Source organism: Dasypus novemcinctus, chromosome 21, assembly GCF_030445035.2.
Source record: "Dasypus novemcinctus isolate mDasNov1 chromosome 21, mDasNov1.1.hap2, whole genome shotgun sequence".
Classification (NCBI taxonomy): Eukaryota; Metazoa; Chordata; class Mammalia; order Cingulata; family Dasypodidae; genus Dasypus; species Dasypus novemcinctus.
The window spans coordinates 6,198,487-7,351,919 of record NC_080693.1 but is presented as its reverse complement, the minus strand read 5'-3'; the positions used below and the strand labels follow the sequence as shown (position 1 = coordinate 7,351,919).

Sequence of the window (1,153,433 nt, the reverse complement as noted above, 5' to 3'; positions counted from 1 at the left end):
TCCCCTGGCTAGGAACTCAGCAATCCCTCAGCTGTTGTTTTTAATTGTAACCAGTATGAAAATATCCAAACATTTTTATGTACCCTGGATATATGCCCTGGAGTACTCCCTGCCAACCATGTGTCCCCTCTCAATAACATCCCACACCAGTATTCCTCCCCTGCCATTGTTGAACCTCTCTGTGATTCAAAACTTCTTAAAAATGAAGCCCAATATAGTGCCAGGTTCCATTAATAGTAAAATGGAATATAGTGATGAGTTTAAAGGTTAAATATAGAATACATATTAATTTAGAAAAATTAAGGTAAAAATAAATTGGGGTATCAAAAAATTTAAAAATGCAAAAGTTTTGATTTTTATGTTTGCCTTTCATCACTGCAATAAGTGATGTATGCAAATTGGTAAGGCAACTTCTTCTATCTTTTCCTCAGTGTCTATGTCCTTTTTTTCCCCCTTAATATTAAGCTTATCTTCACAAAAGTTTTAGCTCACAGTAATTTGTAAATACAATATACAGTACTCCCACATATCCAACATAAAACCCTTTTCCCGTCCACAGCAATAATCTTTTTACATATTCATGCAATATTTACTGAAATTGATGTACAGATACTGAGACAATAGCTTTCAAACAAGGTAACATTTGGGTTTACATTGTGGTTTATATTTTAGACTATACAATTTTCTAAATTTTTAGTTATTTTATGTTTCACATTATGATTTACATTTTAGCCTATCAGCTAAATGTATATATTTTTGGTGTAATTTTACATGTTCTATATTCATCCTTGCATAATCTTGTGGAACACTTCTATTGCCCACACAGTTACATTGATTCCATCTATTTAATACTTCCTTCCCACTCCCCTTAAGGGCCCACAGTAACAGTCAATCTTCAAAGCTTGAAGGACCATGTTCAGAGATACCTGCAACAGTGTTGAGGGATTAACATGCTCAACTGCCCTAATGCATTGGAAACCACCATTTCTCTCAAGAGATACAATTCCCTCTATTTGAGAACATCAGTCCTCCCCAGGATGTGGTTATATCTTCACACTCACTATATAGGTCTCTATCCAATGATATAACCCACTCTGGCAAAATGAGCACCCACACACTCCCTTGGAGCCTTGCATCAGATTATCCCCTTTAAGCATCTTTAATTATTATATTTTTGAAAAAGTTTTCTAAGCATTATACTCTCAACCAAATACCTGACAATCTCCTATATTCATATGTTGCCCCACCCTTCCCCCAGTTTCTTGGGCAATAGTACCCTTCCTCTCATCCGTAGCCTCTCTCAAGCCCACAAAGCCCCACCAAAGATAACCCTATGCTCCCATTTTATCCCTTCCTTATACAAATACTTGCCTCCAGCTTATGATAGATTATACCCATGTAGGTGTCACCTTACATCCTTACTCTATCATTTCCTTTAAGCCTATCATTCAGTCTCTAGCTCTCTGAGGCAGCTTGGTTTACTTATTTCATATCATTGAGATCATGTAGTATTTGTCCTTCAATGCCTGGGTTCCTTCACTCAACATAATGTTCTCAAGATTGATCCTTGTTATCACATGTGTTTGTAGTGTACTTATTCTTAAAGCTGAGTAGGATTCCATTGTATGTATATACCACAGTTTATTTATCCATTCATCAGTTGATGGGCATTTGGGTTGATTCCAACTTTTGGCAATAGTGAACAATGTTGTTATGAACATTGGTGTGCATATATAGGTTTATGTCCTTGTTTTCAGTTCTACTGGGTATTTACCCAGCAGTGGAATTGCTGGGTCATATGGCAAATCTATAGCAAGTTTTTTGAGAAACCACCAAACTGTCCTCCAGAATGGCTGAATCCTTCTGCATTCCCATTAGCAGTGGATGAGTGTTCCCATTCTTCCACATCCTCTCCAGCATTTGTAGTCTTCTATTTTTTTCATAGCTGCCAATCTTATGGGAGTAAGATGGTATCTCATTGTAGTTGTTTTTTTAAGATTTATTTATTTCTTTCTTTCTCTCCCCTTCCCCCCCCCCCCATCCCAGTTGTCTGCTTTCTGTGTCCATTTGCTGCATCTTCTTTGTCTGCTTCGGTTGTTGTCAGTGGCATGGGAGGCATGGGAATCTGTGTTTCTTTTTGTTGCATCTTCTTGCTGTGTCAGCTCTCCATGTGTGTGATGCCATTCCTGGGCAGGCTGTACTTTCTTTCATGCTGGGCGGCTCTCCTTATGGGGCACACTCCTTGTGTGTGTGGCTCCCCTACTTGGGGACTCCCCTGCGTGGCACAGTACTCCTTGCACACATCAGCACTGAACATGGGCCAGCTCCACACGGGTCAAGGAGGCATGGGGTTTGAACCACAGTCCTCCCATGTGGTCGACGAATGCTCTAACCACTGGGCCAAGTCTGCCACCTCTCATTGTAGTTTTGATTTGCATTTCCCTAATACCTAGAGATTCAGAGCATTTTTTCATGTGCTTTTTAGGCATTTGTATTTCTGTTTAAATCTTTTTCCATTTTTTAAATGGGTTGTTTGTCTTTTTATTTTTGAGATATAGGAGTTCTTTATATATGCAGGTTATAAGTCTCCTATTAGATATATGGTTGCCAAATATTTTCTCCCATTGTGTAGGCTCTCTTTTCACTTCCTTGACAAACTCCTTTGAGGTGCAGAATGCTTTAATTTTGAGGAAGTCCTATTTATCTATTTGTTCTTTAGCTGCTCATGCTTTTGGTGTGAAGTTCATGAGCCATTTCCTATTACAAGGTCCTCTAGATGCTTCCCTACACTGCTTTCCAAAGTCTTTATGGTCTTGGCTCTTATATTTGGGCCTTTGATACATCTTGAGTTGATTTTTGTATAAGGTGTGAGTTGGTAATCCTCTTTCACTCTTTTACATATGGATATCCAGTTCTCCCAGTACCATTTGTTGAATAGGCCATTCTCTCCCAGTTGAGAGGGTTTGGTGGCTTTATTGAATATTATATGGCTATATATATGAGGATCTATATCAGAACTCTCAATTCGGATCCATTGGTCTGTGTGTCTCTCTTTGTGCCAATACCATGCTGTTTTCACTTCTGTAGCTTTGTAGTATGTTTTGAAGTCAGGTAGTATAATTTCTCCAATTTAGTTTTTCTTTTTCAATATGTCTTTGGCTATTCGAGGCCTCTTTCCTTTCCAAATAAATTTCATAGCTAGTTTTTCTAGTTCCTTAAAGAAGGCTGTGTTGATTTTTATTGGGATTGCATTGAATGTGTAGATCAGTTTTGGTAGGATAGACATCTTAATAATATTTAGTCTTCCTATCCATGAACAGGGAATATTCTTCCATTTATTTAGGTCTTCTTTGATTTCCTTGAACAGTCTTGGGTAGTTCTCTGTGTGTAAGTTTTTTTACATTTTTAGTTAAATTTATTCCTAGGTGTTTGATTTTTTAAATTTACTATTGCAAATGGTATTTGTTTCTTGATTTCCTCCTGAACTTGCTCATTATTGGTGTACAGAAATGCTACTGATTTTTGCACATTGATCTTATAACCTGAGACTTTACAAACTGATTTATGAGTTCTAGAAGCTTTGTTGTAGACCTCTCAGGGTTTTCTATGTATAGGATCATGTCATCTGCAAATAATGAAATTTTGACTTCTTCCTTTTCAATTTGAATGCCTTTCATATCTGGTTCTTGCCTCAGTGCTCGAGCAAGTACTTCTAAGACAATGTTAAATAGAAGAGATGATAGAGGGCATCATTGTCTTGTTCCTGATCTTAGAGGGAAAGATTTTAGGACTTCACCATTGTAAATGATGTTGGCTCAGGGTTTTTCATATATACTCTTTACATGTTCAAAAAATTTCCTTGTATTCCAAAAGACCAGGAGACAATGCAATATTAGCAACCATGACAAAAAAAGAAAGAAAGAAAAGAAAGAGGAAGGAAGGAAGGAAGGAAGGAAGGAAGGAAGGAAGGAAGGAAGGAAGGAAGGAAGGAAGGAAGGAACGAAAGGAAAGAAAAAAGAAAGAAAGAAAGAAAGAAAAGAAAGAAAGAAAGAAAGAAAGAAAGAAAGAAAGAAAGAAAGAAAGAAAGAAAGAAAGAAAGAAAGAAAGAAAGAAAGAAAGAAAGAAAGAAAGAAAGAAAGAAAGAAAGAAAGAAAGAACCAGCGTTTCAAACTAGGAATCCTCTTTGCATTTAAATAAAGCACTTGGGGATCTGGCCTTCCCCCTTTCTCCCTTTCTCACTTCTTTCTCTCCAGGGCAGCAGGAAAGCTGCCTGAGAGGTCCAGTAGGAGATCCAAGTGGTTCCTTGTTGAACCTACTCAACACAGAAGACTGAGTCTTTATTTCCAGTGTGAGAGCACCTACACCTCACCAGATACCACAAATATGCTATTGGAAGTTTGAATAATACCTCCTACAGTCCCTCCCCCCTAGGTGTACTAGGGGAGGTTTAATTGATTTTCTGACTCCACCTTCTCCCAGATCAATTTTCCTATCCCAGGACGTTTAGGTAAATTCAGCTTCCTCACCAAATTCACCTCTCCTTTCTTCCTAGACTCTCCCCAAGTCAGCTGGTACCCTCCTCCAAGCTCATGGAGAAAAAAAACAACAACAAAAAATGTGGAGCACTAATCAAGGACCTCAGATGGACTTCTGGGCATGGTGTATTTGGGAATGGGAAGTCCATGATATTGTAGACTCAAGGTGTGTGAGTCTCTGGAGCATGGTCTACCAGGGTTTAGGGGATACAGTCCTCAGAACCACACATCCAGTTAACCTGGGGTTTGGGAACACCACAGCACAACAAAGTCACACACAGCCAGGCTGCCAGCCCTAGAAAGAGGGGTCCCACCCACAACTTCTGACCTCCATATCAGAAACCCAAAATTCCACCTCTCACAAGAATCTCTTCTGTCACTGTCTCACCAATTCGACATCCAGACATATTTTTCCCTGAAAGTCCACAAAACAGCCCACTCAGGGTTTGGGAACACTGCAGCAAAACAAAGTTTTTAGGAATCACTGCAGCCAGGCCACCAGCCCTAGGGGGAAGGGTCCCACCCACAACTTCTGACCTCCATGTAAAAGACCCAAAATTCTACCTCTTGCAAGAATCTCTTCTGTCACTGTCTCACCAAATCTACGTCCAGACACCTCCTGCCCTGCAAGCACCCAAAACAGCCTGCTCCAGCAGGACTCCAACCCTACTCAGCCACTTCTTTGCAGGAGAGATTATGAGGTGCACTCACTCAGGTGCCATCTTGCCCCACCTCCCCAAAATAGACTTTAAATGCAAAACAATTGGGAGAGACAAAGATGGATGCTACATATTAATGAAGGGGATAATCTTTCAGGAAGAAAGAACAATCATAAACATACATGCCCTAACAAGGGCACCTCCAAATACATGAGGCAAACACTGGAAAAACTAAGTGAAGGAATAGATGCCTCTACAGTTATAGTGGGGGTCTTTAATACACCACTATCAACTTCGGACAGAACATCTCAAAAGAGAATTAATAAAGAAACAAAAACTTTGAGCAATATATTAGAGGAGCTGGACCTAACAGACATATACAGAACATTACACCCAAATACAGCAGGATATACATTCTTCTCAAGTGCACATGGATCATTCTCCAAAGTAGACCATGTGCTAGACCACAGAAAAAGTCTCAATGAATTCAGACAGAAATCATACAAAATAATTTCTCTGACTTAGTGGCATGAAGCTGAAAATCTGCAAGGGTCAGAGACCAAGATTTGGTAACAAGGTATAGGAGCTAAACAATTCACCCTTAGAAAAACAGTGGGTCAAGGAGAAAATCTCAAAAGAAATTAACAACTACCTTGAAACTAATGAAAATGATAACACAATATATCAAAACTTATGGGATGCAGCAAAAGCAGTACAGAGAGGAAAATTTATAGCCATAAATTCATACATCAAAAAAGGAGAAAAAGCTAAAATTGAAGAACTAACTGCACACTTGGAGGAATTAGTAAAAACAAAAAAACAAAACAAAAAATAACCAAAGGAAGAAGAACTAAATGAAAGAGAAAATAAGAAAGCATTTGAAAAAATAAACAAAACCAAGAGCTGGTTCTTTGAGAAGATCAATAAAATTGACAAACCTTTAGCTAAAGTTAACAAAGAAAAAAAGGGAGAAGATGCAAATACACAAAATAGGAAATGAGAAAGGAGATATCACCACTGACCCCACAGAAATAAGGATCATCATAAGAGGATACTTTGTTAAACTACATGCCAACAAGAAAGGCAATTTAGAGGAAATGAACAAATTCCTAGAAATACATAAGCAGCCTACATTGGTTGAAACAAGAAATTGATGACCTCAACAAAGCAATCACAAGTAAAGAGATAGAATCAGTCATTAAAAACCTCCCAACTGAATTTCCTCCTGTCAGCCTTCATGTTACTCAAATGTGGCCAGTCTCGAAGCCAAACTCAGCATGTAAATGCAATGCCTTCCCCCCAGCATGGGACATGACACCCGGGGATGAGCCTCCCTGGCAACGAGGGACCACTATCAACTACCAACTGATGATGCAACTGGAAAATGACCTTATACGGAAGGTTCAATGCGGATCAGCAGAATATCCATGTCTACATAAAATAACATGACTTTAAAATGCTGTTTGACCTAAAGTAAGGGGGAAATGGAAAGGAGAAATGAGTTTATATGGCTACGAGTTTCTAAAAAAGAGTCTGGAGGCTGGCAGAAGGATTGCCCTCATGCACAACTGAGCAGAGTCAGAGAGACAGATAAAGCAGATACAACCCCCAGATATTGGTTCCTTTGAGGGCTAAAGAGACCCATGGGAGTTATGGTCATGGCTGATGAGGTTAACTACCAGGGCAGATGGCCCCTCTTTGGAAATGGTGTTTATGTGTGATGAATCTGGACTCAGATGGGATCTCCCTTCATAAGACTTTCATGCTAATGTGCTGGAGGTGCAGTTAATGTTGGGGTTTAAGATATATTTAGGGGATTTGAATCTCTGGACTGACAATGTGATAGCCAGGTCCTGAGCCTCAACAGACTCCAGCACCTACAATCTGATCTATTGGACTTACCACACTCAGCTAAGATGGAGTTGAAGAAGGACAACCACCACACCATGGAGCCTAGAGTGATTACAACTGAAAGTGGGAGGATTGCATCCAGCATCCAGGTGGAATCTGAGCCTCCTCTTGACATAGAGGTGCAATGGACACAACCAATCCAATGTCCACATAGAAGAGGTGGCATTGGATTGGGAAAAGTGGACATGGTGGCTGATGAGTATGGGGAAAGGCAGGAAGAGATGAGAGGTGGAGGCATCTTTGGGACATGGAGCTGCCCTGGATGGTGCTTCAGAGGCAATCACCAGACATTGTAAATCCTCACAGGGCCCACTGGATGGAATGGAGGAGAGTATGGGCCATGATGTGGACGATTGACTATGAGGTGCAGAGGTGCCCAAAGATGTACTTACCAAATCCAATGGATGTGTCATGATGATGGGAACGAGTGTTGCTGGGGGGGGGGGGGAGAGGTGGGGTGGGGGGAGGTTGAATGGGACCTCACATATATATTTTTAATGTAATATTATTACAAAGTCAATTAAAAAAAAATAAATAAATAAAAAAAATAAAAAACATTGTGGCAAGTATCTCTGAATATGGTCCTTCAAGTAATGAAGATTGATTGTCACTGTGGGCCCTGAGGGGAGGGGGAAAGAGGTGTTGAATACGTGGAATCAGGGTAACTGTGGGGCAATGGAAGTGTTCCACAAGATCATGCAATGATGACTAGGGCATGTTAAATTACATCAAAAATGTATAAAAAGAAAAAGAAAAATGTAAACCATAATGTAAAACATAAGATAACTAAAAATTTGGAAAATCATATAGTCTAAAATATAAACCATAATGTAAACACAAATGGAACCATGTTTGAAAGCTACTGTTTCAATATCTGCACATCAGCTGCAGCAAATAAAATATGAACATGTAAAAAGATCATTGCTGGGGAAGGGACAAAGTGTTTGAAGTTGAATATGTGGGAGTACCGTTTAATGTATATGTGAATTATTGTGATCAAAAATGTTTGTGAAGACAAAATTAGTAATTAAAAAAAAGAAAGGATGTAGACACTGAGGAAGAAATGGAAGAAACTGACTTGCCACTATACATACAGGGCAACATCTATAGCAATGATGAAAGGCAAAACATCAAAAACAAAGCTTTTTTATTTTTTCATTTTTTGATACCCCAATTTATTTTTACTTTATTTTTTCCAAATTAGCTTGTATTCTATATTTAACCCTTAAACCCATCACTATATTCCATTTTACTATTAATGGAACCTGGCAATATATTAAGCTTCATTTTTAAAGAAGTTTCAGACCACAGATAGGATCAACTATGGCAGGGAAGAACACTGGTGTGGGGTGTTATTGATAGGGGCACATGGTTGGGAGGGACTTCTCTGGGCATGTACATAAAAAATATTTGGATATTTTCATAGTGGTTTCAGTTAAAAGTAACAACTGAGGGAGTTTTGAGTTCCTAGCCAGGGGAGCTCTGTCACATTCCCCAATGGAGTAGCAACAGTCCCCCAAGTGCAATGGTAAAGATCAATAAAATGGATGGCCCAACAATGAGCCCTTGATACTGATGGCTATGATTATGAACCTGTGTGCCCGAAATATGAACTAGACCTAGAGCTGCACGATGCCTAAGAGTTACCTCCTGAGAGCCTCCATGTTGCTCAAATGTGTCCACTCCCTAAGCCAAACTCAGCATGTAAATGCATTACCTTCCCCCCAGTGTGGGACATGACTCCCAGGGATGAGTCTCTCTGGTGCTGAGGGATTACTACCAAGAACCAGCTGATGATGTAACTAGAAAAAGACATTGAATAAAAAGGTATACTCAGACCAGCAGAATATCTCAGCCTATATGTAATATCAGGTGTTTAAACCTGCTTTTTGACATTGGATAAAAGGGGGAAATGGAAGGAACAAATGAGTTTATATGGCTATGAGTCTCCAAAAAAGAGTCAGGAGGTCATGAGAAAGGTAATGCTTATGCATGCCACAGCAGGGTCCCAGAGAGAGCAAAAGTAGATACAAGCACAGGTACTGGTTCTCCTGAGGGCTAGAGAGACCCACCGGTTCTATGGTCATGACAGATGAACTCTGGAGTTCAGTGCTGTGTCAGTTGGCCCTACTTTGGAGTTTGCGTTCCTGAGTGTAATGGAGGTGGACTCAGATGTGACCTTTCTACTCATGCCTCTTCTGTTACTTTTACCAGATCTGTGGTTGGTGCTTGGGTTGGTGTATACTCAGGAAATCTGAATCTGGACTGTCCATGTGACAGCCAGACCCTGAGCCTCAGTAGGGTTGCAACTCCTACCCTCTGGTTTATTTGCATTTCTTCTGGCCAGCTAACAGTGAGGTGTAGAAGGTCACCCACCATACTGGATAGCCAAGAGTGCCTACAACTACAAGCAAGGGAATTGCATCCATCATCCATGTGGAATCTAAACTTCCTCTTGATATAGAGGGGGAGTGGAATAACCATCCCAGGGTCCACAGGTCGGAGGAATAGAGTATAGATTAGAGTGGACTTATTGATATTCTACTATGGAACTATTGTGATTAGTAAGGGAAGAAATTGTAGCATTGATGTGGAGAAAGTGGCCACCGTAGCTGCGGAGGGTAGGGAGAGGGAAGAAGAGATATGATGTGGGGGCATTTTCAGGACTTGGAGTTGTCCTGAGTGGTACTGCAGGGACAGATGCTGGACACTGTATATCCTGCCTTGGCCCACTGGGTGGACTGGGGGAGAGTGTAAACTACAATGTAAACCACTATCCATGTGGTGCAGCCGTGCTCCAAAATGTATTCATCAAATGTAATGAACGTCCCATGATGATGAAAGAGGCTGTTGATGTGGGATTAGTGGGGCAAGGAGGTGGGGGCATATGGGGACCTCATATTTTTTTAATGTAACATTTAAAAAAAATAAAGAGAGAAAAAATTTATTTGGAGGTGTAAGGAACCCTGAATAGCCAGAAACATCATAAAAATGAAAAGTGTACCCTCATCTCCAAACTTTAAGTGATAATACCCACCTATATAGTAAAAACAGTATGTTACTGTCCTAAAGCCAGACACAACAAACCAATGGAACCAAATTTATGGTTCAGAAACAGACCCTTACATGTATGGTCAAGTGATTTTTGACTAGCCTGTCAATCTCCCACAGCTTGGACAGAACAATTCATTCAACAAATGGTGCTCAAAGAATTGGACAACCGTAGCTTAAAGAAGGAAAGAGGACCCCTATTAACACCTTATCCAAAAATTAACTCGAAATGGATCAAAAACCTAAAAATAAAAGCAAGAACCATAAAACTTCTAGAAGAAATTTTTAGAAAATAACTTCAAGACTTTGTGGTAGGAGGTGGATTCTTAAAGGAGGTAAGAAGAGAATTGAGTGGACTACTCTTGTTTAATGTATGTAGACATTTTAATTAGCTTTACTGTAAAAGTGTGGAAATGTATAGAGTGGAAGGTAACACACAGTAACAGGTAGTTTATCAATGGGGATGTGACTGAAAATGGTAGTCTAGTTATGTAAATGCCATTTGACAATACTAGAGAATAATCTAGGAACTGGATAACACAGTAAACCAAGAGAATTGTGGTTGATGGTACAGATGCAAGAGTGTCCTTTATGAACTAGAGCAAATGTATATCACTACTGCAGGGTGTTGGGAATGTGAGAAGCTTGGGAAAAATACAGCTGGAGTGACCTATGGACTGTGGTTAGTAGTAATAATATAATATTCTTGCATCTATGTGAATGATGTACTTGTTGATACTGAGGCAGTATGGAAAATTTGAGCCAAATGTTCACTATTGACATGAAAACTATCAGATGATATTATTTTTATCTGTAGCAAATGACACACCACAAAGTGGTGTTTGATGGAGGGGTATTGTTTGGGCATTCTGCACGTGTGCCAGATTGTTTTATAAGTTTACAACTTCTGTCATAAAGAATATATTTTAAAAATAATAATACAGTGTTGTGGGGAAAACACACACCAAATGTAAGATAAGGACTATGATTAGTAGTAAGATTTTGAAACTATTCTTCCATAATTTGTAACAAACATCTCATGACAATGCAAGGTGTTGGTGAAGGGTTTTGTATGGGACCACTGTATGATGTTATGCATGTTTGCTTTGTAAGTTCACAACTTTTACTATACACTTAATTGTTTATGTTCATATATAAATGATATAAAGATAATAATATAGGATTTGTTTAGTAGTAATATTTTGACAATGCTCTTTTAATCACTAGTTAAAATGTTTAACAACAATGCAAGTTATTGCTAGGAGGGTGAGATATTATATATGTTCATTTGATGTTGTATATGTTTGTTTTGTAAGTTCACAACTATTATTATACACTTATTGTTTATGTATGTTTATGTATGAGTGATATATTTCAATAAATTAAAAAATAAAATAACATTACTAAAATATGAAATGAAGAAACTGTTAATACAACAAACAATATGATAAATTTCAAAATGAGTCAGGTTTTAATACATGTTTTGGTGGTTTGGAACTATATGCACCTTGAAAATCAATTTAAGCTTATTCCTTTCCTACATATCCTATTGTAAGTAGAGGAGTGTACTTCAGTTAATTTGTGAGCCATCTTAATCAAGGTAGATATTTGTTTTTCTTTATTAGAGAAATTGTGGGTTTACAGAGCTACTGTCATTATCACCTTGCATTATTGTGGAACATTCGATGAGAGCATGCTTTTATTATTATATTATTAACCACAGTCCATGGTTTAACTTATGGTTTACTGTTTGTATAGTGAAGTTCCATGGACTATTACAAATTTTTACCCTGATTCCATACATACAACCTAACATTTTCTCAGATATATATTTTACTGCTATTTATTATGTTCACAATGTTGTACTACCACCACCATAATCCATTACCAAAACATTGCCATCATTCCAAACAGGAACCCTGCACATTTTAAGCCACCACTTCCCATTCCCCATGCTCACTCAATCCCTTGGTAAACTTTTTTCTATATTCTAACTCTAGGTGTTTGCTTATTCTAATTGTTTCAAATCAGTAGAATAAAAAAAATTTGTCCTTTTATGTCTGGCTTGTTTCACTCAAGATGATGTCTTCAAGATTCATCCACTTGTCACATGATCAGTAATCCATTCTTTTTTATGACTATTATTCCTGTATATGTATATACAGAAATTTGTTTATCCATTCATCAGTTGGTGGACACTTGGATTCCTTCCATCTTTTAGCAATTGTGAATAATATTGCTATGAACATCAGTGTGCAAATATCTCACTGAGTCCCTGTTTTCAAATTTTTGGGGTATGTACCAAGCAGTGGGACTGTAGGTCATACGGTTATGCTATACTTACATTTCTGAGGAAACGTCAGCTGTCTTCCACAGCAGCTGCACCAGTTTACATTGCAATGAGCATTGAATTTTTCCCTACATCCTTTCCAACACTTGTAATTGTTTCCTTAAATAGCAGTGATTCTAATGGTTGTGCTACATTGGTACCAGTACCATGCTGTTTTGGTTAAAGTGGCTTTGTAAGTTTTAAGTTTGGAAGTGTGAATCCTTCAACTTCTTCTTTTTCAAGAGGTTTTGCCTATTTGTGGCCACTTAACCTTCATATGAATTTGATGATTGGCTTTTCCATTTCTGCAAAGAAGGTTGTTGGAATTTTATTTTTTTATTTTTTAGTGTGGTGCATTTATTAAATTGGTGAACACATTTTGAAGCATTGCTACTATCTGTGAACTATAGCTTACATTATAGTTTACAGTCTGTACCACAAAATTTTACAGGTTATGACAAAATGTATAATGGCTTGTATCATCATTGCAATGTCATTCTAGACAATTCCAAAGTCCCAAAAATGCCCCCATGTTACACATAGAATTCCTCTTTGTATCTTAAGTAGGGAGAACCACCTCTGGAGGCTCTGACCAGATCATGAAGACCTGATGCAATAAAGCTAACCCTCTGGAATAAAGTTCCACTTCTCAGCTGACTGCTGTGACACAACAAAGACTACTTTGGGGGAAACGGACTTTGGCCCAGTGGTTAGGGCATCCGTCTACCATATGGGAGGTCTGTGGTTCAAACCCCAGGCCTCCTTGACCCGTGTGGAGCTGGCCATGCGCAGTGCTGATGCGCGCAAGGAGTGCCGTGCCACGCAAGGGTGTCCCCCGCGTGGGGGAGCCCCACGCGCAAGGAGTGCGCCCGTGAGGAAAAGCCGCCCAGCGTGAAAAGAAAGAGCAGCCTGCCCAGGAATGGCCTGCCCACACTTCCCGTACGGCTGACGACAACAGAAGCGGACAAAGAAACAAGACGCAGCAAATAGACACCAAGAACAGACAACCAGGGGAAGGGGGGAAATTAAATAAATAAATAAATCTTTAAAAAAAAAAAAAAAGACTACTATGGGTACAAAGAGAAAACAGCAAATCCTGTAATATTTACCTAAGAGCCTACATTCCTGAAATTTTCCTGATGATACCTTTTGAAGGAAGCCAGTCACAGAATGAGTGGGTCATTCCTGTATACTATTTAATATTCAGCAAATATTAACACTAACTAAAATCATGATGTGTGTATATAAATACAGGACAAGAAATTATTATATTGATAATACTACATTATTATCTCTGATCTTTGAAATGAAGGTACTACAGGCTATGTAATTTCTAAGAGGATTCACAATTTAATAGTCCTCTTGGTATTGATCTTTTGAGGAGTGCAGAAACTTTATTTGGCCAATGGTTTGTAGCAGATATGTTAATTCAGCTCACAGTATATCCTGGATAAGCCAGAATGGCAATCATCAATTTATTATAAGAAATGCAGTTGTATTGGAGACTGAAGTCGTTTTCCCTTGTGAAGAGATGATTTTCTTTCTTTAGGGCATTGGCATTCAGATATGAATCATAAGCTCTAATGATAAGCATGAAATAAGAACTGAGGGAATCTAAAGATGTGGGAAGGTCATCTAAAGAAGGACAGATATCTATTAACAGCAAGGGAGCTTGCTAAAAATATGAATGACCTAGCCCCTGTACATTTTGAGTGAGGTATGTGAATTGGACTTTTAAAAGCAACTTAGACAATTGTGTTGATACAAGTTTGTATTTGCAATGGCTGAGAGATCAACGACTATGTACTGACATCACTTTAGGACAAAAGAATGTGCTAATCACTCCCTTTGTTGTATACTGACCCCCTGACTAAGTAAATAGTTCATATCCTTATTTCCTGGACCCAAATGGATGAGGGCTGCCAGTGAAGATCCTTCTTGAAGTGTTTGTGGCTGAGCAACTGCATTGATAACCAACAGCTATTTTTTTAGAAGGTACTGGGGATTGAATGACATTCTGAGTTCAATCCAGAACATGGGAAACAGGCCCTCAACCACTGAGCTACATCTGCATCTCAGTGAGATTTTTTAAAATTTGTTCTTTAGGAGGTACTTGGAATCAAACTGGGGTCTTGTATATGGGAAGTAAGCACTAAACCACTTGTGCTACATCTACTCTCACAGCTTCTTTGTTATTTTGTTTGGTTTTTTGGAGTTTTTCTTTTTAATTTTATTTTTTAAATATTCTTAGATTACATCATTGTTACACAAAAAATATAGGGGATTCCCACATCCCCACTCCCCACATCTCTGACAATTTCCCACATTAACAAAATCCCTTATTAGTGTGATACATTCATTGCAATTGATAAACACATTTTGGAGCATTGCCACTAAGCATGGATTAAAGTTTACATTATACTTTATATTCTGTGCCACCTAATTCTGTATGTTATGGCAAGATATACAATGGCCTGCATCTGTCATTGCAGTGTCATTTGGGACAATTTCCAAGTCCTGAAAATGCTACACCTGTTTTTCCCTTTCTGCCCTCAGAACCTTCAGTGGCTACTGCCTCTGCATCAATAATACAATTTCTTCCATTCCTAGAATCATAAAAAGTCTATAGTAGAATATCAGAATTTTAATTTGGACTGCACTAACTCTATAAAATACTTTGGGTAGGATTGATATCTTAAAATTATTAGTGTCCCAAATAGCCTTCTTCAAAAAACATGGAATGTCCTTCCATTTATTGTGATTTCTTATAGAAATATTTTACAGATTTTATTCTGTTAACAAAATTGTGGATTTTGCATTATATATCCTTTTCTCAATCAAGAAATAAATTCTTTTTGAACATTATATAACATACATTAGAAAAGATAGAAACACATATTATAAACTTATAACAATGTAAATATAAAATCTTGTATGTTTCTCATAGTCAATAGGTTGATAATGGTACATGCATAGCATGAAAGTACTAAGACAATAAGAATTCACAAAGTACAGGTCCACTTCATGGTAGCATGTAAGTGGCAATCCCTTCTACACACTCTAAACAAATTACATAATACTGTCAGAAAAATATATTTTAAAAAATATTTTAATAAGAAATAAATTCAATAAAGAATAATAATACTAAGGACTAAGGCAACCAGAGATTTCAAAAGTCAAGCTTTTTTCCAGGTGAAAGTAATTTTTTCAAATAAGTTTTCAAAAGTTTGTTCAGAGCCAACATTGCACATTAATGTCACATATTTATTTCATATATTTATTTTCTTCCCAATAAAAGATCTTTGATAAACATGAACAATGCCAAGGTATAACACAGTTGATATGAAAATGGATCAAATACTGATATTTTAACAACTACTATGTTAAATACTTGAATGTCACTAGTTTATTCAAACAAAATAAAAATACAAATGTGATGAGCATTGTTTTGGTGTTCTTTGTTCAAGTCCTTTGCATTCTCAAGGTAGAATAATTTCTATATATTTGATACTCTTAGTAGCTATTGTAAATGGACTTATTTCTTGTTTCCTACTTCTAATTGTTTATTGCATGTTTTATGAAACTCTTGTGATTTGGCTGTTGATCTTGCTCCTTGCCACTTTGATAAATTTGTTTATTGGTCTAGGAGTTTTCATTCCAATTTTCCGGGATTTTCTGTATATTTGGTCATGTAATCTGTAAATAGGGAATGTCTTCCCCCTTTGTTTCCAATTTGGTTGCCTTTTGTTTCTCTTTCTTGCGTAATTATTCTGGTAAGAACTTCCAGTACAATGTTGGAAAGCAGTGGTGACAGTGGGTATCCTTGTCTTGTTCCTGACACTAGAGGGAAAGATTTCAATCTTTCACCATTAAGTAGGATGTTAGCTATTGGCTTCTCATATATGTCCTTTTTCATGTTGAGGAAATTTCCTTCTATTTCTAGTGTTCTATGTGTTTTTGTAAAGATGGCATGCTGCATTTTGTCATAAGTTTTTCTGCATCAATTTTGATGATCATTTGTTTTTCTTTATTTTCTCATTCTGCTAATGTGGTGTATTAATAGATTTTCTTATGTTGAAACAACATTGCATACCAGAGATAAATCCCATATGATTATAATAATTTTAATGTGTTGTAGGATTCAGTTTGCTAGTATCTTGTTGAGAATTTTTTGTATTATATTCATAAGAAATATTGGTCTGCAGTTTTCTTTCCTTGTGGTATCTTTTTCTGACTTTGGTATGAGGTTGATGTTGGGCTCAAAGAATGAACCAAGGAGTCTTCACTTTTCTTCAATTTTTTGGAAGAGTTTGAGCAGTCTTTGTGGAGATGTCTTTGTAGAATGTTTGGTAGAATTCACCTGTGATGCAATCTGGTCCTGGGCCTATCTGGAGGTTTTTAACTATAAATTTTTTCACATGAATGTGGGAATGCATAAATCCAAATTACATAAGATGGACTGCAAGGCAGGAACTCAGATGAAGGTCCTGAATGAGTTCCCCAGAAGAAGCAGAGTGACTGAAGTAGAGATAGAAATTCTCTCTTCTGACTGCTGAAAGCTTCACTTCTCCTTTTAAAGCCTTCAACTGATTGGATGAGATGTCTCTCATTGCTGAAGGCAATCTTCTCAGTTGATTATAGATGTAATCAGCCATAATGCCCTCACAGTTACAATTAATCCAGTGCTTGCTTGACCAAACAAATGGGCAGCATTACCTGGCCAAGTTGATATATGGACCTAAACTCACAATGATCATCTTCATCCATTGTAATTGCTTTTGAATTAAAGTCCATTTTACCTGAAATTAGTGTAGCTCTCTCTTTGGTTACTATTTGCACAGTGTATTATTTTTGTATTCTTTAACTTTCAAACTAATTGTACCTTTGAAATTAAGGTATCTTGAACATATAGTTACCAATATCTGCTTTTTTAATAATATTTCTCAGTTGTTGGGAAGTCATTTGAAGGATTTTAATAACTGAGTGAATTGCAGTGAAGAATATATATGAGTAGGGCACACATATTAACAAACAGATGATATAAAACCTAGATAAATAAAATTGGATGTTAAAGCATTGAAATATAGGATATTTCCAAATCAGAGCTTGGGGGAAAAAAGAGAACTCATGAAAGTGATTCAGAAAGGGAGTAGACTAAGTAGTAGAAATAAAATCTGATGAAAAAGTCATGTTGGGGAAATAAGTTTCCAGTAACGAGGATTTAGATGATTCAGTCAAAAATTCCCACCAAAAACAAAGGGAAAATGTGGACAAAATACCAAAAACATGCTTGTGAGGACTTCACAGAGCAAAAGTGTTATTGAAAACAGATGTGATCAAATCTGGAATCATAAGGATACTCAGGAAATTGAACCTGGAATTGGAATCTTTGCTCCTATAAGCACCAACCTATGTGGAAGAGGAAATGGAGTTGAGGAGAAACCACTAAAGCATTTCACCTGACACAAAGAGCTTGAGAACCAAATAGTGGAATGTAAAATACATAAGGGTAGATTGAGACTTGAGGGGACATACTTTAGTCTTAGCCATAAAGTAGAAATATATCTGTTCTTCCAAGATTTAGGTACAGTTTTGAATGTTCACAACCCAATTAGTTTACTCAGCATAGTAATATTCTACCTTCCTCAAGTATCCTTCTAAGTAAAAGGGAACATTTTGCTATATTTTAAAGTGTCTCCTAAATATTTTATGCACAATATACAACATGCATATACACAAAACCAGCAATAAGGGGAAGAATAAAATATGAAAAAATCCAAGATTAAAAAACAAACTATGGAGGACACAGATAATGAATTTGGCAGACAGAGATTAAGAACAATCATATATAAAGTGTTCAAGGAAACAAAAGTATTTGAGATTTTTTATGAAGAACTGAAAATGTTGTAAAAGGGGTAAATGGAATTTACTGCTTGAGAAAAATACAGTAGATTTTTAAAAATTTCAACAGTTTTAACAGCTTAGGAGATACTGCAATATTTAGTCAGAAGAAATTATTCAATGAAGCAAGATGAGGAAACAATGAAAAAAACAGAAAAGCACATGAGCAAAGTGGTAACAGTAAAATGTCTCAGAAAAAAGAGGAAAGGGAGAATGTGTCATTACTGATATAGAAAGATAATGGCTAATAATTTTTAATATTTCCAATTTCTAGTTAGCTCTTGCATAAAAACTATATTTTGTATGTTTTTATAGTGTCTAAACTCTATAAAAATCACCAAAAATATGAAAACATAGAAATAAACTGATAACTATGAAATACAGAGAAAGAGGTTTTCAAAATGTAGTTCACATAAAGAACTGACCTACTTCTGACTGTTCTGTAGTATCATTTAATCATGAATCAAATGGGGAGCAATCATTGATTCATTTTTGCAGGTCCAAATCCATTACTTTTGTCTTTTTTTATGTCCAAATATAGGGGAAACTTAAAATTCAACCTTATCATATTAGTAAGATGTGTCCCAGACCCTTAATTGTAACTTTGTTATATCAATGTACTTCTTATGTGAGTTGAAGGAAAAGTAGGAAATACAACTTGCAACAGGGTAGTAGAGTCCCAATTCTGAAATATGTTTTGACTTCTTAACAGATAACCCTCCTCTGCCACCTATTCCTTCCCTTGTCTAGCAGGATAGCCTTATTGTCTACATTATTATGGTATAACAAATTTACATTCTCACAGAATCCATATCCATGGTTGTTTTCCTTTTTTTTTTTTTTCCTGTTTTAATTTGTTTGTTTCCATATTAGACATTTTCAATATATAGATATTGTATGAACACTAATTGGTTGGTTGTTGTCCAGCAAATCTCCTGGTTCTAGACACTTCTCCATTTCCTTCATTGCATAACATCAATGCAATTTTCCATGGTAATCATCATCAAGCCCCCTGGCCAGTACCATCTCCTGGTCTTTGTAAGTGAGTAAGTACATTTAATATTGAGAGTAGCCCTTTCACTCCCATCCATTATTTTCTGGATTTATATAACCTGACTCTGGGGAAATAGTTGTATGACTTAACCTCTGTTTTAAAGTACCTACTGAGCTCTGTATATCACCCCAGCATCACAGTGTGATTTACACCACCTAGAATTACAGCTAAGCCTTAATTCCACCATTCTGCCAGCCTGGTTGCTGTCAGAAAAAAATGACAGTAAGTGTGAACACAATGTTGTGAGACCATTCCCATGCTTTCATTACCACAAAATTAGTTCCTTTGTCAAAGGTAATATGTGTCATGCCTACTTGTTAGTTTTCTAAAGATAATAAAAGTTAGTTGCCCATAAGGAAAAACCATTGTATTTGAGGATGACTGGTATACCCAGAGAATGGATCCATTTCAGTGGTTCAACATTGGTCTTTTCTGTAGACTCATTAAGTATTAAACTGGTAATAGGGAGAGAAATTATTGTTGCGTACATATATGGCTTTTATCACTGCCCCTTGTCTACATTTCAGTGGACTCATTGAACAAGGACTAGTGCTTCAGTGAACAGGAGTTGAATAACATTCACTGGTTTGGTCATTTTGTGTATCTGATCATTGAGGGTTTACATAGAAATGCCATAGGCCACCCAAGCAAGAATGGAACAAGCCAGATTCATGCTGTAATTTCTCTTTTATTTCCTCATTTACCCTACCAGTGCCTGTTATGCCTGCTAATCCAAACCAAAAAGGAAACCAGGGGGAAAGGACCCTGAAAGATGAAATTCAAATAGGTCATCTTCCAGGGAATAGAACATGGCAGAAAATGTCATGGACTATATGGCGAGGGGAAGGAAAGAAACTACATCACAGTTGGAGTAATAGTAAGAGTTATCATTTTAAAAATTAAAATGCATGCTCCATTTGTTAACTAGAAATTCACTATTATCATTCTATGACAAAAGGAGGCTTACTTAACTCAATTTAACTAGACAAAATTAAAGAAAGTAAAAAAATGTAAATAACAGCAAAATGAGAGTGTATTATTTGTTTCTAATATGGGATTAAGGTAAGAGTATGGTGTCTCATGTTATTCTAAGGTAGTAAACTTCTCACTCAACACAGTCAGCATGGTACAATTTACATCTGTTATTCCAAAATAACCTTTAACTGCACATCCTTTCCTTTTCCAAATTGTTTCAGGTAAGAAGACTGTGTTTATTTTAAATTTAAGCCTGTTTCCTAATATAATTTTGGATCCAGATATTTTATGCAGGGAAGGACAATTCACAAAAGCTAGATGGATAGATTCCTTAACTGACCCTTTCCAAAGTGGAACATGGAATCAAGTTAGTTTGCTTGCTACAGTTGCCAGAGGTTAATGCCAAATCCATCACTACCTGTATTCCTCCTTAAAAATGGAAAACATTTTTCCTAGATAGAAAGGTGCCAATAACAGATAAAGGCAGAGAACAGTCATCTGATCTGAGTGCTGTTCAACATGGAGGCCTGTGATTTGCTTTCTGAAACTCTTGCTGGTTTCTCTGAGTCAGCAAAATATTTTCTTCCTTCTGACTTAGAATTTTTTTGCTACTGCAAACCTCTTTCCTGCCCCAGTCCTGATTTTGGTTATTAAAATCAATACACTGAATATTATATGCTCAAAATTATGAATCTAGAAATATTATTTTATGCTATAAGATGCAAGAATATTTTAGATGAGGCAGCTGGCCCCACTTATGTAGATGTACAGAAGTTCACTAAGTTATAATGTGCTGTTTCCTGTCATTCAGTGACTATAGCTTTTAGGAAATTTGTTAGGGAAATATAGTACATCCCAGTGTTTTGAGTAAATCTTGTGCACTTTAGTGAGGAGGGAGTCAGGCTGGGAGAGCAATTATTCATGCAAGCACACCTGAAAGAAAGGGAACAGAAGGAGGACTGGGATGCAACATGGTTCAGGAAAGGCCTTTATTCTCAGATATTAACTCATAATTCAGGGTGAGCTGTGGGAAAATAGCTTGAATTTGAATGTGGGAACCTGGCTTGAAGTTGAAACATTTCCATAATGTAGAGAAGAAGAGTGGATTTAGGAACACCAGCCTTAACTAGAGAGAACACTGTCTGGTCAGCACAAAAATTGTTTGCATGTGGAGACATTTGAACTTTGTTATGGCCTGCTCCCTAGCATTGCTGGTGCTACAGCTTTAATAACAAGCAGGCTTGAAAGTAAACACAGATAGCTACTGCTTTGTAATTTCTAATAAATACGATGTGGAAACTAGGGTTGAGGCTCGCAGTTCCAGAAGCTATTGAGTCCCGTGGTCCCATCTTTAATTTCTCTCTTGTGTCTTTCTTTCTGTCCTTTTATTTCATAGTTCTGTGTTGCCTTCCCTTCATGCAAACCTATTGCTGAGCTGGTCTCAGCAGTGAGCAGCTTAATAAACCTGAGGAAATGTACAGTTAATCTGCATCTGTGAGACCCTGGGAGTTGTTATAATAAAACCAGGGAAAATCTAGTACTTCTTTCACCCAACCTCTTACTGTGGATCCCCTGAATGACAAAGTCAAGTTGGCTCCATATAGGAACTCTCTGATGCCAACACTATAAATAATGTGCCAGAAGAGTATATTGGTTTCTTCCCTGTCTCATTAAACCAAGTAATTATAGCTGCCTACCATCATACCAACCAATTGCTACCAACACTTATAACTCAGACAGTGGTTGAGACCCAATTATAGAAGCTGAGACTAACGGGTTATGTATAAGGCTGGCTGTAGTGATAGGAAATGTATGTGATCAGTCCCTGTACAAAGGGAAAAATCATCTTCTCTGATGCTGCTCTTTATTTTAGCAAACTGTGTCCCCAATCTCCCAACAAGAAAGTGAAATTAACCTATATTGAACTAATTCTTCAGTGAGCTGTAGGATCAGGAAACATGAAGTGTGGAGTGCTAGGACATTAGATATAGCTGACAACCCAACACGAAACACAATTTGTCAGGTACAGTGCCTTCACAAGAGATTGTTTTGCAAATTACAATTTCAAAATTGGACTTGATTGACACATGAGGGAAATATTTAGAAAGGGCTAAGTCAGGGGCAACCAGGTTATTTGAGAAAATACTTTTCCTGGAGGAAAATCATCACCAAGTGGCTACGATAGTTTCTCTTCTGTGATTGTCCTTATTTTTCCTATATTGCAGTTTATGAGTAAACCATGGAACAATTGACACTCTTTAGTGCTTTAACTTTTTCCCTCAACTAAACTGGAGGTAAATATTTCCTACTGTATCACACAACATGTGTTTTCAAAATTTTTACACCACTCGACTTGTCCAAGAATGACCAGATCAGAAGGATGCATCTTAGCTTTCCCAGAAAGGACATCACCCAATGGTCCTTGTTTTTAGTAGGATATTATGTGGAATGATTTTGCATTCAATCACAAATAAACATGTAATACTACTTTTATATGCCTGAATTCCTGTGCCATTTCTTGGATGGGATTTATTAACCACACTAAATTTTCAGGTAACTTTCTGCCCAGAAAGAGTAAATATTGAATTTTTCCCATTCATGCATGCACACTTCAAGCTGCCTTATTACAAATGGAAGGAGAAATCCAAATAGAAATCCCAGAAGATATTCTCCTGAAAGTGAAATAAGAAGTATGGACTTATGTGATGCTGGGAAGAGATAAAACTGCTAACCAATTAAGGTAAAATTTACCCTCATGTCAAGATCCCTCATCTAAAAAGTATCTCTTAAAAATAAAGGCCAGGAAAAAGCCAGAAAGGCATAGAGCCTTGCCAATCTCCCTAAAATGTTCCCATCTTGCCTATTCAGAAAACTGGCACCAAGTACTGACTTGTAGAGGACTTCAGGGTCATTAATCAGATAGTGGAAGACATTCACCTGGTGGTACGAAATCCCTACACATTACTCACCACTTTATCCAGAAACCTCTATTTGTTTATGGCATTTGACCTGAAAAATAACTCTTACTATATACCTCAAGAATGGTTTGCTTTTCAGTGTAAGGATCCTAAAACCAATGGAAAACAACATTGCTGGACTGTCCTTCAACAAAGATTTGCAAATGTCCTCACTCTTACTTATAGAATTACTATCTAAACATTTGAGGGAATTACAACTACAAGGAGGAGTAATATTATACTACAATACATAGACAGCATCTTAATCACCAGTAATACCAAAGGAAGATTCAGATAAAATACCATCCCAACTCTGAACTTATAGCAGAACAATGATCAAAGGTTTCCAAGAAAAAGGACCAAATCTTCAGCCACTTGTAAGACATGTAGGATTTGAATGACCAGAGTGGCAAAGAAATGTTTTTACAAGATAGAAGAGAGTCATTGGTTAGCATAGGTGTGCCAAGAACCAGGAAACAGCACTGGTGTTTAATGAGAGTGGCTGTGTTCTGCAATATCTGGATCCACAATTTTGGACTTACAGCTAAACCTTTGTATGTAGTGCTTAAAGGAAAAGCCAATGAACCCTTATATTGGGCTTTCAAATGTTATCAGTCATATCACACAATCAAAGAAATACTATTAACTGCTCTGGCACTTGCCTTCCCAAACAGAACATGTAGCTGTAGCTACTACAGATACATTAGAGCAAATTCAATTCTCCCTAGAATTCTTAGCAGGGGTTATTCTAGATGACTGGATGGCTCTAGACTTTCTACTAGCTGAATAAGGAGTCTGTACTATACTCAATATCTTTTTTTGTTCATGGGCAAATGCCTCTGGACAAATAGAACTAAACATAAGAAAAATTAAAACTCAAGTCTCCTGGCTTCATGGTTTTCACAAGCCCTTGGTCAATGACCTCTGGACAACTGTAAAAAATTATCATCTAAATTCATGGTTATCCTTTTTAATCAGATCCTACACTCTTGTACTCTTATTGTTCCTTTTCAGAACTATGACACTTAACCATATTGTAAAATTTGTCTCCCAAAAGCTTCAAGTAAATGTACCTCCTCATCCCCTCCCAATCACACTCATTAATCCACTTGAACTACAGTTGTCAGCATGCTGAATCTTAAATATTGAAGAATGTTCAAAAGCTCAAGGGGAGAGGGAGTTTTGGGAAGATGACATCAGAGCAGGCAGGCAGGACTCAACTCTCTCATAAAAACAATGGACAAAGGGCCAAATGCTGTCCAAGGGACATGCTTTAGGAGTTAGCAGACCAGGACAGTACTGACCAAATCCTATGAGTGCAAGGGACAGAGAGATGAAACCCCCCCCCCCCAAAAATAGTCCATGAGTTACTAAACCCTCATGACAAGTGGGAAAGGCACCCATCCCCACCCTCAAACCTGACTATAAACCCTGGCTCACAGGAGCTGACTGAAATGGTAGCAGACATCTTCTTCATCATTTGTTACAAGGGAAGAGGGAGAGTGAGTCAGAGGGCTTCTGTTCAGTGAATTCAGCCAGCAGAACCCACTTTGAACCTGGGATCTGCCCAGACCAGAAACACAGGAAAGTGGAGGATGACAGAAACAAATCCATGGAAAGGTTTTCCAACAAGGGCCATCTGCTGGCTTGCCATGGAATTTCAAGAAGAAAAACTGCCTTTATGTTTCTCTTTAAGCCCACCCCTTGGAGAAAATCTTTTGCCCCATTAATGAGTTCCATGCCTGAATTTTTTTAACTAATTTTATTTATGGATATTAATGAAGCAAAAATATCTCCATCGTATACAATCGGTGGTATTCAATATAATCACATAATTGTGTATTCATAATTTCAATCATTTTTAGACCATATTCATTATTGCAATAATAATAATAAAAGCAAGTAAAAAATTCATTGCCTCTCTGTCTCTCTTTCCTTCCCCTACTGCTATTCTGTTTCTATATCTCTAGTTTGCTGCATTTAGTCAGCTCACAATAGGTCTGCATGAAGGGAAGGTAAAAGAAACCTTAAAGAAATAACTTAAAGAAATAAAGGGCAGAGAGAGAGAGACACAAGAGAGGAGGTAAAGATGGGACCAGGGGACTCACAGCTTCTGGAACTGAGAATTTTCCACATTGTATTTATTTAGAAACTAACAATCAACTGTTTGCTATCAGAACTGCAACATCATCTACAATTAACAGGAAGTAACTACAACATCTACAAAACAGGAAATCAACTGCAACATTTACAATAACAGGAAGCAACTGCAACATCTACAATAAGGTAACATTTACAAAACAGAAAGCAATTGCAACATCATCTACAATAACAGGAAGCAACAAATAGATAAGCCATTTTCCCCACAATATATCCCCCTTTTTGTTTTTATAAAGCAATGAAGGCAGATTAGGTGATTTCTTACTGCCTCATACCCTGAAGGGCTTGTTGCATGCTTATCATTTAAGTAACAGTGTCAAATCAGAGAACAGCATTTTATACATATCCATAACTACAGCAGATTATACAGACTTCCAACCAGCAGAGACTTATTTCTCATGGTCTTAAGATTTCCTCCCAGCAAAGCTATATAGGCCAGTACTCAATTTTAAAATGACCTCATTTTTCCCAGTTTGTATAGTGCTCTTAGCATCTTCACTGGACCTGGGGCCACATCTAATTCACAGGCTAAGTCAATATCTACCTTCTCACTCTTATTATTTTTAAAAGCAGCCTGTTGGAGGTCCTCCTACTCCCATGAAGGACCTTTCCTAATTAGCACATCTTAGTGAGGGATAAAAGATTTTTAGTATTCCAACAATATTACAAATTCTATTAATCATAAGAAAACATTGTACTTTATCAATTACAGCAGAGAGTATAGTTTTGTCTTATCCAACCAAACAACATTTAATAATGTGATAGAGTAGCAGTGACCTTACAGCTTGTCCCAATTGTTTACCTCTTCCAGGCCCTTAAGATACCAATGTCTCTGATGTTTCTTAGTAGGGTCACTGCCACAGTTTTCTTCTATGCAGCCTGATTCATTGCCATCAGGCCAGGGCAGAAAGACTTGAGGAAGAACTGCAAAAGTCCATTGCTGACTTTTCACACAGGTTTTGTACTTTTGGTATTTATTCATGTTCATTGTCTTTTTACAAAACACATTAACTCATTGAATGCTACCACAATACTTTTACAACTTGCTATATGCATACTAGTTCTGTCCCACATATCTCCATTTTCTGACTTTACAAAACTAACCGTTTCATTTTAGGGCAAAATACACCTTATAACATTTTAGTTAGCATTCCCACAAACTTTTTTTACCTTTTTTAATATTCACTTGTCTTTTACATCTTTCATTTTATCCTTCCTTTCTCTCTCTTTTTTTTTTCCTTTCTCTCTCTCTCTCTCTCTTTCTCTTTCTTTTTTCTTCCTTCTTCTCATTCTCTTTCTGGGCACTCACCCTTCTCTGGGTGCCTGCGCTTCTCTGGACACTCACCCTTCTCTGGACATGTGCCCTTCTCTGGGCACTTGCCTTTCTCTGGGCACCTGCCTTTCTCTTTTTCTTTTTAACACATACTGAAACAATTACAACACACACACTGACATGGCACAGACAAACACAAAAACAGTTCCAAATCTACTAACCTAGAATTTCTTCATTGATTTTAACTTGACCTTTTATATGCACTCGAGCTGCCCTGTCTTCTGCCTTTTCTGTTCTTTCCTCTAACATTCATTTTGTGAACTTTTCTTCTTAGTTTCTTTTACAATCCAACATTCTTTTCCAGTTTTCCTCCTCTCAATTTCTTTCTTTATCTCTTTCTGTCCCCAAGTCATACTTGCTTTATGATTCCATGCTTAAACAAGTTCTGTAGTTTAGACACTTTGATGAAAAGCCATTCTAGTCTTCAGAATGAGATCCAGTCATGCAGTTTCCAGCATCTGTCTCTCCATTTGCATGACCAGAGGTTCTGGGTTCCTCAGGAACTTTTGTCATCTCTTGGCATCCATGGCCTGGCTCCATCCATCTGTGGCACTCACACAGCATGTTCTCCATATCCTGTGGAAATACAAGCAAACCCTTGAGGACTTCAAAGACTTTCCAAACCACTCAGGCTTTATGCCATCACACCAACTTTAGTTTTGCTCAAGGCAATCCTTCTTCCCTTCAGGTCCCTGTTTGGGTTCCAGTTGCTGAGCTTCCCTTTAAGCCCCATGTGGGGCACCAGTTGCTGCACTGTCTGCTCACAATAGGTCTGCACAAAGGGAAGGCAATGTATAACTTTATGTAATAAAAGACAGAGAGAGAGATACAATAGAGGAGGTGAAGATGGGAGCAGGGGACTCACAGCTTCTGGAACTGAGAGACTCAATCCTAGTTTCCACATCTATTTATTTAGAAACTAACAATCAGCTGATTGCTATCAGAACTGCTACATCATCAACAACAACAGGAAGTAACTGCAACATCTACAAAACAGGAAGCAACTGCAACATTGACAATAAGGTAACATTTACAATAATGGGAAGCAATTGCAACATCATCTACAATAACAGGAAGCAAAAAATAGGTAAGCCAGTTTCCCACAACACTAGTTTATTTGAATTTATATTTTTTGAAAACAGACATATATGCAATGACACCCATATTCATATTTCACAAGAAATTTCACTATGTTATACAGTCCCATGTTATATTTTTTAGCTTTCCTTCTAGTAATATACATGACCTTAGACTTACCCTTTCAACCACTGTCATATCTTATAATAGATCTGCTAGTTACAAACACTATGGTGTGTTTTCACCGTTGTTATTCATTTTTAAAAACTTACAAAGTTCTTACCATTTTTTCACACATTAATCCTCAGCTTTCCATTCTTTACATGCATTCTATTTTCAGTTGACATACATTCTTAGCTCCATGAGTTCACACAATATATTTATTTCATAATAACACAATCATATAGTATTTGTCTTTCTGTGTCTGGCTTTCCCCATTCAACATAAGGTCCTTCATTTTCATCCATGTCGTCATATGCTTCATAACTTCATTTCTTCTTAGCACTGCATAATATTCCATCTTGTGCATATACCACAATTTTTTAACCCATTTTTCAGTTGATGGATACCAGTGTTTCTTCCTTCTTTGGCATTTATGAAAAATGCTGCTATGAACAGTGGTGTGCAAATGTCTGATCATGTCACTGCTCTAAGTTATTTGGGGTATATACCTTGTAATGATATTGCCAGGTCACATAGTAATTCTATATACAAATGTCATAGGAACCGCCAAAGAGGCCTCCACAGTGGCTCCACCATTCCACATTCCCATCAATAGTGAATAAGTGTTCCTATCTCTCCACATCATCTCCAACACTTACAGTTTTCCAATGTTTTAGTAGTGGCCACTGTAATAGGTATGCAATGATTTTCCATTGTGGTTCTGACCTGTATTTCCCCAGTTGACAGAGGTGCTCAGCATTTTTTCATGTGCCTCTTCACCACTTGTATCTCTTCTCTGGACAATTGTCTCCACAACTATTTTGCCCATTTTTTAATTGGGTAGCTTGTCTTTTTATTGTTGAGCTGCATGATATCTTTTTTATTTCCAAACTGCCTTTTGTAAAAAGTTTTAGATTACATAAATGTTATGTCAAAAATAATAGAGGATTCCCATATACCCTAACCCTTCCCTCGTCCCCACTTTCCCACCTTATCACCATCTTTTTTAGTGTGGTACATTTGTTACAGTTGATGAATATATATATTGAAGTATTGTACCAACCAAGGACTATAGTTTACATTATAGTTTACACTTTGTGCTGAAAATCTTTTTGCCTGAACAGTTTTGACAAAATGTAAAATGGCCTATTTCCATCACTGCAGTGTCATCAGGACAATTCCAACATCTCCAAAATGCCCAATGTTGCACTTATTCTACCCTCTCCCTCCCCTCAGAACCGATAGTGGCCACCACCTTTATATCAATGATGCAAGTTCATCCATTAATTGAACAATAATAAGTTTACTTTAGTACATATTTTCTTTCACACCCTTATGTTTGTTCATTCATAATCTTGAATAATTTGGGATAGTGATGCCCACCTTGCCTCTGATTGGAAGGGGGATTAAATTCCATGTGTCTGATGGGTGTAACTATATTACTTGCAGTTTCAGATACTTTTCAGATTCCTAGGATTGTCATTGTTCATTATCATCCTTTTATTAGTTGTCCTGGTAAGTCCAAAGAACTGGTGTGTAGATGGTACAACTCTGCTGAGATTCAAGGCTCAAATAGCATATGAACAGACTAAAGATTTAAGTCTTTGGGACATATAATTAGCACATATACAGCTAATAATAGGTTCAAATGAAGGGCAGAAGGGCCATGTATAGGAAAGCATAATTGAGTATTACTCTGTTACATTGGGGAGCATATATTCCAAAGTAAGGCCAAATTCCTGAGATTTTCTGCTGTTCCTATACTGTTTGGATGTCTCTAGAGCCCTCAGGAGCCCCACTGTTTGAGGTACCACTTACTGTGGCAGTCATTGAGATCCTGCTGACATGCTGGTATTAAACATAAGGATAAACTCCAGAATTAACTTCATTTGTATTTAATATTAAGTACAAATAACTCATTTGTGTTTGATATTAACTCCTTTTGGTCAAGGTCTGTTTTTCAAATTTTCAACTAGTCTGTCCTTGGTAATAATCCCTTGGTGCTAGGGTGGCTCATACCTGGAGGTCATGTCCACACTAGGGGGAATGTAGCATATTTATATGCTGAATTTGACTTAGAAAAAAGGCCACATTTGAGCAACAAGGAGGGCTTCAGGAGGTAACTTTTAGGCAATATATAATACTAGACTAAGTTTCAATTTCAATAGAAAAGGTTCATAAGTACAATCATCAATATCAGGGTTCTGGTATCCTCCGATGTCTGTCCTCCAATGCTTGGTCCTGCCCACGTTCCAGGGGTATTCTTCCTGGTCTATTAGAGAATTTAGCAGATTTCCCAAGAAGGGGAATTTAGTATTCTTTTGGTTATTGCATAGGTCCCCACCTCCTGAGAAAATGCCCCATGACAACTTGAATATATTCATATTCAATAGAGGCATGACTCAGGTTTACCACTCCCCACACATCCCTCCATCACTGACACCCTGCAACAGTGATCCTCTGCCAGAGTTGTGACCCTTCTGCAATTCAATACTTCCAAAAAACAAAACCATTAAATAAACAAAGAGTAAGAAAACTAAAAAATAATATTATTAATAAATTACAAAAATAAAAATTGACTTCTTTATATATAATGGACACCAAACCCCCATCAGACATGTGATTGTCAAACATTTTCTCAAATTGGGCCAGCTATGCCTTAACCCCTTTACAAAGTTCTTTGAGGTATAAAAGTGTTCAACTCAGAGGAGATCCCATTTTTTCATTCCTTACCTCATTGCTTGAGCCCTGGGTGTAAGATCTAAGAAACTACTGCCCACCTCAAGATTCTGAAGATATTTTCCCACACCTTCTAAGAGTTTTATGGTTATCACTTTTATATTTAGGCCCATAATACATTTTTAATTAATTTTTATATAGGGTGTGAGATAGGGGTCCTCTTTTTTTAGATATGGATATCCAGTTCTCCCAGCACCATTTGCTGAACAGGCACTTTTGGCCCAGCTGGAAGGGCTTGACCACTTTCCCAAAACTCACTTACCTCTAGATGTGAGGGTCTATTTCTGAGTTCTTAATTTGGTTCCATTGGTCAGTCAGTCATTATGCCAGGACTATGTTGTTTATACCACTGTAGCTACATAATATGATTTAAATTCAGGAAGTAACAGTCTTCAAAATTCTTTCTTCCTATTTTTAAAACATATTTGACTATTTGGGGCTACTGGCCCTTTCAAATAAATTGGATAATTGGTTTTACCATTTCTGAAAAAAAGGCTGTTGGGACTTGTATTGGGATTGTGTTGAATCTGTAAATCAATCTGATCAGAATTAACATCTTAATAATATTTAATCTTCCATTCCATGAAGATGGAATGTCCTTCCATTTCTTTCAATCTTATTCAGTTTCTTTTAGCAATGTTCTTTAGTTTTCTAAATACAGGACCTTTATGTCCTTGGATAAGTTTATACCTAAATATTTGATTCTTTTAGTTGCTATTATGAATATAATTTTTCCCATTTTTATTAATATGGATTTTTGTGTATTAATATTGTATCTTGAGTACATACTGAAAAGTGGCATAAGAAGGTAGGCAAAGTCCAGCTCTTTTACAAAAAAAGAATAGAGAAAGGGCAAAACCTATTGGAAAGAGCTGTTTTGGAGATAGATAGAATGGGAAAGTGCTATGCATCATCCAGGAGGGAGATAATAGAACCAAAGGAAAACCATGACTTACTCACCCCCATGGCTGGAGATGGCACATATACACCACTCTTAAGGCTAATAGCTTCAGTAAAGCCCCTGACTCACTGCAACCAACTGAATGAGAGGGCGCATTGCCTGGGAGGGGAAGGTGTCCTGGCAAAGTATGGAGAGTGGTTTCTTTTTAGTGAGTTTGGCCAGTTGAACCCCATTTGAATCTTGGAGTGTGCCCCAATTGACACTGGGGCAATCTTGGGTAGTGGGAAGGGGAGACCTGATTAGGTAGGCTATCACACCCAAAAGACCTTGGGAGAAAGAGGAATTAAGGTAGAAAGGGGGCAGAGACAGGTGCTTAAATAGCCCAGCGTGGCAAACTGAAGTCTAAATTGCCTGAGGGAACAGAGGAAGGAAGAGTCAGATACACCTGCAGAAGACTCCTTGAACTGTGAAGAAAGAGTAGCTCAGTGTAAGAATTTCTGCTTTGTGCATATGAGGTCCTTGGTTTGATTCCCAGGTCTCTTTAGATTAATGATCCAAAGAGTGATCCACCTGGTTATCAGACAACCAGGTGGTGCCTTATGACAGGGAACATATAGGCAGATTTTTTTTTTTTTTTTTTTTTGGTTTTAGGTTGTCTTTGATCTGTTATTTTTCTTTTTTTATTGGTAACTACTTTTTTCCCTTTATTTTATTCACTAAAACTTGTTACATCACCTGTGGAGGGCAGGCTGAAGGCTGATTGATGAGCACCCGAAGCCTGAGATATTCCTTAGGGGCTTAGGAAGGAAGGCTGATTTTCCTGGGTTGCTTTTAATTTTTGTTTTGTTTTGTTTCTTTTGTTGTTGTCTTGTTTCTTGTCTTTCCCCTTTCTTTGTTTCCTTTCTGTTTTTTAAACATATTTTCTACATATTTTTTTTCTTTCCTTGATTTTCTATCTTTTGTTTTCCTTTCATTCCACCTCTTTTTTCTTAGCCTTCATTTTTTAAAAATTCTCTTTTTTCTTTTCACCTCTTTTCATCTCTTATCATCATTCTGTCCTATTCATTCTATTTTTTCCTCTACTTTGTTCCTTGCTTCAGTTTTACTATTTCTTCTTTTTTATTCTTATTGTTTTGCAGTGTTTCAATTTTTTACTCATACTATTTATTTTCATAGCTCTTGTACAGTTCCTCTTCCATCTTTTTAAAAACTATTTTTACTATTATTCTTTTTCTCTTCCTATCTCTTTCCTTTTCTCTGGCTCTAACATTTTTTAAGGAGCACAGAAAAATGCAAGGATATAGAGTAAGTGGAACCAGAGTCAAAAGGAACTTTACCACACACACACAATAAAAAACAACAAAATAAAACCCTAGGTTAGAAAAAGAAGGCAACCAGCCAAATAAGCCCATCAAGATAAACAGATGCCTAGACATCAAAAACATGCACAAGCCGTACTAAGAAACAGGAAGACATGGCCCGGTCTAATGAACAAAATAAGTGAAAAAAAAATCAGGGATATCCAAACAAATTTCATGAAGCAACTTAATGAAGTGAAGGAAGAGATTAAGGTTTTTAAGAAGACACTGGGGAAATGTACTGAAGAAATTATAAACATACATAAAATGATAACAGACCTAATGGTGATGAAAGGCACAATGCAAGTTCAAAAATACACTGGAAGAACATAACAGCAGATTTGAACAGTCAAAAGAAAGAACTAGTGATGACATGTTGAAGACAGTACATCTGAAATCAAGCAGAACTGATAGATAAAAAGATAGGAAAAAATCCAATATAGACTTATGGATTTTAATGACAACATGAAACACACAAATATATACATTTTAAGTATAACAGAGGGAGAAGAGAAGGAAAAGGGGATATAAGGAGTGTTGGAGGAAATAATGGCTGAAATTTTCCTGACTCTTTTGAAGGACATGGGTGTACATGTTCAGGAAGGGAAGCACACCCAAAACAGTATAAATACTAATAGGCCTACACCAAGATATATTTATGTCAAGTTGTCTAATCTTCAAGTCAAAGAGAGAATACTGAAAGCAGCAAGAGAAAATGATCAATCATATGCAAGAGAAGATCAATAAGATGAAGTGATGATTTCTCATCTGAAACTACAGAGGCAAGAAGACAGTGGCATGACAAGTTAAGGAGATTTAAAAAAATGATTCCAGCCAAGAATTCTCTATCCATCAAAGCTGGCATTCAAAATGTGTGAGAGTTGAAAATATTCACAGATATATAGAAGAATATGCAGTGAATGGAAACAGAGAGCAGACAGTGAATGCAAGTAGTGCAGGAGAAATAAATAAATAAATAAATAAATAAATATTTTTTTCTTAAAAAATGAGGGAGAATTAAAAACAGTAACAGATAAATAGAAATCAAAACGTCATCAGCAAGAAAACTGCACTTCAAAAAATACTAAAGGAAATTCTGTAGTTTGAAAGGAAAAAAACAGGACATGAGCATTAGAGGAAAGTGTATAAAATAAGATTATCAGTAAGAACAACTAAGAGATAAAAGGAGAAATAAAAACAGCTTATGACATAAACTTAAAAAAAATATGGCTAATATAAGTAGCTCCTTGACAGGAATATCATTGACTTTTAATGGGTTAAACTCTCCAATCAAGAAACACAAAATAGGTAGAATGGATAAGGAAATATGAACTGTCTATATGCAACCTACAAGAAGCTCAGCATAGACCCAGGGATGCAAGGAGGTTGAAAATGAATGACTGGAAAACAATTTTACATGCAAACAATAACCATAAAAGGGCAAGGGTTGCTATAATAATACTGGACAAACTGGGCTTTAAATGTAAAACTACTGTGAGACAAAGAAGGACACTATATTTTAATAAGTGTTATTAAGAAGAAAGAACAATCATAAACATTTATGCACCTACCCAGGGAACCTCAAAATATATGAGACAAACTTTGGAAAACCTAAGTGGAGAAATAGATGTCTCTACAATTATAGTGGAAGATTGTAGTCCACCATTGTCACCATTAGACAGAACATTTCAACAGAAGATCAATAAAGAAACAAACCTTGAATAATATATTCAAGGATCTAGACCTAGTAGACCTATACAGTACATTACACCCAAACACAGCAGGATATACATTCTTGAGTGCACATGGTTCTTCTCCATGATAAATCATAGGCTAGGCCACAGAACTCTCAATGGATTTAGAAAGATTAAAATTTTACAAATTAATTTCTCTGGCCACAATGGAATGAAGCTGGAAATCAGTAAAAGGCAGAGAACCAGTTTAGGCACTAAGATATGGAAGTTAAACAACACACTCTTATGCTATCAGTGGGCCAAAGAGGAAATTTGGAAAAAATCAGTAACTACCTTGAAAATAATGGAAATGACAACACAATGCATCAAAATCTATGTGATGCAACAAAAGCAGGTCTGAGGTGGAAATTTATAGCCATAAATTAAATATAGCCTATATTAAAAAAGAAGAATGCACTACACTCAAAGACCTAACTGCATACCTGGAGGAATTAGTAAAATAACAACAAACTAATCCCAAAGCAAGTAGAAAGAAGGAAATAAAGATTAGTGCAGAGCTAAATGAAATAAATAAATAAATAAAACCAAAATCTGGTTCTTGAGAAATTAATAAAACTGAAAAACCCTTAGGTTGATTAAAAAAGAACAAAAGAGAGATGCAAATACATAAAACAAGAAACTAGAAAGGGAATATCACCACTGACCCCACAGAAATAAAAGGTATCATAAAAAGGATGTTTTGAAAAATTATATGCCAACAAGATGGATAACTTAGATGAATCAGACCAATTTCTAGAAACACAAAAGTAGTCTACATTGATGAAAGAAGAAATTGATGAACTCAACTACCAATCATAAGCAAGAAGAATGAATTAATCATCAAAAACCTCTCAACTAAGAAGAGTCCAGGAACAGATGGCTTCACAGGGGAATTGTACCAAACATTCAGGAAAGAATGACCACCAATCCTCCTTAAACTCTTCCAAAAAATAGAAGTGGAGGGAACATTGCCTAATTCATTCTGGAGCTAAAATCACCCTAATATTATAACAAAGCCACACAAATGTTGGAGATTTGGACCCAAAGGCTATTGGGAATGAAAGAAAAGAAAAGTGGGTAGGAAACAAAGAGAAAGAACTAATGAGCTTGGATCAGGGGGTCTGCAAGTAATGACTCCTCAGACAACTTTATTTTCTACAGAGATATATATATAGAGAGAGATAACAAGCAGTGTAACTACACATTAACAATACTCATAAATTAAAGAAATATCTCAGAGTACAAAGATTCAGTATTCTTTTCAAACTACAAAGTGTGTTTGCTCATATTTCTCCCTGCCCCAGACAGCATTATCCTGTTGACTTCAAAGTCTTAATTTCTGCATTCCTATGTTAAAAGTGTAGCCATGGAAACAGCATGTCTCTCTTTGTGAGATCACTATGCCTCAGTTTCCAACATTTCCCCCTTTTTGTTTTAGTTGAGGTGACCACACCTGTCTTAGGTTGCCCTCCTCTGATAGTCTTACCTGTCATTGACTACAGGCCAAGCTCTTCTACTAGGGGAAGTTATTGAAGTGCTTTTGCTAGCACCAGATTATTCGCATGTCCCATGGCTGTTATGCTTTGCAATTTTCTTCAAAAGCACTATCCAGCACAGGCAAAAATCATGAGCAACAGAACAAATATGATTAGCCCTATTCCTAAAGCTGACAGGAAATGCTGTGATTTCCACCAATTAACTTGGTTAAATTTTGTAATATATGAAATCATATATTTGATTTTGAGACATTTCTAATATTTTCCTTTGTAATTCAATTATTTCCAGAGAGATATTACTTTTATGGCCTAGCAAATGATTCTTAATTTTTCTCCATTCTATATCGGATGAGTTATAGGCAAGAGGAGTAAAGTTGCTTTCATTCCAATCACATTTCAATCCCCTTAACAAGCTTAAATTATACAATTGATCTCAAAGATGCAAAACAGCCAATTCTAAATCATTAACCCAATTATTTAACTGTTCATCAGTGTGCTTTGACTATGCCACAAATCACTAGCATTTTTATGCCAATCATGCATGTATTGTTGAGTCTGAACAGTCTCATGCAAAGCAATAGCAGTGGTTGCACAGCTGTGATGATTCCAATTAGTCCCATTATACTAATTATTAGGAGTCCAATAAATATTTTTGTCTGTTTCAGGATTTCTTGCACCATGTGAAGCAATAGCTGACTTTCAGGTTATGACTGCCATATTTGGTTCATTTGGACAGGAATCCATATACCTCATCATCTTCTGGCTATTGTGATGGTGTCTCCATCCTGCAACACACTTTCTGACAGACATGTATACAAAGCACCATTTTCATAAAACAAGGCCTTATCTTTTACAGTTATTTTTCCAGTAACAAATACAAAAGGATCCCTGACACATGCTTTCAATTGATAGGTTTGATTTAATTGCAGATATTCACCTGTTTGGCTGTAATTACCAATCCATTCATAAGTAGGGGCAATTCCAAGAAATACTTTCCACAAGCTTTTATGTATATTAAGATTATAGGTGTCACTAACCCAGGGGGTTGGTAACCATTTTCCTTTACATTTCCAAATAGTAAAATTGTTAGTATATACCACTCATTCACCCAAGAATAGAGATTCTGAAAAAGTATATTGCATATTACTAACTTGTTGACCCTTGTTGTTAAGTCCATACCATATAAATCTGCCATTATATTCTTTGGGGGTCTCTATAGGAGCACTTTCCCATGCTATTCCATAGGAATCATTAAAAATGACAGATCCTCTTCCTCTATGGCATTCCTTCCATCTCTCCTTTTCTTCAGGTTCTCAGGGCAGACAATTATAATTTCATTTTTTAGTTATGAAAGAATTATATGAGGGAAACAAAGTTATTAATAATTTGGTACCATTACTTTTCATGATAACCACAGTCCGATTTTTTGTCTGCATGCAAGGGGAACTTTTTCCAATACATAATGGTCTATGATCAAAAGGAATGGTAAGATTATATATTTACTTCCCTTCTTCATGAGGTTTTAAGGGTAGTCTGTCATCTATAGGCCCAGGAAACACATGTGTTTTATTCAAAAATACAGGAAATGATGGGTCTCTCCATGTTAGAGCATGTACTAGATGTGGGTTAGGAATATATGCCCAATAAGTATGATTTTCACCTGCATGACCCAGAGTTACCATTAACATGATCAGGAGAGGAGAAATCATCATCAAAATTATCTTTCTTCTCTATCTGCAGTTTAATCCACCAAGCTGGCAGCCAAATTTGTTCCCCATCTTCTGTAATGACAAGAGCATATCCTCACCCCCATACTTTAACCTTTCCCTTTTGTCAAGTGTTAGTTAGTACATCTTTCCAATATATTGGCTGATATTCAGCTGAGTCACACAATACCTTTTCTTTATTCTTACTCAATGCATAATGCCATTCAGCAGGCATTATTGAATCATATACATTAAGGAAATTTAAAGTGAATAAAGTTTTTGCCAATTGGTCCTTTGGTACTATAATGCCATCATCTCCCCCTTTTTGTTTTAGTAACATTTGCTTAAGAGTATGATGTGACTGTTCAACTATGACTTGACCTGTAGGATTATAAGGAATGCCTGTGACGTGAGCAATGGAATATTTAGAGCAAAATGTTTCAAACTGTTTGTCAGAATAAGCTGGACCATTATCAGTTTCGATTTCTGCAGGGAATCCCATAACTGGAAAGGCAGACCACAAATGCGAACGAACATGACAAAATCTTTCCCCACTGTGCGCTGTAGCCCAGAGAAAGTGAGAATAAGTATCAATACAAACAAGAACATATTGCAATTTACCAAAAGTTGGAACATGTGTGACATCCATTTGCCAGATTTTATTTGGAGCCAGCCCTCGGGGATTAGTGCCTTTATCAAATGGTGTTGACATGAGAGAGCCACAGGTAGAACAATGTTTTATAAAATCTTGTGCTTGTAATTTTGTTAAAGATGGAAATTCATGTCACAATCCTTTAGTATTGATATGAGTTAGAGCATGATATTTGGCAGCATCCTGTATAGACCCTACCAGAATGTCAGCTTGTGCATTATGTGCAGGTAAGGGGCCAGGTAAAGCAGAATATGATTGAATATGGGTAATGTACAGAGAATTTACTCATTGATGAACGAGTGCCTGCAATTGTAGGAATAATTGAGAAAGCTCATCAGTTACAGAGATATTAGCAGTTTCAATTTGAGCAACAGGTAAGCAAACATATTCAGAATCAGAAATAATATTGAGAGGCTCTTTATTTTTTTTTTCTAACAAATCACATTTATTGATTTTATTAACAAAGTATAAATCCACCAAAAGTTTACAATTAATGATATTTGGTATAATCAAATAGTTGTGCATTTATCTCTTTAATCATTATTAGAATATTTTCATTATACCTATAGTAATACTAATAAACACAAAACAGATGAACAAACAAAAAACACATCATCTATCAAACTCCTTATACTTCCCTGTTGTACATAGCTGCTATTGTATGTTTCTAGTTTATTTGTATTTATATTTTGTAAAAACAGTCTTATATATGCAATATCACCCATATTCATATTTCACATGAGATTTCACTATGTTATGCATCTCCATGTTACTTTTTTACTTTCCTTCTAGTAGTATACCTTACCTTAGAATTTCCCTCTCAACCACTGTCATACACATATACTAACTCTGCTAGTTACAAACACTATGATGTGCTTTCACCATTTTTATTTTTATTTTTTTTATTGACTTTGTAATAATATTACATTAAAAATATATATGTGAGGTCCCATTCAACCCCACCCTCCTCTCCCCCCCCCCCCCCAACAACACTCGTTCCCATCATCATGACACATCCATTGGATTTGGTAAGTACATCTTTGGACACCTCTGCACCTCATAGACAATGGTTCACATCATGGCCCATACTCTCCTCCATTCCATCCAGTGGGCCCTGTGAGGATTTACAATGTCCGGTGATTACCTCTGAAGCACCATCCAGGGCAGCTCCATGTCCCAAAGACGCCTCCACCTCTCATCTCTTCCTGCCTTTCCCCATACCCATCGTCCACCATGTCCACTTTTCCCAATCCAATGCCACCTCTTCTATGTGGACATTGGATTGGTTGTGTCCATTGCACCTCTATGTCAAGAGGAGGCTCAGATTCCACATGGATGCTGGATGCAATCCTCCCATTTTCAGTTGTAATCACTCTAGGCTCCATGGTGTGGTGGTTGTCCTTCTTCAACTCCATCTTAGCTGAGTGTGGTAAGTCCAATAAATCAGATTGTAGGTGCTGGAGTCTGTTGAGGCTCAGGACCTGGCAATCACATTGTCAGTCCAGAGATTCAAATCCCCTAAATATATCTTAAACCCCAACATTAACTGCACCTCCAGCACATTAGCATGAAAGTCTTATGAAGGGAGATCCCATCTGAGTCCAGATTCATCACACATAAACACCATTTCCAAAGAGGGGCCATCTGCCCTGGTAGTTAACCCCATCGGCCATGACCATAACTCCCATGGGTCTCTTTAAAAGTTTGTAGAACCATGAGAACAGCTGATAATTCTGTATGTTGTACAGAAGTATGCAATGTTTGCCAAACCTTTTCTGTAAAAGAAGTGACATAAGCTGCTTTACCATTGCTACTATCATCTGTGAAAATGGTAAGTGCATTTTCATTTGGAAATGACTTAACTATTTTTGGTAAAATCCAAGTTGTTCTCTGTAAGAATGTTAACAGCTTAGAAGTGGGGTAATGGTTATCAATAATTCCCTGAAAATCACTAATAGCAACTTGCCATTGTGTATTTGTAGCATAAAGATGTTTAATTTCATCATTAGATAGACTACATATTATTCAATCAGGATCAGTCCTTTTAAGTTGCATGAGCAGTAATCGACCTTTAGCAATAGTAGAAATAAGTTATTGTAAATATGTTTGCAATCTTTTTTGTTTATTATTGGTGATAAATACCCATTCTAATATGCCATCTTGCCAGAACAAGGCTGTAGGAGATTGCTGGGTAGAAAAAAATCACCAAGTCTATGGTTTTGTCTGAATCTATTTGAATCAATTGTCCCTGTGAAATTCATTCTTCAATGAGATTTCATTCTTTTTCTGCCTCTGAGGATAATTTCCTCAGACTCAAGAGGGCAGGATCTCCCTCTAAAGTTTGAAAAAGTTTCTGCAACATGTAGTTAGGAATGCCTAGAGTAGGATGAATCCAATTAATTTCCCCCAGAAGTTTTTGAAAGTCATTTAAGGTTTTTAATTTATCACATCTCAATTGTATTTTCTGTGGGCGTATGCATCCATTTACCAATTGCATACCTAGATAACAATAGGGGGTGTTCTGCTGAACTTTTTCAGGGGCATCTGTAACCCATACTCAGGAAACACCTTTTCAGCATACTGAAACAATTACTGCAACTTGTCGTCTGAAGAATGTGCAAGTAATATATCATCCATGTGATGAATAATCATGGCTTTTGGAAACCTTTTTCTTAGCACCTGTAGAGGTTGATGAATGAATAAATGACACATGGTAGGACTGTTCATCATGCCCTGAGGCAACACACACCACTGATATCTCTGCATAGGGGACTGATTATTTAGCAGGAACAGAAAGGTGAATTTCTCTTTATCAGAAGGATGCAAAGGAATAGTAGAGAAACAATCTTTCAAATCTATAATAATCAAAGACCAATTCTTAGGAATCATAGAGGGCTGTGGAACCCCTGGGTGCAGTGCCCCCATAGGGCTCATAACCTTATTAACACCTCTTAGATCAGTTACCATTCGCCATTTTCCAGATTTCTTTTTTATTACAAACACTGGAGAATTCCAAGACCATTTGAGGGCTCAATATGTTTCTGAGATAATTGTTCTTTTACTAAACTATGAAGGGCATTGAGTTTTTCCTTAGGCAGGGGCCATTGATTAACCCACACTGGTGTTTCTGTAAGCCAGGTTATGGGAATAGTAATGCCCTTTATTGCAATGGCCCCTATGTTAAATTTTGCATCTCTGAATCCTGTCTCAGTGTAACAGAACCAAGTCCTCTGTGATCCCCTTTTTGATGTATGTTAGGGTTATATTGCATATCCAAAAATAAAGCTTTTGCCTGCTCAGATAATGTAGGAATGTGAACAAAAGCTCCCCACTGACTAAGTAAATCATGGTCCCATAAATTAAGTCCAACATCAGCCACATAAGGTTGTAGCATAGAGTTTTGCCCATCAGGTCCTAATACATCAAAAATAGAGGTACTCTGATAAATATCTGTCATAGTGCCAATGCCAGTAAAGACTGTCGTGACTTTTTGTAATGTCCACGATTGAGGCCAATATCATTTAGCAATGATGGACACATCAGCTCCTGTGTCTATTAATCCCAAAAACACTTTTCCATTAATAGTAATAGTAACTTCAGGCCAATCATCACCTACAAAAGTTTGCCAATAAATTTCATTCCCCATAGACCCAAATTCCCCATTTCTAGCAAAAGGAAGAGTGAGAGGTGTGTGATAGGGCAGGAGTAGTAACCGAGCTATATGTTGCCCCAAAGTAACTTGTACTTGACTAACAGCTTGCACCATAACCTTAATTTCTTCCTTATAATCACTGTCTATAATGCCAATTTGTACTAGCACTCCTTTCATAGTTAAACTACTCCTACCTACAATTAGGCCAACAGTTTCAGGAGGTAATGGGCCTTTTATGCCCGTAAGTATAGCTTGCATACCCATAGCAGGAATAATAAATTTAGTTTCTGTAGAATGTAAATCAACAGCAGCACTCCCTGGAGTAGCTGACCTCAATTCAGAAACTGGGATGCATGCTGCTGGCCAGTGCTTACTGGGTATCTTTCCTGTAGGCTCATATTGTTTGTCTGAGGGCCTTGAGGTAGGCCCGCAAAGCAGTTTCCTGACAGTGAAAAGAGAGAGCCATTTTTATGAAATCTAGACTTACATTCATTAGCCCAATGAAAGCCCTTTTGACATATAGGGCATAGTTTAGAAGGGGTTTTTCCTCCCCCATTATTTTGTGGCTGAGCAAAATTTGCTCTGCAATCCTTTTGAAAATGACCCGATTTCCCACATTTAAAACAATTTCCTCTTTTAGTCTGGGGTCTTTGATCACCGTTATTGCTGCAGCTAATATTGCCATCTGGTGGGTGGTGGAACCTATGTCCTGGCAAGCTTTAATATAGTCTCATATTGACCCTCCTGCTGCCTTAACAGGTCTAATAGCTTTTTTTGCATTCACTATTTGCTTGATTGAATGCAAGAGTTAATAAAATCAAGTCTCTAGCATCCAGCATTACTATCGTTTTTTGAATAATATCTGATAGCCTAACTACGAACTCTACATATGTCTCATTTACTCCTTGTATAACTTTAGCAAAGGATTGTACAGGTTTCCCAAGGGCTGAAATTTTTCTCCAAGCTGCTAAGCAGGCCATTCTAACTTGAACTATTGCTACATCATCATACTGCATTTGTTTGCCCACTCCTGCCCAAGCTCCTATTCCCAATAGCTGTTCTGCCAATATAAGCACCGGAGGGTCTTGATTAGCATTTCGCCGGGCAGTCTTATTAGCCTCATTGGTCCACCAAGTTTTAAATTGCAGAAATTCAGCAGGACTAAGAACAGTATGGGCTAACATTTCCCAGTCCCAAGGAATCAATCTACCTAAGCCATGCCCTGAACTAAGTCAAATGTCTATGGAGAATTAACCCCATATTGCATACAAGCCTGTTTTAAATCTTTCAATAGTTTAAAAGGTATTGGTTCATGATGGAACTCAGCACCTCCCTGAGGATTATTAGCATCTGATGGAGTTGGCCATGATATAACCAGAAAAGCTGATAAGAATTGCATAGCCTCAGGATCCCCTTGTCGAGATCTTTTTGATAAACAGTGCATTAAGGGTTTTTGAGGAATGGGGCTGGAAACAACTGTCTTCTTAACACAGGTTAAAGTGTCTGCCGTATCTGAAAAAATTCCAGATGCTGAGGTTAGGGCAGCCATAAGCAGCAGCTCATCACGCACAGTAGGTTGAACTGGATATAAGCTAGGATAAGTGCCTGGATGAGATATATGTAGATTAGGTATTTCATTAGAGCAGACAGTTGTCTTTTTATCTACAAAAGGATTAGTACTAGGATTAGGCATAAAGTCAGGAGATTCTCCTCTGCCTTTTGGCTCAGAATTTAGTTCTTTCAAAGTGTGGCATTGATGTGGAAAAAGTGGCCATGGTGGCTGCTGGGTGCGGGGAATGGGAGGAAGAGAAGAGATGTGGGAGCATTCTCGGGACTTGGAGTTGTCCTGGGTGGTGTCCCAGGGACAATTGCCAGATGTTGTATGTCCTCCCATGGCCCACTGGATGGAACGTGGGAAAGTGTGGGCTATGGTGTGGAACACGGGACATGGGGTGCAGTGATGCTCGGAGATGTACTCACCAGACGCAATGGATGTGACATGATGATGGGGGAGAGTGTTGCTGTGGGGGGAGTGGTGGGGTGGGGGTGGTGGGGGCGAATGGGGACCTCATTTTTTTTTTGAATGTAATATATTTTTAAAAAATGAATAAATTGAATAGAATTTGGGAAAAAAAAAGAATTTAGTTCTTTCAAATGGCCCTCCATTTTCTGTTTGTTTATGGGTTTTGAAAATATAATAATTTCTTCTTCATCATCTTTCTCTGATTGTAAAGGGCACAAAGCCCATGCAGATAAAGGAATGGATTCCCCTTTCTGATATGGTCTTCATAAAGCTTTCTTTACATGTTTCCACTGTTTTGAATTTAAAACATTATGCCCCTGAGACTGAAACCAATCACAATGCTTTTGTATTAAAGCAAACAATTCTTTTAACTCACAACTTTTTACGGGCACCCCACTAGCTTTCAAAAAGGTTTTTTAACACATGCAAATGTTCTTCCACATGTCCAGTTCAATTACCCATTACCCTGAACACTTGGCAGAAATGTTACTTACCTAAAAGAAGACTTGAGTCACACTGCTTTGGATGTCACACATGACCCTCAACAAGGTCTTTTCCATGGTTCCCAATACTGATTTGAAAGACTCACTGACTTCTTTGGGCCCCACATTGGGTGCCAGATGTTGGAGATTTGGACCCAAAGGGTATCAGGAATGAAAGAAAAGAAAAGCAGGGAGGAAACAAAGAGAAAGAACTAACAAGCTGGGATCAGGGGGTCTGCAAGTAATGACTCCTCAGACAACTTTATTTTCTACATGTGGCATTATATATATGCAAATTATAGAGATAACAAGCAGTGTAACTACACATTAACAATGCTTGTAAATTAAAGAACTTATCTCAGAGTACAAAGATTCAGTATTCCTTTCAAACTACAAAGTGTTTGCTCGTATTTCTCCCTGCCCCATACAACTTTATCCTGTTGACTTGAAAGTCTTAATCGCTGCATTCCTATGTTAAAAGTGTAGCCATGGAAACTGCACATCTCTATTTGTGAGACCACTATGCCTCAGTTTCCAACACACAAAGACAACACAAAAAAGGAAAATTATAGACCAATCTCTCTAATGTACCTAGCTACAAAAGTCTTCAACAAAACACTTGCTAATTGTATTCCACAACACATCAAGTGAATTATACACCATGACCAAGCGGGTTTCATCCCTGGTATGCAAGGATGGTTCAACATAAGAAAATCAATCAATATGATACACCACATTAACAGATCAAAGGAAAAAAATATCACATGATCACCTCTATTGATGCAGAAAAAGCACTCAACAAAATACCGCACTTTTTCCTGATAAAAACACTTCAAATGCTAGGAGTAGCAGGAAAGTTCCTCAACATGATAAAGTGTATATATGAAAAAGACACAACCAACATCATATTCAATGTTGAAATCCTAAAAGTTATCCCTCTATGAACGGGAACAACGTAAGGATACCCACTGTCACTGCTCTTATTTAATATTGTGTTAGAAGCACTTGCTCAAGCACTTAGGCAAGAAAAAGATATAAAAGGCATTCACATTGGAAAGAAAGAAGTAAAAATTTCACTATTTGCAGATGACATGATCCCCTATGTATAAAACCTTGAGAAATCTACAGCAAAGTTTCTAGAACTTATAAATGAGTTCAATAAAGTAGAAGGATATAAGAAAATGCACAAAAATCAATATCATTTCTTTATCTCAATAATGAGCTATCTAAGGAGGAATTCAAGAAAAAAATTCTATGACAATAAGAACTAAAAGTATCAAATACTTAGGAATAAACTTATCTAAAGGTGTTAAGGACTTGGTTTGCAGAAAATGACACAACATGGTTAAAGAAAGGCAAAGTAGATCTGAATATGAAAAACATTCCCTGTTCATGGGTAGGAAGATTAAACATCATTAAGAAGTCTATCTTACCCATTCTGACTTACAGTTTTAATGCAATCCTAATAAAATTTACCACAGCATTTTTCAGTGGTTTGGAAAAGCTAATTATGAAATTTATTTGGAAGAGAAAAGGGGCCTTGATCACCAAAGACATATTGAGAAAGTAAAATGAAATTAGAATAATCATATTTCCTGACTTTAAAATATACTGCAAAGCTACAATGGTCAAAACTGCAAGGTATTGGCACAAGGATAGATATAACGACCAATGGAATAGAAATGGGGATTCTGATTCAGATCCTCATATGAACAGTCAAGTGATATTTGAAAAGGCCACCAAGCCCACTGAACTGGGACAAAATGGCCTCTTCAACAAATGGTACTTGGAGAACTGGGTATCCATATCCAGAAGAATGGGACATGATCACCATCTCATGCCTTATACAAAAATTAACTCAAGGTGGATCAAATATCTAAATATAAGAGCCAAGACCACAAAGATCCTGGAAGATTATGTAGGGAAACAGCTACAAGAACTTGTAGTAGAAGATGCTTTCATAAACTTTACCACCAATTGCATAGGCGACAAAAGAAAAATAGATAAATGGAAGCTCCTAAAAAGTAAAAAACTTTTGCACTTGAAAGGAATTTTTTCAAGAAATGAAAATGAAGCCTGCTCAATGGGAAAAAATATTTAGTAACAGCTATCTGATTAGGGCCTAATATCCAACAAATATGAAGAAATCTTAGATGCTGGAAATAAAAAAGAGAAAAAACCCACTTAAAAAGTGGGAAAGTGATTTGAATAGACACTTTTCCAAAGTTGAAACACAAATGACTGAAAAGCCCATGAAAAGATGCTCAACATCACTAGCTATTAGGGTAATGCAAATCAAAACTAAAATGAGATATCATTTTACATCCATTAGCCTAAAGGCTATTTAGAAAAGAGAGGTCTACAAGTGTTGGAGAGGATGTGGAGGAAAGAGAACACTTACTCATTGCTGGTGGGAATGTAGAATGGCACAGTAAATGTGGAGAACAGTTTGGCAGTTCCTCAGGAAGCTAACTATAGAAATGTCATATGATCCAGCAATCCCACTACTGGTATATATGGAGAAGAATTGAAAGCAGGGACCCTAACAGATGTATGCACATCAATGTTCACAGCAGCTTTATTCACTACTGCAAAAAGTTGGAAGCAATCCAAATGTCCATCAACAGATGAATGGATAAACAAACTGTGGTATATATGTAAAATGGAATATTACTCATCTGTAAGAAGGAAAGCAGTATTGACACATGGAACTAAACGGATGAATCTTGAAAACCTTGTGTTGAGTGAATTAAGCCAGACACTGAAGGACAAATATTACATGACCTCACTGATGTGAAGTAAGCAAACTGAGCAGACACACAGTCTGGAAGATGGGTTAACTGGAGACAGCAAGGGAGTAGAGGGTTGTGAACCAATGCCAACATGGGTAAAATCTATGATAAGGTGGAAGTTTGTAAATCTACAGTGAGTGGGTGTAACGGTAGTTTAGTGGTGCTATTGGGTTCAGCAGTGCTGGTCTATGATCAGATTGGGGGGATTGAGGTGGACTATCCATGAAAATGGGAGGAGGGTCAGGGGAAGAAACAGGTGAACTTGGGATTTGCAGGTCTGAGGTTAAAACTACAATGTTGGCAATATTCTTTTGGCAAATGTAATGGCAGAATCACTACTGTAGTGTGTTGGATGTGGGGGAGGGGGTTTTGGATATGGTGCACCTGGGGCAGGCTTCTACGGAATATGTAAGTGTTCAGATTGTCATACTGTTTTATATCAGTGGGTTGAGGTCCACAAAATGAAATGGAAAAGATTGAACTCCCAGTCTGGGGAGTTGTGCTATGTCCTCAGACAGAGGGGCAAGAGTCTTTTGAGAACATAGGCAGTGCCTAATAAATGAAAATGAACAAACTGGTCAAGCCCTCAATATTATTGCAAGTAACTGTGAATCTTATTCTTCAAAAAGTCCAACTTAGTGTTTACCATATGTCCCAAGGGGAGGTGGAGGGAAGAATAGAATAGATGAAACATAGAGCATTTTTAGGATTTTGGAATTGTTCTGCATGAGCTTGCCATAATGGATATAGGTCATTTTAAATTTCATCAAAACCTATAAAAATTGTAAAGTTGAAAATACAAACTATAATATAAACCATTGATCATGGTTAGTAGCTATGATTCAATGTTTGTACATCAGTTGTAAAAAATGTACCTTCTGCATGTAAAAAGTTATTAATAGGGGAGAGTAGAAAAGGGGGAGGGTATTGGGTATAAGGGAATTATCTATATTTTCTATGTGACTTTTCTGTAAACTAAAGCATCTTTAAAGATAAAATGAAAAAATAAGACACTGGGAGAATATGTCACTGTACTTACAAGAGATCTTACAATAATGAAAGATACAAACTGTCTAAAAAATTATATCCTTTCAAATTTTTTTGTTTCTATATTTTACTTTTCATTTTTAAAACCATTAATATTTCATTTTCTTATTAACATTATTTGGTTTATGCTTATGCAAGTCTCAGGCTCTCATTGACTGCCCATTATCAGGGCTCCTGCGGGCTCTAGAGACATCCAGACACTAGCTCTGTGAGTCTGCTAAATTTGCTTAAATCACTCCTTGAGGTCATGTAATATTTGTCCTTCAGTGAGTGACTCATTTCATTCAACATAAGGCCTTGAAGATTCATCCATTTGTCCCATGTGTTAATCCTGCATTCCTTCTTATGACTGAGTAATATTCCATTTTATGTATGTACCACAATTTGCTTATCCATTCTTCTGTTGATGGACACTTGAGTTAATTCCAACTTTTAGCAACAGTGAATAATTGTCTTATGAACATCGGTGTGTATGTAACTGTTCATATCCTTGCTTTCTATTCTTCTGGATATGTACCCAGCAGTAGGACTGCTGGATCATATAGCATTTCTATAGTTAGCTTCCTGAGGAACTATCAAACTGTCCTCCACAATAACTGCACAGTCTACATTCCCACCAGCAGTGTGAGTTTTCCTCTCCTCTGCATCCTCTCCAACGCTTGAAGTTCTCTTTTATTTATTTTTAATAGTTGACCATCTGTAGTTTTAAGATGTTATCTCAGTGATATCAACTTGATTTTCATTTCCCTAATGCTAGTGATGTTGATCATTTTTTCAGGCACTTTTTTTTACAATAACAATTTTTAATTATCTTTTTTTTAAGTTACATATATCACACAAAAGTTTATGTTAAAAAATATAAGAGGTTCCCATATACCCCCACTCTGCATTCATCCCCACTCTTCCCACATCAACAACCTCTTTCATCAGTGTGGCACATTCATTATATTTGATGAATATATTTTGGAGCACTGCTACACAGCATGGATTATTGCTTACATTGTAGTTTATGCTCTCTCCCACTCCATTCAGTGGGTTATGGCAGGATATATAATGTCCTACATCTGTCCCTGCAATATCATTCAGGACAACTCCAAGTTCTGAAAATGCCCCCATACCACACCTCTTCCATTTCCCTGCCCATTTCCACTTTTGAAAAGTATCTACACAAATTTCTTGTCCATTTTTCAAATTTACTTTATTTTTTCTTAATTTATCCCCCCTACCCCAGATAGTTCTCTAGTCTGCTCATTGCTTGCTTGCCTTCTCCAGGAGGCACTGGAAACTTAACCAGTACCTCCCACATGAAAGGTGAGTGCTCAACATCTTGCCCATTCTTAAAATGTGCTGTTTGTCTTTTTATTTTTGAGATGTAGGATTTCTTTATATATGCTAGATATTAGGTTTTATCAGATAAATTTATATCAAATATGTTCTCCCATTGAGTAGGCTGCATTTCCACTTTCTTGAAAAACATCTTTGAAATGCAAAAGTTTCTTAATTTTGAGGAGGTCCCATTTATCTTTTTTTTTCTTTCATTGCTTGCACTTTGAGCATAAAATTTATGAACCATTTTCTTCTACAAGATCTCTTAGATGTTGCCTTACATTATCTTCTGGGAACTTCATGGTCTTGGCACTTACATTCAATCTATGATCCATCTTGAGTTAATTTTTTATATGACATATGATGGTGACCCTCTCTCATTCTTTTAGATATGGATATCCATTTCTTCAAGCACCATTTTTTGAAGAGGCTATTCTGCCCCTTGTTGTATATCATTTGAGCTTATATTCAGTTCCATTGGTTCGTATGCCTATCCTTAAGCGAATACCATGGAGTTTTGACAACTATTGTTTTTCAGTATTCTTTAAAGTCAGTAAGTGTGATTCCTCTGATTTCATTTTTTTTTTCAATATGCTTTCGGCTATTTGGGGCCCCTTGGTCTTCCTAATACACTTCATAATTTGCTTTCCCAATGAGAAAAAATGCTGTTACAATTTTTATTGGAATTGTGTTAAATCTGTAAATCTTTTTGGGTAGGACAGTCATCCTAATGACATTTGTCTTCTGAGTCAGCAACATGCAATATTCTTCCATTTTTAAGTCTTCTTTGATTTTGATTTTCTTAATGATGTTTGTAATTTTCTGTGTAGAAATCCTTTACATCTTTAGTTAAGTTTATTCCCTGATATTTGATTCTTTTAGGTGCTATTTAAATGTAATTTAAAAAAATTTCCTCCTCAGATTGTTCTTGATTGGTGCATGGAAATGCTACTCATTTCGCATGTTCATCTTAAATCCTGCCCCTTTACTGGACTTTTTTATCAGCTCTAGAAGCTTTGTTGAGGAATTTTTAGACTTTTGATATATAGGATCATGTCACCTATAAATAATGAGATTTTTACTTCTTTCATTCTAATTTCTGTACCTTTTTTTTCTTTTCTAAATGCTTGAGCAATTCCTTCTAACACAGTGTTAAATAAGAGCAGTGACAGAGAACATTTTTGTCTTTTTCCAGATCTTAGAGGGATAGCCTTTTGCATTTCACCATTGAGTAGGATGTTAGCTATGGGTTTTTCTTATATACCCTTTTTTAGGTTGAGGAAGTTCCTTCTATTTCTATCTTTTGAAATGTTTTTATCAAGAAAGGATGTAGTAGGTTTTTAAAATATACCTTTTCTTCATCAATAGAGATGATCACGTGAATTTTTTTCACTATATTGATGTGGCATATTACATTGATTCATTCTCTTATGTTGAACCATCCTTACACACCAGGGATGAAGCCCACTGGATTATGGCGTGTAATTCGCTTTATGTGTTGTTTTCTTAGTTGGGAAGTTTTTGATGCTAATTCAATATTGTTATTATGATTTATCTGCTCATTTCATCAGTTTCTTCTTTCATCAATGAAGTTGCTTGTGTGTTTCTAAAAATTTGTCATTTCATCTAAGTTATCCATCTTGTTGGCATACAGTTTTTCCAAGTATACTCTTACGATACTCTTCATTTCTTTGGAATCAGTGGAGATATCCCCTTGCTCATGTTTTTAATGATTTCAATCTATCTAAATTTTTGAGACTTGTTTGTGACTTAGTATGTGATCTGTCCTGGTGAGTGATTCATTTGTGCTCAAGAAGAATGTATACCCTGCTGTATGTGTGTGTAATAATCTGTATATGTCTATTAGGTCTAGATCCTTTAACATATTATTTAAGGTTTCTGTTTCTTTATTAACCCTCTGTTAGGATGTTCTGTCCCATGGTAATAATGGTATATTAAATTCCTCCACTATAATTGTAGAGGCATCTTTTCCTCACCTTCATTTTTCAAATGTTTTCCTTATGTATTTTGTGGCTCCCTGCTTAGGTCATAAATGGTTATGAATGCTCATTCTTTTTGATAGATTACCACTTTTTTTAAATACATAGTGTCCTTCTTTGTCTCTTACAATGGTTTTTCATTTAAAGACTGTTTTTTCCAATATTAGTATAGCTATTCTTGCCCTTATTTAATTTTTGTTTGCATGTAAAATCATTTTCCAACCTTTCCTTGCAACCTCAATTTTTTCCTGTTTCCTAGTATGCAGTCCATCACTTCATGTTAACTAGTATGGAAAAGGCCCTTTCTTCCTATTTCACAGTATGGATTGCAAAGTTTTGCTGTGTTTAGGCATCTGAATATGTTGGTGAATTTATTCAGATGGTCAGTTTCTCTCTCTTATTGTTTTTTTTCACAGCTCTTCTTTGATATTGGCTCAACTTAGTCTAAGTCTTTAAAATTACCCATCTTAAGTTATCAAAATTGGGCAAGGCACTCACTAATGGGGCACAGAATTTCTCCCAGGATTTTGAATAAAGATATCTAAAAGCAGTTTTTTTTTTTCCATGCAATTTCCAGACTGGCCAGGAGATGGCACACATTGCTGTACCATTCCACCAAGACGTTTCTTTAAATTTCTACTTTCCTGTGTTTTGGTTTGGCCAGTGCTGAGATTCAAAGCAGCTCTTTTGACCAAATTCACTAAAGAGAAGCCCCTTATTTCCTCCTCCCTTTTCCCTTGTAATAGCTGACAGGGAGGAAAAAGCCTGTTCCCCACTCAGTCAGCTACAGTGAGCCAGGAGATTTATTTTTGCTTAATACCTTGGGGGTGAGGGATGGGAGTCCTTTCTTGCTGTTGCAAAAGTTTGGTAACTCACATTTGTTACTTCAGGTTCTTCATCATTCTGTTCCTCACACCTTTTAGCACTGTTCTGTTCTGCTGACACTTAAAGCAGGTCCCTAAGATAGCTATTAGCATTTCCTGCATTGTTTCTGTTGGAGAGTTGAGCCCTGCTTGTGTACTCAAATGCCAGGAACTCCCACCTTGGCCCAATTTTGATTATTTAACCTGGGAAATTTTAAAGACACAGAATAAGTTGAATCAGAAATCAAAAAGAGGGAAGCCGATATGGTTCAATGGATAGAGCTTCTGCCTACCATACAGAAGCCCAGGGTTTGATACCCAAGGCCTTCTGGCCTGTGTGGCAAACTGGTCCGCACACAGGGGTGCCCCATGCAGAGGAGTGCCACCCCTTGCAGGAGAGGAGCCTATCCAGCAGTGGTGTCAGCCATATGGAGAGCTGATGCAGCAAGAGGTGCAACAACAGCAACAAAAGGAGACACAGAGAAGAGACAATATGAGATGCCACAAACTAGGCCCCTGAGATGATGCAAGAGAATGATTGTCTCTCTCCCACTCCAGAAGGTCCCAGGGTGGGTTCCCAGAGCCACCTAATGAGAATACAACAGACTCAGGGAAAAGCACAGTGAATGGACACAGAGAGCAGACAATGGGTGTGGGGAAAGCAAAAAAAGGAAATCAAAAAGAGCTGTGAAAAAGGAAGAGAGACAAACTGACCATCAAAGTCAATTATATAACATATTCAGATGCCTAGACATCAGAAAAAAATTTATAAGCCATACGAGGAAACAGGAAATGAGGGCCCAGCCAAAGGAAAAAGCCAAATATCCTGGCAAGATACAGGATTTAAGAAAACAAATCAATGATATTCACACAAATCTTATGAATAAATTCAAAGAATAGAAGGAAAATATGACTAAAGAAATAAAATACATTAAGAAGACACTAGGTGAGCATAATGGGCAATTTGAAAGCCTGCAAAGAAAAGTAAAAGGTGATAGGAATGAAAGACATGGTAGATGAGGTTTAAAATACTTTAGAGGCACATACGTGTAGATATTAAGTGCTTAAAGACAGAATTAGTGATTTTGAGAACAGAAAGATAAAACAATGGAAAATGTGGAATAGGTTCTAAGGGAATTGAATGAAAATGTAAATTGCACAAACATGTACATTATTGTTGTTCCAAAAGGAGAAGAAAATGGAAAAGGGGCAGAAAGAATATTTGAAGAAATAGTAACCAAAAATTTCCCAAACCTTATGAAAGACATAAATATCAATATCCAAGAAGGGCAATGCACCACAAACACAATAAATACAAATACAAATAAATACTATGAGACACCTATTTGGAATAACAAATATCAGAGATAAAGAGAGGATTCTGAAAGCTGTAAGAAAAAAGCTAAGCATCACATAGAAGGGAAACAACATGATTATGTGCTGACCTTGCACCAGCACAAGACCTTGCACAGTGTCTTCTGCTGTGGTGAAGAGCCACCTGCTCTGGTGCTGAGAGGAGATGTGAGGAATAGGAGAAGAGGAGAGGAGTGCATGGGACAGCAGCCCCTGCCAGGAATTCCTGGCCCTGAAAGTGGTGCAGGAGGAAGATAAACTCTCCGTCACCTTTACTGGAAGTCCAGTTTGCTTAAGCTATTGAAGCAGCAGTTCTTGAAGATGAAGAAAAGGCCCCTCCATCTGAAGTACCTCTTCTTCAACTGCATCACCACCTCAGCTAAGGATATACCACCCAGATACTCCAGAGACACTGAAACTGCCCTTCACAAAGTCCTCAGAAAGTGGGTTTTAAGATTAGTAGCAATATCTACAAAAGGCATATTTAAAAGAAAATATACAAGACTAGAAATTAAGAACACGGAAAAAGGTAAGGCAGGCAAATATGAAGAAAAGTGATAGCAGCAATTTTAACAACAGCAAAACAAATACAAGGTGAAAATACAGTAAAGGGCAAAGAATGACGTATGAGTAACACAAAAGATATGATCATGGATATGTGTTTTGCTAACACTATAACCTCAAAATATATAAAGCAGCTAACTCTGGACAGAACTATGCAAAGAAATAGATCAATTTTAATTGAAGAACTAAAGACAGACTTTCCAGAAATGGATACATCAAAGAGCTGAAAGGAGCAAAAATATAAAAGATTTGAATAACAAAATTTATTTATTTATTTTTTAAGATTTATTTATTTATTTAATTCCCCCCCTCCCCCAGTTGTCTGTTCTCTGTGTCTATTTGCTGCGTCTTGTTTCTTTGTCCGCTTCTGTTGTCATCAGTGGCACGGAAGCATGGGTGGTGCCATTCCTGGCCAGGCTGCACTTTCTTTTGTGCTGGGTGGCTTTCCTTACGGGTGCACTCCTTGCGTGTGGGGCTCCCCTACGCGGGGGACACCCCTGCGTGGGGCGGCACTCCTTGCGCGCATCAGCACTGTGCATGGGCCAGCTCCACACGGGTCAAGGAGGCCGGGGGTTTGAACTGCGGACCTCCCATGTGGTAGACGGATGCCCTAACCACTGGGCCAAGTCCGTTTCCCTGAATAACAAAATTTAATAAGCTTTTTCTGATAGATAAAGGTAGGTCTTATCTCTCAATGGAGAAAACACATTTTATATGAGCACACATGAAATATTAGCAAAGATCCAGATAATAAACTGTAAAGATAACCTTAAGTTCCTACATCATACTGTAAAGCAATACAATTAGAAATAAAATGCCAAAGATAGCTTTGTAAAATACTGTAAATCTGTAAACTAAAATAAGTCTTATTAAATGAACTTGGGTGAAAGAGGAAATAATATGGAAAATTACAAAATATTCAAAACTGAATGAAAGTGAAAGAATTACCTCCCTAAATTTATGGGACATAGCTAAAATAAGAAGTCTGAAAATAAATGAACTAAAAGTTCAACTTAAGATGCTGGGGGAAATGGACTTTGGCCCAGTGGTTAGGGCGTCCGTCTACCACATGGGAGGTCCGCGGTTCAAACCCCGGGCCTCCTTGACCCGTGTGGAGCTGGCCATGCGCAGTGCTGATGCGTGCAAGGAGTGCCGTGCCACGCAAGGGTGTCCCCCGCGTGCGGGAGCCCCACGCGCAAGGAGTGCTCCCGTGAGGAAAGCCGCCCAGCGTGAAAAGAAAGTGCAGCCTGCCCAGGAATGGCGCCACCCACACTTCCCGTGCCGCTGACGACAACAGAAGTGGACAAAGAAACAAGACGCAGCAAATAGACACCAAGAACAGACAACCAGGGGAGAGGGGGAAATTAAATAAATAAATAAATCTTTAAAAAAAAAAAAAAAAAGATGCTGGAAAGTAACAGATTAAACTCACAGACTATAAGAATGAAATAAATAAGGATAGAAATGAACTATCAATAAAGTAAAATAATAAAACCTTAATAACAATTTTGAAAGACTGGTAAAGCTGATATAACTAAAGGGAGGAAGCATATAAAGCAATTTTTTAAAGGGGAATAAATATACTTCTTTAAAAAATGAGGGTGAGGGAAGTGGGTGTGGCTCAACCAATTGGGCTCCCGTCTACCATATGGGAGGCCCAAGGCCTCCTTGTGAAGGCAAGCTGGCCCACTCCCATGGAGAGTTAGCGGCCCATGCCCGCAGAGACCTGGTGCAGCAAGATAACACAATGAAGGGAGACAAGCAGACACAGAAGAATGTGCTGTGAATGGACACAGAGAGCAGACAGTAAGCAAGTGGCAAGGTGGGGGGGATAAATAAATTAAATAAATATTTTTTTGAAAATGAGAGTGAGCTTAAAGTCTTTAGAGACAAACAAAAATTGATAGAATATGTTACAAAAAGAGAAGAATTACAAGAGTATGATAGAGTGCTGCAGTCTGAAAGAATAAAAACAAGGGCAAAACATTTGGAGAAGATTTTAGAAATGAAGATTCTTAAGAAGGATAAACTAAAAGTTGAAAAGAGAGGCAGTAGTTTGATGTGACAAAGGAAAGCCAAAGGATGAAACAGATGAAGTAAATAATGCCTTTACAGTAATAACATTGAATGTTAATGGATTGAACTCCCCAATCAAAAGATATAGACTGATAGAATGTATTAAAAAATATGAAAATATGAGCCATCTCTAGGCTGTGTACACCAATCATAGGAATGTCTTTAAATAGAAGAATGAAGTTGGAGAACTTTCACTTCCTGAACTTAAAGAATATTACTTAGCTACAGTGGTATAAACAGCACAGTACTTGCATAAAGACAGATTGATGGATGAATGGAACTGACCTGTGAACTCAGAAATAAACCCTCACAACTGTGCTTAAGTGATATATGAAAGGGATTCCAAGCCCTCCCAGCTGGACCAGAATGGTCTATTCAACAAATGATGCTGGAAGAACAGGGTAGGCTTATCCAAAAGAAAGAAAGAGGGCTCCTATCTCACTCCTTATACAAATATTAACTCAAAATGGATCTAGGATATAAATATAAAAGTGACAACAATAAAACTCCAAGATAGAAAATGTAGGAAAACATTTTTAAGATCTTGTTTTAGGCAGTGTTTTTCTAAACCTTACACCCAAAGCATGAGTAACAAAAGAAAAAATAAATAGGACCTCCTCAAAATTAAACACTTTTATACTCAAGGGTTTTTGTCAAAAGGGTAAAAAGACAGCTAAGTCAATGGGAGGAAATATTTGAAAATCACATATCTGATAAGCATTTAATATCCATGATATAGAAGGAGGAACTACCTTATTACAAAATGGACAAAAGACTTGAAAAGATAATTGTCCAAGGAAGAAATATAAATGGTGAAAAAACTTATGAAAATATACATGATGTTCAACAACACTAGTAATTAGGGAAATGCAAATCAAAATTACAATGAGATATAATTTCACACCTATTGGAATGACCACCATTAAAAAGTCAGAAAACTACAAGAAAGCTACAAGTGTTAGAGTATGTGGAGAAATAGAACGCTTTTCAATGTTGGTGGAATTGTATAATGGTACATCCCCTATGGGGGCTGTTTGGCAGTTGCTAAGAAAGTTGAATCTTGACCTGACATATGGCGGCTAGGTGTATACCAAGACCTGAGAACAGTGACACAGGCAGATATTTGCACACCGTTGTTCTTAGCAGCATTATTCACATTTGCCAAAAGATGGAAACAATCCAGGTATCCTTCAATTGAAGAATGGATAAACACATGATGGAATATTATACATCTGTAAGAACAAATGAAGTCATGAAGCATATGACAACATGGCTGAACCTGGAGAACATGTTGAGTGAAACAAACCAGACACAGAAGGAAAAGTACTGTATGATCATGCTATTATGAACTCAATAATTTGCGTAAACTCATGGAGTTAATAATTAGAATATAGGTCACCAGACAATAGAATGAGAGTAAAGAATGGAAAGCTGAGGGTAAATTTGTGCAAAATTGGTAAAAAGAGTTGCTTGAAAATCTTTGAAAATAACTAGAAATTGTGAAAGCACATCATAGTGTTTGTAACTAGAGAGCTACATTGTGGGTATGACAGTGGTTGAAAGTGAAATTTTGAGGACATGTATTTTACTAGAATGAAAGCTAAAAATTGTAATATGGAACTGTATGCCATAGTGAAACCTCATGTGAAATATGAATATGGATAATATTACATATATAAGACTGTTTATATAAAATATAAATACAAATATACTAGAGAGATAGAAACAGAATAGCAGCTGTGTATGGCAGGGGAAGCATACAGAGATTGAGAAAGGATGAGTTTTGTTTGGTTTCTACTTTTCATTATTTTTTCTAGAAAAATGAAAATGCTGCAAAATGATTGAAGTGATGAATGCATAACTATGTGATTATATAACTGTGCACTTTGGAAGGACTTATACTTTATTAATATGTGTCAATAAAATTGATTTGTTAAAAAAGTATTCAAGGGAGGAATGAAACCACAGCAATGGTGATTTAGGTGGCAAAACCTGCCAGACTGTGATGGCTTTTTAAATGGAGATTTATTAACTGATAAGCTCATAGGTACAAGCTGAGAAAAATGTCCAAATCAAGACATTAGGTGAAGCTCTCTCCCTGACGACATGGTTGCTGGTGACCTGGACTCCTGTCACATGGCACCACAATGGCAGCATCTGCTTTCTCTCCCTTCTACTCAGGGTCTCCTGCTTTCAGCTTTCAGCTTCCTCCAGCCTTCTCTCTGGTCCTCTATATATCTTTCTATCTGTTCTAATGTCTTTCTTTTCTGGTTCCATTGATTACAGTTTCTGGTTTCTGAATCTTTTGCTCTCAGTCTCAGGAGGTTTCTCTCTAAGCTCCTGTGGCCTTTTCTCTCTCTGTTTCTCCAAATTCTTCCCATCTATAAAGGATTCCAGTAAGATGATTAAGACCCACCTGAGTCACACCTTATGGAAATAATCTAATCAAAGACCCTTAACTGGTGTGATTTAATCAAAAGCTCACAGCTATAATGTATTTGCTGGTATGGATTAGCTCTAGGACATGATCTTTTCTAGGGTACATACAGTTTCAAACTACTACACATTATCAGGTAGCAACACCCCCCCCCCTGCTTTTTACTCCTTTAACTCCCTCAAACAATTAAGCTTAACTTACAGACTAAATCATACAGGAAACAGCCTAGACCAGTGTCTACTAGTGCCCAAGTTAACATATGCACACTCCTTACAAATTATACCCTCAAGTAACTTGTCTTAAGTTATCACATTCCCATTTCCATCTCTTGATTTCAAGACAGATGAACCCTGGGTGTGGGGGATATAGCACCATTGAGAGAATGCTGAAATAGAGCATACAACATCTCCTGCAGGACATTTCCCCAACCTTGCAAGGTATTGCCACATAGTTGGTGCTGTAATTGAGTATTCAAAAGGCTATTGCACTGTCCATTAATCAAGTGCTTCAGAAGGGCTGCTCTAGAAGATGATAAGACCAGTGAATTCCATAGCACATGTCCATTCCTGCAAAACATTAGCTGTGAATTGGGTTCCTTCATCAAAAGCAAGGGTGTCTGGAGAACCATGAGAATGGAGAAGGTAGTTTTGTAGTTTTGGCAGAATGATTATGTACAGGAAAGGCAAACCCATATCCACATAATGTGTCTATTCCAATTAGAACAAATTGCCGCCCCTTCTGTGATTGAAATGGTCCAATGTAATTAACCTGCCACCAGGTAGCAGGCTAATCACCTCAGGGAATGGTGACACTGTGGACTGAGGGTAGTCCCTTGCTGCTGTCAGATTGGGCACTCACAGTGGCTGTAGGCAGGTTAGCCTTGGTGAGAGGAATTCCATGTTGCTGAGCCCATGCATAACCTCCATCCTTACCATGATGGCCACTTTGTTCATGAGCCTGTTGGACACTGAGAAGAGTGGTTGGGAAAAGAGGTTGATTAATATCCACAGAATGGATCATCCTATCCACCTGATTATTAAAATCTTCCACTGCTGGAGTAACCCTCTGGTAATCATTTATGTGGGACACATATATCTTCATATTTTTTGCTCCATCAGTAATATCAATTCATGAAACTCTTCCACAGGCCTCTCTGTACTCAATTTTCAATTATGTTCCTTCCAAGGGCCTGGCAATCAAGAAATAACATTGGCCAATAAATCAGTGTACACCTGCACTTCTAGCCATTTCTCCTTCCAAGAAAAATGAACAACTCTGTGTATTACTTAATATTCTGCCCACTAGGAGGACTTCCCTTCACCACCATCCTTTAGGGATGTTCAAGAAAGGGCTGCAGCTGCCACAGCTGTCCACTATCAAGCAGTACCTGGATAACACACAGAATCATCCATAAGCCAGGCCCAGGTTTTCCCTTCTAGAGTCAACTGATTGTAAGGAAATTCTCAAGAGGCTATAGCTGTATGCTGGGAAAGAGAAGGCAATGTAGTAGCAGAGGGTCATGCTCATTTGAGTCACTTCTTTATATAACTTACTTGTGCCTTTAAGACTCACTTGAGTGTTAGTTCATGTGTACCATTTAAACTTTATAATGGAGTACAGCTGCATATGCCCAACTTTATGGTTTGGCAGGCCAGAAAATACCCAGCTCATGAAAGGCAACTCATGTCACATGGTAACTTGGTGGTCCATGGTTATGCATTAATTCTCTACTAAGGTTCTGTAGCAGGCCAAACACTTTTTTTTTTTTTCAAACGGATAGTAGTTATCTACAGAGGAAGGCAAAAATTTACACCAAAATCCTAAGGGCCTGCATTAGGAGTCCATTATACAGGCCTACCAAAGCCTTGAGAGATCATCACTATTTGCTACTCACACTGGGAGCACTATTGGACCTGCTGGAGTGGTCAAGTGGCAGAGCAGCTTGCCCAGCAGGCTGAACTTGTCTCAGAGCCTCTTCTTGTTCTGGTACCCACTCAAAGCTAAAAAAAAAAATTGTCACTCACTAGACAAATGAGCCAGAGTAAGGCACACCCAAATAAGGAATATGTGGTCTCCCAAATCCAAAGGGGCCAACTAGATTTTGTAACTCTTTTTCATCATAGGAAAGACTAGATGCAACCTTTTAACCTTCACTTTAGAAGGGATATCTTGACAGAATCCACACCACTGGTCACATAGAAATTTCATGGATGTTGAAGGATCTTGTATTCCCGTTGGATTTATCTCACATCTTCTGACACACAAATGCATTATCTGTAAGCCTAGCATAAATGCTACTTCTTGCTCACTACATACAATCAACATGATATCATCAATATAGTGGATCAGTGTGATGTCTTGTGTGAGGGAAAAATGGTTAAGGTCCCTGCAGACAGTATTATGATATGGGGTTGGAGAGTCAATATAGCCCTGAGGGCATACTGAAGGTATATTGCCAGCTTTGCCAACTGAAAGCAAATTGTTTCTGGTGATCATTACTAATAGCAATTGCAAATAATGTCTTTGTCAGATCACTAGCTGCATACCAGGTATCAAGCAATGATACCATATCTAGAACAGCAGCTGTGATTGGAATCATAATCTGGTTAAGATTTTGATAATCCACCATCAGCTAATGTGATCTCTCTGTATTCTCCCCAGTAAAATAGGAACATTGAATAAGGTTGTAATGATAATCCTACATCCTTGAAGTCCTTTTTTTTTTTTAATGACTGACAGAATCTTTTATTAACACGCAAAACACCACATCATTATAATAGGAAAATTATTGTTTCTCTAATGACTAATTACATAAAAACTATCCATGGTCTTATAAGAATTTTAGTGTGTACTAGGTTTGATGCATATCTTAGAGGCAGGATATTAGCTTGCTGGGATCATTAGGGCTTGACTGATAATGAGAAATAGTAATTTATAAAACATTCTCTGAAGAGCTTTCCCAAACAGTAATCACTCTGAGTTGTAACATCACCCTTTGCCAGCGCCTCCTTATATCCTTGAAGTCCTTGATGGAGGTGTTGATCTCTGCAATCCTTCCATCAATGTAGTATTTTTTACTTTTTTTTATGTGTGAATCTAAGAGTTTTATTTTTTCATAAAAATTTATGTTTATCTCTTTTTGAAATGAAAGGAGCAAACTAAAGCTCTTAACAATATGTACTTTCAAGACACAAATGCTAATACCTACCCACTCTCTCCCAGCCTTGGTTTTCTGGCAAGGACAGGTGCTTCCCAATCCAGTAACAGCTCTGTAATCTTCCTGAGGATCAAACGTCCTGTGACTAAGTCTAATGATGGGGGCAGGAATGTCAGCCTTCTTACCAGCATCATGACAACTGCTCTGTGACTCATGTGAGCTGTACCAGAAAGGGCACTGTACCAGATTCCTTTCAACATCTTATCTTCTCTTGTTCCATCTTTACAATATGAAATTCTTCCCATGACTACACACCATGATTATTTATGGATTGGGCTCTTCAAAATTTTAATGCTGATATGTCTTGGGTTGAGTACTTATCTCATTTCCAGTTTTCTTGTTCTTAATAAACTCTTTATTCCCTTGCCTACCATAATGGCATGTCCTTAAATTCTTTTATGTGACATAGCCAAGAACCTAGAAGCCCAGGCCCCAGAACATTCCGCTGACATAGTTGGTGAGCCAAGTCAGGAGACAAAGAGACATGTAACACCCCCTGACACCCAATAAAGACTGGTGAGTCTAGACTTTTAATCAGAGCCTTTCTGTGCTCTTTTGTTTTATTATTGAGGCCCCTGAAACTCTCTCCCTGGAGATTTGTTCCTTACTCAGTCCCTGGGAGACCCTGATGTTCCTGTTAATCCATTACCTCTGGGACCCCTAGGATATTTGCCTGTAAGGCACAGATCAGTGTCTGCTTCTTAACATGCCTCTTACTGTCTGATTTAACAGCAAAACTTGGTCCCTGGCATAGGATGAGCACTCTCTCACAGCCACTTTCAGAGACCTCTGCAAGAGAAGGCCAAAACAAGGCCCCTAGCCAGTCCCTTTCCTAGCATGAAATCTCAGCTTGGAAGATTTGGTCTAAGAACCAAACCCAGACATCTTCTAAGACATCTAATGCTCTGGGGATGTCCAGAGACATTAGGACAGTGAGCAGGGCACCCATCCTCCAGGACACTGGCTTAGCAAACAGTCCATTCAGTCAGGTCTAGCCACTGGACACCGTTAAGATTGAATACATTTATCCTCCTTAGGATAATATGAAGTTTCCCCAGAATTTCAACAGACTCCACATTGGGATATCTCCTCAGGAATTGGAATAGCCTGCTTGCTGATTGTCTAAAAAGGAAGAAATTAATCTTTTGGCTTCATTTTGAAGAAGTTTTGCATCACAGAAGGGTTAGAACTGTGGCAGGGGAGGATCACTGGTGCAGGGTGTCAGTGATGGGGTATGCATGGAAGAAGGTTCACCTGGGGCATAACTATAAGGCATATGAATGTGTTCAAGTGTTCACGGGGGATTGTCATGGTGGGTCAAAATTCCCATCCTGGGGAGCTCTGCCACATTCTCTAGTGGGAGAGCAAGAATCTGTGAGCACAGGGGTGGTGACTAATGGAGAAAGGACCATTGACAGATCCTTGATATTGATGACTGTACTTACAAACATTTACTTTTGGAATTGAAACAGCCTAGTATTATATACCTAAAAGTTACCTCCTGAAATCCTCCTTGTTGCTCAGATGTGGCCTCTCTCTAACCGAAACTCAGCATATAAATTCATTACTTTCCCCCCAGTGTGAAATGTGACTCATAGATGTGAGCTTCCCTGGCACTGAGGGATTACTACCTAGTGCCAACTAACAATGCAACTGGAAAAAGACCTTGACCAAAAGGGTAAAGGGTAAAGATAAATGAATTCATATGACTAAGAGACTTCAAAGTAAATCAGGAGGTCATCCCAGAGGTTACACTTATGCAAATCTCAGCAAGATCTCATTGACTACTAAAGTAAACATTGTCTCAAATAGTGAGGCTGCAGTTGGATCTGGAGACATCCAGATACTATAGTCAGGGCAGACAGCTCAGGGGTTTCACTGAGGAGTTTGCTAGTGGGCACGACATTGGAATTTATGCTTCCTAGTGTGGCAGAATTTGACTCATTTGTGGTTTCCCTACACATGGCTCTTTGACCCCTTCTATTTAAACCTATAGTTAGTATTAGAATTGATAGGTATATACCCAAGAGACTTAAATTTTTGGCTTTACCTGTGCCAGTTGGACTTTGGATCTCAACAGCATTTCAACATTTAATCTCCCATACATTGATCTTACCCAGGACAACTAACAAGGAGATGATGATGTACTGTGACTATCCAAAGGAACAGAGAGAGTCTGCAACTGTAAGCAAGGTAGTCCCATCCATTTGCCCCAAGAGATCTATGCCCCCTCTCATTTGGAGGCAGAGTAGCCATCACCATTCTAGACTCCTCAGGATTGGGGGATGAATGACATACTAGAGTAGGCTTACTGGTATTCTACTATAGACTTACTGTAATCCTAGTAATGGAAGAACTTTTGTCATTGATGTAGATGCAGTGGTCACTGGAGGTTCTGGGGTGAGGGAGAAGGAAAAATAGGTATAATATGTGGGCATTTTGGGGACTTGGGAATTGTCCTAAATGAAATTGCAAAAGCAAAAACAGGCCATTGTAGATCTTGTCATAATTCACAACATTGTGCAGGAGAGTGTAAAGTACAATGTAAACTATAATCCATGCTTAGTGACAATGATCCAAAATGTATTAATATGTTGTAACAGCCACTGCGGGGAATGGGAGGAAGAGATGAGATGTGGAGGCATTTTTGGGACTTGGAGTTGTCCTGGGTGGTGCTGCAGGGACAATTGCCGGACATTGTATATCCTTCCATGGCCCACTGGATGGAACGTGGGAGAGTGTGGGCTATGGTGCAGACCACTAGCCATGGGGTGCAGTGATGCCCAGAGATGTACTCACCAGATGCAATGGATGTGTCATGATGATGGGAGAGAGTGTTACTGTGGGGGGAGTGGTGGGGTGGGGGCGGTGGGGGTGAATGGGGACCTCATATTTTTTTAATGTAATATTTTTTTAAAAATGAATACATAAAATAAAATTTAAAAAATATGTTGTAACAAATATGCCATACTAATGAAGGATGTTAATGTGGGAAAATGAAGAAGAGGTAGGGAGTGAGGCATGCAAGCTTTTATTTTTTAAGGTTACTTAGATCACATAAATTTTTATGTACAATTTATGTGATCTAAGTATCCTTAAAAAATAAAATTTATTAATATGTATATATATATTGTTGGAGAAAAATGGCATTCACTGGGACATGGAGACTGATTGACAACAGGCAGAAAATGTATTTATTGAGAAGCTCTCCCAACACAGGTGGTCTGAAGAGCAGACTTCAGCCAACCCACCACCATGGTGAGGATCTGAAGGGAGACTTCAGCCCCCTCCTGGAAGGGGGGGACTTGAATGTATACAGAACTTTCCTAGGCAGAGAAATGATGGTGGGAGGGAGGTTGAGGGTCCAAGTGAGGTAGTGGGAGGTGGTTAAGTGAGTTTATGGCTTCTTGGAATGCTGCAGGAGCAGATGTTTCTTTTCATCTGTAGGGATTAAAGGATATGTAAATAGTGAAGGTTCCCATCTCTGTCTCCCTCTGACATGCAGGTAGCGGTAGTAAAGATCTCCATCTCCCTCTATTCCTGTCTCTATGAGGTTTCTTTGTTTAACCTGAGAAAAAGTGCTGTGCCTCAGACATGGGGGAAGGGTTTTGACTTTTCCCAATGCACATTAGGGGATTCTGAGCTACAGCTTAATTATTGCAAACCTCTAACATATATAAAATACCCTCTCATAGTGCCTGGCTCTAGGAAATAACAGATCCCACTAAGAACTAATTTTATTAGCCAGTATGCCTCAGATCTCCACAGGGAACTGCAAAAACTTTCCATGGGTTCCCAAATGTCCATTAACTCCCTTTTAGAAACAACCTCCTCACTTTTCAACAATCAAGACTATGCTACCAAGATGGAAAATGTAAGGAAGGTCAGACCCAGGGCCTGGGACAGGCTCAACTTTTAGCTGCTGCCATTAAAGGCACTGTCACTTCAGGGCCACCCACATTGAGACTCCATGTGGAGACTCTAAGCCCTTGTCCCCAAGCTGCCTCACCACTTAGACTTCCTGGGCCATTCCCCAGGGTTAGATGGAAAGGACCTGAAGCCACACTTGAACCATCAATGAGGTCTCAGGTCACCTTTGAGGTGGCAGGTAAGATCACTAATTTCTTAATTAACATGGGAGCCAATTATTCAGTCCTAATCTGCACTCTGGACCTCTCTAGCCCTGGTATGCCTAATAGGTGGAGAAAATGGGGAATAAAAATTTAGGCCATTTACTAAACCTTTCCCCTGTATGATGAGAAACCTCCTCATATTCCTTCAATTAATATTAAAAGGTTCCTGGAGAATGGTTTGCATCAGGTATTTCCCTATGCTAAATAAGTGTGTAAAATTCTCTCTTCTGTTCTAACCTGTGCCTACAAACTCATAAATCAGATTTCTAATTCATTTGTTACAAATTAGATAATGTTTAAAGGTAACTTAAAATGAGTCTTTAAATGCCAATACTATCATGCAACTGAATTTGATGTATAAAAGAAAGCACAAGTGGAATTAATTTAACTGCTAGAAAGGCAGAAAAACTTAGCAATGTTAATGCTACTAATAAAATAGTTTGTTTCTTGGTTGATAAATGCAAGTGTTCAATTCTTTAAGTGGAAACTTAGTAGTAACTATAACTAAGAGATAAGATCATTATAAAGATGACTTTATGTTATAAAACAGCAAAAGCTGAAATTGCTGTAACTTGGTGGCTTTAGCCTAGTCCTACTGTGAAGGTAATTCAAGCAGTTTGGCATTATTTATGAATTCCTAAAATAGATATTGGATTATGTTTGTAAACTGGTCTTTTCCTCTGGGAATATTAGATTGGATTGGATTCAGAGGTTTCACTTTTACTTGATTAAATAATGATTATGGCTTTGATTGAGCTGCATCAGTGGGATATTGAGTCCCTGCCCCCTTGGTGAGCAGGGATTCACAAAGAAAATGATGTAGCGGAGGAGGAGTTTTGGAGTTTTGCATGCTGGAAACCCAGGAAGTAACTACACAGAGGAGCAGATATGTAAAGGCTCCAATAGACATGGTAAAGCCCCCAGGAAGAGAGATGAGCTATTCACCTGATAGTTTATGGCTGGTCTTGTGGAGAGAGCAAAGCAGCTGAGCCTGGAGAGAAACAAGCCCTGGAAAAGAGATGAGAATTTTCCCAGGCTTCAACTGATATTGGAAGAATCTGGGACCATGGAACCTTAAGAGAAAGAGGTAGGCTGAACCCTCACAGAGACTGGCAGCCATCTTGCTCCAACATGTGGCAACAGACTTAGAGGAAAGTAATTTATACTTTATGGCCTTGTGACTATAAACTTCTACCCCAAATAAATACCCTTTATGAAAGCCAACAAATTTCTGGTACTTTTCATCAGCACCCCTTTGCTGATTAATACAGTAATCTGTAGACTAATATACCTTTGTTTATAGTTACTTCAGAGCTAGTCTCACTCTTGTATATGCTTGCTATAGTAATGGTAATTATAAACTGAGTTTGCTTTGCTTATGATTATTTCAGGACTAGACTCACCCTTGTAATGGTAATCACTCTATTCTCCCCTGTTTGAATCCATGCAAACTTCTGTTCTCCATGACCTGGGAAAGGCAAATTTGAGATGCCCTGTCTCCTGTTATTCCACTGGTGTTAATTCCTCTGCTTCTTCTCATGATTATCCAGGTTTGGACTCTAATTTACTTCCTCCAGGAAAGAGCCCAGAGGGAAGCCACACCTTTGAGATGTGTGGTGGGAATACTTGACCCTTGATGTTGGACATCCACCCTTCCAATCCAGTAGCCACTGGAGTCCTGTTATCTTGAAGGACTGGGAGTTAGGGGGTCTCCCACCCTAAGTATCAGGAATTCTAAAAGCAGCAAGTCATGAGAAAAAGTTTCCCATGAGACTTCAATGACTTCAGTGAGATGTACTGTAATTAGTGTTGCTCATCCAAGGTCTGTCAAAGTCAAAATGGGAAATAGATCTCTGAAGTAAAGGAAAAAAATGTAGATTGTATTTGAAGCATTGAGAATGATTTGGTTATAAGCCAATAACTAAAGAATGAAATTCTTATTCAAAACTGCATGGTTATGGTACAGGTTAATTAGAAAGAACAACTAACAAGGAGATGATGATGAAAAACCATCATCCCAAGGAACAGAGAGAGTCTACAACTGCAAGCAAGGTAGTCCCATCCATGTGCCCCATAGTATCTCAAATAGAGATGCCTTGGGCATCACCATCACAGAATGTTCAGGATTGGGGAATGAACGATGGACTAGAGTGGACTTACTGGTATTCTATTTCAGATTCTAGCAATGGAAGAACTTTTATCATTGATATGGAGTCAGTGGCCACTGGAGGTTCTGAGGGGAGGGAGAGGGAAAAATAAGTGTAATATGGGGGCATTTTGGGGACTTGGGAATTGTCCTAAATGACATCACAATGACAAATATAGGTGTGTCTTGCCATAATTTACAAAATTGTGCTGGAGAAAGTGTAAACTATAATCCATGTTTTAAGAAATGTAACACACTAATGAAGGATGTTGTTAATGTAGGAAAATATGGGAGGGGTAGGAAGTGAGATATATGGGAATCCTCTATATTTTATAGGTAACATTTATGTAATTTAAGTATCTTTTAAAAAATGAAAAAAGTATATTTAAAAAGAACTTTTTAGAATATAATGATATTTTACAGTTGAAGTTATTCTGTTAGAGAATGAAAATTATAAGTAACATTAGTGTGCTTTGTCTTTTTGTGTCTAGATCTCCATGTCTGTCTATTTGCTCAGTGTACATTTTCATACATTGGTATGGTGATATCAAATTAAAAATGAAAATTCTTAAAAGAGCTCTATTCAAATTGTTAAAAATTATATATGTCCTTATATATGTGTTTCAATGTTTCTGGATCCCAAATTAGGCTAATCAGGATGAAAAGGTCATACAGAAATCTGAATATAGAACTTGGGAAAGGAAAAAAGTTTTTCCTAAGCTCTTTGACCTAACCTGCCCTCCAGGGCCTTGTCTTTGCAACAGCCGTGGGGGAAGGGTTAGGTGTAACAAGATAGGGAAGTGCAAGCTTACCTTCAAATTTTTCTGTACTAGGTCAGGGAATCAAGAGTCATAGCATGATTAATAATCCCCCAATTACACCATTTTAACAGCCTAAAAATGAAAGTTATTAATAATCCAGTTGTCAAATTTCAGTAAGTAAAGAAAAAGTCCTTGAAAGCTGAGGAAAGTTCTCTTCTAAATTACGATTGAAACAAATCAAACTATTATAATATAATCCAGATCCTGGCAGTCAGTATGCTTTTGAGGTTATTAAAAATCTTAGTTTTATTAAAGAAAAAAGAGGTTTCAGTCTCCTGTGAAGGAAGGGAAAAGAGCATTTCTTGCATAAAAATAATGGTTTCAATTTTGTTTAGCTTGGATATAATCTTCCTAGGTTTATAGGATAATAATGAAATAAATTAGCATTATATTCATTAAATCTTTAAGATGATAAACATTGAAAGATTGTGGTTAATGAAATAATAGACCTGTCCTAAAGTGAAATGACTAGTTTCCACAGAACACTATGAGGAATGTAAGACAAAACTTAATTGGATAAAGTAAATTTCAGTGGCTGATTATCATACTTTACTAAGCTTATTTAAAGTAACTAGTCCATGTGGTTATGTTTAGTTATAAGAAGTTTATAAAAGCATTGTCTAACCTGATGTAATTCTAGGAAGACATTATTAATTAGAAAACTAAACTTATTAATGATAACAAAAAGTTAATATAACAGAGAAACATTTTGGAGGCCACCTCAATCTGCATGTTAACATGGTGGTAAAGGAAAGATAATCTTGATTCCATTGGCAATCTTAGGGGTTCATAAAATAATGAAGAAAGTAGTTATTTCTGTACTGCCAAAGTAAAATAACTGCTAATTAATGTAATCGTGGTAAAGGTATAGAAGTAAAAAGTAAAGTACTAAAATATTTAATTTCATTTGATGTTTACATTACATTGGAAGTATTTAGAAAGTATATAAAAATTAAAATGGATAGATTTCAGTATTGTCAACTCTCTTGTACATTCACACAGACCCAAATACCCTGCATGGTCTCTCTCCTTTTGAATTATTGGCTAGGTGGTCACTCTGGTCACTGAAACAATGAAAGCATCTACCACATCTGGACATGATCCTGAAAAGGATGGACAGTACATTGCAGTTTTGGATTCCTGCAGCAGCCAGCAATGGCTCAATATGACCACATTTACAATGAATATTGCCTCCAGATTGGCTGTTTCATAGTCCTGAAGCACATTATGCTCCAGGCCAGTGAAACACTGGAGCATCTCCCTGGCATCACTGGTGCTGAAGCATGCTGACTGTGTGGACATACCAAGTGGAGCAATAATTATCAAAGTGATATGAGTAGACCTTAAACAAACACATTTGTCCCGTAGAAAGACAACATGTATGGTATTGCAAACCTGGAACTTAGATCTATTAACTGCAGCTCAAAGAGGAACTTGTGTATTTATTAGTATTAAATGCTGGACTTATATACTTGATGAATTTAATAATATCTTTTCTATCTAGATAATATGCAGAGGGATATTGAACATGATAAAAGTGTTGGTAAACTTAATTCATTTTCTAAGTAGTTGATGAACGTGCCTATAAGATGAAAGAATGGCTCTCTAAAGAACGGTATTTTGCTTGATGTATGCTTGTCTTGTTGTTACCTGTATTTTCTTTGTGAGTTTATGTCTAGGGCAGTGCCTCTCCTCATTCCTCTTCTAGGTGTCTTAAGCATAACCACTGCTATAGGAACAGGAGTTGACAATTTATACTTGAACCCAGAAGGTCTACCTCTAGGTAGACCTCTGGAATTAACCAATAGCATAAAAGAACTCAAGGACAAATGCTATTTCCAATCAAATTTTGGAGGATGTGGCCGCTGAAGTCATACTCAATATCCTGGATGTAGCCTATGAAGTCATACTCAAATTCCTGGATATCTGGAAGCAGAGTTTAGAGAGCTGATACTTAATCTGGGCAGAAATTATAATAAGGTTGAATGTAACTGTTTTCTAATAGACAGTGGTGAAGGTGGCACAGCAATAAGAATGAAACTACCATCACTGAAGTGTAAGTGTGAATGTGGTGGAAAAGGAAAGTTTTGGGCCATCCATGATGATTGAATGAAAGTTAGAGTAGTAAAACAGGTAACTATATCTTAGGGAGCTCTGGGGTGGTCAAGGATTATGGTTAAGTTTACAATTATAAGAGTGTTCTTTCAGGGTCTATAACAAGATATGACACTAGTAAAGGGTATAGATATTGGGGTGATATATGGGGAAAATTCATCAAAAACATTCTTCAATGGGATATGAATATATTCATGTTGTCATAGGTATGTTTCCTGATAGATAGAAACAAAATATTAAGCTCCCTATCCTGGAAAGTCCTGCTGTTTTCTCAAATAAAATGGCAAAAATCTTTGCAATATATATAGGCAGTGCTTAATAAGGAAAACAGGCCAATATCCCAAACTCACTATCTTACTCGTTGTACTTATGATACTTAGTCCTGTAAAAATGAAACTTAGCCTAATTATAATTAATGTCTAATAGTAACCCACTGTAAACCTCTTTGTTACTGAAACATGACTTCTTTCCAAGCCAAATTCAGCAAAAAAAACCTACTAAGTTGCTCCTTGATGTGGACATGACTCCCACGGGTAAGCCTCCCTGGCACTAAGGGATTATTGTCAAGTGCTAAGCATCAATGCATTTGGAAAAATACTTTGACCAAAAGGGAAAAACATTAATACAAAATAGTTTTTAAGGCTAAGAGATATCAAAGTGAGTCTTCAGGAGGCTACAATTATGAAGGTCTCAGGCAGATTTCACTAACTGCCTCAGTAAATAAAGCCCCAAACAAAAGAGCTCCTGAGGGCTCTAGGGACATCTAGACACTATAAAGCAGACACATAGTCTCATGAAATGAATACCTCCTCAGCAGGCTCTATTTGTGAATATATGACAATCTATTTCCTCAATATAAGATACACTCATTTATAATTCTGCTACTCATGGTTCTTCTATTCCTTTTAATATAGCCTATAATTATCACTATACCCACTAAATATATGTCTCAGAGACACAAATATTTGCTTTGTTCATATGTTGGTTAAACTCTGAATCCCATTAGCTTTGCAGCCAACTCCTGTTCTCCAGTTATTTGGAAATGCTCTGAAAAATTAACAAAGTGATGATGGTGATGGACAATTCTCATCCCCCAAATTAAGGAGTATCTACAACTGCAAGTAAAACAGTTCCTTCCATTTACCACATGTCTAAGACTCTCTCAACCTGAAGCAGTCAGAGCAGACATTATCCCAAATTCCTCAAGATTGAGGAATGAACAAACATAAGATAGTAGTGTACCCACAGACCAAATTAGATTTATTTTTATTTTAGTTATTATTATGAGGTAACAGAAGAACTTATAATATTGATATAAAGTTAGTGGTTACCATGGTTTCAGAGGGGCTGAAAAGGGATGAATCATAAATAGTACAAAGCACATTTTTAGGGCATTGAAATTGTATTTTATTATATTGCAATTACAGATACATGACATTATGTATTTGAGAAAGCCTATAAAATTGTACAGTATCTGTTAAACCATAATATGAACTATATACTTTGATTAGTAGAAGTGCTTAAAAATTGATTCATCAATTGTAACAAACATGCCACACTAATTAATAAACATGGAAAATGTGTGCATGGGTGAGTAGGGGTTATATGGAAATCCCCTATAACTTTAATTTTTCTATAATCTAAAACTTGTCTAAAATAAAGTTTCATATTACAAAAAATGTTTTTGGAGTGCATGAGATGCAAGAAGGAATGAAGAATACTGAAAGGATAAATATATGGGTTCCAGAACTTGTGAAATTCTCTTTAATAGGAACACATAATTCCAAAGTTGTATGTACCTATGGTCATAACATCTAAACATATACTACATAAAATGATGTAACACAAAGAGATTTTTTTTTAAATTTTTTTTAAAATTTTTTTATTTTTTATTGACTTAGTAATAATATTACATTAAAAATATATATGTGAGGTCCCATTCAACCCCACCCCCCACCCCCCCTCTCCCCCCCCCAACAACACTCGTTCCCATCATCATGACACATCCATTGGATTTGGTAAGTACATCTTTGGGCACCTCTGCACCTCATATACATTGGTTCACATCATGGCCCATACTCTCCTCTATTCCACCAAGTGGGCCCTGTGAGGATTTACAATGTCCGGTGATTACCTCTGAAGCACCATCCAGGGCAGCTCCATGTCCCGAAGACGCCTCCACCTCTCATCTCTTCCTGCCTTTCCCCATACCCTTTGTCCATTATGTCCACTTTTCCCAATCCAATGCCACCTCTTCTATGTGGACATTGGATTGGTTGTGTCCATTGCACCTCTATGTCAAGAGGAGGCTCAGATTCCACCTGGATGCTGGATGCAATCCTCCCATTTTCAGTTGTAATCACTCTAGGCTCCATGGTGTGGTGGTTGTCCTTCTTCAACTCCATCTTAGCTGAGTGTGGTAAGTCCAATAAATCAGATTGTAGGTGCTGGAGTCTGTTGAGGCTCAGGATCTGGCTATCACATTGTCAGTCCAGAGATTCAAATCCCCTAAATATATCTTAAACCCCAACATTAACTGCACCTCCAGCACATTAGCATGAAAGTCTTATGAAGGGAGATCCCATCTGAGTCCAGATTCATCACACATAAACACCATTTCCAAAGAGGGGCCATCTGCCCTGGTAGTTAACCCCATCGGCCATGACCATAACTCCCATGGGTCTCTTTAGCCCTCAAAGGAACCAATATCTGGGGGTTGTATCTGCTTTATCTGTCTCTCTGACTCTGCTCAGTTGTGCATGAGGGCAAACCTTCTGCCAGCCTCCAGACTCTTTTTTAGAAACTCGTAGCCATATAAACTCATTTCTCCTTTCCATTTCCCCCTTACTTTAGGTCAAACAGCATTTTAAAGTCATGGTATTTTATGTAGACATGGATATTCTGCTGATCCGCATTGAACCTTCCGTATAAGGTCATTTTCCAGTTGCATCATCAGTTGGTAGTTGATAGTGGTCCCTCGTTGCCAGGGAGGCTCATCCCCGGGTGTCATGTCCCACGCTGGGGGGAAGGCATTGCATTTACATGCTGAGTTTGGCTTTGAGACTGGCCACATTTGAGTAACATGAAGGCTGACAGAAGGAAATTCCCAGGCACAAAGTTGCTCTAGGCCTTGTTCTTATTTTGGGTTTATCAGCTCACAAGCATAGTCATTAGCATCTGGGGCTCACTGTTGAACCCTCACTCCCTCCCGGTCCCCACCACTGTACCTGGGAGACTGTCGCTGCTCCCCTAGGGACCACGACAGAGCACCACTGGCCAGGAACCCAGTACCCCCCCTACTGTGGTTTTTAATTGTTGCCACTATGAGTATATCCAAACATTACCATGCACCCTGGACATATGTTCTGTACAGCTCCCTGTCAGTCATATATCACCTGTCATTGGTATCCCATACCAGTATCCCTCCATTGCCATTGTTGAAACACTCTGTGATCCAGAACTCCCCGAAATTTGAAGCCCAATATAATGTCATGGTCCCTTACTAGGGAATGGCATATAGCGATGAGTTTAAAGGATAGATAAAGAACTTGGATAAAGTTAGATAAAGAACTTAGATAAAGAATGTTGACTTGAAAAAATTCCACATCCTATCTTTTTCTTTTTTTTTTTTTTTTTTTTCCCCCCCCTAATTATTCAGCTTTTCTTCACAGGAGTCCTAGACCACAGCAATGTATATATATAATATACAGCACTCCCACACATCCACCAGAAAACCTTTTCCCTTCCACAGTGATACTCTTACGCCCTATTCATATCATATTTACTTAAAGTGATGTACAGAGTCTGAGACATTAGCTTTCTAACAAGGTGACATCTGTGCTTACATTATGGTGCATACTTTAGGATACACAGTTCTTTACATTTTTAGTTATCCTATGTTTTACATTATGGTTTACATTATCAGTCTGTCATCTACTATATGTTATGGTGTAATATTACATGTTTTATATCCATCCTTGTGTACTCTCAAGAAACTCCTCTCTTACCCCCCATTTACTTTGGTTCCACACATTTAACGTCCATTTTCCCTTCCACCTTGGTGCCCTCAGTGATAGCCAACCTCCGTTTCCTGAGGAGCCACTTCCAGAGATAGATGGAATAGTGTTCAGGGCCTAACTTGCTCAACTGCCCCAATGCCCTGGGAGCCACCCTTTCTCTCGGGGGATACAGTTCCCTCTATTGGATGGCATTAGTCCTCCCCAGGATGTGGGTCCACCCCCACTCTCACTACTTGGGTTTCTACCCCATGGTGTCACCCACTCTGGCAGAATGAGCATTTAGACATTCCCCAGGAGCCCGTCCTGCATCAGACCCTCCCCTCCGAGCATTCTAAACAGGTAACCCTCTTTATTATATTTTGATATGATTTTCTCGGCATTTTACTCACCACCAACACCTGACCCTCTCCTGGTTCGTATGCTACCCCTCCCTCCCCCCACTTTTGGGCAACGTTACCCATCCGTCCCTCCCCAGCCACCCTCAAACCCGCAAAGCCCCAAGCAAAGGCAACCCCTTGCCCCCCTTTTATCTCTTCACAAAGAGATTTTAAACTATCCAAAATCATAATTGAAGATTTAAATACAATTATATAACATGAAATGTTTATACATGAAATAAACATCAGTTGAGGTATAAAGAACTTGAAGTATATAATTGACTAAATTTTTCTAATAGACACATACATAGATTCATGTCCCAGGGTATAGAATACACATTCTTTTCAATTGCCTTTTGAGCATATTTCAAAACAGACCATATACTGGGTTAAAAATCAACATATTTCACTGATTTAAAATTATAGTGTGTATGTTATGTGAGCATAGTTGATTTAAATTGGAAATCAATGACAGCAAGGTAGGTAATATTTCTAAGAACCATGAAATAGGCTATGCTTTCCAGACAAGATCTGACTGATAAACTTGACCATTACTGTCAAAAATGAAGGACGGATAACATAACACTTCCTAATATGCACCATGTACATACATTTATTTCACTAACCATTCTAGTGGAGAAGTCTTTCATTACTGGGAGATTTGTAAGGTTATGTGGAGAACAATTTTCTAAAATTCTAATTTCATTGAAGTTAAATGAAATATTTAGTTTCATTTTCATAGATTGTCTTTCAGTAAACTATTTCATTACTAATATTGGTATTCAATTTGATTCTCTTTAATTCCTGATATATCTAAGTAGAAGTTAACCAATCTGGTAGATCTTTTAAAGAAAATAAAACTTTTTTCATTTCTTACTTTTTCCTTTATCATTTGTATACTCTTCTACTTACTTGAAGATCACTTTCTTTTCCTGTTTTTTCAGTTAGAAATGATAGTCATTCAGTGGTGCAAATGATACTTTTGGGTTGGATGGTGCTAGTTTGTCAGAAGTGTAGGGTGGGTTGCACTGTCCATGGAACTGGGAGGACGGTTCGGGGAGGGAGCAGTGAACAATGGAGATTGGCTGGTATGTGGTTAAAACTATAACAAAAGAATGCTCTTTTGGCAACATGGCAGGTGAGGGTTACTAGTTTAGGGTATTAGATGTGGGGGGCATTAGGGACAGGATATACCTGGAACAGGCTTCTAGGAAGTGTGTGAGTGCCCATCTTGTCATATTGGGTTGTATCAGTGGGTGGAGACCCACAAAATGAGCAAGAAGGTGTTGGACTCCCATCCTGGGGAGTCCTGCTATGTTCTCATTTAGAGGGGTGGAAGTCTATAGAGAGCATAGACAGTTTCTAATAGGAGAGGACAGAACAATATGTCAAGTCTTCATTGTTGTTGCAAGTAACTATGAATCCTGTTCTTCAAGGAGTTAAGCCCAATGGTTGCCTTGGGTTCCAAGGGAGGGGAGGGAGGAATAGAATAGATGGATCATGGGACATTTTGAGGGCAGGGTGATGGAAGTGTTCTACATGATCTTGCAATGATGGATATAGGGCATGTTAAATTTCATCAAAATTTATAATAGGGTATGGTCCAAAATGTAAACCATAATGTGAATGATTGACCATGGTTAGTAGTTTAGTTTCAATATTTGTACATTAATTGTAACAAATGTACCATCCACATTTAAAAAATGCTATTCATATTGGAAAAAGGTAAAGGGAGAGGATGTTGGGTATATAGGAAAATATATATATAGAGAGAGTTTATTATATAAAACTGAAATCCAGATTGTTTATTTTATAAACTTATAATGATAGATTTACCAGTTGATAGTTTTTAAAGATTTACTTTTCAGAGCTCTTTTTGGGAAATACAGAAAAGTTTTAGTATCAGAAAGTAGTTATCCATAATATAATGTAACCACTCAGAAGCACCTACTATTGCCACCTTTGCATGATTTCTTCCAGATTTTCTTTTTGAAAACATTGTTGAGACTACATCATATTTTTAAAAACACCTTTATTGAGATATAGTTCACATACCATCCAATACACCCATTCGAAGTGAATGATTCAGTGCTTCTTGGTATATTCAGAGTTCGGCAGCCATTACTCAATCTAATTTTAATTCATCCAAGACAGAAATGATGTATCTGCTGGCATATCACTCCCTATTCCCTATCCCACTGCCCATAGTCCAAGGCAACCACTGATCAACTTTCTGCCACTATGGATTTGCCTACTCTGGATATTTCATATAAATGGAATCAGAGAAAATATAGTTTTTGTGACTGACATCTTTCACTTAGCATAAAGTTTTCAAGGTTTATCCATGTTATAGCATGCATCAGTATTTCTTTTTTTCCATGATTAATATTCCATTGTATGTATATACCACTTTTTATGTATCCATTTGTCTGTTGATGGACTTTTGGGTTGTTTGTACTTCTGACTCTTATATGAATAATGCTACTCTTAACATTCATATGTAAGTTCTTGCATGTACATATGTTTTTATTTCTCTTGCATATATACCTAGGAGTAGAATTTCTGGCTCATGAGGTAAGCTCTATGTTTGACATTTTGAGGAAGTTCTAAAATGTTTTGCAAAGTGACTGCACCATTTTACATTTTCATTAGCAGTGTAAGAAATTTCCATTTTCCACATCCTATCAACACGTTGCTGTCTTTTTTGTTATAGCCATTCTAGTGGTGTGAAGTAGTATCACTTTGTAGTTTTAATTCGCATTTCTCTAATGACGACTGATGTAGTTTTCATATGCTTATTGACCATTTTAGATCTTCTTTGGAGAACTATCTATTGAGATCTTTTGCCTATTTTTTGAATTGGGGTATTTATATTTTGATTATTGAGTTGCTTTGAGAGTTCTTTTTGCATTTGGAACACATATTAAATATATAATTTGAAACTATTTTTCTCCCATTCCATAAATTGTCTTTTCACCTTCCCGATGGTATTACTTGCAAATGAAAAGTTTTTTTTTTTTTGGATAGTGTTGAATTTATCCATTTTTTCTTGTATTCCCACTGATTCGGGTGTCATATCTAAGAAACCATGCCCTAACACAAGGACATGGAGATTTGCTTCAATGTTTCCTTTTCAGTGTGTCATAGTTTTAGCTCATACATTTAGGTCTATGATTCAGTTTGCATTAATTTCTGCAAGTAGTATGAAATTCTTTTGCATGTGTATATCCTGTTGTCCCTGCAGTATATGTTGGAAGCACTATTCTTTCCTCATCATTGAGATGTTTTTGAAAACTGGATTAAATTTACTTGCTAGAGGACTGTAGGAAGATGGCAATGGACTAACAGGCAGAGCTGAATGCTCTCACAAAAGCAGTGGAGAAAGAGCCGAAAGCTGTCTGAGGGACCTGCTTTGGGGATCAGCAGACCAGGACAATGCTACACAACTCCCAGAAGAGCAAGGGACAGAGAGATGAAAAAGCCAAAATGACAAACATGGCTTACCAAGCCCCCGTGACAGCCAAGAAGGGCTCCCCTCCCTAACCCACAAGATATTAAGCTGGGATAAAACCCCTGGCTCACCGTAACTGACTGAGAGGGGAAAGGACATCATCCTCCTGTCAGCTGTTTCAAAGGAATAAGGGAAGAGAGGTCAGGGTACTTTTGTTTAGTGAATTGGCCAGAAGATCCTGCTTAGAATCACGGAACTGGATTCAACACAGGAAGAGAGGAAAGCCAATACTGAAAAACCTCTGTGGAAAGGTGTACTGATGAGCACCATCTGTTTGCTGGTCTGGAAGTTGCATGGACAAAAACTTCATGCGCTCTGTACCCAACCCCTGGGAGAAAAATCTGTGCCCCACTAGTGAGTGTCTGGCCCGATTTTCAAAACTTAAGCCAGGTAAATTTAAAGACTTAGAATAAAGTTGAACCAAATGTCAAAGAAGAACTGTGAAAAAAACCCCAATAGGCAAGAGAAATTGGCCATCAGAATAAATTCACCAACATTTTCAGATTCTTTGACATCAGCTAAAAATTATAAGCCATACTAGGAAACATGAAGAGATGGCCCAGCCAAAAGAATCAACCAAATATCCTGAAGAAATACCGAATTCAAGACAATTAATCAGTGATAAACATAAAACCCTCCTAAATCACTTCAAAGAATTTAAAGAAAATATGATTAAAGAAATAGAAGATACTATGAAAACACTGGGAGAACATGAAGAAAAATTTGAAAGCCTGCAAAGAAAAGTAACAGAGCTTATGGGAATGAAAGACATGATGGATGAGATTTAAAAAACATTAGAGGCACATTTGAGCAGCTTTGAATTGCTTGAACACAGAATTAGTAATTTTGAAGACAGAACATCTGAACTGGAAAAGACAGGAGAACAGAAAGAGATGAGAATAGAAAAAATGGAACAGAGTCTTGGGGAATTGAATGCAGTGTGAAACCCACAAACATTCACGCTATTGGTGTCCAAGAAGAAGAGAATGGAAAAGGGGCAGAAAGAATATTTGAGGAAATAATGACTGAAAACTTCCCAACACTTATGAAAGACATAAATATCAATATCCAAGAAGGACAATGCAACCCAAGAAGAATAAATTTGAATAGACCTACCCCCAGACACCTACTATTCAGAATGACAAATATCAGCAATAAAGAGAGGATTCTGAAAGCAGAAAGAGAAAATCAAAGCATCCCATACAAAGGAAACTCAATAAGATTAAGTGCCAACCTCTCATCTGAAACCATGGAGGAGGGAAGTGGATGTGGCTCAGGTGATAGCACCTCTGCCTATCATATGGGAGGACCTGGGTTCAATCCCAGGGGCCTCCTGGTGAAAAAGAAGAAGGGAAAGCATGCCTGCATGGCAAGTCAGTGCCCACATGGTGAGCCAAGAGCCCATGGTGAGCCAAGTGCCCATGAGGTGTGCCAAGTGCATGCACAGCAAACTGAGTGCCCACACAAGTGCCTGCATGGTGAGCCAAGTGCCTGCACTGTGAGCTGGGTGCACGTGCAAGTGATTCATGCAGCAGGATGATGACACAACAAAAGAGAGATGAAGGGGAGAGTCAAGGTGAAGTGCAGCAGAGACTAGGAACTGAGGTGGCTCTCTCTACTTCAGAGGTCCCCAGGATTGAATCCCAGTGAATCATAGAGGAGAAAGATGAGAAAAGAAGACAAAAAGAGAAATACATACAGAAGATCACACAGCAAATGGACACAGACAGCAAAAAGCCATTGGCTATTTGGGAATGTGTTAATTTCCATATATTTGTGAATTTCAAAAATTTCCTTCTGTTATTGATTTCTAACTTACCTGCATAGCTTTGTATGATTTCAATCTTTTCAAGTTTATTAAAGTGTTTTTTACAAGTAGGATTTATAAAGGTGTAATTTTGTTTTGGCAAATGCAGAGTCCTAGAAACATCTTTTCTTAAGGTGTTTTTTATGGTCTATCATATGATAAATTCTAGAGAATGTTCCATTTGTGCTTGTGATGATTGTGTATTCTGCTTGTGTTGTGTGGAATACTCTATAAATACCTGCTAGGTCTAGTTGTTTTGTGGTATTTTCCAAGTCTTCTGTAGCTGTTGCTCTTCTGCCTCAATATTCTATTTATTATTGAAAGTGGGTTATTGAAGACTCCGTCTATTAATGCTGAATTGTTTAATTCTTTCTTTGGGGTTCTGTGGTTCAGTTGTTATATCTTCCTGATGGAGTTACCCTTTTATTATTAAAAAAAAAAAGTCCCATCTTTTGGAGGTTTAAAGTCTATTTTGTCTGATATCAGTATAATACTTCCAACTCTCCTGTGGCTTTTGTTTCCATGGTATGTCTTTCTCCATGCTTTTAGTTTTGACCTACTGTATTTTTTATTCTGAAGTGTGTTTCTTATTGACAACATAGAGTTGGTTCTTATTTCTTTATTCAGCATGACAATCTCTGCCGATTGGTTGCATTGTATAATCCATTCACATAATGTTATTGATACCATTAAATTTATATCTGCCATTTGGTTTTTGGTTTCTATACATTTTATTTCTTTTTATTCCTCTGTTTCTCTTTTCCAATCTTCTTTTAATTACATGGATATTTTTGTAGTGAAATATTTGAATTGATTTAATGATTTTGAAACTATTTTCAAGTTATTTTTTCAATGTGGCTCTAGGCCTTACCATATATGTAAGAACTTATATATTTGCAAATTTATACTAACATCATTTAAGTGAGATATGGAAAGTTTACTCCTGTATGTTTTTCCCTCTCCCCTTTTTGTGATATTATACATATTCCACCTATATATAAGTCCCAAACTCATTATAATAGTTATTTTATATAATCTTATCGCTTTTAAAGTAACTGAGTAAAGTATGCAGAACAAGTATAGATGAATAGAGTTAATTTTATTAACCTTATTTATCATATCTGGTTTTCTTCATTTCCTTTCCAAAATAAAATTTACTTTATTAATTTTGGCTTGTGATAAATCCATAAATTGCCTTAATTCTGCTTTTCTACTATAATAGAAAAGCAGCTCAGCTAGAGCTGAGCCACTCCCCATTCCCTCCCCTCCTTTTCCCTCCTCCCCCTCTCCCCTCCTACCCTTCCTCCCTCTCCTTCCTCCCTGCTAGCCCCAGCCTCCGCCTGCCCTCTCGGCTTCCGGCTTCCGTCGTCCACTCCCTCCGCAAAGCCCCGGATGGAGCCGCCGCTTCCGACAGGAGGGTGGTTGGTTTTGGCGGTGGCCAGGCCGGGCGCCGCAGCCTGAGCCGCCGAAAGCCCGGGCGCCCCCGTCTGCAGTGTGGACGGGCGGGGCAGCACGTGGCGCGGCCCGGGGAGCAGCGCTGACCTGTGCGAGGGGTGCCTGCCGCGCTGCCTGCTCCCGCCGCCCCTGCCTCTCCGGTTTTCTTCATTTCTTCTTGCAGGCGTGTTACCGTCAGGTATGGTCTCCTTACTTCACTTTAGCTTTGTTCGCATCTACCTCCTTTATGCGCCTACTGTGAAATATGTTACATCTCTGCATGTTATAGGCCCAGCAATACAATTACAGACATGTTGTTTTATGTAGCTGCTTTTTAATGTACTCATAGAAGTTAAGAGCAGAAATAAGTTGTTGTAATGTCTTTATAATTGCCTACATAATTATCTTTACTGGCACTCTCTCTTTCATGTGGATTTGAAATACTGTCACTTGCTTTTAGCCTGAAGATCTTCATTTAATATTTCCTGTAAGGCATTTCTGCTAGCAATTAATTCTCTCAGGTTTTCTTACTAGAAATTTATTTTGTCATTTTTGAAAGATAGTTTTGCTGGATATGAGATTCTTGGTTGACAGTTTTGTGTTGTTTTTTTTTCTTTCAGCATTTAGAATATGCCTACTTGCTGCCTTCTGAACTCCATTATTTCTGATGAGATATCAGCTACTTATCTTTTTGGGGTTCCCTTGTATGTGAATAGTCAAATATTCTTGCTGCTTTCAAGATTTTCCTTTTTTCTAGTTTTGCAGCATTTTTACTTTGATGTGCCTGTGTGTGACGCTCTTTCCATTTGTTTTACTTGAAGTGTGTTGAACTTCTTGGATGTGTAAATTAATGTTTGTCATAAAATTTAGTCTCTAAGGCTCTGTTTATTTTCTATCATTTTGGTCTCTCTTCTCCAGATTGCATAATTTCCATTATCTGTCTTAAAGTTCACTGGTTCTTCCTTCTGTCAGCACACATTCACTGTTGATCCCCTCTAGCAAATTTATCAATTTGGTTTCATTCTTTTCAGCTCCAGAATTAGCATTTCATTTATTTTTTTATAATTCCTATCTTATTATTGATATTCTGTCTTTGATGTTACATTATCTTTATATTTTCCTTTGTTCTTTAAACCTGATTTTCTTTAGTAATTTGAACATATTTAAAATAGGTGCTTTCAAGTCTCTGTCTGCCAAGTGCAGCATCTGGGTCCCTTTAAAGGCAGTATCCTTTGCCTGCTTTTCCCCATTGTGTTGGTAACACTGTCCTCTTTCTTTTCATGTCTTGTAATTTGTCATGAACATTGAACATTTTAGATAATATATTGTAGTAACTCTGGATGGTGAATCCCAACCACCCCTGTGTCCAAGACTTCTTATACTTGTTATTGTTTACTCATTTATTTGTTATCCACTGGGCTGGAAAATCTCTTTTTCCCTTGGTGTACAGCCTCTGACGTGCCTGCTCAATTTTTCCCCCTGTTTGTTTCTTTATGGTTGGCTCCCTAGGGCTTGCTTATGAGTCACTTCCATTTTTTTTTTAGAAGACATTGGGGATTGAACCTGGGACCTCATTCATGGGAAGCAGGTGCTAAACCACTTGAGCTGTATCCATTCCCAGCACCATTTAGTTTTCAGCCAATAATTGTCAGAGGATTTACTTAAGTCCTCTGAACCAGTAAGGTTTTCACCTTCTACTATTGAGTGTGTGTGTGACTTGGAGACTGCTTTCACTCTTCAGGGAGTTTATGAATTTGCCCCATATTAGCCAGAGAATTGTAGCTCAGAAGTTCCTTCTCTGGTTCTTTAGAGTGTACAGGCTTGGGCATGTACAGTTTTCCTGATCACCAAAGATGAGCGTGGTTTTAGCTGGGCTTTCTTTGAATGTCTCTTTTTCTTATGTAACCATTAAACTTTTGGCTCTATTGGTATCAAACCCAGCTATTAGCCCCCAGTAATTGCTGATTACGCTTTTGTTTTCAACAACACCCTGAGACTTTAATTGCTTTACAGTCATTACCCAACTAGTACCTGGGCCCTTGGCAGGGGCAGGGTGTTGCTAGTCTTTGAGATTTTCTCAGGATCTGCCTTGGGCAAAAGGTCAGTACTCTGGAACAGAGGCTGGGGTTCTGAAAGGATGACTTTACTCCTCACTTGCTTTTATTCAAAGAACCTCCATATAGAACAGGGCCTGTGTGCTAGGCTCAGGGTTGGAAACTGGGGCCACCAACCTTCTGCCACCACCATCCACTATAGTACTTCTGCAGCCCAGAGCTTGGGAGGAAATTCTAGAAATAAAATGAATAAAACAATAGCAGTACTGAAATATAAAAAAAAAGGGAGACGGTACAACAGGCATGAAAGGGGAACATTACAACTGAAATTAGCAAGACCATAAGAGAATACTATGGGGAAGCGAACTTGGCTCAATGGATACAGCATCTGCCTACCACAAGGGAGGTCCATGGTTCAAACCCAGGGCCTTCTTGACCCATGTAGGGCTGGTCCACGTGCAGTGCTGATGTGCACAAGGAATGCCATGTCACACAGGTGTCTCCCGCATAGGGGAGCCCCATGTGCAAGGAGTGTACCCTGTAAGGAGAGCCACCCAGCACCAGAGAAAGTTCAGCCTGCCCAGGAGTGGTGATGCACACACAGAGAGCTGATGCAGCAAGATGATGCAACAAAAAAGAGACAGATTCCTGGTGTCGCTGACAAGAATAGAAGTGGATACAGAAGAACACACAGTGAATGGACGCAGAGAACAGACAACTGGGGTGGGGGAGAAGGGGAGAGAATAAATAAAAATAAATCTTTTAAAAAAAGAGGATACTATGAATAACTGTATGTCAGTAAATTAATAATCTAGATGAAATGGGCTAATTCTTAGAAACACATTGTCTTAGAAATGGAAAAATTCTTACATTAACTGAAAAATACTAATAGAAGATCTCAACAAACTAATTTCTAGTGAAAAGATGGAATCAGTCATCAAAAACCTCCCAACAGAAAAAACCCAGGACCAGCTGACTTCACAAGGGAATTCTACCAAGCATTCCAAAAAGACTGAACTCCAATTAGTCTCAGACTCTTCAAAACAGTTGTAGAGGAGAAAGCATTCCCTAATTCATTCTTGAGGTCAATATCACCTTCATACCAAAGCCAGATAAAAACAGCACAAGAAAAGAAAACTATAGACCACTATCTCTTAGGAATATAGTTGCAAAAATCCTCAACAAAATGCTAGCAAACTGAATCCAACAGCACAATAAAAGAATTATAAACTATGATCAAGTGTTATTTTAACTGGTATGCGAGGTTGGTTCATTAACAGAATGAAGGAACTAAGCCACATGATCATCTTAATTGATGCAGAAAAGTTATTTGACAAAATACAGCACTCTTCTTGATAAAAACATTTAGAACATTAGGAATAGATGGAAACTTCCTCAACATGATAAAGAGCATATGTGAAAAGTCAACAGCTAACATCCTACTTAATGGTGAAAAGACTGAAAGGTTTTCCTTTAAGATCAAGAATAATACAAGAATGCCCACTGTTACCACTGTTATTTAACATTGTGTTAGAAGCTGCCAGAGCATTTTGGCAAGAAAAATAAATATAAGGCATCCAAGTGGTCAATAAGCACATGAAAATATGCTTGAATTCATTAGCCATCAGAAGAATGCAAGTCAAAGCCACAATGAAAAACCATCTCACACCTAGTAGTATTGCCACTATTAAAAACAAAATAAAACAAAGTAACAAGTGTTTTAGAGGCTGTGAAGAAATAGTAACACTTGTTTGTTATTGGTGGGAATGTAAAACTGTGCAGCTGCTGTGGAAAACAGTTTGGCAGTTCCTCTGAGAGTTAACTGTATTATTACCATATGATCCAAAAGAATTGAAAGCAGGACTTAAATTTGCATATGGCCTTATAGTTCCATTATTCACAATTGCCAAAATATGGAAGGAACTCAAGTGTCTATCAACAGATGAATGGGTAAGTAAAATGTAGTATATACCTACAATGGAATATTATTTAGGCATAAAAAGAATGAAGTTCCAACACATGTGACAACATGGATGAATTTTGAAGATAAGGTATTGAGTTGTGATCTCACTGATATTAAGTAATTAGAATAAGCAAATTCAGTTAGAAACTAGAATACAGGTTACCAGGGACCAAGATGGGGGTGTGGCACTGGGGCTTAATACTTATTTAGTATAGACTTCCTGTTTAGAGTGATGGAAAGCTTTGGTAATGGATGGTGGTGACGGTAGTACAACACATTCATTATATATTTGAATGTGGATAAGGAGGGAAGTTTTAAATTTTATGTAACTTACCACACACACACACCCATAGAACCATACAGCACGAAGAGTGAACCCTAATGTACCCAGTGGGCTAAAGTTTGTTGCATAATTATAGTAATATTGTTTCATGAATTGTAAAAGTAATACCACACTAGTAAATAATCTTAATAATAGGTAAACAGTGCATGAGAGGGGGCTATATTAGAATTCTGTATTTTTTGCATGATTTTTCTGCAAACATACAACTGCCCTAATGAAAAAAAGCATAGAAATAAAACATGTATCAATTCAGCCTAGCAAATCTTGAAGGGGAATGTACTAGTTGGAATTGAATGAATTATAGTTTTAATTTATAACTTTTTAGTCATTTAATTTTCAGAATTCTGCTTTGGCACAGTTTGAAATAGAAGGTAGTATGATACTACCTAAATTTTTATTATGTTTATATGATAAAAGTTATTAAAGGTTGGGTTTACATAGTAAAAATAAAAGATGATCATATGTATATAGTAAAAGCTAGCTTTTCTTTAGTAAAAAGTTATAGTAACTGTAAATTTTACTGCTTTCTAAAAATGAACTATCATGCTTTAAACATAAAATTTCCATTTGGAGAAAATGGGCCTTGGATTACCTTCCACAAATTGTAAGGACATTTAGATGAATGACTCTAAGCTTACCATCAGAACAAAAGAATATTTAAAATTAACAAAGAAATAATAGCAAAATCAAACTTGTTATGATGAATTATTTGTGCAGTCTAATTTGACTATGTCTTCATTGTTAGTAGAGGCTGGAGACGTTATCTTTAACTAGGCATTGTTTTCTAATTTAATAACATGAACAATTATAAACCAGCATTACTCTTTAGTGAATCAAAGGTACATGATTCTGTAAAGATTTTGTAGGGCCACAACCTTAAAAATCCAAATAACTAAATGATGTTTACTACAAATGGTGAGAGATAAAATGGTGGGTCTCATTTATAAATTTTAAATTTGGTTTTTAAAATAAAAAACAGTTCTTGAAAAACATGAGTTTTATGAGTTTCAGGATATATGAGTATCAAGATTTTTCATGATTTATTCTAAAAATTTTTTTAAAGGTTTGATTTACTTTGCATTCTTGCACTGCAGTATTTATTTGATATACTTTTAACCATTTGTTAAATTTCTCTCCTAAGAAGGTTAGCAGACAGCATTTTGTGTAAGTTTTAAAGATATTGAAATAGTGGGCGGCAGACTTTGCCCAGTGGTTAGGGTGTCTGTCTACCACGTGGGAGGCCCGTGGTTCAGACCCCGGGCCTCCTTGACCTGTGTGGAGCTGGCCCATGTGCAGTGCTGATGCCCTTGTGGGCAAGGAGTGCCGTGCCATGCAGAGGTGTCCCCCGTGTAGGGGAGCCCCACGCGCAAGGAGTGCTCCCCATAAGGAGAGCTGCTCAGCGTGAAAGAAAGTGCAGCCTGCCTAGGAATGGCACTGCCCACACAGCTGACACAACAAGATGACACAACAAAAAGAAACACAGATACCCATGCTGCTGACAACAACAGAAGAGGACAAAGAAAACACAGCAAACAGACACAGAGACCAGACAACTGGGGTGGGGGGAAAGGTGAGAGAAAGAAATAAAAAAAATAAAAGAAATAAAAGAAATAGTGATTAAGATAGTTAAAGGCATATTTAATAAATATTGTATTAATTTATTTTTAGAAAGTATCTGTAAATGTCTCTTTAAACAACATTACTCAAATTTAGAGTAATTTGGTTTATTGACTCATCTAAAATCTCAGGGAATACATTTTTGGCTTTCATATATAACATGTTATGAGGAAATAAATAAGTCTTCCTTTATATAATTTTAGATGATTAGAGAGACACATTTTTAATAAACTTGTGATTATGAAGTACTCACAGAGATCAAAAACAGAACCGGTGCTTTTGGTATCTCTATTGCATCATCCAGTTCTGTTTAAATTGTATTCTGGATGCAATTTAGTTATAAAAGTTCAGTTTTACATGGAGAAGTTCAAGAAGTTTTAGTGAAAAAAATGAATTATTTGTGAAGTGTGCTAATGGGACAAGATGGGAAGTAGGACAGCAAAGTTTTAACCAAAAATTAATCTTACAGTGTACAGATAAGCAATGAAAGGAGACTAGAATGATCCATGTAGTAATGAATTAGAGTTGGAGATATCAGAATGAACTCATGTTTAGCTTAATATAGATTCAGATGGTTACATGTAGAAATATTTATGTTTACATCTATATGGTTAAGTATACATGTATATATTTCCTTGCTTTTTCAGCTAAGAGTGCCAAGAAGCAACAAACTTACCTAGTGCCCAGATCTTGATTTCTAATACCATTTTCCAATGAAAGGAACCAGGGCTTCTTGGGTAAATTCTAGGCTTAGGACAAACAACATATAAGATGAACATGGAGAGGTCAGAAAATAAGGAATGTGCAAATAAAAATGCAGTGATGGAGATACATCAATGGAACACAGGAACCAAATGAAAGAAAAACCAATAGCCAAAGCTGGAAGAATTTGCAAAACAAAATAAATAAAGTTGTATTAGATTATAACCCAAATTAAATATATATATATATAAATGAATCCATATCATAGTGATATAAATAAAATGATTAAATAAATGAATTGGGAGGAATAGACAAATCTCCTGTTGAAAAGAACTACAAATAATATATATAGATAGTTTACCTCAAGGACTTCCCTCTCCCTGAATATGGGCTATACACATTGTGACATCTTCCCGAAGAGTACAATATAGGGGAGGGGAAAGAGTAACTTTACAGTGGAGAGATCTGACAAACATCACCTCAACTATGTCATCCAGGGGAACATCAACAGTGGTATTCATGCTGATTGTGTGGTCCTTTGATATGATGTGATGAAAATGACACTTCACCTCTGTGGTCTTCTTCCCCAAAACCCATAGCCCCGGTCTCATGCTGAGAAGGACATTAAACAAATCCAACTGAGGATCATTCTACAAAATGTTTGTCCAGTAATCCTCAAAATGTGCAAAGTCATAAAAAAAAAAAAAGAAAAAAAGAAAAAAAGGACATTTGAGAAATTGTTATACCCAAGAGCTAAAGAAGACATCATGACAAAATGTAATATGGTATCCTGAATGAAATTCTGGAACAGAAAAATGACATTCAGTAAAAACTAAGGAAATCTGAATAAAGTGTGGAAGTTAGTTAAGTTTTTAAAAAGTTTTAGTGTTTCTTCTTAGTATTTCTGCATCTGTAGCCTCAGTGTGGCAATCATTGGGTCTGAGATTGTATGCTGGAGGTCTTGTAGTATTGATAATAAAAATAGCTAATACTATTTAGACCTTACTATAGGATAGGCAAGACAATCTTGTAAATACTTTACATGTTTTAACTTATTTCATCTTTTTCACAGCAAGCCTTTGGTAGTTATTATTTTTCATATCAGAGATGAAGAAAGGTTAAGTTATTTGTTCAAGATTAATCATTAATTCCCAGTAACCAGATCCTATACTCTTAACCATTAGGGCTTACTGAATTTCTCTTGTAACTAGAGAATGGTTATTTGTGGGGGAATTTGCAAGGAGCAGTTCTTATTTATCACTAAGTTTGGCTTCTGTCCATATATGTGGGATATACAGCATAAGAAGTTGTCTCTTATATACATTAAATGAAAGTAGAAAAGCTTATTCTTTTATGCTGTTATGTGTATATTACTTCATACCCATTTCCTCCCCATTTTTTCCTTTTATATGTTAGGAATACTACAGTTTTCAACCAACTGCAAGAGTCCCATACTCACTAGTTTTTTGATGACTGGACAAATACTTTCTGCCAATATACCTTAGGTAGAATGATTGTCATTTACATCTCTCTTGCATTATAACATTTACAGATATTGGGTCTTTTAAAACTCATCCTTTTTCATAACAGCTTTTGGAATTTTTACCTTCATAATTCTCAAATAGCAGAAATAGTACCAGAGCTTGGGAACATTTAATCAAGGTCATGTGACAGTGTTGTATCTGAAGACCTCAATATGTGTAATCCTGCTTTTCTCCCCCCATAGAAATAACATAAAGTTAGTTCCCAACATTTTCGTAGTTTTCCAGAGCCCAGCAGACAATGAGCTCATTTTTATTATTTTTATAAACATTTTTTATTTACATAATTACAATCCAAGTAGCAATGATGCTAATTGGCAGAGATGAATATCTGCCCAGAAAATAAATGTGTTCTGTAATTTGAGGTGAACTATTTCCCCTTGACTTGAATCTTTTTGGTGTCTCACAAGCTAGTTTTTTGATTTTCACCTAGTGAGGGACAAGTAAGATTTATTTATTTTGGGGCACAGGAAAAAATGCTAGCATATTCCTTTCTCTGTGAACTATGTTAACAGTTTGAAATCTAATCTACAGTAGCACAGTCCACCATTTTACACCTGTAGCCCAGGACATCCTGAACAGGGATAAGCCATGCAACTAGCAGATAGCTAAGCTATCACAGTTCTCCTTTTTACTCAGCTACTACTTCTGCAGTAGTGCCTCCCAATTTTATTTATGCCATAACACACATAGAAAGTGATGCTATTTGGAGAGCACCTTGGGTTAACTTGTGGCTGATGGTGATTGGCCTGAGGGTCCAAGCTGCCCCAAGCTCTATCAGTCAACCCAGGCTGAAGGGATCAGCATCTTGGCATACTTGTAAACTACTTGTGACACATTATGTGCTTTCCTACCCTTTTCTGTGATATGCAGTGGTGTGTTTTCCCCAGGTGTACTTAGTTTGCGCAACAAATTGTGTAAGGTTTTTACAAAAAATATTTATACAGAAATCTGAATTATATAGAAGACAGATAATATTACAGTTTCTTAAGCTGATTTGAATCTTGCCTTTGACAGCTTGTATTGGATAATTCCATTATGGGGATGAGTATCTCTTAAGTGGTCCAATAAATCATCCTTTTTTTCCACCTAAATTTTGAATAAAATAAGAAATAAAATAAAAGTTAGGCCCATATTTACCAGTAAGATGAGTGACCTTTTCTTTTCTGGCAGGAGATAGTAAGATGCTGACAGGAGGCCAGTAGTTACATGACTAAGCTTCCTCCATATTCTCAGGAAATAGAGGAAGTGTGGAAGAAGCATTTTCCCCAATGATATGAAGTGTATTACCATTATTGCAGAATGCTGTGAAAACCAAACCTCTTTATATAACAGGACCTTAGAAGAAACTCTAACTAGAGCCTCTTAAAAAGGAAGCTATTTCCTTAAAAAGTACCTCAATGTGAAAAAGATTTAGATTTTTAATCATACCTATTATATAAATATGTGCCCTAAAGATAGTCTCCCTTATTTTCTCTGCATTCAAGTCCCTCTAGCTGATGAGTTAGGAAATCTATTTGTGTTTTATAAAATCATAAAATAAATCAGATTCTTTTTCTATTTTGATTTGACACTTTTAAACTTAGGAAGCACAGACATTTCAGAAACAATGTTGATTTTAGATGAGTATCAATTTTCATAGCATTATTAGGAATTCCCAAGAATCATTAGAATGTAAAAAAAGTGTACAGTTATGAACTTCAACTAAGGGGGTAGATGGAATTTCAAATATCTAGAAACATTTAAAAGTATTTCCAGAAGGTCTACTTCTAGTAGAAAATCTAGAAAGGTAAAAACAGAAATGTATGGTATTATTCTGTATTAGCCAAAGGGGTGCTGATGCAAAATACCAGAAATCTGTTGGCTTTTATAAAGGGTATGTATTTGGGGTAGAATCTTAAAAGTCACAAGGCCCTAAAGAGTCCATCTGAAGGTACCATAACAAGTACTTTCTCACCCAGAATCAGTTGCCATGTATTGATGCAAGATGGCAGGTGATGTCTGTAAGGGTTCAATCTTCCTCCTCCTCCCAAGGCTTCATGGTCCCAGCTTCTTCCAGTCTCAGCCACAGGATGGGACAAGTCTTTCTCAGAGCTTGTTTCTCTCCAGGTTCAGCTGCCCTGTTCTCGCCACAAGGTCAGCTGTAGACTATCAGCAAAAGGCTCATTTCTCTTCCCAGGGCCTCTGCCATGTCTGTGGAGCTGTGTTCTTTTCCTATGTGTTTACCTTCCAGACTCCAGATCCAAAACTCCTACCAGCTCCTTTGCCCTGTCATTTTCCTTGTGAGTTCCCACACACCAAGAGTGGGGACTCAACATCCTACTAATATAGCCCAATCAAAGCCTTAATCATAATTTAATCAAGTAAGAGTGAAACCTCTTATTCCAATATCTATTTTTAGAATTCATAGACAATATCAAACTGCTACATGTACCATTTTTGTTATGTTAAAATCTCATGAGAAGGAATTGTTTGGTATTTGCTGTATCAAAATCACCTTAACCTCAAGGCACTCTTTATTTTCTGGTGCATGGTTAGTGCTCAGCAAATGTTTCTTTTTTCCTTTCTCCTTGCTGATTAATAAATCATGTTCAGGCTAACATATTAGGCGGGTTGTCCTATTAATGAAAGATAAAATTAAATATAACTGTGAGGTATCCTTTGTATAAAACATTTTGAGAAAGAAAAATTAAAGTTTTTAAATAAAGAAACACTTTCAACATGGATGGAGAAAATCAAACCATATCCCAGATCCCCAAAATAATGTAAAATATTTTTACCATTTAAAATATGATATCTTTGCCTTGCCACTGTACATACAGGGCAACCTATTGCAGTGGTGAAAAGCAAAATGTCAAAAACAAAGCTTCATGATATTTTTCATTTTTTAGTACCCCAATTTATTTTTACTTTATTTTAGTTTTTCTAAATTAGTATGTATTCTATTTCTAATCTTTAAACCCATCACTATATTTCATTTTTCTATTAGTTAAATTGGGCAGTATATTAGGCTTCATTTTTTAAGAAGTTTTAGAACACAGGGAGGTTCAACTATGGCTGGAGAGGAACACTGATGTGGGGTGTTATGGATGGGGGACACATGGTCGGGAGGGAGTACTCCAGGGCATGTATAAACATAAAAATGTTTGGATATATATTGGGTATTTTCATAGTAGTTACAAATGACAACTGAGGGAGTGCTGAGTTCCTAGCCAGGGGAGCTCTGTCACATTTCCCAATGGAACAGCAACAATCCCCCAAGAGCAATGGCAAAGACCAACAAAGAGGGATGGTCCAACAATGAGCCCTTGATACTGATGGCTATGCTTATGAGCCTGTGTGCCTGAAATATGAACTAGGCCTAGAGCTGCAGGGTGCCTAAGAGTTACCTCCTGAGAACCTCCATCTTGCTCAAATGTGGCCACTCTCTAAGCCAAATTCAGCATGTAAATGCATTACCTTCCCCCCAGCATGGGACATGACTCCCGGGGATGACCCTCCCTGGTGCTTAGGGATTACTACCAAGCATCAGCTGATGATGTAACTAGGAAAAGACCTTGAATAAAAGAGTCAACTCAGACCAGCAGCATATCTCAGTCTACATGTAGGGTTAAATACTGTTTTTTGACCTTGAATAAAAGGAGGTAATGGCAAAGACAAAAGAGTTTATATGGCTAAGAGTCTTGAAAAAGGAGTCAGGAGGTTATCAGAGGGGTCGCTCTTATGCACACCTCAGCAGGACACCAGAGACAGCCAAAGTAGATACAACCCCAGGTACTAGTTCCCCTGAGGGCTATGAAGACCCACAGGTTCTATGGTCATGGCAGACGGCTCTGGAATTCAGTGCTGCGTCAGTTGGCTGTACTTTGGAATTTGTGTTCCTGAGTGTGATGGAGTTGGACGCAGGTGTGACCTTTGTACACATGTCTCTTCTGTCACTTTTACTGAGCTTGTGATTGGTGCTAGGGTTGGTATATACTCAGGAGACTTGAATGTCTGGACTATCCATGTGCCAGCTGGGCCCTGAGCCTCAGCAACTCCTACCCCCTGGTTCATTGGACTTACTCAGGTCAGCTAAGAGGGAGGTGAAGATGGTCAACCACCACACCAGGGAACCGAGAGGGCCTACAACTGCAAGCAGGAGAATTGCATCCATCATCCATGTGGAATCTAAACCCTCTCGATTTAGAGGTGGAATGGACATCACCATCCCAGGTCCACAGGATGGAGGAATAAAATATGAATTAGAATGGACTCACTAATATTCTACTATGGAAGTGTTGTGATTAGTAATGGCAGAAATTGTAGCATTGATGTGGAGACAGTGGCCATGATATTTGCTGAGGGCAGGGTTAAGGAAGAAGAGTTGTGATGAGGGACATTTTGGGGACTTGGAGTTGTCCTAAATGATATTGCAGTGACAGATGCTGGACATTATATATCCTGCCATAACCCACTGAATGGACTGGGGGAGAGTGTAAACTACTATCCATGTGGTGCAACAGTGGTCCAAAATGTATTCACCAAATGCAATGAATATGCCACAATGGTGAAAGAGGTTATTGATGTGAGAGGAATGGGGTGAGGGGGTGGGGGGTATATGGGAACCTCTTATATTTTTTGACCATAACCTTTTAAAAAATATAAAGAGATTGTAGGAAGAAAATAAGAGAATGAAAAAAAATATATATATAGGAGGTTCCCCTATGCCTAGCCCCTCCTCCTCTTCCACTCTTTCCTATTAATATTTTATTGTGTATGGTACATTTGTTACAATTGATGTACAAATATTAAAGCATTGCTACTAACTATGAAAAAATAAAAGAATATGAGAATATTCTGTCATGAACTGTAACAAATATAATAATACAGTGTGCTAATAATCCTGTTGGTTGTGTAAAAATACACCAAATGTAAGATATAGGCTGTAGTTAGAAATATTTTGACAATGCATTTTAATAATTTGTTACAAATATTTCACAAGAAAGCCATTCGTTGGTGGTGGGGTGATGTATGGAAGCCCTATATGACTTAAGTTTCTTTATTGGTCAGGATAGATTAGGTTTTTCTGTGGTAATAAAAATAATTCCTCATATCTCCCTGGATTAATACAACAAATATTTATTTTTCAATCAAGTTACAACTCTAATACAGATTGTTAGTTTTCTCTGCTAACTGTAATCACTGAGAAAACTAGCTTCATTTTGACATATAGTTCCATGATCATTTTAATAGGGGGAAAGAGAATGCAACAAATCAAACACTGGCTCTTAAAGCTTCTGCTGACATTCCATTGGTTAAAGCAGTTCACATGACCTCACATGACTTAAAGCAGTGAGAAATTGCAATTTCTCCATGTGTCCAAATGCAGGGAGCTAGACATATTTGGCAAACTGCATTAATTGGGGATTCAGAAACCTATTCATTTTTGGTGGTGGATCTGAACTAGATACTGTGTAACCTTACTAGTAGCCACTTAATGAATATTTGTTGACTTGACATGAATTAAATCGATTTATCCTGCTTTGTTACCTTGATAACTAATAAGATTCTAAATCTCATCTTATATTTTCTTAGTAGAGTGTTCAGCTCATAAATTCTATGATTGTTTATAGAATGTTACAAGAATGAGTTCAGCACCATATTAGTATATGCAAAGGCGATTGAGAAAGGTGTGATGATAAAGTTTGAAAGAAAAAGAAAGGTGGGAAATGGACTTGGCCCAGTGGTTAGGGCATCCGTCTACCACATGGGGGGTCCGCGGTTCAAACCCCGGGCCTCCTTGACCCGTGTGGAGCTGGCACATGCGCAGGCTGATGCGCGCAAGGAGTGCCCTGCCACGCAGGGGTGTCCCCCGCGTAGGGGAGCCCCACGCGCCAGGAGTGTGCCCCGTAAGGAGAGCCACCCAGTATGAAAGAAAGTGCAGCCTGCCCAGGAATGGCGCCGCCCACACTTCTCGTGCTGCTGACGACAACAGAAGCGGACAAAGAAACAAGAGGCAGGAAATAGACACAGAGAACACACAACTGGGGGTGGGGGAATTAAATAAATAAATAAATCTTTAAAAAAAAAAAGAAAAAGAGAGGTGAAGGAATCAGGGACATTGTTTTAGGGTATGACATTCATCAAAGGAATTTTACTTTCACAACTTTTAAAATGAAAATTTGGCTGAGTCTTTATAATAGATTTCAACATAATAAAAGTAAGAGACTTTGGGAATGCCAATTGCTAATTTGCTTTTTGATATGAATTTTTCATGGCATATGAGGAAAATGATAGTTACTGCCTTTTGTGTGTGTGACAGCAGGAAAAACAATAGACATGTTACTTGACAAAGTAGGCTAAAACAGCGTCATCACCATAGAGTCATGGAACCTCCAAATTGGAAAGGATCTTATAGGTCATCCAGTCAATGTCAACCTAGACTGATGACCATCTAGCCTCAGCCCAATCATCTCTATTCATCTTACTTATTGTGGTAGTCAGTAATACAGTTGAATAATCCTAGTTTAAAAGTTCTTCTTTAAATCCAACAAAGCTCTGGCTCTTAAAAGTTTTTCACTGTCTCCAATTGAATACTAAGAAATTGCATATAATAAATCTGCTCCTTAGGTAGAATAATATATAAATTGCATTGGACAAAGTATCTCAGGATTTGTATTTCTGTCATAAATAGGCCACTTGTTAGCAGTTTATTCTTGGTCAAGACATTTAACCTCTCAGCTTTACACATATATAAATGGGTTGTTGTAGGAATCAAAAAAGATAATGTAAGTGATAGGGGCTTGCAAAGTGTAATACACTACAATGTATTATTTTTCCATTTGACAACCTTTTGTATATTGAATACAGCTACAGTTTTTCTTCTGTTTCTACCAAGTTTTCTCTTCTCCAGATAACCACAGTTATCTTTTGTAGTGATTGGGGTTTTATGCAAAGAGGGCTTATAAAAGATTTAACTTTGAATGATTTAATAGTATTTGGTTGTATGTACATACTGTTTTTTAGTGGCTTCCATAATTTGAGATATTTCTGTTTCTAAATTTTTCCTATTTTAAGCATACTACAATGAACCTTCTTTTAGCTAATGACTTCTATGTATCTGTCATTACTTCCTAAGGGTTATCATTAGATCCAATATCATTAGATCCAAGGCGTATACCTTTTTTTTAGATCCTCCCTCTATATACATGCATTCAGCGGTGTGCTGGTAAATGTTTAACAATCAGTTCATTCAGAAAAAAGCATAAATAAATAAGAATATATAGAGAGGATGTGTAGTATGCAAATTACAAATAAAAATAATTTTTACAGTATTTTTCATTGTACATCTCACATTACCAAGTGATTCTCACAGAATACTTTGATTTTTTTTTTTTTTTTTGAGGTACCAGGGGCCAGAGATTAAACCTGGGATCTCATATGTGGGAATGTGGGAAGCTGACAATCAACCACTAAGCCCCATCGGCTCCCCTCTGTTGCTTTTTGTTTGCTTTGCTTGTTTGTTTTTCTAGAAGGCACCGGGAACTGAACCTGGGACCTCCCATGTAGAACGCAGGCATTAAACTACTTGAACCATATCTGCTCCCTCACTGATTTTTCCTGAGCTCTTGTATCTGCAGCCAATATAGGGTTGTAATTCATGAGTGAAGGTAATTCTAATATGAATACTTGGTAGTTCATTGATGTTAAGGGGTAAGATGTAAGCGAAATAACAAGATGTGTTTCAAGTTCAGTAATTCATCATTTATGCAAGTGATTTCTTTGCTGAACCAGATTATAGTTTCTGAAAACTGGAAGACTATTTCCTCAATTTTTTGTGCTACACATGTGGGCCTTTCTTTCCGCCAGGCAACTCACAACATGGTAGCTTGGTTCTGTAAGAGTGAGCAAGAGATATTGAGCAAGACAGAATTCAGAGTCATTTTGAAGCCTAATCTTGGAAGTGTCATCCCATTATTTTTTCCGTATTCTGTCACTATCAGAAAGTCACTAGGTCTAGCCCACATTCCTGGCCATAACTTGGGCCAGTAATACCAGAGTGGGGATTATTGGGGACCATTTTAGAGGTTGCCTACCTCAAGGGCATACTAATATTTAAGTCATAAATACTATATATTCCTTGATCCCAAGAGTACTATCAATCAAAGGATAATTTGACAGTGGTTTATACTACCAAAAAATAAAATTGACTTTTTAAACATATCCTTCAAAGAAAAATAAAATAAAATAAAATAGTTTATCCCATTAGCCTTCACACCCAACTTCTCTGTCTCCATCTTATGGGGAAATAAGACAATGAGAATTAAGCATCCTGCCTTACTTGTTTGGAAGCAATGAGAGAGGAAAGAGAAGTCGAGGCTTCAGAGTTGTTTATAACCTGAGCCTTGTCACACACTAAGCTTTTTGGGTGCTTTACTATCCATTTAATCAAAATTGTATTCAGAGACTCCTCTTCCTCTCCTATGATAAAAAGGATGGATTCAAGTGACCAATACATATTTCTCCATAAACCAAGAAATTACATGGAGAGGCCCAGATATTGCCATAGAGCCTGGGGCCACTACACCATGTTTTAATATTCACAGCTTTATATTTTAATATCTCAGGGCAAAGCCCTACCAATATACATCTTTAAATCATTGTGTGATTTTCCAAAATGTACCATCAGTAGTCTGAATGGAATTACATTGTTTATGACCTAGTTTGAAAAGAATTAAAATCCCTACTGTCTTCCCATTCAGATGCTTTTTTCAGGGGGTAAGGGGAGGCACATGGTTAAAATCCAGGAGCTTGGCAAACTTGTTTAACTCTGTAGGATTTGACATGTTTTATTCTTCATTCCTTAAAGCTTTCTTCTTAATTTCTCCAACACCCTTCTCTTACTGGCACTGTTCCAACATTCAGTTTTTCTTTTTCTTTCTCTATAAGCCACTTGTTTTCATCCTCTTTACCAGCAATCTATAGCTTTCAATCTTTTTCTAGCATGTATATTGTTCACATTCCAACCACTTCCATCAGTAATTTTGCAAGAAGTGATTCTCACGCAGAGCAGAGGGGCTTATGATTCCATTGAAGAGTCACTGTTCTGAATAAGGCTGCCTCTCTAGACTTCATCCTTGCCTCTTTTCTCTTCTAACTGTGCTTCCTGGGCAACCTTCCCTACCAGAATCCTTTCTTTGCAGATTGAGTGGTTACTTGAGTACCATTTAGTATGCTATTAGATTTTCTAACAGGTGTTAATTTTTTTAAATTGCAAAATAATCAACAAGATATCATAAGTTCCCATTCTCCATGGATAAGCTTTAAATAGTCAATTTGGCTTATTTGATATTAATTCAATTTTTAAATATTTAGGGAGCCCTGTTGTGCCTCTGTTACTTTAAGGGTATGAAGAGCTAGTCATCTCTTTAGTCTCCAGTGCTGCAGGGAGAAGTCTGATACAACTGGCCCTCTGTCCTAAGTGTCATCATTGGTGTCAGTTCCTCTGAATCCTTTGTCATAAAATTGTTTGGGAAGCACTGTCTTTAGTGTGCAGTTCCCCTTTTCTAGACTAAATCACCATAACTAGTTTCTTGGTGTTTTTCTAGAGATAGTCAGTGTACACACAAGCATTAAATATCTCAGTATGTCTTTTTTTCACAAATGATACAAAATGTATATGCTTTGTTGTATTCTGTTTTTTTTTCTTTCACTTAGCAGGGTACCTTAGAAATTATTCCCTATCATCATATAGAGAGCTGCTGGATTCTTTTTTTGCTGCTACTTATGTAGATTTTATAAATATATCATCTTTATTCACAAGTAGAACATTTTTTAAAAAGTTGTTTATATGCTTAAAAGATGTGTATTCTTTATATGATGTTTACTTCAACAAAATGACTTTTAAAACTTCTTAAAATTGCAATTCTTTTTGTCACTGTTGGTCATTTCCCACTACTACCATTTCCTAGATAGAAATTTTTTTCTCCTTGGTGGAACTATTGTGTTTCTAGCTGGGCTTTTATTGCATAGCAGAATGTTTTTGATCAGACTGTATTTACATGACAGCCTGGAACTGTGGCATTCCTTCAAGTATATAGTAGACATTTAAATTTTGTCAAATATTTATTCACATTATGGATTAGTGTGGCTTAGAAAAGGCAGTTAGTACCCACTGAGGAAATAATTTTAGTTTTTAAAACTTTGGAAGGCTTTAAAGGGGTCATAATGATGTCTCATCTTAGTTGTTAGAAAGAGCACTGAATACCCTTGCTTTTTTTCTACATTGTATTTTTATTCTTATGCTTTTAAGCAATAACACAGAACAAAGGGAGGTGGTAAACCAAAATTGCCCGTGGGTATAGACTTCCTTTCCTCCATCACATGGTCTCCCAATTGTGAGAAAAGCAATGGACAAACAAAATCACTAGGAATCAAACAAAAGAGTACTACTGCAGCTAAAACAAAATTTCATGATACATCAATTGAAGTTGCAAAAACGTTTATATTTCACTCAAACTTGAAATGTAATTTCTTGTAATAAGTTATAGCTTGATTTGAATTTGATTTTTATAAAACTTCTGGTTAACAAATTATTATTTCTGTCAGCTTGCAAATTGGGCATTTTATTCTGCTTCTGTTCCTTCAAAATCGAAACATAGTTTTTTACCTTAATTGTAGAATTCAAAACATGTTCTTATGTGTGTGTTATTTTCTTTTTTAAAATCATGTGGCACCACAAATGCAATGGATGTGTCATGATGATGGGAGAGAGTGTTTGCTGTGGGGAGAGTGGGGGGTGGTGGTGGGGTTGAATGGGACTTCATAGTTTTTGAATGTAATATTTTTTAAAAAATGAATAAAAAAAAAATCATGTGGCACCAGATCCTTTTATTTATTATTCAGAAATTGTTTGAACTTAACATTTTGCTTTTATTTGAGGTGAATTTATTTCTAAAATAAGAAAATAGTTTGTGTTTTATTTCAAGCAATACTGAGTTTATCTGGACATTGAATATTTGTGATTGTAACACCTTTTGACAAACAATTAGACCATAGAAAGAGTATCAACTTGGATGTGTCACCTTGGCCAGGTAATTGTGCCTAGTTGTTTGGTCAAGCAAGCACTGGGTTAACTGCTAATACAAGTGCATTTATGGACTTTAGTCACCATTGACTTTACTGCAGTGGTAAATCATAGATAGCTGATTACAATTACATCGATCAGGGAGATTGTCATCAGCAATGAGTGAAGCCTTATCCAATCAGTTGACTGCCTTAAAAGGGGAAGTGATTCCAGCATTGAGAGAGAATTTCCAGCTAGTCTTTGAACAGCCAGTGTCTCCCAGAACTCATCAAGAACCTTCACTGGGCATTCATCGGAGCCCCTGGTTGCAGCCTGCCTGCAGAACCTGGACTTTTGCATCCCCACAGTCAGGAAGAGACTCTTATAAAATCGCGTACTGTGACAAATATCTCTTGTTTGATTCTGTTTCCCTAGAGAACCCTGTCTAATACAGCTTGGTACTGGGGGTGGTTCTTGATGAACAGAGTCTTAAGCATGTGGTATCTGCAGTGGTTCTAATTGGACTCAAGGATATTGATAACTCCCTTTCCAATAACAAAGAGGACTGCTAACAGTCCATGGCACAAGTTGGCAATTGAGATAAGCAAAATACCATCACTGGATTCCCCAACTTCCTTGCTTGTAAGTAGCAAGGATCTGAGTGAGAGTGTTTTCAACACCTTAACAACAGAGTTTTGTGGAGTCAAACAGTATAATAATGTTGGCTGGTTCCTCCTAGATACTCTGGATAAAAAGAAAAAGAGATGAGTTAGAGGCTTCAAATTTGAAACTTAAATGCTGCATGAATGATGGGAGAGTTTCTATGTGTATTCTGAAAGAAAATCTTGAATCCTACAGCCATAGGCTTGAAATATCTGAACAAAATTTAAGACTCTCATTGTACAAATAGTGAAGTTACAAAAGAAACTAAAATCTCAACCCCACAGGGTTTCTGCAGTTAAGGAGAAGGCACTGATTGGAAAAGAGTATAATCAGAGAATTGTGATGGAGACATATGGGATAATGATAATATTGATGGAGGCATTGGAACACTGAATTCTGCTGAGACTTTACCAGATAAGCCTCTGATGGCTGCCCTGTGGAGACTACATCATGTCAACTTTGTATCATCCAGTCTTCAGCCTACCCCAGGGAGTCTGAAACAACTTCCAGCCCTGAGACACATATCAGTCAAACTCCCAGCATGTACTGCCAAGCCTCCAGTCTGCCCAGAGGAAACTGCCTTGCAACCTGTGCCTGAAGAAATTAATGCTATCTCATCAGAAGAAAAATGCAAGGGAATGCCCTGAGGTCAGTAGCTTGCAAGTCATTTCCAGTCCTTCTCCTTACCCACCCCACACCTCTCTTATCTTTGAGACCTATTCCTAGACTAAAATCACAACAAGCCCCAAAGGTGAAATAAAAAATATGACCTATGAGGAAGTAAGGTATACTTGGAAAGAACTGCATGAGATTTCCTACTTATATAGATAGAAATCAGGGGAATATGTGTGGAAGTGGGGACAATGGTGGAAGGAATATAAATTGGATCAGGCTGAATTTATTGATATATGTCCACTAAGAAGAAATTCTGGATTCAGTGCTGTAGCTTGAGGGGTTAGAAATGGCTCTAACAGTTTGTTTGGATGGCTGACTAAAACATGGATCAAAAGATGGCCTAGCATGTCTGAGACCTGAGATGCCTGATTTATCCTGGTAATACGGTAGAAGAGAGAATTCAAGGCTTAGGGAGATTGGAATGCTAGAATGAATTTACCATTTGAGTGCTGCCCACCCACCCTAGGAATGTCCAGAGGACACACCTATAACCAGGACTGTGAGGAATAAATTTTTAAGGCTAAGTCCATCTTCCCTGAAGAGCTCTGTGGTTGCTCTTCTCTGTAGTCCAGATATTATTGTAGGGAGCGCTGTGATAGAATACTTAAGCATCATGGGAATGATCAGATGTAGGTCTGGTAAACATCAAGTATTGGCAGTTAATCACACAAGGTCAAGGTGGGTGTGGCTACCACAATGAAAGACAGATTTAAAAAAGAACTCAAAATAGTCTGAGTCATATAGAGTTATGGCATTGGCTAATACGTCATAGGGTACCTAGCAGTGAAATAGGTGGGCAGTCTACTAAATTTCTCCTGTATCAGTATAAAGAGAAGAGTATAGGTCAAGTGAACAAAACCCTAACTTGAATTATGGACACAGAGAATCATGTTCCCTTAATCAATTCCCAGACTTGGGACAGCTTACAGAACCAGAGCACATTGAATGAGGAGAAGGCTAGGTCTCCTTGGGGAAGGATCCTATTAAACTGCCCAAAATTCATATGGTTAATCTTCCTCACCTTTCTCCGAAGGGATCTATGGCCTTTTACCAGAGTAAGTGCACTGGAGAAAAGGAAATGATCAGATATTTCAGGGATTATTAGACGTTGACTCAGAAGTGACATTAATTTCAGGAGACCCCAAATATCACTGTGGTCCACCACTCAGAGTAGAGGCTTACGGACGGCAAGTGGATTAATGGAGGTTTAGCTAATGTCCATCTCACAGTTGGTCCAGTGGATCCCTGTACCCATTCTGTGGTTATTTCCCCATTTACGGAATGCATAATTGGAATAGACATACTCAGCAAGTGGCAGAGAATCCCCACATTTGGACCCCTGGCCTGTGGAATGAGGGCTATTATGGTTGGATAAGGCCAAGTGGAAGCCCCTAGAACTGCCCCTACCTAGCAAAATAGTAAACCAAAAGCAATACCAGATTCCTGTAGGGATTGCAGAAATTAGTGCCACCATGAAGGATTTGAAGGATGCAGGGGTTGTGATTCCAACCACAACCCCATTCAACTTTCCTATTTGGCCTGCACAGAAACAGATGGATCTTGGAGGATGACAGTAGATTATCATAAATTTAACCAGGTAATGATTTGAATTGCAGCTGATGTCCCAGATATGGTATCATTGCTTGAGCAAATCAGCACATCCCCTAGTACCTGGTATGTGGCTATTGATTTGGCAAATGCTTTTTCTCAATTGCTATTAGTAAGGACCACCAGAAACAGTTTGCTTTCAGCCAGCAAGGCCAGCAGTATAACTTTACTGTCCTCAGGGGTATATCAGTTCTCCAGTTCTCCAGTCCTATATCATAATATTGTCTGCAGGGATCATGATCATCTCTCCCTCCCACAAGACATCACACTGGTCCATTATATTAATGATATCATGTTGATAGGACCTAGTGAGCAAGAAGTAGCAAAGACTCTAGACTTATTAGTAAGGCATTTGCATCAGAGAGGATGGGAGATAAATCTAACTAAAATACTAGGTCCTTCCACCTCAGTGAAATTTCTAGGTGTCCAGTGGTGTGGGGCATATTGAGACATCCCTTCTAAAGTGAAGGATAAGCTGTTGCATCTGGCTCCTCCGAAGACCAAAAAAGAGGCACAACGCTTAGTTGGTCTCTCTGGATTTTGGAGACAACACATTCCTCATTTGGGTCTGCTACACTGGACCATTTACCAGGTGACCAGTAAAATTGCTAGTTTTGATTGGGGACTGGAACAGGAAGAGGCTCTGCATCAGGTCCAGGCTGCTGTGCAAGCTGCACTACCACTTGGGCCATATGACCCAGTAGATCCAATGGTGCTGGAAGTTTCAGTGGCAAATGGAGATGCTGTCTGGAGCCTTTGGCAGGCCCCTATAGGAGAATCACAATACAGACCCTTGGGATTTTGAATCAAAGCCCTGCCATCCTCTGCAGATAACTTCTCCCCTTTTGAGAAACAGCTTTTCGACTGCTACTGGGCCTTAGTAGAGACTGAACTCTTAACCATGAGCCATCAAGGTACCATGAGACCTGAGTTGCCTATAATGAGCTGTGTATTGTATGACCCACGGAACCATATAGTTGGGAGTGCACAGCAGCACTCCATAATAAACTGGAGGTGGTATATGCAAGATGGGGCTCAGGGGTTCCTGAAGGCACAAGTAAGTTATATGAGGAGGTAGACCAAATGGCCATGGTCATTGCCCCTGATAATGTTACCTTCTCTTTCCCAGGCCACAGCTTTGGCCTCTTGGGGAGTCCCTTACAATCAGTTGACTGAGGAAGAGAAAACTTGGGCCTGGTTTACAGATTTTTTGCATGATATGCAGGTACCACCCAAAAGTGGACACCTACAGCACTGCAGCCCCTTTCTGGGACAGTGCTGAGGGCAAATCCTTCCAGTGGGGCAGAACTTCAAGCAGTGCACCTGGTTGTTCATTTTGCTTGGAAGAAGAAATGGCCAGAGGTTCATTTGTACACTGATTCATGGGCTTTTGCCAGTGGTTTGGCTGGATGATCAGGGACTTAGAAGGAACATGATTGGAAAATTGGAGACAAGACTGGGAAAGAGTTATATGGATAGACCTTTTTGAGTGCACAAAAAACATGAAAATATTTGTGTCCCACATGAATGCTCACCAGAGGGAGAGTTCAGTAGAGGAAGATTTTAATAAGTGGATAAGATGATCCACTCTTTGGCTAATGCTCAGACTCTTTCCCCATCCACTCCTATCATTGCCCAATGGGCTCATGAACAAAGTTTCCATGGAGGGAGGGATGGAGGTTATGCATGGGCTCAGAAACATGGAGTTCCCCTTACCAAGGCTGACTTGGCTAACGTCACTACTTAGGGCCCAGTCTGCCAGCAGCAGAGACCCACACTCAGCCCATGATATGGCACCATTCCTTGAGGTGACCAGCCTGGTACCTGGTAGCAGGTTGACTACATTGGAACACTTCCACATTGGAAGGGGTGGTGATTTGTTTTAACTGGAAGAGATGCATACTCTGGATATGGGTTTGCATTTCCTGCTCAAAGTGCTCCTTCCAAAACTACCATCGGTGGACTTACTGAATGTCTTATCTACCACCATGGCATTCCACACAGCATTGCTTCTGATTAAGGAACCCATTTCACAGCACATGATGTTTGGGAATGGGCACATGCTCATGGAATTCACTGGTCTTACGATGTTCCCCATCACCCTGAAGTAGGTGAATTGATAGAATGGTGGAATGGCCTTTGAAGACACAATCCTGGTGTCAACTAGGGGACAGTACCTTGCAGGACTGGGGAAATGTTCTCCAGGAGGCTGTGTATGCTCTAAATCAGTGTCCACTCTGGTGATTTTCTCCCATAACCAGGATGCATGGGTCCAGGAATCAAGGGGTGAAAATGGGAGTGGCACCACTCACTATTACCCCTAGTGACCCACTAGGAAAATTTTTGCTTCCTGTCCCTGCAACCTGAAACTCTGCTGGTCTACAGGTTTTAGTCCCAAAAGGAGGAGTTGTCTCACCAGGGAATACAACAAAGATTCCATTGAACTGGAAGTTAAGACTGCCTCCTGGGCACTTTGGGCTCCTCTTCCCTCTCAATCAACAGTCAAAGAAGGGAATTACTGTACTGGCTGGGGTGATTGATCCTTACTCTTCAGGGGAAATAGGACTGCATCTACATAATGGGGGTAAAGAAGAGTTTGCCTGGAAGGCAGGAGATCCTCTTGGGCATCTCGTAGTACTGCCATGTCCTATGATTAAAGTCAGTGGAAAATTGCAACAACCTAATTCAAGCAGGACTAATAATGATCCAGAATCTTCAGGAATGAAAGTTTGAGTCACCCCACCAGGGAAAGACCCACGGTCAGCTGAAGTGCTTGCCGAGTGTAATGGAAACTTGGAGTGGGTCGTGGAAGAAAGTAGTGATAAATATGAACTTCAACCACTTGACCAGTTACAGAAACGAGGACTCTAATGGTCAAGAATCTTTCTTCTTTGTTTCATTATAATGATGTTTGTGTATGTACACAAAGTGAATTTCTTTTTCTTTTCCCCAAACTTTTCCCTTATCATGTAACAAGTTGTGTCCATTTCATGTCATATTATTTGAGGATGTCAAGTTTAAGAGTGAATATTACCCAAGAACTTGCATGCTATTCTGTATGGAGTTAATGTGTTTCCAGTTGTACGCAGGAGAGTTCAACATTGTTAAGCAGAAATATATATATATATGCATATTTGTTATTGTTCTTACTTAGAGACTAAGTATGATTTAAGGTAATGTGTATGGTTGCCAAGTTGACAAGGGGTGAGCTGTGATTGTTAGGCTAATGTGTAACTTGGCCAGGTAATTTGTGCCCAGTTGTTTGGTCAAACACTATGCTAACTGTAATATAAGGGCATTTATGAACTTTAGTCACCATTGACTTTACTGCAGTTTTAAATCATAGATAACTGATTACAGTGACATCTGTCAGGGAGATTGCCATCAGCACTGAATGATGCTTTATGCAATCAGTTGAATGTCTTAAAAGGGGAAGTGATTTCAGCATTTGATTGAGAATTTCCCAGCTAGTTTTTGGATAGCCATCTTCTTCCAGAACTCAAGAACCTCCATTGGTCTTTCATCGGAGGCCCTGGTTGCAGCCTGCCTGTGGACCCTGGACTTGTGCATCCCCAAGGTCATATGAGAGACTCTTATGAAATTGCATACTATTGACAGATATCTCTGGTGGATTCTGTTTCCCTAGCGAACTCTGACTAATACAGGGTGTATGGTGTTACCTCCTGCAAACTTAACTCAAAAACAAGTTTTGTTTTGTTTTTTTATTAGCGAGTGTTCATGTTAAAACTCAGATTCTTTAGTGTAGAAGGGAAAAATAACTTTTTATCCTAAAAGAAAATATTACCCTCAGTAGAAAAATGTACCTATGTAAATAGAAGCTAAAGGTAAGAGAGATTAAGAAACCATTGCATACAACTCCATTACCTTCAAAATCTAAAAATACAGCCTGAATATAAAAAGTAAGCAAAAATCCTACAAAGTAGTTATTTGGTCATTATTCCAGCCAGTTAGAATATTAATTCTGTAAAAAAATTTTCTCTGTTAAAGCTACAATTGAAAGTCAATATTATGTATCTTATTTTATGTCAGAATGGTGAAAAGCATTGTCCTAAAATGATCAATTGAATGCATATTATTGCATGTCAGCATCCCATATTAGACTTCATAGGTAAAATATCCTACTATGTACACAATTTTGGGATTTCAACATATGGATAAAGATGAGGGAAACTCTCACTTTTTAAATTCAGATTGTTGTTTTGTATACCTGCTTTTATAGATAGTAGTGGCTTGACTGCCCATCAGAGTTCAAGTCCTTTGAGACAGCTGTTGCAGATAAACCTCTTTCACATGCTTTAGGTCAAGAGTAGTCAAACCTGTTACAGCATCTGCTTTTGCATATGCAAATCTGTTGTTTTGTCATATTATTAAACAAGGAGAGGTAACAGTCTCTTGGGTTGTAAATAAGTCTGGAACATCGCCTACATGAAATGAAATCCAGCAAAAAGAAAACTGTGATTTCTGTTCTGTAGTCATGGGAGGTTGCTTCTGTTTAGGGCTTTGTTTCTGGAAGACTGCCCATAATTCAGTGGGAGGATAGAGAGGAAAAATATCTTTGGAAGCAAGAAAAGGTAAGATGATTTCTGTCATTGACTGTAGGGTAGTTGTGAAGTTTGACATGCCCAGAAGCTACCAAATGCCATGTGGGTCCCCAACATCACAAGCCTCAGTTTTCATCATCTGGCGAGCCTGCAGCAGGATTTCCAGGCACTGGAGTAGACAAAGTGTCTTCTCTGATTTGGAGCTGATTGATCCACAGAACAGAACATGCTTGTGGGATCTTCCCTTGCTATAGAACAATATAAATGATTGAAATGCTTTTTTTTTTTAATTAAAAACAAAAGGGTATCATTGGTTTATAGACTTTACTGCTTATGGGAAATAAATTGTCAAATAATAACACAAGTGTAGTTTGCTGGGAACTTTCACAGTAATTTAGTGAATCATTTCTTGCTTAACTTTGGCATATTAGAAATAAAAGTGGGAAAACAGAGAAAAGGGAAAGAGAAGATATAAGGAAAATTTCCCCTTATTTACTGTATTCTTAAAGAGGACTGTGGCATATAATAAAAATGGCATCCCAGGATTTTGAAAATGACTGAAGCTTTTACTCTGTTGCCATAGATTGCTTTGGGGAAGAAAAGGGAAATGTTAGAATTGATGAACAAATATTACATGCTGTCTTTTTAGTTTACATTAGTTTATACTGTGAAGTTGTTCCTAATTTTCCTTTCTAAAATGTAGTGCAGAATGCCTTTACAAAGAAAGTAATTTTACAAATCTGCTAATCTGTTAATTATGTTGAAATGTGTTTATTCTGACAAGGATTTATTGTGAGCAGGAGTAAAGATATTTTCTAGCTTTGGGGGAAATTTTAAAAATTCTTTCCTGACCTGTTCACCTTGTCAAATGATTTCCCTGCTTTGACACAGTACATTATATTTGCAAAGGTTGGAGTTAACTCTTCAAGGTATCAGGCGTCATTTTTATTGGGATATTCTCAGAGGTGCTAATCTAATCTCTTCAAGATTTGTAGGCATTTTCTTTCATAGGCCATTCTGATATGTAGCTCTTTCTTTTCACAGCAGTGTTAAATACCAAACCTTCTCTGATGTGGAAGTTCATTTGAGGTATGTTTTTGATGGCAGCCCTTTCCTGGCTTCAGTTTCAAATACCTGGATGTAAAGCTTAAGAGGCCATTGTGTTGTAAGCCTTTCTTGATGTGCCTTATTTAGATCTGCTGAGTAAATAGGAAAAGTAAATAAGGCAGCAGATGGAAGCATGACGATAAGACCAATGAACAATTGTATTTGTATTTTGTTATGATTTTGGCAGGAGCTAAAATTCACTAATCTAGTTCAACTGATCTACATTTCAAAGAAATTTCATTTAACAGCAACTTGATGGTTTGTAGGATAAAGTTCAATTGCAGCTTTTATTACATTCTTTGCTAATTATCTGTTTAAGATTTTTACTTAAAGCTTCAAGCATGTTACAAGGAGTCTTAAATATTATGAAAGCATTAATGTCTAGACTATGAACTGGAGGTTCATATCCAGTTCTGAGTAGGGTACATTTAGAAAATATTGTTGTCCGAACTGAATTGTCAGAGCAATATAGACAAAGTAGGTTTTTTTCTCCTCTCTCCGGCCTGTTTGCTTTCAGATATTTTCTATTTCATAAACAAGCTCATATATCAACTCAAATTATGCACAAAATAAGTAGATGATCTTTATGTATGAATCCATTAATGCTGATACTGACTGTGCCCTTTTGAGAAAGGAAGATTATTAGTTTAGGATGTCTGATACCCTTATTTGACTCAGTGCAGTTCTAAAATGTTTAATGTGAAATTTAAAATGTTGGAAAAAGTATTTGAAAATAATTTAATGAAAATTAGTTATATTGGACTCTAGTCAGAAAAATTAAATTATACACATGTATTTACATTATTATATCGTGTATTTACATATATATGCATATTTATACAAATCATTATGTATATTTACATAGTGCATATATAGATATATTTACATATAAATTACTATATACATATATTACATATGAGAAAAAATTATATATGTATATTTACATATAAACGATTTGTTGATATAAAGAAATAATCAAATAAAAAATGAGTAAGAATAACACATTAATGGCACTTTGGATGAATACATGTTATCATCCAAATTGGGGCACATTTCAAAAGAAAGGAATAGCTATTAATAATTGTAGCAGGTATGAACCATATCAATCTAGGCAATTCAAGATGTATGGTCACCTTGATTATAGTTCACATTGTGTGTTAACTGTACCAGACACTGACAGTTTCTTTTACCAGCATATCTTATTTAATGAATGAGGTTTTTTTAAGGTTTATTTTATTTATTTTATTTCTCCCACCCCCCATTCCCCCATTGTCAACTTTCTGTGTCCACTTGCAGTGTGTTTTTCTGTGCCTGCTTGTGTTCTCATTAGGCAGCTCCAGGAACCAATCCTGGGACCTTCCATAGTAGGAGAGGGAGAGGCGATTACTCTCTTGCGCCACCTCAACTCCTGGCTCTGCTGCATCTTATTTTCTTTCCTCTTTGTCTCTTGTTGTGTCATCTTGCTGCATTAGCTCTCCATATTGGTCAGCAATCCTGTGGGGGGTGACTTTCCCACACAGGATGGCATTCCCATGCAGGGGGCACTCCTGAGTGGCATGGCATTCCTGCATGTGCTGGCACTCTGTGTGGGCCAGTTTGCCATGTGGGCCAGCTTTCCCTTACCAGGAGACCCTGGGCATCAAACCCTGGACCTCCTGTGTGGTAGATGGGAGCCCAACTGAGCCATATCTGTTTCCCATGAATGAGTGTTTTAATTGCCAATATTAATGATTGTTTTTTGTATATATTGAATTAATTGACAAATATACCAAGCATAATTTTTATGGCCTTAATGGAACTTAACTACTCAGTTAAAAAAAATTGGTACCCAATATATATCAAGCTCTTCCTAGGGAAATGAACATGATTAATATATAGTTACAGTTATTAAGGATTTTTTGAGGAATAATTTGATTCTTAAAAACATTGTTTCAAGGAAAAATATTAGGTATAGATAATAGTATATAAAAACAGATTTTCTCTATCATAAAAAGTACATTCACTATACATATTTTTTTTCCATAAAGGGATGCATTTCCATATCTGAGATATAATTTTAGCCATACTCAAGCTATATTCTGCGAGGGGTCTGGCATATTCCTCTGACAACTGGGTGGGGAGGAAGGGGGGAGAAATAAATAACTAAATCTTAAAAAAAATTTGATACCTAATCATCTCTGCCAGTTGATTCAAACTCATGGATTTGCAAAATTATGTTAAAGTCTTATAAAAATACATTGAGTGGGCTTTTGTAGTCATTTGGATTTTGAATGGCTGCTTAGCCAGAATAGGTCAGGACAAAGCTGCAAAAGACTTATCATTTGTTTGATCTATGGGTAAATTACACTTTTAATCATTTATTTCAAAATACATTATACTGTCTTCTTACAGTGATGGTGGGGACAGGGGTTTGGCATATCCCATTAATTTCTGTTGGATCATTGGTAAACAGGAAAACTAGGAATTGCCATTGTTGAACACCGTAATAAACAAAATTAGCATTTTAAATCTAAACCACATCTATCTTCTTTTCTATTTTTATGGCTAAGCAGCACAGGAATCTGTGTTTGAATTTATGCAGTACATTCCTAGGTGGGGAAATGATAGTTGGTGGGAAAGGGTCGAGGGTCCAAGTGTGGTGCAGGGGCCAATAGGAAGCCCTAGAGTTGAAAACTTTTCTCTTGTATGACTAGTGGGTACTAAGTTAGGGAGTTATGTTAGGGAGGAGCAGGGGGCACTTTGATCTGGAGGGAGTGAAGGTCTCTATCTCCCTTTATTACCATTATGATGTGGTTTCTTTGTTCAACCTTTGGAGAAATGCCATGCTTTCAGACACATAGGCTTATGGACAGGTGCTTTTCTTTCCTCAGTGCATGTCAGGGGGAACTGAGTCATAGCTTGCTAATTATTGCAAACCCAGTGAGAGGGAACCTCTAACAATGGCCATTCCTGACAATCTGTAGTTTTAAGTTAGGAGTCTCAAATTTAGCAGTAATTATGCAAAGAGAAAGCTTTAGGTCAGGACCTAGAAGTTTAGTTCAAAATTTTGTTCTTTTTTTTTTAAGATTTATTTATTTATTTAATTCCCCCCTCCCCTGGTTGTCTGTTCTGTGTCTATTTGCTGTGTCGTTTCTTTTGTCCGCTTCTGTTGTGGTCAGCACGGGAAGTGTGGGCGGCACCATTCCTGGGCAGGTTGCACTTTCTTTCGCGCTGGGCAGCTCTCCTTCTGGGGCGCACTCCTTGAGCGTGGCCCCCTGTGTGGCAGGGCACTCCTTGCGTGCATCAGCACTGCGCATGGGCCAGCTCCACATGGGTCAAGGAGGCCGGGGGTTTGAACCGCAGACCTCCCATGTGGTAGACAGACGCCCTAACCACTGGGCCAAGTCCATTTCCCAAAAATTTTGTTCTTAAAACTAGGTAGAAATACCTTGGAGAAAGACAATAAGCAATATTATTCCTTTCACTGACAAGAAACAGTTATTTTTCATGTAAAGGTACTTTCTATTATTGAAAAGTTTGATGAAGACTAAAAATTTATTTAAATTTGGTGGATCAGTTGTGTACTACAATTTAATGGTTCGAGGCTGATAAAAGATTAGAAAATAATGCCTTTTATGGAAGGGTCATGCAGAACCCTTCCATTGCCACCTAAATACCTCCTTTCCTTGTATTCTATTCCTCCCTCTCCCTCCCTCAGGGCCCACAGCAACCGCCATGCTTCACTCATCAAAGGACACGATTTATAGTTAATTGCAACAACACTGAGGGCTTGACACACTGATCTGTCCTCCCCTATTAAGAACTGCCCGTGCTCTTGAGAGACACCTACCCCTCTATTTGAGAACATATCAGTCTCCCCAGGATGGGAGTCCAACTCCTTCCTGCTTATTATGTGGGTCTTCCAACCACTGATACAACACAGTAGGAAAAAATGATCACACACACATTCTCTAGAATACTGCTCCAGGTGTGCCATGTCCTGAATGCCCCCCATCCAACAACCTAAACCAGTGACCCATCCTTGCCATATTGCTGAAAGAGCTTTCCTAACGTTGTAGTTTCAACCACATACCTGCCAACCCCCAGTGTTCACCTGCTTCCTCACCCCAAATCTCCCTGCAGTTTCATGAACCATCCAAACCACCCTCCCCATCCTACCCCCTGTCAAACTTGCATCACCCAACCTAGTGATATCACTACACCACAGTCATAACCCTTCACTTCACAACTACTCACTTCTACCTTATCATAGATTTCACCCATATGGGCATTGGCTCGCACCTTCTCACTTTCTTCTTCCTGTAAACATATCTTCCAGACTCTAACTTTCTGAGTCTGCTTGATATGCTTAATTCATATCAGTGAGGTCATGTAATATTTCTCCTTCAATGCCTGCTTTACTTCACTCAACATAAGGTCCTCAAGATTCATCCACGATATCCCATGTGTTAGGACTGTATTCCTTCTTTCCACTTAGTAATATTCCATTGATATATATACCACATTTTGTTTATCTATTCATCTGTTTTTGGGCATTTGGGTTGATTCCAACTTTTAACAATACTGAATAATGCTGCATTGAACATTGGTATGCATCTATCTGTTCATATTGTTGCTTTCAGTTCTTCTGGGTATATACCCAACAGTGGAATTGCTGGAACATATGGCAGATCTATAGTTAGTTTTTTGAGGAAACACTAAATTGTCCTCCACAATGGCTTGACCATTCTACATTCCCACCAGCAGTGAATGAGGGTTCCCATTCTTCACATCCTTTCCAACACTTGTAGTTGTCTTTTCTTAAAATGGCTGCCAGTCTAATAGTGTGAGATAATATCTCATTGTCATTTTGAATTGAATTTTGCTAATAGCTAGTGATGTTGAGCATCTTTTCATGTGCTTTTTAGACATTTGTATTTCTTCTTTGTTGAAGTGTCTGTTCAAATCACTTGCTCATGTGTTAAATGGGTTGTCTTTTTATTTTCAAGATACAGTATTTTTTATATATGCTGGATATTCGATTCCTATCAGATATGTCGTGACCAAATATTTTCTCCCATTGGATAGCCTGTCTTTTCACTTTCTTGACAAACTGGTATGAGGTGCATAAGGTTTTAATTATGATGAGGTCCCTATATTAGTCAGTCAAAGGAGTGCTGATGTAAAATACCAGAAACTGGTTGGTTTTTATAAAGGGTATTTATTTGGGGTAGGAGTTTACAGATACCAGGCTATAAAGCTTAAGTTACTTCCCTCTCCACAGTCTACTTGGAGCAAAATGGCTGCCAGTGTCTGTGAGGGTTCAGGCTTCCTGGGTTCCTATGTTCCTGGGCTTGCTTTACTCTCTGAGTTCAAGATTACTTTCTTCCTGGGGCTGGCTTCTCTTTCCTCTGTGTGCTGACTTCCCGGAGCTCCAGCTTAAGTCTTTAGCATTAAATTCTGTATCAAAACTTCAACTTCAGGAGCCCTCAACTCTGTTCTTTGCCATGCCTTTTATCTGTGAGTCCCCACCCACCCTAATCATAACTCAATTATGCCCAGGTACAGATCAAATTAAAAGCATAATCCAATATCTATTGTTGGAATTCATAAACATATCAAACTGCTACAGTCCCATTTATGAATTTTTTCTTTCATTGTTCATTGTGTGTGAAATTCATGAAACCATTTCCAATTATGAGGTCCTGAAGATGCTTACCTACATTACCTTCCAAGGTTTTTATGATCTTTACGATCTTGGCTCTTATATTAGGTCTTTGATGCATCTTGAGTTGATTTTTATATGAGGTGAGAGATGGTGTTGTCCTCTCATTCTTTTGGATATGAATATCCAGTTCTCTTGTTGTAGAATTTGAGAGAGGTTCAATTATTTGCGCATAGGGAGGCCAGAACTCAGGAATGATTTTGAGAAGGAAAAATGGTTTATTGATGGCCGGCCAGACTCGGGAGCTTTCTGTTTCAAACCCGAGCCCCAAGCAAGATTTTTGATTCCCTTTTATACAGAGAGGAAAGGCCAAATGGTTCTTTTGTTTCAGTTCTCAATAGGCTTGAATTAGCAAATATCTTTCACATCCTAGGTAAGCTTTTAGCATGGACTTCATACATTCTAGATAAGCTTTTAGCACATTTGGTTTGCATTTCCCCTGAATATTCAAAGTCTATAGAGTTTGCATTGATAAACTGTTTCCTGTGACTGGGGTCATTGCCATGGTCACCAAGGGCAGTACTGCAGCCCCCCATCATCCCACACCCACAAGTCAGGACAGACAGCCTAGGTTAAGGTTATCTCTGAAGAGACAAAGAGCCTCCCACCCAAAGCCCACCTTTTGTTCAAGAGGCCATTCTCTCCCAGTTGAGTAGGCTTGGTGGCCTTGTTGAATATCACATGACTGTATATGCATGGATCTATATCAGAATTCTCACTTTGGTTGCATTGGTTGGTATGTGTATCCTTGTGCCAAGACCATGTTTTGTTCTCTGTAGCATGTTTTAAGACAGGTAGTGTGATTCCTCCAATTTCATTTTCCTTTTTCAGTATGTCTTTGGCTATTTGGGGCCTCTTGCCCTTCCAAATAAATTTCACTGTTAATTTTTACAGTACAGTAAAAATGCTGAGTTTATTTTCACTGGGATTGCATTAAATCTGTAGATCATTTTGGGTAGGATAGACATCTTAATGATGTTAAGTCTTTCCATCTATGTACAGGATAATCCATTTATTTAAATCTCTTTTAATTTCCTTTAACAGTGTTGTGTAGTTTTCTGTGTATTAATCGTTTACTTCTTTAGTTAAATTTATTCTTTGATATTTGATTCTTTTACTTACTATTGTAAATGGGAGTTTTTTTCTTGAAATCTTACCATGAAAATGTAAGTGATTCATATTTACCCCTTTCACAATTTTCCTTATTAATAACACCCTACATTCTGTGGTACATTTGCTACAGTTGAACAAACATTGAAGCATTGCAACTAACCATGGTTTACCCTTTGCACTGTACAATTTGTAGGTTTTGAAAAAATGTGTAATGGTCTGTATACATCATTGCAGTATCATGCAGAGCAATTCCAATGACTTAAAAATGCCCTGTATTCCACCTGTTCTTCCCTAATCCTCCCATTAGAACCTCTATTAATGGCTACCTTAAATGCAGCACAGTGGTCTTAAGAAAAGAATAGGAAGGAAAGTCTAGAAAATCTTGGACACTATATTAAATTTAGAAGCAACATCTGAGGTCTTTACTTAATTCAGAGACCTACTCTGCACCAGGATCCATGGTGGCTTCACAGCTCCTATTTAAAGTCTCTTAGTGAAATTTAACATGTCCTATATCCCTCATTGCATGATCTTGTGGAACGCTTCCATTGCCCCCCACGTGCCCCGCTTCCATCTATTCTATTCCTCTCTCCCCCTCCCCCCAGGGCCCACAGTGACAACCAGGCTTCACTGTTTGAAGGACCAGATTCACAGATACTCACAACAATGCTGAAGGCTTGACACACTAGACTGTCGTCCCCCACCAGGAGCCACCAATTCTCTCAGAAGACACAATTCCCTGTGTTTGAGAACATCATGTTAAAATTCACCAAAAATGTACAAAAGTCTGTAGGCTAAAATGTAAACCATAATGTACCTAAAATTTAGAAAATTGTACAGTCTAAAATATAAACCAAAATGTAAACCAAAATGAAACCATGTTTGGTAGCTGTGTTTCAATACCTGTACATCAGCTATAGAAAATATAACATGAACATGTAAAAAGGTCATTACTGGGAAATGGGGAAAGGGTTTGAGGTTGGATATATGGGAGTCTCCTGTATTGTATATTTGACTTTACTGTGATTCTAAAACTCTTTTGAAGACAAAATTAAAACTTTTTTTTAAAAAAGAATATAGACACTGAGGAAGGAATGAAAGAAATTGCCTTGCCACTGTACATACAGGGCAACACCTTTTGCAATGATGAAAGGCAAAACATCAAAAACAAAGTTTTATGATATTTTTCATTTTTTAATACCCCAGTTCATTTTTTACTTTTAGTTTTTCTAAATTAGTATGTATTCTATTTATAATCTTTAAAGTTATCACTACTATTTCATTTTACTACTAATTGAATTTGGCAGTATATTAGTATACTAGTATATTAGTATACAGTATATTAGTATACCATTTTTGAAGAAGTTTTGGACCACACAAGGGTTTAACTATGGCAGGGGAGGAACACTGGTGAGAGGTGTTATTGAAGGGAACACATGGTTGGGAGAGAGTTCTCCAGAGTATGTATGTTCAGAAATTCACTAGGTATTTTCATAGTGGATATAGTTATAAATGACAACTGAAGGAGTAAGGAGTTCCTAGCCAGCGGAGCTCTATCACCTTTCCCAAAGGAACAGCAAGAATTCCCTGAGTACAAGGGCAAAGACCAAGTGAAGAATGATGGTCCAATGATGAGCCCTTAGCCCTTGATACTGATGACTATGTTTATAAAATTGTGTGCCTGAAATTTGAACTAGGCCTAGAGCTGCAGTGTGCCTAAGAATTACCTCTTCACAGCCTCCATGTTGCTCAAATGTGGCCACTCTCTAAGCCAAACTCAGCATGTAAATGCATTACCTTCCCCCCTGCATGGGGCATGACTCCCAGGGATGAGCCTCCCTGGCACCAGGAGCATTAACTGGTTATGCAAGCACTAACTGGTTATGCAACTAGAAAAAGACCTTGAATAAAAGGGGGAAATGGTAAAGTCAAATGAGTTTATATGGCTAAGAGTCTTCAAAAAGGAGTCAGGAGGTCACCAGAGGGGTCATGCTTGCTCCTGCCTCAGCATGATCCCAGAGACAGCCAAAGTAGATATAACCCCAGGTAGTGGTGCTCCTGAGGGCTACAGAGACACAAAGGTTCTACAGTCATGGCAGATGGCTGTGGAGTTCAGTGCCTTGTCAATGGGCCCTGCTTTGGAATTTGTGTTCCTGAGTATGATGGAATTAGACTCAGATGTGACCTTGCTACACATGCCTCTTCTGTCACTTTTACTGAACCTGTGGTTGGTGCTGGGGTTGGTTTATACTCAGGATACTTGAATCTCTGGACTGGCCATGTGTCAGGTGGACCCTGAGCCTCAGCAGAGTTGCACTTCCTACTCTCCAGTTTGTTGGTCTTACCCAGGTCAGCTAAGAGGAAGGTGAAGATGGTCAACCACCACACCAGGGAACCAAGAATGCCTACCACCACAAGCATGAGAATTGTGTATATCTTCCATGTGGAATCTAAGCCCCCTCTTGATTTATAGGTGGAGTGGACATCACCAACCCAGGGTCCACAGGATGGAGGAATAAAATATGGATTAAAGTAGACTTACAGGTATTCTACTATAGAACTATTGTGACTAGTAATGGAAGAAACTGTAACATTGATGTGGAAAAAGTGGCCACAGGAGTTGCTGAGGGCAGGGAGAGGGAAGAAGAAATGGTAATGTGGGGACATTTCTGGGACTTGGAGTTGTCCTAAATGATATTGCAGGGACAGGTGCTGGACATTATATCTCCTGCCATAACCCACGGAATGGGCTGGGGGAGAGTATAAACTACAATGTAAACTCTTATCCATGTGGTGCTCCAAAATGTATTCACCAAATACAATGAATATGCCGAAGTGATGAAAGAGGTTGTTGAAGTGGGAGGTGTGGGGTGGGGTGGGAGTGGGGTATATGGGAACCTCTTTATGTTTTTTAATGTAAACTTTTTTGCGATCTATCTATCTTCAAAAAATACAATTAAAAAATAAATAAAATAAAGTTTCTTGGATGAGAAGCCTATTACCTCCCAGGCAATCACTTTTCATTTCAGACTTTTCACGTCTTTGGAAGTTATTCCTTACATTAAGTCAAATTAAGTCTCCCACAAGCTTCATCGTATCAGTATGTGTTCTTATCTTTGGAATCTCAAATAAAAATTAAAACCCCTCAAATATTGAGGTCACAACCTATTTGAATAAGAGTGAGTCACATTCTTCAAGCTTCTTCATAATATTTTAACATGAAAGATGATATTGTGTTACCCCTTATATGTTTGATCACACTTGGATTATAAATGTATTGGTAACAAGAACATTGAAGAAATCACTGAAGCCCATTAATTTGTCTACCACTATCCCTCAAAATTTATTTAATGGAAATAATCTTTTCTCTTGCCTGGGATGAAACTTAAGGAAGCTTCACAACTTTTTTTTTTCATACTGGGCCTGGGTAAATCCTTGAAGTTCAAGGCTATCACAAGGTATAATCAACTTATATATGCTCTTCCATCCCACCATACCCCTAATATTAGCCAAAGGATCAAGTTCTTAAAGGGGTTCCATGGATGCTCTCCTCTCCCTTTTGGGGGTAAATGAGACTCTCTGCACACATTTCTCAAATATAGTTCTATTCATATACCTTCTCTATATTTCTACTCACCAATCATTTGATAAATTTGAGATACTTGAAGTGTTTCAAAAGTCACCTACTTTAGACTTCCTGTCAACCAAGATGGAAGTGTATACACTTCAAGATGCCATTCCTTCACAGATCTTTGAACAACTAGCAAAAATTGGAAGTGACATCTTCCCCAAAACTCCAGAAAAATGTTAAGAAGTTGCAGTATTTGACCAACTAATGAATCAACAAAATGTGCCCTGAAAAACAGTAGATGAAACTCCTGGCTAACTCCTCTCCCCCACCACATTGCCAGGCTGTGGAGCTAGCCTGCACTTCCATTGTGGGTCTCTGGCTCTGTTCCAGAGGGAGCAGAGTAACCTCTGAAATAATGGGATACCTATATGTCACTGCCCATCTATGAGAGTGAAGCCTGAAGTACTGAATCAGGAAACTTGTCTCAGCAAACAAATTTTCCTACAGGCAGAGAATCATCTAAAGCACGGTAGGAAATAATTAAGTCTTAGAAGTCTGGATCAAAGGATTACCTGCATGGAGTCATAAAACAGAACCCCCAGCAGGAGGCAACAGGATTAAAATTCCTGTAAATGGAGTAACACTAAGGCCAAAAGCAAGCACAAACCCAAGACAAGAAGCACACATTTGCTCTAAAGTTAGGATAAGAAAGATAAGATGCAGAGAACAATATGCTTTCCAAGCACTTCAGGTTGATCTTCTTGATGAAAGGAGTTAGCTCTAAAGGAGAACACCTGCCAAAGTAGAGACAATTTGAAATGCTGTTTGCATTGGTTTTCTTGTTTTTGTTAGCTCCTGATACTCAAGGAAATCCCCGAGATTTCACCAGCTGGATACAAACTTTAGGAAGAGACATCTCAGAGAATAAATCACAGAATTAACACTATAAAATATTACAATATTCAGGGTGCAACATATGAACACAAGACAAAGAAATATGAAATGTAACCCATAAAAAAAGACAAGGTAAATATCCAGAAAACGTAAACAAAGAGGACCAGATTTTGGACATACCAGCAAAAGACTTTTTAAAAATGACCTTGGGTGCTCCAGGAATGGACAGAGAAGGCTGTCCCCCAGCAGGAGATACTGTCTCTGTTGCTGGGGTCACAGTTGCTGTTGTGTGTCAGTGTGCCCAGCTAGATCACTTCTCCCACCACTACCATAGGCTGCAGGTTGAGTGCTGAAGACAGGGCAACAGTGGAATGGAGCCAGATGATCAACCACAATTTCAAAAGAATGCATAGAAAAAAGAGAAAGAAATGAAGGTACTGCTGGTTGGTGCTCGAGAATCTGTTAAAATCCCCATCATGGGGATTATGGGAAGATGGTGATGGACTAACAAGCAGAGCTCAATTACCTTATGAAAACAATGGAAAAAGAGCCAAAAACTGTACAAGAAATCTGATTTGGGGGTTAACAGACCAGGGCAGAGTTACCCAACTCCCAGGAGAGGGAGGGCCAGAGAAACAAAGAAGCCAAGACAAAAAACATGAGTTACTGGGCTCTTATGCAGTGGCCGAGCAGCGCTTTTCAAATACTACCCCAAAATATTAAGCTGGGGTAAAATACCTGGCTTGCTGCCTCCACGTGGGAAAAGACATCTTCATCTCTGTCAGCTGTTTCAAGGGAGAAGGGATTGGGAGTCAGAGGGGCTTTTCTTCTTCAGCCAGCAGAGCCTGCTTTGAATCTCTTTCTGGAGAGTCAAGACAGGAACACAGGAGAGCCCAGACTGATGTACCTCTAAGGAAAAATGCACTGATGAGTTCCATCTGTGGCCTGGTCTGGAAACTGCATGGACAAAATTTTTCTTGGTCCTTTCTGTATTCTTACCTCTGGTATAAAATCTGTGCCCCACTAGTGAGTCCTTGGCCTGATATTTTAAACTATTTTTCTTATTTTTAAAGAAGCTTTAGATTACATAAATGCTACTTAAAAATATAGGATATTCTTATATGCTACGCTCCCTCCTCCTCCCACGCTTTCCCACTTTAACACATTCTTCATTAGTGCGGTACATTGGTTAAAATTAATGAACACATATTGAAGCAATGCTACTAAATGTGGACTATGGTTTACTTTGTAGGTTACACTCTGTCCCACAAAATTTTGTATGAAATGACAAAATATGTAACTGACCTTATCCCTCATTGTGTCTTGCAGAACAAGTCTGATGTCCTGAAAATGTTCCCATATTGCACTTATTCTTCCCTCTCCCTCTCCTCAGAACCTTGGGTGGCCACTGCATTTATATCAATGGTAAAAGTTCTTCCATTGCTAGAATAATAATGTCTATAGTACAATAATAAGTCCAATTTACTCCATTGCTCATTCCCTTGTCTTGTTGATTTAAGATGGTAATGCCTACTCTGTTTCTAATTGAGAGGGTCTTTAAATCCCATGGGGCAGGTGGATGAAATTATATTATTTGCAGATGCAAACACTGTCTGTTCCTTGGGATGGGTGTTGTCCATCATCATCTCCTTATTAGTTGTCCAGGATGAGGCCAAAGAACTGGAGAGTAGGTGTTGCAACTCTGCTAAATTTCAGTGGTCATTTGACACATGAATGGACCAAAGATTTAAGTGTCTGGAACATTTATTTATCAAGTATAGTGCTAATTATAGGTTCAAATAAAAGGGACAGAGGAGCCATGTGCAGGGGAAGTATAAATGAGACTAAGTCTGTTACATTTGGAAGGATAAATTCCAAAGTACAGCCCACTGACAGGAAGCTGAATTTCTGGGATGTATGCCCTGCTTGTAGTGTCTGGTTGTCTCTAGAGCCCTCAGGAGCACTACTGTTGAGGCACTCTTTACTATGGCAGTCAATGAGATCCTGCTGAGACCTGCATAAGTGTAACCTCTGGAATGAACTCTCGACACACCTTGAAATCTCTTAGCCATAAAAACTCACTTGTATTTCCATTTCCTCTTTTGGTCAAGGTCTTTTTTCAGATGCATCTCTAGTCAGCACTTGTTAATAATCCCTCAATGCCAGGGAGACCCATTCCTGGGAGTATGCCCCATGCTATGGAGATGGTAGTGCATTTATACACTGAGTTTGGCTTAGAGAGTGGCTACATTTGAGCAATAAGGAGGCTTTCAGGAGGCAACTCTTAGATAATATGTAATACTAGGCTCACTTTGAACTTCCCAAGTAAAGGTTCATAAGGACAATCATCAATGTCAAGGGCCTGGAGTAATGGTCTGTCTTCCTTCACTAGGCACTTGCACTCAAGGGATTCTTACTGTTCCATTAGAGAATATAGCATAATTCTCCAGGATGGAAATTCAGTATCACTTTGGTTATTGTGTGGCTCTTCAAAACCAAGACAATCTTGGCCCGACTTTGATACCAGTCATTTATACAGACCTAGAATAAGATGAACCAAATATCAAGAGCTGTGATTAAAAAAAAAAAAAAAAAAGGAAACAGAAATTGGCCATCAGAGTAAATTCACCAATTCTTATGCCTAGACATCAAAAAATTATAAGCTACACTAGGAGAAAGGAAGAGATGGCCTGCCAGAGGAACAAACCAAATCTCCTGAAGAGACATAGGATTTAAGGCAATTATTCAGTGATAATCACACAACTCTCCTAAATCACTTCAAAGAATATAAAGAAAATGTGACTAAAGGATATTGAGAGGACACTTGGTGACCATAAAGAACAATTGGAAAGCTTGCAAAGAAAAGTAAGAGATGTTATATGAATAAAAGACGTGGTGGATGAGAATAGAGTCTGGAGGCTGGCAGAAGGATTGCCCTCATGCACAACTGAGCAGAGTCAGAGAGACAGATAAAGCAGATACAACCCCCAGATATTGGTTCCTATGAAGGCTAAAGAGACCCATGAGAGTTATGGTCATGGCCGATGGGGTTTACTACCAGGGCAGATGGCCCCTCTCTGGAAATGGTGTTTATGTGTGATGAATCTGGACTCAGATGGGATCTCCCTTCATAAGACTTTCATACTAATCTGCTGGAGGTGCAGTTAACGTTGGGGTTTAAGATATAGTTAGGGGATTTGAATCTCTGGACTGATAATGTGATAGCCAGGTCCTGAGCCTCAACAGACTCCAGCACCTACAATCTGATTTATTGGACTTACCACACTCAGCTAAGATGGAGTTGAAGAAGGACAATCACCACACCATGGAGCCTAGAGTGATTACAACTGAAAATGGGAGGATGGCAGCCAGCATCCATGTGGAATCTGAGCCTCCTCTCGACATAGAGGTGCAATGGACACAACCAATCCAATGTCCACATAGAAGAGGTGGCCTTGGATTGGGAAAAGTGGACATGGTGGACGATGGGTATGGGGAAGGGCAGGAAGAGATGAGAGGTGGGGGCGTATTTGGGATGTGGAGCTGCCCTGGATGGCGCCTCGGGGGTGATCACCGGACATCGTGGATCCTCACAGGGCCCACTGGATGGAATGGAGGAGAGTATGGGCCATGATGTGGACCATTGTCTATGAGGTGCAGAGGTGCCCAAAGATGTACTTACCAAATCCAATGGATGTGTCATGATGATGGGAACGAGTGTTGTTGGGGGGGGAGAGGGGGGGTGGGGGGGGTGGGGTTGAATGGGACCTCACATATATATTTTTAATGTAATATTATTACAAAGTCAATAAAAAATAAAAAAAAATAAAATAAATAAAAAAAAACAAAAAAAACTTTAGAGTCATATAAGAGCTGATATGAATTGTTTCCAGACAGAATTAGTGATTTCAAAGGCAGACATCTGACCTGGATATGACAGGAGAAAAGAAAGAGAAGAATCTCAGGGTATTGAATGACAATGTGGAACGCACAAACATTTGTGTTATTGATATCCCAGAATGAGAATACTATGGAAAAGGGGCAGAAAGAATATTTGAGGAAATAATGAATAAAAACTTCCCAACTCTTAGGAAAGACATAAATATTAATATCCAAGAGGGTTGATGCAACACAAAGAAAATATATGTCAATAGACATGCCCTGAGACATATACTATTCAGAATGACAAATAGAAGAGATAAAGAGAGGGTTCTGAAACCGGCAAGAGGAAATCAAAGCATCACATGAAAGGGAAAATCAATAGGATTAAGTGTTGTCTTCTTATCAGAAAGCATAGAGCAGAGAATAAACTGGTATGATGTATTTAATTTACTGAAAGAGAAAAACTGCCAGCCAAGAATTCTGTATCTGGCAAAATTGTCCTTCAAAAATGAGGGAGAATTCTAAGTCTTCACAATCTAATAGAACTGTTAAAAAGAAGAGAATTACAACAGATACTACAGGGAGTGCTGCAGCCTGAAAGGAGAAAACAAGGGTGAGAGATTTGGAGAGGAGTTCAGAAATGAAGATTATTAGGAAGAGTAAACTAAAGGATAAGACAGATATTAGAATAATACATAACAACAGAGAGCCAAAGACAAAATAGATTAAGAAATGCCTTTATAGTAATAACATTGAATGTTTTTTTATTTAGTTTAAAAAAAAATTTTTAATTAATAGATCACAAGAAATGTTACATTAAAAAACATAAAAAAACCATAAGAGGGTCCCATATAATCCACTCCCCATCACATCATTTTTGTAAATTGTAATTTTTTCTTTTTTTTTTTTATTGACTTTGTAATAATATTACATCAAAAATATATATGTGAGGTCCCATTCAACCCCGCTCCCCCACCCCCCCCTCTCCCCCCCCAACAACACTCGTTCCCATCATCATGACACATCCATTGGATTTGGTAAGTACATCTTTGGGCACCTCTGCACCTCATAGTCAATGGTCCACATCATGGCCCATACTCTCCTCCATTCCATCCAGTGGGCACTGTGAGGATTTACAATGTCTGGTGATTGCCTCTGAAGCACCATCCAGGGCAGCTCCATGTCCCAAAGACACCTCCACCTCTCATCTCTTCCTGCCTTTCCCCATACCCATCGTCCACCATGTCCACTTTTCTCAATCCAATACCACCTCTTCTATGTGAACATTGGATTGGTTGTGTCCATTGCACCTCTATGTCAAGAGGAGGCTCAAATTCCACATGGATGCTGGATGCAATCCTCCCATTTTCAGTTGTAATCACTCTAGGCTCCATGGTGTGGTGATTGTCCTTCTTCAACTCCATCTTAGCTGAGTGTGGTAAGTCCAATAAATCAGATTGTAGGTGCTGGAGTCTGTTGAGGTTCAGGACCTGGCTATCACATTGTCAGTCCAGAGATTCAAATCCCCTAAATATATCTTAAATCCCAACGTTAACTGCACCTCCAGCACATTAGCATGAAAGTCTTATGAAGGGAGATCCCATCTGAGTCCAGATTCATCACACATAAACACCATTTCCAAAGAGGGGCCATCTGCCCTGGTAGTTAACCCCATCGGCCATGGCCATAACTCTCATGGGTCTCTTTAGCCTTCAAAGGAACCAATATCTGGGGGTTGTATCTGCTTTATCTGTCTCTCTGACTCTGCTCAGTTGTGCATGAGGGCAATCCTTCTGCCAGCCTCCAGACTCTTTTTTAGAAACTCGTAGCCATATAAACTCATTTCTCCTTTCCATTTCCCCCTTACTTTAGGTCAAACAGCATTTTAAAGTCATGTTATTTTATGTAGACATGGATATTCTGCTGATCCGCATTGAACCTTCCGTATAAGGTCCTTTTCCAGTTGCATCATCAGTTGGTATTTGATAGTGGTCCCTCGTTGCCAGGGAGGCTCGTCCCCGGGTGTCATGTCCCACGCTGGAGGGAAGGCATTGCATTTACATGCTGAGTTTGGCTTCGAGACTGGCCACATTTGAGTAACATGAAGGCTGACAGGAGGAAATTCCCAGGCACAATGTTGCTCTAGGCCTTGTTCTTATTTTAGGTTTATCAGCTCACAAGCATAGTCATTAGCATCAGGGGCTCACTGTTGAACCCTCACTCCCTCCAGGTCCCCGCCGCTGTACCTGGGAGACTGTCGCTGCTCCCCTAGGGACCGCGGCAGAGCACCACTGGCCAGGAACCCAGTACCCCCCCTGCTGTGGTTTTTAATTGTTGCCATTATGAGTATATCCAATCATTACCATGCCCCCTGGACATATGTTCTGTACAGCTCCCTGTCAGCCATATATCACCTGTCATTGGTATCCCATACCAGTATCCCTCCATTACCATTGTGGAAACACTCTGTGGTCCAGAACTCCCCGAAATTTGAAGCCCAATATAATGTCATGGTCCCTTACTAGGGAATGGTATATAGCGATGGGTTTAAAGGATGGATAAAGAACTTGGATAAAGTTAGATAAAGAACTTAGATAAAGAATGCTGACTTGAAAAAATTCCACATCCTGTACTTCCCCCCCCCCCTAATTATTCAGCATTTCTTCACAGGAGTCCTAGACCACAGCAATGCATATATATAATATACAGCACTCCCATACATCCACCACAAAACTTTTTTCCTTCCACAGCGATACTCTTACACCCTTTTCACATCATATTTACTTAAGGTGATGTACAGAGTCTGAGATATTAGCTTTCTAACAAGGTAATATCTGTGCTTACATTATGGTGCATACTTTAGGATACACAGTTCTTTACATTTTTAGTTATCCTATGTTTTACATTATGGTTTACATTATCAGTCTGTCATCTCCTATATGTTATGGTGTAATATTACATGTTTTATATCCATCCTTGTGTACTCTCAAAAAACTCCTCTCTTGCCCCCCTTTTACTTTGGTTCCACACATTTAACGTCCATTTTCCCTTCCACCTTGGTGCCCACAGTGACAGCCAACCTTCGTTTCCTGAGGAGCCACTTCCAGAAATAGATGGAATAGTGTTCAGGGCCTAACTTGCTCAACTGCCCCAATGCCCTGGGAGCCACCCTTTCTCTCGAGGGATACAGTTCCCTCTATTTGGTGGCATTAGTCCTCCCCAGGATGTGGGTCCACCCCCACTCTCACTACTTGGGATTTTACCCCATGGTGTCACCCACTCTGGCAGAATGAGCATTTAGGCATTCCCCAGGAGCCCGTCCTGCATCAGACCCTCCCCTCCGAGCATTCTAAACAGGTAACCCTCTTTATTATATTTTGATATGATTTTCTCGGCATTTTACTCTCCACCACCTCCTGACCCTCTCCTGTGTTCGTATGCTCCCCCTCCCTCCACCCACTTTTGGGCAACGTTACCCAACCATCCCTCCCCAGCCACCCTCAAACCCGTAAAGCCCCAACCAAAGGGAACCCCTTGCCCCCATTTTATCTCTTCTTTGTGTTCATACTTACCACCATCTCGTCTTAAATTCCCCCCCTGCAGACATCGGCTCATATCCTTCCTCCACCCTCTGATTTCCTGTAAGCCTATCGTTCAGTCTCTTGCTATCTAGGGCAGCTTGTTTATTTCATATCATTGAGGTCATGTAGTATTTGTCCTTCAATGTCTGGGTTGCTTCACTCAACATAAGGTTCTCAAGATTCATCCATGTTATCACATGTGTGTTTGTAGTGTGTTTGTTCTTACAGCCGAGTAGTATTCCATTGTGTGTATATACCACATTTTATTGATCCACTCATCTGTTGATGGGCATTTGGGTTGATTCCAACTTTTGGCAATAGTGAACAATGCTGCTATGAACATTGGTGTACATATATCGGTTTGTGTCCTTGTTTTCAGTTCTGCTGGGTATATACCCAGCAGTGGTATTGCTGGGTCATATGGCAAATCTATGGCTAGTTTTTTGAGAAACCGCCATACTGTCCTCCAGAATGGTTGGATCCTTCCGCATTCCCACCAGCAGTGGATGAGTGTTCCCCTTCCTTCACATCCTCTCCAGCACTTGTATTCTTCTGTTTTTTTCATAGCTGCCAATCTTATGGGTGTAAGATGGTATCTCATTGTAGTTTTGATTTGCATTTCCCTGATAGCTAGAGATTTGGAACATTTTTTCATGTGCTTTCTTGCCATTTGCATTTCTTCTTCGGAGAAGTGTCTGTTTAAGTCTTTTTCCCATTTTTTAAATGGGTTGTTTATCTTTTTATTTTCAAGATATAGGAGTTCTTTATATATGCAAGTTATAAGTTTCTTATCAGGTATATGATTGCCAAATATTTTCTCCCACTGTGTGGGCTCCCTTTTTACTTTCTTGACAAACTCCTTTGAGGTGCAGAAGGCTTTAATTTTGAGGAAGTCCCATTTATCTATTAGTTCTTTTGCTGCTCGTGCTTTTGGTGAGATATTCATAAATCCATTTCCTATTACAAGGTCTTGTAGATGTTTCCCTACACTGCTTTCCAAGGTCTTTATGTTTTTGGCTGTTATATTTAGGTCTTTGATCCCTCTTGAGTTGATCTTTGTATAAGGTGTGAGATGGTAATCTTCTTTCATTCTTCTACATATGGCTATCCAGTTCTCCAGACACCATTTGTTGAATAGGCCACTCTCTCCCAATTGAGAGGGTTTGGTGGCTTTATCGAATATTATGTGGCTGTATATGTGAGGTTCTATATCAGAGCTTTCAATTCGATTCCATTGGTCTATGTGTCTCTCCTTATGCCAATACCATGCTGTTTTCACCACCGTAGCTTTATAGTATGTTTTGAAGTCAGGTAGTGTGATTCCTCCAATTTCGTTTTTCTTTTTCAGTATGTCTTTGGCTATTCGGGGTCTCTTTCCTTTCCAAATAAATTTCATAGTTAGTTTTTCTAGTTCCTTAAAGAAGGCTGCGTTGATTTTTATTGGGATTGCATTGAATGTGTAGATCACTTTTGGTAGGATAGACATCTTAATAATGTTCAGTCTTCCTATCCATGAACAAGGAATAGTCTTCCATTTATTTAGGTCTTCTTTGATTTCCTTGAACAATCTTGTATAATTCTCGTTGTATAAGTTCTTTACCTCTTTAGTTAAATTTATTCCTAAGTATTTGATTTTTTTATTTACTATTGTGAATGGTATTTGTTTCTTGATTTCCTCCTGATCTTGCTCATTATTGGTGTACAGAAATGCTACTGATTTTTGCGCATTGATCTTATATTCTGCGACTTTACTAAACTCATTTATGAGTTCTAGAATCTTCGTTGTAGATCTCTCAGGGTTTTCTATGTATAGGATCATGTCATCTGCAAATAATGAAATTTTGACTTCTTCCTTTCCAATTTGAATGCCTTTTATTTCTGGTTCTTGCCTCAGTGCTCGTGCAAGTACTTCTAAGACAATATTAAATAGAAGCGGAGACAGTGGGCATCCTTGTCTTGTTCCTGAGTTTAGAGGGAAGGAGTCTAGGATTTCTCCATTGTAAACAGTATTGGCTTTAGGTTTTTCATATATACTCTTTATCATGTTCAAAAAATTCCCTTGTATTCCAATCTTTTGGAGTCTTTTTATGAAGAAAGGGTGCTGTATTTTGTCAAATGCTTTTTCTGCATCAATAGATATAATCATGTGATTTTTTTCCTTCAATCTGTTTATATGGTGTATTACGTTGATTGATTTTCTTATGTTGAACCATCCTTGCATACCTGGGATGAATCCCACTTGGTCGTGGTGTATAATACGTTTAATGTGTTGTTGAATACAATTAGCAAGTATTTTGTTAAGTATTTTTGCGTCCAGGTTCATTAGAGAAATTGGTCTGTAATTTTCCTTTCTTGTGATGTCTTTGTTTGGCTTTGGTACTAGGGTAATGTTGGCATCATAGAAGGAATTGGGTAATGTTCTTTCCGTTTCAATGTTTTGGAATAGTTTCAGCAGGATTGGTGTCAGTGCTTTCCGGAATGTTTTGTAGAATTCACCTGTGAAGCCATCTGGCCCTGGGCTCTTCTTAGTTGGGAGATTTTTGATAACCAATTCTATCTCTCTGCTTGTGATTGGTTTGTTAAGATCATCAATTTCTTCTTTTGTCAATATGGGCTGCTTATGTGTTTCTAGGAATTTGTCCATTTCCTCTAGATTGTCATTTTTGTTGGAATATAGTTTTTCAAAATATCCTCTTATGATAGTCTTTATTTCTGTGGGGTCAGTGGTGATATCGCCTTTCTCATTTCTTATTTTGTGTATTTGCATCTTCTCTCTTTTTTTCTTTGTTAGTGTTGCTAAAGGTTTGTCAATTTTGTTAATCTTCTCAAAAAACCAGCTCTTGGTCTTGTTTATCTGTTCAAGTGCTTTCTTATTTTCTATTTCATTTAGTTCTGCTCTTATCTTTGTTATTTCCTTCCTTCTTCTTCCTGTTGGGCTACTTTGTTGTTGTTTTTCTAATTCCTTCAAATGTGCAGTTAGTTCTTCAATTTTTGCTCTTTCTTCTTTTTTGATATATGAATTTATGGCTATAAACTTCCCTCTCAGTACTGCTTTTGCTGCATCCCATAAATTTTGGTATGTTGTGTTATCATTATCATTTGTTTCAAGGTAGTCATTGAGTTCTTTTGAGATTTCCTCTTTGACCCACTGTTTTTCTAAGAGTGTGCTGTTTAATTTCCAAATCGTGGTGTGAAATCTGGGCTTCTGTCCCTTGCGAATCTCCAGCTTGACTCCACTGTGGTCAGAGATAATGTTTTGTATGATTTCAATCTTTCTGAATTCTTTCAGCCTTTCTTTGTGGCCTAGCATATGATCTATCTTGGAGAATGATCCATGTGCGCTTGAGAAAAATGTATATCCTGCTGTGTTTGGGTGTAGCGATCTATATATGTCTATTAGATCGAGCTCCTCTAATATACTATTCAGATGTTTTGTTTCTTTGGTGATTCTCTTTTGAGATGTTCTGTCCAGAGTTGATAGTGGTGTATTAAAATCCCCCACTATAAGTGTAGATGTATCTATTCTTTCACTTAGTTTTTCCAGCATTTGCCTGACGTATTTAGAGGCACCCTTGTTAGGGGCATAGATATTTATGATTGTTCGATCTTCTTGACAGATTTTCCCTTTCACTAAAATGTAGTATCCTTCTTTGTCTCTCACAATTGTTTCACATTTAAAGTCTATTTTGTCTGATATTAATATAGCTACTCCTGCCTTTTTTTGGTTATTGTTAGTTTGTATGATTGTTTTCCAGCCATTCACTTTCAATCTCCATACGTCTCTGGGTCTAAGATGTGTCTCTTGTAGACAGCATATGGATGGATCATATTTCCTTATCCAATGTCCCAGTCTGAATCTTTTGATAGGTCAGTTTAATCCGTTGACATTCAGTGTTATTACTATCAAGGAATTATTTGTGTTAGCCATATTTTGATTGGATTTGTGTTTGTCATATTTTGTTTGTATATATTTTTTTGTCTTTTTTGTTGTTGTTGTTGGTCTTATACTCTCCTCCAACTCTGCCTTTCCTGTTTTTTCCTTTTTTCCTGCAGAACTCCCTTTAGAATTTCTTGAAGGGGAGGTTTCTTGTTGGTATACTCTTTCAGTTTCTGTTTGTCTGTGAATATTTTGAACTCTCCTTCATGTTTGAATGCTAGTTTAGCTGGATAGAGTATTCTTGGTTGGAAGTTTTTTTCCTTTAGTACCTTGACTATTTCAAAGCACTGTCTTCTTGCCTCCATGGTTTCAGAAGAGAAATCAGCACTTAATCTAATTGAGCTTCCCTTGTATGTGATGGTTTTCTTTTCTCTTGCTGCTTTTAGGATTTTCTCTTTGTCTTGAGCTTTGGATAATTTGATAAGTATATGTCTTGGGGTGGGCCTGTTGGGGTTTATGACTTGTGGAGTGCGCTGTGCTTCTTGGATATGTACATCTGTCTCTTTCAGTAGATTTGGGAAGTTTTCAGCCATTATTTCCTGCAACACTCCTTCTGACCCCTTTCCCTTCTCTTCACCTTCTGGAATGCCTATAATACGTATGTTTGAGCGTTTTGCATTGTCATTCAGGTCCCTAAATCCTAATTGGATTTTTTCTATCTTCTTATTGACCCCTTCTACTATCTGTTTGATTTCTGATGTACTGTCTTCCACATCACTAATTCTCTGCTCTGTCTCTTCTAGTCTGCTGATATTTGCTGCAAGTGTATTTTTGATTTCTTGAACTGTGGTGTTCATTCCCATCATATCTGTTATGTTTTTGCGTATGTCTGCAATTTCCCCTCCAAGTGATGTCTTCATGTTGTTAACCTCTTTCATTACTGCATCAAATTTGTCGGTGATAAATGTTCTGAGTTCTTTCATTGCTTGTGCCAAGTTTTGCTCCCCTTCGTGATTATTGGTTTGTTGGTTGGATTCAGTCATGTTTTCCTGATTATTGGTTTGGTTTGTAGATTTTTGTTGCTTTCTGGTCATCTCTTTATTTTGACGAATTTAATCAGTTCCTTAGCTTCTTTGTCTGCTTTTGGAGGTTAATTTGTTGTTATTTTTGCATAGGTGTTATATCTTCTCTTTGTCACTTTTTTCTTCTTATTCTAGTTACTTGTTGTTGGTTAAGTTCACTTTAGAAGAAAGTATTAGTGTTGGGGGAAGGCAATTGTGTCAGCAAGGGAAAAGTGTAAAGTAGTATTAGTAATGTATGTTAACAAAGCAAGAATATGAGATCTGGGAGGATGGAGGTTAGATTCATGTAGATTGTACAGAGTTATAGCTGTAGGTATAGTACCTTTTATGAAGTAGATGACTGAATATGGGCGGAATATGGTATGAACTACAAAGCTATTGTTTTCATGAGAGAGGGAAAAAGAAAAGAAAGGTAATAGTTTCAAGAGTGGATAACAGACAGAAAACAGAGCAAAGGTATTAGAAATTAAGAGTTAGACACTTTGTGGATCAAAGAATGGGAGGTGGGGGTTGGAATATAGTAGAGACAGTAGATGATAGTGGATATCAAGATGCAGGGGAAGGGGGATAGTGTAGGTAACCTAAATCAGTTCACACAGAAATGAGGCAGTGGAGGATGGGAAAACCCAGCAAATGTGAGGTGTTCCCTGTAGCACCTATTGTGTACTTGAATTAAAATAAAATAAGTGGAAAATGAGGGACAAGAGGGAAAGAGAAAACCGAAAAAAAAAACTAATTATAATAAAGAAAAAAAGAAAGACAAGAAGAAAGGAAGAAAGAAAAAGAGGATAAGCAAACGGTGGGGAACAGATAGGGGGAAGAGTGATACAGGTATACACGTGTCACATTTGCAACACTATCTAAAACAACAACCAAAAAAACCCCTAAATAACTGTATATAAAAAAAAAAAGGACTTTGGGGGACACGCTAGGAGAAAAGACTAGGGGATAATGCAATATTAGCAATCAGGGCGTCAAAAAGAGTAAAAAATAAGATAAAGTGAAAATAAAAACAAAACAATATGAACCAATATAGATAAAACACAAACGTTAAGGTCCAAAGCACTCAAGGATCCCAGGTAGACCCCAGAGCGTGATGGATTCAGGGGTGGAAAGTCTGAGACACTGAAGACTCAAGAGGTGTGAGTCTGGGGTGTGGACCGCCAGAGTCCAGGGGACCCAGGCCTGGGAACCTCAAATCTGGTCCACGGAAAGCTTAGGAGCCCCGCAGTGCAACACAGCCCTCAGGGATCCCCGTAGCTGGGTGCCAGCCCCGTGGGGGAAGCCAGATCTGCGAATTCTAAATTGAATGTCTAATCCCTGAAATTCACCTACTCCTCAGGGTATCAGCCTTTGGACAGCTCGCTCCCTGTGCTCCCACGCAACGGCCACTTGAGGGCGCCTCTACACCACAGCCCGTTCAATGACCCAGATCCCAAGCCCCACCGGGTGGGGTGGGCTTCAGCTGGAAACGCGGAAAACAGACTCTAAGATCCGAAATCCCAAACTTCGCAAAATATTCCCCAATCAGCTTCCAGACGTGTCCTCCTCCCTCACTGCACCCTACAACAGTCTGCCAATTGTGTCCCCTTATTGCTCAAAATCCAATTCCGTTGCAGATCGGCAGCCGAACCTGTGGGGATGGGGCTCCAGGCGGAAGTGCTTCCCCCCCTGTCCGGCGACTAAAACGTCCCCCGCTTCACAAGAAAACACCGTCTGTCTCCCCAAATCAATCCGCCAAGGAGTCTTGTCCCAACAATCCCCCACCAGCCAGCACAGTATCCGCGAATTTCTCAGCACCGCAAAGCCTCCAGATAAAGGAAAAAAAAACAAAAACCCTGGCCGCTGTGGCTCCGGAGCTGCAAGAGTGCCCGCTACCGCGGCTCCGCCCACCCAAGGAGGGAACTTCCCGCGCCCAGCTGGGATCTCCGTTTATATATTATAGACGTATCCTCTCTGTTACCTTCCCACTGAATTCAGGTCCAGACACCTTCCAACCAGCAAAAATCCCCGAAACAGCGCGGTCCTAAAGAGCCTTCAACGCTGCCCAGCCGCCCCCTGCAGAGACACTACCAGGCAAGCTCACGCAGCCACCATCTTCTGATCAAATTGTAATTTTTTGAAGATATACATCACACAAAAAAATGTTACACTAAAAAATATGAGATTCTTGTATACCCCTCACCCCCCACCCCACTCCTCCCATTCCAACAATCTCCCTCATCATTGCAGCACCCTCATCGCACTCAATGGTTTGAACTCCCAAATCAAAAGATATAGACTGATTGAATGGATTAAAAATGATGAGCCATCTATATATGTTGTCTACAAGACACCTCAGACATAAGGACACAGCCAGGTTTAAAGTGTAAGGTTGGGAGAAGCTATTCCATGCAAATAGTGCCCCAAGATACATGAAGCACACAGTGGCAAAACTGAGGGGAGAAACATATCTCTACAGTAGTAGTTGGAATCTTCAGCACAGCACTCTTGGTATTACATAGAACATCTGGACAGAGGATAAACAAAGAAACAGAGGAATCAAATAATATGATAAATAGACTAAACCTAATAGACATATGAGGAATATTGCATCTCCAAACAGCAGAATATACATTCTTGTCAAGTGTTCATGGACCCTTCCCCAAGACACACTATATGTTGGGTCACAAGACAAGTCTCAATAAATTTAAAAACATTGAAATTATACAAAACACTTTCTCTGATCATAATAGAATGAAGCTGGAAAACAATAATGGATGGAGAAAGGCAAAATTCATAGATATATAGAGATTAAACAACACACATTTAAACAATCAGTAGGTCAAAAAAGAAATTTCAGGAGAATTCAGCAAATATTTTGACATGATTGAAAATGAGAACACAACATTAAAAACCCTATGGGACATGGCAAAGGCAGTGCTGAGAGGCAAAATTATAGCCCTCAATGCTTACATGAAACAAGAAGAAAGATCTAAAATTGAACTAATTGCACATCTGGAGGAACTAGAAAAAGAATAGCTAACTCAACCAAGCTGAAGGAAAGAAATGAAGATCAGTGCAGAAATAAAAGAAATAATGCACATACAAAAAGGAAAACAATTAAGAGTATAAACACCACCAAAACCTGATTCTTTGAGATGACCACCAAAATCAATAAACCCTTGGCTGGACTGACAAAGAAAGAGAGGGTGCAAATAAATAAAATTGAAATGAGAGGGCAGGCATTACCAGTGACTCTGCACAAATGAGAGTGATCATAAGAGGATACTATGAACACCTGTATACCAAAAAACTAGATAAAGTGGTGGATATGGAAAAATTCCTAGAAAGACACAAACCACCTATATAGACCCTAGAAGAAATAGAAGATCCCAAGAAACCAATCACAGGTGATGAGATTGAAAGTTATCAAAAACCTCCAAAAGATGAAAAGCCCAAGACCAGATGGCTTCACAGGTGATTCTACCAGTCATTCAAAGATGGTGTAGTACCAATCTTGCTCAGGCTCTTCCAAAAAAATGACCAGGAAAGGACACTACCGAACTGATTCTATGAAGCCAATATCACCCTTAAACCAAAACCAGGTAAAGATACTACAAAAAAAATATTAATAAGCAATAACTCTAATGAAAAAAATGCAAAAATCCTCAATAAAATTTCTGTAAACAGAAACCAAAAGCACATTAAAAGATTTATACACCATGATCATGTGGGTTTTATCCCAGATATACAAGAATATCAATTTGTGTAATAAACGACATTGATAAATTGAAGAAGATAAGTCACATGACCCTCTCAATTGATGAATAGGCATTTGACAAAATACAGCACCCTTTCTTAATAAACACTAAAAAATCTAGGACTAGATGGAGGCTTTATCAAAATGGTAAAGTGCATATATGGAAAACTTAGAGCTAACATTGTACTCAAAGATGAAAGAGTGAAACTTTCCCACTGAGATCAGGAACAAGACAAAGATGTCCACTATCACCATTGTTATTCAATGTTGTGCTAGAGGGTCTAGCTAGAGCAATTAGGCTCGATAAAGAAATAAAAGGCACCAAAATAGGGAAGGAAGAAGTAAAACTTTGAGTATTCCCTGATTATAAGATCCACTATCTACAATTTCCTGAAAATTCCACAACAAAGCTACTAGAACTAATAAACAAGTTTAGGAAAATGGTGGAATACAAGATTAATACTAAAAAATCAGTAGTGTTTCTATACACTGCTGATGTGCAATCTGAGGGAGAAATTAGAAAAAAATCCATTTATAATACCAATTAAAATAAATGTCTAGGAATAAACTTAAATGAGGGCATAAAGGACCTGTACTGAGAAAACTCCAAAGCATTGCTAAAAGAAACTGAAGAAGACTTAAATATATGGAAGGACATTCATGGATTGGAAGTCTAAATATCATTAAGCTGTCAGTTCTAACCAAAGTGAATTATAGATTCAATGCAATCCCAATAAAAATCCCAACAACCTTTTTTGCAGAAGTGAAAAAACCAATTATCAAATTTTGGGGATGCTTATGGTGGTTCTTGGAAAATGGCACCCATATAGGTAGGCACTGCTTAGCTCTTCTGCAAAAAAATAGTAGACATGGGGCAAAGTCCTACCTGAGTGAGGTCCTTTGGGCATCCACAGAGCAGAATCCTGCAGGGCAAGGTTCAGGAGGGAGCTGAATAAAGAGTCGAAGAGCCCAAGGGAAAACTATGAGCTGCTTGTTCCATGTGACTGGAAACTGAGGGCAGGTAAACCCCACACTCTGTAGATCCCCTGGCTCTCACCAGCCAGCTTAGTGAGAGGGAGCATTTCCCAGGAAGAAGAGGAGTTTGGTGAGGGGTAGAGAGTGGTTTCCTTTCTATGGACCACCTGATCCTCTTTGAATCTTGGGATGGTATAAGCCAGTACTCAGGTTGCACTGGGGAGAAGAAAGGGAGGTATCTGCTTAGGTAGGCTGTCATACCCAGCCATCCCGAGAGAAACGAACTTGGTCAGAGAGACAGACACCTAACTACCCTGAAAAGTGTTAGAAGTCCAGCTCACCTAAGGGAAACAAGGGCAGGAAGAGCCAGATAAGCATTCAAAAGCCTATTTAGTCTATAAAACTGTTGTGGCTGGTGTAATGGGAGAATTCCTGCCTGTGTGCAGAATGTCGCTGCTTTGAGTCCCTGTACCTCCTAAGAGAAGGAAACTGGGGAGATATAAGGCATACAACTAGCCCTTTATGATAGGGAACTTCTAAACTGAGTTTCTACTATTGTGTTTTATGGGTTAGTTTTTGTTTTTTGTGTTTTTCTGGATTTTTCCCCCTTTTTCCTTTATTGTATTCACTAAAACTGGATACATCACCTGAGGAGGGCAGGCTGCAGGGTGATTAATTGATAAGCACCAGCAGCCTGAGTTAGGCTGTTTTTCCTGGATTTTTTTTTTCTTGCTTTGTTTCTTTTTTTTTTTTCCCCTTCTTTGTTTCTTTTTTCTTTTCCTTATTTTTTCAACCTACTTTATCTTCTTTCCTTCATTTTTTCTGTCTTTTGACTTCTGTTGCTTTTCTTCCATTCCACCTCTTCTTGTTTTTCTCATTTTCTCTCTCACCTTTTTTTTTCTTTGATTCTTCTCTCTAGCCTTTAATTCATTCTATCTTTTTCTCTCTCTGTTTTGCTTCTTGCTTTATTTTTTTTCTACTCATGTTTCTGAACACAGTGGAATGCAGCTGGAAATTGTAAGGAGAAAAGCAGATTAGGCATGAAGATATGGCTGTTAAACAACACACTCTTAGATAATCAGTGGGTCAAGGAGGAAATTGCAGAAGAAATCAGTAACTACCTTGAAAAAATGAAAATGACAACACAATGTATCAAAACCTATGGGAATCAGCAAAAGCAGTGTTGAGAGGGAAATTCATAGCCATTAATGCCTACATTAAAAAAGAAAGAACGAAAATCAAAGACATTTTAGCTCATCTGGAGGAATTAGAAGAACAAGAAACTTATGCCAAAGGAAGTAGAAAGAAGGAAATAAGAGATGTTTTTCTTGCATTATCAGGAATTACTTTCTCAATATGTTTTACCTTCAACCTCGAAGAATGAATTTATTGTTTGGCAGAAAGGAGTTCAGATCCTTGAGGAAGAACTTTTATAAACATGTTTGCTTTGACAGGTCTTTTTAAAATTTTAAAATATATTTGCTTATTATATCAGACTGTTCATACTTCCTGGAACTCCATGTGTGCATTCTGTGGTCACTAAAGTATATACTTTATCTCTGAAGCCAAATAATTTCAGAGCATACATACCCTATTCACTTCTAAGCTGTGCGGCTCTCTGCACTTTAAAAAAGATGCCTTCATAATGGAGAAGATGGCGGCAGACTTGGCCCAGGGGTTTTAGGATGTCCATCTACCACATGGGAGTTCCGCGGTTCAAACCCTGGGCCTCCTTGGCCCATGTGGAGCTGGCCCATGTGCAGTGCTGATGTGCACAAGGAGTGCCATGCCACGCAGGGTTGTCCCCCATGTAGGGAAGCCCCATGCACAAGGAGTGTGCCCCATAAGGAGAGCCATCCAGCATGAAAGAATGTGCAGCCTGCCCAGGAATGGCACCACCCACATGGAGAGCTGACACAACAAGATGACACAACAAAAAGAAACACGGATTCCCGTGCCACTGACAACAACAGAAACAGACAAAGAAGAAGACGCAGTGAAAAGACAGAACAGGTGACTGGGATGGGGGGGAAAGGAGAGAGATGAATGAATAAATAAATCTTTAAAAAATACATAATGGAGAAGACATATAATATGAAGATTCACATCCAAGTACCTATACTTTAGAGTTTCACTCTGCTATTCCTTCTCTCCAGACAAAATACACAAATATCAGGACTAGAAAATTTGTAAGTATTTGCAACTAAACCTTATACTCTACAGTTTTCAGTATATCCTTTATCTCCTAAAAATCTGCATTCAAAAAGATTGACAACCTTTTTCATAATAAAAATGAAATTATGAAACTTATGAAACATTTGTGTTCTAAGTACTGCTCAAATGTAGATAAAAATAAGACTTTTAATGTAAAATTTGTTTCTCCTTGTGTTTTTCCACATCCTTGTGCAACAATAAAAAAAATTTCTTATTCTGAGAACCTAGAAATACTTTTGAGTGTAAAGAATAGGGAAAAAAATTGTTCCAACTAAAGATCATTTAGGTTTGGCCAATAGTTACTTAAGGAATAGTATAAGGAAGTAAGAAAAATATAGGCATTGGTTTAAGGAATATTTACTCTTAGATTTTTTGTAAAATTTTTAAATATATTCTCTATTTTTAAAAGATACTTAGATTACATAAAATGTTACATAAAAAATATAAGGGATTCCCATATGCCCTACTCCCCATACCTCCCTCCCTTCCCCACATTAACAACTTCTTTCATTAGTGTGGTACGTTCATTTGCAATTGATGAACACATTTTGGAACATTGCCACTATGCATGGATTATAGTTTACATTGTAGTTTACTCTCTTTTCAACTCCATTCTGTAGGTCATGACCATATATATAATGACCCATATCTGTCATTTCAGTGTCACTCAGGACAATTCCAAGTCCTGAAAATGCCCCTGTATTACACCTCTTTGTCCCTCTCCCTGTTTTCAGCACCTCAAGTGGCCACTGTCTTCACATCAATGATATAATTTCTTCCATTGCTAGAATCACAATAAGTCTATAGTAGAATACCTGTGAGTCCACTCTAGTCCATATTAAAGGGGAAATCATATGTGTGAAGTGTTCCATTCCAGTTTTCACAAAGTGCCCAACAGAATTTGAGCAAGCTCTAAGTGCACCTTTCAGCCCAGGGGAGGCCCTCTCTCTTTGACCTCATCCACTCCTGTTCCCCTTTCCCCTTCCAGGATTTCTGGATAGGGAGGGATTTTTATTGTTAGTGTGTCCTCATGAACTAGGTCTGGTGTATCCAGGAGAATGAAGAAGCCCCCAAGCTAGTCAAGTCTTCATTTGACAGATACAGCTTTAAGAACACAGTACTGAGAAGAAGGAGAGATTTTTTTAAAATTTAAATGATACCAAGTTAATAAAACTAGAGTTTTGAAATATGAATAGTTGCCAAAATTTTACCTACTTAAATCATCCTTCTCTGTGCTTTCTAACCCTGTGCTCCTGCCTTCCTAGTATCTTGTCATCTTTCCTCTGCTGAGCACTTCTCCCTTCTCTTCTCTCCTGTCTTCTTTACCCAGGTAATTGTGTAATGCATTCGATTCAAATCAGTTGAATAGGATAAAGAAAGAAGCATTTCAGGCTTCATTGATCTACAAAGTATTTCAAGTTATTAAATTTAGGGATGTATTAATTTTCTATTGCTGCATTAAAAAATCACCAAAAACTTACTGACTTTATACAGCACACAATATTACCTCGTAGTTTTTGTGAATCGGTAGTTCAGGAACTGGTTAGCTGAGTCCTCTGCTTATGGACTTAGAATTGGTGTTAACCAAGTTTCTTCTCATTTGAGGGCTCTTCTGGGGAAGAATCTGCTTCCAAGCTCTGTTAGTCTTAGGCAGAATTCATTCCATTGAAGTTGTAGGACTGGGGGCCCTAGCTGCTTGCTGACTATCACTGGTTAGTGTAATGCAATTGAATGCAATGTAATGCAGTGCGACTGCTTGTCTCTGTTCCTAGAGTCCACCTACAGTTCCTGGCCATGTGGTCTTTTCAAACATGGCCACTACTAAGCCAGCAAAAAGGGTCTCTAGAGTAAGCTATCTATCAAGACAGTCATATAATGTAATATAATCACAAGAATGACATCCCAGCATTGTTGACATGTTCTATTGGCTACAAGAAAGTCACAGATCTCACCTACACTCAAAGGTAGGAGATTACAAGGTCCTGAACATGAGGAGTGGGGATCATGGAAATCCAATAAGGAAATCTACTCTGCAGAAATAGCTGCCATTTTCTTTTATTACCTAAAAACAATGGATTTTAAATTTTTTCTTTCCTCAGATTATCTGTACTAGCAAAAAACACTTAACCTACACATTAATGATTTCAAGGACTTGTGCAAAGTATTTCAGAATTAATAGTTGATGAATAATATACACCAACACAAACTGATTATAACTCCCTTACAATGATCAAATCTGAGATGAATAACTACAAAAAATAAAACTTTCATTTAGAACATGATGCAAGGATTTAATAAAGAAATATAGTTCTTTTTTGCCTTAATTTTTCTTTCTTTGCATTTCTTGAGAGGAGATGTGCAATTATATCCCCTGAATGCTGCTCTGATTTATCTCCTTTTCTCTATCTTGTCTACCTCTCTTTATCCAGTTTCTCCCTACTGTAGTATATGCTTTACGCAGGCAGGAAAGTGATTTTCCAGGTGGAAATCCTCCAATTTTTCCTTCAGGGAAAGTCCCAAATTATTTAGCATGACTTACAGAAGCTTCTACTATCTGATCCAATCCGCCTTTTCAGTCTTAGCCTGTGTTTCTCTCTATCCAAACACACTTAACTAAACTTACTTGTCTCTAACTACACCATGATTTTTGCATAATTTCTCTTTATATGTCATCTTTATATAATTTGTTCACAAGGCCGCTTCTCATTCTCTTTATGTTGCTCACTTATGCATCTATCAAGATCCATCTAAAATATCAACTGCTTTGTGAAGTTGTTCTCGAGTCTCCTAGGAATTAAAAAAATGAATCCTTATTCATATTGTACTTTCAGAAAACATACATAATTCATCTATATTGTATTTATTTGTCAGTTCTCTAACCAGAATGTGAACTACTCATGGTCAGAAACTTTATCTTATATTTTTTTATTCCATGCACTTTCTGCGCTGTCTGTTTCATGATGTCTAGGCTCACTACTTACTTATTAAATTAATACTTTGTCTTCTACATATCTCAAATTAGTTGGGTTTATGAAACATAATTCATTTTTATAATTAAAATAATGCATGTATCTTTATTTGGTCAACTTATTTTTTCTAATGAGAAAATTTAAAGATACTTTAATAAATACTCTTTTAAATTACTCAAGTATTAATTCAGATATAAATTCATGAAACATTTAGTAGACACATACCATGATTAAAATGCTGCTTAAACACTGGGGATGAACTCAGGATCTAAATGGAAAGAGAGAAATATCCTTTCAGAGAGTGCTATACTGGTGTGTATAATACCTGTTGTTTTCCAATTAGGGTCATGACTGAGTCATTGTTAGGTTAATTCACTATTTCATCAAGTCACCTGATTGTATGTGTGTCAGCCTTTTGCTCATATATTCTGCAGTAAAATGAATTCTTCAGTAAGAATGTTGTGTAAGATCCCATAATGACAAATAAGGCATTCAGTAACTCCATAGATAGTAATACTGATACTGATAAAAAAACATTGCAGTTAAGGAATGCAAATCTATATCCAGAGTAAGGATCTATTTGAGAACAAATCAGTAGTACCTCTATGTAATCAACCCACCAGAAATGGTTGTTTGGTTCTGTGAGGAATGGGCTGGAGGGTTCAACAATGATCTCTGCTCTTGACAAATTGGGCACTCAGCTGGCTACTTGTTATCCAGGTGAATCTTCATGAGGATAGGTCTATGTTGTTGAGTCCATTGCTACATTGTTTGTAGACCTATTAAGAACTTTGCAAATGTAGGCCTATTAAGAACTTTGCGGAAGAAGAAATCTAATATCCACAGAAATGTTTACTTTGTCCACCTGGTGATTGAGAACATTCTCAGAAATGGGTTCCTTTTATATCATTTCCATGAGATGCAAATATCCTCACAATCTGTAAGTATTCTAAGAAGTTCATTAACATAATTCTCTTGGACCTCCTTATCACCAACATTCTAATTACATTCCTTTCAAATCCATGAGAATTTGACTAAACCATTACCCACCTCTAAAATACATTGCTATCAATCCATACTTCTAGCCATACACAGCTTTTGCTCAAAACTTCACTTAGCAAATGATCACCATAATTTTTCAGCCCTAATTCTAATTAGGTGATTTTTGTTGGATCATTAATTAGTAAAGTAGTTCAAAGCCTTCGTGTGTTCCTCTCCCAATTTAAAGGCACACTGGTAATGACCACTAATCTCGTAGGAACTACGAGAAAAATGTATAGCACATAGCTGTACCAGTGTCCACAAAGGTATAAAACTATCACTTTGTTCAAAATTCCTAGTTTGTAATCATGCTGAGTTTGATAGTTGTGAAGAGACGGTGTCACTTTCTGAGGTAGAATATCAAGGTAGCTGTGTCTTATAATACCAATATTTTTTCAATATACAGATTAACCGAAACTTTAATAGGCTGTCAATTAATTTCAGTCCCAGGGAAAAATATGATTAACCATTTCTTGCAAAATATCATGAGGATGAAATACTTATTATCATCCTTGCCCTGCTACCTATTTTTATTGTTCTAAGTGACCCTGCTGCTACATAGTATGAGTATACAAGAAATCAAGAAGTACAATAATGAAGTGAAACTACTGTCTATGATCTGAGCTTTCTGCCACTCTAAAGTAGGTTCATATAATTTGCTTGTCTAATTCTGTTGGTTAAAATCATATATTTTGCATGATTTAAATCATTTATAATTTTTGAAATTTGTCTTATGACTCAATGTACTGTACCTTGTGGAATGTTTCATACACACGTGTAAAGGCATTTTATTCTGCAGTTCTTTGGTAGAGTGTTCTATAAATATCTTTTGATTATGTTGGTGATTATATAGGTCAAGTCTTTTCTATATTTTTAATGTCTTTCTGCTTACTTACTCTTATTTTTTAGGGTGGATTTTGAAATAGCAAATAAAATTGTTGATTTTCCTGCTTTTCCATTCAGTAGTAGCAACATTTTTTCATGTAGTTTGAATTAAACAATATTTTGTCCTGGTGAACTGGACTCTTTATTATATTGAGATGTTGCTCCTTATCTCTTGTAATTTTCTTTGCTACAAAACATAATTTTTCTAATGTTAACACAGCCATTCCAAATATCTATTTATAGATCTTTACATGATAACCTGTGTTTATAAATTTAAAGTGGGTTTCTTGTGGAAATAATATAATTGGTTCTGCTCTTTAAAATAAAATCAAACTTTTCCTTTTACTTGAATTGTTTATACAGTTTATCTTTAGTACAATTATTATATGGTTGGGTTTAAATCTTTTGTTTTGGTGTTTGTTCTATTTTTCCTACCTCTTCTTTTTTTTTCTTATTGTTTTATTTGTATAATGACCATTCTTTTTCTTTATTAAAGAATTTATGGGTACACAGAACAATCATGCATAAAATGCAGGATTCTTATGTACCACCCCCGTACCACCTTGAAATGGCATAGAACATCAGTTACCATTCATGATAGCACACTTTTACAATTGTACTATTAATTAAAGACCGTGGTTTAATTTAGGATTCCCTGTGTAGTGTAGTTCCTTAGATTTTTTAAGTAATTTTTTTGTTACCATATATACAGTCTAACATTTCCCCTTTTAATCATATTCATATACATATATCAGTGCTGTTAATTCCATTCACATCACTGTGCTATTATCTCCACTATCCATTACCAAAACATTTCCATCATTCCAGATAGGAACCCTATACAGATTAAACCCTAACTTCCTATTCCTATTATCATTTCATCCCCTGACAATCTATATTCTAGATTCTGACTCTGTGAGCTTTCTTATTCTAGTGGTTTCAAATCTGAGAGATCATAAACTATTTGGCCTTTAAGTCTGACTTATTTTATTCAGTATGAGGTCTAAAAGGCTAACCCATGTCGACACATGTATCAAAACTTCGTTCCTTTTAGCTGCTGAATTATATTCCATTGTATGTATATACCACATTCTATTTATCCATTCATCAGTTGATGGTAACTTGGGTTGCCTCAGTCTTTTGGCAATTGTGAATAATACCTCTAAGAACATATGTTTGCAAATATCTGGTCAAGTCCCAGTTTTCAGTTCTTTCAGATATATATCTAGTAGTGGGATTGCCAGTTTCTGTGGTAGTTCTATATTTAGCTTCATGAGGAACTGCCAAATTGTCTTCCACAGCAGCTGCACCATTTTTCATTGTTACCAATCTTGAATGCCTGTTTCTATTCCTCTGAATCCTCTTTAGTACTTATTCCCATTTTTTAAAAAAAGCAGTCATTCTAATGTTGAAATGGTATCTCATGGTTTTTTATTTGCATTTCTCTGAGGGCTAATGATGTGTATCGCATATGCTTTCTGATCATTTTTATATCTTCTATAGAGAGATATGCAGTCTAGTATTTTGCCCATTTTTAAATTGGGTTGTCTTTTTGTTAAGTTGAAGGATTTCTTTATATATACTGTATATTAATCCCTTATCAAATACATGGTTTCCAAATATTTGCTCCCAATGTGTAGCTTGTTTTCTTTTATGATAAATTGAGGACCAAAAGTTTTTTATTTTAATGAGACCCATATACCTATTTTTTTCTTTTTGTTGCTTGTGCTTTGGGTACAAAGTCTAAGAAACATTGTGTAGTACAAGATCCTAAAGATGCTATCCCAATTTTCTTCTAGGAGTTTTGTAGTTGTAGCTCTTATATTTAGGTCTTTGATTAATTTTAAGTTGATTTTTGTATATGGTGTGAGGTAGGGGTTCTCCTTTTTTTTTAATTTTTTTTTTTTTTCATTTTTGAAGAGAGTATTCTTTCCCAATTGAGTGGTTTCACCCCATGTCAAAAATAGGTTGGCCATAAATATGAGGGTTGATTTCTGAGCTTTCAGTTCTATTCCATTGATTTATACGCCTGTCCTAATGCCAGTACCAGGGTGTTTTGATTACTGTGACTTTGTAATACATTTTAAGATCAGGAAATGGGAGTCCTCCAACTTCATTCTTCTTTTTCAAGATGGCGTAATCTATTTAGGTCACTTATTCTTCCATATAAATGTAATGACTGGCTTTTCCATTTCTGCAAATAAAGTTATAGGAAGTTTATCAAGATTTCATGGAATCCATAAACTGCTATGTGTTGTGTTGGCAACATAACCTATTCAGTCTTCAAATCCATGAACAGGAAATATACTTACATTTATTCAGGTTTTCTTTAATTTCTTCTAGCCTTTATAGTTTTCTGTGTACAAGTCCTTTATATCCTTGTTAAGATTAATTCCTAGATATTTAAGTATTTTATTTGCTATTTAGGAATGGATTTTCTTGCTTTCTTCTGATTTTTCATTACTAGTGTATAGAAACTACTTATTTTGACTGTTGGTTCTGTACCCCACCACTTTGTTGAATTCATTTATTAGCACTAGGAGCTTTGCTGTGGATTTTTTCAGGAATTTCTGTACATAGGATCACAGCATCTGCATATAGGGAAATATTTACTCCTTCCTTTCCAGTTTGGATGACTTATTTTTGCTTTTTCTTGCCTAATTGCTCTAGCAAGAATGTCCAGTAATGTTAAATAACAACAGTAACAGTGGTCATCTTCACTTTGTTCCTCATCTTAGAGGGAATGCTATCAGTCTTTCACCATTAAGCAGGATATTGGTTGTAGGCTTTTCATATATGCACTATATCATGCTGGAGAAGTTTCCTACTATTCTTATTGTTCTAAATGTCTTTATCAAGAAAGGGTGCTAGATTTTTCTCAAATGCCTTTTTTGCATTGATTGAGATAATCATGTGTTTTTCCCTTCATTCTGTTAATGTGATGTATTACATTTTTAACTTTTCTTATGTTAAACCAACTTTGCATATCAGGTGTAAATCCTACTTGATCATGGTGTATAATTCTTTTTAATATGCTATTGGATTCAGTTTGCTAGTATATTCTTGAGGAGTTTTGCATCTATATTTATAAGACATATTTTTCTTTAGTTTTCTTTTCTTGTGATATCTTTATTGGACTTCAGTATGAGGGTGAGGTTTGCATTGTAGAATGAGTCAAGGAGTGTTCTCTCTTCAATTTTTTGAAAGAATTTGTGCAGAATAGGAATTAAGTCTTCTTGGAATATTTGGTAGAATTCCCTGTGAAGCCATCTCGTCCTGGGCTTCTCTTTGTTGGGAAGTTTATTGTTTCAATCACTTTACTAATAACTGATTTGTTGAGATCTTCTATTTCTTCTTAAGTCAATGTAGGTAGTTTGCATGTTTCTAATAATTTTCCATTTTATCTATTTTATCTAATTTATTGACATACAGTTATTTATAGTAACCACTTATAGTCCTTTTTTTATTTAAATGGGGTTGGTAGTACTGTTCCCCTTTTCATTTCTGATTTTCATTATTTGTATCCCTTCCCTTTTTTCTTTGTCAGTATATCTAAATGTTTATTGATTTTTTTGATATATTCAAAGAGCCAACTTTTTTTTGTTAGTAAAAAGAATTTATTGGAAAAGGGAGGAATAGAAAAGAGAATGCTGAGAAATGCAAGAAAAGGTGGAAATATGCACCAAGCTTTGATGTGGGATCTTCTAGGCAGAGTGGGTTTTGGCTTCTCTGGTCACCTTTTAAGCTATTAATTATTCCTCCCCTTGCTAATGTTAAGGGGAGGTGGTCCATATGTTATTGAATTCCCCACCAATGGGACTTTAAGGTCAAGGTCAAGGTCTTGGTGGGTCCTCACTGCCATGTTGTCTACTGGCCATGTTGTCTGTCACCCAAGTTGTCTGCCAGGCATGCTGCCTTCCCCCTTTCACTATACTAACCTACCTCAATTCCCCCCTCAAGAGTTTATGCCCTTATTCTTAAGGGGACTTTGGTCATTCTTCTATAGTTACTTCCTGTTGAAGAACCAACTTCTGATTTTGTTGATTCTGTCTTTTATTGTTTTGTGTTTAATTTATCTCTGCTCTCATGCTTAGTTCCTTTCTTCTGCTTGCTTTGGGTTTAGTTTGCTCTTTTTTCCCTGTTTCTTCTAATTTCGAGGTTAAGTCACTGATTTGAAGTATTTCTTCTTTTTCAATGTCAGCATTTAGATTTAGAGTGTGAGGTTTATTTCAATGTTAAATTTCTTGAGTCTGATAATGCACTTAAGGTGATGAAATAAGTGAATGTCCTTCCTAAGAAACATACAAGAAAGCACTGTGTTTGAGGACTACGTGTACAACCTGCTTTCAGATGTTCAAGAGGATAGGTAGGTAGGTAGGTAGATAGATAGATAGATAGATAGATAGGTAGACAGGTAGATAGGTAGATAGGTAGATAATATAATGATATAGCCAAAGTGAAAAAATATTAAAAATTGTGGATCTGAGTATCTGGGTACCTTGGGTGTGGGAATATGGTGGATCTCTCTGCATGGGGTTTGTATTATTTCTGCAGCTGTCCTGTAGATTTGAAATTATTTCAAAATATGTTGTTAAAGAATCAGATGCCAGCTAAATCAGATGCCAGCTAACAATCTTTGTGGTCAGTGCAGCTCTTGTGTGAACAGTTAAAAGAGAAAAATGAGAATGAATCCAAAGATCACACACAAAAATGTATGTGCTTGAAATCTAAAGACTTGAAAATTCCAATATTTCTCCCTTAGCTTTTAAAGATGGAATTAGTAAAGTGAGTTGAGTCTCAATGCAGGGGCTGCCATAACCCCTCTCATACTCATAATACACATTAAAGGCCAGGCAGACACAAATTAAGGAGGGCATGAACAGATTGGAGTCTTATCTGATCACCATGGGCTGGCTTAGGTGTCCTAGGCCACAGAATGAAAGTCTATCTGGTCAGCACTGCTACCATGAAACCTCCCAATAAGTCATCCAGATGGTTACAGGTATGGGAAGACATTTATCTCTTTCTTTCCTAAGGCAGTTGGGAAAAAATTTAGGTTGGCCATCCCTGCTGGCCTACAGAGCTTAGTCAATATTCCCTGGGTCATGAGATGTGATCACTGATTTGTGGTTCAAGATGTGGGGAAAGATGGAGGCACTGTTTTTCTAGACCCCTTCCCCACCTCAACTGAGGTCTTCTTTGGTTGCCAGGCAGTGGGAGGCTCTGGACAGAATGCTCACCATGGGGCTCTATCTTGTGTTGTGGCAACAGGTTCCTGGCAACCTGAGGTGACTCAGCTTAGGCCTTGGGAGCCTTGTATGGTTTGCTGATAGTCATGATGCTCTGTGTAATCCTGATCTTGGCGGCCTTGTGCCAGGTGTTGGCAGCTCTTCCAGAGGACTTTATACAAAGCCCAGATCTCCAAGGAATGCTGTGGAAAATGGTGGCTTGGATAGTTATAGTGGGGATTTTTATTATTAAATCATATTATGATAAAAGGAGAGACAAAAAACTGGCCACTGACATTTCTGCTCTTCTAGAGGGAACACAACAAAATGTTGATAAGTTTCACCACATTGAAAAGGAATTTGGAGACCTTAAATCAAGTGTAAGAGCACCCAGACTGAAAAACGAAGTATCAGAAATTGTAAATGTGCAGATCATAAGTAAAGAACTGGAAAGCTACAACTCTTTACTTGGACATAAAGCAGATTAGTCTAGAAAATCATGGAAAGGAGAGACATCTAAATGTTTACAAGAAGTTCACCTGATGGCTGTCACTACAAGCAAAACTCTGACCTTAGAAGACTCAACAAGGCAACTCCAACATCAAGTAGCTGCAACTAAATCATTCTTCAAAATCTCTCAAGAGAATACAGAACAGCTTCCCACATCAGTGACAAGAGCTCTGGAGGAAAATTCCAGGCTTGAAAGAAGCAAAAAACTCTCTTCTTGGGAATCTCAAAAACAGAAGGGAAAGCTGGGCACATTTACTAAAGAGAGAAAAATCTCAGAAAACTCTAAACTACCTCTGGAGCCAGTTCTTAGTAATAAAGTGGATCAGATAAAACCTCCAGGTGAGCACTTGCTTTAGATTTGTGGTTCAGCTGCTGTTCTTGGGGAAGATAATATAGATCTTGGGAACATGGAATTGGATATACTGAAGACATCAGAAAATGGAGACCTTGTAGTGGGAGAATCCAAAGGAGGTTGTTTGATGATATGGAGTTAAATACTTACTTAGAAAGTTTCAAAGAAAAAAGAAAAATGCACAAAAAATTAGGAGGAGAAACTAAAATGAATCAGTGATCTTTAAAATCACATAGAGAAGTAGAGTCAGAGTCCTGCTGGACTGGGCTGTTTCGGGTGCTTGCAGGGCTGGAGGTGTCTGAATGTAGATTTGGTGAGACAGTGACAGAAGAGATTCTTGCAAGAGGTAGAATTTTGGGTCTCTGACATGGAGGTCAGAAGTTGTGGGCAGGGCCTTTCCCCCTAGGGCTGGAGGCCTGGCTCTGGCGATTCCTGAAAACTTTGCTGTGATGAGGTGTTCCCAAATCCTGAGTGGGCTTTTTTGGGGGCTTGCAGGGCAGGAGGTGTCTGGATGTCTATTTGGTGAGACAGTGACAGAAGAGATTTTTGTGAGAGGTGGAATTTTGGGTTTCTGACACAAAGGTCAGAGGCTGTGGGTGGGACCCCTCCCTCAAGGGCTGGTGGCCTGGCCATGGTGATCCCTGAAAACTTTGTTGTGCAGCAGTGTTCCCAAACACTGTGTTAACTAGATGCCTGGTTCCCAGGTCTGTATCCTCTAAACCCTGGTAGCCCATGCTCCAGAGACTCACACACCTTGAGTCTGCAATATACATGGACTTCCCTTCCTGAATCCACCGTGCCCTGAAGTCCATCTGAGGTCCTTGATTACCCTAGCCCTCCACATTTTGTGTTGTTGTTTTTTTTCTCCTTGAGCTTGGAGGAGTATACCAGCTGATATGGGGAGAGTCTGGGAAGAAAAGAAAGGCGAATCTGCTGAGGAAGCCCAATTTACCTAAACATCCTGGGATAGGAAACTTTGGGAGAAACTGGACTCAAAATCAGTTAGACCTCCCATAGCACACCTAAGGGGGAGAGACTGTCGGAGGTGCTATCCTAGCTTCCAATAGCATATTTGGGGTTTCTGGTGAGGTGTAGGTGCTCTCACACGGGAAATAAAAACTCATAGTCTTCTGTGTTGAGTTGGTTCTACAAGGACCCACTTGAATCTACTACTGGATCTCTCAGGCAGCTTTCCTGCTGCCCTGGGAGAGAGAGAAGTGAGGAAGGGAGAAGGGGGGAAGGTCAGATCCCTAATGTTTTATTTAACTGCAAAGAGGATTCCTAGCTTGAAACATTGGTTCTGTTTTTTTTTGTTGTTGAGATAGATAATATTGCATTGTCTCCTGGTCTTTTCTCCTCTTTTATCCCCCAAGGTCCTTTCTCATTTATTTAGCTTTTTTCTCTTTTTCTTGCTTGTTTCACCCCCTTTTCTTTGCCCCCCCCTTTGCTCTTCTCTTTTTTTCTTTTCTCTCTTTTTCTTCTTTTATATTTTATTTTCTTTATATAATAGGTGCTGCAGGGAGTGCTTCACATTTGCTGTGTTTCCTCATCCTCTGTTTCCTCTTTTCTGTGTGTATTGATTTTGGCCACCTACATTATCCCCCTTCCCCTACATCTTTCTATCCTCCATCATCTACTGTTTCTCTTACATTCCACCTCCCTTTGTTTGGCCCCCAAATTGTCTGACATTTTATTTCTAATACCTTTGTTCTGTTTTCTGTCTTTTACCCACTCTTGATATTATTGTCTTTCTTTTCTCTTTCCCTCTCTCATGAAAACACTGGCCTTTTAATTCATACTATATTACTCCCCATATTTAGTTGACTGTCTCATTATAGGTACTCTACTTGCTGCTATAACTCTACACAACTTAACATGGTTTAATATCCATTCTCCTATATCTCACCTTGTTGCTCTGTTAACATTTATTATCAATATTATTTTATACATTTTCTTTTCCTACTCACTTTGCTTTCCCTGGCCCTAATATTTTCCTTCAAAGTGAACTTAGCCAGCAACAAGAAAATAGAGTAAGAAGAACAAAGTGACAAGGAGAAGACATAACATTTACACATGAACAACAACGAATTAATTCCCAGGACTAGACAAAGAAGCTAAGGAACTGATTAAACCCATCAAGATAAAATGATGACCAGACAGCGACAAAAAACTACAAACCAAACCAATAATCAGGAAAACATGGCCGAATCCAGTGAACAAACTAAACACCTGAAAGAGGAGCAGAACACTGGACAAGTAATTAAAGCTCTCAAAACATATGTTAGAGACCAATTTAATGAAGTAAAGGAAGAGATTAAGAATATGAAGAAAACAGAGAGACTACAGAAGAAATTGCAGACATATGCAAAAAGATAACAGATATGATGGTGATGAACACCACAGTTCAAGAAATCAAAAATACACTTTCAGCAAATAGCAGATTAGAAGAGGCAGAGCAGAGAATTAGTGATGTGGAAGACAGTACATCAGAAATCGAACAGATAGTAGAATTCGTCAATAAAAAGATAGAAAAAATCCAGCTGAGACTTAGGGACATGAATGACAATGCAAAATGCACAAACATATGTATTATAGGCATCCCAGAAGGAGAAGAGAAGGGAAAGGGGACAGAAGGGGTGTTGCAGGAAATAATGGCTGAAAACCTCCCAAATCTATTGAGAGAGATGAATGTACATGTCCAGGAGGCACAATGCACCCCAAACACAATAAATCCCAACAGGCCCACCCCAAGACACATACTTGTCAAATTATCCAATGCTGAAGACAAAGAGAAAATTCTGAAAGCAGCAAGAGAAAAGAGAACCATCACATAGAAGGGAGGCTCCATAAGATTAAGTGCTGATTTCTCATCCGAAACCATGGAGGCAAGAAGGCAGTGGTATGATATAGTCAAGGTACTAAAAGAAAAAAATTTCCAACCAGTAATACTCTACCCAGCTAAGCTAGCATTCAAAAATGATGGAGAGTTCTAAATATTCACAGATAAACAGAAATTAAAAGAGTATGCCAACAAGAACCCTGCTCTTCAAGAAATACTAAAGGGAGTTCTGCAGAAAGAAAGAAAAAAACAGGAGAGGCAGGTTGGAGGAGAGTGTAAGATCAACAAAAGGATGGATATAAAGTATGTAATATTACATCATAAACATATAGGGGATGACAGAATGATAATGTAAACCATAATGTAAAACATAGGATAACTAAAAATGTTAGAAAACTGCATGTCCTAAAGTATGCACCACAATGTAAGCACAGATGTCACCTGGTTTGAAAGCTATTGTCTCAGACTCTGTACATCACTTTAAGTAAATATGTTGTGAATAGGTTGTAAGAGTATCGCTGTGGAAGGGAAAAGGTTTTGTGATGGATGTGTGGGAGTGCTGTATATTGTATACATGAATTGCTGTGGTCTAGGGCTCTTGTGAAGAGAAGTTCAATAATTAGGGGAAAAAAAAAGGAAAAGAAAAAGATAGGATGTAGAATTTTTCCAAGTCAACACTATTCTATATCTAACCTTTAAACCCATCGCTATATCCCATTTTGCTAGTAAGAGATCCTGACATTATATTGGGGCTTCAATATTCAGGAAGTTCTGGATCCCAGAATGGTCCAACAGTGGCAGCGGAGGAATACTGGTATAGGATACTATTGACAGGGGATATATGGCTGACAGGGAGCTATACAGAGCATATATCCAGGGTGCATGGTAATGTTTGGATATACTCATAGTGGCAACAATTAAAAACTACAGCTGGGGGGGTACTGGGTGCCTGGCCGGGGGTGCTGTGCCGTGGTCCCTAGGGGAGCAGCGGCAGTCCCTCAAGTGCAGCGGCAAGGACCAAGGAGGAATGAGGGTCCAACAGTGAGCCCCTGATACTAATGACTGTGCTTGTGAGCCTTTATGCCTGAAATAAGAACAAGGCCTAGAGCAGCACTGTGCCTGGGAATTTCCTCCTGACAGCCTTCATGTTACTCAAATGTGGCCAGTCTTGAAGCCTAACTCAGCATCTAAATGCAATGCCTTCCCCCCAGCATGGGACATGACACCCGGGGATGAGCCTCCCTGGCACCGAGGGATCACTATCAACTAACAACTGATAATACAACTGGAAAATGACCTTGAATTGAAGGTTCGATGCGGATCAGTAGAATATCCCTGTCTACATAGAATAATATGATTTTAAAATGCTGTTTGACCTAATGTAAGGGGGAAATAGAAAGGAGAAATGAGTTTATATGGCTATGAGTCTCTAAAAAAAAGAGTCTGGAGCTGTCAGAAGGATTGCCCTTATGCACAACTGAGCAGAGTCTAAGAGACAGATAAAGTAGATACAATCCCCAGGTATTGGTTCCTTTGAGGGCTAAAGGGACCCACGGGTTCTATGGTCATGGCAGATAGGGTTCACTGCCATGTCAGATGGCCCTTCTTTGGAGCTGGTGTTTCTGCGTGATGAAACTGGACCCAGAGGGGATCTCTTTTCATAAGACTATCATGCTACTTTACTGGAATTGTAGTTGGTATTGGGGTTTAAGATATATTTAGGGGATTGAATCTTTTTACTGACAATATGATAGCCAGGCCCTGAGCCTCAACAGATTCCAGCTCCTACAGTCTGATTTATTGGACTCACCTCACTCGGCTAAGATGGAGTTGAAGGAGGACAACCACCACACCATGGAGCCTAGAGTGCCTACAACTGAAAGCAGGAGGATTGCATCCAGTAACCATGTGGAATCTGAGCCTCCTCTTGACATAGAGGTGCAACGGACACAACCAATCCAAGGTCCACAGAGAAAAGGTGGCATTGGAGTGGGAAAAGTGGACATGGTGGCTGATGGGAATGGGGAATGGCAGGAAGAGATGAGATGTGGAGGCGCCTTTGGGACTTGGAGTTGCCCTGGATGGTGCTTCAGGGGCAATCACTGGACATTGTAAATCCTTCCAGGGCCCACTGGATGGAATGGGGGAGAGTGTGGGCCATGATGTGGACCAATGACCATGAGGTGCAGAGATACCCAGAGATGTACTTACCAAATGCAATGGATGTGTCATGATGATGGGAGTGAGTGTTGCTGGGGGGGGGGGAGGGGTGCGGTGGGGGTGGTGGGGTTGAATGGGACCTCATATTTTTTTAATGTAATATTTTTACAAAATCAATAAAACAAACAAAAAAAGACAAAAAGAGAAGGGAAAAAACAAACAAAATATGATGAACACAAGTCCAAACAAAATATGGCTAACATAAATAATTCCTTGAAAGTAATAACACTGAATGTCAATGGATTAAATTCACCTGTCAAAAGATTCAGACTGGAAGATTGAATAAGAAAATATGACCCATCTATATGCTGTCTACAAAAACACATCTTAGACCCAGGGATTCAAGGAGGTTGAAAGTGAATGGCTGGAAAAAAATCTGAGAAGCAAACAGTAACCAAAAAGCAAGAGTAGCTATATTAATATCAGACAAAATAGACTTTAAATGCGAAACAATTCTGAGAGACAAAGATGGATACTATATATTAGTGAAAGGGATAATCTTTCAAGAAGAATGAACAATCATAAACATTTGTGGTCCTAAGAAGGGCACCTCCAAATACGTGAGGCAAACACTGGAAAAACTAAGTGAAAGAATAGATGCCTCTACAATTATAGTGGGGGACTTTAATACACCACTATCAACTATGGACAGAACATCTCTAAAGAGAATCAATAAAGAAACAAAAACTTTGAACAGTATATTAGAGGAGATGGACCTAATAGACATATACAGATCATTACACCCTCATATGGCAGGATATACATTTTTCTCGAGTGCACATGGATCATTCTCCAAGATAGACCATATGCTAGGCCACAAAGAAAGGTTCTATGAAGTAAAAAAGATCAAAATCATACAAAATAATGTCTCTGACCACAGTGGAGTAAAGCTGGAAATCTGCAATGGCCAGAGGCCCAGATTTCACACCAAGATATGGAAACTAAACAGCACACTCTTAAAAAACATTGGGTCAAAGAGGAAATCTCAAAAGGATTTAATAACTACCTTGAAACTATTGAAAATGATAACACAACATACCAAAACTTATGGGATGAAGCAAAAGCAGTACTGCGAGGGAAATTTATAGCCATAAATTCATATATCAAAAAAGAAGAAAGAGCAGAATTTGAAGAACTAACTGCACATTTGGAGGAATTAGTAAAACACTAACAAAGTAACCCCACAGGAAGAAGAATGAAAGAAATAACAAAGATAAGAGCAGAACTAAATGAAATAGAAAATAAGAAAGCACTTGAAAAGATAAACAAAACCAAGAGCTGGTTCTTTGAGAAGATCAATAAAATTGACAAACAGTTAGTGAGACTAACAAAGAAAAAAAGAGAGAAGATGCAAATACACAAAATAAGAAATAAAAAAAGAGATATCACCACTGACCCCAAAGAAATAAAGACTATCATAAGAGGATACTTTGAAAAACTATATTCCAACAAAAATGACAATTTAGAGGAAATGGAAAAATTCCTAGAAACACAGAAGCAGCCTGTATTGATGAAAGAAGAAATTGATGATCTCAACAAACCAATCACAAGTAAAGAGATAGAATCTGTCATTAAAAACCTCCCAACTGAGAAGACCTCTGGGCCAGATGGCTTCATAGGTGAATTCTACAAGACATTCCAGAAAGAACTATAATCTTGCTGAAACTCTTACAAAAATCAAAAGAGAAGGAACATGGCCTAACTCATTCTATGATGCCAACATTACCATAGTATCAAAGCCAAACAAAGACACCACAAGAAAGGAAAATTACAGACCAATTTCTCTAATGAACCTAGATGCAAAAATCGTCAACAAAATACTTACTAACCATATTCAACAACACATTAAATGAATTATACACCATGACCAAGTGGAATCCATTCCTGATATGCAAGCACATTTCAACATAAGAAAAACAATCAGTGTAATACACCATATAAACAGATTGAAGAAAAAAAATCACATGATTATATCTATAGATGCAGAAAAAGCATTTGACAAAATATAGCACCCTTTCTTGATTAAAAGCACTGCAAAAGATCGGAATACAGGGAAATTTTCTGAACATGATAAAGAATATATATGAAAAACCCACAGCCAGCATTGTTTACAGTGGTGATATCCTAAAATCTTTCCCTCTATGATCAGGAATCAGACAAGGATGCCCACTATCACCTGTTCTATTTAACATAGTCTTAGAAGCACTTGCTCAAGCACTGAGGCAAGAACCAGATATAAAAGGCATTCAAATTGGAAAGGAAGAAGTCAAAATTTCGTTATTTGCAGATGACATGATCCTATACATAGAAAACCCTGAGAAGTCTGCAACAAAGCTTTTAGAACTCATAAATGAGTTTAGTAAAGTCACAGGTCTTTACTTATAAAGATCAATGCACAAAAATCAGTAGCATTTCTGTACACCAATAATGGGCAAGCTCAGGAGGAAATCAAGAAACAAATATTATTTACAATAGTCAAAAAAAAAGCAGATACCTAGGAATAAATTTAACTAAAGATGTAAAAAACTTACACACAGAAAACTACACAACATTGTTCAAGGAAATCAGAGAAGACCTAAATAAATGGAAGGATAGGGAAATGGACTTTGGCCCAGTGGTTAGGGCGTCCGTCTACCATATGGGAGGTCTGCGGTTCAAACCCAGGCCTCCTTGACCCGTGTGGAGCTGGCCATGCGCAGTGCTGATGTGCGCAAGGAGTGCCCTGCCATGCAGGGTGTCCCCCGCGTGGGGGAGCCCCACGCGCAAGGAGTGTGCCTGTGAGGAAAGCCTCCCAGCGTGAAAAGAAAGTGCAACCTGCCCAGGAATGGCGCCGCCCACACTTCCCTTGCCGCTGACGACAACAGAAGCAGACAAAGAAACAAGACACAGCAAATAGACACCAAGAACGGACAACCAGGGAAACGGACTTTGGCCCAGTGGTTAGGGCGTCCGTCTACCATATGGGAGGTCCGCGGTTCAAACCCCGGGCCTCCTTGACCCGTGTGGAGCTGGCCATGCGCAGTGCTGATGCGCGCAAGGAGTGCCATGCTACGCAAGGGTGTCCCCCGCGTGGGGGAGCCCCACGCGCAAGGAGTGCGCCCGTGAGGAAAGCCGCCCAGCGTGAAAAGAAAGAGCAGCCTGCCCAGGAATGGCGCCGCCCACACTTCCCGTGCCGCTGACGACAACAGAAGTGGACAAAGAAACAAGACACAGCAAATAGACACCAAGAACAGACAACCAGGGGAGGGGGGGAAATTAAATAAATAAATAAATCTTTTAAAAAAAAAAAAAGAAAGAATGGACAACCAGGGGAGGGGGGGGGAATTAAATAAATACATAAATAAATCTTTAAAAAAATAAAATAAAATAAATGGAAGGATATTCCCCGTTCATGGATAGGAAGGCTAAATATTATTAAGATGTCTATCCTACCAAACTGATCTACACATCCAATGCATTCCCAATAAAAATAAATGAAGCATTCTTTCATGAACTAGAAAAAGTAGCTACAAAATTTATTTGGAAAGGAAAGAGGGCCCAAATAGCCAAAGACATATTGAAAAAGAAAAATGAAATTGGAGGAATCACACTACCTATCTTCAAAACATACTACAAAGCTAAGTAGTGAAAACAGCATGGTATTGGCCCAACGAGTGACATAGTGGCCAATGGAACCGAATTGAGAGTTCTGATATAGATCCTCATATATACAGCCATATAATATTTGATAAAACCACCAAACCCTCTCAACTGGGACAGAATGGCATCTTCAACAAATGGTGCCTGGAGAACTGGATATCCATATGTAAAAGAATGTAAGTGGATTACCAACTCACACCTTATACAAAAATCAACTCAAGATGGATCAAAGACCTAAATGTAAGACCCAAGACCATAAAGACTTTGGAAAGCAGTGAAGGGAAGCATCTACAGGACTTTGTAATAGGAAATGTTTTCATAAACTTCACACCAAAGCATGAGCAGCAAAAGAATAGGTAGATAAATGGGACTTCCTCAAAATTAAAGCCTTCTGCACCTCAAATGAGTTTGTCAAGAAAGAGTAAAGAGAGCCTACACAATGGGAGAAAATATTTGGTAACCATATATCTGATAGGAGACTTACATCCTGCATATATAAAAACTCCTATATCATGAAAATAAAAAGAGAAACAACCTATTTAAAAAATGAGAAAAAGATTTAAACAGACACCTCTGCAAAGACAAATACAAATGGCTAAAAAGCACATGAAAAAATGCTCCAAGTCTCTAGCTATTAGGGAAATGCAAATCAAAACTACTGTGAGATGCCATCTTACTCCCATAAGATTTGCAGCTGTGAAAAAAACAGACTACAAGTGCTGGAGCGGATGTGGAGGAATGGGAACATTCATCCACTGCTTGTGGGAATGCAGAAGGATCCAGCCATTCCGGAGGAGAGTTTGGCGGTTTCTCAAAAAACTAGCTATAGATTTGCCAGTGTCCCAGCAATTCCACTGCTGGGTATATACCCAGTAGAACTGAAAACAAGGACACAAACCGATATTTGCACACCAGCGTCCATAGCAGCATTGTTTACTATTGGAATCAACCCAAATGCTCATCGCAGATGAATGGATAAATAAAATGTAGTATATACATACAGTGGAATACTACTCAGCTTTAAGAATGAATAAACTACAAATACATGTGATAACATGGATGAATCTTGAGAACCTTATGTTGAGTGAAGCAACACAGGCATTGAAGGACAAATACTATATGACCTCAATGATATGAAATAAGTAAACCAAGCTGCCTCAGAGAGCTAGAGACCAGATGATAGGCTTAAAGGAAATTGGGGGATAGAGGAAGGATGTAAGCTCATACACCCACATGGGTAAAATCTATGATAAGCTGGAGGTAAATATTTGTACAAGGAAGGGATAAAATGGGCGCATAGTGATACCTTTGGGTGGGGCTTTCCAGGCTTGAGGGTAGCTAGGGATGGGAGGATGTGTAATAATGCCCAAGAAATTGGGGGGAGGGTGGGGGAACATATGAACATAGGAGATTGTCAGATATGGGGTTGAGAATATAATGTTGAGAAAACTTTTTCAAAAATATAATAAGGAAGGTTACCTGTTTAAGATGCTTATAGTGGAGAATCTGACACAGGACAGGCTTCTAGGGAGTGTGTGAGTGTTCATTTTGTCATAGTGGTTTATATCATTGGATGGAGACCCATATAATGAGAGTGAAGGTGTACCCACATCCTAGGGAGGACTGATGTTCTCAGATAGAGGGAATTGTATCTCTCGAGCGAAATGGTGGCTCCCAATGTGTTAGGGCAGTTGAGCATGTCAAGCCCTCAACATTGTTGTAAGTATCGCTCTACATGGCCCTTCATGCAATGAAGATTAATTGTCACTGTGGGCCCTAAGGGGAGGTGGAAAGAGGTATTGAATGGATGGAATCAATGTAACTTTGGGAAATTGAAGTGTTCCACAAGATTATGCATGAATATATATAGGATATGTTAACTTACACCAAAAATGTATAGGGACCTATAGGCTAAAATGTAATTCATAATGTAAAACATAAGATAATTAAAAATTTAGAAAATTGTATAGTCTAAAATATAAATGACAATGTAAACCCAATTGTTATCTTGTTTGAAAGCTATTGTCTCAATATCTGTACATCAGTTTCAGTAAATATAGTATAAACATGTAAAAAGATTATTGCTATGGAAGGGAAAAGGATTTTATATTGGATTTGTGGGAGTACCGTGTATTGTATATATGAATTACTATGATCTAAAAGTTTCGTGAAGACAAGCTTAATAATTAAGAAAAAAAAAAAAGAAAAAGAAAGGACATAGATACTGAGGAAAAGATGGAAGAAGTTGCATTGCCAATTTGCATACAGGGCAACACTAATTGCAGTGATGGAAGGCACAACATCAAAAACAAAGCTTTTGCAATTTTTAACTTTTTGATACCCCAATTTATTTTTACCTTAATTTTTCTTAATTAATATGTATTCTATATATAACCTTTAAACTCATCACTATATTCCATTTTACTATTAATGGAATCTGGCAATATTTTGGGCTTCATTTTTAAGAAGTTTTGGATCACAGAGAGGTTCAACAATGGCAGGGGAGGAATACTGGTGTGGGATGGGGACACATTGTTGGCAGGGAGTTCTCCAGGGCATATATCCAGGGTACATAAAAATGTTTGGATATTTTCATAGTGATTACAGTGAAAAATGACAACTGATGGAGTGCTGAGTTCCTAGCCAGGGGAGCTCTATCACATTCCCTAAAGGAACAGCAACAATCCCCCAAGTGCAACAGCAAAGACCACAAAAGAAGCAAGGTCCAACAGTGAGCCCTTGATACTTATGACTATGCTTGTGAGCTTGTGCGCCTGAAATAAGAACAAGGCCTAGACCTGCAGGGTGCCTAAGAGTTACCTCCTGAGATCCTCCATGTTGCTCAAATGTGGCCAGTCTTGAAGGCAAACTCAGCATGTAAATGCATTGCCTTCCCCCCAGCATGGGACATGACCCCAGGGATGATCCTCCCTGGTGCCAAGGGATTACTACCAGGTACCAGCTGATGATGTAACTAGAAAATGACCTTGAATAAAAGGGTCAACTCAGACCAGCAGAATATCTCAGCCTACATATAATATCAGGAGTTAAAATGCTTTCTGACCTGAATAAAAGGGGGAAATTGAAAGGTCAAATGAGTTTATATGGCTATGAGTCTCCATAAAAGAGCCAGGACGTTATCAAAAGGGTTGCCCTTATGCACACCTCAACAAGTCCCAGGGACAGATAAAGTACATACAACTCCAGGTATTGGTTCTTCTGAGGGCTACAGCGACCCACAGGTTCTATATTCATGGCAGACGGAGTTCAGGGCCATGTCAGATGGCCCTATTTTGGAGTTTGTGTTTCTGTGTGATGGAGCTGGACTCAGAAATGATCTTTGTTCACCAGCCTCTCCTGTTACTTTTACCAGACCTGTGGTTGGTGCTGGGGTTTATTGTATACCCAGGGGACCTGAATCTCTGGACTGTTCATGTGATAGCCAGGCTCTGACCCTCAACAGACTAGCAACTCCTACCCTCTGCTTTATTGGACTTACCCCACTCAGCTAACATGGAGGTGAAGAAGGTCAACCACCACATCTTGGAACCAAGAATGCCTACAACTGCAAGCAGGAGAATTGCATCCAGCATCCATGTGGAATCTAAGCCCCCTCTTGATATAGATGTGGACTGGACACAACCATTCCAGGGTCCACAGGATGGAGGAATGGAGTATGGATTAAAGTGGACTTACTGATATCCATTCATGAACTATTATGCTTAGTAATCAAAGAAAATGTAGCATTGATTTGGAGAAAGTGGTCATGGTAGCTGCTGATGGTAGGGAGTGGGAAGAAGAGACGTGATGTGGGGGCATTTTCAGGACTTGGAGTTGTCCTGAGTTGTACTGCAGGGGCAGTTACCAGACATTGTATGTCCTCCCATGGCTCACTGGGTGGACTGGGGGGGGGGGGGGGGGGGGGCGTGTAAAATATAATGTGGACCATTGACCATGTGATGCAGCAGTGCTCAGAGATGTATTCACCAAGTGCAATGAATGTCTAATGATGATGGAGGAGGTTGTTATGGGAGGAGTGGGGTGAGGGGGATGGGGAGTATATGGGGAACTCATATTTTTTTTAATGTAACATTAAAATAATAAAGACAAAAATATTTTTTAAAAAGAGCTAAAGGAAAACTCATAAAAAGAAGGAAAGAAAATCAGGAAAAGATTGATGAGTTCAGAGATACTATCAATTGAGAGATGGAAATTATAAAAAGGAATAGCACAAAGCTGAATAACACAGTAACAGATATTTCAAATTCTTTGGAAATGTTCAGTGGAAGATTGGAGGTTAAAGAAGATGGAATCAGAGAAGTTGAGGAAGAGACAACTGAAATCATTCTCTATGAGGAATGAAAGGAAGAAAATGAACAACCACAAAAAACCTAAGCAGAGCATAAGAAACCTGTGGGGAACCATCACTCAAAGCAATATATGCAATGAGACAGTTCCAGATGGAGAAGAAAGAGAAAAAGGGGGGGGGGGGGGGATCATCATAGAAACAATAGTTGGAAACTTCCCAAAGTGTCACTTATGTTTTTTTTAAGTGTGTTTTCTCTCTACTCTTATTTTTCCGTATGTAAAATGTCCAATCCATTTCCAAAATAATGACAAACGTTAAGTTTAATAGAAAGTTAAATTAAGAAACCATTCAGCTTCAGTCTTTAAATACTATGAATAAAACATCATGTGGATAGGTTTACATAGTGAATGTCAACCTGCAGTACTGGAGACCTTTAACATTTTGTCCCCTTTTCAGTGAAAGAGTAAAGATACTCATCTATCATTACTGTTATTAATTATTTTATTTTTGATGGTAATATTCTATCCTTAAGATACTATTGCAACTAAACTGGGCTTTACCATCTTGGCCTTAGTAGATATAGAAGACAATAGGTTGCCATCTTTATTGCTGTAATGTGTTAAACCTTGCATGCTAGTAGAATCTAGTTTGTTTCAGGTGCCAAGTATTCATTGATTTTCCATTTTGAATATGTTTGGACTAAACCTACAATGAAAAAATTAAAATATATATAAATGAACACTAGAGGAACAATTGAATTAGTAGTTGGAATTAGATGAGATATAAGTGCCTGAATAGAACTTTTTAGGAATAATGCTTTCATAAGTTGTTGAACTGCCTTTTTCTTTTCTTTTTTTTTTGAATTTGAAATAAATCTTGGATTAAAAAATGAAAGAAAGGTGTATACATATGCAAGAGGCTCAACACACTCCAAACATGCTATTCTCAAATAGGTCCATGTCATGGCATATTTTAATCACATTTCTGAGTGCAAAAGATAAAGAAAGAACACAGCCACAACAGAGAAGCAGCATATCATATAAGGTAGCCTCAGTTAGATTTATTGCCAGTTTCTCATCAGAAACAATAGAAGCAAGAAGGTAGTGGAAAAAAAATACTTACAATGCTGAAAGGAAATAATTGCCTACTAAGAATATTACACCTGGTAAGAAAATCTTTCATTTTGTTTTTGGTGTTTAACTCCACTTTTTACTTCCAAAGTGATTGTAAAGGAAAATTTATAAAATACAATGATAAAACAGTGGTTTTGGACTCATAATATATAGCACATAATTTTTTTAAAAGAACTACATACTGGTGGGGAATGGAGGGATATAGGAAAATACTTTGAATTATTGAAGTTTAATTGGTATCTAAGCTAACAAGAATGCTATAGGTTTAGGATATTAGATTTAAGTCCCAGAGAATATCCAGTCTCATAGAGAAAGAACTTGGAATACACCTAGCAAAGCGAAGGGCATATGGGTATGAGAAGTTATGCATATTGGGTGTGGAGTTTCTCTTTTGGGATACAGGAAAGTTTTGGTAATGGAATGTGGTTAAGGTGAAAAAGGTTAAAAATATTTGAGATTGCACTATATGGTATGCTTGGGAGTGGTCAATATGGTAAAGTTTATGTTGCATATATATCCTTAGAATTAAATCAGAATCAGCATCTAAGGACACAATGACAACTGCAATATGTGATCCTGGACAGTATCTAATAAGGAGAGGGAACCAATAAGGACATTAGAGGACATGTAAAAAAATTGGAATACAGATTACAATCTTTATATCAATGATCCATTTCTTGAAATTAATAAACTGTATATAGCATGGTTACTTAAGTGAATATCCTGGTTCTTAGGAAATCTATGTGGCACTATTAAGTTCAAGAAGCATGATGTACACAATCTAAACTCACATGCTCAGTAAATGGAGTGATAGATGTATAGACAGAAAAGGATAAATGGATAGGAAGATCGATAGAGGATTGATAGATTAATGGACACAGGATGATATGGCAAAAGTGGCAAAATATTAAAATTGGTGGATATGAGTATGTGGAAGGATGGGTATATATTGGAGGGTTTTGTATGGGTTTTTATTTTTGTAACTAATATAAGTTTGAAGGTATTTCAGAATAAAAAGGTAAAAAAATTAGTAATCCTAGTAAGAGTCTGAATGTGCAATAACTGAAATATATTCTTATATTTTCAAATTTTCTTTAATTGATGACATTGCCATGTTTCTTTTAAAAATAAATTTGTTGCTACCTGGATCATCTACACAGATCTTTCCTTGGAAAGACATCACTGTCTAATTATGTATTCAAGTAACAGTCTTATAAGGGCCAGGGGTAAAGTTCTGGTTGTTTACTTGTTGGTACCTTTATTTTATGCCATCTCTTGAGTTATATTTAAATGAATATATGTAGCAATACTGGACAAGGTGAGTCCAGTATATTGATCCACTAATATTTAATCCCTAAAGTCATGACACAATTTTAATAGTGTTCTAACTCTCATTTATTTTGTGTTATTGCTACAATATGATTTTTATTTGTATATTTTTGATTTCTGAAGCTCTATATTCAAATTTCCAAGCTTGTGGGGATTTTTCATTTGTTTTTAATATTTTTTTATTAGAAAAGTTGTGAACTTACAAAACAATCATGCACATGTGTGGAATTCCCATACACCACCCCTCTACCAACACACTACATTGTTGTGGAACATTTGTTACAGATTATGAGATAATATAATAAGAATATTACAACTAACGATGGTCTATAGCATATATTTGATATATATTTCCATATGCCCCTATTAACACAGTACATCCTTGGCATTGATGAAGAATATTATAGTATTTCTGTTAACTATAGTCAATAGGTTACATTAATTGTATTTTTCCCATTCTTCTCCACATTTTTACCACCTTGCAATAATGATGTACTTTTTTCTAATTCATAGAAGAGCTTTATTGTGTTTGTGCTGTTAACCACCCACTCATTTGTACTGTTAACTCATCCACTCCTGAGTTCACTGTTATTCACTCCCTAAATTATTCTCTAGCTTTCTTTCAATTGAAATTTACATTAGTAGGCTATCTTTTTCAGCCACAATCACATTTTTTAAAGGTCCCATTTTATATTTATCACTTCCAAATCACACTGAAAGGAACTTGAATAATTCATCAATAGTTTTCTAAATGCCTTAGAGATATCTCACTAAAAACTGGTATCTAATGCAACAGGAGACATTTGCAGAATGTAATATTGTAGTGAAGTAATGAGGTTGATTGTTACAGACATCACAATCACATTTAAATACCAGCTGTGAGCTCTATTCACTATAATGTATTACCATCAACTCTATTTCAACACTTTTACAGTCTGCTGTCAAGTGTGTTTTTTAACAAATTGATTTATTCATACATATTAATAAAGTATAAATCCATCCAAAGTGTACAAACAGTGGTATTCAGTATGATCATGTACTTGTTTATTCATCACTGCAATCATTTTAAGAGCATTTTCATTATTCCAATAATAATAAACAAAAATCAAATGAACAAACATACAAAAAAACTTCATTTACTCTAAATCTCTCTCTTTTTTTTTTAAAGATTTATTTTTATTTATTTAATTCCCCTCCCCTCCCCCGGTTGTCTGTTTTCTGTGTCTATTTGCTGCGTCTTGTTTCTTTGGTCCACTACTGTTGTAGTCAGCGGCACAGAAAGTGTGAGCGGCGCCATTCCTCGGCAGGCTGCTCCCTCCTTTGTGCTGGGCAGCTCTCCTTATGGGTGCACTCCTTGCGCGTGGGGCTCCCCTACGTGGGGGACACCCCTGTGTGGCACGGCACTCCTTGCGCACATCAGCACTTTGCATGGGCCAGCTCCACACGGGTCAAGGAGGCCCGGGGCTTGAACCACGGACCTCCCATGTGGTAGACCCCATGTGGTAGACGGACGCCCTAACCACTGGGCCAAAGTCCGTTTCCCTACTCTAAATCTCTTTATGCTTTCCCTGCTGTACACAGTGCTATGCTGATTCCATCTCTCAAGCTTATTTGTATTTGTATTTTGTAAAGACAGTCAAATATGCAATAACACCCATATTCATATTTTCCATGAGGATACACTGTCATACAGTTCCATGTTCAATTTTTTCCTTTCCTTCTCATAATATACATGACCTAAGACTTTCCCTTTCAATCACTGTCATACCTAAATATAAATAGCTGTGCTAGTTACAAACACTATGATGCATGTTTACTATTTCTAGTCATTTCCAAAAATTTACGTGCAACCTTTATGCCAACTCTGGCAGAGATTAAATAACCATCAACTTTCCATTTTTTACCCTCATTCTATATTCTGGTGATGGATATTCTAATAAGGAACTCCATGATTTTACATGTATATTTAGTTCATGATAGCACAATCATAGACTTTTCTTTTGTGTGTGGCTTCCTTCACTCAACATAATGTCCACCAGGCTCATCCATGTTGTCATACGCTTCACAACTTCATTTTTTTTAGCCACTGCATAATATTGAATCATGTCTATACACCATAATTTGTATATCCATTCATCGGTTGTTTCCAGCTTTCAACAATCATGAATAATGCTGCTATGAACATCACTGTACAGAAGTCTATCCATGTCACTGTTCTCAGGCCTTCTGGGTATATACCTAGGAATGGTATTGTCAGGCCACATGGCAGGTCTATATTCAACTTCATTAGGAACTGACAGTCAACCACAGTGGCTGTACCATGGGACATTCCCACCAACAGTGAATAAGCATTCCTAACCCTCCACATCTTCTCCAACATTTACAGTTTTCCAACTTTTTAACAGTGGCCTAATAGGTGTGAAATGATATTGCATTGTACTTTAGATTAGCATTTCCCTAATTGCTAGTGACATTGAACATTTTTTCACGTGTTTCTGCACCATTTGCATTTCTTCTTTGAACAGTTTTCAAGTCTTTTTTTTTTTAAGATTTATTTTATTTATTTCTCTCCCCTCTTCCCCCACCCCGGTTGTCTGTTCTCTGTGTCTATTTGCTGTGTCTTCCTCTTTGTCGGCGTCTGTTGTTGTCAGCGGCACGGGAATCTGTGTTTCTTTTTGTTGCATCTTGTTGTGTCAGCTCTCGGTGTGGGCAGTGCCATTCCTGGGCAGGCTGCACTTTCTTTCGTGCTGGGCAGAGCTCCTTATGGGGCACACTCCTTGCACATGGGGCTCCCCTATGAGGGGACACCCCTGCATGGCACGGCACTCCTTGCACGCATCAGCACTGCGCATGGGCCAGCTCCACGTGGGTCAAGGAGGCCCAGGGTTTGAACCACGGACCTCCCATGTGGTAGATGGATGCCCTAACCACTGGGCCAAGTCTGCTTCCCAGTAGTTTTCAAGTCTTTTGCCCATTTTAAATCACATAGCTTGTCTTTTTATTGTTGAGTTGTATGATCTCTTTATATATCATGAATATTGGCCCCTTATCAGATAAGTGATTGCAAACCTTTTTTCCCATTGAGTCAGCTGCATTTTCACCCTTTGCACAAAGTCCTTTGAGATGCAAAAGTGTTGAATTTTGAGGAGGTCTCATTTGTCTATTTTTTTTTCTTTTGTTGCTCATAAGGTTTAAGAAACTACTGCCTACCACAAGATCTTGAAGGTGTTTACCTCCATTTTCTCAGAGTTTTTTTAAATGTTTTTATATTTAGGTCTTTGATCCATTTTAATTAATTATTTTATAAGGTGTGAGATAGGGGTCTTCTTTCTTTTTTTTGGATATGGATATCCAGGTCTCCCAGCACTATTTTGAGTAAACTGTTCTGGCTGAGCTGGTTGGGCTTAACAGCCTTGTCAAAAATCACTTGGCTGTAGATGTGAGGGTCAGTCTCTGAGTTCTCACTTCAGTTTCATTGGTCATTCTGTCTGTCCTTATGGCAGTATCATGCTGTTGTTGTTTTGTTGGTTGGTTTTTTACCACTGTAGCTAAGTAATATGCTTTAAAGTCAGGAAGTAAGAGTCCTCCAACTTTGTTCTTCTTTTTCATTTTGGCTATTTGGTGGCCCTTAACCTACCAAATAAATTTGTTTATTGGCTTTTTGATTTCTGGAAAAAAAAAGACTGATGGGATTTTTGTTGGGATTGCTTTGAATCTGTAAATCAGTTTGGGTAGAATTGACATTTTAATGATATTTAGTCTTCCAGTCCATGAACATCGAATGTCCAACCTTTCATTTCTTTAAAACTTCTTCAGTTTCTTTTAGCAGACTGACTTATTTCACTCAACCTAAGGTCTTCAAGATTCATCAATGTTGTCATTATTTCTTACATCAAAGTAATATTCCATTGTATGCATAAACCACAATTTGCTTAGCTGGTCATCTGTTGATGGACACTTGGGTTGCTTCCAACTCTTGGCAATAGTGAATAATGACACTAGGAACAATTGGTGAACACATATCTGTTCATGTCCCTGCTTTCAATTCTTCTGGGTATATACCCTGAAGTGGGAATGCTGGATCATATTTCATTTCTATAGTTGGCTTCTTGAGGAAACACAAAGCTGTCTCTACAATGCCTGCATCATTCCACATACCCATTAGCTCTGGATGAGTGTTCCCTTTTTCCACATCCTTTCTATCACTTGTTTTCTCTGTTTTTTTAATAGCTGCCAGTCTAATAGGGATAAGATGTTATCTCTCTGTAGTTTTGATTTGCTTTTTCCTGTTGACTAGTGATGTTGAGCATTTTTTCATGTTCTTTTTTCCCCATAGGATCTTTATTTTTTTAAATGTTACATTCAAAAAATATAAGACGTTCCCATATACCCCACACCTCTGCTCACCCCACTCCTCCCACATCTACAACCTCTTTCATCATTGTGGCACATTCATTACATTTGGTGAATACATTTTGGAGCACTGCTGCCCCACGTGGATAATAGTTTACATTGTAGTTTACACTCTCCACCAGTCCATTCATTGGGTTATGGCAAGATATATTATGTCCTGCATCTGTCCCTGCAGTATTACAAAGGAGAACTCCAATTCCTAAAATGTCCCCATATCACACCTCTTCTTGCCCCTCCCTAACCTCAGCAACTCCCATGGCCACTGTCTCCACATCAATGATACAGTTTCTTCTACTGCTAGAGTCACAATAATTCTATAGTAGAATACCAGTAAGTCCACTCTAATCCATATTTTATTCCTCCATTCTGAGGGCCCTGGAATGGAAATACCCACCCCACCTCTAAATCAAGAGGGGGCTTAGATCCCACACGGCTGATGGATGGAATTCTTCTGCTTGCAGTTGTAGACTCTCTCAGTTCCCTGGTATGGTAGTTGACCAGTGTGTTTTAAAGTCAGGTAGCTTGATTCCTCCAATTTTGTTTTTTCTTTCACAATAGCTTTTTTGAATATTCAGGAATCCTTTACCTTCCAAATAAATTTCGTATTTAGCTTTTCCAATTCATTGAAAAGAAATATTGTAATTTTTATAGGGATTGCATTCAATCTGTAAATCAATTGGGGTGAGGCAGACTCAATATTGTTTAGTCTTCCAATTCATGAACAAGCAATATTCTTCCATTCATTTATGTCTTCTTTGATTTCCTTTAACAATGTGTAGTTTTCTGTGTACAAGTCCTTCACATCTTTAATTAAGTTTATTCCTAGGTATTTGATTCTTTTATTATATGTGTTGTGAATTAAAGACTTTACAGTGTAACTACCACTGGTACATTTCACCATAGTTTGTACACATCATATGATCATCTCATATAACATTATATTTGAAAATGTATCTGAGTGACACTTTTGTAACATTCACACACCTTGCCACAGTTGCCTCCTGTAGTGCTTCATTGTTGGTAATAAGGACCGTTTTTTTAGCTTAAAAGCCATTAGATCTCAATACAGTCAAGAAGCTGTGATTTACTAAAGGCCATCAAGGGTCACAGCTGGATAGTGAGTTCTTCTAAAGTGCATGTTCTAGAAACAAACACCATCATTGGTTAAAACATCATCTAAAGAAGTAATTTTCTGCTGAAAATGATTTTTACAACAAAACTGAAAACTATTAGTCTGCTAATGGGCTGTTGATGCAAAGTACCTGAAAACTTTCAGTATTTATAAAGGGTATTTATTTGTGGTAAAAGGCTTACATTACAAAGCCATAAAAGTCCAACTGACCAAAGTTGTTTTCTCACCGAAGTCAGCTGCCATGTGCTGAAACGTGATGGTTGTCCATCTCTGGCTGGTCTCTGCCTTCCCCTCTGGGCTTCCTCTTTCTTTTGAGACTCTGCTTCCTCCAGATTTCAGCTACAGGCTGGCATAGAGCTTGCTCTCAGGGCTTCCTATATAAGATTCACCTCTTCCCAAGGCCAGCTGAAAATATCAGGAAAAATAGTTCATCTTTTTAGCTGTTTCAGCTTTCTCCTTTCTGTCACATGGCTGAAAAATTCTCTCTTCCATGTGTCTTCTTGAGTGAGTGTCCTTTTATATAAGACCCAGCAAAAGGCCAGGGCCTCAATCTGAGTCATGCCTTACTGACCTGGTTGGACCCAAAAGCTCTAATCTTAACAGGCATTCTAATCAAAGGCCCTTAACTGAATTTAATTCAAACAAAAGGTCCCATGCCCAGTGAATAGATTAGTTTCCAAACATAACCTTTCTTTTTTTGGGATTCATAAAAGTATCTCAAAGTGAGGACTTTATTTTCCTACTTAATTCTTAGTTCTCTGAAACTTTTGCAATTTATTCTCTCTCTAATGTGCTCCATTTTACCCATTTAAGATAATCACCTAAAATGACATTAATATGGTGGTGAAAAATTCACCAGGGAATCCATTTATTCACCAGGAATATTCAGCTACTCAACACTAATCTAGTGACACAATAAGCAGAGTTGTACTTGATGAGAACATTCAGAAAGCTGCCATACTGTGTCATTTCAGGGAAAGCAGAGAATTTTTCCAAATTGTACACGTAATTAACTCTTGGTGTTGAAGAGGACTAGTAAATGATGGTCTCTTCCATTTCTTCTGTTTGCTAGAAAGTTGTCTGGGTGGAAAATATAAGTCTGGATTCCTCAAATGTTCATGAGAATGGCAAGGGAAATGCTTATGTATCACTGGTGTGTGTATGTACAAGTATGTAGAACTGATTTGACAAAATGTTTGGTATTATATCAATTGGAAATAAAAAACAGGTCAAAATACAGTAACCAGAAATAAAGTTTTGGAGTTGAGAGTGACACAGATTATTTAAAAATTATGACGCACATCCCTTTTGTTTTGACTGTGGCTTTTCTCCATGCCTTCTATAACCAGGCTGTTGAAGCTCCCTGTTTATGGGATGGTTCTTTTTTCATGCTAGAATAAATATATATGCTAAACAAATACACATATATTAGATCTTAAACCCACACTCCTAAGTTTTACTCACATTTTATTGTCCAAAGAATGTCAGCTGGTCAGGTTTGTTATTAATGAATTGGGACACTAAAACCCTTCTTAGAAGGCCTGCTGTATTCTCAAATGGAAGGGTGAGAGTCTCTTGGGAGCATGTGTGGTGCCTAATAGGGGAGGACAGAACAATATGTCAAGCCCTAAGTGTTGTTGCAAGTAACTGAATTTTGTCCTTTAGGTAGTGAAGTTTGGTGATTGCCATGGGTCCCAGGGGGAGAGTGAAGGAGGAGTAGAACAGATGGAATGGGGACATGTTGGGGGTGATGGAAGTGTTCTACATGGTCTTGCTATGATGGATGCTTATGGTATCCATAAGTATATGGTCCAGAGTGTAGACCCTAATGTGGACCATTGACTATGGTTGGTGGCTATGTGTCAATATTTGTGCATTGGTGGTGGCAAACATGCCATTCACATATACGATGTTATTGATTGGGGGTAGAAGGGGAGGATGTTGGGTATATGGGAGTCCCCTGTATTCGATGCATAGCTTTTCTGTGGCCTGAAACTTCTTTGAGGACAGAATGGAAAAAGTAAGACACTGGAGGAATAAATGGAAGAAAATGTCACTGTACATATAGGACAACTGATCTTACACTGATGAAAGGCAAAATGTGAAAAAAATTAAAATATTTTTTCATGTTTTATTATCCCAAATTTTTAAATTTTTATTCAAAATTTTTTGTATTTTATTCCTTATTTTTAAAATCATTATTTTATTTTCTTATTAATTATATTTGGGTATATTATTGACTTCATTTTTGAGAAGGTTTTGGATCACAGAGGGGGTGTGGCTGTGTTGGGGGTGCAGGGTGTCATTGATGGGGGATGCATGGGAGGAAGCTCAGCTGGGAATACATATAAGGCATGTATATGTATTCACGTGTTCATGGGACACTGTCATGTTGGTTGGGGAGTCATACAATAAGCCAAGGAAATGTCCAGTTCCCATCCTGGGGAGCTTTGATGGGAATTGGACATCTCATATTCTCTGATGGAGCAGTGGGAGTCCTCCAAGTACAGGGACAATGATTGGTGAGGCAGTGGTTCATTCATTGGTCCTTGATATTGATGACTGTGCTTATGAATGTTTGTTTTTGGAACTGAAACTAGCCTAGTATTACAAACTGCCTGAGAGTTGGCTCCTGGGAGCTTCCTTGTTGCTTAAGTGTGGTCTCTCTCTAGGCAAAACTCAATATATGAATGCATTGCCTTCCCCTAAGCATGGGACATGAGACTCCCTGGCACTGAGGGATTGCCACCAGGTACCAACTGGTGATACAACTGGGGAAGAATCTTGACCAAAGAGGGGAAAAGTAGGAACAGATGAGTTTGTGTGGCTGTGAGACTTCAGAGTGAGTCAGGAGATTATTCCAGAGGTTGAACTTGTGCATGTCTCAGCAGGATCTCATTGCCAAAGTAGATACTAACACAAATAGCAGTCTCCTAAGGGCTCTAGAAACATCCAGACACTATAGTCAGGACAGATAGCTCAGAAGTTCGGTGCCTTGCCAGTGGGACCTACTTTGAAGTTCTCCCCAGTGTGACAGAGTTGGACTCAGTTGTGGTTTCCCTAAACATGGCTCTTCTGTCCTATTTGAGCCTATAATCAGTACTAGACTTGTTAAGCGTAAGTCCAGGGGACTTGAATCTTTGTGCTGTCCATGTGCCAGCTGGGCCCTGGCTCTCAGTGGAGTTGCAGCACCTACTTTTCAGTTCGTTGGTCTCACCCAGGACATCTACCATACCAAGGAGCCAAAAGAATCTACAATTTTAAGCAGGAGAGTTCCTCCACCAGCCCTTTGGAATCACAGCCCCCTCTCACTTAAAGTTTAAGTGAACATCGCCATCCCAGAATCCTCAGGATTGGGAAATGAACTATAGCCTGGGGTAGACTTACTTGTATTCCACTATAGACATTCTGATTTTAGCAATGGAAGAAATAATATCATTGATGTGGAGGCAATGACCACTGGAGGTTCTGAGGACAGGGAAAGCAAAATATAGGTATAATATGGGAGCATTTTTGGGACTTGGGATTTGTCCTGAGTGCAGTTCCAGTGATAGATACAGGCCGTTATATATCTTGCCATAACCTACAAAATTGTGCATGAGAGAGTGTAAACTACAATGTAAACTTTAATCCATTCTTGGTGGCAATGTTGCAAAATGTGTTCATCATTTGCAATGAATCTACCACACTAATGAAGGCTGTTGTTAATGTGGGAAAATGTGGGAGGTATGGGAGCAAGGCTATGGAAATCCCTTATATTTTTTATGGAACATTTATGTAGTCTATGTATCTTCTTAAAAAAAGAAAGAAAAAAAAAAAAAAAGAAGGATATTGCAGAGAGGGAAACTTCAGAACAGATAGGCAATGTTCTGAATAATTTTATCAATAAGACTTTAAGTATTAAATTTGGGCATTCATGCTATGACCTTGCATTTCCAGTGAGAAGTGATATTACCCGTAAGGTGGAAGAAAAGATTAAGAAAAGAGAGAGGAACAGTGCAACTTCTAGGATTCTGGGGTATTTTCATTAAGTTAAATTGTCTAAGTATGTGTTAAACACTAAGTGTGATTTTGAATATAGTAGATTCTTTTTTTTGCAATTAATATCCATTTGGTATATAAAGTTTTGTTCAACAAAGTAAACAAATATCCATCAATTTTTATTTCCTTGAGATTACTGTCAAACAATTGAGTTATATTTGGCCATGATTTCTCAAATATATTGATTCTAACTACATAAATATTCATTATCACAAAAGTGCAACATTCCTCTAGTTAAAAAGTCATACAAAACATTCATGACTTATAACGTACCACTTCAGTAAATACACAATTTCTAAGTCAAATGTGTCTTTTGGTATTTACTGCTATAAAATCTTCATTCTACATAATTAAGTAATATTATTTATAAAATTCTGCCTTGTCTTATTTATCTACAAGATCTATCCTTTTAGAAGAAAAAATATCTACTTTAAAAAGTCCACATCTTAAACAATTTGTGCTTTCCTTGAAGATTTTTAGTCATGAAGAAAATAAAATTATTTCCATTTTAATTATCATTTTTACAAATACAATTTGTTTTTTTTAAAGATTTATTTTATTTATTTCTCTCCTTTTCCCACCCCACCCCCATCCCAGTTGTCTGTTCTCTGTGTCCATTTGCTGCATGTTCTTTTTGTCCACTTTTGTTGTCAGCAGCAAGGGAATCTATGTTTTTTTGTTGTTGTTGTTGCTCCGTGTGTGCGGTGCCATTCTTGGGCAGGCTGCACTTTCTTTGGCACTGGGCGGCTCTCCTTATGGGGCAGACTCCTTGCGCGTGGGGCTCCTCAATACGGGGGGGCACCCCTGCGTGGCACGGCACGCCTTGTGCGCATCAGCACTGCACATGGGCCAGCTCCACACATGTCAAGGAGGCCCAGGGTTTGAACCGCGGACCTCCCATGTGGTAGATGGATGCCCTATGCACTGGGCCAAGTCTGCTTCCCGACAAATACAATTTGTATTAGTTAGCCAAAGGAGTGCTGATGCAAAGTACCACAACTTCATTGGCTTTTGCAAAGGGTATTTATTTGGGTTAGAAGCTTACAGTCACAAGGCCCTAAAGAGTCCAACTCAAGGTACCGTAAGATGTACTTTCTCACCCAGTCATTGGCCATGTGTTGAAACAAGATGGCAGGTGATATCTGTGAGAGATCAGCCTTCCTTCTTCCTCTTAAGACTCCATGGTCTCAGCTTCTTCTGATCTCAGCTGTAGGCTGGCATAAGGCTTGTCTCTCTCCTCTGGGCTGTTTTTTTTTTCCCAGGCTTAGCTGCTATGTCTCTTCACAAGGTCAACTTAGACTATGAGGCTCATCTCTCTTCCTGTGACCTTTGTTATGTCTAATGAGCTGTCTCTCTCCTTCTGTGTTCTTCTCTGTGTATTTACTTCGCTGTCTTTGATTGAGCATTTGTTTATATAGCCCATAGCTGTAGGCTGGCTGTAGGTAGGAAATCAAACTGAGTTGCCCTAATGATGTGGTCAAATAAAAGCCCTAATTTTGATTAATAAAATAAAAGTGAAACCTCTGAGTCTAATTCAATCTAACACACCCAGAGGAATAGACAAGTTTACAAACACAATCCAATGTCTATTTTTGGAATTCATAAATAATATCAAATTGCCATACAATTTATATTAAAATTACATGAATTTATGTGATTTGATTGTAGCATGTTCTCATGACCTTAGGGTAGACAAACATTTCTTACACAAGGTACAAAACACCTCAATGCATTATTTGCCTGAGGCTATGCTATACTCAAGTGAATCCCCAATTTTCAACGTAGATGTACGTATCACTTAGGATTCATGTCAATTATGTATTCAGTACATCTCTTCACTCTGTACTCAAGTAGATAGAGCAACAACCCAAGTGTTAAATAGAAAACAGACTATAGCAAACTTAGTCCAGCTCTTAAATTCTCTTTCCTTCTTTTGTCATTTCTCTTGTTTTTGCCTGTTAGAAGCTTTATGTCAATGCAATGGTAGACCATTATTAATCTTATATAGGAAAGAAGATTAACATATTAAGATTAATAAAAACAACCTAAGGATACTTGATTAAAAAATTAAGATGTATATAGGCAACACACAATAGGTATGAATTGTTAGTAACAAACAAATGTTTGCTGTTCTTCACCATTGAGATTAGTGCCACAAATTGTTGCAACACCTATAACAAAAGGGAAAATGTTACTGCTAAATATTCTACTTGCTCCCTTAAAATGGGCTCACTCCGTCTATTTACATTTCTAAGATTATAGCTTTATTTTCTGTATGCTGTAGAATAAACTTACATCATTGCTATGCTTCTAGAACAAGATCTTGTTTCTCAATTGCTCAGTATTTGAGAAGTTCCATGTGAGCTCTTGGTCCTACTGAGGAATTAATACCCATTCATAGCACAAATAGTGACTAAAGGGTCGTAATTGACCTTATAACAGAATTTTATCCATCCACTAGATCACCAGTGTATTTTTTGGCTTATAGCTCTGACAAATTTATACCCTATATTTCCTAGTTTCTAGAAGGATGGGTGGGGTCATATTTCTAACCTGGAACGTAGAGATCAGCTAAAGGCTGAAGCCATGACTGTAATATGTTAATGAAGGGAAGAAATGGAAAATAAATACTTCAGGACAAGTATAAAGGCTTGGGGGTGTTGAGAATTGAATGGCTGCTATCCCACCACATTTCTATTTTCTTATATGTTCAAACACATAATACAAGCATTTTCATTTAATACCTTTCCTTAAAATATTCAGTTGTGTTTTCATCCATGATAAATACTATACCACTTATTCTGAAAATTAAATAGTAAAATAACTATACATACAATAAAAAACTTATAAACATCTGTGATTATAAGGTACTCATGAATTAATAATTTTGGAAGAGAACATATAAAAAATAATGCCTATAGAATGGGTAAAGAAGACTTAGTCCAATATTACATCTGGAAGTAGAAAGAGGGGTTGATGTTGATCACCTAAAAAAATAAGGAAAAAAAAAGAGACTGTGAGAGTGGGAAAGATTATGTAACTCAGAAAACAGGTATAATGCTTTAGAGTTTGATAAAGAAATATTATCGGTCTTACCCTTGTCCTGTTAATGCCAGGAACAGGCAGCAGTCAGCTATTTGCAGATTTAAAATATCTGAAGGGTCTTCTATATTGAACTAGAAAATGAGTAAATTGTCAGGGGGAAACTCTAGGCAGCTTTTGTGAATTGAAGCCTTAGAGGCTTCATTGTCATTTATGTACTCACATAACACTACAGAAAATAGCAGCAGCATTTTCAATTGTCTCATTTTCTATTTATTTTTAATTTTTATTTTATTTTTTTATATTTTTCTTCATTAGAAATGTTTTGGGTTGACAGACAATCATGCATAAATTCAGGATTCCTATATACCACCCTATTATCAATACCTTGCATTGGTGTGGAGCATTTGGTACAATCGATGACAGCAGTTTCATCATTGCAATATTATAGTCCATGGTGTTATGGTTTGTGTAGTTCAATAGATTTTCTTTACTATATATTCTGTTACTATATATACATAATGTAATACTTCCCCTTTTAATCACATTCAGATATGTATTTTAGGGCTCTTAATTCCATTCACAATGTTGTGCTACCTTCACCATCATCTATTACTAACCATTTCCATCTTTCCAAATTGGAACCCTGCACATGTTAATCCTTACATTCCCATTCCTATAATCCATACCCTCCCCTCGGAATCTATGTCTAAATTCTGACTCTTATCAGTTTGCTTATTCTAATTATTTTTTAAAAAATAAGATCATACAATATTTGTCCTTTTGTTTCTGGCTTATGTTATTCAATATGATGCCTTCAAGGTCATTTACAATTTTAAACAAATACACAAGTCTACTCATTAATAGAAGAAATTCTGAATTTGAAAAAGAACAAAGAGAAATTATTTAAAATGATACAAATATTTTAAGACAACTAAGAGAACAGTAGGACTTTTTAAAACATCTAGTAAATATACTCAAAGTGATAGTGTTTGAATCTGTATTTTGCTATGAGAAAAATAAACCTTAGCTTAAATATTAGAGGAGCTAATATAAAAATAAATATATACATAAATATACAGTTAAATTGAAACATTTGGAAGAATATTCAGGATATTTGAGATTTTAAGAACATTCTTTTTAATATAGAAATGAAATTCAAAAATCTTGAATATTTTGACAAAATAATCTTCCTAGTCTAGGTTAGAAATTAAATTGGTGATTTTCTTAAAATCCTAGGATAAACTTATTTATTTAAATAACATTTCAAAACTTGTTAACTAACTCATGAAGTAACTTAAAATGGAAACAAATAAATCTCAATGCAGTATTTAAAATGCGATATCAAACTTTAGAGAGAAAATCAAAAAGGAAGAAAAATTAGAACAGCATTATTTTAACAATCTCTAGGGATTAAAAATGAATGTATATACATATTGACATTTCTAAAGGAGACTACCTTAGAAAGTAATTCTACATATAAAATTTCATTTAAATTATAAATCAAGAGACTTAGAAAAAGGCATAAAATATGCAAATAAAGGGCATTGAGCCTTAATGAACATTTTGGGTCCATTGTACCAGTTGCACGATAAAGGCTGAAGTAAAATGAGGATATATTCATTCACCCTGAACATTTTCTTGATAAGGATTTTAAAGGATTTAAGTTTTTAAAATATTCAAAACAGTATATCAAAATATTTTGTTTAGCCGTCAGTGTGATGGCTCTTCCTTTGGGTAAGTATGATAAAATTCCTTCTATTATAAAAGGATGTTTTTTATGTCATATTTCTGGGGAAAGTGCATAGCATAGTATGGTGGTTTGAAGCTATGTACCACACAGAAAAGCATGTTCTTAAGCAATCAATTCTTGTGGGTGTGAATCAGTTGTAGGCAGAATCACTTGATGATGTTATTCAGTGAAGCTGTGGCCCAACCCAATCAGGAAAAGACTTAATCATAATACGGGAGTCCTATATAAGGAGAATGAAATTCAGGCAGATAAAGGAAAAACCCTAGGAAGCAAGAATTGAAGGTCAACAGAACCAGTAAGTAAGGTATAGGAAAGGAGAAGCAGTTGTGTCCATTGCCATGTGACATAGGAACCTGGGATCAAGGATCATTGGAAGCCAGCTGCAGAACACAGATTTCAAGTTAGAAAGCATTGCTTTGATGATGCCTTGATTTATACTTTTTCCTAATCTCAAAATTGTACATTAATATGTTCTTATTTTTTGAGCAAACACATTCCATATTATTTGCTTGAGCTGCCAAGGAAACTAAAACACATAGTATAAACAATATCTGGTGCACTAAAGGAAAACCCTAATATCATTTACTGCTTTATCTCACCCTAGTCTAAGTACTGATTCCATCACTAAAAACCCACATTTCATTCCTATATTGGAAATTTGTTTATATTCTCTTTTATACTTGATAGTTCTAGGTTGGTGTTAATTTGTATGATGTTTTCAAAAATATTTTTTCCTTTCTTTACATTTTCTTGTGGTTTGTCTGTTTATCAATATTTTCTATCCCTTTCCTTTACTATTTTCTTCTTTCTACATCATGGATGATCCTTTTGCTCTTCTTTTCCTGGTTTCTTGAGTTTTAAATATTGGCAATTGTCTTTAGACCATTTTCCTTTCCATGACCAGCACTCAAAATTTTAAAATTTTCTTATCACAGTGTTTTATTTTTCTTCCACCAAATATTATATATTGCAACTTCATCATTGTTCAATTGAATATATTTTAAAATTTCCTTCTGAGTTATTTTTTTAATCACAGTCTGTTCAAACATTTGTTGTTTAATATACAGACCATTGGATGGTGTTGAAATCTACTTTTAATTCCATTGTGGTCATAGAACATAGTGCAAAGAACTTCTAAAATCATGGAGTCTTGTATAATGGTTCCATATATCATCCATTTTGGTATATTCTCAAGGAGAATGACACAAAAAAACCACAATGACATTTTATTAAATGCTTCTAAAATGTTTAACAATTATGGCAAAATCACGACACGATGATGATTCTGCACAACCCTACCTCTCATGAATTTTGTTGTAGAATGAGATGGCATGAACTTCTTGCAAATGTCAACCAGTTTCTTATAAAAGTAATTATCAAACCTATGGACCTGAGAATTTGCACTTCATTACTTATCCGGTGTGAAAAAAAACTAATATCCAGATATACTTGTACAAAATTGTCCCCTCAGCTTTATTCATAACAACTAAAAACTGGATAAAGCACAGTTGTTCATCAAGGGAAAATGATTAACACAGTGTTACATTTAGGAAGTATAATATTTATATTTATATTTATAATATAATATTTCTCAATTTAAAGAAAAGCAGTACTGATAACATGCAAGTACATGGAAGAATCTCAAAATAATAATTTCAGTATGAAAATGCCTTGAAAGAGTGATTATAAAAAGGATTTAGAACAGCAAAAATGCCAAGAGTCAAGAGAAAGATCTTTGCTGATGTTAGTTTGTCATTCCATTTTAGGGATTTGAGTTACAGAGATTTTCAAATTTCATTAACTAATATGAATTTAAGTTTCATACTTTTACATTTTTGTAAAATATGTCAAAGAAAAAGAAAAACATATTAAAACAATTATATTCATTTTATTATATGTATCAGGATGTGTTTATGGGTGAGGATTACTTACATTTGCAACATAATTTTATATGATAAGTTAAAATAGAATAAAAGAAAACTGATTGCATTGATGGAAGGTAGGATGGATACATGAACAAATATTAATGTTATAGAACCTTCAGAGCAAAATAGACATGTAGGTGTTTCAAAGAGCAATTCTTTCATCTTTACTATATCTAAAATTTTTAATGAAAGGGATTTACAACTCATCAATTAAATTTTTAAATGCTATATTAAAGTATAAAAAGAATTCTGTGTAACAAGACATGTAGAATGAAACTGGATCTCACATCAGAAAAATGTAATATTTGAGAACATTTTACTATTGTTATCTTAAAGGGAATAATAAATATAGCTTTGGAAGTAAAATGTATTTTGAAGTAAAAGAAAGATATAAAGTTAAAATGAATGCTTTCTACACTACCACAAATTATAAAAGCCATTAAAGTAATTTTCCTTGAAAGATGCATAATCATTTGTCAAATTTGTCATTTGATAATGCCATTTTAAATTCTTGGATATTACATTCATACAATAGATATGAGATATTTTATCAGAATATTGATAAAATGGTGCTAATTTCAGAAAGGTAACATGAAAATAAAATATTCTAAAACATTAGCTTGAAAGTAGGGAGATGGTCATATTCACACAGTAATCTCATCCAAAGCTTTAAAGATGACTAATTGGTTTGTAAAATATATAACAATATTTCTGAAATAGAGAATGATTTAAATTTTGTAAATAAATGCAAACTAAAAGATAAAAAATTAGCATTTTATTTAAATATATACCAAACGATCATGTACATTCTAATTATAAAATTAAAAGTGCCTATTAATATTTGTCTTTCTAATAGTACATAAATATTGAAACTCATTTGGAAAAATTATGTATGTTTTACAAATTTCTGCATATTTATGTTTATCCTACTTTTTTATTCTCTATGGTACTGATTTTATAATTATGTATGCATTCATTTAAACAATAAAATAAAATTTCATGCTCTGTCAAGTTCCAACCACTCTAATGGTATAAAGCTATCTATCAAAACATTACCCTTGGTATGTACACTTACAATATCTATCTATCTATCTATCTTCTATCATCATCATCATCATTTTCTATCTTTTCTAGTAGTTTGTATATATTTCTATGTGTGTGTGTTGTTACAGGATTTTAATAATGGATGCATGTCATTTATTCTAGCTTATATGAAATACTATCCTAAAGAATAAGAGTAATAATAATAAGGAACAGAAGAGCTGAAAATATCACTAATATTTAAACTCTGTGGTTTATGTCTGGGAGAAGGTGGAACCAGACAATTAACTAACCCTGTGCAACACCCCTAAGGAACAGGGACAGTAGGAAGTGCTTGGGAGGCTTCCAAGAGCATATTTAGGGTTCCCCACAAGGTATGCGTGCTTTCTCTCAAAGAGACTGAGAGTTATTGTTTTCTATGGTGATTTGGTTCACCAGAGATCCATGTGAATTTCAGAGGGGAGCTCTCACATGGTCTTCCTGCTACCCTGGGAAGGGAGGGAAGTGAGAAAGGGAGAAAGGGGAAAGGACAGGTTCCCAATCAGTTTGTTCAATTGTAAAGAGTCTATCCTGCCCCTGGAAGGGGACTTTTTTGAGGAGCAGGTGGACCCTGAAGGAGACTTTGTTTCAGTGGAGGAGTTTCAGCCTTGACTGTGCAAGGTCTCTGGTTCAGTTCACAGCTCCTCTTAGAGTAGTGATCCACTGGGATACTAGCTGATACTTTGAGACAGGGAAAACATAGATAATATCCTTGTATTAGCTCCCCTGGGTCTCTTATTTAAGAGGGAAATCCGTTTTATTTTATTGTTTGGTTGACCCTTTGCTTGAGGGCTTGTGTGTTTTTGTTTTGTTATCTTGTCTTCCCTTCCTCCTTATCCCCCCACCCTTTTTTTTCTTTCCTTTTTTCTCTTTCTATTTTTTTCCATTTTTCTATTAGATGCTGCTGGATTGTTTATTGTTTGCTCTGCTTACTCACCCTCAACCTCCTGTCTTGTGTGTGTACTGATTTTGGCTAACAGCACTATCAATTTTCATTTCTACATCTTTCCACATTCCACCTTCTGCTGTTGCTCTTACATTTCCCTTCCTTTGTTTAGCCTCAATTTTTCTGGCTTTTATTTCTAACATTTCTATTCTATTTTCTATCTTATATTTACTCTTTATCTTATTTTCTTCTCTTTTCTCTTTCCCTCTCTCCTGATCATGCTAACCATACTACATTCCTCTCCATATTCAGTTTCCAATTTCTTTGTAGGTACTCCACTTTCTTATTCCTATAACTATACATCGCTTACATGAGTTTAGTATTTATTCTCCTAGGTCTTACATGGTTCATCTGCTGACATTTACTATAAGTAATACTATTATAATTTTTCTTTTCTTACCTCTTTTGTTTTCCCTGAGCCTAATCTTTTTCATTCAAGGTAACTTAAACAACAACAAGGCAATAGAATAAGAAGAATGAAGTGATGAAGAAAACTTAACATACAAAAATAGCACCTAAAAGGCCCTGAGACTAGAAGGAAAAGTTAATCAACTGAATGAACCCACCAATATAAAATGATGACCAGACAGCAACAAAAAAGTTCAAACCAAACTGATAATCAGGAAGACGTGGCCCTGTCCAAAGAACAAATTAAAAACCAGGAAGAGGAGCAGAACATCAAAAAACTAATCAAAGCCCTCCAATAAAATATCATGGACCAACTTAATGGAGTGAAGGAAGAGATTAAGGATATTAAGAAAACACTTGGTGAGCATACTGAAGAAATTGTAAACATACTCAAAACAATAACAGATATGGTGATGAATGGTACCATTCAAGAAATCAAAAATACAATCTCAGCAAATAAAAGCAGATTTGAAGAGGCAGAGGAAAGAATTAGTGATGTGGAAGACAGTACATCTGAAATCAAACAGATAGTAGAATTGATAGTTAAAAAGATAGAAAAAATCCAGCCGGGGCTTAGGGATTTGAATGACAAAACAAAATTGCACAAACAAACACATTATAGGCATCCCAGGAGGAGAAGAGAAGGGAAAGGGAACAAAAGGGATGTCAGAAGAAATAATGGCTGAAAACTTCCCAAACCTATTGAAGGAGATGTATATACAAGTCCAGGAAGTGCAGTGCACCCCAAACAGTATAAATTCCAACAGACCTACCCAAAGACATATACTCATCAAATTATCCAATGTCCACGACAAAGAGTAAATACTGAATGCAGCAAGAATAAAGAGAACCATCACATATAAGGGATGCTCAAAGAGATATAGTGCTGATTTCACATCTGAAACCATGGAGGCATAAAGTCAAGGCATTAAAAGAAAAAAAAAAATCCAGCTTAGAATACTCTATTCAGCAAAGCTGACACTCAGAAATGACAGAGACTTCAAAATATTCACAGATAAACAGAAACTAGAAAATAAGCCAATAAGAAACCTGCCCTTTAAGAAATAGTAAATGGAGTTCTGCAGGAGGAAAGAAAAAAACAGGAGAGAGAGTTGGAGGAGAGTGTAAGAACAACCAAAAACAGAAAAAGAGAAATAAAAGCAACATATGACATACACAAACCCAAAGAAAATATGGCTAATATAAGAAATTCCTTGAGAGTAATAGTACAGAATGTTAATGGATTAAACTCACCTGTCAAGAGACACAGATTGGCAGAATGGATAAGGAAATATAACACATCTATACACTATCTACAAGAATCCATGTTAGACCCAGGGATTCAAGGAGATCGAAAGTGAACAGCTAGAAAACTATCATACAAGCAAACAATAACCAAAAAAGGGCAGGAGTAGCTATTCTAATATTGGACAAAATAGACATTAAATGAAAAACTATTTTGAGAGATAAAAATGGACACTACATGTTATTAAAAGAGGTAATCTTTAAAGAAGAAAGAACAATCATAAACATTAATGCACCTAATCAGGGTACCTCAAAATACATGAGGCAAACACTGGAAAAACTAAGTGGAGAAATAGGTTCATCCACAATTATAGTGGGGGACTTTAATACACCATTATCCCCATTACTCAGAACATCTCAAAAGAAAATCAATAAAGAAACAAAGAGTTTGAATAATATATTAGAGGATCTGGATCTAATAGACATATACAGAACACTACACCCAAATACAGCAGGATATACAATCTTCTCAAATGTGCAGGGATCATTCTCCAAGAGAGACCACATGCTAAGCCATAGAGAAAGCCTCAATGAATTGAGAAAGATTGAAATCATGGAAAATAATTTCTCTGGCCACACTAGAATGAAGCTGGAAATCTGTAAGGGCCAGAGAACCAGATTAGCCCCAAAGATATGGAGGTTGAGCAACACACTCTTAGACAAACAGTGGGTAAAGGAGGAAATCTCAAAAGAAAGCAGTAACTCCCTTGAAACTAATGAAAATGATAACACAACATATCAAAACTTAAGGGATGCAGCAAAAGCTGTACAGAGAGGGAAATTCAAAGCCATAAATTCATACATCAAAAACGAAAAAAGAGCTAAAATCAAAGACCTAACTGCACACTGGGAGGAATTACTAAAAAGAAAAGAAAATACTAACCCCAAAAGAAGAAGAAAGAAGTAACAAAGATCAGAATAGAATTAAATGAAATAGAAAATAAGAAAGCACTAGAAAAAATACACAATACAAAGAGTTGGTTCTTTGAAAAGATCAATAAAATGGACAAACCATTATCTAGACTAACAAAAAAAGAGAAGACACAAATATGTAAATAAGAAATGAGAGGGAAACGGACTTGGCCCAGTGGTTAGGGCGTCCGTCTACCACATGGGAGGTCCGCGGTTGAAACCCCGGACCTCCTTGGCCCGTGTGGAGCTGGCCCATGTGCAGCGCTGATGCGCACAAGGAGTGCCGCCCCACGCAGGGGTGTCCCCCGCGTAGGGGAGCCCCACGCGCAAGGAGTGAGCCCCATAAGGAGAGCCGTCCAGCACGAAAGAAAGTGCAGCCTGCCCAGGAATGGTGCCGCCCACACTTCCCATGCTGCTGATGACAACAGAAACGGACAAAGAAACAAGACACAACAAATAGACACAGAGAACAGACAACGGGGGGAGGGGGAGAAATTAAATAAATAAATAAATCTTAAAAAAAAAAGGGGCGGATATCACCACTGACCCCACCAAAATAAAGACTATCGTAATAAGATGCTTACAGAAACTATATGACAACAAGAAGGACAATTTAGAGGAAATGGACAAATTCCTCAAAACACATAAATAGGCTACATTGGTGAAAGAAGAGTTTGATTATCTCAACAAACCAATCAAAAGTAAAGAGATAGAAACAGTCATTAAAAACTTCCCAACTAGGAAGAGCCCTGGGCCAGACGGATTCAGAGGTGAATTCTATAAAACGTTCCAGAAAGAACTAATACCAGTCTTGCTTAAACTCTTCCAAAAAATCAAAATAGAAGGAACATTACCTAACTGATTCTATGATGCCAAATTTACCCTAACACCAAAGCCAAACAAAGAGAACACAAGAAAGGAAAACTACAGACCAATATCTCTAATGAATCTAGATGCTAAAATCCTCAACAAAATACTTGCTAATTGTATTCAACAACACGTAAAATGAATTATATACCATGACCAAGTAGTTTTCATCCCTGGTATGCAAGGATGGCTCAACATAAGAAAATAAATCAATGTAATACACCCCATAAACAGATCAAATGAAAAAAAAAACACATGATCTTATCTATAGATGCAGAAAAAGCATTTGACAAACTCAGCACCGTTTTCCTGATAAAAAGACTGCAAAAGATAGGAATAGAATGAAACTTTCTGAACATGATCAAGGGTATATAAGAAAAAAACCACAGCTAAAAACATTTACAATGGTGAAATCCTAAAATCTTTCCCTCAAAGATCGGGAACAAGAGAATGCCTACTATCACCACTCTTATTTAACATTGTGTTAGAAGTACTTGCTTGAGCCCTGGGGCAAGAAACAGGTATTCAAGACATCCAAACTGGAAAGGAAGAAGCCAAAATTTCACTATTTGCAGACAACATGAGCCTGTACATAGAAAGCCCTGAGAAATCTACAATAATGCTTCTATTACATATAAATGAGTTCAGAAAATTGCAGATTATGAGATCAGTTTGCAAAAATCAGTAGCATTTCTGTACACCAATAATGAGCAATCCAAGGAAGAAATCAAGAAAAAAATACCATTTACAATAGTAAATATAAAAACCAAATATCTTCAAATAAATTTAACTAAAGATGTAAAAAACTTATACACAGAAAACTACACAATGCTGTTAAAGTTGAAGAAGACTTAAATAAATGGAAGAATATTCCCTGTGCATGTATAGGAACAGACTAAATGTCATTAAGATGTCTATCTTACTGAAATTGATCTACAGATTTCATGCAATCCCAATAAAAATCAACACAGATTTTTCACTGAACTGGAAAAACTATGAAATTTATTTGGTAGGGAAAGAGTCCCCAAATAGCCAAAGACATGTTGAAAAAGAAAAAAATGAAATTGGAGGAATCACACTACCTGACTTTAAAACACACTACAAATCTATAGTGGTCAGAAAGGCATGGTATTGATATATAGAAACACTGACTAATGGAACCGGATTGAGAGTTTAGATATAGATACTTGCATATAGAGTCATCCAATATTTGACAAGGCCACAAAGTCCACTCAACTGGGAGAGAATGGCTTCTTCAACAAACGGTGCTTGGAGAACTGGATAGCCATATGAAAAGGAAAGAGAGAGGATTACCATCTCATACCTTTTACAAAAATCAACTCAAGATCGATCAAATATCTGAATATAAGAGCCAAGACCATAAAGGCCTTGGAAGACAATGTAGGAAAGCATCTACAGGACCTTGTAATAAGAAGTGGCTTCATGAACTTCACACCCAAAGCACAAGTAGTGAAAGAAAAAATAGAAAAATGGGACATCCTCAAAATTAAAGCCTTTTGCACCTCAAAGGAGTTTATCAAGAAAGTGAAAAGACTGCTTACCCAATGGGAGAAAATATTTGGTAAACATATATCTGGGAGAAGCCTTATATCCAACATATATAAAGAAATCCTTTATCTCAAAAATAAAGAGACAAACAGCCCATTCAAAAAATGGGCAAGAGATTTGAACAGGCCCCTCTCCAAAGAAGAAATACAAATGGCTAAAAATCACATGTAAATTTGCTCAACATCACTAGCTATTAGGGAAATGCAAATCAAACTAAAATGAGATATCATCTTACACCTATTAGACTGGCAGCTATGAAAAACACAGAGGACTACAAGTAGTGGAGAGGATGGAGAAACTCATACACTTCTGGCAGGAACACAGAAGGATCCAGTCATTCTATATGATAGTTTGGCGGTTTCTGAAATAACTAGCTACATATTTGCCATATGACCCAGCAATTTCACTGCTCGGTATACATCCAGAAGAACTGAAAACAAGGACACAAACAGAAATATGCACACAAATGTTCATAACAGCATTTTATACTATTGCCAAAAGTTGGAATCAACCCAAATGACCATCAACAGATGAATGGATAAACAAAATGTGGTATATACACATAGTGGAATGCTACTCAGCTGTAAGAAGGAATACAGTAGTAACACATGGGATAACATGGATGAATCTTGAGGACCTTATGTTGAGTGAAGCAAGCCAGGCATTGAAGGACAAATACTACACGACCTCTCTGATATGAAATAAGTAAACCAAGCTGTCTCAGAGAGCTAGAGACTGGATGATAGGCATACAGGAAATAGAGGGCAGGGGCAGAGGAAGGTTGTGAGCTGATGCCTACATGGGTGAAATCTATGATAAAGTGGAGGTAAGTAGTTGTCCAGTCTAGGGATAAGATGGGGTCATAGAGATACTATTGGGTTGGGCTTTGCAGGCTTGAGGGGGGCTACGTTTGGGAGGATGGGTCAGATGCTGAGAAAACTCTTTAGAAAATATAAGGAAGGGTTACTTGTTTTGTGTGTTTGACAGGGGACATCTTGTACAGGGTGCACCTGGGGCAGGCTTCTAGGGAACAAGTGAGTGTTCATCTTGTCATATTGTGTTATATCAGTGGGTGGAGACACAAAACAATGAGCAGGAAATTTTGTACCCCCATCCTGGGGCAGACCGATGTTTCCAAACAAAGGAAATGGTGTCTCTCAAGAATATGGGTGCTTCCCAATTGGGAAGGACAGACTAGAGTGTCAAGCCCTCAGCATTGTTGGAAGATTCTATGAATTTTGTCTTTTAAGCAGTGAAACTTGTTTGTCAGTGTGGGCCCTGAGGGGAGGAGGAGAGAGGAATGGAATGGATGAAAGTGGAGATAACTGGGGGGACAATGGATGTGTTCCACAAGTTCATGCAACAATGGATATAAGTCATATTAAATTTCACCAAAAAATTATAAAAGTGTGCAGTCTAAAATGTAAACCATAATGTAACCAGAAATTTAGAAAAGTGTACAGTCTAAAATATAAACCATAATGGAGCCACTGTTGGTAGATATGTTTCAGTATCTGTACATTAGCTGTAGCAGATATAACATCCACATGTAAAAAGATCATTGCTGGGGAAGTGGGAAAAGGATTTGATGTTGGCAATATGGAAGTCCCCTATATTGTATATGTGACTTTACTGTGATCTAGAACTTTTTAGAAGACAAAATTTAAAAAAAATAATGTAGACACTGAGGAAGAATGGAGGAGATTGCCTTCCCACTGTACATGCAGGGCAAAACATATTACTGTGATGAAAGACAAAACATCAAAAGCAAAGTTTTATGATATTTTTCATTTTTAATACACCAATTTATTTTTTACTTTATTTTAGTTTTTCTAAATTATTATGTATTCCAATACTGTCTCATTTTCCTACTAATTGAATTTGACAATATATTATACTTCATTTTTTAATAAGTTTTGTATCACAGAGGGTTTCAACTAGGGCATTGGAGGAGCACTGTTGTGGGGTGTCACTGATGGGGAATACATGACTGGGAGGGAGTTCTTCAGGGCATGCATATAGGGTATATAGATATGTTCAGATGTTTGTTGGGTATTGTCATAGTGGATAGAGTTACATGTAAGAACTGAGGGAGTGCTGAGTTCCCATCCTGGGGAGCTCTGTCACATTCCCCAATGGAACAGCAACAATCCCCCAAGTGCAAGAAAAAAAGAACAGTGAAGAAGGATGTTCTAATGATGGGCACTTGATACTGATGACTATGCTTATGAGCCTGTGTGCTTGAAATCTCAACTAGACCTAGAGCTGCAGGGTACCTAAGAATTACCTCCTGAGATCCTCCATGTTGCTCAAATGTGACCTATTCTGTAAGCCAAACTCAGCATGTAATTGCATTACCTTCCCCCCAGTGTGGGACATGACTCCTGGGGATGAGCTTCCCTGGCACCAAAGGATTACTACCATCACCAGGTGGTGATGCAACTAGAAAAAGACCTTGAATAAAAGGAGGGAATCATAAAGACAAATAAGTTTATATGGCTAAGAGACTTCAAAATGAGTTGGGATGTCACCAGAGGGGTTGCACTTATGCACGTCTCATCAGGATTCCAGAGACAGCCAAAGTAGATACAATTCCAGGTATTGATTCTCCCGAGTGCTATGTAGATACCCAGGTTCTGTAGTCATGACCATGGCTCTGGAGTTCACTACCTTGCCAGTGGGCCCTACTTTGGAATTTGTGCTCCTGATTGTGATGGAGTTGGACTCAGATGTGACCTCTCTACACATGCCTCTTTTTTCACTTTTACTGAACTTGTGATTGGTGCTGGGGTTTGTGTATGTTCAGGAGACTTGAATCTCTGGACTGTTTATGCACCAGAGGGAATTGTGTCTCTCTTGAGAGAGAATCGGTGTTTCCCAATGGGTTAGGGCAGTCTAGTATGTCAAGTGCTCAGCATTGTTGTAAACATCATTGAATCTGGTCCTTGAAGTAGTGAAGATTGATTGTCATGGTGGGCCCTGAGGAGAGGGGGAGAGAGGAATAGAATAGATGGAAGCAGGGTAACTGGAGGACAGTGGAAGTGTTCCATAAGACTGAGCAATGATGGAAATAGGACATGTTAAATTACATAAAAAATGTATAAAAGTCTTAGGCTAAAATGTAAACCATAATGTAAAACATAAAGTAACTAAAAATTTAGAAAACTGTACAGTCTAAAATATAAACCATAATGTAAACCAAAATGGAACAATGTTGATAGCTATATTTCAATATCTGTGCATCAGCTGCAGCAAATATAACATGAACATGTAAAAAGATCATTGTTAGGGAAGAGGCAAAAGGGTTTGATGTTGGATATATGGGAGTCCCCTATATTGTATATGTGAATTACTGTGATCTAAAGCTTTTTTGAAGGCAAAATTAAAAATTAGAAAAAAATAAAGGATGTAGACACTGAGGAAGAAATGATAGAAATTGCCTTGCCACTGTACTTACAGGGCAACCCCTATCACAGTGATTAAAGGCAAAAATCAAAAACAAAATTTTATGATATTTTTCAATTTTTAATACCCCAATTTATTTTTACTTTATTTTCATTTTTATAAGTTAGTATGTATTCTATTTCTAATCTTAAAACCTACCACTACTATTTCATTTCCCTGTTAATTGAATTTAGCAATATAGTAGGCTTCATTGTTGAAGAAGTTTTGGACCACAGGGAGGTTCAACTGTGTCAGGGGAGGAACACTGGTCTGGGGTGTTATCGATGTTTGACACATGGTTGGGAGGGACTTCTCCAGGGCATGTATAGAGGGTACACAAAAATGTTCAGATACATGTTGGGTATTTTAATAGTAGTTACAGTTACAAATGACAATTGAGAGACTGCTGAGTTCTAGCCAGAGGAGCTCTGTCACATTCCCCAATGCAACAGCAACAATCCCTCAAGTGTAACAGCAAAGACCAATGAAGAAGGATGGTCCAATGATGAGCTTTGACACTGATGACTATGATTATGAGCCTGTGTGCCTAAAATTTGAACTAGGCCTAGAGTTGCAGGGTGCCTAAGAGTTACCTCCTGAGAGCCTCCATGTTGCTCAAATGTGGCCACTCTCTAAGCCAAATGCAGCATGTAAATGCATTACCTTCCCCCCCTGCGTGGGGCATGACTCCCAGGGATGAGCCTCCCTGGCACCGAGGGATTACTACCAATCACTAACTGGTGATGCAATTAGAAAGAGATCTTGAATAAAGGGGGAAATGGTAAAGACAAATGAGCTTATATGGGTAAGAATCTTAAAAAAAAGAGTCCGGAGGTCTTCAGAGGGGCTGTGCTTATGCACACCTCAGCAGGATCCCAGAAACAGCCAAAGTAGATACAATCCCAGGTATTGGTGCTCCTGAGGGCTACAGAGACACACAGGTTCTAGGATCATGGTGGTTGGCTCTGAAGTTCAGTGCCTTGTCAATGGGCCCTACCTGGGAATTTGTGTTCCTGAGTGTGATGAAGTTGGACTCAGATGAGAAATTTCTACACATGCTTCTTCTATCACTTTTTTTTTAAAGATTTATTTTATTTCTCTCTCCTTCTCCCCCCCCCTGCCCCCAGCACCCCAGTTGTCTGTTCTCTGTGTCCATTTGCTGTGTGTTCTTCTTTTTGTCTTCTTCTGTTGTTGTCAGCAGCATGGGAATCTGTGTTTCTTTTTGTTGCATCATCTTGCTGCATCAACTCTCCGTGTGTGCGGTGCCTTTCCTGGGCAGGCTGCACTTTCTTTCGCACTGGGCAGCTCTCCTTACAGGGCGCACTCCTTGCGCGTGGGGCTCCCCTATGCGGGGGACACCCCTGTGTGGCACGGCACTCCTTGCATGCATCAGCAGTGCACATGGGCCAGCTCCACACAGGTCATGGAGGCCCAGGGTTTGAACTGCAGACCTCCCATGTGGTAGATGCATTCCCTATCCACTGGGCCAAGTTTGCTTCCCTTCTATCACTTTTACTGAACTTGTGGTTGGTGCTCAGATTGGTATATATCCAGGAGACTTCAATCTCTGGACTGGCCATATGCCAGCTGAGCCTTGAACCTCAGCAGATTTGCAGCTCCTACTCTCTGGTTTGTTGGACTTACAATGGTCAGCTAACAGAGAGGTGTAGATGGTCAACTACCACACCAGGGAACCAAGAGTGCCTACAACTCCAAGCAGGAGAATCACATCCATCAACCATGTAGGATCTAAGCTGCCTCTCAATATAGAGGTGGAGTGGCCATCTCCATTTTAGGGTCCGCAAGATGGAGGATTAAAACATGGATTAGAGAGAACCTACTGGTATTCTACTGTAGAACTATTGTGACTAGTAACAGAAGAAACTATAGCATTGATCCAGAGAAAGTGGCCAAGGTAGTTGTTGAGGGCAGGGAGAGGGAAGTACAGATGAGATATGGTGGCATTTTTGGGACTTGGAGTTGTCCTAAATAATATTGCAGGGGCAGATGCTGGACATATATCCTGCCATAACCCACTGAATGGACTGGGGGAGAGTGTAAACTACCATGTAAACCACTATCCATGTGGTGCATCAGTGCTCCAAAAGGTATTCACCAAATGTAATGAATATGCCACAGTGATGAAAGAGGTTGTTGATGTAGGAGGACTGAGGGGGTGGGAAGTGGGGTATATGGAAACCTCATATTTTTTAATGTAACATTTTTGAAATCATTTATGTATCTTTAAATACATTTTATTTTAAAAATACATTTAAAGAAAAATAAATAAAAGAGTAATTCTATTCCCTTTTGCAATCATGTTTCTTGTCCCAAATTGTTCAAATGTGTAATATCTTTATAAACTTATACAAAATTTAGGTAGTAGTTTTGTAAATTTTATTTTGAAAGAAACTTTAATTACTTAAATATTACTTCATAAATATAGTGGGGATTCCCATATACCCCACCACCTGCCCCTTCATAACTTTTCCCCATTAACAACATCTTTACTTTTTGTGGTACATTTGTTACAATTGATGGATACAAATTGAAACATTGCTGCTAACCATGGTCTCTAGAGTACATTTTTACCTTACACATTGTACCACACAATTTTACAGGTTTTGATAAAATGTATAATGGCCTGTATCCATCATTGCAATGTCATGCAGGTCAACTCCAAAAGTCCCCCAAATGTCCCATGTTGCACCTGTTTTTCCCTTTCCCTCCTATAAGAACTTCTGGTGGTCACTGCCTTTATATAAATGTTATAAGTTCTTCTATTCCTAGAATGAGAATAAGTTTAGTTTATAGTTACATTCCCTCCTTAAGTTTTTTCTTTCCTCAGTGTTGAAGATTTTGGGATGGTAATGCCCACTCTGTTTCTGTTTGAGAGGGGTCTTAGATCCCATGAGGCAGATGGATGAAACTGTCCTGTTTGCAATTCTAGATACTCTCTGTTTCTAGGGATTGGTGTTATCCACCATTATCCTTTTGTTAGTTGTCCTAAGCAAGTCCAGTGAACTGGAGAGTAAGTTGCAACTCTGCTGAGATTCATGGCTCAACTGGCATATGAACAGACTGAAAATTTAAGTCTCTGGGACATATAGTTAATGAGTATATTGCTAATTAGAGGTTCAGATAAAGATGGAAGACATTCTCTAATGGGACAGCAAGAATCCCCTGAGTAGAGCAGGAATGCCTAATGAAGGAAGGACCATTGCGACAGATGCTTGTGATAGTGCTGACTGTGCTTATGAATCTCCTCTTTTGAAAGTAAAACTTAGCCTACTATTATATATTGCCTAAGAGTTATCTCCTGAGGGCCCCCTTGTTGCTCAAATGTGGCCTCTCTCTAAGCCAAACTCAGCATATAGGTGTACTACCTTCCCCCTACCCTGGCATGGGACATAACTCCCAGGTATGAGCCTCCCTGGCACTGAGGAATTATTATCAAGTGCCAACTAGCAATGCACCTGGAAAAAGACCTTGGACAAAAGGGGGGAAGACTAAATACAAATGAGTTTTTGTGGCTAAGAGATTTCAAAGTGACTCAGGAGGTCATTCCAGAAGTTATACTTAGTCACATGTCAGCAGCATCTCATTGGCTGCCACAGTAAATAATGCCTAACATTGTGGGACTCCTTAGGGCCCTAGAGATATCCAGACACTATAGGCAAGGCAGACAGGCTCAGGAATTTGGCACCCTGTCAGTGGGACTTGCTTTAGAATATATGCTCCCCAAAGTAACAGAGTTAGACTCATTTATGATTTCCCTAAACATGGATTTTTTGCCACCTTTATTTCTTAAATACTTTTTATTTATTTATTATTTAAATACTTTAACTTACATAAATGTTACAGAAAGAATATAGGGGATTCCAAAATACCCTAATCCCTACCCCTCCCACACTTGCCCACATTAACAATATCCTTCATTAGTGTGGTACATTTATTACAAATGATGAACACATATAGAAGTGTGGCCACTAAGCATGGATTATAGTTTACATCAAAGTTTACACTCTATCCCAAGCAAAAATTTTGTAAGTTATGATAAAATACATAATGGCCTATATCCATCATTACAAAGTCATTCAGGACAAATCCAATGTCCTGAAAATGTCCCCATATTACACCTGTTTTTCCCTCTCCCTCCTCTCAGAACTTTCAGTGACCACTGCCTCCACATCAATGAAAAAATTTCTTCCATTGCTAGAATAACAATAAGTCTATAGTAGAATAACAGTGTCTACTATAGGCCATCATTCATTCCCCTTTCATGAGGATTCTGGGATGGTACTCTGCCTCTGAGACAGGGCTTAGATCCCACAGGGGCAGATGGATGGAACAATCTTGCTTGCAGTTGCAGACTTTCTCTGTTCCTTGGGATGGGTGTTGCCCATCATCATCTCCTTGTTTGTTGCCCAGTGTGAATCCAATGAAGTTGAGAGTAGGTGTTCCAACTCCTTTGAGATTCAGGGCCTAAATGGCACATGGACAGCCCAAAGATTTAAATATTTTGGATATATACCTATCAGCTCTAACACTAACTATAGGTTCCAATATAAAAGAAAGAAGAGCAATGTGTAGGGTAACCACAGATGAGTCCAACTCTGTTACACTTGGAGCATAAATTCCAAAGTCGGACCCATTGGCTGAGTGCCAAACTCCTGAGCTGTCTACCCTGCCTAGTGTCTCAGTTATTGAGCCCTCAGGAGCCTCCATGTTTGAGGCACTGTTTAATGAGGCAGACAATGATATCCTCCTGTACATCAAGAAACCTCTAGAATGACCTACCAACACACTTTGAAATCTCTTAGCCATAGAAATTCATTTGCATGTAATATTTCTCCATTTTGGTCTACGTCTTTTTCCAAATGCTTTGCTAGTTGGCTCCTGGTAATAATCCCTCATTGTCAGGGAGGCTGATCCCCAGCAGTCATGAACCATACTGTGGGAAGGTATTGCATTCATATGCTGAGTTTTTCTTAGAGAAAGTACAGATCTGAGCAACAAGGAGGCTTTCAGGAGATAATTCTCAGGCAATATATAATATTAGACTGTTTTCATTTTATAAGAACAAGGTTTATAAGTATCAACATCAAGGTCCTGGTGTGTTGGTGTGTCCTCCTTTGCTATGCACTGCTGACATACTCTAGAGATTCTTGTCAAGCTATTAGAGAATGTAGCAGAACTTCCCAGGATGGAAATTCAATATTCTTTCAGTTATTGCATGGGTCTCCACCTACCAAGACAATACCCCATGACCACTTGAACACAATCATATTGCATAGAGACATGCCTCAGGTACACCCGTCCCCACACATGCCCCCGTCACCAACACCCTACACCGGTTATCTTCCCTGCCCCTGCTGCAAATCTTTTGCATTCTGAACGCCCCCCCCCAAAACAAAGCCAAAGACAGGTAAATAAAAATAATTTACAAATAAAACTATAAATAACAAAATATAAAAGTAAAAAATTCATTATGTCTTTAATCACCATACGAACAGTTATCTTTTATGTACAGTGACAATTTCTTCTCTATGTTTGCTCAGTGTCTTATATTTTCTGCTTTGCTTTCTAAGAAGCTTTAGGTTACAGAAAAGTCACATAGAAAATATAGGAGATTGCTATATACCCCGCTTCTCTCACACTCTCCCCTATTAATAACATCTTACATGAGTAGGGTGCATCTGTTAAAATTGATGAAAAGATATTGAAGCATTGTTACTAACCATGGCCAGTGGTTTTCATTATGATTACATGTGGTACTGTACACTTTAATAGGTTTTGATGAAATTTTAATAACCTGTATCCATCATTGCAAGATAATACAGAACAATTCCAATGCCCTAAAAATGCCCCATGATCCATTAATTCCATTCTTCCTTCCCCCTCCCCTCAGAAACTATGGTAACCAATAAGTTTCAATTTTTGAAGAACAAGGTTCATAGTCACATGGATTAACATGAATGGCCTCACATATAGGTCTGTTTTATTCCATTAGGCACTGCCTATGTTCTCAAGAAATTGAGAACATAGCATACAAAGACAGTAGGTTTTTTAATGTCTGGTTTGTACGACACTGTCACAATAATCTAAATTTTGAAAGTAAACTCTAGAATATTTATACTGAATAAGACCAGATTTCTGAGTCTCAGATAACTTTAAGTCAGCACATAAAACTTAAGCAACCTGCATTACAATTGTTAAGTTCCATGTAAGCTTTATATCTCAGCATGGTTTATGTTGTGTAAAGTTGGTAGAAAGTTCAAAGTTACATTTCTTCCATATTTTTCTTTCTCTCAGTGAAAATTAAGGAGCTTTTATTTTATCACAGGCTTCCTAATTCTCTGGCATTCTAAGGGATGAGAATATATCCTGTAAGTAAATATTCCAGGTAACTGAAGCTTAACTCATTATGAGCTACATTTGATTTACTTTAGTTAATTGTAGTGCATTTGTACTTTCTTAAAATACATTAAAACATTTAAATTTTTTCTTGTAATTTAGAATTATAGTTATAAATTATTTCCCCCTATTATAAGTGGCTCCAGACAAGTGATTTTTCTGAAATTGTGTATTTTTCTGGGTTTTCTTACAGCTGACTGTTTGTTCCTAGCACACTGTAAATTCTTCAGTTTGTAATTTTTGAATCTATACTATATTTGGAAAATTGAAAGTTGACAGAATATAAGGTAACCAAGTTCATGAATCAATTAAGTAATATTTCTATATATATTACAATGTCAGTGGATTTAATTAGGGTGCCTTCCATAATGTAAACAAATGAAATGCTCTGTGACAGGTTTTCTTCCCATTGAAAATGGTTTTTTTTTAATTATTATTTTTGGTTATGAGTGAGTGACAAAGAGATGTTACTGTACTATGCATCAGAATAAGTCTCATAGTTAAGTTTTCTACACATCAAAGGAAGAGTTATTCTGAGCTAAAGAAGTTCATAGATATTTATCTGATTCCTGAGGTCTTATATCTTCAACATTTCAAATTATATATTTATTTATTTATTTATTTAATTTAAAAAGTTGTGACCTTACAGGAACATCTTGGATACATCCTGGAATCCCCATTCATTGCTTCTTCACCAACACCTTGCTTTGTTGTGGAATATTTGTTAATAATGAAAGAACACCATCAAAATATTACTGCTACTTATAATCCGTAACTTACATTTGGTGTATTTTTCCATAAAGACAACTAGCAGTTTGAAACTATTGTATGAATCCCAAATAAGAGAAATATTAAGTTTTCAAAATAATTTATTCCTGTGGGTGTGCTATCCTTTGATTGCAGTACTTCCTGGTGAGGGTCCTTTGATTACACTACTTGATAAGATCAGTTTAGGACTTTAGACTATGCCACCGGGGACCGAGCCAGCTTTGGTCTCCACCCCCTTCTTGGGTCTGATGTTAGCAGACACAGACACAGATGAAGGAAACAACCATATTTGATCCTGCCATGTAAGAGAAAGGACAACAGCTTCAACCACAGCAAACCTTAAAAGAGAGAAGCCCCTGAGAGGCTCAAAGAGCTGAGGCTGGGAGGTGATGAGCCATATGCCTGCTAGCCTCCAGCAGACCTTGGGAAAGAAGCAGAGCCAGTGAGACTGAGAGGAGGCATAGTAAGAGACAAGCCCAGTTCCAGGTTTTTCTATAACTGTAGAAAGGTAGAGACCTTGGCAGAAATTGGCAGCCATCTTGAGTCACCATGTGGCAGCTGATTTTGGTGAGAAAGCACCTCTTATGACTTGGACTTCTTGTGGTCTTTGACTATAAGCTTTTACCTCAAATAAATACCCTTTTTTGAAAAAAGCCAACCCATTTCTGGTGCTTTGCATTGGCAGCCCTTTGGCAAACTAAAATAACCACCTTATTATTAACACCATGTATTAGTATTGTATATTTGCCATAGTTCATGGGAAAACATTCTCATATTTGCCCTGTTAGCCACAGTCCACATCCACCACAGGGTTCTCTGTGTTCTACAGTTTGATGCCTTGTACAGTCCATCCAATGTATATACTAATTATCTCTCAGTTTCATCAGAGTTGTGCTATCCACCTCATTCAATTTTCTAATGTTTTCATTACTCCAAAAGAAAAAAAAATACCCATGTGCCCTTATATCTATTTTTTACCCTTAGCATTGATATGGTACCTTTTTTCCATTTACACAAATATCTTACAATATTACCCTTAACTATAGTCCATAAGTTATATTAGTTGTATTTTCCAAAGTATTGCCATATGTTTAATACCTTGTAATAGTGAAGTATATTTGTTCTACCTCATAGGAGAATATTATTGTATTTGTACTATGAACCTCGGTCCTTATCCACCACCAAGTTTACTATGTTAAGAGTCCTTAGCTTATCCTCTAGCTGTCTTTCAATTGGCATTATCCTCCCTAGACTATTCCATTCAGCCGCAATCACATTTATAAATCAGTGCTGTTAGTTATACTCACTACAGTGTTTTAACGTCAACCCTATCATTTTCCACACTTTTAAAATCAAACTTATTAAAACTTGTATCTGCAGTAAGCATCAGCTCCCCCTTCTCAACAATCATTCTGATCTCCTAGTAACCTATGCCCTAGATTTTAACTCCATGTGTTTTCTCATCATATTAGCTATGTTAGTGAGACAATACAATATTTGCCATTTTGTTGCTGGCATATTTCACTCAACATAATGTCCTCAAGGTTCATTCATGCTCTCATATGCATCTCAATTTCATTTATTCTTAAAGTTGAATAGTGTTCCATTGAATGTATATTCAGCATTTTATTTATCCTTCAGTGGTTGTTGGGACACTTGAGTTGTTTCCACACTGTAGCAATTGTGAGTAATAATGATATGTACATGTGTATGCAAGTCTAATTGGTGTCCTTGCTCTCAGATCTTTTGAGTATATTCTTAGTAGCAGAATTGCTAGATCATATCGCAGTTCTATATTTTGCTACCTAAAGAACTGGCAAACTATCATACACAGAGGCTGTACCATTCTATATTCCCACCTAAGAGGGATTGTACAAGGCATGGGATTGTATAACACAGAGAACCCTGTGGTTTATGTGAACTCTTTCTCCACATCTTCTCTTTTTTTTTTTTTTTTTACTTTTATTTTAAAGTATGGAGCCAGGGGCCATCCCTGATGTCAATGTTCTCAGTGGGTCGGAATCACAGGCAAGACAGTGTCCTGCCTTCATTTACAACATGTAGAATCACCCAAATGGTAGGTCTTTTTTTTTAAGGTTGTAATGGGGAATGAACCTAGGACCTCATACGTGGGAGGCACTTGTAGTTTTCTGTTTTTAAAAATGGCCATTGCATTTCCCTAATAGCTTGTATGTTGAACATATTTTCATGTGCTTTTTGGCCATGTGCATTCCCTTTTAAAATGTATAATCATTAGTGTACATATGATACAATTGATGAAAACATATGTGGGAAAGTGTGGGAGGGGAAGGCAGTGGGGCATATGGGAACCCCTCATATTTTTGTGTTACATTTATGTAATCTAAAGCTTCCTAAAAAAAAAAAGGGAAAAAAGAAAGAAAATGTATAGTCAAGACATTTGCCCATTTTTTAATGGGGTTGCTTGTCTTTTTAACATTGTATTGTATGATCTCTTTATATAACATGAAATCAAACCCTTATCAGATATTGTTTCCAAATATTTTCTCTCATTGACTGGGCTGCCTTTTCACCTTCTTGACAAAGTCTTCTGAATCAAAAAAATGTTTAGTTTTGAGGAAATCCAGTTTGTCTATTTTTTCTTTCATTGCTAGTATGACAGGTTTAAGGTTTAAGAAATCACAACCTGCTATAAGATTCTGAAGATGTTTCCCTACAATTTTCTTTAGTAATTTTATGGTTCTAGCTTTTATAATTAGTTCCTTGTTCAATTTTGGAATGGTAACTATTTTTTTAATGAAAGACTTTATTTAGCTCAATATATATCCAATATAATATTTCAACATGCAATCAACGTGAAAAATTTTTTTCTTATGTGAAAATACAAGATAATATGAAAATATATGTCTTTTACACTTAGAGCATATCTTAACTGTGACTTACCATGTTTCTAGTGCTCAACAGTCACATGTGACTGATGACTACTGTATTTGGGCAGTACAGATCTAGTGGTTTAAAGCAGGGGCTTTGGAGACTGACAGAAAAGGCTCTGCCATCCCCAAGCTTCTTCACATCTACAAGCCTCAGTTTCTGCTTCATTGCAATGAGCTTAACAATACCTATTCTGTGCCAGTCATGATGCAGAGTACTTAACATGGGGTAGCCCTTGTGAGAGTAATTGCTATTTGTTCCTTGTTAATCATAATTATTGCCCTTGTTTTACTGAAGATAGATCTGGAGCTCAGAGAGGTTAAATAACTTTCCTGGCCACATGGCTTGACCAGGCAAATTTAGGATCTGAACCCAGTTCTTTTGGACACTAGGGCCCTAGCTGTCTCCCTTTCCTTCCTCTGCTTGACTAATCCCAGTTAGAGGTAGAGTGTCCTTTTAATGTTAGGCATAACTTCTTTACTAATTTGTGACTGTAGTAGGATGAGAGGGGAGGAAATCAACCTTTGCTCTGGTGCTCCAGGCACTTCTTTCTCTCTGGACAACGGTGTTCTCTGGGAGTCTGTTTTCCTTCACACTTCACTTACTAAAACACCCCTGCCCCTGGCCAGATTTTAGCACCAGTCTCATTTTTGAGGACACATCCATCTTGAGAATGTGAGAACCACTCTTGGTTTCATGGCCGAGCCCAAGCCTCTCCTGTGGAGGGCCCTTTGGCTGATTGCCCCAGAAGATTTTCCTTAGCTGCAGTTTTGGGGACAATCTCTCCTGATCAGGTTGTCCCTTGTTATAGGGTCTCCTTATCAAAAGTTCCTTCTCAGGCTGGTTGGCCTGGCACTGGGGAAGAGGTCCTGGGGTGATACGCTCACCATGGAGGTCTGTAGTAGTCAGGGTTCTCTAGGAAAACAGAACCAAAAAAAGATAGCTATAAATAGTATGAGAGTTTATAAACCCCCATGGGGATTTGCAAGTCCAAATTCCGCAGGGTATGCTTCAAGCCAGGGACTCTGATGAAGGTCCTCCTTGAGTTCCCTAGTGTATGCTGGCTATCTGAAGTAGAGATGGGAATTCTCTTCCCAAATGTTGAAATCACTTCTCCTTTTAAGGCCTTCTGTTATCAGATGACTCACTGATGACAGTAGTCTCCTCAGTTGATTATAGATGTAACCAGTGATCTATGCAGTCCACTCACCGATGATTAAATTCCATTAAATACCCTGATATTGCAATTAGCCTAGTCCTTGCTTGACCAAAGACCTGGGTATTATTACCCAGCCTAGTTGACACATTAGCTAAACCATCACTAGGTCCTTGCTGAGGGTTGGAACATACTGTCTGATGTGTCCTAAGGGGTCCAGTCCCTTTTGCATGCAATAGGGCCAGCTGGGCTTCCAATGTGCTCATCATCTTGAGCAGGGGGGATCCATGGAATGATAATTTTTTAAGGTTTAAAATAGGGGTCCTCTTTCTTTCTTTTGGATATGGATCATAGCCTTGTCAAAAATCACTTGACAATAAATGTGAGGGTCCTCTTGTGAACTCTCAATTTTATTCCATTGGTAAATATTTCTATTTTTATGACAGTACCATGTTTTACCATTCTATTTAAATACTATGATTTAAAGTCAGGAAGTGAAATTCCTCCAAATTCATTCTTCTTTTATAAGAATATTTTTGGCTATTGGAGGGCACTTACTCTTCCAAATAAATTTGATAATTGGCCTTTCCATTTCTGCAAACAGGGCTATTGGAATTTTTATTGGGATTGTGTTGAATCTGTAAATCAATTTGAGTAAAATTGACATCTTAATGATATTTTACATATTCCCTTAGAGCCCACTATATGGTAATTCCCTATGCTTTCTATGTATTTCTATGTATTTCTGTAATCAAAAACTTCTCTAAAAATAAAGTTTATTATTATAAAAATGATAAAAATTCTATTTATTCTCTCAATTCATGAGCATCAAATGTCCTTATATTTATTTAGGTCTTTTTTGGTTTCTTTAAGCATGATTTATAATTTACAAGTCCTTAATGTCTCAAGTTAAGTTTATTTATAAATATTTGATTTTGTTGGTCATCATTTCAAATGGAGTTCTTATCCAGACTTCCTCCTCAGATTGCTCACTAGAAGTATATAGTAACATTACTGATTTTTGCGTATTAATCTTGTATCCTGCAAATTTGCTGAACTTGTTTATTAGCTTCGTGGTGGATTTTTTCAGATTTTCTAGTTATTGAATCATGCCATTAGTGAACAAAGTTTCACTTCTTTTACTTTCTGTATGACTTTTATTTCTTTTATTGCTTAATTTCTCTAGATAGAACATCTAACACAATGTTGAATAATAGTAGTGATAGTGGACATCCTTGTATTTTTCCCTATCTCAGCATGAAAGATTTGCCTATCACTAATGAGTACGTTATTAGCTGTACTATGTATTTCAGAGTGTTTTTATAATCAAGAAAAGATGCCGAATTTGGTCAAGCAACTTTTCTGTGTCAGTCCAAATAATCATGTGATTTTTCTTCCTTTAATATGCTGGTGGAGTCAATTAACAAGTATTTTGTTGAGGATTTTTGCATCTATATTCATTAGAGAAATTGGTCTGTAATTTTCTTTTTTAATAATATCTTCATCTGGGCTTGGTATTAGAGTGATAATGGCTCCATAGAATGAGTTCAGTCATGTCCACCATCCTTTTCAATTTTTTGGAAGAATTTGAGCAAGGCTATTAATAAACCTTTTTTTAAATAATTGGTATAATTTACCTTTGAAACCATCTGGTCCATGGCTTTCAATATTTTGGAGGTTTTTTATTAATGTTTCAACCTCTTTACTTGTAACTGGTTTGTTGAGGTCTTCTATTTCTTCTAGGATTAGTGAAGTTTATTCTTTTGTGTCTAGGTATTTGTACATTTAACCTATGTTGTCTACTACTTGGGCATAAAGTTGTTCAGGGTATCCTCACATAATAACTTTTATAACTGTGGGGGCAGTAGTAATGGACCCTTCATTTCTGACTTTTTAAATTTGTTTCTCCTCTCTTTTTTTTTTTTTTTTTTGTCAGTCTAGCCAAGTTTGTTGATATCCTTGATTTTCTTGTAAAATTAGTTTTTGGTTTGTTGATTCTTTCTATTTTATATTTTGTTCTCATTTCAATTATTCCTGTTCAAATTTTTGTTATTTTTTTCCTTCTGCCTGCTTTGGGATTAGTTTGCCAATCTTTTTCTAAGCTTTTCCAGGTGTACTTTTATGCCTTTGATTCTAGATCTTTATTTATTAATGTAAGCATTGAGGACTGTAAACCTCTCTCTCAGCTTATGTAACTTCATTGCATCCCATCAGTTTTGATATGTTGTAGTCTTGTTTTCATTCATCTTGAGATTTTTAAAATATCCCTTGCAATTTCTTCTTTGACCAACTGATTGCTTGAGTGTGTTATTAAATTTCCATATTTTTATGAGTTTTCCCTTGTTCCCTCCATTGTTTTCCAGCTTCATTCCATTATGATCAGAGAAAGTACATTGTATAATTTCATTCTTTTTAACTTTATCGAGATCTCTTTATTTGTTTCTTTATTGAGGACCAATATATGGTCTATCCTGGAGAAAGATCCATGAGCACTTGAGAAGAATATATAATCTTCTGTTTTAGAGTGCATTGTTCAATGTTGGTCTGCTGGGCGTAGTTCATTTATTACATTGTTCAAAAGCTCTCTCTTTCCTTATTGACCCTCTGTCAAGATATTCTAGTCAATGACGAGAGTGATGTATTGATGATTAGTTCAATCTCACTAATTGTGATTAGGCTGTTGAGTTCTTATTTCTTCTTTCATCAATTTAAGTTGTTGTGTGCAGCTAGAAATTCATCTAAATTATCCATTTTTTGCATACAATTTTTCAAAGTATCCTCTTATCATACTCTATTTCTGTGGAATCAGTGGTGATATCTCCACTCTCATTTCTGATTTTATTTATTTGCATCTGGTCTCTTTTTTCTTTATTATTCTAGCTAAGTGTCAGTTATTTTTAATCTTCTCAGGGAACCTGCTTTTGGTTTTAATTCTTTCTAGTGTTTTTTGCATGTAATGCTCTGTATAAGTCCATTAGGTCTATTTCCTTTAACATGTTATTCAAGGTTTCTGTTTCTTTATTGAGCTTCTGTTGCTATCATCAGTCTAGTGGTGATAATGATGCAGTGAAGTCTTCCACTATAGTTGTAGAGGTATCTATTTCTCTGTTTTGCCAGTATTTGCTGCATGTATTTTGGAGCCCCTGGTTAAGTACATAAATATTTATGATTGCTTGAGTACCGTTTTATTAATATATAGTGTCTTTCTTTGTCTATTGCAATAATTTTGCATTTAAAGTCTATTTTGTGTGATTAGTATAGCTCGTTTTACCCTTTTTTGGTCACTGTTTTCACATGAAATCATTTTCCAACCTTTCACTTGCAACCTGTTTATGTCCCTGATTCTAAGATGAATTTCTTGTAGACAGCATATAAATGGATCATATTTCCTTATCCACTCTGCCAGTCAGTGTCTTTTGATTAGAGATTTAATCCATTACCTTTCAAGATTATAACAGAAAACACAGTCCTTACTGTAGCCATTTTTTCCTTAGGATTTTATATACCATATTTTATTTTATTTTTATTTTGTGTTCTTTTAGATACTCTTACCAATTATCTTCCTTTCTGCACTCTCCTTCAGTCCTCTCTCTCTTGTTTTGTTCCTTTCAATCTACAGAACTCCCTTTAGTATTCCTTAAAGTGCAGGACTCATTGACAAATTCTTTCAATTTCCATTTATCTGTGAATATTTTGAACTCTCCCTCATTTACGAGTAATTTTGCTTTATTAAAAATTCTTTGCTGGCAGTTTTTTCTTTCAGCCTCTTAGCTATGGAATATAAGAAAAATGATACAAAATATGTCTGGAAAGAAAATACATTGTCCAATATATTGTACCTTTTAATTTGAGAATTGATTATGCATATCACCCAAGGGCATAGCATTGACAAGCCCCCTTTGCCAAGAGTAACCACACATTTGAATTACCTTGTGAATCCATGTCTATTCCTGATATCCTAGCATCCTCTCCATTTTAGGATTTACAACAGATGGTGTTGTCCCATTAGGAAGATAAATATAAGACCAGTATATATCTGCCCAAATAAAGTGAAACCCTACTCTTAGTGCCATCCATTTGACTTGGGCTTAGAGTATGGTTTTTAACATCAGTTTAATGAGTGCATAAGTATTTTATATAATAATCTTACTTTACATAGTCAATATAATTTCCAGACTATACAACTGGATTGAGAGAATTATGTCCATGAGTGAAAAGATCATGGCATGAGTGATTTTAACTCTTTAATTTGATAGATAATGTGTGTTCATTAGCAGTTTCTTGAGTGCTGTCTTCATATCCTTATTTCTTAGAGTATAGATGAAGGGATTCATGGTGGGTGGCACCACTATATAAAACATTGAAATTAGCAAGTCTGAGGGTGTTGGAGATTTGGGAAGGGGGTGTGAATAGTCAAAAAAACCAGAAGAGAGAAAGAGAGTCACAACAAAGAGATGAGGAAGACATGTGGAGAAAGCTTTGGACCTGCCTGCTCTGGATGGTAATCCCACCACAGTGGAGAAAATGTTAATGTAAGAAATACCAATAAACACAAAACAGACAATATCTAATACAAAACTGATCCCAATAACTAATAATTCTCCAATGTTATAAGAACAGGTAAGGGAAAGTAGTTGTGGGACATCACAGAAGAATTGATGAACATCAGGAGACCCACACATGGGTACTGAGAACGTGGAAGCTGTGTGCAGAATTGCATTGAGGCCTCCACTGATCCATGAAGAAGCCACCATCTGCACACAGGTCCCGTGGTTCATGATGATTTCATATTGGAGTGGGTGGCAGATGGCAACGTAACGGTCGTAGGACATCACTGTGAGGAGAATTATTTCTGTAGTGGCCAAGAGAAATATGAAAAATACTTGTGACACACACCCAAGGAATGAAATGGTATTGTGATTAGTCAGAGAGTTAGCAATGGATTTGGGGACAGTGATGGAAATGAAACAGAGATCCAGAAAGGACAAGTTCTTCAGGAAGTAGTACATGGGGGTGTGCAGGTGAGTATCCCTGGTGATGAGAAGAATGATGAGAAGATTCCCTAGTAGGGCTGCCAGGTAAATTACCAAAAACAGCACAGCATGTAAAATCTGGATCTCCCGAAAATCAGAAAACCCCATGAGGAAGAACGTGGTCACTGAGGTGAAGTTGTCCATTTCTTTGGATATTTAATCAATTACTCTAAAAAAGAAAGTGAGCAATTGGAAAATGGACAGAAGTGAATTATTATTATTATTATTATTGCATTCCTTTCTAACACACCCATTTATTTATGAAAAAATTTGAGAACACAAGATCAGCACCACACATTTATTTCTGTGGCAGTTTAACCCCAGTTTTCTACATTAGATGTGTGACTATAAAGGGATATTAGTCCCAAATCTTCCATCTTAAAATTGTATTTAGATTAAGGACATATTTCACATTTTACATAAATAGAAATTTGCATTTTTTTATCTTTCAGAAGGTAATAAGAAAAGATGTGAATTTTGGAGCAATTAGTCAAAGCACACATTTCAGCTCAGCCATTTACTAGTTTTGTGACCATGGAAAAATAATTTTGAGCATCCATTTGCTCGGTTTACACTGGGAACTTGTTCTTTGGATAATTACTCTGATACAATTAAATAATATAGGTAAAAGTGTCGTTTTGGGGGGAAAATGGAATAACAGACATTTATTCTATCCCATCTTTCTTCCTTATGACAGTAGCAGGAAAAATTGTGAAAAACTTTGAAATTATGAAAAAAATACAGACTCCTGCCTAGTGCACAGAGGTATTTTAACTTTTAAACTTTCTGAACTATTTTACAATGCTGTAAGTTGCAAAAAATGTTAAGAATGAAAATAATTATTTTCCAGTGAAAGGGAAATAAGTTCTGTTCTGATCTGATGCAATTGATTATTGCCCTGTAGATAGGTGTATTTTACATCTATTTGAAAATTAATTCTGCCATTCTTTATCTGCCCTTTTATGTGTGATAATTTCACTTATCTTCTGAACAAGTTGTAATATCTTGATAATACACTCATTGATGAATGAAATAAAAGTTTTTGTGTGAGTTTGTTTGTATAAGTCATTGTTTTATCCTTTAAAAGTATGCCCTTTAAAACCCAACACAGTATAATCACTGATACTTTGATTCAACCATTAAGAAAAGGCTTTAGACAGCTTAGATAAATATATTAAGCAATTCAGTAGAGACATAGACAACAATTCTACCAGCTAATCTTTGTCATTTTGCTATGTTACATTTTGTTTGACAAAAAAACTGTCCTTAATTTTAGTAGTCTCTTCAAAGTAGAAATGAGCTATTTGAACTGTGTAACAAAATATTTATATGCATTTCCTATGCATTAGAAGATTTTAACTTCACAGTGGATTCTCCAGTATTGCTCCCATTGCTTTCAGGAGGCTGGAACTTAGAATCAAAAGTTTTAATTCATGTATCTAAGGTAGCAAACTCTTGGGTTCTTTCCTGCTTAACCATATTTCCATCCCCTCCTGGTGTTCCTCCAGTGCCATTAGCCTTCACCACCCTGCTGTCACCATCCTCAGTGAGTTACCCCATTATCCATGTGGCTGGGAATAGTAAATGCTCCCTATAGTTCTCCAACAATCTGTTCTCTTCTCACTTATTTTTCTATTCCTTCCCACTTTCATGGAGGAAGAGCGACTCCCTTCTATATAAATTTGTAGTACAGTATTGTCTGCTGGAAACACACACTGATTTCATGCTAAACTATTTTTTCCTGTTTGTGACAGTTTTTTCATCTGAAGGTTTGCTCTCTCATTTTTTCTCTCTGCTGCAGTTTAAAAACCAACCCTCTTTAATTACAAATGAATTCACCAAAAATGGTGGTGTTGGTTATTTATAACATTTTAGGCTCTGTGGAAGAAATACTGACAGCCTTTATTCCACTAGAAATCATTAGATAGGGTTATAAATCAACTAAAATACAATGCAGTAGGTGGAAAGCAGAGAATTTAGAAAATGAATAGTATGTACACTTTCAATGTCAATAATATTTGGGGCAATAACTACCACAGATCTTATTGTAGAAAGTATTTTCATATAAACTGCCTTTATCTGGGTACCATTCTAATTTCTCCCACCATACACTTCATACATGTTGAAAGGGCATTTGATGCTTTCTACCTTCCATTTCTATTGCCTCCATAAACCCACTGATCCTTTCTCTCATGAAGCCAGACAAATAGCAAACAAACAAAAAACAAAATGATGTTTGTAAATGAGCATCCATTATCTAGGATCAGTATGGGCCTTCTCTTTGAACTCTCCTTGCATCTTTACAACAAATGAATGCTTTTTCTTTATTGGAATCTACTCTATTCCCAATTCCCTAGCATCACGGTTATCAAAATGTGGTACTAGTCTCAAATGCATCAGCATGTCCAGGGAACTTTTTAGAAATGTAAATTCTCAGGTCTCAACTGTGACTTACAGAAACAGAAACTTTTGGGAGATGTTTAGTCACTTGTGTTTTACTGATTGCACCAGGTGATTCTGAGGCACTCTAGAGTTTGCCAACCAATACCTTAGAACATCCTGGTTAGCATCAAATCATTCATAAAATATTTCTGTCTACTTTATGGGGACAACTTTTTAAAGTTTATCTCTTAAAGTGAGTGTTCCCCCATATTTTCTTCTATCTCTAAACTCTCTTTGAAGATTTAAGCAATCAAAATAAAGTCTCACCATTCAGAAACCCAATACCAACTATTATTTAAAGATCCAGTCCTTTATCTCCAAAAAACCCTGCACTTTCATGTTCGATATTCAATAAAATAACATATTATTCTCCTACTGTATTATTTATTTTTAAATTATAATAACCATGTAAGATGATATTTCATCCCATATTAGGACAGGCAATAAATGCTTCAGGAATACTGAGGGAATCAATGTTGATTTTATGTAAAGATATGGCAAAGGAAACAGTTAACTTAATAATGGGTATGATTTTGGAAGAGGAAAACAAAAGAGAGGGTCATTTAATCTGGGTTTCATAATTGGGAACAAAGGTAAACTTAGCAGCCCGAAAGTGGTAGAGGTAGAAAACTCTAGTGAATGTTTGCAAACATGGTATGGGTAAATGGGATAGGAGAGTTGAACAGCAGGAGCAGCGGACTCAGAGTTTTAGATTTTATCGGTCTACATTGAAAGCAATGATTTTATCTGTCTACATTGGAAGTACCTACAGGTGTATGGCATAATCAAGGCCCCATCTTCTAAATATTAAGTGGTTTTTAGAAAGAAAGAAACATTAATTGGTTTAAAGAAAAGTAAGAAAAAAAGAAAAGAGAGGTATAAGTCATGATGTTATTGTAACAGTGTAGCAATGAATTATTATAATATGGCCTGTAGTAAATGATCCCAATAGGAATTAAAGGGAAAGAGGAAACATACCTTACACAAGATATAGAGATCACATGGAAAGTTATAATGTGTTGTTGAATGAATGAAAAATTCTAGATGCATGGGTATGTATATAAATTTTCCCAAATTTGATTCCAAATTGGGAAGAAAGTAGAAAGTGCTGCTTGTCTGTGCCAGGCTTACCTCTTCACCTTTCTCACTGTGGCTCATCTTGTCTAGGAGTGCACATCCCCTGAACTGCAGCATAAGAACAAAAACTTTTGCTAAGCAGTCTTTTGAAAATGTGTCCACATAGCCTGCAAAGGAGTGTTCTTACCTCAGAGATGTTAGATATGTTTTAATTGTCTTCTAGCCAGACCTGTTTCCCCCACTTTAAAGATGAGAAAGACATCTGTCTAGGGTTGCAAAGCCAAAGTAATTAGCAGAATTTGTGTAGACAAAGGAATGTCAGATCTTAGTCAAATTCATTTGCCTGCATTAAATGATTTTCTACAAAATCTTGTTCCAGACAGAATAGGCTAGGAGCTGTGGATTGCTGGCCTATGATTCCTCCCTATTTTAAAGTGTTCCTCCTTAAGTTGGGTAAGTAAATGCCCTGGGGATAGAACCCAATTAACCAGCACATTTCTCTTCAGAAGAAAAAGGTAATCAATGGAATATTCTAATTTATTTCCAGAGTTGCAATGAAATTTCAAATAGCTCAGTCTGTTCCATAGTTGTAATTGGCCAGCTTTCCTTAATATTATGACTGAAGATATAATGTCCCCTATCATTTTGGTGTGTATAAAACTAATTTGGAGTAAGACTAAGTAAATTTTAGAGTTTGAGTCTTCAGAAAGCAGATGAAATGATGTTCAACATCAGTACCCATCAGGGAAATGCAAATAAAAATCACTTTTAAAAACCATGTCATGCCTTTTAGAATGATTGCTCTTAAATAAAAAACAAAAGAGCAAAATTAGCAGTGTTGGAGAGGATGTGGGGAAATAAGAATACTCATTCTTTGACCATGGCTATGGAAAATGATGCACATCTTGATGGTTCCTCAGAAAGCTAAGTATAGAACTACCCAGCAATCCTAATTCTAGATTTCTACTCAAAACAATTGAATGCAGAGACTCAAACACGTATTTGCACACCGAAGTTCATAGAGATATCATTTAAAATTACAAAAGATGGAAGCAGTTCCAGGATTCATCAACTCATGAATGGCTAAATAAAATGTTGTATAATCATACAATGGAATATTATTCAGTCATCAAAAGAACGAAGTCCTGATACATGCAACAACATGGATGGACCTGGAAGTCATCCTGTTGAGTGAAATAAGCCAAAAGAACAAATATTGTAAGATCTCATTGATGGTAGTGGGGATAGGGAATGAGAAGTTAAGGCTTAAAATGTAAATTGATCCATTTTGGAATGATGGAAGTGTTTTGGAATGGATGGTAGTGGTGGTAGCACAGCATTGTGAATACAATTAACAGCACTAATTATATGATTATGATTAAAAGGAAAAATGATTAGATTAGATTTATGTTAACAGAATAAATACATATATTTTAAAAATCCATGTAAATTCTCTTCACAAACACTGAACACTATGTTAAATAATGGATATTGGTTAATAGTACAATTATAAAATGTGCTTTTATCAATTGTTACAAATGTTCCACACTAATGCAAGTTGCTGTTGGTGGGGTGGTGTATAGAAATCCTGTATTTTATACATGATTGTTTAATAAACCTAAACTTCTTTATAGAAAGAAGTAAGTAGGGAAAAATGTGTGTGAGGCACTGTCTTAATTTTATGTGGAATTTCCTTGATAACTTTTCAGTATTTTCATTACTTCTTGTTTCATGAACTTATATTTTTAAAATTTTATATATGATTCATTCTTATCATATATAAAAATGTTAGGTTTTTACTTATTTTTGATAATATCTTGCCTACAAGATTTTATAAAAATTTAGTTAAATATATTATCCCTTTACTTAAGGCTTTGTGCTTCGGAGTCATCTTGGGAAAATTTTCTTCCTTTTATGATATTTTGGGACATGCTCTTTAAAAACATTTATATAACTTCTAATTTTTTTCAAGCGCCCAAGCTTTATCTGTAAATCACTCAGAGTACCTTTTTTTCTGGAATATACTGTACAAATTTTCTTGAGTTCTTTTTAATGGCTTTAACTATTCATTTATCTATTTGGATCAATTATTCCAATATAATACATAGTTATTAATGCCTTAATTATACATAAATTACAATAATTTGGTTCATTTAGGTCATAAAGTTTTGATGAGTCAATTATTGCACTATGTTATTACATTAAGAGATTGCTTCAGTTTTCCACATATGCACTCATAATTGTGGAGGGGAAAGGGCAATTTTTCCTCTTTCTTTCAATTTTCAAACCTCATATTTTTGTCACATATCTAATTTTAACAATGTATCCAGAATAATATTGAATAACAAATATAATTTCCTTATATATTTTAGTTGAATATGTGTCATTTTCACTTTTCTACTTCATATGTATTTTGATTAGGGCTAAATATATTGCTAATTATTTTATTTAATAAGTAGTGAGATATATTAATTATTCCTGAAAATTAATATCAATTTGAGCCTTTGAATTAACCATTTTTTGTTGTTATCAGCATTTGGATAACAGTTAATATTTTTTTAGCTAAGACTGTTTCCTGGTACCCAGAAATATGATGTATCATTGATCACCTAGATTTTTCTTAGTGAACATATGGTACCTCCTACAGAGAAGGCCATGTGTATGAGCAGCTTGGAGGAAGGGATCTCAGCCTAATCCATAAGCACTGGGCTCCACACGACCAAACACACTGATAGATCTTATATCAGGTGACCATGACAAGACCAAAGAAGCAATATTTAACCCATGGAAGAAAGGTAGATTTATGATCATCAGTGGCCAAAATTTGTTCAAACAAGTAAAAGAAAGCTGAATTAGGGAGCCCCAGAAATATGGATATAGAATTTTGATCAGGAAGATAATATTCCAAATGGGTTAGATTAAAAACAATGAATCTAAAAAATAAATTATTTAAATTTATAAAGTCAAATATTTATGACTACTGTAGGAAAATAAATATAATTGGTGCAATGGAAAACAGCCATTATACATGCAATTTGCACTTTAATTAGAAAGATTAAATGATTCTTCTTAAAATATTCAGATTGGTACAAACACAATGTTTATGTGAATATTCATAAATGTAAGATATGAGTACAATAAACAAAAAATGTAGTTAGAACACATCCAAAAAACAAGGAATGCAGATGATGCTTTATAATACACACACACGTATGAATGAAATATTTGAAACTAATGGTCTCCAAATTTAATATTTGTTCCTCAAGATCTGCTGGGAAGAGAAGAAAATGAACTGTCCTCTGTGATTATGTCTTGAGACTTTCCATCCCAGTAGTGCAGCAAAGTATCCTAACACAGCTTTTCCTCCTCACACATTTCATCAGCATATCAGGGAACATGGTCATCATCTTGGCAACTGGCTGTGTGGCTCTTAGATCCATTCCACCATGTATTTCTGCCTTAGAAACCGGGAATTTGTATACATCTGTTATACTTCGACTTCACTCCCTCAAATGGTAATGAATCTCATGAAAGATATGCAGATCATTCATTTTCCATGCTGTCTCACCCAGCTGTTCTTCATTTCTTTTGTGAATATGGACAGCCTCTGTCTCTGTGTAATGGCATATGTTAGGTATGTGGTGACCTGACACCCTTTACATTACACCAGCATAATGTACCTTTACCTTTGTGTACAACTGGTGATTGGGCTCTATCTCCTATTGTGACCTATCTCCATGCTCTCCTACACACTGATCTAATGGCACATCTCCTTTTTCTACCAAAGTCAAACACCATTTCTTCTTTGTTTTTTTTTTCCTTTATTAATTTTTTTAATGTTACATTAAAAAAATATGTGGTCCCCATATACCCCCCACACCCCCTCACCCTCTCCTCCCCCTATAACAACAACCTCTTCCATCATCATGAGACATTCATTGCACTTGGTGAATACATCTCTGAGCACTGCTGCACCTCATGGTCAGTGGTTCACACCATAACCCACACTCTCCCACAGTCCACCCAGTGGGCCATGGGAGGACATACAATGTCTGGTAACTGTCCCTGCAGCACCACCCAGGACAACTCCAAGTCCCAAAAGTGCCCCTACATCACATCTCTTCCTCCCACTCCCTACCCCCAGCAGCCACCATGGCCACTTTCTCCACACCAATGCCACATTTTCTTCTATTACTAATCACAATAGTTCATGAATAGAATATCACTAAGTCCACTCTAAATCCATACTCTATTCCTCTATCCTGTGGACCTTGGAATGGTTGTGTCCACTACACATCTATATCAAGAGGGGGCTTAGATTCCACATGGATGCTGGATGCAATTCTCCTGCTTTCAGTTGTAGGCATTCTTGACTCCCTGGTATGGTGATTGACCTTCTTCACCTCCATGTTAGCTGAGTGGGGTAAGTCCAATAAACCAAAGGGTAGGAGTTGCAAGTCTGTTGAGGCTCAAGGCCTGGCTATCACATGGTCAGTCCAGAGATTCAGGTCCCCTGGGTATACACTAAACCCCAGCGCCAACTACAGATCCAGTAAAAGTAATAGGAGAGGCTTGTGAACAAAGATCACATCTGAGTCCAGCTCTATCACACAAAAACACAAACTCCAAAGTACGGACAATTGACATGGCACTGAACTCCATCTGCCATGACCATAGAACCTGTGGGTCTCTGTAGCCCTCAGAAGAACCAATACCTGAGGTTGTATCTATTTTATCTGTCTCTGGGACTCTGCTGAGGTGTGCATAAGGGCGACCCCTCTCCTGTTTGGAGTGTCCTTCAGCATGGTGGTCTTTTATATGGTAAGAGCTATCTTGGCTTTCACACCATTAATTTGCATCCCCATAATCTTTTCAAGGGCACATATATCATTCTCCAGGAAAGACCATTTTTTATGTCTAAAAAACTAGTTTCAATAAATTTAAAAAGAATGAAATCATGCAAAGTATTTTCTCTATCCAAAAACAATAAGAAAGAAATTTGGATAATTCAAAAATATGGGGAAATTGAACAACACACCCTGAAATAGTCAATGAGTCAAAGAAGAAATCAGAAGGAAAATTAGAATGTACTTAGAAAAGAAGCAAAACAAAACCTAACATATCAAAACTTAAGTAATTCAGTGAATGCAGTGCAGAGAGGGAAATATATTTTCTTGAGTACATGAAAAAAAGACAAATCTTAAATAATCTAAACTTATAACTTGATGAAATAGATAATGAAAATAATCTAAATCCAAAATAATAGGGGGAAAGATATAAGAAAAATTGGAATGGAGGTATCACTAAAGGGGAATAGATAAAGGAGAAAACCCAAATTTTGTTCCTTGAAAAGCTTAATAAAATTGACAACTTTTAGTTATACTGACAAATAAACAGAAGATGCAAATATCTAACTTAAGAAATAAAAGTGGCAATAATACTACAGACTTAAGAGGGGGGAGGCAAGATGGTCGCTGAGTGAACTTGCCTTTGCGGTAGGTCCCGGGAGGAGACGGTTGGGCGCGGCTGCAGGCTCTCCAAGGCCGGGCTTTTTCGGGATTTTTGCAAGGCAGAAGTGCCTGGACATCGATTGGGTGGAAAGGTAACGGAGAGGATTGGTCTAGTAGATATAGTTTGGGTTCTATTGCCTGTGGGTGAGACCCGCGCGCGGGCTCCTCCCTGCTGCGGGTGGGGGGAGTCGCGGTTCAGCCCAGCGGCACCGCTTTTACACGGCTCTGAGCTGTCGAGGAGTTCACGACTCTGGGCGAGCTGTGCACGGGTTGATGCGACGGGTCGCCTTTGCAGTGCGATTTGGGAAGATAGACGGTGCTTTGTTGTGAAGCGGGAGAAACTTGTGATTGCGAACATAAACAATAGTGCTTCCGCCTGAAGCCCCGCCCCCAAAAGCCCGGCAGCGGGTCTCCGACCCAAATAGGCTGTAGGCAATAAAGAGACGTAATCGGAAAGTTGTATTAGGCTGCGGTAAGGGAGGGGGATACGTCTGGAAGCAGATTAGGGAATATTTTGCGAAGCTTGGGAAATCCGATTTTCGAATCTGTTTTCGGCGTCACAGGCCGGGCTTCAGATCTGTACTAGCAAAGTGGCTGCGGTGTAGAGGCGCCCTCTAGTGGCAGAGGTTTGGAGTCACAGGACGGGAGCTGTCTAAAAGCTGAAGTGAAATATATTAATGAGCCCAGCTAAGTAAATGAATTGCAGGGTTCAGTCATAATATAGAGTTTGCGGATCTGACCTCCCCCTTAAGGCTGGCACCCAGCTGAGGGGATCCCTGAGGGCTGTGTTACACTGCGGGGCTCCCAGGCTTCCTGTAGACCAGATTGGAGGGTGCCAAGTCTGAATTCCCTAAAATCTAGTGGCCCACACCACAGAGACTCACATCTCTTGAGACCTCAATATCTCAGACTTTCCATCCCTGAATCCATCACGCACTGAGGTCCATCTGAGGTCCTTAGCCTTCAACGTTGGCGTTCTTTCCTTATCGTTTCATTTTGTTTTGTTTTTATTTTCATTTTGACTTATTCTTTACTTTTTTCAATTTCCTGATTGCTAACACCGCATTATCCCCTAGTCTTCTCTCACAGCGTATCCCCCAAAGTCTTTCTTTTACTCAGTTATTTAAGGCTTTTTTTCGAGGTAGGTGCTGTGAAGTGGGTGTTTTAATTCTAGGTCGTGCATATCTGTTTTTTTTTTTTTCTTTCCCCTATCTGTTCCCCACCCCTTGCCCATCCCCTTCTACTTTCTTCCTCTCGTCCCTTCCCCCCCACTTTCTTTTTTTTTCTTTCTTTCTTTTTTTCTGTTGTCTCTCTCCCTCTTGTCCCTCATATTCTACTTAGTTTATTTTAACTCAATTATAAAATAGGTGCGGCAGGAAACACCTCACATTCGCTGGGGTTTTCTTATTCTCCACTGCCTCATTTCTGTGTGAACTGATTTAGCCAACCTGCACTATCCTCTTTCCCCTACATCTTGATATCCGCCACCATCTACTGGCTCTCCCATATTCCACCTCCCACCTCCCTTTCTTCGATCCACGAAGGGTCTAAGTCTTAATTTCTAATACCTAAGTTTTGTTTTCTGTCTGTTATCCACTCTTGAAACTATTACCATTTTTTTTCTCTTTCCCTCTCTCACGAAATCAATAGCTTTTTAGCTCATACCATAATCCTTCCATATTCAATCACCTACCTCATAATAGGTACTCTACCTACTGCTGTAACTCTACACAATTTACATAAATCTAACCTCCATCCTCCCAGATCTCATATTCTTGCTTTGTTAACATATATCACCAATATTACTTTACACTTTTCCCTTGCTTACACAATTGCCTTCCCCCAACACTAATACTTTCCTTTAAAGTGAACTTAACCAACAACAAGAAACTAGAATAAGAAGAAAAAAGTGACAAAGAGAAGATATAACACCTATGCAAAAATAACAGCTAATTAACCTCCAAGAGCAGACAAAGAAGCTAAGGAACTGATTAAATCCGTCAAGATAAAGAGATGACCAGAAAGCAACAAAAATCTACAAACCAAACCAGTAATCAGGAAAACATGGCTGAATCCAATCAACAAACCGATAATCACGAAGGGGAGCAAAACTTGGCACAAGCAATGAAAGATCTCAGAACATTTATCACCGACAAATTTGACGAAGTAATGAAAGAGGTTAACAACATGAAGACATCACTTGGAGGGGAAATTGCAGACATACGAAAAAACATAACAGATATGATGGGAATGAACACCACAGTTCAAGAAATCAAAAATACACTTGCAGCAAATATCAGCAGACTAGAAGAGACAGAGCAGAGAATTAGTGATGTGGAAGACAGTACTTCAGAAATCAAACAGATAGTAGAAGGGGTCAATAAGAAGATAGAAAAAATCCAATTAGGATTTAGGGACCTGAATGACAATGCAAAACGCTCAAACATACGTATTATAGGCATTCCAGAAGGTGAAGAGAAGGGAAACGGGTCAGAAGGAATGTTGCAGGAAATAATGGCTGAAAACTTCCCAAATCTACTGAAAGAGACAGATGTACATATCCAAGAAGCACAGCGCACTCCACTAGTCATAAACCCCAACAGGCCCACCGCAAGACATATACTTGTCAAATTATCCAATGCTCAAGACAAAGAGAAAATCCTAAAAGCAACAAGAGAAAAGAAAACCATCACATACAAGGGAAGCTCAATTAGATTAAGTGCTGATTTCTCTTCTGAAACCATGGAGGCAAGAAGGCAGTGGTATGATATAGTCAAGGTACTAAAGGAAAAAAATTTCCAACCAAGAATATTCTATCCAGCTAAACTAGCATTCAAGCATGATGGAGAGTTCAAAATATTCGCAGACAAACAGAAACTGAAAGAGTATACCAACAAGAAACCTCCCCTTCAAGAAATTCTAAAGGGAGTTCTGCAGGAAGAAAGGAAAAAACAGGAAAGGCAGAGTTGGAGGAGAGTATAAGACCAACAACAACAACAAAAAAGACAAAAAATATATATATACAAACAAAATATGACAAACACAAATCCAATCAAAATATGGCTAACACAAATAATTCCTTGATAGTAATAACACTGAATGTCAACGGATTAAACTCACCTATCAAAAGATTCAGACTGGGACATTGGATAAGGAAATATGACCCATCCGTATGCTGTCTACAAGAGACACATCTTAGACCCAGAGACGCATGGAGATTGAAAGTGAATGCCTGGAAAACAATCATACAAGCTAACAATAACCAAAAAAAGGCAGGAGTAGCTATATTAATATCAGACAAAATAGACTTTAAATGTGAAACAATTGTGAGAGACGAAGAAGGATACTACATTTTAGTGAAAGGGAAAATCTGTCAAGATCGAACAATCATAAATATTTATGCCGCTAACAAGGGTGCCTCTAAATACGTCAGGCAAACGCTGGAAAAACTAAGTGAAAGAATAGATACATCTACAATTATAGTGGGGGATTTTAATACACCACTATCAACTCTGGACAGAACATCTCAAAAGAGAATCACCAAAGAAACAACATCTGAATAGTATATTAGAGGAGCTGGATCTAATAGACATATATAGATCGCTACACCCAAACACAGCAGGATATACATTTTTCTCAAGCGCACATGGATCATTCTCCAAGATAGATCATATGCTAGGCCACAAAGAAAGGCTGAACGAATTCAGAAAGATTGAAATCATACAAAACATTATCTCTGACCACAGTGGAGTCAAGCTGGAGATTCGCAAGGGACAGAAGCCCAGATTTCACACCACGATTTGGAAATTAAACAGCACACTCTTAGAAAAACAGTGGGTCAAAGAGGAAATCTCAAAAGAAATCAATGACTACCTTGAAACAAATGATAATGATAACACAACATACCAAAATTTATGGGATGCAGCAAAAGCAGTACTGAGAGGGAAGTTTATAGCCATAAATTCATATATCAAAAAAGAAGAAAGAGCAAAAATTGAAGAACTAACTGCACATTTGAAGGAATTAGAAAAACAACAACAAAGTAACCCAACAGGAAGAAGAAGGAAGGAAATAACAAAGATAAGAGCAGAACTAAATGAAATAGAAAATAAGAAAGCACTTGAACAGATAAACAAGACCAAGAGCTGGTTTTTTGAGAAGATTAACAAAATTGACAAACCTTTAGCGACACTAACAAAGAAAAAAAGAGAGAAGATGCAAATACACAAAATAAGAAATGAGAAAGGCGATATCACCACTGACCCCACAGAAATAAAGACTATCATAAGAGGATATTTTGAAAAACTATATTCCAACAAAAATGACAATCTAGAGGAAATGGACAAATTCCTAGAAACACATAAGCAGCCCATATTGACAAAAGAAGAAATTGATGATCTTAACAAACCAATCACAAGCAGAGAGATAGAATCAGTTATTAAAAATCTCCCAACTAAGAAGAGCCCAGGGCCAGATGGCTTCACAGGTGAATTCTACAAAGCATTCCGGAAAGAACTGACACCAATCCTGCTGAAACTATTCCAAAAAATCGAAACAGATAGAACATTACCCAACTCCTTCTATGATGCCACCATTACCCTAGTACCAAAGCCAAACAAAGACATCACAAGAAAGGAAAATTACAGACCAATTTCTCTAATGAACCTAGACGCAAAAATACTTAACAAAATACTTGCTAATCGTATTCAACAACACATTAAACGTATTATACACCACGACCAAGTGGGATTCATCCCAGGTATGCAAGGATGGTTCAACATAAGAAAATCAACGTAATACACCATATAAACAGATTGAAGGAAAAAAATCACATGATTATATCTATTGATGCAGAAAAAGCATTTGACAAAATACAGCACCCTTTCTTGATAAAAACACTCCAAAAGATTGGAATACAAGGAAATTTTTTGAACATGATAAAGAGTATATATGAAAAACCTAAAGCCAATATTGTTTACAATGGAGAAATCCTAGACTCCTTCCCTCTAAACTCAGGAACAAGACAAGGATGCCCACTGTCTCCGCTCCTATTTAACATTGTCTTAGAAGTACTTGCTCGAGCACTGAGGCAAGAACCTGAAATAAAAGGCATTCAAATTGGAAAAGAAGAAGTCAAAATTTCATTATTTGCAGATGACATGATCCTATACATTGAAAATCCTGAGAGAGCTACAACGAAGATTCTAGAACTCATAAATGAGTTTAGTAAAGTCGCAGGTTATAAGATCAATGCGCAAAAATCAGTAGCATTTCTGTACACCAATAATGAGCAAGATCAGGAGGAAATCAAGAAACAAATACCATTCACAATAGTAAATAAAAAAATCAAATACTTAGGAATAAATTTAACTAAAGAGGTAAAGAACTTGTATACCGAGAACTATACAAGATTGTTCAAGGAAATCAAAGAAGACCTGAATAAATGGAAGACTATTCCTTGTTCATGGATAGGAAGACTGAACATTATTAAGATGTCTATCCTACCAAAACTGATCTACACATTCAATGCAATCCCAATAAAAATCAACGCAGCCTTCTTTAAGGAACTAGAAAAACTAACTATGAAATTTATTTGGAAAAGAAAGAGACCCCGAATAGCCAAAGACATACTGAAAAAGAAAAATGAAATTGGAGGAATCACACTACCTGACTTCAAAACATAGTACAAAGCTATGGTGGTTAAAACAGCATGGTATTGGCATAAGGAGAGACACATAGACCAATGGAATCGAATTGAAAGCTGTGATATAGAACCTCACATATACAGCCACATAATATTCAATAAAGCCACCAAACCCTCTCAAATGGGAGAGAGTGGCCTATTCAACAAATGGTGTCTGGAGAACTGGATAGCCATATGTAGAAGAATGAAAGAGGATTACCATCTCACACCTTATACAAAGATCAACTCAAGATGGATCAAAGACCTAAATATGAGAGCCAAGACCATAAAAACCTTAGAAAGCAGTGTAGGGAAACATCTACAGGACCTTGTAATAGGAAATGGATTTATGAATATCTCACCAAAAGCACGAGCAGCAAAAGAACTAATAGATAAATGGGACTTCCTGAAAATTAAAGCCTTCTGCACCTCAAAGGAGTTTGTCAGGAAAGTAAAAAGGGAGCCTACACAGTGGGAGAAAATATTTGGCAATCATATATCTGATAAGAAACTTATAACTTGCATATATAAAGAACTTCTATATCTTGAAAATAAAAAGATAAACAACCCATTTAAAAAATGGGAAAAAGACTTAAATAGACACTTCTCCGAAGAAGAAATACAAATGGCAAAAAAGCACATGAAAAAATGTTCCAAATCTCTAGCTATCAGGGAAATGCAAATCAAAACTACAATGAGATACCATCTTACACCCATAAGATTGGCAGCTATGAAAAAAACAGAAGAATACAAGTGCTGGAGTGGATGTGAAGGAAGGGGAACACTCATCCACTGCTGGTGGGAATGCAGAAGGATCCAACCATTCTGGAGGACAGTTTGGCGGTTTCTCAAAAAACTAGCCATAGATTTGCCATATGACCCAGCAATACCACTGCTGGGTATATACCCAGCAGAACTGAAAACAAGGACACAAACAGATATATGTACACCAATGTTCATAGCAGCATTGTTCACTATTGCCAAAAGTTGGAATCAACCCAAATGCCCATCAACAGATGAGTGGATCAATAAAATGTGGTATATACACACAATGGAATACTACTCGGCTGTAAGAACAAACACACTACAAACACATGTGATAACATGGATGAATCTTGAGAACCTTATGTTGAGTGAAGCAACCCAGACATTGAAGGACAAATACTACATGACCTCAATGATATGAAATAACCAAGCTGCCCTAGATAGCAAGAGACTGAACGATAGGCTTACAGGAAATTAGAGGGTGGAGGAAGGATGTGAGCCGATATCTGCAGGTGTGGAATTTAAGACGAGATGGTGGTAAGTATGAACACAAAGAAGAGATAAAAGGGGGGCAAGGGGTTGCCTTTGGTTGGGGCTTTGCGGGTTTGAGGGTGGCTGGGGAGGGACGGATGGGTAACATTGCCCAAAAGTGGGGGGAGGGAGGGTTAGCATACGAACACAGGAGAGGGTCAGGTGTTGGTGGAGAGTAAAATGCCGAGAAAATCATATCAAAATATAATAAAGAGGGTTACCTGTTTAGAATGCTCGGAGGGGAGGGTCTGATGCAGGACGGGCTCCTGGGGAATGTCTAAATGCTCATTCTGCCAGAGTGGGTGACACCATGGGGCAGAAACCCAAGTAGTGAGAGTGGGGGTGGACCCACATCCTGGGGAGGACTAATGCCATCAAATAGAGGGAACTATATCCCTCGAGAGAAAGGGTGGCTCCCAGGGCATTGGGGCAGTTGAACAAGTTAGGCCCTGAACACTATTCCATCTATATCTGGAAGTGGCTCCTCAGGAAACGGAGGTTGGCTGTCACTGTGGGCACCAAGGTGGAAGGGAAAATGGACATTAAATGTGTGGAACCAAGGTAAATGGGGGGTAAGAGAGGAGTTTCTTGAGAGTACACAAGGATGGATATAAAACATGTAATATTACACCATAACATATAGGAGATAACAGACTGATAATGTAAACCATAATGTAAAACATAGGATAACTAAGAATGTAAAAAACTGTGTATCCTAAAGTATGCACCATAATGTAAGCACAGATGTCACCTTGTTAGAAAGCTAGTGTCTCAGACTCTATACATCACGTTAAGTAAATATGATGTGAATAGGGTGTAAGAGTAGCACTGTGGAAGGGAAAAGGTTTTGTGGTGGATGTATGGGAGTGCTGTACATTATATATATGCATTGCTGTCGTCTAGGGCTCCTGTGAAGAGAAGCTGAATAATTAGGGGGGAAAAAAAAAAAAAAGAAAGAAAAAGATAGGATGTAGAATTTTTTCCAAGTAAACACGTGTTTTTTATCTAACCTTTAAACCCATCGCTATATGCCATTCCCTAGTAAGGGACCCTGACATTATATTGGGCTTCAAATTTCGGGGAGTTCTGGATCACAGAGTGTTTCAACAATGGCAATGGAGGGATACTGGTATGGGATGCCATTGACAGGTGATATATGGCTGACAGGGAGCTGTACAGAACATATGTCCAGGGTGCATGGTAATGTTTGGATATACTCATAGTGGTAACAATTAAAAACCACAGCAGGGGGGGTACTAGGTTCCTGGCCAGTGGTGCTCTGTCGTGGTCCCTAGGGGAGCAGCGACAGTCTCCCAGGTGCAGCGGCGGGGACCGGGAGGGAGTGAGGGTTCAACAGTGAGCCCCTGATGCTAATGACTATGCTTGTGAGCTGATAAGCCTAAAATAAGAACAAGGCCTAGAGCAACATTGTGCCTGGGAATTTCCTCCTGTCAGCCTTCATGTTACTCTAATGTGGCCAGTCTCGAAGCCAAACTCAGCATGTAAATGCAATGCTTTCCCCCCAGCGTGGGACATGACACCCGGGGATGAGCCTTCCTGGCACTGAGGGACCACTATCAACTACCAACTGATGATGCAACTGGAAAATGACCTTATACGGAAGGTTCAATGCGGATCAGCAGAATATCCCTGTCTACATAAAATAACATGACTTTAAAATGCTGTTTGACCTAAAGTAAGGGGGAAATGGAAAGGAGAAATGAGTTTATATGGCTACGAGTTTCTAAAAAAGAGTATGAAGGCTGGCAGAAGGTTTGCCCCCATGCACAACTGAGCAGAGTCAGAGAGACAGATAAAGCAGATACAAGCCCCAGATATTGGTTCCTTTGAGGGCTAAAGAGACCCATGGGAGTTATGGTCATGGCCGATGGGGTTAACTACCAGGGCAGATGGCCCCTCTTTGGAAATGGTGTTTATGTGTGATGAATCTGGACTCAGATGGGATCTCCCTTCATAAGACTTTCATGCGAATGTGCTGGAGGTGCAGTTAATGTTGGGGTTTAAGATATATTTAAAGTGGACATAATGGACAAAGGGTATGGGGAAAGGCAGGAAGAGATGAGAGGTGGAGGCGTCTTCGGGACATGGAGCTGCCCTGGATGGTGCTTCAGAGGTAATCACCGGACATTGTAAATCCTCACAGGGCCTACATGAGGGAATAGAGGAGAGTATGGGCCATGATGTGAACCAATGTATATGAGGTGCAGAGGTGCCCAAAGATGTACTTACCAAATCCAATGGATGTGTCATGATGATGGGAACGAGTGTTGTTGGGGGGGGGGGGAGAGGGGGGGGTGGGGGGGTGGGGTTGAATGGGACCTCACATATATATTTTTAATGTAATATTATTACAAAGTCAATAAAAAATAAAAAAATTAAAAAAAAATAAAAAAAAGAAATAAATTGCAGATCAAGTCAAAAAAAAAAAAAAAATAAGATATATTTAGGGGATTTGAATCTCTGGACTGACAATGTGATAGCCAGGTCCTGAGCCTCAACAGACTCCAGCACCTACAATCTGTTTTATTGGACTTACCACACTCAGCTAAGATGGAGTTGAAGAAGGACAACCACCACACCATGGAGCCTAGAGTGATTACAACTGAAAGTGGGAGGATTGCATCCAGCATCCATGTGGAATCTGAGCCTCCTCTTGACATAGAGGTGCAATGGACACAACCAATCCAATGTCCACATAGAAGAGGTGGCATTGGATTGGGAAAAGTGGACATGGTGGCTGATGGGTATGGGGAAAGGCAGGAAGAGATGAGAGGTGGAGGCATCTTTGGGACATGTAGCTGCCCTGGATGGTGCTTCAGAGGCAATCACCGGACATTGTATATCCTCACAGGGCCCACTGGATGGAATGGAGGAGAGTATGGGCCATGATGTGGACCATTGACTATGAGGTGCAGAGGTGCCCAAAGATGTACTTACCAAATCCAATGGATGTGTCATGATGATGGGAACGACCCCAGCACTCACATATATATTTTTAATGTAATATTATTACAAAGTCAATAAAATAAAAAATAAATAAAATAAATTTAAAAAATAAATCATCTGTTAAATCCTTTAAAATAAAAAGTACTTAGATTTAAACAAGAAGAAATAAAAGATGTGAACAGACATATACCAAGTTATGACAGTAATTCAATAAAGGAAAAACTTCTTAACAAGGAAAGTCCAGGATCAGATGGTTTCTTTTATTAATTCTACCAAAAAAAGTTCAATAATTAATGCCAATCTTTCTCAAAATCTTCCAAAAAATTGAGAAGGGAAATCTTCCTCACTCTTTGTATGATGCCATAGCAGCTCTAATGCTAAAGCCAAGTAAGGACAGGATAATAAATAAGATCATAGACCAAAATCCCTTATGAAGGTACATGTAATATCCTCAAGTAGGAGGAAATGACATTCAAAAGCATGTTGAAATGATTATACATCCTGACTAAGTGTGATTCACCTAATTGATGCAACAATGGTTCAAGAAAAGTAGGACAGAGAAATTAGGATTCACTTCCAATTTCAAAACGTTTGTGTTTTTAGCAAATTTTGTCTTTTTTTTTTAAGATACATAGATCACATGAAATGTTACATTAAAAAATATGAGAGGTTCCCATATACCCCACTCCCCACCCTACCCCCACTCCTCCCACATCAACAATCTCTTTCACCAGTGAAGCACAATCATTGCATTTGGTGAAAACATTTTGGAGCACAGCTATACCACATGCATTATAGTTTACATTGTAGTTTACACTGTCCCCCAGGCCATTACCAAAAAGCTACAACAATCAAATAAAGGTGGTCCTGACATAAGAACTGATATAGAAACAAATGGGATAGTCCGGAAATAAACCTACAAATTGATGGCCAATTGATTTTCACAAGGACGTTAAGCCCATTCAATGGTGACATGATAGTCACTGCAACAAATAGTGGTGGGAAAACTGAATTTTCACATTCAAAAATATGAGGTTAGATTTCTAATTCACACTATTTGCAAACAACTCAAAATATATTAATTACCTAAATATAATATGTTAAAACATAACAATCTTTGGAGAAAACATAGGGGAAATTTTTCATGATGTTTGATAAAGGATTCTTAGATATAACACACAAAGCATGAATATCAAAAGAAAAAAATGAATTTATCTTCATAAAATTAAAAACTTTAGGTATCAAATGTCATTACTGATGAAGAATGGAAGAAAATATTTGCAACACTGATAGGGTTTTATGATCCAGAATATATAAGAACTCCTACAAATGATCAAAAAGAAAACAACACAATTTAAAAATGGGATTGTGACTGAAAAGGGTAGTCTAGGGATGTAATTTACAATTGAAGGAAAGCAATAACACAGTGAATAACACAGTGGTTCCAGAGGTGGATGAGGACTGTGGTTTAGTACAAGTGCAAGAATGTCCTTCTGTGGAAGAGAATGATGTACATCACTATTGCAGAGTGGTGGAAATGTAGAGAGGCACAGGGAAATACAATTAGTGTAACCTATGGACTATAGTTAGCAGCAATACTGTAATATTCATGCATCAATGCAATGATATACTATGTTACTATTAGAGGCATATGGAAAAAATATGTCAAATGTACATCAGGGACCATAGTTAGTGATAGTCTGATGTTATTATCTGATAATCCATAACAAATATTCCACTACAGTGTGTTGTGTTGGAGAATTTGTATTACATGGGAATTCTACACATGTGCATGATTGTTTTGTAAATTCACAACTTTTGTAGTAAAAATATATTTTTAAAAATGGGCAAAGGGCTTAATAAACATTTCTCCAATGTTTACACATGATCAATAAGCACATGCAAATATGCTTGACATTATCAATCATTACAATAGTCCAAATCAAAAATATAATGAGATATCAATCCACAACCGGTAGTGTGGCTATTATTTGAAAAAGAAAAAGAAACTAACAAGTGTTGAGGATGTGGAGAATTTAGAAACCTCATGCTTTGTCAACTGGGAAGTTAAATGATCTACCACTGTAGAAAATGGCTAGGGGTTCCTCAAAAATCAAACATGAAATTACTGTGTGGCCCAGCAATTCCACTCACAGGTATATATGTCAAAGAATTGAAAACAGGTATTCAGATATTGGTCCTTGGATATTCATAGCAACACTATTCACATTAGATAAGATATGTACATATCTCAAACATCAACCAATAGATGAATAATGAAAAAAATATGGAATAGCCATATGATGGAATACTATTCAGCCATAAAAATGAATGAGGTACTGATACATGCTACAACATGGACAATTCTCAAAATCTTTATGCTAAGTGAATGTAGCCAGAAAAAAAATGACATTTTACAATTTCACTTATATGAAATATCTGTAATAGGTAGATCCAGGGAGATATGTAGTAGATTAGTGGTTGCCATTGACTAAGGGTAGTGGTGAATGGGAATTGACTGATTAATGGTTTCAGGGTATTATTTTGGTGTGATGATCAATTTTTGGAACTAGATAGGTGTGACAATTGGACAATGTTGTGCATATACAAATTGCCACTGAAGTTTACATTTCGTGGTTAATTGTATTTTATGTGATTTTCACCTCAATGAAAAACCAGATAAAAAGTTCCCCATTTAGTCTACATTCCCTAACCTCTACAGGTACATTTAGTAGCCCCAGATTTAAGTACAAACTTAGAAAAAAATTTATTATTCCAGAACATTTGGATGTTTCCCTTTCATCAGTGTACAGTCACCTTAGTAAGTGGCTTCTGATGTATTTGAGAAAGGCTTTGTGGGAGATTCATGAAATGCAGTTGGAGCAGTTTATTTGGGCAATCCCTCAAGCTGGCAGGCCTCTCCTTCAATCAGGGGGCTCTGTATTTGAGAATTATCTTATAAAATGGGGAAAAGGCTGTGACTTCTTCCATTGGTGAATCAAATCAAGTTTTTCCTCAGCAGCCTATTTCAAACCTGGTATCTCCTACTGTTGTCTCACACCTGAGGCACCCACCACAAACCATGTCAAGGAGCCCACCACCCTAGTCACTAGTGCATTCTACCTTAACTTGGCATTGTAAGTGCTTTTGGAGCTGTTCCCAGGGATATCCTAAAGAGGCATATGAGAAAGAGGATAAAATAAATACATGCCACCAATCCCATTTCCCAAAATCTTTGGATACCTTCTCCCACATTACACATGATAAATTGTTGTATCTTGACATCACTCAGCATGAGAAATCATTTAGCAAAGTCTTTAATCAACCAAATGTTGAAAACGTTAGGGCACTTATCATATCACATCAAGAACCTCAAACTATGGCACCAATATCTACATATTTAGTAGGATCCTTGTATATCTTTTCCCTTAACTTCTGAATATCAAACCCCATGTATACACCCCGGTTCCACAAAAAAAAAAAAAAAAAAAAAAACCTGGACAAAATTGGGTAATTACCCTAGCATACACAATCTCTTCTTGGGGGGAGACACTATGAATCACTCCCTTGGCCACGCTGGGATTTAACGTTCCTTAAAAACTGAGAAGCAATGATGGTGTTGGATCTTGAAGAGACTAGGTATACTCTTCTTTTTTCATACACAGGAAGGAAATCCATTTATTAGAAAGCAAATTTTCATTTGGGTACATTTAATTCATATGTTTGATGACATCCTCCCCCCATTTTAAAAATAATTGAAAAATTATCTAGTCAACTCCAGCAATATCTCCTTGACCACACATTTACAAATAAGTTTTATTTACTATAAAAGGTCTGATATTTGAGGCATTGGATATTTGGTTTTATTTTCTTTGGTCCTATTCCTGGTTTTATTTTTTAATTTTATTAAAGAAGTTGTGGGGGAAGCAGACTTGGCCCAGTGGTTGGGGCGTCCGTCTACCACATGGGAGGTCTGCAGTTCGGACCCCGGGCCTCCTTGACCCGTGTGGGGCTGGTCCATGTGCAGTACTGATGGGTGCAGGGAGTGCTGTGCCACACAGGGGTTTCCATGCGTGGGGAAGCCCCATGCGTAGGGAGTGCACCCCATGGGGAGAACCGCCCACTGGCAAAGAGAGTTCAGCCTGCCCAGGAATGGTGCCGCACACACAGAGAGCTGACACAACAAGATGACGCAACAGAAAAGAAACTCAGATTCCTGTGCCACTGACAACAACAGAAGTGGGCAAAGAAGAACACACAGTAAATAGGCACAGAAAGCAGACAACTGGGGGGGAGGGGGAAGGAAGAGAAATAAAAAATAAAATAAATTAAAAAAGAAGTTGTGGGTTACAGATCAATAATGTATAGCATACAGGATTAAGCATTTACTTATTTTATACACTGTAATTTCTTTTCTTAAAGTATTTTATCTTTTTAAAAATTTTCCCTTCCTGCCCTGAGGTGTCCTCATCTGTCTGCTCATCTTGTTTAGGAGGCACCAGGAACTCAACCCAGACCTCCCATGTGGAAAGCAAGTTCCCAAACTCTTGAGCCACTTCCACTCCTCCAAAATTAATTTAAATGTACATAGTATATTTAGACTTTTCTACATTAAATAATTTTAATATAGAAAAGATGAGTGCTAAGAGCTATACTGAAATACAAACTATTCATACACCTGGAAAGCACTGATTTGAGAACTGTTCATCCTTCCCCAGGCTCTCTGAAATTGCGTCGATTGTAGTAAGTGACCTGTCCTTGCAAACAGGCACACACCCAAAAGCCCAGGGGGCAGCAGTTGGAGTCGATTAGAAAGACAAGAAAAATAATTCAAAATACTGCGCATGCTCTTAGAAATTTCAAGTTATTCAGTATCTCTGTCACCCAAAGCTGTCTTTTGATGACCCTCATCCTAGGGAATGATCCTCTGTTTTTTCCCCTAACACTTTAATATCTTTATTGCCTTACAAATGGCACCTAATAGCTTTCAATGAAGACACCATGATTTAGGAAGTTCAAAAACACCTCTTTTCCTAGTGGTAAAGTTCTAATTATCATTACACATTCACCAGTTCATTTAAAGGTCTATTTTAAAAAATAGAGTTCATTTTAATTTCTAGGAGGAAAAAAAGGCACAATACTGCAATTTCCAGGACATAATTTGCCTGTCTTCCCCTCCTGGGATGCTGCTGCCCACTGTTCATTCATCTCCGTGAATGACAGAGCACCTTTATGACCTTGTATTCTCTCACTGATTTTTGCTCCAAGGAGGTCCCAAATGAGCAGTTCACCAGACTGACTTCTGGATAACACTGTATTTCATTCCCAGATAAAGCACCTCTGTCACTCCTCTGATGTCAGAAAAGAGATGAGCATCCCTGTCTGCATGTTCCTGATGTTCAGACAGCCATCTTCTGTGCTGAGGACGAGGTGGCTGTCTGGGCTGAAAGCAGTTTTCAGTACAGTCCCTGAACGGCATGGTATCCAGTGCAGTTGTGAGATCCCACATATTAACTGTACCTTCTCTGGTGCCTGAAACCAGCAGTCTGCTGGCAGCATTTAAACTGATTGTATCTACACTGACATCATGTTCCATCTCAGTCAGCAAATCAAACTGGTGTCTTTTGGTGCTTGGCATGTCCACAGGAACACCAGACCACACCTTCACTGTAGAATCCCGTGATGCAGAAAATAACCTATTGTCATGCCAACAGATCTTACTAACAGCATCATCATGGCCCATTAATGTGTCTTGGCATCTTCCAAATGCTATGGAATAAAATAGACATCATTATCTCATGAAGACTTATGGCATGTTATCTCCTGATAAAAGTAAACATGATGATAAAGCCATATTCAGAAATGATATACTTCTTTGTAGCACTTTTGATTCTTTGGAAGACATCTTCAAAGTAGAGTCTTGTGATGTTTTAAAGACTGAAGACCCATTGCAAGAGACTGTGATTCCAGTAACCACCTCCTTATGGATTTTACAGTGCTTATGTTACTGAAGTTTGGTAATAATACTCCAGGTGAGTTTTCAGTCAGGTCTTCAAAAGACTTCACCTGGGAGACTGGGGAATCTGCTCCAGAAACATTATTACTGGAGGTTTGAGACACTTCTAAACTTTGGGTTGATCCTTTGAGGATGTGGTGTCATGAATAGCTGTTTTGGTGTTTACCCAATTTCCAAGACTTCGGTCAGCATAGCTACTTCCTCATCAGGACCCTCCATGCTGTTCAAGTCCACACCTCCTTCATAGGTCAGGGGGTAAAATACATCAGGAACCCCAACAGCATCACTCCTTTTTGCTTGTAGCCAAATATGAGACTGATCCACTCATGGAGATGCTCTGACACATAATTTCTCTCCAATGCCTCTTTACTCTTCTGGAGAAAATCCTCAGGACTTGATGCCCAATGGGAAACTTCTACATCATCCACCATTTTTCCTCCTGGTCTCTTTCCAAAATCCAATTTCAGACTATTGACTAAAAAGCCGACATCACCACCATAGAACTCTGGAGTCAACTCTTTAAAATCAGTTGCACCATCTACACAGTTTTTCCAAGGTTCTGCAATACTGTTGAATGTTCTATCTGCACTATCAAATCTACCATTCTGAAGGCATAGCATATACTCAGATGCAATCCTAACAAGATAAAATAGCACATGCCCTGGGGAAGAATAGTAACTTCCATACCTGAATTTTGGCTCTGGCATTTCCCTGTAGCTGTCAGTAATTTTCCCAGCCTTTCCATGTTTAGTGCCCCAATTGGTTTACTAAGATCACAAAAGGTTCCTGAATTTGACCTATCTAATTCTGAGCTGTAGTTATTATTTATTATCCATGGAAACATGGGATACTAGGAGAGGTTGTTGCAGCTCCAGGCAGCCAAGTTGATGTGCAGGAGGTACTGGTAGTTGGAGAGAAGCTCCGGTCAGCCAAGTTGTTGATATGCAGGAGGTTCTGGTAGTTGGCAAGAAGATCTGCTGCCACTGGAGCATGTAAGTATGGCAGTGTGCTCAGCCACAAGGTGCTCTAGATTCGGGACAATATAAAGATAGAGATCATATCTATCTTGATGTTCATAGAACTTCAGGTGGATGTCGGAACACAGATCATCTTCTGTGCAAAATACTTCCAAGCCCAAAGGCATAAGGCCGTGTTGCCGTTTGTAAATGTGAAGGACACCCTGGAGAGTTATCTGCACCACAGATTTCAGGTACTGTTGAGAGGCTGGAAATATAGGTTTGTGTGGTGATGCACACATGCCCTGGACTGGTCACCAGAGGTGTCATCATTTCCACTTTACATCCCATGTGCAGCTTTTCAGAAACACTTTGCAATCTGTTTTTGTCAAGTGATGTCCTAGCCAAATGTGACTTCAAAATAGCAGCTATCATGGCAGTTTGGTGCCCCAGTTTGTCAAGTCAGGACACTCTGAGGCTGACGCAACATCTTCACAGCATCTTCCACTTTGCCTGAAATATCCAATTCAGACATACTTTATTTTGCCTCTTTATTTTATATGGTGCAACGATGTTATGTTCTTTAATGAATGAAAGCATCATCAGGGATGCTATTCACCAAAGGTGTTTTGCTGGGAGAATGGACCCCTGCCATGTGGCAAGGCACAGTGACATCTCTGCTGTTCTCTGCTGTAGAAGTGTGATATAGTTAGGAATTAAAAAAATAAATATTGGATTATGTTTGTAAACTGGTCTGTCTGAAGTTTCACATTTACTTAATTAAATTATAATTAGGGTTTTGATCAGGCCACATCAGTAGGGCACTGATAAAAGACATGGCAAAAGAAGAGAGTTGGAGTTTTGATGTTAGAGTTTTGATGCTGGAGTTTTTGACCTGGAGCCCTGGGCATTAAGCACACAGAGGAGCTTGGTCATGAGGAAAGAAAAACAAACTTTTCACCTGATAGTCTAAGCTGACCTGGTGGAGATAACAGAGGAGCAGAGCCCAGAGAGAAGCAAGACCCAGGAAGAGAGGAACCCAGGAAGCCTGAGCCCTGGCAGCCATTGGCAGCTGTCTTGCCCCAACACATGAAAATAGGCTTGGGTTAGGGAAGTAACTTATGCTTTATGTCCTGATAACTCTAAGCTTCTACCCCAAATAAATATCCTTTATAAAAGCCAACAGGTTTCTGGTATTTTGCCTCAGCACCCTTTTGGCTAACTAATCCATCTGCCTTCCCCTCAAGGCTCACTTTCCCCTGAGGTCAACTGCAGGCATCAGGCATGTGGTAGGGTCAGCTCATCTCTCTCCTCTCCCCCAGCCTCATTGCTTCAGTTTCTTGCTCTCTGTGGACCTTCTCCCTCAGCCTCTAGGGGACCTGTTTCCATGCCTGTGTGCTTTGCCGATTCCAGGCTCCTGCATCCAGGAAGGACTTCTCTCTCTGTCTCTGCAGCTTTTATCCCCATGACTGTACATTTTAATTCCTCCCTTTATCAATGACTCCAGAAAGAAGATTAAGACCCACCCTGGGTCCCACAATCTAATCAAAGGCAGTCAACTGAAGGAATCCAATCAAGTTTCCTTAACTGGATCTAATGAAAAGGTCCTATCAACAGTGGGTTTACAGGAATGGGTTTGCTTTAAGAACAGGATTTTTTGGGGTCCACAGACTCACACAATTACAGGATGCATATTTGTCAGTGCCAATATATAAGGTGGAAGTCTGAGGGCCTGAGCTGGGGAACTTAGCAGGCTCATGTTCCTATCATTTATCCTGAGAGCAGATAAACTCCTTGTAGACAGCTGGGACAGTAGGAAAAAACAATTAATGCCCTGGGCAAAGCACTACCTATGTTGAGTCATACACAGAAGACCAGAAGGAAGTGAAAGTCTGTTTCAAAGGTAGTAGAGAGGAAGTTCATTCAAACTCCTATAAATTGTCACTTTGGAAATCCAAGGCTGATACATGAAAATGATATATCAGACCTAAATTAACAATGTTGGAAATTAAGAATTCAGATCTTTAAGGAAAAATAAGGAAATCATGTTTTGAACAACCATAAATATAAAATGAATGAAATGAAACAATTGCTCCAAAACTATAAACTATCAAAATTCACTCAAGTTGAAATAAATAACATGAAGAGGCTCCTAACTGTAAAGGAGTTGAATTTGTAGCTACTGTCCCTCAGGAAAGGATTTTTCCTGGCCCAAATAGATTCATTGGCTGATTCTAACAAATACATAGAGACTTAAAGAAGAAATGACATCAGTGCTCTACGCTCTTCTGTACAGAATCATTTCCTGAGGATAGTGTTCCCCAATAACAAACCCTAGGGGTAGAAAAGTAAACTACCAAAATATCTTTCACAAACATAGATACGAAAATTCTTAAATATAACTTGAATCCAGTAACAAATACAATGTTTTCCTGGGCCATTATTTGAAAATCAATGTTTTCCTAATATTGACTGTCTAAATAAGAAAAACTAATAAGATTATAGCAATTGATATTTGACATGAATTCCCTGTAGTAACTTTCAGCAAACTAGGAATACAAGAAAACTTCCTCAAAATAATAAAGATCATCTACAAAAATTTTTACAACTAAAATCATACTTAATGTTTAAAGATTGAGTTTTAATTTTTCTTTTTTAATTAAACCAGTAAAAAGAATACATTGGGAAATGGGGGGGGAGGGGAGGGGGGAACAGAGCTTGCTGTGAATTGGTAGAGAGGACAGAAGTACACAGCAAGTACCTAGGTTCCTCTAGGTAGAGTGATTTGACTTGTGGAGCTACCGTTATTAAACTATTAATTACCTCTCCCCTTGCGAATGCTAATGGGAGGGGTCCCAGCTCTTATTGGCTACCCCACCAATGTTGGGGCCAATGGTGAGACCCTTTGTGTGGGGTTATCCAGGACCAATGGGGAGGCCTGCTTGGAATTAAGGGAAAGGATGTGCAAACACACCTAGTCATTGAGCAAAATCATAAAACACAATAAAACACTGACAGATAGTAAAAATAACTAGAAACATCCCCATTCACATAGGACATGATTTTGATATAAATTTCTCAAAGAATCTACACAAAAAATAGCCTTCTGGAACAAATAACTTTTGCAAGTGCTCAGGATTCAGTGAAACCACTCAATAATCAGTCTTATTTCAATGTTCTAGCAAGGGAAAAATGAGGGTAAAACTTTTTTAAAATATTACAATTAAACACTTTATTAAAGGCAAATGAAATACAAAGATAAATATGTAAATGCAATAGGAACAGAATCTGTAGCCTGAAAACTAAAATATTTTTGACAGAATGTATCAAATATCTAAGTTCAAATATGTATGTTTGTGGAGTGCAAGAAATAATATACCAAAGGTAAATTTTTCTGTTAACCTATGCATTCACCAGAATCCCAGTTAAAACACCAGCAGTCTTTTTATAGATATAAGCCAATTGGTTTTAAATTTTACATGGCCAAGTCAAGAAACTAAGATAGCCAAAATGATTTTCAAAATGAATACCAAATATGGATGAATCACACTATATTAGGACTTACTCTATGGTACAGTGACAAATAAACAAAAAGTTCAATGGATTTATGCAGAGAGTTCTATAAATCCATACACTCATGGTCACTTGATGTTTGACAATGATATAAAGGCTAGTCAATTGAAAAAGAACAATACTTTTGAAAAACTGATGTGAGAATGTTTGGACATCCATAAGCCAAAATAGAACTTCTACCTAAAACAATACTGGTACACAAAAAAATCTCTAATCATGATTGTAAAACTATAAAATTTTTAGAACAAAACAAAGAAGAAATTCTTTGTGAATAGGGTTAAGCAAAGTGATCTTAGAAATTATACCAACAGCAAAAAAAACAGGAAGGAAAAAATAATACATTGGAGTTCATTTAAATAAAAACTGAAAGAAAAGAACAAGGTTTAAATTGGGGGAAAATATTGACAAATCATATATTTAATGAAGAACTTGTATCCAGAACATATTCAGAACTCTTAAAATGCCAGAGGAATAAAATAAAAAAACAAAATAAAAAATGTACAGACACTTCTTCAAAAGGATAAAAGATTGCAAATAAGCACATGAAAAGATGTCCAGCACCACTAGCCATTATAGAAATGCAAATTTAAACTAACATGAGAAACCATGGCTAAAATAAATTTGACAATTCCAAAATATGCCAGGGATGTGTAACAACTGGAACTTTCCCACAAGGCTGTTATTTGGAAAATTTTGTCAGTTTCTAATAACATCAATCCATCATATGAACCCAGTAATCCACTTCTAGGTATTTATATGAGAGCAATGAAAACTTATGCTCAGGTACAGACTAGTATTTATATATTTATAGTCCCTCTATAGCGCTCTATAATCACCAAAACCTGCAAACAACTCCTGTGACCTTTAATATCAGAAAGCACAAACCAACAGTGGAACATCGATATTGTATACCACTACTGAGCAATAAAAAGGAATAAACTGGGAGAGCAGTAGCTCAGTGGTTGCATGTTTGTTTTCCATGTATGAGATTCCTGATTCAATCTCTAATACAGTCTGAAAAATCAGGAATAAGCTATTCATATAGGCAAAAACATAGGTGAATCTTTAAGTCAGTATTTTTATGAGTTTTTTTTTTTTTTACTTTTAAAGATGCTTTAGATTACACACATATTGCATAAAAATATAGGGACTTCATTTGTTTAATAAACAAGTTTACTTCAAATTCACAAAAAGAAAAGAAAAATAAAGAATTTGAAGCCTTGATATAAATACTGGGGCTTTTGAAAAAGAATGGAACATTAGTATCTAAAGGAGAAACTACTAATAAGAAATGGAGGTAATGGCATAATATTGATGAACTTCTTAAGAGGAAGGAAGGTATCAATATATTGGGAAATTCATAGTGAGGGTTTAGAGTACTGATATAATATAGTGAATCCTCACAAAATAAATAGCCAGAATTGATACAATTTTGGGCAAATTTAATAAAGCATAGGAGTTCTTGCATAATGTTGGGTAACATCTTGTGAAAACTGGAGGACACTGGTATAATAATAGAAAAGATTCCATGAGGATAGGAGGGGCATTTTAATATTTGGTAATTCATGATGAATATTGGGAAACTTCTAATGGGAAACATCTGATGGGAAATGGGATATGAGGAATCAAATGGGGATGGCAACTCTGGGAAAATTTTATGAGGTATACAGGCACTAGTAACATATAGGAAACTTCTGAAGAAGAATGGTGATATTGGTAACATATGGAGAAATTTCTGAAATGTCTAATAAAGAAGAAAAACATATAAAATGGGAAATTTCCAGTGAAGAATTGAGATTCTGCTGTAACACAGGGAAACTCCTAATGATGAATCAGGACACTGAAATATTAAGAACTTCCATATGAGACACTGGTATAATATGGAAAAACATCTGAAAATAATGGTTGCACTGTTATAATATCAGGGATATTCTGAAAATAAATAAGATCACTGTATTCCTGTAACCCTATGAAAAAACTTACTAAGGATGGAGATATTCTCACAACATTTAAAAACATCTGATGAAAATATGGCAATTATATGATGAGAAAAATTCACATGAGAAATGGTCAACCTGGAGTAATATTGGGGAAATTCTGATGAACACAGGCTCCTTTTATAACAGAAAAGTTTCATTAGGAATGTCATCTCTGATATCACTTGCAAAACATTTCAGTGAGAATGTATTCACTGGTATCATATGGATAAATACATTGATGAATGGGCACTGGTATAATACCAGGAAAACTTGAAGTGGAATGGGAGCACTGATAGCATGTGGGTTAACTTCTGAGGGGGGAAGAGGAAATATTGCAATATTTGACAAGTTTTGAAGAGGAGTATGGAACTGTTAACAAATAGAGAAACTCCTGATGAGGAATGGGGGCATTCATATAGTACAGGGAAATTTTCAGTAAGAAGTTTCTCGAAGAAATGGGGATACTGGTAAAATATGAGAAAATTCTGATGGTCATGGGGAAACAGATGATACATTGGAAAGCTCCTGAAGATGAATAAGAGCACTGGCATCATATGGACAAAAATCTTAAGGAAATGGGGGCACCAGTATAACATTTGGAATCTTCTATCAAGGAATTGGTGGACTGCCTTAATGTGGAGAAACATCTAAGTAGTATCTGGGAAATGGAAAATATGATAAAACTTCTGATGAGAAATGGATGTAAAGTTGTGCTGACTGTATAATTCTGCCTGGGATTGGGAGTTCAGAAGACGAGACACTTTTGATGCAGACTAAGAACTGGTATAATATGGAGAAAGTTTGGTGAGGAATGGGAGTCTTGGTATAACATTGGCAATCTTCTGAAGAGGAATGGATGCATTAGAGTATCACGGGAAAGATTTGATGAGAAAGGGGTCACTGGAATACTATTAAGAAATATCTGAGGAGGAATATGGGTACTGATATTATATGGAGCACTTCAGTTAATCAAGGAGGTAGTGGTAAAATACTGGAAAATGTGATGGAGAATGAGGCCATATAAATAAAATAATAAGCTTCCAATGAGGAATCCATGTAACTGTATTATAAAGAGGAATTTCTGATACTGAAATATCACATTGTGAAAATTCCAGTGAGCAATGAGAGCTCTGCAGTTATATCCAGATCTACTGGGGATGGATGAAAACAATAGTATAAGATGAGGGCATGGTAGACAAGGACAGGGAGCAGGGGTATGATATGAGGAACTCTGAAGATGAATGGGAGCATTAGAGCTTTAGTGGGAAACTGAACTGAAAGCATATTCAGAAATATCTTATGAAAATGGCTGCAGTGAAATAATATGGGGAAACAGCTGATGAAACTTGGAGTAACTGTAATCACATATAGACATTTATAAAGAGGAAAAGAAACACTGATATAATATTAAAATATCTTGCCATGGTAGTGAAAGACTCATACCAAAATTCATATGCAGGGAGGGCTCCATCTGGTTTATCTCTCTTGCTTATATATCATGTATTTTTTTATTTGGCCAAGGGCTGTGGTCAAAGTTAAACTTCCCAAGGATATTTTGTCTTGGAACAAGAAACCTTGTCTCTAGACTCACATCCTATCCAGTGGCAGAAAGGGCAAGAGGAAGCCATTTTCAAACTTCAAGTGAAAGGAGATAGCTTGTGCGGAGAAAAGCAAGGACAGAGCTATTTCTGCTCTGAAGCAAGAACAGATGAGTTTTAATAAATCATTTAACCATGCCCCTACCGAGGTGGTGGAACTAATCCCCACAGTATCTCAAAGGGAATGGAGAAACTAGTATATCATTGTGAATTTTTTGATGAGGAATGGCAGCATTGGGGTGCATATGTTGAGGAACGGGGTTTTGGCATAATATTTTAAATGTTAGTAATGTCCTATAGGGTAATAGAGGCACGACAGTCATATTAGGAAGTTTTGGTGAAGAATGGGAACAATTCTGAGAGGGATGATAGTAATGGGAACTGATAGGATACGGGGCACTGTTATGATATTAATGAAGTTGCAATGGGATTGGAAGCAGTACTATGATACTGGGAAATTTCTAATATGGAATCAGGGCACTGATATACTATTAGGAAGATTCTTATGAGGAATGGGGCTGGTTAAATATTAAGAACATCCTGGGGGAATTGAGCCCCTAGTATTACATTGGGAAATGAGGATTGGGGTCACATATAATACGGGATGGTTCTGATAAGGAACGGGGACCCTGGATAATAAAACAATCTTATGAGGAGTGGTAGCACTGTGTAGTACTGGTAAAGTTCCCGTGAGGAGTGGTGGCTCTAGGTAATAATATTGAGGAACTTCTGGTGAATGATGTGGACCATAGAATAATATTGGGAAACTTGATGAAAACTGAGTCTCATCAAAACTGCTAATATCTGGAACTTACAGTGAAGTTTGTGGGTACTGGTATATTTGGAAACATCCTATGAGAAATAAGGTTTTAGCATAGTATTTGAGAACTTCTAATGAGGATTGAGTGGTGGAATAATAAGGGGAATAAATGAGGAATAAGTCAGCAGTCCATTTCTCAAGCCAGGCCACATGTTCAACAAATTTGTACAGACATTCTCTTTTAAGGCACAGTAGTTATAATTTCTCAGATTTCAACTGAACATAAAACTAATTTTTTATTCACAATTTTGATTATATTTAAGTGTATAACATTTTTATCCTTAAAGAGCTCTAAATAATTAATTTTTACTAATTTTTATCTCATTACATTATTTACATATGATTCTTTTTCTAAGTGTATTTTCATCACCTCAGGATTTTAATTACTTATTTTTTCCAACCAAAACAACTTTCTCTCCCACCATCTTCACATGATAAAATGCAAACATATTTCAACATCCTCGTGAATTATCACTAACACCAAGATATTTATTACCTGATCCTACTTCTACTAGGTTATACATCCACTAGTGATGTCTTGTGTTCCTTTACATGATAATATTTTATTTAGTGATTTGCATAATAACACAAGATCTTGCAGATTAAGAATATCTCTGTAATCTTCCTATGTGGTTGTCAGTAGATGAATGAGTAAATTACAATAAGATGGTTAGGCATATGGAAAATGTGATATAATATCAAGGTTTAAAGCAGGGAATACAAATGTACACAATTATTACTACTAAATAAAATGTGTATACATATAAAATTTAATGCTAATTGGTATGGAATCAAAACAATTAAAAATTAAATATCATGAGTAATTTGTTCTTGAAGTTTTATTTTATGTAGTTCTGCTATTTTTATACCTATTTGGCATTTCCTGACTTCACATTCATGCATTTCTGTTTATGAACTACTCCTTTACATTCATTAAAGTCACCCTCTGAAAATGAGCAGTAACTGAGTTCAAGTCTCTCCAACATGGAAGGGCAATGAGCTGAAGCTCTGAAGTCCTGTGTGATTATAGATCACACATACATATACATAAACACAGATTTGAATGTTCATGAATGTTCTTTGTGGCTGTACAGACAGGTCAGAAAAATCTTCACATTATTTGAAATTCCTTGGTCAAGTGTTTTTAAAAAGTCTCCTGGGAAATTAAGTGGTTTTTTTAAACACATATTTTTATCTCTAGAGAATAGAGTTATTAATGAGTTTACAAAGAAAATTTTAAGAGCGAGAAGAAATAAATTGCATTTATTCCAGGAGTAAAGTTGCTCCTGATTTTAAAGTCTTGCTAGTCTCAGTGAGACTTTCTTCTAGGTTTGTGCTATGGAAATTTCCTGTGGTAGTTTGATGGTAGTCCAACCTAAAAAGGGATCTGGGCTCCACAGTTCCTGTGCAAATCCCATCTTCTAGCTCTGAAGCCTGATTCCAAGGAAGGAAAAATGGATCAAAGTCAGGACGTTCTCTTCATTTTTCCTCAGCAAAGGACCTTTCACTGGGCATGGGAGACAAATTGTCAAGCAAGGTTTGGGATTGTTAAGAAAAAGGCTAAATGTCCTAGAAAATGAGACTGGAAACCTACGGGGCATATTTACCAAATTATTCCTAGATGTTAGGCCTGGATGAAAGATGCCCTTGACCGATATTAAATATCTGAGAATTACTTGAAGAATAGATACTAGGGAGAGTCTTGTCAAATCTAATAGTTATTTAAATATTTAATGTAAATAAGCCTTAAGGAATTATATGAACAATTTAATCAAAGACTCTCAGAAAATTTTGCTTTATAACATTAACACTTTGGTTTCTATGGTAATCACTAGTTCTTACCACTTCTTTCTTTAACCATCATTCAGAGACATTATGACTACAGCTTTTATTCTTTCTTTCCTAAATAATCAGTCTCTCTCTCTCTTTCCTTTCTCTCGCTCTCCCTGACTCTCTCTCCCTGCCAGCTCTATCTATCTCTATCTCGTCTCTCTTCATCCCCCTTGCTAAACTCCTGAGAAACACAATGAAGTCATATTATAGTTGTAACACTTTTGAGAGCATATCACCATTTGAGGACCTGATCTTTTCTTTCCATTTCACATATTCTTACATTACCTCCATGTCACAGTCTCCTAATCCAGCTTCTTTAGGGAGGGTAGGCTCCACTGGAACCTCATTTTCTATAAGTTAAAATTTTATTTCTTTCAGTGTCCATAAAAATAAAATATTAAAAGTGTCCTTATAATTTTTTGGAAATTTGTCCTAAGTTGCTGTAGTTGAATAGTATGTTATCAAAGCTGATAGATTTTAAAACAGTATTATTTTATAGTATTTCGTTTTCTATATTTTGACCTATTTCAAAAATAAAAATTGTACTGATACTTGATTGTAATTGAATTTTATATACAAATATATTTTGCATCAATGTGAATTTTGACATATTGATTTCAAATCCATGAACAGAATCTTTTCTGTATGTACGTTCACGGTTTGTTTTTTTTACAGATTTATTTCCCTCCTCTACCTTCCCCCCCCCCCCGTTTCTGCCCTCTGTGCCCATTTGCTATGTGTTCTTCTGCATCCACTTGCATTATCAGGCAGCATTGGGAAACTGAGTCTATTTTTGTTGCATCGTTGATGCGTCAGCTCTCCGTGTGTGTGGCACCACTCCTGGGTGGGCTGCACTTTTTTCATGTGGGGCACACACCATGGGTGTGGGGCACCCCTATGCAGGGGTGGCCCTGTATAGCACGGCACTCCTTGCTTGCGGCAGCTCTGCACATGGGCCAGCTCACCACACAGGTCAGGAGGCCCTGGGGATTGAACCCTGGACCCTCCATATAGTAGACCGATGCTCTATCAGTTGAGCCACATCTGCTTCCCTCTATATGTTCACCTTTAGCGTTCCATATATTTCCATAATTTAATCAGAAATGCTTCAGTTCATTTATAATATTAATTTTGTCCTTAATACCGTTCATTTCCTGCTCTATTGATCAATAAAAATGGAGTATGTAAAATTATTTCATTTCACCATTTTCTATTATTCCCTGCATTTTATTATCTTCCTCAACAAGTATGATATACTCCCACTTACCTCATAAATTCACAGATACATGTATGTTTACTGAAAATTTATTATTCAATAATATATGCTTAACCTCTTTGTCTTTTGAAATTTAATATTCAATAATATACACTTCATCTCTGCCTTCTGATATTTATTATACCATAATATACATTTAACCTCTTTATCTTCTTTCTTGCCTCAATATCTAATGTGCCTATTATCCATATTGCAACATTTACTTTTTTCTTATGTTTTTTAAAGTCCACTGACATATACAACAATACTTTTTTTACTTTTTGATAGATTATATTTACATGTTTCATGCAAATTGCTACAGTAAAATTTTGTTTATATTTCATTCTGAAAGTTATAGCTAGCTGTTATTACTTTTTCAAATAGTATTGATATATTGGCTTTTAATTGTGTGGTTCATTATTCTGGAAATTATTTGCTCTTACTTTTGTTTCCTTATTTTTCAGAAACTTTCTTATTGATTTTCCTCTATTGTTTTTGATTTGAGGTCACTTTTGATGTTTCCCTGCCTATTAAAATCACATTCTATTAAAATTTTCATTTAAAATGACAAATCAATTATTGTCAACTTCAAATTCGGAGTTTTCTCTGTGTACTCTACCAAATTATTTTATTTACATAAAGTGAGAACAATTTTTGCATTAACTTGTATGTAGAGAAGTGCTGTCACAGACATTTCTGACTAAGGCTAGAGATTAATGCCTGATACACATGGACACATTTATAGAGACCTTCCAAAGCATCAATAAAATGCTAGTAAGTTCTTATAATTTGTTCTGGAAGTTCTCTAATTATTTAAAGATTAATACACTTCATATCTGTTCCTTTTTGCTATTTGTTAACTTGCCATTTAAAAGTTCTACGATAAAAGATTAACCTCCATTGACTACAATAAAAATTAAAACAGTGAAGATTAAATTCTTTTTTTAAAGATTTATTTATTTATTTATTTCTCTTCCCTTCCCCCTTCCCCCAGTTGTCTGTTCTCTGTGTCCATTTGCTGTGTGTTCTTCTTTGTCCACTTCTGTTGTTGTAAGCGTCACGGGAATCTGTGTTTCTTTTTGTTGCTTCATCTTGTGTCAGCTCTCTGAGTGTGTGGCGCCATTCCTGGGCAGGCTGCACTTTCTTTCATGCTGGGTGCCTCTCCTTATGGGGTACACCTCTTGTGCATGGGGCTCCCCTACGCAGGGACACCCCAGCGTGGCACAGCACTCCTTACGTACATCAGCACTGCGCGTGGGCCAGCTCCACATGGGTCAAGGAGGCCCGGGGTTTGAACCAGGGACCTCCCATGTGGTAGAAGGACGCCCTAACCACTGGGCCAAGTCTGCTTCCCAAGATTAAATTCTATATTGGGGTCCACTTACAGTGTCTGAATGATGAAAAGTGAATTAATTTGATTTCTACATTCCGGCAACCGGCATTTTTTGCAGTGTAGTGATCACTCTAAATAGTTAAACATAGAGGAATAGCTGCAGCACACAAGTAGTCTTGCCTTGTAGATTTAATTGACACCTTGTTTTAACTGGATAATATCTGAAATATTTAATGCAAGTCAGTTCATTTGAAAGCATTATCAACTACAAAATTAAGTAATAATTAATACATTTTTTGCTTTCATTCCAACTTAACAAAAAGTTTTACAGGGGTAGCGGACTTGGCCCAATGGATAGGGCATCCGCCTACCACATGGGAGGTCCATGGTTCAAACCCCGGGCCTCCTTGACCCATGCACAGTGCTGATGCACACAAAAAGTGCTGTGCCACACGGGTGTGTCCCCCGCGTAGGGGAGCCCCACACACAAGGAGTGCACCCCGTAAGGAGAGCCGCCCAGCGTGAAAATGCAACCCACCCAGGGATGGCACCGCCCACACGGAGAGCTGACACAAGATGACGCAATAAAAAGAAACACAGATTCCTGTGCCGCTGATAAGGATAGAAGCAGTCACAGAAGAACACACAGCAAATGGACACAGAGAGCAGACAACTTGGGGGGGGAAGGGAGAGAAATAAAAAAATAATTATTTTTTTAAAAAGTCTTAAATTTACATGTGAGTATATCTATATCTGTGTGAGTGCTTGAAAATAAGTATATTATACTTACTGGCTTTTTACATTTAGGATAAAAATGAGGATGTGGGGGTTTAAAATAACTGTTAGGTAAATTGATTTTTACATATCATTATTGAAAACATTGATTTTCATATATTCTTACCTGGAAGATATAAGAAAGTTAAACATAACTATATTTTTCATTCATGTAACTTCTTAGAGATAGAAGGAATAAAATTGCCCAACTCCCTTTATCTTAGAAAATTCTGCTAAAATGAATGACATGTCATGCTTCTTTCTCTTTCTTGTTTCTCTTAAGAAAAGGGATTCCCTACCCAGCATGGAGAGAGGGTATTAGACCATGGTGACAGAAGCTATTCTTTTTGGGATACATACCACCAGAGCACTAAGGGGCATCTTATTCTTGATTTCTTTATTGGCTTATTTGGTGACTGTCCTTGGAAAATCCCTCCTCATTACACTGATCTTTATGGATCACAGTCTCCACTCACTCATGTATTTCTTCCTCAACAATGTCTCTTTCAGTGAAATATTAACCACAACCTGTGCTGTTCCCAAGATAGTGGCAGGATTCCTTTCAGAAAGGAATAGAATCTCATTTAGTGAATGCTTCGTCCAGTCCTATTTCTACTTCCTCTCTGGATGCAGTGAGTTTATCCTTTTTGCTGTCATGTCCTATGACTGCTATGTGGCCATCTGCAGTCCCCTTCAGTCCCCTACAATTATGACCAGCTCACTCTGCGTCCATCTTGTCATCTTTTCCTGGGTTGGTGGTCTTTTCCTCATCTTCCCATCCACCATCCTTAAAGCAACACTGCCATATTGTGGCCCCAATGTGATCGATCACTTTTTCTGAGACAGTGCTCCCCTCCTCCATTTGGCCTGTGCTGACATATGTGCCATTGAGCTAATGGATTTCCTCAGTTCCCTTGTCCTGTTCATCAGCTCCCTCTTACTCACAGTGGTCTCCTATGTTCATATCATCTCTACCATTCTGAAGATACCCTCAGGACAAGGACAATGCAAAGCCTTTGCCACTTGTGCCTCTCACTTCACTGTGGTCTCCATGGGCTATGGGATCCCATCTTCATTTATGTGTCCCTCACAGAAGAGCAGCCTCCATCTCAACAAGATCCTCTTTATCCTCTCCAGTGTCATCACACCTCTCCTGAGTCCCTTCATCTTCAGTCTACAGAATGAATCCATGAAAAATGCACTGAAGGACACCTTGTCCAAGTACCAGGAATTCTTTAAGAGAATGAGATCCAAGTAATAGAATGTCTGAGAAACATTGCAACCATGGGAAATCTCAGTCCTACTAAGGCTTACAGTCCACAACTTGATACTGTAAATTTGAGATTACTAAACTATGTACTTACTTTATTTCCAATCATAAATAATAGATTGAATAGATTACTGTACTTATGATGTTTTACCAAAAGAATACTAAAAGTAACTACCCTCCCACCCCTGAGATATTCAATAAATACGAAGTGGAAGCTTGGGTCAAGGCTCTTAGTCCTTGATACGCTGAGTCCCCTGTTCCCATCTTGTCTTTATCCCTGTCTCTTTCTTAAGTTCTGCAGTGCCTCCCATTGGGTTCGAATCTTTCTTTGTCTCTTACAACAGTTTTGCATTTAAAGTCTATTTTGTCTGGTACTTACATAGCTCAACCTGCCCATTTTGATTACTGTTTGCATGTAAATTAATTTCCCAGCCACTGACCTGCAACCTGTTTGTGTCCCTGGGTCTAAGTTGAGTTTATTCTTGACAGAATATACATGGATCATATTTCCTTATCCATTCTGCAATTGTGTCTCTTTTGATTGGAGAGCTTAATCCATTAACATTCAGTGTTATTACTGTAAAGGAAGTACTTAGTCATTTTTTCTTTAGCCTTATATGTGTCATATTTTATTTTATTTTTTTTATCCTTTTAGTTACTCTAACCAATCATCTTCCTTTCTACACTCTACTGCAACCCTCTATCTCTTTTTCCTTCCTTTCAACCTGCAGAAGTGCCTTTAGTATTTCTTCTTCCCTCCCCCCAAGATGACTCTCTCATCTGTTTACTCATTAGTTTTGCTTGTTGTTCTTGCTCATTGTCTGCCCATTGTCTGTTTTTTCTTTTGGAGGCCCTGGGAACTGAACCCAGGATGTGGGAGGCAGGAACTCAACTGTTTGAGTCACATCTGCTCCCCCACTTTAGTATTTCTTGAAGGACATGACTCTTGTTGATAAATTCTCTCAAAAAAAGCAGGAGGAAATACACAATGTAGAACAACTAATCAAGGATGTCCAAAGAAATGTCCTTAATTAACTCAGTAAAATAAAGGAAGAGATAAAGGATAACAAGAAAAGGCTTGGGGAACATAAAGAAGAAATTGTAAACATATGTAAAAAGATAACAGATCTCACAGTGATGAAAGACATAATGCAAGAAATTAAAAATACACTAGAAGCACGTAACAGCAGATTTGAACAGGAAAAGGAAAGAAATAGTGACATTGAAAATAGGACATCTGGAATTGTGTAGATAGAAAAGACAGGCAAAAACTGGAAAAATTTCAGCAGGAACTCAGGAAATTGACTGACAAAATGAAACCACAAACATCTATTATGGGCAATCCAGAGGGAGAAGAGAAGGGAAAGTGGGGCAGTAGGAATATACCAGGAAATAACCATTGAAAATTATTCAGTAATTGTATCCTAACGATCATTGAAAATTATTAGGGACATGGATATACATGCCCAGAAAGCACAATATACTCAAAACCCAATGAATCCTAGCAGACCTACTCTGAGACACATACTTATCAGATTGTCAAAAGCTCAAACAGAATCCTGAAAGCACATGAGATCCACCACATATCAGAGATTAAGTGCTCCATGAGATTAACTGTTGATTTTTCATCTGAAACCATGATTCACATGATTTCTCATCTGGAACCATGGGGGCAAGAAGGTAGTGGTATGACAATGGATTTCATAAAAGACCGTCAAGTCCATTCAACTGGGGAAAAAAATAGATTCTTCAACATACAGAACTAGGAGAATTGGCTATCCACATGAAAATAATGAAAGAGGACCCCTATCTCATACCACATAAAAAAGTAATATATAACAAATAAATGTAAAAACCAGGACTATAAATCTCCTAGAAGAAAATACAGTAGAGCATCTTTGGGATCTTGCATTGAGCAATGGTTTCTTGAACTTTAAACTCAAACCTTAAGCAAGAAAAGAAATTTTAAAAAAAGAAAGGGGGTGGGGGGAGACCTCCTGAAAATTAAAAATTTTGTGCATCAAAAGATTTTGTCATGAAATTGAAAAAACAAACTCAATGGGAGAGAATATTTGGAAACCACTTATCCATTAAGGTTTTAATATCCAGAATACATAAAGAAATCCTACAACTCTACAATAAAAAGAGAAAAAAAGGGTAAAGACTTCCATAGACATCTTTCTGAAGAGGATATATATTTCCCTAAAAAGCACATGAAAAAATGCACAACATCACTAGCTACTAGGGAAATGAAATTAAAAGCGACAATGAGATATCATTTCACACCTACAAGAATGGCAATTAGTAGAATAAAAAGGGAAACTACAAGTTTTAGAGAAGTTGTGGAGAAATAGGAACACTCATTCATTGTTGGTGGCAATGTAAAATGGTGTGGCTGCTGTGGAACAGGGTTTGATAATTCCTCAGGATGGTAAATAGAGAATTACCACATGATCTGATAATTGCACTACTAGGAATATACTCAGAAGAATTGAAATTAGGAACTCAAACAGATATTTGCATACTGGTATTCATAGAGAGGTTATTCACAATTGCAGAATTGCCAAAAGTTGGAAACAAGGGAAGCGGACTTGGCCCAGTGGTTAGGGCATCTGCCTACCACATGGGAGGTCCGCGGTTCAAACCCCGGGCCTCCTTGACCTGTGTGCAGCTGGCCCATGCGCAGTGCTGATGCGCGCAAGGAGTGCCCTGCCACGCAGGGGTGTCCCCGCATAAGGGAGCCCCACGCACAAGGAGTGCCCCCGGAAGAAGAGCCGCCCAGCGCGAAAGAGAGTGCAGCCTGCCCAGGAATGGTGCTGCACACACAGAAAGCTGACACAGCAAGATGACACAACAAAGAGACACAGATTCCCGTGCCGCTGATAAGGATAGAAGCAGTCACAGAAGAACACACAGCGAATGGACAGAGAGCAGACAGCTGGGGGAGGGGGGCAGGGGGGGAGAGAAATAAATGAAAAGTAAATCTTAAAAAAAAAGTATATATATTAAAAAAAAAGTTGGAAACAAACTCAGTGTCCATCAACAGGTGAATGGATAAAATAAGTTATATGTATATACAATGGATTATTATTCAGCCAAGTCAAGGAATGACATCCTAAAGCATGCTAAATGTGAATGAACCTTGAGGACATTACGCTGACTGAAATATTCCAGAAAGAGAAGGACAACTATTGTATTACCTCTCTTGTTATGAATGAATTATAATAAGCAAACTCATAGTTAGAATGTAGAATATAGGCTATAAGGGGATAGATTTTGGTTAGAGAATGGGGAATTGATGCTTAATCTGTAAAAAAATTGTATTTAGCATTATTAAAAGGGTTTGGAAATGGATGGTGGTAATAGCCCATTATCTTGAGTGTAATTAACAGCACCAAATTATATAGGTGACTGTAGTTAAAAGGGAAAACTTTAGGTCATATATATTACTAGAATCATACTTTGAAGATAAACCATAAGACTATGTAACAGTGAACCCTTTTGTAGAGATGGATTATAGTAAATAGTACAAGTTTGAAAGACTGTTCTTTCATGAATTATAACAAAGATATTATGCTAATACAATATGTTAAAATTAAGTGGAATGTGGAAAAACATTAATTGAATATAAACTATGGATCATAGTTAATAGTGCTATTTTAATAAGTTTTTATCAATTGTAACAGACTATCTACAGCTAAAAAAAGAGTATAATTAAGCGGACTTGGCTCCGTAGTTAGGGCGTCCGTCTACCACATGGGAGGTCTGCGGTTCAAACCCCGGGCCTCCTTGACCCGTGCGGAGCTGGCCCATGTGCAGTGCTGATGCGCGCAAGGAGTGCCCTGCCACACAGAGGTGTCCCTGCGTAAGGGAGCCCCACACACAAGGAGTGCCCCCAGAAGGAGAGCCGCCCAGCGCGAAACAAAGTGCAGCCTGCCCAGGAATGGCGCCGCCCACACAGAGAGCTGACGCAGCAAGATGACGCAACAAAAAGAAACACAGATTCCCGTGCGCTGACAACAACAGAAGTGGACAAAGAAGACGACGCAGCACATAGACACAGAGAACAGACAACCAAGGCCCGGCTGGGGGGGGAGTTAAATAAATAAATAAATCTTTTAAAAAAAGAGTATAATTACTAAAGAGTATTATCATCAATTCTAACAAATGTCCTACACCAATGCTAGTGTTGGTGGTGGGCTGGTGTATGAGAATCCTGTATTTTATGTATAATTGGTCTGTAAACCCACAACTTCTCTATTAAAAAACTGCATAGAATTCTTCCCAAATATTGTATTTATATATTGCCACTAATGTATTACTTTCACAACTTTCAAAGCAGTAATGGAGTTAACAGAGATGAATTCATAATTATGAAATAGGTTTAGTGTAGTCTCTGCTAAAAATCTTTTGGAAACTAACTTGATTCTGACAAAAACTTGCAACACAATCAGGTAAACATCTAATTAAAACATTCTAACTTATAGTTTTATAACTGTTTAGTTGCAATTCTCAAAATAAATTTGGGTCTGGTTGTTGACAATACATGGAAATATTAATAGTAATTTAAACAATTCTGCAAACAAATCTATTACTATAGGCAAGAATGTAAATATCCATGGAAATGTAATTAGGGGGAGACAAAGCGGAGGAAAGCTAATTTCCCTAAGGATTAATTGTGAAAACCTTTCTGCTCGTGTAATGACAAGATAGTCTTCCCAAACGTAAAGAGATCGTCAGTTCTCACACTTAATAATGAAGACAAAATTTTTAGAGGTTTAAACATTAGACTTGGACTTTAAACACCGTTTCAGTCTCCGAGATGGCTTAACTGATTAAATAAACTAAATAAGTTATAGGCCCACTATGTTGTTGCTCTTCAACTTAAAAAGAGGGCAGGCTTGTGTACTGTGTTTGTGACTTTGTGCATGTGTTTCTATTTATTGTTGTTTGTGTACAATTATGTTTGGAAGAGATATAAAAACTGGAATCAAAATGAACGTTTGTACCTTTCAACATTGCAGACCAAATTGTGAAGTAAGATTCTGAGTCTCAGGACGTAATGAAAATTCCTTACAACTCAATATTTATTATATTAGTTCTTTTATTCCTAAGCGTATTCTAAATTCCTTTTTGTTTAATTTGAAAATATCTTTGTGACACTATTTCCTTCTACCTTCTCCCGGGAAATTTCATCTCTTGAATGTTACCTCCTATTCAACATGTTTCTCATTTTAAATCTAAGTGAATATAAACAAAATATGATCTAAATGTGCTAGTATGTCTGTCCCTAATTTGGGGTACATCTAAAATGTATAAGCACCATATTGGCAACAATTTTCAACTATGCCCTGTTGAAATTTCTGCACATCATCAAAACATAAAAAAAAAATATTTTATTTATGGTTGAACTGATATATAGTTACCCTTTAATTCTTTATATAAATGTTGTAAGGTTCACAGTGCTTAATATTATCTAATGGGTATCAATGAAAAAAGAAATTAACCAAAAAAGGATTTTGTATATCATGCCATCTGTTAGTAAACAATTAAACCTTACCCAAAGAGAAGCCTGAGTTTTGCTCTTGACTTCTGTGAGGTATTATCTAGGCCCTAGGAATGTCTTCGCAGATAAAATTGTCCTTGTTGACCTGTGGACCTTGGTACAGAGAGGGGATAAAAATGTGACTTAGGTTAGTGGCATTGGGTTATATAGTATTAGTCAGCCTCTGGAGGGGCTGGTGGATGTAGTTTGAGATCAGTCATGCTTACCTGATGGAACCCCATAAACTATGGACCCCAAGATTCACATGAACTTCCATTTGTCGGCAATGTGTGTTGTCACACAAGAATGCATGGAAATAACACTCTCTTGTCTCCTTGCAGAGAGGATAACAGGAAGCTCCATACTTGGTTCTTTTCCTGAACTCTGCCCTATGTGTCCCTTCCCTTGACTGACTTTAATCTGTGTCCTAGCTCAGTTAATAGAATATAACTCTGAATATGACAGCTCTCAGTGAGTTCTTAGTCCTTCTAGCAAGTCATGAAACATTGATGGTGGTCTTGAGGACTCTCAAACTTGTAATTTTTTTTTTAAATGAGGTATGATATGGACTCTTCCCTCTATGCAGTTGACTCACTTTCTCACAGTCCATGCAACTTCATAAATAAGTCATGCCAATAGAAGATACATGACAATCTAGAATTAGGTTTCTGACTTCTAAGAAAATATTTTCCTCTGTAAACTTCTTTGTTGAATCAATATTATGAAAGTTAAACTATTGAATCTTGAACCCCAATTTGACTCAAATATCTAGTAGTGGTAAAAATTCAGTAACTCAAAATAATAAGAGAAATTAAATAAAATGTATAATTTGCTTTCCAGATGTTATGTTTCATACTAATCTGGTAATTAAAATTTTGCATTGTATGTCCTCCCATGGCCCACTGGGTGGACTGTGGGAGAGTGTGGACTATGGTGTGGACCATTGACCATGAGGTGCAGCAGTGCTCAGAGATGTCTTCACCAAGTGCAATGAATGTCTCATGATAATGGAGGAGGTTGTTGTTATGGGGGGGAGGAGTGGGGTGAGGGAGGTGGGGGATATATAGGGACCTCATATTTTTTTAATGTAACATTAAAAAAACAAATAAAGACAAAAAAAGAAAAAAAATTTGCAAGAAGAGGGCTGAGAAGGGGTACTGATACTTAATACATATAGAAGTTTTAATTAACTTGAATATAAAAGTGTGGAAATGGGTAAAGTTGATGATAACACATTATAGTGAGTGGAACTAATGCAGCTAGTTCATAAGTGGGATTGTGGCTGAAAAGGAGTCTAAGGATGTAAATGTCAATTGAAAGAAAGCTAGAGAATAATCTAGGGAGTCAATAACACAGTGAACCCAGAGGGGGATGAGAACTGTGGTTAGTAGTACAAATATAAGAATGTCCTTCTATGAACTAGAACTGATGTACGTCCCAATTGCAAGGTGGTAAGAATGTGGGGAAGCATGGGAATGTAACCTATGGACTGTAGTTAACAGCAATACTGTAATATTCCTGCATCAACGTAAAGATGTACTCTGATAATAATAGGGGTGTGCGGAAAAATATGCCAAAAGCATGCTATAGACCATAGTTAGTGGTAATAGCCTGATGATATTACCTAGTAATCTGTAACAAGTGTTCTGCAACAATGTAATGCATTGGTAGAAGGATAGTGTATAGCAATTCCACACATGTGCATGAGTATTCTGAAAGTTCACATCTCTACTAAAAATATGTTTTTAAAAAATTGTTCAGACTTCCCCAATTCCCACAACTGTAGAGAAGGCATGGAGATTGAATTAGGTAAATATACTTTCTGGTGAATAAGTGAAAACTCCAAACTATTAAAATAATCTTTTAATATAATGTCAGACTATCTTGCCAAAACTTAGACAATATCAATTCAGAGCCTGCATCCATCCACTCAATTCAGTAGATCTCTACTGAGGATGAACTGGCAGCATGATTATGTCATGAAATGGTTATATTAAGAAACAATTTATTTGTTATCAAATCTCCACAATTAGAAATCATTTTTATGCCCTGGCTCTGCCATATTTTAGCTGGGAAACTTTATTTATTCTTTTCTATGATTCTGGAAAGGCTGTATCTGTTATCCAACCAGGAAGGGTCTGCTTTTTTGTGCATATTCTTCAAGGAAAAGATGACATTCAGCACATTTGGTTGGCTCAGGTGGCAAGGCTAGCTTCCCCTGAAATGATAATGTGAGAGACTTTCTGAAAAATTTTACACTGAAACTCTTTCAAGACTAAGTTCCATTTTTATGCCATCTTCTCCTTCTCATAAGCTTTTTCTTTTCAGAAATGCCCCCAAACTGACCAAGTCTAAATTAATGTCTTTGGTTTCAAGTTAATTTTCTTTTTTAAAAGCCATTTCCCAGCATCCTGTCCTGTGCGAGAAGTAAAGGAAAAGCTGGGATTGAGGAAAGAGGGTGAAGGTCTTATTTGGGCCACGTTATGCTCACCTCCACCCACCCATCCCATTTCTGTGTTTTGGGAGGTCTTCCCAGATGCTGTCAACAATTGCTAAATTGGCAGGGAAGGGATCAGATAGTTCATGGTTAATCCTCTCACCATTATAACTGGGCTTCTCTTTTGGAAATTACTGACATAGTAGTAAAATTCTTCATGTCACTTGTATTGAGTTTATTAAAATTCTAAAATATGTTCTCATTAAAATGATAGCTTCATGATTTTTTGCAAATCAGGAACACTTGTGTACTGGCACCCAGATCAAGAATTGTACTAGACTCACAGAGATCCCCTCATGCCCCACTTTAGTCAATACTATATATCAAATGATAACCATTTTCCCAATGCCCATCAGAACATATTATTTTCACTGTTACTTCTTTTTGTCTCTCCTTCTATCACAGAGTGTTATATTGGTGCTATTTATCTCTTTTATCATAACTATTTAACTTATGCTACTTCCTGTATTTTATTTCATTGTGTGAACATTTCAAAACGCATTTGTCAATGTTAGGTTTGGTGATGCTTGGGTACTTTGTTTGTTTCTTTTAAATTGTGCAAATATAAATGAGTATGTATCTTTTGGTAATGTATATGTAAATTTGTGGAATATAAACTTGGTGTGGGGGGATTGCCAGGTTTTGCAAACCGAGAATAAGTTCAGTCTTTGTTGGAATTACCCCCAAATTTCCAAGGTGCTTGTAATAATGTATCCAAACACTTTGCTTGTCAAGGTATTTATTTGTTGTTGCTTTACATCTTAAGGAACAATTGATGTTATATGTCATGTAAACATGAGCCAGTTTTGTAAGTGGTGACCCCGTGTCTCATTTTGGACTTGTTTGCATTTCTCTGATGCCGGATATGTAGAGCCTACTTTTGTATGTTTATTAGCCTCATGTAGATCCTCTTTTGTGAATTATGTATTCAAGCTTTTGGATAATTTTTATTTTGGTCACCTATCACGTTCTCATTTTTTTTTGTTAGAGATTTTATACACTTGTCCACATTTTGGATTACTGCTTTCCACCTTACTGATGTCTAATGAAGAAAAGGAATATTTAATTTTGATATAGGTCCATTTATTATTTTTTAACTGCAAAATGTGTTTATTTTTTAAAAGAATGAAATATATAAAAGAAAAATATGGGGTCGCTGGGTGTAAAGTCAGTCAATTATTACATATTCTCCCCACACCCCAATGCTTCACTGCTGAAGACCAAAGAAAGCAATACAAAGCAAATCTTCAAGAACTCAGAGGGCTGGGCGCTAAGGATTGAAAAAGACAAGACTTCCTTAGCTCACACCTACGTGTCCTTGTGATTTGGGAATTTATTTTGCAGTCAAAATAAGCCCTGAGACCTGCATATCATGCTAATATAATGACCAGGCTTAGTAGATGAATTGAGTGGAAATAACTGGGGGTGGGGTGGGGGGGATAGTTTTTAAAAGAAGACCTCCAAATCTTGCCTGCCAATCCTTAAACTTGCCCTGTCAAGACAAATCTTGCCTGACAAATTCAGTTGTCAGACTTCTGGGCTGGCTTCAATGTCTAATTGATCTCTCAAATTGAGATGCACAACTTTATCTGATGGGAAGTTGTTCCCTACCCCAAAAGCTGAAGTCCTGTGTTTGGAATGTATACGCCAGGCACTCTTGTTTTGACCAACTTGAGTTTTATGTTGTGAGCATGCTAAAAAGCACTGCACAGCAAATGGAGCACACTGAAACACAAAGCACAACTTGCTTAAAAATAATTTCTGACAATTGCCTTAAGAATAACACAGCAGGAAAAATACAGTTATGACAATTGCAAATCCTTTTGTTGTGGAATTAGAGAGAAGTTCAATTATTTGAGTATAGAGAGGCCAGGACTCAGGAATGATTTTGAGAAGGAAAAATGGTTTATTTGACGGCCGGCTGGACTCGGGAGCTTTTTGTTTGAATCCCGAGCCCTGAACAAGATTTTCAAATGTCTTTTATACCACGAGAAAAGGCCAAATGGTCGCTTTGTTTCAGTTCTCAATAGGCTTCAATTAGCATATCTATCTTCCACATCTTAGGTAAGCTTTTAGCATGGACTCCAGACATTCTAGATAAGCTTTTAGCATATTTACTTTTTGCATTTCCCCTATATACTTAAAGTTTATAGCCCTTGCATTGTTAAACTGTTTCCTGGGACTGGAGCCTGTAGTCATTGTCCCTAAGGGCAGGACTGCAGCCTCTTACCGTTCCACACCCACAGCCTTCAGCTTAGGTTATCTCTGAAGAGACAAAGAGCCTTCCACCCATAGCCCACATCACTTTCACATTTCTTCCTTTTCCATTTACTTTGTTATTCAGAACATCTTTAATGGAAAGTTTAAAAATAAGCAGCACAACAACACATGCTGTAAATAAACTAAACTGGTGAGATTAACCAGTAAATTAATTTGCAGTGGGTAATTATATCAGGAAATTAAAATAGTACTTAATATAGGTATGATTTTACCATGCTTAAGTCTTTTTAAAAAAACAATTAATACTGATGCTATAGGAGCATTTGAAGACAAACATACTTAATATAAGGAATAAAGCACCTGAATAGTTTAAGTGTAGTTTTGTGAAGTAAAACAGTCCAAAAATGAAGTAGCTATTTTATTTCTAGGGAAAGTTAGATTACTGAAATTTTGTGTGCTTACTTTATGTTGCATCAACAAAACACTTCAGTCTATTTTTGCTTAAGTGCTTTGTTTCCTTGATATTATCGGTATTGGATTTTAGATGGATTTCCTCCAAACGGATAGCTTTTCTGATAAAAAACACCTTTATTATTAATGACCTAGGAGTAATGCAGAGCAATCTCTCTAAAGCAGGTTATGTTTTCATTATAATATTTTAGAATTTATGAATTGTTATTTTAATCCATAATTGTAAACTTCTTTCCCATTTAGCTAGCTTTTTAGTAAACTATAATGCTCACAACAAAAGAGATTAAAAATTATACTGGGAAACGGACTTTGGCCCAGTGGTTAGGGCATCCGTCTACCACATGGGAGGTCCGCGGTTCAAGCCCCGGGCCTCCTTGACCCGTGTGGAGCTGGCCCATGCGCAGTGCTGATGCGCACAGGGAGTGCCCTGCTACACAGGGGTGTCCCCCGCGTAGGGGAGCCCCACGCGCAAGGAGTGCGCCCATAAGGAGAGCCGCCCAGCGAAGGAGGGAGCAGCCTGCCGAGGAATGGCGTTGCCCACACTTCCCGTGCCGCTGACGACAACAGAAGCGGACAAAGAAACAAGAGGCAGCAAATAGACACCAAGAACAGACAACCGGGGGAGGGGAGGGGAATTAAATAAATAAATCTTTTTTTAAAAAAAATTATACTACCCCATGACAGTTTGATTTTAATATCCTTTGAAAACTAAAGTGATTAAATTGGAATAAAAAGAGTGGCATATTTCTCAGGTTTAGAATTGCGATTGTTTTCTTAGCTGGTTGGAAAATAGCTCTCTCCCCTGCACCCATTTAAAATGTATCTCCTGAAGTGCAAGATCAGAGTTGACAGGGGATCAATTTAAAGGATTTATAATCCAAAGTCACTGTGCATGCCTGGCGTGGAGGCCTGGCTCCCAGGTAATTGCTTGATCCTGAGATCACAAACTGCCAGTTAAAATGGAAGTTTTTTTTTTTTTTTTTTTCCCCAGTGGGCACCAATGGGAAGGGGGCTAATTTTGTACCAGCCCTTTACCTTGAGACTGCTAATCCTCCGCCTGAAGATTTGTCCCCACCACATTTGATGTGGGCTATGGGTGGGAGGCACTTTGTCTCTTCAGAGATAACCTTAACCTAAGCTGTCTGTCCTGACTTGTGGGTGTGGAAGGTAAGAGGCTGCAGTCCTGCCCTTGGTGACCATGGCAATGACTCCAGAACCAGGAGGCAATTTAGCAATGCAAACTCTATACAGACCAGTCAGTCCAGGGAAACTCTGATGGGGGTGATGCCAAAATTTAAGGGAACTTGGACTTGGCCTCAAATGGGAAATATAATATAGCCTGTGCATAAATTCAAAATAATCTAATTCTGTATCCAAGTGCACCTAGTCTCTAGAAATCCAGTTAAGTGATATGGGCTTTGAATGTTCAGAAAAGATATAAGATTGAATGAAGTTTGCATCCAGATGGAATGTGAGCAAGATGCTAATTCAAGCTCACCTGAGGTGTGGGCGATATGTTAATTCAAAACCTACCTGGTACTCAGGCTAGGACTTAACTAACAAAGAAAGTAGCTTTCTTTGATAAAAGCACCATTTGACTCCCCACCCTGTAAAAAAGAACTTGAAAATCTTGTTCTGGGCTCAGGTTTGAAACAGAAAGCACCCGAGTCCGGCCGTCCATCAATAAACCATTTTCCTTCTCAAAATCATTCCTGAGTCCTGGCCTTTCTATACGCAAATAATTGAACCTCTCTCAACTGCTACAACACGTTGACACCGAGACTTAAGGGAAGAAGCCTAGTTTTAAAGGCCATCCGTGGTCTTACTTCCCGCTCGACTTCACATCAAAGATTGCTAGAGTCTGTGTGGACAGGGGAAAAGGCTTTGCGAGGTCCGTTTGCCAACGCGTTGCCTCGGGGAAACCAGCCCTGCAGCCCCAAATGGCCTACGGGGACGAGTCTCCAAGTGGAGAAAATTTCCAGCCCCGCGTAATCTCCCACGTCTGCAGGAGAGACGGCCTCCCTGCCCCTGCCGAGAGGGGCCGGGCTTCCCGGGAGGCTCCCAGCAGCCGAGGCGCGGGCTGCGCCGCCAAGGCCGGCAGGGCCAGGGGAGGGGCTCCCGGACGCCGAGGGCCCAGGGCGCGGCCCGGGGGACCCAAACCCAGCGCCGCCGGGGCGTCTCTGCGCCTCTCCCGCGTTCCCGCTCGGTCTCCCCCTCCCCCTTTCTCTCTCCCCGCTCAGCTCCCACTCAGGGTGGGGGGTGACGTGACGTCACAGAGATCCCCCAAGCTCCGCTGCACGTGGCGGGCGTGGGCAGCCGAGCTGCGCGGCGGGGGCGAGCGGGGAGCGCCAGGGCGACCAGGAGGGGCAGGGGGGGCCGGTCCGGGGGCGCAGGGTCAGAACCCGAGAAAGAGCAGGGGAGAGCGAAAGGAGGAGCGGGAGCTGGCAGGGCGCTGGGACGGGGTCCCTTCCTGCAGCAGGCGCAGGCCCGCCCGCTGTGGAAGGAGGGCGAGAGGCGAGGGGGGATGGGGAAGAGGAAAGCCCATCTACTAATTTTTAAAAAGTTTAACTTGGCTTGTTTACAAAATTCTTACAATTCTAAATCACAAATTACATTTTATATCTTTTTTCTAAAATCTGTATTTTTAAATAATTCCTCTATTTTTACCTATAACTTTAATACCTTCAATCTATTTGGAATTGATGTTGGTTTATTGTGTGAGATAGAATCCTGAAATTTTTTTCATTATGGGCAACCACTTCACAAATTACCATTTATTAAAAAGTTCATCATTTCACCCACTGCACCACACTGTCTGCTTTTTTATCAATCAGATGGTTGCATAATTGTGGGTATGCTTTCAAACTCCTTAACTTGTTACGCTAATTATTTTGATGTGGGCTATGGGTGGGAGGCTCTTTGTCTCCTCAGAGATAACCTAAGCTGTTTAACTGGCGGGTGTAAAACGGTAAGAGGCTGCAGTCCTGCCCTTAGGGACAATGGCAATGACTCCAGTCCCAGGAAACAGTTTAACAATGCTAGTTCTATAAACGTTAAGCATTTAGGGGAAATGCAAACCAAATATGTTAAAAGCTTATCTAGAATGTCTGGAGTCCTTGCTAAAAGCTTACCTAAGATGTGGAAGATATATATGCTAATTCAAGCCTATTGAGAACTGAAACAAAGGGACCATTTGGCCTTTCCTCTCTGTATAAAAGACATTTGAAAATCTTGTTCGAGGCTTAACATTCAAACAAAAAGCTCCCGAGTTCGGCTGGCCGTCAATAAACCATTTTTCCTTCTCAAAATCATTCCTGAGTCCTGGCCTCTCTATACGCAAATAATTGAACCTTTCTCAAATTCTACAACAATTTCACTTACCTTTGAGCTGCTAATATACTCTCTAATAAATAGATCCCATGAGAGTTCTTCATACTTGGTGACTTAAGTCCTCCCACTTGGTTCTTCTAATTTAAGTTGACTTTCACCCTTCTTGGCCCATTGCTTACGAACTTAGAATTTGTATGTGAATTACTCACATTAATAAACCATACAATCTTAAGAGGAATTATATTTAATTTAATATATGGAAAAAGTGGGAGTTAATGGAATTTTAACAATTATTTTGTTTTGATATGTACCACCATTTATTTAGGTTTCAACTTCTTTCAATAATGCTTTGTAGTTGCCAACGTAAGGATTTATGACTGTTATTTGATAGTTTCATTGGTGATGTAAACAGTACCTTCTTTAAATTTTATCTTTTATTTGTTTCCAGAATATGGAGATACAAATGACTCGTTATTGACCTTCCAGCCAATTTGTACTGAGTTATTAAATCTAACAGATTATAGATTTTGAAATTTCTAGATATACAGTTGTTATCTGGAAATAATGACAATTTTATGTCTTCCTTTTTATATGCCATTTATTACTTGTCTTAATTTCTTGTAGATTTGAGTCACGACAGTACAAATTAAATAGCAATGGTGGTAGCAGTCATTCGTATGTAGAATATTAGGTGGAAAGTTTTCAAAATCCCAACGTTGCTTATAATGTTGGAAACAAGTTATAGGTATTCTTTGTGAGATTAAGTGTTGTCTATTTCTAAGTTTTTAAAATGGTTTTTCATTAATTGGCTGGATTTTGTCAAATGCTTTCCACATCTATTGAAATAACAGGTTTTTCTGTTTTATTTCTGTTAATGTAGTGAACTATATTGACTGATTACAAAAGTTAAACCTCATCATATACATGGATTGATTCTCTTTTTTATGAAGTATTATCCACTTAATTTTTCTCTAGGTTCCATTCACATTTTATTGTGGATTTTGCTTTTGTGTCCATTACAAAGAATATTCTCTTAGTTGCCATTCAGGGAGTTAGCTCATATTCATTTACTATTATGTAGAGAATTCTGTCCTATAGAAATGACAGTGAACACTTATGAAGCTAGAGTTGTATGTAATCATGTATGTAATCATGTTATAGATATCTAGCTTTATTCCATTGTAGTTGATATATATTTTGGATTTTTGAATATTTTGAAATTTGTAGCTGACTTCTTTAACCTGCAGCAAATGTATTCTTTTCATAAATCTTCCACGTGATTTTGAAAAAATGACTATTAAACATTATTAGGTGCAGTATTATATTTATGACAGATAAAATGTACTATGTATACCTTTCACATACTCCATATACTCATTTAGTTTTTATTTGTGTGTTCCAAAAGCTATGAATCAAAGTAGGTTTACCAGGTCCTATGGTCAGGACAGATGGCTCTGGAGTTCGGTGCCTGGCCAGTGGGCCCTACTTTGGGAATTTGTGCTCCTGAGTAATATGAAGTTGGACTCAGATGTGACTTCTCTGTGTATCTTGTTATCTCTGTGATCTATGTATACTGAAAAAAATAATTTAAAAAACATACTTTAAAAAGTAGGTTTAAGGTTTCTTCTTAGTATTGTGTATTTCTTTTGTCTCCTTTTAGTTTTGACTTGATTTATGCTTTGTATATTTTGAAGCTATGATGCTGGCTATGATTGTATGTACCCATATATCTTGAAAGAGCCTAAAAGGACTGGCTTTCCAACTGATCAGTACTCTTAAAGCCTAAATCTTGGTTTCTAAGGAATTTACCTACAAAAATGATATGGGATTCTTTGGAGAATCATTTGATTCAGGCCTGGGGTAGAGACAATGAAAGATAAACTTGTAATAAATTAGCATTGATACTTTATTCCACAAACTTTACCTTTTCACACTCACTAAGGTGGATTAAAAAAAAAGTTATAAATTTTATTTCAGAAGAGTTGTAATTTCAATTTTTATATACAGTAGTTAAACTATAGTGGTAGACAGGTAATTAAATATAAGAAAATATTGCTTACAATTTTGAAAATATAAACTTTTTAAGGTTGAGGTTTTGCTAAAATGGAATAAGTTATAAATGTTTTTTTTTTTAAATCATCAAGTCTAGATCGGTATCTGCTCCAGTCGGTGGCGGAGAGCTGAGTCCAGACCCGCGCCTGCGCCCGTACGCAGCCCCTTCCGCAAGCCGCCCCGGGCTGCAGCGCCGCCTCGGGCTTTACTCCCAGGCCCCACAGCGCGGACCCCGCCATCCGTCCCGATCCCACCACGGCTGCAGCTGAGGCCGGCTCGCGCCTCTAGGCTCCGGGCTCCCCCCGCCCCACCTCCGGCCCGGCCGCGCCTCCACAGCCCCCAGGGCGGGGCCTGCCCTCCCCCCACACAGGGGCTGCTCAGCTCTGCTGGGCTCTGTTGGGTCTAGTCCCATTGACTCCCCGTTTTTGTTAGTTTCTGGGGTTTTATTTTGCGGGGAGGGCGCGGAGGGAGGTGCCTTTCTTCGTTCTCCCCGCACGCGCCCGGTTTCCTGCCCCAAGACGGGCTCCGGTGCCCCCTCTGGCAGGAAGTGGGGCCGGGGGCACCCGCGTGGCGCTGCATGCGGTTGGGGTGCACCGGTTTCTGGCGCCCACGGGAGCGGCCTGCGCCCCTGGCCCTGCGCGCCCTGCCCCTTAGCCCCGCTGGGGGCCCGCGGCTGCCCAGTGCTCTCACTTGCTGGGTCACCCTCGGCCCCGCCTGGGGTGGGGGCTCCAGTCACCTCAATTCCCCATGATAGGTTATAAATGCCCAGGTTCTCCTTGCGTGCTGTTCCAGGCAGGGGCAAAGAAGGCCAGAACCCGGACGGAGGGCGACCAGGATGGCCTCAGCCCTGTAGCCAGGCCTGTGGGCCGGCGGTGCCCTGGGGTGGCAGCCTCGAGGCAGGACAGGAGCCTTCAGAACAGGAGGTAAGGAGCTGATTAGTCAGAGAGTCCTGAAAAAATAAAAGAAAAAACCAAGTCAAATGACCATAGTTGCGGAATACTTTTCTGAAAACTACGAAGGTACATCTTTACAGAAATATAATGTCACACGTACTTACCTTGATATGAATGTGTGTCGTATTTAAACGCCATAAGAAAAATATAGATACATAAAATAATGAATTCCACACATAAATTTGATTGTTTATGAGTATATGCACAGGAAAATAGAAAAGACTGGGGAATTTTAATTTTGAGGATTGGGTTTATATTTTCATGATGACAACAATAATATTGTCCAGATATACCCACAGTGTTGATTTGATAAAACACCATAACCTATTTTAATAAGCATATTAAAATATATAATTAAATTAATGAAAGCTAGATTTTCCTACATTTAAACTGTTTTGGCATAAAGGAAATATTTAAGAAGGGCAAAATATAAAATCCAGAAATAAGATAAATGGGAGATAATTAACAATATCAAATAAAATAATCACATTTCTCTTGTTACCAGATATTTTTATTTCAAAATTTAATAGCAGTATTTAACATTTTAATTTGATTAAATTCTATTAAAATTATAATCACTGTTGATATGATCAATAATTTAGTCCTAATTTGGTTTTTCCTCTATTTGACTTTCTGTAGCTGTACTTACCAACACATTTTGAAAAGCAAGAAGATTTTATTAAGCAATTCTAATCTCAGGAATATAATGATTGCTTCACATATCTTCAGGGCATAACTAATGTGGAATACATGAGCACCAGAATTTATCTCCATGACATAAAATTTTTCAAATTAATAAGGAGGCATTATTTGGCAGTCATTAAAAGACAACTCTGATATCATCATAACTGTGTTCAAGTGTCGCAATTACTCCGCACTTGGTGATCTTAGACAAGAGTTGTGAGAAAATTAAAGGAGATAATAAATATAAAATCCTTAATTCAGTTATTAGTAATACTCAAGTAATAACTATGTAATATTTATAAAATGTTATTGATATTATTGCTTATTGTTAATATTGTATGGTTAATAAAATAATATATTATGTGGAAGCTATTAAAGAAATCCTCCAGAAAAAAATGAGTTGACATTTTAGAAACCGTTTTTTAGGATATAGTGCTTATGAAAAAGGAATGTGTAAGACCACAGATGGTAGATGTATTCAAAACAGGGAAGAGGGCAAACTCTGTCTCTGCCATCATTACCTATTTTTGCTTCATGATACCACTGAGGAAGCGCGGGATGTGACCATCATATACAAAATAGTGAATCAGATTCTGAGGGATTAACTGAGAGTGATACCAGGAGCTAATTTACATGTAACATACATATTGCCTTGAGGAAGTGAAAGTAGGTTTAATAATTTCATAGAATTCCAAAGTGATACTAATAATAAGGATGATTGTTATTGTAGGCCATTGAATATTTTATTGAAAAAGCAAAAAGAAAATGGTAATTCTTTAAAAGCTACTGTTAAAAGAAAAAAAACTATGCAATGTAGGATATCACGTTGAAACTTGATCAAAACTCTCTGATCACCACCAATGATTTCTAGTCAGGTGGCTGAGTAAGTTTAGTCAGTTGTTTTGTTCCATTTTCCCTTTTCATGGTTCACATTTGTTTCCTTTCTTGGTTGCAGTGTGGTTCATTGGCTGGCAGTAATGTTACACTTAGTACCCTAAGAGTGGGTTACACAACTGAGTAGTTTATGGGTATGATCCTCTCTCCAAGTCAGAGTGTCCATTTTTTTTCACATAAACAATAAGTGTATAGTAATAGTTGTGAACTTACAAAACAAACATACATAGCATCATACAGGACTCTCATAACTCACCCGACCACGAAGACCCTGCATTGTTGTAAAACATTTTTAACTAATGATTAAAGAGCATTGTCAAAATATTACTACTAACCAAAGTATTTCCCCCAACCCACCCTATTATTATTATCTTTATATCATTTTTGCATGAACATACGTAAACAATAAGTGTATAGTAAAAGTTGTGAACTTACAAAGCAAACATACATAACATTATACAGGGGTCCCATACATCAACCCTCCACCAACACCTTGCATTGTCATGAGACATTTGTTACAGATTATGGAAGAATATTGTCAAAATCTTCCTACTAATTATAGTCCTTACCTTACATTTGGTGCATTTTCCCCCAACCCACCCTATTCTGCATATGTGTAGAATTCCCAAACAACACCCATCTATCAACACACACTGTGGTGGAACATTTGTTACAGATAAAATAATATCGTCTGATTGTTAACACATCCAAACTGTACATTTGGCACACATTCTCCATATTGCCCTATTCTCCACACAGTACATCTTTGGCATAGATGCGAGCATATTACATTATTACTGCTAACCACAGTCCATAGGTCACTCCAGTTGTATTTTTCCCATGCTCCTCCACATTCCCATCATGCTGCAGTAGTGTATGATGTATATGTGTATGATGTGGTCTAGCTCACAAAGAACACTCTTGCATCTGTACCATCAACCAAAATTCTCATCCATCTCTTGGTTTACTGTGCTATTCAGTTCCTAGATTATTCTCTAGCATTCTTCCAATTGGCATTTACATCCCTAGACTACCATTTTCAGCCGCATTCCAATTTATAAAGTAGCTGTTACTCACTGTTTGGTACAATCCACTATACATTTCCATACTTTTATATTAAAGCTAATTAAAACTTCAACATAGTCCAACACAGTCCCCCTCCTATCTCCTTTAAGAATCCACCACCTACCACCAGGTCTTGAAGATATTTTCCTACACTTTCTTCTAGAAGCTTTATGGTTCTTGATTTTATATTTAGGTTTTTGATCCATTTTGAGTTAACTTTTGGAATTAAATGTGAGATAAGGTTCCTCTTTCCTTCTTTTGGCTATGGAAATCCAGTTCTTTCACCACCATTTGTTGAAAGGACTGTTTTGCCTGAGCTATGTGGGTTTGACAGGCTAGTCAAAAATCACTGGACCTTACATGTGAGGGTCTGATTCTGAACCATTGATTTGGTTCCATTGGTCTATGTGTCTGTCTTTATACCAGTATCATGCTGTTTTTACCTTATTATATATACCTTATATATATACCTTAGTAATATAATCTAAAGTCTGGAGATGAGAGTTCACTTTTCCTTTTTAAGGTGTTTCTGGATATTCAGGACCCCTTACTCCTTCAAGTAAATTTGATAATTGTATTTTCAATTAAAAAATGCTGGTGGAAGTTTTATTGGGATTGCATTTAATCTGTATATCAATTTGAGTTGAATTGATATCTTTATGATATTTAGTCTTCCAATCCATGTGCATGGAATGTTCTTACAGTTATTTAAGCCTTTTTTTGGTTTTGTTTTGTGTTCCAAGTGTATTTAAGACTTTTAAAATTTCTTTTAACATTGAGTTGCAGTTTTGTGAATACAAGTGCTTTACATCATTGGTTAAATTTATTCCTATTTGAGTTTTGTCTGTCATATGTTATTTTCCCCACTCTTTTGACACATTTGGTTACTTTTACTGATATAATCTGCATTTCTAGATTCTCTTTTAGTTCTTTCTCTCCTGTCTTTTTGTTTCAGGTTCTAGCACATCCTTTAGTATTTTCTGAAAATTTGGTCTCTTAGTTAGAAATTCTCTCAGTTTTTGTTTACCTGTAAATATTCTAATCTTACCCTCATTTTTGAAAGACAGTCTTGCCAAATAAAAGATTATTGGCTGGAAGTTTTTCTCTTGTAATATCTTAAATATATCCTACTACTGTCTTCTTGCCTCCATGGTTTCTGGTGAGAAATCAGCACTTAACCTTATTGGGTATCCCTTATATGTTTTGCATTGCTTTTGTCTTGCTGTTTTTGGAATTCTCTCTTTGTCTTTGGCATTTGACATTCTAATGAATATGTGTCTTGGAGTTGGTCTATTCAGATTTTTTCAGGTGTGAGTACATTGTGCTTCTTGGAAATGGATACCTATGTCCTTCAATAGGGTTGTGAAATTTTCTACCATTATTTCTTCAAATACTCCTTCTGCCCCGTTTACCTACTCTTCTCCTTCTGGGACATCCATGACATGTATGTTTGTACATCTTTTGCTATCTTTAAGTTCCCTGAGAGCTTATTCAATTTTTTCCATTCCTTTCTTCATCTGTTCTTTTGTATGTTACTTTTGGAGGTCATTTCTTCAAGCTCACCAATTCTTTCTTCTGCCTCCTCAAATCTGCTACTGTGTGATTCCAATATTTTTTTAAAATTTCATTTATTGTACCTTTCATTCCCTAAAGATCTGCTATTTTTCTATGTATACTTTCAAATTCTTCATTGTGCTTATCCAATTTCTTCTTAATGTCCTTAATCTCTTTAGCTATCTCATTGAATTTATTAAGGAGATTTGCTTGAACATCTATGCTTTATTGTCTAAACTACTTTATGTCATCTGGAAGCTTATACTGATTCTTTAACTGAGTCATATTTTCCTGTTTCTTGGTGTGAATTTTAATTTTTGGTTGGTGTTTTGGCATCTGGCTTACTAGAGTATTTATTCTGGGTACAGTGTTTCTCTTTAGTTTAGGCCTTCCTACCCTTTCTCCCTTGCATGTTGTGTAGTAGAAGCAAAAGATGTAGTTGGTGTTATTAACTGTGGAAACTCAAGATGCCCTCATTGCTTCAGGGACCACTGAAGCATCTCCCAACTTTCTCCTTTGCCATGGATAGGACAGAGTTACTACTGTGTGGAATAATCCAAGTTGTACAGGTTTAGACTATAGTTGCCCAGAGAGACTGATGAGGCTTCACACCCCTTGCTCCCCTGCCTGGGGCAGGAATGGAGCTGCAGGTGTGGGCAGCAATTCAAACAGTGCGGGTCCAAGATGACAGCTGTTGCCCTGGTAGACTTCCAATTATTCAGTCTGCCAGCCAAAGTTGCCTGCAGTTTCCTGGATAGGCTGGTACAGGGCCCTCCAGCTTCTTCCCTGCCAGAGGTGGGGCTGACCCCTAGGCTAGGGTTTCCGGCCTAGCTGGGTGAATGAAACAGGTTCCTACTGTCGCTGTGATTTTTTGGTCCTAACTTCTCCTCAGACTGGGGGGTGGAGTCAAAATGGTGGCTATCTGTCTCTTTCCAACTTGGGCAGATTCATACCCCAGCTGTTCCTAGGGTTACACTCTAGCCAGCTGAGTCTACTAATAAGTAGCCAAAATGAGTGGCCAATCATCTCCTCCTCCCCTATTTTTGAGAAATAAGGATTCCAATTCCAGCCACAGAATAGCTCCTAGGGCAGCTTGCACTGCCAAAGTAGGACAATCACTGGCCTCACAGTTTGGCTGGTAATTTCCTGGAGAGACTGGCACAGGTCCCCCCAGCTTCCTCCCTCCCAGAGGTGGGGATGGGGCTTAGGATAGAACTATAATCTGACCTGGATGGAAAGAAGCCAGTCCCCACTAGAACTGTGGTTTTCAATCCACCCTGCTTCCCCTTGTGACAGGTACAGAGTTAAGATGGTGGCTACCAGCCTCTTTATGAGTTGGACAGGCTCAAACTTTAGCTTTTCTTAGGATTATACTTTAGCCTGATGAATTTACTCATCAGTAGCTGAATTTGGTGCCTGACAATCTCTTCCTCCCTCATTTTTGGAGAGTGGAGCTTTCATTTCCATTGAGGAGGCTTGTGCCTCCAGTGGAAGATGGGCACTGGCCTCTGTGGTGTAGAGCACTCTACTTATGAATCTTCTCTGCAGATAGATAGTCTCCTCCTTCCATTCCTTCAAGTATGAGGCAGGATGCTCTTCCGGTCTCCTGGAGTTCCCAAAGAGATGCTTCAGTTAGCTCCAAATTGCTCTGGGCATTTACTAACTGCCCTGTAGTAGGACCTGACTCTAGGAGCTCCTTACTCCACTGCCATCTTGCTGGTTGTCCTTTGTCTCCATTATTTTTATATTTTATTTTTAATCTTGGTCCACTGGAGAGAGTCCAACTTTCATCTTGTTTTCATTTTTATTACTTATCTTAAGAAAAGACATCTGTCTTGAGGATAAGGAAATTGAACAAAATTATGAGACAGTTTATACAACAATAAACTGATATAGGATAATAATCACAACTAAAAGCATAAAGCCAAATCAAACTAGTTGTCTTCATATTCCATTAAACAAAGAACCTAGTTCAGGAAGTTCTGGCCATTGAAAAGTTTGAGCCTGACTGATTTCATAAAGCATCTTTACTTGGTTCTTCAAAATAGGTTATTTACATCTATTAACAGAAGTATTAACAGAAATGCAACATTGTTCATGGACCATCAGGGTATCTGGAGCCTGTCTGTTAAGCAAGCCCCCTGGTGTTAGGTTGTTAACTTCAGCCTGAAGAGACAACAGTACTTTGACAATGGTGTTAAAGCTGTTTCATAACTTTAGGTAAATTTATAACCGTTCACTCCAGGTCATATGTTCTTGGGGATGTGATGGTGCACATGAAAGAGTGGGACTCTGTAGTAAGATAGGTCAAAGGATTAGGGCTGTCATCCCTCTTTTGTCAGTTGGAGGCCTAATATACAAAAGATCCTGTTAGCATTTTGACAGGAATTTAGGGTAGAGCAAGATATATAAGATGACAGGACCCAGTCCAATTTACAGGTAGGTAACAAAAGCATGCCGTTATCTGCAGTTTACAAAGAGGATATAAAATAGCCCACACAATAAACAGGAGCAGAATCTGATAATCCTTAGGAATGTGCTATAGTTTTCTATTGAAATCCAAAGTTTTTCTAGATAGTCTCCCTCCTTTTGATAAAAGATAAACACAAAAAGATTATTCTTGATCATAAAGCTGGTTTCATTAGATTTAGCCTGAGTATTTACATATGTGTAACAAGGATAGTGATTTACCATAAAGGCCTTTTTAAGTCTGGTCTCCTGGAAAGTTTTCCTAAGGAACCTTCAATTGGACTGTGAAAAGCCTCTTGATGCTAGGAAGCCAAGACAAAATTTTAACACCAGATTTCGCCTACTATTTGCTAATGCATTTGGGTGAATTCCTCTTTCTCAAAGTCAGAGAAAATAAGCAAATACTTGTCAGAAACTAACCTTCTTTACTGACCTATAAGGATGGGAACCCAAAAGTAAGGTACCAGACCAGATTTTCCAAGGGAGTTTTGTAAGCATTGGCTCCAAATGTCAACTGTAGTTTCTTAAAAGTCTCTGGTCATATGTGAGCAATTGAGCATCATTTGCAAACATGACATTCTGGTCAAAGCCTTGGTAATATAACCAATGTCTTCAATTATGTCCTGCTAATAAGGAATACAGATGCTGAATAAAGCTATGCAAATAATTGTAGTGCTGTAAAAATAAAATTATTTAATAAGAGTTTTCACATTCTGGAGAAGTTAGGCAGTGAGAAAAGAGAAATGTTTAATAAATTGGATATCTTAACATAAGAGAGTAAGGGATTCCTTGTATATAGAAAATAGAACATTAAAATATCAGCAATAATCTAAGCAAAACTATAATAATTCTTTATCATTTACTTCAGTCCCTAATAATCCTTCTTCTAGTGAATTTTGTGTTAGCAATCTCATGAACACATCAATTCCTTCACTAGAGTTCTGGAATCTTGACCCAATCCAGTGTTTTGGTCTAAAAGTTATTTATCAATATGATTAGTAGCCTGTGCCCAAAAGCACTTGGCAGTCTTTTCTATGGGTCACTAAGACTGTTTCTATTGAATATGAAGCCATCTAGCCTGTAGCTAATGACAAATTTGTTCAGAGAAACATCAGAATAAAAATTAATTGCAAATGACAAAACATTAAAATGGTTAAATTGTTGCTCTTTTGCAAAAATAAATTTTATGCTGAGAGTTCATTAAACAATATTTTAAGAATAACTGAAATTATGTCAAATAATTTTACTGCTGTCTAACATCAGGCAGATCATTGCTAGGACAACTCATGGAATGCGAGGATATTGACAAATATCTAAAACTTCATACAATTTCTGAAGTGTTTATATTAATAGCATTTTACCTATACAGAGTTTATCAAAAGAAGGCTAGAAAATCCTTTCAAATTTTGACACTTCCCATGCATTTCCTAAAATATCAAGGAAACATAACTTTTTTATCACCCGTTTTATCAGATGAAAAAACAAATCCATTATGATTTTCCAGAGGCCCTCTTGAAATTCCCAAAAACATTTGAGATCAAGAAAATTTCATCTATGGTATGATATTGGAAAGAAAAAATTTCAAAACGGTCAGGTTTGAACGCTTTGTTAAAGATGATCATGGGACACTGTGAAGTGATATTTGATTACTGTAGCAGTTTGATATTTATGAATTTAAAAAGAGATAATGATCATGTTTTTAAACTGCTCTGTTTCTCTGGGAATGATATCCTTTGATTGATTTAAATTCAAAGGCTTTACATTTACTTGATTAAATCAAGATTAGGGCTTTGATTCAAACACATCATTAGGGTGTGTGGGATTGAGTGCTAGCTCCTTGGTGGGCCCATAGAACAGACTCTCACACAGAAGTAGATACACAGGGGAAGACACACAGAGGAAGAGAAACACCTCCATAGACACTGCAGAGACCCCAGGAAGACAGATAATCAATTCTCCTGATAGTTTACAGCTGACATTGTGAAGAGACCAGAGTAGCTGAGCCTGGAAAGAAATGAGCTCTGGGAAGAAAGAGATGGCCCTATGCCAGCCTACAGCTGAGATCAGAAGAAGCTGGACCCACGGAGCCTGAAGAGGGAAGATTAAGACTAAACGCTCACAGATGGCAAGCCTGCCATCCTGCTTCAACATGTGGCAACAGAGTTTGTTAAGGACATAACCTTCAGTTGGACTCTTTAGGGCCTTGTGACTTTAAGCTTTTACCCCAATTAAATACTTTATAAAAACCAGCAGATTTCTGGAACTTTGCATCAGCATCCCTTTGGCTGAATAATAGTTTTCTCTATAAACAAAATGACAGTAAAAGATTTCAGAATTAAATAGAGAAGTTATAACATTATTATAAGAAAAATACTTCATTCTTCTTAAAATATTTTTCATAATTAAAAAAATTGTAATAAATTGTATTTTTAGAGAAGTTTTAGATTACAGAAAAATTACATCAAATATGAGACTCTCATATAATCCCCTTCACCCACACACATATTTCCCTTATTAGCATCTTACATTAGTGTGAGACATAATTTGTTACAAATGATGAACCAATATTGAATCATTGCTACTAACCAAGGTCTGCAGATTACATTATGGTTTACACTTTATGCTGTACAGTTTTATAGGCTTTAACAAATGTATTGTGTCATGTATTTGTCATTTCAGCGTCATAAGGAAAAATTCCAATGTCCTGGAAATGTCTTGTGTTCCAACTATTCATCCATTCACCTCCCCTCAGAACATGATAATCACTGTTTATATCAAGGTTGAAATTTCTTTCATTACCACATGCTAATAAAACAATAATAATATGTCTTTGTTCTGTGCTTACACTCCTCCCTTATGTATTTCTCTTCCTCAATCTTGAATAATTTGGGATTCTGACTGCTACAGGTTGAGAGGGATTTAATTATTATGGGGCAGATGGAAGGAATTGTTTTGCTTGCAGTTGTAGATATTTGTTGTTTTTTGGAATGGGACTTGTTCACCATCATTTTCTTAGTTGCTCTTGGCAAGTCCAGGGAACTGGAGAGAAGGTGTTGGCCACAACTCTGCTCAGACAACACAGAAGCAGACTGAAGATTTAAGTCCCTGAGGTATATCTTTAATGGGGATAGTGATAAATATAGGTTCAGATAAAAGGGGTAAAACTATCATGAGTAAGAAAACTATAAATGATTCTAACTTTTTTATATGGTGGAAATAGATTATCATAATTCCAAAATAGGGCCTGCCAAGGACTGTTGATTTCATGAGGCCTTGCCTATAGTGCCGGGACTCACTACCATTCCAACAATGTGAAACATGACTCCCAGGGATGAGCCTCCCTGGCACCAAGGGATTACCAGGAGCCATCAGTGATGTATTTGGAAAAAGACCTTGATCAAAAGTGGAAAACATTAAATACCAAAGAGTTGTATAACTAAGAGATTTCAAAGTACATTTCAAAGGTCATTGCAGAGGTTATGCTTATGCAGGTCTCAGGCAGATCTCACTACTGCCACAATAAACAAAGGTTCAAAAACTGAGTTCTTTTAAAAGTGAGAAGATATGTTTTCTAAAACAAGTAACTATTATATGGGCAATATAAAGCACAGAGAATTATTTTGTTTAGATTCAGAATATTTGCCTTCCAGGCAGATTACTCAGAAGTTTAAGATTAACAATTTTAAACCTCTTGGCAGGCTAACAAACCAAGAAAACTATTACTTTAACAAAGATAAAAACAAATTCTAATTTTGTATTAGGATACAGTCTTATAAGAACTCTGAAAAAAATCTCATAAACCTATCAAATCTTAATCAACCTTGCCCATGACAAATAAAATTCGTTTTGCACAAACCTTCTACAGGTTTCTATGTCTATACAGGTTTTGTCCTACACATTGCTTTTTCTCACTCTGGAACCACCAGTCATTTTACATTAGAACAAAACTTCTCTTTTCCCTTAAAAAAATACATCCTGCATAACTTACATACTTAAATTACCAAAAATATCTTGGAAATTGTCTTCAGACCAACAGCTTACAAAACACAGTCACTCAAAAAAAAGTTTGTAAGCATAATAACTCAATTTGTGTAAACATAGATTTACATTTTTCATTATCTTAAAGAGCTCATAGATATATTAGCTTCTTTGATAAGTAAATCTACATAAATTTAAGAAGAACATACCCAAGTAGAAAAAAATGTATGCTTGTATTATAAATACCATTACAGTAGACATAGTTAATTTTAATTACTGAGCTAATTTGTGAAAGGTTTATCTGAATTATATTGATTTGATTTCTTTTTAAATTTTGGTATAGTTTTGCACACATTCTTTTTTCCTTTGGAAATATTACAAGTTTGTTTTCTTTAATTTCTAAGACTATATGATTAATTTTTATATAAGCAATTATTTTTCTTCTAGAAAATTAGAATATAGCTTTTTAAGGGGTTTTATAAGTTAATTTGCTATTAACATCCAGAGGAAGGAAAACATCATATTCAAACATGCAGACAGAATTTCATTATTTGCAGATGACGTGACCTTATACATAGAAAATCCTGAGAGGTCTACAACAAAACTTCTAGAACTCATAAATGAGTTTAGTAAAGTCACAGGTTATAAGACCAATGCACAAAAATCAATGCATTTCTGTACACCAATAATGAGCAAGCTCAGGAGGAAATCAAGAAACAAATACCATTTACAATAGTCAATTAAAAAATCAAATACCTAGGAATAAATTTAACTAAAGATGTAAAAAACTTATACACAGAGAACTACACAAGACTGTTCAAGGAAATCAAAGAAGACCTAAATAAATGGAAGAATATTCCCTGTTCATGGATAGGAAGACTAAATATTATTAAGATGTCTATCCTACCAAAACTGATCTACACATTCAATGCAATCCCAATAAAAATCAACACAGCCTTCTTTAAGGAACTAGAAAAACTAGCCATGAAATTTATTTGGAAAGGAAAGAGGCCCCAAATTGGAGGAATCCCATGACCTGGCTTCAAAACATACTACAAAGCTACAGTAGTGAAAACAGCATGATATTGACACAAGGAGTGACACACAGACCAATGGAACTGAATTGAGAGTTCTGATATAGATCCTCATATATATAGTCATATAATATTTGATAAAGCCACCAAACCCTCTCAACTGGGAGAGAATGGCCTATTCAAAAAATGGTGCCTGTAGAACTGGATATCCATATGTAGAAGAATGAAAGAGGATTACCATCTCACACCTTACACAAAGATCAACTCAAGATGGATCAAAGACCTAAATATAAGAGCCAAGACCATAAAGACTTTGGAAAGCAGTGTAGGGAAACATCTACAAGGCCTTGTAATAGGAAATGGTTTCATGAACTTCACACCAAAAGCATGAGCAGCAAAAGAACAAATAGATAAATGGGACGTCCTCAAAATTAAAGCCTTCTGCACCTCAAAGGAGTTTGTCAAGAAAGTGAAAAGAGAGCCTGCACAATGGGAGAAAATATTTGGTAACCATATATCAGATAGGGGACTTATAACCTGCATATATAAAGAACTCCTATATCTTGAAAATAAAAAGATAAACAACCCATTTTAAAAATGGGAGAAAGATTTAAACAGACACTTCTCCAAAGAAGAAATACGAATGGCTAAAAAAGCACATGAAAAAAATGCTCCAAATCTCTAACTATCAGGTAAATGCAAATCAAATCTGCAATGAGATACCATCTTACTCTCATAAGATTGGCAGCTATGAAAAAAACAGAAGACTACAAATCCTGGAGAGGATGTGGAGGAATGGGAACACTCATCCACGGCTGGTGGGAATGCAGAAGGATCCAACCATTCTGGAGGACAGTTTGGCGGTTTCTCAAAAAACTAGCCATAGATTTGCCATATGACCCAGCAATTCCACTGCTGGGTATATAGCCAATAGTACTGAAAACAAGGACACAAACTGATATATGCACACCAATGCTTATAGCAGCATTGTTCACTATTACCAAAAGTTGGAATCAACCCAAATGCGCATGAACAGATGAATGAATAAATAAAATGTGGTATATACATACAATGGAATACTACTCCGCTTTAAGAACAAATACACTACAAACACACGTAATAACATGAATGAATCTTGAGAACCTTATGTTGAGTGAAGCAACCCAGGCATTGAAGGACAAACACTTCATGACCTCAATGATATGAAATAGTAAACCAAGCTGGCTCAGAGAGCTAGAGACTGGAAGATAGGCTTACAGGAAATCGGGGGGTAGAGGAAAGATGTAAGCTGACATCTACATGGGCGAAATCTATGATAAGCTGGAGGTAAGTATTTGTACAAGGAAGGGATAAAATGGGGGCATAGAGTTACCTTTGGGTGGGGTGTTACGGGCTTGAGGGGGGCTAGGGGTGGGAGGATGGGTAATATTGCCCAAGAAATTGGGGGGAGGGTGGGGCAATATATAAACATAGGAGATTATCAGGTATTTGGTTGAGAGTATAATGCTGAGAAAATCTTTTCAAAAATATAATAAGGAAAGTTACCTTTCTAAGATGCTTAAAGGGGATAATCTGACACAGGACAGGCTCCTAGGGAATATGTGAATGCTCATTTTGCCATAATGAGTTATATCATTGGATAGAGACCCATATAATGAGAGTGAAGGTATATCCACATCCTGGGGAGGACTGATGCTGTCAAATAGAGGGAACTGTATCTCTCAAGAGAAATGGTGGCTCCCAGGGCATTAAGGCAGTTGAACATGTCAAGCCCTCAACACTGTTGCAAGTATCTCTGAACATGGCCCTTCAAATAATGAAGATTGACTGTCACTGTGGGCCCTAAGGGGAGGGGGAAAGAGGTATTGAATACATGGAACCACTGTAACTTGTAGAAGTATTCCACAAGAGTATGCAAGGATGGATATAAGACATGTAAAATTACACCAAAAATATATAGGGGCTGATAGGCTAAAATGTAAATCATACTGTAAAATATAAGGTAACTAAAAACTTAGCAAATTGTATAGTCTAAAATATAAACCACAATGTAAACACAAGTGTTACCTTGTTTGAAAGCTGTTGTTTCAATATCTGTACATCAGTTTCAGTAAATATAGTATGAATATGTAAAAAGATTACTGCTGTGGAAGGGAAAAGGGTTTTATGTTGAATATGTGGGAGTACTGTATATTGTATATATGAATTACTGTGATCTAAAACTCTTGTGAAGATAAGCCTAATAATTAGAAAAAAGAAAAGAAAAAGATAGGACGTAGACACTGAGGAAAAGATGGAAGTAGTCGCCTTGCCAATTTGCATACAGGGGAACACTTATTGCAGTGATGGAAGACAAAACATCAAAACAAAGCTTTTGCATTTTTAAATTTTTTGAAACTCCAATTTATTTTTACCGTAATTTTTCCAAATTAATATGTATTCTATATCTAACCTTTAAACTAATTGCTACATTCCATTTTAATACTAATGGAACCTGGCAATATATTGGGCTTCACTTTTCAGGAAGTTTTGAATCACAGAGAGGTTCAACAATGGCAACGGAGGAATAGTGGTGTGGGATGTTATTGACAGGGGACACATGGTTGGCAAGGAGTTCTACAGGGCATATATCCAGGGTACATAAAAATATTTGGATATTTTCATAGTGGATACAATTGAAAACAACAACTGAGGGAGTGCTGAGTTCCTAACCAGGGGAGCTCTATCACAGTCCCTAAAGGAACAGCAACAATCCCCCAAGTGCAACACCAAAGACCAAAAAAGAATGAAGGTCCAACAATGAGCCCTTGATACTAATGACTATGCTTGTGAGCCTGTGCACCTGAAATAAGAACAAGGCCTAGAGCTGCAGGGTGCCTAAGAGTTACCTCCTGAGAGCCTCCGTGTTGCTCATATGTGGCCAGTCTCAAAACCAAACTCAGCATGTAAATGTGTTGCCTTCCCCCCAGCATGGGACATGACTCCCAAGGATGAGCCTCCCTGGTGCTGAGGGATTACTATCAAGGACCAACTGATGATGTAACTTGAATAAAAGGGTCAACTTGGACCAGCAGAATATCTCAGTCTACATATAATATCAGGAGTTAAAAATGCTTTTTGACCTGAATCAAGTGGGAAATGGAAAGGACAAATGAGTTTATATGGCTATGAGTCTCCAAAAAGAGCTGGGAGGTTATCAGAGGGGTTGCCCTTATGCACACCTCAGTAGATTCCCAGAGACAGATAAAGTAGATACAACCCCAGGTATTGGTTCTTCTGAGGGCTACAGAGACCCATAGGTTCTATGGTCATGGCAGATGGAGTTCAGTGCCAAGTCAGTTGACCCTTGTTTGGAGTTTGTGTTTCTGTGTAATGGAGCTGGACTCAGATGTGATCTTTTTTCACAAGCCTCTCCTGTTACTTTTACCAGAACTATAATTGGTGCTGGGGTTTAATATATACCCAGGGGATCTGAATCTCTGGACTGACCATATGATAGCCAGGCCCTGAGCCTCAACAATCTTCAGCTCTTACACGCTGGTTTATTGGACTTACCCCACTCAGCTAACAAGGAGCTGAAGAAGGTCAACCACCACACCTTGGAGCCAAGAGTGCCTACAACTGAAAGCAGGAGGATTGCATCCAGCATCCATGTGGAATCTAAGCCCCCTCTTGATATAGATGTGGAGTGGACACAACCATTCCAAGGTCCACAGGATGGAGGAATAGAATATGGATTAGAGTGGGCTTACTGATATTCTATTCATGAACTATAATGATTAGTAATCAAAGAAAAGTTGGCATTGGTGTGGAGAAAGTGGCCATGGTGGCTGTTGGGTGTGGGAAATGGGAGGAAGAGATGACATGTGGAGGCATTTTCAGGATTTGGAGTTGTCCTGGGTGATGCTGCAGGGACAGTTACTGGACATTGTGTGTCCTCCCATGGCCCACTGGGTGGAACGTGGGAGAGTGTGGGCTATGATGTGGACCACTGACCATGAGGTGCAGCAGTGCTCAGAGATGTATTCACCAAATGCAACAAATGTCTCATGATGATGGAGGAGATTGTTGCTATGGGGGGAAGAGTGGGTTGAGGGGAGTGGGGGGGTATATGGGGACCTCATATTTTTTGAATGTAATATTAAGAAAATAATGAAAGAAAAACAAAACAAAACAAAACCATACAGACAGATGGAAATCGAGTTTAGAGCTTCAGTTTAAAATTTTTCCAGCCATGTGTCAGAAATAAAAACAGAGAAAATATAGGAATCTCATGAGCTTTTAATTTCTCATTTACTGTTTATTAGGAATCCTTTTGTTTTAGTATGCCAAGGCTGCCCATACAAACCCCCAAAAGTCTCTTGGCATTTATAATGGGGATTCACTAGGGTAAAAGCTTACAGTTAGTTCCAAAGCTGCTAAAATGTCCAAATCATGGCATCATCAGAGATGCTTTCTCATCAAGAGTCATCTGCTGATCAATCCTGGGCTCCCTCCACACGGCAAAGCAAGATTTTAGCTTCTCACTTCAGGCCTGCTCCATTGATTCCAGTATTGGCATTTCTCTCAGCCTCCAGGGGTTTCTCTTGGCTTCTCTTTCAGCTGTAGCTGGTCCTGGAGTCTTCGTTCACATGAAAATGTGAAAATGGCATCCATATTTTTCTGAGTTTCTGTTTCCAGTTCTCTATTTAGGTAAGACCCCGGCAAGGGGGTGGAGGCACAACCAACCTGGGTCACACCTCACTGAGGTAGTTGAAGCAAAGGCCCTAAAGTAATCTAATCAAGAGACCTAACCAAGAGTTCCCATAATACAAAGTCCCCACTCTCTAAACCATCAGCACTATGGAGAAAGTGCCCTCTTAGGTTTTGCTCCCCATTTCCAGACTGAAACATAGGAGGCCCCTGGAAGGAATAAAAAATGAGGGAATGATGAATGAGTTGTTTAGCCATAACTTCACTTATTGATATAAATCATGGTCAAACAACCAATAGACCAAGGGTCAGGAGCACTGGATTCTAGTCTGATCCCTGCCAGTAACTTGCATCTCAGGTTCCCCAAACAAGAGCTAGGGCTATCACTGCTGCCAAGCCTCCTCAATTGCACTCAGTGAGGAATGACTGAGCTTCTGCTCCATGCAGGCTCTTCATCAATGCAGGATGACTGTCAAACCCTGGTCCTACCCCAGTGTGTGGCAGAAGCCTCACTCAGAGCTCTTGCTGCAATCATCCATTAACATCTCTCCCCAAATGTCTTCTAGGCTCTGCAAGGACAGGATCCAGACTCATTCAGCTCTGAATCCCAGAGCCCAGCTGGTGCCTGGTGCACAGAAGGGCTAGGAGAGGTTTAAATGGATAAAACATGAGTACCCCTTGGAAATCAACAGGAAGGGGGACAATAGGAAAACAACTATCTGTGAGTCAAGTTCATGAGTGTAGTAAATGGGTCTGACAAGTTCTATGGGAACTTGGAGGAGGAAACTATTTATATTGTCTGGGGAACACCAGGGTAGACTTCCTAGAAGAGGTGACATGTGAGCTGTGCTCAGTAGGATGTTCTGGGGGACATTCCTTACCCCCAATGGAGGAAGGACAAAGGAAAATTCCAGTGCTGGCAATCAGTGGTTCCGGGAGTTTGAGGATCATATTAGGGACAGAAGACTAGGGAATCTTTCCAATGCTGGCATTCAGTGATTCAGGTTATTAGAGAATCATATTAGGGCAGACACTCACCAAGGAGGAAGTTCATCTCCGTGCCAACAACCTCACTGTTTTGCAGGGATCCAGACAAGGGTAGACATGTAGTGGATGAGGATATGCATGAAGACATTTCAAAGAACTACCTAAATCTCAGGAAGTGGATTGCCAGGAGTACCTGTTCTTCTGTGCCCCGAGCTCATGCCTCTTTCACCCAAGTTCAGACATGGAACTAAGGCTGTTGCAGAAACCCTGGGTACCTCCAGGATGAAGGCAAACCTTGGATCACTACTCCAGAACTTCAGAAGCCACTGTGATGTTATTGTCAGCAATGGCTTTCTGAACACTCACAGATAAGATCACCTGGAAAGTCCTTGTACCTGTGAGCCTGGGTTCTAACAGTCCCTGGGCACCTGCTCTTGGCCAAGTCTGTGTTGTTCAGCAACTGGGTTACAAGAAGCAGGGCCTCAGGCAGACTAGTTTCCATTGCCATGAGGTAAGTATTGAGGAGATGACAGTGGGACAAGGGGACTGGTGCCTAGCTGCTCTCTCTATCTCTCTCTCCCATGGACCCCAGCTCACCTCCTCTCTCCCCACTCCCAGTCCCAATCTTCTCCCTATCTCTCTTCCTATGCCTTTTCTCTCTGGGCCTCAGCTCTACTCCCTCTGTGTTGTCTGGCTTTCTCAGCTTACTCCTAGGTTCTGCTCCCTCATCACTTCAGCTAGCAGGCCATATTCCTTTGACATGCCCTTCCTTTTTGGGCTTAAACATGTTACATTTAAATGTTTTTACAGTGGAAGTGCTCATTGTTTCTTTCCACACCCCTTGAAAAGTCTTGGGGCATCTGTCACTGACCCTACCCCATAAACCACTGAATCCATCTCCAACACACATACAGCTTTTTCTTCCACCTGGTCATGGAAAGTTCCCCCCCTAAGTTACCTTGCCTCCCTTTCTTGCCAAACAGGGCCCTTCTGGGGGCTTTCAGCAGAAAACCACCCATCAACCCCAGGAGGCCTTGGTGGCTCAGAGACAATGAGCAGGAAAGGCTGATCTGCTTTGGCCAGCAGAGGGAGCTTAGGGCCATGTGCTCTTGCTTTTTCCCTGACAGCCAAGGACCTGTGATAAGGCCTCCTGGAGTTCTGGAAGGGGGGAGGAGAGAAAAAGGCAGAGAAGGAACTGCATGGTGAGGGCCATCTCAGCCCCAGGGCAGCCTAAATCCTTGAGTGAGGGGGAGCTGGATGCGGAAGATTGGGGTGAGTGTGAGATTTAGAAATGTTAGGGTCTAATAGTATCTTTTTTCTTTTGTTTTCCTGTATTTGGAGTGACTTTTCTTTGCAGTCCCACAGCTACAAGATTAGTTTTGAGGTAGTCAGGTTGGGGGAAGAAGCAGGAGGGCACCTGAGGAGCTAGGCTAGCAGTTTGGTCAAGAGAAAGAAAACCAGTCTTGGTTGTGGTCCTGAGACCTCCTGCCATGAAGCCTGAACCTTTTAGGTGCCAGATCATGGGGTGGTCCTGGGGCCCCAAAGAAAGGGCCAAGAACTCTGCAGTAGCACTCGGGCAACTCAAGGCCATGCCAGTTTACCAACCAGCACAGTAGTGCTTGAGTTGTGTCAGCACCCTGTTGTTTTACAAGTTCCCACTAAGATTTTTTCCTACCTGTGTCAGACTCAGGACTTCAAACAGCTTTGTATAGAAGCTCAGGGTAATGAGAAGACTCTCTCTGAGCTCCCCTGCAAAATACATGAGGGGAGATGCCATTCCCAGGAGGCCAGCCAGGGTGGGGTGGGGGATATGGACAGAATTGGTCAAAAGAAAGGGCCAGAGTCTGGGATTCAGCAACTCACCTGACCACTGCCCCCCCCTCCCCAGTTCCTCTAGTGTTTGAAAGCCCCTGAGCTTTCTTAAGACCATCAGTGAATGTGCAGGTGTTTGTCTATTTCACAAGTTGTCCAGGTCCCACTAAAGGCAAGCAATATTATGGACTTCCAGTATCGACTTAACATTTCTTTTTTATTGAGCTATAATTTTTTTTCTCTCCCCTTCCCCCACCCTCCCCAGTTGTCTGCTTTCTGTGTCCATTCACTGTGTGTTCTTCTGTGACTGCTTCTATCCTTATCAGCAGTACCAGGAACCTGTGTTTCTTTTGCTTGCATCATCTTGTTGTGTCAGCTCTCCATGTGTGCAGCTCCATTCTTGGGCAGGCTGCACTTTTTTTTGTGGTGGACGGCTCTCCTTACAGGGTGAACTCTTGCGTGTGGGGCTCCCCTACACAGGGGATACCCCTGCATGGCACGACACTCCTTGCATGCATCAGCCCTGAGCGTGGGCCAGCTCCATGTGGGTCAAAGAGGCCTGGGGTTTGAACTGCAGACCTTCCATGTGGTAGGTGGACATCCTATCCATTGGGCCAAGTCTGCTTCCCTTGAGCTATAATTAACATGCCATAACTTCAGCCTGCAAAAGTGTCATACTCAGTGCTTTTTAGTATATTCATAAGGCTGTAAAACAATAACCACCCTCTAATCTCAGAATATTTTCATCAATTCCAAATGCAATCCTGGATCTAGTAGCAGTCACTTCCCCCCATCCACCCTCAACCCAGTCCCTAGCAACCACTAATCTATCTTCTGTCTGGATTTGCCTAGTGCAAATCCTTTGTATGAATGGAATCCTCTAGTGTCCAGCTTCTTTCACTTAGCATAATGCTCTTCAGGTCCCTCACCTTCTAGCATATATCTGCACTTCATTACATTTTATGGCTGATAATATCTTATTGTATGGCTAGACTGTATTTTCTTTGTCCCTTCATCGTTTGAGAGCATTCGAGTTGCTTGTACTTTCTGGCTATTATGATACCAAACTTGTCCCAGATTTACCTGAAGGCCTTCCAGTTGGCTCCTGTCATGTTTTGATTCTGCCCCTGAGGGTTTTGGTGCCTTCCATGCTCTCCAGTACACCATGATCATTAGGTTCCTCTCATATACTTCCTGTCACACACACCTCCTAGGTGACCTCTTTTCTTTTCATGAAAATAGTATTTTGGGACCACAATCTGGGCATCAGTGGTGGATGTTGCTACCAGATTTTCCTTACTTATGGGCCTGCTCAATAAAAGAACAGTAAACTCCATGTTATTTATAGAGAAAATGGATTAGTTCAGATATATATTTGCTAAATAAAATGTAAGATTATAGTTTTACTTCCTTGATAAACCAGACTAAAGTGGTCCCACAGCAAACAGCTAAGACAGGCAAGGGGCTGGTGCAGGGTCCTGGGGCTCTGTGTTGTGCCAGGGGTTAAACCTTTAGTTCCTGAACATTGGAGAAGCCAGGGGAGGGCACAGGCATAGCTCAGGACAAGGCCTGTCACCACCCAGACAGAAAGCCACTCAGTAATTTAATTTGTGGGGAGGTGTGTCTGTGCAAAACTGTGCTCATCAGTCCTGGTGGCATTCCCTTCCCCCTCAGACCCCTATCTTTTAACCCTTCCCCAAAGGAATTGCTCACACCCCAATGAAAAAAACAAAGCACAAATTTTGGACAATGGATGCAGTCATCCCAGGGGGCTGTAATCTCTAAGGGCTCAGAGCCAAACTCCTCTTGAGGACAATTAGTAGCAACACAACTGAGAGTGTAAACTGGAGATCGCTGAGATGGTGATCCTCAAACCACATCATCCAGGACTTCACCTTGACCTGCAGAAGAGTGTGTGGTTTCTCTCATTTGAAAGTGATAACTAGGCAGTGAACTTGGCCCAGTGGTTAGGGCATCTGTCTACCACATGGGAGGTCCACAGTTCAAACCCCGGGCCTCTTTGACCCATGTGGAGCTGGCCCATGCTCAGGACTGATGTATACAAGGAGTGCCATGCCATGCAGGGGTGTCCCCCATGTAGGGGAGCCCCACATGCAAGGAGTGTGCCCTGTAAGGAGAACCACCCAGTGCAAAAGAAAGTGCAGCCTGCCCAGGAATGGTGCCACACACACAGAGAGCTGACACAACCAGATGATACAACAAAAAGAAACACAGATTCCCATGCCACTGACAACAACAGAAGTGGACAAAGAAGATGCAGCAAATAGACACAGAGAACAGACAACCGGGGGGGGAGGGGAAGGGGAGAGAAATAAATAAAATAAAAATAAAAGTGATAACTATTCTTCTCTTGGCATTCAGAGCCCATGGGTGATGCCTTAGGCCCCAGTCTGGCAGGAGAGGTCACTAGGACCTGACACAGAGTGTACAATCCACCAGTAATTTTCTGGGTTAAGAAATTGCACAAGGAATGGCAGGGCAGTGGGAATCACTAATTCTTAGGGAGCAGTAGTGTTTATGAAATGAGGCCCAGCTAGAGCCTGAAAAGCTTCATCCTAATCTCCCCAGTTCCCTCATGAGGAAACTGAATTCTGGTATCAGGGATAAGGATCCAGAAGCATGAAATCTAAGGTGAAGAGTTGACCATTGGGCATAAAGGGGGACTGAGGGTGCAAATTTCTGCCTGCCCTGGACCATGTCCTAATAATCTTCCTCTGTCCTTTTTCTTTTCCACATTAGAAGCTGTATTCTAATTTTATCTGCAACTAGTGCTGATGTAAATCAAGATTTTGCCCTTGAAAAGTACAACTTCCTATTTGGTGCTCAAATAAAAGCTCAGCAAAGAAGCAGAAAATGTCTTCCTCCAAAATAGTAGAAAGGCAGCCACTGCCCTGTTCAGGGTCAGAAATGGCCCTGGAAAATGGAAGTACCTTCAACATCTAGATCCTTATAAGTGTTCCTTATAAGTGGTTTCTGCTCCTTCTAGGTGTATTGATACTGAAATGCACATTTGCTCTGTGAAAGGGGATTACTGTGTTTGCTTCAGTAAGCCAGGGAAGGGTGACTGGCTGTTTTCACTTCTCCTTTCTAAAATAAATTGATGACTCTGGATGATTTGTTATTTGAATGAGTAATGCGAGAGGCTGCACCTCATTTCAAGTAATACAGTAAGTGAAAGAACCAATCATCAACTCCAAGACTATAGTTGGAACAAGACTTTAATAATAAAGTATTCTGATCTAACATGAAGAATGGGCTCAATGATGAGGGTCTCTCCTTCAACTTCTGAGGAGTGAGGGGACAGGGTGGGAGTGAGTAGAGACTCCCTTACTCCTGATAAAGGCTAGCATGGGGGAGGCTGTGCTGGGAATCCTGGAATGTCACAGATGTCATCAAAAGGCTCCAGGTGAGAACCTCAATGGTCCCATCAGTGAGTGACTGGTTACAGGAGCCCAGGACAGCCTTTCAAAGGACAGAGTCATGCTCAGCAGCAGGATAGGAGGTACCCGCCTGGCCTGGGGGTCAGCAAAACTACTTTGCCTGGCAGACCTGGGAAGAGGGACCCTGAGGCTGGTGGGCATCAGGGGCCAGTTAGAATTTCCCCTTTTGGAACTTGGGGCCCTTCTGCTTCATCCCCAGAAGGGCTAAGATAGCTCTTTTCTTTACTTTGTCATCCATGGGTGTGTCCCACTTCATAAGCAGAAAATGATATTTGGTGAAGGATGCATTGCATAGTACATGTCCACACTACCTGGGATCTGCAGCACTGGAGACTGGGGCAGAGGGGGTTCGTCTGTGCTCCAAGGGGCTGCAGGACACCCCAACCCTTTTTGCCCCCATGAGAGCAGGCCTCAGCCAGGGACCTAAAACCCCAATCCAACTCCAAGACCAAAAAGGAGCCTCTGAATGATACCTGCCTGAAGGAAAGACTGCAGAGACACAGCTGAAAATGAGGAACTTACCCTCTGGTTTATTGGACTTACCCTGGCCAGCTAACAGGAAGGTGAAGAAGGTCAACCAACACACCAGGAAGCTAAGAGTGCCTACAACTGCAAGCAGGAGAATTGCATCCATTATCCATGTGGAATCTAAGCCCCCTCTTGATGTAGAGGGGGATTGGACATAACCATCCCAGGGTCCACAGGATGGGGTTATACAGTATGGATTAGAGTGAACTTGCTGGTGTTCTGCTGTGGAACTATTGTGATTAATAATAGAAGAAATTGTAGCATCGATGTGGAGAAAGTGGCCACGGTAGCTGCTGAGGGTAGGGAGAGGGAAGAAGAGATATGATGAAAGGGCATTTTCAAGGGCATTTGGAGTTGTGCTGGGTGGTGCTGCAGGAACAGATGCTGTACTTTATGTGCCCTGCCATGGCCCACTGGGTGGACTGGGGGAGAGTGTAGACTACAATGTAGACCACTGCCCATGTGGTGCAGCAATGCTCCAAAATGTATTCACCAGGTGCAGTGAATGTGCCACGATGATGGAAGAGGTTGTTGATGTGGGAGGAGTGAGGTGAGGGGGGTGGGGGATATAAGGGGACCTCATATTTTTTTAATGTAACATTTAAAGGAAAATAAAGAAGAAGAGAAAAAGTGACTCTGACTCATAACTGCCAACCTCAGAACAGAGCTGCTCATAAGGGGTCATCTATTTCCCCCCTCACTGCACCCTCTGATGCCTTCACTACTCAGGATCTCAGAGCTGAAATTGGATTTTTGGAACCCAGTACACAGCCCCCAAATCCAGCACTACCCAGGACAATACACTGGGGCCCAGGGAAGGGCAGCCCTGCCCAGGCCTCCTGAGCAGGATTCCTGAAGGCCTTCATGACCACACAGTACCTGACACCCAGCAAGTATTTATACTGATCCTATTTTCCTCCCATCTTCCTGGCCTAGGGTCAGCGAGACATAAACACTGGGCTGAACTCCTGCTCCAGCCTCAGTGGTTGGCTACTCATCTCCTTTCTCAACCTCTCCAGTCCTTGGTCTTCCTGTTCTATAGGATGGGTCCTGCCCAATTTCATACCTCACAGCTCCCATTTCCTATTCAAAAGACAAGAGAAGATTTAGAACAAACTTCTAGGAATGGTGGGAGTCACTTTAATTTGCTTGGGCTAATGGCTGGGAGAGGGTGATCAGCTCACTGACAAGTGTCCAGCTAACTTTATTGTGCACAGACTTACCATGTATGTATACCTTGGTTAATTTTCTCTCCCCTTCAGGGATGAGAAGCCAGCCCAGGTGCTTGAGAATACTGTCTAAGGGTTCAGAGCCCAGGACACCTGGCTCTGGGCCTGCACTGTTCTTCTGGATTCTTTCCCTTTCTCACTTTCTTGAATACTGAGTCAGCTCCCTAGAGACTCCAAAGGGGATCAAGGGGGAAGCAGACTTGGCCCAATGGACAGAGCATCCACCTACCACATGGGAGGTCCACGGTTCAAACCCTGGGCCTCCTTGACCCATGTGGAGCTGGCCCATGTGCAGTGCTGATGCATGCAAGGAGTGCCGTGCCATGCAGGGTTGTCCCCCATGTAGGGGAGCCCCACACACAAGGAGTGCACCCTGTAAGGAGAGCCACCCAGCACAAAAGAAAGTGCAGCCTGCCCAGGAATGGCACCGCACACCAGAGAGCTGACACAACAAGATGACACAACAAAAAGAAACAGATTCCCGGTTCCGCTGATAAGGATAGAAGGGGTCACAAGCAGAGAATGGACAGAGAACAGTCAACTGGGGGGTGAGAGGGATCAAGGCGATTTGGCCTTGTTGTCGCTATCATAAAGGCATGGCCTGTAGCTTGTTTGGTGCTTTTGTGCACCAGTGCTGGTGATTTTGGAGGTGCAGTCACCCCCTCCTATCCAGAGATGCCTTTCAAGTTAAGCCCCTCTGCTTGGCCATCTTTCTCATGATCCAAGGTGAAAAACCTTTTCTCTGGATACCTCAATGTTGTTAGCTTTGAATTTGGTTTCCCAATGCCTGGGTCACATCCAGGGAAGGGTACACAAAGGAGAAGGGGAAGGCAGAGAGAAGAGGCTGAGGTACCAAGGGCTGCTCTAAGCAGCCTGGTATGTAGAAAGGTGCCCAGTCCACCTGCTGTCAGGTACACTGGGGCCCGAAGGCCTCTGACCTTCAGGCTGGAGACATGGTGCTCAGCCTACCCCCTCTACCACTGCCCTCTCTTTGATCCTCTGAAATGATTTGCACCAGCTTGTAGTTCTCTGGATTGTCCCCATCCAGGTTGTGTTCTTCCATGGCCTTGAGGATCACAGCTGGAGCCCTTTCTTGGTCAGTCACTTGTGGTGGATCAAGGGACAGGCCCTCAGGGTGCTCCTCCAGAGTACAGCTGCCAGAGACCCTATGGAGCCATCTCTGATCAAGGCTGGGTCTTTTGGGGCCTCACTGTCTTCTCATGCTCCCCCAGGGACAACTCCATGGAATGAGGTGGGTCTTTCCAAACATTCCTCACACCATCTCCTGCAAGAACCTTCATCTCTGTCTTGAGGTGGTTACCCAGTGTGCATCCAAACCCCTGCCCTATAAACCAAACCCTGTCCCCTGGTCCTCAGCCTACACAACTGCTGTGAACTCCCAGGGCCCTGGGGTCAAAAGGTGACCATGCAGCAGAGGGCAGGAACTGAGGAGTGAAATCTGGGCCTCTCTCTGTCACCCCCTGCCTTCCAATCATGGGAGATGGAATGCCCTCAAGAAGTGTCCCTGCCCTGTCCCTGCCCCTCCAGGACATCTCCAGGTAGCAGTGAAACCCCAGGACAGAGAACACAACATCTATCCTGAGCCCAGATGTCAGAAAGGTGGAGGGGCTGGACACCAATTGACAGCACACCAGGACTGCCCTGAGCTCCAAGATGCAGCTTGGTCAGCAAGGTCCACACTGCAGTTGCCTTGACCATGAGGGCTGAGCTACAGGCAGCGACAGCTTAGTAAAACCACACCCATTCCTTTCCTCAAGAGAAATGTGTGAGTGTATAACACGGCAGCTGGGGCATCCTCTGGGCAGTGGGGGCATCAGTGGCTCCATCTGCACATCCCATCCAGGATTTGGCTCCTGTTCACACCTTGATGGCCACCATCCTAAGGCTGACCCTGTCCTCCCTTCTGGGTCATGACTGCAGCCCCTCATTGGCCGATGTCTCCACACACTGGCCCAACCTCCACTTTGAGGCCAAAGGTAACCTCTGTCCCTGTTCTGCTCTGGCCTTCCAGTGACTCCCATCTCCCTCCATGAGAAAGTCAAACTCCCTCCAGCAGCTCACAGGACCTGATGTGAACCAGCTCCCAGTACCTCTCTGATCTCAACTTTTCCCCTTAACCCCTGCCCTGTCAGCCTGGTCTCCTGTTTTTTCCTCAGGCTGGCCAAGTACATATACCCCTCAGGCCTGGCAGGCTGTCCCCTCCCTCCTCCTCTTTGGGGCTGCCTCAGAGAGACCTTCCCAGCCTTCCTCACTCAATGTGCCAGCCTCAGCCCCTATGTCTACTGTCCTGAGTTTTCCACCATTGAACACATGTGCTTCCTGCCTCTGGAGGTGGCTGTCTGACTTTCCCCACCTATTAGGAAGTCTGCTCCAGGATGGCAAGGAGGGAACATGTCATTCTTTATGTGTTTACTGCCTGAACCACTGAGGGGTCCAAGGGAGAGCAGCATACCTAGCTCACCAGGATGTTCTTGTACTTGTTGTCATTGTCCTCAAGCAGGTTGACACGGATGATGCAGCAGTTGCCCACATGCCATTTATAGCATGGCTGTGTGTCACAGTGCTTGTGGCTGGTCCAGTCGGCCTTTGGTTTGATGGAGGAGGAAGAAGAGGATGTTCCTCCAGATGCTGATGTGATGATGGAGGAGTTCTGTGTGGATGCATAGGTTGACTGCTCCAACTGGGTGACAGCTAGATCATCAGAAGGCTTAGAGCCATGGGGCATCTCAGGATGGTGTGAGAAGCTCCAGGAGGTTCTAGAAGTACTGTAGGTGTCAACAACCCTGGGCCACTTTGTGGACTTGGAGAGGGTCAAGCTGTCAGAGAAGATGGAGCATGAGGGTGAGGGCTGACATGAGAAGAGGTAGGTAAACACCTTCATTTCCTGGCCATCTTGGGACTCCAGGACATTGCCCAGGTAGATTTCCACCTTAGAGCTTGAGGATCTAGCAGCATGTATGTGAGGTGAGTTAGCTGCATCCCCACTGCTGAAGTCAGGGCCACGCTGGAGTTGGATACTGGAATGGGAGGTGCTATCACCAGACTCAGTGTCTGGAGCCAGGCTGCTGGAAGGATGGGTGGGCTTGCCTTGGGGGCCTCCCATGGGATGCAACCAAATTTCTGCCTTGCTACCACCACACCGAGCTAAGAGCTCAGTCCATCTAAAGGAGCCAGTGGGCTTGGGCTTCCTAAGAGGTCATGCAACATCACTCGATTTCACAGAAGAGGAAACAGGCCCAGAGATTGAGTGATTTGCCCCAGTTACAAGCTTGTTCAGGAGTGGAGCTCTAACCTGTCAGGCTCCCCAAGCCCATGCTTAGCCTGAAGCTTCTCTGAGTCCTGAGCCAGCCCACATTTGTCCACCCTGGATGGGGAACTCACTCTTCATTCCAAGACTTGATGCTTTCCAGGTGGTGTTTGTCCTTGAAGCTTTTATTGGCCGACAGGGATGGGGGCTCCAGCTCATGGAACAGGTGGTAGTTACAGGACAGGGTGGCTGCTGTGAGGCTACCAGAAGCCATACTTCAGGTCTCCCTCTCAATGTCCATACAGGAGTTGGCTTTTGGGTGCCACAACATGTTTAGACAACTAGTCCTATGCTGACCCAGGATCCACCAGGGTGATCCCCCCCCCCTACAGTTGCCAGATCCTGTCCTGGCCTCATCTGTCATTATCACTGAGCTGCTCCATGACCCCAAACCAGGTTCCAAATTGCTCATTGAGCACAAGGGAGTCATAGCAGCAGCCTTCCTGGAGCTGCTGGAGCTCAGCAACGATCTGGTATCCCTGGGGCCAGAGGGCAGGAAGAGTAACTGTGGAGGCCTGGGTGGGCTTCCTGGGTGGGATGGGGGCCAGTGCCTGGGTTTCCTCCTGTGGGTTCCCCACCCCTTCACACGCTTCAAGGCTCTACCTGCCCTCAGGGCTGAGTTCATACAGTTCATCCTCCAGGAAGATGTTCTTCATCCCAAGTATAACCCCCACCCTCCAGGGGGAAGGGTCAGCCCTGTCTTTTCTCCCCAAATTCTCCCCATCAACCTAAGAGGAAGTTGCATGCAGCCCAGGTATGTCCTGCACAGACGGATCCCTGTTTTCCCTCTCCCACCCCACCCCAGTCCCACCCCTGCAGTGATGGTCACAGCTGCTCATCTTCCTCTTGTCAAAATTGACCATTCTCCCCTAGAAGGCAGAGAGTTCACATCCGTCATAAAGGGCCCTCCATTCATTGCATTGCCCATCGCTGCCCCTGAGCCCCTGTCACACTGAACGACTGTGGGGTTCAACATGCACAGAGCTGTCCAGACCAGGGATGGACCTAGGCAGACTTCTGGGTACCAGGAGTGGCAACTGGGAGTGGCGACAGAGAAACCTTCCAGTCCTAGCCTCTGATAACAATAGAGAAATGGCACTTTGGCCCAGCCTCCTTTTACTCATCTATAAGAAGGCCATGGCATCCCCATTCCCAGAGGCTGTGAGGCTCTCAGGGGATGTGGTGTGCCCACTGGTGAGAGCTCAGGGCTCAGGGATGGGGTCCCTCCACCCAAGCCTCAGGGACTTTTCCCACTCTGCCCCTGCCCCCAAGCTCACTTCCAAATTCTCCTGCATGGCATAGCCCACCATCAAAAACTGAGTGAGAAATATCCCCAGGCATGGGACAATGCCCTGAACATCATTCTGTGGCATTGGGTAGGGTGGGATTTAGCCCAGGCTCTCAGGAGCCCCCAAGACCCCTCCCTGAATCAGTCTCAGACTCCTAGGACCATGGACATTTAGCTGTCACCCCTGTTACCCACCCAGTCTCCAAGGATGCCACACTCCCTTGCAGTTTCCTCCCAGCACTGTCTTTTCTAAAATCACCAAATTTATCCCCTCTGCCATTCAATCCACTCTAATTCAGCTCTTCCAGGCTCTTGCTCTGACTGGCTGCAACTAGTCCCCCAGGATTCCCACATCTCACTGCCTAAAGATTCCTGGAGAGGGGACAAGTCTTCCCAGGCTTAGTGTTCCAGGAAGGATGAATTTGAGGAGGCCCCCCATGCTGGCTTGAAGGCCACCATGCCCCAACACTCCTGGCATCAGGCACGCTCATCCTTTCTTGCTGCTGCTACTTCTTCTGGGCTCTTTTGAGTTCATCTCCAGGGTAGAGAACTTGGAGATTCCCTCCTGCCAAGATTAAGGATGTGGTAAGGCTCTCCGTCCCTCAGTTATTGTCCCTGTGGTCTTGAACACCTGGACAAACTGGGCAGGTGGAAATCTATGGCCATCACATGCCTGATGCTCCCTGCCTGAACTTGTGCAAGTGGACTGGCCTCCTTGAGCCTGTTTGATCATTTGTCATTTGAGGACAGAGATCTGACCATCCTCTTTGAGAGTCCAGAGATCTCAGGTTGTATGCTAGCAGTATGAATGCTGTGGCCATTGCGCTTTCCCCCTTGGAGTCACAGGAATGCTCAGCCACATACCTTTTCTCCCTTAAATCTCACCACTTCACTGTGAGGGTGGCAGCACTAGATGGTCATGCTTCCATTCCACATGGAAACAGAGGCCCAAGTGATTATAGACTTGAACTGATTCACTCAGGGCATCAAGGACAGGCTACTCACTTCAGATGGAAGCATTGTCTGAGCTGATGTCACCCCACCACCCACTACCACTAACAGGTGCCTGTTTTTCCCATCTTCTGAGTGTGGATTGGGGCCTCGTGTTTTCTCAGCCATGGAGCTTGAGGATGGGTGTCTCTAGAGGCCTAGTTGAGCAGTTTTTGCCTGCCCCATTCAACAGGAGTGGAGACCCCAATGCCTGTCCAAAGTTATGCCAGAGGCACCCCCTCCCCTGGGTTCCACTCAGGATATTCTGCCTGCAGACAAGCCCTAGCATCCACTCAGGAATGGGTCTCTATGGTGCCAGGTCTGAGTATCGAGTTAGAGTGGGGGCTTCCAGGAGTACTGAACATTGAATTTGGCTTCCTCTTTAATGTGGAAGCTTTTAGTTATGGTCAGGAAGGACCACCATGATTTCCTGTCTCCATGTATTCCTCATAGCTCCCTGGCACACGTGTCATTTGTAAGGAGGCACAGTTATGAGCCTCATGGAGACTTATCATCTTGCCAGTTATTATCTCCTCCTGGAACATCCCAGCCACCTCCACTGAACCCAAGCACCACAGCCTACTGCTCTACAACTGCCTGCCCACTTGCCTATAAAACAAACATACCCCTCTTCATCTTCATCCAGAAAAGGCCAGACTGGATGTCTTTAAAGAAATTTTCAGTGAAAAACTAACAACTTCACCTCCTTAACCCTGACCCCCCAACCCCCTCTTTACCTTGAGGATCAACAACTGCTCTGAGTAGTTTGCATTTGAGAAAATCTCAAACAGCATCTGAAAGAGGTGAAAGCTGTCCCTGAGGGAGGCCAAGAAGGAAGGAGTAAGGTGAGTGTAGGTGGGAGGGTGTATGAGCTAATCTACTTTATTTTATCTTCCTCAAAAATGGACTGTCTGGGTGGGTGGGACTAAAACTGGGTAGCTCTGAGTGCTACAGGACATCGTGGGACTTGGGAGCTGAGCTCTCAGGTGGGCACATTCCCCATTCCCATTTCATGAGCAGCTGGTTTTGACATGTGTATATTTCAACTGGATGGAATGTGTTGCTGAGAAGCAAACACTTGACATACTCCCATTTGGTTCAACTCTGTAAATGAAGGAGGAAGGAACCAGTGCTGAGGAAGTACAGTCGACCTCAGGTTATATGGAGACCTAGAGCTCCACCCCTCCAGCCCCTGCCCAGGAGCCACTGCCTCCCAGTGGCTTGAAGGGAAATGCCCAGACCTATGGGGCCCCTGGCCCAACCTTCTGTCCCTTGGAGAGAGGCCTGGCCACCTGGAAAGTTCCTCCCATGTCTTCTTGAGATGGTGAATAGAGTGGCTTTTGAGAGGAGAGCAGAGAGCATGGCATAGAATGAGGATCTTGAGGACCCAGCACTCCTGGGGAGGAAGACATAATGAGCCATGAGGTATGGTCTGAGTGCCCCCCTGCTCCAGCTTCAGCCCCTCAGCTGACATCTCCCCTCTAGGATGAGACAGACACCCAGGGAGACCCTGAGGGCATGCTGTGAACCCAGAGAGGGATACCCAATCTCAACCTGAGTAAGTAGCCTTGGTGGGAGGTGAGAATAGTATAGGGCTGTGCAACAGGCCAGGGGGGCCTGAAGAACTGAGAAAATAAGAGTACAGAGGGGCTCCAGGACTCCAGAGAGGGCCCTCTGAGCATACCCTGGCCACCTTGTCCAGTGCTCCACCACCCTGGCCCTGTCTGGGCCTTCATGCTCTGGTCCCTGAGGCAGGTTGTGATGATGCAGCTGGTCACATGATTTAACTCAGTGATGATGGCATGGACAGAGGGTGCCACATGCTCCTTCCACTTTTTGTTGTGCTGGAACCAAATTGAGCCCAGACAGTGACAGGGCACCACCTTCTTGAACAGCTTCTGGGAAGAAGGAGATGTTGGCCGTCCCCAAAACCATACAGCACAGATCCCACAGACCCTCAAGACCCAGGCCAGGGCCCAATGATCTCAACTGGAGCTCAGCAGGCTGAGAACAGGGTGTTTTCTCTGTGCGCTGAGGGGCCCTAGCACTTGAGCGACCCAGGGCCAAGCCTAGAGGGAAAGAGAGAGCTGCACTTTCAAGTCCCTCTCAGAAACTCCAGCATGAGAGGTGCTTCATGCCTTCATAGGCCCAGGTGGCACCATCCTCCCTCCTGATAATGCCTCCTGGGCCTGCTGGTGGTCAGGTGCATGGTCCCTATTGGGATCAGAGATTTTGGGGGCTAGCCCAAGGATCCAGTACACATTAGGGTCTTATTAGTGTTGATACTGTGAAGAGCCCCAGCACAGAGTGGAACACCTTTGGAGATGGTTAACCTCAGTGAGCTCCCTTCAATCCCCTCCCTGCAATGGCTAAGCCCCTTCAGACTTTCTATTTCTTTGCTCTCATGTAATCATCACAGTCACTGAGTGTGATAGGTACAGATAGTGTACTGTATCTACTTTCCAAAAGGGGCAAGTGTGGGCTTGGGGGATTAATAAACTTACCCAGGTTACAAAGCTGGGAGTGGACCCAGGCTTTGGACCCAGATCATAAGATTCTGGATTAGGCTATGATAAGGTTGGGACAGCAGATCCTGGGAGGACAATCCATCCAGCTCCATTGGCCAAGTCCAGCTGCTCACCGCATCCATGTCAACTGTTCTGCCACCAGCTCAGGAGGGAAAGCCAGGAGATTAGCCTTATCCCCATTCAGACTGTTCTCTGAGTTCTCAGGCCAGGGTCAGGAAAGCTCTGGTGGGGTTGCCAGACTTGCTCCGGCTGATGAATTAAGATGGACTAGCTCCAGGACAGGCATGGAACCTAACTCTGTAGGTTGGAGTTGTGGCAGTTCTAGAGCCACCTTCAGCTCTGTAGCTTGTACTATAGTCATCAGGTAATACATCAGGCTCTATTTCTAGAGCAAGCACTGGTGTAGACTTGATAGCTGGCAGTATAGATGGAAATGGAGATGATTCAGGCTCTGGAAATGCCCCTGTGTCTGCCGCAGTGGTGGAACTGGTACTAGAGGTCACATTGGAAGCATTTCCAGCTCCGGAGCTGACAAAGGAGAAAGAGAGGAAGAGGTAGATCCCATACCATGAATGGCCCCAAGTGTCTTTCAAATAAAGAGAAGATCCCACTACCTCTAGGGGAAGTTCCAGCCCAAAATGTGTTCCCAGACTGCAGTCTTCCAGGTAAATTGTCTGAGGCTCCTCTTTGCTCCTGGTTCAAAATCAACCTCTGGTAGTTCCTGCCTAGGTGGTTTAGCCCCAGCCACCACCCCATAAGTTCACATGTTACCACCCTGAGGCCTCCTAACCTTTTGGGTCTGCCACAGTGGGCTGTGAGTGGCTCATCTGTGAAAGCAGAACCATGGCATGGTGCTCCAGGGCAGAGCCAGGTAGATGTACCTGGGCATAGGCCGCCAGCAGCTTGATGTAGGGAGAGTCTGCTTGTTGTAGGAAATCTTCAGAGTACTGGTCCAACAAGCTGCTCGAGAGGGAGAAGAGGATGCTGAGGGCAGGTGGGTGGGCAGCAGAGTCAGAAACTAGCCTTTCTTCCATATTGCCCACCAAGGACCCTCCTATTGGAACATTAAGTCCATAAGGACAGGGAAGAGATTTGATTGGTCTGTTCATAGTCTGGCACTGACACATAGTAGGAGCTTCATCAATATGTGAGTGATGAGGGGACAGGGTCTGTCCTTCTGCCCCAGGCTCTCCTGGCCCCCAGGCAGTAAATTCTGGCCTAAGAAGCTGCCTCATCTTCTGCCATGTGTCTCTTCTTCCCACTGACACTGCCTTCCCAAATGACAGGGGCACAGCTGGCCTTGCCATCCCTGAAGGAGGCAGACAAGACTGAGGTCCATGGCAGATTTGGAGCAGGCTTCTCACCACCTCTTGTCATGGGTCTGCATGAAATTATGTTTGGGGGCCTTGAGGCTGTGATGGGATGTGGTGGGGAAGGGCTCTCTCAGGGGCCAACAATGAAGCCCAGGGTTCTCTGCAGCCAGTGCCCTGGACCCCACCCACAACATGTTTTGACTCTTTCCCAACTAGAGGGGTGAGCCCTCTGAACTCAGCCTCCAGGGGGTCATAGGATGTGTGGGGCCCAGTGTTCTGCCCAGCCCTTCCCTGCCACCCACCACCCAAATCCCCACACTGGTCTCAGGTGAGATGAGCACCTCCCCCTATCCCAAAGTGCACTCACTTTTCCATTTCACAGCATATGTCATGCCTGCCACTGGCACAGTATTTACCTCCATATCTAGGGGAGATGGTGACAGTGTCTCAGCTAATTTACTGAGTTAAGATGATGCATGTTACTGCGTGTGGCCCCAACTCAAATGGAACCCAAAAAAGCAGGGACATTCATCTGCTTTGTTCACTGTTTGAAGCTACATGTCTAAGAAAGTGCCTGCACCTAGTAGTCACTTGATGTATACTTGGTGAAGGAATGAGTCTTAAGCAGCACCTTCTCAGATCTGTCTGGTGGCCTACAGTGATCCTTGCTCTGACCACACCAAGGTTGGAGGCACTGAAAAAGATCTCAAACCTCCTTTAGAAATGAGAAAACTGGGATCAGTAAGGGGGTGAGACAGAGAGCTTCTTCACTGGGAAGAGGAAAGTCCTGCCTTGGGACAACCCTGCCCCTCCTGCCCCTCAGTGTCCATCACTGAGCCAGGCTCAGGGAACACTTTCCATGGCTTCTCCCAGTTAATCCTTACAATCAACCTTGAAGTTTGGTCCTCTTACCATCCCCTTTCCCAAGGAGGAAACCGAGGCCAGTGGGTGAAATTACATTTCTGAGACACAAGCAAGTTGGGGCCAGAGCAGTTAAGTGGCCAGGGATTGGATAGGTACTCACCTTTTGAACAACTGGTTCAGAAACTGCTTGGTGGTGGTGAACACCTGGGATGTCCTGAGAAAGATGTTGACATACATGGTCACCCTCCTGGAGGGTGGGCACCAGATGCTCTGCCAGCTTCTCCCAAAGGTCTGCATTCACTGTCCATACCATGCAGCTCTCCTCCCTCTCAAGGGCTTAGTCGTTCTTCCTCTAGGGTGGGACAGTGGAGTCACATGTCGTCAGAGGCAGAACTGTGGACCCTTAGGTGGGGCTTGGGCTGTGGGAAGATCTTCTGCACCCAGGCCCTCAGCGACTTGAGGCTGAGGGGGTCATGTGTGCCTCTAGCAGAGAAAGGTCCTAAGCCTTAAAACTGAATTTGAGGTGAGGAAATATTTGAAAGAGGAAACCCGCCCCCCCAGCAAGGGCAGATACCTGGAGTGTCCCTGGGGAGAGAAAGACCCTTGCAGGGCTAAGGATCTGAACAGATGCCTCAGGGATCAGCAGACCCACCTGGTCAGTAATTGACTTTCAGGACTCCACTGCTCTGAGACCAGAGCCACAAGGCAAAGCCATTTGCCACCCTGACCCCAGATCAGGTAAATGAAGGAAAATGAAAAGAACTAGTTTCAGGCAGGGTGAAGGGACACTCCTACCCACACAGGCAGCAGGTGGTTACTGAACTGCACCACTCTTAGGTATCTGACCCTCTCTCTTGACAGTGATATCTGCATGTCCTCTGTTCAGTCATCCCTTTCCTTGGAGACTCTACCAGGGGCAGGAAGGATCAGTGCCTCAGGGCACATGGGAAGTGTTCAGGGCAGTAGTGCTGACAGGGCCACAGGGAAGGACCATTCAAGGTCCAGCAACACCAAAGGCCAAATCACTGCCGCCTCCCTTCAGGAATATTGGGAAGCTGAGTCAAGCCTCAGCTCCTCACCTATGAAGGTGAAGGGAAAGGCTATGGGAGATGGCAAGAACCCTCCTAAGTGAGAGTAGTAGTATGGCTTGGAGCAGGTGTGGAAGAACAGTCACAAAGACTGCTTCCTGGGGACATGGGGCTGGGAGTGGAAACAGAAATACAGTAGCAAAAAGTACATATATGTGAACTGAGCCCTCCCCTCAGTCTACCCTGAAGGGAAATCCATGCAAATGACTCATCTCTGTTCTTCTTTTAACCATGGGGATTGACCTGTCCCCCTGTCTATGGAATGGCAATGTGGTGGGTGATTGGTGGGGACCCAGGCTCCTCAGGAAGCAGGATATTGGCCACTCTGGGGTGAAAGCCCTGGGAGAGGGAGCAGGGGAGAGGCCAGGGTGGGATACAGCCCTGGGATGCTCCCCCACTCTTGCAGGACCCCTATTGGCACCTGCTCCCACCTGGAACCAGTGCTGGCTCTGACTGGGGCCTTGATGGACCTGAACATTCTGCAGAGAGACGATGAAGATGAGGCCATCCTCCACTTCCTTGTCTTCCACCTTCATGGAGCTCTGAGAAGACTGCCCAGCAGCTAGGCCAAGTGGCATCAGCAAGTGGACTGCCCTACTTTACAAGGGAAGCTTCTCCTTGTTTTGGCTGGGACCTAGATCAGGCCCAGATGAGTGCCTGCCTTCCTTTCTAGGCCCACTGGAGAGGAGATGACAACTGAAAGCTCAAGGTTAACACTGGTAAACATGGGTGCCAACCCAAGATGAGCCTTCCCACCCTTCCAGCCATGACCTGGCAGGTGACAGAGAAGGGCCTATTGGGGTCCCATCCCTGACAGCCTGCTCCTTCCCAAAGTGACCCCACTGCTCATGCCTCCCACTCACTGGGAAGTTGATGGGACATGGAGCTGCCCAGATAGGAGCAGAGTAGTGGCATGTGCTAAATTGCCTGTCCCTGGGCCACTCCATGTTACCTTTGGGTATCTCCCACATGATGGCCAAGGGATTTGTGGCAGAGGCCTGAGCCAAAGTTGAAAACAATAGAAAAGGGACTCATTCCTGGTTTGGTTGAGGCGGGAGCCTTGTGAACTAGGAACACAGCAGGAGAACATGGTTCCCTCTTGGGTGTCTCCTGCCAAGTGAACTGGGAAGGGGCTGCCTTTGGAATCTGGGTGCCTGGTTACCAGAGTTCCAAGTTCTGTTGGGGCCTGTCACCAAGGAAGTAAGGTCACCTCTTTAGGTCCCTTTACCTGGTCCCCTCAACTGTAAGAACTCCACAAAAGTCCATCTGCATGTGTGTCTGGCTATCCTCACCTAGATCATGTTGTTAACTGGACACAGTTTTGCCAACACATCCCTCCCCACAACTACCTTGGACAGCCTGTGTGCTGCTTGGGCCTCAGCTGGTTTCAGACCCAGCTACTCCTTTCTTTCAGTTTTGTGTCCCCAGACTAGTCACCAAGGCCTCCTCAGTCTCTTCACTGACAGTGGGAATCATTCTAGCATCTGGTTCCTGGGGACATCATCAGCCTAAGTGGGGAGACCACTGTAAACCCCATAGTCTTGTTTCCCATGTTGATATTACACAGACAGACATGGAATAAACAGGGATGTATGTAACATCCAATAAAATTCAAAACAGGGCTGGGTAGGGCTGTGTGAGCTTAGGAAACTCACTTTCCCTCCTGGACTGCTGTCTCATTCTGTGCCATGATGAGGTTGAAATTAGATGAAATTTAGCCATTGTTGCTGTGCCAGGAATCCTTCCAGATTCTTCCCACTGCAATTAGATTCAGATGCAAGTACCTCCTCTCAACCTCTGTGGTGGGCTGCCTGTGCCCTGGGTCCCTGCCATCTCTGCTTCCAGGTACAAGCAGCCTCAGATAATTCCCCTTGGACTGAGTCCTGGCCTAGTGATTTGTTGCTAAAGAAAATAATATAGCTAAATGTTAGGACACCCCCCCCCCCAAGACTTACACTAAATGCTTTTCTGTATTCACCACTCTCCCCTATGCGTGAACTCTCCCTCTCCTGGTCTATCTCCCATTTAATATGGATCATGCAGATCAACACAACAGGCCTGGGAAGCAGTTCCTCCTCCAGCTGAGCCTCAGCTGAAGCTCTGTGCACAGCAGCTGCCTTCCTAGCCTCCTCTCTGGCCAAACTCCCTCTGGTTCTGTCTCTTCCCCTTCTGTGCTTTACCCAGGCTCCCTCTTCCCACACTGTGGTCAGGGTTGTCTCCCTATTGTCATTCTGGTCACAATGTGCACCACAATGTGTCATTCCAGGCCCTCCCACCTGGTGGTCCCAGGCCCCTCCTCACAGCTTAGCTTTCTCTATAGTTTTCTTGGGATATTGGGGCAAGGTGAATATGCTTTGCTTTGGGGAACATGTCATTTTGGAAACCAAAGGCAGACAGTTGGGATTGAGTCATGTTTCACATGAAGACAAATTCAAGCCTTCATCTGTTTTCCTGTAGTAGTGAATCCAGTTGGAAATAGGGCTTTTGAGGTTATTGTCATTATTTAAGTTGTGAACTCATTTATCAACAGGATCTTTGAAGATCACATTTAGCATAGGCAAATTAGTCACAGTGAGACTTAAACCATATCACTGGATCCTTAGAAGAAAAAAGCCAGTCAAAGTCAGTACAAGCCAGAATTCAGGGGAAAGTGAAAGAGCATACACAAGAAGGGAGATGTCACCATGTGATAGAAGCAGAGCTATAAGCCAAGGATCCCCAAAGTTTGTAGCTGTTCAAAACTTAAACTCTGTAGATGTCAGAGAGAAAACACAGCCATTCAAAACCTTGAGTTTGATCCTCTAACCTCCAGTATTTGAGGTGATAAATTCTGGTTGTAAGCCAAATAGCATGTGGAGTTTGTCATAATAGCTCTGGAAAATGAGGACGTTATCAACTAAAGCAATTTAAGTACTTAAAAATTAAAAATGAAATCTAAAGAAGTGGTAATCTAAGCCAGTGATGAAACAAAACTACTATTGTAATTCATGGAAAGTGAGAAAAATAAATAAATATGTTCACAAAAATGAGAAGTAACGAAGTAATTCTGTGAGCCTACTTATTTGCATGGTGAAGGAATTTTCTATTCATTGAGAGGAACTGTCTCATAACTCTTTTGACTGAGCTTGTCATTATATTTTAAATTACAGGTCGAATGATTCCTTTTCAGAAATTGAAGTCTTGGTGCTGGGTACAGCTATATGTTTCATTATTTCCTTTTCACACATGTTATTTCTCACACATTTTTAAGAAATAAAGGGTTATGTATGACATAATGAAGATCTGATCCTTCAAATACAGGTCTAAATATCAATGCATGCCAATATTTTATTTTATTTTAATTTAATATATTATATCTGTATGTGTGACCTACAGACTTGTGTAAATATTTCCCTGCATTGGATTGAAAAGGCTGCTCTTCATTAAAAAAAATTTTTTTTTAACTTGAATATATTTTTACCTAATGTTGGAGAAAATCAGCACTCACTGGGACATGGAAACTGATATGACCACAAGCAGAAAATTTATTGAGAAGCTCCTAACAGAGGGGGTCTGAAGAACAGACTTCAGCCCCCCCTCAAGCATGGTGGGAGTCTAAAGAGAGACATCAGCCCACTTCTAGAAAGGGGGAATTTGAATTTATACAGTACATTCCTAGATGGGGAAATGATAGAGTGGGAGGGGGTTGAGGGTCCGAGTGAGGTGCAGGGACAAATAGGAAGCCCAAGAATTGAAAATTTTCCCTGATATGGCTAGGGAGTTAGGGAGTTATGTTTTCTTGGAATGCTGGAGGAGCAGGCTTGCTTTTGATCTGCAGGTGGGGAAGGTTTTTCAAATCTCCCTTTGATGTGCAGGTAGTGAATGTTTCCATCTCCAACATGTAGGCTTATGGTGGGGCTTGTCTTTTCTCAAGGCATATCAGAGGAAACTGAGTTACAGCATGTCAATTATTGCAAACCTAGTGAGAGGGAACCTCTAACACCTAAATAATTTCTAACAACTTTGATAAAGATATGCTCATGATCCAGTTAAACATGAAATTTTCATATCACAAATTAAATGAGAAAGAAACCAACTTATATAAAGTAATAAGTGCATAAAAATGCTAGTTTAAAGAAACAAATTTTATCACTCAATGCAATAACATATAAAAAATGAGGAAAAATCAATAAATTTATTATTTAGGAATAATTAAATGATAGCTTAAATAAAGGAAAAATGAATATATTTTGAGAATTCTCAGGCAAGGAAACACTTGCCAGTGGAGAAATTTACTGAGTGATGGCTAATGGGAGAGAAATTCTGAAATATTTGAGTCAACAAACTGAGTTATACATGGAGATCATGCTAATTAACCACCTTCCTTGATAAAATGGATTGAATCCAGAGGTTCATCCACAGTGGGTTAGAACAAGTCCTATTGTTTTTGTTCAGCAAAGGAGCCTTCAGTTAGGTCTCTTCATGGTTTTGGATCCTTGGATCACACAAATGGCATAATTCTGTTTGCTTCTGTTGGTTAGAACTTCTGATGAAAAGTAATGGTCAGATTTTACATCTTTTAGAAAAGTGCTTAAATATATGGATTTCTTTTCTTTATAAATATTCTCTTGATTTTCCCTTTTCAGGAGTTAATAGGATGACATCATAGAAGAAATGTAAATTTTAGATATTCAGGTCTATATTACCATCTTGATTTCACCTGGCATTTTCAAAGGATTCTATTATGCTTTTTTCAAGACTTTCAGTCTACTTCTGACACATGAACTGCCATGACAGTGGTTGTGCAGAAGCTTTCAAAGCTCTATGAACAGTAAATCTGACAACAACAATGATTACAACCAAGCAACATAACTGTTTGTGAGTGATCCCTTACCCCCCACCAAGCTCAAATTATTTGAAAGATTCTATGTGCTGTTTTCACAAAATGGACAACCAATTAGCATTCTCTTTTGGCAATTATATAGGGAACATAACTAAAAAGAGATGTTACCTAGTATATTTGCTATGCCTCATTTTTTTCATGAATGAGTTAAATTATATGTACAGAGGATTTTCAAAGTAGAGACTTGTTTTTGATTAGGTAATATTGACAACATAATTTGCTAATATTGGAGGACAAAGGAGTCAAATATGTTGAGATAAGCCCTTAAAACTCATACCCCGAGAATGGAAATTCTTAATAAGCAAACTCTTTTCTTCATAAAAATGTCTGTTTGCTCAGATGAACCTAATGTATGTACAGATATACTAAGTCATGAGAATTTCCTGTAGGAAACAATGAAGTTATTCATTTGTTTCCAGTCTTAACTTCCTGGTCAAGATTTGCAGGAGGATGTAGTTATGTTTATGCAGAAGATTCAGTTTTCAGTGTAGCCAGCCTGAGCTGAAATATAACCTCAGCCAATATAGATGAAACGAAGAAATTCTGCAGTGAGGTAAATAGATTTTCCCCCTAAGATTGCACATGTTCCACCATAAGAGGCCAAGTTATATCTAGAGTTTTGATGTTTCAAACCAGGACCTCTCTATTTCCATGTACTTATTGAGGGAGAGTTTTATGGTGTTAGTGGCATTATCTAGAATGCCTGTCAAATTCTGAACTACAACATGCAGATTTTTTTCACTTATGACTTTTATAACTTTTTTTCTATGTTATTTTTTTAAATTAAAGTTAAAAGATCACAAGGAATGTTACATTAAAAACACATTAAAGGGAAACGGACTTTGGCCCAGTGGTTAGGGCGTCCGTCTACCACATGGGAGGTCCACGGTTCAAACCCCAGGCCTCCTTGACCCGTGTGGAGCTGGCCATGTGCAGTGCTGATGCGCGCAAGGAGTGCCGTGCCACGCAGGGGTGTCCCCCGCGTAGGGGAGCCCCACGCGCAAGGAGTGCGCCCCGTAAGGAGAGCCGCCCAGCGTGAAAGAAAGAGCAGCCTGCCCAGGAATGGCACCGCACACACTTCCCGTGCCGCTGACGACAACAGAAGCGGACAAAGAAACAAGACACAGCGAATAGACACCAAGAACAGACAACCAGGGGAGGGGGGGAAATTAAATAAATAAATAAATCTTAAAAAAAAAAAACACATTAAAAAAGAAAACAACATGAGGTTCCCACATAACCCACTCCCCACCCCCATCTCATCATTTTTGTAAATTGTGTTTTTTGAAGATATATACAGCACACAAAAAATGTTACATTAAAAATTATATCCCCCACCACCCACCCCACTCCTCCCATGCCAACAACCTCCCCCATCATTGTGGCACACTCATTGCACTCAGTGAACACATTTTGGAGCACTACTACACTACATGGATATTAGTTTACCCTGTAGTTCACACTCTTTCCCAGTACCTTCAGTGGGTTATGGCAAGATATATAAAGTCCAGAATCTGACCCTGAAATATCATTTAGAACAACTCAAAATCCCCAAAATGCCCCCACATTACATTTCTACTTCCCTTTCCCTGTCCTCAGCAAATACCGTGGCCACTTTTTCCACCTTGATGATAAAATTTCTTCTATTACTGGTCACAATAGTTTTGTAGTAGAATATCAGTAAGTCCACTCTTGTGCATATTTTATTCCTTCACTCTGTGGACCCTGGTATGGTGATGCCCTCTCCACCACTAGATCAAGAGGGGGCTTAGATTCCACATGGATGATGATGCAATTCCTCTGCTTGCAATTGTAGTCACTCTTGATTCCCTGGTGTGGTGGTTGACCATCTTCACCTCCTTGTTAGCTGACCTGGGTAAGACCAATGAACCAGAGAGTAGGAGGCACCACTCTGCTGAGGCTCAGGGCCCAGCTGGCACATGGGCAGTCCAGAGATTCAAGTCTCCTGAGTATACACCATCCCTAGCACCAACCACAGGTTCAGTAAAAGTGACAAAAGATGGGAAGCAGACTTGGCCCAGTGGTTAGGGCATCTGTCTACCACATGGGAGGCCCGTGGTTCAAACCCTAGGCCTCCTTGACCTGTATGGAGCTGGCCCATGTGCAGTGCTGATGCATGCAAGGAGTGCCGTGCCACATAGGGGAGCCCCATGCACAAGGAGTGTGCCCCATAAGGAGAGCCGCCAAGTGCAACAGCAAGTGCAGCCTGCCTAAGAATGGCGCCATCCACATGGAGAGCTGACACAGCAAGATGACACAACAAAAAAGAAACACAGATTTCCATGCTGCTGACAACAATAGAAGTGGACAAAGAAGAAGATGCAGCAAATAGACAGAGAGCAGACAACCGGGGTGGGGCAGGGGAAGGGGAGAAAAATAAACAAATAAATAAATATTTTTTAAAAAGTGACAGAAGAGACATGTGTAGAAAAATTACATCTGAGTCCAGCTCCATCACACTCAGGAGCACAAATTCCAAAGTAGGGCCCTCTGCCATGGCACAGAATTCCAAATCCATCTGTATGACCATATACCCTGTGGATCTCCATAGCCTTCAGGAGAACCAATACCTAGGGTTGCAACTACTTTGACTTTTTCTGGGGTCCTGCTGAGGTGTGCATAAGCGCAACCCCTCTGATGACCTCCTGACTCTTTTTTTTTTGTCTGTATTTATTTTTTTAATATTACATTGAAAAAATATGAGGTTCCCATATACCCCCCACCCCCCTCATCCCTCTCCTCCCCCCACAACAACAACCTCCTCAATTATCATGAGACATTCATTGCATTTGGTGAATACATCTCTGAGCACCACTGCCCCTGACTCTTTTTGGAAGAATATTAGCCATATAAACTCATTTGTCTTTGTCATTTCCCCCTTTTATTCAAGGTCAAAAAGCAGTTTTTAAGACTTGACCAATAGGTAGGCTGTGATATTCTGCTGGTTTGAGTTGGCCCTTTTATTTGAGGTCTCTTTCTAGTTGTTTCACCAGGTAGTGGTTGATAGTAATCCCTCAGCACCAAGGAGGCTCATCACCAGAAGTCATGTCCCATGCTGGAGGGAAGGTAAAGCATTTACATGCTGAGTTTGGCTTAAAGAGTGGCCATATTTGAGCAACATGGAGGCTCTCAGGAGGTAGCTTTTAGGCAACCTGCAGTTCTAAGCCTAGTTCGTATTTCAGGCACACAGGCTCCTAAGCAGTCATCAGTATCAAGGGCTCATTATTGGGCCATCCTTCCTTGTTGATCTTTGCCATTGCACTTGGGTTATAGTGTTTTAAGTGAAGATGATTTAAGATAAGAAAAGTTCCAAGATTCTTTTGACTAAATTATTGATTAGTAAATTGAAGCTCAGTTTTTCTCCTTCTTGAATAAGATATCAAAAAATTTCTTTTGCTGATTGCGCAAATGGATGATCTACATAGAGCTTGGATTTTCTCAGGGATAATATGCACACAGGCATCAATTTACTGAGAAATGAATTCAAAGGTCCTGTTTGTAAATAGCAGCATATAGGCATTTTTATGCAGTACAATGCCCTTTGGGGGAAACCTAATATGTTTATGGACAAAATACCTGTGATGGTTAGGCTATTGTGTCAACTTTGTCAGGTAATTGTGCCCAGTTTTTTGGTCAAGCAAGCACTGAGCTAATTGTAATACAAGGACATTTATGGACTTTTGTCACCAGTGACTTTACTGCATAGATAGCTGATTACATTTACATAAATCAGGGAGATTGCCATCAGCAATGAGTGATGCTATATCCAATCAGTTGAATGCCTTAAAAGGGGAAGTGATTCCAGCATTCAGAGAGAATTTCCTAGATTATCTTTGGACAGTCAACTTCTCCCTGAAACTCATCAAGGACCTTGATTGGACTTTCATCAGAGTTCCTCGTTTGCAGCCCATCTGTGGAGCCTGGACTTCTGCATCCCCATGGTCATGAGAGAGACACATTGTTGGAGAAAAATGGCATTCACTGGGACATGGAGACTAATATGACCCCAGGCAGAAAAAGAATTTATTGAGAAGCTCTCCCAATGGAGGGGGTCTGAGGAACAGACTTCATCCCACTCCTGGAAGGGGGGGATTTGAATGTATATAGTACATTCTTAGGTGGGGAAATTATAGTTAGTGGGAGGGGGGCTGAGGGTCCTAGTGAGGCCATTAACAGTCCTTGGTGTGAGTTGGTAATGGAGATACACAAAATATCATCAATGGATTCCCCTATTTCCAAGCTTATAAGAAGCAAGTATCTGGGTGAGAGTGTTTTCAGCACCTTAACAGAGTTTTGAGGAGCCAAAAGGTATAATGATGTTAGCTGACTCCTAGATACTTTGGATACTGTTACAAAAGAAAGAGATGACTTAAATTCTTCAAATTTTGAACTTAAACACTGCATGAATGATGCAAAAGTTTCTATGTGTGCTCTGAAAGAAAATCTCATCTCCTGTAATCACAGGCTTGAAATATCTGAGAATCAAACACAGACTCATTTTATGAGTAGTGGAGTTACACAGGGAACTAAATCTCAACCCTGCAGGGTTTCTGCAGTTAAAGTGAAGGCATTGATTGAAAAGTAGTGGAACGTAGAGGATTGGGATGGAGACATATGGGGTGATAATATTGATGAAGATATTGGAACCCTAAATTCTGTTGAGACTTTACCAGATAAGCCTGTGATGGCCTGCCCTGTGGAGACCCACACCTTATCAGCCTTGAATAACCCAGTCTTCAGCCTGCCTCAGGGAAACTGGACCTCCTTCAGCCCTGAAGTACCAGCCAAACTGAAGGCTGAACTGCTCATCCTCTGGCCAGCCCCCAAGAAGTCTGGACCTCCTCCCAGCCCTGAGATAGGCACCAGCCAAACTCCAGTAAGCACTATTCAGCCTTCAGTCTCCCGTGAGGACTGTGCCTTCCAACTCCTGCTTGAAGAGATTAATCCTCTCTCATCAGAAGAAAATGCAAATGAATGCCCTGAGGTCAGTAGCTTGCAAGTAATTTCTAATACTCCTCCTTACCCACTCCCACCACACCTCTTGTCTTTGAGACCTATTTCTAGACAAAAACACCACAACATCCAAAAGGTGAGATACAAAGTGTGACCCATGAGGAAGCATGGTATATTCTGAAAGAACTGCATGTGTTTTCCAACTTATATAGACAGAAATCAGGGGAATATGTGTGGGAATGGATACTAAGGGAATGTGATAATAGTGAAAGGAATATAAATTGAATCAGGGTGAATTTATTGATATGATCTCACTAAGCAGAAATTCTGGACTCAACACTAGCTCTAGGGGTTAGAAAGAACTCTCACAACTTGTTTGGGTGGCTGATTGTAACATGGACCAAAAGATGGCCTAGCATGTCTGAGGTTGAAATGCCCAATATGCCCTGACATACAGCAGAAGAGCGAATTTAAAGGCTTAGAGATATTGGAATGCTAGAATGGATTTGCCATTTGAAAGCTGCCCACCCACCCCAGGAATGTCCACAGGGTGCACCTTTAACCAGTACTGTGAGGAATATATTTATAAAACTAACTCCATCTTCTCTGAAGAGCTCTGCAGTTGCTCTTCTCTGTAGGCCAGATATTACCATAGGGAAGGCTGTAATGGAATTAGAATCCTTAAACATCATGGGGATGATTGGATCTCTGCAGAGAATCACAGCTCCTTAATCAATTCCCAGACTTGAGGCAGTTTACATCCCTGGAGCCCTTTGAATGTGGAGAAGGCCAGGTCCCCTTGAGAAAGGATAATGTAAAACTGCCAAAAATGTATACTGTTATTCTTTCTCCCACCTTTCCCCAAGGAGACCTAGAGCCTTTTACCTGAGTGTACATTGGAGAAAAGGAAATGATCAGACATTTCAGGGATTATTAGACACTATCTCAGAAGTGACATTAATTCCAAGAGACCAAAACATCACTGTGGTCCAACAGTCAGAGTAGGGGCTTATGGAAGTCAGGTGATGAATGGAGTTTTGGCTCAGGTCCATCTCACAGTTGGTCCAGTGAGTCCATGGACACATTCTGCAGTTATTTCCCCAGTTTGAGAATGCATAATTAGAAGAGACATATTCAGTATCATGCAGAATTCCCACATTGTATCCCTGGCTTGTGGATTGAGGGCTGTTATGGTTGGAAAAGCCAAGTGGAAGCCACTAGAACTTCCTATACCTAGCAAAATAGTAAATCCAAAGCAATACCAGATTCCCAAAGAGATTGCTGAAATTAGTGCTATCAAGGATTTGAAGGATGCAGGAGCAGTGATTCCCACCACATCTCCATCAGTTCTCCTATTTGACTTGTGCAGAAAATAGAGTCTTGGAGGATGACAGTAGATTATTTTAAACTTAACCAGGTGGTGACTTCAATTGTAGCTGCTGTCTCAGATGTGGTATCATTGCTTGAGCAAATCAACACATCCCCTGATATCTAGTATGCAGCTGTTGATTTGGCAAATGCTTTTTTTTCAATTGCTATTAGTAAGGACCATCACAGTTTGCTTTCAGTTGGCAAGGCCAGCAGTATACCTTCACTGCCTTCCTCAGGGGTATATCAACTCTCAAGTCCTATGTCATAATATTGTCCACAGGGATCTTTGTCATCTCTTCCTCCCACCAGGCATCACACTGGCCCATTGTACTAATGATATGTTGATAGGACCTAGTGAGCAAGAAGTAGCAAAAACACTAGACTTATTGGTAAGACATTTGCATGAGAGAGAATGGGAGATAAATTCAACTAAAATAGAGTGTCCTTCTAAGATAACCTGTGCATGAATTCAAACTTATCTAATTCTGTTTCCAAGTGTACCTAGTTTCTAGAAGCCATTTAAGTGATATAGGCCCTATAGGCTTTGACTATTCAGAAAAGATGCAGAGCAAATGTGTATTCAAAGTTGCATCCAGATGGAATGTGGGCAATATGTTAATATGAACATGGGCAATATACTAATTTAAGCTAAGTGGTATTCAAACAAACCCCTTAATGCTAAAAAATTAACAAAGTCTTTTTGACCCATGAACCTTTCCTGTCCCCACCCCATGTGTCTCTTGTATAAAAACAACCTAAAGCCCTGACTCTGGGCTCAGTTTCTTAGACAGGAGTCTGCCAGGCCCAGCCAGCCATCATAAATCTTCCTTCTCAGAGAATTCCTGCATCCTAGTCTTCAATACATGATCACTGAATCCTCTCTGCTTCCCTAAATTTTCTGGGGGCTCATCAAGAATTGTTCTGAAGGCCAGAGACTGCAACAGTTGATTGCCCCTCTCACATGCCTCTGAGGAAACTGGGAGGGCCCAGGCAAACCCCAGCCCAGAGCACCCCTGGACACTTTTTAGTCCAGAGTGAGGTTGTGGGCTCTGCTAGAGTCCTCCCATGAAAAAACTGGAGTCACCAAATGGTCTAAAGGAAATCCTAAGAATGAAAAAGAAGCTCTGAATGCCAGACAGGTAAGATCCCCAGGGGCATAGTTTAAAAAAAGCCTAATTGTGAAAGTTAGAAGGGGGCCCTGATCAACTCTCAAGAGGACCCTAGTACTCCCAAAAGTTCAGGGGGAAACCATCTTCTCCAGGTCTGAAAAGAAAAAAAAAAAGCCTGATGTTTGGTTTTAGCTCGTTGAGGGTTGGCATCTGGTTTGCCTTCACTAAGATAATGAAGGTGCGTTTACAGTGGGAGAGGCATTGATGAGTTTAAATCCTGCTCCCTATCTCCCTCTAAGAAAAAGGCCTGCTGCCTCTTGTGTCTTTATTTTGGCTGCTCTCTCTCTTTCTCTTTCTGCTGCCATAGGAAATGAGGCATCAGTATCCCATGCTTTCCACTGGAATGCATCTTGAACAAATGGTCTAAATTTGAAAGAGCTTGGTTATAGAAAAAAGAATTGGTTTTTGTGATAAAACTTAGTCTGAATATGAACTGAGTGATGGAAAAGGGTAACCAGAAATGTCTATTAATTTTAATGCTGGATTGCAATTGAGCTTGTTTTGTAAATGTAAGGGTAAGGAGAGTCCTGTTAGAAGTTCCCCCTTGCTAAGGTTGCAATAATTAACTAGCTGAACTCAGTTCCCCTTGATATGCATTACAGAAAGTTAAGCTCCCTCCCCTACAGTCTACTGTGGCACTTCCCAAAAATTAAACAAAGAAACCCCCTAAAAATAAAAGTAAAAAATAGAAAGCTCAGAAATGGCCATACTGGAGAAATGCAAATTATGAGTCATATTGATGGGCTTTGTGTTTCTGTCTGTCTGCTGTGGCTCTTTAGTGTTTGTCCATTTATTCAATGCCAGTGTATGCTTTCATGCCTCCAGATGGTGGTATTAAATTGTGTGAAAAGTTTGAGCTTCGATTAGGCTGGAACTCTGGGATTGCCAGGTCAGTCGACTAAAAGGGTGTCTCTTCATTCATCCTAACGATAAGCACGGCTTTTGTCATGCCAGTGGACTCCCCATGGGACTCTCTTCTCAGGAACTGGGAAGTTCTGCCTGCTGCTGGTCACATGGCCACAGAGCAACCTCTGTGTGGAACCCTGAACTCCAGTTAAACCAGTGTAAAAAAAAATAATTCAAAAAAAAGAGGATCAGATAGATCTGAGACATAGAAACCTCGTCTTGTGTCTCCTTAGAGAAGTGAGGAAATGAACCTCAAACTTTTCAGTTTAAACTCAGTCATGCCTATAAAAGGTGTGAATAGTCATCAAAATAAAGAAACCTCATGTACCATCAATTAAAGTCAAAGAATTCCTAAGAAATGCTAAAGGTATAAAATTCTTCTGTTTTAATCTGTGCATAACCTTGTGTTCAAATTTGAAATCTGTGTTTAACTTTGTCAGTTTGTTTGTGCTTAGGAAAACAGATTTGGGGTTCATCTGTTACAAGTTGGATAATGGTTAAAGGTAACCTAAAAATGAATCTTTAAATGACAATACTGTCTTGCTAGTGGATTTAATGCATAAATCACAAGTGGAATTTATTTAATTGCTGGAAAAGCAGAAAAACTATACAAAGCTGTTACTAATAAAATTGTTTTAATTGCTTAGTTAATAATTATAGGTGCCCAAATTAATTTTAAGTAAAAACTTTCTAGAAACTAAGAGTTCAAATCATTGTATAAGTATCTTTATATGTAAAACAGTAAAAAAAAATTAATAGCTGAAATTATTACAGCAGAGTAGATGTAGCCTAGATTTCAGCTATTGTAATGGTAGTCTTAAACTAATTTACCTTTGTTTATGGCTACTTCATGTCTATCTAGTGCTTATTATAGTAATGGTAATTATAACTTACACTTACCTTTAATTATGGTTATTTTATAACTAACTTCGCCTAACCCTTAGACTTCAACTATTGTGATGGTAATTATAAACTGAATTTGCCTTTGTTTATGGTTACTGCAAGTTTGGCCCCACCCCTTGCATTTCCTTATGGTTCCAGAGCAAAGAGAATTTATATCATAGCATTGGAAACATTTTGGTTATAAGCCATTAATTGAGAAATCCACAAAAGGGGGAAGCCACAAACCCTAATCTGGAGACACCCACAAAGAAAAGCCTTCTGGGAGATCTTTTAAGTGTTGTTTTACAGTTGAATTTGTTTTGTAAAAAAATTTAAAAAAAGGAAAGTTTAAGTAACTAAGTTGTGTTTCCGTGTCAAACTATACGTGTCTGCCTATTTGTTCAGCGTATATCTTCCCATATCAGGATAATAATATCAAATTAACAAATAATTCTTAAAAATCTCTATTTAAATTGTTAAAAATTAAATATGCAGTTATATATGTAATAAATATTCCTAGAACCCAAATTAGGTGAAGCATTATGAAAAGATCATATAGAAATCTGAATATAGAAACTATTGGGAAAGGAAAACAAAACTTTTTTCTGAACCCTTTGACCTGCCCAGCTCTTTGCAAAAGCTCTGAGGGAGGGGCCAGGTTTGGCAGATTAAAACTCTGTCTTCTAGGCTGGGGAATAAAGTCAGTTTTCCCTGTAGTTCCCATTTTAAACCTTTTAACAGCCTTAAATGAGGGTAATTACTAATCCTATTACCAAATTTCAGTAAGTAAAGAAAAAGTCATTGAAAGCTATGAAAAAATCCTTACTAAATTATAATTAAAGCAAATTAAATAATTATAATATATTCCAGAGCCTAGAAGTCAATATGCTTTTAAAATTATTCACAGTTTTAGAATTTTATCAAAGATAAGAGGTTTTAGCTCCTGCAAAGATAAGAAAAAAAAATTCTTTGTATAAACAATAACAGTTCAACTTATTTAGCTTGGGTGTTATCTTTCTGGTTTATAAAATACCAAGTTAATAAATTAACATTATATGTATTAAATCATTAAAATGATAAAGGCTGTAAGTTCATGTTTAATGAAGTTAAGCTAAAGAAGAAAATGTAGATTGCCCTCTTTTAAATGCATAAAGTAAAATCCATTGTAATCTAAGGTAAATTAATCAGTCTATGTAGCTGTGTTTAATTATAAAAAGTTTGTAAGAGCATCTTCCAAATTGAAGCATTTGAATGGCTAGTTCTAAAAGCCATTATTAATTAAAAACCTAAATTAATATTAATGGTAAAAAGTAACTTCATAGCAATAAAACCTGTCTGGAAGTCACCTCAATGTATGTATTCAAGTGGTGGTAATGAAAAGTTACCTTGATTCCATTGGGAATTTTCAGTTTTCATTTAAAAAATTTTAAAAAGTAGTTTTTCCTCTACTGCTAAAGTAAAATACCTGTGTAATTAACGTCTTCATGGTAAAAGTGTAGAAGTAAAAGTACTAAAAGTTCATTTAATATATAACACATTGCATTAAAAATGTTTAAAAGATATATGAAAATCAAGAGATGTACTTCAGCATTGTCAAACTCTCTTGTGCATTCAAACAAGGCATCCAATACACAGCAGGGTACTTCTGCATATGAGTTATTGGCTAGGTTGGCCACTGATCCCTAAAACAATAAAAGTACTACATCTCTGATCATGCTCCTGAAGTAGATGGGAGCTACACTGCAGTTTCAAATTCCTCCAGCAACCAACAATGGCTCAGTATAGCCAATATACAATGGATATTGCCTCCAGACTGGCACTGTTTTATAGTGCCAAAGAGTGCTATGCACCAGGCTGGTGAAATACTGGAATCTACTTTCCTAGCTTCTCTATGGTCAATAGTGCTGCAGCTTCTGTGAAGAACATATAAAGTGGAGCAATGAATACCAGAGTACTGTGAGTAGAACCTAAACACAATTCACACTATAGCTTGCTCCCATGGAGAGATAACCTGTATGGTATTACAAACTTGAAACTTAAAGCTATTAATTGCAGCTCAAGGAGAAACTTATGCATTGAGTAGTACATTAATTAGTATTAAATACTGTACCTATATCCTATTTTAAATATATGTCTGATGATTATGGTAATACTTCTAGTAAAGCATGTGCAGAAGGACATTGAACATGTTAAAAGTCCTGGTCAACTTCATTTTCTAAGCAATAATAAACATGTCTGTGAAATTTTTTAAAATGGCCACCCTGCCTGGGAGCAGTGAGGCCACAGCCCTTTTAATTAAAACAACAACAACAACAACAACAGGGAAGCAGACTTGGCCCAGTAGTTAGGGCATCCGTCTACCACATGGGAGGTTCACAGTTCAAACACCGGGCCTCCTTGACCCGTGTGGACCTGGCTCATGCACAGTGCTGATGCATGCAAGAGGTACCCTGCCATGCAGGGGTGTCCCCTGTGTAGGGGAGCTCCACGCACAAGGAGTGCACCCCATAGGAGAGCCACCCAGCATGGAAGAAAGTGCAGCCTACCTAAGAATGGTGCTGCACACTCGGAGAGCTGACACAACATGATGATGCAACAAAAAGAAATACAGGTTCCCATGCCACTGACAAGAAGCGGACAAAGAAAAACATGCAACAAATACACACAGAGAACAGACAACTGGGGTGGGGGGGAAGGGGAGAGGAATAAATAAATAAATCTTTTAAAAAATAGAAAAACAAACACCAATTAACTTGGGAACAACATCTCACAATCTCTACCCCACACCAGGTAAAGGATGTGCTTGAGCCCAGGGCCACCAGTATCTTACAGGTAGCTGGTTAATTAATACAAGGCTCAATTACTAAAAACCCCTGAGGGTATGTCAAACTCTCAACCCAGCCACCTTACTACCGGTAGAGGGTTCAAAGTCAGATCCTAAAGAATGCCTTCTCCACTCCTGCCTTGAGACTCTTTACCAAAACTACTCAAGCAGGCCAGATCTAAAGGATGAACCTCATGTGAACGCAAACACTAAAATGGTTCACAGATTAAAGCAGTTTTATTAAGAGAGGATTTTAAAAGCAGGCTATGCAGTGGTTTCTCAATTTGAAACCACAGAGGCCAAAGCTCTTCTCCCTGAAATTTCAGCCCTGAAAGAAGAACTAATTGCCCTTACCTGAAGTTTAAAGCCAGCAGGTGGGAAATGGGCTAATATCTACACAGACTCTAAGTATGCTTTCCCTGTCCTTCATGCTCACTCTGTGTAATGAGAACAAGGCTTGCTTACTAACAGTGGGTCACCTTTTAAACACAGGCAAAAATCCTAGATTTACTTAGAAGCCATACTGTTACCTCAGGAAATAGGAGTTATGCATTATCCAGGGCATCAGAAAACCTAAACACTGCTATAGCAAAAAGAAATGCTCAGGCCAATGCAGCTGCTAAAGCAGCAGCACAAACCCAGGTTTCCCTCCTACTCCTTATTCAGCACCTGTACCAGTACTTGAAGTTCCACAGTATACCCAGGGTGAACAAACCATGGCAGCTAGGCTGGGGTTCACCCTGGAAATTGATGGGAGGCTTGTTAAAAATACTCAAGTCTACCTGCCAGGAGCAGGGCAGTGGAAAGTTCTTCATGAATTTCACCAAGGCACTCAACTGGGGAGGGATGCCCTAACCAGATTAGCCAAAAGGGTTTTCAAAAGACAAAGTTTGGTAAAAACTGTAAAAAAAAAATTTAACAGGAGTTGCTCAATTAGAAACAAAATATAAAAAATTTACTCTATAGTTCTGACCACTCCTACACATATTAAAGTTAAAGGAGGAAAGTGGACTTGGCCCAATGGATAGGGCATCTGCCTACCACATGGGAAGTCCACAGGTTCAAACCCCGGGCCTCCTTGACCCATGTGGAGCTGGCCCATGTGCAGTGCCCATACCATGCAGGGGTGTCCCCACATAGGGGAGCCCCACATACAAGGAGTGTGCCCTGTAAGGAGACCCACCCAGCACAAAAGAAAGTACAGCCTGCCCAAGAATGGCACAGCATACATGGAGAGCTGACACAATAAGATGATGCAACAAAAAGAAACATAGATTCCCAGTGCCACTGATAAAGATAGAAGTGATCACAGAAGAACACACAGAGAATGGACACAGAGAAGACAACTGGGGCGGGGGGAAGGGGAGAAAAATAAATAAAAAATAAATCTTAAAAAAAAAAAGATAAAGGAATGTCCAGCTTGGTGCACTAATCCTGAACAAAGCCAGCCACCCAGGAGAGTGCCAGTTAGCAGAAGCACCTGACAGAACACATGAGTGCCAGTTATTGGACAGCCTGAGATACCCCTTCAAAAGACAAAGCTAAGTAGTGTTTATGTCAAAATCATCCTCTAACTATAGCCCAAATACCTCTTGCTAGGAAAAAGGCAAACCAGACTTCCCTTTAAAAACCTTGCCTCTTTTCATCTCTTTTAGCTTAACTGAAAAGAGAAAGATGTAGACTGAATGTGTATTCAAAGTTACATCCAGATGGAATGTGGACAATATGTTAGCTCAGGCATACCTGGAATGTGGGTGATGTGTTAATTCAAGCTTACCTGGAATGTAGGCAATATGTTAATTAAGCTTACCTGGTATTCAAACAAATTCCTAAACCCTAAAAAAACTAACAAAGAAAGTCTTTTTGACCCCTAAACCTCTCCTGGCCCCACCCTATGTGTCTCTTGTATAAAAACAACCTAAAGCCCCTTCTCTGGGCTTGGCTTTTGGACAGGAGTCTGTCGGACCTGGCCAGTCATAATAAATCTTCCTTCTCAGAGAATTCCTGCATCCTAGCCTTCAATACGTGATCACTGAATCCTCTCTGCTTCCACTACACTTCCACCTCAATGAAATTTCTATGTGTCCAGTGATGTGTGGCATCCTGTTGGGATGTTGGGAAATCCCTACTAAAGAGGAGGATAAGCTATTGCACTGGCTCCTCCTATGACCAATAAAGAGCTCAATGCTTCATTTCTCTCTTTTTTTTATTATTTATTTATTTCCCCTCCCCCCCCCGTTGTCTGTTCTCTGTGTCTATTTGCTGCATCTTCTTCTTTGTCCACTTCTGTTGTTGTCAGTGGCACAGTAATCTGTGTTTCTTTTTGTTGCGTCATCTTGTTGTGTCAGCTCTCTGTGTGTGTGGCACCATTCCTGGGCAGGCTGCATTTTCTTTCATGCTGGGCAGCTCTCATTATGGGGTGCACTCCTTGAGTATGGGGCTCTCCTATGTGGGGGACACCCCTGTGTGGCAGGGCACTCCTTGTGTGCATCAGCACTGTGCATGGGCCAGGTCCATATGGGTCAAGGAGGCCCAGGGTTTGAACCATGGACCTCCCATGTGGTAGATGGATGTTCTAACCACTGGGCCAAGTCTGCTGCCTCATTTGTCTCTTAGAATTTTGGAGACAACACATTCCTCATTTGGGTGTGCTACTGTGGCCCATTTACCAGGTGAACAGAAAAGCTGCTAGTTTTGATTGGGGGCTGGAACAAGAGGAGGTTCTGTGACAGGTCCAGGCTGCTGTTAAGTTGCACTATCACTTAGGCCATATGATCCAACAGATCCAATGGTGCTGGAAGTTTCAGTGGCAAACAGAGGTTCTATCTGGAGTGTTTGGCAGACCCCTATAGGAGAATCACAATGCTGACCCTTAGGATTTTGGGCCTAAGCACTGCCATCCTCTGCAGATAACTACTCCACTTTTGAGAAACAGCTTTTGGCCTCCTACTGGACCTTAGTAGAGCCCAAATACTTAACCATGTGCCATCAAGTTACCATGAGACCTGAATTGCCTATCATGAGCTGGGTATTGTGTGACCCATCAAACCATAAAGTTGGGCATGCACAGCAGCACTCCATAATAAAGTGAAAGTGGTATATATGAGATAGGGCTTGAGGGGTTCCTGAAGGCACAAGTTACAAGAGGAAGTAGCCCAAATGCCCATGGTCACCACCTCTGCTATGTTACCTTCTCTTTCCCAGCCCACAGCTTTGGCTACTTGGGAAGTTCCTTACAACCAGTTGACTGGTGATGAGAAAACTCTGACCTGGTTTTTTTTTTTAATTCATTTTTTAAAATATTACATTAAAAAAATATGAGGTCCCCATATACTCCCCACCCCCCTCACCCCACTACTCCCCCCATAGCAACATTCTCCTCCATCATCATGACACACTCATTGCATTTGGTGATTACATCTCTAAGCATCGCTGCACCTCATGGTCAATGTCCACATCATAGCCCACACTCTCCCACGTTCCATCCAGTGGGCCATAGGAGAACATACAATGTCCAGTAACTGTCCCTGCAGCACCACCCAGGACAACTCCAAGTCCTGAAAATGCCTCCACATCTCATCTCTTCCTCCCATTCCCCACACCCAGCAGACACCATGGCCACTTTCTCCACACCAATGCCACATTTCTTCGATTACTAATCACAATAGTTCATGACTAGAATATCAGTAAATTCACTCTAATCCATATTCTATTCCTCCGTCCTGTGGACCTTGGATTGGTTGTATCCATTCCACAACTATGTCAAGAGGGGGCTTAGATTCCACATGGATGCTGGATGCAATCCTCCTGCTTTCAGTCATAGGCACTCTCGGCTCCATGGTGTGGTAGTTGACCTTCTTCAACTCCATGTTAGCTGAGTGGGGTAGGTCCAATAAACCAGAGTGTGCAGAGCTGGGGCAATGTTCTGCAGGAGGCTGTGTATGCTCTAAATCAGCATCCACACCATAGTGCTCTTTCTGCTATAACCAGGATCCATGGGTACAGGAAACAAGGGGTGGAAATGTGAGTGGCACCACTCACTATTACCCCTAGTGACCCACTAGGAAGATTTTTGCTTCCTGTCCCTGCAACATCAAGTTCTGTTGGTCTACAGGTTTTAGTACCAAAAGGAGGAGTGCTGCCACCAGGGAACACAGCAATGATTCCATTGAACTGGAAGTTAAGACTGCCATCTGGACGCTTTAGGCTCTTCCCTCTGAATCAACAGGTAAAGAAGGGAATTTCTGTATTGACTGGGGTGATTGATCCTGAGTATCAAGGGGAAATAGGACTGTATCTACATGGGGGTAAAGAATAGTTTGCCTGGAATACAGGAGATCCTCTAGGACATCTCCTAGTATTGCCATGCCCTATGATTAAAGTCAATGGAAAATTGCAACAATCCAATCTAAGTAGAACTAACAATGGCCCAGAATCTTCAGGAATGAAAGTTTGGGTCACCTCACCAGGCAAAGAACAATGGGCAGCTGAAGTGCTAGCTAAGAGTAATGGAAACATGGAATGGGTAGTGGAAGAAGGTAGTGATAAATATGAACTTTGACCAAGTGAACAGTTGCAGAAATGAAGACTGTAATGGTTAAGACTCTTCCTTGTTTCATTATGATGATGATTGTATATGTACACAAAATGAATTTCTTTGTCTTCTTCCCAAACTTTTCCCTTATCATATAACAAGTTGGATCAGTTTCATGTCATAATATTTGAGGATGTCAAGTTTAAGGGTGAATATTACCCAAGATCTTGCACCCTATTCTCTATAGAATTAATGCATTTCTGGTTGTACTCAGGAGAATTGAACATTCTTAGGTGGATATATATATGCATGTTTTGTTATTGTTTTTACTTAGAGACTAAGTATGGTTTAAGGTAATGTGTATGATTGCCAAGTTGACAAGGGGTGGACTGTGATGGTTAGGCTAATGTGTCAATTGGGCCAGGTAATTGTGCCCAGTTGTTTGGTAAAGCAAGCATTTAGCTAACTGTAATACAAGGGCATTTATGGACTTTAGTCACCATTGATTTTGCTGCTGTGGTAAATCATAGATAGCTGATTAAAATGATATCAATCAGGGAGATTGCCATCAATGGATGAAGCTTTATCTAATCAGTTAAATGCCTTAAAAGGGGAAGTGACTCCGGCATTGAATGAGAATTTCACAGCTCGCCATTGGACAGCCACTGTCTCCCAGAACTCATCAAGAACATTCACTGGAATTTCATCAGAGCCCCTGGTTGCAGCCTGCCTACAGGACCTGGATTTGTGGATCTCCATGGTCATGTGAGAGACCCTTATAAAATTGCATAGTGTTGACAGATACCTCTTGTTGATCTGTTTCCCTAGAGAACCCTGACTAATGCAAAGTGTATGCTGACATTGAGTAGAAGCTGGGGCAATACAAATATTTTATACTTCTAGAGGGGTTGAAACACAGATCACAATGAATAATACTTATTTGAAGTTAATTATCATATACTGTTGAGTAAGCTCAAGTACATTAAAATATGGAGGAATATGGAATAGTGTTGAAAGGTTCTCATGGCCCTCTAATAATGAATATGTAGGACATCAGTGAAGAGTTGTTTTATTTTTGGATCATCAGGATTTAATAAAGGGCCCAGAAAATGGTATCCCATGGATCATGTGGTCTTCAAAAAGCTCAAATGTGGTGGTGAATTTTGAACCTGAATTTGTAGTGTGGATTGGGGTGGTGGGAAACTGAATCTCATTATGATCAGGTATTGTGCTGGAGGAAATGCTCCATACAGCAATGCACTATCTGAGGCAAAAAAATCTGACATTGAATACTTACATTTTTAAAGGTCGTGTCATTGACCTTTCAATTACCTACTCTTTTAGTATTGCTTATATTAACTTCCCAATTTCCAGTTTCAATAAGAATTGCAGTATGTAATATATATATAATATAAAAAATAAATTATAAATAAAATAAAAGTGGTGATATTGTAAATCACTTGGTTGATTATTTAATCTAGGTTACTGAATAAACACAATGAAACCAGAAACTATCTAAGAAACTATTAAAAATGGCAAAGACATGTTGAACAATAAAAAGTGAAAATTAAAAGGGGATATCTTAGTTGTTGGAAAAATTATATACATAACCTGTGAATATGTGATGATTAGAGAGAAATTATTATATGTTGCTTTTTAAATAAAATCAGTATCAAAAGTCATACTGTGTAAAATGTAAATTTAAAATAATTCTCCACCTGGTGGTCAGGCAACATTTAATAATTCATTATAAAATTTTTGATGCCCTGAAAAAATACCTCCTTTCTCTCCTGAGATTCTGTTTGGTTATTATATATTAATAAAAATTAACATCCATGGAATATTCCTACATATGAGACTATGCATTTTTACATTATTGTATTGTAGGAAAACATGTAGCAAGTGAAATGTAAATGATGTTATTTTATAAAATGACAGCACAATACATTAAGAAGAGGTTTTTTTTTCTCTATTTTTTTTAAAATGTTACATTAAAAAATATGAGGTCCCCTAGTCCTCCCATATCAACAACCTCTTTCATCATCATGGCACATTCATTGCATTTGGTGAATACATTTTGTAGCACTGCTGCACCACATGGATAATGGTTTATACTGTAATTTACACTCTTCCCCAGTCCACCTGGTGGGCCATGGCAGGACATACAATGTCCAGCATCTGTCCCTGCAGCGCCACCCAGGACAACTCCAAGTCCTGAAAATGCCCCTACATCATATCTCTTCTTCCCTCTCCCTACCCTCAGCAGCTACCGTGGCCACCTTCTCCATATTGATGCTACAATTTCTTCCATTACTAATCACAGTAGATCCAGAGTAGAATACCAGTAAGTCCACTCTAACCCATACTCTATTCCTCCACCTTGTGGACCCTGGGGTGGTTATGTCCACTCCACCTCTATATCAAGAAGGGGCTTAGATTCCAAGTGGAATATGGATGCAATTCTCCTACTTGCAGTTGTAGGCACTCTTGGTTCCCTGGTGTGGTGGTTGACCTTCTTCACATCCCTGTTAGTTGACAGGGGTAAGTTCAATAAACCAGAGGGTAGGAATTGCAAGTCTGCTGAGACTCAGGGCATGGCTGTCACATGGACAGTCCAGAGATTCAGGTCTCCTGAGTATACACCAACCCCAGCATCAACCACAGGTCCAGTAAAAGTGACAGAAGAGGCATGTGTAGAAAGGTCACATCTGAGTTCAACTCCTTCAAGCTCAGGAACACAAACTACAAAGTAGGGCCAATTGACATGGCACAGAACTCCAGAGTCATCTTCCATGACCATAGATCCTGTGGGTCTCTGTAGCCCTCAGGAGAACCAGTATCTGGTCTTGTATCAACTTTGGCTATCTCTGCGACCCTGCTGAGGCATGCATAAGCACGACCCCTCTGATGACCATGTGATTCTTTTTATTGCAGACAAATAACCTTATAAACTCATTTGTCCTTTCCATTTCCCCTTTTTATCCAAGGTCAAAAGCAGTTTTTAAGGGAAGCAGTCTTGGCCCAGTGGTTGGGGCATCCGTCTACCACATGGGAGGTCTGTGGTTCAAACCCTGGGCCTCCTTGATCCTTGTGGAGCTGGCCCACACACAATGCTGATGCGTGCAAGGAGTGCCATGCCATGCGGGGGTGTCCCTACATAGGGGAGCCCCATGCACAAGGAGTGCACCTCCTAAGGAGAGCCACCCAGCATGAAAGAAAGTGCAGCCTGCACAAGAATGGCACTGCACACATGGAGAGCTGATGCAACAAGATGATGCAACAAAAAGAAAACACAGATTTCCATGCTGCTGACAACAACAGAAGTGGACAAAGAAGAATGTGCAGCAAATAGACACAGAGAACAGACAACTGGGGTGGGAAGGGTGGGGGAGAAATAAAATAAAAAATAAATAAATCTTTAAAAAAAAGAGCAGGTTTTAACAGCTGATATTACATGTAGCCTGAGATATTCTGCTAGTCTGAGTTGACTCTTTTATTCAAGGCCTTTTTCTAGTTACATCATCATCTGGTGCTTGGACATAGTCCCTTGGTACCAGGGAGGCTCATCCCTGGGAGTCATGTCCCATGCTGGGGAGGAAGGTAATGCATTTATATGTTGAGTCTGGCTTAGAGAGTAGTCACATTTGAGCAACATGGAGGCTCTCAGGGGGTAACTCTTAGGCACCCTGCAGCTCTAGGCCTAGTTCGTATTTCAGGCTAAGCAGAGGTTCTTATATTTTATTCTTCAGACATCATTTGTGCAATCCAATCTGTAGACCAAATCCTTACAAAAATAGTCAACTTTAAGATGACACATTATAAAATTTGTTTATAAATATTTATTGAAATGAATTCCATAGCCACTTTATGGGCATAATAAGATAAAAATCACAATATATAAAGCAAAATCAAGAGAGCTAAAAGGAAATGGGAGGAGGCAGTACAAGATGGCATCTGAGTGAGTGTACCTTGTGGTCTCTCCTGCAAAGAGGTGGCCGAGTGGGGTTGGAGTCTTGCCGGAGCAGGCTGTCTTGGGGGCTTGCAGGGTGGAGAGTGTGTGGACATTAATTTGTAGAGAGAGTCACAGAGGTGGTGCTTGCTAAAGGTAGAATTGCAGGTTACAAGTACAGAGGTAGGAAGCTGTGGACTGGCAGGACCTGTCCCCCTGGGGCTGGTGGCCACAGTGTTTCCTGAGAATTGTTGGTTGTGCAGTGGCATTCCTGGGCTCCATGGTCCCCAAATGCATGGTCCCCAGGTCAGTGTCCCCTAAGCCCCCATAGCCTGTGTTCCATGGACCTGTGTGCCCTGGGTCTGCAGAATCCTGGACTTCCCTTTCCTAAGTCCAGCACTCCCGGAGGTCTGGGATTGCCTTAACCCTCCAGATTTGGACTGACTCTGTGGGTGGTAGGGATTTGGTGGGGGGCAAAGTAGGGGGGCCTGACTAGTGTGGGTTCGATTTTCTGGTGTTTACCCTCACCTTTTTTCTTTTCTTGCACTTGGAGGAGCATCATTTACAATGGTGAAATCCTAAAATCTTTCCCTCTAAGATCAGGAACAAGACAAGGATGCCCACTATCACCCCTTCTGTTTAACATAGTCTTAGAAGTACTTACTCAAACACTGAGGCGAGATCCAGACATAAAAGGCATCCAAATTGGAAAGGAAGAAGTCAAAATTTCACTATTTGCAGATGATATGATCCTATACATAGAAAACCCTGAGACGTCTACAACAAACCTTCTAGAACTTACAAATGAGTTCAGTAAAGTCTCAGGTTACAAGATAAATGCACAAAAATCAGTACCATTTCAGTACACCAATAATGAGCAATCAGAGGAGGAAATCAGGAATCAAATACCATTCACAATAGTAAATAAAAACATCAAATACCTAGGAATAAATTTAACTAAAGAGGTAAAAGACTTATACACAGAAAACTACACAACACTGTTCAAGGAAATCAAAGAAGACCTAAATAAATGGAAGAATATTCCCTGTTCATGGATAGGAAGACTAAATATTATTAAGATGTCTATCCTACCAAAACTGATCTACAGTTTCAATGCAATCCCATAAAAAATCAACACATCATTCTTTAATGAACTAGAGAAACTATGAAATTTATTTGGGAAGGAAAGAGGCCCTGAATAGTCAAAGACATATTGAAAAAGAAAAATGAAATTGGAGGAACCACACTACCTGACTTCAAAACACACTACAAAGCTACAGTAGTGAAAACAACATGGTATTGGCACAAGGATAAACACATTGACCAATGGAACCAAACTGAGAGTTCTGATATAGATCCTCATGTATACAGCCATATGGGATTTGACAAGGCCACCAAACCCTCTCAACTGGGAGAGAATGGCCTCTTCAACAAATGGTGCCTTGCAAACTGGATATCCATATGTAAAAGAATGAAAGAGAATTACCAACTTACACCTTATACAAAAATCAACTCAAGATGGATCAAAGACCTAAATATAAGACCCAAGACCATAAAGACTTTGGAAAGCAAAGTAGGGAAGCATCTACATGACCTTGTAATAGGAAACGGCTTCATGAACTTCACACCAAAAGCACGAGCAGGAAAAGAACAAATAGATAAATGGGACTTCCTCAAAATTAAAGCCTTCTGGACCCCGCTGCTGTCCCCACAGCTCGGGCAGCTGAAGGAGCGGTAGCGGCCAGTAGCCCGGCTTCGTGAAGGCTCTCGGCATTCCGAGTGCCGCAGCACCGCCAAGATGCCCAAGGGGAAGTTCAGCTTGGCTGAAGCGGCGGGAAAGGAGGAGCACAAGAGGAGGGCCACGAGGCTATCTGCCAAACCCACTCCTGTGAAAGTGGAAGAGAAGCCAAAAAAGGCAGCGGGAAAGGATAAACCTTCAGACAAAAAAGTGCAACCAAAAGGAAAAAGGGGAGCAAAGGGAAAACAAGCTGAAGTGGCTAACCAAGAAACTAAAGAAGATTTACCTGCAGAAAATGAAGAAACTAAAAATGAGGAGAGTCCAGCCTCTGATGATGCAGGAGAGAAAGAAGCCAAGTCTGGTTAATACCATACACCATGTCTTATCAGTGGTCCCTGTTTCTCCCTTCTTGTACAATCCAGAGGAATATTTTTATCAGCTATTTTGTAAATGCAAGTTTTTTAGTAGATCTAAAAGAAACATTTTAAGAAGGCGATTGGAATCCCACCTCATCCCCTTTTTTTTAAGTGTAAATGCTTTTTTTAAAGAGGGGAAATCATTTGCTGCCTGTTTATTTTTTTGGTACAAACAGAAAATAGTGTGATATTGAATTATGGGAGGCTCTGACTGTCTTGGGCATCAACGTTCCACTGGGGGTGGCAGTTTTTATACCCTTTAATACAATATGTACTAAATGGTGATTTAGAATCAAAGTTATGCATTTAATATGTGTTGAACATTTTAAATTACTTCTATTCCCATGTTTTTTTAGTAGCATGTTTCTTAAAACCACTTCCTGACCTTGGCTCTCCCTTTCAGAACTCTGTAACATCCTTTGTCTTGGTCTTCCAGTTTTTCTAATAACTTTGTTAATGTGCTGTGAAAGATTGGAAATGTATATAGTGTGTATGGTATTGTGAATTTGTGGGACTTAAAGATGTAACAGTTTATCAATGTTTGAAAATATTGGTACTTGACATTCTCTTAAGGAAAACTTGCCTTCAAATTTTAAGCTGGAAAGTCACTGGAATAACTTTAGAAAAACAACTACATGGCTTTTTAGGGTTTTGCTATGTACATTAAGAATTGTGTACAAGTTGTTCATAATGTCTGTGCTGATCTTCAAAACAACCAATAAAAATCTCAATTATGAAAGAAAAAAAATTAAAGCCTTCTGCCCCTCAAAAGAGTTTGTCAGGAAAGTGAAAAGAGAGCCAACACAATGGGAAAAAATATTTGATAACCATATTTCTGATAGGAGACTTATATCTTGCATATATAAAGAACTCCTCTATCTTGAAAATAAAAAGACAAACAGCCCATTTAAAAAATGGGAAAAAGATTTGAACAGACACTTCTCCAAAGATAATATACAAATGGCTAAAAAACATGAAAAAATGCTCAAAATCCCTAGCTATTAGGGAAATGCAAATCAAAACAACAATGAGATACCTCTTACTCCCATAAGATTGGCAGCTATCAAAAACTCAGAAGACTACAATTGTTGGAGAGAATGTAGAGGAATTCCACTGCTGGTGGGAATGCAGAAGGATCCAGCCATTCTGGAGGACAGTTTGGTGATTTCTCAAAAAACTAGCTAGAGATTTGCCATATGACCCAGCAATTCCACTGCTGGGTATATACCCAGAAGATCTGAAAACAAGGACACAAACTGATATATGCACACCAATGTTCATAGCAGCACTATTCACTATTGACAAGAATGACATCAACCCAAATGCCCATCAACAGATGAATGGATAAATAAAATGTGGTATATACATACAATGGAATACTACTCAGCTATAAGAACAAATACAGTATAAACACACGTGATACCATAGATAAATCTTGAGAACTTTATATTGAGTGAAGCAACCCAGGCATTGAAGGATAAATACCACATGACCTCTCTGAAATGAGATAAGTAAACCAAGCTGTCTCAGAGAGCTAGAGATTGGATGATAAACTTTAAGGTAGTAGGAGGGTAGAGGAAGGTTGTGAGCTGACAGCTACTTGGGTGAAATCTATGATAAGCTGGAGGTAAGTATTTGTATAGGGAAGGGATAAAATGGGGCATAGAGATAACTTTGGGTGGGGGTGTGTAGGTTTTAGGGGCACTAGGGATGGGAGGATGGGTCAGATTGCCCAAGAAATTGGGGAGAGGGTGAGGGGAACATTTGTTCATGGGAGATTGTCAGGTATGTGGTTGAAATTGTGGTCCAGAGAAAGCTCTTTAGAGAATGTAATATAGAAAGTTGCCTGTTTGGGATGCCTAAGGCAGGGCATCTGACACAGTGCAAGCTTCTGGGGAGTGTGTGTGTGCTCATTTAGTCATAGTGGATTATATCATTGGTTGGAGACTCATATAATGACAGTGAAGGTATGCCCACATCCTGGGGAGGACTGATGTTCTCAAACAGAGGGAATTGTATCACCTGATAGAATCAGTGGCTCCCAATAGGTTAGGGCAGTCAAGTATGTCAAGCCCTCAACATTTTTGCAAGTATCTCTGAATATGGTCCTTCAAGTAATGAAGATTGATTGCCATGGTGGGCCCTGAGGGGAAGGGGAAAGAGGTGTTAAATACATGGAATTGGGGTAACTGTGGGGCAATGGAAGTGTTCCACAAGATCATGCCATGATGCATATAGGTCATGTTAAATTACACTAAAAATGTGTAAAAGCCTATAGGCTAAAATGTAAACCATAATGTAAAACATAAGATAACTAAAAATTTAGAAAATTGTATAGTCTAAAATATAAACCATGATGTAAACCCAAATGGAACCATGTTTGAAAGCTATCATTTCAATATCTGTACATTAGCTGCAGCAAATATAATATGAATATGTGAAAAGATCACTGTTGGGGAAGGGACAAAGGGTTTGATGTTGTATATGTTGGAGTATCATATATTGTATACATGAATTACTGTGACCTAAAACTTATGTCAAGAGAAACTTAATAATCAGGGGAAAGAAAGAAAGAAAAGAAAGAAAGAAAGAAAGAAAGAAAGAAAGAAAGAAAGAAAGAAAGAAAGAAAGAAAGAAAGAAAGAAAGAAAGAAAGAAAGAAAGAAAGAAAGAAAGAAAGAAAGAAAGAAAGAAGAAAGAAAGAAAGAAAAGAAAGAAAGAAAAGAGGTAGACCCTGACGAAGAAATGGAAGAAATTGCCTTGCCACTGTACACAGAGGGCAACACCCGTAGTAGTGATGAAAGGCAAAATGTCAAAAACAAAGCTTTTTCATTTTTTCAATTTTTAATACCCCAATTTATTTTTCCTTTATTTAATATTTCCAAATTTCTATGTATTCTATATCTAACCTTTAAACCCATCACTATATTCCATTTTTCTATTAATGGAATCTGGCAATATATTGGCTTCCTTTTTGAAGAAGTGTTGGACTACAGAGAGGTTCAACTATGGTGGGGGAGGAGCACTTGTGTGGGGTGTCAGTAGTAGGGAGCAAACGGTTGGGAAGGAGTTCTCCAGGGCATGTATACAGGGTACATAGAAAGGTTTGGATATTTTCATAGTGCTTTCAGTTGGAAATGATAGATGAGAGAGTGCTGAATTCCTGACCAGGGGAGCTCTATCACACTGCCCAATGGAACAACAGCAATCCCCCAAGTGCAATGGCAAAAACCAATAAAGATGGAAGGTCCAACAATGAGTCCTTGATACTGATGGCTCTGATTATGAGCCTGTGTGCCTAAAATATGAACTAGGCCTATAGCTGTGGAGTGCCTAAGTGTTACCTCCTGAGAGCCTCCATGTTGCTCAAATGTGGCCACTCTCTAAGCCAAACTCAGCATGTAGATGCATTGCCTTCCCCCCAACATGGGACATGACTCCTGGGGATGAGCCTCCCTGGCACCAAGGGATTACTACCAAGCACCATATGATGATGTAACTACAAAAAGACCATGAACAAAGAGGTCAACTCAGACCAGCAGAATATCTCAGCCTACATGTAATATCAGGTGTTAAAAACTGCTTTTTGACTTTGGATAAAAAGGGGGAAATGGAAAGGCCAAGTGAGTTTATATGGCTAAGAGTCTCCAAAAAAGAGTTGGGAGGTCATCAGGGGGTGATGCTTATGCATGCCTCAGCAGGGTACCAAAGACAGCCAAGGTAGATAGAAACCCAGGTGCTGGTTCTCCTGAGGGCTGCAGTGACCCACATGTTCTATGATCAAGACAGATGGCTCTGGAGTTCAGGGATGTGTCAGTTGGCCCTATGTTAGAGTTTGTGTTCCTGAGTGATGGAGTTGGATTCAGATATAACCTTTCTACCCATGCCTCTTCTGTTTCTTTTACCAGACCTGTGGTTGGTGTTTGAGTTGGTGTATACTCAGGAGACCTGAAACTCTGAACTGTCCATGTGACAGCCAGGTCCTGGGCCTCAGCAGACTTGCAGCTCCTACCCTCTGGTTTCTTGGACTTACCTTGGCCAGCTGACAGGGAGTTGAAGAGGGTCAACCACCACACCAGGGAGCCAAGAGTGCCCAGAGCAGCAAGCAGGAGACTTGCATCCATCATCCATGTGGAATCTAAATCCCCTCTTGATGTAGAGGGGGACTGGACATAGCCATCTCAGGTCCACAAGACAGAGGAATAGAGTATGGATTAGAGTGAACATGCTGGTGTTCTGCTGGGGAAATATTGTGATTAGTAAGGGAAGAAATTGTAGTGATATGGAGAGGGTGGCCACGGTGGTTGCTGATGGTCAGGAGAGGGAAGAAGAGGTTTGGTGTGGGGGCATTTTCAGGATTTGGAGTTGTCCTAGGTGGTGCTGCAGTGATAGATGCTGGACATTTTGTGTCCTATCGTAGCCCACTGGTTGGACTGGGGGAGAGTGTGGACCACAATGTGGACCACCTTCCATGTGCTGCAGCAGTTCTCCAGAATGTTTTTGCCGGGTGCAGTGGATGTGCCACAATGATGGAAGAGTTTGTTGATGTGGGAGGGGTGGGGCATATGGGGACCTCATATTTTTTTAATGTAACATTTGGAAGAAAATAAAGAAGAAAAAAGATAAAAGGAAATGGAAAAACACTAACATAATTAAAGAGTTTAAGTATAGTTCTGTGACAGTTAAGTTCATGTGTCAGCTTGGCTACTTTATGGTATTCAGTTGTTTGGTCCAGCAAGCACTGGCATGATTTTCACTGTGAGGATATTTTCTGGTTTTAAATCAGGGGTTCTTCACTTCTTTGTTCCATGGATCTCTTTGCCAGTCGGGTGAAAACCATAGACCCCTTACTAAGTCCGCACTACACTGTGTATTATTTAATAAAATAACACATCTGTGCCAGCACATCCCCACCAGAATAATGTTTTTTTTAAAATTTCAATTCAAGCTTGTGGACCTCTTGTTAAGAACCCCTGATTTAAATCAAATCATCAGGAACTTGAATGTATCTATGGCCGATTACATCTATAACCAAACGAGGTGATTGCCTTTAACAATAAGAGAAGTCTCATCCAATCAGTTAAGGCCTTACAAGGAGAAGTGATGATTTCCACAGACAGAAGGGAGAATTTCCATCACTACTACAGCCAGCCAGCTTCTCTTGGTGAACTCAGCAAAACCTTCATTGGAGTGCCAATCATGCATGAATGATCCCTGTCAATGTTTTGCTCTGAAGTCTACTTTATCTGATAGTAATTTAGCCATCCCAGCTTTCTTTCAATCAGTATTAGCATTATATAGCTTTGTTTTTAAATTTTGTGAATGTTTTCCTTTGAATTACAATTATTGACATGTTTAAGTTTACTTAAATTATATTGCTATTTTTTCTTTTAAAATTGTGCATCGTTTATTTTTACTAATTTTTTTGTCTTTCATTTGGATAACTTAAGCATATTTTATCTTCTCCATCAAATTGTTAATTGTAATTCTTTGTTTCTGATCACGTTTTTTGCTTTAGAGTACGTTGCATGCATATGTAACTCATATAAGTCTACCTTCATTTGATTTTAATACACATCACAATCATTGTAAAAATATTACAATAGTGTATTTCCAGTTATTCACTCATGGCCCTTGGACTATTTTGTGATATATTCGACTTACAGATATGTTATACATTGTTACTTTTTTGGTTTAACTAGTCAGTTATCTCTTACACAATTCTTAATAAAAAAAGCTCATGTATTTAGCCACATATTTGCCTTTTCTAATAAATCAATTTTATTGATACATATTAATAAAGCATGAAATTCATCCAAAGTGTACAATCAGTGGTATTTGCTATAATCACATAGTTTTGAATTCATCATTTCAATCATTATTAGAGCATTTTCATTATTTCTATAAAAAAATAATAATAAACAAATTTCTTCACCTCTCAATCTCTCTATATTTCTGATGCTCTTAAATCATCTTTGTAAATCCATATTTTCAACTTATACCATTTATCCTTATTCCTGAAGGGACTTGCTTTCACACTTTTGTAATAGGGGTCTTCTGGTGAAGAATTCTTCTACTTGGAATGTCTGTAAATGTCTATTTTATCTTTACTTTTTAAAGTTATTTTTATTGTACATCTAATTTTATGTTGCTTTTGTTGTTGTTGTTTTTGGTAATTTAAAGTTGTTGCTCCACTGTTTTCTCTCTTACATTGTTTCCAGGGAGAAATCTGCTATCATTCTTATCTTTGTTCCTCTATATGTAATGTTTATCCACTTTGGCTCTTTTTATGATTTCCTCATTATCACTAACTGTCAGCAATTTTTAATGTGCTCTGGTGAGTTTTCTTCAAGAATTTTATGACTGAGGTCTGTGGAACTCCTTGTATATGTTATGTTAAAGTTTGATTTTTTTTCCCAAAACTGAAGTTTCCATCATTAGAACTTCAAATATGTTTACTTCCCTAAAAACTTTCCTCTTTCAGATTCACCAGTTACCTAGGTTTCTGTTAAAGATTTCCCCAAATTATTAATCTATTTTCAAATTTGAAATTCCATTTTCTTTCCAATTTTATTTTCTAGTGCTATATCCTCAAGTTCACTAATTTATTCTAAAATGTCTATCCCATCATTAATACCAATCTAAATAACTTTCAACTCACATAATTTTTGTTTCTGAATTACACATTAATTTTTATAGCCTCCATATCTCTACTTAACTTTTCAAAACATATCACAACTATAATAACTCTTTTGGTTATTTTCCTCCTACTTGTAACATTTGCCTCAGTTTGTTGTCAATTTAATTGAGGTATCTCCTCATCTGTTGGATTTTCACCCATTTTAAGTTGCCTAGTAATCATTGTTTGGTAAAATAATTTGAATTTTCCTTTTTCTGATGGGTATTTTGTATTCCTATAAATGTGCTTAATATTTATTGAAGTCCTTAGTTCAGTTTTGTGGAAATGCTTTGATATTATCATGTCTCCTTGTAGATTTGAATAAAAGAATAAACCACATTACTGTTTATTCCAAGGTTAATTTTTCCCAACTACTAGGGCAAGACCCTTGTGATTATCCAGTTTTTCTCAATTATGAGATGTTCCTTTTGACTGTTGAGAATATACACACTATTCCTGGCCAATATTTAGCAACTGGCATTTTCCTTCTGTTGGACAGTTTCCTCACGTGTGTGCAAACAGTATCTACTGAAAGCTTAAGAGATTTTGAAGATCTCCAGGCTTATTTTTCTGTGTAGCTGACTCCTTTGTTGCACTCTATGCTAAACTCTAAACACCTTTTTCTGCCCAGAATCTCAGCTCCATCTCCTCAATTCCTATAGCTCCTCAATTAGAACTGTTATTCCATTTCCTGTGCTGCAGCCTGCAAATTTTCTCAAGTCAGTGACTTGGTGTAACTTCATTTATTTTCTTTCTATCACAGGTGTCTTATTTACATTGCATCACATGTCTTTCCATATTCTGAATATGAATAAATATAAATATGTATAAACATAAATTAAGTATATAAAGTCTGAGTTATTTTGTTTGTTTCAGGAAGGAGGTGTGGCAGATGGCTCTAAAAAGAATCTAGAGAAGAAATATGATGTGGGGGCATTTCCAGGACTTGGAGTTGTCCTGGGTGGTAATACAGGGACAGATGTGGGACATTGTATGTCCTGCTATGGTCCACCGGGTAGACTGGGGGAGAGTGTAAATTACAATGTTAAGAACAGTGTTCCAAAATACATTCACCAAATGCAATGAATGTGCCACAATGATGAAAGAGGTTGTTGATATGGGAGGAGTGAGGTGAAGGGGGTGGGAGGAGTGGAGTGAGGGGGGTGGGAGGTACATGGGGACCTCATATTTTTTGCTTATTCATATATAAAAAGCAAGAGGAGAAAAATAAGTTGAAGGAAAGAATGTTCATATGGAGACACAACTTGATGGTTTTGAAAACAATTATTAGCCTCTCCAAATGGCAAATGATACCAAAATTAAGAAATGACTATTTAAAAAATCATCTAATGGATCTCAATTTAAGAATCAATACTTTAGTCACCTGTCTTAGTTTGCCAATGTTTCTGTAATTTTGGCTTAAACAACAGTTCCTTGTCTCAGAATTTTGGAGGCTAAGAGTCCAAAATCCAGGTATTGTCAAGCCATGTTTTCACAGCATTCTGGCAGTTGCACAATCTCTGCCTCTATAACATGGCAATCTGTCTCTTTCTGTCTCCTCCTGTGGTTTCTACCTCTAGTTCCAAGTTTCTTTTGCTTATATGGACTCCAGTCATACTGGATTAAGACCCACAATATAAACAGTTTAGACTTATCTTAATACATCTTTGAAAATACCATGTACAAATGAATTCTTGCCCCCAGGACAGGGTGTTTGGACTTGAGCATGCCTTTATGGGCCCCATGAGTAATCTTCCACACCACTGAAAAGGGAAATTTATGCTGTTTTCTCTTACCTTCAAACTTCTTAAATTCAAAATTTACACAATTATAATTGGGGAAAATCCCACACGACACAATTTAAAATTTCCCAAGTGAGGTACATAATATCAATAACAAAAACCTCTTCTCCAAATAAATACATAAAATTAGACAGGGGCTGCTTTGAAACAACAAAACAACAGATATAGTATTCTGCTCTTAAGGTAGCACATGTGCAAGTTCAGAGGAAAACGTTCTGTTAATATTCCTACAGAACATTCTGTTTTCTTAATACTACCAAGTGAACTAAGAAATGGCATTTTAAAATCAACATATTAGGCAATTTTTAAAAAACAGGCAATATCTGATTTTGTTTGTTCTTTCAATCTGATTTGAGAATTTTGAATCTGGATTAGATAGAAATTTAGTACAAATAAAAACTGTAAACTTAATTATTTTCTTATCATGTGTCTCTGTTACAGGACTCTAAAGTGTATTCTCCACATTGTTAAAGGCTTTTTACAGCTGTTTTCCCATCTAAGCAATCATTTAATGAAAAATAGAGGAAAACCTGACATCTGCAAAGGTTTATATTAATATAGCCTGTGCATAAATTCAAAATTGTTTCCAATTGTACCTAGTCTCTAGAAATCCAAATAAGTAATATAGGCCCTACAGTCTTTGAAGGTTCAGAAAGGATGTAAGACTGAATGTGTATTCCAAGTTGCATCCAGATGGAATGTGGGGGAGTTCTTAATTCAAGCTCACCTGAAATGTGGGGGATATGCTAATTCAAGCTCACCTGAAATGTGGGGGGTACTTTAATTAAAAACCTATCTAGTACTCAGACAAACACTTAACTAACAAGGAAAGTCATTTTCTTTCAAAAAAGGCACCATTTAACTCCCAACCCTTATATCTTTTCTGTATAAAAGGGAACCCAAAATTCTATTTGGGGCTCAGTTTTTATTAGGACAGGAGTCCACCGAGTCCAGTCGGTTGAAATAAATCAACTTCCTTCTCAGAGTTCTCATGTCCTGGCCTTCAATACCGCATACACCTGACTTCTCTACAACAATATGACAATGACAGAGACACTTGATATACAATGATGGTATAAAAAATAGTGGCATGGATCTCAATTGATCACTTCTATAGAAAAGAATAATCTACATTTCAGATCTCACTGGAGAATAATCACAAGGTGACAATGAGAACTGAGAATTCCTGCAGGAACATAACAATGTTCCAATAAATCCCTCCTTAGGAAGGTAAGACCTCAGACCAATAAATAACTTCACTGTTCCTTTAGGAAATTAAAATGTTCCAATGTATCTGGGCAGATACTTGTTCATCTCAGCAGAGAGCCTTCTTTTGAAGAGAAGAATGAGCTCATCAGGATGGATCCCAATACACTTAAGACATCACTTCAAGATACTTGTCTTACTGTTTCCCTCTCCAACATCTTTAAGCTCTTAGGTAGCAAATTTTGCCCAATGCCATATAGTTGACAGTATTTAAAATCCTGTCTTAAATTGTTTCACTTCAGAATCCAAAACTTTATAAATATACTTATAAATTTCTCCTTCTGAGTGTTATCCAGTGTGATGGTCTCCCTTGATTCAGGGACTTTAATAAAAATCTTAGATGGATTATCATTTTTTTGCTAGTGGTCTGTGTGCAATAAATTAACCTATTTGTTTAATGTGCATAAATGATAATAAGTCAATATTCTATAATTAACCATCTAATATGTGGTAGTGCAGTGTCATTTTGTAGTGAAATTAAATTTTTCTTATAAACAAGTCAGTGTGAAAAGGATATGGTTTTTCTTTTAGTAGATGTGCATGTGTGTATTTGAAAGAGAAATAGCAAACATCAATAAGTCATACATAAAAGTACAAATGGTGTGTGATTCTACTTATAAGAAATAACTAAAATTATGCACAGTCATAGAGACAGAAAGTAGAGTATATGTTACTGGAGTGGGCAGGAGGGGGAATAGGGAGTTGATGAACAATTGGTGCAGAGTCTTTGGGCTGATAAAAATTGTTCAGTAATGGATGGTTTTGACTGAAGGACAACACTGTGAATTTGATTAGGACCACAGAATTGTAAATTGGGAATGGTTGAGATGGATTGTATATGTTACCATAATTTAAAAGGAGAAAGAGATGAAACAATGAAAATTAAATAGATCCTGAACCAGATTTCATAATGTAGAACATAATGCCCAAAGAGCATCATTGAGTTATGAAAAAATTGGAATATAAGCCATGTGCATTATGTAAATTAGGTTCTTGAACTTGATAATTGGGCTTAATGTGGTTACATAAGAGAATATCCTTGTTCTCTGGAAATATTCAGGAAGGAAGTGGCTGGTTATATTATCACTCCCCACCCAACAAAAGCATGTTCTTGATCTTAATCTATTCCTGTGGGTGTAAACCCATTGTAAATAGGACCTTTGGAATATGTTCAAACAAATTCTCTCATTGCCTTTATTTTTTTTTCCTTTGTCATTCAAGTTTAATAAATAATACTAAATCTTAAGATTAAATGGTTGGCACATGAGACATACATTGTGGCCTTTAAATATACACCCAAGGTTTGAAAGGCTAATGGTTTTCTGTTCCAATGTCATCAATATCTGTGTATCTGTATAACTGTGTAATGGATAACCAAGAATTGACAGAAATTGTCACATGATTTTATCAGCATGTCTTCAGTAAGTAGATGTGAATAAAGCATCTGAATAATAATGTTCTAATTGTAAGTGTTTTAGATGATACTTGAGTGAAAACATCATATACACATGAGATATAGAAATTCTATCACATTTAAAATGTATAAACATATGTATGTTGTAGAGAAAAGCCAACAATAATTAATTATAATTGTGAAAGTCCTTAACTTCACTTACAAAGCAATTAATAACAACTTATAAAAATCATTAAAGGGAAAGTATTTTGACAGCAAATAAGAGAAATTAACCAGTTAATAATAGTAAAAGCAAAATAATGGATATCAGGCTTCATCATAATTCTGATCATTACAGAAATATTTGGTCAATAGCATTTATAATATGTCATCATTTGTAAAATTTGTACTTACTTCCAGTTATTTAGTTACTTATAGGGCAGGGGTAGTTAAGTAAAATATTCTGTGTAGGAATGCTTAATTTAATGGTAAGTTATAGCAGAATATATATTTTCTCACATTGAGGAGAAAAATCATTGCATTTGTGTAAAACAAAATAATATATTGCCATTCATTTTAGATGTAATTAAGTAGTAAAAAGAATATGAAGAAAAAGTAAAAGGTTGGTCAAAACAAAGCATCCTCACTATTGCTTTCTCCCTAATCTAAATTAAAACAGAAGAAATCTAGATGCTAATTTGACAGAAACATTTTTTTTTACTCTGCAATATTAGATATTTAAATATTTATACTAAATGATGTCTTAACATAATTTTAATTACATGTTGGATAATTCAAGCTCATGGACCCCTTGTTAAGAACCCCTGATTAGAGAATGCAGCCAGCCTCAGGGAGTGCCACAAAAAAAGGAGCTGAGAATAAACATCCTGGACTACAATTAATTCCCTCTCTCTGATTTCCCAGAATTGGAAAATCCAACCAGAAGCCAACAACAGTGATCTCCTTGTTGCAGTCCAAAAATGTACAGACTCCAAGGAAAATAGCATGCTGGAGAAGGGTAAACAGCATACCTAGAAGGGAAAACAAATTTATCCTTCACACCATTTACAGATACTTTTTATATAACTGGATTAGGATAAATTATTCTTTCTGAACACATTGAATCATACACTTTATATTTTAGGGAAATGCCAGCTACTCCAATTTAAAAACTGCCTTCTTACCTTCTATTTATTTCTTCTTTATTCTCCATATTCCTTAAAATTTCTTTTGTGTGTGTACATGAATATACATGTGTGACATTTCATTTCCTTCCTCTCTTTGCAGTATTTAGGGTAAATTTTCATGTTTATCTTTAAGTTCATTAGCTATTTTAAATTAATGCTTTCATTTTTAATTTCATTTTATATTTCATTTAATCAATAATCTGTTTCAAATTTTATGTTATATTTTATTTTCAAATCTTTGTGGTCAAATTTCATCTCCACAATCTCGTCTTACTTTTTTTATTAATTCAATCAACTTTTAAACTTATGGTACATAGTCTTTTATTTTCCAATTAAAATAATTGCAATATATAGACTTCTTACATATAGAAAAATCTGTTTTTAAACAATTCTAAACAAAATATGGGGGAAGCATTAACACTTACAATTAACAAAAAATTCTCTATGAACCATTTTTAAAGACAAAATCATAAAATTCTTTAATAATTACAAACAATAAAATCAGAAACCAACATAACCATAAGTACTTGTGATAAATAAATTTAAATTGGGATGCTATTTAATATTTGAAATGTTTTTAATTTCATTATTCAGGTAAAGTTAAAAAAATTAGCTGTAAATAGCTAAATATCTGTATAAAACATGATGTAATTCATTTTAAAATCAACATATTTGACTAATTCATATATTACAGCCCAACACCTTTGTAGATAGTAAAATTGAAATAGGGAATGAATTAATATTAAAGTATAAAGAATTTCAAGACAGATAATTTTAAAAACTCAATAATTTAAAATAAAATTTTGCAATATGACAAGATGTGAACATTTCAAAAGACGAATATCTTACAATCCTTTATAACTATTCATGAATGTATTCAATGGCTAAATCCATATTTGACTGAAGTGAATTCAGACCTGAATATCCTCATCATATGATGAACTGTTTGAGAAAGAGTTAATGTTAATTTAAATTAAAAAAGACATTATTCTTGTGGGGACTTGGTGTGGGTGTGATATATTTATTAAAAAATTCACAGTATAGTGTGGAGTTATTAAAGGGTCCATGTTTTTCACCTAACTGGCAAAGGGGTCCATGGAAAAAAAATGGTTAATAACCCCTCCTCTAAATGAAGCTCACAACTCTGCCAGGTAGCTTTTCTACCTAGCTTTCACTCTATCTTTCCTCCATACCTTTTTTTAAAGATAATGAACTTTATTTTTAGATAAGTTTTAGACTACAGAAAAAGTGCATCAAAAGTATGAGAGATTCCCATATACCCCACTCCTTCTACCTCACACATCTTCTTCTCTAAATTGTATCTTACAAACGTGTGGTAGATTAGAGTTGAAAAAATGCTGAAGCATTGCTACTAGCCAAGGTCTATAGTTTACATGGTGATTTGCATTTAATCCCAATGCCCTATAAATGCCCTGTTGCCACCTATTACTCCCTACCTTCCCCTCAGAACCTCTGACAACCACTATCTTTATAACAATGTTACATGCTATTCCATTACTACAATATTGATGTTTAATTTTCCCATGGTTGCATTATCCCCTTATATTTTCTCTTTTTCTCTTTCTTCAACCTCAAGAATTTGGGTGTTGTGATGTCCAAACTGCCTCAGATTTAGAGGAGGCCTAGATCTTATAGAGCCAATAGAAGGAGTGGTTTTACTTGCAGTTGTAGATATTCTCTGTTTCTTGGCAAGGGATGGTCCATCATCGTCACTTGTTGGTTGTCCTGGGCAAGGCTGATGAGCTGGAGAGTAGGTGTTGGCCACAACTCTTTTGAGATTCAGAGCTCAACTGGCATATGAACAGACCAGAGATTTAAGTCTCTGAGACATATACTTAAAGGGTATAGTGCTAACTGTAGGCTCATATAAGAGGGCTAGAAGAATCAAGTGTAGGGAAATTATGTATGAGTCTAACTCTGCCACATTGGGGAAATACATTGTCATATACTCTAAGGTAAGGCCCACCAATAGGGTGCTGCTTTCAAGGGATTGTTTGCTTTGCCCATAGTGTCTGATGGCTCTAGAGCTCTCAGGAGCACCCCTATTTGAGCCTTTGCTTACAGTGGCAGTGAGAACTTCCTGAGACATGCATAAATGTAACCTCTGCAATGGCCTCCTGACACATTTTGAAATCTCTTAGCCATAAAAAGGTCTTTTCTATTTGATGTTTTCCTCCTTTGGTGAAGATCTTTTTCCTAATGCATCACTCATTGGTGCCTGGCATTGATCCCTCAGTGCCAGAGAGGCTCATCCATGGGAGTCATATTCATGTAGGAAGGAGAAGGGGGAAGGTAGTGCTTATATTTGCTGTGTTTGGCTTAGATGCCACATTTGAGTAACTAGGAGGTTCTCAGGTGGTAACTGTTAAGCAATAGTTATCATTAGGCTAAGTTTCAATATTATAAGAATAAGGTTCATAGTTACATGCACTCATACTGAGGACTTGACATGTTGGTCTGTTTCCTTTTATTAGGCACTGCCTATGTACTCTAGAGATTCTTGCCCTATATTTGAGAAGGACCCAGGACTCCCCAAGATGGGAATTTAGTATTTTCTTGTTTAATGTGTGGGTCTCCACCCACTGAGATAAAACCCTATGAGAAGATGAACACATTCATATTCCATAGAAGCATGCCCTAGATGCACCCTGTGCCAAACATACCCCCACCACCTACACCTTGCATCAGTGACCCTCCTCAGCCATATCTGCCAAAAAAACATTCTTCCAATTGTACTTCCAACCACAGACCTCCACTTCCCCAGAGTTCACCTGTTCCTTCCTCCAGTCCTACCCACATTTCCATGATAGTCGAAACCACACTTCAACACATCTCACCCTCACACTCCATTACTGTTGACCTCACCCATATCCCTGCACCACCATCAACCCCTTCCACTGCCAAACACTCACTTTCACCTTTTTATTGGGTCAGTTCAGTTTGAGCATTGGCCGACCACTCTCTACTCCTTTCTCGTCCTCTGGTAATCTATCTTCAAGACTCTATCTCTATGTCTGCTCAATATACTTAGGTCATATCAGTAAATCCTGCAATATTTATCCTTTAATGACTGGCTTACTTCACTTAATATAAGGCATTCAAGATTCATCCATGTTGTTGCACATGTCAAAACTACATTCCTTCTCATGCTGAGTAATGTTCCATTATATGTATTTCAATATTTTGTTTATATATTCATCTGCTGATGAACACTTAGGTTGCTTACAACTTTTGGCTATAATGAATAATTCCATTATAACATTGATGTGCATATAACTGCTAATGTCCCTGCTTTCCATTCTTCTGGGTATATACCTAGTAGTGTGATTGCTGGATCATATGGCAATTCTATAGTTACCTTTAGAAGAAATTGCCGAACTATCCTATACAAAGGCTGCACCATTCTACATTCCCTCCAGCAGTGAATGAGTGCTCCCATTCCTTCACATACTCTCCAACACATAGTTTTCTTTTGTTTCATTTTTTTTTATCTTACCCCTGTCTAATGGGGTAAGATTATATCTCATTATAGTTTTGATATGCATTTCCTTATAGTGAGTTATGATGAGTACTTTTCACAGATTTTTGGCCGTTTGTATTTCCTCTTTGGAAAAAGTGTCTATTCAAATCTCTTCCCCATTTTTAAATGGGTTGTCTTTATTTTTGAGAAGTAGGATTTCTTTATATATATGCTGGATATTAGATCCTTGTTGGATAAGTGGCTTCCAAATGTTTTCTCCCATTGAGTTGGCTGCCTTTTCACATTCTTAACAAGCACTTTTGAAGTACAAAAGTCTTTAATTTTGGGGAGATCTGGTTTATCTATTTTTATTCATTGCTCATGTTTTTGTGTGTAAAGTTTATGAAACCATATACTACAAGATCTCATGTATGCTACCCTCTGTTATCTTCTAGGAGCTATACAGTCTTGACTCATATTTAGGTTTTTGATCCATCTTTAGTTAATTTTTGCATAGTGTATGAGATGGTGATCCACTTTAATTCTTTTTGGATATGGATATCCAGTTCTCCAAGCCCCATTTGTTAAGAGATTATTCTGACCCATTTGAGTGGGTTTGGTGTCCTTGTTGAATATCACTTGGCTAAATATGCAGTTCTACATCTGAACTTTCAGTTTGGTTCTATTGGTCAATATTTCTATGCTTGTGCAGATTTGACCACTGTAACTTTGTAGTGTGCTTTAACGTCAGGTAGTCCAATTCCTCCAGTACAGGTTTCCTTGTTCAAGATCTATTTGGTTATTTGAGGCCCTTTATCTTTACATATAAATATAAAAATTGGCTTTTGTCCCTTCACCATTGAGAATTGAGAATCTTAGCTGTAGCTTTTTCATATATACCATTTATAATGTTGAGAAAATTTTCTTCTATTCTTGTTTCCAAGTGTTTTCTTCAAGAAAGAATGCCGTATCTTGTCAAATTCTTTTTCTATGTCAGTAGAGATAATTATGTGATTTTTTTCTTTTGATCTGTTAATATGGTGTATTGCATTGATTGATTTGCTTATATTGAACCATTCTTGCAACTGTGGGCTAAAACCCACTTGAGCATGGTATATAATTTGTTTGGTGTCTTGTTGAATGTGATTAGCAAAGCATTTTGTTGAAGATTTTAGCGTCTACATTCATTGGGAGACTAGTCTGTATTTTTCCTCTTTTTGTGGTGCTTTTTTTTTTCTTTTTACGTATTCATATTATATTTACTGAAACTGATGTACACGTGGTGTTTTTCTTTATATGGTTTGTTATTAGGGTGAAGATGGCATCATAAAATGAGATAGGAAATGCTCCCTCCTCTTCTATTTTTTGGAAGTGTGTAAGCAGTATTGGTGTTAGTTTTTTCAAGAATGAATGGGAGAATTCACCTGTGAGGCCATCTGGTCCAGGGCTTTTCAATGTTAGGAGGCTTTTGATGACTAATTTAATCTCACTACTTGTGATGGTCTGTTGAGTTCTTCTATTCTTTTCTCAGTGTATGTTGCTAGTGTGTTTCTAGAAATGTGCCCATTTCATCTAAGTTATCCATGTTGTTGGATTAAATTTTTCAAAGTATCTTCTTGTGATACTCTATTTCTTTGAGGTAAGTGGTGATAGCCTCTCTCATTTTTTAATTTCATTATTTGCTTCATCTCTTTTTTTCATTGTTTTTGTAGCTAAGAGTTTGTCAATTTTATTAATCTTCTCAAAGAACAAGTTTTTGAGCTTGTTCAATTTTTCTACTGTTTGTTTTTTATTCTTAATTTTATTTAATTCTGTTCTTATATTTGTTATTTCTTTCTTTCTGCTTGCTTTGGAATTTGTTTTTCTAGTTCTTCCATGTGTACAGTTAGGTCTTTTAATTTAGCTCTTTCTCCTTTTGAAATATAGGTATTTATGCCTATAGATTTCCCTGTCAGGATTGCTTTAGCTTCCTCCCATAAATTTTGATATGTTGTGTTCTCGTTTTCATTTCTTTCAAGGTAGTTTCTGTTTTCTTTTGCAATTTCCTCCTTGACCTAATGATTGTTTAACTGTGTTGTTTAACATCCATAAATTTGTGCCTGTTCTGGTTCTCTGCTGCTTATTAATTTCCAACTTCATTCCATTGTGTAAGAAAATTTACTTTGTATGATTTCAAATAAACAAAAAAGATGTGGCATATAATTAGACAAGACAGATGTGACATATAAAAACCAAAGGACAAAATGGCTGAAGTAAGTACTGCCTTTACAATGCTAACATTAAATGTTAATGTCTTAAACTCCCCAATCAAAAGGCACAGATTGACAGAATGGTTTTTAAAAAAAGAGCCATCTATTTCTTGTTAACAATAGACTGACCATTGACCCAGAGACAATAATAAGTTGAAAGTGAAAGGTTGGGAAAAGAAGAAAGATCAGAAATGGACACATTCCTTGAAACACACAAGTAATCAACACAAACTCTGGAAGATCAATTACAAATAAAGAGATAGATTCAGTCATCAAAAATCTCACAACAAGAAAAAAAAATGGTCCAGGACCTGATGGCTTCACAGGAGAATTCTACAAATTGGTCAAAGAATAATTAAGAAAAATTCTGTTCAAACTCTTTAAAAAAAAACTGAAGAAGAGAGAACACTACCTAACATATTCTATAAGGCCAACTTCTCCCTCTTAACAAGGAAAGCAAATTACAGACCTATTTGTTTTATGAATATAGATGTGAAAAATCCTTAAAATACTTGTGAATCAAATCCAGCTGCACATCATAAGTATAAAATAGGGAACTTGAAAATATCTGATTAAAATTCTTTAAAAAATAATACATGATAAAAAGGGTTTTATCCCAGGTATGAAAAGGTGGTTAATATAATATATTCCATTAACACAATGAAGGGAAAAAACACATGATCATCTCAGTTGATGCACAGAAGGTATTTGACATAATCTAGCATCCTTTCCTGATGGCAACAAAAAAAGAGAAATAGAAAAAACTTACTCCACATGATAAAAGACCTGTATGAACACTCCACAATAACACTGTACTCAGTGGTGAAGTTCTGAAAGTTTTCCCTCTAATATCTGGAACAGATAATGTTGCCCAATGTCACCACTAATATTTAACATAATATTTAACAATGTATTGGACATTCTAGCCAGAAAAGTTAGGCAAGAAAAATGAATAGAAGTTACCCAAATTAGAAAGGAATAAATAAAACTTTCACTATTTGCAGGTGACATGATCCTACATGTAGCAAGTCCCAATAATTGACAAAAAAATTATCAGAACTAATAAACTCTGCAAAGTGGTGGAGTAAATGATCAACATTCAAACATCTATAGTGTTTCTATACACTAATAATGAGCAGTCTGTAGAGGAAATGAAAAAAAAAACTTACATTTATAATAGCCACTAAAAGAATAAAATATGTAGGGAAAAGTTTAGCCAAGGATGTAAAGGACATGTACACAGAAAAGTACAAAGCATTGCTAAAAGAAATCAAAGGCCTAAATAGATGGAGGGACAGTTCTTATTCATGGATTGGAACACTAAATATTTTTAAGACATCAACCCAAAATTATCTAAAGATTCAATGCTATCCAAATAAAAATTCCAACATTCTACTTTGCATATGGAAAAGTTAGGTATCAAATTTATTGGAATTGTAAGGGGTCATGAATAGTGAAGATCAACTTTAGAAAGAATAACAAAGTTGGTGGATTAAAACTACCGAATTTAAAGCTTGTTATAAAACTACAATGCTCAAAACAGCATAGTACTGGCACAAAGATAGATATATAGACTAATGGAATCAAATTGAGAGTTCAGAAATAGACCCTCACATATATTTCAAATTGATGTTTTTACAAATCAATATTATTGATTCATATTAATAAACATACAATTCATCCAAGGTGTACAAACAACGGTATTTGCTATAATCACATAGTTGTGTGTTTATCACTTCAATCATTATTAGAGCATTTTCATTATTTCAATAATAAAAAACAAAAAAAAACAAAAAACGGACAAACTAACAGACAAGAACATTCGTCACCTCACAATCTATGTATCCCCCAATGTATATAGTTGCCATTTCTGGCAATTCTATACAAAGTGTATAATCAATGGCTTCCAATATAATCACAATGTTATATATCCATCATGTCAAAAAATTTAGAATAATTTCATTGCTCCAAAAAACAAGACTCCACACCCCTTGACATTCCTTCCTCACAACTACATAACCACTAATCTCCTTCACCTTTATATAATGATTTATATTTAGATTTTATATAAATGGAATTATACAATATGTAGTAGTCTGTATCTGGTCTCCTTCACTTAGTATAATGTTTTTTATTGGTCTGATATTAACATTTTGTAGTATTAACTTACATTTGTTCAGCTTCAAAGAAAAACAGGCTTATATATGCAATTCTACCATATTCATATTTCACATAATATATTTAGTTCATAATAGAACAATCATTCAGTATTTATCCTTTTGTGTCTGGGTTGCTTCATTAAAAATAATGTCCTCCAGTGTCATCCATATTGTCATGTTTCACAACTTCATTTCTTCTTACTGCTGCCTAATATTCCATCATGTGTATACTCCACAATTTGTTTATCCATTCATCAGGTGATGGATACCTGGGTTGTTTCCACCTTTTGGCTATTTGAATAATGCTGCTATGAACATCACTGTGCAGATATCTATTTGTGTCACTGCTCTCAGCTTTTCTGGGTATATAGCAAATTGATTTTGGACAAGGCTCCCATGACCACTCAATCCTAAAAGAGTAGTCTCTTCAACAACTGATGCTGGGAGAATTCAACATCCAAATGCAAAAGAATTAAGGAGGACACCAATTGAATAGCATATACAAAAATTAACTCAAAATAGTCCAAAGAACTAAATATAAGATCAAGGCCTATAAAACGCCTAGAAGATAAAGAAGGGAAGTTTCTTCAAATCTTGTGTTAGTCAATGGTTTTAAAACTGTACACCCAAATTACAAGGAATAAAGTAAAAATAGGTAAGTATGGGAACTCATCAAATTAAAAACATTCATGCATCAAAGGACCATATCACAAAACTGAAAGAACTACTAGTCTATGTGAAAAAATATTTGGAAAATATATATCTGATAAAGGTTTAATATCGAGAATATATAAAGAAATTTTAAAACTCAGCAATAAAAAGTCACAGAACCCAATTTAAAAATGTGCAAAATTGGGAAGCAGACTTGGCTTAATGGATAGGGCATCTGCCTATCACATGGGAGGTCTGCAGTTCAAACCCTGGGCCTCTTTGACCCATGTGTTGCTGGCCCATGCGCAGTGCTGATGCGTGCAAGGAATGCTGTGCCATGCAGGGGTGTCCCCCATGTAGGGGAGCCCCATGCACAAGGAGTGCACCCCATAAGGAGAGCCACCCAGCATGAAAGAAAGTGCAGCCTGCCCAAGAATGGTGCCACACACTGAGCTGACACAAGAAAACACAACAAAAAGAAACACAGGTTCCCAGTGCCACTGATAAGGATAGAAGTGGTCACAGAAGAACACACAGCGAATGAACACAGAGAGCAGACAACTGGGGGGGGGAGGGGAGGAGAGAAATTTTTTTTAAAAATGTGCAGAAGTCTTGAATACACATTATTCCAAAGAGGTTATACAAATGGCTCCAAGTACATGAAAATATGCTCAATATCATCAGTTATTAGGGAAATTCAAATAAAAACCACAATGATCTAATATTTCACTCTCAGAATGAATACTATTAAAAGAGAGAAAATTATAAGTGTTGGGGAGTATGTGGAGAAATAGGAATACTTATTCATTACTAGAGGGAATGTAAAATGGTGCAGCAATGTTGGAAGACACTTGGGCAGGCCTTCAGTTATCTAGGTATAGAATTATCACATGATCCAGCAATCCCTCTTCTAATTATATACCCAAAACACTTGAAAGCAGGGTCTGAAACAGATATTTCCTCACTGATCTTCATACTGTCATTATTCACAATTGCCCAGAGATGGAAACAACACATGCACCCATCAACCAATGAGTAGATTTTTAAAATGTGATATATACATTCAATGAAATATTATTCAGCTGTAAGAAGGAATGAAATCCTGATTCATATAATAACATGGATGAACCTTGAAGACATGATTATTCAGTGGTGTAAGCCAGATGCAAAAGGAAAAATATTGTACAATCTCACTGATATGATACATTAGAATTAGCAAGTTCATTGAGTTGAAATCTAGAACATAGCTTACCAGGGGCCATGTTGGGAGTGATAATTGGAGTTAATGCTTAATTTGTACAGAATTTCTATTTGGGTTAATTGTAAAGCTTTGGAAATGGATGGTGGTGAAGATAGCACAATACTGTGAGTGAAATTAACAACACTGAATTGTATATATGAATGTGTTCCCCAATCCCTTGTGGCTTGCTTGTTGTCTGTTCTCTGTGTGCACTCACTGCATGCTTTTCTGTGTTTTTGCTTGTTTCCCTTTTTCTTGCATCACCTTGCTGAGTTGCTCTTCATTGTGCTTGTGGGCCGGTGGCTCTCTGCAGTGTGCGGGTGAGCATGCCTTCACAAGGGGGCCCCAGGATGTGACCCCCAGGCATCCTGTATGGTAGACAGGAGCCCAGTTGATTGAGCAACAGCCACTTCCCTAATAGTACAATTTTAATATTTTCACTTCAATTGTAACAAAGTTCCCATACTAATGCAAAGTGTCCAGCATAGGGGGATTATGAGAAACTGTATTTTTACATGATTTTCTGCAACTCTGTGACTTCTACAATTAAAATTTTAAAACAAGAATTATATACAATAAAATTTAACACAAAAAAATTTTCTGCAGATATATAAGAAAGCTGAAGAATTCCTTTTTTAAAGCTTATAAATTTATTAGAAAAGTTCTGTATAACATAGCATCAACCGTTTTCAAGAACAATATTAAAACTGATAAGCAACAAAAATCAGACTAAATGTGTAACAAGAAACTAATTGTCTTCCCCCTCCTTTTTATTGTCTTTTTTTAAAAGATACCTAGATCACAGATAATGTTACGTTAAATAATATGAGGTTCCATATACCCACTTCTCACTCACCCCCACTCCTCCCACATCAACAACATCTTTCATCAGTGTGGCACATTCATTGCATTTGATGAATACACTTTGGAGCACTGCTACACTGCATGGATTATAGTTTACATTGTAGTTTACATTCTCCCCCAGTCCATTCAGTGGGTTATGGCAGGATATATAATGTCTTACATCTATCCCTGCAATATCATTCAGGGCAATTCCAAGTCCCCAAAATGCCCCCATATCACACTTCTTCCCTCTCCCTGCCCTCAGCAACTCCCATGGTCAATGTTTCCACATCAGTGATACAATTTCTTCCATTGCTAGAGTCATAATAATTCTGTAATAGAATACCAGTAAGTCAACTCTAATCCATATTTTATTCCTCCATCCTGAGGACTGTGGGATGGTGATGGGCACTCCACCTCTAAATTAAGAGGGAACTTAGATGCCACATGGCTGATGGATGGGATTCTCCTGCTTGCAGTTTTAGACTCTCTCAAGTTTTCTGGTGTGGTGGTTGACAATCCTTGCCTCACTGTTAGCTGACCTGGGTAAGTCCAACCAACTGGAGAGTAGGTGTTGCAACTCTGCTGAGGCTCAGGTCACAGCTGGCACATGGACAGTCTAGAGAATCAGGTCTCCTGATCATACACCAACCCCAGCACCAAGCACAGATTCAGTAACAGTGACAGAAGAGGCATGTATAGAGAAGTCATATCTGAGTCCAACTCCATCACACTCAGGAGTACAAATTCCAAAGTAGGGCCCACTGGCAAGGCACTGAACTTAAGAGCCATTTGCCATGACCATAGAACCCTGTGTGTTTCCATCGCCCTCAGGAGTACCACTATCTGGGGTTGTATCCACTTTAGCTGTCTCTGGGATCCTGCTGAGACGTGCTTAAATGCAACCCCTCTGATGACCTCCCAACTCATTTTGAAGACTCTTAGCCATATAATCTCACTTGTCTTTACCATTTCCCCCTTTTATTCAAGGTCTTTTTCTAGTCGCATCACCAGCTGGTGCTTGGTAGCGATCTCTTGGTGCCTGGGAGGCTCATCCCCAATATTCATGCCCCACACTGAGGGGAAGGTAATGGATTTACATGCTGAGTTTGGCTTGGAGAGTGGTCACATTTGAGCAACATGAAGGCTCTCAGGAGGTAACTCTTAGGCACCTTGAAGCTCTAGGCCTAGTTGAAATTTCAAGCACAGAGGCTCATAAGCAGAGTTATCAGTACATAATAATTTATTTTATTTTTTATATTTTATTTTATTTTTATTTTTTTAAAGATTTATTTATTTATTTAATTCCACGCCCCCCCCCCCGCCCCCGGTTGTCTGTTCTCGGTGTCTATTTGCTGCGTCTTGTTTCTTTGTCCGCTTCTGTTGTGACAGCAGCACGGGAAGTGTGGGTGGTGCCATTCCTGGGCAGGCTGCACTTTCTTTTCACACTGGGCAGCTCTCCTTATGGGGTGCACTCCTTGCATGTGGGGCTCCCCTACACGGGGGACACCCCTGCGTGGCACGGCACTCCTTGCGCGCATCAGCATTGAGCATGGCCAGCTCCATACGGGTCAAGGAGGCCCGGGGTTTGAACCGCGGACCTCCCATGTGGTAGACGGATGCCCTAACCACTGGGTCAAATCCGTTTCCCAGTACATAATAATTTAGACAAACTAAACTAAAGTAAAAAATAGATTGGGGTATTAAAAAATGAAAAATATCATAAAACTTTTTTTTGATGTTTTGCCTGTCATCACTGTAATAGGTGTTTCTCCGTATGTACAATGGCAAAGCAATCTCTTCCATTTCTTAGTGTGTACATCCTTTCCTTTTTCTTAATTTTTATTATGTCTTCAAAAAAGTTTTAGGTCACAGTAAAGTCACATATAGAATGCAGGGGACTCCCATATACCCAACATCAAACCCTTTCCCCGTTCCCCAATAATGAACTTTTTACATATGGATGTTACATTTGTTACAACTGAAGTACAGATACTGAAACATAGCTACTAATCATGGTTCTGCTTTGGTTTACATTATGGTTTATATTTTAGACTCTACACTTTTATAAATTTTTGGTTTACATTATGGTTTACATTTCTACCTGTGTGGAGCTGACCCATGTGCAGTGCTAATGTGCACAAGGAGTGCCCTGCCACGGAGGGTTGTCCCCTGTGTGGGGGAGCCCCACGTGCAAGGAATGCACCTCCGTAAGGAGCGCTGCCCAGCATGAAAGAAAGTTCAGCCCGCCCTGGAATGGTGCTGCACACACGGAGAGTTGACGCAGCAAGATGACGCAACAAAGGGAAACATAGATTCCCGTGCTTCTGACAACAACAGAAGCAGACAAAAACAAGAAAATGCAGCAAATGGACACAGAGAGCAGACAACTGGGGGGGGGGGGGGGGGAAAGAAGGGGAGAGAAATAAATAAAAAATAAATCTTTAAAAAAACAGTATTTAAGACTTCACAAATTTAAAACATTCCACATAATTTAAAACTTATTGGATGTACACTGAAGTCTGAGTTTCAAAAGTAATTTTTCCTCCCCATAAAGGGTTAACACTTAAGGTGGGATATTTAGTGTAATTTTGCCCTAAAAAGTTAAGACTTTTGATAATAATAATAGTGACATAATTTCTTTGCTATCTAGTCTGTTAATAATAAAGCCATTATTTGGATGTGCATGTGTGTGTGTCAGTTTCTTCACTTAAATTATAGGAAACCAGAGAGGATTTTTAAAGTTCCAAACACAGAAGAGTGCAGCACTGGAAAAAGAGATCAGTACTAAAATCTATAATACATATCAGGGAAGTCATTCGTTTTCACAGCATTGTCTGCTTAAAGGTTAAGTAATCCAGGCATATAATTTCCCATCAGTCTGTCCTTTTAAAAGGAATGGTGTTTACTTAGGTTTTATTTGTTTTTCTATGAACAGTTAGGGAGCTCTTTTTTTTTTGCCAAAGGGGATTGTAAGTCATATATATATATGTATATATTTTAAATATGGAACACTTCACAAATTTGTGTGTCATCATTGCACAGGGACCATGCTAATCTTCTCTGTATCATTCCAATTTTAGTATATGTTCTGCCAAAAAGAGCACTATAAGTCATACTTTATATAGCATTTTATCTGATTATTTGATCTGTTATGAATTTCTACTTTATTGCCATTAGATTTTTTTTAATGGCATATAAAAATATTTATTGGTGGTAGAACATCAGTAGTCCAGACAATTCTATAGCAACATTGGAACAAAATTCAACTCCCTTGACATTCATAAGCTAAAGAAAAATGAGACCTGGGTAATATGCAGAGGACAGAAGTCTACCACTCAATACAACCAAAACACAAAATTCTCTTCCAGCAAAAAGATGAAAGAATTCTAAACCAGGAGGTTGCTCCCTCACAGTGTCTGACCAAAAGTTAGGAGACAGAAGTTTAATTAAGGCCTGAAAACCATTCCCAGCCCTGATTTTAATGCCATGGCATCTTCCATCAAAGAAATTCTGAACACGTTTCAACATCTCTTGGTGAAGTTAGCATGGCAGATATCATCTTCCACATTTAGCAGGAAAGTGACCTTAGATGGTTGAGTGGAAGTGGAAAGAGCTGTACCTTGAGACAGCCTCTGTGCCAGCACTTAGAAAATTCCATTTGACTTGCAAACTGAATATGGAAATCAAGTTGTTGATGGAAAAGAAGTGGTGCCATCATGACATCATTCCTTTTTACACAGTCTGTTTTTCTGCCCTTAACCACACTTTAATCACTGTAGGCAATGATTGAGAGTCAAATTTGTACCATAAAGCAAGGTCACAGCAGTAATGGAAAAAATTATCAACACTTATAAAATTTGGAAAATGCAACATGAAAAGTTTGTGTGTGTGCATGTAAGAGAGAGAGAGAAAGAGAATGTTAACACACACAAACCCAAAAGAAAAAATAAAACATCTGCTTTTTATTAGCAAACATTCAAAGCAAGGGGCAACAGTAGCTGAAGTTTACTAGTTTAAAAAAAATCCATCATCCAGACACCTTGATGAACCAAAGCTCTCTGAGAAACTTTTACAAAACATTTATTGTACAATGTCCATGAAAACCACATGGTTTTAGAACCTCAACAGCTTCAGCATTTCAGTTGTCTTGATGTTCCAACATCATCTAAGGAATATTCCTAAAGCTTCCAGTTCCCACATGTGTTCATGGATGGGATTATCGGAAAGATCTGTCTTCTTCACAGCCTGATGTCTCAGCTAGGGTTTGCATGTCTGAATCACACCCATCACCATCACATACTTTCCCATTGGATCCATAGAACAGGCAAGAAATATGAGGAAATTAGCCAAGAAAAGTGCTCCAGGCAGCTCAGCCAGGCAGGGAAGGAGCTGGGAATTCAACCTAGATCTGTTCTGACTCCTGAGCAGTCCAGGTCAAATCAACTAACCTCCAGTGGGAATCCAAGACTCTCTGGGTGGAAGGACCCTCACAGGTGAGGAAGTGGAGAGGGAAGGTCCACGCATCCTCCGAACCTCCTTAGCTTAAACTTCACACCCGCCTCCCAGTCACACCAGTGGTCACGTGCAGCACCCTGCACTTCCTTACGGCTCCACTGGGATCAGCGACTGGGAAATTTGTCCAGTCTGTGTCCCCCTTCACCCCCACCCCAGGCATGTCTATCTGGTCTCTGCTGCAGCCGGCGCCTCCCACAGGTCTGGGGCACTGTACTGTCAATGAGCATTGACATGAGATGGGGTTCAGTGCATGTCACTCAAAAAGAAAAAAATGCTGGTTCCTCGGACTGTTTATGTGCCAGGCACTGGGCCAGGTGCTGGGGAGACAACTGTTCTTCTGGAGTTCAGTCTGTCAGGGGTTTCCAAGTGTGACCCCTAAGACCAACAGCATCATCAATACCTGGGAGCTGCCTAGAAATGAAAATTCATGGCCCCACCCAGACCTACACTCAGAAACCCTGAGGGGGGAGCTCAGCCCTCCAGTTAGTCCCATACAGGCCCATGTGAGCACAGCTGGGGTGAAAGAGGCAACAGTGCACTCCAGCCCAAGGTGGTTCCTAAAGGAGCCTGCAGGAAGGGCCCTGAGGGAGGGCTTCCCCGGGGAAGAGGTTTTTGAGTTGAGTCACTAGGGATGAAGAAAACTTTCCAAATACAACATTTCCTGCTCAAATAATGTGAAATATTGGTCCATGTGTGGCAATGATGTCACTGTATGGTTCTTCCTGTATCAGCTCAATAGTTTACTGCTTTTTAAGAACCCAGAAGCTGTAGAACTTTGCTGAAGCTTGTTTTCCGTTTGTGTTTCATCATAGTTCAAGCAAATTTATAGATTCAGCTCCTGTTTTAGCAAGAGCTCACTGAAGACCAAGAAGTTTCTGTTGATTTCTTTTGTTCCATCTTCTTTCTTCTTGATCCTGATCACCCCCAGAAGTATCTTCATTATCTTCTTTCTCCTTTTCCTTCTCCTTTTCTGGCAGAAGTTCTAGCCCTGGTATTAGCTGACAGATATTTGGAGGATCTTCTGGAGGGATGGGGTCTTAACATCTGCTCAACTGGCTGAGGAGGCATCACAGGCTCTGGGTCAACTTGCCCAGCCTTTAGTTAACTCCCTTAGGTGGTGGTAGGGGGCATGGTTGCCTCATCCATATTTGTTCTGCTGGTTTCCATCACTGACTCCTGGAGGTGGCCCCATTCTTCCAATATGGGCTCATCGATAACATCGTGTTGCTGATGTTGCTGTTGCTGCTTATCTCCGAGAGGCTCAGGATTTTCAAATTCTTTAAGGAACTCACCTAAATTATCAGCTTCTCCTCCTTTCCTCCTTTTTGTAAGGTCTTTTGATACAAGGGTATAAGGCAGTGTGTAAGGAGCTTGAGTAGTCTATTATTCCATGAAGTCTGAGCAGGTAAAGAGAAGTGTTTCCATTCCTCCAGTCTCTTTCCACACCATCAGTTTCTTGCTGGGTGGAGTCAGATCCAAAGTAGTAACAATATCAGAATACTCACTAATTTGGGCTCTAATTGTCTTGCTATCCAATCCTTTGACATTGTCGATAATTCTTCTTCCTCTTGGCTCTTGTTTCTTTGACAGAGATATCAATAGGTTCCAGAGCAAATGCTTCTTCATTTGGAGCAAGCGTTGTTTGATCAGTCATAGTTGGCATTGGTTCAACAGGATCTATTGACTCAGGACTACCAGGTCCACCTATTGATACATTATCATCTTCATCCATATCATCATGTGTAGGCTGTTCTGGCAACATCACCCCTGCCTCAGAGATTGCAGGGGGATTGTAGAAGATATTGCCATCATTATTACTAATGAGTTTGTCACCTAATATACGACTATCATTTCTGTCTCCTAAATCATTCTTATTTTGGTCTTGATAGTCTGGATGTTTAATTTTCTCATTCTGATTGCTGGTGCTCTGCTTAGGGTCAAGTAAGAGGTTGGAAAATCTCTCCCTTTTGTCATCCTCAAAAGCACCGCCTTCTGTCATTATCTCATTGTCATACATTCCAACGCTGCCAAAATCATTTTCTTGTAGGACAATGGTGTTCCCATCTTCCTCTCTCATGCGTATCTCTTCCACTCTACTCTGTTTTAGGCTGAACAGCTGGAACACATTGATGTCATCTAAGTGAGACAATGGTTCATTAAATCATGAAATTCTTAAGGTAAGGTAATGGCATTATAAGGTGCTTTGCAATTTGCCTCAGGCAGGTGGACAACATCTGGCTGAAAAGCCATCTTTATCTTAATGAATGCCTCACTACAGTCTGCAAGGAGATATTTGGCTTTCCTGTGATAGATTGGAACTACTCCCAGTAAGAGATGTCCTGATGCTAGTAGTGTCATCTTCACCTTGGGAGAGAAGATACTCTCCATACTGTTCTCTAAATTACATCCTAACACATGGGCCTTGGTGAGCTCCTTACCCGTGATGAGCTGCTAGCCAGGGCCAGGCTGAGGGGCTTTGGGAGGGGAAAGGGTCAGGGGAGCAGGCAGAAAGTGGGCAAACCCTTGTGCAGTGCAGCTTCAGACGTCTCCCTCTGCCCCAGTGCCCCTGCCCCTGCTCATCCTGCACTCACCTGAAAGGACTCATCACCATATCCACACTTCAAGAAATGTTGAAGGAGTCCTTTAAGGAGAGCATGATGATAGGTGCTGAAAACATTTGTCTCCACAAAGGACTGAAAAGCATCAGAAGTTTTAACTAGATGGACAATTATATAAGATTGTTTCCTAATATTAAAATCTTTGCAAAATTTAAGCAACTGTTGGCACAGAAATACAACTCTGTGGTTTTTAACATACCTATTAATTAAGTAGAAAATGGATACATTATTATCCAAAGTAAACTATTGGAAGATTCTTATAATATAGCTCAAGTTGTATGTATCAGACAAAGTTAATCCATGATGTGTTATATATGCATACTTAAAATAAAATGGCAATCAACATTTGATAAAGAATTATAACTAGCAATCCAACAAAGGAGACATACTTAATCAATAAAAAAAAGAAGGCCTAATATCAGACCAAAAAAACCCACATTATTCTGAGTGAAGGAGACCAGACACAGAGTACTACATATATTATGATTCCATTTATATAAAATATACTTATAAATCAATTTATAAAGATGAAATTAGATTAGAGGTTATGTAGGGCTCGGGAAAGAATGATAAGAGAGGTGGAGTCTTTTTGGAGTAGTGAAAATTGTTCTAAAATTTCTGAGATGATGAATCTACAACATTGTGATTATACTAGAAGCCACTGATTATACGCTTTGGATAGATCATATGGTATGTGAATATATCTCAATAAACTGCTTATTAAACAAATAAATAAGTGTGCAAGAATAGCCAGAAGTAGAGCTATGTACAGTAGGGGAAACAGAGAGAGTTGAGAGGTTAGGAATTTTTTTTTTTGTCTTATTATTATTATTAAAATAATGAAAATGCTTTAGTAATGATTGAAGTGATGAATGCACAACTATGTGATTATATCAAATACCATTGATTGTATACTTTGGATGAAATGTACGCTTTATTAATATGTAACAATAAAATTGATTAAAAAATGAAGGCCTAGCAGGGGAAACATGGAACAAGGGACAAATGGGACCAAACAAGTAACAATACAATATAATTAAACCTAAAGATATCTATAATTACAATTAATTAAATAGTCAAACACCACAATTAAAACAGAGATTTTCTCATGAAATTAAATGCCATACCCAAATTTACCTTGCCTTCAAAAATGCACTTTAAACATAAAGAAAAAAAAGTTAAATATATAAAAGATAAATAAAAATGTACACGTTAACACTAATATAAAGTAGACTTCAGGGAAACGGACTTTGGCCCAGTGGTTAGGGCGTCCGTCTACCATATGGGAGGTCCGCGGTTCAAACCCCGGGCCTCCTTGACCCGTGTGGAGCTGGCCATGCGCAGTGCTGATGCGCGCAAGGAGTGCCGTGCCACGCAAGGGTGTCCCCCGCGTGCGGGAGCCCCACGCGCAAGGAGTGCGCCCGTGAGGAAAGCCACCCAGTGTGAAAAGAAAGTGCAGCCTGCCCAGGAATGGCGCCGCCCACACTTCCCATGCGGCTGACGACAACAGAAGCGGACAAAGAAACAAGACGCAGCAAATAGACACCAAGAACAGACAACCAGGGGAGGGGGGGAAATTAAAAAAAATAAAAAATAAAAAATAAAGTAGACTTCAGAGCATAGATTACTTTCAGAGATAAAGAAGTTAATTCCACAGTGATTAATGGATCAAACAAGATAACATCAAAATATGAAACACTTCTCTAGCAAATAACACAGCCTCAAAATATGTGAAGGAAACTGATAGAACTAAAAGGAGAAAGAGACATCTGAACAATTATAACAAGAGATTTTAACCTTCCCTCTTGCTATTAACTTCTTCTTTTTTTTAAAGATTTATTTATTTATTTATTTATTTATTTCCCCTTCCCCCCACCCTCCCAGTTGTCTGTTCTCTTGTGTCTATGTGCTGCATGTTCTTTTTTGTCCACTTCTGTTGTTGTCAGCGGCACGGGAATCTGTGTTTCTTTTTGTTGAGTCATCTTGTTGTGTCAGCTCTTTGTGTATGCGGTGCCATTCCTGGGCAGGCTGCACTTTCTTTCATGTTGAGCAGCTCTCCTTATGGGCACACTCCTTGCATGTGGGGCTCCTCTATGTGAGTACACCCCTGCGTGGCACAGCACTCCTTGCATGCATCAGCACTGCACATGGGCCAGCTCCTCACGGGTCAAGGAGGCCCGGGGTTTGAACCACGGACCTCCCATGTGGTAGTCGGATGCCCTAACCACGGGGCCAAGTCCACTTCCCTGAAGTCAAAGATCCCTATTCTGTATGGGTTCAGTCTTTTGGGTATTGTGGACTTGCAGCCCAATACATGGCCCTTTGATAAATGTTCAATGTGCTTTTGAAAATAATACAGTTTGAAATTTTGTGGTTTAGTGTTCTACAAATATCAACTGGGTCAACTTGGTAAATTGTGTTGTTCAAATATGTAAGGTATTCTTATTTTTATCTGAATTTTATCAGTTTCTGTGTACCATCTATTAAATTGTTTCAATACAGTACACTTTTTCCATTAGTTCATTTTGTTCTCTTAGTTTTGCTTCATATACTGTCATGTTATTTCTTTATACATATAAAATTTTCATGCCATCTAATTTGATGCATATTTCAAATTGATATTTTAAATTATAAAGATAAAAAGCAAATACGTTTTTTGCATTTTGGCATTGGCCTCCAAATTAGTTTGTGCAAAACCAGGGAATAAATTGTTGAGGGTAAAATTGTTTTTATGGAAAATATAAAAAACCTGTATTTAAATTTATTTCATTGCAATTATTTTGAATAATATTTATGTTTATATATTATCAGCTACACAATGCATTAATGCAATTACAAATATAGATAATATATAAATGCACATTCATATACATGGGATATAGTAACATTTTACTATAAATGTTCTGCAATAAAGTATCTCACAAAATAGTTTGAAACCACTATATTTCCTCTTTCGATTGGTGGCTGGTGGGTGCAAAGCTGGTGGGGTATCCCCTCTCAAAGCCACTTTCTTTTCTTTCCTGGAATCTGCCCAGGGAAAGTCACCTGGGTTTCTGTTTCAATTTCTCCTCAGGCGCCGATGTTTCCTGGGGTGGTGGGATGTGGCCTGTGGGTATCTAGTGTCTGAGAGGACTCGTTTCCTGTTGTGGCCACCCCAGTACTTGCTCCCTGTGTGGTTTGTCCTCTTAGCTCAGTATCGGCCTCATTTTAGAGGCTGAGTCAGAGACTTGCAGCCTCTGAGATGGAAGGCTTTTGCTGTCGCTGTTGAAACCAAGGCCCACATTGGGGAACAGAGGAGGGGTAGTGCCAGAATGGAAGGGGTAGGAGCCCCCATCCCTCCAAAGGTCCCTCTCAGCCTCCCGCCAGCTCCCACCCAGCGCTCAGCCCTCAGCCCCTCAGCACATTCCCTGAGTGTGCCTTTGCCCCCTCTGTGGCATCTTTTTCTGCCCCTCACTTTTCTGCCTGATTCATTCTTCAAGACTTGGCCCAGTATCACCTGCTCCAGGAAGCATTCCTGAATTGCCTCTCCCTTAAGCCCCACTCCCTATGCTGAGAGGTGTCCCCCTCTCTTCCCAAATCACTAGACCAATGTGGCCTCTATTGGAAAGCTTGTTATTTTCACACCGGACTCAGGCACCTGTCCTTGGCCAGCCCCAGCCCCCCAGGCCACCTCTCCCACCCCCACCCCTGCCTGTGCTTAAAGGTGCTGTGGCCTCATCACTCTGTTGGGGTCTATCTGCTTCTTGGCCCTCCCTGACTTGTGAGCTCCTTAAAGGCTGTCTTAAACCTTTAAATTTTTAACAGCCTTATTGAGCTTTAATTCACCTACCTTACAATTCTCCTATTTATTTATTTATTTTATTATGAAATTTATTTTTTTTTATTTTATTTTTTTTATTTATTTATTTTTTTTTATATTTTTTTATTGACTTTGTAATAATATTACATTAAAAATATATATGTGAGGTCCCATTCAACCCCACCCCCCCCACCCCCCTCTCCCCCCCCAACAACACTCGTTCCCATCGTCATGACATATCCATCGGATTTGGTAAGTACATCTTTGGGCACCTCTGCACCTCATAGACAATGGTCCACATCATGGTCCATACTCGCCTCCATTCCATCCAGTGGGCCCTGTGAGGATTTACAATGTCCGGTGATTACCTCTGAGGCACCATCCAGGGCAGCTCCATGACCCAAAGACGCCTCCACCTCTCATCTCTTCCTGCCTTTCCCCACACCCATCGTCCACCATGTCCACTTTTCCCAATCCAATGCCACCTCTTCTTTGTGGACATTGGATTGGTAGTGTCCATTGCACCTCTATGTCAAGAGGAGGCTCAGATTCCACATGGATGCTGGATGCAATCCTCCCATTTTTGGTTGTAATCACTCTAGGCTCCATGGTGTGGTGATTGTCCTTCTTCAACTCCATCTTAGCTGAGTGTGGTAAGTCCAATAAATCAGATTGTAGGTGCTGGAGTCTGTTGAGGCTCAGGACCTGGTTATCACATTGTCGGTCCAGAGATTCAAATCCCCTAAATCTATCTTAAACCCTAACGTTAACTGCACCTCTAGCACATTAGCATGAAAGTCTTATGAAGGGAGATCCCATCTGAGTCCAGATTCCTCACACATAAACACCATTTCCAAAGAAGGGCCATCTGCCCTGGTAGTCAACCCCATCGGCCATGACCATAACTCTCATGGGTCTCTTTAGCCTTCATAGGAACCAATATCTGGGGGTTGTATCTGCTTTATCTGTCTCTCTGACTCTGCTCAGTTGTGCATGAGGGCAATCCTTCTGCCAGCCTCCAGACTCTTTTTTAGAAACTCGTAGCCATATAAACTCATTTCTCCTTTCCATTTCCCCCTTACTTTAGGTCAAACAGCATTTTAAAGTCATGTTATTTTATGTAGACATGGATACAATTCTCCTATTTAAAGTGTACAATTCAATGGTTTTCGTATATTTATCACAGTCAGCTTTAGAACATTTTCATCACCTCAGAAAGAAACTCTACCCATTAGCTATCACCCCCTTACCCTTCCAACCTCCCCTAGTCCTTGGCAGCCAGGAATACACTTTTTGTCTCTATAGATTTCCCTATTCTGGATTTTCTTATCAATGGAATTGTACAATATTTGCCCTTTTGTGTCTGGTTTCTTTCACCTGACGTGATGTTTTCCAGATCCACACATGTCATAGCATGTATCAGTTCTTCTTTCCTTTTTATGGCTGAATAATATTCCATCATATGCCTATATCACATTTTGTTTATCCATCATCTGTTGATGTACATCTGTGTTGTTTCTACCTCTTGACTATTGTGACTGAGGCTGCTAGGAGCATTTGTTTTGTATGGACAAATAGTCTCATTTCTCTTGGGTAGATAGCAAGGAGTGAATTGCTGGAGTGTATGGTAACTCTGTGCTGAATTGTTTGAGGAACCACCAAACTGTCTTCCAAAGCAGCTGCACCACTTCACATTCCCACCAGCAGTGCATCAGGCTTCCAGGTTCTCCCCTTCCTTGCCAATACTCATCATCAGTCTTCTCTATTACAGTCATCCTAGTGGGTGGCGTGTGGCGAGCCTTAAACTTTCCGTTTACTGGAAAGTGAAACCTGGTGGGGGAAGCACGAGCCCCGAGGCAGACACAGGGCTGAAAGCCACGTTCTTCCAGCCCTGCTCGGGGCACTCGGGGCAAGGTCTTATCACACTGCTCAGCCCCATCGCTCTCTCCTGTGGCATGCAGTAAGGGTAGGTGGTTTAAGAAAAACAAAAGCAACAACAAATAAAAACAAGAAAGAGTAGGTGGTTGACAAGTGTCCAACTGATGAATGGATAAACAAAATGTGGTATATACATACAATGGAATACTATGCTGCTGTAAGAAGAAACGAAATTGGGACACATGTGATAACATGGGGGAACCTTGAAGACATTATGCTGAGTGAAATAAGTCAGACACAAAAGGACAAATATTGTGTGGTCTTGCTAATATGAACTAAATACGAAGAATAAATGCATGGAGTTAAAACCTAGAGTATAGGTTATTAGGAGATAAGAGGAGGGCTGAGAAGGTGTACTGATGCTTAATATATGTAGAAGTTTTAATTAACTTGACTGTAAAAGTGTGGAAATGGACAGAGTTGATGGTAACACATTATAGTGAGTAGAACTAATGCAGCTGGTTTATAAATGGGGTTGTGGATGAAAAGGGTAATCTAGGGATGTAAACATCAATTGGAAGAAAGCTAGAGAATAATCTAGGGACTGAATAACATATTGAACACAGAGGTGGATAATTGTGGTTCATAGTACAAATATAAGTGTCCTTTTATGAACTAGAACAAATGTACACCACTATTGCAAGATGGTGGGAATGTGGAGAAGCAGTGGGAAAATACAGTTAATGTAACCTATGGACTATCATTAACAGCAATAACTTTAACATTCCTGCATCAGTGTCAAAGATGTACTGTTAATAATAGAAGGGTATGAAAAAATATGCCAAATGTATGCCATAGACCATAGTTGGAGGTAATAGTCTGATGATATTATCTCATAATCTGTAAGAAATGTTCCACAACAATGTAGTGTGTTGGTGGAGGGTTGTTGTAAGGGAATTCCACACATGTACACGTGTACAAGTTTACAACTTCTCTAATAAAACTAGAGCTTTTAAAAAAGAGTAGGTGGTTGAAATAATGGAGGAGAAAAGGCCCTAAAGGACATATGAAAATATTGGAATATAGACTGGAAGTTTTATATTGATGCTAAAGCTCTTGAACTTGATAAATCTGTACTTGAAGTGGTTATGTAATCCTTGCTGTTAGGAAACATACATGGGAGTGTTATGTGTTCAGGGAACATGATGTAACAACCTTTCAAATATTTAGAAAATAAACAGATAGTTGGACTGATGACAGATAGCTAAAAAGACAAATAAAGCAAACGAAACAAAATGTTAAAAGCATGGCTCTGGATATGGGGTGCGTGGAAAGTAGTTTATTGGAGTTCTATGGGTTGATTTTGTATTATTTTTGCAACTGTCCTGTTAGTTTGAAATTATATCAAAATAAAAAGTTTAAGGGAGGAAAAAGAAAAGAGTGAGTGGTTTTGAGAGGTGGTGAACATGCAGTTCTTAGCACAGACGCTGGCGTTCAGAGGGTGCTCATGAGCGCAGCTAAAACCTGAGCTCCCATGACGACCGCAGGCTCCACAGCCCTGCACAGGGCCGCGGAGGGGGCCCTCACCAGCGGCCCTTCCAGGGGGCTCTTGTCTCCTTTTTGAGACTCAGCCTATGGCGCCTCCTCCTGCTGGTTTGAATTAGAAGGCGGCCGATGCCTTCTGGAACACCCAGGGAGAAACGTCATTGTTGAAGGTCAGTCTTCTGCTGGCAGAGCCCCTGCCCTGGCCTGGCATTCCAGAGCACAAGCCTGGCCGGCACAGTCGGAGCCTTGGCCTTGGGCCTCCCTCCGCCCGCCTCCTGCCCCTCCCCCGGCTGTCCCCTGGGCCTGGTGCACACTGGATGGGAGCCGAGACAAGGAGCCTCTGGCTGTCCGAGCTCAGCGGGGCGGTGCAGTGGTGGATCCAGGTCTGACTCAACCCCCAGCTGGCAAAGGCCCGGGTGCCTGGCGCAGCGCAGAGGGGGTACCCTCTGGAGAAGGGGGTGGGGAGGCACGGGGAAGGAAAGGGCCAGCAGGAAGGTGGCAACAGGTTGGTGGGACACTAGGCTTGGACAAGGATGGGTGCAGTTACTGCTTTTTTTTTTTTTGAGGTACCGGGGTCAGGAATTGACCTCATTCCTCGAATGTGGGAAGCCGGCGCTCAACCACTGAGCTACACCAGCTCCCCTGAGTTGATTTTGTTTTTGTTTTTAGGAGGTACCTGAGATTGAACTCAGGACCTGGTACATGGGAGGCAGTCGCCCAACCGCTCGAGCCACATCAGCTCGCCTGCTTTCATTTTACAGATGAGGAAGCCCAGGCTTGGGCACAGCTAGGAATGAGTGGTCTGGGGACGGGAAGCCCAGGTGGGCTTGCTCCCCACGCTGCTGACAGGAGCGCGAGCGCTTCAGGAGCCGGCAGGCGCGCGCCCACGGGAGAGGTTTAAATACATTGTCGTGGCTGGTTTCCTCGCCAGGCCTTGCCCTTCCCCACCTCCCTAACCGGGTAGCAGGGGAGGGGCTTGGCTGGGCCACCAGCAGTCAGGGCCTGGTGACCTCCTCGAGGCCGGCGAGCGCGTGCCCGAGGGCCCCTCAGAGGCGCGGCGGGTGTCAGGCCCGGGGCGCCCTGGTGAGGCCCGCGCAGCTCGGGGCCCGCCCGCCCCTTCCTCTTCCCTTTCCCCGCTGTGCGCGGCTTCTAAGCGCCTTCTGCCCCGCGAGGACCCCCGGGTGGGCGCTGGGCGCGGCTGGCACCCCCCACAACCAGCTGGCGTTTCCGGGGACCCCCCTCTCCCCGGGGCCTAGGTGGGAGCCTCAGCCCCATCACAGCTGTGCGGGGTGGGGTGGGCTCGGGGACCCGTGCTGAATGAGGCCGCTCCGTGTTCCCCCGCGGGGACCCGTGCTGAATGAGGCCGCTCCGTGTTCCCCCGCGGGTGGTTGGGGGATGAAGCGCGGGCGCGGGCCGTGGGCGGGAGCAGGGCTGGCCGCGGGGTGCGCTCAGCCATGTCCATTTTAGTGATTCCTCTTCCCGGCCTGGGCTGTGGCCCCCCTTGGCCGGGATTCCTTCTCTTTTCCTGTGTTCTTTTCAACCCCTGCCCCTCCCGTTAAAAAGAAAGCCGCACCTGTAACAAAACTAAGGCTCCCCCGAGCGTGGAGGAGAAAAGAACTTTACTAACGATCTTGCAAGAATGGGTGCACGACCTGGATAAAATGGCCGGCGCGCCGAATGGCAAGAAATGCTCCCATTTATACCCCCCAGCTAGCACGCAGGGCCCTCCCTGGTCCCCACTGCCTGGCCCTTCAGGGGTCCCAGCCTCTCCGTGTGGCCTAACTAAGCTCGGCGACCTGCGCCAGTCCCTGCTCCCGCCTCTCCACACCGCGGGCTGGGCCTCGGCGCCGCCTCCACTGCTGGCGGCTTTTCCAATTTGGCGCCGTCTTCACTGTTGACTCCGCCCCTTCTCACCATCGGCCCTTCTCACCATTGGCCCCGTCCCCGACACGCACCATTGGCCCTTTCACCATTAGCCCCGCCCCCGGCACTCACCATTGGCCCCCTCGTTTTGGCGCCACTTTTCAAATTCCCTGCGCGCCAAAGCCGCCGGAAGCCCTTTCCCTCCCTCCCCAGCGCAGAGCGGCTCCTGCTCCCACTTTGAGGAAATTAAACTTCGCCCTTTCCCACACTCCCCGAGGTCCATCCTGAACCCCACCTTCTCTCCAGAAGCCTGCCTGGACCTCCCCAGCCATGGGACGTCCCCGTGCAGTCATCTCTCAGGCACTTGGAATTTTTTTTGCCCCTTCGGGGGTGAATTTTTTTCTTTTTTTTAAAGTCTGGAAGAAGAGACCCCCACAGGATGACGAGGCTGCCGGGGGTGGTGAGTTACAGATGATGGGGGCTTTCATTTCCCACCGCGCGTGTGTACCCACCTTTCCTGCGCGGTGCGTCATTAAATTTAGCTGGAAGAGAATTCCAGGTAAATGCTGCTGTAAAGAGGAGTCTGCTGCAGCAAAGGCGGGAAAATGCTGAAAGCGGGTGGTGGGCCTGGGTGGGGGTATGTTGGAGTCCTCTGTGTGTGTGTGGGGGGGAGTTGTATTGTTTTTGCCACAGTACGTGAGTTTGAAATTATTTAAAAAGTAAAGTGTTAAAGAAATTATATGCATCCAGTACATTTAAAAAAAGGTGTTAGAATGGAAACAATCCGAAGCGCCTGCTCCCGGCGCTGGTGGCGTCTCACGCTGGGCCGCCTGGGCCCCCTGGACCTCATCCCGGGGCTCCCCTCTCCTCCTGCCCCGCGCCCACCACGTCCCTCCGCAGAGCTCCCTCACCCCGACCCCGGGCTCACCGCTGCCTGTCGCCGGGGGTCCAGCTGCTGTCCCCGCGCAGCCCGTCCCCGCTCCCGGGGCCCCCTGCCCGCAGGACGCCCCCTCTGCGCGGGGCTGCAGGTTCTCAGGGGAGGGAGGACTCAAACCCCGTTCGGGCCCCCCGGGAAGGCGCTTCGTCGTCGTCACGGACGGCAGCCCCGGCCTTGAGCTCCACCTGCTCAGCGCTTTACCTGGATGTGTCACGTGACACCCCAGCCCCCCAGAGCCAAGGCGCTGGGAAGTGCATCTTGCACGGGGGTGGGGGAGGCCGCCCGGACGAGGAGAGGCACACCTACTGTGCGGCCCAGGAAGGCACACCACCCCCTGCCTCAGTTTCCCCCTCTGTACAGGGGCCGGACACCTGCTCCGTCCAGGTGGTTGTAAGGATCAAACAAGACCACTGGGCATTTTGTCAGGTGCAAACAGCTGCTGGAATGGCGGGGCAGAATCTCTGCTTGATGGAGGAGGGATCCAAGGCCATCTGGGGGCGCGGCAGGGTCATGGGAATTTTAAAAATTCCCTTTTGCACTTGTTCTCTAAGGATAAGAGGGACGTAAGGATGAGCACGGTAGCCCCACGCCCTACCCAGGCCGTGTCCTCTCCTTGGGGTGCTCTCCCACTCTGCCTGCCTCACTCCCACCCACTTTTAAGGCTTCTGCTGCAAGGTCAGCTCTGCAGGGCAGGCTTCCCGGCTCCCAGTCCAGCATTCTGCCCTGAGAGGCTGGCGGAGCCTCTGACTCTGTGCATCGCACCCATGAAACAACTAACCCTATCATTAGGGAGCTCGTGCCAGGCCACAACTTGCTCAGACTGTGGCCTCAGGGCCAGAGCTAGCCGGTGGGTCTTGGAGAAGGCTCCCTGACTGACCTCCACATTTCCTGTAGTCCTGATTCCTCACCCAAACTTACCCCACCTGTGCTGGCAGCCTCTCTGGGTCCAGCTGGGGATGCTAATTGTCCTGAGGTTTTAGCAGCCTCTGGACTCTGGGCTTTAAGCCTGATGGAGTCCATGTCCCAGCAGTGCTGCCTCTTGGCTTGTGATGTTGGGAAAGTTACTTAACTGCTCTGTGCCTTGCTGTGAAAACAGATAATAATAGCTCCTTCCTCACTGGTGCCGCTGGTGTGAGGACTACAAGAGTTAGAGATGATGATGAGGATGATTATAATTATTATTGCTGCAGGTATGACTCAAAGAGTTCCTCCTCCTAATTAGCATCTTTGTCCTTACCAGCAGTAAGGTCTCAAGGTCTCACCTGAGTTGGAAAGGCCTGGGCAGGGAGCCAGGGACTCCATCTCACCCACTAAGCAGATGACTAACACTGGCAGCAGTCACATTTCCTAATTTGCTGCCTGACAGTGGTGTGGGAGAAGATCAAATCAAGGAATGAAGGCACACTATTCTCCCCACAAGTATTTATTGCACACCTACCGTATTCTGGGCCTCCAGGAGAGCCAAGCAGGGGGCAGAACCCCTGTCCTGCAGGAATGCACAGCAAAGTCACAAAGTGTGCAAGTGCCTCATAAATGAGCATTCTCCTCCAGGAGGTGAGTGTGTGGTGACCGAGGCATTTCTGTGTATTGAGCCTCTGTTAACATACTCCCTGGCCCCCCTGCTCTGGAGAGGAGATTGGGTGCCTTCCTTTTCCCTCAAAGCATCGGAGTCTTGGTTTCTGAAATGGGATTTTAGCAGGGATCTAAGTATACCTTTTTTTCTTTTACCCCCACCTATTGTTTGTTTGTGCTTGCTGTCTGCGCTCTGTTTATCTTCTTTTTAGGAGGCAGTGGGAACTGAACACGGACATCCCATGTGGGAGGGAGGCACCCAATCACTTGTGCCACCTCTGGTCCCCACTTGTATCTCTCATTGTGTCTCTCATTGTATTTCCTTGTTGTGTCTCTTCATTGCATCAACTCTCTGCATCATCTTGTTGCATGAGCTCACCGCACCAGGCCCTCACATCACCTTGCATGTCTCACTTGTCTTTAGGAACCATCAGGAACTGAACCTGGGACCTCCCATGTGGTAAGGTGGGTACCTGCTGCTTGAGCCACATCCACTTCCAACACCTTCTTCTTAGGACTGATGCAAAGGTGTTTTGCAAAGGGAATCGTTGAGGGTGGTGACTGTGAATGTGAGCTCATTGCAGGAGGCAATAAAAAGTATTGAAATAGATTCAAGCAAAAATTTTTAAAAGGGCACTGTAGCAGTTTGATATGGTTATGAATTCCAAAAATATTGGATTATGTTTGTCATCTAGTCTGTACCTGGGCATGATAAAGTTATGATTAGGGCTTTGATTGGGCTATGTCATTAGGGCATTGAGTCCTGAAGATTTAAATCTCTGAGACATATATTTAATGGTTATAGTGCTAAATATAGGCTCATCCTGAAGATTTAAATCTTCAGGACTCCCTTGGTGGGTGGGGACTCACAGATGAAAGGCATGGCAAAGGACAGAGTTGAGGGTTTTTTGATGTTGGAGTTTTGATGTTGGAATTTGATGCTGAAGCATTAAGCTGGAGCCCCATAAAGTAAGCTCACAGAGGAAAGAGAAGCCAGCCTCTGGAAGAAAGGAACCCTGATCCCAGGAAGAAGCAAGCCCTGGGAAGAAAGGAATCTTGAACTCAGAGAGAAGCAAAACCCTGGAAGAAAGGTACCAGGAAGCCTGAACCCTCACAGCCGTCAGCAGCCTTCTTGCTCCAACACATGCAAATAGACTTTGGTGAGGGAAGTAACTTATGCTTTATGGCCTAGCATCTATAAGCTCCTACCCCAAATAAATACCCTTTATAAAAGTCAACCAACTTCTGGTATTTTACATCAGCACCCCTTTGGCTGACTAACACAGGCTCACAGTTTCCTCTTGTTCTGCTTGTGTGCTCCACACCCACTGGTTGAGCCACTTAGCTAATCACATTTCCTGTCCATCCTCCTGGCAACCCTCTTACCCTAGCACCTATAATAACATTTATCATGCACTAAGGTCTCAGATTCCAGTTGGGTCACACCTGACTTCCACCCAGACCCAAATTTAACCCCCAACTTAACTCATTCTATATTAGTGGTGCAGTTCCACAGGAATGCACGGTGTTGCTGAAGGGGTGCTGTATGGAAGTCTACATGTTATGTATGATTGTTTTGTAAGCTCAGAACTTCTCTAACAAAATATATATAAAAGTAAGTGGTGCAATGGGGAAGGTGTGTTGGTCATAACCTTGGATGTGAGGCATAATGCCTCTTGATTGCCCTTAGCTTACTAACTGGTTTTCTCAGAAAACTAATACTATCTGGGAGGTTCCATGGCTTGGCACCTTAACATGGGTTCTACTTTGTACTGATGTTTGTTGTTTATGTTGGGTTTTGCCAAAACTCCCTAAACTGTGGCTTTTGCAAATCTGAGTTGTCCATGGGTTTTATAGACTGCTAGCCCTTGTATGTCAAGAGGGGAAACCTTGGTTTCCAGTTTTTCCCAGAATGGGCATGATTAGTCTGAGTCAAATTGGCTAATTTTATCCAAAAGCCATTGATGTAATGGAATTGGTATAGGGACAGGAGGTGGGCAACCCCTGCCCTGGTGCTAGGGCTGCTGGGGCAGGTAGTACATGGGAATTACGAGGCCTTGAGTGACAGTAACAGAGAGACTATCTGGAGACAAACCCTGTGTCTGTATACTGTGCTCCAGAGGCCAAATGCAGGGGTTCCACTGTGCAATAGGGGCACCTCCTTCACAGGAAGTATAATGTGGCAGCCCACAGGCAGTGGTGTTCCTGGGCCTGTGGTCCCTTTGTGGCTATTGCTCTCTGCTACTGTCACTCTCTGAACCCTGACTCCATGGATTACTGTGGATCCAATCCCTGGCAAGGTGGCTAAAGTGTTATGAGCAAGACAAAGGTCCAAGCCAGGGTGCCAGCTTCTTCCTACAACTACAGAGGTTGTCTCAAAATTCCAAAAATAAGGTAAAATGCTCATACCATGTACTCAGGCCCTATTAAGCCCTCATGCGTATTAGTGGGGCAACACCCTATTAGTGAACTGTGCAGCCTAAGGGTTCTTCTGAATGATCTGGCCATCATCCTGCTAGTGAAACCTACCCCAACATGGATGAGGTAGATTGGGACACCCTAGAGAAAGAGGCAATTGCCTATGAGTCTGGTATGTACAGGGTTCCAAAGAGGACCCCAAATTAAAACTAAAATTCCAAATTTTAGTTGATTGGAGAATCAAACCAAACTTGAAGATTTTGTTCAGGGTTACAGAAGAAAGGGGCAAATTGACAACTGAAAGTCTTTTGAAGACTCCATGCCCCTCTCCTATCAACTTAGATATTTATGACATTAAGAAAAGGTCCATTTTTCTATGGTGGGTATTACTGCCTAGTCAGATGCCCACTGGCAAACAACTGATGAGGTCCAGTTTTACTCAGAAAGATTGGGATGATGCAAAGTACGTTGCAATTTTTGAGCACAGAGACAAGAGACTCAGAATCCATCTCCAACCTGAGGAGGCCTCCTTTGACACTGAATCATGGAAAGTTTTCTTACACGGAGACCCCTGCCCTCCAAATTACTGGGCAGCATTAGTCAACCTTTTATGGCATGGCCCATCCCATTTACAAGGCCATGGATGGGGACAAGCGATTGGCAGGACAAGAGGCGGCCTCACTTCAGAATCACAGATCCTGGCTTAACAGGCCCAGGCAGCCACCTTCAGGGGACCACATGGCCCTTCCCTGGAGGGACTCTGTCTCCTCCTTCTGCACACCAAGGGTCCTGTCCCCACCCCCAGGGGTGTTGTGACTATTGGAGCAGTTCTTATTAAACAGCTGCCTCCAGAGGGGGCCCCTTTTGCTCTTACTTTCCTCCCTACATGTATCTTTATGTAAACTATGTAGCAGTTTCATATTGTTTATGTATTCCAAAAATAGATATTGCATTATGTTTGTAACCTGGTCTGTTCCTCCAGGCATATTAGATTGTATTGGATTGAGAGGTTTCACTTTTACTTGATTAAATAATGATTAAGCCTTTGATTGGGTCATGTCAGTAGGACATTGCATCCCTGCACATACAGAGACTTACAGAGAAAAGACATGGCAAAGGACAGAGCTGGGAGTTTTTGAGCTGGAGCCTGGGAAGTAACACACAGAGAAGCAGATATGGCAAAGGCCCCAGGAAGAGAGAAGTGCCATTCATCTTGTAATCTACAGGTGACCTTGTGGAGAGAGCAAAGCAGCTGAACTTGGAGAGAGGCAAGCCTCAGGAAGAGAGGAACCCAGGAAGCCTGACCCCTTGCTGGCGTCGGCAGCCATCTTGCTCCAGCATGTGGCAATAGACTTTGGTGAGGGAGGTAGCTTGCACTTTATGGCCTGGTAACTGTGAGCTTCTACCCCAAATAAATACCCTTTATAAAAACAACTAATTTCTGCTACTTTGCATCAGCATTTTCCTTCTGCTAATAGAGTGTATATAAATATATATAGAGAGAGTTAAAATGCTATATACATGTAAAATGCATAAATACAATACCACGTATTTGTAGCTATATCCAGTCACCTTTATAATTTGTTTAATTCGTTCAATGTTAGATTACAAATATTTTCCTCTACTGGTTTACAGTCTTGATAATGACCATTTTGGAGGGTTAAATGGTACTTTATCTTATTTATTTATTTATTTGTTTATTTTTCTGTTTTGTTTTGTTTGGGGTACAGGGCCAGGGATTGAACCTGGGAACTTGTCAATGGGAAGCTGGCGCTTAACCACTGAACCACAGTGGCTCCCTGAGTTAATTTGTTTTGTTGATTTATTTGTTGTTTCCTTTTTTTATTTTTATTTTTTGAGGGCACCAGGGATCAAACCTGGGTCCTCCCCTGTGGGAAGAAGTTGCTCAACTGCTTTAGCCACATCATCTCCCGGTGCTTCATCTTATTTAGGAATCAAGATTTACTAATTCATTTCCCAGTTGTTTAGCATTGAAGTAATTTATATTTTTTAGTGTATAGAACTGCAATACATATCTTTATGCATGTAGTGTTTTCCTTCTTTTGAATTTTTTTAAGGTGTAATGCTTTTTGTTTAAACTACAGGTGAGAAAACTGAATCCATTGGTATCTGTAAAGAAGTCTGATTTAGCCCCAGTTTTAAGAGAACTCCACTGTTGCGTCAGAAATATCAAGTAAGTGATTTTGATTCATTGATACTTTTAGTATCCTAGCCTGTTGTTCAGATGCACTAGTTGGAATCCTGAATATTTTACTTGAACAATTTATATAAAACAAATGACTTCTACCATTATTATTCTGTTGATATTCTAAATTGATGTACAAATTCAAGACAGCCTTAAATTGAGGACAGAATAAGCTGCTGTGCTCTCCTTCTTTCAACATTGGTGGAGTTTGCCCAGTTCACCAGCAGGGGGCAATGTGGGTCTGGGCCATTCCCTGAAAGGGGACTTGCCTGGGGGACTAGGCCCTATGCTCACTGTTAGGGACTCGGCAGCTGTGTCCCTGTCCCTGTAGCCTGGCACAGTCCCCTGAACAAGTATCTTTGTGTCATTTCAGCAGCTGCTTCCTCCCAGGGGTAAAGAAACCTTCAACCCCTGGCTTAGTGGAAACGGACCTCAATTTCCCTATTGTGTATCCTTTGAGGCACAGGCAATAACAGATTATTATTAGAAACTGTTGAAACCAATGGAACACTTAAAAGTTCCCTTATACATCTGGCCATATCTCCTCATGGCTGGACACTGCAGGAGTCCAAAACTGCAACATAGTCTCCACCCTCTATCCAGCAATTGCCAGCTGCTCTAGGAGTCCAAAACTGCAACATAGTCTCTATCCACTCTCCAGCAATTGCCAGCTGCTGCAGAAGTCTGATCCTGCAACCTGCTGAGGTTTCTCTTAATTTTCATATGCTTACTAAATATTTCAACGCAATGCATAACATATCAAACACACTTACCTTGCTTCTTACTTCTACAACCCCACTGTAATGTTGTTAATTACCAGGTATTTTACTTCAGCAGCACAAAAGACTACTTTCCTATTTTATGATCTTCCACTTTAATATGCAGATTAAGTTGGCCTCTGCATCTTTACAAAACACAGTCTTTTAGTATCCTAGGCTGTTGTTCAGATGCACTAGTTGGAGTCCTAAATATTTTATTTAGACAATTTATAGAAAACAAATTATTACTTCTACCATTATTATTATTTTGTTGATATGATTCTGCAGAAGAGAGAAAAATGTGAACTGAAAGTGTTTCTGTTTAATTTATGCTTCTTATTTAGTCATAAATTATTGGAGGAGGGGAGAAAGAAAAGACAGTTTAAGCTTTCATCTGTAAGTACAGTCAGATGAGATTTTTGCATAAAATTATATGAATGTCAGAGCTATAAATACCAAGTTGTAATCTTCTATGGCCAGGTAAAAGCACAGAGTCTGCTGCCAGTGAGGTTGACAAGTTAACTTTAGACCAAATGAACTTGCTGGGGGCACAGACTGGGGGGTAGACTGTGTTGCTTATGATACGTGATGAAATATCATGGCTTGGAATCTGATTCTAACCACTGCTTTAAAGATAAACTGTCAGAAGGTAAATGCCCTCCAGAAATTCAGATCAGGTGGCCTTTGCCATTTGACATTACCAGTCATTTCATTACTCTCCATGTAGTAATTTTAGTTTTGAATATAAGCAGTATCGCATATACCTGAGGATTTAACTGTAAATCTTTTCATGAATTTGATCCATCAGAGTCAGAGAAGCAAAGTAAAAAACCCAGTGGACTTTGAAATCAGATAGAGAGCATCTCCTCTTTCTAGAAATGCCGTGGAGTCTGAGACAGATTTAGTGACTTATCAATGTGTGAGAGAATCAGGATTTGACTCTCTAGCATCTGTATCATCTTATTTCATATTTCTTGCTTGTTACATTATACACCACTACCATTTTATGAAGAGAGAAATTCCTTTCCCCTGGAGTTCATACTCTGCTAGGTGAGATGGGACAAACACATAAAAACATTCAAGGAAAACAATTATAACCCAATTTATGATCAAATATAGAAAGTATATAATAAAAATTGCATGCATAACTAATAAGAAAAGAGGAAGAAAATGAAATGGTTGTCATGGAAAACAAAAAGTTCTCAGAAAGAAGGAGTTTTTGAGTAAAGTTTTAAAAGTCTCAGGACATCAATAATTATTTTCACAGATGAATTCTAATTTATTGGTTTTTTTCCTTCATGACTTTCCTGAGTAAGCTACTTGAAACAAAAAGGACCCATATCTATGCTTCCAGTGATGATAAAATTTCTCCCCCTTAGTAACCTAATAAAACCTGCATTTGTAACTATGTATTTTTATTAAATACACTTTCATTCTAAATGTTTTAATTACTGAAAAAATAATGTAACTTTAGAGACTTTTTAAAAATTCAGCTATCAAATCTATCCATCTATGTGTTTTTTTACTGTTTGGGTTACAAGGAACAGAGACTCACTCACTGACTCAAATAAGTGATTTTGTTGATGGGATACTTAGGCCAGTAAAGGAAATACACTATGTGGAATCCCAAGGATCAGAGTCATTGTTTATCTGGAACAGAGGCAGGCACTGTAACCAGAGAGCATTTTGGTTCAGGAAAGCTTCAGAGGCCCCAGGTGTGACCTGGATAGTGATGCTGACCGTAATAGTAATAACATTATTAGGTGCTTTCCATGTGCCAGGCACTATAGTCCTCACTACCACTCAATAATGTAGCTCAACACAAGAACCCGTTAGAGTGGGTGACTGTGCAGGACTGTGTATCAATATGAGGGCCAAGAAAGGTATATGTGGCCTAGATTTAGCATAAGTATTACAACATGCCATGGTTGGAAAACACTTCAGAAGGGGAAAGGCAGATTGCACTCATGGTATCAGGGGCACTAATTGTAGGGAGACAGGCTGGGTGGAATGATTGTGAACATAGACTGTGTGGCAGGCAGACCCTTATTAATCTTGGGCAAGCGAATCATCTCTATAAGCCTAAGTTCTCATTTGTAAAAGAAGTCCCTTCTTATTAGGGTGGTTGTAAAGGTTAAATGAAATAACACATAATTAGGTACTTTACCACAGTGTTTAATACATAGGGCTAAAAATCAAAGTGTTTATCATTATAATTATTTGAAATCATTTTAAATGAAAGAGTATTCTTGCCTTTCAACCAAATTGTTTCCTTCATAAAACCTTCAACCAGATCTTAAATTCTGCAAAGGCACTTATTGCAATAATGTAGACCAAAACCTGAAATTCCTTTTCATATGATTTAACTGAATTTCTCTGCGTGTGCATGGTCTACCTCTCCCTTTGCAAAGAGATAGCGCTATCTCCCCATCATTCCTAACCATACAGCTCTTCAATTCTTTCCATACTCATCAAGTCAGAGGGGTGCCTAAGCCATCTAAGCACTTTCATCTTTCTTCTGCTATGTTGAAAAGTCCATTGCTTAATTGATTTTAAGCTGTTCATAAATATAAAATACAAACTGGATTTCTTAATTGCTCTCTATTTTTGATGCTGATTTTAACTTTACTGTATTTAACACTGGAAACTACTTAAATTCATTATCACTTTGTTAAAGGGCAGGAATACTCAAAAGTATACTTCTTGCACCTATATGCTTCTGTGTACATGTGTATGTTTTCTGGTTTGTGATTTTGTTCTAGTAATTATGATTTTTTTATTTTCCCATAATCATCCATTTCTTTAGTGTTTAATCCTCATTGTGAGCACTGATGAAATTAGTGTATTTTCTCTTCCTTCTCTTTCCCCACCCTCTCCTCTAGTACCTGATTTTAGGTGATTATATCATTTGCTAAAAAGTTTGCATTTATTCTGTAAATATGCTTATACTAATGACTATCTTGAGATGCCAATGATGGCACCTTCATTGTCCCCTCCTCTAGCCAAGTGGTGAGTCCCACGGGACCAAATGTCAGACAAGGAAAGGGAGTGGGTCTATCACACCAATGACAACATCTGAGTGAGTGATAGGCAGGCGACATCACCCATCACTGCCCCTCTCCTCTAAGATACACCTCTTAATTGCTTGACTCAACTCTTGCTCACATCAGTTCTCTAATATATTCTCTTCCTCCTCAGAAAAGCCAAGAATTTGATATCCTTGTCTTTGATTCTGTATTTCCTAGGGGCAATAAAGGCCCTCTGCCATCATTTGGAAAGCAAGTGCAGAAAAAGAAGTGAGCTCAATTTTCTTAATTTTTGCTAATTCATGAAGACATTTAGACAAATGTTTTTTTTTAACCCATGATCTATGTTTGGTCCAGAGATTTGAAGATTCTCTCACATTCAGCCATGGAAGCAAGGTAGAGCTGGATTAGAATCCCATTTCTTGCCCAGTATTCATCTGCCATGTCAAACTCTATGTAACCCATAAATTCAGTCAAACTTTACTGGAAGATACTGGAATGAGTCACTTGTACAGAGCAGGGGAGGGCAAGTGCAAGAAGGAGGTTTAAATGATGTAGCTCTTATCATTTATTTAAGAGAGATGCCACAAGAATGTGTTATAGATACAACTGGGACCAGGGTTCAATGACTTCCACAGATGGCTGTCTACTCAGTGAGCAGCATAATGTCCCCATATACAGGAAACCTGGAAATGCATTTGTGAAATCTCAGAATGTAAGCCCATTTGTAGGAGTCCAACATTTTCATGGTTTCACTTCACATGTTGGCAAGATGCTGGATAATAAGATCATGGCATAATGTGGCTGACAGGTTTTTATGTGAACAGGCATTTTAAAACTCAGTAAACCAAATTAAATGATTTTTATTTTTAGAGGTTATTTCTAAAATAGTGCTTTTAAATGTAGGATGGGCAAGTATTTGTATTTAACAAATTTGAGGAAAAAAAAGTCAAAGTTGAAGATAGGCATACAACGTATGATCTATGAATAACTGGAATACCTGAATGAGAAAACCAAAGCAAAGACATGAAAAAATATTAAAAATTATGATTCCACATTTTTCTGGAAAGATTCTTTAAAGCTGCATAATAAATCTTTACCCTGAGTATTAACACAGAATGACTAATAGCAAGACATATTCTAGCTAAAATCACTAGGAGGGTACAAGGAAAGAATGAAGTCTTTTGTGTATTAGAGAAAAGCAAGTGGCATTATGGAAAGAACATTAGAATTTCATCATCAGTTTTGATAATACTTTGTGCCAGAAGAAAATGGGGTAATATATTTGTGGAAAGAAATGTGAATCATGGTGTTAGAAACAGTGAAACTGACAGGTAAGTGAAAACAGCATTGAAATCCAACTTCACTGGCTTGAAATTGGGTAATATTGTTCCCATGATTTCTTTCCAGGTGAGTGAACAGATTTCAGGAAATCAAATGTCTAGAAGACTTTGGTAGGAGAACAGATGTTAAGTCTTACATTTAGAGTTATTTGTCCATTCATTAGCTCCAAGTTTGTTTAGGGTGCTTATCTATATATGTTTATTTTATTGATTAGGATGAAGAAAAACAAGTAGTTGGAGAGATATTGTTTAATGTATTAACATCTAAAATTAAATGTTTCTATTTCTAAAAAGTCAGTATAAATCTTTCAAAAGGAAAAATAACTTTTCCCCAATTGGCTGATTAGCGAATTGGGTAAAATAGGATGAGCACTGAGGCATGTCCATTTCTTTGGTATTATATCCCCTTTCAGTTTCCAAACACCATACTAACTCCAGATCCTCTGAGATTCAGGCTGAGGCTTCCAGCTCAAGGTCTTTGTGCTGTCAGTAGTACAGATCACTGGGGAGGCATAGAGATGGATGGAGGAGGAGTTCTTCTGGAGTGGGTAACAGGACCCAGAAGACACCTCAGATCCTTACTTGTCTGCACTTATTTTGACTAGCCAGTTAATGTTTCCACCTCCATCTTCACATAGAATACTGGAAACCCCAGTTTCTCCTCAGTTTTGCTGATTTTCCTAAAGTGCCAAAAGAAGGTTAGGAAAGTAATGGAATGCACATGAACTTGTTTCCCTTCCTCTCTTTATCCTATCCACTCCATACTCACATTTCCTTTTCCTCTTCTTCCTGTCTTTTCATTTCTTCAGTGTCTTTAGTGTATTCTAGGAAAAGAGAATTTATGAAAAGGGACTTCTCTTCCTTCAACACTGTAGACAGCCGCCATGAAAGGAGCCCACTTGATGACCATGTGCACATATGCAGAAACACACCTGCAAGGGGAGAGCCCACCACAGAACAAACTTCACAGGTGCTCCTTCCACTGGGTATGGCTCAAAGCTTCTGACAACCAGCCCAACTCCCTGCCTGGACCATTTGAGGTTATACATGCTGATTCAGTGATACACATATGTTTAGAACCAGGACAATGCTAAGAAAATAGGTGAGGAGGGTGGAAGAAATTTATAGACATTGTTGGTCCCATGACCTTAATTTCTTGGATGAGACCAGTTCCTTCAGGATAAGAATCATAAAATAAGGAACAGATAGAATGGAGAAAAGCTATAAAGAGAAGCTTATGAATAAGAAAGGGAGAGATTACAAAGACAGAAAGAGGAAGTAAATTACATGCAAATTGTTCTCTGTATCTGATACTTCAGAAGCTGTGAAGTAAGCCTCCTGGTGAACCAGGGCAGTGGTGATCCAGCAATGGTTGTGAAAGAAATGGGAAAGTTAGGGTTAAGGGCAGAACTCAAGCTCCTGTTGTTTATGACAGGATGTGGCCTGATACCAGGACACAGTTCTGTCCTCATCACCACACTCCTTTCCTAGGACCTCAGTCACTTCACCTCTGCTGTGATGGAGTGGGTCTAAGATTCCATCGTCCCTTTCCCAACTCTCAAATACTGTAACTGTGGCCAGCAAGGAATGCCTGTATCCTCTTGTTCCCCTAAGAAGGCAGACACTCTCCATGTCTTCCTATACATGACATTGTCTTTCTTCCATTTTTTACCACCCTCACTATCTTCCTGCCTCTTCTCTCTCTCTGTATTACTGCCCATTTGTTTTCTCCTTGTCAGCTTCCACCAATCATATTGTTCTATAATACAGGAACACTGGAAGAACAGTCATTGTTCCCATATTATTCCCATATTATACTGCCATCCTCTCCAATAAATCAATTGATCAATTAACCAATCCATTTTAAACCAGGAAGCAACTCTCAAAGGCATGGAGTTGAATCATGTCCTGTGGATGACAGTTACCACCAATTCTACAAATCAAGTGATTGTCCTGTGACTGGTATGACCTTAGGTTCATGGGAGACATTGTCCTCACAACATCCCTATAGGTTCCTGAACCCAGTAGAGGGGATGAATATAAGATTAGAGGTAAAGTAACTTGTCCGTATTCACTTAGTCTGAAAGTGAATAGGGGATCTACAGGCCACTTAAATAAGTGGAATCTTTTGGAAATTCATCAAGCCATTGAAGGACTAGTATTAATGGGGTGCCTGGATAAGACTGAGGAAAGGTACATGGCAGGCATGACTGTCAAGTGGGGACCAGGGCAGAGTTGACTGGCAAGAACACTTATTCAGTAGTTGAACAAGACTTGATTCAACTCCATGCTTCTGAGAGTTGCTCCCTGGTTAGAGTGGATTGGTTAATTGATTAATTGATATTTTGGAGAGGGTGGCAGTATAATATGAGAATAATATGAGAGGAGCAGAGAACCCTTGGCACTATTCCCAGAGACTCTCCAAGACAGCAAGAGCCAGTATGCGAAGCAAGCCTGGGAGGCCATTCACACAAGGCCTCCAGAAACCCAGCCACGCTTTGGAATGTGTTGGACAAGGAGTTGTACATGAACCTCTCAAATGGAAGCAATTTCAGGTTTTAATCTAATCCCAGGATTTTGGATTTGTGTGAGAAGTAGAGAATAGAAGGATGTTCAAGGACAGATTTCCTACAGTACCTCTCCAAGACCCAGGTGCATGTGTAATAAACCCAGATCACATGTTCTTTATGTCAGGAATCCACAGAAAGGAAGTGCTACCAGACCTGTAAGTGCAGAGGGAGAAGCCCTAATTCTCAACTACCACCTGGCACTCAGTAGAACTTACTAAGGGTGATGTTTCTTGCAGATGTTCTTATTCTTGCAGAATCCCCTTTTAACTATTCACTTCCCCCATTTTGATGGACCATTAAAGCTCTTACCTCTAAATTTTTCACCCTGAATCTTTCCTAGGTGAGAGCCTGGGAGAGCTTGTGTCCTACCAGATCCCCTCCATTGTAGGTCAACACCAGAACCACATCTACAATCTCTTGTGCTTTTTTCCCAAGAGCTGCTAACCAAGGAAAAACAAAGGCTTTCATGATTGGTCTTGTGGGAAAGTGAACCTTAAATAGCATATAGCAAGGAAAGATGACTGCAAACACAGTACACTCAAAGCACACGATCATACTTCTTACTACTGTTATTAAATATGAAAAGAATAAAGCAGACCTCCATGTGTATTTCCATTACTTTCTGATTTCATAGTCCCTTCTTCAGTTGCTGAAGTAGCAGTGTTACCAAACTGTTCCTGATAACTCACTCTCATTGGATCCTGTCTTGAGGGATATTACCTACCTGGGTTGTCATTTTCATCACCGCTGGTGGAGTCATACCTCTGATTCACAGGCCAATCTTTAGGAACACAAACATCTGCAAGAAAGTTTTTGGAGAATGTGGCACACACATCCCTCCCTTTTCCACTTGCTGGTGTGCTGGCTACCCAAGATCACCACAGGTTCTTAGACCATCCCTAGACTCTGTAGAGTCAGAGGCCTTCAATAAGACCTTATAACTGGTTTGCAAATGAGTGGGGTGGAGAAAAAAATCCCCTTTTAACTATTTACTTCCCCCATTTTGATGGACCATTAAAACTCTTACCTCCAAACTTATCACCCTGCAATTCTGACTTTTCTGGAAATACTCTGTATTAGATGAATTCAATGAAAAGACCAATGGCAGGCTCAGAGCAGCTGCCCAGGAAAGTGTAGTGTGATGATGGATATGTTCTTTCTGCATTGTCCATGCCATAGCTACTAGCACAAATGACTGTTGGGCTTTTGAAAAATGGATAATAACTACATTGTGCTGCAGATGCCCTGGAGGTGTGATGCTCAGTATCAAGAATTGAAATCATGAAGGTTGCCAAACTCATAGAAGATTAGAGAGACTGCCAGGCCAAAGAGATGTGAACAAAGTATATAGGATTTGGAGTCAAAGCACTTAATGTTTGCAGAACATGGTTCCCTATTCACTAGATGTGAAACTCTAGAAAATTCATTCACCTTTTCAATCCTTCCATGTCTCATATGTTTTGAAAAAGACAGATATGGCTGCTTTATTTTATCATGACGAATCAAAATGCCATGATCAGACTATAAAGGCTTACTAAGAGGTGAGATTTATTACTAAATGAAGACTTATTATTAAATCCTAGTAAGGAGGAGTTCTCTAATACAAATTTACCCATTTAGAGTCCTGTGAACATTTTCCTGAAGGGTAATGGGATATTTTCCTGGTTTATTGAGGTATACTTGACATACAATTAATGGAACATATTTAAAGGATACAATTTGATAAAATTTTTACATATACTCATGAAAAAATGAAGATGACATTTTTTACACAGAAAGATAGCATTAGCAAATTTTTAGTGTTAGAGAAATCTAGGAAAACACAAATGGACACACATTCTCACACATGTACATTAAGAATCACACACACACACATCAAGAAGATTCTTTCTGTGGAGAGGTTCTCTCTAGACAAAGCCAACAAGGAATACTCATTGCTCATCATCTAGATTTTTCCTGAGCAAGTGTATGATGAGAGAATAGTTATCATTGTTGCTTGCTTTTGGAGCCACCTGAGGTTGCAGAAAAGAAAACACTATAATGATCAGAACTTGATGTGTTGTGTTTGTAGAATGCTTTAGAAAACCAGTTGGGAAAGAGGGTCAAGTCAAAGAAATCAAAAAGCAAGTGAGGGGACACCTGAGGAGAAGGCATGAGGTTTTCCTGTATGATGTATCTCTCCATTTCAGTTGGCATTTAAAAAATTCTTACTCTAAGAAGAAAATACAGCTGCTAAGGAAAAACTTCCTATGCTCTCATTTATAATCTAATGCTTCCATTTGTGTTGGTCCTTTTGAAATGGTGATCGGCAGGTCAAAACAGATGCCAAATGAACACAGTCCCCACCAAGGAAATTGTACATATCATCTATAAAGTGACGGTCAGATTTAATTGAATGGAAAAAACAACAACAACCAAAAAAACCCCAGAAAGCAATGGTTTTAAAGGCAAATTTGCCTTGGAATTAGATGGGGCTTCCTCTACTGCTCTGGCACTCAGATCTTTCAACAGGCCCTCTGGGGGAGCTAGGAGGATAAAGAGTAATAGTTGCCCTTGGAGTACCTTTAAGTTTTTGCTTGACATGGACAAAGGATTAGAGTAATATGGAGGCAGGTATTTAACAAGGATAGTGTGAACTGCTGATGAGTGGAAATGATAGCAAAATAGAAGTGCAGGAATAAAATGGGATGCAGTCCTTGACTTTGTAGCTAATGATATAGCAAAGCAATGTGAAATAATCAATCTACAAAAGTTACAAAACTACATGCCATTGTTCAATGATGGATTATCATTCCTCCTGCCATTTTGAAGTCCAACTAAAATGCTACTATCACCTTATTGTGTTACAAAACCATCAGCATCCATGGCTCCACATATGTCATCTTTTTTTTAAGGAGGTACCAGGGGTTGAACCCTGGACCTCATATGGGAGGCAGGCACTCAACAACTGAGCTATACCTGCTTCCCATTTTTCATCTTTTTTATAGGATTTTGCTATTGTTTGTACATGAGCATTATTAGCTTTCTTTTTTTAAAATTGCTCTCCTCTCCCCCCCATTGTCTGTTCTCTGTGTCCATTCGCTGCATACTCTTCTGATCATCAACAGGTCATCAAGGGTTGGTCAAAGGGAGGTGAAGGTATTCTTTTGAGGAGCTGTTACATGGCAGTTGGTCTGGAATGTCGGTGGTTTAGAGACAGCTTGTGAGCCATGCACTTGACTCACAGAAAGGCTCAAAGCAGGAAAGAGATACACAGAAGATGCAGAGTGAGGAAGGCCACAAATTTGGACATTCTCTAGACCATCAGTGGTCTTCATGTAAGGGAAACCACTCTTATTTAGGTCAGGGTTTTTAATGCAGAATCAGGAGTTTGGGTCAGCGTTCAGGCCCTTCTTATGGCTCAGGAACATCCTCTAGGCCTTTGATCCTCAATACCAGTAACTTTGTGGCAGGAGCATTTTTTAAAGGGGCCTAATATGCCACAGCTCAACTGGCAAACCAGCGAGTCAAAAGATATGCAGAAAAGAAACAAGGAAATAGTTTGAGATGAATGGAAATAAATACACTACAACCAAAACTATGGGATCTAATCAAGGCAGTACTGAGAGGGAAACATTCCCCTCAATGATTACACTACAAAAGAAGAAAGGAAAAATCAAAGATCTAACTGCACACCAAGAGGATCTAGCAAAAGAACAGCAGACTAAATCCAAAACAAGCAGAAAGAAATTACAAACATTACACAATAAATAAAATAAATAGGGAATAAAAAACAGAAACTATAGAGTAGTACTAAGAAAACCAGAAGTTGATTATTTGGAAAGATCAGTAAAATTGACAAACCATTTGCTAGGCAGACAAAGAAAGAAAGGGAGAGGATGCAAATAAATAATTTCAGAAATGAGCAGGGAACATTACTACTGATCCCACAGAAATATAAAAAGATCTTGTTCTTTATCAAAAATAGCTAATGCAATATACCAAAAATGCATTGGCTTTTTGTAAAGGGAATTTATTAAGGTAAAGGCTTACAGTTCTGAGACTGCAAAAATGTCCAAATTGAGGCATCATCAGAGATGCTTTCTCATGAAAGGATGGCTGCTAGCATGACAAGACAAGCTGACAGCCTGTCTGTGCCCACTCTTCCAGGCTGCATTCCCCTTTAACCTAGCTGTAGGCAATAAAACACATCGCAGGGCTGGTATCACGTTTCTTCAGCTAGGCAGCTAGAGATCCTGAGGTCTTTCTCACATGGCAGGGTAAAAATGGCAGCTGTCTTTCTGTGTTTTGATTCACTTCCCCATATATAATATATGCGGTATCATCAAGAGTGTGGAGACCCAATTTGTGTTATGCCTCACAGATGCAGTCCAATCAAAGGACCACACACCCACAGGCAAGTATTAGTTTAACTACTTGATCTTCTGAGATTCACAAAGGAACTTCAAGCTGTTACAGATCTTAAGCACACACAATTGTATGCCAACAAATTAGAAACCTAGATGGAATAGATACAGTCCTAGAAACATGAGCAACCTATAGTGACTTTAGAAAAGATAAAAAATCTCAACAGAGCAGTTACAAGCAAAGACATGAAATTAACATCAAAAACCTCCAATCAGACAATGATTTGAAAAGACAACACTCCACAGAAGATACACAGAGGGCCAGAAGAGCCTTGAAAAGATGCTCAACACCATTTGCCTTTTTTTTGGTAGGAAATTTATTACAGATTAGTGAAAGAACATCATCAAAATATAACTTCTAACTATGGTCCATCACTTACCCTTGGCATATTTTTTCATACACCCCCTATTATTAATACCACATAATAATACTGTGCATTCATTATAGTTCATGAGAGAATGATCTCATGTTTGTACTATTAACAACAGTCCATCATCCACAGCATAGTTCACTGTGTTATACAATCCCATGCCTTGTACTATCCATCCAAAGTGTGCACTCAGTGACCGTTACTTTCACCACAGAGATGTGCAGTCATCACCTCAGTAAATTAGTTTTGTCTTTATTTTTTTAATATTACATTAAAAAAATATGAGGTCCCCATTAACCCCCTACCCCCTACCCCCACTCCTCCCCCCATAGCAACAATCTCCTCCATCATCATGAGACATTCATTGCATTTGGTGAATACATCTCTGAACACCGCTGCACCTCGTGGTCAAAGGTCCACATCATAGCCCACACTCTCCCATGTTCCACCCAGTGGGCCATGGGAGGACATACAATGTCTGGTAACTGTCCCTGCAGCATCACCCAGGACAACTCCAAGTCCCAAAAACGCCTCCACCTCTCATCTCTTCTCATTCCCTACCCCCAGCAGCCACTATGGCCACTTTCTCCATACCAATGCCACATTTTCTTCTATTACTAATCACAATAGTTCATGAATAGAATACCAGTAAGTCCACTCTAATCCATACTGTATTCCTCCCTCCTGTGGACCTTGGAATGGTTGTGTCCACTCCACATCTATATCAAGAGGGGGCTTAGATTTCACATGGGTGCTGGATGCAATCCTCCTGCTTTCATTTGTAGGCACTCTTGGCTCCATGATGTGGTGGTTGACCTTCACCTCCATGTTAGCTGAGTGGGGTAAGTCCAATAAACCAGAGTGTAGGAGCTGAAGTCTGTTGAGGCTCAGGGCCTGGCTATCATATGGTCAGTCCAGAGATTCAAGTCCCCTGGGTATATATTAAACCCCAGCACCAACTACAGTTCCGGTAAAAGTAACAGGAAAGGCTTGTGAACAAAGATCACGTCTCAGTCCAGCTCCATCACACACAAACACAAACTCTGAAGTAGGGCCAACTGACATTGAAACCACAATGAGGGAAACGGACTTTGGCCCAGTGGTTAGGGCGTCCATCTACCACACGGGAAGCCCGCGGTTCAAGCCCCGGGCCTCCTTGACCCGTGTGGAGCTGGCCCATGCGCAGTGCTGATGTGCGCAAGGAGTGCCCTGCCACACAGGGGTGTCCCCCGCATAGGGGAGCCCCACGCGCAAGGAGTGCACCCATAAGGAGAGCCGCCCAGCGCGAAAGGAGGGAGCAGCCTGCCGAGGAATGGTGCCGCCCACACTTCCCATGCCACTGATGACAACAGAAGCGGACAGAGAAACAAGACGCAGCAAAAAGACACAAAACAGACAACCGGTGGAGGGGAGGGGAATTAAATAAATAAAAAATAAATCTTAAAAAAAAAAAAGAAAGAAACCACAATGAGATACCTTTTCACATCCACTAAAATGGTTGCTTTTAAAAACAGAAAATAACATGTAGAGGGGATGAGGATAAATAGGAACACTCTTTCAATGCCAGTGGCAATGTCAAATTGTGTAGTGGCTATGGAAGAGAGACTGGGGATTCCTCAGAGACCTAAGTATAGAACTACCATATGACCTGGCAATTTCACCACTAGATATATACCCTAAAGAAATGAAAGCAGGATCATGAACAGATATTTGTATACCAGTGTTCATAAGGCCATCATTCAGAATTGTGAAAAGATGGAAGCAACTCAAACTATCAATCAACTAATGAATAGATAAGTAAAACATGGTATACACATACACCCATATGCGCAGACATATGATGCAATATTATTTAGTCATAAAAAGTAGTGGGATTATCCCCATTATGCAAGCGTGGTTCAACAAAATCTATTAATATAATACACCATATTGACAAAAAGAAGGGAACAAAAATGATCATCTCAATTTATGTGGAAAAGGCATGTGACAAAATCCTGTTTCCTTTCTTCATAAAATCGCTTAGAAAAATAAGAATAAAAGGAAATGCCCTCTACATGAGAATGAACACTGTGGTAGTTTAAAGTTATTAATGAATCTCCCAAATGTCACTATCCTTGTAATCCCCCAAAAGACATTATTTTGTAAATGGGTCTGTTCCTCCGGGCATAACACCACAGAGGTCTTTAACTAAATTACCTGTTAAGATTTGGAATTGTCCTGAATGACACTGCAATGGCAGATACAGGCCATTATATATCCTGCCAAAACCTACAGAATTGTGTGGGAGAGAATGTAAACTACAATGTAAACTATAATCCATGCTTCGTGGCAATGCTCCAAAGTGTGTTCATCAATTACAATGAATATACAACACTAATGAAAGAAGTTGTTAATGTGGGGAAAGGTGGGATTTGTGTGGGATGGGGTATATGGGAATCCCTTATATTTTTTAATGAAACATTTTATGTAACCTGTCTTTAAAAGTAAATAAAAAATATTTTTAAAAGTTACCTGTAAAGTGTGGGCTTTGATTCAACCAAGTCAGGAGGGTATGACTCATGTTTGACTACCCACCCTCTTGGTGGGCTGATATAAAGGGACTCTCACTCAAGACAATACACAGGAAGAGAGAAGACAAGGAAGAGAGAACTTTGTCAGTTCTGAAGTCCTGAGGAGAGATGAGTCATTTGCCTGACTGCCGAGAGAGACAAGCCCTAGGCCAGCATAAAGCTGAGATTGGAAGAAAGAAGGAGGCAGAGATCACCCACCACCTTGTTTCAACACATGGCAATTGACTTTGGTGAGAAAGCAGTCATGAGTTGGAATTTGTATGGCCTTAAAAGTGTAAGATTTTACCACAAATCATTACTCTTTACAAAAGCCAAAAGATTTCTGGTACTTTGCATCAGCACCCCTTTGGTTGACTAATACATGCATATATGAAACAAACCACTCCCAACATCATACTGAATGGTGAAAGATCGAAAGCTTTCCTTCTGAGATCTGGAGCAAAACAAGTCTGCCCGCTGTCACCACTGCTCTTCAGCACTGTACTGGACATTCTAGCTAGAGCAAGTAGAGAAGAAAAATAAGTAAAAGCCATCCATATTGGAAAGTAAGAAGTAAAATCTTCACTATTTGCAAACCACAAGATTCCATATATAGAAAGCCTCATGAATCTACAACAAAGATACTAGAGCAAGAAAGAAATTGAGCAAAGTGATGTCCTATGAGATAAATACACAAATTTGTAGTATTTATGAACAATTGTAATGAGCATTTCAAGGAGGAAATGAAGAAAAATATCCATTTCCAATTACAACTAAAATAATCAAATATCTCAGAATAAATATAACCATGTTTGTAAAGAATGTATGCATGGGAAGTACAAAACTATGCGAACAGAAACCAAAGACCTAATAAAAGAGAAAGACATTGCATGCTCACAGATTGGAAGGCTAAATATTGCCAAGATATCAACTCTACCAAAAATGAACTATATATTCAATGCAATCCCAATGAAAATTGCAATAATCAGCTTTGCAGAAATGGAAAAAGACAATCATCAAATTTATCTGGAAGGCTATGCTCTCCTGAAAAGTCACAACCATCATAAAAGACAAAGTTAGAGGATACATACACCCTTTTTGACTTGAAACTTATTACAAAGCTACAGTGGTCAAAAAAATATGGTCCTGGCATAAGAATAAATATATAGATCAATGGAATTGAAGTGAGAGCAGAAATTGACCTTCACTTTTATGGCCAATTGATTTTTCCCAAGGATGCCGGGTACCCTCAGTGGGGAAATAATGGTCTCTTCAATAAATAATGCTGGCAGAATTGGGTATCCATATGTAAAAGTATGATGGAGGGCAACTGTCTCATATCATATACAAAAATTAACTAAAATTGTATAAAGACAAAAGAACTAGGAACATAAAACTTCTAGAAGAAAACTTAAGATTCAGAACCATGTGTTGGGCAATATTTAGTTTTGTTTCCAAAAAATATTTTTTATTATTATCATTCTTTTTTTTTAAAGATACATAGATCACCCAAAATGTTGCATTAAAAAATATAAAGGTTTCCATATACTACACTCCCCACACCCCACATTCCTTCCAATCAACAACTTCTTTCATTAGGGCAGTACATTCATTGCATTTCATAAATACATTTTGGAGCATTGCTGCACTGCATGGATTATAATTTGTTTTTGTAGTTTACACTCTCTCCATTCAGTGGGTTATAGCAGGATAGATATATCATTTCCTGCATCTGTCCCTGCAATATCATTGAGGGGAAATCCAAGACCTGAAAATGCCCCAATATCACACCTCTTTTTCCCCTGACCCTGCCTTCAGCAACTTCCATGGCCACTGTCTTCACATCAAAGAAATAATTCTTCCAATGCTAGAGTCATGACAATTCTATAGTAGAATACCAGTAAATCGATTCTATTTTATTCCTGCCTCATGAGGACCCTGGGATGGCAATGTCCACTCCAACTTTAAATCAAAAGGGACTTAGATCCCATATGGCTGATTGATGGAATTCTCCTGCTTGCATCTGTAGACTCTCTTGGTTCCCTGGTGCAGTGGTTGACTATCCTCACCTCCCTGTTAGGTGACATGGACAAATCCAATGAACAGGAGAGTAGGTGTTGCAACTGTGCTGAGGTTCAGGACCAAACTGGCATATAGACAGTCCAAAGATTCGAGTCTCCTGAGCATACACCAAACCCAGCACCTATCACAATTAAGGGAAAAGTGACAGAAGAAGCATGCATAGAGAGGTCACATCTAAATCCAACTCCACACTCAGGAGCACAAATTCCGCTGACAAGGCAGTGAACTCCAGAGCCATCTGTCATGATCATAGGACCTGGGTGTGTTTGTAGCCCTCAGAAGGACCCCTCCCTGGGATTGTATCTACTTTGGCTGTCTCTGAGATCCTGCTGAGATGAGCATAAGTGCAACTCCTCTGAAGACCTCCCAACTCATTTTGAAGTCTTTTAGCCATATAAACCCATTTGTCTTTACCACTTACCCTTTTTATTCAAGGTCTTTTTTAGGTGCATCACCAGCAGGTGTTGATAGTAATACCTCAGCACCAGGGAGTCTCATGCCCAGAGTCACATCCCATGCTGGGGGGAAGGTAATGTATTTACATGCTGAGTTTGGCTTAGAGAGTGGCTACATTTGAGCAACATGGAGGCTCTCAGGAGGTATCTCTTAGGTACCCTGCAGTTTTAGGCCTACTTGAAATTTAAAGCACTCAGACCCATAAGCATAGTCATCAGAATCAAGGACCCATCCTCCTTCACTGGTCTTTGCCCTTGTAGTTGGGGGATTGTTGCTGCTCCAGTGGGGAATGGGACAGAGTTTCCTGGAGTGGGAACCCAGTACTCCCTCAGTTGTTGTAAATTCTGATGTGGGGTATCAATGATGGGGAATGCATGGGTGGGAGGGAGTTCTCCAGGCCAATGCTTTCTTAGATTTTATACCCAAAGCAAAAGCAACAAAAGAAAAATAGGTGAGACCTAATCAAAATTATAAACTTTTGTGCCTAACATACCTTTACAATGAAAGAAAAAGCCATCTAATTCTATGGAAAAAGTATATTTGGAAACCATATATCCAAGAAGGGTTTAATATCTAGAAAATGTAAAGAATCCTGAAGATCAACAATACAATGAAAGACAACCTAATTTAAAAATGGGCAAAACCCCTGTCAATTGCATGGTGGAGTGGGCATCGCTATGCCAGGGTCCTCAGGATCGGGAAATGAAATATGGCCTAGAGTGGACTTACTGGATTCTATTGTGACTCTAGCAGTGGAGGAAATTATATTACTGATGTGGAGACAGTGACCACTGGAGTTGCTGAAGACAGTGATAGGGAAAAGGAGGTGTATTATATGGGGGCATTTTTGGGACTTGGAGTTGACCTGAATGAACAGATGCAGGACATTATATATCTTGCCATAACCCACTGAATGGACTGGAAGAGAGTGAAAACTACAACATAAACTATAATCCATGCTGTGTAGCAATGCTCCAAACTGTATTCATCAAATACAATGAACGTAGACCACTAATGAAAGAAGTTGTTGATGTGGGAAGATGGGGGTTGTGGGGAATGGGGCATATGGGAATCTCCATTTTTTAATGTAACATTTTGTGTGATATGTGTATCTTTGAAAAATAAACAAAATATTGCATCTGAGGCTGAATCAAAACAGATGTTTCTAACAGTGAAAAAATATAACTAAAAATACATTTTGAAACATGAGCAAAAGGCTTGGATATGTCTCCAAAGGGTATACAAATGGCAAGAATACACATAAAAAGATGCTCACTGTCATTGCCATGAGGGATATGCAATTCAAAACCAAAATGAGATATCATATCATATCCACTAGAATGGCTCTTATTAAGAAATGGAAAATAACAAGTACTGGAAAGGATGTGTAGAAATAGGAACACCCATTCATTACTGGTGGCAAAGGAAAATGGCTACACAGCAGCAATTGGACCTTGCAATATGGAGAAGGCATTCACTCTAAAAATTCTGTGATGACTGGTCACCATGGTTACTTTATGATGCACATCTGGCTCACGGTTCCAATTGTCACTCTCTGTCCAGAGAGATTTGAAGTTGGTGGCACATGGAAAAGCTCCCAGCTTTTTTGTATGGCTCATAGAGATAGAAAATCTCAATTGCTGCTTAAGATGTGTGAACATACTGACCTACTTAAGTTAGTACCCCTCAAAATTGGCTATTTATTTTTCAACAAAATATTCTCCTCATTCTTTGTTAGTTTCTCCTCTTTAACTCATCCTACAACATTTCAGATGAGCTTTATAGTTGTCTCTTACTACTTAATTCCTATTTTAGATCCTTCCTTCAAGCTGGTTGCCTTAAAATGAATCTCTCATTAGAAAAATTTAGTATTTCTTATAATGTTCTGTACCCTTCCATCTTCTTCTCAGGTCCATGTCTATTTTGATGCTGTTTTTTACTCAGCAAGGGCCAAGTAAATTATTTATTTCAGAATTTGGAGTTAAAATGGATGGCTAGACATCAGAAGTGAGGCATTTCATAAGATGAAGTGTACTAAAGTTGGTTTTTAACATGCTTTACCATTTCTATGCATCCTGAAATGTGTACATAACTCAGTATGTTTGGGAAATCCATTGCTTCCATTCATATAACTAGTTTTCCAAAACTAGTTATAAGAACTTGCGTTTCTAAGTGGCAGTTTATGAACCAATATGCATCTTTCCTTTTGTCTTTGGGGTTTGTCCAGAATTTTCATTTGACAAACTTACTTATTGATGCTTTCACTTACCCACTGCCCTCCCTAATGATAAGTATGGGGAAAATACTGTAATTTTTTCTCCTCTACCCAATGAGCAGCATATCTTTCAACACACAGCAATAGATAGAAAAATAGGAAAATGATCTCATAGACATTGATAGATAAGCAAGTGCTTTGACACTTTCCCACACAGAGAAAAAAGATAATGTATATAGATGAGAAGAGAAATAATATTTATGTAGTCAATGGCCCAGTAACAGCCCAATTCAGGTTTGGTAACAGGCATCCATAAAAAGTATCTTGAGTCACACAATATTCACAGAATAATTCATGAGTTGTATATCTGATATACTGAGAGTTACTCTGTGTCTTCCCACCTCTCACAGGCAACCCATCAGAGGACCTCCCTAATGCCAGGGCAGATGAGGAGAACCCATCTAACACAAAGGTAGGGTTGATTTTCTTTATTTGAAATAGATGTGTTGTTTCTTGATTTCTTTCTTTTGCTATCAAATTCAGATTCAAAAACTTCATCATGTAGAGTATAGAATTTAGGTACTGTCTACTTGGGGGTAAGCAGGAATGGGTAGACTCTCTTCCCAACAGACAGCTGGTGCCAGAGTGCCCTCAATGTTGGTGGTGTCAATTGGGAGACACTATGTAGAAGACCCCCTGCCTTAGTGGCAATTTTTTCTCTTTAGATTAAAATTTTGTAATTGTCTGCCAAAAAGGAATAGAAGGAAATATATTCTGGGAGGGTCTGCACCTTTTCTAATGGTGTCCTCTACTTTGCTTTTGTGTTCTTTGACTCAACAGTGGATTCCCATCTGGAGTTCTAGAGCAACTAATAGAACAAAAGACCTGTGTAAACAATACCCAGCATAATCTGATTCTCATATGCTTTCCTTTCCTTTATTACAGGTAGCCTCAAGAACAAGAGAACAAGGTGTGTATTCTGGAATCACTGAATGGCTGAGGATAGAAAATAATAGAAATCTAGATGAATAGGTTGGCTTTCCTTGATGGTTTAGGTGGGGATAATTGGGGTAATTCCCAATTCCTTGTGGGAGTGAGAATTGAGGATGTTGTGAGAGAAACTGATCTAAAGGGAAAGAACCTGGATCATGTTTCTTCAACCTTGATCATGTTTCTGGAAGCAGCTGGGTTGCCCTTGGGTAGTGTGGATTAGTATTGGTTGTAGTTGAGGCATGTCAGTAAGTCTATGTTGTATAACTGTGAGCCTGAATGTGAATATGCCTGTGTGCTTGTATTTATTCATACTAGACAGTGTTCCTGTTTACACAGGTAAATCAACACTGTCAGCTCTACCAAGAAAATAATTCCTTCTGGCCAGTGCACAGTTTACAAATAGTAACTTATTAAATCCCCATCATAGCCTTATGTCATGCATGTATTTAAAATACCCACACCTCAGCTGGAATACAGAGGCACAGAGACACATATCAACAATCTCACAAGAGCCTAAGACTAAGAGCCAAGTTTTGTACCTAGGCATGCAGCTCCAATATTGAAACTCTGAAGCTGCACTTAAAGCTCAGACATGGGGATATTAAACAATGTACATGGGAAATTTGGACAACATTAGCATCTGTGCATGTACTTGAAAGTTTTCAAGCCTACAGAGTTTTCAACCACTGCTCATCATTATAAGATTTTGCCAATGTCACATACCCAGATTACTTCTCAAATCATCTTACTGCTAATTTCACATGCTTTTGTCCAGTCACATATCTGAGAGTTCAAAGTCACTATGTAGGGAAACAAAGTCAATATCTATTAGATTTGGGTCACTCATCATTACCTGGCCAGTATCTGATTAAAATTAGGAGATTCTTTTAGTGTATTTGCTAATGTTATTGCCAGTAGCCCTAGAAATGTGCCAGTCTTGCAAGACGTGAGTTGTATGTACAGTGGAAGGGAAGAACTCAGAATTTTCTTGGTTATTAGCCTAGATCACCCTTACTGAACTGTCTTGTGCACCTGGTTAAAGGTCCTCTGTGCTCAACCTGTGCCTATCTCCTTAATGAATTCTCCAGTGTGGGCTGCTTAGTGCCATCATAGGTCAAGCATCAGCTCACTCATGAATACATACACGGAATAAAAGAGGAAGTTGAATTCCCTATATTTACTTTGTAACATTTACATAATCTAAAGCTTCTATAAATATAAACAAATTTTTTCAAAAGAGTTGAGAAGGAAAACACAATAGTAAAAAGAGTAGTTATTTTAAATGTTAGGATTTCAACATTTTAAATCTCAAAGTTGGATTTCCTGTATATCAACAAATTACTGAATAAATACACAAAATAATGTGTCTAGAATCCAATAACCCAGACCCTAAATAAATTGTAAAATTCCATAAAAGTGATAACAAATGGAGAGGCAGCATAAATGGATCTGTGGAAGCTGAAATGGTTTTAAAGGTAGTTAAGTTGTGCTTCAAAACAGACAGATGGTGTTATGGAATGTAGGTTGTGTCATAATGAACACATTTCTATTTGTGCATTTGTAGATTTACCATTCGTAAGACACTTTAGGAATCCTTGGCTGGAAATCTAAGGAATCTGTTTCTCATTTTCCCCTGAACCTTTCCATTATTTCCTTCCTTCCTCCCTCCCTCCCTCCCTCCCTCTCTCCTTTCTTCCCTTCTTCCCTTCAATCCCTCCTGTAATCAACATCACTAATGATCCACTTTCTTCTTTCTGTTTTATATCAACTATTGTTTTTTTTTTCCATAACAACTCACTTAAGTCTTTTAAGGTGCTTCATTGGTTATGAAGCATGACTATATGAATAAAATAAATGCTTAACTTAAATGGAAGGATTCCTTTTAACAGCCTTTTGCGTTAGTGAAATGTCTATCTTTACAGAAAAATTTTCAGAATTTTGCCAGATTTTGAAGTACATCACAGAATTAATTTCTTTGCATGGTTTTTTTTTGTTACTTATAAGACTATACCCTGTATGACAAAGTATATTCAAAGTACAGATAGGTTTTTTCATTTCATATTATTGCCAGCAAAAAATTCAATGAAAACTTTAACTTGAATATCTCATTCTCCAAGACATTAAAAGGCAAAAAAAAAAAAAAAACTAAAAAGGTTTGATATTTGTCTCCTGTCAAATCACCCACAGTATAGGTTCTTTTGCAGAAGGTGTCACTTATACAATGTATGTCAATTACATTGATGTACAGAAGGATCAGTGTATCCTAGATGCTCTGGGTGCCTCTTCTATGTGCCAGAATGACGTGGGTATAAGGATGAACAACACCAAGAGCAGGTGCACCCATGGAGAAATGCATCCATGATGCTGTGGGGATGACGCTGTTACATTCACCTGGAAAACAGTTTTACAGTATGGATTAGAGGCATATGCACCTGTGACCCAGCAGTCCCTGTCCTTACTCTATGTATCTAAGTGCCATGAATGAGGCATGAATGTGATGTCCACACAAGGGCCTGCAAAGACTCACTTGCAACAGTTTGATTCTGAGTAGTCATTCAGGGAAACAATGTATAGTGTGTATGAAATGTAGAAGGAATACACTTATTGTGCTATGTCCTAATGTTATATAATTACTTGGCATTCCAAATAGCAAATATTGATTCACACAGCAACAACTTGGAATTCCCACAATATTCAGATATAACATCCAGCCAGACTCAAAAGAGTTTATATTGTATGCTTCTATTGATAGGGTGTGAAAAAGAGAGAAATCTAAATTCTGGTGATCACAGTCAGAATAGTTGTAATTGCTGGGGGCTACTGATGGGAAGTAGCAAATGATAGGCTGCCAGGGGCTGGACACATTCTGAGTGTAGGTCAGGGTGTTCACAACACGTGTGTTTATATGAACCACCAAGCCCTGTGAAGTGCATTTGTGTACTTCACAATCATTAAAATAAGCATTTATGTTTAGAAGAAGGAAATAACAAAAAGTAAATATGCCCACAAAGTAATCTCCAGGTCCCAGTGGCTTCCTATGTTTACTACACAATATTCATAAAGACATAATGCCAAGTGGAACACACTTGCAAAGAATAGATATGCAGGGACACTCTTTCATCAAATCAAGTGAATCTTGATACCAGACTCCAGAAAGATGAAGATGGGAAAGGAAAATTACAGAGAACATTTTTCTGAATACACATGTTGAAATGCATGGAAAATGTCTGCATTTTGGACCAGAGATTACAAAGGAAAGTAACTGGGATTTCCTGGCAGGATTTCTGTGGGAAGATTGCAGAGGATGCAGGTTTCTGAGGACAGCCTGGGAGAGAGAGTAGAAGAGGAATCCCTTAATTGGTCAGAGTGTGGGGCCCAAAGGAATGCAGGCCTGGGTTGCTGAGGAAATCCTTCTATGGGGATTCTAAGCTGTGTCTAGGGATGGGACTCTCTCCTTTGTCACTGCTTTTTCAGGCTTCATGGGTCGAAAGGAGCTAATTTTTTGCAGAGCTGCCATGGGCAGTTATTTGTGAAAATCCTGGGTTCTGAGCCACCATGGTAGCCAAGCTGATGACTGGTCATCAGGAGTGGTTAGCTGACCCCCAGGAAGTCTTGCACAAGGCAGCTGACAGTGTGAATAGTTTGGGGTAGGATGCCCACAAGATTCCCTGGTCCTTCAGAGGAACTCCATTTGGGGGAACCTAAGTCATATTTTGCATCAGAGAATTAACTTTTAGGTAGACAATAGGGTGAGGATTTGAGCCACTCTCTTCCCTGGAATCAAGTACTTGGCTGGCCTTTGTCCACATCTCCTGGGAGGTAACTTGGAACCCTCTGGAATTTGCCAAGTGAGGGTAGTGCTTATGTTTCTTGACCCAATCCTTCATTCAGCAGTGTTGTGAACACACAGGGCTCATTTGGGGATGACAAGACATTGCACATATTCTCCAGGAGCTGTATAACATCACACCCATGTAGGGCTGAAAGTCAGTGTCCTACCTCCCCTGTCCTGAGCCATCAAGGCTCAGGACAAGCCACCCTCTCTGGAGGCAAGCACTAGTAGGATACTTGCTTATTCCTCCCAACTTTTAGCAATTGAGCACTTTTAAGTCTTTTATGACATATTGGGCATTTTTCTTAAGGATTTGCTTGCATTTACTCATTTTCAGGTTCATAATATGCACTAATAAATAGGTCTTATTAAAATTTTCAAATGACAGTGCTGAAAACTGAACCCAGAAAGTTTACAAGATATTCCCTGGCTTGCTTGGGTGTTCTCTAAATGGTATTTGAACCCAGTTCATCAGACTCTAGCACACATGTTTTGGTTACTGTGCTTTGCTGCTTTCCTATGCTGTCTCATCTACATAAAGGCATCCCACATCTATCTATTTATTGAATGTCTAAAGTGAACAACACAAAACTACAACATCTTTTGAAACCCAACTTAGATCCAATGGGTTCTTCTGGGAAGCTTAATAGGAGGATGATACTTTGAATTATAAATAATTCATTAAAAATTTCCTATGTTCAACTGCCAGTAAGATGTCAACTGATATTTCTATTGTGAATGTATTTCCCAGGTTCATATCTCAAATATAAAATAAGAAAATGTGCTACTCAGTCTGAAAAATCTATTGCCCACCAATCCCAGTCTATCAGAAGCCACAAAATCACCATGTGGCCAAGGAAGAGGAAGGGCCATCAAATATCCCCAAGCAACTCTTCTTCTTTGGAAGGTACAGTGGAATTGCAGTCATTGTATTGACTCGGTAATGTTGCCTAAAGTTTATTTAGTGTCCCCTATTGAGGAAAAACCTATTCAAAGGCTAAGACACCATCTTTTTAAAATTCATGTTTGAAAATTTTATTAACCATGTTAGTAGGTAGCACTACAACCACATAATGAAAGGTACACTGACAAAAGTTGGTTTGTATTTACTGGTAAACAGCATTTCAAGGTAATGTTTGGTTATTAATCTATTTATGAACTTTAGCTGAAAGGTTGACCTCAAAAAAGTGCTGTGAGATTGTTATAAAATTGATATAAATTGTTAGAGGAATTTTAGATTCACATAAAAATTGTGCAGAGAATACAAAAAGTTCCTACATGTTTCCCTGCCAACCTTCCATTGCAGACCTGGCACAGTTTTCCCTGCTTGACAACTTTCATGTGGGATGTGTGTACAATTAAAGGGACAGGACCAGTACACTGTTTTGGAGAATCATTCTTCCTGTCTACCCCTTTGTGCATTTTGATAAAGGCATATTGTCATGTAACTCCCATGATAAAAATTCAGGTGTTGTATTGTGTCCCTACAAATTACATTCAGAAATCCTTGGTACCAGTGTGTGGTGGACTCATTTGGAAATAATGTATTTGCAGCTGTGATTAAGATGAGGTCTATTGAATTAGGGTGGGTGTTAATATTCTATGACTAGAGCACTTATAAGAAGGTAAGAGACAGAGGAGAAAGCTGTGTGAAGATGGACCAACACTGGGAGAAGGAGGCCACGTGAAGATGGAAGAAGAGACTGGAGTTGTGCTGCCATAAGCCAGGGCACCTGGAGCCACCTGAAGCCAGAAGAGCCAAGGAATGATTCCCGGCTAGGCTCCTCAGAGAGACAGAGTGGTACTACGGACACAATAATTTTGGAGTTTTTGTCCCTAGATTGCTGAGGGAATAAGTTTCTGTTCTCAACCCATCCAATTTGTGGTGATTTATTATGGAAACACTAGGAAACAAACCAGATTTGGTACTGGGAAGTGGGGTGTTGCCTTAATAGATACATGGAGAGGTCTCACAGAGGCTTCACATCAAAATATTGCTTCTGAACACAGACATGGGTGAAGTTTACCCACATGCTTCCAAGCTGTATGCAGCCAGTGAGACTTTCCATTGAGGCAAGTTGTATACAGCCAGTGAGACTTTACATTGAGGCCCCAGACATCAAAGATAACAAGCGGAACTCAGCACTTTGTACTCTCTGGATTTCCAAATATGGAGGAAAAAAAAGTGAAATTGTTGTATTCAAGGATTTTGGAAAGTAGGGTTTTTGCATAAGATAACAAAAATAACGTACTTGTAGACTATTAAAAATATATGAAAAACTGTATATTGAAATCTGATTGACTTTCCCTCCATTTTCTGTACTACTCTAGATTCTGTCATAAGTACCAACTTAATTTTTTGCACATCCTTTCAGATTTACTAATTAAAATTTCATGTAAAAGTGACACTGTACCACAACTTTTCTAAGGGCTTTACTTATAGTACTCACATGTTCTTCATTTTTAAAGAAGTTTTAGAGTACTTGAAAGTTATTTGTAAATATAGGGATTCCCATATACCCCACCTCATCCCCCTCACATTTTACACATTTAACAACATATTTCATTACTGTGATGTATTTTTACAATTGATGAACAAATATTGAAGCATTGCTACTAACCATGGTCTATAGTTTGCATTACAGTTTACACTGAGCCCCCCATGATTTTACAGGTTTTGACAAAATGTGTAATGGCCTGTATCCATCATTGCAATGCCATGTGGAACGATTCCAAAATGCCAAAGATGCCCCATGTTACACCTATTCTTCCCTGTGCTTCCCCATAGAAACTGCAGTGCTCACTGTCTTTACATCAATGTGGAAAGGACTTCCAGTCCTAGAATAATAATAAGTCTACTTTGGTCCATATTTACATTTTCCTCTTATGTGTGTTCATTCCTCAATCTTGAGGATTTTGGAATGCTCATGCCCAGTCTACTTCTGGTTAAGATGGGTCTTAGATCCTATGGAGTACATGGAGGAAACACTGTTGCTTGCAGTGCTAGATACTCTGTCTTTTGGGATGGGCATTGCCCTTCATCCTTCTTTTGTATTTACTTATCCTGGGTGAATCTGCAGAACTGGAGGGTAGGGGTTGGCTGCAACTCTGCTGAGATTCAGGTCTTCACTGGCATATGAACACACTGCAGATTTAAGTCTCTGGGACATATATCTAATGGGTAGAGTGATAACTATAGGTTCAAATAAATGGGCAGAAAAGTCATGTGTAGAAAAATTATAAAGGAGTCAAACTCTGATACACTGGGGAGATTGGCTATCATATATTCTATGGTAAGGCCCACCCATGTGGTGCTGATTTCCTGAGGTTGGCTGAAAGGCCTAAAGTGTCCAGATGTCTCTAGAGCCCACAGCAGCACCCCTGCTTGAAGCATTGTTTTCTATGGCAGTCATTGAGATTGTCCTGAGATGTGCATACACATGTCCTTGCATATGTCCATTATTAGTTGAAAAATTTGGCTGTGAATCAGCAGTGGTGGTCATTTGTATGGAGCCTTCCATATCATGAAGAGTACTATATTCATTTTCTAGGGCTGCCATACAAAGTACCAAAATTTTGGCCACCTGATAACAAAAAGAATAATACCTAGAAAAGTATTCTACAGCTATGAAGTGCAGAAGTTTGAAATCAATGTCTCTCAGCACCATGCTCCCTCTGGAGGCCCTAGGGGAAGAGTTCTTTGGCTTTCCCTCTCTTGGTGGAGGATGGCAATCTTTGGTGATCCATGGCATGTAGCTGCATGAGTCCAGCCTCTGCCTCCACATTCATATGGCCTTTTCCCTTTACTGTTTCTTTCTGTGTCCCTTCTCATTTTACAAGGACACTAGTCGATTGGGCAAGGAAGCTTGGGAATGGTAGTATATACCTATTTCTACATCAATGTGCTCTCTAGCTAGGGAAATGTTTCATGTTTCTGGGGAGGTTTAATTTTGTTTCCTTTCCCCTTTTAAGTTCCTGAAAACTTGATTGTGAATGCTTGGTATTTACATTTTTTTCTGATCCCTTTTCATTTTTCTTTCTTTGACAGTTACTCAAAGAGTTGGAACTTTATGATAAATTCTTAGTGCCTTACACATAAAATTCTTTTGTCATTTACTTCAAGTATCATTTGAAAATTACCCATTTCCTAGATGCCTTAATCACTCTTTCAATCATTGTGTAGGTGCTGTACAGGAGCACTCCCTGATAAAATATTGGCCAGTTTCTTATTATACCTCTCCTAAATAGTCCTCTCCCAATCCTTTCTCCAACCCTCCTTTCTCCACTAACCCACACAAACACACATACAGCACAGCAAAAAAATGTATTCCATTTAGGTGCTCCCAATATTTGGATCACTACAAAGGCCTCCTAATTCTTCATTCAGAACTCTGTTCAAAGCTAAGTTAGGGTTAATTCCATTACTTGGCAAATATATCAATTTGAGACATTTATAGTAAAGTTAAAAAATAATCCAAAGTGATGTTTTTATGCATTTTGGGACAAAGGATTTCATAAAGAATAAGACCACTATCATTTGTAATTGCTGCTTGTCTTACTTGACTGGGTCTCTATTAACAGTCAGGAAACTCATTCATTCAGAAGAACAGTCATTACACTTAGGCTATCAATAGGAACTCTGACAGCTTTGTCAGAGTCATTCAAAAGGGAGATGATACATAAATAATGTGGCTGTTGTTAAAGCAGGTAAACCTGGAGTGTGGACTCCTGGGTTGGAAACTAGCTGAGTCTTGAGTAGATGTATCTTGAAAGAATATATGCAAATTGATAATAAGCACAAGAAATGATACTCAAAATGATTAATCCTCAAAGAAATGCCAGTCAAAACAACAATGAGATGCCCCTTATAAACAGTAGGATAGCTAATATTTTTAAGAGAAAATAAAATGGAAAATAACAAATATAAGTGAGGCTGTGAATCAACTGGAAGACCCATACATTGGTGGATGGAATGTAAAATGGATCACCCATATGGGGAAGTAGTTTGGCAATCCCTCATTGAGATAAATACAGGATTACCATAGGACCAGCAACCTAACAACTAAGTCTATGTATAAAAAGAATTTAACTTAAAAGAGGGACACAAATAAGTATTTGAAATGTCAGTGCTCATTGCAGCATCATTCAGAATGGCCAAAAGTTTGAAACTACCCAAGTATCCATCAATATGGGAATCAGTAAAAAAAAAAAAAAAAAAAAAAACACCAAAAAAACCAGAAAGCTTATCCATAGAATGGGCCATTACTGAGCCACACAAAGTAAAGAGGTTCTGATGCACACTACTATATGCGATACTTAAAAACATTATACTGAGGAAATAAGGAAGATATGAAAGAAAAATAGCGTATCATTGTACTTATTTGAAAAATAAGAGAAAGCAAGGAGATTAGAGTTTATTACCAGGGGCTAGGGATATGGGAGATTGGGCTTAATCGTTAATGCCTATAGAGTTTTTGTTTCAGGTAATGAGAAAATTTTGGAATTGATTGTTTGATGATGGTAACACTTTGGACATGTAATTAATTGATGGCAGTAAATTAATTGTATAGATAAAAATGGGCAAACTGGCAAATTTTATGTTATGTGGATGTTAACTTGTTGAAAATTTTTAAAAATCCTGTAGAACAGATGAGAAATTCAAAGTCAAAGATCTGTGAGGGAGAAGCAGTATTTCATGATGTCAGTGAGATTCTGGATATTTTGCTGGATTTCAGAATGGATTGGATAAGTATGTTAGCCATATCACTGTATCATATTGTACATCTTAGTACCACTTGTTCATGAACTATTTCTCACTGATTTAGATTCTCTTTAGCTACAAAGCCAAGGATCCTATTTCTGATGCCCATAACTTCCTCTCTTTGGTCTTCTTCTTCCATGAAGTGTGTTTGGGTAACTCCACAGTCCATTTTTCCTGACCACCCAGATGTGCACCTTGTAAGCCCCTGTCTGGGTCAAGCAAAGATCCCTGAATAATATCAGCCATACCCCACTGTACTGACTGTTACTCTGTGTCCCCTTAGCTCCCCTGGAAGACCTGGTGGAGGACCCTCTTCATGACAGGGAGGATGAAGTGGTTCCACCTAATGTTGAGGTAAGGTCATCTGTTTTGGTCTAAGATAGAAATATTCCTTTCTCTTATTTATCCTTTTTAATTGAATAAGTATCATAATATATGATGGTGTGAATTATAGATATCACCCACTGGTCAGGGGAAAGGATATTTGGAAAGGGTCTTTTACCCAAAGATCCCTGAGGAAGAAGGAATTAGAAATGGAGGCACCAGTTTATCTAACATATGGTAGTGGGCTTTTGCTTCCGCACCATTATTCTGCTTGGATTTAAACTTTTGTAACTTCCATCAAAATGGTCTGGAAATTCATTTCCTTCAGGAAACACTTGAGCCATTCCTACATGTACTTTCCATGTTTATTTATGGGACCTTTACTAATGCTTCCTGTCAGTTTTCATAAAATCACCAATACCTGAGAAGACACTACTCAACATCGTAGTAGCCTCATAGTCTTTTCTTTTTTGCAATTGCAGGGCAACTCCAGAGAAAGTGAAAATGGTAGGTATTCTGTGCTAATCCAACATCTGAGGGTAAAATAAAGGTGAAATAAGGAACTTCCATGAAACTTTCAGCTGGGGACATCCTGATCAAAGCATCATGGTGATGATGAAATGGTTTCTGTGAAGGGAATCTGCCCTTGTTACTATAGTCTGTGGTTTTGTCTGTGATCTCTTTAGGTTGTGCAGGTTTTGTATGCATGGTGGTTTCGGGAGTTTAGTGTGTGTTTCTGTGGTGTAATTTTGAGTATGTGTGTATGCATATGGGGGCAACCATGAGCAGTTTCCCAGATGTTATATCACATTTAGACTGGACAATTACCAGGGACAACAGGGACAGTTTTCTCAAATATACCCCATCACTGCTGCATGTTCTATGTACATGAACTTGTTCCACACTCACCAAAGCTGGATCTGGGCTTTGCTTTCTATGACCACAATGCGAATGGAAAACTGAGGTACAAAGGTGAACATCCCAAGCTCTTGCACTGCTAAAGGGAAGGTCCTAAATGGGAACTAGTCATATGTCATCATACTTTGAGTTACAGAACTGAACTTACCACTCAGCCATATGCTTACCATAAACCATGCAAGGGAGTTATAGCATCTGTATATATGCATACACCAGAATTACTTGAGCCTACAAAGAGGCCAAAACTGCCCATCATTATAAAGTAGCCTCAGTGGTTACATGGCCTAGGGCAACTAGCTGTGCTGACTACCACAGACTTTGGTATAATTAGTACCCAAAAGATATAGTAATCACACATGCTAATGAGCAGCTCCAAATTCTGAGAGTCATGAAACATCACATAGGATAACATAATCCATGATAACTTGACTGAGACCACAGCTCAGCAACTTACCTAAAGCAGATAGGCATTGGAAAGATAACTTAGTACATATAACAGCATCATTCCAAAGGACCCAATTAGGTACTCAAATCAAGACTCACACAATAAGGTCTTTGAAAAATAAGAATGCAGATATATCTTGGTTCTTAGCCTGGTGTTCAAAACCCTTGTGGAAACATTCCTAAAGAGCCGCATTTGTGGTTACTGACAATCTATATGTTCCTACATAATTGCTGTCCCATACTTGATGGTCAATGATGCACGGTCAGTATTTCAATGACTACACAGACTTGGTGTGGAAAAGAAAGATGAAGTAAAACCATCTGATTAATAAGTGTTAATATTTAAGTGGTAAGATTTTAGTATTCCCAATCTTCTGTGATATGTTATCTTTATCCCAATGTGTTAGTTAATAAATGCAATAGAATGCATTACATAGAAGGAATCTAGACCACCAAAAACTTTGCTTCTAATCAAGTGTAAATTTCTGTAGGAAAAAAATGGTAATTACAGTGCCAGTATATGTGGTGGAGATTGAATTTATTTGGAGTTGTCCAGAAGGTACTAGCATTTAAGTTGAGATATACTATAAAGAGGAGTGGTGATGGGACTCCGGCATTGAATCATATCATGTTTTTCAGTGCCATTTGTATACTGGGTATGGTCAGGTGGTTTAGGTTGATATTACCTTCAGAGTTAGGGATATATATTTTTGTTTCTTTCTGGCTACTCTCTTTGCATCCATCCTTCATGATGGAAGATGGCCCCACAGCAGTTCTCACCATGCTTGATAAACTACCTCCTCTACACAATTTAGAATCTTGTCCAAGGCTATAAATTTACTTTGAAATTTATGAGAAACACACCAATGTGATGAGTTATTTTGTGTCACCCTAGCAGACCAGGAACAGATGATGGGGACACTTCCAAGTGATTAAGAGGATGAAGAGGTCACATTTAAAGCCAAGGTGAGCATAATAGTTTTTGATCTAAAGTTGATTTCTTGGTCTCTTCCATTGTAATTGATTTCAGATGAGGATGCCTTATTATGAACATGTTAGATGAAATATTCAATTTCCTTGGGGTGGGGAGCATCATGTGGGGGCTCTTCTAACTGATCCAACCTTGAAGAGATCAACCACAAAGGGGAGCAGAAGTTGACAAAGTAGGCTTTTTCTCAGCTACAGTTTTTTTCTCCTTGGATTAAGAATTTGTAAAAAAAAAAAAAAAAATTTGTAATCACCACCCAAATTGAATTTAACCAATGTATATCCAGGAAAAACTCATGCCTTTCCTGATGTGTCTGCTATACTTGCTCATCAGATTTGCTTGATCCCTATTTCACATCTGAATTTCTAATGCTGCAAAGAAAGCAAAAGTCCTTTGCAAAAAGCCAAAACATGTTCTAATCCTCATAAGGTTTTTCTCTAATTGCAGGTGGCCCCAGGAGAAAGTCAAATTGGTACATATCTAGAAAATTACTGAACTGAGATAATTTTGGATTAAACAAGCAGTACATTTACCCTAGGTTTGCCTGGAAAGCCAAGGTGGTTTCAGTTACTGGTGGGAGTGGGGATTGGAGGTATGATTAAACATTAATTCCTCCTGATAGGGAATATGGTCATGTTCTATTGTTCTCTGAGAAGATGTATTCACTTTATTTGTATGGATTTGTGTCTATGGCAGTCATGGAGTGTAATGAGTGAGCCTACGTGGAGGGACTGAGAAGGCGTGTGTTGGGCCATTGCTGTGTGTTTCTCTAAGTGAAGGGTACAACATACACAGGACAACTGTCACTGAAACCTTTCAAAAACATCTTAACATCACCACAGCACATATTGCATAAAATAACCTGTAAAGTCTCACCAGAATCATTCCTGGAATTATGTAAACTCTCCCTATCCTTTACACCCAGATTCTGAGGGACATAAATTAATGACCCAAGATTTCAAATTCCTGAATTGTAGAGACAAGATTTGGACCGAGGCATGTAGCCCCTATACTACTACTCTGAACTACTATTACCTAATCACAGGCATGGGTCACTAGTGGCAATGAAGGAATTACCACTATTTATATATATATGTATGTACCCTAGACAGTTATTAAACATGACACTCATATATTAGATAGTCACAGGGGTCACATAAGACAGATTAGCAGGTGCATTTTACAGGATACTTATTCACAGTTATTAGTGTGAAAAAGACATAGAAAGCCCCACATGTAGCCCCACATGTTGCTGGCAAACTCACAGATTCTCAGACTTGTGAGGGATCAGTAAGACAAGCTTGCCAATCTCTGTCAGTGCTGGGTCACAGCTTGGCATATGGCCCAAGCAGGCAGACAAGGATTGGAGAGATATTTTCATCTATTTAATAATGTTATTACCATAGCTATATAAAAAGGTCATTCTGTGAGCTACCTATTTGAGGAAGAGTAACGAGTAAGAACTCAAATTCCCTCTAAGTCATTAGACTCATGTTCATCATTCTTATTTCAACTTTCCCCTATAGCTAGTATAAAGATTCATGCTCAATCCCTCAATTGATCCTAACTAAATGTCCCACTGTGGGATGGATCATATAAGCATGGAGAGTGACATCACACAATGAATATAAAAAGTAATGAAAAGGAAGATGAAGGAAAAATATCATATGGTGAACATTGGGTACTTTAAAAAATTTTTTTTTTAATTTATTTCTCTCTCCTCCCCCCAGTTGAGTATTATGACAATCCCTGTAATTATCTTTATGACACATGTTAGTGACTCAATACAAAAGAATTACTTGCCTAGAATTAATTCCAGTCAACCAATAAATGAATAAATAAAACACTATACAACAGATTAGTATTGTAGTAGCAGCACTTTGTATTAGTGGAGATGGCATTGATCTTGGAAAGTTCCAAAGGACATTTACAACTTGTCTAGATTCAAAACAGGAAGGGAAAGTGATGGAACTCTGTACATGATTATTGTCTATTTAATACTATTTTTAGATTGAATATATCATGTTGAATTTGGATGTCTTTAGGTACACAGCCAAAAAGTCTTATTTCTCATTAATTTCCTGTTCCTCCTCTGTTTATCATCCTCCTACCATGGAGGATGGCCCAGCAACATATTTTTACAGGCTTATTACCCCTCAGGAGTAAGTGAAAATTGTATGTATTTTTGTGTCACTTTACCTTTTTTAAAAAAAAAATCTAAATGATTTAACTACTAGGGGTTTCATGCTTTCTTTACTGTGGAAAGCATCCTGATTTTACCTTCCATGTGGGCATAAGAAATAGAGGGGTCCTTCTGTTTTAGAGGAAGAAAAATGGCCACATTGTACAGTACTTTTAGCAGTTGTGTTCCCCTTAGGTGGATTGGGTTTTTGTTTATATCCCATGATAGTTGCACACTTTATGTGTATTTAAATGTTCAAAGTTCAACAATAACATTGGGCTTCAAAATGGGCAGGAGGAGTGGTAAGAAACTTTCATTGAACAACATCCCTTTTTAGTAGCTTTGCAGTTTCCTTTTATGGTGCTTTGAGACGTCTTTAGCTACAGTGCCAAGGACTGCTTCCCTTTGTATTGCTGCTCCTCCATGTTGCCATCCTTCTACTCCTTAGCAGCTCACTTAGGCTTGTTGATTTCCTGCCTCCTTGTTATGCTAATCCCTTGTCCAAGTCAAGCGATGCATCATGACTAACCCCAGAGCAACACCCGCAATGTACTCATGCTAGCTTTCTGTCTTCCTAGCTCCCCCTGAGGGCCTGCTGGAGGAACTTCTAAGTGCCAAGGCCATAGAGCACACTCCATTTACGTACATCAAGGTAAGACCAACTTTCTTTATCTGAGATAGAACCATTGCATTCTTGGTTTCTTTCATTTCTAATCCAATTCAGTTATGAAAATTTGACCATATACAATATACATGAGATGTTCAAATGTTTGGTGGGTCAGTGTTCAGTGGGCATCTATTAGGATCTAATCCTAGTTTGAAGGGGGCAATCATAAATGGCAGCATCAGGTTATAAACTATATGGCAGGAGGACATTCTTTAGCAGAAATTTTTTCAACTTGAATTAAGAATTTTGTATGTAGTAATCAAAATGGACTTGAGAGATGCATCATTCAGGACTGCTCATGCCATTCACCTACTTTTGGTTTTCCTTGACTTCATACTTTCCTTCTTGTATTCTAAAGTCACCAAGAGGACACAAGCCTCTTGTAGCAGTATAGATTAAGTTCTGATCCTTACAATGTTATCTTCTCTGTAATTGCAGCCAACCCCAAGACCAAGCAACAATGGTAGGTATTCTGAAGTCATACACTTACTGAGAAAAAAAACAAGATATTAAAAAGCATGGGTCTTCCTTGTTGATTGAGTTTAAAGAGGTTCCTGATGACAACGTCCTTGTGGGAATGAGGATTTGATTGTGGTGAATGAAATGGATAATCCAGGTAAGAACTAGGGTTGTCTTTCTTAAGAAGTTGAGTACTGATTAGTTATTATGTGTTTGTGTGCATGGAAGTGGTGTGTGTTTACATGTGTATGTTTGTGATGTGATTCTCAGGATACACATTTTGATTCTCAATGGGCATGTGTACAAATGTGAGTCCTTTAATGTGTTTTCTGGATTTTTCATGCACCAAACTGCACAATGACTAGTGTCAACTTTCTTTGTAAAAAATCCCATCAATATTTCTTTATGGATAAATATGTATGTCAAATATGATCAAATTATATACTAAATAAGTGTGGCTTGCAATATGCCAAGTATACCCCAACAACTCAAGAATAATCCATCAACACCAAAGAAAATCTTCACGAAGCTCTATAGAGAATAAAATGTGGTATAGAACCCTTCTTACTGGGATGTAATAATATGTCTTAATTTAATAATATCTCCTCTATGTAAGGCTTTACTTATACCTCATAGCATTTTGAATGGTCAGGATGAAAGAAAAGCAGACATACATGTCCATTCATTAACATATGAGACAGGGAAGTTTTGAGAAGGTGAAAAGTCTTCAGAACTGTACATTTGATTAATACAGACCAAAGAACTGGAGATTTTAGGTGCTTTAATCCCTAATCCATGCATTTTCTTCAAGCTTCTTCTGCCTGGCAGAGTCTCTAAAGTTCTACAATGAATTTGCCAACATTTGTAATTTTAGTTCACACAACCAGGGCATCTACAGCAGATTCTAGTTTTTGCAATTTTGCTAAAGCCCAATACCCATTTGTGCTGGTAGCTGTGGTAGGGATGATGCAGAGGGAACATGTTCATCCTCACAAAATGCTCCCCAAGGCAGCAGCCCAGAGTTTAGCACTAGGTCTGTTCTTTGAACTCATCTAAGACAGAGCATGCCCAAAGAGTCATAATTTCAGGGTGACAAGATTGGAGGTGAGTGGTCTACTTTCCAGCTAAATAAGGGAGTGAGAAGTTGAGAGCCAATACCTTCCCCTCCTCTCCCTCTCTTGCAAGCTCTTTGCAATTTCTTGCCAAAGGCCTCAGACTCCAGAGGGGCCTGGGAAGGTCTTAGAACCCAGGGTAGAGAGCTGGGTTTTCCTATGGTAGCCAGCAAGGCCTCAAGAAAGAAGGGAGGGGTAGGAGTACCCCAATCTTTAATAATGTTCCTGTGGATCTTTGTTTTCCTAAAGACTGGCTTGCGGATTGACAGTATGACTCCACTAGTAGCGATGATAATGACAATCCAGGTAGGTTACAATTCTCAAGGAAGGATCCAATGGAGAAGATACCAAGATCAGTAGTTCTAACTGGTGCCTTGGAGTCTATGGAAGGGGGCATGATATTAGAAAGTATAGGAAATATTTATCAGGCCTGCTTTCAACTTTTCATATTTAATAACATAAAAGTAGGAGTTATAATGACCATGAGCTTTGTGTGTGTTGTGTTTTAAATGGACTTTCCATGTATTTTTGTTTAAATTAACTTTCCATAGACTAGTTTTTTCACACCTTTTCAACAGTCTGACAACAAACCTTTGGTTTTCTTTGCTTAGTTTCCTATAGTAACTGATACAAGAGATTGTGGTTTGGATTTAGGTGTTGAACTTTGATGGAGCAGGTCTGTTGGGACAGTCTCTCCCAGGCTCTCACCTGGACCTGGGGCAAGTGTTTTTAGTGCCAGATGGTGCTTCAGAAGTAGGGCCTCATCCTGTGCACTTATGGATCTAGTTTTACTTCCTTCATGTTCCATCCTTACTGTGGATCCTGCTTTAAAGGTTAACCATGGGTTGGAAGCAAAGAAGAACATTTTCTCCAGGCTTACTAAACATGTACCTATGTCCTTGAGAGGTGTGGCTGAAGCACATTCTTGAACTCACTTCTATTTTGCACTTCCTACCCAAATCCAAAATGCCAATTTAGTTTGGAAACCTAAATTTAATTACATCTGAGGACGGTTTGATTCCCGTTGCCCCACAAGAGCTTACAAAGCCCAGTAGGCTTTCTTGAGGACTTGTGTGAATGGGCTGCTGGCTTGTTTCACACACTGGCTCCCAGAGTCCTACTGAGCTGGTGCTCTGGAAATGAGTATGCCCAAATCAGAGCCTTTTGGCAGCAGGGCCAGAGGTTTCCTCCTGCTTTTTGAATTCAGTACTATGGTCAGCAATGCCCTGTTTCTTAAGCAACAACATTCATTTCTCTCCCTGTGCCTTTCCTCAGGCTTCTCAAAGCACCCAAGCTACCTAGGCCCAAGAAGGCTTGATGAAACCTAGAAGGCTCAATTCATTTAAATGGCCACACACTCTACACGAGGCTATTATCACGTTTGCAAGATAAGGGAATGTAGACAAGTTACTTCACTTCTAATTTCATGTTAATCCTCTCTAAATCACTTTTCTGGGAGATTATGGAGATGTTGAGAGGACAGAATGTTTGCTACACACCTAAAGTCATACCAGACACTTCAAAAATCACTTGATTTGTGGGGTTGTTAGTAGCTCTCTTCCACAAGATCTGATTCAACTCCAGATCCCGAGCCTTATATCTGGAATTGGTTGAATTGGTAATTGGTCAGTCTATTGATTGGAGAGGGTGGCATGATACACTTGATCATTCCTCTATGTTCTCATAAAGAAGAACAATGTGAATGTAAGACAAGGAAGAATGAAGGATATAAGCAATATTGGTAGAGGGAAGAGGGGCAGGGAAGTTCTGAGGCAAGATGATGGAAAGGAAACCAATATCATGCCTAGCAAGACATAGAGAATATGACTGCCTTCTTTGAGGACAAGGAGGAAATGGGCATTCCTCCCCAAAATTATAGTATGAGATCTCATAAATGGACCCTGTAGACCTTATGCCAACCCAACGAGGGCACAGGAGATGCTATCGAGGCCCAAAGAAAGTTGGGAGTGATGCAGACAATTGGGTGCCAAGTTCAGGTCATGTTATGACAAAAACGTAGGGGCTCTAATTCTCCCCTGGACCCTAACTTTCTCCTTTCCTTTTGCAAAGTCACCCTATCATGGTCACTGCAATGATCCACTCAGAAGCATGTTTTTCAGACTCAGAAGAGTCAGACATAGAGAATGGCAATGTGCATGTAATTTATTTTCTCTTCTTACCTAATTTTAAAAGCTTCCTATTTGTTATTTGTAAGCATTTCTTTGTAGCTCTTCTCTTTCCCCCTCCTTTCACAATTGCCATCTCAAAGGTCCTGGAAGCCTCCAGGAAGGTGAGGTTATACAACTGACAGTGTTTTTAAAATGTTTTTCCACCTTCTTCACCTACTCTATTTTAACATTGCATGGATTTCCAACCCTACTATGCACCATAAATCAACTGGTGTATCCCTGAATGGCCTAGGCAAGAAGTTGTGTTGAAGTCTGAAGCATTGGCTCATACCATGAGGGGTTGGCCCCTGGGAGGTTTGTTCTGGGATGGACTCTCCTTTGACTGCCATGTTCCTCCACATATGGCTCTGTAAATGCAAGTGTGTTCTGTACCTTGCAGCTGTCTACACTCTGGGGAGGAGGAGTCTGTTTACATCAACCTTATTTTGCGGGAATGCACAGAAGGAATCAATGATGTAAAAAGAGAGGAAGAAGAGGGAGAAGAAATGTTAGTGTGGAGTGGGTAGGATGAAGAGGGAAGGGAAACAAGTTGACATGCACTCCAGTGATTCCTTTCTTTGACACTTCAGGAAATTCAGCGTTCATGAGGAGCTTACTGGAGTGCCTGAAACTGTGTGTGTATATGGAGGTGGAGATAAGAATCGGATGGGGACAATGAGCACAGGCAAGTGAAGGGTGCCCTGAGAACCTCTCCCTATGAGTAGAAATGCTTTCCATGTAAGCTCTAAGGCTGATCAGCTATGCCTTCCCATGGCTCCTTAATTTGTAGGAGATGACTCTAGCCCTGTTCAGGACCAAAGTTTGCCCTCCCAATCCACTTAAGGTCTACCAAGATCCTCCCCTCTTTTTTACTGAGTGTGATGGGTGCTGTTGAGTGACCTAGATTGCCACCAATTCTCATGGGGAAAAGGTATGTTAGCCTGTGTTAGTTTGCCAGGGCTGCTTTATCTAATACCAGTGATTGACTGGGGTAAACAAAGGAATTGACAGTCTCACAATTTAGGAGGTAGAAGCAAAATCTAGGTGTCAGCATGATGATGCTTTCCCTGATGCTGATGGCAGCATGCCAGCAATACATAACTCACCCTCTGCCTCCATCACCTGATCATCTGTCTTCATCTGTCTAGTCTTCCTCTCTGTGGAAGGACTCCAAGCATATAGGATTAAGGTCACCCAGATTCAGGTTGGCCTCCCCTTCACTAGTAAGACTTCTGATGACCCTATTCACAGATGAGTTCACATCCATAGGCAGGCAGGTGAGGATGAAAGCATGACTTTATGGCTGCACCTTATTCAATCCAGAACCAGAACAATGGGATCCCTCTCATGCAAAAAGGGTAGCTATTGAGGCCCTGTTTTCTATCTCAGTGGGGCCTGAGTCACAGCTGCCCAAGCCTTGGTGCTCTGAGCCTCTGTAGTTTCTTCCCACATCCCACTTTAGCTCACACATACTTTCTCAAGCTGTACTTCTTTAGAATTCATTCATGTATGTAGAATTTAAACAAAAACAAAGTAAATGCCCCTGCAGAGCTTGTATGGGATGAGAAAAGCAGAGAGGATTACATGTTACTAAAGTCCCCTTATTTATTTTGTAGTATTTAAGTAATAACTCTTATTAGATTATGATGAGTGTTTTGTAATACTTACATGTTGGAATACCTTAATGTAAGAAAATATATGATTTTGGCATCACAGTCACTTTATATTAAAATGGATGGCACAGTAACCTTGGTGTTTGATTTAGAATGAAACTGTTTATTAGGAAAAGAGCTCCAGGAATCTGTCCTTTTTCAATATGAGGCTTTCATCATTGGATGCTGTTGAGGATCAGGGTGGAGGGAGCAAGGTTATCACTTCCATGCCTCTCCCTTCAGATTTCCTGCCCCTTAAGCAGCCCAGGGAGATGGGACTCTGCCTTTTCTTTCTAGAGGACTTGAGCCCGCCTTTTCCTCTGTATCAGTTTCATTCTTCAGAGGACAATCACCTGAAAGGTGTCCTATCTAACAATCAGGTCACAGCCCTTTGCTTGGAAATTTAGAGACACTCTTAGTCATAGACTGTGCCCTATGCAGACAATAGCAATAGGAGATCAGTCCCTTTGGATCTGGCTCCTGGGATATCATGGACGAAAGATCATCTCTCCAGGGTCAGTCTGAGATACCTTTTGAGTCCTGCAACCCACCTCAGGGAAACCCAAGCTCCTACCATCTCTGTGCCACACCAGTGATTCCAGATCCCATATTTGCGTTGCAGATCCTATGACTGACTGCTACAAAGATATTGAGCTGGAGGCCTCAGCCTGAAGCTGAGTAGAACTGGAGATCTTACGGCATTTGGAGACCCTTATGTGCTCACCCTTCTATTCCATTCTGAATAAACAGTTAAGTGGCACCTTAGTTTTTAATCCAAAGACTTAGGTTAAGTCTTAGAAATAGGTTTTACTTTTAATTTTATGTTATATTAAACATTTGTATCTTTACTAGTTATATTTATATTCCTTAATTAATTAATTAATTAATTATACAGGTAAGTACCCAAAACAATGATAGAGCTATATGAATTATAATATCTGGTCTCCCTATTGGCTCCCACCAAGGTCAAATACTCACTCATAGAAACCTCATTGAGTGTTAATTGAATAAATAACTGCAAACTGACATCTTATCTTATGTCCTCCTGTCAATGGGTTTTTGAAATTTACTTTCCTGAAATCTGTCTAGTTACCTGGAATGGGTCATGCCAAAAATACTCATCTTGGTCTAGCAGGATAACTTGAATTTTGGGACCTTTTTCACTTACATTTCAGTGTTGCTGTGTATAAAACCATGATTCACATTTCTTTCCACAAATGTTACCCCATTTGCGTCTGGCACAAAATCTTGTTCTCCAAAACACCGATGAGATTCTAATTACTTCACATAATATGAGTATAAGTGTTTTCACATTTGTTAACCTGGTTAATTTCCTAGAATATCCCTTGCTTTTAATCCTTCCGAATCAGTGCTCGGCATGAACTTCTGACATGCAGCTTCAAAGAATTTCATTCCAGAGAAAAACAAATGATAATTTTTAGCATTTGTTTCAAGTCTTTGCTTTGGTTTTCTGGCTCAGACACTCCAGTGTTCAGATATTGGGCCACCTATGCCATTCTTCATTCTTCTACTTTTTTTCCCCCAAATCTTTAACATTCTCTACAAAATTTCTTTTCAATGCCTTCTACTTTTCACTTTTGCTTTCTACGTAAGCATTTCTGGTTACCCTATTTATTGTGCATTACATTTCAAATTTGTACTGATACTTTCCCATTTTTTAAAATTTTCTGATGTCTTCCCAATCATTTTTCTTTTTTTAATTTATGACATCTTACCATGTATTGTCTCATTTTCTAAATGCCTTTTACCTACTTTTTTCCTTCTTTATTTTCTTTTAATGTTACATTCAATAAATATGAGGTCCCCATATACCCTGCCCCCCCCTACCCCACTCCTCCCACATCAACCTCTTCCATCATCCTGGCACATTCACGTACTTTTGAGAAAGTATATTTCAGGGCATAATGTACATAATAAAGAAGACCTTTTATTCATTCATTGTGGTTACCCTGTATTCCTTTTCTCCCTAAATTACTTTGTTACATGAAAATAACATGATTTTTTTTCTCTTGGTATTCATATGATTAGAAAAAATTATAGACAGAAGTGTGATTCAAATTAGCTTCCCCACTTTCCCAAGAACAGAGATAAGCGTGTCTTTCTAGATTTTTTTGTGAAATGTTTTAAAGTATAAAATCTTTATTCCTGGTATTTCCAGATGCTTCAATTCTACCATTCTTAAAAATGGGACTTTGCTCTCATCACCTCTATTGCTCCTATCATTTTCTTTCTTCATCTGACTAGTGAATATTCCCTCTTTCTTTCTTTTCTTTCTTTCTTTCTTTTCTTTCTTTCTTTCTTTCTTTCTTTCTTTCTTTCTTTCTTTCTTTCTTTCTTTCTTTCTTTCTTTCTTTCTTTCTTTCTTTCTTTCTTTCTTTTTCTTTCTCTTCCTTTTGCCCCACCCCACCCCACCCTGCCCCACCCTGCCCCGGTTGTCTGTTTTCTGTGTCTATTTGCTGTGTCTTCTTTCTTTGTCCACATCTGTTGTTGTCAGTGACATGGGAATCTGTGTTTCTTTTTGTTGTGTAATCTTGTGTCAGCTCTCCATGTGTGTGGCGCCATTCTTGGGTAGACTGTACTTTCTTTTGCGCTCTCCTTATGGGGTACACTCCTTGCACATGGGGCTCCCCTATGCGGGGGACACCCCTGTGTGGCACGGCACTCCTTGCACGCATCAGCACTGCATGTGGGCCAGCTCCACACGGGTTAAGGAGGCCCGGGGTTTGAACTGTAGACCTCACATGTGGTAGATAGATGCACTAACCACTGGGCCAAGTCTGCTTTCCCTATTCCTTTTCATATATACTCTTTACCTGAAGTGAAACATCTTTTACCATATTGCCAAAATCTAGTCATTTTCTATAAATGTCCACATATGTTGAAAATTAATTATCTGTAAGATATTTTCCATTAGATGTCTTGGATTGTATTTCATTTCTGAATTATTTTTGAATATTTATCTTTATTTTATTTCTATAATCATTAGCTTTTAGTTATATTTCTTTTACACAGAAATTTCTTTTTATACTTCATATTTGAGTCATTTGAATTCAGAATTATTAATTTTCTCTCTGGTTTTAAACCAATATTCATACATATTTGGTGTTAGCAATGGCAGTTCATATTCAGTTAATTTTAAAAAGTTCTGTTGCTTTAGATTCACAATAACATAGGCTCACCGTCATTCATATCAGATCTGCAATATTACCACCATATGGCTTTATACTTATCATCAGACACATACATCAGCATCCCCCAATGTAATAGTTCTATTTCCCGTGGTCTCCAAGGATGTCCTTAATACTTGTCTTTCCTCCATTAAAAGTAATGTTTTATAAATAACATATAGAAAGATAAAGTTCATTTAGTATGGTTGACTGAATTTTAAAATTTAAGAATACATAAAAGACACTGCAGGCATATTCTACCATGATCTTATTATGAAAGTGGGACACTTGTACGTTATTAAGAATTACATTCTTCAAAACCATAAAAATGTAGGTCTCCTACAATTAACTCACATTCCAGGATTTCTGAAGTGCACTCACAGCCTTCCTATAAACTGGGGACTTTCTGCTGCTCACTGAGTGGAGGATCATTTGTGGAAGTCATTCCATTCTCTTCACAGCTGCGTCTGTATAATCCACTGCGAACATTATATTCAATTGTGAAATAGTGAAAGTTTTTCCCATGACAGCAAGATAAATTAGTTCACTTTCATCACTGCTATGCAGCATTGTACTGGAGGTTCTACCCAGAGAAATTGGGCAAGAAAAAAGAAAATCATCCAAATTGGAACTGAAGAAAGCTATCCTAATACACAGATGACGTAATTCTTTAAATAGATAATCTCAAAGAATCCACAACAATATTACTGGAACAAATAAAGACATTAAGCAAACTTGCATTGTATGAGATATACACACAAAAGTCAGTTCTGTTTATATAGTATGATAAAAAATATCCGAGATGGAATTTTTTAAAATATCCATTCAATTACTATTTAACAAATAAAATATCTAGGAATGAATTTATTGAAAGGGTGAAGCACTTGAACAAGAGCAATCATACCTGAATGAAACTGAAGAAGACTTAAACAAATGGTAAGACATCCATTTTTCATGGGAAGTAAGACTAAATATTGTTCTAATACCAATACTACTCACAGAGAACTACAGATTCAAGATAATAGTTATAAACATCCCAGCAGACTTTTTTTTACAAAAATGGAAAGACCAATGCTTACATTTACATGGCATCAATAAGTGGCTAGACTACATAAAACAAACATCTTTATGGTGAGATTGGGGTCCATTAATTTATGTAACAGGAGGAGGGCTTTTGTTGCAATCTGGCTGATTTAGATATGTAGGAATTTGTGGGATACTCTGAGGAATATTGGGGTTCACAGAAAAGAGGTTATAATTCTCCCTCTTAATGGATGGACATCATTTTCCTGTAATTCTCAAGGGAACTCAGAGGCAAAGATGTAGAATATCTCTGAGAACAGAACTGTGTCTTTCCTTTGGGGAATTTTCCTTCACTCTTGTTGCAGTCTCGGGTTTCAGAAGGAAATAGTGTTCTCTGAAATAATTCACCATGTCCCCTCCTCTATATCCCTAAATCAGAGGGTCTACAGTGAGTTAAGCATGAACAAGGGTATGAAAATTCATTCAAAATAAGTAGTGACCAGTAAAATTCACATGAAAATGAGAAAGTCTCATTGACACACCTTTCAGAAGATTTAACTGAAGAAGGATTTGGGGAAGGTGTATATACAAGGCTGCTCAAAGAGTGGTTCCAGTCTTTAGTCAGGGAGACAAATGTTGACAACTTCTAGAGAAGTTCTCATATCAGTGATTGTACTTCTCAGCCCCAGAATTCGTAGTTCAGTTGATTTTATACTTTTACCTCTTTACTGATATTCTCTATTTACTGAGACATTCTCAGATTTTCCTTTTATTCATTAAGCATATTAAAAATTTGGGGCAAGATGGTGGCTGCGTGAGCTTGCCTGGTAGTGTCTCTGCAGGGGGCGGCTGGGCAGCGTTGAAGGCTCTTTAGGACCGCGCTGTTTCGGGGATTTTTGCTGGTTGGAAGGTGTCTGGACGTCAATTCAGTGGGAAGGTAACAGAGAGGATACGTCTATAATATATAAACGGAGATCCCAACTGGGCGCGGGAAGTTCCCTCCTTGAGTGGGCGGAGCCACCGTAGCGGGCGCTCTTGCAGCTCTGGAGCCGTGGCGGCCAGGGTTTTTGGTTTTTTTTCCCTCTTTCTGGAGGCTTTGCGGTGCTGAGAAATTCGCGGATACTGGGCTGGCTGGTGAGGGATTGTTGGGACAAGACTCCTTAGAAGATTGATTTGGGGAGACAGACGGTGTTTTCTTGTGAAGTGGGGGACGTTTTAGTCGCCGGACAGGGGGGGAAGCGCTTCCGCCTGGAGCCCCATCCCCACAGGTCCGGCTGCCGATCTGCAATGGAATTGGATTTTGAGCAATAAGGGGACACAATTGGGAGACTGTTGTAGGGTGCAGTGAGGGAGGAGGACACGTCTGGAAGCTGATTGGGGCATATTTTGCGAAGTTTGGGATTTCGGATCTTAGAGTCTGTTTTCCGCGTTTCCAGCTGAAGCCCACTCCACCCGGTGCGGCTTGGAATCTGGGTCATTGAACTGGCCGTGGTGTAGAGGCGCCCTCAAGTGGCCGTTGCGTGGGAGCACAGGGAGCGAGCTGTCCAAAGGCTGATACCCTGAGGAGTAGGTGAATTTCAAGGATTAGACATTCAATTTAGAATTCGCGGATCTGGCTTCCCCCACGGGGCTGGCACCCAGCTATGGGGATCCCTGAGGGCTGTGTTGCACTGCGGGGCTCCTAAGCTTTCCGTGGACCAGATTTGAGGTTCCCAGGTCTGGGTCCCCTGGACTCTGGCGGTCCACACCCCAGACTCACACCTCTTGAGTCTTCAGTGTCTCAGACTTTCCACCCCTGAATCCATCACGCTCTGGGGTCTACCTGGGATCCTTGAGTGCTTTGGACCTTAACGTTTGTGTTTTATCTATATTGGTTCACATTGTTTTGTTTTTATTTTCACTTTATCTTATTTTTTACTCTTTTTGACGCCCTGATTGCTAATATTGCATTATCCCCTAGTCTTTTCTCCTAGCGTGTCCCCCAAAGTCCTTTTTTTTTTATATACAGTTATTTAGGGGTTTTTTTGGTTGTTGTTTTAGATAGTGTTGCAATTGTGACACGTGTATACCTGTATCACTCTTCCCCCTATCTGTTCCCCACCGTTTGCTTATCCTCTTTTTCTTTCTTCCTTTCTTCTTGTCTTTCTTTTTTTCTTTATTATAATTAGTTTTTTTTTTTCGGTTTTCTCTTTCCCTCTTGTCCCTTGTTTTCCACTTATTTTATTTTAATTCAAGTACACAATAGGTGCTACAGGGAACACCTCACATTTGCTGGGTTTTCCCATCCTCCACTGCCTCATTTCTGTGTGAACTGATTTAGGTTACCTACACTATCCCCCTTCCCCTGCATCTTGATATCCACTATCATCTACTGTCTCTACTATATTCCAACCCCCACCTCCCATTCTTTGATCCACAAAGTGTCTAACTCTTAATTTCTAATACCTTTGCTCTGTTTTCTGTCTGTTATCCACTCTTGAAACTATTACCTTTCTTTTCTTTTTCCCTCTCTCATGAAAACAATAGCTTTGTAGTTCATACCATATTCCGCCCATATTCAGTCATCTACTTCATAAAAGGTACTCTACCTACAGCTATAACTCTGTACAATCTACATGAATCTAACCTCCATCCTCCCAGATCTCATATTCTTGCTTTGTTAACATACATTACTAATACTACTTTACACTTTTCCCTTGCTGACACAATTGCCTTTCCCCAACACTAATACTTTCTTCTAAAGTGAACTTAACCAACAACAAGTAACTTGAATAAGAAGAAAAAAGTGACAAAGAGAAGATATAACACCTATGCAAAAATAACAACTAATTAACCTCCAAAAGCAGACAAAGAAGCTAAGGAACTGATTAAATTTGTCAAAATAAAGAGATGACCAGAAAGCAACAAAAATCTACAAACCAAACCAATAATCAGGAAAACATGACTGAATCCAATCAACAAACCAATAATCACGAAGGGGAGCAAAACTTGGCACAAGCAATGAAAGAACTCAGAACATTTATCACCGACAAATTTGATGCAGTAATGAAAGAGGTTAACAACATGAAGACATCACTTGGAGGGGAAATTGCAGACATACGCAAAAACATAACAGATATGATGGGAATGAACACCACAGTTCAAGAAATCAAAAATACACTTGCAGCAAATATCAGCAGACTAGAAGAGACAGAGCAGAGAATTAGTGATGTGGAAGACAGTACATCAGAAATCAAACAGATAGTAGAAGGGGTCAATAAGAAGATAGAAAAAATCCAATTAGGATTTAGGGACCTGAATGACAATGCAAAATGCTCAAACATACGTATTATAGGCATTCAAGAAGGTGAAAAGAAGGGAAAGGGGTCAGAAGGAGTGTTGCAGGAAATAATGGCTGAAAACTTCCCAAATCTACTGAAAGAGACAGATGTACATATCCAAGAAGCACAGCGCACTCCACAAGTCATAAACCACAACAGACCCACCCCAAGACATATACTTATCAAATTATCCAAAGCTCAAGACAAAGACAAAATCCTAAAAGCAGCAAGAGAAAAGAAAACCATCACATACAAGGGAAGCTCAATTAGATTAAGTGCTGATTTCTCTTCTGAAACCATGGAGGCAAGAAGACAGTGGTATGATATAGTCAAGGTACTAAAGGAAAAAAACTTCCAACCAAGAATACTCTATCCAGCTAAACTAGCATTCAAACATGAAGGAGAGTTCAAAATATTCACAGACAAACAGAAACTGAAAGAGTATACCAACAAGAAACCTCCCCTTCAAGAAATTCTAAAGGGAGTTCTGCAGGAAGAAAGGAAAAAACAGGAAAGGCAAAGTTGGAGGAGAGTATAAGACCAACAACAACAACAAAAAAGACAAAAAAATATATACAAACAAAATATGACAAACACAAATCCAATCAAAATATGGCTAACACAAATAATTCCTTGATAGTAATAACACTGAATGTCAACGGATTAAACTCACCTATCAAAAGATTCAGACTGGGACATTGGATAAGGAAATATGACCCATCCATATGCTGTCTACAAGAGACACATCTTAGACCCAGAGACGCATGGAGATTGAAAGTGAATGGCTGGAAAACAATCATACAAGCTAACAATAACCAAAAAAAGGCAGGAGTAGCTATATTAATATCAGACAAAATAGACTTTAAATGTGAAACAATTGTGAGAGACAAAGAAGGATACTACATTTTAGTGAAAGGGAAAATCTGTCAAGAAGATCGAACAATCATAAATATCTATGCCCCTAACAAGGGTGCCTCTAAATACGTCAGGCAAACGCTGGAAAAACTAAGTGAAAGAATAGATACATCTACACTTATAGTGGGGGATTTTAATACACCACTATCAACTCTGGACAGAACATCTCAAAAGAGAATCACCAAAGAAACAAAACATCTGAATAGTATATTAGAGGAGCTCGATCTAATAGACATATATAGATCGCTACACCCAAACACAGCAGGATATACATTTTTCTCAAGTGCACATGGATCATTCTCCAAGATAGATCATATGCTAGGCCACAAAGAAAGGCTGAACGAATTCAGAAAGATTGAAATCATACAAAACATTATCTCTGACCACAGTGGAGTCAAGCTGGAGATTTGCAAGGGACAGAAGCCCAGATTTCACACCAGGATTTGGAAATTAAACAGCACACTCTTAGAAAAACAGTGGGTCAAAGAGGAAATCTCAAAAGGAATCAATGACTACCTTGAAACAAATGATAATGATAACACAACATACCAAAATTTATGGGATGCAGCAAAAGCAGTACTGAGAGGGAAGTTTATAGCCATAAATTCATATATCAAAAAAGAAGAAAGAGCAAAAATTGAAGAACTAACTGCACATTTGAAGGAATTAGAAAAACAACAACAAAGTAATCCCATAGGAAGAAGAAGGAAGGAAATAACAAAGATAAGAGCAGAACTAAATGAAATAGAAAATAAGAAAGCACTTGAACAGATAAACAAGACCAAGAGCTGGTTTTTTGAGAAGATTAACAAAATTGACAAACCTTTAGCAACACTAACAAAGAAAAAAAGAGAGAAGATGCAAATACACAAAATAAGAAATGAGAAAGGCGATATCACCACTGACCCTACAGAAATAAAGACTATCATAAGAGGATATTTTGAAAAACTATATTCCAACAAAAATGACAATCTAGAGGAAATGGACAAATTCCTAGAAACACATAAGCAGCCCATATTGACGAAAGAAGAAATTGATGATCTTAACAAACCAATCACAAGCAGAGAGATAGAATGGGTTATCAAAAATCTCCCAACTAAGAAGAGCCCAGGGCCAGATGGCTTCACAGGTGAATTCTACAAAACATTCCGGAAAGAACTGATACCAATCCTGCTGAAACTATTCCAAAACATTGAAACGGAAAGAACATTACCCAATTCCTTCTATGATGCCAACATTACCCTAGTACCAAAGCCAAACAAAGACATCACAAAAAGGAAAATTACAGACCAATTTCTCTAATGAACCTAGACGCAAAAATACTTAACAAAATACTTGCTAATCGTATTCAACAACACATTAAACGTATTATACACCACGACCAAGTGGGATTCATCCCAGGTATGCAAGGATGGTTCAACATAAGAAAATCAATCAACGTAATACACCATATAAACAGATTGAAGGAAAAAAATCACATGATTATATCTATAGATGCAGAAAAGGCATTTGACAAAATACAGCACCCTTTCTTGATAAAAACACTCCAAAAGATTGGAATACAAGGGAATTTTTTGAACATGATAAAGAGTATATATGAAAAACCTAAAGCCAATATTGTTTACAATGGAGAAATCCTAGACTCGTTCCCTCTAAACTCAGGAACAAGACAAGGATGCCCACTGTCTCCGCTTCTATTTAATATTGTCTTAGAAGTACTTGCACGAGCACTGAGGCAAGAACCGGAAATAAAAGGCATTCAAATTGGAAAGGAAGAAGTCAAAATTTCATTATTTGCAGATGACATGATCCTATACATAGAAAACCCTGAGAGATCTACAACAAAGATTCTAGAACTCATAAATGAGTTTAGTAAAGTCGCAGGATATAAGATCAATGCGCAAAAATCAGTAGCATTTCTGTACACCAATAATGAGCAAGATCAGGAGGAAATCAAGAAACAAATACCATTCACAATAGTAAATAAAAAAATCAAATACTTAGGAATAAATTTAACTAAAGAGGTAAAGAACTTATACAACGAGAATTATACAAGATTGTTCAAGGAAATCAAAGAAGACCTAAATAAATGGAAGACTATTCCTTGTTCATGGATAGGAAGACTGAACATTATTAAGATGTCTATCCTACCAAAACTGATCTACACATTCAATGCAATCCCAATAAAAATCAACGCAGCCTTCTTTAAGGAACTAGAAAAACTAACTATGAAATTTATTTGGAAAGGAAAGAGACCCCGAATAGCCAAAGACATACTGAAAAAGAAAAACAAAATTGGAGGAATCACACTACCTGACTTCAAAACATACTATAAAGCTACGGTGGTGAAAACAGCATGGTATTGGCATAAGGAGAGACACATAGACCAATGGAATCGAATTGAAAGCTCTGATATAGAACCTCACATATACAGCCACATAATATTCGATAAAGCCACCAAACCCTCTCAATTGGGAGAGAGTGGCCTATTCAACAAATGGTGTCTGGAGAACTGGATAGCCATATGTAGAAGAATGAAAGAAGATTACCATCTCACACCTTATACAAAGATCAACTCAAGATGGATCAAAGACCTAAATATAAGAGCCAAGACCATTAAAACCTTAGAAAGCAGTGTAGGAAAACATCTACAGGACCTTGTAATAGGAAATGGATTTATGAATATCTCACCAAAAGCGTGAGCAGCAAAAGAACTAATAGATAAATGGGACTTCCTCAAAATTAAAGCCTTCTGCACCTCAAAGGAGTTTGTCAAGAAAGTAAAAAGGGAGCCCACACAGTGGGAGAAAATATTTGGCAATCATATATCTGATAAGAAACTTATAACTTGCATATATAAAGAACTCCTATATCTTGAAAATAAAAAGATAAACAACCCATTTAAAAAATGGGAAAAAGACTTAGACACTTCTCCGAAGAAGAAATACAAATGGCAAGAAAGCACATGAAAAAATGTTCCAAATCTCTAGCTATCAGGGAAATGCAAATCAAAACTACAATGAGATACCATCTTACACCCATAAGATTGGCAGCTATGAAAAAAACAGAAGAGTACAAGTGCTGGAGAGGATGTGAAGGAAGGGGAACACTCATCCACTGCTGGTGGGAATGCGGAAGGATCCAACCATTCTGGAGGACAGTATGGCGGTTTCTCAAAAAACTAGCCATAGATTTGCCATATGACCCAGCAATACCACTGCTGGGTATATACCCAGCAGAACTGAAAACAAGGACACAAACCGATATATGTACACCAATGTTCATAGCAGCATTGTTCACTATTGCCAAAAGTTGGAATCAACCCAAATGCCCATCAACAGATGAGTGGATCAATAAAATGTGGTATATACACACAATGGAATACTACTCGGCTGTAAGAACAAACACACTACAAACACATGTGATAACATGGATGAATCTTGAGAACCTTATGTTGAGTGAAGCAACCCAGACATTGAAGGACAAATACTACATGACCTCAATGATATGAAATAAACAAGCTGCCCTAGATAGCAAGAGACTGAACGATAGGCTTACAGGAAATCGGAGGGTGGAGGAAGGATATGAGCCGATGTCTGCAGGGGGGGAATTTAAGACGAGATGGTGGTAAGTATGAACACAAAGAAGAGATAAAATGGGGGCAAGGGGTTGCCTTTGGTTGGGGCTTTACGGGTTTGAGGGTGGCTGGGGAGGGATGGTTGGGTAACGTTGCCCAAAAGTGGGGGGAGGGAGGGGGAGCATACGAACACAGGAGAGGGTCAGGAGGTGGTGGAGAGTAAAATGCCGAGAAAATCATATCAAAATATAATAAAGAGGGTTACCTGTTTAGAATGCTCGGAGGGGAGGGTCTGATGCAGGATGGGCTCCTGGGGAATGCCTAAATGCTCATTCTGCCAGAGTGGGTGACACCATGGGGTAAAATCCCAAGTAGTGAGAGTGGGGGTGGACCCACATCCTGGGGAGGACTAATGCCACCAAATAGAGGGAACTGTATCCCTCGAGAGAAAGGGTGGCTCCCAGGGCATTGGGGCAGTTGAGCAAGTTAGGCCCTGAACACTATTCCATCTATTTCTGGAAGTGGCTCCTCAGGAAACGAAGGTTGGCTGTCACTGTGGGCACCAAGGTGGAAGGGAAAATGGACGTTAAATGTGTGGAACCAAAGTAAAAGGGGGGCAAGAGAGGAGTTTTTTGAGAGTACACAAGGATGGATATAAAACATGTAATATTACACCATAACATATAGGAGATGACAGACTGATAATGTAAACCATAATGTAAAACATAGGATAACTAAAAATGTAAAGAACTGTGTATCCTAAAGTATGCACCATAATGTAAGCACAGATATTACCTTGTTAGAAAGCTAATATCTCAGACTCTGTACATCACCTTAAGTAAATATGATGTGAAAAGGGTGTAAGAGTATCGCTGTGGAAGGAAAAAGGTTTTGTGGTGGATGTATGGGAGTGCTGTATATTATATATATGCATTGCTGTGGTCTAGGACTCCTGTGAAGAAATGCTGAATAATTAGGGGGGGGGGGGAAGAAAGAAAAAAAAAAAAAAAAGGATAGGATGTGGAATTTTTTCAAGTCAACATTCTTTATCTAAGTTCTTTATCTAACTTTATCCAAGTTCTTTATCCATCCTTTAAACCCATCGCTATATACCACTCCCTAGTAAGGGACCATGACATTATATTGGGCTTCAAATTTCGGGGAGTTCTGGATCACAGAGTGTTTCAACAATGGCAATGGAGGGATACTGGTATGGGATACCAATGACAGGTGATATATGGCTGACAGCGAGCTGTACAGAACATATGTCCAGGGGGCATGGTAATGATTGGATATACTCATAGTGGCAACAATTAAAAACCACAGCAGGGGGGGTACTGGGTTCCTGGCCAGTGGTGCTCTGCCACGGTCCCTAGGGGAGCAGCGACAGTCTCCCAGGTACAGCGGCGGGGACCTGGAGGGAGTGAGGGTTCAACAGTGAGCCCCTGATGCTAATGACTATGCTTGTGAGCTGATAAACCTAAAATAAGAACAAGGCCTAGAGCAACATTGTGCCTGGGAATTTCCTCCTGTCAGCCTTCATGTTACTCAAATGTGGCCAGTCTCGAAGCCAAACTCAGCATGTAAATGCAATGCCTTCCCTCCAGCGTGGGACATGACACCCGGGGACGAGCCTCCCTGGCAACGAGGGACCACTATCAAATACCAACTGATGATGCAACTGGAAAAGGACCTTATACGGAAGGTTCAATGCGGATCAGCAGAATATCCATGTCTACATAAAATAACATGACTTTAAAATGCTGTTTGACCTAAAGTAATGGGGAAATGGAAAGGAGAAATGAGTTTATATGGCTACGAGTTTCTAAAAAAGAGTCTGGAGGCTGGCAGAAGGATTGCCCTCATGCACAACTGAACAGAGTCAGAGAGACAGATAAAGCAGATACAACCCCCAGATATTGGTTCCTTTGAAGGCTAAAGAGACCCATGAGAGTTATGGCCATGGCCGATGGGGTTAACTACCAGGGCAGATGGCCCCTCTTTGGAAATGATGTTTATATGTGATGAATCTGGACTCAGATGGGATCTCCCTTCATAAGACTTTCATGCTAATGTGCTGGAGGTGCAGTTAACGTTGGGATTTAAGATATATTTAGGGGATTTGAATCTCTGGACTGACAATGTGATAGCCAGGTCCTGAGCCTCAACAGACTCCAGCACCTACAATCTGATTTATTGGACTTACCACACTCAGCTAAGATGGAGTTGAAGAAGGACAATCACCACACCATGGAGCCTAGAGTGATTACAACTGAAAATGGGAGGATTGCATCCAGCATCCATGTGGAATTTGAGCCTCCTCTTGACATAGAGGTGCAATGGACACAACCAATCCAATGTCCACATAGAAGAGGTGGTATTGGATTGAGAAAAGTGGACATGGTGGACGATGGGTATGGGGAAAGGCAGGAAGAGATGAGAGGTGGAGGTGTCTTTGGGACATGGAGCTGCCCTGGATGGTGCTTCAGAGGCAATCACCGGACATTGTATATCCTCACAGGGCCCACTGGATGGAATGGAGGAGAGTATGGGCCATGATGTGGACCATTGACTATGAGGTGCAGAGGTGCCCAAAGATGTACTTACCAAATCCAATGGATGTGTCATGATGATGGGAACGAGTGTTGTTGGGGGGGAGAGGGGGGGTGGGGGAGCGGGGTTGAATGGGACCTCACATATATATTTTTGATGTAATATTATTACAAAGTCAATAAAAAAAAAAAGAAAGAAAATAAGTGGATGAATTGAAGTATCTAAACAATAATAATATGGTGATGTCTTTATATTTAATAAAGGAAAGATTAGAATAACTGAATAGAATCTGCTCTGAGGAATTCAAGCAGTCAAAACTTAGAAATAGGAGGTCTAATAAAACCTCTGTACCCTTTGGGAAATAATAGACATTTGCAAATACAAGTTTCCATCAGATATTCAGACCTAGTCTAGAACTAAGTAGATGAAGTTGGAGGAAAATGTGCTTATTCTTGGAAAAGGTTGTCTGCATACCATAAACTTTCACTTTATAAATTTCCATTTAATAGGTTAAGTCTTCAGCATGTGAATTTTCATATACAGTATTCAGTTCCTAAACTTTATAGTAATGTGGAAAATAAATTTAGAGTAAAAATGTAACTGGGTACATATATTACTGGATTTAAGGGTGGTTTGGAATTATGACCTTGCCAATGATGTAATAAAACTTCACTTAATTAAAAAAAAAATTTTGTAATTTATAACTTTGTTTTATAACTGAAGGATATTTTCAACTGAAGGATATTTTCTATTAATTGTCTTTTCTCTTGTGCATGGGGCATTCTTTCTTGGTTCATTGCATGCCCATAAAACTGGATCTTTTGAATATTTTAAGGTGGCCATTCTGGAAATCAGATTTTCTTGAATCCAGGGTTTGTTGTGACTGCTTGTTGTTTTTCTTTGTTTGGTTACTTCTTGGCACTAATTATGTGAAATCAGTACAATTTGTCATGGATAGTCACTAAAATCTCTGTCCCAGTAGTTTAGTGGCCAGACAGTGAAAAAACAGAAGTTTCCATATATGCCTAAAATCAACAATAAATTTAAAAGTCCTTGCAGATATGTTATGTATATACACTGCAACATGGCTTCAACACTCACAGTTTATGACTCCACAACTCCACATATCCTGTTTGTACAAATCTTAATAGTAAACTAGAGATGAGTGTTTAGGTCATCCTCAGGTCCTTTTTACGCATGCACCCAGTCCTTCTGTATACATAGTTTTTATATATCCAGGGATATATTGCAGCTTTTCAAAGACCTTATTAGCCAAAGCACCTCATTCCTCAGCCTTCCTACAAAACACTTGTCTTAGTGTTTTGCTGCCCCAATGTATTCCTGTGAGCCATGTAGCATCAACTAGTCTATTTGTCTTAAAAGTTTTGGGTGAATACCTCCCTGGTAGCCACCTGAGCACTGAGAGTTCTCTTAGGTAAAATATATGCAGGTCCTCTGAGAAGGGCCTCCATGGATTTGCCATCCAAGTAAAACAGTCAACCAGAAACCTCTGAGAATAAGGTCCTTTCTTCTCCCTCTGGTAGAGATTATTGTAACAGAAATGCAGGCTGTTGTCTTCAAAGCCATACCAATGTGGTGAGCAGAATGGCACCAGGGTAAAGGAAAATAACCCAAACCTCTTTTACAAGTTTCACCTGTTTGTTTTTTTTCCCTTTCCCTCACCTGATTCAAAGTTCCCCTTCTTTCTGTATGATTCTGGTTAGATTCCAGAGTTCATAAAAATTTTATTCTGCTATTTTTGTCAGTTTCTTTGTTGCTTTTGTGGATGGCTTGACCCCAGGACTCCCCAAATCCACTATTTTTGCTGTTGACATTCTGCTCCTTTATAACTAACCAGCCCTTAAAATTTGTACGTAGCTTGAAATACTTTCCCTATATTCCATGCTCTGAAAGTCCAGATACATATTTTGTTATTTCATTCTTTTTTTGGTTAATTTTTAAGCAGAAGCTTTACAACATCCTAAAGACTGTTTACCATATCCCCTCTTCTTTTTTCTCCCACAATTATTCTCAAATTGCCTTTGCTAGCTACACATCTTGAACTACTATGAGGATAGCAGGAATGGTGGAAGCTCCTCTATGGGTATTTTTTGTTTTTCAATTTTTAAAAATTATTTTTATTTTAAAAGAAGATTTAGAATACAAAAATGGTACATCCAAAATATAAGGGATTCTCATATGCCCCTCTCCCTATCCCTCCGACACTTTCACACATTATCAACATCTTTTATTACTACATGACATTTATTAAAATCAAGGAACACATGTTGAACCACTGCTATTAACCATAGACTACATTTTATAATATAGTCTGAATTCTATCCTGCACAATTTTGTAGATTATGACAAAATATCCAATGGCCTGTATCTGTCATTGCAAAAGTCATGCAAGACAACTCCAATGTCCTGAAAATGCCCTTATATTACTCTTATTCATCCCTCTCCCACCCCTCAGAACCTCTTGTGGCCACTGCCTTTATATCAATGATAAGAGTTCTTCCAGCTCTAGAGTAATAGTAAATCTATGGTAGAATAATAATGTCTACTTTAGTCCATTGTTCATGTACCAGTCTTGAGGATTTTGGGATAGTGATGCCCAAAAAATATACAAATTTTAAAAATAAAAAAAAATACAATTAAAAAATTTGATGGGGTGGGGAGTAGGGGATATGGGAACCTCTTATGTTTTTTAAGGTAACATTTTGTATGATCTATTAACTTTTAAAAAGATAATTTAAAAATTAAGTTTAAAAAAATAATGTCTACATTAGTCCATTTATCATGCCCCAATATTGAGGATTTGGGGATGGTGATGCCCACTCTGTTTCTAATTGAGAGATAGCTTAGACCCCATGGGGCAGATGGATGGGACTATCTTGCTTGCAATTGCAGACACTCTCTGTTACTTGGAATGGGTGTTCTCAATCATCATCTCCTTGTTACTTGTCCTTGGTTCATCCAATGAACTGGAATGTAGGTGTAGGAACTCTGCTGAAATTCAGGGCTCAAATGGCCCATGGATGGACCAAAGATTTAAGTCTCTGGGACATATATTTAACAAGTATAGTGCTAATTAGAGGATCAAATAAAAGGGACAGGATAGCCATGTGTAGACAACCCAATGAATGAGTATAACTGTTACATTGGGGAGCATATATACCAAAGCAAGGCAAGGAATGGAATTCCTGAGCTGTCTGCCCTCCTTAGAGTGTCCAGATATCTCCAGAGCTCTCAGAAGCCCTGCTCTTTGAGGCACTGTTTACTGTGGGAGTCAAAGAGATCCTGCTAAGACTTGCAAAAACATAACCTCAGGAATGACCTCCCGACTCACTTTGAAATCTCTTAGTCATAAAAACTCATTTGTATTTAATGTTTCCCCCTTTTGGTCAAGCTGTTTTTCAAGATGCATTGCTAGTTGGTGCTTGGTAACAATTCCCTGGTGCCAGGGAGTCTCATCCCCATTAGTCATGTCCCATGGAGAGAGGAAGGTAGTGTATTTATATCCTGAGTTTGGCTTAGAGAGAAGACACATTTAAGCAATAAGGAGGTTTTCAGGAGGTAACTCTTAGGCAATATATAATACTAGGATAAGTTTCAATTTCACAAGAAAAGGTTCATAAATACAGTTATCAATATCAAGGGTCTGGCTTAATATTCTGCCTTTCTTCAGTAGGTACTGCAGTTGTACTCAGGGATTCTTGCTGTTCTGTTAGAGAATGTAGCAGAACTCCCCAGAATAGGAGTTCAGTATCCTTTTGATTACTGTGTGGATGTCGACCCAGTGTGATAATGCCCCATGAACATTTGTACATACTCAAATCTCTTAGAGGCATGCCCCAGGTGAACCCCTTACCATGCAGCCCCTCATCACTGATACCTCACAATATTTATCAAACCCTGCCACTATTGTGACCCTTTTGTGATCCAAAAACCTCTCCTAAAATGAAGTCAACAAAGTAACCAAATAAAATATGTAGGAAAATGCAGTAATAATTCTTAAAAATAACCAATAAAACACAAATTTCTACCAAAAAAATTGAAATAATAAAAAAAAATTTAGACATTCTCTTTCCTCATTATAAGGTCTATTGTTTTGTATGTCCAGTGACATTTTCTTCCATATATTCCCCTAGTGTCTTTTTTTTTTCATTTTATCTTCAAAGAAGTTTTAGGGTACAGAAAATCACATTGAAAATAAAGGGGATTCCCATATACCCAATGCCCTCACAATTTTTCCTTTTCCCTATTAATAACATTTTACATGTGGATGGTATGGTATCTTTATTACAATTGATGTGCAAATATTGAAGCATTGCTATTAACCATGGTCAATGGTTTAAGTTATTGTTTACATTTTGGATCACACACTTTTATAGGTTTTGACAAAATTTGTAGTGGCTTGTATCCATTATTGTAAATCATGCTGAACAATTCTAATGCCCTAAAAATGTCCTATGTTGTTCTATCTATTCTATTCTCTCTCCCTGTCCTTGGAACCTATGGTAACCACTAAGTTTCAATTTTTAAAGAATAAGGTTCATTGTTACTTGAAATCATATTGAGTCTTGACATATTAGTCTGTTTTATTTTATTAGGCACTGCCTATGTTTTCAGTGGACATATTAGTCTGTTTTATTTTATTAGGCACTTCCTATGTTCTCGATGGATTCTTGTCCCTCTGACTGAGAACATAGCAGAACACCCCAGGGTGGGAATTTGATATATTTTTTTTGTTTGTTTATTGAGTGGGTCTCTACCTACTGATATAACACACTGTGAAAAGATGAATACTTACATGTTCTTTAGAAGGCTGCTGCAGGTGTACCCTGTCCCATATAACCCACATACACATCCTAAAACATTACACCAGTAACCTTCCCTTGCCATATTTGCCAAAAGAACATTCCCAGCATTGCAGTTTTAACCACAGACCTGAAAATTCCCAGAATTCACTGCACCTTCCCCCAACCTTCCCCCCTGTTCCATACATAGTGCAACCAAAACCCCCCACCCTACTCCCACTCATAGACCAGCACTGATGGACCTAATCACATAACTGCACTACTGTCATGTTTACCAACAGCACAACTACACCCTTCCACCTCTACTCTTGAGCTTTGCACAGGCTACCCAATCAACCTGGAGAAAATGCAAGGTGATTTTCTGGCTCTGAACCCAGAGCTCCCTCTATGACAGGTTTCCAAGAACCTAAAACCAATGGCCCATCTGTTTCTACCCTGCAATTTCAGGAGTTTCCTGTCCTGTAGGGATGATGACATCATCAGTGCTAGAGGGGAAGAAGAGTCTGGGTATCTCCCAATCAAACATGATTTTCCAGCATCAGAAACTCCAGAAATGAAAGAGGGTCCTGGGGGCTGGGCTGAAGCCTTTGCACATCTGCACCCAGCTGTATTTGTGCATGTTCTTCCCTGCATTGCATCCCAGGCACAAGTCATTCTGGGTGGGATTTGCCTTTGACCAAGTTTTCCTGCACCATAATTATGTATCCATAGACTCATGCTACACATCATCTCCTTATGGACGGTTAGGCGGTCAAGCTTTGCCCCTTCCATCAGCCCACTCATGCACTGAGGACCTATTAGGATGATCAGAGATGGACCTCTTTTGCTCTAGAAGTGCAAAGTTAACACTGTGCTCTATAGGTCAGTGAGGGACTCTCATCCTTCCTGGGAGACCTGGGTCTCAGAAACAAACCTCTGTTCCAATAGATCAGAAAGCAGCTCCAACCAGAACACCCAGATGTCTCTTGTGCTAAACAAAATACCATTTTCATGAGCCCATACAATGCCACTGGAGGTTTCCCTTAAGTTCAGAGGGCAAGAGCCCAGATCCTCACCCTACCAGGCTGCAACTCTGGTGCACCAGAGTTTACAGAGAACCTGAGCTGGACAGCCATAGGACTATCTCTGCAGCCTCACAAGTAGCCCAGAGGAAGATTCTAAGAGAAGAGGGGTATATACGACCTCAGGGATAAAAGGAATTCAAGAAATTGCTCACTCAAATCTGAAAATTTTAGTCTCCATGAAGTTGAGTAATTTGGCTACCACAGAGCAAGAGGATCCTTTGATGAGCCACCATACCCAGCAGGCAATCAAGTCCTTCTTTGGATCTAGACTAGAAGAAGGAAGCAGCATTCCTGAGCATCAACGCACTGGGGAGTGATAGAAGACAATCTGTAGACTGCCATGTCACCCAACCTTTCAGTTCTTTCCATCTGTTTAATATTAATCTTATCTCTAGTTATAGAATCAACTTCATGAACTCACACCAATATATCAATTTTAACCCACAGCCACAGGGATCATTATGATTTTTACATTCACATATGTAACTATTTTCTATATACAAACAAAGCAAATGGTATGAGACACTAGAAAGGACCGGATGATCAGTTGAATTCCAAGACTGAGGTGTGATTTGTGAATGGAACTGGCCACCCATGGGCAGCATTTTATTGAATGAGCCCTTGATCTGTTTCCTTCTATTCAGGATTGCACTCACTGTCTGTTCTCTGCTGCTGTCCTCTCTGCTAAACGTGGGCAAAGCCTTTCTCTTTTGTGAGACTGTGATAGTTTAAAATGTATCACATGGTGTGGTCTTTGGTTGACATCTGGCTGACCTAGATATATAGGAATCACTGAGTATGGGCATGTAATTCTCCCACTTCACAGAAGGGCAAAATTCCCCCATATGTCTTGTTGGGACTCTTAGGGAAGGACAAAATCTATCTCTAGGAAAAGGACTGGATGTCTCCCTTGGGGTTTAGGGATCAGGCTAAAAGCAGGCTTGGGTTATGAGCAGGATGTGGAGGACTGTGAAAGAACAAATAATCCACAGAGTCCCTTATTCAGTGTACAATAAATCATATGATCTATAGTGAGTTTCTGAACTGAAAAAGGGTATGGAAAAGCATTTGATATATCTTGTGAGCAGTAAAATTGAGATGAACTGCAAGGTTTCAGAGCAATAGCTTCCTGAATCAACTCAGTTTGGTGAGAAAGGGTCCAAGCAGGGAAGATACATACTCAGTGTTTGTGTACTCACTACCCACTCTCAGTCTAGACTCCTCAGGAAGGTGTGCAGATGGTATTCAGGGAGATAATTGGGGCTTGCAGACTTTATACTGCAGAAGGTGACTTTCACAGTTGATCATCAACTGGTCATCAAGGGTTGGTCAATGCAAGGTGAGCCTAAACCTTTGAGGATCTGATACATGGTAGTTGGTCTGGAATGCCTATAGTTTAGAGACAGCTTGTAACTTATGTAGACCACTAGTCATTCAAGGTAGTCACTTGACTCCCAGAAGGTCTCACAGCAGAAAAGAGATACACTGATGATGCAGGGGGAGGAGGGCACAAGTTTGGAGTTTATCTAGACGATCAGTAGACTTCATGTAAGAGAAATGATACTGTCATTTAGGTCAGGGTTTGTTATGTAGTATCAGGAGGTTGAGTCAGCACTTGAGCCCTTCTTCTGGCTCAGGAATGTCCTCAGGGGTTTTCATTCCCACCCCCAGTAATTTTGTGGCAGGAACATTTTTTAAAGGGAGTGTCCTAATATGCCATGTCTCAACTGGCAAGCCAACAAGTCAAAAAAAATGCAGAAAAGCAATAAGGAAATATTTTGAGGTGAATGAAAACAAATGCATTCCAACCAAACTTTTCAGATACAGTGACGGCAGTACTGAGAGGGAAATTTATACCCCTAAATGATTACACTACAAAAGAAGAAAGAGGAAAAATCAAAGACCTAACTGCACACCAGGAGGAACTAGCAAAAGAAAAGTGGACTAAACCCAAAACAAGCAGAAAGAAATTACAAACATTAGATAATAAATAATGAGATAGAGAATAAAAAACAAAACCAATAAAGAAATATTAAGAAAATCAGAAGTTGGTTCTTTGGAAAGATCAATAAAGTAGAGAAAGAAAGAAAGGGAGAGGGTACAAATAATTTCAGAAATGAGGGAATATTACTACTGATTCCACAGAAATAAAAAAGATCTTGTTCTTCTTTGTCAAAGATAGCCAATGCAATATACAAAAAATGCATTGGTTTTAAAAAAAATTTTTCTTCTTTATTTTCTTTTAAATGTTACATTTAAAAAAATGAGGTCCCCATATACCCCCACTCCACCCATGCCACCCCTCCCACCTCAACAAACTTCCATCATTGTGGCACATCCACTGCACCTGGCAAATACATTCTGGAGAACTGCTACAGCACATGGACAGTGGTCCACATTGTAGTCCACACTACCCTAGTCCACCCAGTGGACCACGACAGGACACACAACGTCCAGCATCCATCCCTGCAGCACCACCTAGCACAGCTCCAAATCCTGAAAATGCCCCCAAACCATATCTCTTCTTCCCTCTCCCGACCTTCAGCAGCCACCATGGCCACCCTCCCCACATCATTACTACAGTTTCTTCCCTTAAAAGGAATTTATTAGGGTAAAGGCTTACAGTTCTGAGGCTGCAAAAATGTCCAAATCGAGGCATCATCACAGATGCTTTCTCATCAAAGGTTGACTGCTAGCAGATCCTATAACCCTGTCACTTGGCAAGGCAAACTGGTAGCCTGTGTGTGCCCTCTCCTCCAGGCTGCATTCCCCTTGAGCTAGCTGTGGGTAATGAAGCACATGGCAGGGCTGGTCTCTGAGGCTGCAAAAATGCCCAAATTGAGGCATCATCAGAGATACTTTCTCATCAAAGGTTGGCTGCTAGCACAACCTGTAGCCCTGCCACATGGCAAGGCAAACTGGTGGCCTGTGTTTGCCCTCTCCTACAGGCTGTATTCCCCTTGAGCTAGCTGTGGGTAATGAAGCACATGGCTGGTCTCTTCAGCTTTGGGCTACTTTCTGTGCTTCCCTCTTGGGTATCACATTTCTTCAGCTATGGCAGCTAGAGATCCTGAGGTCTCTCTCTCATGGCAGCTTAAAAATGACACAGGTCTTTGTGTTTTGATTCACTTCTCAGTATATGGTATACAAGATATGAGCAAGAGGGTGGAGGCCCAATCTGTGTCACCCCTCACTGATGCAGTCCATCAAAGGATCATACACTCACAGGCATGTTTAAGTTCTTGATCTTCTGGGATTCACAAAAAACTTTAAACTGTTACAGATCTTTTTAAAAAATTTTTAAAAAAAGGTTTATGTATTTATTTATTTCTCTTCTCTTCCTCCCCCGCCCCCACCCCGGTTGTCTATTCTCTTTGTCTATTTGCTGCATGGTCTTTATCCACCTCTGTTGCCAGTGGCATGGGAATCTGTGTTTCTTTTTGTTGTGTCAGCTTGTTGTGTCAGCTCTCCATGTGGGTGGTGCCATTCTTTGGCAGGCTGCACTTTCTTTCACACTGGGTGGCTCTCCTTATGGGGCACACTCCTTGTGCATGGGGATCCCCTACATGGGGGACACCCCTGCATGGCAGGGCACTCCTGTGTGCATCAGCACTGTGCATCGGCCAGATACACACGGGTCAAGGAGGCCCAGGGTTTGAACCACGGACCTCCCATGTGGTAGACGGATGCCCTAACCATTGGGCTAAGTCCACCGCCTGTTACAGATCTTAAGAGCATACTATGAACAACTATGTGCCAACAATGTAGACACCTAGATGAAATAGAAACATTCCTAGAAACTCACAAGCCACCTACAGTGACTCTAGAAAAGATAGAAAATCTCAACAGAGCAGTTAAATGTAAAGAGATGAAAACAACATAAATCTCCAATCAGAGAAAGACTTGAAAAGATAACTCTCCAGAGAAGATATACATAGGATCAGAAGAACCTTGAAAAGATGCTGAACACCGTTAGCCTTTAGGAAATGCAAATTGAAACCACAATGAGGGAAGAGGATTTGGCTCAACTGATAGAGCATCTGCCTACCAGATAGGATGTCCAGGGTTCAAACCCAGGGCCTCCTGACCTGTATTGTGAGCTGGCCCATGCACAGTTCTGACACGCTCAAGGAGTGCTGTGCCATGCAGGGTTATCCCTCACATAGGGGAGCCCCAAGCACAAGGTGTGCACCCCACAAGGAGAGCCATGAGGATTGGTGTATGATGAAAGGCTGCCATTAAAGTATTCTGTCCTTTTTTCTAAAGTCCCCAGTAGCAGCTGTGTTCTCTTTAGGTGTCAGAGGTTTTAGTGTACAGGGGCTAATGGGTGTCCATGTGTGAGACTCTGGGGTCTGATTTTGAGTCTGTGCATTTAACCAGGTGATATGTACCATTTACAAAGGAAAATTGCCAGGGCCAACTTCTTCAACTTTCTCAAATACACCCTATCACCATTGAACATTTTATGCACATTTACTTCATCCCACTGCACCTAGGGTGTGCTTTTTATCCCCACAACACAGATGGAGAAACTAAGTTGCAGAAATGAACAACAGCCTGAACTATCTGCTCCTAAGAGGAAGGGCCTAAATGTGAACCTAGGTTTTTGGCCCTGATATGGATGCTCTGAGCTACAGACCTGCCCTTATTACTCAGCCATGGGAGTTTCATAGGATTGGGGGCATGATGAAAGGTTTTTTGTTAAGGTATTCTGTCCTTGTTTCTAAAGTCTCCAGTAGAAGCTGTGCTCCCTTTAGGTAACTAGGTAGGATTATCATGTGCAATTTCCCAAGGTGTTATGTCCCACTTACGCGGGAGAATTGCCGTGTCAACTTTCTCAGTTCAGATGATTCAGACACAGGGGATGACAATGTGCATGTAATTCATGCCTTCTTTCTGTCTTTTTTCATCTACTTCCTATTCATAAACTTCTCTTTGTATCTCTCCCATCTTCTCTTTTTATGATATTCATCATGAAGGATTTCATCTCATCTAGGAAGTTAAGTTCATGGGAATGAGAAGGTTTATAACAGCTTTCTACATCCTTCTCAACTACTTATTTAGCATTTCCCTCATTTCCAAATGTACTATGCACCATGCACCATCTCAAGTAAACCTGAATGAAACAGGCAGGGAGCTGGGCTGGGAGTCAGATGTCTTGGGCCACAATTTTGGAGGGCACTTGTGAATTGGTCCTGGGCTGGGCTCTCCCCTCACAGGTATGTTTCTGCAAATGGTATCTCTGGACATGCAAGTTTTTTCTGTTCCTTATAGCTTGCTACACTGTTTAAGGTGAAGGAGGAGTCTCTTTTCATAATTTCTCTTTTCCTGGAATACACAAAAGGCATCGAAGAAATGAAAAGACAGGAAGAAGAAGAGGAAAAGGAAATGTGAATGTGGAGTGAATAGGATGAAGAGGGAAAGGGAAATAAGTTACACATATTACATTTCTTACCTAACTTTCTTTTTGGCACTTTAGGAAAATCAGTAAAACTAAGGAGAACATTGGTGTTGCCACAAATGAGGGTGAACATGGAGGTGGAGACAAGAACTGGCTGGTCAAAAATAAGCACAGGCAAGTGGAGTATATCCTCAGAACTTCTTCCCAGGGACCAAAACCTCATTCCATGCAAGCCACAGCCACCAATGGCTCCTTAATTTGGAGGAGAGGGCACTAACCTCTTTTAAGCCACATGTGCACTCACACTGCATTCTTTGTGAAGATTGCCCCTGGATTAGTTCAACACCTCAGCCCTGCTGAAGTGAAGTTTCCACTCATAATACATTTACGGTCAACAAAAGCCTCTCCTGGTTATTAATGAGTCTGGTGAACAGGGTGGAGTGAACCTAAATGACACCAATTCAGGTCTCTGGCCAAAGGATGAATTAGGCTGTCTTAGTTTGCCAGGGCTGCTTTAATCAATACAGGTGATGAGCTGACTCAGAGGAGTTGATTGTCTCACACTTTGGGAGGTTAGAAGTCCAAAATCATGGTTTGGGCTGCACTGTGCTTTCTCTGAAGGTGGTGGCAGCTTGCCAGCAAGTCATAAGTGAACCTCTGCAGTCATGACTTGGACTGTGTAGAGGGCAGGGGTTGGGGAAGCAGGGTTATCACTTCCACTCCCATCCTTCAGATGTCCTGCTTCTCACCTGGGTCAGATATATAGGACTCTGTCTTTTCTTCCTGGAGTCCTACAGTCAAATTTACTCTTTAGGGAAGAGTCACTTCAAGGGTGCCCATCCAAGCAAACAGATTAAATCCCTTCAGTTGGACATTTATAGACACTGTGCCATGGATGGTACCTTAAACAGAGAGTAGCAATAGGAACCCAGTGCCATCTGGATCTGGTTCCTAGGTATCAGGGGTCAAGTTTGCATCTCCAGGATCTATTGTACCTTCTGAGTCCTGCAACCTTCACCAGCAAAACCCCTCCTCCATCCATCTCTATGTATCCCCAGTGATTCTATAGTCTGTGCTTTAATTGAAGATCCCACCATTGACAGCTACAAAGGCCTGAAGTTGGAGATCCCAGCCTGAGCCTCAGAAGGGCTGGAGATCATATGGTGTTTAGAGATGCATCTCTGCTTATCTTCTTCTACCTTCACCCAAATAAGTCAATTTTGTGACAATTAAATTTTACTTAGATAAATTTAGATTGAGTTTTAGAGAAACATTTTACATTTATTATTAGATATTACTATATTAAACAATATTTTCTCCTACTAGTTGTGTTTCTTAATTTGTCAAAAAAAATTAAACACATGTTTATTTTTTTTCTGTTCTTTTTTTTTTGAGTTTTATTGACTTTGTAATAATATTACATTAAAAAATATATATATATGAGGTCCCATTCAACCCCACCACTCCCACCCCACCTCTCCCCCCCCCCCCCCCCCCAGCAACACTCATTCCCATCATCATGACACATCCATTGCATTTGGTAAGTACATCTTTGGGCACCTCTGCACCTCATGGTCAATGGTTCACATCATGGCCCATACTCTCCCCCATTCCATCCAGTGGGCCCTGTGAGGATTTACAATGTCCGGTGATTGCCCCTGAAGCACCATCCAGGGCAGCTCCATGTCCCAAAGACGCCTCCACCTCTCATCTCTTCCTGCCTTTCCCCACACCCATCAGCCACCATGTCCACCCTTCCCAATCCAATGCCACCTCTTCTATGTGGACATTGGATTGGTTGTGTCCATTGCACCTCTATGTCAAGAGGAGGCTCAGATTCCACATTGATGCTGGATGCAATCCTCCCACTTTCAGTTGTAATCACTCTAGGCTCCATGGTGTGGTGGTTGTCCTTCTTCAACTCCATCTTAGTTGAGTGTGGTGAGTCCAATGAATCAGATTGTAGGTGCTGGAGTCTGTTGAGGCTCAGGACCTGGCTATCACATTAAACATATATTTAGATCAACACATTAAATACAGTTAGAGCCAAATTAATTATAAAATTTGGTCTCCCTACTGGCTCCCACCAAGGTCACTACTCTCATAGAATCCTCAGTGTTTGATAGTTGAACAAATAACTGAAAATTTAGTGCTTAACTTCTGTCCTCAGGACAATATCTTCCAGACATTTCATTTACTGAAATCTGTTTACTCACCTGGAAGGGATTATGGCAATGACATTACCCTTGGTCTAGCAGGATAACTTCTAATTCACTGTCTTTTTTCTTTTCTTTTCAGTCTTGCTGGGTATCAAGCCATGATTCGCATTTCCTTCCACAAAGATATTACCCCATTTTCATATAGCACAAAATATTGTTCTCAAAAATGTTGATGAGATTCTAATATTCTTTCCACAATGCCACATGCTTTCCTCTAATAAATGGTTTTATGTTTTCTTTAAACCCTAGTAATTTCCCTAGAATTTGCCTTACCTTTAGACCTTCTGTATCAATGCTCAGTATGTAATTTTAATATGGAGCTTCAAATCATTCTTTTCAGAAAAAAATGGAATAATAATTTTTAATAATTGCTACAAGTGTTTGCTTTTATTTTCTCATCCAAACACTGCAGTATTCATATATTGGCCTTTCTATGCCAATCTTAACCTTTTGACATTTTTTTCTCAAATCTTTTACATTATATTAAATTTCTTTTGAGCAATTTCCTCTTTCTACCTTCTCTTTCTATTTAGGTATTATCTTGTCACTGTGTTTCTTCTAGTATACATTTCAATCATGAAATTCCAGGATTTCAAAAATGCACTCCTAGGCTTCCTGTATGCTGGGGATGTTCTACTGCTCACTGGGTGTATGGTCATTGGTGGAAGTCATTCAACTCCATTCTCATCTGCACTGCATCTACATAAATTGTAGCAGCATGTCTTTCCCATGAGATCAGGAACAAGATAAGGTAATGAACTTTCATCACTGCTATTCAACATTGTACTGAAGTTCTTGTTAGAGCAATCAGGCAAGAAAAAGAAATAAAAGGCATCCACACTGGAAAGGAATAAGTAAAGCTATTTCTATACACAGATGAACTAATCCTTTACAAACAAAATCCCAAAGAATCCACAAGAATAGTAATGGAACTAATAAAGGCATTCAGCAAAATTGAAAGACACAAGATATACATGCAAAACTCAGTTTTGTTTCTATAATCCAGCATAGAACAACCTTAAAGGGAATTTTTTAAAAATTCCAATCAAATAGCCTCTAATGAATGAAATATCTAAGAATAAATTTGACAAAATGTGAAGCACTTATGTACTGAAATTAGAAAACACTGCTGAGTGACTCTGAAGACCTAAACAAATAGCAAGATGTCCATTGTTCATAGACTAAATATTGTTCTGTATCAATACTATGCAAAGCAAACTACAGGTTAAATGCAAAATCAGAACTGAGTAGACATATTTTTTACAGAAATGGAAAAGCTGGTCCTCAAATTCCCATGGAATCATTAAGTGGCTAAGCTAGCCAAAACAATCTTGAAATAGCTTCACAATGTAAACAATGCTAACCAAAATACCACTCAAATTTACCCTATGTAATATACAAAGAACTAGGAAAACTGGACCTGTTGTTAAGGGAAAACTCAAAAAATAGACCCTGTCCTAATTTAACCACAGAAGGATTTATTAGACAAAATGGTTGTTCGGTCTATGCTCAATGAGATTAAGGTACATTCTCTTTCATTTTTTTGTCCTTTTTTTTTTTTTTAAGATTCTTAGATCACACAAAGTGTTACATTAAAAAATGTACGAGGTTAAAAGCAGTTTTTAATGCCTGATATTACATATAGGCTGAGATATTCTCTGGTCTGAGGACCTTTATTCAAGGTTTTTTTCTAGTTACATCATCAGCTAATGCTTGGTAATAATCCCTCTGCACTAGGGAGGCTCATCCCTGGGAGTCATATCCCATACTTGGGGGGAAGGCAATGCATTTATATGCTGAGTTTGGCTTAGAGATTGGCCACATTTGAGCAACATGGAGGCTCTCAGGAGGTAACTTTTAGATACCCTGCAGCTCAAGGCCTAGTTCATATTTCAGGTATACAGGCTCATAAGCATAGCCATCAGTATCAAGGGCTCATTGTTGGACCATCCTTCTTTATTGGTCTTTGCCATTGCACTTGGGAGATTGTTGTTCTTCCACTGGGGAATGTGATAGAGTCCCCTGGCTAGGAACTCAGTACTCCCTCAGTTGTCATTTGTAACTGTAACTACTGTGAAAATATCTAAACACTTTTATGTACCCTGTATACATGTCCTGGAGAACTCTCTCCAAACCATGTGCTCCCCATCAATAACACTCCTCCCCAGTGTTCCTCCCCTGCCATAGTTGAACCTCTCTGTAGGCCAAAACTTCTTAAAAAATGAAGCCTAATATATTGCCAAGTTCTGTTAATAGTAAAATGTAACATAGTGATGGGTTTAAAGGTTAGAGATAGAATACATATTAATTTAGAAAAATTAAATATAGAAAAAATAAATTGGGGTGTCAAAAAATGACAAAATGAAAAAGCTTTCTTTTTGACATTTTGCTTTTCAGCACTGCAATAGATGTTGTCCTGTATGTAGAGTAGCAAGGCAATTTCTTTCATTTCTTCCTCAGTGTCTACATCCTTTCTTTTTTTTTTTTCTAATTATTAAGTTTGTCTTCACAGAAGTTTTAGATCACAGTAAATTACATATACATTATAGGGTACTCCCACATATCCAACATCAAACATTTTGTACCTTCCCCATCAATGATCTTTTTACATGTTCATGTTATATTTGCTGTAACCAATATACAGATATTGAAACATAGCTTTCAAACATGGTTCCATGTGGGTTTATATTATGCTTTATATTTTAGACTATACAATTTTCTAAATATTTAGTTATCTTATGTTTTACATTATGGTTTACATTTTAGCCTATAGACTTTTAAACATTTTTGGTGTAATTTAACATGTTCTATATCCATCTTTGCATGATCTTGTGGAACACTTCCATTGCCCCCCAGTTACACAGATTCCACCTATTCAATACTTCTCTCCCCCTCCCCTCAGGGCCCACAGAGACAACTGATCTTCATTACTTGAAGGACCATATTCACAGATACTTGCAACAATGTTGAGGGCTGGACATGCTCGACTGCCCTATCCCATTGGAAGCCACCAATTCTCTCAAAAGACACAATTCCCTCTGAGAACATCAGTCCTCCCCAGGATGTGAGTATACCTTCACACTCATTATATGAGTCTCCACCCAATGATATAACCCATTATGACAAAATGAGCACTCACACACTCCCTAGAAGCCTGCCCTGTGTCAGATGCCCTCCTTAAGTATCTTAAACAGGTAACCATCCTTGTTATATTTTCTAAAGAGTTTTCTCAACATTGTAGTTTCAACCACATACCTGACAATCTCCTAAGTTTAAATGTTCCCCCCACACTCCCCCCAATTTCTTGGGCCATCTGACTCATCCTCTAGGGGGAAATGGAAAGGACAAATGAGTTTACATGGCTATGAGTCTCCAAAAAGTGTCAGGAGTTCATCAGAGGGGTCATGCTTATACATGCCTCAGCAGGGTCCCAGAGACAGCCAAAGTAGATATAACCCCAGAGACTGGTTCTCCTGAGGTCTACAGAAAACCACAGGTTCTATGGTCATAGCAGATGGCTCTGGAGTTCTGTGCCATGTCAGAGTGTGATGGAGTTGGACTCAGATGTGACCTTTCTACACATGCCTCTTCTGTCACTACCCTCTGGATTATTGGACCTACCCCAGTCAGCTAACAGGGAGGTGACGAAGGTCAATCAACACACCAGGGAGCCAAGAGTGCCTACAACTGCAAGCAGAAGAATTGCATCCATCATTCAGGTGGAATCTAAGCCCCCTCTTGATATAGAGGTGGAGTGGATATAACCATCCCAGGGTCCACAGGATGGAAGAATAGAGTATGGATTAGAGTGGATTTACTGATATTCTACTATGGAACTATTGTGATTAATAATGGAAGAAAATGTAGCATTGATGTGGAGAAAGTGGTCACGGTAGCTGCTGAGGGTAGGGAGAGGGAAGAGGTGATATGATGTGGCAGCATTTTCAGGACTTGGAGTTGTCCTGGGTGGTACTGCAGGGGTAGATGTTGGACATTCTATGTTCTGCCATGGTGGACTGGGTGAGAGTGGAAGCTTCAATGTAAACCATTATCCATGTGGTGCAGCGGTGCTCCAAAATGTATTCACTAAATGCAATGAATGTCCCACAATGATGAAAGAGGTTGTTGATGTGGGAGGAGTGAGTGGGGTGAGGGGGGGAGGGATATAAGGGGACCTGTTATATTTTTTTGAATATAACATTTTTTTAAAATAGAGAAAAAAATGCTTGTGGATGTAACTTTTAATAAACATTATTGCCTTATTAGATATTATGATAATAAATGTTTAGAGGAGCATGACTGTGAACATGCAGGAACTTCTGCAGCTGAAAATCTTGCAGAAAACTCATTGTGATAGAATAGTATAACCAAATTATTAGTATATGAGGAGAAACTTCCTAAAGAGCATGCTTTCAATTTTATTCATTTATTTATTCACTGTTAAAGTCCATACTATGCAGTGGCCTGCAAATCACTCCATATAAAGAAGAATAAAGGATATCTCTGACCATAAAGAACTCACAGAAATAAAAAAATAATATATGAAAACAAATAAATATACCCAAATTCTCTGGGTCCTATAATTTAACTGTTTATAAAATGATGAAAAAGTGGTCATGGGGAATCAAACTAGAAACAAGAGAAGGCACCAATAAATTCATAATAGGAATGGGGAATTAAAAGAAATAACATCATAAATAAAGACAAGGAATAATTAGACTATGCTATGCATTTTGTGAAAGTCTAAATATTTCAATATGACTCTCAAATGGGGGCAAGAGTCAAATCATACTGTGCTTCTGTGCAATTTCAAAGGATGTGAAATGTCTCCTCAAGTAACAAAGTCCCCCAAAGAGCTTTAACAGGCAATACTATAAGTAACTCAGCTACTGAGAGAAAAAGATTTGACTACAACATGTGGAATTGGCTGGAAGGAAGCAGCAGCAAAGTTTGGGGGTTTCTACTCTGGTTTATTGGACTTACTCCACTCAGCTAACATGGAGTTGAAGATTGTCAACCACCACACCATGGAGCCAAGAGTGCCTACAACTGAAAGCAGGAGGATTGCATCCAGTATCCATGTGGAATCTAAGCCCCCTCTTGACATAGATGTGGAATGGACACAACCAATCCAAGGCCCACAGGATGGAGGAATACAGTAAGGATTAGAGTGGATTTACTGATATTCTATTCATGAACTATTGTGGTTAGTAATCGAGAAAATGTGGCATTGTTGTGGAAAAAGTGGCCAAGGTGGCTGCTGGGTGCAGGGAATGGGAGGAAGAGATGAGATGTGGAGGCATTTTCGGGACTTGGAGTTGTCCTGGATGGTGCTGCAGGGACAATTACCAGACGTTGTAGATCTTCCCATGGCCCACTGGATGGAACGTGGGAGAGTATGGGCTACGATGTGGACCATTGACCATGAGGTGCAGCGATGCCCAGAGATGTACTCACCAAATGCAATGGATGTGTCATGATGATGGGGGAGAGTGTTGCTGTGGGGGAAGTGGTGGGGTGGGGGCGGTGGGGGTGAATGGGGACCTCATATTTTTTGAATGTAATATTTTTAAAAATGAAAAAAAATAAAATATGCATTAAAAAAAAAACTATATTATGGGCGGCAGACTTGGCCCAGTGGTTAGGGCATCTGTCTACCACATGGGACGTCTGCGGTTCAAACCCTGGGCCTCCTTGACCCATGTGGAGCTGGCCCATGCACAGTGCTGATGCGTGCAGGGAGTGCTGTGCCACATAGGAGTGCCCTGCCACGTAGGGGAGCCCCACGTGCAAGGAGTGCACCCCATAAGGAGAGCCACCTAGTGTGAAAGAAAGTGCAGCCTGCCCAGGAATGGTGCTGCACACATGGAGAACTGACACAAGATGATGCAACAAAAAGAAACAGTTTCCCGTGCCGCTGATAACAACAGAAGCAGACAAAGAAGATGCAGCAAATAGACACAGAGAACAGACAACCGGGGGGGGGGGGGGGGGGAGAGAGATAAATAAATAAATCTTTAAAAAAAAACACCTATATTATGGGTGCAGATAGGAATTATCAATATCCAGCAGAGATGACAGTCATAGGATGGTTGGAATGGGTAGAACTGAACTGAGTCTCTAGTCACTGAATGGGATGGCCAGAAGTCAGGGCTTACACATAAAGCCCAGGAGCCATTTGGACAATCATGTATGGGAGGAAATATATTTTAAGAGAAATTTTAAAATATATACATGTTTTGTCCATTCCAATGTATTATGGATTAAATACATAAAAGGCAATGTGCAATGTAAGCCTAGAAGTTAAGCATTTTAGATTCAATATATTCATTTAAAAGAAGACATTTTTAATTGGATTTATATATTGACAAAAATTCCTCAAGAATAGCATTCTTTAGGGAAAGAGAAGAAATACCTACCACCAGTTATCAAGACTTGAATAGAGAGTGATAACTAGTAGGAAAAGAAATAGGGACCTCATATAAACTATGTGAAATTAACATGTTTAAAAGGAATTGATTTTTAAAACTTCATATCTCTTTTTGTAAAATATAAATGAATTAATGTTTAAACAGCAGGAAGAGATAAAATATTTCCATAAATAGAGGAGTAATACAGGGACTGCTTCTCACCAAAGAAATCTAAAATTAAAGAGGAAGAAGATCATGCAGTTGTTCTCTTTTTGTTTTCTCTCTTCCTTTCTCTCACTCAGGACAGAAGAATTGGAACCAAGGCAAGTTGAGTCATCAAAATAATCACATGATTCACTGACATATCATCTTTAAACAAGTAAACACGTTTAATTTTTCTACTGAGAGAATTTGCACCTTTATAGACCAAATGAGCCTGCATAGTCATGGTTCAAGGTAGTTTCCTATTTGTTTCCTCATTTATTATAAGCATAGCCTAATAAAATTTCAAGGGGACTGAAAAATGTCTAATCAGACAAGAGTGATACAGTTCATCCTCAGGGGCTTTTTGGATACCCAGGAATTGAAATTTGTAGTCCTCTTATTTTTCTTTTTTTTTTAATTTTTTAAATTCATTTTTAAAAAATATTACATTAAAAAAATATGAGGTCCCCATTCACCTCCCACCCCCCACCCCCACCCCACCACTCCCCCCACAGCAAAACTCTCCCCCATCATCATGACACATCCATTGCATTTGGTGAATACATCTGTGGGCATCGCTGCACCTCATGGTCAATGGTCCCCTCTTATTTTTCTTGTTTGACTACTTGTTTTGCCTCCTGGGAAATGTTTCCATCATCATAGCTGTGATCAGGCAAAGCCATCTCCACTCCCCCATGTATTTCTTCCTGAAGAACTTATCTTTTCTGGACATGTGCTATACCTCTGTCACCATCCCCAAGGCCTTGGTGACCTCCCTCTTGGGCTCTGTGGTCATTTCTTACCTGGAGTGTGTAGCTCAGCTGTATATGCTTTTTACACTTGGTTCTACTGAATGCTTCCTACTCACATCCATGGCCTATGACTGGTGGTTGGCCATTTACAGGCCCCTGCTCTATGCCTCCATGAAGAGTCACAAACTCTGCTCTGAACTGGTCATCATGGCCTGGGTCACTAGAGCCATGTACTTAGCCTTCCACATAGTCAATACCTTCTCCCTCCCCTTCTGAGGGCCCAATATTGTTGCACATATCTTCTGTGACATGCCTCCTGTCATGATAGTTTCCTGCACTGATTTCCACACCAATGAGGAAGTGAACTTTGCTGTTAGCAGCTGCATCATCAAGAGCTCCTTTGCCCTCATGATTGTAACCGATGCCTGCATCATCTCCACAATTGCTTGGATCTCCTCTGTGGATGGCAGGTGGAAAGCATTCTCCACCTGTTCCTTTCACCTCACTACAGTTATTTTGTTCTATGGAACTGGAAGTTTTGCATACTTGAGACCTGCCTCCCAATACTCCCCAACCCAGGGTCACCTGGTCTCCATTTTTTACACAATTGTCATGCCTACCTTGAACACCATTATCTATTGTCTGAGGAACAAAGATATGAAAGGTGCTCTGCAGAAGCTGTATTGTTGAAGAAATATTAAGAATTAGAGAGTTAAAACTTGTGGATTCTTCATAAGTTCAATGACTGTTATTGGATTGAGGCTCACTTCGTTCATCATCCTCTATCCTCTGATACTTTACACTGGCGACAAGGCCCATTGTAGAATGTCTCCCCACAGAAGCATTGCTGCTTCTCTTCCCTTTCTGAACTATTCTTCCCCTAGTGCAGAATCAGCTCCTCTACCTTAGCAACATGTAAATATTGATATTTCTTTATACTCTACCATAACATCATGCTTTTGTAAAAAAAAAAAAATCCTTCTTTTACCTAGTATATCTGGGTAAAATCATATCATTTCTTAGCTTTAATTATTACTACCAAATCTTTATCATCATCCTCTTATAATGACTCCCAGTCTTATATTTCCAACTTTCTCTTCTCCATGTTTATGTGAATATGCAATAAGCATTTCATTTTTCACACATCAAAAATGTACTCATAACTTCCCCTCAACCACTACACTACCTTGTTGTTCCTACTTGATTTGTTCAGGTAGTACCACTGACTGTCCAATTTACCAGGCTAAACTATTTTTACATTTTTCATTTCAGCTTTGTTCTTTATTCTTCTAAATATAATTGGCCTATAAATTTTCTTTCTTCTCCCAAAATTTAACAGTGATCTCATACATGAAATCTTTTCTCAGTGCAGGATCCTTTTCCTCTTTTCTGTAATCAACTATGATAATTTACTTCAGTGATTTTCAAGAATAGTTTATTTTTCATGAAAGTAGTATTTTTTATCCAAACAGTTAATATGTTCACCTTCCATTTAGGATCAATCAAAGTGGACATTAATGTGGGAAAATGGTCTTAGTGCTGAGCACAAGTCTCTCCTCCTCCCACACCACCATATTTTCTGACAGGAGCCCTTGGTTAAATACTTCAGAATCCCTGGTGAGTAATTGAAATACTCTTCAGGTTCATCTTCCAGCTACTCCTCCTCTCAAAATCTTTGACAACAAAGGTGCAGGTTATCCTTCTAAAATGTGGATCAACACATTCCCTGAAAGAAATAAAGTCTTTCAATCAATCCTGCCACTTCTCTGGTGTAAAAACTCTGTTTGTGTTATGATTTGTATTACCTTTTATCATACAAAACTCATTTGTGTTTATCCACACTTCAACCCATTACATCTCAAGACATGAAGAACTGTTTCTTCATTTTCCCACTTTACAGTAAGTACAGTAAGTAAAACTGTAAAACTCATTGAATTCTGTAGAATTCAAATGCCACTTTGTGCCATGCAAATTATTTTCTGTGATACTTAGCAGATCATTACTCGGACATACAGTTCTTTAAATGTCCTCCAAAACATGACATTCTTTGCTGCTTTCTTATTGTTCATTTTATATTAGCACCTTCCAGTAGACAACAAGAACCCCAGGGCTAGATATCATGCTTCTACTTCATTTATTTCCACATTTTGAATCTTTCCTCTCATATATTTCATGTAGAAATATATGTTTACAAAATATTGTCAGATCATTACCTCTGATACAACATGATTACATTTAAATGGATCTGTATTTTTTACTCTGTAAATATATAAGAAAAGTTGCCTATATTTGTGGGCTCACAATTAGGCAGCACATTTCAGTATTTCTTCTTTCAGAAACCAAATTCTTTTCTACTTACATTATCACTCAGTCTGATTCATTAGTATTTCCTCATCATTGTGTTCTCTATCCAAAATATTCTCCTTTTGTCTCCTTCCTTCATTTAATAATATCAAATTTCTACACAATTTTTATATTTGGAGCAAATGTGCCCTGGGCAATTGTGTGACTCACACATTTTTATTACAACTCATTTTCAATTCATACACAGTATTATTAGTTATGTATTCAAAGTGAAGCTCAATCCCCCCAAGGTAAATAAATCCTGGATGCCCAGTGCTTTTATCAGAATGACATTTCTGCCATGGTTAACTTTTCTTATTTCTGACAGTGATATGCCTTTATTCAGTATCATTTTTAATGACCACAGTTTCACTTTCTGTCAGGGAAACAGTACCTTTTCTTTTCTGGGCTCAATACTCTTCAAAGTGAGTGTGTACATTTGCTACTCTGAATTATTTGGGAATAAAGAATACCCTCTAAATTTGGAGCTATTTGTAATTCAATCTGCCTGCTTGCATTTAAAGATACAAGGAGATAATGATGGACAACACCCATCCCAAGGAAAGCCTGCAATTATAAGAAAGATAGTTGTTATGAGGGGAGGAGTGGGGGAGGGGTGGGGGTATATGGGGACCTCATATTTTTTAATGTAACATTAAAAAAATAAAGACAAAAAAAAGAAAGATAGTTTCCATCCATCTGCCCCATGGAATCAAAACCCCCTCTCAATTAGAAACAGAGTGGGCATCACCATCCCCAAATCCTCTAGATTAGGGAATGAACAGTGGACTAAAGTTGACATTATTATTCTATTGTAGAGTTATTATTTTAGCAATGGAAGAATTTTTATCATTGATGTAAATGTAATGGCCACCAGAACTTCTGAGGGGAGGGAGAGGGAAGAATAGGTATAACATGGGAGCATTTTCAGGACATTGGAATTGTCTTGCATTACATTGCAAGGACAGATAAAGGTCGTGTATACTTTGTACATTGTATTTGTCTTATCAATGTTGTATTAAAAGTTCTGTAGAGTCAGGATAAGGATTTTAGAAAATGGCTTTATCAGTTTTAAAGAACATTTTGCAGGTGTCCATGGAACATCTAGTAGGATAATGATCTTGGAATTTAAATCAAGTCTGGAAATTTGAAGAGAAGTAGGTATAATGGGCCGGTTTTATAAACATGTAGTGTTAAAAGACAAAAAGACTTAAAGTTCGTAGATAATTAAAGAATGAATAATCAGTGGAAAAAATAAAAGATGTTCAGAAAAACAGAAAAAAAAATGCCCTATCTTCAGAGAAGTGATAGAACGTGTTTGAAGATGGCACAAATTGAAAATAATCTCTAAACAACAGCTAATATCTTAATTTACAGTGCACAGAGGAACTCATGAGATTTACCATAGTTAAACAGATATCAGATCCAAAAACCAAAACCAAAAACGAAACTCAGTACCTTCTAATGCAAAACCCAGAAATATTTCTTGTTCACAAGGAACTTATATTTTTAACTGATCATTTTTTTCATATTTTTGTCTCTGAGGAAAAGGTTATGCATCTTGGATGTTTTGCCTATGTTTAAGCAATGACAAAACTTGGTCACTTCAGTTTTATTTATCCAATATGTAGTTGGATGTATACACTGGTACAATGATCTCTTCGTGTTTATTCTTGACTGTATTTACAGACCTGCATTCATATCTGAGGAAAAGAACAACAAAACAGTGTTTGTCTGAATACCTATTCACAGATTCTAGATCTTCATAGACTTAGAGTTCTTACAAGCTCTGTGTTTTAACTCATTCACTTGACAGCACCAAAATAGAGTATACTCCTTCACCTTGACCAAATAATTCACTTCACCATCTGTTTCATAACAAATAATTCATCAATCCTAGAATTCTACTTTATGACTCCTACTGATCACAAAAACAATTTCAATACACTGATCCAAAGCATCTACCTCTCCATGCTGACATGGGCCTGTTGGTTTTTTTTATATTGCTGAACAGTTCCCCTACCACCATTGACACTGCCATCTGCCACTTCCTGCAATATGGACTCACATTAAATCACTGTCTCTTGGTTCAATCCTGTACTTACAGCTGCAATGAAATATGCTAACAGGTTTTTATCCTATTTTGTTTTTTTTATTTCTTCAGGAACAATAAATGTCATATCTTTTTTGATAAAGTTCTTACATAATTATGAATTTGTTAAGATCAACTAGTTAGAATTCACAGTTCCTCATCCCAAATCTTCCATGGTTAATGCTTCATCAAAATTCATTTTCCCTTTCAAGTTTTGTAAAATAGACCATGGCATTTTAGATCTATATCTGGAAGAAATTATTAGTCTTTCTTCCTCAGAAATTATATTTAATATCACCAAACTTCCCACTGTTTTTATACAGTATTTCTTACTCATGTCCTTACTTTTCTGTTCAATTTCCAAATATTATTTTTAGAGTTCAGACTATCTTTACATTATTATTGGATTATATTTTATAATATCTTAATTTGATTTCCTGATATTACTGTACTTACCTTACTATCTTGCCCACCCTACTCCTACTAGAATAATTTTTAAAGCTCACTTCAAAAATGCTAACACTTACTCTCCAGTTCAATGGACTCACCCAGGACAACTAATGGGGAGGATATGATGGACAAACAATATACCAAGGAACTGAGAGTACCTATAAGTGCAAGCAAGAGAGTCCCACCCATCAGATATATGGGATTGAAGCCCCCTCAATTAATGGTGGAGTGGGCATCACCATCCCAGAAGTCTCAGGATTGGGGAAATCAACTATCGACTAAAATAAACTTACTAGTATTCTACTATAGACTTATTGCGATTCTAGCAATGGAAGAAATACCATTGTTGTGAAGGCAGTGATTCCTGGATGTTCTGGAGTTAGGAAGAGGGAAAAACAGGTATAATGGGGGGCATTTTTAGGACTTGGGAATCAGCCTAAATGACATTACAATGACAGTTACAGGCAATTATATATCATAACCTACAGAGTTGAATGGGAGAGACTGAAAATTACAATGTAAACTATAATCCATGCTAAGTGGCAATGCTCCAAAATATGTTGGTCAATTGCAATGAATGTACAACACTGATGGAAGATGTTGCTAATGTGGGAAAATGTGGGAGTTGTGGGGAGTGGGGAATATGGGAATCCCTTATATATTCTTTGTAACATTTACATCATCAAAGTATCTTTTAAAAATTAAAAAGAGAAAAAAAAGCTGTAATTCTCAAGACAAAAATCTAAAAATCAAATCTAAACTAAATTTTAAATGCATTGCCTACAGTTTATTTAAATTTTCCTTTATTTTTTAATAAGCTTTATTTTTAGAGATTTTAGATTACAGAAAATTTATATCGGGAGTGTAAGGAATTCCCATATATCCCCCTACTCCCCCTCATACATCTTCCCTAATTAATAACATCCTACAATTCTGTAATATATTTGTTACAATTGATGAATAAATATTGAAGCACTGCTACTAACCAAGGTCTATAATTTACATTGTGGTTTACACTTAATCTCAATTCTCTAAAAATGCCCTATGTTCCACCAATATCCCCTCTCCCCTCAGAACCTCTGGCAACCACTATCTTTATAACAATTCTACATTTTCTTTCTTTATTACAAATATAAATATGTTCAGTTTGTTCATGGTTGCATTTCCCCCTTGTGTTTGAGCATACATCAGTCTCAAGGATTTGGGGATGGTGATGCCTGTTCTGCCTCACATTGATAGGGGGGCTTAGATCTTATGAGGCAGATGAAAGGAAAAGTTTTGCTTGCAGCTGTAGATACTCTGTTTTTTGGGATGAGCATTGCCCATCTTCATTTCATCACTTGTCTAGGGTGAGTCTGATGAACTGGAGAGAAGGTGCTGGTTGCAACTCTGCTTAGATTCAGGGCTCAACTGGCATTTGAACAGACTGGAGATTTGTTTTTGAGACATATATTTAATGGGTATAGTGCTAAGTATAGGTTCAAATAAATCATGTGTAAGGAAACTATAGATGATTGTAGCACTGTTACATTGGGGAAATAGGTTGTCACTATTTCAAGGTAAGATCCTTTGACAGGGTGCTGATTTCACAGGGTTATGTGCCTTGCCTATAGTGTCGAATGGCTCTAGATCCCACAGGTGCATCCCTATATGAGGCTTTGTTTGCAGTGGCAGTTACTGAGATCTGCCTGACACATGCATAAGTATAACCTCTGGAATGACCTTCCAACTCATTTTGAATTCTCTTAGCCATAAAATCTCTTTTGTATTTGATATTTCTCCCTTTTGTTCAAAGTCTTTTTCCAAATTCATTGTTGGTTGGTACTTGGTAGCAATCCAAAAGTGCCAGGGAGGCTCATCCCAGGAGTCATGTCCCATGATGGGGAGAAGGTAATGCATTCATTTGCTGAGTTTGGCTTAGAGAAATGCCATGTTTGAGCAACAAGGAGGTTTTCAGGAGGTAATCTTAGGCAATAGTTATTACTAGGCTATTTCAATTCTTTTGGTTTTAAGATTTATTTTTCTATTAAAGTATCTTCAAGTTAGTGATGGTCTCATTTCTCAATTTAGCTATGTAATGTCATCCTCATGTGTGGTCAAGTAAGAAAAATCTGTTTTCAGAAACAGAATCTTCAGAATGACATTTCTGAGTTGGTTCTGGGGATTTTGGAATTGGTCCTTATTTCTCTCTTTTTGTTTAATTAGAGAAGTTGTGAGCTTACATAACAAGCATACATGAAGTACAAAATTCCCGTACATCACCCCCCCTTCAAGACCTTTGAGAATTGGTTCCTAATCTACTTATATTAAAATGCACAAATCACTCCATTTCCAATGATCAAGAGATAATTGACTGTCCATGGAGTGTCAGTAGAGATATGCAAATTTTTGTCATTAGATATTTCTACTCAAAAGGGTATAAGAGGAATGGCTCAGGTGACAGTGTATTTGATAACTTATCAGATTTTTGTGAAGTTAAAAGGCGTAATGAAGTTGGCTGATGATTCCTAAATGGTTGGATAAAGTAGTTAAGGGAAAGGAAAGAATAAGCTCAGGTGTTCAAATTCCCAGTTCAACTGCTTCAGGAAGGACAGGTCTACAAATTCTCTTTCTATGTGAGACATGAAAGAAACTCTTATCTCGTACCTAGACAGATTTCTGAAATCAGATGCAGAGTCTCATTGAGCCAGTGGTTTATTTACAAAATGAATTTAATTCCCAAACTTGCATATATCTTCTGTTAAAGTTAGGACATTGTTTAGGATGGAATGGGCTACTGAATATTGGAATGGGGACATATGGACTTAATGGTGATTTGGGGACATTGAAATCTGAGATTCTTCTGAATCTTCTTTGCCATTCCTACCTATAAAGTTCTACCCTGAGGTATTGGCCACCCTTCATCCATCTGAAGAGATTTATAATGCTTTGGCCGTTAATCTTGTAACTACTTCTCATGAGAAAACAGCCTTCATATCTATGTCTAAAGAGATTAACACTGTTTTACCAGGTAGGAAATTTAATGGACAGTCATGAGGTAACTGACTTGCAAGGCGCTACTGTCAAAAAGACCAATATAAGCAAAAAAGCAACATATCAAATGTAAGAAGTAGAAAATCATTTACAAAGTTTATAAAATACACACAACTAATAGAAAACCCAAAAATTATGTGAAACTATTAATATCATATAAGTACCTAACTCTATCATGTGAGATAGTGTCAAAGAAAATCATTCAAAGAGGTAACAGAAGTATCCACATAATATTTCAATTTGTAAGGAAATAATGAATTTTCAATTGTATGCAGATAATTATAGGACAAAAATATATGATTAAATGATAAACACAAAAAGATTAAACATTTTGATGAAATATTTAAATTATCATATATTATACATATGTTAATAATTGAGGAGTCTAGCTTTTGGCCAAAATTCTCTGTGTACTCTTCCATCCATAACCATATTAAGTTAGAAAACTTTGTCTGGCAGATTTATAGAAAAAACTAACCTCCCCACATCAGACATGGTGAATAGTCAGTGCATTCAGTTTTCTGGAAGGCATTCCAGAATTCTTGACCAGGAAACTTGGGCCAACCATACATATACACATACCTGTATTTGTAATCCAGGTGCCTCCGTGTAAAGGGCTCCTTAACTGAGGCCAGGACTGAGATTCTTTCCCGCTGTCACTGCCAATCCCCCTTATTGTGGGAACTTGGCTGAGGCACTTTTCCCCCATGCTGACTCAGTTCTTTTGTCCTCCTAGCCCTTCTCTCTCTCCCTCTATCTATTCACCACCCCGTTCAGGAAAAATATGCAGGAAAGTTTTTATCAGGCCTTCTTGAGAGTATGACAATTTCCTCCATATTCACCACCTGCCATCTGACCCTTGCTCAACACATGATTTTTCTACACATTTTATTTGAACCTGTCATTAGACCTATACCCATTAAATATATTTCCAGAGTTCCCTATCTTCAGTCTGTTTATATTCTGGTTGAACCCTGAATCTCAGGAAAGTTGCAGGCAACACCTAGTCTCTAATACATTGAACTCACCCAGGACAATTCACAAAAGGATAATGGTGGACAACCCCTACCCCCCAAAATAAGGGGCATTTACAAGTTCAAGCAAAACAATTATTTCCTACTGCCCCATAACATCCAAGCCCCCTCTCAATCCAAATAAGAGAAGATGTTGCCATCCCAAAATCTTCCAGACTGAGGAATGAACAAACACAAGGAGGAAACACAACCATGGGCCATAGTAAACTTTTTATTATTGCAGTAATGGAAAAACGTTGTAAAACTGATATAAAGATAACTGTCACCAGAAGTTTTGTGGGAAGGAGGAGGGAAGAATAAGTGGAATAAAATAAGGCATTGGAATAGTTTTGCACAATATGGCAATGATGGATACAGGACATTATACAATTTGACAAAACATATAAAATTGTATGGAGCAAAGCGTAAACCATAGAGTGTGCTATAGACCATGGTTAGTAATTGCTTCAATTTTTTTTTATCATTTATAAAAAAGGTACCAAACTCATTTAAGATGTTATTAATAGGAGAAATGTGAGAGACAGATGGGATGGGGTATATGGGAATCCCCTTTGTTTATTTTTTTAAATTAATTTATTGAAATATCTCACCCACACACAAACATACATAAACAATAAGTGTATAGTAATAGTTGTGAACTTACAAAACAAACATATATAACACCATTACAGGACTCTCATAACTCACCCCACCACCACCTTACATTGTTGTTAAACCTTTTTAACTAATGATTAAGGAGCATTATCAAAATATTACTACTAACCAAAGTATTTTCCCCCAACCCTCCCTATTATTATTATCTTTATATTATTTATATATGAACATGCATAAACAATTAAGTGTATAGTAAAAGTTGTGAACTTATAAAGCAAACATGTATAATAACATCATACAGGGGTCCCATACATCAACCCTCCACCAACACCTTGCATTGTTGTGAGATGTTTGCTACCAATTATGAAAGAATATTGTCAACATCTTACTACTAATTATAGTCTTTATCTTAACATTTGGTGTGTTTTTTCCCAAAACACCTTATTATTACTTTTTAAATATATTTTTATGACAGAAGTTGTAAACTTATAAAACAATCACGCACATATACAAAATTCCCAAACAACACCCCTCTATCAAGACACCACACTGTGGTGGAACATTTGTTGCAGATAAGATAATATCAGCAGATTATTACCATGTCTGTAATATATATTTGGCTCACATTTTCCATACTGCCCCATTATCAATACAGTACATCTTTGGCATAGATGCAAGAATATTATATTATTACTGCTAACCATAGTCCATAGGTCATTCCAGTTGTATTTTTCCCATGCATTCTCAACACCCTAAAGTAGTGATATACATTTGCTCTAGCTCACAAAGGACACTCTTGCATCTGTACCACCAACTGCAATTCTCATCCACCTCTTGGTTTACTGTGCTATTCATTTCCCAGATTACTCTCTAGCATTCTGTCAATTGTCAATTACATCCCTAGACTACAATTTTCAGTTACATCCTTATTTATAACCTAACTGTTCTATTTTTGCCATCCAGGGTTCCTGCTTTTATTTTTAGATTTTTTATCCATTTTGAGTTAATTTTTGGAGATAGAGGTCCTCTTTCCTTCTTTTGGCTATAGATATCCAGTTCTTCTAGCACGATTTTGCTGAATGGACTGTTCTGTCCAAGCTGTGTGGGTTCGGCAGACTAGTCAAAAATCACTTGACCATACATGTAAGGGTCTACTTCTGAGGCATCAATTTGTTTCCATAGTTCTATATATCTGTCTCCATACCAGTACCACACTGTTTTCACCACTATAGCTTGGTAGTATGATTCAAAGTCTAGAGATGATGGTTCTCTTTCTTGGTGTGGACTGTAATTTTTGGTTGGTGTCTTGGCATCTGGATTACTAGAGCATCTATTCTGGGTGCAGGTTTTCCTGGGTGCAGGCTTCCTGCCCTTTCTCCCCTTCTGGTTGTGCAGAAGGAGCCAAGGATGTAATTGATGCTATAAACTGTGGAGGCTCAAGCTGCCCTCATTGCCTCAGGGATGGATGAAGCTTCTCCCAACTTTCTCCTTTCCCAGAGGTAGGGACAGAGTCACAGTTGTGTGGAATAATCCAAGTTGTGCAGGCCTAGACTGTAGTTGCCCAGAGAGACAGATGAAGCCTCACATCCCTTTCTCCCCTGCCTGGGGCAGGGATGGAGCTCCAGGTGTGGGCAGCAATCTATGCAGTGCAGGTCCAAGATGACAGCAGCTGCCCCAGTAGACTTTTAATTATTCAGTTTGTGCCAGTCAAAGGTACCCTCAGTCACCTGTCTAGATTAGTGCTGAGCTAACCAGCCCCCTCCCTGCCAGAGGTGGAACTGAAACCTAGGCTAGGGCTGCAGGCTGATCCAGGTGAAAGAAACCAGTTCCTACCATCACTGTGATATCTGGTCAGCCCAGTTTCCCCTGAGGCTGGGGGCAGAGTCAAAATGGCAGCCACCATCCTCTTTCCAACTTGGACAGATTCACACCCCAGCTGTTCCTAGGGTTATTCCTTAGCCATCCAAGTTCTACCAATCAGTACCTGAAATTGACAGCCAACTCTATCCTCCTCCCTTTTCTGTCACAGAACAGCTCCTAGGGCAGCTTGCACCACCAGAGTAGGACAATCACTGGCCTCTACAGCTTGGCTGGCAATTTCCTGGAGAGGGTGGCTCAGGTCCCTGCATCTTCCTCTCTGTCGGAGGTGGCACTGGGTCTTAAGCTAGACCTGCAATCTGATCTGGATGGGAAGAAGCCAGTCCCCACCAGCACTGGGATTTTCAGTCTGCCCCACTGCCCCTCATGCCAGGTGCAGAGTTAAGATGATGGCTCCCAGCCTCTTTCTGACTTGGTCAGGCTCAAACCTTAGCTGTTCTAAGGATCATACTGTAGCCCATTGAATTTTACTCACCATTAGCTGAAGTTGGTACCCAACTGTCTCTTCCTCTCCTGTTTTTCAGAAGTGGAGCTTTCAATTCTAGCCATGGAACAGCTCCCCAGGTGGCTTGCGCCTCTGATGGAGGATGGGCACAAGCCTCTGGGGCATGGAGCGCTCTACTTACAAGTCTTCTCTGCAAATGGGCAGCCTCCTTCTTCCACTCCTTCAAGGACATTGCAGGATGCTCTTCTGGCCTCCTGGAGCCCCCAAACAGGTGCCTCAGCTAGCTCCAGAGAGCTCTTGATGATTACTAACTGCCCTGTAGCAGGAGCTGACTCTAGGAGCTCCTTATTCTGCTGCCATCTTACTGTAATCAAATAACCTTTATTTTATGCAAATTTTCTGTATCTAAAACTTCTTTAAAAATAACATTTTTAAAAAACACAATGACATATCATTTCATACAATTATAATGGTTATTACTTAAAAAAAGAAAATTAGATGCATTGTAGATGATATGGAAAAATAAGAACACTCATTCTTCATTGGCAGAATATAAAATGGTGCAGCTGCTATGGAAGTTTGGCAATATCTTACTGAGCTTACTATAGAAGTACCGAAAGACCCAGAAATCTTGCTACTAGGTATATACCCAGAAGTATGGATAGCAGAGTCTGCAACAGTATTTGCACACTAATGTTCACAGCAGTATTATTCACAATTTCCAAAAGATGGAAGCAACCAAAGTATCCATCAACATATGAATAGATAAAATGTAGTACACACATAGAATGGATTATTTTTATTAAAATGAAATAAAGTCCTGATGCATGTGAAAATATGGATGAACCCTGAGTACATTTTGTTAAGTGAAATAAGCCAGGCACAAAAGGAAATAGTGTATGACCTTTATGATATGAGCTAATTATAAAAGGCAACCAAATAAGAAAAATTTGTCTAAAACAAGTTAGAATGTGCTATATTGGGGTTAGAGCATGAGGAGGATTTGATGCTCAATTTGTACAGGATTTGTGTATAGGTTGATTGCAAAGGTTTGGAATGGGTGATGGTGATGGTAGCACATTATCGTGAGTGTAACTAAGAGCACTGAATTACATTGGTGAATGTGGTTAAAAGGGGAAATATTAGGTCTTATATGTTACTAGAATAAAAATTTAAAGGTAAAACTTAGGACCGAGCAACATTGTGAATCCTATTGTATATGATTGACTACGTTCATAGTACAAGAATATTCTCTCATGTATATACCAAATGTCCAGTACTAATGCAAGGTGTTAATAATAGGGTTGAAAAATGCAGTTAATGTAAACTATGGACTATAGTCAATAGCACTACTTTAATAATCTTTTATCTATTGTAACAAACAACTCGTTTTAAAATTATTTTTATTTTTAAAGAAGCTTTAGACTACATACATGTTACATAAAAATTATAGGGGAATCTCATTTCCGCACCCCCTCGCTCTTCCACAGTTTCCCATATTAACAACACTATTATTAGTGTGATGCATTTGTTACAATTGATAAACACATATTGAAGCATTGCTACTAACCATGGATTATAGTTTACTTTATAATTTACACTCTGCCCCACATAATTTTATAGGTTGTGACAAAAAGCATAATGGCCTGTATGCATCATGGCAGTGTCATGCAAGACAATTCCAATGTCCCCAAAAATGTCTCCATCCATGTTACACCTATTCTTCCCTTTCCCTCCACTCAGAACCACTGGGGCCACTACCCTTATATCAATGATAAAAGTCCTTCCTTTGCTAGACTAGTAATAAATCTATAATAGAATAATAATAAGTCTACTTTAGTCTATTGTTCATTCCCCAATCTTGAGGATTTGGGCATTTTGCATAGGGGCTTAGATCCCATTGGGCAGATGGATGGAACTACCTTGCTTGCAGTTGCAGACACTCTCCATTCCTTGGGATGGGCATTGTCCATCATCATCTCCTTTTTAGTTGCCCTGGGTGACTCCAATGTACCTGTGAGTAGGTGTTGCAGCTTTGCTGAAATTCAAGGCTTAACTGGCACATGGACAGGACAAAGATGTAAGTCTCTAGGGCATATATTTAACAAGGTTGTTCTAATTATAGGTTCAAACAAAAGAAGCAGAGGAGCCATATGTAAGGAAACTGTAAATGAGTCTAACTCTGTTACACTGGGGGGCATAAGTTCCAATGTAAGGTCCCCTGGCAGGATGCTGAATTCCTAAGCTAGTCTGCCCTGTAAAGAACAGACAATTTTTTTAAAAAGTGCTGTGGTTGTTTCAGTCTTTTGAGGACACAGGAAAGTTATGTTCTTAAGTTGGTCCATTCCTGTGGGGTAAGGACCCTTTGATTGGATTGGATTCAATTACAGGACATTTGATTAGATTGTTTCAGTGAGGTGTGCCTAGCATGGATCTTTGTCCTTTTGCTGGGTCCTGTATAAATGGGAAAAAGGAAGCCACAGAGACAGAGAAAAAAAGCTGCAGAAACAGAGAAACACCCAGAATCTGAGTGAGAAGTCCCTGGGAGCCAGAAGATGAAATCAATGGAACATAGAAGCTGAGAGGAGCCACTGAAGCCAGAAGATGAAAGCAATGATGTGTGGAGGTGAGCTGAGAGACGAGCAGAAACCACCATGTGTCTGATCCCCAAAGCTGCAGCTAAGGGAGAAAGCATCTCCTGATGATGCCTTGATTTGGGCACTTTCACATCCTTGGAACTGCAAGCCTATAAGTTAATAAATCCCCATCATAAAAACCAACTCATTTGTGGTATGTTGCCTTGGCTATTCTCAATTGTAAAACAGTTCCCCAGCAATGCAAGGTGTTGGTGGATGGATGGTGGATGGAGATCCTGTATTTTATGCATTACTGTTCTGTATATCCATGAGTTGTCTAATAAAACAATTACAAAATATAAAAACAACTTAAAGATTTTAAATTGAGTTTCTGGTTGTAGACAAATACAGTCAAGATAAAATTAAATAATCCAGTTTAAGGAATGTATAAAATATATATTATCTTCATTAGGTAATTCATTCTTTAACTTCATTAAATCTCTTTGATAAAATTGATAATCATTCACCTCTTATTGAAATCAGTACTATATGAGTTTAATAATGTAAATATATATATATGTTTCATGTAGTGTTGTTAAACCTGTCCTATATAGGAATTTCCTATATCTGATCACTCATGCCTATGATTTCAAGAGTCAACAGAATATCTAAGACTCTTATATTTAACATACAATCCTTTAAATATGAATCAGAAAACTGGCTTGATTTATTACTCATGCACCGTGACTTTCATTCCTGACATAAGTAAGTTTTCATCTGATTCATGATGTATATAGACATATACATAAATATTTCAATTCTAACAGAAATATCAAAGTGGGCAAGCACTGAGAAAAGTCCTTAAGATTCATCTAGTGAAAAAGTCCTAAAGTCTTTACATTATGGTAGGTAAAATGGAAATTTAACCCTATATAACTGCTTCTAAAGTATTATTTAAGAAAATTTAAACAATGCTAAAATGATTTGTATTAATTATTATATAAATTCCAACTGTGTTATCTGTTGATTTTCCTTTATTAGCAATGTCCTCTGTTTTAACTTATGTACGAAAAAAACTGGTGTATTTTTCAAGTATTTGGCAAAAATTGTTTTAAAATTAAAATTATCAATAGAGAATTCTGAAAAAAAGATTACTGGTTAACATAATGTCATCAATAGAATTTCAGCCACCAGTTTTTTCTATGCAGCCAGATTATTATCACCATGCCAGGACAGATGGTTGGGCAGTGCACACAGCCTTGGGGAAGCACTGCAAAAGTCCATTGTTGGATTTTCCACAGATAGGGAAATGCAGGCTGGCTTGACCTGTCTAAGAAGACACTAAAGAAAGTCTTAGCAAGTTTTAAAACGAAGTGATACTGACACAGCTGGACATTGACTTCTTGCAACAAACTAGCAATATTTAGGACTGCTGCATACTACAGTGTTGTTACTTTAATTTAAGATAAGAGGTTGTTTATGTGACACATACCCTTTAATAATAATTAAAACCATAATTAACCACATTGTACTTTTGTTTACTATTATGCTGAGATATTGATAAATTTATACACTTAAGTATTCATTTGAAACTTTTACTCATACAACTTTAATTAACAGGGTTAAAGAAAAAAACTTAATTTTATAACACTTTTGAACACCTTCCATTCGACTTATACCATATTAAATGAACTCAACAATTACTTTAATTTTTCTTTCAAGGTAAAAGGACAAATCTATGGTAATTGCTTGAAATAAAAGGCTACTTTTCAGGATTTGATTTTGAGAAAGCAGGTTTGAATTTTATGTTCCTTTAAAAGAGATAAGACCTTTTCCTCTTCAAATACTGAGGAAATGATGAGGTTAAAGCACAAGAACCTATTTTGATAAACTTTCTTTGTATACCGATTATTCAGGATAAAAACTTTTCATAAACTTTTACTAAAACAGACTAATGATTTGAGAGACTTTGAGAAAGAACAAAATTTTAACTTTGCATTAGTACTACCTGATGCTGAACTTTTAAAACTTTATAAACAGACCCATCAAATTTTATTTAAGTTTAACCTAAAAATTTCCTTTTTCATGAATCTTTTACACTTTATGTATTTATTCAGGTTTAGTCCCACATTTACTTTTTTTAGTAACCAATTGTTTTATTTTAGAACAAAATTATTTTCTGTTTTCTTAATAATAAAAACATTTTATACGTCCCACATACATAAGTTACCAGGCAAGCTTCTTACAACATATAATTACCATCAACACTAAACAAGCTTGTTAAAATAATGAACTTTTCTTCACTTTAAATACCTAGTAGCATGCAATACCAGAAACAGTCTTTTTAGAAGCAACTTGTCAGGGGATGCTGGCTGCTGACAAGTTCCTGTCATAAAATTACCTTTTATTATTATTATTATCAATTCAGATTTGGTTTAATAATGACTTTTTGGAATTAGCCATTTAAACACTTTAATTTAAACAATGCTTTGTTAAACTTCTTATAATTATTTATAACCATATAGACTATAATTATATTACTTTAAGATAAATTTTACCTTCCCAGAACATATTCCCTTACTTAAAGTTACCACAATACCTTCTACAACTTGGCACATGCATTTAAGTCCCATGAGTTTATGAAAATTAGCCATCTTATTTTAGGACAAAACACACCTTTTTGAAAAAACTTATTAAATTTCAGTCAACATTCCCACAAACTTTTAACCTTCCTTATTATTCATTTAAGTTTTACATCCTTCATTTTATCCTGGGAAGAAAAATAACCATTCATTTCAATCTAGGCAAGAATTATTTTTTATGAAAAGACTTATAGTAATATTGTTAATCAAGACTTACAATTTTTGTCACTGTAGAGATTTTATTAACATTTAAACTTATGTATTAATATAAGCACTTATTTAATTTTTGGCCATTTGCATAGAGCTCTTTTAGAAATTTTTATTTATTAATTTATATTACCATTCAGAGGTATCAAAATATACACTGATATTGAATGAACAAATGCAAAACAATTACAATACATCAACAGAAACATACAGTTTACAATTGACTCATAATTCTTATATTTTTGGTATAGCTGTTTTCAAGTTCTCCATTATTTCACATCTTAGATTTTACTGTTTTTAAGATTTCCTCTGGAATCCATGTTGCCTGTAACATGCAAGCTTGTGCTTGGAAACACTTTTATTAGTTATCAGCAATTAGTTAAGATAACTTGAGCAGCATAAATGTAGTTAAGCTCTTATTTAGCAGTTTAAACAGAATATTAACACACTTTTTTTGATTACTACTCTGTAAGACTACACTTGAAGTTCAGGAGTAAACTATTGATTTAAAACCAAAAATTCCTTTTAACACCTTAATAAAAAATTTTTGTATTAATTTTATTACTTTGGTTAAATAGGCTCAATCAGGACTAGTATGGAAACAAAACAGAACACCAATGTTACAATGTTTTTCTCTTTTCCTATGGCTTAATTCTATTAACCCCCACTAGCCCACAGCTACATTGTCATGTAGACAGCAGGGGGTTTGCAGAGTTGCTGCCAGAATAGTTTCCTTATCTTAATTAACACTTTACTAGAGAGTTTTCTTACAAAACTTATTTCATTAACAAGGGCTTTATTTAGTATTTTTGCCTGTTTTAAATCTTTCAATAGTTTAAAAGATATTGGCTCAGCATGAAACTCGACACCTCCTTGTGGATTATTTATATCTGGTGGTATCACATGGAATGTTACTGGGAAAGCAGATAATAATTGCATAGCTTCAGGATCCTCCCATCTAGATCCCTGCAATAAACACTGCATCAAGGGTGTTTGTAGAGTTGGATTAGGAACAACAATCTTATTAACATAAGGCAAAGCATCGGCAACATCTGAAAACATTTCTAACTTAGGCTTAGTAACAGAAGGCAATTCAGTAGGTGCAGTGGGTTGTACTGGATACATAGAAGATATTTCATTAGTACACTTCATTGAGCTTTTGTTGATGAAAGGGTTAGTATCAGAATGATGGAAAAAACCTGATGGTTCCCCATTCATCTCAAGCTCCTGTTCTTGTTCCAATTTGCTTTCTTTTATTTCAGGTTTACTTATGGGCTTAAAAAAATATAGTTGTTTCATCCTTCTCTCCTTCTTCAGACTGTAAAGGATGCTTTCTTTTATTTCAAATTTACTTATGGGCTTAAAAAATATAGTTGTTTCATCTTTCTCTCCTTCTTCAGACTGTAAAGGATCTAAAGCTGCCACTATCTGGTGGCATAAGGCCCATACTGATAATGGAATGAATTCCCTTTTTTGATATGCTCTTCATAAAGCTTTCATTACATGTCTCCACTGTTTCAAATTTAAAACATTATGCCCTAGAGGCTGAAACCAGCAACAATGCTTTTGTATTAAAGCAAACAATTCTAGTAATTCATAACTTTTTACAGGCACCCCAGTAACCTTCAACGAAGTTTTTAACACTTGTGAATATTCTTCCACATGTCCCATTTGGTTACCCATTACCCTGATGACTTCACAGAAATGTTACTTACCAAAAAGAAGACTTGAGTCACACTACTTTGGACATCATTCACAACCTCATAGGAGTCCTTTCCATGGTTCCAATACTATTTTGGAAGACTCACTTCTTTGGGTCCCACGTTGGGCACCAGATGTTGGAGACTTGGGCCTGAAGGGTATCAGGAATGAAACAAAGAGAAAGAGAGAATGAAACAAAGAAAGAAAAGAGAGAGCTGGGACCAGGGGGTCTGTGAGAAGAGACTCCTCAGACAACTTTGTTATCTCCAAGTGGCATTATATATACTCAAGCTATTGTAAGCACAAGCAGTGTAGCTACACATTAACAATACTCATAAATAAAAGAACTTTTCTCAGAATAGAAAGATTTAGTATTGGTTTCAAACTGCAAAGTGTGTTTGCTGATATTTCTTCCTGCCCCAGACAGCTTTGTCTTGTTGACCTGAAAGGCTTAATTGCTGCATTCCTATGTTAAAAGCATAGCCATGGAAACACCATGTCTCTCTTTGTGAGACCACTATGCCTCAGTTTCCCACATATTTGTCCTATTTCTGATTTGACCAGGGAGAGTGTGTGACCTGCTCATTGTGTTAGAGAGGTGTTACAAGTCCTGGTTGGTTGGTTGGGATGCTTTGAAATCAACCCATGAAAACATGCAGTTTTCCTGCTTATTGTATTAAATTCTATTAAATAATAAAAAGGCAAAATAAAAATTCACTTTGTTTAAAAATCAGTATGCATTGCTAAAACATTTTATAATGAATATCAAAATGCCAAGCAAGTAATAGTAGATGTTATTAAAACACCTATCTGCCCAGTACCTTCAGTCCTAATACTTTCAAAGATTCTTAATAGTTTTAATAAGTTTGAGGTCTTATTGGATACATAATGCCAAAGACCATTCCTCCTACTGAATATTAAATATAATTTAAAAATAGGATTCAATTCATAATACACAAACATATTCCAATATTGTCTTTGCCATCCAATACAGACAATAATGACTGTATTAAACATATATGAAATATCACAAATCTGTAGAAATTTAGATAATTAAAATTTTTATAACTAGTTTTGGATTTTATCACTTATTTTCTCACTCTTCATAACTTTCCTGATACACATGGTAAGAAATAAATATTATTTTCTTTTCTGTGCAAAAAAGAAATTATCTATTTTACGAAATTTATTTTCTAATTCCCATATTTGATTTGGTTCCAGGTTTCTGAACGAACTCCAGAAGTAATAAAACTCAAATTTTCAGAGTAATTTATAAACTGCTCTATCTTTACTAACTTACCTTTTAAGCGAACTCCAGTAAGCACACTGTCATTGTATGTACCCCTTTCCTTTGCAGGGAATACTTTTTCCTAGTGCTACAAAATCTTCACATAACTCCAAGTGTTAGGATAAGCAACTTCACATTTATCGTGCTCTGCCTGGTATTTATTTAGAGATTTTCTGTTTTGTTTTCTGTTTTATTTTTCATTTTTGTCTTTATTTATTTTTGTAATGTTACATTCAAAAAATATGATGTCCCCATATACCCCCCACCCCCCTCATCCCACTCCTCCCATAACAACAACCTCATCCATCATCATGGGACATTCATTGTACTTGGTGAATACTTCTCTGAGCACTGCTGCACCACATGGTCAATGGTCCACATTACAATTTACACTCACCCCCAGTCCACCCAGTGGGCCATGGGAGAACATACAATGTCTGGTAACTGTCCCTTGCAGTACCACCAAGGACAACTCCAAGTCCTGAAAATGCCCCCACATCACATCACTTCTTCCCCACTCCCTAGCCTCAGCAGCTACCATGACCACTTTCTCCACATCAATGCCACATTTTCATCGATTACTAATCACAATAGTTCATGAAGAGAATATCAGTAAGTCCACTCTAATCCATATTCTATTCCTCCATCCTGTGGACCCTGGAATGGTTGTGTCCACTCCACATCAATATCAAGAGGGGGCTTAGATTCCATATGGATGATGGATGCAATTCTCCTGCTTTCAGTCATAGGTACTCTTGGCTCTCTGATATAGTGGTTGACCTTCTTCACCTCCATGTTAGCTGAGTGGGGTAAGTCCAATAAACCAGAGGGTAGGAGTTGCAAGTCTGCTGAGGCTCAGGGCCTAGCTATCACATGGACAGTCCAGAGATTCAGGTCCCCTGGGTATATACACAAAACCCCAGCGCCAACCACAGGTCTGGTAAAAGTAACTTGTGAACAAAGATCACATCTGAGTCCAGCTCCATCACACAGAAACACAAACTCCAAAGTAGGGCCAACTGACATGGCACTGAACTCCATCTGCCATGACCATAGAACCTGTGGGTCTCTGTAGCCCTCAGAAGAATTAATACCTGGGGTTGTATCTACTTTATCTGTCTCTGGGACTCTGCTGAGGTGTGCATAAGGGTGACCCCATTGATAACCTCCTGGCTCTTTTTGGAGACTCATAGCCATATAAACTCATTTGACCTTTCCATTTCCCTCTTTTATTCAGGTCAGAAAACATTTTAACTCCTGATATTATATGTAGGCTGAGATGTTCTGCTGGTCTGAGTTGACCCTTTTATTCAAGGTCATTTTCTAGTTACATCATCAGCTGGTACTTGGTAGTAAACCCTTGGTGCCAGGGAGGCTCATCCCTGGGATTCATGTCCCATGCTGGGGGGAAGGCAATGCATTTACATGCTGAGTTTGGCTTCGAGACTGGCCACATTTGAGCAGCATGGAGTATCTCAGGAGGTAACTCTTAAGCACCCTGCAGCTCTAGGCCTTGTTCTTATTTCAGGTGTATAGGCTCACAAGCATAGTCATTAGTATCAAGGGCTCATTGTTGGACCATCCTTCTTTTTTGGTCTTTGCCCTTGCACTTGGGGGATTGTTGTTGTTCCTTTAGGGAATGTGATAGAGCTCCCCTGGCTAGGAACTCAGTACTCCCTCAGTTGTCATTTTTAACTCTAACAACATTTTTATGTACCCTGGATATATGCCCTGGAGAAGTCCCTGCCAACCATGTGTCCCCTGTCAATAACATCCTGCACCAGTATTCCTCCAATGCCATTGTTGAACCTCTCTGTGATCCAAAACTTCTTCAAAAATGAAGCCTAATATATTGCCAGTTTCCACTAATAGTAAAATGGAATATAGTGATGAGTTTAAAGTTTAGCAATAGAATACATATTAATTTAGAAAAATTAAGGTAAGAATAAATTGGGGTATCAAAAAATAAAAAAATGAAAAAGCTTTGTTTTTGATGTTTTGCCTTCCATCATTGCAGTAAGTGTTACCCTGTATGCAAATTGGCAAGGCAATTTCTTCCATCTTTTCCTCAGCATCTATGTTCTTTTTTTTCTTTTCCTTTTTCCTAATTATTAAGCTTGTCTTCACAGAAGTTTTAGATCACAGTAATTTATATATACAATATATGGTACTCCCACATATCCAACATAAAACCCTTTTCCCTTCCACAGCAATAGTCTTTTTACATGTTCATACTGTATTTACTGAAATCAATGTACAGCTATTGAGACAATAGCTTTCAAACAAGGTAACACTTAGGTTTATATTGTGGTTTATATTTTAGACTATACAATTTTCTAAATTTTTAGTTACCTTATGTTTTACATTATGATTTACATTTCAGCCTATAGGCCCCTATACATTTTTGGTGTAATTTAAAATGTTCTATATCCATCCATGCACAATACTGTGGAACACTTCCATTGCCCTACAGTTACATTGATTCCATCTATTCAATACCTCTTTCCCCCTCCCCTCAGGGCCCACAGTGACAAACAATCTTCATTGCTTGAAGGGCCATGTTCAGAGATACTTGCAACAATATTGAGGGCTTGACATGCTCGACTGCCCAAACACATTGGGAGCCACCATTTCTCTTGGCAGATACAATTCCCTCTATTTGAGAACATCAGTCCTCTCCAGGATGTAGTTATACCTTCACTGTCATTATATGGGTCTCCATCCAGTGATATAACCCACTATGACAAAATAAACACTTACACACTCCCTAGAAGCCTGTCCTGCATCAGATTCTCCCCTTTAAGCATCTTAAACAGGTAACCTTCCTTATTATATTTTTGAAAAAGTTTTCTCAACATTATATTCTCAACCAAATACCTGAAAATCTCCTATGTTCATATGTTCCCCCACCCTCCCTCCAATTGCTTGGGAAATATTACCCATTCTCCCATCCCTAGCTCCCCTCAAGCCTGCAAAGCCCCACCCAAAGGTATCCCTAAGCCCCTATTTTATCCCTTCCTTGTACAAATACTTACCTCCAGCTTATCATAGATTTCACTCATGTAGGTGTCAGCTTGCATCCTTCCTCTACCCCTCAAATTCCTTTAAGCCTATCACCCATTCTCTAGCTCTCTGAGTTAGCTTGGTTTACTTATTTCCTATCATTGAAGTCATGTAGTATTTGTCCTTCAATGCCTGGGTTGCTTCACTCAACATAAGGTTCTAAAGATTCATCCGTGTTATCACATATGTTTGTAGTGTATTCATTCTTATAGCTGAGTAGTCTTCCATTGTATGTATATACCACATTTTATTTACCCATTCTTCTGTTGATGGGCATTTGGGTTGATTCCAACTTTTGGCAATAGTGAACAATGCTGCTATGAACATTGGTGTGCATATGTCAGTTTGTGTCCTTGTTTTCAGTTCTACTGGGTAGACCTATAGGTAGTTTTTTGAGAAACCACCAAACTGCCCTCCAGAATGCCTGGATCCTTCTGTTTTCCCACCAGCAGTGGATGAGTGTTCCAATTCCTCCACATCCTCTCCAGCATTTGTAGTCTTCTGTTTTTTTCATAACTGCCAATCTTATGGGAGTAAGATAGTATCTCATGGAAGTTTTGATTTGCATTTCCCTAATAGCTAGAGATTTTGAGTATTTTTTAATGTACTTTTTGGCCATTTGTATTTCTTCTTTGGAGAACTGTCCGTCTAAATCTTTATCCCATTTTTTAAATGGGTTGTTTGTCTTTTTATTTTTAAGATATAGGAGTTCTTTATATATGCAGGATATAAGTCTCCTATCAGATATATGGTTACAAAATATTTTCTCCCATTGTGTAGGCTCTCTTTTCACTTTCTTTTTTTTTTTTTTTTAAGATTTATTTATTTATTTAATTTCCCCCCCTCCCCTGGTTGTCTGTTCTTGGTGTCTATTTGCTGCGTCTTGTTTCTTTGTCCGCTTCTGTTGTCGTCAGCGGCACGGGAAGTGTGGGTGGCGCCATTCCTGGGCAGGCTGCTCTTTCTTTTCAAGCTGGGCGGCTCTCCTCACGGGCGCACTCCTTGCGCGTGGGGCTCCCCTACACGGGGGACACCCTTGCGTGGCACGGCACTCCTTGCGCGCATCAGCACTGCGCATGGCCAGCTCCACACGGGTCAAGGAGGCCCGGGGTTTGAACCGCGGACCTCCCATATGGTAGACAGATGCCCTAACCACTGGGCCAAAGTCCATTTCCCTCTTTTCACTTTCTTAACAAACTCCTTTCATGTGCAGAAGGCTTTAATTTTGAGGAAGTCCCATTTATCTATTTGTTCTTTTGCTGCTCGTGCTTTTGCTGTGAAGTCCATGAAGCCATTTCCTATTACAAGGTCCTGTAGATGCTTCCCTACACTGCTTTGCAAAGTCTTTATGGTCTTGGCTCTTACATTTAGGTCTTTGTTCCATCCCGAGTTGATTTTTGTATAAGATGTGAGTTGATAATCCTCTTTCATTCTTTTACATATGGATATCCAGTTCTCCAGGCACCATTTGTTGAAGAGGCCATTCTCTCCCAGTTGAGAGGGTTTGGTGGCTTTATTGAATATTATATGACTATATATATGAGAATCTATATCAGACTCTCCGTTTGGTTCCATTGGTCTATGTGTCTCTCCTTGTGCCAATACCATGCTGTTTTCACTACTGTAGATGTGTAGTATATTTTGAAGTCAGGTAGTGTGATTCCTTCTATTTTGTTTTTCTTTTTCAATATGTCTTTGGCTATTCGGGTCCACTTTCCTTTCCAAATAAATTTCATAGTTAGTTTTTCTAGTTCCTTAAAGAAGGCTGTGTTGATTTTTATTGGGATTGCATTGAATGTGTAGATCAGTTTTGGTAGGATAGACATCTTAATAATATTCAGTCTTCCTATCCATGAACAAGGAATATTCTTCCATTTATTTAGGTCTTCTTTGATTTCCTTGAACAGTCTTTTGTAGTTCTCTGAGTATACGTTTTTTACATCTTTAGTTAAATTTATTCCTAGGTATTTGATTTTTTTATTGACTGTTGTAAATGGTATTTTTTTCTTGATTTCCTCCTGATCTTGCTCATTATTGGTGTACAGAAATGCTACAGATTTTTGCACATTGATCTTATAACCTGTGACTTTACTAAACTCATTTATGAGTTCTAGAAGCTTTGTTGTAGACCTCTCAGGGTTTTCTATGTATAGGACCATGTCATCTGTAAATAATGAAATTTTGACTTCTTCCTTTCCAATTTGAATGCCTTTTATATCTGGTTCTTGCCTCAGTGCTCGAGGAAATACTTCTAAGACAATGTTAAATAGAAGAAGTGATAGTGGGTATCCTTGCCTTGTTCCTGATCTTAGAGGGAAAGATTTTAGGATTTCACCATTGTAAACGATGTTGGCTGTGGGTTTTTCATATATACTCTTTATCATGTTCAGAAAATTTCCTTGTATTCCAATCTTTTGCAGTGTTTTTATCAAGAAAGGGTGCTGTATTTTGTCAAGTGTTTTTTTTTCTGCATCTATAGATATAATCATGTGATTTTTGTCCTTCAATCTGTTTATATGGTGTATTACATTGATTGATTTTCTTATGTTGAACCATCCTTGCATACCAGGAATGAATCCTACTTGGTCATGGTGTATAATTTATTTAATGTGTTGTTGAATATGGTTAGCAAGTATTTTGTTGAGAATTTTCATGTCTAGGTTCATTAGAGAAGTTGGTCTGTAATTTTCCTTTCTTATGGTGTCTTTGGCTTTGGTATTAGGGTAATGTTGGCATCATAGAATGAGTTCGATAATGTTTCTTCTGTTTAGATTTTTTGGAAGAGTTTCAGGAAGACTGGCATTAGTTCTTTCTGGAATGTTTTGTAGAATTCACCTGTGAAGCTGTCTGGCCTGGGGCTCTTCTTAGTTGGGAGGATTTTAATGACTGATTCTATCTCTTTACTTTTCATTGGTTTGTTGAGATCATCAATTTCTTCTTTCATCAATATATGCTGCTTATGTGTTTCTAGGAATTTGTCCATTTCCTCTGAGTTGTCATTTTTGTTGGAATATAGTTTTTCAAAGTATCCTCTTATGATAGTCTTTATTTTTGTGGGGTCAGTGGTGATATCTCCTTTCTCATTTCTTATTTTGTGTATTTGCATCTTCTCTCTTTTTTTCTTTGTTCATCTAGCTAAGGGTTTGTCAATTTTATTGATCTTCTCAAAGAACCAGGCCTTGGTTTTGTTTATCTTTTCAAGTGCTTTCTTATTTTCTATTTCACTTAGTTCTGCTTTGGTTTTTGTTATTTCTTTCTTTCTTCTTCCTGGGGTGGTACCTTGTTGTTTTTTTACTAATTCCTCTAAATATGCAGTTAGTTCTCTTATTTTTGCTCTTCTTTTTTTGATGTAAGAATTTATGGCTATAACTTTCCCTCTCATTATTGCTTTTGCTGCATCTCATAAGCTTTGGTGTGTTGTGTTACCATTTTCTTTAGTTTCAAGGTAATTATTAATTTCTTTTGAGATTTCCTCTTTGACCCACTGTTTTTCTAAGAGTGTGCTGTTTAATTTCCATATCTTGGTGTGAAATATTGGCCTCTGGCCCTTGCAGATTTCCAGCTTCACTCCACTGTGGTCAGAGAAATTATTTTGTATGATTTTGATCTTTCTGAATTCATTGAGCCTTTCTTTGTGGTCTTGCATATGGTCCATCTTGGAGAATGATCCATGTGCACTTGACAAAAATGTATATCCTGCTGTATTCAGGTGTAATGATCTGTAGATGTCTATTAGATCCAGTTCCTCTAATATAGTGTTCAAAGTTTTTTTTCTTGATTCTCTTTTGAGATGTTCTGTCCAAAGTCAATAGTGGTGTATTAAAGTCCCCCACTATAATTGTAGAGGCATCTGTTCTTTCACTTAGTTTTCCCAGTGTTTGCCTCACATGTTTGGAGGTGCCCTTGTTAGGAATATAAATATTTATGATTGCTCGTTCTTCTTGAAATTTTATCCTTTTCACTAATATGTAGTGTCCTTCTTTGTCTCTCACAATTTTTTTTTTTTGCATTTTATGTCTATTTTGTCTGATATTAATATAGCTAATCCTGCCATTTTTTATTTATTGTTTGCTTGTAAGATTGTTTTCCAACCATTCACTTTCAACCTCCTCAAATCTTTGGGTCTAAGATATGTTTCATGTCAAGAGCATATAGATGGGTCATATTTCCTTCTCCAGTCTTCCAGTCTGAATCTTTTGACAGGTGAGTTTAATCCATTGACACTCAGTGTTATTACTTTCAAGGAATTATTTATGTTAGCCATATTTTCTTTGGACTTGTGTTTGTCATATTTTGTTTTTTCTCCTCTTTTTGTCTTTTTTGTTGCTCTTACACTCTCCTCCAACTCTGCTTCTCCTGTTTCATTCTTTCTTCCTGCAGCACTCCCTTTAGTATTTCTTGAAGGGCAGTGTTCTTGTTGGCATATTGTTTTAGTTTCTGTTTATCTGTGAATATTTTGAACTGTCCATCATTTTTGAATGCTAGCTTAGTTGGACAGAGTATTGTTTGTTGGAAATTTTTTTCTTTTAATACCTTGACTATATCATAACATTGCCTTCTTGCTTCCATGGTTTCAGCTGAGAAATCAGCACTTCATCTTATGGAACTGCCTTTGTATTTGATGTGTCTCTTTTGTCTTGCTGATTTTAGAATTTCCTCTTTGTCTTGAGCATTGGATAATTTGACAAGTATATGTCTTGGGTAGGCCTGTTGGGATTTATGTTGTTTGGGGTGCATTGTGCTTCCTGGGCATGTACATCCATCTCTCTCAGTAGATTTGGGAATCTTTCAGTCATTATTTCCTCCAACAACCATTTAGTCCCCTTTCCCTTCTCTTCTCCTTCTGGGATGCCTATAATGCATATGTTTGTGCATTTTACATTGTCATTCAGGTCCCTAAGTCCCAGTTGGATTCTATCTTTTTATCAATCAGTTCTACTATCTGTTTGATTTCATATGTACTGTCTTCCACATTGCTAATTCTCTCCTCTGCCTCTTCTAATCTGCTGCTATTTGCTGAGAGTGTATTTTTGATTTCTTGAATTGTGTTGTTCATCACCATCATATCCGTTATCTTTTTGTGTATGACTGCAATTTCCTCTGTATTCTCTCCAAATGTTTTCTTCATATTCTTAATCTCTTCCTTTAATTCATGAAACTTGTCTCTAATATATGTTTTGAGAGGTACAATTACTTGTCTGATGTTCTGCTCCTCTTCCTGGTTTTTAGTTTGTTCATTGGATTTGGCCATTGTTTTCCAGATTATTGGTTTGTTTGTAGTTTTTTGTTGCTGTCTGGTCATCATTTTATCTTGATGGGTTTAATCAGTTCCTTAGCTTCTTTGTCTAGTCTTGGGGTTTAATTAGTTGTTGTTTGTACATAAGTGTTATGTCTTCTCTTTGTCACTTTGTTTTCTCATTCTATTTTTTTTTTGTTGCTGGCTAAGTTCACTTTGAAGGAAAATATTAGGGCTAGGGAAAGCAAAATGAGTAATAAAAGAAAATTTATAAAGTAGTATTGATAATAAATGTTAACAGAGCAACAATGTGGGATCTAGGGGAATGGATATTAGAATCATGTAAGTTGTGTAGAGTTATAGTAGTAAGTAGAGTACCTATAATGAGACAGTCAACTGAATATGGGAGGAATATAGTATGAATTAAATGGCCATTGTATTCATGACAGAGGGAAAGAGAACTGAAAGACAATAATATAAAGAGTGAATAAAAGACAGAAAACAGAACAAAGGTATTAGAAATAAAAAGTCAGACAATTTGGGGGCCAAACAAAGGGAGGTGGAATGTAAGAGAAACAGTAGATGATGGAGGATAGAAAGATGTAGAGGAAAGGGGATAGTGTAGGTGGCCAAAATCAATACACACAAAAAAGAGTAAATGGAGAATGAGGAAACACAGCAAATGTGAAGCTCTCCCTGCAGCACCTATTATATAAAGAAAATAAAATAAAAAAGAAAAGGGAAAAAAAGAGAAAACAGGGTGGGACAAAAAAGGGGTGAAGCAAGCAAGAAAAAGAAAAAGAGAAAAAAGTAAAGAAAAGAAAAATGGCCTTGGGGAATAAAATGGGACAAAAAACCAGGAGACAATGCAACAATAGCGACTATGACCAAAAAAAAAGAGAACCAAAATTTCAAACTAGGAATCCTCTTTGCAGTTAAATAAAATTCTTAGGGATCTGACATTCCCCCTTTCTCTCTTCCTCACTTCCCTCTCTCCCAGGACAGCAGGAAAGCTGCATGAGGGGTCCAGTAGCAGATTCAAGTCGGTCCTTGTTGAACCAACTCAACACAGAAGACAATAACTCTTTATTTCCAGTGTGAGAGCACCTACACCTCACCAGAAACCCCAAATATGCTATTGGAAGCTTGGATAGCACACCCTACAGTCCTTAGGTGTGCTGGGGGCGGGGGCTAACTGATTTTCTGACTCCACCTTCTCCCAGACCAAGTTTCCTATCCCAGAACGTTTAGGTAAATTGGGCTTTCTCAGTAGATTCACTTCTCCTTTCTTCCCATCCTCTCCCCAAGTCTGCTGGTATGCTCCTCCAAGCTCAAAGAAAAACAAAAAACAAAAAATGTGGAGGGCTAGGGTAATCACAGACCTCAGATGGACCTCAGGGCACAGTGGATTCAGGAATGGGAAGTCTGTGATATTTCAGACTCAAGGTATGTGAGTCTGTGGAGTGTGGACTACCAGGGTTTAGGGGATATGTATCTGGGAACCATGCATCTGGTAAACACAGGGTCTAGGAACACCGCAGCACAGCAAAGTTTTCAGGGATCACCACAGCTGGGCTGCCAGCCCTAGGCGGATGTGTCCTGCCACAACTTCTGACCTCCATGTCAGAAACCCAAAATTCCACCTCTTGCAACAATCTCTTCTGTCACTGTCTCACCAAATCGACATCCAGATACCTTCTGCCCTGCAAGCCCCCGAAACAGCCCACTCAGGTTTTGGGAACACCACAGTACAACAAAGTTTTCAGGGATCACCGTGGCCAGGCTGCCAGCCCTAGGGTGAAGGGTCCTGCCCACAACTTCTAACCTCTATGTCAGAGACCCAAAATTCTACCTCTTGCAAGAATCTCTTCTGTCACTGTCTCACCAAATCGACATCCAGACACTTCCTGCCCTGTAAGCCCCCAAAACAGCCCACTCCAGCAGAACTCTGACCCTACTCAGCCACTTCTTTGCAGGAGAAATTATGAGGTGCACTCACTCAGATGCCATCTTGCCCCACCTCCTCCTGTTTTATTCTAATTAAACCAGACCACATGGGCCAGAAGCAGCTGAGCAGCTGCCTGCACCATGTCAGGGGATTAAGCTCAGTGTGGGCCAGGTCAGGGTTGGTGATAGCACTGCTGTCCACTCCAGCCCCTTTTCCTTCTTAGGCTTCTCTGGGTTCCCACGAGTGACTTGGCCCTGGAGGTTCTCCCCACTGCCACCACAACCTCCCAGGTCTGCGCATCAGCAGCCTTTGGCAAACTAAGACAGTGACCCTCCCAGCAATGTCCAAACTATCTCGCCCTTTAATTTTACTTAATTATGACCCCCAATTTGGACCTCGTTCCAATGATCTCAGTGGAAAGTTGACAAAACACTCCCATCACCACCAATATTTTCTTTTGTTATCACTTGATTAGGCCTGGTCAGTTATTTTGAATTTTTGTGTGTCTGTATCCCTTTCTTGATTGAAGTGAAATTCTGTAGGTGGCTGTTGTATTTCATTTAAGACCCTCATGGAATGTGGTTATAACAGAATAAATAAAGGAGAAAACGTACATAATATTCCCATTGACTGTAGGTAAAACCATAAATTAAAAGTGGAAACAAGTAAAATACAGAAAGAACAAAAAGAAAAAAAATGAAAAAAAAAAGAAAAATGAATGGATGGAGTAGTTGTGCCTTGAGAAGTCAGGTGCCTGCCTCCCACCTGGAGGTTCCCAGTTCTGTTCCTCATGCTTCCTAAGTCAAAAAGATGAGCAACACAACAAGCAGACAGACAAGGGAGCCGTGCATGTGTGTTTGTGTGTGGGGGGAGTAGTGAATGGAATATCTTTAATGTGATAGGAGACATCTTCCAAAACAAAACAAAAACAATCATTCTATTTCTGGAGGCTGAGTATATTACTATAAGACCAAGTCTCATACATATAATCATTATAAATTCCAGAAAATGTGAATGCCTAACTAAAGATACCATAAAGCAATGATCACATAAATAATTAGTTGAAGGTGTTGATTCTTGAAGGGATGGGATATCAATGAATGATATTCCCAAATTTTAAATCTAGCATCCTGATGGCAGAGTTGAGCCTACACCATTTGAAGAAACTGCACTTAAGAGTATTAATTCCATCTTCACCTTATTATTTACCTATATAAGACTTAACGTATATCCAAGACCTTTCTGTGGATAAGAAAGACTATTTGAAATCTATTCAAACTGTATACATTGATAAATTTAAAACAATATGGATATAAATAGAGATAGACATAGAAATATACATAAAGATATATTTATATGTATATAAATTAAACACAAACAAAAGGCTGCTGTGGCTACGTTGCTGCATTTTAGTTTGCTAAGCTGCTCTTTTGGATAATATAAAATGGGTTGGCCATTAACAATGGAAATTTATTAGTTCACACGCTTGCAGTTTTGAGACTGAGAAAAATGTCAAAGTCAAGGCATCATCAAGAGATGTTTTCTCTAGGAAACCAGTTGCCTGCAGTTCTGGACACTGTCATGTGACAAGGAACATGTCAGCATCTGCTGGTCTCTTTCTTCTTTTCCAGCCTTAATTCTTTCACATTTCTTGATTCTGTGGTTTTCTTTCCTTAACTCCATATTCATCCTGTTTATAAAGGAATTCTGTAAAAGAATTAAGAGTCACACTGGACCATGCCCAAACTGAAGCAACCAAATCAAAATATCCTATTTACAATGGGTTTATGCAGAGGAATAGATTAGCTTTAAGAACACGATTTTCTGGGATACATACAATTTGAAAAAATCAAAGGCTACATTCTTACTAAACAGAGTACACCTTAAGGTGAGATGAATGGCTCAATATCAAGGTTATTTTGCATCATGATAGACAAAACAATGCTAAATTTATATTCACCTATTATCATGACTTAAAATATATATAATGCTTAACACGTTATAGCACAAAGTATAACTTAAAATACCCAAATTTTACCTGGATATGTAAAAGCAATTCAGCCAGTGTAATCATCATGGGACAGCCATCAGGAAAGGTATAAAAGTTTTGAATAATATATTGGACTTGCTCCTACTGGTGCAGAAAGTGCATTCAAGTGTATGTTGAGTTGTTTGATATAAAAAAGTGCACGTTGTCTAAATACAATTGTATTAAACTGGAAATCAATGACACAAAGGTACACAGCACCTCTAAGAAACATATTGAGACTTTCACTTTCCTAGCATGATAAAAATGACCCTCCAATACCATGACTGTGAAGACTGAACAGTTATCATAATCCTTCCTAATATGCATGCACTTTGCACCGGGCACTAGTCTAAATGGTTACATGTTCCAGTTAGTCCTACCCTCAAATGGCACATGAGGGTGGACACTGTTGTTAATGTGCTAATGTGTGAGCTACTGAGTCATCAGAGATAAAGCAACGTGATGAGGATCATCCAGCTACAGGCCACTGGGCTTGGCTTTGGCACCAGGCTCAGAGCTTCAGATAATTTCAGAAAGACTGTATCATCATCCCTAACAATACCATGAGTTGTTTTGACTAGTGAATATCACTCTATTCCTAAGAGGAAAACCCTCCAGATGAGCAGGAAACCTCAGTGTCCTGGGTCTGGGCTGAGGCCAGGCTCTGGGTTTTCTTTCTGATTATCCATTTAATCTACACCACTTTCTACATTCAAATACACTAATATATCTTATATACAAGTGCTGCTCATGGACAGATTTTAATTGGATCTTGTTTCCCAACATCTAGAAGCAATTATCTCTTTGAAATTACCCGTGGGCACTGGCTATTACTGGTGCCAAATCTGGGCTCCTTTGGGTTTTCTATGATGCTATTGGAGACCTCCATTTGGATATAAAATTTAACACAAAAGTTCTTGTTACCATAGAAAGCTTCCAGACAGGATGTCAGTCATCTCTACCAACTATGCCCACTCATCCTTGCCCTGAGGTAAAGCATCAGTGGACCCTTATCAAAAATATTGATGTGTCCATCCAGTGTAAGTAATCAACCAAATTAACATTTGAGAATTTGTTATTAACCGTTTTTCTCTTTCCTTCCCTTCCCTCCAAGCATTCCCTGCATTTCTTTCCTGCTCTGCTTAGTTTATTTTTTCAGAGAAACTTTCAAGGGATCTATGATTAAAAATTTATATACATAAAACTCACAAAATGAGACAAACTTCTTTTTCATCCAATGAAATAAACTCAGTTCAAGCAGTCTTAGCAGAATTGATAGATGTTCATGGACGCAAAGAGTGCAGCACCAGATGAGCAGGGATAGGGGCAGCTCTGCACACTGACCAGAGCTTCAGTAGGCAGAATGCTAATTCCAACCAGAGCTTCAGTAGGCAGAATGCTAATTCCAATTTATACTTAAACATAAATAGAGACAAAAAAAATTTATGCTTAAACAGATCTAATTCTGATGGGGTGTGTTTTACCTAAAAAGAATATTATCAATGTTTTATGTGTACTCTTGAAAATCAATTAATTTCAATAATTAATTTTGTATTATTTTCTCTTTACCCTGCTCTCTACTAGATGCAATAGGTAGTATGTAGTGAATAAGTGAATCCTTGCCATAAAAATACATATGTACATGACTCCTTATACTGCAGGTACAATTCTAGGATTTTCTCACAACATATCATAAAAACCATGTAAGCATTGTTCATACTCAAGTTCCACAACTTCCAGACAACTTCCTGCACATAATTTACCCTAAAATCTCTTTAAAGGTAGATATTTTAAATAATTTAAACATTACAAGGATGTCTCAATGAATAAATAAACAAATACATTAATACCAAAATACATCTTCTATTTAAGTTTTACAGAAAAGGCAAAAACTCATTTTTTTTTTACAATTTGATGTATAGAACACCTGTGCAATAACCTAGTTATCCCAGGAGCCCATTACTTTGCAAGTTATCCTCCTGTACCCTATATACTACTTAAGAGTAGTCTTGTTAACAATCTCTATTTGCATGTGCATAAAATTTTATGTTAACATAATTCTTTTTTTTAAAATTGCATTATAAAATTCAGAGTGGTGGCATTCCTCTAGTTCTTTATTTGCTTCTGAAATAATAGAAGCAATATGAATTTGAGATGGAAGAAATATAGTGCTTAGCCACCCCTTTTTAAAATGTATTATTATTGGTTTACTTTTTAATTAGTATTGCTACCATTAGGAGAATCTCTAATACTTTTACACATATTAAATTCATGAAGTAGGTATTTTTTACAAAATTTCTATAAATTTGAGAGTCAAAGATATATATGAAACCTCATACATAGCAAATAAATGGCAGAGTGAAGATATAAATATATCCATAGTCTGCAAAGATTTAACTGTGCTTTGCTGACACATTATAAATTCAAGATAGAAACCTACAATTGGTTGGTGATGGTAAAATAATAAATAAAATTTGTTCACTCTATGTTCCAACAAATTCTCTTGCATTTTTGTAATACTGTAGAAGTCGTCTGATACAGAATTTAGTGAGGAAAAAAATTAAGCAATTATTTTAAGAGCTCAACTTCTGCATGAAACTGGCTTCAATAGGTTAGGGCTTCTTATAGTGACATTAGCTATTTTTAATCAGTCATCATACAATGCTATCACTAAGTTTTCAGTAAACTTGTCAGCATAAAACAAGAACAAGAACTTATTGAAATAGTTTTTTGAAAGACCATGAAATAAAGAGGAGCAGAGACAGAAAGCTTTTATTCTTTTTTTTTTTCCCCCATGACCTGGAGTTAGGCATTTATTTATCTATCTATCTATCTATCTATCTATCTATCTATCTATCTATCTATCTTTCTTTCTTTCTTTCTTTCTTTCTTTTCTTTTAAATATTACAAACAAAAAATATGAGTTCCCCACATAACCCCCACCCCGCCTACCCCACCCTTTCAGCTCAGGAGGTCAGTCTGAAAGTGACAGGTGTGCTGCCTTCTTACAGGGAGCAGAGCTTCTCTAGAAGTAGTTACATTTGTCAGGCACAGAGCAGGAAGGTGAAGAGCATTAACACTGAGGATTAGAGAGGCTGGATAAGCAAGTCTGAAAGGTACATTCTGCGATTTCAAGGCAACAAGAAAAGCCATTCCCATTTTTATGACATGAGTTAAAATATGATTCAAAGCTGAAGGAACTTCAGAAGAAAACGTTCTGCCCTTGAGTGTTAAGCAAGGTTTCGCTAAGGGTGATTGTGAACAGAAACTTTATGAAGGAATCAGGTGTGAGCTTAACATTCATTAATGACCCACACATCAAGCAATGCCTTTCTATAAAATCAGATTGTACAAGTTCTGAAATATTTTCAGGTTTTACAGGAAAAGATAACAATATTTGACACCACAGAAGAAAAAACATCAAATTTACTGAACCTCATATTATTAATAAATAAATATTTTCCTCATGGGTAATATATACCTATCATGAGTTGTGAGTGATTCTTTTGAAAAGAGAAAACTAAACACCAATGTAACTGTAAGGAATGCATAAAGAAGCATGAGAAATGTATGGTGGTATTTAATGGGAACAATTTAGTGGTCATGGACTCGATTATAATTGATTATAATATTTTCATAGGCTCTGAATAAACAATACCCTCAGAACTCTACTCAGATTCTACAAAGTCATCATTTTATCACAAATATTAACATTCATGGAACATTACCAATGAGACAGGGATCACAGAAATTGCCTATAATCTTTTTAATCTTCTAGGCAAAATTTTAACTTCCAGAAGATCCATTTTATAACTAGTGATAGAAATATATGCAAACATATGGAAAAGCTTGTAAATATTATATTTTACTCCTACCCCTATTCTGGAAACAAGTGTAAAAAGCAGGGAGAACAAAGGAAAATAAGGAAACATATTATAACCTACTGACCAAAGCAACATAAATGGATTAATGTGAGGCAATAAATGTGCTTAGGCTAATTTCTTCAATATTTGAATCCTCCATGTATTTTAGGGATTATTTGTCTGACTCTTCATGGCCAAGGGAACTTTCTTAAGATGCCCAACTCCACCACAGTGACTGAATTCCTGCTTACAAGGTTTTCTGATGTGTGGGAGCTCAGAGTCTTACATGCCATGCTGTTTGTACTGACATATGTGGCAACTCTGATGGGGAATCTTCTCATTGTCGCAGGAATCACCTTCAGTTGGAAACTTCACACCCCCATGTATTACTTCCTTAGGAATCTGTCTGTCTTAGACATGTGCTACATTTCTGTCACGGTCCCCAAAGCATGTGCCATCTTCCTGCTTGACAACACAGCAATCTCCATGACTGGATGTGCAGCTCAGATCTTCCTCGTGGTTGCATTTACCACAGTAGAGCTGCTGTTCCTCACCGTCATGGCCCGTGACCGCTATGTGGCCATCTGCCAGCCCCTCCACTACACTGTGATCATGAACCCTCAGGTGTGTGTCCAGATGACTCTGGCCTCTGTATTCAGCAGTCTGGCCTACTCAGGACTCCACACTGGCAACACATTCCAGTTGCCCTTCTGTCAGTCCAACGTGGTCCATCAGTTCTTCTGTGACATCCCCCCTTTACTGAAACTCTCCTGCTCTGACACCTTAAACAATGAAATTTTAATTTTCATCTCTTCAGTGGTGATTGCTGGTGGCTGCTTTGCCTTCATCATCATGTCTTATTATCGCATATTTTCTACTGTGCTTAAGTTCCCAACCAAGGGCAAGCGAGGGAAGGCTTTTTCTACCTGTGTCCCTCACATCCTCGTGGTGACCGTCTTTCTCAGCTCAGGTGCTGCTGTGTATTTGAAGCCAACCTCCAGCTCACCCACAATTCAAGATATGCTCTCTTCTGTGTTCTATTCTATAGTCCCTCCTTTCTTGAATCCTATAATCTATAGTCTTAGAAACAAGCAGATAAAGGAGGCTGTAAAGAGAGTTATGCGGAGAAAGCTTTATTCAGGGAAAAGATAGCATAATTGTTTGAAACTGAATTTTTCAATCATGAAAAAAAAAAACAATTCTCAGACTAATGTTCCAAGGAATTCCTGTTCACCTGTGATTCATTAGTACTGCCCCTTGAAGACAAAGAGGGGTTACTTAAAACTTAATCTTGGTCCTGTACTGATTTTTTGCTGTTGTTGTTCCAGCCAAATTAACAGCATGTAGGAGAAAAGCAAAATTTCACAGTGACCTAATACTTTGTAAACCTTGAAACTGTAGTAGGGAGTGCAGGAGAGAGACAGGCACAGCCAACATTAAACACAAAAGGAAGTCAGGTGTTTGCTTTTCTAAATAATATTTACATATTTTTTTAATAGAGAAGTTGTACGCTTACAAAACAATCATGCACAATGTCAAGATCATCTGGGTTCTGCAGGCAGTAATTTCTGCAGTGGTGACAATGCTTCATATCTCAGGTACAGATGACAATAGGAGGCAGGTGTGGAAACACTGAAGTGGAGGGGAATATTCCTAATGACAACAGCTGGTTTGATTTTATTCTGTTTGCTTGTTTCTCTATCCAAGTGCCCAGTGACAAAATAGGAAAGTTGGTCAGAGGAAATTATGCCAGAAAGTCAGCAACTCCCTTCTTTGAGGACATGCCTTAAACCTCCCTGCTTTGTACATTTTTTTTTGCCATTGTATCAAAAAGCAATCTATAATAAATTCTAAAAGTCTTTCTATATGTTCACCTCCCATGCTAAGAAAAGTAGGTCTTTCCCTCCCAGTCTTTATGCTTTCCTGTTTATCTTTGACTTTTTTCAAAACACTGTTTAAAAATAAATCTCCACTCTAACCTAACCAGGGCTTATACAACCATTGATGGAAAATCACAAAGGGATCTAATAGATAATCAGAAATCAAGTGAAGAAAACTGTCCTTCAAAAATCAGGGAGAGTTCAAAATCTTCACAAAGAAAAATTGGTAGAATATGTTACCAAAAGACCAGAAATACAAGATATACTAAAGGGAGTGCTGCAGACTGAAAGGAAAAATAAGGGTGAGAGATTTGGAGAAGAGAGTAGAAATGAAGATTATTAGGAAGGGTAAATGAAATGGTAAGAAGACAGGAAATAGAATGATACAGCAACAGAGAGCTGAAGGAGCAAATGTATGAAATAAGTAATTCCTTAACAGTAATAACATTGAATGTTAATGGCATAAACTCCCCAATTAAAAGACATAGTCTGATAGAATAGATTAAAAAATATATAAGCCATCTCTATGTTGTCTACAGAAGACTCACCTCAGATGTAAAGACACAACCAGGTTAAAAGTGAAAGGATGGGAAAACATTCCATGCAGATAGAAACAGAAAAAGAGCTGGAGTAGTGATACTAATATTGGATGAAATAGATTTAAAATGTAGCAGAAATCTCCCAGTTTTTTAAAAAGTAACTTCTATTTAAGACCACCAAGATATCCAGGCATGCTTTGCTCTTAGCAGCAAAGGGCTGCACCAAGGACTTGAATGGATGATGTCATGACTTAAGATTAGATGACCTCTACTGACCTCCTCTTGTACTTTGTATAAACAAAGTACTGGATTTTACCTGAAATCTGTAAAAACTACTAGTTTAGATATATTTATAATAAAATGATTTAAACTTTTTCAATAACAAGAAAAATTAAGGCCACTCATTTGAAAACAAAGATGAAGTCTCACCTTCCAATTTGATTTCTTGTTAGCTTCTTTCAAAGTTAAGGTGTTAAAGCTGTGACTGATACTTTTCTCATAGTGAACCCTCTCAGGACATTGTGTGGCCTGTGGTAAGTATAAAGGGGAGGAAGACATTGTTAACTTGAAGAACTTTACTATCAGTATAAACCACCGTAGTTGAATGTTCTCTTCTTATTCCAAGTCAAAATAAAAATCAGCACAGATACTCAGTTTCCAGTATTTTAAAGTGTAATGTTACTTATGAAAAGTATTTTGAGTATGTATAGTGTATATACCTGAAGTTCAAGTTTATGGCTTTGATTTACGTTCTAAAGAAAAGTAATGAGTAACACAAAAATTTGTAATATCCTTAGTTTAACCATGTAATACAAGTACTAGCACTCCTGTTAAGGGTCACTTTGTACTTTTCCCCTTAGGCTCTCTGTATTGTACTAACCAAATGCAAAAATCACTGGGCTGCTCTTAACAACAACAACAACAAAAATAGGAAGGGAAAGAAGAAAGGAAGGGAGGGAGGGAGGGAGGAAGGAAGGAAGGAAGGGAAAGAAAGAGGAAAACAGTTGGACATTATGTTAATATTTTTTGCTATTACAAACCTTGCTCTATAAATAATCTTGCTTTATGCAAGAATGCAGAGTCTCCAGGGCACACAGCCAGAACTAAAATTACTGAGTCTAGAGTAGCATCAAAGTGGTAGTGCCTATTTACACTCCCACCAAAAGTGCATGGGAGTTCCTGTTCACAACCTCTACAATACTTGCTACCATCCAATTTACTAATTTTTGGATAATCTGATGGTTGCAAAATGGTGTTTCATTGTGGCTTTAGTTTGTATTTCTTTATTACTAACGAGGATGGGTACATTTTCACATATTTATGAGCTACTCTCATTTAGTATAATGTGAAATAACTTGTTCAAGTCTTTTACCCATTTTTCTGTGTTTTGGGGCATTTTTGCATGTGTAATTTTCTTTTTAATTTTTAGGTGTACTTTATATATTCTGTATACTAATCCTTTGCCAGCTTTATGTATTGAAAATAATTTCTCCAAGTCAGGAGCTTGCATTTTCCTCCTTCCTTTTGGTATATTTTGATGATCAGAAATTCTTAGTTATATTATCAACCATTTCCTTTTTGAGGTTTGTTAAGGAATCATTCTCTACCCCCAAATTATAAATACATTCTCCCTTGTTAGCTCTCAAAAAAAAAAAAAAAAAAAAGCGATACCAGAGGAATCGTGGGAAGATAGCATCAGAATAACCAGCAGAGCTCAATACTCTCACAAAAACAATGGTGAAAGAGGCAAAATCCACCCAAGTGACCTGCTTTGCGGGTCAGCAGATCGGAACTGTGCTACACAATTCCATGAGGGTGAGGGACTGCAAGACCAAGAAGTCAAAACAACAAAGTGAGTTGCCAAGGCCCTGCAGTGACCAAGAAGGGCTCCCCCCCCCCCCACCCCCAAGTTATTAAGCTGTGGTAAAACCCCTGGCCCACTGCAGCCAACTGAAAGGGGAATGGAAACCTTTCTCCCTGTTGACTGTTTCAAGGGAAAATGGAGAGGGGAGTTGAAATGCTTTTCTTCAGTTAATTTGGCCAGCAGAGCCTGATTTGAAACTCAGCTCTAGAGATTCAACACAGGCACTCAGGAAAGCAGGCAGAAACGCCTCTGGGGAGGAATGCACTGACAAGCACCATCTGCTGGCTAGTCTAGAAATAGCATGGACAAAAACTGATCTGTTCTCTCTGTGTCCTACCCCTAGGAGAAGTTCTGTGCCTAATCAGTGTGTCCCTGGCCCGATTTTGATAACTTAAGCTGTGTAAATTTAAAGACTTAGAATAAGTTGAACCAAATATCAAAGAGAGCTGTGAAAAAAATTAGGCAAGAGAGAGAAATTTGCCATGAGAATAAATTCACCAAGATATTCAGAGGCTTAGACATCAGCAAAAAAATTACCATAATGGAATGAAGCTGGAAATCAATGATGGATGGAAAAAGGGAAAATTTATAAATATATGGAGATTAAACAACACACTCTTAAATAATCAGTGGGACAAGAAGAAATTGCAAGAGATTTAAGCAAATATCTTGAGACAAATGCAAATGAGAACACAACATATCAACAGCAATGGCACACTGCAAAGACAGAGCTGAGAGTGAAATTTATAGTCCTCAATGCTTACATTAAAAATGAAGAAGAAGATAAAATGGATAATCTAACTGCACACCTGGAGGAACTAGCAAAAGAATAGCAAACTAAGCCCAAACCAAGCCAAAAGAAAGAAATAGTAAATCTCAGAGCAGAAATAAATGAAATTGAGAACAAGGAAAAAAAACAATAGAATCAACAAAAGCAAAAGTTGATTCTTTGAGAAGATCCACCAAATCGACAAATCCTTAGCTAGACTGACAAAGAAAAAAAGACAGAAGTCACAAGTAAATAAAATCAGAAATGAGAGGGGGGACATTACCACTGATTCCACAGAAATAAGAGAGATCATAAAAGGATACTATGAACAACTGAATGCCAAAAAACTAGAAAATGTGGACAAGATGGACCAATTCCTAGAAACACACTCACCATCTACACTGACCCTAAAAGAAATAGAAGACTTCAACAAACCAATCACAAGTAAAGATATTGAAACAGTCTTCAAAAATCTAAAAATGAAATGCCTGGGGCCAGATGGCTTCACAGGTGAATCCTACCAATCATTCAAAGACAATCTAGTTCCAATCTTGCTCAAGCTCTTCCAAAAAATTAAACAGGAAACAACACTACCAAACTCATTCTATGAAGCCAACATCAACAAATAACAAAACCAGATAAAGATACTACAAAAAAAGAAAATTACAGACCAATAGCTCTAATGAATACGGATGCGAAAATCCTCAACATACTTGCAAACAGAATCCAAACGCACATTAAAAGAAATATACAGGAAGTGGACTTGGCCCAACGGATAGAGCGTCCACCTACCACATGGGAGGTCCACAGTTCAAACCCTGGGCCTCCTTGACTGGCGTGGAGCTGGCCCATGCGCAGTGCTGATGCACGCAAGGAGTGCCCTGCCACACAGGGGTGTCCCCCGCATAGGGGAGCCCCACACACAAGGAGTGCATCCCAAAAAGAGAGCCCACCCAGCACGAAAGAAAGTGCAGCCTGCCCAAGAATGGCACCACACACACACAGAGCTGACACAGCAAGATGACGCAACAAAAAGAAACACAGATTCCTGGTGCTGCTTATAAGGAGAGAAGTGGTCACAGAAGAACACACAGCGAAAGGGCACAGAGAGCAGACAACTGGGGGAGGGGGAAAAGAGGAAAGAAATAAATAAAATAAATAAATCTTTAAAAATAAATCACTAAAAAAAAAGAAATATACACCACAATCAAGTGGGTTTTATCCCAGTTATGCAAGGGTGTTTCAACACAAGAAAATCAATTAGTGTAAAAAACCACATTGATAAACTGCAGAAGAAAATTCACATGATCTTTTCCATTGATGCAGAAAAGGCACTTGACAAAATACAGCTCCCTCTCTTGATTAAAAACAAAAAACATAAAAACACTCCAAAAGATAGGAATAGAAAGAAGTTTTCTAAATATGGTCAAGTGCATATATGAAAAACCTACAGCTAGCAGAGTACTCAATGGTGAAAGACTGAAAGCTTTCCTGCTGAGATCAGGAACAAGCAAGGATACCCACTGTCATGACTGTTATTCAATATTGTACTAGAAGTTCTAGTTACAGTAATTAGGATAGATATGAAATTTAAAAATAAAATAAAATAAAAAAGAAATAAAAGGTACCCAAAGAAGATCCTTTTGTGGTTCATGAGATGATGAATGGATCTTCACACATTTGTGTGAGATGTGCCTCTCTCAAATCTTGTTATGATGTTGGCACATTATGTGCCTGACCTGGGGGAAAAAAGCATACAAATAAGAAAGGAAGTACTAAACTTTCACTCTTCACTGATGATATAATCCTATATCTAAAATCTCCTGAAAAATCCACAACAAAGCTTCTAGAAAAAATAGACAATTTCAGGAAAGTAGAAGAATACAAGATTAACACACACAAATCAATAGCATTTTTATACAATACTGATGTGCAATCTGAGGTGGAAATAAGAAAAAAATCCATTTATATTATAATAGCAAGTAAAACAATCAAATATTTAGGAATAAACTTAACTAAGAACATAAAGGACCTACATTCAGAAAACTACAAAACATTTCTAAAAGAAAACTGCAGAAACTTAAATGGAAGGACAGTCCTCTTATACAGAGTGGAAGACTAAATATATTAATATGCCAATTCTACCCAAACTGATTTACAGATTCAATGAAATCCCAATAAAAATTCCAACAGCCTTTTTTACAGAAGTAGAAAAAACAATTACCAAATTTATTTGGAAGGGTAAGGAACTCTATATTCATGTGACCCGGCAATGCCATTATTAGGTATACACCCAGGAGAACTGAGAGCAGAAACACGAGCAGACATCTGCACATGTTCATAGCAGCATTATTCACAATGGGCAAAAGATAGAAAAACCCAGACATTCCTCAACTGATGACTGATAAACAGATTGTGGTTTATATACATGATGGAACATTATGCAGTGGTAAAAAGAAGTCATGAAATATATGACAACATGGGTGAACCTGGAGGATGTTATGTTGAGTGAAGCAAGCCAGACGCAAAAGGACAAATACTGTGATATTGTCTATAGTGAAATAAATACATTGTGTAAACTCATGGATTTAATAATTAGAATATAGGTCACTAGAAAATAGAATGAAGATAGAATGGAAAGCTGAGATTTGATTTGTGTGCAGATTTGGTAAAAATGTTGTCTGTAAATCTCTGGAAATGAATAGAAATGGTGAAAGCATATCACGGTGTTTGTAACTAGTAGTGCTATTGTGTGGGTATGACAGTGGTTGAAAGGCAAAATAAGGTCATGCATATTACTAGGAGGGAGAGAAGATGGCAAAATAGTAAAAGGAAATGGATGAAGCCAGATATACCTACAGTGATTCTGAGGTTCCATTACATTTTCCAGGGGCAGTATTATATAACCTTAGGAAGAAGCTGTACTGACAACAGCGGAGTTTTTCAGAAAGGAAATGAATGAAGCCAAAGTAGTGAATAAAATTTAAAAGGAAATATAGGACTTCCATTTCTAATCAGGATGTAGAAATCTTCTATGACCATTTCCTCAATCTAACCAATTTTTAAAAGCTGTAAATCTACAATAGGATAATTTTTCTTGAGCCTACCAGAAAAATGAGGTTGTAAAAAGTCTAAGAAATCATATTCCACAGAGGGACAAGCCACTCTAAAAGGAGATGGAGCAAATGCAGTCTCACCTTAGACAGAGCATAGGAGAAAATGTGGTCACTGTACAAGATTGGAAAAATACAGATATTTTACAGAATTGTTAAAGCCAAATTTGAGCTATAGTGCTGATTGTGAAAAACTGAGCCCTAGATTTAAGGGCTTTGCATTCACCCTCAATATCGTCCCTGCAGGTCTTAGGTCAAGTGCTCATGAAGATGAGGGGCAGGTTGGAAGACCTTCAGACAAGGTCACTGTGCAACCCATGAAATACCCACTATCCTCCTCCTTTCTTATGAAATGAGTAACTGCTATGGCTTTACAAGTAGAGCTTTATTTAGACTTTGGTCTGATGAAAGGTATACAAATCTGCAATACACAATCATAGAATTGCTCCTGCGTACTGATAGCACGATTCCAACTCTTCTTGGAGCAGCTTGTCCCTCCGTGCAATATGAGTTCTTAGAATATTACAAACTCGTCTTTCTTGTAGGCTCAACTGAATACCAAATTTTGCTTCCTTTTTTCTTCTCCCTGGTTACCCAACCAAAGCTGAAATCGTGTACTACGATCTTTCTAAAACCCTCTTAATTAGAAACTGCATGCTTTCACATGGCATGTGCTCTTCCTTGCTGCAATAAGTAATAATATAAAATTGTCCACCACAGGTGTTCCTGGGTCTTTGGCTAAAGAGCACTGACAATTACCAGGTTAAAAGATCTAGCTGAGAGGATAAACAACATTAATTGATACAAGAGAATTTGCTACATAAGGATGTAATCTATAAGGTACTGTCCAATGAATTACTAGAGAATAAGTTTTAAAAAGTACACACACAACATAAGACAAAAATATTGTATCAACGAGACACTGAGTATATTCACTAAAGATGAAGATGTAATCGTGAACTTACTGATAAGCCAATAGGAAAAAAACAAACATAAAGACAAATGTTAAAAAAAAAAACATGGGGGAAAAACTGTCTGAGAACTATGGTAAAATATCACACTGTTTCATATACATATATATAGTTAGTGTACTATGTAAGAACAGAAAGGGAGTGCATCCGAAGAAATGTTTAAGAAGATAATGACCATAAATTTTCTGGATATAAGGAAAGACATCAAACCTTAGGACTATGAATGTTAAAAATGCCTAGGAAGGTGAAAAACAGCAAGTCAACCAACAAATGAAACACATATAGACTTTTTGGTCTTACAACTGAAAAATAAGAAAAATAGAAAATGATGGAAGTCAGACGATAGTACATACCACATTCCGAAAACAACCACCCATGAGAATTAGAACAGACACCATCAATACTGATTCAAGCCAGAAAAAAATGGTTTCAAGTACTGAAAGGTAATAACTGTCATTATAAGATTCAATATCAACTTAATATCTTTTAAACATAAAAATAAAATTAAAAGTTTCCACTAAAATTAACACACACATACAGAAAAATATATACCCAGGAGATTTGTGCTTCAAGAATTTCCAGGTATGAAAAGAAATGATAACAGAAGAAACCTTGGATCTACTCAAAGAAATAATACCATATATATATATATAACTGAAGATAAATATATCCAATACTGGATGTTTAAAAATTTAATTGCTTTAAAATAATTGTCTACGGGAAATTCCATTGGTTCATTTGAGGCTTGAGTCACATATAAAGGTTAAATGGGAAAGATGAATTGTTTCTCTGCTACTCCAAGGTTAATAATCCCTAAGGCAACTACTGTGAAAAGAGAAGACAAATTTCCCCATAAATATTAAAAGGAGGGTAATAAAATTTTATAAATATTTTATTGCTGTTAACTTTTATAATTTAGATGAAATATACAATTTTTAAGATATTCACACCAAAACATAATTAACTAAAACAGGTGCATACCTTTTAATTGTAATTAAAATAATTGAATTTTTCCTAAAACATAATCTACATGGAAAAAATTATTTTCCTAATGTGAAAAACTCATGTTTCCCTCAGACTGTGGAATGTGGACACAGTGTTATGTGAAATCTCTACATATGTTGGGAAGAGGACAACACCTTGTCAGATAGTAGAGCAACAACATAGAAAAACCTGGGGACCAGGGCTACCTCATGGAAATGAACTGCCCACAAACCCTAGTAAGCAAAATCTGCATTATTATGTCTAAGAATGGTACTTTCCCCACTGTTGAGCCACTCTGTTTCTGAAACCCTTTATTTTTTTCTATTTATTTTTAATTTTATTTTATTTTGTAAAGATGATTTAGATGACATTAATGTTTCATTGAAAATATTGGGGATTCCCTTATACTCCATCCCTGCCCCTCCCCCCACTTTTCCACATTAACAATATCTTTCATTAGTGTGGTACATTTTGTTATAATTGATCAGCACATATTGAAGCGTTACTACTAACCAAGGTCTATAGTTTACATTATTGTTTACAATTTGTATTTCACAATTTTGTAGGTTTTGACAAAATGTATACTGGCCCGTATCTATTATTGCAATATCATGCCAAACAATTCAAATGTCCCCAAAATGCCCCATGTTACACCTATTCTTCCCTCTCCCTCCCCTCAGAACTATGGCACCCACAGCCTTGATAGCAAAGCTGAAACCCTTTCATACACTAGGACATAGGATGATGCATACATGTTTGAAAAGATTTAGCTGGTTTTCCAACATCATACTGTCTTCTCTCAGCATCTGTACAGAATGTCTGTCAGCAAAATACCCCTGAAACAAACACAGTTTGGTAATTTTTGGAAAAAACATAATAACGCAATGGATTATATTTCAATGCTGACAGGAATTGTATACTTTTGTAGAAAAACTGTCATACTATAGAAGGATGATGAAGAATATGGACTCCACAGTCTCTCTGGGTTCAAAGGTGAGCTTGCCCTTTATACACTGTTGACTACCCGCGGTCCAGTTCTTCATCTCTCCGTGCCCCAGTTCTATCCTCGGTAAAATGCAGCCCTTCAAGTGCATTTATTGGGTCACTCTTCTAGGTCATGGGGATACAGGTCAGGAATGAACCTGATTGGCAATAATCTTGTTCTCAGAAAGTTCTCATAGTGGAGGAAAATGGAGAGGAAATAAAAGGAATAAGCAAAATATAAAATATTATTTGGGTTTACTGCTATGAAAAAGAAATTTGTCAAGGATTAGGGAAGGAGAAGATGTGATTTTAAATAGTGTGGTGAGGCATGGTCTTAGGAGGAAAGAACGAAAAAAGATCCAGTTACCTGGGCAAAGCAAATTTCAGGAAGATTAAAAAATGGAAAAAGTCCGGCCATCATCAGGACTAATGAGTGTAGGGAAGGAGAAGTGTGAGAGGTCAGTGTGGCCACACCAAAGAGAGCACAACAGACACAAAGATGAAGGACACATTCAGAAAACCGAGGAGGAGAGGCAAGTTCCCATTAGCCCTGAAGGCTCTTACAGTGTTTTGATTTTTTACCCATTTTGGAAGTCATGTAGGTTTTGTGAAGCAAAGTGACAAGATCCAAATTACATTTAAGAGTAATAGTCTAGCCATACATTCAGATTAGACTCAGGAGGGGTAAGGCAGAAAACAGAGGCCATCTAGCAGGCTTCAACTGTAAAGATGGAGATGATGGGGCTTTTGCCCAGGGCCATAGCAGAGGAGGTGTAGAGAAATAGCACTCTCCAAATATATTCTGTGCAGAGAAGCAATGATACTATGAAGCCCTGGTAGTGAGGTGTGTGACATAGAGAAAATTAGGGGGTTATTCTTAAGAGTTTCTTGAACATGTAGGAGGATGCCTTTCCATTTTCCTGAACAAGTAGGAGATTTTTCAAGAACCTACATGAAAGCTATCTTGAGAAGGTTATCTATGTTAATTATATACCTAAAGTCATTTCATAATTGTCTAGCACTCAGTAGGTACTCAGTAAATATAAGCCATTTTCACCATTACTATATAATAGCAATCATTTGCAAATAAAAACTAATGTTCATGTTTTGTCTTGCTTTATTTCAGACTTATTTAACATTATTTAAGAGTCCAACTTTTACAACTCATATAATTTTGACATACCACCAGGAATAAAATCAGTCTTAAAAAAAATACCTCAAACCAGGTAGCCGACTTGACCCAGTGGTTAGGGCGTCCGTCTACCACATGGGAGGTCCGAGGTTCAAACCCTGGGCCTCCTTGACCCCTGTGGAGCTGGCCCATGCGCAATGCTGATGCACGCAAGGAGTGCCCTGCCACGCAGGGGTGTCTGCCGCGTAGGGGAGCCCCACGTGCAAGGAGTGCAACCCGTAAGGAGAGCAGCCCAGCGTGAAAGAAAGTACAGCCTGTGCAGGAATGGTGCCACACACACGGAGAGCTCACACAACAAGATGACGCAACAAAAAGAAACAGATTTCCGTGCTGCTGACAACAACAGAAGCAGACAAAGACAGAGAGAACAGAGGGGGGTGGGGGATAAATAAATAAATCTTTAAAAAAACAAAAACAAAACCTCAAACCAAATCTTACATAAAATACGATATGCAAGGAAATACATGGGGATAGCAGGTACCTGCAAATGCTCTAGTGTTTTCATATTTCCCAAAGTTCACATTACATTTATTTAATAACAACATAAACCCTTTCTAAAATATGAAAGGAAAGGATATTCTGTATTTGTTAGCAGTTAAAACTTAAGGACTCGCGCCGGGACCATGGCCCTGGGAGCGGGTCTACCTTGAGCCCCCAGCGGAGGCGCAGCCCAGGAGCACCCTCTGGGGAGAGGCCGCCCCCTGAGCTTCCTGGGGGCGAGGGCCCCGCACGGCGCCGCCCGCGTCCACGCGTTCCAGCTCCGGCTCCGGCTCCGTCCTGGACTAGTGTTGGTCGCCTGCCAAGCGACGTGGAGCCGGGACCCGCGCGGCGTCATTGGGCTTGGAGACGCTCTTTGCGCCGCGGCAGGTGAAGGTCCCGCGCTGGGCGGGAGGCGGGAGGCCGAGGCCGCGCCCAAGGTCGCGGGGCTGCAGTGAGCACGAGGCGCCTTCCTGCCGGGCCTGCCAGCCCCGTGGCCGCCTGGGCAGCCACCACCGCCCCCGCTGTCGCGCCCGCCTCGGTCCCCACCAGGAGCCCTGCCAGCCCCTGGTGAAGAAGGACGCCCCCCCCCGGCCCCGCGTCACCCCACAGCCTCTGCCTGCGGTCCCCAGCCCGTTCCCGCTCCCCACCCTCGGCCAGCTCACGCACCACGGCCCGCGGGCCTCGGCAGGAGCAGCGGCGCCGGCCTCGGCCTCTGGAAGCGCGCGGCCCTGTCCTCGTACACGCCTGGCCCCGCGGGCCCTACGCGGCTCCAGCCTCTACCTGGCACGTGGCGCTCGGCTCCCAGCCCCGCACCAGCACCACGCGGCACCACGGGGCGTGCTCGCCGCCCCCCAGCACTGCCCCCGCCCCTGCGCTCCCCGCCAACCGCGGGCTCATCGCAGGAGCCCCAGCCCGGGCCAGCCTGCTGCTCTCCTCCACCAGCAGCCACCCCTGCCAGCAATCTCGGGGATTCTGAGCCATCTCGAGGTGCTCGGTACACGCGTGTTCTGGTCCAGAGCGGAGCGGCCCGCGGCCTCCTGCACCCAGGGCTCTGCTGCAGGCAGAGTTCCACCAGCACAGCACCCACACCAGCACACACCAACACACACACCAACACTCACCAACACACCAGCACACGCTAGCACACACCAACACACACACCAGCACACACTAGCACACACCAGCACACACCAGCACACACCAACACACACCAGCACACACCAGCACACTAGCACACTCACCAGCACCCATACCAACACACACCAGCACACACCAGCACCCACCAACACCCACCAGCACCCACTAGCACACTCACCAGCACACACTAGCACACACCAGCACACACCAGCACACTAGCACACTCACCAGCACACACCAGCACCCATACCAACACACACCAGCACACACCAGCACCCACCAACACCCACCAGCACCCACTAGCACACTCACCAGCACACACTAGCACACACCAGCACACTCACCAGAACACATTCGCCCCTTTCCCCGCTGGGCTTCCCCAAGGCCGCCTGCTCGCCCGCGCATCCCGCCTTTGACAAGGGCGCTCCCAAGCTCTTCAGCCCCTACTTCCCACATTCCAACTTCCTACCTCCGGCCTTCCCAGGGAGCGCCCCCTGCTCCCACACCCAGGACCCTTCGGGTCCCTGCAGGGCGCGTTCCAGCCCAGGATGCCAAACCCAATCGAGATGACGGGCGGCCCAGTGCCCTTCACCTTCTTCTGCAGAAAAGTTCCTGGAGTGCCAGACCCTATCCGAGGGCAGCCGGGAAAGCAGGGAAGTGGTGCGCGGTCCCCGTGCTCAGCTTGGCAGCTCCACCCCTCCAGCAGGTCAGGCAGTTGCAGCTGGACCCCCAGAGGCTGGAGGGGCGCACGAAGCTGGACCCGTTCAGCCGGCCCCTCCCCCTCCCCCCTCCCCGCCCCGGGCGTGTCTGCTGGATTCCGCAGCCCCCGGGATCTCACCTGGTCGCTCTTTTCCAGCACAGGTCCCGCCCGTCCTGTCACCCACCCGTTCCCACCCTCAGCCCATCACAGCCCCTTCCTGCTCACCGGCCACCTGGCACCTCTGAGGGCCCCGGGAACCTGGGGGGCAGCCCTTCGAGGCCTGGGCAGCAACGCGCTCCTGCCGGGGCGCAGCGTCCTCACCCACCAGGAGGCGGCCTCGCTGCACGGCCTGTCCAGCCCCCCACCGCCCCCTACGAGCCCCGCGAGCGCGCCACCGCGACCCCGAGGGGCTCGACCGCAGCCCCGAGCGCAGCGGGAGGCGCCCCGCGCACGGCGCTCAGCCCTTCCCGCGCCGCGGCCCCGGGACTGCCGTGCGCGACCCCTCCCCGTGCTGCCGCGAGCCGCGCTCCGCCCGCCGGGGGCGCCAGGTGAGCCCCCATTCCTCCCCGGCTCGGGACTGCCTCCTCCAGCCCGCGGCCCGCGGGGCTCCCCGGCACGCAAGCCCGCGAGGTGGAGACGCGGTAGTCCCGGGACCCCTGGCGCGGGTTCAAAGCCTGGTACAGACCCTCTGACTGGTGCCCCGCTGTGAGTTTTTGTCACGTAAGTTCGCCGAAGCTCAGCAAACTTCCTCAGTCCTGAGGGCGTTTCCCAGCGAGTGCCGGGAATTGGACAGACCGCGTTTCTGGAGGCGATTTCTTGTTTTCTGAGCCCAAGGAGAAGTGGTTGGGGAAAAAATATTGTAATAAATACTGTAGGAGTTTAAATAAAAGTCAAATAATTGGAAAATGAAGAGAACACAGTTTCTTTAAAAATTTTTGAATAGCAGAAAAAATTAAATCTGCAATTCCAGATAATATAGAGGAATTTTTAAATGGAAATTTTTATCAAACTATCTGACTAAAATGGGATGTCAGAAAACTTGGAATCATTGTCCGTTCTTAGGTTTATACATTATCTTTATTAATTTTGTAAACGAGCATAGAAATTAACTGAATAATTTCTTTCTAAAGACTATAATAAATTTGTAGAAATCAGAAGAAATGAAATATTTTTAAAATTATACTGAAATTAAACAAAGAAATATTAATTACTGAATTTTGTTGACACTTCACGGAATGGTAGGATTTTCAAATGTTTAACAGGTAGACACAAAAGAGAGATTACTGCATGCTAATATTAACCACATGTATTTACAAAAAGTTCAGGGGTTAAAGTTTTTGCACTTATGTACCATGAAAACATTAGTTTCACAATTTTAAATAAGAAAGATTTTGCCAAATATTTTAGGGATGAGTGGAAATCAAAAGTTGCAAATACCAAAAGAAAAAGTTTTATGTAAATATGTAATATATGATGTGGGCTATGGGTGGGAGGCTCTTTGTCTCTTCAGAGATAACCTAAGCGCTCTGACTTGTGGGTGTGACAGTAAGAGGCTGCAGTCCTGCCCTTGCTAACAATGGCAAGGACTCCAGTCCCAGGAAACAGTTTAACAATGCAAGGTCTATAAACTTTAAGTATTTAGGGGAAATGCAAACTAAATATGCTAAAAGCTTACCTAGAATGTCTGAAGTCCATGCTAAAAGCTTACCTAGGATGTGGAAGATATATATGCTAATTGAAGCCTATTGAGAACTGAAACAAAGGGACCATTTGGCCTTTGCTCTCTGTATAAAAGGGATTCAAAAATCTTGTTCCAGGCTCGGGATTGAAACAGAAAGCTCCCGAGTCCGGCCGTCAATAAACCATTTTTCCTTCTCAAAATCATTCCTGAGTCCTGGCCTCTCTATACACAAATAATTGAACTTCTCTCAAATATTACAACATTTATACATACACATATATGACTAGTCTAGAAGCCCATGAATAAAACTTGCAGAAATGGTTGGTATATGTCTATGTTCTTTAAAATTTTTCAATATTTTCCAAATTTTCTTAAATGTTCACACATACTATTTTCTATAACTTAATTCTATCACAATATTTTACTTTGTTCCAAAAGGCAAATATGAAAATTCTGTTCTTTCTTTTAATCCACTTGTTTTATGAATAAGATAAGCCAAAAGTATTTATAAAAGATCAGTTAATATTATTATTAAAAAAATCACTGGGTATTCAAAATTTTGCAAGAATGTAATTATTATGATGATAGTGACCAGAATTTAGTAATACTGGGTAAAATTTTTAAATTCAACACCTGATTTATCCTTTATGATATCTCTATGGATTTAAAATTATCCATAGAGTTATTTACAAACTGATTTATTTAGAAAAACTTAAAATTAAAGCACAGGTTTAACTTATTTCTTGGGTCTCAATTACTATGCTAATTTCTAAAAACATATTCTTGGAAATGTTCCAGATTGTGTGTGGTCAAGTAGAAGATGATTCAACAGAAATGTGAACTAATTAAAGGGCACTATTGTATTTAAACAGAGATCAAGTAAATAACCAAGTAGGAAAGAATGAAAAGGTGAGCTCAGACATTCAGCATCATTGACATTTCAATTGCCTGGAGCCCCTCTCTCTTCTTTATGACTAATGAGAGCACTTTTCACCTCTTTGTTCCTATATCTTTAAATGAGTGGATTAGCATAAAACACCTAGACCACTTGATCCATTTCCAAGAAGTTGGGCTTTTTTGGTTTTAAATAAAAATCCTGGTGTCTTAAAAAATGGTGTCTACCAGGAGATGGGAGGTACAAGTATAGAAAGTTTTGTGCTTTCCTGAATTAGAATTAAATTTCAGAATAGAAGACAGAATGGACCTGTAGAACACACAGATTGTGAAAATGGAAACCATTGTTTTTGAGCCCATGGGAATGATCATCATGATTTCAGTGTAAATAGTATCAGTGCAGACCAGGGCTAAAATTGGGGTTAAGTCACAGAAAACGTGATATATTACATTGCATTTGCAGAAATGCAGACGTTCATGCAAAGAATATTGACCAAAGAGTCTATAAAACCAGTCACACAGGACCCAGTGATGAGGGTGCAGCACAGTCTCTTCTACATAAGCACTGGATAGTGAAAAGGATGGCAGATATCTATACAGCTGTCATAGGTCATTGAGGAGAGGAGAAAAAATTCAGTGACAGCCAAGAAAAAAAGACATTTGTGTGAAGCAGCTCATGAATCAAGTAAACTTGTTAGAGGTCAGTAAGGTCTCTTAGGTTTTAGGTGAGATGAATTGAGTAACTGAGGTCAAGGAATGAAGAGGTGATTCAGGAAAAAGTACATGGGAGTGTGAGGTCAAAGACTCGGGCAAATTATCAATATCATGCCTTCATTCCTGGAGAGAGTAATCAGCTACATCAGGAGAAATGACATAAAGAGGACCCTTTCACCCCTGGATACCTTCAGAGTGTTTCAATCCCATAAGGATGAAGTCAGGCACATTTGCGTATTCCTAAATCCCACAGCATTCAACTCTTCTAAAGTGTTGAGAAATCAGAGGTGGTACTAGCATAAATGTCTTCAAAACTGTTTTTGTGTATATGAATGAAGGACTAAAAAAAATAGTTTAGTGAATCTTTAGCAATTGGTTATAAAAAGTATTTCACAAAATATGGTAGAAAAATCTTTGACTGCAATATATGTATATGTGTATGTATATTTGGATAGTATGTAATAGAAACCCACATATATTGCATAATTAGAATGAACTTGACACTATATTTGTTGATATTGTGGAATGGCTTAATTTTGTTCTTTGGTGTTATCTTACAATTTTGTACTTTGACTCCCAGGAAGACTGTAGCATATGAGTACACATAAGCAATCTTACCATCTTCACATAATTTGTCCTCATGGATATCTCAAGCTCTCAGGAGCTGCAAGTTGTACAAGGTTTGCTGTTCTTAGTGATTTATCTAGGAGCATTGATTGGGAATCTTCTAACAATTACTGTCATTGTGATCAACCTACATCTATACTCACAAATGTACACCTTTATTGGCAACTTATCCCTCATAGATCTTTGCTGCATTTCAGTTGTTGTTCCAAAGTTGATTATGAATTCTCTGACAAATGATAAGTCAATTTCTCTCACAGCATGTGCTTGTCAGATTTTCCTGTTTATCTTCTTTGGATCCGTGGAGCTGGCCTTCCTTGTGGTGATGTCCTTTGATTGCTATGTAGCCAGTTGCCACCCTCTGCACTATGGGCTCACCATCACCCCACACCTGTGCACACAGGCAGCTGGTGGCTCACAGGCAAGTGGATTGGTCTACTCTGCTATCCACACAGGCAACATGTTCAGGTGTCCTTTCACGGAGTCCAAAGTGATCCATCAATATTTCTGTGATGTGCCTCAAATTTTAAGAATCTCGTGCTCAGATGTTCTGTTTTCTGAGTCTGTCATCTTAGCTTTAAATATAGGTGTGGGTTTAATATGTTTTGCTTTATTGATTATGTCATATATTAATATATTCTCAATGGTGCTTAGCATGAACTCTGTGGAAGCCCGTAATAAAATCTTATCAACCTGTACCCCACAATTGGCAATTCTACTTATATTTACAATTTCTGGAATTATTGCTACCATAGGCCCCATTGCAGAGAAACCTTCTCTTAAAAACCTATTTTCAGCCATGTTCTACACCATGGTGCCCCCACTTGTAAACCCCCTTATCTATACTATAGTCTGTGGAACAGAGAGATGAACACTGCTCTAGGCAGAATGTTCCACAGATATTTTAAATTCCCTAGCAGGGTTTTCCTTAAATAAAAATACTTAAGCACAAAATTGGAATGAACTTTGCTTTATATTTGATATGTTTAAAAATTTGAATCTTTTTCTGTAAAATATCTAAAGTTTTCTTGCCTGTATATATCTTGTTAATATGTTATAGTAAGCTATGTATTTCTGCACCATACTTTTTCTTACTCAGTTCTATATTGGTGTAATTCACATATTCATCTTGAAAAGGCTTTCAATTTTGTCAAAATATTTTGGAAAATTATTATGACAATTAGGTCTAAATGCAAAGTATAGCATAAGAAAACCGTGCCTTCTATATCAAAACCTAAGTAGATGCCTATGCTTTTTAAGAAATTTCATGGTACTTGATAGTAACTGTTACTCTGTAAGAAAATTTTGATTGTTTGGAGTTAGAGAGGCATTCTTTTTAAATTGATCTCCTTGCATTCACTCATACATGTGCCTGGTTTAAGTAATAAAGTGAATAGTACTAAGAGAAAACTAGGGAATTGAGGATATGGTAAGGATATAGTACTGGGATATACAGTAAGGGCAGAACCCATGAGTAGTTCTTTGCCTCATTCAAATGGGAGACTTTAACAGAGAATATAGATGTCAAGATTTAGGTTTTTTCTTTAGCTCTGTATGAAAAAATGTGCACTGCACTTGTTTCATTCAAGTTTTCTACATAATGAAAAACAGGATTCATTAGTGATAGAATGTAATGAGATACAGCAATAAAGGTTGCAATAAAGATTGCAGAGCTCCAATCTTGCTAATACACACTTTCCAAAAGTAAGATATTGATATAGCCTGTGCATAAATTAAAAATTGTTTCCAAGTGTACCTAGTCCCCAGTTTGGCCAAATAAGTGATATAGGCCCTACAGTCTTTGAATGTTCAGAAAGGATGTGAGACTGAATGTGTACTCAGGGTCGCCTCCAGACGGGATGTGGAAGATAGGCTAATCCAAGCTGGCTTGGATGTGGAGAATATGTAACTCACCTGGAGGAAATAACCTAACTGATGCTAAGATCAAACACTGAAGAACCTAACCAAAGGTCTGTTTGCATACCATCACCGTTAGTCTCCCTAATCCTATATCCTCTGTATAAAAGGGTCTGAAAAAGGCTATTCGGGGTTCGGTTTTTATTAGGACAAGAGTCCGCCGAGCCCAGCCAGTCAAAATAAACCGACTTCCTTCTCGGTACTCTCGTGTCCTGGCCTTCGATACCGCACACACCTGATTTCTCTACAACAATATAAAATTATACCCTGGAGATTTAAAGAGTTTTATTTTTCTGTTTCTTAAAGGAATAGTCAGACTTCATATAGTTTAAGAACTATTTTAAATTTTTAAAAATTTTTTAGTTATTTAAGACCTTTTTATTTATCTATTATACAGCAGAAAATAAACTATAACTTGGGAATATGATTAGATGGAATGTGTTAATTTTAAAGAATTTCCTAGAAATTTCAATAGTACCAATATTATTCTCTGCTTCATATGTAACCATCCTTCTATCTTTAAATGCCACTTTACCCAGAAACCCTCATCTCAGTAGCCAACAAATAGAAATATTTGTTTCTTATTCATAATATATGTCCTGTGTGTTTTGCCTGTATTAATCATTAATTTTTTTTTTTTTGGTTTTTTACTCTTTCCAAATCATTAACTTTATTACAGTGTCCTTTAAGTGGTTTTTATTATCAGATGTTTTAATACTCCCTATAAGAGGCTGGTGCTCCAGTATCTCTTTGATATAAAGCTTGAAGATGTAACAAGCTGAGACAAAATAAAAGACAAAGGAAGGGAAGAATGTGAATGTAGGAGAATGATTATTTTTACCATAAACTGTTTGTTTTTCCATTCCTGGGTAGAAGCTGTACAATCAGCTTTGGTTCCAGAGTAAAGAGTTGGAGTTGTAGCTAACATGCAATGAGTATTGATCATGACTTAGAACTAATTCTACACTGTGCATTGAGTATTCACTCAAGTATAACAAAGCCTAAGTATATTGTTACAACATCACACAATTTTCTAAACTTGTATCAATTTTATCAGCAATGATTGAGAGTTTTCTTTGCTCAAATTATGAAAAATGCCTTACATTGTCAGATATTTGACATTTTTCTCTTGTGCTAAACATGTACATACACAGGCACACACTCATAAATACCTAATGTTGATTTTAAATTATAATAAACTTCTATGGTATTATTGAAATCCTCCTCTGTGTAATTCCTATTTACATGATGTGTGATAGATAAATTCACTTGTTACTTATAATTTTGTACTCATCAATATCCTTTGAGGAAAAGAAATTCTCAACTCTAATATAACAAATTTAATCACTATTTTTGTTATGGCTTGTGTTTTATTTCTTGTTTAAAAACTCTTTACCAAGTTTCTTAGTCTCTGAAATAATTGCAGTTTTGACTACATATTTTGTCCTTTATCTTAATTTATATCTTTTTAATGGTTAGATGTATGAGTCCTATTTCAGTTTTTCCAATGGGATTATCCAACTTACAAGCAACACTAATTGAAAAGTATTTATTGTTATTGTATTCCACACATTATCCCTGTCATTTATTAAGTGCTTGTATAAGAGTTGGTCTGTAGTTGTGCCCTTTATTGTTACAATGGTATCTCATTTTATTTCTGAACTCAGATCACATAAATTCAAATGAATTTAACAAGAAATTTATTTGGGAAAGATTTAAAATTAAAAACTATATTTTAATTATGACGTGAAATGTTTCAAGAAAAGCTCATGGAAATGGTTGAGTTTACAATGTGTAATTTTTTTAAAGATTGATTGATTGATTGATTGATTGATTTCTCTCCTCTCCCCTCCCTGGTTATCTGTTCTGTGTCTATTTGCTGCGTCTTCTTCTTTGTCCACTTCTGTTGTTGTCAGTGGCATGGGAATCTGTGTTTCTTTTTTTGTTGCATCATCTTGTTGTGTCAGCTCTCCATGTGTGCAGCACCATTCTTGGGCATGCTGCACTTTCTTTCACGCTGAGTGGTTCTCCTTATGGGGTGCAGTGCTTGTGCGTGGAGCTCCCCTACATGGGGGACAACCCTGCATGGCATGGCACTCCTTGTGCGCATCAGCACTGCGCATGGGCCAGCTCCACATGGGTCAAGGAGGCCCGGGGTTTTGAACTGCAGCCCTCTCATGTGGTAGATGGACGCCCTAACCACTGGGTCAAGTCTGCTTCCCACAACGTACTTTTATAATGTATACTTTTCTTTGAAAAATGAGAGACAATGCCTGGGGGAAATAATCTTGTCAGACTGGTATGTATACATTAGACTTATGATAGTACTAATTTATTGGATAGGATTAACAGTTTAGGGTGATAGAAGACCAAGTGAAATACTTTTCTTGGACTATGAGTGTCCACAGAAGAGTTTAATCAAAGTGATAGGTGTTTTGTATGATTTATTTCCCCACAGTGAAAAATGTGCAATTTTGAGGGTGTCAAGACCTAAGAGAGAGCTAACCTGAGAGACTTCTGAGCTGAGTGGAACAGGAACTGACCTGAGATGCCAGTTATCAAATGTTACAGATTACAAAATCAAATACAACATGGAAGTAAACAGTGAACACTTTAATCACTTACTGTGATAAAATAAGAGCAAAAAGCAAAAAAAGATTGCTTTCTCCATTACTCCATGGATTGGTACCACCAGGAGAGTGTCTATTGGATGAGCACTGCCATGAGTATCTCTCATTGTTGAGGGTTCCCCCAAAGAAAAGGCTCTGAAGTTTTATGGACCCAGAAATCCTGGACAGTGTTAGAGTGAAAGGGGAGAAGAATGATGCCTCATAGTGGAAGAGTGCGTAGTGTACTGAGGAGTAGAAAAAGTGAAGTCCTCAAGGTCTTCTCCTCTTTTCTCCCAGATATTGAGGTCTCAGCTGTGGTACCCAATTTGGAAGGCTTTGATTTTGAACCCCTAAGAGAGAGGCATAAATACACAAGCACATGACAAGGCAAAGGGGCCTGAGTTCTGACTGTAACCCCTTTCAGAGCACAGACTTGGCTGTGTGCCAGGTCTGTATGGGAGGGAATATGTCCCTCTATGTGGCCTGCCAGTAAAGCCTTGGTAGTTGCCTCTGGTCAGAATTGAAAAACAAGACACAGGTTCTTTATCAGGTCTAAGACTCCTCAACTCCATGTCTTGTTATTTTAGGACCTGAGTGAGAAACATAGACAACAAAAACATTGATCCAAATGGGTTGTTCTTTGAGGTGTTGTGTAAATAAACAGGTATTTAGCCTGAGGCAACAGCAAACCAAACCATGACCAAAATAACTCTAAGCGCATTTATCAGGTCTACCAGGAGGACTAAATGAAGACAAGATCTTCAAACATAGCCAGGCTAGGTAAAGATGTCATAATATATTGGTTCTGATTTAGAGAGCCAGGAACCTTCTTTCTGAAGTTCTCATATGAACTGACATGGAACACTAATTTATGGACAGGACAACTCTGACCTGTGAGTAGAAGTTTACCTGAGCGCCTTCCAGGGCTGAGACAGTGTCATGGTGGAGTACACCTATAAGAAGTGCAATCTCAGAGGACACACTTGATTCCCTAGAAACAGATTTTACAGTATTATGGCACCTCAGTAAGAACCTATGTTAATGAAGTATTTAAGCTTTTTAGACTTCCAGTATGACTTCCCATTGCCCAGAATTCTGCATTAGGGTTCCTAGTATAGGGCCAATCATTTAGTTTAGTCCTTGGTTTAGAATGACCACCTAAGGTATTCTGGAGAACTTCTACTTGGATATTGCAGGAGCTGAGGACAAATCCTTGGTTTCATAGTGAGTTCTATCAGGTGTGGTAGTAGATCAGCAGTTAATTATACACAAAACACACAAAGCAACTCATAAAGGCAGCATGTGTTCCCACATCCTATGCACCTCCCCAGGTGCTGGCTTGTTGTTGTTGTTCTTATTAATGTGTCCCATTTAGTAATCAAAACTTATATAAGAGTTTACTATCTGGCTGCACAGTCTCAGTGTGTCTCAGCTGTGCTTTTATTGGCCATGTGCTGCTTTCAGCATATTAGTTCTGCTTGTATGGGGATAGTGAGCCCAAGCAGACCCAGTCAGAACCTGGTAGATGCAGGTTAGAACTCTCTTCAGTTCTTTTCACTTGTTAGTTCCTCAAGTAAACAAATTGAAAAAATGAATGAACTTGAACAGTTGAGGCAGAAGGCAGAACCACTGTGAAATCAGATCCAGGAGGATAGGAAAGCATGTAATGATACAACACTTATTCATAGCACATCAAATATGGGCTCTGTGGCTCAGTACAAATGTGATTACAACATACACTTAGGGATCACCTAGCTAAAATTTATGCTATGCATTGGGGATGTGATTGAGTTAGTGATGTTTAAGAAGGAAAATTAATTATTTGGGGTACATGCGCAAAAAATAAGATGCATACTATTCCATTGAGATCATTCTGGGTGATGATCTATATTTATGCACCTTCTGGTAATTATGTTGTTTGTGGAGAATTGGGCAATGTCTACTGTTATTACAACTTAAAAACCAGAGAAGGAAGTGTGAGAATGAGCTGAGAGTTCCCAAATCACACAAGCTATTGCCCTGCTGACATTTTTCAATGATAGCCAAATTGCTTCAAGTTCAGATGAGACAACATGTTCTTTAGGGAACATCAAAAAGTTTCCCGCTCTCCGGGTGCAAGATGGCATCTGAGTGAGTGCACTTTAAAATTTCTCCCACAAAGGACCTGCTGAGTAGGGTTGGAATCATGCCGGAGTGGGCAGTTTTGGGAGCTTGCAAGGCAGGAGGTGTTTGGACATCGATTTGGAGAGACCGCAACAAAGGTAGTGCTTGCTAAAATTAGAATTGTGGGTTTCTAGCGCTGAGGTCGGAAGTTGTGGGGAGGTGGGACCCTTCCCTCTAGGGCTGGCAGCCGCAGCATTCACTGAACTGTCAGTAGTGTGGCAGTGTTCCCAAGCCCTGTGTTCCCCAGCAACATGGTGCCCAGGTTCATGACCCCCAAGACCCTGTAGCCCACGTTCCACAGACCCACATACCCTGAGTCTGCAATATCCCAGACTTCCCTCTCCTGAATCCAGCATTTCCTGACATACAGATTACCCTAGCCCTCTGGTTTTGGACTGACTCTGTGAGTGGGAGGGACTTGGTGGGAGGTGCATAGGGGCCAAGTGAGTGTGGGTGCAATTTTCTTGTCACCCCCCCCCCCCTTTTTTTTGAGCTTGGAGAAGCATACCTGCTGGCTTGGGTAGAGCCTGGGAAGAAAGGAGAGGTGAATCTACTAAGAAAGACAAATATCCCTAAATGTCCTGGGATAGGAAACTTACTCTGGAAGAAGGTGGAGTCAGAAAATCAGCTAGCCCTCCTGTAGCACACCTAAGGGAGAGGGACTGTAGGATGTATTTTCCAAGCTTCTAATAGCATGTTTGGTGTTCCTGGAGGTGTGGGTGCTCTCTCTTTGGAAATTAAGAGTCATTGTTTTCTCTGGTGAATTGGTTCACCAAGGACCCACTTGAATCTCCTACTGGACCCCTCACACAGCTTTCCTGGTGCCCTGAGAGAGGGGGAAGTGAGAAAGGGCAAAACGGGGAAGGTCAGACTCCTCAGCATTTTATTTAACTGCAAAGAGGATACTTTGCTTGAAACATTGTCTGGTCTTTTTTGGTTGTTTGTTTTCTCATTTTTCCTTCCTTTTTATCCCCCCATGGCCCTTTCTCCTTCTCCTTCTCCTTTTCCTCCTCTTCCTCCTCCTCCTCCTCCTCCTTCTTCTTCTTTTCTTTTTCTTGCTCACTTCCCACCCCTTTTCCCCCTCCTTTGTTTTCTTTCATTCTTTACTTCTTTATACTTTTTATATTATATGCTGCAGGGAGCACTTACATTTGCTGTGTTTCCTCGTCTTCAATTTCTTCTTTTCTGTGTTTACTGATTTGGCTACCAATGTTATCCCCGCTCCTCTACTTCTTTCTATCCTCCATCAATTTTTGTTTCTCTTACATTCCACCATGCTTTGTTTGGCTCCCAATATTTCTGACTTTTTATTCCTAATACCTTTCTACACTTTTCCATCTTTTATTCACTCTTTATATTATTGTCCTTTCTTTTCTCTTTCCCTCTCTTCTGACTACACTGGCTTTTTAATTCATACAGTATTCCTCCCTATATTCAGTTTACTGTCTCATTATAGGTACTCCACTTTTCTTACTGTTGTAACTCTACACAGTTTATATGAGTCTAATATCCATTCTCCAGATCTCACATGGTTCTTCTGTTAAAATTTACTATCAATACTACTATTATTCTTTTTCTTGTCTTACTCCTTTTCCTTTCTCTTGCCCTAATATTTTCCTGCAAGTGAACTTAGCCAACAACAAGGAAATAGAATAAGAACAAAGTGACAAAGAGAAGATTTAACATGCACACAAAACAACAACTAATTAAACCCCAAGATTAGAAAAAGAAACTAATCAACTGAATAAACCCACCAAGATAAAATGATGACCAGACAGCAAACAAACAAACAAACAAAAGCACTACAAACCAAATCAATAATCAGGAAAACATGGCCCAATCCAATGAACAAAATAAAAACAAGGAAGAAGAGCAGAATCTCAAACAAGTAATTAAAGCTCCCAAAACATATACTAGGGACCAGGTTAATGAAGTGAAGGAAGACATTAAGAATATGAAGAAACACTTAGAGAGAATACAGAAGAAATTGCAATCATGTACAAAAAGATAATGGATATGATGGGGATGAACAGAACAAACCAAGAAATGAAAAATACACTCTCAGCAAATAACAGCAGATTTGAAGAGGCAAAGGAAAGAATTAATGATATGAAAGAGAGTACATCTGAAATTAAACAGATAGAGAATTAATAGATGAAAAGATAGAAAAAATCCAGCAGGGATTTAGGGACTGGAATGACAATGCAAAATGCACAAACATACACATTATAGGCATCCAGAAGGAGAAGAGAGGGGAAAGGGAACAGAAAGGGTGTTGGGGGAAATAATGGCTGAAAACTTACCAAGCCTATTGAGGGAGATGGATGTACATGTCCAGGAAGCACGACCCACCCCAAATAACATAAATCCCAACAGGCTTACCCCAAGACATATACTTGTCAAATTATCAAATGCTCAAGACAAAGAGAAAATATTAAAAGAAGCAAGAGAAAAGAGGACAATCACATACAAAAGAGGCTCCATATGATTAAGTGCTGATTTCTCATCTGAAACCATGGCAGCAAGAAGGCAGTGGTATGGCATAGTCAAGTGACTAAGAGAAAAAAATTTCTAATAAAGAATACTCTATCCAGCTAAACTAGCATTCAAAAATGTTGGAGAGTTCAAAATATTCATAGATAAACAGAAACTAAGAGAGTATGCCAACAAAAATCCTGCCCTTTAAGAAATACTACAGGGAGTTCTGTAGGAAGGAAGAAAAAAACAGGAGGTACAGAGTGCGAGGAGAGTGTAAAACAACTAAAAAGGAAAAAAGTCAAACAAAACATCACAAATCCAAAAAATATGGCCAATATAAGTAATTCCTTGAAAGTAATAACATGCAATGTCAATGATTTAAACCCACCTGTCAAGAGACTCAGATTGGAAGATTGGATAAGGAAATATGACCCATCTATATGTTGTCTACTGGAAACACATCCTAGACCCGGGGATTCAAGGGAATTGAAATTGAATGGCTGGAAAACAATCTTACAGGCAAATAATAACCAAAAAAGGGCAGGAGTAGTTGAATTAACAACAGACAAAATAGACTTTAAATGCAAAACAATTGTGAGAGACAAAGAGGAAGACTACATATTAGTGAAAGGGATAATCCTTGAAGAAGAAAGAACAATCATAAACATTTATGCTCCCAAGAAGGATGCCTCCAAGTATGTGAGGCAAACACTGGAAAAACTAAGTGAAGGAATAAATGCCTCTACAATTATAGTGAGGGACTTTAATACACCACTATCAACTTTGGACAGAATATCTCAAAAAAAAATCAATAAACAAACAAAGACTTTGAATAATATATTAGAGGAACTGTACCTAATAGACATATACAAAACATTACACCCAAATACAGTAGGATATACATTCTTCTTAAGTACACATGGATCATTCTCCAAGATAGACCACATGCTAAACCACAGAGAAAGTTTCAATGAATTCAGAATGATCAAAATCATACAAAATAATTTCCCTGACCACAGTGGAATGAATCTGGAAATTTGCAAGGGATAGAGAGCTGATTTGGCAACAAGATATGGAAGTTAAATAACACACCCTTAGAAAAACAGTGGGTCAAGGGGGAAATCTCAAAAAAAATTCAATAACTACCTTAAAATGAATGAAAATGATAACACAACATATCAAAACTTATGGTATATGGCAAAAGCAGTACTGTGAGGGAAATTTATAACCATAAATTCATACATCAAAAAAGAAAAAAGCTAAAATTGAAGAACTAACTGCACACTGGGAAGAATTAGTAAAAAAAACAAAAAACTAAACCCAAAGTAAGAAGAAAGAAAGAAAGAACAAAGATCAGAGCAGAACTGAATGAAATAGAAAATAAGAAAATGCTTGAAAAAATAAACAAAACCAAGAGCTCATTTTTTGAGATCAATAAAATTGACAAACCCTTAGTTAGACTAACAATGAAAAAAGAGAGAAGATGCAAATACACAAAATAAGAAGTGAGAAAGGAGATATGACCACTGACCCCAAAGAAATAGAGACTATAAGAGGATACTTTGAAAAATTATATTCCAAAAAGAAGGAGAATTTAGAGGAAATGGACAAATTCCTAGAAATACATAAGCAACCTACATTGACAAAGAAGAAATTGACAATCTCAACAAACCAATCACAAGTAGAGAGATAGGATCCATTATTAAAAACCTCCCAACTAGGAAGAGCCCTGGGCCAGATGGCTTCACAGATTATTTCTACCAAACTTTCTGGAAAGAACTAACACCAATCTAGCTTAAACTTTTCCAGAAAATCAAAACAGAAGGAACATTGACTAACTTATTCTATGATGCCAGCATTACTGTAATACCAAAGCCAAACAAAGACACCACAAGAAAGGAAAATTACAGACCAATCTCTCCAAAGAACCTAGATGCAAAAATCCTCAACAAAATACTTGCTAAACGTATTCAACAACACATTAAATGAATTACACACCATGACCAAGTGGGATTCATTCCTGGTATGCAAGGATGGTTCCACATAAGAAAATCAATTAATGTAATACACCACATAAACAGATTGAAGGAAAAAATCATATCAAATCTATAGATGTGGAAAAATCATTTGACAAAATACAGCACCCTTTCTTAATAAAAACCCTGCAAAAGATAGGAATAGAAGGAAACTTTCTGAATGTGAACAAGGGTATATATGGAAAACCCACAGCTAAGATCATTTACAATGGTGAAATCCTAAGTCTTTCCCTCTAAGATCAGGAACAAGACAAGGATGCCCACTATCACCCCTTCAATTTAACATTGTGTTAGAAGTAGTTACTTGAGCACTAAGGCAAGAACCAGACACAAAAGTCATCCAGATTGGAAAGGAAGAAGTCAAAATTTCACTGTTTGCAGATAATATGATCCTATACATAGAAAACCCTGAGAAGTCTACAACAAAGCATCTAGAACTTATAAATGAGTTCAGTAAAGTCATAGGTTATAAGATCAATGTGCAAAAATCAGCAGCATTTCTGTACATCAATAACGAGTAATCTCAGGAGGAAATCAAGAAACAAATACCGTTTACAATAGTAAATTAAAAAATCAAATACCTAGGAATAAATTTAACTAAAGATGTAAAAGACTTATACACAGAAACCTACACAACACTGTTTAAGGAAATCAAAGAAGACCTAAATAAATGGAAGAATATTCCCTGTTCATGGATAGGAAGACTAAATATTATTAAGATGTCTATCCTACCAAAACTGATCTACAGATTCAATGCAATCCCAATAAAAATCAACACAGCATTCTTTAATGAACTAGAAAAACTAATTATGAATTTTATTTCAAAAGGAAAGAGGCCCCAAATAGCCAGAGATATATTGAAAAAGAAAAATGAGATTGGAGGAATCACACTACCTGACTTCAAAACATACTACAAAGCTACTGTAGTGAAAACGGCATGGCATTTGCACAAGGATAGGCACACTGACTGATGGAACCAAATTGAAAGTTCTGATATAGATCCTCATATATACTGTCATATGATATTTGACAAGGCCACCAAACCCACTCAACTGGGAGAGAATGACCTCTTCAAAAATTGTGCCTGGACAACTGAATATCCATATGTGAAAGAATGAAAGAAGATTACCAACTCACACCTTATACAAAAATCAACTCAAGATGGATAAAAGATGTAAATATAAGAGCCAAGACCATAAAGACCTTAGAAAGCAATGTAGGGAAACCTCTACAGGACCTTGTAATAGGAAATGTCTTAATGAACTTCACACCGAAGTACAAGCAGCAAAAGCACAAATAGATAATGGGGCTTCTTCAAATTAAAGCCTTTTGCAGCTCAAAGAGTGTGTCAAGAAAGTTAAAAAAGAGCCTACCTAATGGGAGAAAATATTTGGTAACCATATATCTGATAGAAAACATATCCTGCATATATAAAGAACTCCTATATCTTGAAAATAAAAAGACAAACAACCCATTTTAAAAATGGGCAAGACACTTAAACAGACACTTCTCCAGAGAAGAAATACAAATGGCTAAAAAGCACATGAAAAAATGCTCCAAATCACTAGCTTTTAGGAAAATGAAATCAAAATCATTTTACTCCCATGAGACTGGCAGCTATCAAAAAATCTGAAGACTACAAGTACTGGAGAGGATGAGGAGGAATGGGAACACTCATCCACTGTTGGTGGGAATGCAGAAGGATCCAGCCATTCTGGAGGACAGTTTGGCAGTTTCTCAAAAAACTAGCTATAGATTTGCCATATGACCCAGCAATTCCACTGCTGGGTATATATCCAGTAGATCTGAAAACAAGGACACAGATACATGCACACCAATGTTCATAGCAGCATTATTCACTATTGCCAAAAGTTGGAACCAACCCAAATGCCCATCAACAGATGAATGGATAAATAAAATGTAGTATATGCATACAATGGAATACTACTCAGCTATAAGAAGGAATACATTACCAACCCATGTGGTAACATGGATGAATCTTGAGAACATCATGTTGAGTGAAGCAAGCCAGGCACTTAAGGACAAATACTACATGATGTCTCTGATGTGAAATAAGTAAACCAAGCTGTCTCACAGAGCTAGAGACTGGATGGTAGGCTTAAAGCAAGTTGGGGGGAGAGGAGGTTTGCAAGCTGACACCTACATGGGTGAAATTTATGATAAGCTGGAGGTAAGTATTTGTACAGGGAAGGGATAAAATGGGGGCATAGAGATACCTTTGGGTGGAACTTTGAGGGCTTGAGGGGGACTAGGTAAGGGAGAATGGGTCAGATGGCTCAAGAAATTGGGGGGAGGGTGGGGAACATTTGGGCATAGGAGATTGTCCCGTATGTGTTTGAAAGTATAATAAGGAAGTTTACCTGTTTAAGGGGATTAAGGGTGGATATCTGACACAGGGCAGGTTCTAGGGTGTGTGTGAGTGCTCATTTTGTCATAGTGTGTTATATCATTAGGTGGGGACCCATAAAATGAATATGAAAGTAAACCCACATTCCAGGGAGGACTGATGTTCTCAAACAGAGGGAATTGTGTCTCTTGAGAGAATTGGTGGCTCCCAATGGGTTAGGGCAGTCGAGTATGTCAAGCTCTCAACATTGTTGCACTTATCTGCAAACATGGTCCTTCAAGTAATGAAGATTGATGGTCACTGTGGATGCTGTGGGGAGGGGGAGAGAGGTATTGAATAGATGGAATCAGGGTAACTGTGGGGCAATGGAAGTATTCCACAGGATCATGCAATGATGGATATAGGACATGTTAAATTACACCAAAAGTGTATAAAAGTCTATAGGCTAAAATGTAAACCATAATGTAAAACATAAGATAACTAAAAATTTAGAAAATTGTATAGTCTAAAATATAAACCATAATATAAACCAAAATGGATCCTTGGTTGAAAGCTATGTTTCAATATCTGTACATCAGTTGCAGCAAATATAATATGAACATGTAAAAATATCATTGCTGGGGAAGGAACAAAGTGTTTGATGTTGGATATGTGGGAGTACCCTATATTATATATGTGAACTACTATGATCTAAAAATTTTTGAAGACAAAACTAATAATTAGGAAAAAAAACAAAAGGATATTGACACTGAGGAAGAAATGAAAGAAATTGCCTCGCCATTGTACATACAGGGCAACATCTATTGCAGTGATAAAGGGAAAATGTCAAAAACAAAGCTTTTTCATTTTTTCATTTTTGATACCCCAATTTATTTTTACTTTATTTAATTTTTCTAAATTAGTATGTATTCTATATCTAACCTTTAAACCCATCACTATATTCCATTTTACTATTAATGGAACCTAGCTATTTATTAGGCTTCAGTTTTGAAGAAGTTTTGGACCACAGAGAGGTTCAACCATGGCAGGGGAGGAACACTGGTGTGAGGTATTACTGATGGGGGCATGTGGTTGGGAGAGAGTTCTCCAGGGCATGTATACAGGGTACATAAAAATGTTTGGATATTTTCATAGTGGTTACAGTTAAAAACAACAACTGAGGAAATGCTGAGTTCCAACCAGGGGAGCTCTATCACATTACCCAATGGAACAGCAACAATCCCCCAAGTGAAATGGCTAAGAGCAGTAAAGAAGGGTGGTCCAACAATGAGCCCTTGATACTAATGACTGCTTGTGAGCCTGTGCACCTGAAATAAGAACTAGGCCTAGAATTTTAGGGTGCCTAAGAGTTACCTCCTGAGAGCCTGAGGTTGCTCAAATGTGGATACTCTCTAAGCCAAACTCAACATGTAAATGCATTGCCTCCCCCCAGTGTGGGACAGGACTTCCAGGGATGAGCCTCCCTGGCACTGAGAGATTACTACCAATCACGAGCTAATGATGTAACTAGAAAAAGGGTCAACTCAGACCCAGCAGAACATCTCAGCCTGCTTGTAAAATCAAGTGTTAAAAACTGCCTTTTTGACCTTGAATAAAAGGGGGAAATCGAAAGGACAAATGAGTTTATATGGCTATGAGTCTCCAAAAAAGAGTCAGGAGGTCATCAGAGGGGTCAGACTTACTCATGTCTCAGCAGGGACCCAGAGACAGCCAAAGATACAACTGCAGGTTCTGGTTATCCTGAAGGCTACAAAGACCCACAAGTTCTGTGGTCATGGCAGATGGCTCTGGAGTTCAGGGCCATGTCAGCTGGCACTCTTTGGAGTTTGGGTTCCTGAGTGTGATGGAGTTGGACTCAGATGTGACCTTTCTACACATGCCTCTTCTGTTACTTTTACTGTACCTGTGGTTGGTGCTGGGGTTGGTGTATACTCAGGAGACATGAATCTCTGGACTATCTGTGACAGCCAGGCCCTGAGGCTGAGCAGACTCTCAACTCCAACCCTCTGGTTTATTGAACTTACCCTGGCCAGCTAACAGGGAGGTTTAAAAGTTCAACCACCACATCAGGGAACCAAGAGTGCCTACAACTCCAAGTAGGAGAATTGCATCCATCATCCATGTGGAATCTAAACCTTTTCTTGATATAGAGGTGGAGTGGACATGATCATCCCAGGGTCCACAGGATGGAGGAACAGAGTATGGATTAGAGTGAACTTACTGATATTCTACTGTGGAACTATTGTGATTAGTAATGGGAGAAATTGTAGCATTGATGTGGAGAAAGTGGCCATGGTAGCTGCTGAGGGTAGGGAGAGAGAAGAAGAGATATGATGTGGGGGCATTTTCAGGACTTGGAGTTTTTCTGGGTGGTACTGCAGGGACAGATGCTAGACACTGTATGTCTTGCCATGGCCCATTGGTTGGACTGGGGGAGAGTGTAAACTACAATGTAAACCATTATCCATGTGGTGCAGCAGTGCTCCAAAGTGTATTCACCAAATGCAATGAATGTGACATGATGATGAAAGAGGTTGTTGATGTGGGAGGAGGGGGTTAGGGGGTTGGGGACCTCTTATATTTTTTGAATGTAACATTTTAAAAAAATAGAGAAAAAAATTTTCCCTACACATGGCTCTTCCATCCATTCTATTTGAGCTAATAGTTAGTATAATATTTGATAGGTATATGCCCAAAAGACTTAAATATTTGGTCAGTGCATGTGCCAGTTGGGCCCTGAATCTCAGCAGAGTTGCATCACCTACTCTCCAGTTTGGGGACTCACCCAAAACAACTAACAAGGTACTGATGATGGATGATGCCCATCCCAAGGAACAAAGAGTGTCTGAAAATGCAAGCAAGAGAATTCCATCCATCTGCCCCAGGGGATCTAAGCCCCTCCTCAATTAAAGGCAGAGTGGTCATCACCATCCCCCAAATCTTCAAGATTGGGAATGAACAATGGACTATATTAGATTTACATTATTCTACTATAGAGTTATTATTATTCTAGCAATGGAAGAACTCTTATCATTGTAATAAAGACAGTGGCCACCAGAGGTTTTGAGGGATGGGACAGGGAAGAATAGGTGTAATATGGGGGTACTTTAGGGACATTGGAATTGTCTTTCATGACATTGCAGTGATGGATATAGGCCAGCATTATATATTTTGTCATAACTTACAAACTTATGCAGTGCAGAGTATAAACTATAATGCAAGCTATAATCCATAGTTAGTGTCAAAGCTTCAACATGTTTTCCTCAGTTGTAACAAGTGTGCCACATTAATGAAGGATGTTGCTAATGTGGGAAAGTGTAGGGGGGGAGGGAGTGGAGCATATAGGAATCCCCTATATTTTTTACGTCACATTATGTAATCTAAAGTTTCTTTAAAAGCAACAACAACAACAAACTACCCAGCAGATCACCACACTCACTGTGCATCCTGGAGATGTGATGTGTCTTTCTCAAAGTCCTGACATGAGGACTTTCATTTATGGTGCTTGTCATGCCTCTTCCAAACTGTGGAATATTCTCAATGGAATGTGTAAATAGTCTTTCCCATAACATGTGTTGATATTAGTGCTGTTAGTTTTTTCCCAAATGGATATGCCTTTGCCACTGACTCTGATGATGAAATTTGCAGGTTTTTTTTTTTACTTTCACGAAGGCCAAGAGTTATTATTGTCATCTCATGACAATATCATCTGTGGAATCACTCCTGCAGTCTTCTAAAAAACTGGGTGCCTGCTGTTAGCTGGTTATGATGACTTTAATTGTAATGTACAGGACACCCTAAAAGGACATTGTGCACTTGTCCTCCTTGCTGGTCATGACAACTATGTCTGTTGTTTAGGTGGACCTGGTGATGGCATGGCTGTGGCAACAGGTTCTTGGGATATTTTTCTTAGACTCTGGAATTAATAGTGTCATGCATATATTGTTCTCCACTATTATCTACAGAAAAAAGTGCTACAGTCGATAGCTGTGAAAAAATATTTCTACATTACATTTGCAGGTGAATATTTTCCTATTAAGATTATTATATACAAAAAGAAGCATTCAAAACTATAAAAAAAGAAGGTTGGAAAAAAAGATAGAGGTGCTGGGTGAGATCTCAAAGACCCAGTGTGTTAATGTGAGTTTGGTTAACTTGCTTGACCTTGATGAAGTCTTATTTGTGCTGAAAGTCTAATTATTTTATTTCAGTAATATGGGATGTATACATAATAGCAGTCTATCATATTTGATTGTGTTTGCATTTTTAAAAGAATTGTATTTAAAATTTTATATACACAGAATATGTCACAATTCTGAGATTCGTAATGGAAGAATAAGGCATAGTGATAGATGAAATTGATACTATGTGTGTGTACTTAGATTTGAAAATAGTTTCCTTGAATTCTGAACTTCCTTTTTAATCCAAAAGAGATCCTGATTGATTAATGTTTAAGAATCCCCATAGGCTTTGGTACCACTAAAGGGAGTCCTTTTGAATGCTATTATTTCCTTGAGCATCATTTGCCATCCGATCAACCGAAATAACAAATGCTCATATTCAGTTATTTGAGCGGACATGATCTGAAGGCCTGAGATATTTCATACTGCAATTTTATTCATGCATAAGAAAATGGCTCTTGGTATTTTTTTTTTTAAGATTTATTTATTTATTTCTCTCCCCTTCCCCTCCCCACCCCTGTTGTCTGTTCTCTGTGTCTATTTGCTGCATCTTCTTTGTCCACTTCTGTTGTTGTGAGCAGCACAGGAATCTGTGTTTCTTTTTGTTGCGTCATCTTGTTGTGTCAGCTCTCCGTGTGTACAGCACCATTTCTGGGTAGGCTGCACTTTCTTTCACGCTGGGTGGCTCTCCTTATGGGTGCACTCCTTGTGCATGGGGGTCCCCTACGTGGCATTCCACTCCTTGCGTGCATCAGCACTGCACATGGGCCAGCTCCACATGGTCAAGGAGGCCCAGGGTTTGAACCTTGGACCTCCAATGTGGTAGACTGATGCCCTAACCACTGGGCCAAGTCTGTCGCCAGCTTTTGGTATTTTTAAAGGCTTGTTATAACTTGGAATAGCCCTCTCTGAAAAGTTGAATGTTCTTGCTGTTTTCATATTCTGGGAATGAGTTTGTAGAATGTACTCATATTTCAAAAGTTTGATAAACATTTGGATTGTTCCTGCATCTGAAGAATCTGTCCCAGTATTCTCTATCAATATACATCTGGAAGGAAAAAAGTAGCATGGCATCATTGTTTAGAAATTAGACTTTAATCTAAGCAATCACTGACCCTGATTTGTTATAATTTTTACAGGATGGCTTTATGAAATATATGTTCATGTAATACAAAATCTGAATTGATGTACAAACACATACTTATATACATATCATTCTTTATTCTCATTTAGATCTTTTGTCCAGTATATTTTATGCAAAAGGAACAGAAAACTTTTAATAGGAAAGCATTTCTATATAATTTAACCAGAATGTCAAATCATGTTTAAGAATAGTTCAGCACAGAACCACGAAATTTAAAGATCACTCTATAATAGGTTTTCCTAACTTCTCATTCTTTTCAGTTTAATATTTATCTTAATATCTCATCTATTTCAGTTTTGGTGTGAGGTATTAGATGGAATGGATGCACTTGCAGGACCCCCATGGAGATCTAATTTTCAATAACTATAAAGAAGGGTGTATAATTGAAAGAAGGGGACAAACATCATGCTCAAATATATGTTGCAGATAGGAAGTGGGCTTTCACTGAAATGCTGCACTGTGACCCCTGGCTGATCACTGGAGATGTGTAATCTGGACTGGGGTCAACTTGTCCCCATCCAGCAGTCACTTAAGCTTGTCCTTTAATTGTTCATTAAAATGTGTGATTACCTCTGTGGCTGGAGGGTGATATGGAGCATGTATGGTTAATCAGATGTCCCACAATTGAGCCACCAATTTTAGCTTGGGTCAGAAATCCAGGACCATTATCCTGACATAATATGTTCAGGAATCCCACACAGGAAACAAATGTGATCTTGTAAGACATGGATATGATGGCTCAAGTCAGTAGAACTCAAGGGAATGGCTAAATCAAGGTTGGAGAAAGTGCCAATTGCAGTTAAGATACTCTGGAAGGGAGGAAATGCCCAGTATGATGTCCTATCAGGATGTCTTGACCTGATGGCTTTGAAATCTGTTGCAGGGTATTATTTTTACCCTTAACATATATTGTTAAAGTGGGATAGTTTTGCAAGATGCTCTGGCATCTTTTGATGACAGTGACAATCTGTGCATCCTAGCCCAGGTGGGGATGAGGTCTGAATCCCATGGAAATACCCTCCTATGTTAATAGATGGCATTAGATTAGACATTTCTTTGATCTGGGTCAGAGGACAATCTAGTTTCTACATTTAGCTGAGAACCATGAGCTGTAGTGTGTTTTGTTCCCCCCTTGTCAGCATAGGGGACTTTATGATGAGCATCCACATGGGTAATGAATAGATTAAGAGTAGAATTTATTTTTATCAACATGTCTTATCCACACAGAAAGGTTTGTTTTACATGCCCACCAGAGACTTGACAGTGGCCTGAATAAATGGGCAGTTATAGACACAGCCCATAAGTCAGTGAAAACATAGCTAAATAGGTTCACAGTCTGTCACATAACCCTTTAAATTTTCCCTAATAGCAACAATTCCCATTAAAGCTTGGAGGTGAAGTAACAGGGGTACACATAGACAGTAAATTAATATCACTAGTACATTAAGTATTATGGCCATACAATGGAGTACATCAATATCAGTAATACATTAAGTATTATGGCCATACGTTGGAGGTTTTCTGGTGTCTAAGGACTCTTCCATAGTTAAGTTGGGGCAAGAGTCCCAGTGGTGATGGACTAAGCATCAAAACAAGAGAGCATCGTTTGTTCTCTTCCCATTTTTTAAATAAGATTTGAAGGTATCAATGTGATGATTAGGCTAATGTGCCAATTCAGCCATGTAATGATGCCCAGTTGTTTGGTCAAGAAAGCACTGGGCTAATTGTAATACAAGGGCATTTCATGAACTTTAACAGTCAGTGGGTTGATTGCACAGATAGCTGATTACATCTACAATCAATTAAGGAGATTGCCATCAGCATTGAGTGATGCCTCATTCCATAAATTGAATTCTATAAAAGGGTAAGTCATTTCAGCATTCAGAGAGAGAATTCCTACTTCAGACACAGTCAGCATCTCCTGGGAACTCATCCAGAACCTTCATCAGAGCCCCTGGTTTGCAGTCTGCCCTGCAGAATTTGGACTTGTGCATCATCAGAGATATACGAGGCAATTTTATAAAATTTCATACTATTACAAATATCTCCTCTTAGTTCTCTTTCCCTAGAGAGCACTGAATAATGTAATTAGGTACTGGGAGTGGTTCTACAGAAAGAGAATCTTAAAAGTGGGATTTCTGGTTTGAGGATTGTTGCAATTGGCTTTCTACTCTGATTAGATGCAAGGGAAGTAATGACTCTTTCCAATAATCAAGAGGCAACTGACAGTTCATGGATTGAGTTGGCAATAGAGATATGCAAAATATCATCACTGGATACAACTACTTCCATGTTCATAAAAAGCAAGGTTTTAGGTGAAAGTGTTTTTAACACCTTAACAGAATTTTGTGGAGTTAAAAGTTAGTGTAATGTTGGTTAGCTGTTTCTAAACAGGCTGGACACAGTTACCAAAAAATAAAGATGAGCTGAAGGCTTCAAATTTGCAAACTAAGCACTGCATGAATGATGAGAAAGTTTTTTTGTGTGCTCTGAAAGAAAATCTTCTTCCATATAGCCACAGACTTGAGATTTCTGAAAACCAGACTCAGAGTCTCATTGTACAAGTATCAGAATTACAATGGAAACTAAAATTTCAACCTTGGAAGGTGTCTCCTGATAAAATGGGGGTATTGATTGGAAAGGAGTGGAACCCTGAGGATTGAGATGGAGACATATATGTTGATGATGATATTGATGGGAACATTGAAACCCAAAGTTCTGCTGAGACTTTCCAGATAAACATGGAATTCTCTGTCCTGTGGAGACCACCAAATGCCAAGCATACATCACCTGGTCTCCATCTTGCACCAAGGAGTCTGAACCTCCTCCCTGCCATGAGCTGGGTACCACCCATCCTCAAGACTGAACTGCCCAATTTCTAGACCATTGTATGGAGTCTCCACCTCCTGCCTGCCCTGAAAATACCATCCCCCAACCTGCACCCTGCACTGAGGAGTCTCCCATCCAACCCCTGACTGAAGAGATTAATCCTATCTCACTAGGTATACTGCAAAAAAATGCTTCTGAAGTCAGTAGCTTGCAAGACATTTCTAATTATCCTTATCCACTCTTACCACCTCTCTTCTTTTACAAATATGCAACTAGGCCAAAATCAGAACAGCCCCCCAAAGATGAAGTATGAAGTTTGAGCCATGAGGAAGTATGCTATAATCTGAAAGAATTGCATGAATTTTCCAATTTATATTGACAGAAATCAGGGGAATATGTGTATGAATAGATAGTAGGGGTATGGGATAATGGTGGAAGTAATATAAAGTTGGATCACCGTGAATTTATTGATATGGGCCCAATAAGCAAAAATTCTGGATTCACTGCTGCTGCTCAAAGGGTCAGAATGGCCCCTCTTTGGAAATGGTGTTTATGTGTGATGAATCTGGACTCAGATGGGATCTTCCTTCATAAGACTTTCACGCTAATGTGCTGGAGGTGCAGTTAATGTTGGGGTTTAAGATATATTTAGGGGATTTGAATCTCTGGACTGACAATGTGATAGCCAGGTCCTGAGCCTCAACAGACTCCAGCACCTACAATCTGATTTATTGGACTTACCACACTCAGCTAAGATGGAGTTGAAGAAGGACAACCACCACACCATGGAGCCTAGAGTGATTACAACTGAAAGTGGGAGGATTGCATCCAGCATCCATGTGGAATCTGAGCCTCCTCTTGACATAGAGGTGCAATTGACACAACCAATCCAATGTCCACATAGAAGAGGTGGCATTGGATTGGGAAAAGTGGACATGGTGGCTGATGGGTATGGGGAAAGGCAGGAAGAGATGAGAGGTGGAGGCGTCTTTGGGACATGGAGCTGCCCTGGATGGTGCTTCAGAGGCAATCACCGGACATTGTAAATCCTCACAGGGCCTACTGGATGGAATGGAGGAGAGTATGGGCCATGATGTGGACCATTGACTATGAGGTGCAGAGGTGCCCAAAGATGTACTTACCAAATCCAATGGATGTGTCATGATGATGGGAATGAGTGTTGCTGGGGGGGGGGGGGGAGAGGCGGGGTGGGGGGGTGGGGTTGAATGGGACCTCACATATATATTTTTAATGTAATATTATTACAAAGTCAATAAAAAAAATTAAATAAAATTAAAAAAAAAAAAAAAAAGAAAGGGCTCTAACAGTTTGTTTTGGTGGCTGGTTGGACTTCGGACCAAAAGATGGCCTAGAATATCTGAAATCAAGATTTCTGATTTATCCTGGTACATTGTAGATGAGGGGATCCAAAGGCTTAGAGAGACTGGAATGCTAGAATTGATTCATCATTTAAGCCCTGTCCACCCACCACATGAATATCCAGAGGACACACCTTTTACAGGGCTGTGAGGAATAAATTTGTAAGACTAACTCCATTTTCCCTGAAGAGCTCTGTAGTTCTCCTCTGTAGTTCAGATATTACTGTGAGAACTGCTGTCATGAAACTAGAATCCTTAAACATTATGGGGTTGCTCAGACTCCAGGCTGGCAGAAGCCAAGTAGAAACACTTAATCTCCAGAGACAATGTGAGAGTGACTATCAAAATGAAAGGCAGACTCAAAGCAGCAATCAAAAGTTGATGACTCACAAAGATCTATAGCATTGGCTATAGGTCATGGTGTAACTAGAAGTAAAAATACTTGGGCAGTCTACTAAATTATTACTTGATCTCCATAAGCAGAAGTGTTCTAGTTTGCATGAACAAAACCCTAACTTGAATTACAGAAAGAAAGAACCATGGCTCCTTATTTCCCAGGCTGAGACAGTTTACAGACACAGAGCCCTTTGAATGAGTGGAAGACCAGGTCCCCTTGGGGAAAGATCCTATTACCCTGCCAAAAATTTATACTGTTAATCTTTCTCCCAGATTTTCCAAGGAGACCTATGGGCTTTTACAAGGGTAACTGTACATTGTGGGAAAGGAAATGATCAATTATTTCAGGGATTATTAGGCAATGGCTCAGAATTGACATTAATTCTAGGAAATCAAAAACATTGTGGTCCACCAATCAGAGTAAGGGCTTATGTAGGTCAGGTGACCAATGAAATTTCAGCTCATATCCATCTCACTGTGGGTCCAGTGTGTCCCTGGATACTTTCTGTGGCTATTTTCCCAATTACAGAATGCATACATGGAATAGACATATTCAATAACTGTCAGAATCACCTCACTGGATCCTTGATACATGGAGTGAGGGATACTATGCTAGGAAAGGCCAGGTGGACACCACTAGAACTGCTCCTAGCTAGCAAAATAATAAATCAAAAGCAATGCTGGGTTCCTGTAGGAATTACAGAGATCAATGCCTTTACTAAGGTTTTGCAGGATGCTGGGGTAGAGATTCCTACCACATCCCAATTCAACTGTCCTGTTTGACCTGTGTAGAAAATATATGCATCTTGGAGGATGATAGTAAATTATCATAAACTGAACCAGATGGTGACTTCAGTTGCAGCTGCTGTCCCACATGTAGTATCTTTGCGCGAGCAAATCAAGACATCCCATGGTACCTGGCATGCAGCTATTAACCTGTCAAATGTTTTTTTAATCAATTGCCATTATGAAGGGCCATGAGAAAGTTTGCTTTCAGCTGGATACCTTCACAGTCCTGCCTCAGGTGTACATCAACTTTCCAGTCCATAATATTGTCTGCAAGGACCTTGATCAGCTCTCCCACTCCACAAGACATCACAACTGGTCAATATATTGATGATATCATGTTTATTGATCCTAGTGGGAAAGAAGTAGCACCTACTCTAGACTTATTGGATGAGGTAGGATGGGAGAAAAATCCAACAAAATTCAGGGGCCTTTCACCTCTGTGGAATTTCTAGGTGTCCAGTGGGGTGGGGCATATTGAGCTATCCTCTAAAGTAAAGGATAACTTGTTGCATCTGGCCTCTATTACAACCAAAAAATAGGCACAACACTTAATTGAGCTTCCCATATTTTGGAGATAATATTCTTCATTTGAGTATGCTACTCAAGCCACATTTCTGAGTGACCAGAAATGCTGCCAGGTTTATGTGGAGACCAGACCAAGTGGAGGCTCTCTGTCATGTCTAGACTGCTGTGCAAAGTGTGCTGCCATTTGGACCATAGGATTCAGCAGATTCCTATGGTGCTGGCAGTGTCAGCAGCAAAAAGAGATGCCACCTGGGACTTCTGGCAGGACCCTATAAGAGAATCACAATGTGGACACTTAAGGTTTTTGGGCAAAACCCAGATATCTGCAGATAACTACTCTCCTTTTGAGAAACAGCTTTTGGTCTGCTACCGAGCTAGTCAAGACTGAATGCTTACCAATGGACCTCCAAGTTACCATGAGACCTGAGTTACCTATCATGAGCTGGGTATTGTTCTGACTCACCAAACCATAAATTTCAGCCTGCACAGCAGCAGTCTACCATCAGGTGGTAGTGGTATATATGAGATAGGGCTTAAGTGGGTCCTCCAAAAATAAATAAGCTGCATGAGGAAGTGGCCCAAATGCCCATGGTCACCACTGTTGCCACAAGTTCCTTACAATCATCAGTTAACTGAGGAAGAGAAAACTCAGGCCTGGTTTACAACTGGTTCTGTATGATATGCAGGTACCAACTGAAAGTGAACAGTTGCAGCACTATGGCTTCTTTGTTGGTATTGCTGAAGGACAATGATGACAGAAAATCCTCCCAGTGGGCAGAACGTATAGCAATGCACTTGGTTGTTAATTTTGCTTGGCCAGAGATGCATTTGTACACTGATTCATGGGCTGCAGCAATGGATTGATGTTTAGAAAATTGGAAGAAACGTGGTTGGAAAATTGGTGACAAAGATCTGGGGAAGAGATATATGGATAAAAATTTCTGAGTAAGCAAAAAACTTGAAAATACAATTTTGTCCCATGTGAATGTTCACAAGAGGGTGACTTCAGCAGAAGATTTTAATAATGTAGATGACATGAGCTGTTCTGTGGCTAGCATTCAATCTCTTAACACAGCCACTCCAGTTATTGCCCAATGGGCTTATGAACAAAGTGGTCATGGGGGTAGGGATGGAGGTTATGCATATGCTCAGCAACACAGACTTCCTCTCACAAACGCTGACTTGCCCACAGCCACTGCTGAGTTCCCAATCTTCCAGCAACAAAGACCAACACTCTGGCCATAATATGTCAACATTCCCTGTGGTGATCAGGCTGATACCTGGTGGCAGGTTAATCACAGTGGATCTTTTCCATCAAGGACAGGTGAGTGATTTGTTATAACATGAATAGACACATACTACAGATATAGGTTTGTCTTTCTTGCATGCAATGTTTCTTTCAAAAGTAAAATCTGTGGACTTACCTAATGTCTTTTCCACTGCCATGGCATTCCACACAGTATTGCTTCTGATCAAGGAACCAATTTGACAGCAAATGATGTGTGTGAATGAACACATTCATGGACTTCAAAAGTCTTACATTGTTTGCCATCATCCTGAAGCATCTATATAGACAGAATGGGGAAACAGCCTCTTGAAGAGTCAACTATGGTACCAACTAGGTGGCAATACCTTGCAGGACTGGGGCAGTGTTTTCTAGTAGGCTGTGTATCCTCTATATTTACCTCCACTCTATGTTACTCTTTCTCACATAACCAGGCTTCATGGGTCCATTAATCAAGGGATTTTCTTCCTTAACATTTTCCCTTATCATATGACATAAGCTGCATTAGTTTTATGTTTTATTAGTTAATGATAACAACTGTAAGAGTGAATATTACTGCATTAGTTAGACAAAGGGGTGCTGATGCAAAATACCAGAAACTGGTTGGTTTTTATAAAAGATATTTATTTGCAGTAGCAGCTTACAGATACCAGGCCATAAAGCATAAGTTACTTCCCTCACAAAAGTCTATTTGGAGCAAGATGGCTCACAACATCTGTGAGAGTTCAGGCTTCCTGGGTCCCTATGTTTCTGGGGCTTGCTCTTCTCTGGGTTCAAGGTTGCTTCCTTCTTGGTGCTGGCCTCTCTTTCATCTGGGTGCTGACTTCCCGGGTGTTCAGCATCAAACTCTAACATCAGAAATCCCCAACTCTGTTCTTTGCCATGACTTTTATCTGTGAGTCCCCACCTACCAAGGGGTGGGGATGCAAGGCCCTAATCATAACTCAATCATGCCTAGGTACAGAACAGATTACAAATATAATCCAATATTTCTTTTTGGAATTCATCAATTATATCAAACTGCTACAATTACCCAAGGACTTGAACCCTATTCTGGAGAGTTTAATATTGTTAGGCTTTTATTTAGAGGTTAAGTATGGTTTCAGGTGATGTGTACGGCTGCCAAGTTAGCAAGGGATGAACTTTGTTGGTTAGGCTAGTATGCCAATTCAGTCAAGTAATGGTGCCCAGTTGTTTGTCATTTGTTCAAGCAAGCACTGGGCTAATTGTAATACAAAGGCATTTCATGGACTTTAAGTGTCAGTGAGTTAATGGCATAGACAGCTGATTTCATCTATAAACAACTGAGGAGATTGCCATCAGCAATTACTGACATCTCATCCAATCAATTGAAGGCCTTAAAAGGAAAAGTGATTTCAAAATTCAGAGAGAGAATTCCCATTTCTACCTCAGACAGCCAGTGCCTCCTGGAAAATCATCGAGGACCTTCATTGGAGACCCTGGTTTGCTGCCTGCCCTGTAGAATTTGGACTTCTGCATCCCCATAGTCATGTGAGAAATTTTTATAAAATTTTATAAAATCTCATACTATTTACACATATCTCCTATCAGTTCTGGATCCTAGACAGCTCTAATACAATCACCATCACCAGTGTTTTGTTATCTAAAAGGCCTATGAAGTACAATCCAGACCCTCACCACTTCCACCACTGTATGCTAACCTTACCAGTGGGCCTTCATTCTCCCTGGGGAAAATGGGGTCTTAGTAGAGAAATCCCTATAATAAGACTATGGGACTCTGACCAACCCCAAGGTTTGAAGGGAAGTGGGCAGGGTACGAATTTGGTGTCATTCACAGATGTCTGGTGGGACCCCAGCAGGGCAGCATAATTTGTAGGGGATGGGTGTTAGAGGGAGTGGAGAGTACAGCAGAGTGCAGCTGTTTTCCAGACAGGAATCCCAGGGTAGAAAAGGGGTAGTAGCTCCAGAGGCAACACCTGGAAATTTTGGCCAAGCAGCCTGCACATCTGTCCTCCTGATGATGCCATTGCTCCTGGATGGAAGCAACTTGGCAATGGTGGTGATGGTGGTGTTGATGTGACTAAGGGGGATTGGTAGTCACTTTATCATTTTCTCTCTGTGCTGTTATATCTTAGAAAGCCCCCACTGTGGCACCCAGACACACACACCCAATAAGCCACACCTTTTCTCAATCATGGAGTTGAAGGCTGACATCTGCCTCACAGGGGTACCTCTACCACTGCAGGAATCTCTGATGTGGCTACTATTCAAGGTGTGCAGAAAGGGTCTTCTTCAGTCTATTACAACTTTGGGATGGCACACTGCTGCCACCTCTGTAACAGCCACCATTTCTGTCTTGGTGATTGTATCTCTTAATTGGTGGAGAATGTAACTTCTACCTTAAAAGTGAAACTCTCCATTACTAACTTTAACAGGATTACCTCCATTATTGTGGAGAACTAAATCTTTGTGGCCATGAACAAAGTTATCCTGAAAGGCTCTGTATTCCTTTTTTCTGATGTTTCAACAACTTACTGGGCAATATGGGGTCCACCACATCCAGTGACCTGCTTAGAGTTGCTCAACTTATGGATTTACCCAAACCTTCCATGGTCTCATGCTTGGGAGGCCTTAAATAGTGACTGGAAAATTTCTTTAACAGCCTCTCTAAATCCCTACTCTTGGGTGAATAATCTAACCTATTTGCAAATTCTGCCAGGAATCAGGGCTAAAGATTAGGACCAATGTTCCCCATAAAACCCAAAACTTATTTACAGTCCATGAACATTCACCTAGGATATCCCTTGTTTTCTACTGGCATTTCCCTAAACTCACTGGCATGGCTAGAGAAATGCCCCAGGGTCCACTGGAATTCCTCCAGAGAGCAACATGTATTCCATTAGCTCATCCCATAGGTTCCCTGCAGGATTTCCAGTATTTCTGCTTTTCCAGAATGGCATCATGCTCAGTTGGCTACCCTACTCCAGGCACCAGCTTTGTCAAGAGCTGAGTTGAGATGCCAGGTAGCCAATTTATACAAAGCCAAAATGAAAGTAAACAGTAGAACATTTAGTCATTTACTGTGATAATATAAGCAATAGGGTAAACTGAGGAAAGACATGGGCATGACCCTGTTCCATTACACTGTGGAATGATGCCACTACGGGATGAACAGATGAATGAACACAGACATGGAGATCAACTCACTGTTAAGGGAGCACAGGATGAAAAGCTCTGTTTCATGCAGTTTTATGGACTCAGGGGCTAGAAGATTAAAATAGTGAGTGCTGAAACAGAGTAAGAATATATCCTAAAAGGTATCCTCCACCTATCTCAAATAAAGAGACATTGAAGGAAGGCTTTCACTTTGGGCCTTGATAGGGAGACTTTCTGATGAGGCACCTGGATAAGAATGCAGCTATGTTCAAGAGAAGACTGGATGGGGGAACTTAGTCCTTGACCATGACCCCTTCAGAAACTTCAGTGCACTGCCTGGGGACAAGTCTGGTGTGCTGAGGGCAGATTTCCCCTACATGACCTGTCAGGTAAAGGCTTTTTAAATGCCTACAGTCAATCCTGAAAGAAAAAAAAAAAACACACACAAAAGCTTTAACCAGGAGCTGAACTCCTCAAGAGGAACAAATATTGAAATTAGAATCAATATATTTCAGAAATCAGGAACAAATACAATTCAAATTTTTGACAGTAAACTCAAGACAATATGATTACTTTGTTGAACAAAGTTTAATTCTAAATTTAATCCATATTTAACAAGATATTTTGGCTGTATATTGGTGATTGAAATAAAGCAATATATTATATTGCAAATCACTTTTGGAGTTAAAAACATAATAATAAAAATAGTCTAGAAATATACCATATTTATTGCCTTTTCATTATATTTTCTTCGCCATCCAGGAAACCACTTTCCCAACAGGAAATGGAGGATCATATAATGTATTTCTTAAATTTAATAAATAAAGCAGAGATTAGACAATTATTCAAAATATTGGATGCTCCTTCATGATGATTCTCTCCGTAATGCACTTGTAAGAAAATAAAATGTCCCATTTAATTACTGCAATACTAGGCCACATCATGTTTTTTTGGCCAATGAAAAATAAGCAAATGCAGGGAACATGGATTTCAGAGCTAACTTATGTGTACATATTTATAATATCTTTTCATTTTGCCATTAAAACCAGTTACACCCCATATACAAGATGCTTCCATAGCCTGGGCATAAAACATGGGTAATGTGTAGCAAAAGATTAGCCAAACCAGAAGGGATATATGTCCCAAGCCAAAGAGAAATCTTCATTTCTCTCTGAATTGAGACAACATTTGTTCATCACTGAATCATAACGTGGTCATAGCTAATATTGTACCAAATGATTTTCAAAGAATTTATACAAACTAATACACATACAGTAGTAATATATAAGCACATTCTTTGTTCCACATCCTCACCAACAATTGGTAATTCCAGATGTTTTAATGCAATCTAGTGAACTTGTATACAGCAATGGGGTTGTACATTTTATTTCTCCTCAGTATGAGAGGTATAGAACATATTAAATGTAAATCTGTGCTGCTTCTTCAAAATCCCTTTATTGCGCTATAAGTGACATTTATTTTCACTTGATTTATGATGTGAATTTCCATGTTTTTGTGTTGAATCTAGAGAAAAATTTCTTTAAAAAAATTTTTAAAGAAGCTTTAGATTACATAAATGATACACAGCATATATAGGGGAATTTACATATTTCCCCTTCCCCTTCACACTTTTCTCCACTAACAGCATCTTTCATTAGTGTGGTACTTTTGTTACAATTGATGAAAAAATATTGAAGCATTGCTACTAACCATGGACAATAGTTTACATTATAGTTTACATTTTGCATCGTAAATTTTATAGATTTTGAAAAATATATGATGGTCAGTATTAGTCATTGCAACGTCAATCAGAACAATTCCAATGTCTGAAAATGTCCCATGTTACACTTATTCTTCCTTCTCCCTCCCCTCAGAATCTCTGGTGAACACTACCTTTATATCAATGCTACAATTTCTTCCATTCCTAGGATAATAATAGTCTACTTTAGTCCATAATTGCATTTCCCCCTTATGTTTGTTCATTCCTCACTCTTGAGAATTTGGGATAGTGATGTTCCCTCTGTTTCTGATTGAGATGGGGCAGATGGATTAACTGACTTGCTTGCAGTTGTAGATACTCTGTTTTTTGGGATGGGCAGCGTTGATAATCATCCTTTTGTTAGTTGTCCTGAGAGAGTCTGATGAAATGGAGAGTAAGTGTTGCCACTCTGCTGAGATTCAGGGATCAACCAGCAAATGAACAGATTCAAGATTTAAGTCTCTGGGACATATTATTAGTGATTATAGTGCTAATTATCACTTTAAATAAAATGGGCAGAAGAATCATGAGAAGGGAAATTATAAATGAGTCTAACTCTGATACCATGGGGAACATATATTCCAAGGTAAGGCCCACTTACAGGGTGCCAAGTTCCTGAGACAGTACACCCTGCCTATGGTGTCTACAAGTCTCTAGAGCTCTCAGCTACTCCCTCCTTGAGGCACTGTTTACTGTGGAAGTCAATCACATCCTCTAGAGATGTACATAAGTGGAACCTCAGAAATGACCTTCCAACTCACTTTGAAATCCCTTAGCCATAAAAAACTCATTTATATTTAATATTTCCCCCTTTTGGTCTAGGTTTTTTTTGCAAAAGCATCACTAGTAAGTGCTTGGTAATAATCCCTCAGTGACAGGAAAGCTATCCCGGGAGTCATGTCCCATGCCATGGGCAAGGTAGTGAGTATATTTCCTGAGTTTGGCTTATAGAGAGGCCACATTTGAGCAACAAGGAGGCTTTCAGCAGGCAACTATTAAGTGATATATAATACCATGCTAAGTAACCATTTCACAAGTACAAGGTTCATTAAGTATAATCATCAGTGTCAAGGGCCTGGTGTATTGGTCTGTCCTCCTTAGTTGGTACTGTCCATGTACTCTAGGGATTCTTCACTCTATTAGAGACTGCAGGAGGACTTCCCAGGATGGGAATTCAATATTCTTTCTGTTTACCTATGGGATTTCACAAAAGCCATGCTGAGAGGGAAATTTATAGACATTAATGCTTATATTAAAAATGAAGACATGGGAAACGGACTTTGGCCCAGTGGTTAGGGCGTCCGTCTACCATATGGGAGGTCCGCGGTTCAAACCCCGGGCCTCCTTGACCCGTGTGGAGCTGGCCCATGCGCAGTGCTGATGCGCGTAAGGAGTGCCGTGCCACGCAAGGGTGACCCCCGCGTGGGGGAGCCCCACACGCAAGGAGTGCGCCCGTGAGGAAAGCCGCCCAGCGTGAAAAGAAAGTGCAGCCTGCCCAGGAATGGTGCCGCCCACACTTCCCGTGCCGCTGACGACAACAGAAGTGGACAAAGAAACAAGACGCAGCAAACAGACACCAAGAACAGACAATCAGGGGAAGGGGGGGGAAATTAAATAAATAAATCTTTAAAAAAAAAAAAATGAAGACAAAGCTAAAATCAAAGACCTATCTGCAAGCATGGAGGATCTAGGAAAAGAACAACAAACCAATTCCAAAGCAAACAGAAAGAAGGAAATAGCAAAGATTAGAGCAGAACTAAAAGAAATTGAGAATTTAAAAAAAATTAGAAAACTTAACAAAAACGAAAGGATAGTTCTTTAAGATTAGTAACATTGACAAATCTTTAGCTAGACTAACAAAGAAAAAAGAGAGAAGATGCAAATACATAAAATAAAAAATTAGAGAGGGGATATCACCACTAATCTCATAGAAATAGAGTATCATAAGAGGATACTTAGAAAAATTATATGCCAACAAGATGGATAACTTTAGATAAAATGGAAAATTTCTAGAAACCCACAAAGAGTGTACATCGAATTTAGAATCCATCACAAGTAATGAGATTGAATTAGTCATCAAAAAATTCCCAACAAAGAAAAGTCTAGGACTGGATGGCTTCACAGGTGAATTCTACCAAACATTTTTGAAAGAACTAACACCAAATCCTGTTTAAAGTCTTCCAAAAAATAGAAGTCGAGGAAACATTGCCTAACTCATTCCATGATGCCAATATCACCATAATACCAAAGCCACAAAAAGAAGCTCCAAGAAAACTACAGATCAATCTCTCTAATAAACCTGGATGCTAAAATCCTACACAAAATATGTGCTAATTGTATCCAACAACACATCAAATGAATTATACACCATGATCAAGTGTGTTTCATGTCTGGTATGCAAGATGGTTCAACATAAGAAAATCAATCAATGTAATACACCACATAAACAGATGAAAAGAAAAAAAAATCAGGATTGTCTATACTAATGCAGAAAAAGCATTCAACAAAATACAGCACCCTTTCTTGATAAAAACATCTGAAAGCCTAGAAATAGAAGGAAATTTCCAATGTGATAAAGGGTACTTATGAAAAACACACAGCTTGACATCCTATTCAACGGCGAAATACTAAAGGATTTCTCTCTAAGTTCTGGAACTAGACAAGGATGTCCAGTGTCACAGATCTTATTTAACATTTTGTCAGAAGTACTTGCTCCAGTACTTATGGAAGAAACAGAAATAAAAGGCATCCAAATTGGAAAGAAGTAAAAATCTCACTATTTGCTGATGACATAATCCTGTACATACAAAACCCTGAAATATCTACAAGGCTTCTGGAGCAGATAAATGAGTTCAGTAAAGTGACAGGAAACAAGATAACTGGGAAAAATCAGTAGCATTTCTGAACACTCATAATGAACAATCTGAAGAGGAAATCAAGAAAAAATAGCAACTAAAAGCATGAAATTTTTAGGAATAAATTTAACTAAAGATGTAAAAGACTTTTACACAGAAAATTATACAGCATTGCTAAAGGAAATGAGAGAAGAACTAAATAAATGGAATATATTCATGGATTAGAAAGAAATTCTTAATTTAATGCAGTCAAATTTACAAACCCTTTTCCATTATATGCATTTTTATATATTTTCCTTCTTCTTCCTCCTTCTCCTTGTTCACCTTCCTCTACATAATTTGTTCCAATTTAATGGTCTAAAGTTTTCAAAATATTATATCATATTTTATATCTTATTATTTAATCCACTTAGAGTTATTTTTGATAGTTCAGGAAATATGAATACAGATTGATTTTTCAAGTATTTTTATCCAGTTTCCTGATACCACTTACTGAAATATACATACTATTTAAATAATTGAGTCTACATATATTTTCACTGTATTCTGTGTACTAGTCTGCTTCTGTCCCCATGGCATAATGTTTAATTACTATTATTTTATAGCAAGACTTGATAATTGTTAAAGAAAATTTTGTCTTTATTTGTTAGAGCTAGACTATTTGCTTTCAAATGATTTTGTAGGGCTTACTTGTTAAAGAAAAGATTTGGCAGAAACTTCTGGGAAAGCTAGAGTATTAGAGAATTACAGGGATCACTTCTCTCCCAGAAAAATAGCTAGAAGACAGACAGAAATTGTCCAGAATAACTTTGTAAGGCTCCTGTGAGCAGGAGAGGGCTGGACAGTGCTTAGACAAGAGAGGCACAAGGAAGAGACTCTGTGGTGTGCATCTGTTAGTAACTCAGCTACTGTTGCTGCTGCTGAATCCCCACTATTGGACAGACAGCTTCAAGGCCTTGGCAGGGGGTGTGGACCTCCAGGAAAGAGAAGAGGGAAGGACCCAGCCTACTGATGATGCAGATTTTAGCTGGCAAATTCGGTAGGCTGATTTCCGTAGTTTCCACCTTTCCACCAGGGAGGGACTGTGCCATTGTTTTCACCAAGAAGCCAGCAGAGAGCTAGAGAACCTGCTTTCTCAAACAGCCTCCTTACTGACCAGGACTGGCTGCCCCAACCAGTGCAAAAGGGAGCAGAAATTTGTTCCATCCCTGGGAAAAGGGAGGGTGAAGCTGAGGGAAGAGTGGCTTCTGATCAGCAGGATTGAAACGCTGGACTTGGCTCTGTATAGTCACGCAGAAGAGGAAGTTTCCCAGACATAGTTTTGGCACCACCTGCCCAGTTATGTTCCCAGTGAACACATTGTCCCCTAGTGTTTTGTACTGTGAGGTTTACAGAAGATCCCCATCTGCTGGCAGGCCAGAAAAGTGCATCCCAGAGGAAAAGATAAAAGAGGATTTTTGGTGCCTTTACACTTCGCTCTCCAAAGCCCTTGCAAACTATTCTACAACCCATTAGTGGGCCCATGGTCCCTTTTTGGTCAGTTAAAAAGGGTCAGTTTTAAATACCTAGGTAAGTTAAACCAATAATTAGAGAAAAGCTGTAATACAAAGCATCTCAACAATGAAATCCCAGGCAAGAGAGAGAAATTGATCATCATTGTAAATTTTTCACCTTAAGCAGGTGCCTTAATATCAGGAAAAAATACAAGCCTTAATAAGAAATAGGGAGATATGACTCAGTAAAAGGAATAAATCAAAATGCCAAATAAGACACAGGATTTGAAGCAAAACTAATCAATGATGTTCAAACAAATCTAACTCAGTTCAAAGACTGAAGTAAAATATGGGCAAGCAGATAAAGTATATCAAGAAGACACTAGGTGAACATGAAGAAAATTGGAAGGATTGATTAGAAACCCAGCAGGACATATGGGAAAGACAGGCTCAATGGATGAGATAAAAATATATATTAGAGGCATACCACAACAGATTGAAATGGCAGAAGAAAGAATTAATGAATTCATAGGTGGAAGAGCTGAAATTGAAAAGACAAAACAACAGGGAGAGAAAAGAATGGAAAAAATAGAGTAGGGGGTCAGAGAATTGAATGATAGAACAAAGCATAACCTACATGTCATGAGAGTATCATAAACAGAAGAAAAGGTAAAAGGGGCAGAAAAATATTTGAGAAAATAATGGCTGAAATTTTCCCAACTCTTTTGAAAGATGTATAGATAAATCAACCTATATCTGTATCTATATCTATAACTGTATCTGTATCTATATCATCTATCAATCAATCTATCATCTATCTCCAAGAAGTGCAATATATTCCAAACAGAATAAATGTGAATAGATCTACTCCGAGACACATACTATGCAGGTCAAATGTGAAAGATAAAGAGAGAATTCTGAAAGCATCAAGAGATAAGTGATACAACACATATAAAGGATGTCCAATATTACTTGGTATAAATTTCTCATTTATACTAACTATAAACCATGAAGGTGGGAAGACAATTGTATGATATATTTAATATACTGAAAGAGAAAAACTGCCAGCCAAGAATTATTTCTCTGGCAAAATTGTCTTCAAATATGAGAGTGAGTTTAAAATGTTCACAGATAAACAGAAACTAAAAGGGTTCATAAAGAAGAGGCTGACTCTAGAAAGACTACTAAGGAGAATTTTACAGCCTAAAAGAAAAAGGACAGAGAGGCTTGTAGAAGGGTGTAGAAAAAAAGATTATAAGAAACCATAACCGGGAAACGGACTTGGCCCAGTGGTTAGGGTGTCCGTCTACCACATGGGAGGTCTGCGGTTCAAACCTTGGGTCTCCTTGACCCGTGTGGAGCTGGCCCATGCGCAGTGCTGATGCGTGCAAGGAGTGCCCTGCCACGCAGGGGTGTCCCCCGTGTAGGGGAGCCCCACGCGCAAGGAGTGCACCTGTAAGGAGAGCCGCCCAGCAGGAAAGAAAGTGCAGCCTGCCCAGGAATGGCGCCGCCCACACTTCCTGTGCTGCTGTCAACAACAGAAGCGGACAAAGAAACAAGACGCAGCAAAAAGACACAGGGAACAGACAACCGGGGGAGGTGGGGAATTAAATAAATAAATAAATCTTTAAAAAAATATATATTAAAAAAAAAAAAAGAAACCATAACCGAAAGAGTAAAAAGACAGATAAAATTAAGATGTGGCATATGAAAGTTAATAGATAAAATGGTCAAATAAGTAATGAATTTATAGTAATAGTATTGAAAGTTAATGTATTAAACTTCCCAATCAGAAGATACAGACTGGCAGACACAGCCTGACAGAATGGATAACAAAATATAAGCCTGCTGTGTGATGTCTGCAATGGACTAATTTTAGGCCCAAGGATACAAATAGGCTGAATGTGAGAGGTTGGAAAAAATTTTTCACATAAATAACCAAAAAGGAAAAAAAAAAAAAGGCTAGTGTAGCTATACTAATATTGGACAAAAAGTCTTTAAGTGTGAAAATGTTGAAATGCAGGAGGCCTTTCTATATTAATAAAAAGGAAAATCCATGAGCAAGAAATAACCATAAATATCAGTGTACCTAAATTGAGTGTTCCAAAACACCTGAGGCAAACTCTGAAAACACCGAAGGAAGAAATAGAAGAAATAGATGTCTACAATAATCATTGGAGACTTCAATATGCCACTCACAGAAATAGAACAACTAGACAGAGGATCAACAAGGAAATAAAGAAATTAAAGAAAATGATAAAGAACATGGACCTAACAGAAATATAAAGAATATAGCACCACAAATCAGTGGAACATGCATTCTTCTCAAATGCTCATGGATATTTCTGCAGGATAGACCACATGTTTCATCACAAAACAGATCCTAATAAATTTAAAAGTTTGAAATTATACCAAGTATCTTCTCTGATCATAATGGAGTGAAACTGGAAATCAAGAATAGTCAGGAAAAGAGAAAAACTGTAACTATATGGAGGCTAAAGAACACACTCTATTTTATGGCAGTACTTCTTTTATTGATAAAAGCAGTTTTATTGAGATATATTCACATACTTTACAATCCATTCAATGTGTACAATCACTGGCTTTTTCAAAGTATTTTAACATTAATTTCAAAGAAATTTTAGATTACAGAAAGTTAGATTGAAAGTATAAGGGATTCCCATATACCTCATGCTCCCCCAAACCAAATCTTCTCCTATTAATAACATTTTACAATTGTCTAGTACATTTATTACAATTGAATAAATTTCAAAGCATTAACTGCTAACCAAAGTCTGCAGTTTACATTGTGGTTTACACTTAATTCAGTGCCCTAAAATTAACCTATGTTCCACCTATTATTTCCTTCCCTTCCTCTCAGAAACTCTGGCAGCCACTATATTTACAATCTTACATGTTTTTCCATTACTACCATATTAATAAGTTTTATTTGCCCATGTTTGCACTCCTTGCCTTATATTTGCTCATTCTTCAACCTTGAAGATTTTAGGATGGTGATGCTTGTTCAGCCTCAGGTTGAGATGGGGCTTAAGGAGCAGAAGGAAGGAAATGTTTAGCTTGCAGTTGTAAATACTCTATGTTTTGGGGGATGGGGATAATCCATATCAACATTTTGGTAGTTATCCTGGGTGAGTCTGATGATCTGGAGAGTAAGTGTTGGCTGCAACTCTTCTGATATTCAGGGTTTAACTGGCATATAAAAAGAATGAGTATTTAATATTCTGGGACATACATTTAATGGGTATAGTACTAACTATAAGCTCAAATAAAATGGGTAGAAAAATCATGTGTAGGGAAATTATAAATGAGTCTAACTCCATTACACTGGAAAGATAGGTTAGTATATATTTTGAGGTAGGACCCACCAACAGTGTGTTGATTTCAAGGAATTGTGTGCCTTGTGTATAATGTCCAGATTGATCTACAGCTCTCAGTAGTACCCCTAATTGAGCTTTGCTCACAGGGGCAGTTAGTGAGATCTGACTGAGACATACAAAAGTGTAACCTCTAGAATGACCTCCCAACTGATTTTTAAAAGTCTTAGTCATAAAAAGTCTTTTGTATTTGATGTTCTCCCCTTTAGGTCAAGGTCTGCTTCCAAATGCATCACTGGTTGGTGGTTGGTAAATCACTTAGTGGTAGGGAGGCTCAACCCTGGGGCATGTTCCATGCTGGGGGGCAGGGGAGGGGAAGGTAGTACATTTATTTGCTGAGCTTGGCAAAGAAAGAGGCCACATTTGAGTAGCGAGGAGGTAAATCTTAGGAAATAGTTATTATTAGGCTAAGTTTCAATTTTACAAAAATAAGGTTCATAGTTACATGAATTAATAAGGAGGACTTAACATATTGGTCTGTTTTCTTTTATTTAGGCACTGTTTATGTACTCAAGAGATTTTTGTCTCTCTATTTGAGAATGTATCAGGACTCCCCAGTATGGGTGTTTAATAATTTGTTGTTTATTGTGTGGATCTTCATCCACTGAGGTAACATCTGATGACAAGATGAACATATTCATATTCCATAAAGACATGCTCCAGGTGTAACTTTTCCCATACATCCCCTACCACTGACACCCCACATAGTGATGCTCTCTTGAAAGATTTGCCAAAAGAACATCCCCACAATTGCATTTTTAGTCACAGACATCCACTGTCCCCAGAGTTTACCTGTTCCTTCCTCCAGCTCTTCCCCCAGTTCTATGGATAGTCTAACCCATCCCTTAACCCTGCCATCTTCACACTCCAGCACTGACACTCACATATCTGTACCACCGTCACCCCCATTTACTACCAAACCACCACTTCCAGGTTATCATAGGAACAGCAGAGTCAAACAATCAGCGAGACAAAAATGAAATTGCAAGAGAAATCAGTAAACTTCTCAAGACAAATGAAAAAAAGAGCACAACTTTATCCAATTGGATAGATTTCAGGGAAGACAGTGCTAAGAGGGAATTTTCTAGGCCTAAATGGCTACATTAAAGAGGAATAAAGAGCTAAAATCAAAGACCTAACTGAAGACCTGGACGAACTAGAAAAAGAACAGATAAATAACCCCAAATCAAGCAGAAATAAATAAATAATGAAGATTAGAACAGATATAAATTAAACAAACAAACAAACAAAAAATAGAATGAACAAAACCAGAACCTGGTTCTTTGAGAAGATCAATAAAGTCAAGAAGCCCTTGGCTAGATCAACAAAGAGAAAAAAGAGAGAAAGAAGAAAGATGCAATAAATAAAATGAGGATGAAAGGAGGGACTTTACTCCTGACCCCACAGAATAAAATGGATTATAAGAAGATATGAAAAGTTGAATGCCAAAAAAACTAGAAAATCTCAATGAAATGGACAAATTCCTAGAAACGCATGAACAACTTGCACTGACTCTTGAAGAAATACAAGACCTCAACACACAAATCACCAGTGAAGTGATTGAATCTGTCATCAAAAATTTCCCCTCTCCCCCAGAAAAGCCCAGGAATAGATGACTTCAAAAGTGAATTCTACCAGTCATTTCAAGAGAAATTAATAACAATTTTACGTAAACATTTACAAAAGGTTTATGAGGAGGGAACATTACCTATTTATTCATTTTATAGAGCCAACACCACTCTAATACCAAAACCAGATAAAGATTGTGCATGAATAGCATATTAAAGATCAATCTCTCTTAGAAATATAGATGCAAAACTCTCAATGAAAAACTTGAAATTCATATCCAACAAAATATTTTTTAAAAGTAAATATCATAATCAACTGGGTTTTATCCCAGGTATGTAAAGGTCATTCACCACAAGAAAATCAATCAATGTAATATGCTACATTAACATATCAAATTAAAAAAACACATAATCATCTCAATTGATGCAGAAAAGGCATTTGACAAAATGCAGCACACTTTCATGACAAAAACACTTCAAAAGAAAGGAATATAGTCCTGGCATTCTAATCATCTAGATTTCCCCTCAACAAGTCCATGATTCCAAAATATGTACCCTTTCTGCTTGTTCCTGGAGCTTCCTGCAAATTACAGAAAAGAAAACAGAAGGCTGAGGCTGTGCAGTGTTTGCACAACTCTTTTGCTCTCTTGGTCCTTTTTGCAATCAGATGGGAAATAGTGGTTGAGTCAAAGACTGCAGTAAACAAGCAAAGAGGACAACCTTGGAAAACACAGGAGCTTTTCATGCATGATGTCTCTCCCATATGTTTTGGTTGGCAGTGACAAAATCTCTTCTCAGAGGAAGGGAACCTTGGTGCTCAATGAAGACTTGCTGTATAGAGTTCATCATGCCCATATAATGAATACCCTCTTGAACCAGGTACCAGTCGAGAACAGACCCTCACTTTGCAGTGACCCAGCCAATGAAATCTATATATCCTCCATAGTGTGAACAGTCAGATTTCCACATCTATATATTTTGAAAAGAAACCAAGGAAGCAAAATTTTTACCCTGAACAAATAAAATAATCTTTCCTTGGCACTAGAAGAGACTGCATCATCCACCATCTTGCTTGGAAGCTTTTCCAGCCAGTACACAGCAAGAGCCAGTAGGACACAGAGTAACTGTCAGTACTTTGAGGATGTTGCTCATGAATTACTCAGAGATCTTGACTTGACTTGGATTAGGGATACAGTGTATAGAGGCAGTATGGACTGACAGGCCATCCTCCTTGGTGGAAGAAGAATGGAAAAGGAGAGGAGCAGGAAAACTTGAGACTGAGTCCTTGGCTTTGTTGCTCAAGACAGCATGAAATGGTCAATCCATAAGTGATACTAAGATAAATGTTATATCAAGGACAACAGTCCTTCTGCCTGATTAGAAACTCAGCTGAATTGTCAGAATCTTGACAGTTTCAATCTCTAAAACATGGGAAAACCTTGAAAACATTAAATTGAAGAAACTGAACAAAGAAGCTCAGATATTGTATGACTCAATTTAACTGAAATATCCAGCATAGGCAAATTAATAGAGGCAGAAAGTAGACTGATGATTGCTATAGCTTGGTATGGGAGAATTGGGGAGTAACTGCTAATTGGTATGGGCTTTCTTTTTAGGATGATGAAATAATCTGGAAAAAGATAGTGTTAGTGTTTGTAAACCCTGATGAATATAATAAAAAACACTTAATTGTACATTTTGAATGGGTGACTTTGTAGGACATGACTTACAGATGAAAAAACATAATAGCTCAACAAACTCTGGATTTGGGCAGCAGACTTGGCCCAGTGGTTAGGGCGTCCATCTACCACATGGGAAGTCCGCAGTTCAAACCCTGGGCCTCCTTGACCCATGTGGAGTTGGCCCATGCACAGTGCTGATGCACACAAGGAGTGCTGATGCACGCAAGGAGTGCTGTGCCATGCAGGGGTGTCCCCCACTGTAGGGAGCCCCACGCGCAAGGAGCGTGCCCCATAAGGGGAGCCGCCCAGCACAAAAGAAAGTGAAGCCTGCCCGGGAATGGTGCCACACACACGGAGAACTGACACAAGATGACGCAACAAAAAGAAACACAGATTCCCATGCCACTGACAACAACAGAAGTGGACAAAGAAGACACAGCAAATAGACACAGAGAACAGACAACTGGGGTGGGGGGGAAGGGGAGAGAAATAAATAAATAAATCTTTAAAAAAAAAGAAAGAAATAGAAGGAAAATTCCTCACCATAATATGGGGCATATATGAAAAAACTGGAGAGAATTGAAGGCTTTCCCTCTAAGATTGGGTACAAGACAAGGATTCCCACTATCACAGGTGAAGTAATACAGGTAACACTGTTACTTGTGTTAGAAGAACTAGCTAGAGCAATTAGGCAAGAAAAAGAAATAAAAGTCATCCAAACTGGAAAACAAAAAGTACAACTCTCACTATTCACATATGATATGATCCTATACTTTGAAACTTCTGATATATCTACAACAAAGCTACCAGAACTAATAAAAGAGTTCAGAAAAGTGTTGGGATATGAGATCAACACTCAAATATCAATAGTGTTTATATAGAGTGGTAATGAGCAGTTCAGGAGGAAATCAAAGGAAAAAATTCATTTACCTTAGCAACTAAAAGAAGAAAATACCTATGAATAAGCCTAAGTAAGGATGTATAGGACATGTAGTCAGGAACTATGCAACATTTCTAAAAGAAATCAAAAAAGACCTAACTAAATTGAAATGCATTCTATGTCTATGGTTTGGAAGACTAAATATATTTAAGATAGCAAATTCTACCTAAATTAATTTACAGGTTCAATGCAATCCCAGTAAAAATTACCACAGCCTACTTTACAAAAATAGAAAAGTCAATTGCCAAATTTATTTGGGAGAGAGGACTCAAAACACATCCTAAAACAGAAGAGCAAAATCAGAGAACACATGCTTCTATACCTTAAAGAATATTACAAATATTCCATGGTCAAAACCGCATGCTATTGCCATAAAGAAAGATATACTACATTGATCAATCAATGGAATAAAATTGAGAGTTCAGGAATACACCTTTACCCCAATGATCAACTTATTTTTTACAAGCCTATAATGTTCTCATTACTGGGATAGAATAGTCTATTTGAAAATTGGGGAACTGGATTTCTATACCCAAAAGAACAAAAGAGAACCTCTCTCACACTACCTATGCAAAAATAAACTCAAAATGGAACAAAAACCTAAACATAAAAGCCAGGACCATAAAAATCCTAGAAGATAATGTAGGAAAGCATCTTTAAGATTTGGTGGGAGAAGATGGGTTCTTAGACCACACACCCAAAGCATGAGCAACAACAACAACAACAAAACAAATAAATAGGACCTCCTCATAAAAGATACACATACTATAGAATGAAATGAAGTTGTGAAGCATATGGTAACATGGATGAACCTTGAGGACATAATGTTGAGTGAAGCAAGACAGACAAAAAAGGACAGATATTGTATGATTTCCCTATAATGGACTAAATATATTGTGTAAACCCATGGAGTTAATAGCTAGAATTAGGTCACCAGAAGATAGAATAAGCATAGAGAATGAAAAGCTGAGGCTTCATCTGTGCAGAATTGTTAAAAAGTTTGTACAGTTCAAGAATTTGGCACCTTGTCAGTGAGCCTGACTTGAGTTGGACACATTTAGAGGTTCTCTACACATGGCCCTTCTGCCCCCTTTAATTTGAACCTATAATTAGCACTATATTTGATAAATATATATCCCAGAGACTTAATCTTTGATCTGTCCATGTGCTGGTTGAGCTCTGAATCTCAGTAGAGTTGCTATACCTGCTCTCCAGTTCATTAGACTCACCCAGGACATCTAATAAGATGACAATGGGCAATGCCCATCCTAAGGAACAGGCAGTGAGTGCAACTGCAAGCAAGATATTTCCATCCATCTGCCCTATAGGATACAAGCTCCTTCTCAATTAGAAGCTGAATGGGCATTGCCATTCCAAAATCCTTGATTGTGGAATGAATAATGGCCTCAAGTAGACTTATTATTCTACTATAGACATTAATATTCTAGCAATGGAAGAACTCTTATCATTGAAATAAAGGTAGTGGCCATGTGTGGTTCTAGGGATGAACAGGGAAGAGTAGGTGTAATATGGGGCAGTTTTGGGACATTGGAGTTGTTCTGCATGACATTGCAGTGACAGATACAGGCCATTGTGTATTTTGTCATAACCTGCAAGATTGTATGGGACAGAGTGTAAAGTATAATGTAAGCAGTAATCCGTGGTTAGTAGCAATGTTTCAATATGTGTTCATCAAATATAACAAATATAAAAAAAAATGGATAGAAATGATGAAAGCATATTCTAGTGTTTGTAAACAGCAGTGCTACTATATGGGTATGATAGTGCCTGAAAGGGAAATTCTAAGGCCATGTTTATAGCTAGAAGGAAAGATAAAAATGAAACACGGGATGGGGGGCAAGATGGCGGCTGAGTGAACATCCCTGTTAGAGTCTTCTGCAGGGAATCGGCTGGGCGGCGTTGGAGACTCTTTGGGACCGGATTGTTTCGGGATTTTTGCTGGTCCGGAGGTGTCTGGACATCGATTTGGAGGGAAGGTAACAGAGAGGATTCATCTGTGAAATATACACGGAGATCCCAGCTACCTGTAGAGGATTCCCTTCTTGGGTAGGCGGAGACGAGGCATCTAGCCCCGCTCGGTGGGGCTGAGCCAGGCCGGGCCGCAGCGGCGGACGCCGGAGCGGGGCCGGGCGGGGCCGAGCCAGGCCGAGCCGGGCCGCGGTAGCGTTTGGAGCCGGGCGGGGCCGGTGCAGGCCCGGCTGCGGGCCGCGGTAGCGTTTGGAGCCGGGCGGGGCCGGTGCAGGCCCCGGCTGCGGGCCGCGGTAGCGCTTGGAGCCGGGCGGGGCCGGTGCAGGCCCCGGCTGCGGGCCGCGGTAGCGCTTGGAGCCGGGCGGGGCCGGTGCAGGCCCCGGCTGCCGGCCGCGGTAGCGCTTGGAGCCGGGCGGGGCCGGTGCAGGCCCCGGCTGCCGGCCGCGGTAGCGCTTGGAGCCGGGCGGGGCCGGTGCAGGCCCCGGCTGCGGGCCGCGGTAGCGCTTGGAGCCGGGCGGGGCCGGTGCAGGCCCCGGCTGCGGGCCGCGGTAGCGCTTGGAGCCGGGCGGGGCCGGTGCAGGCCCCGGCTGCGGGCCGCGGTAGCGTTTGGAGCCGGGCGGGCCCGGGTCAGGCCGCGGCGGGTACGGAGCCGGGCAGGGCCGGTCCAGGCCGCGGTGGCGGGAGGTGGACGCCGGAGCCGGCTGGGCCACTGTAGCGAGCGGAGATGGGCGGAGCCAGGCCAGGCCAAGGCGGCCTGAGGAGCCGGGCAGAGCCGGTCCAAGCCTCCGCGGCGGGCGGAGCCGGGCCTGCGGAGGGGTTTCTGGTTTTGTTTTTTGTTTTTTTTTGTTTGTTTGTTTGTTTGTTTGTTTGTTTGTTTGTTTGTTTTTTAATTTTACTTAATTTTTTTTTTTTTTTTTTTGAGCATCTGCAGTACCGGGGAGTTCGTGGGCCCTGGGCGGCCTATTGGGGGTTTGTGGGAAGGGAGGTGCTTGCAGACCCATTTGGGCAGACAGACGGGGGGGTTTTAGGGCAAAGCGGGGGGAAGTTGTTGTTTTAGATAGTGTTGCAATTGTGACACGTGTGTACCTGTATCTCTCTTCTCCCTATCCGTTCCCCACCGTTTGCCCATCCTCTTTTTCTTTCTTCCTTTCTTCTTGCCTTTCTTTTTTCTTTATTATAATTAGTTTTTTTTTTTTTTCGGTTTTCTCTTTCCCTCTTGTCCCTCATCTTCCACTTATTTTTACTTTAATTCAAGTATACAATAGGTGCTACAGGGAACACCTCACATTTGCTGGGTTTTCCCATCCTCCACTGCCTCATTTCTGTGTGAACTGATTTAGGCTACCTACACTATCCCCCTTCCCCTGCATCTTGATATCCACTATCATCTACTGTCTCTCCTATATTCCACCCCCCACCTCCCGTTCTTTGATCCACAAAGTGTCTAACTCTTAATTTCTAATACCTTTGTTCTGTTTTCTGTCTATTATCCACTCTTGAAACTATTACCTTTCTTTTCTTTTTCCCTCTCTCATGAAAACAATAGCTGTGTAGTTCATACCATATTCCTCCCAAATTCAGTCATCAACTTCATAAAAGGTACTCTACCTACAGCTATAACTCTATACAATCTACATGAATCTAACCTCCATCCTTCCAGATCTCATATTCCTGCTTTATTAACATACATCACCAATACAACTTTACACTTTTCCCTTGCTTACACAATTGCCTTTCCCCAACACTAATACTTTCCTCTAAAGTGAACTTAACCAACAACAAGTAACTAGAATAAGAAGAAAAAAGTGACAAAGAGAAGATATAACACCTGTGCAAAAATAACAACTAATTAACCTCCAAGAGCAGACAAAGACGCTAAGGAACTGATTAAATTCGTCAAAATAAAGAGATGACCAGAAAGCAACAAAAATCTACGAACCAAACCAATAATCAGGAAAACATGGCTGAATCCAATCAACAAACCAATAATCACGAAGGGGAGCAAAACTTGGCACAAGCAATGAAAGATCTCAGAACATTTATCACCGACAAATTTGATGCAGTAATGAAAGAGGTTAACAACATGAAGACATCACTTGGAGGGGAAATTGCAGACATACGCAAAAACATAACAGATATGATGGGAATGAACACCACAGTTCAAGAAATCAAAAATACACTTGCAGCAAATATCAGCAGACTAGAAGAGACAGAGCAGAGAATTAGTGATGTGGAAGACAGTACATCAGAAATCAAACAGATAGTAGAAGGGGTCAATAAGAAGATAGAAAAAATCCAATTAGGATTTAGGGACCTGAATGACAATGCAAAACGCTCAAACATACGTATTATAGGCATTCCAGAAGGTGAAGAGAAGGGAAAGGGGTCAGAAAGAGTGTTGCAGGAAATAATGGCTGAAAACTTCCCAAATCTACTGAAAGAGACAGATGTACATATCCAAGAAGCACAGCGCACTCCACAAGTCATAAACCCCAACAGGCCCACCCCAAGACATATACTTGTCAAATTATCCAATGCTCAAGACAAAAAGAAAATCCTAAAAGCAGCAAGAGAAAAGAAAACCATCACATACAAGGGAAGCTCAATTAGATTAAGTGCTGATTTCTCTTCTGAAACCATGGAGGCAAGAAGACAGTGGTATGATATAGTCAAGGTACTAAAGGAAAAAAATTTCCAACCAAGAATACTCTATCCAGCTAAACTAGCATTCAAACATGATGGAGAGTTCAAAATATTCGCAGACAAACAGAAACTGAAAGAGTATACCAACAAGAAACCTCCCCTTCAAGAAATTCTAAAGGGAGTTCTGCAGGAAGAAAGGAAAAAACAGGAAAGGCAAAGTTGGAGGAGAGTATAAGACCAACAACAACAACAAAAAAGACAAAAAAAAAATATACAAACAAAATATGACAAACACAAATCCAATCAAAATATGGCTAACACAAATAAATCCTTGATAGTAATAACACTGAATGTCAATGGATTAAACTCACCTATCAAAAGATTCAGACTGGGACACTGGATAAGGAAATATGACCCATCCATATGCTGTCTACAAGAGACACATCTTAGACCCAGAGACGCATGGAGATTGAAAGTGAAAGGCTGGAAAACAATCATACAAGCTAACAATAACCAAAAAAAGGCAGGAGTAGCTATATTAATATCAGACAAAATAGACTTTAAATGTGAAACAATTGTGAGAGACAAAGAAGGATACTACATTTTAGTCAAAGGGAAAATCTGTCAAGAAGATCGAACAATCATAAATATCTATGCCCCTAACAAGGGTGCCTCTAAATACGTCAGGCAAACGCTGGAAAAACTAAGTGAAAGAATAGATACATCTACAATTATAGTGGGGGATTTTAATACACCACTATCAACTCTGGACAGAACATCTCAAAAGAGAATCACCAAAGAAACAAAACATCTGAATAGTATAATAGAGGAGCTCGATCTAATAGACATATATAGATCGCTACACCCAAACACAGCAGGATATACATTTTTCTCAAGCGCACATGGATCATTCTCCAAGATAGATCATATGCTAGGCCACAAAGAAAGGCTGAACGAATTCAGAAAGATTGAAATCATACAAAACATTATCTCTGACCACAGTGGAGTCAAGCTGGAGATTTGCAAGGGAAAGAAGCCCAGATTTCACACCACGATTTGGAAATTAAACAACACACTCTTAGAAAAACAGTGGGTCAAAGAGGAAATCTCAAAAGAAATCAATGACTACCTTGAAACAAATGATAATGATAACACAACATACCAAAATTTATGGGATGCAGCAAAAGCAGTACTGAGAGGGAAGTTTATAGCCATAAATTCATATATCAAAAAAGAAGAAAGAGCAAAAATTGAAGAACTAACTGCACATTTGAAGGAATTAGAAAAACAACAACAAAGTAACCCAACAGGAAGAAGAAGGAAGGAAATAACAAAGATAAGAGCAGAACTAAATGAAATAGAAAATAAGAAAGCACTTGAACAGATAAACAAGACCAAGAGCTGGTTTTTTGAGAAGATTAACAAAATTGACAAACCTTTAGCAACACTAACAAAGAAAAAAAGAGAGAAGATGCAAATACACAAAATAAGAAATGAGAAAGGCGATATCACCACTGACCCCACAGAAATAAAGACTATCATAAGAGGATATTTTGAAAAACTATATTCCAACAAAAATGACAATCTAGAGGAAATGGACAAATTCCTAGAAACACATAAATAGCCCATATTGACAAAAGAAGAAATTGATGATCTTAACAAACCAATCACAAGCAGAGAGATAGAATCAGTTATTAAAAATCTCCCAACTAAGAAGAGCCCAGGGCCAGATGGCTTCACAGGTGAATTCTATAAAACATTCCGGAAAGAACTGACACCAATCCTGCTGAAACTATTCCAAACCATCGAAACAGAAAGAACATTACCCAACTCCTTCTATGATGCCAACATTACCCTAGTACCAAAGCCAAACAAAGACATCACAAGAAAGGAAAATTACAGACCAATTTCTCTAATGAACCTAGACGCAAAAATACTTAACAAAATACTTGCTAATCGTATTCAACAACACATTAAACGAATTATACACCACGACCAAGTGGGATTCATCCCAGGTATGCAAGGATGATTCAACATAAGAAAATCAATCAACGTAATACACCATATAAACAGATTGAAGGAAAAAAATCACATGATTATATCTATTGATGCAGAAAAAGCATTTGACAAAATACAGCACCCTTTCTTGATAAAAACACTCCAAATGATTGGAATACAAGGAAATTTTTTGAACATGATAAAGAGTATATATGAAAAACCTAAAGCCAATATTGTTTACAATGGAGAAATCCTAGACTCCTTCCCTCTAAACTCAGGAACAAGACAAGGATGCCCACTGTCGCCGCTCCTATTTAACATTGTCTTAGAAGTACTTGCTTGAGCACTGAGGCAAGAACCAGAAATAAAAGGCATTCAAATTGGAAAGGAAGAAGTCAAAATTTCATTATTTGCAGATGACATGATCCTATACATAGAAAACCCTGAGAGATCTACAACGAAGATTCTAGAACTCATAAATGAGTTTAGTAAAGTCGCAGGTTATAAGATCAATGCGCAAAAATCAGTAGCATTTCTGTACACCAATAATGAGCAAGATCAGGAGGAAATCAAGAAACAAATACCATTCACAATAGTAAATAAAAAAATCAAATACTTAGGAATAAATTTAACTAAAGAGGTAAAGAACTTATACACCGAGAACTATACAAGATTGTTCAAGGAAATCAAAGAAGACCTAAATAAATGGAAGACTATTCCTTGTTCATGGATAGGAAGACTGAACATTATTAAGATGTCTATCCTACCAAAATTAATCTACACATTCAATGCAATCCCAATAAAAATCAATGCAGCCTTCTTTAAGGAACTAGAAAAACTAACTATGAAATTTATTTGGAAAGGAAAGAGACCCCGAATAGCCAAAGACATACTGAAAAAGAAAAACGAAATTGGAGGAATCACACTACCTGACTTCAAAACATACTATAAAGCTACGGTGGTGAAAACAGCATGGTATTGGCATAAGGAGAGACATATAGACCAATGGAATCGAATTGAAAGCTCTGATATAGAACCTCACATATACAACCACATAATATTCGATAAAGCCACCAAACCCTCTCAACTGGGAGAGAGTGGCCTATTCAACAAATGGTGTCTGGAGAACTGGATAGCCATATGTAGAAAAATGAAAGAGGATTACCATCTCACACCTTATACAAAGATCAACTCAAGATGGATCAAAGACCTAAATATAAGAGCCAAGACCATAAAAACCTTAGAAAGCAGTGTAGGGAAACATCTACAGGACCTTGTAATAGGTAATGGATTTATGAATATCTCACCAAAAGCACGAGCAGCAAAAGAACTAATAGATAAATGGGACTTCCTCAAAATTAAAGCCTTCTGCACCTCAAAGGAGTTTGTCAAGAAAGTAAAAAGGGAGCCCACACAGTGGGAGAAAATATTTGGCAATCATATATCTGATAAGAAACTTATAACTTGCATATATAAAGAACTCCTACATCTTGAAAATAAAAAGATAAACAATCCATTTAAAAAATGGGAAAAAGACTTAAACAGACACTTCTCCGAAGAAGAAATACAAATGGCAAGAAAGCACATGAAAAAATGTTCCAAATCTCTAGCTATCAGGGAAATGCAAATCAAAACCACAATGAGATACCATCTTACACCCATAAGATTGGCAGCTATGAAAAAAACAGAAGAATACAAGTGCTGGAGAGGATGTGAAGGAAGGGGAACACTCATCCACTGCTGGTGGGAATGCAGAAGGATCCAACCATTCTGGAGAACAGTATGGCGGTTTCTCAAAAAACTAGCCATAGATTTGCCATATGACCCAGCAATACCACTGCTGGGAATATACCCAGCAGAACTGAAAACAAGAACACAAACCAATATATGTACACCAATGTTCATAGCAGCATTGTTCACTATTGCCAAAAGTTGGAATCAACCCAAATGCCCATCAACAGACGAGTGGATCAATAAAATGTGGTATATACACACAATGGAATACTACTCGGCTGTAAGAACAAACACACTACAAACACATGTGATAACATGGATGAATCTTGAGAACCTTATGTTGAGTGAAGCAACCCAGACATTGAAGGACAAATACTACATGACCTCAATGATATGAAATAAACGAGCTGCCCTAGATAGCAAGAGACTGAACGATAGGCTTGCAGGAAATCGGAGGGTGGAGGAAGGATATGAGCCGATGTCTGCAGGGGTGGAATTTAAGACGAGATGGTGGTAAGTATGAACACAAAGAAGAGATAAAAGGGGGGCAAGGGGTTGCCTTTGCTTGGGGCTTTGCGGGTTTGAGGGTGGCTGGGGAGGGACGGGTGGGTAACGTTGCCCAAAAGTGGGGGGAGGGAGGGGTAGCATACGAACCAGGAGAGGGTCAGGTGTTGGTGGAGAGTAAAATGCCGAGAAAATCATATCAAAATATAATAAAGAGGGTTACCTGTTTAGAATGCTCGGAGGGGAGGGTCTGATGCAGGACGGGCTCCTGGGGAATGTCTAAATGCTCATTCTGCCAGAGTGGGTGACACCATGGGGTAGAAACCCAAGTAGTGAGAGTGGGGGTGGACCCACATCCTGGGGAGGACTAATGCCATCCAATAGAGGGAACTGTATCCCTCGAGAGAAAGGGTGGCTCCCAGGGCATTGGGGCAGTTGAGCAAGTTAGGCCCTGAACACTATTCCATCTATCTCTGGAAGTGGCTCCTCAGGAAACGGAGGTTGGCTATCACTGAGGGCACCAAGGTGGAAGGGAAAATGGACGTTAAATGTGTGAAACCAAAGTAAATGGGGGGTAAGAGAGGGGTTTCTTGAGAGTACACAAGGATGGATATAAAACATGTAATATTACACCATAACATATAGGAGATGACAGACTGATAATGTAAACCATAATGTAAAACATAGGATAACTAAAAATGTAAAGAACTGTGTATCCTAAAGTATGCACCATAATGTAAACACAGATGTCACCTTGTTAGAAAGCTAATGTCTCAGACTCTGTACATCACTTTAAGTAAATATGATATGAATAGGGCGTAAGAGTATCACTGTGGAAGGGAAAAGGTTTTCTGGTGGATGTGTGGGAGTGCTGTATATTATATATATACATTGCTGTGGTCTAGGACTCCTGTGAAGAAAAGCTGAATAATTAGGGGGGGGGGGAAAGAAAAAAAAAGAAAAAAATAGGATGTGGAATTTTTTCAAGTCAACATTCTTTATCTAAGTTCTTTATCTAACTTTATCCAAGTTCTTTATCTATCCTTTAAACTCATCGCTATATGCCATTCCCTAGTAAGGGACCATGACATTATATTGGGCTTCAAATTTCGGGGAGTTCTGGATCACAGAGTGTTTCAACAATGGCAATGGAGGGATACTGGTATGGGATACCAATGACAGGTGATATATGACTGACAGGGAGCGGTACAGAACATATGTCCAGGGTGCATGGCAATGTTTGGATATACTCATAGTGGCAACAATTAAAAACCACAGTAGGGGGGGTACTGGGTTCCTGGCCAGTGGTGCTCTGTCGTGGTCCCTAGGGGAGCAGCGACAGTCTCCCAGGTACAGTGGTGGGGACCGGGAGGGAGTGAGGGTTCAACAGTGAGCCCCTGATACTAATGACTATGCTTGTGAGCTGATAAACCCAAAATAATAACAAGGCCTAGAGCAACTTTGTGCCTGGGAATTTCCTTCTGTCAGCCTTCATGTTACTCAAATGTGGCCAGTCTCGAAGCCAAACTCAGCATGTAAATGCAATGCCTTCCCCCCAGCGTGGGACATGACACCCAGGGATGAGCCTCCCTGGCAACGAGGGACCACTATCAACTACCAACTGATGATGCAACTGGAAAATGACCTTATACGGAAGGTTCAATGCGGATCAGCAGAATATCCATGTCTACATAAAATACCATGACTTTAAAATGCTGTTTGACCTAAAGTAAGGGGGAAATGGAAAGGAGAAATGAGTTTATATGGCTACGAGTTTCTAAAAAAGAGTCTGGAGGCTGGCAGAAGGTTTGCCCTCATGCACAACTGAGCAGAGTCAGAGAGACAGATAAAGCAGATACAACCCCCAGATATTGGTTCCTTTGAGGGCTAAAGAGACCCATGGGAGTTATGGTCATGGCCGATGGGGTTAACTACTAGGGCAGATGGCCCCTCTTTGGAAATGGTGTTTATGTGTGATGAATCTGGACTCAGATGGGATCTCCCTTCATAAGACTTTCATGCTAATGTGCTGGAGGTGCAGTTAATGTTGGGGTTTAAGATATATTTAGGGGATTTGAATCTCTGGACTGACAATGTGATAGCCAGATCCTGAGCCTCAACAGACTCCAGCACCTACAATCTGATTTATTGGACTTACCACACTCAGCTAAGATGGAGGTGAAGAAGGACAACCACCACACCATGGAGCCTAGAGTGATTACAACTGAAAACGGGAGGATTGCATCCAGCATCCAGGTGGAATCTGAGCCTCCTCTTGACATAAAGGTGCAATGGACACAACCAATCCAGTGTCCACATAGAAGAGGTGGCATTGGATTGGGAAAAGTGGACATAATGGACAAAGGGTATGGGGAAAGGCAGGAAGAGATGAGAGGTGGAGGCGTCTTCGGGACATGGAGCTGCCCTGGATGGTGCTTCAGAGATAATCACCGGACATTGTAAATCCTCACAGGGCCTACATGATGGAATAGAGGAGAGTATGGGCCATGATGTGAACCAATGTATATGAGGTGCAGAGGTGCCCAAAGATGTACTTACCAAATCCAATGGATGTGTCATGATGATGGGAACGAGTGTTGTTGGGGGGGGGGGAGAGGGGGGGGTGGGGGTGGGGGTTGAATGGGACCTCACATATATATTTTTAATGTAATATTATTACAAAGTCAATAAAAAATAAAAAAATTAAAAAAAAAAAAATGAAACACGGGACTCTTTAGCATAGCAAGCTTTCTGATGGACAATGAGAAGAGTTCAAAGTGAATACACAAGAATGTTTTTCTCTGACTTAGAACAAATGTGTATTAATGTTACAAAGTGTTAATAATAGGGTAATATTTGGGTAAAAATACAACCACAACTATGGACTGTAGGAAATAGTAATATATTAATATTCTTCCATCAATGGTAAAAAAAAAAAAAAAAAAAAAAAAAAAGGAAGAGGTATGCTAAGTGAAAGAAACCAGGCACAAAGTATTACATATTGCTTGACTACATCTACAAAAAAATATAAATACAAATAAATTTATAAAGAGTGAAATATATTAGCAGTTATGTTTGGCAAGGAAAGAATAGAGGTTTTGAGAGGTGGCTACAAAGGGATAGTTTTGTTTTTCCTTCTTGAGTAACGAAAATGTATTGGAGATTTGGACCCAAAGGGTATCGAGAATGAAAGAAAGCGAAAAGGGAGAAGGAAACAAAGAGAAAGAAAGAGTGAGAGAAAAAGAACGAGAGAGCTGGGATCAGGGGGTCTGTGAGTAATAACTCCTCAGACAACTTTATTGTTTACTAGGGACTCTTTATATACCCCAGTGTATGTGCCAAGAAGCAGGCATACGTAGCCTACATGCCAATAAGCACAAACATAGCGTATGTGACATTAAATTACAACACATATTAACTATCAGCATTACCCGTAGTCTAAGGAATTTAAAAAAATCTTATCTCAAGGTACAAAGCCTAAGTGTTCTATTCACTATAAAAGGTATGAGCTCATCTTTTCTTTTAGCCTTTAACAGCTTCATCCCATTTGCTGGGAACTCTTAATTACCGCATTCCTTAGGTTGCAAGCGTAGCCATGGAGACAGCACGCCTCTCCTTGTGAGGCCACTGTGCCTCAGTTTCCAACAAAAATGGTCTGATATTGATTGCAGTGATGTATTCAAAAGTCTATGATTATACCAAATGATATGGATTGTACATTTCATATGGATTTTATAGGTTGTGAATGTTTCAATAAAACTGATTTATGAAACAGTAAAGACCTGGTGAGATTTTTATTCTTGCATCATTTTATATATTATTACAATTTACATCTTCATAATATTGAGTCTTCCAGTCTATAAATGTGGCTGATCTCTCAATTAATACAATTCTTCTTTATTAACTCTCAATGAAATTTCTAACTTTCTCCACAAGGGCCTGTATAACTCTGGTACATATTTCTTATATAATTATTTCATGCTATCATCAATTGTTTCATTTAAATTTTCATTATTTTTTTGTTATGGCTTATAAATTTTGATGTTTCTTTGTTGATTCTAAGCAACCATTACCATTCAAACCTATTCAATTAATATTCTGACAATCTTTATGCAGATTCTTTTTTATCTTTCACCTACACAATTAATCAGCTGCTCATGGAAGTGCCTTCTTTTCTTTTCCAGTTATTATATATTTATTGTCTTTCTCATTCCTCAATATACCGCCTAATAACAGTGGTGAGAAGGATATGATTTTTCTTATTTCCTATCAAATGATGCTTCCATCATGACTATTTTAAGTTCTATTATGTTTTCCCTAGGAGAGTTTCCCTTTTAATGGTTTTCTCAAAGTAAGGATTTTCCCTTCAAAAAATTCTTGATTTCATCAAAAACAAGAATTTTATTGAAATAGAAATATTTTCTTCAAACAAATCATACTGGATATTTTACCATTAAGTTCTGTGATTGGCATGAAGTATAATATTTCATTTTCTAACTTTAAGTGCTGTACATTTCTGAGATAAACAGCTTGACCATGATGTTTTGTATTTTGTATTCTTCATTATGATAATTTTATACAATTTTTACATTAATTTATTTTGGAAAACCTATTGAACATATCTTTTTTAATCAAGCTTCATTTTTTGAAGAATCTTCCACCCAGAGCTTCCTATCTTCCTTTTTTAAATTTAGGCTGTAGAATGATATGTCTTCTGTACATCTCTCACATTAATTCCTCCCTTCAGTGTTATGAAATGTAAATCACACAGTGTCTTCATTCTTAGAATATTCTAAGAAAGCACAAGTGGGCACTAAAGAGCTGAGATTTTGCCATATAAGACCTGACATATTTTTCCTGATTCATGTCTTTTGTTTAACATCATTTTATCTTTTGTGACTGAACTATGATGATTGAATGGTTTCTTTTTAAAATATTCATATTTCCTTTCAACTGAAAGAACAGGCTTTCCTATCAATATAATATTAATATTTATCTGTAATATTCTTCATTCCATTTTTGCTGTTTTCTTATTCTTTATGGATATTAACATTCTTTTCTTTAAAGATTTATTTCTCACCCCTTCTCCACCCCCCCCCCCCGCCGCCCCAGTTGTCTGTTCTGTGTCTATTTGCTGCATGTTCTTTGTCTGCTTCTGTTGTTGTCAGCAGCATGGGAATCTGTGTTTCTTTTTGTTGTGTCATCTTGTTGTGTCAGCTCTCCATGTGTGTAGCGCCATTCCTGGGCAGGCTTTTAATTCAGTTAATTTTGCTATGTCTGTTTTCATGTTTTCCAAATAGTCACACTTTATTTATTGTCTTTTCTCTGGTAAATTTTATGCATAATAATTTCCTCTACTATATTTGATGCATTTCAACAACCATATTTATAGACAATCAAATATATAAAGTGTATTTTATTGCTCATGCTTTTGGTTTAAATTTTAAGAGACCTTTACTTAACACATGTTCCTGAAATGTTTTCCCATATACTTGCCTAGGAGTTTTATAGCTTTAGTTCTTATAGTTTACTTTTGGCCCACTTTCAGTTAATTTTTGGATATGGTGTGAGATAGGAATACACTTGTATTTGTTTGCATGTGGATTCCATTCCAGTTTTCCCAGAATCATTTGTTGAAGAGAATCTGTTCCCACATTGAATGATATTTTCCAGTCGAATACTACTTGACGTTACAAAATTTTTCATGTTTAGAATCCATTCAAATTAATAAATAGATTATTAGATTTAAATCTAATAATATAGGAAATTTTCTTTAATAAGGTTTCAGATTCCAAATTGGAACTATTGTTTACGAAGTCACCACTCACTGAGTTATGGTATAGAATATTAATGTTAATGAAAGAATGTGAACAATTATATAAAGTGATAAACATCCTTTCTTTTTTCCAATCATATATTTGCATTTCATATTTTGTCACACTTTCCAAATAAAAACATATAACAATGGAAGATATCAAGAAGGAGTTATGAGAATTCAGCTATCTTAATCCTTTTGAAGAGATTTTCAAAATATTGAAACTATTTCAGTCACCTCAATAATTTTGTTTTGGTTTTGTGAAATAATGTATATTTTAATGCATTATTGCTGTAAAAATAAAGGATTTATTACTTTTCATAAATTAAATAATTATTCATAGTTATATCAGTGTTTATTTCTAATATAGTGATTTTCAATAAATATAACATTTAGAATTATATTATTTGAGTTTTTCAGTAATTATTTAAAGTGTAAATTGTTCTTGAAACCCAAACCATATTGAAAGATGATTTATGTAAACTCAATTAAGATAGGTTCTGCAATATTTAAAGGTATATCAGGTAGTGAACTTTTGTACATATTGAGTGCTACCAATTGAGTGCTAAATTTCTAAAAAAATAATAATACAATGGTACTAGTAGATGCCTGGCCATCATTTTCCATTACTCTCAACACATGCAAATTTGCTTAATACCTCTATGAATTTTGATTAACTCTGAATTACTCTTGCCATAGCAGGAGATTTTTTTTCCTCTGATATGAATTTATTTTTTTAATCTATTTATTTATTTATTTATTTAATAGTGCATTAAAAAAATGAGGTCCCCATATACCCTCCCCCCTCCTCACCCCACTCCTCCCCCCATAACAATCTCCTCCATCATCATGAGACATTCATTGCATTTGGTAAATATGTCTCTGAGCACCACTGCACCTCATGGCCAATGATCCACATCATAGCCCACACTCTCCCACAGTCCACCCAGTGGGCCATGGGAGGACATACAATGTCTGGTAACTGTCCCTGCAGTACCACCCAGGACAACTCCAAGTCCCAAAAATGCCCCCACATCTAATCTCTTCCTCCCACTCCCTACCCCCAGCAGCCACCATACCATTTTCTCCACACCAATACAACATTTTCTTTGATTACTAATCACAATAGTTCACGAATAGAATATCAGTAAGTCCACTCTAATCCATACTCTATTCCTCCATCCTGTGGGCCTTAGAATGGTTGTGTCCACTCCACATCTATATCAAGAGGGGGCTTAGATTCCACATGGATGCTGGATGCAATTCTCCTGCTTTCAGTTGCAGGCAGTCTTGGGTCCCTGGTGTGGTGGTTGACCTTCTTCACCTCCATGTTAGCTGAGTGGGGTAAGTCCAATAAACCAGAGTGTAGGAGTTGCAAGTCTGTTGAGGCTCAAGGCCTGGCTATCACATGGTCAGTCCAGAGATTCAGGTCCCCTGGGTATACATTAAACCCCAGCACCAACTACAGTTCCAGTAAAAGTAAAAAGAGAGACTTGTGGACAAAGGTCACATCTAAATCCAGCTCCATCACACAGAAACACAAACTCCACAGTAGGGCCGACTGAGATGGCACTGAACTCCATCTGCCATGACCATAGAACACATGGGTCTCTGTAGCACCCAGGAGAACCAATACCTGGGGTTGTATATACTTTATCTGTCTCTGGGACTCTGCTGAGGTGTGCATAAGGGCAACCCCTCTAAAAACCTCCTGGCTCTTTTTGGAGACTCATAGCCATATAAACTCATTTGTCCTTTCCATTTCCCCCTTTTTTTCTGGTCAAAAAGCATTTTTAAATCCTGGTATTACATGTAGACTGAGATATTCTGCTGGTCTGAGTTGACCCTTTTATTCAAGGTCATTTTCTAGTTACATCATCAGTTGGTACTTGGTAGTAATCCCTCAGTGCCAGGGAGGCTCTTTCCCAGGAGTCATGTCCTATGCTGGGGGGAAGGCAACACATTTACATGCTGAGTGTGGCTTCAAGACTGGCCCCATTTGAGCAACATGGAGGTTCTCAGGAGGTAACTCTTAGGCAGGAGATTTTGCAGCTTCTATGAAACTGAGAAAATCTTCACAGTCTAGCCTTTCCCCCCAAAATAAGCATACAGAGCCCAAGAACTTGGAAGTAAAGTTCTTCTGTATGTTCCCAGCTGAGGTGAAGCCAAAAATGTCCTATATTAAGTTAAAGGGGATTATGCTTTCATAGATTTGATTTCTCTCTACTCACCAAATGACTTATATAACTATATTGATTATCTGTGCAAAACATATGGTGACTTATATTTTTGAGATTCATTTCCAAGATTATACTGGGAGCCTCTTAATTTCTCCCATATTCTGATACTCTTAGGAGTGGCACCTATTAATAGGAAATTTCAGAAAATTACACACGGGTTACTTTCCCCAGAGTGCTCTTTGTGTATACTAACTTAAAATAAGAGGGGTACCTTTAATTACTGTCATATACCATGCAAAATATCTCTCCTATACAATTTGATGAGTCCCAGTCTCTGTTACAAACAACTGAACTTGCTCCCTTTCTAAAACACATTTGATAGGCATCCTACTTTAATTTAGTGACTGCTGTGCATGACTTATCTGTATTTTTGGTCCATAATTTTAAAAACTATATGATTTTCTTCTTGCCACTATACTAGTCTAAACACTTAGAACAATATTTACTGGAGCGTGCACAATATTATGGATATATTATAACACTTATTAAATATTTTTATAATATAAGGTAATATTCAAAATATATTGAATTACAAGTGATCAATGAAAATTTTAGAATATTTCTATTTTGTAAATTTAAACAAAAATCTATTATAATTTTATTGGTATTAAACATTATTTTAAAATTAACTAATCTCAAAAATATAGCCAAAGAATACTTACCAATCAGGAGATGAGGGAAAACTGACTTCTCCAGAGGGCTTAACCACTATTCCTTTATTTGTCCTGAGAGAGAATCCCCATAAGCGTACTTCATAGAGAATAATGATTGTACAAAGAATTATACACAGAATTGTTCATATGGGTAAGGTTAAATGTATTACACCTCTCTTATAAATTTCCCACATATACAAATTAAGTAATTCTGAAATGAAGCCCCTCAAGATAATTAGATTTAGATTTGAAAATATAATTGAGACTGAAACCTGATTTATTTATAGTTGTATAAGTTTCAAGGCATTCTCCCTGAGAAGTGACTCCATAAATTTTATTCAGTGAAAAAAAAGTCAGGATCATGAATTTTGTAAACTCTCTATAATTGTGCAAAAGACATATTCATGTTATAGAAAATAAAAATGACTCATCACTTTTCAGGTATATTTGTATGCATAAATTTGTATTTTCTTTAAAACAACCAAAAAAATTTTACTGACCTAGTTTCAGTATGTCTCTAGATGTTCAGCATATTTTATTTCTGCTCTGTATAATAAACTGGTACCAATAGAGCCTGAATGTTACTGATTCTAGTTTCATTATTGATGATTGGTTTTTAAAATTGTACTAGATAGGAGACTTCCAGGAAGATGGCATCGAAGTAGGTAGGCAGTGGTCACCTCCCTCAAAAACAACAGAGAAAGGGCAAAAAGCTACCCAAGAGAGCTGCTTTTGGGATCTATAGACCAGGAGAGTGCTGCACATCATCCAGGTAGGAGAGGGTCTGAGAGGAAAAAAGGCTAAAAAAAACTGTGTATTACTTGCCCCTGTGGCTGAGAATAGCACATATACCCCACCCTTAAGGCAAAATAGCCTTGGTAAAATCCCTGAGTCACTGCAGCCAACTAAATGGAAAGGAATGTTCCCTGAAAGGAAGAGGGGTCTATTGGAGGGTGGAGAGTGGATTCTCTTCAGTGAGTTTGTCCAGCTGAGCCATCTTTTAATCTCAAAAATGACTCCACCCAGCACTGAAGTGGCCACAGGGAGAGTGGAGGGATATCTGATAAGGCAGTCCTCCACACCCAGCTGCCCTCGGAGGGAGAACTAGGTCAAGGAAGAGGTAGGTGGAGAAAGGCACAGAACTAGCCCGAGAGAGAAGGAAGCCAGGAGAGATAGCTTGCAAACAGTTAAACCTTCCCAACTCGCCTTAGGGAAAGGGGGCAGGGAGAGACAGATAACCTTTCAGAAGGCTTCTTAACCTGTGGTGTGGGTGTACCAGAGGATAAGAATGTTTGCCTCACATATACTAGGTCCCTGCTTTGATTCCTGGTACCTCCTAAGAGAAGGGATCCAGAGAGTGATCCACTGGGCTGTCAGGCACCCAGCCATTACCTTATGACAGGGAGCACACTCACTGCGATTTTCTTGTTTTAGGTTTTTTGGTCCATTTTTTTTTTAGCCTTTGTATTCTTTATTTTATTCACTAAAATTGGGCACCTCACTTGTGGCAGACAGCTTCAGGATGATTGATGAGCACCAGGAGCATGAGATGATTCCTAGGCACCTAAGAGGGAAACCTGTGTTTCCTGGGTTGTTTTGTTTCATTTTGTTTTTGGTATTTTTCTTTGTTTTGTTTTTTTCCTTATTTTTTCTACTAGTTCTTTATTTTCTTTCTTTAATTTATTTCTTTTCTTTGCTTTCCTTTCATCCAACTTTTCCTGTTTGGTCTTCATTTTTCTTTTTTCTTTACTTTTTTCCTCTTGTCTTCTCATCTTCTTGGCCATTAAAAATTTTTTTCCTATTTTTCCTGTTTCATCTTTGAAATCCTACCTTTTCAATTCTTATTCCTTTGGTTTGCTTTAACGATTTTTTACTCTTATTACTTTTCTTTTCTAGGCTTTTGTATATTTCTTTTTATTGTTATTATTTTTTTAAATTATTACTCTAATATTCTTTTCCTCCTCTTCTCTTTTTCCTTTTATTTTTTCTTAATGTTTTTCAAAGGAACAAAGTAAACTACAGGAATATGGAATAAGAAGAACCAAGTGTCAAAAAAGAAACTTAATCACAAAAAAAGAAACAAAATAAAGATCTAGAGTAGAAAGAAAAGCCAAGCTTCCAAATAAACCCAACAATATAAACAGTTGCTTAGATACAAGACTTGCTAAGAAACAGGAAGACATAGCCCATTCTAATGAACAAAATAACAGGAGATGTACAACTTGGAACAGCTAACCAAGCATATCCAAACATATCTTGAATCAGCTTAATGAAGTGAAGAAATAGATAAAAAGATATTAAAGATATAAAAAGACATTGGGGGAACATACTGAAGAAATCATAAACATACATAAACATATAACTCATCTGATGGTGATGAAACAAAAAATAAGCTGGAAAAACATAAGAGCATATTTAAACAGGCAGAGGAAATAATTAGTGACTTTGAAGATAGTACATATGAAATCAGACAGTATAACAGATAGATAAAAAAACAGAAAAATCTAACATGGATTCAGGGAACTGAATGATTAAATGAAACACAAAAATATACACATTATAGGTATCCCAGAGGGAGAAGAGAAGGGAAAGGGGATAGCAGAAGTGTTGGAGGAAATAATGGCTGAAAATTTCATAACTCTTTTGAAAGATGTGGGTTAAGCATAGTGCACCCCAAACAGTATAAATCCTAACAGGCCTACCCTGAGACATATATTTATCATAAACAGGGACCCACATTAGAAAACCAAACTTGCATCTCACAAACTGTGGTGTTGAGCTGGAGAGAGACTGGTGTTGAGTGGAGGCAGGGCTAGTAAAAGGGTAGACAATGCATCCGATCCTTTATGAATTTCAATTTTTCTTGATTCAGCATTATTTTGGTTGGTATAACATTTTACTATTTTCCAGAATGATGAGAAATTTGGTTCTAACAGTTTTCATTTTCTTCTCAAAGTTTATCAGAGATGAGAATTTTGGAGCTTCCTTCTCCATCATCTTTTTCTTTTCAATATCAAAACTGTTCATATTTTATGAACTTCCCACATTAAGTATTAGTAAATCCTACATACTTAATTCAAACAAGATCCTTCATCACTTGCTATATATATATATATATTTCTATCCTAAATAGCCTTCCTCATGACAAAGAGTGCCACTTATGTCAGCAGAACCTCGAGTAGTAGCCAGTGCCTATTTAAATCAAGTCCATCAGAGCATGGATCCTTGCTTTCTCCTCCTCTCTCTCAGAGCTCAAATTTTGTGGAGCATGAAGTTCTCACAAGGATTAATCTGGAAAATCATATAGTTCTCAGCTTCTGTGTTGACTCCTCTGTGATGATCATCATCTCTCTTTGGATTCAGGTCTGATAATACCCCTAGCCAGAGGGTATACATGGTCAGTGCCAAGAACCCAGGGGCAGCAGTGGCTGGGCTGATGGCTTGATGGACTGGAAATCATGGAAAGATATGTGATGTCTGCCCACCAAAGCCTTCTATTGTTTTGGGGAGAGCCAATGGCAGTGTCATAAGGCAGGTTATCTGGAAGATTGACCGACATCAACCCAGACAATCAGAATGGACAACAGAAGTAACAGGAGCAGAGTCCTGGAGACTCCTATTTATGAACAGTCAAAATCTTTTGTTGTCTAGATAGTGGAGGAGTCTGTATGGTAATGGTATCACAGGGCCAGTGAGTTTAAGCCCCCATTGTAATGCCTGCAGTTCTTTACAAGTTGTTATGGACATTTTCTACATTTTAACAACTATTATGTCTGTTAGAGATTCCCCATTTTCTCTAACAGTGCCCATATTATAACATGCAAGCTGATTATAAACTTTACCTCAAGAAAATCCCAAATATTCAATGCAATTGAACTAAAGAAAAGAAAGAGTAAAATTGACTTTAAGGGTGAGGATTACAAATGCTGTAGAAGAAGGCATGGATGTAATTTTAAAAAATGGGAGAAGTATAAATGAATACTTCATATAAAGTTGTAATAACAAGTCATTTAATTGATTGGAGACTATTAAAATAAGGTTTATAACAAAGATAGCAAAATAAAGAATAAAAAGAGAATTTCCATAATTTATTTACATTTGTATACTATTTTGAGGCTTATTCTTCCAGCACTTTTTATATGGCTTAGTTTCCTTGTTCCAGTGACAGTATTTTTTTTTTTTTTTTTAGGATATACACAAAAATCATATTCTTTATTTTATATACTATTTTTGAGAATGTATTTTAGAGATTAGATTAGTGTTCATACACATTACATGAATTACTATTTATAGTCATAACTAAAGATGATCATTCTAGGAATAATTTTAAAATACAGGTATATATAGCAGTATAAAGATTAAAATTTAAGTCATCCATAAACCCAATGCCTACACACATTGCTGAAAGCAATTTGATTTTTCATGCTTTTTCTTCACTAAGGTAAGAGTCAAATGACATTAAATTTACCACTTAGCCCAATTTAAAATATAAAATTCAGTGATATTTAGTATATTTTAAATAGTGTGGAAATATCACCTCTCACATTTACAATATATTCAGCACTAAAAAAGAAACCTCATACCCATTGAGCAATCACTCAATGTAACACCTTACTTCCTGTCCCTGGTAATTATTAATTGACTTTCTGTCTGTATAGATTCTCCTTTTCTGAACATTTAAAATACATAGACATATAATATGTGGCCTTTAAGTCATTTTTTTCACATATAATATTTTCAACATTTCAATATTTGAATGGATATGCCACATTTTGTTTATCCATTCATCATTTGATAGAAATTTTGTCTATTTCCACTATTTGGCTGTTATTAATGTTTTTATGAATGTAAGTATATAACTACTTGAACGCTTGTTTTCATTCATTTATATATTTAAATGCAAGTAGCATTACTAGGTCTTAGAGTTTAACCTTTTGAGGAAATAACTACATGTTTTCCACAGTGACTCCACCTTTTTAAATTCCCACCAGCTATGTCTGAGCATTCCAACTTATCAATATGTTCATAAACACCTATTTTCTGTTTTTTTTTTTAATTTTTTTATTTTTTATTGACTTTGTAATAATATTACATTAAAAATATATATGTGAGGTCCCATTCAACCCCACCCCCCCACCTCCCCTCTCCCCCCCCCCAACAACACTCGTTCCCATCATCATGACACATCCATTGGATTTGGTAAGTACATCTTTGGGCACCTCTGCACCTCATATACATTGGTTCACATCATGGCCCATACTCTCCTCTATTCCATCAAGTGGGCCCTGTGAGGATTTACAATGTCCGGTGATTACCTCTGAAGCACCATCCAGGGCAGCTCCATGTCCCGAAGACGCCTCCACCTCTCATCTCTTCCTGCCTTTCCCCATACCCTTTGTCCATTATGTCCACTTTTCCCAATCCAATGCCACCTCTTCTATGTGGACATTGGATTGGTTGTGTCCATTGCACCTCTATGTCAAGAGGAGGGTCAGATTCCACCTGGATGCTGGATGCAATCCTCCCATTTTCAGTTGTAATCACTCTAGGCTCCATGGTGTGGTGGTTGTCCTTCTTCAACTCCATCTTAGCTGAGTGTGGTAAGTCCAATAAATCAGATTGTAGGTGCTGGAGTCTGTTGAGGCTCAGGATCTGGCTATCACATTGTCAGTCCAGAGATTCAAATCCCCTAAATATATCTTAAACCCCAACATTAACTGCACCTCCAGCACATTAGCATGAAAGTCTTATGAAGGGAGATCCCATCTGAGTCCAGATTCATCACACATAAACACCATTTCCAAAGAGGGGCCATCTGCCCTGGTAGTTAACCCCATCGGCCATGACCATAACTCCCATGGGTCTCTTTAGCCCTCAAAGGAACCAATATCTGGGGGTTGTATCTGCTTTATCTGTCTCTCTGACTCTGCTCAGTTGTGCATGAGGGCAAACCTTCTGCCAGCCTCCAGACTCTTTTTTAGAAACTCGTAGCCATATAAACTCATTTCTCCTTTCCATTTCCCCCTTACTTTAGGTCAAACAGCATTTTAAAGTCATGGTATTTTATGTAGACATGGATATTCTGCTGATCCGCATTGAACCTTCCATATAAGGTCATTTTCCAGTTGCATCATCAGTTGGTAGTTGATAGTGGTCCCTCGTTGCCAGGGAGGCTCATCCCCAGGTGTCATGTCCCGCGCTGGGGGGAAGGCATTGCATTTACATGCTGAGTTTGGCTTTGAGACTGGCCACATTTGAGTAACATGAAGGCTGACAGAAGGAAATTCCCAGGCACAAAGTTGCTCTAGGCCTTGTTCTTATTTTGGGTTTATCAGCTCACAAGCATAGTCATTAGCATCTGGGGCTCACTGTTGAACCCTCACTCCCTCCCGGTCCCCACCACTGTACCTGGGAGACTGTCGCTGCTCCCCTAGGGACCATGACAGAGCACCACTGGCCAGGAACCCAGTACCCCCCCTACTGTGGTTTTTAATTGTTGCCACTATGAGTATATCCAAACATTACCATGCACCCTGGACATATGTTCTGTACAGCTCCCTGTCAGTCATATATCCCAGTGACAGTATTGACTCTGTTCTTTTTAGTAATGACATATCACAGGAAGCAAGAACCTGTGGTCTAAATAAAAAGAATTTCTGTCAATGGTGGTATTAGCCAAAGGGCTGCTGATGCAAAATACCATAAATTGGTTGGTTTCCATAAAGGACATTTATTTGGGGATAGGAGCTTATGGATGCCAGGCCATAAAGCATAAGTTACTTCCCTCACCAAAGTCTATTTTCACATGTTGGAACAAGATGGTTGTCAGCATCTGTGAGGGTTCAGGATTCCTGGGTTCTGCCCTTCCAGGATCTTGCTTCTCTCTGGGTTCAGGGTTCCTCTCTTCCCAGGGCTTGCTTCTTCCTGGGCTCAAGTTCCTCTCTTCCTGAGGCTTGCTTCTCTTTCCTCGGTGTGCTTACTTCCTGGGCTCCAGCTTAAGGTTTTAGCATCAAATTCCAACATTACAACTCCAACATCAAAAAACCCCCAACTGTCCTTTGCCATGCCTTTTATCTGTTAATGACAGATGAGTTACATGGTCCGATCAAAGCCCTAATCATAACTTAATCATGTCCAGGTACAGAGCAGATTACCAACATAACCCAGTGTCTATTTTGGAATTCATAACTATATCAAACTGCTATACTCCACCCTCTGAATTCCAAAAACACATTACAATATTCAGGAAAAAACTTATCAGTAACAATACAAGTACTAACTTGCTGAAACCAGCTCAGCAATAGGTTTGCATGAAAGGGAAGGTGATGCAGAAGTTAAGAAATAAAGGACAGAAAGAAAGACACAAGAGAGAAAATAAAGATGAGACCAGGGAACTCAACAGCTTCTGGTACTGAAAGCCTCAACCCTAGTTTCCACATTGTATTCATTAGAATTACAAAGCAGTAGTTATCTATGTTTACTTTCAAGGTTGCTTGTTATTAAAGCTGCAACATCTACAATACTAGGGAACAGGTCATACAAAGTTCAAATGCTACCTCACACAAACAATTTTTGTGCTGACCAGACAGCGTTCCATCTAGTCAAGGCTGGTGCTCCTAAGCCCACATTTTTTATCTGCATTATGGAAATAACAAGCCAGGTTCCCACATTCAAATACAAGTTATATTTTCCCACATTTCCCCCTTTTTGTTTTAGGAAAGTAATGAATATAGCTCAGGCAGATTCTTGTTGTATTAATACCTGGAGGATTTGTAGCATGCATCTGAGGACTAATTATATACAAAATAGACAGCAACAGATAATTAATATACCTTTTAGAAGACCCTCCCCCCAACTCTCAATCCATATCATAGGGTTTAGGTATCTTAATCCATCCACAATTCCTGCCATAGTTTGTGAGGCAGAAAGCAATTGCAAATGAGCATGTTGAATGCTTGCTACTTGGGCTAGTAATTGAGAAATAGCTAAGCTTAAATTGTTTTTATGACCACACAAATGATGTTTCACTGATTCCTAAGGAATATCACTGCTATTGTATACATAGAGGGGGGTCACACAAAAACTAGATATATTCCAATCATATTGTAGGTGTAAGCACATATTTACAGTTTACAATTCTCCCAAGCTCAAAACTGCATTTTATACATAATCTATAACTTCAGTAGATTATACAACAATAAACAATAAGACTTCCAACTAGCAGACATTTAATGAATAGACTTTCATTTTTCATGGGCTTAAGATTCCCAACCAACAAGGCTATATAGGCCTCATTTTCTCAGTTTGTATGGTTTGAGGCATAGGCAGTGACAAATTATTATTACTCTCCCATTTTGGGCTGTGGGGCACGTGGGACTTTAAATCATAATTTCACTGCCTTCATTGGTCTCATTGTTAGCATCTTTATTGAACCTGGGGTCTCAACTCAGTGTTGAATTTAAACTTAGTCCATTGTTGGGAAGGTTCATTTTCTAGTCAGAAAATAGTAGCTGTCTTGTTATAAGAGTCCCAATGCAGTGTCTGCAGCAGGGAACGCATACCTCATCCCTCCCAAGAGCAGGAAGGGACCAATGTCACAGTCATTGAAGTGAGCATGATGGACACTCATGGGTGAAGTCCATGAGCTGTTGACAAGTAACAGGCAGCCAGAAGTGTTGGGCTAGGTGCCTCAAGGCCTGGTACTCAAGATGTTTGCCTTTCCTGTGGAGCCACTCTGCTTCTTCCCAGGTCTCTATGGTATGGCTCTGGATCTTCACAAAGGCATCTGCCTCAGCAGTTCTAAGAGAGATGTTAGAGGAGTGGGCAGGGTCATGACAGACAGTTACCTGTCACTGCTGGCAGGCATCCCAGATGTTCTTCTACAGATCTCTCTGCCAGAAGGTGAGTCAAAACAGTCCATTGTTTCTGTCCTGTTTTCAGTATTTGCAATCCACCCCTAGATAGGGATGGCAGTCTTCAGAGTGAGCAGACACTATTGCGTTAAGCCTTTCACTTTCAGCAGGGCTTCTTATGCTGCACACAATTGATTTTTTTTAAATATTGGGGTTTCGGCCCTTTCCCAGAGTTGTTACTAAAACCCAAGGGGTACTTTTTTAGAATGTTGCCTCTGCCATAAACCCCACCCAAAGAAAATATTGGTGCTGGCTGCACCCGATTCATAGGCTAAGTCAATGTCCATCTCATCCCTTTTTTTTTTTTTTAGTTTTTAAAGCAGCCTGCTGGAGGTCCTCCTACTCCCATGAAGAACCTTTCCCAATTAACACATACAATGGTTTGAATATTTGAGCTAAGTAAGGGATGAAAGATTTTTAGTATGCCAACAATATTACAAACTACATTAACATGAGAAAACTTTATTGATTACAGCAGAGGGTATAGTTTTGTTTTACCCAATCAAATAACATTTAAGAATTTGATAGAGCAGCTGGGACCTTGCAGCCTGTCGCAATTGTTTGCCTATTGAGGCTCTTAAGGTAAGATACTGTTGTCTCTGATGTTTCTTTTAATTATGACATAAGGATTACTGGTTACTGTAATGTCATCAGTAAGGTTTCAGCCACAGATTTCTTCTACACAGCCAGATTCTTTGCCACCAGGCCAGGACAGATAGTTGGGCTATGCACACAGCCTTGGGGAAGCACTGCAAAAGTTCACTGTTCACTTTTCTACATGCAGGAGAGTGCTAGCTGGCTTAACCTGCCTAAGGAAATACTAAAGAAAGGCTTAGCAAGTTTTAAAACAAAGTGATAGTGACACAGTTGGATATTAATTTCTTGCAACAAGCTAGCAATATTTGGGACTGCTGCATACTACAATGGTGTTACTTTAATTTACAATGAGGTTGTTTCTGTGACACATACTATTTATAAAAATAAGTAAAACCATGATTAACCACATTGTACTTTTATCTAATATTATGCTGAAACATTGGTAAATTTCCAGGAATTTTATACACTCTTTAAGTATTCATATGAACATTTTACTCTTTACAAATTTAATTAACAGAGGGTTAAATAATCCTTTTAATTTTATAACACTTTTAAACACTTTCCATTCAACTTATAACATATTAAAGGAACTTAACTATTTTATTACATTAATTTTTTTAAGGTAAAAGAACAAATCTTCTTTAAGAGTTTGAAATAAAAAGATACTTTTCAGGATTTGACTTGAGAAAGCAGGTTTGAACATTACGTTCCTTTAAAAGTGATGAGACTTGTTTCTTCTTAAAAAACCAAGGAAATTATAAGGTTAAACTACAGGAAGCTATTTTAATAAAACAGACTTTTTTTGTATAATGATTATTCCAGAGAAAAACTCTTCAATAACTTTTACTAAAACATTCTAATGACTTGAGAAACTTAGAGAAAGAGCAAGATTTTAACTTTGCATCAGTGTACTATTTGGTAGTAAAGCTTTTAAAACTTTATAGATAGACTCATCAAATCTTACTCAACTTTAACCATAAAAATTCCTTTTCCACAAACATTCTGCACTTTCTGTATTCATTCAGGTTTTTATTTTCTGTTTCCAAAATAATAAAAACACATTCTATATACCCAACATACGTAAGTTACCAAAATGATTTTGGAAACTGTCTCCAAGCAAACTTCTTACAACATACAATTACTATTAACACTAAACAAACTTAAAAATAATGATTTAGTTTGGTTATATGTAAAAAAAACTTTTCTTTATTTTAAATACTTAGTAGCATGCAATACTAGAAATAGTCTTTTGGAAACAAGTTGGCAGGGGGGGTTGACTGCCAACAAGTTTTCTTATTATAAAATTACTTTCTATTATTATTATAAGTTCAGTTTTTCTTTAATAATGACTTCTTGGAATTAGCCATTAAACACTTTAATTCAAACAATGCTTTTATAACTTCTTATAATTATTTATAGCTATATAGGTTATAATTATTTTATTTTAAAACAAATTTCACCACCACAGAACACATCCCCTTACTTAAAGTTACCACAATATCTTCTACAACTTGTTATATGCATTTAAGTTAGTCCTGCATATTTCCATTTTGATTTTATGAAAACTAGCCATTTTATTTTAGGACAAAACACACTTTTTTGAACAAACATATTAAGTTTCAGTCAGTACTCTCACAAGCTTTTTACCTTTTTTATTTATTTTTTTATTTTTTATTTTCTATTTTTTATTAAAATTATTTATTTTTAAAAATTACATTAAAAAAATATGAGGTCCCAATCAACCCCACTGGCCCCACCCCCCACTCCCCCCACAGCAACACTCTTTCCCATCATCGTGACACATCCATTGCACCCGGTAAGTACATCTCTGAATATCACTGCACCCCGTAGTCAATGGTCCACATCATAGCCCACACTCTCCCACGTTCCATCCAGTGGGCCCTGGGGGGATCTACAATGTCCCGTAATTGTCCGTGAAGCACCAGCCAGGACAACTCCACGTCCCGAAAACGCCTCTACATCTCATCTCTTCCTCCCATTCCCCAAACCCAGCAGCCACCATGTCTACCCTTCCCACACCCATTCCACATTTTCTCTGTGGACATTGGATTGGTTGTGTCCATTGCACATGTATGTCAAGTGGGGGCTTAGATTCCACATGGATACTGGATGCACTCCTCCTGCTTTCAGTTGTAGACACTCTAGGCTCCATGGTGTGGTGGTTGACCTTCTTCAACTCCATGTTAGCTGAGTGGGGTAAGTCCAATAAATCAGAGTCTAGGAGCTGAAGTCTGTTGAGGCTCTGGGCCTGGGTGTCTTATTATCAGTCCAGAGATTCAAATCCCCTAAATATATCTGAAACCCCAGCACCAACTACAATTCCAATAAAGTAGCATGCAAGTCTTGTGAGAAGAGATCCCCTCTGGGTCCAATTCCATCATGCAGAAACACCAGCTCCAAAGAAGGGTCATCTGCCATGGCAGTGAACCCCATCTGCCATGACCATAGAACCCGTGGGTCTCTTTATCCCTCAAAAGAACCAATACCTGGGGTTGTATCTACTTTATCTGTCTCTTAGACTCTGCTCAGTTGTGCATAAGGGCATTCCTTCTGACAACCTCCAGACTCTTTTTTAGAGACTCATAGCCTTATAATCTCATTTCTGCTTTCCATTTCCCCCTTACATTAGGTCAAACAGCATTTTGAAGTCATGTTATTATATGTAGACAGGGATATTCTCCTGATCCGTATTGAACCTTTAATTCAAGGTCATTTCCTAGTTGCATCTTCAGCTGGTATGTGGTAATGGTCCCTCGGTGCCAGGGAGGGTCATCCCCGGGTGTCATGTCCCACGCTGGGGGGAATGCACTGTATCTACATGCTGAATTTGGCTGTGAGAGTGGCCACATTTGAGTAACATGAAGGCTGTCAGGAGGAAACTCCCAGGCACAGTGCTACTTTAGGCCTTGTTCTTATTGCAGGTGTATAGGCTCAAAAGCATAGCCATTAGTATCAGGAGCCCACTGTTGGGCCCTCCTTCCTTCCTGGTTCTTGCCGTTGCACCTGGGGGACTGCCGCTGCTCCCCAAGGGTCCACGACAGTGACCCCCTGGCCAGGGGCCCAGTATGCCCCAGCTGTTGTTTTTAATTGTTTCCACTATGAGTATATCTAGACATTACTATATACCCTGGGCATATACCCTGTATAACTCCCTGTCAGCCATATATATCCTGTCAATAACATCCTATATCAGTATTCCTCCGCTGCCATTGTTGAACCACTCTGTGATCCAAAACTTCCTGTAAAGTAGATCCCAACATAATGTCAGCTTCACAAGAGTCTTAGATCACCGAAATTCATATATACAATATACAGTACTTCCCCAGATCCACCATAAAACCTTTTCCCTTCCACAGCGATAATCTTTTAGCTTATTCATATCATATTTCCTGAAACTGATGTACAGATTCTGAGACAATAGCTTAGACATACTTTAGATTGTACAGTTTTCTAAATTTTTTAGTTATCCTATGTTTTGCCTTATGGTTTACATTATTAGTCTGTCATCCCCTATATGTTTTTGGTGTAATATTACATGTTTTATATTCATCTTCGTGTACTCTCACAAAACTCCTCTCTTGCCCCCATATTTACCTTGGTTCCATCCATTCCACATCCATTTTCCCCTCCCCTTGGGGCCCACAACGCCAGCCAATCTCCATTTCCCAAGAAGCCATGTCCAGAGATACTTGCAGCAGTATTCAGGACCTGACTTTCTCAACTGCCCTAATGCCCTGGGAGCCATCCTTTCTCACGAGAGATATAGTTCTCTCTATTTGATGGCATTAGTCCTCCCCAGGATGTGGGTCCACCCCAACTCTCACTTCTTGGGTCTCTTCCCAATGGTACAACCCACCTTGGCAAAATGAGCCTTCAGCTATTCCCCCGAAGTCCATCCCACATCAGACCATACCCCCTGAGCATCCTAAACAGGTAACCCTCCTACTTATACTTTGATACGATTTTCTCAACATTTTGTTCTCAACGAACACCTGACACTCTCCCATGTTCATATGTTGCCCCTCCCTCCCCCCAATTTTTGGACAATATTACCCCTCTTCCCATCCCCAGCCCCCCTCAAACCCACAAAGCCCCACCCGAAGGCAACCCCTTGCCCCCATTTTGTCCCTTCTTTGTGCTCATACTTACCGCCAGCTCATCACAGATTCCACCCCTGCAGACATTAACTCACATCCTTCCTCCACCCCCCGATTTCCTGTAAGCCTCTTTTCCAGACTCTAGCTCTCTGAGGCAGTTTGCTTATTTCATATCATTGAGGTCATGGAGTATTTGTCCTTCGATGCCTGGGTTGCTTCACTCAACATAAGATTCTCAAGGTTCATCCATGTTATCATGTGTGATTGTAGTGTATTTGTTCTTAAAGCCGAGTAGTATTCCATTGTGTGTATATATCACATTTTATTGATCCACTCTTCTGTTGATGGACATTTGGATTGATTCCAACTTTTGGCGATAGTGAACAATGCTGCTATGAACATTGGTGTACATATATCAGTTTGTGTCCTTGTTTTCAGTTCTGATGGGTATATACCCAGCAGTGGTATTGCTGGGTCATATGGCAAATCTATGGTTAGTTTTTTGAGAAACCGCCAAACTGTCCTCCAGAATGGTTGGATCCTTCTGCATTCCCACCAGCAGTGGATGAGTGTTCCCCTTTCTTCACATCCTCTCCAGCATTTGTATTCTTCTGTTTTTTTCATAGCTGCGAATCTTATGGGAGTAAGATGGTATCTCATTGTAGTTTTGATTTGCATTTCCCTGATAGCTAGAGATTTGGAGCATTTTTTCATGTGCTTTTTAGCCATTTGTATTTCTTCTTTGGAGAAGTGTCTGTTTAAATCTTCTTCCCATTTTTTAAATGGGTTGTTTATCTTTTTGTTTTCAAGATATATGAGTTCTTTATATATGCAAGTTATAAGTCTCTTATCAGATATATGGTTGCCAAATATTTTCTCCCATTGTGTGGGTTCCCTTTTTACTTTCTTGACAAACTCCTTTGAGGGCAGAAGGCTTTAATTTTGAGGAAGTCCCATTTATCTATTTGTTCTTTTGCTGCTCGTGCTTTTAGTGTGATATTCATGAAGCCATTTCCTATTACAAGGTCCTGTAGATGTTTCCCTACACTGCTTTCCAAGATCTTTATGGTCTTGGCTCTTATATTTAGGTCTTTGATCCATCTTGAGTTGATCTTTGTATAAGGTGTGAGATGGTAATCCTCTTTCATTCTTCTACATATGGCTATCCAGCTCTCGAGGCACCATTTGTTGAATAGGCCATTCTCTCCCAGTTGAGAGGGTTTGGTGGCTTTATCGAATATTATATGGCTATATACATGAGGTTCTATATCTGAACTTTCAATTCGATTCCATTGGTCTGTGTGTCTCTCCTTATGCCAATACCATGCTGTTTTCACTACTGTAGCTTTGTAGTATATTTTGAAGTCAGGAAGTGTGATTCCTCTTTTTTCGTTTTTCTTTTTCAATATGTCTTTGGCTATTTGGGGCCTCTTTCCTTTCCAAATAAATTCCATAGTTAGTTTTTCTAGTTCCTTAAAGAAGGCTGTGTTGATTTTTATTGGGATTGCATTGAATGTGTAGATCAGTTTTGGTAGGATAGACATCTTAATAATATTCAGCCTTCCTATCCATGAACAAGGAATATTCTTCCATTTATTTAGGTCTTCTTTGATTTCCTTGAACAGTCTTGTATAGTTCTCGGTGTATACGTTTTTTACCTCTTTAGTTAAATTTATTCCTAATTTTTTTTATTTACTATTTTTTTTTACTATTTTTTTATTTACTATTTTTTTTTACTTTTTTATTTACTACTGTGAATGGTATTTGTTTCTTGATTTCCTCCTGATCTTGCTCATTATCGGTGTACAGAAATGCTACTGATTTTTGCGCATTGATCTTATAACCTGCGACTTTGCTGAACTCATTTATGAGTTCTAGAAGCTTTGTTGTAGATCTCTCAGGGTTTTCTATGTATAGGATCATGTCATCTGCAAATAATGAAATTTTGACTTCTTCCCTTCCAATTTGAATGCCTTTTATATCTGGTTCTTGCCTCAGTGCTTGAGCAAGTACTTCCAAGACAATGTTAAATAGGAGTGGAGACAATGGGCATCCTTGTCTTGTTCCTGAGTTTAGAGGGAAGGATTTCAGGATTTTGCCATTGTAAACAATGTTGGCTGTAGGTTTTTCATATATACTCTTTATCATGTTCAAAAAGTTTCCTTATATTCCGATCTTTTGGAGTGTTTTTATCAAGAAGGGGTGCTGTATTTTGTCAAATGCCTTTTCTGCATCTATAGATATAATCATGTGGTTTTTTTCCTTCAATCTGTTTATATGGTGTATCACATTGATTGATTTTCTTATGTTGAACCATCCTTGCATACCTGGAATAAATCCCACTTGGTCATGGTGTATAATTCATTTAATGTGTTGTTGAATACGATTAGCAAGTATTTTGTTAAGTATTTTTGTGTCTAGGTTCATTAGAGAAATTGGTCTGTAATTTTCCTTTCTTGTGGTGTCTTTGTTTGGCTTTGGTACTAGGATAATGTTGGCATCATAGAAGGAGTTTGGCGATGTTCCTTCTGTTTCGATTTTTTGGAATAGTTTCAACAGGGTTGGTGTTAGTTCTTTCCAGAATGTTTTGTAGAATTCACCTGTGAAGCCGTCTGGCCCTGGGCTCTTCTTAGTTGGGAGATTTTTAATGACTGATTCTATCTCTTTGCTTGTGATTGGTTTGTTAAGATCATCAATTTCTTCTTTCATCAATGTGGGCTGCTTATGTGTTTCTAGGAATTTGTCCATTTCCTCTGAATTGTCATTTTTGTTGGAATATAGTTTTTCAAAGTATCCTCTTATGATAGTCTTTATTTCTGTGGGTTCAGTGGTGATATCACCTTTCTCATTTCTTATTTTGTTTATTTGCATCTTTTCTCTTTTTTTCTTTGTTAGTCTTGCTAAAGGTTTGTCAATTTTGTTGATCTTCTCAAAAAACCAGCTCTTGGTCTTGTTTATTTTTTCAAGTGCTTTCTTATTTTCTATTTCATTTAGTTCTGCTCTTATCTTTGTTATTTCCTTCCTTCTTCTTCCTGTTGGGTTACTTTGTTGTTGTTTTTCTAATTCCTTCAAATGTGCAGTTAATTCTTCAATTTCTGCTCTTTCTTCTTTTTTGATATATGAATTTATGGCTATAAATTTCCCTCTCAGTACCGCTTTTGCTGCATCCCATAAATTTTGGTATGTTGTGTTATCATTATCATTTGTTTCAAGGTAGTCATTGATTTCTTTTGAGATTTCCTCTTTGACCCCCTGTTTTTCTAAGAGTGTGCTGTTTAATTTCCAAATTGTGCTGTGAAGTCTGGGCCTCTGTCCCTTGCGAATTTCCAGCGTCACTCCACTGTGGTCAGAGATATTGTTTTGTGTGATTTTGATCTTTTTGAATTCATTAAGCCTTTCTTTGTGGCCTAGCATATGGCCTATCTTGGAGAATGTTCCATGTGCGCTTGAGAAAAATGTATATCCTGCTGTGTTTGGGTTTAATGATCTATGTATGTCTATTAGATCCAGCTCTTCTAATATACTGTTCAAATGTTTTATTTCTTTAGTGATTCTCTTTTGAGATGTTCTGTCCAGAGTTGATAGTGGTGTATTAAAATGCCCCACTATAATTGTAGATGCATCTATTTTTCCACTTAGTTTTTCCAGCGTTTGTCTCACGTATTTAGAGGCACCCTTGTTAGGAGCATAAATATTTATGATCGTTCGATCTTCTTGACAGATTGTCCCTTTCACTAAAATGTAGTATCCTTCTTTGTCTCTCACAATTGTTTCACATTTAAAGTCTATTTTGTCTGATATTAATATAGCCACTCCTGCCTTTTTGTGGTTGTTGTTTGCTTGTATGATTGTTTTCCAGCCATTCACTTTCAACCTCCATGAGTCTCTGGTCTAAGATGTGTCTCTTGTAGACAGCATATAGATGGGTCATATTTCCTTATCCAGTGTCCCAGTCTGAATCTTTTGATAGGTGAGTTTAGTCCGTTGACATTCAGTGTTATTACGTTCAGAGAATTATTTGTGGTAGCCATATTTTGGTTGGATTTGTGTTTGTTATATTTTGTTTGTATTATTTTATTTTCCCCTTCTATTTTTGTCTTTTTTGTTGCTCTTACACTCTCCTCCATCTCTGACTGTCCTGTTTTTTCCTTTCTTCCTGAAGAACTCCCTTAAGAATTTCTTGACGGGGAGGTTTCTTGTTGATATACTCTTTCAGTTTCTGTTTATCTGTCAATATTTTGAACTCTCCAACATTTTTGAATGCTAGTTTAGCTGGATAGAGTATTCTTGGTTGGAAATTTTTTTCCTTTAGTACCTTGACTATATCATACCACTGTCTTCTTGCCTCCATCATTTCAGATGAGAAATCAGCACTTAATCTTATGGAGCTTCCCTTGTATGTGATGGTTTTCTTTTCTCTTGCTGCTTTTAGAATTTTCTCTTTGTCTTGAGCATTGGATAATTTGACAAGTATATGTCTTGGGGTGGACCTGTTGGGGTTTATGACCAGTGGAGTGCGCTGTGCTTCTTGGATATGTACATCTCTCTCTTTCAGTAGATTTGGGAAGTTTTCAGTCATTATTTCCTGCAACACTCCTTCTGACCCCTTTCCCTTCTCTTCTCCTTCTGGAATGCCTATAATACGTATGTTTGAGCGTTTTGCATTATCATTCAGGTCCCTAAGTTCTATCTGGATTTTTTCTACCTTTTTATTGACCACTTCTACTATCTGTTTGATTTCCAATGCACTGTCTTCCACATCACTAATTCTCTGCTCTGCCTCTTCTAGTCTGCTGATATTTGCTGCAAGTGTATTTTTGATTTCTTGAATTGTGGTGTTCATTTCCATCATATCTGTTATTTTTTTGCACATGTCTGCAATTTCCCCTCCAAGTGTTGTCTTCATGTTGTTAACCTCTTTCATTACTTCATCAAATTTGTCGGTGATAAATGTTCTGAGATCTTTCATTGCTTGTGCGAAGTTCTGCTCTCCTTCCTGATTTTTAGTTTGTTGATTGGATTCAGACATGTTCTCCTGATTACTGGTTTGGTTTGTAGATTTTTGTTGCTGTCTTGTCATCATTTTTCCTTGATGGGTTTAATCAGTTCCGTAGCTTCTTTGTCTAGTCTTGGAGATTAATTAGCTGTTGTTTTTGCGTAAGTGTTATATCTTCTCTTTGTCACTTTGTTCTTCCTATTCCAATTTCTTATTGCTGGTTAAGTTCACTTTAAAGGAAAGTATTAGTGCTGGGGAAAGGCAATTGTGTAAAGAAGGAAAAAATGTAAAGTAGTATTGGTGATATATGTTAACAAAGCATCAATATGAGCTCTGGGAGGATGGTGGTTAGATCATGTAAATTGTGTAGAGTTATAGTAGTAGGAAAGTACCTATAATGAGGTAGACGACTGAATATGGGAGGGATATGGTACGTACTAAGAAGCTATTGTTTTCATGAGAGAGGGAAAGAGAAAAGAAAGGTAATAGTTTCAAGGGCAGATACCAGATGGAAAACTAAACAAAGGTATTAGAAATTAAGAGTTAGATGCTTAGTGGATCAAAGAAAGGGAGGTGGAATGTAGGAGAGATAGCAGATGGTGGAGGATATCAAGTTGTAGGGGAGAGGGGATAGTGTAGATAGCCAAAATCTATTCACAGAGAAATGAGGCAGTGGAAGATGAGGAAACCCAGCAAATGTGAGGTGTTTCCTGCAGGACCTATTGTATTGTTAAGATAAAATAGAATAAGAAGAAGATTGGGGACAAGAAAGAGAGGATTAAAAAAAAGAGAGAGAGAGACTTTGGGGGATACGCTGGGAGAAAAGACTAGGGGATAATGCAATGCCAGGAATCAGAACATTAAAAAACTGGAATAAAAAAAATAGAAATAGAATAAAAATAAAAACAAAACAAAATAAAACAAAGAAGAAAAAACGCAAACGTTGAGGGCTAGGATATTCAAGGGCCTCAGATGAACCTCAGGGCGTGGTGGATTCAGGGATGGACAGTCTGAGGTACTGAGGCCTCAAGAGGTGTGAGTCTCTGGCATGTGGGCCGCCAGAGTCCAGGGAACTCAGACCTGGCAACCTCAAGTCCAGTTAACAGGAAGCCTGGGAGCACCACAGTGCATCACAGCCTTCAGGGATCCCCGCAGCTGGGTGCCAGCCCTATGGGTGAGGTCTCATCCACAAGCTCTATCCTGTGTTCTGTGTCCTACAATTCACTCACTTACTAGGTTCTATTGTGTGGATATATCACCAATTGACTTCAGGAACCCTCCCACCCTGTGGTCCCTGGGAATGTCCACCTGGGGGCTCCTCTAGGCTGCAGCCAATTTAATGACTCAGATCCAATATCCAGGTCCGGGGGAGGGGCTCCAGCCAGAAATGCTAATATCAGAGTCCAAACCCGAAATTCCCACGCTTCGCAAAATATTCCCCTAATCAGGTTCCAAACGTCTGCCACCCTGTGAGACCCTGGTAGCCTCTCTTTGTTGCTGTCACTTTGAGACTGCTGTAGGTCAGCAGCCAGGCTTGGGGGGGGGCGTGGCTCTAGGCGGAAACACTATTGTTTGTGTCCGCAATTACAAATTCCCCCTGCTTTGCCCTAAAACCCCCGTCTGTCTGCCCAAATGGGTCTGCAAGCACCTCCCTTTTCCCACCAACCCCCCAATAGGCCGCCCAGGGCCCACGGACTCCCCAGTACTGCAGAGGCTCCAAAAAAAAACAAAGAACAGAAACCCCGCCGGCCACCACGGCATGGCACGGCTCCACCCGGCTCCGCCCCACTCCGCCCACTGCCGCGGCCCAGCCCGGCCCGGCTCCCCCTGCTGCCATGGCGCTAGATGCCTCGGCTCCGCCTACCCAAGGAGGGAATCCTCCACATGTAGCCGGGATCTCCATGTATATTTCACAGACGAATCCTCTCTGTTACCTTCCCTCCAAGTCAATGTCCAGACACCTCCGGACCAGCAAAAATCCCGAAACAACCCAGTCCCAAAGAGTCTCCAATGCCACCCATCCAACTCCCTGCAGGAGACCCTAACAGGGAAGTTCACTCAGCCGCCATCTTGCCCCCACCTCTTTTTACCTTTTTTAGTATTCATTTAAGTTTTACACCCTTCATTATCCTGTGAAGAAAAATAAACTATTCATTTCAATTTAGGCAAGAACTATTTTTTATGAAGAGACTTACAGTAATTTTGTTAATCAAGAGTTACAACTTTTATCATTGTAGAGATTTTATTAACAGTTAAATTTATGTATTAATATGTGTTTATTTAATTTTTGGCCATTTGAATACTGCTTTTTTAGAAATTTTTATTTATTAATTTATATTACCATCCAGAGATATCAAAATATACTGACATTGAACAAACAGACACACCAAACAATTACAACACATTAACAGAAACATAAAGTTTACAATTTGACTCATTATTCTTACTTTTCTGGTATAGCTGTTTTTAAGTTGCCCATCATTTCACATTTTAGATTTTACTGCTTTTTTAAGATTTCTTCTGGAATCCATGTTGCAACATGCAAACTTGTTCTTGGAAACACTTTTATTAGTAATCACCTACCAGTTAGGATAACTTGAGCAGCATAAATGCAGTTAAGCTTTTATTTAGCAGTTTAGACAGACAGTTAACATACATTTTTTGGATTACTACTCTTTAAGACTAAACTAAGACTTGAAGTTCAGGAGTAAGCTATTGATTCAAAACCAAAAATTCCTTTTAACAACTTGATAAAAATTTTGTACTAATTTTATTAATTTGGTTAAATAGACCCAGTCAGAATCCTCCTCTTCTAGTGGCTTAACTCTATCATCCCCCACTAGCCCATAGCCACATTATCATATAGATAGCAGGGGGCTTGCACAGTTGCTTCCAGAGTACTTTCTTTATCTTAGTCAACACTTTAACAGAGAGTCTTCTTACAAGCATGATTTTACTAACATGCTTATTATTTTTCACGTTTACCTGTACAGGACATTGTATTTGTGAGTTAACCTTTCCTTGCACAAGTGCTGCAACATAATTTCCCTCCATTCTAGCCTGCAAGATGCCCTGTTGTAAAGCTGACAATTTTGGTTGAGCATTTCTGGGTATGGGGGCAGGGGAGGTGTTGGTGGAGGGGAAAGTGACATTCTAAAGTCAATTAATGAAGGAGCTGAAGGCAAAACAACTTTAGATTTAGTATCAAAACAGATTTAATAATAGCCCAAGTGGGCCAAATAGTAACAGGGAGCAGAACAGCTTGTATATGTAATTTTTTAAAACTTTTTTTGCTACTCTTTCCTAATCTCCTAATTCTAAACTTCCTATTGCTAGGAACTATGAGCAATATTTTTCTATAATCTGTAAGAGTTCTAAAATAAAAGATTCACTGGCCTTGACTCCTCCTGCTTTGAGGAGACAGACATATGGGCAATATTTTGTTGACTGTCCCCATTTCCCATCATAAACCTGCTAAAATACCCAAGAATGTCCTTAATCACTGAGGATTTGGAAGGCCTTCTAAACCACTCGGGGCTCTGCACCATGACAACACCTTTAGTTTCACTTGAAGCAATTCTTCTTCCCCTTGAGTCCCTGTTCAGGTGCCAATTACTGAGACCAGATCAGCAATAGGTTTGCATGAAGGGAAGGTGGTGCAGAACTTAAGAAATAAAGGACAAAAAGAAATATACAAGAGAGAAAATAAAGATGGGACCAGGGGACTCAATAGCTTCTGGAACTGAGATCCTCAACCTTAGTTTCCACATCATATTTATTAGCGATTACAAAGCAGTAGCTCTCTATGATTACTTTCAAGGCTCCTTGTTATTAAAGCTGCAACATTTGCAATACTAGGGAACAGGCCATTAAAAGGTCAAATGCTTCCTCATACAAACAATTTTCATGCTGACCAGACAGTGTTTGATCTAGTCAATTCTAGTGCTCCTAAGCCCACACTTTTTATCTGCATTATGGAAATGTTCCAACTTCAAGCTAGGTTCCCACGTTCAAATTCAAGCTATTTTCCCACAGTAAATCATATTGCAATCAATTTAAAGAAATACAGTTTGTCTTGGGGCAAAGTCCTGTCTGCTATACATGTCTGAAACTTATGAAGCAATTTATCTGTTTCCAATACACAAATGGACAGCCAAAGGATAAATATTTTCATTATAATATGGAGAAATAGAAATGTGAGTCATGGGTCCTCTACATTTCAGTAAACCTGTAGGGTATTGTCCATCTAATTTTAGTCTAAGAGTCATAAGATGATGGTTGCTTCTTCTTGATGCCTTAGGGGAACCCATCCTTTCCACATGCTTGCCCAATGGCCATTTTCTTGGTTCCACCCTCATCAAGCATCTGGGTATTGACCAAGCTCCAGGCCTCACCCTCTGAGACTGTTGGGGAGATTGCCACACCTTACCCAATCTTTGGGTTAGAGTCATAACACCCCTCATAGAGTGATGTGAAGACAACATTCCCCTGAATATTTGGCATACAGGCTCAACCCACTCAGAGCAACAGGTTGAACACCTGACCTTCCCTAACCTTTGGGGGACAGATCCACCCCTCTCATACCTGTGGGGCATGTACCTCAACTTCCCTAATACTTGAGGAATGTGCTATACCCTTTCTGAACCACAGTGCAGCAAAACTCTCCCCAAACATTGGGTAGGAACATCCACCCTCTTCAACTGCTGGTGGAAACTCACCCTCTATGTACACATTGGAGGGGTTCCTCTCTTGGCCCAAGGTGATGTTTTAATTCCAGATCTCAGCTTCCATGGTTTTCCTTTTAAAGCTGTTTCTCCTTCAATCTCTCCTCTCCATTTCCTTTTAGACCCAACTGACAGTGGTTTTGTTCATACAGCTCTGTCAAAAACCTTGTTGTTATAGCATACAAGAAGCAGGGGTCCAAGCCATCAGACAGTGAGATTTCACACAAATCTTTCCAAGATAACTGCATCTTCAATTCTGATTTACAATTGCCAAGTTTAGCTAAGTCCTCCAATGAGGCACTTTCATCTGGGAGCTTCATTCCCAGCAGCTTGGAGTTTCCAGAATCGGTTTCTGTTTTCTTTATGCCTGACAGTCCAATCCTCAGTGTATTTCTTTCATCTAGCATTTTGCTATAAACTGCAAGCAGAAGCCAAGCTGCATTCTCCAGGTTTACTTTGGAAATTTCATCAGCTAAATGCACAGACTCTCCATTTTCAAATTCTGCCTTCCATAAAATTCCAGGAGTTAATCTTGCTAAGTTCTCTGCTAAGTTAAAACATGGATTGCCTCTCCTCCAGTTTCCAATAAGAGTTTCATCATTTACTTCTCAGGCATCATAAAAAGTCTCTTTAGCATCCACAAGTTTATCAACACTCTCTTCAAAGTGATCTAGGCCTCTTCCACTAAGCATTTCACAATTCCTCCAAAGAATACTCCTTACTCATTTATAAAACTGTTCCAGAATTTTGGTAATTACAAAAGCACTACCCCACTCCTCAGTACCAAATTCTGTAGTAGTCAGCCAAAAGGGGTGCTGATGCAAAATACAAGAAATTGGTTGGTTTTCATAAAGGATATTTATTTGGGGACAGGAGCTTACAGATACCAGGCCATAAAGCATAAGTTACTTCCCCCACCAAAGTCTATTTTCATATGTTGGAGCAAGATGGCTGCTGATATCTGTGAGGGTTCAGGCTTCCTGGTTCCTCCCTTCAGGGTGTTATTCTCTCTGGGTTCAGGGTTCTTCTCCTCCCAGGACCTGCTTCTTCTTGAGCTCAGGTTTCCTCTCTTCCTGGGGCTTGCTTCTCTTTCCTCTGTGTGCTTACTTCCTGGGGCTCCAGCTTAAGGCTTTAGCATCAAACTCCAACATCAAAACTCTAATATTAAAAAAAAAAACCCAACTCTGTCCTTCTCCATGAATTCTATCTGTGAGCCCCACCCACCAAGAGGTGGGGACTCAATGCCTAATGATGGTCCAATCAAAGCCCTAATCATAACTTAATCATGCCCAGGTACAGAGCAGACTACAAACATAATCCAAAGTTCATTTGTGCAATTCATAACCATATCAAACTGCTACAACTGTGTTTTGTAGTTCTATAGAACAATCAGATTTGATTAATTTCTAGTCACTGGATTTTCTTAGAAAGCAAATACAATAAATGCAAATGGATTCAAGAGACATTTGAAATTCATATACATGTATTTACTGCAAGACTTGAAATAACTAAATAAAATACAAAACTGACTTACAAGCTTATTTTAACTGATCTTGTTAAAAATTTAGGTAACAATGCAAACCTTGCAACTATTATTAAAAGTTACATTTTTTTCATGTTCTTAGAGTTGGCCTATACTTCACATGGAAATGATATTCCTGAGACACTTTTAGCAAAGCATGTATAGTGAGACTTATTTCCCACTGGGGTGAAAATGTTGCTGTGATCTAATAAAAATTCCTTTTCATTGGATGTGCCTTGTGGAAATTTAGAACTGGTGAATGATGAATTTGAAACAGTCCATCCTCACTGTCATCATACTTCAGTTATCCTGGAGTTCTGTGTGTTCAAATGGGACACAATTTAAAACATTTGAAAGTATATTTTTATTTTCTAAAGGATGTAAATGGTTCACTAAGAAAAGTTTTCTTCTTTTGGGATACATAAAAGTTATTCTTATATAACTCTGTATTCCAGTTCCAGTCATGTAGGCAACTTGCACTGTGAGCATAGAGATATCCCTCCTTCCCTCCACTGGCCTAGTTATAACACTAAATAGGAACTCTTCATGATATTGAGGGAAATATAAATAAGGTCTAATGACTGGAATAATAAGGTAAGGTTTTGGAATCTCACAAAACTTTTTGTTGATGAAGCTTTTGAACAATAATCATGGGACTCATTAAGCTAACTAGACAACTAGTAACTACCATAGAGCTTATCCTCAGATTTGTGTCTCCTTAGCATCCACCCAAATTAATCATCATGGGGCTAGTGGGTAACACCCAGGAATCAGACATCTGAGGAAAGCAAGGATCCTTTGGGAAGCTGAGAGCCCAAGAAGTCAGTGCAACTCTGGGACTGAAAGATTCAGAAGTCCCAAAGCATTTGTAAGAGTGATGTCCCAAGAAAAAAAGGAAAGAGGAGCAGAAGATATTCAAGTAATTATAAGGCTAGAGGTAGAACCAACCTGGCTTATTGCTTGAGCAGGCAGAACTCCTAATAGTTGAATTAAATAATGCTGCTTATTTGATGTCAGCCAATTACTTAAAAACACGGCAATCTGATAAAGGGAAAAAATCTTTCCATTGAAAGGATAGGCGTCCCCTATAAAATTTTTCCTATTAACAGTCTTTTTGTTTAAATAGTTCATTAATTAATACGATATATATTAACTGTTGAAGCTTAAAATTTGATGTATAATACCCAATAAATTTACTCTGAGTCTTCTCTTCTTGCCATTATGCTCATCCTGTATTATAAGTTAGTAGAGAGAAGAAACACTTTAACGAGTATTTAATTTTATTGATTACATAAAATCAAGATTTTTCACATAATTTCCATTCTCCAGTCCATTAAAATAAAATGAAAAATATTATGTGGCAATAAATCTGCCTCATTGGCACTTCCAAGGCATTTACACCAAATAGAATGACATATTACAATAGAAATTCATAGGTGAAAAACAAAAAAGGACATAAAATGATTTTAAAAATTAAAGGTTACTAGAGGCACAACACACAAGACAGATAGGAGGAAATTATTTTTAGAGAAAAGAATTAATTGGAACAAATAGTGAAGATAATGGTAATTTCTTCAAAAGAAAAGAAGCCAGATAAGGGAATCAGAAATTTGATTTAAAACTCCCATAGTATGATAATTAGTTTTCCAGGAAGGTTGACTCAGCAAAGCTAATCATCACTGTGGGGTTTTTTTAATGAATTAATGAAATTTTTATTATCTTTCTTTTTTTAAAAGATACATAGAACATACCCAATGTTACCTTAAAAAACATAAGAGGTTCCCATATACCCCACTCCTCACACACACCAATCCTCCCACATTAACAACTTCTTTCATTAAAGTAGTACATTCATTGCATTTCATGAATACACTTTGGAGCAGTGCTACACAGTTTACATTGTAGTTTACTCTCTCTCCCAGTCCATTCAGTGGGTTATGGCAGGATATATAATGTCCTGCATCTGTCCCTGCATATCATTCAGGACCACTCCAAGTCCCCAGAATGCCCCTGTATCACACCACTTTTTTCCCTCTCCCTGCCTTCAGCAACTCCTCTGGCCACTGTTTCCACATCAATGACATAATTTCTTCCACTGCGAGAGTCACAATAATTTTATAGTAGACTAATAGTAAGTGCACTCTAATCCATATTTTATTTCCCAACCCTGGGATGGCGATGCCCACTGCATCTTTAAATAGAGAGGGGGCTTAGATCTCACATGGCTGATGGATGGAATTCTCCTGCTAGCAGTTGTAGACTCTTGGTTCCTTGGTGTAGTGGCTGATCATGCTCACCTCCTTGTTAGCAGACCTGGGCATGTCCAATGAACTGGAGAGTAGGTGTTGAAATGCTGCTAAAGCTCAGGGCCCAGCTGGCACATAGACAGTTGTAGCAGTTTGATATGGTTATGAATTCCAAAAATAGATAATGGATTATGCTCATAATCTGATCTGTACCTGCGCATGATTGAGTTATGATTAGGGTGTTGAGTCCCCACCCCTTAGTGGGTGGGGATCACAGATAAAAGGCATGGCAAAGAAAAGAGTTGAGGGTTTTCTGATCTTGGAGTTTTGATGTTGGGGTTTGATGCTGAAGACTTAAGCTGGTGCCCTGGGAAGTAACCTCACAGAAGCAACAGAAGCCAGCCCCAGGAAGAAAGGAAACTTGAACCCAGAGAAAAGGAAGCCCCAGGAACATAGGAACCCAGGTATTGGAGATTTGGGCCTGAAGGGTATCAGGAATGAAAGAAAGAGAAAAAGGAGAGTGAAAGAAAGAGAAAGAAAGAAAAAGAAAGAATGAATGAGAGAGCTGGGATCAGGGGGTCTGTGAGTAGACTTATCAGACAACTTTATTGTTTACAAGGGGCTCTATATATACCCCAGTCCACGTGAGAACAAGCAGCAACAGGCAGTTAACCATCAGCATTACTCATAGTCTAAGGAATTCAAAAAATCTTATCTCAAGGTACAAAGTCTAAGTGTTCTATTTACTACAAAATGTTATCTGCTAATCTTTTCTTTCAGCCTTTAACAGCTTCAACCAGGAACTCTTAATTACCACATTCCTTAGGTTGCAAGGTAGCCATGGAAATAGCACCTCTCTCCTTGCGAGACCACTGTGCCTCAGTTTCCAACACCTAGGAAGCCTGAACCCTTGCAGACGTCGGCAATCATCTTGCTCCAAATAGACTTTGGTGAGGGGAGTGACGTATACTTTATGGCCTGCTATCTGTAAGCTCCTACCCCAAAAAATGCCCTTTATAAAAACCAACCAATTTCTGATATTTTGTATCAGCAGCCCTTTGGCTGACTAATACAGCAGTCCAGAGATTTAAATCTCCTGGGCATACACCAAACCCAGCACCAATGACAGGGTCAACAAAAGTGACCGAAGAGTGGTGACATCTAAACCCATCTCCATCACACTCAGGAGCACAAATTCCAAAGTAGGGTCCACTGGTAAGGCACTGAACTCTAGAACCATCTGCCATGACCATAGTACCTGGGTGTTTCCATAACCCTCAGGAACACCACCAGGTGAGGTATTATCTACTTTGGCTATCTCTGAGATCCTGCTGAGACATGCATAAGTGCAACCCCACTGATGACTTCCTGATTCATTTTGAAGTCTCTTATCCATATAAATGCATTTGTCTTTACCATTTCCCCCTTTTGTTCAATGTCTTTTTCTTTTTGCATCCCCAGTGGGTGCTTGGTAGTAATCCCTTGGCACTAGGGAGGCTCATCCCCAGGAGTCATGTCCCATGCTGGGGGGAAGGTAATGCATTTATGCTGAGTTTGGCTTAAGGAGTGGCCATATTTCAGCAACATGGAATTTACAGGAGGGAACTCTTAGGCAGCCTGCAGCTCCAGGCCTAGTTGAAATTTCAAGCTCACATGTTTATAAGTATAGTCATCAGTATCAAGGGCCTATCATTGGACCATCCTTCTTCAATGGTCTTTGCTTCTGCACTTGGGGGATTGTTGCTGTTCCACTGGGGAATGTGACTGAGCTCCCAAGGATAAGAGCTCCCAAGGACAGCACACCCTTAGTTGTTGTGTGAAACTCTACCCACAATGTCAATACCCAACAAACATCTGAACATATCTATATATCCTATATGCATGCCCTGGCAAATTTCCTCCCACCCATGCATTCCCTCTGAAAGACACCCCACACCCAAGCTCCTCCCCTGCCAGAATTGAACCCCTCTGTGATCCAAAACTTTTTAAAAAATGAAACCTCAGTTGCTGAATTAAATTAATATGGAAATGAATTAGTAATGATAGTTTTAAAGATTAGAAATAAAACACATAATAATTTCAAAAAACTAAAATAAAGTGAAAAATTGGAGTACTAAAAAATGAAAAATTTCATAAAATTTTTTTTGACATTTTGCCTTTCATCAATGCTATAGATATTGTCCTGTATGTACAGTCACAAGACAATCTCTTCCATTTTTTCCTCTGTGTCCTACATATTTTTTTAAATTAGGTCTTCCAAAAAGTTTTAGGTCACAACAAAGTCCCAAGTGGAATTTAGGGATGCTTGAGCAAATACTTCTAAAACAATTTTAAATAGGAGGGGTGATAAGGGGCATCCTTCTCTTGTTCCTGATCTTAGAGGGAAAGATTTTAGAATTTCACCACTGTATATGATGTTAGCTGTAAGTTTTTCATATATATCCTATAACATATTCAGAAAGTTTCCTTCTATTCTTATCTTTTGTAATGTTTTTATCAGGAAAGTGTGCTGTCTTTTATCAATTTTTTTTCTGCATCTATAGATATGATCATGTGATTTTTTCTTTCTATCTGGAACCATCCTTGCATACCAGGGATGAAACCACTTGGTCATGGTGTGTAATTATTTGATGTGTTGTTGGCTACAATTAGCAAGCATTTTGTTGAGGATTTTAGCATCTAGGTTCATTAGAGAGATTGGTCTGTAATTTTCCTTACTTGTGGTGTCTTTATTTGTCTTTGGTATTAGGGTAACGTTGGCATCATAGAATGATTTAGGCAATGTTCCTTCTATTTCAGTTTTTTGGAAGAGTTTAAGCAAGATTAGTGTTAGTTTTTTAAGGAATGTTTTGTAGCATTCACCTATGAAGCCGTCTGACCTGAGGCTTTTCTTAGTTGGGAGGTTTTTAATGAGTGATTCTATCTTTTTACTTGTTATAGGTTTGTTGAGATCATCAATTTCTTCTTTGTCAATGTAGGTTGCTTACGTGTTTCTAGGAATTTGTCCATTTCTTGTAAATTGTCATTCTTGTTGGCATATCATTTTTCAAGGTATTCTCTTATAATATATTTTGTTTCTGTGTGGTCAGTGGTGATATGTCCTTTCTCATTTCTTATTTTGTGTATTTGCATCTTCTCTTTTTTTCTTTGTTAGTCTAGTTAAGCATTTGTCAATTTTATGGATATCTCAAAGAATCAGCTCTTTGTTTTATTTTTTCCAGTGCTTTCTTATTTTCTATTTCATTTAGTTCTGCTCTGATATTATTTATTTCATTCATTCTTCTTCCTTTGGGATTAGTTTGTTGTTGTTGTTTTCTGTTTTGCTTTTACTCATTCCTCTGTTTGTGCATTTGAGTCATTGATTTTAGTTCTTTCATCTTTTATGATATATGAATTTATGGCTATGAATTTCCCTCTCAGTACAGCTTTTGCTGCACCCCAATAGTTTTGATGTGTTGTGTTGTCATTTTCATTAGGTTCAAGGTAGTTACTCATTTCTTTTGAGATTTCCTCCTTGACCCACTGTTTATCTAAGAGTGTGTTGCTTAACTTCCATATCTTTGTACCTAATCTTGTTCTTTGGCCCTTGCTGATTTCCAGCCTCAGTCCATTGGGGTCAGAATAATTCCTTTGTATGATTTCAATCTTCTAAATTCATTAAGGTTTTCTTTGTGGCTTATTATGTGGTCTATCTTGGAGAACATTCCATGTGTGCTTGAGAAGAATGCATATCCTGCTGTATTTGGGTGTAGTGTTATTTACATGTCTATTAGTTCCAGATCCTCTAAAATATTATTCAAAGTATTTGTTTCTTTATTGATTCTCTGTCAAGATGTCATGTCTAATGGTGATAAGGGTGTATTAAAGTCCCCCACTATAATTGTAGAGGCATCTATTCCTCCACTTAGTTTTTCCAGGGTTTGCCTCATGAATTTTAGGTGCCCTGGTTAGGTGCATAAATGTTTATGATTGTCCTTTCTTCTTGAAAGATTACCCATTATACTACTATAAAGTGTCCATCTTTATCTCTCACAATAGTTTTGCTTTTAAAGTCTATTTTTTTCTGTCATTAGTATAGCTTCTCCTGCACTTTTTTTGGTTATTGTTGCTTGTATGATTGTTTTCCAGCCATTCAATTTCAACCTCCCTGAATCCCTGGATCTAAGTTGGGTTTCCTGTAGACAGCATATAGATGTGTCATATTTCCTTATTCATTCTGCCAATCTGTCTCTTGACTGTAGAGTTTAATCCATTAACATTCAGTCTTATTATTCTCAATTACTTACAATAGCAATATTTTCTTTAGATTTATGTATGTCCTATGCTGTTTTTATTTCTCTTTTTTTAGTTGTTCTAACACTCTCCTTCCAATCTCTCTTTCCTGCTTTTTTCTTTCAACCTGCATAAGTCCCTTTAGTGTTTCTTTAAGAGTATGTTTCGTATTGGCATACTTTCTTAGTATTTGTTTATCTGTGAATATTTTGAACTCTCCATCATTTTTAAATGCCAGCTTTGCTGGATAGAGTATTCTTGGCTGGAAATTTTTTTCTTGTAGTACCTTCACTACGTTATACCACTACATTCTTTGTGCCATGGTTTCAGAGGTGAAATCAGCACTTAATCTTATTGAGCTTCACTTGTTTGTGATGGTTCTCTTTTCTCTTGATTCCTTCTGTATTTTCTCTTTGTCTTGAGCATTGGATAATTTGGCAAGAATATGTCTTGCAGTATGCCTGTTGGGATTTATACTGTTCGGGGTGTGCTGCACTTTCTGGACATGTATATCCATCTCCCTCAGTGGATTTGGGAAGTTTTCAGCCATTATTTCCTCCAATACCCTTTCTGTCCCCTTTCCCTTCTCATCTCCTTCTGGGATGCCTATAATGCAAATGTTCGTGCATTTTGCATTGTCATTCAAACACTAAGTCCCTGCTGGATTTTTTCTATCCTTTTGTCTATCAGTTCTACCATCCGTTTGATTTCAGTTTTCCTACCTTCCATATCACTAATTTTTTCCTCTGCCTATTCAAATCATCTGTCATTTGTTGAGAGTGTAAGTTTGATTTCTTGGATTGTGCCATTCATCTCTATCTTTTCCACTATTTTTTTGCATATGTTTACAATTTCTTTAGTATGCTCTCCAAGTGTTTTCTTTTTTCCTTTTTTTAATTAAATTGTCTTTTTTTAAAAGATACATAGATCACAAAAAAAGTTACATTAAAAAATATAAGAGGTTCCCATATACCCCACACCCCACCCTCCCACTTCTTCCACATCAACAATCTCTTTCATTGTTGTGGAATATTCATTGCATTTGGTGAATACATTTTGGAGCACTGCTTCACTGCATGGATTATACTTTACATTGTAGTTTATACTCCCCCCTAGTCCATTCAGTGGGTTATGGCAGGATTTATAATGTCCAGCACATGTCCTTGCAACATCATTTAGGACAACTCTAAGTCCCCAAAATGCCCCCACATCCCATTCCTTCTTCCCTATCCCTGCCCTCAGCAACTACCATGGCCACTTTCTCCAGATCAATGCTACAGTTTCTTCCATTACTAGTATTAATTGTTCTATAGTGGAATACCTTTAAGTTAATGCTAATCCATATTTTATTCCTCCATCCTGTGGACCCTGGGTTGGTGATGTCCTGCCCACTACTATATTGAGAGGGGGTTTAGATCCCTCATGTTTGATGGATGCAATTCTAGTGCTTACAGTAGTAGGCACTTAGTTCCCTGGTGTGGTGGTTGACCATCACTTCCCTGTTAGCCCAATTGTGCAAGTCCAATAAACTGGAGAGTAGGAGCTGCAATTATGCTGAGGTTCAGTGCCCAGCTAGCACATAGACAGTCCAGAGATTGAAGTCTCCTGGATATATACCAACCCTAGCACCAACCACAGGTTCAATAAAAGTGGTAGAAGAGGCATGTGTAGAAAGTTTACATCTGAGTCAAACTCTATCATGCTCAGGAACACAAATTCCAAAGTAGGGCCCACTGACAAGGCACTGAACTTCAGAGCCAACTGCCATGATCACAAAACCTGTGTCTCTGTAGCCCTCAGGAGCACCTGGGATTGAATCTACTTTGGCAGACTCTGGGAGCCTGCTGAGGTGTGCATAAGCATAACTCCTCTGATGACCTCCTGACTCTTTTTTGAAGACTCTTAGGCATATAAACTCATTTGTCTTTACCATTTCCCCCTTATTCAAGGTCTCTTTCTAGTTGCATCACCAGTTAGTTATTGGTAGTAATCCCTTGGTGCCATGGAGCTCATCCTCAGGAGTCATGACCCACATTGGGGGAATGTAATGCATTTACATGCTGAATTTGACTTAGAGAGTGGCCACATTTGAGCAACATGGAGGCTTTCAGGAATTAACTCTTAAGTACCCTGAAGCTCTAAGCCTAGTTCGAATTTCAGGCACACAGCCTCATAAGCCATGGTTGCCATTTGAAAATTCCCTTTCAAATGGCAATGAAATGCCCTCTTACACACTGTCCTGATGCCATGTCTTTCCTTCTGTGCTTCTGATGGCCATAATTTATTCTGAGCTCTGCAGTTCTCCTACTCAGATGTTTCCTTCAGGGTGATAACCATCTATACTGTAGGAGCTCTCTTTTATCTGCAGCCTCATATCTTATGTGCTTTTCTTCTCTGCCATTCTCAAAGTCACTTCTACTCAGGGGAAACAGAGCCTTTTCCACCTGTGGCAGCCTCCTGTCAGTGGTGGTTGTGTGCTACGGCACACCCTTTGCTGTCTACTTTAACCCGTCCTCTGAACATCCCTCAGAAAATTACTGTATAATGTGGTTATTCATATTTTGAATCCTTTCCTCTACAGACTATGGATGAGGATATGAAGAGAAGACTCAATAAAGTATTTTGCAAATGCAGTCTTTATGTGCAGCCTGGACCACCATAACTGAATTTAAAAATACTAGTCTAGTTACCTAAAGAGTATATCCCTAGGGGACAATACTAACAGCAATATTCCAAAAAATGATTTGTTAAAGATTCCTTTATGCTGGAAAGTGTGTTATACTTTTTATTGTTTAAGTACATTTAATCATTTGAATACATTGATGAGTTAAAATTATCACTTTTTTCACATACGAAAATGAATCTTAAGTAACTTTCATAGCATTCATAGGTTCAACAGCTTTTTTTAATGTACTAAATTTTATGTATATGGAATTACCATATACATGCCCTCCCCTCCCACATCTTCCCCTATTAATAACATCTTACAATTGTGTGGTACATTTGTTACAATTGATGACTAAATATTGAAGCATTGCTACTAACAAAAATCTAGTTTATATTGTGGTTTGCACTTAATTCCAATGCCCTAAAAATGACCTATGTTCCGCATCTATTCTCTTCCTCTCCCCTCAGAACCTTTGGTAACAGCTATCTTTATAACAGTGTTACGTGTTCATGGAAGTAATGTAGTACTACAATATTAGTAAGTTAACTTTGCCCATGGATGCATCCCCCCCTTATGTTTGTTCATTACTCAACCTTTAGGATTTTGGGATAGTGATGCCCACTCTGCTTCAGACTGAGATGGGGTTCAGATATTATGTGGCAGATGGAAGGCACCATTTTGCTTGCATCTGTAGATATACTCTGTTTTGGGGGATGGGAATTATCCATTATCATTTTGTTAGTTGTCCTGGGCAACACCAATGATCTAGAGAATAGGTGTTGGCCACAACCCTTCTGAGATTCGGGATTAATAAGCATATAAACAGACAAAAGGATTAAGTCTCTGAACCACATACTTACCAGTCATAGTACTAAAAATAGGCTCAAGTAAAAGGGGTAGAAAATTATGTATAGGGAAATTATGAGTCTAACAAATTAGGGAAATAAGTTGTCATATATTTTAAGGTAATGCTAACTGTCAAGGAGCTGATATTAAGGGATTGTGTGCATTGATTATATAGTGTGCAGATGGCTTTAGAGTTTGCAGGAGCACCCTTATTTGTAGCTTTGTTCATGGTGGCAGCTAGTGAGATGTGCCTGAGACATGCATATGTGTACCTCTGAAATGAGATCCAGATTCATTTTGAAAGCTCTTAGCCATAAATACTCTTCTGTATATGATGTTTCCCCCTTTTGGTCAAGGTCTTTTTCCAAATGTATGCCTGGCTGGTGCTTGAAATTAATCCCTTGGTGCCAGAGAAGTTCAACCCTAGGAGTCATGTCCCATGTCAGGAGGAAGGTAGTACATTTATTTGATAAGTTTGGCTCAGAGAAAGGTCACATTTAAATAAAAAGGAGGTTTTCAGGATGTAACTCTGATGCAGTAGCTATTGTTAGGCTAACTTTCAATTTTAAAAGAACAAGGTTCATAGTTCCAAGCATTAATACTAACATCTGACATAATGATCTGTTTTCTTATATTAGGCATTGCCTAAGTAATCAAGAGATTCTCGACCTTTATTTGAGAATATAGCTGGATGCCCAAGGATGGAAATTTAATACTTTCTTGTTCATTGTGTGTCTCCACCCACTGAAATAACACCCTATGACATGATGAACACATTCATATTCCATAGAAGCATGCTCCAGATGCACTCTTTTCCACACATCACGTCAACACCAACACCCTCAGAGACCTTGCGTTGCCATATTTGTCAAAAGAACATTCCCATAATTGTATTTTCAACCACAGTCCTCCATCTCCCCAGAGATTAACTGTTCCATCCTCCAGACCTCCCTCAAGTTTCATCCATCCCTAAAACCCTGCTCACTATCATGCTCCAACATCATCACCCCTACTCACATCCATGCACCAACATTATGCCATCCACTGCCAAACCACCCCCTTCCACCTTATAGATTCTGTACAGATTGAGCATCAGTTCACCACTCTTTACTCCCTTTTTGTCACCTTGTAAACCATCTTCCAGACTATCTTTTTTGAGTCAGCTCAAGATCCTTAGGTCATTTCAATGGTGTCCTACAAGATGAGTCATTTAGTGACTGGCTTGCTTCACTCAATATAAAGTTTTTAAGATTCATCCATGTTGTCATGTGTGTCCAAAATTCATTCCTTTTTACAGCTGTGTAATATTCCATTCTTTGAATATATGACATTTTGCATAACCATTCATATGTTGATCGACATTTAAGTTGCTTCCAACTTTTGACAATAGCAAAATAATGCTGCTATGAACTTTGTTGGACATATATCTTTTCATGTCCCTGCTTCCAATTCTTCTGGGTTTATATCCAGCAGTGGTATTGATGGATAGTATGGTAATTCTATATTTAACTTCCCAAGGATAAGTCAAATCATACTCCACAATTAGTATACCAATCTACATTACCAGTAGCAGTGGATGAGTATTGCCATTCCTCTACATCCTCTCCAACACTTTTAGTTTTCTGGTTTTTTAATAGCAGCTAGTCCAATAGGGGTAATATGATATCATATTGTAGATTGTCTGATTATCATTTCCCGCATAGCTAGTGATGAGCACCTTTTCCTGTGCTTTTTAACTATTTGTGTTTCCTCTTTGGAAAAGTATCTATTCAAATGTCTTGCCTGTTGTTTAAATAGGTTGTTTCTCTTTATCTTTCAAGATGTAGGATTTCTTTATATATGCTTGCTATTAGATCCTTATCGGGTATAGGGTTACAAGATATTTTCTCCTATTGAGTATACTGCCTTTCCACTTTATTGACAAACTCCTTTGAAGCACAAAATAATTTAAATTTAGGAGGTTCCACTTATCTATTTTTTTCTTTCCTTGTTGCTGTTTTGGGTGTAAAGTTTATGAAACCATTTCCTATCTCAAGATCTTAAAGATACTTCCCTACATTATCTTCTAAGAGCTTTATGCTCTTGACTCATACACTTAAGTCTTTTAACCATCTTGAGTTAATTTTTGTATATGGTGTGAAATGGTAACCCTTTCTTATTCATTTGGATATGGATATATAGTTTTCCCTGCATCATTTGTTGAAGAGACCATTTAGTGCCAGTTGAGTGGGCTTGGTGGCCTTGCCAAATATCAGTTGGCCCCATATGTGTGGGTTTAATTTAGACTTCTCTATTTGGTTCTATTGGTAAGTATGGCTATCCTTATTCCAAAACCATGCAACTTTGACCACTGTGGCTTTGTAGTACATTTAAAGATAGGCAGCATGATTTCTCCAATGTCCTTTTCCAATATATTTTGGTTATTCAGGGCCCTTGCCCTTTCAATAAATTTCATAATTAGCTTTTCCAATTCAGTAAAAAATACTGTTTAAAATTTTATGGAGGTTGCATTAAATACACAAATAATTTGAGGATAGAAATATTAATTATATTTAGTCTTCCAATTCATGAACATGGAGCAATTTTCTATTTATTTAGGTCTTTTGAGATTTCCTTATCAGGTCTAGAAGCTTTGTTGAAAATTTCTCAGGGTTTTCTATGTATAGGAACCTCTCTCTGCAAAGTGTAAAAATTTTATTTCTTCCTTTCCAATTTGGATGTATTTTTAATACTTTTATTGGCTAAGTGCTCAAGCAAGTACTTCCAGCACAATGTTAAATAAGAGGAGTGACACTGGGCAATCTTGTCCTGTTCCAAATCTTAGAGGGAAAACCTTGAGTATTTGTCCATTGAGTATGATGTTAGCAGCAGGTTTTTTGTTTGTTATATTATTATTATTATTTTAAAGACACATAAATCACACAAACTGTTACATTAAAAAATATAAGAGGTTCCCATATACCACACCCCAACCCACCCCACTCCTCCTACATCAACAACCTCTTTCATCATTGTGGCACATTCATTGCATTTGGTGAATACATTTTGGAACACTGCTGCACAACATGGATTACAGTTTACCTTGTAGTTTACACTCTCCCCTAGTACATTCAGTGGGTTATGGCAGGATATATAATGTCCAGCATCTGTACCAGCAATATCATTTAGGACAACTCCAAGTCCCAAAAATGTCCCCACATCACATCTCTTCTTCTCTTTCCCTGCCATCAACCATTGCCACTTTCTTCACATCAATGCTGCAATTTCTTCCATTACTAGTCACAATAGTTTTATAGTAGAATACCAGTATATCCACTCTAATTCATATTTTATTCCTTCATCCTGTGAACCCTGGGATGGTGATGTCCACTCCACCTCTAAATAGCAAGGGGGCTTAGATCCCATATGGCTGATGGATGTGATTCTTCTGCTTGCATTTGTAGGCACTCTTTGTTCCCTGGTGTGGAGGTTGATCATCTTCACCTCCCTGTTAGCTGACCTAAGTCTAATGAACCAGAGAGTAGGTGGGTGCTGCAACTCTGCTGAGGCTCAGAGCCCAGCTGGCACATGGACAGTCCAGAAATTCAAGTCTCCCGAGTATACACCAACCACTAGGCCAACCACAGGTTCAGTAAAAGTGGCAGAAAAGGCATGTGTAGAATGGTCATATCTAAGTCCAACTCCATCCATCACACTTAGGAGCACAAAGTCCAAAGTAGGGCCACTGACAAGGCACTGCACTTGAGAGCCATCTGCCATGACCATAGAACCTGTGTGTCTCCGTAGCCCTCAGGAGCAAAAGTACCTGGGGTTGTATCAACCTTGGCTGTGTCTGGGATCCTCCTAAGACCCCTCTGATGATCTCTCAACTCATTTTGAAATCTCATAGCCATATAAACTCATTTGTCTTTAGCATTTCCCCCTTTTATTCAAGGTCTCTTTCTAGTTGTATCACCAGCCAGAGCTTGGTAGTTATCTCTTGACACCAGGGAGGCTCATCCCCAGGAGTCATGTCCCACTCCAGGGGGAAGGTAATGTATTTATTTGCTGAATTTGGCTTAGAGAGTGGCCACATTTGAGCAACATGGAGGCTCTCAGGTGCTAACTCTTAGGCACCCAGCAGCTCTAGGCCACGTTGAAATTTCAAGCACACAGGTTCATAAGTATAGTCATCAGTATCAAGGGTCCATCACTGGACCATCCTTCTTCACTGGTCTTTACCCTTGCACTTGAAGGATTGTTGCTATTTCATTGGGGAGTGCAGCAGATCTCCCCAGGATAGGAACTCAGCACTCCCTTAGTTGTTGTGTGAAACTCCACCCACTATGTCAATACCCAATGAATATCTGAACATATCTATATACCCTATATGCATGCCCTGGAGAGTTCCCTCCCACCTATGCTTCCCCCCTCAATGATACCCCACACCCAAGCTCCTCCCCTGCCATAATTTAACCCTTCTGTGATCCAAAACTTCTTCAAAAATGAAGCCTAACATATTGCCAAATTCAATTAATAGGAAATGAATTAGTAATGATAGATTTAAAGATTAAAAATAAAATACATAATAATTTAGAAAAACTAATATAAAGTAAAAAATAAATTGGGGTATTAAAAAATGAAAAATATAAAAAAAAATTTTGACGTTTGCCTTTCATCGCTTTAACAGGTATTGTCCTGAAGTACAGTGGCAAGGCAATTTCTACCATTTCTTCCTCAGAGAATTACAAATGTTTTTTATTATGTCTTCAAAAAACTTTTAGGTCACAGTAAAGTGACATATAGAATATAGGGGACTCCCATATACCCAACATCCTCACCTTTACCCCTTCCCCAACAATGATCTTTTTACATGTGGATGTTACATTTGCTACAACTCATAAAAATATTGAAACATAGCAACTAACCATGGTTACATTATGGTTTACATTTTAGACTATACACCTTTATAAATTTTTGGTGAAATTTAACATGGCCTGTATACATCACTGCAGGATAATGCAGCACAATTCCTTTGCCCCCCAGTTACCCCCTCTTCCATCTATTCTATTCTTCTCTCCCCCTTCCCTTGGGGCCCACAGTGACACCCAAGCTACCCTGCTTGAAGGACAAGATTCATAAATACTTGCAACAATGCTCAGGGCTTGACACAGTTATCTGTCCTCCCCATTTGGGAGCCACCCATGCTCTCAAGAAATACCCTCCCCTCTGTGTGAGAACATCAGGCCTCCCCAGGATGGGGTACACCACCTTCCTGCTCATTGTATGGTCTAAGGTGTTTGATGGGGGGTATCTGGCACAGGGTGCACTTGAGTCAGTCTTCTAAGGAGTGTGTGAATGCTCATCTTGTCATAGTGTATTGTATCTGTTAGATTTCAGATGTCTTATCTTAAACATCACTCATTCTTTTCTTTGCCTGCATAAATATGCTTTTACGAGCTTCCAACATATTTTTAAATTTTTACACTGTGTCTTTCATCACCATTAGATATGTCCTTTTTGTGTGTGTGCTTGTGATTTCTTCTCTATGTTCCTTCAGTGTTTTCCTAATATTCTTTATCTCTTCCTTCACTTTATTAAGTTGATTCATAGTATTCATTTGGATATCCTTCATTATTTGTTCCACATTCTGCATCTCCTCCTGCTTTTTAATGTGTTCCTTTTACTGGATGGTGTCTTCCTGTTTCCTGGCATGGTCTGAAATTTTTTGCAGGTGTCTAGGCATCTGTTTATGTTGATACACTAATTAAGTTGATTGTCTTCTATTTCTAGTCTACAGTTTTATTTCTTTTTTGTGTGAGTGTTAAATGTCCTCTTTGACACTTGATTTCACATATTCTATATACTTGTAGTTGTCCGTGTTACTCTGAAAAAATATTAGGACCATAAATAGGAAAGAAAGAAGAGAAAAACAATATAAAAAGGAAAAGGATGGAAAAGGAACCATAAGAGAGCCAGTAAAAATGGATAAATAAAAAGAGTAAAAACCATAAAAAATAAAATTAATAAGAATTTTAAAAGCAGAAGATAAAAAGAAATAGGAAAAAACAAAATAAAAAAGAACAGAAAGATGATAAAATAGAATGCAAATGCAGAACAAGCAAGAGAAAGTAGAACAAAAGAAAAGGAAATTAAGAGGGAAAAAATGAAAGGGAAATAAAGAAATTAAGGAGGGAAAAGAAAAAGGAGAAAAAAGAAACAAAGGAAAAAAAAGGCCTTCCCTCACAGACGATTAGCAATATTCTCAGGTCACCAGTGCTCACCAGTTTTTTTATTTTTCTTTTTATTTTTTTTTATTTTATTGACTTTGTAATAATGTTACATTAAAAATATATATATATGAGGTCCCATTCAACCCCACCACCCCCACCCCACCTTTCCCCTCCCCCCAGCAACACTCATTCCCATCATCATGACACATCCATTGCATTTGGTTAGTACATCTTTGGGCACCTCTGCACCTCATGGTCAATGGTCCACATCATGGCCCATACTCTCCCCCATTCCATCCAGTGGGCCCTGTGAGGATTTACAATGTCCGGTGATTGCCCCTGAAGCACCATACAGGGCAGCTCCATGTCCCAAAGACACCTCCACCTCTCATCTCTTCCTGCCTTTCCCCATACCCATCAGCCACCATGTCCACTTTTCCCAATCCAATGCCACCTTTTCTATGTGGACACTGGATTGGTTGTGTCCATTGCACCTCTATGTCAAGAGGAGGCTCAGATTCCACCTGGATGCTGGATGCAATCCTCCCACTTTCAGTTGTAATCACTCTAGGCTCCATGGTGTGGAGGTTGTCCTTCTTCAACTCCATCTTAGCTGAGTGTGGTGAGTCCAATGAATCAGATTGTAGGTGCTGGAGTCTGTTGAGGCTCAGGACCTCGCTATCACATTGTCAGTCCAGAGATTCAAATCCCCTAAATATATCTTAAACCCCAACACTAACTGCACCTCCAGCACATTAGCATGAAAGTCTTATGAAGAGAGATCCCATCTGAGTCCAGATTCATCACACATAAACACCAGTTCCAAAGAGGGGCCATCTGACCTGGTAGTTAACTCCATCGGCCATGACCATAACTCCCATGGGTCTCTTTAGCCCTCAAAGGAACCAATACCTGGGGGTTGTATCTGCTTTATCTGTCTCTCAGACTCTGCTCAGTTGTGCATAAGGGCAATCCTTCTGCCAGCCTCCAGACTCTTTTTTAGAGACTCGTAGCCATATAAACTCATTTCTCCTTTCCATTTCCCCCTTACATTAGGTCAAACGGCATTTTAAAGTCATGTTATTTTATGTAGACAGGGATATTCTGCTGATCCGCATTGAACCTTCTGTATAAGGAAGGTCATTTTCCAGTTGCATCATCAGTTGGTAGTTGACAGTGGTCCCTCGGTGCCAGGGAGGCTCATCCCTGGGTGTCATGTCCCACGCTGGGGGGAAGGCATTGCATTTACATGCTGAGTTTGGCTTTGAGACTGGCCCTCAAAGGAACCAATACCTGGGGGTTGTATCTGCTTTATCTGTCTCTCAGACTCTTGTGCTCACCAGTTAATCACCCTGTGGACTGCCCTCTTCAGATAAGGTACCCAGATGACAAAAAAAAAAAAAAAAAAAGAAATGATCTAAAAAACAATCTCAGCCTAAGTTCCCTGTCATAAAGCTGCTTGCCTTTGTCTTGCAACTCCCTCCTCCACCAGGGAGCAGGCTGGGTCCTGAAAACTCCCTGGATCACGCTCTGGATCTCTTCTCTTCTGGGTTGGTTGGGCAATTGACAGTTCGCTGGCTGCCTCTTCCCACCCCTCTTTCCCTCAGGTCACTTGTGTATCAGATGGCTCAAAGACTGCCTCTCACTGTCCCCTGTCCCTCATGCCAGTTGGACATCTGACAACTCAATGGTTGCCTCTCCCAGCTCCCCTCTCACCTGGGCTGTTGGTGACTATGAACCAGCCCCCTCACTGACCCAGTTCATCTCTCTGAGGGGGTGGGTGTTTCAGCCTGCCTGAACAGCTCCTCCTCCCTTACTTGTTGGAGCTGCTTCAGTGCCTTCTGGCATCTCCCCTTTTCCCAGAACCAGCTGAGATCCAGTCCGCCTGCCCTATCTTCCCTCCCCCCTACTCCTCTCTGAGCCAGCTGGGTGTTGATCCCCACACCTGCTTTCCCAGCAGCTCCCCCACCCAAATACACTGGGATGCACCCCTGATTGCCTGGTGGCTTTCCTCACTCTCAGGGACAGCTGAGCTCTGGACTTCCAGCCAAATAGCTTCCCTGGCCTCCCTCTCGGAGCCGCTGGGCACTGGCTTGCCTGCCCTCTCTCATTTGGCTTCCATCTCCACTGACCAACTGGTTTCTTCCTCTCTAGCTGCCCTCTCCACTTGGCCCTGTGATCCCACAACTTCCCTTCTGCCAGGTAAACCTGCCCATCTTCCTGCAGTTTCTGGAGGAGTGTAGCTGTCTTGGGTCTATCAGACCTATAGTTTTCAATTAAAGAAATGGTTCCAACATCCATAAAGATGCACCCTAATTATGAGATGATATACTTCCTGATAAATTCCTCAAATATTATAAACTAAGGTAAATAGTCTTAATGCTTATACTTATGAATTCAGATTTCTAATTAAAATAGACATGGTTTCAAATGTTAGTTCCAAAACTTGGTGAAATCCTGAGATCTAATTTTAACATTTCATTTTCCTCAAAATAATCCATAATTTATTTAAGATTTAAAAATTGTTTGCATTCTTCTAATTCCTTTACACTTTAAACATAGCCAGTAATTTCATTTTTTTGTATCAGGAATATATCATGCTTCAACCTTATTGTCTTTAAAATAGAGAAACACAGCCCCTCACAATATTTCTCATAAACACTCTAACAGAGCTGAGTTCTTCCAATCTCCCACTGTAGAGATGTTCTTAATATATACCACATTTGATTAAGAGATCATGTAGTTAGTGTATTTTTCAGATGCAGAAGGATGGTTTATTATTTTTGTCAAATAAATTATTTTTCCAAAGAAAACATTTACTCCTTCAAGGGAAACCTCACCCACAAAAATCTATGGGTTTTGTTTCAACCTACTGATCTGACAGAAAATCAAATAGTATTTCAAAATGTTTATATTAGGTATTATTCAATCTCATAAAGCTCAAGTAAGACATTGACTCCCTAGTCCAACTCAGTCTTTTATACTTCCATTTATTTTTCTTTCTATAATATCAACATGAGAATCAGTGAAGGACCTCTTTCTTTTTATTTTCACTCTTAAAATATCCTGGGAGCACTGTAAATAACTGTGTAAATGAATACACCCACATATGCAGTTAAACACATACACACACACAGACAAACACACCTTCATAAAGAGAAGCAAACATGCACAAGCATTGCCAGATACACATCCACTTAGAAAAAAAATTTTTTCCAACAGTACAACATAGTTGGCAAATATTTTTTACCTATTTATCTTCACCTAATTTAAATTTTAAATAAGAAAACACATTCCCAGTGTTTAAAAACTCAATAATAAATGCATTTTGAAGAATTTTCACTTGAGCTTTACCCAATAAAACTGAACACAATTTATATGTATGCATTTCAAAGGTCATCTGTCAAAAGTTTAATTCATTAAATCAATTCTTTAACACATATTTGCTTTTCAAAAATAAGTTTAACTCAGCTAAGATGGAGTTGAAGAAGGACAACCACCACACCATGGAGCCTAGAGTGATTACAACTGAAAATGGGAGGATTGCATCCAGCATCCAGGTGGAATCTGACCCTCCTCTTGACATAGAGGTGCAATGGACACAACCAATCCAATGTCCACATAGAAGAGGTGGCATTGGAATGGGAAAAGTGGTCATAGTGGACGAAGGGTATGGGGAAAGGCAGGAAGAGATGAGAGGTGGAGGCATCTTTGGGACATGGAGCTGCCCTGGATGGTACTTCAGAGGGAATCACCGGACATTGTAAATCCTCACAGGGCCCACTGGATGGAATGGAGGAGAGTATGGGCTATGATGTGAACCAATGTATATGAGGTGCAGAGGTGCCCAAAGATGTACTTACCAAATGCAATGGATGTGTCATGATGATGGGAACGAGTGTTGTTGGGGGGGGGAGAGGGGGGTGGGGGGATGGGGTTGAATGGGACCTCACATATATATTTTTAATGTAATATTATTACAAAGTCAATAAAAAATTAAAAAATTAAAAAAAAAAATAAGTTTACTACTACTGCTTTAGTATTAGGAGACTACTCCTGATTTGGCAATGACTATATTAAGCTCTCATATATACCAGTCAGTCTTGGATTATACAGTCTATTATTCTGTGCCATCAAACATTGTGATGGCTCTTATATGAAGGAAAGGATATTATTTTCCTCTAAATTCTTACTATAATTTATTCCTTTACTAAATCTTTCCAAATTATCTATATTCATTTTTATTGCCTGAGAGTTTTAAATCATTCAATACATATATTATGAATAAATCTCAGATTAATAGCTTCCAAGAACTCAAATAAGAGCATAACTTAATAAGTTTACTCCTGTGTCCAATAAGTAGCTATATGGAATGAGGCAATTATATCTGTATCATTCACTCAAAAATGTTTCACAAACTTTCACTGCTCTCATGATGAATTTCATCAAAAATGAAGCAATGAATCAAATGGGATTCTATAAGGTTTCAGATTCTACCATTCACTCAACAACAAATTAAAGAAATTTCTTTCTAACATATTGTGACCTCTGTCTTACCTGCAGATTTTGGATTGGTGTAAAAAAAAAAAAGTATTCGGTAATTAAGCAGGAAATAATTCTACTTGTAAGGGATGAAGTTACAGAAATTTGTGCACACACCTTTGTGTTCTGTCATAGACCTCTTCAGGTACAAGAGAAGTGAACTGAAACAAAAGTTTCCTTTGGAGTTGTCAATTAGTAGCTTCTAAATTCATTCAATATGCTTGAAATTTGCCACAGAATTCAGAAATTAAGTTTGCTATGAAGAAAGCAAATTAAACTCACAAAGACTCAGAGAATGTTTGTCCATATCAAATTTTACTAGAAATTAAATGGATACAGGGTACTGTGAGACACAGGCAGAACCTGAAATCTGCAACCACCATGGCAGATAACAAATGAGTCCCCAATCTTATATAAGTGACATTATCTTACAGAGAGATAGTTATTTAGGGTCAGAGAACATCTCCATTTTATAATACAGTAATTTTATAGCTTGAAATGACATGTATCAGTAGCTCATGTACATGTACCAGCTAATTTCAATATCTTTCTTATAAGCCAAATAGAGAACCCTGGTATATAAACCTAATTGCATCCCACAAAAGAGAATTTCACTTAAACTAGAAACCACAATCACTAAATCTCATTAAAATAGTTGCAATAAAGTTTAGACCTGATTATTTCTCCCTGCAGGTTGTATTCTCAAGATGGGAGTGTTTATCCACAGGACTGGCTGATAATGTTCTTTCTCAGCCACTCATAGGAGTGGGCAGATGCAGATAGGTCAGTGTTAAAGATTTCAGAGTTTGGTAGGTATTACATTTCTTCTCAACTAAACAGATAAAAGTGAGGCAAGGACATTGTACATATTCCTAGAAAAACATTTCAGCTTTTAGAAAGTTGATAAAGATGCTTGTGTCTCAGTGGCACCAAACAAAATAATCAGGTAAAATATGCTATCTTAATATTGGCTCTCCAATTCTTAGAAGGAAAATAAGTTGTGGTTTGAATCTGTATGTACCCTAGAAAAACATACTATTAAATCTAATCCATTCCTGTGGCTCTGAACCCATTGTAAGGACAGCATTTTCATGAAGCTACTTCTCTTAAGATGTCTTTGAGCTGAACCATTCAGGATAGCTATTAACCATATTCTGGAGTCCTTTATAAGTGGAATGAATTCAGAGATGAGAGAGAGAAAGCCACAGGAGGCAAGAAGCTGGACCCAGAAAAGAAGGAGAGATGAGAAGATGTAAACATGTGCCCTACCATTTGACAAGCTATAAGCCCTAGGATCCATGGGAAACAGTCTTAGAACAACAGAGTCTTCAGAAAGTATCACCTTCAAATCACCTTCAGAAAGTATCACCTTGATGATGCCTTGATTTGGACTTCCTTTTAGCCTCAAAATGTAAGGAAATAAATTCTCATTGATTAAGCCAAACCATTGCATTTGTATTTGCTTAACCATCCTAGGAAACTTAAAGAGATGGGTTGATAAATTAAGTTATTCTTCTATAAAGAATTTAAAATTAACATTTGTTACCTTAGCTAACATTGGAGGCAAAAATTAAAATTACTGAATAATTCTATGTGTATAATTTCATTAACACCACATTAAACAAATAGTATCCACATGAGTGTATGTGGTATAGGTATTACTTTAGAGTTCCACTATACAAGGGGTATCACATTACATTGTGATTTTTTATATCAAACTAATTTGATTCTGAATACTACAAGTTTGTGTCAACATGTTATAAATTAATTTAGGATTATAATTGGGGCTCTCATTCTAACATAATGAGCAACTCTCTGTGAACCCCACTAAAATTTAGTTGTTTTTTGTCAGATAAGTGATTCTTTTTATATATATTATTACTTCTGGTTCCCTAATGAAAGAGATGTCTACCATGGCTAGAAGGGTCCCCTTGCTCCAACATATGAAAAAATACTCTCCCTCATTTCAGGTTACCCCATTGATTAGGTTGTTCTCATTATCACTGCAGAACAATGGTTTTCATCCCTTTCTTGCTCCTTGATGATTTTTCCCCCTTTGATTAAAATATTGATGCAGAAATTCCAGGAAGGTGGAAGATTAAGAGCTGCAGAGCTCACTTCCTTCCAAGGAAACATTTAGATGGCAGGCAGAATCTGTCTGAAATAACTGTTCTAAGACCCAGGAGACTAGAGGAGGGCTCAACAGCACTTAAAATAGAGCAAGGCCAAGAGAAGGAAACTCTATGTGAGGATCTGTAAGTAACCAGGGCAGCTGCTGCTCCTGGCACCCAAACTCCACCCTTGGAGCAGAGAGCTTTGGTTCCTCTAGTCCGGGCAGGTGGCTACAGACTAAGAGGACTTCAAGGATCTGCTTCCCCAGGAAAGGGGAGAAGGAGGGACACAGTCAACTGCTGATACCACTTTTGGCTGGCTAATTTGGTCTTTTGGATCCCATGGTCTCCAAACTTCCTGAGCAGGTGGATCCACATCATTGTCTCCACACAGAAGGGGCAGAGTACTAAGGATAGCCTGCTTTCTCAAACATCCTCCTTACTGACCAAGAGTGCTTGCTGCCAAAATAGAAGGATCAGAATTCTTCTCCCTGAGAAAAGGGAGTTTGTGCCAAGGGAGTAGTGTCAGCAAGTTTGAATTGTGAGGCTTGGATCAGAATAGCCCAACTGAGTAGGATCATTCCCAGTCATTACTTCACCACTGCCCACCCTAGCATGGTTACAGAGAACATATTTCTCTCCTGGAGCTTGAGCAATGAGGATTGTTGAAGGTCAGCATCTGGTGGCAGGTTAAGAAAGTGCATCTTAGGGAATAAAATTTAAAATCAGTTTGGGGACTTTACTGTTATCAAGGCACTTGGAAACTTGTCTGCACACCATTAGTGGGCCCCTGGCCCTGTTTTGATAAGTTAAAAGGACCATTTTTAAACGATAGAATTAGTTGAAGCAAGAATCATAAAAGAGTGGTAACACAAAACAATACAAAACTAAAGACGTAGGAAAGAGAAAGAAATTACTCATCAAAATAACTTTATCATTGTAATCAGATGCCCAGACATCAGCAAAAAATTACAAGCCACACCAAGAACAGGAAGAGATAATCTAGTAAAAGGAACAAACCAAAATGCCAGATGAAGTACAGGATTTGAGACATCTAATAAATGATCTTCAGACAAATCTCCTAAATGAGTTCAAGGAGTTTAAGGAAAACATGGATAAAATGATAAAGGATATTAAAGAAACACTGGGTGAACATAAAGAAGAGTAAAATAAAATGTATGGGAATGAAACACACAATGGTGAGATGAAAAATACATTAGAGGCACACAACAAAAGATTTGAAATGGCAGAAAGAAATAGTGAATTGGGAGACAGAGTAGCTGAAATTGAAAAACAGAAGATCAAATAGAGGAAAGAATGGAAAAAATAAGCAGAGGTCTTGGAATTGAATGACAGCATGAATTGAACCAAAATATCTGTGTTAAGGGTTCCAGAAAGAGGAGAGAAGGGGAAATTCCAGAAAGATTGTTCAAGGAAATACAGGCTTAAAATTTCCCAAATTTTGTGAAAGACAATAATATTCATATAAAAGAAGAGAAAAATACTCCAGACAGAATAAATTCAGAAAGATCTATGCTGAGGAACATAGTATTCGGAATGTCAAATGCCAAGCATAAAGAGAGAAAACAGAAAGCGAGAAGAGAAAAGCAATCCATTACATACAAGAGATGTCTAATACATCTTATTTTGGATTGCTTGTCAGGAATGATGAAAGTGAGTAAAGAGTGGTAGCATATTTTTAAGATACTAAAGAAAAACTGTCAGTCAATAATTATTTAACTGACAAGATTTCTTTCAATAATGAGGAGTTTAAAATATTTACAGATAAACAGAAACCAAGAGAATTTGTAAACAAAAGGCTGAGTTTATAAGGAATACTGAAGGGAACACTGCAGATGGAAAAGAAAGACAGTAAAGAGAGGATTGGAGGAGAGCATAGAAATGAAATTATCAGAAAGGGTACTAAAAAGGTAAAAAGGATAGAAAAATTAAGGTATGACATATGAAAGCCAAGTAGTTGAAGAAAGTAATGATTTTACAGTAGTAGCACTAACTGTTAATGGGTTCTACTTCCCAGTCAAAAGACCCAGACTGATAGAATGGAAGAAAAATATGAGCCATCTGTATGCTTTATTCAAGAGACTCACCTTAGATCAAATGATAAAATAGGCTGAAAGGGAATGGTTAGGTAAAGATATTCCATGATAACAGTAACCTAGAAAGACATTATATTATACTAATATCCTGATATTATACTAATATCAGACAAAACAGACTGCAAGTGCAAAACTGTTGCAAGAGATAAAGAAGGTCATTATATATTAATAAAAATATCCTTCATAAATATTTATGCACTTAACCAGAGTGCTCCAAAATACATGAGGCAGAGGAGGGCAAGATGGCATCCAAGTGAGTACACCTTTATCAACTCTCCTGCAAAGGACCAGCTAAGTGGGGATGGACTCCTGCTGGAGAGGGCTGTTTAGGGACCCTACAAAACAGGAGGTGTCTGGAAGTTGAACTGGAGAGACTGTGACAAAAGTAGTGCTTGTTCAAGTAGTACTGTGGGTTTCTAACACTGAAGCTGAAAGCTGTGGGAAGGCAATTCCCTTCCCCCTAGGGCTGAGGGCCTCAGCATTCCCTGAAAACTGCTGGCCACATGGCAGTGTTCCCAAGCCCATATTCCCCAAATGTGCAGTCCCCAAGCCTCTGTTCCCTGAACTCCTGTAACCCATATCCCCCAGACCCACATTCACTGAGTCTGCATTCTCCTGGGCCTTTATTCCCTGAGTTCAGCACTCCCCAAACTATGGCATTCCCCTAGCCCTCCAGTCTTGGGCTAACTCCAGGAGGGGGGGGTACCTTTTTAAATTTTTTAAATTTTTTAAAATTTATTAAAATATATCATTCATACATAAACATACATAAACAATAAGTGTACAATAGTTGTGAACTGATAAAGCAAACACATAAACATCAAACAAACATATATAACATCTTACCCTACCGCCGATACCTTGCATTGTTTTTAAACTTTTTAAACTAATGATTAAAGAGCATTGTCAAAATATTACTACTAAAAAAAGTAGTTTCCCCCTAACCAATCTGATTGTTATTATCTTTATATCATTTATATATGAACATACATAAACAAATGTATAGTAAAAGTTGTGAACTTACAAAGCAAACATGACTAATATCATACAGGGGTCCCATACATCAACCCTCCACCAACACCTTGCATTGTCATGAGACGTTTGTTACAAACTATGAAAGAACACTGTCAAAATATTACTACTGATCATAGTCCTTATCTTACATTTGGTGTGTTTTTTCCCCAACCCACCCTGTTATTATTTTTTAAATATATTTTTTATGACAGAAGTTGTAAACTTATAAAACAATCATGCACATGTGCAGAATTCCCAAACATCCCTCCATCAACACACCTCAATGTGGTGCATCATTTGCTACAGATAAAATAATATCATCTGATTGTTACCATGACATAGTATACATTTGGCTCACATTTTTCATACTGCCTCAGGATCAACACAATACATCATTTGCATAGAGGCAAGACCATTATATTATTACTACTAACCACAGTCCGTAGGTCACTCCAGCTGTATTTTTCCCATGCTTCTCCACATTCCCATCACCCTGCAGGAGTGATATACATTTGTTCTGTTAACAAAGGAAACTCTTGCATCTGTACCATCAACCACAATTCTCACCCACCTCTTGGTTTACTGTCCTATTTAGTTAGTGGGAGGGCTTTAGTGAGGGGTGGAGATGGATGCAAGGACTGCAGGTTCAATTTTCTGATCCTCCCCTTTTATCGAGCTTTGAAGAACATACTAGCTGGCTTAGGGAGAGTCTAGGAAGAGAGGAGAAGCAAATCTGCTGAGAGAGCCTGATTTGCCTAAATACCCTGGGATAGGAAACTTGGATTGGGAGAAGGTGGAATCAGAAAAGTAAATAGCCCCCTTGTAGCACACCCAAGGGAGAGGGACAGTAGGATGTGCTTTGCAGGATTGCAATAGCATATTTAGGGTTCCTGGCAAGGTGTGGGTGCTCTCTCTCAAGAATTAAGAGGCATTATTTCCTATGGTGACTTGGTTCACCAGGTTCCCTTTTCAATCTCCTATGAAAGCCCTCACATAGCCTTCCTGCTGCCCTGGGAGAGAGGGAAATGAGGAAGGGAGAAAGGGGGAAGGCCAGGTTCCTAAGCACTTTATTCGATGGCAAAGAGGATTCCTTGCTTGAGGACTTGTCTAGTCTTTTTTGTTGGTTAGTTTTGTTGTTTTCCTTCCTCTTTATCCCCCTTTTTCTCTTTTTCTTTTTCTACCTTGCTTTTTTCCCACTTTTCTTCTTTTCTCTCTTTTTTATATTAGGTGCTACAGGCAGTGTTTCTTATTATATGTGCTTCCTCATCCTCAATTTTATCTTTTCTGTGTGTATTGATTTTGGTTACCAACACTATCCCCTTTCCTTTACATCTTTATATCCTCCATCATTTATTATTTCTCTTACATTCCACCTCTATTTAGCCCTCAGTTTTTCTGACTTTTTATTTCTAATACCTCTATTCTGTTTTCTATCTTTTATTCTCTTTATGTTATTGTCCTTTCTTTTCTCTTTCTCTCTCTCCTGACTACACTGGCTTTTTAATTCATACTATATTCCTCCCCATATACAGTTTACTATCTCATTATAGGTACTCTACATTTTTACTATTATAACTCTGCACAGCTTACATGAGTTTAATATCCATTTTCCTAGGTCTCACATGGTTCTTCTGCTAACATTTACTATCAATACTACTAATATACTTTTTCTTTTCTTGCCCCTTTTGCTTTCCCTGGCCCTAATATTTTTCTCTCAAGGGAAATTAGACAACAACAAAGAAATAGAATAAGAACAAAGTGACAAAGAGAAGACTTAACAAGCACAAAAAAACAACAACACCTAAATAAACCCTCAGACTAGACAAAGAAGCTAATCAACTAAATAAACCCATCAAGATAAAATGATGATCAGACAGGAACAAAAAATTACAAACCATATCAATAATCAGGAAAAGGTGGCCCAATCCAATGAACAAACTAAAAACCAGGAAGAGGAGTGCAACATCAAACAACTAATCAAACATACATCATGGACCAATTTAATGAAGTGAAGGAAGGGATTAAGGATATTAAGCAAACACTTGGAGAGCACATAGAAGAAATTGTAATCATATGCAAAAAGATAATGGATATGATGGTGATGAACAGCACAATCCAAGAATTCAAAGATACACTCTACACTCTCAGAAAATAACAGATTTGGAGGCAGAGGAAATAATTAGGGATGTGGAAGACAGTACATTTAAAATAAAACAGATAGGTGAATTGATCAAGAAATGATAGAAAAAAATCCAGCTGAGACTTAAGGATCTGAATTAAAAGAAAAAGTACACAAATATATGCATTATAGGCATCCCGGAAGGAGAAGAGAAATGAAAAGGGGACAAAAGGGGGTTGGAGGAAATAATGGCTGAAAACTTCCCAAACCTATTAAGGAGATGGATGTACATGTCCAGGAAGCACAAGACACCCCAAACAGCATAAATCTCAACAGGTCTACCCCAAGACATTTACTTGTCAAATTATCCAATGCTCAAGGCAAAGAGAAGATACTAAAGGCAGCGAGAGAAAAGAGAAACATCACACACAAAGGAGGTTCCATAAGATTAAGTGCTGATTTCCAATCTGAAACCATGGAGGCAAGAAGGCAGTGGTATGACATAGTCAAGGTACTAAGAGAAAAAATTTCCAACCAAGAATATTCTATCCAGCAAAGCTAGCATTCAAAAACAATGGCGAGATCAAAATATTCACAGATAAACAGAAACTAAATGAGAATGACAACAAGAAATCTGCCCTTCAAGAAATACTAAAGGAAATTCTGAAGGAGAAAAGAAAAAACAGGAGAGCCAGAGTTGGAGGAGAGTGTAAGAACAACTAAAAAGACAAAAAGAGAAAAAAATCAAACAACATAGGACAAACACAAATCCAAAGAAAATATGGCTAATTCAAGTGATTACTTGAAAGTAATAACACTGAAAGTAAATGGATTGAATGCAACATTAAGGAACATAGATTGGAAGATTGGATAAGGAAATATTAACCACCTATATGCTGTCTAAAAGAAACACATCTTAGACCCAGGGATTCAAGGAGGTTGAAAGTGAATGACTGGAAAACAATCTTACAGGCAAGCAATAGCCAATAAAGGTCAGGAATGGCTATATTAATATAGGACAAAATAGACTTTAAATGAAAACTACTGTGAGAGACACAGTAATTTGTGGTGTCCAAAGATGGACACTACATATTAGTGAAAGGGATAATCTTTCAAGAAGAAAGAACAATCATAAACATTTATGCCCCAACAAAGGGTGCCTCCGAATATGTGAGACAAACACTGGAAAAACTAAGTGAAGGAATAAATGCCTCTATAATTATAATGGGGGACTTTAATACACCACTATCACCATTGGACAGAACATCTCAAAAAAGAATCAATAAAGAAACAAAGACACTGAACAATATATAATAGAGGATCTGGACCTAATAGACATAACAGAACATTACACCCAAATACAGCAGGATATACATTCTTCTCAAGCACACATGGATTATTTGCCAAGATGGACCATATGCCAGGCCACAAAGAAAGTTTCAATGAATTCAGAGAGACTGAAATCATACAAAATAATTTCTCTGACCAGAGTGGAATGAAGCTGGAAATCTGCAAGGGCCAGAGACTCAGATTTGGCACCAAGATATTGAAGTTAAACAACACACTCTTAGACAAACAGTGGGTCAAGGAAGAAATCTCAAAAGAAATCAGTAACTACCTTGAAACTAATGAAAATGGGAACACAGCATATCAAAACTTATGGGATGCAGCAAAAGCTGTAATGAGAGGGAAATTCATAGCCATAAATTCATGCATCAAAAAAGTAGAGAGAGCTAAAATTGGAGAACTAATTGTACACTTGGAGAAATTAGTAAAAAAACAACAACAAACTAACCCCAAAGGAAGAAGAAAGAAAGAAAGAATAAAGATCAGAGCAGAACTAAATGAAATAGAAAACAGGAAAGTGCTTGAAAAAATAAACAAAGAGTTGGTTCTTTGATAATATCAATAAAATGGACAAACCCTTAGCTAGACTAACAAAGAAATAAAGAGAAAAGATGAAAATACCCAATTTAAAAATGAAAAAGGGGATATCACAACTGACCCGACAGAAATAGAGACTATCATAAGAAGATACTTTGAAAAACTATATTTCAAGAAAAAGGACAATTTAGAGGAAATGGACATATTCCTAGAAACACATAAGCAGCCTACATTGCTGAAAGAAGAAATTGATGATCTCAACAAAACAATCACAAGTAAAAAGATAGAATCAGTAATTCAAAACCTCCCAAAGAAGAGCCCTGGGCCAGATGGCTTCACAAGTGAATTCTACCAAACATCCCAGAAATAACTAAAACCAATCTTTCTTAAACTCTTCCAAAAAAATTGAAATAGAAGGAACATTGCCTAACTTATTTTATGATGCCAACATTACCGTAATACCAAAGCCAAACAAAGACACCACAAGAAAGGAAAATTACAGACCAATTCTCTAAGGAATGTAGATGTGAAAATCCTCATCAAAATACTTGCCAATCATATTCAACAACTTGTTAAGTGAATTATACACCATGACCAAGTGGGTTTCATTCTTGGTATGCAAGGATGGTTCAACATAAGAAAATCAACTAATGTAATACAACACACAAACAGATTGGAGGAAAACAAATCACATAATCATATCAATAGATGCAGAAAAATCATTTGACAAAATCCACCACCATTTCCTGATAAAAGCACTGCAAAAGATAGGAATATAAGGAAACTGTCTGAACATGATAAAGCGTATACATGAAAAACCCACATCTAACATCATTTACAATCGTGAAATTCTGAAATCATTCTGTCTAATATCAAGAAAAAGACAAGGAGGCCCACTATCACCCCTTCTATTTAACATTGTTTTAGAAGTAGTTGCTTGAGCACTGAGGCAAGGACCAGCTATAAAAGGCATCCAAATTGGAAAGGAAGAAGTCAAAATTTCACTATTTGCAGATGACATGATCCTTTACATAGAAATCCCTGAGAAGTCTACAATAAAGGTTATAGAACTTATATATGAGTTCTGTATAGTCACAATGTGCAAAAATCAGTAGCAATTCTATACACCAATAATGAGCAATCTGAGGAAGAAATCAAGAAGCAAATACCATTTGCAATAGTATATAAAAAAAAATAAAATACCTAGGAATAAATTTAAGTAAAGATGTAAAAGACTTATACACAAAAAGCTTCATAACACTGTTCAAGGAAATCAAAGAAGACCTAAATAAATGGAAGAATATTCCCTGTTTATGGATAGGAAGACCAAATATTATTAAGATGTCTATCCTACCAAACTGATCCACACATTCAATGCATTCCCAATAAAAATCAATGCATATTTATCCCTAGTTATTTGATTCTTTCAGTTGCTATTGTAAATGGGATTTTTTTCTCAGTTTCCTACTCAGATTGCTCAATGTTGGTGTGTAGAAATGCTACTGATTTTTGTGCATTGATCTTATGACCAGTGACTTTACTGAACTTATTTATAAGCTCTCAAAGCATTGCTGTAGATTTCCCAGGGCTTTCTATATATACTATCATGTCATCCATAAATAGTGAAATTTTGACTTCTTCCTTTACAATTCAAATGCCTTTTATATCTTTTTCATGCCTAAGTTCTCAAGGAAGTACTTCTAACACAGTGTTAAATAGGAGAGGTAATAGTGGGCATCTTGTCTTGTTCCTGATCTTAGAGGGAAAGCTTTTAGGATTTCACCTTTTATACAATGGTGTTAGATGTTGGTTTTTCATACATATCATTTATCATGTTGAGGAAATTTCCTTCTATTCCTATCCTTTGCAGTGTTTATTACCAGGAAAAGGTGCTGTATTTTGTTGAATGCTTTTTCTGTGTCTATAGAGATGATCATGTAATTTTTTTCTTTCAAAGTGTTTATGTGGTATATTACATTTATCAATTTTCTTATGCAGAACCATATTTGCATACCAGGAATGAAACTCACTTGGTCATGACATAGAATTCATTTGATGCTCTTGAATATGATTAGCAAGTATTTTTTTTTAGGATTTTAGCATCTAGGTTCATTAGAGAGATTGGTCTGTAATTTTCATTTCTTGTGGTGCCTTTTTTGAATTTGATATTAGGGTAAATTTGGCATCAGAGAATGATTTAAGCAGTGTTCATTCTTCTTCAATTTTTTGGAAGAGTTTAAGCAGGATTGGCATTAGCTCTTTCCAGAATGTTTGGTAGAATTCACCTTTGAAGACATCCAGTCTTGGGCTCTTTTTAGTTGGGAGAATTTAATGACTAATTCAATCAAGTTAGTTTGATTGGTGTGTTGAGTTCATCAATTTCTTCTTTCATTGATGTAAGCTGCTTCTGCATTTCTAGGAATTTTCCCATTATCTCTAAATTATCCTTCTTGTTGGCATATAATTTTTCAAAATAGCCTCTTATGATACTCTTTATTTCTGTGGGGTCAGTGGTGATATCCCCTTCCTCATTTCTTATCTTATGTTTTTGCATCTTCTTTATTTTTTCCCTTGCTAGCATTGCTAGGGGTTTGTCAATTTCATTGGTATTATTCAACAACCAGCTTTTGGTTTTGTTTATTTTTTTCTAGTGCTTTTTAATTTTCTGTTTCATTTAGTTCTTTTCTTTTCTTTGTTATTTCCTTCTTTTAATCCCTTTGGGGTTAGTTTGTTGTTGTTTTTCTAATTCCTCTAGGTATGCAGTTAGGTCTTTTATTTTAGTTTGTTTTTTTTTTCTTTTTTGATATATGCATTTATGGCTATAAATTTCCCTCTCAGTACAGCTTTTGCTGCATCCCATATGTGTTGATATATTGTGTTGTCATTTTTATTCATTTCAAGGTAGTTACTGATATCTTTTTGTAATTTCCTCCTTGACCCACTGTTTGTATAAGAATGTGTTGTATTTAACTTCCATGTCTTTGTGCCTAATCTGGTTCTCTGGCCCTTACTGATTTCCAGCTTCATTCCATTGTGGTCAAAGAAATTACTTTGTATAATTTCAATCCTTCTGAATTCATTGAGAGTTGTTTTTGACCAGCATGTGGTCTATCTTGGAGAATGTTCCATGTGACATTGAGAAGAAAGTATATCTTGCTCTATTTGGGTGTAGAACTCTGTATATGTCTAGTAGGTCCAGATCCTCTAATGTATTTTTCAAAGTCTTTGTTTCTTTATTGATTTTCTGTTAAGATGTTCTAATGGTGATAATGGTATATTAAAATTCCCCAATATAATGGTACAGGCATCTATTTCTCCCCTTCATTTTTCCAGTTTTTGCCATGTGCCATGTGCCATGCTTAGGTGCATACATGTTTAAGATTGTTCTTTCTTTTTGAAAGATTACCCCTTTTACTAATATATCATGTCTACTTTTGTCTCTTACAATAACTCTGCATCCAAAGTCTGTTTAATCTGATATTAGTATAGCTACTCCTGCCCTTTCATTGTTGCTGTTTGCTTGTAAAATTGTTTTCCAGCCATTCACTTTCAGCCTCCTTGAATCCCTGGGCCTAAGGTGGGTTTCTTGTAGACAGCATATTGATGGCTCACATTTCCTTATCCATTCTGCCAGTCTCTGCCTCTTGATGGGTGAGTTTAATTCATTAATATTCAGTGTTATTACTGTAAAGGAATTATTTACATTAACTATATTTTCTTTGGGTTTTTTTAATGTCATATGTTGTTTTTGTTCTTTGTTTTTTTAATTTTTCTTATACTCTTTTCCAAGTCTCTCTCTGCTGTTTATTCCATTCAACTTGCAGTACTCCCTTTCATATTTCTTGAAGGATGGTTTCTTATTGGAATACTCTCTTAATTTCTGTTTTCTGTGAATATTTTGAATTCTCCATCATTTCTGAATGCCAGGTTTGCTGGATAGAGAATTCTTGGCTGGAACTTTTTTTTTCTTTAAGCAGCTTAATTGTGTTATGACACTGCCTTCTTGCTGCCATAGTTTCAGGTGAGAGATCAGCATTTAATCTTATTGAGCTTCCCTTGTATGTGATAGTTCTCTTTTCTCTGGCTGCTTTCAGTATTCTCTGTCTCAAGCATTAAACAATTTGACAGGTATGAATCTTGGAGTAGGCCTGTTGGTATTTATACTGTTTGGAGTGTCCTGCACTTCCTGGACATGTACATCCATCTCCCTCAATAGGGTTGGGAATTTTTCAGCTATTATTTCCTCTAACTCTCCTTCTGTCCCCTTTTCCTTCTCTTCTCCCTCTGGGATGCCTATAATGCATATGTTTAAGCATCTTGTCTTTCAGATTCCTAAACCTTGCTTGATTTTTTCTGTTTTTTTAATCTATCTGTTTGATTTCAGATGTACTGTCTTCCACATAATTAATTCTTTCCTCTGCCTGTTTAAATCTACTGCTATGTGCTTGCAGTGTATTGTGCCTTTCATCAACATATCTGTTATCTTTTTCTATATGTTTACAATATAATCAGTATGTTCTCCCAGTGTCGTCTTAATATCCTTAATCTCTTCCTTCACTTCATTAAGTTGGTTCATGATATTTGTTTGGACAGCTCTGATTAGTTTTTTCCATGTTCTGCATCTCCTTCTGGTTTTTAGTTTGTTCATTGGACTGGGTCATGTCTTCCTGTTCCTTACTATGGTTTATAAATTTTTGTTTGTGTTTAGGCATCTCTTTATCTTGATGCATTTATTCTGTTGATTTGTTTCTCTATACTCTGGGGTTTTATTTAGTTGTTGTTTTTGAGTGTGTGTTAAGTTTTATTTTTGAAACTTTTGTTCCACTTATTCTATTTCCTTGCTCTTGTTTATGTTCCCTTGAAAGAAAAAGATTAGGGCCTGAGAAAGGGAAAGAGACAAGAAAATAAAAAGGATAAGTAATAAAAATAGTAAAGGGGTAGAAGAGGAAACATACAAGACTTAGGAGAAGGAATAACTATCTCATGCAAGAAGTGCAGAAGAATAAGAATGAAAAAGTGGCATATAAACAATGTAATGGAAAACTGAATAGAGAAAAATATCTAGAATGAATTAAAAGGCTACAATGGTAAGAAAAGAGGGAAAACAAAAAGACTATAAGAAAAGTAGTTTAAAAAAGAAAGAAAAGAGAATGGGGAGATAGAAATAAAAACAAGAAAAATTGAAGACTAAGCAAAGAGAGGTGGAATGTAAGAACAAAAACAGGAAGATTGGAAGATTAAGGGAGGAAAAGAAATAGTGTAGGTAGAAAAAATTAGTATACAAAAAAGGGGAAACAAAGGAAGGGGGAAACACAGAAAATAAGAACAAGATAGCATCACCTAATTTAAAAAAATAAAAGGAAGGGGAAGAAAGAGGAAAAAGAAAGAACAATGAGAAAACAAGAAAAATATTAGGAAAATAATTTTCCCTCTTAGGCCTCTGAGAAGCTTCACAGCTGGCCAATGTTCATTAATCAATTACCCTGCAGCCTGCCCTCTGCAGGTTTTGAATAGGGTTTCATTGAATAAACTAAGTTAAATTTTTTTAAAAAACCTTTTTGATGGATGGAATTCTCCTGGTTGGATTTGTAGGCACTCTTGGTTCCCTGGTGTGGTGGTTGACCATCTTCACCTCCCTGTTAGCTGACATGGGTAAGCCCTCTCTTGATTTAGAGGTGGAGTGGACATCACTAACCCAATGTCCACAGGATGGAGGAATAATATGTAGATTAGACTGGACTTACTGGTATTCTACTATAGAACTACTGTGACTAGTAATGGAAGAAATTGTATCATTGATATGGAGAAAGTGGTCACAATAGTTGCTGAGGGCAGGGAGATGGAAGAAGAGATGTGATGTGGAGGCATTTTGGGGGTTTGGAGTTTTCCTAAATGATACTGCAGTGACAGATGCTGGACATTGTATATCCTGCCATAACCCACTGAATGGACTTGGGTAGAGTGTAAACTACAATGTAAACTATTATCCATGTGGTACGGCAGTGCTCCTAAATGTATTCACCAAATTCAATGAATGTGCCACAATGATGAAAGAGGTTGTTTATGTGGGAGGACTGGGGGGATGGGGTGTGGGATATACGGGAACCTCTTATATTTTTTAATGTAACATTTTTTTGTGATCTATGTATCTTCAACAAAAAACAATTTAAAAATAAATACATAAATAAATAACCAAAGACACAAGTGGGTTAAAAATGAAAGGATGTAAAAAATATTACATGAAAAATAAAAGAATTTTTTAAAAAAAGAACCTTTTTCAGGAAAATAAGAGATCCAAGAGAAGCTAATACAAAAACACTATCCATGTGTTCTCTGTCCTAAAGTATCAGCTGGGTATTTAATAACTCAGCTGATCACACCCTAAGAAGAGCTGGGAATTAAGCCAGGGACCTTTTGTATTCAAAGCAGAGATTCCTCCACTGAACTAACTTTTATCATTGGGCTTGTTGGCTAGAGGGCTCTTCAGTCACTTTGCTCAGGGCAGGTTTGACTCTTTGCAGTTGGGTAGATTCCTGCTGTTTAGGAGCCTGTCCATCCCTGCCCCCTTTCTATTCTTATTGCTTTCTCTCTTAGGGCAGCAGGACACAATAGCCTGTGTGATGGGATCTTCCCTCACTTCTCCTAGTCAGGTTGAGTTCCCTCCTGAAATTCAAATCTGAAACTACTACAGAAAAGTATTCTCAACCCTCTTCAAGATTTCCCCCTCCTTCCTCGGGACCCTGAATAGTCCCTTAAAAGGTTAAGTGCTTCCTACTACCCACATCCCTTAGGGGAGTTGGAATTCTGATAGTTTTCAGCCCCAGATTAGTCAATTGCCTGACTGCCCCCTCTTCAAGCCCAAGGTTCTCTCTCCCAGGTCAGTTAGGTAAATGAGGCAGCCCGAGCAGATTCACCCCTCACCTCTTTCCTGGGCCACCTCTGCCAGCTGACATGCTCCCTAAAGTTCAAAGGGGGACCAGATAATCAAACACACAGAAAGGAAACCCCTCTCCACTCTTCACCAGGACCCTCTTACTCCCAGAGCATGCTCCCTCCCACTCAGTGGCTGGTGGGAGTCAGGGGGTTCACAGCAGATTTTTGCCTTGAGGGTGGGGTTTAGCAACCTGCGGCTTCCAGCCTCTGGGGTGAGAAACTCATGGTTTTCCTTTGGGCTTTTTATCTCTTTGTCCTGTTCTCTCCAGATTGATGCCCTGAAACCTCCTGCTCTGTGGGTTCCCAGAACAGCTCACTAAGGCGGAATCTTGCCCTTCTCAGCCATTTTTTGCAAGATAGGTGGTGAGGGCCCACTAAAATTGATGTCATCTTGCCTCCTGAGCCAAGATAAAGTGTGTTTTGATGTAGTAAATAATGAATGCTGAAATCTCCATGGCTTAAAATATATAATTTTATTTTCTGTACAGGCAAAATTCACAGAGGATTTGGGGGTCATGTAAGTCATTTGTCATCTGTGTAGTTATTCAGTCGTCTGGGTAGCTTTCTCTGTATAACCTTCCCATTGCATTTCTTCTAGCCTTGCTGCCAAAGGGAAAATAGAAGCTGCATCATAGCACACTGGCCCTTGTAGGTTTCATCCTCTAGTGCCACACATATCTGCAAGCTAGGCACATGGCCCTTCTTAGACAAAATGGGTCTGAAAACATGGATAAGGGGTTGAAGTATATGTATATTTGATAATGAACAAATGTTTTGCTCACAATTGAGAAAAACCTGTCCTCCAATTCAGAATTGTTTTCTAACTGCAGCATATTAGTATACATATAATACATATAAAACAAGAGATATAGAAATGGCTGAGAAGTAATTTGGGTTAATTCCATCCTAACAAACACAGAATGTTATATCAAATTTAGGCAAGATATCTGCCTGGGCAATCTGGAACCTCTTCTTTTATCCAGATTCATTCTCTTAGAATTGTCCTGTACGTGGCCACATCTCAAATGACTACTTATTTCATTGGTAAGCAGTTAGTCTGCAATTCTCTATTCAAATTTGAATGTGCAGACTTTCTGCCTTGATTACTCATATATCATAAACTCTCTATTTTTAACCCTATTAGCTAAGGCTGTAATCTATTGAATAAAAGCTATTTTGAAGGTGAAGTTTTTAGGGATTCCTTTGGCAGAAAAATTGCTCCTCATACGTATTTTATCTGGAAATGTCATGTGCAAAGTTGCTTGATGGCCGCACCTCAAATAATTTAATATCTCTTCTTGGCTTTAGTCAGAGAAAATAATTTATCTGAGCAGAACCTGGGTTACTATGTGATTGGTGCTTTGTGGCTTGTACAAAACAACAGCATTAATTATGGGATGATTCCTGCCTTTATGCTTTTCTCTTTTTCCTCCAAACCCATTAATTACTGGGTGTTCCTTATTTCCCACACACACAAAAATTGTCTACACTGATGGCAGAAGTTAAGGTTAACACAATGCACTTTTAACAAAATTCTAACTATAAAACTGTTTTTTTTTTTTATATTTAAAGTGCTTGGTCTATTAGTTACATAATCTTCACCTGAAGATTTACAGATAATTTTTGTATAGAATATATAATGCCATATATTTTCTGAACAATGCAGAAATTTCATTTAAATTAACCGAATTCCACTGATTGTTAATTTGTATGTGTAATGAATTTTCTAATTGGATTGGACTAGAGTCACAAATTATGAAAGAGGAACCATTAAAGATTTCAGATAACAAGGAGATAATAAGTATTTAACCCTCATATTCTGAAGACAAGGCCATTTATTTTCCTTTAGACCCAATTGCTCTTAAAATAGGAATTGACTTTATTTTATCTTATCTATTTACACACTTCCAAATTACTTGTAAAAGAACAAAAAGCTCACTCTTTGGCTCCAGAGCTTCCTCATTGCACTTTTCACCTCTGCATTTCTGAGTGTGTAGATTAAGGGGTTTAACATGGGTGTTATCATCGTATAAAATACAGCCACTGCTTTATCAATGGGAAAGGTGCCCGTGGGCCGAAGGTATATAAACATACAGGGCACAAAGAGTAAGATGACCACGGTAATATGTGAGGCACAGGTGGAGAGAGCCTTCCGCCGCCCTTCAGAGCTCTGAGTTCTGAGGGTGCAAAGGATGAGGACATAGGAGGTAATAAGAATAGAAAAAATGAGCGCACACATGAAGCCAGTGTTGGCAGCCACAAAGAGTCCTAGGATGTGAGTATCAGTGCAGGAGAGTTTCAGCACAGGGTAAAAATCACAGAAGAAATGGTCAATGACATTGGGACCACAGAAAGATAACCACAGCATAAAAAGGATTTGAATCAGGGCATGAAGAAATCCCCCAGCCCAGGACACTGCCACCAAGAGACCACACGTCTGCCAGTTCATTTTGATCATGTAGTGCAGGGGCCTGCAGATAGCCAGGTAGCGGTCATAGGCCATCACTGTGAGGAGAATGAGCTCAGCTCCACCGATTAAATGCTCCAAAAAGAGCTGAGTCATGCACCCATTGAAGGAGATAGTTTTCTTTTCAGCGAGTAAATCAAATATCATTTTGGGGGCTGTGATAGAAGAACAGGTAAAATCTACGAAGGATAAAAATGACAGAAAGAAATACATGGGGGTGCTGAGTGCTGGGCTGGTGGCGATGGTAACTACAATGAGTAGGTTGCCCACAAGGGTGAGAAAGTAGATGAGTGTAAACACAACAAACAAGAGTTTCTGCATGTCTGGGTTCTGTGTCAGACCCAGCAGGATGAATTCTGTCACATTGTTCACTGCTCCATGAATCAAGGTTTGCATTTGGATAACTGATTTATCTGCAAATGGCACAGGGATTGCACTGGCATTAGAAAAATTTTGATCAAGAGAATAATATATCTGTCAGATAAAATGTTTTCTGTATGATTGTTGGAAATGCGGAGCAGATAAATCATAAACTTAATGTTGGGTAAATTTTGAATCATATATTGATTACATAGGTCAATTCTACATACACATGCACATACATACAGCTTTATGACTGATGACATTCCAGGCACCTTTCCTGAAATAATATATGACTGAAGAGTCATCCAGTCATTGCCATAGTATGTTCTCCCATGGAAAACAGCAATAAAAAAAGGACATGTCTTATAGAATAAAAATAAACAAAATAAATAGACTATACAATGAACACTAAGTTAAACCGTGGACTATAGTTCATAATACAATTATAAAAATCCGCTATCGTCTATTGTAACAACTGTCCCACACCAATGCAATGGTTAATATTTGGATAGTATACTTATATACCATAAAATATCCTGTATTTTATGCATGATTGTTCTGTAAACCTACATCTTGTCTAATAAATTTAAAAAGACTGAAAAATGAATCTGTAAGTATTAGAGACTAAAATTCACAAGTCTGTTCTCATGTGTCTCTTCTATCATCACTCATGCTGCTAAGGCTAAGTTGCCAAACTTGTTTTAGTTGATATTTATAATTTGTTTCAGGGTGCCTATAAAACATCAGGGTGAGTTTAATTTGAAATTAGGAATGTTTAGTCGTATTTCCGAATCAGCTGAACTGAATGAATATATGAAGCTACAATAGGATACATCCTGATAGATTTGTTACTTCAAGCGACATGGACTCACTATTGAATAAGACAAACATAAATTCTTTATTGACTTCCTCTGGAAGAAAGCTATCAGGAAGAGATAAAACAGGCAGCATGATGCAATACAAAGGTATTTGATAATCTGGAATTCACTATTTGGGAAACTTCTGTCATATGTTGATTTCAGAAATTTTGCAAAAAAAAAGTCAATTTAAGGAATTTATGAAACATTCTCTGGATCTATTTTAAAATGCAAACAGGCAAGTCTTAGAAAAGAAAACAAAGGCACCAGGATTTATTAGATATGTGTATTCATTAGAATAGACACTAGACATTTTTGTATTCTGTATTCAAAGACTACCAGTAGCCATGTGATGCTGTGTATGGGACTTAGTCTTATTGAGCCTAACTTTCTTATATATATGTAATAAAGGGAAAAAAACAAAGAACAGAGAAATTGAAGTATATTTTAACCTAAGTAAAAATTTTTAACCTAAGCTAAATTACTAATACTTCCAAATTACTGGTAAAAGAACAAAAAGGAGAAATCATGTATCAATACTTTTATCCCTGAAATACTAGCTTGCATAACATGAATTGAGCAAACAAATTAAATGAGAGAAAATAAGTGAACAAAGTAGTCACCAAGAAACTAGAAAAACAGTCAATTATATTAAGAAAACATTTGAAACAGAAATCAGTAAAACAGACAAAATATTAGTTGACAAATAATTTCAAAAGAACATCAGCTTATAAAATACTAATAAAACTAATGAACACAGAAAAGATCAATGAGAAGGAAGTATGAACCAATCCCCAAAAGATCCTGATTTTAAATTATAATGTAGACCACTGACCACGTAGTGCAGCAGTGCTCAGAGATGTATTAATCAAGTGCAATGAATGTCCCATGATGATGGAGGAGGTTGTTGTTATGGGAGGAGTGAGGTGAGGGTGGTGGGAGGTATATGAGGACCTCATTTTTTTAAATGTAATATTTAAAAAAATAAATAAAGACAAAAAAAAGGAAAAAAAATCCTAATTTTTAAAGTATTTAAAAGAATATTAGGTATAGTTTAGTGGAGGAAATAAAACTTTTTAAATAACTGATATATATTTTTCAAAACAAAGTAAGTCTTCTACTCATGCCACTCTGAAAATTCAAATAAAATAAAAAGGAGAATCGAGTGCCTTAAAATTTAAACCATAAATTAGTATTAAAAAAAAATGTAGAAATAGATATGAATTTAATCTCTCAATGGGGTAGAATACCCCTGGAGTTATACAAAATAAAGTGGCATAAAAGAAAAAAAGTGATAGATTCAACTACATGTAGTCATGAAACACACTGGAAAAATAGTTGCAACAAGTGTCACATACAGCCATTATTATAACACAAATTTCTTTGAAAAACAATGAAAGGTCTTTACGAAGATACAGTAAAATTAATGAAAAGGTAATCCTCACGAAAAAATTAGACATCTAAAACTGCCTTCACTTCATATGTCATCAATATATGCAATTTTAAAATAATGAATATTTAATTGGCAAATTAGCAAACATTAATGAGTCCTATGTTATCCAATACTGTTGAGTATGTACTGATATAAAAGTTTCAGTATTCCTTATTTTTAGAATCTATACTAGAAAAATATATGGCCAAAACTTCACATACAGGTTGCATTTCACATTTTTTTAAGTAACAGGAAAAGTAAGACAACCCAAATGTCTACATAAAGGTGTACATTTAAATGCATTGTCGTGTATGGTTATGAAGTATTAGGTGGACATTAAAGTGATTTGCAAGAAGATTAATGACATGGAAAGAGATTTTAATATCATACTGAGTGGAAAAGGTAAATATATAATGACATATATAATGATACTAAGTCTAAAAAGACATACATATTTAGAACAGATCTAAAGAACATACACTAAATACCAATAGGCTTATCTGATTATGGGATTAAGGAAGATTATTGTTTCCTTTCATAAATTTTATGACATGATTTTTCTGTGAGAATATTTTCCCTTTATATTCAGCAAGCTAATTTAACAAAAGGAAGTTTTATTTACTTATCTCATGTCTGGGTCCATAATACTTCAAGTGAATGCTATTCTAAGTAGAATGGGTATGCTTGTCATTATTTATTTTTTAAAAAAACCCACTGTGACAGAAGAAATAGATGTTTAAATATAAATTACCTGAAATTGAACTCTAGACTCACCTAGAGAGAAAAATACTAATTAGAAGTCACCGATTATGCCTATCTCTCTGAATGCATTTGGGGAAGAAATTACAAGTTTATCCCATATTTGTAGAAAACAGATTCTGACCCATCACTACCTATTGCTTTGCAAGTTCAGCCATTTTTACCTTGAGTGTAGTGTTTCTGTACTTCATTAGTGACTTCAAAATGAATCTTTAGGGGGCTTCCTAAGTAAATCTTAGTTTGTGGGGTGTGTTTATCTTTGTTCTATAGGTTCACATCAACCAGTGAATGTGGGCCATCAGCCTCCCAGCTCAGATAAGAAGTTCTTGATTCAGAACTTCCCAAACTTTAGGCTTCAAAAAATGGATGGGGAGAAACCAAACCATTGAAAGACATCTTTTCCCAAACTTCCTTGCTGCACATCTGTCAGTATTATTTTCTTGGTGACCAGATAACGTATATAAACAAAATCTCTTGATCTTGGCTATAACACGATTTAAAGACCTGAAAATAGCAAAGTGTTAATGCAGAATAATTGGGAATTGCAAGTACCATGAACTCAGCAACAAATGACAGTTTTCCTGGAGTAGCAGGTCTCCGAGGTCTGCGTTTTTCAGTCTTTACTTTATAGAAAGCCTGTGATAGACTGGTGATAACTCCTGTTTTCACTCAGAATCTGGATGGATAATGGGATAGCAATTTAGAAACAAAGAGCATTTATAATCTGTGGTTCATTGTGTTTAGGTGATATTGCAGGCTCAGTGATCCCCAGACTCTGTCCTCATGAATATTTTCATGAATGATTAAAGGCAAATATTTAAAGAATATTGCTCAAGCTGAAGAAGGGATGCTCTGAACTTTCTATTCCCAGATGGTTAGAATTAGCTGCATCCAAGTTGGCAGCCAAACAAGTTTTCTCCTCTTCTCTCTTGTGGCTGTGGCATCTGTGATCAAGGGTGCTGGGCATAGAGCCTGCAGTGCTAGACTAGAAGCATCTTATGCCTGCAGTCTGGAAGTCAGCCTAGAATCTGGAAAATAAGGCATAACTTAATTTAGTCATAGGAGAATGGATGCAAGAGATTATTAGAATATATAAAACAATCTTATTGCTTGTCTCTCAGAGTCATAGGGAGGATTAAAAAAAATAAAATGTGAAAATGCCTAGGCCATTAAAAACTGCTATTCTACTGTCGATGCCCTGAGGATAGACACATGCAGGCTAGAGAACATGCTCCCTAATATTAACATTCTCGCATGCATAAAGAGGAAATTCTTCAGAGTCCACAAAACTGCACCTCCGGGGCTGGGGCTTCTACTTAAGACTATCTCGGGAAACGGACTTTGGCCCAGTGGTTAGGGCGTCCGTCTACCATATGGGAGGTCCGCGGTTCAAACCCCGGGCCTCCTTGACCCGTGTGGAGCTGGCCATGCGCAGTGCTGATGTGCGCAAGGAGTGCCGTGCCACGCAAGGGTGTCCCCCGCGTGGGGGAGCCCCCACGCGCAAGGAGTGCGCCCGTGAGGAAAGCCGCCCAGCATGAAAAGAAAGAGCAGCCTGCCCAGGAATGGCGCCGCCCACACTTCCTGTGCCGCTGACGACAACAGAAGCGGACAAAGAAACAAAAGCAGACAAAAGAAACAAGAAGCAGCAAATAGACACCAAGAACAGACAACCAGGGGAGGGGGGGGAAATTAAATAAATAAATAAATCTTTAAAATAAAAAAAAAGACTATCTGACCTTGGGCAAGGTTCATAGTTTCTTTATGCTTCATTTTTCACAATTGCCAAAAGGGGGGTGAGAAGGAAACTACATCATAGGACTGTTGTGGGTTTACAGGAGATCATACAGGCAACGTGTCGAGTGGTGTCTGACAAAGAATCATCCCTTTGTTGTCTGTTGTCCTCTTCTGCACATAACAGAGAGGTCATGGTGTAACAGTGCCTTGGTCCTGGCAAAAATGTTCTCAGCTCGTATGTGTAGCTTGTCTGCATTTCTCTTGTGGATGGTAGGATTGTGGGAAAATGCTGAAATTAGGAGAAAAACAAAGGCCAAGTTTAGAAGTATTCAGTAATTACTCACAAGTAATTATAATTCTGAAATCTTTCTAGGAGTCTTTGATCTGCCCTATAAAATACGTAACAGTGAAGTTAAGATTCCTGGAAAAAATTGTAAGGGATAAAGGAAATTAACTATCATTAAAACTACTATGTAATGAGCACTTTTATATATCAGCCAGTTTTTAAACTGTGGTATCTGTTCTGATTCTAATATCCCCATGATGAAGTTCTTATTATTTCTACTTTATATCAAAGCAAATGTGGCCACGGGCAAAACTAAGAATTAGTAGTGCTCAGATTAGAGTCCAGTGTGATTTGATTCCTAATCCTGAGCTCTGATCATAATGTTTTTGCATTTCATCAAAAACTGGTGCTGTGATGTGTCCACCCTGGATGGGTGAGGAAGTGTTGATGCAGACCAGGTCTGGATTGTTTAGAAACTTTCTATCATCAGGGAAGGCAGGGTTTACTCCTCGGACATATCCAATGTTCAGCAGCTGAAGAGGGAAGAGGATGGGGAGAAGCAAATATCTCCTAACTGACACTTCTGCTGGAAACCTGCCTAAGCATGACCTAGGCATCTTTGATTTTGTAGTTTCTCTTTGACTGCAGGATGGAAAGGAAGTTTAAGCAGAAGTCTCAACTTCTGAACAGGGACATCCTCTACATGAATGGGATACACTAAAATGCTAGATTAATTATACTTGAAAAGAATGAAATTGGATATGATTCTCAATTCTTCCACTTTTTAATCATATGACTTTCTGAATGACAATTAACTTATCAGGACCTGTTAAAGAGACTTAAATAAAATATTATTAGGAGAGATACAAAAGATGCATATGAAAAATCAAGCTAGTGTAGCTTGCATAGAAAATGCTTAGAATATATTTTCCAAATTAAATTGAGGGAAATGTTTTCATGGCTGACATACTTATTGCTGTGACATTGTTGGTAAAAAATTTTTGACTTCTGGCCAATCCGTGTCATCTTAGGCAAGTATCTCAACTACTCTGTGTCTCAGTTTCCTCTTCTGAAGAGTACATGGTTGCAAAATAAATAGTTGTACAAGGAAAGAAGATAAGAATGACTTCATTCTACACATCAGAACCAATGCAAGCAAAGAGCCAGTGGACTTCATACGAAAGTAAAATTTGTGAAAGAAAAAATTGTCAAGCATACAGCAAGGATATCTTTAAAAAGAGAAAGTAAGGATGTTTTCATTCATACAAAACTAACAAAATTCATTGCCAGCACACTCACAGAATAATATAGAAAAGGAGGCTTTAAGGGAAAGGAAAAGTGATTCTAGATGGAAATATGGATTTATAGAAGGAATGAAGGTCACCAGAAAAGATAACTACATGAGGTATAATTTTTATCACAATATATAGGCTAATTCAATATATGATTCACTATTAAAACAAAATAAACACAACCTAAATATCCTGATAACAGCAACCTTTTAATTAATGATTTTGAAAACTTAGGGACTGGATTCCCATGATTCTTACTCTCAGTTGAATGATTTAAAATGCATGGATATAAACATTTCCTTTTGCATGAGTGGCTAAAAGTTAGTTTATCATAAAAGATATGGAGGAATAGATTAGCCTTTCTTCTCAGATGGAAGTTCACACATAGTGATGGTTTATGTTTATATGAAAAAGTCATTGAAAAATCATGCTCAGCCAGCCCCTCCCTGTAAAATATACCTAGAGGATAAAGAAGATAACTCTGTAGGAAAGAGGACTCCGCTTCCATTCCCTCTCCCTCAGCCTCCAATGTGGCCTTCGTTGCAATCTTGCCAAGGATCATTTGAGTTGGTATACTTCACTTGGTACTTTAGGTTCAAGTTGCTCCTGTACACAAGGAGATGATGATGGATAGGATGTGCACCCTCCATACCCACAGAAAGATCCACCATTAGAAAACTTTTTTGAGCAAAAAATGTCCTTGAGGATCCATTGAAACACAATTATGTAGGGCATGGCTTTTGTTAGCCATGTTGTTTGGTTGGAGTTCTGTCTATATAAGAGAATGTCAGGAAAGACACTCTCATAAGACCAACTTCTAGTGAGAATTTCTAGCAATGGCTCCAAACAACTCTAACAACTTTAAAAATTCTAACATATCTAATTTTCATTGTCATACAAATAAGAAGAAAACAGGATTTTGTAATCCTCTCCATTGTTTTAATTTTAGAGCAAAAACTCTCATTAAACCTTAGCAGGACCCATAAATATTTTGAGGGTGCTCTGGTTATGGGAGTTAGAAGCAGAGTTTCTGAGGATTTAAGAAGTACCTAAAAAAATTTCAGTTGGAGCCCCTGAATATATTTTTCTCATTGGGCAGGAAGGCATGAAGGTGATATGGTTTTTGGATATGATTATTGATGAGGAGGCTTGAGACTGAAATAATGATTCTATGATGGCCCTATGTTCCTAAAAAGTAGGATACATAGTCATCTGAGATGAGAGGAGAATTTGTGGGATAACAAATGCAGGACTTTGGTATAAAATTGGAACTTATTCTAAGATGGACGTATAGAAGAGGGGACTGTCTAGAACAGCTATTCTAGTTCTCGTAACAAGAATACTGAATTCACAGTGGAGTTCATAATTGTTTTTGATACTTCCTAGAATATGATTGCATAATTTTCTTAAGCATTATCTTACATCTTTGGTTAAGGGGTAAAAAGCTGAGGTACAAACTTATACTTTAACTATTTCGGTTACTGTAGTGTGTTATACTGAAGCAGTGAGAAGCTCTAATTAGGTGTGGTTCTGAGGGCTTGCTGTTCATCCATTCTACACTGTTACAGAATCAGGAAAACTTCAAAAGTTTATGCTAATCTGTACTCCTATTATTATCTATCAGTCTTTGTAGAGATAAACTTAGTCAATGAATTAAGCAGATTAAGCTGCATTTTGCAGTGATAACACATGAATCCTGAAATCTGAACGTCTTCACCTACTCAATTTTATTCCCAGCTTAAGCTAAATCCAGTAAGGGTTGTAAGAATCTCTAGGGAATTTGTTCTCTGTGTAGTTACTCAAAAATTCCCTCTGCGTATTCCTGCCAGCTTAATGCATGTCTTTCAGATTTGCTGCAGCAGGGAAAAAATGAATGCTGGAATCAAGAATACTGGCTCCTAAATATTTTTTTCTGAGTGCAGAATACATCACTACCAAAATCTCTTCACATGGTCTCATTTAAATACAAAGGAGATAAAATTATGGTGAGAGCTCATGGAAATTTGGTGACCATCAAATGGGTTAATCACCGTTGGGAAAACTAGTTTCTCACTTGGAATGAATTCTTTGTTAAACTATTGATTATTAATCTGTATGCAAAACATACTTAACATAATATGTTGTTATTGTAATGGAGTAGTTTGTACTAATTCACTTCATTTGAAGATATTAATAGAAGTGAAGTCACTAAGATCAGCAGGACTTCTGCCCTGGACCTGGACAGTCTTCTTTAATCTGGGCTCTTTCATTTAGAATTGCAATGTAAGTGTCAACATCTCAAATAATTTCCATTTCATTGTACTGAAACTGGTTTGCAGGTTTTTTTCTCCTATTCAAATTTTGAAGTGTAGAATCTCTGGCTTTCAGATATCATCAACTTTCTGCAGCTTTTGTTCCTATCAGTAAAGGTACAAATTCATCCAAAATAAGCTATTTTGGATGTTGTGGTGCTGTGTAGACTGTTTTTGATAGAAAAAGGCTTTGCAAATATCTTCTGCCTGGGAATTGAACATGGATCCTCTGTGGCTGTACCTGGAAGAACTTAATATACATCCTTAACTAAGGGAAGATAAAATGATTTATTCTTGGATTTGGCCAGATTAATAAAAATGATACTCTCTCTAATGTTGAAATATATCAGCATTAATTCTGGAGTGAGTCCTGCTTGAATGACTTTCTCTCATTTTTGCAATCCCATATATTTCAGGTACTTGGCACCATTCATGATAATAAGTCTACTCTTATTTAAACAGTTTGGATTAAAATTATGAATTTTTAACAAAATTTCTATATCAGGGGATATTCAATCTCATAAAGTTCAAGATATTGGTTATCCAATCCAACATGATCTTTTGTACACATTTTTTATTTTCTTTCTATATTATATGTAAAATCAATGATGGTTTTTATTTCCAGCCTTAAAATCTCATCCTTGGGATGCTGGAAACAATTTCTTAAATGAATACCCATGCAAATATGCAATTATAAACACATATGCGCACAGACACCCATGCCTTCTCAAAAAAATCCAAATAAGTGCAGGCATTGCAAAATATCTATCCATTTAGGGAAAAAATGGTTCTTCCAACAATATGAAAATAGTTGGCACAGATATTTAAACTCTTCTGACATATTCACCTAATTTAAATGTCACTTAATAAAACTGACTAACTAACAATATTAATAAAACAGCAATAAAAGCATTTTGGAGATAATTTGTCCCTAGAGCTTTACCCAATAAGAAATGTATATGTAATTTATATGTATGAATTTCAAAAGTTATTTTTCAAAATTTTAATTCAATCACTCAATACAGGTTTGGGTGCAAAAATGTGTTTAAATTTACTGGTAAATTTGTAGGAAAGTAGGACTTGAAGATGGTTGTGCTAAATTATCAGGTATATAAAACCCAGTCTTGGATCATGCAGTCTACTATTCCAGGTCATCAAACATTGTGGTGGCTCTTTTCTCAAGGAAGGAATACTAGTTTCCTCTCAATTCTTACTGGCATTTATTCCTTTACTGGATTATTCCAAATTCTCTATAATCATATTATTTCCTCATCAGAGTTTTAAATTCTTCAATTCATTGTATATATTATGAAGAAATCTCAAATTGTTTAATTGCTTCCCAAAACCAAAATAATTATTTAACTTTAATAATTTTACTCCTTTATCTATTTCTGTACCATCCCCTAACAAATGTTTCACAAACTTTCACTGCACTCATGATAAGCTATGACAAAAAAATGAAGGAATGAAGTAAATAATGGTTTCTAAGATCTCAAATTCCACTATTCACTCAACAAAAAATTAATTTTTTTCTAATACGTTATGACCTCAGTCTTACCCACAGAATTACATTTGTGTAAAAAAAAATGTAGGTAGTAAATAAGAAGGATGTAATTCTATTAGCAAGGTTTGAAGGTACTGAAATTTCTCACACACACATTTGTGTACCTTCATATAATTCCTCTGGGACAGAAGAGGTAAATTGAAACTAACATGTTACTTAGGGTTATAAATCCATGGGTTCTAAATGCATTTAATATGTTTCATGTTTGCCACAGAATTCAGAAATAGAGTTTGCCACTAAGAAAGCAAATTAAACTCAAAAGAATAGAGATGTTTGCCAGTATCAAATTTTACTAGATGTTAAAAGGATGCAGGCTACTGTGAGACACAGGCAGAACATGAAATCCGTGACTATCAGTGCAGATGCCCAGGTTTTCATTATCACATAAATTTGGACTACGGTCTAGGATGAACAAATGAAGTTACCAAACATATGGGAGGGTCATTATCTTAAAAACAGTTCAGTATTTAGGGGTAGAGAGCATCTCCATTTTATACTACAGCAATTATACTATAGCAATTATATAGCTGGGAATGACATGTATAAGCAGATCATACACATGTGTCTGCTAATTTCAATACCTTTCCCATAAGCAACATAGAGAAGCTGGTATAACATTCTAAATACATTCCATATATAAGAATTTCATTAGAAACCACAATTAGGAGATCTCATTAGAATATTTTTTTAAAAAGCTTACATAATTTTTTCTCTCTAAACTTGTCTCCAAGGCTGGAAAGATTATCCACAGAACCAGCTGATAAATATTTTCCTTCTCAGTCACTCAAAGGAATGTGCAGATGCAGACTAGTAGGTATTTTAGACTTCAGATGATAGCATTTATTCTCTTTACTCTCAACAAAACAGATAAAAGTTGAGTCAAGGACATTGCACATATTGTTAGAAAATCATCTCAGCAGTTAGAAAGTTGATGAAGATGCTTGTGTCCCAATGACACCAAACAAAATGCTAATCAGGTAAAATAAACTATCCTAATATTGTTTCACCAATTCTTAGTAGAAAAAGAAGTTGTGTTGGTTAGAACTTGAAAAACATGCTCTTAAATCTAATCCATTCCTGTGAGTGTGAATCCATTGCATGTATGACTCTGATGAGGTTGCTTCACTGAAAGTATGTGTGTGGGCCAGCTCAATCTAGATAGGTCCTAATCCCATTCTTGTCTTTTGTATATGGAATGAATTCAGACATGAGAGAAAGGAAACTGCAGGAGGAAAGGAGCTGATACTGGAAGAGTAAGGAGAGTCTAGGAAAAACCACCCTGTGCCTTGCAATGTGACAAGCCAAGGACTCCAAAACCCTGGCTTGATTTGGACATTGTTTAAGCCTCAAAACTATAACTTGTGAAATTCCTTTTGTTTGAACTGAACCATTGCATTGATATGTTCATGAGCAGCCTAGGAAACTAAGACAGATCTTAGTACTGAAACAGTGGGGTATTCCTGTTACAAATACCAAAAATGTGGAAATAATTTTGGAATTTGTTAAGGAGTAGAGGCTGGAAAAAATGGGAGATGATTGATATAAAAGCTTGCCTTTCTTTGAAAAGACTGTGGGTAGAAATATGGATAATAAAGATACTTCTGATAAAGAGCTAGAAGGAAATGATGAATTTTTTAAAGGTATGGACTATAGTTAGTAGTAAGATTTTTAATTTTTTATATTTTTTATTCTTATTAAATTGTCTTTTTTTAAAGATACATAGATCACAAAAAATGTTACATTAAAAAATATAAGAGGTTCCCACATACCCCAAACCCGACTCCCCCACTCCTCCCATATCAACAACCTCTTTCATCATTGTGGCACATTCATTGCATTTGGTGAACACATTTTGAGCACTGCTGCACCACATGGATTATAGTTTATATTGTTGTTTACCCTCTTCCCCAGAAGGTATTATTGATAACTGGAAGAAAGGTGATCCTTGTTTTATGGTGACTGAGAAATTTTCAAAATTGTGTTCTGATGTGGGATGGAAGGCAGAACTTGAAAGTGATGACCTTGGATATTGCAAGGGATATTTATAAGCAAAATATTGAAAGTGCAACCTGATTCCTTCTGGCAGATTTTATTGAAATGAAAGAAGACAGGGATAAGCTGAGAAATGAATTCTTAAGGACACACACAGAAATTGATGATTTAGAAAATTCTGAGTTTCCAGAAAGTGAATCCCCAGAGAATTGTGCTCCAAGTGAGGGTTAAACTGAACATGAATCCAGTCAGCAATTTCTGTGGAAGTCAGAATTGGAAACTCAGTTATCTAGGAAGAATCCATGGAAGGTATTTTGTCTGATGGTCTGGACTCCTGGGAACTACATGTGTAACTACAATTCTTTTCCACAATTGTATAAATGGAACTATTGCCAGTCTGAAAAATGGGACAGAAGATGGACAGATTACAGGAAAAATCACTTCAAGTTCAGAACCATAGGAGATGAGGCTGGGCTGAAGACACGTTGGGTAAAGACTGTGGACCCACCCATGTGTTGGGAAAGGGTGAGTCTGCCGCCACTTGCACAGGGTTTTGCCTTCCACCATGTTGTTCAGGAAGAGTGCTGCCACCCCAGGGCTTGGAGAGGATAGCGTCTTTGGGCCTCAGGTTATGGAGCGTCTGCCCACCACCCCAATGCTCTGAGGGTAAATCCTGTTCCCTGGTCATTCACTGAGAACTCCACCATCCTGATGCTGGGAAAGGGTGGAGGACTCATCCCAGTTTCCAAGCAGAGCATGGGTGCCAGACAATATCTTGGAATGAGTTGTGCTGCCACTTCATCAATGATGAGCTTCCACATTTCAGTCCATCAATGACTTTCAGGCCTTGAAATCTAAGGGAGTATACCCCATAGGACTTCAAAAATGTTTGAAACTCATGACTTCCCCTCCCCCCCCATTTTTCCCAAAGGGAATAAATCTTTATCCTATGCTTGTCTCTCCATCAGAAACAGGTAAATTGTTCTCTAGGTATCACAAATACACAGGCAGAGAATTGTGCCCCGGATAGTCCATATCTATAACTGATTTTGATCAAACTTTGTACCAAGCATTTTTTTAAAATGATTTAAGATTTTGTTTTTTTTTTCATATTATGAAGGAATTAATGCATTCATATGTATAAAAAATGTGTTTTGGGGATGCAGAGTGTGATCTGTGAGGGTTTGAAGCTCTATGTTACCCAGAAGAACATGTTCTTATATATATATCCCATTCCTGTAGGTCTGAACTTATTGTAAATAAAGGTCTTCTGATGAGGTTATGTCACTTAAGAAATATGTGTGGCCCAGCCCAATTAGGATGGGTCTTAATTGTATTACAGGTGTCCCTTGTAAGTAGAACGAATTCAGACATGAGAGAGAGTGAGCCATAGGAGACAAAAAGCTAGTCCTGAAAGGCAAGAGAGATTACAGGATATTCTGCCATGTTCCCTCCCATTGGACAAACGAATGTCCCAGAGTCTGTGGCAGACAACCCTAGGACAGCACAGTCTTCAGGTTTTGCCTTGATGCTAACTTTCTTTATCCACAAAACTGTAAGCACATACAATCCTATTTTTAAGCTGAACCACTGCTTGCACAGCACAGGAAACTAAAACATAGGTTGATAAAAAACTTACTACCACAAGAAGAATTTGAAACTAGCTTTTGTTACTTACGTTAGTTTTGGAGGCAAACATTAATTTTACTATAATAATCTCTATGTATAATTACATTAGTATTTTAAAACAAATAATATTTAAATGTATTTATGAGATTTGGGTATTATTCTTGAGTTCCACTATGCAAAGGATATTGAATTTTACTCTTTTTTTAAAAATATCAAAACAATTAGATTCTGAAAACTACAATTTTATGTCAGGATGGTGGGAATCAGTATTTGCTATTATAACTGGGACTCCATATTCTATTTTAGTGAACAATTCTCTCTGGATACCACAATTTTTTTATCAGATAAGTTTTTCTTTGAATTTATTATTATTTCTTGTTCCCTAATCAAGTAGATATTTGCCAAGGCTAGGAGTGTCAACTTACCACACATATGAAAAAATACCTTCTCTCATTTTGGGTTGCTCCAAGGAGTAGGTTGTTGTCATTTACTACTGGAGCAAAATGGTTTTCATCCCCACCAGCTCCTTGATGAATTTACTTTCTTTGATTAAAATACTGATGCATATTTTCTTACAGAAGATTGCAAAAAAATATATCAATACAGCTGAATATATTTCCATACACTTCACAGACTCAAGTTACCAGCATTCAGTTCAAGAATCAGATCAGAGTGGCATGTCTCCTTTCAGTTCCAGCTCCCCAGGTATATGCCATGGTACCATTAGGGGACAATGACTTGTGTTTACTCTTATATAAAATAAATACCATCTTGCAATATGCACTATTTTGTGTCCAGTTTATTTCCTCAATATTTGTAAGATCATTCATATTTTGTATATAGTTGTACATTATGCATTTGCATTGCTGTTCATAGAATTTATTTGTTTGAATATACCAAAATGTAACCTTTCTAGAGCTCAAGGATGACTGGATGGTTTCCAGTTTCAGGTGAAAAGATATAGGCAATATTTCACTCTTCTCTGATATCTCCTACATGTATGGCAACTCAAATGTGATACAAGGATAATGAAGTTTAGGATTTTATTCAGTGTATTAACTTTCTATTGCAACAGTAATGAATTAACATATCCCTAGGAAATTAAAACAACAAAAACTTTTAGTTACAGTTCTGTAGGTAAAAAGCCTGATTTGGGTTTCAAACAGATAAAATCAAGTGGTCAGAAGACCTCTGTCCCTTTTCAGTAAAGAATTTGTTCTGTTGCATTTTCCAGCTCCTAGCGACTGACCACGTGGTTTGGATCAGGTATCACTTCCCCCATATTCAAAGAGGAGAGTGATAAAAAATGAGAAAAACTGGTGAAGTCTTTCTAACACTGCCAACTCTTTTACTACAACCAGGGACGGTCCTTAGTTTTGAAGAACTTATGTGATTTCTTTAGACCTCAGGGAAAAAATGACAATGTAGAAGGAAAAGAAAGATAGATCAACCAATAACTTCTTTTCAGCCCTTACATAATCATCAGTAACAACAAAAAAAGATGGTATAGAATGGAGGTAAATATGTCTTGATCAAGAAATTAAATTTAAAAAGCAAAATGAGTTAGTTGTGTGCACAATTACCAGTCTCTGGAAAAACAGCATACATATGCATGCTGCATTATCTGTGAAAAGTGAATCACAAATTAGTAGAATATGCACATAAATTAATTTGTTTGTATTTAAAAGTATATGCTGCAGAATATTAAGATAAACAGTAAAATATAAGCTAATATGCATAGCGATGCTCCAAAATGTACTCATCAAATGCAATGAATATACCACACTAATGAAAGAAGTTGTCGAGGTAGGAGTGGGGGGTGTAGAGTGGGGTATATGGGAATCTTATATTTTTTAATGTAACATTTTGTGTGATCTATATATCTTCAAAAACGATAATAAAAAAAGAAAATAACAGAAAAAATGTAAGCTAATAGTTTATATTTTTACATTTTTTAGAATGATATTAAAGAACAAATTAAAAATTCCATGACAACTTCATCAAGAGACTTCAGAAGAAAGTAAAACAATTTATAAATTAGTTCCATGAATATCACATATTCCCTACATTTCAAAGAGTGGGCCTCTTCTTTTCATTTTTCCTCTGAACCACCAAATTATGTAGCTACTCCTGTTCCTATTAATAATTGCTTATACGCTCCCAATAGCTGATGCCAAAGATTTTGAATTCATGTATATCAGTAATAAAAAGGCACCAAAGACAAATAGTAGCAAACATCAAGGGCTAAAATTCATATATTTTTTGCTATGTCCAGGACTCCATGTCCCAGGTACTTTCTGTAACAACTCATTTAATACTCAAACAGTGTTATAAGGGAATACATCCACCAAATGACCTAGATTGCTACCCACAAACACTATGCCTTTACCTCAACCAGGTCTGTTTTTTCCTCCATCTATATTCCTATGGTGCGCAAGTTAGGTAATGGTAACATCCTAGTAACTCAGGAATTTGGATGGTACCATGAAAGAGGAAAATGAGTGTATGTCAAAGCCAGTTTGCCATGGCAATAAAAGGAAGAACCATCAGGTCAGAAAGACCATGATTTCAGTGACTGCCTTGTCAATTTCTGGTCATTACATGTAGTTTTCTGAGACTGTGCATTGGATTTCCTATAAAATGGAATCTTGTATCTCACTTTAATATCACAAATGGATAACATGGGCCACATAAATAAATTGTATTTATCACCTACAACATTGAATGAAATCTTCCATTTTCAATTTGCAAAACATGAGTGGAATATTGAAAAGGTAAGTATAAAAAATATGAGTCACCACATTTCTCCTAGCTCAGAACAAAATAAGGGGAAAAATAGTGTTTATGATCATTTTAAGATTTTTTAAAAATTGCAGCAACTTGTGGCAAAATATTATCATTGATACTTATTAATATACATAATAAATTCCAGGACAGAAAGCTAATGTGTGAGTTTCTTTTGAAATTTAGGGCATCAAATATTCTATGTACATATTGAGAAGTTTATGAAACCACATGCATGGCAGGACAGTTTGCATGCTTGAAAAGGCCTGAAAATGCTCTATGCTTTTAAGGCCTGATTTCTAGGGTCAGTGCAAGCAGGAAGTTTAAAATAAATTAGACTTCTATAATAAATGCCATGGTTAAGTGTTGAAGTCATGTTCCAGCACAGAATCTTTTGGTGAAGTATGAAAAATGTGTTTTTGTTTGTTGGATGTTTTTGGTTGGTTGGTTGTGTTTTCCCTTTTCCTTTCTCCTTTCCTCTCCTTTCCTTTCTGTTTTTTTTAAAATAACTTATGAATTTCAATGAAATTTGTCAAAATACTGACAACAACTTAAAGGAAAGAGACTTCAGGGCCACATGTGATATTGAATATCATCTTCAAAACATAGTTTGGAAAAGTGATTAAACAAATGATGACTATAAATATCAATTATGAAGAATGGCAAAACTTGAGGAAGGAGAAAAGAATCTTTTCCAGAGCTAACAGATAATAAATATTAAAATATACAATTTTTAACTCCCAAATCAGTAAACCAACAAAGAAAAACAAGAGTGGATAGCCCATTAAAAAGAAAAGCATAATTTGACAGAAATCATTCCTCAGGAAACATAAATATTGGAATTAATTGAAAATACTTTCTGTCATCTGTCCCCATTATGCTCATGGAGTTGAAGTAAATCACAAAGAACAAATTAGTCCATGAAAATGATACATGAGCTGAATGTGAACATTGATAAAAATTATACATTATGTAAAGGAGTCAAATTATAATTCCTTATCAGAAAAGTACAATACTTAAATAAAAGCTTCACTAAAAAGTTCCAACAGCTGATTCAAGCTGACAAAAGAATGAACCAGTGAACTTGAAGATAGGACAATTGAGATTATCCACTCTGAAGTGCAGAAATAAAAAAGGATGAAGAAACTTCAACAGACTATAAAGGAACTGGGAAAAGCATCAAGTGGTCCAACATTTTCATAATGGTATTTCCATAAGGGACAAGAGTCAAAAAGAATATTGGAATAAATAATGGTTATTGCTTCCCAAATTGGATGAAAGACATGAATTAACACATTTATGAAGCTCAACAATCTCTGGGGAGTCATTAGCCTAGCTGCTTATCACCTGCTTATCACATTTTGATCCTCAAAAAGAATAACTGCTTATTTCTCATCAGAAACAATGGAGATCAGAAGGAAGCAGAATAACATAATAAAAATGTGATGAAAATAAACAAAAAAGTTGTCAGCCAAGAATTCTATACTTGGAAAATTAATCTTTCAATAATAAATATTAAATTAAGACAATTCCAGATTTAAAAAAATAAAAGCAGAGGAATTCATTTTTAGGGGTTATGTCCCAATACAAAAACTAAAGGAAGCTCTAGAGGAGCTGAGTATTTTTATCCTATAGAATTTATGTTTATATCAATTCATGATAGATTGTTAAAGTTAAGGATATTTTTTTAAATTTCCACTATAGTTACAAAGAAAATATCTAAAATATATACCTGAAAGGAAATGAAAGGGAACCAAAATTTGTTTAATATGAAAATACCAACTTAGACAAAAGGCCAAAAGGGAGGAATTCAGGGACAGAAAAAATATCACACAGAAAACAAAATACTTCAAAAAGAAAAATCCTACATTATTGGTAATTGAATAAGAAAATTGATTCATGAGATGGAAAATAATGCTAAGTATCTTACTTTGAGATTATGAATACATAAAGGATGATTGACATATATATGTAAAATGATAAAACAAAGATATGTATGTAAAAAGCAAAACCTACAACTACTATGAAAAAAGTTGGACAGTAGAAAGTTTCCAAGTTGAAAGCTTTTATTAAGCAATTCAGACTCCACACACAAAAAAATATTGTTGACTAAAGTATTAGCATTCCAAAATACTGAGTATGGTAAAAATCACAATGAGAATGGTGATTTCACACAAAATGGCAGTACAAGAATTTATAGGGGTCACTTTTAGCAAAACAAAAATGAACTGGAAATAACATATTGAAATCACTAATTTGCAACTCTTCAAACTGTGCACTGAAAACAACCACAGGAGAACTGGCCCAAGGAAGACCTTGCTGAGCTTTCTACCTTTCATAAGTGATGGTGGGCATGATCTCCTGTCTGGCACCAGGACAGACAAATGAAATTTCCTCCTCCAAACTTGAGCTGGCTTGTCTCTGAGGAACAAGCATAGAGGCCGCAGCATCCTTCCACAGTATTTCTCTGAAAATTTAAAGAGGGACACGTTTGATTTTTTTTAAATTTTCTTTTTCTTTAAAGATACATAAATCACCAAAAAAGTTACATTAAAAAATATAAGGAAGGCAGGGCAAGATGGCATCTGAATGAGTGCACCTCATAATCTCTCCTACAAAGGACCAGCTGAATAGGGTTGGAATCTTGCTGGAATGGGCTGTTTTGGGGGCTTGAAAGGCAGGAGGTATCTGGGGGTCAACTAGAAGAGACTGCAACAGAAGTAGTGCTTGCTAAGTACAAATGCAGGTTCCTAGCACTGAGGTCGGAAGTTGTGGGGAGACGGGACCCTTCCCCTTAGAGCTAGCGGCCACAATGTTCCCTGAAAGCTGTCAGTTGTGCAACAGTGTTTCCAAGCCCCATGTTTCCCAGATGTGTAGTCCCCAGGACTGTGTCCCCTAAGCCCCCATAGCCCACATTCCACAGACCCACAGACCCTGAGTCCGCAATATCCCGGACTTACCTTTCCTCAATCCAGCGCTCCCTGAAGTCTGGGATTACCCTAGCCCTCCAGTTTTGAACTGACTCTGTGACTGGGAAGGATTTGGTGGGAGGTGCAGAGGGACCAAATGATCAATTGGTGGGATCAATTTCATGGCACCCCACCCCCTTTTTCTTTTGAGCATGGAGGAGCATACCAGCTGGCTTGGGGAGAGCCTGGGAAAAAAGGAGAGGTGAATCTGCTGAGAAAGCCCTATTTACACAAATGCCCTGGGATAGGAAATTTGATCTGGGAGAAGGTGGAGTCAGAAAAGCAATTAGCCCTCCTGTAGCACACCTGAGGGAAAGGGACTGTAGGACATGCTTTCCAAGCTTCCAATAGCATGTTTGAGGTTCCTGGTGAGGTGTGGGTGCTCTCTCTCTGGAAATTAAGAGTTATTGTTTTCTGTGGTGAGCTGGTTCACCAAGGACCCATTTGAATCTCCTACTGGACACCTCACACAACTTTCCTGCTGCCCTGGGAGAGAGGGAAGTGAGAAAGGGAGAAAGGGGGAATGTCAGGCTCCTAAGAGTTTTATTTAACTGCAAAGAGGATTCCTTGCTTGAAACTTTGTGTGGTCTTTTTGTTCATTTGTTTTCTTGTTTTTCCTTCTGCTTTATCCCCCCATGGCAATTTTTTCTTTTTTCCTCTCTCTTTTTTTCTTGCTCACCTCCCCTCCCCCTTTTTCCTCCCTTTTTAAAATTTTCTTTCTTCTCTTTTTTATTCTTTTTATATTAGGTGCTGCAGGGAGCACTTCACATTTGCTGTGTTTCCTCATCCTCCATTTTCTCTTTTCTGTGTGTACTGATTTTGGCTACCAACACTATCCCCTTTCCTCTACATCTTTTTATCCTCCATCATTTATTGTTTCTCTTACATTCCACCTCTCCTTGTTTGGCCCCCAATTTTCTGACTTTTTTCCCCTAATACCTTTGTTCTGTTTTCTTTCCTTTATTCACTATATTATTGTCCTTTCTTTTCTCTTTCCCTCTCTCCTGACTACACTGGCCTTTTAATTCATAAAATATTCCTCCCTATATTCCATTTACTGTCTCTTTGTAGGTACTCCACTTTTCTTACTGTTATAACTCTACACAGCTTATATGAGTCTAATATCCATTCTCCTAGATCTCACATGGTTCTTCTGTTAAAATTTACTATCAATACTACTATTATTCTTTTTCTTGTCTTACTCCTTTTGCTTTCTCTGGCCCTAATATTTTCCTGCTAGTGAACTTAGCCAACAACAAGGAAATAGAATAAGAACAAAGTGACAAAGAGAAGATTTAACATGCACACAAAACAACTAATTAAACCCCAAGACTAGACAAAGAAGATAAGCAACTGGATAAACTCATCAAGATAAAATGATGACCAGACAGCAACAAAAACTACAAACCAAACCAATAATCAGGAAAGGATGGCCCAATCCAATGATCAAACTAAAAACCAGGAAGAGGAGCAGAACATTGAACAAGTAATTAGAGCTCTCAAAACATATATTAGGGACCAATTTGATGAAGTGAAGAAAGAGATTAAGAATATGAAAAACACACTTGGATCCCTTGGAGAGAATACAGAAGAAATTGAAATCACACACAAAAAGATAATGGATATGACAGTGATGAACAGCACAATTAAAGAAATCAAAAAAACACTCTCAGCAAATAGCAGATTAGAAGAGGCAGAGGAAAAGTTAGTGATGTGGAAGACAGTACATCTGAAATCAAACAGATAGTAGAACTGATCAATAAAAAGATAGAAAAAATCCAGCAGGGACTTCAGAACCTGAATGACAATGGAAAATGCACAAACATATACATTATAGGAATCCCAGAAGGAGAAGAGAAGGGAAAGGGGACATAAGGAGTGTTGGAGGAAATAATGGCTAAAACTTCCCAAATCTATTGAGGGAGATGGATGAACATGTCCAGGAAGCACAATGCACTCCAAATAGCATAAATCTCAACAGGCCAACCCCAAGATATATACTTGTCAAATTATCAAATGCTCAAAGACAAAAAATGAAAAGCAGCAAGAGAAAAGAGAACCATCACATACAAAGGAGGTTCCATAAGATTAAGAGCTGATTTCTCTTCTGAAACCTGGAGGCAAGAAGGCAGGGGTATGACACAGTCAAGGTAATAAAAGAAAAAAAAATGTCCAACCAAGAATACTCTATCCAGCTAAGCTAGCATTCAAAAAGGATGGAGAATTCAAAATATTCACAGATAAACAGAAACTAAGAGAGTATGCCAACAAGAATCCTGCCCTTCAAGAAATACTAAAGGGAGTTCTGAAGGAGGGAAGTAAAAAACAGGAGAGTCAGAGATGGAGGAGAGAGTAAGAGCAACTAAAAAGACAAAAAAGTTGGGAAAAAGCCAAGCAAAATATGACAAACACAAATCCGAAGAAATATGGCTAATATAAGTAATTCCTTGAAAGCAATAACACTGAATGTCAATGGATTAAACTCATCTGTCAAGAGACTCAGACTGGAAGATTGGATAAGGAAATATGACCCATCTATATGCTGTCTACAAGAAACACTTCTTAGACCCAGGGATTCAAGGAGGTTGAAAGTAAATGGCTGGAAAACAATCTTATAAGCAAAAAATAACCAAAAAGAGCAGGAGTAGCTATACTAATATCAGACAAAATAGAATTTAAATGCAAAACAATTGTGAGAGACAAAGATGGACACTACATATTAGTGAAGGGGATAATTTTTAAAGAAGAAAGAACATTCATAAACATTTATGCTCCTAAAAAGGGCAACCTCCAAATATGTGAGGCAAGCACTGGAAAAACTAAGTGAAGGAATACATGCCTCTACAAAGGCCAGAGACCTAGATTTGGCACCAAGATATGGAAGTTAAACAACACACTCTTAGAAAAACAGTGGGTCAAGGAGGAACTCTCAAATGAAATCAATAACTACCTTGAAACTAATGAAAATCATAACTCCACATATCAAAACTTATGGGATGCAGCGAAAGCAGTACTGAGAGGGAACTTTACAGCCATAAATTCATACATCAAAAAAGAAAAAAGAACTAAAATTGAAGAACTGCACACTTGGAGGAATTAGTAAAAAACAACAACAAAGTAAACCCAAAGGAAGAAGAAAGAAAGAAAGAACAAAGAGCAGAGCAGAACTGAATGAACTTGAAAAAAATAAAACCAAGAGCTGGTTCTTTGAGATGATCAATAAATTTGGCAAACCCTTAGCTAGAGTAACAAAGAAAAGAAGAGAGGAGATGCAAATACACAAAGTAAGAAATGAGAAAGGGGATATCACCACTGACCCAACAGAAATAAAGACTATCATAAGAGGATACTTTGAAGAAATCTATGCCAATAAGAAGGACAATTTAGAGGAAATAGAAAAATTCCTAGAAACACATAAGCAACCTACATTGATGAAAGAAGAAATTGACGATCTCAACAAACCAATCACAAGAAAAGACATACAATCAGCCATTAAAAACCTCCCAACTAAGAAGATCCCTTGGTTAGATGCCTGACAGGTGAAGTCTACCAAACATTCTGGAAAAAACTAACACCAATCTTGCTTAAACTCTTCCAAAAAATCAAAACAGAGGGAACATTGCCTAAATCATTCTATGATGCCAAATCTACCCTAATACTAAAGCCAAAGACACAACAAAAAGTTAAATTACAAACCAATTCTCTAATGAACCTAGACATGAAAATCTTCAACAAGGGAAATGGACTTGGCCCAGTGGTTAGGGCATCTGTCTACCACATGGGAGGTCCACAGTTCAAACCCCAGGCCTCCTTGACCCGTGTGGAGCTGGCCCATGTGCAGTGCTGATGCGTGCAAGGAGTGCCGTGCCACGCAGGGGTGTCCCCTGCGTAGGGGAGCCCCACGCGCAAGGAGTGCGCCCCATAAGGAGAGCCGCCCAGAGTGAAAGAAAGTACAGCCTGCCCAGGAATGGCACCACCCACACTTCCCGTGCCGCTGATGACAAGAGAAGCAGACAAAGAAACAAGACGCAGCAAATAAACACAGAGAACAGACAACCGGGGGAGGGGGGAATTAAATAAGTAAATAAATCTTAAAAAAAAGAAAGAAGAAAATCCTCAACAAAATACTTGCTAATCATATTCAACAACACATTAAATTAATTATACACCATGACCAAGTGGGATTCATTCCTGGTATGCAAGGATGGTTCAACATAAGAAAATAAATTAATATAATACACCATATAAAGAGAATGAAGGAAAAAAATCATATGATCATGTCCATATATGCAGAAAAAGCATTTGACAAAATAAAGCACCCTTTCCTGACAAAAACACTGCAAAAGATAGGAATGGAAGGAAACTTTATGAATATGATAAAGGGTATATATGAAAAACCCACAGCTAACATCATTTACAATGGTGAAATCCTAAAATCTTTCCCTCTAAGATCAGGAACAAGACAAGGATGCCCACTATCACCCTTTCTATTTAACATTGTGTTAGATGTACTTGTTTGAGCACTGAGGCAAGAACCAGACATAAAAGGTATCCAAACTGGAATGGAAGAAGTCAAAATTTCACTATTTCCAGGTGACATAATCCTACACATAGAAAACCCTGAGCTTCTAGAACTTATAAATGAGTTCAGCAAAGTCACAGGTTATAAGATCAATGCACAAATATCAGTAGCATTTCAGTACACCAATAATGAGCAATCTCAGGAGGAAATCAAGAAAAATGCTATTTACAATAGTAAATTAAAAAATCAAATACCTAGGAATAAATTTAACTAAAGATGTAAAAGACTTATACACAGAAAACTACACAATACTGTTCAAGGAAATTTTAAAAATCCTAAATAAATGGAAGAATATTCCCTGTTCATGGATAGGAAGACTAAATATTAAGATGTCTAGCCTACCAAAACTGATCTACAGATTCAATGCAATCCCAGTAACAATCAACCCAGCACACTTTAATAAACTAAATATGAAATTTATTTGGAAAGGAAAGAGGACCTGAATATCCAAAGACATACTGAAAAAGAAAAATGAAATTGGAGAAATCACACTACCTGACTTCAAAACATACTACAAACCTACAGTAGTGAAAATGACATGGTATTGGCACAAGGATATACACACTGACCAATGGAACCAAATTGACAGTTCTGATATAGATCCTCATATATAAAGTTATATGGTATTCAGCAAGGCCACCAAACCCCCTCAACAGGGAGAGAATGGCCTCTTCAACAAATGGTGCCTGGGAAATTGGATATCCATATGTAAAAGAATGAAAAAGGATTACTAACTCACACCATATACAAAAATCAATTCAAGATGGATAAAAGACCTAAATGTAAGTGTCAAGACCATAAAGACCTTGGAAAGCAATGTAGGGAAGCATCTATAGGACCATGTAATAGGAAATGGCTTCACAAACTTCACACCAAATGCACTAGCAGCAAAAGAACAAATAGATAAATGGGATGTCCTCAAAATTAAAACCTCTTGCACCTCAAAGGATTTTGTCAAGAAAGTGAAAAGACAACCTACCGAATGGGAGAAAATACTTGGTAACCATATATCTGATGGGAGACTAATATCCTGCATATATAGAGAACTCCCATATCTTGAAAATAAAAAAACAAAAAACCATTTAACAAATGGGCAAGAGATTTAAACAGACACTTCTCCAAAGAAGAAATACAAAAGGTTAAAAATCATACGAAAAAATGCTCCAAATCACTAGCTTTTAGGGAAATGTAAATCAAAACTACAATGAGATACCATCTTACTCCCATGAGACTGGCAGCTATCAAAAAAACGGAAGACTACAAATGCTGGAGAGGATGTGGAGGAATGGGAACACTCATCCACTGCTGGTGGGAATGCAGAAGGATCCAGCCATTCTGAGGACAGCTTTGCAGTTTCTCAAAAAACTACCTATAGCTTTGCCATATGACCCAGCAATTCCACTGCTGAGTATATACCTAGTAGAACTGAAAACAAGGACACAAATCAATATATGCACACCAGTGTTCATAGCAACATTAGTCACATGAATGTGACATGATGATGAAAGAGGCTGTTGATGTGGGAAGGAGTGGGGTGAGGGGAATGGGGATATATGAGGACCTCTTCCATTTTTTTAATGTAACATTTAAAAAAATAGAAAAAAGAAAGTAGCTTGAAATGAAAAATGAAGAAATATATATATATTTTGTGTGTGTGTGTCCACACACTCCCTAGAAGCCTTGCCTGTGTCAGATGTCCCCCCTTAAGCATCTTAAAAAGGTAATCTTCCTAACTATATTTTCTAAAGAGTTTTCTCAACATTATAGTTTCAAACACACACCTGACAATCTCCTATGTTCAAATGTTCCCCCCACCCTCCCTCTAATTTCTTGGGCCATCTCACCCATCCTCCCATCCCTAGGCCCCCTCAATCCTGCAATGCCCCACCCAAAGGTATCCCTATGGCCCCATTTTATCCCTTCCGTGTACAAATACTTACCTTGAGCTTATCATAGATTTCACCCAAGTAGGTGTTAACTCACAACCTTCCTCTCCCCGCAACTTCCTTTAAGCCTATCATCCAGTCTCTAGCTCACTGAGACAGCTTGATTTACTTATTTCATATCAGTGAGGTCATGTAGTATTTGTCCTTCAATGCCTGGTTTGCTTCACTCAACATAAGGTCTTCAAGATTCATCCATGTTATCTCATGTGTTTGTACTATAATCCTTAAAAGCTGAGTAGTATTCCATTGTACGTATATACCACATTTTATTTATCCATTCATCTGTTGATGGGTATTTGGGTTGATTCCAACTTTTGGCAATAGTGAATATATATTTATATAGATGAGGTTCCCACATACCCCACACCCCACCCCACCCCCACTCCTCCCATATCAACAAACTTTTTCATCATTGTGGCACATTCATTGCATTTGGTGAATACTTTTTGGAGCACTGCTATACCACATGGATTATAGTTTGCATTGTAGTTTACACTGTCCCCCAGTACATTCAGTGGGTTATGGCTGGATATATAATGTCCAGCATCTGTCCATGCAATATCATTTAGGACAACTCCAAGTCCCAAAAATGCCCCCATATCTCATGTCTACTTCCATTTCCCTGCCCTCAGCAACTACCTTGGCCACTGTCTCCAGATCAGTGCTATAGTTTCTTCCATTACTAGTCACAATAGTTCCATGGTAGTATACCAGTAAGTTCATGCTAATCCATATTTTATTCCTCCATCCTTGGCCCTGGGTTGGTGATGTCCACTCCATCTCTATATAGAGAGGGGGCTTAGATCCTACATGGTTGATGGATGCAATTCTCCTGCTTGGAGTTGTAGGCACTCTCAGTTCCCTGGTGTAGTGGTTGACCATCTTTACCTCCCTGTTAGCCGACGTGTGCAAGTCCAACAAACTGGAGAGTAAGAGTTGCAACTCTGCTGAGGCTCAGGGCCCAGCTGGCACATGGCCATTCCAGAGATTCAAGTTTCCTGGGTATACATCAACCCAAGCACCAACCACAGGTTCAGAAAAGTGGTAGAAGAGGCATATGTAGAAAGTTCACATCTGAGTTCAACTCCATCACACTCAGGAACACAAATTCCCTGGTAGGGCCCACTGACAAGGCACTGAACTCCAGAGCTAACCACCATGATCACAGAACCTGTGTGAATCCATAGCCCTCAGGAGCACCAGTACCTGCGATTGTATCTACTTTGGCTGTCTCTGGGATCTTTCTGAGGCATGTGTATGCACAACCCCTGTGATGACCTCCTGACTCTTTTTTGAAGACTCTTAGCCATATAAACTCATTTGTCTTTACCATTTCCCCCCTTTGTTCAAGGTCTCTTTTAGTTGCATCACCAGTTAGTAATTGGTAGTGATCCCTTGGCCCCAGGGAGGCTCATCCCCAGGAGTCATGTCCCGTGCTAGGGGGAATGTAATGCATTTACATGCTGAGTTTGGCTTAGGGAGTGGCCACATTTGAGCAACTTGGAGGCTTTCAGGAATTAACTCTTAAGTACCCTGAAGCTCTAGGCCTAGTTCGAATTTCAGGCACACAGCCTCATAAGCATAGTCATCAGTATCAAGGGCTCATCATTGGACTGTTCTTCTTCACTGGACTTTACCCTTGCACTTGGGGGATTGTTGGTGTTCCATTGGGGAATGTGACAGAGCTCCCCTGGCTAGGAACTCAGCACTCCCTCAATTGTCCTTTGTAACTGTAACTACTATGAAAATACCCAACATATATCCAAACATTTTTGTGTACCCTTTATACATGCCCTGGAGAACTTCCTCCCAACCATGTGTCCCCCATCAATAATACCCCACACCAGTGTGCCTCCCCCACCATAGTTGAACCATTCTGTGGTCCAAAACTTCCTCAAAAATGAAGCCTAATATATTGCTAAATTCATTTAATAGGAAAACGAAATAGTAGTGAGAGTTTAAAGATTAGAAACAGAATACTAATTTAGAAAAACTGAAAGTAAAAATAAATTTGGGTACTAAAAAATGAGAAAATCATAACACTTTGTTTTTGATGTTTTGCCTTTAATCACTGCAATAGTTGTTGCCCTGTATGTACAGCTGGCAAGGCAATTTCTTTCATTTCTTCCTCAGTGTCTACATAATTTTTTTTCTAATTTTTATTTTCTTTTTCAAAAAAGTTTTTTTTAATTGATGCAATTTATGTCATTTGAATCACTGTCCACTGAATCATGGAAAATAATTTTCAGCGATCACGTAAAATAAGGAATTTACACTCTGCAAAAAAATAGTCTGGAAAGTCATAAGATCCAAAAATTAACACATAAAAAGTCAATCTCTGAGCCATGGGAAACCAAGATTTCCAGAGTTATCACAATACTACTGAGATTGTACAATTCACACCAAAAGAGTACAAAACATATATGACATGGAGAAGTACGGACCAATTGTGAAAGAAATTTTTCACAGAAATTGTCCCTGAGGAGGCATAGTTTTTGAAATACTAATTAAAGATATGAGATAAACTTTCTTAAATAAAATCAGAGTTTAAGACAAATAATTCTTAAAACATGGAGAATCAACATATAGAAGAAATTAGCTTGCACATTTATCCATTGCACATTAATCCACTTTTAGTCTCTCTAGTTTGTTCCTTTAGTTTGTTTTCTCATGTTCCTTTAGTCCCCCTATTTGTAATATTTCTTTGCAGGGTAGGGGCAGCAGTAAAATGTATTAATAATGTTTAAGAGCTTGTACTTATGTTTACATGTATTTCCATCACTTATTCATTATAAAATGGATCTATTGGATGGTGATGATTTTCCTGGAAGACTACAAGAGTTAACTAATTTATATGTATTCCTGTTTCAATAGTAATATTCTGTGAATGTTAATATCTATGGGTACATGATGATGACATAAAATCTAAGCAGAGACTGAAAACTACTAGTATTCAGAGCATATCAAAATTTAATAATTGCAATTCATTCCCTAACAACCAGGTAGAAATTTATTTTAATCTTCACTTCAGCCATATAAATTTTTTTTTAAAGATTTATTTATTTCTCTCCCCTTCCCCCCCACCTCCTGCACCGGTTGTCTGTTCTCTGTGTCTATTTGCTGCGTCTTCTTTGTCTGCCTCTGTCGTTGTCAGCGTCATGGGAATCTGTGTTTCTTTTTGTTGCGTCATCTTGTTGTGTCAGCTCTCCGTGTGGGCGGTGCCTTTCTTAGGCAGACTGCACTTTTTTTCGCACTGGGCGGCTCTCCTTATGGGGTACACTCCTTGTGCATGGGGCTCCCCTAAGCAGAGGACACCCCTGTGTGGGAAGGCACTCCTTGTGCGCATCAGCACAGTTCCACACGGGTCAAGGAGGCCCAGGGTTTGAACCGCGGACTTCCCATGTGGTAGATGGATACCATAACCACTGGGCCAAGTCCGCTTCCCTCAGCCATATAAATTTTGATACTGATTTCATTTGAAATTAATTCTCCTTTAAAATTTCCTCTCTAATGGCCACATTTTCACTCTCTCTCTCTCTATATATATATAATCTTCCCAGCAGTTAATCTTTATGCACTTTTAATTTTGCCATTTGATTCAATATATTTTTGTTATTTTTAATAACAAAAGTATTTTTACTTTTGTAAAGTATTTTACTTTTTTAAGTATTTTTAAAATACTTTCTGGCTTCATTGTGTATATTCATTATGCTGATAACTTAGATAAAATAACCAATTAAATGAAATATATTAACATCACCTATTGTTTACTCATAATTTATTTTACAGTTTACATTATTCATATATTATGTACTGTAATTCCTATTGAAACTGAAAATTGGAAAAGTAAAATATGCAACATTTTTAAAAGAGCAGGTTACTGAAAGCTCAAGGACTTTTTTTAGTCCATGAAAATGTAAGCAAAATAGTAGGAGTCAATGTCAGATGTGTCTGCTCAGATAGTTCATGCCACATGGAGCATTTTCCTCAGCACAACTCCTGATCCTACTGAGATTCACTGTTTCCCACAATGCCGATCCATACTCATCACTGAGGCTCAACATTCCCCAGCACAGCAATATTCTAGGAGTCTGATCCCTGCAGGAACCACAAGACCCCAATTTTTGGATCCACTATTAAATCACAATGATCCAGAGCTGGAACATCCCTCACTGATTTCCTACATGTTTCATATTAGGTGGTCCATGAGAACTGTCAAAACTATTTTCCATATTGCTCCATATTTTTATATTCCTGGGTTTCCTTGACAGCATAAGAAAACTTCAATTCAGATTTACTTGTTATGATCTGTGATATATGTTTCAAACAATCTAAAAGAGTAAAATCGCCCTACTCTCTACTCAATGTCAGCAAACATTGTCTTTATTCATTTAAAATGTCCTAAAAATTTTGTCTTAATACATTTAGAATTTCATTTTAAAACAATTATTATATACTTTCACTTATCTTTCCCTCTAATCTGTTTTCTTAGGGTGAGTGGAACCATCCATTTCTAAGGCCAATACACCACTCCAGTCTTCATACTCTCCCCTCTTTCACTGAGGTCAATGTTTCCTATTAAATGCCATCAAAACTGTCTCATGCATATCCATGCATTTCTTGTACTTTATACAGATGCTTGAGTTTCTCTGTTCAAAATAAAAGTCACTTGCAACTCTAGATTGATAGATACTACCTGTGGGAAAAAATCATATATTAACAATATCGAGTTCACTAAATTAAGTGTATTAATTCTTTGGTTTTGTGCCAAATGCTGTTACATTTTCTCACAAAATCTGAACATATTTCAGAACTTCACTAAGCTGAAATAGAAAGACATTGCTTAGTGTTTGAGTCATTAGTGAATGTCATATTTACACCGAAATCCTTCATAAGGTTCCCTCTCATAATTGACTTTAACTAAACCCTTATCTAACCCCCAAGTTTTCAATGTTTTCTCCTGATATTTGTTAAACTGTCTGCTTTCATTTTTCTCTTGCAACTGTAGAATATGTATTTCCCAACTTGCTTATGCTTGCACTCTACTTCCCAATGTAAATGCACTGGAAATTCATGCTTCCTTGTTTCCTTTTTCTCCTGACAACCCTTTTTTCCTGATAACCACTTATCCAGAACCTCTGCTAACTGTGAGAACGCAGTGCTCATGTTCGTTTCCTGGTCTCAAGAACAAAAATTTTCCCTCTTTATGATTCTCTTTACTTCAGGATCCCTCAAATTCTTCAAAAAGTAGTTTTTTTTGTTGTTGTTCTTGTTATTTTATACCAACATTGAAAACTTATTGGTAATATTTGTATGATGAACTTGGTTAAAAATTGCTACTTCAATACTAATAAATAGTTTATCATGTTTAACCAAGCTTCTTGAGGAATTTGAGATCTTAAAAATAACTGCTTGAAATTTTTACGCTAAATTCCATATCAGACTACTTCTACCATATTATAGAAATGCAACAGGATTCCATAGTTAGAACAGAGTGAAAATCATTTATTATTTTATAATCATCAACCTATTGTAGGTTTCTAGCTTAGATTTCTGATGTGTCAACATAGCAGAGTTAAAACTGTGCCGGCATTGGAAGATATGTTTTACATCATGACTCTAATATTTATTTTCTAACGTGCTATGGAGAGCTTCACAAATATCTTTGAGTTTCAGTTTCCTTTACTGTAAAATTTATAAAAATGCCTACTTCGTGTATTTAATATTTGAAAATGCCTACTTCATGATTTGATATTTGAAAATAATTCAAATATAGATACTCAAAATGGCATTTATGCTAAAGAAAGGTCAGTAAATACTAAAAATAAAAAGGGATTATGCGTGTGATTCCTTCAGCACTTTCATTTCTTTCCATTTAAATTCATTAATATTATTATAAAAGAAAGCATAGAAGTAAAGGAAAGCCAGCACCCTGTATTTGGTGAAGTGTTCTGTACAGATGAATAGAGATTATAAAGTAAAGACTATTTTTAAACACTATATAGGATAACCAGCACATTAAAGTTCTGGGAGAACTAGAATATTGCACAGGAGTTCCCATCCATCAAACTGTAAAAGCAAATTATTATTAGTTTGCTTTTTCTGCAAAGATTTCAAGAATTAGAGGGCATTTTTGGTCATTAATATATTCATTCATTTATTGATTGAGATAACCTTGTAATCATTAATTTATTTATAAATAACTACCTTGTAAGATGTTTGGGTGTGAATTTTATGCAGGCATTTTGACTGGAAGCTGCAGAAATGAATTATGAACAAACGCTTACATGGTTTTCACATGAGAAAGCCAAAAATTAACCTGATGTTTAAGGGGTTATATACACACTTTATCTTATGACAGGGATTTACTTATTCACTATGTACCACCTGAACTTTTAGCAGACTACTTGGGAAAGAAAAACTATTAGCCCAACAATAATTGAAATAATAAATTATTTGGTAAAATACACATAAAATATTATTTATATTATTTTAGGTTAATTTAAGCACATCCTATCTGAACTAGATATGTTTAAGTATAAATTTAAATTAGCATTCTGCCTATTGAAGCTCTGGTCTCTGTGCAGAGCTTCTCCTGCCCCTGCTCCATCTGCTCCTGCAATCAGCTGTTCATGCTTTGTTTCCATGAACAGCTCCCAATTCTGCTAATACTGCTTTAACTGAGTTTTTAATTTATTGAATAAGAAAGAACTTTGCCTCATTGTGTTAGTACATTCCATATTTATATTTTTAATAATAGTCCCTTTGACAATTTTTTCTTGAAAAATCAAGTGAGCAGTACAAGAAAGAAATGGGGTGATTCATGGAGGGAAGGGAGTTAACAATGAAGACTCAGAGATTAATATGTTTTTTTCTTACACTGAAAAGACACATCAGGATTTCTGGTAAGGGTCCCAAGATGCTTCATGTGCAGGCAAGGATGAGCGGACATGTTTAGTAGAGCTCACTAACATCCTGATTGGAGTATTTCTATTGTAGTTAGAGTTTAGTGTTATTTAGTTCCAAATGGAAGTCTCTAATGGCATCAGAGAAAACCCCTGGGAACACAGGCTTCTGCACCAGTAATAGCCAGTGCCCACAGGAAATATCCAAGAGGTAATTGTTCCTAGATGGTTAGGGAACAGGACCCATGTAAAATATGTTGATGAATGGAATTTTATGTATTAAAATGTATTAGTGTATTTGAATTTATGAAAAAATTGGTGAAGGCTTAAAGGATAATCATTTAAACAGAAAGAATATCCCAGTTGCCCTAATATTCTGAATACTCTTAAGGTGAAGTAACCGTGGGTCCTCAAGACCAAAGTCTGGTCTCTGCCCAATCCTTGGACACCTTTCCCTGCACATCCTCAGGTTTTTCTTGCAGAAATGGAGGCATTTTCACCAGTCCGACCAAAATCCCAGTATTGCTACTTGATTATGTGATAAATCAGTTTTTCTGAAATTGTCCAAAGCATGAGATGATCCTGGTGTTAACGCCCAGCCCAGTAGCCTGTGAGCTGGGGGATCATCACCATGCTGCTTTATCTCTGATGTCTCAGTTTCTATTCCTGTTAGCACATTAACGTTGGTGTCCACCCTCAAGTTGAACTTGAGAGGAGGATAAATGGGACATGTAAGCCATTTAGACTAGCACCAGGTACTAAGTGCCTTTAGGAAGCTCTGTATTAACTGTCCTTCAGTCTTCACAGTAAAGGTATTAGTGGATAATTCCATTCATGTTAGGAAAGTAGAAAGCCTCAGCATGCCTCTTAGAAATGCTATGTACCTTTCAGCCATTAATTTCTACTTTTATTCAACTGTGCTCAGATAGCACAAACTTTATGATTTCAAACTAATCAATATACACTTGAATGCACATTCAGCACCATTAGGAGTTAGTCAATTATACTGTTCAAAACTTTATATATTTCCTGATGGTTTTCCCAGGATTATTAATCTGGTTGAATTGTTTTTACATATCCAGGTATAACTTTGTATTTTTAATTCTCCTTTTTGAGATATCACATTATGCACTATTAATTTTGAACCTGTTATAATTGGTTAATATTTATTTAGCTCTGTGTTATCATGAATGCAAAATAACCTTAATATTGAACCATACATCCTCCCTTCATTTATATTCTGTTTAATAAAAATGCAGTTATATAGCCACATCAGCTTTTGGTTTGTGTTTCCATCATATATAAAGATATTTTCCCATGTTCTTTCCAATTTATTTTCTATGTATACAGCTTGCATATATTTCAAACAGTCTTTCTTATCAATGGAAAGGCTTACATATACAAAAGATTTTATTTATTCCACCCTCCCTCATAGTCTGCTTTCTGTGTCCATTTGCTGTGTGTTCTACTGTGTCTGCTTGTATACTCATTAGGTGGTTCTGTGAACTGATCCTGGGACCTTTTGGAGTGGAAGAGAGGTGATCATTCTCTCACATGACCTCAGTTCCCTGATTTACTGTGTCTCTTATCGTCTCTACTCTGTGTCTCTTTTTGTTGCATCATCTTGCTGTGCCAGCTCTCTGTGTGGGCCAGCACTCCTGCATGGGGCAGTAATCTGTGAAGGCCAGCACTCCATGCAGGCGAGTACTCTGCATGGGCCAGCTCAACACTTGGGCCAGCTTGCCTTCATCAGGAGGCCCTGGACATCAAACCCTGGACCTCCTATATGGTAGACAGGAGCCCAATTGCTTGAGTCACATCTGTGTCCCTTATATATATTTTTAAGACTTATACATTTATACTCCACATTGACTATATTTTTCTTTTAATTGGATTATTTAAGTTATTTCTATTTAATCTAACTTCTGGAACATTTTGGGTTTCTGTGTACTATTTGTCCCATCTGTTCTTCATTTTATTTTTCTCCCAATGTATTCATATTTTTTACTCATATCCATTTCTCCTTTCATAGCTTTTGGTGGTACAATGCTAAGTTTTTTATGTAGCTATACTCTAGAATTTTATTTATCCATCTTCAAATTTTTACAATCCAGTTCAATTTTCCATTTTCACAAATCCTTGGACTCATGTTTTTACTCTTCTTCATTTCTTGTACTACTGGGATGTTGGCATTGAAATATGGTTTTGTGTATCTGAATTTATTTTTATTTACTCATTTTAAAATCCCCTATAGACAATCATTATTTTAACTTCTTTATTATTTTAACTAATCTTGAAATTCATATAAATAGAATCATAGAGAATGATCTCTTTTAGAGCTGACTTCTTTTGAATACTACAATATATATCAAATAGTTTGAGGATTTGTATTATTTTTTTCCATATCTGAGAGTTTTCTACTATATGAATAATTCACATTTTATTTTTCAATTCCCTTGAAAATGGGAAATTGCTTATTATCCTACTGTGGCTATTAGGAAAAGTAAATCATTTAAAAGTGGGAGAGCATATTTTAAGTCATGAAAGAAAATGCAGATGTCAACCAAAGAATTCTATATCCAGCAAAATAATCCTTCAAAATGAAGGGGGAAATTAAGACACTCCCAGAATAAACAAAGGCTGAGGGACTTTGTTGCTAGAGGATCTGCTTTATAAGAAATGTGAAAGAGAATCCTTCTATTAGAAAATAAAGGATGCAAGCTATTAATTCAAGCTATATGAAGAAAAAATATATAATGGTAACTACATATTTAAATATAAAGTCAGTTTTATTCCTTTTTTAGTTCATAACAGCTTTTTTGTGTTCTATATAAATTAAACAATAAAAATTATAAACCAATGTTAATGGACTTACAGTGTGCAATTAATTTGTGGAAAAATCAACATAAATGAGTAAGGAGTTTCATAGCAGCAATTATTTTTATTCTATTGAAGCAAAGTGGGTATCACCTTAAACTACACTGTTATAAACTGAGGATATAATTATTATCACCAGAGTAACCACTAAAAAAATAACTAAACATATAAAGAAATAGGAATGAGGAGTGAATTAAAATGTTATATTAAAAATCAGTTAAACACAATCAAGTAGTGTTGAATGAATTTAGTAATAAAATAGATATGACTTGTAGAAAGCCATAGGAAATGGCAGAAATAAGTGATTCTCTATTATTAATCCCTTTAAAGTTAAATGGATTAAACCCACCAATTAAGACAGAGATGACATAAAGCCTTTATTTTTTAATTTATTTTTGCCAAAAAATTTCTTGTATTAGTCAGCAAAAGGGGAACTGATGTGAAATACAGAAATTGGTTGGTTTTTATAAAGGGTGTTTATTTGGGGTAGGAGCCTACAGATACCAGGCCATAAAGCATGAGTTACTTCCCTCACCTAAGACTATTTTCACTTGTTGGAGCAAGATGGCTGCCGATGGCTGTGAGAGTTCAGGCTTCCTGGATTCCTCTCTTCCAGAGTCTTGCTTCCCTCTGGGTTCAAGATTCCTTTCTTCCTGGGGCTGGCTTCTCTTTCCTCTGCATGCTGACTTCCCAGGGCTTCAGTTTAAGTCTTCAGCATCAAACTCCAACATCAGAAACCCTCAACTCTGTTCTTTGCCATGCCTTTTATCTGTGCCCTAATCATAACTCAATCATGCTCATGCCCAGGTACAGATCAGATTATAAACATAATCCAGTACCTATTTTTGGAATTCATAACCATATCAAACTGCTAAGGAGCTCAAGGTATATTTAATGAAAAGATGCTGAACGTTTCTCTGGAGAAGGGGCTGGGGAGGGCTGCTTCAAAGCCAGACTGGGTGGAGAAGCAGCAGGTAGCCCTGCTGATCAGAAAGTGGGAGGTGGGCAGGTGGGGGTATTCCAGGAACTGTGGCCTAACAGGAAGTATTTGCGGTTCCCCAACAAAGTCCCCTCCCCCCATGTGCTATGCACACAGAATCTGGGAGGCTCTTGGGAGAGGCCCTGGGGAAAGCCTGGCAGGGCAAGCAGGAGCACACGGTCAATCTGGAGGGGTGGAGTGACAGGGCCCTGGGGACCCAGAGACCAGGCAGTCAAGACATCAGGGGGTGGGCTAGGCTTGTGCATGTCTTTATTGTTCCATCCAGAGCCTGGCAGCAGGGAAGGGGCAGACACAGGGAGGTGGGTGCCCCTTTACCTTCCTAAGACCACCCTCTGCCTCTCTCCTCTCCTTTCTCCAGTATCTCACCCACCTTCTCTCCTGAATTTCCTGCTCACACATCTGACACCTTCAGGGGTTCCTTCTTGTAGCCACTTTTTTCTAAGTCCATCCTGGGGCAAGGGTGGGAAGAGGGAAGGGAAACTAAGGGACCATGGGGGACAGTCTCTAGAGAGAGCTGGTCCCCCTGGTTACCTGCCCACTTCCAGAGGAAGTGGCCCTTTTCTCTCTCTCTCTCTCTCTGGCCCTGGCTGGGTAGTAGTGAGGGTACGTGGGACTCGATCCTCATCCTGGGGTGTCCCAACGCTGTGTGCTGGGGTGCTTTCCAAAACCAGAGCTGGAGCTAGAGGCTCAGAGGTGCCAGGGGCAGTGTCACCACTCTGGCCTTGGCTCCATCCCCCCTGGCCCAGGAAAAGGGCCGCCCTGAGGGGGCAGGGAGGGAGGGCACCCAGGAGCCTTCCAACAATCAGCAGATGGCTGGGGCACTCCTGGGGGTGGGCAGGGATGGGCCATGTTCCCTATGGGGACCATGGCAAGGGGTTAGTGAGGAGGGGCCAGAGGCTGTGAGGGAAGGCTGGTGGCTGGGTGTGATGCCCTAGGGAAGGAAGCAGTGAGGGAGCATGGGGAGAGGACTGTCTCTGGTGGCTTTAGAGCACCTCGTGTCACTGCTGTGCGGCCTCACTGATGACCTCCCCATTCTAGGTCTCGATGGTCTTGATCATCACCGTCTTCTTGGTGTGGACATCGGAACCCCTTTGTTCAGGGCTCCTTTCTTGGAAGCTGAGGTCACAAAAGGTCTGGATGGGAGGTTGCTCCTGATGTCCTCATCCTCCAGCAACTGCTGGTAGGTGGCAGTCTCCACGTCCAGGGCCATCTTGATGTTGAGCAGGTCCTGGTACTCACAGGTGGCTGGCCATCTCATGCTTGAGGTGCCAGATCTCCTCCTCCAGGCCTGCAATGTTGTCCTGGTAACTGCTGGCCTCACTGGCAGAACGGTGCTCCAACTCCCATGTCTGCCTCATCAGGGAATCCTTAGTGGCCCTGGGGGGTGGACCTCACAGGTGTAGGACTGGATCTGGTGCCGGTACTCCACCACCTCCTACTTGGCGCAGCGCTCACTGTTCTTGTTGGCTGCCTGGGTCAGGTGGGACACTTTCGACTTGTTCCACTCCTCGCCTTAGAGATGTTCTGAGCAGCGATGGTCGCGTATTGAGCCTGGATGTCCCTGAGGGCGGAGGCGAGGTCTGGCGTGAACATGTCCATCTCCACCTGGAGTTGGACCTGCAGCAACCTGTTCTCTTCGTGCTCTTTCTTAAGGAAAGCGATCATCTCCTTGAGAGACTCGATTGTGAGCTCCAGGTCAATACGAACTAGAGTGGCTGCATCTGCATCCGCTGGGAAGGCAGCCAAATTGTTCTCTGCAGCTTGACCTTGAGCTGCTGCAGGTCGTGGAGCAGGTCACACTTGACGTGGATGTGCCAGTTGGGGAGCGCCTCCACCTGGCCCCGCAGCTCGCGCAGCAACTCCTCGTAGAGCTGGCGACGCGCGTGGGCTCCTGGCCCTTGAGACAGTCACCTCGAACGCTGCGTTCTGCTGCTCCAGGAAGCGCCGTTTCTCCATGCAGCTGGCGAGAAAGAGTTGTTGAGCTCCTGTGGCTCCACTTTCTCTTTGTAGCACGAGGTCAGGAACTCGTGGCGTCGACCAGTGAGGAGCCCAGCAGCTCGCCCGCGCCGTAGGAGGAGGGCACGCAGACTGACCCCCGCTGGCGGCCCCCAGGACCCCAGCCCCCAGGCCCTGCCTGATGTGCGCGACACCTGGTGCACGCGGGACGTCACCGAGCTCGAGCAGCCCTCGGTGCGAAGCCCGCGCGGGAACACAGGCGAGCGCAGCGGGACCCGAGCGGGAAGCCTGGCCCCGCGGAAGGCGCGGCGGGAGGACACGCGCGCGCGGCTGGCAGCTGGCCTGGCTGGTGTGGGCGGCGCGGCGAGGCTGGGCGGGCGCACGCAGGCGGCGGGGCGCTGGCGGGAGGCTGGAGGCTGGAGGCGACGAGGGTCGGGCGGCTTTTTAAAAAGCACATGATACGACTTTATCTTCTCTATAAAAGAATCAGTTTTTTAAAAAGAATCAATTTAGAGCTAATGACACAAATAAGTTGAATATGAAATGATGGATGAAAATATTCCATGCATCCAAAGAGAAATAGGGTGACTATAATAATGTTGGATAAAATATATTTTAAGTGAAAATTTTTATAAGACAAAAAAGGATATTATAAATTGAGAAAATGCATCAATAGAACATAACAAATATGGGCAGATACATACCAAACAGCAGAGCCCCAAAATATCTGAACCAAACAGTAACAGAATTATAGTGGAAAAGACAGTTTTGTAATGATAGCTGTAGAGCTTAAGATCTCATTTCCCATAAAAGGTAGGTTTTTAGGTAGGATCAACCAGAAATAGAGTACTTGAACATCACTATAAAATAACTAGAACTAACAGTCTTATCTAATACATTGCACCCAACAATGACAAAACACATCATCTTCTCGAGTGAGCATTGAACATTCTTCAGTATAGACCATATTTTAGGCCACAAAATGTTTCAATAATCTTCAAATGATTTAAGTTTTACAGTCTTTCCTCTGACAACAAGGAAATGAAGCTTGACATCAACAACAGAAGGAAAACTGCAATATTCTCAAACAGGAGGGAATTAAACATTCTCTTAAACCATGAAGGAGTCTAATCAGAAATCATAAGGAAAATTTTTTTTAAAGTTTGAAATAATGAAAATTAAGTACTACATACCAAAATGTATGAGAGACAGCAGCAACAGTGTTCAGAGGGAAAAGTACAGCTGAAAATGCCTACATTATGCTCCCTCTCAATTAGAGTGGGCATTACCACCACAGAATCCTTTGTTACAGTTGATGAACGAATATTAAAGCATTGCTACTAGCCATGGTCGATGGTTTACATTATGGTTTACATTTTGCACCATACACTTCCATAGGTTTTGAAAAAATTTAAAATGCCCTGTATCCATCATTACAAGATCATACAGAACAATTCCAATAACCTAAAAATGCCCTTTCTCTTCCCTCAGAAACTATAGAAACCACTAAGTTTCAATTTTTGCAGAATAAGGCTCATAGTTACATACATTAATATTGAGGGCTTGACATACTGGACTTTTACTAGGCATTGACTTTTTTTTTTGGAGATCCTTGCCCCTCTAATTGAGAACACAGCAGGACTCCCCTAAATGGGAGTTGAATATATATTTGTTTATTGTGTAGGGCTATACCCATTGAGATAACACACTGACAAGATGAACATTTTTAGATCCCATAGGTGCATGCCCCAGGTGTGCCCTATGTCACATATGCCCCCACCCTGATGCCTTTTACCAGTAAGCCTTCCCTGCACTATTTGACAAAAGAACATTTCCATCATGTATTTTTTTTAAAGATTTATTTATTTATTTAATTTCTCCCCCTCCCCCGGTTGTATGTTCTCTGTGTCTATTTGCTGCGTCTTGTTTCTTTGTCTGCTTCTCTTGTCGTCAGTGGCACGGGAAGTGTGGGTGGCGCCATTCCTGGGCAGGCTGCACTTTCTTTCATGCTGGGCGGCTCTCCTTAATGGGGCGCACTCCTTGCGCGTGGGGCTCCCCTACGCGGGGGACACCCCTGCGTGGGGCAGGCACTCCTTGCGCGCATCAGCACTGCGCATGGGCCAGCTCCACACGGGTCAAGGAGACCCGGGGTTTGAACCGCGGACCTCCCATGTGGTAGATGGACGCCCTAACCACTGGGCCAAGTCCGTTTCCCTCCGTCATGTATTTTTAACCATAGACTTAACAAATCCCCAGACTGCACCTTGTTTCTTCTTCCAGCCCTTCCCTGGATACTCCAACTCAACCCCCCCCACCTTATTCCCCCTGACATTTCAGCACCTTTGACCCCCCACCTCCCTGTATCAGCATCACCCCATCCACTGCCCAACCACCCCATTCACCTTATTTTAGGTTTTGCCCATACTGAGCCCTTTCTGTCTCCTAATAACATATCTTCCAGATGCTAGCTCTGCTCAATGTAATTAAATCATATCAGTGAGGTTACATGAAAATTGTCCTTCAGTGACTGGCTTACTTCACTCCACAACAGATCTTAAGGATTCACCCATGTTGTCCCATATGTTCATACTGCATTTCTTCTTACAGCTGAATAATATTTCATAGTATGTATATACCACAATTTGCTTATCCATACATCTGCTCATAGACACTTCAGTTACTTCCAACTTTTGGCCATTTTTGGCCACTATGAACATTGGCGTGCATATATCTCTTCAAAAGAAATCAGTAACTTCCTTGAAATGAATAAAAATGAGAAAATGCCATTTTAAAACATAGGGGATGCAGCAAAAGCAGTACTGAGAGGGAAATGTAGAACCATAAATGCCTATATAAAAAAAGAAGAGCTAAAATCAAAGACCTAACTCCACACCAGGATGAACTAGAAAAGAACTACTAACTAATCTCAAAATAAGCAGAAAGAAGGAAATAGCAAACATTAGAGAAGAGCTAGATGAAATTAAAAATTTAAAAACACTAGAAAAAATTACAAAATATGGTTCTTTGAGAAGATTAATAAAATTGACAAACCTTAAACTAGGCTAACAAAAATTTAAAAAGAGAGAAGATGCAAATACATAAAATAAAAAATAAGGGAGGAGATATCACCACTGATCCCCAGAAATAATGTATCATAAGAAGATACTTTGAAAAATTGCATGCCAACAAGATGGATAACTTAGAAGAAATGGACAAATTCCTAGAAACACCCAAGCAGCCTACATTGATGAAAGAAGAAATTGATGAACTCAACAGACCAATCACATGTAACAAGACTGAATTAGTCATCAAAATCTCCCAACAAAAAACACAGGACCATATGGCTTCATAGATGAATTCTACCAATCATGTAAGAAATAACAAATGCCAATCCTGCTTTAACTCTTCCAAAAATTATAAGTGGAGGGAACACTGCCTAACTCATTCTATGATGCCAATGTCACCCTAATACCAAAACCAAATAAAGATGCTTCAAGAAAAGTACACATAGGTGGAGACAAGATGGCGGCTGAGTGAACTTGCCGGTTACTAGCTCCTGGGGGGAATCGGCTGGGAGGCGTCGGAGACTCTTTGGGACCGGGCTGTTTCGGGATTTTTCCTGGTCTGGAGGTGTCTGGACATCGATTTTGAGGGAAGGTAACAGAGAGGATCCGTCTGTGAAATATACACGGAGATCCCAGCTACGTGTGGAGGATTCCCTCCTTGGGTAGGCGGGGCCGAGGCAGCTAGCACGCACTGAGCCGCAGCGGGCGGCGGCCAGGATAGCCTAGCCGGGCCGCGGTGGGCAGCGGGCGGGGGATCCGAGCCACGCCGCGGCGGGCGGCGGGCGGCGGGCGGGAGAGCCGAGCCGCGCTGCGCCGCGGCGGGCGGTGGGCGGGGAAGCCGGGTCCGGCCGAGCCCAGCTGAGCTGCGGCGGGCGCGGGGAACGGGTCCGGCTGAGCTCGGTCAAGCCCAGCCGCGCCCAGCAGGCGGCGAGCGGGAGAGCCGAGTCGCGCTGTGCCACGGCGGGTGGCGGGCGGGGAAGCCGGGCCGCGGCGGGCGAGGGAGCCGAGCCCAGACGAGCTCGGCCGAGTCCAGCCGGGCCGCACCGGGTGGGAGAGCCGAGCCGCGCTGCGCCGCAGTGGGCGGCGGGCGGGAAAGCCGAGCCCAGCCGAGCCCAGCCGAGCCACGGAGGGCGGCGGGTGGGGGACCGGAGCCCAGCCGAGCCCAGCCGAGCCCAGCCAAGCCCAGCCGAGCCGCGGCAGGTGGTGGGCGGGGGACCGGAGCCCAGCCGAGCCCAGCCGAGCCTGGCAGCGGGGTTTCTGTTCTTTGTTTTTTGTTTTTTTTGTTATTTTTTATTTTTTATTTTTTTTTGTTGTTGTTCTTTTTTTTTTTTTTTTAATCCTCTCTTTCTTGTCCCCAATATTCTTCTTATACTATTTTACCTTAACAATACAATAGGTCCTGCAGGAAATACCTCACATTTGCTGGGTTTCCTCACCCTCCACTGCCTCATTTCTCTGTGAATAGATTTAGCCTATCTACACTATCCTCTTTCCCCTACAACTTGATATCCTCCACCATCTGCTATCTCTCCTATATTCCATCTCCCTTTCTTTGATCCACAAAGTGTCTAACTCTTAATTTCTAATACCTTTGTTTAGTTTTCCATCTGGTATTCATCCCTGAAACTATTACCTTTCTTTTCTCTTTCCCTCTCTCACAAAAACAATAGCCTCTTAGTACGTACCACATTCCTCCCATATTCGTCTACCTCATTATAGGTACTTTCCTACTACTATAACTCTACACAATTTACATAATCTAACCTCCATTCTCCCAGAACTCATATTGTTGCTTTGTTAACATATATCACCAATACTACTTCACACTTTTTCCTTCCTTACACAATTGCCTTTCCCCAGCACTAATACTTTCCTTTAAAGTGAGCTTAACTAGCAATAAGAAATTGGAATAAGAAGAACAAAGTGACAAAGAGAAGATATAACACTTACGCAAAAAGAACAGCTAATTAATCTCCAAGACTAGACAAAGAAGCTAAGGAACTGATTAAACCCATCAAGAAAAAATGTTGACAAGACAGCAACAAAAATCTACAAACCAAACCAGTAACCAGGAAAACATGGCTGAATCCAATGAACAAACTAAAAATCAGGAAGGGGGGCAGGACTTCGCACAAGCAATGAAAGATCTCAGAACATTTATCACCGACAAATTTGATGAAGTAATGAAAGAGGTTAACAGCGTGAAGACAACACTTGGAGGGGAAATTGCAGACATGCGCAAAAAAATAACAGATATTATGGAAATGAACACCACAATTCAAGAAATCAAAAATACACTTGCAGCAAATATCAGCAGACTAGAAGAAGCAGAGCAGAGAATCAATGATGTGGAAGACAGTGCATTGGAAATCAAACAGATAGTAGAAGTGGTCAATAAAAAGGTAGAAAAAATCCAGATAGGACTTAGGGACCTGAATGATAACGCAAAACACTCAAACATACGTATTATAGGCATTCCAGAAGGAGAAGAGAAGGGAAAGGGGTCAGAAGGAGTGTTGCAGGAAATAATGAATGAAAACTTCCCAAATCTACTGAAAGAGACAGATGTACATATCCAAGAAGCACAGCGCACTCCACTGGTCATAAACCCCAACAGGCCCACCCCAAGACATATACTTGTCAAATTATCCAATGCTCAAGACAAAGAAAAAATTCTAAAAGCAGCAAGAGAAAAGAAAACCATCACATACAAGGGAAACTCCATAAGATTAAGTGCTGATTTCTCATCTGAAACGATGGAGGCAAGAAGACAGTGGTATGATATAGTCAAGGTACTAAAGGAAAAAAATTTCCAACCAAGAATACTCTATCCAGCTAAACTAGCATTCAAAAATGATGGAGAGTTCAAAATATTGACAGATAAACAGAAACTGAAAGAGTATATCAACAAGAAACCTCCCCTTCAAGAAATTCTTAAGGGAGTTCTGCAGGAAGAAAGGAAAAAACAGAACAGTCAGAGATGGAGGAGAGTGTAAAAGCAACAAGAAAGACAAAAATAGAAGGGGAAAATAAAATAATACAAACAAAATATAACAAACACAAATCCAACCAAAATATGGCTACCATAAATAACTCTTTAAATGTAATAACACTGAATGTCAACGGATTAAACTCACCTATCAAAAGATTCAGACTGGGACACTGGATAAGGAAATACGACCCATCTATATGCTGCCTACAAGAGACACATCTTAGACCCAGAGACTCATGGAGGATGAAAGTGAATGGCTGGAAAACAATCATACAGGCAAACAACAACCAAAAAAAGGCAGGAGTAGCTATATTAATATCAGACAAAATAGACTTTAAATGCGAAACAATTGTGAGAGACAAAGAAGGATACTATATTTTAGTGAAAGGGACAATCTGTCAAGAAGTTCGAACAATCATAAATATTTATGCTCCTAACAAGGGCGCCTCTAAATATGTGAGGCAAATGCTGGAAAAACTAAGTGAAAGAATAGATGCATCTACAATTATAGTGGGGGATTTTAATACACCACTATCAACTCTGGACAGAACATCTCAAAAGAGAATCACTAAAGAAACAAAACATTTGAACAGTATATTAGAAGAGCTGGATCTAATAGACATATATAGATCATTACACCCAAACACAGCAGGATATACATTTTTCTCAAGCGCACATGGAACATTCTCCAAGATTGACCATATGCTAGGCCACAAAGAAAGGCTTAATGAATTCAGAAAGATCGAAATCATACAAAACAGTATCTCTGACCACAGTGGAGTCAAGCTGGAAATTTGCAAGGGACAGAGACCCAGACTTCACACGACAATTTGGAAATTAAACAGCACACTCTTAGAAAAACAGTGGGTCAAAGAGAAAATCTCAAAAGAAATCAATGACTACCTTGAAAGAAATGATAATGATAACACAACATACCAAAATTTATGGGATGCAGCAAAAGCAGTACTGAGAGGGAAATTTATAGCCATAAATTCATATATCAAAAAAGAAGAAAGAGCAAAAATTGGAGAACTAACTGCACTTTTGACGGAATTAGAAAAACAACAACAAAGTAACCCAACAGGAAGAAGAAGGAAGGAAATAACAAAGATAAGAGCAGAACTAAATGAAATAGAAAATAAGAAAGCACTTGAAAAAATAAACAAGACCAAGTGCTGGTTTTTTGAGAAGATCAACAAAATTGACAAACCTTTAGCGAGACTAACAAAGAAAAAAAGAGAAAAGATGCAAATACACAAAATAAGAAATGAGAAAGGTGATATCACCACTGAACCCACAGAAATAAAGACTATCATAAGAGGATACTTTGAAAAACTATATTCCAACAAAAATGACAATTTAGAGGAAATGGACAAATTCCTAGAAATACATAAGCAGCCCATACTGACGAAAGAAGAAATTGATGATCTTAACAAACCAATCACAAGCAAAGAGATAGAATCAGTCATTAAAAATCTCCCAACTAAGAAGAGCCCAGGGCCAGATGGCTTCACAGGTGAATTCTACAAAACATTCTGGAAAGAACTAACACCAATCCTGTTGAAACTATTCGAAAAAATCGAAACAGAAGGAACACTGCCTAATTCCTTCTATGATGCCAACATTACCCTAGTACCAAAGCCAAACAAAGACACCACAAGAAACGAAAATTACAGACCAATTTCTCTAATGAACCTAGACTCAAAAATACTTAACAAAATACTTGCTAATCGTATTCAACAACACATTAAACAAATTATACACCATGACCAAGTGGGATTTATTCCAGGTATGCAAGGATGGTTCAACATAAGAAAATCAATCAGTGTAATACACCATATAAACAGATTGAGAGAAAAAAACCACATGATTATATCTATAGATGCAGAAAAGGCATTTGACAAAATACAGCACCCCTTCCTGATAAAAACACTCCAAAAGATCAGAATACAAGGAAACTTTTTGAACATGATAAAGAGTATATATGAAAAACCTAAAGCCAACATTGTTTACAATGGCGAAATCCTGAAATCCTTCCCTCTAAACTCAGGAACAAGACAAGGATGCCCATTGTCTCCGCTCCTATTTAACATTGTCTTGGAAGTACTTGCTCGAGCACTGAGACAAGAACCAGATATAAAAGGCATTCAAATTGGAAGGGAACAAGTCAAAATTTCATTATTTGCAGATGACATGATCCTATATGTAGAAAACCCTGAGAGATCTACAGCAAAGCTCCTAGAACTCATAAATGAGTTTAGCAAAGTCGCAGGTTATAAGATCAATGCGCAAAAATCAGTAGCATTTCTGTACACCAATAATGAGCAAGATCAGGAGGAAATCAAGAAACAAATACCATTCACAATAGTAAATAAAAAAATCAAATACTTAGGAATAAATTTAACTAAAGAGGTAAAAAACTTATACATCGAGAACTATACAAGATTGTTCAAGGAAATCAAAGAAGACCTAAATAAATGGAAGAATATTCCCTGTTCATGGATAGGAAGACTGAATATTATTAAGATGTCTATCCTACCAAAACTGATCTACACTTTCAATGCAATCCCAATAAAAATCAACACAGCCTTCTTTAAGGAACTAGAAAAACTAACTATGAAATTTATTTGGAATAAAAAGAGGCCCCGAATAGCCAAAGACATATTGAAAAAGAAAAACGAAATAGGAAGAATCACACTTCCTGACTTCAAAACATACTACAAAGCTACAGTAGTGAAAACAGCATGGTACTGGCATAAGGAGAGACACACAGACCAATGGAATCGAATTGAAAGTTCAGATATAGAACCTCATGTATATAGCCATATAATATTCGATAAAGCCACCAAACCCTCTCAACTGGGAGAGAATGGCCTATTCAACAAATGGTGCCTGGAGAACTGGATAGCCATATGTAGAAGAATGAAAGAGGATTACCATCTCACACCTTATACAAAGATCAACTCAAGATGGATCAAAGACCTAAATATAAGAGCCAAGACCATAAAGACCTTAGAAAGCAGTGTAGGGAAACATCTACAGGACCTTGTAATAGGAAATGGTGTCATGAATATCACACCAAAAGCACGAGCAGCAAAAGAACAAATAGATAAATGGGACTACCTCAAAATTAAAGCCTTCTGCACCTCAAAGGAGTTTGTCAAGAAAGTAAAAAGGGAACCCACACAATGGGAGAAAATATTTGGCAACCATATATCTGAGAAGAGACTTATAACTTGCATATATAAAGAACTCATATATCTCAAAAACAAAAAGATAAACAACCCATTTAAAAAATGGGAAAAAGATTTAAACAGACACTTCTCCAAAGAAGAAATACAAATGGCTAAAAAGCACATGAAAAAATGCTCCAAATCTCTAGCTATCAGGGAAATGCAAATCAAAACTACAATGAGATACCATCTTACTCCCATAAGATTGGCAGCCATGAAAAAAACAGTAGAATACAAATGCTGGAGAGGATGTGAAGAAAGGGGAACACTCATCCATTGCTGGTGGGAATGCAGAAGGATCCAACCATTCTGGAGGACAGTTTGGCAGTTTCTCAAAAAATTATCCATAGATTTGCCATATGACCCAGCAATACCACTGCTGGGTATATACCCATCAGATATGAAAACAAGGACACAAACCGATATATGTACACCAATGTTCATAGCAGCATTGTTCACTATCGCCAAAAGTTGGAATCAATCCAAATGTCCATCAACAGATGAGTGGATCAATAAAATGTGGTATATACACACAATGGAATACTACTCAGCTGTAAGAACCAATACACTACAATCGCACGTGATAACATGGATGAACCTTGAGAATCTTATGTTGAGTGAAGCAACTGAGGCATTGAAGGACAAATACTATATGACCTCAATGATACGAAATAAGTTAACTGCCTCAGAGAGCTAGAGTCTGGAAAAGTGGCTTACTGGAAATCGGGGGGTGGAGGAAGGATGTGAGTTAATGTCTGCAGGGGTGGAATCTGTGATGAGCTGGCGGTAAGTATGAGCACAAAGAAGGGACAAAATGGGGGCAAGGGGTTACCTTCGGGTGGGGTTTTCTGGGTTTGAGGGGGGCTGGGGATGGGAAGAGGGGTAATATGGTCCAAGAAATAGGTGGGAGGGAGGGGCAACATACAAACATGGGAGAGTGTCAGAAGTTCATTGAGAACTAAATGTTGAGTAAAACGTATCAAAGTATAAGTAGGAGGGTTACCTGGTTAGGACGCTCAGGGGGTATGGTCTGATGCGGCACAGACTCCGGAGGGAATGGCTGAAGGCTCATTTTGCCAAGGTGGGTTCTACCATTGGGTGGGGTGGACCCATATCCTGGGGAAGACTAATGCCGTCGAATAGAGAAAGCTGTATCTCTCGTGAGAAAGGATGGCTCCCAGGGCATTAGATTGGCAGGCGTTGTGGGCCCTAAGGGGAGGGGAAAATGGATGTGCAATGGATGGAACAAAGGTAAATAAGGGGGCAAAAGAGGAGTTATGTGAGAGTACACGAGGATGAATATAAAACAGCTAATATTACACCAAAAACATATAGGGGATGACAGACTAATAATGAAATCCATAAGACAAAACATAGGATAACTAAAAAATTTAGAAAACTGTACAACCTAAAGTATGGACCACATAGTAAGCACAAATGTTACCTTGTTTGAAAACTATAGTTTCGGAATCTGTACATCAGTTTCAGGAAATATGATATGAATAAGTTAAAAGATTATTGCTGTGGAAGGGAAAAGGTTTTATGGTGGATCTGGGGAAATACTGTATATTGTATATATGAATTTTTGTGATCTAAGACTCTTCTGAAGCTGACATTATGTTGGGATTCACTTTACGGGAAGTTTTGGATCACAGAGTGGTTCAACAATGGCAGCGGAGGAATACTGATATGGGATGTTATTGACAAGATATATATGGTTGACAGGGAGTTATACAGGGCATATGCCCAGGGTATATGGTAATGTCTATATATACTCATAGTGGAAACAATTAAAAACAACAGCTGGGGGGGTACTGGGCTCCTGGCTGGGGGGTCACTGTTGTGGGCCCTGGGAGAGCAGCGGCAATCCTCCAGGTGCAACAGCAAGAACCAGGAAGGAAGGAGGGCCCAACAGTGGGCTCTTGATACTAATGGCTACACTTTTGAGCCTATACACCTGCAATAAGAACAAGGCCTAGAGTAGCATTGTGCCTGGGGGTTTCCTCCTGACAGCCTTCATGTTACTCAAATGTGGCCACTCTCACAGCCAAACTCAGCGTGTAGATGTGATGCATTCCCCCCAGCGTGGGACACGACACCCGGGGATGAGCCTCCCTGGCACCGAGGGATCACTACCACATACCAGCTGAAGAAGCAACTAGAAAATGACCTTGAATTAAAGATTCAATGCGGAACAGCAGAATATACCTGTCTACATATAATAACATGACTTCGGGAAGCAGTTTGACCTAATGTAAGGGGGAAATGGAAAGGAGAAATGAGATTATAAGGCTGTGAGTCTCTAAAAAAGAGTCTGGAGGTTGTCACAAGGAATACTCCTATGTACAACTGAACAGAGTCTAAGAGACAGATAAGGTAGATACAACCCCAGGTATTGGTTCTTTTGAGTCTGCGTGATGGAATTGGACTCAGAGGGGATCTCTTTTCACAAGACTTGCATGCTACTTTATTGGAATTGTAGTTGGTGCTGGGTTTGAGATATATGTAGGGGATTTGAATCTCTGGACTGATAATATGACACCCAGGCCCAGAGCCTCAACAGACTTCAGCTCCTACACTTTGATTTATTGGACTTACTCCACTCAGCTAACATGGAGTTGAAGAAGGTCAACCACCACAACATGGAGCCTAGAGTGTCTACAACTAGAAGCGGGAGGAGTGCATCCAGTACCCATGTGGAATCTAAGCCCTCACTTGACATAGGTGTGCAATGGACACAAGCAATCCAATGTCCACAGAGAAAATGTGGAATGGGTGTGGGAACGGTAGCCATGGGGGCTGCTGGGTGTGGGGAACGGGAGGAAGAGATGAGATGTGGAGGCATTTTCAGGACATGGAGTTGTCCTGGATAGTGCTTCACGGACAATTACGGGACATTGTAGATCCCCCCAGGGCCCACTGGATGGAACGTGAGAGAGGCTGGGCTATGATGTGGACCATTGACTATGGGGTGCAGTGATGCTCAGAGATGAACTTTACCAGGTGCAATGGATGTGTCATGATGATGGGAGAGAGTGTTGCTGTGGGGGGAGTGGGGGGGGGTGGGGTTGAATGGGACCTCATATTTTTTTTAATGTAAACTAAAAATAAATAAATAAATAATTTAAAAAAAAAAAGAAAAGTACAGACAAATCACTTTAATGAACATGGCCACTAAAATCCTCAACAAAATACCTAAATTGTATCGAACACCAATACGTTCAAGTCATAATTTTCATTACTGCACGTATGAACCCATTTGTAAACAGAACCTCTGAATATGTTATTAGTGAGAGTGTGAACTCATTTGTGAATAAGATCATTGAATATCTTATTTAGATTAGGATAACTTGAATCAGGGGGGAGGGGCAGAATAGTGTATATGGATGGAGTCCATATAAGCAAAAGAAATTTAGATGCGGTCAGTCAGAACAAGCCAGAAGTCAGTGCAAACCAATGGAGAAGGTGCAAAATTCCAACTTTGCCCTCTTTGATTCCACAAGAATCATTCACATTGATAATTCATTGTTCCTACCATGACATTCCTTACCCAGGATACTATAAATTTAATGTTTTACTCTCCATTTCCAGTAGATTATAATAAGCGGTAAAGTCATTCTCCATGGATCCATTCTATTTCATGATGTTCCTGCTCTTTTCTGAGAAACCCTTGAATTGAATTCATTTCTTATAACTAATGGGACAATTTCTAAAAATTGTAATATTTTTCATTGTTTGAGTTTGCCAAAGAGTTGCTGATACAAAGTACCATAAATGTGTTGGCTTCTATAATGGGGATTTATTTGGAGCAAAAGCTTCAATTCTGAGACATGAAACCTGCAAATATGACATCAGCAGAGATGCTTTCTCATGAACATCAGCTGCCACATTGTGAATCAAGATGGTTGCTGATCTCTGCCAAGTTTCTGCCTTCCCCTCCAGAATCTGCTGTTTCCAGGAGCTCAGCTGAGGGTAAGCAGTCATAGGGCTTGGTTTTTCCAGGCCTCCTCTATCAGTCTAAGCTGCTCGGTTTTCTTCTCAAGTTCAGCTCCAAGCTTTCAGGCATATGGCTCATCTCTCCCTGGGTCTCAGTCCTTTGGGCTTCTCAAGGTCCTCTCTTTGCAGCTCAGCTGAGGACAAAACTGGAGTCCTTTCTCTCACATTGCAGGATCAAATACCACAGCTTCCTTTTCCTTCTGTGTCTCTGTTTATATCAGACATAGCAAGAGGGGAGAGACTCAACTTGAGTCACACCTCACTGACATAATCCAGCAAAAGGGTCTCGTGCCCACAGGGATGGATTAGTTCACAAACATAACCTTTCTCTTTTTGAGATTCATGAAATAATTTCAAATAGCCATGCTCATTTTCTCTTAGTTTTATTCAAACATAGCACATTGTTACTTCTCAGAATTAGTTAGTTTTTAAAATTTTCTTTTAAATACTTGATTGTTACAAATATGTATTATAATCCTTTTGAACATCTTTCTTGTAAATTAAAATATTTAATAAATGTGTATTAGCTCTTTGAATATTCATTATAGAAATTTATCTTTTATATTTTATCTTTTTTACAATTTCTCCTTTCCTAGCATGAAAGTCAGCTCAAATTTTTAACTGGTGCCAACTTTCCCCTCTCACTACTTTCAGAAATTGTAATGATCTACCCAATGCTTTTACCTATAGAAAGCTTATATTCCTGTAGACACATTTATGCATTTTTCCTGTTGATACATGTAATTACTTTTCCTCTTCTAAAGAGGCTCTTACCAATCAAATACTGTGAGTAGCCTAAATGGTTACTTCCACAACTTTTACCATCATCATCTTCTCACAGGAATCAGTCTTTCCCAGGATGACATTTTCCCACAGCTTTTCTAGAGAATCTTAGGAAAAGCACATGTACTCCAGGTCTGTGTTCATGTGTAGTCAGGCCCACACTGCTTATATAATTAATTACATGCTGAAAGGTGGAAAGTAAATTATTTTCAAAATCAGTGCACAAGCTATTATTTTTCAAAAATCTCCATTTTTGTACTATATGAAAGATAAACTCCCTCAACACTGTTGCAAGTATCTCTGAACATGGCTTCTCAAGAAATGAAGATTGACTGTCACTGTGGGCCCCAAGGGGAGGAGGAAATAGATATTGAATAGATGGAACCAAAGTAAATGTGAGGGCAAAAGAAGTGTTTCACAAGAGTACACAAGGATAGATATAAAACATGTAATATTACACCAAAAACATATAGGGGATGAGAGACTAATAATGTAAACCATAATGTAAAACATAGGATAACTAAAAAATTTAGAAAACTGTATAGCCTAAAGTATAAACCACAATGTAAACACAAATGTTACCTTGTTTGAAAGCTATTGTCTCAATATCTGTACATCAGTTTCAGTAAATATGATATGAATAAGTTAAAAGATTATCGCTGTGTAAGGGAAAAGGTTTTATAATGGATATGTGGGAGTACTGTATATTGTATATATGAATTACTGTGATCTAAGGCTCTTGTGAAGAGAAGCTCAATAATTAGGAAAAAAGAAAAGAAAAAGATAGGATGTAGAATTTTTCCAAATCAATATGTATTCTATATCTAACCTTTAAACTCATCGCTATATTCCATTTTACTAGTAAGGGAACCTGACATTATATTGGGCTTCACTTTTCAGGAAGTTTTGGATCACAGAGTGGTTCAACAATGATAGCGGAGGAATACTGGTATGGGATGTTATTGACGGGCAATATATGGTTGACAGGGCATGTGTCCAGGGTGCATGGAAATGTTTGGATATACTCATAGTGGCAACAATTAAAAACAACAGCTGGGGGGGTACTGGGTTCCTGGCCAGGGGGAGCTCTGTCATGGTCCCTAGGGGAGCAGCGGCAGTACCCCAGGTGCAACGGTAAGGACCAGGAAAGAATGAGGGCCCAACAGTGAGCCCCTGATACTAATGACTATGCTTGTGAGCCTATACACCTGAAATAAGAACAAGGCCTAGAGCAGCACTGTGCCTAAGAGTTCCCTCCTGACAGCCTCCATGTTACTCAAATGTGGCCAGTCTCAAAGCCAAACTCAGCATGTAAATGCACTGCCTTCCCCACAGTGTGGGACATGACAACCGGGGATGAGCCCCCCTGGCACCAAGGGATCACTACCAAGTACCAGCTGATGACGTAACTAGAAAATGACCTTGAATTAAAGGTTCAACGTGGACCAGCAGAATATCCCTGTCTACATATAATAACAGGAGTTAAAAATGCTGTTTGACCTAAAGTAAGGCAGAAATGGAAAGGACAAATGAGTTTATATGGCTATGAGTCTCTAAAAAAGAGTCTGGAGGTTGTCAGAAGGATTGCCCTTATGCACACCTGAGCAGAGTCTCAGAGACAGATAAAGTAGATACAACCCCAGGTGTTGGTCCTTTTGAGGGCTAAAGAGACCCACAGGTTCTATGGTCATGGCAGATGGGGTTCACTGCCATGTCAGTTGGCCCTTCTTTGGAGCTGCTGTTTCTGCGTAATGGAGCTGGACTCAGATGGGATCTCTTTTCACAAGCCTTTCATGCTACTTTACTGGAATTGTAGTTGGTGCTGGGGTTTAAGATATATCTAGGGGATTTGAATCTCTGGACTGACAATATGATAGCCAGGCCCTGAGCCTCAACAGACTTCAGCTCCTACACTCTGATTTATTGGACTTACCCCACTCAGCTAACATGGAGTTGAAGAATGTCAACCACCACACCATGGAGCCTAGAGTGCCTACAACTGAAAGCAGGAGGATTGCACCCAGTATCCATGTGGAATCTAAGCCCCCTCTTGACATAGATGTGGAATGGACACAACCAAGCCAAGGTGCACAGGAAGGAAGAATACAGTAAGGATTAGAGTGGACTTAATGATATTCTATTCATGAACTATTGTGGTTAATAATCGAGCAAATGTGGCATTGGTGTGGAAAAAGTGGCCATGGTGGCTGCTGGGTGTGGGAAATGGGAGGAAGAGATGAGATGTGGAGGCATTTTCGGGACTTGGAGTTGTCCTGGGTGGTGCTCCAGGGACAATTGCCGGATATTGTATGTCCTCCCATGGCCCACTGGATGGAACATGGGAGAGTGTGGGCTATGGTGTGGACCACAGGCCATGGGGTGCAGCGATGCCCAGAGATGTACTCACCAGACGCAATGGATGTGTCATGATGATGGGGGAGAGTGTTACTGTGGGGGAAGTGGTGGGGTCGGGGTGGTGGGGGTGAATGGGGACCTCATATTTTTTTAATGTAATTTTTTTTAAATGAATAAATTGAGTAGAATTTGAAAAAAAAAAAAAAGATAAACTCTCCCATCAGTGAACACAATTTTGAAAATATACCTAGAATTTTGACCTTACATACACAGTGACACTCTTATCTCACATTTTCATCTTCTTCCATTATATTTTATCAGTTCATTATATTTTATTAGCCCAAAACAATTTATACTTTCAAACATCCTTGATAAGCGTACATTTAATCTGTCTCTTTATTAATCTGCTTAAAAACCAGCATACAATATTTAACTACAGAACACAGTATTTGACTGTCCTGCAAACATCTGTGTAAAGTCCTTGAAGAATGGGTTGTATATTTCTTATATATTTGTACTTTACTAGGAAATGAAGTTTCAAGCATATAGCTAATAAATAAATGCATTTCATCATAATCTACCAATAATATTCTTCACTGTGATAATTCTCTGCACTTAAGTCGTTTCCAGAGGTGTGTATGTGTGTGCACATCTCAGGCAAACATGTGGCAGGTATAAGCTAAGGTCTTATTTAATCTGTCCACAAGTATTTAGTGGTTGTACACAGCCAGCCAAAAAGATATTTCTAGACACTGGCATTTCAGTGAAAGAAGGAAAATTTTGTTAATATATATTGTAAAATATACAATGAAAAAGAAAGAAAAAAAGAAAACCTGAAAAATAATGAATACTAATAAAATAAGTGAAGGAAAATCTGAAAAATTTCTCACTTATGGAAAATTATTGGATGGAAATTTAAAGTAGGTATTTGTTTCATGTAATGTAGAATAGAAATACAGACACGTTACTTTTCCTGCTAAATCACTAAGTACTATTTTTTTCTAACAGAAATATGTGAATTGTCAATGAGTCAGATAGATCTGATTGAAAGTAGTAAATTGACTATTTTTTTTTAAAGATTTATTTATTATTTATTTCTCTCCCCTTCCCCCCGACCCGGGTTGTCTGTTCTCAGTGTCTATTTGCGGCATCTTCTTTTGTCCACTTCTGTTGTTGTCAGCGGCACAGGAATCTGTGTCTCTTTTTTGCTGTGTCATCTTGTGTCATTTCTCTGTGTGGGCAGCACCATTCTTGGGCAGGCTGCACTTTCTTTCACGCTGGGCGGCTCTCCTTACGGTGCACACTCCTTGCGCGTGGGGCTCCCCTACGCAGGGGACACCCCTGCATGGCACAGCACTCCTTGCATGCATCAGCACTGCGCATGGGCCAGCTCCACACGGGTCAAGGAGGCCCGGGGTTTGAACTGTGAACCTCCTATGTGGTAGATGGACGCCCTAACCACTGCGCCAAGTCTGCCGCCTAAATTGATTTATTTATGCATACAAATTGCAATTAAAGTATTTCTTCAGATGTCTTTTTCTTTCACATATTGATATCCTATTGACACTTGAGATTTAGAATCTCAGGCCACAATCATAAATAAATTTGAAGAAATATGTAAACAATTATCTAATACTTCCTTAGGATGTAAGAGAATTTCAATTAATGAAAAAATGTTTTACGCATTTTTTTTAAAAAGTGACCATAAAAATTTTTGACTGAGTCTGAATTACAATCAATTTTTTGTAAGGTGTGACAAATACTTAGTAGGAAACTACCAAGTAAATAAATGTAATTCAGTTATATGTAAAACCCAAATGAAGAAAAAATGAAGGAAGAAAGATAGTGAAATGAAAAATAAGACTATATCCCCAAATATGTAAGAAGTATTGAGTGACTCATAAGTCCTTTCCTCACTGTGTAATTTTTGAGGGTATGAGCCTTATACTTTTCAGGTTGTGCAGTTGACTATTTAAAATAATAAAGTGCACAATACTTACCTTCAAAGATTAAGAAGAATTGTGTGAGCTGAGTATGTACATATCATAATTCTTTTCTAAATTATTATTTTCTATGTTTAAATTTTATCTAATTAGTGTAATGTATAAAATCTTTGAGAAATACTGAAGTAAATGCATTATATCCTGAAATTCCAATTTTTTAAAAAGATTTATTTATTTATTTCTCTCCCTTCCCCCCCCACCTCGGTTGTCTGTTCTCTGTGTCTATTTGCTGCGTCTTCTTTGTCCACCACTGTTGTTGTCAGCAGCACGGGAATCTGTGTTTCTTTTTGTTGCATCATCTTGCTGTGTCAGCTCTCTGTGTGTGCAGCGCCATTCCTGGGCAGGCTGCACTTTCTTTCGCACTGAGAGGCTCTCCTTACGGGGCGCATTCCTTGCGTATGGGGCTCCCCTACGTGGGGGACACCCCTGCGTGGCACAGCACTCCTTCCGCGCATCAGCACTGAGCATGGGTCAGCTCCACACGGGTCAAGGAGACCCAGGGTTTGAACCGTGGACCTCCCATGTGGCAGACGGAAGCCCTAACCACTGGGCCAAGTCCGCCACCTGAAAGTCCAATTTTAATGCCATCAATTATTCAATATTGTGCTAGAGATTTTACCTAGAGCCAGTAGGCCAGATAAAGAAATAAAAGGCATCCAAATAGGAAAGGAAGGGGTAAAACTTTCACTATTCATTGATGATATAATTCTATATCTAGAATCTCCTGAAAAACCCACAAAAAGCTATGAGAACCAAAAAGTGAGTTCAGCAAAGTGGCAGGATATAAGATTAATACACAAAAATCAATAGCATTTATATAAAGCTGACATGCAATCTGAAGAGGAAATCAGAAAAAATTTCCATTTAAAATAAAAAGTAAAACAAATATGTAGGAATAAACTTAACCAAGGACATAAAGGACCTGTATTCAGAAAACTACAAAACATTGCTAAAAGAAACTAAAGAAGACTTAAATAAATGGAAGGATATTCTGTGTTCCTGGATTGGAAAGTTAAATATCATTAAAATGTCAAATTCTACCAAAACTAATTTATAGATTCAACACAATCCCAATAGTCTTTTTTTGAAAAAGTGGAAAAAACAATTATCAATTTATTTGGAAACATGAGGGGCCCTGAATAGCCATAAATATCTTTAAAAAGAAGAATGATGTTGGAGGACTCTCATTTCCTGACTTTAAAGCATATTATCTAGCTATAGTGGTAAAAAACAGTATGGCACTGGCATAAAGACAGACATATTGACCAATGCAATCAAACTGAGATCTAAGAAACAGATTCTACATTTACAGCCAAGCAATTTTTGACAAGGTGGTCAAGCCCTCCCAACTGGGCCAGAACTGTCTATTCAACAAATGGTGCTGGGAAAACTGGGTATCCATATCTAAAAGAAAGAATACTCCTATCTCACACTTTAGACAAAAACTAACTCAAAATGGTTAAAAGACCTAAGTAGAAAAGCAACAACCAGAAAAATCCTAGAAGAAACTGTGGGAAAACATCTTCAAGATCTTGTGACAAATGATAGGTTCCTAAATCTTATACCTAAAGCACAAGCAACAAAAGAAAAAATAGATAAATGGGACCTCCTCAAAATTCAACTCTTTCGCATCTCAAAGGACTTTATCAAAAGGGTGAAAAGGCAGCCAACTCAATGGGAGAAAGTATTTCACAATCTCATATCTGATAAGGGTTTAATATCCATGATACACAAAGAGACCATACAACTCAATAATAAAAGACAAACTACCCAATTAAAAAATGAGCAAGTCTTAAAAAGACAGTTTTCTAAAGAAGAAATGCAGATGGTGAAGAAACACATGAAAAAATGTTCAACATCACTAGTGATTAGAGGAAGGCAAATCAAAAGTACAATGAGCTATCACTTCACACCTATTAGACAGGCCACTACAAAAAGTGAGATAACTGTAAATGTCGGAGAAGATGTAGAGAGTTGGCATGCTTATTTATTGTTGGTGGGAATGTAGTCTGGTACAGACACTGTGAAGCACTATTTGGAAGTCCCTAAGGAAGCCGAATATAGACTTGCCATGTGAACTTGCAATACCGTTACTAGGTATATAACCAGAAGAACTGACAGCAGTGACATGAACAGCATCTGCACACTGATGTTCATAGCAGCATTAATCATGATTGCCAAAAGTTGGAAACAAACATGCAATCTCTTGTTGAAAGTAGATGTGATCATCTACAGATGCATTCAAAATCTAATGACTTAAATCCATGTATAAAATAACCTCAAAGTAACAATCACGCCAGTTCTTACTTAAGTATAAAAAGTAGGCAACAGCCAAGTTGACATGTAAAATTAACCATCATTACTTGATCTCCTTTTTGAACAGAAAGGAATGGAGAAAAGTAAAATAACTTTTAAAATAACTGCAGACAATTTATAGTTTTGATTTATTCTTTTTATATAAGTGAACATATCCTACCCAAATTGATTTACAGATTTAATACAAGCCCAGTAAAATTACAACAGCATTTTTACTGAATGGGCAAAGCTAGTTATGAAAATCATTTGGAAGGGAAAGGGGCCCTGAGTAGCCAAGCATATATTGGAAGAAAAAAAAATGAAATTGGAAGAATCACACTACCTGACTTTGCATACTGTAAATCTACAATGGTAAAAACTGCATGGTATTTAATTTAATGAAAGACATACTGACCCATGGAACTGAATTGAGAGTTCTGATATAGATTGTCACATATATGGTCAAGTGATAGTCAACAGTCACAAAGTCCCTCAGCTGAGACAGAATGGCCTCTTCAAAAAACGGTGCTTGGAGAACTGGATATCCATATCCAAAAGAATAAGAGAGGATCTCATGCCCTATACAAAAATTAACCAAGATAGATCAAAGACCTAAATATAAGAGTCAAGATCATAAAGTTCCCAAAAGATAATGGAGGGAAGGATCTATGAGATCTTATAGTAGGAAATGGTTTTGTAATTTTTACACCCAAAGCATGAGCAATGAAAGAAAAAATAGATAAACAGTACCACTTCAAGGATTAAAAATCTTTTGCACTTCAAAAAGTTTGCCAAATTGAAAAGGCAGCCTACTCAATGGGAGAAAATATTTGGTAATGATTTATCCAATAGAGTCTAATATTTATCATATATAAAGAAATCCTACATCTCAAAAATAAAAAGACAAACAACTCATTTTAAAAATGGACAAGACATAACCTACAGAATTGAGTGGGAGAGAGTGTAAACTACAGTGTAAGCTATAATCCATGATTATTGGCAATGTTCCAAAATGTGCTCATCAATTGCAATGAATGTACCACACTAATGAAAGAAGTTGTTAATGTGGGGAAGAGTGGGAAGTATGGGGAGTGGGGCATATAAGAATGCCCTATATTTTTAATGTAATAGTTTATGTAATCTAAGTATCTTATTAAAACAAATAAAAAAATATATTTAAAAAAAAACACCAAAAAATGAGCAAGAGATTTCTCCAAAGAAGAAATACAAATAACTAACAAGCACACTAAAAGATGCTTAACATCAGTAGCTATTAGGGAAATGCAAATCAAAACTACAATGAGATACCATCTTATACTTATGAGACTGGCAGCTATTAATAAAACAGAGAACTACAAGTGGAGAGGATGTGGAGGAAAGGGAACACTCATTCACTGCTGGTGGGAATATAGAATGGTGCAGCCATCGTGGAGGATGGTTTGGCAGTTCCTTAGGAAGCTAATTAAAGAACTGACATATGATCTGGCAATACCACAGCTGGGGATATACCTTGAAGAATTGAAAGCAGGGCACAAACAGATATGTGCACAACAATGTTCATAGTGGCATCATTCATGATTGCCAAAAGTTGGAATCAATGCAAGTGTCCATTAACAGATGAATGGATAAGTAAATTGTGATATATACATACAATGGAATATTATGAGCTGTAAGAAGGAATGAAGTATTGACACATGGGACAACATGGAAGTCTCTTGAAGATCTTATGTTAAGTAAGCCAGTAACTGAAGGACAAATATTACATGGCCTCAATGATATGACCTAAGCACACTGAGCAGACTCACAGAGCTAGAGTCTAGAAGACAGGTTATCAGGAGACAGAAAGGAAGTAGAATATGGTGAGCTGATGCCAGTCTAGATGAAACCTATAAGGTGAAATAGGGTGGTTTGGCAGTGAGTGTAGGTGACAGTGGTGCAGGGATGAGTGAGGTCAATGGTGCTAGAATATGAGGGTGAGTAGGATGGGGATTTGTTTTAGATAATCCATGGAAATGGGGGGGAGGGTTCAAGGAAGAAGGAAGGAAAAGATAAACTCAGGATTGGCATGTCTGTGGCTGAAATTACAATGATGGCACTGTTCTTCCAGTTAATATGGCAGAACACTTACAAAAGCATTAATCCTGCCATAGGATGCTATCTCAGTGCATGGAGACCCAGACAATAAGCAAGAAAATAGTAAACTCCCATCCTGGGGAGACCTACTAGGTTCTCAATTTGAGGGGCAATGCCTAATAAAAGAAAACAGACCAATATGTCAAGCCCTTAATATTAATTCATGTAATTATGAAACTTATTCTTCAAAAATGGAAACTTAGTTGTTACCACAGTTACTGAGGGGAGGGGAAGGAAGAGGAGGAAGAATAAATGGAACATAGAATATTTTTTAGAGTACTGGAATTGTTCTCCATGATTTTGCAATGACAGATATAGGCCTGTATACATTTTGTCAATACCTATAAAAGTATACAGTGCAAAATGTGAACAAAAATGTAAACCATTGACCATGGTTAAGAGCAATGCTTCAATATTTGTCCACTAATTGTAAAAAATGTATGATTCTCATGTAAGATGTTATTGAAGGGGAAAGTGTGAGAGAGAAAGGGGAAGTGGGAGGGATATACAAGAGTCCCCTATATTTGTGATGTGACTTTTCTATAACCTAAAGCTTTTTTGAAAATAAATTGAAAAAAATAGAAGACACTGAGGGAACATATGGAAGAAATTGTCACTAAATAAAAGATAGATCTTATGGTGATTAAAGACACAATGCAATTTTTTTCATGTATATTTTATTTTTTTAGGTTCTTTATTTTTGGGATTTGTTTTTGAGAAGGTTTTGGATTGCAAAAAGGTCCTAACTGTGGAAGGGGGAAATCACTGATTTGGGGTGCCTGAGTTGGGGGTATGTGTGGGAGGGGTGTACCTGTGACATGTCTTTACAGAATATGAATGTGTTCAAGTGGTCATGGGGTCTTGCCTCAGTAGGTGGAGACCCACAAAATAACTGAAAAAATATCAAATTCCCATTCTGGGGAGTCTGCTATATTCACTAATATAGTGGCAAAAATCCCTAGGGTACATGGGCAGTGCCTAGCAAATGACAGACCAATGAGCTAGTTGTATTTAGGAACCTCATTCTTCTGAAATGAAACTTATCCTAGAATTATATACGGCCTAAAAGTTACCTCCTGAAAGCCTCCTTGTTGCTCAAATGTGGTGTCTCTCTAAACCAAACTCAGCATATAAACACATTACCTTCCTCCTTACATGGGACATGACTCCTAGAGATAAGCCTCCCTGGCACAAGGGATTCTTACCAAGTGCCAAACTGCAATGCATTTGGAAAACACCTGGAGCAAAAGGGTGAAATATAAATACAAATGACTTTTTATTGCTAAGAGAGTTCAGTGAGTCAGGAGGTCATTCCAAAGGTTACACTTACGCATATCTCAGGATGACCTCACTGCCACAGTAGACAGTGCCTTAAGCAGAGGGGTTCCTGAGGGTTCTAGAGACATCTAGGCACTATAGGCAGGGTAGACAATCTCAAGAATTCAACAACCTTTCAGTGGGTCTTGTCTTAGAGTATGTCAAACCTATCCCCTCAATGTATCAGCATTAGACTCATTTATAATTTTCCTATGCATGGCTCTTATGACCCTTTTATTTGAACCTATAATTTGCACTATACCCATTAAATGTGTCCCAGAGACTTAAATCTTCTGACTGTTCATATGCTGGTTGAGCCCTGGATTTCAGTAGCAATCAACCCCTACTTTTCAGTTCACTGGACACACCCAGGACAATTACAATTACAAAAGGATGATTATGGACAATTTCCATCCCAAAAAACAGGGAGTATCTACAGCTGCAAGCAAGAGAATTCCAATCATCTGCATGGTGGGATCTAAGACCCTCTCATTCAGAAGCAGAGGGAACATCACCATGTCCATTTCCTCAAGATTAAAGAATGAATATATGGGGGAGTTCAACTCTGGACCAAAGTGGACTTATTTTAATTCTAATAATGGAATAACTTGTACCACTGATATAAAGGAAGTAGTCACCAGTGATTCTGAGAGGCATGAATGGGAAGAACAGGTGTAATATGGGACATTTTTTGGACATTGGAATTGTTCTGTATGATACTGCAATTACAGATACAGGCCAATATACATTTTGTCAAAACCTATAAAATTGCACAGTGTCAAGTGTAAACCATAATGTAAACTCTAGACCATGGTTACTAGACAATTCTTTAATATTTACTCATCATGTATAACAAATGTACCACACTAATGAAAGATGTTGTTAATGAGGGAAAGTGTAACAGATGGAGGGGGTGACATCTATGATAATGCCCTATATTTTTGGTGTAACATTCATGTAATCTAAAGCTTCTTTAATGAAAAAAAAGGACATTTGTGCTTCATGGGAGGAGGTCAAAATATTGCCATGAACAAGAATTTGGAAGAAGTTAATTCCAACCATCATGGATAGGGATTCAAGACTTCAGTGGAGGAAGTAATTGCAGATGTGGGGCAAATACTAAAAGAATTATAATTAGAAGTAGAACATGAAGATGTTCCTTAGTTTACAATCTCATGATAAAACTTTAATGGATAAGACAAATCCAAGTTCTACTGTGGGTAAAATACCATCAAACATAATCAGCTGCTACTTCAGGAAAATCTTTTGTGAAAAGATGACTCCATTTATGCCTCAAGATTCATTGTTGTCTTATTTTAAGAAATTGCCACAGCCACCCCAATCCTCCAAAACCACCAACCTGACCAGTAAGCAGTCATCAACAATTAGGCAAGAAACCACCCACAAAAATAGATCATGACTTGTTGAAGGCTCAGATGATGGTTAGCATTTTTAAGCAATAAAGCATTTTTATTCAAACTTTATTTCAAAATAAAAAAATAAAATAACAGAAAAGGGCAGCTCAAAAATTTATGGAAGTATTTGGGAAACGGACTTGGCCCAGTGGTTAGGGCGTCCGTCTACCACATGGGAGGTCTGCGGTTCAAACCCCGGGCCTCCTTGACCCGTGTGGAGCTGGCCGATGTGCAGTGCTGATGCACGCAAAGAGTGCCCTGCCATGCAGGGGTGTCCCCCGTAGGGGAGCCCCACGTGCAAGGAGTGCACCCCGCAAGGAGAGCCGCCCAGTGCGAAAGAAAGTGCAGCCTGCCCAGGAATGGCGCCGCACATACTTCCCGTGCCACTGATGACAACAGAAGCAGACAAAGAAACAAGATGCAGCAAAATAGACACAGAGAACAGACAACCGGGGGAGAGGGGGAATTAAATAAATAAATAAATCTTAGAAAAAAAAATTTATGAAAGTATTACTCCTAAAAGTTGTGTTAAAGCAATATTTACCCCTTTAATTCCAACAACTAACTCAACTGTTCCTCTAGTGTTCAGAAGGATATATAGATTAACACAGATTACCTAAATGATGAAGTCAAGTTCTCCTTACTAATGAAAAAAATGAAGTGAGAAAAAACTGCTTAATCATATTCATATCTCACAAAAGCAAACCACATAATCCTTTTTTTACCTTTAGCATTAATATATTACCTTCTATGCTTTTGCTACAAAAATATTGCAATATTGTTAACTGTAGTCTATAAATTGCATTGGCCATATTTTTCCCATGCATCACCACATTCTTATTACCTTGTAGAACATTCCTGTTTTTATATGATTTACCATAATCCTCATCTACCACCAAAATCATTGTTATACATTTCCTATATTAACATCCAGCTGTCCTCTAATAATCTCTAGAATACTCATTTACACCACAATCACATCCATACATCAACAGGGCTTGTTACATTCATTACAATGTTTTACCATCAGGTCCATCCATTACAACATATTTATATTTGACCTTATAAAACTCACATCCAGCATCATCTCCCCCTTCTCATCCCACATTTCATCTCCCATCAACCTATACTTCCAAGTTCAACTCCATAAATCTACGCATTATATTTACTTCACAACAGTGAGACAATACAGTATTCATTCTTTAGTATCTGGCTTATTTCACTCAACATAATACCCTCAGGGTTCCTCCATGTTTTCATGTGCTTCCTCAAAATATTTTCTTCTTATAGCTGAATATATTCCATTGAATGAATATGCCATATCTTGTTTATCCATTCATTGCTTGATGGACACTTAGGTTGTTTCCATCTTTTCGCAACTGTGAATACCACATTGAACATCAGTGTAAAAATATCTGTTCATGTCCCAGCTTTCAGTTCATTTGAATATATGCCTAGTAGCAGGATTGATGGATCATATGGCAAATCTATAGTTTCCTGAGGAACTGACAAATCATATTCCACAGAGGATGCACTATTTTACACTCCCACTAATAGTGAAGGAGTGTTCCTATTTCTCCACATCCTTTACTATGCTTGCAGTTTCTTACTATATTTTTTGGCATAATACCTCATTGTAGTTTTGATCTTCATTTCCCTAATAACTAGTTATAATGTACATCTTTTCATATGTGTTTTCTCTGTTTCTATTTCCACTTCAGAAAACAATGTATTTGAAAATATTTGCCCATTTTTAATTACGTTGTTTGATGTTTTGTCAAGTTGTATGATTTTTTAAATAACATGTAGATCCATCCCTTATCAGATATATGGTTTCCAAAGATGTTTTCCAATTGATTTGCCTGTCTTTTCTCCTTCTTAACAAAATCCTTTGAAAGGCAAAAGTATTTGAGTCAATCCCATTTATCTATTTTTTTTCTTTTGTTGTTCATATTTGGGTATATGGTCCAAGAAATTACCAACAAAAAGATCTTGAAGATTTTCCCCTACATTTTCTTCTAGGGGTTTTTATGGTTCTAGTTTTTATATGTAGGTCCTTGATTCATTTTGAATTAATTTTTGTATAAGGTGTGAGATAGTTGTCCTCTTTCTTTTAGATATGGATATCTAGTTCTTTAAGCACCGTTTCTTGAATAGGCTGTTCTGAACCAGTTGAGTGGGTTTGACAGCCTTGTCAAAAATCACTTGACAATCTATTTCCAATTTTTAAATTTGATACCATTGGTCAATTTGTCTATCTATACGCCAGTCCCATACTGTTTTCACCACTGTAGTTAGATAATATGCTTTAAAGTCTGGAAGTAAAAGTCCATTATTTGTTCTTTTTAAAGATATTTTTCACTATTTAGGGACTCTTATCCTTCCAGATAAACTTAATAATTGACTTTCTCAATTCCACAAAGAAGTATATTGGAATTCTTATTAGAATGATGGTAAATCTACAGATTAGTTTGGGTAGAATTGACATTGTAATGTTATTTAGTCTTCAAACCCATGAACATTGAATATCTTTCCATTTTTTTAGTCATCTTTAGTATCTTTTAGCAAGTTTTATAGTTTTCTGAATTCAAGTCCTTTATGTCCTTGGTTAAATTTACTCCTAAATATTTGTTTCTTTTAGTTATTATTGTTAATGGAAATTTTTCTTTCTTCTCAGATTGATCATTAATAGTATATAGAAATGCTAGTCATTATTATGCATTAATTTTTTTATTCCACAACTTTGCTGTAATGGTCTATAAGTTCTAATAGTTTGTTGTGGATTTTTTAGGACACTCTAAGTATAGGATCATATCATCAGTGAGTAGTGAAAGTTTTACTTCTTCCTTTTCTATTTGGGTGCCTTTTATTTATTTATCAAATCTAACTGCTCTAGCTAGAACTTCTAGTACTGAATTGAATAACAGTGAAAAGAGTGGGCATCTGTGTCTTGTTTCCAATCTCAGTGGATCACATCACCAGCAATAAAATTTGTTTAATTAAGGCATTATATCTTTGACTTTTAAGATATAATGCTATGATGCACTTAGTGCAGAATATAAACATAACTTGTATATGTCTAGGAAACAAAAAAAAAATCATGTAATTCAATTTATTGTGAGAGTCACTGTAAGTGTGGCCTGGATATGAGCCTGTACTATCTCAGAAATATATCTGTACACAGCAAGTTTATTCTCTAATTTTGCTTACTGCACTACCTCTTTCCTTTTACCTTTAATGTGTATTTGTGTTGCTGTCTTTACTTATGCAAATACTCATGTTTTTTTTTTCATATTTGGGAAGGCTTATTTCTTCTAATATTCTTTTCATGCCTTGCTCTCTCTTCTGCTGGGACTCAACTAATGCACATTTTCATACAATTGGTCTTCCACATGCACCTTACACTGTTTACTTTTTCTTTATTTTTTTCTTCCTGTCTTTCAGACTAGATCATTTCAATTATCCTATCTTCAAGTTTATTCTTCTTTATTCTGGCTGACAAACATTCTTTTGAGCCAGGTTCTACTAGAATTTACACCATGACTCAGCTAAGGTTCAAATCTACCAGTGTCTAATGTTCCCATGGGGCTGATGGATGTCTTGGGAAATAGTCTTCAAAAGTCTATACTCAGATGATCAAGAGAAAAGCAGAACTCTATAAGCATGTTTGCATAGTGGTTACTAACATACCACTGCAACAGCCAAGGTAAACAGAACTCCACAAATATAGAAGTGATAAATGAATGTTCATTACTACACATGAGAATTTTTTACAGTTATGCAGAAGAAGCTGACTGAAAAAGAGACAATATTTCAGTCATAAGGTTACTCAGTCTACTTGTTTGAAGAAAATATAAGGTTTTTTCCAGTGGCTATGTGGGTTTATTTTAACTATCTAGTACATAATTAAAAAAATTTCTATAAGGTTGTCTGGTGGGAGACTTCAAGTCTCTTTTAAAAATATTCCATATAAAACTCCATTCACAAATACATGACAAGATTAAACAAACAACAACAAAATAAAACCACTGTTTAACAAACATTTAACAAAATAAGGATCCATAAAGAAGATGAAGATGAAGGGAAACAAAAACAAAAGGGATTGAAGGGAAACAAAAATAAAAGATATGAAAACAAATGGGATGAAGCAAAATAAGTGCTCAGAGATTAATTTCAAATAAATATCCAAACTTCACATTCTTTAGAACTGGGAAAAGGAGAGAAAACTAATCCCAAACTATCAGAAGAAAGGAAATAATAAAAAATGGATTGGATATGATCAAAAGAGAGATCAGAAAAACAATAGAATCAACAAATTCAAACACTCATTCTTTGGAAATATAAAAAATACTGATGATTTTTTAGTGAGAATGACCATGAAAATAAGGTAGGAGACTCTAATTCCTAAAGCCAGAAATGAATGGGAAATTAATGACCTTACAAAAATAAGGAGGATTATAAGAAAAGACAAGAAATCATGGTACACCAACAAAATAGAAAAGCTATATGAAATAGACAAATTCCTAGTAACACCCAAGCTTACAAAACTGACTCAAAAAGAAATAGAAAAGATTAAACTATACTGCATGGTTAGTAGCAATGCTTCAATATATGTATATCCATTGTAACAAATGTACCACAATAATGAAAGATCTTATTGTTGGAAACTGGGATGGGGAGGGGATGGGGTATTTGGGAATCCCCCTATATTTCTGATGTAATATTTATGTAATCTAAAGTATCTTTAAATATGAAAAATAAAATAAAAAACAAAAAAATAAATATAAAATATGAGTAGAATTATACCAAGAAAAGTGAGTGAATCATAAATCAAACCTAATTAAAGAATAAGTTAGGGAGACATCAATTTAAAAAGGCAGATTAGAGTCTCCAAAAGCCTGTTCCTCCGCAGAAATACTGAAAGTATGAGCAAAATCTGTCAGAATCAACTTAAATAGAAATCAAAATAGTCAAAGATTTAAATCAACCAAGTAAATATTCAAACAAAAAAGTCACTTATAGTTTTCCAAAGAGGTTGAGGGTGCACTATTTCTCCTCCTGCCTTGACAGGGTGGGGATGGAATCAGATATCCATCCAACAGTCTAGTCCAAACAGGATGAAAGTAGCTAGAGTTGCCTTCGAGGTGCAAAACTTTTTAAGCTTGAAGAAGTCCCATTTACCTTTTTAAATTTTTTTAAAATAAAAAATAATAATAAAGCTTGTGTTTTGAATATAAAGTTGAATAAACTATTGCCTAACACAAGGTCCTGAAGTTGCTTCCCTGTGTTTTCTTCTAAAGCTATATAGTTCTGATTCTTATATTTAGGTCTTTGTTCCATTTTTATTTGTTTGCTCTACATGGTAAGAACTAGGCACCCACCTCCATTCATTTGTACATGGACATCAAATTTTCCCAAGATCATTTTTGGCAAAACTATTATATCCCCACTGAGTGGACCATCAGTTGGCTGTAAATATGAGGGTTGACATCTGAACTCTCAATTCAATTTCAATCATTAGTATGTCTCTCCTTATGCCAGTACTATGCTGTTTTGATTACTATGGCTGTGTAATAATTTTTAAGATTGGGAAGTAAAAGTCAACCAACTTCATTTTTCTTTTTTAAGATGATTTTTTCTATTGAAGAACCTTACCCTTCCATACAAATTTGATGACTGGCTTTTCCATTTCAGCAAAGAAAGTTGCTGGAATTTTTATTGGGATTGCACTGAATCTATAAATCACTTTAGGTGGTCTTTAAAAATGTCCAGGATTGAATATGATGTCCCATCAAGAGCTAGTTACTTTTCTTTAATGTAGTAACTATTAAGTGGAATTTTATTTCTATTAGCAAAGTCTATATCTGTATCATAACACAAAAGGACAAGTATTAAAACAATATTGGTTATTTCTCAAATTAATCTGTTTTAAACGTGTGAAAATTTTCTGGATAAATAAATTCACTTGCTAAGAAAATCTGAAGAGATAAAAATGAAAACAATACATTGTCATGCTTAAACTATAAGGGCAATGAATATAAATCAACTCAAAATTTCTTTAGATTTTATTCCAGTGCAAACAAAACTCATTATTAAAGGACCAAATATTATAATAAGGACACAATGGATATAAAACAGTATATGTCAAGTAATGCATTTTTATTTACATTGTATATGCAAAAAAATCTGGACTCAGTATTTGTCACTGATTTGGTACAGGTTTTTGTGTCAGTTAATTAAAGAACAGGATTCAAAGAAATCTTTCTAGCCAGGGACTTTGCATTTATTTCTGCCTTACAAAGCTGAAAAAAGTACTCAAGTTCTGAAATCTTATTTAATGAGCCTAAAAACCTCTAAGTGATAAAAATAAATAATGAATAAAATGACATTATTATTAGGCTTTGCTAAGGAAACCCCACATTAGCAAATTGTCATCAAATTAATCCAATCAGCAACCTTTGTTTTTAGGCATATCGTTGGTGCTTTCCAGCACTTTACAGAAAATAAAATGGAAGCTGGGAGCACTTACATTCTTTCACAAAGACTTTCAGAAACAACATTTACCATTTGACCCAGCAAACCCACTTCTAGGCATAAACACAAAAGTTTTGAAAGCAAGGACTTGAAGAGATATTTGCACACTGATGTTCATAGCAGCATTATTCACAAATCCCAAAAGCAGTGCAAGTGTCCAACAATATGTATAAATGGGTAAATAACATAGTAAATTTCTTCTTCACATGGGAAATCAGAAAATAATTAGAAATGAATAAAACCAAGACACAACATACCATAACTTACAGGATGCAATGAAGGTGATACTCAGATGAAAATTTAGAGATGTGAATGCCTATAGTAAAAAAGAAGGAAGATAAAAAATTAAGAACATTGCTGGACATCTTGAACTAGAAAAAGAGCAAAGTATACCCAAAGTTATCAGAAGGAAGGAAGATTAGAGAAGAGATAAATGAAATAGGGTAGTGTTGTGGAAGCAGAGAGATTTAATAATTGCATATGGAAGGCCAGGACTCAGTAATAATTTTGGGAAGAAAAAATTTATTTATGACCAGCTGGACTCAGAAACTCTTCTGTTCAAAAACCCTAGCCTGGAATAAGATTTTTGAGTTTATTTTATACAGAGGATATATGAGTCAGGAGTTAAATGGTGGTGTTTATATGCAAAAGAACCTTTTGTTAGTTTCTTAGAGTTTCAAGTGTTTTATCTGAGTATCAGATAAGTTTTCAATTATCACACTCTCTAGGTAAGTATCAGATAGGTCTTCAATTAACATATACTCTCTAGGTAAGTCTCAATTAACATATACATCCCCCCATGCATATTTTCCACATTCCAGGTAAACTTGAAATAACATATTTAGCTTACACATACAGCCCAGGTTATTTATGAAGAAACATACAGCCCCCCACACACAGCCCATATCAGTAGAAAAATAATTGAAAATAAACAATACAAAAGTTGGTTCATTCAAAAACAATTAATAAAAATAACATGACTACCTAGACTTACAAAGGAAAATGAAAAGACACAACTAAAATCAGAAATGTAAATGGTGATGCTGATATAGGCTATGGGTGGGGGCTGTTCATCTCTTTGCAAATAACCTAAGCTGTGTATGTCAGACAGTGAGAGCTACAGCCCTGCCCTTGGTAGCCATGGCAACAACTCCAGTACTGGAAAAACAATTAAGCAATGTAAATAAACTTTAAATATTCAGGAAGGATGCAAACCAAATGTGTTAAAAGCTTACATGGAATGTGTGAAGTTCATGCTGAAAGCTTACCTAGAATGTATAGGATTCATGCTAAAAGCTTACCTAAAATGTGGAAGATAATGTGTTAATTCAAACTTAACTGAGCACTGAAAGAAAGGACCATTTAACTCTTCCTCTGTATAAAAAGAACTCAAAAATCTTATTCGGGGCTCAAGTTTTGGATAAGTCACTCCCGAGCCTGGCTGGTCATAAATAAATTCTTTATTCCTTCCCAAAATTATTACTGAGTCCTGGCCTTCCCATATGCAATAATTGAACCTCTCTCAATGTCTACAACATTTGGGGGATCATCCAGAATTTGCAAATGAAGGCCAGAGAAGGTAGCATTTTGCTATTCCTTCTAGATCCCTGGGGAGCCAGGAAGACTCATGTGAACCCCAAATCTGGGCACCCCTAGACTATTTTTAGTCAAGAAAAAGATGTGGGTTCTGCTGGAATCCTCCTGATGAAAATCAGGGATAACAGAAGTTCTGGAAAAATTCTGGGAATGAAAAAACTCCAAACATGGAAAAAGGCAAGACTCCCCTGGGGGAGCAGTGTCAGGAAAACCCTAGCTTTAATTTGTGCCTAAGGAATCATGACAAAAAGTAACAAAATGAATATTTGAATGACAGTGATGTCTTGCAGGTAAATTAATTGCATAGCTTGCAGATGAAATTTGTTCAGTTACTAGAAAAAACAAGGAAGCTTCTCAGGGTTGTTACTAATAAGGTTCTTGTAACTTAATAAATAAAAGTATCTGATTCATCTTAAGGTAAAAACATACTAAAAACTGTAACTAAGAATTAAGATCATTGTATAAGTACCTTTATATACATACATAAATTTATAACTAAAGCTATTACAATGGAGTAAATGTGGCCTGGATTTCAGCTATTGTAATAGTGATATTGAATTAATTTGCCTCTATTTATGGCTACTTCGTGTTTATCTAGTGGTTACTGTGATGGTGGTAGTTATTATTTAAACTTATCTTATAATTATTTTATGACTAATTTCACCCCTGGTCTTCAACTATTGTGATAGTAATTATAAACTGCATTTGCATTTGCCTTACCTTACAGTTAAGCCCCTTAACAATTCAACCCAATAATTAAGCTTTAAAAACTTAGAGTTAAATTAAAAAGAAAGGGGCTTATGCATTTCATTTTTATGCTATTCTAAATATTTTTAGTCTTCTCATTTCCTCTTTACCCTTTTAAAGGAAAAGCTGTCTTTTTAGTTGACCTTTAAAATAATATAAATTAATTCTAATTGGGCATTTCCACCAGGAATCAGAAATAACTGTTGTCAGGTTTTCCAAGATTAGGCAATGCTCTTCTGAGTGTACCAAGCCTTACTAAGCAACCCCTCCATTGTTCAGGCTGTCTCAAAAAGAAGGAAAAAAAAAAAAAACGAGTAAAAGCTACCTGGTTTCTTTCCAGTCTAAACAAAAGCCCAAATGCTTGCCAGGTTCCCTCCAAACAGCAATATAACCAGGAAAGCCAGTAAGGGAGTTATACTTTAAATGAACCATGAAAAAAAAAAAGGTTTTAAATAACTAAATGGTGTTTCTGTATCAAACTATTCATGTCTGCTTATTATATGCAGTTATATAAGTAATATATATTCCTAAAACCCAAATTAAACTAAACATTATAGAAGGTCATGTAAAAATCTAAATATAGAAACTGTTTAAACAGGTATAAAACCCTTATTAAATTATAATTAAACAGGTTAAATAATTGCTTTATATTCCAGAGCCTAAAAAATTAGTATGCTTTTAAAATTATTCAGTTTTAAAATGATCAAAAACAAAGGTTTTAAGTCCCTGTAAAAAAGAAAACAACATTCTTTGTTTAATCAAAAACAAGTTCAACTTATTTAACTTAGGTATTATCTCTTTAGTTTATAAAATATCAGGTTAACAAGTTAACATTATATATGCTAAATCTTTAAAATAATAAAAACTGTAAGCTCGTGTTTAATGAAATAAAGTTAAATGTAGAGTTGCTCTCTCTTAAATGCATAAGGTAAATTCCATTGGCTCCTAATTGTAATCTAAAGTAAATCTGCTAGTCTGTAATTGTAGCTAATTGTAAAAAGTTTGTAAAAGTGTCTTCCAAACTGAAGCATTTAAATGGTTCTAGTTCTAAAAAGTCATTAATAACTAAAAACCTGAATTAATATTAATAGCAAAAAATAACTTCATAGCAATGAAACCTGTCTAAAGGTCACTACAAGTTGCATATTTAAGTAATGGTAACAAAAGATTACCTTGATTTCATTGGGAATCTTCCATTTTCATTTTAACAATGAAAAATAATTTTTCCTCTACTACTAAAGTAAAATCATAGTAAAAAATGTAAAAATAAACAAAGTCATTTGATATGTAACATATTACATTGAAAATGTTTAAATATGTATGAAAATCAAGGGATAAACTTCAACATTGTCAAACTCTCTTGTACATTCAAACCAGGCCTTGAATACATTTCAGGTTGCCTCTCCATATGAGTTATTGGCTAACTTGATCACTAACCTTTAAAACAATAAAATATCTACTACCTTTCTGGTCATGCTCCTGAAGTGGATGGAAACTACTTTGCAGTTTCAAGCTCCTGCAGTAGCCAATTGTGGCTAAGGACAGCCAAATGTACAATGAATATCGTCTCCAAACTGGCACTATAGTGCTAGAGACCACTATGCACCAGGTTGATAAAATCTACTCCCTAGTTTCTCTCTAAGACCAATGGTACTGCAGCTTCTGTGAAGAACATATGAAGTGGAGCAATAAATACCAGAGTACTGTGAGTAGAACTTAAACAAATTGGCATTATGGCCTGCTCCCATGGAGAAATAGCATGTAAAGTATTATAAACCTGAAACTTAAAACTATTAATTGCAACCTAGAATCCTTATGCATTAAGTAATACATTCATATTAAGTGCTGTACCTTTATCCTGTTCTAAATATATGCCTAATAATTATAGTGTTATCTTTTCTATTCTAAATCATGTACAAAAGTACATTAGACATTTTAAATTCCTGGTAAACCATTTTCTAAATAGTTAATAAACATGTCTATAAAATAAAACAGCCCTCTTCACTAAAAACAATGGGGCCACCAGTGACTTACAGGTAACTGGTTAATTAATACCAGGCTCAGCCACCCTACTACTCTATTGTACTCTAATGTGTAGCAAAACGAGGCTGGCTTACTAGCAGTGGGTCACCTATTAAACAGTCAAAATTACCAGAAATTATTCAATTAAAAGCAAAATAGAAAAAACTTTATTCTGTATTTCTAATCACTCTCACAGCTTAAAGAATTCCAACTAGGGGTGGGGCAAGATGGCATCTGAGTAAGTACACCATTGTCATCTCTCCTGCAAAGGACCAACTGTGTGGTGATGGAATTCTGCTGGAGCGGGCTGTTTCAGGAACCTACAGGGCAGGAGGTACCTGGATGTTGATCTGGAGAGACTGCAGCAGAATTGGTGCTTGCTCAAAGTAGAACTGTGGGTTTCTAACACTGAACTCGGAAGCCATGGGAAGGTAAATCCCTTCCCCCTAGGGCTGAGGGTGCATCACTCTCAGACAGCTGCCAGTCGTGCGGCAGCATTCCAAAGCCCCATGTTCCCCAAATGCGTGAACCCCAAGCCTGTGTTCCCTGCACCCCTGCAACCCACATTTTGCAGATCTACATACCCCAAGTCCACATTCTCCCAGGGCTCTGTTTCCCAAGCCCAGCAGTCCTGGAAATCTGGCACTGCCCTACTCCTCTGGTCGTGGACTATCTGTGAGTGGGAGGACTTAGGTGGGAGGTGCAGAGGGGCCCAAGGAGTTCAGGCTCAATTTTATTGAGTCTGGAGGAGCATATCAGCTAACTTGGGGAGAGCCTAGGAAGAGAGGAGAGGTGAATCTGGTGAGAGAGCCCAATTTACCTAAATGCCCTGGGATAGGAAACTTGGTCTGGGAGAAGGTGGAGTCAGAAAATTAACTAGCCCCCCTGTAGCACACCTAAGGGAGAGGGACGGTAGAATGTGCTTTGCAGGTTTCCAATAGCATATTTAGGGTTCCTGGCAAGGGGTGGGTGCTCTCTCTCAAGAAATTAATAGACATTATTTTCTGAGAGGAGTTGGTTCACCAGGGACACATAAGAATTTCCTACAGGAGCCATAAAAGTATTTCCGACTTGGTGCACTAATACTGAATGGAACCCACTGCCCAAGAAGGTGCCAGTTCACCAGGAATACATGATGGAGCACGTGAGTGCCAATCATTAAACAGCCTGAAATTCGTCTTCAAAACAAAGCTAAGTACCTAACACTGTTATCTATTACAATATCTCTCTGAACATACAATAACTTTAAAAAGTATATATATATATACTGTTCCCCACCAACTTTTGAAAGAAGTGCTATCTTTGCAGGCATCTATCTTTGTAATCCAGTGTCTTCTTTTAACAAACAGGTATTCCAAAATTCTAATTAAATTTGTTTCTTTCAGAATGGACCTCTTATTAGCCAATGAAAACTTCACCCAACTTCACACAAAATGACAGATCCATCTTGCCCCATTTGAAATAAATAACAAAGGTTTTACACCTTGTTAGGTAAGGACTACAACCCATGGCCAGCAGGAAGTAGTTACGGAGAAGAGATCATCTCTCTTCAGCACCTCTTTAAGATTAAAGGTGTAAACTCTCTAAGAGTAAAATAAAATTAATAGATGGATCTAGAACCTGGCAAAAATTCCACGTAAGCACCAGTAACCTCCAGGATGGCTGCTAGGGGGGCCCCACCCCCAGGATTCTGCTGTCCAGGATGAGAACTTCTGGAAACAGGATAAGCCTCAGATGTTACCCAGGAACTTTGTCTTTAGGCCCTCGCTGGGAAATTGATAAGTGAGATAATCAATCAAAACAACAAACAGCCACCCACCTCATAACGCCAGCGATAATTATGCCAAAGCTTAGCAAATTAAGCTGGCATAAAGGGGGAATGATATATGCTATAGGTGGAGGCTGTCTCTTTGTAAATAACCTGAGTTGTGTGTGTCTGATGGTGAGAGCTACAGCCCTGCCCTTGGTAACCATGGTAACAATTCCTGTCCTGGAAAAACAATTAGGCAATGTAAATAAACTTTAAATATTCAGGAAGGATGCAAACCAAATGTGTTAAAAGCTTACATGGAATGTATGAAGTTTATGCTAAAAGTTTACCTAGAATGTGGGGGATATGTGTTATTTCAAACATATTCAGCACTGAAACAAAGGACTGTTTAACGCTTCCTCCATATAAAAAGAAATCAAAAATCTTATTTGGGACTTGGTTTTGAATGAGAAGCTCCCAAGTCCAGCCGGTCATAAATAAATTCCTTTTTCCTTCCCAAAATTATTACTGAGTCCTGGCCTTTCCACACACAATAATTAAACCTCTCTCGACATCTACAACAATGCAACTACTGACCTTACAGAAATAAAAAAGGTTATAAGTAATACTATAAACAACTGTACACAACAAATTAGATTATCCAAATGAAATGGAAAATTTTCTAGAAATACACAAATTACCTAAATTGACTCAAGGAGAAAGAGAAAACCACAGCAACCTGTAACAAGTACAGAGATGGAATCAATAGCCAAAAACCTCCCACCCAAGAAAGCCTAGGACCATATGCCTTCACTGTTAATTCTACCAAACATTTAAAGTAGAATTAACACCAACCTTTCTCAAACTCTTACAAAAAAACTATTCTAGAGTAGAGGCGCCCTCTAACTCATTCTGTGGCCAGCTTAACTGATTGTCCAGGCCCCTCTACACCCAGAAGGGCCCTGGCTGTGTGGCCTCCTCTCCTGCCGCGGGCCTCCTCGTCTCAGGGTCCGGAGACCAAGCTGTCCTGAGAGCAAAAGGCCCGCGGGGAGCCCACGAGGCTGGTCACTCACAGCAGCCAAGGGGCCCCACCGAGAAGCCACCGCCCGCTTGGCTCCACGAGAGGCGGGGGTCTGGGTGGAGACCCCCGCGATGTCCCTGCAGGAGGGTTTTCTTGGCTGAGGTTCAGGCCGGGTCCCCATGGCCCTGCTGCGCGCAGGCCTCCGCGGCACAGCTCCCAGGTTGGTTTCTGGTTGATTTTAGGGAAGGGGAAGGGGTGGCTGCTGACCCCAGTGTTGACCTTGGTTCCCCAGGAACTCAGCAGGACCCAGGGTCTAAAGGGACCCCTACTCACCCCGCCCCCAGCACACACAGGAGCCTAGTCTCAGTGGTCGTGTCTAGTCCCCCTGGGGTCGTCCTTTAGAAGTCGCCCTTCTGAGTCAGGCCTCACCAGCGTCCGCCCCGACCCCCGCCCACCCCCTGGGCCACGCCCTCAGCACCTCCTGCTCAGCGGCCGCCAGACCCAGCCCCCGGCCGCTTGGCCCCAGGCCAAGGACAGCCGCTCTCGCTCTCGCTGGTCGAGACCCCGCGGGGACGGCGGCAGCAGGAAACCGGGCCAGGGCGCTCCAGGGCTCCCCAAGGTCAAGGGAGGCGCGCGGGAGCCCGAGCTCCCTCTGCCGGGGGGCGGCGGGGGGGGGGGGGGGGGGTGCAGGTCGGCCTCGGCAGCTGATTCTCGCGAGAGCCCTGAGGGCGCCAGCGCCTGAGGGAGCCTAGGGCTTCCAGTGGGACCCTTCCAGCGTCGCCCACCGCGCATTGGAGCTGCTCTGGCTCCCCTGTCCCGCCGCCCCGCCTTCTAGAAACTACCGGAGCGCACTTACTGTGACCACAAGCCGCACGGCTACCGCCCGGAAAACCTGCGAGAGGCTCCCGGAGACGAGCTGGACCGCGCGTGTGTCCCACACTCGCACCTGGGCTGGGAACGCATGGGAGCGCCAGCACACCTGGGCGCCTCGCCAGACTGCCCAAGGACTACGCACACCCCTCCCCGCCAACACACACACACCCCGGCCTGGGAGTCGTGCTCCCTTGGCGCAAGGCCCGGAGGTGGAGGCGCAGCTGTCCTGGGGCCCTTGACCCTACCCTCCTCCACACTCCAGCGCTGTACAGACCTTTTTTGACAAATACGCTCTTGTAAACTTTTTTCAAATGTAAAAGCACAGTTCCATAAAGTCTGGGGTGAAACTTTTCCACACGCGCAGCTTGTGGCATCAGGGAATTTAATATACAGCTTTTCTAGAGGTGATCTCTTGTTTTCTGAGCCTGTGAAGTGTTTATTGGGGGGGGGGGAGGGGGAATCTAGTTTTCATATTGTTTTCCCGAAAGTGATATGTATTTTAATAGATTTGTATTTTTTAAAAATCTGTGCTCTATAGATGTTTTAAAGAAAAAGAAAATTACAAAAAAAAATAGCATGTTATATATACATACGATGAAATATTTTCAGATGTAAAAAGAAGTGAAATTCTGATGCATGCCATAACTGGGTGAATCTTAAAGACATAACATTGAGTGAAATAAACCAGATGCACAAGGACATATATAACCTCATTTTTATTAAATAATTAGAATAAGTAAACTCATAGTCAGAATCTAAGATTTTGGTCATTAGGGGATGGGATAAGCATACGGAATGAGGAGGTAATGCTTAAATTGTATAGCATTTCTAATTGGTTTGATGATAAATTTTGGTAATGGATGGTGATGGTGATGATGATGGTACAATATGAACACAACACTTAAGTGTATACGTCAATAGGTTAAAAAGGGGAAGTTTGACTCATGTGGAGCTGGCCCATGCGCAGTAGTGATGCACGCAAGGAGTGCCGTGCCACGAAGGGGTGTCCCCATGCGCAAGGAGTGCACCCTGTAAGGAGAGCCGCCCAGCACCAAAGAAAGTGCAGCCTGCCCAGGAATAGTGCTGCACACAGGGAGAGCTGACACAGCAAGATAATGCAACAAAAAGAAACACAGATGCAACAAAAAGAAGCACTGCTGCTGATAAGGATAGAGAAGGTCACAGAAGAACACACAGCAAATGGACACAGAGAGCAGACAACTGGGGGGGGGGGAATAAATAAAAAATAAATCTTAAAAAAAAAAAATCAAAACATGCAAGCATAGGACAGCATCATGCAAATGCTGAACTCTTCTGTAGTCAATGAGTTTTCATGAAGTGTAAAAAACATATTAAATTAATGCAAGGTGTTAATAATAGGGTGGTGTATGATACCTCTGTATTTTATTCATGACTTTTCTCTAAACCTACAACTTATCTAATTAAAAAGCAAAATAAAGGAAGGATAAACAAACAACAAAAAACAGTGAATATTTAGATTATCCTACTGTAGTGGAGAAATCGGGTATGCACGGTATCGAAGGCCAGGACACGAGAATACCGAGAAGGAAGTTGGTTTATTTCAACCAGCCGGGCTCAGCAGACTCTTGTCCTAATAAAAACCGAGCCCCGAACAGCCTTTTCCAGACCCTTTTATACAGAGGATATAGGATTAGGAAGACTAACAGTGATGGTAAACAGACCTTTGGTTAGGTTCTTCAGTGTTTGATCTTAGTATCAGATAGGTTATTTCCTCCAGGTGAGTTACATATTCTCCACATCCAAGCCAGTTTGGATTAGCACATCGTCTGGAGGCAGCCCTGAATACACATTCAGTCTCACATCCCTTCTGAACATTCAAAGACTGTAGGGCCTATATTACTTATTTGGCCATCTTGGAGACTAGGTACTCTTGGAAGTAATTTTGATTTAATGCACAGGCTATATCACTACCACACAAAGAACCATATCCAACTAAGGTGTATTTGGAGAGTAAAGGGAATTTGGAATGAGCATGAAAAAAAGATTTTTAAATACCAATATGGCCTTTGGTCTGGCTGCAGAAATAATGCATGTATCATTATGAGTATTTCTTTCTTATTTTGTCATAAATAAATTTGCATGTATACACATGTGGTTGCACTTGTCTGTTTGGTGGTATTTCTAACTATTTTTGAAAAAAACTATTTGTTGTCATGTGCTGTCTCCGAGGTTCCTGTTTCCTTATCTCAGCAGTCAGCAAGTGACCTGACATACTTCCTTCAATGCCAGGAATTGAAAAAAATACTTAAAAACCTCTTGCATTCTTTGCAGATTGGCTGTGAGCTGCAGCACTCCTTCATATAAAGCCTAGCTGCCCCCTATTTTGGCTTGACCTTCACCTCTTTCTTGTGGAGATCCTAAAGATCAGCCAGAAGTATAATCTTAGGGTCATGTTTCCTACGCTGCACATGAACAAAATCCCTGGATACCCCAGGGTTCGTGTTAGCTCCACAAGGCCCTTACTCCATTAGAATCTTACTCCTCAGCCTCGTTCTGTCCAGGCTTCTAGGTCTCCCTGCTGCTTGACCATTATGTGTTGCTCACTGCAGGTAGAGTTTATCTTCAAGTGCTTTTATCAAATACCACCTATAAAGTTGTTCTATCTTGAGATGGGTGAAATGAATGCCAATCTTTATCTCAGTCCTGCAAGGTAACCCCAGAAAAGACAAAATTCACAATCATGTTTATTTTTTATTTTAGTAAAGGTCCATATTTCTTCCAGTGTACTCTACGTGTAAAATATGTTACAGTTAATGGATCTGCAAGAGTGCAGCAGGAGAAAATATTGTGTCATAGGAATAGACAATCCATTTGTGAAGTTTTCTAGAAATTAGTGAAGATTAATATAGAAGTATGTGGAGAAATATTATGCTTCATTTTTTAGATATATATAGGCTAGTGAGAATGATGAAATAATATTTATGGTCCATAGATGAGTTAGAATAAATGAAGGGGCAAAGTCTTCGAGTTTATGATCCTGGGAATAGATTGATTTTATATAGAAACAAAGGAAGTTCACTTTTTAACAAGATATTAGTAGGGAAGACAGACTTTGTATATTTGATAGTGTGAACTATTAACCTTGGCTTATGTGTGCTCTTTTAAATTAGAATTAGTAATTATAAACCAAGTGCAATGAAAGGACTGCTGGAGTTTGAGAGCTAAAGGAAATAAGTATAATAGATCAAAGGATATTATCGATGACTCACATGCATTCTTAGATCATAAATTTAAGTTAAACCAGACAGCAAGATCATGCCTTATTCTGAAACCATGCTCAGCAGGGAGAATGGGTCAAAAATAGGCAGAGCTTTGGGTTTTGCCTTGTAAGTAAAGGAGACAGAAAGAGAAAGTGTAGTGAATGCAGTGTGGAATGGATTGATTATATTGAACAATGATGACATGAATATATAAGAGAAATACTTTAATCTGCCAATGGTCATGAAATAATTGTAAGATAAAACCATGAACACATTAAAGGAGTATAAGACAATTGAGATTGAAAATCGATGATGAAGAAAATACAGGCAAGGTCATTGGAGTCAGATTTAAGAAGAAATAAAGACTATTAAAATCATGTTTATACACCTTATTCACCTTAAGAGTTTGATAGCTGAAAGGACCAACAGGATTCAAGCAGTTTAAAGTTAGGGAAGAGCTTTACAACTGGTAAAGGAGACAAGAAAGGAATAATGGGAGAACAATATTCATTACAAGGTTCATACAACATCAGGCATGGACATTTTTGTCCTTCCGCTCTACATTACAAAGGACACACGCTCACTCCAGGTCTCAAGCTACCAGCAACATATACAGATTGGGAGGTACCAATAAACCCACAATCTGCTGGGGTGCTGGCAACTCAGAGTGAACTGGTCATGTAGGCACATTCAATCTTTGTGGCCAGGCTGCACCATCAAATCCCTCTCTCCAATCCAGGCTCTACCAAATCAGGCACAAATCAGAAGCCCTATTGTAACTACAAAACTAAGCAGATAGGATTAAACATCTGAAACAACTTTGGATCTGTGGTGACTGATAATTTATGTTTAGTTAATAGATTCCACAGCTTTGGCCAAAACACAGTACATCTGCAGAAAAGCTGTTGGTCAACCCAGACTTGCTATGCAGGTAATAAGAGAGAAATTAATAGTACTGGGAGACAGACAATGGTATCCATTGGGAAAAAATGTTTTTGAGAAGAGAACAGAACCAATAGAAAAAAATAAAACAAATTCATAGCAATAGTGGAAAAACACTTCTCTTAATACCAAAACTTGAATCTGTAGGTGTAAAATGAACACTACGTTCCTGTAAACATGTGAAAAAGATTCTTGAAATGAGAGAAATTTTGATGAATGAAATAATATTTATAAAATGAAGAAATAATTCTAAGGACACAAAAGCAGAACAAAAGTCCTGGAAAGTTGGTAAATTACCTACAGCAGCACTCAATTTTAAAAAACACTGGGGTAAATAAGAAGTGTCTGTTATTTTTCAAATACCTCAAATATTTAAGAGAACATATTGAATATTGTAACCACTACTAGAATAATTACAGGGAAAGTAATATGGATTTAGAAATAACTAAGTCAGGAACACTTATGATAAAGGGAGATGAATGGGTGTTCAGATGTGCTAGTATTTTCAGTTTTTATAATGACTGGTTACTATTCATTAACAATTATTAATCAAGAACAAAAGGCTTATATAAACAAAGTTAAATTTTCTCTAACAGGTAAATTTAAATCTGAGAAAAATTATTCTAAACTATCTATGATTAATAATATATTGTTGCAATATATTTACCTTTAATCAAAATGTGCATATGGTAAAAGGGAAATGAATCATATTTCCAATAAAAAGTGATATGAAAAGAGTATAGTTGTTATTCAGTTTTATTGTTCATAAAATTAGTAAAATAGAAATATGAAATAAATATGTTTGAAATTTGAAAGGAGGGAGCAATATTCTTTTTTTTACATGATTATTATTGCATACCTTGAAAGCTGAAAGTAATCTATCAAAATAGCAATATACTTCAATAGTTGATTCTTAATAAAAATGCACAAATAAAGCAATTGTCTTGATATATAATTAGGCCACTACTATCTAAGTACAATGGAAGAATGCATCCAATCTAGACCAAATGAATAGTTAAATCCTTTTGAAAATTACCCAAGAAAAATTGTACAGTACTGCTATGGAAAAATATGTTCCTGAATGATTTTTAGACAAAACCTGTGTGTTTGACAGAATTAGAAAGTTATAGCTTGGTTTTAGTTAGCATGACCCAAAAATGTAGTAAAGAAAAACAAACCTTTCCAAGCAAGACTACAAAGCCAGAGCCATAAATCAAAGGGATATTATATTTGATTAGTTTCAATAAAGTCTTACAGCCAATATAATATCACAAATAAAATAAAAACATAACCTTTTTTATATAGAGTAAGCATGAGACAGTCAAAACTTCTTAATATTTAGGAACAACATCATCAATGAAAATACTGAAAAGTTATGAAAGGTTGTCAAAAATACTAAAACAAATGTTTCATGTCATTTTTATGTCTCACAATTATATATTAATATATTTATGTCAAAGCAATGAGGCATTATATCTCAAAACATACTGCAAAGGCATGTTGGCCCCAAATGCAAAGCTGAAATAACCTGTGTCTTTTGAAATTTCCTTGCATCTCTAAATAAATGAGGGTATTCCTATAAATGCACTTTCCTTCTGAGGACAAATGTGCTGGCTAATTTGGTTCTATCTCCAGAGCATTTCTTTACCCAAATAAAGGAGGATTACTTTAAAATAAGGAATATGCATAGACAAGCAATCCATGATTCTTAATCAACTGTTTTATGATGTGTATAATCTCACATAGTACTACAGCTGAAGGAATTTGGCTAAGCCCTTGGTCTGTATGCCTTTCTGATACCTGCTTTGCAACTCTTGTCAGATGTCTCCAATGCTGTAAGTATTCATTTTCTTATCTTTAAATGCAGATGATAGGTCTGCTGTTAAACTCAGAAGAGGTAGCATGAGTAAAGTGGACAATGTAAGAATGTAATGGACATTAGCTCTTAGTTTATCCTTTGGAAACTCACAAGAAGACATAGGAGGGGCCACCACAATGCCACCTCTTTGTCACCTGCTGGATCTTTGTGTAATCTATCCATTAGAGCAATAAAGAAATAAATTAGGATTTGAGGTCTGCTAAATAGGGAGAAGCACCATGCTAGGGAGGGGAGGGTCAATGTGTCACCTCTGCAATCGCTTTTTATGATGCTATCCAGACATACAGCTGAGTATGTTTGAGTCCATAAAATTGTAACAGACATTCTGGATAGTGATAAAAATTCTGGGATTCAGAAAGAGGCTTGCTGGGTTCAAATCTTGACTCTATCATGCTCGCACAGTGTGAACTGAGCTAATTCCTTAAGCTCTCTACAGGTCAGATATCTCAGCATAATGGAAATATCATGGGTGGTTTTGAGCATAGTTGTAAATTATATTAAAGAATGCATAGGAATTTCACAGAATATGACTTACAGGGTAGTCAGATCTTTCACTTTTTCACTAGAGTATTTCTTAAGTTTTGAATGTTTCCTGCCTTTGATCATACCACCAAAGTATATGCCTGCTCAGCTTCTCTTGTTCTAAAGTAAATAAAACAACCACCTGCTGTACTTGGAAGGATTAGAGTGAGGATCTTGGTGTATTGGATAAACATCTTGGCACATCCTCATGTTAAAAAAGCTTTGCTAGACTTGATTCATAAACATATCCTTTTGACTATTTAAAACACAAGAAGACAACAGTTCAAAGCAAAATTATCTGATGGCCTAGAAAACTTTCAGAGGCTCATCAACATATGAGAAACATAAAAACTCTCATTTTGACTGTAATTTGCTTTAGCGGATTATATAAATCCATATAATAATGAACTTTTCTTAATATACTGGGTTAGTCAAAGACGGACTGTTGTTTCACCGTTGTTTTCACAAACGCTGTGTGGGGTCTTCCTGCCAGTGGCAGCTCAAGGAAAGGAAGAGAAGCAAGCGCGGCTCTATCCTGAGCCCAGTGTTAAAGCCCGGGGGAGGCACCCCAGGAGAAGCCTGCTGGTGTTTCAGGAAAAGGCTAACTTTTTCTTTCCTATAAACTAGTTCTAAAAGACTACCAGTGATGCAAGAACTTCATTAAACCCAACCACAATGGCATTTTCTCTTCATGTTTTTCTTTAAGGCACCACAGATTGAACTCAGGACCTTGTACATGGAGGCAGGCCCTCAACCACTGGGCTACATCTGCTCCCCATAATGCTGTAATTGTACTTCATAATTAAAGGTAAAGTGAAATGTTCTTCCTCTCTGAGGTCAGAAAACTGTCTTGCAGAGTCTGAGAACACCTCTTTGAAACCCTCATTAGCAGAAGAGCTGAAATCTTGGAGTCTAGGATGTGGGCCAGCCTGGAAGAGATGAGCATGGTGAGAAGGGAAGAGATGAGAGGCCAGCACAGATAGGCACAGTCTACCTCCCTCCCAGTTTGGAAGTAAAATTAGGAAAATGTATAACCATGCCTATTTATCTATCTAGAATTTTACTCTAACCTTTATTATACTTTCATTCATTCAGTAATACATTATAATACATTAAATCCTTCCATCCATTTTCTTTATCTTCCATAAGTCATTTTGTGTCTTTTCTTTCCCTTTAATAACTTTTGAGACCACTCGTTCCAGGTCATCCCTTTATTATTCTAATAGTATAGCTGTTAGAATAACATCTTGACCCCTTTTCCTGACCTCACAAATAAATTTATTGCAATAAACAGTGAATTTCTAGGAAAGGCCACCTCCATTATGCCTTCCATCTTTAAATACTAAACCATCCTTTGCTCTCAGTCTGGACAGGTGAAAACTAAACCTCGGAGGCCACTGCTTTGCCCCTCAACTGTCCCATCCCTCTTGCCTAGACCACTTTTTTGAGCCTTTCCTAGAATGTTCTACCTCTAAACCTTTCAGGCTCCTGAGGGTTTTCTTTATTTCCACTGTGTTTCCAGGCTTAAATGACTTTCTCTTCCATTTTTCACACAAAAACTAGTGCCACTTTTTCAAGGGGTAATTTTTACTTTTGCAACATATTTACATTAAACCCACCTTAATTTCCTTAGTACTCTTGAAGAATATATTTGGCCTTAGTAAACTTGACTCATATGCTTATTTTAATTCTAAATAAACAATATAGTAGGAGAACAACTTTTTTTTAAAATCACTGACATGGAAATGCAGAATCTTTAAAGAAAAGTCAGAATTTGACTTCTAATTGATAAGAACTACTTTTGATGCTTGAAATCTCCAAAAAAGAGTTCAGAGATAAAACAGAAGAAAACCAAAAATAATTTTGGGTGACCCTGACTTCAGAGATAAAATTAAAAAGCTGCTAGTAAATCAGACAAAGACACCATATGAATAATTAAATACAGAACAGGATATTCTATAAAATGTTACATAAAAAAATATAAGGGATTCCCATATGCCCCACTCCTCACACCTCCCAATTTTCCCAAATTAACAACTTCTTTCATTAGTCTAGTACATTCATTGCAATTGAGGAACACATTTTGGAGCACTGTCACCTAGCATGGATTATAGTTTACACTGTAGTTTACACTCTCTCCCACTCCTTCTGTAAGTTATGGCAGGATATATAATGTCCTGTATCTGTCTTCACAATGTCATTCAGGACAATTCCAAGGCCCAAAAATAACCCCATATTGGACCTCTTTTTCCCTCTCCCTGCTTTTAGGAACTCCAGGGGCCACTGTCTCCACATCAATGATATAATTTCTTCAATTTCTAAAATCATAATAAGTCTATAGTTACAATATCAGTAAATCCACTCCAGTCCATATTTTATTCCCTAGTCTTGAGGATTCTGGGACTGTGATGCCTACTCCACCTCTAACTGAGAGGGGGTTTTGATCCCATATGACTGATGGATGGGACTCTCTTGCTTGCAATTATAGACTTTCAGTTCCTTGGTATGGTGGTTATCCATCCTCACCTCCTTGTTAGTTGTCTTGGATGAGTCCAATGAACTGGAGAGTAAGTGTTGCAACTCTGCTGAACCCTAGACCAGCTGGCACATGGACAGTAAGGTAGTGGTTTTTAAAACTCTAGCATACATGAGAATTACATGGAGAAATCATCAAACCACACCTCAATAAGGCTTACCCTACAGTTTCTGCTTCTTTAGCTGTGAGTTAGTATGCAAGAGTCTGCCCTTCTGACAAGTTCCCAGATGCTGCTGCTGCTGAGCCTGTGACTCACTTGGAGAACCACTGGCCTAGGGATTTGGGGGCCTAAGAGAAGATCCTAACAAAGAAAAAGCAGTCACTTGTTGTAAATTCCAAGGAGACTTCACAAAGTCTCAACTGACCTTAGATAATAGAAGGTCATTTACAATCTATATTTTGTTTTTTGTTTGTTTGAGGTTTGGCAGGCTTCATGACAGAAAGTATCAGAAAGTTTATGGGAGGATTAGAATTGGAAGAGAGAAAGCATCGAACACCCTTTCAGGAGATATGAATTATATGGTGGCAGAAATTAGGATGATACACAGAAAACTATATTTATATGATTTTTTTTTTAGTATAAGAACTAGGTAAGATATTGACAAATAGAATAGATACTGAAAAACTGAATGCTACTTATTTTCTAAATCTGTGCTTGCCACTAACTACATTGCTTTATATTTTTGTTATTTCATGATTATACACAATGATTCTATTAGAATACTAGTTTTCTGTGTTTCTCCCATACAACCTATACAATTATAAATAATCAACACAACATTTTTGCTGAAGTTATGTGTGATTATATAAATGTTGTTATTCAAATATGGGAAAGAGGGAATATTAGAAAGCAAAATCTTTGATGCAGAAACACTATCAAAGAACAAGAAAAAACTCGAAAGTTAATCTGATGCATTCATTGAGTGGTAAATTAATAGATTAGGACACTTAAATACTGGTAAATCCCGTTCCTAATGGGATTCTACATAGACTATCATACCTATGAGTATGTAAATTGAATTTTATTGAACAACCTCAACATGTGTTATGAATGCACAGTACTGCACTACACACACCAATTTGAGACAACTCATTTTGGATATTTGAGGTAGCTCAAGCCTAAGGTGATAAAGGCTCTGCATAATCTTGACATTTCACTTAGTTATATGCTGAAATGTAGGAAGAAGCCACTCTTCCTGTAGACGAAAAGGAAGGAATAGGAAAGACAGTGAGAAGAGAACAGTTTGGTGGAGCAATATAGGGACGATGTGCTATTCTCAGCATGTAAGTGATGGGGCAGCCACTGAGTGACAACAGGCAGGTGGTGAAGGCTGAGGGCAGCTGGGAGAGCACCAGGAGGGAAAGGAAACCTGGCCAACAGCTAAGATTAGAGATTACAGAGAGTTTGTTGCTCCAGGTAATTAAGCAGGAGATTTGGCTAAATAGTTGTGATTTACTGCACAGTCCCTAAAGGTCACAGCAGCACTACTGGAGAACCCACTGAGAAAGTAAAAACTTCTGACTACTAAAATTATAGTTAGATTTTATCAAACAAAATAGAACAAAAAGACAAGAATACATGGCAGATTTCTGCTGTCAATGCCTATAATAAAATACCCAAATGCATTTATATAATATAGATCAGGTCCTTTCATAAGATTTGACTCTAAATATGACAGATTACTCTCTATCATTATGAAATGATAAATTTTAAAGGATAAAATTACAGCTTTTATGCAAATATAAAAAAACATGCAAACAATTTTATTTAACTCATTAATTAAAGAAGGAACCAACAAGATAATAGAACTCATTCAGAAAAGAAATCAAATTACTACACATATAAGGGCAGCTAAAGAATGACAATGAACTTTCAAATAGATGTAAAATACATCAGTGTAGAAAACAATAATGATTTGCATTACACAAACACAATTAATTTTCATTTCCTTGGAAAATAATTATTTGCACTAATAACTGCTTTTTACAACTTCCAGAATTATAAAATAGCTCAAAAACAACCAAAAGAGGGAAGCGGTTCAAACCCCGGGTCTCCTTGACCCGTGTGGAGCTGGCCCATGCGCAGTGCTGATGCGCGCAAGGAGTGCCGTGCCACGCAGGGGTGTCCCCGCATAGGGGAGCCCCATGCGCAAGGAGTGCACCCCGTAAGGAGAGCTGCCCAGCGTGAAAGAAAGAGCAGCCTGCCCAGGAATGGCGCCGCCCACACTTCCCGTCCTGCTGACGACAACAGAAGCGGACAAAGAAACAGGACGCAGCAAATAGACACAGAGAACAGACAACCGGGGGAGAGTGGGAATTAAATAAATAAATAAATCTTTAAAAAAAAAAAAAAACAACCAAAAGAAAAGTTAACCCAGTGCACTAGACAGGACCTAGAATTTTTCTGACTAATTTCACATTTTAAACAATTTTTCCATTTACTGGCATAAGGAAGAAAGATGTAATAAATAGAGTAAATGTTATTTGTTTGTCCCTTTTTGACCAAGAAATATGCTAGGCATTTTTATCTACATTATTTAATTGAATCAGAATAATGGTCTAATGAGAAAGCTCCCAATGTAAATTGAGTAAAGTGATACTTAAATGATTTATCCTTTGTCATAAAGTTAGTGAATGGTTGAGTTGAAATTTGTAATTTGCTCCAAAATCAATGCCTCTTCTCACTGCATGTTGCAAAATTTAATTAACTAAATAGTGAATTTTGGGCCTTGATCTAAATAGAGTTTCAGGGTTGAAGATTTGGCATTGATATCCCTGTATGTTCTCCTAATCTAATATGGAAAATTGGGTTTAAATTACCTCAGTGAAAACTTAGTGGTTGGTCTCATATGGTCTCTAATTTTCGGATAGATATATTGGTGACTTGAAGAAAGGGGATTTGCACAAATTAGAAAACTGTAAATAACTCACAGTAAATAACTCAAGTTGCTCACTTTACTTTTTAGAGTAATTGATTAAATGTCCAGAGAAATGGACAGCTTAGTATATGAGACCATATTCTTCCTCACGGGGTTTTCTGATGTTTGGGAGACTCAAGTTTTACAGGCTGTGCTGTTTTTGATCATTTACCTGGCAGCCTACTAGGGAATCTTCTCATCGTCACTCTCACCACCGAAGATCATCAGCTACACACCCCCATGTACTACTTCCTGAGGAACTTGTCCTTTCTGGATCTCTGCCTCATTTCCATCACTGTCCCCAATCCATCGCTAACTCTCTGACTAACCCCAACACCATCTCATTCCTGGCGTGTGTTTCAAAGGTATTTTCCTCATTTTCCTTTGCCTTTACTGAAGTAACTCTTGATCTGATCCGATCTCTGGATCTGTGAGTTGGGATTACTATGTCCTGGCTCAAAACCACTCTTTCAGCTGAGAATAGACAGCAACTGCTGAGGGCATTGTTTCAATACCACCCAGGACAGGGGCTGAGCCAGCGGAGATTGGAAAGCCACATTTCTTCCCTAGGGTTGCAGAGAACAGCTTACCAAAGAGCACAATCTACTGGGAAGGCAGGAAAGCACAGCTTCAGAAAGCTGAGAAAAGAGGATTTTGACGTCTTTCCTGACCCTCCCCCCAGGGCCACTTAGAAGTGGTAGGCACCCCATCATGGCCCCTGGCCCTGAACTGGCTGGGGAATGCTGATTTGAGAAAGCCCTGCCTGGGATGACCCTCCTCCCAGAATTTTCCTTCCAGGCAAAAGTACTAGAGGCAAGGAAAGGGGAGACAGAAAAAAAAAAAAAAGACTATATAGGAAAAATAGATAGGCAAAATAGAAACAAACACAGATCAAGATAACCAGAAGAAAGGAAGCTTTCTCCTGGGGGTGAAGCAAGTGAACACACAGAGCAATATTAAAAATCATACCATACACCTAGAACAAAACTCACATGTAAAAGCATCAAATAAATCTGAAATGGTTAAACACAGGAAAATCTAAAGGTCTAAAATATGTTAAACCATGGGAAGCAGACTTGGCTCAACTTACAGAGCATCTGCCTACCATATGGAGGGTCCGAGGTTTGATACCCAGGGCCTCCTGACCCATGTAGGAAGCTGGCCCATGCTCAGTGTTGCTGAATGCATGCAGTGCCGTGCCATGCAGGGGTGCCCCCACGTAGGGGTGTCCTACTCGCAAGGAGTGCACCCCGCAAGGAGAGCCACCCCACATGAAAAAAGCACAGCCTACCCAGGAGTGGCACCGCACACAGAAAGCTGACGCAGCAAGGTAACACAACAAAAAAGAGACGAAGTTTCCCAGTGTCGTCTGACAATGCAAGTGGGCACAGAAGAACACAAAGTGAATGGACACAGAGAGCAGACAACAGGGGGAAAGGGGAGAGAAGTAAATAAAATAAATATTTAAAAATAAATAAAATAAAATAAGTTAAACCAGATGTCAAAAAGAACCTTAACACAAAGACAATCAATAATAAAACTAGGCGAGAGAGAGTAAAACTGACAGAGTAAATTCATCAAGAATCAGATGACCAGATATCAGCAAATAATTGCAAGCAATACTAAGAAAAAGGACAATATAGCCCAGACAAAGGAACAAAATAAAATATAAGAGGAGACACAGAATTTAGAAAAACTAGGCAAGGATGTTTAAACAAATTTCCTAAATCAATTCAAGGAGATGAAGGAATGATGGCTAAAGAGATAAAAGATATTATGAAGAGGCTAGGTGAGCATAGAGAAGAATTTGAAAGCATGCAAAGAAAATGAAATTATTGGAATGAATGTCATAATGGCAGAGAATAAAAGTCCATAGAAGCATACAATAGCAGATTTAAACCAGAAGAAGAAAGCATCAACCAACTAGGAGATAGGACATTCACAATCTTTCGGTCAGAAGAACAGATAGAGAAAGAATGGAAAAATTGAGCAGGGTCTCAGGGAATTGAATGACAGCATGAAGCACAAAAACATATACATCATGGCCATCCTTGAAGGACAGGAGAAGGAAAAAAAAAAAGGCAGAAAAAGTATTTGCGGAAATAATGGCCATTCTTTTCTGCACTCTTATGAAAAACATAAATATACATGTCCAAGAAGCACAACACACTTCAAACAGAATAAATCCTCATAGACCTAGACTGAGACACATACTAATCAGAGTGTCAAACGTCAAAGATAAAGAGCAAAACCTGGAAGCAGGAAGAGAAAATCAAGTACTGATTCATCATCAGAAACTGCAGGTGAGAACGCAGTGGTATGCTATATTTAAGGTACTGAAATAGAAAAACTACCAACCATTGATTCTTTATCTGGCAAAACTGTCCTTCAAAACCAAGGGGATTTAAAAATACACAGTGATAAACAGAAACTGAGAGCGTTCATCATTTTCTGCATTTTAAGAAATACTAAAGGGAATCTGCAGGTGAAAGGGAAAGAGAGGAGAGATGGTTAGAGGAGACTATAGAAATGAAGATTATTAATCACTAAAAAGGTAAAAAGAGAGCTAATAATAAGATATGACACATAAAAACGTAAGTACAGTACCCTTGCTGAGTTAAGGAAACAGGATTTGAAGTTCTGGGTAGTGGAGAGAGCTGGGACTCGGGCAGAGAACCAGAAGGAGAAAGTTGCATAGATAAAGAACTTCAGAGATACGCACAAGGTTCCTTTTAAGCCTGTTGGTAAATAGTTTCCAGGTGAGAATCTATAAGGCTGGGCAAAGGATAACCATACGCTGTAAGCCAAACAATTTCCAGAGCTTGCAGAGACTGGGAAACATTCAAGTTCTGATCAGCCAGACTGGGCATCGCTGCTGAAGACCTAGGGCATGTGGCAGACACCCAGAAGGGTCCTGCCCCACCATGACTAGTGGAGCCTCGCAGAAGTGCTTCCCCACGGGGGGGATTTTGTTCTCCGGGGGACATTTGGCAATTTCTGCAGACATTGTGGTTGTTACAATTGGGGATGACATGCTACAGCCATCCAGTTGGTGGAGGCTAGGGATGTTGTTAAACACAGTACAACTCACAGGACAGTTTTGGGCCCAAAACGTCAACAGGGCTGCTGTCGAGACACTCTACCTTAAAATAAAGCTACGCTAACCCTGCTCCAAGAAAGCTTAAAAATAAACCTTGACGGGTTGACTGCATGTCAAAACAAAGTTTTAAAATGAAGACAACAAAATGCAGTACTCAATGATTTTTTTTAAAAGTTGCAATAGCCATGATCTAAATAAAAATTATAGAATTGGAAAGAAGCAAATGTCACCCAGAACTAGAATACAAATCAATCGATAGAAACAAATCCAGACAAGGCAGAGATGCTGGAAACAAATAAAGATGTTAAAGCAGCTAATATAAATATGTTCAAAGGAAAACATGAACAAAATAAGGAGAAAAACAAAAGTTGTAAAAAAAAAGAACCAAATGGAATTTTTAGAGATGAAGAATACAAGATTGGAAATAAAACTTCACTGGACAGATTTAACAGCAGGTTAGCACATTAGACCCTGCAAAAGAAATAATCAGTGAACCTATAAACATACTTGTACACCATTCAATGGAATGTTGTTTAGCAATAAAAAGTAATAAACTCCTGATACACATAATAATGTGGTTGAATCTGTAAAGCATTATGTTAAGTAAAAGAAATAGAGCAAAAGAATATACACTGGGGAAGCAAATGTGGCTTAAGCAATTGAGCGCCCACCTACCACATGAGAGGTCCTGGTTTGGTCCTGGTGCCTCCTGGAGAAAACAAGCAAGACAGCCAGCTGGCTCAACAGGCAGGCTTGGTGGGATAATGCAACAAAGAGACACAAAGCGGAAAGGCAATGAGACACACAACAAACCAGGGAGCTGAGGTGCCTCAAGCAATTGAGTGTGTCTCTCCCACATAGGAGATCCAAGGTTTGGTTCAAGTGTCTCCCAGAGAGATGGAAAGGATGGAAAGGAGCAGACACAGAGAGCACACAGCAAATGGACACACAGAGTGGACAGTGAGCACAAACAACAAGGGGGCAGTGAATAAAAAGTAAATCTTTAAAAAAAAAAGAGTAAACACTGCATTATTCCATTTATTTGAAATTCAAGAAGGGTGTAACTAATCCATATTGAAGAAAGCAGATCATTGGGTGCCTAAGGCCAGGGATATGGGGTGGGGATTGATTGTAAAGAGTCATGAGGAATTTGGCGGTAATGGAGATGATCTGTTATCTTGATAACGATGGTGATTACAAGTACATTAACATTCATCAAAACTCCAAGTACGTACTTAAAATTATATCTCAATAATGTTGATTAAATTAGGTAGTGATTTATGCACATTTTGTATGTATGTTATGTTTTAAAAATAAAGGGAACACTATTTTAAAAAGGATAAAATGGTTGAAGATCTGCATTTACAGTAATCACATTGAATGTTAATGGATTAATCTCCATAATCAATGACACAGATTGTCAGAAAGGATTAAAGTGGCCACAGTAGTTGCTGAGGGCAGGGAGAGGGTAGAAGAGATGCGATGCGGTGGCATTTTTGGAATTTTGAGTTGTTCTAAATGATATTGCAGGGTCAGATACTGGACTTTATATATCCTGCCTTAACCTACTGAATATACTGGGGGAGAGTGAGAACTACAGGGTAAACTATTATCTGTGTAGTGCAGCAGTGCCCCCAAATGTGTTCACCAAGCGCAATGAGTGTGCCACAATGATGAGGGAGGTTGTTGGGGTGGGGGGAGGGGATATACAGGAACCTCTTATATTTTTTAATGTAACATTTTTTTGTGATGTATATATCTTCAAAAAAAATACAATTTACAAAAATGATGTGATGGGGGATGGGGAGTGGGTTATATGGAAACCTCATGTTTTTTTAAAAAATGTTTTTAATGTAACATTCCTTGTAATCTATTCACTTTAATTTAAAAATAAATAAATGACAGAAAAAGCAACAACAAAAAAGTATGACCCATCTATATGCTATCTACAAGGGACTCGACGTAGACCCAAGGATACAAATAAGTGGAAAGAGAAAAGCTGGAAAAAGATATTCTACTCAAACAGTAACCCAAAAAGATATGGGGTAGTTATAATAATATCTGATAAAATAGACATTAACATGAAAAACTCTTAAAAGAGACAAAGAGCTGCCTTCTCGACCCGACCCCAGCCTGGCGGCTTTTAGACCAGGGAGTCTCCTGGCACCTCGGGGCGCGGAGAGCAGAGGGCGGCTCGGGAGGCAGTGCCCGCCAAGGGGCCGGCGCTAGGGGGTGCGGCGGCTGCGGGCGGAGCAGCTCCCTACTTAGACCGCGCCGCTCTGAACTGGGGCCCGCGGCTGCCAAGGGGAACGCACCTGGTGGAGATCCGCCGAGTCCCGGGTCACGGCCTCGCCACCCTCAGGCCCCGGGCCAACTGCGTCTTTAAAGTCGCTGGGACAAAGAAGGGACAAAATGGGGGCAAGGGGTTACCTTCGGGTGGGGTTTTCTGGGTTTGAGGGGGGCTGGGGATGGGCAGAGGGGTAATATTGTCCAAGAAATAGGTGGGAGGGAGGGGCAACATACGAACATGGGAGAGTGTCAGATGTTCGTTGAGAACAAAATGTTGAGTAAAACGTATCAAAGTATAAGTAGGAGGGTTACCTGGTTAGGACGCTCAGGGGGGATGGTCTGATGCGGGACGGACTCCGAGGGAATAGCTGAAGGCTCATTTTGCCAAGGTGGGTTCTACCATTGGGTGGGGTGGACCCATATCCTGGGGAAGACTAATGCCGTGGAATAGAGAGAACTGTATCTCTCGTGAGAAAGGACGGCTCCCAGGGCATTAGATTGGCAGGCGTTGTGGGCCCTAAGGGGAGGGGAAAATGGATGTGGAATGGATGGAACAAAGGTAAATAAGGGGGCAAGAGAGGAGTTATGTGAGAGTACATGAGGATGAATATAAAACAGCTAATATTACACCAAAAACATATAGGGGACGACAGACTAATAATGAAAACCATAAGACAAAATATAGGATAACTAAAAAATTTAGAAAACTGTACAACCTAAAGTATGGACCACATAGTAAGCACAGATGTCACCTTGTTTGAAAACTATAGTTTCGGGATCTGTACATCAGTTTCAGGAAATATGATATGAATAAGTTAAAAGATTATTGCTGTGGAAGGGAAAAGGTTTTATGGTGGATCTGGGGAAGTACTGTATATTGTATATATGAATTTCGGTGATCTAAGACTCTTCTGAAGCTGACATTATGTTGGGATTCACTTTACGGGAAGTTTTGGATCACAGAGTGGTTCAACAATGGCAGCGGAGGAATACTGATATGGGATGTTATTGACAGGATATATATAGTTGACAGGGAGTTATACAGGGCATATGCCCAGGGTATATGGTAATGTCTATATATACTCATAGTGGAAACAATTAAAAACAACAGCTGGGGGGGTACTAGGCTCCTGGCCGGGGGGTCACTGGTGTGGGCCCTGGGAGAGCAGTGGCAATCCTCCAGGTGCAACGGCAAGAACCAGGAAGGAAGGAGGGACCAACAGTGGGCTCTTGATACTAATGGCTACACTTTTGAGCCTATACACCTGCAATAAGAACAAGGCCTAGAGTAGCATTGTGCCTGGGGGTTTCCTCCTGACAGCCTTCATGTTACTCAAATGTGGCCACTCTCACAGCCAAACTCAGCGTGTAGATGCGATGCATTCCCCCCAGCGTGGGACACGACACCCGGGGATGAGCCTCCCTGGCACCGAGGGATCACTACCACATACCAGCTGAAGAAGCAACTAGAAAATGACCTTGAATTAAAGATTCAATGCGGAACAGCAGAATATACCTGTCTACATATAATAACATGACTTCGGGAAGCTGTTTGACCTAATGTAAGGGGGAAATGGAAAGGAGAAATGAGATTATAAGGCTGTGAGTCTCTAAAAATGAGTCTGGAGGTTGTCAGAAGGAATACCCCTATGTACAACTGAACAGAGTCTAAGAGACAGATAAGGTAGATACAACCCCAGCTATTGGTTCTTTTGAGGGATAAAGAGACCCACGGGTTCTATGGTCATGGCAGAATGGGTTCACTGCCATGACAGATGGCCCTTCTTTGGAGCTGGTGTTTCTGCGTGATGGAATTGGACTCAGAGGGGATCTCTTTTCACAAGACTTGCATGCTACTTTATTGGAATTGTAGTTGGTGCTGGGTTTAAGATATATGTAGGGGATTTGAATCTCTGGACTGATAATATGACACCCAGGCCCAGAGCCTCAACAGACTTCAGCTCCTACACTTTGATTTATTGGACTTACTCCACTCAGCTAACATGCAGTTGAAGAAGGTCAACCACCACACCATGGAGCCTAGAGTGTCTACAACTGAAAGCAGGAGGAGTGCATCCAGTATCCATGTGGAATCTAAGCCCCCACTTGACATACATGTGCAATGGACACAACCAATCCAATGTCCACAGAGAAAATGTGGAATGGGTGTGGGAAGGGTAGACATGGTGGCTGCTGGGTTTGGGGAATGGGAGGAAGAGATGAGATGTAGAGGCGTTTTCGGGAGGTGGAGTTGTCCTGGATAGTGCTTCACGGACAATTACGGGACATTGTAGATCCCCCCAGGGCCCACTGGATGGAATGTGAGAGAGTCTGGGCTATGATGTGGACCATTGACTATGGGGTGCAGTGATGCTCAGAGATGAACTTACCAGGTGCAATGGATGTGTCATGATGATGGGAGAGAGTGTTGCTGTGGGGGGAGTGGGGGGCGGGGGCGGTGGGGTTGAATGGGACCTCATTTTTTTTTAATGTAATTTAAAAAATAATAATAAATAAATAATTAAAATAAAAAAAAATAAAGTCGCTGGGAAGAGCCGGGCCCGGCAGTCCCCGCGCGGGGCCGCACGTGGGCGGGAGGGACCCTTCCCCCACCCCCACCCCCAGGCCCCTTGGCCGTGGGGCCCCGCACAGGCGAGAAGGAGTAGCCCCGGGGGCCGAGGCCGGCTCTGACCCCGCTGGCCGCCGAGCGCAGCAGCAGGACCGCGGGGACCGGCCGCCCTGGCCGAGGGCGCTGCGCGGGGGGGGGGGGAAGGGGGGGGACACGGACGACTTGCCGCGGGGAAGCGGGACGCGCGGGGACCAAGCGGGACAGACGCTGCAGGTTAACTCGAAGCCTCGAGGGTCCAAGGGGCGGGTTCGGGCACGACTGGGGAAACACCACGGCCTCCGCGCGCCTCACTCCTTCCCTTTTTTCCCCCGGTCTTGATGGCGGGCGCAGCAGGCGTCCTTGGGGAGGCCCTCGGGCCGCAAGGTGAACAAAAGCGGGGCGCACACAGCCACGAGGACAAGGCTGGAAGGTATCTGGCCCGGCCAGGCCACCTGAGGGGCGCTGGTGGGAGGAGGGTCAGACGTGCCCGCCAGCAGGGCGTGTGGACAGAGGAGATTTGAACCGCGAGGCCGCGTCTGCGCCTGCGCCTCCACTGCGCTCCGCGGGCTCAGACAAGCTGCCACCTGGCCCTGCAGTGTCGCAGGCAGGGGCCTCCGTGCCGGGTCAGGACCGGGCATCTTCCGAGCAGGAGTGGGGGGCCGCAGGCCGAGGCGGTTTCTGGTGCAGGCACCTGCTCAGTGGAGCGCCCCCTGTACTCAAGGCTGTATTACTGGGGCCAGAAATACCCACAAAGCGTGGTTTGCGTTTCACTTTCTCAATAACTGCCTGTATTTACATAAATTCCTGATGGGAATCTCCCGGGTCTAGGCGAAAGGTTGCTGTTTGGGAGTTTCCAGAAGCCTGTTAAATGGGGGAAAGGGGGTTACAAGTTGAAGCGCTTGCCCCTTCCTCCGCAAGGGCGGCTGCCTTTGCCAGCCTTTCTCCTCTAAACATGGCTCTGAGTCTTGGCAAAGGACCCTAGCAGGCACGTGACCGGGTTCCCCAGTGGTCGGGGTAGGGATCCTCCACGGGAGCACAGAGCCTGGGGCGCAGCCCCTCCTTGCAGGGACCGCAGCCGGCTATCCTCATCGCGGGAGTCAGCGACCAAGGGAGCTCAGCCTTTTCTGGAGAGAGCACCGCTTCCTCCTTTCCTTTCCTAGAAAGTTAGGTCCAAATAGCATTTGAGGGGTTTTCCCTTTAATGATAAGCTAGCATGGGACAGACTGCTCCACATGAGAACTAGCCATTTATGAGGGCTCAGGTGCTAGCCAAAAGTTGATCTTTTTCCTATGATTTAAAAATATACCCCATTTGATCAAAAAGGCAATTTAATAGATGCATCACATTTCTGAAAGACTACCAGAAGCACAAAAGACAGTGTTTCAAGCGAGTTAAGTTGGATTTTAAATTGGAGGCTGGGTGAGGCCCAGGTGGAGCTCAGGAGAGGCACAATGGGAAACCGAGGCTACAGCGCACGTCAAGGATTAGTTAGTTTAAGGCAAATCGGTGTGCAAAGATAAAAGGGCCTAGAGGTCCAAGGTCGGTGGGGATGGTGAGCTTATTATTTGGGACTGGCCTGTGGATTTGGAGGGAGATGTGTGGGAGGGGTGGTGGCCATAGACCTGCGTTTAGGTTCCGGGGGAGAGGGGGTTACGGGGGTTATGCGCCAGGGCTGGAAAGCTGCTTATTAACTTGGGCAGGGGTCAGTGTTGAGAAAAGGGCTCAGCCAAAGTAGGATGGGTGCCCAGGCAGCACGCAAAAGACAAATAAGAGCATCAGATATTAATAAAAAGGGCAATGCACCACATAGAAATAGCAATCATAAGCAAATATGCACCTAACCAGGGTACCCTAAAATACATGAGGCAAAAACTGGCAAAAGCAAAGGAAGATACAGACATTTCTGAAATAATAGTTGGAGAATTCAATACAAGACTCTTACAAATAGAACATTTGGAAATAAGATCAATAAGGAAATAGAGAACATGAGAAATTTGATGAATGAGCTGGACCTAACATAAATACAGAACATTGCCTGCCAAAACAGCAGGTTATATATTCTTCTCAAGTGCTCATGGATCATTGTCCAGGAAAGACCACATGATAAGTCAAAATACAAGACTCAATAAATTTTAAAAGATTAAAATTATGCAAAACACTTACTCTGAGAACTGCAGTAAGATTAAGTGTGGATTTCTCATTCAGAAAATATGTAGGCAAGAAGGCGTTGGTACAATATATTGATGATATACATATATCATAATGGAATGAAGCTGAAAACAGTTAATAGGTGGAGAAATGGAAAATTGACAAATATTTGGAGGTAAACACACTCAAACAGTTAGTGGATCAAAAAAAACTGCAAAAACTTAGTAAATATCTCCATATTAATGAATATGAAGATGCAATATAAAGAAACTAATGGATGCAGCAAAAGCAGTGAGAAAAGGGAAATTTATGCCCCTAAATGCCCACATTAAAAAAAGAAGAAAAAATTAAAATTGAAAAGTTAAATACACACCTAGAAGAACTAGAAAAAAGAACAGCAGACTAAACATAAAGGAATAAAAGGAAATAAAGGAAAGATTAGGGCAGAGATAAGTGAAATTGAGAATAAAAAAGGAATATAGAGAATCAGCAGCATCAAAAGTGAAAGTATTATTATTATTCAACATTGTGCTAGAAGTTGTAGCCAAAGCAGTCACGTAAGAAGAAGAAATAGAAGAATACAGTCTGGAAAGGAAGAAGTACAACTTTCACCCTATACAAAAATTAACTCAAAATGGATTCAAGAGCTAAATACAAAGGCCAGGACTTATAAAAGTACCAGAAGAAAATGTAAGGAAGCATCTTCAAGTTCTTGTGTTAACCAATGGTTTCTTAGACTTTAAAACCAAAGCACAAGCAAAAGAAGAAAAAAATAGAGAAAGGGATATTCTCAAAATTAAAAGCTTTTACACCTCAGAGGACTTTGTCAAGGAAATGAAAAGGCAGCCAACTCAATGGCAGAAAATATTTGGAACCTACATATCTGCTAAGTGTTTGATATCCAAACTATATAAAGAAATTCCACCACTAAGCAATAAAAAGACAACCCAATTACAAAATGGACAAATGACTTGAATAGACATCCTTTCCAAGGAAGAAATACAAATGACTATAAAGTATATGAAAAATTGCTCAACATCCCTACCTAATAGGGAATTGTAAATCAAATCCACAATGAGGTCATCTCACACCTTATAGTATGACCACCATTTTAAAAAAAGAAAACTATTGATGTTGGACAGGATGTGGAAAAAGAGGAACAGTAACTCACTGCTGGTGGGAATGTAAAATGGTGCAAGTGCTGTAAAAGTTTAGTGCTTCCTCAGGAACCTAAGTATAGAATTGCCATATGATTTCACACTCCCACTCTAGTTATATACCCTGAAGAACTTAAAGTAGGGATGCAAAAATACTTTTGCATACCAATGTTCATAGCAACATTATTCACAATTGCCAAAAGATGGATCCATCAAATGATTAATGGATAAACAATTTTATGCTATAGACCTATGGTGGAATATTATCCAGCTGTAAGAAGGAACGGAATCCTTATGCAAATGACAACATAGATGAACCTTGAGGACATTATGTTGAATCAAATAAGTCAGATGCATATGGGCAAATATTGTATGATCTCAATAATATGAACTAATTATAACAAGCAAATTCATAGACTTTGAATCTAGAATATAGGTTCCCAGGAGATAGAAGGAGGGTAGAGAATGTGGAATTGATGCTTACTTTGTGCAGAATTTCTATTTAGGTTGATTGTAAATATTTGGAAATAGGTAGAAGTGATGGCAGTACATTTTTGTGAGTGTAATATATAATTGCACTGAATTATGTGTGTTGTAGTAGAAAGTGGGAGTTTTCACTCTTGAATATTGTTAGAAGGAAAGCTAGAGATAAAACATGTTATTGTATAACACAGTGAAACCTGGGGTGGATGATTATGTGGTAAATAGTCCAAATAAAGAATGGTCTTTCATGAACTATAAAATATATGCCTCACTATTACAAGGTGTAAATTATAGGGTGCCATATGGGGGAAAATACACCTAGTGCAAACTATGGACTATAGTAATATTTTACTATTCCTTCATCAATTATAACAAAGACAAATTATTACATAATAATGTAAATTTAGTTTTTTACATAATTTTATGTAAACCTACTTATCTAATTTTAAAAATAATTACAAAAATTAAAAATCATTATGTTAAGTGAAAGAAACCATACACAAACTTATATATGGTATGATTCCATTATAAAATGTAAATATAAATAAATCTATAGAGGCAGAATTAGATTAGTGATTATAAAGGCCTGGAGGAGGACAGAGGTATTGAGAGGTTACAGCTAAGCCATAGTTTATTTTCTTTTTTGGTTAATGAATATTTTCTAAAATTAATTGTGGTTATGAATGTATAACTCTGTAATTATACTGAAAGCCACTGATTGTACACTTGGATGGATTGTTTGGTGTTGTGAATATATCTCAATAAAACTTATAAAAAGGGAAATGTTAAATTGTATATATAACAATAAGAATAAAAAATAAAAAGTAATCCATGAACTGTCTTACACAGTGAATCCTTACCTACACCATGGACTATAATTAATAATACAGTTCTAAAAATGTACTTTCAACAACTATAACAAAAAAATATACCAATTCAGAGTGTTAATAATAGGGTGATATATGGAAATCCTCTAATTTCAGCATGATTGTTCTATAAATGCACAACTCTAATAATGAAATTAAAAGGAAAAACGGTTAAAGTACCTAAGATTGGGAGGGGAAGAAACAGTGGTCTGGGAGTGGGAACTACAGTAATTTTTGTCATGAAAGAAAAAAAGGAAGAGAATGAATAGAAAAGAAAGGAGTTTAGCAAGATTCTAAGAGTCTCAAAGAGACATTGGGAAATATAGTTTTGATCAATTACTGTCAATCGATTTTAATGATACATATTAATAAAGAATACAATTCATCCAAGTGTACAATCACTGATATTTGATATAATCACATAGTTGTGTATTAATCACTTCAATCATTATAGAGAATTTTCATTATTTCAATAATACTAATAAACAAAAAGCAAAAAACTCATTCAACTCTCAATCTCTCTATGCTTCCCCTGCTGTATATTGCTGCTATTCTTTTTCTGTCAATCTAGTTTGTATTCATAGTTTGTAAAAACAGTCTTAGATATGCAGTAGTACCCATATTCATATTTTACGTGAAGACCCATGTTACAGTTTTTAGCTTTCCTTTTAGTAATATATGACCTTAGATGTTCCCTTTCAACCACTATCATACCTAGAATAGTTCTGCTAGTTACAAACACTATGATGTGCTTTCACTATTTCTATTCATTTCCGAAGATTCACAAACAACCTGTTGACCAGTTCTGCACAGATGAATCCTCAGCTTTCCCTTATCTACTCTCATTTTATTTTCTTCTGCCCATATTTAAGTTAATGCCATGAAATTATGTTATATATTTAGTTCATACTAGCACAAACATACAGTATTTGTCCTTTTGTGACTGGCTTGCTTCACTCAGTATAATGTCCTCCAGGTTCATACATGTTTTCACATGCTTCACTACATCATTTCTTCTTAGAGCTGCGTAATATTCCATCATGCATCACACCACAGTTTGTTTATCCATTCATTGACTGATGGACACCTGGGTTGTTTCCATGTTTTGGCAACCATGAATAACATCTCTATGAACATAGGTGTGCAGATGTCTATTGGTGTCACTGCTCTCAATTCTTCTGGGTATATACTCAGCCTGAATATATATTCAATTTCTTTAGACACTGCCATACAGCCCTCCACGGAGGCTGAACCCTCCATATTCCCACCTACATTCCCACCATGTAAGGCACAGTCTTATATAATTTCACACATTGTTTTTACCTCTAAACCTAGGATATGAAAGAGTATGACACAGAGACACAGAGCTGGCTGCCACGTGTAAACAGCAAAATATAACTAGACAAGATAACTCTAGATATTTTACAAGGAAAGATTTAAACCTAACAATGTACATCAAATATAAATGACAATTCTTACAAATTTTGTTTTTATGTATTTTTAAATCATGGATAAACCTGGTTGGACACTCTAAATACTTGTTGAACATTCTGCCTACAGCAGTGTTAATCTCTCTGTTCTGGAGACTACAAGTGAGGGAGTTGATGAATGGGGACACATGGTGCAGACATGCCTGTGAGCAGATTGCTAAGAGATGCTCCATCTGCAATAGGACCTAAGACAGCAATAATTCCAGAAATTGTAAATATAAGTAGAACTGCCAACTGTGGAGTGCAGGTGGATAAGGCTTTATTATGGGCTTCCATGGAATGTGTGCTAAGCACCACTGAAAATATATAAATGTATGATAGAAACAACAAAGCAGAACATATTAAGCCTATGCCTATATTCATAGCTAGGACCACAAACTCAGAAAACTAATCATCTAAAGATGAGATCCTCAAAGTTTGAGGTACTTCACAGAAATGCTGATAGATTACATTCGCCCCTGTGGAAGGGAGCCTGGATATGTGCCTGTGTGGATGGCAGAGTTGACCAACCCACCTGCCCAGGAGCCACCAGCCGCCTGTGTGCACAGACATGGGGCGATGGTGAGTCCACAGTGCAGAGAGTGGCAGGAAATTTGAGCAGCACATGCTGTGAGAAAAACTGATGTATTACCTGACAGAAATTCACAACCACTTTGGGAACAGTAACTGAAATGCAGCAAAGAACTATCAGAGATAAATTGCCTATAAATAAATACATTGAAGAGTGTAGACATGGGTTTGCACTATGACAATAATAGAAGATTCCCAGTCAATGCTCCCAGATAAATCACTAAGAAGAACAGACCTTGCACAGCTTGCAGCTCCTGGGAGCTTGAGATATCCATGAGGATGAATTGTGTGATGATGGCGAGTTGCTCATATCTACTTACGTGCTACAGTCTTCCTGGGAGTCAAAGTATAAAATTTTAAAATAACAAACACAAAAAATAAAGAATAGTCGCAATATCACCAAATAATATGCAATCTTTGACATTAAGAAAAGGCTAACCCAGAAATCAAGATACAGGAAATAAAATGGCAATCTTTAAAAATCAATCAATGCAAATATCATTTTCATCTTGGGCCTGTATACTTCAGCATTCACAGGATAAAATAATCTAGGCAAATAAGTGTATTTAATATGAGATCAAGGCCCAGAAACTTTTCATTCAGTCACATTTCCAATATTTATTTAAATACATTTTAAAATTCTGCCTGAACACATGCAGTTATTTTTCTCTCATTTTCTATAATATCAAATGATAAATCAGACAAATTCTCTAAGAAAGCTTCTATATTTGCTAGTGGGTTTGAACACTGCAGAGTGGATAATGATTCTCCTCATGTACTAGGGAACTAGGATGACTTCTGATATTTCCCCATCTATGGCAGAAAGTGTTAGAGATTTTTTTTGTAATAAAGTTAATGAATAAAGGATCTTTTGATTTTATTCCAAATGATAACACATATAATTCCCCATCTTTCTTTAATTTTACTTGCTTAATAAGAAATGCAGATAAGTCCTTTCTTTCCTCCTCTATAACAATTTCCATAATAATTATATTTGATTAAGAATCTAATCATTCCATTTTCTTCATGGCAGTGTGGATCCAGGAAGGAAATTTTCAGATTTCTACATGGTAACAGAATAAAAATTATAACAAATACACAAAATGTGAATCCTAAGTTAAATAATGGTCTTTAATTAATAGTACAATTATAAATATGTGGTATCATCAGTTATAACAGTGTTCCACATCAATGCAAGTTGTTGGTTGGCTGGTGTATGGAAATCCTGTTTTTCATGCATGATTGTTCTGTATTTTCACAACTATTCTAATAAAAAAATAATAAAGTGAGAAGTATAAAAGAATATGAGCCTATATTTGTATATAAATATTTCTCAGCCTCTAATGTAGGTATAATTAGATGAAGAAATAATGCTCCAATTCCAGTATCAAATATGAATTTAATTCCTCTTCATGGTGGAATACCATATATTTGATTCTGACTTACGAAATTTAATAATATTTCCAGGTGTTCTTTACTATCCAAAGGGATACATTCCATTTTATGCATTAGAATTTTATCCAAAACCTTTATTTTTTATCAATGTAATATTCTATATGTCAATTCATGGAGACAATTTACATATACATGGCTGTCATCTGAAAACAAGATTTTCTATTTTCCATTTTAGTTTTTATAATTTATTAAATATAATATCATTTGTGTCTCTCTTCCAAAATTTTGAAATGTATGTTTAATTCTATTTCAGGGGTACCTTGTGAGGGAAAGACTATCATTTGCCTAAGTATCTGGGGTCTTTATTGAAACTTTCCCTCACAACACATTACAACCTCATCTAGCAGCATTATCTAAGGAACCTCCCTTCCTGAGACATGCAGTTTCTAATGCATGACTGCCTTGTAGTTAATGTTTCCTCTCTTAATAGAGAAGAGACTTGTGGGTCCATATGGAAGAAGCAATCACCAGATTCCATACCTGAATGATGATTCTTCTATCAGAGAAGAAAAGATTCAATGCACCTTGCTGGTCTAGAGATTAAGCAAACAGTGGCTCACAAATTCAAAACCAGAGATTGAGCATGTTTACAGTGAAGGGAGAATCAAGCAAATAAGAGGAGAAAAAGGTGATAACAGCTTGAGTAAAGTGTGCATGGCTGAGGACTCAGGTGCGGATCTGCTGGACAAGCGAGGAGAGCACAATTGCTCACTGAATGGAGCCACTGGCAGACCATGACACAGAAGCATGGCATTAAATTGTCCACAAGGTTGCAAGCATATGGGGCTCTGATTTAGAGCCAAAACCATTACTCAGGAAACTGCTAGCTGTTCCATGCTCTGAACATTGCAAATTACAAGAAAGTAGACATTTGTCAAAAGACTGAGTGTTCATCTTTGTTTATCAAAAGACACTGCCAAGAATGTGAAAAGATAACCCACCAAAGATGAGGAAATATTTGAAAATCCCATTTCTGATAAGGAATATAGTTATTTATATAGCTATTCATTGATTTCTTATTATGTGTCCCTTGCAGAACATAAATATACAGGGTAGGGGATAACAGATCAGGGAAGATGCTGTTGATGGCAAATGACTGATTTCTACATTCCCCTTTGTCTACTCTCTCCAGAGTGACTGGATTTCAGATCCACCTTTGCTCCCTCCTGGGTACAGGGTGGTTACAGCATCCCCAGGCATTTAAAGACAGGAAAGCCAGGTGTTGGGAAGGCTTTCTTCACCAGGCTATACTGTGGCAGCAAAACCTCCTCCATAAGGCACCCAGCATAATGCCTTTATACCTTATTGGCCAGCACAATATCTAATGGCAACCTCTAGGCACATGGAGGCTCAGAGAGGGGTGCATGGCATTTTGGTTTTTTGCTAGGAGCTGGGCTCTGTGAATGGTTAGTAGGTGACTAAGTTCACTGAGGGAGCAGCAGGAGTCAAAAATGTGGTCCCTGTCTTCAAGACTCTTGAAATCTACTAAGGTGACATGATTTATTCTCACCCAAGAGTCGTGTTGATGATAACTTCTTAGCCCAGGAATTCCTTAATCCAAGAAAGAGAAATTAGGCTCCTCAGCAGGCTGAATCACTGACTTTAGCTTTCAGTTTCTGACAGTTCTTTTTCCAGTGTCAACTCTAGTTTGAGATCAACTTCCCCACATTCTTGCTAGGACATAGGAAAGTTTTCTGCTATTTGTGAGAACAGAGCATTACTTCAAAATTGTAATTATTTAAGAAATATTAAGTTGTACAAATCCCCATTTGACCAATGGCAAATTATATGCTTCCAAATACTTGTATTAAGCAACACAATCCCAAATTGCTTAATCATGTGACTTCAAGTTGACTCCTCATATTTTGTCCTGGGATTTCTCTCTTTGTTGAATATGCACCTTTAAATTATTTAATAATATTTTATATTTCCCCAGTACGTGTATGCAACTTTGAGTTTGGGCTTGTCTGATGTCAGTTTAAAATAGACAAAGTAAACTCTGGAATATCTTCTTCAACGATTCTTCCATATTTTATATAGGACTATTCTTAAAATTTTAAACTTCAAGAAATTCATAACAATGCTAGCAGGTGGTTAAATATAGCCATGGGGAGAAGAAACAAATTGTGATAGGAAAATCAACACCTAGCATATAACATCCAGTCTTCACAGTGACCGTGTCTATTTCAGGAACAGGAGGTGAAAGCAATACTGAAGATGTCAGATGGAACAATCAAGAAGGAAGTGTTGAGCATTTTGAAAGTTACCAGAGTACATTTGAGATCAAACAGTTCAAATTCTAAAACACATGTGCAATTGAGTTTGTTTTTGAGATTAGATGAAAGAAAAGTGTTTGGACAGAACATTTTTTGGAGTGATGCTTCCATGTTTACCTTTCATCTGTTACTTTGTTTTTTAATCTGAAATAAACTTTGAATAAAAATTAATAAAACACATGACACCTCACTGCTGACCTAGAAAAGCATATGTCCAAGCAAGTGTTAGATAAAATTGTCACTTCTGGATTTTTTCAAGCATTTAACCAGTTCTCTGTGATTACTGTGAATTAACAGTATTAGTATTTCATATCATTTACAAAATTAGGTAATCCATTTGGTCACATCCAAGTGTTTATTTAATTCATCACCTACAAAAATAGTGAAGTTGATCTTACGGTAATAGAAAAACGTTTCAAATTTATTTGAGAGTTCAGGACTTACTATAGGAATAGAAATATAGTATGTAACAAATTTGACCATAACATTTAATGTTTAAAATGAAAATTATATTTTAATGAAGTTTTCATGTTTCTGATTGGTAAGATAATCCACATTTTTTTCTAGTACTCTGTACCATGTATGAACCAAGTAGAAAAGCCATAGATATAAACACTATGTAAATTTCAGAAAAAGTGCTTTGTTGTTCTTGGCTTTGTCTTTTTTGGGCTATGCTGGAGGATACTTGGAAACACTGGAGAAGAGATACTCAAGAAACTTTGATCATCATTTCTTGGAATGGCCACAGTGGCTCAGAAGCAGAAATCTTGGTAAATGTAAAGATATGGGATCCATCACTAATTTTATAAAAAGTAAGGTGTCCATATTTAAATCCAGGAAAATCTCCCATTTGGTACAACTGGGGTTTACCTGAAGAACAATATTTGGTATAGTGTTGTCAGAAAAGCATTTTCCTTTTCTCAAATTCAGTGTCCACAATTCAATTTCTGAAGACATTAAGAACTTTCCTTCTCATTGAATAGATTACTTGCAAATATCCAGGTCCCATTCTTTGCTTGTTACCATGCCCACCTCCCAGTAATGGAGGCCATAAGTGACCTGAGCCCAGGACACAAAACCTGTAGCTGTTATCTCGCAGGGCACTCTTCCAGGGGCTGGTTGCTATGTCCACAACAGACATGCCTCCATTCATCAGAAATGATGAGATGGTTGTGGCACATGTCAAAATCCAAGGTCATATCCACTGTGGAAGGAAAATAAGAAGTTCAGCAAAAGGACAGATCATACTCAAAATTCACTTTTAATGCAAAGGTCTGAGTTAATCACTGAAATTATTTTCTTAATTTTGATTTTTCCTTAAATCAAAACTTTCCTGGGGAAACAAACTTGGGAGACCTTTCCCTACCCCAAACATTAAAGTAAAAAGAAAAACAATTAGAAAATAAACAGAAAATAAGTTCATTCTTTTCACAGATGTTTTGTCCCAAGATATAAAACAAAGCACACTCATATTTTAACTCCAAATGCCCCCATGGATTATGTGACACATTGTAACACACCAGGAATAGGGAAAACATGAGCTGGCTTTTGAGGGTCTGTCAGATCGGCTCTGGCATCCTACTTCATCACTGTTATCCAGGAATATGATCAGAGAACTCACTTTAACCATTTACCTTACTCTTACAAAAATAAGTGAGAGTTAAGCTGTGAAACTGGATCAGGTATTATTTTCTATAACATTAGGTCAGTCAGTGGGGGCAGCACACACTGCAGGATGCAGGGTCAGAGTCTGCAGCTGGACATAAATCTACAGGAAAAAACACCACCCACTGCTTGGGATTCTGAACACTGGGATAAATCCACTCACTCTTGTGGCTGTGTACACTGACTGTGGATTAGTGGGGGCTTTTAACGTGGCAGGTTCCTGGGGCTCACAGCCAGAGAGCTGGTCATGTTCACTTAGTGCAGGGCCTTGACTCTCAGAGTGTGGTCCAACTAGCAGCCCCAGCAACACCTGGGCTCCCCTCAAAATCCAGATTCTCAGGTCAACCAATTAAAGAATATGAATCTGCATTTTAACAAGATTTTCAGTAATTTAATGCATATTCAAGTTTGAGATGCCAGGATTAGGCAGTGCTTACCAAGAGAATTACGATAGGAGCCACATGTTATATGTCGATTTTCTAGTTAGACACATTAAGAAATATAAGAAACAGGTGAAATTTATTTAAATGCTATATTTTATTTAACCTACTATTTCCACTATATTGTCATTTCCATGAGGCACTATCCCCAATTCCAGTTCTGAATGGCCATCTGTGGCTATAGGATCGGACAGAATAGGTCTATACAATGACTTAGGTATTTTAGTTCCTGTAGAATCTCCAGGTGATTCTAATCTACATTTTGATGTGCCCAGGGGCACAGATGTTTTAGGTGCTAATATTCTGCTAGTGTTTAATGGAAAGCATTTTGCCAGTTGCTTATTCCAGGATGCTTTGTGGGTAGAGAAGCAGTTTGCACAGTTTCCTTACCTCGGAAAGTCAGCATCCTTGGGTTCATCTGTAGAACAGCATTCAGGTGGTGTTCCAGTTCCCTGATTTTGGAAACCTGTTTCCCCAGATGACAATTTGTCCTAATGTCATCATTCTGAGAGTCCAATGAGCAGAAAGGACACAAAAAACTCTCCTGGTGGTATGCATCTGGCAGGAGTTGATAAAGTGGTGGCAGCAGATGCATACACATTTTAAATATGTGGGTTTCTCAAAATAGGCCTGACAGACAGGACATCTCCCTCCCTCCCTCCCTCCTTCCTTTCTTCCTTCCTCCCTCCCTCCTTCCTTCCTTATTTCTTTTTTTAATTTTATTTCCCCCCTTGCTGCTTGCTTGCTGTCTGCTCTCTGTGTCCATTCACTGCGCACTCTCCTGTGCTTTTGCTTGTCTCCCTTTTTTGTTGTGTCACCTTGCTGAGTCAGCTCTCTGTGGTGCTTGCGGGCCTGATGGCCCTCTGCAGCATGCAGGCAAGCCTGCCTTCACAAGGAGGCCAAGGGACATGAACCCAGAGCCTCCCATATGGTAGACAGGAGCCCAACTAACTGAGCCACATCTGATTCCCCATCTGCTTTCTTTTTGAAAGTGTTCTGCCATGTCTCAGCTGGAGAAAGAATGTGCATAATTCTTTCACATGTCATATAAATGTCATAAAATGGAGATTCCATGAAATGACTGAATTGGGGCTATTGTACATATATTATGTGCATCCCTAGTTCTAGGCAAGAGGGATGCAAATGTAGAGACTTATGGTTCCAATCTTCTGAACCTGAAAAGCTAGGTTAAACTAAGAACTCAATTTATCTTTCACATTTGAGTTCAAGTGGTGAAAGTTCTAGAGCTGAAATGTCCAATATGGTAGTCACCAGCAACAGGTAGCTATTGATCACCTGCAATGGGACTTGTCTGAATTGAGAAAGATGCTGAGTTTAAAGTACACACTGAGTTCAAAGACATAATGAGAAAAAGAATGTAAAGTATCTCACTGTTAATGGCATTAAAAGAATAAAACAAAATTGAGGTACTTTAGCTAAAAGATTAAAAATAGTGTCTGGAGGTCTCAGCCAGCTATCACAAACTACCAAAGTATACAAAGCCTCAAGGAGCAATGTTCTCAAAACCCCAAGGACATTGGGACCACAACACAAACTACAAGATAAATAACTTCAACTATCTAAACTTAAGGACAATTGGAGTACCCCAAATATCCACCAACCACAAACCACTCCTCTGATCTTATTTTCCTCTAAAAATCCTTGCCTGGAAATGCCAAGACAGGATGAAATATGGGTGGCTACCACATTAGGTGCTCCCCTAATTTCAATTCTAAGACCCCAAATAAATGCTTTTGTTGCCTTGCAGCTTTGTTATTTCTTAGTTGACAAATATTTCAAATTGATTCATGTTGATATAATATTTAAACTATTAAAATTAATTTGACTTTTTTCTTTTTTACTTTCTTTAATATGGCTATTAGAAACTTTTAAATTACCTAAGTGGAACACATTTTCTTTCTATTGGACAACAGTGTCCTAGAGTTAGAGACCCTCCAGGTCCTCCAGGTGGTGTGAATTGGCCAGCAAAACCCCATATATTAGTCTGTCAATGGGCTGTTGATGCAAAGTACCAGAAATCTGTTGGTTTTTATAAAGGGTATTTATTTGGGGTAAAAGCTTACAGTTACAAGGCAGTAAAAAGTCCAGCTCTAGTTGCTTTCTCACAAAGCCAGCTGCCACATGTTGAAGCAAGTTGGCTGGTGATCTCCGTGAGATTTCAGCCTTCCCATTCTGGGCTTCCTCTCAGGCTCAACTCCTCTGCCTCTTCCTGATTTCAGCTGCAGGCTGGCATAAGGCTTGCATCTTCGGGCTTCCTATATAAGTCTCAGCTGGTCTGTGCTCTTCATAAGGTCAGCTATAAACTAGCAAGCAAAATAGCTCATCTCTCCCTTGGGCTCCCACTGTTTGAGCTTTCTCCTTTCTGTCACATGGCAGAATAAAAAATGACAGAGTTCTCTCTGTGTCTGTCTGTGTGAGTGTCCATTTATATCAGACCCACCAAGGGGGTGGAGACTCAATCTGTGTCCCCTGTGATGTGCTTGAATTAAAAAACCCTCAAAGCAATCTTAACAGGTAATCTAATCAAAGGTAAGTCAGCTGAATTCAATGCAAACAAAGGGTATCATACCCAGAGTAACAGATTAATCCACAACCATAATCTTTCTCTTTTTGGGATTCATAAAATAATCTAAAATTGTCACACCCCATAATAGCACCTCAGAGATTGAAGACGTTCATGAAGAAGTTTGCCCCATCAACTGCCAATAGGACATCCTGTCCTCCTTCCATTCCCACCACTACTAGTGCAGCAGGATATGATGGAAAACCTTTTGGTTTTTCTATGATCAATCTGAGCTCACCAGTGAGGTGCTTATAATCTTCCTTCTCTTCCAGATAATGATTGCTTAAGGACTATTACTTCAGACAATACTGTAAGGAAAGATGCTAGCAGATGTCATAGCCAGCTAAGACCACCCTCAAACAGAACCATCCAGTCCCTCTTTCATCACTACCATCTCCATGCAATGCAGTACCTGTTCCTCTGACTAGTGTACATCCCCCAATATGTCCACCTAATATCTCCAGCTCATGGGGGCTGAGGAAGTTCTGGATTTTCCAGCAAATCAACAGGAACTAATTCAACACATGAAGTCCCAGTAGTCATGTTAGAGCTAATCCCAATAAAAGAAGAACAGTGACCCACCTGATAATTATGATTTTCCTGTTGTTGTAGTGAAAGAGGAATCAGCTGAAGAATCTAGACCTCAAACACCAACCATTCTAGAAGCACACTCATGTTCCTGATCTTAACAAGCAGTCAGGGTTGTTTCAAGAGACTATGCCAACCCATAGGCTCCAGACATCATAGTAGCTCCACCTGAATTTCCCCAGGAAAACTCCTCAAATGAAAATCTGAGTGTTCAGGTGCCTCCCAGAAGTCACAGCTTCATGTTAGAGGGACAAGGAAAGAGAGTGGCCTCAATGATGAGTGGTGAGTGGTGTGCAGTTTGCCAGAATGGAGGGATATCCTGAGCTGTGAAAAGTGTCTCAAAGTAGTTTATCTTGTCATGGGCCCTCAATGACAAATTTTCCGAATGGAGAGTAATTTGTACTTTCTGCTGAGATGTAGCTGAACCTGAATTTTAATATGATTGTGAAGCTACCAGTCATAACTCAGAAAAAAATAAAACAAAGACCTGTTAATTTAACCACCCATAGATAAAAGAAGTGTGAATGGCTACCTTTATTTCTCTTTTGTCATAAAATGAGACTGGCTTTTTCAGAAATATTATAAACTAATTTAAAATCCAGGAGACTTGTCAACCAGCAATAAAAGGCTACAGGCGTAGCTTAGAGATATTGTGGGATTGGTTCCAGACCACTGTAATAAAGCCAATATTGCAATAAATTGAGTCACACAAAAATTTAGGTCTTACCCATCAACCAAAAACTTCTCTATCATCCTCAATTTTCTGGAGAGGTAAAATGAACAAATGGTATCATAAAATTTAATAAGGCAATTTCATGGAATCCCTCAATCTAACATGGACAAAAGCCCTATCTAAATACACACTACATCTAAGATCCATTCATTTTGTATAACATAAATTATCCCCATTTGAATTTGTAAAAGGGACCTATGAATATAAACTATATAAGCCTTGCCACATAAGAGAAAATATACTAACCTATTACTAGGAGCTAATCCAAACCTTAAAGAAGACTGATTCTTTGATAGAACATTCCTTTTACAGTGCTCCCAGGAGACAAAGGCATTTAGAAACACAATATTTACCCTGGTGATTTTGTATATTGGAAAAGACACCTCCACAAAGATGTACTCCAGTATCACTAGAAAGGACCAGATACTTTTAACTACCCATGTGTAGCTAAACTTGAAATTATTTATTCTTGGACTCATATTTCTCATTTAAAGAAATGTCCCATCCCTGCCTGGAAATCTATATCTACTGGGGACTTAAACCTCAATATTAAAATTATGGGATGAGGTGGAGAAACCATCTGATGTAGACAGCTATCCCAAAACACAGGACCAGGCCTGTATAATTAATACATACTAGTTATGGTAGGCTTATGTCACCCAGAAGGCATAAATGGCATCTGATATGAGCAGCTAAACCAAGAACCAGACCTGATTTTCATCCGATTGAAATAAAATAAATAACACTGACATAACCTTAATTTTTACCCTATTAGTTATCTTATTTGCAGTTTTATTTCTCCCTTACTCCTTTGTACATCAGTCCATCTCTGTCCCTTTTAAACTTCTCATTTCACCCTTACCTTTTCTTCCTTGCCCTTCACCATCCTTTTATCCATGCATACAAAAAGTTGCTGGCCTAGGCAGTCTTATCAAATTGCTGGTTCTATGTTAATTTAGACTCTATAGAGAGGCCAGAGCTATTGCTCAAACCCATAGGCACTTATTTAGTTGGATAAATTTTAGATCTTGGGGAGATTAGATTCATTACATATTACCAAACTTGCTAATTGTACATTTTTATTTTATACTCATGACAATGTCTCTTATTCATTGTCTTATTTCCAGAACAGTTGCAACTACCACCCAAAATGCTCATGTGCCAAGCCCTCAATATAGAAGCTGGCATTTATGAAACATTTCTGTAATGATGAAACTAAGTCTAATTATAATTAATGCCAAAGAGTCACCCTTTAACACCTCCTTGTTGCTCAAAAATGGCCTCTCCTTTAGGCAAACTCTGCAAATAAATTAACTACATTCACCCCTATATGGGGCGTGACTCCCAGGGAGGAGTCTCCCCATTGACAAGGGAGTAATGCCAAATGCTGATCAGCAATGCTTTGGGAGAAGGATCCTGATTAAAAGGGGAGAATGTTAAAAGCAATAAAACCAAATAGAGTTTCTTTGACAGGGAAATTTCTAATGGAGTTGGGAGGTCATTCTGGAGTTTATGCACATGCGTGTCTCAGCCAGACATCACAAACTGCCACAGCATGCAAAGCCTCAAGTAACGATGTTCCTGTAAACACTAAAGACATCTGAACACCATAAAGAAGCCACAAGGCTACGTGGAACCAACATGCTATAGCAGGCTGTATCTGGGAATCTATGTAAACTATTTCACCAACATGGCATGGTTATGTTCACAAGTCTCTGTATTTTTCCATATGTTGGTTGAGTCCTGAAACCTCCAAAACTGATGACCAATAACTCATGAGTACTTTCAGCTTCATGCCAAGGAAGTCGATTCCTCACATCCTAATCTAGGACCTAAATCAGCGTGAAGCATCCAGAGAAGCTGTCACATTGAGTCCCTCAAGATTTAGGAATGCTCAAAAAACAAGGGAGGCTGAAACCATGTGGAGCCCAAACTAGTTTATGGAGATTTCCTTTCTTTTTTTCTTCTTCTGTTTATATTTATTTTAATGAAGAATTAAAGGATACAATGTGCTAAAGACAGATTTAAAAGACTAGCAGTGGGGTAAGATGACTGAAGGAAAGTGTGTTTATATCCTAAATAATTATAAAAATGTGAAATGTAGTATAATTCACTCTTTCCAGTTTAAGCATTTCTATCGCTGCTACCAATAAACACAGTATTTAGCTTAGAAACAATTACAATTTTCAACCAAGAGAAAGGAACTCAACATAATTTTTAAAAGAGATTAAAAAAATGTGATTCTATTTAATTTGTCTCAGGGTCCCACCTGAACATTGTCACTGAATTGTACTGTCTTTTCCATTTTAGTCATTTCTGGTTCAGCAGTGAGATCTGCCTTCACAGAATTAGAGGGAAATAACCTCAGCCTTGACGGGTTTCATCTTCATACCAGTTGGGCTCACTGTCATCGAGAACTGCATAATTTCTCCAGCTTGAAAAGTAAGTGCATTAGCCTCAGCAGCTTCAAGGTCATTTATAGCAAGAACTTTTTGGCCTTCATGTTGGTGGTTTGGTAAGAGATTGGAGGTGCTTGGATACAACTGGAAAGTGGGATTGGCTGTTGCCTCTCTTCCTTAAGGATAACTCGTGTTTTACTAGGACTCTTCTTCCTTGATAGTAGCCACTGCTGGGGTCTTTGGCTGCCAGACCGGGTTTGCTTTGGCTTCTTCTGCAGCCTGCGAGCCAATGGCAGGAAAAATGACTCCTTGTTCCTTCAGGGTCTTTATCATTGTTGCTATCAGTCAGCTGTGGGTCATTCTTAAATTCATCTGTCCGCTCAACTAAAAAAGCTTTTGATTTTTCACAAACTTTAGGGTGACCCTTAATGAATACATTACTTCACAACCAAAGAGTCTAGAACATACTTCTAAATGAAAAATTTGTCACTGTTTGATACACACATTCCTAGAAGTGTCAAGGCTTGCATAGCAACATGAGGATCTTTATGGTTGACCCTTCTCATAAAAGAAGGAGCTGGAAGCCAAGCATGGCATTTCTGATGCCTGCAGTGGCCCATGAAGCGCCCCAGCCATCCCAGGCAAGGGAGGATACAGACAGAGCAGACACCAGCTTGGAAGCCAGACTCCTCCCAGCCCCCCTTTTTTCTTTTTTAATATACTTTTTTTTTTTTTTAATAAAAGAAACTTAGATTACATAAATGTTTCACAAAAAATATAGGGGTGTTGTGGGAAATTGGCTTACCTATTTGTGGCTTCCTGTTATTGTATAAGATGTTCTAAGTTACTCCCTGTTATTGTAAGTTGTCTTATTGTAGATGTTGCAAGTTGCTTCTTGTTATTGTACAAGATGGTCTGAGTTGCCTCCTGTATTGTGAATTACCTTATTGTGGATGTTGCAGGTAGCTTCTTGTAGCCCACAGCTGTTCCTTAGCTTTCAAATAAATACGATGGGGAAACTAGGGTTGAGGCTCTCAGTTTCAAAAGCTGTGAAGTCCTCTGGTCCTATCTTTGTTTCCTCTCTTGTGTCTTTCTTTCTGTCCTTTTATTTCTTCAGTTCAGCATCGCCTTCCCTTCATGCAGACCTATTGCTGAGCTGGTCTCAGCGTAGGGGATTCCTGTATGCCCTAATCCATAGCCCTCCCAGCCCTCCACTGGTCAAACTCACAAACAGAAGGCACTTTCACCCTCTGCTGTGCCCATCCTCTTCCCAGGGAGGAAGACAGCTGTTCCCCTCTCAGTTGCTACAGTGAGTCATGGGTTTTATCCAGGCTGTTGACTTGAGGGTTAGTGGAGGGTGCCATTCTTGGCCACAGGGGCTACTAACTCATGAGTTTTGTTTTAGCTTCTTCATCTCTCTGTACCTCAACACCTGAATGATGCACACCTTTCTCCTGGTCTGCAGATCGCCAAAGCAGTTTCCGCAGACAGCTTGATCCTCCCTCCATTATTTTTGTGAGAGTTGAGCCCTGCCTACCTACTCTGATACTGTTTTCCCAGAAGTCAACAAGTTTTTTTGTAGATTTCAAATAAAAGATTTCATTCCTTTTCTAAATCTATGCCCAAGTATTTTACCATTTTTCTATAATAAATCACATTATTATTTTTAATTTTACTTTTGGAATTTTCTTTGCTAGAAATTGATTTTTGTATACTAATATTATACTCTGCAACCCTCCTTAACTCAGGTTTTACTTTTGGTAGTATTTTTTAAAATTAGATCAAGAACTCAGTTAATTAACCTGAAGCACATTTGGAGCACCCTGAATATCAACAATTGAACACTTTATGTAATATTCTTTTTGCTTAAAAACTTTTGCTTGGAGGAACCAAATCAGGATACAATTTGGGTGGGTACAAGAATAGGTGCTCCCTGAATTGCAATTCCAAGACACCAAATAACACCTTTGTTGCTTACAATTTAGTTTGTTATTTCTCTGTTGACATTACCTTGTCTCAGAAAGAGGATCAGAAGACATCTTCTCGATGACACTGTAGCTGAACTCCCCTCCTATGATTCCCCTGTAGTACTTCCAGACAGCCCTCATCTTCTTATGCCCTTCAAAACTACAATGTAAACTATAATCCATGCTGTGTGGCAACTCTCCAAAATGTGTTCCTCAATTGCAATGATGAAAGAAGTTGTTAATGTGGGGAAAAGTGGGAGGTGTGGGGAGTGGGGCATATGGGAACTCCTTATATTTTTTTTATGTAGCATTTTTATAATCTAAGTATCTTTTTAAAATAAACAAAAAATACATTTTTAAAAACTAAGCCAAATGAAGAAGGATCAGGCATTTCACCTGCTATATTCAACCCCCTGGACAAAGACCATACTGAGGACAGTAATTAAAGATTCCCCAAACACTAATGAATCTCAGTAGATTTTGGGGAAAAAAATGAATTTTATCACTTAGACTTTTGGGCCTTTACTAATTAATTCACATGACTGCTGGTGAAGGTCATGTCCAAAATTGAATAGTCAAAGCTAATTGGAAAGATTCTTTAAATAACTTTTCAAAATGAAGAGCTACTGAGAAAATGGAAACATTTAAGACAGCAAAAGAAATTCATAAGGATGTACATGAAGTTTATCCCCAAATTATTGATTGGAGTAAAATCCAACAATGTACCCAGAAACTTGATGAACCCATATATGAACATTGTAACAGGTTTTAAAATCTTTCCTAATTCTCAGATCTTGACAATATTAACTACAAAAGCTCTAGTCTTTTTAATTATACCTTTATTAATGATCTTTCAGAAAAATTAAGCACCACTCTAAAACTTAAGCAACTATATTCAGCCACAATGGAATCTAATGATTTAGTAAATCTTATGGATCAATTACATAACCCTTGAAGAGGCTGAAAAAAAGAAATCCTCCCAAGCTAAAACTGTACAAACACTATTACAAACAATGAGTTTCAAAATACAGAAGCAAAAAAGCCTTCAATGAATCCTTTAAATTTACACATAAGCACAAGTGTTCATAGTGCCAGGACTTGTAAAAAACCTGGATATTCATTCAAAGAAACTGTCCAAAATCCTAAAATAAATCCTAAAATCCTAAAATAAAATTGTAAAAATCTCAAAAACTGCAGTAAACACTCAAATGCTCTCTTTTGGCCTTTCTCTGATTGCTTACTTCACATCTTTAGGTGAAATATATCCGATAATTGGAAACCTGGGTATGTGGGCTTTAATAGATACTGGGATCACCTTCTCTGTCGTAAATCCCACCACCCTCACTAACCCTTCTCTGGAGTAGAGAAACCATTCAAATGGTGGGAGTTCCCAGCAAACCCATGGCCACCTTTGAATCCCTCCTAGTTTTCTTTCAGTTAGGACTTTTATGAGGCACACCTCAATTTTTGTTACTCCCCTCTGCCCAATTCACCTTTTCAGAAGGAGTTTCCTTTGATTATTCCAAGCACACACATCTTTCTCCCCAAAAGAGGTATATTAATTTGGAATTTCTAGAACTATATTCAACAGACCAAATAAGGAACTATGCCCCATACATATCCCTGTTGTTTCAACGAAATAAAAGTTAAATGCCACCCTCTTTTAGATACTATTACATTCAATTTATGGTCCATATTACCTGCTATTGCTCAAATTGTCTTTGCCTCACCTATTCCTGCCCCAAACAGCCTCCACCTAGACCTTGAACAAATCCAATGCCTTCTAAGTTTCCCTTCTCCCAAGACCAAATGTACATTAAGATGACTTTTAGGTCTTGAAGGATATTGTAGAAAATAGATTATTAACTTTTCTTTGATGGCTCAACCTTTATATGGCTTGCTTAAACCTGAACAAATTGAGTTCCTTATTTGGGATAAAACTATTCAAAATTCTTTTAAAGGAGTACAAATACTGTTTTCTCAGCACACCTGCTCAGGGACAGCAGAAATACAAATCGCCTTTTCCCCTCTGTCCATGAATGAGAAGGGAAAGCCTTAGGTGTCCTTACCTAAAAGCCTGGAGACCCCCACGACCCTCTAGGATGCTACAGCCTGCAATTGATGTCACAGCCCAGGGATTCCCACCCTGCCTGAAGCCCACTGCTGTAACATCGAAACTTCAGAATCAATTTCAGAATTAATTATGGGAGCTCCCTTAACTATTTAGGTCCCTCATTGTGTTGAAATCTTCTTAATTCTCATCACATTCAGCACCTTTAAACAAATAGATTAACTTACTATGAAATCCTCTTACTTTCCCCTCCCAATTTCTCCTTTGTTCAAATTGTCACAACTTTAATAATGCAACTTCACATTTTTTTGTACAGACACCATACAGTGCCAATTTTATTTACAAATATTAAAGTACATCAATTCAAGGTCACACGTTAAGCCTTTGTCACAGCATTGGTTAGATCCTGACCTTCTGCAGAATTCAGCTGTGCTAGAGTGCTGATCTTAGCTAGATCTTAGCACAATTAGATACTTGTTCTTGATAGTCATGTGCTTTGTAAACCCACAGTTCAACAGGACTATATTCTCAGCCAGGTGCTGCATAACAAGAAGAAGGAATTCCTCAGTGTATGACAGGAAATGCTGTAAAGTTGGCATCCAAATTATTTCAATCAATCAAATTGTCTCCCAAGGCCAATGCTTTTGTTTTAATTTTTTATTTGGAAATAATTTCAAACTTAGAAAAGTTGCAAACATAATATTACAACTAAAATTCATATAGTCTTTACCTAGATTCAAGTAACCTTAGCATTTTACACCATTTGCTCTACCATTTTCTCAACCTTCCCCTTACCTACAGCATACCAAATTTTTTAAAAACATGAGGGTAGGGTATATACCTCATGATATTTCACCCAGAAATTCTGTAGTGTGAGTTCTTAAGAAATTGACATTAAAATATTTTATTCAACCTAGCTGAGGGCCTTTGACTCCACCTCTATCTCTCCACCCTCAAGAACTAGTTTGTTGAGTGCCTTCAATTTCATCTCTACCCCTTCACCCCATAAGATAGGAGGGGGCTGGTGTTTCTTCAAGCTCTCTGGGCAACTGTAGGCACTTTCTCCCCACAAGAACCAGTTTGTTGAGTGCCTTTGATTTCATCTTCACTCCTCCACCACTGCAAGATAGGAGGGGGCTGGTGTTTCTTCAGCCTCTCACAGCAAATGCAGGCACTTTTGGCCTGCACAAACTTGACTGCTGGGCACCTGTGGCTCCACCCCCACCAACAGGACAAGAGGGGAGCAGCATTTCCGCAGCCTCTCTGTGTAACTGCAGGTGCTTTTGGCCCACACAGACTGAACAGACACCTGTAGCTCCATTCCACCCTCGGGCTTTTTGGGAAATGGCAGACACTTTTGGCCTGCACAGACTGGACTGTTGGGTACCAGTGGATCCACCCCAACACCCCAACAGGATTGGACAAGGCTGGTGTTTGCTCAGCCTTTCCGTGAAATGGCAGGCATTTTCTGCCTGCATGGACTGGAGTGTTGGGCACCTGTGAATCCACCCCAAACCCCAACAGGACAGGACAGGGCTGGTGTTTCCTCAGCCTCTCCGGGCAATGGCAGGTACTTCTGGCCTACAGGGAGTGAATGGTTGGGTGCCTGTGGGTACAAGCCCATCTCCCAATATGAGAGAACAGATATCTGCACACCAATGTTCATAGCAGTGTTATTCACAATTGCCAAAAGATGGAAACAACTCAAATGTCCATCAAACAATGTATGGATGAACAAAATGTGCTATATACAAACAATGAAATAATATGCTGCTGTAAGAAGAAAGGAAATTGGGACACATATGATAACATGGATGAATCTTGAAGACCTTATGTTAAGTGAAATAAGCCAGACACAGAAACACAAACATTGCATGGTCCCACTAATAAGAACTAAATACAAAGAATAAATGCATGGAGTCCAGAACTAAAGTATAGGTTATTCAGAGATAAGCATGATGCGAAGGAATACTGATGATTAATGTATGCAGATGTTTTAATTAACTTGACTGTAAAAGTGTGGAAATGGATAGAGTTGATGGTAACACATTATAGTGAATAGCAGCTGGTTTATTAATGGGATTGTGGCTGAAAAGGATAGTCTAGGGATATAAATGTCAATTGAAAAAAGCTAGAGAATAATCGAGGGACTGAACACATAGTGAACGCAGAGGTGGATGAGAATTGTGGTTACCAGTACAAATGCAAGAATGTCCTTCTATAAACTATTAATAGAACAAATGTACACCACTATTGCAAGGTAGTGGGATATGAAGCATGGGAAATAAATTAATGCAACCTATGGACTATCATTAACAGCAATACTGTAATAATCTTGTGTCAATGCCTGTGTTAATAACAGGGGAATATGGAAAAAAATATACCAGGCGTACATTATAAACCATAGTTAGTGGTAATAGATGATATTATCTCATAATCTGTAAAAGATGTTCCACATCAATGTAGTGTGTTAGTGGAAGGGTGTTGTGTGGGAATTGCACACATGTGCAGATTGTTTTGTAAGTTCACAACTTTCCTAATAAAAATATATTAAAAAAACAATTGACCATTAATGTGAGGGTTTATTTCTGAACTCCAATATTATAGCGTTTGTACATATTTCTTTCCTTATGTCAGTACCATGCAGTTGGTAACTGCAGCTTTTCAGTAAGTTTTGAAATCTGGAAGAATGTCCTCCACTTTCACATTTTTTCCCAAGATTATTTCAACTATTTTGGGCCCCCTGTATATGCATATGAGTTGTAAGACTAGCTTGCAAATTTCTTCAACAAAATAGTTAACTGAAATTTTAATGGGAATTTCATTGAATCCGCTAATCTTTATGGGAGTACTGACATCTTAAAATTATCAAGACTTACCTTCCATGAACTTGCAATATATTTCCCATTTTTACACCTTTCATTTTTGTTAATGAGGTTTTGTAGTTCAGAGCATGTGTTTTGAACTTCTTTTGTTAAATTTATTACTGAGCATTTTATTCTCTTTTAAACAGATCATTCCTAATTTCAGAATCAGGGTATTCATTACTAGTGAACTGAAATTCATTTGAAATTTTTATATTGATCGTTTACCCCAGATCCATGCAGAACTCTTTTATGAGTTTTAATAATTTATTACAGGGGTCCTTAATATTTTAATAGCCAATATTTTATTTGCAAATAGAGATAGATTAGCTTCTTGCTTTCCAACTAATGCTTATTTCATTCACTATCTTATTTTCCCTGGCTAGAAACTCCATTAATGTTGAAATGAACCTCCAAGTTTTTTTTCCCTGATATTATGGGCCAAACATTCTGTCTTTCACCACTATGTCTGATGCTACCTATGGCATTTTCATAGAGGCTCTTTAGCAGTTTAAGGAAGTTTTCTTTTACTCCCAGTTTGCTTAATATCTTTATCATGGAATGGTGTTGGGTTTGTATAAGTGTGTTTTTTTGTGGTTGTGTCTATTTTATTCAATTAATACATTATACCACATTAGTTGATTTATGAATATTAAACTCTTCTTACATTCCTGGGATGAATCCTACTATGTTTTAGGCGTTAGATGTCGGGGTGAGACAATTGGGATGTGGAGACTGGCGAATGCAGGTAAGGATTTATTGGGAAGCTCTCCCAATGGAGGACATCTGAAAAATAAACTTCAGGCCCCCCCACCAGCATGGCGGGAGTCTGAAGAGAAACTTCATCCTGCTCCTGGTAGAGGCAGTCATGAATTCATACAGCACATCTACAGGCAGAAACATGCTTAGTTGGTGGGAGTGGGTTGGGGCTTAGGTAAGACCTGAAGGCCTATAGGGATGGCTAGGGGGCGGTGGGCTAGGGGGAGTGAATTCTAGGAATATGGGAGGGAGTGGAGTGGCTTCTTTGTCTATTCTTGTGAGGAAATGAACTGTATCTGGACGTGCAGACCCAGAAAAGGGGCTGTTCTATGTCACGGGATGTGGTTTCTTCTGAGTAAACCATTGGTAGCCCTTTCACAGTGGGGTAGCTTTAATAATAAACTTGCACTTCTGCAAGTTGTGGCTGTTATGGGGGCTAGGGATGGGGCCTAGTCCTGTCAATAGGATGTTTCCCATCCATTTGAGGGTGGATGCTCTTTCCCATTATTTTGCTGATGATGTTTTACTATATAAGAAATATTGGTCTGGAGATCAGTTCACACTCAAGAAGAAGGGAATGAATCTTCCCTCCCTGTAGGGATAATTATCAAGGATTAGCAGACATATGAAGCCCCCAGTCAGGGGAAATATCCTGAGGCTATACAAATATCTTCTCTCTTACACTTTATCCACAATTTTTCATATTTCTCTGAATATTACATGCAGCAATTATTATTGTGGTATGCTAATGCACTGTCCAATCTCCCCATCCTTTCTACATTTAATGTTTGAACATTTCTGTAAGGAAAATTTGCCTCTTCTCCCAATTTATTGATTGATTCAATTATTTTATATTAGTGTGGGATTATGGATGTTTATTCTTTAATAAGATATGATATTCTTTGTTACTCTATTCCAGCTGACCATTGTGTCCTTTGAACAGTCTCATTTGTCTTCCTGACATACCTTTATAATATTTATTCTTTTTTCCTCATTCTTTCTATTTGGCAGTACAAATACTCTTGGATCAAAAATATATATATATTTTCATTTCCAAAGTTAAAATTTATTTATTTTTAATTCTGCAACAATTAGCTATAAATATTAAAAGGAATTTTTTAATGTTCCAATTATTCTGCATACTTTGCCAGAATAAAGAATTGTGTTCCAACCATAATTTAATATGTATTAATATAATTAGTAATCTCCTTTTCATAAACTATTTCTCAGGAACCAGATCTGAATGAGATTGATCACCTCCCACTGGAATCAAGTCATAGATTCTAAACCTGTTGGCAAAAATAAAGAAGAAAGAAGCACAAAGAAAGGAATGTCTTGAATTACTAACGCACTACTTTAGAACATAATCTGCAAGATCTCAGTCACCAATATCTTACTTGATTTTAATTTCAGTCACTTTCACAGTAAGACCTCTAAACTGTGTATATAGTTTAAAATCACAGCATTATGTATTTTTGTTTCATCTTATCAAAAACATTTGCACGAGGAATCTGAAAAGTAATATAAAAAAGGAAAATGAAATATAATCCAGTGTTCGTTATGACAATGAGCCTGTTTATTCTGATGGTGTATCATGAACTCCCCATAAAAACATTTGCTTGTTCAAAACTAAGCTCTTGAGTAAAAAAAGCAATTTATTCCTAAAATACTCTTAAAATCCCTAGAGTAAAACCCTTGAGGGGCAAACTTCACTGGAATAAAAACTTTTTCTCCATTTTATTTGTAAAAGGTAAACTCTCATGAAGTTTATATAGAGATAACTATTGAAAATAGCAACCTGGAGGGGAAGAGGAAAGCAAAAGAGATTTTGTCTGTCTACAGAGCTATTAAGAATAGTCATAGTTAAATGACATTTCTAATCTGGAGTTCTCTCAGAATCCTTTCAAGAAGTTTTACTTTAAAATTTTATATGAAATTTGTTTTCTTAATACAGATGGATGTTCTATTCCATTTCTATCTTTTAACACTAGCTAAAATCTACAACAGAGTGTTTTTTAAAATCCATTCTAAGGTTTTACTTCCTGAAATGTACAAGAGCAAATTATGTTCTGGTCTTAGCACAACATTTACAAATGGAAACCATAAAAGCAAGATCTATTCAAACAATCTTAAGAATGGGAAGAAGCTCTATAGAGGCCATAGAGTTAAAGAAATTTTCAACATTTTCTGACTTTATCATAGATTTCCAAGTTAATTTTTTTGATATACCAGTGATATTAACTACACTTACATAAACTTATTAAAATGATCACAATTTAACTTATATTTGTGTATATTATTTTAAACTTTAAGTAGAAGGTCTAAATATGTTTTAAAAAATTAGAATTCTAACAAGGAAGAATTAGGATATTAGAAATAAGTTCTGGGCAACGGTGGCCCAGTGGTTAGGGTGTCCATCTACCACATGGGAGGTCCGCAGCTCAAACCCGGGGCCTCCTTGACCCGTGTGGAGCTGGCCCATGCGCAGTGCTGATGTGCGCAAGGAGTGCCGTGCCTCGCAGGGGTGTCCCCCGTGTAGGAGAGCACCGTGCAAGGAGTGCGCCCTGTAAGGAGAGCCGCCCAGCGCGAAAGAAAGTGCAGCCTGCCCAGAAATGGCACCGCCCACACGGAGAGCTGACACAGCAAGAGGACACAACAAAAAGAAACACAGATTCCCATGCCGCTGACAACAACAGAAGCCGACAAAGAAGATGCAGCAAACAGATACAGAGAACAGACAACTGGGGGGCAGGAGGGAAGGGGAGAGAAATAAATAAATAAATAAATAAATCTGAAAAAAAAAAAAAGAAATTCCAAGGTTAATATTATTTCTGTAAAATTTATCTTAAAGCACTGCAATACAAACTCTTGGCATGATATATCAAAATGTTTCCCTAAAAGAATCACCCTTTCTTTTTCACAACGCTATAAATCATTACTGAGGAATTTAAGTCTTCATAAGGAGGGAAAATAAAAAGCTTATTAAAATAAAATTCTATCTGAATTTTCTTAATTTGACCTACACAGCATACAAAATACTGTTAATGAATAAACACTAAATTTCCTAAATTGCATGCCCTTGTACCAGTTACATTTTGACAAAGCGTTAGCCAATTATAACTAACTTCCAGAAGCCCAAATGTTCCTGCCCCCTCCTTCCTGAATCAAGCACGCTTCAAACTTTCAAATAATAGTCTTACCTGGCACTTTCCTGTTAATAACTTTTCTTCACCACATTTTTATTTCCCACTTAGGAGAATAAAGACTACTCAAGCATGAGGCTATCCAACTTGTTTTCTCACTGAAACCATTCTATGTTGCTAATACTGATCATTCTGCAATATTATCCAAATCCCACAGTGCTAGTGAGAGGCTGATACTTTCATTTCCCATGGCTTCCCTATCAAGCCTTTACAAGGGCTTGATATGTTTCTGGGTAAAGCAAATCAAATGTCTCTTCATTATGTTCTACACATTACAGCTTCCAAAGATGTGGCAAAATTTACCAACATCCTTCTTCCTCCTAGAAGAGTAAGCATCCTCTCATATAACCCAGAGATTATGTTTTTCTCTAAAGAATACAGCCTGAGCGCACTCCTCCAAGCAGCCGTTAGTAACTTTCAGAGGCCTGTTCCACTATCACTTTGCTTAAATTACTGATAGGTCATCTTGTTTCTGCTTTACTTTTTCCCTTTTAAAATCTTGTAATTAATGTAGAGAACCTACAGATGTGCTTTAAAAATAAATAAATGAATTAATACGGAAAACATTACTTTGGCTCCACAACTTTTCAAAGGAATTATTTAGGATCCTTACAGTATTAACATAAACACAAGATATCAGCTGTTCATGACACGAAAAGCTTTAAAATGATACAATTTTCTACTTAGCATTATCAAACATGTTTGCAAGTTTTCAATAATTTCAAGTACTTCCATATTAAAAAGTTCTGATGAAGTTCTATCAAGTACAAGCCCTGAGTATCCTGCACATGTTAAATTTTAGACGTATTTAGGGTGACCTGCTGATTATTCTGCCCCTTTTATTATCCACTGATGCACCCACGAAACAAATACTTGCCCTCATTTAAAACGGCCTTCCTCTTACCCTCCTAAAGACACACATTTGACTTGACGGTTTCCGCACGCTCCTACGGAACCACTAGCGCCGCTGGGTATAAGGCTCTCAATCCTCTTCCGCAGCCTCCCCGGGAGGTTCTGCTCAGCAGGACTCTGCACCGTGAGACTCGCTGCCGGCGGCCCTTACAGAGCAGCTCGAGAGACTCAGGCCGCACCGCAGCGGCCTTTACTAGCAGCTTCCAAATAAAAAAAAATCGTTATCAGCCCAGTGCCTGCAGACCCTGGGCTCCTCTGCAGCTCGGGGAGCAGCCCCCGCCTTGCTGAGCTGGGCCCTGGAGAGGCTCGCGGAGGGCGGGCTGGGTGAAGGCGGGCGCCCGGGGCAGAGGGCGCCGCGCAGCGCCCACGGCGCCGCCACCTGCCGCCCGGCTCGGCCTCGAGCGCCGTGGCCGCGGGGCCTCGGGGAATGGGGCGCCCGCTGCTCCCGGCGAGCCGGCCGCCGCCCACGCCCAGGCCTCACCTGCCGGGAGCGCGGGGCTGTCGCGCAGAGCCCGCCCGCGGAGGGGCCTCGGCGCCACCCCGCCTCCGCCCGCCGCTCCGGCCCTGCAGCCCCGGCCCCAGCAGCGCGACCCAGCGCCGCCGCCGGCACCAGACGAGGCCGGGCGGGCAGGAGCGGCGGCGGGAGGCGGGAGGAGGAGCGGGATGCGCGGGGCGTCCCCCCGGGCCCCTCTTCCCCCCGCCAGGCGGCGCTGCGGCGACTCTCCGGCCGCCCTGCCACCTCCACGCGGGCTCCCACAGGCGCCAGCCCAGTGCCCTGGCCCCGGGCCTCGGGAGATGGAGTACCTGCCCTTTCAATAGGTTCAGGTTATTCAAAACAATAAAGTGTACTTAAAAGGACGCGGCCTCAGCGGGGAGCCCTGGAGCCGCGGCTCCGCTACCTCCTGACACCAGCGCGGGCTCCACCGCGCAGGCGCATCCCTCCGCGCAGGCGCTGCTGGTCCTAGTAGACACCGCCCTCCCTTCACACCTCTTGGATCAGATTGTATTTTCATGTTGATGTGGGCTATAGATGCTACGCTCTTTGTCTCTTCAGAGATAACCTTAACCTAAAATGTCTGTCCTGCCTTGTGGGTGTGGAAAGGTAAGAGGCTGCAGTCCTGCCCTTGGTAACCATGGCAACAACTCCAGTCCCAGGAAATCGTTTATCAATGCAAACTCTATAAACTGTAAATATTCAGGGAAATGCAATCCGAATGTGCTGAAAGCTTATCTAGAATGTATGAAGTCCATGCCAGAAGCTTACCTAGGATGTGGAAGATATATATGCTAATTCAAGCCTACTGAGCACTGAAACAAAGAACAATTTAACCCTTCCTCTCTGTATAAAAGGAACTCAAAATTCTTGTTCAGGGCTCCGGTTTGAAACAGAAAGCTCCCGAGGCCAGCCAGCCATCAATAAATCATTTTTCCTTCTCAAAATCATTCCTGACTCCTGGCCTTTCTATACGCAAATAATTGAGCCTCTCTCAGCTTCTACAACAATATGGATGTTTATTTTTAATCAAACTGTGGCGTCTTGATATTTGGACAGATGGGATACTCTTATAATAACTGTGTTAATGCCCCTTGTCTTCTAATTGTAAAAAAAATCACAAAACTTCATATTTCCAAATCAAAAATGAAAGAGAAAATATTAAGTGAATATTAAGAATACACTTTTGTTAATAAAGAATATGTATTTAAAATATATGAAAATTTGCTTTCTCTATGATGGGTATGATTCGTTTTAATCTTATTTTTTTTGTGAGTGTGGGAGAAACAAAATAATCATAGTTGCTAAAAATAGCTGAATTAATTTGAGCTATCTATATATGTACTCTTCATTTATATCTGAAAATAAAATTAATAATAATTAAATACACTTAAATAATGTTCCCCTATTCTTTCTGATATCATTAAAGTTAAATAATCATGAAGTTTCTCTTTGGAATAGAATCTAAGAATTGAATTAAGGAAATGATAGTTATGGATGATTATATGAGACAGACAGAATTAGCAATTGTAGGAATGTGTTTGAAAACAAAATTAAGTTTGGTGTTTTCAGTGAGGAAGATTGTCTCAACAACAACAAGTTTCCATTAGATGGGAACAAGCTTGACCACTATGCTATCATCAAGTTCCCCCAACCACTGAGTCAGCCATGAAGAAGGTTAAAGACAACACACCTGTGTTCATTGTGGATGTCAAGGCCAACAAGGACATCATCTAACAGGATGTGAAGAAGGTCTGTGACATTGACATGGCCAAGTTCAACACCCGGATCAGGCCTGATGGAGAGAAGACAGCCTATGGTCCACTGACTCCTATTATGATTTTGATGTTGCCAAAATATTGGCATCATCTAAACTAAGTTCAGCTGACTATTCTGAATGTAAGGTTTTTGGCCTTTAGAAAGGCAATTTGTCTACTGAATTTGTTACAGATTAGCGATATTGACCAGACTCAGACTTTGAATATAGTTCCAACTGAGAGCTTTATTAGCTGTGCAGCGACTGTCTCATCCTACACAGAGGAGAGAGCAGCCCTGAGTTTCAGGGAAGATGTGTTTTTATAGCCTTTTAGGAGGGGGAGGGTTTTACGAGCAAGCAAGCAGGCACAGAAGCAGAACACTGCCGTTAGCTGAAGATAGCGTATCTATTTTTTTCTTCTAAAAGCCCCATGTTCTTTATTGGCACTTTTCTTGTGGGCAGTCCTGAGTTATTTATTGGCACTCTCCTTGGAGGCTGCCTTAAGTTATTTACTTACACTCTCCTTGGAGGCTGCCTTAAGTCATTTATCTATCTGAAGGCACTTGCAATTTCCACCTCCCAATGTAGTTCTATTCCTATTTTCCCAAGGTGGCCTTACCCTTACAAATTAAGGTAGAAGAACAGAAAAAATGTATATTTGGGAGATTAATCTTAAAAACCTGAGAGAATTATGAAGTCTTATGGTATCATAGACCAGGTGTATCAGGTTTTTTCTCCATGTCACAGAGAAAAACTATTGGAAACCTGGGTAGAATTGGATACTGAAAATGTCTAGGAGAGTCAAACTACTTTGCGTGTGTTGAATTTGGATGTATTGAAACCAAAGAAACCATTTTGGCTGGGAACCACATTGTAACATGGGCACTTTTCACAAATAGTACCCATGACTTTAGGAATTTTTATTGGGAGGATAGCAATGTCACATCACTGGTACATAGAATGAGTAACCCCATAGCTTATAAATCTGAAACTAGGAGACTGATGCTTCCAGTGTTCAGAGACTAGTTGGAAAATTAGAGACATTATAGAGTCAGCACTGACTTGCAAGAATTCTATAGTATTTATTTTTACCACATCTATAGATGGGGTATCCCTGAGGACACAAGGTAATTAGAAAACTAAATCATAAAGTTGATGTAATTTTAGAGGGTATCAACTGGGATTGGTTGGGAATTGAATCAGATACCCCACAAAAGACTTGGATAAGAATTAATCCACATTCTTGTGGCTGTGGACTCATTTGTTAATAGGACTTTGAAGATGTTATTATTAGTTAAAATATGGCCAAACTACATAAGGGGAGGTCTTAATCCAATATGTCTGAAGTCAGGTAAAACTAGAGGGGAGTAGCAGACACAGAAAAAAGATCACTATATGACAGATGATGTCAGAGCACTATAGCCTTGGGGGGAAAGAAAGCTTGCTGTCACACTTCTAGCCTCTCAAACTGTGAGAAATAAATCCCTATTCTTTAAGCCACCCACATTTTTTTATTCATCATTAAAACCTTTGTAAAGCAACACAGGGCCGTAGGTATACATGGTAGTCAAAGAAGGCACTACAAGATGGTGAACTGGATGAAATGAGTATCAATCTGCATAAACGTGAAATAATTATTTGGAGTGCACATGATAGTGCATTCCCATTGAACCAAATATTTCTAACCTAATAGGTTAATAAAGGTGGAAGGGCTGAGAGGAAAGACACATTGAGAAGTTAAAGTCTAAAGGACAGAGATCATGTGGTAGAAAGAGAGAATGTGTTTGGTGATTCCTAACAGATTTTTTTACTCCTCATAGGAAAGGGAGGGGGCTACTGGAAGGTCTTAACAGGGGAGAACTTTCTAATTAAAGCACAGCTGGATGACCATTTATTAATGACTTGTTTCTCTTTGCTGACCCAAAATCAAGAGGAGTCTGAAAATGCCTACTTTATAGGCAAGTAATTTTGTTTCTGATTGAGAAGTCTGATGGACAGTTTATTTCCTGGAGAGAAGAGGACAGGGACAATTCTGAATCTAACCAACAAAGGTTGCAGTATCAGTATTGTATTAATACAGGGCCTTTTGTTTCCCCTGTATCTGTTTAAATTGTAGAATCATAAATGTGAGGTATGTGATTTTTCTCTATTTATCATGATATTTTCAAAAACTTGAGCTACATGGTTTACCTCGTGGGTGGCTTGTGTTATGGTAAATTATTTTACACTCCTAAGGGCATTAACTAAAAATGTTAGAGATTGACAATACCTAACACTGAATATGCTTTAAATGCTGTTTCTAATGGATCTAAAGTTAGAGGCAGATTCATCATGTCCTTGAAGTTAGTAATAGATGGGTCTCCAGACAATATAAAGGGAAGACATCGAGGAAAACCTTAAAGAATTTCTCCTGTTTAAAAGATGTTAGCAAACCTGGAAAGGAAGATTTTCTATCAGGATTAGCTAAGTCCTTAATTTGGCAGTTCATTTGGACTTTCACACAAATTTCTCTATACCGCTACTCTATGACAGGTGGTTCAGCCATGCAGGCATCATTAGAACTGAATTTTATCCTCAAAGGATTAAGGTCTCCATGAAGGCATTCAAGGATGGTCATAGCAATTTCTATGATTTCTCTGAGGTTTCTTATTTTGACTTATATTTGGAAGCTATAGACCTCCTCTTTCCCTGAAAAACGAACAATATTTTCTCTTATTACATCAAGTGTACACAAAAATAATACAAAATAGAAGGGCTCTAAGATATCAAAACTTTGAGAAGAGGACATCGTAGAGTTTTTCCTCACACGAAGGTAGATTTCTTTGTAATTTTACCCATAGTATACCACCATGATATCTCTCCTCATTATTTAAGTAGTATTTGGTTTTCTTAGGTGCTTATATAATTTAAATAATTGTAATGTATGAGAATGAGTAAATAATTTTGAAAACTGGTGTGGTATTCAGCTTGTTGACTGGAGAAAATAGGGATGCATCATAATGCAGCACGGCCTGCATCGTTTAACAATTTAGCTTTCTTGGCTCCCTGTAGGTGGTGGACTTGGAAGCTCTAGGGGCCCAGTGGCTGTTTTCCACTCACTGTAACATGCTTGAATGTGTGCATGGCTGTCAACATGTAACCACCTAGGTTGCCAGCTGCTCTCTTAGGATTAGGATTGATAGTTTTATGATCATTTCTGATATGCAAATTAAATGTTAATATCTGAATTGTCTCTTTCAAATATTTGGAGTTATTCTATATAAACCTCTTTTGTAGATCTTTTCATTGAATCTATATATTGACATCACAACAATCACTTAAGATATTGTGTAGATATAGTCCTACTTCCCCTCAGCACTAAATTCCATTCCTTATTTGGCAAAGGCAAGCAGGTAAAAACTAAAATGGTTGGAATGTGGTGGGGGAAGTGGTTTATTAAAAACTTTTGCATGGCAAAGTTAGATCTTCTCAGATAGGCTGTAACCTCTGAAGTATCCAATCTATGGAGAAACAGAGGAAGGGCTTGCATGCTAGGCTTAGAGGTATAAATTGTGTCAGTTTTTTTGTTTGTTTGTTTGTTCAGGGTGCTAGCCACGTTTTCTGGTTGTGCACCCCTTCTTTCAAGATGGAGAATAAATTCTTTTCTTCTCCACAATTGGGTGAGCCTTATTTTCTTCCAGAAGAAGATTTCTTTTTCACATTTTTTATCTTAAATCATCTTCAGTTCAAACATTACAAAAGTCATGATAAGTGGAAAAAATCCTACATGTTGTAGTTTAGAATTTGACAGGTGTTCTAGATAATGCCACTGACACCATAAAACTTTCCCTCAATAAGAACATAAAATTAGACAGGTCCTGATTTGAAATATCAAAACTCCAGATATAACATGGCCTCTTATGGTGGAACATGTGCAGTCTTAGAGGGAAAATCTATTTACATCACTGCAGAATTTCTTTGGTTCCTTCTATATTGGCTCAGATTATCTACATTTCAGTTCAGGCTGGATACACTGAAAACGGAGTCTTCTGCATAAATGTAACTATGTGTTCCTGCAAATCTTGATCAAGAAGTTAAGACTGCAAAGCCGTAAATAACTTCATTGTTTCCTTCAGGAAATTCTCATGACTTAGTATATCTGTACATACATTAGGTTTATCTGAGCAAAAATACTTTTTATGAAGAAAAGAGTTTGCTTATTAAGACTTTCCATTCTCAGGGTATGAGTTTTAAGGGAAGATCTCAAGATGTTTGTCTCCTTTTTCCTCCAATATTAGCAAATTATGCTGTCAATATTACCCAATCAAAAACAAGTCTCTATTTTGAAAATCCTCTGTACATATAATTTAACTCATTCATGAACAAAATGAGGCATAGCAAGTATGCTAGGGAACATCTCATTTTAGTTATGCTCCCTATGTAATTGTCTAAAGAGAATGCTAATTGCTTGTCATTTTGTCAAAATAGCACATAGAATTTTTCAAATAATTTGAGTTTGATGTGGTAATGGGTCACCCATAAACATTAGTTATGTTGCTTGGTTGTAATCATTACTGTTGTCAGGTTTACTGTTCATAGAACCTTGAAAGCTTCTGCACAACCACTGGCATGGCAGTTCATGTGTCAGAAACAAACTGAACATCTTGAAAAAAGCATAATGGAATCCCTCAAAAATGCCACTTGAAGCCAAGATGGTAGTATAGACCTGAGAATTTAATAATTTACATTTCCTTTGTGAGGTCATCCTGTCAACTCCTGAAAAGGGAGAATCAAGAGAATATTTATAAAGAAAAGAAATCCATATATTTAAGCACTTTCCTAAAAGATGTAAAAATCTGACCATCACTTTTCATCAAAAGTTCTAACTAACAGACGCAAACAGAATTATGCAATTTATGTGATTCCAGGATCCAAAACCATTAAAAGACCTAACTGAAAGTTTCCTTTGTTGAATAAAAACAATAGGATTTGTTTTAACCCACTGTGAATGAACCTCTAGAGTCAATCCATTTTATCAAGGAAGGTGGTTAATTAGCATGAACTCCATGTATAACTCAGTTTGTTTACTCAATTATCTGAGAATTTTTTCTCCCATTAGCCATCACTCAGTAAATTTCTCCACTGGCAGGTGTTTCCTTGCCTGAGAAGTCACAAATATATTTATTTATTTTTCCTTTACTTAAGCTGTCTTTTAGTTATTCCTAAATAATACATTTATTGATTTTTCCTCATTTTGTTAGATATTTATTGCATTGAGTGACAAAATTTGTTTCTTTAAACTAGCATTTATTAGGCACTTATTACTTTATATAAATTGCTTTCTTTCTCATTTATCAAAGCTGTTATGAATTAATTAGGCAAAAATATATTCAAGATGAAAAACAAAATTTTATGAAGAGCAACCTTTACAACCCAATGCAGGGAAATATTTACACAAGTCTTTAGGTCACACATAAATATGTAATATATTAAATTAAAATAAAAATTAATATTGACATGAATTGATATTTAGAGCAGTAATTGAAGTACCAGATCTTCATAATGTCATACATAATCCTTTATTTCTTAAAAATGTGTGAGAAATAACATGTATGAGAAGGAAATAATGAGACATGTAGTTGTATCCAACAGCAAGACTTCAATTTCTGAAAAGTGATCATTCAACCTGTAATTTTAAAAATAATGACAAACTAAGTCAACAGTTATGAGATGGGTCGTGTCAATGAATAGAAGAGTCCTTCACCATGCAGGTAAGTAGGCTTACACAATTATTTCATTAGTTCTCATTCTTCTGAATGTATTAATTCATTTTTCTCACTTCCCATGAATTGCAGTATTAGTTTTGTTCTATCACTGGCTTAGATTACCATTTCTTTAGATTTCATTTTTAATTTTTAAGTACTTAAATTGGTTTAATTGATAATGTCCCCATTTTCCAGGGTTGTTATGACAAACTCCACATGCTGTTTGGCTTACAAGCAGAATTTATCACCTCAAATTTTGGAAGTTAGAAGAGCAAAATCAAGGTCTTTAATGGCCATGTTTTCTCTCAGACATCTATAGAGTTCAAGTTTTGAACAGCTACAAACTTTGGGGATCCTTAGCTTATATCTCTGCTTCTATTACATGGTGGCATCTCCCTTCTTGTGTATGTTCTTTGAAACTTTCCACTGAATTCTACCTTATATTGACTTTGACTGGCTTTTTTCTTCTTATAAGGATCCAGTGATATGGATTAAGGCTTGCCATGACTAATTTACCTATTCTAAATGTGATCTTCAAAGATCCTATTCATAAATGAGTTCACACCTTAAATAACAACAATAGCTTCAAAAGCCCTATTTCCAAATGGGTTCACTACTCCAGGAAAACAGATGAAGACTTGAATGTGTCTTCATGTGAGACATGATTCAATCCCAACTGTTTGCCTCTGGTTTCCAAAATGACATGTTCCCTAAAGCAAAGCATATTCACCTTGCCCCAATATCCCAAGAAAGCTATAGAGAAAGCTAAGCAGGGTGCTGTGAGGAGGACTATGGGACCACCAGGTGGGAGGGCCTGGAATAACACATTGAGGTGACACATTGTGAACAGAATGACAAGAGGGAGACAACTCTGCACACAATGTGGGAAGAGGGAGACTGGGAAAAGCACAGCAGGGAAAGAGTCAGAGCCAGAGGGAGTTTGGCCAGAAAGGAGGCTAAGAAGGCAGCTGCTGTGCACAGAGCCTCGACTGAGGCTCAGCTGGGGGAGGAGCTGCCCAGCCCTGTTGTATTGATCTGCAGGATTCATATTAAATGGGAGATAGATCAATAGAGGTAGAAAGAGAGTGGTGAAGACAGAAAAGAATTTAGTGTAAATCTTAGGGGGGGTGTTCTGACATTTAGCCATATTATTGTGTTTAGCAGCAAATCCCTAGGCCAGGACTCAGTCCAAGGGGGATTATCTGAGGCTGCTTGTACCTGGAAGCAGAGATGGCAGGGACGCAGGGCACAGGCAGCCCACCACAGAGGCTGAGAGGAGGCATTTGCCTCTGACTCTAAATACAATGAGTAATAGTTTACTCCATAGTTCACACTCTCCCCCAGTACATTCAGTGGGTTATGGCAGGATATATAATGTATAGCCATCTGACCCTGCAATATCATTTAGGACAACTCCAAAGTCCCAAAAATGCCCCTCATCACATCACTTCTTCCCACTCCTTGCCCTCAATGACTACTGTGCCCACTTTCTCCCCACCAATAATACAATTTCTTCTATTACTAGTCACAAAAGTATTATAGTAGAATATCAGTAAATCCACTCTAATCCATATTTTATTCCTCCATTCTGTGGGCCCTGGGATGGTGATGTCCTCTCCACCTCTATATTGAGAGGGGGCTTAGACTCCACATGGATGATGGATGCAATTCTCCTGCTTGCAGTTGTAGGCACTCTCAGTTCCCTGATGTGGTGATTGACCATCTTCACCTCCCTGTTAGCTGACCTGGGTAAGTCCAAGGAACCAGACAGTAGGAGTTGCAACTCTGCTGAGGCTCAGGGCCCTGCCATAACCTACTGAATGTACCAGGGGAGAGTGTGAACCAGAGTAAACTATTATCCATGTGGTGCAGCAGTGCTCCAAAATGTGTTCACTGAGTGTGATGGTGTACCACAATGATGGGGGAGATTGTTAGTGTGGGAGGAGTGGGGTGGGGGCATGGGGGGTATACAGGAACCTCTTATGCTTTTTATAATGTAACCTTTTTTGTGATGCATGTATCTTCAAAAAAATACAATTTACAAATTGATGGGGTGGGGATGGGGGGTGGGTATATGGGAACCTTATTTTTTTTAATGTAACATTTTATGTGATCTACTAAGTTAATAAAACTAAAAAAATTAAAAGAAAGATAAATAAATAAATACAATAGGAAGCCTCTGGAAGGATTCCTGGCTCAGCAACAATGACTGAATTTCATCTCATTTCAACCTCATCGTGGAACAGAATGAGACAGCAATCCAGGAGGGAAAGTGAGTTTCCTAAGCTCACACAGCCCTACCCAGCCCTGTTTTGAATTTTATTGGGTGTTACATCCATCCCTAACTGTTTATTCCATGTCTGTCTGTGTATTATCTACATGGGAAACAAGACTATGGGGTTTTCAGTGTTCTCCCCACTTAGACTTGATGATGTCTCCAGGAAGCAGATGCTAGAACAATTCCCACTGTGTCAGTGAGGAGACTGGGGAGGCCTTGGTGACTAGTCTGGGGGCACAAAACTGAAAAGAAGGAGTAGCTGGGTCTGAACATGGCTGGGGACTGAGCTGCACACAGGCCTTCCCAGGTAGCCATAGGGAGGGACGTGTTGGCAGAACTGTGTCCAGTTAACAAGGTGATCTAGGTGAGGAGGATAGACAGACAGATGTGCAGATGGACTTTTGTGGAGTTCTTACAGTTGAGGGGCCCAGGTAAGGTAACCTAAGGAGGTGACCTCACTTTCTTGATGAGAGGTCCCAACAGAACTTGGAACTCTGGTAACCAGGCACCCAGATTCCAAAGGCAGCCCCTTCCCAGCTCACTTGACAGGAGACACCTGAGAGGGAACCATGTTCTCCTGCTGTGTTGCTAGTTCACAAGGCTCCAGCCTCAACCAAACCAGAAATGAGTCCCTTTTCCATTGTTTTCAACATTGGCTCAGGCCTCAGCCACAAAGCCCTTGGCTATCATCCCAGAGGTACCCAAAGGTAATGTGGGGTGGCCCAGGGACAGCCAACTCAGCACATGCCACTACTCTGCTCCTTCCTGGGCAGCTCCATGTCCATCCACCTCCCAGTGGGTGGGAGACATGAGCAGTGGGACCACCCTGGGAAGGAGCAGGCTTCAGGGACAGGTCCCCAGGAGGTCTTTCCCTGTCAACTGCCAGATCATGGCTGAAAGGCTCATCTTGGGGTGGCACCCATGTTTACCTGTGTTAACCTTGTTCCCCCAGTTGTCATCTCCTCTCCAGTGGGGCTGGAGAGGAAGGCAGGCACTCATCTGGGCCTGATCTAGGTCCCAGCCAAAACAAGGAGCAGCTTCCCTTGTGAAGTAGGGCAGTCCACTAGCTGATGCCTCTTGGCCTGGCTGCCGGGCACTGTGTTCACAGAGCTCCACGCAGATGGTCAGTGAGGAGCTGGAGGATGGCCTCATCTACACCATCTCTCTGCAGAAGGTAGAGGTCCATCATCGTCCCAGCCAGAGCCAATGCTGGTTCCAGGTAGGAGCAGGTGTTGATTGGTGTCCTGCAACCGTGGAGAAACACCCCAGGCCTGTACCCCACCCCAGCCTCTTCCTTTCTCCCTCTCCCAGGGCTTTTGCCCCTGTGTGGCCCAATATCCTGCTTCCTGAGCAACCTGAATTCCCACCAATCACCCACCACACTGCCATTCAGTAGACCATGGGGCAGGTCAATTCCAATGGTTAAAGGAATAGCAGAAAGGAGTCACTTCCATGGGTTTCCCTTCAGAGTAGGCTGAGGGGTGGGTTCACTTGACACACATGTGCTTTTTGCTGCTGTATTTCTGTTTCCACTCCCAGCCCCATGTCCCCAGCAGTAGTCTTTGTGACTGTCCTTCCACACTTGCTCCAAGCCATACTGCTCCTCTCACTTAGGAGGGTTCTTGTGATCTCCCATAGCCTTTCCCTCCCCCTTCCCAGGTCAGGAGCTGAGGTCTGGACTCAGCTGCCCAATATTCCAGAAGGGAAGCAGCTTAGAGCAGTGATTCGGCCTTTGGTGCTGCTGAACCTTGAACTGTCCTTCCCTGCGATCCTGTCAGCACTGCTGTCCTGAACACATCCCATGTACCCCAAGGCACTGATCCCTCCCACCCCTGGTAGAGGCTCCCAGGAATGAAGGACACACAGACATCACTTTCAAGAACAAGGGCCAGATACCTAAGGCTGGAGCAGTTCAATTATCACTGGCTGGCTCTTTCGGTGGGAGCATCCTCGTGCCCTGCCTGGAACTGGCTCTTTTCATTTTCCTTCATTTTCGGTGATCTGCGGTCAGGGTGGCAAATGGCATAGCCTTGGGACTCTTGCCCCATGAACAGTGCAGCCTGAAAGTTGTTTACTGACCAGGTGGGCTTGCTGTTGTTCCCTGAGGAATCTGTTCAAATCCTCAGGGCTGCAAGGCTCTTTCTCCTCGTAAGGACACTCCACATGTCTGCCCTTTGCTGTGTCTGGGATCTCATTTTTCAATTATTTCTTCACCTCAAATTCAATTTTAAGGCCAAGGGTCTTTCTCTGCTAGAGGCACACACATCCCCCTTGGCCTCAAGTCAATGAGGGCTTGGGTGCAGCAGGTCTGCCCACAGCCCCAGCCTCACCTGGGGGTCTACAGTTCTGCCTCCAATCACATGTGCCTCCTCTGTCCCATCCTAGAGGAAGAACAACTCGACCCTCACGAGGGAGGAGAGCTGCACAGTGCAGACGGTCAAGGCAGGCAATTGGGAGAAGCTGATGGAGCATCTGGTGCCCGCCTTCCAGGAGGGTCACCTCATATATATCAACATCTTCAGAACATACCAGGTCTTCACCACCACCGAGCAGGTCCTGGGCTGGTTGTTCCTCAGGTAAGAGCCAGCCCCACACCTGACCACTTGACTGCTCTACCCCCAACTTTCTTGTGCCTCAGAAATGTCATTTCACCTACTGGCCTCAGTTTCCTCCTTGGGAAGAAGAGCATTTAGAGGAAAAATCTTCAAGGTTGATTGTAAGGACTAATGGGAGAATCCATGGGAAGTGCTTCCCCGACCCTGGTTCAGTGGACAGGGTAGCTGGAGGGGCAGGGTTGTTCCTAGGCAGGACTTTCCTCTTCCCAGTGAAGAAGCTCACAGCATCTCCCCCTTCTGACCCCAGTTTTCTCATTTCTAAAGGAGGTTTGAGATCCTTTTCAGGGCCTCCAACCTTGGTGTGGTCAGAGCAGGGATCATTGTAGGTCACCAGAGGGGTCCAGACTCACCCTAGGTCTGAGAAGGTGCTGCTTAGGACTCATTCCTTCACAAGTATACATCAAGTGTCTACTAGCTGCAGACACTTTCTGAAGCACGTAGCTCATGCAGTGAACAAAGCAGACAAATTTCCCTGCTCTTCTGGGTTCCATTTGAGTTGGGGCTGCAGGCAGTAACATGAGTCACCTTAAGCAGGGGGTACACCAATAAGTTAGCAGTGACATGCTCATGATCTCTCCTAGATATGGACATAAGCACCATGGCAGTGGAGGTCATGACATATGCCTTGACATGAAAAAGTGAGTGTACTTTGGGAGAGGGAGAGGGGCTCTCCTCACCTGAGACCAGTGTGGGGAGTTGGGTGGTCAGTGGCAGGGAAGGGCTGGGCAGAACACTGGGCCCCACTCATCCTATGGCCCCCCGAAGGGTCAGCTTCTCAGGCCAGAATTACTGTGTGGGGGCTAGGAGGGTCTGGGGCAGAAGGACACTCAAATATTGATGAAGCTCCTACTATGTGTCAGTGCCAGACTATGAACAGACCAGTCAAAACCCTTCCCTGTCCTTATGGACTTTGCACTCCAGTGAGAGGGTCTCTGGGGGGCAGTGTGGAAGAAAGGCCATTTTCTGACCCTGCCGCCCACCTACCTGCCCTCAGCACCCTCTCCTCTCTCCTGGGCACCTGGCTGGACCAGTACCCTGAAGATTTCCTAGAACCAACAGAATCTCTCTGCATCAAACTGCTGGTGATCTATGCCCAGGTGCACTTACCTGACTCTGCCCTAGAGCACCGTGCCATGATTCTGCTTTCACAGATGAGCCATCCAGAGCCCTTTGAGGCAGACCCAAAGGGTGAGGAGGCTAGGAATAGTAGCATGGGAGCTTGTGGTGGTGGCTGGGACTGGACCACATAGGCAGGACCTACCAGAGATTGCCCTTGGGCCAGAAGCAGAGAAGAAACTCAGACTACTCACCTGGGAGACTGCAGTCTGGGCACACTTTTTTGAGCCAGATATTCCCCTGGAGGTTGTGGGATCTCCTCTGTATTTGAAAGACACTTGGAGCCATTCATCATGTGAACCTTCCTCTTCTCCAGCTCCTTTTTCAGCTCCAGAGCTGCAAATGCCTCCAGTGCAAACTGTGGTACCAATTCCACCACTTGCAGCAGACACAGAGGCAGTTCCAGAGGCTGATTCAACTCCATTCCCACTTCCACTGCCAGTTACTGAGTTTGCACCAGTGCTTGCTCTGGAAGTAGATCCTGACACATTACCTGCTGTAGCACCTGCACCTTCGTCAGCTGGAGCACCTGCTCATGTGGTGGAGGCAGCTACATCACAATCAGCTGAACAAGTTCCAGAGCCTGGGTCACCCATGTCAACATCAGATGCACCAGATCCAGAGCCAGAGGCAAGTCCAGCTCCACCTAACTTGACAACTATACATGGATCAGCACTACCCACTCTGGAGGTAGAGCTTGCCCCTTCAACATCAGAAGCACATCAAGCTTTAGTGCTTGAAGAAGCTTTGGTGCCACCTCCACAGCTACATATGGAGGTACAGCCAATGACCACTCTGCAGATAAAGTCAGCTTCATCCCCAGATGGAGCACCTGCTGCCAGGCTGGAGGAAGGCACATCACCATCTGCATCACAGGTTCCTGAGCTAGAGGCAATCCCACTACTATCTCCAGTGCCACCTATACAGTCTGCACCAGGCTCCCTTCTGGAACTACAGCCTGGTGACTCACCTTCAGCAGCACAGGCTCTCGAGGGGAAGGCATGTCTGGCAGGACCACCAGAGCCACTGTCAGAGCTAAAGTCAGCAGCAGGGCAGGTTACCCCTCCAGAGCCTTCCTGCTCCTGGCCTGAGACCTCAAAGAACCTGCTGAATGAGGAGAAGGCCAACCTCCTGGCTTTCCCTCCTGAGCTGGTGGCAGAGCAGTTGACACAGATGGATGTGGTGAGCAACTGTGATCAGCAGGGTGGATCTAGGTGGATCTTCCTCCCAGGATCTGCCGCTCCAGCCTTAGTATCTCCTGATCTAGAATCTTATTATCTTGTTCCAAAGCCTCACTCCACTCCCAGATTTTTAACCTGAGCAAGTTTATTAATCCCTAAACCTACACTTGCCCTCTCTAGACAGTAGATAAAGGACACTACACATACCTACCATACACACCGACTGTGAAGATTATATGAGAGCAAAGAAATAGAAAGCCTGAGAGGGCATGGCCAGTAGGGGTTGAAGGGAGCTCACTGAGGTGCAACCAGCCTCCATGGGTGGCCTGCTCTATGCTGGGGTCTCTACAGCACTGGCACTAATAAGACCCTGATGAGCACTGGATCCTTCGGTAGGCACCCAAAGCATCCGCACACCCCCCTAGGCTAGGGACCATGCACGTGACTGCTAGCAAGCCAGGAGGCATTATCAGGAGGAACCACGGTACCGCTTGGGCCTGTGGAGGCATGAGGTGCCTCCCATGCTGGAGTTTGTGAGAGGGACTCTAAAGTGTAGTTTCCTCTTCTCCTCTAGACTTGGGCATTGGGTCACTTGTGTTATGTCCCATTAGGGGACAGAGAACACACCCTGTCCTCAGCCTGCCAAGCTCCAGCTGAGACCACTGGACCTTAATCTGGGTCTTGAGGGCCTGTGGGATCTAAGGTGCTTGGGTGTGGGACACGCTAACATCGCCTCCTCCCCAGGAGCAGTTGAAGAAGGTGGTGCCTTATCACTGCCTGGGTGCCATCTGGTCCCAACACAACAAAAAGGGCAAGGAGCATGTTGTACCCACCATCCATGCCATTGTCACCCAGTTCAAGCATGTGACCAACTGCATCATCACAACCTGCCTTAGGGACCAGAGCATGAAGGCTCAGGACAGGGCCAGGGTGGTGGAGCACTGGATCGAGGTACCCAGGGTGTGCTCATGGGGCCCCCTCTGGAATTCTGGAGCCCCTCTGTGCTTTTATTGGCTCTCAGTCTTCCAGGCCCTCCCTGGTCTGTAGCACAGCTCTACACTATCCTCATTTCCCACTCGCTCAGGTTGAGTGTGGATGTCCCTCTCTGGGTCCACAGCATGACCTCAGGGTCTCACTGCATGTCTGTCTCATCCTAGAGGGGAGATGCCAGCTGAGAGGGCTGAAGCTGGAGCAGGGGGGCACTCAGACCACATCTCACTGCTCATTCTCCCTTCTCAGGAGTGCTAAATCCTCAAGAAATTTTCCTTGTTCTATACCATCCTCTCTGCCCTTGAAAGCCATTCAATTCACCATCTTAAGAAGACGTGGAAGAAATTTTCCAGGTGGGCAGGCTTCTCCAGGGACACCAGGTTGTACCAGGGACCTTGTGGGGGCTGGACATTGTCCTTCAGGGGGCCTGGGAGGTAGTAGCTCCTGGGCAAGGGCTGTGTGTGTGGGGGCACCTGAGATTGACTGTTTTGCCTGCCCTTCCATCCACTGTCAGTTAGAGTTGAACCAAATGGGGGCATGTTAAGTGTTTACTTCTCAGCAACACACTGTCCTTTGAAGTCTACATGTCAGAATCAACTGCTCATGAAATGAGAATGGGGGTCCCCATTGTGCCCACCTCAGAGCTCAGCTCCCAAACCTCATGATGTACTGCAGTGCTCAGAGCTACCCAGTTTCAGCACCACCCACCCAGGCAGACTGAGTCCCAAGTGACTAAAGTAAAATGGATTAGCCTTTATACGCTCCTACCCATTCCCATCTTTCTCCTTCTTTTCTTGCCCTCCCCCAGGGACAGCCTCCACCTCTTCCAGATGCTATCTGAGATTGTCTCAAATGAGAACAACCACTCACAGAGCAGTGAGCTGATCTTCCAGGTGAAGAGGAGGTTGGAGGGTTGGGGCTCAGGTAATGGGGATTTTAGTTTTTCACTGAAAGTTTCTTTGAAAACATCCAGTCTGGTTTATACTGGTTGAAGATGTAGAGGGATATGTTTGATTTGTGGGCAGGTGGGGGACAGTTGTAGGGCAGGAAGCTGTGGTTTTTGGGTTCTGTGGAGTAAGCTGGGATGTTCCAGGAGGAGATGATGAACTGATAGGATGAGAAGTCTCCATCTGAGTGGAAGGTCTCATAACTGTGCCTCATAACTAATGACATGTGAGCCAGAGAGCTATGAGAAATCTTTGGGAGACAGAAAACCATGGCAGTCCTTCCTGATCAAATCTAGAAGCTTCCACATAAAAGAGGAAGCAAAACTTCAGTGCTCAGTACTCCTGGCAACCCCTACCCTACCTGGACAATCAGATCTGGCACCATGGAGACACATTCCTGAGTAGATTCCAGGAGTTGTCTGCAGGCACAATATCCTCAGTGGGCTCCAGGAGCGGGGATGCCTTTGGTATGGCTTCAGGCAGATTTTGGGGCCTCCACTCCTGTTGGCAGGGGAAGGCAGAAGCTGCTTAACTCAGCCTCCAGAAATATCCCATCCTTGGGGTATTGGGATGACATGAGGCCCCAACCCATACCCAGAGGCCAGAAGAACCAGACACCAGTTATTGGTGGTCAGTGGTGAGGTGAGGTCAGCTCGGATGTGGCCACTGTCTTAAGGGAGCAGCCTGTCCTCTGAGGCCCAGAGTGATTCAGTCCTAGTCAACAGCCTCTTTGGGCTCTGTGTCCTCATGTGGAATGGAAGCTGGATCAAGTAGTTGTGCCACCCCCAAAGTGAAGTAGCAAGGTTCAAGGGAGAAAAGCAACATGACTGAGCATTCTCTTGACTCTGAGGGATAGAGCACGATGGCCAGAGCATCCTCACTGCTAGCGTGCAACACTGAGGCCTCTGGACTCCTGATGAGGGTTCAGGTCTCTGTCCTCACATCAGAGATAAACAGGCTAAGGGAGGCTGGTCGACTTTCACAAGGTCAGGCAGGGGACCTCAGGCATGTGCTGGCAGCAGATTTCCACCTGCCCACTTGATCCAGGTGTCCAAGGCCCCAAGGACAATAGTTGAGAGATGGAGGGCCTCACTGACCTAGTTCTCAACCCCAACAAGAGGAGATCTCCAAGTTTGCCACCCTGGAGATGAAGCTCAAAAAAGCCCAGAATAAGGAGCAGCAGCAGGAGAGGGTGAGTGTGCATGAATCAGCATGGGGGCCCTCCTCAGGCCCATCCCTCTGGACCACTAAGCCTGGAAAGCCTCCTATCAATGTCCCTTCCTCTGGAACATTTAGGACCATGAGCTATGGGAATCTTGGGGGAGTAGTTGCAGCCAGTCAGAGTAAGAGTCTGGAAGAGCTGACATAGAGTGGATTGGCTGTGAGAGGGGGGTAAACTTGGTGACTTTTAAAAAGCCAGTGCTGTGAGGTGACTACAATGGAGTTTGGGGTCCTTGGAGTCTGGAAGGGACCTTAACAGGTGAGGGTTAAGGGTCTGACACTGTCCAGGGAAGGCTGTGTGGTTCTAGGAGTCTGAGACTGAGGAGTGTTCAGGGCATGGTCTTGGGGGCACCTGAGAGCCTGTGCTCATTGCCACCCTACCCAATGCTACAGGATGTCATCCATGGCATAGTCTCATGTCTGGGAACATTTCTCACTCCGTTTTTTATGCTGAACTATGCCATGCAGGAGTATCTGGTAGTAAGTGAGCCTAGGGGCAGGGACAGGGTGGGAAAGGGACCCTGAGTCTTGGGAGGACAGGCCACTCCCTAAAGCCCTGAGCTCTCACCACTGGGCTCACAGGATGTCCTGAAACCCACAGCCTCCCTGGAAGCTGGGGTTCCATGACCTCCTTGCAGATGAGTGAAAGGAGGCTGGTCCCAGGGGCCATCTCTCCATTGTCATCGAGGCTGAGACTGAAGGTTCTCTCTGTCTCCACTACTGGTCCTCACACCTGGAGCCCAGACGGGCTTAAGGGTGATGGGCATGGCAATGGATGGGGGCCACTTCATGATGGATGCAAACTCTGTCTTCCAGGGAAGGATGGTCAATTTTCACAAAAGGAGGAAAGTGAGCAGCTGTGGCCATCACTGTTGGAGTGGATCTGGGGTGGGGTGTAGGGATGGAACACAGTGTTCCTCCTGGGCAGGACACCCCCAGGCTGCATGAGGTTTCCTCTTAGTTTGATCGTGAGAGTTTGAGGAGAAAAGAGAGGGCCAAAGCCTCCTTCTAGAGGGTAGTGGATATACTTGGGATGAAGGACAACCTCATGGTGGATGAGCTGTGTGAACTCAACTCTGAGGGCAGGTAGAGACTGGAAGGGAGTGGAGGGGTCAGGGGACCCACAGGAGTGAAACCAGCCACTGGCCCCTACCTCACCCAGCAAGCCATCCATGCCTTGACAGTGACTATTCCTTCCCTCTGGCCCCAGGAATACCAGAAGATCGCTGAGCTCCAGCAGCTCCAGGAAGGCTGCTTCTATGACTCCCTTGTGCCCAATGAACAATTTGGGACCTCGTTTGGAGACATGGAGCAGCTCAGCAAGAAAGATAGGTGAAGCCAATGCAGCATCAGGCCACAGTAGGTGTGGGATCACCACTGAGGATCTGGGGTCAGCATAGGACCTGTTGCCTGAAGAGAGCTTCGGTACCAAAATGCCAACTGCTGTGCAGACACTGAGCAGGAGACCTGAGGTGTGGCTCCTAGGACCCTACAGCTGCCACTCTGTCACACAGCTACCACCTGTCTTGTGAACTGGAGCCCAAATCCCAGTCGGCTGGTAAGAAAGTCAAGGGCAAACACCGCCTAGAAGGCATCAAATCTTGGTGTGAAGAGTGAGTTCCCCATCCAGGGTGGACAAGTGTGGGCTGGCTCAGGGCTCATGGAAACTTCAGGTTAAGTGTGGGCTTGGGGAGCCTGACTGTTTAGCATGGGGATCTCAGCTCCCCTCCCAGCCAAGCCTGTGACTGGGGCGAGTTGCCCCATCCCTGGGACTCTTTCCTCTTCTGTAAAATGGGGTCATGCTGCATGATCTCTCAGTGAGTTAGAGCCCAGTGGCTACTATTAATGGAATGACCACTTAGCAGGGTGCAGTGGTAGCAGGGGAGAAGTTTGATTCATTCCAAGTGAGGCCCCCAAGGTAAGCTGACCCATACCTCAACTGCCAGACCCCCGACACTGGGTCCAGTGGTAGCAGCAACCCCTACTCCAGTGTCCAGTTCCAGTGTGGTCCTGACTTCAGCAGTGGGGATGCAGCTGACTCACCTCATATACATGTGGCCAGATTCTCAAACTCTAAGTTGAAAATCCACCTGAACAATGTCCCAGAGTCCCAAGATGGCCATGAAATAAAGGTAACTGCCCACCTCTTCTCATGTGGGCCCTCACTCTCATCCTCACCCTCCTTCTTCTGTGCCTGCTTAGCCTTCTCCAGGTCCACAAAGTGTTCAAGAATTGTTGACTACTATGAATTTCTAAAGCCTACTAGAGGTTCTAGAGTAACCCTAGGGTGCCCCAAGGTTACAGGCCTTCTGTTGATATTGCTGTTATCCACAGTTGAGGCAGTCAGTCAACCTCTGCATCAACACGGAACTCCTCCATTGTCACATCAGCATCCAGAGGAACATCCTCTTCCTCCTACTCCACCAAACCCAGGGCAAGTTGGTCCAGCCACAAGCACCACGACTCACAGCCATGCTATAAATGGCACGTGGCCAACTACTACATTGTCCATGTCAGCCTGGATGAGGACAACAGCCAGCAGTACAAGAGCATCATGGTGAGCTGGGTGTAGAGCCATCCCCTGGGGCCCATCACTGGTTCAGGCAGTAGACACATAAGGAATGACATGTTCCCTCTTTGTCATCCTGGAGCAGAGTTTGCAGTGAGTGGGGAAGGACAGAGAGCCACCTCCAGAGGCAGGAAGTGCATGAGTTAGATGGTGGCCAAAGCTCAGGACAGTGGACATATGAGCGAGGCTAGCATGCTGAGTCAGGAAGGCCTGGGAAAGGCTCTCTGAGACAGCCCCAAAGAGGAGGAGGGAGGGGACAGCCTGCCAGACCTGAGGGGGACATGTGCTTGGCTGGCCTGAGGAACAACATGGAGGCCAGGTGAAGGAGCAGGGGTCAAGGGGAAGAGTTGAAGTCAGAAAGGTTTTGAGAGCTGGGTCACATCAACCCTGTGAGCTGCTGGATGGAGCTTGACTTTATCGTAGGGGAAATGGGGGTCACTGGAGGGTCAGAGAAGAAGAGGGACAGCAGGTGACCTTTGGCCTCATGTGGAGGTTGGGCCAGTGTTTGGCCAGTGAGGGGTGATGTCACAACCCAGAAGGGATCATTGGGTCTTCTCCAGGATGGTGGCCATCAAGATGTGAGCAGGACCCAGATCCTGGATGGGATGTGCAGATGGAGCCATTCCAGCCCCACTGCACAGAGGCTGGCTGAGCTGCCATGTGTACACACCCACCACGGGCTGCACTTCTCTTGTGGCAAGGAGCAGGTGTGGTTTAACTAAGCTGTCATTTATTTGTTCAACCCTTGACCTAAGCTCTGCCTCTAGCTGGGCCCTCAGGGTCAAGGCAACTGCGCCTGACTACAGCTGCATCCTGGAGCCTGGGGTAGTCCTGGAGTGCCATAGGTTATCATCCAGCCCCTCCTCCTCTCTGACATCTGGGCTTGGACTACATATTGTGTGCTCTGCCCTGGAGGTGTCCTGGAGGATCAGGATTGGGGCAGGGGCACTCCCTAAGGACAAGCCACCTCCTGTGATTGTTAGGCAGGAGGTGACAGAGTAAGGCCCAGATTTCACTCTTCAGCCCCCACCCTCTGCTGCTTGGTCACCCTTTGTCATCAGGGCCCTGAGAGTTCATAGCAATTGTTAAGGCCAAGTACCCAGGGTACAGGTTTCAGAATGTTTGGAAAGACCCCCTTATTCAATGGAGGTCTCCCCAGAGGAGCAAAAGAAGAGAGTGAGGCCCCTTTAGACCCAGCCCTGAACAGAGGTGGCTCCATATAGTCTCTGGCAGCTGTACTCTTGGGGAGCCAACCCCAGAACCCCATGCCCTGAGGGCCTGTCCCATGATCTACTACAGGTATCCAACCAGGAAATGGTTCCAGCTGTGATCTGCAAGGCCATGGAAGAACACAACCTGGAGGGGGACAAGCCAGAGGACTACAAACTGGAGCAAATCATTTCATAAGATTGAAGTAAGTCAGAGGTCAAGTTGGAGAGGGCAGTGGTGGAGGGAGTAGGCTGAGCACCATGTCCCCAGCCTGAAGGTCTGAGGCCCTCTGGTCCAAGTGTACCTGAGACCAGGTAAACAAAACAGGCTGCCCAGAGCAGCCTTCTATGCCCACAGCCTCTTCTCCCTACCTGCTCCTTCTCCCTTGTGTACCCTGCCTTGGACATGACCCAGGCATTGGGAAACCAAGTTCAAAGGTAACAACATTGAAGTACCCAGAGAAAAGGCTTTTCACCATGAATCATGAGCAGGAAAGCCAAGCAGAGGGGCTCAACTAGAAAGGCATTTTCTGGACAGGAGTGGGTGACTACACCTCCAAAAGCACCAGGACTGGTGGACACAGGCACCAAACATGGTACATACTATGCCTTTATGATAGTAAAAACTAGACCAAATCTCCTTGATCCCTTTTGGAGGCTCAAGGGAGCTGACTCAGTATTCTAGAAAGTGGGAAAGGTAAAGAATCCAGAATGACAGCACAGACCCAGAGCCAGGCATCCTGGGCTCTGAACACTTAGATAGGTTTCTCAAGCATCTGGGTCAGCTTCTCATCCCCTAAGGGGAGAGAAAATTAATCAAGGTATGTGCACATGGTGTTTCTGTGCACAATAAAGTTAACTGGATTCTTGTCAGTGAGCTGATACCCCTCTCCAGCCATTAGCCCAGGCAAATTAAAATTACTCCCACCATTCCTAGAAGTTGGTTCTAAATCCTCTCTAGTCTCCTCTCTTGTCTTGAATGGGAAATGGGAGCTGTGAGGTGTGAAATAGGGCAGAAGGACCCATCCTACAGAACAGGAAGACCAAGGACTGAAGAGGTTGAGAAAGGAGATGAGTGGCCACACCAACTGAGGCCAGAGAAGGAATTCCAGCCTAGTGTTCCTTTCTAGTTGGCTCTAGGCCAGGAAGACAGGAGGAAGATGGGATTGGTGTAAATCCTTGCTGGGTGTCAGGTACTTCCTGGTCATGGAGACCTTCAGGAACCCTACTTGGGAGGCCTGGGCAGGGCTGCCCTTCACCGGGCCCCAGTGGTCTTGTCCTGGGTAGTACTGGATTTGGGGGCTGTGCACTGTGGTCCAGAAATTCAATTTCAACTCCAAGATTCTGAGTAGTGAAGGCATCAGGGTGTGGGGTGGGGAAATAGATGACCCTTCATCAGCTCCACTCTTGAGGTTGGCTGTCATGAGTCAGAGTCACTTTTAAAACAAGGGTTCTTCATTTTTAGCTATGCCTCTGCAGAGTCTTTCCTGCAGACAGGTATCATTCAGAGGGCTATTTTTGTTCCTGGAGTTGGATTGGGGATCCAGGTCTGTGGCTGAGGCCTGCTCTCATGGGGGCACAAAGGGTCGGGGTGTCCTGTGGTTCCTCAGAGCACAGCTGACCACCCATCTGCCCCACTCCCCAGTGATGCAGATCCCAGGCAGTGCAAAAGTGTATGATGTGATGCATCCCTTACCTAAGTATCATTTAATGCTTACCAAGCAGACCACATCCGTGGACTCCAAGTTCAGGAAGAGAGCTACCTCAGCCCTTCTGGGGAAGAAGCAGAAGCGACTGAAGTTCCAAAAGGGGAAATTCTAACTGGCCCTTGGTGCCCACCAGCCTCAGTGTCTCCCCTTCTCAGGTCTGCCTGGCCAAGTAGGTTTGCTGATCCCCACCACAGTGGACAGGCCAGGCAGGTACCTCCCTCCCCACAAGCCAGTTTGGGCCACCCCAGGACACCACTTAAACCCCTGAACCTACCCTGCTGCCCCTCAAGACTCTGTCCTGTGAAAGTTTGTCCTGGGATCCTGTGACCAGTCACTCACTTAGGGGACCATTGAGCTTCTTACCTGGAGCCCTTGGATGACATCTGTGACATTTCAGAATATACATATATAGGGGATGGACAATATTTATCTATTATAAATAGTTAATGTTAGATGTGAATATTTTATTAATAAAGCCTTTTTTCAACTGCAGCCTTGGAGTTGATGATTGGTTCTTTCATTTATAGTGTTAATTGAAATGAGGTGCAACCTCTCACACTGTTTATTCAAATAAGAAATCATGCAGAGTCATCAGTTTGAGAAGGGAGAAGTGAAAAGAGCCAGCTACCATTCCTGGCTTACTGAAGCAAACACAGATATTCCCTTTCACAGAGCAAATGTGCATTTCAGTATCAATACACCTAGAAGGAGTAGACACCACCCATAAGGAACATCAGGATTTAGATGTTGAAGGTATTTCCATTTACCAGGATCATTTCCTGACCCTGAACAGGGCAGTGGTTGCCTTTCTACCACTTTGGAGGAAGACATTTTCTGCTTCTTGGCTGAGGTTTTGTTTGAGCACCAAATAGGAACTTTGTAGTTTTCAAGGGAAAAGTCCAGATTTACATCAGCACTAGTTACAATAAAGTTAGAACACAGCTTCCAATATGGAACACAAAAGGACAGAAGAAGATTATCAGCACATGGTCCAAGGGCAGGCAGAACTTAGCATCCTCAGTCCCCTCTTTGCCCCATGGTCAAATATTTACCTTAGATTTCATGCTCTGGATCCTTATCCCTGACAACAGAATTCCTTTTTCTTATGAAGGGACTGGGGGGATTGGGATGCAGTTTTTCAGGTTCCAACTGGGCCTTGTTTCATAAATGCTAGTGCTCCCTATGAACTAGTGCTTCCCACTGCCCTGCCATTCCTTGTGCAATTTCTTAACCCTGAAAATCCCTGGCAGGCTGTGCCCTCTGTGTCAGGTACTGGTGGCCTCTCCTGCCTGGCTGGAACCTGAGGCATCACCCATGGGCTCTGAATGCCAAGAGAAGAATACTTATCCCCTCTAAGGTAGAGAAACCACACAGTCTTTTCTGTGGGTCATGGTGGAGTCTTGGATGGTGTGGTTTGAGGTCCGCCATCTCGGGGATCTCCAGTTTGCACTCTCAGATATGTTGCTACTGATTATCCTCAAGAGGAGTTTGGCTCTGAGCGCTTAGAGATTGCAGCCCCCTGGGTTGATTGTGTCCATTGTCCAATATTTGTACTTTGCTTATGCCATTGGGCTGTGGGCAATTCCTTTGGGGAGGGGGATAAAAGATAGGGCCTGAGGGGGGAAGGGAATGCCACCAAGACTGAGGACCACACTACTGTACAGACACACCTCCCCACAAATTAAATTACTGAGTGGCTTCCTGTCTGGGTGGTGACAGGCCCTGTCCCGAGCTACCCCTGTGCCCTCCCCTGGCTTCCCCAATGTTCAGGAACTAAAGGTTTAATCCTTGGCACAACACAGAGCCCAAGGACCCTGGCCCAGCCTCCTGCCTGCCCTAGCTGTGGGCCGTGGAGCCACTTCAGAAGGTTTATCAGGAAAGTAAAACACTAATCTTACATTTTAATTAGCAAATATATGTCTGAACTAATCCATTTTCTCTATAAATAGCAGAGTTTCCAGTTCTCTTTATTGAGCAGGTCTATAAGTGAGGAAAATCTGGTAGCAACATCCACCACTAATGCCCAAATTGTGGACCCAAAATACTATTTTCCATGAAAAGGGAAGAGGGCACCTAGGAGGTATGTGTGAGTCCAGGTCTTGGCCAGGAAATACGTGAGAGGAACCTAATGATCATGGTGTACTGGAGAGCATGGAAGGCACCAAAGTCCACAGGGGTGGAGTCAAAACATGACAGGAACCAACTGGAAGGCCTTCTGGCCAAATCTGGGACAAGTTTGGTATCATAGTAACCAAAAAGTACAAGCAACTCAAATGCCCATCAAATGATGAAAGGACAAAGAAAATAGAGTCTAGTCATACAATGAGATATTATCAGCCATAAAATGTAATGAAGTATAGATATGTGCTAGATGGTGAGGGACCCAAAGAACATTATGCTAAGTGAAAGAAGCTGGACACTAGAGACCACTTATAGGATTCCATTCATAGGAATGATCTGCACTAGGCAAATCAGACAGACAGCAGGTAGTTTAGTGGTTGCTAGGGGCTGGGTTGAGGGTGGTTGGGGGAAGTGACTGCTCCTGGACCATTTCAAAGTGATGAAAATATTCTGGGATTAGATAATGATTATGGTTTTACAGCCTTATGAGTACTAAAAAGCACTGAGTATGGCATTTTCACAGGCTGAAGTTATGGCATGTTAATTATAACTCAATAAAAATAAAATGTTAAGATGATACTGGAAGGCCATAATATTGTTTGCTTTTAGTTGGGCCTAGACAGCTTGTGAAATAGACAAACACCTGCACATTCACTGGTGATCTTAAAAAAGCCTCAGGGGCTTTCAGAGACTAGAGGAATTGGGGGGTGGTCAGGTGAGTTGCTGTGTCCCTGGCTCAGGTCTTTCCCCATGATCAAATCCACCCATATCCCCCACCCAACCCTGGCTGGCCCCCTGGGAATGGCATATCCTTTCATGCATTTTGGGGGGAGCTCAGAAAGAGTCTTCTCATTACCCTGAGCTTCTATGCAAGCTGTGTGATGTCCTGAGTCTGCCACAGGTAGGAAAAAGCCTTTGTGGTAACTTGGAAATCAGCAGGTGCTGACACTGCTCAAGCACTGATGTGCTGGCTGGTAAACTGCCATGGCCTTGAGTCCCTCAAGTGCTACCCTAGTCTCCCTGCCTTTTTTGGGGGGCCCCAGGACCTCCCCATGATCTGACACCTAAAGGGTTCATGCTTCATGTCAGGGGCCTCAGGACCCCAACCAAGACTGGTGTTCTCTCTCTTGACCAAACTGCCAACCTAGCTCCTCAGGTGCCCCTCCCCCTGCTTCCCCCATCCTGACTACCTCAGAACTAACCTTGTAGCTGTGGACTGCAGATAAAAGCCACTCAGAATGCAGGAAAACAAAGGGAAAAAAACACTCTCAGATCCTAACATTTCTAAATCTCACACTCACCCGTAATCTTCCCCTCCCCCCACCAGTTCCCCTCACTCAGGTCTTTAGGCTGCCCTGGGCCTGAGAGGCCCCTCACCAGGCAGTTCCTTCTCTGCTTCTTCCTTTCCTCCAGGCTTCCAGAACTCCATCACAACCCCCTTGGCTGTCTGGGAAAAAGTAGGACCACATGTCCCTAGAGCTCCCTCTTCAGCCAAAGCACATCAGCCTTTTCCTGCTAATTGTCTAGGGGCCACGAATGCCTCCTGGGGTTGATGGTTTTTGTTTTTTTTTTTTTGCTGAATAACCCCAGGAGAAGGGCCTTGTGTGGCCAAGAAAGGGAGGGAAGGTAACTTAGGAGATGAACTTTCCATGAGCAGGTGGAAGGAAAAGCAGCTGTATGTGTGTTGGAGTGGTCTATGGGGTGGGGTCAGTGACAGATGCCCCAGACTTTTCAAGGAGTGTGGAAAGAAACAATGACCATGTCCACTTTAAAATTGTTTAAATGTAACATGTTTAAGCATGTAAAGGAAGAGCATGTCAAATGAACATGGCCTGCTAGCTGAAGTGATGAGGGAGCAGAACCTAGGAGTAAGCAGAAAAAGTCAGACAACACAGAGAGAGCAGAGCTGAGACCCAGAGAGAAAAGACATAGAGGGAGAGATAGGTATGGGGAGATTGGGCTGGGAGTGGGGAGAGAGGAGGTGAGCTGGGGTGCAAGGGAGACAGAGAAAGAGAGAGCAGCCAGGTACCGGTTCCCTCATCCCACTGTCATCTGTTCTAATTTTACCCAACAGCCATGGGTACTAGTCTGCCTGTGCCACTGCTTCTTGCAACCCATTACTGAACAACACAGACTTGGCCAAGAGCAGATGCCAAGAGCAGGGACTGTTGGAACCCATGCTCATAAGTTCATGGTCTTTCCAGGTGATCTTATCTGTGAGTGTCCAGAAAGCCATTGCTGACAATAAGACCATGGTGGTTTCTTATATTTGGGAGTAGTGATCGAAAGGGATACCTGCATCCTGGAGGTACTCAGGGTCTCTACAACAGTCCTAGTGCCATGTCTGAACCTGGATGCAAGAGGCATGAGCTCAGGGCACAGAAGAATTGGTACTCCTGGCTCTCTCTTCCTGAGATTTAGACAGCTGTTTGAAATTGCATCATGCTTGTCCTCATCCACTACATGTCTACACTTGTCTGGACACCTGGAAAACAGTGGGGCTGGTGGCACTGAGATGAGCTTCCTTCTGGGTGAGTGTGATCTAATATGATCCTCATATAACCAGAATCACTGAATGCCTGCCATGGTATGGTTGCTTTGCCCTCTGTCCCTAATATGATCCTCACACTCCCAGAATCACTGATTGTTGGCACTGGAATTTTGCCTTGTCCTTCCTCCATTGGGGGTAAGAAATGTCTCCCAGAACATCCTACTGAGCACAGCTCACATGTCACCTCTTCTAGAAAGTCTACCCTGGTGTTCCCCAGGCAGAATAAATAGTTTCCTCCTCCAAATTCCCATAGAACTTGTCAGGACCATTTACTACACTAATGAACTTGAATCACAGATAGTTATTTTCCTATTATTCCTCCTTCCTGTGGATTTCCAAATGGTAAGCATGTTTTATCCATTCAAACCCCTCCTAGCTCTTCTGTGCACCAGGCAGCAGCTGGGATCTGGGATTCAGAGCTGAATGGAACTGGATCCTGTCCTTGCAGAGCTTAGGAGCCATTTGGGGAGAGATGCTGATGGACAATTGCAGCAAGAGCTCTAAGTGAGGTCTCTGCAACATGCAGGGGGTAGGACAGGCCTTGACAGCCATACTGCATTGGTACAGAGGAGCCTGCATGGAGCAGGAGCTCAGTCACCCCTAGCTGAGTACAACTAAGGAGGCTTGGCAGCAGTGGTAGCCCAGCTCTTATTTAGGGAAACTGAGATGCAAGTTAGTGGCAGAAATCACACTAGAATCCAATACTCCTGACTTCCTATCTATTGGTTGCTTGACCATGATTGATATCAGTTACTGAAGTTATGGCTAAACACTCATTCATCATTCCCTTCATTTCTTTATTCCTTCCAGGGGCCTGGAAATGGGGAGCAAATCTGAGAGGGCACTTTCTCCATGGTACTGATGGCTTAGAGAGTGGGGAGCTTTGATTGCATTATGGGAACCTTTGGTTAGGTCACTTGATTGGATCACTTTAGTGCCTTTGCTTCAACTACCTCAGTGAGGTGTGACCTAGGTTGGGTCTCCACCCTCTTGCCAGGGACTTCCATCAATAGAGAACTGGAAACAGAAACACAGAAAAATATGGATGCTGTTTTTGCACTATCTTGTGAATGAGGACACCAGGACCAGCTACAGCTGAAAGAGAGGCCAAGAGAAACCCCTGGAGGCTGAGAAAATGCCAGAGTCTGGAATCAGTGGAGCAGGTCTGAAGTGAGGAGAAGCTGCAATCTTGCTTTGCCATGTGACGGGAGCTGATGATTGACCAGTAAATGGCCCTTGATAAGAAAGCATCTCTGATGAAGCCATGATTTGGACATTTTAACAGCTTTGTAACTGTAAGCTTTTACCCTAGTAAATCCCCATTATAAATGCCAACAGACTTTTGGTGTTTTTGTATTGGCAGCCTGGCATACTAAAAATAAAAGGATTCCTAACAAATAGTAAATGAGAAATTAAAAGCTCATAAGATTTCTATGTTTTCTCTGTTTCTGTGTTTTTATTTCTGACTCATGGCTGAAAATTTTAAACTTAAGCTCTAAACTCTCTTTTTGCATCTGCCTGTATGTTTGAGATATGAGATTTTCCTTCCTCTGTATGGTAATGCCAAATTAACTTATAAAACCCCTTAAAAAGATATATTCTAATTTGCTAGAAGATAAATAAATGCTTATATATAAATTAATCTTATAGTATTAGAAATTAAGGAAACTAAATTCTAAAATTTCCTAAGAAAAAAAGAGTGTGAATAAAACTACACCAAAATTTAAAAACAAATCAAATCAACATAATTCAGATAAACCTTTCACTAACTGGACTAATTAGCTCAGTAAATAAAATTAGCTATGTCTTCTGTAATGGTATAGACAAGATAAGCATAAAGTTTTTTTGTAATTGGGTATATTTTAAATTTATGTAGGTTTACTGATCAAAGAAGCTAACATTATATCTATGAGCCCTTTAAGATAATGAAAAATATAAAATGTATTTTTACACATACTGAGTTATTATTCTGAAAAACTTTTTTCTGAGTAATTTTGTTTTGTAAACTGTTGGTCTAAAGACAGTTTCCTAGATATTTTTGGTAATTTAAATATGTAAAGTATGCAGGATGTGTTTTTTAAGGGAAAAGAGAAGTTTTGTCTTAAAGTAAAATGACTGGTTGTTGCAGAGTGAGAAACAGCAATGTGTAGGACAAATTTTGTATAGATATAGAAACTTGTAGAAGGTTTATGGAAAAGGAATTTTATTTGTCATGGTCAAGGCTGATTAAAATTTGATAGGTTTGTGAAATTTTAAGATATAAGACAGCATCCTAATACAAAATTAGAATTTGCTTTGATCTTTTTGTTAAAGTAACAGTTTTCTTGGTTTGTTAGCCTGTTAAGAGGTTTAAAATGTTTAGCTTAAACTTCTGAGTAATCAGCCTAGAAGGCAAATATTCTGAATCTAAACAGATTAACACTCTGTGTTTTATATTGGCCATATAATAGTTAATTATTTTAGAAAATATACCTTCTCTCTTTTAAAAGAACTGAGTCTTTGAACCTTTGTTTACTGTGGCAGTTAGTGAGATCTGCCTGAAACCTGCATAAGTATAATCTCTGCAATGACCTTTGAAAAGCACTTTGAAATCTCTTAGCAATAAAACTCTTTTGTATTTAATGTTTTCCACTTTTCATCAAGGTATTTTTCCAAATACATCACTGAAGGCTCCTGGTAATCCTTTCCCTTGATGCCAGGGAGGCTCATCCCTGGGAGTCATGTCTCACATTGGGGAAATGGTAGTGAGTCCAGGCACTATATGCAAGGCATATAGCCTCATGAAATCAACAACTCTTGGTAGGTCCTATTTTGCAATATATGATAATCTATTTCCACAATATAACAAAGTTTAAATCATTTATAATTTCCTTACTCATGATACCTTTACACCTTTTAACCAAACCTATATTTATCACTGTCTCCATTAAAGATCTGTCTCAGTGACTTAAATTTTCAGTCTGTTCATGTGTTGTTTAAGCAGAGTTGTGGCCAACACCTACTCTCCGTTCTCTGGACTTTCCCAGAGCAACTAAGAAAATGATGATGGGCAAGTCCCATTTGAAAAAAACAAAGTATATCTACAACTGCAAACAAAATAATTCCTTCCATCTGTCCCATAATAACTAAACCCCTCTCAATCTAAATCAGAATGCCAAATTCTTCAAGACTGAGGAGTGAAAAAATGTAAGGGGGGCACATAACCACAGAACCAAGATTTATTATTATTGTTTTATTATCATGTGGTAATAAAAGAAATTTTAACCTTGATATAAACAGTGATCATCAGATGTTCTGAGGGGAGGGGAATGGATGAATAGTTAGAACACAGGACATTTATAGGAACTGCAATTTTCTGTATGATGCTGTAATGACAAATATATGACACAATATATTTGTCAAACCCTATAAAACTGTACAGCATAAAATATAAACCATAATGTAATCTACAGACCTTGTTTAGTAGCAATGCTTCAGTATTGGTTCATCAACTGTAACAAATATCTCACACTAACATAAGATGCCAGTAATAAGGGAAAATATGTGTGTGGGTGAGGGGGTTATATGAGAATCCCTTATAATATGATGTAATTTTTCTGTAATCTAAAACTTCTCTAAAAATAAAGTTTATTACAATTTTTTAAATTATGAAAAATATTTTAAGAAGAATGAAGTCTTTTTCTTATAATAATGTTACAACTTCTCTATTTAATTCTGAAATCTTTTACTGTCACTTTGTTTATAGAGAGAAGTATATTTTTCAGGCAAAGGGATGCTGATGCAAAGGACCATAAATGTGCTGGCTTTTATAAAGGCTATTTATTTGGGATAAAAGCTTATAGTCATAAAGCCCTAAAGAGTCCAAATGAAGGTTACTTCCTTGCCAAACTCTGTTGAAACAAACTCTGTTAAAACAAAATTGCAGGCTCACCACCTTGTGAAGGTTTAGCCTTTTTCTTCCCTCTTAGGGCTCCATGAGTCCAGCTTCTTCCAATCTCAGCTGTAGGTTGGCATAGGGCTCATCTCTCTTCCCAGAGCTCTTTTCTTTCCAGGCACAGCTGCTCTGTTCTCTTCACAAGGTCAGCTGTGAACTTTCAGATGAATGGTTCATTTGTCTTCCCAGGGTCTCTGCAGTGTCTACAGAGGTGTCTCTCTTCCTCTGTGTGTCTTCTCCTGTATATCTACTTCTGTGTGAGAGTCTGGTCTATTGGCCAACCAAGGGGCCAGCACTCAACCCTGTACACCATAATGATGTGTTTGAATCAAAGCCCTAATCTTGATTTAATCAAGTAAATGTAAAGCCTTCAAATTTAAATCAAAGGGTATCATTCTCAGAGAAACAGAATAGTTTAAAGACATGATCACTACCTCTTTTTTAATTCATAAATATGAAACTGCTGCAGTAAACAAATATCATTTCACAGTAACCCATGATCCTCTTGAACAAATTGTTCAAACCTGACCATTTTGTAATTTTGCCTTTCCAATATCATAACCTAGATGATATCTTCTTTTTTGTCTTTATTTATTTTTTTAATATTACATTTAAAAAAATGAGGTCCGCATATATCCCCAGCCCCCTCACTCCACTCCTCCCCCCATAACAACAATCTCCTCCATCATCATGAGACATTCATTGCATTTGGTGAATACATCTTTAAGCACCGCTGCACCTCATGGTCAGTGGTCCACATCATAGTCCACACTTTTCCACGTTCCACCCAGTGGGCCATGGCAGAACATACAATGTCCAGTAACTGTCCCTGCAGCATCACCCAGGACAACTTCAAGTCCCAAAAATGCCTCCACATCTCATCTCTTCCTCCCATTCCTCACACCCAGGAGTCACCATAGCCACTTTCTCCACACCAATACCACATTTTCTTCGATTACTAATCACAATAGTTCATGAATAGAATATCAGTAAGTCCACTCTAATCCATATTCTATTCCTCCATCTTGTGGACCTTGGAATGGTTGTGTCCATTCCACATCTATGTCAAGAGGGGGCTTAGATTCCACATGGATGCTGGATGCAATCCTCCTGCTTTCAGTTGCAGGCACTCTTGGCTCCATGGTGTGGTAGTTGACCTTCTTCAACTCCATATTAGCTGAGTGGGGTAAGTCCAATAACCCAGATTGTAGGAGCTGAAGTCTGTTTTGGCTCGGGGCCTGGCTATCATATGGTCAGTCCAGAGATTCAGATCCTCTTGGTATATATTAAATCCCAGCACCAACTACAGTTCTGGTAAAAGTAACAGGAGAGGCTTGTGAAAAAAAGATCACATCTGAGTCCAGCTCCATCACACAGAAACACAAACTCCAAAGAAGAGCCAACTGACATGGCACTGAATTCCATCTACCATGACCATAGAACCTGTGGGTCTCTGTAGCCCTCAGAAGAACCAATAGTCGGGGTTGTAGCTACTTTATCTGTCTCTGGGAATCTGCTGAGGTGTGCATAAGGGCAACCCCTCTGATAACCTCCCAGCTCTTTTTGGAGACTCATAGCCATATAAACTCATTTGTCCTTTCCATTTCCCCCTCGATTCAGGTCAAAAAGCATTTTTAACTCCTGGTATTTTACGTAGACTGAGATATTCTGCTGATCCGAGTTGACCCTTTTATTCAAGGTCATTTTCTAGTTACATCATCAGCTGGTACTTGGTAGTAATCCCTCAGTGCCAGGGTGGTTCATCCCCAGGAGTCATGTCCCATGCTGGGGGAAGGCAATGCATTTACATGCTGAGTTTGGCTTCGAGACTGGCCACATTTGAGCAACATGGAGGCTCTCAGGAGGTAACTCTTAGGCATCCTGCAGTTCTAGGCCTTGTTATCATTTCTGGTGCACAGGCCCACAAGCATAATCATTAGTATCAAGGGCTCTTTGTTGGGCCTTCCTTCTTTATTGGTCTTTGCCATTGCACTTGGGGGATTGTTGCTGTTCCTTTAGGGACTATGATAGAGCTCCCCTGGCTAGGAACACAGCACTCGCTCAGTTGTTGTTTTTAATTGTAGCCACTATGAAAATATCCAAACATTTTTATGTACCCTGGATATATGCGCTGTAGAACTCACTGCCAACCATGTGTCCCCTGTCAATAACATCCCACACCAGTATTCCTCCGCTGCCATTGTTGAACCTCTCTGTGATCCAAAACTTCCTGAAAAGTGAAGCCCAGTATATTGCCAGGTTCCCTTAATAATAAAATGGATAATAGCAATGAGTTTAAAGGTTAGATATAGAATACATATTAATTTGGAAAAATTACGGTAAAAATAAATTGGGGTATCAAAAAATTTAAAAATGCAAAAGCTTAGTTTTTGATGTTTTGCCTTCCATCACTGCAATAAGTATTGCACTGTATGCAAATTGGAAAGGCAACAACTTCCATCTTTTCCTCAGTGTCTATGTCCTATCTTTTTCTTTTCTTTTTTCTAATTATTAAGCTTATCTTCACAAAAGTTTTAGATCACAGTAATTCATATATACAATATACAGTACTCCCACATATCCAACGTAAAACCTTTTCCCTTCCACAGCAATAATCTTTTTACATATTCTTTTTTTTTTTTAAGATTTATTTATTTATTTTATTTCCCCCCTCCCCTGGTTGTCTCTTCTCTGTGTCTATTTGCTGCGTCTTGTTTCTTTGTCCGCTTCTGTTGTCAGCGGCGCGGGAAATGTGGGCGGCGCCATTCCTGGACAGGCTGCACTTTCTTTCGCGCTGGGCGGCTCTCCTTATGGGGCGCACTCCTTGAACGTGGGGCTCCCCTATACAGGGGACACCCCTGCATGGCATGGCACTCTTTGCAGGCATCAGCACTGCACGTGGGCCAGCTCCACATGGGTCAAGGAGGCCCGGGATTTGAACCGCGGACCTCCCATGTGGTAGACAGATGCCCTAACCACTGGGCCAAGTCCATTTCCCCTTTTTACATATTCATACTATATTTACTGGAACTGATGTACAGATATTGAGACAATAGCTTTCAAACAAGGCAACATTTGTGTTTACATTGTGGTTTATATTTTAGACTATACAATTTTCTAAATTTTTAGTTGTCTTATCTTTTACATTATGATTACATTTTAGCCTATCAGCCCCTATATATTTTTGGTGTAATTTTACATGTCTTATATCCATCCTTGGATATTGGCAAACCCAGCAATCAATTGAATTTATAATGCTACAACCCTTTGAATGACCAGAGTTAAGGGATGTTCTAAGCTTAGAGGAGTAACAATGATTAACAGTAATGTTATTTTAATGAAAGATTTTTTCTTGATGACTAGAGAAAGGATTGAAGTAGGCTTTGGAACAGTGTAACAAAAGAGTGCAAAATTTTAAAATAGGTCAAAGCACAAGGCTTTCAATTAAACAAGGGAATGTTAGTATAATGAAATAAAATAAATTATATTGACACATTTTCATTTTGTTGGGCTTAGTCATAAGTTCCCCTTTTGATCAACCACCCCAGTAAGCCCTTCCCTGGACATAACCATAGCTAGCAACACCTGTACCTCCATAGGTATGGATGATAACAAACCTCCACTTCTATAATAAGCCCCTGCCACTTCTTCTCAAATGCCCCCTTGCCACTGCTGTTCTTTCTTGCTGCATAATTTACTTGAAGATGTCTATATACATCTGGCTTGAATGATAAGAAGCTGCCCTCATCTTCTCCAAGTGGCCTTAGTCACATTTGCTTTTTCCACCATCTATTTTGACACTGCCAAGCCCCAGGATCCACAGAAAAATGCTACCCCTCCTCTCTGGATCACCATAAAGGCAAGAGTCAGGAACAAATATGTGATCCTCCCTGCCACTCCATGAACCCTCACAGGAGTCTAGGGTTAGGAAAGCTAGATATGCTCCACTATCCTCATTCTCCCTTCTGCCCACCAGGCCTTTTGATCTAATAAACCTCTCATTTCATGCAGTATTGCTGGATATCTCTTTTTGTACCTCATCACCCAAAGAACTTCCCCATAACCTTCAAAACACTTGATTGAATGGATTCTTGCTCCTTGACATTGGTGGTACCTGTCTACATCAGATGATGTCAACTACTTCTGGGTTATTTGGGCTAATTTTAATTTTGGATCATATTCCATTTCACATAACAACCTTGGAAGTGACATTGGATTTAGCTGGGAGTTATGTACCCAAGGCCCAATCCCTTCTACATTGACAGCTATACGTGAAGTTATTAAAACCTGATAAGGTTATTTCAGGATAAGCTGGAGACTGATTTTTTGCTGTTTTCTTTTTCAGAATATGAAGTCATCAGATTACAGGTGGTGGAATGTTAACTTTAGGTGGTAGAGGGTCAGTAAAAGCTTCTGTTGAAAATATCACTGAGAATATTCCTTTAATTTCCTACAGTACCGTGGAGAAGTAGGAGCCTGTGACTACCCCCACCTGAGAGGAAAATTCCACAGCCCCCTAACTGCATATATCTCACTTCTGTAACAAGCTTGCTGGACTGTAAAACCTTATTTCAAGGCCTCCTGTAGAAAGTGTCGTCAGCCCCTAGACCCACCTGACTCAGACCCTTATAAATAACAAAAACTCCCCAACCGTTTATCTCCCCTGATAGAATTCCCAGTGCTTGATTAATCACAAACATCTGCTTCTGTACGTGCCTGCTTGCTGAGCTACTGCCCCCTGCCCTGGACCTAAAAGCCTATATAAGCAAAATCCCCCTGCAACTCGGGGCTGCTCTCCCCTCTGCGTAGGATGAGGCAGTCGCTGCATGGCTAATAAAGCTCTCAATTGGAACTTTATTCAGAGTCTGAGTCTGAGTCTGGTCGATATCGCTAATCTATGATATTTGGAGGCCCCAGCAAGATAGAGCGACAAGATCCCCCACTCCAGCGGGGTTGATCTCTGCTCAGACTCAGGGAGACAGTTACGTTCTGGGGGCAGACCGGCGGTCTAGGGGAAGGCCTCGGAGAGACGTTCCTCTGCCCCAGACGCGCCCGGCCCTGGAACTTGTCTCCACCTAAATTCTATCTGTGGGAAACAAAGGCATGTTGTTTCCATGGAAGCAAGTTACTTCCTTGACCACTGAGTCAAGCTGTCCCTCATGATTATCGGTGCGGAGCACAATCTTGGCTGGGTCAGCACACCTGCAGGCAGAACAATACATATAGAACAGAACAATCTGGGCAACAGGATTTATGAGTATAGTTACTGATTCTTACAATAATAGTTCCAGTAAAGTTTGTTGGGTGTTCATCAATCATTAGTTAATATGGCATGAGGTAAGGGTAATAGGTAACTTGATTTTGTGCTGAATATCACGTAGGTTAGGGGTATATATACTAGCCCCCAAACTCAATAAACTTGTCTGATGAGCTTGAGAAATCAATGCTCTCAGATCCCCTGAACCCAATCTTTCTTTGTCTTTCATTCCCGATACCTCGGGTCGCCGAACAAGACTCCGACAGGTGGCACCCAACGTGGGGCTCGAGGCAGAGGATTCATCAAAGTACAGCAGCGTAGGATCTTCCACCTCTGGATCGGGAACGCGGAAAGCTGAAAAGCCTTTTTGAAGGTAAGGAGCGTCAAAATTAATTAACCCGGGTAAATTGCTGCTTCATATTATTAAGTTTTGCTTTCCGTTAGCATCAGGGTATGGGTAATCAACCAGGACGCTTGGAAGAATATTCACAGGTTTTGAAAACACTGTTGCACAGTGTAGGCGTCACAGTTAAGACTGTGGATTTGTTAGAATTGTTTGCTTTGGTTCAAAAGCATTGTTATTGGTTCCAACCGCAAGGAAAGAATTTGATGAATGTTAAGCAGTGGAGGCAAGTAATGAAAGAATTGAGGAGAGCATATCAGAAAGGAGAGAATATACCTGTATCAGTTTGGGCCTTAGGACAGCATATTGCTGCTGCATTAGATCCTTTGCAGTCTGACGAAGAGGAAGAGATTGTTCTTTTCTCAAGGGAGGAAAGGGCTATGAATGATACAGGTAAAGATAGGAATTTGGAGGAGGATCAGGAAGAAGAGGAGTTATTTGAAGTTAGAGATACAAATCCATTCTTAACTAAATCTATGTCGGAGCTAAATATTTCTAAAGTAAACATATATCCTAATTTGACTCATGAGGTTCCTTCTGCACCTCCAGAACCTGGAAAAGTACCTAGTGGACTTTTCTCTACGGACATGCCTTATGTTTGTAGCAGCTTTAAGCCAAATTCTGTGCCTGTTACTCCATTAATGAGATGTTTTTTATCAGGATCTAGTCAAGGTGAGCCTCTGGCTATGCAAGCTGTAGCAGCTTTTCCTGTAACTATTCAACAAATTCCTCCTGATGCTCAAAACCCACAAGGGGGAATTTATGCTCATCATGAGCCTCTTTCTTTTAAAGTATTGAAGGACATCAAACAGGCATGTACTCAATATGGCACTCAGAGTCATTATACTATTGGACTGGTGGAAGGACTTGCAAATACCTACAGGTTAATACCTTGGGATTGGGACATGCTGACTAAAACAGTATTGACTGCTGCTGAGTTCTTACAATTTAAGACTTGGTGGACAGATGAAGCTGCTATGAGAGAACGACGAAACAGGGCTCAAGATCCACCTGTTAATATTACTACTGAACAATTGCTAGGCTCTGGAGCTTGGACAGGTATTGAGAGGCAGCTTCATTATAATGATCAAGCTGTTACTCAAGTGAGGCAGTCATGCTTGGCTGCATGGAGAAGGATTACAGCTCCAGGAAAGCCTACGCAGTCTTTTGCTAAAGTGATTCAAGGTGTTAATGAACCCTATGTGGAATTTATTGCCAGACTGACTGATATGCTTACTAAGACTATTGAAATTCCTGAAGCTAGAGAGTTAATCCTGCTAACGCTCGCTTTTGATCAAGCTAACAATGAGTGTAAGAAAGCTATCCGGCCTATTAAGGCCGCAGGTGGGTCTGTCCTTGATTATATAAAAGCTTGTCAGGACATTGGTTCAACAACCCACCAGATGGCAGTGTTAGCTTCAGCTATGAGAGGAGGAAATAACCCAAAAAAGAAAGGGAATTGTTTTAAGTGTGGAAAATTTGGACATTTTCAAAAGAATTGTCGGTCCTATGTCAATCAAGCAGGTAGAGGACCTCGTACTCCATCAAAAATTTGTCCAGTATGCCATAAAGGATATCATTGGGCTAATGAATGTAGATCAAGAATAGACAGGAAAGGCGCACCTATAAAATCGGGAAACCGCTTTGCGGGCCTAGCTCAGGGCCCTCAGACAAACAATATGAGCCTAGCCGACCAATTTCCTGTCAGCAACGGTCAGTATCATTCATCCCAGTCTCAGAATTAAGAGCAGCTACTCTAGGTAGTGCTGCTGTTGATCTTCCATCTACTGAGACTAAATTGATAACTTCGGAAGGAGGCATTCAAACAATTTCTACAGGAGTAAAAGGGCCTTTACCTAATAATACAGTAGGCATTGTAATTGGAAGTAGTTTAACTATGCAGGGATTGTTGGTGCAAGTAAGAATTATAGATAGTGATTTTACAGAGGAAATAAAAATAATGGTTCAAGCTGTTAATTCTATTCAAATACAAAAAGGACAATGCATTGCTCAATTATTACTGCTTCCCTATAACAAACCAGCTACTCTTCCTTTTAAAAGGAAAGGGGGATTTGGATCAACTGGAAAAATTATGTATTGGCAAACTTTTGTAAATGATGATAGACCTGAAACTACAATTACAATTAATGGAAAAGTGTTCTTTGGCTTAATAGATACAGGAGCAGACGTATCTATTATAGCTAAACGTTATTGGCCTCAATCCTGGACTTTGCAAAAAGTACCGACAGTTCTTACTGGAGTTGGTACAATGACTGATGTTTATCAAAGCACTAATATTTTTGATGTTTTAGGCCCTGATGGACAAAAATCTACTTTACAACCCTATGTGGCCGATGTGGGAATTAATCTGTGGGGTCGTGATTTATTAAGCCAATGGGGTGCTTTCATCCATATTCCTACCTTATCGGAGCAGGCTAAAACATTATACATGGATATGCAATATAATACTAGAAGGAAAGGAGATAGGAGGGGAATTGGATTTTCTTCCAGTTCATTAGGTCCTGAACAAGAAAATTTATCTTAGGGGCCATTGAAAGAAAGGGCAGTCCCATACCAATTACCTGGCTTACTGAAGCCCCGGTATGGATAGATCAATGGCCCCTAACAGTAGAAAAATTAAATGCCCTACATAGTTTAGTTAAAGAACAGTTGGAGCAAAAACATATAGAACCTTCTAATAGTCCTTGGAACTCTCCAGTATTTGTTATTAAAAAGAAATCTGGAAAATGGAGACTCCTGACGGATTTAAGAGCCATAAATAAAGTCATGAGTCCTATGGGAGCACTACAACCAGGAGTTCCACAACCATCTATGATTCCAAAAGATTGGTCTCTTATTATAATTGATTTAAAAGATTGTTTTTTCACTATTCCTTTACATCCTGCTGATAAAGCAAAGTTTGCTTTCTCTGTGCCTTCATTTAATAATCAGGCACCTATGCAAAGATATCAGTGGTGTGTTTTACCTCAGGGTATGATGAATAGTCCAACTATGTGTCAATTATTTGTGCACCAACCTCTTCAAAAGTTACATGATCAATTTCCTGAAGCAATGATTATTCATTATATGGATGATATATTATTTGCTCATGCTTCTGATGAAAAATTACAACAATTATTTGTTATGGCAGAAAAAATTTTACCGGAATATGGGTTACAAATAGCCCCTGAAAAAATTCAAAAAGAAGCTCCATTCTCTTACTTAGGTATGAAATTGTCTAAAGGGTGTATTACACCTCAAAAGGTGCAAATTCGTAGAGATAAATTAAACACACTTAATGATTTTCAAAAACTTTTAGGAGACATTAATTGGATTAGGCCTATGTTAGGAATTCCTAATTATATGTTAACTCATTTATTCCAAACTCTGCAGGGGGATTCAGACCTTACTAGTGCACGTTCTTTATCTGTGGAAGCTGAACGAGAATTAAATTTAATAGAGGAAAGAATTTCACAAGGACAGTTGACACAAATTGACCCTAGAAAAATTGTAGATTTAATTATATTTTCCACTGTGCAATCTCCCACAGCTTTACTGTGGCAGGAGGGAGTTTTGGAGTGGATTTTCCTACCTAATAATAAACAAAAGAGATTACAAACTTATTTACAAAAAATCATTAATATATTGGCAAAAGGACGTGTGCGCTTAATGCAACTTAAAGGGTCTGACCCTGATCGCATTATTTGTGAATTATCACAGGAAGAAATTCATCACCTATATGTAACCAACCCTCAATGGCAAGTAGCTATCAGTGACTTTCAAGGTATTATTGATAATCATTTTCCTACTTCAAAGTTACTTACTTTTTTATGAAAAACTACTTGGATATTACCTAAGATTATAAAATCTCTACCTTTAGAAAATGCATGTACAGTGTTTACTGATGGCAGTAGTAACGGGAAAGCAGCATTTGTTACCAACGGAAAGGAACAGGCTTGGCAGACTCCATTCACGTCTGCTCAGCGTACTGAACTTGCTGCCATCATTAAGGTGTTAACAATATTTAAGGAACCTTTGAATATTGTTTCTGATTCTGAATATGTATGTCTTACTGTTAAGCATATTGAAATGGCTCATATCTTTATTACTGATGAATAATCTCAACTTTTTGCTGATTTACAACATCTCATTAGATTGAGACAGCATCCTATTTACATTACACATATACGTTCTCATACATCTTTGCCTGGTCCTATGACAGCAAGTAATGCTCGAGCTGATTTATTAGTGGGGTGTTTACAAAGTGCTCGTGATTACCATGCTTTAACTCACATTAACGCTAAAGGCCTGCGAAATAAATATCAAAAGCTTACTAAACTACAAGCGCAGGACATTATTCGTACTTGTCCGACCTGCGGACCACTGACAGCAGTGCCTTTTCAGGCTGGAACTAATCCCAGAGGCCTGACTCCTAATCAATTATGGCAGATGGATGTTACTCACATTCCATCCTTTGGAAAACTACAATATGTTCATGTTTGTATTGACACTTATTCTCACTTCATTTGGGCTACTGCTCAAAGTGGGGAACGGTTTCATCATGTTCGCTCACATCTCTGGTCTGCTTTTGCTGTGATGGGATGCCCTCTAAAGATTAAAACTGATAATGGACCCTCTTACATTAGTAAAGCTTTTGCTTCCTTTTGTAAAAAATATGCTATTGAACATGTTACCGGCATTCCCCATAATCCTACAGGTCAAGCTATTGTTGAAAGATGCCATCATACTCTCAAGACTATGCTTTTAAAACAAAAAGGGGGAGATGATGGTATGATTTCACCTAAAGATCAATTGGCTAAAGCTTTATTTACCTTAAATTTTCTTAACATTTATGATTCTATGACACCAGCTGAATGTCATTTTAGACATTCTCAAAAATCCACAGAAATTGCAGACTCTGATAATCAACCAGTATTTTGGAAAGATGTTTTAAGTAATGAATGGAAGAAAGGCAGGGTTAAAGTATGGGGGCGAGGTTATGCTCTTATCATTTCAGAAAATGGAGAAGAAATCTGGCTTCCGGCAAAAAGGATTAAACCTAGGACTGAAGAAGTGGAGTCTTCTACACATGTGGATCCTACTGACAGTGAGTGAAACCGGCAATGGTAATGGTAATTACACATATTGGGCATATATCCCTAATCCCCCATTACTTTGAGTGTTAACTTGGAAAGATCCTTCTTTTCCTGTTTATTTGAATAAAACTATTATATTTCCTGGACCCGTGGATGATAGGTTACCACTTAAGCCACGAGAAGAAGGACAAAAGATTTATAATCTCCTTCTTCCATTTGATTTCCGACCTCTTTGCATTGGCAATCACCCACCATGTATGGTTGTGAAAAATAGAACGATGATCAATTTTAGCCATAATAATACTAAATCTTTAGTAACTTTATTCCCATCTTATCAATACCAAGAATATAAGTATCCGAGTTATAGCTGTCCTAAGAGGAATGCTGATGATATGCAAAGATGGTATGAATGCCATATGGGAAGAGGATCTGTCGTTTTTAATGATTCCTATGGAATAGTTTGGGAAAGTGCCCCTATGGGGAATACCAACAAATATAAAGGCAGATTTATTTGGTATGGTATAAATAGCTTGGGACAACAAATTAGTAATATGCAGTATCCTTTTCATGATTCTCTTGATATGGATGAGAAAGTAATCTTTACCAAAAATAATAGTGATTGGAAAAATATAGGGAAATGGGTTCCTTTTCCATGGTGCAATAGCACTGGAATCCATGATCAAAAACAAATATGGAAAGTCTTCTTAGGAGTGGCATCTACTTCTGTATGGAAAGGTAATAAAAGTATGGATGGACAATATTTACAATTAGATCAAATTCATCATTTTCAATCATGTGTCAGAGACCCACATGTGTTTGTGGTAGGGAAGGCTACCATTACTGAAAATGCTTTGTTCTATAAGGATGGTGCTTTGTATACCTGCTTGTCTGAGAATATTTTACAGAATGGAAATATTATCACCATGGCTCGCCGAAGACGAGGAGTGTGGATCCCGGTGCAAATGAATCGGATGTGGCAGTCATCACCTGAAAGTCATCTTCTTTTCCACCTGGCTCAAGGACTGTTGAAACGATCTAAGAGATTTTTGGGACTTCTCATAGCTGGCATTCTTGGCCTCATTGGTGTCATCACTGCTGCTGCCACTGCTGCTGTTGCATTGCATGAGACGGTGCAGACACAGCAATACGTGCATGATTGGCACAAGAATGCAAGTGACTTATGGCATAGTCAAGAGCACATTGATGAAGGACTTAATAACAGAGTTAGTGATTTGGAATCTGCTGTTTTACACTTAGGAGATCAAGTGTATAATTTGAATTTGTTAAGAGGATTGAAATGTGATTGGAATGAAAGTAATTTTTGTATTACTCCTTTGGATTATAACATGTCTATGTTTCAATGGAATAAGATCAGAAATCATTTGTTAGGACATAAAGGAAATATGTCATTAGAAATTGAGGAATTGCAGAAAAAGATTTTAGAAATGTCTCATAATCAGATATACGTAGATAGAGATAAGGATATCTTTAATGATTTGATTTCACATTTGAATAAGTTTAATCCTGTTGATTGGTGGAAATCTCAACATTTCTTATCTGCCTTAGGAATAGGGATATGTGTATTAATCCTGGTGCTCATGGTTGTCGCTTGCCTGGGAAAAGGTGTTTGCCAGAGATTGCACCATGTGGACACCATGGGACAAGCGAACAACATAGTACTTGCTAAAACTCTACAATAGTACCCCGAAGTCAGTGCGCTTGGCTGGTAGTCAGTGACGGGCAACTTGGCTAGCCTTTCAGTCAACCTAAGACAGGGATGTGGCCTTTCGCTGCCATGCTTCCCCAGGACGGGTAAGGCTGATTGTGCGTAGCCTCGACCTAAGACAGACACAGTCACCCTGACTAAAACAAAAAGGGGGAAATGTGGGAAACAAAGGCATGTTGTTTCCATGGAAGCAAGTTACTTCCTTGACCACTGAGTCAAGCTGTCCCTCATGATTATCGGTGCGGAGCACAATCTTGGCTGGGTCAGCACACCTGCAGGCAGAACAATACATATAGAACAGAACAACCTGGGCAACAGGATTTATGAGTATAGTTACTGATTCTTACAATAATAGTTCCAGTAAAGTTTGTTGGGTGTTCATCAATCATTAGTTAATATGGCATGAGGTAAGGGTAATAGGTAACTTGATTTTGTGCTGAATATCACGTAGGTTAGGGGTATATATACTAGCCCCCAAACTCAATAAACTTGTCTGATGAGCTTGAGAAATCAATGCTCTCAGATCCCCTGAACCCAATCTTTCTTTGTCTTTCATTCCCGATACCTCGGGTCGCCGAACAAGACTCCGACACTATCTAGAGAGCATCAGGAGTTCCTGGGCCCAGGATCAGCAAACAGGATGTACCTAGGTGAGTCTGTTTTCTGGAAAACCTCTGCAGAGTCTGTGGATTGTTTTGGGGAAGGGGATCTGCTGGACGCAGCGAATAGATCCCACCCACCGTTCAGAGCGAGAGGTCACTCTTGACTCCAGTTCAGGTTGTCTCATTTGTCTCTTCATCTCTCTTAATTGTTTGTCTTTTTCTATTTCTATTCTATGTAATTTGTGAAGAATTATGAGTCAATTGTAAACTGTATGTTTCTACTAATGTGTTGTAATTGTTTTGTATTTATCTGTTTGTTCAATGTCAGTGTGTATTTTGATACCTCCGGATGGTGATATAAATTAATAAAGATTTTTAAAAAGAGCTCTATTCAAATGGCCAAATACTAAATAAGCGCTTATATTAAAACATAAGTTTGAATGTTAATGGGAATTCTACAATGACAAAAATTGTAAGTCTTAACAAAATTCCTGTGTCTTTTCATTAAAAAATAGTTCTTGCCTAAATTAAAATGAATAGTTTATTTTTCCTCACAGAATAAAATGAAGGATGTAAAAAATGAATATTAAAGAAAGTTAAAAATTTGTGGAAATGCTAACTGAAATTTAATAAGTTTTTCAAAAAGGTGTGTTTTGCCCTAAAATAGGATGGCTAATTTTTATAAACTCATGAAACTTAAATGCATGCGGTAAATTGTAGAAGATATTGTGGTAATTTTAAGTAAGAAAATGTGTTCCTTGAAAATAAAATTTGTCTTAAAGTGATGTGGGCTATGGGTAGGAGGCTCTTTGTCTCTTCAGAGGTAACCTTAACCTAGACTGTCTGTCCTGACTTGTGGGTGTGGGATGATAAGAGGCCGCAGTCCTGCTCTTGGTGACCATGGCAACGACTCCAGTCCCAGGAGGCAATTTTTTTTTTAAAAGATTTATTTTTATTTATTTAATTCCCCTCCCCTCCCCCAGTTGTCTGTTTTCTGTGTCTTTTTGCTGCGTCTTTGTTTCTTTGTCCGCTCGTTGTCATCAGCGGCACGCACGGGAAGTGTGGGCGGCGCCATTCCTGGGCAGGCTGCTCCCTCCTTCACGCTGGGCGGCTCTCCTTATGGGTGCACTCCTTGCATGTGGGGCTCCCCTACGTGGGGACACCCCTGCGTGGCAGGGCACTCCTTGCGCGCATCAGCACTGCGCATGGGCCAGCTCCACATGGGTCAGGGAGGCCCGGGGCTCGAACCGTGGGCCTCCCATGTGGTAGATGGACGCCCTAACCACTGGGCCAAAGTCTGTTTCCCCCAGGAGGCAATTTAACAATGCAATTCTATATACATACCAGTCAGTCCAGGGAAACTCTGATGGTGGTAATGCCAAAACTTAAGGGAACTTGGACTTGGCCTGAAAAAATATATATAATATAGCCTGGGCATAAATTCAAAATCATCTAATTCTATATCCAAGTGTGCCTAGTCTCTAGAAATCCAGTTAAGTGATATGGGCTTTGAATTGTTCAGAAAAGATGTAAGACTGAATGTGTATTCAAAGTTGCATCCAGACGGAATGTGGGCAAGATGCTAATTCAAGCTCACCTGAAGTGCAAGCAATATGTTGATTCAAAACCTACCTGGTACTCAGGCAAAGACTTAACTAACAAAGAAAGTAGTTTTCTTTGATTAAAAGCACCATTTGACTCCCCACCCTGTATAAAAAGAACTTAAAAATCTTGTTCAGGGCTCGGGTTTGAAACAAAAAGCACCCGAGTCCGGCCAGCTGTCAATAAACCATTTTTCCTTCTCAAAATCATTCCTGAGTCCTGGCCTTTCTGTAGGCAAATAATTGAACCTCTCTCAAAACTACAACAAAAGTAGTATAATTACAGTCTATATAGTTATAAATAATTATAAGAAGTTTAATGAAGCATTGTTTAAATTAAAGTGTTTAAATGGCTAAATCCAGAAAGTCACTATTAAACAAAAACTGAATTAATAATAATAATAAAAGGTAATTTTATAACAGGAGGGCTTGTCAGCGGCCAGCTTCCCCTGCCAACTTGCTTCTGAGAGACTGTTTTTGGTATTGCATGCTACTAAGTTTAAAGTGAAGAAAAGTTTAATGTAAATGGTAATTATATGTTATAAGAGGTTTGCCTGGTAACTTGTGTATGTGGGATGTGTGGAATGTGTTTTTGTTGTTGGGGAAACGGGAGGAGATCTTGTCCTGAAATGAGATGATTAACTATTGAGAACAGTAAAGTATGGGACAAAGCCTGGGTGAATGCTGAAAGTGTAGAAAGTTTGTGAAAGGGAAATTTTTATAATTAAGGTTGAGTGAAATTTGGTGGGTCTGTCCGTAGAGTTTTGAAGAGTATAGTATCGAGTAGTATACTGATGCAAGGTTGGAAATTTTGTTCTTTCTCAAAATCTCTCAAGTCATTAGTCTGTTTCAGTAAAAGTTTTCTGAATAATACAAAGAAAATCCGTTTTATCAAAATAGCTTCTTGTGCTTTAACCTCATCATTTCCCCAGTGTTTGAAGAAGAAAAGGTCTTATCTCTTTTAAAGGAACATAATGTTCAAACCTGCTTTCTCAAAATCAAATCCTGAAAAGTAGCTTTTTATTTCAAACTAATTGCAAGAGATTTGTTCTCTTACCTTAAAAGAAAAATTAAAGTAATAGTTGAGTTCATTTAATATGGTATAAGCTGAATGAAAGGTGTTTAAAAGTGTTATAAAATTAACAGGTTTTTTCTTTAACCCTCTGTTAAAGTTGTATGAGTAAAAGGTTCAAATAAATACTTAGTGTATAAATTTACCAATATTTCAGCATAATATTAAACAGAAGTACAATGTGGTTAATTATGGTTTTAATTATTATTAAAAAGTATGTGTCACAGAAACAACCTCTTATCATAAATTAAAATAACAACACTGTAGTATGCAGCAGTCCAAATATTGCTAGTTTGTTGCAAAAAAGTTAATGTCCATCTGTATCGCTATCACTTTGTTTTAAAACTTGCTAAAACTTTCTTTAGTGTCTTCTTGAACAGGTCAAGCCAGCCTGCACTCCTCTATCTGTGAAAAACCCAACAATGAACGTTTGCAGTACTTTTTGGGGCTATTTGCATAACCCAACCATCTCTCATGGCATGGTAATAATAATCTCGCTGTGTAGAAAAAATCTGTGGCTAAAATCCTACTGATAATGTTACTAACCAGTAATCCTTTTTTCAAAATTAAAGGAAACATCAGAGACAGTAATATCTTACCTTAAAAGCCTGAACTATGCAAACAATTAGAACAAGCTGCAAAGTACCTGCTGCTCTATCAAATTCTTTTTTTTTTTTTTTAAAGATTTATTTATTTATTTAATTTCCCCCCTCCCCTGGTTGTCTGTTCTTGGTGTCTATTTGCTGCTTCTTGTTTCTTTGTCCGCTTCTGTTGTCGTCAGCGGCATGGGAAGTGTGGGTGGCACCATTCCTGGGCAGGCTGCACTTTCTTTTCACGCTGGGCAGTTTTCCTCAAGGGCGCACTCCTTGCGCGTGGGGCTCCCCCACGCGGGGGACACCCTTGCGTGGCACGGCACTCCTTGCGCGCATCAGCACTGCGCATGGCCAGCTCCACACGGGTCAAGGAGGCCCAGGGTTTGAACCGCGGACCTCCCATATGGTAGACGGACGCCCTAACCGCTGGGCCAAAGTCCGTTTCCCCTCTATCAAATTCTTAAGTGTTGTTTGGTTGAGTAAATTAAAACTATACTTTCTTCTGTAATTGATAAAGTACAATGTTTTCTCATGTTAATAGATTTTGTAATATTATTAAAATACTAAAAATCTTTCATCCCTCATTTAGCTCAAATATTGAAGCCCTTGTTTGTATTAATTGGGAAAAAATCCTTCATAAAAGTGGGAAAACCTCCAGCAAGCTGCTTTAAATGATAGAAAGAAAGTAAATTGCAGACATTAACTTAGACTATAAATTAAATGTAGCAAGCACCAATATTTGGTCTGAGTGGAGTTTGTGGCAAAGGCAAAATTCTAAACAAGTACTCCTTCGGTTTTAATCACAATTCTAGAAAAAAAGCCAAAAGTATAATGTAAAAAAAGCAATTATGTGCAGCATAAGAGTTCCTGCTAAAAGTGAAAGATTTAACCCAATAATGTCTGATCACTCTGGAAACTGCCATCCCTATCCAGGGGTAGATTGCAGGTACTGAAAGCAAGACAGAAATAGTAAACTGTTGTAAATCACCCTAAAATCTATGAAAGAACATCCGGGATGACTGCTAGTAACAAGTGACTGTCTTTCATGTCCCTGCCCACCCCACTAACATTCCGTTTAAAACTGTTAAAGCAGATGCCTTTAAAAAAAATCCAGGGCCCTACTGCTGAAACCTGGAAAAAGGCAGGGTGGCTCCACTGGAAAAAAACAGGCATCGTGAGTACAAAACCTTGTGGTGCCTAGCCCGGCAGTTCTAGCTGCCTGTTACTAGCCAACGCCAATAACTAGCGTCGAGTCCCTCCTGCTCTTGAGAAGGATGAGCCCTCAGATAACCTGTGGCACTTGCTGCCATGCATCACATCGGCTTTGCAGATTCTGGAACTGTGACCTTGCAGCTTGTGTCTGCCTGTGGGCTTTGGGCCTGTGTGCTCTCTCCTTATGCTATTGTGGCAGGAACTGTTGACATTGCAAAGAAAGGTAAGTACTGGCCCCTTGAACTAACAGCACTCATAATCATGACCTGCAAAAGAGTTTGTGGAAAATATTTCTTGGAATTGCCCCTCTGTATGAATGGCTGAGAAACATAAATAAAACAGGACAGTATTTAACCCTTAAACATATCATTTTAAAGCCTGTGTTAAAGATCCATGTGTTTTCATGACTCGTAAAGTAACTGTTAAGAATGACTCATTGTTTTATGAAAATGGTGCCTTGTACACATGTCTACCAGAAAGTGTGTTGCAGGATGGAGAAACAATAGTGATAGCCAGAAGAAGAAAAGGCATCTGGATACCTGTGAGAATGATGCAGATTTGGCAGTCGTCTCCTAAAAGTCAGTTATTGCTACATATGGTACAAGAATTCTTAAAACGGATGAAATGTTTTATTGGACTGCTTATTATAAGCATTTTGAGACTGATTAGAATCATTACAGCTGCTGCTACTGCTATGGCAACTTTATGTTAAAGTACAGACTCAACAATACATGGCATGATTAGCATAAAATGCTAGTGATTTATGGCATAGCCAAAATCACATTGATAAACAGTTAAATAATTGAGTTAATGAATTAGAATCGACTGTTTTGCATATTGAAGATCAATTGTATAGTTTAAACTTGTTAAAAAAATTGAAGTGTAATTGGAATGAAATTTTCTGTATAACTCTGCATGTAATTCGTCAGATATAGTATAGAAAGAGTTGGGAATCATTTGTTCGGCCATGAAAGTAGAATCTCTCTGGAAATGGTGGAATTACAAAGAAAAATATTTAAAAAGTCTCAAAATCAAATTCATGTAGCCAATAGTAAGAATGTTTTCTCAGATATGATTTCACATATTGCAGGGTTTAACCTAGTCAATTAATGGAAGTCACAGCGTTTCCTGTCAGCTTTGAAAATAGGGCTGATCATGTTTATTCTGTTGCTCATAATTTTCACCTGTGCTGGATGGTGTTTTCGGAGAAAATTGCAAAAAGTAACAACCATGGGACATGTAAGTGATCTGGTGCTGGCAAAAGCACTTCAGTAACTTCCCCAAGTCGAAGAGCTTGGCTGGTCGCCAATGATGGGTAAGACTTTCAAAAGAGGGCAAGCTAAGACAGGCACGGTCACCTCGACTAAAACAAAAAGGGGGAAATGTTAAAAACTGAGGCATAGTGGCCCATACATTACCTCTCTGAAAAAACTAAAAGAGAATATCTTGAAACATCGAGTCTTGAGCACCACTGGTACAAGAGGGCCTCAATCCTAGTTCCCCTTCTAATTGGGCTGAGCATTGCAGGGTCAACCGTGGTAAAATCAGCAGCTCTTGTAAAAAGTCACTCTGATGTCAGCCAATTGTCAGCCCTAGTTACCCAGGACCTCAAGAACCTTGAATATCAAATTGCACATTTAAAAGAGGCATTTGATTCCTTTGCCGAGGTAGACCTCCAGAACCGGCAGAGACTGGACTTATTATTCCTTAAACAAGGAGGCCTCTGTTTAGCTTTAGAAAAAACTTGTTGCTTTTTATGTTAACCACTCCGGCATCATTAAAGAAAGCTTATACTTAGTCTGGAAACGATTAAAAAAACAAGAAAAGCCTCAGTCAGCCACCAAAAAATTGGTATGAAAGTTTATTTTAATTAGTCCCCATAGCATGCAACCCTTATCACTGCCCTTTTGGGCCCCTTACTCCTCCTATTATTGCTGCTAACCTGCGGCCCACTCATAATCAATCGTTTAGTTCAATTTATCCGAGAGAGTGCAAACCATTAAGCTCTTAATCCTGAACACCCCATACCAAAGCTTGCCAATGCAGGACACTAGAAAGTATTCAAATTCAAGGGTTTGAATCTCCCCAAAAGAGAAGTAGGGAATGTGGAGAAGTAGGAGCCTGTGACTACCCCCACCTGAGAGGAAAATTCCACAGCCCCCTAACTGCATATATCTCACTTCTGTAACAAGCTTGCTGGACTGTAAAACCTTATCTCAAGGCCTCCTGTAGAAAGTGTCATCAGCCCCTAGACCAACCTGACTCAGACCCTTATAAATAACAAAAACTCCCCAACCACTTATCTCCCCTAATAGAATTCCCAGCGCTTGATTAACCACAAACATCTGCTTCTGTACGTGCCTGCTTGCTGAGGTATTGCCCCCTGCCCTGAACCTAAAAGCCTATGTAAGCAAACTCCCCCCACGACTCGGGGCTGCTCTCCCCTCTGCATAGGACGAGGCAGTCGCCGCGCGGCTAATAAAGCTCTCAATTGGAACTTTATTCAGAGTCTGAGTCTGGTTGATATCGCTAATCTATAACAGTACTAAAAAAAGAATCTCATGCCACTATCATTGGATCCTGTTTCTGTTTGCTAAGGCTGATGAAAGCAATATACCAAAAATGGGTTGGTTTTTCCAATGAGGGGTTATTGTCTTACAAGCTCACAGTTCTGTGGCTTAGAAACTGACCAAATCAAGGCCTCACCTGGTGATGCTCTCTCCTCAAAGCACAGCTGCAAGAATTTCCTAGAATCCTCTGTCACATGGGTAGGCACATGGCAGCATCTGCCAGTCTCTGCCTTCTCTTCTAAACTCCATTGCTTTCACCTTACAGTTTCTCTGTCTGTGGCTTTGTAAGATTTTGTGGGTTTCTCTCTGAGCACCTGTGTCTGTTTCTCCCTGTATAAGTCCTCTTTATTAAGGACTCCCGTAAGAGGATTAAGTCCCACCCTGGGTCATTTCTTACTGAAGTAATCTAATCCAAGTGTCCTGCCTACAATAGATTCACATCCCCAGGATGGATTAGCTCTAAGGACATGATCCTCTGGGGTCCATTCAGCTTCAAACTGACACAGATCCTCTCTAGTGAACTTACCCACATAGATGGGCTGCTTTATAATTGCAAGGTGTTGTCAATGGTGTTTTCCTGATGGTGTAGATCTCAGAACCATAAGGAGCAAAGGGGATGTTTTGGCCAAGACAGAAGCAGTGAGTCAGTACTTAAAGTTTAATTTTAATACCTCATGGATTTATTCTACCTTACCAGAGATGGGGGATGGTATGAGCAATGGAAAGTCTTGCTGGATGGGAAACACTTGACACACTTTTTATAACCTTTCCAGTGAAGTGAGTTCCCAGGTTGCTTGAGAATTCAAAGGATGCTCTCCACATCAGAAAACTGATTTTTAATATTTTCCCCTACAGTTGTAGTATTCTTATTTTGATAAGAGCATGCCTTAACCCATTCTGAAAACATGTAAACCATGAGCCATAAGTAATTATAACCCACTGAAAGTACATGTTAGTAAAGTCCATCAGCTGATGTTCAAGTAGTCCAGTTGTGGAGGCAAAGTTTATGGTGATACATAAACTGTAATACAAGCCTGACATGTATGACTTTGACTATAGATTTTTTGAACTACCTTATCACAGAGCGCCCACCAATATACTTCTGTGTCTTCTTTCATTGTTTTGCATGCCATGATGGGTAATTTCATGGAGTGCTGACATGTAGCTCCTTTTAGCCACTCTGTGGCAACCAGTACACTATCCAGCACTTCCTAGATTCCATTCCCAAAATTTAATTCCATTCCCAGAATTAATAGTGTTGACACTATTTCTCTAGTTAAAGTTCAGAAGCATTTTGCTTTTAGCCAACTCATTCAGAGAGGTCTTATGAGGGATGTTATTTTAGGAAAAAATCTTGTTGTCTCCACAATTTGTTGAGCTGGTAGTTTGGCATTTTTTATATATTCTCACTTTCATGAGTGTGAGCCTTCATTTGTATTACAGCAGTTTTTCTGTGTTTTACCCTTTCTTCGGTGATAACAATGCATCTATTAGTTCAGATACTTATTTACCATTTTTATTTGGTTCCTAATGACTCCAGGAAGCCCCATCTGTTTTCATAAAACTCCAAAATCATGAACTACTTCAAATGCATATCTACAGTCAGTATAAATGCCTCTAATTAAAAGTTTAAACTCTGCTTGCTAAGGCATATTGAGGCCAGGGGCTTGTTGACCATTAACTGCTTCTACTGTAGTAGTTAGGTCACAGTCTACCTCATATTTATATGTTTCAATTTAAGGTAAGGCATGTCTACAAATAAGAGCAAAGCCAGGTTAATCAAGGTTTTTTATTTTGTAAGTCTGGTCCTGGGTGTGATAACTGTAAATCAACAACTCCAAATTTTGAGGCCCACCTTCTTCAGACAGGGGTAACAGAGTGCTGGATTTAATATATTACAATGGAATTTGGATATTATAAGGAGAGAGTAATATAATTTCATGAAAGGTCAGCCTGTGAGCTGACATACACTGGGTTTTTCTTGAGATTAGAAACTGGTAAACAGTGTATTCTATTAGCCACAAAGTATCTCCCTGATGGAATCAACTGATATTTCAACTAATTTTGCAGCAGTAGATACTGCCTTTTGCACAGCTAGGAGGACCCTAGCCACTGCATCCAACTGCAGATTGGAATATGCTGTTGGTCCCTATTGACACCCATGTCTCCAGTGAGGACTTTGTTTTGACTTTCATAAATATACAATGATAAGTTTAATTGTAATTGGGTATAAGTTTAAAGTTGGATGTAGTAGAGACTGTATAAAGTAAATTTAAATATTTTTAAAGGGCCCTGTTGACAAAGTATTTGACCTCATTTTGAACTTTCAGTTTCACAAGGATTGTGAAATTGACAGGTGGAGCAAGGTTTATATAACTACCTTTCTTTGCAATTACATTCTTTTTTTTTTTTTCCTTAAGTCAAAGCTCTCATCTGTAGTTGACTACAAACTCTTTCAGGGAAACATCAGAGTAATACAATGTAACTGAGCACTACACTTGATTGTTTTTGTGGCATATAGCATATTAAAAGAATAATTGAAATTATAATCAATAACTCTATACTGTTCGTGGATGGTAAAGCCATTAGCAACTCTCTAGGAACTTCATGTAATTTCTGAAACATTTTTATTAATAACATTTTTACTGAAGTGAGATCACTTCATAAGTAGACACTTAGACACTCAGGAGGTAGAAATTTAGAGAACCTTTATTTATGGCGGGGCACCCTCCACCATAAGTAGGAGGGGAATGTGGGTTTTTATAGGGGTCTATACACAGGGGAGGGGTAGTTTTCACACGCTTAGAAGGAATTTTATTGGTTAATTTTTGCTTTCTAATGCTGAACAAGCAAGCAAGTCAAGCAAGTTACAGAAATGAAACATTAGCAGTTAGCCCAGCTGTAGGGGGTTAGGGTGTTTACAATCGAGCAAGTTACAAATGCAATCAAGTTACAAAAGCGGAACATTGGCAGTTAGCCCAGCTATGGGGGTTAGGGTGTTCACCCCAAGGCAGGGGTGAGTCCGGATGTATGTCCGGCTTTCAGATTGCAGGAATAGGCCCAGTTTTCTGTACACGCTACTTTTTCTGCTTCATTTACCACTCAAATTTAACCAACAGAAGGTTCGAAAATCCCTTTTAATTTGGTAGCACATCACATGCAATTCACAACATAACAAATAAACCTAACTACTTTTAACATTTCTCTTTTTATAAGGGGAAAGAAGAAATCTTTGTGATTTTCTAGGACTTTTACAGAAATCTGTGATCAAGGAGACATGCTATAGCATACTTTAGCAATGCAAAATGTCGAATTTTTCAGGAGCTTTGTTATGTATGTCAAACATGGTCATGGATCATTGTGAACAATACTTGGCTCCTATTTAACCAAAGTGACAATAAAAAGATTAAAGCAGTGTTATGGAGGCAGTATGATTATTTACAAACACAGTTATTTCAAAAGGGAGATGACTTAATTCTATTAAACAGCTGTGAACATAATAAGACCGGAGCATCGGTGAATTATTGTGATAATACACAGAATAAATGCCTTCTAGGCCAGGTTAACACAACTTCTTACCCAGGTTAATAAAACTTCTTACAACCTCTTACGTGGAGCAGATAACAATCCCAGAAAATATTGTCATTTTAACAGAAAAGAAAAACAAATTTCAATTTGCATGAATATACTATTGTAAAATATCCTGTAGAAAATCTTATTATAGCTTATCTAGTTTCAATCATCAAAAATAAAATTATTTTTTTGCAAACCATTTACAACTTTCTGATTCATTCAGGTTTCCTCCCACATTTTTATCTTTTTAATTTTACAGTACCAATGATTTTTAAGACAGTACTATTCTTTTCTTTCTCAACAAAAGCATATCCTCTATACTCTGCAAGCTCAATTTAATATAAGCCTAAAAATGTAAGGTATCAAAAGATCTTGGACTGTATATTTAAGCTGATAATTTATACAAAACTCAATTACTGTTAAAATCAATTGTCAGAAATTACTCAATTTCATTAAATTAAAACTTACTTTCTATAATAAACATCTAGCGTCATTCTATAAGGAATCTTTTAAAAAGCTATTTTAGAATTATTATAGATTTTTGAACTTCTGAATACCATCCAAAGAATGTACTCCACTACTTTGGTGGAGACCAGGAGGTTCTTTTTCAAGTGTACACCTCACCTCAAATGGTAATCCTTGGTTAATTCAAATACTCCCCAAGTAGCAAGTGAAAACTCAAATCATCCATTTATTCAGAAACAAATGTGAACTGGGCCCATAGTGAGAAAACAGGCATTGGATAATTTTTCAGGAGAGGAGATTAAGAGCTTTTGACTAAGAAGTTCCCATATTCAACCAAAGGCTCCAAAACTGAAAATTATATATAAGCCCCCAAAACTGAAAAACAGCTGTCTTAAAGTGTGCCAATATCTCTGCACCAAGTCCTTCCCACCCCAACAACAAAGTAGACTTGCAGAGTTCTGGAGAAGTCATGAACAGACTCGCCGACCATCCCCAGCCATTGCCTATTATCTTCTTTCCCCTCTTCATTGCATGTATGCATATATTTTGCTATGTTTCTGTTTTGTAGCCCAGGGGAGACATTAAGTTTCAACTGTGAAAAAAAGCTGCCCTTAAGCTACCCAGAAACATAATGGCCTGGCTATACTTTGAACTCCCAACTATGAACAGTTCCAGCTGCTTGTCATCCTGGAAAATTTGCACAAAAGTTACTTGATGCACGCATTTTTGCAGTGAAAGGGCCCCCTCCCATGGGGTGTATAAAACCCAATACTTGAGCTGCACAGGGTCCCTCATTTCTGACAGGAACAGGGGCATATGGAGTCACCATCTACCAAACATGATCCAAGCAGTCGGTCTCCCCAGGCCCCAAATGGATCTCTTCCCCAACTTTTTTGGACCCTTCAGGCTGTGTATATAATAAAATGGTCATTTGCTGAGAATCTCTGTTGTGACTGAGCTGGTGTTCCCATGAACACCATGTAACAACTCATTTCACAAACTCTAAATGCTAGAACAGAGCACAGATCTTTATATGTGAGAAACTTACTCCAAGCTCTCTGCTGGAAGAGAGAGTAGTGGACAGATGGGTCATATGGGTACCATGCCTGATCACTCACCAGGCACAGAAATCATCCTGGGTCTGCTCAGGATTCTACAACCAGGGCCAAATTTGTCAAAAGAAAGAAATAACTGGTATTATCAAAGCTACATTTTCAATTAAAAAGAAAAACTCCAGCAAGGAAGTCTCAGACTGGGGAAGTCAGAAGTGAAAGCCTCAAAATGGTGAATGGTTAATAGTGGATTATAGAGGTAATTAGGGCATTTCAAAGTGGGAAGTTACAATGATTAGATGATATTTAATTACTTCAATACACTAGATGGCTTTACACAGCAAGGAATGGGTATATATATTGATTACCATAGCTTACTTTTCTGTTTCACAGACTCCTTACTAGATGGAGACCATCATCTAATTCAATGTTGCTCAAATCGCAGCTTATCAGAAATGCTCCACTTTCTGATCTGTACTAACCTTGCCTCATTTTTAGCTTCCAAGAAGACCCTGGAATTTTTTTATAAAGGATTTCTGTTCTTAGCAACTCCCAATTCTAGTAGCTGTATTATTTTATGTAACATAACAACACAGTAGAACAATAATAAAATTCTCAATCCACAGATAATGTAAATAAACCATTTTTAAATGTTTATATATAATTAGAAAGATACAGAGAAATGGATAAACAGCTCTTTTACAATTAACAAATGCATGTGTGTATTAGCTAATGGAATGCTGATGCAAAGTACCAGAAATCTGTTGGCTTTTTTAAAGGGTATTTATTTGGGGTAGAAGCTTACAGTCACAACACCCTGACAAGTCCAACTCAAGGTACCATAAGAGGTACTTTCTCACCCAAAGTCATTGACCACATGTTGGAATAAGATGGTGGGTGATGTCTGCGAGAGTTCAGCTTTCCTTCTTCCTTTAAAGGCTCCATGGTCCTGGCTTCTTCCAATCACTGCTGTAGGCTGGGATAAGGCTTGTCTCTCTCCCTGGGGCTCAGTTCTCTCTGGGCTCAGCTGTAGGCCATTAAGCTCATCTCTTCCCACGGCCTCTGCTGTGTCTACAGAGCTGTCTCTACTCCTTTGTGTTTTTCTCCTGTGTATTTATTTCCTGTGGCTCCTTATCAAAACTCAAACTCCCTCTTCTGCTGTGTCTTTTTCTCTGCCCCACCCACCAAGGGGGCAGGGGCACAACATCCTACTGATATGGTCAACTCGAATTAATTTAATTCAATTTAATTATCTTAATAAAGTACAAGTGAAACTTTGGAATCTAATACAATCTAATACGCCCAGAGGAACAGACCAGTTTACAAACATAATCCAATATCTATTTTTGGAACTCATGAAAATATCAAACTGCTACAATATGATTATATCAATAAATAAAAATATTCATTCAAATATATCTCCTGTTATTTTGTGTTTATTTAGTTGGTGCATGGTTTCTCTATATCTACAATATTATGTAGTTTATTAAAAATTAGGGCTTGTGAAATCTGGATAAAAGAGTTATAAGAAGTGCATATCAATATGTAACAATTCTAATGTTTTAGAATATTTAATATTTACATCAAATTTTAAAAATAGCATTATTTTCTCATCTTTTCCTATATTCTATCTCATGTATTAATTATCTTAATACATTATCCAGTACTATAGAACACTCTCAAATGACAGTTTTGGCAGATAATTACATGTTTTTTGAAGTAATGTTCTTTAAAATCTTCCATTAATTGCAATATTACATACTGTATTCCTTTTGAACTTAATGTGTTTCTATCATTTAAAATATCATTGAGTATAAAACAATAAATAATTTTCCCTTAAGGTAATAAAAAGAAATTACTTAAAGCTGTTACTTTTTTTCTGAAAAAAATGTGCCTTAATCTATGTGTTTGGTTACATAGCATTATTATTTTAGATACTTTAAAGGGGTACATTATGGAATTTTGCTTGTTTCCACTCAAAAATTCACTAACAACTCTATTATTAAAATTCTACACTTCATTTCCTAAAGACAAAAGAGTCATAGAGTAAAGAGTAGGTCATTGTATAGCAAACATCTATCTAGCCATCATTTTAGGTAATATCATGCAATTAGCACTTTGATATATTTTTTATCAATTCATCTTTCTTTCTATCCATTCAATCCATTTTGTTTCTTCGTGTTTTTTAAAACATAATGTGCTTTTCAAATTAAGTTGTGCACATCAATACTCTTCCTCACTACACATGGCACTTAATTGAGTATGGGTCTTTTTGTTTTAGGAAATTTTGCAGCTAAACATATTCATCATAAATTCTTGTTTCATTGATAGTTGTCAAAAAATACTATTTAAACAAAATGCTTATCAGAGCATATTACCATCATACCAGTGATTTCTCTCTCTCCATCCTAGTTATTCCTAAAAGCATTCTCCATTCACACAGAGTTGCTACTAGGCAGTTATTTCTTTAGTTTCTCACTGGCTAACATTTTATGCCATAAAACTTTACATAAATTGCTTCATGTGATAACCACTCTTTTGTATATGACTTCTTTCAAATACCTCAATGTTTTTTAAATATGTTGTATTTTGGGGTATATTAGGAGTCTATTAGTTTTACATTTTTATACTATTCTATTTAACAAATGCAGTACATATTATTTATAAGATTTTCTTTGATGACACCTGTACCATCTCCACACCTTAGTTAATTTGAACAAAGTTGCTCTGAGCATTCATGTACAAATCTCTTTTGGATCCAGTCATTCAGTTCTCTGGAGCACATAATGAAGGTTGACTTGCTGGTAAATATTACTTGTATAAGAAACTCCTTAAATTTTTGTGAATTATCAAAGCCTCTTGAATACCACTAATACGCAGGAGAGGTTAGTTTAGCAATATCATCACGAGCATTTAGTGTTTCTGGAATTGTTTATTCTAGAAATTCTGTAGTTGTATAATAGCATATCACTGTGGTCTTCATTAGCAATTTCCTTGAGACTATATACATAAAAGCCATTAAACAAGTATCCATGATTTTCAAAAGACTTAATTTTACATAGAAAGTTCTCTAAACACAATGGAATTAAATTTGATGTCAACAACAAACAAATATCTGAAAATTTAGCAATGTATATTTTTCAAATACTGAGACAAGAATAAACCAGAAGGAAATTTTAAAAATATATTATATATTAAAAACGTTTCTGTTTATAAACTCATATTTATTTCTATATTATATATTTAATAAAAATAAAGCAGTACATAGAAGTTTACATCTCTTAGTGTTTAATCTGGAAAAGGAAAAGTGTCTACAAATGATGACTTACATTTCCCTCTCATCAATCCAGGAAAAGATCCAAGTAAACCTCCAATAAGTATATAAAAAAGAAAATAATTAAAAAACAAAGAAAAGAGTACACATGAGTGATACATAAAATAGAGAAACAAAAGGAAAAATTGACATAAGCAAATGGTTTTCCTTGAAATCAATGAAACTGATCAAAAGCTGCCTTAATTTATCATGAATAAATGAGAATGGAAACTAATTACCAATATTACTAATGAAATATGAGTTCTATCTAAAAGAAAGACTAAAGCAAAACATGCTTCAGTTTTTGGCAGACATTCTCTAGAAAATAAATGTAATAAAAATAAGTAGGGGGGAAGCGACTGTGGCTCAGTAAGTTGGGCTCCTGTCTACCATACGGGAGGTCCTGGGTTTGCATCCAGGACCTCCTTGTGAAGGCAGGTTCGCCTGCACGCTGCAGAGAGCCACCATCCTGGGCAACGCAGATGCCGCCAGGCCCGCAAGCACTGCGAAGAGTTGACTCTACAAGGTGATGCAACAAAAAAAGGGAGACAAGCGAAAAAATGCAGAAGAGCATGCAGGAAATGGACAGAGAAAAGACAGCAAAGTAAGCTGCAAGGTGTGTGGGGGGATACAAATAAAAATAAATACAGGCAGAAGAACGCACAGTGAATGGACACAGAAAGCAGACAGCATGCAAAAAGCCACAAGGGGAGATTAAATAAATAAATAAAAATAAAATAACTAGGATTGTGAGAAGATGACCAAATAGAAAGCTAGAGGACTCAGTCCTTCCATCAGAATTATTAGACAAGCAGAAACTGTCTGAAACAAATATTTTGAAACTCCCCAGGCCAGAAAAACACTGTACAGCATCCAAGAAAGAGCAGGGGTACTGATAAATTACAGTAAAGAACAAAAGTTGCTCTCCCATGCAGTGGTTAGGGGCACCCATCCCCACCCTTGCAGCAGGCCACTTTGTGGTCCATCCAAGGCTAGATGGCTCATGACAGAGAGGGCCATAAGACTCCTCTTCCCCCCAGAACAGTATTGAACACGGCCAAGCACTGTTCAAGTCTTTTGATGAGCTACTTCGGATCACTGGGTGTCTGATCCTGAGGGTGGCATTGCTTTAATCCAACCCGGACAAAGGTCACAGGAGAGGAGACTTAAAGATGAGATGGTCCTTCAGGGTTGCTGGGGACAGTTGAGAGTCTGTATTTGCTGGTCAGAACAAGAAAAACAAACTTCGGGGAGCTGTGGGAGTAGCCCTTAGAGTCCTTCATGATCCATGCCCAGGGCACTTTAGAGCCCCTCCTGGGTCCCTGGTCCCATTTCAGCAGGGAAAGATGGAATTCACAAAGTCCTCTGCAGTGTGCCGCTCCTCCCTGAGTTTGCCCTCCAGGCAACAGCAGCTGGAGACCAGGGAGAGTAAGTAAGTTTGGAGCTGATAGTCTGAGGGAAAGGCTGGTGGTTTCAAACATACAAACATAAAGGAAAGGGGAGTCTGTCTCCTGGGAAACAGAGGGGAAGAAATGAACTCTCATAAAGGGGAGCACTCCAAAGCAACTACTAGCAGAAGCCCGGGACAAGAGGCAGGCGCAGACACACAGGGAAAGCTCTGCGTACCGCGTCTGCCTCGGGCAGACGCCCTTATAGGAGGGTGAAGCTCAAGAAACGCTGTCTTGGCGCAGAGCGGGTTGGTGGATTTCGCTTTGTGGTGCGACTCTTCTTAGGGGTAGCAGAAGCGGCGCGTCGGTCGGTCGGAGCAGCACCCTAAGATTTCGGCTTTGGGTAGGAGAAAATGGCCGGAACCAAGCAGACTGCATGTGAATCCCCTGTTGGGAAAGCTCCCCGCCAACAGCGGGCCACTGAGGCTGCCCGGAAAAGCGCCCCCTCTACCCGTCGCTACAGGCCCGGGACCGCTGCGCTTCGAGAGACTCGTCGCTACCGGAAATCCACCGAGCTCCTGATCCGGAAGCTGCCTTTCCAGAGATTGGCGAAGGAGGTCGCCCAGGACTTCAGAACCGACTTGAGGTTTCAGAGCGCGCCATCGGCGCGCTTCAGGTAAGAAGGGGCAAAGCTTTCGTTTTCGCAGGGAGGAGGGGTTGTGTGTGCTTTCTCTTCTCCCCGGAGAGAGTTAGTAGTGTGGCTCTTGTCCCCAACAGGAGGCCAGCGAAGCATACCTGGTGGGTTTATTTGAAGATACTGATCTCTGTGCCATCCACGCTAAGAGAGTCACCATCATGCCCAGAGACATCCAGTTGGCTCGCCGGATACGGGGAGAGAGAGCTTAAGAGAAGGCAGTTTTTACGGTGTTTTGTAGTAAATTCTGTAAAATACTTTGGTTTAATTTGTGACTTTTTTGTAAGAAATTGTTTATAATATGTTGTATTTGTACTTAGGTCATTCCATCTTTCACTCAGGACGAATGCGAAGTGACTGTCCACAGACCTCAGCGATGTGAGCGCTGTTGCTCAGGAGTGACAAGTTGCTAATATGCAGAAGGGATGGGTGATATTTCTTGCTTCTCGTGATGCATGTTTCTGTATGTTAATGACTTGTTGGGTAGCTATTAAGGTACGAGAATTAATAAATGTGTACAGGGTCCTTTTGCAATAAAACTGGTTATGATTTGATCCAAGTGTTTAACAATTGGGGCTGTTAAGTCTGACCATACATCACTGTGATAGAATGTGGGCTTTTTCAAGGATGAAGATACAAGTCTTAACCACAGTGTAACTTACAGTTTCCTTTAAAATAAATAAATAAATAAACCTGGCAGCTATAGAATACACTATGTGCATTTATAGTAGCTATTTTATATATTGTAGTGTCAACATTTTTAAATTAAATGTTTTACATTCAAAAAAAAAAAAAAGAAAATCTGTCTTATCACCAACGGGTAACAAAATTAAGAAACAGACATCTCAAGGAATAAATCCAATAGTTAAGATAAAATATTAAAATGTATAGTGTGCAACAAAAAAGTACAAGACAAACAAATAAATGAACAATAAACAGGACATGATGGTGCATCCAAAATGAAGGGGATAAAAATCCAGAAAATACCAAGACGAAGACCAGAATGTGGACATAAGGAACAAACCACATAAAAAGAAAATGTGGTCTTAAAAACACTCCAGTGATGAAGGAAAATCCAAAGAAAGAACTAAAGGATACCAGGAAAACAAAGAGCAGTATGAGAAACTTAATAAAGACATAGAAATATTTAAAAGGAACCATACAAGAGTTTAGGTAGGACCAACTTAGCAGAAATGAAAAATTTCTCAGGATGGTTTCAAAAGCAGATTGGAGCTGGGAGGAGGTAAAGTGAACTAGAAGATAATACACTTGAAGTAAGTCAGGCTGAGTAGCAGAAAGACAAAAAGAATTATTAAAAGTGAAAATAGCCCAACACCTCTGAGACACCATCAAGTTTACCTATATACACACTGTGAATCCTAGAAGGAGAAGAAAGAGAAAAGACGAAAAAATATTAAAAAAAAAAAAGACAGAGAACTTCACAAACTGCAAAATATGTGAATATTCACAATCCTAGAAACACAGAAAACATTTAAATATAAATAAAAATAAACACAATCATATATTAATCACATATTAATCACATTATTTAATGCAAAGAATGAGGAGATAATTCTGAAAACTAAAAGAAAAAAAGTAATATGCTATGAAAAAGGGAGTCCCAATTAGATTTAGTGCTGAAACTATGGAGGCAAAACGGCAGTGCAATGAAATACTTAAAATGCCAACCAAGAATTCTATATCTGGCAAAACTCATTAAATGTGTGTTCTAGAGACTTAAATCTTCGGTCTGTTCATATGCAGGTTGAGCCCTGACTCTCAGAAGATTTGCATCACCTACTTTCCAGGTTGTTGGACTTGCCCTGGACAACTAATAAAGGATTGTGATGGATGACAACCTTCCCCAAAAACAGAGTGTCTACAATTGCAAGCAAGAAATTTCCATCCATCTGCCCAATGGAACATAAGTCCCTCTTAATCTAAAACAGAGTGGATGGGCATTATCATCCTAAAATCCTCAAGATCAAGGAATGAACAAACATGAGGGGGAATGCAGCTATGGACTACAACAGATTTATTATTCTAGCAATGGAAGAACTTGTAACATTGATATAAAGGCTGTGGCCATCAGAGGTTCAGGGGGGAGGGAAAGGAAAGACTTTGTGCAACATGGGGCATTGTAGGGACACTGAAATTGTTCAGCATGACTTAGCAATGACAGATACAGGCCCTTATACATTGGGTAAGCACCCATAAAATTGAGTGGTGCAAAGTATAAAATAGAATGTAAACTGTAGACCATGGTTAGCAGCAATGCTTCAATATGTTTTCATCAATTGTAACAAATATATCACACTAATGAAAGATATTAATGGGGAAATATCAGGGAGGGGGATGGGCAAGATACATGGGAATCCCTACATTTTCCATGTAAAATTTATGTAATCTAACACCTCTTTCTCAAATTAAAATTTAAAAAAAAATTAATGAGGAAATATTGAGACATTCACAGATAAACAACAGCTGAGGGAGCTCATCTCCATTAGACCTATCCTTCAAACAATGTTAAAGGTAGTTCTTCAGAGTAAAAAGAAAGAGTACTAGTGTTTTGAAGTGGCATAAAGAAATAAAGACTTTTGGTAGATGAAATTTTGGGTGATTATGAATGTCAGTAAAATTGTAGTGTATTATTTGATACGAATCTAACTTCATACATGTTCTAAAATGCAAATGCCTAAAAGGTAATGATAAATTTATAGATTTGGACACACAATGTACAACAATATATGTGGAAACAAGTAGAAAAAAAGTGGAGGGACAAAGAGGTATGGAAAAAGTATATGTTCATGCTATTGAAGCTGAGTTGGTATCAAAATAAATATGATTGCTATATATTTAGGATATAAAATTTTAACCCCACAGTAATCATAAGGAAAATAGATGAAAAATGTATCCAGATAGGAGAGAAGGCACTCAATATGTAATAATACAAAAATTAAAATTAAATAAACATAAAGTAGACATTAACAGAAGAATAGAGGGTCAAAAAAGGTATAAGACATGCAAATGTAAAATGGCAAAAAGTCAGAAGGCAGTCCTACATTATCAGTAGTAACTTTAAATATAAATAGATTAAATTCTCCAGTAAAAAGGCAGAGATTGGGGAATGGATAAAAAATCATGACCCTATAGGATGTCTGAAAAAGTCTCATCTTAGATTCGAAGATATAATTAGGTTTAAAGTGAAAAAAAAGAAAAATAATAAAATGTAAATATTAACAAAAAGAACTGGAGTAGGTATACAAAAAACAGAAAAAATAAATTTTGAATAAAAAAAACAGTTAAAAGGGACAAAGTCAATTATTATATCTCAATAAAGGCAAAATTTAACAAGAGGCTGTAACAAGTATAAAAATATAGTAACCTAAAAGCAGAGCCCCAAGAGATATGAAGGGAAAAATTGATGGTTCTTTATTAAGAGCAGGAAAGTTAGTACACCACTTTCAACAATTGATAAAACATACAGCCAGAAGGTTGATAAGGAAATAGAACTCTCAAACAATACTCGAAAACAAATAGACCTAACAGACCATAAGGGAATAAAGATTGAAATCAATGACAATGGGAGAAAGGGAAAATTCATAATTATGTGGAAATTAAACAACATATTCTTAGAGAACCAATGGGTTAAAGTGGACATTACAAGGGATAAAAGGAAATATATAGATGCAAATGAAAATGAAATTACAACCTACCAAAAGTTATGGAATGCAGTGAAGACAGTGCAGGGAAGGAAATTTATACCTCTAAAAGTTCACATTAAAAAAGAAAATAACACTTTGAATGAAAGAACTCATCTCAAAACTGGAAACAGTAGAAATAGAAGAGCTAACTAGAGCCAAAGTAAGTAGAAGGACGAAAATAACAATGATTAGAGCTGAGATAAATGAAATAGAGAACAAAAAAACACAAAAGAATCAGCAAAAGTTGGTTCATTGAAAAGATTAATACATCTGGGAAAGAATAAGCTACAGTGAAAAGAAAAAAAGAGAGACATTCCAACTAATGAAAATGATAAATGAAAAAGGGGTCATTACTAATGACCCAGCTGAAATAAAAAGGACTTTAACTGGATACTATGAACAACTTTATGCCAATAAATTAAATAACATAGACGAAATGGAAAAATTCTTAGAAACACTCACATTACATTGACTCAAGAAGAAAAGAGAGATCACAACAAACTAATTACTAGTAAGAGATGGAATCAGTCATCAAAAACCTCCCAAAAGAAAAAAAAAAGAGCCCAGGACCAGACGGTTTCACAGGGCAAGTCTATCAATCATTCCAAGAAGAAATAACTCCATTCTTCTTACACTCTTCCAAAAATTGAAGAGGAGAAGGCATCCTCTAATTCATTCTATGATGTCAATATCACCTTCATACCAAAATCAGTTGAAGATAACACAAGAAAATAAAACTGCAGACAAATATCTTTTATGAGTAAGGATGCAAAAATCTTTAACAAAACCCTAGCAAAAAGAATTTAATAGCATATTAAAATAATTATATACCTTGACACTTGGAATTTATCCCTTGTATGTAAAGTTGGCTCAACATAAGAATATCAATTAATATAATAAACCCATTAATGCAGTGAAAGAAAAAAAGATGATCATCTTAATTGGCACACAAAAAGTTTGACAAAATCCAGCATCCATTCCTAATAAAAAATTAAAAAAAAAAAACTTTGAAAAATAGGAAGGTAAGGAAACTTCTTTAACACAATAAATGGAGGCTATTAAAACATACAGTTAAAATCCTACTTAATGGTGAAACACTTCTAAGATCTGCAAGAAATCAAGGATGCCTACTGTCACCACTGTTATTTAACATGGCCTGGGAATTCTTTTCAGAGTAATTAGGTTAGATAAAGAAATGAAATATACCTAAATTAGAAATGATGAAGTAGTACTTTCCCTAACTACAAATGACATGGTCTTATACACATAAAATCCTGAACAAATATGCAAGAAAGCTTTTAGAGCTTATGAATGAATCCAGCAAAGTGGTGGTATACAAGGTCAACACCCCCAAATCAGTAGTGTTTCTATACATAAGCAATGAAAAATCAGAAGAAGAAATCCAGAAAAAAATCTCTTTCAAAATAGGAACTAAATAATCAAATATTAATGAATATATTTAACCAATGAAGTAAAAAACTTATACATGGAAAACTACCAAACATAGCTAAAAGAAATAAAAGATGTACATAAATGGAAGGACATTCTGTGTTCATGGAATAAAATACTACTGTTAAGTGGGCAATCCTACGCAAAGTGGTTTGTAGATTCAGCACAATCCCTGTAAAAATTCCAACAGCCTTCTTTGCTGAAATGGAAAAGCCAATAATCAAATTTATATAGAAGTGCAAGGGGCTCCAAATAGAAAGGCCACCCTCAAAAAGGAATGAAGTTGGAGAACTCTCACTCCCTAATCTTAAAAGTTATTACACAAAGAAGCTGGCAGCCTTTGTTTAATCTCCACCCTTGGCAGAAATGGAAGCAAGCATGACTGAAAATCACACTAGACTTACAGGATGGAATGGATCAGATTCAGGGCACCAGCTTGGAAAGTCAGCAGTGGTCATGGCTTCGGACCCCGCACTCATCAGGACTGGAACTTGGATGCACCTTTATCACTTTCTTGGGGCAGAGCAGGTAGATTCACTCTGTCCACTTAAAAGGCTGCTGCACACCTAGGCCCAAGACATCCCAGGAAGGAGAGGAAGCAGAGCTCAGTCTACGCACTTTGTGGGGGCAGGGAGGGCAGGTTTACCTGCCCACATTAAAGGGCTGCTGCACTCTCAGCCCCAATATGCCCCAGGAAGGAGAGGAGGGGCTGCATACTTGGAACATTCTCTCTCAAATAGGCATATTTAGCCTGCCCACATTGGGTAGGTACAGTACATGCTATGGCAGTTAATTAGAACTGCAACCAGTGACTGAGAGCTGTGCAAGAGTTTCAGCTCAGCAAGGTGGACAGGCTCATACTCAGTCACACCCCCATCAGGGGCTGTGTCAGCTAGGAATTAAAGGCACAGCAATATCGGGGCAGCAGGGGACAGCAATGAGAAGGGTGCTGGGCAGATTAGGACATGTGGAGTTGGGGAAAGGTCAGGGAGAAAGGTGGGGTCTTTAGGGTTTGGTCCCCAGAGCATACTGGAATCAATCTACACCACCTTTATGGATTACGGGTCCTGATTTGGCTGAGAAATCTGATATGGAAACATTGTCACCACCAGGGCAATTCTACCAAAATAAGTCCTTCAGGTAATAGCAGCTAGAGAAAACAAAAGGATAATTAAAAATAAACAGAGGAGAAACAAAAACAAACATTGCAGTTTAACATTCCTGGAGGAGGAATAGGGGAAAGGAAGCTTGCTTCTGAGGATGACATAAGTCCACATATAGTGTAAACTAAAAAAATGTGCCATATTTCAAACTAAAAATCAGATGAGTAAGGGATGAAAAATATGGTTTGTTCAACAAGAGCTCTTACAAAAGTGCGATATAAGTTGAACCAAGTGTCAATGGAAGACCTTTAGCAAAGCTGACCAGTAAGAAAGTGATAGGCTGAAAGAAGAAACTGAGCACAGAACAAACACATCAAAAAGATCAGCTGCTGAAACACCAACAAAAATTACAAGACATATTAAGAAACAGGAAAATATGGTCCAGTCAAAAGAAGAAATTAAACCCCTTAACCAAACACAGGATCTGAGACAACTAATTACAGGTATCCCCCAAAAAATCCTCAATAAATTAAATGAAAAGGCTAAAGACATTAAGGATATTAAGAAGATACTAGGTGAACACAAAGAACATTTTGAAAGATTTTAAAGAAAATTAACAGCTCTTATGGGAATAAAAGACACAATAGAGGAGAGTAAAATATATTAGAGTCATATAACAGCAGATTTGAAGTAGCCAAGGAAAGAACAAGTGAAGTAGAAGACAGAGCATCTGAACTTGAAAGGACAGGAGGAGAGAGAGAAAACAATGGGAGAAAAACTGAACAGGTCCTCTGGGAATTGAGTGACTGCATAACACACTATCATGCATTATGGGTGTCCTGGAAGGATAAGAGAAAAGGAGCAGAAAGAATAGTTAAGGAAACAATAACAGAAAACTCCCCAACCCATGTGAAAGACAGAAATATCAATATCAAAGAAGGACAACATACTCTTAACAGAATAATTCAGAACAAACCTACTCCAAGACACATATTATTCAATATGTTAAGTGCCAACGATAGAATTATGAAAGCAACAAGAGAAAAGCAGTTCATCACATACAAGAGACACTCCATAAGACAAAGACCTGATTTCTCATCAGAAACCATGGAGACAAGAAGGCAGTGGTATGATACATGTAAGTTACAGAAAACTGACAAGAATTCTACACCAGGCAAAACAGTTCTTTAAAAGTGAAGGTGAGGTTAAAGTCTTCACAGATAAACAGAACCTGAAAGAGTCTGGCACCAAGAGACAAAACTTACAAGAAATACATAAGGAAGTGCTGAAACCAAAAAGGAAAGGATGGGAGAGAGAATTAGAAATGCTTATTAGTAAGGGTAAATAAAAGGATAAACAGACAGATAATAAATAGTAAGATATGTCAATGGAAAGCTAAAGGATAAAACGTATGAAGTAAGTTGCGCCGTTACAGTAATAACATTAAATGTTAATAGACTAAACCACCAGTCAAAAGACACAGAGTGGCAGAATGTGTGTATGTGTATATATATATACGCCATCTATGTGCTGTGTATATGAGACTAAACTTAGATGCATGGACACACATAGGATGAAAGTGAAAGTTTGGAAAAAGATATTCCACAGATCTGTAACCAGAAAAGAGCCAGAGTAGCTAGACAAATATAGGGTAAAATATAATTTGAATTCAAAACAGTTAAAAGAGATGTAAAAGGACTTTATATATTAATAATATGGGCAATTTACCAAGAAGAAATAACAATAATAAACATTAATACAACTAACCAGTGTGCCCCAAAATACTGTGGCAAACACTGGCAAAACCGAAGGGAGAAATAGTTGTCTCTACAAGTAATAGTTGGAAATTTCAGTACATGACTCTTATCATTGGCTCGAACATCTGGACATGGGATCAAGAGGACAAAAGAGAGCTTAAATAATAAGATAAATGAGCTACATCTAACAGACATGTATATAATATTTCACCCCCAAACAGCAAGATATACACTATTTTCAAGTGTTCATGGCTCCTTCTCCATTATAGACCATATTTTGGGTCACAGAACAGGTCTCAATAAATTTAAATTATTGAAATTATACAAAGGACTTTTTTTTTATCATGATACTATGAAGGTAGAAAGCAATAATAGGCAGATAAAGGGGAAACAAACAACTATGTGGACGTTAAATAACACACACTTAAACAGTCAGTGAGTGAGATAGAAATTATAAGAGGAAACAATAAACATCTCCAGGTGAATGAAAAAAAGGAAACAACATATCAAAACAATGGGATACTGTGAAGGCAGTGCTGAGAGTAATATTTATTGTCCTTAATGCCTACATTAAAAAAGAACAGGTTCAAATAAAAGACTTAACTGAATACCTGGAGGAAATAGAAGAACAGAAAACTAATCCAAAAGCAAGTAGAAAGAAAGAAATAACAAAGAGTAGAAGAGAAATAAATGAAATTGAGAGCAAGAAAAAAAAAGAGAGATAATCAACAAAACCAAAGATATTTCTTTGAAAAGATCGACAAAATAGATAAACCCTTAGCTTGACTGACAAAGAAAAATAAAAATAGAGACAAGCTGCAGATGAAAAAAATCAGAAATGAGAGGAAGTTCATTACAACTGATCACATAGGAATAAGAGATATCATAAGAATAATATAGACAGCCATACCAAATTAGATGACATAGGTGAAATTCACAAATTCCTGAACAGATTACACTGACCCTACAAGAAATAAACACCTCACCAAACCAATCACAAGTAATGAAATTGAAATAGTCATCAAAAACCTCCCCAAAATGAAAAGCTCAGTACCAGCTGGCTTCAAAGGGTACCAATCATTCAAAGAAGATTTAATACCAATCTTCCTCAGTCCTTTCAAAAAAATTGAACAGGAGGGAATGATAATAAACACATTCTATGTAGTCAAAATTACCCTAATACAAAATCCAGATAAAAATCCTACAAAAACGAAAATTATACACCAATTACTCTAATGAATATAGATGAAACAATCCTCAACAAAACGCTTGCTAATTGAATAAAACATCACATTAAAAGAAGTATACATCATTATCAAAAGGTTGTTATCCCAGGCATGCAAAGGTGGCTCAACATAAGAAAATCAATAATCATCATGTTAATATTTTGAGAGGAAAAATCACATGATCATTTCAATTGATGCAGAAAAGGCATTTGACAAAATCCAGCATCCTTTCTTGATAAAAACACTCTGAAAGATAGGAATAGAAGGAAACTTTCTCAAATTGATAAAGTGCATTATGTGAAAAACCCACAGCTAATGTACTCAATGGTGAAAGACTGAAAGCTTTCCCCTGATGTTAGGCACAAGACAAAGACGCTCACTCTCTTCACTGTCATTCATTACTGTGCTTGAAGGTCTAGTTAGAGAAATTCGGCCAGAAAAAGAAATAAAAAGCATCCAGATAGGGAAAGAACAAGTAAAACACCTGCTTTTCATTGATGACATGATCCCATAGCTAGAAAAACCTGAAAAGTTCACAACAGTCCTACTAGAGCAAATAAATGAGTACTGCAATGTGATGGGATACAAGATTAAAACTCAAAAGTCCAATCAAAAGTGTTTGTGTAGACTAGTTACAAGCAATCTGAGGAGCAAGTCAGGAAAAATTTCATTTACAGCAATGACTAAAAAACCAAGTATATAGGAATAAACTTAACCAAGGACATAAAGGACTTCTATCAGAAAACTACAAAACTTTGCTGAAAAACCAAAGAAGATCTAAATAAATGGAAGGACATTCTGCATTCATGGACTAGAAGACTAAATATTATTAGGATGCCGAGTCAATGCAAATTGATTTTTAGAGTCAACACAATCCCAATAAAACTTCCCAAAGCCTTTTTTTTTTTCAGAAATGGAAACATTAATGTCAGCTTTATTTGGAAGGGTGAGGGACCTGAATAGCCAAAAATATTTAAAAAAAGAAAATTGAAGTTGGAGGGCTTTCAAGTCCTAAATTTAAGCACATTACTTAGTTCAGTGGTAAAAACAGCATGGTGCTGGCATGGAGAGACATGCTCACCAATGGACTTGAACGGAGAATTCAGAAACAGATCTCCACATTTATATTGAAGTGATTTTTGACAAGGCTGTCAAGCCCTCCCAGGTGGGCCACAACGATCTATTCAACAAACGGTGGTGGGAGAACTGTGTATCAATATCCAAAAGGAAGAAAGAGGGCTTCTATTTCACACCTTACAGAAAAAACGAACTCAAAATGGATCAAAGTCCTAAACATAAAATTTGGAAACTTACAAATCTTAGAAGAAAATGTAGGGAAACATCCTCAAGGGCTCATGATACGAGGTGGTTTCTTCAACCTTACACCCAAAGCACAAGCAAGGAAACAAAATTAAGATAATTTTGACTTCCATGATATATAAAGAGATCCTATAGCTTAATAAGGCAAGCAACCCAATTAAAAAATGGGCAAAACATTTGAGGAGACATTTTTGAAAGAGAAAATACAAATGGCCAAAAAATCACATGAGAAAATGTTCGAAATCATCATCTATTTGGGAAATGTAGATTTAAACTACAACGGGACGGCATTTCGCTCATAGAATGGCCATTCGTTGTTTTTTTAAGCTTGCCCCTCACGGCCTGGGTGAACTTGGAGGTCGGGCCGTGCTGCGGCTGCGGAGCCCGCCCAGGCTGCCCCAAGGGCTGCAGCCCCGGAGCTCGCCCCGCGCGGGGGTCCTCGGTGCGCGGCGACGCGGAAGGCGGCGCCGGGACCGCTGGTGAGGCCTCCCCCCTGGCCCCGGGCACGCGCCTGTCCCCCGGGGGTGCCTGCTCTGCCCCTGGGCTCGCGGGCTCCCCTGTCCCCCGGGGGTGCCTGCTCTGCCCCTTGGCTCGACCACCTCCCCTGTCCCCCGGGGATGCCTGCTCTGCCCCTGGGCTCGCCGGCTCCCCTGTCCCCCGGGGGTGGCCTGCTCTGCCCCTGGGCTCGCGGGCTCCCCTGTCCCCGGGGGTGGCCTGCTCTGCCCCTGGGCTCGGCCGCCTCCCCTGTCCCCGGGGGCTCCCCGGGCCGCTGCAGCCTCTGGCCTGGGCGGGAGCGGAGGGCGCGCGGGGTGGAGGCGCGCTGTGGCCCCGTGAGCTGCTGCCCTGTCGGTGCCCTTGACCGAGGTTTATCCTTAACTGGTAAGATTTGGTTTAAGGTTTCAGTGCTGGCCTTCAGATTTCGGTACCTTTTCTTATTAGAGATGATGTGCTATTAGGGAATATAAGCTAATACATGATTTTTTAAAAATAATTGAAGTTGTTTGGCACGACATGAACTGAACTAGCTTCCCCTAATTTCAAAACCATAAAATTTTAACTTTGTTTTAGTCTTTTTAAAAAATCTGGAAAGTTCATGATCAAGAATGTGTTATGGTTGCTTTTACCATTAATAAATGGATCTAATCTAACCAAACTCTCAAAGTAATAACTTCTGAGAGGCCCCATCGTTTCCATTCAGATTAAAACAATGATGGTTAAAGTTACTTTTTGATGATTTTTTTTCCCGATCAGTCTGGAGAATCTTCTTGGAAGAAAGGTTGGGATGTAGTTGCTTGTCGCTGTAACAAACCTTGCTTTGTGACTTTTCTTTCATGGGATGTCTGGTTTCTCTCAGGTGGTGTCTGGATGCTTGGTGTAAACAGTCAGCACCGCTAGTTCATGTGGCTTTGAGGTCCTTGTGTTCCACCACTCACTGATAAGGAAAGGGGTTTCTCTCTCTCTCCTTTTTTTTTCAATTTTTACTCTGAGGCAACATTCCACTTATTTACCTATCTTGGAGGTAAAAATTGGCTAAAAATGGATATTCGACCCTGGTAGGATATGTCTGAACTTAAAAGTTTGGATGTCATGCTGTCAGAGGCCTTTAATTACCCCCAAATGAACTGAGTCTGGTACAGTACACAAGTTTCCATCCAACCTCTCGCAAAAGATCCCAAATCTGATAAGGTGGTGACCTCATCCCATAGGCCTTTGTTCATTGAAAATTCATGCGAAGTTTTGGTTGGTTAGAACACTTGGTTTTTAGACAGGACTTAGAATTTTAAAGAGTCTCAGAGGCCTTATCTTTTTACTTTGCAGGAAGATGAGGAAACCCTTTTTTCTCAGGAGAAATGGCAAAGGCTGCAGCTGCCAGAGTCCTGTGGTACAACCAGTTATTTTAATTGTAATATGTCAAACTTTGAGGGAAATTAGACTGGCATAGTAGGAAATCGAATTTAATTGGAAGGGTTTTTCCTCCCCAATATTATAGGGATACTTTCTAATTTCATAGAAACAAAACTAGTTTGCTTAACAAGTATGATCACTTTGGTTTTATTTTTAATTTCATTAATCTGCATGTAGATAACCATTTTGCGATGGGTTTGTGTTGTGTGCAGAAATTAAGATACCCACTGGCAGTTAAATGCCTTTTCATAATTCGTTCACTATAGTCGGGTTACTATTGATTTTAAGTGCTTTTACAGAGCATTCTTTTTTTAATTTTTTTTGTTTCTGAAAGTCAATATACATTGCAGAATTAGAACGAGGCCAAAGAACAGTTTTTATATTTATTTATGAGACACTATTGTGCAGGAACATACCAGTAAAGCATATTATAAATAAGTTGAATTATTCATTGAGACAGGTAATTGTCTCCCAGGATTACAAAAGTGAATTATTTCAAAAACAGTGGAAAATAACGGAGGAGGCAGTTGATATTAGTGCCCCCCACCTCCCCAACTCTTGGTCTTCCCTTTCCTTCATCTTTGCCCTCATTTAGGGGGTAACTTTCCCTTACAGTTGAGTTGTATGGCTCACATTCAGTAGCAGCAGAGACGCCAGCGACCTCAGTATCCATCAGCTCTTCCCTTCTTCTGCCCCCTTTATTGCCTCTGCCCTGTTAGTTAGTTCCCTTGCCTATTAATTTTCTCCTTTTATCCTCTTTTCTGCTCCTCTTTTTTTTTTTTTTTTTTGATTTTGATTTTTATTTATTTAATTCCCCTCCCCTCCCCCGGTTGTCTGTTTTCTGTGTCTTTTTGCTGCGTCTTGTTTCTTTGTCCGCTTCTGTTGTCGTCAGCGGCACGGGAAGTGTGGGCGGCGCCATTCCTTGGCAGGCTGCTCCCTCCTTCGCACTGGGCGGCTCTCCTTATGGGTGCACTCCTTGCGCGTGGGGCTCCCCTACACCGGGGACACCCCTGTGTAGCAGGGCACTCCTTGCGCGCATCAGCACTGGGCATGGGCCAGCTCCACACGGGTCAAGGAGGCCCAGGGTTTGAACCGCGGACCTCCCATGTGGTAGACGGACGCCCTAACCACTCGGCCAAAGTCCGGTTCCCTGCTCCTCTTTTTTAGCCAGCATAGTCTTCTGCCAATACTTACCCCCAACTTCTCTATGTACCCATTTCTTTCAAAGACTTTTTAGAAACAAAAGGAAAATCACCTTCAAATCCACAAAGCTTTAAATTGTGAGGTCTAATCTGGTACTTCTCTCTTTTCGAAGTTTATCTTCCAATCTATCCATGCAAAATATAAATGTAGAAAATACAAGTGAGTTGGGTGGATAAGCCTGTTAGTGAAAAAGCCTGTTAAGAGTACAAGGATTTACAAGGCATGTCATATTTGTCTTTGGTAAGTTTTCCAAAGGTCACATCTCCCAATTTCAATGTTTCTTTTTTGTTTATTTTACTTTTTTTAAAAGATTTATTTGATTTACTTCTCTCTGCACCACCCCCCGCCCATTATTTGCTCTCTTGTGTCCATTCATTTGCTGTGTGTTCTTCTCAGCAGCTCCAGGAATCTGAGTCTCTTTTTGTTGTGTCATCTTGTTGCGTCAGCTCTCTGTGTGCTCAGCGCCACTCCTGGGCGGGCTGCACTTTTTTTCACAAGGGATGGCTCTCCTTGTGGGGCGCACTCCTTGCGCATGGGGCTCCCCTACATGGGGGACACTCCTGCATGGCATGGCGCTCCTTGTGCGTGGCAGCATTGCGTGTGGACCAGCTCACCACACAGGTCAGGAGGCCCTGGGTTTGAACCCTGGACCTCCCATATGGTAGGTGGATGCTCTATCAGTTGAGCCATATCTGCTTCACTTTTTGTTTATTTTAAATCAATAATACTTCGATGAGTTGTTTCTGGTTGTATAATGAAGTAACATACACATTTTGGTTTGTGCATTTTATGTAACAGTTATGCAATTTCTTCCTGTTTGCTGTGTGCACCCTTTGGATAGTTTGCAAATTGTGCCCAAAGAAGTGGGGGGGATCTGGTGGATAAGAGGAGGGTGGCAGAGGAGATGGAGGCAGCTCAATGGAAGGATTGCAGAGAGAGGATGCAGAGGAAACATCTGCCCTGACCCCTGTGATCTGGAACTCTGCCCTTGATCAGATGTTGAATTCAAAAATTGCATTTCATTCATATTTGAAGGCAACAACTATCTCTGATAGTCCAGTAGATTCAAAGAAAGCTGGAGTGCTACCCCTGTCCCTCAGAAAAGAACATGGCCAACCTGCCCCCTTAGAGAAAGTCTTTAACAGATTAAAAACCTGCAACTACCTGCCTTGACTATGTGCTGCATTCGTCTTGGATAAGAATGAAGAATTTTGCCTTTTAGATCCTGGTTGAATTTGAAGACGTATATAATTATTTTCAGGCTACAGCTACAGAAAGTCTGTCTTGTGACTGTTGTATGAAATAAACCTAATCCTCCACAGATTCATATTAATTCTAAAAAAAAAATTGTGCCTTAACAATAGGGCATTATATGTTAATCGGGAAAATAAAAGCTATTATTAATAGATGGGGAAAATAGGAAACTTTTGCCGTTAAAACCTTAGTTTTAATGGCAAATCTTTTATTAAAAACAACAGATCAGGGGCCCCAGGTAGAGAGGAAGGGGTTGTAAAGTGATAAAGTGGGCTGATTTACAGACTACAATTCCCCATTATAGATTGTAAATGCCTAGGTTTACTTGCGTGGCCACATGGTAGAGGAAAATGGTAAGAGCAGTGCGCAGAGGGCAGGATGGATCCACGAGTGAGAGACTGCATGAAAGAGTAATTGGGCTTAGGCTCTGTGCCTGCCTCTTTGAAGGCCTTTTAAATTATTCCACCCCTTAGTTAATGGCACGGGAGGGGTTCCAGCTGTTTGATGTTTTAATTGATTCTCTCACCCATCAATCCCCCAGGAGGGCCCAGTGATAAAGTCCTTAGGGAATATCCAGGGTTTCTCCTGGCTCCCAGAAGAAGTCTTTGTTCTGAAAGGCAGAATCTTGGGGGTTACTGATGTCCATGTGGACCCTCTGCCGGGTTCCAGATCTGCCTATTGATTCTCTTACTAGCCTGCTTCAGTTTTGCTTACTCAAGCTCCTAACCTGCTTCTCACCTGTACTATGAATGTAAGTGGTTCCCAATTTTAACCTCCACTAGGAAGTAAACCCTCCTCCCTGTTTTTGGAGCAGTTTGTATGTACCTCACTTATAGCAGTCATTTTGATATATGCTGTCACTAATGTAAACGTCTTAAGGACAGGGATTGCATCTTATTGATTTTGTTTCCACCTCAACCCCAGCACGTAGCCCAGTGTCTTGCACAAATAAGGTGCTTAATGGATGTTGAATTAAACTGACTAAAAGGTTACTACTCTACTAGTACTAGTATGTTTCAGGCCTTACTTGTGCAAGCTGGTTGTTTCCTATGTTTCTTCTACAAATATTTCAATTATGATTATCTCCCACTGCCCCCACTAAATCACTTAAAGGAGTTTTGCCTTCTTTCATTCAGATACTCTCCTATGACCGCTTAGCTCTAGCAAATGTGATTGCCTCCCTGAAATGAGTATCCCAAACTCTCTGCCCCTGGAAATACTTTGCCAAATTGAAATGTGAATTCTCTGAATAAATAGATCATGTCTGAAAAAAACAACAAACCAGAAAACTGCAAGTGCTGTAGGGGATGTGGAGAAAAGGAACACTCCTTCAGTGTTGGTGGGAATGCAGAATGATAAAGTCTTTGTGGAATCCAGTGTGGTGGTTTCTCAGGAAGCTAAATATAAAATGTTGTGTGCCCCAACAAAGAACTTCTGTTTGATCCAACAATCCCACTACTAAGAATGTATTCAGATGAACTGAAAGCAAGGCTGTGAACTGACATTTGCACACTGATGTTCATAGCAGCATTATTCACAACTGCTAAAAGATGTATAAAACCTAAGTGACCATCAATCAATGAATGGATAAACAAAATGTGGTATATACATAAGATAGAAAACTATTCAGCTGTAAGATGACATGAAGTCATGATGCAAATGACAACACGGATGAAACTTGAGGACTTCATGGTGAGTAAAATAAGCCAGAAACAAAAGGACAAATAGTGTATAGTATCACAGATATGAACTAATTATGATGAATAAACCCATAGAGTTAAAATCTAGAATATAGTTTGCTGAGCGATAGAATGAGGGTTGAGGAACTGATGTTTAATATATGTAGAATATTTAATAAGGTTATTTTAAATCTTTGCAAATGGATAGAGTAGATGGTAGCACATTATAGTAAGTATAACTAATATTACTGATTTATAAATAAAATTGTGCGTGGAGGGTAGCCTAGGGACATAAATGAATGCCATTGAAAGAAAGCTGTAGTATAACCTAGGGCCTTACAACAGAGTGAACTCAGTGGTGGATGATGACTTTGGTTAATAGTACAAATACAAGAATATTCTTTTATGAACTAGAACAAACACCTGTCATTCTTACAAGTTGTTCAATATATGGTGATACACGGGCATATACAACTAATGTAACTTATGTACTACAGGTTATGGTAATATTTTAATATTCTTGCATCAGGGACAAAGAAGGCACTATATCAATATGAGGGGCTAACAATAGGGGCATAAATGGGTATATGGCATTTTTCTTTTAGAACGATGAATCCTCAGATTGTTCATTACTCATGTATTAAAAAAACCTACTGACTTTTTTTTTTAAAGATTTTTTTATTTATTTCTCCCCCCCCACCCAGTTGTCTGTTCTCTGTTGTCTATTTGCGTTTTCTTCTTTGTCCGCTTCTGTTGTCAGCGGCACAGGAATCTGTGTTTCTTTTGTTGCATCATCTTGTTGTGTCAGCTCTCCGTGTGTGCGGTGCCATTCCTGGGCAGGCTGAACTTTCTTTCGTGCTGGGTGGCTCTCCTTACGGGGCGCACTCCTTGTGCATGGGGCTTCCTTATGCAGGGACACCCCTGCGAGGCATGTGGAGCGCATGGGCCAGCTCCACACGGGTCAAGGAGGCCCCGGGTTTGAACCGTGAACCTCCCATGTGGTAGACGGATGTCCTAACCACTGGGCCAAGTCCTCCGCCCCTACTGACTTTTATTTGTTGATCTTTTATCTTGCCTGTTTGCTTAAATTATGTATTTCATTAGCTTTTTTGTAGTCTCTTTTTTGTATTTCCTATATATAGGATCATGTCATTTGTAAATGGTGCAAGTTTTACTTCTTCATTTCCAATTTGTATCTTTTATTTCTTTATCTTACCTGACTACTCTGGCTATAACTTCTAGCACAATGTTTAATCAATGCTTTCACTTTTGGTGATGTTAATTCTCTATATTCTTTTTCTTATTCTTAATTTCATTTATTTCTGACCTAATCTTTCCTTTATTTCCTTCGCTTGCTTTGTGTTTAGTTTCCTGTTGTTTATCTAGTTCTTCTAGGTGTGCATTTAGGTTTTTGATTTTAATTCTTTCTTCTGTTTTAACATAGGCATTTAGGGGTATAAATTTCCCTCTTGTCACTGCTTTTGCTGCATCCCATAAGTTTCCTTATATTGCATTCTCATATGCATTAATATGGAGATATTTACTAAATTTTTTGCAATTTCTATTTTCATCCATGGACTTGAAGCAGGCTAGAGAGATCTGGAACCCGGCAGAGAGTCCATGTTAACATTAGTAGCCAGGATGGTTGCTGGGAGACCCCCACTCCCAAGAGTCTGCTCTTCAGAACAGCTTCCTCTGGAAGCCAGGAGAAGCCCTGGATATCCCCAAGGACTGTATCATTGGGTCCTCACTGGGGGATGGGTGGGGAAGTAATCAGTCAAAACAACAAACAGCTAGATCCCCTCCCCTGCCATTAGCAAAGGGGTGCAATAATTAACGGTTCAAAAGGGAGGCCTGAATGCTCTCTCGTGCTCTGCTATCTTGCCTCTGGACCTGTTTCTAACCTCTATGTGCCACTCTCGCCACTTTTTTTTTTTTTAAAGATTTATTTATTTATTTAGTTTCCCCCCCTCCCCTGGTTGTCTGTTCTTGGTGTCTATTTGCTGCGTCTTGTTTCTTTGTGCACTTCTGTTGTCATCAGCGGCACAGGAAGTGTGTGCGGCACCATTCCTGGGCAGGCTGCTCTTTCTTTTCACGCTGGGCGGCTTTCCTCACGGGCACACTCCTTGCGGGTGGGGCTCCCCCACGCGGGGGACACCCTTGCATGGCAAGGCACTCCTTGCGTGCATCAGCACTGCGCATGGCCAGCTCCACACGGGTCAAAGAGTCCCGGGGTTTGAACCGCGGACCTCCCATATGGTAGACGGACGCCCTAACCACTGGGCCAAAGTCCGTTTCCTCTGTCATGTGGCCACACGAGTAAAACCTGGGCATTTAAGAACCTATAATGGGGAATTGTAGTCTGTAAATCAGCCCTCTTTATGGCTTTTCATCCCCTTCCTCGCTATCTGGAACCCCTGCTCTGTTATTTTCTCCCATTTCTCTTCCTTCCCTACTTGAAAAAATCACTGGCCTAACTCATCCGGTGTGCTGTTGAAATTCATTTCTGCAGTATAGCCAAGAATCTAGATAAAATCCAGTAACAGACTGAGCGTATTAACCTCTAAATATCTGTCAAATTTCCATTTCTCCACCTGTTATTGATTTTTAGCTTCATTCCATTGATACATTTATATCTTAAATATACCATGCCACTGCCTTCTTGCCTGCATGGTTCCTGATGAGAAATCCACACTTAATCTTATTGCAGTTATCAGATAAAGTGTTTTGTATAATTTTAATCCTTTTAAATTTATTGAGACAGGTTTTTTGACTCATCATATGGTCTTTCCTGGACAATGATCCATGAACACTTGAGAAGAATATATAACCTGCTGTTTTGGCAGGCAATGTTCTGTATTTATGTTAGGTCCAGTTCATTCATCACATTTCTCATGTTCTCTATTTCCTTATTGATCTTATTTCCAAATGTTCTATTTGTAAGAGTCTTGTATTGAAGTCGTCAACTATTATTTCAGAGATGTCTGTATCTTCCTTTGCTTTTGCCAGTTTTTGCCTCATGTATTTTAGGGTACCCTGGTTAGGTGCATATTTATTTATGATTGCTATTTCTATGTGGTGCATTGCCCTTTTATTACTATCTGATGCTCTTAGTTGTCTTTTGTGTGTGTGTGTGCTGCCTTGGCACCCGTCCTGCTTTGGCTGAGCCCTTTTCCCAACACTGATCCTTGGCCAAATTAATAAGCAACTTTCCTTCCAGCCCTGGCGCATAAACTCCCCCAGAACCCAAACCCATGTTTATGGCCACCACCTGTAGGGGTCCCCGAAGTAATGTGGGCTTGAGCCACGTTGCTGGGGAGGATCAATGTGCGCAGAGAGGTGAGGGTGTGGTCAGCCATGTCTGTGCCTGCACGTAGGCAGAAAGGAGCTGACGTCCTGATAAGTAGAAACTCTAAGAAAATCCTCCTCAAAGAACTTCATGCCTCATAGCCCCTGCTCTGAGAACGGTGACCTAGTTAACTGCTTTAAATAAAGCTTGTGGTGCCAGCTCCGGGCCTTGGCTTTGCCATCGGCTAGCCCTGGCCCACCTGGCCTCTCTTATCTTTGTCTCTCTGTGTCTTTCTACAGCTCCTGCCACCTCCCCTCAGGTCCTCAGTTCACCAGTGCAGGTTGCCACCCACCCCCCACACACACCTCCCCCCAAATCCACAGGAAGTCCCAAATAATAAGCTCACCCTTCCCACCAACCTTCGACCCCTAGGCCCTTTTATCTTTTCACACCTGTTTGCATTAAACTAATCAATCCTTGACCCCGCCCTCCCCCAACTCCTGCAGGAAATCAACTACCCTCCACCCCTGGACCACCATGAAGGTACCAGCCAGGGGTCCCTCTGGTTCTGCTCCTGTGCCCACCCCCCCACCCCCCCATCTCTGGGACCTGTAAGTAACAAACGATCTTTTCTCTTGCCCTGTAGCCTCGTTTTCCCATTGCGCCACACCTGAGCTCCACCTGAGCCCCACCCAACCCCAATTTAAAATCCAACTCAACTCAGAGCGGCGCGGCCTAAGTAGGGAGCTGGGCCGCCCGCAGCCGCCGCACGCCCTAGCCCCGGCCCCTTGGGGGGCACCGCTGCTGCTCTCTGCACCCCGAGGTGCCCGGGGGACCCCCTCTCTAAAAGCCGCCGGGCTGGGGAGGAGTCGAGAAGGCGGTTCTTTGTCTCTTATTAAGAGTTTTCATGTAATGCCTATTTTGTCGGATATTATAACTATCTTTTTTGGTTATCGTTTAAGAGGAATATTCTTTTCCAGGCTTTCTCTTTCCACTTATTGGTATCCTTTGGTCTAAGGTGACTCTCTTGTAGATAGCATATAGATGGATCATACTTTTTAAGAATTTTGCTAATCTTATTGATTATGGCGTTTAATCCATTAACATTCAATATTATTACTGTGAAGGCAGATCTTCAACCATTTTATCCGTTTTTGGGGAATAATGTTCCCTTTATTTTTAAAACATAAAATACATATAAAATATGCATAAATTACTATTCTATTTTAAACATTATTGAGATATAATTTTAAGTATATACTTTTGAGTTTTGATAAATGTAAACATACTTGTAATCACTATCGCTATCAAGATAATAGATCATCTCCATCAACCCCAAATTCCTCACAACCATTTACAATCTACCCCTCCCCATATCTCTGGCCCTAGGCACCCAATGATCTCCTTTCTTCAATATGGATTAGTTATACCCTTCTCGAATTTCAAATAAATGGAATAACAGAGTCTATATTCTTATTTTTTTAAGATTTATTTTTTATTTATCCCTCCTCGTTTGCGCTCGCTGTCTGCTCTATTTGCTGTGTGCTCTCTGTGTTTGCTCCTTCCATCCTTTTCATCTCTGTAGAAGACACCTGGAACTGAACCTGGGACCTCCCATGTGGGACAGACATGCTCAATTCCTAGAGGCACCTCAGCTTCCTGCTTTGTTTTGTGCCTCATTGTCTCTCCTCTTTGTGTCTTTTGTAGCTTTAGCTCACCACACCTGCCTGTTGTGCCAGTTCACTGTCTTGCTTGTCTTCTCCAGGAGGCACCAGGAGCTGAACTGGGACCTCTCATGTGGTAGGTGGGAGCTCAATCCTTTTAGCACATCTGCTTCCCCAGTGTATACTCTTTTGCTCTGTTTCTTTTACTTAACATAATGCTGTACAGATTCATCCACACTATTACATCAGGAGTTTATTACTTTTTATTGCTAAGCAACATTCCTTTGAATGGTATATATTTTTAGGTTCACTGATCCTTTCTTTTGTAGGGTCTAATGTGCTAATCTGCTGTTAAATCCACCCAGTGAAGTTTTATTTCCAACCTTGTAGTTTTCATCTCTAAAAAGTTTCATTTGGTTCTTTTTTTATAACCCTTGTTTTCTCCTCATTTTGTTCATGTTTTCCTTTGAACATATTTATATTAGCCGTTTTGTTTTCTGGGTTTGTTTCTATTGATTAATTTGTATGCTAGTTCTGGGTGACATTTTCCTTTTTGCAATTCTATCATTTTTATGTAGATCATGGATATTGAGACTTTTTTTTTTATCAATGAGTGCTTCATTTTGTTGTCTTCATTTAAAAACTTTGTTTTGACATGCAGTTAGGTTACTTGAAGATCAACCTTTCAAGCCTTTTTTTTTTCATCCCATGAGCTTTTTATTGTGTTTTTTTGAAGATACATAGATCACAATATTACATTAAAAAATACAAGAGGTTCCCACATACCCACCCTCGCTCCTCCCATATCAACAACCTCTTTCATCATTGTGACGCATTCATTGCATTTGGTGAATACATTTTGGAGCACTGCTGTATCGCGTGGATTATAGTTTACATTGTAGTTTACACTTTCCTCCATTTGATTCAGTGGGTTATGGCAGGCTATGTAATGTTCAGCCCCTGTCCCTGCAATATCATTTAGGACAACTCCAAGTCCCAAAAATGGAGCAGGGTTAGAGTAGCTTTATTCTAACGCGGTTTCACAGCAGCAGCCCTGTGATCTGTGTTATGTTTAACAGCATCCCTAGCCTCCACCAGCCGGATGACTGGACTATCTCATCCCCAATTGTAGAATCCAAAGTGTCTGTAGAAATTGCCAAATGTCTCCTGGAGAACAAAATCCCCCCCGTGGGGAAGCACTTCTGCGAGGCTCCACTAGTCATGGTGGGGCAGGACCCTTCTGGGTGTCTGCCACATGCCCTAGGTCTTCAGCAGCGATGCCCAGTCTGGCTGATCAGAACGTGAATGTTTCCCAGTCTCTGCAAGCTCTGGAAATTGTTTGGCTTACAGCGTATGGTAATCCTTTGCCCAGCCTTATAGATTCTTACCTGGGATCTGTTTACCAATAGACTTGAAGGGAACCCTGTGCAGATTTCTGAAGTTCTTTTACTACTTAACTTCCTCCTCACTGGTTCTTTGCCAATGAGTTCCAGCCCTCTCCATGACCCGGAACTTCAATTTCTGTCTCCTTAACTCAGCAAGAATGCTGTACTTTAAAAAATATGTTATTTTCTTATTAGCTCTCTTTTTACCTTTTTGGTTACCCTTACCAATAATCTTCATTTCTACTATCTCCTCAAACCCTCTCTTCTGTCTTTTCTTTTTACCTGCAGACTCTCTTAAAATGCAGGTCTTTTTTTTTTTTTTATTGACTTTGTAATAATATTACATTAAAAATATATATGTGAGGTCCCATTCAACCCCACCCCCCACCCTGCCTCTCCCCCCCCCCAGCAACACTCATTCCCATCATCATGACACATCCATTGGATTTGGTAAGTACATCTTTGGGCACCTCTGCACCTCATAGTCAATGGTCCACATCATGGCCCATACTCTCCTCCATTCCATCCAGTAGGCCCTGTGAGGATTTACAATGTCCGGTGATTGCCTCTGAAGCACCATCCAGGGCAGCTCCATGTCCCAAAGACGCCTCCACCTCTCATCTCTTCCTGCCTTTCCCCATACCCATCAGCCACCATGTCCACTTTTCCCAATCCAATGCCACCTCCTCTATGTGGACATTGGATTGGTTGTGTCCATTGCACCTCTATGTCAAGAGGAGGCTCAGATTCCACATGGATGCTGGATGCAATCCTCCCACTTTCAGTTGTAATCACTGTAGGCTCCATGGTGTGGTGGTTGTCCTTCTTCAACTCCATCTTAGCTGAGTGTGGTAAGTCCAATAAATCAGATTGTAGGTGCTGGAGTCTGTTGAGGCTCAGGACCTGGCTATCACATTGTCAGTCCAGAGATTCAAATCCCCTAAATACATCTTAAACCCCAACATTAACTGCACCTCCAGCACATTAGCATGAAAGTCTTATGAAGGAAGATCCCATCTGAGTCCAGATTCATCACACATAAACACCATTTCCAAAGAGGGGCCATCTGACCTGGTAGTTAACCCCATCGGCCATGACCATAACTCCCATGGGTCTCTTTAGCCCTCAAAGGAATCAATATCTGGGGGGTGCAGGTCTTTTGATGATACATGCTCTCAGTTTCTGTATATCATTGTATATTTTGAAATCTCCCTACATTTTTGAAGGACAGTTTTGCAAGATAAAGAATCAATGTTTTTTTCTATTTGAGTATCCAATTATCATACCACTGCATTCTTACCTGCAGTTTCTGATGATGAATCAGCACTTAATCTTATTGCCATTCTCCTGTATGCAATTAATTGATTTTCTCTTGCTGCTTCCAGGATTCTCTATTGTTGACATTTGACACTCTGAGTAGTATGTGTCTCAATCTAGGTCCATGAGGATTTACTCTTTTTAGAGCATGTTGTGCTTTTTGGACATGTATATTCATGTTTTTCTAAGAGTTCAGAAAAATTGGCCCTTATTTCCCCAAATACACTTTCTGCCCTTTTACCCTTCTCCTTTCCTTCCAGGATGCTCATGATGTATGCTTCATGCTGTCATTCAATTCCCTGAGTCCCTGTTCAATTTTTCCATTCTTTTCTCTATCTGTTCTGTCTGAAAGATTTTGAGTGTCTTATCTCCTAGTTGGTTGATTCTTTCTTCTTCCAGTTTTAAATCTGCTGTTGTATGCCTCTATGGTATTTTTAATCTCTTCTGTGATTTTCATTCTAATAATTTCTTTTATTTTCTTTTCATGCTTTCAAATTATTCTCTATGCTTCTTCATAATATCTTTTATCTCTTTCGACATCATTTCCTTCATAATATCTTTTATCTCTTCAGCCATCATTTCCTTCATCTCCTTGAATTGATTTAGGAGATTGATTTGAACATCCTCGCTTAGTTGTTCCAAATTCTGTGTCTCCACTGAAATTTTATTTTCCTCCTTTGTCTGGGATATATTGTCCTCTTTCTTAATATTGCTTGTAACTTATTTGCTGATATTTAATCAGCTGATATTCTTGATGAATTTATTCTGATTGTCAGTTTTACTCTCTCTCTCTCGCCTAGTTTTATTATTGATTGACTTTGTGTTAAGGCTCTTTTTGACACTTGTTTCAACTTATTTTAGACCTTTAAAATCTCCCGTGTTTAACTGTTTCAGATTTATTCAACACTTATACTTGTGACTTTTGTTCTAGGTTTGCAGTATGATTTTTCATATTGCTCTGTGTGTTCAATTGCTTCACCCCCAGGAGAACACTCCTGTTCTTCTGGTTATCTTGATCTGTATTTGTTTTGTTTTGTTTTTAAGATTTTATTTATTTTTATTTATGCCCCCCCATCTGCTCTATGTGTCAATTCACTGTGTGTGTGTGTTCTTCTGTGTCCGCTTGCATTCTTGTCAACGGTACCAGGAATCTGTGTTTCTTTTTGTTGCGTCATCTTGTTGTGTCAGTTCTCCGTGTGTGCAGCACCACTCCTGGGCAGGCTGTGCTTTTTTCATGTGGGGCCGCTCTCCCTTGCAGGGTGCACTCCTTGCATGTGGGGCTCCCTTATGCGGGGGACACCCCTGTGTGGCAGGGCGCTCCTTGAGCGCGTCAGCACTGTGTGGCCCAGCTCCACACAGGTCAGGAGGCCCTGGGTTTGAGCCCTGGACCTCCCATATGGTAGGCAGACACTCTATCAGTTGAGCCAAATCTGCTTCCCTGTATTTGTTTTTTATTTTGGCTATAAAGCTTTGTTTCCCTCTCTCTCTCCCCTTTCTTTGCCTTTAGCTGCTTTTTCCTGGAGATAAAGTTATGGGAAGAGGGTCGTCCCGGGTAAGACTTTCTCAAATCAACATGCCCCAGCCAAATCAGAGCCAGGGACCCATGATGGGGTGCCTACCAGGTCTAAGTGGCCCTGTGGGGAGGGTCAGGGAAGACGTCTGAATCCTTTCTGTCGGCTCTCCGAAGCTGTGCTTTCCTGGCCTTCCCACTAGATTGTGCTCTTTGGTAAACTGTTCCCTGCAGCCCTCAGGAGGCAGTGTGGTGTTTCATTCTCCACTGGCTCTGCCCCTGTCAGGGGTGGTATTGAAACAGTGACTTCAGCAGTTCCTGTCTTTTGTCAGCTAAAACGGTGGTTTTGAGCCAGGACACAGCGATCCCAAGTCACAGATCAGAAGTTGTGATCAGCCCTGGCTGTGCTCTGCCGAGTTCCCAGAGAGGAGGACCTCCCCTTCCCTCTCCATCCACCGCAGTCAGCCATGGTCTGGACCCAGGGTGGCTCGTTTTGAGGGTGGGAGATGGGCACTGGCCAGTGCTGTGGAGTGAGTCACTCGTGTTTTTGACTGCAACTTCTCAGTCTCCCTGTTCTGCTAGTCCCTGGGTGCTGTACGGTGCTTCCCTGTCCTCTGAAGCCCCAGAACAGTTGTTTCAAGCACTTGCTGCCTGTGTAATAGTTGCTTTTGGAGGAGAACATGTCCTGTAGCACCTTACTCTCTTGTATTCCCAGTAATTCCCTTTTTATCTTGTTTTGTTTCCATCTCAGACTTCACTTTACCTCCCAGTTGCTTCTGATACTGACTTATCTTCCTTGAAAATAAAGCTTGTGTATACCCTTTTCAAATATTATCTTAATATATTGCCTGCCAATACCTACATTGTCCCAAGCATCCCTCTGAGTTTGGTGCTTTTACTCTTTGCTCCCAAAATCTTGTTCTCTTCTTCTTATAAGCATATGAACCAAAATATAATAAATTTTAATTGAAATGTACCTACCTCTTCACACTGTGCTGTAAAGACAAAACCTATACCAGAAAATGGTATAAAGTAGGTTTGGTAAAGTTAATAGTAAAACAGAGGACAACAGCTTGCCCTATGTAATGAATCCTTTTATTTGAGATTGGATTATCCATATAAGCCCAGAACAAAGAATTTCAGATACCCATTTGCTAAGAGTAACGATACATTTAGTTTGCCTGAGAGAATCCAGATTTATCCTGATAACCCAGTATCCTGTCTAGTTAAGTATCTTCAATAGATGAACTTTCCCCAATTATGATGAAATACAGAACACCAGCATATATCTGCCTAATTATAAGTGAATCCCTACTCTTCGGCCCACCCACTTGACTTGGGCATAGAGAATGCTTCTTAATGCCAGTATACCAGGTACAGTCAAAGTTTATGTGATAATCCTACTTTAATATCCAATACTATTGCAAGAGTATAATCGGATTCTTCAGACTCATGGACATTTGACTCTTCAGATTTGAAGGACAATGTCTGCTCATTAGCAGTTTCCTCAGTGCACCCTTCATATCTGTATTTCTAAGTCTGTAGATGAGGGGATTCATGGTGGGTGGCATCAATGTATAGAACACTGACACCAGCAAGTCAAAGACTGTTGGAGATTTAGGAAGGGGATGTATATAGGCAAAAAATGCAGAAGATAGAGTCACAACAAGGAGATGAGGCATGTATGTGGAAAAAAGCTTTGGACCTGCCTTCTCTGGATGGAATCCTCAGCACAGTAGAGAAGATGTTAATATAAGAAATATCAATAAACATGAAAGAGGCAAAATCTAATACTAAATTGAACCCAGTGACTACTATTTTCCAATGTTATGGAAACAGGCAGGGGAAAGGAGGTGAGGGACATCACAGAAAAACTGATGAACAAAAAGAGACCCACACATGGGCACTGAGAAGGTGGACACTGGGTGCAGAATTGCATCCAGACCTCCGCTGGTCCAGGAAGAAGCTGCCGTCTGCACACAGGCCCCGTGGTTCATGATGATTTCAGGTTAGAGAGGTGGCCGATGGCAACATAGTGGTGGTAGGACATCACTGTGAGGAGAGCTGCTTCTGTAGAGGCTAAGACAAAAAAGAAAATACCTGTGAAATGCACCCCAGGAATGAGATGGTGTTGTGGTTAGTCAGAGAGTTAGCGATGGATTTGGGACAGTGATGGAAATGAGGCAGAGATCCAGAAAGGACAAGTTCCTCAGGAAGTAGTAAACGGGGGTGTGTAGCTGATGATTTTCGGTGGTGAGAGTGAAGACTAGAAGATTCCCTCGTAGGGCTGCCAGGTAAATTATCAAAAACAGCACAGCCTTTAAAATTTGAGTCTCCCGAACATCAGAAAACCCTGTGAGGAAGAATATGATCTTAGAGGTGAAGTTGTCCATTTCCCTGGATGTTTAATCAATTATTCTGAAAAATAAAGTGAGCAACTTGAGACTGCAGTGATGTTATTTACTGTTTTTCTAATTTGTACAAATCCCATTTCTTCAAGTCACCAATACATCTATCAGAAAATTAGAGACTACCTGAGACTAACCGCACAAAACTTTCACTGAGGTAATTTAACTCCAATTTTCCAAATAAGATAGGAGAATGTAAAGGGATATCAATGCCAAATCTTCAACCCTGAGATCCTATTTCAATTAAGGCCCAAAATTCACTCTTCAATTAATCAAATTTTGTAATATGTAGTGAGAAGAGGCATTGAATTTAGAGCAAAATACAAATTTCAGCTCAACCATTCACTAGCTTTGTGACCAGGGATAAATCATTTAAGTATGACTTTACTTAATTTACATTGTGAGCTTTCTCATTGGACTATTATTCTGATTCAATTAAATAATGTAGATAAAAATGTTTAGCATATTTCTTAGACAAAAAGGAGCCAACAAATAACATTTATTCTATTTAATACATCTTTCTTTCTTAAGCCAGTAAGTGGAAAAATTGTGAAAATTTAAAATTAGAAAAACAAAATCTAAATCCTGTCTAGGACATTGGGTTAATGTTTCATTTTATTGTTTTTGAACTATTTTACAATTCTGGAAGTTGTAGAAAATAGTTATTAATGCAAGTAATTATTTTCCAAGGAAATGAAAATTAATTGTGTTTGGTGTAATGCAAATGATTATTGTTTTCTACATGATATAGTTTACATCTATTTAAAATTCATTCTGTCATTCCTTACCTGCCTTTATGTATGTAGTAATTTGCCTTCTCTTCTGAATGAATTCTAATATCTTGCTGGTTTCCTCATTAATTAATGAGTTAAATAAAATTGTTTGCAGCTGTATTTTATCCTTTAAAATTATCATTTAATAACTGATATAGTGTAATCTGTCATATTTAGAGTCAAATTTTATAAAAGTACCTGACCTATCTTATATAAATGCATTTAGGTATTGCATTACAGGCATAGACAACAGAAATTTACCATATATTCTTTGTCTTTTTGTTCTATCTTGTTTGATAAAACCTGATTATAATTTCAGTAGTCACTTCAATGTAGATCTGAATTATTTGAATTGTACAGCAAAATATTTTCATCCATTTCTAATACATTAGAAGTTTTTACTTTCTCAGTGGGTTTTCCAGTATTGCTGCTGTGACCTTTCTTTTTTTAAATATTTATTTTACTTTTATCATTTATTTCTTCCCACCCCCTCATTGTTTGTTCTTGCTGTGCCTCTTGGCATCTTCCTTGTTTCTGTAGGAGGCACCGGGAACTAAACCCGGGCCTATGATGTGGGAGGAAGGTATCTAATCACTTGAGTCACCTCCGTTCCCTGCTTTGTTGTGTCTCTCATTATGTTTTTCTTCTTGTGTCTCTTGTTGTGTCATCTTGTTGCATCAGCTTGCCATGCCTGCCCGTCGTGCCAGCTCGCTGTCTTCTTTAGGAGGCACCTGCAACTAAACCAGAGACATTCCATGTGGTAGGTGGGGGCCCAATTGCTTCAGCCACATCCGCTTCGCTGCTGTGACCTTTAGGGGTTGGTGCAGTAAATCACAACTATTTAGCCTAATCTCCTACTCAGTTACCTGGAGTAACAAACTCTCTGTAATTTTAGCTGCTTGGTCAGATTTCCTTTTTCTGCTGGTGCTCTCCCAGCTGCCCTCAGCCTTCACCACCTTCCTGTTGTCACTCAGTGGCTGCCCCATCACTTACATGCTGAGAAGAGCACACAGCCCCTATATTGCTCCACCAAACTTCTCCTCTCACTGTCTTTCCTATTCCTTCCCTTTTGTCTCGGAGGGAGAGTGGTTCCTTCCTACATTTCACATAACTAACTGAAGCGTCAAGATTCTGCAGAGCCTCTATCACCTTAGGCTTGAGCTGCCTCAAATATCCAAAATGAATTGTCTCAAATCGGTGTGTAGGGCAGTATTGTACATTCATAACACATGTTGAGTTTGTTTAATAAAACTCATTTAATTTACATATTCTTAAGTGTGACAGTCTATGCAGTATCCCATTAGGAATGGGATTTGCCAGTATTTCAGCATCCTAATTTATTAATTTATCACTCAATGAATATATCATTGTTCCTGAAACATATTATTGTTTTCAAACTAAACATTTTTTTCTTCTTCTTGATACTGTTTCTACATCTGAGATTTTGCTTTCCAATTTCTTCCTCTCTTTTCTGCACTTTGAATAATAACCTTTATATAATCACGTGTAAGTCCAGCAAAAAAGTTTGTGTTGATTATTTATAAATGTGTAGCTTCTATGGAAAAAATACTGAAAGCTAGTATCCAACTAGAAATCATTGTATATAATCATAAAATAGCAAATATACAAAGCACTGTAGTGAGTGGCAAGATTTAGAAAATAAGTAGCATTTAGCTTTTCAGTGTCTATTTTATTTTGGGCAATATCTTCCTAGTTCTTACCCCCAGCCACCAAAAAAGCACACATTTTCATATAACCTTTAGTTTCCTGTGTATCATTCTAATTTCTGCCACTATAGAATTCATATATTCTGAAAGCGTTTTTAATGCCTTCTACCTTCCTATTCTAATCCTTCCACAAACTCTCTGATACTTTCTATCATGAACCCACCAAACATCAAACAAAAAACAAAATACAGATTGTAAATGACCTTTTTAATCTAAGGTCAATGTGAGACTTCTTTGTGAAGTCTCCTTGGAATTTACAACAAATGACGGCTTTTTCTTTATTAGGATCCTCTCTACTTGATCCCAAAATCACTGGATCCAGTGGTTCTCAAAGTGTGTTAAAAGGCTCAGCAGCATCAGCAGCATCTGGGAACTTGTTAGAAAAGCAGATTGGAACACTAACTCACAGCTAAAGAAACAGAAACTATAGGACAGACCTTATTGAGATGTGTTTTGTTTATTTCTCCATGTGATTCTTATGCATGCTAGAGTTTTAAAACCACTGCCTTAGAATATCCTTTTCTGTATTTAATTATTCATAAAATGTCTTTGATTTACTGGCAGCTTTTTCATTTTATCTCTTAAAGTCAGAACCACCCAAAATTATTTTTGGTTTTCTTTTGTTCTATCTCTAAACTCTGTTTTGGAGATTTCTAGCATCAAAAGTAGTTCTTAGCAATTAGAAATCAAATTCTGACTTTTCTTTAAAGATCCTGCATTTCCATGTTAGTGATTTTTTAAAAAATGATGCTGTACTATAATATTTTATTTATTTAAAATTAAAATAAGCATATGAGTTGATATTTATTTGGCTAAATTAGGATAGGCAATATCTTCTCAGTAGTACTAAGGGAAATAAAGTGGATTTAATGTAAAAATGTGGCAAAAGGAAAAATGCTGGGGCTCAGAATAGAGCGGTGCTTGTTTCTCTTCCTCAGAGCGGCCACTGGAGGAAGACCCCACGCTGTGTTTGTGAAAATAATGGTGAAACAATAGCCCATCTTTGACCAATCCAGTGTATTAAGAAAAGTTCATTTTAAGTGGATTTATGTAATCTGTTAAAGGAAATCACAGTCAAAATGAGAGTTTTTATGTTTCTTCTATGTTGATAAGCCTCTGAAAGTTTTCTAGGCCATCAGGTATTTTATCTTTGAACCACTGACTTCTTATATTTTAAATAGTAAAACGGATATGTGTATGGATCAAGTCTAGCAAAGCTTTTTTAACATGAGGATGTGTCAGGATGTTTATCCAATACACCAAGATCCCCACTGTAATCCTTCCAAGTACAACAGGTGGTTGTTTTATTTACTGTAGAATAAGAGAAGCTGAGAAGGCATATATTTTGGTGGTTTGATCAAAGGTAGGAAACATTTACTTGAGAAATACACTAGTGAGAAAGTGACAGATCTAATTACCCTGTAAAAGTCACATTTTGTGATATTCTCATGCATTCTTTAATATAATTTACAAGTATGCTCAAAACCACCCATGATATTCCCATTATGTGGAGGTATCTGACCTGTAGAGAGCTTAAGGAATTAGCTCAGCTCACACTGTGGTGGATGCATTGTAGAGTCAAGGTATGAACCCAGCAGGCCTCTTTCTAAGTCCCAGAATTTTCATCACTATGGCTGAATGTCTGTTACAATTTTATGACTCAAACATACTCAGCTGTGTTTCTGGATAGCATCATAAAAAGCTATTTCAGAGGTAACACAGTGACCCTCCCCTCCCCAGCGTGGTACCTCTCCTTACTTAGCAGACCTCAAATCCTAATGTTTCTTTATTGCTCTAGTGGATGGGATTTGCAAAGATCCAGGAGCTGACAAAGAGGTGGCATTTTGGGGTTCCCTCCTATCTCTTCTTGTGAATTTCCAGAGGATAAACTGAGAGCTAATGTCCATTACACTCTTACATTGTCTACCTTACTCATGCTACCTCTTAGGAGCTTAACAGCACATCTACTATCCCCAGATAAAGATGAAGAAATGAATACTTACAGCATTGGAGACATCCTACTGCTGGGGTTCAAAAGTGGGGTTCAGATGCATGAAGAAAGCACATGCATACAAGGCAATTGTATGCTTAAAGAAAAAGCTCCTTTATTATAGTTTTTCTCCCAGTCTATATTTCTCCTGTTTCTAACTTCGATGCACAATTAACAATGAATCATAACTCATGAATCTCTTTTCCTCATTAATCATAAGCATATCTAACCTAGTACAACTTGTGATTAAATGTCTCATTGTGTGCTTCAAACAGGATATGTTCTGAACGTTACAGTTGCTTTCATCCCCTTGTGTACTCAACAGATTTTCCTGGGTACTCCGTGACTTACTAGGCTTCCTATGATGGCGCCAGTATGCTCTAGGCTTTTTTGACAGCCAGGATTAGCTATCTCAGGCGAGCTGTTAGGGCCTTACAGAGGCAGCCTGTTTCACCACATCTGACTAGAGTTGCAAAGCAAAGCAGGTATCAGAAAGGCATGCAGACCAAAAGGCATGCTTAGCCAAATTCATTCTGCTGCAGTACTATGTGATATTATACACATCATACAACAGTTGACTAAGAATCATGGATTGTTTGCCTCTGCTTCTTTCTTATTTTAAAGTAATTCTCCTTGAGTTGCGTAAGGAAATAACTGGAGATAGGACCAAATTAGACAGCACATTTGTCCTCAGAAGGAAAGGGAATTTACAGGAATAATCTTATTCATTTCCAGAGATGAAAGGAAATCTCAAAAGGCACAAGTTATTTCAGTTTTATATTTGGGGCCAGCATTCCTTTGCAGTCAATTGGAGATATGTAATGCCTCATTGTTTTGATGTACATATATATAATTGTGAGAGAGGCTAAATTTTAAAAAGTGTATGAGACACTGTTTTAATATTTATGTGACAACCTTTCATAAATTTTCAGTATTTTCATTGAGGTTATTGTTCCTAAGTATTAAGAAATTTGGATCTGTCTCATGCTTAACCATATATAAAAAGGTTATGTTTGTATTTTATTTGTAAGAATATATTTTCCATAAGATTTTATTGAAACTAATCAAATATAAAATCGCTTTGTTTTATGGCTCTGGCTTTATTGTCTTGCTTAGAAAGTTTTGTTTTTCCCTTTCTACATTTTTGGATCTTGCTATCTAAAATGAAGATACAACTTTCTAAATCCTTCAAACACTCATGCTTTGTCTAAAAATCACTCAGGATTTTTTTTTTTTCCCATAGCAGCTCTGTACAATTTTTCTTAGGTACTTTTTCAAAAGAATTTAAGGGGCAACAAGTATGACTCAAGCAGTTGAACTCCTACTTCCCACATGGGAGATGCCAGGTTTGGTTCCAGTGTCTCCTGAAGAAACAAATACTGACAAACAAAAGAAATGGAAAAAAAACATTGAGGCTCAGTGGTTGAGAACTGGCTTCCCAGATGCCAGGTCCAGAGTTTCAATCCTTGGTTGCAGGTACCTAAAAAAATAATAATAATGACAAAAAAGATTTAAATATTCATTTGATCTGGATTGGATACATTCTTCCAATGTACTTAGAGAGCAGTGGCCTAATTATATATCAATGACAATTGCGTTATTTATGACTTTTTTTAAGAATCAGCTATTGAATTTTGCTATTACTTCAATAGATTACTTTTAGTTTTCCAAGTATGCAATAATAATCATGTAAGAAAAAGACAATAATGCCCCTTCCTTTCAAATTTCAAACATTATATTTATTTCACATTTCTAATTTTACTAATACACAGAATAACACTGAATAACAACTATAATCTTTTTATATCTTTTAAATTGGAAATATGTTTAATTTTCACCTTTTACCTTATGCACATTTTGATTAAAGGTAAATATATTGCAAAATTATTAATTTAATTGGTGAAAATATTAATTGATTTTCAATTATGAAAATTGATTTTCAATTATGAAAATCAATTTCATCCTTGGACTGAAGCAATTTTTCATAGTTTGTCTGTTTTGGGATAACAGTTAATATTGCTTTTGCATTGTATGCTTCCCTGACATCCAGAAATATAATGTGTAGTTTCATAGTTTTTTTCTGATTATTTTGTAAATAATTAAATTATAAATTAAATTATAATTTAAATTATATATGTGTATGTTTCTGTGTGTATATGTATATTTATTACCAAATAAAAACAGGAGGAAATAACTGTAGGTCCCATACTCATACAATCCCTTAAAATAAATCAAGCATATTGTTAGAGAAAAAAAAAAACAGAAAAGTTCCAAATGAAAAGCAAAATCTTCCTATTATCCTGCAGTCTCTCTCATCCAAAGTACAGATAAAGGTTACATGGGTGAACATTGAAAACATTATGCTCAATTATAAGTGCCATATAATATGCTCAGTGATGAAGGGCCACTTATCGTATTCCACTTATGCTCTATGTTCAGAATAGGAAAATTTATAAAGACAGGAATATGTATTAGTGTTTGCCAGGGCCTGGGAGGATGGGGTTTACGGAGTGACTGTTAATGGGCCTGGAGTCTCTTTGGGGTGTGATGAAAATATTCTAAAATTAGATAATGCTCTTGATTGCACAAATCTCTAAATAGCCTAAAATTCCTGAATTGCAAACTTTCGAAGCCTCAATTTTATGGTATGTAAATTTTATCTCAATAAAGGGTTAAAACAAAAACAAAGTTACCACCATCCACCAGGTCTTGCCCGGAATTACAGACTGTTTTCATGCTCAGCAACTATATAAAGCCAGTTTTTGTTGTTTTCAATAGTAAATCTTGCTCTATTTTTTAGTGTTTATTTACCCAGTCTCCTGCTAATGAACATTTAAGCTTATTCCTATTGTTACCACTATATTTATTATAAACATTATGGTAAGGAATATGCATATATATATTATTTGGCACACAATCTGAGTTTAATTTAACAGCTACATTACAGAAAGGTATGTAATGAACTTTGTTGCCTTATTCTATATTAAATGTTTTTGTTTTGTTTTTTTCTTGTGTACTTCCAAGCTGATAGTTTGGAATAATTTTCTCATAATTTTTAATAAATATTTTGTTCTTGATTAATAATTGCTAATGAACACTAATGAGTCATTATAAAAACAGAAAATAATAGCAAATCATCTCTTTATCTCATCTCTTTATCATCAGTGTTCTTGATTTAGTTATTTCTAAATCCATATTACTTTCCCTCTAATTATTTTAGTAATGGTTATAATATTCAATATATTTTCTAAGATATTTGAGGTATTTGATGGAAAAATAACACACAATTCTTATTTACCCTAGTGTTTTTAAAAAATTGAGTGCTGCTGTAGGTAATTTACCAACTTTCCAGGACTTTTGTTCTGCTTTTGTACCCTTAGAATTATTTCATTTTATAAATACAGATTTGTTCACCAAAATATCTCTCTTGTTTCAATAATCTTTATCTCATGTTTATACAAACATAGTCTTCATTTTATACCTGCAGATTCAGGTTTTGATTTTAAGAGATGTGTTTTTCCATTATTGTTATGAATTTATTTTTTCTATTTGGTTCTCTTCTCAAAAAAAGTTTTTTTTTTACAATAGATACCATTGTCTGTCTTCCAGCCCAATTAATTCCTCCCTTATTACCTGCATAGCAACTCAGCGTTGACTACGAGCTTTTTTTTTTAAGATTTATTTATTTATTTATTTCTCTCCCCTTCCCCCCCAACCCCGGTTGTCTGTTCTCTGTGTCTATTTGCTGCATCTTCTTTGTCCGCTTCTGTTCTTGTCAGTGGCACAGGAATCTATGTTTCTTTTTGTTGCGTCATCTTGTTGTGTCAGCTCTCTGTGTGGGCGGCGCCATTCCTGGGCAGGCTGCACTTTCTTTTGCACTGGGTGGCTCTCCTTATGGGGTGCACTCATTGCACGTGGGGCTCCCCTATGCGGGGGACACCCCTGCAGGGGGTGGCAGGGCACTCCTTGCGCACATCAGCGCTGCACGTGGGCCAGCTCCACAAGGGTCAAGGAGGCCTGGGGTTTGAACCACTGACCTCCTATGTGGTAGACGGATGCCCTAACCACTGGGCCAAGTCAGCCGCCTACAAGCTTTTCTGTAGACCTACTGACCTTTGGCCAAAACTGTGGAATCTATTAACTAAATATATGGTTGTCAGTCACCACAGGTCCAGATTTGTTTCACATGAATAATCCTATCTGCTTAGTTTTATAGTTACAATAGGACTTCTGATTTGCACCTGATTCAGTAGAATCTGGTTTGGAGAGAGGGATTTGATGGTGCAGCCTGGTCACATAGATTGAATGTGCCTACATGACCAGTTCACTGTAAGTGTTGCCAACACCCCAGCAGATGTGGGGCTTACTGGTACTTCACAGTTTGTGTATTTTGTTGGTAGCTTGAGACCTGGAGTGAGCATGTGTCATCTGTGACTTAAAGTAGAAGGACAAAAATGCCCATGCCTGATGTTGTAGAACCCTTGCAATGCATATTGCTCTCCCAGTATTGCTTTGTTGTCTCCTTTGCCTGTTGAAAAGCTCTTCCCTAAGTTTAAATTGCTTGAGTCCTGTGAGTCCTTTCAGTAATCAAACTCTTAAGGTGAATAATGTATATAAACACATGATTTTAATAGTCCTTATTTCTTCTCAAATCTAACTTCAATGTCCATGCCTATATTTTCTTCAGCATCAATTATCAATCTCAAATGTCTTATACTCCCTTAATGTTTTCATAGTTTTATCTTACCATTGTTTCAAGATCATTGACAGTATTTCTCATATAGTCATCTCATCATAGTTCAATACAATCAATCCATTCCACACTGTATTAACTACACTTGCTCTTTCTGTCTGCTTTACTCAAGGCAAAACTCAAAACTCTGCCTACTCTGGGCCCATCCTCCCTGCTGAACATGGTTTCAGAATCAGACATGATATTGCTGCCTGGTTTAACTTAAATTTATGATCTAAGAGCACCTGTGTGTCGTCAGTAATGCCCCTTGATCTATTAAACTTATTTCCTTTTCCCCTCAAATTCCAGCAGCCCTTCCATTGCACTTGGCTTATAAATATTAATACTATTTTAATTTCAAAGTAAGAGCATACATAAGACAAGGCTAACAGTTTTACACTGTGGACTCTATAAAATAGATATGTATACCCACAGACTACAAAATATACAAAACAAATATATCTGTACCATGGACTCTGTCTTCCCTCCTGATGTCTTGCTAAAATAGGTGAACTTCCCTTGTTTCTACTTAGAATCAATCCTATTCCCAGGATCATAAACTGAAAGACTTTGCTCCTTGAATTATTCTAACTCATCTATGGCCCATAAATATTACATGATCATTATCACTAACCTAAACATATCTTAAAAATAAAGCACTGTATTTCCCCAAATACCTCCATATTAGTCTTCACTAATTTGTGGAAAACTTCTCAAATGGATTGTCTATTTTATGAAAGAATGCTCTCTCCTGACATACTCTTGCAAATCCATTTACTGTAACATATTTTACACTTAATGTACACTGGAAGAAATATGGACCTTTACTAAAAACAAAAATAACTGTGATTGTGACTTTTGTCCTTTCTGGGGATTCCTTGCAGGACTGGGATGAAGATTGGCATTCATTTCACCCATCTTAAGATAGAGCATCTTTACAAGTGGCATTGATAAAAGCATTTGAAAACAAACTCTACCTGCAGTAAGCAACCCATAATGGTCAAGCAGCAGAGAGACCGAAGCCTGGACAGAACAGGCTGAGGAATAAGATTCTTAAAGGAGTAAAGGCCTTGTGGAGCTAACATCTTGTGATGCCCAGTGTTGGAAACATGACCCTAAGATTGCACTTCTGGCTGATCTTTAGGATCTACACGTGAAGGAGGTGAAGGTCAAGCCAGAGTAGGGCGCAGCCAGGCTTTATATGAAGGGGTGCTGCATCTCAGAGGCAATTCGCAAAGAATAGAAGAGGTTTTTTAGTATTTTTTTCAACTCGTGACATTGAAGGAAATATGTCACTCACTGAGTGCTGAAAACAATTACCATATACCACCCTATTATTAAAAGCTTGCCTTAGTTTGGTACATCTTTTATACTTCATGAAAGGTCATCAATTATAGAAGTGTTTGTTCACCATTTGCATGGTGTAGTCCTATACTTACTTGTGTTTCTTTTTTTTAATTCTAGTAACATACATAAAACGTAAAATTTCCCCTTTTTAACAATACCGACATATATAATTAAGTGCGATTATGTTCATGTTGTGTACTACCATCATTACCATCCATTACCAAAAATTTATGATCAAATCAATTAGAAATTCTGTACAATTTAAGCATTAACTCGTTGCCTATGTTCGTCCCATCCCCTGGTGACCAAGTCTAGATTCTGACCCTATGAGTTTACTTACTCTAATTATTAATAAGAGTGAGATTATACATGTCCTTGTGTGTCTGGTTTATTTCACTCATCATGATGTCTTTAAGGTTCATCCAGTAATTGCATGTATCAGAATTTCACTTCTACACCTGAAACTATTCCATTATATGTATTTAGTACATTATTTTTCTTTTTTTGATCTTTTTGTTTTTCTTTAAAATATCTAAAGAGCACAGATTTTTAAAAAATTCAAACCCATCAAAATGCATTATCATCTTTGGGGCACCATATGCAAACTGATTTTTTTTTCCCCCGATAAAGTCTTTTCAGGCTCAGGAAACAAGAGATAGCCTCCAGAAAATGTGTATAATAAATTCCCCAACGCCACATGCTGCGTGTGTGAAGTCTCACCCCAGATTTTGTGGAACTGTGCTTTTACATTTGAAAAAAGTCTACAGCAGTGCTCTCGTCAAAGGGGATCTGTACAGGACTCAGAGCCGGAGGGGAGGAGGGTCAAGAGTCCCAGGACTGCAGCGCCTCGCCTCCTGGGGGTTTGCGTGAAGGAAGCACGCTGGCGGGTTGTAGTCCTGCGCGGGCCGACTGGAGGGGCGTCCGGGGGTGCCGGCGCTCCCACGTGTTCCTGGCGCTGGCACCAGGCGCAGGCGCGGTCCAGCTGTTTCCTAGGCCTCTCCCGCAGGTCCTCGGGACTGTAGCCCGCAGCTCCTGGTGGCGGTAAGTGTGCTGCGGTGGTTCCTAGAAGGCGGCGGGGCAGGGGCGGTGGGGCAGGGGCGCCAGGGCAGCTCCAGTCCGCGGTGGGTGACACTCAGCCCAAGGCGCACTCAGGCTTTGGTGGCCTGTGGGGCCCTAGGCTGAGAGTCAGCGCGCCCTGGACCCTCCCTTCCCTTCCCTCCTTCCCCTCTCCTCCCTCCTCTCCCTCCCTCCTCTCCCCTCCCCGGGGGACTCGCCGCCCCCACCCCACCCCGGCAGGGGGAGCTCGTGCTCCCGCGCGCCTCCCTTGACCTTGGGGAGCCCTGGAGCGCCCTGGCCCGGTTTCCTGCTGCCGCTGCTCCCGCGGGGTCTTGGCCCGGGGCCAAGCCGCCTGCCGCTGGGTCTGGCAGCCGCGGAGCAGGAGGTGCTGAGGGGGTGGTCCAGGGGGTCTGCAGGGTCGGGCGGATTCCCGCGACGCCTGACTCAGAAGGGCGACCTCTAAAGGACGTCCTGGGGGGGGGGGGGGACTAGACACGACCACCGGGCCCAGGCTCCTCGGGTGTGGTGAAGGAGGGGGGAGGGGTCCCTTTAGCCCCCTGGGTCCTGCTGAGTTCCTGGAGAACCAAGGTCAACACTGGGGTCAGCAGCCACCCCTTCCCCTTCCCTAAAATCAACCAGAAACCAACCTGGGAGCTGTGCCGCGGAGGCCTGCGCGCAGCAGGGCCGTGGGGACCCGGCCTGAACCTCAGCCAAGAAAACCCTCCTGCAGGGACATCGCGGGGGTCTCCACCCAGACCCCCGCCTCTCGTGGAGCCAAGCGGGCGGTGGCTTCTCGGTGGGGCCCCTTGGCTGCTGTGAGTGACCAGCCTCGTGGGCTCCCCGCGGGCCTTTTGCTCTCAGGACAGCTTGGTCTCTGGACCCTGAGACCAGGAGGCCACACAGCCAGGGTCCTTCTGGGTGTAGAGGGGCCTGGACAGTCAGTAAAGCTGGCCACAGAATGAGTGAGAGGGCGCCCCTACTCTAGAATAGTTTTTTTTGCAAGAGTTTGAGAAGGGTTGTGTTAATTCTTTAAATGTTTGTTAGAATTCAGCAGTGAATTCTGGTCCTAGGCTTTCTTTGGTGGAAGGTTTTTGACTATTGATTCCATCTCAGCGTTTGTTATAAGCTTACTGTGGTTTTCTCTTTCTCCTTCAGTCAGTTTAGGTAATTTGTATTTCTAGAAAATTTTCCATTTCATTAAGATATTTTAATTTGTTGTGTACAATTGTTCATAATGTTTGCTTATAATCTTTTTTATTTCTGTAAGATCAATAGTGACATCACCATTTTCATTTCTGATTTTAGTTGTCTTATCCTTTTTCCTTTGTGAGTCTAATAGTCTTGTTAATTTTATTGATTTTTTTGAAATAACCAATAATTTTATTGTTTATTCTCAATTGTTTTTCTACCCTATTTCATTTATCTCTAATCTTCCTTTCTTCTGATAACTTTAGGTATACTTTGCTTTTCTTTTTCTGGTTCAGCATGTCAAGTGAGGTTCTTAATTTGATATCTTTCTCCCTGTTTAATATAGGCATTCATAGCTATAAATTTCCATTGGAGTATCACCTTTGCTGCATCCTGTAAGTTATAGTATGTTGTGTCTTGGTTCTCATTCATCTCTAAGTATTTCCTGATTTCCCTTGTAAAGAAGAAATTGCTGCACGTTATTTTACCCATTCATAAGTTGTTGGACACTTGGATTGCTTTTGGCTTTTGTGAAGAATGCTGTTATGAACATCGGTGTGCAAATATCAGTTCAAGTCTTTGCTTTCTTAACTTTTCTGTTTATACCTAGAAGTGGGTTTGCTTGGTCAAATGGTAATTGTTGTTTCTAACAGTCTTTGTGAGAGAATATATCAGCTCCCTACTTCCATTTTATGTTCTGTAGTCTAAAAGTAAGTTGCTGGTAAGATTAATTTGATAAGAACTTGCTAATGTTTGTGAGGTTTACTTAGCAAAGCCTAATAAAAATAATATGTCATCTGTCATGTAGATATTTTATACTCATTAAATGATATTTCAGTACTTGAGTTCATTGCTCAACTTTGTAAGGCAGAAATAAATGCGAAGTCCCTAGTTAGAAAGAAAGATTTCTTTGAATCTGTTCTTTAATCAAACTGACACAAAAAACCTGTCCCAAATCAATGACAAAATGCTGAATTCAGATTTTTTATTCATGTAATGTAAAAAATACATTACATAATATATACTCTTTTATATTAATCATGTCCTTATTATTACTATTATTATTATTATTATATTTTGTCCATAATACTGAGCTTTGTTTATACTGGAATAAAATTTCAAGTAATTTAGAACTGATTTGTATTCACAGCCCTTACAGTTTAAGCATGACAATATATTGTTTTCATTTTTATCTCTTCAGATTTTCTGTGCATATATCCAGAAAATTTTCACACAATTAAACCAGATCAATTTGAAAAATAACCAATGTTGTTTTAATACTTGTCCTTTTGTGTTATGATAAATATCTAGGCTTTGCTAACAAATAAAATTCCATTTAATAATTTCTACATTAAAGAAAAGTAGCTAGTTCTTGTGGGACGTCACGTTCAACCCTGGAACATTTAAACACTTCTGTTAAAGTGATTTATAGATTCAATGCAATCCCAATAAAAATTCAACAATTTTCTTTGCTGAAATGGAGAAGCCAGTCATCAAATTTGTATGGAAAGGTAAGGTTCCCCGATAGCCAAAACCATCCTGAAAAAGAAAAGTGAAGTTGCTTGACTCACACTCCCCAATCTTAAAAATTATTACAAGGCCATAGTAATCAAAACAGCATAATACTGGCATAAGGAGAGACATACAGACCAGTGAAATTGAATTGAGTGTTCAGATATCAACCCTCATTCATGGTCAACAGATTTTTGATAGCGTGTCAAGTTCAATCAGTGGGGATATAGTAGTTTCTCCAAGAAATGATCTTGGGAAAACACGATGTCCATGTCCAAAAGAAGGAAGGCAGTTCCCTACCTTTCACCATATACAGCAATAAATTCAAAATGAAACAAAGACCTAAGTGTAAGAACCAGAACTATACAGCTCTTAGAAGAAATCATAGGGAAGCAACTTCAGGATCTTTTGTTAGCCAATAGTTTATTCACCTTTATACTCAAAGCACGAGCAAATATAGAAGAAAAAGAAAAGATAAATGGGACCTCCTCAAGTGAAGGGATTTTATCCTGAAAGATATGAATAGACATTTTTCCAAAGAAGGTATACCAGTGTCCAGATAGCACATGAAAAGGTGCTCAACAACTTTAGCCATTAGGGAGATACAAATCAAAGCGCAGTGTTTAGTCTTCTAATCCAAATGTCCTTCCATTTAAAAAATCAAGGTCTCTCTTGATTTTTGTAGCAATGTCTTGTAATTTTCTGTGGACAAGTCATTTACATTTTTGGTTCAGTTTTTTCCTAGATATTAGATTCATTTACTTATTATTGTGTGTGGAATTTTTCTTGGTTTCTTCTTTTGATTATTAATTACTGAAATATAGAAACACTATTTTGAGTGTTGATCTTTTTTTAATATACTTCTGAATTTTTAAAAAAGATACTTAGATTACATAAAAGTTAGATAAAAAATATAGGGGATTCCCCTATGCCCCATTCCCTCCCCCTCCCATGTTTTCCCACATTAACAACATCCTTCATTAGTGTGGTACATTTGTTACAATTGATGAACCCCTTTTTGGAGTATTGCCACTAAGTGTGGATTATAGTTTACATTGTAGTTTACACTCTTTCCCACACAATTCTGTAAGTTATGACAAGACTTACATGTATCTGTCATTACAATGTTATTCAGCATAATTCCCAAAGTCCCCAAAAAGCTTTTTTCCCTTTTCCTCCCCTGAGAACCTTTGTTGGCTACTACCTTCACATCAATGATAAAAGTTCTTCCATTGCTAGAATCACAATAAGTTTATAGTAGAATAACAGTAAGTCTAATCTAGTCCATCGTTCATTCTTTTTGGAAAGTTGTTCATCCAATATAGCAAAATGTTTGTCAGCGGTTAGAGAGTGCTGCTCTGAATCAAGGGTTACTATATGGATTATAGGCCCTAATACCTGAGACACATCTACAATATGTAATAGAATTACATCATTTCATCATTTCATCATCCTAACTTGTTCAGAGGTGGAATTGAAATTGTCATAAGGTGGAAATAGGAAATATTTACTTCACATGTGTCTTCTTTGTATGGACAACTTAAAACCTGCTAAGAAAGAGGTATTAAAAAAATCTTTATTTTAAAGAAGGTTTAGGTTACATAAATGTTAATAAAAAATATAAGGGATTTCCATATGCCCCACTCCCTCTCCCTCCCACACTTTCTCACACCCTTCATTGATGTGGTACAGTTGTTACAATTGATGAACCCATATAGAAGCATTGCTACTAACTATGGACCACAGTTTACATTATAGTTTATACTCTGTCCCATATATTTTGTAGGTTATGACAAAATATACAGTGGCCTGTATCCATCACTGCAATGTCATGCAGGATAACACCAATGTCCTGAAAATGTCCCTGTTATACCTATTCTTCCCTCTCCCATCTCTCAGAAGCTCTGGTGGCCACTGCCTTTATATCAATAATAACAGTTTGTCCATTGTTAGAGTAATTAGTAAGTCTGTTCTAGAATAAAAATGTCTTCTTAGTTTTGATCCTAAATTTTCTAAACATACCAGTGATTTACAACTTCGTAATTTTTTTCCCCTGTGGTTGATGATACAGATGCAAGAGTATCCTCCTGTGAGCTAGAGTGGATGTACATCACTATGGCAGGGTGGGAATGTAGAGAAGCATGGGAAAATACAATCGGTGTGACCTTTGGACTGGTTAACAGTAATGCTACAATATTCTTGCATCAATGCCTAAGAGGTACTGTGTTGATAATAAGGGGGCTATGGAAAAAGTATGCCAGATGTTAATAGTCTATTGATACTATCTTATAATCTGTAACAAATATTCCACCACAATGTGATGTGTTGGTGAATTATGTGCATGATTGTTTTGAACAAAAGTAATTTTTATTTAAAATTTCTTCTTCCACATTATGAAATATAGAGAGGTATCTTTGTTCATAATCACCAATGGCATTCTTCAGATGCTTACCTTTTATTAAGACCAAAACCTTTAATTTAATGTTATGCCTAGCTTTCAGATGTTAATATATATTCAGAATCATTTTAACCACAAGAGGAATGCATGATTATCTCTCACTTAAAAGTGAACAAAACTTCTCATGAAGTTATTGTATAGTTTATGTTTTCTAGAACACTACAAGTTTAAAGGAAAATCAATTGAAACAAAAGTAATTGGCAAAAGACTCACTACTCAGGCAGTGATGTTTTAGGTATCCTAGAATGTTCAATTTTTGCAGGAGAAATCTCTAAATAAAATATAATTATGTTGCTACTATGAAGACATATAATACAATGACTGTCTCTGAAAATTCAAGTCATGTCCCTTCAGTTTGGAAAAAAGCAAAAAGTTAAACTTTGAGGCATTGTCAATTCACCTCATTAAAGTCAAGCATTGTATATTCACCTCTTGAATTAATCATCCTAACTTTTTCCCATATAAATCCTTCTGCCGATAATTCTCCTTCAAGCCTCCTTTATCTGCTTGTTTCTAAGACTATAGATTATAGGATTCAAGAAATGTAAACCCCCTGCTGTCTACTTTAACAAAGAAAGGAGGGACTAGAGAAGAGAACACAGAGGTGATATGTCCTGAATTGTGGGTGAGTTGGAGGATGGCTTCATATATATAGCAGCACCCAAACTAAGAACAATGGTCACCACAATGATGTGCAGGACACAAGTGGAAAAGATCTTTCCTTGTTCTACATTAGTTAGAAACTTGAGCACAGTAGAAAATATGTGAATATAAGGCCTGATGATGAATGCAAAACAGCTATCAGCAAGCACCACTGCAGAGACAAAAATTAAGATGAGTGTACTACAATGATGGGGGAGGTTGTAATGTGGGAGGAGTGAGGTGTGGAGATGGGAAGTATATGGGAACCTCTTATGCTTTTTATAATGTAACCTTTTTTGTGATGTATGTATCTTCAAAAATATACAATTTACAGAAATGGGGGTGGCAGGGTGGGGAATGAATTATATGGGAACCTCTTTTTTTTTAATGTAATGTTCTATGTGATCTATTAACTTTAATTTAAAAATGTGTTCATAAATAAAGTGTTATTGAAAAAAATTTCATTGCTTAAGATCTCAGAACAGGAGAGCTTCAGCAGAGAGGGGACACCACAAAAAAACTGATGGACCACATTGGACTTACAGAAGGGCAGCTGGAATGCATTTTCAGTGTAGAACCCTGCATAGACCACACACTGAGTAGGGTGGCCAGTGTCATTTGCACACAGGTCATGATCACAGGGTAGTGGAGGGGCTGGCAGATGGCCACATTGCGGTCAAAGGCCATGATGGTGAGGAACAGCCATTCAGCACAAGCAAAGAAAATCACAGGGAAGATCTGAGCTGCACACCCCACCATGGAGATTGCCCTCTTGTCAAGCAGGAAAATGACACGCTTTGGAAACAATGACAGAAATGTAGCATGTGCCCAACACAGATTCCTAAGGAAGAAGTTCATGGGGCTGTGAAGACTGGCTGAAGGTGGTTACTGTGATAATGAGAAAGTTCCCCACCAGTGCTGCCAAGTACGTCAGGAGGAATAGCAGGGCATGTAAGGCTCTGAGCTCACGCACATCAGAAAATGTTGTGAGAGGAATTCAGTCACCATGGTAGAGTTTGGTATTTTTAGGGTAATTTGCTGTGGATATGGATAACCAAAGGCAAATAATCCCTAAAAAATATGGAAAGTGAACAGAAGGAAAGAAATTAGCTTAAGTACATTTATAGGCTCATGTTTATCCAATTTCTTCTCTGTATTGTTTGTTAGTAAGACATAACAAAATATTGCCTTATCCTTCATTAGGCTCACTGCCTCAAACCTTATTTTTAGTGGAATGCTAGCATTAAAATGAAATCTTCAAATGCTTGTGCTTATATTTACACAAATTTCTATCACTTAGCTGTAAAATATGTATACTGGAGTTCAAAGTTTTGCCTGGAGGATTTTTGGAGTTCATATAGCTAATTTCTATATACTAGACTTTTCAGAAATATCCTCCAAATATTAACACTTATCATTAGTTCATGATCTAACAGAATCTGAAAAGTGATAGAAAGCTACTCGTATCAAATTCTTTCTTAATTAATAAGCAGATGTAATCCATTATGTGAACTCCAGGTAGAAAAATTCTTTTATTTCTACTATACGGCACTATCTCCTTTGCTACTCATTTCATTTGGAAGTCAAATTATAGAATTTTTCTCTAAGATCACATTTATGCTGGCTACATAGATCTCTTCCTAGCAATTATTAACATGTACTATTTTTATTTTCACAGTTGATTCTTCAATCTCTCTCTTTCCTTATTAGAATTTTATTAGGTCCATTATTTCTCCATTTTAATCATTCCTTAGCCTAGATACCATAATCAACCAATGAGTGAAATTAGCACAAAACTTTATTTATAATGTCGTATGTACTTTACTTGATCACATACTATATACTATAATTCTGATTGTAATTACAAATTTGGAAGTAGTATACACAAAATTAAAAAAAAACCTAGGTCACTGGAAGATCAAGCAAACTTGGAAAGCAAGGACAATGTAAGTGGAAGGGCCACATTTGTCTGTTCAGATGGAATAGAGCCTCAAGATGCATTGCCGCCTCTAGGACTCGCCATCTTATTGAATTTCACTGTTGCACCCCTTTCTAAGGTTGACAGTTCATTTTTATGGTTACATCCCACTTTCCAAGTACTGTAGCAGCCTTTATTTAATCATAGTGGCCCAGAGCTGAAACATCATTCCATTTATTTCCTACTTACTGAGTACTATGTGGAGAGAGGGAATTATTCAAAACCATATCCTTATTGTTCTATATTTTTATATTTTCCAGCCTTGCCCAACAGTATGTGATGACTTCCATTAAGGACAATCTATTATAATCTGCATTTTCGCCAATAGAGAAATGTAAAATATTTGTTTCACCAGCATCTTCACTATATCTACATACTTTTATATCCATTCAAAATCTTAATAGATTTTGCTGTGATAAGAATCTCAATATCATATAATTCTTGTGTATTTTCACCCATTTTATCTGTAGTCTTAGGGTACATTTAACCATCCATATCTAAGGCTAATTTGAATGCCCAATAATCCTTCTCTCCTTGGTCATTTATACCAATGTTTCCTATTAAATTCCAAGTTTTGTCATCCTCCTTCATGCACTCTCTGAATTTTCATAAACTCAGGTTCCTGTGTTCAAGAGGTTCATTTTTGAAATGCTGATCCATTATTTAATAATTTTTTTCTACCTTTATTCACTTTCCCTTTCCAAACTGTATTTTTCATCAGTCTATTTTTTTGAAATTTAACAATCTGGTTCATGCCAGCATCTGATCATCTCCTTCCAATACCATCATCAGAATTTCAAATGCTCCCGGGTTCCAGCTTTTTGAAGCTCTGTTAACACTAAATAATACCCCAAGGATTTCCTCCACTGGGGCCACATCTCTGCTTTCTCAAGAGTATCCTCTGTATTATTATAGCACTCATTCCATTAAAGGTGCCTGAAGATCTAAGGTATCATTTCTCAGGAGTTAGTTCTTCATTGCATTGTTAGTATCGTCCATCTTCCATACTTTGGGATTCTGCTTTTTTTTTTTTTTTTTTATGTTTAACTTTTATTTTTTTTTATTGACTTTGTAAGAATATTACATTAAAAATATATATGTGAGGTCCCATTCAACCCCACCCCCCCACCCCCCCTCTCCCCCCCCCCAACAACACTCGTTCCCATCATCATGACACATCCATTGGATTTGGTAAGTACATCTTTGGGCACCTCTGCACCTCATAGACAATGGTCCACATCATGGCCCATACTCTCCTCCATTCCATCCAGTGGGCCCTGTGAGGATTTACAATGTCTGGTGATTACCTCTGAAGCACCATTCAGGGCAGCTCCATGTCCCAAAGACGCCTCCACCTCTCATCTCTTCCTGCCTTTCCCCATACCCATCGTCCACCATGTCCACTTTTCCCAATCCAATGCCACCTCTTCTATGTGGACATTGGATTGGTTGTGTCCATTGCACCTCTATGTCAAGAGGAGGCTCAGATTCCACATGGATGCTGGATGCAATCCTCCCACTTTCAGTTGTAATCACTCTAGGCTCCATGGTGTGGTGGTTGTCCTTCTTCAACTCCATCTTACCTGAGTGTGGTAAGTCCAATAAATCAGATTGTAGGTGCTGGAGTCTGTTGAGGCTCAGGACCTGGCTATCACATTGTCAGTCCAGAGATTCAAATCCCCTAAATATATCTTAAACCCCAACATTAACTGCACCTCCAGCACCTTAGCATGAAAGTCTTATGAAGGGAGATCCCATCTGAGTCCAGATTCATCACACATAAACACCATTTCCAAAGAGGGGCCATCTGCCCTGGTAGTTAACCCCATCGGCCATGACCATAACTCCCATGGGTCTCTTTAGCCCTCAAAGGAACCAATATCTGGGGGTTGTATCTGCTTTATCTGTCTCTCTGACTCTGCTCAGTTGTGCATGAGGGCAATCCTTCTGCCAGCCTCCAGACTCTTTTTTAGAAACTCGTAGCCATATAAACTCATTTCTCCTTTCCATTTCCCCCTTACTTTAGGTCAAACAGCATTTTAAAGTCATGTTATTTTATGTAGACATGGATATTCTGCTGATCCGCATTGAACCTTCCGTATAAGGTCCTTTTCCAGTTGCATCATCAGTTGGTAGTTGATAGTGGTCCCTCGTTGCCAGGGAGGCTCATCCCCGGGTGTCATGTCCCACGCTGGGGGGAAGGCATTGCATTTACATGCTGAGTTTGGCTTCGAGACTGGCCACATTTGAGTAACATGAAGGCTGACAGGAGAAAATTCCCAGGCACAATGTTGCTCTAGGCCTTGTTCTTATTTTAGGTTTATCAGCTCACAAGCAAAGTCATTAGCATCAGGGGCTCACTGTTGAAACCTCACTCCCTCCCGGTCCCCGCCGCTGTACCTAGGAGACTGTCGCTGCTCCCCTAGGGACCACGACAGAGCACCACTGGCCAGGAACCCAGTACCCCCCCTGCTGTGGTTTTTAATTGTTGACACTATGAGTATATCCAAACATTACCATGCACCCTGGACATATGTTCTGTACAGCTCCCTGTCAGCCATATATCACCTGTCATTGGTATCCCATACCAGTATCCCTCCATTGCCATTGTTGAAACACTCTGTGATCCAGAACTCCCCGAAATTTGAAGCCCAATATAATGTCATGGTCCATTACTAGGGAATGGCATATAGCGATGGGTTTAAAGGATAGATAAAGAACTTGGATAAAGTTAGATAAAGAACTTAGATAAAGAATGTTGACTTGAAAAAATTCCACATCCTATCTTTTTTTTTTTCCCCCCCTAATTATTCAGCTTTTCTTCACAGGAGTCCTAGACCACAGCAATGCATATATATAATATACAGCACTCCCACACATCCACCAGAAAACCTTTTCACTTCCACAGTGATACTCTTACGCCCTATTCATATCATATTTACTTAAAGTGATGTACAGAGTCTGAGACATTAGCTTTCTAACAAGGTAACATCTGTGCTTACATTATGGTGCATACTTTAGGATACACAGTTCTTTACATTTTTAGTTATCCTATGTTTTACATTATGGTTTACATTATCAGTCTGTCATCTCCTATATGTTATGGTGTAATATTACATGTTTTATATCCATCCTTGTGTACTCTCAAGAAACTCCTCTCTTATCCCCCATTTACTTTGGTTCCACACATTTAACGTCCATTTTCCCTTCCACCTTGGTGCCCACAGTGACAGCCAACCTCCGTTTCCTGAGGAGCCACTTCCAGAGATAGATGGAATAGTGTTCAGGGCCTAACTTGCTCAACTGCCCCAATGCCCTGGGAGCCACCCTTTCTCTCAAGGGATACAGTTCCCTCTATTTGATGGCATTAGTCCTCCCCAGGATGTGGGTCCACCCCCACTCTCACTACTTGGGATTCTACCCCATGGTGTCACCCACTCTGGCAGAATGAGCATTTAGACATTCCCCAGGAGCCCGTCCTGCATCAGACCCTCCCCTCCGAGCATTCTAAACAGGTAACCCTCTTTATTATATTTTGATATGATTTTCTCGGCATTTTACTCTCCACCAACTCCTGACCCTCTCCTGTGTTTGTATGCTACCCCTCCCTCCCCCCACTTTTGGGCAACGTTACCCATCCGTCCCTCCCCAGCCACCCTCAAACCCGCAAAGCCCCAACCAAAGGCAACCCCTTGCCCCTCTTTTATCTCTTCTTTGTGTTCATACTTACCACCATCTCGTCTTAAATTCCACCCCTGCAGACATCGGCTCATATCCTTCCTCCACCCTCCGATTTCCTGTAAGCCTATAGTTCAGTCTCTTGCTATCTAGGGCAGCTTGTTTATTTCATATCATTGAGGTCATGTAGTATTTGTCCTTCAATGTCTGGGTTGCTTCACTCAACATAAGGTTCTCAAGATTCATCCATGTTATCACATGTGTTTGTAGTGTGTTTGTTCTTACAGCCGAGTAGTATTCCATTGTGTGTATATACCACATTTTATTGATCCACTCATCTGTTGATGGGCATTTGGGTTGATTCCAACTTTTGGCAATAGTGAACAATGCTGCTATGAACATTGGTGTACATATATCGGTTTGTGTCCTTGTTTTCAGTTCTGCTGGGTATATACCCAGCAGTGGTATTGCTGGGTCATATGGCAAATCTATGGCTAGTTTTTTGAGAAACTGCCATACTGTCCTCCAGAATGGTTGGATCCTTCTGCATTCCCACCAGCAGTGGATGAGTGTTCCCCTTCCTTCACATCCTCTCCAGCACTTGTATTCTTCTGTTTTTTTCATAGCTGCCAATCTTATGGGTGTAAGATGATATCTCATTGTAGTTTTGATTTGCATTTCCCTGATAGCTAGAGATTTGGAACATTTTTTCATGTGCTTTCTTGCCATTTGTATTTCTTCTTCGGAGAAGTGTCTGTTTAAGTCTTTTTCCCATTTTTTAAATGGGTTGTTTATCTTTTTATTTTCAAGATATAGGAGTTCTTTATATATGCAAGTTATAAGTTTCTTATCAGATATATGATTGCCAAATATTTTCTCCCACTGTGTGGGCTCCCTTTTTACTTTCTTGACAAACTCCTTTGAGGTGCAGAAGGCTTTAATTTTGAGGAAGTTCCATTTATCTATTAGTTCTTTTGCTGCTCGTGCTTTTGGTGAGATATTCATAAATCCATTTCCTATTACAAGGTCCTGTAGATGTTTCCCTACACTGCTTTCTAAGGTTTTTATGGTCTTGGCTCTTATATTTAGGTCTTTGATCCATCTTGAGTTGATCTTTGTATAAGATGTGAGATGGTAATCCTCTTTCATTCTTCTACATATGGCTATCCAGTTCTCCAGACACCATTTGTTGAATAGGCCACTCTCTCCCAATTGAGAGGGTTTGGTGGCTTTATCGAATATTATGTGGCTGTATATGTGAGGTTCTATATCAGAGCTTTCAATTCGATTCCATTGGTCTATGTGTCTCTCCTTATGCCAATACCATGCTGTTTTCACCACCGTAGCTTTATAGTATGTTTTGAAGTCAGGTAGTGTGATTCCTCCAATTTCGTTTTTCTTTTTCAGTATGTCTTTGGCTATTCGGGGTCTCTTTCCTTTCCAAATAAATTTCATAGTTAGTTTTTCTAGTTCCTTAAAGAAGGCTGCGTTGATTTTTATTGGGATTGCATTGAATGTGTAGATCAGTTTTGGTAGGATAGACATCTTAATAATGTTCAGTCTTCCTATCCATGAACAAGGAATAGTCTTCCATTTATTTAGGTCTTCTTTGATTTCCTTGAACAATCTTGTATAGTTCTCGTTGTATAAGTTCTTTACCTCTTTAGTTAAACTTATTCCTAAGTATTTGATTTTTTTATTTACTATTGTGAATGGTATTTGTTTCTTGATTTCCTCCTGATCTTGCTCATTATTGGTGTACAGAAATGCTACTGATTTTTGCGCATTGATCTTATAACCTGCGACTTTACTAAACTCATTTATGAGTTCTAGAATCTTCGTTGTAGATCTCTCAGGGTTTTCTATGTATAGGATCATGTCATCTGCAAATATTGAAATTTTGACTTCTTCCTTTCCAATTTGAATGCCTTTTATTTCTGGTTCTTGCCTCAGTGCTCGAGCAAGTACTTCTAAGACAATGTTAAATAGGAGCGGAGACAGTGGGCATCCTTGTCTTGTTCCTGAGTTTAGAGGGAAGGAGTCTAGGATTTCTCCATTGTAAACAATATTGGCTTTAGGTTTTCAATATATACTCTTTATCATGTTCAAAAAATTTCCTTGTATTCCAATCTTTTGGAGTGTTTTTATCAAGAAAGGGTGCTGTATTTTGTCAAATGCTTTTTCTGCATCAATAGATATAATCATGTGATTTTTTTCCTTCAATCTGTTTATATGGTGTATTACGTTGATTGATTTTCTTATGTTGAACCATCCTTGCATACCTGGAATAAATCCCACTTGGTCGTGGTGTATAATACGTTTAATGTGTTGTTGAATACGATTAGCAAGTATTTTGTTAAGTATTTTTGCGTCTAGGTTCATTAGAGAAATTGGTCTGTAATTTTCCTTTCTTGTGATGTCTTTGTTTGGCTTTGGTACTAGGGTAATGTTGGCATCATAGAAGGAGTTGGGTAATGTTCTTTCTGTTTTGATGTTTTGGAATAGTTTCAGCAGGATTGGTGTCAGTTCTTTCTGGAATGTTTTGTAGAATTCACCTGTGAAGCCATCTGGCCCTGGGCTCTTCTTAGTTGGGAGATTTTTAATAACTGATTCTATCTCTCTGCTTGTGATTGGTTTGTTAAGATCATCAATTTCTTCTTTTGTCAATATGGGCTGCTTATGTGTTTCTAGGAATTTTTCCATTTCCTCTAGATTGTCATTTTTGTTGTAATATAGTTTTTCAAAATATCCTCTTATGATAGTCTTTATTTCTGTGGGGTCAGTGGTGATATCGCCTTTCTCATTTCTTATTTTGTGTATTTGCATCTTCTCTCTCTTTTTCTTTGTTAGTGTCGCTAAAGGTTTGTCAATTTTGTTAATCTTCTCAAAAAACCAGCTCTTGGTCTTGTTTATCTGTTCAAGTGCTTTCTTATTTTCTATTTCATTTAGTTCTGCTCTTATCTTTGTTATTTCCTTCCTTCTTCTTCCTGTTGGGTTAGTTTGTTGTTGTTTTTCTAATTCCTTCAAATGTGCAGTTAGTTCTTCAATTTTTGCTCTTCTTTTTTAATATATGAATTTATGGCTATAAACTTCCCTCTCATTACTGCTTTTGCTGCATCCCATAAATTTTGGTATGTTGTGTTATCATTATCATTTGTTTCAAGGTAGTCATTGATTTCTTTTGAGATTTCCTCTTTGACCCACTGTTTTTCTAAGAGTGTGCTGTTTAATTTCCAAATTGTGGTGTGAAATCTGGGCTTCTGTCCCTTGCAAATCTCCAGCTTGACTCCACTGTGGTCAGAGATAATGTTTTGTATGATTTCAATCTTTCTGAATTTGTTCAGCCTTTCTTTGTGGCCTAGCATATGATCTATCTTGGAGAATGATCCATGTGCGCTTGAGAAAAATGTATATCCTGCTGTGTTTGGGTGTAGCGATCTATATATGTCTATTAGATCGAGCTCCTCTAATATACTATTCAGATGTTTTGTTTCTTTGGTGATTCTCTTTTGACATGTTCTGTCTAGAGTTGATAGTGGTGTATTAAAATCCCCCACTATAATTGTAGATGTATCTATTCTTTCACTTAGTTTTTCCAGCGTTTGCCTGACGTATTTAGAGGCACCCTTGTTAGGGGCATAGATATTTATGATTGTTCGATCTTCTTGACAGATTTTCCCTTTCACTAAAATGTAGTATCCTTCTTTGTCTCTCACAATTGTTTCACATTTAAAGTCTATTTTGTCTGATATTAATATAGCTACTCCTGCCTTTTTTTGGTTATTGTTAGCTTGTATGATTGTTTTCCAGCCATTCACTTTCAATCTCCATGTGTCTCTGGGTCTAAGATTTGTCTCTTGTAGACAGCATATGGATGGGTCATATTTCCTTATCCAATGTCCCAGTCTGAATCTTTTGATAGGTGAGTTTAATCCGTTGACATTCAGTGTTATTACTATCAAGGAATTATTTGTGTTAGCCATATTTTTATTGGATTTGTGTTTGTCATATTTTGTTTGTATATATATATTTTTGTCTTTTTTGTTGTTGTTGTTGGTCTTGTACTCTCCTCCAACTTTGTCTTTCCTGTTTTTTCCTTTCTTCCTGCAGAACTCCCTTTAGAATTTCTTGAAGGGGAGGTTTCTTGTTGGTATACTCTTTCAGTTTCTGTTTGTCTGCGAATATTTTGAACTCTCCATCATGTTTGAATGCTAGTTTAGCTGGATAGAGTATTCTTGGTTGGAAATTTTTTTCCTTTAGTACCTTGACTATATCATACCACTGTCTTCTTGCCTCCATGGTTTCAGAAGAGAAATCAGCACTTAATCTAATTGAGCTTCCCTTGTATGTGATGGTTTTCTTTTCTCTTGCTGCTTTTAGGATTTTCTCTTTGTCTTGAGCTTTGGATAATTTGATAAGTATATGTCTTGGGGTGGGCCTGTTGGGGTTTTTTTTTTTTTTAAGATTTATTTATTTATTTAATTCCCCCCCCTCCCCTGGTTGTCTGTTCTTGGTGTCTATTTGTTGCGTCTTGTTTCTTTGTCTGCTTTTGTTTCTTTGTCCGCTTCTGTTGTCGTCAGCGGCACGGGAAGTGTGGGCGGCGCCATTCCTGGGCAGGCTGCTCTTTCTTTTCACGCTGGGCGGCTTTCCTCACGGGCGCACTCCTTGCGCGTGGAGGCTCCCCCACGCGGGGGACACCCTTGCGTGGCACGGCACTCCTTGCGCGCATCAGCGCTGCGCATGGCCAGCTCCACACGGGTCAAGGAGGCCCAGGGTTTGAACCGCGGACCTCCCATATGGTAGACGGACGCCCTAACCACTGGGCCAAAGTCCGTTTCCCCCTGTTGGGGTTTATGACTTGTGGAGTGCGCTGTGCTTCTTGGATATGTACATCTGTCTCTTTCAGTAGATTTGGGAAGTTTTCAGCCATTATTTCCTGCAACACTCCTTCTGACCCCTTTCCCTTCTCTTCACCTTCTGGAATGCCTATAATACGTATGTTTGAGCGTTTTGCATTGTCATTCAGGTCCCTAAATCCTAATTGGATTTTTTCTATCTTCTTATTGACCCCTTCTACTATCTGTTTGATTTCTGATGTACTGTCTTCCACATCACTAATTCTCTGCTCTGTCTCTTCTAGTCTGCTGATATTTGCTGCAAGTGTATTTTTGATTTCTTGAACTGTGGTGTTCATTCCCATCATATCTGTTATGTTTTTGCGTATGTCTGCAATTTCCCCTCCAAGTGATGTCTTCATGTTGTTAACCTCTTTCATTACTGCATCAAATTTGTCGGTGATAAAAGTTCTGAGATCTTTCATTGCTTGTGCCAAGTTTTGCTCCCCTTCGTGATTATTGGTATGTTGATTGGATTCAGCCATGTTTTCCTGATTATTGGTTTGGTTTGTAGATTTTTGTTGCTTTCTGATCATCTCTTTATTTTGACTAGTTTAATCAGTTCCTTAGCTTCTTTGTCTGCTCTTGGAGGTTAATTAGTTGTTGTTTTTGCATAGGTGTTATATCTTCTCTTTGTCACTTTTTTCTTCTTATTCTAGTTACTTGTTGTTGGTTAAGTTCACTTTAGAGGAAAGTATTAGTGTTGGGGAAATGCAATTGTGTAAGCAAGGGAAAAGTGTAAAGTAGTATTGGTGATGTATGTTAACAAAGCAAGAATATGAGATCTGGGAGGATGGAGGTTAGATTCATGTAGATTGTATAGAGTTATAGCTGTAGGTAGAGTACCTTTTATGAAGTAGATGACTGAATATGGGAGGAATATGGTATGAACTACAAAGCTATTGTTTTCATCAGAGAGGGAAAAAGAAAAGAAAGGTAATAGTTTCAAGAGAGGATACCAGACAGAAAACAGAACAAAGGTATTAGAAATTAAGAGTTAGACACTTTGTGGATCAAAGAACGGGAGGTGGGGGGTGGAATATAGGAGAGACAGTAGATGATAGTGGATATCAAGATGCAGGGGAAGGGGGATAGTGTAGGTAGCCTAAATCAGTTCACACAGAAGTGAGGCAGTGGAGGATGGGAAAACCCAGCAAATGTGAGGTGTTCCCTGTAGCACCTATTGTGTACTTGAATTAAAATAAAATAAGTGGAAAATGAGGGACAAGAGGGAAAGAGAAAACCGAAAAAAAAAAAACTAATTATAATAAAGAAAAAAAGAAAGACAAGAAGAAAGGAAGAAAGAAAAAGAGGATGGGCAAAGGGTGGGGAACAGATAGGGGGAAGAGAGATACAGGTATACACGTGTCACAATTGCAACACTATCTAAAACAACAACCAAAAAACCCCTAAATAACTGTATAAAAAAAAGGACTTTGGGGGACACGCTAGGAGAAAAGACTAGGGGATAATGCAATATTAGCAATCAGGGTGTCAAAAAGAGTAAAAAATAAGATAAAGTGAAAATAAAAAACAAAACAATATGAACCAATAAAGATAAAACGCAAATGTTAAGGTCCAGGTTACTCAAGGACCCCAGGTAGACCCCAGGGCGTGATGGATTCAGGGGTGGAAAGTCTGAGACACTGAAGACTCAAGAGGTGTGAGTCTGGCGTGTGGACCACCAGAGTCCAGGGGACCCAGACCTGGCAACCTCAAATCTGGTCCACAGAAAGCTTAGGAGCCCCGCAGTGCAACACAGCCCTCAGGGATCCCCGTAGCTGGGTGCCAGCCCCGTGGGGGAAGCCAGGTCCGCGAACTCCCTTGCTCCCACAAAACGGCCACTTGAGGGCGCCTCTACACCACAGCCAGTTCAATGACCCAGATCCCAAGCCCCGCCGGGTGGGGTGGGCTTCAGCTGGAAACGCCGAAAACAGACTCTAAGATCCGAAATCCCAAACTTCGCAAAATATTCCCCAATCAGCTTCCAGACGTGTCCTCCTCCCTCACTGTATCCTACAACAGTCTCCCAATTGTGTCCCCTTATTGCCCAAAATCCAATTCCGTTGCAGATCGGCAGCCGGACCCGTGGGGATGGGGCTCCAGGCGGAAGCGCTACCCGCCCTGTCCAGCGACCAAAACGTCCCCCGCTTCACAACAAAACACCGTCTGTCTCCCCAAATCGATCTGCAAAGGAGTCTTGTCCCAACAACCCCTCACCAGCCAGCCCAGTATCCGCGAATTCCTCAGCACCGCAAAGCCTCCAGAAAAAGGAAAAAAAAAACAAAAACCCTGGCCGCCGCGGCTCCGGAGCTGCAGGAGCGCCCGCTACCGTGGCTCCGCCCACCCAAGGAGGGAACTTCCCGCGCCCAGCTGGGACCTCCGTTTATATATTATAGACGTATCCTCTCTGTTACCTTCCCACCTAATTGACGTCCAGACACCTTCCAACCAGCAAAAATCCCCGAAACAGCGCGGTCCCAAAGAGCCTTCAACGCTGCCCAGCCGCCCCCTGCAGAGACATTACCAGGTAAGCTCACGCAGCCACCATCTTGCCTCCGTTCTCCGGGATTCTGCTTTTTTATCTTCTCTTTCTCCCTATCTTCCTTCTTCCATTTCTTCCTTCTGCTCTCATTTAATCTACTATCTCTGACTCCCTGTCTTCTCTTATTCTTCAGAACCTTCACTCATGTTTCCCTCTTATACCTAATGTGAGGGTCATCAGTATCTGAAATGATTCTGGAGAGTCACTAAGATCCAAAACATTTTATATATATTCACATACACACACACAACCTTTTCTGACCTCAGATCTAAGGAATTATTTTCTTGACATCCATCAATGCTTGCTTTGCAATATTTTAAAATGATTTCATACAACTTAAAATTGGTGGAATTTGGGTATATTTCTTAGAACATTCCCTTGTTTGTTATAAAATACTTAAGATCACTTTAGATATAGTACATGACATAATTGAAAATCCCAGACAAAATTCTCCAATAAATATCCTCAATAATGCCCACCTCATTAATTTAATATTTGTAAAATATTTCAAATAGAACATCTCTAGAAATCTTAACACAATCCTTAAACACATGCTTTGGGGCAGTTATTGGGGTAGGTGTAGTCTTACCTGACTTTTTGTTTATATTTGTACTCTTTGAATTTTTAACTATGAGTTTTCTTATCATTACTATTAAAATATATTAGCAACAGAAAGTTGCCAAAGAATATGACCTTATTGAAAATGTGATGAAGTTATTTATTGATACATGTATTGACTTCTCTACACAATCTTCACAGTTCTAGAAAATAGGAATAATGATTTAATATCTTTCTCTGAAATTAAGATAAGTAGATATTGTTTGTAAGAGTCAATACTTACTATTTAATAACATCAACAAGTGACTAAGATGAAGTGTGTTAGGTCTTCTGTATTGTGTAATTACTGCTATGTTTACCAGTAACCTGAACATATTTCAGAATTTCAGTAAACTGTTACATAAAGAGATTGTATACCTCACATTTGCAAAATGTATGGATTATAGATGACAGCTGAGTTCATGGATGTTGTACTCATACCTAATTCCTTGCTAACTTCCCCTGTCTTCACTGTTGCTGTAGATGGTAACTAAGTGGCATGTGATTTGCATCTGCCACAGGAAGAATTGTAGCATCCTACCCTAAGCACTTACTGACTCCTAAAGAACAACGCATATTCTCCTGGGCTTACTTAACATTTTCACTTTCTTTGAATACTTGAAACCATGGAATATACTTGTCATATGAAGTGCTTATATTATGCTCTCAATTTCTGACTGCTAATTGAGCACTTGCTATGTCCCCACATGCCTGATTCTTGTTTTCTGGCTCCCTTTTTTATCAGGGCCAATGTAATTACCTGTAACATAGAAGACCTCTTCAAACCTCTGAAAGGCAAGAAAATGTTACTTTTAGACTAACCTCCTGTAGCAAGACTCATTTGCTCCACTCTGATGATATTTACTTCAGGACCTTCAAAAATGGTTCATTTAGTAGTTTTTTGTTCTTCTTGTTATTTTATGCAAAACTGTTTATTGCCAAATTACTGATTGTCTTGGTTAAAAATGGCTACTTCAATATTTATGAGTAGCTTTATCTTAATCTATGCTGTTTCATTATAGTTTGAGTTATTCAAAATGAGTAATTAATACAAAGTAATCAGAGTACTACTACCATATTTTAGAAATGCAGTGGGCTTTCAGTATTGTAGTTTCCTGGCTGCTAATACAATACTATCTAATGGCTTCTCATAAACAATGGGAATTTATTGGCTCACCCTTTTGAGGCTAGGAGAAGTGTAAATTCAGGGCATCAACAAAGAGGTGCGATCCGCCAGAAGATTCACTTTTTGGCCTACCTACAAGTTCTTCTTGGCCCTTGGCTTTTGTGTCACATGTCAAAGCACGCAGAGCCCTCCGAGTTCTCTCTCCATCTGACTTTTACTCTGCCCATAAAGGACTCTAGTAATCCCGAATAAAACCCTAACCTGATTCAGGAGGACCACATCTTAATTTAAGTAACATCTTGAGGAGATCTTATTTGCAGTGGGTCTACACTCACCAGAATGCAGCCAAGACCAGGAGCACATCCAAACTGCAGTACACAATTCAATGCAACACATAAAGTTTGAAAAAGGAGTGAATATATATACATATTTTTTATTATGTGACATTCACCAATAAATTTTAGATTTCTACCTAGAATTTCCTCATAACACTGTCACAGAGGTGAAATGTCATAGCCTTCAGGAAAAGATATGTTTTGTATCCCAGTTTTACCATTTACTTGCTTTGTTGCATAGGGAAGACTCTCAAACATCTTCTAACCTAAATTTCCATGTAGTATAACATACAGTAAATTACCTACTTTGTAAATTTAACATTTATAAAACATTTAAAAGAACATATATTCAGAATGGTATCTATGTTTAAAAATGGATAAATGTGAAATACAAATCACTGACAATATGATTAAGCAAATGCCTCTTGAATATGTACATTTATTCCATCTTAAATATACTAAGTGCTATTGTTTTCACCAAGCAAATGAAAAATGACATTGACTATTACTCTTTTTTCCCAAGTATAATGGAGTATAAAATCAATGTTAAAATTCTTGAAAGATTTTTGAATAGGACCATTTCTTTACATGCAGACTGGAAGGTATCAGGGATTGCTTTAATCAGTAAAGTTTAGCTGGGGTGGATAGAATATTGCATGACTGCTCTCATCTCTCAAAGTATAAATGCAAATTACATAATGCCTTTTCTGCAAATACTTGGAAGATGAATTCATCCACCTAAAGACATATTTTCTTCATAATGGTACATCATTAATTTATTAATTTACACATCCATCTAATTTTAATTTATTTATAATTTACTAATTCTTTCAAAATATTCTTGGGTTAGTTATATGCAAGCATTGATTTTGGAGCTGTAAGATATACAGTAAATGAAGTTTATGTGCTCTTTCATCATGTACTACAATAAGTCCAAGAATTACAACCTGCAAAATAAAGGATTATGTTAACTGATTCAAATTGAATAAGTGGAAAATTCTTGATATAGATCGGCAAAGAGAAAATTATAGGCAATCATTCATAAAATAAATAATTGAACAGCAATACCATGCATAAATCATTATTTCCATTTGTGGATAAAGACAAGCACATCAATAAATTGATTTAACTATAAATATAAATTAGCATTCTGCATGTAAAAGTTCTAAGCAGCCTGTGGAGTCCCCTCAACTCCTGCTTGCATTGCTGTCATTGGGTCCATTCAGTGTTGGTGTATGTTCACTCTTCACCTACCTGATGAACTAGCATTTCTCCTAAAAGTTCTAGAATGAACTATTTTAATGCAAAAACTAAAAAAGATGACATTGGTTGCTTTATATATATACCTTCCCTAGCTATATTTTCTATTCCAGGCCTATTAGCATGTTCTCTCAACAAATAAATGAACACTGCAGAAAAGAAGTGTTGGTGATTCATAGAGTGAAGTATAGGAGGAGGAAAGAAAAAACTAATAATAAAAACACTCACAAGATAATATTGTCTTCTTATGCCAGATAGGAAAGTCAGGATTTAAGTTAAGTGTCTAATCCTGTTTACTGTATGTAAACTCAAGTGGGCAGATTTATTTGAAATACCGTGTCCTGACAGAAATAATTCTGCTTTATAACAAATGCCTCTCTATTGAGTTCCAGAAGGCATTAGGGAAAATGATGGTAGCACAGTCCTTGCCATCTGAAACAGACATTGCCCAGAGGTAATTGGTGGATGACAATTGACACTAGATGAGAGAAGAGAACATAAATAAAATAGTGCATGAATACTACTTTTGTATATCAAGAACTATTTTATCTAAAACTGCAAGAAAGACAGTTCCATCCATCTGCACCATGGGATCTAAGCCACCCCTCAGTCAGAAACAGAGTGGGCATCACCATCCCCAAATCCTCAAAATTAGGGAATGAACAATGGACTAAAGTAGACTCATTATTATTCCATTATTATTCTATAATAGACATTATTGTTCTAGCAATGGAAGAACTTGTATCATTGATGTAAAAGCAGTGGTCACCAAAATTTCAGAGAGAGAGAGAGAGGGAAGAATAGGTGTAATATGGGGGCATTTGGGGACATTGGAATTGTCCTGAATGACATTGCAATGACAGATATAGGCCATTATACATTTTGTCAAAACCTTTAAAACTGTATGTGGCAAAGTGCAAACTATAATGTAAACTATAGTCCATGGTTAGTAGCAGCGCTTCAGTATGTGTTAATCAGTTGTAACAAATGTACCACACTAATTAAGGATGTTGTAAATGTGGGAAAGTGTGGGAGGGAGAAGGGTTGGAGTATATGGGAATCCCCTATATCTATATATTTTTTTTTTCAGTTTTTAAAAATTTTATGGGAATATATCACTCATATATAAACATACATAAACAATAAGTGTATAGTTGTAAACTTAGAAACAAATATATATAACATCAAACATATATAACATCTCACCCTACCACTAATAACTTGTATTGTTTTTAAACCTTTTAACTAATGATTAAAGAGGATTGTCAAAATATTACTACTATACAAAGTATTTTCCCCTAACCAATCCAATTATTATTATCTCTATATCATTTATATATGAACATACATAAACAATTAAGTGTATAATAAAAGTTGTGAACTTACAAAGCAAACATGCATAACATCATACAGGGGTTCCATACATCAACCTTCCACCAATACCTTGCATTGTCATGAGATGTTTGTTACAAACTATGAAAGAACACTGTCAAAATCTTACTACTAATCATAGTCCTTATTTTACATTTGGTGTATTTTTCTCCCAGCCCACCCTATTATTACTTTTTAAATATTTTTTTATGACAGAAGTTGTAAACTTATAAAACAATCATGTACATGTGCAGAATTCCCAAACAACACCCCTCCATCAACACACCACAACATGGTGTGTCATTTGCTACAGATAAAATAATATCATCTGATTGTTACCATGTCCATAGTGTACACTTGGCTCACATTTTCCATACTGCCTCAGAATCAATACAGTACATCTTTTGCATAGATGCAAGAATATTATATTAATACTACTAACCACAGTTCATAGGTCACTCCAGCTGTATTTTTCCCATGCTTCTCCACATTCCCAACACCCTGTGGTAGTGATATACATTTGTTCTATCTAACAAAGGACACTCTTGCATCTGTACCATCAACCACAATTCTCACCCACCTCTTGGTTTCCTGTGCTATCCAGTTCCTAGGTTATTCTCAAGCATTCTGTCAATTGGCATTTACATAACTAGACTACCATTTTCAGTCACATCCCCATTTGTAAACTAGTTGTTACTCAGTGTGTGTTACCATCCACTCTATACATTTCCACATTTTTACAGTAAAGCTAATTAAAACTTCTACATACATTAAACAACAATAACCCACTCAGTCCTTCTCTTATCTCCTTTAAGAATCCACCACCTACCACCAGGTCTTGAAGATATTTTCCAATAATTTCTTCTAGAAGTTTTGTGGTGCTTTTATTTTTAGTTTTTTTTATCCATTTTGAGTTAATTTTTGGATAAGGTGAGGTGGGGGTCCTCTTTCCTTCTTTCAGGTATGGATGTCCAGTTCTTTCAGCACCATTTGTTGAATAGATGGTTCTGTCCAAGCTGTGTGAGTTTGACAGACTAGTGAAAAATCACTTGACCATACCTGTGAGGATCTGTTTCTGAACCATAAGTTTGGTTCCATTGGTCTATTGTGTCTGTCTTTAGGCCAGTACCATGCTGTTTTTACCACTATAGGTAGGTATTATAATTTAAAGTCTGGAGATTAGGGTTCACTTTTCCTTTTTATGATATTTCTGGCTGTTCAGGAGCCTTCCAAATAAATTTAATATCGTGTTTTCAATTTTTTCTTTAATGCTGGTGGAATTTTTATTGGGATTGCATTCTGTATATCAATTTGAGTAGAATTGACATCTTGATGATATTTAGTCTTCCAATCCATGAGCATGGAATGTTCTTCCAGTTATTTAGGACTTTTTTGATTTGTGTTAACACTGAGTTGAAGTTTTCTGAATACAAGTGCTTTACATTATTGGTTAAGTTTATTCCTGACTATTTGAGTTTTATCTGTCATATTTAATTTTCAACCCCCTTTTGACATTTTAGTTACTTTTATTGATATAATCTTCATTTCTAGATTCTCTTTCAGTTCTTTCTCTCCTGTCTTTTCTTTTCAGGCTCTAGCACACCCTTTAGTATTTCCTGAAAGTCTGGTCTCTTGCTTAGAAATTCTCTCAGTTTCTGTTTACCTGTGAATATTCTAATTTCACCCTCATTTTTGAGAGACAGTTTTGCTGGATATAAGATTATTGGCTGGAAGTTTTTCTCTTGTAGTATCTTAAATATATCAGACCACTGTCTTCTTGCCTCCATAGTTTCTAGTGAGAAATCAGCACTTAATCTTATTGGATATTCCTTATATGTTATGCATTGCTTTTCTCTTGCTGCTCTCAGAATTCTCTTTGTCTTTGTCCTTTGACATGCTGATGAGTATGTGTCTTGGAGTTGGTCTATTTGGATTTTTTTGGATGGGAGTATTTTGTGTTTCTTGGTCAGGGATATCTGTATCCTTCAATAGGGTTGGGAAATTTTCTACTGTTATTTCTTCAAATAATCCTTCTGCACCTTTTCCCTTCTCTTCTTCTGGGACACCCATGACATATATGTTTGCATCCTTTTGCTGCTGTTTAGTTCCCTAAGACCTTGTTCATTTTTTTCCTCTTCATCTGTTCTTTTGTATGTTCACTTTCAGAGGCCATTTCTTCAAGCTCACCAATCCTTTCTTCTGCCTCCTCAAATCTGCTGTTATATGATTCCAATGTTTTTTTTAAAATTTCATTGATTGCACCTTTCATTCCCATAAGATCTGCTATTTTTTATGCATGCTTTCAAATCTTCTTTGTGCTCATCCAATGTCTTCTTAATATTCTTAATCTCTTTAGCCTTCTCATTGAATTTATTAAGTAGATTTGTTTGATATCTATAATTAGTTGTCTCAACTCCTTTATGTTATCTGGAGGCTTATTTTGTTCCTTTAACTGGGCCATAGATTCCTGTTTCTTGTTGTGGATTGTAATTTTCTGTTGGTGTCTTCGCATCTGACTTACTAGAGTATTTTTTCTGGGTGCAGTTTTTCCCTTTAATTTAGAGCTTCCTATCATTTCTCCCTTGCTGGTTGGGCAGTAGGAGCCAAGTGGGTAGATGGTGCTAGAAGTTGTGGAGGCTCAAGCTGCCCTCATTGCACCAGGGACCAATGAAGCTTCTAACTTTCTCCTTTGCCAGGAGTAGGGACAGAATCACAGGTATGTGGAATAATCTATGTGCAGGCCTAGACTGTAGTTGCCCAGAGAAACTGATGAAGCTTCACGCTCCTTTCTCCCCTGCCTGGGGTGGGGATGGAGCTGCAGGTGTGGGCAGCAATCTATGCAGTGTGGGTCCAAGATGACCGCAGTTGCCCTGGTAGACTTCTGATTTTCAGTCTATGCCAGCCAAAGTTACCTGCAGAACCTCTTCCCTGCCAGAGGTGGGGCTGAAGCCTAGGCTAGGACTGCAGGCTAATTTGTGTGACAGAAACTGGTTCCTGCCAACACTGAGAGTTTCAGTCAGCCTGTCTTCCCCTCAGGCTGGGGGCTGAGTCAGAATGTTGGCTACTGGCCTCTTTCTGACTTGGGCTGGTTCCCCTCACAACTGTTTCCAAGGTTATCTCTTAGCCAGCCAAGTCTACCAATCAGTAGCTGAAATCAGCAGCCAACTGTCTTCTCCTTCCCTGTTTCTGGGAAATGGAGCTTCCAATTCCTGTCACAGAACAGTTCCTGGGGTGGCTCATCTTGCCAGAGTAGGATAGTCACTGACTCCCGCAGCTTGGCCGATAATTTCCTGGAGAGTCTGGCACAGGTCCCCGCAGCTTCCTCCCTGCTAGAGGTGGCACTGGGGCCTACGCTAGAGCTGCAATATGATCTGGATGGGAAGAAGCTGGTCCCACCAGCACTGGGATTTTCAGTCTGCCCTGCTTCCCCTCATGCCAGGTGCGGAGTTAGGATGGCGACTCCCGGCCTCTTTCAGACTTGGATAGGCTCAAGCTTTAGTTGTTGCCAGGACTATATTTTATCCCAGAGAATTTCATCATCAGTAGCTGAAATTCGTGCCCAAACATCTCTTCCTCCCCCGTTTTGGGGAAGTGGAGCTTTCAATTCCAGCCACAGAACAGCTCCCGAAGTGGCTTGTGCCTCCAGTAGAGGATGGGCACCAGCCTCCATGGCATGGAGCATCTACTTATGAGTCTTCTCTGCAGATGGGCACTTCTTGTACTCCTTCAAGACATTGCAGGATGCTCTTCTGGTCTCCTAAAACCCCCAAACAGGTGCTTCGGCTAGCTCATGAGAACTCTGGGTATTTGCTAACTGCCCTGTAGCAGGAGCTGACTCTAGGAGCTCATTCCTCCACTGCCAACTTGCTGGTTCTCCTTCCCCTATACTTTTTATGTAAAAATTATGTAACCTAAAACTTCTGTAAAAATAAAAATATAAAAAATAAATATTGTGTATTGGATATATGAAACTTATTGAGGCAATAATTAATGCAGAAATAAAACTGCAAATCTCCTAATATTAAGATGATTCCTATGCTGAAATGATTGAGGATTGCAAAGACAAAACAGCAGAGAAGAAGAGTAACGGAAACTGGCTTCACCCCAGCCCCAGATATCAAGTGTTTCTATTTTAATATTTCTAAAATATTTTCTCAGTAAATGGAATGATTTTCACTAGCCAGGCCAAAATCTCAATATTTAAAATGGATTTTTTTCTTCTTTATTTTTATTTTTATTTCTTTATTTTCTTTTAAATGTTACATTAGAAAAACTATGAGGTCCCCATATACTCCCCACTCCCCCTACCCCACTTCTCCCATGTCAACAATCTCTTCCATCACTGTGACACATTCACTGCACCTGGTGAATACATTTTGGAGCACAGCTGCACCACATGGACAGTGGTCTACATTGTAGTCTACACTCTCCCTCATTCCACCCAGTGGGCCATGGTAGGACACACAATGTCAAGCATCTGTCCCTGTACCACCACCCAGGGCAACTCCAAATCCTGAAAATATGCCCACATCATATCTCTTCTTCCCTCTCCCTACCATCAGCAGCTACTGTGGCCACTTTCTCCACATCAATATTACAATTTCTTCCCTTACTAATCACAATAGTTCCCCAGCAGATCACGAGTAAGTCCACTGTAATCTATACTCTATTCCTCCATACTGTGGACCCTGGCATGGTTAAGTCCAGTCCCCCTCTATATCAAGAGGGGACTTAGATTCCACATGGATGATGGATACAAATCTCCTGCTTTCAGATGTAGGCACTCTTGACTCCCTGGTGTGGTGGTTGATCTTCACCTCCCTGTTAACAGGTCAGGGTAAGTCCAATAAACCAGAGGGTAGGAGTTGCAAGTCTGCTGAGGCTCAGGGCCTGGCTGTCACCTGGACAGTCCAGAGATTCAGGTCTCCTGAGTATACACCAACCCAAATGCCAGCCACAGGTCTGGTAAAAGTAACAGAAGAGGCATGTGTAGAAAGATCATATCTGAATCCAACTCCATGACACTCAGGAACACAAATTCCAAAGTAGGGCCAACTGACATGGCCCTGAACTCCAGAGCCAACTGCCGTAACCATAGAAACTGTGGGTCTCCATAGCCCTCAGGAGAACCAGGACCTGGGTTTCTATCTAACTTTGGCTGTCTCTGGTACCCTGCTGAGGCATGCATAAGGATTACCTCTCTGATGACTGCCTGACTCTTTTTTGGAGACTCATAGTCATATAAACACATTTGTCCTTTCCATTTCCCCCTTTTATCGAAGGTCAAAAAGCAGTTTTTAACACCTGGTATTACATGTAGGCTAAGATATTCTGCTGGTCAGAGTTGACCTTTTATTCAAGTTTTTCTAGTTACATCATCAGCTGGTACTTGGTAGTAATCCCTTGACACCAGGGAGGCTCATCCCCGGGAGTCATGTCCCATGCTGGGGGGAAGGTAATGCATTTACACGCTGAGTTTGGCTTAGAGAGTGGCCACATTTGAGCAAAATGGAGGCTCTCAGGAGGCACCCTGCAGCTCTAGGCCTAGTCATATTTCAGGCACACAGGCTCATAATCAGAGTCATCAGTATCAAGGGCTCATCATTGGACCAACCATCTTTAATGGTCTTTGCCATTGCACTTAGAGGATTGTTTCTGTTCCAATCAGGAATGTGATAGAGCTACCCTGGTTCGGAACTCAGGACTCTCTCAGTAGTCATTTTAAACTGAAACCACTATGAAAATATCCAAACAATTTTATGTACCCTGTATACATGCCCTGGAGAACTCCCTCCCAACCGTGTGCCCCCTATCATTAACACCCCACACTAGTGTTCCTCCCTGCTATAATTGAACCTCTCTGAAGTCCCAAACTTCTTTAAAAAGGAGCCTAATATAGTGCCAGGTTCCATTAATAGTAAAGTGGAATATAGTGATGGGTTTAAAGGTTAGATATAGAATACATAGTAATTTAGAAAAATTAAATAAAGGAAAAATAAATTGGGGTATCAAAAAATGAAAAAGCTTTGTTTTTGACATTTTGCCTTTCATCACTGCTATAGATGTTGCCCTGTATGTACAGTAGCAAGGCACTTTCTTCCATTTCTTCCTCAGTGTCTACATCCTTTTTTTTTTTCTAATTATTAAGTTTGTCTTCACATAAGTTTCAGATCACAGTAATTCACATATACAATATGTGGTACTCCCATGTATCCAACATCAAACCCTTTGTCCCTTCCCCAGCAATGATCTTTTTACATGTTCATATTATATTTGCTGCAGCTGATGTACAGATATTGAAACAATAGCTTTCAAACATTGTTCCATTTGAGTTTACATTATGGTTTATATTTTCGACTATACCCTTTTCAAAACTTTAAGTTATCTTATGTTTTATATTATGGTTTGCATTTTAGCCTATAGACTTTTATACATTTTTGGTGTAATTTAATATGTCCTATATCCATCATTGCATGATCTTATGGAACACCTCTATTGCCCACAGTTACACTGATTCCATCTATTCAACACCTCTTTCCCTATCCCCTCAGGGACCACCACGACAATCAATCTTCATTACTTGAAGGACCATATTCAGAGATACTTGCAGAAATGTTGAGGGCTTGATATACTTGACTGCTCTAACTGATTGGGAGCCACCAATTCTCTCGAGAAATACAATTCCCTCTGTTTGAGAACATCAGTCTTCCCCAGGATGTGGGTATACCTTCACTCTCATTGTGTGGGACCCCACCCAATGATATAACATACTATGACAAAATGGCACTCACACACTCCTTAGAAGTCTGCCCTGTGTCAGATGTCCCCTCTTAAGCGTCTTAAACAGGTAACCTTCCATATTATATTTTCTAAAGAGTTTTCTCAACATTATCGTTTTTTTTTTGTTTTGTTTTTTGTTTTTAAGATTTATTTTTATTTATTTAATTCCCCTCCCCTCCCCCGGTTGTCTGTTTCCTGTGTCTTTTTTTTTTTTTTTTTTTTTTGCTGCGTCTTGTTTCTTTGTCCGCTTCTGTTGTCATCAGCGGCACAGGAAGCGTGGGCGGCGCCATTCCTCGGCAGGCTGCTCCCTCCTTTGCGCTAGGCGGCTCTCCTTGTAGGTGCACTCCTTGTGCATGGGGCTCCCCTACGCAGGGGACACCCCTGTGTGGCACGGCACTCCTTGCGCACATCAGCACTGCGCATGGGCCAGCTCCACACGGTCAAGGAGGCCCGGGGCTTGAACCTCGGACCTCCCATGTGGTAGACGGATGCCCTAATCACTGGGCCAAAGTCCGTTTCCCATCAACATTATCGTTTTAACCACATACCTGACAATCTCCTATGTTCAAATGTTCCCCCCACCCTCCCCTCAATTTCTTGGGCCATCTGACCCATCCTCCCATCCCTAACCCCCCTCAAGCCCACAAAGCTCCACCCAAAAGTATCCCTATGCCCCAATTTTATCCCTTCCCTGTACAAATACTTACCTCCAGCTTATCATAGATTTCACCCATGTAGGTGTCAGCTTGCAACCTTCCTCTACCCCCCAACTTCCTTTAAGTTTATGATCCAGTTTCTAGCTCTCTCAGACAGCTTTACTTATTTGCTATCACAGAGGTCATGTATTTGTCCTTCAATGCCTGGGTTGCTTCACTCAACATAAGGTTCTCAAGATTCATCCATGTTATCACATGTGTTTGTACTGTATTCATTCTTATAGCTGAGTAGTATTCCATTGTATGTATATACCACATTTTATTTATCCACTCATCTGTTGATGGGCATTTGGGTTGATTCCAACTTTTGGCAATAGTGAATAGTGCTGCTATAACATTGGTGTGCATATATTGGTTTGTGTCCTTGTTTTCAGTTCTCCTGGGTATATACCCAGCAGTGGAATTGCTGGGTCATATGGCAAATCTATAGCTGGTTTTTTGAGAAACCGCCAAACTGTCCTACAAAATGGCTGGATCCTTCTGCATTCCCATCAGCAGTAGATGAGTGTTCCCATTCCTCCACATTCTCTCCAACAATTATAGTCTTCTGATTTTTTGATAGCTGCCAGTCTTATGGGAGTCAGATGGTATCTCGTTGTTTTGATTTGCATTTCCCTAATAGCTAGTGATTTTGAGCACTGTTCATGTGTTTTTTATCCATTTGTATATCTTCTTCAGAGAGGTGTCTGTTCAAATCTTTTCCCCATTTTTTAAATGGGCTGTCTTTTTATTTTTGAGATATATATGCAAGATATAAGTCTCCTATCAGATATCTAGTTACCAAATATTTTCTCCCATTTTGTAGGCTCTTTTTTCACTTTCTGACAAACTCCTTTGAGGTGCAGAAGGCTTTAATTTTGAGAACATTCCATTTATCTATTTGTTGTTTTGCTTCTTGTGCTTTGGTGTGAAGCTCATGAAGCTGTTTCCTATTACAAGGTCCTGTAGATTTTTCCCTACATTGCTTTCCAAGGTCTTTATGGTCTTGGCTCTTATATTTAGGTCTTTGATGCCTCTTGAATCGATTTTTGTATAAGGTGTGAGTTGGTAATCCTCTTTCATTCTTTTACATATGGATATCCAGTTCTCTAGGCACCATTTTTTGAAGAGGCCATTCTCTCCCAGTTGAGAAAGTTTGGTGGCTTTGTCAAATACTATATGGCTGTATATATGAAGATCTATATAAAAACTCTCAATTCAGTTCCATTGGTCAGTGTGTCTATCCTTGAACCAATACCATGCTGTTTTCACTATTGTAGTTTTATAGTATGTTTTGAAGTTAGGTAGTGTGATTCCTCCAATTTCATTTTTCTTTTTCAATATGTCTTTCACTATTCGGGGCCTCTTTCCTTTCCAAATAAATTTTATAGTGAGTTTCTCTAGTTTGTTAAAGAATGCTGTGTTGATTTTTATTGGGATTGCATTGAATCTGTAGATCAGTTTTGGTAGGATAGACATCTTAATAACCTTTAGTCTTCCTATCCATGAACAGGGAATATTCTTCCATTTATTTAGGTCTTCTTTGATTTCCTTGAACAGTCTTGTATAGTTCTCAGTGTATAAGTCTTTTACCTCGTTAGTTAAATTTATTCCTAAGTATTTGATTTTTTAATTTACTGTCATCAGTGGTATTTGATTCCTGATTTTCTCCTGAGATTGCTCTTTATTGGTGTATAGAAATGCTACTGATTTTTGCGCATTGATTTTGTACCTTGCAACTTTTCTGGATTCATTTGTAAGTTCTAGAAGCTTTGTTGTAGACCTCTCAGGGTTTTCTATGTATAGAATCATATCATCTGCAAATAATGAAATTTTGACTTCTTCCTTTCCAATTTGGATGCCTTTTATGTCTGGTTCTTGCCTCAGTGCTTGAGTAAGTACTTGTAAGACAATGTTAATAGAAGGGGTGATAGTGGGCATCCTTGTCTTGTTCCTGATCTTAGAAAGACTTTAGGATTTCACAGTTGTAAGTGATGTTAGCTGTCAGTTTTTCATATATACTCTTTATCATGTTCAGAGAGTTTCCTTCTATTCTGATCTTTTGGAGTGTTTTTATCAAGAAAGTGTGCTGTATTTTGTCAAATGCTTTTTCTGCATCTATAGATATGATTGTGTTATTTTTTCCTTCAATCTGCTTATATGGTATTTTTCTTTTAAAGATTTATTTTTTATTTATTTCTCTCCCCTCCCCCCACCCCAGTTGTCTGCTCTCTGTGTTCATTCGCTGTGTGTTCTTCTGTGACCGCTTCTTACCTTACCAGCGGCACTAGGAATCTGTGTTTCTTTTTGTTACGTCATCTTGTGTCAGCTCTCCGTGTGTGCAGTGCCATTCTTGGGCAGGCTGCACTTTCTTTCACACTGGGTGATTCTTCTTACAGGGTGCACCCCTGCATGGCAGGGCACTCCTTGTGGACATCAGCACTGCACATGGGCCAGCTCCACATGGGTCAAGGAAGCCCAGGGTTTGAACTGCAGACCTCCCATGTGGGAAGCGGACACCCTATCCATTGGGCCAAGTCCACTTCCCTATACAGGGTATTACATTAATTGATGTTTTTATGTTGAACCATCCTTACATACCAGGAATGAATCCCACTTGGTCATGGTGTATAATTTTGTTTAATGTGTTGTTGAAAATGATTAGCAAGTATTTGGTTGAGGATTTTCGTGTCTAGGTTCATTAGAGAGATTGGTCTGTGATTTTTCTTTCTTGTGGTTCTTTGTTTGGCTTTGGTACTAGAGTATTGTTGGTATCGTAGAATGAGTTAGGCAATGTTCCTTCTGTTTCAATTTTTTGGAAGAGTTTCAGCAAGATTGGTGTTAGTTCTTTCTGGAATGTTTGGGAGAATTCACCTGTGAAGCCATCTGGCCCAGGGCTCTTCTTAGTTGGGAGGTTTGTAATGACTGATTCTATCTCTTTACTTGTGATTGGTTTGTTGAGATCATCAACTTCTTCTTTTGTCCATGTAGGCTGCTTATGTGTTTCTAGGAATTTGTTCATTTCCTCTAAATTGTCCTTCTTGTTGGAATATGGTTTTTCAAAGTATCTTCTTATGATAGTCTTTATTTCTGTGGGGTCAGTGGTGAAATATCCTTTCTCATTTCTTATTTTGTGTATTTGCATCTTCTCTCTTTTTTTCTTTGTTAGTCTAGCTAAGGGTTTGCCAATTTTATGGATCTTCTCAAAGACCCAGCTCTTGGTTTTGTTTATTTTTTCAAGTGCTTTCTTATTTTCTATTTCATTTAGTTCTGCTCTGATCTTTGCTATTTCTTTCTTTCTTCTTCCTTTGGGGTTAGTTTGTTGTTTTTTTACTAATTCCTCCAAGTGTGCAGTTATTTCTTCAATTTCATCTCTTTTTTGATGTACAAATTTATGGCTGTAAATTTCCCTCTCAGTACTGCTTTTGCTGCATCCCATAAGTTTGGATATGTTGTGTTTTATCATTTTCATTAGTTTCAAGGTAGTTATTAATTTCTTTTCAGATTTCCTCCTTGACCCACTGTTTTTCTAAGAGCATGTTGTTTAACTTCCAAATATCGGTGCCAAATCTGGGTCTCTGACCCTTACAGATTTCCAGCTTCATTCCACTGTGGTCAGAGGAATTATTTTGTATGATTTCAATTTTTCTGAATTCATTGGGACTTTTCTGTGGCCTAGCAGATGGTCTGTCTTGGAGAATGATCCATGTGCACTTGAGAAGAATGTATATCCTCCTGTATTTGGGTGTAATGTTCTGTTTATGTCTATTAGTTCCAGTTCCTCTAATATATTGTTCAAAATCTTTGCTTTTTATTGATTTTCTTTTGAGATGTTCTGTCCAAAGCTGATAGTGATGTATTAAAGTTCCCCACGGTAATTGTAGAGGCATCTATTCCTTCACTTAGGGTTTCCAGTGTTTGCCTCATGTATTTGGAGGCACCCTTGTTAGGAGCATAAAGGTTTATGTGTTGTTGCTCCCGTAGCCACTTAGCACGCCATGCTGCCCGCAGTGATGAGCGCTGAGGTTAGTCACTTGGTCTTGGATGCTCCCCCAGGCACTCCAACTTCACTGGGCGGAGGCTCTTGGGAGAGGGGACAGACCGTGGAGGTATTACACATGCCACACAGCAACCACACAGCAACCACACAGCAAAGAGACTCTGGGGACTGCTTAATGGGAGGAAGCAAGTCTATTTATTGTAAGGGGGGAGGCTATTTTATACTCTTTTTTGAAGGACCCTGTAAAAAGTTGATTGGATGATACTGAGTGAAGTGAGACGCACGTCAGAGCTCTAGTGCTGGTTGCTGTGCCCTTATTGGGTCTGTGCTCACTCGGTTTCAGTTGCCTCTTCCTGGAAAGGGGCTGGGTCATTGCTCCAGGTGCTCTTTTGTTACTTTCCTGCCCTTTACTTTCACACCTTTTGCCTCAGGCGCTATTTTGGTAGCTCTAGGCGCCATCTTCCGCTAGGGACTTTCCAGTGGGGGAATTCCCACATTTATAATTGTTCTTTCTTCATGAAAGATTATCCCTTTTACTAATATGTAGTGTCCATCTTTGTCTCTCACAATTGTTTTGCATTTGAAGTCTATTTTGTCTGATATTAATATAGCTACTCCTGCCTTTTTCTGGTTATTGTTTGCTTGTAGGATTGTTTTCCAGTCATTCATTTTCAACCTCCTTGAATCCTTGGGTCTAAGATGTGTTTCTTGTGGACAGCATACAGATGGGTGGTATTTCCATATCCAATCTTCCAGTCTGAGTCTCTTGACAGGTGAGTTTAATCCATTGACATTCAGTGTTATTACTTTCAAGGAATTACTTACACTAGTCATATTTTCTTTGGATTTGTGTTTGTCATATTGTTTGATTTTCTTTTTCTGTTTTTGTCTTTTTAGTTGCTCTTATACTCTCCTCCAACTCTGTCTCTCTTGGTTTTTTCTTTCTTCCTGCAGAACTCCCTTTAGTATTTCTTGAAGGGCAGGATTCTTGTTGGCATACTCTTTTCATTTCTGTTTATCTGTGAATATTTTGAACTTTTCATCATTTTTTAATGCTAACTTTGCTGGATTGAGTATTCTTGGTTGGGAATTTTTTTCTTTTAGTACCTTGACTATGTCATACCACTGCCTTCTTGCCTCCATGGTTTCAGATCAGCACTTAATTTTATGGAGCGTCCTTTGTATGTGATGGTTCTCTTTTCTCTTGCTGCTTTTAATATTTCCTCTTTGTCTTGTGCATTGGATAATTTGACAAGTATATGTCTTGGGGTAGGCCTGATGGGATTTATGCTGTTTGGGGTGTGTTGTGCTTCCTGGACATGTACATCCATCTCCCTCAATAGGTTTGGGAAGTTTTCAACCATTATTTCCTCCAACACCCCTTCTGTCTCCTTTCCCTTTTCTTCTCCTTCTGGGATGCCTATAATACATATGTGTGTGCATTTTGCATTGTCATTCAGGTCCCCAAATCCCTGCTGGATTTTTTCTATCTTTTTATCCATCAGTTCTACTATCTGTTTGATTTCATATGTACTGTCTTTCACATCACTAATTCTCTCCTCTGCCTCTTTGAGTCTGCTGTTATTTGCTGAGAGTGTATTTTTTATTTCTTGAGTGTATTTTTTATTTCTTGAGTTGTGCTGTTTGTCACCATCATATCCGTTATCTTTTTGTGTATGATTGCAATTTCTTCTGTATTCTCTCCAAGTGTTTTCTTCATATTCTTAATCTCTTCCTTCACTTCACCAAATTCGTTCCTAATATATGTTTTAAGGGCTTGTTCTGCTTCTCTTCCTGGTTTTTAGTTTGTTCATTGGATTGATGCATATTTTCCTGATTATTGGTTTGGTTTGTAGTTTTTTGTTGCCATCTGGTCATCATTTTATATTGACAGGTTTAATCAGCTGCTTAGGTTCTTTGTCTAGTTTGGGGTTTAATTAGTTGTTTTTGCATGCATGTTAAGCCTTTGTCACTTTTTTTTTCTTATTCTATTTCCTTGTTTTTGGCTAAGTTCACTTGAAGGAAACTATTAGGGCTAGAGAAAGCAAAAGGAGAAAGAAAAGAAAATGGGTAATAGTAGTATTGATAGTAAATATTAACAGAGAAACCATGTGAGATCTAGAAGAATGGATATTAGACTCGTATGGTATGTAGAGTTATAACAGTAAGAAAAGTAGAGTATGTATAATGAGACAGTAAAGTGAATATGGGGATGAATATAGTGTGAATTAAAAGGCCAGTGTGTTCAGGAGAGAGGGAAAGAGAAAATAAAGGACAATAATATAAAGAGTGAATATAAGATAGAAAACAGAACAAAGGTATTAGAAATAAAAGGTCTGAAAAATAGGGGGGCAAACAAAAAGAGGTGTAATGTAAGAGAAACAATCAATGACGGAGGACAGAAAGATGTAGAGGATAGTGGATAGTGTTGGTGGGCAAAATCAATACGTATACACAGCAAAGAGGAAATAGGGGATGAGGAAATGCAGCAAATGTGAAGTACTCCCTGCAGCACCTAATATAAAAAGAATAAAAAAGAAGAGAAAGAAAAGAAAGAAAAGAAAAAAAATGGGAAAAAATGGGGGGAAGCAAGCAAAAAAAGAAAGAAAAAAGTGCCTTTGGGGGCATAAAGAGGAAGGAAAAACAAGAATACAAATCAACAAAATACCAGACAAAGTTTCAAGCAAGGGATCCTCTTTGCAGTTAAATAAAACACTTAGGGATCTGACATAACCCTTTTCTCCCTTCCTCACTTCTCTCCCTCTCAGGCAGCAGGAAAGCTGCCTGAGAGGTCTGGTAGGAGATTCAAGTGTGTACTTGTTGAACCAACTCCACACAGAAAACAATGACTCTTAATTTCCAGAGAGAGAGCACCCACACCTCACCAGGACCCCCAAGTATGCTATTAGAAGCTTGGAAAGCACCTCCTTCAGTCCTTCTCCTTTAGGTGTGCTATGAGAGGGTTGATTTTCTGACTTCACCTTCTCCCAGGCCAAGTTTCCTATCCCAGGGTATTTAGGTGAATTGGGCTTTCTCAGCAGATTCTTCACTCCTCTCTTTCCAGACTGTCCCCAAGCCAGCTGGTATGCTCCTCCAAGCGTGAAAAAAAGAAAAAGAAAAGAAAAGGTAGGGGGGGAACACCAGAAAATCAAACCCATATTAGCCAGGCCCCCCTACTTACACCCCCCACCAAATCCCTCCCACCTACGGAATCAGTCCAAAACCGGAGGTCTAGGGCAATCCCAGACCTCCGGGAGCACTGGATTCGGAAACGGGAAGTCTGGGACCCTGCAGACCCAGGATATGTAGGTCCATGGAACACGGGCTGTGGAGCTCAGGGGACACGGGCCTGGGGACAGACCATGCACCTGGGGACCACGGGCCCAGGAAGGCCGCCGCACAACCCACAGTTCTCAGGGAAACCCGCGGCCACCAGCCCCAGGGGGAAGGGTCCCGTCAGTCCACAGCTTCCCACCTCTGTACTTGTAACCCGCAATTCTACCTTTAGCAAGCACCACCTCTGCCACCCTCTCTCCAAATCCATGTCCACACACCCTCCGCCCTGCAAGCCCCCAAGACAGCCCACTCCGGCAAGACTCCAACCCCACTTGGCCACCTCTTTGCAGGAGAGACTGTGAGGTGCACTCACTCAGACTCTCTTCTTTATTTTCAAAGGAGCTTTAGATAACATGAATGTTACATAGAAAATATAGGGAAGTCCCCATATGCCCCATCCCCTTTCCCTCCCACACTTTCCCCTAATAACAACATCTTTCATTAGTGTGGTGCATTTGTCACAATTGATGAACACATATTGAAACATTCCTATTAACCATGGTCTAAAATTTACATTATGGTTTACACTTTGCACCACATAATTTTCTAAGTTTTGACAAAATGTATAATAGCTCATGTCCATCATTGAAATACACAGAACAATTCCAAAGGAAAAAAAACAACAGCCCTTTTAATATTGTCAAAACTGTCAACATAAATGTTTTGAATGTTATTTACTAGCCTGGTGTCAAAGACCAGCACTGAGGCCTTTGGCCTTTGGGAGTTGCTTTTCAGCTCTTCACATCATGTCATAACTTGTGACCCAGTTTCTTTATCTCTTAACATGTTATCGATTGTGCCCACCCTCATGAACATGTTGAGGATGTGATGCAATGGAATGTTAAAGCATTTGGACTAGTACATGGCAAAAAGTGTATATTAGAAGAGAGCAACCTATGTTGATTAGTTGTAACAACAATGGTATTAGTGGACCAGTCAGATACTATTAGAAGAGTGGAATCCTTCCCTAGCTCTTAGAAGTACTTTTAATTTTTTGTTATTGATTTCCTGTTTAACTGTGCTCAGACAATTGAATCTCAGTGATTCAGAAGTGTTAACATATGCTGAATTTTCATGCAGCATATAGTCTATTTTGTTATATTGTAACACATAACATTTATGTAACTTTTCTTCAAGCTTTATCTGTTTTTCTTTTACTCGCTTGTTACCTGTTATATTAGCTTTCTCAATAGTTAAATATACTTTCCAGCCTTTTAAATTATATTAATATTTAGGAATTTGAGATGTGTGGAAACATTTATTTTTTCAGTATATGTATTAAATTTTTCCAGCAATTTTTACTGAAAGGCTTATATTTTGCTGTAAATATGTCAATCTATGTATGCATTCTCTATTCTGTTCCATTGGCTTATTTATCAGTCTTTTCACCAAGAGCATATGGATTCATTACTGTTGCTCAGAAGTCATGAATTCTGTCAGTGTAATATATCTAACTTTATGTTCTTCAAAATTGTCGTAGATTTTTTGATCATTGGTTTTCCTACATAAATTTTAGTAATAGCTATTTTTTTTTAGAAGTCAAATGCAAGGTCCTTTCATGCAAGTTCAGGTAAAATATTACGTAGTTAATAAAGAGAACATCATCACATCATAAGCAGATTTTCTCCAAATTTGTATGAGTTCCTTAATCACTCCAATATAGCAATTAAAAGCAGGTAGAAAAAGCCACTATACTCTTGATCAGTAAGGGAAGAACCAGGGACAATCAAACTTGTACTATGATGAAAGAGAGTGCTATTTTGCATCATGCACAATTCTTCCAGGAATCATTTGCACCAATTTTCCTCTGACAGTAAAATAAGAAGCATATGGTCTAACATAAATTGCAAGGTAGGCCAAATAATTGCACACAACCAAGGTAATATCTCTTCAAAATTCACCTGGAAACTATAAGAAATACTTAGATATATGCTTTTTTAAAAAAAAGAAATTCATTTTACTGATACATATTAATGAAGCATAAACCCATCCAGAATGTACAATCAATGGTATTCAATAGAATCATAGAGTTGTGGAACCATCATTCCAATAATTCATAGAGCATCTTCATTATTCCAACAGCAATAACAAAAGGGACAGATGCTGGACATTTTATGTCCTGCCATGGCCCACTGGGTGGACTGGGGGAGAGTGTAAACTACAATGTAAACCATTATCCATGTGGTGCAGCAGTGCTCCAGAATGTATTCACCAAATGCTATGAATGTGCTATGATGATGAAAGAGGTTGTTGTGGGAGGAGTGGGGTGAGGGGTTGAGGGGTATATGGGGGCCTCTTATATTTTTCGAATGTAACATCTAAAAAAAGAAGAAAAAAAGAAAATATAATCACAAATGAAGTAGAGAGAATGAAACAGAATAGCAGCTATGTATGGTGAGGGAAACCTAGAGAGATTGAGAGGTGATCAGGTTTTTTTGGTAGTAATAGCTATTTTTTTAAAATTACAAAATACCTCCACACACAAAGAAAAACTACTGACATTTTTATTTATATTTCATTGGATTGAGTAGATAGTTGGGTAAGAATATTTTTAAAAATTAAAATTTTCATAGGTATGAATTATTTCCACATCTCCATGTTTAAGTCTTCTTCAATTTTTCACTATGAGATATTTGAGTGTTCATGAATAATTACATAATTTTCATTTGATTCATTCTTACATGTTTGATAAGGTTTGATGTTGTATTTAGTATTATTTTTACTTTTTACTAATTGTCAAAGGTAGTATCAATTCATTGAGTAGTATTAGTGACACTACCAAAGTTACAAAGTTCCAAGGGCCTGTCTTGGCATAGATAAAATGAAGAAAAATTAAGGAAATCTGTCAGAATCAACTTTGTCCAAGCTCTGAATTTAATCAATGATTTACAGTCAGAAAACTAAGACAGACTGAAGTTAAATTAGATGTTGGTAAGAGAGCTTTGTGACATTTTAGCTTCGATTACCAAGCTACCAGGAAACACTTGGTCTGAAGATGGCAGCTCACATTCCTTGTGTGGCTACCTGATTTTGGAGGGAGAAGAGCACATCTCCTATTAAATGTTTTGGTTTACCTGTGTTGGCCTGTCTGTGGTAGTGTTAAAGAATTGATGTAAGGTGCTTGCTTCTGTGTCAGCTGAGATCTCCTTCAGTGCATATAGGAGTTGTGCACAGCACATTCCTTGAAATGATTGAAAGGGAAGTTAAGCAACGGTTGCAACCTGAGGGAAGAATTATAGCAGGTAAATAATAGACTTCTTGAAAGACTGGGAGAGGAATCTGGGGAGAGAGTAACTTAGGGGAATAATGGCATTATAAAATGTCAGATGTATAACAGAGAATTTACAAAGATATGTTCATGTGCCAGTCAGGCACTTTCTCAGAAAAAAATGTGGGCATCCCCTCAGCTTCCACCTCTGACAAGCCTATAGGCTCAAGCCATAGGAGCTGAGGACTACAGCAGAGTTTTAAGGAGCTTGGCTAAGAATTGCAGGACAGCCCCAACCTAGAACGAGTGTGGAAAGAAAAGATGTTGCTCTTTTCCCTTCTTCTCTTTCCCCTAGCTCCAGTTGTTTAATGGAATCTCTCCATGTTACTACCACAGATTAAAGGAAAAGAGGTTTCAAAGACCCGCAAAGAATCAAAGGACAGGACAGCGAAAACAGTGAACTCTAATGTAAACTTTGGACTGTAATTAATGATACACCTGTAATAATATCATTCCATCAATTACATCACAGATACCACAGTAATGCAAAATGTTAACTACAGGGAAAACAGCATGGGCAGAAGGGGATAAAAGAAATCTCTTAATTTTCAGCATGATTTTTCTATAAACTTATACCTTTTCTAAAAAAAGATACATAGGAAGGAGATGTCATCAAGTTGCCCTGAAAGATGCCCTGCTGAAAGTCTCACCGTAGAAAAAGTGAAAAAAAGTCAGGATAAAGTTTATCAAAACACTGGAAGATGATAGAACTTAGAGAACAACTCAACAGATGCTGATTTAGAAAAAAAAAATCTAAAATTGTTTTGAGAATGTCAGGAAAAATTCACCCCTCTGAGACCCTCTACTAACTTTAGAAGTTAGTTTATGGAATATGCAGCAGTGGTTTGGTGGCCCAAGTGTGTTAAAGGTAGGTCTCCAAAACCTGATTGAGCCATGGTGGCAGTTTGGGGACCTGCACATACAATATGGGTCCCTGAAGGCAGACCGAATCATGGAGATGGCTGTGTGGTCTGCACACATTCCAGTTAGAGTCCCTCAAGCCCAAACAGTGCTTCACCTAATCGATAACCAGATATCAGCAAAAGTTTACAAGACATACAAAGAAATTGTTCACCTGTTTAGAATATAGTTTTAAGCAAATACCCTTTGCAGTATCTTTCAGGAATCATCATACGTGCATTTTTTGGATGGGAAGCCTCAGAATGAAATATAGTGACTACAACATAGAACTCAGGTTAGTGCCCTCAAATTAGAAATAAGCAATGTAGTTAATTTTAAACATTTTGCAACCCACCTTATCAACATGGTAATATCTTATAATAAGTAACCTATCACTTTCCTGACTAAACTTTTTGCTCATAATTCTCTTTACAGGAGCGGACTTTGGCCCAGTGGTTAGGGCGTCTGTCTACCACATGGGAGGTCTGCGGTTCAAACCCCAGGCCTCCTTGACCCGTGTGGAGCTGGCCATGCGCAGCGCTGATGCGCGCAAGGAGTGCCGTGCCACGCAAGGGTGTCCCCCGTGTGGGGGAGCCCCACGCGCAAGGAGTGCGCCCCGTAAGGAGAGCCGCCCAGCGTGAAAAGAAAGAGCAGCCTGCCCAGGAATGGCACCGCCCACACTTCCCATGCCGCTGACGACAACAGAAAGCGGACAAAGAAACAAGACGCAGCAAATAGACACCAAGAACAGACAACAAGGGGAGGGGGGGAAATTAAATAAATAAATAAATCTTTAAAAAAAAAAAAAAAAAAAATTCTCTTTACAGCCTGTTTTATTTTATTGTTTCTAAAAATATAGATAATAGTATTCAAGAATGGAAGGACTATAGAATAGAGCACAGAGGTGATCAGGTCCTGAATTGTGGGTGAATTGGAGTTTGGCTTCATAAACACAGAAGCAACTGAGCTTACAAAGAGGATTCCCACAAATGATGTGAGGGACGCAGATGGAAAAACCGTTCCTTGCCATCTCCTGGTTGGAAACTTAAGCACTGCAAATATGCGAGTATATGACATGGCAATGAGGGCAAAGCGGCCACCAACAACCACACTGCATATACCTAGAACTGTAATTGCTAGTCAGATGGTACTTACTTAACTTTCTGAAGAACTGGCAATCTGTCTTCCACAGTGTCTGCACCATTTTACGTCCCTACCAACCATGAATGAGGGTTCCTATTTCACATTCTCTTCAACATTGGTAACATTGCATTTTTTAATAGTAGCCATTCAGTGGATATGAAATGGTATCATTGTGCTTTTCATTTGGAATTCCTACTGTGATATTAATTTCAGAATTAATAAAACATTTACCATACACAGTCGTTCATAGTTTTGAGGCTAGACGTCCAAAATCAAGGTGCCACCGATGTGATGTTTATCCCAGAAGACTGTAGCTTTCTGGGGCTGGTTGCCAGCAAATCCTTGTGCTTTTCTGCACAATTCCCATGGAAGCCTCTCCTGGTTTATTCATTCCATTGACTTAAAGCTTCTTTTTTCTTTTTTAAAGATTTATTTATTTATTTCTCCCAGTTGTCTATTCTCTGTGTCTATTTGCTGCGTCTTACGCGGGGGACACCCCTGCGTGGCACGGCACTCCTTGCGCACATCAGCACTGTGCATGGGCCAGCTCCACGCGGGTCAAGGAGGCCCAGGGTTTGAACTGCGGACCTCCCATGTGGTAGATGGACGCCCTAACCACTGGGCCAAGTCCGCTTCCCAGACTTAAAGCTTCTGACTGCTCACTCTGACTTTCTCCCTCTCTTTGCCACATTCCCAACAAGGCCATCCTTGTTCAGCTGGTTCATGCCTTAACAGAAGTAACCTCATCAATAGGTCCTATTTACAAGGGTTCACAGCCACAAGATTGGATTAAGTATTTGTTTTTCTCGGGTACATAGCTCCAAGCCACCACAAATATTGAGGACTTTTTGTTTTGTTTTTCTTTTCTTTTTATCTTTTGTATATCTTCTTTGGAGAAAGGTCTATTTAAGTCTTTTGCCCATTTTTTAAAAAAGGATTGTTAGTCTGGTTGAGTTGAAGGGTTTCTTTCTATTTGCATTATTAGATCTGTGATTTTCAAATATTTTCTGACATTGCTTAGTTTTTCATTTTACTTTCATGACAAAGTCCTTTGATGCACAAAACTGTTTATTATCGATGAGGTACAAGGTTTTTTTTCATTTTGTTGCTTGGATTTTGGGTGTAAAGTCCTAGAAACCATTGCCTAATGCGATGTCCAAAAGATGCTTCCTTATATTTTCTTATAGTAGTTTTATATTTCTGCTTCTTACATTTAGGTCTTTGATCCATTTTTAGATGATTTTTGCATATGTTGTGTGATATGTGTCTACCTCCATCCTTTTCAATGTACACATCAAGTATTCTGAACATTTTAAAAATTTCCTTATTGAGTAAACTTGGCAAACTTGACAAAAGTCAGCCATCCATGTGTGTGAGGGGTGATTTCTTAATTCAAAATTTGATTCCATTGGTTTGTGTGTCAGTCCTTTTGCCAGTACCATACTGTTTTGATTACTGTGAATTTATAATAAGTTTTAATATTTGCAAGTGTGGGCCCAGCAATTTCTTTTTCAAAAAGGTTTTGACTATTTGGGGACCCTTCCATACAAATTTGACAATTGGTTTTTCCGTTTCTGCAAGCAAGCTGTTGGAACTTTTCTGGTGGTTACATTGATAAAGTATTTTGGGTAGAATGAACTTGTTAACACAATTTAGACTTTAATCCATGAACATGGTGTGTTTTTCCATTTATTTTGTCTTTATTTCTTTTAGCAATATTTTGTAGTTTTCTATGTGTTAAGTCCCTCAAACCATTGTTAGATTTATTTCTAGGTGTTTAGTTCTTTAAGTTGCTATTGGAAATGGATTTTTCTTTATTTTTCTTCCATCATTCATTACAGGTGTATAGAAATGTTAATGATTTTGCATGTTGATCTTATACCCCATCAATTTCCTGAATTCATTTATTCTACATGCTTTGGTGTGGATATTCAGGACTTTTGATTTATAGGATCATGTCATCTGTAAATAGAGAAAATTTTATTTCTTCCTTTCCAATTAAGATGTGTTTTTTTTCTCTTACCTAATTGCTGAAGGTAGAACCTCCAGTATAATGTGGATTAGCAGTGGTCACAGTGGATATCCTTTTCTTTTTCCTGATCTTAGAGAAAAATCTTGTGGTCTTTGACCAGTAAGTGTGAAGATTAACTATGGGACTTTCATACATGCTCTTTTTCATGTTGAGGAAATGTCCTATTCCTTTGTCTAATGTTTTTATCATGAAAGGATTTCAGATTTTGTTCAAATTCCTCTTTGACATCAATTGAGACGATCATGTTTTTGCTTTTTGTTCCTTCTCTTAATGTGATCTATTATATTATTTAATTTTCTTATGTCGAACCACTCTTATATACCTGGAATCAATCTCAGTTGAACATTGTGTGTAATTCATTTGCTGTGCTATTGGATTCAGTTGCTGGCATTTTGTTGAGGATCTTTGCATATATGTCCATAAGAAATATTGATCTGCAATTTTCTTTACCTATGGTATCCTTATTTGACTTTGGTATGAGAGGGATATTGGCTTCATAAAATTAATGAGGGAATGTTCCCTTCTCTTCAATTTTTTGCTAGTGTCTGAGCAGGACTGGTGTTAATTCTGCTTGGAATGTTTCGTAAAATTTTCCTGTGAAGGAAATTTTGTCCTGAGCTTTTCTGTTTTGGGAGGTTTTTTTATTTCTAATTTATACTCTTTACTAGTAATTTTTGTTCTGAGATTTCTGTTTCTTCTTTAGTGGACCTTTTGTTTGCATCTACAAGTTGTTAATTTCAACAAAGTGTTCTAATTTGTTTTCATATAATTGTTCATTATATACTCTTAATTAATATTTTTTATTTTTAAAGAAGCTTTAGATTACATAAATGCTACATAAAAAATATGAGGGATTCCTTTTTGCCCCACACTTTCCCCACACACACACTTTCCCACATTATCAACATTTGTTACAATTGAGTAACACATATTGAAGCATTGCTACTAACCATGGGCTACAGATTATATTATACCTTACACTCTGTCCTGCACTATTTTGTAGGTTATAGTAAAATATATAATGATTTGTATCCATCACTGCAATGTCTTGGAGGGCAACTCCAGTGTCCCAAAATGCCTCCATATTACACCTATTCTTCCCTTTGCCATCCCTCAGAACTTCTAGTGGCATTGTCTTTACACCAATGATAATAGCTCTTCCATTGCCATAATAATAATATATTTATAGTAGAGTAATAAAAAATCTACTCTAGTCCATTGTTCATTTCCCAATCTTGAGGATTTGGGGATGGTGATGTCCACTAGTTTCTAACTGAGAGAGAGCTTAGATCCCTTGGGGCAGATGAATGGAACTATCTTACTTCCAGTTGCAGATACTCTCTGATTCTTGGGATGAGTGCTGTCTATCATTACCTTCTTGTTAGTTGTCCTGAGTGAGTCCAGTGAACTGGAGAGCAGGTGTTGCAACTCTGCTGAAATTCAGGGCTCAACTGGCAGAGGGACAGACAAAAGATTTATGTCTCTTGAGACATTTATTTAACAAGTATAGTGTTAATTACAGGTTCAAATAAAAGGGACAGAAGAGGAATGTGTGGAGAACTTATAAATGAGTCAAACTCTATGATGCTGGGGAGCATAAATAACAAAGTAAGGGCCACTGACAGGGTGCCAAATTCTAGAGCCATATGCCCTGCCTGTAGTTTCTATATGTCTCTAGAGCCCTCAGGGGTCCTGCTATTTGAGGCGCTCATTACTGTGGCGGTCAGTTATATCCTGCTGAAATGTGCATAAATGTAACTTCTGGAATGATCTACTGAATTACTTTGAAATCTCTTAGCCATAAAAATCTCATTTGTAATTACAACATCTCTCATTTGGTCAAGGTCTTTTTCCAGATGCACTGTTAGTTCGTGTTTGATAATAATCCCTCAATGCCAGGGAGGCTTATCCAAGGAGTCATGTCCCATGCTGGGGGAAAGTAGTGCATTTATATACTGTGTTCGGCTTATAGAGGGGTCACATTTGAACAACAAGGAGGTTTTCAGAAGATAACTTATACAGTAAATAATACTAAGCTAAGTTTCAGTTTCACAAGAAAAGTTTCCTCAATATCCAGGGCCTGGCCTAATGGTCTGTGTTCCTTTACCACGCACTTCCCTTGCACTTGAGGGATTCTTGGTGTCATATTGGAGAATGTAGCAGAATTCCCCAGGATAGGAATTCAATATTTTTTCAGGTGTTGTGTGAATATCCACCCACAGAGACAATGCCCCATGAACACATTCACATATTCTTATGCCTAAGAGACATGCCTTATGAGAACCCCTTTCCAAGCATCCCCCATTAAAGACATTCTCCCCACTACTGTTGTGATGCTTCCATGATTCAAAACCAATCCAAAACAGAAGCCAACAATAAAGCAAAATAAAAGTAATAAAATGAAAAAATAATTTAGAAAATAATCAATAAAATACAAAAAATTAAAAATTGAAATAAAATTAGACATTTTGTTTTTCATCACTGTAAGATTTGCTGTCTTATATGTACAATGACATATTCCTCCATATGTTCCCTCCATGTCTTATTTTTTATTTTACCTTTAAAGAAGCTTTAAGATACCAAAAAGTTAAATAAGGAATATAGAGGATTCCCATGTGCCCAATGCCCTCCCCCTTTCCCCTCTCTTCTATTAATAAGTTTACATGCATTTTGTACATTTGTTACAATTGATGTACTAATATTCAAGTATTGCTACTAACCATGGACAATACTTATATTATGGTTTACATTTTGAATCATATACTTATATCAGTATTGACAAAATTTGAAGTGGCCTGTGACAGTTTCATATTATTTATGAATTCCAAAAAGAGATATTATGTTTTTAAACTTGTCTATTCCTCTGAGTATGATACCCTTTGAATGACTTAAATCCAAAAGTTTTATATTTACTTGCTTAAATCAAGATTAGGACTTTGATTCAACCATATCATTAGGGTGGGCAGGATTGAACACACACTCAACAATGCAGACAAGAGAAGATACGTAGTAGAAAGAGAGAGCTCCATAGAAATGGCAGAGGAGAGAACATTAATCCTGGAGACCCAGAGAGAGCTGAGCAATTTGCCTGATTTTTTGAAGCTGTAGTGACCAGAGCCCCGAGCAGCTGAGAAAGCCTGGAAAGAAATGAGTGCTACAGTCTACAGCTGAGATCAGAAGGATCCGGAACCATGAGGCCTTAAGAGGAAAGAGGAAAGCTGAAACCTTGCATACACTGCCTGCCATCTTGCTTCAACACTTGGTGTAGGGGTCCCTGAAGTAATGTGCGGGGCTCAAGCCACATTGCTGGGGAGGATCAATGTGCACAGAGAGGTGAGGGTGTGGTCAGCCATGTTTGCACCTGCAAGTAAGCACAAGGGAGCTGATGTCCTGATAGGAAGAAACTCAAAGAAAACCCTCTTCAAAGAACTTCATGCCTGAAGGCCCCTGCTCTGAGAATGATGACCTCGTTAACTGCTTTAAATAAAGCTTGTGGTGCCAGCTCAGGTCCTTGGCTTTGCCATCAGCTAGCCCTGGCTCACCTGGCCCCCTCTAATCTTGTCTTTGTCTCTGTGTATCTTTCTTCAGCTCCTGTCACCTCCCCTCGGGTTCTCAGTTCACCCGCGCAGGTCGCGGTACTTGGCCAATGACTTTGGGTCATTGGCATTGAGTTGAACTCCTCAGGGCCATTTAACTATATGCTTCTACCACAAATAAATATCCTTTATAAAAGCAAACAGATTTCTGGTACTTTGCATCAGCACCCCATTGGCTGACTGATACATGGCCTGTATCTGTAATTGCAAAATTGTTCTGAACAATTCTAATTCCCTAAAAATGCCAATGTTTCATCTATTTTCTCCTTCCCTTCTCTTTGGAACCTATGGTAACCAGTTTCAAAAGTTTCACTTTTTGAAGAATAAGATTCATGGTTACTGGTAATGATATTGAGGGCTTGACATATTGGTCTGCTTTCTTTTATTAGGAACTGTCTATGTTCTCAAGGGATTTTTGTCCCTGTATATTATATTGAGAACACAGCAGGACTCCCCAGGATGGGAGTTTAATAATTTCTTGTTTATTGTGTGGGTCTCCACCCACTGATAAAACACATTATGACAAGATGAACACTTATATATTCCAAAGAAGCCCAGGTGTGCCCTGTCCCATATATACCCCACATCCTAAACTCTACACTAGTAAACGTTTCCCGCCATATTTACCAAAGTAACATTCCCAAAGTTGTAGTTTTAACCACAGACCTACAAATCCCCAGAGTTCCCCTGCTCCTTCCCCCAGTTCCATGGATAGTACAACCCACAACTCTTACCCACAGTCCAGCACCTCCTGACCCAGTCACATCACTGCAACACTGTCAGCTCATCCACTATACAACTACACTTTCCCACTTTGTCATAGTATTTGCCCATATGGGCATTTCCTCACCAACCTCTACTCCTTTTCTGTCTACTGTAAACCTATCTGCCAGACTCACACTCCATGAATCAGCTCAATTTGCTTAATTCATATCAGGGAGGGCAGGTAATATTTCTCCTTCAGTGCCTGGCTTGCTTCACTATACATAAGGTCTTCATAATTCATCCATGTTATCCCATCTGTTAATACTTCATTCCTTCTTACAGCTGAGTAATATCTTATTGTCTGTACATACCACAGTTTGCATAGCCATTCTTCCATTGATAGGCATTTGGATTGCTTCCAACTTTTGGCAATAGTGAATAATGCTGCTATGAACATTGGTGTTCATATATCTGTTTGTGTTGCTGATTTCAATCCTTCTGGGCATATATACCCAGCAGTGGGATTGCAAGATCATATGGAAGGTCTATATTTAGCTTTCTGAGGAACCACCAAACTGTCCTCCACAATTGCTACATCCCAGCAGTATTGGATAACTGTTCTCTTTTTTCCACATCCTAACACTTGTAGTCCTCTGTTTTTTTTTCTTTTTAATAACCACCAGTCTAATATGTGTAACTTGGTATCTCATTGTGGTTTTGATTTGCATTTCCATAATGGAAGTGATGTTGAGCATCTTTTCATGTGCTTTTCAGCCATTTTATTGGAGAAGTGACTATTAAAATCTCTTGCATATTTTTAAATGGGTTATTTGTCTTTATTTTCAAGATGTAGGATTTTATTATATATGCTGGATATTAGGTCCCTATTGGATAGATTTTTCCCAAATATATTCTCCCATTGAATAGGCTGCCTTTCCACTTTCTTGACAAAACCCTTTGAAGCACAAAAGTTTTTAATTTTCAGGAGGCCCCATTTATCTATTTTTTTCTTTCATTGCTCATGCTCTGGATATAAATTTTATGAAACCATTTCCTACTATAAGATCTGATAGCTGCTTCTCTACATTATCTTCCAGGAGCTTTCTCATCTTGGTTCTTATATTTAGATCTTTTATCCATCTTGTGTTAACTATTTTTATAGCCTGTGAGATGGTGATCCTTCTAATTCTTGTGGAAATGGATATCCAGTTCTCCAAGCATCATTTGTTGAAGAGGCCATTTCTTCGTAGTTGAGTGGACTGAGTGGCCTTGTCTGATATCAGTTGATGGTTTATGCAAGGACTTATATCAGACTCTCATTGCTGCTTCAATGGTTAGTGTGTCTGTCCTTGTGCCAATATAATGTAGCTTTGACTATTGTAGCTGTGCAGTATGTTTTAAAGTCAGGTAGTGTTTCCTCCAATTTCATTGTACTTTTTCTTTGAATATTCAGGGACCCTTGCCCTTCCAGATTAATGTCAAAGTTAGCTTTTCTAATTCAATAAAAAATGATGTTACAATTTTTATTAGGATTGCATTAAATCTCTAAATCACTTTGGGTAGAATAAATATCTTAATGATGATTAGTCTTCCTAACCATGAACACGTAATAGTCTTCCACTTTTTAGGCCTTTAGATTTCCTTTAACAATGTTGATTAGTGTTCTGCACACGATTCCTTTACATCTTTAGTTAAGTTTATTCCTATATATTTCATTCTTTTATTTGCTATTATAAATAGAATTTTTTCTTGATATCCTTCTCAGATTGCTCATTATTGGTGTACAGAAATGCTACTTATTTTTGCATGCTTACCTTATATCCTGCCACTTTACTGAACTCCTTTTTTTTTAAGATTTATTTATTTATTTAATTCCCCCCTCCCCCATTTGTCTGTTCTCTGTGTCTATTTGCTGCGTCTTGTTTCTTTGTCCCCTTCTGTTGTCGTCAGCGGCACGAGAAGTGTGGGCGGCGCCATTCCTGGGCAGGCTGCACTTTCTTTCGCGCTGGGCGGCTCTCCTTACGGGGCACACTCCTTGCGCGTGGGGCTCCCCTACACGGGGACACCCCTGTGTAGCACAGCACTCCTTGCGCGCATCAGCACTGCGCATGGGCCAGCTCCACATGGGTCAAGGAGGCCCGGGGTTTGAACCGTGGACCTCCCATGTGGTAAACGGACGCCCTAACCACTGGGCCAAGTCCGTTTCCCTACTGAACTCCTTTATCAGCTCTGTAAGTTTTGTTGTAGATTTCTTAGGGCTTTCTACATACAGGTCATGTCATCTGCAAATGGTGAAATTTTACTTCTTCCTTTCCAACTTGGATGACTTTTACAACTTTTTCTTCCTTAAGAATTTGAGCAAGTACTTCTAACACAATGTTAAATAAGGATGGTGAAAGTAGACATTCTTGTCTTGTTCCAGATCTTAGAGGGAAAGCTTTTAGCATTTCACCATTGAATATGATGTTTCCTATTGGTTTTCCATATATAACCTTTACCATGTTGATGAAGTTTCCTTCTATTCCTATTTTTTGAAGTGTTTTTATATCAGGAAAGGATGTTGTACTTTATCAAAAGCTTTCTCTGAATCAGTGGACCTGATGAGATGATCATGTGGTTTTTTTTCTTTTGATCTGCTCATGTGGTATAGTATATTGATTGATTTTTATTATGTTAAACCCTCCTTGCATACCATGGATGAAACCCACTTGGTCATGATATGTAATTTGTTTGATGTATTGTTGAATACAAGGAGCCAGTGTTTTTTTGAGGATTTTAGCACCTTAGTTCATTAGAGAGATTGGCCCATAGCTTTCATTACTTGTGACTGTGTTGCTTTAATATTGGGGTGATGTTAGCATCATAGAATGGGCTAGGCAGTGTTCCCTCCACTTCTGTTTTTTGAAAGAGTTTAAGAGGATTGGTGTTAGTTCTTTCCAGAGGGATTGGATAAATTCACCTTTGAAACCATTTGGTCCTGTACTCTTCTTAGTTGGGAGGTTTTTGATAACTGATTCAATCTTATTACTTGTGATTGGTCTGTTGAGTTCATCAATTTCTTCTTTTGACAGTGTAGGCTGCTTGTGTATTTATAGAAATTTGTCCATTTGGTCTAAGTTATCCATCTGATTGGCACACAACTTTTCAAAGTATCCTTTTATGATATTCTTTATTTCACTGGGGTCAGTTGTGCTATCCCCTTGCTTGTTTCTTATTTTATGCATTTACATCTTTTCTCTCTTTCTTAGTCTAGCCAAAGGTTTGTCAATTTTATTAATCTTCTCAAAGAACTGGCTTTTGGTTTTATTAGCTTTTTCTAGTGCTTTCTTATTTTCAATTTTATTTAGCTCTGCTCTAATCTTTGTTATTTCATTCTTTCCACTTGCTTTGGGATTAGTTTGTTGTTCTTTTTCTAATCCTTCGAGGTGTGCATTTAGGTTTCTGTTTTTAGCTCTTCCCTTTTTTGTAATATAGGCATTTATGGCTATAAATCTTACTCTCAGCACTACTTTTGCAGTACCCCTTAGGTTTTGATATGCTATAGTGTTATTTTTATTTCTTTCAAGGTAGATACTCATTTCTTTTGCACTTTCTTCCTTGACCCACTGTTTGTTCAAGAGTATGTTGTTTAACTTCCATATCTTTGTGCCTAATCTGCTTCTCTGGCCCATGCTGATTACCAGCTTCATTCCATTTTGGTCATAGAAATTACTTTGTATACTTTAAATCTTTCTGAATTTGTTGAGCATAGTTCTGTAGCCTAGCATGTGGTCTATCCTGGAGAATGATCCATGTGTGCTTGAGAAGAATGTATATCCTGGTTTATTAGGGTATAATGTTCTGTATATGTGTATTAGGTCCAGATCCTCTAATGTATTATTCAAGGTCTCTGTTTCTTTATTGTCCCTCTGTTAAGATATTCTGTGTAATTGTGATAATGATGTCTTAAAGTCCTCCACTGTAATTGTACAGGCATATATTTCTCCATTTAGGTTTCAACAGTGTTTGCCTCATATATTTTGAGGTGCTCTGGTTTGGCACACAAATGTTTATGATTGTACTTTCATCTTGATAGATTACCCCTTTATTAATATATTGTGTCCATTTTTATCTCTTACAATAGTTTTGCATTTAAAATCTATTTTTCTGATACTAGTATAACGACTCCCAACCTTTTTTGTTTATTGTTTACTTGTAAAATTGTTCTCCAATCGTTCACTTGCAAGCTCCTTGCTTCCCGGAGTCTAAGGTGAGTTTCTTGTTGACAGCTATAGATGGGCCATGTATCCTTATCCATTCTGCCAATTTGTTTCTTTGGTTGGAGAGTTTAATACATTAGCATTCAATGTTACTACTTTTAAGGCATTATTTATATTAGCCGTATTTTCTTTAAGTTTATATATACCTCACGTGTTTTTTTCTCTTTTTATTTTTTAGTTATTCTTACAAATAATCTCTATTCCTACACTCTCCTTCAATCCTCTCTATCCTTTTTTTTTTTTTTTTTTTTACTTTCAACCATCAGGATTATTGAAGGGTAGGTTTATTGTTGTCAAACTCCCTTAATTTCTGCTTTTCTGTGAATATTTTTATCTCTCCTTCATTTCTGAATGCCAGCTTTGCTGGGTAGAGAATTCTTGGCTGAAAGTTTTTTTCGTTTAGTACCTTAACTAAGTCATACCACTGCCTTCTTACCCCCATATGAGAAATCAACATTTAATCTTATTGAGTTTCCTATGTATGTGATGGTTCTCTTTTCTCTTGCTGCTTTCAATACCCTCTCTTCATCTTGAACAATGAACCATTTGATAAGTATTTGTCTTGGTACACACCTTTTATGATTTATACTGTTTGGGGTGCATTTCTTTCTGCTTGATTGTGTTTATTTTGATGTTAATCTTCTTGATCTTACAATTTTTATGTTAGCGCTATTATTTGAGATCTTCCTTCTTTTAAATGTAAGTGTATTAGTCAGCCAAAGGGGTGCTGGTGCAAAATACCAGAAATCTTTTGGCTCTTATAAAGGGTATTTATTTGGGGTAAAAGCTTACAGTAACCAGGCCATAAATTGTAAATTACTTCCTTCACCAAAGTCTGTTGCCATGTGGTAGAGCAAGATGGCTACCTACATCTGCAAGGGTTCAGCTTCCCTCTTCTTGAGTCTGCATTGGCCCCAGCTTCTTCCAATATTAGCTGTAGGCTATGATAAGTCTCGTCTCTCTCCTGGGGTTCATTCTTCTCTGGGTTCAGCTGCTCTGGTCTCTCCACAAGGTCAGCTGTGGACTGTCAGGCTTTCTCTCTTCCTGGGGCCTATGCCATGTCTATGGAGCCATCTCTATTCCTCTGTGTTCATCTCCTTTGTCTTTACTTCCTGGGGTTCCAGCATCCAAAACTCCAATTCCCTTCTCTGCCCTGTAGTTATCTCTGTGAGTCATTGCCCACCAATGGGGCAGGGGCCCAATGTCCTATTGTTGTGGTCAAACCAAAACCCTAATTATAATTCAATCAAGTAAAAGTGAGAACTCTGAAGTTAATACAATCTAATTCACCCAGTGGAACAGACAAGATTACAAACATAATCCAATATCTATTTTTGAAATTCAAAAATAAATACCAAACTGCTACAGATGGTGTTAAGAATAGAAACTCTGATGGACTGAACTTTTGCCTTAATGTTGACATAATTGATGGCTAATCACCCTTCATTGGTGAAGTCTTGAAGGACTGGCCAAATAGGACTATTATATGGAGAAATATGGGCATAAATTCTCTCTCTTTGGGGAGTTGTTGGATTATAGGCAGGATCTCCATAGTGCCTTATTTTAGGTGATATTGTGGTGTTCATAACCTTGACTGGCAAGAACAATCCCACAGGAGCCCATTTGTCATAGCTGTACGTGGCCTGTAGGATACGTCAGGATTTGTGACTGACGTGAGAGCTCTCATATCTTGCCAATAGCTCCTCCCCATCCATAGCCTTAAGATAGCATGAACCATAGAGCCCTCAGGATCACCTTTGTTTGAGGCTTTGTTTACTATGGCAGTTTGTGAAATCTGTCTGAGACCTGCATATGTGTAACCTTTGTAATGACTTTCCAACTCACTTTGAAAATTTTTAGCCATAAAATACTGTTTTATTTAATATTTCCCCTTTTTGGTCAAGGTATTTTCCCCAAATGCATCAGTGATTAATGCTTGGTAATACTCACTCCATGACAGGGAGGCTCATCCCTGGGAACCATGCCCCATGTTTGGGGGAAGGTAGTGACTTCATTTGCAGATTTTGCTTAGAGAAAAACAACAAATGAGTAACAAGGAAGTGTTTATTAATTATTATTAGGTTTAATTTCATTATTTCAGGAATAAGGATCATAAGTGCAAGCATTAAGATCTAGGGCTTGGTGTATTGGCCTGCTTTTTTTCATTCGACAAGGCTTATATTTTCCAGATTTTTGCCATTTTATTGGAGAAAATGCCAGGACTTTCCTCTATCTCTCCAGAAAACATACCAATGGTAACAATAATACATTTATATCAAATACAAGTATGTTTTAGATGCATTTCTCCCATATACCACAATTATCAGTCAGCCAAAGGGGTGCTGATGCAAAGTACCAGAAATCTGTTGGCTTTTATAAACGGTATTTTTTTGGGACAGAAGCTTACAGTTACAAGGCCCTAGAGTCAACTCAAGGCAGCTTTCTCACCAAAGTCTGTTGCCATGTGTTGAAGCAACATGGCGGCCATCTCTGTCTCATCTCTCGGGCCTTGTCCCTCTTAAGGTTCCATGGTCACAGCTTTTTCTGATCTCAGCTGTCAGCTGGCATAGGGCTTGTCTCCCCGGGCTTTCTATATCAGTCTGGCATAGGGCTTGTTTCCTTCCAGGCCTTATCAGGTTCTCAGCTGCTCTGTTGTCTTCAGCTGCAAACTATCAGACAAACGGCTCATCTCTACCCAGGGCTCCAGGATCACAATGGACAAAGTTCTCCCCTCTTCCATGTCTATGGAGCACTCTCTCTTCCTGTATGTCTTCTTGAGTGGGGGTCCACTTATATAGGCCCAAGGTGGCAAGGACTCAACCCTGAGTCACACCCTACTGACATGGTCAAATCAAAGCCCTAATCTTGAAAGGTAATTTAATCAAGACACGTGAGCTGACCCTAATGCATTCAAAGGGTATCACACCCAGAAGAACAGACCAGTTTACAATCTTGTTCTTTTGGCAAGTCATAAATAATATCCACACCACCCTACTATCAATACCCTATACTTGTGATGCAACTTTATTGTAGCTCCTGAAAGAACTTTCTTATATTTGTATTATTGCCCACAATCCTCAGCCACCTCAGAGTTTATTGTGTCATACAGTTTCCTGTTTTATCTTCTGACTTTCCTTCTAGCAACACATATGGCCTCAAACTCCCCTTTCAACCCTGTTTACACACACACACGTAAGTGCTATAAATTATAACCACGTAACTGCTCCGCCATCACCTTTATCCATTTCTTAATGATTACAATCAATGTAATTATACATTCAGTGCAGAGTAAGAATTGGCTCACCCTTCTCTACTCACATTCTCTCTCCTGGTAACTATCTTCCCTTTTATACCTCCATCGGTCTGCACTATACTTAGTTCATATTAGTGAGGCCATACAATATTTTTCTATTGTGTCTGGCTTATTTTACTCAACATAATGTCTTCAAGGCTCATCCATGTTGTCACATGCATCAGTACTTCAGTAGTTCAGTACAACAGTTTAGAAACTCGCCCTGGTGTCTTAGGGGTACTGGCACACTGTGCTCAGTCCCCTTTATTTTTCTTGCCCAGTAGTTCCTTAGCTGCCTTGCATCAGATTGGAACCTCTGTATCCCATGAGGATGGGGGATGAACAGTGACAGCAGCAGAGAAAGCAGAAGTAGCAAAGTAAGGATGGCAGTTGGCAGACCCTGCAGCACTATTGATATTCAGTGTGCCAATGTGCTTCCCGTGGAGGGTGCCCCTCACCCCAGGGGTGGACTTCAGACCTGGTGGCAAGGTCCACAGACACAGGGGTTGGGGTCTCCCACAGCAGTCTCCCCACTGCTGTGGTCCAGGTACCAGGAGGCCTATCCTCACCCTTTTGACCCATGTGTTTAGCCCTAGTGGCCTCACTCTCTAGTCACAGCGCAGGCTTGGACCCCTGTCTCCCACCTTGCAAATTCCTACAGTGAGAACTGCAAGAAGACTTGTCATGGAACCACCATTACCCAGTGCCTGTCTCACCTGACACTAGTTGTAACTGTTTGGGGTAATGCCAGAAACCACAGGGTTTCCCCTCTTGCCATAGTAGGGCTGGCCTTCTATGGATCCTGGGGAAGTCTCTGATCTATGGGACCACAAATTTGGTGTCAGAAACTTAGGCAACATCCAGCAGAGGCAGCAGGCAGTGGCACAAAGCAGCACAGATGTATGACAGCAAGACACAAACCCTTCCCAGATAAGATTATCCATCCGAGGGAGCCAGTTAAGTAAGTTAAGTGCAGCCCAAAGGACTCCTGCTTCAGCATATCATGCTTGCTGTACCACTTGTTACAAATTGGTTAAAATGGATTTTAAACTGGGTTCCTGGTGGATGGAAATCAGGTACAATGTAAAGGGAAACTGAGGCCAAAATGCATAAGGAAAGATCTGTTACTCAGAGGTCCCAGGGAGTAGGGAGGCAGGAGCAGTTGACAGGAAGTGTGATAGATTCAGGTGGCTCAGCCACCAGGGGGGGAGCTAGATGTAGGACAAGAGGGATCCCTGAGTCTGTGCCTTTACTGGGGTTCAAAGTGGAGGTTAGGAGGTTTCCCACAGGAGTCAAGGATTGGATAGTTTACAGCAAGCATTTAGTGAAAAGGTGAAGGGCCTGGGGTCTGAAGGTGGTGGGGGTGGTGAGCTTATCATGTGGAACAGCTGGGTTTACGGTGAGATACGTGGGTGGTGAGACTGCAGATTGCAGGTGCAGCCTTTGCCTTCTGGGGAAATTTACACCTCAGGGCTGGAAAACTGCTAATTAACTGGCCAAAGGATCCTGTTGAGGCAAGAGGCTTGGCCAAAGTGAAGTGGATTCTGAGGTAACACACAAATAATTTTGATAGTTATGACGCTATGAAACATACCGAATGTCTGTATTAAGCCTATTGTTTTCGGATAGCTTGGGTTCAGTGTGAAAATAGGCTGCTACTACTGTGAAACAAATTTGATATAGGCCTATTTGTTGGGGTTGCAAAATAACTAAGCTTAGTAAATTCCTAGTCATGAAGTAAAGCAATGAATAGTGCTATCATATTATTTCCTGTGTCTCCTTAAATATCTGGCGTTTGGAGCTTATCAAAGGTTGTTTTTTGAAATGTGAACTTTCAAATCTTTTGAATTTTTTGCCTGTTCACTGCGAACTTTTCCTTACTGTTTTAATTATAATCTATATATTGCTCATGCTCACAATTTTCCATGGATTTTGATTCCTATTATCATTCATACAACATTCTCGGTTCTCTTCAGCAGGTATCATGACATTTGAGATGGAGAAAGTTCTGATCCACATGAGACAAGCATTTCCGAGCTTTTCTCTGAAAGCCAATCCACTCTAGACACAATGAGTCTACTCTCTATGGGCAAGTAGTCTAGAAGATTCTTTCCTTGATATTTTGTACATCATCTCTCCACTGTGTTTATACATTTAAATAGGTAATTTCCTCTATTGATAAACACAGGCAGGTATCCTAATTACTGCTCTTGCATTACTGAAATTTTTAAACACTACGGTAAATGGATTTATTTGCATGAGATTAATGTAACCAGTTATTTCAGCCAGTGGTTGTATTTGTGAGAAAATCAACACAAATATTTGATTAAATAGATTTGATTGTTCTATTTGTAACTATTCTTTATAAATATTTTGTCAAAGAGAAACAGGCAAACAAAATTATCTAGCACAGTTTGTACTGATTTTTAATATTTTAATGAGTTTTGGATGTGCCTAAGATCAGTGTGGGATTGAAAAAGCAGTTCATTGATATGTTGGATTTTGACGGCAGGACTGGACTCCCTTCCCGGGTATGAGTGGAGGAGAGGTAGCTCTGTGCAGGAGTCAGGATCGTCCAGACACAATGCAATGCTAGTCTAAGGGGGTTTCTCTGTAGATGATGTTTAAATGCTGTCAGAGATGTTAGAGCAGCAGAGGTCACGTCATTGAGTTTCAGTTTATGTTTGGGAAAATGGAACTCAAATTCGTCTGTAGTTTCCCCATTTCCAATAGTAGAACTATGCCAGAACATGACTAGGACTCATGTCTCCTTCATCCCATTATCCATCATTCCATAGGGAATATATTTTTTTAAATTTCTTTGAACTTGACTTACAACTGATTTGAGTGAAATAATGAAGTGTATGGGGGGGCGGATTTGGAAGTAGGATATTCTTATAAAGTCAGTTGTGTCGTAGGATTTCATGGAGTGAAGGAGGAACATAGACCCAGGTTAGTGGGAAAGCCCTGTATGTTTCTGAAGTGTGTACTGGTTTACGGAGGTGCTACAAGTCCTGGTTGAGTAGCTGGGCTATTTTGAAATCAAACCACAAAAACATGCATTCTACTACTTATTTTATCAAATTCTATTAATGATAAAAGGCAACATAAAAATTCACTCCATGCAAAAATCAATATGCATTGCTAAAACATATTATGGTAAACATCAAAAATGTGCACAAAGTAATAGTGAATATTATATCAATGCCTGGGTACCCAGCAACTTCTTCTATTAAATCCAAACAAATTAAATATTTTCTAAGATTCTTAATGAGGTTAATAAGAGGGATGTCTTATTGGCTACAAAATGGTAATAATCATTTCACTTTCTGAATTTTGAAGATAATTTAATAAAATAGCATTCAGTTCATAGTACACAAAAATATTCCAGTCTTTTTTTTGAGATCCAATACAGATAACATTAAAAAATATCAAATATCTAAAATCTGTAGAAAGTTAGAGAATAATACAATACAAAATTGTTTATAATCAGTACTGAGTTTTAACACTTACTATATTATTCTTTCTTTTCTCCCAATATGTTTTCCAAATATCTTCATTTGATATGCTAAGTCAAGTTTATTTTGCATTTTCTCTATTCTATAATTACTACAGTTCCACTATAAATTCCCTGAGATACATGGTGAGAAATAAATAACTTTTCTGCTCTGTAGAAAATAATTGTCTAATTTATAAAATATACTTTCTGATTCCCAAATTTGATTTGGTTCCAGGTTAGTGAGAGTACTGCAGGAAGTAATAAAGCACACATTTTCAGAGCAGTTAGTAAATTGAGTCTATCTTTGCTCACTTATGCTTCAAATAAACTTGCAATAAGAACACTGTTTTTATATCTACTCCTTTCACTTTGCAAGGCATCACTTTTTCCTGGGGTTACAAATTATTTTTTTAATTAACAATTCATAATTTTCTTCACCATGAAATGATTTGCAGATTTAAAGGTAAAGAGTTCTAAGTCAAATTAGAATAATAGGTAATTTTGGAAAAGTTCTAAGAATAGGACAATATATAAAAAGAATTCCAACATTGATAAAAGGTTTTCTTGGAGATTATTTTAATGGTTTGGTGAACAAGCCATATAAAGAAACATGATTACATTTAAATAGATCAAGTTAAATATTCCTGAATTTATAAAATATACCATAAAAAAAAAAACCTTTGAAAAATCTTTACATGAAATCTCAATCAACTAGGAAATGGAAAGGACAAATGAGTTTATATGGCTATGAGTCCCCAAAAAGAGTTGGGAGGTCATTACAAGGGTTGCACTTATGGACGCCTCAGCAGGGTCCCAGAGACAGCCAAAGTAGATACAAACCCAGGTACTGGTTCTCCTGAGGGCTACAGAGACCCACAGGTTCTGTGGTCATGGCAGATGGCTCTGGAGTCCAGTGCCAAGTCAGTTGGCCCTACTTTGGAATTTGTGTTCCTGAGTGTCATGGAATTGGATTCAGATATGATCTTTCTACACATGCCTCTTCTGTCAGTTTTACCGGACCTGTGACTGGCGTTTGGGTTGGTGTATACTCAGGAGACCTGAATCTCTGGACTGTCCATGTGACAGCCAGGCCCTGAGCCTCAGCAGACTTGCAACTCTTACCCTCTGGTTTATTGGACTTACCCTGGCCATCCAACAGGGAGGTGAAGAAGATCAACCACCACACCAGGGAGCCAAGAGTGCCTACACCTGAAAACAGGAGAATTGCATCCATCATCCATGTGGAATCTAAGCCCCCTCCTGATATAGAGGTGGAGGGGACCTAACCACCCCAGGGTCAACAGGATGGAGGAGTAGAGTATGGACTAGAGTGGATTTACTGATATTGTACTATGGAACTCTTGTAATGGAAGAAATTGTAGCATTGATGTGAATAAACTGGCCACGGTAGCTGCTGAGGGTAGGGAGAGGGAAGAAGAGATATGATGTGGGGGCATTTTCAGGACTTGGAGTTGTCCTGGGTGGTGCTGCAGGGACAGATGCTGGACGTTGTATGGACAATGTAAACCCACTGGACTGGAGGAGAGTGTAAACTACAATGTAAACCATTATCCATGTGGTGCAGCAGTGCACCACATGCAATGAATGTCCCAAGATGATGAAAGAGGTTGATGTGGAAGGAGTGGGGTGAGGGGGGTGGGGGTATATGGGGACTGCTTGTATTTTTTTAATGTAACATTTTAAAAAAATAAAGAGGAAAAAAAAAAAAAGAAGTATAAATGCTTACTATATATAAAACAATATTGAAACTAACCAAAGTGAAAAACTGATGAGAGGTTTATTTTAATTAGAAATCTGAAAAATATAAATTAAAATTACAAGTAAACATTTTTTACCATTTAAAGACACATAATTTAAAATATTCCCAATATATTAATATATTTTTATCCACTCCTTTTAAGGAAAAAAAACACTACCTCAGCCTTTTTTTTAAAGAAGATTTATTTATTTATTTCTTTATCTCTCCTTCCCCCATCCCCACCCCAGTTGTCTGTTCTCTGTGTCTATTTGCTGCATCTTCTTTGTCCGCTTCTGTTGTCGTCTGCGGCATGGGAATCTGTGTTTCTTTTGGTTGCATCATCTTGTTGTGTCAGCTCTCCGTGTGTGCAGTGCCACCCCTGGGCAGGCTGCACTTTCTTTTGCGCTGGGCGGCTCTCCTTACGGGGCGCACTCCTTGCGCATGGGGCTTCCCTACACGGGGGACACCCCTGCGTGGCATGGCACTCCTTGCGCGCATCAGCACTGCACATGGGCCAGCTCCACACGGGTCAAGGAGGCCCGGGGTTTGAACCATGGACCTCCCGTGTGGTAGGCGGACACCCTAACCACTGGGCCAAGTCTGCCGCCCAGTACCTCAGCCTTGAAGAGCAATTTGAATATCTTAGAAAATTGAAAATGGTTAGTGTCATTTAGCTGCTTTTGTTTTTTGTCTTTTTGCACAAGGAGAAAATCAGAATAGTCATTACAATAATTTGCATTTTATAAAACTGAAACTAGGAAACATTGTGATATTAATCACTGCTTTAGTTTGTTAAAGGCTACCAAAGCAATATCACAGAAATGGGTTCGGTTTTAGCATCAGGATTTACTTCTGACACAGAAAGGCATCATCAGAAGATGCTTTCTTCCTGGACTGCAGCTCTGGGTGATCTGGCACAAGAGGGTTCCTGCTTGCCTCTCCTCTCTTTCCTGGGCCTACTTGCTTTCAGCTACTGGCTAAAGTGGTGTCCTCTCACCCCTGTGTGCAACTGATTCCAGCTTCTGGTTCCCAGGACCTTCTCTCTTCTGGATTCTTCTCTGTCTCTGCAGCTTTTTTCTGTGTATGCAGCTTTTAACTCCTCCATTTATAAAGGACTCCAGTAAAAGAATTATAATCAACCCGTGGTCTTGCAATCAAAACATCTGATCTTAGCTGAAGTAATTTAATGAAAAGGTCTTATCTTGGATGGGTTTACAAGCACAGAAATTGATTAACTTCAATAACAGGATTTTCTGGGGTCTGCAAAAGCTTCAAACTGCCACAATCACTAAATAAATATAATTCTCAGCAGTATAATGTGGAGTTAAAGACTGAATTTAGGCAGAGGACTTGGCCCAGTGGTTAGGGCTTCCGGCTACCACACGGGAGGTCTGCGGTTCAAACCCCGGGCCTCCCTGACCCGTGTGGAGCTGGCCCATGCGCAGTGCTGATGCGCGCAAGGAGTGCCGTGCCACGCAAGGGTGTCCCCCGCATAGGGGAGACCTATGTGCAAGGAGTGTGCCCTGTAAGGAGAGCCGCCCAGCGTGAAAAGAAAGTGCAGCCTGCCCAGGAATGGCGCCGCACACACAGAGAGCTGACACAAGATGACGCAACAAAAAGAAACACAGATTTCTGTGCCGCTGACAACAACAGAAGCGAACAAAGACACAGCAAATAGTCACAGAGAACAGACAACCTGGGTGGGGGTGGGGAAGGGGAGAGAAGTAAATAAATAAATAAATCTTTTTTTAAAAAAATGACTGAATTTAAGCAACATAACTATACAATAACAACTTTCACATACATTTAAAGCATACACGTAAAAGAATGTCACAGATTCCCCAGTGATACTTTCTGTTCTCTAAATTTTTGGTGGAAAATTCTGTTTTACATTGATTTTTAATTTAGATAAATATTGAAAAATCATGAATTCTAGGGCTGCATAAAAGTGTATTTTTCTCATTTCATGTAACCATTTGAAAGTTTGTTTCTGTTAACTGAATTGCATCTTTGCTTGTCTGAACTGAATGAAATGTCTTTGATTTTCTTTAAACTGTGTTCCTTACAATTTTACAGAAGGCAACTTTCTTTTCCTTGTACTTCAGGCTATAGAAGTTGGGATTCAGGGTGACTGGCCCCTCAATTTAGAAGAGAGTTACTTGCAGATCTCAAACAAAAGGGGACATTGACCTTGGCTTTAGGTAGGTAATGGACCCTGTATGAAGGAAATAGTGACAAAACCAAGGTAAAGAATGCATGAATAGAAGGCTTTTGATTTGCCTTCCACCAATGGGATCTTTAGCCCCATGGAGATTTGGATATAGGAAAACATTATGAAAATAAAATATATATATTAAAAACAAGCAGAAAAGACCAAGATGTTGTGGCAGTTATGGCTCCAATCTCAGCAAGGTACTTCTCTGAGTGGGAGAGTATGAGTGATGGAAGAACCTAACAGAAGAAATGATGGACAAAATATGACCTATATAATGGTAATAAGAAGGAACCTAAAGACAACCTCACTAAGCCATGAAGCATCCAGCATCTGCTCACAAGATACTCTTTTCATGATGACCTGATAATGGAGGGGGCAACAAATGGCATCATATCTATCACGAGGTATCACCGTGAGGAAGGCCAGCTATGCACAAGCAAACAAAACAACCAAAAAAGACTTGGGTCTCCCACACCATGAAAGGTATGAAACTATTTTGGGTCAATGAATAATGGCATTGGGAACTGTGATGGAGATAAAGGACAGATCAAATAATGATAGGATCCTTGGTGAAATGCACATGGGGTGATGGAGATTCTGGTCCAACGTGGTAAGGATAACACTGAGGTGGTTGCCAACCAGAGCTTCCAGGTAGATGAGTGAGAACACAGAGTGGAGGACTTCTTTCTCCCAGATGTCTGAAAATCCAGTGGAACAAATTTAGTTATCAACACGGTGAGATTGCCCATGACATTCCCCTCCCTTAACTGAGGAAAAGGAAAGACATTATGGAATTCTTTTTTTCAACTAAATATTGTGTAACCCCATAGGTCAAAATTACATGCTTATTTTGGTGGAATTTCATGAATCTAAATTATTGTATGGACATTAATTAACCAATAACTCTCTTGGTTTATCAATTTGAATTCTTCATGTTTACAAACTGCAAAGAGTTTGAGAAAAAATGGGGTTATAATCTTCACCTTGATTAAATAAGATCTATAAAATTTTAGAACATCTGGGTGAGAACATCTCAACAAGGCACAGAAAATGATTTGTTATTATTTTCTCAATTCTATTAATGGAAATAGTGCTACATAACTAGTACCATTTTATATATAATGATGTTTAACTCATAATACACAATGGAGGCCTTTTGGTATTAGGACCTAATTTGCTGAAACTAATGAGAAAGACAAATTTTTTTGTGTGTTATGGATCACCTTAGTAATCAGGTGAATCCCAGAAAGCATCTCTCAGGTTTTTAAGAGTGTGTAGTTCATAGGACAACAGGAGTAGTCACTTATATTGAATAATATTCTATCCAGGAAATCTTGCCTCCCTGCCCTCCAAATGGTTTGTGTGCCTCAGTTAGATTCTGAAGAGGTGGCTCCATTCACATGCATGCTGAGAAAGGATTTCCTCATTTATATCCTACAAAATGAGTTGCCTGGAGATATGAATGGGTATTTCTTGAAGAAAAACCTGTGTGCTCAAATAAATGTGATACATACAGGCCCCAGTAAAATCAGTAAGTTTTTATACATGTCTACTTCAGAGTTTGAATATAAACTCTCAGAGAAAGGTAAAAATACTGTTAGAGATAATAAATAACGCTACTTACTCAAAGATTGGAAATGGCAAACTTTAACAAAATATGTAGAAAGAGCATTATCAGGAAACGTAGTTTAGAAAATGCTGAAGGGGAAGATTGTTTATGCAAAAATGCAGTGGGAAGTTGTCTTAGTTTGCCCTAGAGCTGCCTATGCAAAGTAACAGAAATGGGTTAGCTTTGATAATGGAAATTTTATTTGGGGCAAAAATTATCAGTTCCTAGGCCCTAAATGTCAAAAGCAAGCACCATCAGACATGTTTTCTCACCTAAGTCAGCTAGTGGTGATCCTGATGTCCTGCCATGTGGAAAAGCAAGATGGCCACCGATCTCTGAGGTCCCTGCCTTCCCCTCTAAAATCTACTGTCTCCTGGAACTCAGCTGTGGGCCACCAGGCCTTATCTCCTTCCAGGCCTCCTCTTTTCAGTCTCACTCTCAGATGTTCTGCTTCCTTTCTGAGTTCATTTGTGGGTCCAGGACAATTCTGGCAGTGGATGGTGGTGAGGGTAGCACATTATTGTGAATGTGCTTAATCTCACTGCATTGTATGCTTGAGAGGTGCTGAGATGAGAATATGTATTACAATAGATTTGAATAGGAAACCCAAGATATTTCCAATTGCATTGGTATCTTGCAGAAAGAGAGCTTCTCATAGGAGTGGACCCCCTCTCTTCTGACATTGTTATTGATAAACATAGTGTCTACAGGGAACAAAAGAGTGGAATACTATAGGGTTGTTCGTGCTTACCAGAATTAAAATTTATTTTTGATAGAATCTTTTTTTTTTAATGAGGGTAACTGTGAGCCTTGGGCAACAATCCTTGTGGACAAGTGGAATTAATTTCATACTTTGAAGAGATCACAAATCAGGTCCCTTCACTTAAGAAGGCAATGCTCTTTTAGTCTAGTATAATGTAGCAGTCACCAGAGTACTCTTTGTATGTTGTATTAAGATAAGGGAAAAAGAGGTGTGATATTGGGGCTTTTTCAGGACTTGGCATTGTCCTGAATGATAGTGCAGGGACAAATGAAGGACATTATATATCCTGTCATAAACCACTGAATGGAGTAGGAGAGAGTGTAAACTACAACATAAATTATAATCCATGCTGTGTGGCAGTGCTCCAGAATGTACTCATCAGATGCAGTGAATGTACCACACTAATGAGGAAAGTTGTGGATGTGGGAGTAGTGGGGGCTGTGGGAGTGGGATATATCAGAACCTCATATTTTTTATTGTAACATTTTATGTGATTTATGTATCTTTGAAAAAGATAATAAAACATTAAAAATATAATAAAAGAAAATTTAATTTAGTTTAATTCAACAAGTTTAAATTTAGAATCTCACAGTTTATTGAACAATTCAGTAATTTGGCAGCACTTCCCTCAGAAAATGATAGTGTTCTAATAAGGGAGTAAAAAGCTCATATAGGGTCAATCTGAGAAATTGTCTCTCCTGAACCAAAACTGGTTTGTCAACAATAATTACTTATATTAAGTTCTATAGAGTGCATTCCAATTTTTCCATTTTCTTTGAAATGCCCTGCAGATTCATTGTTTAAGTCTCTAGAAAAGCCCTTATCAGGAAGTGGTTTCTCCAGCCAGTGCCCAAAGCAGCTGGTCATTTTGTTTAACTTAACAGTGTCCTCCCATTTGAGCATTGTTCCAGTGCTCTCCATGGAAAGATGACCAAAGCACTCCCATCACCACCATTGATTTATGTTCTGGTCAAAGAGTTGAGTAGTCATGGTCAGTAATTTTGATTCCTTTTACATTTTTGTTTTGATTTTGTATGTTTCCCTTTGTGATTAAAGTGAGGTTCTATATGTGGCTGTTAGATCATATTTTAGAGCCTTGGAGTGGGGTTACAACTGACTAAACAATGGAGAAAACTTATATAATACATTAACTATAGGAAAAACGTAATAAATATAAAAATTTATTCAATCTAATGAGACCTAAAAGACATGTATAGAGAATTGCACACACAAACAGCATGATATACATTCTTCTCAAGTGCTCATGGATCATTCAACAGGAAAGAGCACATATTAGGTCACAAGAATGACTCAATAAACTTGAAAATATTGGAATCATCCAAAGCACCTTCTCTGATAATAATGGAATTAAACCAGAAATCAGCTTCAGGTGGAGAAAGGGAAATGTCACAAATATATGGAGGTTAAAGAGCACACCTTTTTACAATCAGTGGATCAAAGAAGAAGTTACAAGAGAAAGGAGTAAATATCTCTAGACAAATGACAAGAACACAACATATCAGAACCTATGAGATGCAATGAAGGCAGTGCTGAGAGGAAAACATATAGCCTAAATGATTAAATTAAAAAATAAGAAAGAGCCAGAATCAAAGACCAAACTAAACAATTGGAGGAAATAGAAAAAGAACAGCAAATAATCCCAAAATAAGTAGAAGGAAACAAGTAGCAAATATCAGAACAGAAATAAATAAAATTGAGAAAAAAAAATAGAATCAGCAAAACCAAAAGTTGGTTCTTTAAGAAAATGAACAAAATTGACAAACCCTTAGACTGACAGAGAAAAACAGAAAGATAATACAAATAAATAAAATCAGAAATGAGAGTGGGGACATTTCTACTGACCCATTAAAATTAAAGAGTATCATAAGAGGATACTTTGAACAACTGTACAACAAATTAGACAATGGAGATAAAAATGGACAAATTCCTAGAAACACATAAATAACTTGTTATATCCGTAGAAGAAATAGAAGACTTCAATTAACCAAGAGATTGAAACAGTCATCAAAAATCCTCACAAAATTTAAATCCCAGGACCAGAAGACTTCACAGGTGAATACTACCAGTCATTCCATTAAAAATAAATACCAGTCTTGCTCAAAGACTTCCAAAAAATTGAACAGGAGGGAACACTACCAAACTCACACTTTGAAGCCAATGTCACACTAATAATACCAAAGCCAGATGAAGATACCACAAAAAAGAAAATTATAGACTTAAGTTCTCTAATGAATATAGATTTAAAAATCCTTAACAAAGTACTTGCAGATTGAATCTAACTACATGTTAAAAGAATCATACATCACATATACAAGTGGATTTTATACCAGTATGCAAGGATGTTTCAACACAAGAAAATCAATCAGAAGAATAAATCGTGTTACTAATTCTAGGAGGAAAAATTGGATAATCATCTTAATTGGTGCAGAAAAGGCATTTGACAATACCCAACATTCTTCCTTTATAAAAACACTCTAAAAGATAGGAATAGAAGGAAACTTTTTCAACATGTAAAGTGCATATATGAAAAATCTACAGCTATCATTTTATTCAATGGTGAAAGCCTGAAAACTTTCCTGTTGGATCTAGAAAAAGACAAGGAAAACCACGGACCGCACTGTTATTCAATATCATCTTAGAAGTTCCAGCTAGAGCAATCAGATGAGAAAAAGAAACGAAAAGCATTGAAACAGGAAAGGAAGAAGCAAAACTTTCACTAATCTCTGATGATATGACCCTATAACTAGAAAATCCTTTTAAAAAATCCACATAAAAGCTCCTAGAATCAATACACAAGTTTAATAAAATGACAGGATACGAGATTACTATGCAAAAATCATTATTGCTTCTATACACTACTAATGAGCAATCTGAGGAGGAAGTCAGGAAAAATTCAATTTCTAATAGCAACTAAAAGAATAGAATGTTTAGGAATAAACTTAACCAATGATATAAAGGATTTGTATTTGAAAAACTATAAACATTGCTAAAAGAAACCAAAGAAGACCTAAATAAAAGGAAGGACATTCCACGTTCATGGATTGGAAAACTACTATCATTAAGATGTCAGTCCTACTCAAGTTTATCTACAGATTCAGTGCAATCCTAATAAATTCCAAAAGCCTTCTTTGTAGAATTGGAAAAGCCAATATTTAAATTTCTTTGAAAGGGTAAGGAGCCTGAATAGCCAAAAAATACCTTTAAAAAGAACACAGGTCCGGGCTGGCTGTGGAGGTTGCAGGAGCCTTTGCCCCAAGCAGAGCCGACGGCGCTCTGGGTTCCCCCATGGCTAGAGTGGGGTTCCAAGTTTCTGTAAGTGCCTAGTGCTTCAGCCTTCCCAGTGTGGCCGTGAGTCGGGTTGCTCTGCTGTGATTCATCACTTCCTAAAGATGCATCCTGACTTATCTCTGCTCTTGCACAATGAAGAATGCATCATCTTGATTAGCTTGCTGAAGGAATGTCACAAAAATTACAGCATTCTCATGTTTTTTGGTCATTGCAATGATCTTGATCAGGACATGAGAAAATGCTTAAAGAATGAGTACCTGGCAAAGAGAACCAAGAGCATGGAGCATGGCGATGCAATGCCACAGAGACTTAATTCTCCAGAGGAATCTGAAAAATAAATTATATTTCCACTGGATGCCTTGCCTGAGGGAAGACCTAAAGATTCTTGGTTGATAGCCGAAAAATCCTAGTAGATCTCTGTGATCCTTTGACTAGACAGTGAGACCCATTTTTGAACCATGGAATAAAATGGGACCCTACACTTGCCTGTAAAAGTAGTGGTATCTCTCTCTCCTACTAACAGACTCAATTTCTAACATGTTCCTTACCTTTGTTTGTAGCCAATGCACCTCTAAGTAACTTATCTCCCTCAATAAATGAATCTAGTTTGATCATGAAAAAACATAAAAATAAATAAATAAAAAGAACACGGTTGGAGACTCTGACTGGGAGAACTGTATATCCATGTCCAAAAGAAAGAAAGAGCATGCCTATCTCATACCTTATACAAAAATTAACTCAAAATGGATCAAGGACATAAATAAAAAACTACAATCATAAAACTTCCAAAAGAAAATGTTGGGAAATATCTTCAAGGTATTGCATTTAGGTGCTGGTTTCTTAAACTTTATACCCAAAGCATGAAAAATAAAAGTAAATATATATGTAAATAGGACCTCCTTAAAATTAAACATTTTTGTGCTTCCAAAGATTTTGTCAAAAAAAATAAGAAGGCAGCCTACTAGAGGGGAGAAATATTTAGAAACCACATATCTGAAAAGGGTTTTTAAATCCATGTTACATAAAGAGATTATACAATTCAACTATAAATGGACAGGCAACTCAATTAAAATTAGGCAAAAATCTTCAGGGAAATTTTTCCAAAGAGGAAATACAAATTGCCAAAAAGCACATGAAAAAATGTTCAACATCTCTAGGAATTAGGAATATGCAGAGCAAACCTACAGTGAAATATCATTTCACACCTTATAGAATGCTATTATTTAAAAAAAACAAACAGAAAAGTACAAGTACAGGTGACGATGTGGAGAAACAGTAACACTCCTGCACTGCTGGTGGAAATATAGGATAGTGCAGCCTCTGGAAGAGAGTTTGCTGGTATCTCAAGAAGCAAATATAGAACTTCTTTATAATCCATCAATCCCTTTATTAGGAATATATTTAGAAGAAATGAAAGCAAGGATGCAAACTGACATTTGCACACCCATGTTCATAGCAACATTATTCATATTTGCTAAAATACAGAAAACAACCTAGGTATCCATCAACCGGTGAAAGGATAAAATGTAGTATGTGCAAACAATTGAATACTGTTCAGCTTTATGAAGAAATTTTATTGGGATGCTTTTGACAACATGAAAGTACTTTAAGTGAAATAAGCCAGGCAGAAAAGGACAAATATTGAATGGTTTCACTAATATGAATGAAATATGATGAGTAAACTCATGTAGGTAAACTCTGGAGTATAGGTTACTAGGAGAGACAATGTTAGTTGGGAAAGGGAGATGATGCTTAATGTATGCAAAATTTTTGATAAAGTTTATTGTGAAAATGTGGAAATAATAGAGTTGATTATAATGCATAATAATGAGTATAACTAACACTGCTCATTTGTAAATGTGACTGTAGCTGAAAGCGGTAGTCAAGGGACATAAATGTCAATTGTAAGGAAGATACAGGATAATGTGAATGTATAGTATAGTGATTTCAGTGATAGATGATGACTGTTGTTAATATTATAAATATAAGAATGCTCTTTTATTACAAGGTATTAAGAATATGGTGATACACAGGAAAATTACAACTAATTCATCTTGTGGATGATAGTTACCTGTAATATTGTGGTATTTCTGTGGCAATGGCAAAGAAGATAATATATAAATTCTAACCATTACCAATAGGGGTTATAAGGCAGTATGGGAATTTTCCTTTGGAAATAATGAAAACATTCTAAAATTGACTGAGGTTATGGAAGCACGTCTGTGTGATGAAAATGGGAGCCAATGAGTGTACACTTTGAATGGCTTGTACAAAGAATGACTATAACAAAGTGAAATCCTGTGGTGGAAGATGGACTGTGGTTAACAGGACAAAAGTGAGAACATTCTCTCATGAACTATAACAAATATATAAAACAATACAGGGTCTTGATTATACAGTGGGTTGTGAGAAAACATACCAAATGTAAGATATTGGGTATAGCTGTAGTAATATTTTGATGATGTTCTTCATAGTATATAACAACTGCTTCACAAAAATGCAAATTGTTTGTGGTGGGATGATGTATGGGAACCCTATAAGACATTATGCCTATTAATTTTGTAAGTTCACACCTTTTTTTTAGTATACATTTATTTATCCATGTATGTTCATTTATGAATGATATACCTCAATATTTTTTAAAATGAAAAAATAAATTACTAAAGCTAAAATTTAATCACATTAAAAGTGAACGGAGATAGTTGGGACAAGATGGCATCAGAGTAAGTACACCCACATCACGGCTGAGTGGGGACAGAATCCTGCCTGAGCGCGCTGTTTTGGGAACCCATAAAGTAGGAGGCAGCTGGACATTGATCTGGAGAGAGCGTGACCAGCAGTGTGATAGCTCGAGGTGAAACCACAGGTTTCTGCCCCTCCACCAAGACAAGAAGCCAAGGCTTTCCCCAAACCGTGCTGGTCAGGCAGCAGGAGAAAAACTGAGAGTGGGAGGGTTCTGGTGAAGGGTGGAGAGGGGTCCTATGAGTGTGGATTCAATTGTCTGGATCCCCTTTTTGAGCTTTGAGAAACATACCAGCTCACTTGAGGAGAACTAGGAAGAAGGGAGAGGCAAATCTGAGGTAGCACAATTTACCTAACCTCTGTGGGTTACTTCTGGGAGAAGGTAGAGCCAGGCAGTTAATTATTCCTGTGCAATACACCTAAGGGCGGGGGCGGGGGGACAGTAGGAAGTGCTTGGTAGGCTTCCAAGTGCATATCTAGGGTTCCCAGCAAGATGTAGGTGCTCTCTCTCAGAGATTGAGAGTCATTATTTTCTGTGGTGATTTGGTTCACCAGGGTCCCATTTGAATTTCAGAGGGGAGCTCTCACACAGGCTTCCTGCTGCCCTGAGAGGGAGAGAAGTGAGAAAGGGAGAAAGGGTTTGGAAGGACAGATTCATAATCATTTTACTCAATTGAAAAGAGTCTATCCTGCCCCTGAAAGGGGACTCTTTTTGAGAAGCAGGTTGGCCCTGTAGGAGGGTTTGGCTCAGTGGAGGAGTTTCCGCCTTGAATGTGAAAGGTTTCTGCTTCAGTTCCCAGCTCCTCTTAGAGTAGTGACCCACTGGGATATTAGTTGGTACTTTGAGACAGGGAAAACATAGATATTATCCTTGTATTAGCTTCCCTTGGGTCTCTTATTTTTCCTAAGTAAGATCTTAAGAGGGAAGTCTTTTTTTTTTTTTTTAATTGTTTGGTTGTCTTCTTGCTTGAAGTCTTGTTTGTGTTTTTTTTTTTTCTTGTTTTCTTGTATATCCTTCCTCTTTTCCCCCCACCCTTTTTTCTTTTTTCTTTTCTTTTTTTTCAGTTAGGCGCTGCTGGCTTATTTCTTGTTTGCTGTGATTCCTTGTCCTCAAATTCCTCTTTTCTGTGTGTACTGATTTTGGCTACCGATGCTATCTCCTTTCCTTTGTAAATCTTTCTACTACCTTCTGCTGTTGCTCTTACATTCCACCTCTCTTTCTTTTGCCCCCAATTTTTCCGGCTTTTTATTTCTAACACTTCCATTCATTTCGTATCCTTTATCAACTCTTCGTCTTATTGTCCTTTCTTGTCTCTTTCCCTCTCTGTCCAGATCATGCTAGCCTTTTTTTCCTCTGTTTTTTAAAATGTTACACTAAAAAAATATAAGAGGTCCCCATATACCCCCACATCAACAACCTCTTTCATCATACTGTATTCTCCATATTCAGTTTCCCATTTCATTGTAGGCACTCCACTTTCTTATTCCTATAACTCTACACTGCTTACATTAGTTTAATAATTCTGCTAGGTCTTACAGGGTACTTCTGTTAACATTTACTATCAATACTACTCTTATACTTTTTCTTTTCTTACCTCTTTGTCTTTCCTGGCCGTAATATTTTTCCTTCAAGGAAACTTAGACAACAACAAGGAAATAGAATAGGAAGAACAAAGTGTCAAAGAGAAAACTTAACAGACACACAAAAACAGCACCTAAATAAAACCTGAAACTAGGGGGAGAAGGTACTCAACTGAACAAACCCACAAAGATAAAATGATGACCATACAGCAACAAAAAATTACAAACTATATGAATAAACAAGAAGACATGGCAAATCCAATGAACAAATTAAAAATGAGGAAGAGGAGCAGAACATCGAAAAACTAATCAAAGATCTCCCCAAAAAAATCATGGATCAACTTAATGAAGTGAAAGAAGAGATTAAGGGTATTAAGAAAACACTTGGCGTGCATACTGAAGACATTGTAAACATACACAAAAAGATCATGGATATGATGGTGATGAATGGCAAAATTCAAGAAATCAAATATACATTCTCAGCAAATAGCAGATTTGAAGAAACAGAAGAAAGAGTGATGTGGAAGACAGTACATCTGAAATCAAACAGATGTGTAGAATTGATTGATAAAAAGATAGAAAAAAATCCAGCAGGGACAAAAGGATTTGAATGACATCACAAAATGCACAAACATACACATTATAGGCATCCGAGAAGGAGAACAGAAGGAAAAGGGAACAGAAGAGGTGTTGGAGGAAATAATGGCTGAAAAGTTCCCAAAACTATTGAGGGAGATGGATGTCAAAGGAAAGAAATCACATGATCATGTATCTATAGATGCAGAAAAAGCATTTGACAAAATACTGCACCCTTTCTAGATAAAAACACTGTAAAAGATGGGAATAGAAGGAAACTTTCCGAACATGATCAAGGGTATATATGAAAAACCCACAGCTAATGTCATTTACAATGGTGAAATCCTAATATCTTTCCCTCTAAGATCAGGAACAAGACAAGGATGTGCGCTATCACCCCTTCTATTTGACATTGTGTTAGAAGTACTTGCTCAAGCACTGAGGCGAGAAATATATAAAAGGCATCCAAATCAGAAAGGAAGAAATAAAAATTTCACTGTTTGCAGATTACATGATCCTATACATAGAAAACCCTGAGAAATATGCAACAAAGCTTCTAGATATTGAGTGACTTCAGTAAAGTCACAGGTTATATGGTATTTGTGCGACAATCAGTAGCATTTCTATACACCAATGATGAGCAATCCAAGGAGGAAATCAAGAAAAAAATACCACTTACAATAGTAAATTAAAAAATCAAATAACTAGGGATAAATTTAACTAAAGATGTAAAAGACTTATACACAGAAATCTACACAATGTTGTTAAAGGAAATCAGAGAAGATTTACTAAATGGAAGAATATTTCCTGTACATGGATAGGAAGACTAAATATCATTAAGATGTCTATCCTACCCAAACTGATCTACAAATTTAATGCAATCCCAATGAAAATCAACACAACATTTTTTACTGAAGTCAAAAAACTATGAAATTTATTTGGAAGGGAAAGAGGCCCTGAATAGCCAAAGACATATTTGAAAAAAAAAAAAGAAATCAGAGGAATCATACTACCTGGCTTTAAAACATACTACAAAGCTATAGTGGTCAAAACAGTAAGGTATGACACAAGGATAGACATACTAACCAATGGAACTGAATTGAGAGTTCTAATATAGATCCTCACATATGCAGTCATCTGATATTCAACAAGGCCACCAACCCCACACAACTTGGAGAGAATGGCCTCTTCAACAAATGGTTTTTGAAGAACTGAATATCCATATGCAAAAGAATAAGAGAAGATTACCATCATACACCTTATACAAAAATCAACTCAAGATGGATCAAAGATCTAAATATAAGGGCCAAGACCATAAAGACCTTGGAAGATAATGTAGGGAAGCATCTACGGGACCTTGTAATAGGAAATGGCTTCATGAACTTCACACCCAAACCATGAGCAGCAAAAGAAAAAATAGATAAATGTGACCTCAAAATTAAAGCCTTTTGCACCTCAAAGGAGTTTATCAAGAAAATGAAAAGACAACCTATACAATGGGAGAAAATATTTGGTACACATATATCTGATAGCCTAATACCCAGCAGAGATAAAGAAATCCTATATCTCAAAAATGAAAAGACAACCCATTTCAAAAATGGGCAAGAGATTTGAACAGATGCTTCTCCAAAGAAGAAATACAAATGGCTAAAAAGCACATGGAAGGATGCTGAATATCACTAGCTATTAGGGAAATGCAAATCAAAACTACAATGAAATACCATTTTACACCCATTGAACTGGTGGCTATTAAAAAAACAGAGGACTATAAGTGGTGGAGTGGATGCAGAGGATTGGGAACCCTCATCCACTGCTGGTGGGAATGTAGAAGGATCCAGCCATTCTGGAGGACAGTTTGGTGGTCCTCAAATACTACCTGTAGATTTGCCATATGACCCAGTAAATCTACTGCTGGGTATATACCTAGAAGAACTGAGAACAAGGACACTAACCAATATATGCACACCAATGTTCATAGCAGAATTATTCACTATTGCCAAAAGTTAAAATCAACCTAAATGCCCATCAACAGATGAATGGATAAAGGAAATGTGGTGTATACAATGGAATACTATGCAGTTGTAAGAAGGAATACAGTACTAACACATGGGATAACACAGATGATTCTTGAGGACCTTATGTTGGAGCAAAGCAAGCCATGCATTGAAGGACAAATACTATATGACCTCTCTGATATGAATTAGGTAAATCAAGCTCTCTCAGAGAGCCAGAGACTGGAAGATAGGCTTACAGGAAATGGGAGAGGGGGGAAAGAGGAAGGATGTAAGGTAATGCCCACACAGGCTAAATTTATGGTAATTTGGAGGTAAGTAGTTGTGCACTGAAGGGATAAGACGGGAGCATAAGGATACTATTGGGTATCCTTTGCATGCTTGAGGTGGCTAGGTTTGGGAGGATGGGTCAGATGGTGCAATTTATTAAGGGAAGGTTTGAGGAAAGCAGGTGAAATGGGAGATTGCTGGGTATGTGGTTGAAACTATAATGTTGAGAAAACTCTTTAGAAAATATAATAAGAAAGGTTACTGGTTTAAGGTATTTGACGGGAGGCATCTGGCACAGGGTGTACATGGGGCAGACTTCTGGGGAGTGTGTGAATGCTCATCATGTCATAGTGTGTTATATCAGTGGGTGGAGACCCATACAGTGAGCGGGAAGGTGTTATATTATACCCCCATCCTGGGGAGGTCTAATGTTCTCAGAGGGCTCCCAATGCGGGAAGGAAACACTAGTGTGTTAAGCCCTCGGCATTGTTGCAAGTATCTAGGAATCTTGTCCTTTAAGCAGTGAAGCATGTTTGTCACTGTGGGCCCAGAGGGAAGGGGGTGATATGAATAGAAGAGATGGAAGAGGGGGTAACTGCAGGGCAATTGAGGTGTTCTAAGTGATCCTACAATGATGGATATAGGCCATGTTAAAATTCACCAAAAATTTATAAGTGTGTATATTCTAAAATGTAAAGCATAATGTAACTAAAATTTTATAAAAGTGTGCAGTCTAAAATGTAAACCATAATGTAAACCATAATGGAACCATTGTTGGTAGCTATGTTTAAGTATCTGTCTATCAGTTGCACCTAATGTAACATCCACATTTAAAAAGATCATTGCTGGGGAAGGGGGAAAAGGGTTTGATATTGGTTTTATGAGAGTCCCCTATATTCTAAATGTGACTTTACTGTAACCTAAAACTTTTTTGAAGGCATAAAAAAAAAAAGAATGTAGACACAGAGGAATAAATGGAAGAGATTGCCTTGCCTCTGTATATACAGGGCAACATCTATTAGAGTCGTAGAAAACAAAACACCAAAAAAAATTTTTATGGTATTTTTTTAAATAAATTCATTTTTTACTTTATTTTAGTTTTTCTAAATTATTATGTATTCTATTTCTAATCTTTAAACCTATCATTTCTATTTCATTTTCCTTATTAATTGAATTTGGCAATATAGTAGACTTCACTTTTGAAGAAGTTTTGAATCACAGAGGGGTTCAACTATGGCAGGAGAGGAGCAGTGATGGGGTGTCTGTCATTCATGGGGGATGTATGGGTGAGAGGGAGTTCTCCAGGGCATGCTTTTAGAGTAGATAGAGATGTTCAGATGTTCATTGGGTGTTGACATAGTGGGTAGAGTTTCACATGACAACTGAGGGAGGGCTGAGTTCCCATTCCAGGGAACTCTGTTGCACTCCCCAGTGGAGCAGCAACAATCCCCCAAGTGCAAGGGCAAAGACCAGTGAAGAAGGATGGTCCAATGATGGGTCCTTGATACTGATGATGAAACTTATGAGCCTGTGTGCTTGAAATTTCAACTAGGCCTAGAGCTGCAGGGTGCCTAAGAGTTACCTCCTGAGAGCCTCCATGTTGCTCAAATGTGGCCACTCTCTAAGCCAAATGCAGCATATAAATGCATTACCTTCCCCCTAGCATGGGACATGCCCCCCCGGGAGGAGCCTCCTTAGAGCTGAGGGATTACTACCAAGCACAAGCTGGCAATGCAACTAGAAAAAGGGGAAACAGTAAAGACAAATGAATTCATATGGCTAAGAGACTATAAAGTGAGTCAGGAGGTCACCAGAGGGGTCACGCTTATGCAAATCTTGCCAGAATCTCAGAGACAGCCAAAGTAAATACAACACCAAGTAGTGGTGCTCCTGAGGGCTACAGAGACACCCAGGTCTTATGGTTATGACAGATGACTCTGGAGTTCGGTGCCTAGCCATTGGGACCTACCTTGGAATTTGTTCTCTTGAGTGTGACAGAACTGTATTCAGATGTGACCTCTCTACACGTGCCTTTTCTGCCACTTTTACTGAACCTCTGGTTGGCCCTGGGGTAGATGTTTGCTCAGGAAACTTGAATTTCTATACTGACTGTGTGCCAGTTGGGCCCTGAGCCTCAGCAGAGTTACAACACCTACTCTCCAGTTCGTTGGACTTACCCAGGTCAACTAACAGGGAGGTGGGGATGGTCAACCACCTCATCAGGGACCCAAGAGAGTCTACAGATACAAGCAAGAGAATCCCATTCATCAGCCATGTGGGATCTAAGCTCCCTCTCAAGGTAGAGGTGGAATGGACATCACCATTCCTGGGTCCTCAGGATGGAGGAATAAATTATGGATTAGAGTGGACTTACTGGTATTCTACTACAGAATTATTGTGACTCTAGCAATGGAAGAAACTATCATTGATGTGGAGACAGTGGTCACAGGAGGTGCTGAGGGTCAAGAGAGGGAGGAAGAGGTGTAATATGGTGTTTTTTTAGGAGTTGGTATTGTCCTGAGCAATTTTGCAGGGACAAATGTACAACATTACACATCTTGCCATAACCCATGGAATGAACTGAGAAACAGTGTAAACTACAATGTAAAGTATAATCCATGCTGTGTAGCAGTGCACCAAAATGTGTTCATCATATGCAATGAATGTGCAACACTGATGAAAGAGTTTGGTGATGTGGGAGGAGTGGGGGTAGTGGGGGTATATGGGATCCTCATATTTTTTAGTGTAGCATTTTGTGTGATCTATGTATCTTTAAATAAATAAATTTTTTTTTTTTAAAAAGAAGAGAACCACGTAGTGTAAAATGGAATTAGCATGGGAACTTCCTAGGGTTTTAATTTAGGAAAAGACATAGATCATATAATTAAAACTACAAACCGCCTCTAGAAAAATACACAAACACTACATTTTGCACACAATTTTAGGAGATTCACAGACCCACAGAGGATTGAATTTTGAGGAAAACTGATATTTTGACATGGAGAGAAGGGGATTTTGCCTAATGAGTGAGCTATCTAGCCAGCAGTGGGGAATTGTATTCATGTGGTACTTTGCTTAAAATCTAAATATATTAACTGTGGTAAAGAATGCACAACTCTGTAATTATACCAAGAGCCATTGATTGTACATCTTCAATGGATTGTATGGTATATAAATAAAAACTTCTTAAAAAATAAAAATAAAAAATAAAATTAATGAATCTTCCAAAAAAGTGAAGGGAATGTCTATAATCTGATAGGAAGCATATAGCTAAACCCAAGCAAACAAAAAACAAGCACTCTATTTCTGGAGTCTGAGTCTATTACTCTAGGATCAATGCCAAAATATATAATTACTATAAATATAAAATGAATGTCTACATGAAGATACAAGAAAGCAACATTAAATAAATTTTTTAATTTTTATTTTTAAAGAAGTTTTAGATTACATAAATGATATATAAAAAATATAGGGGATTCCCATATGTCCCACTTCCTCTCACTCCACTTTCCCACATTAGCAACATCCTTCATTAGTGTGGTACATTTGTTGCAATTGATGAACTCATATTGAAGCATTGCTACTAACTGTGGACTATAGTTTACATTATAGTTTATACTTTGTCCCACACAATTTTGTAGGTTATGACAAAATATAGCCTGAGTCCATCATTACAATGTCATGCAGAACAATGTCCCCAAAATGCCCCCATGTTACACCTGTTCTTCCCTCTCCTTTCTCTCAGATCCACTGGTGGCAACTGCCTTTATATCAATGATAGAAGTTCTTCCATTGCTAGAATAGTAATAAGTCTACAATAGAATAATACTAAGTTTCCTTTAGCTCCTTGGTCATTCCCCAGTCTTGAGGATTTGGGAATGATGATGCCCACTCTGTTTCTACTTAAGACGGGGCTTAGATGCCATGAGTCAGATGGATGGAACTATCTTGCTTGCATTTGCAAACAGTCTCTGTTCCTTGGGAAGGTCATTTTCCATCAACACCTTGTTAATCATCCTGGGTGAGAGTAGGTGTTGCAACTCTGCTGAGATGTGGGCTCACTTGGCAAATGGACAGAGCAAAGATTTATATTTAACAAGTATAGTGGAAATTATAGGTTGAAATAAAAGGGGCAGAAGAGCCATATGTAGGGAAACTGTCAATGACTAGCTTTAAGATTATGATTCTCTAGCCTACATATATTTGCAAACTACCACATAGACCACTGATATAAAATTGAGAGTTAAAAATCAACCCTCATGTTTATGAAGAACTGATGTTTGACAAGGGTCCACTCAATTGGAAAAGAATAGTCTCTTCAACAAATTCATCTGGGAAAACTGGATCTCCATATGAAAAACATGAATGGGGACCCCTATTTCACACCACATACAAAAATCAACTTAAATTCATCAAAGACCTAAACATAAGAGCTGGAATTATCAAACTCCTAGAAAGAAAACACAGAGTAACATCTTCATGACCTTGTCTTAGGCAATGGTTCCTTAAACTTTACAGTCGATACATAAACAACAAAGGAAAAACTAGTTAAATCAGACTTCATCAAAATGAAAACTTTTGTGCATCAAAGGATATTTTTCATGACAGTGTAAAGACGACCTGCTCAATGGGAGAAATATTTGGAAGCCACACATACATCTGATATGAGTTTAATACCCACAATATGTAAAGAAATCCTTCATCTCAGTAATAAAGAGACAAACAAGCAATTTTAAAAATGGGCAAAATATTGAATAGACATGTCTCCAGAAAAGATTTTCAAATGGCCAAAAAGCCCATGAAATGATGATCAACATCGTCAGCTATTTGGGAAATGCAAACAAAAACCACCATGAGATATCATTGACTACTTAATTAAAAGAATAAGCAACAGGAAATTACAAGTGTTGTATGGGATGTAGCAAACTTGGACACTCATCCCTTGCCTTCTGGGAATGTGAAATGTTTCCGCTGGGAGAGGGAAGAAGAGGTGTAATATGGGAGCATTTTCAGGATTTGGAATTGTCCTGATTGACATTGTAATGGCATATACAGGCCCTTCTATATCTGCCATAACCTAAAGAATTGAGTGTGAGAGTGTAAACTACTATGTAAACTATAATCCATGCTTAGTGGCAATGCTCCAAAATGTAGTCATCAATTGCAATGAATGTACCTTACTAAAGAAAGATGTTGTTAATGTGGGAAAATGTGGGAGGTGTGAGGAGTGGGGCATAGGGGATTTCCATATGTGGGAATTGTAAAATTGTAACCACATTTTATGTGACATTTGTAAAATCTAAGTATCTTTAAAAAAGAAAAAAAGATTTCCCCCTAATAAAGTCTCTTTATAAAAGACAAACCATTTCTGGTAATACTGCATTGGCAGCCCTGGGTAAACTAAAACACAGGGTCTCAAATAGTTATTTTTACACCAATGTTCATGCAACATTGTTCACAAATGCTAAAAGATGGATGCAACCCAAATACCCATGAACAAATGAATGGGCAAATACAATATTATATAAACACAAATTGGAATATTTTTCCTCTGTACAATGGATGAAGTTCTGATATATGCAACAACATGGATGAACCTTGAAGAAATCATGTTGTGTAAAATAAGACAGACATAAAAGAGATGATCTCACTGATATGAAATAATTACAAGAAAATACATTGAATCAGAAACTAGAATTTAGTTTATCAGGGCCCCAGGTGGAGGTAAGGAGTGGAGGTAAATAATAAATTGTAATTAGTTTCTAGTTTGGTTGATTATGTTTTGGTAATGTATGGTGGTGATGGCTGCACAACACTGTGTAATTAACAGCACTGAATTACTATTATAAAATAATTTTTGAAAAAATCAAATATATGACTACAACACAGTGACTCCTATTGTATACAATGGGCTATTGTTAATAGCAGTTCTAAAACTGTTTTTTCATCAATTCTAATGAATGTACCTCACTAATTCATTTTCATAATAGGTGGTATATTGGATATCTGCATTATATGCATGATTTTTCTGGTATACCTACAAATTCTCCAATTTAAAAAATGGAAAAGAATGGGAGAAGGTTCTACCGTAATTTCTGACCTCATAGTTTTCCCCATCCCTTTGTGGTGTGGAGCTGGCCTGTGCTCCCATTGTGGATCCCTGGCCTTGCCCAGTACTGAATAAATTAACCCCGATGTGCATAATGAGTTTCTTGTATGGTGCTGCCAGTCTGTTTTCTGGCATCTTGAAGGTCTGAATCAGGACACTTATATCTGAACTGCGTTCTCAGAAATTACCCTGCAGGCAGAAACAGCTTACACCCAGAGAAATCTACATATGACATGGCTTGAGGCAAAAAACTACCATTTCAAGATGCAAAATAGAGTAGTAAGGAGTGGGATTAACTTTATTCAATCAGTAGTAAAGGGAGCATTTATATTCCTGTGAATGGGGCAATTCCGAAAGCCGGCATCCCGTTCCAAGGACAAGACACAGGGTTAGAAAAGACTGAGAGAAGTCCAACATTTTGCAACATTCATGGTAGGCGAGCTAAACCCTGAAAGACAGCTCCAGCCTATGCTGTGAAAGGTGCTTTTTCATGTCTCTACCTGAATATAAACTGAAGGAACAGGCAAGTCATGGACAGTTCATCAAGATGGATAGTTAATAAAAAAATTAAAACAAGGACAATACATTAGTGCAAATTGTTAATAATAGACATCAAAATTCATTGATTGTGATAAAAATTCTGTTTCAAGAGAAAAACAGAATTTTAGAAAAACTCTACTCCACATTAACTTGAGTTCTGAATATTTAAGGCATGTTTGGTAGGATTGTTGATATCAATGAATGTGGTTTATTTTATATAAAATGTGCATATTTATAACACCTTGATTGCTCTCTGAACCAAGAACACCTACATTCATGTTTCACATGAAGTTTTACTATCTCAAACAGTCCCATGTATAGATTTTAGCTTTCTCTTAGTAATATATCTGACCTTAAAGTTTTCCTTTCAACCACTGTCATGCCCATATAATAGCTCTGCTAGTTGTAAACACCATGATATGCTTTCACCATTTGTATTCATTTCCAAAGATTAACAAACAAACTTTTTACCAATCCTGCACAGATTAACCCTCAGCTTTCTGTTTTCTACCTTCACTTTATTTTCTGGTAAACTACATTCTAAGTATTAACTCCAAGAATTGACACAATATATTTAGTTCATAGTAGTGCAATAATAAAGTGTTTGTCCTTTTGTGTCTGGCTTGCCTCATTCAACATAATATCCTCCAAGTTCATCCATGTTGTCATATGCTTCACAACTTCATTCTTCTTACTGCTGCATAATATTCCATCATGTATATACACCACAATTTTTTTATCCTTTTCGCAGTTGATAGACACCTGGATTTTTTCCAACTTTTGGAAATTGTGAGTAATGGCACTATGAACATCAGTTAGTAGATGTCTGTTCTTGGTTCTGCACTCAGTGCTTCTGGATATATACCTAGTAATGGTATTGCCAGGACCCATGGCAAATCTATATTCAACTCCCATAGGGGGAAGCAGACTTGGCCCAGTGGATTGGGCATCCATCTACCACATGGGAGGTCCATGGTTCAAACCCCGGGCCTCCTTGATCCGTGTGGAGCTGTGTGCGCAAGGAGTGCCGTGCCACACAGGGGCGTCCCCCGCATAGGGGAGCCTCATGCTCAAGGAGCGCACCCCGCAAGGAGAGCTGCCCAGCATGAAAGAAAGTTCAGCCTGCCCAGGAATGACACCACACACACGGAGCGGTGATGCAGCAAGATGACGCAACAAAAAGAAAGATTCCTGTGCCGCTAACAGCAGAAGTGGACAAAGAAGAACACACAGCAAATGGACACAGAGAACAGACACCTGGGGATGGGGGGTGGGGAGCAGGGGAAGGGAAGAGAAATAAATTTAAAAAATAAATCTTAAAAAAAAAAAACTTCCATAGGAGCTGCCAATAGCCCTCCACAGTGGCTGTACCATTCTACATTCCCACCAATAGTGAATAAGTGTTCCTATCTCTCCACATCCTACCCAACATTTACAGTTTTCCTACTTTTTAACAGCAGTCAAATAGGTGTGAAATGATATCTCATTGTAGTTTTGATTTGCATTTCCCTAGTCACTAGTGAATGTTGAACATTTTTTCATGTATTTCTTCACCATTTGCATTTCTTCTTTGAACAACTGTCTTTTCAAGTCTAGCCTATTTGATTAAATCAGATGGTTTATCTTTTTATTATTGAGTTGTGTGATGTCCGTATTTATCATGGATATCAAACCATTATCAGAAATATGATTGCCAAATACTTTCTGGTTCTTAGCTTTATATTTATGTCATTGATTTATTTTGAGTTAATTCTTGTATAAGGTGTGAGATAGGGGTCCTCTTTCTTTCTTTTGGTTATGGATATCCAGTTCTCCCAGCACCATTTGTTGAGTAGACTTTTCTTGCCCATGTGGGAAGACTTGATCTTCTCATCAAAAATCACTTGACCTTAGACGGGAAGGTCTATTTCAGAGTTTTCAAGTTTGTTCCATTGGTCATTGTATTTGTATTTATGCCAGTAACCATGCTGTTTATACCATATAGCTAAGTAATATGCTTTAAAGTCCAGAAGTGAGAGTCCACGAACTTCGTTTTTCTATTTTAAGATATTTTTGGCTATTTGAGGTCCCTTACCTTCCAAATAAATTTGACAATTGGTTTTTCCATTTCTGCCAAAAAAAAAAAAAAAAAGGCTGTTTTGATTAATTGCTGGAATTGTGTTGAATCTCAATCAGTTTGGGTAGAATTGACATTTTAATGTCAATATTTAGCCTTCCAATCCATGAACAAAAAATGTTCATCCATTTATTCAAGTCTCCAGGTCCTTTTAGCATTTTTTGGTAGTTTTCTGAATACAGGTCTTTTATATCCTTGTTTAAATTATTCCTAAATATTTTATTGTTTTAGTTGATGTTACAAATGGAATTTTTTCCTGATTTCCTCCTCAGATTGCACATCAGAAGTGTATAGAAATGCTATTGATTTATCTGTGTTAATCTTGTATTCTGCCACTTTGATGAACTCCACTATTAGTTCTTGTGCCTTTGTTGTGGAGTGTTGCCTTTGTTGTGGAGTTTTCAGGAGATTCCAGGGGTTGATTTGATTCCACTGATTCAAATCACCAGTGAATAGTGAAAGTTTTATCTTTCCTATTTGGGTATCTTTTAGTTCGTTATCTAGCCTAATTGCTCTAGCTAGACCTATAGCATAATACTGAATAACAATATTGAGAGTGGACATCCTTGTCCTGTTTCTGAACTCAGAGGGGAAAATTTTAGATTTTTACCTTTGAGTACAATGCTAGCTGCAGGTTTTTCATATATGCCCTTTACCATATTGAGAAAATGTCCTTCTATTCCTATATTTTGGTGAGTTTTTGTCAAGAAAGGGTGCTATATTTTGTTAAGTGCTTTTTCTGTATCAATTGAAAGGATCAGGTGATTTTTCTTCATCGACTTATCAATGTGAATTTTTGCAGTAATTCATTTTCTTGTGTTGAACTACCCTGGACACCTGGGATAAACCCACATTATCATTGTGTAATTCTTTTTATGTGCTTTTGGATTCTGTTTGCAAGTATTTTTTAAGGACTTTTGCATCTATATTTGTTAGAGATATAGTTCTGTAATTTTCTTCTTTTTTTTCTTTTTTTGTAGTATCCTTATCTGGTTTTGGTATTAGGGTGGTGTTGGCTTCATAAAATGAGGTTTGTAGCATTCTTTTCTGTTCAGTGTTTTGGAAGAGCTTGAGCAAGATTGGTATGAGTTCGTCTTTGAATGACTGGCAGAATTCACCTATGAAGCCATCTGGTCCTGGACTTTTCATCTTTGGAAGGTTTTTGATACCTGTTTCAATCTCTTTACTTGTGAATTGTTTGTTGAGGTGTTCTGTTTCTTCTAAGGTCAATGTAAGTGGGTTGTGTGTTTCTAGCTATTTGTCCATTGTCTCTACATTGTCTAATTTTTTGGCATACAGTCATTCATAGTATCCCTTTATGATCTCTCTTATTTTCATGAGTTCAGTGGTAATATTTCCCTCTAATTTCTGATTTTATTTATTTGCATCTTCTCTCATTTTTTTCTTTCTAAGTTTAGCTAAGGTTTGTAGATTTTGTTGATATTCTCAAAGTACCAACTTTTGGTTTTGTTGATTCTCTCAATTTTGTTTTTTATTTTTTGTTCTCAATTTCATTTACTTCTGCTCTGATCTTTACAAATTTTTCCTTTGGGATTACTTTGATGTTCTTTTTATTTCCTCCAGGTGTGCATTTCAATCTTGAATTTTAGCTCTTTCTTCTTTTTTAATGTAAGCATCGAGAGCTACAAATTCCCTTCTCAGCATTGCCTTTGCAGTGTCCCATATATTTTTTTGTTTTTTTTTTAAAGGATTGCTGATTCTTTTTCTTATACCCTCTTGCAGCTTTTTTTTTTTGCTTGCTGTCTACTCTCTGTGTACATTCACTGAGTGTTCTTCTGTGTCTATATTTATTTTTATTTTATCCCCCCCCCCTTGCAGCTTGCTTGCTGTCTGCTCTCTGTGTCCATTTGCTGCTCACTCTTCTGTTTTTTCTTGTCTCCCTTTATGTTGCATCACCTTGCTGAGTCGGCTCTCTGCAGCACTTGTAGGCTGGTGGCACTCTGCATTGCCTGGACCAGTGGCTCTCTGCAGTGTGCAGGCAAGCCTGCCTTCACAAGGAGAATAAAAACGCAGAAGATGCTTTTTTGAATCATTGATAAAATCGACAAATCTTTCACTAGGCTGACAAAGAAAAAAAAAAAGAGATAGGGAACAAATAACTAAAATAAGAAATGAATGGTAGGGGGGGCAGTGCTGACTCCAGAGAAATAAAAAATGTTCTTGAAATGATTCTATAAGAATTTGTATGCCAAAAAATTAGAGAACCTAGATGAAATGGACAATTTGTCTGAACACCAAATTACCTTCACTGACTTAAGAAGAAATAGATCTCAACATAACCATAATGGTTAAATAGATTGAATCAGTATTAAAGCCACCCCTCCTGCCCCCAAAAAAGCTCCAGACAAGGGGCTTTGTGTTAAGTTCATCCCTAATCCATCATGACCTTGTCTTAGCTTGATTACATCTGCAAAGACCTTATTTCCAAACAAAGCCACACCTTATATATGCTGGGTTTAAGATGTTATATTTTTTGAGGGCCTACAAATCAATCCATAGCACTCCTTTATTCTACACATTTTCTCTTTTAATTAAGATGCATAAAAATAAAGCCCTTATAAGGCATTGCACTTCTCTTTTTAGGGGAGAATGAATACAGCATGAAGCAAATTGCCAAAGTTATTATTAAGGGGTAATTCCTCCCCACTGAAACAGAAAATGTAGGATCAATGCCCCATGCCCACACTCCCATCAGGTGGCTGCTCCTCTCTATTACTGCTGCTCTTCTGACTGTCCTTCTAAGAGAATGCCCTAACCTTGTCAATTTAAGCCAGAGGAAACTCAAATGGAACAGAGTGTTCCACTTACATTAGCTTCAATGCCTCAGTGCACGAAAAGGTGAAAGTTCACTCAGTATTGCATTGAATTCCTTAAAATTGTCCAGCAGCATAAACCAGATGAACCATAATATATTTCTATGAGATCACATGCCTTGAAAAAGTTCCACTGAAACTCATAGAAGAGATGTGATTCATTGTCAGTTTTCCTTATCAATTACTCAGAAGGGGAATTAAGAACAAGGGTAGACTCCTCCTTCAGGTAATCATCAAAGAAATCTAATGTGTATCATGGTTGATGTAACGGATTTTTTTGTGCTTTTGAATTTGTTGGATGCTCTCAGTTTCTACTGCCTGCGAGGCTTCTTGTGTGGAATAGGAACAGTTCTTTCAGGAATTCTCAAATACATGTACTGCTAAATAACTCATTAACCACAACAATTTCCAGTCACGCAAACCACCACAGCATTGTCTCCTACACACCAAATGAAGAACACGTAACTGACTATGGACAAAGGGAAATTTATATGCTCCATACATAATAAAGTTACCAAAGATTGTGCCTAAAGGAAGGAAAGTAAATTGAGAAATTCTTCTACATTATTGCTTTACCATGATGATGTGTTTCTAGGTGTCGTGACCTGTTCTTCTCATAGAAGATATTAATCCATTCAGTTTAGGTTTATTTTCTTGGCGTTCAGGTGATACCTTGTCAAACTACGATTTCTACTTCAACTTGAAATTACTACAGTTGGTCACTGAACATTTTAAACTGAATCAAAACTGCCTGGTTTTCTGTAAACTGTCACACCTTTCTGCTTGCAATCTCTAGAGAGGTTCCCATCAGGCTTTCCTTAGAGGTGCTTCTCAATTCCCTCCTGCAAACTTCTAAGCATGGGCAAGGAAATAAAGTTGATGTTTTGCAATATTGACTCTTCACTTTAGATATGTTGACCTAATCAATACATCTAATTATTGAGTTTTCACCTCTACTTTTTCTCATGTCTTTGAGAAATTTTAGACTTATCTGCCCTTACAACTTTTATATATATTTACCATGTTCATGGAGATCTCATTTTGTATTTTGCATCATCCCATCTGTCCTTTAAGGTCCCAAACTTTCCTTTAAAATATAATATCTACTTGCTTATCTTAATAGCTCTGTCTTCCTTTCCTTTTTTTTCTGATAGAAAAGTCAAAGCATAAAATATAAAATGAACCCTAACTTAAACCATGGATGGTATTTAATAATAATTATAAAAATGTGCCTTTTTCAATTGTAGCAAATGAACCACACTAATGTAAAGAGGTAATAATAGGATTATATATGGGAATCATTTTATGCATGATTTTTCTGTAAACCCTTCTGATTTTCTGTAAATCCTTCTCCAATTAAAAAAAAATAATCAAAGCACAGTTTCAAACCACTATATGTGTTCCTTGGTTTCATCAGTAAATTGAATTCTAAGGAACATGGATTTTCTAGCACATGCCTTCTTAACTGTTGGTTTATAACTATGGGTTTTCAATAACTTTATTAATATACTTGTTATTTTGTTTTAAAAAGGTGATACATTGTCTGTGTGGAAGTCAATAATTAATTTTATAAATGACCTAAATAAAATTTACCCTCACTTTGTGAGTAAAGACAGCCCAGAGTAACTTTAAACTACTCAGCAAAAGATATTCTTTGGTATTTTTCCCCCATACTCTCCCCATTTTCCCCAACCCCATCTCTTGGTGACCTTTAATTAACTTTCTGTTTCTGAGATTTTGCTGCTATTTCTAGACATCTAAGTGTAATCACACATTATTTGTCTTGAAGGTGTGTCACTTATTTCACTAGAATAATGTTTTCAAATTACTTCCATGTTGCAACATGTCTCAGAATTTCATTGTTTCTTGTGGCAGAATAATAGTCTGTTCTGTTTATCTACCACATTTTATTTTGAAATCATTTGTCAGTGGACATTTCAGTTGTTTCTACCAGAAAACACGAGAGAGCCAGGAGTCATAGATAAAAATAAAAATTCAGGCCAATACCAGCTTATCAGGATTTCTTCCTTACCCATAACTAAAATTCTTCCTGAACTTGTTTTACAGCAGGGGCTCTTAACTAGGTGTCCTGGAAAGACTTCAGGAGTTCCGTGAGTTTGAATTGAAATTAAAAAAATAAAAAACATTATTCTTGTGGGAACATATTGGTGCAGGTGTGACATATTTATTAAATAATTTACATTATAGTGTGGAGCTAGTTATTTTGATGTCCCATGTTTTGAGTGCAGTGGTTAACTGCCTACAAAAAGTTGGTGATTGTGATGGAGATGGTTTTATGACATGGTGGGAAACTCAATTTTCTAAATGTTTGCCAAAAATAACTGTTTGAACAGATGTTGAACCATGTTAGGTTGTCAGCTATTAAAATTAACAGAAAGTTGTAAATGTAATTTTGAATAATCCTAAAATTTAATTTAAAGATATGTCAATTTTGAGTGTCTTAAAACTATGTGCTGCTACATTCTGGGGAGGGGTCCATGGTTTTTACCTGACTGGCAGAGGGGTCTGTGGAACAAAAGTAGTTAAGAACCCCTGTTTTACAGGCTGTCAAACTCAGCTGGAGATGGGAGACTGGAAGTGTGTGTTTTGCATTTGCCTCTTAGGTAATTTCCAAACACCTTTATGGAAAAAAACATACTCCAGGGAGTGTTTGCCCTTCCAGTCATCATCCCATATGAGGCAAGAGGAGCATATCCACACACAATTCAATATGAAGCAAAGCCAGACTGGTACACAAACCCACCACTGAAAAATACATGTTCCTTGAATGCCCTGAAAATTTGTCATTCAAATAACTCCAACAAACAATGACTAATACATTAATCCCCATTCCATACCTAACTGGAAGCCTGATAAACAGTGAAGATTATTCCAACCACTTAATTCTGAATTTAAATGCTGCCCATTTTTTTGTTCTCCTGTGCTGGAAAGGATAACTCATAATAATTAAGGATTCATAGACTTTTTTTCCCAGGGTATACAGTTTCTTGTTGTTTTTTAATAGATTGCCTAAATCCAATGTGATGATGCAAAATACCAGATATATGTTGGCTTTTATAAAAGGTATTTATTTGGGATAAAAGCCCACAGTTATCAAGCCATAAAGCACAGGTTACTTCCCTCACCGAAGTCTGTGGCCGCATGTTGGAGCAAGATGGCTGCCTAAGTCTGCAACGGTTCGGGATTCTTGGATTCCTCTCTTCCCAAGCCTCATTTTTCTCTGGGCTCAGCGCCTCTGCTCTCTCACAAGGCCAGCTGTAGAGCATCAGCCAAATGGCTCATCCCTCTTCCTGGGGCCTCTGCTGTGTCCAATTGAGCCTTCTCTCCTTCCTCACCTATGTGCTTCTCTATGTGTTTACTTCCCAGGATCCAGGATCAAAACTCCAAACCTCCCTTCTCTGTAGTGCGGTTACTCCATGAGTCCCCACCCACCAGGTGGCCTGGGACCCAAAGTCCTACTGACATGGTGCAACCAAAGCCCCAATCATTATTTAATCAAGTAAAAGTGAAATATCTGAATCCAATATGATCTAATACACCCAGAGGAACAAATCATTTTACAAATATAATCCAATATCTGTTTTTGGAATTCATAAACAATATCAAACTGCTACAATTACTTATGAAATTTCTGTCATTTTTACACAAATGAGTAAGCAGACTATTCAACAACAGACCAGAAGTGTTAGTCCGGTGATAATTCCTGCATGGGGTGATATGGAGAGATTCCTTTATTTTTTTTTAAATTTTTAAATTTTCTAATGTTGAAGAGAAGCTATTGGAGAATTATTGAACAAAAGAAGAATATGATCATATTGGCATGCTTTCAAATTGAGGTGTATTTTACCTATATCCTAGTGCACATGTTTTCAAATGTGGTTTGAAATATTTCCTTCTTTCTTGTCTTTTGCATTAATTAAAAAAAATTTTTAGGCAGCTCTGGGGAATGAACCCAAGACCTTGTACGTGTGAAGCAGACACTCAACCAGAGCTACACCAGTTCCTCTAACTGAAAATTTTTTAATATCTCATTTTTTCCACAACTGGCTTTTTATCTATACCTATTTATTTCATTTTAAATGCTTGTTCTGTTTTACAGCATGCTTATCTAACATCACTGTCTACCCTAAAGTAATATTGTGACATCTTATATTTAATGTAAAAATATTGCATTATATTTTCATTCGAAGTCATTTTGATATTGTCATGCATTTTTACTTTTCTTGCTATAAATCAAACACTATATTAACTTTTCCTTAAGTTAAATGTTTTAAAAGAATGAAAAAGCAAATTGAAAAATCCTTAGTGATTTTCCAAATAATTACCATTTCATTATATTCATATTTTAATAGATCTGACTGCATTTTGTGTCATTTCCGTTCTATCTGAAGAGCTTCAACATTCCTTGTACTGAAGGTGAGCTAGACACAGATTTTCTTAGTTTTTTAAAGTCTAAGCAAAATTTTTAAAATCACCTCTGGTATTAAGGAAAATTGTGCTCCATAAATTATTCTAGGTTAAAAGTTTCTTTCTGAGGTACTTTAAACATTTCTATCCCTTGTTTTCTTTTTTTAAATACATTTTTTGTGTTTTTAAAGATACTTAGATCACATAAAAATCATATTAAAAAATATAAAGGATCCCCCTATGCCCTACTCCCACACCTCCCACTTTTCTCCACATTAACAATTTCTTTCATTAGTTTGTTCGTTCATTGCAATTTTCAAAAAGATTTATTTATTTATTTATTTCTCTCCCTCCCTCCCTCTCCCCTCCCCCTCTTAATTGATGTTAAGTTAAAATATATAAGAATCTGGTGATTTTGTAAGTGTGAAATTGTTGATTTTTGCATTATATTTAAAAGCAACTATTGTTTTCCTCAATATTTTTGTTAGTCTTTTTTCTCTTAATATTTCCTCAGTGTCTTCAACCATATTATACATCTTTAAGTTATATTTTGCCTTATTTTATGTATTTTCCAATGTTTGTAGTCCACACTAATCCATGAAAAATCCATGTATATGGCAAAGTATATATCTCTTTATTTTTCATCTAGCCATGGTGTTTACATTAATTCATGTTTATGTGGGTAATTGATTGTGCTTTTCATTTTGGCAAATTCAGAGATGTATATTTTGCCTCTCAAATTTGTAACCTTTGATACTGCTTTAATAGAGCTTTCATACTTATAGGAATTATTTCACAAAGAGAATATTTATAGTAGAGTTGAAGTATAAATTAGGATGCCATTTTCTCAGCCTGAGTGCCATACTTCTGAACCAAAGTAACGTTTTAACATAGGCTCTTTTTAATGATTGTTTCCAACAATCAAGTGAAAATAGAAGTATTGGTAGACAATGGAGTCAGGTGTATGAATATCTTAGGAAGATCCTCTGAAGCACCTCCCATTATTAACATGTAGCATGAAAAAATTAACAGAAAGCTGTAATAATCCTACACAGAAAATACTATTAAAGATTAAGACACCTTTGTTAGGAGGGCTTGTATTGTTCTACAAATAAAGTTTCCCCCAAACAACAGATGCCTTTCTGTGTATGAACAAATGGAAGAGTCTAGGAAAGTGTTATAAACAACATGGACAAATGGCTATTTGGAGAAAAGATGATTGCAGCAGTTTCAAATATTTCTCATTTTATTCTGTATATGTTTTCTGTGTCCTTCAATTTTATCCTCTGCTTTTTCTTATCATATTTGTCAAGATATCATGCCCATACCATAGAATTCATCCATTTAAAATGTACTGTTTGACAGTGTTTATTTATCCACAGATTTCTGCAACCATCATTAGTATTCAAATTGAGAACTTCCTCCTCATTACAAAAAGAAACTCCATTTCTGTTAGCAGTCACTCCTACTGCCCCCAACTGAAACCACTTCACCTCCTTAACTACCAGTAATCTAATTTCTATCCCTTGCCTACTCAGGATATTTCAAGAAAATTGAATGTTGCATTAATTTGAGACTTTTCTTTTACTACACATAATGTTTTCAAGATTCAACATGTTGTAATATATTTTAGGATTTTGTTGCTTTTTATTGCCATTGTGTAGATGTTTCAAATTATATTCACCATTCATAAGTCAGTAGACATATGAGTATTGCTAATTTTTATTTATTATGAAAATTACTTTGAATATTCCTGCATCTTTTACTGGGTGGACTTGTGTCTTTATTGCCTTTGGTATGTACCTAGACATGAATTCCTGGATCATATCAGAACAGTTAACACAAAACTATTTTAAAAAGTTGCTCTGTCATGTTATCACTACCATCTGTGAGTGAAGATCTAATTTCTGAACATGCTCACTGCCACTTGATATTCTTTTTTATTAAAGCCACCACAGTAGATGCGAAGTGATTCCTTCTTGTGCATTTGATTTGCCTTTCTCTAATGACTAATGATGCTGAGAATTTTTGATGTTCTTGTTGGTAATTTATTCTTTTAATATTCCATTTTCAATTGTTTGCCCAATTTAATTTGGATTATTAACATTTTATCAGGAATTGTGGGAAGATGTCAGTTGATTAGATAGGCAGAGCTCAACTCTGTCAAAAAACAATGGAGAAAGAACCAAATCTAGCTGAGGGCCCTGCCTTGGGGATCAGCAGACAAGAAGAGTGCGGAACAACTCCCAGAGGGCAAGGGAAAGAGGGAGGAATGAAGAACCTAAAACAAATATAAGTTACCAAACCCCTGAAGCAGCCCAGAAGGGCTTCCCTCCCCCAACCCCAATATATTAAGCTGGGGTAAAACCCCTGGCTCATGAGAAGGGAACAGGCATCTTCCTCACTGTCAGCTGTGACAAAGGAAAAAGGAAGGTGAATCGGGGGGCGGGTTGCTTCAGTGAATTCAGCCAGTAAAGCCCACTTTGAATCTCAGCTCTGGCCAGACCAGACACAGGAAAACAGAGACATCTCTGTTGTAGACCAGTAAGCACCATCTGCTGGCCATTCTGGAAATGGCATGGACAAAAACTACTCTTGGTACTCTCTGTACTCTGCCATGGAAGAAAATTTGCACCCCATTAGTGCAGAGCTGAAGCTCTTTTAAAAAACTCAATAGGAATGAAGGCTAACAAACTCATTCTATGAAGCTGATATCACTCCAATACTAAAACCAGATAAAGATACTATGAAAACAGAAAATCACAGGCCAATATCCTTAATGAATATAGAAGCAAAAGTCCTCAACAAAATACTTGCAAACTGAATCACAAAGCACATTAAAAGAATTATACACCAGGTTTGACTTTGTTATCGCAGGTATACAAGGGTGGGTCAAAATAAGAAAATCAATAAGTATAATTAACCACATTGTTAAATTGAAGGAGAAAAATCAAATGATGCCCTCATTTCTGCCCCAAGAAAAGACATTTGACAAAATAAAGCATCCTTTCTTGATAAAAACATTCCAAAATATAGGAGTAGAAGGAAGCTTTCTCAATAATGTAAAGGGTATACATGAGAAAACTACAGCTAGAATTATACTCAATGGTCAAAGACTGAAAGCATTCCTGCTGAGATCAGGAACAAGAAAATGCTGCCCACATTTATCACTGTTCTTCAATATTGTGCAGGAAGTTCTAGCTAGAGCAATTAGGCTAGATAAAGAAATAAAAGTCACCCAAAAAGGAAAGGAAGAAGAAAAATTTGCAGTACTTGCTGATGATATATGATCCTCTATCTAGAAAGCCCTGAGATGTACACAACAAAGCTGCTAGAACTAGTAGACATGTTCTGCAAAGTAATGGGATACAAGATTAATATCCACTATTCAATACAATATCATACAATACCGGTATGCAATCTGAGGAGGAAATCAGAAAAATAATCCATTTATAATAGCAACTTAAAAAATCAAATATTTGGGAAAAAAATTAACCAAAGACATAAAGGAACATTAGAAAACTGCAAACTATTGCTAAAAGAAACCAAAGAAGATTTAAATAAATGGAAGGACATTCTGTGTTCATGGATTGGAAGTCTGAATATAATTAAGATGTCACTTCTACCCACTGAATTTTTTACAGATTCAACACAATCCTAATAAAAATCCCAACAGCCTTTTTTGCAGAAATGTAAAACCAATTACCAAATTTATTTGAAAGACTGAGGGGCCCTGAATAGGCAAAAGTTCTTAAAAAAGAAGAGTGAAGTTGGAGGACTCTCACTTACTGACTTTAAAGCAGATTACTTAACTACAGTGGTTAAAAAAAAAAAATCATAGTACTAGCATAAAGACAGACATATTAACCAAAGCAAGATAATCAAGAACTCTGAAACAGACCCTCACATCTACAGCCAAGTGATTTTTGACAAGGCTCTCAAGCCCTCCCAGAGGAGCCAGAACAGTCTATTCAACAAATGGTGCTGAGAGAAACAGATAGCCATATCCATCAAGAAAGAGGAACCCCATCTCATACCTTATACAAAAATTAACTAAAAATGGATCAAGGACCTAAATATAAAGCAACAATCATAAAAATCCTAGAAAAAAATGTAGACAAACCTCTTTAAATCTTATGGTAAGCAGTAGTTTCTTAAAATTTACACACAAATCATGAGCAACAAAAGATAAAAGAGATAAATGGGACTTTTCAAAATTAAAGTTTTTTTTTTTACCTCAAAGGACTCTGCCAAGAGGGGTAAAGGTAGCTGACTCAATGGGAGAAAACATTTGCCAATCTCATATTCCATAAGTGTTTAAAATCCATGATATATAAAGAGAGCATACAACTCAACAGTAAAAAGACAAACTACCTGGTTAAAAAATGGGCAAAATACTTGAAAAGATGGTTGTCCAAGGAGGAAATACAAATGGTGAAGAAACACATGAAAAAATGTTCTACTGTCACTTGTGATTAGGAAAATGCAAATCAAAACTACAATGAGATATTATTTCCACCCATTGCTACTGGCCACTCTTAAAAAGTAAGAAAGTGTGAATGTTAGGATGTGGAGAGATAGGAATGCTTATTCACTGTTGTGGGAAGGTAGAATCATACAACTACTGTGGAGCACTGTTTGATATTCCTAAGCAAGTTGAATATAGATTTACCATGTGATGCAGATATACCATTGCTAGGTATATAACCAGAAGAACTGAGAATAGTGACACAAATAGACATCTGCACACCAATGTTCATAGCAGTGTTATTTACTGTAGTCAGAAGTTGGAAATAATCCTAATTTCCATCAATTGATGAATAGATAAGCAAGTTGTGGTATATACACATAATGGAATATTATACACCAGTAAAAAGAAATGAAGCCGTGAAGCATATGACAACATGTATTAACCTAGGGGACGTTTGTTGAGTGAAGCAAGCCAGACACAAAAGGACAAATACTGTATGAGGGTGCTATTATGAACTAAATGTTTAATGTAAGCTCATGGAATTAATAATTAGAATGTAGGTCAACAGAAAATAGAAGGTAAGTAGCAGATGGAAAGCTGGGGCTTATTCTGTGCAGAATTGGTTCAAAGATTGTAAATATTTGGAAATGAATGGAAATGTTGAGAGCACATCATGCTGCTTGAACTAGCAGAACTGTTCTATGGGTATGATAGTGGTTGAAAGTGAAAGTCTAAGTACAGATATATTACTAGAAGGCAAGCTAAAAAATCTAATTTGGTACTATATAACATAGTGAAACCTCATACCTAAGGCTGTTTTTACAAGATACAAATACAAATAAACTAGGGATGGATAAGAAACAGAATAGCAGTGTATTTGTCAGCCAAAGGGGTGCTGATGGTGTTGGCTTTTTTTTAAAACTTAAAAAAAAAGATTTATTTATTTATTTGTTTATTTTTTTCTCTCCCCTTCCTCCCCCCGCCCCAGTTGTCTGTTCTCTGTCTATTTGCTGCACCGTCTTTGTCCGCTTCTGTTGTTGTGAGTGGCATGGGAATCTGTGTTTCTTTTTGTTGCATCATCTTATTGTGTCAGCTCTCCATGTATGAGGCACCATTCCTGGCAGGCTGCACTTCCTTTCTCCCTGGGCGGCTCTCCTTACGGGGTGCACTCCTTGCGTGTGGGGCTCCCCACACAGGGGACACCCCTGCATGGCAGGACACTCCTTGCACACATCAGCACTGCGCATGGGCCAGCTCCACATGAGTCAAGGAGGCCCAGGGTTTGAACCACGGACCTCCCATGTGGTAGACGGATGCCGTAACCACTGGGCCAAGTCCACCGCCCCAGTGTTGGCTTTTATAAAGGGTTTTTATTTGGGGTAGAAGCTTACATTTACCAGGCCATAAAGCATAATTTACTTCCTCACCAAAGTCTGATGCTAAGTATTGGAGCAAGATGGCTGCCAATGTCTGCCATGGTTCAGGCTTCCTAGGTTCCTCTCTTCCAGGGGCTTGTTTCTCTCTGGGTTCAGTTCATCTGCTCTCTCCACAAGGCCAGCTGAAGATTATCAGGTGAACGGCTCATCTCTCTTGCCAGGGCCTCCCCCGTTCCTGAATATCTTGTGTTTACTTCCTGGACTCCAGCTCAAAACCTCCAACATCCCTTCTCTGACAAGTAGTTTTTCTGTGAGTCCCTGCCCACCAAGGGGGTGGGGACTCAATGTCCTACTGATGAGGCCCAATCAAAGCCTGAATCATTTATCTAGTCAAGTACAAGTGAAACCTCTGAATCTAATATAATCTGATATGCCCAGAGGAAAAACCAGTTCACACACATAATCCAATATCTAATTTTGGAATTCATAAATAATACCAAATTCCTACAAGCAACTAAGTTTAAAAAAAAATCACTGAGTTGTGAGAGATTTTGATATATCTGTAAACTCCATACCTGTGTATTTCAGATTGAACTGTATTCTAGATAGGACTTGCAATACGTTCTACCATTTGATAAGGTGTTTTGTCACATTCCTAGTAATGTCCTTTGAAATGAAAGTTTTATTTTTGTTGGACTGTAAAATTTCTAATCTTGTTTTTGTTTCTTCTGCTTATGTTGTTATATCTAAAAATCTCATGCTTAATATATGGTCATGAGGTATTGCTTACAATTTTTTCTAGGATTGTTATAGTTGTATCCCTTATATATATGGATATAATACATTTTTAGTTGATTTTTCTGTATGATGTGATAACAAAGACCAAATTGTTTTGCTTGCCTTTAGATAGCCAGGTGTTCCAGCTCTGTTTGTTGAAAGACTATTATTTTACCAACTGATTTGCCTTGGGCCCATTGTGGATAATAATTGTGCATAAATGTATATGATTATTTCTGAATTATCAATTCCCTTTAATGCTAAAATAAGTGGAACTTTATTCTCAATTTCATTATTTTAACTTAATTTTATTTGCCATTTATACGTTTTTAAGTATTACAGTTAAGACATTAACTGCATATAAAATCTGTGCTACCATAACCAGTATATATTACCAACATTTTTCATCATTCTAAATAGACCTCTGTCCCCATTAAGCAATAAATCCCATCACCACCCCTCCTGCCACCCTTTGGTAACCTCAAATCTACTTTCTATCTCTATGAACAATCTTATTTTACATATTTCATATAAATGGAATAATTCTATAATTGTGATTTTTGTCTCAATTATTTTGCTTAGCATAATGTTTTCAAGATCCCTTCCTATTGACCATTTATCAAATTTCATTCCTTTTTACTGAGGAATAATATTCTATTTTATGTCTACAGCATGTTTTGTTTATCTAATTTTCTGTTGAGGGACATGAGTTATTTTTAACTTTTGGCTATTGCAAATAATGCTTCTATAAAATTTGATAATAAATACAACTATATGACTCCTGTTTTCAAATTTTGGGGTTTTTATCTAGAAGTGGAAGTGTCAACTCATAAGGTAATTCTTTGTTTAGCTTGTTAAGAAAATGCTGAAGTATTTTCCTCAGTACTTAACACCATTTTTGCATTACGACCAACAATGTACAAGTATTCCAATTTCTCAATATCCTCATCAAAACTTGTTGTTTCGAATTTTTTAATAATAGTCATCTCCATTGGTGTAAAGGGGAATCTCACTGTGATTCTGATTTGCAGTTCTTAAATGGCTAATTATATTAAACATATTCTCCTGTGTTTATTGACCATTGTTATATGTTCTTTGGAGAAAAGTTTGCTAAAGTCCTTTGCCCATATTTTAATCTCATGCTTTGTCCTATTGTTGAATTGTAGGAATTTTTAAAAATTTTAATAAAAAAGTTGTGAGATTACAAAACAATCATGCATAATATGCAGAACTCCCATACATCACCCCTTCACCTCCACTCTGCATTGTTGTAGAAATTTTGTTACAGATTATGAAAGAACATCATCTAAATATTACTTCTAACTATGGTCCAGAGCTTACTTTTGGATAATATTTTTTCCATAAACTTCCCTATTTTTAGCACCATGTATTAGTATTATACATTTGTTGTAGTTCAGGAAAGAATGCTCATTGTGTACTGGTAACCACAGTCTATCACTGACTACACGATTCACTGCGTTATATAGTTCTGTGCCTTGTATAATCCATCAAAAATGTTTGCTCAGTGGCTCTCTTTTCATCACAGACTTGTGCTATCTTTCTTTCAGACAATGTTTCATAAAAAGATATATATATATATATATATATATATATATATATATGGTGTTTCTCTTATTAACCTTCTTATTTAACATTTCTGATTAACTTCATTGGTTCCTGTGAATTTCTGTTTCCATTCATTATCATTTTTTAATTACAGCTTTGTAGCTTTGTTCCTACCTCCTGATATTGTCACAACATATATTTTAATTCTATATGTTGTGAACTAATTTTCTACTTCACTAGGATTAATGGCGCTACAAATTGCATCAACAATTAGTTGTTTTGCCCATAAGTTTAATAAGAATTAGTAAATGACCATTTCATTTACAGGCAAGTAGGTGTGTAAATAGAATGCTGTTGGCAGGAGTACAAATTTGTCAGCACATTGGTAAAGCTAATTGTTGGTAGTTACAAATATGTAAAATCTACTTTATCAATTTCTATCAAATAATTTATTATAGAAACATATTTTCATACGTGGACAAAAATGAAGCTACAATAATAGCATTCAAAACATTCTTGAAACTTAAGAAAAAAGGTCTTCTTGAGAACTGTCTACTGGTTACTCTATTTCATATAAAAGTTACATTGAAAGAAAGAAGAGATTGAACTCCAAGCAGACTTGATTTGCATGCACTTGCCAATTCTCACATGATTCAATCTCATTGATAATATTTTTGATTAATGATGCATATTAAAAGCCTTACACTGAAGCCCAATATACATCAAACACAGAAAACAGATGTGAAATGTATTTGCAAGGCAATGTAAGTGTCTCTGAGATCACCCACTATCATGTTTTTATTCCTTTGGTTGTCACACAGCTCACACAGTTCTTCAGTGACTGATTCCATTTCAAAACATCACATGGTTTTCTTTACCTGGCTACTCACATTATCTATTAGGTTCTTTTCTGATTTCCCATCAACAGTGGTATAACCTGGATTAGGTTAGAATTAAGATTGATTTTTTTAAAGTTTTTTGAAAAAGGTCAAAGATAAACAGGAAGGCACAACGACTGGGAGGTAAAGATCTACTCTTCTTAAAGTCCTTTTAAAGAAAGTCCTTTAGAATTTATTATACATTGCTCCTTGATACAACTGGCAAAAAAAAAAAGTACAAACCAGGAAATTTTAAGTTATGTCCATAAAGAGGGAGCTGCTTGCTTCCTGGCATAATTTTATGCCCTGATCAAGTTCCCTATTTTATCACTCGGCACTTGGGTAGAGAAACAAATATAAACAGAATCCAAATATCAAGCCAGCTGTTGTCATTAGTAATACTCCCCTCTGCTTCAGTGTTTCCACACTTGTCTCCTACTGTCACCTGTATCTGAGAGACAAAGCATTGTCACTGCTGCAGTATTTACTGCCTGCAGAACCCAGATGCAGATGCAGAACCCAGATCTTGGCATTGTGCATGATTGTTTTGTAAGGTCACTTCTCTAATAAAAATATGTATATATTGTTTTTAAAAGCAAAAACCTGACTTCCTCGTCTTCGTCTTGTCTTCCTCCTGCACACCATCATATACCTTCAAGATTCACAAAATATTAGGCCACTATGAAATTTTGCTCTTCTCCTACATACTGTTAATTTTGCTGGAAAAACAACAACAATAATCAGTCCAAGGCCCAATGCTATGGAGATTTTAAAATGAAATTAAAACAGGAGGGCATTAAGGGACACACAGCTATTAGTGTTCTTTGGATCAAGACACTCTCCAATATGCAGTACATTCGAGTAAACGCTCCAGAAGAGGATGCCATAGCAGGTCTCCCCTCTTCTCTGAAACATTGGTTTCTTAAAATCAGCTTGTTTTTGTACACAGCCAAAGAGTGTTACATTGTCTAAACAGCACTGCCAATTTTAAAACACATACCACAGGTAGGAAACTTCCTGAAAGGTGCCCCACCTCTTTGGGGCCACTTGGGAGTGAACCTGGAAACCGCAATCTGCTGTGCTTGGTCAGTGCCTAGATCTTTTGCAAAGTCAATATAAAGTAAGTGCAGGAGCTAATCAAGACCAAAATACAGTTGCAAGTAAGTCGCTCTTTGTGATCAAGGAGAGCACTAATGAATCACAGGTAAACAGGAATTCCCTAAAACACTAGTCCAAAATTTGATATTTTTTCATGATTGAAAATTTCATCTTCAAACAAGTATGCTATCTTTTCCCTAAACAAAGCTTTCTCCTCATGACTCTCTTTACAGCCTCCTTTATCTGTTTGTTTCTAAGACTATAGATTATAGGATTCAAGAAAGGAGGGACTATAGAATAGAACACAGAGGTGATCATGTCCTGAACTGTGGGTGAGCTGGAGGTTGGCTTCACATTCACAGCAGCACCTGAGCTGAGAAAGATGCTCACCACGAGGATGTGAGGGACACAGGTGGAAAAGGCCTTTCCACGCTCACCCCTGGTTGGAAACTTGAGCACAGTAGAAAATATGTGAATATAAGACATGATGATGAAGACAAAGCAGCCACCAGCAATCACCACTGCAGAGATGAAAATTAAAATTTCATTGTTTAAGGTCTCAGAGCAGGAAAGCTTGAGAAGAGAGGGAACGTCACAGAAGAACTGATGCACCACGTTGGACCAACAGAAGGGCAGTTGGAATGTGTTGCCAGTGTGGAATCCAGAGTGGACCAGACCACTGAGTACAGAGGCCAGAGTCATCTGCACACAGACCTGAGGGTTCATGATCACAGGGTAGTGGAGGGACCGGCAGATGGCCACATAGCGGTCACGGGCCATGATGGTGAGGAACAGCAGCTCTACTGTAGCAAATGCAAGCACGAGGAAGATCTGAGCTGCACATCCAGCCATGGAGATTGTCCTGTCGTCAAGCAGGAAAATGGCACATGCTTTGGGGACCGTGACAGAAATGTAGCACATGTCTAAGACAGACAGATTCCTAATGAAGAAATACATGGGGGTGTGAAGTTTCCAATTGAAGGTGATTATTATGACAATGAGAAGATTCCCCATCAGAGTTGCCAAGTACATCAGTAGGAATAGCATGGCATGTAAGGCCCTGAGCTCCCACACATCAGAAAACCTTGTAAGCAGGAATTCAGTCACTGTGCTGGAGTTGGGCATCTTAGGAACATTTCCCTTGGCCATGAAGAGTCTGACAAATAAACCCTAAGAAACATGCAGGAGCCACATGTAGAAGGAATTAATCTAAGTTCATATATTGCCTCACATTAAAACTCTTTTATTTTCTCTATTTCATTTTGATTAATAGGATATAACAATGTTTCCTCTTGCTCCTTTTGGCTTCCCTGCTTTTCGTCCTTGTTTCCAGAATAGGAGTATGAGTAAAATATAATATTTAAGAATTGTGCCTATGTTTACATATATTTCTATCACTTTCTAGTTATAAAATGGATCCACTTGAAGTTAAAGGTTTGCCTGGAAGATTGAAAGATTTAATATAGGTAAGTTCTATGCATTGCTCTGTCATTAGTTGTGTTCCAGGAATGTTAATATTTACGATAATATAATGACCTTGTAGAATCTGAGTAGAGATCAAAGGGTACTATTTATTCAGGGCTTATCAAAACATTATAATCAATTATAATCCATTCCATGACCACTAAACTGCTTCCATTAAATACCATCATACATTTCTCATGCTTCTCCATGTATTCCTTGAATGTATGTAGGTACTTAGTGTTCTCTGTTCAAAATAATCACTTGTTACTTTCGATAGGTGATATTACCTGTAAGGAAAATTATTTATTTATTAATAATATCAGAGTCACTAAATTTAGTATTTTCATTCTTGTTTTGTGTCACATACTATTATCTTTTCCTATAAAGCCTGAACATATTTCAGAACTTGAAATAGCTGATACAGAAAGACATTGCTTGATGTGTAGGTCATTAATGGATGTTACACTCACACCTGAGTCCTTCATAAACTTTCTTTTCACAATCACCCTTAGTGAAACCCTTGCTTAACCCTCAAGTGCTGAATGTTTCCTTCAGCTTTGAGTCATATTTTAACTCATGCCATTGAAATGGGAATGGCTTTCCTTGCTGCCTTGAACCCGCAGAATGTGCCTTTCAGACTTGCTTACCCAGCCTCTCTAACCCTCAGGGCTAATGCACTTCACCTTCCTGCTCTGTGATCCTTTTTCTCCTGACAAATGTAACTACTTCTAGAGAAGCTCTGCTCACTGTAAGAAGGCAGCACACCTGCCACTTTCAGACTGACCTCCTGAGCTCAAGAATAAAAGCTTTCTGTCTCTGCTCTTCTTTATTTCAGAATTCTTCAAAATACTACTTCAATAAGGAGTTGTTGTTCTTGCTTTATACCAATTTTACTGAAAACTTACTGAAAGCATTGTATGATGCCTCTGATTAAAAATAGCTAACTTCACTATTTATAAGAAGTTCTAACCTATTTAAGTCAGCTTCACATAGAAGTTGAGATCTTAAAAATAATTGCTTAATTTTTTTCCTTACTAAATTACTTACTAGGCTTCTTCTATTGTATTGCAAAAATTCAACAAGATTTCACAGTTGGAACACAGAGGGAACATATTTTATTATTTCACAGTCACCAATTAGTTGTACATTTCTAGCTTGAATTTATGTGTCAGCAGAGCAGAGTTAAATGTTTGCAGACTACAGGAGAAGATATATTTTGTATCTTGACTTGGCCATTTATTTACTGTGTATGAGAGCTTCATATATATTTTTGACTCTCAATTTCCTTTTCTATAGAAGTTGTAAAAATACCTAATTCATGAATTAAACATTTGTGGAAGTAATTAGATATTCTCATAATGGTAGCAATGTTAATAAAAAATAAACCAATAAGTAATAAATTGTTAAAAGGGGGGAGGTTGGGCACTACATATCTCCCATCTCAAATTCATATTACTCTTATTTTGTTCAGAAGCAAACAGAGAAGTATAGGAAAGGCAGCACTCTGAATTTGATAACACAATTTTCTTTTAAAAGAAGTATGACATCATAAAAGATTATACACATGTAAATACAGGTTCTTAACTAAGACTTTTCTTAAATAGTATGCAGGTTACAGGAGGATAACTCTGTTCTGGGCTAACTGGATTATTGTACAAGTGTTCCTATATATCAACTTGTAAAAACAAAATGATTTTTTAATCTTTTCTACAAAGTCTTAAAGACTTTGGGGAAACAGACTTTGGCCCAGTGGTTAGGGCATCCGTCTACCACATGGGAGGCCCGCGGTTCAAGCCCCGGGCCTCCTTGACCTGTGTGGAGCTGGCCCATGCGCAGTGCTGATGCACGCAAGGAGTGGCGTGCTACACAGGGGTGTCCCCCGCGTAGGGGAGCCCCACGCGCAAGGAGTGCACCCATAAGGAGAGCCGCCCAGCGCGAAGGAGGGAGCAGCCTGCCGAGGAATGGCGCTGCCCACACTTCCCGTGCCACTGACGACAACAGAAGCGGACAAAGAAACAAGACGCAGCAAAAAGACACAGAAAACAGACAACCGGGGGAGGGGAGGGGAGGGGAATTAAATAAATAAAAATAAATCTTTAAAAAAACAAAACAAAAAAAAGTCTTAAAGATTTTGAAGATATATTTTGAAAATTATTATATTAATTTATCTATTGGTTGAGACATCCTTGTAATATTTATTTATAATATCTAACTTAAAAGATATTTTAGGGTGAATTATGTGCAAGCAGTTGTCTGGAAGCTGTGGAACTCAATTACAAACAATGCTTATATGATTTTCATGATATGCTATGAGAAAGTCCTAGAATTACACCTGAAGTATAAGGGGTCATTTGCACAATTTATTTTTATGACATTCACTACATACTACTGACTGCATCTAGTAGAGTGCTCAGTAAAGAGAAAATAATATGAAATAATTATTAAAATTAATTAATTTGTAATAATACACATAAACCATTGTTCATAGTCTTTTTATGTAAAACACACCCCATCAGAATTAGATCTGTTTAAGTATAAATTTACATTAGCATTCTGCTTACTGAAACTCTGGTCAGTGTACACAGCTGCTCCTGCCCCAACTCCATCTGGTGCTGCAACCAGCTCACTCTTTGCTTCCATGAACAGCTCTGAATTCTGCTAAAACTGCTTGAACTGAGTTTATTTCAATGAATGCAAAAGAAGAGATTTGTCTCATTGGCTGAGAGCCTTTTATATTTATACATATATTTTTTTGTCATAGTCCTCTTGACAGTTTCTCTCAAAAATCAACTAAGCAGTGAAGTGCAGGTGATTCTTGGAAGGAAGGGAAAGAAGAGAGAAAAAAAGTTAATAACAACAAAGTCTCAAAAGTTAATTTTATTACTGACACTGGATGGACACGTCAAGATTTCTGATAAGGGTCCACTGATGCTTTACCTGGGAGCAAGGATGAGCAGGCATAGTTGGTAGAGATGACCAATGTCCTGTCTGGAAGCTTTCTATTGTACCAAGAGCTTTCATGTTAAGTTTTATATCCATATGGGAGTCTCCATTGGCATCATAGAAAACCCCGAGAGCCCAGGCTTTGGCACCAGTAGTAGCCAGTGCCCACAGGTAATTCCAAAGAGATAATTGGCTCTAGATGGTTAGGGAACAGGGCCCAATTAATATCTGTCCATGAACAGCGCTTGTCTATAAGATATATCAGTGTATTTGAACATAGAAAATTGTGTAGATTAAATGGATAATCAGAAAATCACAGCTCCCCTAATATTCCCAGTGCTCTTAGGGTGAAATGCCTGTGGATCTTAGTGACCAAGGAACAGAGAAGACCCAGACCCTGGCCTCAGCCCAGTCCCAGGACTGAGGTTTCCTGTTCATCCAGAGGGTTTTCCTCTCAGGAATGGAGTGATATTCATTAGTCAAAACAACTCATAGTATTGTAAGGAATGACAGTCTTTCTGAAATTATCCAAAGCTATGAGCCTGGTGCCAAAGCTGAGTCCAGTGGCCTGTGAGCTGGATGATCCTCATCACGTTGCTTTATCTCTGATGACTCAGTAGCTCAACAGGTTAGCACATTAACGACAGTGTCCACCCTCATGTGCCATTTGAAGGTAGGACTAACTGGAATGTGTAACCGTTCGGACTAGTACCAAGCACAAAGTGCATACGTATTAGGAAGCACTACAATAGCTATTCAGTCTTCACAATTATGGTATAGGTGGTTCATTTTTATTGTGTTAGGAAAGCAAAAAGGCTCAATATGTTTCTTAGAGGTGCTATGTACCATTCTGTTATTGATTTCCAGTTTAATTCAACTGTAATTAGACAACACCCTTTTTTTTATTTCAAACTACTCAACACACTTGAATGCACTTTCTACACCATTAGGATTTAGTCACCTATACTGTTCAAAACTTTTATACCTTTGCTGATGACTATCTCATGATGATTACATTGGCTGAATTTTTTCTACATATCCAGGTATAATTTTGGTTACATTGTGTTATACTTTATGATATAACATGTTAGGCATTATATATTTGGAAGCCATGACAATAGGTGAATAAAAATTTAGCATTGTTTGTATATCATGATGCAAAATAACCTTAATATTGAGCCATACATATTGCCTTCAGGTGTACACTGTTTAAAAAGAATGTGGCCTTTGACGTTTTCAAATTGTCTGTACCCCAGAAAATCATGTTCTTAAAGCTAATCCATTCCTCGGTGTGTGAACCTGCTGTAAATAGGATATTTTGATTAGATTGCTTCAGTTCGGGCATGGTCCAATGTGAGTCTTAATCCTTTTAAAGGAAACCTTTATAAACAGGATGAATATGGAATTAAAGGAGAAAAACAACAGAATAAAAAAACTGGAAGGAGGGAAACGGACTTTGGCCCAGTGGTTAGGGCGTCCGTCTACCATATGGGAGGTCTGCGGTTCAAACCCCGGGCCTCCTTGACCCGTGTGGAGCTGGCCATGCGCAGTGCTGATGCGCGCAAGGAGTGCTGTGCCACGCAAGGGTGTCCTCCGCGTGGGGGAGCCCCGCGCAAGGAGTGCGCCCGTGAGGAAAGCCGCCCAGCGTGAAAAGAAAGAGCAGCCTGCCCAGGAATGGCGCCGCCCACACTTCCCGTGCTGCTGACGACAACAGAAGCGGACAAAGAAACAAGACGCAGCAAATAGACACCAAGAACAGACAACCGGGGGAGGGGGGGAAATTAAATAAATAAATCTTTAAAAAAAAAAAAAAAAACTGGAAGGAATTAAACCTGGAAGAGAAGGGGGAGACCAGCGGCTGCTAGCATGTGTCTTGTTCATGACAGTGTCTAGGACTACAGGCAGCCTGGCTTCCCGGAGAAAATATCTCTCGATACTTTGATTTGGACATTTTTCTCAGCCTCAAAACTGCAAGCTTGTGAACTAATAAATTTCTATTTTTAATGGCCAACCCCATTTTATGGTATCTGCCTGAGCAGTTTAGCAAACTAAAATGCAGCAGTATAGCCACAGCAGGTTTTGGTTTGTGTTTTATTTATATCTATATACCTATATCTATACCTATATTTATAGCTCTATCTCTATCATATATATCATATATCTATATACATATTATTTTAAATTTATTATCAATGCAAACAGTTTGAATACATTTCAAATAGTCCTTCTTATCCACAGAAAGGTCCTGTGTATACTTTGTCTTATATTGGTAAATAATGTGAAATGGTATCAATACCTTCAATGCAGTTTCTTCACATGGTGTAGGTTCACCTCTGCCATCAGAATGCAAGATTTAAAGCTGGGAGAATCTTTATTGATATCTCATCCCTCCAAGTGTCAACACTCTCAATAAATCTATTTATTTGATCATTGCTCTGCACTGCCCTCAGTTAGGCATTCATATTTTCTAGAGTTTATAGTGATTATATGAATGAGAGTTGGTTCTATAGTAATATACCAACCTCCAGAAATAGAATGGTTGTTTTTGTTTTGTTTTGGAGATGCTTCCTATCAGATTAAAGATAATGCATTTAAATTCCCCTCCCACCCCCACCCCCCCATGGCTCCCTCTTCTGCCTGCTCACCTTCTTTTTTTTAGGAAGCACCAGGATGGAACCCAGGACCTCGCATGTGGGAGTCCAGTGCCCATCTACTTGAAGCACATCTCCATCCTTCACTTTTAATTTTATGAACGTTTTTAGCTTGAATAAGTTTGATGCTTATTGTTTCTCCTACAATGTTAATATTTTACGTTTTACCCTTTATTTATTCCGTTGTAACCCCACTCCAAGGGTCTTAAAAGAGCTATAACAGCCACGTACAGAATCTCACTTCGAGAAAGGAACCAAAATAAAAAATAAAGGATCAAAAGAACTGACCAGATCTAATCAACTGATAAAAAAAGAAATCGATGGCGGCGATGGGAGTGTTTTATCAACGTTCCATTGAGATCATTAGAACAAGGCCCAAATTGGGGATCATACTTAATAAAATGGCCAGATGCTTTGGAAATCGCTGGGAGGTCACTGTCCTGGTTTGGCAAAGGCGGCTGGGGCGCGCACCTGCGCGGCGGCGGGCGGGCAGAGTCCCGGGAGCCACGGTCCTCGGGAGCAGAGGAACCTGGCGGGAGGAGCGGCTGGAGCGCAGCGCGGCCTCACTACCGCCGCCCCTGGCCGCGGCCCGCACTGCGCTGGCACCCGCCGCGTGGTGCGGGCGGCTGCTCAGCTGCTCTCTGGCCCGCAGAGCAATGGTTAATTAAAACAAAAAGCAAAAAAACAAAACAGAAAATCTCTATGAATAAATCTCAGGCATAGCGCGGTAAATGTGAAGTTGCTTATCCAAATACTTCAAGTTACGTGAAGATTTTGTAACACTAGGGAAAAGTGGTCCCTTCTAAGTGAAAGGAGTAGATAAAAAGACAGCGCCTACTGGGAGTTCATTTAAAACATGCTAGTAAAGATAGAGCAGTTAATAAACTGCTCTGAAAATTTGTGTTTTATTACCTCCTGAAGTTCTTTCAGATACCTGGAACGAAATCAAATATGGGAATCAGAAATAAATGTCATAAAATCACATTTGGTTTTTTTTTTTTTTTTTTTTTGCACAGAGAAGAAAATATTATTTCTTACCAAATGGATCAGGAATCTTACAGAAAGGGAGAAAATAAGTTATAAGATTTAATACTAATTATAAAATTTGAATTACATTATCATCTAAATTTCTACGGATTTTGAATTATCATCTAAATTTCTACGGATTTGAGATCCTTCATATTTGTTTGAATATTGTCAATATTGCCTGTATTGGGTGTCAAAGGCAATACTGGAATTTGTTTGTGTGCTTTGAATTGAATCTTACTCTTTAAATTACCTTTAAAATTCAGTAGGAGAAACAGTCTTTGGCATTATGTATCCAATAAGACCTCCCACCTAATAAAACCATTAAGAATTTTAGAAAGTATTTAAATTGTTAGGGCAGACAGGTGTTTTTAAAATATCTGCTATTACTTGCTGCACATTTTTTATATTCATTATAACATGTTTTAGTAATGAAAATTTTAAAAAATGAGTTTTTATGTTCCATTTTTATTATTTAATAGAATTTAATAAAATAAGCAGTGAAATGCATGTTTTCATGGTCTGATTTCAAAAGATGGCAACCAAAAAACCAGAACTTGTAACAGCTCTCTAAAGAAATGAGCAGGTCACACACCCTCCCTGGCCAAATCAGCAATAGGACAAATGTACCCCAGGTTAGATTGTTTGCAGTAGAATAAAATTCCACCTAACTGTACTAATTATTTGTCTAGAGAATGATAATATAATGTTCATCTTCTGCTAACTGAATTGTCACATTTTTACGTTTTTAAAAGGTAAAAGTATCGTAAAGATATATCATTTATATTTTTACTAAAAAGCTTTTAGTAAATCAATAATTTTCTTTAAATTGCTAGGAATTTAGAAATGAAGGCATATAATATCTATTAAAAAGAAACGCATTGTCTGCATGCAATATCAATATATACATCTCCATTTATGTTTATCTATATCTATTGATCTACCTACCTAAGTATAGCACATATATATATTGTGGAATTCCTTAATGGTTAATCAAACACTGATAGATTCATTCATCAACAAATGACTGGTAGTTATATCTATAAAAATGGCACATACACCACTAGACAATGAGACCTTTCCTACTCAGCCCACTCCCTCTTAAGAACCCTCCATTGTGTCCTTGGAAAAGGACTTTACTTCCCATAGGATTCTAGCAGCTGTCTATAGCAGTTTTACCTGTAATTGTAAATGTCATATTAGCTTATTTCCATACATTTACTAGCTGTATGAGTCTGGGTCCTCTAGGGAAACAGAATCAGCAAGGGATATCTGTTGATAGTACAAAATTTATCAGAGTCTCTCACGCAGCCATGGGGATGCACAAGTCCAGGTTCCACAGGCAGACTGCAGCCAGGAGCTTTGATGAAAGTCCAGTGAAGGTACTTGATGAGTTCCGGGAGATGTTGGCTGTCCAAAGACAAGCTGGGAAATTCTCTCTCAATGCTGGAATCTCTTCTCTTTTTAAGGGATTCAACTGATTGGGTTAAGTGTCACACACTGCTGATGGCAATCTCCCTTATTGATGTAATTATAACCAGCTATCTAGGATTTACCACTGCAGTAAAGTCAATGGTGACTAACGTTCACAGATGTCCCTGCACTACAGTCAACCCCGTGTTCCCCTGACCAAACAACTGGGCACAATTACCTGGCCAGGTTGACACAATAGCCTAACCATCACAGCCCACCCCTTGTCAACTCAGCAACCATACACATTACCTTAAAACTATACTTAGTCTCTACGTAAAAACAATAACAGACATGCATATATATATTTATATATAGATTTCCGCCTAACAATGTTCAATTCTCCTGTGTACAACCAGAAATGCATTAACTCCATACAGAATAGGTTGCAAGTTCTTGACATCCTCAAATGAAATGGATACAACTTGTTATATGATAAGGGGAAATTTTGGGGAAGAAGACAAAGAAATTCACTTTGTGTACATACACTATCATCATAATGAAACAAGGAAGAAAGATTCATGACCATTATAGTCCTCATTTCTGAAACCGGTCATGTGGCTGAAGTTCATATTTATCACTACCTTCTTTCACCACCCCTTCCATGTTTCCATTACCCTCAGCAAGCACTTCAGCTGGCTGTGGTTCTTTGCTTTGTGGGGTGACCCAAACTTGCATTCTGAAGATTGTGGGCCATTGTTAGTCCTGCTTGGATTGGGTCATTGCAGTTTTCCATTGGCTTTAATCATAGACATGGCAGGACTAGGAGATGCCCTAGAGGATCTCCTGTATTCCAGGCAAACTCTTCTTTACCCCCATTATGTAGATGCAGTCCTATTTCCCCTTGATAGTCAGGATCAATCATCCCAGGCAGTACAGTAATTCCCTTATTTGACTGTTGATTCAGAGATAAGAGGAGCCCAAAGTGGTCAGGTGGCAATTTTAACTTCCAGTTCAGTGGAATCATTGTTGTGTTCTCTGGTGCAGCACTCCTCCTTTTGGGAGTAAAACTCATAGACCAGCAGAGTCTGAGGTTGCAGGGACAGAAAGCAAAAATTTTCCTAGTGGGTCACTAGGGGTAATAGTGAGTGGTACCACTCCCATTTCCACCCCTTGATTCCTGGGCCGCCCATAGATCCTGGTTATGGGAGAAATAACACTGTGGAGTGGACACTGATTTAAAGCATACACAGTCTCCTGGAGAACATTGCCCCAGCCCTGCAAGGTATTGCCACCTAGTTAGCACCATAATTGAGTCTTCAAAAGGCCATTCCACCATTCTATCAATCCAGCTGCTTCAGGGTGATGAGGAATATGATAAGACCAGTGAATTCCATGGGCATGTGCCCATTCCCACACATTATTTGCTGTGAAATGGGTTCCTTGATTGGAAGCAATGCTGTGTGGAATGCCATGGCAATAGATAAGACATTTGGTAAGTCCATGGATGGTAGTTTTGGAAGAAGCATTGCATGCAGGAAATGCAAACCCATATCCAGAGTATGTGTCTTTTCCAGTTAAAACAAATTTCTGCCCCTTACATGGTGGAAGTGGTCCAATGTAGTCAATCTGCCACCAGGTAGCAGGCGGGTCACCTCAAGGAATGGCGCCATATTAGGGGCTGAGTGTGGGTCTCTGCTGTTGGCAGATTGAGCACTCAGCAGTGGCTGTAGCCAAGTCAGCCTTGGTAAGGGGAAGTCCATGCTGCTGAGCCCATCCCTACTTCCACAGCCACTTTGTTCATGAACCCACTGAGCAATGACAGGAGTGACTGGGGAAAGAGGCTGAGCATTAGCTACAGAGTGGGTCACCTTATTCGCTTATTAAAATCTTTGCTGCTTTTACCCTCTGGTGAGCATTCATGTGGGACATAAAAATTTTCATGTTTTTTGCCCACTCAAAAAGGTCAATCCACATACCTCTTCCCCAGACCTCCTTGTCACCATTTTCCAATCATATTCCTACCAAATCCCTGACCATCCAGCCAGACTGTTGGCAACAGTCCATGAATCAGTGTACAAATGCACCTCTGGCCATTTCTTCCTCCAAGCAAAATGAACAACCAGGTACACTGCTTGAAGCTCTGCCCACTGGGAGGATTTGCCCTCACCACTATCCTTCAGGGATGTCCCAGAATGGGCCTGCAGTGCTGCAGCTGTCCACTTTGGATGGTACCTGTATACCAAGCAGAATCATCTGTAAACCAGGCCTAAGTTTTCTCTTCCTCAGTCAACTGATTGTAAGAGACTCCACAAGAGGCCAAAGCTGTGGGCTGGGAAAGAGAAGGTAACATGGCAGGGGTGGTGACTTCCTCGTGTAACTTACTACTGCCTGCAGGACCTGCTTGAGCCACTTTATTTTGGAGTGCTGTTGTGCATGCCCAACTTTATGGTTTAGTGGATCACACAATACCCAGCTCATGATAGGCAACTCAGGTCTCATGGTAACCTGATGGCCCGTGGTTAAGCATTCAGTCTCTACTAAGGCCCAGTAGCAGACCAAAAGCTGTTTCTCAAAAGGAAAGTAGTTATCTGCAGAGAATGGCATGGCTTAGCTCCAAAATCCTAAGGGTCTTCATTGTGATTCTCCTATAGGGACCGGCCAAAGGCTCCAGACAGCATCTTATTTATCACCGACGCTTCCAGCACCATTGCATCTGCTGGATCATATGGCACAAGTGGTAGTGCAGCTTGCACAGCAGCCTGGACCTGACGCAGAGCCTCTTCTTGTTCCAGTCTCCAATCGAAAGTAGCAGCTTTTCTGGTCACCTGGTAAATGGGTCTGAGTAGGACATCCAAATGAGGAATGTGTTGTCTCCAAAATCCAAAGAGACCAACTAAGCGTTGTGCCTCTTTTTTGGTCATAGGGGGAGCCAGATGCAACAGCTTATCCTTCACTTTAGAAGGACTATCTTGACATGCCCACACCACTGGACACCTAGAAATTTCACTGAGGTGGAAGGACCTTATATTTTAGTTGGATTTATCTCCCATCCTGTCTCATGCAAATGCCTAATAAGTCTAGAGTCTTTGCTACTTCTTGCTCACTACATCCTATCAACATGATATCAATATAATGGGCAAATGTGATGGCTTGTGGGAGGGAGAGACAATCAAGATCCCTGTGGACAATATTATGACATAGGGCTGGAGAGTTGATATATCCCTGAGGCAGCACAGTGAATGTATACTGCTGGCCTTGCCAGTTGAAAGCAAACTGTCTCTGGTGGTCCTTATTAATAGCAATTGAGAAAAAAAGCATTTGCCAAATCAATAGCTGCATACCAGGTACCAGGGAATGTGTTGATTTGCTCAATCAATGATACTACATCTGGGACTGTAGCTGCAATTGGAGTCACCACCTGGTTAAGTGTACAATAATCTACTGTCATCCTACAAGATCCACCTTTTTCTGTACAGGCCAAATAGGAGAATTGAATGGGGATGTGGTGGGAATCACCACCCCTGCATCCTTCAAATCCTTGATGGTGGCACTAATTTCTGCAGTCCCTCCAGGATTCTGGTATTGCTTTTGGTTTACTATTTTGCCAGGCAGGGGCAGTTCTAGTGGCTTCCACTTGGCTTTTCCAACCATAATAGCCCTCACTCCACAAGTCAGGGATCCAAAGTGGGGGGATTCTGCCAGTTACTGAGTTTGTCTATTCCAATTATGCATTCTGGAATGGGGGAAATAACCACAGAATGGGTCCAGGGATCCACTGGACCAACTGTGACTTGAGCTAAAACTCCATTAATCACCTGAGCTCCATAAGCCCCTACGCTAACTGGTGGACCACAGTGACATTTTGGGTCTCCTGGAATTAATGTCACTTCTGAGCCAGTGTCTAATAATCCCTGAAACGTCTGATCATTTCCTTTTCCCTAGTGCACAGTTACTCTGGTAAAAGGCCATAGATCTCCTTGGGGAAAGGTAGGAGGAAGATTAAGAGTATAAATTTTGGGCAGTTTAACAGGATCCTTCCCCAAGGAGACCCGACCTTCTCCTCATTCAAGGGGCTCTGGGTCTGTAAACTTTCTCAAGTCTGGGAGCTGATAAAGGGGCCTTGGTTCTCTGCATCTGTAATTTGAATTAGAGTTTTGTTCACTCAACCCAGAACTCTTCCATTTATACAGATCCTGAAGAAATTTAATAGACTGCCCATCTATTTCACTGCTAGGAACCCCATGATGTATTAGCCAATGCCATAACTCTATATGACTCAGACTATTTTGAGTGCTTTTCTGAATCTTCCTTTCATTGAGGTAGCCACACCCACCTTGATTTTGGGGATTAACTGCTGATACTTGACTTTTACCAGATTGACATCCAATAATCCCTATGTTTATGGATTCTAATTCCACCACAACCCTCCCTACAGTAATTTCTGGACTACAGAGAAGAACAACCACAGAGCTCTTCAGGGAAGATGGAGTTACTCATACAAATTAAATCCTCAAAATCCTGGTTAAAGTTGTGTCCTCTGGACATTCCTGGGATAGGTAGGCATCTCTAATGGTAAATCCATTCTAGCATTCCAATCTCCTTAAACTTTGAATTCCCTCTTCTACTGTGTACCAGGGCAAATCAGCTGTCTCAACCTCACTCATGCTAGACTATCTTTTAACCCATGTTTCAATCAGCCACCCAAACAAACTGTTAGAGCCCTTTCTAACCCCCTGAGCTACAGTGTTGAATCCAGAATTTCTGCTTAGTGGGCCTGTGTCCATAAATTCAGCCTGACCCAACTTTATATTCCTTCCACCATATCTTATACCTTTAGTATCCATTCCCACACATATTCCCCTGATTTCTGTTGATATAAGTTGGAAAACTCATGCAGTTCTTTCAGAGTGTACCTTACTTCCTCATGGGTCACACTTTGTATTTCACATTTGGGGGATTGTTGTGATTTTTGTCTACTAATAAGCCTCAAAGACAAGAGAGGTAGTGGGAGTGGGTAAGGAGAAGGATTAGAAATGCCTTGCAATCTACTGACCTCAAGGCATTCCCTTGCATTTTCTTCTTGTCAGACCGAATTAATCTCTTCAGGCATGGGTTGGAAGGCAGTTTTCTCAGGACAGAATGGAGGCTTGGCAGTGCATGTGGGGGTTTGGCTGGTAGGTGCCTCAGGGCTGGGAGGAGGTCTGGACTCCCTGGGGCAGGCTAGAGGCTGGGCAGGGCAGGCTCCAGTTTGGCTGTTACCCATCTCAGGGCTGAAAGTTTCACTCTCTCTGGGGAAGGCTGGAGGGCTGGATGATACAAAGTTGACAAAGTGTGACCTGGACAGAGCAGGACATGGCGGACTTATCTGGAAAAGTCTCAGTAGAATTCAGGGTTCCAGTGTCTCCATCAATGTCATCATTATCCCAGATGTCTCCATCCCAAATCTCTGTATTCCACTCTATTCCAATATTGCCTTCACTTTTTTGTCTTTATTTTCTAATGTTACATTAAAAAAATATGAGGTCCCCATACACCCTCCACCCCCTCAACCCACTCCTCCCATAACAACCTCCTCCATCATCACGGGACATTCATTGCACTTGGTGAATACATCTCTGAGCACTGCTGCACCACATGGTCAGTGGTCCACATTATAGTTTACACTCTCCCCGAGTCCACCTAGTGGGCCATGGGAGGACATACAATGTCCAGTAACTGTCCCCGCAGTACCACCCAGGACAACTCCAAGTCCTGAAAATGTCCCCACATCACATCTCTTCTTCCCACTCCCTACCCTCAGCAGCTGCCATGGCCACTTTCTCCACATCAAAGCTACATATTCTTGATTACTAATCACAATAGTTCATGAATAGAATATCAGTAAGTCCACTCTAATCCATACTCTATTTCTCCATCCTCTGAACCCTGGAATGGTTGTGTCAACTCCACATCTATATCAAGAGGGGACTTAGACTCCACATCGAAGATGGATACAATTCTCCTGCTCTCAATTGTAGGCACTCTTGGCTCCCTGGTGTGATGGTTGACCTTCTTCACCTCCATGTTAGCTGAGTGGGGTAAGTCCAATAAACCAGAATGTAGGAGTTGCAAGTCTGTTGAGGCTCAGGGCCTGGCTATCACATGGACAGTCCAGAGATTCAGGTCCCCTGAGTATACACTAAACCCCAGCACCAACCACAGGTCCGGTAAAAGTAACAGGAGAGGCTTGTGAACAAAGATCACATCTGAGTCCAACTCCTTCATGCAGGAGCACAAACTCTAAAGTAGGGCCAACTGACATGGCACTGAACTCCATCTGCCATGACCATAGAACCTGTGGGTCTCTGTAGCCCTCAGAAGTACCAATACCTGGGGTTGTAACTACTTTATCTGTCTCTGGGACTCTGCTGAGGTGTGCATAAGGGCAACCCCTCTGATAACCTCCCAGCTCTTTTTTAGAGACTCATAGTCACATAAACTTATTTGTCCTTTCCATTTCCCCCTTTTATTCAAGGTCAAAAAACATTTTTATCTCCTGATATTATATGTACATTGAGATATTCTGCTGGTCTGAGTTGACCCTTTTATGGAAGGTCATTTTCTAGTTACATCATCAACTGGTCCTTGGTAGTAATTCCTTGGCACCAGGGAGGCCATTCCCAGGAGTCATGTCCTATGCTGGGGGGCAAGGCAATGCGTTTACATGCTGAGTTTGGCTTTGAGATTGGCCACATTTGAGCAACATGGAGGCTCAGGAGGTAACTCTTAGGCATCCTGCAGCTCTAGACCTAGTTCTTACTTTAGGTGTACAGGCTCACAAGCATAGTCATAAGTATCAAGGGCTCATTTTTGGAACTTCCTTCTTTTTTGGTCTTTGCCATTGCACTTGGGGGGATTGTTGCTGTTCCATTAGGGAATGTGATAGAGCTCCCCTGGCTAGGAACTCAGCACTCCCTCAGTTGTAATTTTTAATGGTAACCACCATGAAAATATCCAAACATTTTTATGTACCCTGAGAACTCCCTGTCAATCACTTCTCATTTCTTATTTTGTGTATTTGCATCTTCTCTCTTTTTTCTTTGTTAGTCTAACTAAGGGTTTGTCAATTTTATTGACCTTCTCAAAGAACCACCTCTTGGTTTTATTTATTTTTTTCAAGTGCTTTCTTATTTTCTATTTCATTTAGTTCTGTGATGATCTTTGTTATTTCTTTCTTCTTTCTTTGGAGTTAGTTTGTTATTGTTTTTTAACAAATTCCTCCATGTGTGAAGTTAATTCTTCAAATTTAGTTCTTTCTTTTTTGAAATATAAATTTATGACTATGAATTTCCCTCTTAGTACAGCTTTTGCTGTATCCCTTAATTTTTGATATGTGGTGTTACCATTTTCATTAGTTTCAAGGTAGTTATTGATTTCTGTTGAGATTTCTTCCTTGACCCACTGTTTTTATAAGAGTGTGTTGTTTAATTTCCATATCTTGGTGCCAAATCTGGGCCTCTGGTCCTTGCAGGTTTCCAGCTTCACTCCACCGTGGTCAGAGAAATTATTTTGTATGATTTTGATCTTTCTGAATTCCTTGAGACTTTCTTTGTGGCCTAGCATATGGCCTATCTTGGAGAATGATCCATGTGCACTTGAGAAAAATATATATCCTGCTGTATTTGGGTGTGCTCTGTATATGTCTATTAGGTCCAGATCCTCTAATATATTGTTCACATTCTTTGTTTGCTTCACGTATCTGGAGGTGCCCTTGTTAGGAGCATAAGTATTTATTATTGTTCTTTCTTCTTGAAAGATTATCCCTTTCACCTATATGTAGTGTCCATCTTTGTCTCTCACAACAGTTTTGCATTTAAAATCTATTTTGTCTGATATTAATATAGCTACACCTGCACTTTTTTGATTATTGTCTGCCTGTAAGATTGTTTTCCAGCCATTCACTTTCAATCTCCCTGAATCCATGGGTCTAAGATGAGTTTCTTGTAGAGAACAAACAGATGGGTCCTATTTCCTTATCTGGTATTCAATCTGTGTCTCTTAATAGGTGAGTTTAATCCATTGACATCTAGTGTTATTACTTTCAAGGAATTATTTATATTAGCCATATTTTCTTTGGATTTGTGTTTGTCTTGTGTTGTTTGATTTTTTTTCTCTTTTTGTAGTTTTAGCTGTTCTTACACTCTCCTCCAACTCTGGCTCTCCTGTTTTCTTCTTTCCTCATGCAGAACTCCCTTTAGTATTTCTTGAAGGGCAGGTTTCTTGTTGGCATACTCTCTTAGTTTCTGTTTCTATGTGAATATTTTGAACTCTTCATCATTTTTGAATGCCAGCTTTGCTGGATAGCATATTCCTGGTTGGAAATTCTTTTCTTTGTACCTTGACTATGTCACACCACTGCCTTCTTGCCTCCGTGGTTTCAGATGAGAGATCAGCACTTAATCTTATGGAGCATCCCTGTTTGCGATGGTTCTCTTTTCTCTTGCTGCATTTAGTATTTCCTCTTTGTCTTGTGCATTGGATAATTTGACAAGTGTATGTCTTGGTGTAGGCCTGTTGGGATTTATGCTGTTCAGGGTGCATTGTGCTTCCTGGACATGTACATCCATCTCCCTCAATAGGTTTGGGAAGTTTTCAACCATTATTTCCTCCAACACCTGTTCTGTCCCCTTTCCCTTCTCTTCTCCTTCTGGGATGCCTATAATGTGTATGTTTGTTCATTTTTCATTGTCATTCAGGTCCCTAAGTCCCTGCTGGGTTTTTTCTATCTTTTTATTGATTAATTCTACTATCTGTTTGATATCAGATGTACTGTCCTCCACATCACTAATTCTTTCCTCTGTCTCTTCGAGTGTGCTGTTATTTGCTGAGAATGTATTTTTTATTTTTTGGATTGTGCTATTGATCCCCATCATCTCTGTGATGTTTTTGTGCATGATCACAATTTCTTCTGTATGCTCTCCAAGTGTTTTCTTAATATGCTTAATCTCTTCCTTCACTTTATTGAATTAGTCCATGATACTTGTTTTGAGAGCTTTAATTACTTGTTCGATGTTCCAGTTCTCTTCCTGGTTTTTAGTTTGTTCATTGTATTGGGCCATATTTTCCTGATTATTGGTATGATCTGTAGTTTTTTTGTTGCTGTCTGGTCATCATTTTATCTCGTTGGGTTTATTCTGTTGATTATCTTCTTATTCTAGTCTTGGGGTTTAGTTAGTTGTTTTTGTGTGCATATTAAGTCTTCTCTTTGTCACTTTTTTTTTTTCTTATTCTATTTCCTTGTTGTTGGCTAAGTTCCCTTGAAGGAAAATATTAGGTATAGAGAAAGCAAAAGAGGTAAGAAAAGAAAAATATAATAGTAGTATTGATAGTGAATGTTAGCAGAAGAACCATGTGAGATCTAGGAGAATGGATATAGACCTCATGGAAGCTGTGTATAGTTATAACTATAAAAAAAAAGTGGAGTGCCTATAATGAGATATTAAACTGAATATGGGGAGGAATATACTTTAATTAAAAGGCCAGTGTGTTCAGGAGAGAGGGAAAAAGAAAAGAGAGGACAATAATATAAAGAGTTAATAAATGATAGAAAACAGATTAGAGGTATTAGAGATAAAAAGTCAGAAATATTGGGAGCTAAACAGAGAGAGGTGGAATGTAAGAGAAACAATAAATGATGGAGGATAGAATGATGTAAAGGAAAGAGGATAGCATTGGTAGCCAAAATCAGTGCACATAGAAAAGGGGAAATTGAGTATGAAGAAGCACAGCAAATAAGAAATGTTGCCTGCAGCACTAATATAAAAAAGAAAAAAGGGGGAAAAAAGGAGAAAGAAAGAGAGAAGAAAAAAGCAGAGCAAGAAAAAGAGAAGGTAGAAAAAAGAGAAAGAAAAAAGGGTGGTGGGGGGGATAAAGAGGAAGAAAAAACAAGAAAACAAAGCAACAAAAGACCAGACAAGGCCTCAGGCAAAGAATCCTCTTTGCAACTGAATAAACTGCTTAGGAGTCTGACCTTTCCCCTTTCTCCCTTCCTCACTTCCCTCTCTCCCAAGGCAGCAGGAAGACTGCATGAGGGCTCCTGTAGGAAATTCAAGTGGGTCCCTGGTGAACCAACTCACCTGAGAAAATAATGACTTTTAATTTCTTGAGAGAATACCCACCCCTTGCCAAGAACCTTAAATATGCTATTGGAAGACTGTAAAGCACGTCCTACTGTCCCTCTCCCTTAGGTGTGCTACAAGGGGGCTGGTTATTTTTCTGACTCCATCTTCTCCCAGACCAAGTTTCCTATCCCAGGGTGTTTAGGTAAATTGGGCTCTCTCACCAGATTCGCCTCTTCTCTCTTCCTAGGCTCTCTCCACATCAGATAATATGCTCCTCCAAACTCAGTAAAAGGGGGGGGACCAGAAAATTGAACCTGTACTCCTTGGCCTCTCTGCATCTCCCACCTAAACCCTCCCACTCCCAGAATTAGTCCGCTACTGGAGGGGTAGGGCAATGCTGGATTTCCAGGAGTGCTGGGTTAGGGAAGCAGAGGCCCAGGAGAATGTGGACTTGGGGTTTGTAGGTCTGTGAAACATGGGCCACGAGGGCTCAGGGGACATAGTCTTGAGACTCATGCATTTGGGAAACACAGGGCTTGGAAACTCTACCCCACAACTGGCACTTCTCAGGGAATGCCATGGCTCTAAGCCCTAGGAGAAAGGGATTTACCTTCTCATGGTTTCCAAGTTCAGTGTTAGAAACCCACAGTTCTACCTTGAGCAAACACCAGTTCTGCAGCAGTCTTGCCAGACTGATGTCCAGATACCTCCCACCCTGCAGGTTCCTGAAACAGCCTGCTCCTGCAGGACTCCATCACCACACAGCCAGTCTTTTGTAAGAGAAATGATGATGGTGTACTTACTCAGATGCCATCTTGCCCCACCTCATCTTGGCATTTCTGATTGTCCTATTCACTTGACTTTTGTGGAAGAAATATGTATACTGGAAGGGTATCATTGTCATTCACTTCACATCACCATTTGTGATTGCAATAATCTTTAAGAAGATTAGCCAGGCTGTTATTCCGAACTGTCCTGGCAAAATGGAAATCTACATCTTTTCCATGAACTTGGATCTGTTCCCCCCCCCTTCTCTCTATGCAACTCAAGTACACAATTGACTTCCCAAGAGCATCCTAATTCCAAATCCACACCCTCCACACACCTCATTATTTCACTCACATGAGTTGTAAATCAAGTTAAAAAAAACTGAGAAAAATCAAATTATACCCTGTGGAATGATGTGCAATGAGATGAAGGAGAACTGAGTCTTGGTCATTTTCTTTACACAGCCTTATAATTTGAAATGAGGATTAAAATTATCAACAAATTTTTAAATTGTCAATTTAAAATTAAATGAAGGAAGCCACAAATTAATTTGGTTTGTTGTTTTTTATTTTCAAAGACATTTCAAAGGAAGTTCTGAGGATTGTAGCCCACATGCCATTTTCTGAAAATTCTTATTAATAGACATCAATCCAGAGTTTCAGAATGTGGGAAAGGTTAAAAAGTTCCCCAGAAAACCTTGGGAATGAAGACTCAAAAATAAAAGTATGCAGTTTGGAAGATTAGAGAAAAGAAGTAAAATGTGTGGAAAATGGAACACCCATTAAACAGTTGTTGGTTAACAGAAAAAAATTCATGTTGAAAGAACAAAGTTCCTAGAAACACACCCCCTGTATTAGTCAGCCAAAGGGGTGCTGATGCAAAATACCAGAAATCTGTTGGCTTTTGTAAAGGGTATTTATTTGGGGTAGGGGATTATAGTTAGCAGGACATAAAGCATAAATTACTTCCCTCACCAAAGTCTATTTCCACATGTTGGAGCAAGATGGCTGCCAATGTCTGTGAGGGTTCAGGCTTCCTGGGTTCCTCTGGGCTCAGTTCTTCTGTTTTCTCCACAAGGTCAGTCATAGAGTATGAAGCTCTCCAGACTTTGCCTCTTTTCACAAGGTCAGCTGTAGACTATCAGGTGAATGGCTCCATTTCCCTTGCTGGAGTTTCTGCCGTGTCTAAGGAGCCATCTCTATTCCTCTGTGTTCTCCTGGCTCAGGTCCTCTCTTCCCGGGGCTTGCTTCTCTTTCCTCTGTGTGTTGTCTTCCTGGGGTTCTAGCTTAAGACTTCAGCATCAAACTCCAACATCAAAACTCCAACATCAGAAACACTCAACTCTGTCTTTTGCCATGCCTTCTATCTGTGAGTCCCCATCTTTGGTGGATGGGGACTCAAAGCCCTAATGATGTGACACAAAGCCTTAATCATAACTCAATCACACCCAGGTACAGACCAGATTACAAATATAATCCAATGTCTATTTTTGGAATTCATAACCATATCAAACTGCAACACACCCCAACAGTTTTCCCTATTATTAACATTTTGCATTACTGTTGTCCCTTTGTTACAATTGATGAAAAATATTATTTTAATTTTATTATGATCAATAGTCCATAGTTGAACTTAGGGTTCATTCTTTTATGATCTACAGTTTTAAAAAACTATTCTTTATATATATATACTAACTAAAATTTCTGATTTTAAACACTATCAACTATACATTACAGTGGTGTTAATTAAATTCACAATGTTGTAATACCTTCATCATCATCCATTAAAGAAATTTTCTATCACCCCAAACAGAAAACTTTTACCAAGTATTCATTAATCCCTCATTCCATAAGCCACCCTTGACACTGTGAAACTGTATTTTAATTTCTGACTTTTCTGAGTTCTCATATTCTAATTATTTCATAATGGGGTGCTTATACAATATTTATACTTTTGTTTCTGGCTTATTTCACAAAACATGATGTCTTCAATTTACATTCATTCAACAGCATGCATCAATACTTTATCCCTTTATATTCCACATTGACTCCTTTCAATTTTTGAAAATTGTGAATAAAGGCACTATTAATATTGGTGTGCAAATAACTAATTCTGTGCATTCCATGATTATGAGTATAAGCCTACAAGTGTGATTGTGAGATCTTATGGTAATATTATACTTAACTTTCTGTGAAAATGCCAATATTTTCCATGATGACTACACAATTTTACATTCCCACCAATAATAAATAAACTTAATATATTAAATTACTCTATTAGTTATTAGAGCATATTTATGGAACTTAAACTCAAAATTAAAATGTATCAATTATATACATTTACTAAATGAAAGATGAATAAAAATACTGTACAAATTGAAAAGTTTGCCCTAAAATTCATGTGAGACCCAAACAGCATAAACAATTCTTAGAAAATCTTTAGAAGGATTTCTATAAAGATATTAAGTCTTGCTATAAAATATTAGTAAGTACATATTATGGCATAGAGCAAAAATAGACAAGTAAAAAATGCAACAGAATAGAAACCTCATAGGAATAATAATAATTAAGAAAACATATAATATGATACCACAGTGGGAATATATGTATATTTCAGTAAATACTACCAAACATGGTATATATGTTGAGAAAAGATTAAATTATATTCATATGCCACAATATATGCAAAATGAAAACCAAGTGGATTAAATAATAAAATGTGAAAAGCAACAATTTTATTTTCCTATGTTGATCAAGCAAACACCATGAGACCGGTCAAGTTAAGTAATGAGAATTTTTGGCTCACTGTTTTGAGGTTAGGAAAGTGCCCAAATCAGCCCAGCTTCAAGGCAATGCTTTCTTCCTGAAGACTACAGTGTTCTAGGGCTGAATCCTGGTGATCCTTGGGTCTCTTGGCTTGTTCATGGCTTGGCACATGTCAGTGTCTCCTGAGCTCTCCCTTCTCTTGTAGATTCTATTGATGTGCAGCTTCTAACTACTCACTCTGTGGCTTTCTATCTCTCTAAATATTTCATTCTGCTTATAAAGGACTCCAGCAATAGGATCAAGATGCATCCTTATATAAGTGAGCCCCACATTAATCTCATCAAATGGCCCTACTCACAATGGTTTCCCACCCACAGGAGTGGATTAAGTTTTAGAACATGTTTTTTGGGGGTACATATAGCTCCAAACCACCACATGAACATTATGAGACTTTGGAAGATATATTCAAAGTCTTTTAGGAAAAATATTTTGTGGATTGAGTGGAGGAAGAAAAGGAAGATAGAAGAGAAAATACAGACAATGAATATAAACACAATAGAGATATATTCGTGAATTTGCATTGAAATGGATTTCTTTCTTTAAAGTCAACAAAGTACACAGAAACCAACATCATAATTTTTTCATTGTGTCATCACTGTGAGTTCTGTTATCATTTATATAATGTGACAATTTCTTCCATATATTCCATGTCTTATTTTTTCTTTATCTTCAAATAAACTTTAGGTTACAGAAAAGTCAAATAGAAAATATAGGGGATTCTCATATACCCAACCTCTCGCCTTCTCTTCTTCTCCCTTTTTAATAACATTTTGCATGTGTATGATACAGTTTCTACAACTGATGTACAAATATTGAAGCATTGCTGCTAACCATTGACTATGGTTAGCATTGACTATGTGTTAGCATATACATTATGTGTTAGCACACACTTTTATATGTTTTAACAAAAATTAAAACTGCCTATCTGTCATTGCCATATCTGTTATATGTTTTAACAAAAATTAAAACATGCAATACAATTCTAATGCCCTAAAATTGCCCTATACCCCATCTATTCTATTCTTCTTTCCCCTTTCCATCAGAACCTATGGAAAACACTAAGTTTAAAGTTTTGAAGTATAAGGTTCCTAGCTGCATGCAATAAAATTGATGACATGACATGTTGGCCTGTTTTCTTTCATTAGGCACTGCCTGTGTTCTTGAGAGATTCTTGGCCCTCTAACTGAGAATAGAGGAGGACTCCCCAGATTTTTGAGTTTAATATGTTCATGTTTATTGTGTGGGTCTACACCCACTGAGATAACCTCATGACAAGATGAAGAGTTTCATATTCCACAGAAGCATGTGCCAGGTGTGCCCCGTCCCACATATCTCCCACCCCTGCAGCCCTGCACCAGTAACCCTTCAATGCTCACGCTTGATTGAAGGGAGGGCTCTTTGAGGAAGAGTAACATCATGCGGGATGCTTTCTTAAATACTATGTGTAGGTGAGAAAGTGAACCAGAGAGACAATGGAACTCTGGTACACACTGCAACAAAAAGATGGAATCAATTGTTACCTGAATCATATCAAATCTTTTATGGTTTGTGGGGCAAAGGAGGAGAGAAAGAGCTCACACAGATGTCATATATTAAAACTGAAATGACCCAGATGTCTTATATTACAACTGAAATGAAAGGATAGTGAGACATAATCTGGCCTCCTTTAGACTAATTAGTCTAAGAAAAACCACAAGATCATTGATTAACAGTTATAGGGAGAGATTTTTAGTCAGCAGTCCAAATAATGAGAGATATCTGCACCTTCCTAGTCAGAGGTACATAAAGAGCACCAGGAATAGTGGTGAGATGTGCAAACAAGTGGACAGATGCAGAGGCTCCTACTGAGCATGTGTGTCATGAACATTCACTAGTAAAGAAAATGAGAAAGTAGCCTCTGGATGTGTCCAGGTAGATTTGAAAAGATATTTTACTTAAATAGTGTAATTGTGAATCAATAATTGAAATGTTTACACATGTAGGTTTTATATTAAATCATTGGACAAACAAAATATCTGATCCTATGAGTGTGGAAATCAATATTTTGGGAAAAAATTGGAAGTAAAATGAAAAGGAAATACATGCATTCATTCATTTCTAAATATTGACTTTTCTCCAATTCTGCTAAGCTGCATTCCTGAAGAAAAGCCATATATTGACATCAATATATGAAAATCTACTCCATTTAGATTTTAGCATAGTTTCCCATATTATTCTTTGGCTTACAGGAGGCTGCCACATATTAGAAGACATGGAAAGTCTCAGTATCTCCACAGATACTTCTTCATGGATATCTCAACTTCCCAGGAGCTCCAAGTCTTACAAAGGCTGATGATCTTTGTGAACAATGTCATATTGGCCCAAAGTAAATTCTCACCATTGTAGTTTAACCACAGACCTACAAATCCCCAGATTTTACCTACTTCATCCTCCAACCTTTTCCCAGTTCTCTAGATAGACCAAAACAAAACCCCCTTTACATATGAGGATCTACATCAGAACTAAACTAAAAATCCACAATAACATATGGATTATTACTTAAGAGGTACCTATATATTTGAGAGAACTTCAAGGAACTGGATACTGTCAATCAGGAAGAGAATACAGACTGTCTTGAGTTAGAGAATTCAATTTAAATTGCATTTTTGCATTCACCTTTAATACAAATGCTCACACCAAGTAATAAATTGTTAAGAACTGTGCATAACTGCAAAATAAGAACATAAGAAAATCATAGTACTGAGGTCTGTACTAAAGCTGCCTTCCTCATTGAAAAGTTGCCTATAAAATCCTGGTCCTCAATACAGAATATTATGTGGATGTCTTTGCTCTGTCCATGTGATCTGGTTGAAAAGGTGCATGGGATTCTTGAGTCATTCAAGCTTTCTTCATAATGGAGAACAAGTATGTACAGAGTGGAGTATGTGATATGGATTAGCACAGCCTGTTTCCTTTCAATTGAACACATGGATATCTAGTGTGCTCAGAACCTGGTGTGTCAACCTGGCTTGATAAAATATAATGCCCTAGTAGATCAAGGGGGTCGCTGCTACATTTCTTCCCCTTTAACCCCAAACATATGTAAATATTCAATGGAGAGAGTCTGATTCTGATGGGCATGATTTATCCCATCTGGTTCCTATCCTATATATCTGTCTCTAGAGGGGAAGGGACTGAATTCTCCCCTGGGACATGCAAGCACAAGAAGAAGTGCTTCATGTAACATCTCTCCACACTGGCCACAGATTGATACCTTCTGGCTATGGGGAACTGATGCCCAATAGTGAAGCTGAGCTTGCTCTACCTTCTGTTCATGTCAGTAAAACATTGCTCCATCCAGTGCTGTGTGAGATGTACTTCTGTTGGTAACACCAACACCTATATTGGAATTGGTTGGCATTTCTTTAGGTACCTTTCTTTCTGAATGACAGCTTGGTGTAGTCAGTTGGATCACTGAAAAGCACACCATGGCATAGTTGAGGTTAAGGGGTTGGCAGTTCAGTCATCCCAGGGCTGTGCTGGCTCCTTGGGAGATGATAGGCTGACTGAGGATCTGGCCTCCCTCTGGCCATGAGCAGACAAGTGGGATATAAGCAGTATCACTGTTAACAAGGATGAATAATGCAGCAGATAAGGGTAGGGATGGGAAGGTCGGGTCTAGGAATAGTAGGGAAACTATTTTCTGACTCCTGGATGCCTGTATGCTACCCCACAATGACCAGACCCCCAAAAGGGTTCAAGGATCCCAAATGACTCCAGAGGAGAGACTGGAGCCCCTACATGGGGAGCTTCTCTAGATCTGGCTTGCTTTTGGGCCCCAGGTTTGGCCTGTTCTCATTCAATGCATAATTATTGATAGCATTGTTACAAACCAAGCTGATAATGGGAACTTTATCTGAGAGTAACATGGATGATAAGAGACAGATATTGGCAGAAGGCAGGGGAGGTCATGCAGCCTGGTGGGAACACTTGTTTGAAGAGAAGTCTTGCAAACTCAAATGTTTAAGGCAGAGAGAAGCAGTTTGGGAAAATTAACTACTAACCCTCTGCTGCAGTATATTTTTGTCCATATTGAACAGGAAAACTGACAGGATGGAGATATAGACAAGCCTATACTGTTTTTAGACTGGGCTGCTGGAAGCATGAAAGTGATTTTCTCAAATGAAGGGGACTTCCCAAACAGTAAAATCCCAAGACATGGAAAACTTCATCTGTCTATAGTCAAAAGGTAAAGGATCCTTGGTTATATGATGTGACACAGGGGTAGGATGTGGATGAGGTGATTCTGTCTAGGGAAGCTGTTGAAGTGTGCATAAAAGATGACCTTTGTTAATTGGAGGGCCCCCTGTCCCATTTGCTGTCCCCAGGGATGACAACATGGGAAGGTGTAGGAAAGCTCCGCCAGCACATCCAGCTCTGGGGTGGAAATAACTGGCAGGTGTGAGCCACCTTTACTGAGGCAGGCCAGGGGGCAGGACAAGGAGCTGAGCAGGGGGAAGCTGCCCCCAAGGGCCCTAAGAGGAACAGAAAGAGCAACCAGGGAAAGACAAAGGAGGGGCAGGACCTTCCCGCAGGCAGTGTGGTTTTGGTCACTAAACAGTAGATAGATGGGGTGGAGGGCAGTAGAACTCCCACGGAAGAACTCCACAGTGCCACTGGGGAAAGGGGTCCCTCTAAGCTGGGGCTTCAGGCCCAGGTACAGCCCTAAAGGGGCAGGAAGAAGAGCTCACAGGAGGAGGAGGTTCAGAATCCAGCAGCCCCACCCTCTGATGCCTGAGCACAGCCAGGGCAGGAGGGAAATGACAGTTCCTAAGGCCTCCCTGTGCCTGACCAGGACAGAGAGGAAGATGATTCCAACTGTGAGCGTGAGCATGATGTGTTCAACAGGAAGGACCAACATGTTGGAAACTGAGGCATAGTGGTCTCGCAAAGAGAGACGCTTTTAACATAGGAATGCAGCAATTAAGCCTTTCAGTCAACAGGGTAAAGCTGTCTGGGACAGGGAGGAATACGAGCAAACACACTTTGTATTTGAAAGGAATACTGAATCTTTGTACTCTGAGATAAGTTCTTTAATTTATGAGTATTGTTAATGTATAATTACACTGCTTGTTATCTTGATAGTTTGAGTATATATAACGCCACATGTAGAAAATAAAGTTGTCTGAGAAGTCATTACTCACAGACCGCCTGATCCCAGCTCGTTAGTTCTTTCTCTTTGTGTCCTCCCCACTTTTCTTTTCTTTCATTCCTGATACCCTTCGGGTCCAAATCTCCAACAGAACCTCCTCACCTGGTCCCTGATATTACTCCCTCACAACATGACTAAAGGTGGGGCCTCTGCTTCAGCTCAGGTAAAAGGGCTAAAGGGGAATCCAGACCTTCCTGGGGCTCTTAGGTGCAGGAGCCCCATGACAAGTCCTAGGGCCACTCAGGGGCACATGCACACTAGTGCCACTGGGGGCTGTGAGTGGATGCAGTGACCATGACAGCGAGGGCACATGTGGCTGGGGCCCTTTGGCCATTCCAGGCACCAGTGGCCATGGTTCCAGCGCTGAGGGCAGGGTAAGTCCTGGCGTTCAGGCTGATGCTCCAGGACCAGCACCACCTCCTGAGGGGTGGGCCCCTCACAGGGAGGAATTCCAGCAGTACCTGCAGGGTGTGGCCACTCCTCCACCTCCAGAGTTGCCAGAGCCCGGACAGATTTTTCAACCAAAGCAGCTCTGCCTCCCAGTGGGAAAATGGACTTTATGTTGTTGGTTCAGACTAGCTGCAGGCAGGAGTGCTGAGAACCACCTTGGAGCAGTTTAACTTCCCAGGCTGGCAAGTATAAAGGCCTCAGGAAGGGGCAGACTGTCGCGTTTAGCCCCTGCAGGAGCCTCTCCTGCATTTGAATTTTTTAAACCATCATGTCTGTAAAGTCTGAGAAATTTATTGTGTTTCACTCTTCCTTTGTCTTTGCACTTTGAACCCTGTTCTTCCTTTTCTTCCTTCATAAACATACATATTCTTCATGCTCTATTCTGAGTTAATTGAATTAAAGTATTTTTAAACCTCATTTTGATGAAATGATTTTTCATTTTTACATGCAAAGGTGTAACTGTATTTGCATTTGTGCATATATCATTAACCTAGTGACCCTAAAATTTATTTTCTTGTCTAGGAAAAATTGTGCTGTGATTATGGGTTTCCTGTGATTTGGGGTTTTAGAAAGAAATAATAACTGGAGGAATGTTACATATGACAGCTCTAAAATGTCAAAATTATTTTGGGGGAAAGAGTGGAGAGAACATCTGAGTGTTCCATAAAGTCCAAGTGATAAAGAATCATAAGTGCCTGAGGCAGGCTAGTGTAGTGAAAGGAGGAAGGTGGCTGGCCCTGTAGACAACATGACGACAGACCACATGGCCACGAGACAGGCCTGGAACTGTCCTGAGAGGAGGGCTGCTGGAAGGCACTGCCAGGTCCTGGCAATGAGAGTCTCAATGGAACCAGAGGGAAAGCCCCAGACATCCTTGAAAGGCTCCCCATTGCCCCCTGAGAACTGACAGGTGGGGCAACCAATCAGAACAGCAAACAGCAAAATCATGAAGGGGGGAGGAAAGACCTTAAAAAAGAGCTGTCCTTGGGGCCCACACTTGGGGCCCCTGCTGCTTGTCTGCCATCCTTGCGTGTATTTTCATTCTTTTCCTTTTTAAATAAACTCTTTACTTCCTTACCTACTCTATGGCATCTCCTTAAATTCTTTTGTGCAACATAAGCAAAGAACCTAGAGGCCCAAAAACCAGAGCCATTTTGTAACCTACCCACTCAAAAAACTTTCCACACTCTATTTGTTTTCATTTTCTTTAGGATAAAGTCTGGTGTGCTAAGATTCTGAACACAAGCCTGATTCCAACATGCAGATAGAAGGAGTTGCCCTCTACTAGATTTTCCATGATTCTGTATTTATGTTTTGTGTCATTTCAGTCTACATCTTTGACCTTGCACTGCAATCTCATATATAGGTATATTTCTTGTTCCAACTCTTAAGGATATTTTTAGTTGTTTTGTTAATTATTACATTTGATTATTAGCATAGTATTACAATAAGCTAGAAAATACATTTATTAATAAATTACTATAATGACACATACATACACAGGAAGACATAAACAATATTAGATACAATAGCTAGAGATAGATGATAGACAGATGATAGGTAGGTAGATAGATGATAGATGATAGAGATGGATAGGTGATAATTGATAGATATGGTATATAGATATACTAAGGGTAATGTTTTGGTAGGTAACTTTATACACTTAGAATATTTGGCCTTGACTGAGCAGGAAATTAAATTTTATTATTCTCAATGAAGACAATTATTATTTTAAAATCAGTAATAACAGCAAATAACAAAGTAGGGTAAGTGATAAACCTGCAGCAATTTGAAATCCATAGGTAATTTTTCCAGGCTAATTTCAAATTATATAGAAATAGAAAGATGTGTAATAGGTACAATTGATTTTGTGATGAATGTGTTATCATTAAGTATATCTTGAAAATAAAATATCATACTTATTCTGTTGTTTTGTATTTATTTACTCAATTCATATTATTCTCTACTTCAGAAATATTGTCATGAATATTACTAAGCAATTAGTGCATAAAAAGCTGTGGATACACATATTACTGTGAAATGATGGCCATCACTCTGCTTCAAGCTAATGTTTATGAATATTCTATTTTCACATCAATCTTCAGAAAATAGAATTATTTTCTCAATTTTCTCATACACTTATCTCATGTATTTATGGTATGATGACATTATCTAGCATTTTCAAATTATATTCTAAGTGATTAATTTGGCAAATGATTATATACTTTTTCAAGAACACAAATTCAATGTCTTTTGTTATTGGTGGCAGGAAAAAATGCATTCATTTTTAATTGACATATTTTTTTCCCTTTAAAAACATTTTACCATTTTTCTGAGGAGAAATTTGGCTTTCTTTTACATGTTTTGTTATATAAAATTAATTACTTTTTATATTTAAAATGTCATTATAAGGAATTTGCTCTTCATCAATTTGAAAATCACAAAAATTATTTTATAAACATGAAGTGGACATGACATATTCCTTATGTTATATTGATGAATTGTGAATCTCATTTCATTAAATATTTAAACAAATAGTAAAGATGAAAGAATTATACTTGAACACCTATATATTGATTTTTAACTTGAGCATTTAGCTATAATTATTTTATTATATACCATGTCATCTATCCATTGTGCTTTCCATCCAGGCAATTGTTTATGTTTCATTTTAGATTTTTATTTTCTTTGCATATCAAAGTAAGTTGCAAACATAAGTAATCTTCACCTGTAAACACTTCAGATACAGTGAAAAATGATTTTTTAGTGTTATTTGGATTTGATAATAATTTACAAATGTGGAAGGCACAATAATTAAACTCATATAATTCAGTAAAACTCAATAAATATAAAACCCCTGTAACACAAGTATAAAGTATGACATACTACCATCAACCCAGAGATTTCCCTTGTCTCTTCCTAGTATATCCAAATTCATCACCTGCTTCCAAAAAGTAACTCATAATCTATATATTTAATCACTTATTTTACCATATGTTCATTTTTTTTTTTTAAAGATTTATTTATTTATTTAATTCCCCCCCCCCCCCCCCCGGTTGTCTGTTCTTGGTGTCTGTTTGCTGTGTCTTGTTTCTTTGTCCGCTTCTGTTGTCGTCAGTGGCACGGGAAGTGTGGGCGGCGCCATTCCTGGGCAGGCTGCACTTTCTTTTCACGCTGGGCGGCTTTCCTCACGGGCGCACTCCTTGCGCGTGGGGCTCCCCCACGCGGGGGGCACCCTTGTGTGGCACGGCACTCCTTGCGCGCATCAGCACTGCGCATGGCCAGCTCCACATGGGTCAAGGAGGCCTGGGGTTTGAACCGCGGACCTCCCATATGGTAGACGGACGCCCTAACCACTGGGCCAAAGTCCGTTTCCCCATATGTTCATTTTTGCTATTCTATACCTTCATATAATTTATATTATGCAATAGTAAATCTTTTAAGACTCTTTTTCAAACTCAAATGTTTTTGAGATTGATCCATGTAGTTGGTTCACCAGTATTCTGTTCCTTTAAAGTTGGAGTAAAAATAATTTTCATAAACAGGTCACATTTTTTAATCAATTTTCCTTTGGTGGACACCTGTGTCATACCCAATTTTTAGTTGTTATTATTAAAGGTGTATTGATATTCTTGAACATGTTTCTTTGGATATAAATTTTCCTTCTTGTTAGGTAAATAATGAACAGTAAACCTTCAGATTAAGAGGCTTGGCTATAATTAGCTTCTCTTTTTTTAGATTTATTTATTTTTATTTATTTCTCTCTTCTTCCCCCTCCCCCAGTTGTCTGCTCTCTGTGTCCATATGCTGTGTGTTTTTATGTGTTCACTTGCATTCTTGTCAGCAGGACTGGGAAACTGCCTCTTTTTTGTTGTGTCATTTTGCTGTGTCAGCTCTCCATGTGTGTGGTGCCACTCCTGGGTAGGCTGCACTTTTTTTGCGTGGGGTGGCTCTACTTATGGGGTACACTCCTTGCACATGGGGCTCCCCTACACAGGGGACACCCCTGAGTGGCATGGCACTTCTTGTGTGCATCAGCACTGTGCATGGGCCAGCTTACCACGTGGGTCAAGAGGCCTCGAGTTTGAACTCTGGAGCTCCCATATGGTAGGGGGATGCTCTATCCATTGAGCCAAATCTGCTTCCCTATAATTAGCTTTATAAGGAACTGCCTGTCATTTGTCAAAAAGACTATATTTCAGGTTACCATAAAATTCATGAGAAATTAGGTTGAACATTCTCATCATCCTTTGGTGTTGTCAGCCTTGATAAATTAGAAATTCTGGAGGTGTTTAATAAAATATCATTACATCTTTAATTACCATTTCTCTTGAGAATATACATAAATTGATGATGTACTGAATCATTAAGTGTATCTTCATGAATTTAGAAGGACTTAATTACACAGAGTATGTTCTCTGCCCATAAAAGAAATAAATTAGTTACCAGTACAAACCAATATTTTTAATATTTAAAAAGATATACTTGTACAGTCTGTAATTTTTAAAAATCAGAAGGGAATTTTAAATATATTTTAAGTTGAATTTTAACGAAATTGTGATATATAAAATTTGGTGGAATGAAAGTAAAGCATGCTTGGAGAAATGTTTAAAATTGTAAGTGTTAATAATAGAAAAGGCAAAAGGCTTAAATACAATAACCAACATTTCCAGTGACCAGGAAAAGAAGACCAAATTGATACTTGAATATGTAGAAGGAAGAAAATCTCAAAGGAAAAGACAAGAAACAATGATATAGTAACTAGACAAACTGCAGGAAAAGTTGATGAAAGAGTAAAGATTTTCTTAAAAATAACAAAAAAAATGATAAACTTCTGCCTAGATTTTTCAGGATTAAAGAGAATGTAAACAAATACCCAATAGCAGGAATGAAATACAGGTTGTTACTGACAGGCACGGTACATATGTTTATATCTTTTCCTCTTCTTGCTGATCTTCCTTTTCCTTGTCCTCCTCCATCTCAGTCCAAATAATTCTTTCCTACTTTAAAGTTCTGAAGGAAACGGACTTTGGCCCAGTGGTTAGGGCATCCGTCTACCATATGGGAGGTCAGCGGTTCAAACCCCGGGCCTCCTTGACCCGTGTGGAGCTGGCCATGCGCAGCGCTGATGCGCGCAAGGAGTGCCGTGCCACGCAAGGGTGTCCCCCGCGTGGGGGAGCCCCACGCTCAAGGAGTGCGCCCATGAGGAAAGCCGCCCAGCGTGAAAAGAAAGAGCAGCCTGCCCAGGAATGGCGCCGCCCACACTTCCCGTGCCGCTGACGACAACAGAAGCGGACAAAGAACCAAAACGCAGCAAATAGACACCAAGAACAGACAACCAGGGGAGGGGGGGGGAAATTAAATAAATAAATAAATCTTTAAAAAAAATAAAAAATAAAAAAATAATAAAGTTCTGAAGACAGCTTCCAAATGACTGCTGTATATTATTATTTAGTTCACTTTATTTTGGGTAGGTTGTTAGAGAGGAATTAAATGTCATATTTTCTATTATGAATAATTACAGACACCAAGAGTTCTGATTGCATTACTGAAATAGACATGCTCTTCTTAATTCAGTACCTAGCTGTGTATGTTACCTTTGTTTATTCCTACATATTCTTTATTCTTTTGCATTGCTTACTTCTCTTTTTCTCATGCTGCAGTGATTTCTTACTATTTTTTTATAGCAAAGTTAAGGAAATCTTTCTAACTTTGTCCTCATAAAATGCGCTAATGCTAGTAGGGTTTCATATGAATTTGAGAGCCAATCTGTTAATTTCTTGAGAGAAAATCTGCAGGTGACATTTAATAAATAAAGATAACTGATATCTTTATAATATTGAGTTTTCCAATATATAAATATAGTCTAAGTATTCATTAATTTAGATTATTTTAATTCCTCAATGAATTTTTAAAATTTTCTTCACAAATTCTGTTGTACTTATATTACATATCTGTGGGTAGATAGATATAATATGCATATAATTTCATACTATTAACTATTACTTTTTAAATTTCACTATCTTTTGTTTCCAGTTTATATGTGTTTGGTATTTCTTTGTTGATTTTGCCCAACCAATTACTATCTTAAATCTGATTCGAGTATAGTCTCATATAATCTATGCAGATTTTTTAACATCCATATTGGGAATTGTGTATGCTTCTATTTGCTTTTTTTTTTTTACTTGTTTTTTGAACTTTCATACATTTCATTTTCCTTTTCTTGTCTCAAAGAAAGGCAGTGAGTACAAGGATTTCTTTCTGTCCAGTTCTTTAACAAAGGAATTTATATCAGGCATTTACTAATTTCTCTGAAGATTGAAATCAGATAATTTAGTTTTTAGTGTTACTTATTTTTCATGGCAAGGATTTTTTATTTGTTTTGTTAAATTTGTCAATATCAATGAATTGTAACAGATATATTTTATGCCTCATGAGCAAAGATACTATAATATTTTTCCTTTAAGTTCTGTCATGAATTGCTGTATCTAATCTTCTAACTTTAAATAAAATATACATTTCTGCAATAAATATAACTTGGTCAATATATTATATCTCTTATATCACCAATATTTTTGTACAATTTTGACTTACATGTTAACTTATTTGAAATACCTAATTTATTGAACATATTCTTATCTATTCTATAAAAATCCATTATGTAAAAATCTTTCTCAGTCAGCTTCCTATCTTCCCTCGCTAATTTGCAATATTGACATTATATGCCCCACATACCTCAATCAGGCTAATTCTTCCCTTCAATGTTCTTTTGAAGTGACTCTTTCATAGTAACTTCATTCATGTAGTGTCCTAAGAAAATTCAAGTGGGCAATAAATAGTCTAAGAAATAGTTGACACTTCTGACATTTTGTCATCCTAAACTCATTCACATTCTCCTAATTAAGATCCTCTCTTTAAGAATTCACTTTGTTTTTCTGCTTTTAAATATCATGACTATGTAAATTTGTTATTCCCCTGTATCTCAATTCTAAAGAATGATTCCAGTATTCCTTAGTAATAATTATTTTGAGATATTTCTCTCCCTCTGTCTGTTTTCTTATGTTTCCAAATGTTAGTGTTACTAAATCAGTCCTCTTTGGCATTTATCTATTTTCTTCTCCTTTCTAAATGATGTTTGTATGTCCTTAGTTAAGTTCCATATACAATAATTTTTTTCTTCCTTTTTTGATTTTTTTCAACCATAATATATGTAAGGCCTAAAAGATTTATTCTCTGATTCATTTATTATGGCATCCTGTTTTCCCATCATATGCATGCATACAGAAACATGATAGATATATACATATATACATATGACATGATTTATATATATGTATATATATGAGTATATATATGTATATATATTCATTTATTGAATTTGGGTATTTTATAATAGCCTTTTAATTTCTATGAAAAATCTTTTCTATGAAAAAGTACATGAAGTTGTGTAAAGGCGCTTCTTTCATGTTTATATATTTGTAAATCTTGTGGTCCTAAATACTCTTTTCTTATATAGGAAGGCTAACCTGTTGTCATGGGTTTCCTATGATCTGAGGAATTATAAAACAATTCATATCTGCAGCAGTTATATATATATATGTCATATATATATAGAAATAAACATGCAGAATAGACATTTAGAAAATGCGGGAGAGTATGTGAAATTCTGGAGATGTGTAGCAGAATACTAAAATGGTTTTATTCACCATTTTCCTTAAGAATATAGCAAAATGTATGATACTGAGACATTAAACAAGACTCCATGAACTTAAAAGTCTTAATTATAAAAAACATGTATTCTACAAAAATGGATTAAATTAGATCAACAGTTATAGTTCTAGAAATTAAAACAACAAATATTCAAACAATCTGGAAATAAAAAGCGCACAAAAGGAGAATGTTAAAAAATATTTTAAATAGAATGATAAAGAAATTAGAAAACATAAAAATGGATGGAATAGAAATAAAGCAGGGCATACATAAAAGTTTTTAAATGATAAGTAATTATAATCGGACAAGAAAAAAGTCTGAAAACAATAACCTACATTTTCAATTCAAGAAGCCAGGAAGAGAAGTGCAAAATGATCCAAAATTTGTAGAGGGAAGAAAACAATAATGTAAAGAATAGAAAACAATGGTATAAAAGTAGTGTAACAAAATGAAATTGTGAGTAAAGCAAAAACGTTTACTTGAAAAGAAAACCAATTTCATGTATATGTATTCCTTCCTAGATATATCACAAATAAAAGAGAATGAAAACAATTACCAATAACAAAAATATAATAGGGTTTTACTGACAGTGCAGTTGTTGCTAAAAATGAATAAAACCATTTCTGTATTGAAATGATAGGTTTTCATATTTATTTGATGGGATAAGTATATCATATAGTATAAGCAATATCTGATATTCTGTATGCAAAATCCAATTCCACTTGTTGCTACATCTCATACCACTTTATAAATATTTGTTCTTCACCATGCATAAGGATTAAATGAATCAAGCATTATATGTGCCTACTCAACCAGCTCACAGGCAGAGAAAAAATCTTGAAAAGGATACATTCTGTTTAGGATTAACTATTTACTAATCCACGTTTCAATGAAGGAAGCTACTTTAATGGCGATCTCATGGTTGGATCTATTCTGCATCCTTAATTCTACAGTTGAGTCTCAATTAAAGTCACTTTATTACTTTGTGCAGCCATTTGTAGGAAGATGAAAGCAAAGAGAGCAATTTGAATTGAATTTTCTAATTCAAAACAATCAATATTCTTCCAGGGTGGTAGTATCCTGTACCTTGAAGTTCTCTGAAGTGTACAGGCCCTATTAAGATACTTATCCATGGTCTTCTCCATATGATATTTTTATTTGTTTTTACCAAAAAGTCATCCAAACAATATCCAAAATAATAAAATTATACAGAGGAGAGGAGACAAGATGGTCGCTGAGTGAACTTGCCTTTGTGGTCTGTCCCGGGAAGAGGCGGCTGGGCGCGGCGGCAGGTTCTCCAAGGCGAAGCTTTTTCGGGATTTTTGCAGGGCAGAAGTGCCGGGACATCGATCAGGTGGAAAGGTAACGGAGAGGATTGGTCTAGTAGATATAATTTGGGTTCTATTGCCCACAGGTGAGACCCGCGCATGGGCTCCTCCCTGTTGGGGGTGGGGGGAACCGCGGTCCTGTCCTGGGGTTCCGCTTTTGGATGGCTCTGAAGGGCTAAGGAGTTAGCGAGCTCTGGGCAAACTGTTGACAGATTGATGTGACAGATAGCCTTTGTGGATCGATTTGGGAAGATAGACGGTGTTTTGTTGTGAAGCGGGAGAAACTTCTGAGTGAGAACATAAACAATAGCCCTTCTGCCTGAAGCCCCGCCCCCAAAAGCCCGGCAACCGTTCCCCAACCCAAATAGGCTGTAGGCAATAAAGAGAAGTAATTGGAAAATTGTTCTAGGCTGCGGCAAGGGGGGGGGGGGACACGTCTGGAAGCCGATTAGGGAATATTCTGCGAAGCTTGAGAAGTCCGGTTTTCAAATCTGTTTTCGGCGTCACAGGCCGGGCTTCGGATCTGTACTAGTAAAGTGGCTGCGGTGTAGAGGCGCCCTTTAGTGGTAGTGGTTTGGAATCACAGGACGGGAGCTGTCCAAAAGCTGAAGTGAAAGATAACATACTAAGGAGTCCAGCAAAGTAAGTGAATTGCAGGGTTCAGTCACAATATAGAGTTTGCGGATCTGACTTCCCCCAAAGGGTTGGCACCCAGCTGGGGGGATCCCTGAGGGCTGTGTTACACTGCGGGGCTCCCAGGCTTCCTGTTGACCAGATTGGAGGCTGCCAGGTCTGAATTCCCTAAATTCTGGTGGCCCACACTACAGAGACTCACACCTCTTGAGTCCTCATTATCTCAGACTTTCCATCCCTGAATCCATCACACACTGAGGTCCATCTGAGGTCCTTAAATGCCCTAGCCTTCAACATTGGCGTTTTTTCTTTATCGTTTCATTTTGTTTTGTTTTTATTTTCATTGTGACTTATTCTTTACTTTTTTCAATTTCCTGATTGCTAACACCACATTATCCCCTAGTCTTCTCTCACAGCGTATCCCCCAAAGTCTTTTTTTTTACTCAGTTATTTAAGGGTTTTTATTGTGTGTGTGTGTGTGTGTGTGGTAGGTGCTGTGTAGTGGGTGTTTTAATTCTGGTTCGTGTATATCTGTTTTTTTTTTTCTTTCTTTCCCCCACCTGTTCCCCACCCCTTGCCCACCGTCTTTTCCTTTCTTCCTCTCGTCCCTTCCTCCCCCCTTTTTTTCTCTCCCTTTTTTTCTGTTGTCTCTCTCCCTCTTGTCCCTCATATTCTACTTAGTTTACTTTAACTCAATTATACAATAGGTGTGGCAGGAAACACCTCACATTTGCTGGGTTTTCTCATCCTTCACTGCCTCATTTCTGTGTGAACTGATTTAGGCTACCTACACTATCCTCTTTCCCCTACATCTTGATATCCATCACCATCTACTGGCTCTCCTATATTCCACCTCCCACCTCCCTTTCTTCGATCCACAAAGGGTCTAAGTCTTAATTTCTAATACCTATGTTTTGCTTTCTGTCTGTTATCCACTCTTGAAACCATTACCTTTCTTTTCTCTTTCCCTCTCTCACAAAATCAATAGCTTTTTAGCTCCTACCATTTTCCTCCCATATTCAATCATCTACCTCATAATAGGTACTCTACCTACTGCTATAACTCTACACAATTTACATGAATCTAACCTCCATCCTCCCAGATCTCATATTCTTGCTTTGTTAACATATATCACCAATACTACTTTACACTTTTCCCTAGCTTACACAATTGCCTTTCCCCAACATTAATACTTTCCTTTAAAGTGAACTTAACCAACAACAAGAAACTAGAATAAGAAGAAAAAAGGGACAAAGAGAAGATATAACACCTATGCAAAAATAACAGCTAATTAACCTCTAAGAGCAGACAAAGAAGCTAAGGAACTGATTAAATCCATCAAGATAAAGAGATGACCAGAAAGCAACAAAAATCTACAAACCAAACCAATAATCAGGAAAACAGGGCTGAATCCAATCAACAAACCAATAATCATGAAAAGGAGCAAAACTTGGCACAAGCAATGAAAGATCTCAGAACATTTATCACCGACAAATTTGATGAAGTAATGAAAGAGGTTAACAACATGAAGACATCACTTGGAGGGGAAATTGCAGACATATGCAAAAACATAACAGATATGATGGGAATGAACACCACAGTTCAAGAAATCAAAAATACACTTGCAGCAAATATCAGCAGATTAGAAGAGACAGAGCAGAGAATTAGTGATGTGGAAGACAGTACATCAGAAATCAAACAGATAGTAGAAGGGGTCAATAAGAAGATAGAAAAAATCCAATTAGGACTTAGGGACCTGAATGACAATGCAAAACGCTCAAACATACGTATTATAGGCATTCCAGAAGGTGAAGAGAAGGGAAAGGGGTCAGAAAGAGTGTTGCAGGAAATAAAGGCTGAAAACTTCCCAAATCTACTGAAAGAGACAGATATACATATCCAAGAAGCACAGCGCACTCCACTAGTCATAAACCCCAACAGGCCCACCGCAAGACATATACTTGTCAAATTATCCAATGCTCAAGACAAAGAGAAAATCCTAAAAGCAGCAAGAGAAAAGAAAACCATCACATACAAGGGAAGCTCAATTAGATTAAGTGCTGATTTCTCTTCTGAAACCATGGAGGCAAGAAGGCAGTGGTATGATATAGTCAAGGTACTAAAGGAAAAAAATTTCCAACCAAGAATACTCTATCCAGCTAAATTAGCATTCAAACATGATGGAGAGTTCAAAATATTCGCAGAAAAACAGAAACTGAAAGAGTATACCAACAAGAAACCTCCCCTTCAAGAAATTCTAAAGGGAGTTCTGCAGGAAGAAAGGAAAAAACAGGAAAGGCAGAGTTGGAGGAGAGTATAAGACCAACAACAACAACAAAAAAGACAAAAAAATATATACAAACAAAATATGACAAACACAAATCCAATCAAAATATGGCTAACACAAATAATTCCTTGATAATAATAACACTGAATGTCAACGGATTAAACTCACCTATCAAAAGATTCAGACTGGGACATTGGATAAGGAAATATGACCCATCCGTATGCTGTCTACAAGAGACACATCTTAGACCCAGAGACGCATGGAGATTGAAAGTGAATGGCTGGAAAACAATCATACAAGCTAACAATAACCAAAAAAAGGCAGGAGTAGCTATATTAATATCAGACAAAATAGACTTTAAATGTGAAACAATTGTGAGAGACAAAGAAGGATACTACATTTTAGTGAAAGGGAAAATCTGTCAAGAAGATCGAACAATCATAAATATCTATGCCCCTAACAAGGGTGCCTCTAAATACGTCAGGCAAACGCTGGAAAAACTAAGTGAAAGAATAGATACATCTACAATTATAGTGGGGGATTTTAATACACCACTATCAACTCTGGACAGAACATCTCAAAAGAGAATCACTAAAGAAACAAAACATCTGAATAGTATATTAGAGGAGCTGGATCTAATAGACATATATAGATCGCTACACCCAAACACAGCAGGATATACATTTTTCTCAAGCGCACATGGATCATTCTCCAAGATAGATCATATGCTAGGCCACAAAGAAAGGCTGAACGAATTCAGAAAGATTGAAATCATACAAAACATTATCTCTGACCACAGTGGAGTCAAGCTGGAGATTCGCAAGGGACAGAAGCCCAGATTTCACACCACGATTTGGAAATTAAACAGCACACTCTTAGAAAAACAGTGGGTCAAAGAGGAAATCTCAAAAGAAATCAATGACTACCTTGAAACAAATGATAATGATAACACAACATACCAAAATTTATGGGATGCAGCAAAAGCAGTACTGAGAGGGAAGTTTATAGCCATAAATTCATATATCAAAAAAGAAGAAAGAGCAAAAATTGAAGAACTAACTGCACATTTGAAGGAATTAGAAAAACAACAACAAAGTAACCCCACAGGAAGAACAAGGAAGGAAATAACAAAGATAAGAGCAGAACTAAATGAAATAGAAAATAAGAAAGCACTTGAACAGATAAACAAGACCAAGAGCTGGTTTTTTGAGAAGATTAACAAAATTGACAAACCTTTAGCGACACTAACAAAGAAAAAAAGAGAGAAGATGCAAATACACAAAATAAGAAATGAGAAAGGCGATATCACCACTGACCCCACAGAAATAAAGACTATCATAAGAGGATATTTTGAAAAACTATATTCCAACAAAAATGACAATCTAGAGGAAATGGAAAAATTCCTAGAAACACATAAGCAGCCCATATTGACAAAAGAAGAAATTGATGATCTTAACAAACCAATCACAAGCAGGGAGATAGAATCAGTTATTAAAAACCTCCCAACTAAGAAGAGCCCAGGGCCAGATGGCTTCACAGGTGAATTCTACAAAACATTCCGGAAAGAACTGACACCAATCCTGCTGAAACTATTCCAAAAAATTGAAACACAAAGAACATTACCCAACTCCTTCTATGATGCCAACATTACCCTAGTACCAAAGCCAAACAAAGACATCACAAGAGAGGAAAATTACAGACCAATTTCTCTAATGAACCTAGACGCAAAAATACTTAACAAAATACTTGCTAATCGTATTCAACAAAACATTAAACATATTATACACCACGACCAAGTGGGATTCATCCCAGGTATGCAAGGATGGTTCAACATAGGAAAATCAATCAACGTAATACACCATATAAACAGATTGAAGGAAAAAAATCACATGATTATATCTATTGATGCAGAAAAAGCATTTGACAAAATACAGCACCCTTTCTTGATAAAAACACTCCAAAAGATTGGAATACAAGGAAATTTTTTGAACATGATAAAGAGTATATATGAAAAACCTAAAGCCAATATTCTTTACAATGGAGAAATCCTAGACTCCTTCCCTCTAAACTCAGGAACAAGACAAGGATGCCCACTGTCTCCGCTCCTATTTCACATTGTCTTAGAAGTACATGCTCGAGCACTGAGGCAAGAACCAGAAATAAAAGGCATTCAAATTGGAAAGGAAGAAGTCAAAATTTCATTATTTGCAGATGACATGATCCTATACATAGAAAACCCTGAGAGATCTACAACGAAGATTCTAGAACTCGTAAATGAGTTTAGTAAAGTCGCAGGTTATAAGATCAATGCGCAAAAATCAGTAGCATTTCTGTACACCAATAATGAGCAAGAGCAGGAGGAAATCAAGAAACAAATACCATTCACAATAGTAAATAAAAAAATCAAATACTTAGGAATAAATTTAACTAAAGAGGTAAAGAACTTATACACCGAGAACTATACAAGATTGTTCAAGGAAATCAAAGAAGACCTGAATAAATGGAAGACTATTCCTTGTTCATGGATAGGAAGACTGAACATTATTAAGATGTCTATCCTACCAAAACTGATCTACACATTCAATGCAATCCCAATAAAAATCAACACAGCCTTCTTTAAGGAACTAGAAAAACTAACTATGAAATTTATTTGGAAAGGAAAGAGACCCTGAATAGCCAAAGGCATACTGAAAAAGAAAAACGAAATTGGAGGAATCACACTACCTGACTTCAAAACATACTACAAAGCTATGGTGGTGAAAACAGCATGGTATTGGCATAAGGAGAGACACATAGACCAATGGAATCGAATTGAAAGCTCTGATATAGAACCTCACATATACAGCCACATAATATTCAATAAAGCCACCAAACCCTCTCAACTGGGAGAGAGTGGCCTATTCAACAAATGGTGTCTGGAGAACTGGATAGCCATATGTAGAAGAATGAAAGAGGATTACCATCTCACACCTTATACAAAGATCAACTCAAGATGGATCAAAGACCTAAATATAAGAGCCAAGACCATAAAAACCTTAGAAAGCAGTGTAGGGAAACATCTACAGGACCTTGTAATAGGAAATGGATTTATGAATATCTCACCAAAAGCATGAGCAGCAAAAGAACTAATAGATAAATGGGACTTTCTCAAAATTAAAGCCTTCTGCACCTCAAAGGAGTTTGTCAAGAAAGGAAAAAGGGAGCCCACACAGTGGGAGAAAATATTTGGCAATCATATATCTGATAAGAAACTTATAACTTGCATATATAAAGAACTCCTATATCTTGAAAATAAAAAGATAAACAACCCATTTAAAAAATGGGAAAAAGACTTAAATAGACACTTCTCCGAAGAAGAAATACAAATGGTAAAAAAGCACATGAAAAAATGTTCCAAATCTCTAGCTATCAGGGAAATGCAAATCAAAACTACAATGAGATATCATCTTACACCCATAAGATTGGCAGCTATGAAAAAAACAGAAGAATACAAGTGCTGGAGAGGATGTGAAGGAAGGGGAACACTCATCCACTGCTGGTGGGAATGCAGAAGGATCCAACCATTCTGGAGGACAGTATGGCGGTTTCTCAAAAAACTAGCCATAGATTTGCCATATGACCCAGCAATACCACTGCTGGGTATATACCCAGCAGAACTGAAAACAAGGACACAAACTGATATATGTACACCAATGTTCATAGCAGCATTGTTCACTATTGCCAAAAGTTGGAATCAACCCAAATGCCCATCAACAGATGAGTGGATCAATAAAATGTGGTATATACACACAATGGAATACTACTCGGCTGTAAGAACAAACACACTACAAACACATGTGATAACATGGATGAATCTTGAGAACCTTATGTTGAGTGAAGCAACCCAGACATTGAAGGACAAATACTACATGACCTCAATGATATGAAATAACCAAGCTGCCCTAGATAGCAAGAGACTGAACGATAGGCTTACAGGAAATCAGAGGGTGGAGGAAGGATGTGAGCCAATGTCTGCAGGGGTGGAATTTAAGACGAGATGGTGGTAAGTATGAACACAAAGAAGAGATAAAAGGGGGGCAAGGGGTTGCCTTTGGTTGGGGCTTTGCGGGTTTGAGGGTGGCTGTGGAGGGATGGATGGGTAACATTGCCCAAAAGTGGGGGGAGGGAGGGGTAGCATACGAACACAGGAGAGGGTCAGGTGTTGGTGGAGAGTAAAATGCTGAGAAAATCATATCAAAATATAATAAAGAGGGTTACCTGTTTAGAATGCTCGGAGGGGAGGGTCTGATGCAGGACGGGCTCCTGGGGAATGTCTAAATGCTCATTCTGCCAGAGTGGGTGACACCATGGGGTAGAAACCCAAGTAGTGAGAGTGGGGGTGGACCCACATCCTGGGGAGGACTAATGCCATCAAATAGAGGGAACTGTATCCCTCGAGAGAAAGGGTGGCTCCCAGGGCATTGGGGCAGTTGACCAAGTTAGGCCCTGAACACTATTCCATCTATATCTGGAAGTGGCTACTCAGGAAACAGAGGATGGCTGTCACTGTGGGCACCAAGGTGGAAGGGGAAAATGGACGTTAAATGTGTGGAACCAAGGTAAATGGGGGGTAAGAGAGGAGTTTCTTGAGAGTACACAAGGATGGATATAAAACATGTAATATTACACCATAACATATAGGAGATAACAGACTGATAATGTAAACCATAATGTAAAACATAGGATAACTAAGAATGTAAAAAACTGTGTATCCTAAAGTATGCACCATAATGTAAGCACAGATGTCACCTTGTTAGAAAGCTAGTGTCTCAGACTCTATACATCACGTTAAGTAAATATGATGTGAATAGGGTGTAAGAGTAGCACTGTGGAAGGGAAAAGGTTTTGTGGTGGATGTATGGGAGTGCTGTACATTATATATATGCATTGCTGTGGTCTAGGGCTCCTGTGAAGAGAAGCTGAATAATTAGGGGGGGAAAAAAAAAAAGAAAAAGATAGGATGTAGAATTTTTTCCAAGTAAACACGTGTTCTTTATCTAACCTTTAAACCCATCGCTATATGCCATTCCCTAGTAAGGGACCCTGACATCATATTGGGCTTCAAATTTTGGGGAGTTCTGGATCACAGAGTGTTTCAACAATGGCAATGGAGGGATACTGGTATGGGATGCCATTGACAGGTGATATATGGCTGACAGGGAGCTGTACAGAACATATGTCCAGGGTGCATGGTAATGTTTGGATATACTCATAGTGGTAACAATTAAAAACCACAGCAGGGGGGGTACTGGGTTCCTGGCCAGTGGTGCTCTGTCGTGGTCCCTAGGGGAGCAGCGACAGTCTCCCAGCTGCAGTGGCGGGGACCGGGAGGGAGTGAGGGTTCGACAGTGAGCCCCTGATGCTAATGACTATGCTTGTGAGCTGATAAGCCTAAAATAAGAACAAGGCCTAGAGCAACATTGTGCCTGGGAATTTCCTCCTGTCAGCCTTCATGTTACTCAAATGTGGCCAGTCTCGAAGCCAAACTCAGCATGTAGGTGCAATGCCTTCCCCCCAGCATGGGACATGACACCCGGGGATGAGCCTCCCTGGCACTGAGGGACCACTATCAACTACCAACTGATGATGCAACTGGAAAATGACCTTATACGGAAGGTTCAATGCGGTTCAGCAGAATATCCCTGTCTACATAAAATATCATGACTTTAAAATGCTGTTTGACCTAAAATAAGGGGGAAATGGAATGGAGAAATGAGTTTATATGGCTATGAGTTTCTAAAAAAGAGTCTGGAGGCTGGCAGAAGGATTGCCCTTATGCACAACTGAGCAGAGTCAGAGAGACAGATAAAGCAGATACAACCCCCAGATATTGGTTCCTTTGAGGGCTAAAGAGACCCATGGGAGTTATGGTCATGGCCGATGGGGATATCTACCAGGTCAGATGGCCCCTCTTTGGAAATGGTGTTTATGTGTGATGAATCTGGACTCAGATGGGATCTCCCTTCATAAGACTTTCATGCTAATGTACTGGAGGTGCAGTTAATGTTGGGGTTTAAGATATGTTTAGGGGATTTGAATCTCTGGACTGACAGTGTGATAGCCAGGTCCTGAGCCTCAACAGACTCCAGCACCTACAATCTGTTTTATTGGACTTACCACACTCAGCTGAGATGGAATTGAAGAAGGACAACCACCACACCATGGAGCCTAGAGTGATTGCGACTGAAAGTGGGAGGATTGCATCCAGCATCCATGTGGAATCTGAGCCTCCTCTTGACATAGAGGTGCAATGGACACAACCAATCCAATGTCCACATAGAAGAGGTGGCATTGGATTGGGAAGGGTGGACATGGTGGCTGATGGGTGTGGGGAAAGGCAGGAAGAGATGAGAGGTGGAGGCGTCTTTGGGACATGGAGCTGCCCTGGATGGTGCTTCAGAGGCAATCACCGGACATTGTATATCCTCACAGGGCCCACTGGATGGAATGGGGGAGAGTATGGGCCATGATGTGGACCATTGACTATGGGGTGCAGAGGTGCCCAAAGATGTACTTACCAAATCCAATGGATGTGTCATGATGATGGGAGGGAGTGTTGCTGGGGGGGGGGAGAGGTGGGGTGGGGGTGGGGTTGAATGGGACCTCACATATATATTTTTAATGTAATATTATTACAAAGTCAATAAAATAAAAGAAAAAGAAAAAAAAATAAAATTATACAGAAACTTTTCCAGAAAAATGTGTGTATTACACACATGCATGGATTGAAGAAGTTAAAAAACAGTTGCCTAGCTCACTGTCATTGATGTAAGCAATAAAAAATTATGCAGAAAACAAAATTTTGGATATTCAATAGGGATAGATTCAAATATAAGGACTTATATCAAATATAACTTAACTTCATTCCATTATTTTCAGTGTTTTTAAATCCAGATAAACCTGCTTTGATGTTCAAAATATCTGTTGAACATTCTGCACAGAGCACTTTTAATTTCTGTTCCACAGGCTATAGATGATGGGGTTTATTAATGGGGGCACCACTGAATAGAAGTTAGCCACGAGAAGATTCCTGAAGGATGCTTTATTTTCAACAGGACTAAGGGAAGCAATCAACCCATAAATTAAAAAGAAAATGAGAATAGCCAACTGTGGGGTCCAGGTGGATAGGGCTTTCTTACAGGCTTCCACAGAATGCATCCTGAGAACCTTTGAAAATATATCAAAGTAGGACTTCAGCACAAAAGCAGAACATGCTAGTAGAATACAAGCACTAAGAACTATGGCAATAAACTCAGAAAACTGTACATCTGAAGATGAGACCCTCAAAATTTGAGCTAATTCACATAAGTATTGATGGATCACTTGGATTCTGTGAAGGGAAGCCAGAACATGATGCCAGTGTGGACAGCAGAATAGATGAACCCACTTGTCCATGAGCCACCAGCCGCCTGTGTGCACAGACATGGGGAGATGGTGAGTTCATAGTGCAGAGGGTGGCAAATGGCAACATAGTGATCATAGGACATCACCACAAGTAAGATCAGCTCTGTGAATGCAAACAAAATAGACATGAAAATCTGAGCAACACATGCTAGGAGAGAAATCAGTTTATAGTCTGAAAGAGAATTCACAAATATTTTGGGATAAGTAACTGAAAGGCAATAAAGGTCTATGAGGGATAGACTGCCTAGAAGGAAGTACATTGGAGAGTGCAGATGAGGGTCAGTTACAATGACACTAACAGAAGAGTCCCAGTCAGGGCTCCCAGGTAAATCACTAGAAAGAGCAGACCTTGCAGGATTTAGAGCTCTCAGGAGTTTGAGAGATCCATAAAGTGGAATTCAATGCAGATAGTTAGATTGTCCATTTCTCCTAATATGCTATTTCCCTGTAGTCAAAATATCAAAATGACAGTAATATATTAAAATCAAATGGAAACAGTCCACATTACTCACAAGGAAAATGCCAGCATCATGGGTATCAATGAGCATTTGTATCTTATGAGCAATTCAGCATAGAGGAAATGGACCTAAGACAGTATTTTGAAATCAATGGATTCACCTATTTTCCTGTACACTTTCTTTCCCAACTCTGCTCTAATATGGCAGTTTCAACATTTACACAATCAGACAATCTAAATTATCACATTATTTTAAATGAAATCAAGGCAAATAAACCTTTAAGGTATAATTCCTGTTTATAGTAGTTTAGTAATCTATCTTTTCAAACTCTTCCAGGAGACATTCAGTAATTATTTTTCCATTTTATGCATTAACAAAGTTTTATTCCAAATATTCATAGTAAGAAAGCATCTTAATTAGCTCTTTTGTTTGAACGCTGAACAACTATTCTCATCATATACAAGGTGGCTACAATAATTGATAATACCACCCTGGTTTGACTAGCTGAATAACAATTGGCTTCAGTAACAGAGTTCCTGAGGTATTACTCAGAATGGTTTTAATCCAAAGGACAATAGAGATGATGCCTCATCACTCTTTCTTTCATCCTTTGAGCTTTTACATCCTTTCTGTCATCCTTTGCAGCAATGTAAAGAAAGAAGATTCTCTTTAGAATCTACTTGTTTCCTATTTTCCATTTCAGTGTTTCCAAAATTTCCTTGTTGTCTTTCAAGTTTATCTTTGCAACTGGCACAATGTCTAAGAAATGCATCCCATCTAATATTTCCCTTCTTCAAAGCATCATTCCTTTCATCAGACGTGAATTCCAATGTTTGATGAAAGACTAATTTTCTGTCCAGATATATTGCCTACATGCTCTTCTAGATTTTACAGAAACTTTCTTATTCAAAATAACTACTGAAACCACAACTATTTTATTTTTCCTTGAATTGAAACCTACCAAATAATAAGAAATCCTATTTCAGTCTCAATTATACTTTCAGTTATAAAACTAATAATCTTGAGGATCTCATTTGAAAAATATTTAATTTTATAATTGGAATAATTAAATGGAGGATAACAGCATATAATATGACTAGGATTTTATGTGTGTAATATAAATGGTGTTGATTTAGTCACATTGATTATAACCATAATAATTAATAGGATTTATGCAAAACATTAATGTAAATTATCTTACTATAATAATCTTTTCCATTATGCATATTTCTTATATCCTCAACTTTAAAAGTAAGAGAAAGTTCTTTTGACATAGTTTTAATAGATATCAAAAACAATTAATTTGGGAAGCGGACTTGGCCAGTGGTTAGGGTATCCATCTACCACATGGGAGGTCCACAGTTCAAACCCCGGGCCTCCTTGACCCGTGTGGAGCTGGCCCATGCGCCGTGCTGATGCGCGCAAGGAGTGCTGTGCCACACAGGGGTGCGGGAGCCCCATGCACAAGGAGTGTGTCCCGTAAGGAGAGCTGCCCAGTGCAAAAGAAAGTGCAGCCTGCCCAGGAATGGCCCCGCACACACGGAGAGCTGACACAACAAGATGATGCAACAAAAAGAAGCACAGATTCCCGTGCTGCTGATAAGGATAGAAGCGGTCACAGAAGAACACACAGCAAGTGCACACAGGGAGCAGACAACTGGAAGGGGAAGGGGAGAGAAATAAATAAATAATTCTTAAAAAAGTTAATTTGATGCTATTTACATAAGAATTGGTTATTGAACATAACTAAAATTCCAGATGACTTTTAAATTTACTTTATCAAATCACACATGTATATTCATCCTTAGAAATTTCATTCCTGCCCTTTTTCTCTTTAGATTGCATCTTCCCACTGGGTCTGTAAATTTCTAAAGTTTCCCTAGGATAAATTTACTATATATTTTCTACTTCAGAGTGCTTAGTGACAGCATTAGCCATAAGAATGAGAGAGAGTTCATGGTTTTTCCTGCTATTTATTATCTCAGGGATAAGTAGATAATATTTACTTCACAGTTTTTTAATGTAGAAAAAATGTGTGAGACACTATTACTCCTCAATTGTTAAGCACATGAAATACAAGAGCATAATAAAAATCTTATTTCTTAATATCTGAATATAAATTTAAAAATTATCATAAACTTCACTGTACTTATCTACAAATGCATCCATATATGAAGGACTGTTTTGCTTACAAACATTGGTTTATATGAAATGCTATGGTAACTCATTGCTGTCTCTTAATTTGTTAGCTATCCTTTACAATCTAGTTCAAATAGTATTTAATTTATGGTGGTTTCACTAGTTCAATTTCTTGGTAATTTGAATCATTGTTTCAGTATTGGAATACAGCCTATGAATCATATATATTTGTAAAATTAATCAACAATAACAAAACCAGAATCAGAAACTCAGAATTTCTATGAGTGTCAATTTATAATATAAGTAAGAAATAATTATGGTAATGATCTTAAAACATATCATGGCTATCTCAGTGCATTTTATTAGCTATTTTTAAAAAGCAGTTGAATTAAAGCACACAAATATACCTGAGTAATGAAACATTTTTATCTTCTGTAATATGAATATTTCTTTAGCACAATTGTGAAGACTTTACAAAATTTGTAACGTTGCTTCATTCTTCCCTTATTCTAATTTTGCAAGTCATTTCTCCAAGAAATTAATATTTACCAATAATCATAGGAACAATTCTCCTTCTAAATTCTCTATAAATATGACTGTTATTTAGGATGAATACATATGGGTCAAATCTCTCAGGAGACTGGTTATTTCCCCCATCTAGAGGAGCCAATTTTCTTTCAACTCCTTATTGATGAGGAATTTTTCTCTAAACTCTTCTGATTAGTTAAATTTTAGCAGTGCTTATTAGCAATAAAATTAACAAAGTTTTTTGGTTGCTTTACTTAATAAACAAGAAGTATTTCAAAATGTTTCATAGTTACTTGTAATTCAGTACATTTTCAATTTTATATTAGGTCATAAATATAATTTATTAATATAAAAATATATCCATAAATCAAGCAACCACAATAAAATTATATTTTAACGGTTTATAAAAATATTATTGCCTGAAGGAAAGTCATTTACTATTATGCATGTCTATTTTATAAGTTCACAAATTTTACTATACATTTATTATTTATATATATTCATGTATGCATGATACACTTTAATAAAATTTTTAAAAATTAAAAAAATCAACAAGATAAACAAATTTGGCCTGTAGCTACTAAGTTAAAGAAAATTGGGAATCATTTTAGAATGAATTATTTAAAAAATCAAGTAAAAGAATTTGGGACATATAGTAAGACTCTTACCAAAAGCGCCACCTTGCAGGAAGAGTGCAAGGACTATGGTCAATGACAGTAACTGTTAGGAAATAGAGTAGATCATGAGTCACTGCTCCCACAAGAAGGTTATAGGGAAGTAGTCCATTTTTCATCATTCTGAAAAATGTTTGTTTATTGCTGCCAGTCAGGAGAGTATCAGAACATGGAAAGTACTAGAAGCTCAAAGGAAAGACTTGGAAATGAAGGCTCAAAAATAAAAGTCTCCAAATACCCTTACAGTCCTCAGCACAGTCATGAAAGTTGGCAGGTGGTGTGTGGTGGGTAGAGATAAGAAGTCAACTCTATGAAATCAGAAGCATTCCTTGACTTAGTATAGGGCATTTTTAGCTTAACCAGAGCCAGGTAACTTCACAAAGCCCAAGAAAACCTTTGTCAATTTTCATAATCACTCCATCTTCTTGTATTTCTATATATTTATATTCACGGTAAAAATAAGCAAATACATGAAGGAATGCTCAGCTTCTTAGAGGTAGAAAAATTCCCCAATATGGCAAGGATATGGAGAGAGAAACAAAATACATTTAAGAATTGGACAGGATGACTATGAGTGAAATGATGGCCAGACATCTAATAAAGCCATACTAATATTTTCGTGAAATCTAGCACTGGGAAGAAGGTAAGGGTAGGAAAAACACATGCAAAAATATATTCCCTGAGTTTCCTAGAAATATGGCAGAACATGATTTAATATAATTTACATAAATCATTGTTTCTTGTGTTTTTTTCTTTCAGGGTCTCTTTGCAGTCTAGAAATTATTGAAAATCTTACATAACTTATATTTCTGTTGCAGATATCTAGGGAAATTACCATATTAGAAATTAAAGCTGATATATGTATAACATTTAAATTATTAGAAATAAAAAAAGATTTCTATTTTAATGCAATATTGTATTTCAAAAATGTTATTTTCCAAAACCAAAATACATTTTGAGGAAATAGAAAAGTTTTCCTTCTTTTTGAAATTAAGTATATTTCTGGCTTACTGGGAAATAGCTGAAGTATCATATCTGCTTCTCCATTTTTTTTGCAATATATTGGTTTGGCTGAAGAGTTTGAAGAAAAGATTGTGTTACACAGCTATATATTTAGAAAGGTAAGAAATATTTGTTTAGAGCTTTAAGATGGTTTATAATATTCTATAAAAATAATAATACTCTTGGGAAGTGACTGCAGCTCAATTGATTGGGCTCCCATTTACCACATGGGAGGCCCTGGGTTCACGTCCCAGGGCCTCCTTGTGAAGGCAGCCTTGCCCACAGCCGTGGAGAGCTGATGGCCTCTGCCCACGGAGAGCTGGTGCAGCAAGATGATGCAACAAAGGGAGACAAGCAGACACAGAAGAACACACAGCAAATGGACACAGAGAGCAGACAGCAAAACAAGCCACAAGGGGGGGATAAATAAGTAAATAATAAATCTTTTTTTAAAATAATAATACTCTAAAATAAAACCAACAAGTGAAAATTTCTTCTAGAGTAGATCTTATTTGGAATGAATTTTTTTATTTTATTAGATTTGTAACATCAAGTAGTATTTATCTGCAAAATATTTGTTCCCAGAATGATTTGCAATTTTAAAATAACTATATTTATTAATATCACCAATCCTTTTAGACAAGATCTTTAAATATTGGAAAGTTCTCAAGCTCAAGCATAAGGTACAATTTTTCTAAAATTTATTTTTCTCTTGAAACAATCTTCACCATGATTTTAGTAGTTGTTGTCACTATAGTCATGTTATTACTAGAGCAGTTGATTAATCAAAAAATTCTTGCAGAAAATAGAGAATTTCCATATATCCTGCACTTGTTTTCATTATCATTAATAATTTATATTCCTCTTTTTCTTTATTGATCTTCTGTCTAAATGGTCGATCCCTTATTGAATGTGGTGTATTGAATTCTCCTATTAGTAATGTACCATTATCTATTTCTCCATTCAAATTTATCAATATTTGCCACATATATTTTGTAGCTTCACTGTATATATATATATATAAAATGGCTCATATATTTATTTATTTAATTGTTGTTTTTGTCTTTACTTGACCCCTTTATCATAATATGGTGTTTTTCTTTGTCCTAGCAGCAGTTTTATTTTTAAATTATCACTGTTATGGTTTACTAAAAAGTCATGCAGAATGAAGAGAGCTCCCATATAACCCCCTATTAATATTAATGAAATATTAATATTATCATTAATATTTTACATTATTGTGTGGTATCTTTTTATAATTGATAAACCAATATTATTATTCTTATAGGGTTAATCACAGTCCATATACATGTAAACTGTTTCTATTCCTTTCTGTCACCCCTTTTTTTGTTGTAATGTTACATACTATACCTTCATACTTTGTATATGCCAAACCACAGACTATCTTTAACTTTTATGCCCTTGAATTTTAGAAATTGTAAAATATGGAGTTACATATCAAAAACCCAATACATTATTACTGGCTTTTATAATTACAAAAAAGTTTACCATTACCAGAGATCTTAAATTTTTATGTAATTTAACCCACTGCTGAATATCCTTTCATTTCTGTCTCAAAAACCTGCTTAAAATTGTGTGTAAGGCAGCACAAGTGATGACGAACTTCCTCTGGGTTTTTTGTTTCTTTGTTTTAATATGGGAATGCAAGATAATCTTCTCCTCACTTTGAAAGTCTGTCTCACCAAATATATTATTAGAAGTGAATCACTTTCTGCCAATACTTTAAATATTTCATCTCACTTTGCTGTTTTGCCTTCTTGGATTTGTCTTCATGATTTCTGTTGAGAAATTCTGTTGCTCAATCTTATTGGGACTCACGTGGACAAAGCACATTGCTTTACTCCTGCAGCTTTCGGAACTTGCTCCTTTTCCTTGGTGTTTGGCTGTGGATGATAATGTTTCTGGGCATGGTTTTCTATAATTTTATCCTGCATGGTGCTCTTTGGGCTCCTTGATTGTGCATATACACGTCTTTCATTACATCTGAGAAGTTTCCTACCTTATATCTTTGAATATTCTTTCTGCCACTTTCTATTTTCTTTCTGTATCTCCCACAAAGCATGTAATAGTATTCTTGATCTTATACCATATGTCCATTCCATCAGGTGTAGAAGGGCATTCAGATTCCTGCAAGCTGTGAACTTCATAAGGTTATTAGCACACGCCACAGACAAGACTCAGGCTCAGAAAATAGAGAAAGGAATGCATGTTTTGTCTAAGACTGATCTTTTTTGTAGGAGGGCCCAACTTGATAACAAGAGTATCAAGATAAAATATGAAAATGTATAGTGTAGAGCAACAGAATACAAGACAAAAATATGAACTGCTGTCCCAAACAAAGAAAAAGCATAAAAGATCAGAAACAATTTTGAATTAAGAGAAGACATACCAAACAAAGAAGTAAAATTGGTTTTCAAAATGCTCAAAAACATGCAGAAAGAGCTACAGGATTTCAGGGAGCCATGAATTAATATAAGGAAAAGGAACTAAACTAAAACACTGGAATTGAATAACACAATAGAAGAAAAAAAAGTCCCCAGATGGTTTCAATAGCAGATTAGACCTGACAGAAGAAAAAAATAAGCAGGAATATAAGATAATTGACATGATCCAAGCTGTGAGGATTTTGCTCAACCTAAACTTTCATGTATTTTGTTGGTAATGTGAGATATTTTAAATGTTTTGCAAAGGGTGAGCATTTCCTTTATAAAACTAATTATCATCTATCCTATGAATGAACAATTTCAGTCTCCATTATTTACCCAATAGAACTGAAAATTATTTTCAAAGGAAGTTGCACAAAATTGCCATAGCAGATTTTTAAAAAATAACTAAACCATGGATATGGCACCAGAATCCATCAAAGAAAAAGTGGTAAGCAAACGGAAATGTTTATAAAATATAATATTATCCACAATTTAAAATGAAGAAACTACTAGCATACTCAACAATGTGGTTGAATCTCAGAAACAGGTCCAGTTTGGAAAAAATAAAAGACTGTTACACAAAAATTTACCATTGCATGATATAATGTATATAAAGGTTTTGAACAGGAACATTGAAACAATGGAAAAATAAATGAATAAATTAATAGAGTAGTAGTTGTCAACACAATGAATTACTGCTATAAGTTCAGTAGACTGGAAAAAAGTAATCTGAAACCCCTAAATGTTGGTGAGGATTTGGAGTGAAGAAAGTCCTTGTATATCACTGGTATATGTGTACAAGTCAAAAATCATTTGATATTGTACCAGCTAACTAAGACCAAGTTATGTTGCAATAACCAATAAAATTTAAGTACGGTGATGAAAGCAGCAAAGATTATTTTCAACTTGTGAAAATGGCTTTGCTACACAGCATCCTAATATTATGCCCAGGCTATAGAGCAGCCACAATATGGGAAGATAATGTTCCTGTGGAGAAAGAAGAGATATTTAAACATACCAATATGCTGGAGCTTATATACACATTCCTAATTTGTTCAAATGTATTTGGTAAAGAAGTGGCCAAGTCTACCTTTCATGAATTGGGATATTATACTCCTCTCTTAAAAGGGGCACCAAAGAGAGAGCCATCTCAGAGAGTGCACCTTTTGAATACTGATCTAACTAGGCTTTATTAAATTAGAACACACATGCTATGACCCTGCATTTCCAGTCAAGAGAGTGCTTACTTGCGAGGTGGAAGAAAAGGTCATGGAAAATGAGAAAACACACTAAAACTCTATGATTCTGGTGAGATTACATTAAGAGTATTTTTATTGTCATGGGTTTTATAAAGCATGATCTTGTGCACATCTGCATTCCTAGCCCAGTTAATTCTTCAGGAGACTTCCTTCTCAGGGGCCCAGAAATGAGACTTCTCAGGGGCCCAGAAATGAGACTTCTCACTTCTGCTGAGAACTCCTTCTCAGAGGGAGGAGGGGGAGAAGTTGAGGACAGTTTCTCCAAAATGATTCAATTCTCAGCAGTTTTTCACTTGTAGACCCTGGGACCATAAAACTGCAGGAGCCTTTTGCTCAAAGCTCCCTCAACAATGAGATGATGCCATGTCTGTGCTGACCCATCCACATCTCCCTCTCTACCACTGCTCCATTGGGAAATGGAACAGGGACAAAGCAGCAGCTCTACTCAGTTAGTACTTTGGCATATACTTTTTTGGTAAGTGATTAATATTGACTTTCTAGTTACATGTTTACTTAAACATTTTAATTGACTGCCATTGATCCCCAGAAGCTCAGCTCATACTTGACCAAATTAGCACCCAGAGCAAGGTAGCCAATTAAGCACCGTGATGTCCTGGGAAAGCAGAAGGTTTAGGGATCCCATGGGACATTCTTGAGAGATGCTATCTATACTGTGAGGCACTTCATTTCATAAAGAGGATGACAGCAGAATCCATGGAATCTTCTTGAGGGGCATTAGTGAAATCCATGGGGACATTTCTTCAGGTCTGGAGAAATGTGAGTGAAAGCTGTGATCAGTCTTGGTGAATGCTAGTGTATTGTATGAATAAGCTTTGCAATACCAAGTGGGAATATTTGTCCTTCTCTTTAGCCCTTCCTTCCTGGCAGGGCTTGCCTGCTGTGTCAGATTGGAGACACAACAGAGGGATGACAAAAAAGTTTGTGAAATGGTTCTCTAGTCAACCACTGAGGTTCACATAGAACCCATGAGCTGAGCAACTCCCAAGAGACCTGCTCCAGATTCCCACCCTGTGGTAATTGCAAATTGTTGAAATTTTAGTTAAAATTTTAGTTTAAAAAAATATAGAAATTTTGCAAGAATAGCCAGAAATGGCAGCTATGTACAGCAGGAGAAACTGAGAGAATGAGAGGTGAAGAATTTTCCTGTTTGTCTGTTTTCTGTTTATTATTATTACTACTACTGAAATAATGAAAATGCTCTAATAATGAATGAAGTGATGAATGAAGGATTAACTGGGCTAGGAATGCAGATGTGCACAAGATCATGCTTTATTATACCAAATACCAAATACCACTGATTGTACACTTTGGATGAACTGTATGTTTTATTAATATGGATCAAAAAAATTGATTTGTTAAATTTTTAAAAATAGGAGGATATGGAATTCTTTTGTTTGGACTAAGGAAAACATCCAAAAATTTACTGAGGTAATGACTACACAACTCTGTGGTGAAAGTGAGAGCCACTGAGAGCACACTTTGGACACATCGTACAAGGCACGGGACTGTATAACACAGAGTATGATGATGATGTGCTGGAAGATGGACTGTGGTTAACAGTACAAATATGAGAGTGTTCCCTCATGAACCATAACAAATGCACAATGCTAAGACATGGTGTTAATAATAGGGGTGTATAGAAAAACATACTAAATATAAGCTATGGCCCACAAAAAAGGAGAAGAATGCAGAACACTTCAGCATCACTTTGACCAGCAGCCCTAAAGAGAACTTGGACAACGAGTTCCCCTGTACAGAAATAGAGGCCGTGTTGTTAATGCTGGTAAGGGGGGGTGCAGTCCGAGGAGAGCAGGTTCTATCCTCTGCCTCCTCAGAGTCTTCTGACGGCAGCACCATGAAGAGAGCAATGGCAGCAGCATAGTGTTGGGGGGGGGAGGTGCTCCATCCCAGAGTCGTTTGGCTCAGAAGGCGTATCCAGTGAAGGCACTTGAGCAGCTGCGGCAGCAGAGGGGGCCCTTCCTAGGTTTTGTCAGGGGCAGGGTCCACACAAGTTCACAACATGAGCAATGGGGTAATGAAGCCTGTTGCATGTGTGCACCTGGGGTAACCAGCACGTCCTGCCTTCAAGGTTAAAGAGCAGGTGAGATGAACTACCTAAGAAAACTCTCCTCCTGCTAGGAAAGTCTCCAGTAGCTGGCTTTGCAGGAGCTGCCTCTGCTTCAAGCTAAACACGAAAGTTGTGCAGACTCGGGTGGACCCACCCTGTTCCACACTGGGAGGCTTGGCCTGAAAAGAGCTGATTTGCAGGGCTCTCAGCTCCTTCTGCCCTCACAACCAAAGGAACTTCTGTGGTCCTACTATGTTGGACTCGTGACAGACAAAGGGCTGTTCCCTCCACCCCTTCCTATGTGCTCTGGGACAGGTTAGAGGGCCCAATATCCTTTCAACCTGGACCTTTCCACTGAGGACCTTCTGTCTCCAGGGGTACAAAGGCCCTGCTGTAAGGTTGCGTCAGTGGGAGAGTGGGGGAAACAAACTCCATGCCTTGGCCTTTTAGATACAGGTATACAGTGATCCCTGTAACTCCTGACACCAAGAGTAAAACTGATAATGCTCTCTGATTTTGATCTGAGGACACTTGCCAAACACAATTATGGTGGGTCCTTTATGGCCCCTACAAACCTCCATTGTATGAACCCAATTAATGAATGCATTATTGGTATTGACATGTTCTATGTGCATCCTTGAGAGCCTTCACCTAAACTGATGGGAATTGCCATAGTTAGGGCCGTTCTAGTAGAGCAAATGAGTAACTGTGAAGTTCACTGAATCACGGGCTTGGTCATATTTTCTGGCCACTGGCAAGACTTGGACAGGCATAAAAAATAACCTCCCATATGGGGGTGAGACATCTGGCTAAAAATCATCTCTTCTAATAAGTTTTTGTTACCCATGTGAATGTTCTGCTTTCCCTCCTGAAGAGGAGTATCTTAACCACAAAAGGGTCTTGTTTCTTGGTTGTATTTTCAAACTGAGTAGTTCAGAGCAAGCTTTTATACAGCCTCTCTCCTCGCGGATGAAAAAGAAGATGGCCCATGGAATTTCAGACTCTCCTAGACTGCCATGCATGTGCCGCCATGCATGCACCACCACTGTCAACAGAAGAACCTGGAACAGAACGAAAGCCTGCCCCACCTGCCTGGTCTTGGCCAAGGATGAAAGTAATGCCCAGGATCATTCTTAAGCCAATGGGCCAAGAAGTTCTAAGAACGCAGTCTATTGGGTTTCTCACCCCATTCAGAAATTATCCCTGGATCCTGCCTGTAGATGACACTTTCTCTAGGTTTGATCTACCCATTCCCATCTGTTTCACTGACTCAGACACCACTATTCACACAAGGCCAATTGTTTTTTTCTGGAGAATTTTTAATGTAAATGTTCTTGGATACAGTGGTTAATCAGTGGCCCACGATCCTTCTACCTCATTCTGAGAATGCTCTCTAACCTTCTATAATGAACAGGCCAACCATGTTTCAGAGTTCTTCATGTTACAAGGTTCATGCCGGTGGTGGGAAAATTTCGTTAGCCAAGATCACAACAGTTTGCTAGAAACATCAATTACTTTAGAATACTTTAACTATAAAATACATTGACTTTCCATATGTCAACCATATACAGTTGTCACAAGATAAGAGGTTCCGTGCTCAGGTTACAGACTCTCCAGCTAAATTACCCACAGTAAGGTGCCCTGCGTTACAAACAAATCGCAAACATCAGTCAGCGAGCTCAGCAACCAACCGTACCAAACAGGCGGCTAAGCAAGTGGACAAGGCACTCCTTCCCAAGAAGCCACGAGAAGGGGAATCAACTCTAGGGGTCTGCAGAAGCCACCACCAGCTCGCTCTTAGCTCCTCGACTGCAGCTCGAGAGGCAGCCCAGCCACACCTCACAGGCGCCTCGAGGCAGCGCCTGCCCAGCTCCTCACGCCCTCCTTCCCCCCTGGACACGCCCATCTCCCAGACCAAGACCAGCGCCTGCAGCGAGTTCTCGGGGGCCTGAGGCCCCTTCCTCAAGTCGAGGGACAGAGGTGGGCCTCGCTGCCCGGGCTCCCCTGGGGAGGCACCAGCGTCAATCTCACCCCACTTTGGTCCACGGTCCTGAGCACAGGAGACCCAAGTTCCAGCAAGCTAAGGTGCTCCAGTGTTTTCGGCTCCTTTTCAAGGCGCCAGCCTGGGAAACGGAGGTCACGGCGGCCAGGCCGCTCTCCCGAGGACGGCTCTGCGCAGCACCTTCCCCTGGAAAGCGGAGCCAGGCCCCACCTTGCTGGTCCCTTCTCCCACCCCCCACCCCTCCTGTCTTCCTGCAGGGCGCGCGCCGCGGCCACCCCCAGCACAGGGACCCTGGGGCCGCCCTCTCCCTCCCTAAGAGTAGCTCAGCCTCCAGCTCTGCGCAGACCTGGGTGCCCGCCACAGCAGCCTCTGGGGGAGACCCCCTGGGTCCCCACCACAGCAGCCTCTGGGGGAGACCCCCTGAGCAGCCGCGGCGGCGCGAGGAGCGGCAGGGCCAGGAGAGGCCCTGGAACCGGGCGTGGGCAGCGGGGCGCGGCCTGGGCGCTCAGCACGGCTAGATGGAGGCTGCGGGGCCGACTGCGCGGAGGACTGCGGGGAGGGCTGCGGGGAGGGCTGCGGGGAGGGCTGCGGGGAGGGCTGCGGGGAGGGCGCGGGCGCTGCACGGCCGACTGCGCGGAGGGCTGCGCGGAGGGCTGCGGGGAGGGCTGCGGGGAGGGCGCGGGCGCTGCACGGCCGACTGCGCGGAGGGCTGCGCGGAGGGCTGCGGGGAGGGCTGCGGGGAGGGCGCGGGAGCTGCGGAGCCGACTGCCCGGAGGACTGCGCAGAGGGCTGCGGGGAGGGCTGCGGGGAGGGCTGCGGGGAGGGCTGCGGAGAGGGCTGCGCGGAGGGCTGCGGGGAGGGGGCGGGCGCGGGCGCTGCGGGGCCGCCAGGCAGCAGCGGAGCAGGCGCCCCTGGGCGCAGCCCTCGGGGCTCGGCGCAGCGGGGCTGACCTGGCAGGGGCTCTAGTCCAGGAGCCCCTCCAGAGACCACCAGGAAGCGAAGGCCAGGGAGCCACGTGGGCCGCCCGCCGCTGTGAGGGGCCGGGGTCCGCGGGCCTTCGGCACCAGGACAGCCTGGAGCACGGGCCCGTTTTGTCTCCTGTTTGACTATGTCACTTTAAGGTATGTACATTTTTTTACAAAATTTCAAGGAGATGACAAAGAGGAGACTCAGGAGCTTGGCTCCAGGCGCGGTGGTTCCTAGGAGGCAGGCAATCGTGGACTGGGGAGAGGTGGGTTATGATACTGTTGCTCATAATTATGCGCGTTTGAAAATGACCATTAAAACTTTTATTTAAGGAAGACACACAGGACTATTAAGTACATGAAAAGATGTTCTTAGTCACTGATCATCAAAGAAATGCAGATTCAAACCACAGTGATATAGCAATCCACACCCGCGAGGATGGTTATTAATTAAAAAAAAACTTGTTGAAGATGTGGAGAACTTGAATGTCAGTCGTACATATGAAAAATGGTTTAGCTGGTTTGCAAAACAGTCTAGCAGCTCCTCTAAAAGAGGAGCATAAAGTCACCATATGCTCAAGCAAACCCATATTTAGGTATATAGTCAATAGAACTGTAAACAGGGACTCAAGCAGACATTTTGTCCGTAAACATTCATTGCAGCCTTACTCACATAGCTGAGAGATTGAAGCAACCCAAGTAACTATCTACAGCTGAATGGACAAACAAAATGTAGTAAATAATACAGTGTAATATTATTCATCCACACAAAGGAATGAAGTCCTGATGCATGCAACAACCTGGGTGAATACTGAAGACATCATGTTTAGTGAAATGAGCAAGATGTAAAAGGACAAATATTGTTTGATTTCACTTATATGAAATACCTAGGATAAGCAAATTTAGGGACAGAAAGCTGATTATAAATTATTAGGGGTTGGGGGATAGGGAGGAGTCAGAATGTGGATTCTTTGTTTAAAGGTATAGATCTTCTGTTTGGGGTGAGGAAAAAGTTTTGGTAATTTGAGGTGGTGACAGTAGGGCAATGTGTGAATTCATAATACTCCTGAATTGAACACTTGAAAATACATAAAATGGAAAATTTTGAGTGGTATCTATGTTATCACAATAAAATATTTTTAAAACTTGTATTTAAGGAACATTCAACAGTGCTTCTGGAATTATAAACAAGGAAGGTAAAATTAAAAGAACAGGAGCTACATAGTTAAAGTTCAAGTTAAAATATTATCCCCCAAAGCAGGATTAAACAAAGATAGGCATTAGGAAACACACAACAGAGCAGTTTCTCAGTGGAGAGCACTCTGGAAATGCAGGGCATGAACTCACACTTAGTCCTTAGATGGCAAGGGCAGCCGGCACTAGGAGTCCTGCAAAGCGCAAGCTAAGTTCAGCAAACATTTCCTTAATGAGCCAGATAGTAAATATATTTGACTTGTGGACCACAAGGCCTCCCTCAAAACTACTTCCTCTTGCCTTTGTAACATGTAAGCAGGCATGACCAATATGTTAAAAAGGTTGGAGCTGTGTTCCAACAAAACTTTACTTAAACAATCAGATGACTCACAGGCCCTGGGTTAGGGCATTATGTGACGTGTTGGCAGAATTTACTTCTTCTAGTAAATGGGGCGTGAAACGGAGGAGGACTATACCAGGAGAAAAATAGTGAGATAAAGGATAAGACTGAACACTTGCTGGGATGGGGTGTCAACTCTAAAATGTGTGCACATTTACATGAGACATGTCTACAGATGTGTGCTGAGAGCAATTTCTAGAGCATGTATCTGAGAGAGAAGGCATGGGTAAAAGTTTGAGACCCTATGTAAGGAAGTGTGGAGGGGAGATGAGAGGGCTGGTCTATGGTAAGTGTGACCTGTAAGAGGGAGAAGGTCTAAGACTGAGAAACTGTGTTCAGGGTTCATGTGTGAGGTCCCAAGGAGTAACCTGTGAGTCATCCAGGAGGAGCTCTCAAACCCTGGCCACAAGGCCCGGGATCTCTGGCACCATCCACAAACTTGACAAAATTCCCCTCTCCTTCCCCCATTGTCCAGCTCCCCAACGTAAAACTGAGTTGAAAGGGGATTCCTCCACCAACCACTGCAGTGGAAAATCTCTGGGCAAAGACGCCCGGGATAGTAACACCCCACACCACGCTCTGCTCAGCCACTACTATGCCTTTGACTCTGCTCCAGGGGAATCCTCACCTGCACCAAGCGGGGATTTTCCTGGATATGGATAGAGGAAGCATTTCCTTTTGTGACATTTGCAATGGATTCCATACCTTTACATTCACCACAATTTCTACTGCAGAGCCACTGTACCCATTTTTTGCTCCTACAAATCTAGGTAATGATTTTCTAGGCTTTCTGAGTATCCGCCATGATGTGAAACTGGGCCTTGGCACTGCACCAGTTTATCCTAGCAAAGTAAATAAAACTTGGAGCACAACACATTTATTAAAAAATGAGTTTGTGCTCATAGATAAATCTTTTCCTACATGTTTCATGCCTGGTACACAGTTACTGCAGAAAAATAGGATCTAATGAAGCATGTACATAAGTTAAGTAGATAAACTAGGAAAAATTACCTTTCAAATACTAAATATTGACATAGTTGTATTCTTTGGTTCTTAGGTTTATAGTTCCATTCCAATAAATGTCATGAACTTTCAGATCAATTTCTGAATGCTTTCCTTTTAATTTTCTGTAAAATAAACAATATGTTATGGAGATGATAAATTAAATATTTGGGATGTGAAAAAATCAGATTATATAATTTTCTAAATGATAAAGAATCAAGGTAGTATAAACAGTAAAAAATACAAAAGTGGATGTACCCAGTTGAGAAATGGATCAATGCCACTCTAATAACTAGAATTGTGAAGACAAATTTTTACCATCACAGCAAATTTTCTCAAACATTTTTTTGGTCCTTTGCTTGTCTAGGACTTAGCTTGTGTAGGGATTAGCATGCAGTTTATGTCCAAAAAATGTTTGCTAACTGACTGAGATCAAGAGAGAGAACTGGCCTGTATCCATCATTGCAATGTCATGCAGGACAATTCCAATATCCTGAAAATGTCCCCATGTTACCTATTCTTTCATTCCCCTCCCCACAAAAACTTTGGTGGACACTGCCTTTATATCAGTGATGCAAATTCTTTGAATGCAAAAATAGTAATGTCTATAATAGAACAATAATAAACCTACTTTAGTCCATTGTTCACTCTCCAATCTTGAGGATTTGGGGATGATGATGCCCACTCTGCTTCTAATTGAAAAGGACTTAGATCCCATGGGGCAGATGAATGGTCCTGTCTTGCTTGTTACAAATACTGTTTCTTGGGATGGGCGCTGTCTGTCATCATCTCCTTATTAGTTGTCCTGTGTAAGTTCAATGAAATGAAGAGTAGGTGTTGCATCTCTGATGAGATGCAGGGCTCAACCAGCACATGAAGCGACCAAAGATTTAAGTCTCAGGGATGTATATTTAACAAGTATAGTGCTAATTATAGGTTCAAATAAAAGGGGCAGAAGAGCTATGTGTAGGGAAAGTATAAATGAGTCTAACTCTGTTACACTGGGGAGCATAAATTCCAAAGTAAGGCCTACTGACAAGATGCCAAATTCCTGAGCTTGTCTGTCTTGCTTATAGTGTCTAGATATCTCTAGAACCTCAGGAGCCCCACTGTTTAAGGCACTGACTGTAGCAGTCAATGAGGTCCTGCGGAAGCATGAATTAGTGTAACCTCTGGAATGACCTCTGGACTCACTTTGAAATGGCTTAGTCATAAAAACTCTTGCAAAGATGGATCCAGGCCATCGTACATTTTATCAAAACACATAAAATTGTGTGCAGCAGAGTGTAAAGTGTAATGTAAACTATAGTCAATGGTTAGTAGAAATGCTTCAATATATGTTCATCGGTTGTAACACGTGTACCATGCAAATGGAAAATGTTGTTAATGTGGGAAAGTGTCAGAAGAGAAGGGGGTGGGGCATATGGGAATCTCTTATATTTTTGATGTAACATTTATGTAATCTAAAATTTCTTTTGAAAAATTAAAAATAATAAAATAAATAAAATAATATAAAATAAATGAGAGAGAAATAAAGACCAGGTCAAAGACATTCTTGTATATGGTGATGAGTTTAGGCTTCACCATGAAAATAATGGGAAGTGAATGAGTGTTTTTAAACTGAGTAAAGCAGTCTCCCTTGCCACAATATTAAACATTGTTCTAAGTATTACAACTGGCATGTAGGATAAATAACAGTGAGGAGATTCTGCAATATTTTTTTAACATACATACATACATAAAAAATATACTATGAGCCAGAATTTGTTCTAAAAGCTTTACAAATATTAATTTAGTTTACAGAACACTTCTAGAGATTGGCTCTATTATCTGCAGTTTATAAATAGGAAGCTGAGGCTCAGTGAGGCTAAACTGAGCAGTCATTGCAATAAGAAGATAACAGGTGAGAGGAGGAAGTGGCTGGACAGAAGAAGCAAGATTCAGAAATCCAAAGGATCAACTGAGACTTTTGCCAAATTACAAGAGAGAAACCCCAGTGTGTTCCTCTACCAGCTCTAAATGGTTGAGGGACTGGTGAATTTTGAAACAGACTTCATGGCAAGGCAGATAAAAGGGTGCCCCATACACAATATGTATGCAGTGGATATTGTTGAAGGGAAAGTGAAATGTGCAGTAACCTTTGTATCAATAAGGGAAGAACCTTTTTTAAACAGCTTTATATTGTATGTGTTACATGGATACAGTTCATCTGTTTTAAGTGTTCTGCTATATATCTATGCAATTATACAACTGTCACTACAGTCAGGTTTTACCCAATACCTTTAAAAGTTCTTTGCAGTCAATCTCTACCCAACTGAAGCCATAGCCTGTCCTGATGTTTTCTGTCACTGTAGTTTTGACTTTTCTAGAATTCCATATAAATGGGAAATCGTGAGTGAAAGTAATGTTTTCTCTCTGACCCAGTCTCAGTTTGTATGACATTTTTAAGATCCATCCATGTTGTTACTCATATTTACAGCTAATTCCATTTTATTGCCAGATAATATTCCATTGTATGTAATATCACTTTTTATTTCCCATGTACCAGTTGGTGGACATTTAGATGTTTTTCCTCTTTGGGGCTATTTTTAGAAGTAAGGAATATGAAATTCATGGATAAATCTTAATGTGTAAATATGCTTTTATATCTTCTGGATAAATAACTAGGAATGGAATTGCTGCATCATAGAGCAAATGCATATTTAAATTTTGAAGTAACTGTAAATCTCTTTTCAAAACTAGCTCAGGAGGACCTGCAGTACTGAAGACTGAAATAAAGGGACACTAGAAAATAACAAAGTCACATGAAGAAATTTTTAAAAATCTAAGGTAATAACCAAATATAATGAGGTCAAATATTTTGCTTAAATAGTTTTTGTCCTAAGTCAAAATGTTGTCATCAACAGAAATAGCTGTTATGTGTCATCTAGAATGACACTATGTAAAATTTTGTTCATATTACAGAAAAAACATGCTGAGCATAAAATGTCCTCCTTTGTCCTAATCTCTCTAAATTATGAGTAAAACATTCATTTGTACAAAATTAAATAAAAATCTGATTGAATTAAAAAGGGGCAGGATGTAGATGAGTTAGTGAAGGCACCTCTATGTTAAAGCTTCTGGTCAGGGCATCTCACTCCAGACCCGAGCTGTGAGCTGAAACAGCTGTACTCCAGAGAAGACACTAGTGGAGGAGAGGAAAATCCAATCTTATCATATATGTTTAGTTATCAGGTATCTTCAAGTGGAAGATATGATAGAGCAAGGTCCCAAAACTTAAGGAATATATTAACTCAGCAAATATTCTCTGAGGGCAACACACAATTATGTGCCATTAGAATGGCTCGAGCTCTCTACTCTAGGATCAGTAGTCAGAACCTAGATTTTCAATATCCAGGCTGAAAAAATGACATGAACTTTTAGCATTGATCAATTCAGAGCTTGGTCACTTCTATGAGATGGTAAAAAGTTCTCCCATTCGCTTATTCAACCTCTCAGCTGCTGCCAAAGACTATTGCAACACTCAGGTGGGACTGTCTGGGGATATTGGAAGGTCGCTGAACTTAGACAAAGAATGCCCAAGGGAAATATAGTAAGTTTCACTTATACAATTATTTTTTTCCTAGGAGCCAACTGATGAATAGATAAACAAAATGTGGTATATACATACAATGGACTACTATGCTGCTGTAAGAAGAAACGAAATTGGGACACATGTGATAACATGGGTGAACCTTGAAGACATTATGCTGAATGAAATAAGCCAGACACAAAAGGACAAATATCGTGTGGTCTTGCTAATATTAACTAAATGTGAAGAATAAATGCATGGAGTTAAAACCTAGAGTACAGGTTATTAGGAGATAAGAGGAGGGATGAGAAGGTGTACTGATCCTTAATATATGTAGAAGTTTGAAGAAGGACAACCACCACACCATGGAGCCTAGAGTGCCTACAACTGAAAGCGGGAGGATTGCATCCAGTATCCATGTGGAATCTGAGCCTCCTCTTGACATAGAGGTGCAATGGACACAACCAATCCAATGTCCACAGAGAAAAGGTGGCATTGGAATGGGAAAAGTGGACATGGTGGCTAATGGGTATGGGGAATGGCAGGAAGAGACGAGATGTGGAGGTGTCTTTGGGACTTGGAGCTGCCCTGGATGGTGCTTCAGGGGCAATCGCTGGACATTGTAAATCCTCACAGGGCCCACTGGATGGAATGGGGGAGAGTGTGGGCCATGATGTGGACCAATGACCATGAGGTGCAGAGGTGCCCAGAGATGTACTTACCAAATGCAATGGATGTGTCATGATGATGGGAATGAGTGTTGGTGGGGGGGGAGTGGTGGGGTGGGGGTGGTGGGGTTGAATGGGTCCTCATATATATTTTTTTAATGTACTGTTTTTACAAAATCAATTAAAAAAAAAAACCTTGACTGTAAAAGTGTGGAAATGGACAGAGTTGATGGTAACACATTATAGTGAGTAGAACTAATAACACAGCTGGTTTATAAATGGGGTTGTGGCTGAAAAGGGTAATCTGGGGATGTAAATGTCAATTGAAAGAAAGCTAGAGAATAATCTAGGATCTGAATAATATATTGAACACAGAGGTGGCTGATAGTGGTTAGTAGTACAAATATAAGAATATCCTTTTATGAACTAGAACAAATGTACACCACTATTGCAAGATGTGGAGGAGCAGTGGGAAAATACAATTAATGTAACCTATGGACTATAGTTAACAGCAATTCTGTAATATTCTTGCATCAATGTCAAAGATGTGCTGAGTTAACAATAGGGGGGTAGGGAAAAAATATGCCAGATGTATGCCATAGACCATAGTTGGAGGTAATAGTCTGGTATTATCTCATAATCTGTAACAAATATTCCACAGCAATGTAGTGTGTTGGTGGAGGGGTGTTGTATGGGAATTCCGCACATGTGCATGATTGCTTTGTAAGTGTACAACTTCTCTAATGAAACTATAGTTTTTTAAAAAAAGAAGAGGTGGGAAACGGACTTTGGCCCAGTGGTTAGGGCGACCGTCTACCATATGGGAGGTCCGCGGTTCAAACCCCGGGCCTCCTTGACCCGTGTGGAGCTGGCCATGCGCAGCGCTGATGCGCGCAAGGAGTGCCTTGCCACGCAAGGGTGTCCCCCGCTTGGGGGAGCCCCACGCGCAAGGAGTGCACCCATAAGGAGAGCCGCCCAGCGTGAAAAGAACGAGCAGCCTGCCCAGGAATGGCGCCACCCACACTTCCCGTGCCGCTGACGACAACAGAAGCGGACAAAGAAACAAGACGCAGCAAATAGACACCAAGAACAGACAACGGGGGGGGGGGGGGGGGAATTAAATAAATAAATAAATCTTTTAAAAAAAAAAGAAGAGGTGGTTGAAATAATGGGGAGAAAAGGCCCTAAAGGACATACGAAAATATTGGAATATAGACTGGAAGTTTTATATTGATGCTGAAGTTCTTGAACTTGATAAATCTGTACTTAAAGTGGTTACATAATCCTGCTCCTAGGAAAGGTACATAGGAATGTTATGTGTTCAGGAAACACGATGTAACAACCTCTCAAATATTTAGAAAATAAACAGATATTTGGACTGATGATAGATAGCTAAATAGACCAATGAAGCAAATGAAACAAAATGTTAAAATCGTGGCTCTGGATATGGGTGGGGGGAAGAGGTATATTGGAGTTCTCTGGGTCGATTTTGTATTATTTTTGCAACTGTCTTGTTAGTTTGAAATTATGTCAAAATAAAAAGTTAAAGGGAGGAAAAAAAAGAGTGAGTGTTTTTTTGAGAGGTGGTGAACATGCAGTTCTTAGCACAGAGGCTGGCATTCAGAGGGTGCTCATGAGCGCAGCTAAAACCAGAGCTCCCACGGTGACCGCAGGCTCCACAGCCCGCGCAGGGCCAGGGATCGGGGGCGGGGGTGCTGTGCCCATGGGGGATGCGCCCGGGCCTGGCTCAGGAGGCGGGGAGGGGGCCCCTGGCCAGAGGCCCTTTTAGAGGGCTCTTGTCTACTTTTTTTTTTTTTTTTTTTTTTTTTAATTTTTTTATTTTTTATTGACTTTGTAATAATATTACATTAAAAATATATATGTGAGGTCCCATTCAACCCCACCCCCCCACCCCCCCTCTCCCCCCCCCAATTGTCTACTTTTTGAGACTCAGCCTATGGCGCCTCCTCCTGCTGGTTTGAATTAGAAGGCGGCTTGTGCCTTCTGGAACACCCAGGGAGAAAAATCATTGTTGGAGGTCAGACTTCTGCTGACAGAGCCCCTGCCCTGGCCTGGCGTGCCAGAGCACAACGGCCTTGGGTCTCCCTCCGCCCGCCTCCTCCCCCGGCTGTCCCCTGGGCCTGGTGCACACTGGATGGAGCCGAGACAAGGAGCCTCTGGCTGTCCGAGCTCAGCGGGGCGGTGCAGTGGTGGACCCAGGTCTGACTCAACCCCCAGCTGGCAGAGGACCGGGTGCCTGGCGCAGCGCAGAGGTGGTACCCTCTGGAGAAGGGGGTGGGGAGGCACCGGGAAGGAAGGGGCCAGCAGGAAGGTGGCAACAGGTTGGTGGGGCACTAGATTTGGACAAGGAAGGGTGGGGTTACTGCTTTTTTTTTTTTTTTTTTGAGCTACTGGGGTCAGGAATTGACCTCATACCTCGAATGTGGGAAGCCGGCGCTCAGCCACTGAGCTACACCAGCTCCCCCGAGTTGATTGTTTTTAGGAGGTGCCTGAGATTGAACTCAGGACCTGGTACATGGGAGGCAGGCGCCCAACTGGTCAAGCCACATCCGCTGCCTGCTTTCATTTTACAGATGAGGAAGCCCAGGCTTGGGCACTGCCAGGAATGAGTGGACTGGGGACGGGAAGCCCAGGTGGGCTTGCTCCCCACGCTGCTGACGGGAGCGCGAGCGCTTCAGGAGCCGGCAGGCGCGCGCCCACGGGAGAGGTTTAAATACATTGTTGTCGCTGGTTTCCTCGCCAGGCCTTGCCCTTCCCCACCTCCCTAACCGGGTAGCAGGGGAGGGGCTTGGCTGGGCCACCAGCAGTCAGGCCTGGTGACCTCCTTGAGGCCGGCGGGCGCGTGCCCGAGGGCCCCTCAGACGCGGCGGGTGTCAGGCCCGGGCGCCCTGGTGAGGCCCGCGCAGCTCGGGGCCAGCCCGCCCCTTCCTCTTCCCTTTCCCCGCTGTGCGCGGCTTCTAAGCGCCTTCTGCCCCGCGAGGACCCCCGGGTGGGCGCTGGGCGCGGCTGGCACCCCCCACAACCAGCTGGCGTTTCCGGGGACCCGCCGTCCCCCCGGCCCTGGGTGGGAACCTCAGCCCCTCACAGCAGTGCGGGGTGGGTGGGCTCGGGGACCCGTGCTGAATGAGGCCGCTCCGTGTTCCCCCGCGGGGACCCGTGCTGAATGAGGCCGCTCCGTGTTCCCCCGCGGGGACCCGTGCTGAATGAGGCCGCTCCGTGTTCCCCCGCGGGTGGTTGGGGGATGAAGCGCGGGCGCGGCCGTGGGCGGGAGCAGGGCTGGCCGCGGGTGCGCTCGGCAGCCCCATGTTATTAGCTCCTTTCCCAGCTTGGCTGTCGTCCCCCTTGGGCGGAATCCCGTCTCTGTTCCTGTGCTCTTTTCAACCCCTGCCCCTCCTGCTAAAAAGAAAGCCGCACCTGTAACAAAACTAAAGCTCCCCCGACTGTGGAGGAGAAAAGACTTTATTAACCATCTTGCAAGAACGCGCGCAGACCTGGATAAAATGACCGACGCCCAAACAGCAAGAATGCTGAGGCTTATACCCCCCACCTAGCACCAGGGCCCTCCCTGGTCCCCACTGACTCGGCCCTTCAGGGGTCCCAGCCTCTCCGCGTGGCCTAACTAAGCTCCGCGACCCGCGCCAGTCCCTGCTCCCGCCTCTCCACACGCGCGGGCTGGGCCTCGGCGCCGCCTCCACCGCTGGCGGCTTTTCCAATTTGGCGCCGTTTTCACTGTTGACCCCGCCCCTTCTCACCATTGGCCCTTCTCACCATTGGCCCCGCCCCCGACACTCACCATTGGCCCTTTCACCATTAGTCCCGCCCCCAACACTCACCATTGGCCCTTCTCGCTCTGGCCCCGCCCCCGGCACTCACCATTGGCCCTCTCATTTTGGCGCCATTTTTCAAATTCCCTGCGAGCCAAAGCCGCCGGAAGCCCTTTCCCTCCCTCCTCAGCGCAGGGCGGCTCCAGCTTCCTCTTTGAGGAAATTAAACTTAGCCCTTTCCCAGACTCCCCGAGGTCCATCCTGAACCCCACCTTCTCTCCAGAAGCCTGCCTGGACCTCCCCAGCCACGGGACGTCCCGGTGCAGTCATGTCTCAGGCACTTGGAATTTTTTTTGCCCCTTCGGGGTGAATTTTTTCTTTTCTTTTCAAGACTGGAAGAAGACCCCCACAGGATGACCAGGCTGCCTGGGGTGGTGAGTTACAGATGATGGGGGCTTTCATTTCCCACCGCGCGTGTGTACCCACCTTTCCTGCACGGTGCGTCATTAAATTTAGCTGGAAGAGAATTCCAGGTAAATGCTGCTGTAAAGAGGAGTCTGCTGCAGCAAAGGCGGGAAAATGCTGAAAGCGGGTGGTGGGCCTGGGTGGGGGTATGTTGGAGTCCTCTGTGTGTGTGGGGGGGTTGTATTGTTTTTGCCACAGTACGTGAGTTTGAAATTATTTAAAAAGTAAAGTGTTAAAGAAATTATATGCATCCAGTACATTTAAAAAAAGGTGTTAGAGTGGAAACAATCTGAAGCGCCTGCTCCCCGCGCTGGCGGCGTCTCTCACGCTGGGCCGCCTGGGCCCCCTGGACCGCACCCCGGGCCTCCCCGGCTCCTCCTGCCCCGCGCCCACCACGTCCCTCCGCAGAGCCCCCTCACCCCGACCCCGGGCTCACCGCTGCCTGTCGCCGGGGGTCCAGCTGCTGTCCCCGCGCAGCCCGTCCCCGCTCCCGGGGCCCCTGCCCGCAGGACGCCCCCTCTGCGCGGGGCTGCAGGTTCTCGGGGGAGGGAGGACTCAAACCCCGTTCTTGCTCCCCGGGAAGGCGCTTCGTCGTCGTCACGAGGCAGCCCCGGCCTTGAGCTCCACCTGCTCAGCGCTTTACCTGGATGTGTCACGTGACACCCCAGCCCCCCGGAGCCAAGGCGCTAGGAAGTGCATCTTGCCCGGGGGTGGGGGAGGCCGCCCGGACGAGGAGAGGCACACCTACTGTGCGGCCCAGGAAGGCAGACCACCCCCTGCCTCAGTTTCCCCCTCTGTACAGGGGCCGGACACCTGCTCCCTCCAGGTGGTTGTAAGGATCAAACAAGACCACTGGGCATTTTGTCAAGTGCAAACAGCTGCTGGAATGGCGGGGCAGAATCTCTGCTTGATGGAGGAGGGATCCAAGGCCATCTGGGGGCGCGGCAGGGTCATGGGAATTTTAATAATTCCCTTTTCCACTTGCTCTCTAAGGATAAGAGGGAAGGAAAGACGAGCGCGGTAGCCCCAGGTCCTACCCAGGCCGTGTCCTCTCCTTGGGGTGCTCTCCCACTCTGCTTGCCTCACTCCCACCCACTCTTCAGGCTTCTGCAGCAAGGTCAGCCCTGCGGGTCAGGCTCCCCGGCTCCCAGCCCAGGCCAGTGCCTGAGAGGCTGGCCTCTGACCCTGCACCCATGAAACAATTAACCTTGTAATTAGGGAGCTCGTGCCTGCCTCTCCTGCCAGGCCACAACTTGCTCAGACTGTGGCCTCAGGGCCAGAGCTCGCAGGTGGGTCTCCTTGAAGGCTCCTGACTGACCTCCACATTTCCTGTAGTGCTGATCCCTCACCCAAACTCACCCCACCTGTGCTGGCAGCCTCTCTGGGTCCAGCTGGGGATGCTAATTGTCCTGAGGTTTTAGCAGCCTGTAGACGCTGGGCTTTAAGCCTGATGAAGTCCATGTCCCAGCAGTGCTGCCTCTTGGCTTGTGATGTTGGAAAAGTTACTTAACTGCTCTGTGCCTTGCTGTGAAAACAGATAATAATAGCTCCTTTCTCACTGGTGCCACTGGTGTGAGGACTACATGAGTTAGAGATGATGAGGAGGAGGATTGTAATTATTATGGCTGCAGGAATGACTGAAAGGGTTCTTTCTCCTAATTAACATCTTCGTCCTTCCAGCAGTGGCCAAGGTCTCACCTGGGTTGGAAAGGCCTGGGCAGGGAGCCAGGGACTCCATCTACCCTGCTAAGCAGATGACTAACACTGGCAGCAGTCATATTTCCTAATTTGCTGCCTGATTGTGGTGTGGGAGAAGATCAAATCAAGGAATGAAGGTATGCACCTACCATATTCTGGGCCTCTAGGAGAGCCAAGCAGGGAGCAGAACCCCTGTCCTGCAGGAATGCACAGCAAAGTCACAAAGTGTGCAAGTGTCTTGTAAACAAGCATTCTCCTCCAGGAGGTGAGTGTGTGGTGGCCGAGGCATTTCTGTGAGTCGAGCCTCCGTTGACATACTCCTTGGCCCACCTGCTCTGGAGAGGAGATCGGGTGCCTGCCTTCCCCTTCAAAGCATCCGAGTCTTGGTTTCTGAAATGGGATTTTAGCAGGGATTGAAGTATACATTTTTTTGCTTTTATCCCCTCCCCCACTGCCCACCCCCATTTTTTGCTTGTGCTTGCTGTCTGCTCTCTGTTCATCTTTTTAGGAGGCAGTGGGAACTGAACCCAGACATCCCATGTGGGAGGGAGGTACCCAATCACTTGAGCCACCTGCAGTCCCTGCTTATGTCTTTCATTGTGTCTCTCATTTTGTTTCCTTGCTGTTTCTCTTCATTGCATCAACTCCCTGCATCATCTTGTTGCATGAGCTCACCACACCTGGCCCACACATCACATGCATGCTTCACTCATCATCTTAAGGAGGCATCAGGAACTGAATCCAGGACCTCCCATGTGGTAGGTGAGTACTTAGCTGCTTAAGCCACATCCACTTCCAATAACTTCTTCTTAGGGATGCTGCAAAGGTGTTTTGCAAAGGGAATCATTGAAGGTAGTGATTGAATGTGAGCACACCTGCAGGAGGCAATAAAAAGTATTGAAATATATTCAAGCAAAAATTTTTAAAAGGGCACTGTAGCAGTTTGATATGGTTATGAATTCCAAAAATAGATATTGGATTATGTTTGTCATCTGGTCTGTACCTGGGCACGATTAAGTTATGATTAGGGCTTTGACTGGGATATATCATTAGGGCATTAAGTCCCCACTGACCAAGGGGTGGGGACTCACAGATAAAAGGCATAGCAAAGGACAGAGTTGAAGGCTTTTTTATGTTGGAGTTTTGATGTTGGAATTTGATGCTGAAGCATTAAGCTGGAGCCCCATAAAGAGGAAAGAGAAGCCAGCCTCAGGAAGAAAGGAACCCTGAGTCCAGGAAGAAGCAAGCCCTGGGAAGAAAGGAAACTTGAACTCAGAGACGCTAGGCCCTGGAAGAAAGGTACCAGGAAGCCTGAACACTTACAGCTGTCGGCAGCTGTCTTGCTCTAACATGTGAAAATAGACTTTGGTGAGGGAAGTAACTTATGCTTTATGGCCTGGTATCTGTAATCTCCTACCCCAAATAAATACCCTTCATAAAAGTCAACCAATTTCTGGTATTTTATGTCAGCACCCCTTTGGCTGACTAACACAGGCTCACAGTTTCCTCTTGTTCTACTTGTGTGTTCCACACTTTCTGGTTGAGCCACCTAACTAATTACACTTCCTGTCTATCCTCCTGGCAACCCTGTCACCCTAGCACCTACAGTAACATTCATCATGCACTAAGGTCTCAGATTCCAGTTGAGTCACACCTGACTTCCACCCAGACCCAAATTTAAATCCCCAACTTGACTCATTCAAAATAAGTGGTGCAGTTCCACAGGAATGCATGGTGTTGCTGAAGGGGTGCTATACGGGAAGTTTGCATGTTATGTATGATTGTTTTGTAAGCTCGCAACTTCTCTAAGAAAATACATATTAAAAGTAAGTGGTGCAATAGGGAGGGTGTGTTGGTCACAGCCATTGGATGTGAGGCATAGTGCCTCTTGATTGCTCTTAGCTTACTAACTGGTTCTCAGAAAACTAATACTATCTGGGAGGTTCCATGGCTTGGTGACTTAACGTGTGTTCTACTTTGTGCTGATGCTTGTTGTTTATGTTGGGTTTTGCCAAAACTCCCTAAATTGTGGCTTTTGCAAATCTGAGTTGTCCGTGGGTTTTATAGACAGCTAGCCCTTGTATGTCAAGAGGGGAAACCTTGGTTTCCAGTTTTCCCCAGAATGGGCATGATTAGTCTGAGTCAAATTGGCTAATTTTATCCAAAAGTCATTGACCTAATGGAATTGGTATAGGGACAGGAGGTGGGCAACCCCTGCCCTGGTGCTAGGGCTGCTGGGGCAGGTAGTACATGGGAATTACGAGGCTTTGCCTGAAAGTAACTGGGAGACTATATGGGAACAAACAGTGCGTCTGTGTACTGTGCCCCAGAGGCCAAAGGCAGGGGTTCCACTGTGCAATAGGGGCACCTCCTTCACAGGAAGTATAACGTGGCAGCCCACAGGCAGTGGTGTTCCTGGGGTCTGTGGCCCCTTTGTGGCTATTGTTCTCTGCTACTGTCACTCTCTGAACCCTGACTCCATGGATTACTGTGGATCCAGTCCCTGGCAAGGTGGCTAAAGGGTTATGGGCAAGACAAATTCCAAGCCAGGGTGCCAGCTTCTTCCTACAACTACAGAGGTTGTCTCAAAATTAGAAAAAAACGGTAAAATGCCCATACCATGTACTCAGGCCCTATTAAGCCCTGATGCCTATCATGGGGCAACACCCTATTAGTGAACTGTGCAGGCCAGGGGTTCTTCTGAATGATCCTGCCACCATCCTGCTAGTAGAAACCTACCCCAACATGGATGGGAGACCCTAGAGAAAGGCAATTGCCTATGAGTCTGGTATGTGCAGGGTTCCAAAGAGGACCCCAAATTAAAACCAAAGTTCCAAATTTTAGTTGATTGGAGAGTCAAACCATACTTGGAGATTTTGTTCAGGGTGACAATGAGAAAGGGGCCAATTGACAACTGAGAGTCTTTTGAAGACTCCATGCCCCTCTGCTATCAACTTAGGTATTTATGACAGTAAGAAAACGTCCATTTGTCTATGGTGGGTGTTACTGCCTAGTCAGATGCCCACTGGCTAACAACTGATGAAGTCCAATTTTACTTAGAAAGATTGGGATGATGCGATGGACAAGCATTTTTGAGCACAGAGACAAGAGACTCAGAATCCATCTCCAACCTGAGGAGGCCTCCTTTGACACTGAATCATAGAAACTTCTTACATGGAGACCCCTGTCCTCCAAAGTACTGGGCTGCTTTATTCAACCTTTTATGGCATGGCCCATCCCATTTACAAGGCCATGGATGGGGATGCGTGATTGGCAGGACACTAGGGACCTCATTTCAGAATCACAGATCCTGGCTTAACAGGCCCAGGCAGCCACCTTCAGGGGACCACATGGCCCTTCCCTGGAGGGACTCTGTCTCCTCCTTCTGCACACCAAGGGTCCAGTCCCCAACCCAGGGGTGTTGTGACTATTGGAACAATTCTTATTAAACAGCTGCCTCCAGAGGGGGCCCCTTTTGTTCTTACTTTCCTCCCTACATGTATCTTTTTCATAGACTATGTAGCAATTTGATATTGTTTATGTGTTCCAAAAATAGATATTGGCTTATGTTTGTAACCTGGTCTGTTCCTCCAGGCATGTTAGATTGTATTGAATTGAGAGGTTTCACTTTTACTTGATTAAATAATGAGTACACCTTTGATTGGGTCATGTCAGTAGGACATTGCATCCCTGCACATACAGAGACTTACAGAGAAAAGACATGGCAAAGGACAGAGCTGGGAGTTTTTGAGCTGGAGCCTGGGAAGGAAACACACAGAGAAGCAGATACGGCAGAGGCCCGGGGAAGAGAGATGTGCCATTTGCCTTGTAATCTACAGCTGGCCTTGTGGAGAGAGCAAAGCAGCTGACCCGGGAAAGGAGCAAGCCTCAGGAAGAGAGGAGCCCAGGAAGCCTGACCCCTTGCTGGTGTCGGCAGCCATCTCGCTCTAGCATGTGGCAATAGACTTTGGTGAGGGAGGTAGCTTGCCCTTTAAGGCCTGGTAACTGTGAGCTTCTACCCCAAATAAATACCCTTTATGAAAAACAACCAATTTCTGCTATTTTGCATCAGTTCTTTTTTTACTAATAGAGTATATATGTGCATTTTAACCTAATACAACGTATTTGTAGCTATATACAGTCACCTTTATAATTTGTTTTATTCACTCAATGTTATGTTACAAATATTTTCCTCTACTGGTTTACAGTCTTGATAATGACTATTTCAAAGGGTTAAATGGTACTTTATCTTATTTATTTATTTATTCTGTTTTGTTTTGTTTGGGGTACAGGGCCAGGGATTGAACCTGGGAACTTGTCAATGGGAAGCTGGCGCTTAACCACTGAACCAGAGTGGCTCCCTGAGTTAATTTGTTTTGTTGATTTGTTTGTTGTTTCCTTCTTTTTTTTATTTTCAGGAGGCACCAGGGATCAAACCTAGGACCTTCCCTGGGGGAAGCAGTTGCTCAACTGCTTGAGCCACATTAGCTCCTGGTACTTCATCTTATTAAAGAATCAAGATTTACTAATTCACTTCCCAGTTGTTTAGCAGTGAAGTAATTTATATTTTTTAGTGTATAGCCCTGTAATACATATCTTTATGTATGTAGTTGCCCCGGCCTGCGGGACGGCAACGGAGACCCGAAACCTGCCGAGAAAGAATGGTGGGGCAAGAGACACAAAGTATGACAGCAAGACAGGGTTCTGATCAAACTGCAACTTTATTAAAGGGGGCAAAGTATATATACCCTTGGGTGGGGGAGGAGCGGGGAGTGAGGTAGTAGAGGCTAAGGATTGGTTGTTGCTGTCGCCCGGGTGGGAGGCAGACCTTAGTTTCATGCCTTGCGCCTGTGCACTATCTTATCGGTCTGGGCAGTGGCGGGAAACAAAAAAGGAGCAGGGAGGGAGAAGAACAAGGAAGTGGGCTCTGCTCTGGTGGCCATGTTGCCTGCATTGCTGAACTCAGTGTATACGCGTATTGACCGCTCCCAACATGTAGTGTTTTCCTTCTTTTGAATTTTTTTAAGGTGTAATGCTTTTTGTTTAAATGACAGGTGAGAAAACTGAATCCAGTGGTATCTGTAAAGAATCCTGATTTAGCCCCAATTATGAGAACTCCACTGTTGCGTCAGACATATCAAGTAAGTGATTTTGATCCTGTGATACTTTTAGTGTCCTAGCCTGTTGTTCAAATGCACTAGTTGGAATCCTGAATATTTTACTTGAACAATTCATAGAAAACTAATGATGACCTCTACCATTATTATTATTCTGTTGATATTCTAACTGATGCACAAATTCAAGACAGCCTTAAATTGAGGACAGAATAAGCTGCTGTGCTCTCCTTTCAACATTGGTGGAGTTCTGCCATTTTACTAGCAGGGGGCAATGTGGGTCTACCTGTGGTTCCTGAGCTTGGCTCAGGAGGGCCAATTCCCTGAAAGGGGACTTGCCTGGGAGACTAGGCCCTATGCTCACTGTTAGGGACTCGGCAGCTATGCTTCCCAGGGATATAGAAACCGTCAACCCCTGGCTTAGTGGAAACTGACCTCATTTTTCCTAGTGTGTATCCTCTGAGACATAGGCAACAACAGGTTATTATAAACTAATGAAACCAATGGAAAACTTGAATGTTCCCTTGTACATCTGGCCATATCTAGTCATTGCTGGCCACTGCAGGAGTCCAAAACTGCAACATAGTCTCCATCCTCTATCCAGCAATTGCCAGCTGCTCTAGGAGTCCAAAAGTGCAACATATTCTCCATCCACTCTCCAGCAATTGCCAGCTGCTGCAGGCGTCTGATCCTGCAACCTACTGAGGGACTTAGTTTTCATATACTTAATTTTCATATACTTACTAAATATTTCCAATGCAATGCATAACACATCAAACACACTTACCTTGCTTCTTACTTCTACAACCCCACTGTGATACTGGTAATTACCAGGTATTTTACTTCAGCACAAAAAACTACTTTCTTATTTTATGATCTTCCACTTTAATATGCTGATTAAGGTGGCCTCTGCATCTTTACAAAACACATTCCTTTAGTAGCCTAGCCTACTGTTCAGATGCACTAGTTGGAATCCTGAATATTTTACTTGGACAATTTACAGAAAACAAATTAGTACTTCTACCATTATTATTATTATTTCGTTGATATGATTCTGCAGAAGAGAGGTGAAATGTGAACTGAAAGTGTTTGTTTAATTTTTGCTTATTTAGTCATAAATTATTGGAAGAGGGAAGAAAGAGAAGACAGAATTTAAGCTGTAATCTGTAAGTGCAGTCAGATGAGATTTTTGCATTAAATTATATGAATGCCAGAGCTATAAATACCAAGTTGTGATTTTCTATGGCCAGGTAAAAGCTCAGAGTCTATAGCCAGTGAGTGGTGACAAGTTAACTTTAGACTAGTGGACTTGCTGGGGGGACAGGCTGGCAGGCAGACTGTGTTAGCTTATGATATGTGATGAAATACCATGGCTTGGAATCTGATTCTAACCACTGCTTTAAAGATAAACTGTCAGAAGGTAAATGCCCTCCAGCAATTCAGATCAGGTGGCCTTTGCCATTTGACACTACCTGTCATTTCATCACATTCCATGTAGTAATTTGTTTTGAATATGAGCGGTACCACATATACCTGAGGATTTAAATATTCAGGATTCTTTTCATGAATTTGGTCCACCAGAGTCAGAGAAGCAAAGTAAAAAACCCAGTGGACTTTGAAATCAGATAGAGAGCATCTCCTCTTTATAGAAATGCCATGGAGACTGAGACAGGTTTAGTGATTTATCAATGTGTGAGAGAATTGGGACTTGATGCTCTAGCATCTGTATCATCTTATTTCATATCTCCTGCTTGTTACATTATACACCACTGCCTTTTTAAAAGAAATGAAGAGAGGAATCACTTTTCACTGGAGTTCATACTCTGCTAGGTGAGAGAGAATACATAAAGAAATTCAAGGAAAACAATTATAACCCAATTTAAGATCAAATATAGAAAATATATAATAAAAATTGCACGCATAACTAATAAGGAAGGAGGAAGCAAATGAAATGGTTGTCATGGAAAACACAAAGATCTCAGAAAGGAGGAGAGTTTTTGAGCAAAGTTTCAAGTGTCAGGACATCAAGAATTCTTTTCACAGATTAATTCTAATTCATTGTTTTTTCCTTCGTAATTTTCTTGAGTAAGCTACCTGGAAACAAAAAGGACCCATATCTAAACTTCTAGTGATGATAAAATTTCTCCCTCTTAGTAACATAATAAAACTTGCATTTGAAACTATATATTTTTGATTAATACACTTTCATTCTAAATGTTTTCATTCCTGAAAAAATAATGTAACTTTAGAGACTTTTAAAAAATTCACCTATCAAAACAATCCATCTATGTATTTTTTTACTGTTTGGGTTAAAAGGAACAGAGACTCACTCAGTCTGACTGAAATAAGTGGTTTTGTTGATGGGATACTTAGGCCAGTAAAGGAAATACACTATATGGGATCCCGAGGATCGGAGTCATTGTTTGTCTGGAACAGAGAAAGGCACTGTAACCAGAGAGCATTTTGGTCCAGGAAAACCTCAGGGGCCCCAGGTGTGAACTGGGTAATGATGATGACTATGATAGTTATAGCATTTATTAGGTGCTTTCCATGTGCCAGGCACTATTGCATGTATTAAAGCATTTAGTCCTCACAGCCACCCAGTAATGTAGCTCAACACAAGAACCCGTTAGAGTGGGTGACTGTGCAGGACTGTGTATCAATGTGGGGGCCAATAAAGGGATATGTGGCCTAGATGTAGGATAGGTATTACAACATGCCCTGGTTGGAAACACTTCAGAAGGGGAAAGGCGGGTTGCCCTCCTGGTATCAGCTGCACCAATTGTAGGGAGACAGTCTGGGTGGAAGGATTGTGAACATAGACTGTGTGGCAGGCAGACCCTTGTTAACCTTGGGCAAGTGACTTCATCTCTATAAGCCTAAGTTTTCTCATCTGTAAAAAAGTCCCTTCTTAATAGGGTGGTTTGTAAAGGTTAAATGAAATAACACATAATTTGGTACTTTGCAACAGTTCTTAATACATAGGGCTAAAAATCAAAGTGTTCATCATTATAATTTGAAATCATTTTATTTTATTTATTTATTTTGTCTTTATTTTTTTAATATTACATTAAAAATATGAGGTCTCCATATACCCACCACTCCCTCACCCCACTCCTCCTCCCATAACAACAATCTCCTCCATCATCATGAGACAGTCATTGTATTTGGTGAATACATCTCTGAGCACTGCTACACCTCAATGTTTTTATTAAAGTTAATAGATCACATGGAATGTTACATTAAAAAAAACATGAGGTTCCCATATAACCCACTTCCCCCCCATCATTTTTATGAATTGTGGTTTTTTGAAGATACATACATCACAGAAAAGGTTATGTTATGAAAAACATAAGAGGCTCCCGTATACCCCCCACTCTCCCACCCCACTCCTCCCACACCAGAATATTCTTGCCTTTCAACCAAATTGTTTCCTTCATAAAACTTTAAACCAGATCTTCAGTTCTGCAAAGTCACTTATTGAAATAATGCAACCAAAACCTGAAATTCCTTTTCATATGATTTAACTGAATTTCTCTGTGTGTGAAGCATGGCCTACCTCTCCCTTTGCAAAGAGATAGAGCTATCTCCCCATCATTCCCAAACAATACAGCTCTTTAATTCTTTCCATACTCTTTAATTCTTTTCCATACAAGTGAGAGGTGTGCACTTTCATCTGTCTTCTGCTATGTGGAAAAGTCCATTGCTTAACTGATTTTAAGCTGTTTATAATTATAAAATATAAACTAATTCTTAATTGCTATTTTTTTTTTCATTTTAGCAGTTTTTAATAGAAGTTGTACATAAGATTCTTATTTCCCTGCATCTTCTCAGTTGTTTCTTCCTTATATTTGCCCTTTTCCTTTCCTACTTGGTGAGATTTGGCTTTATGTTCGAGGGTCTTTTGTGGTCTTTATCCAGTTTTAGCCTACTGATAACTACCTTGCTGGGGTGAATGCCCACATGGACAGTGGTGCCATTAGCCTTCTCCTGCTGCTCCCATTCGATGTAGATGACATATTCCTTCCTGTAAACCTGGACTACTTTGCCAATTTGCTGACCTTTGTAGTGTCCTCTCACAACCTGGAACTTCATCATCTTTTCGGATAGGCATAGATCGAACATTATATTTCTGTCTCAGCTCCTTGGAAAGAGGGGAAGACATAATCTTCCTCCGAATGTGGGAAGGTGCATTGAAATGCCTTTTATGGTTCTTGCTCCGACCAGAGGTCACAAAGGGATTGAACTTCATTTTGGTCCCTGCCACTTCAGCGATGGCTGCAAAAGGAAAAAGAGCTGCTCTCTATTTTTGATGCTAATTTTAACTGTATTTAACACTGAAAACTACTTAAAGTCATTATCACATTATTAAAGGGCAAGAGTACTCAAAAGTACACTTCTTGCACCTGTATGTTTCTGTGTACATGTGTATGTTTTCTGGTTTGTGATTTGTTCTAGTAATTTTTTAAAAAAATTTTCCCTTAATCATCCATTTCTTTAGTGTGTATTAATCCTCATTGTGAGCAGTGATGAAATTAGTGTATTTTCTCTTCCTTCTCTTTTCCCACCCTCTCCTCTAGTACCTTTTAGGTGATTATATAATTTTGCTTAAGTGTTTGCCTTTATTCTGTAAATATGCCTATACTAATGACTATCTTGAGATACTGATGATGGCAACTTCATTGTCCCCTCCTCTGGCCAAGTGGTGAGTTCCATGGGACCAAATGTCAGACAAGGAAAGGGAATGGGTCTGTCACGCCGAAGATAATACCTAAATGAGTGATAGGCAGGTAACATCACCCATCACTGCCCCTCTACCCTAGTATATACCACCTGATTGCTCGGCTCAACTCCCTTGCTCACATAAGATCTCTAATATATTCTCTTTCTCCTCAGAAAAGCCAAGAATTTGATATCCTTGTCTTAGGTTCTGTGTTTCCTAGAGGCAATCAAGGCCTTCTGCCATCATTTGGAAAGCAAGTGCAGAACAAGAACTTAGCTTGCTTTTCTTAGTTTTTGTTAGTTCATGAATTGATTTAGATCAATGGTTTTTTTTTCTTTTTACCCATTATCTCTGTTTGGTCCAGAGATTCGAAGATTCTCTCACATTCAGCCATGGAAGTAAGGTAGAGCTGGCATAGAATCTCATTTCTTGCCCAGTATTCCTCTGCCATGTCAAATTCTATGTAATTCATAAATTCAGCCAAACTTTACTGGAAGATACTGGAACAACTCACTTGTTCAGAGCATGGGAGGTCAAGTGCAAGAAGGAGGCTTAAATGATATAGCTCTTGTTATTTGTTTAAGAGATACACCACAAGAATGTGTTATAGATGTAGCTGTGATCAGGGCTCAATGACTTCCACAGATGGCAGTCTACTCAGTGAGCAGCATAATGTCCCCACATACAGGAAGCCTGGGAGTACATTTGTGAAATCTCAGTGTAAGCCCATTTGTAGGAGTCCAGCATTTTTATGGTTTCAGTTTACATGTTGGCAAGATGCTGGGTAATAAGATCATGGCATAATGTGGCTGACAGGTTTTTATGTGTATAGGCATTTTAAAAATCAGCAAACCAAATTAAAGCAATTTTTTCCTACAGGTTATTTCTAAGATAGTGCTTTTAAATGCAGGATGGCCAAGTATTAGTGATTATTTGACAAATTTGAGAAAAAAAATGTCAGAAATTGAAGACAAGCATACAAAGTATGATATATGAATAACTGGAGTGCCTGAATGAGAAAACCAAAGCAAAGACATGAAAAAATATTAAAAATTATACTTCCTTATTTTTTCTGGAAAGAAATTCTTTGAAGCTGCATTATAAAACCTTACACTGAGTATTGACTCAGAATGACTAATAGCAAGACATATTCTAGCTAAAATTACTAGGGTGTAAAGGAAGAATGAAGTCTTTTGTGCATTAGAGTAAAGCAAGTGCATTATGAAAAGAACATTAGCATCTCATCATCAGTTTTGATAATACTTTGTGCCAGAAGAAAATGGGGTAATATATTTATGGAAAGAAATGTGAATCATGGTGTTATAAACAGCAAAATGGACATGAAAGTGAAAACAGCACTGAAATCCAACTTCACTGGCTTGAAGTTGGGTAATATTGTTCCCATGATCGCTTTCAGTTGAGGGAACAGATTTCAGGAAATGAAATGTCTAGAAGACATTGGTAGGAAAGATGTTAAGAAAGATGTTAAGTCTTAAATTTACAGTTATTTGTCCATTCATTCACTCTAAGTTTGTTTAGGGTGCTTATCTATGTGTTTATTTTATTGATAAGGATGAAGAAAAACAAGTAGTTGGAGAGAAATTGTTTAATGTATTAACATCTAAAATTAAATGCCAAACCTATTTCTAAAACTCAGTGTAAGTCTTTCAAACTGAAAAATAAATTTTCCCTCAATTGGCTGATTAGGGAATTGGGTAAAAGGGGCTGAGCACTGAGGCATCTCCATTTCTTTGGTATTATATCCCCTTTCAGTCTCCAAACATCATGTAATCTCCAGATCTTCTGAGACTCAGACTGAGGCCTCCAGCTCAAGGTCTTTGTGCTGTCAGTAGTAGGGATCACTGGGGAGGCACAGAGGTGGATGGAGGAGTTTTTCTGAAGTGGGTAGCAGGACCCAGAAGACATCTCGGATCCTTGATTGTCTGCATTTACTTTGACCAGCCAGTTCATGTTTCCACCTCCATGTTCACATAGAATCCTGGAAACCTCAGTTTCTTCTCAGTTTTGCTGATTTTCCTAAAGTGCCAAAAGAAGGTTAGGAAAGCAATGGAATGCACGTGAACTTGTTTCCCTTCCTCTCTTTATCCTATCCACTCCACACTCACATTTCCTCTTCCTCTTCTTCCTGCCTTTTCATCCATTTCTTCAGTGTCTTCAGTGTATTCTAGGAAAAGAGAATTTATGAAAAGAGACTCCTCTTCCTTGAACAGTGTAGACAGCTGCAAGGAAAGGAACCCACTTGATGACCATGTGCACATGTGCAGGAACACCCTGCAAGGGGAGAGCCCACCCCAGAACTAACTTCACAGGTGCTCCTTCCACTGGGTGTGGCCCAAAGCTTCTGACAACCAGCCCAGTTCCCTGCCTGGACCATTCAGGCTTATGCAGACTGATTCAGTGATGCACGTATGTTAAAACCAGGGCAATGCTAAGAAAATAGGTAAAGAGGATGGAAGAAATTTGTAGACATTGTTCTTCCCATGACCTCAACTTCCTGGATGAGACCACTTCCTTCAGGATAAGATTCATAAAATAAGGAACAGACAGAATGGAGAAAAGCTATAAAGAGGAGTTATGAATAAGAAAGGGAGAGATTACAAAATAGAAAGAGGAAGGAAATTATATGCAAATTGTTGTTCTCTGTATCTGATACTTCAGAAGCTGTGAAGTAAGCCTCCTGGTAACCAGGGCAGGAATGGTGATCTATCAACCTTGTGAAAGGAAATGGGAAAGTTAGGGTTGAGGGCAGAATTCAAGCTCCTGTTGGTTATGACAGCGTTTGGTCTGCTCCCAGGACACAATTCTGTCCTCACCACCACACTCCTCTCCTAGGGCCTCAGTCACTTCACCTTGGCTGTGAAGGAGTGGGTCTAAGATTCCAGAGTCCCTTTCCCAGCTCTCAAATACTATAACTGTGGCCAGTGAGGAATGCCTGTATCCTCTTTTTCCTCTAAGAAGGCAGATACTCTCCATGTCTTTTTATACATGATGTTGTCTTTCTTCTCCTTTTTACCACCTTCACTACCTCCCTGCCTCTTTTCTCTCTCTGTATTACTGCCCATTTGTTTTCTCCTTGTCAGTTTCCACCAATCATATTGTTCTATAATACAGGAACACTGGAGAACAATCATTGTTCCCATATTATTCCCTTATTATGCTGTCACCCTCTCCAAAATATCAAGTAGTCAATTAACCAATCCATTCTAATCACGGAGCAACTATCAGAAGCATGGAGTTAAATCAGGTGTTCTGTTCTAGCCAGTCAACTCTGCCTTGTTCCCCACTTGACAGTCATGCCCTTCCATGTACCTTTCCTCAGTCTTGTCCAGGCACCCATCAATGCTAGTACTTCAGTGGTTTAATGAATTCCCAAAAGATTACACTTATTTAAGTGGCCTGTAGATCCCCTATTATATCACTTTCAGACTAAGTGGATACAGACACGTTACTTTACCTCTAATCTTACATTCAACCCCTCCAATCAATTCAGAAACCTATAGGGATGCTGTGAGGACAAAGTGTCTTCCATGAACCTAAGGTCATATCAGTCTCAGGACAATGACTTGATTTATAGGATTAATGGTCACTATCACCCACAGGACATGATTCAACTCCGTGCGTCTGAGAGTTGCTCCCTGGTTTAAAATGGATTGGTTAATTGATCCATTGATTTACTGAAGAAGGTGGCAGTGTAATATGGGAATAATATGAGAGGAGCAGGGACAGCAAGAGCCAATATGTGAAGCAAGCCTGGCAGGCCATTCACACAAGGCCTCCAGAAACCCAGCCAGGCTTTGGAATGTGTTGGAGAAAGAGTTGTACATAAACCTCTCAAATGGAAGCAATTTCAGGTTTTAATCTAATCCCAGGATTTTTGGATTTGTGTGAGCAGTAGAGAATAGAAGGATGTTCAAGGATATGTTTCTTTTGATACCTTTCCAACAGCCAGGTGCATGTGTAGTAAGCCCAGAGCATATGTTCTTTATGTCAGAAAGGATAAAACATTAATGAAGTGCTACCAGACTGGTAAGTACAGAGGGAGAAGCCCTAATTCTCAACCACCACCTGGCACTCAGTAGAAGAACTTTGTCCCAAGTCTAGTTGATAGTCTGGGAGAGCTTGTGTCCTGCCAGATCCCCTCCATTGTAGGTAAACACCAAAACCTCATCTACACCCTCTTGTGCTTTATTCCCAAGAGCTGCTAACCAAGGAAAAACAAAGGCTTTGATAACTGGTCTTATGGGAAAGTGAATCTTAAATAGCACAGCAAGGAAAGATGATTGCAAACACAGTACACTCAAAGAACATGATCATAATACTTCTTACTATTGTTATTAAATATGGAAAGAATAAAGCAGATCTCCATGTATATTTCCATTACTTTCTGATTTCACAGTCCCTTCTTCAGTTGCTAAAGTAGCAGTGTTACCAGAGTGTTTCTGATAACCCACTCTCATTGGATCCTATCTTGAGTGATATTGCCTACCTGGATTATCATTTTCATCACTGCTGGTGGAGTCATACCTCTGATCCACAAACCAATCTTTAGGAACACAAACATTTGCAAGAAAGTTTTTGGAGAATGTGGCACACCCATCCCTTCCTTCTCCACTTGATGGCTTGCTGGCTACCCAAGATCACCACAGGTTCTTAGACCATCCCTAGACTCTGTGGAGTCAGAGGCCTTCAATAAGACATTATAAATGGTTTGCAAATGAGCAAGGTGGAGAAAGAATCCCCTTTTAACTATTTACTTCCCCTATTTTGATGGACCATTAAAGCTCTTACCTCCAAACTTATCACCCTGAAATTCTGACTGTTCTGGAAATACTCTGTATGAGATGAGTTCAATGAAAAGACCAATGGCAGGCTCAGAGCAACTGCCTGGGAAAGTGTATTGTGAGGATGGAAATGTTCTTTTTGCATTGTCCATGCCATAGCTACTAGCACAAATAGCTGTTGGGCTTTTGAAAACTGGATAATACTACATTGTGCTGCAGATGCCCTGAAGGTGTGGTGCTCAGTAATAAGAATTGAAATCATGACTGTTCCAAACTCATAGACGATTCGAGATCCCACCAGGCCAAAGAGATGTGAACAAAGTGTATAGAATTTGGAATCAAAGCACTTAATATCTCCAGAATATGGTTTCCTATTCTCTAGATGGGAAACTGGAAAATTGATTCACTTCTCAATCCTTCCATATCTCATGTGGATAATGGTTTACATTGTAGTTTTCACTCTCCCCCAGGCCACTCAGTGGGCCATGGCAGGACATACAATGTCCAGCACCCGTTTCTGCAGGATTTTGCTGTTATTTGTACACAAGCATTTTATTAGCTTTCTAAAGTTTAATAATTGGGTAATTGTTTTAAAGACATTTTATTTATAACTTTTTATTGTGGGACTAGATTCAAGTCCAGGCAAAACATTGTTTTATTATTATTTTTAATCCTTTATCATAAAGATACTCTGTTGTAGAAGATTTGAAGATATTTAAATACTGCTGTTTAAAAATTGACCACTATAAATCATGTAGTATTTTTCCTTCCAGTCTTCCTTTTCTATACCCTGAATGCTTATTCATTGTATGTGTTGGATGTCCATCTTTATAAACTCCAGGCACCAATTTGATAGTTCATTACTAAGGGGAGACATGAGTTGAGTGCTAAGACTCTAATGCAGTTATAAAAGTTGCAGCAAGGATGATATACCCCAGATCAATAGCGAAATGGTAACTTGAGTTCTTTTTGGTCACTGTCCCTAAGGCATGCAGCAAACAGTGCCGAGCATTTCTAGGACTCAAGATGCTGATATTATGAAATACGCTAATATCTCCCAATTCCTATCTGTTTGTGCTGTAGTGTAGAGGAATGCCTTAGGTAAACCAGATTGTGCTTGCAGTTGTTCAGAATCTGAGCTGAGCAGGCATGTGGAATTTCTAAGTGCTTTTCACACTGTGTCAATTCATAGTCTGCAGTAACGGCAATAATAACAGGTCTGGGTCATGTGATCAGTGAGTTGACTTATAATGATGGACAGGATGTGGGGTCTGTGCAGGTCTGATACATCCAGGAATACACACAAATGATCAGTTTCCATTGCTGGCAAGGTGTAGAATCATCCTGTGCCCAAGTGATTGGGCTAGATTATGGCTATAGCTTAAGGATCAGGGACACTCATGTTTGAAATTGTAGGCTAATTGTCTCTGTACCTCAGTTCTTCATCAGAAGAGTGGGAATAAACAGTCATAGTATGGTAATGTTGAAGATGGAATGAGTAAATATATGTAAAGGGTGTAGTAGTGGTTTTTTGAGAAGTTGTCACTGGCAATTGTGCTATATAGGTGGGAAATAGTTTCTCCACCCCCACCTTCACAATCTCATCTCAAAGATTCTAAAATAGATAGCTCCAGCCCTGGTACACAAACCCTCACCAGCTAAAGGGAACACAGCTGCCTACAAAGACTGTAGAACTTGGCCATCACTTAACTAGAAAATAATCACATCCCCATTTCTCATTCTCACCTGGAAGCTGGAATCAGGGTGGCTCTTCAGAGTAAAGCAAGCACACAGTCCCTGGGGATTGAACACAGGCCCTCATACATGGAAAGGAGGTGCTCAACCACTGAGCTACATCAGCTCCACCCTGGTTTTTTAATTATCTAGATGTTTTCAGAAGTTCAAAAATACTTACCATTTTCTCTTGTACCTGAGGCCACCTGTAATTATATTAAAGAAAATACTCAGGATCAGATCATGCTGTGTAGTGTTGACACAGTCTTTTGTAGTTTTGGTACAGATGGGAAACAGTGGTTGAGTGAAAGATCCTATAAGTAATTGTAGCAGACACACATGGAAAGACAGAAGCTTTTCCTAGATAGTGCATCTCTCATGTCTATTTTGGTTGGCACAAAAAAATTCTTACTCTTAGGAGGAAAAACTGCTGCCAATTAAAAAGCCCATATACTTGATACCCTGCTGTTGCTATTTGTAAATAACAACTTGAAGCAGTAATAGAATACTCTTAAATAAGGAAAGTGTATATGTCATCTGTAATGTACACGGTCAGAATTTTCATATCTGAACTCAATTGAAAATGAAAGAAATAAGTAAAGTGATGATTTTCTCAGACAAAGAAAGGCAACCTTGCCTTGGAATTAGATGGGGTCTCCTCCTGTGCACTGTCACTAGGTGGTTCCTCCGTCAGGCCAAGGCCTCTCTTTAAAAGGTGGTACACATTCTAATAGTGTTTAAGTGCCCATCCTGTGTTGACTAAAAATAATCTGCTTGCTCACAAAAGCCAAATTGATTGTTAGGGAGGCATCCCCCACTTAGAAGATCTCATTATCAAAGTTGAATTTTAAAAGTCCCATTCAAGTACTTGCCAAACAAATAAATTTTCCCTATATACAAAAAAAAAAAAAAAAAAAAAAAAGTACAACAGAAAGGCCTTATGTCACCAGGCCAAACCAGAAGAAAAAAGGTTCAAGTATACAAACAGGACTGCTGTTAGCAGCTTAAACCATAAGAACCAAAGTTCAAAATGCCAAAGTTCAAAAGTCACCCCTAAAAGATCTAGAACCTCAACCAAAAAGGGATTTTCAGAACCAGAGGACTCACAGACAAGAACTCAGGGCTTTTGGGGAGATGGCAGAGCTGAAGGGGCTTTTACCTTTACCATGCTTAAGCTCAACAGTAGCTCCAGAGTCAGGTTGGTAGTTACTTAGAATCCTGTTTCTAACACTATATAATGTCAACTGAGAAATAAACTAAGCTTCAAGCAACAAAGGCATTGATTTACGGTCTTAGAGTTGCAATTAGGGGAACACAGATTCAGGTAGCAATCCAAATCATGTCCCATCTTTGTATTTCCAGGCAAGGGGCTTTAAAGAAGACTTGAGAAGTTGTTTGTAGTTGCAGTGTATTTGGGATATTCAGTATTCTATATTGTCCTTCAGGTTAGATAGTTAACTGAGTTCTTTATCTTGTGTGTGTGTGTGTGTGTTTTAATGGTCGAAGATCAGAGAAGAAATACTTTCAAATATTAGCATTGGAGTATGGATGTGGCTCAAGCAGTTGAGCACCTGCTTCCCACATGGGAGGTCCTAGATTTGGTTCCCGGTGCCTCCTAAAAAAAAAAACCAAAACCAACCAACCAACAATCAAACAAAAGAAACCAACTCAGGGGAAATGATGTGCTTCAGTGCTTAAGCACTGGCTTCCCACATATGAGGTCTCAGTTTTAATCCCCAACCCCAGTATGTTAAAAAAAAAAAAAAGCATTGCTATTTTTTCAGTGGTGAGCTTGTGATTTTGATTCCCTTTGCTGTGTCATCTGAAGTTTCTTAAATAGTATGTATAAGTTGCATAGAGAAATAACTACTTTGAGTGCTAATTGACACCTGTAAAAGTAAAAAGGTCGAATGTGCTTCTGAACACTTGGCTTGAAATGCTTTTCTAATGCCTTACCCAGCATATTTTTGACAGCAACTGTGATGTTCAAGGCCAGAAGATGAATGTGATCGGGAACTTGGACATTGGAATTACATGTTCAGGGCTGATTCCTGACTCTGCTTCATGTCAGCTGGGAAATTTACTAAATTGTCTGTGTCTCATTTCCAGATCTGAAATACAGAGCAAGTACCATTGGCCTCATCGGCTGCCCTCAGAAGTAAGTAATGGTCCTGGCTCAAATCAGAGACACAATCCATGTTAATTTATTGATATATCTAGTGTTCTTTTTCTTATTATTCACTTGTTTACTCAGTTACTTTTCTTCATATGGTAATTCATAAATGTATAAGTATTGTGAGACAAAACGCATCCTAAATTCCAAGAGCAATACCCACAGTGGAGTTCTGACCTTTTTCTACCCTCCCATTGATAGATATTTATGGACAGCAAAGGCAGACTGGATAAACTGGGGGCAAAATAATAGATAGTTGGCACACTGTTCTTGTTGTGCTAAAAACTTCTGCCAAAGGACTAGGCCCAAACTGAGTGTGAAATACTACAATATCTGTCTGGAAGACCAGAGCATGGAATATTGGAAACTACTTCACAATACTTGTGAATTAGAGACAGCCAAGGTGTCTTTTGTTGTTGTTGTTGGTACTGTTTTCAGGAAAGTTTATTACCAATCCCTTAGGAGTGCATTACAAATAATGGGGATAGAAACCCAAACCAAACCTTGAAACACTTGAAAACAGGCCTGCTAGAGAAGCAGATGGCACCAAGTTGTCAGGGAAAGGAAGTAAAGGAGAGGCATTCTAGACAGTGACCTACCCTGGAGCCTGAGTCTGTACATTAGTGTGACTATTCTGGGGAAAGGGGGGGTCAGAAATCCTCACCTCCATAACCCCAGTGTTGCCCTGGATGGTGGGGAGGAAAGGCAGAAGCAAGCACTGAGGGCACAGACCTTACTGAGTCTAATCTTGGTGTCACTGCCTCCAAAACTGTGAAACAATAAACTCCTTTAAGCCAACAAGTATGTGTTATATGACATGTCAACCATGGTGTACTGAAACAGTTCCTTTGAAAAATCTTCTTGCCCCAAAGTTCCTGAGGGGAAGAATTGATGCCCTGGAGGAGGTGACTCACCCACAAGAAGAGTACATATCCTGACCCAGCCTCCTGTCTCTACATTTCCATCCTTGATATAAAATATGAGGTAGTTTTCCCTACATAAAGGCCTTCTGAAGTACCACGTATGTCTAAATTTTTGGCCCTCCTCCCCCAGCATCTTCAGAATACCTTCTGCCTCATGTGAGTCTTCCTGGGAGTTGACCTACCACCCCAAGTGACCAGTGGTCTGCTTGGCTCCTCTACTGGCTCAGAACCTAAGACATTCCAGACCAACTGCCAGATAACAGCTATGCAAAGAATTAGCTTCACCTTTAACTGAACTACTCTGGAAGAACAGTTAATGTCATCAACTGGCAAAGTCACCCACCTGGCTGAGGTTTGGTGAGTTAATGAATGAAGTCTCCATGTTCCCAATTATCTCCCTGACTAAATATTTGAACAACTCTCTTAGTGTGGAGTCTGTACCTTCCCTGCTGAAGTCTTTCGCATCCTAAGAGTACCCCTTCTGTAAGATATGGGCATGAGACTTTGTGGTTCTAAAATGTATTTTACTGATCACTAGTGGTGTTGAATGCATTTTCATACTCCTCATTCTGAACTCACTGCAGAAATTATGATTTATGGTTTACAGAAGAGGGGACACGGTGAATCATTTTTTCTTTGAGATGTCTACATCCTTCGAGAACCCAATCTTGCTCAGAGTAATCTCAAATCCCCAAGGGAGACAAACACACAGCCCTGTTCTCAGAAATGCTTCATGTTCCTGCATCAAGAGTCCCCACTAGACTTAGAGAAGAAAGATGGCCCTCCATGAAGAGGGGGTTTTCACCCCCATACTCCATGAAGGCCAGTATCCCTCAGAGGACCCCAGAAATTCTTACATATCTAGGTCAGCCAGATCTCAACCAAAGCCCTCTTCATATTGTATCAATTAATCCAACCCAGTCTCACAAGAGAGAATGATGTTTCCACCATGAGTTTTCACAAGGCTTTATCTCCTTTTAGGAGCAATGACAACAGCAGGTATGTAGACAATGAGGACAATAGGGAACTTTCAGAAATGAACACATCAAGAGCCCACTCCATAAAATGCAAAAGATGACCAGTTCTATTCAGTAAACTCACCACAGCCTTGGGATTCAACTGACCGTCCAGTCCTTTTTTGTATCTCACCCCATCTACCTTCTGTGTATTCAAAAGATAGAGTTACAGATGTGAAGACACAAGATTTGCAGTGAACCCTTTTGAAGTGGGCTGGTGGATGAAGTGGATATTTTGGTGTGAATTCATGATGTTGATTCCATAAATAGATACAGGATTAAGTACAAGGCAGTTAAGACTAGAAGTTTGCATGGTGTTGCCTGTCTAAGATGGACTCAGTCTTCCTCTACCCCCAATGCATTGTTAAGTCTGTGAAGTGCTGCTTTCTTTCCCAAGTCTAGAATCAGAATAGTGACCTCATTGCCTGAGGGTGGAACATCAGAGGGTTCCCTTGCTTATGTGGCACCTGAGGAAGCTTGCCTTTATGGTGACTGGATTTGATTAAGCAATTTCCTTGAATTTATTTTATCCCAGAGATCACATCTAAACCCTTTTCTCTCTGGATCTTCCTCTGGGGTACCACAAAAGCTGACAAACTAGACCAATGGCCATTGTGACTTACTTTCCTTGTGGACCTCTGGGGCAGCCTGGAGGGGGCTGAACACCACTTCCTCTGCAGCTGTGGAAAACAGGTGTATGAGCTTGTGATGGTGCTTGCTTTGGTGCATGAGGTCACAGGAGTGGTCTGTTTGTTCTGGATGGATGGAGGTGCTTTCTGAGCTTTTAGAATGGAGGTTTCTCATCAGAACCCAGGCCTGGGGAGGAACGAAGAGAGTCATCCACTGAGCCCCAGAGTATATGCACTCCCAGTGCCATAGGAACCTGTCTCTGACTGTTCTGACTGCACCTTAGCTGCTCCTTAGCCAACTATGTGCAGGATGCAGGCATATCAAAAGCTGTGGCTCAGCCCCCTGGCTCCTCTGGCAACTCTGGGCTTTCTGATGCTGGAAGATGGAGTTTGTCACAAGGGAGACAGGACTTATTGGGAGACACAGCCACCATCCTCTACTCTGGTATCAGCAAAGTTGGCATCCACATGGGACAGGGTTCCCTTGAGCTGACAGCAGAAACAGGTGAACCATTGGGCTCAGATGCTTTGGAGCCTACTGAAGGTGGCGTCTTTGGGATTAGGGCCTGTGAAGCCCCTACCTTATCTCCTGAGGGACTGGGGAGAGCCACTCAGATCTAAAGAGCAGAAGCCACCAGTCCTGTTGTGGTGGAGGTGACTATGGTGGGGGGAAGGACAGGCTAGGAGAATGGAGTTACCATCAGACCCAGCAATCCTGCTTGTAGGTATTTGTCCAAGAGAGTTATTTTTCACTTAATAACTTGTATACTGATGCTTTAGCTACTTTATTCCTATCTCTTAGAAAAAGGACCATTTAGGTTATACAATTTTTCTGGAGTTCCTTTGGAATTCATTTTTAGTGGTTTCTTTGAGAATAATACAGGTATCACAGTCTAAAAGAATTAATTTTTTACCCATCCAAGTAACATGTGGACACCTTACAGCCATAGGAACATTTAACCCCCTTCTTTGCTGAAGTGGTCTTCTGAGTTCCCAGTCTAGGGTATAACTTCTGCAAACATTTTGTATTTTTATAATTTTTCAAAATTCATTCATATATTTAACCATTTAACAGTTGAAAAATAATTTATTCTTTCTCCCCAGATACTCACCATTCCTGATCCACATCTTTTATTCCTGAAGTTGAAAGCTTTCTTCTTGAATTATTTCCATTTAGCCTGAAGTTCCTTTCCCATCTTTGTAGAGAACATCATCAGGTGATGAAGTCACTTGGTTTTCGATCCTCTCCTTCTGTCTTTATTTTGCCTTTAAACCTTAAGCAACTTTTGATGAATGCAGTATTCTTGGTCGAGGGTTTTTTCTTTTAGCCATTTAATGATGTTTTTTCACTCTCTTATGGCCTCTATATTTTCTAAAGAGAAATCAAAGGCCTTCAAATTGTTATTCTTCTACAAATAAATTGTCAAATTTTCTGACTCCTTTCAAGAGTTTTTTCTTCATATTTAGTTTTCAGCAGTTTGATTATGGTGTATCAGGGTGAGATTTTGAGCCCCTTGGATCTCTATTTCATAGAGTAGTGTTCAGTCATTTTTCCCCCTTCCCTTTTTATTGGCACCAGCCTCTTTCTGCTGAACCCAGTGTTTTGAATGAATATTAAAACTTTTAGTATTGCCCCACAGATCATGAGGCTCAGTTTTGGATCAATTCTCTCTTTCTCACTCGCTCTCTATTCTCAGATTATATCATTTCTACTCATCTAAATTCCATCTCACCAATTCATTCATCCCTTACTTGTCTTCTCTAATTGAGATTGCTCAATGAATTTTTTTTTATTTTCTATAACTTTATGTTTAGATCTAAAGTTGTCATTTACATCTTTTTGTTTGTTTGTTTGTTTCTTTTTCTCTGCTGAGAACTCCTATCTTTCCATTCAATTAAAGAGAATGCCCTTTGATGGAGTTGGATGGAGATGTGACCTCTCTACACATTGCCTTTTCTGTCAATTTCACTGAACCTGTGGTTGGGGCTGGGGTTGGTGTGTGCACAGGAGGCTTGGGTCTCTGGACCATGTGCCAGCTTGGCCCTGAGCCTCAGCAGAGTAGCAATACCTACTTTCCAGTTCATTGGACTTACCCAGGTCAGCTAAGAGGGAGGTGAGTATAGCCAACCACCACACCAGGGTACCAAGAGAGTCTACAACTGCTAATGGAATAATACAGTCCATCAGCCATGTGGGCTGCAGGCCCCCTCTCAATTTATACTTGGAGTGGACATTTGCCCTCCTGGGGTCCACAAGATGGAGGAAGAGAGTATGGAATGGAGTAGATTTGCTGGTATTCTACTATAGAACTATTGTGATTCTAGCATTGGAAGAAATTGTATCCTTTATGTCAATACAGTGGCAACAGGGGTTGCTGAGGGCAGGGAGATGGAAGAAGAGTTGTGATATGCAGATATTTTTGGGATTTTGGGTTGACCTGAATGGTATTATGGGGACAGATGGAGGACAGATGGACTGGGGGAGAGTGTAGACTGTACAGTGTAAACTGCAGCCCTTGTGGCATAGCAGTGCTCCAAAATGTTTACAGCAAATGCAGTGAATGTTCCGTGCCAATGAAAGAGGTTGTTGATGTGGGAGGAGTAGGGGTGGTGGGGAGTAGTGTATTTGGGAGCCTCTTATATTTTTTAATGTAACACTTTGTCTGATCTATGTATCTTTAAAAACAAAAAGGACAAAAAAATTTAAGAGAATGTACCTTAATCTCATTGAGCATAGGCAGAACAACCATTTTGTCTGATAAATCCTTCAGTGTCTACTGATTGAGTTTTCCCTTAAGAATAGGTCGGGTTTTCCTAGCTTTTTGTATATTACATTGGGTAAATTTGAGTGATATTTTGATAAGCGTGTTTACATTGTGAAACTATTTGAAGACTGTCTAGGCTAGCTTAGCCATTTAATGATTCCATGGGAATTTAAGGACCAGCTTTTCCATTTCTGTAAAAAAAAGTCTACTCAATTTTGATTTTGAATTTAATCTGTAGTTTCTTTGCATAGTATTGATAGCAGAACAATATTTAGTAGATGAACAATGGACATCTTGCTATTTGATTAGGTCTTCAGTGTCACTCAGCAGTGTTTTCTAATTTTAGTATATAAATGCTTCACCTTTTGTTAAATTCTTAGATATTTTATTCATTAGAGGCTATTTGATTGGAATTTTTAAAAAGTTCCATTTAAGATTGTTCTTTGCTGGATTATAGAAACAAAAATGACTTTTGCTTTGTATATCTTGTATCTTTCAATTTTGCTGAATGCCTTTATTAGTGTCATTACTATTCTTGTGGATTCTTTGGCATTTTGTTTGTAAAGGTTTAGGTCATCTTTGTTTATAGAAATAGCTTTACTTCTTCCTTTTCAGTTTGGATGCCTTTCATTTCTTTTTCTTGCCTTATTGCTCTAAAAAGAACTCCAGTACAATGTCGAATAGCAGTGATGAAAGTTCACTACCTTATCTTGTTCCTGATCTCAGGGAAAGACATGTAGCTACAATTTATGTAGATGCAGTGCAGCTGCTAATGGAGTTGAATGACTTCCACTAATGACCATCCACTCAGTGAGCAGTAGAACATCCCCAGGGTACAGGAAGTCTGGGAATGCGTTTCTGAAGTCCTGGAATTTTAGCTAATTTGAGGAGGCCAACATTCTAATCATTGTGAATGGCATCTTTCTTGTTAATGTGTATGTATTCAGGTGTTCATAATGAGATCATGATATGATATAGCTGAATATTTTTACATGGTCCTAAATTTTAATATTCTGTAAACCATTTTAAATGACTTTTTTTGTTTGTAGAGTTTATTTCTAAAATAGTGCTTTTAATGTAGCAAGGACAGGTATTAAGGACAATCTTTGGGGACCATGGAAAATATATAGATTGCTTTGGGGGTTGTTGGTGTATGTGCCTGAGGATAGTTATAAAGCTACTTGGTGCTATATATGTAGTCCAGATATACATAGCATTTTTCTTATGTGATTATGAATCAAAACACTATAAATTAAAATATTATTTAAAAATGAATTGCCATTGCTAAAGCCAAATATGTTTGAAAAATAGATTAATTTAAAACTAAGTAAAAAGAAAATAATACTGAAATTAATGACAACTATAATGTATACAGAACAAAGAAAATTCAATGTAAAATAAGTATAAGAAACCAAAATCTAATAATTGTGGAAATAAAATGCATATAAATATATACGAACAAAGTGATTCAGAAATGAAAATACATTTCAAAACATACAATTAAAAATACCCTTAAAGATAATTGATTCTGGAAATATATAGACCTTTATCTTTTAGGGAATGACTAGATTTTGGCAAAGTGGTTTTAGCTGTTCCACATCAAGACAGGAGCATACATTCAAAGGAGATATTCACTAGTAAGATGCAGAAACAAACAGACAATAACAGGTGCAATAGAGGTAATGATAGTGAAGACCCATATTTAAGAGTGGTAGAAGTACAGAACCCAGAAATATCAGGAAGAAAGCTGTTATATATATTTTTAATTTCAAACAAAATTTGGAAAGAGACAGATCTGTGTTGTTGGGAAAGCTATTTTGAATCTTGTTTCTATCTACAAATTTTTAAAAAATCATATGAAATACCAACAGAAAAAATATTGATGTTATTTCCAATACAGATACAAAGGCAGAGTAACACTACCGCATGAGTGAATGCTCTTCATTTTTATGTACATATGTAGTGAAATGTACTATCTCAAAAAGAAGGTAAAAGCATTGATGAAAGGAAACAGTATATGAGAGAATATCATCAGTGAGATAGGAAAAAAACTCAAATATGAAGGAACAGAAATCAGCAAAGAATAAGAAAAAATGGGGAAAAAGTCATTTCGTGATTTACATATAAACTAGAAGAAACAGTGAAAAGGTGATACCTAAATAGAAAGGGAAGTTAAAAAGAAGAAATTACTTAAAAGAAATTTAATACAATGTAAAAGATTTGTGAAAAAAATGTGAAAAGTTTAAGATCAGCATAGAAAGGGCAATATATGAATACTGCAGTGTTTGAATGAGAAATTAAAAGCAAATACTTGTAGCAATGATTTAAAATTATTACTCCATTTTTTCTGGAAAGAATTATTTGAAGCTCCATATTAAAATTACACACTGAGCATTGATATAGAAGGTCTAAAGATAAGGCAAATTTTAGTGAAATTACTATGGTTTAAAGAAAACATAAAACCATTTATTAGAGGAAAGCATGTGCCATTATGGAAAGAATATTAGAATCTCTTCAACATTTTTGAGAACAATATTTTGTGCTATGTGAAAATGGGGTAATATCTTTGTGGAAGGAAATGTGAATCATGGTTTTATCTCCAGCAAGACTGAAAAGAAAGTGAAAAAGACAGGGAATTTGAAGTTATCCTCCTAGAACAAGGGTGATGTTATTGCCATAATCCCTTCCAGGTGAGTAAACAGATTTTAGTAAATGAAATGTCTGGAAGACATTGTCCTGAGGACAGAGTTAAGCACTAAATTTTCAGTTACTTGTTCAACTATCAAACATTGAGTATTCTATGAGAGAGTAGTGACCTTGGTGGGAGCCAGGAGGGAGACCAAATTTTATAATTAATTTGGCTGTAACTTTGTTTAACATGCTGATCTAAATATGTGTTTAATTTTTTTTGATAAATTAAGAAACACAAATAGGATAAAATATTGATTAATATAGTAATATCTAACATTAAATGTAAAATGTTTCTCTAAAACTCAATCTAAATTTATCTAACCAAATTCTAAATTGTCACGAAATTGATTTATTTGGGTATGGGTAGAAGAGGATAAGCACAAAGGCATCTCTAAACACCATATGATCTACAGCTCTTCTAAGCTCAGGCTGGGGCCTCCAGCGTAAGGCCTTTGTAGCTATCAATGTTGGGATCTGCAATAAAAGCACAGGGTATAGAATCACCAGATACACAGAGACGGATGGAGGAGGGGTTTTGCTGATGAAGGTTGTGGGACTCAGAAGGTGCAATAGACCCTGGAGAAGCAAAGTTGGCTCCCAATACCTAGGAACCAGATCCACATGGCACTGAATTCCTTTTGCTACTCTCGGCTTAAGGTACCATCTGTGTCTCAGTGTCTGTAAATGTCCAACTGAAGGGATTTAGTCTGGTTGCTTGGATGGGCACCCTTGAAGTGACTTCCCTGAAAGTAAGTCTGACTGTAGGACTCCAGGAAGAAAAGGCAGAGTCCTATATATCAGACCAGTGAGAAGCAGGACATCTGAAGGATAGGTGTGGAAGTGATAACCCTGCTTCCCCAACCCCTGCCCCCTACACAGTCCAAGTCATGACTGCATCTTCACATTACTGTTGGACAGGTTCCTTTTTCTCTCTAAAAACTAGTTTCATTTTAAAACACCCCAAAACTTACCTGTGCTTTCCAGTTAAAAAACAGCTAGGCTCTAGTACTAAAAACATAAGTTTTCTTACACTAGTATATTCCAACATGAAAACATTACAGAAGACACTCCTTTTAACAAAATGCTGTAAGCATTATGTTTATCTTTAGTTACTTATGAAAGTAAAAAATAAAAGGAACATAAATAACTTGCAATTCTACCCATTTCACTCATCCCAAGTGAACTCTTCATTGACCATTCTTTCAGGTGTCTTTGAATTATACATACATAAAAACCTTCTCAAGAACCACAGCTTGAGGAAAGGTGGCGTGAGCTGACCAGGGATCTGAACAGGCCCCTACAGAGGGTGAGAACCCTCAGGGCTTGGGCAACTGCCAGTCAGGACTTAAGTTTCCCCCTAAAATGGAAACTGGCCTAGAATACCTACCCTACCTGCCTGTGAGGGACCCCAGAGTGCCATGGTCCTTATGATGGATTGAATCAGATCCGCCCATAAAGTCATGTTTTTGTCCTAACCTCCGCTCTTACAAACGTGAACTCATTTCTAAGAACGTCAAATGTCATACTAATGAATGTGAGTCCAACTGTAATCAGGGGGGCCTTAATCTAATATGACTGGAGACCTTATAAGGAGAAAATTAGGCACATTCAGGCACAGGAGATAGGAGGCAGATGACCAAGAGATGGAGGCAGAGGTTCAGTTATGGATTGCTGGCAAACTGCCATCAACTTCAGAGAAAGCACAGTGCAGCCCAAACCATGATTTTGGGCTTCTAATCTCCCAAACTCTCCCTCTGTTTGAGCTAGCTGGTTACGAGTATTGATTAAAGCAGCCCTGGCAAACTAAGACAGCCTAATTCACCCTTTTGCCAGGGACCTGAATTGGTGTCATTAAGTTCACTCCACCTTGTTCCCCAGACTCATTAATAACCAGGAGAGGCTTTTGTTGACTGTAAATGGATTATTAGTGCAAACTTCACTTCAGCAGGGCTGAGGTGTTGAACTAATCCAGGGGCGATCTTCATAAAGAATGCAGTGTGAGTGCACATAAGGCTTAAAAGGGACTAGTGCCCTCTCCTGCAAATTAAGGAGCCTTTGGAGGCTGTGGCTTGTATGGAATGAGGTTTTGTTCCCTGAGAAGAGGTTATGAGGATATATTCTACTTGCTTGTGCTTATTTTTTTACCAGGCAGTTCTTGTCTCCACCTCCATGTTCACCCTCATTTGTTGCAACGCCAATGTTCTCCTTAGTTTTACTGATTTTCCTGAAGTGCCAAAGAGAAAATTAGGAAAGAAATGTAATGTGTGTAACTTAATTCCCTTCCTTTTTCATCCTATTCCCTCCACATTCACATTTCCTTTTCCTCTTCTTCTTCTCTTTTCATTTCTTCGATGCCTTCTGGGTATTCCAGGAAAAGAGAAATTATGAAAAGAGACTCCTCCTTCACCTCAAACAGTGTAGTAAGCTGTAAGGAACAGAAAAAACTTGCTTGTCCAGAGATACCATTTGCAGGAACATACCTGTGAGGGGAGAGCGCAGCCCAGAACCAAGTTCATAAGTGCCCTCCGAAAGAGTGGCCCAAGGCACCTGACTCCCAGCCCAGCTCCCGTCCTGTTACATTCTGGTTTACTTGAGATTGTGCATGCTGCATAGTAGGTTTGGAAATGATGGAAATGCTAAAGCAGCTGTTGAGAAGGATGTAGAAAGTTGTTAAAAACCTTCTCAAACCCATGACCTCAACTTCCTAGATGAGATCAAATCCTTCAAGATGAATATCATAAAAAGAGAAGATGGGAGAGGTTCAAAGAGAAGTTTATGAGCAGGAATAGATGATAAAAGACAGAAGACATGTATTACATGCAGATTGTCATCCCTGTGGCTGAATCATCTGACTTGAAGAATGCTACTGAATGTACCATGGCAGTAACCATGATGGGGCATCCTTGTAAAAGGAAAGGAAAATGTTAGGGTTGAGGGGAGAGCTTGAACTATTGTTCATGCCTGGTTATGAACTTGTCCCAGCACGTAATTTTGTCCTTATCACAACATTGCATTCCTTGGGCCTTGATTGCTTCACCTTTACCATCTAAGTTTGGTCTAAGATCTCCACAATTCCTTTTCCAGTCCTCACCTACTCTAAATGTAGGGAAGACTGTCCACCTTTTCCCTCTAAGAAGGCAATCACTTTGTCCATGTCTTCCTGACCATGACATTATAGGATCTCCTACTATCATCTTACTGAAATATGAAAAGAACAAAGCAGATCTCAATAAATATTTCCTTTACTTTCTGATTTCACACCCCTCTCCTCCATCTCCAATGCAGAAGGGGTAATGCATCTGCTCCCAGGAACTCTCTCTCTCATTGGATACTTCCGTGAGCATTGTTACCTACTTGGATTGTTACCGTCATCACTGCTGGTAGAGTCATACCTCCAATCCACAAGCCAATTGGAGGTATTGTTTAGGAACACAGATATCACCAAGAACTTTAATTGAGAGAATGGCACACCAGACCCTTCCTTTTCCAGTTGAGACCAGGCTGGCCACCCAAGATCACCTCAACTCTTTACCCCGGGTTCTCAGACCTTCCCTGAGCTCTGTGGAGTCAGAGACCTTCCACAGGACATTGGACACAGTATGCAAATGAAAGAGAAGTGGGGATGGAGATCTTTCTCAACCTCTCACTTTCCCATTTTGCTGGACTGTTACAGCACAAGCCTCCAAGCTTATCACCCTGAAAGTTGGACTCTTGTGGATGTGGTCTATGTTAGAAGAGCCCAATGGGTTAGATGAGTTCAGCGGCAGACTCTGAGCAGCCTCCCAGGAGATGTTTTGTGAGGATGAATATGTTCATTCTGCATCGTCTGTATCATAGTTACTAACACACGTGGCAATTGGGCTTTTGACAAATGGATGACATGGACTTGTGCTGCAGGTGCCCTGGTGGTGTGGTGCTCAGTAACAAGAATTAAAAATGACAAATGTTGCCAAATTCATAGTAGAAGATTAGAGATTGCCAGGCAGAAGAGGCATGATGAAATTGTGCTTTGGTATCAAACCACCTAATATCTCAGTGCCTAGTTTCCTGTTTGGTACTTTGCATTTCTGCAAAATTAATTTGGATTCTAAGCCTCTTTTCTCCTATGTTCAAAAGGACAGATAGGGCTGCTTTTCTTTCATCATCGTCAATGAAAGTGCCATTAGGGTAAGTAAAGTGCTCTACACAGGCTATACTATTCCGTATTAAATGAATTCTTCTCATTAAATCCTAATGACAGTGATTTTGTAACATAATATTTTCACTTGGAGTCCTTTGAACATTTTCCTGGATTGTTATGGGATACTTTCCAGGTTTATTGAGGCATACTTGACTTATAATGAACTATATTATTTGAAGTATATAATTTGATAATATGGACATATGTATATGTCCTTGAGGAAATTATTATGGAAATGCACAGGTAATTGTGCTGGTTACAGGAGAGAAATCTAGGAAGGCACAGAGCAGACATAGGACCTCACACATGCACATTGGCAATCACATTCATTACACTGAGAATCACAGCACATACTCATAGACACACACAACACTCACATGAACACAAACCCATGCCATCTACACAGAAACCAACTATTCAAGAAACATCACTCTAGTTCTTGCCTGAAATACCCATTTACTTCCCCATACCCAAATCCTTGTTCCTACCTGGGAATTTTAATCAGGGGGCTCTTGACTGAAGCCAGCAAGAAAGACCCACATTATCATGTAGATTTTTTCCCTCAGCCCACCTACCATTGACACTTTCTTTTCAGGCCAGCTGCAATTACAGACAAGAATACATTGTAAGAATTATAAATTATTATGTAATCTAACAGAAGGATTTTGTCCTCTTGGTGACTTTAGAATATCAGATAGGAAAGAATGGTCAAACGAAGGAAAGCCAAAACCGGTGAGGGGACACCTGTGGAAAAGGAATGAGTTTTTCCTCATTGATGCATCTCTCAAATCCATTTTGGTTGCCAGTTACAAAATTCTTTTTTTTTTTTAAAAAAAAGATTTATTTACTTATTTAATTCCCCCCCCCTCCCCTGGTTGTCTGTTCTTGGTGTCTATTTGCTGCGTCTTGTTTCTTTGTCCGCTTCTGTTGTCGTCAGCGGCACGGAAAGTGTGGGCGGCGCCATTCCTGGGCAGGTTGCTCTTTCTTTTCACACTGGGCTGCTTTCCTCACGGGCGCACTCCTTGCGCGTGGGGCTCCCCCATGCGGGGGACACCCCTGCGTGGCACGGCACTCCTTGCGCGCATCAGCACTGCGCATGGCCAGCTCCACATGGGTCAAGGAGGTCCGGTGTACCGCGGACCTCCCATATGGTAGACGGACGCCCTAACCACTGGGCCAAAGTCCGTTTCCCCAAAATTCTTAATCCAAGGTAAAAGTATTGCTCTTTAGGGTGGGCCTAATACCATATAGTTAATAAATTGATGCTGCCTTTGTGATTTTACTCTTGAAACAGGAATCAGCTAGTAATAGACTCCCATTGAAGACATTCCCCAATAATTTTGTGCATATCACCTATAATAATGTACATGGTCAGATTATCCAAATTGGATTGAAAAAGACGGAAACCAAGAAAGCAACAGCTTGATCTCAGACAAAGAAAGGTGACCTCACCTTGGAATCAGATGGAGTTTACTCTACTGCTCTGACATTCAGAAGCTCCTCCAACATGCCCCCAGGGAACTAGGAGGACAGAGAGTAACAGTCAGTAGCTCGGGGCTGTTTCTCCTGGATTACTAATGGTGCTTTGTTTATCTTGGGGAAGGGATTAGAGTATTATGGAGGCAGTTTTCAACTAGTATGGAGTGAGCTGCTCAGGAGTGGAAGAAGCAAAATGGAGGAGCAGGAGAATAAAAGGAAGCAGTCCTTGGCTTTGTCATTAAAGACATTCCAAAGCAACATGACATAGTCAATTTACAAAGGGTAGGAAAATACGTGCTATTGTTCATTGATGAATTCTTATCACTTCTGCCTTTTAAAAAATAAGTCAAACTTTTATTTATGGATTTGTAGGGTAAAACCACAGCTCATACCTCATGCATGCAAAGATGTCATAATTTAAAAATATTTCTATTTCTATTTTGAGCCCCCTTTTGGTAGCATATGGGAAACACAGTCTCAGGCTCCTGCAGGTCTCCTTCTGTGTTTCCCCGGGGGCCAGGAGTTCCAGGAGACTTACACGATATCAAAGCATCAGGCTGGAGCATCTGCCTGTTTCACTTGATCTTTACTTTTCAGTCTGTGTAGGCGAGTTCTGCATCCTTGTCCCAGTATAAAGATTCATCAGGTCTGTCAGATGTCTGTCAACCACTTCACTCCTCTCATTGCTGGGTAGAGGAAATCATCATAATATTTTAGTCTCCTATTATATGCTGGGTACTCAGAATTGTTTCAGGCCCCTTTGCATAGACAGGATCAGATGCGTAATTTGTGGGGCCTGGTTCAATATGAAAATGTGAGGTCCCTTGTTTAAAATGTGTTAAGAATCTCAGGATGGCAACAGGCATTAAACCATGCACAGAGTCCCGTGTGACTGCACAAGTCACATGTTTCCTGATGCTCAAACACCATGCTGGATGCCAAGAAAAGCATGATTCTTCCTCCTAAGACAAGCATAGGGCTCTGAGTTTTCAGTAACTGGACATTCTGTCTCTCCTACCAGCCCTTATCCTGGGATGCAAGTGGCTGGTACATAGGACATATTGCCCAAATTGTCTTCTTTCTCTCTTTCTCCCTCCACATAAACAATCATGGGTACTCCATCAAGTCTGGGAGTGTGCCAGCCTGCCTCTTTTCTATTCTCAATATCTTGTTCAAAGGGAAGAAAATTCTTTAAGCCCTGAGACCTTTAGAGCTTAGACTTTTAAACAAAGCAAAACATAAAATGAGCAGCCTGTGTTAACTCAAAGCCCTTTTCTTTCAATACTATTCTGTCATTTGCTTTAAAAACCTGTTCTGAAATTCAAAAGCACTGTTTTGGTCCTTTTTTTCTCTTTTGACTATGGCATCCCTTTCTGGAGTAAGCAAGCATATAAAGGCCAGATGCTAAAACAACTGCAAAGGAGCCAATGAGTAAGATAAATGGGAAATAACATTGGTTCTTAATTCACTGATGAGAGGGTTAAGTATGTTGCCCAAGGTCATGCAACTTATTAATTGGCAGAGGTGGGAATTCAGTTTATGTGGTTTAGTTCCAGAGTATGGAATCTGAGTCATAATGCTCTACTGCCTCTTTTAGTAAGCTCTACTAAATGACAGCTTCATTACTGATTATAATGTAAAGTAGCAATAACAAAAAAGCTTCATTATTTATTGTGATGATAAAGTACCAGAAACAAAAGAATATCTGGATCATTAAAACAAATATATTTAAGGCACAAGAAAATTTGTTTAGTGTGGCATTTATTAGCTCGTCACCATCTTTAACAAAAGATTAATACTAAAACAATAATAGAAAGTAGTTAATAATTGATAATATAGTTTCTCTCATTTGTATTTTTTTAAAGAAGTTGGGAGTTTACGAGAGAATCATGTGTAACGTACAGAATTCCCATACAACACCTGGGGCAGTTTGATATTATTTATAAATTCCAGAAAGGGATACTGATTATGTTTGTAAACTGGCCTTTTCCTCTGGACGTGATACCCTTTGACTGACTTAAATTCAAAGACTTTGCATTTACTTGATTAAATCAAGATTAGGACTTTGATTCGACTACATCATTAGGGTGTGCAGGGTTGAGTTCCCCACTCCCTTGGGGGGCTGATAAAACAGACTCTCAGACAAAGGCAGGCACACAGAGAATATACACAGAGGGAGAGAGACAGCTCCATAGACATGGCAGAGGCCCTGGGAAGAGAGAAGAGCTGTTCCCCTGATAGTAAACAGCTGACCTTGTGAAGAGACTAGAACTGAGCCTGGAAAGAAATGAGCCCTGAAGAGAGATGAGTCTTATGCCAGCCTATGCTAAGATCAGAAGAAGCTAGACCCATGGAGTCTTAAGAGGAAAGAGGAAGGCTGAACTCTGAAGAGATCAGCAGCCATCTTGTTCAACATGTAGTAACAGATATTTGGTGAGAAAATACCACTACCACTTAGGGTACCTTGAGTAGGACTCTTTAGGGCCGTGTAACTATAAGCCCAATTTATACCCCAAATAAATACCCTTTACAAAAACCAGAATATTTCTGGTACTTTGCATCAGCACCCCTTTGGGTAATACTATCCTACCACAAGCATCCTGCATTGTTGTGGAATGTTCGTTGTAATTGATAAAATAACATCTAAATATTACTACTAAGTATGGTCTAAAGCTTGCATTAGGTATAGTTTATGGAGAAAAATTTCCCCATAAAACACTCTATTATCAGCACCATGTATTTGTATTATACATTTGCTATAATTCACATAAAGAATGTCCTCATATTTGTACTGTTAACAAAAATCCACCATCCACCACAGGGTTCACTATTAAACTGCCCCATGTCTTGTGCAATCCAAATCCTCCTGACATTTTGAAGCCAAACTCAAATGCCACTATCTTCTTGACATATTCAAAAAACATTTTCGCCTCCATGGTTCCACCTCTACTACACTGCATTTATTAGCTGTTGTATAGGATTTTGCACTTGATTGACTGCCAACAAAGTATTTTCTTCCCAAAATGTAACAATAGAATAATTGCTTTAAAGACATTTTTATTCATAACCTTTTGTTGTGGGACTGGATTCAATTCTACATACTATTGTGTTTATTCACTAATCATTCATCAGAAATATAATCAATTAAACAAGGCTGGAAACTACTAAAATACTACCATTTAAAATGGACAGTTATATATCATGTAATAGTTTTTCTTCCAGTCTTCCTTTTCTATACCCCGTGTGTGTGTTCATTGACTGGGTTTGTTGTCCATGTTTACACTCCCCATGGCTAAGGGGAAGTGTGGGGTTAGCATTTAGACTCTAACTCAGCTGTAAAACTTGAAATAAGGACTGTGGGCACCAGGCTGGTCATGAAGTGGTAACTTGAGTTCTTATGGTCACTGTCCCTTGGTTGTGGAGCTACAGGATTTGAACATTTCTAAAGCTCATGTTGATGGTATTATCAAATACACTAAAACATATCCCTGATACTTATCTGGTTGGGGCCAGGTTGGAGGATTTACTACAGTAAACCCCTCTCAGAATCTCTTTTTTTTTTTTTTTTTAAAGATTTATTTATTTATTTAATTTCCCCCCCTCCCCTAGTTGTCTGTTCTTGGTGTCTATTTGTTGCATCTTGTTTCTTTGTCTGCTTTTGTTTCTTTGTCCGCTTCTGTTGTCGTCAGCGGCACAGGAAGTGTGGGCGGCGCCATTCCTGGGCAGGCTGCACTTTCTTTTCACGCTGGGTGGCTTTCCTCACGGGCGCACTCCTTGCGCGTGGGGGCTCCCCCACGCGGGGGACACCCTTGCGTGGCACGGCACTCCTTGCGTGCATCAGCACTGCACATGGCCAGCTCCACACGGGTCGAGGAGGCCCGGGGTTTGAACCGCGGACCTCCCATATGGTAGACGGACGCCCTAACCACTGGGCCAAAGTCCGTTTCCCCCTCTCAGAATCTCTGAACTGACCACAAGAATGGGGGCTTTCTCTGTGCGGTATTGTGGTGAGGCCATAGTGGGTACAGGCATCTGTCACCTCTTTGTCTCATGACACCACTGAGACTACTTACAATGAGGAATAGGGATTGGGGTCTCCGCAGTTTGGATACTTCCAGGAATACAAATGGAGGTTCAGCCTCCCTTGCATGGTGTACACTGACCCCGTGGCTGAGCAGTGAATGAAGATAGTGGCTTGGGGCATGAGCATTGGGGCTGCATGCCTGATTTCACAAAGAGGCTCCTATATGTAGGAGCTTGAAATCCTAGGCTGTTCATCTCTGCACCACAGTTTTTCCACCCAAGGTGTGGAAATATTAAACAAAGCCCTAGTGCTGTAGTTCTGTGGACTGATTGAATAAATATATGTAAAGTGTGTAGTCAGGAAGGGATAAATTTGAGAAAGTTGACAATAATTGTCCTGCGTAGTTGGGAAATACCTCATAGGGAAACACACTCACCCTCACCTAACCTTCACAATCACAAACTATTCTTAAATGCGGTTCCCACTCAACTGCCATATGCAAAACCACGCCACCTAAAGGGAACGCAGCTGTTTACAAGGACTGTAGAACATAGCCATTTTCCTTTACCTAGAACATAAACAGTGCCCATAACTCATTCCCATCTGGAAAGTGGTTTTAGGGTTCCCACACTACAGGAAGCACAAAAGCTGGGTTTTAATCATAGCTTCATTCTCAATAAATGAGTGGTTCCACAATATATACCGTTTTTTCTTGTTCCCGAGGTCACCTACAATTAGGCAAAAGACAAGCAAAAAACCCACAGAACTCTGAGGGCTCGACCATGCCGACCATGCCGTATAGTGTTTGCACCGGCTTTTGTTCTCTGAGTACCTTTAGAAAAGCAAATGGGAATCAGGTCAAGTCAGTCTCCATAAATAATTGCAGCAGATGTGTGCAATGGCACAAGCTTTTCCTGAACGATGCTTCTCTCAAGTATACTTAGGTTGAGAATTTAGGTTGGGTGTTGAAATATTTTTAATCCTAGGAGGAAAAACTGCCTGTGAGGAAAAGTCACTGTACTGAACACTTGGTTGCTGCCACCCTCTTGAATCCAGGGTCAGTTAATTATAGGTTCTCATTGAACCCTCCCCCAAACAAAGGAATCCTATATCATCTATAATTACATGGTCAGATTTTCATGTCTGAACTCATTTGAAAAATAATAAAGTGACAATTTTAGCTCAGACAAAGAAAGGCAACATTACCTTGGAATTAGATGGGACCTCCTCCTCCTTCCTATCACTAGGAATCTCCTCCACCAGGTCCTTAGGGAGAGCTAGAAGGATAGAGTAACTGTCAGTACATTGGGATGTTCCTCATGGGTTACTAAGGGAGCTGCACATGATGTGGTAACAGGCAAGAGAGCAAGGGGGTAGATGGATAGTAAGCCTGGAATGATCAGTTGCTGGACCAACCTCCTGGGTGGAAGGATTGTAAAGAGGAGGAGCAGAAAACAAATGAGAAATAAGTTTCTTTGGTTGTGTATGTAAAGGCATCCCATTGTAACATGAAATGATCTATAAATGGTACTAAAACGGACACTATGATTCATTGACAGAGTCCCATCACTCCTCCTGACCATTTTGTCACTGTCCTGTTGAACTTTCCAAGATCATTTCAAATTCCACACATTCAAAGTGTTGCTGCTAGAATTCTCATCTCTTATGAAGTATTTTTCTCTTTATAATAAGCAAACTTTTATTGGTGGACTGGATTTAATTCTAGGCAAAGCATTCTATTGTATTAAATCATTAGTCCTTATAAAGATAATTACAGTGGTTTTTGATAATACTGATACCCTACCATTTAAAAATAAGCAATTGTGACATAATATTTTCCCTCCATCTTCCTTTTCTTTATCACTTATGCACATTTGTTGAGTGCTGTGACACTCCGTGCTCACACTAACCAGCCATAGTGGGCCAGTTCATGAGGAGGGAGGCACAGGTTGAGCACGGAGGCTCTATACCAACTCTACAAGAGAGTTGCAAGAAGGGCAATGGAAAGTAGGCTAATGACTACGTGGGACTTTACGATCTTATTGGTTATTGTCCCTTGAGTGTGTAGCTTAGATTTGATCATTTGAAGGGCTCAGGGTGATAAAGTTATCAAAGAGATGAAAACAAGTCCCTGATTATTATCTTGTTGGGCCAGGTACTTAGCAGTGACCCAGCACTGGCAAAGATTGTCAGGCTTGTCCTCAGATGCCTCCCAATTCTGAGAATCTGTGAGCTTGACAGAAACATGAGGACTTCTGTTGCTTTTGACACAAACAGCTATGTCTAAGTATCTAGTAAAATGCCCCTAATGGTAGCCTGGGTTATGTGACCCTCAGGCTTCCTAATATATAAGATCAGTGTTTAGGAGCCCTTTAGGCAAATGCCTATACATGGATGATGGGAATCCTTTGCATGGCCACTAATGAACCATGTCTGTGAGCTAAGTGAGAGTGGGTTATTCAGAGTATGAGCATATGGGCTCATGCCTGTGTTCTCATTTTCACTCTACCTCTTAGGAACTCGAGATCTTAGGTTATTAATCTGTGACCCTCAGTCTGCGTGTAAGAGGTGGGGAGAGTAAACATAACCAGAATTTTGTGGTAAAGATTTTATGAGTGAATATATGCTACATGTGCGATATTAATGGTTTGGTTTTTGAGAAAGTTTGCAATGGCAAATGTACAGGGTGAGTTGGGCACATCTCTTGGGAAAGCAAACACTAACATCCCACAGTCACCCATTCACAATCACGCCACATAGGCTCACTCACTAACCCCTGTACACACAAATCTGTGCCACCTAAAGGGAACACAGCTGCTTTCAGGACTTTAGAGCATGCCCCATAATGCTTCCCCAATCCTCATTCCTCCCAATAACTAGAACCACTATCACTGCAGACAAATCCACTAATGACACACTGGTATCTTATCTTCCATGTTTTTCCAGATATCAGTAATTCTAGATACATACCATTTCACTTATTCCTAGAGCCACCTGCAATTAGAGAAAAATCTATGAGTATTACATCATGCTATACCCTGTTTGAACAGGACTTTTGCTTGCTTGATACCATTAGAAAAGCAGATAGGAAACAGTGGTGAAGGCAAAGCCCCATAAGAAAGTACAGCAGGACACATCTATTAAGGCACAAGCTTTTCCTAGAAAGTCTCGCAGGTCCATTTTGGTATGTGATTACACATTCTTACTCCAAGCAATAAAATAAAAATTGCAGCTGAGGAAAAGGACCTTTACCACATAGTTTATAATCTATTCCTGCCATTTCTAGATACCCTGTTGAATCATGGATCAGTTGGAACATGCTCCCATGAAACACTCTGCATTCCTAAAAAACTGTATATACCATCTATAATGCATACTATTAGGCATCCTTACCTGAAATCAGTTGCAAAAGATAGAATACAAAAAGCAACCCCTCTCCCTTAGACAAGGAATAGCATCCTCACCTTGGCATTGGGTGAGGCTTCCTCATCCTCTCGGTCCTTGGAAGCACCACCTTCAGTTGTTCCTGGGGAGCCAGGAGGATACAGAGTAATTCTCAGTATATTGGTGTGTTACATGTAAATTTCTCAGGGAGGATTCTAGTCTTGGGCAAGATACTAAAGGGTGTAGAGTTTGTAGTGTAAGAAGCCTAGTATGACCTGCTGTAGGGGCTATCTTCTGTACTGAAAGCAGGTTGGCCAGGAGTGTAGCAGGGAAGAAGCAGGAATCAAAATCCTTAGCTTTGTAGCTATTGGCAATCTATAACAACTGACCGTAGCCTATAAATAATACTAAATATATATATACATATATACATATATACATACATATATATATATATATAATTATTCATTGATAGTCCCCAAATGCCTCCTGATTATTCCATATTTAGCCTAAGTTGCCAGGATCATGGGACATCTCCAGACAAATCCAACCTCCATGGATATACATATACTGACAAGGCATTTACTATATGTTCTTAGGAATTTCCACTTGATTAGAAGCAACCTTTCGGTGGACTACATTGAATCCTGGGCAAGTCATTCTATTGCATCTATTCACTAGTGCTTTGTTGTAAAGGTAATTGTAGATTTGAATATACTGAGATAATTTGATAATCATTACTTATTTATCATACAGTTTTCCTTCCAGTCTTCCTTTGCTGTGCCACGTGTGTGTATTCATTGCATGAGTGGCTCTCCCTCATTGCCGTTTCAGCACTGTGACAGTCATTATGGAGGGACACATGGATTTAGTGTTGACTCCCTCTAAGCCAGATCTCCAAGAGCATTTCAACAAGGGTGTTGAACACCAGGTTAAGAATGTATTGAAAGCCCAGTGTCTTTGGGTTCTATTTTATCAAGGACTCATAGAACTTGAGCATCTATAGGGTCCATTATGGTGATGATATCAAATGCACTAAATTGTCTTCCAATGTCTATCTGCTTTGAGCGACCTGCTGAGCTGACACCTCAACTCTGGCAGGGTTGACCAAGTCAGCATCACAACAGAGGATTTTGGGGTGATCAGAAGCATGTGGGCTTTCTATGTGTTTTTGACACTAATAACTATATCAAAGTCTGTGAAAATCTGCACAACCTGCTGCCCTAGGCTGTGTGACTACTGAGGCTATCTTAAAATGGTGGGCAGTTTGGTTTCTCTGTCGACTCAGGTAATTCCAAGACATAGGGAGATGCTAGAACTCCTTTGTCTGATGTCTACTGATCCAATGGCTAAATCATGCAATGTGTTTGAGAAAGTTGACACTGGCAATTCTCTGCATAAGTGGGACATAACACCTCGGGGAATTGCACATGATAATCCTATAGTTACCTAAAGGGAACACAGTTTCTACTGGGGACTTTAGAAACAAGGACAGAATACCTTAACAAAAACCCTTTCATCATACCCCCAATCCTGTGAAACTCCCATGGCTGAGTATAAAGCGCAGGTCTGTAGCTTAGAGCGTCAGCATTGGGGCCAAAAGCCTAGGTTCACATTGAGGCCCTTCCCCTCGGGAGCAGACAGCTCAGGCTGTTGTTCATTTCTGCAACTCAGTTTCTCCACCTGTGTTGTGGGGATAAAAAGCACACCCTAGGTGCAGCTGGATGAAGTGAATGTGCATAAAATGTTCAGTGGTGATAGGGTTTATTTGAGAAAGTTGAGAAAGTTGGCCCTAGCAATTTTCCTTTGTAAATGGTACATATCACCCGGTTAAATGCACACAGACTCAAAATCAGACCCCAGAGACTCACATGTGGACTCCCATTAGCCCCTGTACACTAAAATCTCTACCACCTCAAGAGAACACAGCTGCTACTTGGAACTGTAGAAACAAGGACAGAACACCCTAATGAAAGCCTTTCATCACACCCCAACCCTCATTTCCCAATGAAACTAGGATCAGGCTGGGTCCACAGGCTAAAGCTTGGAGGAAACTCCCTATTTTATTTTGATTTCTCCCACAACAGTTGCATGAACCAGAATAACTACCATTTTTGTTGTCTCTTGAGTTCACCTGCAATTGCAGAAAGTGAGTAATGAGAATCAGACTACGCAGTATTGTTTTTTTTCTCAGATCTCTGTGATTTTATAAAAACAAATGGGACACAGTGATAAAATCAAAGACCCCATGAATACATATGGTAGGCTCCTATGGGAAAGGCTCAAACTTTAACTGGGGGCTTTGTCTCTCAAGTCCATTTTGGCAGGAATTACAGAAGTCTTAATCCAAGTAAGGAAAGTGGTGCTGAGGCAAAAGCCTCCAACTCTATGGGTTATGACCTGGTGTTGCCATTTTTAATGCCTTCTTTTATCAGTGATCTATTAGTAGAAATCCCTCTGCAAATATTCCTTCCCCCAAACAGCACCCATTATCTGTAATGTACATCATCATATATTAAGATCTATGCTTAGTTGAAAAAGCATAAATCTGAGAAAGGAACATTTCTATCTTAAAGGAAAACGTGACTACCTCAGCATTAGATGGGGCCTCCTCACCTGCCACGTCACTAGGAGCCTCCTCCACCATGTCTTCCAGGAGCTCTAGTGGGATATAGAATAACAACTAATACATTGGGGGAGCAGCTCATGCATTATTCAGGGGCATTTGCTTTATTAAGTCAACAGGCTCCAATGTATGGAGCTGGTTGGTTAGCGAGCGTAGACTCGCACTATTTGGCCTTCCTTGGCAGAAGAAAGACTAAGTTGAGGAACAGGAAAGCAAACAGAAACAGAGTCCTTGGCTTTGTAGCTAAAGACAATCTAAATTAATGTGAAATAGTTCATCTATAAATGATAGAAATTTATAGCCTATGATTCAACACTTCTGCCCATTTTGAAGCCCATGTTATTTTCTGTTTTTAATAGCAACCGTTTTAGTGGATGTGAAAAGGTATCTCATTATGGTTTCCTTTTCTTTTAAGGTTTATTTTTTATTTATTCCTCTCCACATCCCCTCCCCCCTCCCCACTGTCTGTTCTCTGCGTCCATTCACTTTGTGTTCTTCTGAGTCTGCTCGCATTCTTGTCAGCGGCACAGGGATCTGGGTCTTTTTGTTGCATCATCTTGCTGTGTCAGCTCTCTGTGTGTGTGGTTCCACTCCTGGGCAGGCTGTGCTTTTTTCGCATGGTGCAGCTCTCCTCTTGGGATGCACACCTTGTACTTGGGGTTCCCCTATGTGGGGGACAACCCTGTGTGGCACAGCACTCCTTGAGCGTGTCAGCACTCTGCGTGGGCCAACTCACCACACAGGTCAGGAGGCCCTGGGTTTGAACCCTGAACATCCTATATAGTAGGCAGGTGCTCTATCAGTTGAGCCAAATCCTCTTTCCTCATTGTGGTTTCAATTTGCATTTTCCTAAAGGCGTTCAGCATCTTTTCAAGGTCCTTCTGGTCCTATGTATATCTTCTTTGGAGAGTCATCTTTTCAAGTCTTTCTCTGATTGTTTGGAGGTTTTTGATGTTGATTTCATCCCTTTACATTTAACTGCTCTGTTGAGATTTTCTATCTTTTCTACAGTCACAAAGGTTGCTTGAGAGTTTCTAGGAATGTTTCTATTTCATCTAGGAGTCTACCTTGTTGGCATACAGTTGTTCCTAGTGTGCTCTTAAGATCTGTAACAGTTTAAAGTTTTTTGTGAATCCCAGAAGATCAAGTACTTAAACTAATACATGCCTGTGAGTGTGTGATCCTTTGATTGGACTGTATCAGTGAGGGGTAACACGGATTGGGCCCCCACCCTCTTGCTGGTGTCTTTTATACTATATAGTGAGAAGTGAATCAAAACACAAAGGCAGGTGTCATTTTTAAGCTGCCATGTGAGAGAGACCTGAGGATCTTTAGCTGCCATAGCTGAAGAAATGTGATACCCAACAGGCTAAGCACAGAATGTAGCTCCAAGATGAAGAGACCAGCCCTGCCATATGCTTCATTGCCCACAGCTAGCTCAAGGGGAATGCAGCCTGGAGGAGAGGGCACACACAGGCCACCAGTTTGCCTTGCTATGTGGCAGGGCTACAGGGTCTGCTAGCAGCCAACTTTGATGAGAAAGCATATCTGATGGCACCTCAGTCTGGACATTTTTGCAGCCTCAGAACTGTAAGCTTTTACCCTAAGAAATTCTCTTTAGAAAAAGCTGATGCACTTTTGGTACACTGCATTGGCTATCTTTGACAAAGAAGAACAAGATCTTTTTTACTCCTGTGGGATCAGTGGTAATGTTCCCTGCTCATTTCTGAAGTTATTTATTAGCATCCTCTCCCTTTCTTCCTTTGTCTGTCTAGCTAAAGGTTTGTCAACTTTATTGATCTTTCCAAAGAACCAACATCTGGTTTTCTCAATACTTCTCTATTGTTTTTGCATTTTATTCTCTATCTCATTATTTATTATCTAATGTTTGTAATTTCCTTCTGCTAGTTTTGGATTTAGTCCGCTGTTCTTCTCCTAGTTCCTCCTGGTGTGCAGTTAGGTCTTTTATTTTTCCTCTTCTTTTGTAATATAATCATTTAGGGGTATAAATTTCCCTCTCAGTACTGCCTTTGCTACATCCCAAAAGTTTGGTTGTAGTGCATTTGTTGTCATTCATCTCAAAATATTTCCTAATTGCTTTTCTGCATATTTTTTGACTTGTTGGTTTGCCAGATGAGCCGTGGCATATTAGGACCCTCCCTTTAAAAAACATTCCTGCCACAAAGTAACTGGGGGTGAGAATCAAAGCCCCTGAGGATATTCCTGAGCCACAAGAGGGCCCAAATCCTGACCCAACCTCCTGATACTACATTACAAACCTTGACCTAAATGACAGTGTTATTTCCCTTACATGAAGTCCACTGATGGTGTAGATAAACTCCAAACTTGTGGCCTTCCTTCCCTGCATCATCAGTGCTTCTCTTTCCTGCTGTGAGACCTTCTGGGAGTCAAGTGACTATCTTGAATGACTAGTAGTCTGCATGGCTCACAAGCTGTCTCTAAACTGCAGGCATTCCAGACCAACTACCATGTAACAGATCATCAAAGGATTAGATTCACCTTCCATTGACCAACCTTAGATGACCAGTTGATGATCATCCACTGCAAAAGTCACCTGCTGCATTGGGGATTGTTGGTATTATGTATAAAGTCTGCAGGCCCCAATTATCTCCCTGACTACCATCTGCACACCTTCCTGAGGAGTCTAGACTGAGAGTGGGTAGTGAGTACACAAGCACTGAGTATGTATCTTTCCTGCTTGGGCCCTTTCTCACCAAATCGAGTCGACTCAGGAAGCTATTGCTCTGAAATCTGGCAGTCCATATCAATTTTACTGATCACAAGAGATATTAAATGCCTTTCCACACCCTTTTTCAGTTCAGGAACTCACTACAGATCCTATGATTTATTGTACACTGAATAAAGAGACTCTGTGAATAATTTGTTCTTTCACAGTCCTCCACATCCTGTTGATAACTCCAGCCTGCTTGCAGCCTGATCCCTAAACCCCAAGGGAGACAGCCAGTCCTTTTCCTAGAGATTGATTTTGTCCTTCCCTGAGAGTCCCAACAAGACATATGGGGAATTTTGTCCGTCTGTGAAGTGGGAGAATTACATGCCCATACTCAGTGAACACCTATTTCCCTCAAGGAATCCCACCAATAACTATATATTTAGGTCAGCCAGATTGCAACCAAAGACCACACCATGTGATACGTTTTAAACCATCACAGTCTCACAAAAGAGAAGGGCTTCACCCATTATTAGCAGAGAGGACAGCAGCAGAGAACAGACAGTGAGCACCATCCAGGATAGAAGGAAACAGACCAAGGACTCATGCAATATATTGTCTACGGAAGGGCCAGTTCCATTCACAAATCACACAATAATGAAAAGGATATTGAACTCCCATTCTGGGGAGTTCTGCTACATTCTCTAATAGAACAGCAAGAATCCCAGAGTGCTGCAGTGCCTATTGAAGAAAGGCAGAATATTAAGGCAGACCCTTGATATTGGTGACTGTACTTATGAGCCTTTCCTTGTGAAATTGAAACTTATTCTAGTATTATATATTGCCTAAGTGTTACCTCCTGAAAGCCTCCTTCTTGTTTAAATGTGTCTTCTCCCTAAGCCAAACTCAGGATATAAATACACTACCACCCCTCTCCATGGGGCATGACTCACAGGGATGAGCCTTCCTGGCACCAGGGGATTGTTACCAAGCACCAACTCGCAATGCATCTAGAAAAACAGCTTGACCAAAAGGGGGAAATATTAAATACAAACGAGTTTTTATACTAAGAAATTTCAAAGTGAGTTGGGAGGCCATTCCTGTGGTTATGTTTTTGCAACTATTACCAGGGTCTCTTTTGACTGCCACAGTAAACAGTGCCTCAAATAGTGGGGCTTCTGAGGGCTCTGGAGACATCTAGACACTATAAGGAGGGCAGACAGCTCAGGAATTCCATTCCCTGCCTTATTTTGGTATATATGCTCCACAATGTAACATAGTTATACTCATTCATTGGGCTATCCTGCCCCTTTCATTTGATCCTCTAATTAGCACTATACTTGTTAAATATATGTCTCAGAGACTTAAATCATTGGTCCATCCATGGGCCATTTGAGCCCTGAATTTCAGCAGAGTTCCTATGCCTACACTCCAGTTCTTTGGATGAGCCCAGGACGACTAACAGGGAGATGATGATTGAGAACACTCATTACAAGTAACAGAGAGTGCCTGCAATTGCAAGCAAGATAGTTCCATCCATCTGCCCCATGGGATCTAAGCTACCTCTCAGTTAGAAGTAGAGTGGGCATCACCATTCCCAAGTCCTCAATACTGGGGCATGAACAATGGACTAATGTAGACATTATTATTAGTTTTTCAATTTTTATTTTTATTTTTTTAATTATCTTTTTTAAAGTTAATAGATCACATAAAATATTACCTTAGAAAACATAAGAGGTTCCCATATACCCCACTCCCCACCCCTCAGCCCCATCAATTTTTTAATTGTGTGTTTTTATTTTTAAAATTTGTATATTTTGGGGGCATCACCATCCCAAAATCCTCAAGATTGGGGCGTGGACAATGGACTAAAGTAGACATTATTGAAGTAGATATAAAAGACATATTGTCACTCTAGTACTGGAAGAACTCTTATCATTGATATAAAGGCAGTGGCCACAAGAGGTTCTGAGGGATGGGAGAGGAATGAATAGGAGTAATGTGAGGGCATTTTCAGGACATTGGAGTTGTCTTGCATGACATTGCAATGATAGATACAGGGCATTGGATATTCTGTCATAATCTACAAAATTGTGCAGGACAGAATGTAGACTATATTGTAAAATGTAGTCCATGGTTAATAGCTGTGCTTCAACATGGGTTTGTCAATTTTAACAAATGTAACACAGTAATGAAGGATGTTGATAATGTGTGAAAGTGTCAGAGGGATAGGGAGTGGGGCATATGAGAATCCCTTGGATGTACCACTTTTGTATTCTAAAGCTTCTTTAAGTGTGTGTGTGTGTGTGTGTGTATATATATACACAATTTTTTTAAAAATGGAAAAACAAAAAATACCCATGGAGGCACTCTCACCATTCCTGCTATCCCCATACTAGTTCAAGATGTGTGGCAAGCAAAGGCAATTTGAGAATAACTGTGGGAGAAAAGGAAGAGGGAAGATGATAAACAGTCATTAGGATGTTATAAAGCTTCTGCTTAAAGAATAACCCCAAGCAGAGTGAAATAATGAAATATGTATCTGGAATTTCAGATCATGGATTATTGGGAAAGTATTTCACACTATGTACAAATTTTAAGGGCTGGTTAGTTACAAAGGAGCAGAATGTCAACAGCAAAAATAGTGGATTTGGGGAGTCCTGGAGTCAGGCCATCCACAAAAGCAAAAAAGAAAATGACAAAAATAGCAGAATAAAATTGTTATGAACTGTGGAATCTAACCAAAATCGTACAGCAAGAAGGGGAACTTTGAATCAGGTGAAGGAAAGAAAAAAATAAAAATAAAACAGGTGAAACTTGTCAGAGGTTTGGGTTATTTTCCTTTACCCTGGTCCCATTCTGCTCACCGCCTTGGTATGGCTTTGAAGACAACAGCCTGCATTTCTGTTACAGTAATCTATACGAGAGGGAGCAGAAAGGACCTTATTCACAGAGGCTTCTGGTTGACTGTTTTACTTGGATGGCAAATCCATGGAGGTCCTTCTCCAAGGACCTGCGTATATTTCAGGCAGTTACCCGGGAGGTATTCACCCAAAACATTTAAGACAAATAGACTGGTTGATGTCACATGGCTCACAGGAATACATTGGTGCAGGAAAACACTGAGACAAATGTTTTGGAGGAAGGCTGAGGAATGAGGTGCTTTGGTTAATAAGATCTTTGAAAAGCTGCAATATATTCCTGGTTATGTACAAACTATGTATATAGAAGGGACTGGGTGCATGTATAAAAAGGACCTGAGAACAACCTAAGCACTCATTTCTGGTTTACTATTAAGATTTGTACAAACAGGACATGTGGAGTTGTGGAGTCATAAACTGAGTGTTGAAGCCATGTTGCAGTGTAAACATACAACATATCTGCAAGGACTTTTAAATTTATTGTTGGTTTTAGGCATATGTGGAAATTTCTGTCCATTCACAGTCTGGCCAGTAAGCTACCGGGACAAGAGATTTTAGTGACTATCCATGACAAATTGTACTGACTTCACACAATTAGTGCCAAGAAGTGACCAAACAAAGAAAAACAACAAGTAGTCACAACAAACCCTGGATTCAGGAAAATCTAATTTCCAGACTGGCCACCTTAAAATATTCAAAAGATCCAGTTTTATGGGCATGGAGTGTACCAAGAACGAATGTCCCACACACAAGAGAAAAGACAATTAATAGAAAATATCCTTCAGTTGAAAATATCCTTCGGTTATAAAACAAAGTTATAAATGACAGATTTTTAATATGCTCAATGATGAAAGGAGAATATGAGGATGATGTCTCAGTAAACAGAATATCAGTAAAGAGGTAAAAGTGTAAAATCAACTGAAATAGAAATTCTGGGGCTGAAAAGTACAATCACCGATATGAGAACTTCTCTAGAGGTTGACAACATTTGTCTCCCTGACTGAAGACCTGAACCACTCTTTGAGCAGCCTGGTATATACACCTTCCCCAATCCTTCTTCAACTAAATTGTGTCCATTCTGTAAGATGTGTCAATGAGACTTTCTCTTTTTCATGTGAATTTTACTGGTCACTATGTTGAGTAAATTGTCATACCCTTGTTCATGCTTAACTCAATGTAGATACTATGATTTAGGGTATATAGAGGAGGGGACATGGTGAATTATTTATTCTTCCAGAGAGCACTCTTTCCTTCTGAGAACCCAAGACTGCACCCAGCCTAAATGAAAATTCCCCAAAGGAAAGACACAGTAGTGTTCTCAGAGATATTCTCCATCTTTGCCTCTGAGTTCCCATAGAATTTCAGGAAAATGATGGCAGTCCATTAAGAGGGAGAATTAGAACCCCTTTTTCTGTGAACCCCAATATTCTTCAGAGTATCCCAGAAATTCCTACATATCTAAAGCAGCCAGATCATAACAAAGCCCTCCTCCTGTTCTATAAATTAATCAATCCCAATCTCACCATAAAGTTGTTTGTTTTGCATAGTCTAGCCACTTGCTGATGTCATGTAAATTGGAGCATCTGTTTTTCCATTTCTGTAAAAAAAAAAAAAAAAAAAAAAAAAAAAAAAAAAAAAAAGTCGGTTGGGATGTTTATAATACCGAACCTGTAGTTCCCTGTGGGTAGTATTGGTATTAGAACGATATTTAGTCTTACCATCCATGAACAATGGATGTCTTGCCATTTGTTTAAGTCTTCTTCAGTTTCATTCAGGTATGACTGCTCCTGTTCAAGTGCTTTACGCTTTCAATAAATTCATTCCTAGATATTTTATTCGTTAGAGGGTAATGGAATGGATTTTTTAAAAACTTCGTTCTCGGACTTTTTTTTTTTACCATACTATATAAGCAGAACTGACATTTGTATGTATATCTCATACAATGCAAGTTTACTTAATGTCTGTATTTGTTCCAGTAGTATTTTTGTGGGTTCTTGGGAATATCTACTTAAAGATTATGTCATCCGTGTATCAGGATAGCTTCCTTCTTCTGTTCTGTTTTTCTTGCCCAATTCCTCTGGCTAGAACTTCCAGTACACTGCTGCATAGCAGTGATGAAAGTGAGCAAATTTATCTTGTCATGGCAAAACGTTCAGTATTTCACAATTGAATATAATGTTCGCAGTGGATTATATAGACGCAGCTGTGAAGAGAATGGAATGACTTCCACAAATGACCCTCCACTCAGTGAGCAGCAGAAAGTCCCCAGTTTATAGGAAGGCTGTGAGTGCACTTCAGAAATCCTGGAATGTGAGTTAATTGTAGGAGACCTACATTTTTATGGTTTTGAAGAACGTAATTCTTAATAATGTACAAGTGTCCCACTTTCATAATAAGATCATGGTAGACTATGTCTGAAATGTCTTTTATGTATTCTTAAATTTTAAAATTCAGTAAACCATATTAAGTGAATTTTTCCTTTCTAGAAGTTATTTATAAAACATTACTTTTAATGGAGGAGAGACAAGTGTTAAGGACATCCTTGGAGACCATGGGAAATAGAACTATTACATTGGGGGATGCTGATGTATGTGTCTGATGATAAGTATAGGGCCATATGGTGGTAATATTGCAGACCTGATATGAATGACAGTGAACCTATGTCATTGTGACTCTAAAGCAACAGCATTTTTTAAAAAATTCACTGACTATGAACTGCCATTGCCAACACCAAATATGTATGAATATTGATTTAAAACTGGGGAGGAAATTAATAATTCTGAATTCAAATGACTCAAATACAAAGTATAAAAACAAAGAAATTTCCATGTAAAATAAATATAAGCAACTAAAATCTATATGATTATAGAAATAAAACACAGGTACATAGGCAAATATAATTCAGAAAGGAAATACAACAGAAGATATCTAATATAAAATCCCTTACAGATAAATAATTTTCAACCTATATGGACATTTATAGAAAACGACTAGATTTTGGCAATGTGGTAATAGATGTTTCACTTCAAGTAAAGAGTATATATGAAAAGGAATATTCACTAGTCAGATGAAGAAAGAAAATGATAGGTGCAATAGAGGTGATGAGAGTAAAGTCCCATGTTTAAGAGAGGTAGAATTGAAGCATCTGGAAATACCAGGAAGAAAGATTTTGTACTTTAAAAAATTTCATAAAAAATCTAGGAAGACACACTTATCTCTGTTCCTGGGAAAGCTAATTTGAATTGCTCTTCTATAATTCTTTCTAATTACATGAATACGAAGAAAAAAAATCACATTATTTTTATGTAACAAAGTAATTTAGTAGGGAGAAACGGAATACAGAGTAACCACAATAAATGCATGAAAGACCGTCTTCATTATGTATATTATGTCCTGAAAAACGCTCTCACAGAAGTAGATAAAAGGTATTTAGAAAATGAGACAATACATGATAAGATGTCATAAATTAAAAATAGAAAATCAAAAAACAATTGGGATGACATCAGAAAATAAGAAAAATATCAGTTCAAAATTGAAATGTAATGCATAATAAATAGAATGACCAGAAATGGTTAAGTAGAAAGCAAAAGGAAAAGCAGATAGTGTTGAAAAGAAATTTTGTGGAGAATGTAAAAGATTTGGAGGAAAAAAGGAAAAGAATGAAGAATGGCATAGTTGGTCTAATATCTGAACACTGCAGTGTCTGAACCAGAAATCCAAAGCAAAGACTTGAAAGAAATGCTAAAAATTACAATTTGTTTTTTTCTCTGGAAGGAAATTCATTGAAGCTGCGTGTCAGAAGTGCATGCTGTGCACTGACTCGGAAGGACTAAAAGCAAGGGATATTCTAGGAAAATTAACCAGGTTAACAAAAATGTGAAAACATTTACACTCATATTATGTGAAGGAATTAGAATCTCATCAGTGTTTTGGAGAACAAGATTTTGTGCCAGATACAAATGGGGTAACGTTTGTGGAATGAAATGTGAATCATGGTTTTATACACAGCAACACTGAAATGTAAGTGAAAAAGGCCCTGAAATTCAAGTTATCCTGCTAGACCAAGATGAGTATTTTTGGCATGACCCATTCCAGGTGACTGAACATAGTTCAGTAAATGAAATTTCAAAAACCCATTGACAGGAGGACTTATGATAAGCTGTCAGTTTCCAGTTATTTTTTCAACTAACACTTAATGAAGATTCCATGAGTGAGTGTATCACCTTGGTGGGAGCCAATACAGAGACCAGATATTATAATTCATATAAGCTCTAATATTGTTTAGGGTACTTATCAGTATATTTCTTTACTTATTACATAAAGAATAAGAAATGTAAGTAGTAAAGGTACAAAAACTGTTTAATATGACATAAAATTAAAAGTAAAACCTATTTCTAAGACTTCATCTAAGTCTTTGGATTAAAAACTAAAGTGCCACTTAGTTGTTCATTCACAATGGAGTAGAAGGGTGAGCACATAAGTGTCTCCAAGCGCCATAAGATCTCCAGTTCTACTCAGCTTCAGGCTGAGGCCTCCAGCTCAGCATCCTTGTAGCAGTCAGTTGTAGGATCTGCAACACAAATACGGGATCTGGAATCACTGGGGAGGCACAGAGGTGGTAGGAGCTTAAGGTTTCCCTGAGGTGGTTTGCAGGACTCAAAAGTTACCTCAGACCAACCCCGGAGAGGTGATCTTTGGTCCATGATATCCCAGGAGCCAGATCCAGAGGGACTGAATTCCGACTGCTGCTGTCTGCAGAAGGTGCTGTCTACGACTAAGAGTGTCTCTAAATTTCCAGGCAAAGGGCTGTGACCTGATTGCTAGATTGGGCACCTTTCAAGTGAATGTCCTCTGAAGAACAACACTGATGCAGAGGAAAAGGTGGGCTCGAGTCCTCTAGAAAGAAAAGGCAGAGTCCCATCTCCCTGGGGCAGGCGAGGGGCAGGAATTCTGAAGGGAGAGGCATGGAAGTGATAACCTTGCTCCCTCCACCCTGGTCCTCAACAGCATCCAGTGGTGAAAGCCTCAGATCAAAAAGGGACAGATTCTTGGAGCGCTTTCCCTATTTAACAGTGTCATTCTAAATCAAACACTGAGCTTACTGTGCAACCCGTTTTAATATAAAGTGACTGCGATGCCAAAATCATATATTTTCTTACATTAAGATATTCCAACATGTAAGTGTTACAAAACACTCATCATAATCTAATAAGAGTTATTACTTAAATGCTATAAAATAAATAAGGAGACTTAAGTAACATGTAATCCTCTCTGATTTTCTCATTCCTAGCAAGCCCTGCAGGGAGATTTCCTTTGTGCTTTGTGTTTGTTTGAATTCTACATACATGAATAAATTGTAAAGAAGTACAGCTTGAGAAAATGAGTGTGAGCTGAAGTGGGATGCGGAAGGAAACTACAGAGGCTTAGAACCCCAAGGCTTGGGCAGCAGTGACTCAGGTCCCACTGAGGTAGAAAACAGGGCCTCAATAGCTACCCTGTTTGCCTGAGAGTGACCCCACTGTTCTGGGTTCTGGATTGAATAATGGGCAGCCATAAACTCATGCTTTCATCCTCACCTGCACACCTATGGATGCAAAATCATCTGTGAATAGGGTCGTCAGAGATCTTACTAGTGAAGGGGAGGCTGACCTGCATCTGGGTGACCTTAATCCTATATGCTTGGAGTCCTTCCAAAGAGAGGAAGACTAGACAAATTCAGAGCAGGAGCCCCGGGAGACAGATGAAGACAGATGATCAGCTGATGGAGGCAGAGGTTGAGTTATGTGTTGCTGGCAGCATCAGGGAAAGCATCATCATGCTGACACCTAGATTTTGCATCTCATCTCCTAAACTGAGTGTCAGTTCCTGTGTTTGCCCCAGTTAATCACTGATATCAGATAAAGCAGCCCTGGCAAACTAACACAGGCTAATTCACCCTTTCCCTATGAGAACTGGTGGCACTCTAGGTTACTCCACAGTGTACACCACACTCAGAAAGAAAGACAGGAGGATTTGGCAGGCCTTAGTGGATTGGGAGGGCAAACTTTGGTCCTGAAGAGGGCTAGAGCCCTCCTTCAAATTAAGGAGCTAAGGGAAGGCATAGCTGATCAGCTTTAGGGCTTACATGGAAAGCACTTCTACTCACAGGGAGAGGTTCTCAGGGCACCCTTCACTTGCCTGTGCTCATGTTCCCCATCAGATTCCTATCTCCGCCTCCATATTCACACACAGTTGTAGGCACTCCAGCAAGCTCCTCATGAACGCTGAATTTCCTGAAGTGGCAAAGAAAGTTAGTGCACACGAACTTGTTTCCCTTCCCTCTTCATCCTACCCACTACTCCACACTAACATGTCTTCTTCCTCTTCTTCCTCTCTTTTTACATCGTTGATTCCTTCTGTGCATTCTCGGAAAAGAAGGTTGATGTCAACAGACTCCTCCTCCTCAAAGAGTGTAGGCAGCTGCAGGGTAGAGAACACACTTGCTTTTCCAGAGCCATATGTGGAGGAACACGGCAGTGAAGGGAGAGTCCATCCCAGAAAAAACTTCCCAGGGGCCAACCCCACATGATGTGGGCCAATGCTTCAGACTTCAGCACAACTTCTTGCCTGGGCCATTCAGGGACACACCAGTTGATGTATGGTGCATAGTAGGGTTGGAAATCCATGCAATGTTAAAATGCAGTAGGTGAAGAAGGTGGAGAAACATTTTAAAAACATTGTCAATTGTATAACCTCACCTTCCTGGAGGCTACCAGGACCTTTGAGATGACAATTGTAAAAGGAGGGGAAAAGAGAAGAGCTACAAAGAAATGTTTACAAAGAAGAAACAGGAAGATTTTAAAATTAGGCAAGAAGAGGAAATAAATTACATGCATATTGCCATTCTCTACGTCTGACTCTTCTGAGTCCGAGAAAAACGCCTCTGAGTGTACCATTGCGGTGACCGTGATAGGGTGACCTTGCAAAAGGAAAGGAGAAAGTTAGGATTCAGGGGAGAATTAGAGCCCCTATTGTCTTTGTCATACCGTGACCTGAGCTTGGCACCCAATTCTGTCTGTGTATCACTCCCAACTTTCTTTGGGCCTCGATAGCGTCTCCTGTGCCCTGTGTGGTTGGCCTAATGTCAACAGGGTCCATTTACTAGACCTCACATACTATAACTTTGGGGAGGAATGCCCATTTCCCCCTTGTCCTCAAAGAAGGCAGTCATATTCTCTATGTCTTGCTAAGCATGATGTTGATTTCCTTTCCATCATCTTGCCTCAGGACCTCCCTGCCTCTCTTCTCTCTCCCAATACTGCTTATTTCCTTGATTCTTGTCTTCCATTCACATTGTTCTTCCTTATGAGAACATAGGGGAATGATCAAGCGTATCATGCCACCCTCTCCATTCAATGGATTGGCCTATTACCAATTCAACCAACGCCAGATGCAACGCTCAGGATCTGGAGTTGAATCAGATCTTGTGGAAGAGAGCTACCACCAACCCCCAAAATCAAGTGGTTTTTGAAGTGTCTGTTATGGCTTTAGGTGTGAAGCAAACATTCTGTCCTCTCAACATCTCCATAGGTTCCAAAAAAAAAAAAAAAAAAAAAAAAACGATTTAGAGAGGATTAACAGGAAATTAGACGTAAAGTAACTTGTCCACATTCCCTTATCTTGCAAGTGTGTTAATAGCCTTGTGTAGAATGTGTGGCCATTTAAATGAATTCAGCCTTCTAGGTTCCATCAAGCCTTCTTAGGCCTGGGTAACTTGGGTGCTTTGAGAAGCCTGTGGAAAGGCACAGGGAGAGAAAGGAATATTGCTTGAGAAACAGGGCATTGCTGACCATAGCACTGAATTCAAAGAGCAGGAGGAAACCTGTGGCCCTGCTGCCAAGAGGCTCTGATTTGGGCATACTCAATTCCAGAGCACCAGCTCAGTAGGACTCTGAGAGCCAGTGTGTGAAACAAGTCAGTGGCCCGTTCACACAAGTCCTCAGAAAGCCTGCTGGGCTTTGCAAGCTCTTCTGGGGCAACTAGAATCAAACCATTCTCAGATGTAATTAAATTTAGGTTTCCAAACTACATTGGCATTTTGGATTTGGGTTGGAAGTGCAAAATAGTAGTGAGTTCAAGAATTTGCTTTAGCCACGCCTCTCAAGGACACAGGTACAGGCTAAGCTCAGAGAAAATGTTCTTCCTGGCTTCCAACCCATGGTTAACCTTTAAAGCAGGATCCACAGTAAGGATGGAACATGAAGAAAGTAAAACTAGATCTAAAATTGCACGGGATGAGGCCTTACTTCTCAAGTGCCATCTGGCACTAGCTAAAAACACTTTGTCCCAGGTCCAGGTGACAACCTGAGAGGTTGTGTCCCAACAGACCCGCTCCATTGAAGTTCAACACTTAAATCCAAACCACAATCTCTTGTATCAGTTACTATGGGAGGCTAAGCAAAGGAAACAAAAGTTTTGTTGTCAGACTGTTGAGAAGACATGAAAAAACTAATCCGTGGGAAGTTAATTAAAAAAAAATACATGGAAATTTCATTTAACACGCAACACACACAAAGCTCACGGTCATTATATCTCCTACTTTTATGTTATTGAAAACGAAAAGATGGAAGCAGGCCCTCATAAGTATTTCCTATACTTTCTAATATCATGCCCCCTTCCATAGACTCGAAGGCACCAGGTATAACTACTGATCTTGGTATCTTCTCCATTGGATCCTTCCTTGAGAATTGTAACCTACCTGGATTGTCGTCGTCGTCATCGCTGCTAGTGGAGTCATACTTGCGGTCCGCAAGCCAGTCTTTAGGAAAACAAAGATCCGCAGGAACGTTATTAAGGATTGGGCCACTCCCATCCCTCCCTTCTTCCTTGAGACCTTGCTGGCTACCATAGGAAAACCCAGCTCTCTACCCTGGGTTCTAAGACCTTCCTGGGCCCCTCTGGAGCCTGAGACCTTAGCAAGAATTTGCAAAGTGCTTGCAAGTGAGGGAGAGGAGGGGAAGGTATCAGCTCTCAACTTCTCACTCCCTTATTTAGCTGGAAAATAGAGCACGGACCTCCAATCTTGTCACCCTGAAATTATGACTCTTTGGGCATGCTCTGTCTTAGATGAGTTCAAAGCACAGACCTAGTGCTAGACTCTGGGCTGCTGCCTTGGGGAGCATTTTGTGAGGATGAACATGTTCCCTTCTGCATCATCCCTACCACAGCTACCAGCACAAATGGGCGTTGGGCTTTAGCAAAACTGCAAAAACTAGAATCTGCTCTAGATGCCCTGGCTGTGTGAACTAAAATGACAAATGTTGACAAATTCGTAGGAGAACTTTAGAGACTCTGCCAGGCAGAAGAGGCTTGAAGAAAACGTGTGGATTAGGAGTCAAAGCACCTAAAATCTCAAGTTCTTTGGTCTGTATTCATTAAATGTCCAGTTCTGAAGATTTTCTTTCACCTTCTCGAAACTTCCCTGCCTCATATGTTAATGAAGGGACATGTATGTCTGCCTTTCTTTCATCCTGACCATTCAAAATGCTATGAGGTATAAGTAAAGCCTTACAAAGAGGAGAGATTTATGATTAAGCCAAGACATATTATTACATCCCAGAAAGAAGGGTCCTGTACCACATTTCAGTCCCTGTAGAGCTTCGTGAAAATTGTCTTTGATGTTGATGGATTATTCTTGAGTTATTGCGGTATACTTGACATATTGTAAGCCACACTAATTTAGGACATAATTTGATAATATTTGAAGAGATATTGATGGGATTTTTTACAAAGAAAGTTGACACTAGTCATTGTGCTGTTTGGTGTGTGAAAAATCCAGAAGACACATTAAGGACTCACATTTGTACGCATGCCCATTGAGAATCAAAACGTGTATCCTGAGAATCACATCACAAACATACACATGTAAACACACACCACTTTCATGCAGGCAAACACATGCCAACTAATCAGTACTCGACTTCTTAAGAAAGACAACCCTAGTTCTTACCTGGAATGTCCATTTCATTCACCACACCCAAATCCTCATTCCCTCAAGGAGGTTGTCATCAGGAACCTCTTTAAACTCAATTGACAAGGAAGGCTCATGTTTTTTAATATCTGGACTTTTTCTCAGCAAGTGTATGACTTCAGAATACTTACCATTGTTGCTTGCTCTTGGGATTGGCTGCAATTTTACAGAGAAGATAATGCCGTAAGAATCAGAACTTAATCTATAGTGCTACAAGAGGCCTGTGTCCTCTTGGAGACTTCAGAATACAAGAGGGAAAGAATGAAGTTAAGGAAAACCAAAAGCAGGTGTAAAGCATGAACAGTCCTGGATGATGCATCTCTCAAGTACATTTTGATTACTAAGTACAAAATTCTTAATTCCAGGTGAAAAAATTTCTGCTAAAGAATGTCCTCCTGCCATATAGTTTATAACCTGATGCTGTCATTTATGATTGCCCCCTTTAAACTGGGATTAGCTCCTAAAAGATGCCCACTGAACACTGACCCACCAAGCATTTGAACCTCTCATCTATATTGTACGTGGTCAAATTTTCATAACTGAATTGGATGAGAAATGAAAGAAACCAAGAATGCAATGGTTCTATCTCAGATAAAGAAAGTTGGCCTTACCTTGGTGTAAGTAAATGGAGTGTGCTCTATGGCCTCGGCACTTAGGAGTTCCTCCAGCAGGCCCTCAGGGGGAACTAGGAAGACAGAGAGTTAGCATCAGTACATTGGGGTAGTTGCTCTGGGTTCAGTCAAGAAGCATTGCTTGACTTGGATGAGGGATTAGAATAACAAGGAGGCAGGTATTCAGCAAGACTAAGTGAGCTGCTAAGGAGTGGGAGGAGGGCAACAGGGAGGAGCAGTAACACAAAGGGACGCAGTCCTTGGCACTGTAGCTAAAGACGTCCCAAAGCACCATAAAAGGAACCTGCAAAGGTACTAAAAAAGAGGATGTTGTTCAATGACAGTTTCTTACCACTCCTCCTGCCCATTTTGAAGCCCACTGTTATTGTTGAACTTTGAACATTTAAATACACGTAAAGTGTGCAACTATCATGGGATATGAACAAAAACCCAATCCACCTAAGGGGAACACAACTGCTAAAAGTACTGTACAATGTGGCCATTTTTCTTCCTCTAAAACAGAAGGACCCCTCTATTTCTTATGCCCACATGGAAGGTAAAATCAGATTGCTTTCCACAGTAAAGAAAGCATGAAACTCCTAGTTTAAATCATCTAGATGTTTTTAAAAAAGAAGTAAAGTGATGCCAAAATACATACCATTTTCACTTACTCCTGAAGCCACCTACAATTAGAGAAATGAAAACACTCTGAGGACTGGAGCAGGCTGTATAGTGTTTGCACAGTTGGGTTACTCTGTTGCTGCCTTTAGAAAACTAGATGGGAAACGGGTTGAGATGAAGGCCCAAAAAGTAATTGTAACAGACACTTGTGGAAAGGCACAGCATTTCCTCTTTTATGCATCTCTCCCCATCTATTGAGGAGGAAACCTAGCCCTGTAATGTAGAGGGGACTCCTTGAAGACCCTCTTGAAGCAGAGATGTTAGTAAAGGGTTCCAAATAAACACTCTTCTGACTCAGGAAATTGCAGGCATCATCTATAATTATTTGGTCTGATTTTCATATCTGAACTCAATTGGCAAATAAAAGAAAGGAAAAAAACTTAAAATCAGCAATTTGACATCAGAGAAAGAATGGGTGACCATACCTTGGAATTTGATGGAACCTCCTCATCTTCCCTCTCACTGGGGGACTCATCCAGCAGGCCCTTAGGGGTTCCTGGGAGGACACAGAGTAAATGTCAATACATTGGGCAGTGTTCATGGGTTACTCAGGGACCTACCCTGACACTGCAATGGGCAAGAAAATAGGGACCTGAGGGGTAATAAGTCTGTAAAAATATATTGGTGGAAGAAGGATGGTAAAGGAGAAGAGGAACAGGAAAAAAAAAAAAGAGAGAAATGAAGACTTTGTGTCTGTGTACCTAAAGGCAACCAAATTCAACATGATATATTCAATCTAAAAATAGTATTAAACAGATGGTATTACTTACAGAGCTCCATCACTTTTCCTTCCTGTTTTTTATAATAGTTGTGTTTTTTTTTCTTTTTTTTTTTTTTTTTTTTTTTTAAGTTGACAATGATCATATAATTGTGAGACATTGTATACACCAAAATATGTTCAATAAACTCACATGCCTAAACACCTGCTCACATCTAATGGAGAGTTGGTTACACAAAATCTGAATGATAGGCATTGTTAACAACAGCTGATCTGACACTTCTCTTTTAGTTTCCTAACTGACCTCCAGTAGCAGAGTCCCTGGAATCTGACAGAAGAAAGCAGTAATGACAAGCAAAGGTAGGGCTCAATCAATAAGTGGTTATTGAGTTCTTACAGAAGGTTAGGTACTGGTGAGGCTGCCAGACCTTTCTTCCCTCTCAATTATTTCCTTTTTCTAATTTTCTATCTTCTGCTTCTTAACCCTTTAATAATAGTTGTGTTTTTATTATTTTCTTTAAGATTTACTTTTTATTTCTCTCCCCTTCCTCCTTACCGCCCCCCCCCCCAGTTGTCTGCTTTCTGTGTCCATTCGTTGTGTGTTTTTCTGGGTCCACTTATATTCTTGTCAGCAGCACTGGGAACCTGTGTCTCTTTGTTATGTCATCTTGTTGCGTCAGCTGTCCATGTGTGTGGAGCCATTCCTGGGCAGGCTGCGCTTTTTTCATGCTGCGCGGCTTTCCTTATGGGGCACACTCCTTGTGTGTGGGGCTTCCCTGTGTGGGGGACAACCCTGCATGGCACTGCTCTCCTTGTGCGCATCAGCACTGCGTGTGGGCCAGCTCATCGCACGGGTCAGGAGGCCCTGGGTGTGAACCCTAGAACTCCCACGTGGTAGGTGGACACTCTGTCCGTTGAGACAAAATCTGCTTCCCCCTTCCTGTTTTGAATCTAGACAAGTTGTCAATGCCCTTTTGAACTTTCCAAGGTCATTTCCATCTCCACTAATGCAAAGTGCTCCTACTACAATACTAATCTGTTGTATAGTGTTTTATTTATTCATTTATTGGTTGACTGGATTTAATTCTAGACAAGGTATTCTTTTGTATTGAGTCACTACCACGTGTCATAAAGATAATTATAGGGTTTGTCATAATACTCATGGACTACCGTCTAAAAGTACCCAATGTTCACCATGTGATATTTTCCCTTCATCTTCCTTTCCATTACCATGTTTTTGTATTCATTGCGTGATGTGACTCTCCATGCTTATATGATCCATCCCACAGTGGGAGAGTTAGTTAGGATCGATTGAGGGTTGAGCATGAATCTCTATGCTAGCTATAAGGGAAACTTGAAATACGAATGATGAACATGAACCTAATGGCTAAGAGGGAATTTTTGAGTTCTTACTCATTACTCTTCCTCAAATGAGTAGCTCACAGAATGATTTTTTTTTTTAATGGCTTATGGTGATAATGTTATTAAATAGATGAAAATCTCTCCTTGTCTGTCTGCTTGGGCCATGTGCTGAGCTGTGAACCAGTACTGGCAGCGATTGGCAAGCTTGTCCTACTGAAACCTCACGAGTCTGAGAGTCTGTGAGTTTACCAGCAACATGTGGGGCTCTCTCTGTGTTTTCCACACTAATAACTGTGAATAAGTATCTTGTAAAATGCACCTGCTAACCTGTGTTATGTGACCCCTGTGAATATCTAATACGTGAGTGTCATGTTTAGGAAATGCCTAGGGCACATACATATATATAGGCAGTGGAAATTCCTTCATTGTCACTAGTGACCCATACCTGTGATTAGGTAATATTCAGTAGTTCAGAATAGTAGTATAGGGATTACATGCCTCACTCCAAATCTTGTCTCTACAACGTAGGAATTTGAAATCTTGGGTCATTAATTTACGCCCCTCGGAACCTGGCTGTAAGGGATAGGGAGAGTTTACATAATTCCAGGAATGATTCTAGTGAGATGTTTACAGGTTATTGTATGCAATATGTGCTCTGGTGATGTGACGGTGTTTCAGAAAAGTTTCAATGACAGTTGTCCTGTGTATGTTGGACGCTTCACTTAGGGAAACACACAGCAATGCCCCAACACACACCTTCTCAATCCCTCCAATAGGCTCGCTCATACACACTCCATGACTGCCATAGACACAAATCCATACAAGTGAAGTGAATACATCTACTGGGAGAACAATAGAGCATGACCATATTCCTTATCAGGAGGAATTAATGTTTAATGTGTAACCATACCTCAGAAAATCCCACCAGTAACTGGAACCACCTTGGCTTTCCAGGCAAACCTAGGATCTAATTCAAAATTACCTCAATTCAGTAATTCTAGATACATACCAGCAGTTTGACTTTCTCCTGGGGCCACCTGCAATTAGAGAAAACCTTATGAGGATCAGATCATGTTTTGGCTGTTTGCAAAGGATTTTTGCTTGATTTGCAGCATTAGAAATTCAGGTGTGAAATAGGGGTCAAGCAAACCTGATGAGCAGGTGTAGCAGACACACCAAGAAAGGCATGAGCTTTTCCTGGACGCACATTTGTTAAATTCAATTTGTGTGGCGATTACAAATTCTTAATCCAAGGAGAACAAAATTGTAGCTGAGCAAAAGCCTACTTTGTCAACTTCTGCTCCCCTTTGTGGTTGATCTCTTCAATGTTGGATCAGTTAGAAGAGGCCCCACGTGATGCTTCCCACCCCAAGGAAATGGAATATTTCATCGAATATGTTCATGATCAGGTATCCTCATCTGAAATCATTTCCAATGGAAGAGGCCAAAAAATCAACTTTAGATCAATGACTAGTAAGCTCACCTTGGCTTTAAATGGGACCTCTTCATCCTCTTGATCACTTGGAAGTGCCCCCATCAGTTGTTCCTGGTCTTCTAGGGTGACACAGAGTAACTCATCACATTGGTGTGTTTCTCATAAATTTCAAAGTAAATTTATAGTCTTGGACAAGATTCTTAACTGTGTAGAGGAGGTAGTTTATCAAGCATGCTGAGAACTGCTGTGGGACCATCGTCCATCATGAAGGAAGGATGCAAAGAGAGCAGCCAGAAAGAAACAAAAATATATATCCCTAGCTCTGAAGCAAATATCAGCCTAAACCTTCTGACCATACCCAGTGTACAAATGGCACTGAAAAACATGCTATGATTCAATGCCTGAGTCCCATCATCCCTCCTCTTTGTAGTATATCTCAACATAAGTGCCAGTATCTTCTGGACAACTCCAAATGAATTCAATCTCCATGCCACATATATAGACACGGCATTTACCATTTGTTCTACAGAAATTTGTCACTTGATTAGAAGCAAAGTTTTCTGGTGGTCTGGATTCCATTCCATGTAATGCATTCTCTTGCATTTATTCACTAACCCATTGGGATAAAGATAACATATCACAGAAGATTGGGAGTACTAAAATCTTACCATTTAAATAGTAACACTTATTAATCAGATGGTTTTACTTCCAGTCTTTCTTTTCCACACCAAGTGTGGGTAGCCATTGAAATATTGAATGATATTGAAATATCACTGGCCATCAAATATGGGATAGCCATTATGTAGGGACATATAGATTGAGTGTCAACACCCACAAATGCAACTCTTTAGGAATGTTTCCACAAGGGGTTTGGACACCAGGTTAAGAACCAAGATGTATCTGCATTCTTATTTTTCAAAGACCATCTCGTGGGACTCGTGATTTGAGTGCCTATCGTGTCCTTTGGGATGATGCTGTCATATGTACTAAATTGTCCTCCCGATGCCTGTCTGCTTTGGGTAAGCTCCTGAGCTGTGACCTCAATCCAGTTATCATGGATCATGCCATCCTATGTGATGCCTCATGACTCTCAGAATTTGGAGCTGCTCATTAGCATGTATGCTTACTGTGTCCTTTGAGCACTAATAACTATATCAAAGTCTGTGGTGGTCAGCACAGGTAGTTGGCCTAGGTCATGTGAACACTGAGGCTACTTTATAATGATGGGCAGTTTTGGTCTCTTTGTGGGCTCATGTAATTCTGGGGTATGCATCTATACAGATGCTGTAACTCCCTTGTATGGTTTCTGGTAAGCACATGGCTGAGTGGCAAGGTCAGGTCTGTAACTCAAGGTATGATGACATGTGACTAGGTTCCCATTTAGGACCTTCCCTTTAGCAGTGCCAGAGCTTGGGATGTTCACCTTTGCCCTCAGTTTTCCATCTGTGTTGTGGTCATAGAAAGCAAACCCCAGATCCAGCTTTGGTGAGTGTGGAACAAGTTCATGTACATAGAACATGCAGTGGTGATGGGGTATACTTGAGAAAACTGTCCCTGTTGTCCCTGGTAATTGTCCAGTCTAAATGGGATATAACATCTGGGAAACTGCTCATGGTTGCCCCCATATATGCACACACACAAAGTCAAAATTACACCACAGAAACTCACACTAGACTCCCCAAACCCCCATGCATGCAAAGCCTGCACAACCTAAAGAGACCACAGACCAAACCACAGACTGTAGTAACAAGGGCAGATTCCCTTCACAGAAACCATTTCCTCATCACCATGATGCTTTGTCCAGGATGTCCCCAGCTGAAAGTTTTCTGGAAGTTCCTTATTTCACCTCTATTTTACCCTCAGAAGTGGGATTAGCACAGAATACCTACCGTTTTCACTTTCTCTGGAGTTCCCCTGCAATTGCAAAAAAGAAAACACTATGAGGATCCTAGGATGTTGAGTAGCATCTTCTCAGGTATTGGTGATTTTATGAAAACTGATGGGAAGCATTTGTAAAGTCAAAGGCCCCATAAATAAACATGGAAAATACATTAGGAATGGCTCAATTGTTGCCTGATGGATATGACTTTCCAGACCACTTTGATGGGAGTTACAAAAGTTTGAATCCAAGCAGAATACTGGTGTCGAGGCAAAAGCCCACTACCGTATGCTATAGAACCTGGTGCTTCAATTTCTAATGCCTTCTTTATCAGGGCACTTTTGGAAAGAGAAGCCTTCCAAATATCCTTTCCCCTGACCAGTGGGTGATATCTATAATTCACACCATCATATATTATGATATTTACTCAATTGAAAAGGACAAATAGGAGAAAGGAGTATTTCTATCTTAGACCAAAACAGATGACCTTACCTCAACATTAGGTGGAACCACTTCATCCTCCCTGTCACGAAGAGGGTCCTCCACCAGGTCTTCCAGGGGAGCTAGGGGGACACAGAGTAACAGTCAGTACAGCGGGGTGTGGCTGATACTATTCAGGGATCTTTGCTTGACCCAGACAGGGGCTTACAATGTGCAGGTCTGGGTGGTCAGGAAACATGGACTGTGGAGTTACCCAGACACACTTCATGGAAGAAGGAGACCAAAGAGAGGAAGCATGGGCATCAGAAATAGGATTCTTGGTTTTGTAGCTAAAGAGAGCCTAAATCAAAGTGAAATAGCTCACGAACAAGTGGTACTAAAATGTACAATATGATACAGTGATATGGTTCCAACTCTTATGCGACCCATTCTGAAATCCAGCAAAATTGCCAGAATCTCATTGACATCATGAGATACTGCTTCATACTCACAGATCTTTGTTGACTTTGAGTTTCTCATTTGTTCTACAGGATTTTTAAAAATTTTCAACAAGTTAACATCTACATAACATGTAATTTGCCAGTTTACCCATTTTTATCTATACAATTAATTTACTACCATCAATTAATTACATGTCCAGTGTTGTGTTACCATCCCATCAAACATTCAATTCCAAATTTTCTCATTACCTGAAAGAGAAACTCTGTAGCCATTAACCAATGAGACTAATCTATCTCCTTAGCCCTGGTAATAAAGTCTAATCTCCTTTTCTTTCTCTGAATTTTCTTTTTCTTATATTTCAAAGAAGTACATCGAAACAGTATCTTTCTTTCATATCTTCCTTATTTCCTCAGTATAATGTTTTAAAGTATCATGCATATAGTAGGGTGCATCAGAACTTCTTTACTTTGTGTGGCCCATCCCATTCTATGGATATGCTTTTGTTTTTTTTTACTGATTCCCATATTGACGGACACTTGGGTGGTTTGAAACTTTTGGCCATTCTGAATGATGCGGCAACAAACACTGAGTTTTCACATACCTATTTGTGTCCCCTCTTTTAAGTTAAATTCTTTTCATATATAGACCTAGTTGTTAGATTGCTGGTCCCATGGTAATCCTGTGTTTATCTCAATGAGGGATTGCCAAACTATTTCCCAATGTGGCTGATCCATTTTACATTCCTTCCACCAATGTATGGGCCTTCCAGTTGATTCACAGCCTCCCTTGTATTTGTTATTTTTCATTTTATTTCCTCTTAAAAACATTAGCTACCCTACTGGATATAAGGGGCACCTCATTGTGGTTTTGATTGGCATTTCGTTGAGGATTAATTATATTGAGTATCATTTCTTGTGCTTATTATCAATTTGCATATATCCTTTCAAGATACATCTACTCAAGACTCAGCTAGTTTCCAACCCAGAAACTAAGTAAAAACCAAGTTTACCTGCTTTGCTTAACAACAGCTACATTATTCACGTATCATCTCCCTTTTTTAAATGAATCTGACAAAGATGGCAAAGATCCTATTGTTGACAGCCTAAGTGTAATGACTGTTCTTCTGAATGAATGAGTTTCCTGACTGTTAACAGAGACCCAGTCAAGTGAGATGAACGGCAATTACAAATGATAGTGGTCTTATCTATTGTGAAGTCCTTTGTCCCAAAATGCATAAAAACATCACTTTGGATTATGTTTTACCTTAATTATAAGTGTCTCAATTGATATATTTGCCAAGGCATGGAATGAACCATAACTTAACCTTGAATAGAGTTCTGAGTGAAGAAGAATTAGGAGACCTTTATAGTGACCCCAATGTTGGCAGCACCTAAATGGGAATATATTTCTTTGCTGTGCTGTATGTGTGTTTGTGTGGGGTGGAGTGGAGAAAGGCGGGATGGAGAAAGGATTGGGAGAGGAGTGTTTAGGAGAGGTATAATAAGACACTGACCAATATTTTACCAGGAAGCGCTCCTGTGCAGTGCCTACACGATGACTGAAACAGTGATTAAGGCATCTAGGAAATGGGTAATTTTCAAATGACACTTGAAGCAAATGACAAAATAATTTTATGTGTAAGACACTAAGTGTTTATCATAAAGTTCCAATTCTTTGAGTAATTCTCAAAGAAAGAAAAATGAAAAGGTATCAGAAAAAAATGTAAATACCAAAGCATTTGCAACAAAGTTTTCAGGAACTCAAAAGGGGAAAAGAAATAAAATTAAACCTCCCCAGAAACATGAAACATTTCCCTAGCCAGAGAGCACATTGATGTAGAAAAAGGCATGTAATACCATTCCCAAGCTCCCTTATCCAATCAGCCGGTGTCCCTGTAAAATGAGAAGGGACACAGAAAGAAACAGTAAAGGGAGAAGGCTATATGAATGTGGAGGCAGAGGCTGGACTCATGCAGCTACATGCCATGGATCACCAAAGATTGCCACCCTCCACCAAAAGAGAGGGAAAGCCAAAGGAGAACTCTTCCCCTAGGGCCTCCAGAGGGAGCATGGTGCTGTGACACATTGATTCCAGACTTCTGCACTCCAGAGCTGTAGAAGAACACATTTCTAGGTCTTATTCTTTCCTTTTGCTATTATGTGGCCAAGATTTTGGTACTTTGTACGGCAGCCCTGGAAAATGAATATAGTACCCTTCACGATATGGAAGGCTCCATACAAATGACCACCACTGCTGATTCACAGCCAGTTTCTTTCAACTAATAATTGACACATGCAAGGACGTGAGTGTTCTGCACACCTCAGGACGATCTCAAGGACTGCCATAGAAAACAATGCTTCAAGCAGGGGTGCTGCTGTGGGCTCTAGAGACATCTGGACACTTGAGGCCTTTCAGCCAAACTCAGGAAATTGGCACCACATGGGTGGGCCTTACCTTAGAATATATGATAGCCAGTCTCCCTGGTGTATCAGAGTTAGGCTCATTTCCTACACACGGTTTTTCTGCCCATGTATTTGAACCTATACTTATCACTATATCCATTTTTAGATGTATGTCCCAGAGACTTAAATCTGCAGTGTGTTCATATGCCAGTGGAGCCCTGAATCTCAGCAGAGTTGCAGCCAACACCTACTCTCCAGTTCCTCAGATTCACCCAGGATAAGTAACAAAAGAAGGATGATGGACAACGCCCATCCCAAAAGACAGAGAGTACCTAGCACTGCAAGCAACAGTGTTTCCTCCATCTGCCCCATAGGACCTAATACCCATCTTAATCAGAAGTAGCGTGGGCATAAGCATTCCAAAATCCTCAAGATTGAGGAATGAACACCCATAAGAGGAAAATGTAAATATGGACCAAAGTAGACTGATTATTACTCTAGGACTAGAAGTCCTTTCCACATTGATGGAAAGACAGTGATCACCGCGGTTTCTGTGGGGAAGCACAGGGAAGAAAAGGTGTAACATGGGGCATTTTTGGCATATTGGAATTGTTCCACATGGCATTGCAATGACAGATACAGGCCAGTACACATTTTGTCAAAACCTGTAAAATTGTGCAGGGCATAGTGTAAACTGTAATGCCAACTATAGACCGTGGTTAGTAACAATGCTTCCGTATTTGTTCATCAATTGTCAAAATATATCACAATAATGAAATATGTTGTTAAATGTGTAAAATGTGAGCAGATGAGGTGGGGTATATGGGAATCCCTATATTTACAAATAACTTTCATGTGATCTAAAACTTCTTTAAAAATGAAGAACATGTGAGTACTATAGGTAAAGCCCTTAGAAAGGTTGTGGTACAGTGTCACTTTCACATGAATGTTCAATTAGTAAATCTGAAAGGATGTGCAAAAATTTAACAGTTGGTACTTAATGACAGAACCTAGAGGAGTACAGAAAATGGAGGGAAAGTCAATCAAATTTCAATATACAGTTTTTCATATACTTTTATTTGTCTACAAGTACATTACTTTTTGTTGTTATCTCTTTTTTTATTCATTTTTTTAAAAATATTACATTAAAAAAATATGAAGTCCCATTCAACCCCACCGCCCCCACCCCCCACTCCCCCCACAGCAACACTGTCTCCCATCATCATGACACATCCATTGCATTTGGCAAGTACATCTCTGGGCATCGTTGCACCTCATGGTCAACGGTCCACATCACAGCCCATACTCTTCCACGTTCCATCCAGTGGGCCCTGGGGGGATCTACAATGTCCCGTAATTGTCCGTGAAGCACCACCCAGGACAACTCCAAGTCCCGAAAACGCCTCCACATCTCATCTCTTCCTCCCATTCCCCGTACCCAGCAGCCACCATGGCCACTTTTCCCACACCAATGCCACATTTTCTCTGTGGACATTGGATTGGTTGTGTCCATTGCACTTCTATGTCAAGAGCGGGCTTAGATTCCACATGGATACTGGATGCCATCCTCCTGCTTTCAGTTGTAGGCACTCTAGGCTCCATGGTGTGGTGGTTGACATTCTTCAACTCCATGTTAGCTGAGTGGGGTAAGTCCAATAAATCAGAGTGTAGGAGTTGACGTCTGTTGAGGTTCAGGGCGTGGCTATCATATTGTCAGTCCAGAGATTCAAATCCCCTAGATATATCTTAAACCCCAGCACCAACTACAATTCCAGTAAAGTAGCATGAAAGTCTTGTGAAATTGTTGTTATCTTATGCAAAAAACCTACTCTCTGAAATTCTTGAATACAACAATGATTTCCCTTTTTTTTGGGTACATATTTGGAAATCCAGGGAGGGCAGAGTGCTGAGTTCTGTTTGTTATCTTTGCTGTCTGGGGCCTCAATGGGAAGTCTCACTGGCTGCACACAACTCGGAAACATGTGGGTAAACTTCACCCATGTCTGTGTTCAGAAGCAATGCTTTGATGTGAAGCCTCTGTGCGACCTCTCCATGTATCTATTAAGGCAACACCCCACTTCCCAATACCAAATCTAGTTAGTTTCCTAGTGTTTCCATAATAAATTGCCTCAAATTGGGTGGGTTGAGAACAGAAACTTATTCCCTCACAGATCTAGGGACAAAAACTCCAAAATCATCGTGTCCATAGCACCACTCTCTGTCTCTCTGAGGAGCCTAGCCAGGAGTCACTCCTTGACTCTTGTGGCTTCAGGTGGCTCCAGGTGCCCTGGCTTATGGCAGCACAACTCCAGTCTCTTCTTCCATCTTCACATGGCCTCCTTCTCCCAGTGTTGGTCCATCTTCACACAGCTTTCTCCTGTCTCTTACCTTCTTATAAGTGCTCTCTAGTCATAGAATATTAACACCCACCCTTAATTCAATAGACCTCATCTTAATCACATCTACAAATACATTATTTCCAAATGAGTCCACCACACACAGTTACCAAGGATTTCTGAATGTAATTTGTGGGACACAATAAAACACCTGAATTTTTGTCACGGGAGTTACATGACAATATGCCTTTGTCAAAATGCACAGAGGGGTAGATAGGAAGCATGACTCTCCAGAACAATGTACTGGTGCTGTCCCTTTAATTGTACACACATCCATAATAATGAGAGGGGTCAACAGGGGAAACAGTGCTGGGTCTGCACTGGAAGGATGGCAGGGAAACATGTAGGAACTTTTTGTACTCTCTGCACAATTTTTATGTGAACCTAAAATTCCTCTAACAATTTATATCATTTTTATAACAATCTCACAGCACTTTTTTGAAGTCAACTCTTTCAGCTAAAGTTCATAAATAGATTAATGACCAAACATTACCTTGAAATGCTGTGTACCAGTAAACCCAAACCGACTTTTGTCAGTGCATCTTTCACTATGTGGTTGTGGTGCTATCTACTAACACGATTAATAAAGTTGTCAAACATGAATTTTAAAAAAAGATGGTGTCTTAGCCTTTGTGTAGGTTTTTCCTCAGTAGGGGACACTAAATAAACCACAGGCAACATTACTGAGGCAATACAATGATTGCAATTCCACTGTACCTTCCAAAGAAGAAGAGTTGCTTGGGGACATTTGACGGCCCTTCCTCTTCCTTGGCCACATGGTGATTTTGCGACGTCTGACAGACTGGGAATGGCGGGCAGTAGACTTTTTGGATTGAGTAGCACATTTTCTTTTTTTATACTTGAGACATGAACCTGGGAAATGCATGCACAATAGAAATATCAGTTGACATGTTATTGACAGTTGAGCATAGGAAATCTTTAATGAATGATTTAGAGTTCAAACTATCACCCTCTCATTAAGGAGCTTCCCAGAAGACCCCATTGGGTCTAATTTTGGTTTCAAAAGATGTAGTTTTGTGTTGTTCACTTTAGACACTCAATAGACAGATGCAGGATGCCTTTTTGTAGATGGGACAGCATAGGAAAGCAGCAAAGCACAGTGGCCAAAGTATGTGTGCTAGTATCAACTGGGTTCAAATACCATTTAGAGGCCACCCAAGCCAGGTTATAGCTTGTAAATTTTCTGGGTTCAGTTTTCAGCACTGTCATTTGAAAACTTTAATAAGATCTACTTAATTGTGCATATTATGAAACTGAAAGAATGAGTAAGTGCAAGCAAAGCCTTAAGAAAAGTGCCCAATACGTCATAAAAGACTTAGAAGAGCTCAATTGTTAAAAGTTGGGAGGAATAAGCAAGTATTCTACTAGTGCTTTCCTCCAGAGAGGGTGGCTTGTCCTGAGCCTTGATGGCTCAGGACAGGGGAGGCGTGACACTGACTTTCAGCCCTACATGGGTGTGATGCTTTAGAGCTCCTGGAGAATATGCACACTGTCCTGTCAACCCCAAATGAGTCCTTTGTGTTCACAACATTGGTGAGTGAAGGATTTGGGTCAGGAAATGTAAGCACTACTCCAACTTGGCAAATTCCAGGGGTTCCAAGTTCCCTCCCAGGAGCCGTGGACAAAGGCCAGCCAAGTACTTGATTCCAGGGAAGAGAATGGCTCAAATCCTCACCCTACTGTCTGCCTAAAAGTTAATTCTCTGATGCAGAATATGACTCAGGTTCCCCCAAATGGAGTTCCTCTGAAGGACCAGGGACTCTTGTGGACATCCTACCCCAAACTATTCACACTGTCAGCTGCCTTGTGCAAGACTTCCTGGGGGTCAGCTAACCACTCCTGATGACCAGTCACCAGCTTGGCTACCATGGTGGCTCAGAACCCAGGATTTTCACAAATAACTGCCCAGGGCAGCTCTGCAAAGCACTAGCTCCCTTCAACCAGTGAAGCCTGAATAAGCAGTGAGGAAGGAGAGAGTCCCATCCCTAGACATAGCTTAGAATCCCCATCTAGGGATTTGCTCAGCAACCCGGGCCTGCATTCCTTTGGGTCCCACGCTCTGATCAATTAAGGGATTTCCCTTCTACTCCCTCTCCCAGGCTGCCCTCAGAAACCTGCATCCTCTGCTATCGTCCCACAGAAATCCTGCCAGGAAATCCCAGGTACTTTCCTTTGCAATCTCTGGTCCAAAATGCAGACGTTTTCCACGCTTTCAGCACGTGTATTCAGAAGAATGTTCTTTCTGTAATTTCCCTTTCCCATCTTTGTCTTTCTGGAGTTTGGTATCGAGATTCTCTTGATTTGATGAAAGAGTGTCCCTCTATCTATTCTTTGCAAGTGTGTTCTGCTTTGGCATTATGTCTTTATGAATATTGTGTGGTAAACATAGGAAGCCACTGGGACCTGGAGATTACTTTTGTGGGCATGCTTACTTTTTGTATTTCTTTTTTCTAAACATGAATGCTTATTGTAATGGTTGTGAAGTACACAAATGCACTTCACAGGGCTTGGTGGTTCATATAAACACACGTGTTGTGAACACCCTGACCTACACTCAGAATGTGTCCAGCCCCTGGTGGCCTATCGTTTGCTCCTTCCTGTCAGTAGCCCCCAGCAATTACCACTATTCTGACCATGATCACCGTCGTTTAGAGTTCTCTCTTTTTCACACCCTATCAATGGAAGCACACAGTATAAACTCTTTTGAGTACGGCTGGATGTTATATCTGAATATTGTGGGAATTCCAAGCTGTTGCTCTGTGAATCAACATTTGCTATTTGGAATGCCAAGTAATTATATCACATTAGGACATAGCACAATAAGTGTATTCCTTCTACATTTTATACACTGTATTGTTTCCCTGAATGACTGCTCAGGATCAAACTGTTGCAAATGAGTCTTTGCAGGCCTTTGTGTGGACATTGCATTCGTGCCTCATTCATGGCCCTTAGATTATACAGAACAAGGACAGGGCCTGCTGGGTCACAGGTGCACATGCCTCTAATCCATACCAGAACACTGTTTTCCAGGTGAATGTAACAGCACCCTCCCCACAGCATCATGGGTGAGTTTCTCCATGTGTGCACCCATTCTTGGTGTTCATCTTTATACCCAGGTCGTTCTGGCACATTTAAGAGGCACCCAGAGCATCCAGGATACAATTATCCCTTCTATACATCAATGCAATTGACATGTATTGTATAGGTGACACGTTCTGCAAAAGAACCTGTACTGTGGATGATTTGACAGGAGACAAATATCAAAACTTTTTAGTTCTCCTTTTTTTTTTTTGCCTTTTAATATCTTGGAGAATGAGATATTCAAGTTAAAAGTTTTCATTGCATTTGTTTCCCGGCAAAAATATGAAATGAAAACACCTATCTGTACTTTGAATATGTTTTTGTCATACAGGGTATAGTCTTATAAGTAACACTACAAACAAACCATGCAAAGAAATCAATTCTGTGATGTACTTCAAAATCTGGCAAAAGTTTTCTGTGAAGATAGACAGTTCACTAATGCAAAAGGCTGTTAAAAGGAATCCTTCCATTTAAGTTAAGCATTTATTTATATAGTCATGCTTCATAACCACTGAAGCACCTTAAAAGTCTTAAGTGAGTTGTTATGAGGAAAATACCCTAAAGAAAATCAATATTTGATATAAAACAGAAAGAAGAAAGTGGGTCATTAGTGACAACGCTGATTACAGGAGGGAATGAAAGAAGGAGGGAGGGAGAGAGGGACAAAGGAAGGAAGGAAGGGAGGGAGAGAGGGAGGGAGGAAAGAAGGGAGGGAGGAAGGAAGGAAGGAAATAATGGAAAGGTTCAGGAACAAATGAGAAGCAGATTCCTTGGATTTCCAGCTAAGGATTCCTAAAGTGTCTTACAAATGGTAAATCTACAAATGCACAAATAGTAATGTGTTCATTATGACACAACCTGCATCCCATAACACCATGTGTTTTGAAGCACAGCTTAACTACCTTTAAAACCATTTCACCTTCCGCAGGTCCATTTATGCTGCCTCTCCATTTGTTGTCCCTTTTATGGAAGTTTACAGTTTATTTAGGGTCTGGATTATTGAATTCTGGGCACAGTATTTTGTGTATTTATTCAGTAATCTGTTGACATATAGGAAATCCAATTTTGAAATTTAAAATGTTGAAATCCTAACATTTAAGATAACTACTCTTTTTGCTATTGTGTTTTCCTTCTCAACTTAAAAAATTGTTTGTATTTATAGAAGTTGTAGATTATGTAAATGTTACATAATAACAAATTCCTCTTTTATTCCATGTGTGTATTCATGAGTGAGCTGGTGCTTGATCTGTGATGGCACTAAGCAGCCCACACCGGAGAATTCATTAAGGAGATAGGCATGGGTTGAGCACAGAGGATCTCTAACCAGGCGCACAAGACAGTTCAATAAGGGTGACCTGGGCTAATAACCGAGGGAAATTTTGAGTTCTTACCTTCTGCTGTACATACAACTCATGGCTTGCAAGACTGGCACATTTCTTGGGCTACTGGCAATAATGTTAGCAAATACACTAAAAGAATCTCCTGATTTTAATCAGATACTGGCCAGGTAATGACGAGTCACCCAAATCTAAGAGATATTGTCTTTGTTTCCCTACATAGTGACTTTGAACTCTCAGATATGTGACTGGACAAATGCATGTGAAATTAGCAGTATGGTAATTTGAGAGGTAATCTGGGTTATGTGACACTGGCAAAAATCTTATACTGATGAGCAGTGGTTGAAAACTCGGTAGGCTTGAAAACTTTCAAGTACATGCATAGATGCTAATGTTGTCCAATTTTCCCATGTACATTGTTTGATATCCCCATGTCTGAGCTTCAAATGCACGTTCAGTTTCAATATTGGAGCCTCATGCCTGGGTACAGAACCTGGCTCTAAGTCTTAGGCTCTAGTGAGATTGTTGACATGTGTCTCTGTGCCTCTGTATTCCAGCTGAGGTGTCAGTATTTTAAACCCCTGCATGACATATGGCTGTGATGAGGATTTAATAAGTTACTGTATGTAAACTGTGCACTGGTCAGAAGGAATTATTTTCTTGGTAGAGTTGACAATGTTGATTTACCTGTGTAAACAGGAACACTGTCTAGTATGAATAAATACAAGCACACAGACACACACACATTCAGATTCACAGTTACACAACACAGACTTACTCATTGCCATGCCTCAACTACAATCAATAGTAATCCACACTACCCAAGGGCAACCCAGCTGCTTCCAGAAACATGATCAAAGTTGAGGAAACATGATCAAGGTTCTTTCCCTTGAGATCAGTTTCTCTCACACCATCCCCAATTCTCACTCCCACCAGGAATTGGGAATTATCCCAATTATCCCCACCTAAGCCATCATGGAAAGCCAACCTATTCATCTAGATTTCTATTATTTTCTATCCTCAGCCTTTCAGTGATTCCAGAATACACACCTTGTTCTCTTGTTCTTGAGGCTACCTGTAATGAAAGAAAAGAAAGCATGTGAGAATCAGATTAGGCTGGGTATTGTTTACACAGGTCTTTTGCTCTCTTAGTTGCTGTAGAAAACCAGATGGGAATCCACTGTTAAGTCAAAGAACAAAAAAGCAAAGTAGAGGACACCATTAGAAAAGGTGCAGACCCTCCCAGATTGTATTTCCTTCTATTCCTTTTTGGCACACAATTACAAAATTATTAATATAAGGAGAAAAAAATGCCACTAAGGCAGGGGGTCTTCTACATAGTGTCTCCCAACTGACACCACCAATGTTGAAGGCCCTCTGGCACCAGCTGTCTGTTGGAAAGAGAGTCTACCCATTCCTGCTTACCCCCAAGCAGACAGTACCTAAATTCTATACTCTACGTGATGAATTTTTCAAATCTGAATTTGATTGCAAAAGAAAGAAACCAAGAAACCAACACATTTATTTTAAATACAGAAAGCCAACCCTACCTTTGTGTTAGATGGGTTCTCCTCACCTGCCCTGGCATTAGGGAGTTCCTCTGATGGGTCACCTGTGGGAGGCGGGAAGACACAGAGTAACTCTCAGTATATCAGGAATACATCTCATGAATTATTCTGGGAACACTGCTTGACTCGTGATGCTTCTCTTTATGGATGTTGGTTATACCAAACCAGAACTGGGCTGCTATTGGGCCACCGACTACATAAATATTATTTATCTTCTCATCTATATACATTATCTTTTTTTCTCTGTGTGGGAAAGTGTCAAAGCACTTGCTTATCTATCAATGTCTATGAGTTCATTTTCCTATTTTTCTATCTATTGCTGTGTGTTGAAAGATATGCTGCTCATTGGGTGGTAGAGAAAAAAATTACAGTATTTTCCCCATACTTACCATTAGGGAGGGCAGTGGGTAAGTGAAAGCATCAATAAGTAAGTTTGTCAAATGAAAATTTTGGATAAACCCCAAGGATAAAAGGAAAGGTGCATATTGGTTCATAAACTGACATTTAGAAACTCAAGTTCTTGGAAAACTAGTTATATGAATGGAAGCAATGGATTCCCTAAACATACTGAGTTACATATGCATTTCAGGATGCATAGCAATGGTAAAGCATGTTAAAAACCAACTTTAGTACATTTCGTCTTATGAAATGCCTCACTTCTGATGTCTAGCCATCCATTTTAACTCCAAATTCTGAAATGAATAATTTACTTGGCCCTTGCTGAGTGAAAAACAGCATCAAAACAGACATGGAGCTGAGGAGAAGATGGAAGGGTACAGAACATTAAAAGAAATGCTAAATTTTTCTAGTGGGAGATTCATTTTAAGGCAACCAGCTTGATAGAAGGATCTAAAATATGAACAAAGTAGTACGAGACAAGTATAAAGCTCATCTGAAATGTTGTAGGATGAGTTGGGAGAGGAGAAACTAGAAAAGAATGAGGAGAATATTTTGTTGAAAAATAACTAGCCAATTTGAGGGGTATTAACTAGATTAAGTAGGTCAGTATGTTCACACCTCTTGAGCAGCAATTGAGGTTTCCCATCTCTATGAGCCGTACGAACGAAGCTGGGAGCTTTTCCACCTGCCACCAACTTCAAATCTCTCTGGGCACAGAGTGACAGTTAGAACCGTGAGGCAGATGTGCATCATGAAGTAACCATGGCGACCAGTCATCACAGAATTTTCAGAGTGAATGCCTTCTCCATATTGCAAGGTCCAACTGCTGCTGTGTGGCCATTTTCCTTTGCCACCAGCAATGACTGGGTGCTCCTATTTCTCCACATCCTCTCCAGTACTTGTTATTTTCCATTTCTTAATAAGAGCCATTCTAGTGGGTATGTTATGATATCTCATTTTGGTTTTGAATTGCATATCTATCATAGCAATGACAGGGAGCATCTTTTTTTGTGCTTTCTTGCCATTTTTTACCCTTTGGAGACATATCCAAGACTTTTGCCCATGTTTCAAAACGTACTTTTAGTTTCATTTTTTCACTGTTAGAAACATTAATTTTGATTCAGTCTACCATAAATAACTCAGGAGAGATTCCACTCAGTCTCAGATGCAATATTTTGTTTATTTTTCAAAGATACATACATCACACAAAACGTTCCATTAAAAAATGAAGGAGATTCCCATATGCCCCACTCCCCACAACCCCCATTTTCCCACATCAACAACTTCTTTCATTAGTGGTGCACATTTATTGCATTTGATGAATACATTTTGGAGCATTGCTACACAGCATGGATTATAGTTTACATTGTAGTTTTCACTCTCCCAGTCCATTCAGTGGGTTATGGCAGGATATATAATGCCCTGCATCTGTGCCTGCAATATCATTCAGGTCAACTCCAATTCCCCAAAACGCCTCCATAATACGCCTCCTTTTCCCTCTCACTGCCTTCAGCAACTCCAGTGGCCACTGTCTCCACATCAGTGGTATAATTTCTTCCATTGCTAGAGCCACAATAATTCCATAGTAGAATACCAGTAAGTCCACTCTAGGCCATAGTTCATTTCCCAATCCTGAGGACTCTGGCATGGCGATGCCCACTCCACCGTGCAACTGACAGCAGCTTTGTCCGTTTTTTAATTGGGTTGTCTTTCATTCTATATATGTTGATGACCTTCACGATTCTTTATATTTTCTAGATAGAAAACCCTTATTGGATATATGATTTCCCCATATATTCTTCCGTAGAATTAGACTGATTTTGCTTTCATTATAAAGGTATTTTAGGCACAAAGGCTTATAATCTTGATTAGGTCTCACGTATCTATTTTTCTCTTGTTGCTTTTGCTTTGGGTGTAAAATCTAAGAGGACATTGCCCTGGAGAACTCCCTCCTACCCATGCATTCCCCATCAATGATACCTCACTTCAGAGTTTCCAACAACTGAGGGAGTGCTGAGTTCCCATTCTGGGAAACTCTGCCCCACTCCCCAGTGGAGCAGCAACAATACCCCAAGTACAAGGGCAAAGACCAGTGAAGAAGGATGGTCCAGTGATGGGCCCTTGATACTGATGACTATGTTTATGGGCCTAAGTGCTTTAAATTACAAGTAGGCCTAAACTGTAGGGTGCCTACGAGTTACATCCCAAGAGCCTCCACATTGCTCAAATGTGGCCACTCTCTAAGCCAAGCTCAGTATGTACGTGCATTACCTTCCCCCCAGTGTGGGATATGACTCTGGGCTGAGGTATTACTACCAACACCTGCCGGTGATGCACCTAGAGAAAGACCTTGAATAAAATGGGTAAGTGGTAAAGACAAATGAGTTTATATGGCTAAGAGGCTTCAAAATGTGTTGGGAGGTCTTCAGAAGGGTTGCACTTATGCTCATCTCAACAAGATCTCAGAGACAGCCAAAGTAGGTACAACCCCAGGGAAGGGTCCTTCTGAGGGATACAGGCACACCCAGGTCCTATGATCATGACAGATGGCTCTGGAGTTCACTGCCTTGTCAGTGGAATTTGTGTTCCTGAGTGTGGAGTTGGATTCAGATGTGACCTCTCTATGCATGCTTCTTCTGTCACTTTTCCCTTACCTGTGATAGGTGCTGGGTTTGGTGTATGCTCAGGAGACTTGAATCTCTGGACTGTCTATATGCCAGCTGGGTCCTGAGCCTCAGCAGAGTTGCAACACCTACTCTCCTGTCCATTGGACTGCCCATGTCAACTAACAGGGAGGTGAGGATAGTCAACCACTGCACCAGGGAACCAAGAGAGTCTACAAATGCAAGTGGGAAAATTCCATCCATCAGCCATGTGGGATGTAAGCCCCCTTTTGATTTAAAGTTGGAGTGGACATGGCCATCCCAGGGTCCTCAGGATGCAGGCATAAAATAGAATGGATTTACTGGTATTCTCCTCTAGAATTGTCATGACTCTAGCACTGGAAGAATTAAATCATTTCATTGATGTGAAGACAGTGGCCATGGGAGTTGCCGAAGGCAGGGACGGGGGAAAAAGAGGTGTGATATTGGGGCATTTTCAGGACTTGGGAGTTCCCCTCAATGATATTGCGGGGACAGATGCAGGCATAATATAACCTGACATAACCCACTGAATGGACTGGGAGTGAGTGCAAACTACAAAATAAACTATAATCCATGCAGTGTAGCAATGCTCCAGAATGTGCCCTTCAAGTGCAATGAATGTACTGCCCTAATGAAAGAAGTTGTTGATTGGAAGGAGTGGGGGTGTGTGTGGAATGCAGTATATGGGAACCTTTATGTTTTTTAATGCAAAAATTTGTGTGATCTATGTATCTTTAAAATAAGAATGATAATAATAAAATATTTTTAAAAAACAAAACTAAATATTGCCCAACACATGGTTCTGGAGATCTTCTTAAGTTTTCTTCTACAAGTTTTATGTTCCTAGTTCTTTTAAGTCTTTATACGTTTCAGTTAATTTTTGTATATGATATGAGATAGTTGTCCTCCATCATACTTTTACATATGGATGCCCAGTTCTGCCAGCATCAGTTATTGAAGAGACCATTATTTCCCCATTGAGGGTACCTGGCATCCTTGGGAAAAATCAATTGGCCATAAAAGAGAAGGTCAATTTCTGAACTCTCACTTTGATTCCATTGATCTATATATTTATTCTTATGCCAGGACCATGTTTTTATGACCACTGCTGCTTTGTAATAAGTTTCAAGTCAAGAAAGGTGTATCCTCCAACTCTGTTTTTCATGATGGTTGTGACTTTTCAGGATAGCATATCCTTCCAAATAAATTTGATGATTGTCTTCCATTTCTGCAAAGCTGTTTATTGCAATTTTCATTGGGATTGCATTGAATCTATCATTCGTTTTTGGTAGAGTTGATACCTTGGCAATATTTAGCCTTCCAGTCCGTGAGCATGCAATGTCTTTCCCTTTATTAGGTCTTTGATTTCTGTTTGCAGTTTTGTAGTTCCCGTACATAAGTTCTTTACAACCTTGGCTATATTTATTCTGAGATATTTGTTTTAATTGTAATTGGAAATGGATATTTTTCTTCATTTCCTCCTTGAAACGCTCATTACAATCGTTCATAAATATTACAAATTTGTGGGTGTTTATCTCATAGGACATCACTTTGCTCAATTTCTTTCTTGCTCTAGTATTTTTGTTGTGGAGTTATGAGGCTTTCTATACATGGAATCTTGTGGTTTGCAAATAGTGAAAATGTTACTTCTTCCTTTCCAATATGGATGACTTTGATTTATTTTTCTTCTCTGCTTGCTCTAGCTAGAATGTCCAGTACAGTGCTGAAGAGCAGTGGTGACAGCGGGCATCCTTGTTTTGCTCCAGATCTCAGAAGGAAAGCTTTCGATCTTTCACCATTCAGTATGATGTTGGGAGTGGTTTGTTTCATATATGCCTGTATTAGTCAGCCAAAGGGGTGCTGATGCAAAGTACCAAAAATCTTTTGGCTTTTATAAAGAGTAATTATTTGTGGTAAAAACTTACACTTATAAGGCCATACAGATTCCAACTCATGGCTGCTTTCCAACCAAAGCCAATTGCCATGTGTTGAGACAAGATGGTGGGTGTTCTCTGCCTCCTTCTTTCTTCCTCTTAAGGCTGCCGGCCCAGTTTCTTCCAATCTCAGCTTTATGCTGGCATAGGGCTTGTCTCTCTGGGCAGACAATCAGGAAATGACTCATCTCTCCTCGGGGCTCCGGAACTGACAAAGTTCTCTCTTCCTTGTCTTCTTCTCTCTTCCTGTGTGTTGTCTTGAGTAAGAGTCCTTTTGTACCAAGGGTGTGGGTACTCAAACATGAGTCACACCCTCCTGACTTGGTTGAATCAAAGCCCACATTTCACAGGTAAATCTTAAAAATATTTTTTTATTTATTTTTAGAAGATACTTAAGATTACATAAAATGTTTCATAAAAAACTATAAGGGATTCCCATATGCCCGACTCCCCACCCCTCCCACTTTTCCTCTCATGAACAACTTCTTTCATTAGTGTGGCACATTCATTGCAATTGATGAACCCACTTTGGAGCATTGCCACTAAGCATGGATTGTAGTTTACATTCTCTCCCACGCAATTCTGTAGGTTTTGGCAGGATATATAATGGTCTGTATCTGTCATTGCAGTGTCATTCAGGACAATTCCAAATCTTAACAGGTAATTTAGTTAAAGACCTCTGTGGTGCATCTAAGGCAATCAAAGTGGGTTACACCGAGGAACAGGCCCATTTACAAAATAATGTCTTTCGGGGTTTACAAACATAATGACACTTGGGAGGTCCATTGATTATTTCAAACTGCCACAGTGTTCATTCTCATGTAGAGGGCATTTCCTTTTATTCTTACTTTTCTAAGTGATTTTATGAGGAAAAGAAACAGGATTTTGTCACATGCCTTTTGCACATAAATTGAGATGATCATTTTTGTTCCCTTCTTTTTGTCAATATGGTGTATTATATTAACAGATTTTCTTTTCTTGCATAATGGGGACAATCCCACTCCTTTTTATGACTAAATAATATTGCACTGTATGTCTGTATATGCGTGTGTGTGTGTATACCATGTTTTCCTTATCTATTCATTAGTTGATTGATAATTTGAGTTCCTTCCATCTTTTCACAATTCTGAATAATGGCCTTATGAACACTGGTGTACAAACATCTTTTCATGACCCTGCTTTCATTTCTTTAGGGTATATATCTAGTGGTGGAATTGCCAGGTCATATGGTAGTTCTATACTTAGATCTCTCAGGAATCCCCAGTCTCTCTTCCATAGCCACTACACGATTTGACATTGCCACTGGCCTTGAAAGAGTGTTCCTATTTATCCTCATCCTCTCTACATGTTATTTTCTGTTTTTAATAGCAACCATTTTAGTGGATGTGAAAAGGTATCTCACTGTGGTTTCAATTTGCATTTTCCTAAAGGCAAATGGTGTTGACCATCTTTTCAAGGTCCTTCTGACCCTATGTTTATCTTCTGTGGAGAGCTGTCTTTTCAAATCATTCTCTGATTGGAGGTTTTTGATGTGGATTTCATCTCTTTACTTGTAACTGCTCTGTTGAGACTTTCTATCTTTTCTAGAGTCACTGTAGGTTGCTCATGTGTTTCTAGGAATGTATCTATTCCATCTAGGTTTCTAATTTGTTGGCATACAATTGTGTGCTCTTAAGATCTGTGACAGCTTGATGTTCTTTTGTGAATCTCAGAAGACCAAGTAATTAAACTAATACATGCCTGTGAGCGTGTGGTTCTTTGATTGGACTGTGTCTGTGAGGCATAACATATATTGGGTCTTCACACTCTTGCTGGTTTCTCATATATTATGCATAGAGAAGTTGACCATTTTTACCCTGCCATATAAGAAAGATCTCCAGATCTCTAGCTGTCATAGCTGAAGAAACGTGATACCCAAGAGGTTAAACCCATGGAGCAGATCAAAGCTGAAGAGACCAGTCCTGCCATATGCTTCATTGTCCACAGCTAGCTCAAGGGGAATGTAGCCTGGAGGAGAGGGCACACACAGGCTGTCACCTTGTCTTGCCATGTTGCAGGACTTCAGGTTCTGCTAGCAGCCAACCTTTGATGAGAAAGCATCTCTGATCATGCCTCAATTTGGACATTTTTGCAGCCTCAGAACTGTAAGCCTTTACCCTCAGAAATTCCCTTTACAAAAACCCAATGCATTTTTGGTATATTGCATTAGCTATCTTTGTCAAAGAAGAACAAGATCTTTTTTATTCCTGTGGAATCAGTAGTAATATTTCCTACTCTTTTCTGAAATTATTTATTACATCCTTTTCCTCTCTTTCTTTGTCTGCCTAGTAAACAGTTTGTCAATTTTTTTGATATTTCCAAAGAACCAACTTCTGGTTTTCTTAATACTTCTCTATTGTTTTTGTTTTTTAGTCTCTATTTATTTTATTAATCATGTAATGTTTGTAATTTCTTTCTGCTTGTTTTGGATTTAGTCTGCTGTTCTTTTGCTAGATCCTCCTGGTGTGCAGTTAGGTCTTTGATTTTTCCTCTTTCTTCTATTGTAGTGTCATCATTGAGGGGAATAAATTTCCCTCTCAGTACTACCTTCATTGCATCCCATAGTTTTGCTTGTAGTGTATTTGTTTTCATTCATCCCAAAATATTTCCTAATTGCTTTTCTGCATATTTTTTGACTTGTTGGTTTGCCATTTGAGCCGTGGCATATTCGGACTCTCCTTTTAAAAAAACAAAGTTACTGGTGGTGAGAATCAAAGCCCCAGAAGATGTTCCTGAGCCATAAGAAGGGCCCGAATGCTGACCCAACCTCCTGATACTACATTAGAAACCCTGACCTAAATAAGAGTGTTATTTCCCTTACATGAATTCCACTGATGGTCTAGTAAAGTCCAAACTTTTGGCTTTCTTCACTCTGTATCATCTGTATATCTCTTTCCTGCTGAGTCTTTCTGGATGTCAAGTGACTTCCTTGAATGACCATTGGCCTGCATGGCTCACAAGCTGTCTCTAAACCACAGCCATTCCAGACCAACTGTCATGAAAACACCTGGTTTTATGTATAAAGTCTACAAGCCCCCAATTTTCTTCCTGACTACCATCTGCACACCTTCCTGAAGGGTCTAGTCTGAGGGTGGGCGGTGAGTGCAGAAGCACTGAGAACATATCTTCCCTGCTCAGATCTTCCTCACCAAATTCAGTCTATTCTGGAAGCCATTGCTCTGATACCTTGTAGTTCATTTCATGTTTACTGATCACAAGAGGTATTAAATGCCTTTCCATACCCTTTTTCATTTCAGGAACTCACTACAGATCCTATGATTTCTTGGACACTGTGTAAGGGACACTGAGGATCATTTGTTCTTTCACATCCCTCCTCATCCTGTTGATAACCCCAGCCTGCTTTCAGCCTGATCCCCAAACCTCAAGCGAGACAGCCAGCCCTGTTCCTAGAGATAGACTTTGTCCTTCCCTATGAGTCCCAATAAGACAAATGAGGGAATTATGTCCTCCTGTTAAATGGGAGAATTACATGCCCATACTCAGTGAGCCCTTTTATACATCAGAAAATCCCTCCAATTCCTACATATGTAGGTCAGCCAGATCTCAATCTAAGACCACTCCATGTGATTAGTTTTAAACTATCAGTCTGACAAAAGAGAAAGGCTTCATCCCCTTTTAGCAGAGAGGACAGCAGCAGGAAACAGATAGTGAGTGCAATCTTGAATAGAAAGAAATAGATCAAGGACTCATTCAATAAAATGTGGCTACAGGTTGCCAGTTTCATTCAGAAATCACACTGCAGCCTTGGAATTCAACTTACCATCCAGTCCTTTCTTGTGTCTGACCCCATTTGCTTTCTTTGTATATCAAAAATAGTTACATATATGCAAATGCAAAAATCAGTGATCCCTATGGATGTGGGTTAAAATGCATATATTGATGTGAGTTCATGAAGTTGATTTTATAAAAGATATAGGATTAATATTAAACAGATGCAAAGAACTGAAAGGTGGGTGATATGGCAGTCTATATAGATTGTCTTCTATCACCCCCAGTGCATTGATGGTCAGGAATGCTGCTCTCTTCTTCTAGTCTAGATCTAAGTAAGGACTTGATTGCCTCATGGTATGGTGACACCATCAGAGGATCCCGTTGCCTCTACAGTAGCCAAATTACTTGACTTCATGGAGACTAAAATTGTTAGATTTGAGTGGGCAATTTTTTTAATTCCTTTTATCCCTGAGGTCACGTATAAACCCTCTTTTCTTAGAATCGTCCTCTGGGCTATTTGTAAGACTGCACAGATAGTACTATACTGGCCAGCTCAGGTTCTCTGTAAACTGCTACAGCCTGGTGGGGTGAGGATCAGGACTCTTAGCCTCTGAACTGAAGGGAAACCTCCAGTGGCACTGTATGGGCTCATGTAAATGGCATTTCACTTAGCACATGAGTTTGAAGCATATATCTGGGTGATTTGATTAGTGCTGCTTCTGATATTTTGGAATGGAGTATTCTTTCTGAGACCCATTTTTCCCAGGAAAGATGAGTCCCTCATTGACCTCTAGAGCACAGTGTCAGCTTTACACTTCTAGAGCAAAAAAGATTGATCTCTGATTGTCCTGATAGGTCCTCGGTGCATTTGTGGGCTGGCAGAAGGGGCAAAGCTTGGCCAGGTAACTGTCCATAAGGAGCCAATGTGTAGTGTGTGTCTATGGCTACATAATTTTGGTGCAGGAAAATTTGGTCAAAGGCAAATCCCATCCTGATTGACCTGTGCCTGGGATGCAATGCAGGAAAGAGCATGCACAAACACAGCTGGATGCAGGTGTTCCAAAGTCTACAACCAAGCCCCCACAAACCTCTTGCATTTCTGGACTTTCTGATTCTGGAAAATTTCATTCACCCATATAGTCACCATATCCATACTTCATCCTTTATTTCCGAAGTTCAAATCTTCCTTCTTGCATAATTTTTATTCAGCCTGAAATAGTTCCTCTTACATCTTTATAGAGCAAGTACTCTGCTGATGAATTCTCTTGCTTTTCAAGTCTGTCCTTCTGTCATAATTTTCCCTTCAAATCTAAAGTAACATTTGCTCCCTAGACTTTCCTTGGTTAATAACATTTCCTTTCTTTCAGCATTTTAAAGTTTCAATCTCTTCTGGCCTGTATGAAATTACAAAAATCACAGTTCTTCAAAATCGTTATTTTCCAACATGACATGTAGTTCAGTATCCTTGCACTTTGCAAGATTTTGTCTTTGACTCAATTTTTGGTTCTTTGCTTATATTCTCTCGTGGGGATACTTTCTGAGCTTTGTGAATCCGTTTTTCCAAAGTAGAGAGGGGTTCAATCACTTTCAACTCATTTTTTTCTATACCAACTTCTTTCTCCCTCTTTCCATCTTTTGAATGAATATTAAAAATTTTAATAATGTACAGTTCCTTTAGGCTCTGTTAATTTAGTTTCGATCTTTTATGCTCAAATCTAAATATTCAGTTCCATGTTTTAATTGGTTCTGTTTTTCTGCTGAGAACTCCTATCTTTCCACTCATTGCAAGGTCTTACCTTTCTCACTGAGCATACAAATAGGAAATTTGTCTGATAACTCCTTTTATGGTTACTTTAGGACTGTTTCTTTTGAAAGTATTTGCCCTTAAGAAGGGAGCAGGTTTATCTAGGTCTTTGCATGTTATGTAGTACAACTTTACAGTACTACAATTTTAAAATAACTACATTTATTTCACCTAACTCAGAACTCTCCCAGTGTTCAGGCTGCTAGCTAGGAGGTATTCATTCAAAACATAAACATTAAAGGCAAATAGACTAGTTAGTTCCACTTGGCACACAGGATCACAGTTGGGGAAACAAAAAACTAAGACAAATGGTTTGGAAGAAGGCTGAGTAGTGAGGTGCTTTGGCCAATAAAGACTTTGAAAAGCTGCAATATATTCTGGGTATCTGGAAACTATGTGCATAGAAAGTTTGGGCACATGCATAGAAAAGACCTGAGAATGTCCTAAACGATCATCTCTTGTTGAACATTAAGATTTGTACAAACAGGAGGTGTGGGGTTGTGGAATCATAAAATAGCTGGCTTAGTGTTGAAGCCAAGTCAAGGACTTTTAAATTTTTGGTTGAATTTAGGCATATGTGAAATTTTCTGTCATTCACTATCTGACCACTAAGCGCTTGGGACAGAGATTTCAGTGAACATACATGACAAATTATACTGACTTCACAAAGTTAGTGCCAGATAGTGACTAAAGAAGCAAATAACTAAAACAAGCAGCAGTCACTACAAACCATAGATTCCTGAAAATCTAGTTTCCAGACTTGCCACCTTAAAATATTTGAAGGATCCAGTTTTCACAGCATGCACTGAAACAAAAAAGAATGTCCTACACACCAGAGAAAATATAATTAATAGAATTTATCCTTCAGGAAGCCCAGATTTTTAACTTACAAAGATAATAAATTAACAATTTTTAATATGTTCAATGAATAAAAGGAAAATATGAGAATAATGTCTTACCAAATGGAGAATATCAATAGAGGGTAGAAAGTATAAAATCAACTGAAGTTGAAATGCTGGAGTTGAAAAGTACAATCACTGATATGAGAGCTTGCCTAGAGGTGAACAACAATTGTTTTCCTGACTAAAGACCTAAACAAATTTCTGAGCAGCCTGGTGTGTGCACCTTTACTCTTTAAGTCCTTCCTCACCCAGATCATGTCCATTGCAAAAGATGTAGCAGTGAGTCCTTCTAGTTTTCATATGAATTTAACTAGTCACTAGTGATGTTAAATGACTTGTTTGTGCTTAACTCACTGCAGATCCTATGATTTAGTGTATAGAGAGGAGGGGATGTGGTGAAGTATTATTTCTTTCAAGACTTCGACTTCCTTCTGAGAAACCTACTCTGCCCCCAGCCTCAATGAAAATGCCCCAAAGGAGAGACACAGCATATTTCCTAGAGATATTTTGCATCCTGCCTCTTAGTCTCCAGGAGACTTATAAGAAAATAGTGGTCCTCCATTCAGAGGGAGAATTACGACCCCATTTTCTGTGAACCCAATAATTCTCAGAGGATTCCACAAATTCTTATATATCTAAGTCTGCCATATATCAATGAAAGACCTCATGTCATAAATTAATCTGTCCCAATCTCACAAAAGGAAAGGTGACTTTTTTCCCTACTCAAGCCACTTATTGATGCCATGTAATTTGAGAATCAACTTTTCCATTGGGGAAAAAAAAAGAAATAAAATGGCTTTGGGATTTTTATAACTATTATATTGAATATCTAGTTCCCTGTGGTTAGTGTTGATATTGTAATGTTGTTTAGTTTTACAACCCATGCACAATGGATGTCTTTCTGTTTTCCTAGGTCTTCTTTAGTTTTACTCAGGTATCTTTGCTGGTTTTCAATTGCTTTACCCTTTCATTAAATTCCTTCTTATGTATTTTATTGGTTAGAGGCTAATCAAATTGATTTTTAAAAATTCCATTTCATATTAATTTTTGTTGTATTATAGAAACAAAACGACTTCTTTGTGTATATCTCATACAATGTAAGTTTACTTAATGTCTATTTGTTCCAGTAGTATTGTTGTGGATTCTTTTGAATTATGTATATAAAGGATAATGTCATTTGTGTATAAGGATAGCTTTCCTTCTTCATTCCAATTTGGATAGCTTTATTTATTTTTCTTCCCCAGTTACTCTGGGTAGCACTTTCAGTACAATGTTGAATAGCAGTGATGAAAGTGAGCTAATTTATTGTATTCATGACCTCATGCAAAAGACTTCCATTATTTCACAACTGAGTCTAATTTCACCCTGGGTCATATAGATACAGCTGTTAACAGAGTGGAAGGACTTCCACAATGACCACATAGTCCATGAGCAGCAGAAAGTTCCCAGGATATAGGAAACCTGTGAGTGTATTTCTGAAATACCAGAATGTGAGCTAATTGTAGAAGACCTACATTTTTATGATTTTGGAGAGCTTAATTCTTACTAATGTCCATATGCTCAGGTTATAATAAAAAGATTGTGGTAGAATATGCCTGAAATGTTTTGATGTATTCTTAAATTTTAAAAATTCAGGAAACCATATTAGATGAACATGTTCTTTCTAGAGATATTTATAAACAGTATTTTCATGGAGGGAAGAGAATTATTAAGGACAATCCTTGGGGACAATGGAAAATATAAAGATTACTTTGGAGGATGTTTGTGTGTGTGCCTGATAGCTATAAAATTATATGGTGGTAATATTCTAGTCCAGATAAAGAAGACACTGAACCTATGTGGTTATGGATCTATAGCAATAGATTTTTTAAAATTTCCTGAATAAGAACTGCCATTGCTGAAACCAAATATGTATAAAAAGAGATTGATTTAAAACTCAATTGAAAGAAAGTTACCAACTCTGAACTCAAATATAAAGTATAAAAACAAATAAATTTCCATATAAAATAAGAAACTGAAATCTAATGATTGTAGGAATGAAATACATATAAATATATAAAAATAAGATAATTGAGGCATGAAATAAAATGTAGTCATCTATTTGAAAATAACTTCTAGATAATTGGTTTTGAATGTATATCAACATTTATAAAGTGACTAGATTTTGGCAATGTGGTAATATATGTTTCGCTTTAAGAGAAGAGTATGTGTTAAAAGGAATATTCAGTAGTCAGAGAAAGAAAATGGACAACAAAAGGTTCAATAGAGGTATTGAGAGTGGAGACCCATTTTTAAGAGTGGTAGAAATATAGAATCTGGAAACATCAGTGGGAAAGCTTTCATATGAAAAAATGTAGTAAAAAATCTGCAAAGAGAAGCAAATCTTTGTTGTTGGGAAACTTATATTGAATCTCACTTCTATTCTTTTTAATTGTATGAATACCAAAAGAAAAAAAAATTCATATTATTTTCAGTTACCAAGGTAATATAGGGAGAGAAGGAGTAAGTACAGCAACAAATGAATAAAAGGTTTTCCTCATAAGCTATATTATGTAATGAAATGTACTTTCTGAATAGAAAATGAAAGGCATTAAGAAAAAGAAATAATATATAAGATATCATAAATTTAAAATAAAACTCAAGAAAAATGGGAGGACATGGGAAATAAGAAGAATGGAAAAATATAATTTCAAAATCAAAATATGATTGATAAGAAATAGTGTGACAATATAATGTATAAGTAAAAAAAGAGAAGGTGTAAAGTGGGAAGTGTTAAAAAGAAATTAAACAATGAATGTTAAAGATTTGGAAAAAATATGTCAAAAGATGAGGAATAGTATAGATGAGGAACACTGAAGTCCCTGAACCAGAACACCAAAGCAAAGACTCGAAACAAATGCTAAAAATTATAATTCTTTTTTTTTTTTTGGAATGTAATTCTTTTACGTTGCCTGTCAAAAGTACTTGCTGAGCATTAACTTAAAAGGACTAAAGACAAGGTATATTCTAGGAAAATTATCCAGACTAAAGAAAACATGAATAACTATACACACATTATTTAAAGTAATTAGAATCTCATCACTATTTTTAAAAGCACGATTTTATGCCAGATGAAAATGGAGTAACATTTCTCCAAAAAATGTGAATCATGGTGTTATACCCAGCAACACTGAAATGTAAGTCAAGAAGGCACTGAAATTCAAATTGTTCTGCTAAACTAAGGTTAATATTTTTGACAAAGCCCCTTCCAGGTGAGTGAACAGATTTCAGTAAATTAAATTTCTAAAACACATTGGCAGGAGAACAGATGATAAGCACTCAATTTCCAATTATTTAATCATCTAACACTCAAAGAGGATTCTATGAGTGGGTGTGTGACCTTGCTGGGAGTTAATATGGAGACAAAAGATTATAATTTATATAGCTCTAACTTTTTTTAGGTTGTGTTTCTATTTATTTGATAAATAATAAATGTAACTATCAAAGATCAAATGCTGTTTAATAAGATATGTAAAATTAAAACCTATTTCTAAAAGTTCATCTAAAACTTTTGAAGTAAAAACTCGACTGTCCGTAAATTGGCTGATTCAGAATAGAGTAGAAAGGTGAGCACCGAGGCATCTCCAAACACCGTAAGATCTACAGCTCAGGCTGAGGCTTCCATCTCAAGAGATTTGCAGCTGTCAGTTGTAGGATCTGTAATACAAATATAGGATCTGGAATCCCTGGGATGGTGCAGAGATGGCCAGAACTGGGGTTTCTCTGCAATGGGTTGTAGGACCCAAAAGTCACCTCAGACCCTGGCAAAGTGATATTTGGTCCGTGATATTCCCAGGAGCCAGATCCAGCAGGCACTGAATTCCTAGTGCAGTCTATGACAGTTTCTCTATAAATTTCCAAGCAAAGGAATTTGACCTGATTGCTAGACTAGACACCCTTAAGGTGAATGTCCTCTGAAGACTGAAACTGATGCAGAGGTAAAGGTGGGCTCAAGTACTCTTGAAGGAAAAGGCAGAGTCCCATCTACCTGGGCCAGGTGAATGGAAGTAGTTCTGAAGGGACATGCATGGAAGTGATAATCCTGCCCTTTCCACCCTGACCCTCAGCATAGTCCAGTCTTGAAAGTTTTACATTATAAAAGGAGAGATTCCTAGAATGCTTCAGTTTCCTAATTAACATTTTCTTTCTAAATAAAGCACAAAGCTTGCCTGTGCATTCTGTTTTTTAAAAAGTTATACTGTGATACCAAAAACATACATTCTCTTACATTAAGATAGTCTAACATGTAAATATTTAAAACACTAATCATTATAATGTAAAAAAGTTATTCTATTAATAACAGTATTACAAAATAAATAAGGGGACATTAGTGACATGTAATCTTACCTACTTCTGCCATCCCAAGTAAGCTCTGAAGAGAAATATCATTCAGGTTTTATGTTTGTTTGAATTCTACTTGCATAAATAACTTCTAAAGAACTGCAGCTTGAGAAAAGGTGCATGAGCTAAACCTGGATGTGAATAGGGAACTACAGAGGCTCAGAACCACATGGCTAAAGGAGCTAAAAGAGTCAGGTCCCACTGAGATAGAAAACAGGGCCACAAATAACCCTACTGGCATGAGAAGGACCCCAGAGCATTGTTTTTCTGACTATGAATTGAATGAAGTCTGGACATATAGCCATGGTATCATCCTCACCTCCACTACTAGGAATGTGAACTCATACATGAACAGGATCATCAAGAATCTTATTAATGAAGGGAATGCCAATGTGCTACCCCTTAAGGGGGGCCTTAATTCAATATGCATGAAGGCTTATAAAGAGAGGAAGTGTAGACAAATTCATGAGCCAGAGCAGGAGGCAGGTATAGATATATGATTAACTGAATGGTTGAGTAAGGGTTTGCTGGCAAGCTGCCACCAGCTTCAGGGAATGTATCACCAGGCTAATACCTAGACTTTACTTCTAACCACCTAAACTTGAGACAATCAATTACTGCGTATATACCAAGTAGCCAATGGTGTTATCAACCAAGGCAAACTACCTCAATCTAACTCAGCCTTTTCCAAGAGACCTGAATTGGTGGCACTCAAGGTCACTTGACAGTGTTCACCAAACTCAGTAACAAAGGGAGGGACTTGGTTGAGCTTAAGTGGATTGGAGGTCAAAATTTGGTCCTGAACAGGGCTAGAGCCCTCTCCTCCAAATTAAGGTGTCTTGGGAAGCTATAACTGAGCAACCTTGGGGCTTATGTGGAAAGGGTTTCTAGTCCCTGAGGAGATGTTCTCAGGATGCCCTTCATTTGCCTGAATTTATTTTTACCTTCCAGTTCTTATCTCCACCTCCATGTTCACACACAAGTGAAGCCACTCCACTAAACTCTTTAGGAATGCTGAATTTCCTGTAGTGTCAAAGAGAAAGGTAAGAGTCATCTGAGTGCATGTCAACTTGTTTTCCTTTCCCTCCTCATCCTACCACTCCACACTCACATTTCCTTTTCCTCTTCTGCTTCTTTTTTTTTTTTTTTTACATTTTGAATTCCTTCTGTGTATTTCCAGGAAAAAAAACAATTGATGTAAATATGCTCCTCCTCCTAAAGAGTGAAGCCAACTCCAGGGAAGAGAACACACTTGCATTTCCAGAGCAACTTGTGCAGGAAAAAAACCTGTGAGGGGAGAGCCCAGCCTAGAAACAATTTCACAGGAGCCCCTCCATACAGTGTGGTTCAAGGCTTCTGCCTTCCAGCATGACGTTTGCCTGGGCAATTCAGAGTTGCATGAGTTAATTCAAGATGCATGGTAGATTTGGAAATCTGTGCAAAGTTAAAATACAGAGGGTGAGAAAGTTGGAGAAATGGTTTTTTTTTTTTTATAAAGAGAGGGAACAGAAAGTACTACAAAGAAATGCTTACAAATAAGAAACAGAGGGGAGGCGGTACAAGATGTGAGTCCGAATAAGTGCACCTCATCTCTCCTGCACCGAATAAGTACATCATCATCTCTCCTGCAAAAGACCAGCTAAGTGGTGATGCAATCCTGCCAGAGTGGGCTCTTTAGGGAACCTACAAAGCAGGAGGTGTCTGGACATCAATCTAGAGATACTGCAACAAAATTAGTGCTTCCTTAAGGTAAAGCTGTGGGTTTCTAACACTGAACTCAGAAGCGGTGGGAAGGTAAATCCCTTGCCCCTAGGGCTAAAGGCCACAGTGCTCCCTGTGAACTACCAGTCACACCCCAGCATTCCCAAGCCTCACGTTCCCCAAATGCATGAACCCCAAGCCTGTGTTTCCTGAACCCTTGCAACCCACACTTCACAGACTTATGTACCCCAAGTCCACATCCTCCTGGGCCTCTGTTTCTCAAGCACAGCCCTCCCAGAAACCCAGCCCTGTCCTAGCCCTCTTGCCATGGACTAACTCCAAGAGGGGGAGGGTTTAGGTGGGAGGTACAGAGGGGCCCAAGGAGTGTGGGTTCAATTGTCTGGTCCCCCATTTTATTGAGTTTGGAGGAGCATATCAGCTGACTTGGGGAGAGGCTAGGAAGAGAGGAGAGGTGAATCCCTTGAGAGATCCTGATTTACCTAAATGCCCTGGGGAGATAGGAAACTTGGTCTGAGAGAAGGTGGAGTAAAAAAATTAACTAGTCCCCCTGTAGCACACCTGAGAGGGAGAGTAAGACATGCTTTGCAGGCTTCCAATAATATTTAGGGTCCCTGGCAAGGGATGGGTTTAGTTCTCTCAAGAAATTAAGAGACATTTTCTGAGGTGAGTTGGTTCACCAGGGACCCATTTGAATCTCCTATAGGCACCCTCACACAGCCTTCATATTACCCTGGGAGAGAGGGAATCCAGGAAGGGAGAAAAGGGGAAAGTCAGACTCCTAAGCAGTTTATTCAATTGCAAAGAGGATTCCTTGCCTAAGGCACTGTCTGGTCTTTTTTGGGGGGGGGATTTGTTTACTGTTTTTCCTTCCTCTTTATCCTGCCAAGGCCCTTCTTTCTTTTTTTCCTTTCTCTTTTTCTTGCTTGTTTTTTCCCTTTTTTTCATTATCTTTTTTTCTTTTTTTTTTTTTTTAATATTAGGTGTTGCAGGCAACATTTCTTATTTGCTGGGCTTCCTCATCCTCAAGTTCCTCTTTTCTGTGATTTTGGCTACCAATGCTATTCACTTTCCTTCACATCTTTCTATCCTCCACTATTTATTGTTTCTCTTACATTCCACCTCTCCTGGTTAGCCTCCAATATTTCTGACTTTTTCTCTCTAATACCTCTATTCTGTTTTCTATCTTTAATTCACTCTTTATATTTTTTGTCCTTTCTTTTCTCTATCCCTCTCTCCTGACCATACTGGCCTTTTAACTCATACTATATTCCTCCTCATATTCAGTTTACAATCTCATTATAGGTATATACTTTCTCCTAGATCTCACATGGTTCTTTTGCAAACATTCACTATCAATACTACTACTACATTTTTCTTTTCTTACCCCTTTTGTTTTCTCTAGTCCTAATATTTTCCTTCAAGGGAACTTAGCCAACAACAAGGATAAACCCTGGCCCAAATACACAAAACTGTCCTGTCTCAGTTCCCATCTCATTAGGCCACTCAGTACACCCACACTTACCTGGAGACCTAATTTGGGTAAAAGACTAGAAAAAGGAGCCCTTCCAGCCTACCTGGATGGGCCCACATACTGTTATCTTTGTAACCACACTGCTCTTAAAGTTTCAGGTATTGCCCCTTGGATTCATCATACTAGAGTTAAAAGGGCACACATCAATGAAAAACAAGACTACTGGACAGCTCACCCTGTACCTGACTTTCCCTTGAAAACCCAGAGCCACTGAGAATCACCATCACCCAACTAGATGTACTCCTGTTCCCTGCAGTTCCTACTACTCTTTGGACTGCTCAGCTTCCTGTTTCAGACTGGCAGCTACACCTCCCAGAGACTGGAGTGTAGCTGAAAGGATACTAATCTTAATAGTGTACTTGAGTCTTGTAGGATGCTTTGCTATTTTAAGTTGTTTTTCTTTACTTGGCTTGGGGCCACTGCCAATGCTTACCCCACTGTACTGGGTGCTACAAGGCCATAGTATCCACTGCTATACAGAGGCTAAAGCAGCTCAAGGAACAATGGTCTCCTGTGCCTGCCTTTAACCATCATACTTATGTGCCAACAAAATGTTATGATATCCAAACTCTTACCCTATGTCCAGAAACTGGGCAAAAGTTCTGGATGGGTGTAATGAAGCACTGGGCCAACTGCAAAACCTGGGGTAAACCAGTGGAAACTGTAGGCTGGGCCTATCTCCCACAAATAGACATGTCTGATGGGGGAGGAGTGCACAACCAAGTCCAGGAAATAGGCCTAAAACAGGTCTGAGCCAAACTCATCTGACTAGCCAAAGGTCCCAAATATCTATATCAGAGGGTGAACCTCAAAGGACTCCGCCAACTTACTCAGCTCATAGCCCCCATTCAGCAGGTGGAGCAGCCAGTCAACACCACTAATACCCTCCTCCTTAACGCTCACCTGGACACCAACATCTGTTGACTGTGCCTGCCCTTCTCGAGAAAAACCTTGTAGGCACCCCATCTCCTCCAGGGTGGACCCCCAAACAAACCTTAGCTAAAATGAAAAATGAAGTTGCCCCTATTGGCCCCATGGCCCTCAACATCCAGCTAGTTCTCTCAGAAGGCAATCAAAACTATATAACCTGCTATCTGGGTAAAAACTCTGATTTAACATCAGAATTGGTTGGGACAATCCCTGCAAACTTATGTACTGCCAGTAAAACCCTAGCAAACAACTTGACCCAGTGTAATCTCTCAGGATTGTTCTTCCTATGTGGGAGCACTGCATATAGATGCTTAGAAGCCAATTGGACAGGGAATTGCTTCATGGTGTTCTTAACACCAAAAGTGTCAGTATGTACTGAACATGTGGTAGAACAAGCCCTAAACCTGCACCAAGAGTGGGCCAAATAAACGCTGCTTGCTGCCACCCTTATAGGAGCAGGTATAGTTGCAGAAATAGGAACTGGACTGGGAGGATTAGGTTCTCCCTTCAACTTTTATTACAAACTCTCCTGAGAATTAAATGAGGACATAGGACAGGTTGCTGACTCCATACTCTCCCTCCAGAGCCAAGTCAACTCACTAGCCACAGTAGCCCACAAAACAGGAGAGCCTTAGACCTATTAACAGCAGAAAAAGGAGGAACATGCATCTTCCTCAGGGAAGAATGCTGTTACTATGTCAACCAAACAGGAATAGTTTATACCAGAGTAAAATAGCTAAGAAACCAGATTCAGAGGAGAAAAAGGGAATCAGATGAGTCATGGAGCTGGAATCTCAGACAATGGTCTTCTTGGTTCCTGCCCCTAGCAGGTCCCCTAATCACTTTACTCATGTTAGTCACATTTGGCCCCTGCAGAGTCAATGCCCTTATCAGGTTCATTGAAACAACAGTAATCTAGAGAGCAACAGCAAGAGTTCTGGCCATAGGAGAATATAAACCACTTAGCATGAGTGATGCCCTATAGAAAAAGTTTTAGGGGCATCAAAGGAGGAGGGGGGAATGTTGAGAAATAAAAAGCCTAACAAAGATTACAAAAATATCTAGCAAATCACTTCTGCCCCTGCTTCTGTAAATCAGCCTGTGAAAATATGGCCTTGTAGGAAAATATCAAATGAATGACCCTTGCCCCCTGCTTCTGTACATCAGTCTGTGAAAACATGGCCTAGCAGGAGAATATCTAAAAAGTAATTCCTGCCCCTGCATCTGTATACCAGCCTTTAAAAGTGCAGCCTTGCACCGGCATTCTGCTTCTGTAACCCTGCCTGCAAAATTTTGCCTAGCAATGCATTAGCCAATGAGCAAGATTTATGCCACTCCCATCTGAAATCCTATATAAACCTACAGAAAATGAAAAATGGGGCTCAGAATTTGGAGATAGACTCTTCTCTGGGCCCACATGTAATAAATATGTTCCTCCATGTCTGAGTGCTGGATTTGGGTTTCTCTGTTATTCAGTACTCCTTGACTTTGCTGCAACAAAACAAAGAAACACCTTAAATGTCTAATTTGTATTATTATTGAAAACATCTAAAAATTAATTTGTGATGTAAAACGCAAAGAAAAAATTAGATCAAGTTGATCATTATTGATGTTTCATGACCAGAAAATATAAAATAAAATAAAAGATAGGTAAAGGAAAGGTTCAGGGAAAATATGAAAAAGTTTCCTTATATTTCTAACTAAGGCATCTGAAGTAATTAGAAACACAATCTACAAATGTGTAAATACTAAAATATGCATTAAGGCACTGTGTTCCATAACTCCACCTGGCTGCAAGCATAGCCTAACCTCCAATAGCTTCTTTACACCTTCCAAAACCACCTTACACAGATCCATTTATGCTGCCTCTGCTTTTGTCATCACTTAATGAAATCTTAAATTCAATTGGGGGACTGGATTGTTGAATTTTAGGCACAATATTTTATTGTATTTAACCAGTAAACTGTTACTATAAAGGTCATCAAATATTGAAAATCAAAATCCTAACATTTAAAAGTAACTGCTCTTTTTCATATACTATTTTCCTTCTTGGCTTCCTTTTTTATTACGTGTGTATATTCATCAAATGATCTGGCACTCTACACTGGCAATAAGCATTCATTCAGGAGAGTAGGCATAGGTTGAGCATAGAGGTTCTCTAGTCCAGGTGGACAAGACTCTTTGAAAAGAATGACATAGGCAAAAAAAGAATTTTGGGGGACAAAATAACCCAGGGAGATTTTGATTTCTTACATACTGCTGTATATAAAGCACATGGCTTGTCAGATTGGAGCATTTCATGGGCTTATGAAAATAATGTTATGAAATATACTAAAGTATCTCTCCAGTTATAATTAGATTCCAGTCAGGTAATAGTGACCCAACTCTAACAGATGTTGACTTTCTTAAGTGTTGACCTTGAACTCTTAGATCTGTGGATGACCAAAAGCATGGGAAATTTACAGTGAGATGCTTTGAAAAGGGCCCTAGGTTATGTTATACTGGCAGTATCTTGTAACAATGGGCAGTGGTTGGGTATTCTGCAGGCTTGCAAAATTTCAAACACATAAACAGATGCTAGTTTTGTCTAATATTCCCATGTATGTAGTATAATATTCCCATGTCTGAGTTTTAAGTGCATGTTTACAGTTTTAACATTCAGGCCACATACCTGGGTACTCTTGGCTCTAAGTCATAGAAGCTAGTAACATTGTTGACAGTTGTCTCTGTGCCTCTGTTTTCCATCTGATGTATGTGAGTAGTAAACACAGACACCACATATGGCTTGATCAGAATTCAGTGAGTTACTGTAGTAAATTTTGCTGTGGTCAAAAGGAAGTATTTTGTTGTCAGTGTTGACAGTGATAACTTTCCTGTGTAAACACAACACAGTCTAGTATGAAGAAATACAAGCACACCCACATATATATACTCAGATATACAACAACATGATGTAGCCTTGTTCATTGACATCCCTTAACTCCAATTTAAACAAATCCATACCACTGAAGTAGAATGCAGTTGCTTCCAGGGACTGCAGAAATGTTCAAATTCTTACACTTGAGATCAGTTTCTCTCACCACACCTCAATTCTTACCCTCACATGGAATCAGGAATTACACCAGTTCTCCCCACTAAAACCAGCAAGGAAAAACGGATGGAATTCATCTAGATTTCCATCCTTTTCTATTTTCAGACTGTGAGAGATCCCCAAATACACATCTTTTTCTCTTGTTCTTGAGGCCACCTGTAGTGAAAGAAAGGAGAGCATATGAGGATCAGATCGTGATGTGTACTGTTTACACAGATCTTTTGCTTTCTTAGTTACCCTAGAAAATCAGATGAGAAACCATGGTTGAGTCAAAGAACACAAAAGCAAGAGTAGAGGACACCATTTGAAAAGGTGCAGAATTTCCTAAAAGTTATTTCTTTCTCTTCCTTTTTGGCAGGCAATTCCAAAATTATTAATCCAAAGAGGAAAATTTGTCACTGAGGAAAAGGTCTTCTATCTTTGAGTCTCCCACCCAAGGCCACCAAAACTGAAGCCTCTCTGTCACCAGGTATCTGTTGGTTAGAGAGTCTACCCATGCCCACTAACCCCAGACAGTACCTGAATTCTATTATCTACATAATCAGGTTTTCAAATCTGAACTTGATTGAAAGAGAAACCTAGAAAGCAAAACATCATTTTCAAACAAAGAAAGGAAGCCTTACCTTGGTCTCATATGGATTCTACACATCTGCCCTGGAATTAGGAAGTTCCTCCAATGGATCACCTGTGGAAGATGGGAGATTACAGAGTAACTATCAGTGTATTAGAGATGCACCTTGTGAATTACTCAGGTAACAATGCTTGACTCTTACAACGTGCTTCTGTTTATGGATGTTTGTTATCAAACAAAAATTGACCTACTGGGCTATCCACTGCGCAAATTTTATTTCTCTTTTATCTGTATATATTATGTTTTCTCAATGTGGAAACTGCCTAAGAACTTGATTATCTATCAATTGCTATGACTTAATTGAATTAATTTTCCGAATATCACTGTGTATTGAAAGACTATTCAATGCACAGTGGAGAAAATGTCCTCTATTTTCCCAATACTTACCATTATGGAGGACAATGGATAGGTGAAAGCATTGATATATAACTATATAAAAATGGAAATTTTAGCTTAACCCACAAGTATAAAAGCAAATGTGCATGTTGGTTCATAAATTGCTATTTAGAAATTCAAGTTTTTATAGATTTGGAAAACTAATTATGTGAATGGAAGGAACACACCCCACATATACTGAGTTATATACACATTTCAAGATGAATAGAAGTTGTAAAAAGCAAACTTTCAGACGTCTCATCATGTGAAATGTCTCCCTTTTGATCACTACAATTCCAGATTTACTACATAATCTGAAATAAATAACTGACTACATCCTTCCTTGGTAAAAAAAATATGATCAGAATAGACATGGCCATGAGGAAGAGATGAAAGATACAGAAAATCATAAGAAAAACTAAATTTCTCTAAAGGGAGATTCATTTTAAGGCAATGAGCTTGACAGAAGGACCTAATATATATATATATTCAAGAGTAAGAGAAAAGTATAAAACACATATAAAAGTCTGTAGGGCAAATTGGAGAAGATAAACTAAAAAAACAAAAGAATATTTTGTGAAAAAAATAACCATATTTGGGGGGATTGGATTAATTAAGTAGGTCAATGATCATATCTCTCAAGCAGCAATTGAGATTTCCCATCTCTATGAACCAGAGTAATGAAACGTGGTCGCTTTTCTGCCTGCTACCAACTTCAAATCTCACTGGGCACAGAGTGACTGTTAGAACCAGGAGCCATATATGTATCATAAGATAACCATGCCAACTGGTCATCCCAGAATTTTCAGAGCGAATGTATTCTCAATATTGTGAGGTCCAACTGCTGTTATGTGACCATTGTGACCAGCAATGAATGGGTACTACTGTTTTTCCACATCCTCTCTAATACTTGCTATTTTCAGTTTTGTTTTTTATAACAGTCATTCTAGTAGGTGTGGAATGATATCTTATTTTGGTTTTGAGTAACATATCCTAATAGTTAAAGATGGTGAACCTCTTTTCACCAGCTTTATGGAAATTTATATGTCCTCTTTGAAGGACATATACTTCTTTTTCCAATTTTTTAATTGGGTTGTTTTTCACTGTTTGTTGAGTTTAGGGTTCTTTATATATTCTAGATATAAAACCCTTATTGGATATATGGTTTACAAATATTTTCTACCCTGGAATTAGTTGACTTTTTGTCTTTGTGACAAAGTCATTTTAGGCACAAAAGTTTTAAATTTCACGACGTCTCATTCATCTATTTTCTTTTGCTATGTGTGCTTTCGGTACAAATTCTAAGAAACCATTTCCTAACACAAGATGCTGAAGGCCATCTTTATGTTTTCTTCTAAAAGTTTAATGTTTCTAGCTCTTCTAAGACTTTATAGACTTTCAGTTTATTTGTGTATATGATAAGAGATAGGGTCTTCCATCACTCTTTTGCATATGGATATCCAGTTCTCCAACATCATTATTGAGGCTATTCTTTCCTCCATTGAGTGGACTTGGAAGACTTGCCAAAAATCAATGCGACATATATGTGAGGGTCTATTTCTGAAATCATGCAGTCCAATCAAAGAACCACACGCTCACAGGCATGTATTAGTTTAATTACTTGGTCTTCTGAGATTCACAAAAGAACATCAAGCTGTCACAGATCTTAAGAGCACACAATTGTATGCCAACAAATTAGAAACCTAGATGGAATAGATACATTCCTAGAAACACATGAGCAACCTACAGTGACTCTAGAAAAGATAGAAAGTCTCAACAGAGCAGTTACAAGTAAAGAGATGAAATCCACATCAAAAACCTCCAATCAGAGAATGATTTGAAAAGACAGCTCTCCACAGAAGATAAACATAGGGTCAGAAGGACCTTGAAAAGATGGTCAACACCATTTGCCTTTAGGAAAATGCAAATTGAAACCACAGTGAGATACCTTTTCACATCCACTAAAATGGTTGCTATTAAAAACAGAAAATAACATGTAGAGAGGATGAGGATAAATAGGAACACTCTTTCAAGGCCAGTGGCAATGTCAAATCGTGTAGTGGCTATGGAAGAGAGACTGGGGATTCCTGAGAGATCTAAGTATAGAACTACCATATGACCTGGCAATTCCACCACTAGATATATACCCTAAAGAAATGAAAGCAGGGTCATGAAAAGATGTTTGTACACCAGTGTTCATAAGGCCATTATTCAGAATTGTGAAAAGATGGAAGGAACTCAAATTATCAATCAACTAATGAATAGATAAGGAAAACATGGTATACACACACACACGCATATACAGACATACAGTGCAATATTATTTAGTCATAAAAAGGAGTGGGATTGTCCCCATTATGCAAGAAAAGAAAATCTGTTAATATAATACACCATATTGACAAAAAGAAGGGAACAAAAATGATCATCTCAATTTATGTGCAAAAGGCATGTGACAAAATCCTGTTTCTTTTCCTCATAAAATCACTTAGAAAAGTAAGAATAAAAGGAAATGCCCTCTACATGAGAATGAACACTGTGGCAGTTTGAAATAATCAATGGACCTCCCAAGTGTCATTATGTTTGTAAACCCCGAAAGACATTATTTTGTAAATGGGCCTGTTCCTCGGTGTAACCCACTTTGATTGCCTTAGATGCACCACAGAGGTCTTTAACTAAATTACCTGTTAAGATTTGGAATTGTCCTGAATGACACTGCAATGACAGATACAGACCATTATATATCCTGCCAAAACCTACAGAATTGCGTGGGAGAGAATGTAAACTACAATCCATGCTTAGTGGCAATGCTCCAAAGTGGGTTCATCAATTGCAATGAATGTGCCACACTAATGAAAGAAGTTGTTCATGAGAGGAAAAGTGGGAGGGGTGGGGAGTCGGGCATATGGGAATCCCTTATAGTTTTTTATGAAACATTTTATGTAATCTTAAGTATCTTCTAAAAATAAATAAAAAAATATTTTTAAGATTTACCTGTGAAATGTGGGCTTTGATTCAACCAAGTCAGGAGGGTGTGACTCATGTTTGAGTACCCACACCCTTGGTACAAAAGGACTCTTACTCAAGACAACACACAGGAAGAGAGAAGAAGACAAGGAAGAGAGAACTTTGTCAGTTCCGGAGCCCCGAGGAGAGATGAGTCATTTCCTGATTGTCTGCCCAGAGAGACAAGCCCTATGCCAGCATAAAGCTGAGATTGGAAGAAACTGGGCCGGCAGCCTTAAGAGGAAGAAAGAAGGAGGCAGAGAACACCCACCATCTTGTCTCAACACATGGCAATTGGCTTTGGTTGGAAAGCAGCCATGAGTTGGAATCTGTATGGCCTTATAAGTGTAAGTTTTTACCACAAATAATTACTCTTTATAAAAGCCAAAAGATTTTTGGTACTTTGCATCAGCACCCCTTTGGCTGACTAATACAGGCATATATGAAACAAACCACTCCCAACATCATACTGAATGGTGAAAGATCGAAAGCTTTCCTTCTGAGATCTGGAGCAAAACAAGGATGCCCGCTGTCACCACTGCTCTTCAGCACTGTACTGGACATTCTAGCTAGAGCAAGCAGAGAAGAAAAATAAATCAAAGTCATCCATATTGGAAAGGAAGAAGTAACATTTTCACTATTTGCAAACCACAAGATTCCATGTATAGAAAGCCTCATAACTCCACAACAAAAATACTAGAGCAAGAAAGAAATTGAGCAAAGTGATGTCCTATGAGATAAACACCCACAAATTTGTAATATTTATGAACGATTGTAATGAGCGTTTCAAGGAGGAAATGAAGAAAAATATCCATTTCCAATTACAATTAAAACAAATATCTCAGAATAAATATAGCCAAGGTTGTAAAGAACTTATGTACGGGAACTACAAAACTGCAAACAGAAATCAAAGACCTAATAAAGGGAAAGACATTGCATGCTCACGGACTGGAAGGCTAAATATTGCCAAGGTATCAACTCTACCAAAAACGAATGATAGATTCAATGCAATCCCAATGAAAATTGCAATAAACAGCTTTGCAGAAATGGAAGACAATCATCAAATTTATTTGGAAGGATATGCTATCCTGAAAAGTCACAACCATCATGAAAAACAGAGTTGGAGGATACACCTTTCTTGACTTGAAACTTATTACAAAGCAGCAGTGGTCATAAAAACATGGTCCTGGCATAAGAATAAATATATAGATCAATGGAATCAAAGTGAGAGTTCAGAAATTGACCTTCTCTTTTATGGCCAATTGATTTTTCCCAAGGATGCCAGGTACCCTCAATGGGGAAATAATGGTCTCTTCAATAACTGATGCTGGCAGAACTGGGCATCCATATGTAAAAGTATGATGGAGGACAACTATCTCATATCATATACAAAAATTAACTGAAACGTATAAAGACTTAAAAGAACTAGGAACATAAAACTTGTAGAAGAAAACTTAAGAAGATCTCCAGAACCATGTGTTGGGCAATATTTAGTTTTGTTTTTTAAAAATATTTTATTATTATCATTCTTATTTTAAAGATACATAGATCACACAAATTTTTGCATTAAAAAACATAAAGGTTCCCATATACTGCATTCCACACACACCCCCACTCCTTCCAATCAACAACTTCTTTCATTAGGGCAGTACATTCATTGCACTTGAAGGGCACATTCTGGAGCATTGCTACACTGCATGGATTATAGTTTATTTTGTAGTTTGCACTCACTCCCAGTCCATTCAGTGGGTTATGTCAGGTTATATTATGCCTGCATCTGTCCCCGCAATATCATTGAGGGGAACTCCCAAGTCCTGAAAATGCCCCAATATCACACCTCTTTTTCCCCCGTCCCTGCCTTCGGCAACTCCCATGGCCACTGTCTTCACATCAATGAAATGATTTAATTCTTCCAGTGCTAGAGTCATGACAATTCTAGAGGAGAATACCAGTAAATCCATTCTATTTTATGCCTGCATCCTGAGGACCCTGGGATGGCCATGTCCACTCCAACTTTAAATCAAAAGGGGGCTTACATCCCACATGGCTGATGGATGGAATTTTCCCACTTGCATTTGTAGACTCTCTTGGTTCCCTGGTGCAGTGGTTGACTATCCTCACCTCCCTGTTAGTTGACATGGGCAGTCCAATGGACAGGAGAGTAGGTGTTGCAACTCTGCTGAGGCTCAGGACCCAGCTGGCATATAGACAGTCCAGAGATTCAAGTCTCCTGAGCATACACCAAACCCAGCACCTATCACAGGTAAGGGAAAAGTGACAGAAGAAGCATGCATAGAGAGGTCACATCTGAATCCAACTCCACACTCAGGAACACAAATTCCACTGACAAGGCAGTGAACTCCAGAGCCATCTGTCATGATCATAGGACCTGGGTGTGCCTGTATCCCTCAGAAGGACCCTTCCCTGGGGTTGTACCTACTTTGGCTGTCTCTGAGATCTTGTTGAGATGAGCATAAGTGCAACCCTTCTGAAGACCTCCCAACACATTTTGAAGCCTCTTAGCCATATAAACTCATTTGTCTTTACCACTTACCCATTTTATTCAAGGTCTTTCTCTAGGTGCATCACCGGCAGGTGTTGGTAGTAATACCTCAGCCCAGAGTCATATCCCACACTGGGGGGAAGGTAATGCACGTACATACTGAGCTTGGCTTAGAGAGTGGCCACATTTGAGCAATGTGGAGGCTCTTGGGATGTAACTCGTAGGCACCCTACAGTTTAGGCCTACTTGTAATTTAAAGCACTTAGGCCCATAAACATAGTCATCAGTATCAAGGGCCCATCACTGGACCATCCTTCTTCACTGGTCTTTGCCCTTGTACTTGGGGTATTGTTGCTGCTCCACTGGGGAGTGGGGCAGAGTTTCCCAGAATGGGAACTCAGCACTCCCTCAGTTGTTGGAAACTCTGAAGTGAGGTATCATTGATGGGGAATGCATGGGTAGGAGGGAGTTCTCCAGGGCAATGTCCTCTTAGATTTTACACCCAAAGCAAAAGCAACAAGAGAAAAATAGATACGTGAGACCTAATCAAGATTATAAGCCTTTGTGCCTAAAATACCTTTATAATGAAAGCAAAATCAGTCTAATTCTACGGAAGAATATATGGGGAAATCATATATCCAATAAGGGTTTTCTATCTAGAAAATATAAAGAATCGTGAAGGTCATCAACATATATAGAATGAAAGACAACCCAATTAAAAAACGGACAAAGCTGCTGTCAGTTGCACGGTGGAGTGGGCATCGCCATGCCAGAGTCCTCAGGATTGGGAAATGAACTATGGCCTAGAGTGGACTTACTGGTATTCTACTATGGAATTATTGTGGCTCTAGCAATGGAAGAAATTATACCACTGATGTGGAGACAGTGGCCACTGGAGTTGCTGAAGGCAGTGAGAGGGAAAAGGAGGCGTATTATGGAGGCGTTTTGGGGAATTGGAGTTGACCTGAATGATATTGCAGGCACAGATGCAGGGCATTATATATCCTGCCATAACCCACTGAATGGACTGGGAGAGTGAAAACTACAATGTAAACTATAATCCATGCTGTGTAGCAATGCTCCAAAATGTATTCATCAAATGCAATAAATGTGCACCACTAATGAAAGAAGTTGTTGATGTGGGAAAATGGGGGTTGTGGGGAGTGGGGCATATGGGAATCTCCTTCATTTTTTAATGGAACGTTTTGTGTGATGTATGTATCTTTGAAAAATAAACAAAATATTGCATCTGAGACTGAGTGGAATCTCTCCTGAGTTATTTATGGTAGACTGAATCAAAATTAATGTTTCTAACAGTGAAAAAATGAAACTAAAAGTACGTTTTGAAACATGGGCAAAA

The 1,153,433-nt window shown here is 39.1% G+C and overlaps 4 protein-coding genes, 5 long non-coding RNA genes, 2 other non-coding genes and 6 pseudogenes across 11 annotated transcripts; 7 read left to right on the top strand and 10 right to left on the bottom strand.

The window, feature by feature from the left end:
• Positions 1-210,187: 210,187 nt before the first annotated feature.
• Positions 210,188-211,120, bottom strand: LOC101425809 (olfactory receptor 14A16-like). Its single transcript, XM_004476423.2, has one exon. It carries the CDS (start codon positions 211,118-211,120, stop codon positions 210,188-210,190), a length of 933 nt encoding a protein of 310 aa, XP_004476480.1.
• A 24,035-nt stretch (positions 211,121-235,155) lies between these two features.
• On the bottom strand, positions 235,156-237,523 carry LOC101426696 (protein FAN-like; annotated as a pseudogene).
• Positions 237,524-331,501: 93,978 nt separating this feature from the next.
• On the top strand, positions 331,502-331,807 carry LOC139437239 (non-histone chromosomal protein HMG-14 pseudogene; annotated as a pseudogene).
• A 25,999-nt stretch (positions 331,808-357,806) lies between these two features.
• On the bottom strand, positions 357,807-357,911 carry LOC131275163 (U6 spliceosomal RNA). Its single transcript, XR_009182598.1, has one exon. It is a non-coding gene; the product is annotated as a U6 spliceosomal RNA (small nuclear RNA).
• A 2,078-nt stretch (positions 357,912-359,989) lies between these two features.
• LOC101440094 (double-strand-break repair protein rad21 homolog pseudogene) lies at positions 359,990-371,122 on the bottom strand (annotated as a pseudogene).
• A 12,819-nt stretch (positions 371,123-383,941) lies between these two features.
• LOC131274934 (uncharacterized) lies at positions 383,942-1,065,922 on the bottom strand. The gene is made up of 4 exons (XR_011646720.1): positions 1,065,808-1,065,922; positions 1,062,749-1,062,773; positions 1,058,158-1,058,216; positions 383,942-383,967 (listed from the first exon to the last, which is right to left on the bottom strand). It is a non-coding gene; the product is annotated as an uncharacterized lncRNA (long non-coding RNA).
• On the top strand, positions 410,978-414,822 carry LOC139437256 (uncharacterized). The gene is made up of 3 exons (XR_011646991.1): positions 410,978-411,174; positions 413,957-414,030; positions 414,484-414,822. It is a non-coding gene; the product is annotated as an uncharacterized lncRNA (long non-coding RNA).
• On the top strand, positions 497,994-498,096 carry LOC111759384 (small nucleolar RNA U13). The gene has a single exon (XR_002793382.1). It is a non-coding gene; the product is annotated as a small nucleolar RNA U13 (small nucleolar RNA).
• Positions 515,947-516,486, top strand: LOC139436133 (guanine nucleotide-binding protein subunit beta-4 pseudogene; annotated as a pseudogene).
• LOC101424792 (guanine nucleotide-binding protein subunit beta-4 pseudogene) lies at positions 523,198-527,327 on the top strand (annotated as a pseudogene).
• On the bottom strand, positions 634,081-635,031 carry LOC131274897 (olfactory receptor 4C5-like). Its single transcript, XM_071210869.1, has one exon. The coding sequence runs from the start codon at positions 635,029-635,031 to the stop codon at positions 634,081-634,083; it is 951 nt and encodes a 316-aa protein (XP_071066970.1).
• LOC139437255 (uncharacterized) lies at positions 653,668-714,046 on the bottom strand. The gene is made up of 3 exons (XR_011646990.1): positions 713,967-714,046; positions 706,232-706,290; positions 653,668-654,085 (listed from the first exon to the last, which is right to left on the bottom strand). It is a non-coding gene; the product is annotated as an uncharacterized lncRNA (long non-coding RNA).
• Positions 672,881-694,452, bottom strand: LOC101421559 (desmin-like; annotated as a pseudogene).
• LOC101447303 (ral guanine nucleotide dissociation stimulator-like) lies at positions 776,041-784,607 on the top strand. Its single transcript, XM_058283273.2, is given in 12 exon segments — positions 776,041-776,139; positions 777,306-777,496; positions 778,117-778,173; positions 778,530-778,723; positions 778,980-779,833; positions 780,577-780,792; positions 781,072-781,175; positions 781,631-781,715; positions 782,890-782,961; positions 783,384-783,470; positions 784,201-784,322; positions 784,505-784,607. Coding segments are annotated over 12 exon segments (2,184 nt in total).
• Positions 971,803-972,741, bottom strand: LOC101424239 (olfactory receptor 14C36-like). Its single transcript, XM_004483905.3, has one exon. It carries the CDS (start codon positions 972,739-972,741, stop codon positions 971,803-971,805), a length of 939 nt encoding a protein of 312 aa, XP_004483962.3.
• Positions 1,033,305-1,040,327, top strand: LOC131274933 (uncharacterized). Its single transcript, XR_009182226.2, has 3 exons — positions 1,033,305-1,033,567; positions 1,038,750-1,038,836; positions 1,039,634-1,040,327. It is a non-coding gene; the product is annotated as an uncharacterized lncRNA (long non-coding RNA).
• A 79,233-nt stretch (positions 1,065,923-1,145,155) lies between the features above and the next one.
• Positions 1,145,156-1,146,287, bottom strand: LOC131274936 (uncharacterized). The gene is made up of 3 exons (XR_009182231.2): positions 1,146,185-1,146,287; positions 1,145,568-1,145,717; positions 1,145,156-1,145,292 (listed from the first exon to the last, which is right to left on the bottom strand). It is a non-coding gene; the product is annotated as an uncharacterized lncRNA (long non-coding RNA).
• Positions 1,146,288-1,153,433: the final 7,146 nt, after the last annotated feature.

What these genes read in the sequence shown, in the direction of transcription:
- LOC101425809 (XM_004476423.2), bottom strand. Translation starts at nt 211,120, where the DNA reads ATGGACAACTTCACCTCAGTGACCACGTTCTTCCTCATGGGGTTTTCT.
- LOC101424239 (XM_004483905.3), bottom strand. Translation starts at nt 972,741, where the DNA reads ATGCCCAACTCCAGCACAGTGACTGAATTCCTGCTTACAAGGTTTTCT.
- LOC131274897 (XM_071210869.1), bottom strand. Translation starts at nt 635,031, where the DNA reads ATGCAAACCTTGATTCATGGAGCAGTGAACAATGTGACAGAATTCATC.